Source organism: Ovis canadensis, chromosome 19 (assembly GCF_042477335.2).
Source record: "Ovis canadensis isolate MfBH-ARS-UI-01 breed Bighorn chromosome 19, ARS-UI_OviCan_v2, whole genome shotgun sequence".
Taxonomy (NCBI): domain Eukaryota; kingdom Metazoa; phylum Chordata; class Mammalia; order Artiodactyla; family Bovidae; genus Ovis; species Ovis canadensis.
Window position 1 is genome coordinate 33,185,212 of NC_091263.1, and position 1,153,433 is coordinate 34,338,644.

The 1,153,433-nt window shown below is 39.6% G+C and overlaps 1 protein-coding gene, 1 long non-coding RNA gene and 1 pseudogene across 2 annotated transcripts; all 3 read right to left on the reverse strand.

Moving 5' to 3' along the window:
• Positions 1-26,984: 26,984 nt before the first annotated feature.
• LOC138424420 (uncharacterized) lies at positions 26,985-30,304 on the reverse strand. Its single transcript, XR_011250792.1, has 4 exons — positions 30,178-30,304; positions 29,947-30,067; positions 27,890-27,949; positions 26,985-27,084 (listed from the first exon to the last, which is right to left on the reverse strand). It is a non-coding gene; the product is annotated as an uncharacterized lncRNA (long non-coding RNA).
• A 5,010-nt stretch (positions 30,305-35,314) lies between these two features.
• On the reverse strand, positions 35,315-944,887 carry GRM7 (glutamate metabotropic receptor 7). Its single transcript, XM_069562189.1, has 11 exons — positions 944,734-944,887; positions 943,746-944,533; positions 652,168-652,384; positions 467,051-467,192; positions 454,775-454,929; positions 344,062-344,202; positions 302,300-302,500; positions 289,211-289,350; positions 184,248-185,183; positions 41,041-41,287; positions 35,315-35,406 (listed from the first exon to the last, which is right to left on the reverse strand). The coding sequence occupies exons 1-11, from the start codon at positions 944,885-944,887 to the stop codon at positions 35,336-35,338; spliced, it is 3,192 nt and encodes a 1,063-aa protein (XP_069418290.1). The 3' UTR covers positions 35,315-35,335.
• Positions 500,841-558,439, reverse strand: LOC138424773 (small ribosomal subunit protein eS10-like; annotated as a pseudogene).
• Positions 944,888-1,153,433: the final 208,546 nt, after the last annotated feature.

Sequence of the window (1,153,433 nt, forward strand, 5' to 3'; positions counted from 1 at the left end):
TGATTTCTTTCCTGAAATTCCATCCCCAGTCCCCATGAGTGTTCTGCCTGTTGTAGGAGGTAGTGACTCTTGTAGGAGGTCTTGGTAATGACTGAATTGGCATTCTGGATACATAGATTTCAGGAGACTGAGAAGTATTCCTTTAAGCAGTGAGGGATTCTTGACAGCAAAGCCTGGTGGGGAGGTTGTTCAGTAGTCCCCTCCTTCTCCCCAAGGAAGCCAGTGTAGAACAGAGGTTTTGAAAAAAAGAAATGGGATGTTTGTTCCAGCTTAGAGGGAAAGTTTGAAATAGGTGTTGTGATCACAGATCACTCTTTAAGTTCAGAGAAAAGATGATGACTGAGGACAAATGCGGAAGATCATGCAGACTTTGCCTTCCTCCAAAGATGAGAAAGATCCACTTAGTGGTGTGGGAGGTGATGTGAAGTTGGGGTTAACTAGATGACTCTCATGTCCGAGTTCTGAGACTGAAATCCCAGCTGTGCTCTATAAGCCGTGATGTTGTGACAGGTCTCTAAGCCTCAGATTCCTTGCCTTTCAATTGTTTACAAAATTAAGAAGGTGATACTAACAATGTTGGGAGGATCAGATGATGAGCAGAGTGTTGGACCTTTAAGAAAACACAGTTGTCACCACCAGCACCACTACCATCCCCTCCGTTGCTCAACGATCTTAAGATCAGCACAGAAAGCTAGTCAGCTCTACACGATAATGGAATTCAGGAAAACGGTCATAGCTAAAGTCAGCTGGTGTCCTGCATTTCATAGGGTGAACTTCTTTCAGAGGATGTCATTTAAACAAGAAATGGATGTGACACCTGGAATTGCCCACTGTGCTGTTATGTGCTGGAGAGTTTTAAACTCTTAACTCAGTCTTCATTGCAAACCCTTAGACCCTTGGGGAGGCAGCTTTCTGAGTCTGTGTTACGCTGTGCAGGAGACTGTACTGTTGCAAAGAAAACACAGAAACACAGCGGGTAGATTTTCACATCATTTCAGAAAACAACAGTGCGCTCTGAGAGAGAGGGTTTGGCTAAAGAAGTATTTTAATTTCTAGGATATTCCTTTACTTTTGGTGACAGCAACACAGGAAATTCTTAAAATCTAGGCTGCTGCATTGCTAAAGAGAATAGAACTCTTTTTTTTTTTTCCCTGACAAGTATTTCCTGTTAAATGTTCTCTGAGATAGTGACTGTTTCCTGGGAGATGTCACCTCAAACTACCATGATAGTCACGCTATTCTGCCACCACGACTACCTGTCTATTTGGGATAATCCAGCAATTGGCCGATAAACATTTACCAGATTCCTAATGTGAGCCATCTTTCATTCTAGACTCTAGGACTGTGATGGTCCACAGACATAGAAGGAATCCCCATAACCTTCAAAGAATGTCTGCTCTGGTAGAAAATCTAAACTACGTAGGCACATGCCAAGGCTGCCAACTTTAGCAAAATGGTCGCCAAAGACTCCACTGCTCTGAAGGCTGTCACTTGCTGTTAATCTGTCCTCCGTGACTTTCTACTCATGGTGTTGTTTCCTGGAGCAGATGGAAGCACCAGCCTGTCAACCAGGAGGTCCAGACCACTGACGTGGTCAATAGGCCTTGCTCAGATTTCCACCCCAGGTCTTTTATGTGGGTGACTCCTGGCTTTTCTTGTCCACCTCCTGTCTTGGTATGCTGGTGGTTTACTGTCTTAGTTTTAAAATCCCCAGTGTCTACATGAATCATTTCTTTCTTTTTTGGCTACCTTCCATGAATGCCATGTTCTTGTGTCTGAGGTCTCCTGGAAGCTTAGATAACTGTTTTCTACTCTTTTTTAGTGTTGTCTTATTCTAAGGCCTTCTCTTGTTACCTGCCACTCCCTTACAATGATCAGTCAGTTACCTATTAGGATTAAGGTTCTTTTATCAGTTGTGAGAAAAGTGGACAGGGAGGGAAAGTATGGGATGAAGTTGAACAAGAGTCATCAGCTGTTAGACACTGGAGTGAAGGGATAATTTGAAATGGTTAATTAAAGATAATTTGTTTAACCAGTGGTAATGGTTAATATTTGTAGAGTGCTTGCTGTGCCCAGCTCAACACATAAGTGGTCTGAGAAGGTGCTTTCTTTCTTCCCATTTTGCAGATGGGAGAAGAGAGGTAAAGTAGGACTCCACAACCATAGAGCTAGCTAATCCAGGCCATCTGACTCCAGAGTCCCTGTCTGAACCACTGTGAACATCCTCTTGTGATGGGCTTTGTTCTTGGTCATCTACTTCTAGAAATTTCTAAGAAATGGATATATTATAAAGCTGGAGAGTGGAGAAAATGAATGATCAGGGTTCAGTGACAGGTCAGGCCCCTCCAGCTGGCTTTCTCTAGCATCTCTATAGTTCCCCCATAAAAGAGAACGGAGAAAATGTAGCAGGTTTTGAAAAGTGGAGAGCTGGATTCTGTTCCTAGTGGGCAGAATTTGCCATTCTAAATACCCTTATCCTTTCTCCCTGCTTCTGAAAAAGCTCATGCCTGGAAATGGAATCTCATTTCTGTCCAGCACGGAGGCTTCTCCCTTGCTGGTGGTAATGAGCCGTTGTATCTGGTGAGCTACAGGTTGCCAGCAAATGTCCAGAAGCAAGGACATACGAGTTTTCAATAGGACAAGTGTTTGATTTGTCTCAGGCCCTTGTATTTGAATCCAAGTTTCTAGCTTGTTATAATTTCTGCATTTGGATAATCTATCTGTTGCCTCTCTGGAGACCAGTTCAGAAAGGTCATGGATTTAAACATCTATGATAGGAAAAACCTTTGGCTGAATGGCTGACTCTTTTTGGTCTCTCCTGGGGCGGGGTGGGGGGCAATAAATATACCAGCAGTTGCTATACATTCTATTATCACTGGCTGTAAAGTTTCCAGTCAACCTGATCTTTCCAAATCTGCAGTCAGCAAGAAGCCTGTGCTTTGCATTTATCTACTAGGAAAGACATTAGTCTTACTTCAATTATATTTTTAAGATCAAAGTTTTGGAAGTATTTTCTATACATTTTTATGATGATTTCAAAATAAAAACTCAAATTGGCCTGCTTCTAGTTCATCCATTTTTAGATAGGGAAGAAGAAAACAGTCTTCAATCAGCATGTTGAGAAGAGTGATGGAAAAGAACAATCCATTTTCAAGAAATTAAGAGAATTCCAGGAAGATAACCAATGTTCTGAATTTCTACACTTTCAGTCTTTCTACAGTTAGCACCAGCAGTCTGAAAAAATGAACCCAAAGCCCTTTCAGAACTCCCATCTGAGCAAAAAAAGATTAAATCATGCTCAACACGCTTCACCAAATAAACAGAGTGAAGTGATATGTTTTTGAAAATAAGAATTTCAACGGTAAGGGATGAAACAAAGAGAGGTTACCAGGTAACCCGTCAAACCAGAAAATTCAATAAGCCTTGCGCACCCCTTCCCTTGCCCACTACTTAATCAGAGTGTTACTGGAATCAGTTTGAATGAATCCACTTACTTTTCAACCGGCTGTTTTGATGTCCTGTAAATACAGCCCAAATATCCATTTCTGCAACAGAACTGACAATAAAAAATGAAATCATTCAACCCATGGGATTAGGGTATCCAAATTAACTATGTTGTGTCTTCAGCTTGGACGGGGGCTGTTTATTTCCTTGCATCTCAGTGTTCTCGGCGGCACTGCATGAGCAAACTCGGCTCTGTCCATGCCCGCTCTATTCCCTTTTCCATAAAAGCTTACAGATGCTCTCCTCTTCTTAATGTACGCCCTGGGCCTTGAGAAGTTGACATATGAAGTCCTAAACATTAGTATCACTTTTGTGGGAAATGGTAGTGGATAATGGTCAATTTCCAGGCCCCCGTTCATATTCTGAAAAGCATTATTTTCTCTGTAGGCAGAAGAAATGGAAATGAGGGCAATCAGTGCATCCTAGCCCTTGGGTGGTTATGGAATGAGTGTGGGGAATTGCTGGCCAGAGGAGCAGGCATTTTAGAATGGACCACGAAGAGGAAACAGCTTGTGCGCCGTCAGTGGGATGTGAATGGGCGGGGTGGGGGTGGGGAGGTGTGTGTCTCCATTCCTCACATCTCTGAATTAGGAAGACGTCCCCCACAGCATGTTGGAAAGCTCTCTACTGGTCAAAGCTCCGGACTTTTGAACTAAACCTTGAGGTTTTGCTTATACTCTAGGACACAGGGTAGGTTGAGTGGAAGGGAAGGGTTAAGGGGAGATACTGGTGAAGGATTTGGTGGGAGGAATAACACTGAGGAGGAGAGCCTGGCCCAGGGCGGTACCCTGAAGTCCTGCAGTTTGTTTGGAGGAGGAGTTAGAGATGAGCAAAATGGAAAGGGCACACAAGAGTGTGCTTGCTCAGTCAGTCGTGTCTGACTCTTTGCAACGCCATGGACTGTAGCCCACCAGGCTCCTCTGTCCATGGGATTCTCCAGGCAAGAATTCTGGAGTGGGTTGCCATTTCCTCCTCTAGGGGATCTTCCCCACCCAGGGATCAAACCTGTGTCTCTTACATCTCCTGCATTGGCAGGCAAGTTCTTTACCACTAGCACCACCTGGGAGCTCCAGGTGAGTGTGTGCATGCGCACACGCACACACACACACACACACACACACACACACATACAATATGGTGAGAGATGATGAAAAAAATAGAGAAGTATGTGAATAAAAAATTGAAAGAGAGCTGCATTTGTAATCTCTCGCGTTCTGTCTTCTCTCTCTCAGCATGTATGAGAGGGACGAGGTAATAACTGAGACTCTGGAATGGGACTGGAGTCTGAATCTTTGCTTTGCCACTTCCTGTGTGATGTTGGAGAGTTCAGTTCCCCCCTCTGTGGTTCAGTTTACTTAACCGTTCACTAGGAATACCAACAGAAACTATTCATTGAGGGGTTCTAAGGATCACATAACACCAGCACTTAGGAATCATTTAAAAAGCATTTGCTATTAGTATTTCATCAGTTCCTGATGAATAGCCAAGTAGACTTCCGTCTCCTTCATTTCAGCTGGAAACATAGTATAGAAATAAATTACTTCAAACATAAGGGACAGGCTGCTCATTTAGTAGGAATTGTGTAATGAATTCCTTTGTAAACTCATTTTGGAGCCATAAGCGATTCTGAAGTTCCGGTTTGCTTGCTAAGGGACTGTGTGTGGCTCTCGGTTCTGGACTGTTCTTTACTTGTGTCCCCAACCTTTGCATGTGTGGTGTTTCACTTGGCAAGGTACAGCACGGTGTGGTATGGGGCGTTCTGCTTGGGCAGCTGAAGTGCGTCTCTGGAGCGTCCTCCCTACAGATGCTCTGAGGGTTGTGTGTTGTTCGAGCAATGTGAATGTTTATTCAGATTTAACAGGGAACATTTGTTGAGCACCAAGCTGTTGGGTTTGACCTCTGTAAGTAGCCCTGTGTTCCTCTCTGTTGCCTCTCAATGCTACCAACCTCCCCAGGGAGATTGGCACCATTTATGGGCCTTGCACAGACCCAACACCCAGGGGGTAGAGCTTCCAGAGGCTATTTCAAGATTATTCTCTGGGAGGGTGGCAGTTTCAATTCTTCTCTTCCCACAAGCCCAGAGGCAGGAACCCAGGCTCATCTTCCCTGCTCTGCGGCTTGTTTTACTCTTCCTCCATGGGCCCAGAGAAACCAGACCAGGGACTGCTTCCCAGGGAGCGCAGCAGAGCCAGTTCTTACAAAACACGCCTCACTGATCTGTTTTCCTAACCACCATCTTTGATAAAGGAATCTCCCATGAGTCTTGACCTCAATTCAAACATACAAGTTGGTAATGAAGACCCAGCTGCGTCAGCAAGCCATTTGCCCTACTGATCTGGTGAGCTCTAAACACTTACTTCCCTTAGCGACCTCTCAGGGAGTCTAGGCAATCCTCACGTGGCCTCCTTATTTCTCACTAGCCATCACTCCTTTTTCCATTCAGAGGTAACAAATATATTTTCCTTACTCTAAGAGATTTTGTTGTCAGTCAGTAATATTTAATCATTCTTATTTACTCATGGTCAACTAAGTCATTATTCCTATAGCAAAAACAGTATTTTCTTGTCAGTCCCTTAAGTTGAATAGCACGCAGTGCCACCCCTGAGTACCAGGAACACCAGCACTGAATGTGTGGCATATCGGGCTCTTAGAACATTAAGATGCTTCCTTAGAAATGGGTATCGACTGTATTTAGTGTGCTGTAATCATTCCACGGATATAGCCACTTCACTACTTTAACAAATTACATAATGGCCCTCCTTAAGACGCTTCCACCTGAGGAAGTATTGACCGCCACACAGAGCAGTTGGGTCACAAGTAATGCTTACAGCTGAAGCAATTTATGTATCTTTAGAATTGCGTAGACACTCCCCAAAAGATTTCAAAGGAGAAGGGTATGCAATGTTTTTCTGATTCCCTGAGGTAAAGACATTGTCTAACCACCCCCCGGCCACAACTGCCCCTCCTCTAAACATACAGTTTCCTTTAGCTTACAAGGAACTTTTTTAAAAAAGAAAAAGTCTTCTTGTAAGCAAGTTTTAAATTTGAAAACTTTTTTTCTCAAAACGATTGTATAAATTAGGGAGAAGAATATAGAATGGAAAGGGCAGGGCTGACTACAAAAGAAATGGATAAAAAGCACAAGAAGCACTGAAAGCCACTATAACTGATGGATGCTGTGCGTTCTAGTCAGCCTGCTGGCTGTTGGGGTGTAAAATTTGAAAGTCCATGTTCTACCACTCCAGTCCTTAGGAAACTCAGAATACTGCTGTGGGGGAGGCGTGATATGTGATATCTATTTATTTTCCCATAAACCAGTTTGGGTTGAAACAAGTTCCTTCCCCACTGAAGTGGAGCAAGGAATCAGCACATTGGGAATCAGATTGTCTTTAATTTTTAGGTGCTCTGTGTTTGTTAGGGCTGTTTACATCAACTTCTGCAAGTGAGAGTATCAGCTTAATCCATGGAAAAGTGTCCAGTCTCTACAGATTAGATGTGAAACATTTTGACCCTTGAATGTCGGGATCAAACTCGGCTTGAAATATTGTTAGTGAGGGTGAAAAAATTCCTGGTTGGGACGTTCAGTCTCTTCACACCCCACAGCAGCAGCAGGTGAGAGGAATGGATCATTTCTCTCTGAAATGGAGAGGCATGTTTGTGGTCCTGTGAGAGCCTGGAATGCACATGTTTTTGGCAAGGAGAAGCTTGGGTTCAGCCGGTGCTTGGGCCAGAAACAGAAGCCACCAGCTGGGTAGCTGTTCATCTGCTCTTGGCTTGGAACCAAGGTTGATGTAGTATTTTTCCACCTGCACGTCTCATAGGTGGGAGCTAAGCCATGCAGCACTGTCGCCTCCACTGGACAGTGTTGGCTGTGACTGGTGATGGTGTCTCTTTGGACTTGGGAATGAATAGACTCAGTTATAGCCTTTCAGGATCCAAGCAGCTCTTCACCAGGGGAGTTTCTGCACAGAGGGAAGGATGTGTTGGCGGCCATCGGTTGATGCGGCCAGGCTGCAGGGTAGATAAATAAACACAGACGTACACGAGCGTGAGGCGGACTGGGCAAGCAGACTGGTGTCAGAGAGCACTTTTCATACTGTAATGTGCCTGTGAACCACGTGGAGATCTTGTTAGACTGCAGATGCCAACCTAGTTAACGTGGGATGCAGCCTCAGTGTATGCGTTTCTAGCAAGCCCGAGGTGATGCTGCTGTTGTTGGCCCGCCGACCAGACATTTCTGGAAATGTACACCCCTATCGAGTTCTGTTTATCAGGCTTGACCTAGATGGCACATGTAATTAAAAGGAGAACTTACATTTCACACCAGACTGTGCAATTCATAATAGTTGGTAGATCAGACATGGACCCAGGTCGGATTTCAGTCTTTAGTCTGAGGTAGCGAAATGGCTGCCACATTCTCTATTCTTTGCTTCATATGTTTAAAGTGAAGCTGTGCCATCATCCCGTCCCCAAGTCTCCTTGGTTTAGTACCGCATTCAGGATGAGTGCAAGCTTTCTGCAGGGCTCAGGTTCTAAGACGCTTTGTGCTGCCTTCCGACTTCATTCACGTGGGGAGTTGGGAGAGATGAGACCAGGCTGATATCTTACAAGGATATTGCCATCCCAAGCTGATGAGGCTGGACAAACATTTCCTACTCAGTGGAACAGAAGCCTGAGTCAGGGGAAAGAAAGAGCCCAGCACCTTCTACTAAGCGTTGCTTGTCTTGTAGAATCAACACCCAAGATTCCTTATTCCACCCTGTCATTTAGGGAGATATTGCCTACTCTGGAATATCCAGGTTTATCCTTCAGGTCTGGGGCTCTGGCTGGCATCCTGAATTATTCCTTGTGGTGCCATCCGGCAAGGACCCAGGAACAACATGAGCGGCAAGGTGAAATACAGCACCCTGAAATTACCTTTAATGAAAATGACTAGTAATCTCCAGCGATTGCTGTGTTTGTGAGTGACAGGGTTCTACTGGGTACAAAACCTTTTGCTGCAGCAAAATGGGTCCTGGGAAGTTCTCAAGTCTGAGAGTCTTTTTTTTTTTTTTATGAAAATAGCTTCAGATCTGTGCCATTAGGCATTGTTTTGCCCAGATAATGAGGCTAATTATGGTTATTTAAATGTACTTCATAAGGAGATACACTGAACCTCTTTGAAAAATGTATGCCTAAGTTAGAAATGAATGAAATAATATGAGTCTTATACTTCAGTGCAGCTGGTCAGCATTTAGAATCCAGAGGTCCCATCCCAGGGTCTGTCGGATTCTTAGAACAACCACAGGTGACAGAGAAAAAAGGAGCTTGGGACAGGCAGAAGGGAGTAGCTAATGTGCATCCCAAGGCTGAAATATGGAGAGTGAGAGTAGAACCCAGAATAGGCCAGTGGTCCATCTGCACTGACCTATTTACTGTCCTCTGTAGATACCAGCTCCCTCTTATGGAGAAAAAGGGGTTCAGAAATTATAGGGTGAGTGCCTGCTCAGTCACTTCAGTCATGTCCGACTCTTTGTGACCCCATGGACCGTAGCCCACCAAGCTCCTCTGTGCATGGAATTCTCCAGGCAAGAATACTGGAGAAGTTCCCATGCCCTTCTCTAGGGGATCTTCCTCACCCAGGGATCGAACCCGCATCTCTAGGTCTCCTACACTGACAGGCAAGTTCCACTAGCGCCACCTGGGAATCCCAGAACCCCTCAAATAAGTGTCTCTAAACCAAAGCAGGGAGTTTGAGAAATACTGAGCTGCTTATTGAAATCAGAAGCTTTCAAACTTGTTTAGAATCCGAACTCAAATGAATCCTAACAAACAATGACAACAGATATGTGTGTGTGTATATATATATATATACACATATTTGTATTCATACATATGTGTATGCTGCTGCTGCTGCTAAGTCGCTTCAGTCGTGTCTGACTCTGTGCGACCCCATAGATGGCAGCCCATAAGGCTCCCCTGTCCCTGGGATTCTCCAGGCGAGAACACTGGAGTGGGTTGCCATTTCCTTCTCCAATGTATGAAAATGAAAAGTGAAAGTGAAGTCGCTCAGTCGCTGTCTGACTCTTAGCGACCCCCTGGACTGCGGTCCACCAGGCTCCTCCATCCATGGGATTTTCCAGGCAAGAGTGCTGGAGTGGGGTGCCATTGCCTTCTCTGACATATATATATATATACACACACATATTCACACACACACTCACATACACACACATATATGTATATCAGAAGATGGAGAAGTTGCTCTGGTTGATACAGAGGAGAGGGGCCCATGCAGCAACCTCAACACCCCCTTACTCTCTGGGCTACTTCCTGATGACCCAATGCCATGTTTAAAACATGATTTGCAATGTTAAAATTAGATGTTATATATATATATATATATATATATATATATATCAAAAAATGCATAAATAATAGACAGTATTATAATATTGATATTGCTATATAAATTATATGTAATGTTTTCCTTGAGAAAGAAAGCTCAACCCAATGTACCCTGCTAGGCACACCTGGTCCCAGGTGCCTTCTTAGGTCCACTGGAGGTTGCTGAATAAGCTGGGAGATATTTCCAACCCTAGGACATCAGATGTCACACAGATGAATGTTTTCTGACCATCACTACTACCTCAAAGTCTTCATTCTAGTTAACCCTCTCCAGGTGGATTCTTTTCCTTCAAGGAGCAGGTGTCTTTTAATCTTGTGGCAGCAGTCACCATCTGCAGTGATTTTGGAGCCCAAGAAAATACAGTCTGTCACTGTTTCCACTTTTTCCCCATCTATTTGCCATGAATTGATGGGACAGATGCCATAATCTTAGTTTTTTGAATGTTGAGTTTTAAGCCCAGCCTTTTCATTCTCCTCTTTCACCATAATCATGAGGCTCTTTAGTTTATATTCACTTTCTGCTATTAGAGTGGTATCATCTCCATATCTGAGGTTGTTGATATTTCTTTTGTCAGTCTTGATTCCAGCTTGTGATTCCTCCAGCCTGGCATTTCACATGATGTATTCTTCACAGAAGTTCAATAAGCAGGGTGACAATATACGTCCTTGACATACTGCTTTTCCAATTTGGAACCTGTCCATTGTTTCATGTCCGGTTCTAACTGTTGTTTCATGACCTGCATATATAGGTTTCTCAGGAGACAGGTAAGGTGGTCTGGCATTACCAGCTGTTTAATAATTTTCCAGAGTTTGTTGTGATCAACACTGTCAAAGGCTTTAGCATAGTCAACAAAGCAGAAGTAGATGTTTTTCCTGGAATTCCCTTGTTTTCTCTATGACCCAACAAATGTTGGTAGTTTTATCTCTGGTTCCTTTGCCTTTTCTCAATCCAGCTTGTGCATCTGGAAGTTCTCTGTTCCCATATTGCTGAAGCCCAGATTGAAGAATTGTGAGCATTACCGTGTTAGCATGTGAAATGAGTTCAATTGCACAGCAGTCTGAACATTCTTTGGCACTGCCCTTTGGGATTGGAGTGAACACTGACCTTTTCCAGTCCTGTGGCCACTGCTGAGTTTCCAAATTTGCTGACATATGGAGCCTAACACTTTCACAGCATCATCTTTTAGAATTTGAAACAGCTCACCCTGATATTCCATCACCTCCACTAGCTTTGTTCATAGTAATGCTCCCTAAGGCTCACGTGACTTCACACTCCAGGGTGTCTGGCTCTAGGTGTATGACCACACCATCGTGGCTCTCCGGGTCATTAAGATCTTTTTTGTATAGTTCCTCTGTGTATTCTTGCCACCTCTTTTTAATCTCTTCTGCCTCTTAGTTAGGTCTTTACTGTTTCTGTCCTTATTGTACCCATCCTTACATGCAATGTTCCCTTGATCTCTCCAATTTTCTTGGAGTTCTCTAGTCCTTCCCATTCTATTGTTTCCTCTGCTTCTCTGCATTCTTCACTTAAGAAGGCCTTCTTATCCCTCCTTGTTATTCTCCAGAACTCTGCGTTTAGCTGTATGTATTGTTCCCTTTCTCCCTTGCTTTTACCTTCTCTTCTTTCCTCAGCTATTTATGAGCTTCCTCAGACAACCATTTTGCGTTCTTGCATTTCTTTTTCTTAGGGATGGTTTAGGTCACCGCCTCCTGTACAGTGTTATGAACCTCCATCCATAGTTCTTCAGGCACTCTGTCTACTAGATCTAATCCCTTGAATCCTTCTGTCACATCCACTGTATAATTGTAAGATCATACCTACCTGAATGGCCTAGTGGTTTTCCCTACTTACTTCAATTTAAGCCTGAGTTTTTCAAAAAGCAGCTCATGATCTGAGCCGAAGTCAACTCTAGGTCTTATTTTTGCCAACTGTATAGAGCTTCTCCATCTTCCCCTGCAAAGAATATAACCGATCTGATTTTGGTATTGACCATCTAGGGATGTTCAGTCCTCTCTTGTGTAGTTGGACAAGGGTCTTTGCTATGACCAGTTTGCTTGCTGTGACGAGTTTGCTATGACCAGTTCTTCATAGAACAGTTCAACTTTAGCTTCTTTGGCATTATTGGCTGGGGCACAGACTTGGATAACGGTGATGTTGAATGGGTGCCTTGGAAATGAACCAAGGTCATTCTGTCATTTTTGAGACTGCACCCAAATACTGCATTTCAAACTCTCTTGTTAACTATGGAGGGCTACTCCATTTCTTCTAAGGGATTTTTTGCCCACAGTAGTAGATATAATGGTCATTTGAGTTAAATTTGCCCATTTCTCTCCATTTTAGTTCACTGATTGCTAAGATGTTGATGTTTACTCTTGCCACCTCCTGTTTGACCACTTCCAATTTACCTTGATTTGTGGACTTCACATTCCATGTTCAGAGACAGCAAGTGTCAGAGTAGTTCCAAGGCATGCTCTGGAGGCATCTGGCCCAAATGGTTCTGGAAACTTCTGGGGACCATAATGGTTCCACCATCTGCTGGTATCTTGTAAATAATATTTTCATCTTTCTTTAAAATTGATGATGTCAGTTAAAAAAATAGCTTGAGTATCAGTGACTGTGCCAACTTACTCTGGAAACTGTTGGATGTTACTAAGTGGCAAGGTGTCTGCAGTAGTCATGCTAAACAGGAAACCATCCTGTCTCTCTGTTTCCCTGTGGTTTTTCCTCAGCCAAATGAAGGAAAGACCTTAGAATCTGGCCCATTAACCGGTACAATAAGCAAGAAATGACTAAATCAAGAAACTCAGAATTTAGAGAAATAAGATAAAAATGCTAAAATAAACTTCCCTTTTCAGCGATTTAAAAAACTGCGCTTTCCCTAGTTGGCCACAGGAAGTAGGATTTTGAGGTCAGTAAAGAAAAACAGAGAAATTCTTATGGGAAGCTTTCTAACAGATAACAAAACTAATTCTGGGTAATGTGGGATCTAACCTTGGTTTGTGTAGTCTACTTTTTATAAGAAAAAGAGCATATTTCTACAAATTTGTCCTCTCATTTCAATGCAATATTAACTTGAATTACTTTTCTACTGCTAGTGGCATAAATCGTTAGCTTTTGATGTTATTTGCATATTATAAATAATTAAACCTTGCCAAAAAAAGAGGTCTGACTTTTTGTTAGTGGATCCTGGGATGAAACATGTGTTTGCCTGGATGCCTTAGGCTATCCAGATAGCAACAATGTGATTTAGGGAACTTTGGGTCATATCAGTTGACCTGGAGACTGAGTTCAACCCTACAGTCAGTCAGTCAGTCATGCAGATAGAAGGGAGCCCTAACTGAGACTCTGAACAGCGAGGTTGGAGTGAACATCCTTTGTTGTGATTGTGGTGCATTCATGCATCTTGACGCCATCAGGAAGAGGACAGTGAAAGCTCCCTGTGTGGCTTGTCTCCTGGACTCTGTGCTATGCACTTCTTCTATTGCCTGATTTTAATCTGGGTCCTTTTCACATAATAAACCATAGCTGTGAGTTTAACAGCTTTCAGCAAGGCTTTCTAGCAAATTAAGCAGTCTCAGGGTGGTTTGGGGATACTCCAGGATTACATTTTGTATAAGAGCAGGGGCAGTTTTGAGGACTGTTCCCCCTAAACATTGTAACTGACCTTAACTCTTCACAAATATAAAGTAATGCATAGGGTCATGCATATAATATAGAGATGCAAACATAGAGGTATCTTCATAAAGCTCATGAAACAATTGGCCTTATGAATTGGGGAGATTACCCTCCACTTCAAAGCACAGTTAAGTGATAACAGATCCAACCAACTGATTCCAGGCACTGCATTCTCTAAATATGGCACCAACCTACTTTGTTGATGCATGTCCGGGGCCACAGCAGTCAGTGTGCAGGTTAGCACTGGAGTGCAAGTCAGTGGAATTTCTTACAGGTGAAGAAGTGGAATTGAAAGCCAACTAATCTTCAGATCTTGTTGCTTTCACCTCTGAAGCATTATCTCCTAGTATTTTAATCTCCATCACCACCTCTATAGTCAAAGCTAACATCATCACCTCAACCAACGAAATAACTCCAAACCAAATTCTAGATGTCTACATGTACCTGTTACTTCACACACTTGCTGAAGTGATTTATATTAAAAATATCAACTGCATTATCTGTTCTTTGTATTCTCACTTCCTTTGCTTAAAACTTTTCAAGGATTCTGCAGCAACTTTAGACCGAAGACTGATGTTTCTAATTTGTTCTATACATTTCTGTGTGACTTGACAATTATTCAGGGATCTTTATCAAGAACTACATTTGCCCTTGATCTTTTCCTTCTCGTCACACCGACCTTGGTTCAGTCTCTTGTATTTGCCATGCTCCTACCACAGGGCCTTTGCACATGTTCTTCTCTTTGCCTGGAGGCCTTTCCCATCACTCTGTGTTGCCGATGCCTACACATCCTTCACATGTGCATGTGTGCACAGCAGGCTGACTCTTCTGCGACCCCATGGACTGTAGCCCACCAGGCTCCTTTCTCCATAGGATTTCCCAGGCAAGGATACTGGAGTGGATTGCCACTTCCTCCTCCAGGGGATCTTCCTGACCCACATCTCCTGCATCTCTTGCATTGCCAGGTGGATACTTTACCACTGAGCCACTGGGGAAGCCCACACATCCCTTGACCAAGCCTTAAAAAAGCTACTGTAAGAAAGTTGTGGTGCATATACATAATGCAATATTAGTCAGCTATTTAAAAGAATACATTTGAATCAGTTCTAATGAGGTGGATGAAACTGGAGCCTATTATACAGAGTGAAGTAAGTCAGAAAGAAAAATACCAGTATAGTATATTAATGCATATATATGGAATTTAGAAAGATGGTAATGATGACCCTAAATGTGAGACAGAAAAGGAGATACAGAGATAAAGAACAGACTTTTGGACTCTGTGGGAGAAGGCGAGGGTGGGATGATTTGTGAGAATCGCATTGAAACATGTATATTACCATCTGTGAAATAGATCAGCAGTTGAAGTTCAATGCATGAAACAAGGTGCTCAAAGCTGTTGCACTGGGACAACCCAGAAGCATGGGATGGGGAGGGAGGTAGGAGGGGGTTCGGGAGCAGGGGACACATGTACACCCGTAGCTGATTCATGTCAATGTCTGGCAAAGCCCACAGACTTCCCTGTAGCTCAAACGGTGAAGAATCTGCCTGTGACACAGGAGACCAGGGTTCGATCCCTGGATTGTGAAGTTCCTCTGGAGAAGGGAATGGCAATCCACTCCACTATTCTTGCCTGGAGAATTCCATGATAAGTCTGGTGGGCTACAGTCCATGGGGTCGCAAAGAGTTGGACATGACTGAGCGACTAACACACATAATAGACATATGCAAAAACCACCACAATATTATAAAGTAATTAGCCTCCAATTAAATAATTTAAATGAGAAGAAAAAAGCTACCGTTGATCTGTGTAGCCAGTATTCCTTGGTCTTCCTAGTTCCCTGTATTTCTTGTTTGCAAAGTATTCTCATAGTTGTAGTCTCATATCTATTAGCCATAAGCTGACCATCTGCATCCCCAACTAGACTGGGTAATTTGGATTCGGGTGTATCAATGGGTCTGAACTTTTAGGAAGAGCTTCAGGTCACTTTGAGGCAGGTGGGCTTCAGACCGAGCTTTATTCAGATAGTGATGTCGGCAGGATGCTTGCAGCAGTCCTTTGGGGACTGAATATTAGTCGGAAAGAGTGATGATATAAAAACGTAGCCATCCAAGGTCATGGTTTGCACCTAGGAGGTGATTTCAGGTGTTTTCGTCTTAGTGGACATTTCCTGAGTCACTCCTTTCAGAAAAATGCACTTGATGTCCGAGGATGACATGGGTAGGACAGCTGACCAGGGTGTTGCCATCTTGGGCTCCAGCAATGCAGTGTCCTGATGCAATAACCCCTTTTGCAGCAGCTAGTTGAGGCCTGAGATAACCGGTAAAGTGTATCACGCCAAGGACAAGAAACCAGCCTGGGAGTTAGGGGCGTCCTTTAAGGCTCTCTGAACAGAGAAGGAAATGTGACTTGTCTCAGGTTCCCAAAGGTGAAGCGTGAAGTGAATGAGTGACAGTTCTCCCCGTTCTCTCAGGAGGCTAGGCCAGGGTGCTCCCCGACCTGGATATAAGGTTCATTGTATCACATGCCACTTCCTGGGGAGGGCAGGAGCCCATGGAGCTCCAAGAGGGGGTCACTGTTGACGTGCCCAGGGAACCATGTGTTGGGATCGACCAAGCACCGTGGCCGGTGGGCCTCCTTGCCGGTCCACACCCGTATACTCTACCCCTGTATTTGCATTCACGCATGCGTCGAGACTTCTGTCCACTTGTGACTGATGCACACGTCTGGAGGCATGCTAACGTGGTAGCCGCTCTAACAGTACAAGTGCACCGAAGAATTAAAACAGCATGATTATTTAAAACGCTTGAGAGGAAAAACGCGTGAATTCAAAATGTGTTCACATTATTGTTCACAAATAATGTGTTCACAAAATGTGAACAAGACATTTTAGTATTACTTTTTTTAAATTAAGAAGTGATTGTATTCTTTAAATACAGATTTGGCTATTACACAATTCTGAATTATTGTAAAAAAAAAATGCTTTCAAACTTTTGAACATCTCCTCATACAAAGTTTTTCATTTATATTCTCTATTAAGAATTTGAAGAGATCATCATCAAAGTCTTAACAGGGAATTGTTCATAGCCATTTTGTGTATTTAAGTTGCTAGGAACTATCTCTTCATGAAAGGAAGCCCAAATTTTCATTTAAAAAATGGAAAATGTTAGGTTTTCAAATTTGATACAAATTCAGTATTTAACCTCTTCTTTGAAGCTTTTGATTATTGAGTAATATACTTATAAATAATATGGATTTTTAAATACGTTTTATATAGATTCCCCCAAATCTTCTTCAGTTTACCAAATATGCCTTATGAATATTATCTTTTTTTACATGTGCCAACAAGACATGGAAAAGTATCGTTCTAATGTGTACATGGAATGTGTGAATGGTCTACTAGCAGGCTTGCTGTTTTGTGTGCTGATCGATTGAACCCAGCAGGGGTGAGAGTCCTAGATACTGGGCATGAGGAGCAAAGGACCTGCCTGAGATGCAGGAGACCTGGGTTCGATTCCTGGGTCGGGAAGATCCTCTGGAGAAGGAAATGGCAGTCCACTCCAATTTTCTCACCTAGAGAATCTCATGGACAGACGAGCCTGGCAGGCTACGTATAGTCCACGGGGTCACAAGAGTCAGACGTGACTTAGCGACTAAACCACCACCAGCAAAGGATATTTATTTTGGAGGCAAGAGAATGTAAACCATCGGTTTGGCTTTCTAACAACAGCTTTTAAGTTATTGGGGCTGAAAAAATGAACTTTCTATGTGTTCTCAGGGCAAAGAATTTGGTGTACATTTTGTAAGAAACCACATGACTGTCACATATCTCAAAACCTCCCTGACATGCATTTTGGGCAGGGGTCAAATTCAGATTACAGCATTCATCATGGGAGACCATGGCCAAGCCTAAACGAGTCATCTTTGTAAATACTTTGAGTAGAGAGTCTGTACCTAGTGAGCATCTGAAGATGAATAGGAGTAGACCAGATACTGGCAAGTTTCTTATCATAAAAATATTCAAGCCTGTTATACAAGATCATATTTGGGGGGTAACATAGTAGCCTTTAAATCTTTAATTAAGTGACCTTAGGTTTCCTTCCTTTACTGAGACTCCCAGACTGGAGGTGGTGGTATCGTCTCTGGAATTAACACCAGAGCCCAGGCTGTAAGCTATCCAGCAGGGAGGTCTCTATGTGAGATACTTCAGCAGCCCCACATAAGAATATCTGGGTGCGAAGCACAGGGCCCTCAGAATTCTCAGGGAAAAACTTCCAGGAGCACACACCAGGCTCACCCTGAGAACGGGTTGAAATACCGGTGAATGGGCCCCAAGCCTAGGACCTCTGCTTTAGCAGGTCCAGGGAGAGGCCAAGAATGTGCGCTTGGCCTGCGTCCCCAGGTGATGCAGATCTTGCTGGTTGGGGACCACGATGGAGATATTCTACATGAGAGCAAAGGTCTCTGTCCCGGCTGCCAGTAGACTCACTGGGGGAGATGTTTACCTCTAGCTGCCCACACCCCATCCTAATGCAACAACCTAGAACTCGGGGTGGTGGCGTCCAGGCATGGGTGTAGGTTAAAAGGTCTCCAGGTGCTTCCAGGGGACAGCCAGTGCTGAGAACCAAAGCGTCAGAACATCTGTATTTCAGCCAGGGATCATCTGAGCCCCCTTTCCTAGACTTCGATCTTGGACTAATATTTGCATTCACTTTGTTATTACTGTCTTTCTCTTCTGAATTTCTTTTAATGTCATAGTGACATTTGAAAAAAACAAAAGGGTTTGCATACTCTGTTCCAACGATGATAAGTCTTCCTCCTCCTAATTATTCCAGAGCTGACTTACTATTAGCAATTAGATGAAAATGTACAGTCTGTAATTAAGATCGGTATATAAGACAGTGCAGATGGGTCTTGAATATGTTATTATTTATCCTTTTATTACTTTAGGTGCAAGTGCCATTATCCTTGCGAGAATAACCTCAAACATCTTGTAAGTGAAATTACAACTTGCCATATTTTTACGTTTTTTGCTGAGACAGAAACACTTTGACATAACAATAGCCAGTTGAATGACACCAAGTTTTCACATTCACTATTTAATTATAAGGTGACTCCATGAGGCTAGATTAAATGCTGGTGTCTAGTGGACTCACATCTTTCATAAGAGTTAGGCTTTAAAGTCAGCATGTTTGGGGGAATTTGGGCATAATCGGCATTTTCCTTCAGCATCCCTTCAGCCCATGCAATCCCAAATGCAATCCAAAGACCTTCACTGAGGGCATCGCCCAGGAACTTGTTAGACACATGCTGAACTGATGCATCTCTGTAGCTGCAACTTAACAGTATCCTTGAGTGATCACATGGACATTAGAGTTTGAGAAGCTCTTCAATTATTCCTTAACTGCTAGGACCTGGGACTGCACAAGCAGAAGTGTCCAGAATGAATTACTTGGATTCTCTTTGCATTTTTGCTGAGGCTTCACTTTCCCCTCAGAGCAGAATCTTGGCTCTCAGTTAAATAGGAAAAGCAAGAAGAAAAACTTTTCTTTCTCTTCCTCCTCTGCTCTTACCCTCTGCTTCTACAGAATCCACAGGGTCGTGTTAATGTTAGTTGAAAGTACTAGCTTCACCACTCCTGGTGTATTTTATGTATTAGTTCTAAAGGTGGACTGTCCAGCTACCACCTGCCAGAGACAGTGCTCAGCGGTGAACATGCAGCAACAAGAAGGAAGAGAACAGCTCCTATCACCATAAAGCTAAGCATCTGGAACTCTCTAACCAGAGATGGTAATTAGCAGACTGGGTTTTCATGAACTGTTCTGTGCTCTCTTCAACCTAGAGTTTGATATCTGATGGACAGGGAGGCCTGGCGTGCTGTGGTTCATGGGGTCACAAAGAGTTGGACATGGCTGAGCGACTGAACTGAACTGAACTGTGCTCTGTTCAACCTAGGGTTTGATTTCTGAACAATTCTGGTGAAAAGCATCTTCCTTTAGGGATCCCTGTTCACTGACCATTCGCTCTTTAGGCTAAGCAGGAGTTTGATGAATGAAGCTCATACTATTGGTTGGATTACCCTCCTCCTCCAACTGTTATTGAGGCCGGAAGGGATGATGTGAAATAGAGACAACCACACATCATTGTATCTTCTGTGTGAGCTCCTAGGCCCAGGCCTCCGATGGCCAAGGAGGAGCCTTGGTGTTGAGAAGGAAAAGCATCTTCGGGGCAAGGCTGGGCAGCATGCCAACAAATGTCCCAACTGTTGTTCTGTCTAAGCCCCTCACTACTGCACAGCCCTAAGCACACAAGCCCCACCCCACACCCAGCGACCGAGTCCCCAGATGGTCTGAACAATTTCACGCTCCTGTTTCTCTGGAGGAGACGAGGTGGGGGAGCCTCATTTTCACTGCCCTCTCGGGAGTTTATGCATTCCTCTTTCTGGCTGCTTGCCTTCTGTTCTGTTAACATCTGTCTTAGAGAAGAAGAAAGTGTTTTCACTTTTGAAGCAAAGGAAGAAGTCACCTATGAAATGAGGGCTGATCCCCTATCCTGTGATCTGAATTTCTTCCTGACATCTTAAAACTGCTTACACTCACACCAGCTGTCTGCTGCCCTTAAAATGTCACAAGGCATCATGCAGTGTCGCCTTTTCCCAACAGTGCCTTGCAGATGTTTGAGTTTTGATGTCTTTACATGCCTTTCATCAGTACAGAAACTAAACTCCTTGGTAGCTGTTTTTCTGTTACAATGGCTGCTGTGTATAATTTATCTTGTTTAATTGGAAATTTCAATTTGACTCCAAATAAAAGGAACAAAGCACATATTGCAGGGTATTTATGATTAAACCTATTTAATACTTATGAAGAATCTAAAAGCTTAGCATTTTCTTCAAAGACAAACTGTAAAGCTTGAAATTTAAAATTTCAAAGTATTAGTCTAATGCCTGAACTTGACTTCACCATTCTACTTGAGAATCTTTTTTTTTTTTAAACAAAGCTGTTGAAGAGACAGCTTTTCCACTACTACGTCTTTTTCCAGTATAGTGCAAGCCAGGAGTCTGAGATTATTCCTGGGAGCACTGCTATTGAGACAGAGGCTTGGATCTCACAATTCCAGCATCTCATTGGGACCAAAGTGAGATGGGTTGTGGGGGCAGTTTTATCCTTAACTTGTGAGAGGTTCACAAAGAAACTGGGATGTGCTGTTATAGAAGGTAGGTTGTTTCCTTATCTCCAAGAAACACAAGAAACATCTCCAAGAGATTGCAAGGTTGGTGTGATCTCCCAAAGTCCTGAATGATTCTCTTATCTTATAAGTTCTGGATCAGAAGGGATACCTAGGACTGAATGTGAGCTGTACTCCTGATCATATAGTTCAGACCAGCCACCTCATGCAGCCTTGAAAGAACCTGATTAATGAAGTTATTCACATCCCCACATTGCCAGATAAGACAGCTGAGATGGGAAGATGTTGGCCTCAAAGTTATGCCATGTCTGATTCCAAAGCCCTGGGCCCTGACCCTTGGATGGCTTTCTGTCAGAGATGTGTTGTTGGCTTTCTCAGAGATTGGGTTACTTTTCTTTAGGCAATCAAGTTATTTTTTCCCCAAGAGAATTCCATCTTAAAAACTATGAAGTAAGCCAGAAGCTTGCAACTGCACCAGGTTCAAAATGGTCATGGCAGCTTTGTAAAGAGGGCGAAGAAAATACTTGTCTAATCCTTCCCAGTGACATGAAAAAGAACTCACTAGAAATCAAGACAGGTAATAGCAAAGAAGGATGCTTGAGGAATGGATGTAATTGTTTAATTAGGTGGGTGTTTATCATGAGGTACAATTCTGAGTTAGATCATTTTAAAACCATCTTTGGCTTTACAAAAGTAGTATGTTTATTGTAGAATATTTAGAAGGTTCATACACCTTTTATTCCTGTTTATAAAATTGCTGTTCTGATCATAAACCTCCTTGGCTTGCAATTGTGTGGCGCTAGTGATAAAGAAACCTGCCTATCAGTGCAGGAGACATAAGAGACATGTGTTCAATCCCTAGGTCTGGAAGAGCCCCTGGAAAAGGAAATGGTAACTCACTCCAGTATTCTTGCCTGGAGAATCCCATGGACAGAGGAGCCTGGTGGGCTACAGTCCATGGGGTCACAAAGAGTCAGACATGACTGAAGCGGCTTAGCACACACAGAAACTTGGGGAGAAAATGTTTCCATTGTTTTTTCTTTCCATGGTGGCCAAGTGTCCAGTATATTTATGCAGAAGTGTACTCTCTGAATCTGACAGAACCACAACTGTGTTCACACTTATACAGTGCCATGCGATCTGACATTGCAGCCTCTTAGGAAAACGGAATGGTTAGTTTTTCTTTTCCCCCCAGATCCAGGAGCTTTCTTACCTAAAATGAAACTTGGAGTTCTGAGGTTTTGGGTCAGAGATTGGCTGCATTCCAAGGACCAGTGGGTGAAATGACTGCCTGGACTTGTTCTCTGTTCTTGTATGTTATCCTTTGCTATCCTTAGCTTTAGGATTTTTGAACATATAATTTATAAAGCCTGAGAACACATCCTGCTCCTAACCTGAGGACTCAGAAGTCTGTGTTGACTCCCACAGGACCTCCTGCCCTGATGCTTTTGCAAGCTATATCTTTTCTGTAGCTCCTCACTTACTAAACCCCAGGTGGCACCTTTCCTTCTGTAGTCTGCTTTCTCACAGCCTTCAGCATAGACCTGGAGGATATTCACAGTGGGGCTCTGGTAACGTTTTCCTGCCTCTCTCGGATCTCACACATCAGACGTTTGTCCAGTGATTCTTAACTGGGGCAGTTGTGCCCCTGAGAACACTGGGCAGTGTCTGGAGGTATCGCTGATGTGCACAACTGCAGGATGGAGATGCCACAGGCATCTTTTTCTAGTGGACAAAGGCCAGGGATGCTGCTAAACCTTCTACGAACATCGCCCCTGACAGACAGCCCCCCGCCGCAAAGAGCTGTCCAGTTCCAAATGTCACTGGTGCCGGGGTTGAGAAGCTCTAAAGTCTAGCTCAACTGGAAAATGGATCTTCCTCAAACCCACCACATACCTATCCCTGGAAGGCACTGCATTGGTCAGAATCCTTGGGGCCCAGACGGCTGAACTTGTAACTGAATTCTCTACTTCCTGGTGGCTTTGGGGAAGTTACTTAACATCTCTGTGCCTAACTTCCCTGATCTGTAAAATGGGCCTAATGATGCCTATCTGAGGAGGTTCTTATGATTAAATGAGCTAATAGATGTTAAGTATTTGAACACTGGTGTGTCCATGGAAAACACTCAAGGCCTGTTAACACAGCACTGCTGATGATACTGCTACCATTCCATCACTTGTGTGTCATTTTCACTTCCCCTCCCTCTGTCTGGGACACCCTCTCCCATACTGCCCCATTCTTTAAGCCACAGTGAAAATGTCCCCCTGTCCCCCTCATGAGAGCCAAGGACCACTTTGAGCCCTCTGTTAATGTTTATTTATTTGGCTGCACCAGGTCTTGGTTGCAGCACACAGGATCTTGACTTGGGGCATGTGGGATCTAGTTCACAGCCTTCAGTTCACTGACCAGGGACTGAACCCAGGTCCTGCCTTGGGAACCTGAACTCTTAGCCCCTGGACCACTGGAGAAGTCCCCAGCCCTTTTCACACACTTCTATCATGCATCCGTGTATCATGTCTAATAAGGTTAGCTGTTCTCCCTTCTCCTGTGGATGATATAAATTACTGGAGGAGTGGCAGCTTGCTGCGTCTCCACTCTACGCACTCAGACCCTGACAGCAGTAAGCATTCCATAAATCATGTGGGGTGGATGCAGTCAGGCTCCATTAGAAACAAGACTAGTCGATGAGAAAATGTGGAAATGTCTCCCTTTCTTTTCAGACTTAATTTAATCTCTTTAATCAGCCTCACAAAGCTATGTGATTAAATATAAGACACTTGGATTTAAATTGGACTTCCGTGGTGTCTTTATCACCCGTGTGGTAACCGCATCGAAAGGTACCAGCTAAACTAGTGCCAGCAGAGCCCTGTTTCCTCCCATCACACACAGCACACACATCTCCAGCCGCACCACCCTCCTGGCCTTGGAGAGATAAACGGCCTGCATTTTTATCTGGTGTTAATAATTCTCCCCTCCTCCTATAGCCATCCATCTTTATTCTCCATCCTGGCTGAGCTGTATACCTTTTCGTAGATAAGGTGACCCAATGGCTACTCAGAGCTGGTGATTATCTACAGGAAAAACAATTTTTTTTCCAGATTGCGCTATAATCTGAATCTTCTATAATGAGGGATTTTTTTTTTCCTCTCTCTGTCTCCGTTGCTTAAAGATGAACTTGTCAGTCCTAAGATATTGCACTTCTTTAATGAAAGGATGCAAAGGTATAATGGGGTCAGAATGGCTTCTAACGCCTCTTCCATCACTAACACCTTGCCCAATGTTTGCAACCCCCGGAGCTGTTGTTTATGCACCTGTATGTGAGGGTGAGGCCACCTGCCGCATTGTGACGCCCTGATAATGAAATAAGATGCTGTCTGTGTAACTGCATGTTAAAACCCAACCTTGAAATGCTGAAATGTCATATAAAGGTGAGCAGACTGTAAGCATTAGTTGTTGATGTGATTTCAATTGTGTGGATTTTAAAAAATCTTTTTCTGAAACATAGACTCATTGATACTTTTCTGTTGAGAGTATTTAGTTACCCATAGTATCAATTTTATTTTGTTTTGTTTTATTGGATTGGCTAAAAAGCTCATTTCAGTTTTTGTATGATGTTACAGGAAATCTGAATGAACTTTATGGCCAACCCAATTTAGAAAATTCAGAAATAGGAAGGGAAAGATTTTGCTCTCCCTCTTCCTATGCTGCCCTTTTATATCTTAAGGTCTGGAAGAGCACTGGAAATACTGGGAGAGGTTTCTCTGCAGCAGAGCTGTAGTGCATTCAACCAGTTTGATAGAACTGGCCTGAGATTAAGGACATTTCACAGGCTATTGTTCCCAACTTCCCAAGCTAGTTTTATAGTAGAAGTTCTCCCAAAATATAAATCGGCAGCAAAGACTCCTCTGGGTCATGCAGAACATCACTAACTGTCCATGATGCACATAAAACTTTTACTTGTTAGAAATGTTAGACATCTTTTGCTTTGCCTTTGTTTTTCTCTCACTCTCAAACATTCACAAAGCACCTGCCAGGCAATGATATCAGGAACTAACCAGACATAGGACAAACAAGACATGGCAATTTGATTCTAAGGAAAAGGACCAAGCATTTTCCAGCCAACATTAGAATTCACAATTGACCATTCACCAATGAAACTTGCTTCCTGAGATGGAGCGAAGGCCTGTGTCTCTATCTCTAAATATGTAACTTCACTTCTCTTTCCAAGCAGCACTGACCTGACAGGGAAACATTCCCATCAGTCCCCTCTAAGTGGCGGTTAAGAAAATCATCCTCTCCAGTAGCCACGGGGTTCTACTGCAAGACATGTGATGGGTGTGAAGCTGCCACCTGGCCTGCTTTTCGAGGAGTATGTGCAACGGTAGAATGAACAGATTCAGCAATTAAACGAGTGTATGAAAGGAATGGGGAACTGTGCCAGCTGAGAGAGAGCCGTTTTCAGAAAACTTTTGTTTTTTTAACTGGCAATGATGATTGCATATTTCACACTGGAAACCACTCTTGACACGATGCTGCAAAAGAAATCGGCCCCACTGCTCCCAGAGAAAGTCCAAAGACTGTTTTCACAGTCAACAGAGACTGCTGAGAACAACATGTCTCTCTCCTGTAAAGGAAGTGCTTATCCTCTCTTTTTCCTAAGCTATGGCTCAGCTGTCCAGTAGACTTCTGTGATGATTTCCCTGTACCGCATCTTTGCTCTCCAGTAGAGTAGACACTAGGTCACAGGCACTCACTGACCACTTAGAATGTGCCATTGCAACTAAAGAACACGTTGTTCAACTTATTTACTTCAAGTTAATTCATTAGCCACAGGGAGCTAATGGCTACTGTATGAACTGAGCCGTTATTGTTTCAGTGGTGATGCTCATAATATCAACTAATTAGTTGGCCATTATATACCAAACGTTGTGTTAAACATAGGAACTAATTTAATCCTAATAACAACCCTACATGTATGAGGTAGTTAGTAATATTATACCCATTTTGAAGATGAGAAAACCGACGCACAGAGAGTAAGCAATCTGGAACAGGGCAAAGTAGGGTTTAGCATCTAGGCTGCCACTTCATAAAATCACAGTGCATTTTTAACAGCAATGGCCATTGTAACGGTGGTTATTCTGACAGATTTCACTTCCTGATCGGGTAAGAAGGCATGAAAAACATCAAGAAAAGTTTGAAACTAGTTTATCTCTTTGAGGACCTCCCAGCTAAACAAAATCAGAGTTGTCCTGCTTAGCAGTTTGAAATGATTGCATAAGGATGTATCAATTCCTTTCGCCCAGGAAGGACATAACCTGTGGCTCAGTAAGTGCAGGAAAGATGACTATTCACCCAGCTTCTTATCTGGTGTTGTCATGGAGACTCAGCCTTAAACAAAGATGGTGCTATGTTTTCTGCTCCAATAATAGAGCTCAGCAGTTAGCTTCATCTTTATTTAGTCTATGGTACCAGTCTGGAAGAGTCTCTTGAGAGAAGACCTTGAAATAGCTTCTCACTGTGCTAGCAGACAGCTAGAGATGACTCCTGGGAACAGGCGTGGTGGATGCTGCTGGTGTGATTAACCTGAATGTGTGTGTGTATGTGTGTGTATGTGTGTGTGTGTATGTTTTTAATTAGTCTTTTTAATATTCTGGAAAACACTCTGCTCTGTTAAGTATCACCATCGCACCAATGCCACATTGCACATGTTGATTATAAGAAGGGATTAAAACAGAGTTCCCAAACCTGAATGTGTATCAGAGTCCCCGGGGAGGACTTTTAAATACAGGTGACATTTGATGAGCACCAGGTTAGGGAAGAAAAGATTTAAATTAGAAGCATAAACTAAAATGCATTTCAGATCTCTTAATGGCAGATTTTCTATTATACATTGGATATTTAAATTGGTCCCTGGTATTTCCTTAAATATCTGAGTATTAACAGGTGGTAATATCAATGTAAACATTGCCACAGTGGTGACCGTGTTGAATGCATTGATGCCAAAAGTTGGGCCAGAAGTTTCTCTGTTATGAAATGAAATGAAACTAAGTGTGTTTGAATGTCCATTCCCAGGTAGCTCCTCTGGTCTCTGATAGTGCAGTGAAATTTTGGCTTTAAGGCACAGTTGCTCCTTAAACAATCAATACTAAATATGACAAGAGAAGATGTGGATTGATATCGCAGTCAAAAAATCTGGCAGGTTTTTCCAAATAAACATCAGACACACGTGGATCATTTGACAGCCTTGAATTTTATTGTGTTGGTGTACAGAGGAGAAGGGGTACAAGAGATCACAGGGGAGAGGATCAGATTGAAATCTCCAAGTTCTTTCCTAGAGGGAAGACAAAGAGAAAAGTTCAGTTAATTTTAGGTAATGTGATAATGCTGATGGCTAACGCAGAGCTTTACTGTCATCTGAGGGCTTCCCTGCTGGTTCAGTGGTAAAGAATGCCTCTGCCAGTGCTGGAGATGGCGGGTTTGATCCCCGGGTTGAGAAGAGCCCCTGGAGAAGGAGATGGCAACCCACTCCAGTATTCTTGCCCGGTTAATCCCATGGATACAGGAGTCTGGTGGGCTACAGGCCATGGGGCCGAAAAGAGTTGGACATGACTGAGCGACTAAATAAGAATGGCTGTCGTATGAAGGTGTATGTTACCAGTGACAAAATGGAGGCAGAGATCATCTTTTCTGAAGGTCATCTTTGCCTGCTTGGCATAAATGCCTCCCTTTTGTCATTTATCTTGCCTCCTCCGGGAGTCGGGATGATGCCCCACTGATACTACCATCCCTGCTTCTAGAACACAGAAGGCAGAGCATCCAGCCCCCAGGAGGAGACTGGCTTTCTCAGTAACTGATAACAGTGACTCAGGTAGGGATCTCTCACGCTTGATGGCACAATGTCTCCCCTAAGTAAAGCCCCATGATGTGATCCTAGTAGGCCAAGATCCCAGCTCCCGTTTACAATAATTTCCCCTTGTTTGGGAATATCGAGAGGACTGGTTACTATGTAGTGAGGACCACCCAGGACCAAGATGGTTCTGAAAACTGGACAGAGTCTCCTTCACTCATTAAATGCATTGGCGGGCTGGGTGGCGAAGCTCCCTGGGGACCCTCAGAAGTAGGCAGCAAATACTTGCCTCGGCCAGTTGCCTGACTCAATGCCACTGCAGATGCTCCACTGTGGTCGGACTTTTCACCTGAACAGAAACAACAGCTCAAGTCTCAGTCTGCACTTTGGCAAACCACAGGAAATTAAAATGCAAATGAAGTTTGCAAACATGACGGAATCAAGGGAAAGAAGAATTAAGCTCCAAGCATGAAAATCTAACATTTCTCATGCTAACCCTAGGAAGCCAGCTTAATCAGATTTTCAGCTAACACAGACGGTAATGACCTTGGTGGCCCACTTCTTTGTAGAGCTTTGCGGTGGCAGAAGCAGAAGAGAGAAGGAGCAGGTGATGAAGCTGGGGAAGGAATTAGCTCTACACCTTTGTGAGCCAAGAAAGTGCCATTTTTTAATGCTAGCAAATCCTTTTTCGAGTTTAATTTCCTTCACTTAGGTTCCCATGCCAAACTCGATCACCTGATACAGAGGTATAGTCTGCTTATAGTCATCAAAATACAATGACCTGTGATTTTTACTCTGAACAGGCTGCACCCTGCCCAAGTCTGTTATTCTGTGGAGTTTGATGCATTCTTAAGAGTTAAACATTTCTGACTCCAGAAGGCCATGTTCTTTGAGGCAGAAACAATAGTCTTTAACTTTTTTCAGACCACCAGAAGAATTCAGTGATAGGAGACATGACATCAAGAAGCCTTATCATTCAAAATACCATTAACAAAAAAAAAAAAAAAAACAAACAAACCAAAACACATCTTATTCTAAAATGGCCCTGGAAACAGGTTATGGTTTCTGCCCTGAAGGACCTCTCTCATCTTCAGGACGTTGAAGACTTCTAGAATCAACTAATGAGAACAATAAATGCTCATTTGATAGATTATGGAAGAGTGAAACATTCTGTCCTACTCCACTCAATTTTAGAAAACTTTATGAGAAAGAATTCTGGCCAGGAAAGCCAAGTTCAGGCACATAATCGTGGTGTGTGAGTCACTTGAAATTGCTTTATGGTTCTGAGCCTCAGTTTCCTCATTTGAGGCTCCCCATGTTAAGCGGGGATAGTAAGACCTGTCTCACTGGATGGCCGAGCACTTTGTAAGTCTATAGGCATAATATGGTGCAGTTATAACAACCATCAGAATGGATATTATTGTTATTGCTTTGAAGCACATTCTAGGCCCCTTGATAATGAGATGAATGAGCCTGGCCCTTTGGGTCAGTTTTGTATTTGATGTAAGCTTGATAAATACCAAAGTATCAATGGAGATCCTAGAGATCTTATTAATTGATGTTGTTGTAATATCTTGGCCTAGAAAGGAAACCAGATGTGTTTCACAAGTGAAGACTGACTGATTTGGTTCCACTCAGCCATTATTCTATCACTCAAGGCATACCCAGAAGTATTATTTGTACTTAAGATGCACTTCAGCTTGCCAGTCAGCCTGCAGTGACCTGTCAGAGTTAATCACATGGAGTGGTTCTTGTATCAGGTGGCATGAGACTAGCTGTCCCACAGCAGTCTTGCTGAGTGACTGATTGCCTTCTCTGTCAATTTCTCCTAGCCCAAAGACTATTAATAACCCATCAGAGACCACCGTGACCCATCTCAAAAACAGAGCTTATGGTCCTTAGAGAAAAGGTTCCTGACTTCATAGCAATCTAGATGTCATCCCTTCAAACTCCAATGGCTCACAGTAGACCAAAAAAAAAAAAAAGTAACCATGAAAGAAGAGGGGAAAGAAAAGCCAATTACGGTGACACAGAGAGATGATCACAGACCAACAGTGCCGCCTTATACATGCACAGCCCTTCCTAAAGGAAGGTTTCATGTATATGGTTCCATGCCATCTCCATAGTGTCTCAGCAAGGAAAGCTTCCTCCTGTTTCACAGAAGAGGAGATGGAAGGTGATACAGGACATGATATTCAAGGTCACAGAGGTCCATGAGGTGATGAAGCTTATGCCACTCAGAGTATCAGGGCCATGGTTAGGACCCTGGTGCAGTTTTCCTTATTATGGCCAGAGAAAAGAAACAGCACGCACAAGGTCATAAGTGATATTAGGACCACAACTTACAGAGAATGGGATGGCCGACTTCTGTTATGTCCTCTAAATGCTTGGATCAGCTCAACAAGAAGAGGCTTTGGAGCGATCTTCTCAATACTCTTTGAGCAAGCTGGGGTCTCCAGAGGTTACTCTGAAAGAGGACAGAGATATAAAAGGAATTGAAAAATAATCTTATATTTGAAAAGAAAAAAAAAGACAATGATAATATTCATGCGGATCATAAAGAGAAATAATGATTACCTTTGATTCCTAGAGAAAGTTAATTTAAAATGCATCCGAATTCCATTGTACAGCCAAAAAAAAAAAAAATCTGCAGAGCTGAGACATGTCTTTAGTAGCAGAAACCAGAGTCATCATCGCTTGTGTCCTGAGAAGATGCTCATTCACAGTAATTGGAAGGAAGAAAGATTGCAGAGATTAACTGACCTTGGTTTAGGACATGCTGTTTTCTTTTCAAATGCAAATTAAACTGGGGGTCTAAAACACAAACTCTGTCCTGAATGCCAGTCTCTGAGAAAATGCACTGAATATTTAGAAAAAAAAATTACATTGATCATGTTTCTGTTTTTTACCAAATTAGAAGCTATAACCATTTAACTCAAGCACTTAGGATTCATTTCCAAAGATAACTTTGTTTTCTGTTTTTTTTTTTAAGTTTTATTTTTATTATTATTTTTTAAAATATAGATTTATTTATTTTGAACTTGATGTTCCCTTCAAATGAAAACTGGTCTCCACAGTCCATACAAGGAAACAAATGGGCATAAAACTTGGCTGGTTTCATCCACAGGGTAGCTCATCAGTAGGAACGGTATTTAGGCAAGTGCGGCTATAGCGCTGACCATCAGTTTTAAGCGCTGTCAATAAAAACTGTTTTGAGACCTGTGACAACAGGGTCAAATACTGCCTTTTGTGACTTTAGAAATTTTATCTGGAAGACTACACCTCTGCTTGCTGAAGCTGTAGACTTGGTGCTTTCTTATTGTTAATAACTCCTCTATGCTGTTCTCAGTCGAGTCTGACTCTTTGAGACTCTATGGACTGTAGCCTCCCAGGCTCCTCTGTTCATGGGGATTCTCTAGGCAAGAATAAGGGTTGCCATGCCCTCCTCCAGGGGATCTTCCCAGCCCAGAGATTGAACCCAGGTCTCCCACATGCAGGCATCTGAGCCACAAGGGAAGTCCAAGAATACTGGAGTGGGTAGCCTACCCCTTCTCCAGGGGATCTTCCTGACCCAGGAATTGAACTGGGGTCTCCTGCTTTGCAGGTAGATTCTTTATCAGCTGAGCTACAAGGGAAGCCCCACTTGGTAGGTATTTACTGTTGCCTATACCATCCTGGGTGAGGCTGGGAGCCTTGGGTATGTGATATATTACACTCCATTCATGCCACAGACATGTTCTGAGGCCTCCGTGTTTGCAGGCACTGTATTCACAGCACAGAGATAAACAAGTTTCAGTCCCTCTCTACACAGCTTCTGTCATCCTCAAAACCCTCTGCCTCAGTACACAGTAATAGTGCAGTCTCACTGAACCGTGATCCCATCCCATGACCCAGCACGTTCTTTGTATCTCAGCTTGTTTGTGCTTCTTTGTTTCCTGCCTCCAGCCTTTTCTTTATGGCTGCCTAGAGGCCTTCATCTTTTAAGAGCAGCTCAAACAAACCCCCCTGGGTGATGCTCTCCACACTCCCTCCTGCTACTTCTCCTAAGAGCCCCCGTCACCATGAATTGAAATTGCTTACCTGCAAGTCCTCTGTTAGATCTGAGGTCCCTGAGGGTACTGCCTGCTTCTCTCCCCCATTCCTAGTCAGTTTAGGGCAGACTCAGGGGAGCAGTGCTCGACAAACACTTTTCTGATTGACCCGACTTAGAAACACTCTTCTGTTGCACAGACCTGGCCAGACGGTGTGGTGCCAGATTTCATTGTAAAAGTTGACATAGTTTTCAGGACTCGGGGGAATGAAGTATATGTTCCTTTGATGCCATGAACTAGTAGACATCCTAGCCATGTGGATTTTCATTCCACTCTTTAAGTCCAACCAAAGTTACAGAATGGGAAGGGCAGATATTAGTTGGTTTTTGAGGATGCAGAGATCAAACCCTGATGAGAGAAATGGGGGTTCTTCACAGAGCACTTAGGCAGAAAGAAATATGCTGGCAAGATTTATAGCTGCATTTATTTCTAAGGTGGTTCTATGTCAAAGGCCAGGGAACATATATTCCTTGCTAAGCTGTACTTATAGAGTGTTCTTAAATGGAATTTCAGTTGAAGGAGTCTTCAGTTAACTCAGGGTTACTGCCTTGAATGTCAAAGAGGAAGGGGGAGTCTGAACACATTACAAAAACTGAGATTGCACACCTCTGAAAAGCTAAAAAATGTGAAACAACCCCATTGCAGAAATGATAAACAAGAAATTATAAAAACATAAATAATGTACCACACCATATAATGCATTAGTGAACTGTCCATAATATTATAACCAATGTACTTGCTCAGAACAATATACCTGGACAAAACAGGATTCAGTACTGTTAAGCAGACTGTAAAATCAGACTTGGGACTGTCCATATTTGCAAGGCTGAATTCAACTCAAAGTTTTCCAATCAGAAAAACCATCCTGTGGTGTGAAAATATACCTCCTAACACAGCAACGTGTTTCTTGATCTGGTGATGATGCCAGATTAATGGGGGATTTTTATTTATATGTGATCAGTTTTTGTTTGTTTTTTGCTTCATTGAAATTTAAAATAAATATCACTGGATTGATAACACTGCAGAATTTCACATTTAACCCCATTCAGACAAGAGATGCAGGCAGTGCTGAGTCAGGTGACAGCTGATCTACTATATCTGTCAAAGGAGAGTGGGTTACAGGGAAAGTGTTTTCAAATCAGGTTATTCTATTCTGTCTGAACTTGAACCTGCTTCCTCTGAATCCCCCCAAAGCAGATGTTTGATTTGCTCAATATCATCTGCTTTTGCTGGGACATGGCGGCCTAAATTGAAGTTTTATAGAATTTCACTCTAGAATTGATCGGTTCTTCTTTACTGTCTTGGGGCCCTGAAAATAGGCACACAGAGATGGATGAAGGACAACACGACAGGCCTTCTTTCACTGTTTGCTCAAGCTGTCCAGTCTCACTGGGACTTGAACGTGGTCATATACTCCCCTCTTTGAATACCTGCAAGTTAGACAAACTTCCGTTCTCAATTATTTTTAGGTAACTGCGTAAGATGTTTATCATTAATTTATGAAGCCACTTCTATAATCTTTGAATATTCTTTCTTTTTTATTTTTTAAATTATGAAACTATGATAACACATTTACAGAAGATTTGGAAAATGCAGAACAAAGTTACATAGAGTTCTATGTATTACAGTTATTTTTAAGTACATGAATATTTTAGTTGGAGTTTTAGTATCAAGCTCTCAAAAATTAATAGAATGCATAGATAGAAAAGCAGAAGGGTATAGTAGACCTGAAAAGCACTGTTAACCAATTCAACCTAATTAAGGTTTATACATTTTTAAATTGGCAGAAAAGGTGAGCACCTAATCAAACTCTTTGAAACAAGAAAATCCTAGAAAAAAGTTTATTTCTAAGCAGCAGATCCTAAAAGTACTTTTTAACCGAAAGGTTGACTTAAAACATTTTCATCTTGCACCCTTTAAACCAAAAGGCATCAACTGAGAATGGAGCTAGGGAGAATTTTTAATGGATTTGGATTAGATCTATCATTTTTACCCAGGGAAACTTCCTTCTCATTTATGCTCAGGCAGTTTCATGTAAAAGCACTATTAAAGTGATGAGCTGCAGTGTTTTGACAAGCACTTGTACTGCAAAACTTGAAATCTCACTGGAATAGTTATAAATTCACTGGGACAAAAGAATGCCCTATTTAAAAACTAGGACAGACCATGTTGATATGGAAAAAGGGAATAGCTATGTGAACAATACATCTGAAATTAAAGACTGAGTTACTGGCATCCATCTAAATCAACAGCAAATGTAATTACACTTTGAAAGTACTCTTGTCCTTCCTTACAGTTCTAAATGGATTAAAAGGAAAAAACATTATTTGTACTCAGAATACCATTATAAAAACAAAGATGGAAAGAAGCATAGCAATGATCTGACAAAATGGTCCTTGTTAGGAAAGAGCAAGACTAGCCCACATTATGACTCAATATTTCCCCCTCCTGTGTCTGCTCTCTTACTTGAAATCTCTAGAGAGAAGTGCTTCTGTTGATTTTATAAGTATAGTAGGAGGTTTAGAGGAAAACAAAAGGGGCCTTTTATTCAAAGCCACCCCATGAATTTAATGACACTATTCCATCTTTTCTATTGTTTGTTTTCCTTCAGTATGAATTGCCCTGACCAGTTGGACAAGGATGCTTGCCAAAGCAAGTGTTACTTTTCACTATTCTATCATATTGCTTAGGCTGAAACAGGGAGGTACTACTATTTCATAGCATATATCCTTTAGTAAGGGCTCAAAGTGATATACTGGTTTGGGCAAAAAGTTTGTTCAAGTTTTTTCCATAAGATGTTACAGAAAAGCCAGAATGAACTTTTTGGCCAACCCAACATAATCATCAATGGTGAGTCAGTAACAATCCTCAGAGCAGACCATTCCCATGCCTGTTCACACATCACACAATTGACCATTTGTCCTAAGGTATAAGTTTGAACACCCGAGGTATTTATTGGTATTTCTTCGGTTTGACTATTGTTGAAATTTATCTTTAGACTCTTAGGTCTTTACTGAACCTCTCCGTGCCTTCTCAGATAAGTGAAGGTGGCTCCTTGTTTTAGGCAGAATTATGAGTCCCATATCCTCTTTAATACATCATCAAGCCCAGCCAGCAAATCTTTTCTATTTCTTTGCTGCAAAAAAGGAACCATGACCATTTTGGGTTTCAGATGGTAGAGTCATTCACTGATATTTCTCGCTATATATTTAATAAAAAAGTAAACCAGGACAAATATTTTTACTAAGCTTGTAAAAACACCCTCCTTCTCATCCAAGTTTTCCATATTGCCTTCTCAAACCAGAGTATGAACAAATACACATAAACATAAGCTCTCACCACTGAGACATGTAAAGTAGAGTGACCAGCACCAATTCTGCCATTACTGAATCTGGTCCAGGAAAGACACATATGCACACACCCAATCACCTGTTCGCCAGAAAATAAACCAGGCACATGACCCACAGCAGCCATCTACACTGAACTTAGCAAACATCGTCTTTGAAAATGTATTTCTTCTTATACATAGATTTTGATGTAATCATGCAGTTTTCTTGGAAACATTTCTAATTCTCAGTGGAGACAAGAACACACAGATAAACAAAAAGTAGATTGTTTCTTACCTTTTGGAAGGCAGGCAAAAGCTATACTGTTGGTGGTATAGTGTACCAAGTAACAGACTTTTGTACACTCTTTCTTACTGGTGGTATACAGTCTACAGGAAAAGTAAATATATAGGTATGTATAAAATAAATGTGCACAGAATATTCATTTTTATTCTTTTTTTCTTTCCTTTTGGAGAAGAGGCTGCGATAGAGACCACAGACATTATGCCCATTCTCTCAGTGGGTTCAGTAGCTTTTGGTAGACCAGTTGACCGCAATTCAGGTACCTCTGAACATGGGAGCATGGGTGCCTCATGGTTTAAAGCATTCGGGCATTACTTGAACTGAAGCAGGTAAGGGAACCAGCTCCAAAATAATGTGTCTACCTGCTCAGAATGTTTTTTTTCTTCCTGTTGATATCCTATTTTTAACTCAGCCTAGACCTTTCATGCTGGCCTGCATGATTAGTCCAGAAGAATGAGACAAGTAACATAATGTAGAGAATGTCAGGGATCCAAACAAATGAACAAGCAAAACAAAACAAAAGCCATCACTAATTGACACAGCGCAGGAGCATGTTCCAGAATTTTCTTGGCATTGTTACTTGGGAAGATTGTGGTGCCCTCATCCATTTTCTAGCAGTTGAGGGATTTATTGAGCAGCACAAGTTTTTATTTACATATTTCCCTTAGGTATATGCAAAATGGTAATTTTCAACAAAGGACCAGAATACAAACATATTTAAAATCTTATTATTGATTTTCTGTTTTGGTGGTAAATGGCCATTCTTCTAAATTGTGCTTCATCACAATATGCTCATTGTCTTAAACTAGTCTTTTGCACAGTGTGTGTCCAGCTTCTCTCACCAAGTCAGTTTATCAGTCATATTGCCCCATATCCAAAAAGGCGGTGTGCCCCAGCTGTCCACATTCCAGCCATCTCTAATCGCTAGGAAGTTACAAAGTAAACTATTTGTAACCAGTCTGGGTACTTGAGCAGCTAGTTTCTCTGCACTGGCTGGGGCACTGGCTTAGAAAATGGATGGTTGTTTAGAACCAGATAGCTTAGGGCTTCTCATTCTGTGCACTGCAATCCTTTACAAGGAAAGCATCTGATCAGAGGTTAATTCACAGAGCATCTTTTGGTTCTGACCACTCCAGGAGAAGAAGGTAGCAGTTCCTACCCACCATCTCAATAAAGCCATGCTGCCTCAGTTAATATTCATCCAACTGGAAAAAGGTCTTGGTGGCCATAGATAAGCCAAGAACCAAGTCTTCCAGTTGATCTGGCATCTTCAAGTTTGCCATGAACATACATCTATCTGCCAAGTGAACAAGAGAAAGTTGGGAGAAATGGGCCTAATTCAGGATGCAGGTGTGAGAACCAGAGAGGTTGAGGTACCCTTCTTTTCAGAGAAGGAGTGTGGAGAAGTCTTCAAGGTGGCCAGATCTAAAGCTCTCCACATTAGGTCAGGCACTTGTGGCCCTCTGGCAGCAGAAATATGGCTTGTATAAATAAAAATACAGTAAGTGGAGGAGCTACACCCTTAGACCCCCTGCTGTTTTTCATCTGAGCTCAGAAACCAACCAGCATCAACCCAATTCTGGATATTCAATATGCAGCAGTACAGAGATGCATGACAGTTTTTGAGAAGATTTACTTTTTGTTGACTCCATGCAGAAATAACTTTTTCTTTCAAGCAATGAAATTTGAACTGAAGAGGCAACCTAAGAGGAAAACCAAACTTCTTCGGGAAAAAAATCAAGCAGTGCAGGGGCAGCTTTAATTTCTGCCCGTATTACGCCAACAAATCCATTTTTATGTGGATGTATACTTGCTGTATGGAGTTGGATGAATAGAAGTGAGCATGCGCCAGATGACACACTTAAATGATTAAAAATGAAAACACTGAAGACTGGAATACACTGAGACTAAGTGTTTAGGGAAACAAGAAGGTAGCTCATCCTATAAATTCAACATCCTCCCAGACACACTCCCTCTGAGAACAGGAGGCAGATCTCTCCCTTGGGAGAGACAGTCCTTCTTCAGGCCCATGGTCTGTGCTTTTACTTGCTTCTTTTTAACCAGAAAGTTTCCTTTCAGCGAATAATTTATTTGTCTCTGTTACCAAAGTTCAGAAGTTTGACATGACTTGGAGCTCATTTTGTATTAAGTAGAATACAATAATAATATTCTCTCTCATCAAAACAGCTTGTCTATTTTCATTGATTGAATTTTCACTGCTGTTCTTTCTCTATATATATTCATTTTTCTATTACTAGGGACTGGTTTTCCAGATATAATGGCTATCTATGATGTCACCATTTCCATCTTAGTGGCTTCTTAGGGGTCATTTAAAATAACTATAGTTTTGCATGTTTGTCTTACCTTATATATTTCAGTCATTCTGTTAAGTTGACTTTGTCCCAGTTCAGCATCATTGCTAAAACCTTGGGAGGTGTTTCCAGAATGGGCTCAAACTGAATGTCCCAGAGTGAAATCCTTGATTTTATGATCTCTGGCTCTGCTCTCCAATGGAGTCCTTGGAGTCATGGATAGCTATTTAAATTTATTTAAAGTGAAGTAAAAATTTCAAGTGTATTTCATCAGTTAAGTAGCCATATTTCAAGTTTGAATCACCACATGTGACCAGTGGTTTCTACAGTGGACAGCACAGACAGAGAATATTTCCGTCATTGCAAAAAACTCTACTGGACAGATTTTGTGCAGAAAACGCCTTCTGACTTTTCTTAGGGACCTTTGAGAGCTAGGTCATCAGAAACCCCAATGTTTGGAGGTACATGAATCTCCTCCTATAAATCAGCAAATATCTGGGCACATTATTGATGGTTACTTTCAGGGAGTGTCTACACAAAACCAAAATAATTAAAATAATTTTAAGAACATCTTTTGGATTTATTGTGAGACAAAGGCTCTTTTGGATTTCATCTCTTTTTTTTCCCCCATCCTTGAACTATTTATCTTTGTTCTGTGTAGACACCAAAATATCAACAATGACAAAACCCAACAAAACTTTTTCAAGGGAAAGGCATCAGATGAACCCCAAATAGAATGATTGTCATGATTGACACAGGTAATTAAGATACTTGGATTTTTGAGTTGTCAGATGAGGCCTCTACCCAGGCAGCCTTCTTTGAGCTCCTGTCTTTGCAGCCAACACAGCAAACAGCGACGCGTTCCACAGCACATTTCACCAAAGAGTCGGCCACCAGACATCCTTATATTCTGTATGTGCAAGCTGGATTACCAAACAGAGAAGCCCGACGAGTAATTTCTGCATTAGGATTATGGCATATCACTCATGTTGTGGGAAACAGAGCGGCAGAGAGCAGCAAGCATGGGTTTGGGGATCAGACCTGGGTTTCAGACCAAGCTGCCCTGTGGTGTAGTGGAGGACCTTGGTGATAGTCCCTGATCTTCCTGAGCCTAGGATTCTTCAGTAAAAGGTCACTGGCCTACAGAGCTATCAGGAAGAGTAAGAGAGATCTCCCACCCAGAGCATTCTATTTAATGCCTATCTCAAAAGACAGCAGATGTGTTTTCGTTATTATCAGGGTCATGTCAATATGAACATTTAAACAGCCAGTATCATACTCCACACAGCCTCAACAAGGGTAGGCCCTCATCATTAAAGGTTAGAAACAGTAGGAATATTGTTTGAAAGCTAGTTATTTTTAAATAGTGCAGTATTAGATTAATTATCCCAATTCAAAATTTCTAATTTGATCATTAATTTTCAATATATATAGACTTTTGATCATGTTTTCTTTTTATCAGTATTGGGCATATGTTGTTAAATGTGTATGTCTGCACAAATACAAATGTAAAACTGCTATTAGAACATATTCAAGGTAAGGATTTTGTACCATGTAAATCCCGCAACGGGTCTTAGAATCAAATGCTATAGAAGTATAACCATGTAGTATATTTAACAATACAGCATACATATAAATAGATGCATAAATATGTTCACAGAAGTATTTTTATTCACCAGTTGCATCTACTTTATGGTGGTGTGTATGCCTTTAACCTTTGTACCTGTTCAGAAGTGGAAGAAAATTAACATGTAATTGACATACGTATCTCTAGATGCCTGAGACATGATGATGTACTTATGACATAGATATTATTGTCTCCATTTAATACAGGAGAATGCTGAGCTTGAGAAAACTCAGTGATTGTCAAAGCCACACAGCTGGTGAGTGGAGTGGCTTGGCTTTGAACTGAGGTCTGTCTCACCCTGAAGTCTTTGCCTACACCACAGTGATTGTCACAGTGATTCCGTCTCTATTCCCTTCCTGGAACTGCCCATTTGTTCTGCACACATAAGAGCAGAGCCTGTACCTCTGTGGCTTCTCTCTCCTCTCACCTGTCCCCAAATCTCTTCTACTGAAACATCTAACTGAAGCTCATGATGTTGGTAATGGGCCTTTGCTTCCCTGTCTACAGACTCTCAAGCATTCACTGTATTTATTCAGCTAACTATTGAGAAATGGATTGGGCTGAGATCATGGATCTTTGTACAACTATTGTCAAAAGCTATTAGGGCCAAACTCAGTTGTTTGCTGGTTTTTAAAGATCTCAGTTGTAGAGCATCAAGGAGTTCCTCAGAGTATCCAGAATAGGAATTGCTTTCTGCTTGGCAGTAAATCTTTGGGTACAACAAAGTCAGGTCATAACTGGACAGTGAGTCTTGAATGGCTTAATGGCTAGCCTGAATCCTCCTCTAGTTAAAATAGGAAACATCGTGAACATACCAATCTGCTTCATTCTATACACACTAAGTTGGTTCAGCTGTGTCCGACTCTTTGCAGCCCTATGAAGTGTTGTCTTGGAAAACAAATCCTGGAAGTGGTATGTTTAATCTGCAATTCACTCTTACTACCATAGTACTAGTAAAGTTAGAAACTGAGAATTCTAAGCATTTAAATCTGGCTAAAATTGTCCTTCTTTTTCTTTTCTTTTTTTAAACAAACTAGTGTCTTTATGTCCATCTTTCTTTGCAGTCATTTGCAGGGATGGCTAAAGGCCATGCAGGATTTGCAGACAGGCCACAAAAATCTCAAATCTGGCATTTCATCCTTAATCTCACCTCTAATACTTTATTTTTCATGGGCTAAAACTCCTTTGCAGTGATCTAGTATATGCTTTCCCACATGGGGAGGCCATTAGCATGGTGGTGTCTGGGCCTGTGTACCTGGATGGAAGTTTGCCTGTTCTATTAAATATCTGATGTGCTTTTTGTTTCTAGAAGGCTTCCTTAGTAAAGAATTGTAAGTTTTTCCACATTCATGCTCCAGTGGAAAGAAGTTATGCTTCCTAAGTTCTTAAATATTTCAACTTCATCTCTATTGCTATAGTTCCATGGGGTGTCCAGGGTTCCCTAGCAGGAAGCTGATCCCCTAAGAGGAAGGGAACAAGGAAGGTAGCTCAACAGCTGTGTTGATGTCAGTTGGAGGGCTTGGGACCAAAGGATAAGAAGCCAGGGATGGGGGAGATTTCACACATCTGAAGCAGAGCCTCTGAAAGCTGCTTCCCGACAGGGAGCAAAAAGGAAGTGGTGAGCACACTCTTAGGAGCAAACGGCAGCATTCACCAAGGCAACCCAGCCCAGAAGACAAGAGCACGCATGGCCTTTCTCCAAAGAAAGGCAAGCATACACCACACCTGCTAGAGCTTCCTGATGCAGGATGAGGAGATGGAAGGAAAGGAGAGGTACTTACTGTTTGGGTCTACGTTTTCACAAAGCTCTGTCTTGGCCTCACCGTTGGGTCTGTCACTGGGCTTGTGCGACAGCCGTGATGACATGGTGGCTGCCGTGACCACTGCCTTGAAACTTCGCTTCCGTTTCTGGACATTGAGTTCAGGGTGGAAAATGATGATGTACACTTTCGGCATGTATAGCATCCCCAGCGCCACTGATGCACTTAGGTTCATGGAGATTGTAAGCGTGGTGGTTTGTATGTAGAGCTAGGAGACATAACACACAAGACACTATTACAAATAAAATGACTGCAGAGGGAGGCCGAACACCTAACGTGATGCCAAGCACGACAATGGCAGGGAGAGGAAGCATAAACCCTGGGGAGACAGAATGGCTCTGCACATGTCTTGGAGAGTTTATACATAAATATCATTGATTTTAAAGTCATAGGGTAGCTCTGAATGCAGGTCTATCCTGGAAAAGTCTGCTTTGTAGAGGTTCAGCGTCAACCTTGCATCAGATCTGAGGTACCTTTATTCGGAATGGCAACTGGATATGAAACCATGAAGGTCATATTTGCAATCTCGAGTAAGGGGTAGTTTTTCCTACTCCCCATACATTCAAAAAACAGTTAACATTACATGATCTCTTACTGCACAGATACCCTGGGACCTTATTTGAAAAAGTCATTATGTCAACATGTGTATCTTTCTGTATTTTTTTTTTTTGAAAGGGTTCACTTTCATCATGCCTATAGAGTAGTGAGCTGCATTTCCTTGGAAAGTAAGCCCTTCTTGCTTCATTCTGGTTTACAAAGCATCAATGGGCAAGGGACCAAGACCTAGAGATGTTGGCTTATAAAGTTGCTAAGGGGCTACAAGACCTTGCCCTGATGTGTTATGTGTGGTTCAGATGGTACTCGTCGCTGTCCTTGTATCCTTTTGCTTCGTGAGAAATCGGTAGAGCCACCGATTCACTCATTCTTCACTGTGTTAAGTCATTGTCTTGCCTAAAGTTGAGGGTTGAAGCGGGTGAGGAGCAGTAAGATCAGTAAGGGGAAAGCTACAGACAGCTTGACTTGGTCCGTTTGCATTTATGAAGTGCCTTCATGATTCATAGCCCACCATTCACTTAGATATGTCTGTGGTTTTCATGACTTCTAAAGCCTAGACTCACTGTGAGGTGATGGGTCTGTTCCTTAACTTGATTGTGGAAATCATGTCACAATATCTACATATGTATATTACATCATCACACTGTACCTCTTAAAAAATGTTATATAACCTAAATATATGCAATTTGTATTAACCAGTGATAACCTCAATAAAGCTGAAAATAAATGAATAAATAAAAACAGGTAAAAAATAGGTAGGTAAATAAATAAGTACAGTTCAAGTACATTTTAAAAAGAAAAGTTCAAGTGACCAGTTCCTATAGCCTGTTACATCAGTGGAAAACCTAGCCTCTTGACAATGCATTTGATCATGGTTTTCCACAACGGTGTCTTCCTATGTGTCTGAGGACAAAATCCCCATCTTTAATGGGTTTTACAAGGGCCCACATGGTCTTTCCCCTTGTCTGGCTTCTCAGACTAATCGTCCACCAGTCTCCCCACCTCTCCCCCTCCTCTCTCCCTAGGATTTCATCCAGGTGGCCCTCCTTCAGTTCTTGAAGATGCTATACCTATTCAACCTTTCAAGACTTTTCTACATGCATGTGTGTGACTTTTATTATTATTGTTTCCTTCTGTGTGGAATGTTCCTCTACATTTTAGAACATCCATTCCAGCCTGCCTCCCCCACGACCTTAACTCTCAGCCAGCTTCTTTAACAACATTCATTGTTCGGTCACTAAGTCATCTCCAGCTCTTTTGGACCCCAATGGACTGCAGCATGCCAGGCTTCCCTGTCCTTCACTATCTCTTGGGGTTTACGCAAGTTCATGTCCATTGAGTCGGCAATGCTATCTAACCATCTCGTCCTCTGCTGCCCTCTTCTACATACAGGCCCTCAAAACACTGTTGTTTTTAGGTCATGGCTGCCTGTTTGTAATCTTCTCCCCACTAACCTGATGGTCTGAACACCCGTCTCCTGGACTGAGCCTCAAGCTCAGTGAAGGCAGTGATGTTGCGTAGTGGTGTCACTGTGTCTGCGGTGCTGACGAACAGTAGGCACTTAAGAAACACACAGCGGATGAGCTCATGTGTTTGGATAAGAGGCACCTTTTTCCTCCTGATGACTCAGTGGTCAGACAGCCTTTCTCTAAACACATAGGGATTGCCATCAGATCTATTAGCTGCCTGGCCATTTCTGACCTTAGTTCTTCAATCTGGGTCTCTGGAGAAGAAATTGAAAGAGACTTTGCTTTTCATCTGGAAGGAATACTGTTTTCCAGCAAACATTAATTTGAATGTGCATGTTTCTGAATGCTTTACAGGAGCTGGCAGCTGCTAACTGTATAATGCATAATAAATGTAAAATATAAAGACAAAACAATATTGAATTAATGATCCTTTTGGTTGTGAACTAGACCATATGTTTAAAGTGCATCTTTTCCTATTAGAATACCTTTAGGCTTTCATCTCCACTCTACCCTGCTGCCCACCCTGTCCAGGAAAGTCTTCCCCTGAAACAGAGGTTTATGAACTTCGGCACTGTCACTTTGTCCCCCACGGTCACTGCCGTCATCCTGCTAATGAGGGCTTTGCAAACCATGGATTAGCCAGTCCAAGAAAGAAAGGGGTCTAAACTGACCCATGGGATCTTAAGCTTTCCTTCTATTTCTCCACTCAAAAGCAAATTTTGCAGTTGAAGAAACCATCTGTAGTTTATTGAGTATATGACCCATATGCATCACTTGTGTGCTTTATACATATGTAAATATTTGTGCTGGTATGTGTATACGCACGTGCTTCTTCTCAAGAAAGACTACGTAGTCATTTAGGACTATAGTAGCAATGTTGCTTATTTTATGGAGTCTGTAATTGTGTTCTTTTCAAGCTAGAATCTATCAAGACTTTGATATTTGTTTTGACATTTTTGTAATTTCAGGGGACATTTCAGGAATCTGTGAAAATCAACAGGAACATCATTGACCAAATTTCTATGTCCCTAAATCCTTTATGTTGCAGAGTGGTTAGGAATGAAGACTGCAGAGCTAATCTGAGTTCAATTTCTGTTTACTCACTTTGTGACCTGGGACAGATTACTCTGCCTCTGTCTGCCTTAGCTTCCACATCTGTAAATGGGGATGATAACATGAGCCCCCCTACCTCATGATGTTGTGGTGGTGATTAAATGAGTATTTGTAAAGTAGGATAAGACCTAGCATGTAGTAAGTATTATGAAAGGATTTTTAAATAAGTTACATAGGTAGAAAGACAGGAAGACCTCAGTCTGCAGAGAACCCAGAGGTAACTTGTTCATGGGGATACTACACTGCTCAGCTCCAGGAAGGGAACTCAGTTGCTCTCTTCTTGGCCTTTGGTGGGATGCTTGCTTATTGACTGAGTTTTCACCCTAGCAGCCCTTTTAGTACAATATTTTTTTTTAGCAAATTACAACATTTAAGTTTAATTTATTTTTAATTAGAGGATAATTGCTTTATAATATGTTGTGTTGGCTTCTGCCATACAGCTATGTGAATCAGTCATAAGTACATTTATGTCCCCTTTCTGTTGAACCTCCCCCCACCCCTCACTCCCCACTTGAGTGAGGGTGGATGAATCTAGAGTCTCTTATAATGAGCGAAGTTAGTCAGAAAAAGAAAATCAAGTTTCATATATTAATACATATTTATGGAATCTAGAAAGATGGTACTGGTGAGCCTATTTGCAGGGCAGGAACAGAGATGCAACCTGGAAAACAGAATTGGGAAGGAGAGGGTGGGATGAACTGAAAGATCAGCAGTGAAACATAAACATTACCATATGTAAAACAGGTAGCTGGTGGGAAGTTGCTGTATGACGCAGGGAGCTCAGCGTGGTAATCTGGCAGATTACAACATACTTATTTTTTAGTCTCAAGGCTATTCCTGTTGTATCCAATGCTTATTGTCAAATGAGCAATGCAGACTGTAGAATTACCCCATTTGATTCTGGATATTTTATGCCATTTTGCTTTATCTACCTTATAATTTCTTGAGAGATGTAAAGGTGTTAGTGGTTGATTTTGGGCTCTCTTACCAGCACGTAGAGGTCTGGCACACACACCTTTACTGGGGCAGCTCCTCCCCCTGCCCCCTATCCCAGACTGCCCTTGTCCCATCTGGCTGTCTGAGGCTCGTTGCCTCACCATGGTCCATCCTTGATGGCCTGAGCTCGTGGGAAGGATGCTCCCTGCCTTGCAGTGTTCGGATACTTAAGCCTGAATTTTATTATCAACTTCAATACATTTCCAGAATCCAGTTTCTTTTCCTTGGTTGAATGTGGCTTTCCTCCCAAGCACCATGTGTAACCCAGCTTGTACAACTAAGGAAAATGTGGGCAAAGAGTTCCAAGTCAGGTGGTGTTTTGCGCATTACTCTACCAAGCAGTTTTCTTCAAGTCTGATAAACAGAACCTCTGGCTCTCAGTTTCCTAATTTGCAAACTGAAGATAACAATAGTTTAGGGTTCAAATGTTGACTCTGATGACCTAATTCATTTAATATATGGAAAGTGCTTAGTACAATGCCTGGGAAACATGTATACGTGAAATGTGAACTGCTAATATTTATATTCTGCCGAATATTTATATCAGGATATTGGTGTGTAGACCTTAAGATAAATCTTCCTTAGTATTCGCTGTCATATATTTTAAACTTTTAATGTACATCTTAGTAATTAACTAGAATGTAGGGTTTAAAAAGCCAGGCCTATTCATGTCCTGTCTGATTGACATGTGCCAGCAAGTATACCATTAGCAACACAGCTTTGTGCTGAATTCAGGGCCAGGCAAAGCCCAGCTAAATCTGCCCTGTGCATTTTCTCATCTTGGTCTAAAAGTTCATTGTCAAATAAATGTGACTGCAAAGCACCATGAGATGTCATTGTTGCTTTATAAATAGATGTAGCACTGAGGGTTATTGGAGTTCTCCTTCTGTAAGTATTGACTGCTAAAATACTAAGAAATTCAAAAAGTCTAGATTGCTCCTGAACAAACTTTGAAAGTTGCCAACTCTTCCGCCAAAGTTTCAGAATCAGTTTAATTTAAGACGGTTTCGAGAGATTCCAGGACAAGTCCTTAACAACCACATGCTATAAATTCGCTGGTAGCTATATTTTCCAGATAGGCTATGTGACAGAGACTTTTCTTTTCCAGTGTGGTGCATCATCCACTTACCACTGGCATTTTCAGTGAGATTAGTCACCCTCGGCATCCATGAGGGATTGATTCCAAGACCCCCTGAGGACACGAACATCTGAGGATGCCCAAGTCCCTTATATAAAATGATGCAGTATTTACATATATGTACCCTCATATACCTTAAATCATCTCTAGATTAATTATAATGCCTGATGCAGTATAAATGCCATGTGCCATGCCATACCTGCTGCTCAGTCATGTCTGACTGTTTATAACCCCGTAGGTTGTAGCCCACCAGGCTCCTCTGCCCATGGGGTTTTCCAGGCAAGAACACTGGAGTGGGTTGCCATTTTCTTCTCCAGGGGATCTTCCTGACCCAGAGAAAGAACCTGTGTCTCTTGCATCTCCCGCATTGACAGGTGGATTCTTTACCACTGTGCCACCTGGGAAGCCCAAATGCTATGCAAATCATCATAAATGCCATGTAAATGCTATGTAAATAGTTGCCAACATGCTGAAAATTCAGTTTGCTTTTTGGAACTTTCTGGAAAAATTTTTTTTCCCAAATGTTTCTCACCTGCAGTTTGCTGAATCCAGGGATGTGAAACCCATAGATACAGAGGTATCCACAGTGGTGGACAGTGGTAGGCCACTACCAAGTAGCCACACAGACCGCCGTGACAGTGGCAGAGCATTCTTTCTGCAGTCAGGGAACCACATTCTAGTGGCAGAAGGAACACGGCCTAGAATCAAACATGCAAGGTGTCGACACTGCTCATCAGTCCTTTTCTCACAGTGTATACTTGGCCCTGCCTGCTTGTCCCCTGGCCATGTCCTTTGCTCACCTATTTCACCTCTGATACCCTATTTTGCATTTGATGTTCAGTCCAAAGGCTCCTTGTACTTAAAGCGTCCCTATAACCCAATTTCCCCCATAAATCTAGTACTTTCATTGTGCAATTTTGCATAGCATGGTGACCTCTAAGAATGCATACATCGCATTAGAGCAGAGCTGATTGGATAATAAACTCACTGCCTGCACTTAACTAAATTCTGGTTGCACAATAAGTTCTACACTTGAAGCAAGTATTGGATATTAGAAATAGCCTTGGCATTCATGGAGGATTGTCCTAAGGAAAGCGATTGTCTGTAGTCTGTTAATTATCATCATCGTCGTTGTTCTGCTATTATGTGTGGGTCTTTAGCTCTTTATTTCTAGAGTTGAGGCCGTAATGCTAGTTATCTTGTAAGGTTGTTGGGACCGAATTGGAGGGTGCCTAGCATGGAGGAACCACTCAGCCACGGCTGTCAGTATCGGAGATTGATTTATTAGCTGTAACATAAAATGACTTGTTTTTTATGTTGCTCTCTTTCATATCATTTTAGTATTACTACACTTTGAAATGATCATCTTTCTTACGGAATCCACTGAATGACAACCTATTTTAGGGAAAAACATCTCATTAAGTTTGCTCCTATTTTGTATGAAAGTCTGTTTAAACCCCTATCCTGTCATTGACTATTATGAGAAATAACCAATTAACTGCATTCCCAGGTGACCACTGAAATTTGGGACAAGGAGGCTTTCATAGAGTCTTTTCATGACATCCCAAAGTCTGTACAACAAAAATGAAAACTGTCAGATGTAGGCAGAGTAGAGATAAAGCATACGTTATTACCTGACAAATGTCTGGAACACCCATGTGTCTAAATTGAAATGCAAGTTCTTAGCAGTTAAGACCAGTGTTTTTGATCCTTGCCACGTGGACCCCTTGGTTCCTAATCAGAGTCACCATATTTGTGAGAAATAATACTGACACATGGCTGGAAATGAGACAGGGTGTTTTCAGTAAGACTTCCTCAGTTGTCCAGAGGGTCAACATGCTGAAGGCTTTTACACAGTAATGAAATAATGCATGATGATAAAAGGATTCAGTATAATGATGAGGAAAGATACTTGCATCTTCTGGAGGGATGGTATAATGGGAAAACAAGATCTTTCTTGTTAGAAGTGATTTCAAACTCGGCCTTGGATTATTGGTTGGTGACTGTGGGCAAACTACTTCACCTCTGACAAGTCAGTCAAAATTCAAACCCAAGAAATTTGTTACCGGAGTGTCTGATATAAAAACTCTCATTCTACCACTACCATAGAGACCTTCTGACCATCTGAAATATTAAAAGACAGTATACTGCCTGGTGGCATGCACAAAAAATGAAAGAGTCTGTATTAGAGTACACGGCCCCATCTTTGGCAGATAATTTTCATGCTGTTCCATTCAAACCTGTTATCTTTGAATAGGCAATTTGTAAAGAGTTGACAGACAATATTTATAAAAGAATACAGACACACATTCCAAATATTTTGGGACACACTCTGTGGACAGGTGTATGGCGTGACATTATAAGTAATGGAAGTGACTGGATGATTACTAGACAAGACCTCGTTTGACTGTCTTGTTTTTCTCATTTAGTATCTCCAGGCAGACATGATGTAAAGTCGACACACAATCACGTTATTTCTTTGGAGGGACATAAGGACACACACTCCAGGTGAATGCAAATCAGTTTCTGGAGCATGAAATAAGTGATTATGTCATGCTTCAAATCACCTACATCTCAGTTCTTTGCTCTCCTGATCTAAAGCCTGATGCTTTGTCTATTACTGTGTCACGTCATCAGAGAGATGCTGTTATTCCAGTTGACCACATCCTTGGGAAGTTCGGGGTTTCACTCCCCATGCCATCCTAAGGAGCTGTAGGCCATCCTCATAGCTAATTCTTCCAGGCAGTCGCTTCTGATTTTGCTGGGCACCTATGAGCACAGCCTACACACTGATACACAGGATTTCCCCCCGCCTCCACCAGCCCTGCAATCCCTCAATTTTGATTTCAAGCTTTTTCCCTCCTCTATCTACAAGGCAGGAGTTTCACTCTTTTATATAGCCAACACTGGAACTGTCTGTTCTGTTGTATTATCTAGGTTATTTACCATTCCTGCTGGTTCAAGAGCCCCACAAATGTTAGGTCCCCTCCTTGTTGTGATTTAACATACAAAGGTGAACCCCTTCACCCTCCCCCACCCCGCTGTCAGCCTGCAGACATATTTCTGCCAGATTTCCTGGCTCTTCAGGAATCCTTGGCCGTATTCTTCAAGACTGAACCTAGCAGCATTTTGTAGGAGGCAGTGTCAGGTCCTGTCTTATAATATGAAAATACTGACATGTAACTCACTGGGGAACACATTAGGTAACATACGATGATGTTCTGTATCACTCTGCAAGTAAACCAGAGCATTAAAAAGAAACATCTGAACTTAATATATTCCACTTCTAAAGCTGTCATTTGAAATATTCCACTTATAGAAGTGCAAAGCTGTCTCATCTTGCCAACTTTTAAAGTCATCTTTTGGGTTCTTGTGAACATAAAAAAGACAGGAATCCAGTGAAAATACTGATGCTGAATTAATGGCTGAAAGGGAGAGTTTTAGCATCTCTTGGGAATAGTTCACATGTTTTAAATTGGGCTTGTAAAGTGTTCATTGAGACTGGACTGGAGTGTCACTGACAAGAAGACAGTGTCAGCTCCTTATAAAAAGGGGAGTCTTCTCTGTTTTCAGAGACCTTGGCAATGACTTTCTGGTGAACTTTGGCAGGTTTTGACCATCAGGCAGCAGCTGTCTTTCCTCCTCTTAGTTCTGGCTGTTAGTTCTGTCTGTCTTCCTCTGTCCGCTCTGGACTGTGCCTTCCCCATCTTACTGCTGACCTGTGGCAGCTCCCTTCCTTCCCTTCGGATTCGCCCTTCCCCTTGCATTAGCTCATAGTTTTTTATTTTCATTTTTGCTTCCCTGCTTTTCCACTGTCCCTGGTGCAGCACTGTGGGTGTGGACAGGCACAGGCTCCTCAACTTCTCTCCTGACTCAGTGGACCCACTGTGTGCTGTGGGACCCACTCAGCCAACGGTGGCCATGGCTGATGGGCAGAGTGGCTAACAGCTAGACCTCAGGGCCAGAACTGCTCACCCAGGGGTAACTTGTGCTCCGAACTCCTCAGCGAGGACCTCAGCCGAGGTTTAGTTTAAATCCAACTGGAGAAAATAACTACAATCCAGCTGCTCAGAAAATTGTAGATAAAGAGTTGCCCAGCCTGTGCCCTTTACTGGAATGGTGAGGGCTCTGAGATGGGGGCAGAGAAGCAACACTCATCCTTCAGGAAGAAACAGAACAAAGGGAGTGAGGAGGGCTGAAGAGGAGAGGCCGACTGGCTCATGCTTTGATCTTACGGTCACCAGATCCGTGTTCCTTTCCTGTTGTTTCTGAGGTCCTGGATCATGGATCTCAAAAGTACAGTTTCTTACCCACTCACTCCCGAGGGCTTAGAGTCTTGCCTCCGTCTCTACCTCCTGAATCTGCCCTCTGAACCTGCCCACACTTCTTAGCAGACCTATAGTGTTGGGGGCTCCAGCTGTCTTACTGCATTAACTCAACCTCCCATGGCACTTTGGATGAAGAGACAGTCCTTCACATGGCCCCAGGAACTCTGCAGGGTCCTCCTTGTACCTTCTCTCATCTTATCTAAGTGCTCACTTTCCAGAGCTGTGGCAGAGGAGATGACTTATAAGAGGTCCTACCTCTTAAACCCTGACCCCATGGTCTAAGTGCCTCCCTGGTACAGTTTATGTGCGCTGGATGGTGTAACCACATCCAGAGGCTGTTTGCTTCCAAACAGCTGCATTTCTTCCCGTCTTTCCAGATAATTTTTCCTCTAGCAGTTGCACTGGCTTCCTGTCTTCCCCAGTCCTGTAACTAGAGGCACTCCTCTGATCCAGTCAAAGCATTCAAAGCTAACAAGCAGAAGATATAAAGCACAGAGATAAACTGTCCCCTACAGTAGGAACAGAACCAGAAAGCTTTGTGCATGTCAGGGAGGGAGAGAGCATTCAGAAGTGAGCAATTCAAGGCAGGGGCCATGTTTTAATTTATGTTGGCATCCTCATGTCTGGTACCGGGAACAAGTTGCATATATGGTTGATGGATGAGATGGTCTTCACTCATTTGACAAACCCAAGCCTCAATCAAAGCCACTCACTCATCTCCATGTCACAGTTCATTGTATGCCCCCAGCCACACTGGCCTCTTTCACTTCCCTGAATCTGCCCTGCTCTCCCCTGCCAGAGTGTGTGAGCGTCTGTGGCTTAGTCATGTCTGACTCTGCCACCCCATGGACTGGAGCCCACCAGGCTCATCTGTCCATGGGATTTCCCAGGCAAAGATACTAGAGTGGGTTGCCATTTCCTTCTCTAGAGCATGGTCCTGACCCAGGAATTGAACCCAGGTCTCCTCCCCTGAAGGAAGATTCTTCACCACTGAGTCAACAGGGAGGCCCTCTCCTGCCACAGGGCCTCTGCTTGTATGGATCGCTTTCCCGGCAGTGTTTCCCACACCACCTCCCTCATCTGTTCATTCTTCAGCCCGCCACTCCAGCATCGCCTCCTCATCCAAGACTCTTCTAGCCAAGACTAGGTCTTTCCATCCTGTTACAGGCTCCCAAAGCCATCTCAGTAATTCACATCTAAACACGTGTGTGTGTGTGTGTGTGTGTGTGTGTGTGTGAGTAGCATCTATTTCTGCCGTGTGTGTGTGTGTGTGTGTGAGTAGCATCTATTTCTGCCACCAGGAAGCATCTGCTTGGCTCACTGTAGTATCCCCAGTACCTAGCACTATGGGTGGCAAATTCAAGGGGCATCATTGATACTGGCAAGGAAGGAAATATGGGGGACACAAAGATTAGAGGTTATATTTGTGGTCTTTGGCATTGTCCCTGGGATATCCCAGAGAACAGACTCAGAAGGGTACCTGAAAGAAAGAAGTAAAGGTGCAGTGTTCCTGTGGATTCTCTGTAAAAGGGGTTCTTCTCGTTTGGCCAAGGGGAAGGATGGACTGTGTTGTCCTGGAGTGCTGGTACTTAACCTCTTTACCCCCCATCATGTGTTCACTAGACAAGACAGTGTAACTATCAAGTGACCCTTTTAGAGCCTGAAGCAACACTAAAAATCAACAACCCTGCCCTTCTGGAAGGATAGGAGCTTTTCTTTCAAAAAGCATATGCTAACACTTAGGTCAGCACCCAATTGTCTCCTCACAATAGGAAAAAAAAAAAAGCAATGGTTGCCATGACAACCCAATGAAGTGTTCAGGCATTGAGTTTTGCCTTTTTTTTTTTTTTTGACCAAAAAATGCTGACTTTGACTTAACTACTAATGTATATGCATTTTGTTTGTTCAATTCAGATCTCTCCTGGAGCTTTTCTGAATCATCAGTAAGTATCACTTTAAAAATTCACCTTTAGAAAGTGGAATGGCTCAGATTAAGATAATAGTGATATCACTTTAAAAATTCACCTTTAGAAAGCAGAATGGCTCAGATTAGGATAATAGTGATCAGGGGGGCTAAAGGGGACAAATGAGAGCTACATTGAGAGGAAAAAAATAAAAGAACACGTGGATGGACTGGGCTGGGAAGAAAGAAAAGGGAAAAATCAAAGACTCATTTTCAAATCACACCAACACTATACAAACCCAGAGCAGGTTTGAGCTCTCAAAAAAATAAATGTGTTCTCCTTTTTCCAAGCAAGGGTGACCTGACTAAAAATATTTGCAAAGGCTTTCAATTGATATCAGCACAGTTCAATCCTGCCGCTCTTCAGGAGTGCAAGGCCCCAGAAATGTATGCCAGCTTCATCTCCTCCAACCTTCATGAGCTCATATCCTAATCTAATCCCAATCACCCAAAGCTAATCCTTTACCATCATTTACAACTATGGTTAAGAGTTTCTTTCCAAGCTTCTACCCTGCATTTATTCCTACTTGGAATTCTCAACCTTCCCTTCTTAAGAAAATAAGCCTACTTTCTCTAGAAAGTGCTAAAGAGATCCACAAAATGGTTAAATGACAAGCATGCAAGTAGATTCTCTCAACAGAAAATGCCCAGGCTCATGTATAGAGCCATTACAACTTATGAAAAAAAGAAGTCTGTTGTTTCATCTGACTCTTGAAACCATGTCAAACTTTGACATAAACTAAGAAAAATGCATGAATGAGTCTTAAAAATAATTTTAACGGCAAATTTTCTATTCCATCTTGACTTATGAAATCACCATACATTATTTATGGGAGAAAGATAAAGCATGAAAGGTCTTCATGGCGTGGGAGTATTATCTACATAGAGTCCAGGTCCACAGAGCAGCCTGCCCTGAAGTTTCTGTAAAGGTTATTCTCAGTTATGTGCAAGGCTTATCACCTTCATCAACTTCATAGGGCTGCTGCCACAATCAGATCATCATCTCAAACCATGTTGGAAATGGAGATTTTCTTGCAAAACCTGGCTTTGTACTTATACTCTTTTTAAAATTTACTGAAGTGTCATTGATTTACAGTGTTATACAAATTTCTGCTATACAACAAAGGGATTCTTTATGTTCTTTTCCATTATGGTTCAGTGCAGGATACTGCATGTAGTTCCCCGTGCTCAGCAGCAGAACCTTGCTGTTTATCCATGCTATATGGAGTAGTTTACATCTGCTAATCCCAAACTCCCAGTCCCTCCCTTCCCCGTTCTTCCTCTCCCTTGGTGACCACAAGTCTGCTCTCTCTGTCTGTGAGCCTCTTTCTGTTTTGCATAAGCTCATTCGTGTTGTCTTTTAGATGCCACATGTAAGTGATACCATCTGCTATTTGTCTTTTTCTGCCTTACTTTGCTTAGTCTGATAATCTCTAGGTACATCCATGTTGCTGTAAGTGACATTATTTCACTCTTTTATAGCTGAGTAGTATTCCCTTGTTGTGGATATATGTATATAGGTAGGTAGAGAGAGATACATAAATATGTACATAGATAGTACTAATATTCTTGATCTCAGGATTGTGACTTCCATCTACTTGGTTGCACAAATTGGAACTTTTAAGGGTCATTCTTAAAAACCTGCTGTTGCTTCACGGTTTCCCTTTATATGTAGTCTATTACTCTTTAGCTAGTATTATCTGTAAAATACTTATGGAATCTATTCTCTTCCCACTGCCCCAACCCTTGTCTTAAGTATGATTAACCAGTTAACACACTTAAGCACAGAGAACAGAGGGTTCTATTTGTAAGTTTTCAGGTGGTAGCTGTTCATGGTTGATGGAGATGATGGCGACGGTGAAGACAGTGATGCATTGGACGCTGTTCCTAGGGTGCTATCGTAGCATCCCAACTGGTTTCATTTCTTCCATTTCTTGCCTCCCTCTAAGCAGTACTCTTCAGAGTAACCAAGATGATCTCTATAAAAACTGAAAATCAGACAACCTGGTCCCCTCTAAACTGTCTTTCAAAGATTTTCCATTGCCCTATAGTCTCTGGACCAGCTGCAATTCTAGCCTCTCGGTTAGTCTCTTGACTAAGATTTATCTGTGCTGGCTTCTTGGGTGCTTCAAGCTTATTTCCAACAAAGGGACTTAGCACACACCATACATACCAGTCTGTCTGCCCACAATGGTATTTTGCCTGAGTTCTTCATCCAAATGACTCCTGTCCCATCTTTGAGGTTAACTTCATGTATTTTCTTGAACAGACTTTCTATAGCTACACCACTGCTCCACCAACTTGAATTTTCTCCTTCCATGATTCTCCCACATAGCAGCCTGTTTTTTTATTATTATTATTCATAGTGCATGTTACAATCAGTGATCATCAACATAATCATGGATTCATTTATCTCAACAGTTTCTCTCCTCCAGGAATTTAAGGTTATGATGGCAGGGACAGACCTGTAACAAATGACCTCAAAAATATTATTTTAACTAATAAGGGTAACAGTCCAGAAAGTAATTTTAAAGTGAGGTACAAATAGAAGCATCCCAATGAGTAAAACTCTTGTTCTGAGCCATAAACGCATTTTGAGTAGAAGTTGGTTCTTAGAGTGAGTGCATTCAGAGAATGTTAAGTTGAAATCCTGAGCGCTCACATGACTTGTGCAGGGTCACAGTAATCACGAACAAAGCTAAGATGTAAGTTGAATCCTTTTGATTCTACAGCTTATTTTACTACACTGATTTTCACATTCAACTAAAAGCCTAGCTCATAAAAGAGTAAATCACAGAACTGTTTAATTTTTCATTCTCCGAGGCTTTAATTGCCAATGCTTAGAAAAACAAACAGCTCTAAGTATTTCTAAAGGGAACTGACAGAAAATTCCCTTTCTTGACCACAGATTGCATATTTGTATAAGTATGTTTTCTATTTAAGTCTATATTCCCTACTAAGAATAATGAGCAAACACCCTCTGCACACAATTGAAACTGTGTCCAATTTCCTTGCCAAATCCAGCTGCTTGACAAGAGGATTCAGTGTTGCTATCTTTTCCCCAAAGGTACACAGACTTACACCAAGGCAGATGCCCCAATAATAAAAGTGTGCTTGAGCAGGCAGAAAAAAAGGACAAAAATAAGTAATACATAAATGGAATGTAGATATTGTCTGAAGCATGAACAGGTTGCAGTGTCTGATGGTTCTATCAAAGTGTTTATGAAAAGATGACTGACTGGAGAAAGTCAAGGGTAGACCAAAGACACTAGGTGTAGGGGAGGAGAGGGGGATTAAGCCTCATTGGGAAGGTACATGAAATTCTGTGATTTGCCAGTAAACATTGACTACCCCGGTGTCCTTTCCTTTGTGTGGGGAGACAGTACTCTGTCTCCCTCCATCCACCTTCTAGCTGTTCAGCTTATACAGAACATGGGATAAAGGACACTTGGTGATTCCTCTCCAGGAAGAGACTCTTTGTGCATAATACCCATAAAGAGACAGGCTGAAAGGAGAGCGATCCTTGCAGTGGGAAAGGTCTAATCCTTTTATGGATGTTTAGAACAGATGTAAAACGCGGACTACACAGACTAGAGGATGAGGCCCAGAACTAGCACCCTGTGGAAGGTGATCCAAGTCAAGGAAGAGGACCAAAGGGGGTTCATTCTCCAGTGACCATGAGAGAGAAACAGCCTTGGGGTGGCTTCATATGCAAACCCCTCTGCCCGTCAAGGAGCTGGGGGGGGGGGCTGTGTGTAGCTGGCCAGGGGAGAGGAGACTCTGCTCAGACTTGGAAAATAGCGGTAACCATAAGGAACTGAGCAGTTCTACATCCTCCTGGACTCTGGGAGGCTTGGCTTACAGGGTGTTGCAGGGCAGGCTATTCTACTTGTCCCACCAGAAAGCTTCAGTGTGGAGCTAATACCCAGCAGTGATGTTTCAGGAAAGCTTCCCTTGTGGTCAGAAATGTGATGCTCTCTGTGTCACTACTAGGACTAAGAAAGACATTAAGGGTGTAGAGATGAGGTCACTGGACTAGGTATCCAGAAACCCGAATCTCATTTTTGCTCTTCCACTTCATAGCTGTGGAATTTGGGCAAGGCCATTTGTAAAGACATTTGTGACAATGTATTGCAGTCTTTACCCTTGAACCTCAGAAAGTGCCTACTTTCTCCAGCTAACAACAGGTAAGGAAAATAAAACCTGTATTCCCAATTTTATGACATGAATTGAGGAAAGTTAAGACTTAAATAAAATTTAAATTTTGAAATTGGTATACCACAATGCATAGAAGTGACTGCATAGTTATTCACCAGTCATTTGACAAGCACTGTGAACAGCGAGTCCTGCGCAACTTGTACAAATGAAGAACAGATACAAGAGCCGGAGGTGGGGGCAGGGTGTTAGGGATGTCACGCTGTCCTGTAGCGGGATCCCCTTTCAGGATCAGCGGGAATCTGCAATTATTCCTCCAGATGCTGGGGATTCCGCTCTCAGCTGGTGGCCCTCTGTGGGAAATGCCTTGTCTGAGGAGACCCCTGCTGCCTAAGGCTCCCCCCTTCTCCTTCAGCTGCGACCCTGTTGAGTCTGCATCACAGCACCACGTCTCCCTTGACCCGCTCCTCCTTCCTTCTGCTGGTTGGTGTTGATACTCCCGAATAAGCGTGCACCCGTGCTCCTAGGAGGCCAAGCTGAGACTCGGTGTATCACGTAGAACTGTAACATGCATCTCAGTTCTGATGCGATCAAGAACATCTGTGATGCAACTGATTCTGGAATTCCTGTTGCAGCATACACCCTCCAAGACCCACCGAGAACCCTGCAACATCCATAGTACATGCTGTCTCACACAAGACCCAGCTCTTCCCAGAGCAGTTTCTTTTCTTTCCTTTTTTTTTTTTTTTAAAGTATAACTGCTTTACAATGCTGTGTTAGTTTCTGGCGTACAACCAAGTGAATCACGGATATGTGTACATGTATCTTCTCCCTCTTTAACCTCCCCACTGTCCAACCTCTCTTGTCATGACCTGCAAACAGGTTCATCTGTACCATTTTCCTAGGCTTCACATATATGCATTAATACATGATTATTGCTTTTCTGACTTACTTCACTCTGTATGATAGATTCTAGGTCCATCCACAGCTCTACCGATGACCCAATTTCATTCTTTTTTATGGCTGAGTAATATTTTTTGGACTATCTATTGACTGAAACTTTTCCCTCTTTCTCATCCAGATACAATGTAAGTACATACACTACATATAGTTTCCCCCAATTTTAAAAACTTACAAATGTTCAGAAACTCAGACACAGGATGAAGAACATGTGTACAGTCCCCACTAAGATCCCACCACAATGTTTTTTACTTTCTCTCTCTCTCTGCTAAACAATTTCAAAGCCATATACATTGTATTTTTTCTTATTTATTTCTTTTCAGTTCAGTTCAGTCGCTCAGTCATGTCTGACTCTTTGCAAATCACCAAAAAATTGGGTGTTTACTGTTAGTATACTTAAGAAATCTGACAGTAATTCCATAGTGTCATCAAATACACAAAGTCAAGTTCCCCAACTAAAAAAAAAATGTTTCATATGATTTTTCTCCAGTTCAAAATTCAACCTAGGTTCATGCAGTACAGTTGGTTATATTGCTTTAGATTCTTCCAGAGTGGTCCTCATTCTTTTGGTCTTTAAATAGCTTTATTGATGTAAATAATAAACTTCACATATTTAAAGAGCAAAATTTGATGTTCAGATACATACAGCCCCATGAAATCATTGCTATGATCAAGATAATGAACACACACATGATCTCTGAAAGCTTCCTTGTTACCCATGTTTAATCTGTCCTCTTAACCACTCCATACCCAACCCCAACTTCAAACTACCACTGATCTGTTGTTTAGCCATTGTGAATTAATTATATTTTCTAGAACTTCATATAAAGAGTATCATAATATGTACTCTGGTATGTTGAGCTTCTTTAATTCAGCATCATTGAGATTCAACCATATTGTTGGAAGTTCAACAGTCTAGTGCGTTTTAGTCCTGAGTCGTATCCATTGTATGGAAGTACTGCATTTATTTAACAATTCATTTGTCCATGGAAACTTGTGTTGTTTTCACTGTGGGGCTACTATAAATAAGGCCCTTATGGACATCATACATAAGAATTCATAATGGCATATGTTCATTTGATTTTGCATGAACACCTAGGAGAGGGGCTTCTCAGGTGGCACCAGTGGTAAAGAATCTGTTTATCAGTGCAGGAGACGTGAGGGACTCGGGTTCAATCCCTAGGTCAGGACGATCCCCTGGAGAAGGATACAGCAAGCCACTCCAGTATTCTTGCCTGGAAAATCCCATGGACAGAGGAGGCTGGTGGGCTATAGTCCATGGGGTTGCAAAGTCAGACGTGACTGCATGCACGCACACGTGCACACACACACACACACACACACACACACACACACCCAGGAGAGAAGTGGCTGGACCATACAGTAGGTATAAAATTAACTCTTTAAGAAACTTCCAAGGTATATTCTCAAGTGGCAGTATCGTTTTAGATTCTTATCAGCAGACTATGAGACTTTCAGTCCCTCTAGACCTTCTCTGACACTTGGTATGGTCAGTCTTCTTAAATTTTAGCCTTTCTAATAGGTGTGTAGTAAAGTCTCATTGTTCTTTTCATTTGTAATTTGCTAATAACTAGTGACACTGAGCAGATTCTTCGGTTATTTGTCATTTGTTTATCTTCCTTGGTGACATCTGTTCATATCTTTTACCCATTTTATTATTGGCTTGTTTTCCTGTTGCTAATACTTGAAAGTTTTGAATTCTAGATCTAAGACCTTTACCACGCACATGATTTGCAAAGAGTTTTCTCCTGCTCTATGTATGGCTTTTCATTCTCTTGATGCTGCCTTTTGAAGAGAAGTTTTTAATGTTGGTAAAGTCCAAATTGTTATTTGGTTCTTTTATAGATTTTGCTTTTATGTGGTATTTAAGCAATATGTGCCTAGGCTAAGGCCACAGATATTTTCTCCTCTGTATTTTAGAAGTTTTATAGTTTTCAATTTTATGTTTATGCCTATAATTTAGTTTGCATTATTTTTTCTTTTTGGATATGACTGTCATGCTAGCATAGTTTGTCCAAATGGCTCTCATTTCTCTGCTGCCTTACCTTCATACTTGTGTAAAAATCACTTGTCCATACATGTGTGGATTTACTCATGGATCTCTATTTGGTTCTGTTGATCTGTCTTTACACCAATATCACCCGTTAGTTTTGCAACAATTTTAGAAATCAGACGGAGCTACCTCTCCGACTTTGTTCTCTGTCAGAGTTTTAGATGTTCTGGATTCTTTGCACTTCCATATGAAGTTTAGAATCAACCTGCCAGTTTCCATAAGAAGTCTCTTGAAAGTCTTGAGTTGAGTTGGATTGAATTTATAGCATAATTCATGGAGAACTGACATCTTGACAATATTGAATCTTCTGTCCCATCAACAATGTATATTTCCCAATTATTTCGATCTCTAATTTCTCTCATGAATATTTTGTAGTTTCCAATATACAGGCCGGTCATACTCTGTTGTTTTTCCAGATAATGGCTTTCGGGAAAGCCCACTCCAGCATTTTATAAAACACCCCATGGTTTGGTTTATTTTTCTTTAATCAAGTTCAGGTCAGATGCAGCCGCGAGGAATACTTTGAGCTGGTGCCGTAGGCAAGGGAGAGCGCCTGGTCAGGGGGCCCCTGTTGTCAGGCTGTCCTGCCACTGGTGATGCTGTCTGATCCCACGGTTCAGACACTTGATATCACCATCATACAAGTGCAGTTGACCTCTGTAACTGGAAAACCATCTAGGAGTGTACACTGGGACAGATGTTTAGTTTTTTAAAAAAGCTCAACCATAAAGTTTTATACTCATCCCTCGGTATCTGCAGGAATTTGTTTTTAGGACTCCCACAGATACCAAAACCTATGGATGATCAAATTTCTTAGGTAAAATGGCATCGTGCAGTCAACCCTCTGCGTCTCATGGCAGCACCACAAAGGACAGATTGTATTTAATACTTTGGCTCTGATGTGATGTTTTATCTGTATTGTTTCTTGGTAAACCAGAATTCCAATATTCTCTTTAGATTAGAAAGAAGATGCCAATAGTTCCCTTACCTTTATTCCCTAAGATAATACACCGCTAGGATAACTACACCTCTAGGGAATGTTACCCTCACTCTAGTAGCAAATACCATGTGATTGATTAGGGGTGTGGCTTAGTCTGGAGGAAACCTGGGGTGAGCCCTCAGGACATCAGGAAACAGGAAATGAAAACTTGCACTCTTTTTGAAACCCCCCTCAAAATGTTCACAGTATATGTTCAGGAAGTTGGCCCCGTTATGGAGTTGGCTGTTGATCAGTTTTATAGGTTTGTGAGCTGTGACCCAATCTGTTTTGTTGGCCCCCAGTCCTCATTAAACACAAACAAGTGCATTGTGTACCTAATGCTGGGGACTGTCTGTGAATAGACAGGGTTTCCAATAGGTGATCCCTTTCTCTCCAGACAGGATGAAATTTACACTCTCTGAGGTCTGAGGAGAACTCATGTCTGGTAATCTTCACCAGGTCTGGTGCTGTGGGACATTACATATGTGATTGTGTTTAAAAATTTAAAAAAAAACAACAGTCACCAGCTGGCTGTTATTGAAGTCACAGAGAATTCTTCGACTGGACACTGGACCCATCTTCCTTGCTCCTCGGACATCATGTCCCGTGGCTAAAAAGTCTATTTCTGCTGCTAGTCTGTCCTCCAAACTGCATGCTACATAGTGTTTCCCAGTCCACAGTTTTTCTTCCTTCCTTTGCATCCGTGAAGACCTGAGTCAACAGCTATACTGAACGTTGTGGGGAAGCTGTAATATTTATTTTTTGCTCATGGGGAAAATTGCCAAGATCCAGCAAATGACAGCTATCGTTCACCTCATTTGACTTGAATCAGAGCAGGTCTTGAAGGGAGACAGCTAGACAGAATTATGGACAATTCAGACAAGAGAGAGGTATTCATTTACTGGATTGATGAACAGGAATTCCTTTGACTATTTAAAATTTTCAGTTTGCAGAAATTTAAAAATCTTTGCTATCAAGTATACACCAATGTTATATTTATAGACAATGTGAGTGTGAATGTTTGTAAAAACTTTTTAAAAACTTGCATGCCTTATTATCTTTTCATTAATTAAAAACAGCACTAGGAAAAAGTGTACTACTAAAATGAATGTAAATAGAAAATAGATGGTAGTGCTGGAAGAACTGATAGACTCAAATAGATCTAGGTTACATATTTTATAGTAACTATTTGATGATTTCACTTTATTCTTTGATGTTTGCCATTCTGTGGGCTATATGATAAACAATGATATGGATTTTCCTAAGATATGTTAAAACTGTTTACAGACTCCTTTTGCACCCCAAAATACTCTTAAATTGTTTAGACAGCATGTACCACGGAAGATATCATTAACTTTCTTTTTTTTTTTTCTTTTGTTTTTTTTTTTTGTTTTGTTTTGTTTTTTTGTTTTTTTAGTTTTTTATTTTTTACATTTTAAAATCTTTAATTCTTACATGCATTCCCAAACATGAACCCCCCTCCCACCTCCCTCCCCAAAACATCTTTATGGGTCAACCCCATGCACCAGCCCCAAGCATGCTGCATCCTGCGTCAGACATAGACTGGCGATTCAATTCACATGATAGTATACATGTTAGAATGGCATTCTCCCAAATCATCCCAACTTTCTTTATATTAGCTCTCTCTCCAAAAATTGACTGAGTCAAGTTCGCTGGATTTTATACATTCCTACTGCTGGGAACTCTCACTGTGGCTAGGTTTTTTATTGAATGTCACATATTGAATAAGTTGACAGGATAAGATGAAGTAAACCAAAATTACTGCCAACTTCTATCCGGGCAAAAGGGTACCACATGATGGCATGGAGGCAATCTTTCATTTCCTAAAAGTGAAGAGTCCTGGTGTCTCACAATCAAGAGTTTTCCTCTCCTACTCTTTAGAATATTGTCTATTTAAAAGATTATATGTGTGCATGCGTGCTCAGTCATGTCTGACTCTGTGACTCTCTGGACTGTAGCCGGCCAGGCTCCTCTGTGGGATCCTCAGGCAAGAACACTGGAGTGGGGTGCCATTTCCTACTCTAAGGGACCTTCCCGACCTAGGGATCAACCTGGTCTCCTGCATTGGTGGGTGGATTCTCTACCACTGAGCTACCTGGGAAGCCCATAAAAGATATATAGTGAACTTTTATTGGGGGGTGGGGTTCTTAATACCATGCTGTCTAAATTCATTAGGAATTGACTGAACTCGTTTCATACAGTTCACTCTGAGACCAAGCAAGATGTAACAGTCCAGAGATTCACTTAAAGGTTCAGTTCAGTTCAGTCACTCAGTCGTGTCCGACTCTTTGCGACCCCATGGACTGCAGCACGCCAGGCCTCCCTGTCCATCACCAACTCCAGGAGTTTACCCAAACTCATGTCCATTGAGTCGGTGATGCCATCCAACCATCTCATCCTCGGTCGTCCCCTTCTCCTCCTGCCCCCAATCCTTCCCAGCATCAGGGTCTTTTCCAACGAGTCAGCTCTTATGTGGATGGTGCACTCACGCCCATTCTTACTTCATGCAGTGACGAGGAATGCCTTTGATGCACATGGACTTGAGAATGACGGAGAAACATCAGGAGTATTATTCACCCTGAATATCTCTGGCTCAGTCATCATTCTGTGGTTAAAGTCCTCAGAAGTCTCGCAGGTGGATGAGGAGCAGAATGCTTTCCCCAAGTCTCCCCTAGCTGTTGAGCTGGAGAGATGCTGGAGAAAGAGTCTGCTGTGACTGCCAACCTGGCCTGTATATTGAGGCCAGGCTCTTGGTGGTCAGGGTGTCCTCAGGGACCAGATAATGTCAAGATTTTCCAACTGTCCCACAGAGTAAGGTGTAACCTCTCCTGTAGTTACTGGATGGAGCAGTTGATGTCTTGGTCTTGCATCCCCTCCACCACCACCCTGGACTTCAAGGCTTTCTGAAGCATTTAATCTTCATTCTGAAATTCTATCCCTTTACATTAGTGACTAGCAAAGTAGCGGATACTATGTATTTATTTGGAAAAAAAAATGGAGGAAATTCTTATCTTTTTCTTTGCCTTGATTTTTCATAACTCCACCCTTTCTCAATGGAAATTAAATTGAGTAAAACCCCTTTTCCTCTCCCAAAAGCATGTTCCAGCTACTTGAAAAATTTCTTTTGCTGTCAACTGAGTACAGAACAACATATGGCATCACTAGTGAGCCCTGCCCATGTGTTATACCTAAGTTTATATATGATGAGAGATTTGTCATTCCTGCTGGTTTGTACTCAAGGTATTCTGATATCACAGAGGCATGAACCAAATAGTCACTTTTTTTGGAACACCATATTTTCCCCAGTTCTTTCTATTTTCCTTTCTACTTTCAGAACATGTATTTCTCATTTGTGGAAGTCTAGTGGTAGTAGAAAGGGGCAATTCCAGAATAACACTGCCCTTGCAAGGGGATTTTGGTTTGTAGATAACACATTCTGTTGACACAGCAGGAAGCACGGAAAATGGGTTTACTTCCCTAAACACAGACATATCTCTTGCTGGGCAGCCATTACCTGGTTAAGTACATTCGTTGCCATAAAAACACCGTAGATCTTCCTCTGTCAATTTCAACATATCCTTGTACTTCACCCAAAGTAAATGCCTACTGTGTTTTCACTACCACAGGTGTTCAGATGGCCTTAGCCAATGCACATTCACTTGTCAGTGCAATCACTAGAGAATTATGTGCATTTTAGATCATCTGTTACTTCAGTTGCTCTTCTGATATTTTAGGGTAGAGTCTGAAGGCCCCCAATTATTTTGTGTTTCTAGAACCTCTTCTAGACCATTATTTTTTATGCTTCACTTTTTCAAGAAAAAAGTTTACTTTGCCTTCAAACATGGTATTATTCTCATACTATGGATTATAAATTGAGGTTCTTGATGTAACACAGGTATGGTCAGATATATGTATATATAACCCAGATCTGTGTTACCCATCATTGTTTTATAAGGAAACCACGCAAATGGATGCATTTAGTTTTGGACTTCTGCACATGTCCAGACATTCTGGAAAGGGCAAAGGTGAGTGTACTTCTGTTCAGGGTGAAAAGTTGTCCCTCTGGTTAGAATTCATATGGTGCTTTGGAAAAGCAGAAGTTCATTCCTAGACTCTTTCCTGTTGCAAAATCCTTACTATCTGATAATCAGGGCAACTGGCAAACCTAAACTGAGGTGGTAACAAGGGGGAAGTCTTACCACTAAATCCTACCCAGTCAGTACTGCCCTCTCTTAGTGAGGCTGAAGGCAGAAATGTGCACTCTGTAACCAACCAAAAAGTCAGTGGGAAGTGGCCAGTGCAGTGGACTGAATTGTGTCCTGCTTTCAAATAAGTATGTACTTGAAACTTTAATGTTAACCTGATTTGGAAATGATCATTAATGATCATTTAATGAATGTTAACCTGATTTGGAAAAAAGGTCTTTGCCCATGTTAACGTCAAGGATCTCAAGATGTGGGCCCTAAATCCAATGGTGAGTGTTCTTAGAAGAGAATACACAGGGATTCTGTTAATATGAAAGCAGAGATTGGGGTGATATGTCTACAAGTCATGAAGTCAAAGAGGGTTGGTCAGAAACAGACCTTTCCTTGAGCTTCTAAAAGGAACCAGCCCTGCCAGCACCTTGATTTAGAACTTCTGGCCTCTCAACTGTGGGAGAGTACATTGCTGTTTCTATTAAGCCACCAAGTTCCTGATAATTTGGTGGCAGCTCCTTCATTTCAGACTTCCCTGGTGGCTCAGACAGTCAAGAATCTGCCTGCAATGTGGGAGACCTGGGTTCAATCCCTGAGTTGGGAAGATCCCCTGGAGGAGAACATGGCAACCCACTCCAGTATTTTTGCCTGGAGAATCCCTTGGACAGAGGAGCCTGGCGGGTAACAAAGAATTGGACACAACTGAGTGTACATACAAGCATGCTAGGAAACTAACACAGCTGACCTGGGGACTCATGGAAACCACAAGGGTCTCCATGGACACCATGTCCCTGGGACAGATTTCTTTTCCTCCTCTTCTTCTTGATGCCTTTCTCTTTCCTTTATTTTTTCTTCCTTCTCCTTCTTTTTTTTTTTCTTTGCCATAACAGAATACCACCAGTTGGGTGGCTTAAACAAAAGAAATGTATTTATCAGAGTTTGGAGGCTGAAAAGGTGCTGGCACCTAAACCAAGGTGCTGGCATATAGGTTTCATTCTTAGACCTTTTGTCTTGGCTCACGTGGAGTTCAGGTCCCCTGTTCTCTGTGCTGGCAGGGAGCGAGAGTAAGCCGTCTTCTGTAATCCCATCGTGATGGCCCCACTCTTGAGAAGTCACCTACCCTAAAGGCCCTCATTTCTAAATACCATCACACTGGGGGTCAGGGCTTCAACATGTAAATTTTGGGAGAAAGCACAGATAGTCCAAACTCATTTTCCTTCCTACTTCCTTCCTTTTTCATCTTTGGGTCAACTCCATTGAGATATAATTATATACAGTAAAAATCACCAATTTCAACTTTATAATTGGATGGGTTTTCACGTGGGCATGCAGCCATGTACTCCCACTACAACCGATATTTTCATCATCCCAGAAAGTTCCTCTGTGCCTGACTGAGGTCAGTTCTCTCTCTCTCGCTACACCCTGGGAACTGCCAATTTGCTTCTTTATCTCTGCAGTTCTGTCTATGCTATGATTTCATATAAACAGGATCACATAGCCTGCTGGTTTTGGTGTCTGGCTCCTTTTGTTCAGCATAATGCCTTTGAGAGTCATCCATTTGCTTGTATGGGTCAATAGTTACTTTTATGGCAGATTAGTATTCCATTGTAGGGGTAAACCACCATTTGTCTGTTCATTCACCAGTTGGTGAACATTTGGGATGTTTAGATTTTGGTGATTATACATAAATCTGCTATGACCATCTACGTGTAATTTTGTGTGGACATATGTTTTCATTTGTCCCTTTGGTTTGGCGGGTCTGGAATTTTAACAGTTCCTGCAATATCTAGGCTGGTGGCCCTCTGGCTGTATTTTGAAAGAAGCTTGCCTGAATGCTCTCAAGTTTATTCTAACTTTGATATTCTGTGAAGAACATTAAATAATCTTGATCTGGTATGCAGACTTTCCTCAGTTTGCCAATAATAGGTGTCTACTAAATATAGGCTGACAGATATCATTGATGAGAAATCAGTGTGAGGAAATCATTCCTTCTCTTGGATCGGGGCAGCCGTCCCCAGGAAACCAGCCCCAAAGTATGCATAAAGTGCGAGGCTGCTGTGTCTTTGGAGTCCAGCTCTCCGATTTCCATTAAGCATGACCACATGCCTTTCACTGAGCTCCACCACTCTGCTGCTGTCGGGCCTTGACCATATGACTTACTTCCTCTGAGCCTCATTTTCATAAAATGGGGGTGAATATAACTCTGCTAGGATTGTTGTGTGTGACATAAGAGATAATTGAAGTGATACATATGATAGGAGGGTGATTACATCAGTTGGCATTTAGAAAATGGTTCACATACAGGAGATCTTGTTGTCATTATTATTTGAGGGAAGGGCGATCTCTCTCTTCCCTTAGCTGTTCCAGCTTCCTTCCTCTCTTTTCCTCCTGCCCCCACTGCATGGATTATACACAGACAAAAGAGAAGACCCAGTGGAGTCTGCAGAATACCATGGCTTCGGGAGTTCAGAGGGGAGGAAACCAAGCTTCCTGCTAATGCTGCAGGCCCGGGCCTGTGAAATTTACTCTTTGGTAGTTCAACTGTCAGCCAACAGGGTGGTGGTTCATTAGAGAAGCTCAAGAAACAGGCATGGTCTTTCCAGTTTGGAAGATGTTGATGAAAATTTCCTGCTCTTCTGCACCAAAGTTAACTATATATCTCATTCAGGTTTTTGACAACAATGAACCCCTATATATATATATACACACACACACACGCATATATGTATATTTATTTTTGTGTATGTGTGAAATTTTAGCATCCATCTACTGGTTTTTCTACATTACTTTGAAAGAATCTACCCTGTATGTTCTTGGGATGGAAAGGGTCCAAACTGGGCTTAAGCTGGGTCTTTAGCCATTTCATTTTACTTAAATAGGTCCATTCACAGAAACAGAAGTAAAGAACAATTGAAGCAGTGGATAAGAGGGTCCCTATTTAAGCCCACTGACTTCCTTCTATGCTGGAAGAGGAAAAGAGAGAGACAAAAGTGGGGAAAGGAAGTACATTTTTGGTCTTCACAGTAGAGATGACCACAAACATAAATGAAGGCAGTCCAGTGGGATTATTTTCTACTACTGAGTCAGGAGTAAAGTAATAGACAATATTTCATAGGAACAACAAATAGTTTGTGGCTACAATATTTGAGCACTTATAGGGCTGTGCTCTGTGTAGTGTATAACAATGTATACATTAGTTCATTTTAGTACCAGCAAATCAGCCTCAGATGATTGATCCCCATTCCTATGTTGAGACTATAAACTCAGAAGGGGGACCAAGCCAAGCTCTCCATTTTCAAAGCCCAGGTTTCAGCCTCTTTACTTGGAGCCAAATCAAAATGATAAAAAAACAGTGTCATACCTGTAACTCATCCGGGGGGGTGGGGAACAACTTCTGGTTCCCTCCATTAGATACCTTATTAATTTAAGAAAAAAAAAAGTTTCTGGGGCCATTCATTCATAAGGTAAAGACAGAGAAGAGAGAAATAATGATTGGCATTGGTATTGCTATAATTACAGAGATTGCGCAAGGACTCAGTATAACCGTGCCAGCCGTGGGAGTGATGAGTGGAGCTGGTCCCACCTTTCTTTGTCATTCTTGTGTCGAGGAGGCAAGTTTGTTGAAAGGACAAACCCAAGTCTGTGTCCTGTGGCAGTCTTGTAGCATTAATTATCTTGCACCTTATTTATGCATTCCCTCTATTTCCACAAAGGTCTTTTTCAAAGGTATTTTTCAGGGGCTGAGCATAAAACTATGTAAGCTCAGAGGAAAAAGCTCAGAACACATCAAAATAGAGAATGGGAGGAGATGGTGAGAAGGAACCAAAGTCAAAAGGAGATAAAGTTGTGAATTGTTGGAGAAATAATGGCAACACCACCTATCCAAAGGGCCATGGGAAGTAGTGGCTCAAAATGTAACTATTATCTGGCTCCATTTTTGCTATATTATTTGTAACCTTTTGCTACTATTTACGTTATTTTTAAAACATGTAGATCTCAGAAGCTACTTCAGCCCCCGGGGCCTTGGGCTGAGCCCGGGGAGGGTGTGTGCTGTACCAGCACTAAGGCCATAAGGTGGGCGAGATGATGCATGTGATCCCCAAGAATGCCAAGTAGAGAAGACACCATTTTGAAAAAGAATTCATCACAATGTCTCTCTTTCACTGTTTGGGGAATATAAACTGTGATAAAAGTGCGGCAGCCATGATTTTGCAGAAGTAACTTTATTTGTGTGCACATCAACCACACACAGGGCTACATGCGCATATTCCCAAGGCTGGTGTGGACTCACCACTGGACCTTTGGGTACCATCACTGGACACACCTAGAGTCATCTCACCATCATCTCTCCCCTTGTTTTTCTCTATTGTTTCTTTATCTTCTTTCCTTTTGCCTTTGTTTGTATCTCATCCTTGAACACCTCACACACTCCCGTTCTTCATAGAAACAAAAAAAGAAAAGGAGCCTAAGGAAGGATAGGTACAAGCGATGAGCATTAGAGCACAATTCTGAGTTTCTGGGCACAGAAGAGAATGAGGGAAGCCAGGAGTGATGGCATGTCAGGACGATTTAAGGCTTATTATTCCCACCCCCCCCCCCAATGTTGATCAAAGTGTGCTATTAAGATCTTGTCCAATTCCAAAGGGATGTGAGGCAGGCAGCGGCAGACAGGGTATGCCAAATATTTACCAGCGCAGGCCAGGGCTCACCAGTTGAGGAATATGCTGGGTTAAGTGTGCTGCTCAGAGGAAAGAATCCTCTCTCAACCCCAAGTCCCACTCGTGTGGGCTGGAGATGAACTTGCCACGAGATCATCCCCTCCCTCTGAGTTGCTGTTTCTTTTTTGAAGGGAAGGGTTAAGCTCTGTTATCTCAGCCTCCCACACGTTCACAATGGAAGCTCATGGAATGGGCACCTCTTTGGACCAAATGTGCTTGGTTGAAATTCCCTCTGTGGAAGGAAGTAAGCATTCTTCACACAGAGCCAGAGCCAGGACTGGATATTCTTTCCTGAGGAGGTCTAATGAAATGTATGTAAATAATTCTCCCCTACCCCCCCGCCTCTGGCACTGGCCTTCTCAATTATGCAACGGGAGCCTTGCCAGTTCTCCCAATTTCTAGAAATTCACCTCTCCGGTCCAGTAAGACAGATAGTAAGAAGCCTATAAATAATCATCTTATTCCCATGTGTCCATAATAGCAGAGAAGCTGTTGTTACAAACAAATAAATTGGCAGTTCATAGACAATGCAAATTAATACCGAAGGGTGTAGCTTGCATGATGCCTTGGGAAGCAAAGGAAGTGTTTCATTTTTTTTTTTTTTTCTTTTTGGAGGACTCAAAGGACTCCCTCCTCACTCCCCACCTTCCTTCTTGCTGTGGCTGTAATTCCTTTCCCGGCACAAGATTCGTGGCTAGATTTCCCTTTTTCATGTACTTGAAGGTAAACTCCATTAGAGAGGAAGAAACCCTTTGGGTCTCTCCGCTATGGGATCCTGTCATTTATCCAGAGTAGACCTGAGCTGTAGGAACACCCTGTGCTATTTGAACTTCGTGTGTTGAATGAAAAAGAAGCTACTTTTTTTCCTTCGCAGTTTTCTTTCAAAAAATAGGAACTCCAGCGGGAGTTGCGGTGAGATCAGAAGACCCTGGCCTTCAATTCTTTTGGCATCCCTGCTACAATATTTTAAGGACCCCCACCTTTGTTTTTATGATGAATATTAATATGGACTTTGCATTTTCTCAATCTGTTCTTAGAAACTGGCTTCTGCTCAGTTTCTGTAAAATGGAAATGAATGCCACACATCACCAGCAGTGCTATAGTCATTAATATTGTTACATGTTTGAAGCCAAATTAAGGCCAGAGCCTCATCAGGTGACCAGGTGAACACCTTCTGCAGGGTCAAAGAGGTATTTTCTTTGCTGGCACAAATAATTATGGTGATGTCGCCTATGGCCTGATGTGAAGAATTGTCACCTTTCTTGTGTAATAACCAACAGGCTCAGCGTGGTGTCCACCGTGTCACACTTAAACTCTGCACAGCTTGGGAGATAGGCAGATGGGGCCTGTTAGTACCACCAGAGGTCAGAGGAGAGAGGGAGGCTCAGAGAAGTTAGATCCTGATGGAAGGGCCTGTAGCCAAGAGTGGCAGACCCAGAGCCCACACCTGGGAGTCTTCACTCCACAGCCTGCGTGCTTAGTGCAAGGGAGGTCCTGAGAAACACTGATAGTTGCTTAGGGTCACTGGCTTCAAAATGTGAAAACATTTTTCAAACTGCCATATTTTCCTTATGCTGGGTAAAAGGTTTCCTCTCCTTATCAAATAAGCAGGATATGCAGATGTAAGCATTCAAATCAAAATAATGCAGGAGCAAACATAACAACAAATAATTCTCCTCACATTTTCCAGCTGAAGCCTGGATAATGATGTGCTGTAATTATTATAAAAATAACAATCTATTAGCACCACTATGAAATCAATGGCGATTATAGAATTCATCTTGGCTTGAAACATCTCTCCTTGTTAAGGTAGCACTCCCCCATCCCCAGCCCCCCTTTATTTTTTTTAACCAGTAGAGGAAATAAAGTTGTGCAGAAAATTACATAGGCCATATTATATGATTGGCGATAGTTTGGGGCAGGAAGAATGTCTGTAGTCTTTTTTGTTTAACTGAAGTAGAATTGATTTACAAAGTTGTGATAGTTTTGTATATACAGAAAAGGGATATTATATGTATATACATACCATGTGTATGTATGACATACATATATAGATAGATATATCAATAGTCATTTTTTACCTAAATATCAATGCTGCTTATTTCCCCATAGTAGGGCAAACTGACTCTATGAACAATGTGATGGTGTAAAATAGTCATTTCATGCAGCTAAGCAAGGGGCCGGTGTGTGGGGTTAAAATGCAATATGCATTGGTATTTCACTGCTACTCTGAACCACTTAACAACAAGCATCCTCCACAAGAAGGCAGACATTTTGTGTCGACTGGAAACTTTACAAGAAAGGTTTCTTTTCCCACAATAGTCTAATGAAAGGCAGGGTAAGCTGAAGAGCGTCTTGATTTCTTCAGGGAGGTTACTTTCGCTGTAGAGGGAGCCTGGCGCTGTCAGACAGACACATGATCCCGAGTGGCTGGGGTGAAAGGAAATTAACCAGAGACCCAGGCCCCTCTGACTTCAGTTCTCAGAACCCTGGTACGAGAATGAGCAAAACCCACTGCAATCCACTTGTCTGCGGACACCACACTCTGGCATTTGCATGTCCCAGGAGACCTAGTTTTTGTGGTGTCTCTAAGCCTGTCACCTTGGAAGAAAGCATGCTTTGTGCACAGCTTAGCTGAGCTGAATCTGAAAACCTTTTTGATATCTTCACAGGAGGAAACTTCTGTGCCCCAGCTGCGAAGGGAAACAGCCTCTTCTTGATCCTTATTGTGTCCTAGATCTCTCAGCCTTTCTTTTCTCTATTTCTCTTTCCTATCCCTCCCCACCAAAACAACTCTCTTTTCTGGTACAGGTACCAGAAGTAAAGCTACACATAGTTAATAATTTACAGTTATAGTCTCACTAAAAATAAGTTAAAGGGTTTTCTCTTTCTTTTCTTTGTCAGAACCTCCTTTGGGAGCTCTAAAAACACTTAGACTCAAAGGATAGAGAAAGATTACACATGGCTTTGGATTTCCTGCCATATAAATAAGTCGTGTCCTATTTTATTTCTCGGCTGGCTAGTGAGCCAACCTCGTAAACTTATAAAATGGAGGTTAAGGCCTAGTGAGCCTCAAAAGCCAGGGAACTCCCCTCTTGCTGAAATCCTCTATTTGCAGGACTACATAGGTAATAGCAATACACATAATATGAATAACAGAAATGATTAAAATCCCAGATAGATTTGGAGACTTCCGATCTGTCCCCCTCCCAAACCCATTTCTTCCTTAGTCTGCCACTTCTTCGACAGCGAGACCATCTGTGAAAGCCAGTCATGGTCCGTCCATCTTCCCTTCTCTTTCCTCACCCGCTCCACCATCCACCAGCTTGTTCTGTCTGTGATTCCAGATCCATATCTCTGTCCACTTAATTCTGTCTCCACTGCCACCATCATTTCTATCCTGGAAGACTCCTGAGTGGTTTCCATCTTCATTCTTGCTTCCTCTATGATGCAGGGGGAGGTTGTTTGCTATTATTATTAAATTATGTAACCCCTACACTTAAAATCCTTCACCTTTCCATTGTGATTGCGTAAAATTCCGGAGACCTCAGTAGGGTCTCCATCCTGCAGCCTGGCCCCTTTCTTCTCTTTGCCTGCATGTCTCAACACACGATCCCCCATGTTTGTGTCTCCAAAGAGTCCTTCTCTTCTCTGGTTGAGTTAGTTGGACAAGGAGGCTCAGGTGGATGTGCTGTGTCAGTGGGCAAGGTTAGCAGCAGTCGAAAACCGCTTTCTGAATAATGGGAGGGAAGCAAAGGGAGGGGTATGCACCCACTCTCCCTAAGGTCAAGGATGGGGCTCTTCCAAAACTGACCGAGTAGGAGGCCAAGGTCAGGCAGGGACTCTATGATCTAGGAGCAGAAGGAAAAAGAAGAGGTTTGCCCGGCTGTTCTGAGGGGACCCATGTCCACATCCACCTCATCACACAGATTTAGGTTCGTTCTTTCCGTCTATGTAGGCATCTGTCCATGTATGTGGCCAACTCGTAAGGCAGTGGCTACGGGTAGATCTGAAGTAGCAAGGAAAGACTGAGACAAATGAAGAGGCAGAGGAAGAGGACTTGGGCTGGAAACCCAGCTCACCTCTAAAAGCATCAGCTAGGAATGCAGGGCTGGACACGGGCGCTTTTCCTGCCTCACCCCTTAAAATGAACTCCAGAATATAGACTTCCCAAGGCTCCCCCCAAGGAAACCCCACTCTGATTAATGAAACAGTTATCTGTGCAGTTATATGACTGTAGCCTAAGAAAGTGTCCTTTTGACCAGAAACGGGGTTTCAATCCACAGCTATTTACTATCATTGGAGATTCTGAGGCCCCACTTCTTCTGATGGATACACATACACACAGACTCATCTCCCCCACCAAAAAAAGAAAATCATTCTGAAGCAGAGAGAACTCTGCATGCGGCTTTGTTGGGCTTGGGAAATAAGGCAAAAGAGGTTGACGGAAAATTACTACCATGTGTTTGGCCCCAAGTGTCCTGCATGGCACTAACAGGGCCTGTCAAGAAACTGGATATTGGATCTGACAGGACTAACTGCCCGGTGATGCTTTGAAAATGGACTGTGGCCCACCCAAGCAAACACATGTGGAGACAGGAAAAGTGATCAGTGTGACAGCTGGGGCTCAGGGACCCTGCATTGCTACAAAGACTTTTCTCATTACATTGGAACCCGCTCATTAGATTTCAGTCCAAAAGCAAGAAAGAAAAATGAAGATATAATATTCTGATAGCTTTTTAACAGGGTTTATAAGGACTTTAGCAAAAAGATCCTAGGATTTAGAACAACCAACTAGATACTCCCCAGACATTGGCAAAAAAAAAAAAGAAAAGCTTCCTTGGGCAGGAACTGAGGTTGTTAAAATCTGCCTCAATGTCCTCCTAAATAGCAGGAGGCTTTGGACACTGAAAGGAAAATTGAGGTCAAAATTGAGGATGACCACCCATGGGGCTACTGAGCTCATCAAGGAGGCCAGGAGGGTTCAAGTTCAGTGCTGTCTCCCAGCAGCGCATGCCACCACAGGTGCTGCTTCCAACACGGCACTCTGAGAGCCAGGCTGAGACCGCGTGCCTTACAACTCTGTGCCTTGTAGAGCTCATCTTGTCCACTGGGATTCCAGGGTCTAGAAGACAGAGAATGTAGACTGGTCAATTTTATTTCGTTTTTCTGGAGGCTGACAGCAGGGGATCCAATTTCTTTGGAATTAGCTTTGATTCCTCTTCCTCAGGTCAGGAAGGTGTGGGGCACAGGGAAGTGGTCAGTGGTTCCCGAGGCCATGCCTCAGTTATTCCTCCTGCCTAACAGGATGCAAGGGTCATTTAGGGAAGAGAGAGCTGGACTTAGTGGGAGGAGCTCAGCCTTGGGGGGATGGAATCTCCCTCCCTTTCGTACCCCAGTTCCAGGCTGAAGCCACATGCAGAATGAGGCTTCTGCAGAAAGGCATGCCTGATGAGAATGATGCTGAGGGGACGCAGACTGGAGTCTGGCTAGAAATCCAGGCAAGAGGTTGACATGTATGGAACTCAGCCAAGACCAAGCAGAGGTTTCTTCCCTCTGGACCTGACCCAGATGGAGCAGTTCAGTCACTTGTTTGTGTCTGACTCTTTGCAACCCCATGGACTGCAGCACACCAGGCTTCTCCGTCCTTCACTGTCTCCTGGAGTTTGCTGAAACTCATGTCCAGTGAGTTGGTGATGCCATCCAACCATCTCATCCTCTCTTGTCCCCTTCTCCTCCTGCCTTCTATCTTTCTCAGCATCAGGGTCTTTTCCAATGAGTCAGCTTTTCACATCAGGTGACTAGAGTATTGGAGCTTCAGTATCAGTTCTTCAAATGAATATTCAAGGTTGATTTCCTGTAAGATTGATTGGTTTGATCTCCTTGATGTCCAAGGGACTCTCAAGAGTCTTCTCCAGTACGACAATTAAAAAACATTAATTATTCGATGCTTAGCCTTCTATAGGGTCCAGCTCTAACATCTGTGCATGACTACTAGAAAAACCATAGCTTTGACTAGATGGACCTTTGTCAGCAAAGTGATGTCTCTGCTTTTTAATACACTATCTAGGTTTGTTACGGCTTTCCTTCCAAGCAGCAAGCATCTTTTAATTTCGTGGCTGCAGGAGAGTGGAAGCCAAGCCATTTCCCCTGGGGGAAAAAAGAAACCACTTTCTTGTAAACCAACAAAATTGCATAGACCACTTGGGGACTGGCAAAGTATTAGGGGCAATTTTCCGGATAACATGGGACTAAAGAATTACCTGGAGAAATCCAGATCATTGCGACCAAGGAACTTTCTATGGTAAACGATGATGATGTGGTTCACACTGTCACCATCTCCTGCTGGTGTTCTAGTGACTGTCCTTTCAGAGAGTGTGTGGTGAAGTGTCATTTTAGATTGTTCAGCATCGGGAGGGATAAAGACTTAGGAGTAAACAATGTTCCTCAGTTTCCATGTCTGTTAATATTCTGGGAACAAGTCTGGAAGGCAATTGAATTATTTAGCAAGCTTGACAAAAAGAATAAAGAAAAATCATGTTACTCTTTGATATAATATATATCAAATGGTGACCGGGAGATAAGGGAGGGGTGGAGTCTGTGCTATTAAGACCATTTCGGCAGATTGTAGTATCAGTGGATCTGTAGTCATGGAAACATGTTCACGCATGTCTATAGCTGTATCTTCATTCTTTCCTGTCTTCTATTGCTATCTCAGTCATGACATACTTAACTGTACTTACAGCCATGCTGCTGCTGCTGCTAAGTCACTTCAGTCGTGTCCAACTCTGTGCGACCCCAGAGATGGCAGCCCATCTGGCTCTTCTGTCCCTGGGATTCTCCAGGCAAGAACACTGAGGGTCATGTATATATGTATTTATACATTATGTGTGTGTGTGTGTATGAAAAATTTCTCTCCAAGGCCAGATTCTGAATCACCAAGACCAAGGAGTGGCACTGCCCATTAGAGGACTATCCAGTCACTCCTTACACAGGAAGAAGCTGATAAGGGAAGGGATAAACAGCACCTGTTCTCAGTGGGTAGATGGTCTTGAAAAAGAAATCACACTCTTTCCTCCTCAATGTGTAGAAGACTTAGACATGGGGGTGCAATGATGATCATGATGATACTGATATTAATAGCTTCTTACTTTTATGCTTTATGCTCTATAAAGTGCTTCCCACTCCCATTATCTGACCCCTGCCACACAAGCCTTCATGGTGTTATTATCCTCGTTTGACAGTAAAAACGATAGACAAAGGAGCAAAGCTTTAAGAGAAAGTCCATAACTTGGTAGCCAGTGGACAGATCCTGACTCAGAGAGCTGCATGCTGCGTGTTGAAGAGCTGTGAATGAATTACAAACATTTAAAAGTCTCATTTGCATGTAAAGCTCTGGATTTCCAATCTCTCCTTAAAAAACTCAAGGCCAGGCCACCACTTCTCTGGAGCGAGGTGAGGGTGACCTCTTCTAAGCAGGGCACGTGTGCTAGCTTACCACGGCCCCACTGCACCCCGCTGCCCACCACCGCCCGACTTTCTTAAGCTCTGTGCCCAGTTCCTGTGACCACTAGAGTTTGTCACCAGTTCTCCAGAAGGATAACCCATCTATTTAAGATCAAATGGCCAATTAATGGTAGAAGTGAAAATTGAAATCAGAACTCTGGTACCAAGTCCGTCTCTACTTCTGTCTCTATGGAGTAGGTCTCAGAATGACCTGGAATCTTCGAATTCTACGTATGAGGTCTGAAAATCTGCCTTTTGAACAATGACCCAGGTTGCAATGTGACTCAAACACTAGACTGTTTGAAAATACCCAGGGCCCTGTCATAGGAGTCTGGAGACCTAGGGTCCCCTTGGTCCTTTGATTAAACTAGTCTGCCTCTCTGTCACTGAACCCTGAAGTCTCAGTCACACAGAAAGCACTATGCTTTCTGACTCTGGCTGGGGTAACATTTTGGGGACCCTAGCAATTCACTATCTGTGAAATGGTTGATGATCATTATATTTTCTATGCCACTTGGGTGTGAAAACTACCCTGTTTATTTATTCATCAAACATCTATTCTTTTTTAAACTTTTTATTTTGTATTGGAGTATAGCCAATTGGGCTTCCCTGATAGCTCAGTTGGTAAAGAATCTGCCTGCAATGCAGGAGACTCCGGTTCAATTCCTGGGTCAGGAAGATCCTCTGGAGAAGGGATAGGCTACCCACTCCAGTATTCCTGGGCTTCCCTTGTGGCTCGGCTGGTAAAGAATCTGCCTGCAATGCAGGAGACCTGGGTTCTTTCCCTTGGTTGGGAAGATCCCCTGGAGAAGGGAAAGGCTACCCACTCCAGTATTCTGGCCTAGATAATTCCATGGACTATATAATCCGTGGGGTTGCAACGAGTCAGACACAACTGAATGACTTTCACTTCACTTCACCTAGCCGATTAACAATGTTGTGATAGTTTCAGGTGAACAGCAAAGGGACCCAGCCATACATAAACATGTTTCCATTCTCCCCCAAACTCCCCTCCCATCCAGGCTGGCACATAACATTGAGCAGAGTTCCCTGTGCTGTACAGTAGGACCTTGTTGGTTATCCATTTTTAATATGGCAGTGTGTACACGTCAATCCCAGAGTCCCTAAATATCCCTTCCCCATCCTTCTCCCTTGGCAACTGTTAAGTTCATTCGCTGTGAGTCTGTTTCTGCTTTGTAAATAAGTTCATTTGTGTAATTTCTTTTTAGATTCTGCATATTAGGGACATCACACAATATTTCTCCTCCTTTGACTGACTTCACTCAGTATGACAATGTCTAGATCCATCCATGATGCTGAAAATGGCTAAGTAATATTCTATTATATATATATTCTTCTTCTAATGGCTGAGTAATATTCCATTATATATTTGTATCACATCTTCTTTATCCACTCATCTGTCAGTGGACATTTAGGTTGCCTCCATGACTTAGTTGTAACAGTGCTGCTATGAACACTGAGGGGGTGTGTGTTCTTTTGAACTGTGTTTTCCTCTGGATATAAGCACAGGAGTGGGATTGAAGGGTCATACGGTAGCTCTATTTGTAGTTTTTTAAAGAACCTCCAAACTCTTCTTCATAATGGCTGCATCTATTTAGATTCCCTCCAACAGAGGAAGAGGGTTCCATTCTTTCATCACCCTCTCCAGCATTTATTATTCGTATATTTTTAGATGATGGCCATTCTGATTGGTGTGAGGTGATACCACATTGTAGTTTTGATTTGCATTGCCTAATAATTAGTGATGTTGAACATCTTTTCATGTGCCTCTTGGCCGGCTGTATATCCTCTTTGGATAAATGTATATTTAGGTCTTCTGCCCAGTTTTTGATTGGATTGTTTGTTTTGATGATGTTAAACCACAAGAACTTTTTTTGTGACATCTTTGTCAGGTTTTGGTATTAGGGTGATGGTGGCCTCATAGAATGAGTTTGGAAGTTTACCTTCCTCTGCAATTTTCTGGAAGAGTTTGAGTAGGATAGGTGTTAGCTCTTCTCGAAATTTTTGGTAGAATTCAGCTGTGAAGCCATCTGGACCTGGGCTTTTGTTTGCTGGAAGATTTCTGATTACAGTATCAATTTCCGTGCTTGTGATGGGTCTGTTAAGATTTTCTATTTCTTCCTGGTTCAGTTTTGGAAAATTGTACTTTTCTAAGAATTTGTCCATTTCTTCCACGTTGTCCATTTTATTGGCATACAACTGCTGATAGTAGTCTCTTAAGATCCTTTGTATTTCTGTGTTGTCTGTTGTGATCTCTCCATTTTCATTTCTAATTTTATTGATTTGATTTTTCTCTCTTTGCTTCTTGATGAGTCTGGCTAATGGTTTGTCAATTTTATTTATCCTTTCAAAGAACCAGCTTTTGGCTTTGTTGATTTTTGCTATGGTCTCTTTTGTTTCTTTTGCATTTATTTCTGCCCTAATTTTTAAGATTTCTTTCCTTCTACTAACTCTGGGGTTCTCCAACTCTTCCTTTTCTAGTTGCTTTAGTTGTAGAGTTAGGTTATTTATTTGACTTTTTTCTTGTTTCTTGAGGTATGCCTGTATTGCTATGAACTTTCCTCTTAGCACTGCTTTTATAGTGTCCCACAGGTTTTGGGTTGTTGTGTTTTCATTTTCATTAGTTTCTATGCATATTTTGATTTCTTTTTTGATTTCTTCTGTGATTTGTTGGTTATTCAGAAGTGTGTTGTTCAACCTCCATATGTTAGAATTTTTAATAGTCTTTCTCCTGTAATTGAGATCTAATCTTAATGCATTATGGTCAGAAAAGATGCTTGGAATGATTTCGATTTTTTTGAATTTATCAAGTTTAGATTTATGGCCCAGGATGTGATCTATCCTGGAGAAGGTTCCATCACCCTAATACCAAAACCTGACAAAGATGTCACAAAAAAAGAAAACTACAGGCCAATATCTCTGATGAACATAGATGCAAAAATCCTCAACAAAATTCTAGCAATCAGAATCCAACAACACATTAAAAAGATCATACATCATGACCAAGTGGGCTTTATCCCAGGGATGCAAGGATTCTTCAATATCCGCAAATCAATCAATGTAATTCACCACATTAACAAATTGAAAAATAAAAACCATATGATTATCTCAATAGATGCAGAGAAGGTCTTTGACAAAATTCAACATCCATTTATGATAAAAACTCTCCAGAAAGCAGGAATAGAAGGAACATATCTCAACATAATAAAAGCTATCTATGACAAACCCACAGCAAACATTATCCTCAATGGTGAAAAATTGAAAGCATTTCCCCTAAAGTCAGGAACAAGACAAGGGTGTCCACTTTCACCGCTACTATTCAACATAGTTCTGGAAGTTCTGGCCACAGCAATCAGAGCAGAAAAAGAAATAAAAGGAATCCAAATTGGAAAAGAAGAAGTAAAACTCTCACTGTTTGCAGATGACATGATCCTCTACATGGAAAACCCTAAAGACTCCACCAGAAAATTACTAGAGCTCATCAATGAATATAGTAAAGTTGCAGGTTATAAAATCAACACACAGAAATCCCTTGCATTCCTATACACGAATAATGAGAAAGTAGAAAAAGAAATTAAGGAAACAATTCCATTCACCATTGCAACGAAAAGAATAAAATACTTAGGAATATATCTACCTAAAGAAACTAAAGACCTATATATAGAAAACTATAAAACACTGATGAAAGAAATCAAAGAGGACACTAATAGATGGAGAAATATACCATGTTCATGGATTGGAAGAATCAATATAGTGAAAATGAGTATACTACCCAAAGCAATTTACAAATTCAATGCAATCCCTATCAAGCTACCAGCCACATTTTTCACAGAACTAGAACAAATAATTTCAAGCTTTGTATGGAAATACAAAAAACCTCGAATAGCCAAAGCAATCTTGAGAAAGAAGAATGGAGCTGGAGGAATCAACTTGCCTGACTTCAGGCTCTACTACAAAGCCACAGTCATCAAGACAGTATGGTACTGGCACAAAGACAGACATATAGATCAATGGAACAAAATAGAAAGCCCAGAGATAAATCCACACACATATGGACACCTTATCTTTGACAAAGGAGGCAAGAATATACAATGGAGTAAAGACAATCTCTTTAACAAGTGGTGCTGGGAAAACTGGTCAACCACTTGTAAAAGAATGAAACTAGATCACTTTCTAACACCGCACACAAAAATAAACTCAAAATGGATTAAAGATCTAAATGTAAGATCAGAAACTATAAAACTCCTAGAGGAGAACATAGGCAAAACACTCTCAGACATAAATCACAGCAGGATCCTCTATGATCCACCTCCCAGAATTCTGGAAATAAAAGCAAAAATAAACAAATGGGATCTAATTAAAATTAAAAGCTTCTGCACAACAAAGGAAAATATAAGCAAGGTGAAAAGACAGCCATCTGAATGGGAGAAAATAATAGCAAATGAAGCAACTGTCAAACAACTAATCTCAAAAATATACAAGCAACTCCTGCAGCTCAACTCCAGAAAAATAAACGACCCAATCAAAAAATGGGCCAAAGAACTAAATAGACATTTCTCCAAAGAAGACATACGGATGGCTAACAAACACATGAAAAGATGCTCAACATCACTCATTATTAGAGAAATGCAAATCAAAACCACAATGAGGTACCACTTCACACCAGTCAGAATGGCTGCGATCCAAAAATCTGCAAGCAATAAATGCTGGAGAGGGTGTGGAGAAAAGGGAACCCTCCTACACTGTTGGTGGGAATGCAAACTAGTACAGCCACTATGGAGAACAGTGTGGAGATTCCTTAAAAAATTGCAAATAGAACTACCTTATGACCCAGCAATCCCACTTCTGGGCATACACACCGAGGAAACCAGAATTGAAAGAGACACATGTACCCCAATGTTCATCGCAGCACTGTTTATAATAGCCAGGACATGGAAACAACCTAGATGTCCATCAGCAGATGAATGGATAAGAAAGCTGTGGTACATATACACAATGGAGTATTACTCAGCCGTTAAAAAGAATTCATTTGAATCAGTTCTGATGAGATGGATGAAACTGGAGCCGATTATACAGAGTGAAGTAAGCCAGAAAGAAAAACACCAATACAGTATAATAACACATATATATGGAATTTAGGAAGATGGCAATGATGACCCTGTATGCAAGACAGGGAAAGAGACACAGATGTGTATAATGGACTTTTGGACTCAGAGGGAGAGGGAGAGGGTGGGATGATTTGGGAGAATGACATTCTAACATGTATACTATCATGTGAATTGAATTGCCAGTCTATGTCTGACGCAGGATGCAGCATGCTTGGGGCTGGTGCATGGGGATGACCCAGAAAGATGTTCTGGGGAGGGAGGTGGGAGGGGGGTTCATGTTTGGGAATGCATGTAAGAATTAAAGATTTTAAAATTTAAAAAATAAAAAACTAAAAATAATAAAAAAAAAAAAAACCACAAGAACTGTAATGCTTGCCTTAGTCTCTGAGAGTATAAAGATGCGTGTAACTAAGTTAGGTTATATGTGTATGCTCAGTTGCTCAGTCAAGTCTCTTTGCAGCCCCATGGACTGTAGCCCGCCAGGCTCTTCTGTCCATGGGATTTCCCAGGCAAAAATACTGGTTGCCATGCCCTCCTCCAGGGAATCTTCCCGATGCAGGGATCGAACCCACATCTCTTAATTATGTCTCCTGCATTGGCAGGCGAGTTCTTTACCAGTGAGCCACCTAGGAAGCCCAGCTTAGTTTGTATGTACCCTGCCCCTATTTATTTGAAATCCTTAGGGAAACAAAAGGTATACATAAACTCTAGCACTCTGTAAAATTTTCAAAGATAACTAAGTACTAGATACTCAGAATGTGGTCCCAGGACCAAGTGTATCAGTCAGTACTTTCAAGGTGTTTGCTCATAATATAGTTTCTCAGGCTCAAAGCTACGCTCAACAAGATCTCCAGGTTACTTCCACGCACATGGATGTCTGAAAAGCCCTGAGTAAGATTTCGTGTTAACAGTCCCAATGAACCTTCTTGTGGTTGTCATTTCCATATATGTACTTAAATCAAGTTGTCACATTGTACAACTTCAGCTTACAAACTGTATGTCTGCTACATCTCAAAACGGGGTTGGTGGTGGAGGGTATGTCCCAAGATGTGTCTGTTTTGGTTTATGGGTTTATATCATAAGGATCTTCAGATGCAAACGAGCTAGAAAGTAGGGAATATAAAGTATTTGGGATATCTACACGATGGCCTGCTTGGAAAATGTTGGTGTTTTTAATGACATTTCCCCCCATCTTGATTTAAAATAAACACAGTGGGGAAGTGGTAGAGTGTGGGAACATATAAAATTTTTTAAAAATGCAAAAAATGTCCTCTGCCGATTCTTCATGCAGAAAGGACATTAACACTTTGTCTTTCATATGTGTTGTCAGTATTTCCCTGGTTTTTATACTGTTTATAAAAATCTTCTTGTTTTTACGTAGTCAAGTTGTTAGTTATTATTTTCTTTATGTTCTGATTATGCTGAAAACAGTGATCCTCAACTTTGATTACACTTGGGAATCACCTGGAAAGCTTTGAAAACTACTGATGCTTGAGTTTCCCTCTTTTCTCTACCCACAGTACCCTGATTTGATTAGTCTGGTGTCCTACAAAGGCATCAAGGTTTTCAAAAGCTCCCTGGGTGATTCTACTGGGACATCAGAGTTGAGTACTACTGCTTCAGAAAGGCCTTCACAATAGCAACATCAGATGACATTCACCCATATGAGCTTCTAACTGTTTCACGGTTTTATTCTTTATCTGTTTCTTTAGTTTATGATACAATCTTGGGCTCAAACCAGGATATATTTGAACTCTACTTGAATAATACTCTCAGCTCACTTTTCTTTTCTATGTTTTTTTCCTTTTAATTCCAATAGATAATTTGGCCTCACAGGCAAACTCGAGATGACTTTTCATTGTAGTCATTAAGGATCAGAAAGTAACACCAGAGAAGTAATAAATTCTGGCCTCAGAGTTTGAGGAGGAAGCAGGAAGAATTAGATTTAGAAAAACTGCATTTACTGCTTCATTTGCAAACAGGCACTGCTGGAAACTTAGCTTTTCACTGACTAAACTGGTGAATAATTAACTGAGTAAATTACTCAGTTTAGAGAGACTCAACCACAGTCTTGCTAATAATCACCCAAATGGCCCAGAGGTAATGTCCTTCTCTCCAGAGCCTCTAAGAATCTATTCTTGAACATTTGCTCTATAATTGATTCCCCTCCTAAGTCTAGGGTGGTTTATGAATGGACAGAGGGGCTACCGCCAGCTGAGGCATCTCGTGGTGGCCATTGTCATGCTCTACTTGAGAGTCAGAGGTCTTAACAGTGCATTATGGAGTCCTGACTTCAGCTTGGAGACAAAGGAATATGCCCTTTGTCCATAAAAGCAGATGGCATCACTGCAGAAAGCTTTTAAGCCTTTGCAAAAGTTCTCTTGTTTTCTTTGTCCCATTACATTGCCACACCCTCCTAAGACTTGAGTAGCTTGAAGTTCCAGGCTCTAGCTATTGCTATAAATAATACCTCTGCCTCCCTTTAGATTCACAGTCTACACAGAATAAAAGGGCAAACAATATATTTCCCTTCTAAATATTTGGTTGAGTGGCACTCAGACTTTAAATTCTTGAACTTCATCATATTGTACTAATTGAGAATAAGGAGAATTTTGGACATTTTAGTTTCAAATTTGTGATTGTAACATAGAACTTCCCTGGTGGCTCAGACAGTAAAGAATCTGCCTACAATGTGGGAGTCCTGGGTTTGATCCCTGGGTTGGGAAGATCCCCTGGAAAAGGAAATGGCAACCCACTCCAGGATTCTTGCCTGGAAAATTCCATGGACAGTGGAGCCTGCTGGGCTATATAGTCCATAGCGTCACTATGAGTCAGACACACTGAAGCAACTTAGCATGCAATATCCACAGAATCCAGGGCATGGTAACTTATCTCAGGCATATGGTCATGTCACAAAACAATTTCATTGCACGAGGTGTTGAGGCTTTGCTCTCAGTTCTCACCAAATGTGATAAAGTGCTTCAGATATTGCTTCACGTCCCTCTTCACATCATGCCTAGTAAAAACCATCATCTCTATAAAATAGCTCTCCAGTGACTTATCGTTTCACAGTAGGACATGCTATCCTGCTTAGATGTGATCCTTACTGCTGAAGTGATCCAGCAACCCAGGAAAGGAATTGATCATTTACTCCGTTTCATTCAAGAAATATGTATTGGGCATCCAATATACGTCAGAACCCAGTGTGGGGTATCGTGGGAGATAAAAGATAAACTGTTTGAAAGCACTGCCTGTAAGGGGTAATTTGTTAGCAATGAGACAAAAAAGATGAAGGAAGGTAAGGGTTTCTTAGAAGATATGGCAGCTAGGTGCCCTAGGAGTTCAGACCCAGATAAGTGAACAATGACAAGATGAAATCTCAAAAATTCTAGGGGGTTAAAAGAGACTAGACATCAGAGAGTACATATGGTATAATTGCATTTGGATGTTCAAAAATATGCAGAATGAATATGTAAGTCAGAATACTAGTTATTTCGATAGGGTGCTAACTAGAAAGAGGGCTTCCCTGGTGGCTCAGATGGTAAAGAATCTGCCTGCAATGCGGGAGACATGGATTTAGTCTTTGCTTTGGCGAACTCCTCCTGGAGAAGGGAATGGCTACCCACTCCAGTATTTTTAACAGAAGAATTCCATGGACAGAGGAGTCTGGTGGCTTATGGCCTACAGTCCATGGGGTCACAAAGCATTGGACACAACTGAGTGACTAACACAGTGAAACTGCAAAATAACTGCAAAGAGACAGGGAATTTTCTTGGTTCTAAAAATCTCTATCTTGATGTAAATGAGTGTGCACGTATGTGAAGTTCAGTTCAGTTCAGTCACTCAGTCATGTCCGACTCTGCGACCCCATGGACTGAAGCATGCCAGGCTTCCCTGTCCATCACCAACTCCTCGAGTTTACTCAAGCTCATGTCCTTTGAGTCAGTGATGCCATCCAACCATCTCATCCCCTTCTCCTCTCGCCCTCAGTCTTTCCCAGTATCAGGGTCTTTTCAAATGAGTCAGCTCTTCGCATGAGGTAGCCAAAGTATTGGGGTCCTAGCTTCAGCATCAGTCCTTCCAATGAACACCCAGGACTGGTCTCCTTTAGGATGGACTGGTTGGATCTCCTTGCAGGCCAAGGGACTCGCAAGAGTCTTCAACACCAGAGTTCAAAAGCATCAATTCTTCGGTGGTCAGCTTTCTTCACAGTCCAACTCTCACATTCATACATGACCACTGGAAAAACCATAGCGTTGACTAGACAGACCTTTGTTGGCAAAGTAGTGTCTCTGCTTTTTAATATGCTTTCTAGGTTGGTCATAACTTTTCTTCCAAGGAGCAAGTGTCTTTTAATTTCATGGCTGCAGTCACCATCTGCAGTGATTTTGGAGCCCCCCAAAATAAAGCCTGACACTGTTTCCACTGTTGCCCCATCTATTTCCCATGATGTGATGGGACCAGATGCCATGATCTTCGTTTTCTGAATGTTGAGCTTTCAGCCAACTTTTTCACTTTCCTCTTTCACTTTCATCAAGAGGCTTTTTAGTTCCTCTTCACTTTCTGCCATAAGGGTGGTGTCATCTGCATATCTGAGGTTACTGATAATTCTCCCAGCAATCTTGATTCCAGCTTGTGCTTCATCCAGCCTAGTGATTCTCATGATGTACTCTGCATAAAACTTAAATAAGCAGGGTGACAATATACAGCCTTGACATACTCCTTTCCCTATTTGGAGCCAGTTTGTTCTTCCATGTCCAGTTCTAACTGTTGCTTCCTGACCTCCATACAGATTTCTCAAGAGGCAGGTCAGGTGGTCTGGTATTCCTATCTCTTTAAGAATTTTCCCCCGTTTGTTGTGATCTACACCGTCAAGGGCTTTGGCATATGTGAAAATTCATCCCCAATACACTTAAAACTTAGTGTATTTCACTTTGGTGTGTGTGTTTATGTGTGTATAATCATTCATTTAAAAACAGTGCTATAGCAGTTCAAAGGCAGGAGAAGTGGTAAACTTGCAAAGACTTAGGAGGCAGTGACACTGAGATGGGCCAGAAAAGGAATAGCATTTAATAAGATCACTTCCAGGGGATGACGCAGAGAACCAGTGCAGGGAGTGTCCATGGAAGGCTCACAGTTCAGTGAGTCTTGTGAGCACAGGGCGGTTGTTAAAGTAATATTTGCAATAGATTTGTAGGAGTTGTCTGTCAGGTCAACAGAGTGCCATTACCTCTTTGTGGGCAGCGGAGAGATGTGACTCTATCCATGCTTGGGCATGATGAGTCAGGCCCCAGTGTGTCCCACGGCTGGGAGGAGGGTGAGGAGGTTGATAAAAATGACTGAAGAGGCTGCTAGAGTTTCTGAATAAGCAAAGGTTGGTGCTGCACCTGTTGAATGAAAGCTAACCGCACGGAGAGAAGGAACAAGTATAATATGCTGGCATAGGGGCTGTCTCTGAATTGTCTGGTTGTGGGAGGTCAGGGAGACAGGTCAAAGGTTTTACAAGTCGCTGGAAGGAGGCATCAGCAAATGAGTAACACAGGAAGAAAAAGAGGTCAGAGAGGAACTGTTGGGCATCTTACGTAAGAGAAAAGCCAGGGCTGGTGAATAATTACATAAAAAAAAAAGATGGATAATTCTCATTGAATATTGTTAGTTTCAGGCATTCAATAGTGACTGGATAGCTGTGTGCCCTGTGAAAGGCTCACCACAGTAAGTCTAACTGACATCAGTCACTACAGGTTGTTGTGTTTTTTCCCCTTATGAATAGAACTTCTAGAATGGACTCTCTCAGCAACTTTCCGCTATGTACTTCAGTATTAGTATGTTTTGAATACACGGTCAGTAGTCAGCAAAGTCGAGCAGCTCAGACAAGAGGCTCCTAGGAGTTTCTGCCACATATTTTGCTCTCTTGTTCCTTGGAATTCTTTGGGCTTAAATTCCTTGACTGAGCCCTTGGATACAACTGATCTAAGAAGCAAATATAGCTGCATCTGTTGTTTCAACATTGTCTTTCTGTGCTGCGTTCCTTCTGATATCCTGAGGACTCAGCCTTAAAACTCTTCTGAGTGATACGAATGTTCCACCAAAGATCACCCCCTGAAACGGGCCTCCACCTTGATGATGAGACCAGTCCCAACTCAGTGATAATGGTATGACGATCTCAAAAACTTGAGACACCCAAACACCAGATTCATCCTTCACCAGAAAAAAAAAAGGGCCTCACTGCCTGGGAGGCCTCACTGTTTTGAGGGTGCGGGGTGGTTGTGTGGGAGGAACCTCAAGAATCAAGGCCACTGATCTTTATCATCGTCAAGTTGTGATCTAGGAGAATCTTTCCATCTGGGCTTTAGCTTCCTCTTCTGACGGGCTTCCCTGGTGGCTCAGAGGTTAAAGCATCTGCCAGGAATGCAGGAGACCTGGGTTCGATTCCTGAGTTGGGAAGATCCCCTGGAGGAAGAAATGGCAACCCACTCCAGTACTCTTGCCTGGAGAATCCCATGGCGGGAGGAGCCTGGTAGGCTACAGTCCATGGGATTGCAGAGTCAGACATGACTGAGCGACTTCACTTTCACTTTCCCTTTCTGACAGAGATAACAATGTCCACTTTAAGGAGTTATTTTGAGTATCATCTAATTAGTGTCAAAATGCATTATAAACCCCAAATCATGGGAGAAGACTGAACACTTGCTATCCTGTTTCATCATGACCAAGCCCTTGTATTTTGTGTTGCTGCTACTTCCTCTATCACTGAGCGGGTTCCCAGGAGGCAGGTTAGTCTTTTGCCAAGATGAAATTTGTGAATCTGGAGCTTGACCTCACCTTCCACTGAAAGGGCCTTAGTAGAGTGAAGAAGTGTGGAGATGAGTGGGAGAGAAGTGGATAACTGTTGAACTCATAATCAGATACGCTTTTGGGGTGGGGGTTTCTTTCTCTTGGCTGCTTATACTGTGGCTGAGTTCTTAGAGATTTGCCCGGGAGGAGTCATCGGGCTTTGCTCAGGGGGACATTGCTGTGAGGGGCAAACACAGCTCTTCAAGTCTGATAGAGTTGATGTCAGAGTTGTCAGATCAGGTTCTGTGAATAGAGACTCCCCTGAAAGCAGCTCCCAGGGGAGAAGCTGCTCAGAAACCCAGCCTGTCGGCCTGTGCCTTTGAGTGTCACTGCTGGCTTTGTAGGAGCTGTTTGCTGTCACCAGGACATCAGGTTCCATGCTGCAGTGACAGGGCAACACTGCTGTTTAGGCTGGCCACCCCTGTCCCCTCAGCAAGTGGGCCCCTGAGGGCGTCCCCCACCCCCTTAGGTGGATTTGTGTCAATGGACTTCCAGTCATGCTTGAAAAGCCAAGACAAAACCATGCCAGAGACAATTTCCGGGAACTGAGTTCTGTCTTTGTTGGTTTTCTTTGGAATTTGAGAGAGGCATCATGTCTAACTAATTTGCTTTTTTATTAAAGTATACGGATCTATGGGGCTTCCCTGGTAGCTAAGCTAGTAAAGAATCCACCTGCAGGGCAGGAGACTCGGTTCCATTCCTGGGTCGCGAAGATACACTGGAGAAGGGATAGGCCACACAGTCCAGTATTCTTGGGCTTCCCTGGGGGCTCAGCTGGTAAAGAATCTGCCTGCAATGCGGGAGATCTGGGTTTGATCCCTGCGTTGGAAAGATCCCCTGGAAAAGGGAAAGGGTAGCCACTCCAGTACTCTGGCCTAGAGAATTCCACAGACTGTATAGTCCATGGGGTCGCAAAGAATCAGACACGACTGAGTTACTTTCACTTTCACTGGAATATGGCTGACTTAAAATGTTGCGGTAGCTTCAGGTGTACAGCTCAGAGAATCAGTTATACATATATCCATTCTTTTGCAGATTGTCTTCCTATATAGGTTATTACAGAATATTGAGTAGAGTTCCCTATGCTATCCAGTAGGTGCTTAATAGTTATCTATTTTATCTGGAGTGGTGTGTATATGTTAATCCCAATCTCCTAATTTAGCCTTCCCACAAGTTTTCCCCTTTGGTGACCATAAGTTTGATTTTGAGATCTGTGAGTCTGTTTGGTAAATAAATTCATTTGTATCATTTTTATTAGATTCCAATTCAGTTCAGTTCAGTTCAGTAGCTCAGTCGTGTGCGACTCTTTGTGACCCCATGAATCATAGCACACCAGGCCTCCCTGTCTATCACCAGTTCCCGGAGTTCACCCAAATTCATGTCCATCAAGTCGGTGATGCTATCCAGCCATCTCATCCTCTGTTGTCCCTTTTTCCTCCTGCCCCCAATCCCTCCCAGCATCAGGGTCTTTTTTTCAATGAGTCAACTCTTCTCATGAGGTAACCAAAGTATTGGAGTTTTAGCCTCAGCATCAGTCCTACCAATGAACACCCAGGACTGATATCCTTTAGGATGAACTGGTTGGATCTCCTTGCAGTCCCAGGGACTCTCAAGAGTCTTCTCCAACACCACAGTTCAAAAGCATCAATTCTTCGGTGCTCAGCTTTCTTCACTGTCCAACTCTCACATCCATACATGACCACTGGAAAAACCATAGCCTTGACTAGATAGAACTTTGTTGGCAAAGTAATGTCTCTGCTCTTTTCTTAAAAAATTAAATATATTTATTTAATTGGAGGCTAATTACTTCACAATATTAATATGCTATCTAGGTTGGTCATAACTTTCCTTCCAAGGAGTAAGCGTCTTTTAATTTCATGGCTGCAATCACCATCTGCAATGATTTTGGAGCCTCAATAAATAAAGTCTGACACTGTTTCCACTGTTGCCCCATCTATTTCCCATGAAATGATGGGACCAGATGCCATGATCTTCATTTTCTGAATGTTGAGCTTTCAGCCAACTTTTTCACTCTCCTCTTTCACTTTCATCAAGAGGCTTTTTAGTTCCTCTTCACTTTCTGCCATAAGGGTGGTGTCATCTGCATATCTGAGGTTATTGATATTTCTCCTGGCAATCTTGATTTCAGCTTTTGTTTCTTCCAGTCCAGCGTTTCTCATGATGTACTCTGCATATAAGTTAAATAAGCAGGGTAACAATGTACAGTCTTGACGTACTCCTTTTCCTATTTGGAACCAGTCTGTTGTTCCATGTCCAGTTCTAACTGTTGCCTCCTGACCTGCATATAGGCAGGTCAGGTGGTCTGGTATTCCCTTCTCTTTCAGAATTTTCCATAGTTTCTTGTGATCCACACAGTCAAAGGCTTTGGCATGGGTGGTATCATATCTCAGTTCCCTTAGTATGACCATTTTTCAGTCCATCCATGTTGCTGTAAATAGGATTATTTCATTCTTCTTTATGACAGAGTGATAATTTCATGGTATACATGCACCACATCTTCTTCATCCTTCTAATGGACACTTGAGCTATTTCCATGTGCTGGATATTGCGAATAGTGCTGCAGGGAACAGTGGGGTGCCTGCGTCATTTTGAATTATGCTTTTCTCTGGACGTATGCCCAGGAGTGGGACTGCCGCATCATAGAGTAGTTCTAATTTTAGTTTTTTAAGTAATCTCCATAATGTTCTCCATAGTGACTATACTAATTTACATTTCCACCAACGGTGTAGAAGGGTTCCCCTTTTCCCACACCCTCTCCAGCATTTATTATTTATAGACTTTTTTATGCTTCATATTTCATTTAATGCTCTTCTTCTGACATTTTCTTTATACCATATAAATTTTAATCTCAAATCTACTTTTTAAGATGATTTTCAAAAAAATTAATTGGATTATAATTGCTTTACAATATTGTGATGGTTTCTGTCATACATCAGCATGAATCAGCTATAGGTATACTTATGTCCCCTCCCTCGTGAACCTCCCACCTCCGACCCCATCCTACCACTCTTGGTTGTCACAGAGCACAAGGTCACACACTCTGCATCATACAAAAAATTCCCACTGGAATTTTCCACTGTGTCCACAAGTCTGTTCTCTCTGTTTACATCTCTACTGCTGCCCCGCAAAAAGGTTCCTCAGAACCATTTTCCTAAATTCCATATACCTGCATTAATATGGATATAATATGGATAGCTTATAGCTATCCTTATAGCCCAGTTGGTAAAGAATCCACCTGCAATGCAGGAGACCACAGTTCAACCCCTGGGTTGGGAAGATCCCCTGCAGAAGGGATAGGCTACCCACTCCAGTACTCTGGCCTGGAAAATTCCATGGACTATACAGTTGCAAAGAGCCAGACACAACTGAGTGACTTTTACTTCACTCCATGCATTAATATACAATACTTGCTTTTTTTATTTACTTCACTATGTCTAACAGGCTGTAGCTTCATCCACCCCACTAGAGCCAATTCACATTCGTTTCTTTTTATGGCTGAATGGTAATGCCATTGTATATATGCACCACAGCCTCTTCAGTCATCTGCCAGTGCATGTCTAGGTTCCATCCTAGCTTTACTGTAATAGCGCTGCAGTGAACACTGGGTCTTGTTGAATTACGGTTTTCTCAGGGTATACACACAGAACTGGGATTGCTGGGTCATATGGTAGTTTTATTTCTAGTTTCTCAAGGACCCTCCATTCTGCTCTCCATAGCAGCCGTGTCAGTTTACATTCTTACCAACAGTGCCAGAGGGTTCCCTTTTCTCCACATCCTCTCTAGCATTCATTGTTTGTAGACTTTTTTTTTTTTACAAATTATTTTAATTGGAGGATAATTACTGTACAATATCATGATGGTTTTTGCCATACAAAAATGAATCAGCCACAGGTATACATGTGTCCCGCCCCCACTCTGAAACCCCCTCCCACCTCCTTCCCCACCCTATCCCTCTGGGTTGTCTTTTTGATGATGGCCGTTCTGACCAGTGTGAAATGATACCTCATTGTAGTTTCTATTTGCATTTCTCAAGTAATTAGTGAGGTTGAACATCTTTTCGTGTGCTTCTTGGCCATCTGTTTGTCTTCTCTGGAGAAATGTCTGTTTAGATCTTCTGCCCAGTTTCTGACTGGGTTGTTTGTTTTTGATATTGAGCTGCATGCGCTGTTTGCATATTCTAGAGATTAATCCCTTGTCAATTGCATCATTTAAAAAGATTTTGTCTCATTCTGTGGGTTGTCTTTTCATATTGTTTATGGTTTTCTTTGCTATGCAAAAGCTTTTAAGTTTAATTAGATTTCGTTTATTTTTGCTTTCAATTACTGGAGGAGGTGGATCCAAAAATATATTATTGCAATTTATATCAGAGAATGTTCAGCCTGTGTTTTCCTCTAAGCATTACATCCTTACATTTAAGTCTTAATGCATTGTAAGTCTTAATGCATTTAAGTCTTAATGCATTGTAAGTTCATTTTTGTGTATGTATACCACATCTTCTTTATCCATTCATCTGCTTCTGGACATCTGGGCTGAGTCCATGTATTGACTATCATATATAATGCTGCTATAAACATCTCCTGGTGTTGTTCAGTCACTAAGTCATGTCCGATTCTCTGTGACCCCAAGGACTACAGCACGCCAGGTTTCCCTGCCCTTCACTATTGCCTGGAGTTTGATCAAACTCACTTCCATTGAGTTGGTGATGCCATCCAACCATCTCATCCTCTGTTGTCCCCTTCTCCCCCTGCGTCCCCTTCTCCCCCTGCCCTCAATCTTTCCTAGCATCAGAGTCTTTTCCAGTGAGTCAGCTCTTTGCACCAGGTAGCCATGACTATTGGAGCTTCAGCTTTAGCATTAGTCCTTCCAATGAATATTCAGGGTTGATTTCCTTTAGGATTGACTGGTTTGCACTCCTTGCTTCCCAAGGGACTCTCAAGAGTCTTCTCCAACACTACAGTTTGAAAGCGTCAATTCTTTGATGCTCAGCCTTCTTTAGGGTCCAACTTTCATATCCATACATGACTACTGGACAATCCATAGCTTTGACTACACAGACTGTTGCTATCAAAGCAATGTCTCTGCTTTTTAATATGCTATTTGTGTTTGTCATAACTTTTCTTCCAAGGAGCAAGTGTCTTTTAATTTCAGGGCTGCAGCCACCATCTGAAGTGATTTTAGAGCCCAAGAAAAGAAACTCTGTCACTACTTCCACTTTTCCATTTCTGTTTGCCATGAAGGCAGGGACTGGATGCCATGATCTTAGTTTTTAGAATGTTGAGTTCCAAGCCAGCTTTTTCACTCTCATGTTTTACCTTCAGAGAGGGCAATGGCAACCCACTCCAGTACTCTTGCCTGGAAAATCCCATGGACAGAGGAGCCTGGTGGGCTGCAGTCCATGGCGTCGCGACTTCACTTTCACTTTTCACTTTCATGCATTGGAGAAGGAAATGGCAACCCACTCCAGTGTTCTTGCCTAGAGATTCCGAGGGACAGGGGAGCCTGGTGGGCTGCTGTCTATGGGGTCACACAGAGTCGGACACAACTGAGGAGACTTAGCAGCAGCAGCAGCTTTTACCTTCATCAAGACGCTATGAACTTTGGGGTACATGAATCTTCTTGAATTAGTGTTTTATTTCCAGATATATACCCAGGAGTGGAGTTGCTGGATGTTTAGTTTTTGAGGAACTCCATACTGTCTTCTATAGCGGCTGCACCAATTTACATTCCCACTAACTTTGTACAGAGGTTCCCTTTTCCCAACCCACATTTTGCCCACATTTGTTAAAGTTTTTGATGATGGCCATTCTGACAGATGTGAGGTGATATCTCATGGCTCCTTGTTTTGCTCTGTTTGCATTTCTCTAGCAATTAGTGATGCTGAGCATCTTTTCATGTGCCTGCTATTCATCTGTGTGTCTACTTTTGAAAAATGTCTTTCCACATCTTCTGCCCATTTTAAACAACAACAAAACTTTTTAAATGATTATTTTTGAGTTTTTTTAATATTAACAAAGTTATATGAGCTGTTTATATATATTTGTTTATATATTTTAGATATTAATCGCTTGTTGGACATGCCATTTTCAAATATTTTCTCCCATTCTGTAGGCTATCTTTTCATGTTTTGAATGGTTTCCTTTGCTGTGCAAAACTTTTATTTTTTTTAATATAAATTTATTTATTTTAATTGGAAGCTAATTACTTTACAATATTGTATTGGTTTTGCCATGCATCAACATGAATTTGCCATGAGTGTACATGTGTTCCCCATCCTGAATCCCCCTCCCACCTCCTTCCCCATACCATCCCTCTGGGTCATCCCAGTGTACCAGCCCCGAGCATCCTATATCATGCATCAAACCTGGACTGGCCATTCATTTCACATATGATATTATACATGTTTCAATGCCATTCTCCCAAATCATCCTACCCTCGCCCTCTCCCACAGAGTCCAAAAGACTGTTCTATACATCTGCATCTCTTTTGCTGTCTCACATACAGGGTTATCATTACCATCTTTCTAAATTCCATATTATATGCGTTAGTATACTGTATTGGTGTTTTTCTTTCTGGCTTACTTCACTCTGTATAATAGGCTCCAGTTTCATCCATCTCATTAGAACTGATTCAAATGTATTCTTTTTAATGGCTGAGTAATACTCCATTGTGTATATGTACCGCAGCTTTCTTATCCATTCATCTGCTGATGGACATCTAGGTTGCTTCCATGTCCTGGCTATTATAAACACTGCTATGATGAACATTAGGGTACATGTGTCTCTTTCAATTCTGGTTTCCTCAGTGTGTATGCCCAGAAGTGGGATTGCTGGGTCATATGGCAGTTTTCTTTCCAGCTTTTTAAGGAATCTCCACACTGTTCTCCATAGTGGCTGTACTAGTTTGCATTCCCACCAACAGTGTAAGAGGGTTCCCTTTTCTCCACACCCTATCCAGCATTTACTGCTTGTAGACTTTTGGATAACAGCCATTCTGACTGGCGTGAAATGGTACCTCATTGTGGTTTTGATTTGCAATTCTCTGATAATGAGTGATGTTGAACATCTTTTCATGTGTTTGTTAGCCATCTGTATGTCTTCTTTGGAGAAATGTCTGTTCAGTTCTTTGGCCCATTTTTTTAATTGGGTCATTTATTTTTCTGGAATTGAGCTGTAGGAGTTGCTTGTATATTTTTGAGATTAATTCTTTGTCAGTTGCTTCATTTGCTATTATTTTCTCCCATTCTGAAGGCAGTCTTTTCACCTTGCTTATAGTTTCCTTTGTTGTGCAGAAACTTTTAATTTTAATTAGGTCCCATCTGTTTATTTTTGCTTTCTTTTATTTCCAATATTCTGGGAGGTGGGTCATAGAGGATCCTGATGTGATTTATGTCGGAGAGTGTTTTGCCTATGTTCTCCTCTAGGAGTTTTATAGTTTCTGGTCTTACATTTAGATCTTTAATCCATTTTGAGTTTATTTTTGTGTATGGTGTTAGAAAGTGTTCTAGTTTCATTCTTTTACAAGTGGTTGACCAGTTTTCCCAGCACCGCTTGTTAAAGAGATTGTCTTCTCTCCATTGTATATTCTTGCCTCCTTTGTCAAAGGTAAGGTGTCCATAACTGCGTGGGTTTATCTCTGGGCTTTCTATTTTGTTCCATTGATCTACATTTCTGTCTTTTTGCCAGTACCATACTGTCTTGATGACTGTGGCTTTGTAGTAGAGCCTGAAGTCAGACAGGTTGATTCCTCCAGTTCCATTCTTCTTTCTCAAGATTGCTTTTGGCTATTTGAGGTTTTTTGTATTTCCATACAAATTGTGAAATTATTTGTTCTAGCTCTGTGAAAAATACCATTGGTAGCTTGATAGGGATTGCATTGAATCTATAGATTGCTTTCAGTAGTATGCTCATTTTCACTATATTGATTCTTCCAATCCATGAACATGGTATATTTCTCCATCTATTAGTGTCCTCTTTGATTTCTTTCACCAGTGTTTTATAGTTTTCTATATTTAGGTCTTTAGTTTCTTTAGGTAGATATATTCCTAAGCATTTTACTCTTTTCATTGCAAAGGTGAATAGAATTGTTTCCTTAATTTCTCTTTCTATTTTCTCATTATTAATGTATAGGAATGCAAGGGATTTCTGTGTGTTGATTTTATATCCTGAAACTTTACTATATTCATTGATTAGTAATTTTCTGATGGAGTCTTTAGGGTTTTCTATGTAGAGGATCTTGTCATCTGCAAACAGTGAGAGTTTTACTTCTTCTTTTCCAATTTGGATTCTTTTTATTTCTTTTTCTGCTCTGATTGCTATGGCAAAAACTTCCAAAACTACGTTCAATAGTAGTGGTGAAAGGGGGCACCCTTGTCTTGTTCCTGACTTGAGGGGAAATGCTTTCAATTTTCACCGTTGAGGATAATGTTTGCTGTGGGTTTGTCATATATAGCTTTTATTATGTTGAGGCATGTTCCTTCTATTCCTGCTTCCTGGAGAGTTTTTATCATAAATGGATGTTGAATTTCGTCAAAGGCTTTTTCTGTATCTATTGAGATAATAATATGGCTTTTATTTTTCAATTTGTTAATGTGGTGTATTACATTGACTGGGTCCCATTTCTTTATTTTTGCTTTTATTTCTTTAGCTTTAGGAGACATCCAAAACGTATTGGTACAGTTTGTCAAAAGAGTGGTCTGCCTATGTTCTGTTCCATGAATTTCATGGTTTTAGTTCTTTCATTTAGGTTTTTGATAAATTTTGAAGTAATTTTTGTAGATGGTGTGAGAAAATGCTCGCCTGGTTGTTCTGTATAGAACTGTCCAGCTTTGTAACCACCACTTAATTACTGGAGAGACTGTTTTTTCTCCCATGTATAGTCTTGCCTCCTTTGTTGTAGATTAATTGACCATAAGTGTGTGGGCTTATTTCTAGACTATGACTTTTGTGTGTGTCAGTATGGTTGTTTTGGTTACTATAGTAATGTTGCATAATTTGAAATCTGGGAGGGTCATGCCTCCAGCTTTGTTCTTTTTTCTCAATAGTTTTTTTTTTTTTGGTATTTTGTGGGTATTTCGAGTTCTATATGATTTTAGGATTATTTGTTCTTGATCTGTGGGAAATGTCTTGGGTATTTTGATAGGGATCATATTAAATATCTAGATAACTTTGCATAGTGTATCCATTGTTAACATAATTCTTCTAATCCAAGAGCATGATTTAACTTTCCATTTCTTTCTATCATTTTCAATTTCCTTTCTCAATGTTAACATACTTTTCAAAGTATAGGTCTTTCCCCCTCCTTGGTTAAGTTTATTCCTGGTATTTTATTATAATGTGATTTTAACTTGAATTTTATTTTTACTTTCTTGTTCTGACAGTTTGTTATTAATGTATAGAAAAGCAACAAAGTTCTGTATAGTAATCATTTATCTTGCCCCTTTGCTAAATTCATTTATTATTTCTGATAGTTTGCTATGGGAAACTTTAGGAGTTTCTGTGTATAATAACATGTCACCTTCTTTTCTTGTCTGATTGCTGGGGCTAAGACTCTCAATATGATGTTAAATAGAAGTAGCAAAAGTGTACATCCTTGTCTTAATTCTGAGTTTAAAGGAACAGCATTCAGCTTTTTCACTGTTGAATATGATGTTAGCTGTGGGTCTGCCATAAATGGCTTTTACATAGGCATGTACCCTCTATGTCAATTTTAATAAGGTTTTATCATGAATGGATGTTGAATTTTGTCAAATGCTTTCACTGAGTCTATTGAGATGATAATGTGGTGCATTGCATTCATTGATTTGAACCACTTGATTTTGAAACGCCCTACACCCCTGGAATACATCCCAGTTGATTCAGGTATTTGACTCTTTTATGTATTATTGAATTTAGTTTGCTAATATTTAGGACTTTTGCATATGTATTCATCAGAGATTTGGCCTGTAATTTTTTTGGTAGGATCTTTGTGTGGTTTTGATGTCAGTGTAATGGTGGCCTCATAGAATGAATTTGGAAGTATTCTAGCCTATTTAAATTTCTGGATTTGTTTGAGAAGGATAGGTGTTAATTCCTTTTTCATATGTTTAGTAGAATTACCCTGTGAAGCTATCAACTCCTATACTTTTATTTTCTGGGAAGTGTGTATGTGTGTGTCTACACCAAATTCAAGTTTGTTACTTGTGATCGGTATGTTCCAATTGTCCAGTGCTACTTCAGTCTCAGCAGGTGGTATATTTCTAGAAATCTGTCCATTTCTTCTAGGTTGTCCAATTTGTTGGCTGTCTTCTAGGCTGTTTGGCATATAACTATAGTATTCTTTTAAAATTTTTTGTAACTCTGTAGTATCAGTTACTTCTCTCCTTTTATTTCTTAATTTGTATTTTGGAGCCTCTCTCTTTTCTTCTTGGTGAGCCTGGCTACAGTTTGATCACCTTTAGTTATCTTTTTACTATACCGGCTCTTGGTTTCTTTGCTCTGTACTATTATTTCCTTCTGATGACTTTAGGATTTTTATGCTCTTCTTTTTCAGATTCCTCTAGGTGGTAGGTTAAATTGTTTGAGATTCTTCTTGTTTCTTGAAGAAGGGCTCTACTGCTATAAACTTTCCTCTTAGAATTGCTTTGCTGCATCCCACAGATTTCAGACTGTTGTATTTCCATTTTTCTTGAGGTATTTTCTCACTTCCTTATTGATTTCTTCATTGACCCATTGGGTTTTTAGTAGCACATTGTTTAGTCTTTTCTTATTTGTTCTCTTTCCATTTTTTCTTTATGTAATTGAATTTTACTTTCATATTACTGTGGTTAGAAAAACTGCTTACTATAATTTCTGTCATCTTAAGTTGTTAAGGCTTATTTTGGCCTAGCATGTGATATATCTTAGAGAATGTTCCCTGTGCACTTGAAACCAATGTGTATTGTGCTTTTTTGGATCGATTTTTTTTTTAATAGCTTGTGGTGCCTGGCACTTTAAAGTTGCTATTCTCAGAGAAAGCTACTCAACAAAGGAAACCAGACATTCCTTGACCAAATGGCTGGTGGTGTTTGATAATTTTTTTAAAATCAAGACATTTTCTAATATATCCCTTTTAGGAGATTAGGTCTTCTTGGTTTTTTTTTTTTTGGGGGGGGGGTGCAGATACTTTATTCATAATCTGGGTAGCCCCTTTACACATGGATTTCTGCTAACCATTCTTTTGTAGTAGCTATTTGAAAAACAAGGGATCAAAAATTTGGTGTGCCTCAATTCATCTGGAATATTGTGCTGTGACCATCAACTTAAAGACTGTTTCCATATCAAGGCAAAGGAGCATTTCAGAGTAAGTTCTTTGAGGAAATTATTTTATCTTCTAGAAAACATTGGTTTTAGGAAAAAACCACTACAATATTGTAAAGTAATTAGCCTCCAATTAAAATAATTTTAAAAAGGCACCCAGAATCTATCTTGAATGCCGAGGGTCTACTGCATACTTTTTAAAGGCAAAGCTCCTTAAGACCATTTATAAAAACCTTCATGGTCTATCTTTCCAGTTGATTACTTTGATATATAGACAAGCAGATGTCTACTTATCATTTTGACTGAGACCTGACCCTTGAAATTGTTCTATCATTTCTCATGGCATTTTTCTCAAGCAATTGTTTATGTAACTTTTAGAGTAAATGTGTGTTAATTTGCTATACATTTAGAGTGTGTTTATTGCGCCCAAGCACCATTGGGCTATAAGGAAAACAAAGATAAATATGACAGAGACCTTGGCTTCATGTAGTTGAAGTACAGTGACAAAAAATGTAACCCCTGCATCACTGCCATCTCATCATGATTGAGAAAAAGTCTAGGAACTGGGGAGTGGGGCAAGAAAAGATGATACTAAATAAGTGAGGCTCAAGTTAAATACTGAAGGATGGATAGGAATTAGCCAAGTGGACGCGATAAGGAAGGGCATTTCATGCATCAAGATGAAAAACATATAGTTAAAATTTTCTGGTTGTGATAGTATAGTATATATTCCAGAGAATGCGATGGCACCCCACTCCAGTACTCTTGTCTGGAAAATCCCATGGATGGAGGAGCCTGGTAGGCTGCAGCCCACAGGGTCACTAAGAGTCAGACACGAGTGAGTGACTTCACTTTCCCTTTTCACTTTAATGCATTGGAGAAGGAAATGGCAACCTACTCCAGTGTTCTTGCCTGGAGAATCCCAGGGACAGCGAAGCCTGGTGGGCTGCCGTCTATGGGGTTGCACAGAGTCAGACATGACTGAAGTGATTTAGCAGTATATATTCAGAATGATAAAGTTGTCAGATGTACTTGTGTGGCAGAGTGAGTTAGTTCATACATATCTGTAGCATCACTGGCCTTGGATCAGGACACTGTTAGAGGATTCTTCTGGGCCTTAGATCAGCATGAACAACTCCCAACAAGGATCTGAGTAATTATCTTCTAAAGATGCTCCATTGAAAGGCAGCAAGGAAATCTATAGGTTTCAGCTGAGAAATAAGGAATCTCATCTTAATCACTAATGACAGTATCATCTAGAAGAGTTAACTGAAGATGCCATTTCATTAAAGTGTGAGAGCCCCGTGTCTCAAAGTTCTTGATGAAACAGACACAGTGCCTAACATCTATCAAGTAAGTTCTGCTTGACTCCAGCCAGTTTTCTTTAGTAATTTCAGAGGCTGAATCTATGTATATCTGCTGAAGTCATTTCTCAGGATTTCCAAGTCCCATTCCTCGTTGCAAGTTATTTTAGGATTTACAAATTCCTGGCTTCTTCCTTTCACTTATATTCCAAGAAACTATCTATAGCTGGGCTGTCCTATACAGTAGCCACTACACAGATGTGCTGTTTAAGCTTTAAAATTCAGTATTTGATTCCATCAGTCACATTCTAAGTGCTCAACAGGCATCTGAATCTATGGCTACCATACTGGACAATTCTTTTGTAGAAAATTTCCATCTTCATGCTTGCATGCTCAGTTGCTCAGCTGTGTCCAGCCCTTTGCAACCCCATGGACTGTAGCTTACCAGGCTCCTCCAGGCAAGAATACTGAAGTAGGTTGCAATTTCCTTCTTCAGGGAATCTTCCACACAGGCATCAAACCCATGTCTCCTGCATTGGCAGGCAGATTCTTTACCACTGAGCCACCTGGGAATCCCACGTACCCATATCATAAGTGAAGTATGATCTCTTTAAGAGATCATCTATACTGATTTTTATGGCTAGTATATTCAAAGCCTGGACAATTCACCAATTATCTTGCCAGATGGCAGCTGGGGAGTACAACATTGGATCCCAACAATTCTCACCCTTCATGAAAATGTGACAGTATGGTTTAATAGCATATTCTTTCACTCTGCAATGGAAAGAAAGACTGGACTGTCAATATTTTCTTTGCTGTTGTTGAGGACATAGGTTCCCAACTGATCTAGGGATGAATATGTTGATATGTGACAATTTAGTAGATTATAAGCAGTTGTTGGTGAAAGAAAAGTTTTGATCAACCACCTGGTGTAGAATAAGATTAAACAGTTCTGAGCTGAAACCTAATGTTTTCTTAAGATTACTATTACATTATTGACCAAGTCACCCAAATGTCGCTTTACATTCAAAGGGAAACAGACCTCTGAGTATGATACCATATATGCTAAACACAATGTTGGAGTTTCCAATATATGATTTTATTCCAGCTGAAATGAAGTTTACAAGGCTTTTTGAACACTAAATTAACAGCAGCATCTTTGTGAATGAAAAGGAAGCATAAGATGAACTGGGATATTTTTTCTTAGGCTGCTGGCAATATCTATTGTTAGACATATACCCCAAGGTCAAGGAGGAGGACATAACTAATTAAGAAAGAGCCCTATTTATTGAGGTGTAATTGAGTTGGTGAGAATGAGCTGTAATGAAAGAAGAAAAAAAAAATGAAGAAGAAAAGGTCAGCCCGAAAGGGTCTTGTTGGTAAACCATGGGGATCCATAGAAAGAAAGAAATAATGATGCCTTGCAGGGAAAAGCATATCAAGCATCATTTTGGAAATTTTTGTTAGCATTTTCTTCTTTTTTTTAACTTTATTTTACTTTACAGTACTGTATTGGTTTTGCCATATATCAACACGAATTCACCACGGGTGTACACGTGTTCCCAATCCTGAATCCCCCTCCCACCTCCCTCCTCATACCATCCCTCTGGGTCATCCCAGGGCAGCAGCCCCAAGCAGCCTGTATCCTGAAAAGAACCTAGACTGGCGATTCATTTCTTATATGATATTATACATGTTTCAATGCCATTCTCCCAAATCATCCCACCCTGTCCCTCTCCCACAGAGTCCAAAAGACTGTTCTATACATCTGTGTCTCTTTTGCTGTCTCGCATACAGGGTTATCGTTACCATCTTTCTAAATTCCATTTTCTAATAGGCTACTGTGCTTAGACAGAATGGAACTAGTTCTGTCTTGCTTTCAGAAACTCAGTAGTGGAGAATCAGAAGGGGCTTCAGTATCTAGGGCACCAGCAATTCTGGTTTTATCCTTCCCTCCCCCTAAGCACTAACTTGACAGGTCTTCAGGCCCAGTTTATGTTTCTCTCTCACCCGTTTTCCTAATTTGCAGATATACATATATGTCTAATTAATTTTTATTTGAGTATAGTTGATTTACAATGTTGTGTTAGTTTCAGGTCTTATGCAAAGTGAATGAGATACACATACCTCTATTTATATACTCAATCTCTTTCAGAGTCCCTTCTCATATAGGTTACTTAGTAGAGTCCCCTGTGCTATACAGTAGGTCCTTGTTAGTTGTCTAATTTTAAACTGATTTTCTTGGAGTATAGTTGCTTTGCAATGTTGTGTTAGCTTCTGCTGTACAGCAAAGTGAATCAGCTTGTGTGTATACATATATCCCCGTGGGATTTCCTTCCCATTTACGTCACCATGGAGCACAGAACAGATGTCCCGGCGGTATACAATCGACTCTATTTTGTGCATAGTCAGTGGTGTACATATGTCAATCAGCCCCCCAGCCCATCCCACTCCCACTCGTTCCCCCCCCTTGGTATCCATACATTTGTTCTCTCTGTCTCTATCTCTATCTCTTTTTGCAAATAAGATCATCTGTACCACTTTCCTAGGTTCTACATATATGCATTAACATATGATAGTTGTTTTTCTCTTTCTTTTTCACTCCGTACAACAGACTCTAGGTCCATCCACATCTCTACAAATGACCCAATTCCGTCTCTTTTTATGGCTGAGTATTATTCCACTGTATCTTATACCATATCTTCTGTATTTATGCATCTGTAGATGGGCATTTAGGTTATTTCCATGTCCTGGCTGTTGTATTTAAGTAGTTCTGTGATAGGCATTGGGGCATATGTGTCTTTTTGAATTATGGTTTTCTAAGAGTTGGTAACTAGTAGTGGGATTTCTGGGCATATGGCAGTTCTGTTTTTAGTTTTTTAAAGGAAACTCCATACTGCACTCCATAGTGGCTGTATCAATTTACATTCCCACCCACAGGGGAAATGCAAATTTCTCCACACACCGTCTCAACTATTTATCGTCTGTAGATTTTTTAAATGATGGTCATTCTGACTGGAGTGAGGTGATGTCTCATTGTAGTTTTGATTTGCATTTCTCTAGTATTTAGTGATGTTCAGCATCTTTTTATAGAGAAGGAAATGGCAACCCACTCCAGTGTTCTTGCCTGGAGAATCCCAGGGACACGGGAGCCTGGTGGGCTGCCGTCTATGGGGCTGCACAGAGTAGGACACGACTGAAGTGATTTAGCAGCAGCAGCATCTTTTCATGTGTTAGTTGACCATCTGCATGTCTTCTTTGGAGAAATGTCTATTTATGTCTTCCACCCATTTTTTGATTGGGTTCTTTGTTTTTTGGATATTGAGGTACATGAGCTATTTGTCTATTTTGGAGATTAATCCTGAGGGTTGTCTTTCCATCGTGTTTATGGTTTTCTTGGCTGTGCAGAAACTTTTAAGTTTAATTAGGTCTCTTTTGTTTAGTTTTGTTTTGATTTTCATTAGGTAGGTCAAGAAATATCCTGCTGCCCCTTATGTAAAAGTGTTCTGCCTATATTTTCCTCTAAGAGTTTTATAGTGCCTGCCCTTACATTTAGGTCTCTTCTCCATTTTGAGTTTGTTTTCGTGTATGGCCTTAGGGACTGTTCTACATTCATTCTCTTATAAGTAGCTGTTCAGTTTCCCCAGCACCACATAGTGAAGAGACTGTCTTTTATCCATTGTATGTTCTTGCCTCCTTTGTCATAGATTAGGTGACCAAAGGTATGTGGGTTCATCTCTGCAGCAGTGTATTATAATGGTTATTATATTAAGATACTGACTCTGAAAGAAACTTCTTAATTTTCAGTCCTGGTTCACTATGTAGCTTTGGACACATGACTAAATCTTTTGAAGTCATCAGTTTCCTCTTCTATAAAATGATATCTACTCCATCAGGTTCTTAGGAGTATTCAATGAATAAGAGCATAATTATGAATATTCTTAGGCACACAGTAAGTGCAGTATTTGTATATGTCAACAGTAGTACAGTGTCCTCATCAGGAAAGCCTGGCAGTACTTTTACACTCAAATTCACATTGAATCCTGGTGATCATTATGTATACGTGTGTGCCTCCTGCACTTTTGCACTGATCTGGACCATTCTAGACATCGATGCCCATCTTACCCCAGGATCTGGCAAGTAGCCCCTTCAGAGTAGCCATCAGTCCAGATTTGTGGATGAATGACTGCTTGGTTCTACCTTCCCCGGATGATCCGTCAGGACACTGTTCAGTTTTGATTCTGTTTCTGTCAAAGTATAATCCCCTTTTCTACGTGTGGGCGTAATTAGGTTTATTCTGTAAAACTCAAGACTGGGCATCAATGCTATAAATGATATTAAGAAGCCAGACTGTTCCACTGCAGGGTTTTCTTGCGCGCGCGCGTGTATATCTTACTTAAAAAAAGTTTAAAATGTGTTACATGCAAACTTCCATGATTAAGTCCAGGTTGAGGAAGGGAAAGATGGTGGTCAATAGAGCAGATGAATTTGAGAAATATGTAGGAAATGCAATATTCACATGTAAGAAATTGTTTAAAAACAAAACAAAACAAAACCAGTCCCATTAAGCTCCACACTTAACTGTGTTAGTTTTAGCCCTCCCAGAAACAGAATTTTGTACCAGAGAATAGGGCATCTCTGGACCAGCACTAGTTAGGTCAGCTGCCAGATAGACCCCTGCCATCCCCTAAAGGAGAGCAACCTCGCAATAGCTGGCCTACTTTTCTGCCTAGTATAACATCTTTGTTCTTGCTCCTTTCTGCCTTCAGAAGTCTTTCATTTTCTACAGCTCCTACAGCTCCTTGGAGATCCTTTTATCTTCCAGACTAGATACTTACTGCCTGATTCATGAATTATTGACTAAAGCCAATAAGATCTGTAAAGTTTAGATAGTTGAATTTTGTTTACAGTTTGATGGCGGTGGTTGAATCTGAAGACGACTACCAACGGCTCTGCAGACAATGGGAGACACAGACGTCTGTCCCCATGAACCCTTCAACTTTGCTGGCTTCTCATCATTCCCAAGTGCACTGTGTGAGTTCCCCTCAGGTCTGAGCTCCTTATGTAACTGGCCTTCCAGTCCTGGGTCAGTCTGGACAGGCTGTAGCAGAGAGCTAGTCCTCAGCCCTTGTCAGTCCACAGTCACTTCAGTTCCCAGTTATACTTGGGAGCCGCTGTTGGTGCACACCTCAGGCCTTCTCTTGGCCAGTCCCCAGGACCACCTCACTGGTGACTGCTGGTATCCACACTTGCATTTCCTCAGCTACTACTGGATTTTGTTAATGTGTACCTCCAGGAAGGGAATAATAGTCCTACTGCTAATGGGAAACTTAGAAGGCAAAGCTGCAAAACCAGCGGGCATGGATTGAGCACTAAAAAGCCATCAGAGTGCTTGCCACCCAACTCGGACTCCCATCCTAGGGTCAGGTGTTCACAGGATGACTTAGAGTGACGACACGCCACCCTAACTTCAAAAAGACTTCCGTGTGACCAGGTACACTTTATTTATCCCCGCTGCCTTCCCCTCTTTGTGGCCACACATTCATTCTCTATGTCTGTCTCTCATTTCTCTTTTTCAAGTTTCAGATGGTAAAGAATCCACCTGCAATGCAGGAATGTGTGTGTGTGTCTCTCTCAGGTGTGGGCGTCTCCATGGACTAACCCACCGGGCTCCTCTGCCCATGGGATTCTGCAGGCAACAATACTGGGGTAAGTTGCCATTCCCTTCTCCAGGAAGCCTTCCTGACCCAGGGATCGGACCTGTCTCCCACATTGCAGGCAGATTCTTTACCATCTGAGTCACTAGGGAAGCCCCCACACACATCGTTTTCTACATTCCACACATATGTGTTAATATACAATATTTGTTTCAATATTTGACTTACTTCACTCTGTGACAGAATCTAGGTCCATCCATCTCTCTATAGGTGATCTAATTTGTTCTTTTTATGACTAATACTCCATTGTATATATGAACCACATCTTCTTTATCCTTTCTTCTGTTGATGAACATTTAAAACATCACACCCTTTACAATCCCAAACACAGGAGCATTAATTGGGTATTAATTTGGCTCTAGAAGAACCCAGGCTTAGGCAAAGAAGTGAGATCCACCCATTTCAAATAATTGAGTGCACCCGCTTTGGGCACAAAGGCTTATTATTTTATGTCTGAGAACTGAGGTCCTAGAAGTTGTGAGTATCTACAGAGATGGTAAAATCTCCCTGACACAACCTAGAATTACAGTGGCCATGTTGATGAATGTTCTGGGTCAACACCACCATTCATTTAAGTGCTCTTGAAAGCAAAGACTCCCAAATCAGGCAGGATGGGATTGCAGAGGTCTCCAGAAGACTAGTGAGAAATTAAAGACACAAGGGGTACCTAGAACAAAGGGCGGTAAGACTAACGTGACTCCTGCTCTCCTCTCTAGGCTCCTTACCTGAGCATTCGCAATCTGCTCATCTTCCACCTGAACTGACTTTCCACTCTGAAGAGGCTACAAGACTGAAACCAAAGTCCTCCAAGTAAGTGGCCACAGAGACATCCTCACATCAACCCTGGAAGGAGGGTCCCTTCAAGGGGTGGATGGGACTCTGAGGGATTCTCAAGTAAACTGCTACCAATTGCACCTTTAAAAAGCTAATGCAAAACTAACATTAGTGGACAATCTTGTAAAATTCTGGTAGATATTGGGGCTACACTCTCTGCTTTAAACCTCAGGCATCTGGAGCTACAGATAGGAACCTAGAGAGACTGACAGGAGCTGAGCATCCTTACCAGGGTCCTCTCTCCTGAATGTGTGCAGTGGCCAGGTGAGGGAGCAAGGAGAAATTTCACCTGTCCCTTTCTCTCTAAGTCTTGGTTATCACATCTCTCTACACAAACATACAGATGCAAACCAAGATCTTAGTAGATTTCGTTGTACAATTTTAGCCACGAGGTAGGTGTGATACTGTAAAATGCATTAGTTTAGAAAAGAACAGTTGGATACAAATCTTCCATCTTGTTTGTCCAATTTCCTGTCCTGAGAACTTGACAACTGTCAGGTTGGAGGCCTGGAAGTAAGATCAGACAAATATGGGTTGTGCTCCATTTTTGGTCAGGGCCTACTCATCATTGCCAGCCCTCAGGGGAACTCAGCCTTGCTTTCCTTTGGTTATCTATGGGAGTGGCTCTGAAACCAAAGTTCTGGACCCTGGTGGGCTTCCCAGGTGGCGCTAGAGGTAAAGAACCCGCCTGGCAATGCAGGAGACATAACAGACATGGGTTCGATCCCTGGGTCAAGAAGATCCCCTGGAGAAGCCCATGGACAGAGGAACTTGGCAGGCTACAGTCTATGGGGTTACAAAGAGTCAGACATGACTGAAGTGACTTAGCACACAGCGCTAGATCTTGGGAGGGTGGTGTCTTCTGAACCCTTCTGGGAGACACCTCTCGTGTCCTGGGGGTTGGTTCAGTACTGCCAGGGATGCCTACTATTTGTCCCAGCTGAAACCTGACAAACGTATTTGAAAGGTTTCTTCTTTTAAGCAGCTTCTTTGCCAGAAGTTGCCCAAATTGGAAGCTGGTATCAGAGTTAGTATTCTTGCCTGGAGAATCCCCATGGACAGAGAAGCCTGGCGGGCTGCAGTCCATGCGGGTCACAGAGAGTCGGACACGACTGAGTGACTAAACGTATACACACACACACACACACACACACACACACACCAGAGTCAGAGGAAAATGCTTTTAAGGCTGTCTCCCCTGAGCCAAAATGAACCTAAGTACCCAGAGGGAAAGAAATCATTCCCAAAACAATCAGCTCTAAGTCTAGAATACAAGTGTTTTTTTGCTTTGTTTTTCCATCTTAGTTGAAGGTCTTCTCCAGGATACCAAAAGGTGATTTGGAGATAACATAGTTGGGTGGGTGGGTCAGCCTAGGATGTCATTCAGGCTGCAACCCCCAGTCTATGAGGAATTAAAAATGACTGTTCTTAAGTCTTTACAACAACAGAAATGCAGTTCTAAAAGCAATTCAAGGGCCACCCATCCTTCTTACCAATCTCCAAACCTCCCCTAGCCATGGGGTCGCCCAGAGCCAGAAGGCCTGCGCAGATTGTAAAAGATCTGGGCTTAGGAGACAGGCCTTCTCAGGGGGACTTACATCCTTTCCCTGTGCCTTCTAAGATGCAGGTACGTTACCTGGTCTTCTCTAGGAAGGAAGATGATTCTCAACAGAAAGGAAAAATGACAACAACAACAACAAAACTCAAAGAAGAAATAATGGTAAAAGAATAGCTATTTGAAACCTAGGCCTGTTAGAAAATCTTTGATTAGTGAAAAGGCTTTCCCATCTGAGTACATAACCTTACTTTATTCCATCTGCCAAATCCAGAATTTGTATCTAATTGTTCTTTTATAAACTAGTGACTTTTGAATGATCATACCTGCCTCATGGCTAAAATTGTAAAACAAAATCTATTAAGATTTCTGTCTGCAGCCATCTGTGTGTGTATGCTATGTGCTCAATCTTGTCTGACTCTGTGCGACCCCATGGACTATAGTCTGCCAGGCTCCTCTGTCCATGGGTTTCTCCAGGCAAGAATTCCAGAGTGGCTTGCCATCTTCCCAACCCAGGGACTGAAGCCAGGTCTCCCGCATTGCAGGTGGATTCTTTATTCTCTGAGCCACCAGGGAAGCCCGTGTATGTTATAGATGTGAGATATTTTCCTACATACAGATGGTCGTATCAATGTTAATATGTAAAGAGCTCTGCTGAATCGGCCTAAAGACAAACATACATTCTATTAATCAAATATACTTTCAGAAATATAAAAACTCACACAAATACTTTCCAAGATCATGTGATCTAGGATAATCTTCAATAAACAAGCTATTTTTAAGCTTGTTGATTTAGTTTAAACAAGCATGCTTTCGAGTTGCCAATATTAAATATAATACTTTTATTCTACCTAGGTTTACTAAAAGTAAGCTAATGTAATGTATTATGGAATTTTTTTGCAAGAAAGGTAACTTAAGGTGATGGTTAGCTGTTTAATGTCTCATGAACTTTTCATCAGTATCTAAATGCAATTAAACAAATTTATAAATATACTTCTCAACAGTAACTATGCTTTATGGTCTTTTCTGATAACTTGGAACCCTAAAGTTGTATTGAAATAAATCAAATGGTGGATATTTACTGAATATCTAGATTATTTTAAAGTACCATAAAATACTGAAACTATTACTGAACGTAAGTTTATCAAACTTATTTGCGGCTTCCTTTTACTGAGGAACTAAAGATATTCGGATCTAGTAGTAAACACCACGTTGAAAAATGTATTATGATAAATGTACTTTGGGAAATTATGAAATGTTATACCAATCCCCAGAATGCTTGTGTCTACAATTGCTCACTTCTTAGTTTATACCAGGAAGGAACGAGTCTGAAGGATAAGACTTCTAATCACTGTATGGAATTATAATGACTTAGAAATAACAAGTATGAAAGGAAAAAAACTGGTCGTTCCCAACTGAAAATAAAATAGGACACAGTCTGAATGAACACAAAAAAAGTTGAAGAAGGTTTGAAGAAAAGAACTCTTGGGAAGGAATTTTATGTATGGTCAAGCTAGTTTGGAATGGATTAAGTTCACTGTGGAAAAATCAGAATTTGGTTTCCTCTCCACTAAAATAGCAAAGTGTTGTACTCTTGGTCTTCTTTTCATAAAGACTATGAAAATTTACTTTTTAAAAGTAATCTGCCTGGACTGCAAAGGTTTATATTTGACCAAATTAACCGAGTGTGCTTCATGTTATCTCTATTAGGTCTTAAATTTCTTAAGACAACTCAACCTTCTTAATAATGAAAGAGGTAAGTTTTGCTTATAACTGCATAATTGTTTTTACCTTTACCATCTTTTATTGTCACTGTAGCTAAGTAGATAATGACTGAAGTATTATCTCATAATGATCTGTGATCCTATTTAATCAAATGTTCAAATTTTTTGATATTTTCCTCAAATCAAATTTTAAGTAGGGTCTTTTTGACCTCAAACTAACTTTGATATTTCCCAGAGGATCCCTGGGAAATGTCAAGGGATTTCTTTCTCCTGTGGTAAGATGTTAAACTAAATTAGGTTTATTTGATATGTTAAATTATGCAGGAAGCATTATCAAATAAGAAGTGATGCTAAACCTTCTTAGGTTATATTTATATGGATGCATGCTGTTAATATTAATGTTCTGAAACTGTGTAACATCCTAGAAATTTGATATGTTCTTGTATAATAATGTTATCATAGTTTCCAAGCTATTATCTTAATTAACCATGGACATTATTAGGTGGTCTAGTGGTTAGGATTTGGCAGTTTCACCACCACAGCCCATGTTCATTTCCCGGTAAGGGCTTCCTTGCTAGCTCAGTTGTAAGAGACATAAGAGATGTAGGTTCGATCCCTGGGTTGGGAACATCCCCTGGAGGAGGGCACAGCAACCCAGCACAGTGTTCTTGCCTGGAAAATCCCAGGGACAGAGGAGCCTGGGCAGGCTACAGACCATGGGGTCACAAAGAGTCGGACATGACGGAAGTGACTTAGGTTGCACGCAATGCAACCATGGACATTTTTAAGTCTATTTTCATTTTACTCTGTGTTTGCAAAAGTCAAATTCATGAAAAGGATCCTACCATGTACTCTTGATCACTGACACCACTGCCAAATTACTAGCTATTGAAACTTGGGTGCATTTTCACAGGTGAAGTAGGCTCTACCTGACATCTGGTCCTGTGCCAACATGGAGACCTCAAAAATCACACTCAGTAGAAAGAGAATTAGCTGACATAGAGGTAAGAAGTCAGATCAAGAATGTTTAATTTCTCCTTCCTCCTCTGATCATCCTTTTCCTACATCTTACATTATGAAGGTCTTTACGATTCTTTTGTCTACTTTTATTGCCTTGCTCTGGCCTGGAAAGATAATGCCATTGGTCCCATATCTGAGCCCATGACAAAGGTGGAGAGAATACTAATCCAGCCTTCAAACAACTGCTGGATTTGCCAGGATTCTGGTACTTCTGCAATTCTGTCAAAGCCTCAGGTTTCTCAAAGAAACACACTCACCCTCTTTACCTTTCATGTTAGACTCCCAAGCCTGGGCAACTTTGCATCTAGGCTCTGTACGAAGAAAGGGACATGAGGCAAGCAGAAGCACCATAAATCCACCTGCCGTTTCTCAGACCCTTATGCTTCACTGGCCTCCGTGGCTGCAGTCCAGAGCCACAGACTCAAAGGGGAACGACCAGGATGCCGTCATGAATCCTGGAGAAAGCAATGGCAACCCACTCCAGCACTTTTGCCTGGGCATAGGGGCCTAGTGGGCTGCAGTCCACGGGGTCGCTACAAGCCGGACATGACTGAGCGACTTCACTTTCGCTTTCACGCATTGGAGAAGGAAATGGCAACCCACTCCAGTGTTCTTGCCTGAAGAATCCCAGGGATGGCGGAGCCTGGTGGGCTGCCATGTCTGGGGTCGCACAGAGTCAGACACGACTGAATTGACTTAGCAGCAGCAGCAGCAGCAGCTTCATGAAGCCAACTTTACTTCCTTCAGCAGATTCCTACTAAATTGACTAGTATACTTATCTTTACGGCAAATGAGGCTATGATCAGAAACAGTTCCTTGCTCTTGGAGAGATTACAGAATCTGCTGCTAAAGCAAGAGATGCCTGACAGAAATTCCCAGATTCTCTGCTCAAAGTTGTTCTTGATAATGAGACAGCCTTTCATTATTTCTTAACTAACCAAGGTGTCCATGCCATGGGAAAAGAACACGGCTTGCTATTGGTGAATTGACACTTTGAGGAATTTGCGACTCAGCTCCATACTATCACTGGGGTCTGTCTTTGGCTTACTCTGACAGGTTTGGGACTTGGGGAGCATGTCTCTGCAGTGCAGACATTGGGTATTCTGCTGATACTCATAGTGGTCTCCCTCGTGAGATGTCCCCTCAAAAGCTTTTAAATGCACATTCCCAGCTGATAACCATCACACAGATGATCACCCTGAGACTGGAGCATGAAAAAAGGATCAAAGAGCCTGAGCAACATAAAGAATGTGGATCCAACCTTGTGACCTCCGAATGCCATGGGGATTCAGCAAAGCACTGTAAGAGCCATCACTGGTTGGGGGTGCTGATACTTTAAATTTTTATCACCTCTCTCAGACTGTGAGTCTGATTTCAAAGGGGGAAGTAGTTAAACACAAGGAAACAGCCACACAGTGGAGTTTCTTATGCCAAGTTCCACTTCAGCAAACCAAGACCCAACCTAAGGACGGTTTTGACTCTCCTGGAAATGAGTCTTCAACCAGTCCATCCAGAATTGCTGGACCCACTAGTTAGGTCATCTGCCTGACTGACCCCTGCCATCCTCTAGAGGAGAGGAACCCCGCAATAACTAACCCGCTTTTTTGCCTAGTGTAAACTGCCTCTTCCCACTCCCTTCCACCTGTAACATCTTTCATTCTGTTCTTGCTCTTCTGAGGAACCCTCCATGCCGTTTTCCACAGGGGCTCCACATCCCAGCCACAGTGTAGGAGGGGTCCCTTTTCCCACATCTTCTCTAGCATCTGCTACAGACCTTTTAATAATGGCCAGTCGGACCAATGCGAGATGGTGCCCACTTATCGTTTCGATCTGCAGTAACTCTAATTCAAAGAGATACACGTACCCCTGTGTTCACAGCAGCACTATTCACAACAGCCAAGACATAGAAACAACCCAAATGTCCATCAACGGATGGATGGATGAAGACGACGAGATGTGTACCTACAGATACACATAAAACTACAATGAAGTATCACCTCACCCCAGGCAGAATGGCCATCATCAAAAAGTCTACAAATAAGAACTGCTGCAGAGAGTGTGGAGAGGTGGGGGATGTAAGTTGTTGCAGCCACTATGGAGGAGAACAGCATAAAAGTTCTTTAAAAAAAACTAAACATAGAATCACCGACTGATCCTGCAGTCCCCACTCCTGGGCATATATCCAAAGAAAACCATAATTCAAAAAAGATACATGCACCCATGCATTCCTAGTAGCACTATTTACAACAGCCTAGCTTTGTAAGTGACCCAAATGTACACTGACGGATAAATAAAGAAGAGCGGTACATATATACAATGGAATTATTACTCAGCCATAAAAAAGAAGGAAGGCCATTTGTAGCCACATGGCTGGACCTAGAGATGATCATACTGAGTGAAGTAAGTTGAAAGAGAAAGGCAAATGCCACAGGATATCACTTATATGTGGAATCTAAAATATGGCTCAAGTGAACCCATCTCTGAAACAGACATGGAATCACACAGAATAGACTCGTGGTTACTAGAGGGAGGGAATGGGGCAAGGATGGGCTGGGAGTTTGGGGTTAGCAGATACAAACTGTTACATACAGGATGGATAAGCAACCAGGTCCTACTGTACATAGCACAGGGAGCTATATTAAATATCCTGTCATGTGAATTGAATCGCCAGTCTATGTCTGACGCAGGATGCAGCATGCTTGGGGCTGGTGCATGGGGATGACCCAGAAAGATGTTATGGGGAGGGAGGTGGGAGGGGGGGGTTCATGTTTGGGAATGCATGTAAGAATTAAAGATTTTAAAATTTAAAAAATAAAAAAATAAAAAAAAATAAAAAAATTTTAAAAAAAAGAAAAAAAATAAATTGCATGCAAAAAAAAAATATCCTGTAATAAACCATAATGGAAAAGAATATAAAAAATAATGTATATATGTGAATAACTGAGTCAATTCGTTGTAGCCCTGAAACTAACCACCCCAACATTGTACACTGACTCTATGTCACTGAAAAAGTCACCTTGTACAGCTCCTCACAGTTCCTTCCCATCTGTTAGACTGGATGCTGCCCGATTCAGAATCACTGAATAAAACCAGTAAGATCTTAAAATTCGCTGGGATAAATTTTAAACAGGATTAATGTTAAATTATTCTCATGGGCATAATTATTTCAATTACTGTTATTAACTGCCCTTTGAGGGATTCGTTTCCGACACTGGAATAAAGCTTGACGACCTCAGTCTTCACTTGTACATATGTAATCTTCATCCCTTATTGATGAGGTTCTTCCATATTGTTCCTGGTCCTATTCCCCTTTACACTCTCCACCCACAAGCACCAAACTTAAGAGAAACTTCACACAAGAGAATGAGAATAATGATGGTGATTTACCTTCTATTCCACTTTATCCCTGCCAGATTTATGTGACATCACAGAAGAAAACCATTGCTTGTAAGTTCAGTCATATCTCTTCCTTGCTCAAAATTCTCCAAGCCTTCTCCAAAGCCTTCCCACTACACTTACAATAAAATACAAGCTCCCGCCATGGTCCCCACGGCCCCTGTGACATGACCTGTGGCTCCCTCGACCATCTCCATGTGCGCCGCCCTGCTCTAATTCCATGAACAGGTCAAGCTCTGTCCTCTGCAGGGTTCCCCACTGTTCCTTCTCTGGAACACACCGATATTATTCACTGTTACCCTCCTGAAGGTCTTCCCTTAAGTGTTACTTCCTTAAAGAGATGGCCCCTAACCAGCTAAACAGCATTAAACCCCATTCTTTGCATTTCTCTCTCAACTAGCGCCACTTTGTTTCCTTTGTGGTACTAATTATCACTTAAAATATGCATATAAAAACATGTGTATGTACTTATTTATTTTTTATATTTTAGCCTCGTTATACCTACCCACAACTGGATGCAGGGGATGCGGCATGGTATTTGGCCGTGTCCAGAGACATTTTTGGTTGTTACGACCAGGTAAAGGGGGATGCTAATGGCAAATACTGGGTAGAAGCCAGGGATGTTTCTACATATCCTATAATGCACAGGACACCTGCCCCCCTCACAAACCTATAGAAGTATTATCCAACATGAAATGTCAATATTGCAAAAGCTGAAAACCTTGGTCTAGTTCTACCACGGTGTTGAAATGCTTCATGAAGGCAGTGCCTTCCCCAGCCTATTTATCTGTGGTCCCAGAACCTAGAAAATACCCTCTTGGATGCATGAGTGGATAAGATCGAGGAGAAAAAGGTAGATGAAGTCCCTCAGAGCAGAAACTATCCAAACGCAGAGACCTCACATTTTACCTGGAATCCCTTTCTGTTGGGATGGGCTCCGTCAAAATAAGCGTCCTTGCCCGAGATTCTCCAGTTCTCCCCTTTGAAGTCTACTTATACCTAAAGCACTAAGTATTCCTCTGGTGGAATCCTTGTCATGTACAAAACTAGCGATCTATAGCAAAAACAGACTTACCCAATGGTGAAGACTGTCGGGAACAGACAAAACACAATGGGTACCAGCCTGGCTGCCCCCTAGTGGTCTGATGCAGCAGTGCAGCACTGTGTCATTGCAGGGGCCAATTGTATTCATACTGTCAGGCCCCCACAGCTGAAAACACGAAACATCCCTGACTTAGCGGCCCGCGTTTGGCTATGAAACAGACTATGGATCCAGAGGGGACCCAAATGAGAGCTTCACAGTCATTTCCCCTTCTGTAATATCTCAGGATTTCAGTGACGATTATATGTGGCATTTCTGTAGAAATCACCTCATGATTAAAAAACAAAATTCCTCTAGAACAAAAGTTTAAAAATTTTTTATGAAAACACAAATGACCCTGGATAGCCAATGCAATCCCGAGAAAGAACAATGGATCTGGAGGGACCAGGCTCCGTGATTTCAGTCTATACTACAAAGCTGTAGTACTGGCACAACAAGAACAGAAATATAGATCAGTGGACAGGATAGGAAACCCAGAGAAAAGTCCATGCACCTATGGGTCAGTTAATCTACCAAAAGCGGCAAGACGTCTGTTCAAAAATGATGCCGGGAAAACTGGCGAGCTACGTGTTAAAGAATGAAATTAGAACACTCCCTAACACAGTACACAAAAATAAACTCAAATGGATTAAAGACCTGAAGGCCAGAGCTATACAGTCCTTAGAGGAAAACACAGGCAGAAAACTCTTTGACAAAAATGGCAGCAAGAATTTTTTTTTGATCCAATGCCAGAATAATACAAATAAAAGCAAAAATAAACAGAACCTAAGTAAACTTAAATACTTTTGCACAGCAAAAAAAAAAAAAAAAACAAAAACAAAAAAACCCCATAAACAACATGAACAACCTACAGAATGGAAGAACATATTTGCAAATGAAGCTATGAACAAGAGATTAATCTCCAAAACATACAAACAACTTATGCAGCTTAATATCAAAGATAAACAACCAAACACAAACTGGGCAGAAGATCTAGATAGACATTTCTCCAAAGAAGACATACAGATGGCCAAAACACACACAAAAAGATGCTCAACATCACTAATTACTAGAGAAATAAAAAATACAGTGCGGTATCACCTCACACAGGTCAGAATGGCCAATATCAAACAGTCTAACAAACAATACATGCTGGAGAAGGTGGAGAAGGAGGAATGCCTCTACCCTGTTGGTGGGAATGTAAATTTGTGCAAGACACTAAGGAGAATAGTATGGAGGTTCCTTAAAATAAAAATAGAACTACCATACGATGCCATATGAAGCAAATCAGATAGATATCATATAACACTTACATGTGTAATCTAAAAAAAAAAGTATATACAGATGAACTTATCTACAAAACAGAAACAGAATCACACACCTAGAAAACTTATATTAACAGTTATCAAAAGGGAAATGTGGGAGGAAGGGATAAATTAGGAGTTTGGGAGTACTATATACAGTCTAATACATATAAAATAGATAATCACTAAGGATCTGCTACAGAGCACAGGGAACACTGCAGAACACTGTCATAACCTATATGGGAAAAGAATATGAGATGGAATAGATATATGTATATGAGTAACGGATTCACTTTGCTGTACACTTGAAACTAATATTGTAAGTCAACTATCCTCCAATGATGTACACTTGAAACTAATATTGTAAGTCAACTATCCTCCAATGATGTACACTTGAAACTAATACAATACTGTAAGTCAACTATCCTCCAGTGAAAATTAAACTAAAAAAATAAAATCAATCAGAAGCAAACACTCCTCCTTTACCTGCTGGACTGTGCATTTGGTGGTGACATAAATGACAGGACAGAGATTAAAAATGAAATGACATACATCACATGCCCCCGGCTGCCAAGTAACAATGAATGTGAAGTGCTCCCTCAGGGTCAACAAGATTCACCCGTACGTGCAAGTCTATGAAATTCAGAAATGGAGCATGTGCTTAACTCTTCTTAGAAAGTGTCCTGCTCTCCTTTCTGTAAGGAGATCACTTGGCTTTCAGTTAATGTCAACAATTCTCAAAGGAAACAGAGGTCAGCTTCCCAAACTGCAGAGTTAGGATGGGCCGATCTTCTAATATATTCTAAGGGACAAGGCGCATTTGTCTTCCCAGTTCCAAGTGATTTGTAAACATCGTCAGCAAAAGAGAGAGAACATTTTTGTCAAAGGAGCAGCCCCTGTCCCCCCAGGGCCTGTCCTCTGGTCAGGAGGATGTGTAGCTAGTCCTGGCAGTGTTGGGGGAGGTTCACCCGAGATGCAGGTCGTCACGGAAAGGTGAGTGGACAGTCAGTGGTCTTTGTAAACTGGTGTGGATTTGGTCAGATGCTGAAAATACTGCGGCAGACCAGCCCATTCTATCGTCACACTCCCTTGTGGCTGATCAAACATCCTGGGGAAAAAACCTCAGCTTGACAGAAGAGGTGAAAACCCTCCACCCTGTCATCTGTGTTCCTGAGGGGGGCTGTTCATGCATCTCCCCTCACCCTCAAATTATTTAACCTTGAGCTTGGAAATCATCCTTGTCATCTAAAGTTTGGGGGACAAAAACTAGGCAGACTATCAGGCTTATGTATGACTGTGCACCTCAGGCTACACGTTCCGTGTCAGATTATACTAACAATATAACTTACTTTAAATACCACTTCATTTCTAACTCTGAAGAGAGTCTAATGATTAATTCAAATTAAACTACTCCAAAGCCAAAGTGGTATGTGTTATAAAACACGAAAGTGAGCTGGCTGAAAATTTTAATTTCCCCTACTTATTAGCTTTCTGCTCTGGGAATAAATTGAAGGTGTTAATTTCCTGGGTTTCAGATCTATTTTAAAATGCACCAGGCTGAGAGAGAGGCAGGGGGTGGGGGTGGGGTGGATGGAATGTAGAATAATTTTCTCATCTTTGAGAGAGAATTAAGAAACTTGGTTATCTTTTCAAAATTGGCTTCTGAGAGACTATTTTAGACTTTAGATGATGCTCTCTGGTTACCTGGTTCATATGGTACTTAGCACAAGACAGATGCTTACAGCTCTATCAGTTTTCTTTGGACTGAAGTGGACACATACTCCCAAAATTCATAGGCTGATGATCTAACTGCCGCCCCCCATCCCCGCCCCCACACTGTGACTGTGTTTGGCGATAGAGCCTTTAAGGGGTAAAGATAAATGAAGTCATAAAGGTGGGTCCTAATCAGATAGGGATGGTGCCCTTATAGAGAAAGGAGGAGAGGGCACACAACTCTCTCTTGATGAGCAGGCAGAGGAAAGACCACATGAAAACACAGCAAGAAAAGAGAACCCATTGGAAGTTATCCCTGCTGGAATCCTGAGTGCAGAGTCCTAGCTCCCAGAACTGTGAGAAAATACACGTCTGTTGTTTAAGCCAGTCTTCTGGTATTTTGTCCTGACAGCTTGAGCATATTATACACAACTCTACCAATTTCTCTTGTATTAAAAAACAGAGACATTACTGTGCCAACAAAGGTCTCTCTAGTCAAAGCCATGGTTTTTCCAGTAGTCATGTATGAATGTGAGAGTTGGACCATACAGAAGGTAGAGTGCCAAAGAAGTGATGCTTTTGAACTGTGTGTGGTATTGGAGAAGACTTGAGGAGACTCCTTTGGACTGCAAGGAGATCAATCCAGTCAATCCTACAGGAAATCAGTCCTGAATATTCATTGGAAGGACTGATCTGAAGCCGAAGCTGCAATAGTCTGGCCACCTGATGTGAACAGCCGACTCATTAGAAACGTGCTGGGAAAGACTGAGGGCAGGAGGAGAAGAGGACGACAGAGGACGAGATGGTTGGATGGCATCACCGACTCGATGGACATGAGTTTGAGCAAACTCCAGGAGATGGTGAAGGACAGGGAAGCCTGGTGTGCTGGAGCCCGTGGGGTCGCAAAGAGTCCAACGTGACTGAGCGGCTGAACAACAACCTACTCCTCTGATTTGATCATGTAAGTACTGTACCATATAGGGCAGTACAATCTCACTTACAAGAGTAAATAATGAAAACAGCTATCCCAAAATCCACATATTTTAAGCTGTTAGAGTCAAGTCTCTTTCCTCCATAAGAGTCTTCATAAATAACATTATCTATTAGCCTACTAGAATCACGCTGTCTTTTCTAGATTGTTGCTATTTCTAGGTATAGGGTTGCTGGAGATGCAGACTATAAATCCTCATGTCTACTTGAAACAAGATAGCAGTTGAGGGTAAACACACACACACGGAACAAACACTACGTAAAGGCCGGCAATCAAATGAATCAGGGGAGATGCACAAGCAAGGAGTTGGTGTGTAGCTGGAATGGCGCCTCTGCCTCTTTCTAGAGGTGAGCATTGTTCTTTAGTGGCTCAGTTGGGTCTTACTGTTAAGGACCCCCTGGACTGTAGCCCACCAGGCTCCTCTGTCCATGGGATTTCTCAGGCAAAAGTACTGAAGTGGGTTGTCATTTCCTTCTTCAGGGGATCTTCCCGACCCAGGGATCAAACCCACATCTCTTGCACTGGCAGGTGGCTTCTTTACTGCTGAGCGACCAGGGAAGCCCCGTGTCGTACCCTTCCCTCCTCATGAATTCTCATTTCACTGCAGTCAGTGTGGGACGTTTGGCAGCATCCCCGGCTTCTGCTCTCTAGATGGGCAACCCTGCCCCGTGTGTGACAGCTAACAGTATCTCCTGTGCTCGTGTGCTCCGCTGTGTCCAACTCTGTGCGACCCCGTGGACTGTAGCCCGCCAGGCTCCTCCGTCCATGGGATTCCCCAGGAAAGAGTACTGGAGTGGCTTGCCATTTCCTCCTCTGGGGAATCTTCCTGCTGCTGCTGCTGCTGCTGCTGCTAAGTCACTTCAGTCGTGTCCAACTCTGTGTGACCCCACAGACGGAAGCCCTCCAGGCTCCCCCGTCCCTGGGATTCCCCAGGCAAGAACACTGGGTTGGGTTGCCATGTCCTCCTCTGGGGGCTCTTCCTGACTTGGGCTCAAATACCAGCAAGGTGGGGTGGTGGGTCAAGTTCTAGGCGCTCACTGGGACTACTGTCACTCCTGATCCTGCTACTGCACAAAGTGCCCTGCAACCAACTCGCGCTAGCATGTGGGGGTGGATCACAAGCGCCTCCTCCTCCGAGACTCAATTCCACACACTTGAGATAAACATAGGATTATGGAGTTGCAAGTGCGCTTAGAGAGTTCTGATCCAAATTACATTATTGCAGAGTTGAAAAATGTAAGGTGAATGAGCTCACAGGACCAGGACTCCCAGTCTACACTTCTCCTCTGCACATTAAAATATTTACACCCAGAATAATTTTAATATGTACCTGAAAGGAGAAGAGCCAGTTGGTAATAAGTACTGAGTGCCAAGCACTGAGGATAGAGAGAGGGAGAAGAAATAGGTCCAGTTCTTTGTAAAATCATGGCCTCAGCAAGTTGTGAAATACACTGGAGCCTATTGGAGTAAGAACTAGATCTGAAGTTGCTGGTACACAGTAGGCCTTCAGGAAAAGTGTGTTGGATATATCAGCTCATACCTATACTATAATGGAGGTATGTGCTAAGTCGCTTCAGTCTGTCTGACTCTTTGTGACCCCATGGACTGTAGCCCACCAGGCTCCTCTGTCTATAGGATTCTCCAGGCAAAAATACTGGAGTGGGTTGCCATCTCCTTCTCCAATAATGGATGTATACCCCACCTATTTTTAAGAGGAAGGAACAATGACCCTTGATGTTTCGAGGAGGAAAAGTTGCCTCTATTCATAAAAAAAAAAAAAAAAAAAAAGAAAGAAAAAATCTTGGGAGCTGTGCTCTGGGGTTCTAAAGTAAAATGGCAGATATATTCTGCCTGTGAGGAGGACATGAATTTGGAGGGGTCAGAGGGCTGAGTGTTACTGCCTGAATTGTACTCCCCCAAATTTATATGCTGAAATCCCAACCCACAATAGATCCAAAAAGTGACTGTATTTGGAGAAAAGGTTATTAGATAACTAATTAAGTTACGATGAGGTCAGTAGAGTGGCCCTCATCCAATATGATGGGTCTCCTTAAGAGGAGGAAATCCGGGGACAGACATACACATGAGGAGAGAGAAGGCCGTATGGGTAAAGGGGGGAGACGGCCTTCTGCAAGCCAAGGAGGGAGGCCTCAGGAGGAACCAGCCCCACACCTCCCTTTCTGACCTGCAGCATCCAGGTCTGTGAGACGATGCATTTCTGATGATGAAGCCCCACCCCACCCATAACTTGAGACACAAGTGTTTCCAACAAGTTGCAAATTACCGCAACCAGCTTCTGCCTCTGACTAGTTGACGTCTTGTGGGTTTAACAGTGTGTAGATCTGTCGTGCTGACCTTTCTCACCTTTCTCATTGTCTTGATGACTATGAGATGCTACTCTTCCAATAGAGAACAATTATCTCCTAAGGTATCTAACTTTAAGGAGCTAATGCCATTTGAAACAGAGGACATGATCCCTGATCCACATCCTCTAAAAAGCCAGAGCATCCATTTGTATTCCAGGTAATGTTTTTGAGATGAACTTGCCACCTTAGGTGTATGCTTGACTTCCAACATCCTTTGATCAACGTGAGAAAAAGTAAAAAAAGACCAGATTTCATCTTGGTTTTGTATGCATTAACTGTAAGTGCCAAAAATAACATGGAGTATGCTTTATCGCTTTTCCAATCTGTGCACTTGATTTGATCTGAACCACAACACTCAGACGTGGAAGGATGAATTTCCAATTTATAGACAAAAAAGCTGAGGCTCAAAAGGTTACTCAAAACTGAAGAGCCTGGTAACAGCTGAGATAGAAGATTGGTCCAGTGATGCTTCTCTCCCACTCAACCACTGACCCTTTTAAACCAGCCAGGGGCAGGCAACAGAGTTATTACTTCAGAGTGTCTAGAAAAGGCAAACTAAAAGGAACTTCTCGCTTAGCCTCTGTAAGACAATAGTAAGGTTAGAGCCTGATATGCCCAACTATTTGATTCTTCTTATGGGCTGAACTGCACTCCAATTCACACACTGAAGTCTGAACTCTCTGATGCCTCAGAATGTGATCTTATTTAGAAAGAGGACCACTGTGGATGTAATTAGCTATGATGAAGTCATCCTGGAGTGGGTGGGCCTGTAATTCAGTAGGATTAGTGCAATGACACCCTACTCCAGTGTTCTTGCCTGGAAAATCCCATGGATGGAGGAGCCTGGTAGGCTGCAGTCCATGGGGTTGCTGAGAGTTGGGCACGACTGAGCGACTTCACTTTCACGCATTGGAGAAGGAAATGGCAACCCACTCCAGTGTTCTTGCCTGGAGAATCCCAGGGATGGGGGAGCCTGGTGGGATACAGTCCATGGGTCTCAAAGAATCAGACAAGACTTACCCATGCACACAAGTTCCCTCATGCCAAGGGGGCATCTGGACACAGTCACGCATACAGACAGGATGCCAGGTGAAGAGGAGGCACAGGGTGGAGTGTTGGTTCTACAAAGAACACCAAAGACTGTCAGCAAAATCCCAGAAGCTGGGGGAGCAGCAGTGAGCATTGCCTGCCTCGGCCCTCAGAGGACCCAGCTCTGCCCACACTGTGGACCCCCGCCTCTAGGCTGTGATGCAGCACATTTCCGTGGTTTAAGCCGCCTAGTCTGTGCTCCTTTGATTCAGTGTCCTTGCAAATGATATAGTCCTCATAACCAAGGATCCTCAGATAATGGTGTTAGAACTGATAGGGGAGTCTGCCTTCTGGACATTTCATCCTGGAGGATCCAGTCTGTCCACTTACCTCTACCTTACCTTAGAACTACTCTTTGCTACCAAACAGAATGGCTTGCTTCCACCCATTACAATTAGGGAGCCACATGATCAGGTAAGGCCTGGAAGGGGGGTGCCCAGGTGACACTGGAGGAGTCCCAGAAGAGAGAGCTGCCAGAGAAACTGGCCTCTGAAATGGGCCTCCTTCCCCTCCTGTGATAAGATCTCTGGATCTCCTGCTATCCTAAAATAGCTCTCCTTCTCCCCAGAGAACAGCTCTACGATGACCAACAACATGCCCCCCTTGAAATGACCCTTCTTTGGGCTCTAACGACAATATATAACCTGCACACCCTCTGCCTTCTTGTTCTCTTTTAACTCTGTCTTTGCTCGCCTTTTCTCTCCTCTCCCCTTTGCTAATATCGTTAGTGAAGTGCCTTGATGCCGACAGATATAAGATATCTATATCTATCTAATCGCTGTACTTGTTGCCCTGTTTTATGCTAGAATTTCATCATTTCCTCTGGCCCTCCAGATGTGGAATTTGGGAGTCTTCTCATTCCTATTTGCTCCAACAGATCTTGTTCTGTCTTTGAAAGGTCCCTTGCACGGACGTGGCTCAGCATTCCCAAGGTGCTACCTCAGAGCCCGCCCTGAACACAATGGGTGGCTACTAGAGGATCTGAAAGAGTCCTCCTGTCCTGGAAGTGTTCCCACTGCCCACTGTCAGCACTGATGTGTCTAAACAGGCCTTCCTAAAGCCTGACTTTCCCTTCCTTCTCCAATCTTCCCAGGGTTGTTAGCCAGGGCAAATACAGACTTTGAAAAGGCAAAGAAGAACAGTCAGAAGGTTATAACTCAACCTATCTGCAGTAAGAAAAAAAAAAAGCCTTTAAGATACACTCATGTTCACTGAGGCCCCCAAACTTTTCAGACCCTGAGTTAGGTACTCTCCATACATGATTTCATTAAAACTTCATGACAGTTTGAAAATAGTAGGTTACATCACTGTTGAAGAAAAGTGAAGTAAAAGTCGCTCAGCTGTGTTCAACTCTTTGTGACCCCATGGGCTAAATAGTTCACGGAATTCTCCAGGCCAGAATACTGGAGTGGGTAGCCTTTCCCTTCTCCAGGGGATCTTGTCAACTCAGGGGTTGAACCCAGGTCTCTACAGATAATTTGCTAATAGCTTAATTGGAAAACCTGCAAGCTACTATATAGCACTTTCTAGAAATTAAATTTTTTAAATAATTTATTTTTAATTGAAGGATAATTGCTCTACAATATTGTGCTGCTTTCTGCCAAACATCAACATGAGTCAGCCATAGTTGTCCATTAAAATTTTATAACGTGTGAAAAAGCATTCTGTAAACTGAACTCCATGTGTAGGTTTTCCGGCGTTCCTAGCAGTTCTTACAGGATACTAGGGTTATCACAACCAAGTGTGACAGCATTGTTATTCCAAAGCCAGACGTGAGTGATCTGTAGTTTTGCAGTTGCTAAGTGTGTAGGCACGACTACGATTTTCTGTGCAGGTCCTCCTTCACATCCCGAGTCGCCGACGCTCACACAGCATGACTCAGAGAGGCCATCCTCAGCCCGCATGTGAAACAGCAGCCCTCCGCTCCGATCTCTCATCTGCTTTACTGCTCTTCACAGCAATCGCCGTCAGCTCACTTTTGGCATTTCTGTCGAAAGTGAACTCTGAGGCTGTTGAGTTTGGTGTGTTGCTATATCTAATTCTCAAAGGTCCTGTTTATTGGACTTGATTACCTCTCCTTATAAAGGGCTGCAACTCAGAGGGGTTTGTGCCTGTCCTGGGGGCTTCGGGTTTTCAGCATCAAGTTCATGTCTTACTGACATGGCTTTGCCAGCTCCCACAGCCCCCTCGTGGTTCTGCCCCTCTTACTGAGCCTGTACTAGTTTGCTTTCAGATTTCACCTCCATCCTTACTCAAATTGGGTCAGTTCCACCCTGCTTTGTGCCCCAGAACATCACATCTGTCGCCATAGCATTTACCATCACTGTAATTTTCCACTTATTTGTGGGATGACACAAGAACCACCGCGTCCCCTACCTGCCCAGTTCCTGACAACAAAGGCCATGTCCATTTTGCTCACAGCTGGACCCTTCCTCAGGGTGTGCATTCAATGGATATTTGTGGAAAGTACGAGTGAGAGAGCACGTGTTCAAAGCCAAGGTGCCCTCCTGCACTTTAAAAGAAAGGGCGGCATGGCAGGATGATGTGGGTGGGGACGTTTCATGCCTAGATTTTGCTCAGCTTTCTACCCCGTGTGCCTACCACAGAGCAGGTGCTTAATGAATGTGATCGCTGAATGACTGAACAAGCTGACGTCCTAAAATCCATCCCTGAGCTACTTATGATTCTCTGCTTTGCAGTTTTTGGGACAGGAATGACTCTGGTGTCTGATATGGGGTTACTCCTTTCCAGGCTTCAGTTCTTTTGTCTGAAAAATGGAGATTATCTGAATGGATAAAGGAGATGTGGTACTTTTTTACAATGGAATGCTACTCAGCAATAAAAAGGAGCAAAACGGGGCTATTTGTAGTGATGTGGATGGACCTAGATTCTGTCATACAGAGAGAAGTCAGAAAAACAAATGTTGTATACTATCACATATACACAGAATATAGAAAAATGGTACAGATGAACCTATTTGCAGGGTAGGAATAGAAAGACACGTAGAGAACCGATGTGAGCACAGGGAGGAGAGGAGGGTGGGACAAATCGGGAGATTAGGACTGACGTATGTACACTACCGTGTGTGAAACGGATAGCTAGTGGGAACCTCCTATATAGCACAGGCTGCTCAGCTCGGGGCTCTGGGATGACCTAGAGGGGTGGAATAGTGGGGTGAAGGGAGGCTCCAGAGGGAGGGGATATATGTACATATAGCTGATTCATCCGCGGTAGAGCAGAAACTGTACACACCATTGTAAAGCAATTATACGCCAATGAAACAAATAGTGGAGGTTATCACAGCTTTTTACTAGAACTGCACATATTAAGTGACATAATGGATCCAGACATAAACTTACAAAGTCTGATGAGGAGAGAGGGCTGCCATTCTAGGCTCTCCCCCAGATTCATTAGCAGAATTTAACCCCCCCCCCCACCCCTTTATCTTGAACTCGACTATCATGTCCCGGCTTCTCTTGGTAAAAAGTCCACCGGGCTTCCCATGACGTCAGCACATAGCCAGGCTGCCACCGTTACGCCTCAGTCGGCTTTTTCCATTATAAACTCCTATTTTCAGGAGCTCAGTGTGCTAGTGGAGACTCTCTGGTTTCATCATTTTCTGTAATTGCTGTGAGCTGTCACCTTCCAACACGTGAATGAAATCTCACATATTTCCTTGGTCTGAGCAGCCACAACAAAGAAACCGCGTCTCATTGATGGGAGCTGTTGTCTTTCATTTGAGAAGGCATTATAAAACTAACTGATGAAGAGAGTCCTGTGACGGCATATGGGTAAGAGAGACATGTTTTGAATATCCAAGCACTTCCCCTCCCTCTCACCCTCAGCTGCCAGGACTAATGTGATACACATTTTACAGGTACATGCCGGTGGATGTTAATTTCATCCATAATTCTGGCAGAGTCCATGTCCTGTGTTTAATTAATGAAATGAGTTGAGCCATCCAATCCTTGTTTCTACTCATGTATCACAATTAGAGCAAACGGTAGCCATGGAAACCACTGGTTCCATCATAATTCTTAAAATGAGGATGGCTTTATTTTGGAGCCCATCAAGCACACAACTCTGCACAGTATGTGTTTGTGGTTATTGCTAAATGGGGATTTGGCCATTTTCGAATGAAACGGGAAGCTCATTTCTGACACATGTCATTACAAGGAGTCTTTCATTTCACTCAGGTTTGCCAAGTCCTGATCATTTCCAGGCCCTTCCTATTTATGTTCAATTAGAGAGATATTGAAGTTCATAAAAATAGATCTGAATTCACCATGGGGGTGGGGAAACGAATCCCTATTCTATGGTCTAACAAGGAGAAGATAAAAACGTGTTAGGCTAGTGCTGTGACAACCAGGGAATTAGTTATTCACCTGCCTCTTTGAGATGGGTTTTTCTCCTTATTCCCGTCAGGCAAGAATGTTCATTTTGGTCATTTTACCACCAGAGTCTGCTCCACTGCTGGCAAGGAGACACAGGCACACTATTGGAATCCTGGACAAGGCTGCTGTAATGTAACTGGCAAGAAGATGGAATCTGTTGCTCCCGAACAGGAATTGCTAAATGGGAGTTTTTACCTTTTGGATCATTTTAAAGCAATTTCTGTACTCAATAACTGGATATCAGAATGAAGAGAAAAGTAACAGGCCACATGCCTCCACCAGCATATAAAAGTCATTTCAGGAACAAAGTCACATACATACAGGGATGGGGATCATTTATAATACTGGTGCTGGGCCCACGTGACAGTATGCTGCCTGCTCTGATACAAACATCAATCGTGAGGAAGCCCTCCACACACTCAATGCTGCCTACGTAGGCACATCATCTATAGCTAGAACGGCGTCTTAATCATCAGTCCCTGGATAACACCCATGTTCAGTGTTTTGGCTCAGAAGACATGACCAGCACAGCAGCTGACAATGAGCCGTTGCTGGATGGGTCCCCCTGGAGTGGCTTCTGGAGTCACACCTCACACTCTCGCTTTGTTCTAAAACCAAGCTCCTTTACTCCACTAAGTCACACTGGGTAGCACGTAGACCCTTGATATCTTGCTTTTTGTCTTCATCCGACCTCCTGAAACCAGGTGGCTCTCTCCATGCAAAGGCCAATGTTTTCTGAAATCCACCCCTTCCTCCCTTCCGTGTAAGTGCCCACAGGCAGACTCTGCCGTTGTGCTGCACAGTCTAATGCAGACATTTACTGACACTTGACATTTGGCGACTGAGAGTGCCAGGCTGCGACGGTGCAGGTGCGGCAGAGGGGAGTTATCCCACGTCCGACGTCAGGGGTGTTGGCCGAGACAAGCTACCGCACGCCCAAGGTCAGAGGTGGCAGCTGAGAGGAGCTACCCCACATATCCAAGGAGCGGCGGCCGTGCTGGCAAAGGAGGGACGAGAGGAGCTACTCCATGTTCAAGGTCGGGGGGGGGGCGCGGCTGTGAGGAGATACCCCTCATCCAAAGTAAGGAGCAGCGGCTGCACTTTGCTGGAGCAGCTGTGAAGAGATACCCCATGTCCACGGTAAGAGAAACCCAAGTAAGACGGTAGGTCTTGTGAGAGGGCATCAGAGGGCAGACACACTGAAACCATAACCACAGGAAACTAGTCAGTCTAATCACATGGACCACAGCCTTGTCTAACTCAATGAAACTAAGCCATGCCGTATGGGGCCACCCAGGACAGGCAGGTCATGGTGGAGAGGTCTGACAGAGCATGGTCCACTGGAGACGGGAATGGCAAGCCACTTCAGTATTCTTGCCTTGAGAACCCCATGAACAGTATGAAAAGGCGAAATGATACAATACTGAAAGAGGAACTCCCTGGGTCGGTAGGTGCTCAATATGCTACTGGGGATAGTGGAGAAATAACTGCAGAAAGAATGAAGGCATGGAGCCAAAGCAAAAACAATACCCAGCTGTGGATGTGACTGGTGATAGAAGCAAGGTCTGATGCTATAAAGAGCAATATTGCACAGGAACCTGGAATGTCAGGTCCATGAATCAAGGCAAATTGGTAGTGGTCACACAGGAGATGGCAAGAGTGAATGTCGACATTCTAGGAATCAGTGAACTAAGATGGACTGGAATGGGTGAATTTAACTCAGATAACCGTTATATCTACTACTGTGGGCAGGAATCCCTTAGAAGAAATGGAGTAGCCATTATAGCAAACAAAAGAGTCTGAAATGCAGTACTTGGATGCAATCACAAAGACGACAGAATGATCTCTATTCATTTCCAAGGCAAACATTCATTATCACGGTAATCCAAGCCTATGTCCCAACCAGTAACGTTGAAGAAGCTGAAGTTGAACAGTTCTATGAAAACCTACGAGACCTTTTAGAACTATACCCAAAAAGGTATAGTTTTTTTCTTTATAGGGGACTGGAATGCAAAAGTAGGAAGTCAAGAGCTACCTGGAGTAACAGGCAAATTTGGCCTTGGAGTACAGAATGAAGCAGGGCAAAGGCTAATAGAGTTTTGCCAAGAGAACGCACTGGTCATAGCAAACACCCTCTTCCAAGAACACAAGAGAAGACTCTACACATGGACATCACCAGATGCTCAACAATGAAATCAGATTGATTATATTCTTTGCAGCCAAAGATGAAGAAGCTCTATACAGTCAGCAAAAACAAGACTGGGCGCTGACTATAGCTCAGATCATGAACTCCTTATTGCCAAATTCAGACTTAAATTGAAGAAAGTGGGGAAAACCCCTAGACCATTCAGGTATGACTTAAATCAAATCCCTTATGATTATACAGTGGAAGTGAGAAATAGATTTAAGTGACTAATCTGATAGAGTGCCTGATGAACTATGGACGGAGGTTTGTGACATTATACAGGAGACAGGGATCAAGGATATCCCCATGGAAAAGAAATGCAAAAAAGCAAAATAGCTGTCTGAGAAGGCCTTACAAATAGCTGTGAAAAGAAGAGAAGTGAAAAACAAAGGAGAAAAAAAAAGATGTAAGCATCTGAATGCAGAGTTCCAGAGAATAGCAAGGAGAGATAAGAAAGCCTTCCTCAATGATCAGTGCAAAGAAATAGACCAAAAGAACAGAATGGGAAAGACTAGAGATGTCTTCAAGAAAATTAGAGATACCAAGGGAATATTTCATGCAAAGATGGGCTTGATAAAGGACAGAAATGGTATGGACCTAACAGAAGCAGAAGATATTAAGAAGAGGTGGCAAAAATACACAGAAGAACTGTACAAAAAAGATCTTCATGACCAAAATAATCACGATAGTGTGATCACTCACCTAGAACCAGACATCCTGGAATGTGAAGTCAAGTGGGCCTTAGAAAGCATCACTACAAACAAAGCTAGTGGAGGTAACGGAATTCCAGTTAGCTATTTCAGATTCTGAAAGATGATGCTATGAAAGTGCTGCACTCAATATGCCAGCAAATTTGGAAAACTCAGCAGGAGCCACAGGATTAGAAAAGGTCAGTTTTCATTCCAATCCCAAAGAAAGGCAACACCAAGAAATGCTCAAACTACCGCACAATTGTACTCATCTCACACACTAGTAAAGTAATGCTTAAAATTCTGCAAGCCAGGCTTTAGCAGTACATGAACTGTGAACTTCCAGATGCTCAAGCTGGTTTTAGAAAAGGCAGAGGAACCAGAGATCAAATTGCCAACATCTGCTGGATCTGCAAGAGAGTTCCAGAAAAACATCTTTTTCTGCTTTATTGACCATGCCAAAGCCTTTGACTGTGTGGATCACAATAAACTGTGGAAAATTCTGAAAGAGATGGGAATACCAGACCACCTGACCTGCCTCTTGAGAAACCTATATGCAGGTCAGGAAGCAACAGTTAGAACTGAACATGGAACAACAGACTGGTTCCAAATAGGAAAAGGAGTACATCAAGGCTGTATATTGTCACCCTGCTTATTTAACGTATATGCAGAGTATATCATGAGAACACTGGACTGGAAGAAACACAAGCTGGAATCAAGATTGCTGGGAGAAATATCAATAACCTCAGATATGCAGATGACACCACCCTTATGGCAGAAGGTGAAGAGGAATTAAAAAGCCTCTTGATGAAAGTGAAAGAGGAGAGTGAAAAAGGTGGCTTAAAGCTCAACATTCAGAAAAGTAAGATCACGGCATCTGGTCCCATCACTTCATGGCAATAGATGGGGAAACAGTGAAAACAGTGTCAGACTTTATTTTTTTGAACTCCAAAATAACTGCAGATGGTGATTGCAGCCATGAAATTAAAAGACGCTTACTCCTTGGAAGGAAGTTATGACCAACCTAGATAGCATATGCAAAAGCAGAGACATTACTTTGCCAACGAAGGTCCATCTAGTTAAGGCTATGGTTTTTCCAGTGGTCATGTATGGATGTGACAATTGGACTGTGAAGAAAGCTGAGTGCCGAAGAACTGATGCTTTTGAACAGTGGTGTTGGAGAAGACTCTTGAGAGTCCCTTGGACTGCCAGGAGATCAAACCAGTCCAGTCTAAACCAGACTGCAAGGAGATAAGTCCTGGGTATTCACTGGAAGGACTAATGCTAAAGCTGAAACTCCAGTACTTTGGCCACCTCATGCGAAGAGTTGGGCCTGGCGTGCTATGATTCATGGGGTTACAAAGAGTCAGACAGGAGTGAGTGACTGAACTGAACTGAACTGACATTTGAGTGACATTCTGACTCCTCAATTTTATCCGTTAGGGCCAATTTAGCCTTCACTTAGGTAAAAAACCTAAAGTGTTAGCAGGAGCTGCATCACACCACTCAAGAGGAAAAATATGTGCCTTCAAATTATGTTTAATTACCTTCATTAAGGGTAACAGCATTGCATGGCACGTATTCCCAAAGTAGGCAGACTAAGCCTAGTGCATCTTATTTCCTGAACATCCTGGGCTTTCTTGTGCCTCTGCCCTGTCACCTTGTCCTCACTAGCATTAGGGTCCGAGGAAGAATCACCCACATACTCTCCAGTCTGATACATGACCAATTTCTGAAAATACGGTCTCTGGACTGCCAGAGATGAACATTTTACCAAGCAACATTCACTATAGGTTTGCATTCTCCAGCTGAACACGGGCAATTTTTTTTTGTAGATTGGTACCCATGGTCAAGAGGACTGAACCTTCCAAAGGCTTTTCTATGTTAATATCATGAAGGAGCTGTGGACATGCCTGTCCCACTGTAACTGACACCTGTCAAAGTCTGTTGGTCTACAAAAGTGAGTGGATGGAGCAGTCGCTGACAGCTCCCTTGAAAGGTGAGAGGATCTGTCTTGGTGAGTTATGCAAGGGATTCTAGGTTACAGTCAAAATAGACTCTGGAAAATAATGTTCTTCCTGATTCAATTCAACAGTCTACTCTTACTCTATATGCAATATTTAACTGGGTTCATGACAGTCACTTTGGAAACAGAAGAGCTTAGAGATTATCATACTCAGTGAGCTTGTCAGAAAAAGACAAATATCATATGATATTACATGTGGAATATAAAAAATGATACAATTGAGCTTGTTTATAAAGCAGAAATAGATGTAGAAAACAAACTTATGGTTACTAAAGGGGAAAACAGGGGAGGGATAAATTAGGAGTTTGGTGTTAATATATATACTCTACTATATACAAAATAGATCATCAAGAAGGACCTACTGTATAGCATAGGGAATTCTACTCAACATTCTGTAATAAGCTATATGGGAAAATAATCTGAAAAAGAATGGATATTATGACATATAGCTGAATCACTTTGTTGTACACCTGAAGCTAATATAATATTTTATTTTTTCCCCAACTTTAAACTTTTTATTTTGTATTGGGGGTATAACTGATTAACAATGTTGTGATAGTTTGGGGTGAACAGTGAAGGGACTCGGCCATATATATATATGCATGTATTCATTCTCCCCCCAAACTGCTTCCCATCCAGGCTGCCACATAACATTGAAGAGTTCCATGTGCTATTCAGTAGGTCCTTGTTGGTTATCCATTTTAAATATAGCATTGTGTACATGACTATCCCAAAGTCTCTATCACCTCCCCTTCAACAGCCATAAGTTTGTTTTCTAAGCCTGCTGACACAACATTTCAAATCAACTATATTCTGATATAAAAATTAAAAAGAAAAGAACCTACTTGGACCTAAGAACAATAAAATCAAACAACAAAAGCCTTGCTCCCCTGTCCCTGCTACTTTGAAAATGGTAAAGTGAAGTCGCTCAGTCATGTCCGACTCTTTGCGACCCCATGGACGGTAGCCTACCAGGCTCCTCTGTCCATTGGATTTTCCAGGCAATAGTACTGGAGTGGATTGCCATTTCCTTCTCCAGGGGATCTTCCCAACCCAGGGATTGAATCCCAGTCTCCTGCATTGTAGACAGACACTTTACCGTCTGGGCCACCAGGGAAGTGAAAATGGTAACTAACTGTTAAATTTCCTAACTGTTCCCTTTGACATTTAAGCACACAGCCTTTGCTACAGTTAGTTTTGGCTAGCTAGACCCAGCATTTTTCTTTGAGCAAAATGCAGATACACAAAACAGATACATGGGCACAGAGTGGAAAGGGAAGGGTAGGATGAACTGGGAGAATAGCACTCACATATGTACATGACCGTGCGTAAAGCAGCTAGTGGGAAGCTGCTGTATAACATGGGGAGCTCAGCTCAGTGCTCCGTGATGTCCTACAGGCATGAGGTGGGTGGAAGGGAGGTCAAAGAGGGAGGGGCTATATGTATACTTACAGATGATTCACTTCCTTGTACAACAGAAACTAATGCAACATTGTAAAGCAATTATAATCTAATAAGGCAAATAAACAACAACAAAAAACTTAAATAGGATCTAATGAATGCTACGGCAGTTCCAAAACAAAAGTGCTTTCTCAGTTCAGTTCAGTTGCTCAGTCATGTCTGACTCTTTGAGACCCCATGAATCGCAGCATGCCAGGCCTCCCTGTCCATCACGAAGTTGTGGAGTTCACTCAAACGCACGTCCATCGAGTCAGTGATGCCATCCAGCCATCTCATCCTCTGTCATCCCCTTCTCCTCCTGCCTCCAATCCCTCCCAGCATCAGGGTCTTTTCCAATCAGTCATCTCTTCCATGAGGTGGCCAAAGTACTGGACTTTCAGCTTTAGCATTAGTCCTTCCAATGAACACCCAGGATTCTAAGTATTATTTAATGAGCATGCAACCCTACTGGAGAAGGCAATGGCACCCCACTCGAGTACTCTTGCCTGGAAAATCCCAAGGACAGAGGAGCCTGGTAGGCTGCAGTCCATGGGGTTTGGAAGTGTCGGACACCACTGAGCAACTTCACTTTCACTTTCATGCATTGGAGAAGGAAATGGAAACCTACTCCAGTGTTTTTGCCTGGAGAATCCCAGGGATGGCAGAGCCTGGTAGGCTGCCATCTATGGGGTCGCACAGAGTCGGACATGACTGAAGCAACTTTACAGATGAAGGACTGAGGACAGAAAGGTAAGCAATTCACTCTAAATTATTTCTACTTCTTTCAGGCAGAGATGGGGCTTGATTTTTGGCTGTATATAAAATTTAAAAAAAGGAAAAGTAATAACCATATCAGCCAACAATTACAATGCACGCACTGTGTGTCTGTCATGGAGATAAACATCCAGTGCTCCCAGTGTTCCCCCCGCCCCCTCCACTGAGCATCCACTGGGGCCCAGTGGGGGTTCAGGGATTGCCCAGGGTCTAATTCTGCATCCAGCACAGCAGGGTAGGACCAGCACTCTTAACACCAACACTGGGACCCCCTCCCCTGTCCTGCCACCACTGTGCCCTAGTGTACTGGGGTTTAGTTACTGAATTGAAATGGTTTTGATTTACTTTTAAAAATCCATATCCTTTAATAAAGGGTGAATATCTGAAATTGTTTGTCCAGAAGATTTCACCTCAAATCCTCCAAGATCTCAATTTCCAGTAAGTTAGTATCTTAGGAATCTTCCTGCTTTCACTCCGTCATTTTGTTCTTCTGACTTTACTGAGCCTGTCTGCTCTGTCTCAGAGTTGTTTTATGTTTCATTTTTTTCCCCCTCTCCTTGATTTAATTTTTTCCTTACTTCCAAGAAAATGCACTGGTCATAGCAAATACCCTCTTCCAACAACACAAGAGAAGACTCTACACATGGACATCACCAGATGGTCAACACTGAAATCAGATTGATTATATTCTTTGCAGCCAAAGATGGAGGAGCTCTATACAGTCAAGAAAAACAAGACCAGGAGCTGACTGTGGCTCAGATCATGAACTCCTTCTTACCAAATTCGGACTCAAATTGAAGAAAGTAGGGAAAACCGCTAGACCATTCAGGTATGACCTAAATCAAATCCCTTATGATTATAGTGTGGAAGTGAGAAATAGATTTAAGGGCCTAGATCTGATAGATAGAGTGCCTGATGAACTATGGAATGAAGTTTGTGACATTGTACAGGAGACAGGGATCAAGACCATCCCCATGGAAAAGAAATGCAAAAAAGGCAAAATGGCTGTCTGGGGAGGCCTTACAAATAGCTGTGAAAAGAAGAGAGGTGAAAAGCCAAGGGGAAAAGGAAAGATATAAGCATCTGAATGCAGAGTTCCAAAGAATAGCAAGAAGAGATAAGAAAGCCTTCTTCAGCAATCAATGCAAAATAGAGGAAAACAACAGAATGGGAAAGACTAGAGATCTCTTCAAGAAAATTAGAGATACCAAGGGAACATTTCATGCAAAGATGGGCTCGATAAAGGACAGAAATGGTATGGACCTAACAGAAGCAGAAGATATTAAGAAGAGGTGGCAAGAATATATGGAAGAACTGTACAAAAAAGATCTTCACGACCCAGATAATCATGATGATGTGATCACGAATCTAGAGCCAGACATCTTGGAATGTGAAGTCAAGTGGGCCTTAGAAAGCACCACTACGAACAGAGCTAGTAGAGGTGATGGAATTCCAGTTGAGCGTTTGAAATCCTGAAGGATGATACTGTGAAGTGCTGCACTCAATATGCCAGCAAATTTGGAAAACCCAGCAGTGGCCACAGGACTGGAAAAGGTCAGTTTTCATTCCAATCCCAAAGAAAGGCAATGCCAAAGAATGCTCAAACTACCGCACAATTGTACTCATCTCACATGCTAGTAAAGTAATGCTCCAAATTCTCCAAGCCAGGCTTCAGCAATATGTGAACTGTGAACTCCCTGATGTTCAAGCTGGTTTTAGAAAAGGCAGAGGAACCAGAGATTAAACTGCCAACATCTGCTGGATCATGGAAAAAGCAAGAGAGTTCCAGAAAAACATCTATTTCTGCTTTATTGACTATGTCAAAGCCTTTGACTGTGTGGATCACAATAAACTGTGGAAAATTCTGAAAGAGATGGGAATACCAGACCACCTAACCTGCCTCTTGAGAAATCTGTATGCAGGTCAGGAAGCAACAGTTAGAACTGGACATGGAACAACAGACTGGTTCCAAATAGGAAAAGGAGTACGTCAAGGCTGTATATTGTCACCCTGCTTATTTAACTTCTATGCAGAGTACGTCATGAGAAACCCTGGACTGGAAGAAACACAAGCTGGAATCAAGATTGCCGGGAGAAATATCAATAACCTCAGATATGCAGATGACACCACCCTTATGGCAGCAAGTGAAGAGGAGCTAAAAAGCCTCTTGATGAAAGTGAAAGAGGAGAGTGAAAAAGTTGACTTAAAATTCAACATTCAGAAAACGAAGATCATGGCATCTGGTCCCATCACTTCATGGGAAATAGATGGGGAAACAGTAGAAACAGTGTCAGACTTTACTTTTTGGGCTCCAAAATCACTGCAGATGGTGATTATAGCCATGAAATTAAAAGACACTTACTCCTTGGAAGAAAAGTTATGACCAACCTAGATAGTATATTTAAAAGCAGAGACATTACTTTGCCGACTAAGGTCCGTCTAGTCAGGGCTATGGTTTTTCCTGTGGTCATGTATGGATGTGAGAGTTGGACTGTGAAGAAGGCTGAGCACTGAAGAATTGATGCTTTTGAACTGTGGTGTTGGAGAAGACTCTTGAGAGTCCCTTGGACTGCTAGGAGATCCAACCAGTCCATTCTGAAGGAGATCAGCCCTGGGATTTCTTTGGAAGGAATGATGCTAAAGCTGAAACTCCAGTACTTTGGCCACCTCATGGGAAGAGTTGACTCATTGGAAAAGACTCTGATGCTGGGAGGGATTGGGGGCAGGAGGAGAAGGGGACGACCAAGGATGAGATGGCTGGATGGCATCACGGAGTCGATGGACGTGAGTCTGAGTGAACTCTGGCAGTTGGTGATGGACAGGGAGGCCTGGCGTGCTGCAATTCATGGGGTCACAAAGAGTCGGACATGACTGAGCAACTGAACTGAACTGAACTGCAAGAATTACATATATATGGTTTATGTAGATGTATGTATGTGTGTGTATATCTATATATAGTTTCTTGATTATTGCTTTTCTGATAAAGTTACTGCCTTCAAATATTTCTCAAATTTATTATATTTATAGATTTTTCTTTTTAATTTTAGCTGCTTTATTTATCTAGAGTTTCTATTTTGTATAAGACATGAAATATGGGTTGAAATATATTTCCTTCCATAATGGATTCCCAGCTCACTTCACAGTTTGTACTGAGCAGAATATCTTAACTTCATGATATGCCATGACACTTTTATCATAAAACAAATTTTCCCATAAACATGAGTCTCTTTCTGGGCTCTCTGTTATGTTCACATGAACTATTTATCACTCTTAAACAATAATACCACAACAGTTTAATTACATCTGCTTGGATGCATATCCTGACATGTGATATGTAAGTCACTAACACTCCTTTTTTCCAAAATTGTCTGTCTTATTTTTTTCCAGATTGCCTTTAAATCAGTTTACCTAATTCCATTACAATTATCATTAGAATTACATTGAATCCATAGGTGAATTTGGAACTGAATAATCAGTTCTGCTTTCCCTCCAAAATCTTCTCTCTCAGTTCATAAGGCATCTTTTTAAGTTTCCGCTCCTGAAGTCATTCATTATAGCAATAAAACCGAACATAAATATTGTCTAAGGCATGGTTTCTGAGCCAATCAGTGCCTTTATTAGTAATTTTAAGCTTCCCATTGTGATGGTCAAGACATTTTTGAGGTTCTCTTGTGTGTCCTATCTACTCCTTAAGAATTTTATTACACATACGTAGGAGAAACCAAATGTATATATTTTCTAAGAAAATAAAACCATACAGAAAGAAGCTGCAGGATGCACGAGTTTGTGAGTGCTGGCCTGTTGTGTGAGGAGAGGTCAGTGTGGCTGCAGTCCTGATGGGACTCGGCAGAGGTGGGGAAAGGAGCTCTGTCCTTACAGACCTATTGCAAATCTGCAGCAGCCTGTGCCATCAACAAGGCATTAGCTCCCACATGCACAGGGAATTCTGGGTTAGCAGCCCAGGCTTTAAGGTTTCGGGAAGGATGGTCTATGTCATGTGTAACAAGCCTACAATACACAGATTTCTATACTTGAAAATACTCTAAGTCATGAAGAAAACTTTTTTTTTGGTGGGGGTGGTCTTTAGAGTTCAAAGAGCTCTGTGCTTTTCACTCTAGAAACTTAAAAAAAATCTGTGCAAATTGTTGCCAGTGGTAAAGTCTGTTAGTGCAAGATATTACATTTTCTACATAGAAAGTAAACTTCTAAAATTTTATCATAAATTAAAATAATATCTAAATAGAATACCATTAAAAATTTCATTTTGGGACATTTCTGCTAATGGCTTACAACTTACTTCAGAGCAACCCTTCCACTGAAGACAACAGAAAAAACAACAAAATTAAATATATTTTCATCTGTCTATCTCTCTAATATATATCGAAATATATTATCTAGTCAGTTTTAAGCACTGAAGAGCTAACAAGGCAGATAAGAATCCCAGGTGGATTATTTGAAGCCAGAAAAAAAAAATCAGAGTGAAGCAATTGTGATATGGGGGCAGCCTTTCTCCCCTTTCTATTTTGCTTTTCCTCAACAACGATATGCTTATATTGGAAAATCCTCCAGTACATCCAGGCTTTAGTTTGAGACCTCTTTTTGTCATAAGGACGCCTCGGGAATCAGCTTAGCAGTGCTTAAAAGCAAGAGTCAGTGTTCTCTAGATAAAGTATTAGTATCTACTATGTCAACCTATCTGTACAATTTCTTCCATACAGTGTCAGCAGGCAGGCATTGATTATTAGGTATCCAAGGTCAAGGTAACAGGATTGGAAAGGGATAACAATTTTAGTGCTTTTTCAGAATTTAGTGCATTAGGACACAGCTCAAGAGAAAACAGATTTAGAAGATTTGTCAGAAGAAAATAACCAAAAGCAGAAAATTATGAAAAAGAATGGTTGCATTAAATCATTCTAAGTTACTTAGAATTTCAGTATTAATTAAAACAGCATGGGGAAAACATAATATGTAATTAGATAATGGGTCAGAACGTACAAAACTAGTAACATATGATGGAGACAGTGATACACAGATTTAAAAAGTGCTGCAGAACTCTATGGCAGGATCGTAACACGTACCCACACACACGCTCCACACACACACACACACACAATCGATGAAAGCCAAAGAGGACATCATAAAAACAGGTAGAAAAAAGTTAATGCACTTTACTTTCAAAAAGGAGAAACTATGGCTGACTTTTCAACAAAAACAATATAATTCTATATCATAAAACACTATCTTTAAAGTGGAACTAATAAATATCATAGATGTCATTTACATGTGGAACCTAAAAAAAAAAAATGGTACAAATGAACTTATTTACAAAATGGAAACAAACTCACAGACAGAAAACAGTCTTATGGTTACCAAAGGGGGAAGGGTGGGGGCGTAAATTAAAGGTTTGGGATTAACACATACACACTATTCTACAGGGACCTTGAGACCCATAACACAGGGAATGCTACACAGTACTCTGTAATGACCTATATGGGAAAAGAATCTGAAAAAGGATAGAGGTATAATGTATAACATAGCAAGTCATGTGTACTTCTGTAAAAATAAAAAAGAAATTAAATGGAATTAAATTTCTCAACAAAAACTGAACTGTCCAATAGTACGACACGGGCAAAAGGAAGAATGAGTTCAAATCATCGTTCAGATTTAAGAAGAAAAGAAATGTCAGAAAGAATACACAAATTGGAAGGTATAAATGAATCTTAAATCTAGTATACAACAATCTTGACTTTTGTGGTATAAAATGCATGACAGCAGTGACCTATAAATAAGGAAGGGAGTTCATGTAATTAGTTCATGTAACTAGTCCAAGACACAAGCACTATGAGAAAAAAATGGTAAAGGTAATTATTTCTATTAGACCTTGATTCAAGATTGCCTGTTGTACTTTTAGCGGTCACGAGAAACCTGTGTAACAGATTAATGCAGGAGAGGGTGATGAAAAAAGTAGACATCTGTCTTATGTTCCTTGCTTGCTTTCCTCTGGATTAATCAAGCGTGACAGAGTAAAAGATCAAGCCTGCTAGATTAAGTTTTAAAGTAAAATCCAGCTATACACTGATACTTTAAATGCAAGAGGACAGAAGGTTGGGAGTAAAGGGGGAGGAGAGATCTTCCTCTTGAACTTGGCCATTTACTCTCAACCTCCCGAGAAGGAGCTAAGACTGGGGACTCGGGGTTTTCACCTTCCACCTGCTTCTTCAGTTTCTGCCGTCCCCATGTCTACTAAGGAAGGAGTGACAGAAAGCGGGGGACAAAAGAGATTTCTAAATGCTGATAATTAATCTGATCACCGATTTGGGCCCGGGTTATCTGTAGGTACTCATTTCACGAACATTCTTTGAGATGTCCCTGTATGGTTCAGGCACTTTCTTCAATCAACTTGTTGATTTTCTTTTTTTAAATTAGGGCTTTCCACAAGTTAAATGATCTTATCAGTACTTCTAATACTTACAAAATAAGTTTTCTCAGACTTTTCCTATACTAGGACCTAGGTAGGGTGTGTAGATTAATCAAAATTCCAACACAGGATATTCACGTCACAAGTTAAGACTGAATATCACCGTCTTCTGCTGTTCATGCTGTTTAGAAGAGGCCATAGAGAAGAAACCCAGGCTGGTTACTTCCCTAGTCACAAACCACATATACTGGGGAAAAAATTTAAGAATGTCCTCCCTTGTTAAAGTTTCTATTAAAAAAGCTGAGTGCCAAAGAATTGATGTTTTTGAACTGTGGTGTTGGAAAAGACTCTTGAGAGTCCCTTGGACTGCAAGGAGATCAAACCAATCAATCCTAAAGGAAATCAGTCCTGAATATTCACTGGAAGGACTGATACTAAAGCTGAAACACCAATACTTTGGCCACTTGATGTGAAGAACTGACCGATTGGAAGCGATCCTGATGCCAGGCAAGATTGAAGGCAGGAGGAGAGGGGGATGACAGAGGTTGAGAGGGTTGGATGGTATCACTGACTCAATGGACATGAGTTTGAGCAAGCTCCGGGAGTTGGTGATGGACAGGGAAGCCTGGCATGCTGTAGTCCACGGGGTCGCAAAGAGTCAGACACTACTGAGCGACTGAATTGAACTAGACTGTTAAATTAAAAAGCCAAAAACATTCTGCAACTCCTAGGGAAAAACAGCAACTCTGTACATTTGGAAGAGGAGGACCTTTTTCTTCTTTGCTTCCCTGCCCTGGGAAAAATGTTGGCCTTATGTTTATTTTCTGAGTGTCAGGGATGAATAATGCCACATATTGGGAGTGTTCATCAAATGCCCAGTCACCATCTGGGCTGAATTCTAGCTGCCTTTACAAATGTTTTGTCAGCTATAATTGAATCCTATTGAAATATGCCTGACATACGGATGCTCTCTGCTCAGGACAATGACTGTGCAGGCTGAATGCTCTCCAGAAGGTAAAGGACAAGAGTGAGGGCAGGCCTTCATGGTCAAGTTAACCAAATGCCTTCACTGTCTAAGCAAACTCTCTCACATCCTATAGCCCTCGATTTCAAACTCACATTCATTCTGACGAAGCAGAACCGGCAGAATTCAACACGGCTGATAAAAAGTATTTCCCAGGCAAACTGAGAGGGTAAATACATTGGGAGATTGTTTATAAGGTCTTTACATCACATAAATATGTGAGAAAAGACTTTGAAACAGTAATTATATATTCATATTGCTGATAATTATATGTTCATATTATCTGTTCATTAAAGCAGCTCATTAATTTGCTCTGAAAGAGTAATTGGTTCAAGTTACTGTGCATATTTGAAAAGAAATGAAATTCTTCTTCCTTGAAGATAAGCAATGGATCTTTTACTGAATCTCATTGGTCCTCTCCATGAACTCATTCAAATTCATGCAGTGTTACTGAAGTTGTCTTTAAGATTCTTCCTTGGTGCCCAAATAAATAGCATTCTCTCCTCTAAATCTAAGCCTTCCCAGATATTACCAAATCTGAACAACTATTTCCCAGATCTTTCCAGGTCACCCGTCTGCAACTGCTTCCACCTTTTATCTTCATTCTGCCCTTTGATGCCACAGGGACAAATCTGAGCCTCTGCTCCCTGACAACCCGCTGTCTATTTTAAGAAAGCTATTATGTCTCTTTGGCTGAGTTAAATATATCCTATTTCCTCCCTGAGTTGGAGCTTAGTTTTTCAGTGATCCTCTTAAACTCGGTCATTCCCTTTAATCCAGCCCTAACCTGAGTCCAGCCTACCCAAGGAGTTTCAGCTTGGAGTTTCCTGCTCAAAAGCAGGACCTTTCTTCACTTCTGATCACCTTAACTTAGCTCAGGACCTTGCATGTGGAACACATGTTTTTCAATGGTTTTAAATGCTTAGTAAACACTAATTTAATTCTGAAAACAGATTCTAGGAAGTAGCTTCTATTTACAGACAAAAATACTGAGACACAGAGTGGATAAAGAAACCTGAGTCAGGGCATATAACCCAGCAGTTGTATGAGTCTCACGGTGAGACACATATACGAGCGAGTCTCACAGTGTTTGAGGTCTGACTCTGGAGTCCAGGCTTTTTGCTGCGAAGCTACTCTCTAATCATCTTATTATCCTATACTGTTAGTACCACGAATATGGAATTATAATCCAAGTCTTTCAGAAGGATGTTAGAAAGCATCAAGCAAAGCCACGTGGATAAAGGAGTGATTCTAAGAGAGGTCAAGGGACTTTAAGGTAAAAAAAAAAAGTTAGGATCAAAATTCCAGGCTTTTAGGCTGAAGCTCTTCCTATGAAAGTCTTCATGAGAATTGTGAATATCTAAGAAAAATATTGTCCATTGCTTTAAAAAATTATTATGTATGATTGAGTATTCTCCAAGCCTAAAGTGCAGATGGTATAGAATCTGCTGGCAATGTGGGAGACCTGGGTTTGATCCCTGGGTTGGGACAACCCCCTGGAGAAGGGAATGGCAACCCACTCCAGTATTCTTGCCTGGAGAATCCCATGGACAGAGGAGCCTGGTGAGCTATACAGTCCAGGGGTTCGCCAAGAGTCAGGCTTGACTGAGTGACACTTTCAAGCCTAAATTATCAATAGTTCCTTTAAAATCAGTGAGAGAAAATAAAAATGTTACCTAGAGAGGGACTAGCATGATAGCAGATTTCTTGTTGGAAATGATGCAAGTGAGAAGATAGTGGAAAAACCAGAATGCTATATGCAGAAACTAAGGCAAAAATATTTTCAAGTAAACATACACAGAAAAAAATTCAATCACCAGAATGTCCATACTATAGAAAAAGTATTTTTTGAGAAAGTTCTCTGAGCCATATGCTAATGATTTGTGTCCTTCCATGGTCCACATGGAAGTGTGAAGGACAGGGAGGCCTGGCATGCTGCAGTCCATGGGTTCGCAGAGTCGGACATGACTGAGCAGCTCAGCAACAGCGGTCCACATGTCTAGACCTCTCAGGGCCTGGACCACAGAACTGCGCTTTGGCACCTTTCAGGGGCATATGCAGATTCTGGTGCAGCAGGTCTGGGGCCAGGCCTGAGAGGTCTAGACATTTCTCCCAGGTTCTCAGAGGATGCCAAGGCTTTGGGTCCATGGGTCTACTTTAATAAGCAAGGACACAGCTATCTAGTCCTCTGGGCTCTGTTTCCATTTCCAGCTGTTGGGAGGCTGGGCCTCAGGAATCATGAAGATCCTGTCCAGCCTTCCTAAGTCTATGACATCTTTCTCTTTGGCCTTTTTTTTTTCTCTTTTAGTTGACTCTTTGGTATGTTAGGTGTGATTCCAATAGGTGTGTTAGGCATGAGAAAGGCCTTACAAATGGGGATATCCCCAACCCTGCTTTGCAACTCGAAGGCACAGATGCCTTCTCTATAAAACACAAGTAATCCCTAATCTACACTGGGTGGCTGAAAGGATTCTACGGGTGGTGTTTACACTTTGACCCCTTGTAGAAATTCAGCAGATGCTAGTTTCTGTCCCCTCCTCACCGACACCACTCTCAAGTAAACTACAGGTTCAAGCACATAACCTGCCTTCTCAAAAGTTATTTAGAGCTTACCAGCATAATTTTTAAATCCCACTGCAACCATTATTATTATTATATGGGAGTATATAGAGTCTTCTCTCACTACTGTCCCCCAAATAAGATTCTTCTCTCCAATCTTTAAGCCCACCATAAGTGATCAGTATATGCAAAGCCACCTTAGACAGAGAAGGCCAAGCCTAGACGTCTAAAGCCAAAGACGACATGAGACCAAAAGACCCTCAGGGAATAAGAGAGGGGGTTGGTCTGCCAGGTCAGCTTAGAGACGGTACCATCTAAGAGCTAAGTACTGACAGGCGTGTCCAGTTCTCTCGGCAAGAGTATAGACTGAGGAGAGAGTTACTAGGTTAACTCAGCTGAAGCCCTTAACCATTCAGCCATCTGCTCTCACATCATTTGTCTATAAGAAAAAGGACTCTTCATATTGAACTGGACGTGCTGGTTTCCGTGACAATTCTGTTTGACATTGCAAACTAACAGTCCGCTAGTTCAGTTTTTATACATCACGCTCCTGAGTTAGGATAATTAGAGTGGACTTATTATAGAGGTGGGAATTGAATCAGATGGTCCCACAACTGACAGGAGTGAACCTAATTACACAGATGAGTCCTGTGGAGATGACTAAACACAACCACGTGACCTACAGGACCCCGGGAGGCCCTGAGCATGGGAGGAGAGCCACCCTCCACAGCGCAGCCATGGAGGGCTTCTCTGAGGAGGGGGCCTTCGTGTTTAGCATGGAGGTATGAGAGCAGCTGAAGAAAGCAGGCTCTGTACTTATCAGGAGGTGGCACAGAAGCAGTCGAAGTGTAATAAGGAATGAGCATCATGTGCCCCAAGAAATGGAAAGAGAAAGCTTGGGGATGAAGAAAGTGAAGGCTTTGACAACACAGTGGGTGAGCTTGGTTAGAATGGAGGCAGGAATGATACCATGTGTCCTTTAGGTCTTTGAAATTCTAGACTTTCTACAAAGAATAGTGGATGCAGTGAGAAGCCATTAGAAAATTGCACCTGGGTAAAAATGGAGCTCCCAGTCCAGAGGGTGTCATCAGCCGTGGGGAAATGGCAGCGCATATTCAGGTGGTTGCCGTGGACATAGGAAGAACAGTGGGATTACAGACACAGATTTCAGAAAGGACTTTATCAGAGGCTATTTCACTGTCCTCGAAGGACTTTCTGTATCCCTATGGTTCCTTCCCAACTTCCTTGTTTCCTCCTCATCACACAGAGGTCTTTCATCTACATATCCCAGCACAATGATCTCACACCCACCCTTCTCTACAAAGTAAGAGACTCCTTGATACAGTAAGGGAACAGTTTCCTGTAATTACTATTGGCACTCACTATTGGCCAGGCACTGTTTCAAGGAATTTGGGTGGACTGATTCATTGAATCCTGGCAACAGTCCAAGAAGATAAATACCATTAGCATCTCTACTTGGTAGATGAGGAATACAAGGTTCAGCAAGCTTAAGTAACATGAACGTTGTAGAATTAAACTGGGTGTGGCCTATGAGGAAATGTACAAGTCCTTTCTACTTGGTATCTAGGATGCTTTGCTTTCAAAAGCTATCTAAATATGTGAGAGTTGACAGTACTCCTTTGGCTCAGCTATGTCTAGGGAACAGAACATTCTCACTGTATATTAAAAGTCTTTTTACTGATATTTGGTTTTTGTTTTGTGTTCAGAGCAGTATGGTCCCAGAACTGTTTCCGCTAATGATATCCTATTGGTTATAATCTTTCACTACACCAGACAATGGGATGCCTATAGGAGAAACCAAAAAACAAAACCAAAAATCCTTCACATCTAAGAACACTCAGCTTGGGGGAGGATCTGGAGGTTGCGGGAGACTAAAGTTTAAAGTTTTACAAGGACGACAGGATAGACCAGACCTGAATCATGAAAGTAAGAAACAAAATTTAAAGATGCTTCTTCTGGACTCACACCTAATCCACTTTGTCTCCTTTGCAATAGCTGCTTGGCATTTTTTTCTGGTGTACTTCTTTTTGGTTAGGTCAACCACCCACTGAAAACTGAGAAAATCCCCCCAAATACAGAACAGATCATTTAATTCTAAGGACTAGTTTCATGGCCATTGCTGTGTATTTTAATAGAAATTAGAACATAAAAGAAAATGCCTTATGACATTGGAGAGATTAAAAACATACTATCTGGTTGTTTCATCTGCAAGGTAATTGCTTCATTTGACTAGATTAAACCGGTATCAGCACGGCTGTTGGAAATTCCTGGTAATGAACTGACATGTTAACTGGCGTTGGGGGGATGGGGTGCAAATTACTTGGAAAAGCGTCTCTATTATGGTTAATTCTTCATTCAGTACACAATTCATGAGTGACTTTGCACATTTTTAAAGAATTATTCCTAGAGCTAACTACCACTTTGAGGCATTAAAATCCTATGCTATTGTAGACTTAAAATTCAAGCTCAAGGCAGTTAGCCAAGAACTTGTCAAAGTGCCTTTCATTCAGTAAGAGAAATGCCCAATCACACTTGCTGGATGATCACCTCTCTTCTCATAAAGGTAAAATATATGCGTCAGGCATAGGACAGCAGTACCGAGTCTATCTTGTATAATAAATAAAACCAAAGTCAACTGAGAACCAGTGTTAACGGACTAGGAATCTTGTGGCGTGAACATGTAGGTATAAATGGGCCACTTACATTCTGAACGTGATTCCTTCTGGCATCGGTTATTTAGTATTCCTGGTTTAAGGGAGGTGTTCAAGTGGATTCCCCAAGTTGGCTGTTTTTACTTGAAATTCAACACTAACAACTCTAGTGTGTTCTGGACATGACCCAACCATCAGATTGTATTGCTGGCACTATGCGTTCCAACTCCCTTGACCATTTCATATACTGTCCCCTCTCCTTAAGACCTCAACACTTCCACCCCTAGCCTTCATCCTCATCTGATGACTTTTCGTACTAGTTCACAGGATGTGGAGTTGCTCAGTTGTGTCCAGCTCTTTGTGACCCCATGGACTGTAGCCCACCAAGCTCCTCCATCCATGGGATTCTCCAGGCAAGAATACTGGAGTGGGTTGCCATGATAGATGCCACCAAAAAGAAACTTCCACCATCTTCCAAATCCACATTTACTCAGTGATATGCATCTGTGCCCACGGACTCTGCCTCCCTCCCGGTGACAGGATGGCCCATCTACCCTCAGTTCAGTTAATTGTTCCACTGGTGCTCTGGGGCTCATCTACTCTCCCCTACTCAAGGAAATGTTTCTGGCAATTTCCACCCCCCCCTCCCCCAGCCTGCCTTAACATCACTTTTCCTCTGTCCACTAAATCTCCCCATCCACATATATGCCAATTCCCTCACTGCCTAAAATACCATTTCCCAGCCTCTCTGGAGTTTGGATATCTAGATCATTTCTAATAGAGAACACTGTACTGCTAACTTAATTATGTTTGCTTCCTACTCAGAGACTGTATTTTCAAGGGAAGTGGAAAATCACTTTTTTGTTGTTGGTTTTGTCTCCTTTAGACTCTAAACTTTACACTCTGTACACACCATCTACTCTTACATTCTTAAAACTTACTGAAGACTCAAAGGAGGTTTTATTTGTAGATTGAAAATATCAATATTTGCCATGTTGGAAATGTAAAGGAAACCATTTTTTACAAGGCTTATATAATGATTCAAGTGATGATACCACAGATGACAACACTGTGTATTAAAAACATCTTAGTGATGATATACAATCAGTTCCGACCTCATGGACCTCTTGAGATCTGTCCTAAAATGAAGTGTCGGTTTGTCCAGAATTACAAAGAGCATGATTGACACTACTTGGAGGATGAAATGTATTTGCCCTTGTTTATGAGACCTGAATCTAAAAAGCTATAAATGTATTCAAATATTAATAAGTTTCTTCTACTGAATCTCATGGTGCACTTCTTATTTTCATGTACCGATTAACTCAATAAGCATCAATATGAAGACTTACATTTTTCCTGTTTAGCCTACCTAGGTAACAAATAATTCATTTTGCAAGACTTTCTATGCTTTCTGATGACCTTTTTATGCCTTTGAAAGAAAGTGAAAGTGTTAGTTGCTCAGTCATGTCTGACTCTTTGTGACCCCATGGATTGTAGCCCCCACCAGGCTCCTCTGTCCGTGGGATTTTCCGAAATAATACTGGGGTGGGTTGCCATTCCCTTCTCCAGGGGATCTTCCTGACTCAGGGATCAAACCCAAGTCTCCTGCATTGCAGCCACATTTGTTAATGTCTGAGCCACCAGGGAAACTCTCTTATGCCTTGACTATTAAGAAAACAAAGCTTTCTCACTTTTATAAAGAAGCTCTATTTCTTAAAAACGGTTCAGTGTGTATGCTTACCTTGTGTTTTACTGCCACATCATCAAGAGCACAAATCATCTCTAACAACAACAAAAGTTTCCACAAATGAGATTCTTAATGTAGGAAAAAGAGTAAAGCTCTCAGGCTATCTTTTATGCCTAAAACTATCTCTGAGGTTTCATCGAGAGCACCTAGAATCACAAATATTTGCTCCCTCACCTTATAAAAAGAGAGAGACTAGAAATAGATTCATTTGCTGTGTTACTGTTTGTGAGTTGCATGGGGGAAAGTTAACTTAGAAAAGCTGATGAGCCTTCCCCAGATTAAATTTGTATAAGGTCAATGTTACAAACATTAATAACCAGAAATTACATGGTTTGTGGGCAGTTCCTAGAGAGTCACCAGTGTCTTCACTCTGCATGTTTCTTTTCTTTAGACTTTTGCTTATGCTTTCTCTGATGATAGCAGGCAAAAACAGCACAGGACAGACACTGGTCAACAATAGCCCACTGCCTGTGTTTATAAATAAAGTCTTACTGGAACATAGACAAGCTCATTTGTTGACATACTGTCTATGGCTGCTTCTGCACTGTTATAGCAAAGTTGAGGAGTCAGCAGTCACAGAGAACTTATACCCCACCTGCCAAAAGATGTACCAATTGACCTTCTACCAAAAACGTGTGCAATTTTCTCGTATAGTGTTACCTTCCATAATTTCATTTATTAATCAAAAGGCTTACTTGGCCACAGCATTGCTTCTTTCATTTAAATCTAGCATTTTCTAGAACAATGGATTTTAATTAGGGATAAACAGCAGCCTTACCTAAGGAGTTTTATTAAAGTGTAGACATCTACCACCTACTTCAGAACTACTGAATCTCATTAGTTGACATCCCTGCCATATTCTTGGTACATCACTGGTATCTTACGTAAATGAGGTCTCAAAATTATTATGTTACATATTCACACTGTTTCCTCTGTATAAACTATTTTCATTTATTGTATATGAAAGATAGGCAGCAGTCATTCTCTTCTTTGAGAGTAGCCTTAACCATGATTTGTAGAGATATCCTGTCTAAAACTTTTCCAGGATTAGCTTTTTCATCTGGCTTTCCATGATACAGGAACAACCAGATTTCCTTGCGCGTTGCATTATTTTTGATTTGAACTTTCAGTGGGCCTTCAGGTTAAACCACAGCCACTACAAGTCTCTTCATTTCCCTCTGCCTTTTCCCTGAAGGCTTTGTAATCAGCTACAGACCTTCTCAGAACCCCGAGGGAAAGGGCTCTATCTGACCTGGACAGTATCATCAGCACAACTTTCAGACCTTATCAAGATTTCCAGAACTCATCAATTACAAAAAAAAAAAAAAAAAGAGGCAGTTTCATAAAGGTCTTACCCAATAGTCCAAATGGAATAAAAATTAATTACCTAGGACTGAATGGGCTAATGAGATAAACTTGTTACTTGCTTGATGTGGCCTAAAGTCCTACTTTTTGAATAGATAAGGTGATTTTTCCTCCTTAAGCTATCTGTAACTCAGAACAGATTCAGTAGGTATCTGCTTTTGTAAATGGAAATAAACATTTGAACTGCTCTCTGATTTGTGCTTCTTTACTGACTCTCCCATTCCCAATTAAGAAACGTACTGAATTTACGTACTTTACATAACTGTATCACTCTTTGCATAGATTAAAGAAGAGTCTGTCCCCCTTTTTTCCCCAATATATATAGGAAATCCTGGTTTTGCAACCAACGGCTTGCCTAGTATATTATACTTGAGGATGATACTTGTTTAATCCAGTAGGGTAAGCCACATTTAAGGAAATAACACTGACTTTTCTGGAGTCCTGGGTCTTCCCTGGTAGCTCAGACAGTAAAGAGTCTCCCTGCAATGCAGGAGACCCGGGTTCGAACCGTGCGGAGGGAAGATCCCCTGGAGAAGGAATTGGCAACTCATGCCAGTATTCTTGCCTGGAGAATCCCATGGACAGAGGAGCCTGGTGGGGGATGCTCCATGGGGTCACAAAGAGTCAGACATGACTGAGCAACTATCACTTTGATTTTTCTGGAGCCCTCACAAGAAAAAGAGTTTGGCATCTGGCTTTAGGGGTCTCACCACTGCAAGTGATAAGAATCTCACTTTCTGGCAGGCCAAGAGTCCTGGAATAATTCAGGAAACTCAAGAAGAGATAAGCTTACCCAAATTTATAAATACTAAAGGGGAAATCTGGCAGGCTTCTCCTGCAGTATTGGAGCTGGCCTTCTGGCCTCAGAATGGTGAATGGTAGAGCTTTTCAAGGTCCAATCTGGGATTCCTTACAAAGACTTCCAACAGAGCAAACTTAAGCTATTGCAGACAGTAAATTAACACTAGCTACACTGATGTCAAAGACCAGGCCAAGTCTCATGAGCCCAGGCTTATTTGCAGTCAAGAAAAACAGGATAAACAGCAAGGTCCTCCTGTGTAGCGCAGGGAACTATAGTCAATATCTTATGATAAACCATAATGGATAAGAATATTTAAAAATAACATATGTACATAGGTATATCTGAATCACTTTCTTATACAGCAGAAATTAACACAACATTGTAATCCAACTATACTAATTTTTTTTTATGAACAAACTGTTTTTGAGATTTCTGTGATCCAAAGGGGAGAAGACTAAGAAAAATGAAATTATGCAAAATGATGACAAACTATGGAAATGTGTAGTGGAAAACTATGCGTTTTTAGAGCAAGCCTTTCTGGTTACCTGATGCGGCCTTTCGTTGCCGTTCAGGTATCTTACACTCCATAACTTACAGTTAACTCACTAATGTAAAATAGTTCTTGTTTACAGACAAGGAGATAAGTCTGTAAGCAGTATTTCCAGGAGTGAAATTGACTTTTCCCAACCACCCCTACCTCGACCCTAAAGCAAAAGCCAATTTTGGATCTATTTATACGTTCATATCAAGTTGTCTTTATTCCATACAGATTTGTGCTTCTTTGGCTTTCTCTTTTCAGTTGCTTGTACTGTCTGGGTGGAGCAGCTATACAATAAAATAAGCAGCATACACAGGAATGTTTCTTGGAAATTGCTGGCAAAGTTGGGCTTTTTTTCAAAAGTATCAAATTAACTTCCATTCTACCTTCGTGCTTGATTAAAACTTATGACAAATGTGATAATCAGGGGTAAAATAGACAAAATCCTTTCACTACAACTTACACTCTAAATGAGGGACAGGAACAATGAATAAACTAAGCATGTAAGTCCGATAGTGCATTTAAATGTGACAGTACCATAAGGAAAAGGTACTGTCATGAACTGCTATTCTGGAAACAACTCAATGGCAGAGTTTTATTCTCTGGGAGGCAGCAAAACTCAGAAGGATGACTCTTTTATTCTAGTGCTATTTCTGCCCTATTAGGGGTCCTGGTCTCTGTAACATGTATTATGTTTCTTTTGTTGATAGTCGCTCATTCATGTCCGACTCTTTGTGACCCCATGGACTGTAGCCTGCCTGGCTCCTCTGTCCATGGGATCTCCCAGGCAAGAATACTGGAGTGGGTTGCCTTTCCCTCCTCCAGGGGACCTTTCCTACCCAGGGATCAAACCTGAGTCTTGTGCCTTGGCTGGTGGGTTCTTCACCCATCACCTGGGAGGTCGACATGTATCATAAAATAATATAAATTTGGCAGCAGAGGGCAGCTAAAAAAACAAATAGGCAACAACAACAACTTCCATTAAGTGGCACACCACAGTAACCAGCAGTGACCTGCCTTTTCCCAGGTTACAAAAGGCAGCCTCAGGCTTGCGGACTCAAGATCTGACTGGACAGATATTTTTTTTTTCTCCCCCATTAAATAAGTAAAGGTTTGCACATGAGCAAGGTGTATGTCTGGGTCTTTAGCAAAGAGATCTAAACTCTTTTGTATTAACTGAAAATAGGCAAGTTTGATTAAAAGGTACATATCTCAGCATTGGGATTCCCAGGTGGCTCAGAATCGACCTGCCAATGCAGCAGCCACAGGAGATGCAGGTTTGGTCCCTGGGTTGGGAAGATCCCCTGGAGAAGGAAATGGCAACCCACTCCAGGATTCTTGCCTGGAGAAGCCCAAGGACAGAGGAGCCTGGCGGGCTGCAGTCCACGGGGTGGCAAAGAGCTGAACACAACTTAGTGACTCAACAACAATGTGAGCATTACTGCCATATTCAACAGTAGTTGTACCAGACAGTTTCTTTCTGAGGTACGCATCTTTTTTAAAAGGAAACTGGGTGTCTGTGATTTTATGTCTCATTTCCTACTATAAAAATTTCACAAGATAACCCCTCTTTTGACAGTTGATGCTTTGCTTGTCAGAGAACCTAAAACTTACAAGCTTAACTTACTCATGCATACCCTGCTGCCAGCAAGCCTCTGGAAATAGTATATAGGTGGCTGGAATAATTACTCATAGTTGGCAATGATGGCAGAATACCAATTTTCTACCAAAAAAACATCAAAGCACAAAACTTGCAAGCTTCAAAGAATTTCCCACTGACTACCAGCCTACCTTAGAGAATTCTGGCTTATAAAAGCATAATGTCTCCTGAAGTAACTCTCTTTATTATGAAACAGTAGCAGGCAAATTAACTACAACGGCATCTTCATAAAGATTTCTACTCCAAGAGCGGAAATTTCAGGAAATCAATGGAAGGCTAATTATGCATGAGTCATTCCCTGATGCTGAATGCCAGGGCGCAGGGGACAAGACTGGAGACGTGAATGGTCACTTCTGTGAGATAGCATCTCCCCTTCAGGGGGCAGGCCTGCAAACCTGTACATCATTATGGGGAGGAGAATGCTGCCTTTCAGACTGGCTCTCCCCTTATTGTCCTTGACCAAGATGAGAGTGGAACATACACAGAATGGCAGTTTTTTGTTTTTTTGTTTTTGGTCTGCTAGTATGTGTTCTCTGATGAGCCCTCCTGAAGAGTTAAGAGTCTCTGACTCTGTCTGTTGCCCACCCAACCTGTCTCCTTTCCTCCTTCCTGCACGGCCTTTGTTTCTTTCCTTAATCTGCCCACCTTGGCTGCCATGCTGGGTTCTGTGTGGTCTTACCCTACTGACATGTGACATTCCCCTGGCAGCTGTTGGTCCAGGGAATGGCATGAATTCTCCATTAGTGTCACAAGACTGACGGGGAGAATGTATTTCCTGTGAATGGGATGAGGGTCTCTTTTTGCTACTGGACACAAACAAAGAAGCTGCCACCCTCAGCATCTTGTGATCTCGAAGGCAGAGAGCAGCACACAAACATGGGCGGAAGCTGCACTCCCGACGGCCTGTGGGGACACTGACCGCATTCTACCCAAAGCCTGGCTGCCTCTGGACTCATGAGGCATCTCTGGTTTTCTAGGCAGCTTGAGTCAGGTTTCTGTTCTTTGTGGCCTAACCATTTTAAATATACAAAAGGCTTAATATACCTTTTCTCCAAGAATTAAACTTCAGCAAGTTATATCAGGGCTTCCCTGATAGCTCAGCTAATAAAGAATCCACCTACAATGCAGGAGATCCCAGTTTGATTCCTGGGTTGGGAAGATCCTCTGGAGAAGGGATAGGTTACCCACCCCAGTATTCTTGGGCTTCCCTTGTGGCTCAGCTGGTAAAGAATCCGCCTGCAATGAGGGAGACATGTGTTCGATCCCTGGGTTGGGAAGATCTGCTGGAGAAGGGAAAGGCAACACACTCCAGTATTCTGGCCTGGAGAATTCTATGGACTCTATAGTCCATGGGATTGCAAAGAGTCCGACTTGACCGAGCAACTTTTACAGGTTATATCAAATAACTAAATCTCTGAATACTTTTCTTCTCCAACCTTCTATCTCTGCTTTTTTTTTTTTTAACTCAGTATGCAATTATTTAGCACCAGTAGTCTGCCAAAAACTTTGATGCATGGAGCCAGACACAACTCCTGCTCTCCCTAACTTATGGACTCACAGATTTTCTTCAGCTTTGAGGTACCCAAAGGCCTCTTTGGCAACCTGGGGAAACCTGTGGACCTTTTCTCCTAATACTGCCTTTAAATGCATAGGATAAGATACAGGCCACTACAAAGGAAGAAGATATGTTAAAGTTAGGAAAGTGCTTCTAAAACTGTGATATTATCATATACATGCTTCCCTATCAATGGCTTAAATAATAAGATCACGGTGGAGGGTTTAATAGCCAGTAGAATTACAAAGTAGTGCTGAACATCAATGATACACTTAGGTAGCTGTAATGAGTATAACGTGATCTGAATATGTCTGTGAGTTTCTAACATGTGCGAAGGCCCTGTGGCAGGGCAAAACATGGCGAGTACTGGGGATTAAAGACAGAGTGACTGGATAACAGAAAAACAGCAAAAGGCTATGAATGAAGTTGCATCAGTGAAGACGGGTTGCTCCTCTCTGTCCCTCTCATTCACACACACACACACTGATGTGCGCATGTGCACACACACACACACACACACACACAGTCATGTACACACGCACACTTAAATAACTATAATAAGGAAATAGCATAAGAATTGGCTGAAATAGGACAGGAAATGACAACGAAATAATTACAGAAAGGAAACTGCAGATGCAGCTTTAGAAATGAATGGGTCTATTCATCAATTCACTTAAACACCAATTTTCCCAGAGTCACTATAATCCATAGTCAATTATAGTCAAAAAACCTTGATTGAGATGATATGGGCAAATTAGAAGACATTTTCTCAGTTAACTTAAGAGTCTGAGACTTAAGATGATGGTAAAGTCAGTTTAATGAATGGGGAAACTGATGCCCCGAGAAGAGAGATCAGTTGCTGGAGGCGACACAGGTAGACCAATGCAGAGCCGGCTCTAAGCCCTGGGCCTTTAATTCATTGTATTCTGCAGCTTCTGAACATCCAATTCAACAGGGAAGAAATAACTAGGTCATTTGTGTTGCTAACCAAGAGTTTTTATTGACAACTAAGAGCTCTAAGGAGAAATTCAAACAGAATTATCAAAATTTCAACTTGTCCTCCTGTCAGACCCATCTCCCCACCTCATCCCCTGGGATGGAGAATGAGAGTTTTATTGGGTGTGTCTCTCATCTAGTCTACGCTTTTCTCTGTGATAAAGAAAATCCATTTCCCACTAAATTAAAATTGCTTTTTTATCCTAGCCAACACTATACCCCTGGTACACACCAGAATAAAAATAAATTGATTTTTAAGTATCCACTGGAAGAAAAAAACAATAAGAAGCATAAAAATCATCGTGCCGCTGTGTGCCTTTTGAACAATTTAACTATGAGAACGAATTCCTTTCCTGGAGACAGCCATTGTATCTCCACGGTGGCAACATTTCTGGCCAGTTCATCAGCTTCAGTAAAAACTTGAGTTGTCCAGACATGTATTTTGTATGACCAATGCTAAATGACCTGTTTGCTTGAACTGTTCCTAAGGTGACAAAACAGCTGATGAAATATACCATTCTATCATTCAAAACCAAACAAGCAAACAAGAACAGGAGGAACTTTCAAAGGGTCTGAACAATGTTTAACTCCTCACTAGAAACACATATCCCCAGTCACATATGTCAGGGTCTAAAAACTCAGCATCCAACTGTGTGCCCCTGAAATAATAGCAGGTAGGCAAGAACCTTTGGAGAAGGCAATGGCATCCCACTCCAGTACTCTTGCCTGGAAAATCCCATGGATGGAGGAAGCTGGTGGGCTGCAGTCCATGGGGTCGCTAAGAGTCGGACACGACTGAGCGGCTTCACTTTCACTTTCCACTTCCATGCATTGGAGAAGGAAATGGCAACCCACTCCAGTGTTCTTGCCTGGAGAATCCTAGGGACGGGGGAGCCTGGTGGGCTGCGGTCTATGGGGTCGCACAGAGTCAGACACGACTGAAGTGGCTTAGCAGCAGCAGCAGCAAGAACCGTACCTAGGGCTGCACAGGTTCAAGTTGCCAGTAATCTACCGGAACTTTGAGACACCAAGATCCTTTGTCAGTTGCTCTCATGTGTCCTTCAGACAATCCCTCCCCAGCTTTCACAGTCATGTAAAGACTGCTTCTCCACGTGGTGCTCTGCTAGTCACTGAGCCTGCATTTTCTTCTGATACTGAAGCAAGCAGAGATGCCCCTGTGCCAGCCACTGTGTAGAGGAAAAGAGCAGGCTCCCAACTATGAGAACTCACACACCAGGGGTTACTGCAAAAACTGAATGACAGTCTTTCGAGGACCAGATTTTTCATCACTCATTCAGGATACAGGGACTAAAGTGTAAACATATGCCCATAATACATCCTCAAGTGATGCTCTGAACCACGCTGGGCAGGTACAATAGCTAGTAGGAAGTAAATGTGTTAAAATACATGTATTTGTATTAATAAATATATTATTATTAAAATACATGTATATTGTATTCATTCATTTGAATTAATGTATTACATTACATAATGTATTAATGAATACATTATATTAATATAAATGTATTAAAGTACCAAAGTTTCACAGTAAAAAGAAAAAGAACAAGACTATAAAATTTCCAGTGTTTAATTTTTATGACAAACATTCAGTTCAGTTCAGTCACTTAGTCGTGTCCGACTCTGCGACCCCATGAATTGCAGCACGCCAGGCCTCCCTGTGCATCACCAACTCCCAGAGTTCACTCAGACTCACGTCCATCGAGTCCGTGATGCCATCCAGCCATCTCATCCTCTGTCGTCCCCTTCTCCTCCTGCCCCCAATCCCTCCCAGCATCAGAGTCTTTTCCAATGAGTCAACTCTTCACAGGAGGTGGCCAAAGTACGGAGTTTCAGCTTTAGCATCATTCCTTCCAAAGAAATCCCAGGGCTGATCTCCAGAATGGACTGGTTGGATCTCCTTGCAGTCCAAGGGACTCTCAAGAGTCTTCTCCAAAACCACAGTTCAAAAGCATCAATTCTTCAGCGTTCAGCTTTCTTCACACATTACTTTTATAACAAAATCAAGAACAATTTCAAAAAATGATTAAAAGGCCATTAATAATGATATTGAGGTGCTCTCAGTGCATTATGGGAAACAATTTACGTTAGCCCCAGTTAGATGAAATCAAGGCTGCCAATGTTGATGGGACACTTGGGCAGGTCATTTCCAATCTGAATCTATGTCCTCAGGTCTGTAGAGAATAAAATAACTGGACCAGATTACATCTATAGTTCCTTCCAGTTCAAATATCCTGTGAGTGAGAATTCTCTTCCAAGCAGCAAATATGAAGATTTAAGAAAAGAAGTAAAAAAAGCCCCTGCATTCTTGTCCTTTGTTTCATTAACTCTAGATATCTTCATTATGTTCACACTGGTAGTTCTTCTGGAAAGTCAAATGCACATTTAAAGTCATCGCTGCTCCATTTTTAATACACAAAAGTCAATTACTGATTATTTCACTATTGATGCAAATACGTATTTTTTTTCAGCACGGACCAACTCTTCTGCTCCATCAGGAAATACGTGTTTCTGGACCACTTTGAAGTGTGCCTGATTAACTACAGAACTGCCAATAGCATTTTCAGAAACTTGAGCAAAGGTCACAACTTTTAAAATGAATTTTACAGTTGTTCCAAGGATTAAAAAGTGCTAGTTGGTATAGTGTTTTCTGAAGGACAACTTCTTGCTCAACTTTCTGAAAATCCTATTAGTGGGATGGGGGGTGAGTGCGAGGGAGGTCTGAGAGGGAGGGGATATATGTTTAGATATAGCTGACTCACGTCACTGTACAATAAACACTAACACAACATTGTTAAGCAATTATACTCCTATTTAGAAAGACCCTGTAATCAAAGTTCACATGCAAGAGACTCCTTTGATGGTATTATTAAAATGTTTTAAAGAAAGTATCTTTCTTCTGTTGGAAGGGTTGGGGGCACTGTGTCTTCACTGAGGATACTGGATAAGTGGGTAGGGAATATGACTGAGTTGTACCCGTGTTACCAAAGGACAGGTGGGTGGTGACAGCATATCCTGGGGCAGAGCTGCAGCTTGCCAAGTTCCCAGGTCCTCCCTTGCATCTCCCAGACTCTCCGTGACCCTCCCCTTCTACTGCAACCTCTGAAGTCACGTGTTTTAGAACGCATCCCTAGAGGACAGAGTCTCTGCCCAGCCTTCATCAAACCTGACCTTGGCACCAGCCACTGGGATGTGTGGATTGGTCTTCGTTCCCTAGGCTGGATTGACTAGGTCTTTACATCTTTACATTAGATACTGATGACTGTAGAAGAGACTCTTGAGATCTAGAGAAGGTCCTGAAAATTTGCAGGCAAATTTTACCGTTCACAGGGCTAAAACACCTGGCATCAGTGGTCAAGGGGACTCTATCCTCTGAGCTTCCTGACAATGAAGCTCTCTCTCACTCTCCAGCTGTTGGGAGAGCAGGAGGTAGAAAGAGAAGGGAGATCCCTACTGTCTCGGATACAATTAGGGCTCTGTCGTCCATCCCAGAACTTGCCCTTTTCCTTATCTGTGACATGTCCTGGTCAACCAGAGCGTATGCTGCTTCCAACCTCGTGCTCCTCTTTCCCTGGCATCAGCCAGTGCTATGGGATTGACTTGTTGACAGCTGCAATTTTAACTTCTAGTGACGGACATCGTTCCAGCACATAACACGCTTGAAAAATCTCATCCTCATGGAAACAAACACACAAAAAGAGCCACACCAAGAAACAAAGCGATCTGAAGCCTTACTATGGGAGGTCCCCAACCTTTTTGGCACCAGGGACTGGTTTTGGGGAAGACAAGTTTTCCATGGACAAGGGCAAGGGGGTGAAGGTAACAGTTTCAGGATGATTCCAGCACACTACATTTACTGTGCACTAATTTCGTTGTTTAGTTGCTAAGTCCGGTTCAACTTTTTTGTGACCCCAGGGGCTGCAGCCCACCATACTCCTCTGTCCATGCAATTTTCCAGACAAGAATACCGGAGTGGGTTGCCATTTCCTTCTCCAGGGATTGTTTACTAGATTTCTAATCTAATGCCGCTGCTGATCTGACAGGAGGTACTCGGCAGTGGACTGGAGTTTGAAGACCCCTCCACACATAGAAGTAATGTGCTAAAACCAGGGTATCCAATTCCAGTCAAGGAAGATAACTCACTAGTCCACTGGATAGCAGGGGTCAGCAAACTATGGCTCATGGGCCAAATGTGACCTGTACACCTAGCCTGTTTTTGTATGAGCTGAAAGCTGTAAAAAAAACATTTTTTAACATGTTTAAAAGATTGTAAATAACAAATAAGCAAATAACAACAATCATGTCAGTCTTATAATGGTCCCCTCACTCTTCTGTTCTCAGTTTTCTCTCTCTGCAAGATCATTGTCTTTACCACACAAACATTCAAAGACACCCTCCCCTTCGCACTTACCCCATTCTCCACCTACCATTTGGGTCTTTACAGCTACCCTTGGGTATTCTATGGAATCATTACAGTAAAGCCCTTTCATAGCATTTACTATGCTCACTGATGTAACTTTCTGTCTCCCCATTCTCCCTTGCATCTACTCTAATTAGCTTTTCACTTCTGCTACTCCATCAGACCACGCTCTGAGGTCTCCGCTGATGACCCCACGGCCCAAGCCAATCGTGGATCTTGGTTTCTATTTTACTCCACTTCTCCGCAGTACCCGACCTTTGACTCCGCTTCCTGATCATTCCCTGCCCCTTGGCCTCTGGCAGATGGTTCTCACCCAGTTCTCTTCGCCTCTACCTGGATGTTCTTGTTCTGCTACCTCCACCTCCTCCTACTCCTCCTCCTCCTCCTCCTCCTCCTCTTCCTTAGTTGCAAATATCAGTACATCCTCAGGATCATTCCTCTGACCTTTCTGCCTGGAGTCACACCTAAATGATCTCATGGAGGTCTCAAGGTTTAATGCATCATTGGTAATTCAATAACCCCCAGCATCTCTCCTGGATTTCAGAATCGTATATCCAGCCCTTCCTGACACTGTCACCATTTTTCATAGTCATCTCACACGTCCAAGGGCACCCCACCTTCACCAAGTCCACCCCTCCCCGAGTCGCTTCCATTTTAGAAAGTGGCACTGCCATTTACCCAGCTCTTCACACTGACAGCCACACAGCCATCTGGGTTTCTCCCTTTTGCTCATTCCCCATACAAAACCAGGGGCTTCCCTGGTGGCTCAGATGGTAAAGCCTCTGTCTCCCTGCAATGTGGGAGACCCAGGTTCAATCCCTGGGTCGGGAAGATCCCCTGGAGAAGGGAATGGCTACCCACTCCAGTATTCTTGCCTGGAGAATTCCATGGACAGAGGAGCCTGGCAGGTTATAGTCCATGGGGTCGCAAAAGTCAGGCAGGATGAGTGACTAACACATAAAACCAATCACCAAATTCTGTCTAGCTCATCTTTACATCTCCCTATCAGAGGACATTTTGTCAGCTCTTCCAGTTTTCCTCCAAAACCAGGTTCCTGTCACCTCTCGCCTGAATTATAGCAATTGCTTCATCATCTCCCTACCTCATCTCCCTGCTTCTACTTTAACCTCTAGAGTCTATTCTCTTTACAACACTCAGATGGTCTGCGTAAAATGTAAGTCAGGTCACATCATGTCCTTGCTCAATATTTTCCAGTGACTTCCATACAATGTAGAATAAAATCAGACTTTCTTACCATGGCCCAAACAGTTAAACGATCTGGTTCCTGCCCCCCTTGGGCACTTCCTGCCCGCTCTGCCTCTTTGCTCCTCCTCTAGGAAGTGATGCCCCTGTCTCAGCTCTTGGGCTTGCATTTGCTTATCCGTCTCCCCCATCTCCATCCTCTGCCCCCCACATCCAGGAGTATTCATAGCTCCTTCCCCTGCCTTGTTCTCTGCTCAAATGTAACCCCTTCCCCCACCAAGGCCTCTCCTCTCTCAATCCCATCATATCACAGCATTTAAGCAACTGGCATTGTATTACACGTTCATTTGCTAAATTGAATATGTTCTCCTGCTCTAGAACTGAAATACCATGAGAACAGGTAATATGATTCTTTAACTCTTTTATGCCATAAAGTAGATGCCCAATGCATATTTGGTGAACAAAGGAAACAAGGGTATTGGGGAGGGAAAGGATAAAGGGAACTATTTGGTTCCTTAATGTGAGTGAGCTGAATAGAACATGTTTACCCTCTGGATCCTTCTCATCACTGATTCACCTTAAATAACAGGGCTTCTCCATGAAGCCTTCCATGGCCATCAAATCTGAAGTTGCACTGCTCTCTCTAGCTACCCTCTATTCCCCCTTTACCTGTTTTACATCTTCAGAATACCCAAGACTCTCTGAAATGGTATGTTAAGCTTTCTCGCTCACTAGAATGTACGTTTTGTGAAAACATGAGCCTTGTCAATTTTGATCACTGTTCCCACAGCCTAGACAGTGCCAGGCACAAAAGTGACGTTCCTAAATACATAGTGAGAGAAGGGATGGATAAATGAACAAGTGAACCAACTGACTGAACAGATCATTTCTTTGTAATAAAAGGCATCAGAACATGTAAGATGAGAAAATGTGGACTATATCAGAAACACACATGTACACACACACACACAAACACACACACACAGAAAGGTCCACAAATAGATGGTGGCTTTAACCCCTCCTCCCACAATGATGCTGAGTTGATGCTTTTAACCCCTGAGAGAGATGAGCCAACTCGCCATCTGCTGGTTTCTCCTAGAACGTATATCTCATCTTGCTCGTGGTGGGAGGGCCCTGAGCATTGAGGAAGGATTGCAGATGCTCCAGCAGAGGCCCAGATGGTGCTCAGGGGTGTGTATGGAATCTCCAATCAGCCAGGCTGAAGCTCACCTCTGCTACCTGCTTTGATATAACACGCTTATGATGGGTTTCCAGGCCTGTCTAGGAGACAGGTTGGGGAGTTCATTTTTTTGGAAATGCACCCTACTGTTAGTCCAGCCACTCCTATATTTACATAAAAGATGTTTATAGGGACTTCCCTGGTGGTCCAGTGGGTAAGAATCCACCTGCTAATGCAAGGGACACGGGTTCGATCCCTGGTCCGGGAAGATAAGATATGCCGCAGAGCCACTAAGCCCATGCGCCTCCACTCCTGAAGTCTGTGTGCCCTAGAGCCTGTGCTCTCAACAGAAGCCACTGCAATGAGAAGCTTGCGCAACGCAGCTGGAGAAAGCCCACATGCCACGACAAAGAGCCGGCACAGCGAAAAATAAATAAATAAAAAGATTCTAAATGTTGATAAGTGAACTCATTAGAAAGCCAATACAGTGTAACCCCTAGGAAGAGAAAAGACGAGGTCTTGGTAAGCTCTGTTCTCTCTGCCTAGCACAGAGGCAGGACGCGGAGGACCGCTGGGCAGGCTGCTCACTGTGCAAGTCCACAGAATTCTCCTCACAGGCCACACAACTGGTTCTGCCTTGAACTAACCAATGTGTTTTTCTTGTGAAAATGTTTTTCTTAAGCTATGTTAATTAACCTACATATTTGCTTTGGAATCTGCCTTTCTTTAAAATGGCTCCTCCTAAGACTAACTTGTTTTCTTTTCTCAAACCTTGGGCTGATAATGGCGCAACAAACCAGTATTCATGTCAATTGTTTTAAGGCTGGGGGTGACACACCTCCTGCCATTTTATCACAAAAATGCATATTGTGGAAGAGGGGCCTGGTGAAACTCCCTCAGCCTTGAGGTGTCTCTCTTATCTGATTAATAGCTTGCTAACAGACATAAAACACCTTGCTAAAAACTAGCAAGGGGGTATTCTTTCTGCCCCCTTCTGATGTCTGTATCAGAAGCTTTCTCTCTCCTATACTTTAATAAAATTCTGTTAACGAAAAGCTCCAGTGGTCAAGCCTGGTTTCTGACCCTAGATCAAAATCCTCTCCTCTGGAGGTAATGAATCCCAGTGTAGCACAGGACTCGCATTGGCAACCTTTCAGATTACTACTACTACTAAGTCACTTCAGTCGTGTCCAACTTTGTGCGACCCCATAGATGGCAGCCCACCAGGCTCCGCCATCCCTGGGATTCTCCAGGCAAGAACACTGGAGTGGGTTGCCATTTCCTTCTCCAACGCATGAAAGTGAAAAGCAAAAGTGAAGTCACTCAGTTGAGTCCGACTCTTCGTGACCCCAGGGACTGCAGCCTACCAGGCTCCCCCATCCATGGGATTTTCCAGGCAAGAGTACTGGAGTGGGTTGCCATAACCTTTGAGAAGGGAGGACCTATTAGGGTCAGGAACCCTGGGTCACTGCCCACGGGATTTACGACTTGAGGGAAGCTGTAGAATCTTGCCTGCCTAATTGTACTGATAAAAATGGGATCCCCAAAGGTAGGAATGTGTGATGCTTATGTTGTAGGTAGATCACTGTTTTTATTCATTCCATGGATTGTGTTAAGGGTATGATTGCAAAAGTTCTATCAAACGTGCAGTGATTATGAAACCTCTGTCTGGCCCCTCTGATCCTCTCCTTTCCCCTCTACAGGCAGTAAAAGTGGTCTTTCTACAACATACATCAGACAACATACTCCGAGGCCTCCTGTTGTCAGCTGTCCTGCTCTGAATGGATTCTGAAGTCCCAGCGCTCTCCCTGACTCTGCCTCCTACTTTCATCCTCTAAACCCCTCATTCTATTTTTCAAGCCAAGTCCCTCTCCTCTGAGGGACCCTGTCCAAGCTGTTCCCTCTATTATTTCATTTCATGCAGGTTGGAGAGTACCTCCTCCAAGCAGCCCTCCCTGATCAGTCCTACCTAAAACAGAGTTCCTGAAAAGTCTATTCCAACCTCTCCTGTGTTTCTCCAATTTTCTTCTCATCATCATCCATTTGTTTGTCTGTGGACTCTCTTACTATTCCACTAGAATGTACTTTCCATGAGGCCAGATAATTGTCTTATTTTCTGTTTTATTCCCCCAACACCTGGAAAAGTTACCTGCCACATAGTAGGCATTCAAAAAATATGTGTGGGATGAATGAATGAGTAATGTTGGAAACTGGAAACTGTCCAAAGCAGCAGAGTGAATAAACAGAAAATCACAGGAAAACACGGCTGTGGATTTGGAAACATCCTGTCACTTATAGCTACCTGATGAAGCTACACTTAACAAAAGGCCAAAGGAGAAATACAGTGGGGCAGTTGCCAGAAGCAATGACTGCATCAAAACAGTATTTGAAATGCCAAATTCTTATTGTCAGATCAATGCTGTAGAGATGAATGTGTTGTAAAAAGACTCTCCAAGCTGTTATACTGTATTCAAATTACCGCATGATTATATGTAGCCCTAGTGCCTGGTCCTAGGAATGAAGTCACCAGTCTGCCCAGCTCCACTTGGGTTCAACTGCTTCTAGGCTGAGTTCCTGGGCAGGGCTGGTGCAAGAATTCAGCTTCTTGTGTTTCCCACCCACATTTGCTTTTCACCCACCATGGTGGGACCATGGTGTGAGTATAGGTGTGTAAGGGAATGAGGGAAGATGAAGGTTTTCATATGAAAAAATAAAAATGTATATGTTTATGTATATATATATATGTGTGTGTGTGTGTGTGTATGGCTCTTGGTAAATTTTAGAAAATGGATTCAAGCTAGATGCTGCTACTGCTGCTGCTGCTGATTCTAATTCTTCAAATGAAAGTATTTAAATTGTATGGGGCATATAAGAAGAGGTGGCAAGAATACACAGAAGAACTGTACAAAAAAGATCTTCATGACCAAGATAATCACGATGGTGTGATCATTCACCTAGAGCCAGACATCCTGGAATGTGAAGTCAAGTGGGCCTTAGAAAGCATCACTACGAATAAAGCTAGTGGAGGTGATGGAATTCCAGCTGAGCTATTTCAAATCCTTAAAGATGATGCTGTGAAAGTGCTGCACTCAATATGCCAGCAAATTTGGAAAACTCAGCAGTGGCCACAGGACTGCAAAAGGTCAGTTTTCATTCCAATCCCAAAGAAAGGCAATGCCAAAGAATGCTCAAACTACCGCACAATTGCACTCATCTCACACGCTAGTAAAGTAATGCTCAAAATTCTCCAAGCCAAGCTTCAACAGTATGTGATCTTAGAACTTCCAGATGTTCAAGAGGGATTTAGAAAAGACAGATGAATAAGATATCAAATTGCCAACATCGGCTGGATCATCGAAAAAGCAAGAAAGTTCCAGAAAAACATCTATTACTGCTTTATGAACTATGCCAAAGCCTTTGACCATGTGGATCACAACAAACTATGGAAAATTCTTAAAAAGATGGAATACCAGACCACCTTACCTGCCTCCTGAGAAATCTGTATGAAGGTCAAGAAACAACATGGATCTGGATATGGAACAACAACCTGGTTCCAAATTGGGAAAGGAGTATGTCAAAGTTGTATATTTAACTTATATGCAGAGTACATCATGAGAAATGCTGGGCTGGATGAAGCACAAGCTGGAATCAAGATTGCAGAGAGAAATATCAATAACCTCAGATATGCAGATGACACTACGCTTATGGAAGAAAGTGAATAAGAATTAAAGAGCCTGTTGATGAAAGTGAAAGAGGAGAGTGAAAAAGCTGGCTTAAAACTCAACATTCAGAAAACTAAGATCATGGCATCCAGTCCCATCACTTCATGGCAAATAGATGGGAAAACGGTGGAAATAGTGAGAGACTTCATTCTTTTGGGCTCCAAAATCACTGCAGATGGTGACTGCAGCCATGAAATTGAAAGACGCTCGCTCCTTGGAATAAAAGTTATGGCCAACCTAGACAGCATATTAAAAACCAGAGACATTACTTTGTCAACAAAGGTCCATCTAGTCAAAGCTATGGTTTTTCCAGTAGTCATGTATGGATGTGAGAGTTGGACTTTAAAGAAAGCTGAGCACTGAAGAACTGATGCTTTTGAACTGTGGTGTTGAAGACTCTTGAGAGTCTCTTGGACTGTAAGGAGATCCATCCAGTCCATCCTTTAGAAAATCTGTTTGAATATTCATTGGAAGGATTGATGCTGAAGCTGAAACTCCAACACTTTGGCCACCTGATGCAAAGAACTGACTCATTGGAAAAGACTCTGATGCTGGGAAAGATGAAGGCAGAAGGAGGAGGGGATGACAGAGGATGAATGGTTGGATGGCATCACCGACTTGACAGATATGAGTTTGTGCAAGCTCCGGCAGTTGGTAAAGACAGGGAAGCATGGAGTCCACGGGGTCACAAAGAGTTGGACACGACTGGGTGACTGAAATGAACTGATGGAGCATTTCATCTACTTAATATGTACCAGGCCATGACTGTATTGACTATTTCACGGAAAATAAAATGGATGCCAGACTGATCCTTTAAAAATCAAAGTGAAATGAATTTGCTCTCACACAAGATCCTCTAAGATTTTCCCACTGTTATCCACCCCGATTCCCACGTGAGTCGGTGCCGTGTTCCCAGTCCTTCTGTGCACATCTCATACTATTCACCTCCTTACAGGCACTGTCCTCCCTGTTCTCTCAAACATTCCTGACTTCCTTCTGCCTCAGGTCTGTGCAATGTTCTTCCCTCAACCTGGAATGTTCTTCTCCCAGATCTCATAGTTTGCTTCCTGCCCCCAGTTCATCTTCCTGGTGAGGCCTTCTTTGAGTTGTTGTTGTCCAGTCACCCAGTTCTGTCCGACTCTTTATGACTCCATGGACTGCAGTACACCAGGCCTCCCTGTCCCTCACCATCTCCCAGAGTTTGCCCAAGTGCATGTCCATTATATCGGTGATGCCATCCAACCATCTCATCCCATGATGCCCTCTTCTCCTTCTACCCTCAATCTTTCCTAGCATCAGGAACTTTTCCAATGAATTGGCTGTTTCCATCAGGTGACCAAAATACTGGAGCTTCAGCTTCAGTATCAGTCTTTCCAAAGAGTATTTGGGATTGATTTTGAGTACCTATGTATAATCTCAAATACTGCCCCTCCTGTGATTCTGGCACTTACTTTCCCCTTTGCTGCTGCTGCTGCTAAGTCACTTCAGTTGTGTCCGACTCTGTGTGACCCCATAGATGGCAGCCCACCAGGCTCCGCCGTCCCTGGGATTCTCTAGGCATGAACACTGGAGTGGGCTGCCATTGACTTTCCCCTTTACTTTGTTCCATATTGCCTGCCAAAGTCTGACAGTCTCTACATGTTTCATATATTTATTCAAAGTCTTTCTTCCATGCATTGGAACATAGACTGATAAATTAATCTCTTTTGCTTCTTGCTATTTCCTCACCATATACAACCATATCTGGTGTGTGTACGTGTGTGTATTGTATACATATACATAAATATATTCTCTAATATTTTGGCCACCTGATGTGAAGATCTGACTCATTGGAAAAGACCTTGATGCTGGGAAAGATTGAGGGCAGGAAGAGAAGGGGGCAATAGAAGATGAGATGGTTGGATGGCATCATCGACATGATAGACATGAGTTTGAGCAAACCCCAGAAGATAGAGAAGAACAGCGAAACCTGGTGTGCTGCAGTCCATGGGGTTGCAAAGAGTCAAAGATGACTTAGAGACTGAACAACAACATACACATATGAAATGAGTTAACCAATTCAACTCTCCTGTTAATCTTTAAATATAAATATTATTGACATTCTCATTTTATAAATAAAGGCGTTGATACACAAAACGGTTAAGTAATTAAACCAGGGTAAGGATCATAAGAGACTACTATGAACAAGTACATACCAATAAATTAGACAGCCTGGAAGAAATGGAAAATTCCTACAAACATACAACCTACCAACAATAAATTATGAAGAAATATAAAACCTTAAAGGATAGATTACTAGTAAGGATATGACATCAATAATCAGAAACCTCACAACAAAGAAAATTTCAGGTCCATATGACTTCATTGGTGAATTCTACCTAACATTTAAAGAAGAAGTAATACAAATCCTTTTCAAAATCCTCAAAAAACTTCCAAGCTCATTTTACAAGGCCAGCATTATTCTGATGCAAAAGCCAGACAAGGACACAACAAGTAAAGAAATTATAGGCCAATATCCCTGATGAACGTAAGTGCAAACATTTTCAACAAAATCTTAGCAACCCATATTCAATAGTATGTGAAAAGGATCACATACCATGATTAACTGGGATGCAGAAATCAATCAATGTGATATATACCACAGTGAGAAAATGAAAAATAAATATTGTATTATTATCTCAGTAGGTGTTAGAAAAAGTATGTGACAAAATTCGACATCCATTTATGATAAAAACTCTCACCAAACTAGGTGAGAGAAAACATCTCTCAACATAGCAAAGGCCACAGTGACAAGTCCACAACTAATACAGAGAAAAAGCTAAAAGTTTTTCCTCTAAGATCAGAAACAAGACAAGGTTGTCCACTCACCACACTGTTATCCAACACAGTATGGTAAGACTTGCCAAGCACTTAGGCAAATGAATAAAAGGCATTCAATTTGGAAACAAAGAAGTAACTGTGTCTATATGCAGATGACATTATATTATAGAAAATTCTAAAGACTTCAACATAAAAGCTATTAGAGTAAACTACTTTAGTAAAGTTACAAGATACAAAATCAATACAGAAACAATTAGTTGTGTTTCTATATACCACTATCAAACTGTCAGAAATAGACATTAAAAAAACAATCCATTTATAATTTCTTGGGGAAAAAAATAAAGAAATACCTTGGGATGAATGTTACCAAGCACATGGAAAATTTCTTCAGCGTAGAAAGCCTTTCTCTGTCCAACAATGCCTGGTCATCTTTGAAGATTTGCTTTGTCATCATACATATATTCCTCCAGTGAGGCTGATTTCTCTCATTTCTATCTATAAACCAACTTCCCCATGGCCTCATATTTTAGCACTTCTCACAGACATTAGTTTACATGACTCTCCCTACTGCTAAACAGTTTATTGAGGGCAGGGACTATATCTTACTTCAAAAGAGATTCATTCCTTCAGTTATTCATTCATTGAATCCACAGAGATTCACTGATTGCTTACTAGGGCTAGTCACTGCCTGGGGTCCCAGGGATTCAGAGAAAAACTGGACAAACCAAGCATTTGGGTGAAAAACACATAAAGAAAACAATAACCGACAGCAGGTATTGATGAGTGCTAGGAAGAAACAGAATATATCTGGGAGAGAGAGGACTTTAACTTGGATAGAGGAGAGTTGAAAGACCCCTCTGATATGTCTATAAACTGAGAGCCGAGTGATGAAAAAGGCAGCATGAGAAGGTCCAGGTGACATCATCTGAGACAGAGGGAACACCTGAGCAAAGGTCCTGGGAAGGAAATGGTCTCAGTATGTTGAGGAGAAGAAACAATAACAGCAAGACCAAAGGGATTGGAGACCAGTATGGATATTCCTTAAAAAAAAAAACCAAAAAACTAGGAGTAAAACTACCATATGACCCAGGAATCCCACTGCTGGGCATGTAACCTGAGGAAACCATGATTCTAAAAGACACGTGTACCCCAGTGGTGGCTGCAGCACTGTTTACAACAGCCAAGACACGGAAGCAGCCGAGACGTCCATCGACAGCTGAATGGATAAGGAAGATGTGGAACGCATACACAATAGGGCATTACTGAGTTGTAAAAAGGAACAGATTTGAGTCAGCTGTAGTGAGGTGGATGAACCTAGAGCCAGTTACAGAGTGAAGTCAGTCAGAAAGAGAAGAACAAGTGTTGTATATTAACACGCATATATATGGAATCTAGAAAAATGACGCTGATGAACCTATTTACAGGGAAGGAGTGGAGATGCAGACACAGAGAACAGACATGTGGACGCAGGGGGGAAGGAGGGGGCAGAATGAATCAAGAGAGTAGCACAGGCATAGACTCACTGTCGAGAGTCAATAACTAGCTCGTGGAAAGCAGCTGTAGAGCACAGGGAGCCCAGCCTGGGGCTCTGTGATGACCCGAGGGGGAGGGTTGGAGGGCGGAGGGAGGCTTATGAGGGAGGCGAGACATATATATCATTATGGCTGATTCACATTGCTGTACAGCAGAAAGCAACACAACATTGTAAAGCAATTACCCTCCAATCAAACAAACAAACAAGAAAAAGACCCAAAGGGAAGTCAATGAGCATGAAATGCCTAGGACACAAGGATCAGAGAAATATGAAGGCACAAGATTATCTAAGTCAGAGACACAAAACTGTTTTGATTAATAAATCAGATTACAAAGATTTTTAGCTTTGCAGGCCATACTAATTCTGCCACATCTTTTCAAGTCTGCCCTTGTAGCATGAAAGCAGTCATAGGGAATATGCAAATTAATGAACATGGTTGTGTTCCAATAAAACTTTATTTATAAAAACAAGCAGCTGGTTGGATTTGGCTCGTGGGCCATAGTTTATGGCCCTTGATTTAAAAGTCTCATAGGCTCTAAGGAAGTGCTTAAATACTATTCTAATTCTGATGGTGGTAGGGAGGCAGTAATAATAATTATTGTAATTATTATTATTATCAACGAGAAACCACTGAATATATATATATATATATATATTTTTTTTTTTTAAAGGAGGTATATGATCCTCAGTTGTTGAGGTCTCTGGGCCTTTCATGTTACAAGCACTTAAATCAATTGTTAAATAACAAGGGACACTGTAAAAGAAAAGGAAACCATTTTAAAATTCTCTCTCCTACAATATCTAGTTCAGAGGTAGTAGGCATGGAGGGGGATAAAAATGGTGCCACTGTTGGCACCATTGGGGAAAAAAACAAACAAACAACAACTTTCATATTTGCTGGTTTCAGTACATCTACTAAACTGTTTTTTCAGACCTGTGCAGTGGGAGGCATTGGATCCAAAAACTGACTGTTGGTTATAAGCCAAGCATTCAACTGGAACATACAGCTGAGTGGAACGCACAGACACATTAGAGACACAATTTTCAATTTTAGGTACCTGAGGACCTGTTACAGATACCGACGCTTCTGTATCAGGCAGACCGATTGCCAGCATCACCATTAAAAAATCATTTTATTACATTTTCTTTTTGTAACAGCTGTAGTGGGAAACTAGATTTCTATGATGAAATTGTAGTCCCTTCCAATCCCCAATGCTTTTTATTAGGATCGAAAATTTAACGAGCTTTCTTAGAAATCTTCTGCATAGCTGTTAATCCTGAAATTAGATGGTGACGTCTCCTCCTCTTACATGGGTATTCCTAGAGTGTCCAGTTCAATTCCTGTGTCAGCAATTTGCCCTTCTTCCTCATAAGCTCTTGTGCCCTATTTTCACTAGTGGAAAATCTGAAGATTTTGAGCCCACGTCCCACTACGATATAACTGAGTAATGTCTCAATTTCAAAACATACAAAAACGCCAAAGTCCTATACACTAATCTCTACTCCTAAATTAAATTTTTAATTTTTTTCTATTCAAAACATGTGGGTGGTTCCTTGCCTCTAGTTGAATTTCTTAAAATAGCAAAAAATTGCACAACATACTTCTAGGTCTCAAGATCTAGAATGTTACACAAGGAGATAATTATGTGATTACTGGGTTAAAACTAAGCAACTCATTCATCTGGCATGAGGGCCAGCACCGGCAGCAGCCCTCACCACATCTACAGAGCAGTCTGGCCATGGTACTCCAATCTAGTCACCTTGACGTGGCACTGGGAAGTTACTGGAGAAACCCAACAGAAGTGAGAGAACTGGAAGGTAGATTTAGCCAGCCTACATATCCGATCTTGGAGGCGAAAACCCAATCACCACAAACTGATTTGGGGCTTTGAGTCTGTTAGCCAGAATCTCCCAGATGTGAAAAACTGACTCCTTATATATAAATCAAGCCTCTTTGGAAACAGTTTTTAGCTTCTTGCAAGAGAAAAATCAGAAAAGTTAGATGACTGTGTCTACATTCACAGTGAAGAATGAATACAGAAAAGAAAATAGGACTTTATGTTTCATTATTCAACTGTCCACCAAACGATTTTTACTGATGATCCATTGTGTCTGAGGTTCTTCCTTCATATATAGAAAGGTTTTTTTTTTTTTTTTTTTTTCCCCTATTGGAGTACAATTGCTTTACAATGGGTAAAGTTTAAGTTTTGGTTAAGTTGCTGCTATACAATGAAATGAATCAGCTATACGTATATCCCCTCCCTCATGGGCCTCCCTCCCACCTCCTCCTCCCACCCTCGAGGTCATCACAGAGAACTGAGCTCCTTGTGCTTTACAGCAGTTTCCCACTAGCTATCTGTTTCACACATGGTAGTGTATATATGCCAATTCTTATCTCCCAAGTCATCCCCGACTCCCCTTCCCCCACAATGACCACAGATCTGTTCTCTATGCCTGTGTATCTAGACTTCTGAAAACCTCACGGGATTGCTAATTGAGTGGCACGGACTTGTCCTTTAAATTCCTTCCCACAGAGTACTCTCAGCCTTGCCCCCCAAATTTCTCTTTGACTATTTGTGGCCTGCCTCCCTTCTCTAATACCCGTATCTGCCTGAGACTCAAATGGGGAAATGTGACTTTTGTTCAATCAGAGGTGAGAAATCCCACGTGAGCCTCTTCAAAGTCTGTAAGTGGCATGTCATTTGAGACTATTTGCTTCTTGATGCACTGACTTCCCAATGGTTTTATGTCCAAACTCAGTCAGACCTAGAGAGTCAAGTGCAGTGCTGAGCTGGGGGAGGGGGGCAACCAAAGGCATAGAATAATAAGCTGCACAGAGGGTGTGTAACTCCACAGCAGATGATGTGCCCCCTGATTCTCAAGACACAGGGCCAATCAGCTGAGGCCAGCTTTATTCATTAGGAACCACTGCTTACAGTTCAAAACCCACAGAACCATTATCTTCAGAAGAAAATAGAGTAGTGGCAACATGCAGACAGTATTTCTAGGATGTAGATACTCTTCAAAAAAAACTCTTACTAATGCCCGAAATATGTATCAGCTACCACTGGGCTTCCCTGGTGGCTCAGTTGGTAAAGAATATGTCTGCAATGGAGGAAGCCTGGGTTTGATCCCTACATCAGGAAGATCCCCTGGAGAAGGGAACTGCAACCCAGTTCAGTATTTTTGCCTGGAAAATTTCATGGACAGGGGAGCGTGGCAGGCTACAGTCCATAGGGCTGCAAAGAGTCAGACATGACTAAAGTGACTGAGCGTGGCACAAGGCACATGCTATAAATGGGATGAAGATCAAATATGTATTTCATTTCATAAATCACCATATTACAACTATCATGCAAACTACTACTCACAAGCCACGAGTAATCGCTCTAAAATATCAATCCAACAAGGTCACATCTCTGCCCTAAAAATCACTGAAGCACACCTCCCTCTTCCCTAGAAAACAAGGTCAAGCATATAGGATCCTTTAAGACCTCAGCTCTACCCACCTCTCCCGAGTTAACTCTTGATTTCCCTCTAATCCACACAACAGCCTCTACTTACAGTTTCCCCAAATACATGACTATCTTACCTAGGTTCAACCTCCTGCCTTGACTTAAACAGAAACTTTTGCTAAGGGGAGCCTAGCATGGGAGGACACAGTTGTCCTTTATTGAGTACTTATCAGAGAGTGTTGAAGTGCTCTCTATACTCTTATTTATATAATTCTAATTTTATTTCCAATGCAATTTCTAGTGTCAGCACTGGGCAAACAGGCAAATAGGTATAAAAACAACTATTAAGTCTGGAGAAAAAGAAGGAAAAGGAGAGGCAGGAAAGGGTTTCTGTGCAAAGCAATTTTTAAAGGCTTTATTGACATATAATGACAGCAAGGAGATAAAACCAGTCATTCCTAAAGGAAATCAGTCCTGAATATCCACTGGAAGGACTGATGCTGAAACTGAAGCTCCGATACTTGGGCCACCTGATGCAAAGAACTGACTCATTGGAAAAGACCCTGATGCTGGGAAAGATTGAAGGCAGGAGGAGAAGGGGACAACAGAGAATGAGATGGTTGGAAGGTATCACTGACTAAATGGACATGAGTCTGAGCAAGCTCCAGGAGTTGGTGAAGAACAGGGAAGCCTGGAGTGCTGCAGTCCACAGGGTTGCAAAGAGTCAGACATGACTGAGCCAGTTAACAATGAACTGTTGCATAATAATCTGCACACATTTGAAGTATGCAATTTTATGAACTTTCACACACACACAGACACACGAAACATCACCATAATCAAGAGATGAATACATACATCACCCTCCAAATTTCCTTGTGCTTCTTCTAATTCTTCAGTACCATCATCACCCTCAGCCCACAACTGATCTGTTATTACTATAGATTAGTTTGTATATTAAAAGGAAGTTGATATAAATGGAATCATGAATATCCATTCTTTCTTTAGTCTGCCTTCTTTTGCTTGGCATAATTATTTCAGATTTGTTCATGGTGCTGGATGTATCAACTGCCCATTGGTTTCTATTGAAGAGCAGTACTCTATCTTTATGGATAGACTGTAATTTGCTTATCAATTCACCTCCTGATGTTTACTTGGATTGTCTTCAATTTTGAACAATAAAAAATAAATCTACAAAAACATTCACTTGCACATCTTTGTATAGACTTATTCATTCATGTCTCATGGGTGAAGACAGAGGAGAAATGGCTAGGAGTATGGCTGGTGCATGCTTTCCATTTTAAGAACCTGCCAAACTGTTTTCCAAAGTGATTATCATATTGTTGACACTCCCACCAGCAGAGTATGAGAGTTCCTGCCCCACAGCCTCACTAGTATCTGGTCTCTTCAGTATTTTGAATGTTTTGTTCATTTGCTCGGAGCAGAAATAATTATTGTGCACAATAAATCATTGTGCAGATGATAAACCCTAGTACCAGAAAGGCTAAATGACACATCTCCAGATGTGTGATGATTAGATTCAGAGACCCACAGGAGGATTGAGTAGGGAGGAATGGTCTTTCAGGACCAGAGGGCAACTGGGACCTGAAAGAAACGCTAGCGGGACCAGTATTATGATCTACGGTACGGGGACCTCAGGCCCCCAAGGCTGGATTTGGCAATCCTCTAACTGCTCATGAGTAGACCATGCTTTGTTGGGATTTCCAATGAAAAAGAGTTGGAAGAGTTGCTTTGAGAAGAGTTGTTTGTGAAAATGATGAGTGGTCTGTGACACTTTTAGACTTGCCTAAGAGCAGAGATTTGTCTGATTCTCCTGATCCTAGTTATAATGGTGAGGCCTTGGTCTCTGTTACCAAGTATTTCAGTGGCTGAGGTCTCAAAATGAAAGACTTCTAATGGGGAAACTGGGCTCCAGGGAGCGTACTGTGGGGAGGAGCAGACTCAAGACTCTTGCTGAGTCATCTTTTTAGCAGAAATGTTTTTCTTGAGTAAAACAAGGTTTGGACACTGTGTTCAAACCTTCAACGATCGGGGCCTTTGTTTTAATGTACTAAGTTATTTCCTTATTAGTTCCAGCTCAGTTCAGTTTTACACAGGCTCTTGGGTTTTCCCTGTCAAATGACCTTTTCTGGATAAAGGAAAGGACGAAGATGGTGAAGGCACCAACTGTCCTAAGTTTCTGCTCTTGAAATTAGCTGACGCATCATGAAGGGAGACAAGAGGACTGTCCTATCCCATGCTGTTGGTACTACCAGATGTGCAAACAGCCGGCTTCAGAGGACTGTTAGGAGAGATCAGCTACCACCAAAGTCGCAGTAGGAAACAGAGAAGAGATGGTTTCACAAGGTTGTGATAAAGATTTGAATGGACAAGACTAAAGGGCTGAAGTAACACCTCAACCATGAGTATCCATGGCCATCACAGTGTGGGTGGACGAAGGGAGGGCCTCAGCATTGTCTGTTCCCTGGGATAGTTCCCTCCACTGTGTTTGGATGTGAGGTGAAGGTCTTAGTAAGCATTTCAGAAGGGAAACTAATAACTTTTATTTTAAAATGTGTGTGTCGGGGGGGAGTATACTCATACATCTAGGCTGTTGACAATGATTGTCTCTAGAGGGTTGGATGATAAGAGCCCTTTATTTCCTCACTTAGTTGCTATTTGAAAAGATTAAAAGTGGGCACTGTTACTTGCAAAAACCTACATACACAAAAAAATCCATATCTCTTATTTCAGCAATAAAGCAGAATAACACAAAAAGAAAGATAAAGTAAAACTTATTTACATATTCTTTTAGTGTTCAAACCATTCAAAACAGCTTTTAGACCTGCTCTATCTTTTCTAGTCCCTCAGGCTTCCTTCAAGCCAATGCCTTTTTATCCACGTATGACAATAGCTACTCAACTAGTCACCTAGTCGCCTCACCTTGGTTCATCCTCCAGTACTGTTGCTGGGATTCACTTTCCAAGATATCCTATGCTCACATTCCTCCCACACTTGGAAACTTTTCATGGATCTCCATAGCTTAAAGGACAAGCTCCAAACACAGCCCTTCACAGTTTGGATTTGTTAATCTTCCACTTCCTCATTATCTCTGTTTCAGAGTTTAGGCCCCCAAAACCGGAGAAGAAGGTGGGGGTTGCATCACAGGGAACAAGTGTCAGTCACTCAGTCATTCATGTCTGACTCTTTGCAACCCAATGGACTGTAGCCCACCACGCTCCTCTGTCCATGGAATTCTCCAGGCAAGAATACTGGAGGGGGTTGCTATTCCCTTCTTCAGGGGATTTTCCAGAGTCAGGGATCGAACGCAGGTCTCTTGTATTGCAGGCAGATTCTTCACCACCTGAGCCACCGGGGAAACCCCACATCCCAGGGAAGACCACGCCTAACTCAGCATATGCATAAGGCAGTATTTCATACTAAGAAAGAACACTGGGGCTTTCAGTTCACACGCTACAGTATTTAAAATCACTTGGCCCACCCAAAAGATGTGATTCATGCCAAAAGCTTGATATGAGAAGGAAACATGGGGTTCACATTGTGTCAAACATTGCCCATATGATGAGGTTCTAATTAAATTTTATTATTACACCCTCTCAGGTTTGCAAAGTCAAAATATCCTAAGTGCAGTCTTAATTCCTCACTCCACAGACCATATGTTGAAAGCAGCTTCCTTTTATTTATTCACATTGGATATAATTTCTTACTGGATTGTCTTAGCACTTCCTCTGCTTGTTAACTTCTGGTTCTTTATCCCATTTTTCCTGACACTTAACTGGAGGTCCCTTTCTCTGTGTGTCCATCTTGTACTTTGTGTGTGACAACTATAGTTTATCCTACACTAGGTAATATTTTTAAAAGGCCTGTGTGGACCACTAGCTTCCCGTTCCCATCCTACAAGGATGGTGTCGTCTTTACATCTGCATCAGAGACCTTCACAGAGCACTAGGAACATACTAGGTATTTTACAATAGTTCTTTCAATTGCTGGAAAACCAAGAGAAATTTTTAATCAGTTCAAATAGCACTGAAGCATAAAGTGATCTATTACTTTCCAAGAGAACTAGGTCTTTTCCTTCCTGCACGGCACTGGGCAATTTTTAAAAAAGAGATGTATGATCAGAGACAAAAGGAAGACTAATTAAAGCACATCCCATTTCCCTGACTATTCTTTGCCTTTAATCAGATTAATCTTAATGAAAACTGTTCAATGTCTTTAGCATAGTGACAACAAACAGCTCAATGGGAAGAGGTATCAGCAGTCATTCGTTGGAACCCAACACTAAGTCAGAAATAGCACATGTCAAGTTCCTTCCAGTTCAGATGCATTGGTAGAGGTTGCCTAAACAATGTAACGATATGGATTTTAAGACCACTCCAGGATTTCAGGGGAAGCGTGCCATGACTGATTAGTGATGTCTGCCTTGGGCATGGATTAGGGAAAGATTATCTCCCTGCCTAGTATTTCTGCTACTGGGCTGGGTCTTGCTTTGTGTTCAGATTCTGGGGTGTAATCTGCTACCAATGAAAGATCAGAAGGTCTGGTGTGTAGTTCCAGTCCTTCAGGAAATACTCCTGGGGAACACATCTCCCTGCCTGCTCTCTTGTTATATCTGGTTCAGAGCCAGTGCCTTGGGCCTAGCTTTTAAGGGCTCCAGTCCAAACTACGACGTTGATGCTTTACTCAGACCTTCTGACTCTATACTTTGTCTCTGACCATGGAGAGTATCTTTCTGACCTTTTGGTTCTTTGATGGATCCCCAATTTGTTTGGCATGAGAATTAATTTGTTCCCAAAGGTGCTTAAATTAGAAATCACAAGATATTTAGAGAGTGTCTTTTGTTCAGTTCAGTCGCTCAGTCGTGTCCAACTCTTTGTGACGCCATGAACCACAGCATGCCAGGCCTCCCTGTCCATCACCAACTCCAGGAGTCTACCCAAACCCATGTCCATCGAGCCGGTGATGCCATCCAATCATCTCATCCTCTGGCATCCCCTTCTCCTCCTGCCCTCAATCTTTCCCAGCATCAGGGTCTTTTCAAATGAGTCAGCTCTTCACATCAGGTGGCCAAAGTATTGGAGTCCCAGCTTCAGCATCAGTCCTTCCAATGAACACCCAGGACTGATTTCCTTTAGGATGGACTGGCTGGATCTCCTTGCAGTCCAAGGGACTCTCAAGAACCTTCTCCAACACGACAGTTCAAAAGCATCAATCCTTCGGTGCTCAGCTTTCTTTATACTCCAACTCTCACATCCATACATGACTACTGAAAAAACCATAGCCTTTTGTGGATTAGAAGAAAAATACTTAGGCAGGACCTCTGATCCCTTTCCTTTTATCCCAAGGAAAAGGTACTTATTGCTTTTGTAGAGCCAATGGGTATAAAAGTTGTCTTCTTGACCATGTGTAAGAAATGAAATATTGGCTTACCTAGAAAGTTCTCCAGACAACTGGATAAAAACCCCAGATAAACATAGCATCTATAGGGTTTCCCAGATTTGGGCAGGGTAACCTGCATCCTCCATCCCTGGGTGCACACACAAGTCTTCGTAAAGATATACCCACAAGCCAAGCCTGTTTTCCATGAAGACAACCCCGTCTCTCACAGATTGTGCCAGTGTGCAACAGCAGGATATCAGAGCACTTCTCTAGACCAGCTAGCTCTTGCTGCGCTAGTGTTCTACCATTTACAGTGTTTCCTTGCATCATTTCAGTCACATAAGTTTAATCCTTAGTTAAGGAAACATTATTTTATGGCTAGAGTTTCCCTCTTCCATCCCTGGCCACGTCACAAGATCCTCATTCTAGAAGTCACAAGGTTAGCAAGGATAAGAGAAGACAATGGTCATATTCTGTGCCCTTATCAAAAGCAAAAATCAAATTCATGAGGGTTGAAGTTTTGCAAGACAATACTTTTCGTACTGTGCTAATGTACGTACTCGTATTTTATGCTGTGCTAATGAACTCAACTGATGAGAAGTTTCACAAAGATATCGTTATATAATCAAAACAAATTCAATTTCCTGAAAGGGTAAACAGTTATTACTGAGCTCATTGCTTAGTCTTTCTTTTTCTGTGTGTCTTATAACAACGGAATTCTTCCATTTGAAATACTTCAGCTCTTAAATCTAAACAAAAATGGAAGGACTGTGATTTTGTATGTTTTAGGTTGGCAATAACGCCTTCAGTGTGATGTCTTTTTGCATTTTGCAATTTGCTGCCTTCCACAATTCAAATTTCATGGTTTTGTTTACAGAATAAAAATATTTTTAATTGATCACTCATGCTTCTCTAGCCATATGCCTACCACAAAGGCACGCACATTTTCATACAAAATTCAGTTTCCATTTGGCACTTGAGTACCTTTAACTGTGAATCGACAATGTAAAACATCATAATCCATTGAGAATACACTAATAGAAATATATGCCTTCTAAACCCTGGTATACAAAGCACATTGCTTAAAGACAGCTTAATTATTCCTGTAATCCTGTTCTCCCAATGCAATGTCCTCTAGAACACTTAGAATCAGTGCATTCAAATCCTGAAAACTTCTATACTTCTCAAGTGTTTAAATGGGTAAATTATACCACTGATCTTAACTGACAAGATTCAGAGTCATGACCAGAAATAAAATGGTAGAGACCTATATTGCCAAATATTCATTAAAACAAGGCTCATCTATAGAACAACTGCAGTGATGCCTGTCTTTCATATTTCTCAAGCATAAATTTCCAAGAAAAAGATTTCCTGTTTTTAACCTGTCGCACGGGTAATAATTATCACGTCCATAGACTTTGATGCTGCACATCATTCCCCGTGAACATGTCCATGGTCATCAACTAACTGGCATATACTGCATTTCACTACCCCAACTGGCATGTCACTATTCCTCTGGCCCATGGATAGATAAAGTAATGAAATGATACTCAGGTTGGTTTCACAGTACACATGCATTATGAATTTGAAACACATTTCTGACACATACTCTGCTCCTTAAGCATATATTTTAGAAGAACTTACTCTAAGAACTTCCTTTTATGACTCAAACCATAATCTGGAACCATTCACAGTCCTTGGTTTTAGAATACTATGTGGTTTCATTTTCATTTTAAAGACAGCCCAAACTTCTAGCTGCTGAATCAAACCATTTAGGGGAAAGACATATCTTCAGTTGGAAAACTAGCCAAAGTCCACTAATCCCTTCTATGATTATTCAGAGAACAGAAGTAACAATGTAAACAGTCAGATTCAACTAATTTGAGAAGCAAGGATATGTAAATGTGTAGACATTTTGACTTCAATCCTTGTTTTCCCCATTTAAGGCACTAAGTCCTTGAATGTTTAACAGACTTCTCCAAAGCAGCATGGAATCAGGCTCCACATCTGATGTGCTGACATCTCATCAAGCTACACTTGTACTCTCTCTCTAGAGCATGCCGGTGAGGGCTTAGTCCCAGTTCTCGTTTCAGCTCTACCAACAAATCAGAGCCAACTTCAGTGAGTAAAGGACAAGACAGCTCATTAAGATCAACCTGTTAGGGCTGCCCAATTTTCATATACCCACAACCATACATGGGTAAGCACAGAACTCAGATATATATAAATCACGTTTAGAATCAACACTGTAGCACTGCACAATTTGCCCACATTCAAATCTCCAGACAGACACACACTGATTGCATTAAGATTCAACATATTACAACTGCTAAACTCACCGACTCATATAAAACATGTAACTATATGATGGGAGCATGGATACTGAACATACCTTGGACCAACATAGTAAAGCCCCGTCATTTTGAAAACTTTTTTATGGCTGAATATAGCTGATCCAGCTACATTAATTCCATCATTTGAGACAATTAATGTACATCCATCTGTTAGGAGCCTAGAGTAGAATCATAATCAAAGTTCTATATCCACCAATTTAGAGATCCATGTAGAAATAGATGTTGTATAGCTCAAATACATGACCCAACCCACAAGGAGTTGCCTACACAGCTGCTGGGAAGAAAGAGAGCTGGCAACGATCACCCTCATCCTTGGGAATAATGGACTATGTCCCTCCTCTCTCATCCTGAGGAAATAATTATGAAAGAAGAGGGAGTGGGTAATGAATGAATACGAAGGTGTAGTTGAGACAGATTATTTTATGCTGGATAATCTCTTGCTACACTGAATCACTCTAATAAGTTAACTTGAAAAGGCTTACCTTTGGTTGGTTTCCAGTGGAATGAACGTAGCTCAGCTCAATGCAGGTTTTAGACTTTTGCAGCATCCATCTGTACTAATTCAGGATTTGTCTAGTCTTGGGAATATCATTCTACATTCTAAAACCTCTCGCTCTATACATTCAATCTGGTTTCAATATTTACAAAAAGAAACACGTTTTTGAAACGTGTGGTGGGGTGTGCGTTTTCACTTACCTTTTCCGCTGATTGAGCGGTGCCAAAAAAAATGGGAATGAAGGCAAGCCAAACTATACAGGTCGTGTACATGGTGAATCCGATGGGCTTGGCTTCATTAAAGTTCTCTGGGACACCCCGAGTCTTGATGGCATACACAGTGCACGTGACCATGAGAAGGATGCTATATCCCAGGGAGCAGATGATCTGTAGGTCCGTAATGTCACACTTGAGAACCCCCCGGGCCTGCTCGGGGTTCATCGTCTTGTGTTCATCATAGTCTATGATGATGTTAGGTGGGTCAACACCGAACCATATGAAAACGCCGAGAAGCTGAACTGATATTAAACTGGAAGTGATCGCCAGCTGCGATGTTGGGCTTATGAGTCTGGGGGCTGTCACTGATTTCTTGCCCTGTTCAAATATGCGGTAAATCCGATTGGTTTTGGTCAAGAGGGCTGCGTAGCTGATGCACATACCCAAGCCCAAGAAAACTCTCCGGAAAGAACACACCGCCACATCGGGTTTGGCTATCATCAGGAAGGTGATGATGTAGCAGAGAAAGATGCCCGTCAACAGAACGTAGCTCAGTTCCCGCCCAGACGCCCGAACGATGGGAGTGTCGTTGTAGCGGATGAATGTGGCCATGACAAATATGGTGGCGATGATCCCCAGCATGGCAAGAAAGACGGGGATGACAGCCCAAGGCGAGTGCCACTCCAGTTTGATGATGGGGATATCCTGGCAGCCAGTTCGGTTTTCATTGGGCCGCTGGTCGTAGGGGCAATGCTGGCATGTCATCTCATCGAACTGGTACTGGTAGCCATCGCAGGGCTCACAGGTCCAGCAGCAAGGAGTTCCCTTCTGCGTCTTCTTTCTTTGCCCAGGCTTGCAGGGCATCGTGCACACAGAGGCGGGGATCTCCCGGACTCCCTTACCCCATTGCATGTCCTCTATCTGTAGCAAGAAACAAGGAGGTGAAACAGGCAGGTTAGTTAAGAGGAAAAATCAACCAGTAATTACAGCAACATGTGAGAACTGACCAGGTAAACTAACTAACCCCAGCTGGTAGAAGCTACAACCAAGATTCGACCCACACCATTTATTGTAGCATCCTCATTCTTCCCGACCCAGGGATCCAACCCAGGTCTCCCGCATTGCCCGCAGAGGCTTCACCATCTGAGCCACCAGGGAAGCGCTCCAAACTACTACAGAGTGTGCCAAGCATGTCTGACTATAAGAATCCCTGCAGTAGCTTTCAGAAGCACCAATTTCCTGTTCCCACCTAGAACCCCAAAATAAGAATATCCTGAAAAGGAGCCTTTGGAGCTTTATTTTCAACAAGTACTCAGAAGATTCTTAAAATTAGTCAGTGATTACTGACACACTCTCTACTGCCGTCTCCTGGATAATAAGTGCAAATGTCCCAAGTTAAGTTAAAAATCTTTAATATGAAATGCTACATTCATTTCCCTTATTAGATGCTTTAAAAAAACAAAAGTGTTTTTCAGTTATTTGGGAAGATATGTCAGAGCTAGCCACTTTTTCTAAAATTCTGTAAGCATCACTGCCATTTCATTGAGAAGTTTTGAACTGAATGAACCTATTCTATTTCTCACAGAGGAGTGATAAGGTTCATTATCAAAAGTTTTAATTGTAGCTCTGGAGGCATTTGATAAGAAAATAATACAGTCTGGAAACCTCTAAAGATTAGCCATGTACCTATTTGAAGATGAAATTTAAACTGAAATACTATATCCTAGAGGAAGATGAAAGTATGCTTACTTAATTAGAATACTGGCTTTCTGGAGGGGAATTCATAATTAACAGTTTTCTGAGAAGTAACGGCATTAGATACAAATAAGAGTTTTAACGCTGGGATGAAATCTCATCTTTTCCAGCACAGCATCTATTTTTATTTTCCTGATATCAGTCCTCTGAATTTCACCCCCGCCATGTGCTTCCTGTGAGATATTGGGAGGTTCTTTGACAATTACCTGGAGGGGTTTTTACAACCCAGTATGCTGAGCCTGCTTTATTGACTATGCCAAAGTCTTTGACTGTGTGGATCACAATAAACTGTAGAAATATCTGAAAGAGATGGGAATACCAGACCACTTGACCTGCCTCTTGAGAAACCTATATCCAGGTCAGGAAGCAACAGTTAGAACTGGACATGGAAAAACAGACTGGTTCCAAATCAGAAAAGGAGTACGTCAAGGCTGTATATTGTCACCCTGCTTATTTAACTTAAGTGGAGAGTACATCATGAGAAACGCTGGGCTGGAAGAAGCACAAGCTGGAATCAAGATTGCTGGGAGAAATATCAATAACCTCAGATATGCAGATGACACCACCCTTATGGCAGAAAGTGAAGAGGAACTAAAAAGCCTCTTGATGAAAGTGAAAGTGGAGAGTGACAAAGTTGGCTTAAAGCTCAACATGCAGAAAATGAAGATCATGGCATCTGGTCCCATCACTTCATGGGAAATAGATGGGGAACAGTGGAAACAGTGTCAGACATTTTTTGAGCTCCAAAATCACTGCAGATGGTGATTGTAGCCATGAAATTAAAAGATGCTTATTCCTTTGAAGGAAGGTTATGACCAACCTAGATAGCATATTGAAAAGCAGAGACATTACTTTGCCAACAAAGGTCCATCTAGTCAGGGCTATGATTTTTCCAGTGGTCATGTATGGATGTGAGAGTTGGACTGTGAAGAAAGCTGAGCACTGAAGAATTGATGCTTTTGAACTGTGGTGTTGGAGAAGGTTCTTGAGAGTCCCTTGGACTGCAAGGAGATCCAACCAGTTCATCCTAAAGGAGATCAGTCCTGAGTGCTCATTGGAAGGACTGATGCTAAAGCTGAAACTCCAAAACTCTGGCCACCTCATGAGAAGAGTTGACTCATTGGAAAAGACTCTGATGCTGGGAGGGATTGGGGGCAGGAGGAGAAGGGGGCGACAGAGGATGAGATGGCTGGCTGGCATTACCGAGAGTTTGGGTGAATTCCAGGAGTTGGTAATGGACAGGGAGGCCTGGCGTGCTGCAATTCATGGGGTCACAAAGAGTTGGAGATGACTGAGTGACTAAACTTAACTGATGCTGAGCCCCACTCTCGGATTTTCTGATTCACTGGGACTAGGAGGGGACTTGAGAGTATGTATTTCTAACAAAATCTCAGATGGTGTCGCTATAGATTCTCTGTCCATCACACCTTGTAAACACTGACACATTCCAACCTCCCAGTCACAGAGACTGCATCAGGAATGGGGTCATTATGGCATGAGACAGAATTTAACTTTGTGACTTTTATAGAGATTACATAGGACAAAAATCTTTGTTTTTGCTGGACTTGCAGTTTCCAGGATATATGGATGTGGTGTGCATGGCTATAAGAAGAAAGGCATTTGCCAGAGAAGGAAGCCAATATAAAGGAAAGCAGAGCAGAGAGTTGAAAAGAACTCTCTATCAATGAGCCTGCTTAGGCTTCTGGATATAGCTATGCCTGAAGCAGGTTTTCCATACATTGTGTCATTATGTGAGCCAGGAAATTCTGCGATGCTGAAATACTTTGAACTGCTTTTATATTACTTATATAATGTCCTGGAGTCAGGACATTTGGTGACGGACAGGGAAGCCTGGTGTGCTGCAGTCCATGGCGTCGCAAAGAGTTGGATGTGACTGAACTGAACTGAAGGGTCCTGAAGAATATACCAGCTAAATAAATAACTTCAGTATCTGTAATCTGCAAAAAGATTCACTTAAAAGAGAAAAATACAGAATAAATTCCAATGAAAAATTTGGCTGATAATCCCCATATCTAGTTAATTAAATTTTTATGATATTTGAACTAAAATATAGATTAGAAAGATACTGGAAAGTCTGAGACTTTTAAAAAATGCCTACTTTTAAGAGATAAGGGGGGGTTACTAATTTATTGCACAGTGAAACTCCATTGCTGTGTTAAAACAGGATGCAGTGTATAGTAGGGTGTGATATTTCCATCAAAACTTGAATGAGAACTACATTTAACATCCAAATCAAATGTAGTTAACTCTGGAAAAAAAGAATGGTTCAAAGATTAAACTTTATAAAATATAACCTTCTAGTGGTTGAATTTAAACTTTAATCAGAGACCCAAGAATCTTCGGATGACTTCTATGAACTCATTTGCATGAGGACAAAGCCCAAGTCAGCACTAATAAATCTAACGAAATTTAAAACATAATCATTTCTTTCTCAACATCATCATTTTTGAGCCAGTAAGTCACTGGCAGCTGTCCCAAAATCATAAAATTAAGGAAATAATTTGTAATAAGAGGGAAAGAGACATGCATTAACTTTACAAATGTCCAATTTCAAGAAGTGGGAGCCTAAAAAAATTGTTATTATTAATACAAATGTTTCCAAATGTCAAAGTAAAAGGCCCTACTCATGATCAGTAAGGAAGATTTACAACAACAAAAAAAACCTTACAAATAAATTTCATTAGCTAAGCTTGAGATTGCCTGATTCCAACATGAGTGGAAACTAAAATGTCATATGATTAAACTTGATCTATGGAACAGCTGTAGGGCTCAAATATAAAAACAAATTATCATTATATGTAATATTTTAAAGCCAATTTCAAATGTTGCCATCTTGCAACACCCTCTTCCTTTTAAACAAAATGGTCAGCAAAGTTGAACAGATTTTCTTCCCTCAGACTTAACCAAATATATACAAAAGCTATAACCACAAACATTACATTGACTGATTACTTAATTTGTTTTCAATTTTCATTTAAAGTAGATCTCCACTCAATTTAATTGTATATATTTAAGCAGCAAAGTTGCCTCTTGCTCCAAATGAACAAAAGCCATTTACTTGCTTTGACAACAAGAATCATTATTGAAAATATAATCTATGTTCCATAAATGGACTGACTAACCTTTAAGAACTCCAGTTAGTGAGAATTTTGTTAAAGCGATAGACATGATTTGTCTATATCTCTACCTATCCACACAAATTCAGAGTCTGTTTAATAAGAATAAACAGCTGCAAATGCCATGGGCACCTATTTAAAAGAGAATAATAATTCAGGGCTATGGATTTGTTGTTGTTCAATCACTCAGTCATGTCCAACTCTTTGCAACCCAATGGACTGTAGCACACCAGGCTTCCCTGTCCTTCACTATCTCCTGGAGTTTGTTCAAACTCATCTCCATTGAGCTGGTGATGCCATCCAACCATCTCATCCTTTGTCAAATACGCAACTATAGTGTCAATTGGCTTGTCAAAAGGCTAGAAAGAATGCAAATTTGAAGTTTGCTCTGAACTCTGCAACAAAACTGTGTTTCAGTTAGCCAGAAAGCAAAATAAAATTGCAGAAAGATGTGGAAAAAAAGAAAAGAAATCTCAAAGAGTGTCAGGTAACCAAAAAGGGGGGATTCCAAGCCCTGTGCCCACAGATGAACTCAACAGGAGGAAGACTTCTCTTCCCTGGCAAGGAGTCAGCCAATGAAAAGCCACGGACCCTTTGGCCTCCCTCCAATTTCTTTTTCCCGCTATAAGCATTCTCCTTCCCTTGCTGTGAGGAGTCTTGCATGTGGCTTGCCATAGTTTCAGATTCCAAATTATAATTCCCTTGTTCAAATAAACCCATCTTTGCTGGAATAATGTATGTCAGTCTATTTATTTCAGGTTGACAAAGACTAGAAAAAAGGTTAGGATGGTCACCATCATCTTATGTAGAAGACATAGTTCTAAATTCCCTGATAAGGATGCACCTTCCTCCTGGGCACCCAAAGTTTATGGTTAAAGGAGATTGGATCAGCTCAGTAGCTGGCTCACGGAGAAGGCCTGTTGAGATCTCAGCTCTTGGCAAGAGAACAGATCTGTAGAGCTAGTACCATTTAATTAATACCATGTATGGCACATAGATTTTTATAAGTAAGTGAATCAAAAGTTTAATAAAGAGAAAATTAGGCAATTCTGGCTAATGAAAACAAAAGTAAGTCTTTTGTGGTGTCCAAGCAAAGTGTTCTTCACCCTTTGAAGAAAAGACACAAAGAATTGACATGGTGTCATCAGTCTTTGATGTGTGCTGATGTGATATGTGGAGCTGAAGCAGCCATTTTGCCACCACGAAGAAACAACTGGAAAGAACAAACCCAACATGCTGAGCCTAGTAAAAGAAAACCAAAATGGAATTTGTATCTTTGATGGAGTTGAAATAACTTTCTAGGGTCCACATGGAGCCACTCCTCTATGGGATGTGATGTTAGTAAGCCAACACTTATACAACTTTCACGTTCCTATAGACAAGCTTCATTCAGCCAGAAATGCAGTATGTCCACTTAGCCATCAGCCAATCTTCAAAGGCTAAGTGAATTCAGGAGCTTCTCACCCCAAAAAGACTACGTGGGCTGATCAGATAATTTTTATATGTCTTTTCCTTGTTCTTCATTTTTTATCCTATAGGAGCTTTCTGCTTTCCACCCCATTTGGCAGTTCTCTGAAAGGAGACTGTCCACAAAGCGTAAAGTAAAGTGCGCTGGTACCACCGAAATTGTCTTTAACCATTTTTTAACAGTGGCATCATGATGTCAACCAAATGGACCAATACTGGTACCACCCAACCCTGAATTGTGAACATGAAATGATAAACTTCCATTGGTTAACCAGTACCTCATGGGTACCCTACTCCTTACAGTCAAACATTCTAACTAATACGCTTTCTTATTTCTGCATCTGGTGTGTGAAGGCCTGAAACTAGTGGACAGTTAGCCAATAATTCAGGCTCTTGAACGAGGAGTAGAGAGTTCCAGAAGAAAAGCAAATTTGTGAATTACATGTAATCAGAAGCACTTGGTTTTGTCTCCTGAAAACACTCAGAAAAGAGGGTGGGGAAGACCTGGACTCAGAAAATCAGCTGTGACCCCACTGCTTCTGGCTCATACAAAGACAATGAAAAAGCACCTGTCAGCTGAAGTTTCTTAGCACGTGTGCTGGCAAAGAAAGAAAGGGTCTGGCTCTATACTCCACAGGGGGCGCAGAAACATTATAATCACTGGAATTTAAAATAAAACCCAATGAGTTTCTGTCTTACTGCCAAACGCAGGAATCAAACTGAGAGGATTTTTATAAACACTGTTCAGTGCATCCATTTTTATCTAGAAGAGATCTGTTCCCTTCCCCATACAGACGTTTTCTCTTTGAAAGAAAATTGTGTCACTCCAGAGATATTTTCTTCACTGAAATTCCATTTGCACCCTTCCAGCACATACTCTGTAGAGCAGGCTGGCTGGTGCTTTTATTGCCCAAATCCCTGCAATATTATTTTTGCTTATTAAAACCACAACAGAATGAGCTAATTTAAAAAAGAGCTTTCTATTAAAACACCATTTGTTCATTAAAATATATTTGTCCTGTCTAATTTATGGAAACATCTTTCTAGGAAAAACGCACAGGAAGGTAGAATACCTAGAACTAGAAAAGAACCAGCTTTAGGTTCCAGTGTGGAGTAGGCAGGGGGAAACGGCTTCACAAGGAGTTCTGTAGCACGTCTATGTCTTTTTCTTTTTTTTATTTGAGACTCAGTCCTGATTATTAAACCTTAGGCTGCATCACTGGACTATAAACCAGAATTTCAGGACTGCTATAAACACACTTAATTCAGATACTACATATTCAAAATGTGTAATTACTTGTACAATTCATCATTTTTAATGGACTCAAGGAAGAAAGTACCACGCACTTGCTTCATAAAACTGTACATAAAAGATTAATACATAAAAGAGTATGTAAAAGATTGGCTTTTAACTACAGTAGTCACTGGGCATCCACAGAGGGACTCAGAGCTTCATCTCACTATCAAGTCCCTTGAGCTCCAAGATGAAGATAGTTCTGTATTGTTACTGAGACTTTTTTTTCTGATAAACAGCTGTTCCCAAGCTTGCCTGTACATCTGAATCACTTGGGGATCTTCTTGGGGCAGCATTGTGTTTAAAAGCTCCTCTGATAATATGTAGACAAGTTTGGGAACTGATGAACTATACTCTCTGAAGGGATGGGATTTGGAAGAAAATATTTGTATTGTTTAGAGAACCTAGTGACTGCAGGTTTCTATTCTTGACCTTACGATGCTCTAGCTCTTTTAATGTGCTTTTAATGAAAGTCTGAGAAGGTTGCCTAAAATGTAGTTATGCTCTTTTTATGATTTAATGGGAAAGTATGGAGCTGTAGTGGAATTACAAATTTCCACAGTTCAGAAAGGTCTCCAGACTTATGTTTCATAATGTTACTGGCCAAATAACAGAAAATGCCTACAGAGGCCCAGCACATAAACAAACGATGTGGGTGGGAGTAAGAAATAATTCTTGCTCCAAAAAACAAAGTCTACAGGAACACAAATCAAATTATATGTCCATATAAATATATATTAAATTACACATCAAGAACAGATTTCACAACAATTCTGCCTAAATGATCTGCATTTACTGTTTCAATGCTTGCATTTTCCTTAAACACAGTAGAAAATGGGGTAGTTCTTGTTACATTTGCATAATTAAAAGCTCCCAGACTGACTGAACAGTTTACCCCTACAGTAACTGTAGATTTCTCTTTCTTTATCAAACCTTTCTATCCGTCTAATTACAGAGGGTTGACTTTACTTGGCTTCAGAACTTCCTTTTATTCATCTTTTCCCCAGAAGAATCAGCTTTCTGTGGAACCTTCAATTTTTCACAGTGTTGACACTCTTCAAAAATACCATACACTCAGATGGCCACACTGAGCTGACACTGGTCAGCTATCTCTTTTGGAAACAATACTGCCAGGAGAGGAGCCATTTCCTTATAATTTACCTGCTAACCACAAATCACTTCTTATTTAGTCCCTCTCCAGGGACACAGTCCCCTAAACGATGCTTACCAATAAACATTAGGTATTTAATCGTGCTTTATTTATCAAAGACAACTGAAAGTAGTTTTTTTTTTTTTTAAAGCACAGACTTAAGGATAATGTATAACATAAACATATTCACATATATACCTCAAAAATACCTCAAACAAGCTTGGTCAAAATTGAACTCATGATCTGCACCAGGGACTGGCCAGCTATGGCCCCAGTGAGCCAAATCCTGCCCACCATCTGGTTTCATGAGGAGTTTTATCAGACTCCCGTCACTACAATGTTCATTTACATATTATCTATGGCTGACTGTAGGCTACAATGACAGAATGGAGGAGCTGTGAACGCAGGGCCTGTAAAACCCAACTTATTTACTATCTGGTCTTTTGCAGAAAACTCTGGCTGACTCAGAGGAAATGAAAAGAGAAGAACAAAGCCCTAGCACGTGGCAGCTTTATCAATCCATAAACCAGGAGTGGTGTCATCCTAGACCTCTTCCCTTCCTTTACTCCCCCTCCCATATCCAAGTGATCAGCAACCTGTGCTGGATTTATCTCTTGTCTTCATGTACGTTAACTAGTTTATCCAACAAACTGTATCGTAAGTAAGCTTCCTGGGTTAGGACCAGAGGAGACAAGAACGAACACTTTCGAGAAATGAATTCTCTTTTCTCACCTTTGTTATCACACCTCCTCTGCAAAAGCATTCTGTGGGGTTTCTTGGCCTCCCTTTCCTGCTGGCATTTTCTATTCCCATCCTCCGACTACAGCTAGACAGATTTACGTGGAGATCTGACCACATCATCTTTTTGTTTATTCCTCAGTGACTTCTTCTTGCTCTTAGACCTGCTAGCAAGTGTTGTCTGTCAGGGACACACAGTAGGTGGCTTCTCCCCGCTGGCTACATGAGTCCCATGAAGCATCGTGTCCCACAGAGCCCCTTCTGCTGTCACAGGATGTTCAGCAGCTCCTCGACCCACTCAACTCTTGCTCAGGACACCCACCTCCACTGGGTTGATTCCTCCTTTTATAACCCCTCATGGATCCCTCTTCAAAGATTCTAGCAGCATTTGTAATTATGCCAATATGCAACTCATTAAAGTCTGTCCCCCAACTCCTCTGTAAACTCCGTGAGGTCAGAGCTTCTGTCCATTTATTCAGTGACGGATGCTCAGTATCTGAGAGTGGACTCCAGAGCCCTGGCAGGTGAAAGAGGTGAGAGAAAAGATTGACCCCTCCTCTAGAAGGGATTTTTCCCCAGCCAAAACTGCAGTTTCATACACTTTTACTATAATTAGACTTGATGAAAGGATTCTTAAGGACTTATGTGAGTCTCATCTATTTTTTGTTCATTTAATACACACACATCTATAGAGTGGATGTTTACACTTGAAATGTCCTTGGCATTTTGAGGGAAGGAAGGGAATTAAATCTGGAGAACTGAGTTGCTAGGTAGTGGGAAATAATTAATACACCATGGAGAGTGGGAAAAAAAAAAAACAAAAAACAAAAAAAACAGTCTGCAGACAAGGCCACAACTGGACTTCAATAGGTTGCTGACTGTTCTCTGTACATTCTCCCCTGGTAAACTTAGCTACAGCTCAAAATAGAAAGAACAGTAGCTAGGAAGGCAGCCTTTCCTGGGTTCAAAGGAGGGTTTCGTCTCTCCAGACACTGCGACCAAAGGCGAGTCAACAATTTGGAGCATCCGTTGCCCAACCTTATTTGTTATGACTGAGACATTTGTTATAAAAGAAATAACATGTGTAAGGCAAGTGCCTGAATAGCTTTATAAATAATTATTATTTTTACTGGAATGTTATGACTATGATATTTTGGTTTCAATGATCAACTTAATCCAGGCAAAAACTTCAAGATGGCCATTGTCAGGCCTCGCCTCTCTCTTGAGCTCTTATTCTTACAGTCACATAGTATCAGCAATTAATGCAATAATGGCATTTCAGACCCTGTAAGTATTGCCTTCCTTCTCATTTTCTAAATCTTACCACACATGCCTTGGACTACAACAGACATGGGTTCAAATCCTAGCAGAGTGACACTGGTCAAGTCATTTGAACTTTCTGAACCTTATTTTTTTCATCTATGAAGCACAGTTATGATTTGTTCTTGTTTTTCAGTCAAGGCTGTATATTGTTACCCTGCTTATTTAACTTCTATGCAGAGTACATCATGAGAAACGCTGGACTGGAGGAAGCACAAGCTGGAATCAAGATTGCCGGGAGAAATATCAATAACCTCAGATATGCAGATAATACCACCCATATGGCAGAAAGTGAAGAGGAACTAAAGAGCCTCTTGATGAAAGTGAAAGAGGAGAGTGAAAAAGCTGGCTTAAAGCTCAACATGCAGAAAACAAAGATGATGGCATCCGGTCCCATCACTTCATGGGAAATAGATGGGGAAACAATGGAAACAGTGTCAGACTTTATTTTTGGAGGCTCCAAAATCACTGCAGATGGTGATTACAGCCATGAAATTAGAAGACACTTGCTCCCTGGAAGAAGTTATGACCAACCTAGATAGCATATTAAAAAGCAGAGACATTACTTTGCCAACAAAAGTCCATCTAGTCAAGGCTATGGTTTTTCCAGTAGTCATGTTTGGATGTGAGTGTTGGACTGTGAAGAAAGCTGAGTGCTGAAGAACTGATGCTTTTGAACTGTGGTGTTGGAGAAGGTTCTTGAGAGTCCCTTGGACTGCAAGGAGATCCAACCAGTCCATCCAAAAGGAAATCAGCCCTGAATATTCATTGGAAAGACTGATGCTGAAGCTGAAGCTCCAATACTTTGGCCACCTGATGTGAAGAACTGACTCACTGGAAAAGACTCTAATGCTAGGAAAGATTGAAGGCAGGAGAAGGGGATGATAGAGGATGAGATGGTTGGATGTCATCACCGACTCGATGGATATGAGTTTGAGTAAGTTCTGGGAGATGGTGATGGACAGGGAGGCCTGACATGCTGCAGTCCATGGGGTCACAAAGAGTCAGACACCACTCAGCAACTGAACTGAACTATTCTTCAGTCATACGGTCCTGTCTGACTCTTTGCAACTCCATGGATTACCTCGTAGAGTTGAAACTGAGGATGATTCTATGGGGCTCCTGGAAAGAAAAGATTTTCTGTGTCCCCTTCCCTGAATTCCAAAGAGCAGATTCAAACAGATACTAAATAGGGAAGGGACAGGTTGCAGTGATATGGGAGCAAAGAATAGCATAGCCTCAGGACAGCATCCTGGTTTCTCCTCCAGGGATATACCTAACAGTCTCTTGAGCTCTTCTGCAGAACTAAAACCCCCACCAAATGGAAAGTCTTGACTACCTGATGAAACTCCATTCATTCCAGAGAAAGTTCCAGTTCACGCATCATCTGCTGAAGCCAGAAGATTTCCTGATTGAATGTACTCAGGTCCTTCAGGCACCTTAATTTTTATCAACAACCCTTCCCTTTGACTTCAAAACTCCTCATGCCATTCCTCACCCCCATTCAGTTCGGTTCAGTTCAGTCGCTCAGTCGTGTCCGACTATTTGCGACCCCATGAACTGCACCACGCCAGGCCTCCCTGTCTATCACCAGCTCCCAGAGTTTACTCAAACTCATGTCCATCGAGTCGGTGATGCCATTCAACCATCTCATCCTCTGTCGTCCCCTTCTCCTCCTGCCCCCAATCCCTCCCAGCATCAGAGTCTTTTCCAATGAGTCAACTCTTCTCATGAGGTGGCCAAAGTATTGGAGTTTCAGCTTTAGCATCGGTCCTTCCAATGAACACCCAGGACTGGTCTTCTTTAGGATGGACTGGTTGGATCTCCTTGCAGTCCAAGGGACTCTCAAGAACCTTCTCCAACACTATAGTTCAAAAGCATCAATTCTTTGGCGCTCAGCTTTCTTCACAGTTCAACTCTCACATCCAGACATGACTACTAGAAAAACCATAGCCTTGACTAGATGGACATTTGTTGGCAAAGTAATGTCTCTGCTTTCAAATATGCTATCTAGGTTGGTCATAACTTTCCTTCCAAGGAGTAAGCGTCTTTTAATTTCATGGCTGCAATCACCATCTGCAATGATTTTGGAGGGTACTAGGTCACTGTGCACCTTTTTATCTGGCAAATCAATCAATTTATTCTTTTATACTTCATCCAAAACTGTCTCTTAGAATTAATTTGGTACTGGATTTGGTTTCAGAATTAATGAGAAAAGTAATATATGTGAAGCAGACAGTATTGGCCATGGTAAAAAACCAAATGAGTTATGTCCACCGCAATTATTATTATTAGTGACTATACTGTCATCTTTGACACCCTTTCCACCTTGCTCCCCTGAAAAAATGGCATAAGTTGTTCCAATTTATTTCCATAAACCCCTTTCCTCTTTGTCCCTAAATGCTGCTCTATTAAAGTTGCATTATCGTGTTCTCTTAATTACTCTCTTTGATGTCAACCGTCCCTGTCATTTTCTTATTCCTTTACTTTGCTTTATTTCTCTTCACTGTAAGTCACTACCTGAAATTAACCACCTGGGTGTTTACTTCTGGGTTCATTTCCCTCCACCCAGAGAGACACCACATTTATGTTGTTTCTAGGCCACCCTGTGCCTGGACTATCAGCTCACTCACTGGGGCTATTTGTCAAGCTTTCTAATTCACTGGAGTCCTGAACAAATAGTTCTTTCCCTTCCAGTAACATTTATTATGTCTCCTTTCTTTTCCCTCCTTTCTACTGAGACAGGAAGGGGGCAGGGTGCAACCTTTAAAAGAATGACATAGCCTGAGGACATGACAAAAACTGATTAGAAGCAAGCAGGTCCAAGATGGCAGAGGAACGGATGTCTACTAGACCTTGAGCTGTGGTATACGCTCAAATCATTAGTAACACACCAGCAAGCTAAGTGACACACCCACAGGCGCCATGACCATAAAGGTCAAAAAGTGGGTGATGGCTCAATTCCTGGAAATCCCCAAAATAGCAGGAATATACCTTCTACTTATCGCCTATGAAATCACCCACCCCTATAAAAATGGACAGCCCCATGCCCTGGGTCCTCTCTTGCTTCCTGAGATGGCTCACATTCTGTCTACGGAGCGCATTTCCTCCCTGAACAAACCTTCTCTCGCTTCATTATGCCTTGTTCTTGAATTCTTGCTTGTGTGAATCCAAGAACCTATGCCTGGTGGCTGTCCTCGGGGTTTGGACATGATCTGGGATGCGACCATCCTCTAGCGCCTCACTCTTTATCCTGCGGCACCGCTGCGCCCTGGATCCAAGTCACTGTCCATCTGAGATAGTGCAGATGCCGCATTTCAGCCTTCAAGTCACTGCAGAGCAAACCCCTAAACCTTTCCTCCAGCCTCATCAGTCTCCAGCCCTCAACATCCATTTTTCTTCTAGTAAACGGTTGTGCTTCTCTTCAAGACCCCATGGCTCCTCATTGGCATTATTTAGTTTATATACATCATTTTATCTGTCATGTTTTTCCCCTAATTCTGCAACCATTCAAATAACCCAAATCTTCTCTGATGCCTCCAAGCTGATGTCCTCTCTGATGTCCTTCTCTGATGTCCTTACTTTCTTTTGAAATCTCTTGGCATTTTATCTATATTATTCTACCTCCTCCACTTCCACTGGGATAATAGGGCTACTATGCATTTAAAAAAATCTCCTATAGAGCCTGAAAGGTGGAATGGAACTTGGACAAATTCTATTCCGAGAAAGACATAAAGGTATAAATCCGTAGGAGAAGATGCTTCCTTTTATTGCCATTGAATGCTCCTTATTCTTCCTTTTTGTTTGAGCCTCCCAACTCTGACTTGCTTAAATATACATGCAAGAACAAAAGAAGTCCTCCTATCCCTGCTACTAAATCTTCTTTTCTATCCAGCTCAGCCATTCAGCTTAGGTTTTCACACTCCAGACAACTTGCAAATTGCTTTTCACCCACTCACCTGGGCTGAGTCATGCTCTCTGCCAGGTAAGTGGGGAAGCATGCTGATCAGTTAAGTTTACCCATGGAGACAGGAAGAGCATTTAATTTCCTGTTTTCTTTTTCTGCTTTTCTTTTCCCTCCTTTCTAGTTTCTTTCTTTTTTTTTTTTTTTACCCCTAAGCCTCTGAATCTCTTGGTTCCATTTTCTGAACTAGAGGATAGAAACTGTTTTTATACAGATTATTTAGCACCATTATCCTGTATTTCATTCTGATGAATATGAGCACTGCAACATTATCTTTTGAACATAGAAAACCACACGGTTCAATATCACAGTGTCAGGGGAGCCACAATGCACATTAGTTTATTAAAGACCCTGAGAAGTAATGCTATTAAGGAGAGAACATGCTTTGATTTAAGACAGTGCTTTCTAATTCATTGGAGTCCAGACCAAATAATTTTGTCTCCTCTTATAACATTTATCATCTCCACACACTGCAGAATCTGCACCCCTCCAGTAACACTGTAGGAAACAGTGACACTGGTTAAGTAATATTTTGCTTGGGATTCTAGCATTGCCTTTCAGATCTTCATTATAAGACAAAGAAGATCTTATTTCACGTGGCTTTCAGATTTCTCTTGCATAACGTCTCCATGCCCAGGTTCATGAAACCCTTACTCACTGGCATGTCCTCTCCCGTACTTATTTTATCAAGACCAAGCCAAATATGTCTCCAGGTGAACACCAAGTGAAGTCAGACTAAAAAGCCAACCTCTGTACTACAGAGACCTGGGTTACCACTCCCTAAAGACTGAGTATAAGCTCACAAGTTTTGTTTCCAGGCACATACTGTCCAATAAAGAGCTGAACACTCATCTCTTTGACACCTCCATGTTAATCTAAGGAAACAACACAAATAGTTGGACTCTTATGCTCAGTTGCCAGCTCAGAAGATGTGGTGGACGTGACATATTTGGGCGGGTGATTCTTTGCTAGCCTTCATACTACATCTAAGTAAGCAGTCACATACTGTTCCTGAATTTGTTTCATGCCCTAAGGAGTTCTGCAGAAAGCTCTTGAGATGTATGTGTGCTGATGTCTATATCCGCAGGTATACCAACAACATTAGGCTATTTCAGAAATTGAGTCTACTGTCTCATACACTTAGTAGTCCACAAGCTGAGAGACAAGTGGCTTCTACCAAACAGCACATCCTATGGACTGAATGTCTGTGTTGGTGGGGGAGGGGGGCTGTTAGGAGGTGATGAGGTTGTAAGAGTAGAGCCCTCATGAACAGGATTCATACCCTTAGAAAGGGACCCCAGAGAGTTCCTGTACCAGTTAGGAAAGAGGGAGAATACAGACATCTGTGAAGCAAGTAGCAGGTTTCACCAGACACCAAATCTGCTGGGGTCATGATTTTGGACATTTGAGCCTCCAGAACTGTGTGAAATCCATTTATTTTATAGTAAGTCACAGAGCCTACGGCATTGGGTTCTAATAGCTTGAATGGTCTAAGACAGCCTATTGGCTTATTTTTACATTGAGAAGTTAAGTTTTCTTTGGAAAGTGAGACAAATGAAGTGTTTATTTGATTCAGCTTCTATATCCAGGACTGCTGGAAGACAAAGGAGATGAAAAGCACTTTTTCATCAAGAAAAGTACACATGAGACTACAGGGACTATTTTCTTCCTTTTATGCCAGGATTTTGAAGTTGACACAGGTGGGCTTTCTTTATACCATCCTTCTCACATCCTCTTATATTTCTCCTGGCTCATGATTCAAAGGCCATTTACCGAGCCATTTCTGCGTCTCATGCACTACATTAAGCAATGACAATACAGATATGACAGACAATGATTCCATTTCCCCCTAGAGGATCTTGGTGTCATAGTGGAATATGCATGCAAACTCACTAAACTTCAGTATAATTCAAAATACAATTGTGGCCCAAATGATCCTTAAGCTGTCTTTTCTAGAATATTGGAGCAGAGTCTCTGAGGATGATTAAGAGTCCTTTAGTGGGAGTAGATGGGGAAAATCATTCAGGAAGAGTGAGCAGCTTAAGGAAATCCAAGAAGGCATTTGATTCAGTGATGGGGGTTAGGATGAAGGGCTATAGGTAGTCTAAGTCGAGAGCAAGGAAAGAATAAAGAAGATAATGTTAGAGATACAGGTGGGTACCAAATCATGGACTATCAGTTTACTCATTTTGAGTCAACAACTATTCACTGGCCACCCAATACACCAAGTGATATTCATTAGGAGACAGCTTATAAACAGGTTGGTTAAGACTTCTGACCTCAAGGAACTGAATTAGAACTGGTAGGACAACTGAAGCAACAATACAACAAATTAATAAACTGTATATTGTAACAAGTGTTCAGCTTCAGCATCAGCCCTTGCAATGAGTATTCAGGGCTGATTTTCCTTAGGATCGATTGGTTTGGGCAATGATGCTGAAGCTCCAACAGTTTGGCCACCAGTGTGGCCACCTGATGTGAACAGCCAACTCACTGGAAAGACCCTGATGCTGGGAAAGACAAAAGGCAAAAGAAGAAGAGGGTGGCAGAGGATGAGATGATTGGAAGGAAACACCGATTCAGTGGAAAATGAACTTGGGCAAACTCCAAGAGATGGTGAGGGATAGGGAAGCCTGGTGAGCTGCAGACCATGGGGTTGCAAAGAGCTGGACATGACTTAGCAACTGAACAACAAGTTTTCAGCAGGAATGCAAGTGCTAGAATAACACTGGTGCATTTACTTTAAAGAGAAGACAAGAGAGGCAAAAAAGGTGATTTTTAAGTTGTGACCTGAAAGGTGAGGACACAGGGCAGGTGTAAAGGTCCTGAGACAGGGAAGACCTGGTGTGTTAGAACTGTGGTTCTCAAACTTGAATGTGCCAGCAAATCTCTCGAAAACCTGGCTAAAATGCAATTTCTGATTTACTCAGCCTGGGGTGGGCTTGAGAGTCTGAATTTTAAACAAGCTCCCAGGTGATGGTCCAGGTCTGGGAATCACACTTTAGGGCCAAAGTGTTAGAGGAAACAAGTCACAGGGTTTGTCTGGAGCTTCGTGGTAAGGGTAACAACACCCTCCAGCAGAGTGTCAGGATGCATAAGGTCAGCTCAAGACTGTCAAATGCCCCCATTTGAAAGGATATGTTTAGAAGAAGGCTTATATTTTGTCCTCCTCCTTTCTTGGGGCAGGAGTGCAGTGAATGTGGGAGGATCTTCCAGAAACAAAAGAAAGGTCGCTTGATCAAATTTCCTTTGCTAACAATAGATCTCATGGAGAACAAACAATTGGTGTATTCTAACTTGAGATTTTTGTATCTATGGAATGCTTTTAGCAGGGTGTACTTAGTCTGTCTGGGATGGATTTTGATAAATAAATCTGGAGTCAGTCAATTTATAGCGTATGAGTCCCTGGAAAACATCATGAAGCTGTGTACCTAAGTTTAAAATAATAATGTTTCACAACTAAAACAGTTCTCACTTTTGTATACAGACCCATACATTACTTAAAGATTTAATTCATTATCCTGGGCCAAAGTATGAACTTAGGCAAGAAAGGACCTGGGGAGTGATACTGATACTTCTGGACCTCTCCCAAATTTGCCTGTATCTATAATTACTGTTAATTCTGAAATTAGGAGTAACATTGATTACTGTGAAGGACTGAAAAGTGCCCTCCTCAAATTTCTACATTGCAGCTCTAACCCTGCAAAACAACTGGAGACAGAGGCTTTAAGGTGATGCCTCCAGAACTATGAGAAAACAAATGTTTGTTGTTGAAGCCACCCTGTTACACAGTCCCAGCTGACTGGTACACTGGGTAAGATCACCAATGCAAATCACATTTGACAGTCTAATCCTTTGTGCTCATTCACCTATGCAGACGAGCTGAGAAATGATCCCAGAAATGATGGATGGCTCAAAGCAATGGTCCTCTGCCCAGGACTTGCTGAGAGCTTTAGAAACATATCCATGCCCAGCCTCCACCCAGAGGGATTCTGATTTAATTGCTTAGGGATGGGTCCCAGCCATTAGGCATATTCACAGATTAATGGTGATATCAATTTATGACCTTCCTGGCATAATAAGAATGAACCCCAGATTGCAATCTTTGAAGTCTCGTCCATGGAGCAGACACGCTGCCTGGGACCCTTTCCCAGCTGGGACTCTAGCTGTGCTATGACATGGGACTTCCCAGTGCCATTTAAATCTGGATGTTGGTCAAAACCCAATTTGGTGATGTATTCTATGCTCTCTCTCTTGTCTTTTAACATCAGTATATTGAAAGTAAGGTAGATAATTCTCTATTACATATTTGTATCATTTATTTGTATATAACGAGCGGCTTATTGTGCTAACAAATGCTTTGAACCTGAGACAAAAGTGAAAACTTTCCTCAAAACACACACACATCCACACACATGATTCTTAAGTGCATTAAGAAGTCTGAAACAGTGGGTTAAATTATGTTCTTAAAGATGCTTCTGGAGAACCCAGAGGGACAGTAAGTACGATGTCTATAAATAAAAGTGGGACACGAACCTTGGATTTGTCCTTCTTCAGACTTGATAGGTGATAAACAAGAAGTAAAGCTTCCCTTTCCTTCAAACTTCCCAGTGTCCACTGTCAAAGCATCTGACTTTGCCTTGGATGAGGAGCCAAGCACTCTGTAAGGGCCACAGGATCCTATTAAGGCTCTGAGCACCAGGCCCCTTGGTAATTGCCCATTTGAATGAAAAAAGTAACTGTTAATAAACGGGAGTTACTGAAAGGCACTCTCCAAGCTTTTTTGCCAACCTACACATTTCTATGATAAGCCATTTGTTCACAGCTCAATTATTTTGTGATGTTTGATTAAACAAAATCAGCCCCCAAATAACTCTATTAGGGTTAATTGACATCTTCTCACAGGAAAATTACACTTTTCTGGTCATGCTTTTAATAACAGGCCTCCCAGATTGCAGCGGCCATATCTGAACACAATGCTTGAGGACTGCTTCGAAGACTGAAGGCAACCTTTCAGATTGCTTTTGCAAAAGAGTTACCGAGTCAGCAGATCAAACAATTATTCAGCCTTATAGACAGTGCTGCAATATTCATAAGACTTGGCAGCTAGGATTTAACTATTGAAGCATCATAATTAGTTTCTTAATCCGGGGCTTGAAAATGATAATAGTTTAATGCTCAGAATATGTCAATAACATTGAGGCAACACAATTCACTGAAATATATGAACCCCTTATTCTCTTACTAAATACATGAGATGGAGATGAAATTAGCTTGGGCCTGTGTCAGATAAATAAGTCTTCTGGGCATAATAATGGACCATTAATAACAATAAAAGTAATGACTATTGTTATTATTTTGTTGTCTTCCCTCCCAGCAGGTTAATTGCACTGAAATTGTGGAATTCTCCCATCACTCAGAAGCACTACATCAAAGCCAGGTGCCCTTTTCTTTTCCTTTCTGAATACCAGATCAGTATTGTGATGTGCAAAACCTCTTGAGACCTAAAACTTAGCCAGAGAATGGTTTATTTAGCTACAAACTATCAAAAAGACTTGCATTTGTCAATAGTACAATTTGTATAATTGAACATTCACTCTGCACCAATTGAACATTCAGTCTGCGCCGGGTATTAAATACACTCTCTCCCTAAACCCCATTAAAAACCACGCAAGGGGGGCTTCCCTGGTGGCTCAGTGGTAAAGAATCCACCTGCCAATGCAGGAGACATGGGTTTGTTCCCTGATCAGGGAAGATCCCACATGTCATGGAGCAACTAAGCCTGCACACCACAACTGCCTAGCCTGTGTGCTCTAGAGCCTGGCAACCGCAGCTACCAAGCTCTGTGCTACAACTACTGAATGAAGCCCATGTGCTCTGGAGCCCTTGTTCCACAAAAACACAAGCCACCACAATGAGAAGTGCGTGCGCTGTGCCCAGAGAGTACCCCTGCTTGCCACAGTGAGAGAAAAGCCCGCACAGCTACGAAGACAGTACAGCTGAAAATGAATGAACAATAAAATTCACACACACACACACACACACACACACACAAAACGACATGCAAGGCAAGAATTATTTCCTGTACTCGGTGACTAAGGAAACTCGGGCTCAGGTAGTATGAATCTGAGTCCATAACTTTTTTATTTACCTCTTGGTGCCTTTCAAGCCACAAAAATAATGGACTTTTAAAAGTACTTTGTTACTCGTCTTCTGAAAACTTAAGAGGTGCATAATCACAGACAATGAAAAGCTGGTCCCCTTTCCATTCTTACAACCAACTTTGTGGAGGCAAATGCTCTTAGCAGTCTCCTATATGTGTTTCAGTGGGTTTGTGAAAATATCTGCATTAATTGCATTGCTTATGTTAATGTCTGTGTGTGTGTGTGTGTTTTCCAGGAGAAACAAGAAAAAAAAAAAAGAGCTCTGAGGGGTTCAAAATGGCAATCATTAAACATCGATCCTGCTCCTTTTAAGAACTGTTTTCTTCTTCACCCAGCTCTGTGGCCCTCTGAGGTTATGTACAAATAGGAAGAGAGTGGCTGGGTTTGGAAATTGCTGGCTTAAGGGAACACAAAGGAGTTTTGCATATTCATGACCCTGTTCAGAATTCTTAATATTACTAATTATAAATTATTTGAAGACTGTTAAGGAGTTCAAGTCTCTTACTGTTACCAAGTCTGTTTAATTTTGACTTTTGGATACTGTGTCCACGGGCAAAATTAAGTTTCTCAAGAAAGCAAACAGTTGTCACTACTCAGATATGTGTTTATACACTCTCTCCTCTCCCTGTTGCCCTTCTCTTCATCTCCCCTTCATCAATCTCTCCAGCCTGTACAGGCCAGAGCACATCTGCAGCTCTCTATGTCCTTGCCCCTGGTCAGGGTAAATATCTTGTTCAGACACAGCTCAGATCCCGTCACCTGCACACTGCAGTCCCAAATCTCTTCCTCCAGAAACCCAGGACATCTTGTTTCATCCACCTCTGTGGGATTATAACCAACAGCTTTCTTGGAGATCACTGTAAATTTCTTGAGAGCCAGAATTCCATGCTGTTTCGCAGAAAAGCAACATCAAGTAGATACAGGTGAAATATTTTGTGCTGGAAAAGCCTGTAGAAGATTGTGGTTTCACAAAAACCTGTGATCGAAACCATATTCCTCTTGTCATTAATTGTATGTTCTCAGGGCTTCCCCGGTAGCTCAGCTGGCAAATAATCCGATGGCAAGGTAGGAGACCCTAGTTCGATTCCTGGGCCTGAAAAAGGGATAGGCTCTCCACTCCAGAATCCTTGGGCTTCCCTGGTGGCTTAGCCAGTAAAGAATCTGCCTGCAATATGGGAGACCTGAGTCAGATCCCTGGGTTGGGTTCTTCTTGCTTGGAGACTCCCATAGACAGAGGAGCCCGGCACGCTAACTCCATGGAGTCACAAAGAGTCGGTAATGACTGAGCAACTCAGTATAGCACAACACAGGCCTGTCAGCAGATTTTTCAGGACCTTTTTCTGAGCTGATAGATGAGGGTGGTGTCTGCCTTACAAGGTTACTAGAAAGATAAACCAAGATACATTAAAAGCACTCCAAATGCAGGAGATGGTGAAGACATAGTAATTTATTTCCTTTTCTTTCTTTCCACAATATATTTTTTTGTGAATCGACAAATGATGGCATATGTTCTAAACTTCAAAACTATTCCGTGCTCTCCCTCACCAGATTTGGCACCATGCCTGTGGATGGCAAGGCTTTCTATGCAAATCAGGAAGTCAGAATCCTTGGAGAGTCTCATTGGACACTCCATCCTTCTCGTCTTCCACATGTGATCTGTTGTCAAGTCCTGTAGATTTCACCATCCAAGTGCCTGCCAGAGCTGCTTACATTTCTCATTGTCTACCTCCATCCCCCAGACACAGAGCTCTCTTCATTTCTCACAAAGTCCTGACAATAGAAGAACCTCTCCTCTGGTCCATACACATCCACTCCACCCTCAAGACCCAGCAGTCTTCTCTAGAGGCGAATCTGACCTAGTCACAGCAGCCCTGCACTTCTCTGCTCAAAGTCCTTACGTGGGTTTTCATTGCTCTGTAGTGCAAGTCTATAATTCACATGGCGGCCTCCAGCAGCACCTGCCCTTTTGGCCTCACCCATAGATCACAGTCCCCTGAGCTTTCTTCAAAGGCTGACCCACATTTGAGTCCTTTAAGCACATTCTGCTCCCTCTGATGGGCAGTCTTCCTTCCCCTTGTGCCTGGATAACTCCTGCTCCATCACTTGGCCCTCAGCTCTGGGACCACCTCTTCAAGGAAGGTATTCCTCATCACCCATGTCAGTGAAATCACCTTGCAATGGACACTTACAGCCTCATTCATTGTTATGATGCCGTTAGATACTGTATATGAGTGAGCATTTGACTGTTATCTGTTCTTCCGGCCAAGTGGTAGGTTCATTGAGGGCAGGGACAGTGTTTGTTTCATCATATGTCCTCATCAGCCAGCACAGTGCTGGGCATGGAACACACAGCGAATAAAGACGAGAGTCAAACACTATGCCTTTTGAACCCTACTTCATAGAGGTGAAGATAATTCCTACAGCCTAGTCTATGATGTCTCAAATGCCAATGGTGCTTTAAGCAGTTAATCTAGAGATTAATTTCATAAAGTTTAACAATATCCCTGGCCCTTGCAGAGCGTGCCTTTCATGCGGGTAGGAGGGGCAGTCTTCTGACTACATGGAGGCCCAGCTACACAAGCAACAGGAGTCTGAGCTGGTTCTACTGAGCACAAAAGGGAAATGTTTAGCGGGCTGATGACTTGAGGGGCAGCTAGTCATTCCACTGTGATAAGTCATGATTCTATTCACCTCTTGGTGTTTGCCTCCCGTCTAAGTGCCAGTCCAGGAAACTATTTGCCAATTTAAGATTCCTACTGCCAAACACAAGACCTGGAATCCAGGCAGTCATCATAATGTTTTAATTTCCCATGACAAGTTACACAGATTGTTAGGACAAAATGTGGAGAAAAGTGAGTTGGAAACACTTTAAGAGGGTAAAGAAACAATGAAATTGGCAACATTTGAGTTAAAATTAAAACCACACATCTACCTGGATCCAGAGTGCTAGTTCGGAGCCAGGCATGGGGAACCTGATATAACCAGGGAAATTACCAGAAGGGAGGAGACTAGGCTATTCCAGTACTAGTTAGCAAAGCGCCAGGTGAGGAGGGAATGGAGGGTATGGCACCTAAGAGTTAGACACAGTATTTTCCACCCCACGGGCTTAACATTCTAATGCCTTCAGGTTTTGCCTTACCGTTACTAATGATGACCACAATAATAATTTGACTGTACCAGTGTACTTAGAACAAACCAGTGAGCTAACCCTGTGCTAAATGTTCTTGAAGTGCACCGGTTATTTCATTTGCTTTCTCAGAACTCTCTATATTTTTACCCACATTTCACAGCTGAGAATAGTGAAGCCTAGTTTACTGCAAAACTAAACAGAAGGTCCCCAGCTGGCAAGTGGAAGGGCCAGGAGGGGACTCAGGCAGTATGCCTCCAGAGTCTGGGGTCTTAACAAAGACTCTTTGTGGGCAATGCCATCCCTGACCACCTGGTTCTCTCCTGCCATCTCCTCTGTGTCAGAAAACAACTAGAGTTTCTTCTAGGCACCTGGGTGGACCATGTTTCTGAGCCTCTCTTGAATTCACAATATAAATTGTAGCAGAGTGAGCCACCTGCAAGCTTGTCTGCTAGCTGGACACAGAGAAGGGCAGGGCTTAGAGCAAGAGTCTGGATCCTGAAAAGATTGAAGAAGGACAAGAGGCCCTTCCATACCCACCTCAACCCAATTCCCCACTGTCAAACCACACTGGATTGGGCATAAGCAAGAGACACACTTTCATGATGCTAAGCTGCTGAGATTCGCAAGTGGGTTCTTTAACTCAGGCCTCGCTGCAGCTTCCAAGGACCATGCCCTCCATTCAAAGTCATTGTGAATCAACAGTGCTGGTCTCCTCCACAACACTTATCACTGTTACAATCTTATTTCATTAGTATGTTACTTACTTAGTGGTGCTTTCTTTGCTTGATTTTAAGCTCCCTGAGGGCAGGGGCCAAGTCTCTTTCCTCCACCACTGTAGCTAGAGTATAGGAAAAGCCCAACCTCTGGCAAACATGTGATCAGATTTTTCAGATCAAGGTTGGGAGGCTGAGGAGTGACTACAAGTTATCAGGGACACTGGGTCACAAAGCGCTTCCTCCCGGATGACATGTGACTGCATGGAACAGAACGTAGTTCAAGAACCAAGAGTGCTAGTGTCTGCAAACATTTACTTAAATGGAAACCTTAGGTTCAAAGAGAGAATATTCTTCTTGCAGAGGGGAATTTGTATGGAATTAGAACACAGCACCAAGAGATGTCCCTAGATCTGGCAAAACTCTGTCTGGTGTGATTCATGATGGTTTTAAATGGAGGGCACAGTCCTAGGAAGCTGCAAGGAGGCCTGAGGTCCCTGTCCCCGCCCTGTGGGGCCATCTTCCTTCAGCTGAATTTTGGAAAAGAGATTAAGAATTAAATCCACCTTTAAGGTGGGTCTGAAGGCGATGGCACCCCACTCCAGTACTCTTGCCTGGAAAATCCCATGGACGGAGGAACCTGGTGGGCTGCAGTCCATGAGGTCGTGAAAAGCTGGACACAACTGAGCGATTTCACTTTCACATTTCACTTTTCATGCGTTGGAGAAGGAAATGGCAACCCACTCCAGTGTTCTTGCCTGGAGAATTCCAGGGACGGGGGAGCCTGGTGGGCTGGGGTCTATGGGGTCGCACAGAGTCGGACATGACTGAAGCAACTTAGCAGGAGCAGCCATCCCTTCCTGCTATTATAGCCTCCCTGATATGATATAATATATGAATGAAAAGAAAAATCTTGTGCCTGAAAGCCTACTGTGGCCGAGACATTATGCTAACATTATTTACCTTAGTCCCCAATCAATCCTCCGAGGTGATCTTAACAGTAATAACAGGGATAATACTAAGGCAAGCCCACATTTATTGTATAACTATTATGAATGAGGCATAGGCATCGTCCTATGTGCTTTATACATTTTTACATTTAATTATTACAACAGATCTATGAAGTAAATATCAAGAAGTATAAAGCTTCTGGGATTTGACCCTACTTGCTATCAAGTTAGCCTGCCACAGTCTTGTAGACACTGGAAGAAGATATGTGACCTCTGGGTTATGTCCTTACAAAGGCTGTTTACTATTCACAGTCACAGCAAGAGCTAGAGTCATATCATGGGTGCTGGTTTCCCAAGCCCCATTCCCACAGGGCAAAGTGTAGACAGCCAGATGGATGCTGCACATGCTCTGGGTTGCATTCCAAGCACAGAACCCGAATTTCGGGAAACTCCAGTATCTTACACACAAACCTGTTTAAGCTCTGCCATGGACAGAGATGTTATTTTCATTATCTGGGGCAGAAAACAAATCCATCCCATGTTCCATATAAGGAGACTCTTATCATTACCTTCTAGAGTGTTCTCTATATAAATATCCTTGAAAAAAAAAGTCTGAAACAAAAGCTGAATTTATCTGTTCACAAAATGTGCCGAAATGTGACAAATCCATGGAGATCTGTTTCAACCATTTCACAAATGTGTTAACAGGACCAGTGTCATTAACTAATTCACCCAGCCAACTAACTCATAACTAGGAGGACGATAAGGGATGTCAACCATGGTCAGACTAGCTCTACATGTCACACTCCGAGCCACTAAGCAACACTGCTTCCAGGTTTTTTTTGAGCAGGAGACTAAGAATTAGAGGAATTGAGGATTAAGTAGATGAAGGTTGTAAGTGTACGAGTGAACTGAGATTTGATCCACAGCATCCAACTCGAGACCAGGTCATCTCACCCTCACACCACAGCTACTGACCAAACACCAGACCCCCCATGAGTTTGTTGGGAGACCCAGGACATTCCAAGAGAAGCAAAGAAAGTGAAGAAAGGTATGGAGAGAACAGGAAGAACCATTTGCTAAGGTGAGGGGAGGAGGTTCCACGGTGGGGGGAGTAGAGGAACACCAGAGAGCAATGGGTGGGTGGATGGATGGACGGAGGGAGGGAGGCAGGGAAGGAGTAGCCAGAGCTGACTTTGGAGGCTGATTTTAACTTGATTGTCTTCAGGCCCTGAGCAGTCATCCGATTCAAAATGGAGGTATCCAAATGGACAGACATTTTGGGGAGGGACTTGCCTCCTCTTCTCAGATTAGCAAACCTGCCTGCACCACACCACACTGTGACTGCCTTCACTCCATCCATTTGAGAGCTGAGCATGATGGAAGAACAAAAAAGATTAGATGGCTCCAGCCATCACATACATGCTCTGTCCTAGTAGACTTGTGAGGTGATGTCTACAGGCTTTCTAATGAATCAAACAACTCCCACAATGGAGTTAAAACTCAACATTCAAGAGATCATGACATCTGGTCCCATCACTTCACAGTAAGTAGAAGGGGAAAAAGTGGAAACGGTGATAGATTTCTTTCTTCTTGGGCTCCAAAATCCTTGTGGATGGTGACTGCAGTTGTGAAATTAAAAGACACTTGCTCCTTGGAAGAAAAGCTATGCCAAACCTAGACAGTGTATTAGAAAGCAAAGATATCACTTTTCCAACAAAGGTCCATCTAGTTAACGAAATGGATTTCCATTAGTCATGTATGGATGTGAGAGTTGGACCATAAAGAAGGCTGAGCCCTGAAGAATTGATTCTTTCAAATTGTGGTGTTGGAGAAGACTCTTGAGAGTCCCTTGGACTGCAGGAGATCAAATCAGTCAATCCTAAAGGAAATCAACCTGAATATTCATTGGAAGGACTGGTGCTGAAGGACTGATGTCCAATACTTTGGCCACCTGATGAGAAGAACTGACTCATTCAAAAACACCCTGATGCTGGGAAAGATTGAAGCCAAAAGGAGAAGGACATAGAAGAGGATGAGAGAGTTAGATAGCATTACTGACTCAATGGATATGAATTTGAGCAAATTGTGGGCGTAGTGAAGGACAGGGGCATCTGGGGTGCTGCAGTGCATGGGATCAGAAAGAGTTGGGCATGACTTAGAGAGTAAACAATAGCAACAACACAAAGGAAAATGAGCAAAGGATAGGAACAGATAGCACATTAAGAACACATATATAAAGCAAGCCAGATAAAAAGAGATGAGAATGGCTACTGAACATATGAAAAGAGCTCCTTGTCACTCAGAATGAAGTGAACTAGGAATTAAATCCCCTGGATGCACCATTGTGCAGCTCTCAGACTGGCAAAACCCCAAACTCTGACCAATCATTCACTATGCTAGACTGTGAGGAAACAGGCACCCCTTAGGCTGCTAACATTATAAAAAGCTAGCTATCGTTGTACTATGCAATAGCAAAAGACTGGATATAATCCAGGACCAACAACTAAGCAACTGGTTAAATACATTAGAGCTCATATGGTTAATGGGACACTATCCAGCTATTATTTTAAAAAATGGAGGAGCTCTGTATGCACTCATATGAGAAGGTAACCAAAACTATTACTAATGGAAACATAGAAAGGTACAGAAGAGTCAGTATATTATTTGACAATTTGTGTAATAAGGGAAAGGATGACAGTCATCCAAATACATGTTTATATTACCTATATGTGCAAAAAAAGAACCTGAAAGTATGTATAAAAAGAACAGGAATGACACTACTGCTGGGGATGTTAGAAAGATGGCAGACACATTCACAGTTTTCTATATGTTCTGATTGTTTGGGCCATCTTAATACATTTCTTCTAAAGGTTACATGTAAAAACGCAAACACTAAAAATTTATGATCAAGGATTATCTGTTCTGTAAGATCAAGTCTCAGCATTTGAGAAAGCTGGTCTTCACTAGGCAATTGCAAAATCCTCTGGCATCATCACTCATGGAAACAGATTGATTTTGCCATTTGAAAGTAGAGTGTGGATTCTGCAGCTAGTCGTTGGATTTCTTTTCTCGTCTGGCCTTTTTTAAGTAAGGGGCTAAGATTTTTTTTTTTTTCCCCTCTCTGTCTCTACTGGGTTTTCTAGACAACTTTTGGGAAAATCTTCCTCGACGTTCTAACTTATGACTGTGCTTCCTAAAAATAGCAAAATGCTTCATCTGTACCTAAGCCTTCCTTTTCTCACACACTTGCCTTTCCCTGGAGGCGTGCCTGCATGTTTCTGATAAGCTTTTGGAGGGAAACACCTCAGTTGGTAGTATTTGATGATTTCCATGCTATAAATAAAGACAGTCTTACTTTGCTAATACGATGCCATGAGGTGGCATAGCATACCCTTAGATAGTATTTCCACTATTCAAATGATATAAACAGTCCCAAGCACAGAGATAATGGTAAATATAGTGAAATAATTAGAAATTATAATTTTGAGTATTTATTATTTTTATTATAATTAATTGCAGAAGAAAATGGCAACCCACTCCAGTATTCTTGCCTAGAGAATCCCATGGACTGTAGCCAGGGCTTGCAAGAGTCAAACACGAATTATTGACTAAACCACCACCACCATCACCACCAATTGTAAGTCTATGTTTAAGTTTAACAATGGTTCTTTAAAAACTAACCCACTAATTAGTAGAGAAATACAATTCAAAAGTAGAATGAGGTATCACCTCACACAAGTCAGAATGGCCATCACTAAAAGGTCGATAAATAATATGTCCCTGAGAGGGTGTGGAGAAAAAGGAACCCTCACACACTGTTGGTGGGAATGTAAATTGATATAGCCACTGTGGAGAACAGTGTGAAGATTCCTGAAAACCAAAACAAACTAGGAATAAAACCACCATATGACCCAGCAATCCTATTACTGGGTTATACCCCGAGGAAACCATAATTGAAAAAGACACGTGTGCCCCAATGTTCACTGCAGCACTATTTACAACAGCTAAGATTTGGAGGAGACCTAAGTGTCCATGGAAACAAATGGATAAAGAAGTGGTAACATACAGACAATGGAATACTACTCAGCCATAAAAAGCATAAAATAATACCATTTGTAGCATATAAACCTAGAGGTTGTCATACTAAGTGAAGTCAGACAGAGAAGAACAAATATGATATTACTTATGCATGTAATTTAAACTTGATCTAAATTAACTTCTTTACAAAAGAGAAATAAACTTACAAGAATAGGAAACAAACTTATGGTTACGAAAGGGAAAAGGGAGAAGTGGGATAAATTAGGAGTTAGAGATTAAAATATACATACTACTATATATAAAACAAGTAACCAAGAAGGACCCATTGTATAGCACAGGGAACTAAACGCGATATCTTGCAATAACCTATAATAGAAAAGAATATGAAAAAGAATATATAAAAACGAACTCACTAACATCCTAGACATTTAGCAGGCAGCGCTCATGAGCTGGTACAAGATGGTAAGAATAAGGTCTCCCATGCAACTGACCAGAGACCTCAAGGACATGCTCTTTCTACACTCGGCTCACACGGCAAACTTTGGAAATACTCACTAAGACACCCACAACAAGCTGACTGGAGGATAACCATCATCCTAATGTACGGAGTCCCACAAAGTTCTAGACACTGTGAGAAGTGCTTTTGGTCACGATTTCATTGTACCTTCACATTAACTGTACAAACTTTCATCTCTGTGTTTCCCACACAAAAATGGGGGGTGGGGGTGGCATGGTTCTTTGGGAGGTGAACACCCAGCACTGCAGCCCAAGTCAGATGCATGCCTGCTCTTAACTCTCCTGTTCTGCTTCTCTAGGAGGTCTTCAAGTTAGATTTTAGTTTTATAAAACTTTCAAGTCTTTCACGGGACCTATATTTTCTTGAATTAAATTTTGTAGTTCTAGAACAAATAGGTGATCTAAAAAGGTGTTTATCCGTGTTCCTTAAAAACAGAGGCTTCCTTTTATTTTCACCTACTGAACCAGTAGGAGAGGCTCCTCTCCTCACATGTCACACTGTCCCCGCATGTCCCACCGCCCACTTCTGAGTGCTTCCTGCCTACAGGCACCAAAGTCGAGAATGGCTCAACTTCTTGCCAAAGGAAACCACCACGCGGAAGCAAAGCCCTGGAAGAGGCTCTACCTTGGACTCGCCCTCCTTCAGGAGCCAAAGCGCAGCCTCTTGGCACATGTTACTGGAACTCAAGCCATTAACTTCAGTGTGTAGGACCAAGGGGCTGCAGCAGAACTGAAACTAACTGGACATTGGGTAGGGACTGATAACCGTGTCGGTCCTCAGAAGCTGCAAACTGGTGGTCAGCAAAATAAAATGTGTTGGAAACCTCTGAGTGAGATGAAAAAAAAAAAAAAAAAAAAAAAAAATTGAGCTGGACAAATGAGAGGTAATTCCAGGTGGTCAAGGTAGAGAGAAGAATAAAAAAAAAAAATCTCAGACTGAGCAACAGCTAGCCTTCCTTCCCACACTCCCCAGAAAACACATTAAAAAAATTATGTAAAATATTTTTGCCTCAGTTTCCCATTTAGATAAAACCTAGATTTATTTTGGAATATTTCTCTGTAACTCTCTAGGGTGCTGGTTGTGCTGGTTGGAATCACTTAGGATTCCAACTCGACACACCTTTACTGGTGCTGTTCCCCTCCTCCTTGCCACTTCCACCCATCTCCAGCACTGTCCTTTCCTGGGGTTTCTTTTTGGGATCTACAGTCTGGCCTTTTTTCCCCTTCCAAACTAGCTCTTGAAGAAAAGATCTCCAGCTATCCAAAGGACCAGCCTGACTGCAAGTCGCCTGCACTTTCAAAAGCCAAAGGAAGGGTGCTTCTTACAATATGTATGTGCCTAGGGGGGCATTTATGCCTGTATTTGTTTGTTTTCCTTACTGTATTTTTCCTTTGGGTACATGGGGGCACAGATGAAGGTGGAGGATCAGCTCCCAGGCCAGCATTTGACAAACTCTGCTATACTTGGGAACCATCTGGGGGTCTCTAACAAACAGTGATGCCTGCCAACAGGGAAGGATCTTAGGGGCATCACGCTAAGTAAAACAGGTCAGAAAGAAAAAGATAAAATGCTTATGATCTCACTGACATGCAGAACTGAAAAACAAATAAAAATGAACTTGCAGAGAACAGATTGGCAGTTGTCTAAGGTGAGGGGTGAGCAAAATGGGTGAACAGAGTCCAAAGGAACAAACTTGAGTTATAAAGTAGACAAGTCCCAGGCATGCAGTACAGACCATGGTGACTGTTGTAATAATACTGTATGGCATATTTGAACGTTGCTAAGACAATAAAGCTGAAGAGATCTCCTCAAAAGAAAACAGTTTGTAACTCTGTGTGAAGAAAGATGTTAGCAAGGCTTATGTGGCGATCCTTCTGCAATACAGACAAATATCAAGGCATGCTGGACACTTGAAACTAATACAATGTCACATGTCCATTATATCGTAAATAAAATAATATTAATACTGGGGTTCCCACCCTTGAATTTCAGATTTAATTGGTAGGAGGTGGGGCCTGGGCATTGGGATGTTCTGAAATTCTCTTGGTGATTCTTCTGTGCAGCAAAGTTTGGCAAACACTGTTCTAGTTATTGAAACTTCAGCCTGTGGATGTCTGCGTTGGAAAGGGCCCTCTCCCAGGGGCTTTCTCATCAACTTCAGAAGGATAGACTCATTAGTTAACCCTTCAATTAATCAGACTTTCACGGAGCCCCCCACCCCTTACTACCTGAGCTTTCATGGATTCACGAGGATTCAGATGCGTGAGATTCAGTCTGATTAAGTTTCCCAATGGCTCCCTGTTTTTAAACAAATAAAACAACCTTCCCCCCAAAGAGAGTTGCTTTCTAAATAGCATATAACTCAGTTAGCAAAGCAGGATGTTTTTCAGTGGTATATTAAGTTACTCTAACAGAGGCATTTACATGCAAATAATTAATGGACCAATTACAAATTATTTGTTTTTGTTCATTAAGGCAGAACCACAATTTATTAAAGCAGAAACCCAAACAAATGCTCTTATTGTACAAATGATCCATAGTCATTATAGAAAAATTAGAATAGAGAAACTCAGCATGTCTGTGGTGAGAAAAATAATGCTAGGTTTTTCAGTATTCATTCAGTGGAAAATATGCCTCATTCAAGGTCAGTGTTAATTCATGAATTCAGAAGTTCCTGGGGAGAATTTACTTCTTGGACCGCTTAGCCAAGCCAAGGTCAGCCAAAGGCTTTCTGCGGAGGACACAGTAGCCTTGAAGCCGTGTTACCTCCATTTCCCAAAGCAAGCTCTTTTGCTTATGTACTGCTGAGAGTTTTGGGTGGGAAGACCTGAATTATTCAACTCCACGGAGCAGGTAAGTTTATCCAGGACATATCCTGAACCTAGTGTATTGTATTTAGTATTGTATTTAGTATTCCATACTAAATCTCCCTGGTCATCTCCGCCCCAGGGCCCTGGTCAGGTCTCTGCAACAAGAAGCCCAATTATGGCCCGAGGGAAGGGCAGATAGATGGCTACATAAAAGAGCAAATCCAGTAAAATGTTGAGTGTGAAAAGTCTATGCAAGTGCACTGTACTGTTCTTTCAATTTTTCTTTGTGTTTGAAAATTTTTGTGATGGACTGCTGAAGAGAAAGAAAAACCTCATCTTACCCTGTTTCTGTATTTAGACCCTTGCCGCACATGGATTAACAGTGATTGACACTTGTGATGTGGTCTCAATAAATTTGTGCTAAATGAATAATGATAATGGATAAGAATTAATTAATAGTAACAAATAAACAAGGAACCAGACACCAGACACTCTGCTGACTGATTTGTATTCTGTTTCATTCAATCTTCACATCAAACCTGTGAGGGAGGTGCTGGCATATTGTGTTATAAAGAAGGAAACTGAAGCTAGGGGAAGAAAGTTCAGTTCAGTGCAGTCATTCAGTCATTTCTGACTCCCTGTGAGCCCATGGACTGCAGCACACCAAGCCTCCCTGTCCATCACCAACTCCCAGAGTTTACCCAAACTCATGTCCATTGAGTCGGTAATGCCATATAACCATCTTATCCTCTGCTGTCCCCTTCTCCTCCTGTTCTCAATCTTTCCCAGCATCAGGGTCTTTTTAAATGAATCAGTTCTTTGCATCAGGTGGCCAAAGTGTTGGAGTTTCAGCTTCAGCATCAGTCCTTCCAAAGAATACTCAGGACTCATCTCCTTTAGGATGGACTGGTTGGATCTCCTTGCAGTCCAAGGGATTCTCAAGTGTCTTCTCCAACACCACGGTTCAAAAGCATCAATTCTTCAGCACTCAGCTTTCTTTATAGTCCAACTCTCACATTCATACATGACCATTGGAAAAACCATAGCCTTGATTAGACAGACCTTTGTCGGCAAAGTAATGTCTCTGCTTTTTAATACGCTGTCTAGGTTGGTCATAACTTTCCTTCCAAGAAGTAAGCATCTTTTAATTTCTTGGCTGCAGTCACCATCTGCAGTGATTTTGGAGCCCGCAAAAATAAAGTCTCTCACTGTTTCCACTGTTTCCCCATCTATTTCCCATGAAGTGATGGGACCAGATGCCATGATCTTTGTTTTCTGAATGTTGAGCTTTAAGCCAACTTTTTCACTTTCCTCTTTCACTTTAATCAAGAGGCTCTTTAGTTCTTCTTCACTTTCTGACATAGGGGTGGTGTCGTCTGCATATCTAAGGTTCCACTCCTTGGCCAGTGCAGAGGTCACTAGAATCAGAACTGGTCCAACCAAGGATGAGATGAGCGCTACTTTTCCATTCTTTCTTGCATGTATTCAGTTATTAAACAGTGAACAGACGAGGCAGGTGATACAGAGCAATAGGCAATTAATAGAGGCCCTCAACGTTATCAGTAGAAGGGTTAGGCATTAACTCAAATAAGATCGGATGTGATTTTGATCAGTGTTATTAGAAGGTTCAGACTGGATTTTAGCAGAAGGAGCAAACATATGCATTTGTTACTTACTATGTAGCTGATATAAGACTAAGCATTTTCTTTATATTCTTCTCAATCAATCTTTTTGTCCATTTATTGACTCACACCTCCTCCCCATCCAGTAAATCTCACTGTGCATTTCTCATGTGTCATGTGCTGAGGAAACTTGTAAATAAGACACATGTTTCTTGCTGATTTCTAGCTTACAATCTGAGGCACACGTTCTCCACAGGGGGCAACATTGCCCTTAAGGGGACAAGAATAGACTTAAAGGGGTTGGACTGATAAATCTTAGAAAGTTTCATGGCCTTTCAAAGGACCACAGTGTACAAACTGAAATACAGAATATTGATGGTATTAAAACATGATGGGGAAGAGAGAGCACGATTGGGGGGGTGGGGGAGTCAAAAATACTCCATAATGGGTGATTGTGAAAAACCAAGAGAGACACACAGGCCTAGGGGAGAACACAGCAATAAAACTAAACCATGCAGATTAGAACAGAAGCCATCCAGGGGTCCCAAGAAGAACAAACTCTTAAGTCCTCATAAGTGGGGATGTGAAAGGGATTCTTGGAGCAATTATCATCTTTTGATTTACAAATGAGATATTGTGCTCACTTAGGTTTCTAATCCTCTAAGATCACTTACCCACGGGGTAAGCAAGCAGATCTGATTTCACGCCAGTTTCTCTAACTGATTTAAGCCCAAGTGAGCATTTGTCCTCTGGTCTTACAAGGGACAGATCTGGAATTCTATCTCGAGTCTGTCTTCTCTGGACACCAAACAGTGACTTTACTCCACGCTGCCTGTAATCAACTAAGAACTTCATATCTAGGTCCCTTTTAGATGTAATCATAGAATTTATATGACTGATCTTTTTAATAGTGAAAAGCTCTGATTTAAGGAATAGCTAAGATTCTTGCCAAAGAGTGCACAGAGACTCAGCTCTTACTGGGTCACTGGGAAGGAATCTGTGCCTTTCATTTAAAGGGATCTCTAGTGCAGAGCCATCCCCAGACTCGCATTTTATCTCCTGTGCCCCTGGGGCAAGTGCTCTCCCTTGGTTGCAGACTTTGGTGTTGTTTTATTGCCTCTTCAAGGTGTATCCAGGGCTTCCCTGGTGGCTCAGTGGTAAAGAATCTGCCTGCAATGTAGGAGCCCCAGAAGATGTGAGTTCAATCCCCAGGCCCAGAAGATCACCTGGAGGAAATGGCAACCTGCTCCAGTATTCTTGCCAGGAAAACCCTGTGGATAGAGAGGCGGGATACAGTTTATGGGGTCTCAAAGAGCAGGACACAACTGAAGGGACTGAGCACACGGCCACAAACGTGTACCCACAGAATCCCTTTCCTGTATTAAATCCTGGCTACTGTTCCCTTCATAGCCCCTTATTATTTTTTTTTCCCTCATACTATCAGAAGTCTATGCAACTTTTCCAGCTCCTGGACTCCCATCTTCCTGCTTCAAGGATGTGAACTATCATCTGTGATGGATGGACGGCCAGACCTGCCAGCCTGATGGCAAAATTGTTGAAAAACCAAAGAGCCGAAATGTGCCAGCAAAAGTGAAATGCACACACAAAGTAGCCTCAAGATAATTCTCTCCTCCAGATTTCTGGAGCAGGTGCATGACCTGAGGGAGACAGGGCTGCTCCTTTGGGAGCTTCTGGGCTGGCTATGACTTACATCTCTGCTTTCTGATAAATTCCCCAATTGTCCTTCCACCATTACCTCCTGCATCACCTATGTCCCCGCTCCTCCTCCTGCTCCTTATTTATTGAGCTGAGTAGGTACTATGATCAGCCTTGCTCTCTGGACAATGTAACAGAGACTTACAGAAAAGTCAGGGTCGTATAGTAAGTAAGTGGTAGAAATGAAAAGTCTGTCTCATTTTAACCTCTCTGCTCTGAACCTTTTATATAAAACTGACTTCCCAATAGAGCTGTGTGTTTCAGAGAAGACCAATTATACTTGCTTGGTATAGTATGCAAATATATACTTGCATGCTATATACAAACTACTTGGTATTTATTATACATACATACATACTATACTATACTATACTATACATACTATACTTGCTTAGTACAGTATGCAAGTACCATATACAAACTAAATACAAACTTATTCATTTACTTATTTGTTCACTCACTGATTCACTCAAATAGACAAACAATAACAACAGAAACTGATTTCTCACTGTGTGCCAGGCAGAGAGCTACAATCAAGAACCAAAGACTCAAGATTTCTGCCCTTGATAGCATTTATATTTGGGAGGAGAGAGGCAAGGAGCAGAAATAAGCAGTAAATCATTAAATATTTATAAACTGTTTTTAGGTGTAACTGAAGTAAAGCAGAAAACACATCTTAGAGGATCTGTTATTTAAAACTAAGACCTAACCATGGAGAACAAGCAAGTCATAGAAAAGCTGAGGGAGTATATTCCAGGCTGAGAGTAGCAAATGCAAAGATCCTGGGGTAGAAACTAGTTTGGATGGTCTAGGAACTGAAAGATCAGTGCAGTAGCATACTGGGGAGATGGGCACTGGGTCTTAGAAGGCCACTGATATAGGTTGAATTGTGTCCTCCATAACTGTATATGGAACCTCAGAACGTGGCCTTATTTGGAAATAAGGTCTTAATAAGATCAAATTAGGATGAGGTCACACTTGATTAGCGTGCATGCGTGATGAGTCACTTGAGTTATGTCTGACTCTTTGCGACCCTGCGGACTGTAGCCTGCCCGACTCCTCTGTTAATGGGCATTCTCCAGGCAAGATTACTGGAGTGGGTTGCTGTGCCCTCCTCCAGGGGATCTTCTTGACTCAGGGATCGAACCTGTGTCTCGTCTGTCTCCTGCATTGGCGAGTGAGTTCTTTACTGTGGTAGCAGCCCAAGGACAAAAGAACAGGGGAAAACAAACAAACAAACAAACAAGGAGGGGCTTGGAAGGCAGGAATGGAAAAAACCAGCCCCTTATTGTCCTTCCCCCTCACCCTCGCACCCATGTTGTAACTATTAATGAATTTCAGATCCTCCGGAGCAACATGCCCTGTCTCCCCCTCCTCCCCCATAGAGAGAAGGTATTTGCCCTACTCTTCCCCCACCCAGTATACGTGCCTCATCCAATCAGCAAATGACCTGCAAGATCCCTAACCTGCACCGTGTACGCTGGGTATAAAGATGGACTAAAGACCCCTGTTCAATGTCGGCTCTCCCTTGAGCCAGCCTGCATTTCTAACAATGTCTCCCACTCTAATAAACTTTGTTCTCTTCTCATCCTGCCTCATGTCTGGAAATTCTTTTCTAATCCGTGCACAGGCCACAACATTAACCACTAGCGCCACATGGGAAGCCCCCAAATTGTTTATTTAGCTGTGCTGGGTCTTAGTTATGGCAAATGGGATCTAGTTCCTTGACCAGGGACTGAACCCTGGCCCCTGGCATTGAGAGCTTAGAATCTTAACCACTGCACCACCAGGGAAGCCCAGTATTTGGGCCTTCAGTAGGAAAGATAGTAGTAAAGACCCTGCCTGCCAATGCAGGAAGCACAGATTTGATCCCTGGGTTGGGAAGATCCCCTGGAGAATGAAGTGGTAACCCACTCCAGTATTCTTGCCTGGGAAATCCCATGGACAGAGGAACCTGATTATAGTCCATGGGGTTGCAAAAGAGTCCGACATAACTTAGTGACTGAACAATGACAACTAATCAAATATGATCCATGTCCTGTGAAATGAAAATATCTCCTGCCATATCTATAAGCAAGAAATGTCACAGCTATCAGGAATTTCTGGCCTCTAAATGTGAATGAGGCCTCCCAAAACTGTGATCCAACAGATGCTGCCCCCGCCCTCACAAATGAATTCAGTGAGCCCAGAGGCTTGCATCTTCCCATACACAGAATGCTAAATTCCTTAATTTGATACCTGATCCTCCTTGTTCAGAAGGTCTGCTCCTTTTGTTACAAACTTGTATATAGTTGGACTTCCCCTCCTGCCTCCCTGGAGCAGTGAGTGTCTCAGAACTAACTGAGGTGCTGCCTCCCAGGCTGCAGCCCTCATTTTGCCTGAATATAAAACAACTCACAACTCTCAAGTTGTGCATATATTTTAGTTGACATATTTTTTTTTTAAAGATATAGGACAGACATACAACAAGAATGCCATGAAAGAGGCAGAGATTGGAAGGATGTAGCCACAAGCCAAGGGATGCTGGGAATTTCCAGCTGCTACCAGAAGCTATAAAGCACCAAAGAAGATTCCACCCAGAGAGATAGAGAATGGCCCTGCTGACACCTTGATTTAGAACTTCTAGGTCCTGGAACAGTAAGAGATTACATTTCTGTTGTTATATTAAGCCCTCCAGCGGCACTTTGTTATGGAAGCCCTAGGAAACAAACACAAACTCAGAGATACCATAAAGGAATTCAGATTTTATTCTGTGTGACTGAGGACAGGACAAAAAGGCAGTGGGGAATACTGGAGACTTGCAGAAGCTGAGAAAAAAAACGATGGTGCCTTGTTTGTTACATTAAAAATGGAAAGGGCTAGCTCATTCGTTTGTTTTAATTGGAGCCTATAGTTCTATGTTGGACTGCAGTAAAAACATAGGATAATTCAAGAGGACACAAGCACCCTGATGTTCATTGCAGCCCTACTTACAACAGCCAGGACATGGAAACAACCTACACATTCATCAGCAGAGGAATGGATAAAGAAGAGGTATTATATATATAATCCGTTACTACTTGGACACAAAAAGGAAAGAAATTTGGTCCTTTGCAGAGATGTGGATGGATCTAGAGACTGTCATAAGGAGTGAAGCAAGTAAGAAAGAGAAAACCAAGTATCCCATATTAACGTGTATATGAGGAACCTGAAAAAGCTGGTACAGATGATCTTATTGACAAAGCAGAGATAGAGACACATAGAGAGGGAACAAATATATAGCCACCGAGGGGGAAAGGCAGGGTGGGATGAGTTGGGAGACTGGGAATGACATACACATACTATTGATACTACATATAAAATAAACTAATGAGAACCCACTGTATAGCACAAGGAACTCTACTCAATGCTCTGTGGTGACCTAAATGGGAAGGAAATCCATAAAAGAGGGGATTTATGTATACGTATACCTGAGTCACTTCACCATATAGTAGAAACAAACACAACACTGTAAAGCGACTATACTTCAAAACAAACAAACAGAAACAGACATAGGAACTAGCACTCCAAATCACTTTGGATAAGTTCTTAAAACTGATCCACAATTTTACCTGTAAAGTATGAATCACAGACTTTCTATGAAGGTTTACTCAGAGCCTGGCACATAATAAGTGCCTAATAAAAAGTTGACTCTTCTTGCTAATGTTAACATTATTTCATCAGAACCTAACAAAGTCTGGTACAAAACTTAGCCCCCCAAAGTGTTCAGTTCAGTTCAGTTGCTCAGTTGTGTCCGACTCTTTGAAACCCCATGAACCGCAGCACACCAGGCCTCCCTGTCCATCACCAACTCCCGGAGTCTACCCAAACTCATGTGCATCGAGTCGGTGATGCCATCCAGCCACCTCATCCTCTGGTGTCCCCTTCTCCTCCTGCCCCCAGTCCTTCCCAGTATTAGTGTCTTTTCCAGTGAGTCAACTCTTCACATGAGGTGGCCAAAGTATTGGAGTTTCAGCTTCAACATCAGTCCTTCCAATGAACACCTAGGACTGATCTCCTTTAGGATGGACTGGTTGGATCTTCTTGCAGTCCAAGGGACTCTCAAGAGTCTTCTCCAACACCACAGTTCAAAAGCATCAATTCTTCGGCACTCAGCTTTCTTCACCATCCAACTCTTACATCTATACATCACTACTGGAAAAACCATAGCCTTGACTAGAAGGACCTTTGTTGGCAAAGTACTGTCTCTGCTTTTAAATATGCTATCTAGGTTGGTCATAACTTTCCTTCCAAGGAGTAAGTGTCTTTTAATTACATGGCTGTAATCACCATCTGCAGTGTATACCAAGTTAAATTTAGGATCAGAGTGTTTGAGCCCAAATTGCTATTCTCTTTACATTTATTGTAAAAAAAACCCTGTATTTTATGAAATTGCTGATATTTGATCATTTCTGGATCAGCATCATTTCTTTTTAATGTCAAACAATATTCTATTGAATGGAAAGACCACATTTATCCCTCATCAGTTGATGACAATTGCACTGTTTCCATTTTTCGGGTGTTATGAACAGCAGTACTCTGAATATTCATGTACAAGTTTATCTGTGGACATATGTTGTTAATTGTCTTGAATATGTACCTAGGAGTGAGGATGCTGGGCCATCTGGTAAACCCATTGCTAACCTTTGCAGAAAATGCCAAACTATTTTCCAAAGCAGTTGCTTCAGTTTACATTCCCACCAGCAATGTATGTGGTTTGTAATTTTTCCACATCCTTGCCAACACCTGTTACCATCCTGTCTTTTGATTACATAGAGTTTTGTGTTTTTTAAATAGGGGTATAATAAGAAAATCCACTTTGCAAAGTTATTAGGAAGAGTAATAGATATGAAAATGCTTTCTAAATTGATAGTTATCCTTATTACACCAATGGAAGCAAGGAAAGGAACAGAAAATATAGGGAGTATTTCTTGCCTGTGCTACAGAGACACACACGATATTTTAATAGCTAAATAAGATAAGTGATCTTTGAAATTCAATTCAGTGCCAATGTTATTTACAATTCTAATGAACTCTTAAGGCTGAAAGAACCCTAGCAATTTAAGCTTTTAACCTCTCCTTCTGCATTTCTGTGGTCTGCCTTTCCGAGGCTATCACTGACTGATGAGGGACTGGGTTTAAAAAAAAATTAAAAAATGTTCAGCAAGATGTTTAGAAGAACTTCCTGTAAGTTGTAAGACGAAAGGTGCATTTTCTTTTTCATGAAATTATGCACATTATCCATATAGGATCTTTTTTTTTTTTTCTTTCCCCTAGAAACTTGCATCAGACTCTGCCAGAGGCCAGGGAATAAATGTCAAGATTTGGGTTGGGTGGAGAGTGGGGTGGTCTGCCCTTTTATCACGTCGCTCATTTCTCTGCTGACCTGGACACAATGAATGACCTCAACAGACACATTTGACAACCTCTGTGTATTTAGAATCCCAGACCTCATCTATAAGAATCAACCACCTGAAAGTTAATTTTAGAGGTCCATGAAGAGGAACCAAATTCTGCATCATTTGATGAAGGGATGCTTAAATTGAGGGTGGAGGCTGCTATGCATTTCTCTCCAAAAAGCAAAGGCACGGCACAGTGAAAATTCAGTTTTTCCTTCTACTAGCTGCAGCCATCTTTCAGTGTCATATCTTTTTGCCTTTTCATACTGTTTATGGGGTTCTCAAGGCAAGAATACTGAAGTGGTTTGTTATTCCCTTCTCCAGTGGACCACATTTTGTCAGAACTCTCCACAATGACCCATCCATCTTGAGTGGACCTACATGGCTTGGCTCATAGTTCTACTGAGATAGACAAGGCTGTGGTCCATGTGATCAGTTTGATTAGTTTTCTGTAACTGTGCTTTTCATTCTGCCTGCACTCTGATGGATAAGGATAAGAGGTTTCTGGAAGCTTCATGATGGGAAAGACTGGCTGTGGGGGAAACTGGATCCTGTTCTGATGGGCAGGGCCATGCTCAGTAAATCTTTAATTTTTTGCTGATGGGCGGGGCTGTGTTCCCTCCCTGTTGTTTGACCTGAAACTAAGTTTTGGTGGAGGTAATGAAGATAATGGTGAAATCCTTCAAAAGGTCTTGTGCACCCACTGCCACACTCAGTACCCCAGACCCTGCAGCAGCCCACCACCGACCCATGCCTCTGCTGGAGACTCCTTTCTCCTGGGTCCTGGTGCACACAAGGTTTTGTTTGTGACCTCCAAGAGTCTGTTTCTGCAGTCCTGTGTAAGTTCTGGTGGCTCTATGGTGGGGTTAATGGTGACCTCCTCCAAGAGGGATTATGCCACACCCAGGTCCGCCGCACCCAGCTCCTCTGCCCCTGCAGTAGGCAACTGCTGACCTGTGCCTCCACAGGAGACACTCAGGCACTCAAAGGCAGGTCTTGCTCAGTATGAAAATGCAAAAAGATATGACAATGAAAGATGAACTCCCCAGGTCAGTAGGTGCCCAATATGCTACTGGAGAAGAGTGGAGAAATAACTCCAAAAAGAATGAAGAAATGGAGCCAAAACAAAAACAATGCCCAGTTCTGGATGTGACTGGTGATAGAAGTAAAGTTTGATGCTCTAAAGAACAATATTGCTTAGGAACCTGGAATGTTAGGTCCCTGAATCGAGGCAAATTAGAAGTGGTCAAACAGGAGATGCCAAGAGTGAACACTGACATTTTAGGAATCAGTGAACTAAAATGGACTGGAATGGGCAAATTTAACTCAGATGACCATTGTATCTACTACTGTGGGCAATAATCCATTAGAAAAAATGGAGTAGCCCTCATAATCAACAAAAGAGTCCAAAATTCACTTTTTGGATGCAGTCTCAAAAATGACAGAATGCTCTCTGTTCATTTCCAAGGCAAATCATTCAATATCACAGTAATCCAAGTCTATGCCCCCACGAGTAATGCTGAAGAAGCTGAAGTTGAATGATTCTATGAAGATGTACAAGCCCTTCTAGGACTAACACACAAAAAAGATGTCCTTTTCATCATAGGGGACTGGAATGCAAAAGTAGGAAGTCAAGAGATACCTGGAGTAACAGGCAAATTTGGCCTTAGAGTACAAAATAAAGCAGGGCAAAGGCAAACAGAGTTTTGCCAAGAGAATGCACTGGTAATAGAAAACACCCTCTTCCAATAGCACAAGAGAAGACTCTACGCATGGACATCACCAGATGGTCAATACTGAAATCAGATTGATTATATTCTTTGCAGCCAAAGATGGAGAAATTCTATACAGTCAGCAAAAACAAGACTGGGAGCTGACTGTGGCTCAGATCATGAACTCTTTATTGCCAAATTCAGACTTACATTGAAGAAAGTGGGGAAAACCCCTAGACAATTCAGGTATGACTTAAATCAAATCCTTTATGATTATACAGTGGAAGTGAGAAATAGATTTAAGTGACTAATCTGATAGAGTGCCTGATGAACTATGGATGGAGGTTCGTGACATTGTACAGGAGACAGGGATCAAGGCCATCCCCATGGAAAAGAAATGTAAAAGACAAAATGGTTGTCTGAGAAGGCCTTAAATAGCTGTGAAAAGAAGAGAAGTGAAAGGCAAAAGAGAAACGGAAAGATATACCCATTTGAATGCAGAATTCCAAAAAACAGCAAGGAGAGATAAACAAGCCTTCCTCAGTGGAAAGCAAAGAAATAGAGGAAAATAATAGAAAGGGAAAGACCAAGGATCTCTTCAAGAAAATTAGAGATACCAAAGGAACATTTCATGCAATGATGGGCACAATAAAGGACAGAAATGTTATGGACCTAACAGAAGCAGAAGATATTAAGAAAAGGTGACAAGAACACAGAGGAAGTATACAAAAAAGATCTTCATGACCCAGATAACCACAATGGTGTGAACAGCCACCTACAGCCAGACATCCTTTAATGTGAAGTCAAGTGGGATTTAGGAAGCATAACTGTGAACAAAGTTAGTGGAGGTGATGGAATTCCAGTTGAGCTATTTCAAATCCTAAAAGATGATGCTGTGAAAGTGCTGCACTCAATATGCCAGCAAATTTGGAAAACTCATCAGTGGCCACAGGACTGGAAAAGATCAGTTTTCATTCTAATCTTAAAGAAAGGCAATGCCACAGAATGTTCAAACTACTGTACAATTGTACTCATCTCACAGAGTAGTAATGTAATGCTCAAAGTTCTCCAAGTCAGGCTTCAACAGTACGTGATCTGAGAACTTCCAAATGTTCAAGCTGGATTTAGAAAAGGCAGAGGAACCAGAGATCGAATTGCCAACATCTGCTGGAACACTGAAAAAGCAAGAGAGTTCCAGAAAAACATCTACTTCTGCTTTACTGGCTATGCTGAAGCCTTTGACTGTGTGGATCACAAGAAACTGTGGAAAACTCTTCAAGAGATGGAATACCAGACCACCTGACCTGCCGACTGAGAAATCTGTATGCAGGTCAAGAAGCAACAGGTAGAACTGGACATGGAACAACAGACTGGTTCCAAATTGGGAAAGGAGTATGCCATGGCTGATATTGTCACCCTGCTTATTTAACTTCTATGCAGAGTACATCATATGAAATGCTGGGCTGGGAGAAGCACAAGCTTTAGTCAAGATTGCTGGGGGAAATATCAGTAACCTAAGATAAACAGATGACACTACCCTTAAGGCATAAAGTGAAGAAAAACTAAAGCCTGTTGAAGTGAAAGAGGAGAGTGAAAAAGCTGGCTTAAAACATTCAAAACACTAAGATTATGGCATCTGGTCCCATCATTTCATGGCAAATAGATGGAGAAACAATGGAAACAGTGACAGACTTTATTTTGGGGGGCTCCAAAATCACTGCAGATGGTGACTGTAGCCATGAAGATAAAAGACGCTTACTCCTTGGAAGAAAAGCTATGATAAACCTGGACAGTATATTAAAAAGCAGAGACATTACTTTGCCAACAAAGGCCCATCTAGTCAAAGCTATGGTTTTCCCAGTGGTCATGTATGGATGTGAAAGTTGGACTCTAAAGAAAGCTGAGTGCTGAAGAATTGATGCTTTTGAACTGTGGTGTTGGAGAAGACTCTTGAGAGTCCCTTGAACTGCAAGGAGATCAAACCAGTCAATCTGAAATAAAATAAGTCCTGAATATTCATTGGAAGGACTGATGCTGCTGAAGCTGAAACTCCAATACTTTGGCCGCCTGATGTGAAGAACTGACTCACTGGAAAAGATGCTGATGCTGGGAAAGATTGAAGGCAGGAGGAAAAGGGCATGGCAGAGGATGAGATGGTTGGATGCCATCACTGACGCTATGGACATGAGTTTGAGTAAGCTCCTGGAGTTGGTGAGGACAGGTGAGCCTGGCGTGCTACAGTCCATGGGGTCACAAAGAGTCGGATGTGACTGAGCAACTGAACTGAACTGAACTGAAGTCAAGCATAAAATCATATCTGATCTGCCAAGTCCCTGTTCTGATAACCTGCTTAATAACATAGGTTTATCCTGCACTTATCCAGTTGATTTTGTTAGGAAAAGAGGAAAAACAAAATCTGTATGTAATGCTCCTCAAACAATCAACAGTCCTTTTGAATTCTTCAAAAACTATTGTGCTGTGTTTAATTATATGCTCTTTTTGTCACATTTCTTTTTTTTTCCTTTCTCTAGTTGCTACAAAGCCCTAAATCTGACATCTAGCTGCCACTATATAACAGTTCCTGATTTGAATATAATTTTACCAATACTTCAAAAACTGCCAACACACTAATACGCTTTTACCAATCAACAAAGCTGACTCAAGTCAACCTGGATACTCTTCAGACTTGTGGAAAGACAGGGCATTTACTGACACAGTTCCTCAGGTCTGGCCTATGTGCTCCTAGCCCAGAGGCAATAGTAGCCAAACTAGGCCAGAGAAAATGCTCCTAAATCAAAATGCATCACCAGCTTAGGCACAAACCCCTGTTTGAGTCATGCAAACAGCAGAAACAAGGAAATGATAAGCTTAAACACAGCTCAACTTTGGATGCTGCCACTGCGCTCATTCTTGTGAAATACTCTTTTCATCTTGCCATGACTCTTCAAAAAAAATTAAAATAAAGCTCTGCGGTAGCTTTATTTTCTGTCATGTTGATCCAAATTGTAGACAGTACTGCCCTAGATCAGTAGTTCTTACACTTTGATGGGGGTCCTTAACATAATCTGTCAAAAGCAATAGACTTTCTCTCTTAAATATGGACGTCTACATCCTCAGGTGAAGCATTTATATGAAATTGACCACCCCTGGGCCCCCTTCCCCACCAGCCTGCATTTCAGAGAGGAGGAAGCTTCTGCAATCCGTCTCTGGGGAGTAATCCTGCTCATGCATTGTCTCCATCTATCAGGCCTCCAGCACATTCTATGGGGCTGACCTAGGTCTGAGCCATGAGATGACAACTGTTTCCTAGTGGCTCAGACAGTAAAGCACCTGTCTACAATGTGGGAGACCTGGGTTTGATCCCTGGCTTGGGAAGATGCCCTGAAGAAGGAAATGGCAACCCGCTCCAGTAATCTTGCTTGGAAAATCCCACGGATGGAGAAGCCTAGTAGGCTACAGTGCACAAGATCGCAGAGTCAGACATGACTGAGTGACTTCACCTCATGACACAAGAAAAGCAAGGGCCTGCTTGCATTGAGATCAAATGCAAGCAATCCACCTGCCTTTCTCATCTAGTGTTTAATTTGTTGGAGAGTTACTCCCTTTGTCCTCCCAGTTCTCCAGCATCTGCCCTGGTGTACCCGGTTGCTTGCCTCAAGCCACAGAATCACACACTTAGTTCACAAAACAGCTTTTCCCTAGAGCTGACATCCACCTTCAATCTGCATAGGTAGCTCTTCAGGGCTGGACTCAGCTGAGAGTCAAGAACCCTAGCTTTTGTCAAGAAAGTGGATGCTATCAGAAATCAATCTGTCAAGGATTAAATAGTCAGAGGAAAGAAAAGGAGAGGGAGGGGAAAGGGACATGCCAAAGAGTAGCTGGCAGAAATTGGAGCGAAAACTAAAGCTCAGAGGTGTGAAGGTCACACTCCAGTTTGCACAGCTGACCTGCCTGCATGCTGCCCTTACAAGTCCCCCCAAAAGCAGAGTTGCTTGTTGTCCCTATGGCCCCGAGCTTCCCTCTGACCTCTTAGGACATTCCCACAGCCGATAACAGTCATCCTGCAATGTCCTACAACTACCATATGCCCATCCCAGGTTTATTAATAAAAGCTATACTGTTTCCTTCCGGTGCTCTGAAACTTTCCCCTACTTTGTTTCAAACAGAATTCTCATTTTTCTTTCCAATACCCATCCTCCTCCAGTTATCTCAGTACTGGTCCATAAGTCCTCTAAGTCAGTTACAGTTGTCCCATTTCTTGAGACACTAATAGTTGGGAGGATACATAGTAAGTACTTCTGGCCGAAGAGGCCCTGGGGTCTCAGGGAGACACCCAGGAAAGGTTTTGTCACTCTTGAAAAAGAGACAATGGGAAGAGATGGCATGTGGTCCATTTGTGGTCATTTCTGAAGGGAATGCCTAATACTCACACAATGACCCTGAAACAATGGAGGAGATCAGTTGGAAGACAAATGACAAAACAAAGGTGGAAATGCAGAAAGGGGGAAAGAGCCTGTATCTGCATCCTAACAATCCTGAGATGCAGAATGAATTACCCCAGCCCACTTGCCTATGGTCTTTACATCACATCAATGCATCTCCTATGCATTGAGTCAGGCTGAGTCATGGATTTCTATTTCTTGCAGCCAGAGGCAGCTGATGAATTCACCACCTGAGCCACATCTGGGTTCCCACATTCTGCGTATTTTTCCCACTTCTCATATGGATGTCAAGTAGACCATACATTTTGTAAGGACAAGGACCATGTCTTCAACTTTATGGTCCCCACAGGACTGAGTGTAGAGCCATTTCACCGTAGCTCCTTAGTAAACAGGACAAATGGCACACTTGATATTTAACTTGTACTTCAAAGGAGTACAAGTACACTTTCGAAAGTGAAAGACCAATTACCTAGCTCCATGTGGCCTACAAAGTCATCTCTAAGACTCAGTTTCCTCGTCTGTAAAATGGGTGATAGCAAAGAATGGTGTTAAACACCCATGATGAGCGATTAGCCAGACATAGGCTCAAATATGGGCTCTGTGATATTCAGGGCAACTTTCTCTACCTCTCTGTGCCTCGGTTTCCTCCTCTGTAGACTCAGACAATAACATTCACCTCAGAGTGCGGCAGTGAGACTTAACTGAGATGGTGCATTTAAGGTATTTAGTACTCTCTGTGCTACTACTTAATGCTCAGTCAACAAATCCCTTGTGGGAGCTATTGTGTGGATGCGGTAAAATTGTATTCATAATGCCTGACACATAACAGGAAAGTAATAAGTCACTAAGGAAGAAAGCACAGGGATGAGTCTCGGGTGGGAGGTGGAGATGGACCATCTCCTATTATCCTTTGGAGCTGGGGGAAGTTGGCCGCTGAATGTAGACCATGGAAGTCTCTCTTACCTGTGGGAATTAACTATTGATTTCATCTTCACTTCGTTAAGTCTCCTATTGATTTCAACCAGCACAGGGGGAAGATGGCCGTCAACCACTAAACAGACACTCAATGCATATCAGGAAAGTTTCCTCTTCCTTCAGGACTGGGGTCCTCTCCAGATTGCCAGGAAGGGCTTCCCAGTAGTAAAGAATCTGCCTGCAATGCAGGAGATGGGGTTCAATCCCTGGGTTGAGGAGATCCCCTGGAGAAGGAAATGGCAACCCACTCCCCTATTCTTGCCTAGATAATTCCATGGACAGAGGAGCCTGGTGGGCTGCAGTCCATGAGGTCACAAGGAGCTGGACACAACTGAGTCACTTAGCATGCATGCACACACAAGGTTGTGAGAGCCCTTTGGTGAAGCTATCTAGATTGCTTGACAGCCTGGCTTACTCCCTGTGTTAGGGTCAGTTTCAGCTGACTGTGGGCTTTAGATACATTTTATCTTAATGGACAGATAATGGTCACTTGAATTTGGGACATTAATAGGATGGGATTTAATATCATATTAATAGGATGTGATATACAAGGAAGATCAGAAGTCAGGAGGATTAATAAATATAAGACCAGACATATACCTAGTGAACCACAAAAGTGGTTCTTAAACCTGTTAATTCAGCCAGAACATGTCTGCCTCTTTGTTGTGGTCTTGCCTTTCCTGCAGGGTTCTAACACCATGGAGAACTGATGACCTAGCTGTTATGGAAAGGTGATGTGTCCCAAGCTCTTCTTACTATATGACTGACATCTTCTCCCTCAAGTAATGAGATCTTTGTCCCCTCTTCTTGGATACTGGTCAGGGAATGGGATTGCCCAAGATGACAGTTCAGTGCAGTTGCTCAGCTCTGCCTGACTCTTTGCAACCCCACGGACTGCAGAACACCAGGCTTTCCTATCCATCACCAACTCCCAGAGCTTGCTCAAACTCAGGTCCATCAAGTTGGTGATGCCATCCAACCACCTCATCCTCTGTCATCCCTTTTTTCCCCTGCCTTCAATCTTTCCCAGCATCAGCATCTTTTCCAATGAGTCAGTTCTTCACATCAGGTGGCCAAAGTATTGGAGCTTCACCTTCAGCATCAGTCCTTCCAAAGAACACCCAGGACTGATCTCCTTTTGGATGGACTAGTTGGATCTCCTTGCCATCCAAGGGACTCTCAAGAGTCTTCCCCATCACCACAGTTCAAAAGCATAAGTTCTTCAGTGCTCATCTTTCTTCCAGATGACAGAGTATAGTGGAAATGATGCTATACTTTTTTTTCTCAAGGCTGGGTCCTTGGACTATAGCTTCCACCTGTCTCTCTCAATATCACTCTTAGGATGTTTTTCCTCAGTAACAAGGAACCATACTGTAAGGAAGCAAAACCTAGCCACAGATAGATGCCATGGACAAGCCCATGTGGAGCAGAACTGAGGCCCCCAACCAACAGCCAGCATCAAACAACACCCCAGCGAGTGAATGAGGCTTCAGAAGAGTCCAATGCTCAGGCTCTGAGCTGCCCTGGCTGATGCATAGTAGAGCAGAGATGAGCTACCCCTGCAAACTCTGCCCAAACTACAGATTCATGAGCAAATTCAATGTATTTTGCTTTGAACCATGACATTTCAGAGTAATTTTTTATATTGTTTAGAGGTAACTTATTGCTGAATAAGTCTCTTCCAAAATGGGGAGAAATATATCTCTGTTGTTTGAGCCATCCATTCTACAAATTCTATTATAGAAATCCAAGCCAACAAATGCAGGTGCCTAATGTTACTCAGGCATAAGAAGGTACTAATAAATTGATCCCTGGCTCATCTAGAAATGATCCTATTTTTGCTTCATTGGTAACTTGGAATTATCTAAGACCTTTGACCTCTGACCCTTCTGCCCCAATTAACCATATACTGTTAATTGAATACTGTTATCTGAATTGGATATTAAAGTTAACATCAAGTCCCACCCAACAACAAAGGCTCTAGACCCAGACTACATGATAGATGAACATATTGATTTTCATAAAGGATATAATGGCAAAATTAGAGTAAACCAGGTTTACTAATGCAAGGAAATCCTATTAAGCTCTACTGAGAAGCCACTTGATCTCATGAAGAGTAGTACATCTACAGGGAGAAAAAGATGGGTTGAAATGTTTACAGTGTCATTTTCTAGCTGAGCAAGTCCCTTAATGTATCCAGACCTCAGTTTCCTGAAATTCAAATTGGGTTGAGAATTATGTCTCATAGCAAAGTTCCTGTGAAAATTTAATTAAGTGGGTTAATAGAGAGAAAAGTGCTCAAAATTATTACATGAATGAGAATTATGAGAGTTATTTCAAGAGATTTTTTTTTTTTAGAAAAGGATTAATGTTAAAAATAGCCAGCTAAATCTTAACATAGTCAGAGGTCTCGTTTTCACTGAGGGAAATTAAGGACTTACTTAATTAACCTATGTTCAGAGGTATTACATGACACTTATTTTCCATTTACTGATAACCGTCTTATTCATTTCTATTTAGGCGGCTATTATTCTAAATTCCCCTGGCTTCTCAGAGTTTGATGGGCTGATGTTAGGCTTTTAGTCAAAACATAAGCTACTGGAAACCAGGGCTGGTGGCTGCAGTATTGTAATTTCTACATTTGACGAGTCCAATTGTTTCAGAGGTATTTTACTTAGCGTTTTAATGTCAGTGAGTTAAAGGCTTAGTGAAAGGAGCCAGGTAAAATTAGGAAGGGCAGTCTTAGATATGGAATCTTTTCCTAGGAAGAGGGGAAAGATCAGTGTGGCTAGCATCTTTCTGTACTCTTGTTTGAAGCTGATCACGCCTGACTTACACTATCTGACGGGAGCCATCTGGCTATGACAGGCAGACTATCTCCTGGGGTCATCAGCCACCTGAAATCTGCCCTTTGGGCAGCAGTCACATCCCACCTCTGTCACATATCCTCTGGGTACTTCACTTAAAACTTGGGGATAAAAGAAGTTCTGGGGACTTCTATTCAGTCTAGAATCTGACTAGAAGTCAGTCAACTTCTATGGGGACTTCTATGAAGTCTAGAAGTCAGCATTCCAGTGCAGGGGGCTTGGGTTTGATCACTGGTTAGGGAACTAAGATCCCACATGCTGAGTGCTCCCCACCCACCCCCCTCCACCCCCCAAAAACACAAGAAGTTCTGATTCACTGGACTATTACATACATAAATTAGGATAGTCTGTGCAAAATGTGATTCTCTGGGCCACACAAGCCCTAAAAAGAACCAGCACCTAATATCAATAAGTAACAACCAATGTTATAACAATCCTACCAAACATTTGTAAATCGAGGCAAATAGCATTTATTCCTCATTCCATCAATATGTATTAATGTTTCATAACTACATGTGAAGTGAGAATGAAACAACTTCTGTGCAGTTAAAACAAAACAAAAAACAAGAATAACAAACACTTCCAGGCTCCCACCTCAAAATTTTACCATCAGGGAAGGCGAGGGCACAGTTGGGGTCTCAGTGTGTTTACACAGCCCTGGCTAGTCCGCGGTTTCCCTTCTCAACATGTCCTGGGACTGTGATGCAAGGAGAGTCACAGAGTGAGAAAGCTATCATGGCCCCACTTGCAACAGCAATTTTGGATGGGACTGGCCTACTCTGGGGAGGTTGTGACTTTCCAGGTGGTAGGTGGAGGAGGGGATCTGCAAAGAGGTGCCTCCTAGAAACTTGGAATTAAGTTTCTTCAATAAAAGCACGTTAGAGTGTTATAGAGATTCACAAAACTGTCTCAATGCAAATAAGAAGGCACTAAGTCTAATTGGATTGGATTAAACCTTAGTGAAAAAACGATGTGGAAGGACCATGGAAGCAAAGGAAGAGTCAGATGGCTGAGGCGGTGTCGGCCACGCCCACCAAAGCACTTACAAGTGCCTCATGGGTAAACAGCCCCTCTGAGGGACAGATCCATCAGGTTCCCACGCCCGGGTGCCACCCAACAGCCAGGGCTGCTTACGGCAGCTTTGGCTTTCCCTGCGATTATTTTAGGCATCAGCTGCACTGTGCACCCTAACTTGAATGAAGCTATTCCTGACAGTTGCAATTCTCTGTCCAGAGCAATGAAATAACCATCTTATTGCTATATCAGCCTCATGCCAGGGTCATTGCTCCCTAGTTTTTGCAATGAGAGACACCCAGCCCTAGTTCCCTAAGATCCAGGACATGAGAAAGTCTGAGGGCATGGCCTTTCAAGGCTGAGAATCTAGTCCTTTGCTGTGGCTAAATCACTGATTGCTTGTGAGTCCTCTGGGGGATGAACCTGCACTCCTTTACTACATCCTAATAGCCCTACGAGTGTTCCACGGACATTCTGTGAGGAGAGACCAGGAACGCTACTAAAGCTCATACAATGCAAAGGACAGCTTCCGTCATCCCCGCCCCCTGCCCCTCTCCACCCCACAACAAACACATAAACAATTATCTTGCTCACAATGTCATGGTCCTGAAGCTGGGAAACCATTAGCTAAGAGAGAACGATTTTCTTTTTTTTTCTTGTCTTCTAACACTGCTCCTGTGTTTCAGAACAACAAAACTACCCCCTCTGGGACTCTGCAGGGGGAGCAAGTACTTTTACATGTATTCTTAAGTCTCACAAGGTGCTTTGAGGTGTCCATCAGCATTCTCATTTTATACATGGGGTGACTGAGGGTCAGAAAGGTTGAAGAATGTGCCTGAAGTCAAAGAAGAACAAAATTCAAACCCAGATTTGTTTGATACACTAGATATCCTCTTTGAATTCAGATTCCTAATTTAAAATCAGGAAAAAAAAATACCCAGCTAATTCTCAAATGCCAATTAAGTTTTAGAGGTATTAGAATCTGAGCAAAGTTTCAATGAGAAGGACTCTGGAGGATGAACTCAAGTGCTAGTGTCTTATGAAAAGTACTCTGTTGGGATGCAGTGGGAGAAGGGCCACGATGTCTCCTTCAATTTCAGTTCATACTCAGAGCAAAGCTGGGCTCACCCTGGACTTAGATCATATCATGCCATGATGTATGTCCATTATTACACCCTATAAATGACATGGTCTGATAGTTGTGAGAGGGAAGTCCTAGGAGCAGTGCCCAAAAGCTTCAGGAGACTACCTGAGAAATATATTATCCTCAGGGGAGTGGGTAGAAACCAATTAGGATGCTGACTGGCTATAGCCATCTCAACTGAGGGCCCTTTGATGAGAAAACAAATTGGTCCCTATCATAGCCAGCACTCGGGTTTCACCTCTTAGTAAATTCATGGCTCGTCATTTTTCATTGACAAAAATCTCCAAATTTAGCTTTCATCAGAATGACCTGGGTAGCTTATGAAAAATGCAAGTATTTTGGGGTCCCGTCTCAGGGATTCCTATTCAATAGGAATCCACAACGTTAACAAGTACTTCAGGTAGTTCTGTTGCAAGAAGCCCTTATAATTATTGCTTTCAACCCATACTGAGCATCTCTTACAGTGAGCCTCTGTCTCCAACCTCTTATTTCTGTCCTTTCCTGGGATTTTTCAATAGGAAAATTATACATTTTTGTATGTAGTAGAATCCAAGTATTTCTTCAAAGAAAAGGGACAAGAAGATAACTGAGCTGGTCTCTACATGCTCAGTCATGGAAGGGATGGTTTTACCCCCCACGTGAAGTGGTAAACATTTTGTGAATCTGGGTGCGGGGTATGTGGTCATCCATTTCACCATTCTTAAGGCAGACACAGCACAGAAAGTAGAAGGTGGTGGATGAGAGGAAAGATAAACCTTGAGCACGCACAACAATTTTAACCTAGTGACCGCGGCGGGAGGCCGTGGTGGTTGCTTCTGTGGTTTTTAATCCACGTGGAGACATGACTATTTCTGGGTGCTCTGTCCTTCTATAGAAACACCAGGCTGCAGGTGAGAACGTGCACATCCATGATACCACGGACTGCATGGTCTTAGGGTAAACACCATTTTTCAGACTTTATAGGTAATCTGTTTTCTGGGCAATAACCGTCTTAGGCAGAATTCTCAAACGGCTTCTCTGCAATACTCCCAAGAACTGAAAGCAATTCCCTACTCCCCAGACTCATTTATCTTCTCCAGGTACTGCCTGGCAGCCATCTGTAACTGTAAACAATAGTTCCATTTGGGACAATTAAAATTGATTTTCTATTATGCTCAAAACACTTAATTAGTATTCCTGCCTCTGTCACATTGATGAATTTTTTAAACATGGTGACCGCAGCTACTGTCTAGGTGGGGAAGGACAGCCCGAGTCCAGACTGACCAGTCCCATGCTCCCCATCCTGTCTCATCTCCATCCTCCCCAAGATTGTCTATCTTAGCTTCTCCCTCTCAGAGCAACAGTAGCTGCGGTTGCTCCCAAGTGGGCTCCTGGTTGGGTTAAAATGTTGTCCACAGCATCAATGGAAGGCATTTTAATAGAAACTGACGTCATTTCGTATCTTTGACTTGAAGGAAGAATACCCACCAACACTTTGAAATTCTCTCCAACCCCTCAAATTCCCAAAAGACTCCTCAGTTCCAAAAACAATAAATGAAGAAAAAAGAAAATGATAAACACTGCCTCCCCTCCTGCATATCCACTTCCTCCCAAAAAAGACTCCTCAAAACAGGTCTCTTCCTCTGGATCCCAGGAAGAAGGAAAATAAAGATTGAGTCACAACACAAGGCCATGTCAAGGCCACGGGAAAATGTCAACTATTTCACATCATTATATACAACACATACACATTCAGGCTCATTTTCTCTAACAGCTTCACATGGGCTCTACAGAAGTTGAATTTCTTTCAGAGAAACTTTGATTCTTATGGTGCTGACTCTGTGCGACCCCATAGACAGCAGCCCACCAGGCTCCTCTGTCCCTGGGATTCTTCAGGCAAGAATACTGGAGTGGGTTGCCATTTCCTTCTCCAATGCATGCATGCATGCTAAGTTGCTTCAGTCATGTTCGATACTGTTGACTCTTATTCTGGAAGGCAATTATCAAACTCTCATCTTTCTATCACATTTAATATTTTTAATAAAACTTAACTTTTACATTCAAATTCAAGCCTGCATTTTTCAGGCTTGGAAGTGACCTACACCTCCTATCCTGTTTAACATGAGTCTCTGAGAAAGAACAAAGGTAAAATGTTTTTTGCACTGAGACCTGTTGCTTATTACAAGCCTTTCCATGGTCACTGATTGGATGCTTTCAAACTTCATGTTACTAACTCCTGAGTGGGCAGGCTGGACACACACCAAAGACAGGATGCTGAGTAGGCCTATGCTTCCCAGTCTGCCCTCCTTTCACCTCTTGGGACAAGCACTGATGCCTCTGTGATCTCACTTAGACATCGCCAGTTTAGCTCCATTCGAAACTGAACGCAGTTTTGAAACTTGGTTAAAAATCAAAAGAAATCTTTAAAAATGAAGTCCAGTGCCTGCCATGGTGCTGGGCTACGTTGGCGTGAGATGCTGTATCTCTGGGTAAGATCAGCTTGAACAGCGTACAGCTGAAGAGATGGAAATTGACAGTGTGATGAATGGGAACACACTCCATAATGAGGAGTCCACTCAATCTTAATGACAAGAGGTCACGGTGTCAGGCATGTACCCCCACCGCTCAGCAGCCTCTGAATGTGGCCAGGCAGCAAATAGCTACTGTTCATCTTTGGAAGCAGAAGGCAACAGGTTAGCTATGATTTTATCTTGCTGTCACTGTTTAAGTAGTGAACATCTGCTCTTTTTTGCCAAGTCTCTTGATGATGGGGATAGTAACCAAGATTCCTCCATCTTCGTCCCTATAGTCAAGGAGTAGGCATGGACCCTAAGCCACACAAACCAGGCTCCCTCTTACTTGAATGAGATCTGAATGGAATAAAGATGGGGGTGAACAGACTTCCTCTGATGGTGGCAATGCAACCGACACCATCTGTTCCTTTCTGCCACCTGAATTCCTAACAGTATTCTGGTTTCTGAATTCCCTGAGCTCTGATTGCCTGGCTTGAATTCCATAGGCTAACTTTGCAATCAGCAGACTTCTTTTGAAAATGACCAAGAAGAGGCTATTTTGAGCTTTGCTGTCCATAAGTCTCACTCACCACTACTCTGCTCTGCCATCACAATGCAGATAGAGTCCCAGAAACCCATCAACAAAAGGCATGGCTGTGTCACAACAAAACTTTAGTTAGGGGCACTTGAATTTGACTTGTGTGTACCTGTCACGCTGTCAGAAAATTGTGTTTTTATTTTGATTTGCTTCAACTATTTGCAAATGTAAAAACTATCCTTAGCCTGTGCGCTATAAAAACAGGTAGAGGAATTGGCTTGACCTGACGCCTAACTCCCTCTGGGCCAAGGCACTTCCCTCTACTAACTCCCTTCATTTTACCTAATCCAACTGCAGTCAGTTTCTCTTGCCTTCAAGGGAAGAAGTGTGACTATACTGTGCACTGAGGTTCCCCAGTGAATACTATTCAGTCCCTTCTGTGTTCATTCATGCATTCAATTTGTGTTGAGAACCTTTTATGCTCCAGGGACTGTATGTAGCAGGCACTGAAAATACAGCCACAATTTAGGGCAACACCATCCTGTCTTCCTCAGGGAGCTTTCTATACCACAGGCATGGACCGTCCTGACGGGAAACAAAGGTAGGGGTTTAAATTATCACCTGTGGCTGCACACGGCATTCCCTAGGGAGCTTGGATGTTCTAAAGGCATGTTCAGAGGGGGACAAAATTACAAAGTTTTAAATGGCAAGAGAAAGTCCAGATAATTGAGCTTCTAGAAATAGAAACAAGGTAAAGTGTACCAAAGGGGGACTTTGAAACACTAGTGAGAAGGTAGAGGAATAAACAATCAAAATCCCAAAAATCAATGTAAACAAATGCATTCAATTTAAGACATTTTTAATAGTTAACCAAAGAAATAATATTAACAACTATAATAAAAATAACTATAATAATCATTAACTAAATAAATATTAGTGATCACACTGGTTTACTTTCATGGTTTGCCAGATGTGGACAGAATCACATATAATAAAGGGATCTTATCTAACTCTCTTCCAAGATGATATACAATTAAACAAGCAGAACCAAGGTTTTGGTTTTTCAAGTCCTTACTGATGGCTCCATATCTTTCATTTTTTTAAAAAATTTTATCCCTTGATATTTAGCTTGGGGAACATCTTCTTAATATTAAAGATAATCTCACCAGCTGAAAATATAAGCCTAGGCCCACTTGTCATGTACTTGGAGAAAATGAATTGCAGCTGCCTTTTCTATCAAGCTGTTCTGAAGTACAACTAAAGACTGCTGCTGGGTTGACCTTAAGACTGTCATTCTCTGGGCTTAATTAACTTGGGTGAATATACTTGTTCCCAGATGGATTGTAGCTAAAGTTGATTAGGAAGTGTCCTATGAGAGGACAGGTTGGATCTCCTTAATGTGAAGCTGAGTGGTCCAGAGTGCTTTTCTTTCATCCTGGCATGCCAGTATGGACATACCGTCCAGTGGAGATGGTGCTCGGCACTTGGCAAGAGTTCAGTAAATGCCTAGCAAGCAAGTGGGAATATTCTGAACTGACTCTGACATGACATTATTTCTACCTCCCCGAGGATTTTGTAAATTCTCAACCTCCGATTTCATTTTCCTCTGTAATCTTTTCAGAGGAAATGCCCTATTAGCCACTTTTTCCTAAACTACTACTAATGTTGTTTCTTAGTTCTGCTAAGTAGTAGTGACTTGTTACTACTTTCAATCTACTAAAATGAAAACTGACCAAAAACAGAGGGCTAAGACATCCTTAGAAATACATTCTCACCTCACCACAGTCCTGCTCATTAACAAAGGTAAACAATTAAGAAAGTCATTTCTGAGAATTTAGTGTACTAGAAACAAACTGACTTTCTTTTATACTTATATATATGTACATATATACACATGAGTATATGCATGCATTAGAGAAGGAGATGGCAACCCACTTCAGTACTCTTGCCTAGAAAATACCATGGATGGGGGAGCCTGGTGGGCTGCAGTCCATGGGGTCACAAAGAGTCGGACACAGCTTCACTTTACTTTCATAAGTATGTATACACATATACATGCATATAAATTACACACTATTATTAGCAGACAATATAGATAATATAGCAGACAAATATTTGCTAAACATATTTTTTGCATTCACATTTTTAAAATTTATTTTTAATTGAAGAATAATTGCTTTACAATATTGCATTGGTTTACACCAAACATCAACGGGAATCAGCTATCTGCTGCTGCTGCTAAGTCGCTTCAGTCATGGCCGACTCTGTGCAATCCCATAGATGGCAGCCTACCAGAACATCTAGATTGCTTCCAGGTCCCACCTATTGTAAATAGAGCTGCAATCAGCTTTGGGTTACACGTGTCTTTTTCAATTTTGATTTTCTTAGGGTACATGCCCAGTAATGGGATTGCTGGGTCATATGGTGGTTTTATTCCTAGTTTTTTAAGGAATCTCCATACTGTCTTCCATAGTGGCTGTATCAATTTACATTTCCCACCAACAATGCAAGAGGGTCCCTTTTCTCCACACCTTCTCCAGCATTTATTGTTTATAGATTTTTTGATGATGGCCATTCTGACCAGTGTGAAGTGATATTTCATTGTAGTTTTGATCTGCATTTCTCTAATAATGAGCAATGTTAAGCATCTTTTCATGTGTTTATTAGCCATTGGTATGTCTTCTTAGAGAAATATCTGCTTAGTTTTTTTGCTCATTTTTTGACTGGGTTGTTTGTTTTTCTGGTATTTCTTTTCTGGTCATACACGGTATTGACTTGGATGAGCTGCTTGTATATCACATTTAAATAAAAGAAAAAAACACACCATTTGAAGTAACATTAAAGTTTTCAACTTTGTGGAACAGATCTGTGTTTTCTCCCCAATATCTCAACCATTATTTACCACTCCCTAGTTTCACTTTTCACTTTCATGCATTGGAGGAGGAAATGGCAACCCACTCCAGTGTTCCTGCTTGGAGAATCCCAGGGACAGGGGAGCCTGCTGGGCTGCCGTCTATGGGGTCACACAGAGTCGGACACGACTGAAGTGACTTAGCAGCAATGGCAGTTGAATCTTCACTTTCTTTCTGTATTTCCAACAGGGCTTATTAAAAATGTGATTTCTGCTTCTAGTGCTATTTTATCACTCACAGACTAACATACATATTCTGATTTTGACAGTCTCACTACAGCTATATCCCTTACCACCTCCGTTCACAAGGATCAATCATTTGCCTTTTTACTTAAGTATAAGAAATTAGTAATGCATTAATTAAATATCTGAAGAGGAAAACATGCAGCCCAGTGTTTTTAGTGCATGGACATTCATAGTATCACTTTGGTCTTTAATATACTTGATAAGCATGTAATACATAAGACATTTTTCTGCTTTCAGATACTACAAATCTACTCTTGGAAAGAGGATATGGGAAGAGGAGTGACTGCTCAAATTAAAAATCAACATACTATTACCAGAAGAATGCAAATAGGCATTGAATAAGCAAGTGGTAACCAGAAATTATCTCTTTTCCAACCAAATTGAGACATAAAAATATTACAAATTATACCTTTTTTGAAATAAAACCAAATGCTACATTATCTACTATGAAATCATTAAAAGAGAAATAAAGTACACAGAAGTCTGAAGATAAGCAGTGTTTCCAAGAATCAGAACACATTAGTGACTGAACAACAACAAGCCTTGTCTCTATTGTAATTAGTAATATTAGTTGCTCAGTTGTGTCCGACTCTTTGCAACCCCATGGTATGTAGCCCACCAGGCTCCTTCATCCATGGATTTCTCCAGACAAGAATGCTGGAGTGGGTTGTCATTTCCCTCTCCAGGGGATCTTCCCAGCCCAGGGATCAAATCCAGGTCCGCTGCATTGCAGGCAGACTCTTTACTGTCTGAGCCACTAGGGAGATCAAATAATAGTCAGTTCAAGCTTTACTCCATCTATCCTACGTAAAGTTAGTGGAATCAGTTTTCCAATCGGACTGTACATTAAGAGAGGATGTGGCCTCAGCTTTCATCTGCTGCCAGGTTAACTGGCTTTCATTAGCGTGTGCACCTTATTAGAACCACGGTAGTCTCTTTAGCCTGACAAATCTTTAGAATAGCCAGTGTCTTCCCAGAAGCAGCTTTCCCTAACGTACAGACACACAGGGTTGGAGCTGCTCTCTCTCAGGGCTTTGTTTGATTCCTATCTCCTCATACTTCTCAGTGTAGAAACACAAATCTGCGCATGTTCAAAGTTAACAGATGTGGTTGGTGTTTACAGACTCCAACAGCTGTGCCCTGAGCAGATGCTCCCTGCTGAGCCCTCGACATAGTTCCTGCCTCCTAGTCCTTAAGACGGGGCTGTTTACTGCCTGTTTCCAAGCCTGGTTCTCCAACCTTACAAGAGAAAATGCCATTTAATTCTCTTTTGCTTCAACTAACCAGAGTCTGTGTCTACTGCTTAAAATTAAATGTTCCTAGCTGACAAACCATTTCTTCAACTAATGTTTTTTTAAATGCCCACATCTGTCTGGTGCTTTTGATTCAGTGATGGGCAAACATTAGGTCTCTGCTCACAGGAGTGCACAGCCTAGAAGAGGTGATTGTGCAAACGGTGGTGAGGGCTGACTGGTAAAAAAAACAAGGGGTAGAAGACAAGGAAGAACAGTGTGTCCCTTTGGATGTGGTGATGGAGAGACAAACCTGTGGGGGTAATGACAGAGTTCAGACCCAACCACAGAAAGGGAGGCAGCCATGTGAACAGCTGGGACAAGAATCCATCCATATGAAGGGTAGAATAACTTAAATACAAAGGCAGGAGGAAAGAAGTTGGCAATTTCCAGGCTAAAGGATGAGTGGTTTGATCCAGTCGATGGGCCCTGATCTCTCCTATCTGCCCCTGTAATCACCCAAGGCAATAAAGTCCCTGGGAGCAAACCTCTCTCCAAAGAAACATCTCCTTTTCTCTAAAATTATTTTAACACAACATTTTTATTTACTCTAAACTTGTTAGATACACTTGAGGCTTGTTTCTTAGTAAAAATTATAAGCCTTTTTGGAGCCTGGGAGATGTCAGATTCTTTGTTTATATGCCACACATTATTGTCATGGTAGGTGTCCCATAAAATGGGAGCAACTGAGATGCCAAGCACCCCTCCAGACCATATTATTGCTAGTCTGTCACCACGTGTGGCAATGAAGCTGTAAAGACACTGCAGTGTTTCTCTCGATGGGTGGCCTTATCTCAGCATTCATTAATTAAAGCAATTAGGATGGAGATTCTTTATATATCCAATCTAGCCTAGAAAGGCTGACAGTTCAATCGGATTCATCAGCTAAATCCCTAAAGTTACAATCTCTTATAATTAGCCATTGACCTCACAGTATTTAGCTAACAATGACAAACACACAGACCCTTCCAAACTCGGCTAACACCCAGAAATAACCACATTTAATATACCACATTAGCACCAGACACAGAGGGTGTGACATACTACCAAGTGGAAGGTCCCCCATAGGAGATGATTAAAAGATAATGTTTCCAGCACAACAGATTTTATATATATATACATATTTTTTTTTCAAAGAATAATCACTAGAGGTATACCAAAGGGTGTGTAAGTGATTTGTCTGGTATGCCTCTAGAAAGTGATGGAACTCAAACAGATTGCATATGATGTAATACACAAGGATGTCTCAGGCAAATCCTGGAAAATGTCTCTCTTTTTTCTCCTGGTGGAGAGGCCACAGTAGAGTAAAATGAGGGAGATGAACATTATCTTTCTCCCCCCTCTGCCCCAACCTCCGGTAATTCTTCATTTGTTAATGAATTTTAAGAATTCTTTAGGCTGTTTGACCTTGTTTGATATATTGATATGGGGGAACGTCTTTACCCTAGGAAAGCAGTCGTGCCACCCAGGATGATTCTCATCCTCCCTGCTTTTTATGACAGGAACAGTAATATCCTACAGAACCAAATGGTCTCCCTTGGTGGTTGAGCGGTAAAGAACTTGCCTGCCAATGCAGGAGACATAAGAATCACGGGTTCAATCCCTGGGTCGGGAAGACCCCGGGAGAAGGAAATGACAATCCATTCCTGTATTCTTGCCTACGAAATCCCATGGACAGAAGAGCGTGTCGGTCTATAGTCTACAGGGATGCAAAGAGTTGGATATGACTTAGTAACTGAGCATGCACATACAGGGAGAAGGCAACGGCACCCCACTCCAGTACTCTTGCCTGGAAAATCCCATGGATGGAGGAGCCTGGTAGGCTTCAGTCCATGGGGTCGCTAAGAGTTGGACACGACCGAGCAACTTCACTTTCGCTTTTCACTTTCATGCATTGGAGAAGGAAATGGCAACCCACTCCAGTATTCTTGCCTGGGAATCCCAGGAATGGGGGAGCCTGGTAGGCTGCTGTCTATGGGGTCGCACATAGTCGGACACGACTGAAGTGACTTAGCAGCAGCAACATGCACATACAGAATGAATTACATACATCAGTTATTACTAAGTCTACATATGGACAAAGAAGCAGCAGGAATTTAAGGATCACAAGTCATAATTTACTGTAACATTGAATGGAAACCACCTAGTTACGTGTTTTCTCTGAGTTTCATCATCTGTGAAACAGGATTTATCACACTTCAAGAGCTGCCTCAGAATTCAAATGGATGTTGATGAATATTCAAACCACCACCACTTCAGCAAACAAAAAAATCTTGTATTTTGCTTTTGATTTATTGCAACCAAGATTCTCACCCACTTGGGTAGCAGCAGCTATTTAGTGAGCAGGAGAGAAGCATTTTTCTGGAGAAATACCAACATATCATACATTTCTTCTGAGCCTCTTGGGGCACAAAACATTTCACAAAACAGAGATAACAGTGAACCTATTTAAAAAGACCAATTAGAAGCATTCAACCAGCCTACCAGGCTCCTCCATCCATGGGATTTTCCAGGCAAAAGTACCGGAGTGAGGTGCCATTGCCTTCTCCTCAGCCATGCATACATATACACAAAACATGAGAAATAATATTCACCCAGATTTCCTCTTTGAATCATACATTTTGGTTTATTACTTGGTTTGGTTTGGTTTTGTTCTACAGACAGAAGGAACCCAAAGTTGACCTAATCCAAATGTTTTAATATCAAAGAACTGAGGTCCCATGAGAGGAACAGACTTGATAACTGCTTGGTGTCCACACACCCACTGCTGAAAATCAACTAGAAAAAGGTGTTCACTTCTGTAATGTTTTTAGGAGTAATGCCTTCAAATGAGGATATATTCCAATGAGAATGATCCAGACGGTGAGTGGCCTGGGCAAAATTCCTTCAGAGACAATAGAGATTAGTAGTATATAATTTCTTGATTGTTTACTGGGGGCAGTCTTTGACCTAGGAGTTTTAGCACATCTCAACACTTCACTCTACAGCAATATGAGATATGCTCTACATTTAAAGTTGAAAAGATAAAAGATGGTGAGTCTTAGCAAGGCGAGGTAATTGCCCAAGTTCTTAGGTAGAAGCAGAACCAGTGTGAGCTTTCTCGATGGCTCGGTAGATAAAGAATCCACTTGCAATGCAGGAAACACGGGTTTGATCCCTGAGTTGGGGAGATCCTCTGGAGGAGGAAATGGCAACCCACTCTAGAAATCCTATGGATAGAGGAGCCTGGTGGTCTATGGTTCATGGGATCGCAAAGAGTAGGACACAACTGAGCAACTGAACACACACACAGAGCCAGTGTAAGCAGCTTTTGGCAGGAAAAAGCTATTTGCATGAAAGGGGTCACTGCAAGAGGCACCCCTTTGTCATGTCAATAACCTTCAACCAGGTACCTCCACGCTCTACTTATCTATGGCCCTAGCACACTTTTCAAATCATTTGATCATATAATACTCTGCCTAACTTCTTGGTTCTTTCCACAGATCAAAGAAGTAGAAATGAAAAAGAAGTAAATAAGGCAGATCTCTTCCTTAGCTTCCCCTTCAGTAATCTAGCAAACAAACCTTGTGAGCAAGATAGCATCTAAACAAAGATCACGAGGCATCAACAAGCCTGCACACAGGGGTTGATGGCAAAGACTCCAAGCCCTTATCTCAGTGATGAAGTGAGTTGACTTCCCTGCTTCCTTTAAAAAACTTTCATGGCTGAACAGAATCTTCAGAGGTGGCTTTTGGGGAAACACTGAGTCCCCCACCTCCCTAGATCATTAGCATTCTGTTTATTGGTACTTTTCCATTCTACCAACATCTGTGGGTAGTGATTTTGTAAACTGGTGAGCAGTGGGACCAACTTGATAACACTAGAATTTATGTCCAATTTTCTTTGACTCCAAAAACAAGTGCTTTCTACCACGATGCCATACAGCATCGTTCACCACATGAGGCAACACATTTCACTGGACAGAAAGCCCTGTGGCATATGAAGCCTACTCGACTCTTTCTCTTCTATGATCATGCAGTCGGTATGCTTTCCAACATCCAGACCCAAGCACTTTCCTAGTTGTTCACTTGCGCTACATTGCATAGTTCCTGGCACAAAATATATTCTCAATAATTATCTATGTAAGGAAAAATTGCAAAATAAGTTAAAATCATTTAAATAAAACTGTAACATTTATACAGAGAAATCATTGTGAGCAAGGTGGTAAATCGTGCAGCAAAGAAATAGCTACTATAATAGGTTTTCTTGTTCAGTCACTAATTTGTGTCCAACTATTTGCAACACCATGGACTGCAGCACACCAGGCTCCCCTGTCCTTCACTCTCTCCCAGCTTCACTATCTCCCAGAGTTTGGTCAAACTCATGTCCATTGAGTCAGTGATGCTATTAAACCATCTCATCCTCTGTTGCCCCTTCTCCTTTTGTCTTTAATTGTTCCCAGAATCAGAGTCTTTTCCAATGAGCTGACTCTTCATATCAAGTAGCCAAAGTATTATTGGAGCTTCAGCATCAGTTCTTCCAATGAATATTCAGGGTTGATTTTCTTTAGGATTGACTGGCTTGATCTCCTTCCTGTCCAGTGGATTCTCAAAAGTCTTCTCCAGCACCACAATTCGAAAGCACCAATTCTTTGGCACTCAGCTTTCTTTATGATACAACTCTCACATCTGTACATGGCTCCTGGAAAACCATAGTTGTGACTATATGAACCTTTGTCAGCAAAGTGATGTCTCTGTTTTTTAATATACTGTCTAGGTTTGTTGGAGCTTTTCTTCCAAGGAGCAAACATCTTTTAATTTCATGGCTACAATCACTGTTTAAGTGACTTTTGGAGCCTGAGATAATAAAATCCACTATGCTTCTACTTTTCCCCCTTCTATTTTCCATGAAGTGATGGGACTGGTTGCCAAGATCTTGTATTTTTTAATGTTGAGTTTTAAGCCAGCTGTTTCACTCTCCTCTTTCACCTTCATCAAGAGGCTCCTTAGTTCTTCTTCACTTTCTGCCATTAGAGTGGCATCATCTGCATATCTGAGACTATTGATATGTCTCCTGGCAACCTTCATTCCAGCTTGTGATTCATGCAGCCTGGCATTCTGCATGAATTCTGCATATAAATTAAATAAGCAGGGTGACCATATACAGCCTTGACATACTCCTTTCCCAATTTTGAACCAGTCTGTTGTTCCATGTCCAGTTCTAACTGTTGCTTCTTGACCCACATACAGGGTTCAGTTTCTCAGGAGACAGGTATGATGGTCTGGGATTCCAATCTCTTTAAGACTTTTCCACAGTTTGTTGTGATTCACACAGTCAAAGGCTTTAGTATAGTCAATGAAGCAGAAGTAGATGTTTTTCTGAAATTTCCTTGCTTTCTCTATGATCCAATGACTGTTGGCTACTAACAGGTAGCTAGTCTATTAGATAAGAATTTGGGCCTGTATTTGAGTTCCAGCTTAGTTACCTATGGGCTTCCCTGAAAGCTCAGTTGGTAAAGAATCTGCCTGCAATGCAGGAGACTCCAGTTCAGTTTCCAGGTCTGGAAGATCCCCTGGAGAAGGGAACAGCTACCCACTCCAGTATTCTGGCCTGGAGAATTCCATGCACTGTATACTCCATGGGGTGGAAAAGAGTCGGATACAACTGAGCGAATTTCACTTTTGCTTTTCACTTCAGTTATCTACAAGTTGTGAGACTAAGTACATTACATAACCTCTCTGAACTTCAATTGTCCAGCTATAATACAGAAGGATAAAGGTCAGCAACCCCAGATGGCTATTGTGGGTTCATGAATATGATCAAAGCATCCACTCTGACACAAGCAATCAATAAACAGCAGTCTTGATCACTATTCTTTTACCAGCTATGCCTATGACAGTGGTTTGCAACATGACTACCAGGATCTTCTCTTACAAGGCATATGCTGTCAGTGTTCCCTAGGAATTTCAGAAGCATTTGCTTTTCTGATCCTTAAGAAGGATTCTCCAAACCACTTTGTTTCCTTGTTCAAAAGTGAAAGTTCTGATGAACTATTTTTATCATTTTTATCAAAGAAAAAGTCTTCACTAAGACTAAAACAGAGATAATGATATTATCTGCTTTATAGACTTGTTTGAGAATTAGTGAATGACATGCTTGGGTGGTACCTGACACCACATCTTACATACTTACTAAGACCAATTTTAAAATAGCAAACACCTTATATTAAGACCCTGATGTACCACGTCCAGTGAGTGTGGGGTTTCCTCTACACTCCCAAGCAATGTTTGGACACCAGCTGGGAGTCCTACAACTCAATTCTGACACTTCCTACTTGGAGAAGTCATCGGATCCCACAGGTTAAGGACTCAGTCCTGCAAAACTATCCCCATCTCAGCTTCAAATGCCAATTATAACGTCAGGTTATTCCCTGAATTTCTGATCACAGAGCTATAGATCTGGGGCTCCCATGACTGTTGACTCTGCTTGAGTTCAGTTAATTTGCTAGAGTGGCTAACAGAACTTAGAGAAACATTTTACTCACTCATGTTATTTGTCTATTATAAAAGGATGTAACTCAAGAACAGTCATGTGGAAGAGATGCACAGAGCAAGGTACAGGGAAAGGGGGTGGGGCTTCCATGCTCTCCAGCATCTCCAGGTGTTTCCTAACCCAGAAACTCTCTGAACTCTTTTTGGGTCTTTAAGGAGACTTAATTATATAGGCCTGACTGATTAAATCATCAACCACTGGTGACTGAACTCAATCTCCAGCTTCTCCTTGGAGACTGGGTTTGGGAGGTTGGGTGGGGTAGGACTGACAATTCAAACCCTCTAATCACATGCTTGACTGCTAGCAACCAGCCCCCAACCTTTGGTGCTTTCCAAAAGTCACCTTCTTAACATAACCAAAGACACTTTTATTGATCTCCTCACTTGGGATTCCCTAATACCTCAGTTGGTAAAGAATCTGCCTGCAATGCAGGAGATCCCTGTTCGATTTCTGGCTTAGGAAGATCTGCTGGATAAGGGACAGGCTACCCACTCTGGTATTTTGGGCTTCCCTTGTGGCTCAGCTGGTAAAGAATACACCTGCAATGAGGGAGACACGGTTTTGGTCCCTGGATTGGGACAATCCCCTGGAGAAGGGAAAGGCTACCCACTCCAATATTCTGGCATGGAGAATTCAATGGACTATAGTCCATGGGGTCGCAAAGAGTTGGACACAGCTAGCGACCTTCACTTTCACTTTCTTCACTTCACTTAGGAAATTCCCAGGGCTTTAGATTCTCTGTGCTAGAAAGGAAGGGAAACCAAATATAAATATATACTTCTTATTTTAAATCACATCACAACTATTTAGTTCCTAAAATGTTAATTGGTACATCAGTTATCTTCTGCTTCGTTAATTCTATGAAAAAGAAGCTAAAAGAGAAATTCCTCAGTGGTTTACAATGACCAATATTTTCTCACTCTTATGGATCTGCAGGTTGACCGATTTGGCTGCGGTTGGCTGGCCTCAGCTGGGCAGCTCCATTTCATGACATGGGAAGGCTGGACTTGGATGTAGGCTGCAGGCTGACTCTGAAATTGATCTGTGTTTTTCTCATCCTCCTTTAACAGTGGATCCGCAATACATGTTTATCTTATTGTGAATTTTAGGAGTGCAGCCATCAGCCAAATCATGCCTCAGTCTAGTGACCAAAGCAAGTCATGTGGCCCAAAGCAAGAAGGTGGATAAGAAAGGTATATCTGCCTGAAGGGGTGAGGGATGGGAACGAAGATCTGATAACTACTCATCAAATTCATGATGGTTGGATTCCAAGCATTCACAAGTTGGATAGACCAATGTAATCACTATCATCCAGTATCAAGTGAACTTCCCTCCAGGCCTCCAGACAGCTAAACCCTCAGGATTTGGAGGACTGGATAAGGGCAGGTTCAGTTCCTCTCTAAAGCTTTTCCTGCAGACTAAGTTGAAGAAAACTGACCTTCTGGCAGCCAGGATGCATTTGAAACTCCAATTAAGAAAAGTCAGAGCTTAGGGCACTGCACAGTGACGCAAATGCCAATTCCCAACTCTGATTACCATCGAAGGGATGACACTTTCAATCTACCTCAAAACAAAACCCATTTCTTTCCAGATCAGATGACAGGTGATATAGGAATACCGTGCAATTGATTCAATAGACTGTTTAATATACAATGGACCAAAAGGAGGCCAAAACCCATAAAAGACAAGAACTCACATGAGTTTCAGAGTGAATTTAAGGGGGCACCTTACCCTAGTTTGTCAAAATAGATTTGCAAAAATAGCTCATACAGAATAATGTGACAGTGGAAGGGTGTGAGGTATAGGGAAGTGAGAAAGCACAATGTCTAGCACCTACTCTGTAATTAAAGTGTCTCATTTTGACTGGTGGCTGATTTCTCAGGCTCAGCAGTTTTACCTTTGCAGTGATCAAGACTTGAGCTTTAATTCCTAACTGTGATCGTGATGTATGATCCTTTTAAAGTAATGTTGAATTTGGTTTGCTAACATTTTGTTGCGGATTTTTGCATCTCTGCTCATCAGAGATACTGACCTGTAATTTGTTCTTTTGTGGTCTTCTTTTCTGGCTTTGGTATGAGGGTGATGCTGACCTCAGAGAATGAATTTAGAAGCAATTCTTCGTATTCAGTGTTTTGGAAAAGTTTGAAAAGGCTCGGTGTTAACTCTTCTTTAAATATTTGGTAGAATCCACCTATGAATTCTGGTCCTGGACTGCTATATGGTGGGAGGTTTTTGAAAATGACTGATTCATTGGTCTGTTCATATTTTCCATTTCTTCTTGATTTGGTCATAGGGGAGTGCATGTTTCTAGGAATATATCCACATTTTTCTAGGTTGCCCACTTGATTGGCATAGAATTGTTCATAATATCTTATGATCCTCTGTATGTCTGTGTGTTTAAAGTAGTACTTGCTAGAGAGTAATCTCTCATTTCATATTAGACTTTATGGATGTCAGCAGCATGACCATCACTGCATCTATAATGAGAGTGTAAAGGAATTTACTCTATCAGGGATCTTCAAAACAGAATCTCTAGACTGCAAGGGGTGGTGTTTGATAAGGATCTTCAAATCATAGAACAATAAGAGTCAGTATTTGTGCCATCTCCCTTTGAATCTGGTGGGTCTGTGGCTTAGAGGAACAGAACATTTTGGAAGCTCCAGATAACTCTTGAGGCAAGACAAGATACAGCCTGCAGCTTCTGCTGGGTTCTGGTTGGGGTGCCCTCTCTGGGAGGTGCCAGGTGCTGTGTAAAAAGCCCAGAGATCTTAAGGCAGCCACGCACAAAGGCCACATCCCAAGACCTTACAGAGAGTAAGAGATGCTCTAACTGACCAGCTTTTTCATCCATACCCAGAACAAGACTGGGAGCAAAGAAGACTTCAATGTTTGCCAGGCCCAGGCACCACCTGACTGCAACTATATGGCAGAATCTGGAGACCTGTCCTACCAGATCTAGTCAACTTTAGATTCAGGGGCAAAGTCAATGGTTTTTGTTTTAAGTCACCGCTTTCCCATGACGCGTCATGGACCAATAGACCCAGATGAGATGGCAGTGATCCTATAGCCTCTACAGCGGAAGAAAAGGGCCAGAGTGGCCACAGTGGGTGGGCTTCTGATTGACTCTATGTCAGTTAGAATAGTTGGCTTTCCTGCACTAGAATTCTGTGTTGTTGTTGTTCAGTTGCTAAGTCGTGTCTGACTCTGCCCCTCTATGGACAGGCTTCCCTGTCTCTCATCATCTCCCAGAGTTTGGAATTATTTATATATTTTTTTTTTTCATTTTAAGGAAACAAGACTTCTACTGATCAAAGAAAATCTGTGAAAACTATTGAAGCAGGTAATACTTCCAATATTTTCTAGATTCACAGTTTCAAAATTGAAATTCACATTGAGTAATAGCAATGCCCAAAATCTGAAGCTACACACAGAGTGCAAAGTGTTTTATGTACAATGAATCATTACGTGTTCACCATCCCCCCCCAGCCCTCGTTAAATCCACTGCAGAAGAACAGAGGCAGGATCTGAACCCAGATATCCTGATCTCAGGGCCCACACTTCCAGTTAAATAACACAACAATGCTCCTAAAGTGAACTATACTGCCTACCAAGCAATAGTGCTCATGCTGCTTAAGGACAGCTGCTTGTGAATGAAGGCCACATTCACTTGTAAGTTGAGAGGCTACTACATGACCCATCTGGCTTCTAAAATACTTCCCAACCCATAGAAAAGGGAACCCTCATACATCATTGATGGGAATGTAAACTGGTGCAGCCACCATGGAAAATAGTGAGCGCTTCCTCAAAAAACTAAAAATAAATTTGCCATATGATCCAGCAATCCCACTCCTGGGATGATGTCTGGACAAAACTGTAATTCAAAAAGATGCATGCACCCCTATGCTCATTGTGACACTATTTACAATAGCCAAGACAAGGAAACAACTTAAATGTCTATCAACAGATGAATGGATAAAGATGTGGTACACATATGCAATGGAATACTACTCAACCATAAAAAAGAATAAAATAATGCCATTTGCAACAACATGGATGGATCTAGAGACTATTATACTAGGTGAAGTCTGTCAGAAGAGATAGATTTAACGGTATCACTTATATGTGGAATCTAAAATACAACACAAAAAACTTAACTTTGAAACAGAAATAGACTCACAGAAAACAGATTTGTGGTTGCCAAAGGGGAAGAAGGATAAGGGAGGGATGGATTGGGAGTTTGGGATTAGCAGATGCAAACTATTATATATAGAGTTGATAAACAACAAGATCCTACTGTATAGCACAGAGAACTATACATATATACATCTACGTATAGACGTGTATGTGCGTATGTATGTATATACATACATACACAATGACACACATATATACATGTTCTGTATCAATATCTTGTAATAAACCATAATGGAAAATAGTATATATATATATTATATATAATGCATATAAAGAATGAAAAAGAATATATATACTATGATTATACATAAGAATTATATATAAGTATATATATTAATATATATAAAACACTTTAGTCTTCCATTCAAATTTTTTTAGATGCAAGAGAAAATCATTTAACAAGGAGTATGTAGATATGCCCTGTATACTGAGTGCTACATGTAACCTGTAAGAAAACATGATCCTGAGACCAAAAGATAAATCTAGATAAGCACTAAAATCGACAGACAATTGCTACATGGAGAGAAATCTAAGAATCGAAAGCAGCTGGGAGGAAGGAAAGATTCATGAGGCCTAACAGATCTTGACAGGTGGCTTCAGGCTCCACGAGAGACCTGTATGTGGTTCCTGATACACCGTGAGAAACCCCTGTCACGTTTCTTACTTGTGGACCCATGTCATGGCTTGGCTGTGATTTGCTGAGTCTGGACAGCTTTGAAGCACCTCAGGGTTTATCTACTGAGGCGACATAAATTTCACACACCACTAAAAACAGTTCACACCACACTATTAAACTTACATAAAAGTTGCAAAAAACAATGCAGAAAAACTTCAGATACTTTTTCACCAACTTTTAATATTTTGGCAAATTCTCCATCATCTACTTTCTGTGTGTGTGTGTGTCCCTTTATACTTCCATGTTTATTTTCTAAACATCAAGCATGGGGACATTCTCTTACAAAACCACAGTATAGTTATCAATTCAGGAAATTCAACCAAAGTCTGGCTATTTAGGAAGTATATAAGCCATTTTCTTTTCTTTCATTTTTATGTTTAATAGATGTCCCTCACTTTGTTTCTAATGTTCCCTCATGAGAAGATTCCTGGCTGGAATACTATAAGGATGATGATGTGTCCTTCTCACTGTACTACCATATTCAGAGGCCCATGGTATTCACCTGCACTTGCTGATGATCACTCAGTCAAGATGTTACCGGGCTTCTCTACTGACTAGATGCTCCAGAAACTGGTAAGTAATCTGTGGGGAGACACTGTGGCGGTACTAATGTTTGAGTCCACGATTAAGGGTCAGACCCTCATCCATCTGGGCTTCCTTGGTGGGTCAGTCGGTAAAGAATCTGCCTGCAGTGCAGGAGACCTGGGTTCGATCCCTAGGTTGGGAAGATCCCCTGGATAAGGGAATAGCAACCCACTCCAGTATTCTTGCCTAGAGAATTCCATGGACAGAGGAGCCTGGTGGGCTACAGTCCATGGGGTTGAAAGAGCTGGACACAACTTAGTGACTACACCACCACCTCATCTGCCTATGGGTCTCTGCTATATAAGTTTTGACATTCCCCTACTGACAAGAAGGATGAAAGCTGAGTCTCGTAATAAACATTTGGGGAATACCTGTTATAAGAAAAGGTGGCGATAAAATAAGCATTTTTACTTCCTCTTCAGATAAGTTAAGATAGATTCATATTTCCTTGTTCTTTTCCCACTAAGCAAATCTATGAACTCTAGAACTAGTGCAAGAGACAATCAAAGGTGAAAAGAAAAAAGATAATCTGGTTTGAGAACCCAGGAATGGCAGAAAGGCATAGTGGCAGAGCATCTTCCACCCCTCTGTTCAATAGAAGGTGACCCAGGCCCAATGTTACCCTATTCATGACCTTTTAATACTAATAGAAGACAGTCCAAACAAGCTTATTTTTCTGCCAGAGAAAACAGGAGTGCTTCTTACAACATCAGGGGAGTCTGATCCTACTGGCAAGGGAAGTCAGTTGGGAGTCTCACCGTATATAAGCAGCCAGGGGTAAACACTCTGCTTCCTTGCTGGATTAAGATTCCCCTTTCTCTGAAGAGGTTCTGAGGTGGGTAGGCATGCCAAACCAGCAAATGGAACCAGCTGTTACAAGGGTTTGGTTCAGGAAGGATTTTTGTCCCTATAGGCCGTGAGACTACTTTCCCCCATCCAGCTGTGATGGGTGGGTGAGGGAGGGATATATCTGCAGCAAGCAGCCTAGTCCAAGAATCTTTGTGTTCCTGCAGACCAAGACTCTTCTCTTTCCTCCCCTACCCAGAGAGACCTGGAGAGTGGGTGAGCAGTAGGAGGATCTTGCCACAGTTCTCCTCCAACAAGACATCTGAGGCCAGGCCTGGCCTGAGGAAACTTCTTCCTTATGCAACACCATTAGGGACCAATGGAAGCACAAGTAACACTTGATAAAACAAACAGATGAAAATAGCTGGTGCATGGGGATGACCCACAGAGATGTTATGGGGAGGGAGAGGGGAGGGGGGTTCATGTTTGGGAACACATGTAAGAATTAAAGATTTGAAAATTAAAAAAATAAATAAATAAAAATTTTAAAAAAAAGAAAATAACACTGCAAAAAGCAGCAAAAATGTAAACTGTCGTTGGAACCACAGTTCATAGAAATAGGCCAAGAACCACCTGTTAAACTTAATGCAGTAACTGCCAGAATAAAAAAATTCAAGCAAGACCCAGAGTCTCCTAAAACAATAAACAAAGCATGCAGGATACAAGTGAAAATAACCTACCATGCCAAGAATGAAGAAAACAGCAGCTCAAATGGGAAAAGATAACCAAATGAGGCCAACACTGAGTCAATCCGATTTTGAAATTATCTGACAAAGATTCTAGAGCCACCATCATAAAAATGATTCCATAATCCATGTCAGAAGGTCTTTAAACAAATGATAGAGCCTGAGATTACAACAATAAAAAAATATTAACAGAATAAGCTCAGGGGAAGAATGGAGAAGACAAAGATAAAATCAGTAAGCTTGAGAGCTTATCAATACAACTTGCCTAGTTTTAACAACAGATAGACTGAAAAAAAACAATAAAAAGAGCCTCAGTCATCCATAGAATAATAACAAAATAAGCAGTATTCGCATTTCTAGAGTCTAAGAGGGAAGGGAGAAAGGAAGTAAGGCGAAAGAGCATGAGGATAAATAATTGCTGAAAACTTTACAGTTTTGGTGGAAGATACAAATTTACATATTCTCAGAGCTGAACTGACCCCATAAACCATAAACCCAAAGAAGTGCATGCCAAGACACATCATAATTAAACTTTTGAAAAATAAAGATGAAGAAAAAAATTCTGAAAGGAGCATTTCTACAGGAGAATATCAATGTGAATGACAGTAAATTTCTCATAGATACAATGAAGGGCAGAAGACATACTGCGCAAGTGCTAAAAGAGGAGAACCGCCCACTGTGAATTCTATCCCCAAGGAAACTATGCTTATGAATGAAGGCAAAATGGAAACTTTCTCAGATGAAGAAAAATAACAGTAATTTGTTGCTAACAGAAATACTCTGAAATGAAGTTCTTCAGACAAAAGTGAAATGACTAAAGAATGAATCTCAGAATGTCAGAAATTAACAACAGAGTAGAAATATGGGTACACTTATTTATAAATATATTTATATATTAGTCTATAATTTTCCTCATAGATTCATAAGTCAGACTTGATAACTGAAACAAAAATTATAACACTGCCTGATATACAAGTCAATGATGTTTAAAAGTGAGGAAGATAAAGAGACCTAAACAGAAGTGAGACCTCCAAAATTCACTCAGAGGGGTAAATTGTTGATTCTAGTAAACTATAATGTCATGTATGTAAAATGGCAGAATGAAGCACTAACATATCAATAATTATCCTTAATGTAAATGGCTTAAATATGCCAATCTAAAGATAGAGATTGACAGAACGCATAAAAATATGACCAAAACATATGCTGCTTAAAAGAAACTCACTTCAAATTCTATTACATACGCAGACTGAAATTAAAAGCGGGAATAATATAACAAGCAATGATTATTAAATAATGGCTGTATTAATATCTGATAAAGCAGACTTCAGAACAAAAGTAGTTACTACAAAGGCGAATGTCATAACAATACTGAAAGGATCAGTCCACAAGGAAGACACAATGATCTGAAATGTACTATCATCAAAAAAGTAGGGCATCAAAATACATGAAAAAAAATTGATATGGCAGAAAAGTATTGCAGATAAATCCACAATTATAGCTGGGGGTTTCAACACTTCCTTCTCAGCAACTGGTTAAATAAGTAGACAAAAACGCAGCAAGGATATTGAACATAACAAATATAAAGTCAATGAGAAGGACCCAGTTGACATGAATAGAATATTCAACAAGAGAAAAGTAGATTTTTAACAGTGTCACCAGAATATTCACCAAGGTAGACCATATCCTGTGTCATTAAACAAGTGTCCATAAATTGAGAAGAATTAAAATCAGAAAGAGAGTTCTAGAACAACAATGGAATCAGAGAAGAAAGCAGTAAGAAAAAGACAAGAGAAAAATCTCTAAACATGTAAAAAACTAAACAACCCACCTCTAAATAATTCATGGGTTGAAGGGCAAATCTGAAAGAAAATTTTAAAATATCTAAGAAATGAATGGACATAAGCCTGACATATCAAAATATTTAGGACATAGCTAAAACATTGCCAAGAGAGAAATCTGTAACACTGAATGCTTACTTTAGAAATGAGAAAAGTTCCAACTGCAAGGAACTATTAAAAAAAAAAAAAAGAGCAAAATCAATACAAACGAAGCAGAAAGATATGAGTAGAAATGATTGGAATATAGGCAATCTATAGAAACAAATCCATGAAACAGAAATCTGACTCTTCAAAAAAATCAATAAGGCTGATCAACTTTTAGCAAGAGTGATGAAAATGAAGGGAAAATGCAAGTTAACAACATCAGAAATTAAATAAGATATATAACAACAGATCTTGCAGTCATTAAAACAATAAGTGAAGACAACCAACAACTTTACATTCCTAAATTCAGCTACTTAAAAGAAATAGACCAATTCTTTGAAAACTATAAACTACCTAAATTCAATTAAGATGAAATAGACAATCTGAATAGTGCTATAACCATCAAATAAATTGAATCTGTAATTTTAAATCTCCTGAACAAAGCAATCTTCAGGCCTGGATGGCTTCACTGAACAATTCTACCAAACATATAAATAAGAATTAACACCAATTTTATCTAATCTCTTTTAGAAAAAAAGAAGGAAATGCTGCTTCTCAGCTCATCTTATAAAGTCAATATTGCTCTGATAACAAAATCCTGCAAAGCTGATATAAGAACTACAGACCACTATCTCTCATTAATTATGAGACCATGAATTGTTGTCAATATCTTTGTATATATCTTCAGTGGTCCCCAACTCTTTTGGCACCAGGGACTGGGTTTTATGGAAGATAATTTTTCCTTGGACCAGAGAGATAGGAGGATGGTTTTGGAATGATTCAAGAATGTTACCTTTGGTGTGCACTTTATTTCTATTATTATTACATCAGCTTCACCCCAGATCATCCAGGATTAGATCCCGGAGGCTGGGGTCCCCTATACTTAAATACCAGCCAAGTTCATGCTTCAACTGGTCTATGTCATTTTTTCCCCACCTCTGGACAAGTGGAACAGTTTCTCTATTAGGCATCTGTTTTGTGATTGCTTCCTTCCAACTCTTTCTTTTCTATTTCTAAGGTCCTTGTTTGTGTGCTTTGAGGCAGGCCTCATGTAAAATGATAATCTCTAGGTCCATCCATGTTGCTGCCAATGGCATTACTCCATTCTTTTTATGACTTCACAGTATTCCTTTGCATATGTGCACCACATCTTCTCTAGCCATTCACGTGTTGATGGACATTTAGGCTGCTTCCATGTCTTGCCTATTGTAAATGGTGCTGCTATGAACACTGGGAGGCATGTATATTTTGAATTAGAAAATATTTTTCTGTGGGTGTGTTTCTGTGGTAGTAAGAATATGTATGTATTTAAGTTGTGATGTAAGATGTTTCTTGCTGTGTATCAAAGTGAAAAAATTAGCCTCCAAAAATATACCTGTGGAGACACTTTGATACTGTGAGGATGGTATCAGTACCTACTTCATATGGTTGTTTGTAAATGTTAAACAGCTAAAGTACTTGAACCAACACCTGCACAAGGTGAGCAACTGTTGCAGGTTAACAATTACTAGTTATTAGTTATTGTTGGTATTAGTGTTAACTATCCTTCTGTCTCCAATTATGAGAAAGAAAGATGATGCTGTGAAAGTGCTGCACTCAATATGCCACCAAAATTGGAAAACTCAGCAGTGGCCACAGGACTGGAAAAGATCAGTTTTCATTCCAATTCCAAAGAAAGGCAATGCAAAAGAATGCTCAAACTACCGCACAATTGCACTCATCTCACATGCTAGTAAAGTAATGCTCAAAATTCTCCAAGCCAGCCTTCAGCAATATGTGAACCATGAACTCTCCGATGTTCAAGCTGGCTTTAGAAAAGGCAGAGGAACCAGAGATCAAATTGCCAACATCTGCTGGATCATGGAAAAAGCAAGAGAGTTCCAGAAAAACATCTATTTCTGCTTTATTGACTATGCCAAAGCCTTTGACTGTGTGGATCACAATCAACTGTGGAAAATTCTGAGAGAGATAGGAATACCAGACCACCTGACCTGCCTCTTGAGAAATCTGTATGCAGGCCAGGAAGCAACAGTTAGAACTGGACATGGAATAATAGACTGGTTCCAAATAGGAAAAGGAGTACGTCAAGGCTATATATTGTCACCCTGCTTATTTAACTTCTATGCAGAGTACATCATGAGAAACGCTGGGCTGGAAGAAACACAAGCTGGAATCAAGATTGCCGGGAGAAATATCAATAACCTCAGATACACAGATGACACCACCCTTATGGCAGAAAGTGAAGAGGATATAAAAAGCCTCTTGATGAAAGTGAAAGAGGAGAGTGGAAAAGGTTGGCTTAAAGCTCAACGTTCAGAAAACTTAGATCATGGCATCTGGTCCCCTCACTTCATGGGAAATAGATGGGGAAACAGTGTCAGACTTTAATTTTTTGAGCTCCAAAATCACTGCAGATGGTGACTGCAGCCATGAAAGTAAAAGACACTTACTCCTTGGAAGAAAAGTTATGACCAACCTAGATAGTATATTGAAAAGCAGAGACATTACTTTGCCGATTAAGGTCCGTCTAGTCAAAGCTTGGTTTTTCCAGTAGTCATGTATGGATGTGAGAGTTGGACTGTGAAGGAGGCTGAGCACCGAAGAATTGATGCTTTTGAACTGTGGTGTTGGAGAAGACTCTTGAGAGTCCCTTGGACTGCAAGGAGATCCAACCAGTCCATTCTGAAGGAGATCAGCCCTGGGGTTTCTTTGGAAGGAATGATGCTAAAGCTGAAACTCCAGTACTTTGGCCACCTCATGTGAAGAGTTGACTCACTGGAAAAGACTCTGATGCTGGGAGGGATTGGGGGCAGGAGGAGAAGGGGACGACAGAGGATGAGATGGCTGGATGACATCACGGACTCGATGGACATGAGTCTGAGTGAACTCCGGGAGTTGGTGATGGACAGGGAGGCCTGGCATGCTGCGATTCATGGGGTTGCAAAGAGTCGGACACGACTGAGTGACTGAACTGAACTGAACTGAAAGTTGCTCAGTCATGTCTGACTCTTTAAGACCCCATGGACTATATAGTTCATGGAATTCTCCAAGCCAGAATACTGGAATGGTTAACCAATCCCTTCTCCCGATGATCTTCCCAACCCAGGGATCAAACCCAGGTCTCCAGCATTGTGGGTGGATTCCTTACCAGCTGAGCCACCAGGGAAGCCCAAGAATACTAGAGTGGGTAGCCCATCCCTTCTCCCGGGATCTTTCTGACCCAGGAATTGAACCAGGGTCTCCTGCATTGCAGGCAGATTCTTTACTAGCTGAGTTACCAGGGAAGACTCCCATCTATGTGAGGAGTATTATCTGATGTGACTCTAAGTCCATTTGTCTACCACCAGTACCTTGTTTTAGAATAAAAAACAAAGATCTTTCTAGATCAGTGGTTTCCAGAATGTAGAACAACAAATAGTAGGGAGAAGAGTCTGAAAAAAGACAACTAACTTTCTATTTCTCCAAGGACATAAAAACAAATAAGACAGCCTATCATCACCATCATTACCATCATCATTTCTTAAGGAACAAGAAAATGTCACAATAAAACAGGGGAAAAAAAACTAATAAAGTTAACCAGATACGCTGAAATTGATGAAGATCTTATGTATTACTTGTATTTCATTAGAGCAGAGTGAAACATATTCTTAGATCAGGGTCAGATCAAGAAGCAACATTTAAAATCCACATTTTCAACTTGTTCTTGAACTCTCTCAAAAAGCTTAAAGCATTTGCTTAAACTCTATGAAACTCTGCCTCTAGAAACTTTCTGGAGGATTTGATTGCAGGTACCATACATTTGCTTATACACATATGCACTTACTTATACATCTAGTTATGTCAACATGTTAAAGGTGCCTCAAGTTATAGCTTCTATTAGCAGTTATTTGTAAATTGCTGGAGAAAAAAACAAATATTTAACTATTTCCAGTTCTCAACTTCATCCTTACACATAGACCGTCTATGAACATGGGTTAATAATCTATGTCATTAACTTCTTACACAGAGGCACCAGAAATTCTCTTGGTGTTGTACCAAGACAAGTGATATGAAATGACAAATACAATCTGAACAAATCTATCTCCCAGAAACTTAAGGACTGGCGATCTTAGAAATAAGCTCCTTCATCCTGCTGTATGGCATACTTCCCCAGTGAGATGGATCTAATTGATGTGTCCTGGGCACTAGGTGAGCTGAGAAGCTCATTAAGGAATATTTTGTGGGTAAGTTCTAATCCTCCTGAGAGTGTATGCATTAAAAAATGAACCTAAGGTAAAGGAGGCTTATTAGTTATACCTACTGCTATACCAAAGCACCTCAACATTTCCTGACCTAACACAACAAATATCTGTTTTGCCACATATTCTATGGGTTAGAAATTTGGACACAGCTTAATTGGGTCCTCTGGCTCAGAGTCTGTTACACTGACTGCTACACTTGACAACTAGGACCGTCTCTTCTGGAATCTCAGGGGGTGGTCTTCCAAGCTCATTATGTGGCTGCTGACAGCACACGGCTGTTGAACTGAGGGCCTCAGTCCTTTCCTGATTGTCAGCGGGAAGGCTCAGCTCCTTGTTATGTGTGTCCCTTCATAGCGCAACTCACAACCTAGCAGCTAACTTCTCTCGGAGTAAGCGAGGGAGAGCGTGAGACAGAAGAACCAAGGCAGACGCCAGAGTCATTATGTAACCATATCTCAGAAATGAGCATCCACACCTTTGTCTATTTTATCTGTTAGAAGTGAGTAGTTTTGGCTGATGCACACAGGGAAGGGAGTGCTCAAGAGCGTGAATCCAGGAGGTGAGGACCACTCAGCGTCACTGTAGCAGCCCTGCCTCAAGAGACTGGAAGGTGCTATCTAATCCTAAATTCGTCATCATTAGAGATCAGAGAAGTTGAGTTACAAGGAAACTGTATAAGCATATTACACATGGGGCTATTTCTCTTCTGTTTTGATCCTACTGAATCCCAGTTCTAAGCACAGTGCCTGACACATAATCGAAGAAGCAATGTGTGGAGGATGTTCCAAGCCATGCCTCCTATCTGGGCCTCCCTTTGATCATCTTCACATCTAGGGGTTTGGAGTATGTAATCCCTATTCTATGTTTTTTCCGGATCTGGGCACTGGAGGAGACATATTTTCACACATTATGAGAACTGCCACGTACTCTACTTAGTATACTGACATTATTCAGTGTAAAGTAAGCCTCACAATATGGACAAATGGATTCAAATGGGACCTTGGACTGAATAAAAATATTAATACTAGACAACTGAACATTAAGATAATAGCACAACTGTCACTGTTAAAAAATTCCTTTTCCAATGTCATTTATGCCTGCAATGCAGGAGACCTGGGTCGATCTCTAGGTTGGGAAGATCCCCTGGAGAAGGGAAAGGCTACCCACTCCAGTATCTGGCCTGGAGAATTCCATGGATGAGTCCATGGGGTCGCAAAGAGTCAGACATGACCAAGTGGCTTTCACTTTCACTTTTCAGTGCCATTTAAAGGTAGAAAATATTCTGATCCAATTAGATCTGACAAAGTTCACACATAAAAATCAAACATATCAGGAAGACAATCAAAGACTGCTCCATTGCTCTGCTGTTAGTAACACACTGAAGCCTATGTATGTCACATCTACATACTATTTCTTTATGAAGTGCTTTCTCACAAAGAAACTATTCACTATTCAAAAACAAGTTTGGAAATAAACTGATTTTAGAGCCAGGTCTCTCAGTCTCTTGATCAGAAGGTATTAAACCAAAACCTGACTTTCTCAAAGGATGGAGCACAGTCCATTATATTGAAAGCTGGTCAATTGTGCCCAACTCTTTGTGACCCCATGGACTGTAGCTCACCAGGCTCCTCTGTCCATGGAATTCTCCAGGCCAGAATAAAGGAGTGGGTAGCCGTTCCCTTCTCCAAGGGATCTTTCCAACACAGGGATCAAACCCAGGTCTTCCACATTTCAAGTGGATTCTTTACCATCTGAGCCACCAGTGCTTTTAATAATAAGATTTTAGCAAGAGTGATTTTTTACTTTTAAAACAATAAGTTATTTAAAATGTTTCTTTCCTCTTTAGCAGTTTCCTAACATTTATATTGTGTGTTTTATAATTTCTAAATAACATTATAGTACTTAATATATAATTCATTTTATACATACATGTTATATACACCTATATGCATAATATATATATTATATATACACATACTGATATATTAATGTGTGTAGACATAAGCATATACTGATATATCTTTGTCTACCTACCTACCTATATAGAGAAAAAGATAGGAGAAACTGAGAATGCTAAAAGATATTTCTACTCTTTGGGATTTCCAGTTTAAAGTCATTATAAATCATTGTCTCACCTGGAATAATAAAAACCAAGTGGCCTAACTGCCTTTCCTACTTCTGTTCTCTACCTAGCCTCAGTCCCCAAACCAGTGATAGAATTATAATTAAAACCCTGATGACTTCCCACTGTACTTTGATGGAAGTATAGACACTTCCTCCCAGGACCCAGGACACACTGGTCCTTGACAACCACTGACCCTGTCACCTGTCCCTGTCCCTCCTGCTCACCTTCCCCCAGCCCAGTGGCTACTTCAGCTCCCAGGACCCACCAGGGTCTGGCCTCCTTGAGACTTCTGGTGCTTTCTCTTTCTTCCACCAAGTCTGCTCTGTACCCACATCAGTGTCTTCGCTTCTTTTCACTCCCATGCCAACTCACCTGTCATCTCCTCGAAGACACCTGCCTTCCACTCTGAAGTGTTCCTCTGTGTTGGATCACCCCATTTTATTGCCTTACAGCGTCTACGGTGAACTTTTAATGTATTTACTGCTTTACTGCCATATCCTGCACATCGGACTTCCCAGGCGGCTTTAGTGGTAAAGAATACACCTGCCAATGCAGAAGACGTAAGAGATGCGAGTTCAATCCCTGGGTTGGGAATATTCTCCGGAACAGGAAGTGGAAACCCATTCCAGTACTCTTGCCTGGGAAATTCCATGGGCAGAGGAGCCTGGTGGGCTCCAGTCCATGGGGTTTGTGCAACTAATTTCTCTGACACACACACCTGCACACCAATGCTGTGTTGTTCATGACCAGAAACCTACTCCCTCCTGTTTAAGGAAGAACCCTCAGTATTTAGAATCTTGCTTAACAAGTATTCAATGGATATCTAGCGAGTGAATGGATGAATCAATGAATATGCTGGGAAGGGATTCACATCATTCATTTTCTTATTGCTCATTTCCGTATTTAAGAACTGGGAAGTCAAGAAACGCATACTTCTTAACTTTGTTGGGAACACTGAGGGAGATGATTTAAGTAAATTTTCAGTGGGAAGCCTGACACAGTATGCATACAATAAGTGTTAGCTCTTCCTTTTCTCTTCCTAAAGAATGCATCATTTGCTTCCTGTCAGTTATTTCAGAAAACATCCTCTGATAAGAGGGAACACAGGGATCCTCAGAAACAGGGGAACCACATCCTTAATGTGTTCCCAGAGTGCTTCTGAGAGCTTGCTGGCTAACTTCTCACTAGCAAAGGCTGCTCATTCTGTCTGCCATTTTTCTCACTTGAATGTCCTCTATTTCTAGGTCAACTTTCTACCCGAGAAGAATCCCGTCACCCTAATTGCTATAAATGGTCTTCACAGTTGGACTTTATTATTGGCCTATACAGCGCACAGTGTCCTTGGCATCCTCAGCCTGTCTGATCACTGCCTCTCCCCCAAATCATGACCGCCTAAGGACATGCCAGTCCCTTCTGGCACTGTATTTCTTTAGGCCCTAACTCACATCTGCTCCGTTCAGTCGCTCAGTCATGTCTGACTCTAGGAGCCCATGGACTGCAGCACGCCAGGCCACTAACTCTCAGTGACCTTTCCCAGTTTCCCCAGGCAGAGTCAAATTGCTGGTACCAGCTCTCATGGGAGTGGGTCACCTACGTATCAATTTCCTCTCCTGCTCGCAGTTCAACAAGGTGGCATGCGAGGATACTTGGAAGCAGTCAAGTGGCAGATATTTTGTTTAGAGCAGTGTCTATGAGATTGAGACACATTTAATCAAACTCACTGGGTTCACAGGACCCAACTCGCCTGCCATGGTGTGAAATATTAATTTCTAATTAGCAAAATGCTTTGACCTCTGAAGTGCATTCACAGCTCCAGTGCTTTCTGCAGCTCACAGCAGAGCAGTCTGCACGGCGGCAGCCTCTGCTAAGCCCAGCAACACTGAAAATCTTTCCTCCGGATTCTCTGAGAGCCTTGAGCAGGTAATATGCATGGTCAATATCCACTGTAATAGACATGAGTCCTTTTCTCTCTCTGACAAAGCTTTCTGCTGCCAAATAATACAGAGAGCTTAGTCACAGTGATAACAACGATCATTAATCCTTTAAACAACCCTATTAGCTGGATATTATTCCTTTTCTCAACCTAGGAAACTAAGGCCCAGAGAGGCCATAAAAGTTGCTTAAGGCTTTCTAGTCATTATTTGACAAATCTAGGATTCCCAGTCCATCTCACTAGCTGCCTATCATATGCACTGAATTAAGGATGACTTTGAACTTGATTTGAGAAAGAAAAAGACCGATGCAACCTGTGGCCTTTTCTCAAGCCTACCCACCCACTCACACCCTTTGCACACTCTAATCTAGGTAACCATTCTGGACTCTAATAGACATAGTCCCATTTTAAAATGTGTCTCCTTTTCTAAATCCATTTTTAAATTTACATAAGTAAGTAGTTATTTGACCATTATATTAATTATGTGGGCCAGTGTTTCTCAAAGTGTGGGCCACAGCTCATCTACCTCAGAATTATCTCCATCACTAAATGATGTTGCTTTTAGTGAGTTGGAATTTTGAAGGTGGCTGTGGCCTCTGGTAAACTAGATTTCAACATCCATCCCGCTTGTTCACCCCCAGCAGCACTTATGGCAATCTATCCGAATGTATGGCAAAAATGGAAACTCTAGGACGCCCCTGGTGGTCCAGTAGAAAAGAATCCACCTGCCATTGCAGGAGACGTGGGTTCAGTCCTTCGTTGAGGAAGAGCCCACAGGCCGTGCAGCAACTAATGCTGTGAGCAAAAACTCCTGAGCCTGTGCTTTAGAGACTGTGCTCTGGAGCAAGAGAAACCACACCTATCAGAAGCCCCCAGTCATCACAACCACAGAAAGCCTGTGCCCAGCAACAAAGATCCAGCACAACCAAAATAATAGTAATAACTGAAACTCTAAACTCTACATTTAACATCTCCTATACCCAACCAGCAATCAGTCTTCAACACTCACAGTGAATCACTACCTCCAGAGTGCAGGCAAGGGAAGAAAAGTAACACTGATGGACCATCATTTTGAGGGGTAGTTCTTTAGTTAGCAATGCAACACATTGGTGAGTGGAATATTACTGGGCCAATTTAATACTTTGAAGCTCAATCTTAGAGTGGTTAAATTGCTGTTAACACAGCTCTCAACCTAAAGCCCAGCTTAATGCCATTCACTGGGAGGCCTGTTTATGTGTAACTGCTTTCTCTACTGGATATGAAGAGGCAGGCCCTTCCATTTTCCATACCCCACTCTCTGATTTCTTTTTCTATTATGTGGTTTGAAATCTGTATTTTCACCAGCTGGAACTTTGGGGAGACATTGCAGGGACAAAAGAAGGACCCAATTCTGCTACCTTGAGAGGCCAGGCTGAGCTGCATGTTTCGTTTTCAATTCTGCCACCTAGGGAGGGATCTGGGCATGTTTGCCAGCCTGTTAGCCTCTGTGATGGATGATCCTATCTCCCCCACCTCTTCCGTGACCCCACAGTCCTGGCAACCACACTCTGCACATGGGAGACCTGAAGTAAATGCTCTTGATTAATGATGGCCTCTGTGTAGTACCACATGCCCAGTAGCTACGTGTCATGTGAATGAAAGGGCCTGGTCCAAGTTCAGAAAAGTGCCAAGACCTTTCTCCTAGAGGTCTGCTCCTGGGGTCATACACATTTCCTGAGCAGCAAAATAAGGGTAAGGTAAGAGTAAGTTCACATTTGTATGAATCTAAAGCTCTTTTTCAACCAATTTTTGTTTTCCTCTTACTCACAGACAGACCATGTGCAACAGTGGTTATAAGTGCAGACTATGAAACCAGAAGGCCTGGTGTATGTATCACCTTCATTAATCACCTAGGCAACCTTGACTGACAATGTAGTTGAAGATCTGGGGTTCCTCATCTGTAAAATGGGGATAAAAATTGTATCTACCTAATAAATTATTCCTGAGAGTTAAACGAGCTAGCACACAGCACAGCAGTTAGGATACAATGGGTAATCACAATGTTCCCTGTATGACTAATTATTAATCTAAGATCTCGGGGCCCTATGTGGTAGATGTGGAGCTAGCTCCTTTGCACAGATTATCACAGAAACTCTACGAAGGAGGTAATTATAGAGGAGTTGTTTGTTATCCACTCATACTTCCTTGGCCCATGTCATCAGTCCCTGGTGGACAGTCCTGGTACACGCCAACTGCTCTGCCAACGAGCTGACCCTGGCATTGCTTGTTGCCCGGCTTGATGGTGGTTTCTGGTCATGAGTAGCTGGAAATGCTGGGCAGACAGTGTCCATGGAGCATCCCTCAGCCTGCAAGGCATGGGAGTTTGCAGAGGAAGTCCCCCAGCTTCCTTGCCATGATTCTAAGAATGTTCTAGACACTCTCAGAGTCTCCAGTGAGCTTTGGCTCCAGGCACTCACAATGGTAGCCTGTCTGTAAACACACTCTGTCCACCCCACTTCCTCACCTATCCTCTTGCAAGTTTACTGCCATCATCTTCTCAAGGCTTCACCCCAACCCTTGTCTCATAATCTGCCTCTGGGGGTAGTAGCTCAGGACAGTATTGTTGTCCCCACTTTCCAGGAGTATCCACTGAGGCCCAGAGAGGTTAACTGCCTTTCAGGGGGCATACTCTTTTCTCCTCCATGATGGAACTGTTCTCTGGTCCTGGGCATATGCCTTCAGTCATGGTTACAGTGCTTTGGGGCTGCTGAGTAGAATAAGCTGGGAATTAGGGAAGGTTCTGCAGAGTGAGTGACATTGGATCCACACCTGCAAGGACATATAGGCAATGACATGCCTGGGGGAGGCAGGTTGAGATAGGACTCACATGCAATCATGTACACAGGAATGATCTTGTGAGTTGTTAAAATACAAAAATATCCTCCCCCAAGTTGGTGAACAGCACTGCCCTCCTCCCTCCAGGGTCCCCCTTCTGCCAGGGCTTTGCTAGGTCTGCCCATGATCCGGCGGCTTAAGGGTTAACAGCAGTAAGCAGCTCCCAGGACTCCTGTCCAGCAAGGACTGGTGACTACTGATCTACTTCACTCATTACTCAATATTTGCAGTTGATGTTCCTGGAAGAAGGAGGAGCACGGGCAAATATATTTACTGGTTAAACCCCATGTTTCTTCCCCTCCTTTTCCTTTTCAAGGCCCCATTCATCTCACAGCTGAAAAATAAATGTCTGTGTGATACGTTGGCCAACATAAATTTTTAATGCCATGAGCAATTACCCAGTCAGAGCCTTTCCCGTAGCATGAGAGCGATGAAACACAAGCCAGCGCTTAGCTGTGAAGACTTCCACCTAAGATGGCAGAAACATATGGTATTTCAACAGGTCAGTAACTCCCCAGATTTCCCTCCAGTTGGCCTGCGAAAGATTAAGCCTGCAAATTCACGGTTACTGAAAGGCGCTATCAGTGTGAGGTTCGGTGATCTGAGCAAAGGAAAATGACTGCAAGAGAAGTACCAGCAGAACAGATAAACAACGGTGGCCAAGTTCACGTTGAAACTTGGACACCGGTATTTTTCACGTTAATGAAGTCACCTTTCCTGACACTTTGAGCTTGCTATTCTGGGGGAAGGAACGAGGGCTTGTGATTAAAGACCAACACTTCCTCTGGATGCAACAACTGGACATCACAGCCCCTTCCATATCATGCTGTAGCTTAGAAACTGATATGTACTGAAGTCTCTTGAATATATTCATATATGATTTCACTTTTTAATTGGAAGATACAGACTTTGCAGGGAGAAAGGGAAATTAGCAATCCCATGAGAAATGGCTGCAAAATAGGAGTCAAAGACATTTAAAGTAAATTTCAAAAGGCACTTTTTAGAAAGAAACCCAGGATGACTCTTCTTTGTGTTAATCACAGTGAAGAGGAGGAGAACAGAAATAATGAAGATACACATCTCAGAGGAAACAATCAACACACGCGGCAGGCTGACAGGAACCCCAAAGCTATGGCCTCTGTGGAGGGTTTTTCATTCCTAAAGAAGTTATCGAACACAGCTCAGTCTATTATCTCTGGCCACATATAGACGGGTGTCTTTTGAAAATAGCCACTTTGGATAGTAACTGGTCTCCACTGATTCATTCTGAAAGCCAGGTGGAGTCAGGGAATTAAAGAGGTAAGATCTCTAAAGTATACACCAGGGTTGGGAAGGATGGGGGAAGGGTAATTAACACTACCTGAGTCTCTGTCTATGGAAAAATTTCCTGTCCCCACTCAGCTGTCTCTTAGGGCGACATTGTGCTCTGAGGCTCTGGGAGCTGCATTTTTCAGGGCAGCTGGGCACCTTACTCTGTTGGGTGCATTTTATGAATAAACTTAGGCTCAAGGCACTTCAGCCTGCTCCAATATCCTTTCTCCCTACCCTGCAACTGCAAAGTTCTCTGAAATGAAGCAAGTTGCTTCCAGAGAAGAGATCTAAGGTTGGACTATTTGACCACTGTGCAACTTAATTTGTAAGCATCAGTTCAGTGTCTAACATGTGCTGGGCGCTGGGAGGGCCAGGACCTTTGAGAACTTCATGGAGGAGGTAAAAGAAAGGAAGCTGCCATAGGGAGAGGGGAAGCCCCTCTTGGGAGGAAAAGGTAGAGAAAATGTCTGATGCAGGTCTTTCCAAGGAAGCCGGAATGTCCTCCGGGGCCAGTGTTCAGTTCAGCAGTGGATTATGGCATTTTGACGGATGTGACAGGATATAGAAAGGTCAGAGAGCACGTGACAGATTTGAGACACTTTAGGGAGGGCTGTGTGATGGGAGCACGGGGTCTGGGGGAGACAAAGGCCACAGGGGGAGAAGGCAGGAGGTGAGAGGAAGACCCTCCCTGATCTGGGAGGAAAGGGAGACAGGCGGGGGATGTTATCACCAAGGAGAAACAAGGTCAATTCAGGTTTTAAGAAAAGCAGTAACAAATACAATAGCAGTCTGCACAAACATCAAGCTGGCAAAAAGCTTGGGTTATGTTATTATATCAGTCATCATCCTAACCACTTTCCATGTACTTGATTCTCACAGCAGTCCTATGGGAGAGGTCCCTATGAGTCCCGTTTTACAGGCAGGGCAAGTGAGGCAAATCACGTGAAGTGAAGCCAGTTGAATGGTAGCACTGGGGAGTGGTGAAGCTTGGGACTGAAAAGGAGGCCGCCTGCTTCCCCAGCCCTTGTGTTTTAACACTGTGTCATACCACCTCTTCAGAGATGACCTATGTCAGCAGATATCCGTTAACATTAACCTACTAAACTCTCCATTTTTTAGAAAGGAAAACTAAGGCAGAGAAAGCAGGTATGACTCTAGAAAGGTCACACAGAGAAGCCCTAGTATTTTCTGCTTACAAATAACCCTCTCAGCCACTTTAGCTCTACTTATCTCCAGTGACAAATTTAAAGTCAAAGGAAAGAAGAGAAAGTGAAGTCGCTTAGTTTTGTCCGACTCTTTGCGATCCCATGGACTGTAGCCTACCAGGTTCCTCTATCCATGGAATTTTCTAGGCAAGAGTACTAGAGTGGGCTGCCATTTCCTTCTCCAGGGGATCTTCCCAACCTAAGAATAGAACCCCGGGCTCCCACACTGCAGGCAGACGCTTTACTGCCTGAACCACCAGGGAATCCCCTGGTGGAATTTAAAGTCGGGACCAATTGGAAAAAACAACAGACAATCCCTAAATCCTGAATAGTCCATTATCAAAATGCTCATAATATTGGTTATTCCTAGTAAGATGCTTGATGGTGAAAATTTGCGAGGCTTTCAGGGAATCTTCAGTAGTTTCACTATAAGATGCAAGCTAATGGCTACAAAGCAGATCAGTTAGTCTTCTGCAGACAGTCCCATCAAGTGGGATGACACTCATTTGTGTAACAATAACAGTGATGAGAGAGAAGAGCTACTGGTTCCACCCCTTCTTGCCAGACTCCTGTTATTATAATCTGGCACTCTTGATTGAATCCTGTAAACTGGCATTTATAGTCGAGGTGATCTATACTTTTAATAGAAAAAAAATTAACTATCAGGAAATATATACACAAATCATGCAACTGACTATTTACCAACTTCGGTGCCAGCTTGCTTCTTGTTGGAGCATAAATGATTTCAGGGCAATTTCAAAGAACCACTTACCTTTCCCATGCATATCCATCACGTGTTAAAGCTCGCTTCCACGGTGTGATTTCAAATGGAAGACATCATGTTCCCTGCTAAGATAAAGACCTTCGTGTCCCATTCAGTTACTGTGAAGGCTCTGTTATACTACTGCCACATGATAAATCAAGAATGCCTTTGTTATTTATGAGAAGTTTTGCCTTCTTGGTATTTTCCCACTGCATCTTTTCTGTCTTTCTTGCTCTCTGCTTGTTATTTCTTCCTCACTGTCATAGCTAAAAGGACTGTTAAGTAGGGAAATGAAAACACCCCCTACATCAATGAGTGGATGACTGTTTATTCAGGAGGTTGTAAGGAATGAGCACTTATTGACCAGAGAGCTTGTCTGAATAGCGGATAAGATGATTCTGAGACATGAGACAAAGGGTGTAGTGAGACAACTACTTCTTCCTAGGCTCCCCTCACCCCATTTTCCAAGGACAGAGATTTCTCTTTGGGCTCCATAATCAATCAAACGAGAGAGGGTAAATTTTGGGGTCAGAAGTTCACTGAAGCCACTTTTATTCTGAACAATGGGAAACTGGCTGTGCAGCTGTGTAAAGACCAGCCAGATCCTGTTTCCAGGCATGGGAAATACATTTATGAATTTGTCCAACTGAAGGCTGGGCAGGGGGTGGGGGTGAGGGGTGGTTGGGCGGGGGACGCTGCTCATTTAGATTTTAGGGGATTGTTTACTACTGTCAACTGAAGAATCTTCTGGAGAAGTTGTCTGCAGACAGGATCCTATCAAATTCAGGACATTTAAAGATGGCATGAGCAAAACATCCCTAGGAATGGCAGGGCTCACCTGGGAACACTGGGGGTGGGGGCCTTCCAGGTGCAGTAACCAGAAAAGTGAATTCTCTTAGACGAAGGCCCCTACTTACGACAGACAATGTAATGTAAACAGGAAGGCTGTAACAGCATCGATTATGGGGTTGGCTTGCTTAAGTAACTGGAGTACTTTAGGATGACATGTGCTCAGTGGTTGTGCTATTTTGGTTCTGCAGGGTGGGGGACAGTAGAAAAGGGAGAGAAGTTTCACTTTTCATTATGGCTCAAGACTTTGCAACAAGAATGAACCTTGATGGTGGGGGAAAATGATGCCACCAAGTAGCCCACCGCAATGCGTCCCAGACCTCCATCTAGGATGGCTCTGAACGCAGATGGTTTATCAGAGACTAAAGGATTCTAACTCTGTCTGCCTCCTCAGAGCAGATTGTCTGTAACTACCGAGCTTAAAAGAATCAAGGAAAGTAAAACTGTCTATGCTAATGTGATTTTACAAACTAAGAATTTCTTATTCAGGAAGATAAAAGTTACAAATATGTATTTTTTAAGGTTTGTTTTAGGAATTTCCTGAAAATCCATCCATGTGCACAATATATCACTCCAAAAAAAAAATTTCCATCAGGGTAAATAGCTCATTTTCAGGACCAATTATCACTCAATTGGGATATATTCTCTCATCAAACAAGAGTTTACACTAAAAGGCTTGCTTTAAAACCCTCCTCGCTGGATCTAATACAAAACTAAAATATCTTGGACTTTGCCCAGTTCTGATCAAACTTCCCCCACTGAAAGAAGTGCCTTATTCCAGACCCCAAATTTCAAAAGTATCTGCCCTTGATCTCCCTCTCCTGAGACTCTACCAAGACTTTGAAGATGGTGGCCCCTTTACTGAATAAACTACAAACTCAACTTTGCATTATCAATAGACAACTTTGGTAGCCATGTCAGGGAGTCAGCAGTCAACAGCTTCCAAATTCCAGGCTATTTACTATGATGTTCTACTGTTCCCTGACCTTTAATACAGACCAGTGAAGGTCAGAACAAGGTATACATCCAAGAGCGGAATTTCTAGTTCATACAGCAATTTTATGTTTAACTGTTTCAGTTTTATAGAACTGCCAATCTATTCTCTTTCTCTGCATTTCTGCTTTGTCATCTAGAGAAATAATGCAATGGAAGCAAAATGCTCAGGATTGTGGAGGCTAAACTAGGACAAGGCTGGAGGTTTAGCTGAGCCTCCTACGGTGTTATTTACTCTTTTGTCCCTCTTCAATCCTGACTCCTCACTTGAGACGGATTATATCTGCTTATCATTAACTTAGGGTTCTTAATTCAGGGTTCTTCTCTAGGCTTTTCTAGGTATATGATTAGAACTTTTATCAAACAGATTAGCTCAATTAGATACTAAGTGTTAGTAGCTCAGTCGTGTCCTACTCTTTGCGACCCCATGGACTGTAGCATGCCGGACTCCTCTGACCATGGAATTTTCCAGGCAAGAATACTGGGGAGGGTTGCCATTCCCTTCTCCAGGGGATCTTCCCAACCCAGGTATAGAATATGGGTCTCCTGCACTGCAGACAGATTTTTTTACTATCTGAGCCACCAAGGAAATCAAGATAGATACTAAATGTGCTTAAGAAAATCTCATACAAATCTTATCTGTTTACACAACTACATTATCTATTTTAGATAGGCTTAACAATACATTTAGAACATGGGGAATACAGGCAACATTTTTAATGACTGTAATTATAAAGCAACATTTCACTGCACAAAAATATTTAATTTAAATATGACAATGATAGAGGTATATTGAAATTAAAGAAAATTAAAATAAAAAATTAAAAGAATAATGAAAATGTGTTGCAAAGAGCTGATTCACTGGAAAAGACTCCAATGCTGCAAAAGATTAAAGGCAAAAGGAGAAGGGGCAGCAGTGATGGCTGGATGGCATTACCGACTCAATGAACATGAATATGAGCAAATTTTGGGAGACAGTGAGGGGCAGGGAAGCCTGGTATGCTGCACTCCATGGGGGTCACAAAGAGTTGCACATGACTAAGTGGCTGAATGACAATACGGATTTTACAGATTTCATAGAAAAACAAAGTTAGGTAGTAAAGAACAGTACTTAGGCAAAATAATCTGCCCCCTTTACCTCTCTCCCCAACAAAGATTTCCGTATCTTAATTTCTTCATTTATCAATATGTTACAGCAAAAGAGACTTTGCATATGGGACAGACTACAGACTAAAAATAAGAAGATTATTCTGGATTATCTGAATGAGCCAAGGATAATCACATTGGCCCTTGAAGTAGAGGAGGAAGGCAGAAGAGTCAGTGGGAGATACAACTATGGAGAGGAGGCAGGAAGCAGTGGAAGCATGAGAGGGACTCAACCCACCACTGCCAGAGCTTAGAAGACGGAGAAACGGACACCAGCCAATGTATCAAGGTGGCCTCAAGAAGCTAGGGCCAACCCATGGTTGACATCAAAGAAACAGAGATCTCGGTCCCACAACCAAAAGGAACTAAATACCGTCAAGGACCAGAACGAGCAGGACGCGTATTCTCTCCTAGAGTATCCAGAAACAACTCTGTTGACACCTGGATATTAGCCCAGTGGGATCCCTATGGGACCTGTGACCTTCAGAACTATAAGAAAAGAAAGGTGTGGTGTTTTACGCAACCAAGTTTCTGGTAATTATTTGCGGCAGCAAGAAATATGACAAGAAGTATGACCATGAATCCCATATGCTTACTTATATCAGGAAGATTACAGCAATTCATTTTCAAAGTGTCCTTGTGAAGTAGCTGTTTTGCTTGGCTTGATTAGATTTTAAATATACAAGCGGCTGGAGTTCAAGGATAGTGTATGATTTGCTTTAGCCACAAGTGGCTGAGAATGTAGGACTCAAACTTGGGCTTTCTGATGCTATCCCCCTTTATAAGACTATCTCACAGCATGTTGAAAACATTTCTAACCTAATCCCTACATTTCCATTTTAACATCATCACGTCACCCTTTGATTTTTGACTTCCCAGAGCAAATGGTTAGAGGGTACACAAGCTCATCTTTTCCCTTTTCTAATTTTGGATTGGCGCTAGCAAGTGAGAATCCCTGTTATAATATCTGAGCTCTCCAAACTCAGCCTTATTACTTCTTCTTTCAAATGTATTTTGCCTGAGCTCAAAACACAGTAAGTAATGAAATTCAACAATTTCCCCACAGAACATAGTTGTACATTAATAAACAAAAGTGATGTGCTGAAATGCCTACAATGCAAACAAGAAATAATGGGGGTTCAAGCTTCTGTAATGCACATGCTTATGAAAATATATTGATAATTATAAATACTATGCATCTTCTAGACATTCATAGACAGAACACAATTATACACCATTGGTTACAAGAAGAAATGCTCATGACAAAGGGTGATCTCGGTTTCTTTCATTTTCGGTATTTCAGAATTTGCACAAATACATGTCTCCAAACAAAGGCACTGTCTTCATTAAAGCAGTTCTCTTTAGAAGGCTGTATTTACTGACTATTTTTTCAAAAAAGCTGTTACATCATTATGGCTGTTTTGAGTCACTGACGCTATTAGTATATTATCGTTGACTTTTGAAAAACAATTCCTAGAGATCATTTATAAAAAGTCAAGTATATGTGGAAACCAAGTTGAAATCTACTCGACATCTAGATTTAGTGAATGAAATGAGATGCCTATGGGCATAAGGAAATAGGTGAGGGAGCAGAGATCAGAGGAGGGGGGTCAGGCAATGGGGGAGAGTGGGGTCTGTGGAGACACAGAGAAGTGGGAAGCCTTTACTGAAATCCAATTAGCTATTATAGCATGGAATAAAGGCATATTACTGCCTGATCTGATTTTGAAAAGAAAAGCTGAAAATAAATTTATCCTTGCAAAATTTCTTGATTCGTAAAATATTAGCAAGGAATTAAGTTTTTAAACACTCCTGCTCTTTGTATTCAGTTTGGGATCTCTAGTCTCAGGTTGCATCTCAACTGGAAAGCAGTACTGCTGTACTGGGTTTGCACATGTCCTGTGTAAAATACCACAGATTCAGAGATATTGACACATGGAAATAACCCTTGGCCCTCCAGGGTCAGGGTAAATGCCATTTTGTCAGAGGCCATTCTTGTCCTGCTTCACAGACCAAGGATCTGGGCCCAGCCATTAGAGCCACGATCCTAAATCCTTTGCTATTTGACTCTTCCTCCAACGAGACATTAAAAGCTAGATAGGTAGGTAGTGGGTGGAACCAGTTTCAGTGGTGTGATCGTCAGTTCACTTTCACTAACACAAATGTAGCCATTCACACCCTGACGCAATCTCTCAAGAACAGTTATCCCACCCTGTGTTCTCAAATAGCCACAGGTAGGTTTCTGAAATGAAAACTCAGTTGTATAGAACGGACTTGATGATTTGGGAGAATGGCACTGAAACATGTATACTATCATGTAAGAAACGAATCACCAGTCTATGTTCGATACAGGATACAGGATGCTTGGGGCTGGTGCACGGGGATGATCCAGAGAGATGATATGGGGTGGGAGGTGGGAGGGGGGTTCAGGATTGGGAACTCATGTACACCCGTGGCGGATTCATGTCAATGTATGGCAAAACCAATACAGTATCATAAAGTAAAATAAAGTAAAAATAAAAATTAAAAAAAAATCCATTGGAAAAAATTAAAACCAATTCTTTCATTTCTTTTCATCCTCCCCCCCACCACCACCCCTTATCATTCAGAGACTGAAAGAATCCATCTGTGCAATGTCAACTGGCTTACAGACCACATATACAATTCTTAAGAAACCTGTCTGGTGAACCAAGGTCCTAAGTGGATCCCTGAATCGTACAGAATTGCTGACTGCAGTAGATTTCTGGGTACATCTTCTCATCCATTCATTTAATAGGCACTGGGGATTTTAAATAAAAAAATGACACCCTTATTCCTATGTAATTTATAATGTAACCCAACTGCTTGTCCGCTTATCCACTCATCTATTTCATACCGAACAATCACTTTATAAGCATCACACTAGGTGCAGGGGGATAAAGAAAACAAAATACAGTGGAGCACTGGAAACTGACATTTTCAACAGGTCAGGTATGTGATAAACTAAAGATATTAAATTATTATTACTTTTGCTATTACAGCTAACATTTGTTGAATATTTACTGTGTGCCAGGCACTGTTTTAAGTTTGTTACATAGATTACTACATTTAATTCTAGCAATAACCTTATGAAATTGGTATTACTGTAATCCTCTACAGATCATAACTGGTGGAGCAAAGACTCAGTTCCCATTTAATCAGATCAGCTACAAAGCCTGTAGCCCTGGTTACTGATAACAAAACTATACATTATATGATATGAGTCATTCATTATGATGATCAGTGGGGTAATTTCATAAAAACAGCCTTTAAACTGAAGTTAAAGAAGTACTAGATTTTGACAACTTACATATTTTTCTCTTTGGCAACATTACTTTGATTATGGCTATCCATTACCCCATATCTCATGTAATACTTTGTAAATTATAAGCATGATTAGACTTCTAAAACATTTTTACTGCTGCAATTATGAAACAATAGAGTGATTAGGAGTTTTATAGGCAGTATAAGTAAGTATTGATTTGGGAAGAGATAATTTGATTAAACAGTGATTGCCGCAATCAACCATACTTTTTGTCTTTAAATGCCAGTGAAAGACAAAATTCTAACTGGGGTGAAAGATTCAAATATTTAACAAAATTACAACTTTTAAAATTAATTTTTAATTACCTCAGTTTAATGAAATTTTTAAAAGTCTGCTTAATAAGTATAGACTGACATTTTATTTACCCCAGTTTGGGTGGATTCAAACAAAAACTTTTTTTTTTTTTGGATTGCTGTTGTAAAATAGTTGTAAGTAGAAAAGTAAGACACTTAAGTTTCCTTCAGTTACTGATAAGGGAACAATTCAGAGAGCACTATAAATGGCTTCCAGGGCTTCCCGAGTGGCAGTAAAGAACCTGCCTCCCAATACAGGCGACCTAAGAGACATAACAGATGCAGGTTTGATCACTGGGTTGGAAAGATCCCCTGGAGGAGGGCATGACAACCCACTCCAGTACTCTTGCCTGGAGAATCCCATGGACAGAGGAGCCTGGCAGGATACATTCCATTGGGTCACAAAGAGTTGGCATGACTGAAGGGACTTAGCATGCATGCAAAGGTTTCCTAGGGCTCAAACGGTGTTGCCTCCAGCCTAGGTGCTCTAAGCTCTGCCTCCTTTTCCCTGGAGCTCCTGCTCTGTGGCCTCCAAATGTCTGCCTGTGGCTCCTGAGAGGCACATCTGCTTCCTCTAAGAGGTGGTAGAGTCTCAGATTGGCTGATAGGCATCCAGTGGTTCATCCTAACTGGACAGTTTACTGCCCATCATCACTATGAACATGGGTGATGGGTTTAGGCTAAATCCAGTCTTGCCTCTGGATTTAGGAACTGTGCAAGGCAGACCACATGACTGAAGAGGAGGCTTGGGTGCTCTTCCCAGAGGGAAGAAGTGTGGCTGCTTCTTGCAGAAAATTTCTACCATTAAAGAGATCATATTAATCTTACTACGGTTTTATATATTAACAACAGTAACAAACACAAATGCTTGGTGAGTGTCAAGTAGTATGCTAGTAATTGTACAAAAAAATAATTAAAACATGGATTCTATCTTTTAGGAGATTTCAGTCTCTAGTTAGAAAGTAAATTTAATAGGGAACAAATTTCTTAAAAAGCCCCCACACAGCTCATAAGATTATAAAGGTGGACTGCCCTGTAGAATGACTGATGACTAAGGAGCCAGTAAAGGTTAAGTGATATTTACTCAATCTTCCATTTAAGAGTGTGTGCAGTTCACTGTAGGAAGTTGCCTATTAAGGGTAGTTCCTAAAAAAAAAAAAAACTAAACTAACATTTTTGGATTTTAAAGAATTTCAGTTAATAGGAAAAATTTACATTGCAGGCATATCTAAATGTCCTACTAACTGTAAATAACCAAAAGATGACAGAAATTTTGTTTCTAAAATGCAAAATATATGTGGAGCTTATTCACATCATAAATGTATAGCTTTTATAACTCTCTACCTTTCATATTATGCCCTTCTCCTCAACATATTTCCAACCTAGTTTCTACATAGTATTGCATTATTCATTCTAAAACACTTTTTTCATCTCCATCTTGGGAACTATGACTTATCCTTCAAATTCCAGTTCAAATATGTCAGTGTCTTAAATCAGCGCCTACCTAAACCCTGGAAATGTTGCAGTACAACACAGGGAGCGCAAGCCTAGTGCTCTGTGACTCCCTAAAGGTGTGGGATGGAGTGGGAGATGCAACGGAGGTTTAGCATGGAGGGGACATACGTATACCTATGGCTGATTCATGGTGATGTATGACAGAAGTCAACACAAAGTTGGAAAGCAATTATCCTCCAATTAAAATAAATATATATTTTATTTAATATAAAATAAATTTATATAAATATATTTAATTTATATTAATATATAAATATATATATGTGTGTATATATATTTAAAGTGGAAATAAATAAAATGAACCCTGAGATGGAGTATATTACAGAGCCCTGATCCTACCCTGGGAACTCCAAGCACAGGGACATGTCCCCTTGTTTCTCCCAACATCTCCAGTAGTTCCATCTTTCCTGACACCCTGCAGGTAAGCAATGGATATTTACTGCATTATTCCCTTGCCTGTTTCTCTGCCAGGAATAACATTTTCCAGAACCTCTGCATGGTACTACACAAACCTGAGGCAAAAAGCAGAGTTCTTTCTGTAGGGGTGGCAAGTGGGAGAATGAATGGCTTTCTTCCTAATGACTTCCTTCTGACGAACTCTTGTTGGAGAAAGTGAAAGTGAAGTCGCTCAGTCATGTCTGACTCTTTGCGACCCCATGGACTGTAGCCTACCGGGCATCTCAGTCCATGGAATTTTCCAGGCAAGAGTACTGGAGTGGGATGCCAGTTGGAGAAGAAACATTCAAATAGCAAATCCTGTGGTCATCTGTTGGCCCCAAAAGAAGCAGGGCCTAGAGCTATTACTCCAGCAGTGAGGGCTCAGGGTCACATTCTGTAACAGACTGGGTGCTCTCAGACACCTAAATTCCAGAGGATCGGATACAGAATTCCAAGCAGTCTGGTCTATAACTCTGAGATCATGAGACCTTAAAACGTTCACCTTCTAGCTAAGAAATGTATTTGCAATTACTGACACAGAGAAAGCTCTCCTGAAAACTCCATTTCCTTGAGATGATCTCACTGGGGGCTGAAACAGTACTCCATAGTCTTTCTAAATGATAAGCATACATGTTACTTAAAATACTTGTTTTATCTCATTGACTAGGAGCAAGAAAACCTACCAAACTAAGTTTGCGGAAAGTCCACTCTCACAAAACTTGGAGGTGAATCAGAATAATTAGAGCAGAAGTAACATTGTGGGCAGGATGACCCTGGATGGACAGGGCATGCACCACTGGACAGACTAGCAGCTGCGGCCTGGGTCTCCAGGTGAGATGGGTGGAGTACCCTCTGGGGACTGCATGTAAGTATTTTCTTCGTGATTCCAATTAGATTTTACAGTATCTTAAGCAGTCTATAAAAGGCATCAACAGGTTAACCTCTTTGCAAGGCCAGTTATCTCAGTGGTCACCCTCTGAATTAACTCAGCCTTTCAGGGGGTCTAAAAACAGTCCTGCCCCTGGCTCAGCCATTCATAATTTTAAGGTGCATGCTATAGCAAGCATCACTCACTGGGTTCAGCTGAGGAATCATGGTCCTGTCTGCTCTTCCTACCATAACCTCTCAGCATGACAAGGAAGAATCAAAGCTGTTCCTATTTAGTGCTAAATCAAGCATATATGCCTGTCTAGCATCCATAAACAAAAATAAAAATTCAAAGAATACAGCTTGGCCCAACTTTCCAGGCAAATGAGACAGACTCTTTTAATTTGGGTGTTATTTGGAGTAGTTGGGTTGGAATTGTGACACTTCCTATGAGGTTTTCAAGGCCTTGGGTTCTCTGCTATTACATTTTCTCTTTTTCTCTAATGCATTTCAAGGCCATTTATAGGTTAACAACTTGCTTTTTTTTTTTTTTTTTAATAACTATAGCCCAAAACTCTTTTCAGACTTACAGTCATTTCATTTTGGCCCTCATGGAATTGGAAAGACTCAGTCAGGGTTCTCAATTTTCCCCTTCTGTTCCAAGCGGTCTCCCTACTCTCTTGTTAGAGCACCCACAGGGTTCTTCAAGCTATAAACCTGGGATTCACTCTCAATTATTTTTCTCCAATCCCAGTATTACTCTTCCTTTACCCCCAGTACTAAATCCCAATTGTTATTCTTCCTGTAAGATATATATATATATATATATATATATATATATATATATGCAATTATAGCTGTATACGCATATATATATATATATATATATATCGTACACATATAAATGTTTCCACTCATTTCATGTATCTCTGCTAGTACCACATTCTGTAAGCCAGTGGTTCTCCAAGTACTATCAGCATAGCACAGGTACTCCTTCCAAAGACAAATATTTGGGCCTCCTTGCACTCCCAGATGTCCTGAATCAGAATCCCTGGGAGTGGGCCCAGCAGATGTGTTTCTACAAGCCCTCCAAATGGGTTCCGTTGCACACTGAAGTAGAGAACCCCTTCACTAAGCCACCCTACTTTAGCTCGACAACTGCAGTGTAGTGTTCATTAGTCTTTCTACTCCCATGCTGGCCCTTCACTATTCATCACCTTCTCAGTAGACAAAGCAATATTTTATTCCTAATTCTGAGCCAGCCACTCCTTTTTTTAATATTTTGTCATGGTTTTTAAATGCACTCAGAGTAGAATCTTTAAAATATTTATCACGGTCTACAAGGGACGGCTCTGGCTCTTACCTACTGCCCTAACTTCTCTCATCCCTCCTCCCCATCCTCTCCCTTAGCTACACCGTTGCTGTGTCTACTTCTGACCTGTTTCGTGGATCACTCATTCTCTCTCCGTCATCTGCTCCTCATCTGCAAGGCCTCTCTTCACCTCTCATTCTTTTTCCTGCCATGCCTCTTACCACACTTTGGAATTTTCACACTCATATCTCTTGTTTACCATGTAATGCTATTCAAGATCTTCAATTATGTACAAACAAGAACTATGTTTGTCTTGATTTCCATTATGCACCCGCTGCCTTGTACAATGCTGATTGCATGACAGGTACTTAAAAATACAACAAAACAAAACAAAACACAAAGGCTTCTTGAATGGCTGATAAACACAATTTGTATTAAAATACAAACCAAAGAACACCCTTGAACAGATATAAGCAGAACCAGGTGGGACAATGTGCAAAGGAGGTAAATGGCCTATTATGGCTTGACCAACGCATCTCATGCACAATCCTCTCTTTTAAAAACCATAACCCAAGGGGTACTGGCCCCAAGACGTCTATTCTGTGTTTTATGCTCAAAAACCCATACTCAATCATTTCCAAAGTGCCTCCTAAGATCTACACCAGTAAAGGCTAATGGCATAATTTCCAGGTTTGGAAGAGACATTAGAAGGACTTCCCTGGGACAGAGCCTGTAATGGTTCATTTTACGTGTCAGTCTGAATGGCTATGGGTGCCCTGGTATGTGGTTACACACAGCGAGAGTGCTCCTGGCTGAGATGCACATTTGAATTGTTAATTGATTCAAGCAGATTGTCCTCCCCAATGTGTGTGTGCCTTAAACAACCTGTTGAAGAGCTGAACAGAACTGAAAGCCTGAGCCTGAGAGAACCCTCTTTCTCTCTGTCTATCTTTGATCTGGGACATCCGTCTTCTGCTGCCTTTGGACTCAGACTGGATCTTAAGCCATTGAGTCTTCTGGATCTCTGGCTTGGCAATTGCACATCTTTGGACCTCTCAGCATTTGTGATAAATGTGAGCCAATTTCTACAACATATCTATTTATAACTGACCTATCCTGCGGCACTATCCTATTGGTTGCTTCTCTGGGGAACTCATAGTAATACAGGGCTCCTAAGACAATCATGCATCATATATACTACTATTTCAAAGTATATCTCTGGAACTAAGGAGCCCTACCTGATTCATAATCCCAATCCAATGTGCTTGTCCACAGCATCCCAGGTGAACATTATATGTGAGCTCAAGGCCACATCAAGGGATCTGCTGTAGAGCTTCTTGAAGTACAACCCCCCAGTCGACACATCTCAGAAAAAGAGGCCCTACAGCATCCCTGCCACAGCCCTCCGGCTCCAGGACCCCAGCCACCAGGCTTGGGCCTGAACAGTTCACATCCTATCCCAGCAGGGGAGAAAGAGTAGCTGTACTGGGCCCAGCTAGGGTGGAAGGATCCTGGCCCAAGTGTTCATTACTCCTCAGGAAGACAAGCATATTCACTTAGACTAAACATTAATTTCAAATAGGGCATTGTAAGTATTACTAGAAGCACATTATTGAGTGTTGAACCCAAAATAGTAAGAAATTAAAACACAAATAAATAAAAAAGGGGCTGAAGAGTTGTCAGTTAATACCTAGGCAGGCATATTTCAAACTTCAGAAGAATAAAAATGCTAACCGGACAAGGCCACCCCATGACTATAGGAAAACAAGACAAAGCAAGGCCACTCAGCCATCATGTGTGAAACTAGATACACGGGACACTCTGCAACTACAAAAATATCTAGACATCTCCCTTTTCCAGTTCACATGAGGTCTGACTGTTTCTTTGTTAGTGACCACTCTTGCCCAGCTCTTATCCTCCCATCTCCTAGTTCAAAATCACCACAACACCCAATCATTATATTGGTCTGTACTTCCTAAGAATGGCCCAACCCAAAACTGGTCCTTGCTTCCCAGAACCTCCTTAGAATTCCCAGCTCAACGAATCTCACCTGAATTCCTCCACCCTGAAGGAGAGAAGTGCTGGCAGGGGTCTGTTTTTCATGTAGTGAGGTAAATAAACCTTACTGTGTTTGACTACAAGTGAGTTCTTGATGGGCTGTGCCTGGTGGACTCTGACATAACCTTGCACCAAGAACTGGTTACTCACTCAAGGTCATGCTTTACAGAATGAAAGAGAGGTTATGGAAATTAACCAACACTGATATTACCCAGAGAACCTCAGTGTAAGTCAAAGTGACTCAGTAAAATGAATTAAAAGAAAAAAAAAATCTACGAGCAAATAAAGGAAGGGAGGAAGGAAGGAAGGAAAAACAATTTGAGCATGAGAAAGATCTCATGAAAGTATTGAAGTATTAGCTGGTACCTTGTTGGTTAAGCAACTCGAGCCTCAGTTTAAATGAGATGATTCACAGATTTGCCCAGTTCACAGTCAGGCACGAACTCCACACACATGCCCATCACCGCCATCATCATCAATGCTCTCACTGTTGTATTACTATGGTTATCAGTCCCTACTGATGCTCTTAACAAGCAGCAAGTGCACTTGCGGATACTCATAAACATATCTGCCTCATGGAGCATATTAAAAACCTGCTCACTCATTTCACAAGCAAAGGAAGAGGGATCAGCAAAACTCACGTTGAGCTGCAGTTCATCTGTCCACTGTCCGATCAGTCGGTAGCCGGGGTTGGAGGTGTTTGTGGTCTGATACTGGAAGATGTCGTAACGCCCAGGGGCATCCCCATTCTTGTTAAACATGACTGGGGTGCCCGCGCTACCTGGGGAAGACAAGACAATGACAGATTTTATAGTTAAACAAGATTCCGATGATCTCTTGTGCCCTGGAGAATGGTCTGAAGACCTGGTGATGAGCAAGGTAGCCTAGAGGTAGCCCTGTTGTTTAATAGGTTCTCCCAACATGCTCCCTGAAACTCCTGGACAAGTCATCACTATGCTCTGTGAATGCTCAGTAGAGAAGGTGGGAAGAGAATTTGTTTCCCCCTTTGAACAGCTCAATTCTTTAATATCTTAAAGTATTTTATTCTACTTTGTCTTCTCTTGTAAGGAATAAAAATTAAATGTATTATTTTTCAGAGAAAATCTTAAGCTTTATTGTTGTTACTATTATTATTTTAGTTTTTTACCAAACACTAAATTGTGCTCAATAAAGAATCAAGACACAATAAATATATTTTTAAAATGAAATACAAGAGAAGTGAAAAACAAGCTCAAAAATTCACTTAAATACACAGTTGAATACTGATTGCATTTAAAAGTATTTTTGGCTGATTATTTCTAATTGGCTTTAAACGATAAGCAGGCTGAAATGCTTAGCAGTTTGCCTGGTGAATGCTTAACAAACAATGGATTCCTTCTCAATTTTCTATTTGGGTCTTATTTAAAATGTCTATCTTGAGACTGAAAACAATTTTTGGAACAATTAGATAGTGAAGCCAATTTCAAGACTAATGTATTGTTTTGAAAAAATATATAACTTGAAAGTTGGATATGAGTGAAAAGTTCCTTAATATTAACCATATGGAACAAAAGGCAAACCATATACAGGTATAAAAGACGTGAATTTTAGTTACTAGCAACAGTTACAGAAGAATCACCAGAAGTTTATAACTGAGCACTATTTCTCTCATGATCTCTGAGAAATAGGAGAAATATCACTGGCTTCAGGGTATGTGACTACTGTCTGCTCTGCCTGTAAGTTAATACATGGTCCATATTTCTAACAGAAAACAGTGCTCTATTTCCTGCTGTTTACAAGGAAGTTCATAGATCAATTACAGGCTGAAACAGAGTCACTGAGAACATTTTGCTATTTTTAGGGGGAGAGGCAAAGTAAATCTTAGGTAAAGAGATGAAGCACTTTCGATAATTCTCATTAAAAAATTTAAGATGTTGATGGTGGCAGAGCTTTCCATCTGGCTAGTAGACATTAGCTTCTACAGAACTTGGGCCAACATGGTATTTGAATTAATGACATGGATGAAAGAACTAAGGCATGCTAACTGAAAAGGAGAGAGAATGCTTGATACTGTAAGAAAGGATGCCTTCTTCAGGAAGGGCTTCCCAGGTGGTGCAATGGTAAAGAATCCACCTGCCAATGAAGGAGATGTAAGAGACTTGGGTGCAATCTCTGAGTCAGGAAGATCCCCTGGCTTAGGAAATGGCAACCCACTGCAGTATTCTTGCCTGGAGAATCCCATGGACAGAGGAGCCTAGAAGACTATGGGACTGCAAAGAGTCGGACACGAATGAGCACACGCATGCGCACACACACACTTCAGGAAGCAAGCATGATGCTGAGAGTGATCCCACACAAACGATCAATCAACGCAACAATGAAGTTTAAAAAGGGGTCCAGAAAATAGGACAATATACTCGGTGACAAGAGGTATACATAACTGCAATATGGGACTGACGATTACTCCTACTAGAGGAGATGCTCCAGCTTGTAGACAGGGTACAGAGGCAACTAGAAGGAACTCTACACTATCTGACAAGTGTCAGGCACAGACTTTTATGACACTTCTGCCTATTAAAAAAAAAAAAAACACAGAGCTTGTGACAGGACATATAATGGTCCCCTAGGCAGGTCCAAGTTCTAACCCCTAGAACCTGTGAATGTCACCATACCTGGCAATGAGATCTTGCAGGTGTGATTACATGAAGGATCAGGAGATGGGAGGGATTAACCTAGATAATCTGGGTGGGCCCAGTCTAATCACAGTGGCCCTTATAAGTAAAGCAGCAGGAGTCAAAAGAGAAAGGAGGTGTGAGGATGAGACAAGAGGTTGGGAGGATGCAAGGAAGGACTCCTGAGTCCAGGAGAGCAGGTGGACTTTAGAAGCTAGAAAAACCAAAGGAGCAGATACTCAGAGCCTCTAAAAGGAACCAGCCCTGTCTTCACCATAAGTGAAGTTCAGTGGGACCTGTATCAGACTTCCAAACTACAGAACTGTAAGGCAATAAACATGTGCCATTTAAGCTGTTAATACCAAATATATGTCTTGAGTTTGAGCACACTCTGGGAGATGGTGAAGGACAGGGAAGCATGGCGTGCTGCGGAACATGGGGTCACAAAGAGCTGAACACGACTTAGAGACTGACTGGACAACTACAATCAAATATATGGTAGGTTTTTACTGGTAGCAATAGGAAACCAATATAGACCTGGAGGACACAGAACAATAAACTTCCTAACTTTACAGGTGAGGAAGGCTATTTTAGGTTCAGAGAGGGCAAGTCACTTACCCCAGGTCCACTCAGCTCATTAAACTAGAAGAGTATACAACAACTGGCCTTGGACTCCACGAGACAGGCTGTAAATCCCAGGTCTAACACCTCCTATAAGTGTGACTTGAATCAAGTTATTCAGACTCCCTCTACTTCTTATTGTAAGTAATAACACTTTTGCCTACCAGGCTCCTGAGTCCATGGGATTCTCCAGGCAAGAATACTGGAGTGGGTTGCCATTTCCTTCTCCAGGGGATCTTCCCAACCCAGGGATTGAGCCTGGGTCTCCCACATTGGAGGCAGACGCTTTAACCTCTGAACCACCAGGGAAGCCCTCAAGAGGTGAGAGAGAATTAAATGTAATAATGTACAGAAGGTGCTTAATCTTATGCCCTAAATGCTCAATAGATGGTCATTTTTTAAAAATAGCTTTCACTTTTATTATCATTTACTTTGCTGAAATGCATACAAACGTGACTAATAATCTTTCATGTGTGTATATGTGTGTGTGTGTGTGTGTGTGTGTGTGTGTGTGTGTATTTGGCTGCTCTGGGTCTTAGCTGTGGCACGGGAGATCTTCAATCTTTGCTGTGGTATGTGGAATCTTTTAGTTGCAGCCTGTGGGATCTAGTTCCCTGACCAGGGATTGAACCTGGGCCCCCTGTATTGGGAGCATGCAGTCTTAGCCACTGGACCACCAGGGAAGTCCTCCCAGACTAATCACTTTTCCCAATGCATCAAAGTTGTCTCTTCTAACTGGTATTTAGTGTAAATTTCTCCATTGGTGTAAACATTAAAAAAAAATCTTCCAAACAGAAGGCTAGAATCCATTATGGGAATGGGCATTCCTCTATGAGTAACACTGATTTGGTCCCAATAACTTGAATCCGTGGCTGAATCTGTGTGTGGCCAAGGGCTCCATTTCAACGTGTTTCTTCTCTGCTTCACCTAGACACTATCCCCACAGTCCACAGAGATACCCCCAATCTCTCTCTGTGTAGGAATCAATAGAAGTCTTTCTTATTATTTTTCAGAAAGACATTACCATTCAGATACAGCTCTTTTCTTTCACATTGGATACTAGGATTCATGTTGTGCTTTGCTATAATTCTGCAGCTTCTACTCATTAAATAATAGGATGGGAGCTTTTCAGAGTCTGTGAGAGGACAGCGGAAGAATATCAGAGGCCTGGGGGTCCGAAGGATCTCAGCCTACCCAGTAAATATTCATGAGAAAGGTACAGACTGCCTCATCTCTCTCCCTCCTTACAATCCTTTTGAGGAGAAATGATTCTTGTAGTGCCCTTTCCATGCTCATTAAAGATCATTCTTAAAAAATATATAAGGCAGAAGAGCTGAATATGTTGCCTAAGTGATGTGTAATGTATGGTGTAGCTCTGACCTTTTTGATGGATTCTACAACGCAACTGGCTTTTTTTTTTTTTTTTGCAGTCCCCCCTCACCCTGCCCTCTCACACACAAAACTCTTTTTTAACATCACCCCTGACTTCTTGAAAGAGAAAAAAGGGGATTTGTGTTCAATGAAATCTGTATCAAAAAAAAAAGGATCAAATAATTTCAGAGGAAATTTATTTGATTAATAAATTATCAAAGGACACGGGAAACCCTGCAGGAATGTCTACCAGGTCTCAAGGCCAGAAAAGAAGTGTCCTAAGTAAAGGCAGCAGGGCCGCTTGATCAGATGCGATGCTGAAAGGAGAGAAGGGGTGACAGAACACACGCAAGGAGGAAATCTTCCCAGAGGAGAGTGTCCGAGTGAAACTTTTTTTTTTTTCCTGGATGGAGAATGATTTGGGATGTAGGCTGCTCCAATGACAAAACAGCCTTTTGGCATCAAAGCACTGACCTGGTAGGCTCTCTTCTCTTTTTGCCAACCCACACACAGGTTACAAGCATCACTACAAACAAAGCTAGTGGAGGTGATGGAATTCCAGTTGATCTTTTTCAAATCCTGAAAGATGATGCTGTGAAAGTGCTGCACTCAATATGTCAGCAAATTTGGGAAACTCAGCAGTGGCCACAGGAATGGAAAAGGTCAGTTTTCATTCCAATCCCAAAGAAAGGCAATGCCAAAGGATGCTCAAACTACCGCACAATTGCACTCATCTCACACGCTAGTAAAGTAATGCTCAAAAGTCTCCAAGCCAGGCTTCAGCAGTACATGAGCCATGAACTTCCAGATGTTCTAGCTGGTTTTAGAAAAGGCAGAGGAACTAGAGATCAAATTGCCAACATCCGCTGGATCATTGAAAAAGCAAGAGAGTTCCAGAAAAACAACGACTTCTGGTTTATGAACTATGCCAAAGCCTTTGACTGTGTGGATCACAATAAACTGTGGAAAATTTTGAAAGAGATGGGAATACCAGACCACCTGACTGCCTCTTGAGAAATCTGTATGCAGGTCAGGAAGCAACAGTTAGAACTGGACATGGAACAACAGACTGGTTCCAGATAGGAAAAGGAGTATGTCAAGGCTGCATATTGTCACCCTGCTTATTTAACTTCTATGCAGAGTACATCATGAGAAACACTGGACTGGAAGAAGCACAAGCTGGAATCAAGATTGCTGGGAGAAATATCAATAACCTCAGATATGCAGATGACACCACCCTTATGGCAGAAAGCGAAGAGGAACTAAAAAGCCTCTTGATGAAAGTGAAAGAGGAGAGTGAAAAAGTTGGCTTAAAGCTCAACATCCAGAAAACTAAGATCATGGCATCTGGTCCCATCACTTCATGGGAAATAGATGGGGAAACAGTGGAAACAGTGTCAGACTTTATTTTTTGGGCTACAGAATCACTGCTGATGGTGACTACAGCCATGAAAGTAAAAGAAGCTTACTCCTTGGAAGGAAAGTGATGACCAACCTAGATAGTATATTCAAAAGCAGAGACATTACTTTGCCAACAAAGGTCCGTCTAGTCAAGGCTATGGTTTTTCCAGTGGTCATATATGGATGTGAGAGTTGGACTGTGAAGAAAGCTGAGTGCTGAAGAATTGATGCTTTTGAACTGTGGTGTTGGAGAAGACTCTTGAGAGTCCCTTGGACTGCAAGGAGATCCAACCAGTCCATTCTAAAGGAGATCAACCCTGGGGGTTTTTTGGAAGGAATGATGCTAAAGCTGAAACTCCAGTACTTTGGCCACCTCATGTGAAGAATTGACTCATTGGAAAAGACTCTGATGCTGGGAGAGATTGAGGGCAGGAGGAGAAGAGAACGGCAGAGGATGAGATGGCTGGATGGCATCACGGACTCCATGGACATGAATCTGAGTGAACTCCAGGGGTTGGTGATGGACAGGGAGGCCTGGCATGCTGCAATTCATGGGGTCTAGAAGAGTCGGACACGACTGAGCGACTGAACTGAACACAGGTTTCAGAACATAGCACTGATTTCTGTTTGTTACCCTTTACTGCTCAAAAAACCATCCTAACAGGGAGTGCTGAGAAAAGGACAACCTGTATTTTGCAATTTGGGCATGGCTAGGCACAAAAAGGGCATCTCTGGGGGCTTCCCCTGTGGCTCAGTGGTAAAGAGATCATCTGCCAGCACAGGTGAGACAGTTTCGACCCCTGATCCCAGAGGATCACACTTGCTCTGGAGCAACTAAGCCTGTGCACCACAACTACTGAGCCTGTGCTCTAGAGCCCAGGAGCTGCAACCAAAGGTGCCACAGAGAGAAGCCCGTGCGCCACAGTGGAGAGCAGTCCCCACTCACTGCAACTAGAGCATGGCCTGCCCGGCAGCAAAGATCCAGCACAGCCAAAAACAAAGAAATAAAATTATTTTATAAAAGAAAGAAGAGAAAAAAGGGTCTCTCTGTTTCACTCACATCAGCTGGAGAACCTTGAAAGTCACATGGTTAAGGGCTGATGCTGAGTGTCAGATGTAACCTCAGCCGGAGCCATGAAAGGAACACTCACATGCAGCCTGTTTCTTAGCTTCTTGGCTTCCTCCTAACTTGCTAGCTGTGTTTGTAACACAGAAGTCACAAAAGAACCATGCAACGGCCCTATGACATTTTATGGCTTAAAATTCACAGACTGCAACTTCTGCATTAGACACAAGCTCACTCAGATTCAAGGAGAGGGGACACAGATTTCACCCTTGATGAAGGAAAGGTAATTACATATTCAAGAAGACAAGAGATGCATCATCATTACAAAATTTACCACAACCCAGTTTGTTTTCTGGAAAGTAATAACTCTAGGTACAGACATGCTTTAGATTAAATACTTTGCAATAGAGCAATTATCTACGATCGTGTACCCATGAGAATAAATTTGGTAAATTTACAAATACTGACATCTGGTTGGATGAGCAAATGTTGCGATAACTAAAATTTAGGCTCAGGTCATTGCATTCATGAGAGATGCAAGAAAGACGGCTAGAAGTCATAAAGACAAAATTAGCCATCTTTTCTGTTGGTACACAAGAGGAGGTTAAGTGCTTGGTGAAGATGTAGCAATACTTTAGAGCATTTTATTATCACTTCCTAAATTGATGTTCCTGTAAATGTAAAGGTTGAGGTTGTTAAACTGTACTGCAACAAAACTCTCAGGGGTATGAAAAATTCTGTACTGAAGTAACAGAAGAGCACAATTAAGCTTACTATGATCAAGAAACATCAATATTTTTCTAAAATATGCAAAAGAGAGGTGACATTTTTCACACACACAAAAATCTTAACTTATAGGTCTGTCTCTGTCATTTGCTAGCTGTGAAGTGTTGGACAAATATTTTCTCCTCCCTAGAATCTGATTTTTTTGTCTGAAAGTCAGGACACTGAATGAGTGAAAAAGTCAAATTTCTTTTCACCCTAATTGCTCACTTAAAGTGATATGAAAGCCACTTAACTAAATCTAACAGTTTTTTTTTTTTTTCTGCTTTATACAACAGTTGCGCCCTGCCATTAACAAATGTCACATGGCTCTGGAAGTCTCCTGCCGGTTCATGTGGCAGAAAGAATTTCCTCAGAGAAAGGAGATTACGTTGACATCAGTATGATTACAATGACAACAGAGAAAGGGAACACATTGGCCCTGCCTGTGGTCTCCCACAGTCTGTGTTCCAAGCTGGAATCTCAGGAACAAGCCCTTTTTCTCAAACGCTTAATAAAAGTCAAGAAAGCAGGCCATGGAGTTGGGAACCCGAGGTAACAATAACAGCATCATCACTACAAAACCACGTGGCTTTAAACACCAAGATTCTTAGTTTCTCTATGAATTAGTTTATCTGTTGAAAAAAAAAAAGAAGGAAAATAACCATACCTAAACCATCTGGGGTTATTAATATTAAAGAATCCAGTATACAAAAAAGTACTTAGAACAGTTTCTAGCACATAGTATTTATTTGGGACACAGACCCTGAGTTCCAGTCAGTAACGCAGCAATTCTGGCTCATCAGTGAATAAGACCATCTTAACTAAATGAGTCTACAAGCCCTCTATGGAAGAAGAATCAGACGAGAATCACCAAAAATATTCTCAAAATGACCTATTTTTTTGTTACTGGCCTCTGAATGGTGATGTTTATCTATGGACCAGAACGCAAAGCCCAGCAAATGACCCCAGGATATATGATGAAATTTATATGTACCTGGTTCTGGGAAAATTATATATTTTAGGAGATTCTGTATGATAAGCAAGAAAACTACAAAAAGAAGGTGATTTGTAGTTGAACTATTTTTCTGGTTGTATTCAGTCAATTTTGTCTCCATCTCAGCTTGGAAACTGTTGGTTCCCAAACTGGATATGATTTTTCTTCACCCTGATGCTAAGTAACTTCTGAATGATTAATCCAATATTGTGGGTTTAAATGGGTTATTATTTAAAAGAAGCAAGAAGATTTTTTAAGCCATAATTATCTAAACCAGGAAATTAACATTGCTATCATGCTATTTAAAACTAATCCACAGATGTTCTTAAAATAACTGTTCCATTCATATCTCTTTTTTTTTGGTTTAAGATCAGTGTTTCCACATAGCATTTAATAGTAATTTATCCTAAATTCCTTTCAGTCTGGAACAGTTCATCCATTTGTCTTTCTCTTGACCTGGACACTTTTGAAGAGTATGAGCCAGTTATGTTGTAAAATACCCTTCAATTTGGATGTCTGATATTCCTTCACGATTAAATGGAGGTTATATATTTTTGGCAACAAGACCTCAGAATTGATGCTGTAACCTTCTCAGGGTATCTTTTACAATTAATTTATTTTTGTTAAAGTATAGTTGATTTACAATGTTGTGTTAGTTTCAGGTATACAACAAAGAGACTCAGATTTATATACATAGCTTTTTCCCCATATAGATAATTACAAAATACTTAGCTTCCTGTGCTATAGTAAGTTATTGTTCATTATCTATTTTATATATAGTAATATGTGTATATTATTCCCAAATTCCTAATTTATCCCCTCCATCACCTTTCCGCTTTGGAAACTGTAAGTCTGTTTTCAAAGTCTGTCTCTGTTTTATAAATAAGTTCGTTTGTATCATTTTTTTTCAAATTCCACATACAAGTGATATCATATGATATTTGTCTTTCTCTGTCTAATCTGCTTCTCTTTATATAATAATCCCTAGGTCTATCCATGATGCTGCACATGGAATGGTTGCATTTTTACAGCTGAGTAATATTCCATTGTACATATCAATATATCTACCATGTCTTCTTTATCCATTCACCTGCTGATGGGCATTTACATTGCTTCCCTGTCTTAGCTACTCTAAACAGTGCTGCAGTAAACGTTTGTGTGCATGTATCTTTTCAAATTATGGTTTATTCTGGATACATGCCCAGGGGTGGGATTGATGGATCATATATTATAATAGCACAATTTTTAGTTTTTTAAGGAACTTTCATACTGTTCTCCATACTAACTGCACCAATTTACATTCCCACCAACAGTGTAGGAGGATTCTGTTTTCCCAAAAACTCTCTAGCATTTATTACTTGTAGACTTTTTGATAATGATCATTCTGACTAGTGTGAAGTGGTACTCATTGAAGGTTTTTTTTTTTAAGAGCTGTGCTCTGAAAAAATGCATAATTATTATTATTATTTTACATCATGTGCATTGGATTTATTTATTTATTTGTTTTGTTTTTTTATTTTTTAATTTTAAAATCTTTAATTCTTACAGGCGTTCCCAAACATGAACCCCCCCCCCCCCACCTCCCTCCCCATAACATCTCTCTGGGTCATCCCCATGCACAGCCGCAAGCATGCTGTATCCTGCGTCAGACATAGATTGGCGATTCAATTCTTACATGATAGTATCCATGTTAGAATGCCATTCTCCCAAATCATCCCACCCTCTCCCTCTGAGTCCAAAAGTCCGTTATACACATCTGTGTCTTTTTTCCTGTCTTGCATACAGGGTTGTCATTGCCATCTTTCTAAATTCCATATATATGTGTTAGTATACTGGATTGGTGTTTTTCTTTCTGGCTTACTTCACTCTGTATAATCGGCTCCAGTTTCATCCATCTCATCAGAACTGATTCAAATGAATTCTTTTTAACGGCTGAGTAATACTCCATGATTTACATATCTCTAACGATTAGAAGTATGTGACACTGTTAAGTCTCATTATTGGTGACATTAACCTAGATGACTTGGTTAAGTACTGTGTTCCAGGTTTTTCTACTTCAAAGTTGCTCTTTTCCCCTTTGTAATTAACATGTTCCATGATGAATGATACTTTGAAGCTAGGTAAATATCTTATTTCTCATCTAACTGTAGCCCCAGAATTTTAGCATCCATTGGTGATTCTTACCTGAAGCAATTATGACTGAGGTCTTTGGCGAATTTCGTATCTATCTTCCCATCATGTTGTCCCTTCTCCCACATTATGTGTTCAATTATCTATTTCTGTGAGCGTGAACTCATTGATATTTATTATATTATATCAGTTAAATCCATTATTGGTTTAGAATTAGCTGGTGGGATCTTCTTCAAGCTGGTTCCTTTGCCCCTTGGACATGGTCCCATCAATTTTTTGAGCACTTTCTTACTTTGTGGCACAACACAGTTTCAAGCTCATCTTCTACTTGCCCTGCTCTGGCCCCTGAATTAAGAGTTCCCCTAGAGATCCCTAGCTCTATTTCATTGGAGAATGGTATTTATAAATAAGATGTGAATGAAGGTAAAGTTATTTCTATCAGGATGTCATCACTCCTAGGCACTCTCAGTGCACAGAACTAGACAGTAGAGGTTTGTACGCATACAGACGTAACCTTACCCAGTTCTGTATCTCTCCAGCTGTGTGCATATACTGCATGTTGGTATAGTCAACACAGTGTTACTTTAATTTTCTCCCATCCTTACTAGTCATTTCTCTCCCTGACAATGAGAGACCTGATGCTCTTTATCTGCAGTATCTTTTATTAAATCTCTCACTTCTCCTATGGACATAAATAAGCCTCAGAATTGTGGGAAAAAACATACCAACTTCTAACTACTGTGCACCGTCTGTGTACTACTCTTCATATCTTCAGACTGACAGTGTACAGTGAAATACTGTCTTCAGAAATTACTTGCATTCTTTTTTTTCCCTCACTCCCTGCAGTATGGTTACATTATTCATATGCAATATATTAGGTTTATTACTGTATAAAATTTTGCATTATCCCATGTAGAGATTACTTTTTTAATCAAGATATAATTGACATTCAAGATGGTTAATTTTATGTGTCAGCTTGACTGCAGAAGCCCTGACACTGGCAAAACTTGATTTCTGTGTCTATATGAGGCTGTTCCAGGAAGAATGGTTAAAGTGAATAAAGAACTGGTGAATTGCTGAACAGAATGAAGCAGGTGACCCTCCCCGGTGTGGGCTGGCACCACCCAATCCCTAGAAAGTATGAAAAGAACCAAAGGCAGAAGAAGGGCAAATTCACTCTCTCTGCTTGAGCAGACACCCATCCTCTCCTGCCTTCAGACACTGGTCTCCAAGTTCTCTGGCTTTCAGAAGCAGATCAGAACTTACACCACTGACCCTCTGACCCCAAGGCCTGTGCACTTGGACTAAAGCATTCCGCTGGTGCTCTGGTTCTTCAGCTTATAGGTGGCAGGTCGTGGGGGCATGTCAGTCTCCAAAACTGTGTCAGCCAATGCTCATAATAAATCTCCTATTATATTCCCCACTCATCTCTACTCATTTATTTTAGGTAACCTATTAATTTCTGGGCTTCCCTGGTGGCTCAGAGGGTAAAGCGTCTGCCTGCAATGCAGGAGACCTGGGTTTGATCCCTGGGTCAGAAGATCCCCTGGAGAAGGAAATGGCAACCCATTCCAGTATGCTTGCCTGGAAAATCCCATGGATAGAAAAGCCTGGTAGACTACAGTCCATGGGATCACAAAGAGTCGGACACGATGGAGCGACTTCACTTTCTTTCTTTATTAATTTCTACCGAAGTATTATCCTTGAGAAATAAGTTTCTAATATGAGATTTTGGTGTTACAGAAAATCATAATCATTATTTCAATTAACTTGAGTACCTAGAGCAACTGGCCCTTCCTTTTCCTCTTATTCACTCCCATTCCTACTGATGTTCACCAAGGAAAAAGTTGGCAAAAAAACAAAAACAAAAACTTCTGTTTTAAGAAAAAGAGGGTAAACCATGAAAGTGAGTCACATAGTCATGTCTGACTCTTATCAACCCCATGGACTGTAGCCTTACAGGCTCCTCTGTCCATGGGGATTCTCCAGGCAAGAATACTGGAGTGCGTTACCATTCCTTTCTCCAGGGGATCTTCCTGATTCAGGGATCGAACCTGGGTCTCCCACATTGCAGTCTGACTCTCTACCCTCTGAGCCACCAGGACAGCCCCAGGTAAACTATAACCCTCCCAAATTTATTTATTCATTTGCTCACTCACTGCTAAATAATACATTTAGCATTTATACAATCATTTGAAATGATATAATTCATATACTCAAGAGTAAACTGTAATCTGACTACTTAACCGATGAAAGCAAAATATCAGCACTTAGGATTCCAAGACACTGGAATAGAGATGTTTAAATATGTTTAATGAGTGCAAGCAAAATATATCACATGATCAAGATATTAGAATTTTGAAATATTTGTTTAAAAATATACTGGATGATTATGACAAATTTCTGTCTTGCCAAAAGACTTAGATGCCATCAAGTTATGTATCACCCAGAGTTATATTATTGGATGTTCTGGTTATCTGGTTTACCACATGTCAGCATATTAGAATACTGGTAAATATATAAGAGCATTAAAATCATACTTGCCATAATGTGACTTCTTAGATTCATAAGGTACTTTGGTATCAATGCTTCACTGTCATTAGGAGCAATTGTCAGTTTAACATATAATACTTTAGACACTAGAGTTTCATGGCATTCTCTAGATGTTGTTTTTGTAAAACATAAACTCCCCATGTCGGTCTGAGGGGGATAAAAAAACACGGAGACTCACCATTGAAATTCACATTGCGGATATACTTCAACAACTTCTTGCCCCCAGCCTGCTCCATCTCTGGACAGACACCCCGGTAGTCAGCACAGAGATCCTTGTTCATGTGGTGAAGGGCGTGAGCCATCGCATACACTGCGTCAATCACAAACTGAACTTTACCCTCCTGCTCATAGTTGGAGTCTTTCCCAATTCTCTCCTGTCCTGCACATGGAAACAAGAAACACACACAAACATTGGTGTGGAGGAGAATGTTTCAGTTTGCATTTACTTTCAACTCTGCTTAAAGAAAGCAATGCTTTGAGGAATGCAGTCCTGCAGGCCACATATCTACATTTGGCTACCGTGTTTGGTTGCTTTGATGGTTTTGGGTATTTGACTTTGGAGTTCATTACTGGATATTTGTTCATTACTGGAGTTCATTACTGGAGTTCATTTCTGATATATTTGATAGATCTCAGAAGCAGCACTTCTAATGATCAAAATCACAACCTTTGTAATAAGCCAACATTCTTTCCAAAACGCAGTGGTCCCAGAGAGTCAAGGGATTAATGGGATTAGAAGCTGGGCCACCACATTCAAATCTTCAAAGCTCACTTATTCTAGAAGGGGAGGGACCAAAAAAAAGTAAGAGAAAACTAACTAAATACCACCCCTGAAATCACTACCTTCTTCTATATACCTGCCCTTCCTCCTATGTTGTCTGTCTCAGGTTTTGGTGTTAGTGGCAACTCAGATGCTCAGGCTGGAAACCCTGATGTCTTTTTTTTTTAATTCTCTCTTGTCTCTCAGTCCACCCTCCTACATACATATATCTAACGAATAGCCAAAATCTCTTACAAAGTGAACAGTTTCGGCCACACTACAAATGTTCCATTTATGCTTCCTCATCTCCAATCAGGACACAATGCCAGGTATTCCTCTTCATTCCCTCACTCTTCCATGTTCATATTTCCAAACCACAGAGCTAACCACTTCACCCTCATGCTCAGAATTCTCAATGGTTCTTCACTGCCTACAAAATGAAATCCAAATACTCTCCCTTGACAATGGAGGATATTCATCACTTTGTTCCTCTCTGCTTAGTAACAATAAGAACCAGCAGTGATTAAGTGCCCTCCACTGTGCTGAAAGCTTTATATACATGATTTTTTTTAAAATTTTATCCTCACTTTGTGACTTAAATATCATTAGTCCTCATTATACAGATGGGAAAGCTGAGCCTCACAGAAATGAAACCACCTTCCCAAGGTCATGTATGGGGCTTACCAGAACCCAGAAGCAACATTTCTCAGACTTCATTGGCCTCATCCTTACTTCACCCTCTTCCTATAATTCACTCTCTCTCTCTCTCTCTGGGAAGATTCCCTGAAGGAGGGTGCGGCAACCTACCCCAGTATTCTTGCCTGGAGAATCCCATGGACAGAGGAGCCTGGTGGGCCAGTCCATAGGGTTGCAGAGGTGGACACAACTGAAGCAACTTAGCATGCAGGCAGGCACACATATATATTTTGCTCCAGACAAGTATGGCTATTTTTCCTGTAAACATCAACTCTAATGTTATCTTTGCTCAAGCTCTTTGCTTTGCCAGAAATGTCCCTCCTTGCTTTTGCTCATCATAACTTAATTCTCACTCCATGGCATAGTACAATTGTTGCTTATACTTAGCTTCTTGATCACAAATATCTTCATAAAATGTTTCAAATCTTTATAATCAAATTAATAGTATCACTGCATTTTAATGCTCTACCAGACTTTCCTTTCCTTTTCACACCCATCACATTCCTAACACTGAACACAGAATTTATATCTGATAGATTCTAAACAACACTTGTATTCAATTAGTCATTAGTTGCTGCTGCTGCTGCTGCCAAGTCGCTTCAGTCGTGTCCGACTCTGTGCGACCCCAGAGATGGCAGCCCATCAGGCTCCCCATCCCTGGGATTCTCCAGGTAAGTCATTTGTTAAGGACATGATAATACCAGGAACTCTCTTTAGACCTCCCGAACCTCTACCATAAATAGTTAACCACAGACTGAGTTTCACTTTCACAGCAGCACTGCCCAGACTATTTCCAATGCCACATTTGTATAGGAATGAAACAACAGGGATTCTATAATTGCAGTCCATTCCCCTACAAAACAGAGTGCTCCCCACAGCCACTGTGTTCAACATTACTTGATTTCTTTACTGAGAGATTGTTTCAGAGTATTTAACATAAAGTGTAATTTCCAAGGAGAAAGTTCAGAATTTCCCCAAATTATGTGAATTCGTGTTTTTCCTTTACAGAGCACACATTAGTATCTCAAATGGCAGACACTTCTGTGTTTCATATGTATACCATTCAAGTACCAATCAACCTTGTGCTCACTGCTCTTCACCGGGTCTAGACCTTTGCAGTGTGTTTAGAGCAGGAATCTGTTTTGGAGAAGATAAAATCTGTCATGAATCCACACTGCTACCTTCAATTCAAATTCTGGACCACAGGCTTTTTACTTATCTTCACACTCTTACACCTCTGCCTTTTTTTTTTTTTTAATGAGGAAAATCCTGGTTCTTAATAACACCATTACAGCTATTTATTTCCTCAATTCTGTAATAAACAGGTAACATTCTTAGAATAATAATCATGCTAACCAACAGTCTAAAAATGTAGTGCAATGAACAGCCTTGGGAAAATGTGTTTCTCAGTTCTTATCTGAATATTTTGTTCATTTAGTCTGAGAAAGGCAATTGCTGTGCTCAAGTTTTTTGCTAAATATTGGCAAATTCCCCTCTAATGGGGTTGCACTAATTTGCTCTCCCACTAGCAAAGAGTGAGAGTTCATTTCCGAATAACTTGATAACTGAGCATATCCTCAGACTTGGATTTCCATCATATAGGTGAGAAATGCTGTAACAGTATATTTTTATTTGCATTTTTCTTCCTACAGGGGAGGTTGAATATATTTGCATATAGTTCAAAGCTATTGTATTTATTTTATGCTATATGTTTTAATTAAAAGTTAGTCATTTTCTTCTGTTTTAAAAAATAAATTAATAATTAATAAAGTATATTCTTTCTTTCAGATTAAGTTGCAAATATTTTTCCTAGTTTGTCATTTTTCTTTTACTCACTTTAGGTATTTTCTGCATAAAATTATATTAGATAAAAACACTTTTTCTTAAAAAAATCAATTTATTTTTTTATTACTGCCACTGGATTTTCAATCATAGCTAGAAAAAATGCCCCACTCCCAGAGTATAGGGTGCTTTTTATCCATGCTTTCTTCTAGCACTTATATAATTTTATTCTTTAAACTTAGATGTTTCATCCACCTGGAATATATTCTGGTGTGCAATGTGAAGAATTAAAAATTTATCTTTTTTCATATAACTAGTTATTGTAACATACATCAGTTCAACTTTTCTCACTGATATGAATTACATCCTTTATTATATACTGTTTCCATGTGTAATTAGATATATTTCTGGATTTTTAACATTTATTTCACTGTTTGACTTGTTTATTCATGAGCCAGCACTACAGTTTCAGCTATAAAGTCTTTATAATGTATTTTAATAACTGGTAGATTTAACCTCTCTCTTACTAAAATTATTATTCCTTCCCCTCCCCAAATGTTCTGGTAGTTTTTGTTTATGTACTCAAATGAGTTTGACTAACTACTTATCTATCTTGAGAAGAGAAAAAAAAAATGGTATTACATTTACTGGGTTTACATTGTATTTATATATGCTCTAGCACTTAGCTAGAACAAAAGTCTCCGCAAACGTGAGAATGCCCATTTGTGACTTTCCATTTGCTCATCTATTTTTGTTTCCTTTAATGGTGTTTCAAAATTTTTCTCACATGAGTTTTGAGTGTTTTGTGGAAAGTTAGCATTTGGTATTTTACTTAGTTTTGCAATTATAAATATGGCTTTCTTTCCTAAGTACTTCCACTGGTTTATGGTTGCATTCAAAAAATTTATTCTTTGTTTTGTTGTGGTTGTTTATTATTTTCCAACTTTCTGTCATGAAAAAATTTAAATGTAGAGCAAGGATGAAAGAAGTTTACAGTGAACTCACTAGGTTCTCACATTAACATTTTACTATACTTACGGTTATAAGGCAATTCATTTTCTAATATTACTTTTATAACCTGCTACTTTACAAATTTCTCTTATTTTTTATAGCACTTAAAAAGGCAATCTTGAAGGTGTTATGACCATTATAAAATATACATCATGAAACGGGTTCAGACTAGTAATTCAAGACAGCAGTTTTTCAACTACTTTTATAAAGACATTCATATCAGATGGAATGCCTTGAAAAATAATTGCAATATTTTAAATGATGAAATACTTTATTATGTGTGAAACATTATAGGCTTTATCCCTCTTTTGAACAGTCACCAGAGAGATATATTAGCTTATTAAAGGCTGTGAGAAAAAAGTGTACATTTGTCTTTGGGGCCACTAGGACTTGAAAAATGTAGCCTCATAATGAAACTGTGTACAGCCCCTGTGTCCTTATCTTAAGTAAAATGCTAACTGAAGAGTTAATGTTTGGGAAATGTGAAGATGTAGAAACAAAGAATTGCTGTTGGCTGGAGAACTGGTAAGAACCTAGACTATAAATTTGCCACATAACAGAATCACGGAACTCCCAGTTACCCAAAAGATATTGACAAAGGCCTGACACATAGTCCTAAGCTGTTTTTACGGGAAGCAGAGCCCCTCCAGGTGAAAACTGCTGACTGCAAGTACATAGACCCTAGACAGTCGAAACCAGAAGAATGAGGATGCTTGAAACTCCACCTTGATGCCAACCAGTCGCAGGATGGTCCTCCAGCTGACCACGCCCTGTTTCTTGAACACTATGAAACTCCTCACGATCCCCTCACATGGTCTTGAGGGCATTGGCCCGCTGTGGCCCCCTCTGCCTGGCAAAGCAATAAAAGCTACTCTTTTCTGCTTCGTCTAAAACTCTGTCTCTGCATTTCTGTTCAGTACCAGTGATCAGGGGCTGAGTTTCGGCAACAACATCAAGTTCATTAACAACAACAAAAGGCTAACTTTATTTCCCCTACTGTGGTAAATGCAACCGCGCACCAAGTTCAGAGTCTCTGGTTATTCATCCACCACCCTACCCCTCCTTCCCTAACTGAGATCTGGTCTCTTCTGGTGCCGGTGGCCACTGCAGGAGGACGGGCTTCTGGACCTTTCCTGAGCCTCACTGACTCAATCCTCATTTATCTAAGACCACTCAATTTCCTCCTCCGCAAGCACTAATTTAGGAACAGGCAAGGGTTACAATTCTACATGATGAGATGTAAGAAAAGAGTTTATTGGTTCCACATATAAAATAACAAAAATGAACTTATTTGCAAAACAAAAATCAACCCATAGACACAGATAACAAATTTATGGTTACCAAAGGGGAAAGTCAGGTGGGGGTAAATGAGGAGCTTGGGATTAAGTGACACACATTACTGTATATAAAATAGGTAAACAACAGGGACCTACTGTAGAGCACAATTATGTGTATATAACTGAATTGCCTGCTGTATACCTGAAAATAACACAAAACTGTAAATCAACTATATGTCAATAAAAATGTTAAGTATATAGGGGAATTCCTGAGAAAGTTCACTTGCTCTCAAAGAGAGATGGAACTCAACTGTATCAAATGTTTCACACACCCCCAACACATACACACATACAGGCATGCACATACATGCAGACAGACATTCTGCAATTACTCTAGTCATTTTGTGGTCCTGAGCCAATTACCCAGCATACAAATAACAGTAGAATAAAAATGGGGTAATGATGTGAAAATACTACTGAGCTGTGAGTTAGCCAAGCCAAGAAATACCGTACAGTTTTTTTCTAAGTGACACATTCAATAGCTTATCTATTTAACCAAAAAGCTTGATACTCAGTGTTTCCCAGGCTTTTCTGAACACTGCGCTTCTTAGTCATATACCATTTTACGACATCTCAAGGGACAAGCATACGTATGCTTTCCCCCCAACAAAAGTGCAAAGAAGGGTAGCTTCAAGAAATATTTTTAACAATGTAGATTAAAATAGAAAAAAAAAGAACGCATTTTCAATCAGTTCACAGTTAACACCTCATTCTTTCAGGCTTTCTGATGAACTGAAATGTTGTTATATTCTTTTCTTGAATGAAGTTCATCCTTTCATCACATTTCCCAAGAAAGGGTTTGAGGTTTAGATAAAATGAGGAGAACTCTAAAGCATTATTATTTTTTTTTATTTCCCCAGCATGCAAAGAAGATTTCCTTTTAAAGTCTCCTGATTTTCTGACGTATTTTTATTTTTACCCAAACAGTCCAGTATTTATCTTTAAATGCACACTCCTGTAAGCTTTTGTTGAATAAACTGTCAGCTGCTCTACACAAACTCTTTTACAACCAGAATTTCTAGAGTTTGTTTTGCTAGCAAGATCTTCTCTCTTTGAAAGACCTGTTTATCTTGCCAATTTTAATATACTGTTTTCTCAGAATATATATATGCCTTAGGTAATCTGTAAGAGCAAACTATTAGGGAGAAAAAAAGAATAGAAAAGGTAAGAAGTTATGGATCTGAAATTATTAATAGAAACAATCCCATTGCAAAATTAAACTAAAAGAAAGAGGGGTTTGGGCTTAAGCAGGAAACAAACCAAAGATACTTACTTGCCAGTGTGAACTGAGAACCCTACCAAAAGGCAGATATGAACAACTGGCCGAGTGTTTATCCTATGTTTCTAGGGGATTCATAAATTATAATTTTTATTTTGATTTCACATATTAATGGCAGTTATTTGCATCAGGAAGATCTCTTGGAAGTAGACATGTTCCTGCAGACTGTACTTCTAAACCCTGCACTGTGTTTTATTTCATTTTATTTTATTGACCGTAAAGCCACAAACTTAAACATTTCTTGAGGCTAAAGTCCTGAGTGATACTGTATATAATTAACTAAAATACTAATGCTTGGGTAGTTTGCAAATGACAAGTGCTTTAACAAAAACAGGAAAAGGATATGTCACAGAGAGAGTCGGGGCATATTCAAGTGGTGACAGGACTGCCAGATGCCGGGTACAGAGGATGTAGGAAAAGCAGGGTGGATATCCTGGAGCACTAGAAAATGTTGCAGGTTCTCAAAATACTACAGGCAAGCCTTATGAAAATGCTACTGTCCTCCCTCCCATAATTTAAAAATATGTAAATAACTGCCTCAGAGAGATTGTTTTTTTGTCTCATGGGTACAGAGTTCTCTTTATAAGATGAATGTCAATGGTAAAATAAAACTCTATTTTATGCAAATTTCTTTTGTGGCTTTTTTGTTTTAACAGTGACTGCCTCCCGCCCCCATTTGTAGAATCTGGTAACAAATCATGCCAAGAAACACCAGTAGAAGAAAAGTCAGAAGTTCTGGACTGAGACCAAAGGCCTTCACTGCCACTGTGCCTCTGTTTGAAGCTGAGGCTAAGACCTGAATGAGTCAAGCAACTTGTGCAAAGAACAATGGTGGTTTTTGTCATAGTGCAAGAGGCAGCCTGCACTTACTGTGCTCTTCCTGGTCAACAGCTCTGTGCTAAGCACTTGTCGCAGTTTCATGCTAAAACTTCCCAGTGCTTTCATGGGTACCATTTCCTGTCCCTCTGTTACTTCATTTAGAGACCGTTCACTAAATGGTTCTGTCCATAGCTGCACGTGGAAAAGCAATGAGGCTGGAGCTTTCCCTTTGTTTATTTCTATTTCCAACTTGAGTTTAGAGCCACAGATAATCTCAAAGTTCATGCTAGCCCTGAGTTGTACATCCTCATACTCCAATGAATGTTTCATGTGAGTTTCCTGAAAGGAGAAAATGGACAGTTTGTCAACCACCATCATAGTTTCTCCTGACCTTTTCTTGAGTGGAAAAGTTAATGCCCAGAGAAATTGCCAAAAAGCTGGCAGAGGAACAGCAACAAAAGAACACAATAAAATAACTGATCCTCTACCTTGGAGGACTAAATTGTGACTCAAACCACTAACATTATCATGTTCTGCAGGGAGCTCAGTGAGTACCCTGCTATAGATGCAAAAACAACTCTAGCAAAAGAATAATGTCTGACCGCAAACCTTCATTTCTTACCATTTTCCATGGAGGATGCTTCCCATAAGACCACTTAATTGGTATAGCTGGGTTTTTCTCTACACTTCCATTTTTTATTTCAAGATGGGTGCAGGCAATGATATATGCAGTGAGTCAACATGTTTTAGCAGGGGTAGGTTTTATCCAAGGCATACAAGGCACCAAATTGGAAGGAACTATAGTTCAGACCCAAGTTTCACACACCCCAATGTGTAGAAGGTATTCTGAGAGGCTCAACCAAGGACTTGACTTTCAAGAAAAGTCTGTTGTAGGTTCTGCCAGCCAATTGAGCACAGGGAAGAACAGTGCTCCTGAAACTCACACAAGAAACCTTGATATACCAGACTAGAAGATGGGGCTTCCTAAAGTGCACAGATTCAGTTTCCGCTTCTCACCTAGATTTCCTCTCTCACCTAGATTTCTGATTTCTTAGGCTAAATTTCTCTCTATACAGGGTAGGCTGCTTCTTCTACACAAACAGTATGTTTATTGGTAAAGCAATCTTCTTGCAATGACTACAATAGTAAGAAAAAGACACCCATATAGATGCCTTGTCTCCTAACTGACCCCTCAGCAGGAACCCCTCCATTAATGACATTCTACTTCTCTGAAATTTTGTTTGTGCCATTCCAAGGATTATATTTAGGTTGCAATTTTAGAATAGTCAATTTATTAGAAATTTGTTTAAAAAGGTAAAATACTGAGTCTCTACTATCATCACCAATAGCTACTAAAACCCTGAGGTGGCAGGCTGATGAGAACTTTAGAGACAACAGGTCAGGGGGATGATACTGGAACTATTGCTAATCTTTCCCTTTCTTCTTGTCCTCTTCCTTCTCTTCCACCATCCTCTTTCTTTGTTTGTTTTAGAAATTATAAGTTATTTGCCTTAATTTAGACAATGACATTGTATATGTGAGTCTGCATGAGAGTATACAAAAAAAACAAATTTTCAGAGTAAAAATTAAACATCAATTTAGCTTCTTTGCCCCCAGTATTTGTTCCTCCCTAAACAGAAATATTTTCATTTCTGATCTTAATATCTCACAAAATTAAAGGCAGATATCTGTCTTTGGATATGAGGCAATAGTGAATGTACAGTACCAACTGGAAAATGTTCTGTCAAATCAGTACACAGATTCCCACACAAAGAAAGGGGAAAAAGGGAGGGGGAAGTAGGGAGGAAAGAGAGAAAGGAGGGAGGGAGAAAAAGTATGAAAGAAAGAAAGAGGAAATAAAAAGAAAAGGAGAGGAGAGGAAAATAAAGAGAAAGAAAGAATAGCATGAACCCTGACCAAGCTTTTGGATGTATTAACTAATTTACAGGAAGTACAGAAAATCAACCTGCAAGTCAACATTGCAGAAATGAAAGCAAAATCCAAATGTAAGAAATTCTACAAAAATAGTAAATAATCTATTTTCTTCAACAGTAAATTGAAAAAGTTAAAAAGAGAGTGGAAAAAAAAAACATTTTAAAATTTTGAAAAAGACTTCAAGAGAAAAAGGAGAGCCAATGGGATGATTGTGGGGAACTACTGTGTATTTTGTGTGTTATATTAAGAGTATCTCTTAGAAAACATACTGAAGTGTCAAAAAAAACCAAAAATCTCTGGATTTACCTTGAAATGGCCAGAGGTAAGAGAAAAACATGTGGGGTACATGTGAATATAAACTGGCTGTATATTGACTATTGTTGAGCTTCTGTAATGAATACATGGGGGTTTACTGTAGTATCCCCTCTGTTTTTTGTCTTTATTTGAAAGAGCACATGATATTTACAAAAAATAAGAGGAGGAGAGAAAAACAGAGAGAGTAGGAAGAAGAGAAACAGAAGAGGAGGAGGAGGGAAGGAGGAGATGGGGTGAGAAAGAGGGAGACAAGGAGGAAAAAGAGGATGGATAAGGAGAAGGGAAGAAGAGGAGGAGGAGGGAAAAGAAGACCACTGGGTTGAAGAAAAGGGGAAACAGGGAGCAAACAGAGGCGGTGAAGTCAGCTGCCTGGAATTACATGCCAAACACCCACGAGAGCCAAGGGAAACAGACATGAACAAAACCCTCTCATGCACTCCCTGTTCACAGCTCCAGTCTAATGTTTCTGCTGGAATGCAGAGCTTCCAGCTCTCACCTCAGGGCTGAGAGTATGACTCTGCTCCCCAGGTTTATAGGGAGGAGCACACAGAACCTGCCTGCCAGCGCAGGTGAATGTAAGAGACGCAGGTGCAACCCCTGAGTCGGGAAGATCCCCTGGAAAAGGGTATGGCAACCCATTCCAGTATTCTTGCCTGGAGAATCCCATGGACAGAGGAGCTGGGCAGGCTACAGTCTATGGAGTCACAAGGAGTTAGACACGACTGAAGCAACTTAGCACACACACATGTATACACAGTACAGATACAAGCAGAGTCATCTGACTCCTAGGGTCCAAAGTTATTTCCTGAAACAAGGTAAGCATGCTGTGGGGATGGAATGATTTCAAGTCGCTGGCATAATGCCTCTTTGCCTTGAGAGATGCAAAGAACGGGCATAAGGGAATTGATTCCACTAGGGTGTTTGAAAGGACTTGCAGGATCATCAGTCCAATGAAAGTATAAATAAAAAGAAAGAGCCATGGCTTAGCTCCTTTTGAGTTCCGTATCCAGTGCTGGTGACTATAAATAAAAAGGAAATATGAATATATGCATGTGGAACTCCCCAGAAGCAAGTCTGGTTTCTCATCATTGTAATATACCCAGAACTCCAAAAAAGGGCCTGGGGTATAGTGGGCATCCAGAAACGAGGAAAGGATGAGTGAATATAGTGGAAAGGAAAGTGAAATAATAAGAAAGTAACTTTTGTAAAAAGGTAGAAAACAAAGATTATAATCATTTACCATGGATAGCCAATGACTGAGAAGGAATACCTAATTTAGGTGAGCAGATGACTGCAGACAAAGATGGTGAGAAAACAGTAGGTCACTGAACCCTGATATTTGGGATCTTTCTCTTAAATAGGGTTCTTAGTGCCTAAAGACTCTACTTATCACTGTTCTCACTGGTTTCAATTAAGTTATTCAAGTGACCATGATAAAAAAAAATATTGAGTTAGCTCTTTTTTCAAGGCAAGATTGATTTTACGCTAAAGTTTTATACATATGTACACATACCTTATAATATATTCTATTGACCATTTAATCGTTATCATTCAGCAATGAAATAGATAGGTTTCTTCCTACCGAACCCTAACAACATTCATAATAGAAATAAAGTCGATACAGTTCTCAGCTTGGCAGTTCTCAGTTTCTCAGACAAAGGCTCTGAGTTTCTAGGAATATCACATGTCATCTGTAATAAAAACAAATATAGAACAGCTGAACTGGCAAGGGAAAAAAATCTTAACCAAGCAATAACCAGAAAGCTGAAACTGAAAGTTCAACAGCCAGAACACAGAGGGTGATCTGGCTGAGAAGCAACTAGCTACACATCCATGCTACGGCGGAAGGAACATAAGTGGTGTTGGACGACACCCCTCTGTAGGCCAGGGAAGAGGAGGTTCTTGATGTAAAATCTAGAAATCCAGGCTTAGTTTAAAATGCATGTAGCCAGTATGATTTAATGAGGAAAAAAATCCTTCAAAATCTCAATATTTTGAAACCAATGTGATGGTACTTCCATCTCTCCTATCTTCAGACCAACCATGCCGAGAATTAGGAACATCGAGGCTGATATCATACATATCTGGGTTGCGATTCTGCCTCTGCAGGCGTTGTATCTGTGACTAAAGCATAGTTATATAACTCTTTATCAGACTACTTTACAAAGTTCAAGTTGTCTGGTATTCATAGAGAGTACTGCAATGAAAAATAATAGCTAAAATTCATTATTTTCTCCAAAAACTATGCTAGGCACTCTACATGCATTATCTCACTTAATTCTCATAATCAAACAATGATGAAGATGCTGTTGTTATATTGCCATTTACAGGTAAGGAAGCTGAAGCTTTACTTAAATAACGTATCCCCAGAATTACACAGATAAGTGTCTAGCGAAGAGCTGAGTGCAGTTGTCTGACTCTCAGCTCAAACTGTGATATTCCTAATGGTGATACATTCTGAATATAATGAAACACTGGGTCATAAATGAACTGTTTAATCAATTTGGACAAATGTGAAGCCCTACACAGGATGTTTTCATCACTCAAGAAAGTTACCCTGTGTCCCTTCACAATTAACCCTGCTCCCTCCACTATAAAGCAACCACTCACCCGTTAACCTAAGTTAATTTTGCCTATACTAGAATTTCATATAAAGACTCTACAATATGCATTTTTCTCTCTGCTTACTCTCACTCAGAATAATAGTTTTGATACTTATTCAGTTTGTGGCATGTATCAAAAACTCATTCTTTTTATTGCTAAGTACCATGACCCTGAATGGATATGTTAGAGTTTAATTATCCATTTTCCTCTGGATGGACATCTGGGCTATCTCTAGCTTGGGGCTTGTCAAGCCCAGTGGAGGCTCTGAGAGTTTATCCTATGTGTAAGAGTTTAGCCTGCCACAGTTGTGTTGATACTGGCTGAAGACGTGAGGCCCCTGGTTCAGAGCTAGGTACAGTAAGAACATACTGTGTTCTCGAGTCCCCTCCTTACCACCTGAAGTCCAAGGTGGTGACAAAGCACAGTCCAGGTAGATGCTGCACGTACGATGAGCTTATAGTAACACTTTCAGTCTCTGAGCTTAGGGAGGCTGAATCTTTTCTAAAGGACTTCAAGCAAAGCTACCTGGCCTTTCTTCCAGAGGGAGATATTATCTTCATATACTGACTAGTAAACAAACCATCCCTATGCTTCTTGATGATATGCAATCTGTATCTTCCAAGGCCATTTGCTATATAAAAATATCTTGGGAAGGTAATCAGTTCCTCTGCCCTCAGTATAGCAAAGGACACCAATAGAGGATTTCCCCCTGCCCAGAGGTCAATTAAGAATAAAGCTTCTATGAATATTTCAGCACAAGAGTTTTGTGGTTGTATGTTGTGACTGTTCTTGAGTAAATATTTAGAGATATTTAGGAATAAGTGTTGCTATATTAGAAGCTCATGAATGTTTAACATTTAAAGGTATCACCATGTTCTAAAGAACTTATACCACTGTATTTTAATAGCAATGCAGGCTTCTCCATATCTTCTCTGATATTTGATGCTATCAGTCTTTTCCATGTTATCTGTATAAATTAGAACCTCATTGTGGTTTAAAGCATTTCTAATGAGTAACGATGAACTTCGATTTCTTTATATGCCACTGACCATTTGTATTAGACATAAGAGTTTCATGTTTTAAGTGTCTTAGAAGTTCAGCATCGCAGGCTATGCAGATTCTCTACCAGAGTAGTACAACAGTCCAAGAGAGCACAGGGTTAATGCCTGAATGTTGATTAAATGGTATTATTTAAGAAGGAGGTGTAGCCAAAATGCTTAAGTAAGAAGACCCTGAACTCCTTCCCATAAGCACACTAAAATGATTAGCTGTTTACAGAACAATTATCAGTAAGAACAATCTGAAGATTATCAGAAAATATTTTCTATAACTAAACATATAAAGAAGGAATCACAATGAGACAGGTAGTAGGGGTGGAGACAATAAGTGGGGTCAAGACGTACATCCATCGGGAGGCAGCCTATAATTGGGAGGATAATCACAGTTGCGTGGCATGCTACAGTCCATCGGGTTGCAATAAGTTGGACACGACTGAGCAGCTGAACAACAACAAATCATAACTGCAGGAAATTTTCACAAGGAGTAATAGGTCTGAGCCCCACATTGAGCCTCCCAGCCCAGGGGTCCTACTCCAGGAGGAAAAGCAAAAGTCCCTAGGGCATATGGCTCTGAAGTTCAATGGAACTGGTATATGGGAAAGCCAGAGGGCTATAGGAAACAAAGACTCTGCTCTCAAAGGCTGTGCACAAAACTCACACACTCCATGACCCTGTACAGACACAGTAACTTGAAAGGAGCTTTGATCAGAACCACTTACTGATCTTGGAAAGCCTCCTGGAGAGACTGGAGGTAAATGCAACTCTCCCAGGGATACGCATGTTAGCAGGAGCCATTTTGGGCAGATCATTTTACCATGAGGCTGTTTGGAATTCTGTTCTCTAACCTACCAGTGCTGGGGGATTACTTATCTAGCAGCTAATAGATACCAGTCCTGGAATTCCTCAGACCAAGCAACCAGTGGTGTGGGGATCTGGCCCCACTAACTAGTGACCCAACACCAGCCCCAGAACCCCAGATCTCACAGGTAGCCACCCTAGGACCCAGGCCAAAAATGGCCTGCACCCAGCCTGGGATCCCCAGACACACAATCCATTGCACTGGGGCCCAGTCTCATCCACCAGCAGGGCAGTAATCTCCACATGAAGCAGTTCCTGACAGCTAACCAGGTCAGGCCAGCCTTGCCCACCAGCATACTAATGGTAGCCAACTCTCCCACAACAGAGGGGCCACCCAGTTTATACACTGGGCACCCTGAGAGCTCTGGTGACTAGAGGGGAGAGTGTAGCTCGATCCTAAAGAACATCTCCTACATGAGGCAACCTGGCCTTACATCAAAAGGATCTAGAAAAACAAGCACAAACAAAACTCAGTCAGTAAGAGGGAAAAAAATAATTAAGATCAGGGCATAAATAAGTGAAATATACATTTAAAAAGTCAATGAGACTGAGAGCTAGATTTTTAAAAAGATCAGATTGATAAACCTTTGGCCATACTCATTAGGATAAAAAGAGAGCCCAAATAAATAAAATCAGAAGTTAAAGCTGACACCACAGAAATATAAAGATCATTACAGATTGCTATGAACAACTATTTACCAATAAAAGGGACAACCTAGAAGAAATGGATAAATTGCTAGAAATATACAATTATACATGGCTGAATCAAGAAGAAACAGAAAATATGAACAGACTAATCTCCAGCAATGAAAATGCATCAATAATTTTTAAAAATTCTCCCCACAACAAAAGTATCAGGCCTGGACTACAAAGGTGAGTTCTACCAAACATTTAAAGGAAATGTAACACCTAATCTTTTCAAACTTTTCCAAAATACTGAAGAGGAAGAAATGCTTCTGAATTCATTCTATGATTTATGCATCACCTGGATACCAAAATCAGACAAAAGACACCACAAAAAAAAAAAAAAAAGAAGAAGAACTTTATAGGCCAATATCACTGATGGACACAGAGGCAAAAATCCTTAACAAAATGTTAGCAAATGGAATTCAGCAGTGCATTCTAAGGATCATATACCATCCTCAAGTGGGAATTATTCCACTGATGCAAGGATGGCTCAATATCCACAAGTTGATCAATGTTATATCCCACATTAACTAAGTGAAGAATAAAAATCATCTGATCATCTTAATAGGTGATGAAAAAGCTTTTGATGAAATTCACCATTTATGATAAAAATTTTTCGATAAAGTGGGTGCAGAGGGAACACATATCTCAATGCAATAAAGGCCATTTATGATAAACCCACAGCTAACATAACATTCAATGGTGAAAAGTTGAAAGGATTTCCTGTAAGATCAGGAACAAAACAAGGACGATGCCCACTATCACCTCTTTTATTAACACAGGAATTAGAAATTCTAATCACAACGATCAGATAAAAATAGTAATAATAATAAAAGGAAATAAAAGGAATTCAAGTAGGAAGGGAATAAGTAAAACTGTCACTGTTTGCAGGAGACACAATACTATAAATAGACAATTCTAAAGATGTCATCAAGAACTACTGTAACTAAAAGAATGAATTCAGTAAAATTTCAGGAGACTAAATTACTATAAAGAAATTTGTTTTGTTTCTTACACTAACAACGAGCCATGAGAAAGAAAAATTAAGAAACAATTCCATTTATAATTGCATCAGAAAGAATAAAATACCTAGAAATAAATCTAATGAAAGAGGCAATGACTTGTACTAGGAAATCTATGATATTGATGAAAGAAACTGAAGATGACACAAACAAATGGTAAGATACACCATGTTAATGGAATGAAAAAAATAACATTGTGAAAGCCATCATACTACCCAAGGCTATCTACATCATCTGTGCAATCCCTATCAAAATAGCAATGGACTTTTTCACAAAACTCGATGAAGTAATTCTAAAATTTGTATCAAAATACAAAAGACCCCAAATAGCCAAAGCTATCTTGAAAAACCAAAACATAGCTGGAGATATAACACTCTGATTTCAAGGTATAAAGTTACTATACTTTAAAACTATCAATTAAAACAGCATGGTACTAACACAATAACATACAAATAAATCAATGGAACAAAACAGACAGCCCAGACCTAAACCTATGCCTACATAGGCAATTAATTTACAACAAAGAAAGCACGAACATACAATGTGGAAAAAATAAACTTTTCTATAAATGACGTTAAGAAAACTGCATAGCTGCATATAAAAGAATTAAACTGCACTACTCTTTACACATATATAAAACTAAACTCAAAATATATTAAACTCTTGAAAGTAAGACCTGAAATTAGAAAAGTCCTAGAATAAAATGTTGGCAATATGCTAACTCTTTGACATTGTTTAGGAGCAATTTTTGGGTATACCACTTCAGGAAAATGAAACAAACCCCAAACTAAACAAAAGAGGCTGCATCAAACTATAAAATTGTTTTGCACAGTGAAGGAAACTATAAAAAAAAAAAGGCCACCTACTGAATGGAGGAAAGATATATTTGCAAATAATATGTCTGATAAGGGGTTAATATTGAAAAAAAAAACACAAAAAACCTCATACAGTTCATCAAAAACAAACAACCGGATTAAAAAATGGGCAGAAAATCTGAATAGATATTATTCCATAAAGACATATAGATGGTCAATAGAATCATGAAAAGATGCTCAACCTGGCTAATGACAAGCATAATGAGGGATCACCTCATATCTTTCAGAATGTTTATTATCAAAAGACTACAAATGATAAGTGTTGACAAGAATGTATGGAAAAGGGAACCCTAGTGTAAGGCTGGAAGGAAAGTAAATTGGCACAGCTACTACTATGGATAACAATATGGAGGTTCCTCAAAAATTATTCACGTTGTAATGCGGGGACCACTGGTTCGATCCCTGGTCTGAGAGGACCCCACATGCCACGGGGCAATGAAGCCTGTGAGAGGCAGCTGCTGAGTTCACATTCCAGAGCCCATGTGCCATAACTACTGAAGCCCGCATACCCTATAGCCCATGCTCAGCAGCAAGAGAAGCTATCACAATGCAATCAGAGAAAGCCCATGTGCAGAAATGAAGACCTAGCCAAAAAAAAAGTACACCTTTGTTTAAACATATATAAATATACACACACACAGACACACACACACACACACACAGAGGACTATTACATGATCTAGCATTTCCACTTTTGGATACTTTTCTGAAAAAACAAAAACACTAATTTGAAAACAGATATGTACCCCTCCATGTTCATTGCAGTCTTTTTTTTTTTTTAATAGCAAAGATATGAAAGCAACGTAAGTGTCCATTGATATAGACAGATGAATGAAGAAGATGTGATATATATACATACAAACAGGCACAGCCACACACAATGGAATACTGTTTATCCATTAACAAGAATGAAATCTTGCCATTTGCAACATGGATAAACCTACTAGATAGTATATTAGTCAGACAGAGAAAGAAGATTATTATATGATATCCTTTATATGTGGAATCTAAAAAACAATGAAACAAACATTACTAGACAGAAACACTCATAGATACATATCACAAACATGTGGCTGTGAGAGGGGCGGGGGTACAGGGTAAATAGATGAGAGAGATTAAGAGGTATGAACTTCCAATTACAAAATAAATGTTGGTTGGGGGTGAAATCTCTAACATGAGGAATAGAGTCAATAACACTGTAATAACTTCGTATGGTGACAGATGGTAACTAGACTTATGAAGATCATTTTGTAGAGTATACAGATATCAAAGCATTATACACTTGGAACTAACACAGTGCTGTAGGTTAATTATAATAATTCAATTTAGGTATATGTATATAATTTGTTTTAAAATTATAATAAACTGCAGCCATTAAATTATACTTTGCAAGACCACAATAACCTTCAAGTTCTCAATGTGATCCTTTGCCACTTCATACATCTTTCAAGGAGTCAGTTAGAATGTAAGGTCTCTATAGTGGTTTCCAAATGAACTAAACGAAGCAGCTTATAGGTTGTTTAAATCATATTCTCCTAAGGTCATAAACTTTTTACAGGAAAAAGTTATGCATAGTTTATGTTTTGTTTTGTTTTGTTTTTTTACCCCATTTTTCAATGAAATGTTAATCCTTTCATGCCAGGAGGTACCACTTCTTGAGTTATTGTTTTCAAGAGTACAGCAAAATGCTTTGGTTCAAATCCCAGTACTTCTAGACACTAGCCAAGTGACTTGGAGGAAACCACTCATCAGACCTTTACGAACTTTGCTTTTATCTTTCCTTTCACTTGACTATAAATATTACCAGCTCTGCCAACTCTGCTGAGTTGTAGGGATGATCAAATGACACAGGAGATACTAAAACAATTCAAAGACTCCAAAGTGCATCTCATAACAAAGATAAACCAGTACCCAAAGAGATGGAAAAAAAATATGTCACCTTGCAAGGTTTCCAAGGAAGGCAAACCAAAACAGAGGCAATATTTTAGTAGTTTTGCCGGTGGCTAAATAAATTAGTACAGTGCTTTCAAAAAAATATTTTTTTTAACTACACTTCAATTGTTCAAAAAATTTTTCTATTCTCAATCTGCAATGATAAAAATAGTATTTTCATCATTTACTATAGATATTATTAAACACACATTTACTATTGCTTGTCTAATGCTTCCTATATGTCAGGCGTTGTACTAAACACTCTACTTGGACAGGTGACCCTTGAACCATGCAGGGACTAGAGGTTCCAACCCTTCATGCAGTTGAAAATCTGCATGGAGCTTATAGACAACTCTCTGCATCCATGGTTCCTGTTATCCTCTCATTCAATCAACCTTGCATCGTGTAGCACCATGGTATCTACTCCTGAAAAAAAAATCTCCATATAAGTGGTCCTGTGTAGTTCAAACATGTCTTGAGCAAGGGTTAAGCATACAAGCTCATTTAGAACTTCTCCTCAAAACACAAAACAAAACTCTATTAAGTTCTTATTATCTTTTACATGTTACAAATTAGGAAACAGGGCACAGAGATGCAAGCTCATGAGTGCTAGGCTTCATAACTACTGAGCTGGCCAAAAAGTTTGTGTTTTTCTGTGACATATTACAGAAAAACCCAAATGAACTTTTTGGCCAATCCAACAGAATGGGGGCAAGAAACAACTGATTCAAGGTGATTTAGTTTCAAAGTCCTCATTCTTTACTACTCCATTTAATGATTTTTTATAAATTCATCCTCAGAAAGTAATCCAAAAGAAGAAAAGAACAAGATGCAGAGAGTTGACTATAAGCTACGGGCAGATTTTCAACTGCATGAAGGGTTGGCACCCCTAGTCCCTAAATGGATCAAGGGTCACCTGTCTTAGAGACATTTCTGAATGTGTTTTGTATATACTTGCCAATTTTGGAGAGCTTCCCAGGTGACTCTACTGGTAAAGAATCCACTGTCAATGCAGGAGATGTGAGAGATGTGGGTTCGATCCCTTGGTCGGGAAGATCCCCTGGAGGAGGGCTTGGCAACCCACTCCAGTATTCTTGCCTGAAGAATCCCATGGACAGAGGAGCCTGGCGGGCTACAGTCCATGGAGTCGCAAACAGTCAGACACGACTGAAGCACATACACACACCAATTTTGGAAGTGAAGTGAATAAAGATTCAGCAAATTACGGCAAATCAAATCACTTGTACTATTACATGATACTTAAAATAATCAAGAAAACTAGCAATACGTACAGTATTTATGGTCCATATTTTTTTTTTAATTCAAAGTTCCCTCAATTTCTTATCATCACCATGTTAGGATTACAAGACTGCCAGAATTTCTAGTCCTGCCCATGCTAGCATTCCAAGTGTTGTCAAGGACTATAAAAGTCTTTTTCCTACAAATGACAAATCCAGGTCAGGAAGCCCAGCAACATCATCCCAAAGTCTGTCTTTCTATGAGAGCTAATGAATAAGACAGAGCCAATGAGACAGGATTCATCATTTTAATAAAAGCTTACACATTCTGGTGTTAACGTCAGAAGAAAGTCAGATATAAGTGAACAGTTAGATATGCTGTCCCCAGAAAAAGGAAGAAAGTTCTTATCGGCACGCAAGCCTGGAGTTTATTTCACTGCAAACTTTCTCCATCAGAGGCGTGAACCACTCTTTCAAGGACAATGGCTTTTCCTTTGGTCGTGTCCCTTCCCTACTTATGTGCAGAAAAGTGGCTCAGTGATCTAAAGGTAGGCAGACAGACCTCTCTCATTTGGCTAAATTGACAAAAGACAGACCTGGGGACCAGAGCTCCTTTCAGACACCCAAGTTTAGAACAGACACTCAAGAAGCACACAAACAGAAACCCAGAAGCCTGGAGTCATACGGGTCACCCTTCTTAGGTGCCAGAGTGGTAGCTACCCCTGGACTCTGAATGTTGTGGCATTACAGCATATTTACTATGAAGTGTCTCTACCCTGGAGGGCGGCACAGAATGGAAGAAACAAATACTGACAGAAGCCCTTTCAGGTGGCCAGACCTGGGACTGGATTCTTTCTGACTGAATGACCCGGAGCTGAAGGCTCAATGGAGTTCCCTAAGCCTGGGCTGCCGCTTCCTGCCATGTGAGCTTGGGCAAAGAGCTGCACCTCCGCCTGCCTCCATTTTCTCTTTTATAAAACAGTGAAAAATAAAAACCCTAGCTATGCTAGAGAGTTGTTGTGAGGGTTAAAAGAGTTAATATGTGTTTCATTAAAAGTTGAGGATAGGGAAAAGACAGTCTCTTCAGCAAGCGGTTTTGGAAAAGCTGGACAGCCTCATGCAAATCAATGAAACCAGAAGATATCCTCAACACGCACAGAAATAAGCTCAAAATGGCTTGAAGACTTAAATATAAGACAAGACACCACAAAACTCCTAGAAGAGAACAGAAGCAAAACATTCTCTGAAATAAGCAGTACCAATGTTTTCTTAGGTCAGTCTCCCAAAGCAATAGAAATAAAATCAAAACAAACAAATGGAAGCTACTCAAACTTAAAAGTTTCTGTACAGAAAACCATCAACAAAATGAAAAAAGCTATAGATTGAAAGAATATATTTGCAAACGATGCAACCAACAAGGGCTTAATCTACAAAATATACAAACAGCTCATACAACTCAATACCACCACCACCACAAACAAAACAAGCCAGCAGGAAAAAGGGAAGAAGACCTAAACAGATATTTCTCCAAAGACAACATATAGATGGTCCACAGTCACATGAAAAAATACTCAACACTGCTCATTATTATAAAAATGCAAACCAAAACTACAATGAGGTACCATCTCATACCAGTCAGAACGGTCACTAATAAAAAGTCTACACAAATACTCTCCGACATAAATTACAGCAGGATCCTCTATGACCCACCTCCCAGAATACTGGAAATAAAAGCAAAAATAAACAAATGGGACCTAATTAAAATTAAAAGCTTCTGCACAACAAAGGAAACTATAAGCAAGGTGAAAAGACAGCCTTCAGAATGGGAGAAAGTAATAGCAAATGATGCAACTGACAAAGAAATAACCTTAAAAATATACAAGCAACTCCTGCAGCTCAATTCCTGAAAAATAAACGACCCAATCAAAAAATGGGCCAAAGAACTAAACAGACATTTCTCCAAAGATGACATACAGATGGCTAACAAACACATGAAAAGATGCTCAACATCACTTATTATCAGAGAAATGCAAATCAAAACCACAATGAGGTACCATTTCACACCAGTCAGAATGGCTGCTACCCAGAAGTCTACAAGCAATAAATGCTGGAGAGGGTGTGGAGAAAAGGGAAACCTCTTACACTGTTGGTGGGAATGCAAACTAGTACAGCTACTATGGAGAACAGTGTGCAGATTCCTTAAAAAACTGGAAATAGAACTGCCTTATGACCCAGCAATCCCACTTGCTGGGCATACACACTGAGGAAACCAGAATTGAGAGAGACACCTGTACCCCAAAGTTCGTCGCAGCACTGTTTATAATAGCCAGGACATGGAAGCAACCTAGATGTCCATCAGCAGATGAATGGATAAGAAAGCTTTGGTACATATACACAATGGAGTATTACTCAGCCATTAAAAAGAACACATTTGAATCAGTTCTAATGAGGTGGATGAAATTGGAGCTGATTATACAGCGTGAAATAAGCCAGAAAGAAAAACATCAATACAGTATACTAACACATATATATGGAATTTAGAAAGATGGTAATGATAACCCTGTATGTGAGACAGCAAAAGAGACACAGATGTATAGAACAGTCTTTTGGACTCTGTGGGAGAGGGAGAGGGTGAGATGATTTGGGAGAATGGTATTGAAACATGTATAATATCATATAAGAAACGAATCGCCAGTCCAGGTTCAATGCATGATACAAGATGCTTGGGGCTGGTGCACTGGGATGACCCAGAGGGATGGTATGGGGAGGGAGGTGGGAGGGGGGTTCAGGATGGGTAACATGTGTACACCTGTGGCTGATTCATGTTGATGTATGGCAAAACCAATACAATATCGTAAAGTAAAATAATAGTAATAATAAAAATACTTCTGTTAAAAGAAATAAAAAGTCTACAAACAATAAATGTTGTAGAGGGTGTGGGGAAAAAGGAATCTTTTTACACTGTTGGAAGGAATAGAAATTTGCACAGCTACCATGGAAATTAGTATGGAGGTTTTTCAAAAAAATAAAAATAGAGTTACTATATGAACCTACAATCTTATTCCTGGGCATATATCCAAGGAAAACCATAATTTGAAAAGATATATGCATCCCAACACACACTTCAGCACTATTTACAATAGTCAAGACACAGAAGCAACCAGAATGCCCACTGACGGGTGAACGAATAATGTGGCCCGCGTGCACCATGGAATTAATTACTCAGCCATAAAATGTAACAGAATAATGCCATTTTCAGCCACATGGATGGGCCCAGAGACGAGCATACTACAGGGACCAAGACAGGGACAGACATGTATGATATGATGTTACTTGTAAGTAGAATCCAAAATATGACACAAATGAACATATCTAACAGATATGAACATATCTAACAGGGTGCCAAGGGTGAGGGATAGGGGAAAGATGGATCGTCAGTTTGGGATTCGCAGATGCAAATTTAGGATGGACATAGAGAGCAAATTCATGAACTGTTCCATATTTTGTGGCTTCCCTCATAGCTCAGTTGGTAAAGAATCCTCGTGCAATGCAAGAGACCCTGGTTTAATTCCTGGGTTGGGAAGATCTGCTGGAGAAGGGATAGGCTACCCACTCCAGTATTCTTGGACTTCCCTTGTGGCTCAGCTGGTAAAGATTTCGTCTGCAGTGCGGGAGACCTGGCCATCCCTGGGTCAGGAAGATCCCCTGGAGAAGGGAAAGGCTACCCACTCCAGTACTCTGACCTGGAGAATTCCAGGGACTATATAGTCCATGGGGTTGCAAAGAGTCAGATACGACTGAGCAACTTTCACTTTCATAAACAACAAAGTCCTCTTGTACAGCAGAGGGAACTATGTTCAATACCCTGTGATAAACCACAATGGAAAATAATATGAGAAAAGAATAAATGTGTGTGTATATATATATACACACACACACACACACACACTGAATCACTTCACTGTACATTTGAAACTAACACAATATTGTAAATCAATTCGACTTCAATAAAATTTTTAATTAAAAAAGTGAGGCTAAAAATAGAATTTCCATTTTGAGGATCATTATTATCTATGTCAAGTGCTTGGTCTGGTAGCTGGCATTTGGCAAGTATTCAACAAATACTAGTTACTATATTACTTTTAAAAAGACTCAAAATGAAAATTTTAAGTATAACACTTGCAAAAAGCTGAAGGTTTTTGTTCATTTAGATTTGTATTCATCTACTTTTTTTTTTTTTGCAGGATGAGAGACTGTCATTTAAGTAAGTACCTAATAAGTATTGCTTATTTTATAATTTTTTATTATTAAAGTTTTAGCCCTGGATATAATTTATTCCTCATAGGATGTAAAATGTAACAATTCTACATTTATGAGAATAACAATAATTAATAGAGGGAAGAATACGGTCAAAGCTGGGAGGCTGATGCATTCCTTAGTCTTCTATTCCTATGATTCTTTTTTCTTTTAAGGCTTATATATCATAATCTATTGAATTTGGGGAATTTCTCATATTTTTTTTTTACTTAAAATGGAGCACACATCAACTCAAATAAACACAGATCTTGCAGTTTTTTTTCAGTGTCGTGTAAAAACCAACATAATGGAGTTATGAAACATTTAACATGTGCAGCACAATAAATCCTACAGAGCCCCTGATTCAATACATTTGCCCAGGATGATTCTCCAATGAGAGATTCTGTTTCAGTACTTGAAAGGGACAGCGAGCTGAGCACCTTCAGGAAAACACAGGCACATACCACCAGTCCCTCCTCTCCCAACCTAATCAACTGAATTCATAGGTTTTGTGCAGATTTTTAAGCATGGCAAGTAAAACTGATTCCTCAACACTGACTTATTTAACTTCTACTGTATGCCTGACCTGAGCCTGGTATTAAAAACAAACAAACAAACAAACAAACAAAAAAGTGAGTGGTTCAGTCTGGTGTTACTGAACTTGCAGCAGAGTACAGGAGAGAGGTGTTCACCACAAACTCACACTAAGGAAGGTAACATCACAAACTGAGCCCAGTGACCTTCAGAAGGAGTGAAAGTGGGGAGAATAGACAGCAGAGAGACTGACTTGACCATGGAAGGGAGCATCAGTGGAGTCTTTCTGAAGGGGGTGACACTCTGAGATGTGAAGTGTGAGCAGCTATTAAATAATCAAGCCTTGTATTGAGGAAAACCAGCTCTGGGCAGATGGAACAGCATGTGCAAAGGCCCTGTGGTAGAAAGAATTCAGGAGCATTTATAGAAATAAAGGAAGGTCAGAGCTGCAGCAAGAGGAGATGGGGCCCTAGAGACCCTGCTCAGAGCTTGTCTTCTTCCTGTGAACAATGTATGGACACTGACACGTCTTAAATATTGGCAGAAGCAGGATTAGTTCCGCATGCTAAATATAGCACTGATTTAGGTTCTGAGCCCTTCTTGAAATTCAGTAACACTTCTGCAATCTCAAAACTTGTCCAAGGAAAGAGAGAATCTGTTGAAATATAGTCCATGCCTCAGGCATGATTTATGTAGTCAAGTTAACAACCAGGCTGTCAGACATTTGAAGTCCAATAACTGTTTGTCCTAATGATTTTTGTACACTTGTATCCGCAGAAGGAGAACCGCTTCCGCTTCGCTCTTGGCACAGTTGTCCTTTGATTCTTTGGTGGTTTAAAATTTAATTCTAAAATGTAGCCATTTGTTACAAACTTGCCTGAAACTTGCTTGTGACAGTTGCATTTTTCTCAAACGAGAAAAAGCAACAGCATCTCATAATTCCGACATTTTCCTACCATAGGAAATTGCCCATTCCTGCCAAAGCATCAGACCACTTTGGTAGCTCAATTTATAACTGTTACTCTGATATTGGTATGCTTTTCCTTAAAGGTATTATTTTGTACTTTATATGGTTTCTCATGATTTCTGTCTCTACCATCTGTTTTCATAAGGTGGCAGGACTGTTCGCCCCATCCTAAAAGGACAGAGAGTCCCACCAGGATGAGACACATTCAGAGAGAACTTTATAGTTCAGGCTGCAATTCCCTGTTGTGTGATCAAGCTGCCTATGAGACAGGGCATGTGTATTTGTGTCTTTTTTCTTGGTATAGCTACTAGCTTTTCATCAACATAACAAAGTTTGAGCACAAACCGGAAAGTATTGCCCTGCTTTGAGCTCAGGAGAGGAGAGAAGAAACCAGGTCAACTCACTTCTTCATCACAGCCATTTCTAAGTGAGGACCAGAGGGATCCATCCAGGATCATGATCAGAGGCATTCTACTGAAGGTCCTTTACAGGCTCTGTGTCAGCAAGTGAGGAACCAGAAACTGATTCCCAAAGGAGAATGTGCCTATTTACATCCTAAGGGTCTAGGAAGGCAATTAGGCATCAGAGGAAAAAGAGCACAGGGAGATATCAGCTGCATTTATTATGTGGTTGATCCCTTTGACCCATGCCTTCCTCGTCTGTATAATGGGAATAGTAACCTCTTACAGACACTTAGGGCTGTAGCAATGGTTTCTGCCAACTATTTAAGTTGGCAGAACTTAAACACCCTTAAACACCAGAGGTGTTTATGGTTTCTTGGAACAATTCTTAACTGTTGTCTTCTACTTTAACCTCTTATTTATTTCTTTCACTGCACTAATCATAACTTGCAATGGTTTTATTCATCTGCTTTTGGTTTTCCACCTGCCTTCTGGACTGGGATAGAAGCTCCCTGAGGGCAGAGCCTGTATCTTGCTTCCAGCTCAGCTGCTCACCCTATGTAGGTACCTGGCACATATTTGCCAAATGAATGAATGAGGGATAGAACGTGAGAGAAAATGAGTGTGTGTCTCCAGTTACTGGGATTACTTTTCTCATTAGCAAATAGGTTCTCAGATAGCTCACAGAATTGCTCCAAGGTTCAGTTCTGTTTTAATCTGTAAAAGGAGGGTGATTTACATCTTGTTTATGCCCCCAGGCTGATGGGGCACCACTCGGGAGGATATAAACACATAAAGGTATACTGACCTGGGCATAGTACTTTACAAGACCAAGGGTGTTTAATGTCAAGAGAGAAATAACACTGAGTATGAACATTAAAAAGGACAGGGGTTTTCAGTCATGGGGGGATGCTTTTTATAAAAAGAAAGCCAAAGGTAACTTTAGTCACCACCACCCACCACAATAATGGTGTATAAACTCACTGAATATAAACTATTTCCACCGGGCATCATTCTACTGAATCCCGGAAAGTGAGACCGTCTGTCAGGGACTACTGTTGTCCCTATTTTACAGCTGAGGAAACATGGGGCTGAGACGCGCAGTGACGTGTCCATGGTGACACAGTATGGGAGAGAGCTGGGGCTCACACCTGGCACTTGGACTCTTCAGGTCTCAACCGTTTTTCATGCGTCACTTAGTGTAACTCTATCAGGCAGCTTGAACACTGTGTTTTTACACGATAGAGCTAAGTGCAGGGGCGGTGCACCAAGCGCGGCCCAGAGCTACCTCACGTCCGAAGTCAGGGACAGTGGCCCAGAGGGCCAGGCTGTGACGGCGCGGGAACGGCCGGGAGGAGCCACCCCACGTCTGAGGTCAGGGGCAGCGGCCGAGAGGAGACACCCCGCGTCCGAAGCCAGTGGTGGCTGGGAGAAGCCACCTCACGCCCGAGGCCAGGGGCGGTGACCCTGAGGAGCCACCCTGAGCCGGAGGCCAGGGGCAGCAGCTGGGAGGAGTCACCCACGCCTGAGGCTAGGGCCATTGGCCCGGAGGAGCAACCCGAGGAGGCTGCGCAGGCACAAGAGGGCCTAGAGGAGCTATCCCACAGTGAAGGTCAGCAATGGCGGTGGTAAGGAGATACACCTCTTCCAAGGTAAGGAGCAGCCGTGAAGACATACTCCATGCCCAAGGTAAGAGAAACCCAAGTAAGATGGTAGGTGCTGCAAGAGGGCATCAGAGGGCAGACACACTGAAACCATACTCATAGAAAACTAGTCAATCTAATCACACTAGGACCACTACCTTGTCTAACTCAATGAAACCAAGCCATGCCAGTGGGGCAACCCAAGACGGGTGGGTCATGGTGGAGAGGGCTGACAGAGTGTGGTCCACTGGAGAAGGGAATGGCAAGCCACTTCAGTATTCTTGCCTTGAGAACCCCATGAACAGCATGAAAAGGCAAAATGATAGGATACTGAAAGAGGAACTCCCCAGGTCAGTAGGTGCCCAATATGCTACTGGAGATCAGTGGAGAAATAACTCCAGAAAGAATGAAGGGATGGAGCCAAAGCAAAAACAATACCCAGTTGTGGATGTGACTGGTGATAGAAGCAAGATCCGATGCTGTAAAGAGCAATATTGCATAGAAACCTGGAATGTCAGGTCCATGAATCAAGGCAAATAGGAAGTGGTCAAACAAGAGATGGCAAGGGTGAACATTGACATTCTAGGAATCAGCGAAGTAAAATGGACTGGAATGGGTGAATTTAACTCAGAGGGCCATTATATCTACTACTGCAGGCAGGAATCCCTCAGAAGAAATGGAGTAGCCATCATGGTCAACAAAAGAGTCCGAAATGCAGTACTTGGATGCAATCTCAAAAATGACAGAATGATCTCTGTTCATCTCCAAGGCAAACCATTCAATATCACAGTTATCCAAGTCTATGTCCCAACCAGTAATGCTGAAGAAACTGAAGTTGAACGGTTTTATGAAGACCTACAAGACCGTTTAGAACTGACACCCAAAAAAGATGTCCTTATCATTATAGGGGAATGGAATGCAAAAGTAGGAAGTCAAGAAACACCTGGAGTAACAGGCAAATTTGGCCTTGGAATGAGGAATGAAGCAGGGCAAAGACTAATAGAGTTTTGCCAAGAAAATGCACTGGTCACAGCAAACACCCTCTTCCAAGAACACAAGAGAAGACTCTACACATGGACATCACCAGATGGTCAACACCCAAATCAGACTGATTATATTCTATGCAGCCAAAGATGGAGAACGCTATACAGTCATAAAAAACGAGACCAAGAGCTGACTGTGGCTCAGATCATGAACTCCTTATTACCAAATTCAGACTCAAATTGAAGAAAATAGGGAAAATCGCTAGACCATTCAGGTATTACCTCAATCAAATCCCTTATGACTATACAGTGGAAGTGAGAAATAGAGTTAAGGGCCTAGATCTGATAGATAGAGTGCCTGATGAACTATGGAATGAAGTTCGTGACATTGTACAGGAGACAGGGATCAAGACCATCCCCATGGAAAAGAAATGCAAAAAAGCAAAATGTCTGTCTGGGGAGGCCTTACAAATAGCTGTGAAAAGAAGAGATGTGAAAAGCAAAGGAGAAAAGGAAAGATATAAGCATCTGAATGCAGAGTTCCAAAGAACAGCAAGAAGAGATAAGAAAGCCTTCTTCTGCGATCAATGCAAAGAAATAGAGGAAAACAACAGAATGGGAAAGACTAGAGATCTCTTTAAGAAAATTAGAGATACCAAGGGAACATTTCATGCAAAGATGGGCTCGATAAAGGACAGAAATGGTATGGACCTAACAGAAGCAGAAGATATTAAGAGGTGGCAAGACTACACGGAAGACTGTACAAAAAAGATCTTCATGACCCAGATAATCATGATGATGTGATCACTAATCTAGAGCTAGACATCTTGGAATGTGAAGTCAAGTGGGCCTTAGAAAGCACCACTATGAACAAAGCTAGTGGAGGTGATGAAATTCCAGTTGAGCTGTTTCAAATCCTGAAAGATGATGCTGTGAAACTTCTGCATTCAATATGCCAGCAAATTTGGAAAACTCAGCAGTGGCCACAGGACTGGAAAAGGGCAGTTTTCATTCCAATCCCAAAGAAAGGCAATGCCAAAGAATGCTCAAACTACCGCACAATTGCACTCATCTCACATGCTAGTAAAGTAATGCTCAAAATTCTCCAAGCCAGGCTTCAGCAATACGTGAACCGTGAACTCCCTGATGTTCAAGCTGGTTTTAGAAAAGGCAGAGGAACCAGAGATCAAATTGCCAACATCTGCTGGATCATGGAAAAAGCAAGAGAATTCCATAAAAACATCTATTTCTGCTTTATTGACTACGCCAAAGCCTTTGACTGTGTGGATCACAATAAACTGTGGAAAATTCTGAAAGAGATGGGAATACCAGACCACCTAACTTGCCTCTTGAGAAATCTGTATGCACGTCAGGAAGCAACAGTTAGAACTGGACATGGAACAACAGACTGGTTCCAAATAGGAAAAGGAGTATGTCAAGGCTGTATATTGTCACCCTGCTTATTTAACTTCTATGCAGAGTATATCATGAGAAATGCTGGACTGGAAGAAACACAAGCTGGAATCAAGATTACCAGGAGAAATATCAATAACCTCAGATATGCAGATGACACCATCCTTATGGCAGAAAGTGAAGAGGAACTAAAAAGCCTCCTGATGAAAGTGAAAGAGGAGAGTGAAAAAGTTGGCTTAAAGCTCAACATTCAGGAAACGAAGATCATGGCATCTGGTCCCATCACTTCATGGAAATAGATGGGGAAACAGTGTCAGACGTTTTTGGGGCTCCAAAATCACTGCAGATGGTGACTGCAGCCATGAAATTAAAAGACGCTTACTCCTTGGAAGAAAAGTGATAACCAACCTAGATAGCATATTCAAAAGCAGAGACATTACTTTGCCAACTAAGGTCTGTCTAGTCAAGGCTATTGTTTTTCCTGTGGTCATGTATGGATGTGAGAATTGGTCTGTGAAGAAGGCTGAGTGCCGAAGAATTGATGCTTTTGTACTGTGGTATTGGAGAAGACTCTTGAGAGTCCCTTGGACTGCAAGGAGATCCAACGAGTCCATTCTGAAGGAGATCAACCCTGGGATTTCTTTGGAAGGAATGATGCTAAAGCTGAAGCTCCGTACTTTGGCTACCTCATGTGAAGAGTTGACTCATTGGAAAAGACTCTGATGCTGGGAGGGATTGGGGGCAGGAGGAGAAGGGGACGACCGAGGATGAGATGGCTGGATGGCATCACGGACTCAATGGATGTGAGTCTGTGTGAACTCCGGGAGATGGTGATGGACAGGGAGGCCTGACGTGCTCAGATTCATGGGGTCGAAAGAGTTGGACACATCTGAGCGACTGAACTGTATTGAACTGAACATAATAGAGCTCTGTGCATCAGGAGGGCAAACACACACAATTTGAGGATGAGGAAATGGGAAGCCTCCCCGTGTGTTCACCAGATACCTGACCAGGTGTGACTGGAAACACTAAACCAAAGTTAGAAGTACCCCTGGACAGTTCTATCTGGGTTAATATAAATGGTAGATGTTTGTTTTGTGAGCACATTTTTTATTCTCTAGAAAAAATGAGTATGATGCTGCATACATTGTAAAGGCCTAAAATGCTTTTAGAACAAATATTTCTCTTGGGAAGGAGTAAAAGGGTTGGGGGTGGGGAGGGAAACTTGTATTATTAGAAATGCTTCCAAAGGAAAACTATATTCCAGTCTAACTTTCTTGATGATACTTGATAAGTCATGCAACAGCCCTTTCTTATACCTACTAGAATGTGTCTAAGCAGCCAATTTATAATACTTCAATTGCTTAGAAGAGGCACTTTGTTTACAAGGACCGTTGCTGAGATGACACCGATGCATTAATTCCCCTCATTCGGGAATTCCTTCTCATTAACTGCGTAGCATGACAGAGTTTACAAAATGTGGCAAGGCCGCAACTCCAGTTTTTAAAGCCATCACCTATTGAGGCTAATGAGAAAGAAATGACACACATTTAACTTTCAGTAATTACCCCTTCTACCATTTATGAAAATGGTTTTTGCCTGGATCCCCCTGGGCTTTCAATATGGTGTTCACAATCCGCCTGATTCTGCACGGAATTCAATCTGGCTCCGTCCATCCCCTGGTGAGTTGTATGGCCTAAAGTACAATGGTGTGTGCTGAAGAACCCTTCGCATGCTTTGGAGGATCAGCAGCAGAAAGAAGAATCCATTTTTCTGCAGAGTCCATCTTTACACGTCTATTTGAGAAGGTTGAAGGCAGCTAGCCTCTACCTGACACATCTGATCAACACTTGGGGAAATGAGCTTTATGAATTTAGTGCTACACCCCACTGTTGAGTAAACACAAGGGCTTGGCTTGCCATCCATGACTCTTCTCACTTTGCTTGTATGGATATAGTGCTCTCCGGCAATATTCTTGCTAACGGAGGGGCTCAGCAGTAAAGAATCTGCCTATAATGCAGGACATGCAGTTTCGATCCCTGCATCAGGAAGATGCCCTGGAGGAGGGCGTGGTAACCCACTTCAGTATTCTTGCCTGGAGTGAGGAGCCTGGCAGTAATATCCTTATGTATTTATATGTTGTTGTAAGCTCCAAAGCTCTTATCCATTGCTTTTAAGAAGTTTATAACAGAATACAGGAAAAAAAAAAAAAAGATTGATTTGAGTTTGCATCATGTGGTCAATAGAAAGCTGTGAGCTTCAGAGGTTGGAGTCCTGGAGGGTTCAAGACATACAGGGTTGCCACATGCTAAAGAATTACGAGGCCATGGCTGGACCCAAGTTAAAATTCTCCCTCAGCCTCTACTAAAGACAGTCAGGAATAGAAGATGAAAAGGAAGAGCCTGAGTGGAAGCCTCTAAGTTTAGACGGGTTGTGCACCCCTGGAAAGAGTCCTCGGTGCCATGCCCTCCCACCTCGCAGCCTCAGGAGGGCTGGACAAGCCATCATGATCAGAGCTGAGTCCCGAGAAGCCCTGAGGCGGGGCCAAGAGACCATGCTGTGCTCACCTCCACATCTCCACTCCTAAGAGACAGTACCCCGTTCCTGGGGATGGATTCCTGGGCAAGCAGGAGTCACAGGGAAATGTCAAAGGCCCAGAGCAAAGGGACCTCACAAACAACTCCAGTGCCCCCACCTTCACAGAGCCCTCTGGAACTAAGTCTCAGCCACACTGATGTGTAGGAAGGAGGGACTCTAAAAAGACTGGTTAAACTTCTACACATAACTGGAATGCAGGTGAAAAAACAAAATGACTGAAAACAATCAAAAGTGGTATTTCTTGCACTACTGGTTTTGTGGCCCTGAGCTCTGTTTTCTGTAACTTAGCTGTAGGAGAGGGTGCAGTGATCACCGCTCTCAGAAGCAGCCTCACCATGTGTCCCTTATCTTCTTTCAAATTTATCCAGTGTTGTAACTGGCATATTTGATGAAAGATGTCCACTGAAATCAGGCTACCCTTTCGTTCTAAAATTCCTTTAGAAAGATAAACTTTCTAAATATAATTGAATTAATAGTGAAGCCACAGAATCAGGATGGCCTTTCATATGATTTAGCGCTCCGCTGAAGTCTTTTTGTCACCTAGTACATACAGGGACCCAAAGTCATACCTATAATCATCTTTTATGAATGTGGGATTTTTATTCAACACTTCTATTCCCAAAAGTATTTAAAATATGTTTTCCAGGAACAATGATGACTTCAGATGCGACATTCAGGTAATTCTAATTTGGGTAATACTATAGTGATTACCATTTCATCTAGCTAAATTTTATTAGTAAATTCACCCAAACAGTTGCCATAAAATGCTGTCCTTTATCCACAAAGCCATTCTGAGATAATTCTGAGACATTTAATACATATTTAATACTCATTTTAAAATGAATGACAACATGTGAAAATTCTAATAATCTGGTTCATACTTCCAGTTTCCACACAGATAGAAACCAATCACTGAGGAGGGAGGGAGGGATGATGGTAGCAAGACTTAGGGGTGATGGTGGTAAGAGAGACATCAAACAAGATGTTGATGTTCAGAGAAGAGGAAGAGAATCAAAAATTTAACAAAGAACAATATTAACACACAATCCAATCCATAATGGATGCGCTATGCAGATTAAATCACAATTAATCTGCATCGAACCTTAGTTTAACAAAACAAAAGGGAATAAAAATACATTTTACTTCTCATCAAAATGGCTTCAAAAAGTCTTAGAGCAACAAAGAGTAAGACTATTTGTCTATAGCATTTTGATGTGGATTCCTTAATCATGCTGAATAAATGAAGAATCACAATATAACATCTATATAACTATTAAAGGTCAATTCAGAATAGAATAATAAAATAACAGGGAAAACTAATTAATAGAGTGAAATTCTTCCTCTCCCCATGCCCATATGCCGCTGCTGCTAAGTCGCTTCAGTTGTGTCTGACTCTGTGCAACCCCATAGATGGCAGCCCACCAGGCTCCCCTGTCCCTGGGATTCTCCAGGAAAGAACACTGGAGTGGGTTGCCATTTTCTTCTCCAATGCATGAAAGTGAAAAGTGAAAGTGAAGTCGTTCAGCCGAGTCCGACTCTTTGTGACCCCATGGACTGCAGCCCACCAGGCTCCTCCATCCATGGGATTTTCCAGGCAAGAGTACTGGAGTGGGGCGCCATCACCTTCTCTGCCATGCCCATATAGTCTCAGAGAATTTAACTTACTTTAGCATAACTCCTTTGTTCTGATAGTTAACAAATTATATAGGCTTTCCTGGGCCTGGGTCCCAGGTAAAAACAAAAGACTTGAGAAATGCTTGCTTTGCTCTCACTAATAGCATTTTTTTTAACACATGGGAAGAAAATTTAACTTTTTATTTTATATTGGAATAGGCTTTCCTGGTGGCTCAGACAGCAAAGAATCTGTCAACAATGTGGGAGGCCTGGGTTTGATTCCTGTGCTGGGAAGATCCCCTGGAGAAGGGAATGGTTACCCACTCCAGTATTCTTTTTTTTTTTTTTTAATTGGAGGCTAATTTCTTTACAACATTGTAGTGGTTTTGGCCATGCATTGACATGAATCAGCCACAGGTGTACATGTGTCCCTCGTCCTGAACCCCCCTCCCACGTCCCTTCCCATCCCTCAGGGTTGTCCCAGTGCACCAGCTTTGAGTGCCCTGTTTCATGCATCATACTTGGACTGGCCATCTATTTCACATATGGCAATATGCATGGTTCAGTGCTGTTCTCTCAAATCATCCCACCCTTGCCTTCTCCCCCAGAGTCCAAAAGACTGTTCTTTACATCTGTGATTCTTTTGCTGTCTTGCATACAGGGTCATCATTACCATCTTTCTAAATTCCACATATATGCATTAGTATACTGTATTGGTGTTTTTCTTTCTGGCTTACTTCACTCTGTATAATAGGCCCCAGTTTCATCCACCTCATTAGAACTGATTCAAATACATTCTTTTTAATAGCTGAGTAATATTCCATTATGTATATATACCACAATTTCCTTATCCATTCATCTGCCGATGGACATCTAGGTTGCTTCCATGTCCTGGCTATTATAAACAGTGCTGTGATGAACATTGGGGTACAAGCGTCTCTTTCAATTCTGGTTTCCTCAGTGTGTATGCCCAATAGGAGGATTGCTGGGTTGTATGGCAGTTCTATTTCCATTTTTTAAGGAATTGCCACACTGTTCTCCATAGTAGCTGTACTAGTTTGCGTTCCCACCAATGGTGTAAGAAGGTTCCCTTTTCTCTACACCCTCTCCAGCATTTATTGTTTGTAGACTTTTGGATAGCAGCCATCCTGACTGGCATGAGATGGTACCTCATTGTGGTTTTGATTTGCATTTCTCTGATAATGAGTGATGTTGAGCATCTTTTCATGTGTTTGTTAGCCATCTGTGTGTCTTCTTTGGAGAAATGTCTGTTTGGTTCTTTGACCCATTTTGTGATTGGGTCGTTTATTTTTCTGATATTGAGCTGCATGAGTTGCTTGTATATTTTGAGATTAATTCTTTGTCAGTTGCTTCATTTGCTATTATTTTCTCCCATTCTGAAGGCTGTCTTTTCACCTTGCTTATAGTTTCCTTCGTTGTGCAAAAGCTTTTAATTTTAATTAGGCCCCATTTGTTTATTTTTGCTTGTATTTCCATTACTCTGGGAGGTGGGTCATAAAGGATCCTGTGGTGATTTATGTCAGCGAGTGTTTTGGCTATGTTTTCCTCTAGGAGTTTTGATCTTACATTTAGATCTTTAATCCATTTTTACTAACAGCACTTCTTAATAGGGTTTTGCCACCTCCCACTCCCAATAGAGTGGCCTTTACTTAAACTATTAATTTTGACAAGTAAAGTGTAAACACAGCTTAAGGATACTGGCCTCCCAAAATGTGGACATTTTCCAAAGTATTATCTTTGGCCCCTGATATACATCCACAGTAAATATTGGTTGATTAGTGACTCAGATCAAAACTGAATTTACCTATTGTGTGACTTGAAAATGTGTGTGTGGGCTAAGTTGCTGCAGTCATGTCCGACTGAATTCCAGACATGGAACTGGAATACATTTCAATTGTATTTCAATTGAAATTGGAATACATTCGATTTTTGCCACAAAACAAAACAAAAAATATGTCACCAATTTATTCTTCCTCTGTCGTCTCAAAAGAAGAACAAATCTCTGAAAGTCAAATTATCCCTTCACGGGATGATGGATTTCTAAATGCTGAGTTTCTTCTTTTCAACAAAGAGAGAATTCTGATGAATCAGTATTTACAAAGTGACATTTGGCAGGACGATAATGTTAGTTAGACAAATGTCTGTGTGAGCCTTAAAACACGACACAATGATAATTTTTATGGACTGCCACAGGCAAGCACATTCAGATTTTCAGGACCTTCTGACTTTAAATAATGGGTGTAGAAGCAAAGACTCTGGGGATGCTACTAACCACATAAGGATGTGGTGCATCAGGGATAAATGGTACAAAAGTTGAGGCAGGAGGTATTCAGCAAGTCCAAAGTACAAAAATGCTTGGGGTCACTCCACAGTGAGTGTGTGAGTCAGTCACTCAGTCATGTCTGACTCTTTGTGACCCAATGGACTGTAACCCTCCAGGCTCCTTTGTCCATGGAATTCTCCAGGCAAGAATATTGGAGTGAGTTGCCATTCCCATCTCCAGGGGATCTTCCCGACCTAGGGATTGAACCTGAGTCTCCTTCATTGAAGGTAGATTCTTTACCATCCGAGTCACCAGGGAAGTCCTTCTGGCACTGAAATTCCATAATCTTTGAGTCTCATTCCATCATTCAATTTACCACAAAGTTTAATGTTGCCTGCCTACAAACTTTTCAATGCCTCTGTATAGTGCTGGGTAATGTGCACTGCAGTGAGAATTTCCTGTGCATACATGCTTATTCAAATCCTTGACTTTATTTTCCTATTAGAATTTGATACACACGCTGATTTTCCATAGGACTGACCTAAGGCAATAGGCTTTCATGACCTGCCACCCCTACATCCCAGGTAACTGCTTTCAGCCCAGAGCAGCAGACACTTGCCATTACTGAGCTATTACTATGTAATGATATCATTTTAGATACCCTGTTTGAGTGATCTACTTTAATCCCCACAAGAACTTTGGAAGTAAACTTTTCTTATTCCCATTTCAAAGATGAGGAAAGGCTTTGAGGGGTTAAGCAATATTTTCCAATCTCCCACAGGGATATGAAGATACAGCCCTAGCCTCTTTTGTGACAGACAGTTTCACAACCATTTTGGTAGAGTGACTTTTCCGATGTCAAGATGGCCTCAATCTGTTCTGCAGACACATCACTTTATGTTGTTTCCTACTTCCTTTGACCTTGGTATCTCCACAAAAACAAACTATTCCCAAAGACATCATATGCTGGGTTGGTCTCTGTGTCAGCAACATACTGGCGAGCATTAAGGGTGAACACTTAACCAGTGGGGCAGGGGTGGCAGAGTATACATTTAACCTAAAAAAAATCACATCTGATCTTTCTTTTCATATGTGGCACATAATCTATAATGAACAACCTAAAATGTCTTACTCTATTATGTGTATAGCTGCCACTACATGCATAAGGGATTAGAACTCTTCCACAAAGTAGCGTGAATGTCATTAGTACCTGTCAGGTAGAGTTTGTGTTTTGTGTGACAGCTTAAAACACCAACAAATCTCCTCAAGGACATGACCCCTTGGGGAAGGGCAGCCAAGGCAACCAACAAGCAGGATCAGTCCCTGGCGAGTCTTAATTTATATCAGTGACAATTAGGCAACCTCCAGGGAAGGTGGCATGAAGAATGTCCAGTTCTCAAGGTTGAGAGATCTTGGAACTGGGTATCAGGGAAAGTTGGGATTTGTTAAAATACTGAGGAATGTGGTAGCTTTCCTTGTTTGAAGGTGACTTTAAGTGCATACGTAAAATTTACAGGAATAGGAATTACATGGTTGTTCATGTAAGTTCCTATAAGAATCTATGCACAAGTAATGCCACATTAAATTATAAAGCATACACAGTTATTTTAATGATAATTTTTTGTTTAACAATTATTCTCCTTTTTGTGACTTTGTACTATCTTGGGTTTTTTAGGGCTCACTGTATTCCCCTGATCTCAGGGACTTGCTCTCTCCAAATAGTTATGTATCCCACACCTCATCTTTAAGACTCATCTGACCAGATAACTTATGCAATGATCTTGAATGATCCAAGACTACTTGGAACTAATAGTTAATAAGTAGCTCATGATGGCTAAAGGAGATCAGTCCTGGGTGTTCTTTGGAAGAACTGATGCTAAAGCTGAAACTCCAATACTTTGGCCACCTCATGCGAAGAGTTGACTCATTGGAAAAGATTCTGATGCTGGGAGGGATTGGGGGCAGGAGGAGAAGGGGATGACAGAGGATGAGATGGCTGGATGGCATCACCGACTTGATGGACATGAGTTTGAGTAAACTCCGGGAGTTGGTGATGGACAGGGAGGCCTGGCATGCTGCAATTCATGGGGTCACAAAGAGTCAGACATGACTGAGTGACTGAACTGAACTGATGGCTCAAGAGGATATATATTCCAGAAAAAAAATAAAAAGACGTGCATGCTAGTTTGTGTCCGAATACTAGGAATGAATATTTCAAGACTTTCTTCTTCTTCAGCAGAGACCAGTCACAGAGAGATATGTGAAGGGGGCTGTTTTCTGCAGTCCTCAGATCTAACTACATCTACTAACTACACTCTCTGCAGATTCAGCCTGCCTCCACCTCTGGTTGCCTCTTCCCCATGTGCCCCTTCTCTTGATGCTTCAAAATCTGATACCAACACAAGTTTTCCATCACATCACCCCATATCCTTAAGTGCACCAATGGCTTTCTTCTCATCCACTCTTTTCTTTAATTAAAACAATTTCTCAATGCAAGAATTCTCATTAATACAATTTATTATATCATTTCTCTCCATGTTTTCTTTCCCTGTGATCTAGCAAATCTCAGTCTGTCCTTTCTCCCATTTTTCCACTTCCAAAGTGTCAGGATTTTTGAAATAGTATTTCGGGGATACTTTCAAAGAAAATACAAGTTTAGTTGAATTTGGACAAAGAAAGTACAAGAAATAATAACAAACACAGACCACCCATGTTCTTATAGCCAATAATGGGAAGAATGAAAGACACCCTGATAGTGGTTACATCTACCTTCACGCAGGATGGCACCTGCTACTGCAAGGGAAGTGGTAAGTAAGAAAAGAGAAGATATTTACATAATTTGGGGTCACAGGTAATTTAGCAGATGTGATCATAGATTCTTCATATGGAGGAAGCATGATATGAAAACACAAACACTGCTGTTTCTATTTCTGAAGGTAGTGGTTTGGATAATGAGCTTGCATGTTTTTATAAACTTAAATTCTCAATAATCAGCACTGAAATATGACTGCAGACAAAACAGTCTGGTTATAGTATCTACACAGGCTGGAGATGGGCCTGAGAATGATCCTAATGGCCATTAGAGCGTTCAGGCCTCCTTTCAGACTCGACAAAACATCAAATGTCAGAAAGAGCCAGAAAACTGTCATCAATCATTTAGATACTTCCAGCACATTTGGATGTCCCCTGTCATAGAGACAAATTATCCACACGTCAAACTAATTTTTCGGTTTCCACTTGAAAGCTTTGTGTCACCTAGGTCTAGTCAACATTGAATTAATTTTTTTTTTCTCCCCAAACCCCTGCAATGTTATAAGGATCCTATTACTGACAACACTGTTGTTATACACTATGGTCTAGAGAATGTGATTAATCTGATATTCTAGGTAAATGAGTCACACATCCAGTTGTGTATTATACAGATTTTTCGAATCATTATTGCAACTCATGTCTCAGTTTATATCTTATCTCCCCTTCTTCACATGCATACACACACACACACACACAAACACTCCTTGAAGTAAAGGTCTAAATTTCAGCATCCTCACACCATTCATGGTATTTTAGTACTGTGCTCAATATACATTACTCTTCATTACTAGATGTTTGCGGAATGGGCAAATCTATAATATCTGGATGGCCAATATTCAAAGACCTACATTGCAGAGAAAAACTACGCATGAGTGTATACAATATGAATGTCTCTTTCTCGATCATACTGAAGACATTTGTGTCTGTGCTATCTCAAGGTCATCACTGCAAATGCTGAAGCCCACTTAAGCCTAAAATTGGTGAATGTTATTTAATAGAGGGATAGGTGGTGAGATGGCAGGACACGCCACACACTTGTGCAAGATCTCCCACAGTTTCCAGTATCCGAAGGATAAAGATCCAAATCCACACATGTCCCATCACAGCTTATTCCTTTGTCCGTATCTTTATATATCCAGCCGTGACTCTCACATTCATCCTGTTCTCTTGAGAGCGTGTTTTTCCGCTTCTCAAGTCCTCTGAGGCCCCGTCATTTTTCCTGCTCTGAGCCCTGTGCCATGCTCTTCCCCTCTCAGAAACCCTCCAGTCTGTTCTCCATTCCTAACCAGCCAGTGTCTCCTCATCTTTTGAGAGAGCTTCTACCTTTAAGATGAGTAAAATTCTTTGATTATATGCCCATGTACCCTCAGAATATTTATTACAGCCTATAATTATGTATTATAGAAAGGTCACTGGAATAATGTAGATTTTTTCCCCTACTTTCTCTAACAACATGAAAGCATGGTTTAGTTACTTGGTTTACTCCCCATCGAATCAGGAGTTCCTGGCATAGTGATGAGTAGAAAGGAGTCACTCAATACATATTTGTGAATGAATCCATAAGTAAATATGTGATTCTGCTTTCTGATTATGGATTACACATAAATAAATTGTAAACACTTGTGTTTCTTATTTAGAATACTTATATAAGGTTACATATGAGGCTTAGTATCTTAAAGCATATTTTAAATAGCAGGTAACTCAATTTGGACATTATGAAAATCCACTGATATCCTCATTACTCTGACCCCAACATACACTTTGTTTCCTTCATCAAATATGTTGTTTTAGCATTTTTAGTCATCTCTGCTGACCGTTCATTCTAATGCTGATGTGGAATTGGTAAGAGATTTAAGCCTCTGTGAAAATGACTTTATTATACTCCTGGCTACAACATGAACCAATATTTATCAGCGAGACTAATCAAGGCAACATGACCCCTTTTGAAGTCAAGGAATCAATGAAAATGTCAATTATCACTAGATGGACAGGCAGAAGAGAACACATTCTTGTCTGTAGTGTTTTTGTCCTGCAAGACACATGCTCCTGTTCCATTTTCTGAACAATGTAGTAAAATTCAATTTACTTTTTCAATTTGTCTCCAGCCAAGCTTCCTTCTGTCAGCTCTACAGAAATTTCAATGCTGGCCACGTAGAGTAACAGGAGAAGGACACGAGAATGAGATTACCTGTGCACTTGCGGTCTGTGTCTTCCTTCTTTGACCCACTAATCGTCAGCTTGCAGTTGAAGTTTTCCTCCCAGTATTCGGCAAACCATACGTTTCTTCGGTTGTTTTCAAGTGTGCGGGATGTAAAATAGGCATCAAACCCTAAACAGAGTTAAATGAAAAGGTCATTGCTTGTGGGGCACTGCTGGGACATTTGGAAATAAAAATACCCGTAACAGTTTTTATTTCAGTGGACTGGATGCTTGCTCTTTTGTGTCAATCAGAAAAAAAAAAAAAAAAAAGGAATAAGAAAAAGGTAAAAAAATTCTAATGCCAACACATGGCTAAATCTTTACTTCATCCTGTCAGGCAGATGCATGGTGGACAAATGACATTTCATAGTGAATTCTGAGTTACAGATCCTAGTGATAATATGATTACCACAGCATCCCTTGTGCCTCTTGGGAACTAGACCAGGGACAAAGCATCTTTATTATCACCAAGATAATAAGTGATCATTTCCGTACTTACTATGGACCAGACTCTGCTTGACATAGGTTCTTTCTTTCATTCACTGAGGAATGAAAGGTAGTTCTTTCTTAACAACTTGCGTGACAGCTGCTACCACTTCCATTATGCCAGTGAAAAAAACAGAGCCTTAGAAGAAATGAGGTTTCCCTGGCGGCTCAGATGGTAAAGAATCTACCTATAATACTGAAGACTAGGGATTCAATCCCTGGGTTGGTAAGATCTCCTGGAGGAGGGAATGGGAACCCACGCCAGTATTCTTGCCTGGAGAATCCCAAGGACAGAAGAGCCTGGCAGGCTATAGTGCATGGAACAAAGAGTCAAATGTGACTTAGCAACTTAATATATTCATATGAGAAGAAATAGCACCATGCCTAAGGTCAATCATGATGCCATATTCTGCATCCGTAATCATGTGAGTTATGACCTGTGATTATCATTCTAAGAACCTTCCTGCATTTAGTAAGGATCCATTATGGAACTGACTTTCCACTCAAAAAGCAAGTTTATGTAGAGATCATAGGTAAACTGGCCGCAGCATAAGTGTAAAGCTGTTTATGAAGAGCATCCGATGAACAGACTTGAGAGTGTAAGTCCCTAGGAAATCTTTAGCTACCTCTTTAGTACGGTTCCGCCTTAAATGGTCCAATGGTCCTTTAAGAATCAGACTGGACTCAGGATCAGATGAGCAGCCATTGAACCCCAACTACAAATCTCATTGAGTCATGGAAACATGAACAAGTACAGGCCGGAGTGGTCTTATTTCCCTTTCATTCACTTGTAAGATAAAACTGCACTACCTGGTTTCCTCACAGCATCTTGTTTCTAGCCCTGGTAAGACTTTGGAAACTCACTGGTTTTACCATCAAGAACCACAGAAGGTGGATTTATTTTCACATGAATTAAATCATTCAAAGTTAAACTTACTTAAAGCCCTAAATTGGTGTGTGTGTGTGTGGGGGCGGGGGGGGGGGGGGGGCTCCCAACTAAATCTCACAAGAGGAGCACATTGATTTAATTTTATCTACTACTATCTTCCTGAATCAATAACAGTAGCCCTACTATAAATTGAAAACTTGAAATAAGTAAATGAGACAAAGAAACAGCAAAGAAAAAAGGAGATTGCATAATATTTTAGGGAAAATAAAAAGAATAGTCTACATCTCTTGCTGATTTTCTAGGGTGTTGTCAGAACATGATTTTTGACCCAATATCCAATTTTTCTATGCTCCTGACTTCACTGATTTGAGGTAATTAAGCTATAGGATCTGATCTCACCCTGATCTTGGTACTGACAGACTCATGAGTCTGCTGGAAGTCCCCTCCTGCCTCACTGTTCTCCCATAACCCTGAGACCAAATGACTGTTCAGTAAAATGACAATTCCTACATAAAAGGAATCTTTGTGGAAAAGACAGGTGAGTCCCCCAAAGTTTCCAGGAATACTACACACACCCTTGGTCACGTAAATACGCACATCCACTCCCACAGGTGACTAAACTTTCGTTTCTCTTTCCATCTTTGCCCCTCCACCTGAGACGGGGGAGCAGCAGTGGCGCCGGGGGCCCCGCAGACCACACTTCCTAAGCTCCATGCCCTGTGACATCCCCTCTTATGGAGGTGGCTTCTTTGTTCACGTGCCATTGGCATCTGTGATGCAAACAGTCTGGAAAACCCTTTCCTCACTGCGCCCCTTCCTTCTGAGAGTCTCCTGCTTGGAATCCAGCTACCAGGCTCTAACAGGAATGCCTGGGGGACATTAAACCATGTGCAAAGAGAGGAGCCCAGCCAGACCCCAACCCTCTCAGCCAAGCCACTGTGGACTTTGCGCCCCTGCTGCTGATGGCAGCAGAACCACTCGGCTGAGACCAGCCCCGGCTACAGAACTGAGGTGACTCGCCTTCTCAATCACTGATAGTTGAGGTGGTTTATTTCTGCAGCCACAGACAAAGTGAAATGCTCCTGCCTTGGCACAGTACCCTGAGCCCTGAACAACACACCCTTAAGAAAGACACAGCCTCAAAAGAACACAAATAGAAATAAACTCTCTGGCCACCTGCCACAGATCTGAGCCTCAAACCAGACTCAGAAGAGCAGCTTCCAAAATGGCTCAAATCATTGCATCCATACCTACAATCCCCAGCTCAGAAGAAAACATCTTCAGAGGAATCCTCATCACTGAAAAAGTCCATCACTTCAAAACACCTCTCTCTTCAGCCTGTTATCTGCTGGAAATGCAAAGACATGCTGGGTCAGGAAGGACCAGGAGGCAGCTAGCGAACACGCTGGCGAGCATGAGAAAGCAGCAGGTCCCTCCCTTGAGAACCGATTCCCAGAAACCCTGCACTTTGACAGAAAGAGGACAGGTAGCAGGCTTCCCTCATCGCAACCGCCATCCTTTCCTCACACAGCAAGTTCGCTCTCAGCTTCTTTCTCACAGCAGGGACTCACCTGTAGGCTGAATTTGGCTTTCATGCCCTGCCCCCCAGGAATGAGCGACCAGTTTTGCTGGGCATTCATAAGATGTGGAGGTTCTGGGTGAAACCAAAGAGGCTGTGATTTTAACAAGCCCCAGGTGCTGTTCATGAAGCCCGGGTTTTGAGAAGCAGGGCTTCTCCAATCCTGGGTTTTTAAACAAGCTCCAGGTGTTGCTCTTGTTGTCCAGATTGTGAGAAGCAGGGCTTGAGAGCAACTCTGGAGTCTCCACAGCTGGGATTCAAGTGGGTTCAGCCCAATTTGTTAACTCTCAGCGTTGTCACCTTCTCAACCTTGAATGTTTGCCGTGGTTCAGATGCCAGAGTCTTCATTTTGCAGTTGAGACTTCTGCTTCGCACCATACCTTGCTTAGCATCGTGGGAGCCCTGCTTTGCCTCCCGTGGGCTGCAGATGGCTGGGGGGGGGGGAGGTGGAGGGTGCCGGGTGACCTATGAGTGAATTTTCCTACTGTCTTTGCTCCATTGCTGCCTGGAGCTCCTTTGCAGCCTCAAAGACTGTGTTCCTCACCCATGTCTCCAGTTAATGCCCTGGACTCCCCACCTCAGGAATTTTCACCCTGGTGCAATGTTTTAGTGATTCTAAGAAGCTAACCTGAAATAGCCTTGTGCCTTTGAAATGGAGCGGGACCCTACGGTTCTTCTCACCTCATGTCCTCTGTCTGCTTTTGTCTGTAGAAGAACTTTACCCAAAGAGCAAGTTTAATCCGAGAAGTGAGAAAATGCAGAAGGAAAGGAAAACAGTCCAGCAGGACAAAACCGTCTGAGCCACCAGGGAAGTCTAAATAATAATAGGTGAGGCATTAAACAAAGTCAGGAGCCTTTAGTTCCTCCTTAAGGGTTTCAGATAATATTCTGAGCCATGTCCTGTGAGCTGTCTCGTAGGTACTGAAACCCCCACCATGTGGAAGAAGTTAATTACATGATGAGCAGAGTGTAGCCCTGACATGCGCTGCCACAACTCTGAGAACTGGCCTCAAAAAAATGGGATCAAATTGACCCTGGAACTAAAGATTAACTGTACTCAAAACAGCTGAGATGACACTATCAGACCATGGCATGATCAACTTGAAGACGACTATCAGAGCTGACTGTGTTATTTTTACATGTAGCCCCTTCTCTGCCTGTGCACCCCTGAAACTCCCCTTTAAAAGCTCTTGCCCACTGATTGTCAGTGGAAGAGGTAACCTTTGGACTCAAGTCTACGATTGGCCCTGGTTACTGGCCTCTGAAATAAAACAAACTTTTCTTTTCACCAGTTGTGCCTCTTTATTAGCTTTTGAGTGGCAAGCAGCCAGACCCCAATTTTGGTCACATGTTAATTACCTCTTCTGAAGGCCCATCACCTTCAAGGAAAACTCAGAGCCCTTAGCCAGGTACCAACATAGCATAAACTGGCTTTTGGATGGTTTTCTAGAGACTGGAACTGCTAACCCGTAGGAAGCCTGCTACGGATCTGTGGGTCTTTACAACCCACTATGTGTAAAGCACTCAGCACTGTGCCTGCTCCAGTAAAATACGAACTGTTGGTTCTTCAGTAAACACACTCATCCATTAAACATTTATGGAGCACCGACCCTATGACAGGTGCTCTTTTATGTACTCACAGACCTTGGGATTAAAACATACATGGCCCTTCATGAGATTAGGAGCCAGTCTGATGGAGAAGATAGGCTTAACAAGCACCGTTTAAATAAATATAAAATCACAACTATGATGGCTTCTATGAAAGAAGGGTACATGATGTTTTGGGAGCACAGAGACAGAACTGTGTTAGAGAGTCAGAGATGGCTTCCTGGAGAGAGTAGATACATAGGTGGAAAAAAAATGGAAAACCGGGGAGCAGATAAGAGCAGAGATAGGACATTCATTCACATGGATTAGTTATGCCTTAGGAATATCCCCTTCATGGATCACTGCCTTGTCGTGGTGAAGGGCTTGTGTAACTCAAAGAAGTTATGAGTCATGCTGTGTAGGGCCATCCAAGACAGATGGGTCATAGTGGAGAGTTCTGACAAAACATGATTCAGTGGAGGAGGGAATGGCAAACCACTCCAGTATACTAAACATGAGAACTCAATGAACTGTATAAAAAGGTAAAAGATCTAACACCGAAAGATGAGCCCCCTAGATTGGAAGGTGTCCAATAAGCTACTGAAAAGAGTGGAGGAGAGTTATCAATAGCCCCAAAATGAAGTGGCTGGAAATGAAAGCGGAAACAATGTTCAATTGTGGACGTGTCTGGTGATGAAAGTAAAATCCGATGCTGTAAAGAACAATATTGCATAGGAACCTGGAATGCTAGGTCCATGAATCAAGGTAAATTGGGTGTGGTCAAGCAGGAGATGGCAGAAGTAAATAATTGACATCTTAGGAATCAGTGAATTAAAATGAATGGAAATGAGTGAATTGAATTCATTATGTCTACTACTGTGGGCAAGAATCCCATAGAAGAAATGGAGTAGCCCTCATAACAATAATAATAAAAAGTGTCTGAAATGCAGTACTTGGGTGCAACCTTAAAAAGGACAGAATGATCTCAGTTCATTTCCAAGGCAAACCATTCAATATTACAGTAATCCAAGTCTATGGCCCAACAACCAATGCCAAAGAAGCTGAAGGTGATAAGTTCTATGAAGACCTAGAAGACTTCCTAGAACTAGCATCAAAAAACTATGTTCTATTCATCATAGGAGATTGGAATGTAGAGGTAGGAAGTCAAGATACCTGGGGTAACAGGCAAGTTTGGTCCTGGAGAACAAAATGAAGCAGGGTAAAGGCTAACAGATTTCTGCCAAGAGAATGCCCTGGTCATAGCAAACACTCTCTCCCAACAACACAAGAGACAACTTTACACATGGATATCACAAAATGGTCAATACCGAAATCTGATTGATTACAGTCTTTGTTGCTGATGATGTAGCAATACAGTTAGTAAAAACAAGACCTGGGGGTGACTGTAGCTCAGATCATCAGCCTCATTGCAAGATTCAGGCTTAAACTAAAGAAACTGGGGAAGACCACTAAACCAGTCAAATACCACTTAAATCAAATTCCCTATGAATATACAGTGGAGGCGACAGATAGATTCAAGGGGTCAGATCTAATAAACAGAGTGCCTGAAGACATACAGACAGAGGTCCATAATACTGTATGGGAGCAGCACCCAAAAGCATCCCAAAGAGAAAGAAAAGGAAGGAGACAAAGTGGTTGTCTGGGGAGGGTTTACAAATAAGCTGAGGAAAGAAGAGAAGCAAAATGCAAAGAGGAAAGGGGAAGGTAAGTGAAAGTGAAAGTGAAGTCGCTCAGTCCTGTCTGACTCTTTGCGACCCCATGGACTGTAGCCTACCAGGCTTCTCTGCCCATGGGATTCTCTAGGCAAGAATGCTGGAGTGGGTTACCATTTCCGTCTCCAGGGGATCTACCCAACCCAAGGATCGAACCCGGGTCTCCAGCATCGGAGGCAGACACTTTAACCTCTGAGCCACCAGGGAAGCCCAAAGGGGAAGGTACACCAAACTAAATGCAGAGTTCCAGAGAATAGCAAGGAAAGAAAAGAAGGCCTTCTTCAATGAACAATGCAAAGAAATAGAGGAAAACAACAGAAAGAGGAAGACTAGAGATCGCTTCATGAAGACTGGAAATATCAAATGAACATTTTATCCAAAAATGGGCACAATAAAGGACAGAAATAGTAAAGACCTAAATGAAGCAGGAGAGATCAAGAAGAGATGAAAAGAATACACAGAAGAACTATATAAAAAAAGATCTTAATGATCTGGATAACCACGATGATGCAGTCTTTCACTTAGAGCCAGACATTCTGGAATGTGAAGTCAAGTGGGCCTTAGAAAGCACTGCTGCCAATAAAGCTAGTGGAGGTGATGGGATCCTAAGACATGATACTATTAAAGTGCTTCACTGACTATGTCAGCATATTTGGAAAACCCAGAAGTGACCACAGGACTGAAAAAGGTCAATCCCCATCCCAATTTCCAAGAAGGGCAATACTAAAGAATGTTCAAACCACCAGACAATTTCACTCATCTCCCATGCTAGTAAGGTTATGCTCAAAATTCAGCAAGCTAGGCTTCAGCATTACATGAACTGAGAATTTCCAGATGTTCAGCTGGGTTTAGAAAAGGCAGAGGAACCTGAGATCAAATTGCCAACGTTTTCTGGATCACAGAGAAAGCAAGGGAATTACAAAAAAATATCTACCTCTGTTTCACTGACTACACTAAACCCTTTGACTCTGTGGATCATAATAAATTCGGGAAAATTCTTAGAGAGATGTGAACACCAGATCATATTACCCATCTATTGAGAAACCTGTATGTGGGTCCAGAAGCAACAATTAGAATCTTGTATGGAAAAACTGACTTGTTCAGGACTGAGAAAGGAGCACAACAAGGTTGTTTATTGTTACCTTGTTTATTTAATTTATACATAGAGCACATTCTGCCAAATGCTGGACTGGATGAATTACAAGCTGGAATTAAGATCACCAGGAGAAATATCAACAACCTCAGACATGTGTATGATACCACTCTAATGGCAGAAAATGAAGAGGAACTAATGAGTCTCTTGATGAGGGTGAAGGAGGAGAGTAAAAAGCCAGGTTAAAATGCAATATTAAAAAATACACACACAAACAAAAACTAAAATCATGGCATTTCGTACCATCACTTCAAGGCAAGTAGTAGGGGAAAAGATGGAAGCAGGGACATATTTCCTCTTCTTGGGCTCTAAAATCACTGCAGATGGTGACTGTAGCCATGAAATTAAAAGATCATTGATTCTTGGGAGGAAGAAGTGTGTTAAAAAGCAAAGACATCACTTTGCTGACAAAAGGTCCATATAGTCAAGGCTCTGGTCTCTCCAGTAGTCATGTACAGATGTGAGAGCTGGATCATAAAGAAGGCAGAGAATTGAAGAATTCATGTTTTTGAGCTGTGGTGCTGGAGAAGACTCTTGAGAGTCCCCTGGACAGCTGCTGCTGCTACTGCTAAGTCACTTCAGTCATGTCCGACTCTGTGCAGCCCCATAGACGGCAGCCCACCAGGCTCCCCCGTCCCTGGGATTCTCCAGGCAAGAACACTGGAGTGGGTTGCCATTTCCTTCTCCAATGCATGAAAGTGAAAAGTGAAAGTGAATTTGCTCAGTCATATCCGACTCTTAGCGACACCATGGACTGCAGCCTACCAGGCTCCGCCATCCATGGGATTTTCCAGGCAAGAGTACTGGAGTGGGGTGCCATTGCCTTCTCCAAGGAGATCCAACCAATCCATATAAAAGAAATCAACCACGAATACTCTTTGGGAGGACTGATGCTGAAGCTCCAATACTTTGGCCTCCTGATGAGAAGAAAACTTGACTCATTGAACAAGACCCTGATGCTGGGAAAGACTGAAGACAGAAGAAGAAGAGGGTGACAGAGGATGAGATGGTTGGATGGCATCACAGATTCAATGGATATGAACTTGGGAAAACTCCAGGAGATGGTGAGGGACACGAAAGCCTGGCGTGTTGCAGTCCATGGGGTTGCGAAGAGTCGGATAAAATTTGGTGGCTGAACAACAGGAATATCAAAGTCACTCTCACATTACACAGTACCCCAGGACAGCTGGCCTCAAAATCAACACATATAAATGGACCATCTTCTATGTATATGCTATCTGGTATTGCTACTAAATTCTAATAACCAAGGCATAATGTTTATCTAATGAATAAATATATAAGTCCCCCAAGTAGTTGTTAAAAATCCTAATGTCACACAGATTTATATTTGGTTATATACAAAGTTGTACCAATAGTTATAATTAGAAAAATAATAAGTATTATATATATATATATTTTTTCATTAAGTGTCATATAAATCCTAGAAACTAGGTACTAAATTTAGGTTATTTACACTTTAGAGATAGAAACTAAGGCTCAGAGAAGCATTTGGGGTCCAAGTCTGGCTAATTCCAGACCCTGGTGTTTCTTCTCATGTAGAGCAGTGAATCACTATTCATTATATGAATGAATTATATGAATCATGAATTATATGAATCACTATTCATATAATTGGGTGGGTCTCACAATCACCCTGATGCTGGGAAAGATTGAAGACAAAGAAAGAGGCAGCCATGGTTGAGATGGTTAGATAGCATCACCAATTCAACGGGCAAGAATATGAGCAAACTGTGGGAGATAGTTGGGCTTCCCAGGTGGCACAGTGGGAAAGCACTGGCCTGACAAAATAGGAGATGCAAGTTTGATCCCTGGGGCAGGAAGATCCTCTGGAGGAGGAAATGGCAACCCACTCCAATACTCTTGACTGGAGAAGCCCATGGACAGAAGAGCCTGGGAGGCTACAGTCCCTGGGGTAGCAAGAGTCTAACTGACTTAGCAACTATACAATAACAACAACTGGAGAGCTGATAACAGAGAGGTGAGGCTCAATGAAGTTCAGATTTGGTCTTTATTTTATTTTCCCCCCTCAAGTTCATCACAGTTCACTAAGTTCACTGCAGAATTCCATGGACAGAGGAGCCTGGCGGGCTACAGTCCATGGGGTCGCAAAGAGTCAGACATGACTGAGCGACTAACCACTTTCACACTTTCATTACAATTACTACAGTCCTGCAATTTTACTTGTATTTTTGTTTATTTTTATCCTTTTTGCCATTGTAGAAGTATAATTGATTTACGATGCTGTGCTGATTTCTGCTGTAGTGCAAAATGACTCAGTTCAGTCACTCAGTCATGTCTATTTGCAATGCCATGGACTGTAGCACCCCAAGCTTCGCTGTCCATCAACAACTCCTGGAGCCTACTCAAACTCATGTCCATCGAGTCAGTGATGCCATTCAACCATCTCATCCTCTGTTGTCCCCTTCTCCTCCTGCCTTCAATCTTTCCCAGCGCCAGTGTCTTTTCCAGTGAGTTGGTTCTTCATATCAGGTGGCCAAAGTATTGGAGTTTTAGCTACAGCATCAGTCCTTCCAATGAACACCCAGGACTGATCTCCTTTAGGATGGACTGGTTGGATCTCCTTGCAGTCCAAGGGACTCTCAAAAGTTTTCTCCAACACCACAGTTCAAATGCATCAATTCTTCTGCACTCAGCTTTCTTTATAGTCCAACCCTCCCATCCATACATGACTACTGGAAAAACCGTAGCTTTGACTAGGTGGATCTTTGTTGGTAAAGTAATGTCGCTGCTTTTTAATGAGCTGTCTAGGTTGGTCATAGCTTTTCTTCCAAGGAGGAAGCATCTTTTAATTGCATGGCCGCAGTCACCATCCGCAGTGATTTTGGAGCCCAAGAAAATAAAGTCCGACACTGTTTCCATTGTTCCCCCATCTATTTGCCGTTAAGTGATGGGACTGGATGCCACGATATTAGTTTTCTGAGTGATGAGTTTTAAGCCAGCTTTTTCACTCTACTCTTTTACTTTCATTAAGAGGCTCTTTGGCTCTTCTTTGCTTTCTGCCATAAGGGAGGTGTCATCTGCATATGTGAAGTTATTGATGTTTCTCCTGGAAATTTTGATTCCAGCTTGTGCTTCATCCAGCCTGGCATTCCACATGATGTACTCTGCATATAAGTTAAATAAGCAGGGTGACAAGCCTTGGCATACTCCTTTCCCATTTTTGAAAATGATTCTGTGGAACTTATATACACTTTTTATATTATTTTCCTATTTTTTAAAGAACAGACTACTTAAGCGTAGTCACCATAGTCACCAAGGTGCAACAGAGAGTCAGGAATTGAAGCAGAAATTAGAATAATTGTAATCTAATAATATATGCATATCAATGTGTATCTGTGTGAATAACAGTCAATTGATAGTTTCTTCTCATTTTCTGAAGGCTCAGAAGAAAAGTGATCTGGACAGATATCCCTTTATTATTAGTTAAATTACCTGAGTTTTAAAAGACTATGATTTCAGTTCATAGAAAACACAGCAAAAATTATATTCAGGAAGAAAGGTCATCTTTTATATGGAGTTGATGAAATGTTTTATATTAAATTCTTCCTTTGTTAGACAGACAATTTTAATTTCAGAAATTAAATCTGCAGGTGATGCCAAAGCAAATATCCCATTGGGTACATGGTAAACAATATTCCTATAATTCTGGAAGTAAACTAAAATCAGCATAGACATAATGAGCAAGGTTTTAGCTAGTATTACAAAACTACCTTTATCTGATTCTTTGTTCTTTTAACAGGGGTGCTGCCCTTAAACTCCTGAAATTTGCAGTCGAGACAAGAGTGTGCAAATCAATAGACACATAATTCATCCCAGGCAGTATGTTTGGGAGGTGACCTTTCCAGCTGAGAAGGAAGAAAGCTCTCACAAATGTGTAGATGAAAGGAAAACTATCAGAGTGTCAAGAGGGGGTCAGAGGACACAGCTGCCAGCTCAGCCAGGGTGAAGCTGAGCTTGTCAGGTACTAATCGAGCGTCACAAGGCATCAGAAAGTGACCAGTAGCCTTGATTGCTGCCTTATCCACACAGCTCATGAACTGCAGGCTAGAATATCCCTGTTAGTCTACTTGGCAGGGAGGACCCAAAGCTTCCTATGCAGGAACATGTAAACAAGAGGTGCTTAGCTCTTCCTGGCCTGCCTCTGACTCAGGAAGGATATCGTCATGATTCAGAAACACCTATCCTAACACATCATAAGGACACAGCACTAAGAGAAGAATGCATCAGCAAATAAAAAGAAGAGGAGAAAAGAGAGATGGAGACAGAGAGAGAGAGGAGAGGGAGGAGAGAAAGAAAGAAAAGTGAGCAAGTAGAAGCAAGGGCAGGAAGTAGAGGTTGGAGGGTGGGAAGGGGTGATGGAGACACTGACAAGGAAAAACAGCAGCAAACTCACATTCTCTCCTTCTGAGAGGGGCAATCAGAATGATATATTCTGGAAACAAGTATTTGTTTTATACCTTCTGTTTCTATAACCCATTGTGCATTGCGCATGGGTATGCTATATCTCAGCACTGTCCTACTCTTTGCAACCCTGTGGATTGTAGCCCGCCAGGCTCCTCTGTCCATGGGATTCTCCACACAAGAACACTGGAGTGGGTAGCCATTCCCTTCTCCAGGGGATCTTCCCAGCCCAGGGATCAAACCTGTGTCTCCTTTTTCTCTTGCACTGGCATGTGGATTCTTTGCCTCTGAGTCACCAGGGGTTATATAATTCACTGTAGTATGTTAAACTGTAGACCCCCCAAAATATGTCCACTTCTTAACCTCCTGAACTTGTGAGTATGGCCTTATAGGGAAAGCATTTGGATGGTGTCTACCTAACAAGAAGTTATACTACAAATGGAGTTAAGACTCTCGAGATGAGGTCATCCTGGATTATCTGTGTTGGCCCTGAAACCCATGACAAGTATCCTTAACAGAGACACACAGAGCAGACACCCACAGAGAGAAGGGCCATGGAGAAGACCGTGTGGAGATGGATACAGAGGCTGAAGTGATGCAGGGACTGAAGTGATGTGGCCACAAGTTAAGTGATGCTTGGAGCCACCAGAAGCTGGAAAGGCAAGAAAGGATCATCTTCCAGAGCCTTCAGAGGAGGATTTGACCCTGCCAACATCTTAACTTTGGACATCTAGCTTCCAGAACTGTAATAGAATGAATTTCTCTTATTTTAACCAATAAGTTTGTGGTCACTTGTTTTCGCAACCCCAGGAAATGAATGCAACCATTTGTTGCTTTTCAGTTACCCAGTCATGTCTGACTCCTCGCGAACCGTGGACTGCAGCATGGAAGGCCTCCCTGCCCCTCACCATCTCCCAGAGTTTGGCCAAGTTCATGTCTTTTGCATCAGTGATGCCATCCAGCCATCTCATCCACTGACTCCCTCTTCTCCTTCTTTCCAGCCATCAGGGACTTTTCCAATGAGTCAGCTGTTTGCATCAGATGACCAAAATACTGAAGCTTCAACTTCAGTATCAGTCTTTCCAGCGAGTATTCACGGTTGATTTCCCTTAGGATTGACTGGTTTGATCTTGCTGTCCAAAGGACTCTCAGGAGTCTTCACCACCACAGTTTGAAGGCATCGATTCTTTGGTGTTCTGCCTTCTTTATGGTCCAGCTCTCATATGGTCACATATGGTCATATGTGACCACTAGAAAGATCACAGCCTTGACTATATGGACTTTTGTCATCAGAATACAACCATAACAAGTCAAAAATCCCATCTATCATTCCTTCCAACTTCTCTCTCATCTGAATGACATCATTTGTTTCCCAAATATGATACACTGAAGGCTTGTGGAATATATTTAACTTGTAGACATGTCCTTTCTATTTTGCCTCAGAGTATTTTAAAAGCCAACTAGAGAATCAGGAGAGTTATTTTTAAGTCCAGATTTCTAGCTTTCCTTGTAAAGACAGACAGTCTGGGAACATAGATCCCATTCCTACAGTGGCAGCTGTCAGCAAGTGGTGACGAACATCTATACCTTCAGGTGGCCTGAGCGCTTCAGCTCACAGTATCTGTTCCCCCACCACTACCACCTCTGGTGGTATCTACCTGAGTCTCTTTTATCATCAGTAGGATGGGTGTGGTTTGGTAGACACTGAGCTTTCTACCATCAAGAAAAGCATCTCTCTCTAACACACATTGGCTGAAACTTCAGCAATATACAAACTCCACTGAAATTAGAAATGTTATCTCAAGAATACATCCTTGAAAAAGCTACTATAAAGCAAGGAAAGCTGGAAAAGCATCAGGATATAAAACTGAGAGATTATTTATTTTCATATACACAAAGAAAATCACTAACAAGATGTGTCAGAGACAACCGCCACTAAAATAGCTACAAAAAATCACCTATCCAAGAACAAGTGTATCTTTTCATTTAATTAGGTTGACTTTTGTCTTTCATTAGAATTTTAAAATTCCCCTTATGTCTACTCCCTTGAAGCTACTTAGTAAGTTTTCTGTGATCTTAATAGAAAAGATTAACATTTACTTTTTCTAGAGCTAGATAAGCTGCTTTTAGCATTCATACGGAGAAAATATAAAAACCAGGAGTACTCTGAAAAAGAAGAGCAAGTGTGCACGAGTGTTTGGGGAAGCTGATGAATGCAGGTGAAGTAGACGAAGACAGAGCCTACCAGCTATGATATTGTGACAGCAGAGTATAAATGTCCAGGAAGAAAAGTAATAAATTTGATACAAGATCAAGGAGATCAGTGGACTGTTGGAATAAAACAAAGTTCAGAAATAGACTCAGTTGCATATTAAAATTTCCTATAATAAAAAATAAAGGTAGTAATTCAAATCACCACAGACAGAGTAACCTTTTAATAATCTAACAAACATCAACCTGTAGGATATCTGTTGGTTTACAAACTTGGGAGTTCCCTGGGTGAAATTGGAAACTGGCCTCTGTATACAGAGGACAAGGAAAGACCAAAGAAAGAGACAGAGCTCTTCTGATGGGTAGGTGGCAGCTTTAATAAGCCAAGGAACTTACAGACGAGGCTAGGCTTGGGTGTCCACTTGCCAGAATCTTAGAAGTTGAGATACAGGCCTTTATACCATTCAGATGGTCTCAATTAGGCCTTTCCTTCTCAAGTCTGCTTCCTGGAAAATGGCTCCCACTGTGGGAATGGTAGGTCCAGCCTGAAGGTCAATCAAAGGTCAAATCCTCCAAGTAACCTCCTCCAACATAAATGTATAAGGATTACATTGGTCCCCAGTCAGACATTTAACACTGCATTAATCCATAAGAAATATGGGAAGCAGTGCATGGATGTAACCATGGTCAGTGAATGTGGAGTTTCCAGTCTTCCAAAGAGGGGGACTTTTGCACAGTTGTATAAACTGGGGATCCCTCACCCTTGGTTTGAAGTCACCTGCTGCGCAATGTCTGCAGTGGGTTTCCAAACATGTGGTGTGTTCTCGGATACTCTCTGCACTGGCCTTGCTGGTATTGGGGCAGTGCTGTGGGCAGACAGCTCTTTGTCCTCTTCTCCCAGAAGCTCGAAGTTCCTGGCAGACAAAAGACTGTGCCCTGCTTATCTCTGCCTCCCTGATTCAAGTTTTTGAAAACATTTACTGAAGTAAATTGAAGTTGGAGACATGTAAATCAGTTTGGCAAGAAAATCATTACTGATCTATTGGGACAAATTTAGACTCTCAGCAGTGCCCACAAATTTGCCGGCTGTATCTACTGATGAGAGTGGTAGAAACCAGCTATTATTTTTGAGAAAACAAATAAGAATTATTGCAATGGAAATTATTCCACAAAGAACACAAATCCCATGGGGAGCATTTATGGATGAGGTGGAGGGAATAATGTTTGCAATATTATCTCACAAAATGCCTCCAAAGGGCTGTTGCATACTATTTAACGAGAGAATGCCTGCCATCTTTCATTCCCTTAAACTGCCTGGCAAACAGAAGGGCAATTTATATAATCTCAGTATACTTACATGAGAAAAAATATGGGTATAAACAGCACATGGTAAATTGACATTTTAATAGTTAAAATGATTAAAAGCAGATTCTGGAACTAGAATTTTAGGGTTCAGTTCCTGACTTTGTTACTTGCTAGCTAGATGACCTTGAGCAAGTAACTTAATCAGTCTAAGTTTCTCCATCTATAAAATGGATGATGATGGCACCTACACCACATGATTGATGGCAGGCTTCATGTGGGGATGTATACAGTGTTTACAACAAATTCACAGTCATGGTGCAGAGTAAGAGTATAAATGTTAACTAAGTTAATAGAAAATTAACACACATATGCACACAGAAAAGGTGGTAATGAACAAGAAGAGGAAAATTAGAATTAAAGTCTATGGACTATGCAGGATATACTCAATTATCATGCATAGACCTGGCTTTAAAGTCACATAGACCTGAGTTTGAATCCTTGCTCTGCCAAATAAGTTATTTCCTTTAACTTATCCTATACTAATTTAATCCCTCAGGTTTCTATTACTTGTTCTTTGTTGCTGAATTCTATATTTGTTCACTTATTTTTTCTTTCACTCATTTATTCTAGAAAAGACTTCAATAGACACTTCCATTTTCTCATGTATAAAATGAAGATGGTAGTACTTTCCTTACAGATAGATGTAAAGATTAAGAGTATTAAGGCAAAAGCCACTATAATCTTAAAGTTTCAGAGTAAATGATGGTTCACTTTCTCTTGTTAATGTGTACAGTTTTTTTAATTGAAGTATAGTTGGTTATATTGTGTTAATTTCAGGTGTACAGCACAATGAATCAATTATGTAATTTTTTTAGATTCCTTTACATTGTAGGTTACAAATTATTGAATACAGTCCCCTATGCTACCTGGTAGGTCATTGTTGCTTATCTATTTTATGTATAGTAGTGTTTATCTGTTATTCCCAAACTCCTAGTTTGCCCTCCTTTCCCTTTTCTTTCCCCTTTGGCAACTATACATTTGTTCTTTCTAAGTCTGCAGTTTTAGTATCAGTTATAGACACTAGAAAGTGAAGTCCCTCATTGTTCTCCTATGACATGTACAGTCATGTCAGCTTCAAACCAGGAGCATCTGTTGCTTTAGGGGAAGCGCAGGATGCACAGGTCAGCAGAGATGAAAGGTACAAGGCCATCCCTTTAGCAGAGCCTTTAGGAAGTAAGAGTTGAAGAGGCCAGCTCCAGGAGGCCACAGGCTGCGGTGTCTGAACTGGGTGGTAAGTCAGGGCATGTTAGAAGATCCCTGATCTTTCTGTTACCCAACTCATACTATGAAGCTCAACTTGAAACCCTAACTTCATTGTTTTGATATTCTGTATAGAACCCTGGTGAAGAACCTGACTCAGAAGCACCGGTCACTAAGATAACAGCATTACTGTTTGGTTTGGGTATTTATTATCATTGCTATAATTTCTTGCCTTCCTCCCATTCTATCTTCCTCATCTTCCCCTTCCTACATCCATACTATTTTATTTTCAAGATGTCTCAAATTTCCATATCTTTCTTTACTCCCCAGTAACAAGGAATATCAGAGCTGTGACACTATATTTGAGCAATCTTGACTGCATCAATCTTTACCATGATAGATACTGATACTACTTATCGAAAGTCATAAAAAAAGGTGCCAACTCTTTGCTCTATCAATTTTACTTCAAGATATGTATGCTCATAGAAGTAGAACATGCATTCACTTTTTCAGAAAAAAATGTGTCAATTGCTAGGTGATATTAAGGGACTTTTAATTTTTTCAGATGTGATAGTATGGTGATTATAGTGTTCTTATCAATTAGAAATGCATTCTGAAATATTTTAGGTAAGAAGATATAATGTCTGAAATTCAATTGTCCCTTCACAGGAAAAGTTCAGAGAGGACAGTTATACCTGATTTACAGGATACTGATGGCATTTAAAACTTGGTTATCAGTTCATGGGGCATTATTTACACAATTTTCTATACTTTCATGTATGTTTGATAAATTCTGTAATAGAATATTTTAAAATTGCTATGAAAATGAAGATTTGAGCCCTGTTAATAACAATGAAAACATAGAATCATCACAAATACTCTGAAGACATGACTAAACAGTATTTATATGATGCAAGTATATGCAGTCATTAGAATTTAATGGCAGGGAAGTATCAGGTTAGTGCAAAAGTAAGTGCGGTTTTGTATTGTTGACCTTTGCCATTTTATATGGGAATACATTCTTAAATAAATGTGGTTATGTTATACATCATTTCAATGCCTATTTCTCACTTTGTATGTATTTTGCTAATGACTTATTACTTGCTATCTGTTAGTCAGTCATATCCGACTCTCTGTGACCCCATTGGCTACTGTGGTCCACCACAGTGGTCCTCTGTCCATGGATTTCTCCAGGCAGAAATACTGGAGTGGGTTGCCATTCCCTTCTCCAGGGAATCTTCCCACCCCAGGAATCAAACCTGGGTTCCCTGCATTGCAGGTGGTTTCTTTACCAACTGAGCCACCAGGGAAGCCCATTTGCTGTTTATTTTATATTTATTTTGGACTAGGGAAATGATGTTAGATGAAAAGCAAATTTCAGTGATTTTCACATTTGAGTTCTAAATGGGTCATAAAGCAGTGGAGACAACTCACAACATTAACAACACATTTGGATGAGGAACTGCTAACGAACATAGAGTGTAGGGCTGGTTCAAGAAGATTTGCAAGGCAGACGAGAGCCTTGAAGATGAGCAGTGCAGTAGCCATCAGAAGTTGACAGTGACCAACTGAGAGCCATCACTGAAGCTGATCCTCTTACAAGTACATAAGAAGTTGTCAAAGAACTCAATGTAAAGCATTCTATGGTCATCATTTGAAGATAATTTGAAACATGAAAAAAAGCCCAATAAGTATGAGTTGACTGCAAATTTTTTTTAAGTCATTTTTGATCGGATTGTGACATGTGACAAAAAGTGGATTTTATGTAACAACTAGTGATGACCAGTTCAGTGCCTGGACCAAAAAGAAGCTCCGAAGCACTTCTGAAAGCCAAACATGCACCAAAAAAAGGTCATAGTCACTGTTTGGTGGTCTGCTGCCTGGCTGATCCAATACAGCTTTCTGAATCCCAGTGAGGCCATTATATCTAAGAAGTATGCTCAGCAAATCAGTGAGAAAACGGCCAAGTGTGCAGCTGGCATTGGCCAACAGAAAGGGCCTGATTCTTCTCCATGACAATGTCCGACTGCACTTCACACAACCAATGCTACAAAAGTTGAACAAACTGGGCTACAGAGTTTTGCCTCATCTACCATATTCACCTGGCCTCTTGCCAACCAGCTAGCACTTCTTCAAGCATCTTAACATTTTTTTTGTAGAGAAAAAACTTCCATAACCAGCAGAAGGCAAAAAATGCTTTCCAAAAGTTCACTGAATCCTGAAGCATGGATTTTTAATCTACAGGAATAAACAAACATTTCTTGCTAGCAAAAATGCATTGAGGGTAATGGTTCCTATCTTGATTAATAAAGATGTGTTTGAGCCTAGTTATAACGATTTAACATTCACAGCCTAAAACCACAATTACTTTTTCATCAACCCAATATAATTTTAAGAATACACCTAGGAACCAAAAATTCAATTTAGTGTACTATATTAAAATTTTAAAAATAATTTGATAGTATGGCTATTTTTATAAGTAATACTCATCAAATATCAATAGTTGGTTATTACTAGAGAGTAGATGATATTTATTTTACTTTAGCTCAACCATGTTTTCCATTTCTTTATATATTATGATACAGTATATATATATATATATATATAAATAAAAACACATACACATATAAAAACATGTATATGTGTATTTATACATATGCTTTATAAATATATATTACCAAAATATTAATATACACCCATTTCCCATACTATTCAGTTTCCTGCAAGAAATAATACTTTGTAGAAGAACAGCTTTCCTCCAAGGTAAGTTAATTTCTGCTTCCATATATATCAGATTTTCACAAGTACAATTTATGAATCTGTTATTTATGACTTTATGCAAAGTATGCATAGTGAATATACTCATGTCATCATTTCTTGCATCTATAACCATAGCAGACATCACCAATCAATCATGATAGTCATAAGGAGCCTGGTCTCTAACTCCTACAGTCGGCGCTTCAGAAAGCTAATGTTTATCAGGCTTTTTATAAGATTAATTTATGTGCCATCCTTGATGAAGTGAAGGGAAATGAAGTGAAAGGCGCTCAGTCATGTCCAACTGTGACCGTCATGTGACCCCATGGACTATTCAGTCCATGGAATTCTCCAGGCCAGAATACTGGAGTGGGTAGCCTTTCCCTCCTTTAGGGGATCTTCCTGACCCAGGGATCGAAGCCAGGTCTCCCACACTGCAAGCAGATTCTTTACCAGCTGAGCCACAAGGGAAGCCCAAGAATACTGGAATGGGTAGCCTATCTCTTCTCCAATATATCTTCCCAACCCAGGAAATGAACCAGGGTCCCCTGCATTGCACATGGATTCTTTACCAACTGAACTCTCAGGGAAGCCTGCCATCCTTTATATGATTGTATATTTTCAAGCAATTGTTCCTAGAAATTTACTGTACATCAGTCTAAATATTTTTCTTATATATGGATATTTAAATAAATTAATGATAATACAATCTAATACTTAATAGTTGACTACAGTTCTTAAAGTTTTGGCCTGAATACCTTGCATGGATTTCACATAATGGACATCACATAAAAAACATCATTCTCTGCTCTCAAAGAACTCTCAGTCCAATAATACATCTTGGAAAATACTAAGGAAAACCATATGGTGTTTTTGCCAAATATAATCTGCTAAGTACGTTCACGAAATTGATGTGGCAGATTGTAGAGATTATCTTTATGGAAAAACAAGAATGGTAGGGTGTGTTGCAAACATTGTTTATTGATTAGTCAGTGTCTTTGACTTGATTTTATTGTTTGCATTATAAAGGTGTTGTGTTTTTTTTTTTTTTTTTTTTCCTTATAGCTCTTCAAAGAGTTTAGATTTCCTATGAGTTTCTAGTAGGTCCCAAGAGGCTTTCTGGTAGGAGAGAAGAATTAGGTTGAATGTTTCTAAATTTCAAAGAACGCACAATTAGATATTCTATCTCTGTCGCCATCAATATTGACCTGCCTTATGATGATTAGATCTCAGGGCAGTTCCTTCTTTATCTTTTTTTCAAAAAGTAAATCTTCAAGAATCTACCAGAGTTCCTTTTCTGTCTCCTAAACTCTAAGACCCTGTCTTAATTTCTATACTTTCTCAATATCCAGGAAGAGACTAGAAAGTAAGTTCTCACAGAGGTGGTTGGCCCTATTACCTAGCTAGAGAGGATCATATGAAATCAAAGACCATCACCAAAGATCTGATAGGAAAGTTCCTGAATTAGGTCCATCTTTCATAGAGGACAGCCTTTAAACTGGAAGAGCAGTGTTCGCCAGGACCTGAGGCTACAGATGCATCCACCTTGGACTGACAACAATGCACAGATCCTCATGCGTGCAGAGCTCCTCTTTCCAGGAACTGACCTCTGTTCTAAATGAGTGCTTGCAGGGTGTTTTATGTCTAGAACAGAATTCATAGACCTGGCTATACCGTGGAACTCTACTTGGACTCCAAGTCAGACCAACTAAATCTCAGAGTATCTGCTAGTGGGCTTAGGCACTGACTTTCTAACTCCCCAGGTAACTGTTATGTGCAGTCTGGGTTGACAAAACCTGCTCTAGAATATTATCTGATTTGATCTCTCAAATGTCCATCTTTACACACAGCCTCAGAAGAGTGGTCCAAGGGATACCAGAAACAGAAGACAAGGTACTTTGAGTGTATCCATTTCTGCTATATGTATCAAGATTACATACTCAAATGTCTTCAGAAATATCAAATAAGTATTGAAGCATGTTGCCATAATTGACTGCATCTCAGTGCCAGTCTTTGGAAAGTATCCATAATATGAAAGGTTTCCAAGATTTTAATCAATAATACCTTGATATATAAGGAATATACATATGTTTAATCAAGCTTCAAAGCATTCTAATGAATGCAAGATCATGTGTGTTTCCATAGTAAATTTTGTGAACATTTGTCTAGCATATATGTATACATAACTATACATGAAATTTAAATTATTAAACATTTTTGCACTACATATATAGCACATAAATGTTTAAGAATTTTCTGAGTCATACTAAATTACCATGTTTAGATTCATGTACATATATATGATTTTCCAACAATCATGACCTTAAATAATGAGTTTAACCCAGAAAAAGCAATGCAGAGTTCAACAAATGGAATTTCTACCTATTTTTGCAGCCAATGACAAAGCAAAAACCAGGCAAAGTTGTCAGAAAATTATTCTGCATCGTGGAAGCTTCACATTTTATTTTTAATAACTGTACAAGAACCACGTTGCCTGGTTACCATCTTCATTTTGTACTATGATCTAAAAATGTCTCAGCAGCCAGAAGTTTTTGGTGAGCTCCACACCTAAACTTATATAATCAAACATCTATAACAATCCAGAAGGAAGTTTATTCAAAATGATATCCCATTTTCTTCCTCGTCATAGATTTAGCCACTAACTAAAGACTAAGTGAAAGAAAAAGAAAAAAAAAGTTTTTTGAAGGAAGGACTTTAGTTATGCTGATTGGAGAGACAGGAAAAAAAAAAAGACAAGATAAAAATAAGGAAGAGAAAACTTGGTAGAATAGTCATTCTAGTGTCCCAAATATGTGACTGTTACTAGTTGAGTTACTTGTATAAATCAAAAGGAGAAGAAAACATGTAGACCAAGAAAAGCTTACTACTTAAAATATTACCTAATAATTCATGACATAGGTGACTTTTATTTGGGGGTACTTCTCAGGTTTTAGTAAAACTTTTCAATATCTTCATTTTTTGATTTCTACGTTAGCAGCTCTTAATGCCTGCTATTTTGATATATATTTTCTGTGTGTTATTTACCATAATAATAAAGACATCATACTTTCAGAAATGTAAAAACAACCTGAGAACAGCTGTCTCATGTGAATAAATGTCTTCATGCAGAGATCGAGTTCAGGAAGCAGATTCAGGTCATTTTGTCCTTTCACCACCCATTACCAACGTATTTCTGAGATGGAGCCACTGCATGAGAATAGTTATTTGTTAAGAATTTGTTAAGAATAGTTATTTGTTCTGAACTCGGCTCTCCTCTGCTTTTGGGTTATATCCTATTTCTAGGAATCTACTTACACATTCATATGGTTATACTACATGTCCACTAACTGAGTTATGGTTGAGTGTCTAACTCAATCAGGGTCAGTCAACTTCCCTTTCTTAGGAACTCAAAATTGGAAAAGATAAAATTTCAGTTTCAACCCAGACTCCTTTAATAGTAGGAGGTAAACTCAGATACATTCCTGATAGCAACCGAATAGACTGGATGGTTGAAACAGTTGGTTTGCTTTGCGAGAGCAAAATGAGTCCATCAGAGGCCAAGAGAGAAGAGACATGGAGATTAAAAAAAAAAGAAGAATGTCAGGACTTTCTTGGTGGTCCAGTGGATAAGACTCCATACTTCGAACAGAGGATGTCAGGGTTTGAAACCTGGTTGGGGAACTAGATCCCACATGCTGCAACTAAGAGTTCATATGCCACAACTAAAGAACTGCATACCACAGGAAGATGGAAGATCCCATGTGCCACAACCAAGACCAGCACTGCCAAGTAAAATATTTTTTAAAAGAGGAGTGTCTTGCGTTTTCTATAGGGCTCAAATATGTGGGTCTAATCTGTTTCTAATACCTGGATATATTCTTTTCCCTGGAGTTCTATAAGACATCTCTTTACGATAAATCATCCCACTTCCTTTGTGCTTGGACAAATCCCAGTGGGTATCTTCCATCGACTGCCAATTACCAGGATTGTAACTAATACTGATGTAGGGATAAGTCAGATATGGATCTTGTTCTCAAGAGATTGCCAAGCAGGAGGATACACACAGATAATTTTAACCAAAGGGAGAAAGTTTCAGAAGTTATAGAGATGAGATGATAGATAATTTCACAAGAACAAGCAAACATTCTGGCTCTGGTAAAGATAGATCAGGAAAGTTTCTTAGCACAGTGATATCTAATCAATGTCTAGAACATGTCTAGAATGATAACCAAAACTTTTTTCTTTCAGTTTTTTTTCCTAGGTTATTGGTATTACAGGAGTACAAGTTCAGTTTTCTGCCTTTTGGTTCAGGCACAGAAATCCTTGCTTTTCCTCCCACTGTGGAACACTGCTGGAGGGAGGGCTTCATGCTCTGTAGTTTATTTATTGATTTTTTTTATTTAAACAATTTTCATGTTTATTTATTTTTTTACATCTTTTTTTTTTTTTTACTTTATTTTACTTTACAATACTGTATTGGTTTTGCCATACATCAACATGAATCCACCACGGGGGTACACGTGTTCCCAATCCTGAACCCCCCTCCCACCTCCCTCCCCATACCATCTCTCTGTGGTTTAGCATAGCAATGGGATGGACTTGGTATTAAAACCATATGGCAATATAATAAACATGGTGTCACCTTGAACATGATGCTTCCCACAACTAAATATGGTCAGCACTGTTTGTACCAAAGCCCTACTGATGGCTTCCCCTCCTCTAAAGTGCAGGCAGCACCCTGAGTGCTATGGGAGCGTTCTGTGACCATTACAGGCAAAGCCTGTGCTTGCTAACCCAGGTCTGTGGCATTATTCAAAGGAATACCTCCCCATTTTAGTCACCAGGGATTGCTCTTTTGTTATCTGAACTTCAAATGTGTCTTGGATGAAATCCAAAAATAGCATAATAGAGCAATTAATCACAGCAGACATTAATTAAAGCAAAAGGCCCAACAGCAGAGAAATTATGAAAACATACAATACACAATCTTCACCCCTAAGTCACTTTCAGTCTTTGAAAGTAGATAAGGAAATAAAAACAACAATACCAGTACTACTGAGTAATGTTTACTGAAAAAATATAAACCATTATCCTGGGCTTAGTGTTAAATGTGTTACTTCAGTCTTCACAAACACTGTATGAGTTCAGTTCAGTTCAGTCGCTCAGTTGTGTCCAACTCTTTGCGACTCCATGAATCGCAGCATGCCAGGCCTCCCTGTCTATCACCAACTCCCCGAATTCACTCAAACTCATGTCCATCGAGTCAGTGATGCCATCCAGCCATCTCATCCTCTGTTGTCCCCCCTTCTCCTCCTTCCCTCAATCTCTCCCAGCATCAGAGTCTTTTCCAATGAGTCAACTCTTCGCATGGGTGGCCAAAGTACTGGAGTTTCAGCTTTAGCATCCTTCTCTCCAAAGAACACCCAGGACTGATCTCCTTTAGAATGGACTGGTTGGATCTCCTTGCAGCCCAAGGGACTCTCAAGAGTCTTCTCCAACACCACAGTTCAAAAGCATCGATTCTTCGGCACTCAGCTTTCTTCACAGTCCAACTCTCACATCCATATATAACTACTGGAAAAACCATAGCCTCGACTAGACGGACCTTAGTTGGCAAAGTAATGTCTCTGCTTTTCAATATGTTATCTAGGTTGGTCATAACTTTCCTTCCAAGGAGTCTTTTAATTTCATGGCTGCAATCACCATCTGCAGTGATTTTGGAGCCCCCCAAAATAAAGTCTGACACTGTTTCCACTGTTTCCCCATCTATTTCCCATGAAGTGATTGGACCAGATGCCATGATCTTCATTTTCTGAATGTTGAGCTTTAAGCCAACTTTTCCACTCACGTCTGTATGAGTTAGCCACCATTATTATACCCATTTTGTGAATGAATACACTGAAACTTACATAGTGTAAATAAGTTGCCCAAAGGCTCATACCTAATGAGCAGAACCTGAACACAATCTGCCTCATTCCAAAGGGTAAACTCCCAGCCATGATGCAAGAAGAAATGAGAAAAGAAATCCATATAAAATTTTGAAAAGTGCTCTATTAATGTTACAGGAATTCAGGGACAGAAGGGGAATGCCAGACTAGAGTTATTTGTATTTGTACCATGGAGGAACTGTGATCTAAGTCCCACCTTGAAGATGCAGACTCATATACTTGGGAAGGACTACAGATGGCAGAGGATAAAAACAGTAATAAAGGGGTGAGATGGTTGTATCGTACGTGTTTCTGGGTGAGGAATAGACCAATTTGACCACAATGAAGGCTTTATGCAAAGAATCTTACATAAAGATGTTATGGAATGAGATGCTGGAAGGTCATAAAGCCAAGGAGCTTAGATATTATCTCACAAGCATTGTGAAGCCATTGAGGGTTGGTTCTTAAAGAGTGGATATCATGACAACAGAAGGACTTGAGGAGGACTGCACTAGCAAGAGCAGGAGAAGGCTTTTCATTTGTTGAGTGACAGTGTGACTGAAGCATTCATATGAGAGGTCTACTATAACTCTTGTCATACCCTGGAATATAGACACTATCATGTCCGTACTTGGATGTCAGGGAAGATGCCTCTTTTGAGGTCATCAAATGGCAAAGGTAGACACAATATTTTAGTTCTAACCTGTTTACTTGAAAACCTAGACTCTTAATTAGCTATTCAACGTGAAAATACTAAGCAAAGAGACATTGGAAATCTATAATAAAAATTAACACTGATGAGCATTTAGTATTTCTAGGTTCTATGTGACATACATGAAATGACGTATTTAAATCTTCACAAAGACCTGACATATGAGCTGAGTTAACCACATTTTTAAGATGAGAAAAGTGAAGCAGAGATAGCTTGGGTCATTTGCCCATGGAGAGGGGCAAAACATTCTATCATTTCTGGAGGAAATGGGGTTTCATCTAGATTCTCTGGTTCTAGAGTTTGTGCTAATTGTTCTCCTATGAGCCTTTCAATTACAGAGGCAACTGACCAACTAATGAGCATGTCAACTAGAGTAGAAAATCTGATGGGTATAGATGGAAAACAAGGACCTGCAGGGAAGAAAAAACAGACACTTGGTAATTCAATATAGAGTTTGGGAAAAAAAAATGGTTGAAGTTGAGCATAAGTTCAAGAATGACTTGAGATAATAATTGGTTGGTTGATTGAGGATTTTTTTTTTAGAAAGATGGTGTGATTTCCAAATCACTGTGCTTTAGGTGATGGTTGAACCATGAAGGGAAATGCACTGAAGCTTAAAGCTATAGATTCAGAAGTCAAACAAATGCACATGATGCTTGGAACTGAGAGAAAGAATATGTTTAAGAATTTAAAAAAAGAAAAAAAATGTATAAAGGAGAATGACACATGAAGAAAAGGAGCCATGAGAAAGGCCTGCGCTTAAGAACATCAAAGAGAAACACAGGAACCATCACTGGAGATCAGAGGAAATTGTCAGAAACAAGCTGAGGCCCTGCAATGCTTGCAGAATCTCACAGCTGAGTAAGATCTGGGGTCATCGTCATGAGCGTGTGATCTACCACTCACATAGGACTTCACGTTTAGAAAGTCTCAGTGCTTCAGCTTAATGCATCTGTCAGTTCAGTCAGTTCAGTCGTGTCTGACTCTTTGCAACCCCACGGACTGCAGCACGCCAGGCTTCCCTGTCCATCACCAACTCCCGGAGCCTACTCAAAGTCATGTCCATCACGTTGGTGATGCCATCTAACCATCTCAACTTCTGTCATCCCCTTCTACTTCTGCCTTCAATCTTTTCCAGCATCAGGGTCTTTTCCAATGAGTTGGTTCTTTGCATTAGCTGGCCAAAATATTGGAGTTTCAGCTTCAGCATCAGTTCTTCCAATGAATATTCAGGACTGATCTCTCTTTGGATGGACTGGTTGGATCTCTTTGCAGTCCAAGGGACTCTCAAGAGTCTTCTACAACACCACAGTTCAAAAGCATCAATTCTTCGGCTCTCAGCTTTCTTTCTCACATGTCACCATCTTGAAATTCTTAATAATTTTGGAACAAGGGTCCTGTTCTACTTTATACTGGAGCCCACAGAAATATGTAGCCAATCCTAGGAAGATCTCAGGTCTGATCTTTTCCAATTCTCAGTCAATAAATTTTTCTTTAAAATGTTCCCATCTATGGGCTATCAAATTTCTCTATTAATATATCCATTCACAAGGAACTTGCTATATCTTGGGTTATCTCCTTGCTGAGTGGACTCTTGGGCTTAAAGGAACCTTTTTCTGTATTCCTGTATGCTTATTTTGGTAATCTAAAATTTGTTTCTATATAATGTGTCTACAGTTGTCTTGGTCCTACATTGGAAGAAACAAAGTATAAGTTTTAATTGTGTTGCTGTGTCATTTATTTCATGATTTACCTGATTTCAAACATTTTGCACCATAAACAGTCTATAATCTTTCCTGCCAACTGCCAAGAATGTGGTTAGCACATAGTAGGCACTCTATCAGAGAAGGCGATGGCATCCCACTCCAGTACTCATGACTGGAAAATCCCATGGATGGAGGAGCCTGGCTGGCTACCGTCCATAGGGTCCCGAAGAGTCGGACATGACTGAGTGACTTCACTTTCACTTTTCACTTTCAAGCATTGGAGAAGGAAATGGCAACCCACTCCAGTGTTCTTGCCTGGAGAATGCCAGGGACGGGGGAGCCTGGTGGGCTGCCATCTATGTGGTCACACAGAGTCAGATACGACTGAAGCGACTTAGCAGCAGCAGCAGCAGCAGCAGGCACTCTGTAAATACTAATGAATGGAGGTGGTTCTGAACCACTTACCCTAGATGGTTTCTGAATGTATTCATATTTATGGGTCACGCCATCCAACTTAACGTTTCTGAATATGCATCATTTTAAATTGAAATTAATCTCCACATGGCAACCCCAAATGTTATTAGAAGGGCAATGGTCATTTTTACACAGAATCTTCTCATTTTCTTCAACTTTCTCTAAAATGATAAGGCAGGGAGTTTTTCCATCACTCAGATCACTTGTAACTTGGGTATGTGCCACATTTTTGAGGCCCCATCTAACTAGGGGGGGCTGTCCTGTGCATCACCGGATGGTGAGCACCATCCCAGGTTTTTTATCCATTAAATGCCAGCAGCATCTTCTCCACCACAAAGTGACAAACAAATGTCTCCAGACATCATCAGATGTTTCCTAGGAGCAGAATCACTGTTGGATGCGAACCATTGATTAAAACAAAACAACTCTACACAATGTCTTTAATAGATGTATAGTGTTTGCATCATTGAATTACAGGTTTCTTTAAATCATCCTGAAAATGAATGTAAAAAAAATGTGTCTAGTGTATGACATCATGTTTCTCAAGTTACATATGAATTTTATAATGCATGGAAGGATGGTAATTAAAATTTCAATACGGTAATCCTGAAAAATGATGCTGTGAAAGTGCTGCACTCAATATGCCAGCAAATTTGGAAAACTCAGCAGTGGCCACAGGACTGGAAAAGGGCAGTTTTCATTCCAATCCCGAAGAAAGGCAATGCCAAAGAATGCTCAAACTACCACATAACTGCACTCATCTCACATGCTAGTAAAGTAATGCTCAAAAGTCTCCAAGCCAGGCTTCAGCAATACGTGAACCATGAACTTCCTGATGTTCAAGCTGGTTTTAGAAAAGGCAGAGGAACCAGAGATCAAATTGCCAACATCTGCTGGATCATGGGAAAAGCAAGAGAGTTCCAGAAAAACATCTATTTCTGCTTTATTGACTATGCCAAAACCTTGACTGTGTGGATCACAATAAACTGTGGAAAATTCTGAAAGAGATGGGAATACCAGACCACCTGACCTGCCTCTTGAGAACCCTATATGCAGGTCAGGAAGCAACAGTTAGAATTGGACATGGAACAACAGACTGGTTCCAAATAGGAAAAGGAGTACATCAAGGCTGTATATTGTCACCCTGCTTATTTAACTTCTAGGCAGAGTATATCATGAGAAACGCTGGGCTGGAAGAAACACAAGCTGGAATCAAGATTGCCAGGAGAAATATCAATAACCTCAGATATGCAGATGACACCACCCTTATGGCAGAAAGTGAAGAGGAACTAAAAAGAATCTTGATGAAAGTGAAAGAGGAGAGTGAAAAAGTTGGCTTAAAGCTCAACATTCAGAAAACGAAGATCATGGCATCTGGTCCCATCACTTCATGGGAAATAGATGGAGAAACAGTGGAAACAGTGTCACACTTTATTTTTTGGGGGCTCCAAAATCACTGCAGATGGTGACTGTAGCCATGAAGATAAAAGACGCTTACTCCTTGGAAGAAAAGTTATGACCAACCTAGATAGCATATTCAAAAGCAGAGACATTACTTTGCTGACTAAGGTCTGTCTAGTCAAGGCTATGGTTTTTCCTGTGGTCATGTATGGATGTGAGAGTTGGACTGTGAAGAAGGCTGAGCGCCAAGGAATTGATGCTTTTGAACTGTGGTGGTGGAGAAGACTCTTGAGAGTCCCTTGGACTGCAAGGAGATCCAACCAGTCCATTCTGAAGGAGATCAGCCCTGGGATTTCTTTGGAAGGAATGATGCTAAAGCTGAAACTCCAGTACTTTGGCCACCTCATGTGAAGAGTTGACTCACTGGAAAAGACCCTGATGCTGGGAGGGATTGGAGGCAGGAGGAAAAGGCAACGACCGAGGATGAGATGGCTGGATGGCATCACTGACTCACTGGACACGAGTCTGAGTGAACTCCGGGAGTTGGTGATGGACAGGGAGGCCTAGCATGCTGTGATTCATGGGGTCGCAAAGAGTCAGACACGACTGAGTGACTGAACTGAAGTGAACTGAACTGAAACTTCCCTGAATAGGGTGAGCTTCAGTTTCCTCTTTATACTTTTTTTTAGGGGTGGAGGGAGAGTTATTTCTTATACACATTTTCCATGCTCTTTAAGTTGTTAATAAGAAAAAATTTTATAATCAGAGAAAAAAGTGTTTAAATTTTGAAATAAAAAAATGAACATGTGGATGGGAAGGGGGTAAAGCTTGACACATTCAAGGAAGATTAACAAGACAGATTCCTGTGTGACTCTGTGTTTCCCCTTTGTTTACAAAGAACTCATATCCTATAGTTTATAGGAGAGGGTCTATGAAGACCATAGATAAAGAGGAAACATGATGTTTTGGGTTTAATCTTTTTTTTTTTAACCAGGTGAAAAAATAAGGAAGAGATGTTGAATTAAACTCTGTACTTGGAAGAGAAAAAAAAAAAAAAAAACAAGCAAGAAAAGTTATTTAAAATATATTTTAAGAACAAACGTGGACCCTATTTAGTGAATATGATGTGATTCAAATGAATAACAGAAAAGTAAATGAGGCTGTTCAAAGTCTATTTTGACGTTGTTTTTTTCATTCAAAGAAAATTATACTTAGAGTAGGAAAAAAATTATATATATATATATATATATATATATATATATATATATATATATATATATATAATGGGAACTAAATCTCCAACCAGCTGAGGACAGACTAAGAGGATGTCCTGTCCCTTTTAATGAGTTCAAATTTAGGTCTAGACCAATTATACCATGAATATGCTGGTAGGATTGAAGGAAGACTTCCAGAAATTGATGACAACTCTAAGAATTTGAGAATTGCCATCTCAGACAGAAAAAAGAAAATATTTCCCCTGTCTTGAAAAGGATAGGATAAAGAAAAATGAATTGTAGAAAAAAATGATGCCATACTTTGGAAAGTTTCTACACTTAAATAACAAGTGATAGGTAAACATAATAAAATAATTTAATGGGTCTTGACAAAAACAAGGTGCACGGAGCTACTCTTTCAGTGACCAGGCAAGATATGCAGAAAAACATGTAGAACATTTTACGTGTCCTCATGTTCATTTCATTACCATCTTTTACAGATGCAAACTATTACATAAGACGGATAAACGACAACATTCTACTATATAGTTCAGGGAACTCTATTCAATACTCTGTGTTAAACCAGAAGGGAGAAGAATATGAAAAAACAATGTGTGTGCATACGTGTGTGTGTAACTGATTCACTTTGCTAACACAACACTGTAATTGAACTATACTGAAATTTTTTTTAAAAAGGTAAAAAAGTGCTGTATAAATCTACCATGTGGTGAGATGTGAGTAGGCTGATTTACAGATGACTGAACTAAATACTATTGTTGAATAATGGTTCAAAACAGAGCACTAAGGCAAAGCGGTAGAAAGGACACAGCTTTTGGAATCAGGCAAATCTGGGTTCACATTCAGGCTCTATTCCCTCAGAGCCCTGTGACCTTGGGAATGTTGTTTAAATTGTTCTAAGCCTGGGTTTAGCTCTAACGTAAGGATAGCAATAATGACTTGGGATTTAAAACAACACCACCTTCCAACATTATATAAAATGGTACTGTAAAATATGCAGCGTTGAGGCTGAGGAAGATTTACCGTTTGATTATTGCTATAATTATCATTACTGATACTGAGTATTACCACTACCACTACATCTGAGGAGAGGTAACTAAATGGTATGTTACTGCGACCTCTCCCTGGTCTCGATCTTTTCATGGTTCTCATCAACAGCTGACTGAATTAAGACTTAGTTCATACCCTGAATGTATTCTTCTGCAGTTGGAAATGTAGAAGAAAGTTAAGTGTGTGCTAGGAGACACACAGAGTCAGAAATGAATGAGATGAAATTCAGTGGAACAAATATGCCTACTCAAAAAGCCATTTTAATTGTATAATGCACATGAAGAAAACTGAGTAAAACTTAATTGCATGGTAGAATGAATACTCATAAACCAAGCATCTGTGCAACCAACAAGCAGGTCAAGGAGGATAACGCTGCTTGCCCCCAGGAGCTATCCCTTTACCATTGCATTCCATGTTTTTCTATCATTTTAGCCTACAGTACACACCAGGTACAATGTAGAAATGCAGTATAATATTTTGAACTTGATATAAATGAAGTATACTGCAGGCACTTAGTATTTTGCATCTTTTGATCAATGTTTTGTTACAATATGAACAGTCATTCATATAGATGCATTCCATTATGGCTCATTTATTTTTATTATGTAGTTTCCAGGATAAGCATGTACCACAGTGTTTTTATCCTTTCTGTCACTGATAGATGATTTAAGTTGCTTCCAATCTTTGTCTTTTGGTGACAAGAATGCTATTGATATTTTTGTTCAGGTCTTACACTCCATTTGTGTGCACATGGAAGAATAATCACAAAAATATATTAGAGTTATTATTTAAATTATTTTCTGTTTTCCATTGCCAAGACATATAGCCTAAATCATGCAAGTTAAACCTATTCTTTTGACACCTCTATATATAGATACGTAGAAAAATGATTCAAAAACTTTAATGATAACAGCTGAACATATTTTATATGAACTCAGGTTTACCAATGTATCTTGACCACAAATAAGTTCTTTTATTTTAAAATAAATATATCTAATACATTCCTTTCAAAAAAATGTTATATTAAAGTCACATTCTATATGATCAAATGGAACTCAGTTTAATTTCCCAGAAATATATTTTTCCTTATTTTGATAAAGGATTTTTAGGGTATTGCTTGCATTTTTAAAAGGTGTCTTTAATTTTCTTCTTTACTCCTGAGGGGAAATGTGAACATTGAATATTAGTTTGAGGTTTTACAGATGAAACAGTTTCTATTTAAAGGAAGTTTACAAAGGAAGGTTAAACATTGTCTTTTAAAGTAATTATTAGTTGAATGCATTATTAAAATATATTTGTAAGTTATTTGATTTCTGTAGTAAATTCCTTTCTGATGCTTACTGGAAAAAAAGAGAAGGGAAGGGCAATCAAAAGCTTTGATCTGGCAAAGGTGCTGCTAAGTTGCTTCAGTTGTGTCCGACTCTGTGTGACCCCATAGACGGCAGCCCACCAGGCTCCGCCATCCCTGGGATTCTCCAGGCACGAACACTGGAGTGGGTTGCCATTTCCTTTTCCAATGTATGAAAGTGAAAAGGAAAAGTGAAGTCACTCAATCGTGTCTGACTCTTCATAACCCCATGGACTACAGCCTACTAGGCTGCTCTGCCCTTGGAATTTTCCAGGCAAGAGTACTGGAGTGCGTTGCCATTGCCTTCTCTGGGCAAAGGTGATACCCTCCTAAATGATCCCTTATATTCCAAAACGCAGTGAGAGTTTAGCTGTTTGATGGCTGTGCAAATACCTGCACCATCCATCTAGGTAGCCACCCAACAACTGTGGCTATTGGTGGTTGAGCAATAATAATATGGCTAGAGAAGCTTAGGTGTGCTGTAAATAGAAAATACATTCAAGATTCTGAAGACTTAGTTTGATTATATGTTAAGCTGATCCTATTTTGATATATATATGGGTTAAATAAAATGAATTATTAGAGATAATTTAATTTTTACTTTTCTGAATGCTATAAAATTACATATATACTTGTATTATATTTTTACTGGATAGCACTGGTAGAGAGAAAATAAAATAGTCTAAAACTTCATAGTCTCTTCCCATTCATATATTTATTTCATTATATTCCTCAAATGAATATAAATGTATTATTATTTTTTGGTCTGTAATGTGATAGAAGTTCATTTTTATACTTACAGTAAGGTCTAGGTAGTTAACTTATTCCTAGTAAAAATCCTTTATATGTCTAGGTATAATAAAGAAACTCCACAAAGCAAAAGAGAGGCTAGGGAAATTATAGTTCCACTTAAAAAGGTAAACATTAAGGTTAATTAAAATAAATCTTGAGGTAGACTTCTCTATTCCCACTGTGGTATGGGTCTGCTTATGTCTATTTCATTGGGCTAATTTTCGATGACTTAAATGCAGATCTGTTTCTGTTTGAATATCTTTGCCTTCCCAATGTAGTGAAGAAAGCCAAAAGATTCATTAAATAGTCTCTGGGGAAATCTATGACATTTCACATTGAACTGCTTCTTGATGGTTTATCTCAAATCTGTGTACTAAAGAGCAAACTTTGTTGGATTTCAAAACATTTTATTTCACAGGTAAATACTACTCTACAATAATTCAGCAGGAAAGAAAGTGTATAAGCAGTGAGTGACTTTGTATCATTTTTTGTATGGTTATGTATACAAGGTATTATTTTTTAATAACATGGAAGTGGCTTAAAAGCTCATTTTTCACTTTTCCCTATTTGGATCATAAAGTTTATAGTTTCGACTCTTCCCCACACCATCATCCTGTCCATTCCTTTTTTTCCTATGTCCTCTTCACTACCACAGTTCTGCAAACCAACCAAAGAAGCAGATGGAAAAAGAAACACAGCCATCTATTCATCAGTCTGAGCATCTCTTAGGTATCCAGAACTGTGCCACAAGTTGCAGGCATGTAGCTTTTTGTATATATCTAAATGAATCACCTTAAATTATTTTTCATGGAAAATCACAAAGAAAAAGGGGACATGATATCTGTTTTAGGATTGATGCCTTGATAACCAATAGCTTCATGCTGAAATTTGGGGCACGATAGTCCTTGACATTGTATTTGGGTTGTTCTGATATTCAAGACCAGAACAAAACAGAGAAGAGCAGAACAGAAATCAGTGCAAAGATATCACTGACTCAGCAGGGATAAAAACCCCAGTTAAGCTCCTTTCCTTGAGACATGGTCTGTGTGTCGTAAGGGCAGGGCTTCAGTGTGTGAAATGAACAGTAAGTGAGCTCTCCCAAGTTTTAGAGTATGTCTTATAGTTTGGTTACTTAGACTTAAAGAATCCTGAAAGTGAAAAAGTGACAATGTTAGTTGCTCAGTTGTATCTGACTCTTTGTGACCCCATGTTCTGTAGCCTGCCTTGTTCTTCTGTCCATGGAATTCTCTAGGCAAGAATACTGGAGTAGGTAGCTATTACCTTCTCCAGGGGATCTTCCCAACTCAGGGATCGAACTCGTGTCTCCTGCATTGCAGGTGGATTCTTTACCGTCTTCAAAGTCTGATTCCTTCACATAACTGAGAGGGAAGTCTCCCCAGCCTTCATCTAATGTTATTTTAAGCTGCCCACTTCTAAACTAAAGAAGCCATGGTGGCTCAGATGGTGAAGAATCTGCCTGCAGGAGACCCAAGTTCCAATCCCTGGATTGGGAAGATCCCCTGGAAAAGCGAATGGCACCCCACTCCAGTATTCTTGCCTGGATAATCCCATGGACAGAGGAGCCTGGTGGGCTACAGTTCATGGGGTTGCAGAGTCGGACACGACTGAGCGACTAACACAACAACAAAACTAAATAACTAAAGAAATACGGACAAATATCCATTCTTAGACCAACTTATTCTTTGCTATTCTGCTCTTGCTTTTGGTTCCCCGTTTTTATTCAAGAAACTTTTGAGTGTCTTCTATGTGACAGTCATTATTCACAGTGAACTCAAACATTAGGGAACAAGACAGATGAAAATTTTTGCCTCATAGAGTTTACATTCTTCTTAAGGATCCCCAAACAGGTTTTGTTGCTTGTAATAAATTCTGAAGGTTGGATGAGGGATAAGAAAAGTTCAAGAGTAAGGCAAACAGACACACCACCACTGCCCTCCTCTGCACCACAACAGTAGCTTCTCTACCAGAAGGAAAGAAGAAAAGGAAACAAAAGACAGAAAGATTAGAAAGAAAGATACAAACTTATCATACTTTGCATCCAAAATACCTTCACACATTGAAATCCACAGCAATCTAGAGGTGATAAGAGTTCACAAGAGTGTTTGGTAAATATGAACAAGTTGAAATTAACAACTTTTATTCATATCAGTAAGAGCAAGGTAGAAATCTCAATAAAGATCCTATTTTAAACAACAAAAGAAACTGTGAGTAACCCGGTTGTGGGGGTAGGGGGGGGAGTACTTTAAAAAAAGAGAGAGATGAAGGATAATTACGGAAAATTTCACAAAACACTACTGAAAAATGTGTCTTGGTTTTCTTATCTAAGGACTTGATGGTCAATGATTCTTATTTTGAATTGTAGATTTAAAAAATTGATATAACCTATGGATCGTCATCCTAGAAATAAATGGACATACACAAAGCTCTATGGTATCTGATCACTGTGGTCTCTTCTGAGGTCCACTTATTCTCAAGCGTATTATGTCAAATGCTCCTCTAACTCTGAAATTATTCTATTATTTTAATATGACTAGAATACAATAAAAATCACAATAGTACTGAATATTTATGTTAATAAGATCCTACTCTTCCAGGCATTATGCTAAACATTTTCTCCGCAGTATCACATTAATCCTCACGACAAACACGCACTCTAGTCACTCTTACTGGTTCCACCTTATGGATGAGAACACTGAGGCCTAATGAGATCAGGTGATTCAAGTAATACGGTCAAGCTCTTTGGAAATACTGTTTCACAGAACCAACTGATTTGTCATTTGTTTTTCTTCTATCGAGAGATTTTGTCTTGGTTTATACTTATGCCCCTTTGTATGATTAATTTATGTTTGCCTCCCCAATGGACTATAATCTCCAAGAACAGAGACCTTAGCTAATTTTGTTCACCACTGAAACCCCACTGTTTATACACTATGTAGGACTTAGCTATCACTCAATAAATACTTGCAAAATAAATTAACAAAAAGGTAAAAGAAGGGATGAATTAGGAGTGAGTCTGTCCAAATTTGCAAAGCTTTTGAGTAGGAAAGCCTGGATCCCTACCCAGGTCTACTTGATCCCAGGGCCACAGATACTGCAGGTGAAACGACAGAACACATATATAAATTTAAAAATATTTAATATTTTAAGAGTAATGAGCTTGAGCATTAAACAGAAATACACTAAATCATAGAATGAAACCAGGGAAGGAGACAGATGGAATACAGAAACGTATGAGAGGCAAGTGAAATTGGCTCTGCATTTCCACTGGCCAGAGCTGAGACAGGAAAATGAATCCCGCTTCCAAATCTGAGTTTTTCTGTCACCTTATCCCTCTTCAATTATAACCTGCCATTTTTGAACACCTTATCTTATGACCCCAAAACACACAGCCTTCCTTTCATATTCTTCGCCTTAACACATCTCTTTTCACAGAAATTTTCAATGTTACAATGGAAAAATACCAGTTTCCCAAAGGTTATACACCGCGGAGAGGAACAAATCAGAAGGAGCAGAAACCTACCTGGCTGAGCAGTTCCGATGGGATGTAGGGAAATTCTGACCCCTGGGACTGAACCTTCATGGGCTAAAACAGTGTGGGGGGCACACTTATTTCGTTGCATTCCCCTCCACTATCTTCAAGTTAAATTAGCATGGTCAAAACTGAGCAGAACTTGAAAGAGTGAATGTTACCACGTGAACAGGCTAGAAGGGGCCACGGGTCCTTTGTACTTATCTTGGTACAACATCTCAGACCCAGACAGTTAATAATTCACTGACTTACCGAGTAGATGTTTATACTATCAGTGTGGGATGGATTTTAAGACAGAGAAAAAGGAATAGAGACATCAAGAGAGAATAAATGTACAGGGCATCAACCTGAGGGTGTACTAATTCATTCTCCATCAGGGTATTCATCCATCAATATTTCAACTCTAGTCAATGCCCTATGTGATACAGAATATCTTCTGAACAGAATATAACATGTTCTGAACAGAATATAATATGCATGATACAAATTCTCTCTTTTCCTCTTGTTACTGACCTCCTAGCCTCAAGAGCACAGATCTTCCACAGCAGGATGTTAAGACTGTGTCCAAAGTAGATCATTCAAAGCACTGCCTGCATTCACGTGGGACACATCTAACACACCTCCGAACAATACCATATTTCTCTCAAAGGGCAACCCACATTCACCTTTTTACCTATGAACATGAACTGTCACATTGCAAGCCATGCCAGCCTTCCCTGCTTGTTGCTCAAGTTTCTTTCACTAGTTTTGAAACCTCATTTAGAGCTGGTGTGGAACCAAATTTAGCTGCAAGCTAACTTTGCACTGCTTTCTCTCACTGTGCAAAAAATGAGGGGAGAAGAAGACTTAGGGAGCTGGAGACCCAGGGAGATGACAGAAGGGGAGGCATCAGTGTGTGAGGCTACATTGAGGAAACAGATGAGGAAGACTCTGTATCAGCCTCTATGGAAACACTGAATCCTATACAGCTAAGGATGCAGAGAGCCAGAAAGGGTCAACCGGGAGATGCCAAACTAAAGATCATAGATTTTTCTGCAAATAAAAAACTGTATCATTTAGATAACTAAGTGGAAACTTCTGATGTCTTTGAGACTCGAAATGCAAGATTTCTATATTTCATGAACACAACTAGTGTTCAGTATTTTTAACTCTCCTTATATAAGTTCTTGTTATGTAAGTATTTCTGTTTGGTCTTTTAGAGTAGCTGCTAGAATAATTGGACCATGTCTTGCATCAAAAGACCTAGTTCACAACTTGCAAGGGATAGAAACACACAAGCGTGGCAGGGATTCCAACATCTGAAGTTCCTTTAATGTTTTTCAATCCTAACACATTACAGTTTTAATGTTTATTTCTGTGGCTCCAGGTGGTACATGCAAGGACTAGTTTCTTCTGGCTCCCCTTCCCCCCTTCTTCTCCCTGCCTGCTCCTTCTTCCCCACACCACTCCCACCCTTCTTATCACTGCTACCCCTTGAGTGCCAGGCATTGTCTTAATGAGACAGGAGGTAGATGGACCTCCTCAGGTAAAGTGATTGGAGATCCATTCCGTTTGGACTGAAACTCCAGGAATAGCAGGATGGTTAAGGGAAGAGGCTAGGCCTTGCCCAGACCACATATTTCTCATTCTCAAAGTCATAAGACCTACCAACCATACATGCACAGAAAAGCTCCTTGGAGGTCAAAGGTGTAGCAATGTAAAGGGATGCTTTACCCATATGCCTTTGCATTAGAATCCATCTTGGCTAAGAGCTGTGGGCACACACACGGGAGGATCCTGAGGAATACCAAATATGGACTGTGAACCAGGCAAATCAAAATAATTGGCCAAAGGATACACAGAAGAAATGCCCCATAAAAGTAAGTCAAACTGCTGTGAGGGAGTGACTCAGCGACTCTGAGTCTGCCCATGTGTGTCTATCCATACATAGCATACTCTTTCTCTTCTTAAACATACTTTATTTGTTTCACCATGTTCCATCTTTGTGGAAATTCTTTTCTGCAAAGGCAAAGCACCAGGGCCCTTGTCACTGAGCAATAGTCTAGTGGCTGGAATCCGGCGCTTTCACCACCACGACCGGACCTCAATCCCTGGCTGGAAAATCAAGCCCCATTTTAAGCTGTTGCAGTCCAAGGCCACCCCGGATCACAAAGTGCTTTATAAAAACTTGATCTCATGCAATTCTAATAACATTTTACAAATGAGGAAATTCAGGTTCAGAGAAACAAAGTCAACTGCCCCGATTTAGACAGTCGGTGTGTTGAAAAGCCTCAGGCTCAAACTCAGTTTTTGTAGGTGTCACAGGCTGTGCTCCACACCCTGTGGCCAGGCTTCCAGTGCACACAGACTACTTACCTTGAACTTTTGCTTGAAGGACAGTAATAGGGACCAGATTAGAAAAATCTCAGAGTTTTTCCTCTCCCGACCAGGCAAGTTGGAAGATACTGCCCTCGGTCAGCAGGATCTGCATTAACGAATTTGCCAAAGGAAAGAAAGAATGTAGTATACCTGACTTCTTTACATTTTTAAATGGATGATTTGTCCTTTCTGCTAAAATAGATTTAGGTTAACTTATTCTAGAGCAGTGTTTTTCAACTGGGAGGCATTTGTCCTACCAGGAGGAATTTGGCAAAAACTAGAGAAGGAAATCGGAGAAGGGAATGGAAACCCATTCCAGTAATTTTGCCTGGAGTATCCCATGGGCAGAGGAGCCTGGCAGGCTACAGTCCATGGGGTCACAGGAGTTGGACAAGACTTAGCGACTAAACAAACCAATCAGAGAAGGAAATGGCAACCCACTTCAGTACTGCCATTCCCACTCAGTATTCTTGCCTGAAAAAGCCCATGGACAGAGGAACCTGGTGAGCTACAGTCCATGGGGTCCCAAAGGTTCTGACACGACTGAGCACACAGGCAAAGGAGATACTTTTAGCTGTCACACATGGGGTGGGGTTGCCCATCCAGTGGATTAGAAGCCAGCGATGCTACCAAACATTCATCCCACACTGCACAAGACCACCTCCACATCAAAAAATCATCTTGCCCCAAATGGCAATATTTCTGAGGTTAAGAACTACTGCTTCAGTGTCTATACATTAACCATGAATTATCTGAAAAGGAAATAAAGAAAATGATTCCATTTGCAGTGGCATCAAAAACAATAAAATACTCAGGAATAAATGTAACCACAGAAGTAAAAGACCTCTACAGATAGTTCCTGGTTACAGCTGAGACGGTAAAAAAGCCTGCCTGTGATGTGGAAGACTCTAGTTCAATCCCTCATTCAGGAAGATCCCCTGGAGAAGGCAAAGCAACCCACTCCAGTATTCTTCCCTGGAGAATTCCATGGACAGAAAGGCCTGGTGGGCTACAGTCCAAAGGTTGGAAAGAGTCAGATGTGACTTAAGTGACTGAGTGCAAACACATAATCAAAACAGTAATAAGGCACCAGCATAAAAACAAACTCATAGAGGTCAATGAGACATTATCGAGATGCTTGAAATAAATCCATGCAATATTAATATATGACAAGGGGAGTCAAGAAGATATAATGGAGAAGAGATAGCATCTTTAACAAATGATACCAGGAAAAATGGATTCTCACAAGTAAAAGAATGAAACTAAACCCCATTTCACATCACTTGTAAAAATTAACTTGAGATAGATTAAAGACTTAAATGTGAGACCAGAAACCATAACATTACTAGAAAGACAATATAGAAAAAACATCTCCTTGACATGCATCTTTGGTAATTATTTTCTGGATATGACAACTGAAGCACAAGCAAACAAATAGAAAATAATTAAGACAGACTACATCAAACTAAAAAGCTTCTGCATGGAAAATAAATGATAAATAAAATGACAAAAAGACAACCTATGACATGGGAAGCTATAACTGCAAATCACATATTCAATAAGAGGTCAATATCTAAAATATATGAAGAACTCATGACTGAATAGTAAGAAACAAACCAATTAAAAATGAGCAAGGAAACAAAATAGATGTGTATCCAAGGAACAGGATGCTTAACGTCACTAATCATAAGGTAAATGCAAAGCAAAACCACAATGAGATAAGATATCACTTCATTTCTGTTAATAGAGAATACCAAGACGCTTACTCCTTGGAAGAAAAGTTATGACCAACCTAGATGGCATATTGAAAAGCAGAGACATTACTTTGCCAACAAAGGTCCATCTAGTCAAGGCTATGGTTTTTCCAGTGGTCATGTAGGGATGTGAGAGTTGGGCTGTGAAGAAAGCTGACCACCAAAGAATCTATACTTTTAAACTGTGGTGTTGGAGAAGACTCTTGAGAATCCCGTGGACTGCAAGGAGATCCAACCGGTCCATTCTGAAGGAGATCAGCCCTGGGATTTCTTTGGAAGGAATGATGCTGAAGCTGAAACTCCAGTACTTTGGCCACCTCATGGGAAGAGTTGACTTATTGGAAAAGATTCTGATGCTGGGAGGGATTGGGGGCAGGAGGAGAAGGGGACGACAGAGGATGAGATGGCTGGATGGCATCACGGACTCGATGGACGTGAGTCTGAGTGAACTCCGGGAGTTTGTGATGGACAGGGAGGCCTAGCGTGCTGCGATTTATGGGGTCGCAAAGAGTCGGACATGACTGAGCGACTGAACTGAACTGATCATCAGAAAGACAAGAGATAAGAAATGTTGGAAAAGATGTAGAGTTACAGGAACTCTTATGCAGTGCTGGTGGTCCTTTGAGGTGATACAACCACCAGAGAGAACAGTATGGAGATTCCTCAAAACATTAAAAATATACCACCATGTTTGGTTCAGTTCAATCTCTCACTCATGTCCCACTCTTTGGGACCCCATGGACTGCAGCACGGCAGGCTTCCCTGTCCATCACTAATTCCTGGAGCTTGCTCAAACTCATGTCCGTTGAGTCCGTGATGTCATCTAACCATCTCATCTTCTGTTGTCCCCTTCTCCTCCCACCTTCAATCTTTCCCAGCAGCAGGGTCTTTTCCAATGAGTCAGTTCTTCACATCAGGTGGCCAAAGTATTGGAGCTTCAGCTTCAGCATCAGTCCTTCCAAAGTATATTCAGGACTGATTTCCTTTTGGGTGGACTGGTTAGATCTCCTTGCTGTTCAAGGGACTCTCAAGTCTTCTCCAACACCACAGTTCAAGATCTTCAATTTTTCAGTGCTCAGCCTTCTTTATGGTCCAGCTCTCACATCCATACATGACTACTGGCAAAACCATAGCTTTGACTAGACAGACCTTTGTTGGCAAAGTAATGTTTCTGCTTTTTAATATGCTGTCTAGGTTGGTCATAGTTTTTCTTTGAAGGAGCAAGCATCTTTTAATTCCATGGCTGCAGTCACCATCTGCAGTGATTTTGGAGCCCAAGAAAATAAAGTCTATGATACAGCAGTTCCCTCCTAAGAATATATCCAAAGGAAGCAAACACACTACTATGAAGAAATCTGCAACCCCATATTCACAGCAGCATTATTAACAATAACCAAGACATGGAAACACTTAAGATAAATGGATGACAATTGTGATATGTGTATGTATCAGTTCAGTTCAGCTCAGTTGCTCAGTCGTGTCCGACTCTTTGAGACCCCATGAATCGCAGCATGCTAGGCCTCCCTGTCCATCACCGACTCCCGGGGTTCATTCAGATTCACATCCATAGAGTCAGCGATGCCATCCAGCCATCTCATCCTTGGTCGTCCCCTTCTCCTCCAGGCCCCAATCCCTCCCAGCATCAGAGTCTTTTCCAATGAGTCAATTCTTCGCATGAGGTGGCCAAAGTACTGGAGTTTCAGCTTTAGCATCATTCCTTCCAAAGAAATCCCAGGGCTGATCTCCTTCAGAAAGGACCGGTTGGATCTCCTTGCAGCCCAAGGGACTCTCAAGAGTCTTCTCCAGCACCACAGTTCAAAAGCATCAATTCTTTGGTGCTCAGCCTTCTTCACAGTCCAACTCTCACATCCATACATGACCACAGGAAAAACCATAGCCTTGACTAGACGGACCTTAGTCAGCAAAGTAATGTCTCTGCTTTTGAATATTCTATCTAGATTGGTCATAACTTTACTATTATTCAGTCATTTAAAAAAAAAGAAGGAATTCCTCATATCTGTGACAATGTAAATGCCCTTGCGGGCATTATGTTAAGCAACATAAGTAAGACAGAGAACTACAAATACCATATGATCTCATTTACCTGTGGAATCTAAAAACAGAGGAACTCAAAGAGATCGGATTTGTGGTTAGGGATTTGATGGGGGTGGGGATGGGAGTTTAGGGAGCAATAATTGGATTAAGGTGGTCAAAATTTACAAACCTCCAGTTATACAATGAATAAGTATTACAGATGTACATGATCACTATAGTTAACACTGTTGTATGGTATATATGAAGTTATGATAGTAAATCCTAAAAGTTTTCATTACAGGGAAATCTTTTTTTTTCCTTTCTCTTTTTTTCTTTTTTTGTTTCTGTATGAGATGAAGTGTGCTAACTAATCTTATCATGGTGATCAACTCACAATATACACAAGTCAAATCATTATGTTGCATACCTTATACATACTTATGTGAATGTCATTCAATAAAACTGAAAAAAACAAGCTTAAAAAAATTACCTGCTTTAGAACAGAAGTCAGGCCTTTTTTTTTTTTTTTTTTAATGTGAAGAGCTACACAGTAAACATTTCAGGCCTTGCAGGTCATACAGTTTGTTAAGCTCAACTAGTTGTTAGCTCAACTAGTTACGTCAACCACTGCGGTGTGAAAGCAACCGGAGACAATCCATGAACAAATGGACACGGCTATGTTCCAATAAAGCTTCACCATGCATACAGGCGTACAAAGAAATGGGTGAGGCTTGTCCTGAGAGTCATACATTACCAAGCTCTAGTCAAGAGGGGTTCTGAAGCTGCCTAACCTGGACCCAAAAGTGGTTGAAGGTCTATCTATTACACATATTCTCAGGAAGACTATTTTCCAGGAAGCAATCATTCCAACTCACAGTATCAGGGACTCCTAGCTTTTTGGAACCACTTTATTATGTCCTCCTTAGGAAACTCAAGGCTGTTTTGTACAGGGGGAGGAAATATATACCTGGCATGTATTAGGGACACAGCCTGGTTTGAGGATTCTAGCATTTATGAGTGGACAGTAAACAAGAGTACTTGCAGCAGTGGGCCATGAGCTAGACAGTGAGAAGCAGAGGGCACAGGAAACATTCTGTCTGAAATGCAGTCGTCTGGCCCACCTGGTGAGAAACATTCAGACAGCTGGAACCATGAGGGGTGAGCTCTTGACTTGTGATAAAGCTGGTCAGCAGGAGACAGACACCAAGTCAGTGGGACCGTTTAAATAAAACCATCCCACATTTTATCTTTGGCATGCTTTGCCATTTTGAAAATGCCTCCACCTGCATTATTCCCCAGCATCCCTGGGACAATCTCATCTTCTCAATAAACCTTTCTGAGCTAGCACTAACACATATTTAGGTTACAAAGGCCAGTGAGCATTGAGATTTTCTTTCAGGAAGATTTTGGTCTCACAGGGAAGAAAGAGAGAGAACAACGGTGTATGTTCAAAGAGTCCTTCGCCCAGAAGAAAATGAGGATGCTGCCTGGTTTGGGGGTGAGGGTTAGGGAAGATGGGGTCACAGGGTTTTGGGCAGGTTGTCTTGCTTGAGTTGAGTGCTAAATTAGTGCATGAGAAGTCAATCAAAAGTGAGGGGTGCTGATGGCGGTGGAGGGAAGGACTTTGCAGACACAGGGACAGCAAAACCATGGGGGTGAGAAACAGCAGGACATGTGGTGTGTGATGGGAGCATGAAAGGAGGTCAGGAAGCCCAAGATTCCCTTTGGGGAAGGAAATAAAATAAATAATGGATGTTTATGTGAGAGCCAGTTCCTGGCTTGTCTTCTGTTGCCATTTGGAAGGGTACACACTTGAATCTTTAGATGAGGGACAGCACAGAGGTCAGATCTCAAAGCTCACGTCACAGTACAAAATTGGAATCTGAGGAGAGTGGAGGCAAGGAGGCCTGGGAGGAGGCTGCTGTGTCCTCCACACAAGAGAGGAGACAGGGGTAGATGAAAGGAGGGGCGGGAACAGACTCAGTGAAGACAGCAGGCAACGATTTCAGGACCTAGAGATCCTCTCAAATAGGCAGGCTGGGAATCATCAACTCACTGAATTAAATAAGAGACGACAAACTCCGAAAATGTTAGTTATTAATTCACTATCTCAAATATAGACGCAGAGGTTGAATTCAAGTCCTCTGTCTCATGGCCTCCTTTTCTATTTTTACGTGACTATTTCCGGAGTGTCTTTACGTGCTGGGTCTTCATGTGTTGCACCCATGTTGTGAGTGACTTATTTATACCTCATGCAGGGAAGTGTTTTTACGTGGACTCTTTCCAGCAAGGAATTTGAGGTTCAGAGACACATGTAACATGCCTAAAACCCCGGAGATGATAATAAGAAAAGGCTGGATTCCAATCTACCACGCTGCTTCTCCTGAAGAGCATGCCACGAGATGACTACACTTCGAAGTGCACTTCCCTAGCATGACAGCCACTGGGCACATGTGGCTATTTCAATTTAAATGGCCTAAAATGAACAAAATTGAAAAATGCACCCCCTCACTCTTATAAGCAGCATTTCAGGTGCTCTGTAGCCACACGTGACAAGTGGCGACCAAATGGCACAGCAGAGAGAGAAGCCAGTTCATCCTGGTAGAAAGTTCTATTATTAATAAATAGTGGGGCTTCTCTGGAGTATGACATGCCAAAGATGCATGCCTCATTTAAGACTGTTAAAGGAGAAGATTCAAAGCAGACTTCTGACGTCAAAAACCAGATCCAAGGGCCATCAGCTGCCATTTTATTTTCTGTCTCCGTCAGCAGCAGAGACTCATCTGTGGATATGAGCTCCACAGTAAAACAAGGGAAAGCAGAGTGTGAATGAGAGAGAGGAGTTTAGGCAAAGATGTTCTGGGATTTTCTTATAAAGGTCCCACTTCTTGGTACTATGTTTATTAATGCTTTTTAAGGGAAACTGGAGATTAACTAAAGAAGATGGATAAAGAAGGTCTACTTAACGGATACTATATGGGGGATTAAAGCTTAGTCTGAGTATTCACCTAATCTGATTTCTTTATATTAGTAAACCCATGTGTATAGAATAAAATAAAACTGGCCAAATGAACATCATTTGAGATAATATCACAAACTCAAGCTAATCAAATCAGGCAGTCTTGGAAAGAAAATTAATGACCCATTTTCTGGGTACCAAGAATAAAAGCTACTTGTGATATTGAAAGAAAAACTTGGTAAACAGGATTTAGAAAGCAAGGTATCAGTGGTAACCAAGATAAGGTATCACAAATAATTAAGGTATTAAGCAGATAGTGGAGCTTTCTTTTGAACTATGAGACTTTATTCAAAGTGTCCTTGAGAGGAAATGAAACAGTTTGAGTGCCTTCAGATTTCTTATATGGCTGGATCATAACTCCAAATTCCAGAAAGATTTCAAATATGCTGATCTAATTATGCTTTCCAAATGGCAATTTGAATTATGTTGGCTTAGTGGTACATTATATAAGGCTTTTCTTTTTTCAAGGAAAATACATTAAATAAAAGGAGAAAGTATCTTGCAACTGTCCTCCACTGCCAAGGACATGTTTCCTTGAAAATTAAAAAAAAACAAAAACAAAAACAAAAAAAAAACACGGGGCTGGAGGGGCTTTCTGCTGTCTTCTTTTCTCTCTTATCCCCCACTCTTAACACAGTCCTCTCACATGCATCGTAGGTATAATTTGATGTAGATCAAAACTGCTGTGGGAAGACAGGGCATGCTGATGATTCCAAGTATCAATAGTTATCTGTTTTGTATCAAAGTGCTGAATTCAGAAAGACCTGCTCCTCCTGGGGAGCTCTCATCCTGAGTCGTTCTGATACAGGGTACAGGAAGATTAATTGTGAAATATTACAGCCTCTAAACTGGGAGCAGAGTGAATGGCCTACAATGAAGGGCATGAAGGTGTCCAGTACAGTTACAGCCTCAAAGATAGGCTGGGGTCTGATGCACGCAGACTGCTTCCTGCAATTCTGGTTCTAAGACCATGAACCTTAAAGATAAGACTTCACTCCTGACTCCATACCTGGATTTCTCAACATATGTTCAATGTCAACAGCGTGTGAACAACCTAAGGATACCAGGTGATATTTCCAGCACCAGGAATGTCTGAAATTCTTTAGGGGCTTGAGAAAATCCACATATGCATACATCTTTACATTACTGCCTTGCTAATATTTGAAACCCAACAAATTCTAATGTGAATCCTATCTTCTGCCCCTCCCAATATTCTTTTTCCTTAGTTATACCTCACTCTCCTCAGCAGCAGCACCTCACTCTTATGCCTGTGCTTCTGCCCATCAGACCTGCCGATGGCTAAAGCTTCTACAGCATTAGATGAGACCCCCACCTACAGCGACAGAGTCTCTGACTGGGTATCTCCTCCTTCAGACTCAGACATGGCCCCACACCTCCCCACCTCTGGCAGGTCCAATGACTTCTCTCTTCTTTCTGAGCATCTCTTACTTTTTTAGGATCATCTCCAACTGAATCTTCAGGGCCTTCCATTCTAGAACATTGGTTGACATACATCAAGCCTACTAACTCACTGATTTATACCTTGGTTGATTCTCTTTGCTAAGTCTCAGTAACATCTTCCCTTTTCAAAACTCAATTCTTTCTACAAAGCATTATAGCAAAAAGGTTAAGTCCGTGGGCAGCTGTTTGAGTAAGACTGACCTGAGTGTACATCCAAGATCTGCTGTGCATGTGTGTTGTGTGTGTATGTACACACTGAACGTGGGATGAGGCAGAGAGAGAGAAATAGAGATGGAAACAGAGAGGGGCAATTAGTGACAGAGGCAGAGAAATGTCTATTTCTCTAACACAACACTGGGCTACCAGTAGCTGCCACCTCCTTGTGCATTGCTGAGAATTAAATGACCCAATACATGTAAAAAGAGCATAATCTAGTCCCTAGCATACCATAAGCAATTAAGAATTATTAGCTACTACCATTAATCACATCTAGCTTAACAAGCCTCTATCTTGAAACACTCTTTCATGCTCAGGTCAAGGGTTATAAGCCACTTACTGAAATTATTATCTCTCTTAGTTATGAATTAATTATGGCTGTCTCTCACCAAGTTGTCAGCAACTGGAGAGGAGAAATACAACTTCTCTGTTTCCAAGATCAGTGCTTTCAAAGTGTAGTCTGTCTGTGAACTGCTTGCTACTGAGGTCCACAGTGAGAGGGCTTCAAAATTCAAGAGAGCTTTGAGAAGCTACTTCAGTTCAGTTCAATCACTCAGTCGTGTCTGACTCTTTGTGACCCATGGACTGCAGCATGCCAGGCTTTCCTATCTATAACCAACTCCTGGAGCCTGCTCAAACTCACATCCATCAAGTTGGTGATGTCATCCAACCATCTCATCCTCTGTCATCCCCTTCTCCTCCTGCCTTCAATCTTTCCCAGCATCAGGGTCTTTTCCAGTGAGTCAGTTCTTTGCATCAGGTGGCCAAACTATTGGGAGTTTCAGCTTCAGCATCAGTCCTTCCAATGAACACCCAAGACTAATCCTCTTTAGGATTGACTGTTTGGATCTCCTTGCAGTCCAAGGACTCTCAAGAGTCTTCTCCACCACCACAGTTCTTTGGAACTCAGTTTTCTTTATGGTACAACTTTCACATCCATACAAGACTACTGGAAAAACCATAGCTTTGACTAGACAGACCTTTGTTGGCAAAGTAATGTCTCTGTTTTTAATATGCTATCTTGGTTGGTCATAGCTTTTCTCTGTCATATCCCAATGGAACAAGACTCAGTTTCCCCCACAGTCAGTCTTCCATCAGGACGCTTCCATAAGACTCCTATCCTTATTAATCAGAGGGTGGACAGAAGCTATCTATAGTACTTTACTTCTATTTCACAGGAAACAGAATGGACTAAATCACTAAAAAACAAAAATAGAGCTTTGCTGAAGGTTTGAGTTGCACTGTCCTAGACTATGTAAATCCCACAGACGGATCTACAGTAGATGCTCACTGAATACTCACTAGGTTCTGAGTGAAGGAAAATTATTTAAAATAGTGCTTTGCTTAGAATCTCTGTTGTTGCTCAAGTTAGCAGCATACACAGATAAACAATGAGTCAGACTTCTGAAATCAAATTCAAGACTTGAGATTTAAACTTAGATTAATTTATTGGGTCCTGAATTTCAGAACCTTTTAAAAATTAATTTTAAAACATTTTCGACACACTGTGTAAGACACACTACCACACCACTACCTGAAGAATGAAAGAGGAATTACGAACTCTGATTTTAATGCTTGTAATATCAAACACATTCCCTGAAGTACCAATCCTAATATTAACAGGCACCACTCCTTCCATGAGGGAAAGTGAGTTAAGCAGGCAAAAAGGGATAAGACAGATTATTTCTGGTCTTATTTGTAGCCATTTAACTATTTGCCCCTCAGTCGCTGTTTTTTTCTGGAGACATCTTTAACCCTTTCCCTTCCTCCAACTTGGATTCAAATCACCCAAGCTTGAGATATATGTGGATCTAAGGAATGAGTTGCTGCTGCTGCCGCTGCTGCTAAGTCACTTCAGTCGTGTCTGACTCTGTGCGACCCCATAGATGGCAGTCCAACAGGCTCCTCTGTCCCTGGGATTTTCCAGGCAAGAACACTGGAGTGGGTTGCCATTTCCTTCTCCAATGCATGAAAGTGAAAAGTGAAAGTGAAGTCGCTCAGTCATGTCGGACTCTTTGAGACCCCATGGACCGCAGCCTACCAAGCTGCATGGGATTTTCCAGGCAAGAGTACTGGAGTGGGGTGCCATTGCCTTCTCCAGGAATGAGTTGAAGGAGATGCTATACTTACATATGACACTAATGGACATTGGGCAATTTATTATAGAACTTTCCATTGACTAATTTAGAGGGAAAAAAAAAAATCCCTCATTATCAGCTCTTTAAGTCTTGGCTTCAGATACCAAAATATCTTTCAGTTCTCTGAAAGAGCTAAAAAAATTTTTTTTTAAACTCAGGAAAGTAGACCTTTTCAACAGAATTCATTTAACACATTATGTAGTCACCCCATAGACTACGCTAGGCAGAGTGTCTATAATCAAATTTTGCCTTGTTGCTATTTCTCCCAGAGAAATTTCCTATGAGGGACTTTCAGCTTTTTCCTTTATCTATAGGATCCTGATTAGTTCAGAATACAGACAAGAAAAATGTGAGAAAAGAAATGGCAAAGCAGAGAACAGTTGTGCTATTCCATATGTATACTCTTTACCACGTATTTCTGTAAGACGTACCTTGATCCTGGGATTGAGCACCTATTGTAGAGTGGAAACTATAATTAGTATTAGTGATAAAATGATAGAGGAAGGAAGCATATTTCCTTTCTTCAAAAACTCCAAACTGTAGCAGGATACAATAGAACAAGATGAATTGAGAACTTTTTAGGAAAAAATGTGATGTAAGGGGGTAATTATAAAATTTCCTCTGGGAATGCCTGAAAACTTTACCCTGACGTCCATCCCCTACCCTTTATTAACAGATTTCCCATGTTGTGACTGGATTTGTCTACCCAGCTACATACTCTACTTCCTGGCTTCCCCTGTAATTGACTGTGGCCATATAAAGAAGTTTCATCCAAGGGGATGTAAAAAGAAGTAAAGGTTGCCACTCTGGAAAGGAATGCACATATGCCCTTATTGTCTGGACCTCTTTCCTCCTTCCTCCTCACTAAACACAAGAATGGCCCATACGCGAAAACACATGTTGACTATACCTGAGTCATTCACCAGACCTGAATCACTCACTTCTATACAGCTATATAAAGGACAGAGAGCTTATCTTGTTTATCTCTTTACGGGGTCTCTTTATTACAGCAGCTTAAAATATACCTTAACTAATATAAAGCCTGGGTCAACTTTCTGGGTCTATTTAGTGTAAAGGATAACAGAGCACGCAGAAGCTTGTGGTGAAAGAGGAGATGGAAGTATGAGATAGGAACTGGGCCATATTGGATCCTAAAGCTATGTAAGATGTTAGGACTTCATCTTAAGATCAGTGTGCAACATTATTACTCGTGTCCCTTAGAAAGAACTCTCCAGTTGAATTGTGGAATATGGGGGGAACTCAAGGACAGATAAGTAAAAATAAGTGAGCACTAAAGATGCTTGGTACTTAGCAGAATTTTTGAAAAAGGAAAAATAAGTTGGTGGGTCAAGAGAGAACATGGAAAACATTGATTACTAACATTTTTTTTTTTTATTCAACAACTTTTTACCAGACTAAGCTATGCTAAACTCTGTGTTTGATGTTAGAAGTATAACTGGAATCAAGACTAGACACAGTCCCTGAGAGCAAAAGCTACACTTTTGCTACCAGAATAGTTCTCTTCCATGCACAGCCCATCTGATCCTTGAAAACACCAGACTGCACGGCTTATAACCATCACACATTTACAGATTAGAAGGACAAATCTCAGAGGATTTTTAAGTACCCTGAACCAAATTTGGCTTGCTTGTTGCTAAAGCCCATACTTTCATAAACTACAGTCATGTAACTCCCCATGGAATAACATGAGGCAAAGTAGGAACTAGGTAATTCCTATTTTCCAACAGTATATGATGAAGCAACCCAAAGGCATGTGCCTTATGAATGGAAAAGAATTAAAGTAGATGACCCATTACTACCAATAAAAAAACACTATTACAGATTTCCATTTTATCTGTTTCCAACAAACAAACTCTATGAACTTAACTAACAAAATTTAAAAAAAAATACAAAAATAAACCCTATATAAAGAAAAATAATTTGCTTTGTGAAGTGTTGAGGAATATAATCATGTGTCACTCCAGCTTTGCAAATCACATCCATTTTTTAATTAGTGGCATAATTACAAGTTGTAGCTTAACAAGCTCACTATTATATTCCAGGGAGCAGAACTACCATGAACATCTTCTTACTTTTCTTAAGCACATCTCCAAGAAGGTGAGAAACCCACTCAAGTAAAACATTTCCTTAAAGAGTGATGGTCTTCCATCTGATGTGAATCTCTTACACTTGTTCTTTTCTACAAGTAGACATTATTTCCAAGTAGACATGAATCAAGGTAAACTGGAAGTGGTCAAACAGGAGATGGCAAGAGTGAACATCTACATTTTAGGAATCAGCAAACTAAGTTGGACTGGATGGGCAAATTTAAATCAGATGACCATTATATCTACTACTGCAAGCAAGAATCCCTTAGAAGTAATGCAGTAGCCTTTGTAGTCAACAAAAGAGTCCAAAATGCAGTACTTGGGTGGAATCTCAAAAATGACAATATCTGTTCATTTCTAAGGCTAACCATTCTCTATGACAGTAATCCAAGTCTATGCCCCAACCACTAATGCTGAAGAATTGAAGTTAAACAGTTCTGTGAAGATCTATATGACCTTCTAGAACTAACACCAAAACAATATATCCTTTTAATCATAGGGGACTGGAATGTCAAAGAGGGAAGTCAAGAGATACCTGGAGTAACAGGCAAGTTTGGCCTTGGAGTGCAAAATGAAGCAGGGCAAAGGCTAATAGAGTTTTTCCAAGAGAACACCCTGGTCATAGCAAACACCCTCTTCCAACAATAAAGGAGACAACTCTACACATGGACATCACCAAATGGTCAATAATGATATCAGATAGATTAATATTCTTTGCAGCCGAAGATGGAGAAGCTCTAAACAGTTAGCAAAAATAAGACCAGGAGCTGACTGTGGCTCAGTTTATGAACTCCTTATTGACAAATTCAGACTTAAATTGAAGAAAATAGGGAAAACCACTAGGCCACTCAGGCATGACATAAAGCAAATCTCTTATGATTATACAGTGGAAGTGACAAATAGATTCAAGGGATTAGATCTGATAGACAGAGTGCCTGAAGAACTATGGACAGACGTTTGTAACATTGTACAGGAGGCAGTGATCAAAACCCTCCCCAGGAAAAAGAAATACAAAAAGGCAAAATGGTTGTCTGAGGAGGACTTACAAATGACTGAAAAAGAAGAGACGTGAGGAGAGATTAGAAAGCCTTCCAAAGTGATCAATGCAAAGAAATAGAGGAAAACAATAGAATGGGAAAGACTAGAGATATCTTCAATAAAATCAGAGATACAAACGGAACATTTCATGCAAAGATTGGCACAATAAAGGACAGAAAGAGTATGGACCTAACAGAAGCACAAGGTATTAGAAGAGGTGGCAAGAATACACAGAAGAACTATATAAAAAAAGATCTTAATAACCCAGATAACCATGATGGTGTGATCACTCACCTAGAGCCAGACATTCTGGAATGCAAAGTCAAGTGGGCCTTAGGAAGCATCACTATGAACAAAGCTAGTGGAGGTGATGGAATTCCAGCTGAGTTATTTCAAATCCTAAAAGATAATGCTGTTGAAGTGCTGCACTCAGTATGCCAGGACATATGGAAAACTCAGCAGTGGCCACAGGACTGGAAAAGGTCAGCTTTCATTCCAATCCCAAAGAAAAGCAATGCCAACGAATGTTTGGACTACTGCACAATTGCACTCATTTAACATGCTAGCAAAGTGACGTTCAAAATTCTCCAAGCTAGGCTTCAACAATACATGAACCAAGAACTTTCACATGCTCAAGCTGGATTTAGAAAACACAGAGGAACCAGAAATCAAATTGCCAATATCCACTGGATCCTCGAAAAAGCAAGATAATTCCGTAAAAAAAATTTACTTCTGCTTCATTGACTATGCCAAAGCCTCTGACTGTGTGGATCACGACAAATATAAACTGTGGAAAATTCTTCCAGAGATGGGAATACCAGACCACCTTACCTGCCTCCTGGGAAACCTGTATGCAAGTCGAGAAGCAACAGAACCAGACATGGAACAAAAGACTGGTTCCATATTGGGAAAAAGGAATATGTCAAGGCTGTATAAGGAGAAGGCAATGGCACCCCACTCCAGTACTCTTGCCTAGAAAATCCCATGGATGGAGGAGCCTGGTAGGCTGCAGTCCATGGGGTCGCTGAGAGTTGGACATGACTCAGTGACTTCACTTTCACTTTTCACTTTCATGCTTTGGAGAAGGAAATGGCAACCCACTCCAGTGTTCTTGCCTGGAGAATCCTGGGGACGGAGGAGCCTGGTGGGTTGCCATCTATGGGGTTGCACAGAGCCGGACATGACTGAAGCGACTTAGCAGCAGCAGCAGCAGCAAGGCTGTGTATTGTTACCCTGCTTATTTAACTTATATGCAAAGTACATCATGTGAAATGCCAGGCTGGATAAAGCACAAACAGGAATCATAATTGCCGGGAGGAATACCAATAACCTCAGATATGCAGATGACACCACCCTTATGGCAGAAAGCAAAGAAGAACTAAAGAATCTCTTGATGAAAGTGAAAGAGGAGAGTAAATAAGCTGGCTTAAAACTCAACATTCAAAAAACTAAGATCATGACATCAAGTCCCATCACTTCATGGCAAATAGATGGGGAAACAATGAAAACAGTGACAGACTTTATTTTCTTGGGCTCCAAAATCACTTCAGATGGTGACTGCAGCCATGAAATTAAAAGATGCTTACTCCTTGGAAGAAAAGCTGTGACAAACCTAGACAGTGTATTAAAAAGCAGAGATGTTACTTTGCTAACAAAGATCCATATAGTCAAAGCTATGGTTTTTCCAGTAGTCATGTATGGATGTGAGAGTTGGACCATAAGGAGGTAAGAGTTGGATCATAAAGAAGGCTGAGCACTGAAGAATCAGTATTTTTGAACTGTGGTATTGGAGAAGACTCTGGAGAGTCCCTTGGACAGCAAGGAGTCCAACCAGTCCATCCTAAAGGAAATATATTCTGAATATTCTTTGGGAGAACTGATGCTGAAGCTGAAGCTCCAATACTTTGGCCACCTCATGCAAAGAGCTGACTCATTAGAAAAGACCCTGATACTGGGAAAGATAGAAGGCAGGAGGAGAAGGGGACGACAGAGGATGAGATGGTTGGATGGCATCACCAACTCAATGTACATGAGTTTGAGCAAGCTCTGGAAGATAGTAATGGACAGGGAAGCCTGGTGTGTTGCAGTTCATGTGTTCGCATAGAGTTGGACATGGCTGAGTGACTGAAGAATAACAAAGACATTATTTCCTTGATTCTCTTAAGCCTTTTCATAGTTCTTAATCTACTTATTGTTTATTTCTCTCTGTGTTTTCAGAATTGATGCTCTTTTATCATTAAGGGGCAGGTTTAAGGAATAATTACAACAAATAATGTAGAATGTGAATTTTTTAGGAAAGGTTTGGATCAGCTACCAATAGGAACAATTCTACATGCCTGGTTATCCAGACTCTCTTTAGAACTTTTTCAACTGTGTGTCTACTTTTTTGGTTTGCTTTTCCTCTCTTTTATTTTTATTTTTTAATTTTTTTTTAGTTTTTTATTTTTTAAATTTTAAAATCTCTAATTCTTACATGCGTTCCCAAACATGAACCCCCCTCCCACCTCCCTCCCCACAACATCTCTCTGGGTCATCCCCATGCACCAGCCCCAAGCATGCTGCACCCTGCGCCAGACATAGACTGGCGATTCAATTCTTACATGATAGTATACATGTTAGAATTCCCATTCTCCCAAATCATCCCACCCTCTCCCTCTCCCTCTGAGTCCAAAAGTCCGTTATACACATCTGTGTCTTTTTTTCCTGTCTTGCATACAGGGTCGTCATTGCCATCTTCCTAAATTCCATATATATGTGTTAGTATACTGTATTGGTGTTTTTCTTTCTGGCTTACTTCACTCTGTATAATTGGCTCCAGTTTCATCTATCTCATGAGAACTGATTCAAATGAATTCTTTTTAATGGCTGAGTAATACTCCATTGTGTATATGTACCACTGCTTTCTTATCCATTCATCTGCTGATGGACATCTAGGTTGTTTCCATGTCCTGGCTATTTTAAACAGTGCTGCGATGAACATTGGGGTACATGTGTCTCTTTCAATTCTGGTTTCCTCGGTGTGTATGCCCAGGAGTGGGATTGCTGGGTCATAAGGTAGTTCTATTTGCAATTTTTAAAGGAATCTCCACACCGTTCTCCATAGTGGCTGTACTAGTTTGCATTCCCACCAACAGTGTAGGAGGGTTCCCTTTTCTCCACACCCTCTCCAGCATTTATTGCTTGCAGATTTTTGGATCGCAGCCATTCTGACTGGTGTGAAGTGGTACCTCATTGTGGTTTTGATTTGCATTTCTCTAATAATGAGTGATGTTGAGCATCTTTTCATGTGTTTGTTAGCCATCCATATGTCTTCTTTGGAGAAATGTCTATTTAGTCCTTTGGCCCATTTTTTGATTGGGTCGTTTATTTTTCTGGAATTGAGCTGCATAAGTTGGGTGTATATTTTTGAGATTAGTTGTTTGTCAGTTGCTTCATTTGCTATTATTTTCTCCCATTCAGAAGGCTGTCTTTTCACCTTGCTTATATTTTCCTTTGTTGTGCAGAAGCTTTTAATTTTAATTAGATCCCATTTGTTTATTTTTGCTTTTATTTCCAGAATTCTGGGAGGTGGATCATAGAGGATCCTGCTGTGATTTATGTCTGAGAGTGTTTTGCCTATGTTCTCCTCTAGGAGTTTTATAGTTTCTGGTCTTACATTTAGATTTTTAATCCATTTTGAGTTTATTTTTGTGTGCGGTGTTAGAAAGTGATCTAGTTTCATTCTTTTACAAGTGGTTGACCAGTTTTCCCAGCACCACTTGTTAAAGAGATTGTCTTTACTCCATTGTATATTCTTGCCTCCTTTGTCAAAGATAAGGTGTCCATATGTGTGTGGATTTATCTCTGGGCTTTCAATTTTGTTCCATTGATCTATATGTCTGTCTTTGTGCCTGTACCATACTGTCTTGATGACTGTGGCTTTGTAGTAGAGCCTGAAGTCAGGCAAGTTGATTCCTCCAGTTCCATTCTTCTTTCTCAAGATTGCTTTGGCTATTCGAGGTTTTTTGTATTTCCATACAAATCTTGAAATTATTTGTTCTAGTTCTGTGAAAAATGTGGCTGGTAGCTTGATAGGGATTGCATTGAATTTGTAAATTGCTTTGGGTAGTATACTCATTTTCACTATATTGATTCTTCCGATCCATAAACATGGTATATTTCTCCATCTATTAGTGTCCTCTTTGATTTCTTTCATCAGTGTTTTATAGTTTTCTATATATAGGTCTTTAGTTTCTTTAGGTAGATATATTCCTAAGTATTTTATTCTTTTCGTTGCAATGGTGAATGGAATTGTTTCCTTAATTTCTTTTTCTACTTTCTCATTATTCGTGTATAGGAATGCAAGGGATTTCTGTGTGTTGATTTTATATCCTGCAACTTTACTATATTCATTGATTAGCTCTAGTAATTTTCTGGTGGAGTCTTTAGGGTTTTCTATGTAGAGGATCATGTCATCTGCAAACAGTGAGAGTTTTACTTCTTCTTTTCCAATTTGGATTTCTTTTATTTCTTTTTCTGCTCTGATTGCTGTGGCCAAAACTTCCAGAACTATGTTGAATAGTAGTGGTGAAAGTGGACACCCTTGTCTTGTTCCTGACTTTAGGGGAAATGCTTTCAATTTTTCACCATTGAGGATAATGTTTGCTGTGGGTTTGTCATATATAGCTTTTATTATGTTGAGGTATGTTCCTTCTATTCCTGCTTTCTGGAGAGTTTTTATCCTAAATGGATGTTGAATTTTGTCAAAGGCCTTCTCTGCATCTATTGAGATAATCATATGGCTTTTATTTTTCAATTTGTTAATGTGGTGAATTACATTGATTTGCGGATATTGAAGAATCCTTGCATCCCTGGGATAAAGCCCACTTGGTCATGGTGTATGATCTTTTTAATGTGTTGTTGGATTCTGATTGCTAGAGTTTTGTTGAGGATTTTTGCATCTATGTTCATCAGTGATATTGGCCTGTAGTTTTCTTTTTTTGTGACATCTTTGTCAGGTTTTGGTATTAGGGTGATGGTGGCCTCATAGAATGAGTTTGGAAGTTTACCTTCCTCTGCAATTTTCTGGAAGAGTTTGAGTAGGTTAGGTGTTAGCTCTTCTCCAAATTTTTGGTAGAATTCAGCTGTGAAGCCATCTGGACCTGGGCTTTTGTTTCCTGGAAGATTTCTGATTACAGTTTCAATTTCTGTGCTTGTGATGGATCTGTTAAGATTTTCTATTTCTTCCTGGTTCAGTTTTGGAAAATTGTACTTTTCTAAGAATTTGTCCATTTCTTCCACGTTGTCCATTTTATTGGCATACAACTGCTGATAGTAGTCTCTTATGATCCTTTGTATTTCTGTGTTGTCTGTTGTGATCTCTCCATTTTCATTTCTAATTTTATTGATTTGATTTTTCTCTCTTTGCTTCTTGATGAGTCTGGCTAATGGTTTGTCAATTTTATTTATCCTTTCAAAGAACCAGCTTTTGGCTTTGTTGACTTTTGCTATGGTCTCTTTTGTTTCTTTTGCATTTATTTGTGCCCTAATTTTTAAGATTTCTTTCCTTCTACTAACTCTGGGGTTCTCCAGTTCTTCCTTTTCTAGTTGCTTTAGGTGTAGAGTTCGGTTATTTATTTGACTTTTTTCTTGTTTCTTGAGGTATGCCTGTATTGCTATGAACTTTCCTCTTAGCACTGCTTTTATAGTGTCCCACAGGTTTTGGGTTGTTGTGTTTTCATTTTCATTAGTTTCTATGCATATTTTGATTTCTTTTTTGATTTCTTCTGTGATTTGTTGGTTATTCAGAAATGTGTTGTTCAACCTCCATATGTTGGAATTTTTAATAGTTTTTTCTCCTGTAATTGAGATCTAATCTTAATGCATTATGGTCAGAAAAGATGCTTGGAATGATTTCGATTTTTTTGAATTTATCAAGTTTAGATTTATGGCCCAGGATGTGATCTATCCTGGAGAAGGTTCCATGAGCACTTGAAAAAAAGGTGAAATTCATTGTTTTGGGGTGAAATGTTCTATAGATATCAATTAGGTCTAACTGATCTAATGTATCATTTAAAGTTTGCATTTCTTTGTTAATTTTCTGTTTAGTTGATCTGTCCATAGGTGTGAGTGGGGTATTAAAGTCTCCCACTATTATTGTGTTATTGTTGATTTCCCCTTTCATACTTGTTAGCATTTGTCTTACATATTGCGGTGCTCCTATGTTGGGTGCATATATATTTATAATTGTTATATCTTCTTCTTGGATTGTTCCTTTGATCATTATGTAGTGGCCTTCTTTGTCTCTTTTCACAGCCTTTGTTTTAAAGTCTATTTTATCGGATATGAGTATTGCCACTCCTGCTTTCTTTTGGTCTCTATTTGCATGGTATATCTTTCTCCAGCCCTTCACTTTCAGTCTGTATGTGTCCCTTGTTTTGAGGTGGGTCTCTTGTAAGCAGCATATAGAGGGGTCTTGTTTTTGTATCCATTTGGCCAGTCTTTGTCTTTTGGTTGGGGCGTTCAACCCATTTACGTTTAAGGTAATTATTGATAAGTACAATCCCGTTACCATTTACTTTATTGTTTTGGGTTCGGGTTTATACACCCTTTTTGTGTTTCCTGTCTAGAGAATATCCTTTAGAATTTGTTGGAGAGCTGGTTTGGTGGTGCTAAATTCTCTCAGCTTTTGCTTGTCTGTAAAGCTTTTGATTTCTCCTTCGTATTTGAATGAGATCCTTGCTGGGTACAGTAATCTGGGCTGTAGGTTATTGTCTTTCATCACTTTAAGTATGTCTTGCCATTCCCTCCTGGCCTGAAGAGTTTCTAGTGAAAGATCAGCTGTTATCCTCATGGGAATCCCCTTGTGTGTTATTTGTTGTTTTTCCCTTGCTGCTTTTAATATTTGTTGTTTGTGTTTGATCTTTGTTAATTTGATTAATATGTGTCTTGGGGTGTTTCGCCTTGGGTTTATCCTATTTGGAACTCTCTGGGTTTCTTGGACTTGGGTGATTATTTCCTTCCCCATTTTAGGGAAGTTTTCAACTATTATCTCCTCAAAGATTTTCTCATGATCTTTCTTTCTGTCTTTTTCTTCTGGGACTCCTATAATTCGAATGTTGGAGCGTTTCATATTGTCCTGGAGGTCTCTGAGATTGTCCTCATTTCTTTTAATTCGTTTTTCTTGTTTCCTCTCTGATTCATTTATTTCTACCATTCTATCTTCTATTTCACTAATCCTATCTTCTGCCTCCGTTATTCTACTATTTGTTGCCTCCAGAGTGTTTCTGATCTCATTTATTGTGTTATTCATTATATTTTGACTCTTTTTTATTTCTTCTAGGTCCTTGTAAAACCTTTCTTGCATCTTCTCAATCCTTGTCTCTAGGCTATTTATCTGTGATTCCATTTTGATTTCAAGATTTTGGATCATTTTCACTATCAATATTCGGAATTCCTTCTCTGGTAGATTCCCTACTTCTTCCTCTTTTGTTTGGTTTGGTGGGCAACTCTCCTGTTCCTTTACCTGCTGAGTATTCCTCTGTGTCTTTATCTTGGTTATATTGCTGCGTTTGGGGTGGCCTTTTTATATTCTGGTAATTTGTGGAGTTCTCTTTATTATGGAGCTTCCTCATTTTGGGTGGGGTTCTATCAGTGGCTTGTCAAGGTTTCCTGGTTAGGGAGGCTTGTGTTGGAGTTTTGGTGGGTGGAGCTGGGTTTCTTCTCTCTGGAGTGCAGTGGAGTGACCCGTAATGGGGTATGAGACATCAAAGGTTTGGGGATAATTTTGAGCTGCCTGTATATTGAAGCTCAGGGGAGTGTTCCTGTGTTGCTGGAGAATTCGCGTGGTATGTCTTGTTTGGAACTTGTTGGCCCTTGGGTGGAGCTTGGTTTCGGTGTAGGTATGAAGGCATTTGATGGGCTCCTATTGCTTAATGTTCCCTGAATTCAAGAGTTCTCTAATGTTTTCAGGCTTTGGATTTAAGCCTCCTGCTTCTGGTTTTCAGTTTTATTTTTACAGTAGCCTCTAGACTTCTCCATCTATACCGCACCGATGATAAAACATCTAGGTTAAAGATGAAAAGTTTCTCCACATTGAGGGACACTCAGAGAGGTTCACTGAGTTACAAGGAGAAGAGAAGATGGAGGGGGTAGTTAGAGGTAACTGGAATGAGATGCGGTGAGATCAAAAGAGGAGAGAGCAAGCTAGCCAGTAGTCACTTCCTTATGTGTGCTCTATAGTCTGGACTGCTCAGAGGTATTTACAGAGTTATACAGGGAAGAGGAGAGGGAGGAAGTAGACAGAGGTGACCAGGAGGATCAGAGAGAGGAATGAGTAGGAGAGAGACAAATCCTGCCAGTAACCAGTTCCTTAGGTGTTCTCCACCGTCTGGAACACACAGAGATTCACAGAGTTGGATAGAGAAGAGATGGGGGAGAAAAGAGACAGAGGCCACCTGGTGGAGAAAAAGGAGAGTCCAGAGGAGGAGAGAGTGGTCAAGCCAGTAATCTCGCTCTCAGGTAAACTTGGGTAGTGAAGTTTGGGTTTTTAAATGTACAAAATTGACAACAAAAACCTAAGAGCAAAGATTAAAAATCTAGAGTAGAGGTTGGATTTTCAAAGATACAATATTAAAGAAAAGCAGAAGGAAAAAGGAAGGAAGAAAAAAAAAGAATTATTAAAAAACAAACAAACAAACAAAAACCACCAACAACCATCCAAAGACTATATATGGTGTTTGCCTTAAAAAAAAAAAAAAGTCTTTTTTTAAAAAATAGTAATAATAGGTTATAGAAATAAAAATTAGAGGAGAAATAGAAGACTTAACAATTAAAAAAAGTTAGAAAAAAAAGAAAAAAGAAAAAAAAACAAAAAAAAAGCAAAAAAAAAAAAAAAAGGAGTGATTTTAAAAATAGTAAAAATATTTCTGGGCCCTTCTCTGGTGTTATGGGCTGTGTGGGATCACTTCCAAGGTGGTTCCCTCTGATTAACTTCTTCTGTTTGCTGGTTTTTTAGGCTCACTAGTTCAGTTGCGCTGTGGGGAGGGGGGATGCTGCAAACAAATAGCACTGTCGTGTGCACACAGTATCTCTGCCCCGCTTGACCTGTCCTTTCTCGCGGTGCACAAACTGCTCTGGCTCTAGGATGCTCAGCGGGAACCGTCTGGGGCCGGCCCTAGGCTGTGTGCACTTCCCTGGTCCAAGCTGCTCAGGTTTGGTGCTCAGGCAGCCCTCAGAGGCACAGATTCGGCTGGGACTGCGCTTTGTGCCCTTCCCAGGTCCGAGTAGCTCAGGAGTTTGGCGAGCGCGATCGCCGCGGCTTGTCACCTTTTCTGCCACTGCTGCTCAGCTTTCTGGGTGGACCGCTGGCGTACCCCGTGAGGCAGATTGTGACTGTCCAGCACCCCCAGAAGTCTTAGCAAAGGAGCCTGCTTGCAGTTAGGTAAGTAAAGTCTCTCCAGGTCTGCAATTGCCCCTTTCCAGTCCTTACGGCTCTGGCTGCCTGTCCCCGGCGGGGGATGGTCTGCAGCTGGCTTTTTCCATTCCGTCCTTTGTTCTGTGCTCTGTCCTCGCGGTGTCTTATGTTCGAGCTTTTCGTGTGGTAGCTATCCCACAGTCTGGGTTGCTAGCCCAAGTTAGATCGTTCTGGTTGCGCGTGGGGCGTTCCTGCCTGATTCTTACAAAGCACTGCAGCCCGCGCCTCCCGCACATCCCTGCCCTGCCCCCACTTCCTAGTGGCGGATGCAGGCGTCTGTGCTGCTTTTCCGCTGGGGGAGTTACTGTTGGGCTTGTAATCTGTTGGTTTTAATTATTTTCTATTTTTCCTTCCTGTTATGTTGCCCTCTGTGTTTCCAAGGCTCACCACAGACTCGGCAGGGAGAGTGTTTCCTGGTGTTTGGAAACCTCTCTTCTTAAAATGCCCTTCCCGGTACGGGCTTCCCTTCCCAGGACGGAGCTCCCTCCCCACCTCCTTTGTCTCCTTTTTCGTCTTTTATATTTTTTCCTACCTGTTTTTGAAGACAATGGTCTGCTTTTCTGGTTGCCTGATGTCCTCTGCCAGCCTATAGAAGTTGTTTTGTGGAGTTTGCTCGGCGTTGAAATGTTCTTTTGAGGAATTTGTGAGGGAGAAAGTGGTCTTCCCGTCCTATTCCTCCGCCATCTTTTTGTATTCCCCCCTTTCCTCTCTTTTAGAACAATCATTCCATGCTGCATTGTTAAAATACACTTGCTTTTTTTTTTTTCTTTTATTTTGCCTTTTTTTGGGGGGGGTTATTTACTTATTTATTTATATTTTATTTATTTATTTTTATTGTAGTCTAATTACTTTACAATATTGCATTGGTTTTGCCCTACAACAACATGAATCTGCCACGGGTGTACATGTGTTCCCAATCCTGAACCCCCCTCTCACCTCCGTGCCCATACCATCCCTCTGGGTCATCTCAATGCACCAGCCCCAAGCTGTACACTTGCATTTTGAGAAGCTAATGGAAATTTTTTGTTGGTTTTTTTTTTTTAACTCAGGTATAATATTTATTCAGGACCATCCCCCATTCCCACGCTTATTCTCCTATAGGGTTTCAACTTCTTCTAAAGAAAACACAGAATGGAAATTTAGAGTGACGATTAAGAGCAGTCATACTGTAGTAAATGCATTAGAACACTGTTCTAGTATTTTGTCAGGAATTCTCAATATATTCAGTAATATGAAATGTAATGGAGTTGGCATATAAAATAAATTGATTCTTGTTGCATTCAGGTTTTAGATCAATACTATTCTTACAAATAAAAATATCCTACAAGAATCCTTAGGGAGATTCATAGTGAAAATAGGAAAAGATACTTCCAAGATACTTCCAAAACAGGTCCAAGATAATTTTGAAGTTAATAAAAATAACTCATTAAAAGTATAACATAACCAAGCACTATAATTTATCTGACCAGTTCCTATTACTATTTACTTTGATTAAATAGAAATCTTAATTTCCCATGGCTTTTGCTAATGTTACTTTTAGAGGAAAGACTGAAATGATAAGATAGTCTTATGATATACAGAAATTTTAGTCAATGTCATTCAGAATCCATGCAGCCATCTTCTCTTGTAGCTTTCTCAATCTTTTCTACCATTTTATACAGTAAGATTATGTCACAAATGATATATCTTAGATTGTGCAAGGTCCTTCAACACCAGAGAAAGACTTAAGTATTATTAAATGGTATACAGTTATAGAAAAATAGGAGAACGATTTTTGATAATTTCTAATCAGGCTAACTTAGAACATGATTGAGAAAATTCAATTTCCCCAATTCATTATTTGAATCTAACCTAATTAAGAGTGCTCTTTACTCAAAAAGTCTTTATGACAATGCGTTTGTGACATTGAAAAGAACTCCTATTTCTAGAAACATGGTGAGCTTGTAAAACATCCACTGAAAAGTATTTAGAGGTTGTTTTTTTTTTTTACAACCATTACATACTTTTCAGTGGTTGTAAAAACAAACAAACAAAACAAAAAACAAAAAAACCAGTGTGGATGATATAAAACTTTACATTTTTCAGTTACATTGATTATTTTGATAAAGTCAAAGTGACCATATGTCAAAAATATTTGGAAAATTGAAGACAGACTTATAAAGCCACAGAGGCCAGAGTAGAGAGGCAGAGAAGGTAATAGCAGCCAGTTATAGGCCATGCTACTAAAGTCCTCTTGGGAATGAAGCTATGACTTTAGTCAACAGGAGGCAACAGTCTTCTGCATAGAGAGAACTTGGAAAAGGTAGCTCCATATACTCAAGTAAAAGGAAACATAATTGGCCTCTCCAGTCCAGAGAAGTAACAAAAGAAAAATTTATCAAGCTTGTATCATATACTATTTTGTAGCTTACATTCACTCTACTGATGGGTGTGAGATTCTCACACTGAGTATTTAACATTAAAACTGGTCCTAGACTGCTGATATTCCCAGACCCCTGGCAAATTACATACTAATCTGTTCTGTAGCCACTCTTTCATTGAGCAAGTTATCCAGAATCTCTGCACTTTGTGAATAGGTTACCTAGCAAAAATGATAAACCATGTAAGAGAATGAGAGTTGACGGAGAAAGCAAACAGTTAAACTAGTCCTTCATGAATCACATAATACAGTCATGTGAAACAGACTATAACATACTGAGCCTAAACTATTAATGAGATAAAATACTCAGTCGTGTCCAACTCTTTGCGACCCCATGGACTGTAGACCACCAGGCTCCTCTGTCCATGGGATTCTCCAGGCAAGAATACTGGAGTGGGTTGTCATTTCCTTCTCCAGAGGATCTTCCCGACTCAGGGATCGAACCCAGGTCTCCCACATTGCAGGCAGATGCTTTAACCTCTGAGCCACCAGGGAAGTCCAAAATACAGATATACAATTAAAAACAAACACAAAACAGAACGCTGTGGTGAAAAAGAGAATAGAGAGTGACAAGCAGATTATCTGAGATGACAATGAACAATACAGAAAATAACATTAATTTGAATAAAGCAACACATAATGAAGGGTTAAACATCAGACTGATGCAGAAAAAGAGGTAGTACATTAACTAGAAAACAGTTTGAGAAAACTTCATGGAATTTAGCACAATAAAGTGAACAGAAGAAAAAAATGAAAGTAATATTACCAGGCATGGGGATGGAGACACTATGAAGGACTTCCAGAAGAAACTAGGATGAGTACAGAGCCAGCAGTCAAGGGGAAATGACTAAGAGTTTCCTTAACTTTATGAAATGTGCCAACTTCAGTTTCAAAGAGCACACTCATTTATACATGTAAACTACTTATGCAGTTATCCAAGAGACATAATTCTAGGAAAACAAAGGGATAGGGTGTGCCTTAAAAAATCAAAAAGAAAAGCAGATTACTTCAAATTGAAAAAGAATTTGACAAGCAGCAAACAAATCACCATGTATAGAACCAAAGAACTATAGAATTTTATCTCCAACGATGTGACGAGGCAAACATTACCAATTGTTAATTTCTTTCTATATCTAACTAAATTATCCATCAAGGCATAGGAAAACTATGGGGGAATTTAGACAAAAATTACCATTCAGTTACCTTTATTGAAATAAATAAAAACTATACTTACAGAAGAAAAAAAAAATGAGTGAAGTAGGTGAGCAAGGAGGATGCAAAAGAAAAGATGAGAAAGGAATTTTCTCAGTTCAGTTCAGTCACTCAGTCATGTCCAACTCTTTGTGACCCCACGGACTACAGCATGCCAGGCTTCCTGTCCATCACCAACTCCCAGAGCTCATGTCCATCATGTCGGTGATACTATCCAACCATCTTATCCTCTGTCGCCCCCTTTCCCTCCCAGCATCAGCGTCTTTTCAAATGAGTCAGCTCTTCACATCAGGTGCCCAAGTATTGAAGTTTCAGCCTCAGTATCAGTCCTTCCAATGAATATTCAGGACTGATCTCCTTTAGAATGGACCGGTTGGATCTCCTTGCAATCCAAGGGACTCACAAGAGTCTTCTCCAACACCACAGTTCAAAAGTATCAATTCTTCAATGGTCAGCTTTCTTTATAGCCCAACTCTCACATCCATACATGACTACTGGAAAAATCATAGCTTTGACTAGATGGACCTTTGTAGGCAAAGTAATGTCTCTGCTTTTTAATATGCTGTCTAGGTTGATCATAGCTTTTCTTCCAAGAAGTAAGCGTCTTTTAATTTCATAGCTGCAGTCACCATCTGCAGTGATTTTGGAGGCCCCCCAAATGTTTCCATTGTTTCCTCATTTATTTGCCATGAAGTGATGGGACTGGATGCCATGATTATATAAAAGGAATTTTCTATCATATGTTAATCAAAAGTTTGGTTATAAATAATACTAGTCACAATAAGGACATGCATTAAGAGATTTATAAGCACTGGAATGTAACAAAAGTGGACATCGAGCATGGAATATGGAACTAGGTGGGCAGGTTACAGTCTTCAAGATATCTAGTATTATTTGATAGGAGAAAAGACACACCAGATGGTTTAAAATTTTAAGTCAAACATGTAGTTTCAGAGTAATCAGCAAAGAAAAAGAAATATAATGTATAACTTTCTAAAAGAAGAAAGGAAAAGGAATTGAAAAAAATGTTAATTCCAGTAGGAGTAGAAAAAGATAAAAAGACATATAAACTGTTGACTATAGAGAACACAAATAAAATAGTAGAAATTAAATCCAATAATCACAATAAAGTGAGCCCAGTTAAATTTTCTACTAAAAGAACAGAGATGCCCAAGCTAACTTTTAGAAATCTAGATAGCTGTGGCTTACAGGAGACCTACAGTAAACATAATATTGAACACAAAACTGAGAGAGCCTATATAAGGGACAAAACAAAATTTAAGGCAAAAATAGTTACCAAAACTAAAGTTATTAAAGTGATATAAAAGGAAAGTTTACCAGGAAGAACAAATGTCCTATGTCTCTTAGGTAATACTGATATGATTACATAGAGAAATTTGAAAAAAAAAATTTAAAAGACACACACAATCACAATGGATCATTTAACCACATCTTTCTCAGAAACACAGAGATTACAAAAATGTACCTATTAGGGGGAAAGAAAGTTTGAGTGGCATAATTAACAAGCTCTATCCAGAGTATATGTAGAACCCAGCTTTGAACAATGTTTGGATAATACCTTTCTTTTCAGTCATGAATGGGAAAAATGGTTTAGCAGATCTCATTTGTTTGCCTAGGAGATTGTTGCTCTCAATAGACTGGAATTCCTGAAGCTGAGGTAAACAACGGAACTGAATAGTAAAGATACCGATGAGCAGCAATATTAAGAAAATATTTAAATATCACTGACTCCCCAAACCACTCTCTGTAGCACTTTGGAAACAATTTGCATAATTTTTATGAAAATCCCAAATATTTTTACCTGATACATTGAAGTGTATTTTAAAAGATTCATTCTTTGTCATGTTTTATTTCTCTTAAGAGTGTATTTGTATATTTTATGACTGTTTACTAATTTTAATTGCCTTTTTTTCAGATAGTATAAATGTATGAAGATTTTTTTAAGTGTAAATTCCAGGGTTTATTATCTGAGTATTTGCTAATATCACTCTCTTCCGTGGTACAAATGACTTGTGAATAAACACGAGCAGGTTGATCCAAAGATGTATATCAAGTCATAGATCTACACTCTCTCTCTGTACATTCCGTCTCCCACTCCCCCATACCACACACACACACACAGATACTACAAAGGCATTCTCATCCTTGCCAATATTACACAATTGAAAGTTAAAGATAAAACTGAGTTTTTCCCCATGCCAGAGTGGAACACTGATCACTGTAAAACGGATCTCTAGTAACAGCCAGATTTCTTCTGGCAATGGATGTCTGCTGAAGACCTCAGTGACTGAAAAAGACCTTATTTGCCTTGCCTACGAACTCACTTTTCATTGATCAGAAGAAACTCAGCAGGAGAATCCTGTTTGAGACCGAATTCTGAAAAAGACGGAAATGGTAACTAATAGGCAAATGACAAGAATCATGGGAATAAAAGCCTTACTTATCATAAGATTTATAATCTACTCTGTGTAGTTTCACAAACATTTTCTTCATTTCAATCATGGATCATGAGCTTAACTCATTTATGAGATGAGGATGCAAAGTCAACTTTAAAAATTTGGGTTACAAAAAAAAAAAAAATTAACCAGAAGAGGAGAGATGAGTATATTCCCTGGATAGAGACATTTAGTAAGAATGTTAGTAAATATTGAGTTCAGTTATTTTTTAGGAAGTATCTAATAAAAAGGAAAACTTGAGTAATAAACTACAACACACACACATACACACACACATACACACAAGCATGCAGAAACACGTGCACACACACACAGGCAAAATGGTAAAAGCAAAGTCCCTAGAGGTAAGGAACTGCTCTAAGTTAAAATTTATAAAACACTTGTACACTATAGTAAAAGACAAGGTCATAAATAAAAAGAAGTGACAAAAGGGATGGTCACCCATAAATAAAATCTGTATTCAATAGAAATACATCACAAGAGGCATTATGTGGAACTTAAATTCCATAGGAAGTTAAAAAAATATTTGCATAGAAGAGTTCTATGCCAAAACAAGGTTTGAAAATAGGTTAATTTTTTTTTTAATTACAGGACCTTTCAGAGTCTTTGCAGTTTTAAAATCTATTATGAATCTTCCAGAAAAAAATAAAAAGTAAATATCAATTTTCTAAATTATTTTGATCAGGGAATTTCTAGAGCAGAGTTTTGAAAACTAGAGCTTTATGAAAGACATTTAGCAAACTCTGGTCCACAGGATCCCTGAATCCCTTCAACTTTTAAGAATAGTTGTTATTAATCATATGATGAAGTCCTGAGACTCCATTCTTGCATTCTTGGGTATAGTCCTAACTAACTAGATTTCTGCTAATAATTTCAAGTCTGTCCTTCCTTACTTTAACATCATAGGGACTCTAGAATCATAATCTTCCACATATGAAAGGTCCTTCCTTTTACTCCTGGAGGTCTTTATAGATTTGTCCCTTTCCCCAAATTCTCCAAAGGGAATCCCTAAAGTGTTAATTTGGTGTTGAACTTCCAGCCCTCTGAAGAGTCTGTAATGTGTCATCTTGGAATGGGTTGAAGGAAGACTGGATCCGTGGAGGATGGGGAGGAAGAAAGAGGGGAGGGATGGAGCAAAACATTATATATATCTATATTTGAGGTCCTATTTTCACGTCTACAGGGCCCATGAAGGAAACCAACATGAGGTAAGCAGTCTGAACATTGACTTCTTGGATTGAAAGCACTTTTTTTTTTCCCTAGCCACAACAGCTAATTTGCTTATTACCTGTAATCCTCCAAACTTCAAACCTCCAAAGTCACAGATGGTGACAGCCATGAAATTAAAAGACGGTTGCTCTTCGGAAGAAAAGCTATGACCAACCTAGATAGCTTATTAAAAAGCAGAAACATTACTGTGCTTACAAAGGTCCATCTAGTCAAGGCTATGGTTTTTCTAGTAGTCATGTATGGATGTGAGAATTGGACTATAAAGAATGCTGAGCACTGAAGAATTGATGCTTTTGAACTGTGGTGTTAGAGAAGACTCTTGCAAGTCCCTTGGACTGCAAGGAGATCCAACCAGTCAATCCTAAAAGAAATCCGTCCTGACTATTCATTGGAAGGACTGATACTGAAGCTGAAGCTCCAATACTTTGGCCACCTGATGCGAAGAACTGACTCATTGGAAAAGACCCTGATGCTGGGAAAGATTGAAGGTGGGAGGAGAAGGGGACAACAAAGGATGAGATGGTTGGATGGCATCATAGACATAATGGACATGAGTTTGAGTAGGCTCCAGTAGCTGGTGATGTACAGGGAAGCCTGTTGAGCTGCAGTCCATGGGCTCACAAAGTGGGACACAACTGAGTGACTGAACTGAACTGAAGAGCAATCTTCTTGGTCAGAGTTACAATTTCCCGTTTTTGATAAAGACATGAATACAGAAAAAATTTTCCTTATGGTAGGGGAACGTGAGAGTGCAAAATCTGGGACACCCAGTGACCAGTCAGCTTGAGCATGAGAAGGACTAAAAGTGACTGGGTTTCTGATGCTCTGGTGGCACAGGCCTTGACCAAAGATGCTATTCTTTGCGGCAGGAAGCTATTCGGCTCTGTCACAAGCCAGGAAAACAGGCAGTGCAGCAAGCCATTCTTATTTGATTCTCAGAGGTACCAGGCTTTCAGATGCTATGAGAAATTCCTGGCTTTTAAATATTGCCTCAATATTTTTGTAGCACCCTAAGAAAGAAAACATATCTTCTCTAAGATTGAGATTTCAGGGTAAGGGAAAGGTGAGAGGAGAAATATAAGTTTTAAGAGATGGGGAGGAATGGCAATTTTGTAAAAGTCTTTGTAATTAAGAAGTTCTGAAGTGTTTCGGGGTGACAGAAAACTGCAAGAATGGAAGCCAAGTGGTGTCACTGAGCTTCGTGAACAGCCTCCCCTTTTGTATTCTTCAAGGACTCCGTAAAAATCATAAAATTCCTTGTTGCTTATGTTTGCCTTTTGGACTGTGTGAGTCACAGCTTCAGTGGGGGTTCCAAAAATGCATACATATTATTTTTATGATGATGGAGAGGACCTAGTTCAGTTTATAAAGGAGCTGAGGGAAAGTTGGGGAAAGGATCCTGAACATGTCACGAAAACTGCTTGTAGTCCATGGGATGGTTTGAGCTTCCTGTGACAGAAGATCAATGTCTTCTATAAGCTCTGATATCCAAAGACAACCACAGGGAACGTCACTATCCTGTAATGGAAGCAAGGAGCCTGTTCCCATTAAAATCTCCTTTCTCTGAGAAGAAGAGATAAATCTCATGCTCTTTGGAGTGAGACCAACCAGAGTTTGAGTTCTGGCTTCATTATTTACTGACTGGGAACTGTGAAAATCACTTAAGTTTCAGCATCCTCCTAACAGACAGGAAGATAAATGTAAATCTCATACAGCCAATAAGAATAAATGGGGAGAGGTGTCTTCAATGATGAGGATTTAGTGCAATATCCTAAAGATCTCTGGAGAAGGCAATGGCGACCCACTCCAGTACTCTTGCCTGGAAAATCCCATGGACGGCGGAGCCTGGTGGGCTGCAGTCCATGGGGTTGCAAAGAGTCGGACACAACTGAACGCCTTCACTTTCACTTTTCACTTTCATAAATTGGAGAAGGAAATGACAACCCACTCCAGTGTTCTTGCCTGGAGAATCCCAGGGATGGGGGAGCCTGGTGGGCTGCCGTCTATGGGGTCGCACAGGGTCGGACACAACTAAAGTGACTTAGCAGCAGCAACAACCTACAGATCTGAGAGATTATTCCTTAATCATTTGATCATAAACATATATATATTATATATATGTTTACTTTTATGCTTTAAACTAGATGGAAATTGCTTATAATTACATCCATATAAATCATTCATATAATTGTGCATTCTCTGGTTTATTTTGGAATAGCAAAACACCATCAGGGAAAAGTCTAACATGCAATAATATTAATGACAATTTAGTGTATTATGAAGCTGCATGTAAAACAAAGAAGAAGGTTTCCCTGGTGGCTCCGTGGTAAAGAATCCACCTGCCAATGCAGGACACACGGGTTCGACCCCTGGTCCAGGAAGATCCTACCTGCTGCAGAGCAACTAAGCCCATGTCCCAGAGCTACTGATCCTGGGCTCGAGAGCCCGGAAGCCTCAACTTCTGAGCCCATGTGCCACAACGACTGGGGCGCTCACAACCAAGACCCTGTGCTCCACAACAAGGGAAGCCACTGCAATGAGAAGCCCATGCACCTCAGTAGAGACTAGTCTCCTCTCTCTGCAACTACAGCAAAGCCCGCGCAGCAACAAAGACCCAGGACAGTCAACAGTTAAAAAATAAATAAATAATTTCTTTTTATTAAGAGAAGAGCCAAAGAAATGTAGTAGATAATTCTGGATTACTCTTGGTGGGATGAACTATAAAGTGATACATATTAGCAACCTTAAAAAGAACCTTTTCAAAGTCACTATAGAACACAATAGCACATGGTTATATTGCCAAGGAACATCAGAAACACTTGGGGTAAACTCTGAACAGCACAAAACCACAGAGTCCTTATGTTTTATGACTGACTACTTGTACCATGATCAATGGCCCAGCAACAGATTCATATGCTGATTGATTTATGGTTGGTATTTTTGACAACACAGGTGGAAGTAAAGATAGCATGCTCTGGAAAACTATAAGATGTTTAAAAAAGCCTCTCTAGAGAGGACAAGGAAATTGAACAAAAGATGTTCAGGAAACATTTGAACATAATTATGAAAACAAGAAGAGTATGTCTGAACTAATATATCATATGTAGATTAAATACACAGAGAACAAAGTCAGTAGATTAAAGTGTATAAATAGATATTTGATTAATTCCATCTACATTCCTGACATTTACATATAAAATTAGCAAAAAAAATTTTTTTCTTGAATTGTGTTCTAGGGAACACAGAAGGTTATATCTTATTAGGGGATTAATTATATATCTGATTTTGTGATTGGGTCATCCCCTAAACCATTAAATGCTTCCTGTAGGCCATAGCTAGTCACAGTAATGAACTAGACTTATTGCACAGAGCCAGAATGCACAAAAATATCATGCTTCCTCTACTTTGATACTGTGAGTTAAAAAATGCCCCCTCTTGTCAATCAATACCTTCAGGACCGGAAAGGCAGTGAGTCTCCATGTAGAATATGTGTGGAAAAAACAAATTCAAAATGAGAACCACTGGCCCTGTGCTTGAGGAACAGCTTATCACCTCGTCTGTGAGTTCTGCAAGACAAGCTCACCAGCTGGACCACTTTACGCTGACAGAAAATAAGCTGACGTGTTCCCACAACCTGCAATGGGAAAGTTTGCAGTGGCTGGCCCGTTGATGAACAGAGAAAGAAATTTATGTCAAGCTTTCACCAAGGATATGATTAAGCAAATCAAGCTACAGCAAAAAGAAATAAAAATGTTCATTGTGAGGAACTAAGCTGAAAAAAACCCTGAAACAGACTTTAGGAGCCTGTCAGAAGGCATTCTGAGGGGGTGCTTTATGAAAATCAAGGGATAGAAGAGAGTTTTCTTTTTAAAGGACCACACTCACATTTGTCCACCTGTATATGACTAAGATGAGGACTACAGGGATTGGATTTCCCATCTCACTTGCATTATGAAGGGCCATTTAATTAGCACTCACCAGTAAGACATGAATGGAAGTGATGTGTATTGCTCCTGGGACAACACTTACAAGAAGCATGTATATCTTGTCCCCATTTTCTGAATTTCCACAGGCTGGATACAGATGACTATGAGGCTGGACAGTAACGATTCTCAGACTTGACTGTGCATTAGAATCACCTGGAGAGTTGTGCAAACACAAACTTCTGGGCCTGTTCTCCATAGCTTCCGATGCAGTAGATCTAAGATGCAGCGTTATAATGTGCATCTCTATAAGTTTCCAGGTGACATGGAGTTGCTGGCATGAGGACCACTCTCTGAGAGCTGGAGGAGCCATGTGACAGTAAGGAGTCTGGGTCCTTGAGTAACTGCATCAACAAAACAGCCTGCTGATCATGGACATGTGTTTCTATTATACTTGCAACTTTATACACTGATAAAGCAGCCATTGCCATTTTAAATAATATAGCAAGTGAATAAGGAATGTTCAGGCATGGTGTTCATATTTAAGGGAAACAGCGTGAGGAATCCCACCCATGACAAGGTCATGCGGCAGAGGCCTGATGGGCAAGGTGAATCAGGCCTCAGGGTTTCCCCCTGGTATTTCCTGAGCATGTACCCAAAATAAGAATCTGCCTGCCCTATTGTATTGTACTTTTCCACTCTTCTGACACACTCTGGAAAAAGTTGACTCTGGGCTTTAGTCTTCTGCATTTGAAAGGGATGTTTCAGTTCACACCCCCTCTGATAACTCTCTAGCTTGCCTAACAAGTTCCCCCGGACTTTTTACAGCTTGTGAATTGTTTAGTCTCCCAACTTCGAGAGGCACAGGAAGCTTAAAACATCCTAGGAATGCAGGGGCTTCCAAGGTGTCAAGATCATTAGAACAAAACTGATTAAGCATTTCATTGTTGAGCCAATACTTGCTGCCAAATTTTCATATCTTTTATTTGTTGATATAGTTGGTATATAGAAAAAACAAGTAGCAACATTAGATCTTTGAGTTAAGTACCTTCTTTGTTATAACCCACTGCGCCTTTGTTCTATAGAGATGTAACTTTAGTGCTTTAAGGAGATGCAGATTAAAGAAAACACTTCAGGGGAAATGAGATTAACATTCATTAAGGAAGAGAGCCAAAAAGTGTTAACAAGCCTCTTGGCCAGAAGATAATGTAAATCACCTGAGACCTTTTGTATACAAAAAGATATACAGAAAGGGTCAGGACTGCTGCCCCTGCATAACTCTGTATCTTCCATTATGTAAAATTTAGGGTATATAAACACCTTTTGAATAATAAAGTTGGAGGGGTTTTTGCACAAGCCTGGCCTCCCCCATGTCAATTCTTTCTCTTGCTCCCTCTCCCTCCCTCTACTTTTCAGGCTGATCCCTTGGAACGCAGAGGCTCACCAAGTCTACTTAACTTGCCGGGGCTTCTGAGACCCATGTGAGAGGGAGCCCAAGGCGGGGCACCCTCTGCTATTCAAGTGGGCGCCTGTGGCCCAACGTAGACGGTGCAAGTTCCTTGTCTGGAACTTTATTGGTTTTCCACATAAATCAGGTTAATCAGCCTCTTTCTTCTACTCATTTTCCTACTACACTATTTCTTCCTAATCTAATCTTATATTAATAAATAATTTTTTTCCTCGCCTATGCCGTCCCCACTTCGAATTACCTGGATCCACTGGGGCTGGACCCCGGCAAACTGGGACTTGAGTTAAATAAGCAAGAGAAGATATTTCTAGGAAGAACAAATATAAGCAAAAAAAGGAAAAAAAAACAATGATAGGGGTGGTAAAAAAGGAGTGACTGACAGGTGACAAGGGCTTCCCTGGTGACTCAGCTGGTAAAGAAAACATCTGGGATGCAGGAGATCTGGGTTTGATCCGTGGGTTGGGAAGAGCCTCTGGGGAAGGGAAAGGCTACCCTCTCCAGTGGAATTCTCCAGGCCAGAGGGGTTGCAAAGAGTTGGACATGACTGAGTGATCTTCACTTCAACAGGAGACAATGGAAATGAAGGTCCTGGAATGGCTAGGACATGTCAACAGAGTGACTCTGCTGGAGAAAACAATTTGCATTAACAAGTGATGAGTATCTAAGTCCCCAGACATAAACTAGAGTCCTTGGTAATATAGCCTAGAAAGTCATAGATAGGAAATTTAACTCAAAAGAAGGAATGAAAACAAATTTATAAGGAAATAGTTCAACCAGGCTGTTAAAAGTTACTGCTTAGAAGAATGATATCCTGAAGTTTAGATTAAAGGGCTGAGAATAGACAGCTCAGTGGGCCCTGTAGAAGCCCGTTACCATGACTCAGAGCCATTCAGATTTACCAGCAGGGTGACTTTGTGACAAGATTACTTGATCAATTAGAGCCTCAGTTTCCTCTTCTATAAAATAAGAAAATGGCCTTTCAGGGTTGTTACAAGGATTAAATGCAAATATGTATGAAAAACATCTGGCACAAATGTTTGCTATGAACCTACAGTAACTATGAGCTATAAGGCCAGAATTCAGATGAAAGAAATGGAAAGAATAAATTCAATATCAAAGGAGCATTATGTAACCAACTGCATATTGGAGAAAGGATGACTGGGACAGAGATTAAAATTTTTAACCTAGGATGCTTACCAAGAATATGACAAATGACAGAAAAGCTGAAGATGGAAAGATAGGAGGATGCAAAACAATGACCTACTGTATTTTTGTTTCTTTGTTTCTGTTTTTTTATTCCTTTATCTATTGTTTACACTTGGTCAAAAGTAGATTGGTAGACACCCCTGAACAAAATGGGCTGTTGGGATGTTTGTATTAAATATATTACACACCTCCAAACATCCATGGCCAAAATAGGCCACAGTTGGCATACTTACTTGAAAGAACTCACTGCATGGTAATCGGATAAACAGATAATCATAGGTCTACCTGTGCTTCCCTTGTAGTTCAGTCAGTAAAGAATTTGCCTGTAGTGCAAGACACCCAGGTTCAATCCCTGGGTTGTCAAGATCCCCTGGAGAAGGAAATGGCAACCCACTCCAGTATCCTTGCCTGGAGAATCTCATGGACAGAGGAGCCTGGTGGGCTGCAGTCCATGGGGTTGCAAAGAGTCGAGCATGACTGAGTGACTAACACTTACTTACTTACCTATGATAAAAGATTTACTCCAAATTTCACTCATGGCACTGGAGAGAATATTTTCCACATTAAGATGACTCATTCCCAAGCATATTTTGTTGGCACATCAGCAGATTCTCAAGTAATCCAAGAAGAGTTCAGAAAGTGGGCATATCTACTGTGAGGTTACTGTGTGGCATACAGTAAAATCCAAATATCCATTTACACAGGAAAACTGGCAGGTGGGACAGAAGTCCAGGCACATTGTTGTAAACTCAAAACTACTCTAAGGAGCAGCCGTGGAATATTTCTAAATGTGGGGTGATCACACTATGGCAACAACACTCCATTTAAATTTCAGAGTCATTCTTCTCTCTAAACATACTTGAAGGCTTCTTTGGAACTGTGATGACATCTTATCGATTTCACTAAGTGACCTAGATTGATTGAAAACTTGGAGAAGCTTTAAACACTAAAAGTTCCTCAAGGGCGTCTTTCCCTGGTGGATGTCCTATTTGTTTTCAGTGCAGTGTTTTTCTTCCATAACCCATCTGCCTGATCATTTTATCTATCTGGTTTCTTTCTGAAAGAGTATAGGCATTGCAAAGGATCTCACTAAATCTGAAGTCAAAAGTCCCAAGGTAGGAGTTAGGAGCTGTCATACAGGTTTAAGATTTCATGTTTTAAGACGGACAGTCTTTCTTGGTGCCAGAGCACAACCAGAATCCCTCATCTTAAAAGAAAGTATCATATTACATACAATGGATGCAGCTTAAATGATAAAAATTACAAAAACTGGGAAAGATATTTTTAAAAAGGAAATATATCCTGGGTCCTTTGCTCACTGGCAATACATTTACCAGTGGGTGCCTTTATGGCTCACTGAATAACAAAACAAGAATAGGGACATGAAGAAAAATATCAATCTTATAATTACCTATTTCCAGAGGAGTAATAAATGAAAAAATGAAAACACAGTACTTTTTGTTTTTCCTCTCTCCCACACCACAGCACCTGTATCTAGACATCCCAGGGGGTCATTGTTCTTTTCGCATCACCACAGAATATGATTTTTCTCACGAGAAAATTATTCACTGGAGAAATCAAACTAGCCATCCTAGTGCAGTTCTTGGGACTTCTGTTGGCATTTCAACTCTTGGCTTAGTTTGAAAAATGAGAGTCACGTCATCTACTTTCTACACAAATTGAAACCCGAAGATCCGATCACTCTTGAAATTCATGAAATCCCGAATTGAGAAAACTGAGGCGGATTCTCAGAGCTGCTACAGCGGAACGTGACAGTGGATATGGTAAAGGCTAACTGCAGACAAATAAACTGTCACCATCTGAAATCAGCGCTTCCGCGGTACTGAAAGTATCTAGGCGCAGAGACGGTCAGTGACAGAAAATGCATTATGAGAATGTTCCTCCCTCAACTACGGTCACTGTCATTTAATTCAAATAGAACATAATGAAGGTCTTTGCTGCATATTGCCATGTGTATAAATGGCTAGATTAGTCGCTAACCGTTAATTAGTAGCTTTTGCAAAATGTGGTCAATCTACTTGTGGGAGAGGAATATGGCTTGATTTATAGTTTATAATTACTTCTCTATATTGATATTGCTAATTATAATGTGTTTATATTCTGCTTAAAAGCTGCAACTGTGCCTTGCAATAATACATCAATATTTTTAGGGTTTAAAACATCTTGCAACACTCTTTGACATAAATTGCAGCAATAGTTTCTTGGCTTCATCTTGTAAAGTAAAGGAAATAAAACCAAAAATAAACAAATGGGACCTAGTTAAACTCAAAAGCTTTTCCACAGCAAAAGAAACCATGAACAAAATGAAAAGACAACCTACTGAATGGGGAGAAAATATTTACAAATGATATAACTGATATGGGATTAATGCTTAACATATAAGAACAGCTGATACAACTTAACACCAAAAAAAAAAAAAAGACAATTAAAAAATGGGCAGAAGAACTGAATAGACATTTTTCCAAAGAGAAAATGCTGATGCTCAACATGTACAGTAAAAGATGCTCAACACTGCTTTTCCTCATGGAAATACAAATCAAAACCACAATGAGATACCGCCTCATATCTATCAGAATTTGTTGCTATTTAGTCGCCAAGTTGTGTGTGACTCTTTTGTGACTCCACCAGGCTCCTGTCTCCTTGGCATTTCCCAGGCAAGAATACTGGGGTGGGTTGCCACTTCCTGCTTCAAGGGATCTTCCTGATCTGCTTCTTATATACCAGATCAGTTTCTCTCTACAACAATCGTACATTCTAGATTCTTCATCACTTTCCACTTTATGCATTTTTCTTTTCTTTTTTTTTTTTAGTAAACATAATTTGGTAAACATACAACTAAAAGTTATGTGTACATATAAAACCTCATAAGTCAGAGAAAAGAAGCTTTTGCTTATTTGCGTGTTCTGATTTTAGGTTCAGACAGTCACTCTTTCAGCTGCAGCCTCTGCATCAGGGCAAAAATCCCCAAGTCTCTCATTCTCCGCCTGCTGTTTGCCATTTGTAGCTGAGCAGCTTAAAAGGAATATCATGGCCACTGCATCACTGTGGACACATAAGGAATGATGAAAAGAATAAAGGATTTCAGATGACAGATTTCAATCAACATCATGAGAAATATCAGTCATAAAACAATGGTTTGTTTTTGTGTGTGTGTGTGACAACACAATTATTTTCAAGCTCTCCCACCATTTCTGAAAAGAAATATTCTGCTCTGCTTTTAACAAGAGGGGAGCACGGAAGAAGTTTCAGCTGTTTACTTTTTCTTCTTTACATCAAGTGTTTGCCTTTTTTTTTTTCTGAGCATCAATAACTTCCTCTATTTATCAATCAACTTCATAATCAAAAAACTCAAACAATGGGTAATGTAGTCTGTGAATTAACATTTCAAGTAAAAATAATCTCCTAAAATAGCTGTAAACTATGGTAACCTCTTAAATCTTAGTGTCCCCTATGGCTGAAAGAAGCCAGACATCAAATGCATTTTCCTTGGAAGGAATGTTAATTCCCATAAACTGAGCATCTGAGTAAATGCCAGGTGCATTAACCACCATGAATAAATAATACTAGCTGACATATTTTAATGAGCCTGTTAAGTCCCAGTCTCTTTAAAGCACTTAACATATTTGAACTCACTTAATTCCTACAACAACCCCATGGGGGGAGTTATTATTACCACATTTTACCTCTGAGGGATTTCAGGCACCCTGAAGCCTGATAGCTTGACCAAAGCCTCAGACCTCGTAAGTGGTGGGGCTGGCAATGAAGCAAGCAATCTGGCTCTGGAGCCCATGACCTCAACCCTGATAATCCTAATTAAATAGCAATGGTCCTCACAGTGTGATATCTGGCCAAGAAACATCAGCAAAACCTGGCAACCTGTTGAAATCAGGAATTCTTTGGCCCCAGCCCAGACATCCAGTCAGGCAGAGTCCAAGCAGGTAATCTTGAGACAGGGTAACCAGTTGAGAAAAGACCTTGATGCAGGGAAAGACGTGATGCTGGGAAGACGAAAGGAGAAGAGGGTAGCGGAGGATGAGATAATTATAAGATAGCATGATCAATGCAATGGACATGAGTTTGAGCAAACTGGGAGATAGTGAGGGACAGGGAAGCTGGGTGTGCTGCAGTCCATGGGGTCAGGGTGTTGGCTGTTGGTGAATGAACACACCATCGTAGTTATCTGGGTCATTAAGACCTTTTTTTGTATAGTTCTTCTGTGTATTCTTGCCACCTCTTCTCACTCTCTTCTGTTATGTTCTTACTTAACAGGTCAGAGACTGGCAGTTACTAAATCTACTGTTCATCATGGATGTTTACATTTCCCCTCTCCAGGATAAAACAATGTAAATGATTGACCTTAAACTGACATAATATCATGATTGAAGACAAGGACTTTCACTTGTGAGGATGTCCTCCTTCTAACCAGGAGGAAATATGCATTCACAGTAACAGATGTTTATGGAAAATGTAGAATATTCAAGTAGATTGAACTGACTTGGCATGCTGTTAAGACGTCCAAAAAAGATGAGTGTAATGCCATTCTTTCTCAGAAGTAAGAGCTTATTATTTTACAGAAGGAAGATCAAAAGTTATCCCAGTGCCTGTAATGTTAGACCGCTTATTCATCATATAAGGAATGTGTCTTGAATGTTTGAATATCAGAAGAAATATAATCATATTACTTTTGTCCTGCATATTTAAAATTATATTTAAGAAAGTTATATCTCAGCTTTACAAAGATCCAGACTTTTGGGTAACAATCTTTAAGCCAAAAATATACTGTTTTTTGGCTTACGTCTTTCTTCCTTTGCTGTCCAAATGGATGTAAGCCATTAGCTGTCACTGGAGGTGTCGTATACTTGATAGAACAGGTTCTTCGAGGTAGTTGAACAAACTTGACTCCCTAGTTACTTAGGGAAAACAGTCCCATAGCTCATTTTTCCAAACACCTTGGAAGTTCTCAGCAAAGCTCATCAATTCATCTTTCCCATCCTTACTGAGATATGACTGACCTTGTTCCTTTCCATGAGGTAGCTCATTTTTCCTTTAAGTCAATTCCTCTGAAATGTGGAACATGTAAACCAGGTAAGCTAATCTTCTTGATGCCATTAACTATTATTCCAGTTGATTCTAAAAGCCTAAGATGATAGAACTCAGAGAGCCCATCTTAAAATTCTGACAGAGCCCTCCAGAAATTAATATTACCCTAACTCCACAGCAGACGTTATAGATTCTATCAGAGACCGGTAAGCTTAAGACACCATATTTATGTGAAATGCCTATTTCACTGAAAGATTATACCCTGTGGACAATTACTATAATTACTTAAGAGATATATTCCCCGTATGTCTCAAGCTTGCTTGGTAAAGGGAAAGGGTGGCAAGTCAGAAATGGAGTATAAGTTGGCACCTACTAACTGTCTTGATCTTTGTCCTTTTTATTGGTTTCTAATCTGCTATAAATCTGTTTCAAATCCTGAAAGATGATGCTGTGAAAGTGCTGCACTCAATATGCCAGCAAATTTGGAAAACTCAGCAGTGGCCACAGGACTAGAAAAGGTCAGTTTTCATTCCAATCCCAAAGAAAGGCAATGCCAAAGAATGCTCAACTACCACACAATTGGACTCATCTCACATGCTAATAAAGTAATGCTCAAATTCTCCAAGCCAGGCTTCAGCAATACGTGAACTGCAAACTTCCAGATGTTCAAGTTGGTTTTAGAAAAGGCAGAGGAACTTGAGATCAAATTGCCAACATCTGCTGGGTCATCGAAAAAGCAAGAGAGTTCCAGAAAAACATCTATTTCTGCTTTATTGACTATGCCAAAGCCTTTGACTGTGTGGATCACAATAAACTGTGGAAAATTCTGAGAGAGACGGGAATACCAGAGCACCTGACCTGCCTCTTGAGAAACCTATATGCAAGTCAGGAAGCAACAGTTAGAACTGGACATGGAACAACAGATTGGTTCCAAATAGGAAAAGGAGTACGTCAAGGCTGTATATTGTCACCCTGCTTATTTAACTTATATGCAGAGTACATCATGAGAAATGCTAGACTGGAAGAAAACACAAGCTGGAATCAAGATGGCCGGGAGAAATATCAATAACCTCAGATATGCAGATAACACCACCCTTATGGCAGAAAGTGAAGAGGAACTAAAAAGCCTCTTGATGAAAGTGAAAGAGGAGAGTGAAAAAGTTGGCCTAAAGCTCAACATTCAGAAGATCATGGCATCTGGTCCCATCACTTCATGGGAAAGAGATGGGGAAACAGTGGAAACAGTGTCAGACTTTATTTTTGGGGGCTCCAAAATCACTGCAGATGGTGACTGCAGCCATGAAATTAAAAGACGCTTACTCCTTGGAAGGAAAGTGATGACCAACCTAGATAGCATATTCGAAAGCAGAGACATTACTTTGCCAACAAAGGTCTGTCTAGTCAAGGCTATGGTTTTTCCTGTGGTCATGTATGGATGTGAGAGTTGGACTGTGAAGAAGGCTGAGCGCTGAAGAACTGATGCTTTTGAACTGTGGTGTTGGAGAAGACTCTTGAGAGTCCCTTGGACTGCAGGAGATCCAACCAGTCCATTGTAAAGGAGATCAGCCCTGGGTGTTCTTTGGAAGGAATAATGCTAATGTTGAAGCTCCAGTACTTTGGCCACCTCATGCGAAGAGCTGACTCATTGGAAAAGACTCTGATGTTGGGAGGGATTGGGGGCAGGAGGAGAAGGGGATGACAGTGGATGAAATGGCTGGATGGCATCACTGACTTGATGGACATGAGTTTGAGTGAACTCCAGGAGATGGCGATGGACAAGGGAGGTCTGGTGTGCTGCGATTCATGGGGTCGCAAAGAGTCAGACACGACTGAGCGACTGAAATGAACTGAACTGAACTGAATCTGTTATAAGTCTAGAGGCTACTCAATGACTTCTGAACAGTCACTATTACTCTAAAACTTCATAATAGTTGAAATGGATTTTTCCAGTGCTTTGTCTCAGAGATTCCAAGTATTTAACTCTATCTCTGCCTGGTGCATGTTAGAGATACAACTCTAATGATCCACTGTGGGTTATCAAACTATGATTTAAACACAATTTTCTGTGCCTTGAGGATTTTTTTTATTTTTAAAATGTTATTTTGTAAATTCTGATGTTTTTCCTGACTTACAGAGATGTGGTATATGGATGTGAGAGTTGGATCATTAAGAAAGCTGAGCACTGAAAAATTGATGCTTTTGAACTTTGGTTTGGAGAAGACTCTTGAGAGTCCCTCGGACTGCTAGGAGATCAAACCAGTCAGTCCTAAAGGAAATGAGTCCTGAATATTCATTGGGAAGACTGATGCTGCTTCAATAATTTGGTAACCTGATGCAAAGAACTAACTCTGTGGAAAAGACCCTGAAGCTGGGAAAGATTGAAGGCAGGAGGAGAAGGATATGACAGAGGATGAGAGGGTTGGATGGCATCACTGACTCGATGGGCATGAGTTTGCGTAGACTCTGGGAGTTGGTGATGGACAGGGAAGCCTGGTGTGCTGCAGTCCATGGGGTCGCAAAAAGTGGGACATGACTGAGTGACTGAACCAAACCGATAGAGATTTGAAAAGATATTAGTATGGGGTGTTGATTATGGGGAGCTTTTCTGGCCTGAAGAAGAGTCTATGAAATGATGGAAAGATTGGTGTTCAGCTAGTGGAAGGTCAAGCTTCTAGGCCAAATTTTATTTCTACACTGATGAAAACAGAGACAATTTGCTGGTTTTGATACTCAATTTTACAGTTGTATTCAAGGGATGATGAACACTCATTATTCCCATGGTTATGTTCTCAAATGGAGAGTTTATTAATTTTAACACCCATGGAACAGTGACTCCAAGCAATACTCATGCTTTTATAAAGCATTCATGATAATGAAATTCAAAAGGTCATTGTTCTCCGGGTAGTCATAAGATGCTGCTCAGACTTCCGAAGTACCAACTATTGCTGCTTATCACATGTGAAGATTCATGTGGAAGAAATGTATCCTTACTTGAAGGAAAGGATCTTTCAAAACTTTGTTTTTATTGATTCAGTTACAGATTCACAGATGACCCCGAGGGGAAATAGACAAAGACATAAATCCACAATTTTAAAGTGTATGTATGTTACTTAGAAAAGCTATTTGATATAGTGAAGACAGACTATTGCTTGTCTCAAGATGGATTATCTTTGACTACAACATATCTCCTTCTGCCCTAAGTCAATATGACTGATATAAAGGGACAGATTGCGGAAGGCTAGAAGATGAGAATGGAGGTCAGCTTACAATCCTCACAAAGCAACACAGAAACTTGGGTTTTCTTTTGAGTAAAACAGAGGTCACTGGAGGGTTTCATGCAAGCTCTCCACTGTATTCTTACAGAATCATTGGAGACATCAAGTGCATCTTGGACATTTGTTGTGCCTCTGACAGGACTAAGACAAGGCTTAAAAACAGTACAAATTCAATACATATTTGACAAAATGTAACATGAGATTTCCTGGAGTAGGAAATGGCAACCCATTCCAGTATTCTTGCCTGGGAAATCCCATGGACAGAGGAGCCTGGTGGGCTACAGTCCATGGGGTTGCAAAGAGTTGGATGTGACTGAGTGACGGAATATAACATGACATTTATGAGACATTCTGTGGTTCATTTAAGAAGGACTGCATCTATCTAAAGTGGATATTTCACGTCTCAATTTATGTGATTGGGTAATGTTAAAATTATTTTCTGTGCTGCATAACTACATTTCTTTTTCCCCAGTGGTATTCCTAGGGTTAATATTTATTCTATCTTGTGTTTCCCAAACAGTATCATTCATGGACCTAAATTCATGTTTCATATGTACGATTGATTAATATATTTTTCTAAAACAAACCACCTCTTATTCAAATAAGCCTATTTTAGAGGAAATACATATATACATGTACATGTGTATATGTATATTCACATATACTCACACACATATCAACATGTGTTAAAGGGAAACAAACCATGCATAGATGCAAATACACTACTGAATATCTATGAAATCAGGAATGTGATATGCTCAGTTCAGTTCAGTCACTCAGTTGTGTCCAACTCTGAGACACCATGGACTGCAGCATGCCAGGCTTCCCTGTCCATCACCAATTCCCAGAGTTTCCTCAAACTCATGTTATTGAGTTGGTGATGCCATCCAACCATCTCATCCTCTGTCGTCCCCTTCTCCTCTGGCCTTCAATCATTCCCAGCATCAGGGTCATTTCAAATGAGTCAGTTCTTTGCATCAGGTGGCCAAAGTATTGGAGTTTCAGCTACAGCATCAGTCCTTCCAAAGAAATCCCAGGACTGATCTCCTTTAGGATGGACTGGTTGGATCTCCTTGCAGTCCAAGGGACTCTCAAGAGTCTTCTCCAGCACCACAGTTCAAAAGTATCAATTCTTCAGCGCTCAGCTTTCTTTATAGTCCAACTCTCACATCCATACAAGACTACTGGAAAAACCATAGCTTTGACTAGATTGACCTTTGTTGGCAAAGTAATGTCTCTGCTTTTTAATATGCTGTCTAGGTGATATGCTAGATATATCTTAAACCACATAAAATGTATGTGTTTAAAACTTTTTAAACCTCCATTTATGTACACCTAAAATCATTTTATTGAGGATATACACATTGTCCTTTCCGAAGCTATGGTCTGAATCGATTCACCTGGCTTTATTCTGAAAACCTGTCTCAATTCCTCAAAGCAGGACAAAGAAAAGAGTAGCTGACCTGTAGGGGGCTGTACATACTCAGAATAAATCAGACTGCAACTCCTCCATTACTGGCGGTACAGTCCCATGCATCCTGGGTCAAGTAGCCTCTGCAAGGTCCAATGATAGAGGGTGGCAGGTTAAAGCACCTTATGGGGAAGCATGGCTGAAGGAACCCATGTGTTGAATGATGGATGGAGCAGCCGTCTGTCTTGCAGGCCTACTTGCAATGAGCATCTGGGGAATCTGCTCCTCTCCTTGCAGAAGCAGCAGCAAAGTAACCAAGTCCAAGGGAGAATTTGTCATCAGAATGTTCCTCTAGTGACTCGTGGCTTTGGTTCGGATATTTTGAGGATGTCTTTGGTGGCAGAAGGCAGGATATGATTAATAGTAATGTCATGCAGCTAGCATCCTTAACACAGGCCAGGTTATAAATATAAGGGGGCCTGGGATCTGGTTTTATTTTAAGTTCTTTATCAATGCTAACTCCCAGTAAACTTTAATTTATGTTCAGAAGGAAGAGACTCTACAGAGAGACTAGCAGGCCCAGTGCAATACGAGGCAGACACACTGAAACAGCAAACAGACACGACACATACCATCCCCACAAAAACAGTTCGCAGTGTTCCTACCATGTGGAAACTGCAATCTGAGACACTGTAGAAACAAACCAGAAGCCTGACCTATGAGGGATTTACCATGTGGCTTTCTATAGCTAATAAAATTCACATTAGAGAGAAATGCATTTAGCTAAAAGGCACAGAATAAATGGCTAAGAGGGCCATAAAAAGACAGCGGACTTTTTTTTTTTTCCTAACAAATATTCTGAAAACTTAAGTCTTAGGCCTGTGTTAAGGATCAATGATGTCATCAGAGATCAAGGTTTATTTAAATTTTTACTCTGTTGTCCTTACCACATGGGCTTACGGACTCACAGGAGAAAGATGGCAGGACTAGGCATCATGTCCCTGTGTAAGGCATGGAGGCAGCTCAAGGTACAAAGGGGTGTGCTGCTCACATCTCCTGGAAAAACCCAGTTACCTGGTACCTCTATGCAGCATGGAAGCTAAAATATTTACAGGTGGCCTAACTGGGAGAGACTGGCAGTGATTTGGGGCACACAAGTCAATAGTTTCTGTAAAATTAAGTCCTTCTTCAGGGATTTCTCAACTAGGCCAAATGATCAGGGTATGCACAGTGTCAACAGTATTTTTCTTATTTTTGAACTTGATGTGTTTTTTAAAAAAATTAAAAATTTTTTTTTGTTGTTGAGGGATAATTGCTTTATAGAATTTTGTTGTTTTCTGTCATATCTCAACATGAATCAGCCATAGGTATACATATATCCCCTCCCTTTTGAAACTCCCTCCCATCTCCTGCCCCATCCCACCCCTTTAGATTGATACAGAGCCCCTGTTTAAAAACCACAGGACACAAAATCATGAAAGGGAGCTAGCAAATTTTTCCTAATCTGTTATCTTTGGTAAGTCGACCAGGTACAATACAAGTCATTCCACAGGGAAATTTCTGTTAACCCTAGAGTTTAATCCCATGATTGTGGTTTAGACTGGATTTTAGGAGGCAATGCTGGGGTGTGATAGAAAAGTGGGGGTTTCAGCATTTCAGAGCCCTGGGTTCAAACCCTGTCATTGGCAGCTAACAGCCCTGACCAAAAATCACAGCCTTCCAAAGTCCTGTTTTGTGCATCTATAAGATACCACCTTTCTTTCATAGCTTTCTCTTCTACATTATTTAGAACACTGTCCAGCTCAAAACAGATGTTCATTAAACAACTGCTTCTGGAAATAGATGTGAGTTTATTTTTTAATTTTTTTCTTTTTTTATCTTTTATTTTATTATTTATTTATTTATTTTACTTTACAATATTGTATTGGTTTTGTCTACAGGATGCTTGGGGCTGGTGCACTGGGATGACCCAGAGGGATGGTATGGGGAGGGAGATGTGAGTTTAAAATCAGTTTGAATACACATGAGGATCACCTGGTAGATTTGTTTCAATGCAAATATTTATCACATTTTATATATATATATATATATATATATATATATATATATATATATATGATAATTTAAAAGAATGAAATAATGCCATTAGCAGCAACATGGATGGACCTAGACACGATCATACCAAGTGAAGGAAGTCAGACAGAGAAAGACAAGTATCATAAGGCATCACTTAAATGTGGAATCTAATTTTTAAAATGATACAAATGACCTTATTTACAAAACAGAAACAGACTCACAGAAACAGAAAACAAACATGATTACCAAAGGGGAAGGGGAAGGGAGGGATAGATTAGGAGTTTGCTATTAGCAGACACAAACTACTAAATATAAAATAGGTCAATAACAAGATCCTACTGTATAGCACAGGGAACTATATTCAACATTTTGTAATAACCTATGGTGGAAAATAATCTGAAAAAGATTATTTTATATATATATATATGTATGTATAATATACTTTGAATTACTTTGCTATACACCAGAAACCAATATAATACTGTAAATCAACTATGTTTAAATAAAAAAGAAATAATCAATTATTATGAGACCTCTTTATCTAGTCAATCAGATAGGGATCAGGCATCTTTATTTTATAATAAGCTAAAATGGAGATTAGAGCACAAGGCTTGATGTGAAAAATCAAAGAGGTCCAACTGTCTTTTCATTGTAAGAGTATTTTTAATGAGGGAATAGCAAGATGAGCTTTGGGGTTAAATGTAGAAAGAGAATTCCACACTTAGATGACATTAAGGTCAAAGTTTCAATAAATAAAGAAATAAAAATATGAATGTTATCCTGAAGTTATAATATTTATCATGTAGACCCCAAGTGAATTTTGCATCATTGAATTATATTCAATCTGAGGGAAAAGGTCCATAATAATGTTCCCTTTCTTCCTTCTTTTCATCCTTCTTTCTTTTTCCCTTTCTCTCTCCCTCTATCCCTCCTTTCCCTTCTTCTTTACTCTTTTTTTTCTTTCTTCCCTTCTCTCTTACTTCTTTCTCTCTGTATCTTTTTCTGGAGGCAGAGGGGAGTTACCAGTATCTTTGACTGGTAAAACAGTAAGGGGGAAATGCACACCCAGGGGCTTCCCAAGTGGTGCAATCGGGAAGAATCTGCCTGCCAGTGTAGGAGACATACAGACGTGGGTTTGATCCCTGAGTTAGGAAGATCCCCTGGAGGAGGGCATGGCAAACCACTCCAGTATTTTTGCCTGGAGAATCCCATGGGCAGAGGAGCCTACTGGACTACAGTTGATGAGGTTGCAAAGAGTTGGACACCACTGAAGAGACTTAGCAGGCAGGTATGGACACTCAATGTCTGGTCCCTCAAGGATTCTTTTTTTTTTTCTCTTTTTGAGGATACTTGGGGCTGGTGCATTGGGATGAACCAGAGAGATGGTATGGGAAGGGAGGTGGGAGGGGGGTTCAGGATTGGGAACTCATGTACACCCGTGGCAGATTCATGTTGATGTATGGCAAAACCAATACAGTATTGTAAAGTAAAATAAAATAAAATAAAATATAAAGGCAAATACGGAAAAAAATGCAATTTAAGCAATTAACAATGAACTCACAAGCATGTTCAGGATTATTATGTTTTGGCCAAGAGGTAACAGAAAAGCACTTTAATTAATTAACAGTTTCTTAAGCACTTATTACGTACCAGGCACCATGTTGGTAGTGAACAAGAAAGACCAATATGTACTCTCCTGAAGCTTCAACTCTAGTACAAAGCACAGAGAGACAGTCAGCAAATGTTTACACAGACAGGTCCTTAAACATAATGGAAACCACACTTGCGATGGAGCAAAGCACAGGTTCCTTAGAGACACATCAAAGAGGGGTGGGAAAATTAGCTGTTAGAAACACCGGAGGCACAGGGAACACATGGACCAATGCTAAACACACTGACCAAGGCTAAATTGTAAATGTGTAAATATTAAAGATGAGCTGTCCTGGAACTTGGAAACACTTGCAATCTCTAAGGAAGGTCAGCACACCTGGAGCTCTGTAATCCCAAGGGATGAGGCCAGATATGGCCCAGGAGGAGGCAGGTCAAGTCATCCAGGGCCCTTTTGGCCTCAGGTGAGAAGGAGCCTCATGCGAAGAGTTGACTCATTGGAAAAGACTCTGATACTGGGAGGGATTGGGGGCAGGAGGAAAAGGGGATGACAGAGGATGAGATGGCTGGATGGCATCACTGACTTGATGGATGTGAGTTTGAGTGAACTCCAGGAGATGGTGATGGACAGGGAGGCCTGGTGTGCTGCAATTTATGGGGTTGCAAAGAGTTGGACATGACTGAATAACTGAACTAAACTGAACTGAGAAGGAGCCAAAGTCTGACACCTCTCTTCTCAGTGACTTTCATGTCCCAATCAAATGTCATACAAATTATGGAAATGAGTAAAAAATTTTTGCTTCTGCAGAAGGCAAAAAAATGGCAAAGACTTCACATCATTGAAAGTGCAAAGTGCATTTTAAATACTATTTATTATGTGTGCATATATGGATACATGCTAGAAGTCTACTAGAAGGCCAGCTAGAAAGACAGAGAAGAGACAAATGAAGGCTCTTCAATCAGATATGAAGACATGCAGAGAGATGAAGGCTGAGCAACGATGGGTGTAGGCTTGGTGTGCAGATAAGTGGCTGTAGAGATAAAATGGTGTAGTAACAACTTAAATAGTCCTGGTAACTGCAACAGTAAAAAATTACATTTGAATATTTAACATGTGCTAGGCACTATGACAAACTTAGTGTATTAAAAAGCAGAGACGTCACTTTGCTGACAAAGGTCCGTATAGTCAAAGCTATGGTTTATCCAGTTGTCATCTATGGATGTGAGAGTTTGGCCATAAAAAAAAGCTGAGCACCAAAGAATTGATGCTTTTGAACTGTGGTGCTGGAGGACTCCCGAAAGTCCCTTGGACAGCAAGGAGATCAAAACAGTCAATCCTAAAGGAAATCAACCCTGAATATTCATTGGAAGGACTGATGCTGAAGCTCCAAAATTTTGGCCACCTAATGTGAAGAGCTGACTCGTTGGAAAAGACTCTGATTGATGCTGGAAAAGACTGAATGCAAAAGGAGAAGAGGGTGACAGAGGATGAGATGGGTGGTTGGGTGGCATCACTGACTCAGTAGACATGAGTTTGAACAAACTCTGGGAGATAATGAAGTACAGGGAAGCCTGGAGTGCTGCAGTCCATGGGTTTGCGAACAGTCAGACATGACTGAGCAACTGAACAACAACAAGCACTTTCTCAGGCAATTTACCTGTATGAACTATAAGCATTTTAAATTAAAAAGCTACAGTAAACAGGCTGTCACTGTAGGCAGGTAAGAGAAACTACTAATATTTCCAAAGTCCCCTCCGTCCCCCAAGTAGACAGTGTAGGCAGGTAAGAGAAACTACTAATATTTCCAAAGTCCCCTCCATCCCCCAAGTAGTAGGTCACAGTATTGTTTCTGCATAGCTGCCTGGAGGAGCCCCTCTCTCTGCATAATTAGGGACTAAGCCCCTTCTCAGTTGGTGCACCATAGTACTGCTCTCACTGAAGACCATCACAAAGTGCAGGACCCAGTTAAATGAGGGTCCCTTAAGATAAGGCAAGGACCTGAGAAGGAGAGTCACCTGATCTCAGCCTCCCCAGGTAAGTTTCACAGTAACCAGCAAGGACTGGATTCGGCATGAAAAGATAAAAATGAACATTCTCTTGCCACTCCAGTGGTTTGCCTTTGTTGAAAATGTTGCTCTGTGACTGGCTGTATAATGTATATTCACCTGGAAAGTTCCTCCTTCTTTTAAAGCAGACTTACACACACAACTCTCTTCCCTCCATCCGTAATCCCCACCCCATGTAATCTTGACCACAAGGTCTGAATTTGGAGCTTGTCTTAACTTTTTCTTTTTTTCTTTTCCATAGGTCTGTCTGCCTGTTTCTTTCTCCACATGTGACTCTCCATTTCCTCTCTCTATCTCTGTCTCCATCTCCTCTCTCTGTATCTGTCTCCATCTCCTCTCTCTGTATCAGTCTCCATCTCCTCTCTCTACCTCTGTCTCCATCTCCTCTCTCTATATGGCTCCATCTCCCCTTTGATCACCATTCAACCTCTTGTTTTCTCAACCCCTCTCAGTTACCCTGTTCCCCAGACCTCAGTTGCAACTCCTCTTTCTAACCCTCCTTTACTTCTCTCCAATGTCTCTCCTTTTCTCTCTTGATACACAGACCACTTAATTAAACCTCATTAACAATACAGCCAATAATTAACAAAAACATCCTCTGGAAACACCTTTACTGTTGAGCCCTTCAAAGAAAAAAGGCTAGAGTTGCTGTGACATCACCATTCCCAGGTAAAAGGACTATAATAGCAATTCACCTGCAGTTACACTGAATAAGTATTCATGACAAAACTAGCCCAACATTGAAAGAAAGAGACTCTTATCCAATAACTATCATTTTAAATTTTAAGTAGGCCTTCTTGTATAAAACTGCATGATTAAGCTCTTATTTTCCTTTCGAAAACTGAAAAAAAGACTGGAGGGTCTTATTCAACAGCCTTCCCTGTGGCTCAGTGGTAAAGAACCCCTCTGCCAATGCAGGAAACTCAGATAATGCAGACTCAATCTGCAGACTGGGAAGAGCCCCTGGAGGAGGGCATGGCAACCCACTCCAGTATTCTTGCCTGGGAAATCCCATGGACAGAGGAGCCTGGTGGGCTACAGCCCATGGGATGGCAAAGAGTCGGACACGACTGAAGTGACTCAGCATGCACACACTGTTGTTCAACAGACGTTGGAACCCTTGATGACTGTGGTTGTCACTGAAATCTAATTTCAAAACTCTTTTCATTTGTCTGGGGAGAATATAAGGGGTAGCTTGTTTTCCTTAGACAATATAGATTTCATTTTACAAAAGATACAGTAAGCTGTCTGTACCCATGAGTTCTGCATCTGCAGATTCAACATGGTGTTGGATGTGAAGGGTTAACTGTATTCCCCTAAGCAATGATGCATTAGGGTGTAACACATGCTCCAGTCTGGTTTCTGGGTGGTTTCTCACCATGAACTGGTTGAGGGAAATATTTCTTCATCGCCGAGAGAGAGAGAGAGAGAGAGAGAGAGAGAGAGAGAGAGAGAGAGAGAGAAACATACATATATATATATATATATATATATATATATATATATATATATATATAAATATATAAACTAATGAAGTGAAAGGAAAGCCCACAAATGCCAAAGCTTTCATTGCTACATCATTTGGAAGGATAAGAGTATCCACATTAATTTTTTATGCTACAAATATTTAAATGACTCAATATGCAGTGATTCTTACAGAAACGCAGACACTGTCTTGTTTAGTTTTGAGCAAGCTATGTAACCCACACATCTATTGTCTTGACCTATAAGAGGCAGGTAAGAGCAGTTCATACTTTCAAGACTGTAATTCATAGCACATGGCATATTACAAGGGTTTAACAGGTATACTGCTAATGCCATTCCTGTTATCATCATCATCACTATCACTGTTCCATCATCTCAGTCGCTGTCACTGTCCGACTCTTTGCGACCCCATGGACTACAGCCTACCAGGCTCCTCTGTCATGGGATTTTCCAGGCAAGAGTACTGGAGTGGGGGTGCCATTGCCTTCTCCAGGGGAGTGTTAAACTATGTACTAAAATAGGAAAAGAAAAAAAATTCTTCTACTGTGATTTGTTGTATAAAGACAGAAGATAATACATAACAGAGAGATCACAAGTAGAACACAAAATCTTTTTTTTTCTAAGAAGGAAATTAATCCACCTTAAGTACTTATCAGAGGTCAGTTTCTATAGTCATCAAATACTTGAACTCTCTACTTAATGTACATTTGCTATGTATATACCCAAGTCATGAGGCAAGTGAGTTTATATATGTATAACTACAAACAGAAACTCATCTAAACTTAAAACCTGTTAATCTTATCATTAATATTAGAAAATTATGAATTCCATAATACTTGTGAGACAACTCAGGCTTAGATCATAAATAATCTTTTCCTAATACAGCCGGCATTATATAGCTACCTCTCTCTGCATTCTCTAACTTCCCCATGATTTCCCATCCATCTGAATTGCTTTTCTTCGTAGCTTTTTTTATGACTGCATCAAAAGCTCATCAAGGGGGCTCAATGACAGTGAGACATAAGATGATGGAAAAAAGCAGTAGGATACTTTGTTAAAATGGTATCTAAGCTGAAAAATGTGCAAGAATATGGATTTACCCAGTAAGACATGTTCTTTGAAATTAATAAAACGGGGATATTTGTTTCTTAATGCAGTCTTTCAGCTTGAAATAGGAAATATCAGGAATGACACTGGCAGAGCACCATCAAACACATGTTTAAAATGTATCAAGCCATAAACATTTTGTGGTGTATTCATATACTGGAATATTTGTCAGCAATAAAAAGAAGCAGCTACTATTATATGCAATAGTAAAGATGCATTATACTGAGTGAAGGGACTCACGTACACACGCACATGTACACAAAACACACATTCAAAGTCTGATTCCATTTGAATATATGTGATTCAGTGAAGTTCAAAATTGATCTTCTGTGCAATAAATAGGGCTTCCCTGGGGACTCAGCTGCTAAAGAATCCACCTGCAATGTGGGAGACCTGCGTTCGATCCCTGGATTGGGAAGATTCCCTGGAGAAGGGAATGGCTATCCACTCCAGTACTGCGGCCTGGGGAATTTCATGGACTGTCTAGTCCATGGGGTCACAAAGAGTCAGATATAACTGAGCAGCTTTCACTTTCACTTTTCAAGATAAATAATTCTGTTTACATTAAGTGAAAGAGAAGGCAAAGTTAATCTATTAGTCATAGGAAATGGAACCAAGAGGATTTATCTTGTGTGACAAATATTTTTCTTCGACTTATGTGGTGGTTACCTTCACATGTGTACGTGCATATATATATATATATGTATATATACACACACATATATTCACACACATGTAGCTGTGTGTGTAAAATCATTGAGTGGTACATTTAAGATCTACATATTTTCATCTATGCAAATTATACTTAAATAAAAAAGTTAAAAAAATAAGCCAACAGGATAGAAAGATATATTAGTTTTTATAGGAAGTGCACCTAGAGAACAGTGAGAACACAAGAATGTTTATTATAGGTTAACTTGGTCACTTTAACTTATCTTTAGCTTATTGACTTTTGTGTAGAATTTACTAGTAGTTTTGGAAAGGCTAGACCTAGATACTTCCAAGTAGCAAGTCACTCTTGGAGCCTTTTGCTCCACCATAGGCGTCCTGGTTATCTTAGGATACATTCTGGTATCCATTAGAAATCAAAGGAAAGACTAGTCTCAGCTCTACCTTGATATCAATTCCAAGAATCAGAATTCCAAAGGCTCAGGTCAGTCCCCGTGCTACCAGGAGAGCATGTTCAGACCTGTTTATGATTCAGTTCCTGCCAGTCTCTCCACCACTCACCCAAACTCCTTCACAACCTCCAGCTCTTTTTAATATGTCGTCAAGCCATTTGCTGCTTTGAGACCTTTGTAAATTGTAAATTCTGCTCTTGCTAAATGCAACACCTCAACTGCTTCTTTACTAGGTCAACTACTATTAGTCTTTTAAGGATTAATTCATGTGTCACCTATTTTTGTCAGATAATGCCCTCTAACTGTTAGTGTTCATGGAAACCCCTATTATCACAATTCATCCTCTGACATTATTGAGGTAGGAGATGGATGGGCCCCTGGGCTGGACAGCTGGTGTTTGTCAAGTGTAGTAAAACTGAAGCTTTGTTTTCCCAAGACACTCCAAGGACAAAGCTAGTGGCAAGAGCTGAGCTCTGCTAAAGTAAAGAGATAAGATGACCACTTGAAAGGTCAAGGAAAACTTTCCTGATTACACATGTGCAGGAAGGCTCCCTGGGAGTCAAAAAGGGGGCAGCAACCCGGGAGTTGGTGATGGACAGGGAGGCCTGGCGTGCTGCAATTCATGGGGTTGCAAAGAGTTGGACACAACTGAGCAACTGAACTGAACTGAACTGAAAGCTCCATAATAGGTGATGTCAAGCCCCCCACTGGTCTTTGCACTGGAATCCATCTTGGTGAAAAGATACACTTGAAAATGAAGAAGGATCCTAGTACAGGTTGGATGTGGGAAAAGAAACAAGATAATCAGCTAGAGGTAAACAAAGACCTGGAAGAACTGCCCTGTGTAAGTGATTTATCTGCCTCTTTACTGTGCTCCTTCTCATTAGAGGACGTCCACACACTTCCTCTCTGGGCCTCTATTTCTACCTTGTTTCAATCTTAAAACTGTTTCTCTGTGTGCTCCCTGACTTGTGTCTCTAATAATAAACTGTGTATCTGTTTTTGTTTGTTTGTTTGCTTGGATTTTTTTTTCTCTCTTGAAACATTCTTGCTTTCAAATGGAAGCAAGAGCCAGGGCCACTCTGCTTCTAGCCTCTAGCCCCTAGATTAGTGGTTAGAATTTCTGGTTTCCACTCAGACTAGCCAGGTTCAATTCCTGGGCAGGGAACTAAGCTCACTTACTTCAGGATTGCTCAATCTCTCTGCAAGATTATTCTGATAATCTGATTTTTCAAAAAAAAATTCTGATTTCCCAAATATACCAGGGGTACTTTTACTATGGGGGTGGCGTCTTATCTCTTATCACTAGCACTTATTAGGATTTTTTGGCTATAGTCAGCTGAAGTGTGTTGAATTTATGTTAAGTAATAACATGTAGTCTTGTGCCAAAAGCTCCTCGAATCCAAAAGACAAACTGGTATTTCTGTCTAAAATGTGAATTTTAAGGGAAAAAAAGAGATAATTTTAGCAATTTTAAAAGGCACAGGGTGTTAAGAGGTTAGGGAAGCAATTTTCTAAGTCAAGTGACAAGCATGAAAAATCCTCTTTTACAATTGATTAAGAGAAGAAAAAAGTCTCTATTTAAATTTGGAAGGAGGTAATTTTAACTTTAAAATCTTATTTAACATAATAGCACATACCTAACATCATGAACATGCTGAACTGGAGAAAAAATAAAGGCTCTTTGCCCCTCCTCTTATCCAAGAAAGAAGAGATTATCAAACATCTAGTTTTTGTTAAAGAACATGAAAGAAGCCCCATCAATCTTCTAATTTCTTTAAATGATTTTTCTTCCAGCCATCCTTATGTCTAAGTTAATGGCCCTTTGAATTCTCACTACAGATTTGCTTTCATAGTTCCGCCTTTAATAGTTTCAAGAGCTTCTGTCTTATTATTAACACTTAACTCAAACTAATGACATTTTAACTATTGTAGGTGCAGTTCTTCACAGACCATAGGTGAGTTTGTGGGCTCCTGGGATAACCCCTCCTCCTACCCCCTCTCCCCACACGCAAAGAAGGGAAATCTTACTCTCAGTCCATGGTGATGGAAGGAGGTAATGGATCAAGTCAAGGTTCTCACAAATGGTGATGTATGCCTTTGGCTAATTCATGTTCATGTATGACAGAAAGCAAACCAATACTGCAATGCAATCATCAATCAATTAAAAATAAATATAATAAAAAATAAAGTGTAAAAGATCATATATACATATAAGGATAATTTGAAAAAAATTAAAATTGTTTCCTTTTCCTTGTGATAAGGGGGAAAAAAGCAGTTAAAATAGCTCTGAAAGGAGAAGAAAATTATGTATTAGCTTCATCAATTTCAAAGATAGGCTTTTCAAACTGTTAAGATATTTGTGATTTTCTTCCCCGCCACTCAATTTATATATATCTGGACTTCTCTGATGGCTCAGATGGTAGAGAATCTCTCTGCAAAGTAGGAGACCTGGGTTTAATCCCTGGGTTGGGAAGATCCCTTGGAGAAGGAAATGGCAACCCACTCCAATATTCTTGCCTGGAGAATTCCATGGACAGGGGAACTCGGTGGACTACAGTCCATGGTTGTAAAGAGCTGGACGTGACTGAGCAACTTAATACTCTCACTTTTCCTTTCTCTCAACTTCTGATTTTACAGTTCACCTCTCCCTGATGACTTTTCTGTTTTACTTCTTCTTCAACTTTTCCTCTATTCATTTCATTGTTTTCTAACTGTCTTGTACTTGAATAAAATTCAGATGATGTTAGTTGCTTAGTTGTGTCCAAGTCTTGCAATCCCATGGACTGGAGCTGACCTGGCTCCTGTGTTCTTGGCAAGGAAAGAGTGCTAGAGTGGGCTTCCTTTTCCTTCTCTAGGGGAACATTCCGACCCAGGGCTCAAACCTGGGTCTCCTGCATTACAGGCAGATTCTTTACCATCTGAGTCACCAGGAGAGCCTAGATGGGTACTTTCACTTTGTTTCCATCTATTTTACTTCTGTCCCCAGTGCTTTTCTTTACTTGTGATTTCCTCTCTTTCTTCTTTACCTGTTCCTCTCAGCAACACTCTTGCCTTCATTATCTTTAACTACATTACACACACACGTACTTTTTTTCAATAGCTTATAAGAGAAAACTAGAGCTGTAACATTTTTCACCAATCATTTTAATACTATCCACTCATTTTCAATGTGAGAAAACTGGACTGGCAGAAAAAAAATTTCCCAGGCTATGTAGCGTCCTACCTTGATGGTGGTGCAATATAAGAATTGATATTTGTTAGATTCTTATGTAAATTCACTATCTCTGTATCTAGCGATACAGTTGGCGATGATTAAACCACATACACACCACATTTTCTATAAGCCAAAATATAATCAAGTTCTACAGTATGAAACAAATGCCTAGAAGGACACTGCATCATATTGCTAGAATAGAAAAAATGCATGCCTTATGAAGTTTCCCTAAGGCTTCCACTCTATATGGCATGTCATAACCTCATGTCCAAAACCAGCTCAATATTCTGGAGGACAGGATTATTACTTGTCCTATACAGTTATGCTTTTTTGTCATTTACCATGAAATATCCTTTGAAGATACTCAAAAGATCTGGGTGACCATGTCTTCCTTCCTTGAGGTCTATGGTATGCAAACTGGGAGATGTTAGTAGGAGTTTAAGGGGATGATATTTAACTATGAATACACTCCTCCAATTCTCTCTTAAACCAGGTTTTTGTTAACACCACTCAGATGAAACAGTTTGCAAAAGAAAATCACAATGAGCTCCACACTGCCAGGTTAAATGATCAATTCTCCATAGTTCTACCTGACTAAGCAGTAGTATTTTGGTGATGCTGATGAAAATCCCTATATTCTGAAATATTTTCTTAGCCTGGTTCCAAGGAAACAGACTCATGTTTTTTTCATTTGATCTCATTGGTCAATCTACTTTCTCCTCTTTCCAACCTCTTAATGCTGAAATGTCAGAGCAACCGCTCTTCGGTTCCCTATTATTCTGTATATTACTTCTTTTGGTGCCATCTCTATGTCAATGACTCCATGAAAATAATTCTATTTCTAAAACCCTCTTATAAATTTGAGACTCACATTCTCAACAGTCTACTTCATTTCTCCACTTGGTTATCTAGTAAACATTTTCAGTTCAACACATCCAAATTTTGTTGACCTAAAAATGGCTCTGCTGTCAGTTTTTCTATCACCTAATGACAATTCCATATTTCTAGTTGCTCATGTAAAGAACATGCAATCATTCTTGACTCATATATTTTTTATGTCCAAAATTCTGTGGACTTTATTTTCATATTTTATTTTAAGCCTATCCACTTCTCATTATCTTCACTGCTACCTCCCTGTTTCACTCTACTATCATCTCTCACTTAGTTTATTTTAATAGCATCAGAACCATTCTCCTAGACTTCATCCTCATTCTCCTATATTTTAAAGTCAACCTAAGAGACAGTATTGATAATCATGATGGTGTGATCACTCATCTAGAGCCAGACATCCTGGAATGTGAAGTCAAGTGGGCCTTAGAAAGCATCACTATGAACAAATCTAGTGGAGGTGATGAAATTCCAGTTGAGCTATTTCAAATCCTGAAAGATGATGCTGTGAAAGTGCTGCACTCAATATGCCAGCAAATTTGGAAAACTCAGTAGGGGCCACAGGAATGGAAAAGGTCAGTTTTCATTTCAATACCAAAGAAAGGCAATGCCAAAGAATGCTCAAACTACCACACAATTGCACTCATCTCACATGCTAGTAAAGTAATGCTCAAAATTCTCCAAGCCAGACTTCATCAATACGTGAACCATGAATTTCCAGATGTTCATGCTGGTTTTAGAAAAGGCAGAGGAACCAGAGATCAAACTGCCAACATCCGCTGGATCATCGAAAAAGCAAGAGAGTTCCAGAAAAACATCTATTTCTGTTCTATTGACTATGACAAAGCCTTTGACTGTGTGGATCACAATAAACTGTGGAAAATTCTGAAAGAGATGGGAATACCAGACCACCTGACCTGCCTCTTGAGAACCCTATATGCAGGTCAGGAAGCAACAGTTAGAATTGGACATGGAACAACAGACTGGTTCCAAATAGGAAAAGGAGTACTTCAAGGCTGTATATTGTCACCCTGCTTATTTAACTTCTATGCAGAGTACATCATGAGAAACACTGGGCTGGAAGAAGCACAAGCTGGAATCAAGATTGCTGGGAGAAATATCAATAACCTCAGATATGCAGATGACACCACCCTTATGGTAGAAAGTGAAGAGGAACTAAAAAGTCTCTTGATGAAAGTGAAAGAGGAGAGCGAAAAAGTTGGCTTAAAGCTCAACATTCACAAAACAAAGATCATGGCATCTGGTCCCATCACTTCATGGGAAATAGATGGGGAAACAGTGGAAACAGTGTCAGACTTTATATTTTGGGGCTCCAAAATCACTGCAGATGGTGATTGCAGCCATGAAATTAAAAGATGCTTACTCCTTGGAAGGAAAGTTGTGACCAACCTAGATGGCATATTCAAAAGCAGAGACATTACTTTGCCAACAAAGGTCTGTCTAGTCAAGGCTATGGTTTTTCCTGTGGTCATGTATGGATGTGAGAGTTGGACTGTGAAGAAAGCTGCGCACCGAAGAACTGATGCTTTTGAACTGTGGCGTTGGAGAAGACTCTTGAGAGTCCCTTGGACTGCAAGGAGATCCAACCAGTACATTCTAAAGGAGATCAGCCCTGGGTGTTCTTTGAAAGGAATGATGCTAAAGCTGAAACTCCAGTAATTTGGCCACCTCATGCAAAGAGCTGACTCATTGGAAAAGACTCTGATGCTGGGAGGGATTGGGGGCAGGAGGAGAAGGGGACGACAGAGGATGAGATGGCTGGATGGCATCACTGACTCGATGGACATGAGTTTGAGTGAACTCCGGGAGTTGGTGATGGACAGGAAGGCCTGGCGTGCTGCAGTTCATGGGGTCGCAAAGAGTCAGACACAACTGAGTGACTGAACTGAACTGAAGAGTCAGTAATATCCTTTTTAACGTATTGGACAATACAAGCTATTTCTGTGCTTTAGTGCTGAAAAGGTCTTCTACTTTAATCCTATAAAGTGATTACATTTTTAAATGGCCTTCAAGGACCTATGTGACCCAACTCTCCCATTATCTCTTGTTGTAATTTAGCTTTTGTTTGATATTGGAGTATAGGTTATTTAGAACACTGCATTCATTTCAGGTGTACAACAAAGTGATTCAGTTATATATACATATATATCCATTCTTTTTCAGATTCTTTTCCCATATACATTATTACAGAATATGGATAATATAATAGGTCCTTGCTGATAATCAGTTTTATATATAGTAATGAGTAAACATCAGTCCCACACTTCAAGTTCATTTCTCGTTCCAGCCTCATAAGCTTCTTTGTTCCTTACCCATACCAGAGATTCTCCAGTCCAAGCACCCTTGCACTGCTCTCTATACTCTCTATAATCTTCACCCAGGTATTAACTTGGATGGTCCCTTCACTTCCCTAAGTCATTTACCAAATGTCATCTTGTTAATAAGGCTTATCCTGACCAGTCTATTTAACACTGCAGTGCTCCCACCACCGCTGATGAGCCCCTTAGCCTTCTCTATTTTTTCTTTCTTCATAGCACTTGCCAGGTGTGATGTGAGCAAAGGGGCAGAGTGCGCAGCTCCACACTCCTGTCCCTCAATTCAAAAACTGAAAACAACAGAAACTGTCAAAAGCAACTTTGCCATAACTCTGGAAGATGATCCAAGTTTTACAGCAAACAATGCTGAATGCTAAATTAAGAAAAAGACCCGCTTGAACATGGTAGAAAAGCTTTGTGGCAGTCCTGAAGACCTGAAGACCACAGCCCACCTTCTTGGGGGGCACCCTAGTACATGCCAGAGAGTGCAGCGCAGACTTTATTAGCAAAGTATTGTTTTTCTCTGCTGTAATCTTACTGGAGACTACCTGAAGGGTGGGTACAACATACTTCTCTCTGTTTTACCTAAACTGGGACTCATTCAGAGAGAGAAAGAGGCAGACATTGTTTATACACATTATAAAGTGATTGGACAACCTACAGTCACCTGGAGCAAACGATTATTATGGAAACATACAAGTGATACCTGAAACCCTGGGATGAAAATCTGAAAGAGTATTTCCTTGGGAAATTAGGGCATTAGCAAATGCCTGTGTACACTAGAGGGGAGCAGGTTTTAGAAAGCCACATACATACCCAGGGCAGCCATCCTGCCCTGACGCTGAGAAAACTCATGAGAAGAATTTTATCTTTGATAATCCTAAGGATCAGCACAAGCAAGTAGTGAAGGTTAAGGCAAAATTGCAAATAACCTAGCTAAGTGTTAAAGGGATGTTTCAGAACAGAGCCAAACCACAAAGACTGAGTGTTACGTATTAAATTAAGCCTATCTCAAAATTTGTATGTTGAAGTCCAAAACCCCAGCACCTCAAATGTGACCTTGTTCAGAAGTGGGGCCATGATGAATGTAACTAGTAAAGTCAAGACGAAGTCTTCAGAGTGGATCTAATCCAATATGAACAGCATCCTTATAATAAGGAAGAATCAGAACACAGAGAAAGAACATCATGTGATGATGAAGGCAACCCTAGGGATGCCAAGCTTGCCAGCAAATTGTCAGAGATAGGCAGGAGGCAAAGAACAGATATACTTTCATACCCTGAGAAGGAATAACCCTGTTAACACTTTCATCTTGGACTTCTAGCCTTTCAAACTGTGGAAAAAAAGCACACTTCTGTTGTCTAAGTCCCCCAGTCTGTGCTTTGTTACGGAAGCCCTAGCTAACTAATCAGGGCTATGAAAGGCATTTGTTGTTGCTGTTGTTTTTGTTTGTTTTGTTTTAGCTCCTGGCATTTAAGGAAATTTTTGTCAAAATGCTAACTGAATGCAAGCTAACAGAGCAGGCACTTCAGTGACTACACAAATGATAAGGAATAGTGTCTTTTTAAGTTTGGAGAAATCTCTGAACAAACCAACAACTTCAGCCTTCCACAAACAGGCACATCAAACCCTGGGAAATGGGGAATCTTAGTTCCAGAGTTACCACAGTACAATATTCAAATGCCCAGTTATCAGTAAAAAAAAAAAAATCAAAAAGTATACAACACAATAGGTAAGTCCATTCCACTTCAAGGGAAAAAAATGAAAGAAACTATCCATTAGTATGCCCTAATGTATGCCCTAATTAGTAAGATACTGGACTTACCAGATAAAGACCTTAAATTAACATCTTAAATATACTCAAATATTTAAAGAAAATAATGAGCAAGGAACAAAACACTAGGAAAATGATGAATATATGGAATGAGAATATTCATAAAGAGAGAGAATTTATACTGTTTACCAACAGTTAACACTACTATTTACTTATTTCTTATGTCTATTTATAATAATAAATTATTACTCCCCTTTTGCTGTGCTTTCATCTCCAGGAGGAAAGGAATTTTTGTTTTCTGGTCACCGGTACCTAATCATTGCTTGACAGATAGCAGGCAGTCAGCATTTGTTAACTGACTGACAATAGATGGTCTCTTCCACATTAAGCAGCCCGTTACCTATAGTTCTCTGATATAAAGAAACATTAACTTTGATGTGATGACAGCGGATACAACTCTGGAGTAGGCAGGTAAAATAAAGAGGGGAGGATATTTATAAAGTGAAAGTTTCTGAATGTGATGAGGTACAGCGCGAGGCTGAGGCGGTGAGGGAAGGAACACATCAAAGGGCAGGGGAAAGGGAGATGAGACTGATGGGGAGACTCGAAGAATGCATGGTTTTTCTTAGAAGAGGGATACATAAGACAGGCAAAGGAAGAGAGGGGCATCTCTGTGAAGTAAATGACACCTGAAGAATGTAACTCAGACAAGATAAAGGGTGAAACAAGACGGCTACAAGAAAGTGAAAGTGTTAGTCACACAGTCGTGTTTGTGACCTCATGGACTGTAGCCCGTCAGGCTCCTTTGTCTGTGGGATTCTCCAAGAAAGGATGCTGGTGTGGATTGCCATTCCCTTCTCCAGGGGGTCTTCCTGACCCAGAGATCAAACCTGTGTCTCCTGCACTGTCTGAGCTACCAGGGGTTTTAAGAAGGACATCCTAATATTCAACCATATCCATCAAGTCATATATATGCTAGGTCTATTAGTAAATGCCAAAGTTTCAGGAAAAAAAAAAGGGATGGAAAATCCCATGGAACCCATGGGTCTCAGACACTGCCCTGAAGGATGATTCCAGTTGGGTGTGCTGCCCGTGAGTGTAATCTGTGTTGTCATAAAGCAGGTATGTGCTACCTTTCGAACTGCAGGAGTATTGCTTGGTTTTGCAGGGTAGGCTAATTCTGAAAAAAGCAGAAATTCTTTAGAAGAAAAAAAAAGATTAATGATTTGATCTCTCACACAGAAACACACACACACATACACACACACACAATACCTCTATTTTCCAGATCAACAAGAAATGGTGAAATGGGAAGCCCTGGCATATTGTAGGCCGTGAAAGGATCTGATATGAATATGGGCCAGGAATCTAGACCAGGTTAGAGAGGCTTGGGCTGCTGACCTCCCTACACATCCTCCAAATTTATATCTTTTCAGCCTGCATGGTATACTGGTGCTTTGTCTCTCTTCTTTCTTTGCCATTTGTATCTCTCTGATTTACAAGTTGGTTCTTAAGGAAATGCACTTGGTAGTAATTATTCTAGTATGATATTTTCTTATTTACATCTTTATTTATCACCTGTCACCTCCACATTAAGAGGGCAATTCCAGGAGAGCAGGGGTGTGATTTGATTGTCATCGCTATACATCTCAGTTTTTAGATCAAGGGCTGATACCTTGCTAGAGCTTATAAACATTTATGACAGATTCAATGAAAAACATTGTCATAACACTGAACATGCAATATTCTCACTTCTCTTTCATCAGACAAGGTTATAGGTCTATTATTAATTATAGCATTACTTAGAAATACTATTGTGGTTTAAGGTGATATTTTATTTCTTGGCATTTTCTGTCATTCCCCTAATAAAACTCTGTGATGTGTGTGGAACATTTCAGGTAATCAGAAAGACTAAAGCAGGGCATATATAAATTGGAGCCAGAAATATTTTCATTCAGCTCTACACAGCTTTGATCTCTGGTTTTAAGAAAAGTAGAGAATGTCTTTCTATCTTGAGTAAACAACAACAACAACAAATGCATGAAATAACCAACTTTTTCATGCCAGATCTACAGCACCTTTTGTCTTTTCTTACACACACCACTGATTTAATTCAAGAACCGAGCTGTGCTATAGACCCATTGGAAAACCATCACCAATAGTCAGAGCTGTCAGAGTTGTCTTTGAACATTCATCCTTTATTATGTTCACTCCCTGATGCTAATGATTATGTCAGAGACGAAAAGAGCCTGGCCAATGATCCTTGCTGGCTATAATTAGAGGATGTTGAGGACAGCCTACTCTTGAAGAAGCTGAGCACCGTACAGGGCAGAGTCCATGGCAATTTGACCATTTTGCTTTGAGGACTTGTTGAGGGCTGGAGAGGATGACTGGGGGTCCCTGCTAATGGGGCAACAGAAAATAGCAAAATGCTAGGGATTCCTTGGCTCATCAGACAATACAGAAAGACTAAAAATCATGGAGCTGTTTTGGCTCAGGAGCTGGAGAGGTGCTGCCAAATCTAGAGACATTCTTTTATATCCCATGTAGAGAGCAGCCAAAGGGGCCAGAGCTGACCTTTTCTGGGCACAGTTGTTATCATTGTCTCATTCAAAATAGGGGAAATGACCCCCTGGGCTGGCAAGCACTGAGGCCCTGTTTTCTATAAATGGAGAATAAATACAAATAGAAGACAAAAGTTGATGAACATGATTTTCACAGGACCCATGCCTTTGCTAGCCCTTTGGCCTAAGGCAATTTATTGTCAATTGTTCATGCAAATATAGAGATGATGAGCCAAAAGTTTAGATATTTGCTGAATGTGTTCCAAATATGGATCTAAAGGAAAAAAACCATGTTGATTACTGATAAGCTTTTTCTTATTTCTATTTGAAGGTACAACATTATACAACATAGTCAAAGATTAAAAGGAATGTAATAGTGTTCTGCAGAGAAGGCAATGGCACCCCACTCCAGTACTCTTGCCTGGAAACTCCCATGGACGGAGGAGCCTGGTAGGCTGCAGTCCATGGGGTCGCTAAGAGTCAGACATGACTGAGCAACTTCACTTTCACTTTTCACTTTCATGCATTGGAGAAGGAAATGGCAACCCACTCCAGTGTTCTTGTCTGGAGAATCCCAGGGATGCTGGAGCCCACTGGGCTGCCATCTGTGGGGTCGCACAGAGTCGGACACGACTGAAGCGACTTAGCAGCAGCAGCAGCATCAATAGTGTTCTGAGTATTTGGATAATGCTCCATCCCAGTAGAGTCCACTATGGAACATCCCCAAAATGAAAAAAGATTAAAAAATAGGAGAGGAAGACATACTTGCCCATATGGAATATGCTCTAAAGTTTCATTTCATATATTTCACAGCTGTGTTTAGAAACTGTAATGCAACTGAAGGCATTTCTTTTTTCATTTCCTTAGGAGTGTGACACCAAATGCACAGCCACAATCCTGTGATCCCATCCTCTATATTAGTGAACAAATCTCCACTCTGTATCAATGCAAAGACAACATGGGTAGACAGAAGCCACACAAGTCTTAAAGAACAATATGAAAAGCCTTGTGTTCTTTCTCGGTAGCATTGCAGAGTTTTGCATGAAGACGTGCTGTTTTGCCACATTTCAAAAGTACTTTCATTGATAATAGCATTTCCTCACCATCTTGCTCTTGAGGCTACATTTCTTTCTTAGCAGATTCAGGACGTTATCTTGTGTCTACTTTAACAATTTTGAGTATCCCTAGAAACCTATGAAAATATATTTTGTTTCAATAATTTGTATTAAGCTACTTAGTCATTTCCTAAGACATGCTGAACCTGGGTCTTGCAACCATGGAGTTACTAATACGCTTATGACGTGTCTACAGCTTGGGAAGAGAGCACCTCAGCACAGACCCTGTAATGGCTTTGCTTTGGTCCTCACCCAAATCTGACACTTCATCCCTCTATAGAGTCATCTGAGTGAGCTTCCTCACTCCCTTTTATCACATCCCATTTTCATCCTCAGATGCTGCCTAGACTTCAGAGTAAGATACAAACTCCTCAGTATAGTTTACAAGACCTTTCATGATCCAACCCTGGCCCACTTCTCAGCCATTTGTGCCAGGTTCTTATGTGGTATGTATTTCCTCCATCCAGCCAGGCATCCAACCACTTAAAAACCAGTTTGATCACCTGCCAGGCCAGGCCAAGATCAAGGCATTTGTATCAATGATGGCATGTAAAGGATGTCTCCAGATAGAGACAAGTAAAGAGATGTTACAGTGGTAGGAGCTATGGGAAGGTGCCATGGAGCCCTGAACCAGACCTGGCTGGAGTGCAGTGGCTGCAGATGGCTTCCAAGGAAAACTAGTATCTAATCAGAGACACGCATGTTAGAAAGGAGTTAATCAGGCAAACAGTGCGGTGACCACAACTGTAGGAGAGGGAAGTGCTTCCCAATGAACATAAATGAGATCATTTTTGAAGAGCTGGAAGAAGTTTAGGATGGCTGCAAAGAAGGTGTGGGTTGCCGAATGAATGACTCAATGTTACCCTGGTATGCCCTGCTCCATCACTCCTCTGTTCCCATCACCTGGGTGGAGAGTAGAGAAGCTTCTCATGGTCCGATGAGCATTAGCGCACCTGTTTGTTTCATCTCTCAGGCATCTTCCACAACTGCAGCATCACCACCCGAGACAAGCTGGCACATTACCTCACCCTAAACCATCCATTCTAAACTGTGTTTACAGTATTCCTATTATATGGTCAACAACTACATTCTGATACACTTCCTCAGCTGTGTATGCTTTGAGCATGGGATTTTTGTCCTTATTTTTCCAACTCAGCACAAAGCAAAGCACACAGTAAATACTTAAATTTTTGAGTGAAAAGGAATGGAAGAAGTTAAACTGTCTTTTGTTTTTGCAGGTCATCTGCAGATGTATGGGTCTGGTTTGGAAGATGGGCAATCTTCTTCGGACTTGTACTGCAATTAATTCAAAGCCTCTCCATGACCACATGGGTGACTTACAGGATTCTTATCTCCCCGAGATAACACAGAAAGGGAACAGTGACAAAACCATAACCTGGCTTGTTTAAAAAGCCCACATAGACCATGCAGCCTTCTAGGGAGAATAACTAATTAGACTGGAGTAGAGACAGAATAGAAAGAAAGACAAATATTTGATCTTTTTTGAGTGAGTGGATAGAGTTCTTTTAACATGCAAAGCATGCTGTATGAAATCTTTGGAGACCTGGCCCTTCAGAAAAGGAAGACAAAGCCCAAAAGCAGCAGAGGAGTTCCTTTTCTTTACAGAGTCTTTTTTCAGAAGTAACTTATCTTTTCAAATTAAAGGAGAACTTAAGTTGTAATCAGCAACTTTTGTTACATCAGAAAGATGCCAATAAATGCCCTCTCCTCCTCCTACCTCTCAAAGAATCTTTGTAGCTACAAGGAAAGCAAAGGGAAAGAATAGGGGCAGGAAGCTTAAGAGAAAAAGAATGCAAGGACAAAAGAGACCCAGGAAGGAAAAATGATGGTGATGCCTGGGATGAGTGGTATGCTATATGATCCTGGGGACTGGAGGAGACCCTGAGAGGTAATGGGGGAAAGAATCCAGAGCCTAAGGCTCCAGGCAGCCTTTGCAGGGGTCCCAGGCTTGATCCCCAGTCAGGGAACTAGATCCCACATGCCACAGCTGGGAGTTCACATGCCACAACTTAAGATCCTATGTGCTGCATGCGGCAGCTAAGATCTGGCACAATCAAATAAGTAAATACATAAATAAAAAAAAAAAAAAGGTGTCCTGCTATGGAAGCAACAACAAATTACAAAGGGAAAATGTTCTCTCAGAAAATGCAGCTCACTTACGCAAACTTGGGCTGTGTTATTATTTCACCTCTTATTAAAGATAATGATCTCACAGAAAGCTCTTGCAGCATAATAAAACAAAGATATATGCTAATGGCGATATTATTATGAGAATAACATGATCTTTTCAAGAGAAGACTATCAACTAAAATAACAGACCAGATATAGGGCTTCATTTGTATTTCACGGCTGGAAGTTCGAACAGATCCTGCATACATCATGTAAACCTTAAGAGACTCATGGCCCAGCCACTCCACACAGCACCAGCCACTCTCTCAGCAAATCACCTACTGACAAAACCCATACCTTCCACAGTTGCTCGCTTGGGCTGAATGGTGATGGCTCCTTCTGCGATGTCTTCATGCTGGTGCAGTGGGTTGATTTTGGATCCCCAGCTGTCTGATCCCACCCAGAGGAAGTGGCCTACTTGGTCAGCTCTTTTTGCTGCTGCAAGGATCTGCCTGTGGAGAGGAACATTAAAAAGATACGTTAATGATAAAGAGCAGCTATTGTACGTATGCATATCTGGAATCAAGCAGAAGGAAAACAAGCCACTGCTTCTCAAAAAGCAAATAGCTGGTAGTAAGCCAAAGGATTTTTATTCTTAATATATAAAGAGATATTGTTAGCCAATACAAAAATTCAAGGCAGCTTGAGGAAAATAGGCAGAGTATTCAAAGTCAAAAGATAAAAGGGGAAATATAAGTAATTAGTTAGCTGCTTATTCACATACATTAAAAATGAGGAAAATGTGAATGAGAACACTATATTAAATTCACTCCTTATTTTGGCAAAAATGTTTGGTTTTATTTTGTGTTGTGAGTTTTTTTTTTTAATATCAATTTATTTTAATTGGAGGCTAATTACTTTACAATATTGTCTTGTGTCATGAGCTTTGACATGAGGCTGGAGACGTGAGTACTGCCTTTCACTGCTGGTGGTACATATCATTTCTGGGAAGCAATGAATCAGTCTATATGAAGCATCTTAAATTACTTATTAAAATAAGCAGAGCTTCACATTAAGCTTGAAAAATGTACAATCCATATTTATAAATTAAAAAGTATATAAATAGCAAGGGCAAGAAAAAAAAGGAGGAAATTAAAAAAAAAAAGGAAATTGGTTACTCATGAAGGAAAATTTTACTTCTGCTTACAGAATTCTAGGAATCAGGAGTGTGTCACCCCAGGCAGAAAATGGCTTTTCTGGAAAAATCTGAACTACCCTAGGAAAAAGATTCTAGATATTGACATAGAGACATTTTCTAAGAGAATGGACACCTAGATGCCTGACCAGTCCACTGAGAGGCCTATCAGCTGACAAGTTTTCCCCATGTATGTAGAATTTTCTTGTGTCTTAGTCAAATGGGAACTGCCAGAAATGACCCATCATTGTGGAAAATCCACAATATAAAACAGAAACCAAATAAATAAGAAAAAGGAAACTGGTGTGAGGTATGGAGAAGAAATTATACAAAAAAAAGCCAGTAGCTAAATAAGAATCAGGATCTCTATTATTAAGAACAAGAAAATTATCAAGAATAAGAAAGAAACAACAATAAAAAAAGAGATATTAGTTATCAAAAGTATGAAATTACAATTATGTTAGAAGAGATAAAGGTCAAAGAACTAAATAGACATTTCTCCAAAGAAGACATACAGATGGCTAACAAACACATGAAAAGATGCTCAACATCACTCATTATCAGACAAATACAAATCAAAACCACAATGAGGTAACATTTCACACTAGTCAGAATGGCTGCGATCCAAAAGTCTACAAGCAATAAATACTGGAGTGGGTGTGGAGAAAAGGGAACCCTCTTACACTGTTGGTGGGAATGCAAACTAGTACAGCCACTATGGAGAACAGTGCGGAGATTCCTTAAAAAACTGGAAATAGAACTGCCATACAACCCAGCAATACCACTTCTGGGCATACACACTAAGGAAACCAGAATTGAAAGAGACATGCGTACCCCAATGTTCATCAGAGCACTGTTTGTAATAGCCAGGACATGGAAGCAACCTAGATGTCCATCAGCAGATGAATGGATAAGAAAGCTGTGGTACATATACACAATGGAGTATTCAGTTCAGTTCAGTTCAGTCGCTCAGTCGTGTCCGACTCTTTGCGACCCCATGAATCACAGCACGCCAGGCCTCCCTGTTCATCACTATCTCCCGGAGTTCACTCAGACTCACGTCCATCCAGTCCGTGATGCCATCCAGCCATCTCATCCTCGGTCGTCCCCTTCTCCTCCTGCCCCCAATCCCTCCCAGCATCAGAGTCTTTTCCAATGAGTCAACTCTTCGCATGAGGTGGCCAAAGTACTGGAGTTTCAGCTCTAGCATCATTCCTTCCAAAGAAATCCCAGGGTTGATCTCCTTCAGAATGGACCGGTTGGATCTCCTTGCAGTCCAAGGGACCCTCAAGAGTCTTCTCCAACACCACAGTTCAAAACCATCAATTCTTCGGCGCTCAGCTTTCTTCACAGTCCAACTCTCACATCCATACATGACCACAGGAAAAACCATAGCCTTGACTAGATGGACCTTAGTCAGCAAAGTAATGTCTCTGCTTTTGAATATGCTATCTAGGTTGGTCATAACTTTTCTTCCAAGGAGTAAGCGTCTTTTAATTTCATGGCTGCAGTCACCATCTGCAGTGATTTTGTAGCCGCAAAAATAAAGTCTGACACTGTTTCCACTGTTTCCCCATCTATTTCCCATGAAGTGATGGGACCAGATGCCATGATCTTCGTTTTCTAAATGTTGAGCTTTAAGCCAACTTTTTCACTCTCCTCTTTCACTTTCATCAAGAGGCTTTTTAGCTCCTCTTCACTTTCTGCCATAAGGGTGGTGTCATCTGCATATCTGAGGTTATTGATATTTCTCCCGGCAACCTTGATTCCAGCTTGTGTTTCTTCCAGTCCAAAGTTTCTCATGATATACTCTGCATAGAAGTTAAATAAGCAGGGTGACAATATACAGCCTTGACGTACTCCTTTTCCTATTTGGAACCAGTCTGTTGTTCCATGTCCAGTTCTAACTGTTGCTTCCTGACCTGCATACAGATTTCTCAAGAGGCAGGTTAGGTGGTCTTGTATTCCCATCTCTTTCAGAATTTTCCACAGTTTATCGTGATCCACACAGTCAAAGGCTTTGGCATAGTCAATAAAGCAGAAATAGATATTTTTCTGGAACTCTCTTGCTTTTTCGATGATCCAGCGGATGTTGGCAATTTGGTCTCTGGTTCCTCTGCCTTTTCTAAAACCAGCTTGAATATCAGGGAGTTCACGGTTCACGTATTGCTGAAGCCTGGCTTGGAGAATTTTGTGCATTACTTTACTAGCATGTGAGATGAGTGCAATTATGTGGTAGTTTGAGCATTCTTTGGCACTGCCTTTCTTTGGGATTGGAATGAAAACTGACCTTTTCCAGTCCTGTAGCCACTGCTGAATTTTCCAAATTTGCTGGCATATTGAGTGTAGCACTTTAACAGCATCATCTTTCAGGATTTGAAATAGCTCAACTGGAATTTCATCACCTCCACTAGCTTTGTTCGTAGGGATGCTTTCTAAGGACCACTTGACTTCACATTCCAAGATGTCTGGCTCTAGATTTGTGATCACATCATCATGATTATCTGGGTCGTGAAGATCTTTTTTTGTACAGTTATTTCATGTATTCTTGCCACCTCTTCTTAATATCTTCTGCTTCTGTTAGGTCCAGACAATTTCTGTCCTTTATCGAGCCCATCTTTGCATGAAATGTTCCCTTGGTATCTCTAATTTTCTTAAAGAGATCTCTAGTCTTCCCATTCTGTTCCTTTCCTCTATTTCTTTGCATTGATCGCTGAAGAAGGCCTTCTTATCTCTTCTTGCTATTCTCTGGAACTCTGCATTCAGATGCTTATAGCTTTCCTTTTCTCCTTTGCTTTTTGCCTCTTTTCTTTTCACAGCTATTTGTAAGGCCTCCCCAGACAGACATTTTGCTTTTTGCCTTTATTTCCCATGGGGATGGTCTTGATCCCTGTCTCCTGTACAATGTCACGAACCTCATTCCATAGTTCATCAGGCACTCTATCTATCAGATCTAGGCCCTTAAATCTAATTCTCACTTCCACTGTATAATCGTAAGGGATTTGATTGAGGTCATACCTGAATGGTTTAGCGATTTTCCCTACTTTCTTCAATTTAAGTCTGAATTTGGTAATAAGGAGTTTATGATCTGAGCCACAGTCAGCTCCTGGTCTTGTTTTTGTTGACTGTATAGAGCTTCTCCACCTTTGGCTGCAAAGAATATAATCAGTCTGATTTCGGTGTTGACCATCTAGTGATGTCCATGTGTAGAGTCTTCTCTTGTGTTGTTGGAAGAGGGTGTTTGCTATGACCAGTGCATTTTCTTGGCAAAACTCTATTAGTCTTTGCCCTGCTTCATTCCGCATTCCAAGGCCAAATTTGCCTGTTACTCCAGGTGTTTCTTGACTTCCTACTTTTGCATTCCAGTCCCCTCTAATGAAAAGGACATCTTTTTTGGGTGTTAGTTCTAAAAGGTCTTGTAGGTCTTCATAAAACTGTTCAACTTCAGTTTCTTTAGCATTACTGATTGGGGCATAGACTTGGATAACTGTGATATTGAATGGTTTGCCTTGGAGATGAACAGAGATCATTCTGTCGTTTTTGAGATTGCATCCAATGACTGCATTTTGGACTCTTTTGGAGTATTAGACAGCCATTAAAAAGAATTCATTTAAATCAGTTCTAATGAGGTGGATGAAACTGGAGCCTATTATACAGAGTGAAGTAAGTCAGAAAGAAAAACACCAATACAGTATACTAATGCATATATATGGAATTTAGAAAGATGGTAACGATAAACCTGTAGGCGAGACAGCAAAAGAGACACAGATGTATAGAACAGTCTTTTGGACTCTGTGGGACAGGGAGAGGGTGGGATGGTTTGGGAGAATGGCATTGAAACATGTATAATATCATATAAGAAATGAATCGCCAGTCCAGGTTTGAGGCATGATACTGGATGCTTGGGGCTAGTGCACTGGGATGACCCAGAGGGATGGTACAGGGAGGGAGGAGGGAGGGGGGTTTAGGATGGGGAACATGTGTACACCTGTGGTGGATTCATGTTGATGTATGGCAAAACCAATACAATATTGTAAAGTAATTAAGCTCCAATTAAAATAAATAAATTTATATTTAAAAAATTTTAAAAAGAGATAATGTATAAAGTGAAGAAATATTTTCAGAAAGCAAAACAATATCAAAAAGGTATAGCATATACAAGAAAAGATGAGTATCTTAAAGAAAGAAACACAGAAAGACTTACATCCAACTAACAGTATTTCAAGCACAAATGTAAAAAGAAATTAATTTTAAAAATAATTTGTAATGAAAAAAAATCCAAGGAATTGAAAGTATGACTTTTCAAATTCAAGGGACTCACTCCAGTATTCTTGCCTGGAGGATCCCACGGATGGAGGAGCCTGGTGGGCTTCAGTCCATGGGGATGCAAAGAGTCGGACACGACTGAGACTAAAACACACGCACACATCCAGCAAATTAACAGGGGAAAACCAAACATGTCAGAGAACTACAATTTCTGAATAAAGTGAGAATAAAGCTTCCAAGGGAAAATTGGGACCATTGGAAAGTAATAAGAAGCAGAATACTGCCAACCTCTCCAGAGAGAGAGAGGAAAAAAAAAAAATGGATGATGGAGTAATGCCTTCCAAATTTTGAGGGAAAAAAATTTGTAATCTAGAATTCTAATATTTAACACATATAGAATCTCTATACAAATAGAGAATCTCTATACAAATAGAACTGGCATATAGATAGATGGGTATGGATGGAGAGAGGGAGGGACAGGTGGATGGATGGATAGATAGATATTCAGGGGATATTAAAGATTTTTTGATCCAAACTCAGACTCTCAAATTCCTTGCAAATTATGAGTTCTATAACTTATCAGTCACCATAGATAGTTGCTATAAATCATTTATTTGCCTGGGATGATGTATTTAAAAATAACTATGTGACCACACCTTACATTTCCAACTAGTAATTAAGTGCGGAGGCAGGTGAAGAATATTTTTAGTCATAAACACAAAAAATGCCTTCTTTAATACATCCTTTACTAGAAAATTACTGGAGGGTACATTATAGCCCCCATAAAGAAACTAAATGATGAATAAAAATAAAAGAAAAGGAGAGAGAAAGAAAACAAAAAAGTTAAAATAATAAAGACCAGCCTAGCTTAAAACAGAAAGATGGAGTGGGAGGGAAATGTACAGAAAAGCAATGGAACTCAGAGATTATTTTTTAAATATATATGTATGTATATGTATATATATATGTATATGTATATATATATACACACACACACACACATATAAACATAAGAGAAAAGTGATAACCTAGGACATTAACAATTGCAAGTTAAAAATCTGTCATATTAATTTGATGAATGAAAAAGCTACCCCTAAAATCACATCATGGAAAAAATACTGCTGTAGTACATAATATTTACATGCTCATAATGTCAACTCTGAGTTTTACTAAATGGAAATCTGATAGTACAATGCTAGGAAGATAAAGCAGGTATGAGACAAGTTCTATATAACATAAGAGGAATTAATAGACAATATTTTAAATTAATGATTCCAAAATAGCAATACAGGCACCTTTGAAGAAGACCTAAAGAATTAGTTTCAAGATTCAAAATAATTGCTCAAGAAGAACAGAACCAGAGAGTGCAATGGGATGGAAAAGGAGGCTAGGGCTTTGCAGAAAAAGTATTTTAATTATATTTTTGTTCCTCTTCAATTATGTGCATTTATTATTTTCACACAATCAATCATTTATACTCTTGAGTTAGAGATACCGTCTCTATTAATCTAACCAAAGGGTATGATCGCTGATGCTGTCAAAATCATACGTTCATTACTGGAGACAACCTAAACGCAGAGCAGCAGGGAAGTGGCTAAAGAAATGACGGTGCGTCTGAAGGATGCGTTAGAGACCAGTGAGAAACACACGGAGCTCAATTTCTGCAAGCTACTGTCAACAAAAAACGTCACATTAAAAAAAACTGCAAATGATTAGTCATTTCTTACAATAATGAAAACTGGCCTGCATAAATGATTAGATGCATAGTTAAAAGTATAGTGTTATATGAGAGCACAGAAAAATGTGGATAATATGTAATTCATTGTTAAAGACAATTCATTGAGAACCTGCTGATGAAGTATGAAAAGGATGCAAGAATCCAACTGAAACAACGTAAGAAAGACTAATTGATGTAAAAACAACAAAAATAAATATTTACCTTAATATGCTTACATGAAAGTGTGGATTAATTTATTAAGAGAAATAAGATTAAACTGTTTAAACATATTATAGTATTGAAAGTGAGATGTGAACCGTAAAAATTAGAATATCAAATAAAAATATCAGATGTGAATCTGAATCTACAGGGGAAAATTTTTAGAATAAAATAACCACAAATGTTAAACAAGAATTTTATTAGTGGTTATCTCTGAGTGTTAAGATATTAAGTTTTATAGGGGATTACTTACCATCATGGTTTGTGATTATTCTAAACTTTCATTTTTTTAGATAATCAGGGAGCAGAGTAAAGCTAGGAATTCCTTTTATTAAAATGCAACAACAAAAATATTTCCATTATTTTCCAATGGTTTAAAATAGCCACATAGTGTTACTTTTATGATCAGAAAAACAGTGTCTCAGGAACAGAATACACTCTTGTCTAACATTCAAATGATCAATACCCATGCCTGATTGAGCACTTATCTTAGCTTCAAAATCTAGATATTAATGTCTTCTCACTGGTATTCTCCAGCAAAGTATTTGAAGTTAATGTTCTAAGAAATCTCAAAATTTCCCATCTACAGTGTAAATCTTCTGAGAAAAGAAATAACATAACATTGTGGGTTATCAGACATCAGTGGGCTTAAGCTCATGTTTTGGAAGATATGCACTTGATTTTTATTACTGTAGCCAAGAACTATTACTGCTATCACTTCTTTGAGTCATAGTACACAATGGTTCCAACACACAAATCACCATGCAAAAAATGATGAGCATAGCTATTGAGCTGATTATATACCTTTTAACACTGCCAATTAAAACCGCACACTATCTGCAAATGAAGGATATTACGACCAATTAGGCATCATAGCTATTAGCAACAAATCTTTTAAGTGCCATGTACATGAACATATGCCATATTTTAAAATGTCCAAAATATGTATGAAAATCATATATGAGATGATTAAGAGAAGTATGAGTTGACAAATCTGGAGCAAAAAAAAAAAGAAAAGAAAAAGTCATATCATAAAAACAAAGTGCCTTGAATAACTAAATCACAAAGTGTGGAAGAAAATGCCCTAAGAGCAACAGAATCAGTTCCTTGTAAGGAGACAAATACACATTTAAGGGGTGACAGAAATAGTTTCACAGAAAAGGGCATGTCTGAAAAACAGACAGAATTTCAACAGGTAGAAAAGGAAAGAAGAAACATCATGAGCCAAGACCGTGGTGGAGGAGCTGTTAGGGTACACTGACGAGTCAGTCATGTGTCTTAGGTGGAGAACTGGGTGCATGAAGGTGGGGTCTACATGAAAAAACAGGACCATATTTTAATGCATCATGAAGTTCAGAGAGAGAGGCTTGTACTTAAAATTATTTTTTTCTGAAATCTTTAGTTTATTTTTAAAAGATAAGGCAAACAGAATTTTAAAGTAATTTTTCTTTTTCCTATTTATTACCCAGGTTTCAGATGGCATATCAAACACATACAGCTTTTCTTCTCAAAGCCCAATAGCTTTGAGTCTCAGAATTTTTCTGCTATAAGTATTTTTAGAAAGTTTATTAATACCCAGGTATCTTACCCACCCTATACCTAGGCTGCCTGTGGATCTTTAGGCTGTATTAGGATGCAGAGAGAACCAGATATTTTAAGAAAAGCAGAAGTAAATTGTATTTCAATGCAGACGGAAGGAAGGGCACATAACCAAGAACAAATGCAATTTTGGCATCAACCTGAAGAATAATGTCACGCGAGCTAAACTAACTCTAGCCCTCAAAGGATACTGACAATAACACAAAGTTTTTGTTTTTGAGCCTTGTCAAAGCTAGAAGAGAAAGGAAATAGATCTATCCCCTTGGGGGAGGTGGTGAGGAATGTTGGTGCAAGTGTTTGTTTATTTATTTATTTTTAATATATATTTTATTATTAAAAATAATAAATAAAAATATATATTAAAATTATTAAATAGTGGACACTGCACTGGGCATTTCATACATTCATTCAGTGATGTGTACTGAGCGTCCACCACTAACTGAGCAATGTGCTAGGGGCTAAGGATATGAAAGGAAGTCAAAAGGGGCATCACCTCCATTTTAATGATGCCTTCAGACTAGTGGAGAATATAGACTCCAATTACATGATCAAAGAGTACAAAATGCCCTCAGTGACATTAACTATGCAACCAAGCTGTTACGACAAATTTTCCAAAGCTACACTGTTTGGAGGCATCTTTCAGAAGCGACGCTACTGACAGCGCTGGAATGATGAAGTGGGGAAGGGAAGCTTTCCAGCAAGCGGGAAGAGAATGAGCAATGGCCTGGAAAGGAAGAAACACAAAGGCCCCCTCACCTACAGCACACAAGCCATGAGCAAGCATGGAATGAAATAAGGTTAGAAAAGTACAAGTCCACATTATCATAGAAAGAGTGCAAATGGATTTGCTGATGGGAAAACTGAGACCTCAAAGAGCTGGGGTAGAAGGGTGTGGGATGGGACTTGCCCAAGGGGAGACAGTGGTCATAGCAAAAAAAAAAAAAAAAACAAAACCTCAGGTATCTTGACTTGAGGTTTAATGCTCTTCTCATTTAATAGTCCTGCCACCCACGGTCACAGCTCAGGGCTGGGAAGATGGGTGGACTCAGGCGAAGCGTGGGGAACACACAAGGAAGGGAAACACAGGACTGGCCGACTGGTGCGGGGGTGGGTAATGGCCTGGACCCTTCAACTTTGTCCTTGATATAAGATGCTCACTTTCAAATTAAATGAGTTATTATTTGAACTATAATACAAACAGTTAAAAAATCCAAACAGAGCTTTTCCATCTGCAGAGGTGTAAAGTGACACCACCTCTTTGGAAGACAATATTCACATTTAAGAAAGCACACATCTTTGTCCCGGAAACTCTTTCTCCACGAATTTATGTTTTAAATAGTTATTAATATAAAAAGTAATATATTTATGCATTATTATTTGCATTATGTTAATGCATCTATACATTGTAAAGGATGTATACATTAATGTCATATTCTGGCACACACAGATTTGTAGAAAACAAAGGTTCAGTTCAGTTCAGTTCAGTTCAGTCGCTCAGTCATGTCCGACTCTTTGCGACTCCATGAATCGCAGCACGCCAGGCCTCCCTGTCCATCACCAGCTCGCGGAGTTCACTCAGACTCACGTCCATCGAGTCGGTGATGCCATCCAGCCATCTCATCCTCTGTTGTCCCCTTCTCCTCCTGCCCCCAGTCCCTCCCAGCATCAGAGTCTTTTCCAATGAGTCAACTCTTTGCATGCGGTGGCCAAAGTACTGGAGTTTCAGCTTTAGTATCATTCCTTCCAAAGAAATCACCTTCAGAATGGACTGGTTGGATCTCCTTGCAGTCTAAGGGACTCTCAAGAGTCTTCTCCAACACCACAGTTCAAAAGCATTGGTTCTTTGGCGCTCAGCCTTCTTCACAGTCCAACTCTCACATCCATACATGACCACAGGAAAAACCATAGCCTTGACTAGACGGACCTTAGTCAGCAAAGTAATGTCTCTGCTTTTGAATATGCTATCTAGGTTGATCATAACTTTTCTTCCAAGGAGTAAGCGTCTTTTAAGTTCACGGTTGCAGTCACCATCTGCAGTGATTTTGGAACCCAAAATAAAGTCTGACACTGTTTCCAGTGTTTCCCCATCTATTTCCCATGAAGTAATGGGACCAGATGCCATGATCTTGGTTTTCTGAATGTTGAGCTTTAAGCCAACTTTTTCACTCTCCACTTTCACTTTCATCAAGAGGAAGGTAATTTATAATCACACAAGAAGAAGTAGAAGTGAAGTCATTCAGTCGTGTCTGACTCATTTTGACCCCGTGGACTGTGTAGCCTAGCAGGCTTCTCTGCCCATGGAATTTTCCAGGCAAGAGTACTGGAGTGGGTTGCCATTTCCTTCTCCAGGGGATCGTCCCAACCCAGGGATCGAACCCAGGTCTCCTGCACTGCAGGCAGATGCTTTACCATCTGAGCCAACAGGGAAGCCCCTAATAATTGCACAAGTCTGTAACCAAATGTCAATCAGTTCTAGAGAAGTTAGATAAATTACAGCAAATACATAAAATGAAATTCTGTGTGGCTGTTGAAAAGGACTGACATTCTGAGACCTCCATGATGGAAGAATAAGCCAAGGTGAGAGCAGGGGTAGAACAAGATAATATACAGTGTTCTACCATTTGCGTAAAAATGTACACACTGCCTCTAGAAAAATACACAAATATTACAAAATATACAGCTGCATTACAAAATACAAAAATTACAAAATACAGAGTTATTATTAGCATCTGGAAAGGAGAACCTGTTAGCTAGAGGACAAAATGAATTCAACTTCTTTTTCATTTCTAGATTTTTCAACACTTTTTGATTTTTTAAATCAGTGGTAATTACTGTTTGCTAAAAAAAAAAAAATGGTAAGGATTCGGGACTGAGGCGGCAGTGGTCAGGAAACAACACAGGGCAAATCTGTATTCTATAAGCAATTTCAAAGGTTAGCACCCCATGGCTTGGCCAAGAATGCAAGTAATGAGCTAAAAGGGAAAGTCAAAGTTGTATTTAGATTTTTGACATCAAAGAGCATCAAGGTAAAGAGACAGAAGAAAAAGTGGACTGGAAAATGCAGACACATGACCAGCTTGGTTTTGAACATCCAAAGTCCAAAGCAGAAGCAATACTTCTAGAAATAGAAGGCATTTTTCTTTTACATTAGAAGAACTATTAGAAGAACTACTCTTTAGATAAAAGTTTGTTGGTGCACTGGGATGACCCAGATGGATGGTATGGGGTGGGAGATGGGAGTGGGTTTCAGGATTGGGAACACGTGTACACCTGTGGCGGATTCATGTTGATGTATGACAAAACCAATACAATATTGTAAAGTAAAAAAAATAATAATAATACTAAATAAATAAATAAAAATAAAAGAACCTTTAAAAGGTCCAGTGGTTTTCTCCTTTTACAAGTCATTGAAAGCAGTTCTTTAGCAAATATGGGGGGAACTACGTGGCAGGAACAGGCTGCTGCTTCCATGGTTCGCTCTAACTTCTGTAGGGGTAGAAAGCACGAACGGACCTTGCCACCGTGTAATTGTCAATTTGATTCTATGCTATCTTTTCCCTTTCTGTGCCAGCACTTTGATCTTTCTGTCCCCTAAACTACAACATGCATGTTAATGAATTTCACCAGGCAGCCTTACTTGATATCCTCATCGTTGGCAAAAAGGACGACGGCCCTGGAGTTGGGGGTGTCCAGGAGCTGCTTGATAATTTTGTCAAAGTCAATGGTCCTGTCTTTGCGTTCCTGGGGGATTCTCACGGACTGGGCAATGCAGAGCCCACCTGTTTAAGAAAAGAAAGCAGAATATCAATTAAGTTCCTGAAGAGATACCAAAGGAACCAGGGAAAGTAGACAGGGAGGAGGGAATTATGAATTCTGAGTACACAGCTCTTCCTTGGTGATCTTGCTGAATGAGCAAGGCTTAGGCTAGTAAGCTGAGTCCTAAGCTGCCATTCATACTTGGCATGCCTTCCAGGGTATGGCATAGCCTCAGTGCACTTGGAAACAGCCAGGTATGCCCAGGAATACCAATGATAGTGATTCTGGGGAGGTAGGTTGTAAAAATGTGTAGATGTCAGTTAGGTCAAGTTGGCTGACAGTGCTGCTGTACTTTATAGGACCACTGGTGACTTCAAGCACACTGAAGGTTGAGAGCCACTTAGACAGTGAAACTGGATGGGAGGCCTTTAAAATGAATGTTATATGCTACAAGAAAACCACAGTCAGCTGCTGTGAAGTGAAGTTGCTGTGAAGCTGCTCAGTCGTGTCCGACTCTTCACGACCCCATGGACTGCAGCCTACCAGGCTCCTCTGTTCATGGGATTTTCCAATCAGCTACAATATATATATTAAAGAAAAGTACTCAAAGAGATAAAACTCAGGTCAATTTCTATTACTTTTCTGGTGATTGCAGTCTCATAATTTTCCTCTTTCATATCCATCTCAGCTTTTCAAGCTCACAGACAATGGAATTAAAAAAAAAAAGAACAATGATAAGAATGAGATCAACTATTATAAATCACAGTAATAAATGTTTTTTGACTACATGCTATACACTCAGCCTACAAATAATGTGCTTTATGTATGTTAGCTGATCTTAAAAACCTTAAAGGCAGTTAGCATTGCCCATTTCATGTTGGAAGAGAAGGGGATTAAATAAATAAATAGATCTATTTACTGCAGACTTCTCAAGGCTGTCATGCTATTAATTGGCTTACAATATGCAGCCATTTATGAAACAACTGATATCCTCCTCACTACCCCAACTCTTGCTTAGTAGTTACTCCCCGATGTAGTGTTTTATAAAATACACCATAAGAAAGGCTGGTATAGGCAAAAGGGGTAGAGAGGATATCTGGAGGTCAAGCCTCAAAGGTCATCCAATGGGCAGAAGACCTAGGGGTAGAGACAAGAGGAAAGCTTTGTTCTCTTTGTAACCTGGAGATGCCCATAACCAACGAGCTTATATCCAAAGCACGGACAACTGTGTGGATGCTACCAGGTTTCCATAAATATAAAAAATATAAACTCTATTCTAGAAGTGAGCCTCCATTACATTTTAATCCATTAGAGTTAATCAGTGTCAGCTCTCTGTAAGTGGCTCTCAACCTTCATTGTGCTTGAAGTCACCAATGGTTCTATAAAGTACAGCAACACTGTTAGCCAACTTGACCTAACTGACATTTACAGAATAATCCCCAGGACAACAGAAGAATACACATTATTTTCCAGTGAAAATGGAACATTCATTAAGCTGGACCATCTTCTGGATCATAAAAGAGAAAAATACCCTCAAATTAAAAAAAAAAACCTTATGACCTCAGACCATAAGAGAATCAAACTAGAAATGAATAACAGAGAGATAACAGGAAAATCTCCATACACTTGGAAATTAAACAGCATACATTTAAATAACCCATGGGTCAAAAACGAAGTACCAAGAAATTTTAAAATATCTCTAAATGAAAACTAAACTGTAACATCTCAGAATGTATAGATTATAGCTAGACTGATGTTTACAGGAAAATAGTAATAATTAAACACTTAAGTTAGGAAAGAAGAAACACACAGAATCAGTAACCTAAGTTTCCACTTTAATAAATAAGACAAAGGAGAGCTAAATAACTCACCTTCCAAAAGGCAGAAAAGACCACAATGGTATATTACTACATAGCTACCAAAATATCTTTTAAAAATAATGAAAATTTCAAATTCTGGAGAAGGTGCAGAGCAACAAAAATGCTCATTCATCACTGGTAGTAACACACAATGGTACAAACAGTCTGAAAAATAGGTTGGCATTAAATGTTAAATATAGAGTTAACATATAAAGCAGTGGTTCCAATGCTAGGTGTTTTCCAAGTGAACTGAAAAGTTATGTTCACACAAATGTGCTCAAAATGTTTGTAGAAACTTCATTCCTAATCGCTAAAACTGAAAACAAGTAAGACATCTGTTAACAGGTGAATGGATAAATGAACCATAGTCCATGCAGGTGATAGGATATTTTTGAGCAACTAAAGGGAACCACTGAGTCTCAGAAGAACATGAATGATTCAAAAATGCATTTTGCTAAGTGAAAAGGTCAAACCAAAAAGAGTACATATTATATAATTCTACTCATATGACATTCCGGGGGGAAAAAAGCAAAACCATAGGGTTGGGAAACAGATTAGTGGATGTCAAGATTTAGGAGAGAGAGGAGGGGTTGGCCACAAAGGGACTGCACAGGGTCAGCTGGGCAGTGCATGAGGTCTGTATGGTATGTGATGTAGAAACGTGGCTCTCTCTACTTGTTAGAACTCAAAGAACAACGTGTCACAATAACTGGACTTTATGCAAAATCAACCAAGATATTAGGAGATGCAGACTGTGACAACTGAGGTGACTGGCATTAAGAACGTACCAGAGCATTTCACTGAAGCGGATGAGTGGAAGAGGAGTTGGCCTAAGCAGCTTCTTAAAATAGTGTACAACCGGCAACTAAGCATAAAGACAAGAAGAACTGCACAGAAAATGGCACTTGGATTTGTAAAATTTTCACAGGAGTTAGCAATACTGGCACAGCTTTCCATACTCAAGGTGAACAAAACAGGAAATGAACTGTAGATAAGGGGAGACAGGTTTCTCAGAGAGAGATAAAGAATTTATATATAAACGAGAGTGTGGCAAGAATGGACCATGTGGTGTGAGGGAGAGTCAGAGATAGTGTAAACTCATGGTTTATAGCGAGATCCTTCCACGGGTGGGTCATTTTATGCATAAATACATGTACACATGGGTTAGTATACAGATATACATATGTGCCTTACCGCTATCCACTGAGAGAGTCTAGAAATGATACTCCATAGCAACAAACACACCTAGTGATACTGGTTTTGAAATACCATCTTTCTCCATCTTTTGGAGAAATGGGTGATTCTCAAGTTGGGGAAAAGCATATAAAAGACAATGTCAGGCAATAAGAAGTTCACAAAAGAGAAAAAAAAAAACAATAAAGGGAGAGAGGTCAAAAGGACATAGGAGCCAACTTAAAAGAGATCCCAGTGAACAAAGCTAGAATAATATTAGCAACAAAGTAAATAATGATGGTAATGAATGACTATCCACAAACTACAATACATGCTCAGGAATCCATACTATTAAAAATGACCAAATCAATCAATAGACCGGAAAGATGGGATGAATCTTCTTCACAGAAAAATCCAAATGAACAAATGTTGATGGATAAGGAGGATAGAGTAAGGAGGACAGAATATCACTCTTGGAGCATTAAAGGAAAAACTGTTGCATGCAAGGTCTGCTGATGAATGCTAAAATAAGTATGGGAAACTATAAGAAGACAGTGAACATTTATACAGCTTAAAAGAATCTTGCTCCAAATCTTTACCAGTCATTCAGGTGGTTTAAACATATGCCTACAACTTCTTTGATACTCTTCCTTTGAAAAGGTGGAGATTAATGCTTTTGCCCTTAAATGTAGTCTCAACTTAGTGCCTCACTTCTTAAGAATATGGCAGAGGAAAAAGAACAACTGAATAGTGGAGAGACCCACTGTAACTGGACCACTAAGTTAACATCACTAGTGCTAAGTCACGTTGTTAATGTACCCCCTGAGAGGATGTGATAAGGGTGCCCCCATTTGAATTTCATTCTTCCCCCAAATCCATAACTTTCATCTACCCATGAGAAAATGTCAGGAAAATCCAAATTGAGGGACATTCTACATTTCAAATTTCCTGACTTGCACTTTTCAAAATTGTCTAGGTCATAAAACACAAGACTTAGACATTGAAAACTGGATTAGACCCTTGGACAGAAAAAAGACATTCATGCAAAAACTGGTAAAATTTAAATAATGTCTATAGTTAAGAGTATTTTTGCCTTGTTGATTTCTCAATTGTGATAAACTAGTTATCTAAAAGTATTAACATTTGTGAGATGAGTCTGTGGGCATTTTCTTATGTTTGGGAATGCATGTAAGAATTAAAGATTTTAAAATTTAAAAAATAAAAAACTAAAAAAAAATAAAAAAAATAAAAACCTTTCCTTGAAAAAAAATAAATAAAAATAAACTAAAATTATTTCAAAATAAAACTTAAATTTACACACATATATATATGTGTGTGTGTATATGTGTGTGTATTTATATATGTGTGTGTGCATATTTATCTCTGTGTGTGTGTGTGTGTGTGCACGCGCACGTGCACATGTCCCCTTCATGGATCACTGCCTTGTCGTGGCAAAGGGGCTTATATAATTCAATGAGTCATGCCATGCAGAGTCATCCAAGATGGACAGGTCATAGCAGAGAGTTCTGACAAAACGTGATCCACTGGAGGAGGGAAGGGCAAACCACCCTAGTATACTTGCCGTGAGAACCTCATGGACTGTATAAAAAGCCAAAAAGATATGACACCAAATGATGAGTCCCCCAGGTCTGAAGGTGTTCACTGTGCTACTGGGAAAGAATAGAGGAGAATTACCAACAGCCCCAGAACGAATGAAGCAGCTGGGCCAAAGTGGATACAACCCTCAGTCGTGGATGTGTCTGGTGATGAAAGAAAAGTCTGATGTTGCAAAGAACAGTAGTGTATAGAACTGGAATGTTATGTCCATGAATCAAGGAAAATTGGACATGGTCAAACAGGAGATGGTAAGAATAAACATCAATGTCCTAGGAATCAGCAAACTAAAATGGATGGGAATGGTCAAATTTAGTTCAGATGAAGATTATATCTACCACTGTGGGCAAGAATACCATAGGAGAAACAAAGTAGCCCTCGTAATCAACAAAAGAGTCCAAAATACAGTACTGGAGTGCAACCTCAAAAATGACAGAATGATCTTGGTTTATTTCCAGTACAAGCCATTCAAAATCACAGTAATCCAAGTCTACGCCCCTACCACTGATGCCGAAGTAGCTGAAGGTGATCAGACCTATCAAGACCTAGAAGACCTCCTAGAAGTAACACCTAAAAGAGATGTTCTCTTCATCATCAGAGATTGGAATGCAAAAGTAGGAAGTCAAGATATACCTGGAGTAATGGGCAAGTCTGGCCTTTGAGAACAAAATGAAGTAGGCCAAAGGTTAACTGAATTCTGCCAAAAGAATGCACTGGTCGTAGCAAACACTGTTTGTCAACAATACAAGAGACGACTTTATACATGGACATTACCAAATGGTCAATATCAAAATCAAATTGATTATATTCTTGGCAGCCAAAGATGCAGAAGCTGTTTATAGTCAGCAAAAACAAGACCTGAAGGTGACTGTGGCTCAGATCATCAGCTTCTCCTAGCAAAATTCAGGCTTAAACCAAAGAAAACAAGGGAAAACAATAGGCCAGCCAGGTATAACTTAAATAAAATCCTGTATGAATTTGCAGCAGAGGTAATGAATAGGTTCAAGGGACTAGATCTAGTTAACAGTTTGCCTGATGAACTATGGACAGAGGTCCATAATATTCTTCAGGAGGAGGTGAATAAAGCCATCCCAAAGAAAAAGCAAAGCAAGAAAGCAGAGTGGTTATCTGAGGAGGCTTTATAAATAGTGGAAGAACAAAGAGAAGTGAAAATCAAGGGGGAGAGGGAAAAGTACCTCTAATTAAATGCAGAGTCCCAAAACTTAGCTATAAGAGACACAAAAACCTTCTTCAATGAACAATGCTTAAAATAGAAGGAAACAGCAAAGGGCAAAGACTAGAGATCTCTTCTGGAAAATTGGAAACATCAAGAAAGCATTCCACATAAAGATGGGCACAATAGAAGATAAAAATTGTAGAGACCTAGTAGACGCTGAACAGATCAAGAAGAGATGGAAAGAATATCCAGAGGAACTGTATAAAAAAGATCTTAATGAACTGGATTACTATGATGGTGTGGTCAGTCACACAGAGCCAGACATTCTGGAGTGCAAAGTCAAGTGGGCCTTAAGAAGCACTGCTGTTAATATAGCTAGTGGTTGCAATGAAATTCCAGCAGAACTACTCAGATCCCTAAAGAAGGATGCCATCAAGGTTTTGTATTCATTATGTCAGCAAATCTGGAAGACCCAGCAGTGGCCACAGGATTGGCAAAGGTCAATCCTCATTCCAATTCCCAAGAAGGGTAGTACCAAAGAATGTGCTAACCATCAGACAATTGCACTCATCTCCCAAGCTAGTTAAGTCATACTTAAAATCTTGCATATTAGGCTTCAGCATTATGTGAGCCAAGAACTTCCAGATGTTCAAGCTAGGTTTAGAAAAGGAAGAGGAACCAGAGATCAAATTGCCAATGTTCACTGGATTATAGAGAAAGCAAGACAATTTCAGAAAAATGTCTATCTCTGTTTCATCAACTATGCTAAAGACTTTGACTGTGTGGACCATGACAAATTGTGGAAAACTCTTAGAGAGATGGGAATACCAGACCGTCTTACTTGTCTCCTGAGAAACTTGTATGTGGGTCAAGGAGCAAAAGTTAGAACCCTGTATGGAACAACTGATTGGTTCAAGATTGAGAAAGGAGTACAAGAGGGCTGTCTGCTGTTACTCTATTTATTTAACCTATACACTGAGCACATCATGAGAAATGCCGGGCTGGATGACTTACAAGCTGGAATCAAGACAGGCAGGAGAAACATCAACAACCTCAGATATGCAGATGATACCACTCTAATGGCAGAAAATGAAAAGGAAGAGCCTCTTGATGAGGGTGAAGGAGGACAGTGAAAAAGCTGGCTTAAGACTAAATATTAAACACACACACACACACAAAACAAACACTAAGATCATGGCATCCAGCCTCATTACCTCATGGCAAATGAAGAGGACAAGGCGGAAGTAATGACAGATATCCTCTTCTTGGGCTCCAAACTCACTGCAGATGGTGACTGCAGCCATGAAATCAGAAGAGGATTGCATCTCGGTGGGAAAGCAATGGCAAATCTAGACACTATGTTGAAAAGCAGAGACATTACTCTGCCAACAAAGGTCCATATTGTCAAGTGGACAATATGGTCATCCCAGTGGTCATGTATAGTTTTGAGAGCTGGATCATAAAGAAGGCAGACCACCAAAGAATCGATGCCTTTGAACTGTGGTGCTGGAGAAAATGCCCCAAATTCCCTTGGACAGCAAGGAGATCAAACTGGTCAATTTTAAGGGAGGTCAAACTTGAATATTCACTGGAAGTACTGATGCTTAAGCGCCAATATTTTTGGTCATCTGATGCAAACAGATGACTCACTAGAAAAGTCCCTGATGTTGGGAAAGATTGAGGGCAGAAGGAGAAGAAGGTGTAAGAGGATGAGATGGTTGGACCGCATCACCAATGCAAAGAACATGAACTTGGGCAAACTCCAGGAGAAGGTGAGGGACAGGGAGGCCTTGCATGCTACAGTCCATGGGGTCACAGACAGTTGGAAATGAGTGGCTGACTAAACAACAAAAAATGTGTGTCTGTGTGTGTGTGTATATCATCTGTTTATCTAATCCATCTATACCTACCTGACTGTCTATTCTTCTCTATAATGAACACTTATTTAGTAAGTAGTGAATCAGATGCAGGAATCTGAAATTTTAAACTAGAGCTTTATCATGCTGGCTCAGATAGTAAAGAAACTGCCTGTAATGTAGGAGACGTGGGTTCAATCCCTGATTCGGGAAGATCCCCTAGAGAAGGAAATGGCAACTCACTTCAGCATACTTGCCTGGAGAATCCCACGGACAGAGGAAGCTTGCAGGTTACAGTCCATGTGGTCACAAAGAATCAGACACGACTGAGCAACTAACACACTTAGCTCAAGGATTCTCATGCATGATTCACCTCCAGAGGTTCTCATCAGCACGTTTGGGTGAGGCCTGTGAATGTGCATTTCTAGTCCCCAGGTGATACTGATACTGCAGGTCAGGGACCATATTTTGAGATCATTGGTCTAGGTGACATTGCTGCAGGTAGCCAGGGGATCAGATTTTGAGAAATATTCTCTTACGTATCTCCAAATTGGTTGTAGCCAGTTTAGATAGAAGAAGAATTTATGCGTGGGTATCCTCACCAAAAAGTTTTAGGGAACTCTGAGGGCTTCCCTGGTGGCTCACATGGTAAAGAAATTTGCCTGCAATGCAGGAGACCCAGGATGATCCCCGAGTTGGAAAGATCCCCGGGAGAAGGGAATGCCAATCCACCCCACTGTTCTGGCCCGGGGAAATCCCATGGCCCTAGAAGCCTGGCAAGCTACAGTCCCTGGGGTCTCAGAGAGCAGGACATGACTGAATGACTAACACTTACTTACTTAGGATAGTGAGACAGAAAGAAGGGAGGGATGGATTGTTGTGCTTTATCATAATGTTTCCACTGATACAGAGAGAGAACTAGACAAGTGTCCCTGGGTAATGGCGAATACAGTCTCAAGGCTGTAATAGCTCCAAATCTGGAAAATATCAGGCAGTAGAGATGGATGAAAGCATCAGCAAACTGTTCTGGGGCTGCTGTGGAGAAGAAATGGCCATTTTACCACCCTTTCGGCAGGAGAAGGGGAATAATTCTGGGTGGAAACTCAGCTTCTCATCAGGATACATTTACAGCTGAGTGATTAAGCAAATCAGAGCAAACTCCATTTGGTACCATGATTAGTGGAGGGGGCAGTCTGCACTTGTGGGTTTTGGGCTCAGCCAATTCACACAAGGGGAAACCATGCATGGAGTTTTGTGACTGCAGAATTGAGATGCTCACCCTATCTTACAGAGAACTGCCCACAGTGAGTAAAATCAAACAACTCAACAGAGGAGAGACACTGGCTATTAACATGGTAATGAGAATGGATGTGTTCATAAAGCTAAAATGTAAAATGCAAGGAAAATGGAAAAACAGAGGATGAGAGAGAAACATGCTGTTTTGATCATCTTCTCTTGGAAGACTTGAATGGTACCTGCTGGAAAAACAGTCATTTCATTTGCCTCAGACCCACAAGAGAATGTGGCAGGATGAAAAATGTATGTATATCACACATAGATGACTTAAACCAAGCATTCAATTCAGACCAACCATGCCCTGCCAGAAATGGGCCACTTAGAGAAAACAATTCAGGTCTTGTGTGTCTGCCAGCAAGAAAGGAAGTAGTCTAACCCACAGGCACACAGACACACACACATGCACTTCTGGTGTTTGAATATCAGTTACTTTATTTCTCATTCATGGTGATAAGCCAGCACCCTACACTCTCCTGAGACACGGAGCCAATTTTTTCATCTTAAGCTACCGCCTTATTGGATGCAAACTTTCTATGGTTTGTGTTCTAGCTTAGTTGCTCACAGTGGATTCAGATTTCTCTCTCTTACATACCTGATGTTATTTAGTCACCACAGTACATCAGCCATCTATAACTGAGAAAATATTGGTTCAGCACTTTGAGTTTAAGAATCTAGCATTTGAGGGATATTTCATTTGTGTGTAAAGACCACTTGGAGTTTGGCAGCGCTGGGTGGCATTGCAACTGCCGATTCACATTTGTGGAGGGGCACAAATGTGTAGGAAAAATTGGACAGTATCATCATACATGTTGCAAACAGAGAGACATGTCACAGCCACGACAACCCCTTCTCGACACGTCAGCTCGGACTGAATAAGCCCACGGTCAGTAGCTTGAAGACTCCAAGCCACTGAGGTCATGGAAATAATTCCAGCATCCCAGGAATCAATCTGCTTCTCAATTTGTAGCTGCAAACCTGGTCAGTTTTCTGTCTGCCTGTGGTAGCAAGCAATCTATAACTGTAAGAGAAACTTCAGGAGTCAGGCCAAAGAGTGCTTCCATTAAAAACAGTTTTTTCTCCCAAATGATCATAGATTCTCTCCCATCTAATAAGCAGAAGCAATAGGAAAGCATTTAAAGTTTGCAATTCAATCCTGTCAGAACTTCCACATCATACAATCCCACTGAGGATTTGGCCTGCTATTTAGATATGCCAATCCAACTTAGCGAATATTTATTGAGACTCTACTCTGTGAAGGGTTCTCTAGGAATTATTTTTCCGAAGGAATATATAAAAGCAGTACAAACAGAAATGACCTTGTCCCATTCTCTATTACAAACAGGGAAGCTGAGGTCCATAGAGTTTGATAGCAATGGTATTGATCACAAAAGGGGGACTGTCACGCACTGAGTCCTGTGTACGTGTCAGATGCCATCCTAAGTGCTTTCTCTCATACCGGCTGGTCATATAACCCTACGAGGCAGGTGGGCTAACATTCCCATTTGGACAGGTGGAAACAGGCATTCTGAAGTAACTCATCCCAAGTTACGAATTCAACAACAGAGGAGTGCTAGGATGTTTGTCTTTCAAAATAAACCCCACAAATTATGGAGAGAGGATGATAGATATCATACAAGCAGAAAAAGACATACCTGACACACCGAATTAGAGGAATCACCAGAGGTGTAATGGAAGAAATCTAGTCTCAGATGGGAGGTTTCCCATCTGTGCAGGGGGTCAGTGGAAGGACGCTTAATGGAGGGAAGACAGAAGTCAAATTGGAAAAGTCATTATGGATAAGATCACCCAGCCTTCCCTTGCTTCTTGGCTCACAGATTTCTGGTTTTGCTCAGGGTGGAGAGATGTCTGGTCCCAAGTAATAGTTCATTACAGATTATACATAAATGGGCAGTTCTGCATCCAAATTTGCCAGCCTCTTCTCAAGGTAGAAATGCCCATGAAATGCAGGTAGGGGTTGCTGAGGACAGCTCTGGAAAAAACTTGCTCATTTTGAAAAGGAGAGAGAAAAAAAGAGAGGCTGACATTCCTCCTCCTCTAGCCTTTAGGTGTTAGGTCTAGAGCTCTTACTGCCTTCTTGACACCATCCAGCCACAAGGAGAATAATGAACAACGATGCACTAAAAACAGTAAACCAGAAAGACAGAAAGAACTAGAGCCCCTGATCTTAGGCATGGTTGCACAGAAGCCACACTGCCAGCAGTCACTGACCTCTGATATGTGAGAAAACAAAGCACATTCTCATTTAGTTACCAGCATTAAGTTTTCTGTTACTTGCAGTTGAACCCAGTCCTAACTCATCCTTGCCTTTAAAGAACTTCCAGCCCATTAAAAAGGACAGAAAATTACTGACGGTGCAAAAGAGTCAAATAAAGGTAAGAGGCAGAATAAAGGCCAGGAATCACAGTGTGGTGGTGGGGGGATGCTGTGGCAAAGGGCTGACTGGCGCCTGCATGGATCTGTGGGCAAGATAGCTGGGGGCAAGAGAAAGACAAAGTGGAAGAGAGTAAGAGGCCACGTGGAAAAACGAAATGGTACCCAGGGTCAGAGGAAGAGAGGGAAAGAGTTTGATGATGGGGACACATTTATTGAAAGCCTGAGAATACCAAGTTCAGGGTTCTTGATTTCTCATAGTCACTACCTGTCTGCATAATCTTCCACATACGCATATTCCTTTCTAGATTGAAAGGAGAGAGGATGGAGAGCACGAAGCAAGGACACTCAAATAAAATACTCAGCAGCCAGAAGGTAAGGAATATTGGGGGAGCTTAGATAGATGAGCTTGCCTGTAGCAAAGTGGAGTGAAAATCAGTGGTTAGACTAATGGGGTTGGGGTGGGACTGCACAAGACTTCATGAGACAAACCAGAAGAAAGTATATGCTTGGGTGAAAAATCTCTGTCGTTGTCAGGGAGCACTGCGTGTCTTGCTGAGAGCAGAACTCACGTGGTGTCTGCACAAGGTAATGACAGGTTAATTCATCATATCTTTCAGACAAGAAATGTCAGACCTCAAGTCTCACTTAAACATGTTCAGCAATTTCAGGAGCATCGTTGTACCTGAGAAGAATTTGCATCTTACTTAGGGAGACACTGGGATTTAAAGCAAACTTGAACGCAGCTATACATACTCTAGTTGGCTTGGTCTGAGAACCTAGGAGATTTAATGACACTTAGTACAACCCTCTCATTTTAAAGATGGTGACAATGGTCTGGAAAGGGCAGGTGACTGGGCAACTTGGCAACAGAGCTGATGCTCTGAGAGTAATGTGCTTTTCTTCTTAAATTTCAGATTTGACTCTCTCTCAGCTGGTGATGTTACCCTCTTTGCCATTTTATAGCCACACATTCACTCTTTAACAGGAAATTCACCAAGCACCTGCCTTGTATGTACATATTACTTTAAGTTGCTAGGGATAAAGAAATCAACATAAAAGACAAACATCCTATTCATTCTCATGGGGATCCATACAAATAAGACCACTTTTCTTCTTAATTCTCTTTCAAAACTGATGGCCTCTGAGAATGCTCTGAGTTTCATTAATAGCCAGGATGAAACATCAAGTTATTCTCCTCAACAGCTGGTACCTTGGCAGGTTGTGAACAGGTTAATCAAGAATGTGCTCTGATTCAGGAAGCCTTTGGAAAGCAAGCTGTTCCTTTCCCCAAACAAGAACTAAGAAATTGGCTGATTTTTCGCAGTCACTGGTTTTCCCTATGGCTTGAAGAGCCTGGGCCGTCTGAAGCAATTGTCACTTGTCTCCAAGCAGCGACTCTGTGAGGCTGGCCCAGTACACATCCCTGGACAATAAAAAGGAGGTCAGCCATGGATTTCAAACAGGACTGGTATTTCCAAACCACCGTTAGCATTTATTCAAGTTCTCACTTGGCTGTGTATAGGGTAAATGGAACAGACCCATTTTGTGATTCATTTTAAATCTTGAATATTAGGGGATAATCGGATATTATATCTCTGTGGAAATCCATCCAGATAATTCAAATCCAGTGGGAATTTAGGGCAGACATATATATACATATGTGTGTAAATACATATATATGTATACATATAAAAATATGTATACATATATATGTATATAAACTATTTTACTATTTCCTTATATAACTAGGGCAGTGGTTCTAAAGATATGCCCTTACTTTTGTGAATTCTTCAGTAATCTGTGTGTGCATTTCTTGCAGTACTCTATTAGAGTGATTTTTAAAATAATCTCCACACTACTAGTTTTCAGAATAAACTAATAATTGATTTCTATCTTCAGAGTCTTCATTGGTTCTTTCACTAAAGTAGTATATGTCCCCATAACGACTCCCTTTATTGGTTCCAAAGCCTTTTTAACTTTTCCATTCTTTTTATTAAGATATGGTTCATTTACAATATAGAGTTAGTTTCAGGTTTACAGAAAAGTGATTTACTTTACATACATACATATATATGTCTAAAGACATCTATTCTTTTTCAGATTATTTTTCCTATAGGTTATTACAGAGTGTTGAGCAGGGTTCCCTGTGCTATACAATAGGTTCTTATTGACTTCCTATTATAGGTATATTCCTGCGTATATATTAACCCCAAACTCTTAACTTATCCCTACCCCTTTTCCCCTTTGGAAATCTCATTTGAACACTTTTGTTGTCGTCCAGTCGCTAAGTCCTGTCTGACTCTTGACCACCCCATGGACTGTAGCACACTAGGCTCCTCTGTCCTCAACTATCTCCCAGAGTTTGCTCAAATTCATGTCTGTTGATTCAGTGATGCCATCAACCATCTCATCCTCTGCCACCTCCTTCTTTTGCCTTCAAGCTTTCCCATCATCAAGGCCTTTTCCAGTGAGTCCACTTTTTGTATCAGGTGGCCAAAGTTTTAGAGCTTCAGCATCAGTCCTTCCAATGAATACTCAGAGTTGATTTCCTTTAGTATTGACCGGTATGATCTCCTTGCTGTCCAAGGGATTCCCAAGAGTCTTCTCCAGCACCACAGTTTGAAAGCATCAATTCTTCAGCACTCAGCCTTCTTTATGGTCCAACTCTCACATCAGTGCATGACTACTGGAAAAACTATAGCTTTGACTATATGGATATTTGGCAGCAAAGTGATGTCTCTGCTTTTTTAATATGATGTCTAGGTTTGTCATGGCTTACTTTCCAAGGAGAAGGTATCCTGCATTGCAGGCAGATTCTTTGCCATCTGAGCCACCAGGGAAGTCCTTGCAAGGACCAAGTGTCTTTTAATTTCATTGCTGCACTTACAGTGAACAGTGATTTTGGAGCCCAAGAAAATAAGATCTGTTACTGCTTCCATTTTTTCCCATCTATTTGCCAAGAAGTGATGGAATTGGATGCCATGATCTTAGTTTTTTGAATGCTGTGTTTTAAGCCAGCTCTTCACTCTCCTCTTTAACCCTCATCAAGAAGCTCTTTACTTCCTCTTCATTTTCTGTCATCAGAGTGGTATCATCTGTGTATCTGAGGTTGCTGGCATTTCTCCCAGCTGTTTGATTCCAGCTTGTGATTCATTCAGCTCAGCATTCCGCATTGGTGTGTTCTGCATAATAGTTAAATAAGCAGGGTGACAATATATAGCCTTGTGGTGTGCCTTCTGCAAGTTGGAACCAGCTCATTGTTCCATGTCTGGTTCTAACTATTGCTTCTTAACCTGCATAAAGGTTTCTCAGGAAACAGACAAGGTGGTCTGGTATTCTCATCTCTCTTTAAGAATTTTCCAGTTTTTGTGATCCACAAGTCAAAGGCGTTAGCATAGCCAGTGAAACAGAAGTAGGTTTTTTTTTTTTCTTTTTCTGGAATTCCCTTGCTTTCTCCATGATCCAATGAATGTTGGCAATTTGATTCCCGGTTCCTCTGCCTCTTCAAAACCAGCTTGTATATCTTGATGTTCTGGGTCCACGTACTGCTGAAGCATAGCTTGAAGGATTTTGAGCATAACCTTGCTAGCATGTGAAATGAGAGCAACTGTAGTTTTCTTCTAAAGCATTCTTGCCCACATCTGTAGATATAATGGTCATCTGATAAATTCACCCATTCCCATCCATTTTAGTTCACTGATTCCTAAGATGTCCATGTTCAATCTTGCTATCTCCTGCTTGACCACATCTGATTTAACTTGAGTCATGGACCTAACATTCTAGGTTCTTATGCAATAGTTTTTGTTTATAGCAACAGACTTTACTTTTACCACTAGACATCTACAACTGAGCTCCATTTCCGCTTTGGCCCAGCTACTTCATTCTTTCTGGAGCTACAAGTAATTGCCCTCTGCTCTTCCCCAGGAGTATACTGGACACCTTCTGACCTGGAGTGCTCATCTTCTGATGTCCTACCTTTTGCCTCTTCATACTCTTCATGGCGTTCTCCAGGCAAGAATGCTGGAGTGGGTTGCCATTTCCCCCTCCAGTGGACCATGTTTTGTCAGAATTCTTCACTCTGAACCATCTATCTTGGGTGGGTCTGCACAGCATGGCTCACAGCTTCATTGAGTTACACAAGCTCCTTCGCCACATCAAGGCTGTGATCCATGAAGGAGATTTGAACACTACCAAGTACTAAAGTGAAAGTGAAAGAAAGTGAAGTTGCTCAGTCGTGTCCGACTCTTTGTGACCCCATGGACTGTAGCCTACCAGGCTCCTATGTCCATGGGGTTTTCCAGGCAATAGTACTGGAGTGGATTGCCATTTCCTTCTCCAGGGGATCTTCCCAACCCAGGGATTGAACCCAGGTCTCCTGCATTGTAGACAGACTCTTTACCATCTGAGCAACCAGGGAAGTACTCAAAGAGGTGGGTAAATGGGGGGTACTCATACATTTTATAGATGAGAGGACAGAAGCTTGGAAATTGATTTGTCCAACCCTGCATAGTGCCGGGACAAAAACCGAGGTCAGCTGATCCTCAGTTCTGCTGTGTCCCCGCCAGCTCTCAGGATTCTGATGAGATGAGGGTCTCCCCACTGCTCTGACCCTTACTCTTTCCTCCATACTTCTCTAAATGAATCAATAAACCAGCACAGATAGAACACTTGTAACCCCCATGATCTAGGCCATCAAACTTCTCTATACAGCAAACATTTCTGTTAACTCTTTTATAAGAGTGTCTCTTCATTTAATGAATCAGTGCTTGAGATTTTAACTCAGTCCCTACCCACTGCCCCTGAAAAAAATCACATGTATCTTTGTATATCCTTAGACGATAAAATTGATTGAGTCTTCATCCTGTCAATAGGAAAGGGATAATTGTACTCAGATCTCAAGGCTCATTCAGCATTGCTGATGGAATATTTAAATACATGGAGTTTATCTTTATAAAACATAAATCATCAATTTCATATGATTAACTATCAATTTGGATAACAGTTTGCCATGGTGAATATCAAAATTACATTTCTCTCATATGACCAGCTGTCATTGAAACTGTGACTTCTGCATACTAAAAAAGAAATTAAACTGAACTTTTAGTATTCTGCTATTTCTCAGCATCTTTTTCTGTAGTTCTCTTCCCCATCCCCCTTTGGTGTTTCTGCTAAGATAGATCAGATTTGCAGCAAAATATTATTCTCTTGAGACTTGAAAGAGTACACATATCAATAAAAGACATTTTTGAAGAATTCGAGCATTTATCATTGTTAAAGGAACCTTGCTATTTATCAGTGTGTATGTCTGAAGTCAAAGAAGTGGAAACAAATGAATCCTGCATTTAATGGCTTTAGAAATATGTCACTCCCTCCATTTTTCACATACTCAGAAGAAAGTCTTCCCCTCCCTCACTGAAGAGTGTATATTTAAGGCTTTATGCCAGATAATGCTTCTTTAAAAAAAAGAAACAAAGAAAAATTGAAGTATAGTTGATTTACAACATTGTGTTATTTTCAGATATATAGCAAAGCAATTCAGTTATTTGTATATGTCTTCTCTTTCAAATTCTTTTCCCCTGTAGGTTGTTACAAAATATTGAGTATATTTCCCTGCGCTCTACAGTAGGTCTCTGTTGGTTATCTATCCTATCAGGATTAATGTACACACAGATAATGTTTCTTTAAGTGCAAGACATAAGCAGGATGCTGGGTCACATTAGGGTTTTCATCTATGTGACTAAAGCAGGTGGCTTTGTGTAAATGCTTCTCATGTCCCAACAGATGACTGAATTATTAACAGTAAAGTAGTAAAGTGTTCATTGAGTTTTCCAAGGGTCTTGGATAGAACAAGACATGTGAAGTGAATTCCTCCATCTTCCAATTTACTAGTCTGCCCTTGGAGAAATCCTGTTTGCACTCAATTTTCTTTAGAGCATTCCCACAAGAAGTCAAGTCACAAACCAGGCCATCAAGTTTGGGAAATCAGGACTTCCTGAGTTCTCAGGTCACTTAAGACTGTGAAGAATTTACTGCAATAAATCTCTCCTGATAGGTCAGTCTACCGTTTGCAAATGAAATATGGGTTTATTGACAAGATTTTTTTGACATATCTAATTCACCATCTTCCACATTATCAACCACTCTAGCTTTGATGGGGTGCAAGGCTTCCTTCAGGAGTCAAGAAACAGATCCTTCTACATCCATTTCATAAGTTTTAGTCAAAGTTGTACCAGATAAAGCCTAGGTCCTGTTCTAAGATGGGGCTGTTAGTAATAAACTAGGATGACATTTTTTTTCCTTCAATGTTTTTGCAAACATACTTGTTTTTAGTGACATATTCATTTTTTACTGTGATTTGATAATAGAACAATTTTTCATTCTTAAAGCCAGAGTATATTCAAAAGATGAGTAAGTAAAAATCACACTGTAATGACCCCAATCTAAGAAAGAAGAAAGGAAGAGACATGCATGCAGATATTTTCATATTTTAGAAAGAGATATGCTGCTGCTGCTAAGTCGCTTCAGTCGTGTCTGACTCTGTGCGACCCCACAGACAGCAGCCCACCAGGCTCCTCCATCCCTGGGATTCTCCAGGCAAGAACACTGGAGTGGGTTGCCATTTCTTTTTCCAATGCCTGAAAGTGAAAAGTGAAAGTGAAGTCGCTCAGTCGTGTCCGACTCTTAGCAACCCCATGGACTGCAGCCCACCAGGCTCCTCCGTCCATGGGATTTCCAGGCAAGAGTACTGGAGTGGGGTGCCATTGCCTTTTCCAGAAAGAGATATGAGTGACTAAATAAAACATGACCAGTTTTTAACATGACCAGATTTATGTTTTGGGTCACAAAGTGGAGAAAAAATGAGCAAGAGAGGATGAGGCATCACAGCCATCTATTATTGCATATGCCAAGGGCTACTGAAATTAAACAAATGAAATAAAAATTAATGAGAAGTCTATGTTTTGTGCATAAAAATAAAACTGAGGTTTTGGAAGCAGCTGGGCCTGCAATGTGATTGTTTTTGGTATGCAGAGCTACAGGTGAGTGTCAGAGCAACACCTACAAGGAAAGAATGTAAGGGAACAAATGTTTCCACCCAGAGCATAGTAAGTCAGCAATTACACAAACCTCAAGTTTATCAATTATCCCAACAGTGCCAAATTACATCTTGAAATGTGATTATACAAAATACAGTGCAATCAACCAGTGTTTAAATGTTTAATACAAAATATTAAGAAAATGCATGTAATCTTGTAACAATGAATATGGGTTTTAATTTAGGCTGAACCAAGCAGTCACCTTTGTGATGATGTGAACTCCAAGCTTTGAGCTAGCTCTGTTAAATTTCCTTCCTTAAAGGGGAAGGTACATGTTGTATGTCACTCATATACCTTAATTAGAGACTAGGGTCAGATCTAGATTGCTGCTTGTTTGACAGTGTTGTGAATTGGAATCGAATGAATACACAGATCGTTTGTATCTAAAGAGATGTTCTATTTTCACACATAATGTGAATTCAATTCATGTTACTTGTGAACGACACATAGAGACTTCAGTTTTGAACCCTGTATCCACACTGAAATCAACTGCAAGCTTCAGGAATTACTCAAAGAGATAAATGTGAAGAAGAAAATTCCATGAAAACCAGATGATAAATAGAAGAGTGGCAAGACATTAAAAAAAAAATCAAGAATCTTCTTTCCTTTCAAACCAAAGTTTGAGTTGTCTTATCAAAAAGGGGTTCGGATTGACATATATACACTGATATATTTAAAATAGATAGCCAATAAGCACCTACTGTATAGCACAGGGACCTCTTCAGTATCCTGTAATAACCTAAATGGGAAAATAATTGGAAAAATAATAGATATATGTATATGAATAACTGAATCACTTTACTGTATACCTGAAACTAACACGATACTATAAATCAACTATAGTTCAATATGAGGTAAGGTGAAGTCGCTCAGTCGTGTCCGACTCTTTGTGACCCCATGGACTGTAGCCTACCAGGCTCCTCTGTCCATGGGATTCTCCAGGCAAGAATACTGGAGTGGGTTGCCATTTCCTTCTCCAGGGGATCTTCCCGACCCAGGGATCAAACCCAGGTCTCCCGCATTGGAGGCAGATGCTTTAACCTCTGAGCCACCAGGGAAGCCCAGTTTAATATGAAATACAGATTAAAAAACAAAAGACGTTTGACATCACATTTTAATTGGATGCTTGGGGCTGGTGCAACGACCCAGAGGGATGGTATGGGGAGGGAGGAGGGAGGGGGATTCAGGATGGGGAACACGTGTATACCTATGGTGGGTTCATGTTGATGTATGACAAAACCAATACAATATTGTAAAGTAATTAGCCTCCAATTAAAATACATAAATTTAAATTAAAAAAATAAAAAGCAGTGGACTATGTGGAAGCTGTGTGTATGCTCAGTTGCTCAGTACTGTCTGACTCTTTGCGACCCACTGGGCTGAGTAGCCCGCCAGGTTCCTCAGATCATGGGATTTTTCAGGCAAAAATACTGGAGTGGGTTGCCATTTTCTCCTCCAGGGAATCTCATCCCTGGGTCTCCTGTGTCTCCTGTAATGGCAGGCAAATTCTTTACCACCGAGCCACCCGGGAAGCCCCAAGTGGAAGTGAGGGTCATCTAAAATTTCAGCAGCTATCCAACATACACTGGGTCCTGCCTGGCCCTCAGGGATATAGGATTTATCCGGATGTTGTAAGCATATGTGCACTGCGCCTTACAACATTTTACCCCAAATTATGCTACTATCTGTACATGTTTAGGCCCTCTCTCCTTATAATTTATGGTCATGTGCTTTTGCAAGGGAAAGCACACTAATAATCCTGGGAGGTTTGCTATGCATTAGACCCTACTTGGTGTTTAGGTATGACCTTCATTCAATAAAATAACCCAAGAATACTACAGGATGAATCAAAGGAATACTGAAATGGGGTGGTACAAATGGTCAGGCAATAAGAGATTCACTATGTGTAGGGAATCTCAAGAAATAACTGCAAGTTATCTGTTTGCTTTTTTTTTTTTTTTTTCCCCACAAACTTGGGCTAGCAATTCTAAAGAATGGCAGGAAAAATATGCTCCCCTCCAAAAACTTTGGTCAATGTAAACCAGGATCTGTCAAACTTTTTTGTAAGAGGTCAGATAGTAAATATTTCAGCATGTAGGTCACATGATCTCTGTTGTGGTTACTTAATTTTACTCAACTTAGCATAAAAGTAGCCATTTTCCCTAGACAATATGTTTTTTAAAAAATGGTAATTTAAAAAATAATTATAAAAATAGACAGCTGAAAAACTTTAACCCAAAGGTCAAATTTTACTGACCACTCTCGGTCTGAGTTCTCCACACTGCAGTAACTGTTGAGTTTGGGTAATATATACATAAGCTTCAAATGAGTACAGCTTTTATCATTTACTCTTTTTAACAAACATCGCCTACATAGAACTGAACTCAGAGAATCCCAAATTATGCATCTGCTCCTGACATATGCAGATTCAGTCACACAAACACATACACATTTCAGGAGTAAGTTCATTACAGCTAGGAATCAACCAAGTCACATTAGGCATAGTTCATGCCTCCAATTCCTCTGAAATGAAGTGAAAGTCACTCAGTCGTGTCCAACTCTTTGCAACCCCATGGACTATACAGTCCATGGAATTCTCCAGGCCAGAATACTGGGATGGGCAGCCTTTCCCTTCTTCAGGGGATCTTCCCGACCCAGGGATTGAACCCAGGTCTCCTGCACTGCAGGTGGATTCTTTACCAGCTGAGCCACAAGTGAAGCCCAAGAATACTGGAGTGGGTAGTCTATCCCTTCTCCAGAGGATCTTCCCAACCCAGGAATCAAACTGGGGTCTCCTGCATTGCAGGCAGATTCTTTACCAACTGAGTTATCAGGGAACCCCTCCAATTCCTCTAGCATTGCATATTCTCAGATTTAAAAAGTATATTTGTAATAATAACAGCACAATGATTGCAGACAGGAAGAACCATTACACTTAATACTACAAATTGTTGTAAAGCAATGGATTAATGTCAATAACTTATCTGTCACCATTTTATCTAATTTTATAGAAACAAAATTTCAGAAAGTGTTACAAAATATGAGACACATTAATGATTTGTTTTTGCAAACATATTTCAGGGGAAAATCTTCAAATGTGGAAACATTTGAAAAATTCATATCAGAGAAGTACAGATACTGATGTCCTGACAACTTATAGAATTTCATGAAGTTTGCATTTTATGGTTATCTATAAGAGTTTTACTAGTTGTATATTTATTGCTTCTTATGGGGGGAAAATTCTTTTTGAAATAAAATTAGTAAAAAGGGCTCTCTGATTAACTGTGAACAAATTCAGATTAACAAATCTGGTTAAGCTGTATAATGAACATGAATATGCAAAGAAGGTTAATTTTTACAAAGTAGTTAAATTTACTAAAGTTAAAGCCTGCAAACAGAAACTGGGATGCTATTTGCTACTGCAATAGGCCAACAGATATGGACATTTAGGATTTTTCCTTTTAGTAAAAAAGATGATACATTTAAATTTTATCTTATTTCACTGTTTTTCTATTCTATACTGTAATTTTACTTGTATATTTATTACAAGCCTGTGTAGACATATGAACTGCAATAAATTAAGATTTTTACTGCTAAATTTTTTTCATTATTACTATTCATTTCATTTCATGATTATTATTGAAAATAATTTTGTCATGTAGAGGAAAAAGTCATTAGAAATTTCGTGACAGTGTCAAATAGGCTAAGAACACCAAAGGTAAACAGCATGTTTCTTTCAAAAATGCAGGACAAGATGAGAAAGTGATTTTTCCAAGAGTAGCTGTGAGGTAAATTTAGTCTGATTTCAAAAGTAAGTTTATAGGTACTTGAAAGATAATCAACATCGCTAATTATTAGAGTAATACGAATCAAAATGCAACAAGGTGCAGCCTCACACTGGTCAGAATGGCCATCATTAAAAAGTCCACAGACGGCAAATGCTGGAGAGAATGTGGAGAAAAGGGAACCACTCTTTACTGTTGGTGGGAATTTAAGTTGTTACAGTTACTTTGTAGAACAGTATGGAGGTTCCTTTGGAAACTAAAAATAGAATTACAACATGATCCAGTGATACCACTCCTGGGCATAAATCTGGATAAAACTATACTTTGAAAATACACATACATCAACACACAGAAATAATTGAAATGTCCATCGACAGATGAATGGGGGAAGAAGACGTGGCATAGAATACACAACGGAATATTACTCAGCCATAAAAGAGAGTGAAAATATGCCATGTGCAGCTACATGGCTGGACCTAGAGATGGCCATACTGAGTGAATTATGTCAGAAAGAGAAAGACAATATCAGGCGATAGCACTTACATGTGGAATCTGAACTATGACACAAATGAATTTATCTGTGAAATAGAAACAGACTTACAGACATAGAGAACAGACTTGTAGTTTCCAAGGTCAGGGATGTGGGGGGAAGGTTGGATTGGGAGTTTGGGACTAGCAGATGTCAACTATTATTTATGGAACAGATAAACAATGAGCTCCTATTGTAAAGCAGAGATAACTATATTCAATATTTTATAATGAACCACAATGGAAAAAAAGTAGGTCCAATTATATAACATAAATAGCCCACTACATCATAAACAGACTATAAATAGAATATAACAATGGCTATGACTTGGAGCAAACCTGAGTTATAACATGGGAAGTCAGCCCTAGGTTTCCTAGCCAGCGCTCTACTGAGACTTGATTAAACATGAATTGCAATAAAGAGACAGAAGGAGGTCACAACTTACTTATAAATTCACCTGATCCAACCTTTCCCAAACTACATGCCCTATTCAAAACAGATGACACAGCACTTCCTATTAATTACATAATACAGTACTGATTTTCAAAAATCTGTCCATTTTGACATTAGCATCAGTTCTATGCACTAGGGTGCTGATCTGAGCACACACACACACACATGACATACTCACATACACATATCACATACATGTACCACATCACATCACACATATACACACGCAGACATCACAAGCGTACACCTATATATCTCTCTCACACACACACCACACATACTACACAAATAAACATCACACACCATCACCACACACACACCACACACTCTCACTCCTGAAGCCAAATATTCTGGTATTTTGGTAATCAGTATTTCACAACTATGTGTATCTGTGATTATGAGTTTTGTGATTTCTACTTAGCTAATTAAAACTAGGGAAATTAGTGTGTTTCTCTCAATTTCCTTCAAAGTTCATTTTTCTATCACAACTTAATTGAGTTATTAGGCTGCAATAGAGATGAATTAAGATTTCCGATTATGTTCTCCTTCTTCAGAAAGATACTGACACCGTAGTTCCAGTTATATCTGAACTGTCACTTTACAAAGGTATATACAGCACTTTTAATTATAAGACCTAACCTTCTGAATTGGTTTGATTTGTATGTTGCTGGAATCAGCTTTCATGTAAAATTGGTTTTATTAGAATTTAAAATAAAATATCATGTCAGGAACCCTATTTATTTCTCTTAGAAAAACTGCTGAAGTAGTTTATGTATGTCAATAATTCTCTTTCTGAAATTTGTAACTTCCAGGAAAAATCCATGTGTACAATTTTGAAGAATCTTTCAGTGATTTTGGCTCCAATAAGTTATCTTTGTGTAGATACTGCTCTGAAATGATACTCTTGATAAAAGTATTTCTGCCAACTAATGCCCCAAAGCCTTTAAACTCAATTCTTCTTTATACAATGAAATGCCTTTCCAAACTCTTCTCCCTGGTTTGTTTGCATTTAACAGTAAAGCTTAACTTCAAATTCTTTCTTTTTTTTAAAAGAGTCAAAAGTGCTCTTTCATATCCATTAAATCAAGATCCCCATGAAACATGGGGCTTGTCCTTCTTATACTATATGTTTGCATACAACTTTGGTGTTTGTATTTATTTCCTATTAATATTAATAACTGAAAAATAAGATCCTCATCTAAATTTGAACTGAGAACTTAGTGTGTACTAAGCTTTGCATCTAGCATTTCATGTGCACTATTTATTTTAAATTCACATTTTTATGAGGCTGACACCACTCTTGCCTTCATTTAACAAATGTGAAAACTGAAGCACAAAGAAGTGAAAGAAAAAGACCCTTTCTCTGTGTTGTAGTTTAGAGTATTAACATCTAACCCCATCTGTCTGACCCTAGGACCCAGGCTCTTGACATTTCCCACAACTCAGAACTTGGAATTAGAATAAAATCAAGGCCGCAAAAAGTAAATGGTAGGTTGAAGATGTGAATACAAGTTTTCCAATACACCAATCAAAACTGAAACAGAAGAGTAAGCTAACTTGCTTACAATGAAAGTAATTTGAGATCAGGTCCAGTGATGAAAACAGTCTAAAACTCCAAGCCCTCTGTCTGCTGGTTAATCCTTGGACAGGATAGAAAGGAAGAAGGGAAATTCCTCTGGTCCAGATTTCCCAAGTGAAGCTCCCTCTTCTGGGAGATGTGAACAGAAGAGTAATTTGGCAAACACATTTGGGGAGTATTGCACAACATTTCTCACTCTCAATGTTTCATAATGTGACTTGACTATTACAAAGATTGTGACAAGTCCTGCATAAAAGACACCTTCTTAATTATGTTTAATCAATGTTGCTCAGATTTACTAGTTCACAGATCCCATTTGCGAAGGTAGCACGATGATGCCCCAAAGATGTTCAATGCTTATATCTCAGAAATGTTGATTAGGTTATATCTTACGGAAAGGAAAGTATAAGATTGTTGGAATTGCGATTGTTAGTTAACTGACTTTGAGATGAGATTATCTAGTGGGCTCACTCTGGGTCACTGTATGAGAGAAAGAAGAAGAGTCAGAGAGAGTTTCAAACACGCTACACTATTGGCTTTGAAGATGGACCATGAACCAAGGAACGGAGTCAACCTCTAGAGTCCAGAAAATAGAAGGAATCAAGTTCTTCTTCAAATTTCAGAAGGAAGACAGACTTGCAGACACCTTGGTTTTAAACACCTGAGACACCTTTTGGACCTTGGACCTTCAGGACTATAAGATAATCCATCTTGTCTTATATTGTTTTAAGGCACTGCTGTTAAGGTAATTTGCTACAGTGGTACACAGGAAACTAATACACCATTCTCCTTGCAACACCTAATGTCAAACTTAATTTTGGAAATACAGATCTAGTCCATTATCCTGGCTTGATGAGACATCTTAAAAGCTTGTGGAAAATGGAATTCTGACGTTTCAATGTAGTTTCTCTAAAATGTTAATGTGAACATGAATTGTGTGGGTGTGGTTTTAAAAATACAGATTCTGATTCTATAGGTCTAGGGTGGGACCTAAAATTTTGCATTTCTGAAAACCTCCCAGGTGATACTGGTGCTGATGCTGCTGGTTGATATTCACATTTAGAGCAGCAAAGTTAAAAGTGTACACAAGCCCCCTCTCCCCTGCAAAAAAAAAAAAAAAGAAAGAAAGAAAGAAAAATGAAACAAACAAACCCAAAACAACTCTAGCCTTCTGAGGAAAACTTTCGCAAAAGGAATCCCATGAAGTTTCAAACAGAAAATGCCTACCTGGAGATAAACAATCAAGGAAATAGATTTGTAAGAATGGCTTCATCCATCAATGTTTATGACATAGAAAAATTTCTGCACAAAGTGGGCAGAAGAGAAATGTCATAATTCATTGATGTCTCCTATTTCTAACAATTTAGGAACAATCTGCATCCCTAATAAGACAGAAGCAGCATGAAGCACAAGAGGTCTTATGAAATATTCTCAATTTGACCACAAAGCCACCTAAAATAATTGTTTAGCACTGTAAAAAGTATTAGAGTCACACAGAATAAAATAAAATATAAAATAAGACTCTGGAAGTTTCTGCCTTATTCTCTTTTAAAAACTGTACTTTACAACAAATTTTATTCCCACTGTTTCATCCTTGCTTTAGAAACACCCAAGAGGATGGAACCAGAAAGCCTCATCAATTATCTCACCTCTTACCTGCCTGGGGGAGGAAAAAGGGCTTAAATAATATAGAGGGTGCCAAAGAGAACCATTCTCTGCTACCTTGCCAGTACAAAAAGAACAGATGCTTTTTTCCTTTTTTTTCTTTTCAGAGTAAATTTAGTGTCCATGAAAGGTGCCAAGTTAAAATCCCTAGAAACGAATGCATTCTCCTTACCTGCAAGTCTGGCAATGGTGATAAAAGCTTTTTCATAAAACTGCTCAGTCCCACAGGAGAGCTCATTTCTGGACCATTTCTACTTAACTGGTCTTTATATAAGGAGATAGAAATTACAAGCTCAACCATTAGCAAGCTGTCGATTGTAGGTAGTTTAAAGATTAACTCAAAATACATTGTTCCGTGACTTGAGACACCTTTGTTTCAACATTACCACATGCGTACAGTGCTGTAGGCTTTACAAAACACTCTATAATAGTCAACACTTACTGGAAACAATTTTCTGAGCTCTTGCTACGTGGCAGGCATGCCGAGGCTTTGTATCAGGGCTTTACATGTTTTATTATATTTACATTTCATGACAGTCTATAAACAGGTATCACCACAATTTTAATTTTGTAGATGCACAAGCCAAAAACACATATGTTGCCTATGGGCACACAGCTAACCAGCAGAGGAGCCAGGACTTTAATCCAGGGGATGGTTCCAGAGAGTACTCATTTCATAAGATAACTGCTGTCACAATTAAAAGACACAAAATTGTCTAAATGATGAAACTGATACATAGGGAGCATGGCATGCCAAATGTCATACACAGGAAGTCATATTTAAAGGCAGCATTCTGCCTTTCAGAGACTAAGGCCTTTCCAACTGTTCCAGATACAGTGAGGTGGCATGCTACCTTTCACTGAGTTTTGCTGGTGTTGATAGGTTCAACTTTTGCCCATAAGAATAAGAAAAGCTATGACAAACCTATACAGTGTATTAAAAAGCAGAGACATTCCTTTGCTGACAAAGGTCCATATAGTCAAAGCTACAATTTTTCCGGTAGTCAGGCATGGATGTTAAGAGTTGGACCATAAAGAAGGCTGAGCGCCAAAGAATCAATGCTTTTGAACTGTGGTGCTGTGCTTTAGAAGACTCTTGAGAGTCCCCTGGACAGCCAGGAGATCAAACCAGTCAATTCTAAAGGAAATCAACTCTGAAGATTCATTGGAAGGACTGATGATGAAGCTGAAGCTCCAGTACTTTGGCCACCTGATGCGAAAAACTGACTCACTGGAAAAAATCCTGATGCTGGCAAGGATTGAAGGCAGGAGGAGAAGGGGATGACAGAGGATGAGATGGTTGGATGGCATCACCGGCTCAATGGATATGAGTCTGAGCAAGCTCCAGGAGACTGTGAAGGACAGGGAAGCCTGGCATGCTGCTGTCCATGGGGTCACAAAGAGCTGGACACAACTGAGCACCTGAACAACAATATCAACAAACCTTTTTAGAACTAATGAGTATACAAAGTGTTAAATGTTTCTGACTTTCCAATGAGACAATAAATTAAGTTTTATTTTAACAGAGCAAACACACCTATTTCTGATGGGACCATCCATGGCTTGGAAGAAACTCAGGCTGGTGAAGTTCCCTTGTGGTCAGGAGGTCCCCTTCCTGGCACTGAATCAAGAGAGGTTTATAGGGAAGAACATGGGCCATGGTTTTTCAGGACCAAGATAAACAGTCCAGATGTGACAATTTATTTGATAAAACTGATTCCCAGCAGGAAAAACCATAACCACAATTCAACAGGCATTTCATAGAAGCCGTTCTTCGGGTTCAATGAATATAAACCAACTAAAGCTTGCTTTCTCACTTACACACACTGGCATAGACACACACATCAGAAAGTATGAAGTCCTGGAGAAGCATTCACACCGTGGAAATGGTGTTTAGCTGTTTTACAGGAGTGGAGCTAAAAAGGCATGAAGTCAAGCGTGGCTACTCCCCATTTTCTCCTTGGGGCACACCTTACGGCTGTTTGCTGCCTTACCTTTCTACCTTCTTTCAACTTTATACTATCTCTACAAAGAACTTTCTCTGCTTCCTCGTGGTTTCTGGTCCCTCATAATATGAGCTTTCACTCATCTACAGAAAGTACTCAAGCTTCTTTATGGTCCTACTCTCTCTATATAGTCATATAGCTTTGACTACACCTTAGCCTTCCCAAAAAACTAAATGACAACTGTGTTTGATATGTCTTCAGTTCAGTTCAGTTCAGTCACTCAGTTGTGTCCGACTCTTTGGGACCCTATGAATCGCAGCACGCCAGGCCTCCCTGTCCATCACCAATTCCTGGAGTTTACCCAAACCCATGTCCATAGAGTCAGTGATGCCATCCAGTCATCTCATCCTCTGTTGTCCCCTCCTCCTCCTGCCTCCAATCCCTCTCAGCATCAGGGTCTTTCCAATGAGTCAGCTCTTTGCATGAGGTGGCCAAAGTACTGGAGTTTCAGCCCCACCATCAGTCCTTCCAATGAACACTCAGGATTGATCTCCTTTAGGAGGGATTGATTGGATCTCCTTGCAGTCCAAGGAACTCTCAAGAGTCTTCTTCAACACCACAGTTCAAAAGCATCAATTCTTCAGTGCTCAGCTTTCTTCACAGTCCAACTCTCACATTCATACATGACCACAGGAAAAACCATAGCCTTGACTAGACGGACCTTAGTTGGCAAAGTAATGTCTCTGCTTTCGAATATGCTATCTAGGTTGGTCATAATTTTTCTTCCAAGGAGTAAGCATCTTTTAATTTCGTGGCTGCAATCACTATCTGTAGTGATTTTGGAGCCCCCCAAAAATAAAGTGTGACACTGTTTCCCCATCTATTTCTCATGAAGTGATGGGACCAGATGCCTTGATCTTAGTTTTCTGAATGTTGAGTTTTAAGCCAACTTTTTCACTCTCCTCTTTCACTTTCTTCAAGAGGCTTTTTAGTTCCTCTTCACTTTCTGCCATATGGGTGGTGTCATCTGCATGTCTGAGGTTACCAATATTTCTCCCAGCAATCTTGATTCTAGTTTGTGCTTCTTCCAGCCCAGCATTTCTCATGATGTACTCTGCACATAAGTTAAATAAGCAGGGTGACAATATACAGCCTTGATGTACTCCTTTTCCTATTTGGAACCAGTCTATGGTTCCATGTCCAGTTCTAACTGTTCCTTCCTGACCTGCATGTAGGTTTCTCAAGAGGCAGGTCAGGTGGTCTAGTATTCCCGTCTCTTTCAGAATTTTCCACAGTTTATTGTGATCCACACAGTCAAAGGCTTTGGCATATTCAATAAAGCAGAAATAGATGTTTTTCTGGAACTCTCTTGCTTTTTCAATGATCCAGCGGATGTTGGCAATTTGATCTCTGGTTCCTCTGCCTTTTCTAGAACCAGCATGAACATCTGGAAGTTCATGGCTCATGTACTGCTGAAGCCTGGCTTGGAGAATTTTGAGCATTACTTTACTAGCATGTGAGATGAGTGCAATTGTGCGGTAGTTTGAGCATTCTTTGGCATTGTCTTTCTTTGGAATTGGAATGAAAACTGACCTTTTCTAGTCCTGTGGCCACTGCTGAGTTTTCCAAATTTGCTGGCTTATTGAGTGCAGCACTTTCATAGCATCACTGAAAGAGGAACTCCCCAGGTTGGTAAGTGCCCAATATGGTACTGGAGATCAGTGGAGAAATAACTCCAGAAAGAATAAAGGGATAGAGCCAAAGAAAAACAATACTCAGTTGCGGATGTGACTGGTGATAGAAGCAAGGTCCGATGCTGTAAGGAGTAATACTGCACAGGAACCTGGCATATTAGGTCCATGAATCAAGGCAAATTGGAAGTGGTCAGACAGTAGATGGCAAGAGTGAACATTGACATTCTAGGAAATCAGCTAACTAAAATGGACTGGAATCATGAATTTAACTCAGATGACCATTATATCTACTACTGTGGGCAGGAATCCCTTAGAAGAAATGGAGTAGCCATCATGGTCAACAAAAGAGTCTAAAATGCAGTACTTGATATGTCTTATTTACTTTGAAATGACTCAGTTTATATTCAACTCATTCAGCAAAGACCTGAGAATTCCCTGTTTTCTAAATATATCTTTTCTCCCAATATTCTTGCCAATTCACCCTTACACTTCATCATGGCACATGCCATACACGCTCTGAGCTTACTCTTATACTTGTCTTACCAACTGGATAGTGGCAATACTACAGCAGCAGTCACAGCTTACTCATCATATGTCCTTAACATAAGTAAATGCCTATGTAAATTGGTGTTCAATGGATGCTTTTCAGATCCATAGTAAATGAATCCAAAAGTCTATATATTAAATAATCAGTAAGTAAGTTAGAATGAAGAACAGAAAAAAGGAAATGAGATGGTCCTTTAAGAAGCTTAACATGCTGAATTAAAGCAATGATGTCACTCTCTTTTTAAACATAAAATACTATTCAGTTAATAATCATATATATACATATTTTTTTCATTTATCTGAACACTGGTTTGCTCAAGTAAGACAAATTGTAGTTTGGGGTTTATCAAATTTTCATTTTTATTTTATATTTAGTTTAACCATGATAAAATTAAAGATAAAAACAAAATCAAACCAAGAGCCTAATACTGCTTAATTAACATTTTTTATTTGGAAATTGCTTTAGGGCATGTTCTATTAAACATGACCTTATCACTTTGAGTATATCTTAAATATAGCATTTATGCATCTTTTCACTGCTAACAATAATTTTGCTAAGTAAATCAAATTCCCCATAATATATAAATGCTATTATAAACTTAGTTTAGAAATCAAAATGCTATTTAATAACAACTGAAAGGCAAATATTAAAAAGACAAGATATCAAAGAAAAAAGTATTTGTCCTCACAGTAATATATTACTTAGAATTCTTAATATCTTGAAAAATCATCAATTATTACTTTGTCTTATAATAGCCTGTGGAAAAAAGGAGACTCAAATATAATATATATGTATCACAATCATCTTTCTTAGCTAGTAACTATAAAATATGCAAAACATGCCAATATCTTCCTGTCCATTTTCTTTCCTCTTCATCTTATTCTCTCTCAACTTATTCCTTTTTAAAGTCTTATTAAAAGAAAACCATAATAACATAGACAATGCAATTAAAATATTTAAAATGTATAGGAGCAACTATTTCTTCTTAGTGAATAGATATAGACCCAGACAGCTAGATTCATACCATCTGAATATTTACCCCAGGCCACTACTGACTGTTTCAGAATATCCATGCTGATCAAATGTGGCCAGTATGCGACACTCATCTTTTACAAAATAATATGTATAGTAAATAGAAATAGATTCTGTTTTAAATAGCCATGGCATAATAAAGCACTGGAAATCTCCTTCTAGCTCACACTTTTGTTCTGTTAGGAAACTGTCTGGTTCGTGAAACCTAACATTCCAGCAGTCACTTATCCAGATTAGGGTGGCAAGCCAAAGACTTAACGTGGGAGAAAACCTGAGGATAAAATTGCACTCTAGGCTTGTAATGGTTCCTTTTATGTGTCAAATTGACCGGGCCCTGGGGTGTGTAGATTAAATATTATAACACACACACACACACACACACACACGTGTACATGTACACTGCTTGTGTTTGTATATTCATTGAAGCCCAAGCAATGAGAGTTCGATCATGTGGTAGATTAACTATGAATTGTAATTTTGACTTTCATTGGTTCAAGTTCAAGCCAAACAACCCTCATAACAAAACCTAACTGTAAGCTAAGCTGGCAAGGTGCTGTACTTTTGTAAGGGAGCAGGAACCTATGGTCCTTGCCCCCCATCATGTCCTCTGCCTGCCTTTTGTCTGTGGAAAACTTTTTAGTTGAAGAATAAGTTTAATCAGAGAGAGAGAAATGCAGGAAAAAAGGAAAACAGTGACAGGAGACTCAATGTAGTCATTAAGCATGGCCAAGGCCCTTTAGTTCTTCCTCAAGGTTACAGATAATATTCTGAGCCACATCGTTTGAGCTGTCTTGTAGATACTAAAACACCAGGGGAGAAGTTAACTGCGTGGTGACCACAGTGCACCCAGGACATGAGCTGGCACACTTGTGAGATTTGGCCTCAGACAAATGCTGACTGCGCTGCCTCTGCAGGTAACACGTCCCCTACTTCCCACCCTCCCTCGCTCTATAAAAGCTCTTGCCCCACTGGTTGCCAGTGCAGGGGCTTGAGTGTTGGCCTTTGGACAAATGTCTGCCCCTCCCCGCCAAGTTGCCTGCATCTGAAATAAAGCAAACTTCCCTTTCCATCAACCTAGCCTGTTTATTGGCTTTTGAGCAGTGAGCAGCCAAACCCTGCACTCCTTTTGGCAACACTTTCACAATAAACCAGTGATGCTTGAGCATAACAACAATAATAATAACTAATATGCCACATTACTGTACCAACAAAGTATTTTTCTATACTTCATACTGTGTATGAGGATCTCACGGTACAATAAAAAAAAGTCAAAAATTCTTAGGCATTTATAAATCAAAAGGGCTAGGGCTATATTTCAGTGGGTCAAAAAGATGAGTAACTGATCATGTGGCCTCACTTTTGGTTTGAGCTAGTCTGAAATATAATCCATAAAGAACCTGACAATTAGAACTCTAAGGGTATCTTCTAGCCCTGTATCTTAGGATTTGATCCTGCAGCAATTTTCATCTCAGATAGTTATGAAGCATGCACTAAGTCCTTCATCAGACCAGGAGTCAGAGTACATTAAAGATTAAGTCTAGTATACAAAGAGGCTCCCGCCTAGGGGAGCCTGACACAGGATACTCTTTCAGAAGTGCATCTTGTCAGGGAATCAAGGGAAAAATCAAGCAAATCAGCCTTTTGTGATTAACTGTGTTGGGATGGAAGTCACACTTTTGTAAGGGAGATGCTAAAATTTAGAGGTTGTTCATTTTCTCTTATATCAAGGCAATGTGTTTAAAATAAAGGGAAAAGCACTTTTATACACGTATTTCATTAAAGAGGTAGTGGTTAAAATGAGAAATTTAATAGTGTGGTAGTGTGTCATCTTCTGCAATCACCTAAAACATGCCCTCCAATACAGTCCTACAATATAAGGTTATATTCTCAGTGGCAACTCATGGGAAGTTTAGATCAAACTCTTTTTTTGTTTTTCCTGGCGACAGGTTTATTCAACACAAAACAATCCCTTTCAACTTTACTGAGGTGGCTGACCATGTCCTCAACCAAATCCACCCCTAAACTGGAATTCAGTTGCTGACCCAGCCCCAGCCTTGGGTTTCTTGTCAGCGTCAGGGGGCATGGCGCTTTGTAGGCGTCTCTGTCGACTTCCCCTTGTGTGAGTCTTGCAGGATGCTCTCCCTCCAGACCTTTGGGCCATGGCCAGCCAGTCTCAGGATGGCTGTGGCGCAGGGTGGCAGGCACAATCTCAGGGGGCAGCTGGAGGTAATTGCGGAGATACTGGATGCCCTCGTTGGTGAGGTACCAGTAGAAGTGTCTCCAGGCAAACTGTTCCTTCACATGGCCTCATGATTTAAAAGACTGCGTGAAACTGGAGCCTTATACAGAGTGAAGTAAGTCAGAAAGAAAAACACCAATACAGTATACTAATGCATATATATGGAATTTAGAAAGATGGTAACGATAACCCTGTATGCAAGACAGCAAAAGAGACACAGATGTATAGAACAGTCTTTTGGACTCTGTGGGAGAGGGAGAGGGTGGGATGATTTGGGAGAATAGCATTGAAACATGTATAATATCATATATGAAACGAATCGCCAGTCCAGGTTCAATGCATGATACAGAATGCTCGGGGCTGATGCACTGGGATGACCCAGAGGGATGGTACGGGGAGGGAGGAAGAAGGGGGGTTCAGGATGGGGAACACGTGTATACCTGTGGCGGATTCATGTCGATGTGTGGCAGAACCAATACAGTATTGTGAAGTAATTAACCTCCAATTAAAATAAATAAATTTATATTTTAAAAAAAAGACTGCATGGCTTTCATGACATGAAGGTTGGGTGTGTTCTTGTCTGCCAGTTCGGGGTGCTTAGGCATGTGGATATCCATCTTGGTCACCATCACTCCCTCCTTAAAAAGAAGTTCATAAATGGCAATCTGGTTCTTCTTGGGCACCAACACTGTGATGACTGCTGTGTCCGGGGCCAGAGCCTAAAAGGACTAGGTCAAACTCATGATCTCCAGATAGTGCACCAGAAGGTTGCATCGTTCTAGCCTTAGTTACTCTACTGGAAATCGATTTTGTGTATTCTCTGGCCTATGTCATTTGGAAGTTGAGACTCCAAATGAGTTGCTTTACATTATAAAATAATGTAAAAATGTCTGAGAATATGAGAGGAAGAAGAGAAAAGGTCATGGAGGGGAGAGAGGAAAGAGGTGGGGGAGAAAGACCAAAAAGATGACAGTGGGGAAATAAGATGAAGCTGGGGTATAAGAATAATGATTGTATCCTAACCAGTCAGAGATGGCTTTCTTCCATAAAATGTGTATATGAGTTAAAGCTCTCTCTGTCTGTCTTCTCCATGAATCTGTCACAATATTTAAGAGTTCTGCTTCCTTAATTCTTTTAGATGGGGCTGAGAAAGACCCTGTTAAAACAGGAACACAGATCTCTCAGGAAGGATACATGAAGCAGTTATCAGCTGCCAAGAGTGCAGCACAAATGTGGTAAGATTCGAAAGGCACTCAGCCAAGACGGCCCTGAAAACAAAGGAAGCAACTAGCTCAAGTGGCTTTCTTTTGTTTTGTTTTAATACTAATACAAGGTAGACTGAGGATGCGTTTAGGCTGATAAGAGTGTTTCTTGAACTTGGAAGTGTGGTCCTCTGTACTGCTCAGCTGGAGACTGTAACATAGTGTGATTTTAATTCGGGAAGCCCAGGGTAAGGCCTGAGATTCTGAATTTCTAACAAATACCAGGTGATGAGGAAGCTGTGAAGCTCTGAGGATAAAGAACATGCAACTTGGAGAGGGAACCATTTTTAAACCAAGCTGAGGTGTCACAGAGATCTGTGAATAGATAAGAAGCCATGTAATAAACTGAGAATTGGGAAAAAGTAACTCAAAGAAAATGAGGAAGTGCTGAGAAAAACTGATGTCTTAAGATGATAGCTTCTTAAGCATTCATGTTTATCCACCAACGTCTTTTTTGTCCATGCTTCAGTATACACACTAAAGATACTATGGTCCCCAAAAGACCATCTTTGGTCACAAGAGGCACAGTCTAGCTAAATGCCAGTGGAGAGCTAATTCAATTTTCAAACCTTCAAAGAAGAAATCACGAGTTAAGATTTAATGCAGCAGTTCTCAGCTTATGGTCCCATATAAGCAACATCACCATCACACGGGAACTTGTCAATGATGTAACTTTTTCTGGCTTTATCCCACATCTACTGGATCTGAAAATCTTGGAGTGGGACCCCGGGGTAGGTACATTAAAAGCCTTTCAGGTGATTCCAAGGCATCCTAAAGTTTGTGAAATATTATTCTAAAGGAAGGGTAGGAGTTAGTCTTCAAAAGACCAAGTGGAGGGGAGGGAAGGTTAGAAAGAAAGAGGGAAGAAGATGTTTCACAGAAAGAGGACTTGGATCAGGAAAGAGCAGCCCAAGGCTGATTTTGCTCTTATCCCTTTAAGTAGCAGAAAAGTCAACTTTATTTTGAGAAGGAGAAGCAGGTCTTCTTCATGCATTTTCATCATCAGCCTGGTCCCTAAATGCCTTTGGTTTTGCAAATTTGGCTAAATCATCACAGGAGAAAACAGCTGAGAAATGGTACTCAACTCTTTAGGGAAATAGTTCTCAGCCTGGTCATGTATTACAAGTACCCTAGGAGCTCTAAACAGATGCAGGGGGTGACAAAGAACAATTAAACTGAATATTTGGGTCTGGGTCCAGGCGTCAGGTTTTTCTAAAGCTCCTCAGATGGTTCTAATGAGCAGCAAGAGTTGACTGATGCACCGTTTAGTTTGAAAGAATAAGAGTCAGCAAAGTTATGCTTCTGGTAGAATATCTTTGCAGTTGCTTAAGGCAAGAAACAAAAGAGGGTGGCTGACAATGAGATAGCTAGATAGCTTCACTGACTCAATGGACATGAATTTGACCAAACTCTAGGAGATAGTGAAGGACAGAGGATCCTGGAAGTCCATGAGGTCGCAAAGAGTAGGACACAACTGAGCAACTGAATAACAACAAAAAGGCAAAAAAGAATACAGGAGTGTTCATTTTGGCTTTCTTGTTCAGGTCCCTTCTTTTCATACTTGGTAAAGTTTTCTGTTAAACTGTAGGTGTATCTTCAGGAGCAGAATGAATCATGGATCCCACCATACGACTGTAGTAGAAACCATATGCTTCCATGGAAGACAGCCTAGTTTAGAGAACATCCTTCCTTCTAGGTCATCTGCTTCTGATTATACAGGGGTTCTGTGCTTTCATTTCTTTTGAGATAGGTCACAATTCCAAATCGTAGATAACTGATAGCAATAGGAAATAATAATCTAGTCCAAAGACATGTGAACATATGGAAGTTTTACCTGCTGGAAGTTTTATTGACTACCCCTCCCCCTAGTCAATTTTGCATCCATGTGCAAATGTCTTTCAGTATTCCTGATCTATAAATTTGTCTGTTCTTTGGTTCTTCTCTGAACTAGTTGTAACATCACCCAGGGTCCTCTGTTAATACTTAAATAAAAATTTCAATGGGCTCATTTCAAATCTGTATGAGACTCATGATTTCACCATTATTGCAGGATTATATTTAAATACGACTGACTCTAAATTAGGGGGAAAACATTTGAGAGACATGGGTTCATGAGGAGTCTCTACGGGGTCCAGTGGAAAGCCTTAAGAGGTATTTATAACCAATGGGCCAATGTCTATTCCTTTCTTTCCCATACTCTGCAAAACTAACCTCTCATAACAATACAATTCTAACCCCCTCTGGATTTCTCATTAGAATATCAACTGATACACTTTTCTCACTAACCCATTCTACACTTTAACATTTCAAGGCCGTGTGGTAACAGCATGGTTTCATTATGAGAGACAGAATATTCTTCCCGAATTTTTTTGCTAATAGAGAAAGAAAAACAACAAGGAAAACTTCAGCTTTCTTGTCTCCTCGCTAACCAAAGGTAGTGAGATGGGCCTAATCAATAGTTGCCAAAATCAACGTGGGCCTTTTAAGTTCCTATAACCAGTGTCAATCAATGCATTTCAGTTTTCCACAAAGAAGCAATTTCCAACCTTATTCTCATTTTTTTTTTACCTCAAAAAAAGGAAAAAATACAATTAACAAATTCCAAAGCACAATAAGTGTTATGAGTTTCCCTGAAACAACAGACAAAAGCACCAGAGAACAATACCCAATTTCAGCAAATATCCCCCCTCTGTTTGGAAAACTACCAACTGCTATTACAAAACCAATTAAATAGCCAGTTAAGACACTAAACGGGTCTCCTACAATTCCAAAGTCAAAGGATCAGTTCAGGGGATGTAAAATAAGTTCAAGTTACATTTGGATATTGAATAAAACATTTTCAGAAGAGATAGTTACCTCTGTTGAAAAAAAAAATGAATTATTCAAGTTTAAAAAGCGAATGTGGTTTTATGTTTGGTGATTCAAGTACATTCAGCAACTTGAAAGTGATACAATGCACAGTTTCTGTTTAGACTGATAAAACAGATATATTTTTTGGGTTTCACAGAGTTCATGCCAAAAATCCTGAGCTGAATATTTTCTGCTGGATTGAAAAAAGAGAATAAAATAGAAATCATTTTGTTTGGTAAAAAAAAAAAATAAGTAAGTAGGCACATTGTTTTCCTTACATAAGGTTTTCAAGGGTGAGTAATAACAATGTTCAAGCATTTCTAATTCACAGAGATTTGTTTGTTGCATGTAATTTCTGGGTACAACTCTGGTCACACACAAACAATCCTTTCTGATGTCACTTGGGCTTCCTTGCAAAAAGCAATTTCCAGCAGCCTCTGTCCCCACTGAGAAACTCCATGTTCCATGACATGGTTTTATTGTTCAAGACCAGTTCTTGTAATTTCATGCAGTAATTTAGGTGATTGTCAAGCATGGTGTATTCAAACTAAATGCTTTCTTTTGAAAAGTAACACTTTGCTGTACTGAATTTTTAAATTTTTAGCCAGAAAAAAGTGAGTTTTAATAGCACAGCCTTGAACTTGTATTTTAGATTCTGTTTTTCCTCTTGAACAACAGACTAGTATTTTTCGTTCTTCTAGTGCATTATTAGGAGAAGGCAATGGCAACCCACTCCAGTACTCTTGCCTGGAAAATTGCATGGATGGAGGAGCCTGGTGGGCTGCAGTCCATGGGTTCACAGCTGAGCGACTTCACTTTCACTTTTCACTTTCATGCATTGGAGAAGGAAATGGCAACCCACTCCAGTGTTCTTGCCTGCAGAATCCCAGGGGTGGGAGATCCTAATGGGCTTCCATCTACGAGGTCACACAGAGTCAGACACAACTGAAGCGATTTAGCAGCAGTGTATTATTATACCTATCACACCTTCCTTTGGTCTTTTCATCATGGTGAGATATATCAGAGCTTCCTTCTCTCCCCATCCCCATCTCTTTTTCTTTTCTATTTTTTTTAAACCATTTCTAACTTTTCACTTCATTGTTGTGGAGACAAAGGGCTCAGAGGGTTACCCAGCGACCCTGGATTCAGGATGGAAACAATGACCCATACGTGGCACTGACCACTGTCTAGCTCAGGGGTCCTAAATCAACATCAGATGGCCAAATGCCCTTCCCTGTTCATGCACTGGAGAAGGAAATGGCAACCCACTCCAGTGTTCTTGCCTGGAGAATCCCAGGGACGGGGGAGCCTGGTGGGCTGCCGTCTACGGGGTCGCACAGAGTCGGACACGACTGAAGCTACTTAGCAGCAGCAGTAACCTCACCTGGCCTGCAAGAGCATTTCTTAGGCTCCAAAATCACTGTGGACAGTGACTGTAGCCATGAAATTAAAAGATGGATAAAATGTGAATGATAATAATAATATCCATTTAACAGGATTATCATCTAACAGGAGTATGTCAAGGCTGTATATTGTCACCCTGCTTATTTAACTTATATGCAGAGTACATCATGAGAAACACTGGGCTAGATGAAGCACAAGCTGGCATCAAGATTGCTGGGAGAAATATCAATAACCTCAGATATGCAGATGACACCACCCTTATGGCAGAAAGCGAAGAGCTAAAAAGACTCTTAATGAAAGTGAAAGAGGAGAGTGAAAAACCTGGCTTAAACCTAAACATTCAAAACACTAAGATCATGGCATCTGGTCCCATCATTTCATGGCAAATAGACAGGGGAAACAGTGGAAACCGACAGACTTTATTTTGGGCTCCAAAATCACTTCAGATGGTGACTGCAGCCGTGAAATTAAATGACATTTACCCTTGGAAGAAAAGTTATGACCAACCTAGACGGCATATTAAAAATCAGAGACAAGGACCATCTAGACAAAGGTCCATCTAGTCAAAGCTGTGGTTTTTCCAGTTGTCATGTATGGATGTGAGAGTTGGACTATAAAGAAAGCTGAGCGCCGAAGAATTGATACTACTGAACTGTGGTGTTGGAGAAGACTCTTGAGAGTCCCTTGGACAGCAAGGAGATCAAACCAGTCCATCCTAAAGGAAATCAGTCCTGAATATTCAATGGAAGAACTGATGTTGAAGCTGAAACTCCAATACTTTGGCCACCTGATGTCAAGAACTGACTCCTTGGAAAAGACCCTGATGCTGGGAAAGATAAGGCAGAAGGAGAAAGGGACAACAGAGGATGAGATGGTTAGATAGTTCCATCAACTCGATGGACATGAGTTTGAGCAAGTTCCAGGAGTTGGTGATGGACAGGGAGGCCTGGCGTGCTACAGTCCATGGGGTCGCAAAGAGTTGGACACGACTGAGTGACTGAACTGAACTGAACAGGATTATTATGAGTTATGATTGTTGAAGAAGAGTCTGGCAAATTATAAACATTGTTTCTATTTTTTAATAAGTAAATCACAAATAGACTGTTGTTGTTTAGTCACTAAATTATGTCTGACTCTTTATGACCCCATTTGGAATGTAGCCCGCCAGGCTCCTCTGTCCATGGGTTTTCCCAGGCAAGTATACTGGAGTGGGTTACCGTTTCCTTCTCCAGAACCATATAGGCACTTCCTGTAAAGGTCTGCCCTTAATTTAATCTGAAGTCAGTTGAAAAATCCAGACTAAAATGTTTTCCAGTCCAACTATGCTCATAAATAGCTAGTGTTATATCCTAGTACAGAGGCAGCTGGGCTGTATCATTTCTGATCCCCTATCTAGCATAGGATTTATGTGAATGTGGCCTGAGTTCTTGGGAAAGAATTCACAAATACCCAACTGCCCATTCACCTAGAAAAGGAAAAGGTGCCTGCTGAAAAGCATACCAGTAATTTGAAAATTAAATTTGAACAACTGTCTTTTCACCAGTCACTACATGAATATTCTCAATACATACTGGGAAAAATACATACAGATCCAACAGAAAGCAAAAAAAAATATTATTAACTGTTCACTAATAATCAAGTAAACATTCACTGACTCTCCATTTGCTGGCAGGTTTAATGCAAGCTGCCTTAAACACATTCACCACTTTGGGCTACCTTTACTTGGCAGTAAGGGAACTGAGCTCCAAAGAGTGACTCTAATATATTTTGACACATCTAGTGCCAAGAGCTTTTCATTTATTCACACACTCAGTCATCACAGTAATCCTCAGTTTATAGAGCTGTGCACTCAACTCCAAGAAGTCACTGAGCTAGAAGCTGGCAGAGTCTGGATTTTAGCCTCAGAGACTCCACTGCTTATGGTACCCATAATCAGAGCAGATCCTTAGCCCCAGCCTTTGGGATGCAGAGAACAAGATGGAGCCTCTGTTCATGGAGACACAGTTCATCTCCAAGTCTCACCTCTCCATCAGCAAAACAAGAGGAGCATAGTGGCACATCTCAAGGGGCTTTTGTGTGGTTAACGTTCTGCGACTGCTGGAAATCAGAACCGCTGACCAGAGCCCTCTCCACGAAAAACAGTGAAGGATCAGTGCTGTTGACTACCTCCAATGACCACTTCCCTGTAGATTTCCAGCCACACCTTTTCTCCTGGATTCCCCCTTCATTCTAACATCCTATGAGGCACAGAGCTCCTCCATGTGGCTTGGGTGTTTCCAAGACCTCTGTTTCACAAATAAAATTACATTCTTTAAAAAGTGCAAAATGTATCAAGCAACCAAGTTGGGCTTTCCTTCAGTTCAGTTCAGTTCAGTTCAGTCGCTCAGCGTCTGACTCTTTGTGACCCCGTGAATCGCAGCACACCAGGCCTCCCTGTCCATCACCAACTCCTGGAGTTCACTCAAACTCATGCTCATCGAGTCGGTGATACCATGAATTCCAATTAAGCAGTGCCTGCTGCTATCCAAATGCTCTAGCAGAAAAGAGGTATAAAAGAGATTCCAAGTGAGTAGATGAAGAGCTGTGACCACAAATGGGTCATTTACACTGTCAGCTTTGTCTGCTCTGTCTGGCTCCAGCCTAGCAAAGACCAGTGCCAATACTATTCATCTGGAACCTGCTACAGGCACACTCATTCATTTCCACATATACCTGAAGTGAGTCTGGTAAAGTACCTTTACAAAACACATGGGGATTTCAGTCTTCACCTTGGATTACCATACTTCCATATCCTTTATTTTCTGCTCTCTCAGCACCTGTGTCAAAGATCCAGACTCTCCTTACCCCTCAATGATCCTTTTGTCATAGTCCTTTCCTTCTGAGTATTTCTAAGCTCTTAGAGTAGCAACAAAACACTCAATGTACAACACAGATTTCCTTGAAATAAAATGGGAGGATACAAGGAATGATGGCAAACATCCCTAGTCTTAGAGTATATCAAGGGGTAAACTAGGAGTTCACAGCCTAAACTTAGGCTGCAAGAATTTTTTGTTTATACTTTGTCTTCACAGATTCAAATTAGTGGTCACAACTTCAAATATTGGAATGTTCTTGGAAAAAACTGGATGTATGGTTCTTCCTGGAGAATGAGAAGACTATGCCAATGGGCCCCCTTTGTCTAAGGGTGAATAGGAGGTTCATTTCTACCAAGGATGTGGACCCTCCAGTTGCCCTGGTTCATACTATTTCCCATTGCTTTCATTCTCTGTCTGCTTTTCTTGGCAGTATTATCTATTCAGATTCTAGACCTTTAGGTTTTCGAATTTTTGCATAAAGCCTACTTTCTCAACCTGATCACCTGTTCCTTGGTCCTCTATACTCTAGGTTTAAGCATGCGTCTCTCCAACCTCCACTGACTCTAGAAGACACAATACAAATGGATTGAGTAGAGAGGGCTAGCTAAGAAACAGGGAAGTGCAAAGACAGAGAAAGAGAATAAGCTGGCAAGGAAATACTGTGTTAAATAATGGTCTAACAAAATTAAGTAAATAAAAGTGGTTAAATAATGGGCTTTGAATCAGGCCACCACGTCACTCACTGCACGTGCCTAAATACTGTATTTTCTGGGCCTGAGTAGCCTCAACTGGAAAAATATATGATGCAAATGTGCACTACCTCACTTTTAGGGATAGACTGTAAGAGTTAAATAAAAGGTTTTGCACAACACTCAGTACATGGATGACTCAATCACCAGAAACTAAAAAATGCAGAAGAGCAAGAAGGTAGCTGGATCATAGTCCCTGTGATTTCCTATGAGGAGTCACTCAGTTACAAAAAAGAAGAGGGGAAGGAATGAAACTTTGTACAGCTATAAACTTTTCAATATGGAAATCCCTTGTAGGAGTCAATGAATGACACTTAAAAGTCCACAGAACTGTGATGGGCTCTATGGAAGAGGCCACAGGTGGACATGTGAAATCCCATTAATACTAACACGAATGGTTTTGCAAAAGCATTGATTACCTTAGTTAATTATTAGTGATGACTGGAGCAGGCAATGGCACCCCACTCCAGTACTCTTGCCTGGAAAATCCCATGGACGGAGGAGCCTGGTGGGCTGCAGTCCATGGGGTGGCTAAGTCGGACACGACTGAGCGACTTCACCTTCACTTTTCACTTTCATGCATTGGAGAAGGAAATGGCAACCCACTCCAGTGTTCTTGCCTGGAGAATCCCAGGAATGTGGGAGTCTGGTGGGCTGTCGTCTATGGGGTCGCACAGAGTCGGACACGACTGAAGTGACTTAGTAGCAGTGATGACATCGGTTTTCTAGTGCTAGGTTTTCATCTAGGCTTATTTGGATTTGAGTAAATAAGCTCATGGAATAGATGTGAGAAAACTATATTCATGACTCAATTCTTTATATATTTTTAAGTGAAGCATAGTAGATTTATAATCCTTGTGTTAAGTTTCAGGTGTATCACAAAGTGATTCAGTTATATATATGTGTGTGTGTGTGTATGTGTGTGTGTGTGTATATATATATATATATATTCTTTTTCACATTCCTCTTACAGGTTATTACAAAATACTGAATATCATTTCTTGTGCTATACAATAGGTCCTTGCTGTTTATCTATTTTATATATAGTAGTGTGTATATGCTACTAACTCTTAATTTATCCCTCCCCTCCTTTCCACTTTGGTAACCAAAAGTTCATTTCCTACATTTGTGCTCATTGCTCAATTCTTATTCTTGTGGGGAAAGGAGAAAGGAGTGGAAGCTAAATTAGAGCAAACACAGATTTACTCTCCAGATACTAGCATCCATCTGAGGTATTGAGCTTCCTAAATTTTTTCACAAGCAGTAAGCAAATTGTAATGGCCATTCATAGGGATTTGCTCTGGTAGTTAAAATACTAGGTTACTCTTGACAAGAAAGATTCTTAATCTCATGTGGTCAAGATATCCTCAGAAAATGCCTTTATGGATAAGACTGAAGAGAAAATAAACACCATGCAGATGATATATTAATAATGAAATGGACATGGTCTCTTAAGAACACACTCTTGATAGCAGAGAGGTCCTCCATAAAAAAAAACCATATAGGCCCCTCACCCAACCTGCCCCTGTCTCAAGGGCCTCCCTCATTTAGGACTTCCAAGAAAGAATCTGATAACTAATGAAACAGTGACTTGCACTACTCAGTAGCCAGAACCTTAATGTAAGACATGGGAAATGGGGGAAATAATATCATGTACAATCCACTTCCACGCCTTTGCTTATGCAGACACTCTGAAATCATACCCTCATCTTTTCTGGCAAAATCTACTGTTGAGATCTAGTTATCTAGTTAAGGCTTCTCAAATTCCCTGAGAAATGTAATCACTCTATCTTAGATTCTCTCAGCAACTTTTAGCAGTCTTCATCAGAAATTTATCAAAGTACTACTTATTTATTGAATTGTCTCTAAACTAGACGATAAATTCGTCAAGGGTAAGTATCATGCTTATTCAGCTTTGCATTTCCAGAGCCTAGAATATTCCTTAGGACACAGTAGGTGCTCAGCAAATGGTTCCTGGGCACCTTTCTTTAGGAACTTGATGTCTCTTATTGAGTGTGTGTATGCGTGTGTGTGTGTGTGTGTATAGAAAGTCTACAGTCTCATAGACAAAACAACCATCATATTACATCAAGTGGGTCACCTCACTATAAAAAACTCCCCCAACTTCTAACTAGAGAAAACCACAGAGGCACTCCAGTTATCATCAAACATTTTTCTCTGATACTAAAGTGTTAAAATGGTGAGCAGGTAAGCTTTTCCACTTGTTTAAAAGTGTTCCTTTAAACAAACTCCAGATAGAAATAATTCTTATTCTTTCATTTATCCACTCAAAAAATATGTATTCACTGTACACCCACCATGTATCAGGAAGTGATCTAGGGACTAAATAGGACAGTCCTTTTTTCATGGTGATTTCCCTCTAACAGACGAAATTATAAATTAATGAATGAAACAGAGAATTTCCTAAAGTAGTAAGTGTGATCTGATGTTTGAGCTTATCCCTGGACAGTAACAAGGAGGCAAGCATGCAAGGATCTGGGAAAATATTGTTCTAGACAGAGGAACCAGCCAGGCAGGGGCTGCGGAAGCAGATAAACATGGCACGCTGGGGGAACAGAGAAGGGGTCAGTACACAGAGTGAGGGGCAGAAAGGATGCGGCAGGAACACCCGTACTAGGCCTGTGACCCGGTGAGGGATGCACATTTTTCGTGTTAATGGAGCAATTTATTCAGGGGAGCGGTATGGTTTGGTCTGCAGTTTTATAAGATGACTTGTACAGCTCTGTAGAGAAGCAGACTGTAGGGAAACAAGACTGTAAACTCAGAAACCTCACAGGGGAAATCTGTGGTAACTCATTTGGGAATAACATTTTATAGCTGGTTGGTGTGCTTTGTGGAATCCAGATAGAAGCTGAGTTAGTTCTTAAAAAAAAAAAAAAAATTAAGCTCTCATCAACATTGTCTTTAAGGGAAAAAATCAAGCCACTACTGCTAGAAATTTCACCCAAGCAACTTCTCTCCATCATCTTTTATATGTGAAAATTTATGGTTTAAGCATGTTGAATGAGTATATAACTTGGTTTTTAGACCATTTGTGGTTCTGTTCTTCGAAAATATTGAAACAAATATACAGTGTTGCCAAAGCATGTAGTTTAAATGGAGACATTTCTGAGCACCCTCTTATAAAATATCAGCCTTAATTTAAAGTCATACTTGAATAGTCAAGGTAATGTGTTGATTTCTTACTTTCTACATGAAGAATCTGACAAATGAGAAGGAAGTGGGTAGACTATTTACTTCCAGAGCTGAAAAGGCTGTGGCCCCTCTTAGAGTTAAATGAATATCACAGAATAGAGACTAGTGGAGACAGAATTTAAAACCAAATGTAGTTCCTGAGTCTAAGTGCTTAATGTCTACATTATGGTACCTCTTCCATTTCAAAAATGGCCTTGGACATTTTTCTAGTGTGGCCCCTTCTTTAACTGGTGAGAAATTGAGATTCAAAGACAGTAGGCCTCCTGCAGAGGAAAAAGGAGGTCTTTTGCTCCTCACTGACTAGTTCCAGTAAGCATGGATGCCTTATGAAGACCAAACTTATTACTTCCTCACCATGAAACATTTTGCCGAGGAAGGTAGAGATAGGCTACTTCCTTGGAATAACTAACAGAATATTTGTTCTTCCCTCAAAATTGATCCAGGAAAGGATCAGATGAAATTGAGTAGTATCTGTTTATCATCTGTAGAATGCTTAGAGTTTTGAAGGTAAACCCGTTAATAGCAATGATTAGAGAAGTAACAACTACATTATTTCCATGTGCTGAGCTAGGCTTGGTGCCTTTTATACATGACTTCAATTTAATCCTCACAACCATCTCATGAGGAAAGTACTCTTATTATCCCAATTTTACAAAAAAACTAGAGCTCAGAGAGGTTACACAACTACCGCAGAGTCACAGAGTACATGGCATCATTAGAGTTAGAATCTGAGCAGTCTGACTCTAGAGCAGAGCTCAGCTAACTAAGCCTATTGACCACATCCAGCCTACTACTGCTGCTGCTGCTGCTGCTGCTGCGTCGCTTCAGTCGTGTCCGACTCTGTGCAGCCCCATAGACGGCAGCCCATCAGGCTCCCCCATCCCTGGGATTCTCCAGGCAAGAACACTGGAGTGGGTTGCCATTTCCTTCTCCAATGCATGAAAGTGAAAAGTGAAAGTGAAGTTACCGACTCGTGTCCAACTCTCAGCGACCCCATGGACTGCAGCCTAACAGGCTCCTCCATCCATGGGAGTTTCCATCTAGTAATCAATAGATACAGTTTGGGACACAGTGGAGCTCACCTCTTTGGTCTCATGGTTGCTTTTTGAACTATAGTGGCTTGGTTGTGGAATTGCAACAGAGATCATATTGCCGCTGAGGCCAAGGTATTTACTATCTTGCCTTTCACAGAAAACATTTGCTGAACTGGCGTGTGTACTCTGAATATTCTTTAAGAAACATTCATTGGCTGCTTATAGTGTAGGGCCCAATTCTGGGTACTTTGAAAGTTCAGGAAACAGATGGATAAAGTTCCCTGCCTTTGGGAAGTGATACCCTAAGACCTGCTGCCTCTTGATCACATCTGCCTACAGAATTTATGGAGCACAGTACAAAATGAAAATCGAGACCTTAAAGAAAAAAAAAAAAAAAAAAAACAAAGCACATATTTATAGGTTCCAAATGGCAACAGCAGAGCCTTAAAGCAACCATGGGGCCCAGTGGGATGAAGATGGCCCTGCTCCTTATATAGCCTTGATAATATCATCTGTGAAACTACTGGGCCCAAGAGAGCCTGGCGCAGTGATCTCTATGATTAAGGTAGGGACATGATTTTTTCCCACACCTTCAGTCCTGGGTGAGCTACTGGGATGGGGGAGAAGGCCATCCATAAGGGGTCACAATAACAAAGCCATGTCCCTTACACTTGGCAGTGCTAACTCATGGATCATCTTCCTTTTTAAAGCAATACTTATGTAGCCATCATTTGTCAGATTACATAAATGATGAACAATTTTGGTTTCACGTTCTGATCTAATCAATTATCTTATAATAGGGTAATGAAACAACTCCATTTTCAGTTTCCATAATTGTCTATTTCATGATTAACCTGAAGTGAACACTTCTAAAGCATTTTCTGAGAGGCCTTTAACCCACTGCCCAAGAAATCCTTGTGGGGTTCCCTCAAAAGGCTGGGGGCACTTTAGTCTAGTCTGAATGGTCAGAAAAATTATTAGAACAGTTTTAAAGCCCTACCTCTTGAGTCTAACGCCTGCACCTGAATCCTTACTCTGCCACATCACAGCACTGCGACCTTGGGCAAGGTCCTTAACTTCTCTGTGTCTCAGTTTCCTCAGCTATAAAGTGGGATTCAAAAGACAACTGATGTATAGGGATGCCTTAAAGGATTGAATAAACTTAAATGTATAAAATTCTTATAATAACATCTGGCAAATGTTGAATACTACCTAAGTGTTCATCACCACCACCATCCTTACCCTCCTCCTCCTCATCATTTCCTGCAGCTGGAACTAAAAGCAAGAGATTATAAACTAAAATATCTACCTTAAATCAATGAGGTATGAGTGGCAGGCAATGCTTGTAATAAAGAAAGCATATCTTCTTCTGAAGGATCATCAACCACTCAGCTTTATAGCCAGTGAGACCAACTCTCTTTTTTCTTAGAAAGCCAGACATCAAGATATTTGCAAGGAATCTCCCAAGTTTTCAATGTGGACAATGAATTCAATTTCACTTAAATACCCTAGGCAGGTCAAACAACATCTAACCTCATCCTCTAGTCAAACATTTTTCAAGCTTTGCTGTGTAACATTCATCAGATTCTCAAACGGGTGTGAGCTCCAGAAAAGAGTGAGAACTCCAACTTTAGAGCATCAGTAGACCATCAGCATTTCTCAGCCCAGGGAAAACTGTTCTAATTTAGAAGACCTTCTGAGATGGTGTGGAGCTCTGCATCCAGAAGGACACAAGGGCAATGGGGGAAACAGGTGAGAAGGAAAATTCAACTTGTTCTCTTTAATACAGTCATTTCTACTATAAACATCAGAATCCTCTCAAACTAGCTTTTAGCATCAGGGAGCTTCCTTTCTACTACACATTCTGTTTTCTCTGCCTGATTTCATACACATAATCTTTTCTTCTCTCTTTCAGTATCAAAAGTCAGCTGAGGAAAGAGCTATAATTTAATCTGAATATAAGTCAGATATCTTGCATTGATTTTTACTTTGGAGGATGGAGACAGAGAGAGGATTCCCTGTGCTTCCACACTCAGTTTAAATATTTACTTCTGATAACTGGGAAAAGAAAAAGCCCTCTGTCCTGTGGCTAAGGGAAATTATTCATCTATTTTGGGCCTCTCACTTCTAGCAACAGAAATGGAATAGTAATAAATCTCTTTGATAATTCATTCTTGAAGACAGGTTATCCATATGACTTTTGATACATAACAAGGGGGTTCAGTTCAGTTCATTTCAGTTGCTCAGTCGCGTCTGACTCTTTGCACCCCCATGAATCTCAGCACGCCAGGCCTCCCTGTCCATCACCATCTCCCAGAGTTCACCCAGATTCACGTTCATCGAGTCCGTGATGCCATCCAGCCATCTCATCCTCAGTCGTCCCCTTCTACTCCTGCCCCCAAGCCCTCCCAGCATCAGAGTCTTTTCCAATGAGTCAACTCTTCACATGAGGTGGCCAAAGTACTGGAGCTTCAGCCCCAGCATCATTCCTTCCAAAGAAATCCCAGGGCTGATCTCCTTCAGAATGCACTGGTTGGATCTCCTTGCAGTCCAAGGGACTCTCAAGAGTCTTCTTCAACACGACAGTTCAAAAGCATCAATTCTTCAGCACTCAGCCTTCTTCACAATCCAACTCTCACATCCATACATGACCACAGGAAAAACCATAGCCTTGGCCAGACGGACCTTAGTCGGCAAAGTAATGTCTCTGCTTTTGAATATGCTATCTAGGTTGGTCATCACTTTTCTTCCAAGGAGTAAGCGTCTTTTAATTTCATGGCTGCAGTCACCATCTGCAGTGATTTTGGAGCCCCCCAAAATAAAGTCTGACACTATTTCCACTGTTTCCCCATCTATTTCCCATGAAGTGATGGGACAAGATGCCATGATCTTCGTTTTATGAATGTTGAGCTTTAAGCCAACTTTTTCACTCTCCTCTTTCACTTTCATCAAGAGGCTTTTTAGTTCCTCTTCACTTTCTGCCATAAGGGTGATGTCATCTGCATATCTGAGGTTATTGATATTGCTCCCGGCAATCTTGCCAGCGTTTCTCATGATGTACTCTGCATATAAGTCAAATTAAAGGTCTTAAATCTTAGTCCAGGGATATTGTAAGGGAGTCACTCTACTTGTAGGATCTATTAGAGGGTCAGGCACACAAATTGAGTTCATGGAATAAAAAAAGTGAATGTCTTGGGAGTGAATCCAACTAGTAGTCAATTTTCTCTGAATATTATTGCACTGCTACCATCTAAACCAAATAGTGGCCTACAATGGTTCTCTATTTCATAACAAGTTATCACAATTAAAATACAAGGACCATAATAGCCTAACACTACATTAATCTAAACATCTATTTGCTCTGTTATGATTATATTTAAATGATCGAAGCATATAAGATTTGAATCCCATTTAGTATTTTTTCACATACTTTTATGCATATTGTCATTCTATCGCCACGCTGTCTTCATGAAAAGTATAACAATACCCTCACATTGACACTGAAACCCTAAAAAAAAAAAAAAAAAGTAGATGATTTAAGGTCAGGTGTTGAGAGAACAATTATTCCTTGACTCCTAGCTAAGTACACTTTTCTCAGTAAATGAACCACATTCCTTTTACCCTTTCTTTGGAAGCATTAAAATTCTCCTGGCTTCTTACAATTTTAATAGCCCCTTGTTGAACTCCATCAGCTCTGCCTAACTCCCTCTCAGTATATCATTTGTGAAGACCTAATAACATAACATTTACCTTATGTCTCCCAATTGCCTACAGAATAATATTCAAATTTCCTACTAAGCTTTGGAAGGTACTTCACAATCCAACCTGAGTCAACCTCTTTACCATAATCATCTCCAACATTTTGCTTTCAAGTTCCCTCCAATAGTGCCATATTGATTTTCTCTCCATCTTTCTCTTTCTTAAGCTTCCCTAATTGGACTCTCTCACTTCTAATCAAGTGCATCATCGAATACATTCATAAGTACTAGACTTACTCCAATTTCCAAAGTGCATACCATGAAGGGTTTCCATTTCTTTTTCCAGTCTTCCAAATTGTTGTTTTTTTAATTTTTTCTGAATATCAGCAAATGTTTAGTGTTTACATAAATGCTTATTTCTACAGTTCGTTTTAGAATATAAGTTCATTCTTTTAACTACTTTTAAGTGCTTCTTGCCAAAATACAAAAGTAAAAGTATATCCTCTGGTTTCAATCACAGTCGTTACCAATTATAAGGAATGATATAATCCTTTGAAATAATCAGCATAAAGGAAAAAAGAGTATTTTGATTTTTTCTTTGTAGCTGTAATTCTTTAGGGATATCTAGTTTCAATGTATTGTCATCAATATCCACTCTCTTTTTCTCTGTAGAATATCTATCTGAGCCCTTGACAAAAAAAAAGAACAATGTGACTAACTTTTGGCCAAGATATATGAGCATGAGGATGCCCACAATCTCTGCCCATGTCATTAAAGGGAAAGAGTATAATTTTTCCTTCTCATTTTCTCCTTCCTGGTTGGAATGCAGACGTGTGGTGTGCCATCTTGATTCTTGCTAGTTTAGGGTAAACAAGGAAGAATTAGAATGAGTCCCTAATGACTTGTACACGGAGCCACTCAGACAGCAGTGAGACAGAAATATACCTCTCCCTTGTGTGTTTATTATGTTATTTTTGAACTCTCTCAAATACAGTTGTATTTATAACAAATACAGAAATATCAATCCTTGAGTATTTCCACAGATTTTTCACATGGAAAATTCAGGAGAAAGCAACCACATTCTAATGTGCTAACTTGTCTATAACAATACTTCTAATTTTGGTGATTAAAAAGTGATGTGTTCAGTCAAGCCCTTTTCTGCCTTTAAATCTATTTATATTTCCCTTATCAGAATTGGTTTCTACTTTATTAAATCATATTTAAGCTTTACTATCATAAAACACTATGGTTTTGAAGATAAGCATTCAAAAATGTCCCCTACCCACACTTTCTAATTGTCTATATGTATGTGGCTGATAACACATAGGATTATACTGTCCAGAATAATATTGAGATACCTTTCTCTCTCCCTGCTCATTTACTTTCATTTCAAGAAATGATGGGTAACTGTAAAAGCTAAATGGAGCCCAAGAAACATATGTGAGGAGGTCTGCAGATGACAAACTAACTGTTATTCTCCTGAGTCTTTCTGCCTTTATTTTCAAGAAGGCTTGGGGAAAGGGACATTATGGAGTTTGACATCAACATGTACACACTGCTGTATTTAAAATGGATCATCAACAAGGACCTACTGTATAGCACAGGGAACTCTGCTCAGTGTTATGTGGCAGCCTGGATGGAAGGGGAGTTCGGGGGAGAATGGATGCATGTATATGTATGGCTGAGTGGCTCTGCTGTGCAACTGAAACTCTTACAGCACTGTGAATCGGTTATATACCGAAATAAAATTATTATTTTTTTAAGCTGGATACTGCTTGGAATAAAATAACCTAATGACAGGTAATTCCATGAATACATATAATTTATCTTTTAGTAGAGGTCACAAATCCTCTTTGAAAATTTCAAGAAAGCTATGGAAGTTCTACCTCTGCAAAAGTACATATCAATACACACATGCACTTAACATTTAATTTCCTAAAGTCACTTCACAGACTTGTAGAAGACCAGATGTGAATTCTAGAGTAAACACCTAGACTGACATTTATTTAATATCTGTATCTCCGTCTATTTTTATCACTAATTATACATTTGTCTCCTAGATTTTTAATAACTTAGTGCTTAATAGACTACTGTGTTCTCCTTCTGATCTTCACTTATATATGATGATAAAGGTGATAAAAGCAATAAGAGGAGCAAAGCTATCTGTACTGATGACTTCTTACGCCCTAGGTACTAAATACACCTTATCTTATTTGACCTTCAAAATAAATATCTTATGTAGTTAATTTACACACAGCATATGTGAAGCATAGATCATTTTTATCACTGGTCAAAGCCTTCACCCTATAAAAAGTGACATATTTGAAACTAAAATCATTTAATATGGAGCCAGAACTCAAAATCCCCTTATTATGTTGGATAAAATTAACCTTACTGGTTAATTGTATATTCAAAAAAATTGTTTTAATTGAATGATTTCCATGTTATGTAATGTACAGAATTTTAAGTTTCAACAGGTTTTGACAAACATAATCAAGACCAGGAGCATTTCTATCAATCTCCCAAATCATCTTTAAACCCACTTCCGCCTTGTAAGTCAGGTATTAACCTGAGTTTAATACCACATTCTGGGTTTCACTGTTCAGGAATGTCATAGAAATGAAATTATTCAGTATGCCTTTTTTACGTCTGACTTCTTTTATCCCACAGGTTTTTAAGATCCATCCATCTGGATGTATATATTGGGAGTCTGTTCCTTTCTACTGCTAAATATTATTTCCATGTACGAGTATAGCACAATCCTTACTGTTCTTTTTTTCTTAATGAACATTTGAGTAACATCTAATTTTGATGATTATGAGTAAACCAGCTAGCAGCATCTATGTTCAAGTCTTTAAGTGAACACAGGCTTTCGTGTTTTTTTTTTTTTTAAAACATAAATCAGCAGTGACATAGCTGGGGTATAGACCAGGTATTTAACTTTGAAAGAAAGTACCAAACATATTTCTAACACAGCTGTACCATTTTATATCCCCACCAGTTATACATGAATGTTCCAGTATGATATTTTCAGAACTGTTTTGTTTTTAGTATTAGTTTTACTATTAGCCATCCTCGTGGTAGCAAGGTGGCATCTCACACAGTTTTATTGGCCTTCCCCTGATGATAATGACATTGCGGGTACTTTTCACATGTTTATTTCCCTTTTGTGAATTTTCTTTTTGAAGTTTTCATTAAGTCTTCAAACTTTTCTCTGGATTATGTCTTTTATTATTATTGATTTGCCTCCATTCTTTTTTCCTAAGACACAATATATACAAGATATTTATATACAAGGCTTCCTCCTAATTTGTGATTTGCCTTTCTGTTGATCAGAACTTTCAGCTTTGACAAAGTCAAATTTATCTATTCTTTCTTTTATTTTTTAATTAGTGTTTTTTATATCCTAAGAAATATTTGCTTAACCTAAGGTCATACATGTATACTATTACATGTTTGTTTGTTTGTTTTTTCTTGTTTCAAAGAGCTTGTTTTAATGTTTTTGCTTCTGTTTAATTTTTATGTATGTTGAAAAGTTAAGAGTTGAAGATCATTACAAAAATATATAGAGATATATAGTTTTTCAAGCAATATAGGTTGAAAAGACTTTCCTAACCCTACTGAACTATCTTGGGGCTTTTGTAGAAAATCTATTGACATATATGAGTAATGGCAATTTCTGGACTCTGTTTCATTGATCTCTTTTTCTATCTGTATGTCAATGTGATAGTTTGTCAATTACTGTGGCTTTATAACAGGTCTTGATATCTGGGATTGTAAACCCTCCAAGAATATTTTCCCTTGTTAAGAATGTTTTGGCCACTGGCTGTTGTAGTCCACTTGCATTTTTATATAAACTGTAGAGTCAGTTTTACAATCTCTACACAAGAAAGTCCTTCTGGGAATTCAACTGGGATTGCACTGAATCTATAGATGACTAGAAAATTGACAGTGATATCTATCAGGAAGCGATTTAATGTCTCATTCGTGTCTCATTCAGACTCACATGGTCCAAACTGGCCACACCTGTTACCACTCTGAGAAAGGATTTAGATCAGGTAAGAACTTGTCAGTAGGGTATAGTTCTGTTCAAAGTAGAACTTAATGTCTGTTTAAATAGCCATCCAGGAATGACTGTCTTTGATCTACAAAGTGATGACAGCTGGGGTGAAAGGAGCACAGTCCCCACTGTGGACGTGAGGTTCACTTTCCTTACAACCTCTGAGCACACAGGAGCCAATGTCTCTTGTAAGAACTTCATAGACACAGTATCCAGGGCTCCTTCCAGAGATATTCCACCTCACTAAAGGAAGTCCAAAGTTAAGGCTTTCTTCCAGCAATTTATAATACTTCTGGGATAGAGGCAAGAAGCTAATTGCTTGGGGTTACAATTATCAAAAACAGTCCCTGGTGGCTCAGATGATAAGGAATCTGTCTGCAATGCAGGAGACCTCCCCAGGAGGTGGAAATGGCAACCCACTCCAGTATTCCTGCCTGGAGAATTCCATGGACAGAGGAACCTGATAGGCTACAGATCATGGGGTCACAAAGGGTCAGACACAACTGAGCAACCAACACGTTCACTTTCACAATTATCATATCACCGGTGCTTCAACTCTTTCACATTTCCAAGGGAGACGAGCTAGAAAACTGCAGAAATCTCATAACTTTTTGTATTTCTAATAAAGTTTCATTGTAGTTAGATACACGCTCTGTTTTAAGAACAAATGTAGGTTCTAACACAGGAGGAGAAAGGATTTTACTTAAAATGCATTCAAAGGCACATGAATAATATTAAGTCTTTCTAACAACGAACGACTTCAATTTCTCCAGGCATTTATAGTTTCTTCCATTTCTTTCAGCAATGTTTGAAATCTTCAGGGTAAAAGTCACACACATAATGTGTTCAATTTATTACTAAGTAGCTTATTATTTTGATGTTATTTCAGAGGACACTAACAATTTAAGAAACTCACAAGTCAACAATTTGTATTTGCCCGTATATCAGAAGCCCCTAAACAATTGCTATCATTTTTGCTTACAATAATTAATTGTAAAGAATTTAAGAATAGAAGAAAATCATCATGTTTATCACTGTTTACATTTCTAGTGTTCTTCACTCCTTTCCAAAAATCAAAATTTCTATTAGGCACTATTCTCCTAATGCTTATAGAATTTTCTGTGTCATTTCCTCTGGCGCAAGTTTGTTGAGATTAATTCTCCAAGTTCCATGATCATTTTTGAAGTACACTGTATTAGCCAGGGTCCTCCAGAGAAAGAGATCAACAGGATATGTGTACATATATGAGATACTACGATGGACTGTCTCATGCAGTTACAGAAGCTAAGAAATTCCATCATCTGACATCTGTGAACTGGAGGCCCAGAAAAAGCTGGTGTTGGAATTCTAATCCCAGCATGTAGTCCTGAGAACCAGGGAAGCCCAGCTCAAGTCCAAAGGCTTGAGACCCTAGTGAGGCCAATAGTTTAATCCCAGTTCAAGGGCAAAGGCCTCAGAAGCATGAGCACCAATTTTTGAGGAAAGAAGATGGATACTTCAGATCCCGAAGGGAGCACAGTGCCCTCTCCCCACTTTTCTGTTCTTTCTGGGTGCTCATGGAATCGTGTGATGCCTACCTGCAGTGCCCAGGGTCGTCTCCATTACTCACTCTACTGATCCAAGTGCTAGCATCTTCCAGAAAACCCTCAGGGTCACACCCAGAAATCGCATTTTATCAGTTGTCTAAGCATCCCTTAGCCCAGTTAAGCTGACACATAAAATTAACCATCACTGATATTTCTTCTGGATCTAGGAATCAAGGTTTATGGGTTCTCTAACATTTTTAAATTTTATTTCCAATTCAACATTTTAAGGATGTTTTCTATTTCCTCACAAGAAGTCAGGCATTGCTGATCATGTCTTCTTTTTTTCCTCACGTCTCTCTTCTCTCTGCCTACTTTCAATATCCTTTTATTTGGTTTTCAGCAAGTGACCATGATATGCTTAGATATGATTTTCTTCTTCTTATCCTGCTTGAGGGTCAGTAAGAGTCTTTGATGTGGAAAGTATTGTTTTCTTCTTTTTAAGACATCTTTGGCATTATTTATTTTGATATATCTTCAACCTCTTTTTCTCTCTCCCATTTTGGAAATCTAAACAGGTATATGTTATGCAGCTGGATATTATCTCATAGTTTTTTAAGGTTTTGCTCAGCTGTTTGTTTTTTTCCCAATCATTTGGGCTTCCATTAGTTAATTCCTGTTTGCCTTTCTTAAAGCTCATTGAACAAAAGATCTATTATGTCCAACATTCTGCTAATCTCATCTAATAAATTTATGACTTTAAATATTGAATTTTCCAGTTCTAGGTTTCCATTTAGTTATTTTAATTGTTTTGTATTTCTCCTGATTATAATACAAAGTTTAACTGATAAAGAAATCTGAAAATCTAGGTTTCAGGCTACAGAGAATATCTGTTATTTTTAGCAACCATCCACTTCTCCTTTGGGGCACTGTAGTTTTGCTTTGCAAAATTACCTTTTTCCTATTTGAGTCAGGCTCACACTGTCTCAAAAGGCAGTCAGTCACTCTCTGAGATCACTGATTGATTTAGGCCTGGGCTTATGTTCCATTCAGAACCAATGAGATATGAGATTATCTCTAGGAATCCTGAGAAGGAGCTTCTCATTCTTGTGGAAGTTAACCTAAGAGTCTGAAAAGTCTGGAACTGCTGATGCCACTGTGATGCCATCAGCACACTGTCAAACTCCTGAGAATGTAGCCAACAGACGGCTGGCACATTAGACAGGAACTAGTGCAACTAAGGACTAAAGATGTTCCAAGAGAAGCTGGATACACAGCACAAGTCTCAACTTGATCTATGTCACATGAGGCAATGCTGCTGTTGCTGCTAAGCCATTGAGTCGTGTCCGACTCTGTGCGATTCCATAGACGGCAGCCCACCAGGCTCCCGCATCCCTGGGATTCTCCAGGCAAGAACACTGGAGTGGGTTGCCATTGCCTTCTCCAATGCATGAAAGTGAAAAGTGAAAGTGAAGTCGCTCAGTCATGTCGGACTCTTCGCGACCCCATGGACTGCAGCCTACCAGGCTCCTCCATCCATGGGATTTTCCAGGCAAGAGTACTGGAGTGGGGTGCCATTGCCTTCTCCGGCATGAGGCAATAAATGCCATTTTAACCTAAGCCAATAGAGACTAGCCTACCAGTAGCTCTGTTACCAGGTGAATTTAGGTCAGAGCTTTGTGAATTGTACGTTATGAAGTGTTAGTTGCTCAGTCATGTCCAACTCTTTGAGACTCCATTGACTGCAGCCCACCAGGCTCCTCTGTCCATGGAATTCTCCAGGCAATAAAACTGGGTGGGTTGTCATTCCCTTCTCCAGGGGATCTTCCTGACCAAAGGATCAAACCCAGGTCTCCTGCATTGTAAGCAGATTCTTTACCATCTGAGCCACCAGGGAAGCCCAATGTATTATGTGTCATCAATGAGTGAAAACTATGCTTAATATTAATCTTTCCACCTTTAGGAAGGCCATAAAAGACTTTCAGTCCCTGGAGGCCCTGGCCTGGTCAGTTTTAGCCACTAATAGTCTTAGAAGGTTATTTAGTTTTGTCATATGCATATCATTATCTTCTATCTGGGCACTGCTATGAAAATGTTTGTAAAGCACTGCCTTAAGCAAACCATTTAGTATATCTAACTTCACTTTTATAATATGAAAAATGAGAAAGAGCTCTTTAATGGATTTTTAATCTATACTATTTTATGACTCCACATTGTCAGCTCTGTCTGTAAAATTCCAAGGGCAAAGTCTGAAGACATATCGTGCAAGCGTGAAGGGAAAGGGGTTATGTCAACACTGAAAGAAACAAAGGAAAAGGCATAATTAACAAATGGAAAGACATTTAACCCACAACCCTGGAACACTTAGGAGGACTAGAGATGAGTTTGCAGAAAAATAATTCTAAAATGTATCAGTGTCCTTCAGCTGAAACCTAGATAATCTGTGGCAGAGCCCAGGTTTGAGAAAATCCTACACCCCAAAGTCTTAAACTTGCCAAAAGTAGATACTCAGTCTAAAGCCCAATGAACACTAAGGTTTCCATCATTTGAATAATATTCACCCTTTTTTAAATAATTGCATTACCATGTGTAAAACAATTGCAAAAATAAAGGCAACAGCATTCAAACAGTCTACTGCATAGGGCAAGGCATAGTTTGAAGGTGGTCATATCAAATTTCATGGAGAAAGACCCACTGTATGATGTGGGAAGAGATTTTAACCTATACGGTAACTCAACTCTGTCATTTTAAAGATGAGAAGGGTCATTCTCAACCTGATAATTTTCTGATAAACCATATAGGTTCTCTGGCCACGTTATCCTCCACCACGGTTGTCATACACACCCTGTAAGAGATGCCATATTGTGAGCAGAGGGGTTCCTTGGGAAGTAAACAGCATGCCCTATTTCTCTGGTCCGTTTAGCTCTAGCCAGTTAGAGAATCATTATTTAAGTTGACATCTTTGTTTAATCTTCTTCTGATGCTAAGATATATCCAGCAGGGAATCAGATAAAAAGATCAAGCACAAAAAGGGGTTATAACAGCTCAGCTGGTGGTACCAGTGTCTGTTCACTTTTCTCAGAAATAAGGATGTTGTTTCCATCCCATTACACTCAAGCTATAAAAAAGTTCCATAAGTAAAAACTAGGGATTTCAGCAGGGGATTTAGGGAGAAAAATAGGCATAGTGATTGCCGCCGTAAGCCAGCACTGCTGAGAAACTTGCTCCCAAAGGCATGATGACAGAGCTGGGACCCTTAAAAGCTGACAGATCTCAGAAATGTTCTAACATGTAGCACACGCCTCTGTGCCTACACAGAAATCAGGAGCGGTGCCCTGGAAAGCTGGTCAGAAAAACCATGTGACTTACTCAGCTGGCAAATCTGAAGTACCACCAGCTTCCTGCTGCTGCTGCTGCTAAGTCGCTTCAGTCGTGTCCAACTCTGTGCGACCCCATAGATGGCAGTCCATTAGGCTCCTCCATCTGTGGGATTCTCCAGGCAAGAATACTGGAGTGGGTAGCCATTTCCTTCTCCAATGCATGAAAGTGAAAAGTGAAAGTGAAGTCGCTCAGTCATGTCGGACTCTTCGCGACCCCATGGACTGCAGCCCACCAGGCTCCTCCATCCATGGGATTGTCCAGGCAAGAGTACTGGAGTGGGCTGACATACATCTCCCATTCTTCATACTGACAGATGATTGGAATAACTTTAAAAATTCAAGATCTGCTTACACTTTCAATAACCAGCTCACCAAACTGCGTAGTCTGGTATTTATCCCAGCATCCAGCTTACAGTAGGTAAATAATCTATCTTGATTCAGTATATTTAACACAAAAGTAAATAGTCTTGCCTTTAAGTTTTCCTTTTCCTTGCTTTACCTCAGGCTTATGGGATGGTCTTATTCAATAATTTCACATTTTTTAAAAATTCCTAAATTAAACTTAAAAAAGGTAGTTATTGTATAGGTAACCATATTGTATAGGTTACCAATAATGCCAATTATGAGTATTACATTAATTGATATGCATAAATCATTCAAATAGTTCATGACACAAATATAAGCATAATTATTGTAATCAAAATTATTATTGACAGTACTATTATTATTATTTATATTTGTAACTCATATAGATACTTTCATTCATAACCCACCCAGAAATCAAAGCAAACCTTTCTGATCAAATGAAGTCATGTGCTATGTCATTCATTGATTAAGGTCCTCTCAAATTTGAAATCAAATAAGGAAAGTCAACATTAAGCAAACCTTGGCTGAATTACATTTTAATGAATTCAATAAGCATATACTGATTACTTATGTGCCAGACACTGTGCTAAGAACCATTTGAGAAAGAATGAGTGAAGGAATAAGCAGTATGATAGTGAAATTTTCTAGAAAAGTACTGGGAAAAGGTAAAACATTTTTTTATTTTTTTAACATCCTGTATCAATACCAGAAGTGGGAGACTTAGGTATTTCAGGTTTGAGAGCTGAGTGAGATATATTGCCCTTCTTACAAGCTAGACCTTCAGTATATGCCAACATTTAACCATATATTAAAGTTACATATGATTCATTATTATATATAATTCCACCATCCATATTTCAAACTACTGCAATGTCTTCTTGCAAATAAAAAATATTTTTGAGGTTGGAGACTATAAATCAGTAGCTTAAATTTACTTCCATCAGATATGTTTATTTGGTGCATCTTAAAATTGGGAGCTTTAAGATTTAAAAATAATAACCTAAATGTCCATCAACAGAGGAACTGATAAAGAAAATATGGAACATGTAGACAATGGAATATTTCTCATCCACACAAAGCAACAAATCTGTGTCACTTGCAGAGATGTGGATGAACCTAGAGACTATCACACAGAGTGAAATAAGTCAGAAAGAGAAAAACAGATATTGTATAATACTGGTTATGTATGGAATTTATAGAAATGTTCCAGATGAACTTATCTGCAAAGCAGAAAGAGAGACACAGAAGTAGAGAAAAAATTTAATGGATATGAAGGGAGAAGAAGGGGTGGGATGAACTGGGAGATTGCGACTGACGTATATACACTACTGATACTATGTATAGAATATGTAACTAATGAGAACCTGCTGTATAGCGCAGGGAACTCTACTCAGTGCACTGTAGTGACCTAAATGGAAAGGAAATCTAAAAATGAGTGGATGTATGTATATGTATAGCTGATTCTGCCTTTAGTCATTCTTCAGGCTTCAAGACTGAAGGCAGGAGGAGAAGGGGACAACAGAGGATGAGATGGTTGGATGGCATCGCTGACTCGATGGACATGAGTTTGAGCAAATTCTGAGAGTTGGTGATGGACAGGGAAGCCTGGCGTGCTGCAGTCCATGGGGTCTCAAAGATTCGGACATGACTGAGCGACTGAACTGAACTGATAGCTGATTCACTTTGCTGTATAGCAGAAACTAGCACCATCATAAAGCAACTGTACTTCAATTAAAAAAAAGTAATTAAAAAAAATACGTCTAGATGCTTTAAAAAAATTCCAGGATGTGGCAGTAGAGGGCTTGCTTGGCCACAGTCAGCTGAAGGGGAATTTTCGTCATTGTTTCGTTGCTAAGTTGTGTCCAAATCTTTTGCAATCCCACAGACTGACTGTAGCCCGCAGGCTCCTTTGTCCATGAGATTTCCCAGGCAAGAATACTGGAGTGGGTTGGCATTTCCTTCTCCAAAGGAATCCTCCCAACCCAGGGATTGAACTTGCATCCCCTGTGTCTCCTGCATTGGCAAGTATATCCTTACCACTGAGCCACTAGGGAAGCCCTGAAGAGGAATAGCAGCTCCCTTATTTAGAAAAAGGTTTGTCCTCTACAGGGTGTCAAAGCCCTACTGCTTCCCCCATGAATGTGCATACACTGAGCTCACTTCTCTGTCTTATATTACTTGTTCAGTCCATCCAAACATCAGAGACTGTGACCTCTGCCCTATATCCATAGATTTCTAATACTTCCCTCCATGACCCTGATGCAATGCAAAGTTAATGAACCTTCAGTGCCAGGGCTTCTCACTAACACAGCTCCTTGCAAGGCCCTACACCTCATTTTATATCTGTGTCTAAATCACTATCAGTATTTATTTTATGAAGCCTCCCACCACCAGAACTAAGTTTCAGTTCCATACCACCAAGATCTGCCTCCACTGTCTCTAAGAGATTGTCAAACTAGAATGAAAAACTCACCACCACCACCAACAAAAAAAACCCATGCTAAAAGATTGCTGCCCCTCCTAACTCACAGATGTTTGATGGAAATCCACTGGGAATAGTGGATATCTGCTCTTATTAGGTACTATCTCTAGTAGGGTATGGAGAATTAATTGATAAAATGATAGAGTGTCTTTACTCAGGATGCTTGTTAAAATCTGGGTGATTGCTTGCAGCAAAAAGTAATTGAAAATGTAATCAAAAGTTACAGTCAGGCTACTTGGTACAGTGTGTGATGCTCTGATTTCAGAAGAAGGGCAGAACTAACTTGTGAATTGAAGCCTTGAGAGAAACCCTTATGTTGAAAGAAGTAGCACAAAGCCTTAACCCCTATGTTTCTTGCTCTCAGATGCTGGCTTTTGAAAACCAGTTAAATGAACAGTATCTCTTAAGATTCCTCAGGAAAATTCTCTAGATTAAAAAAAAAAAAATGTCCTCCTCTACCCATAGTGCTCAGGGTCAGAAATTATGTTCTTAAGAGATGGTGGTGTGAGTTATGGATATTTAGGAGGATGTTCATAGAAAATTCAAGGGCTAGGAAGGGAGACTCCTAGAGTAGAAATTAATCTAGAGGGTTAAGTCTCAGGAATGTTCTGCCTCTGTTGAACTCCACAAAACCTAGAATCAAGCCAAAGCAGAAAAAGCCAAAATAAAGACAGAACTGATACAAAACAGTAACACAGACTTCAGATCAGGGGTTCAGCAAACTATGGCCCATAGAGTATTGTCTGGATTCTTTATATAATGTTCTCTTGGCACGGCAACATCCATTAATTTAGATATTGACCATGGCTATGTTTGCACTGCAACAGCACACTCCAGTAGCTGTTACAGAATTTTTGTGATCCTTTGAGATAAAGTCTTCCCACACAAACTCCTATTCAGATCATTGCTTCACTTAAATTTGGACAGGTATGAGAAGAATAGCAAGGAGAGATAAGAAAGCCTTCCTAAGTGACCAATGCAAAGAAATAGAGGAAAACAACAGATTGGGTAAGACTAGAGATCTCTTCAAGAAAATTAGAGATACCAAGGGAATATTTCATGCAAAGATGGGCACAATAAAGAACAGAAATGGTATGGACCTAAAAGAAGCAGGAGATATTAAGAAGAGGTGGCAAGAATACACAGAAGAACTATATAAAAAAAAGATCTTAATGACCCAGATAACTACAATGGTGTGATCACTCATCAGACATCCTGGAGTGTGAAGTCAAGTGGGCCTTAGGAAGCATCACCACGAACAAAGCTAGCAGAGGTGATGGAATTCCAACTGAGCTATTTCAAATCCTAAAAGATGATGTTGTGAAAGTGCTGCACTCAATATGCTAGCAAATTTGGAGAACTCAGCAGTGGCCAAAGGATTGCAAAAGGTCAGTTTTCATTCAAATCCCAAAGAAAGGCAATGCTAAAGAATGCTCAAACTACTGCACAATTGCACTCAACTCACATGCTAGCAAATTAATGCTCAAATTTCTCCAAGCTAGGCTTCAACAGTACATGATCTGAGAACTTCCAGATGTTCAAGCTGGATTTAGAAAAGGCAGAGAAATCAGAGATCAAATTGAAAACATCCACTGGATCATAGAAAAAGCAAGAGAGTTCCAGAAAGACATCTACCTCTGCTTTATTGACTCTGCCAAAGCCTTTGACTGTGGATCACAACAAACTGTGGAAAATTCTTAAAGAGATGGGAATACCAGACACCTTACCTACCTCCTGAGAAATCTATATGCAGGTCAAGAAGCAACAGTCAGAATGGGACAAGGAACAACAGACTGGTTCCAAACTGGGAAAAGAGTAGGTCAAAGTTGTATATTGTCACCCTGCTTATTTAACTTATATGCAGAGTACATCATGAGAAATGCCAGGCTGGTAGAAGCACAAGCTGGAATCAAGATTGCCAGGAGAGATATCAATAACCTCAGATATGCAGATGATACCACCCTTAGGGCAGAAAGCAAAGAACTAAAGAGCCTCTTGATGAAAGTAAAAGAGGAGAGTGAAAAAGTTGGCTTAAAAAATCTACATTCAAAAAACTAAGATCATGGTATCTGGTCCCATCACTTACTGGCAAATAGAGAAACAATGGAAACAGTGAGAGACTTTATTTTCTGGGGCTCCAAAATCACTGCAATGGTGACTGCAGCCATGAAATTAAAAGACACTTGTTCCTTGGAAGAAAAGCTATGATCAACCTAGACAGAATATTAAAAAGCAGAGACATTATTTTGCCAACAATGATCCATCCAGTCAAAGCTATTGTTTTTCCAGTAGCCATGTATGGATATGAGAGTTGGACCATCAAGAAAGCTGAGCATCAAAGAACTGATGCTTTGGAAGTTTGGTGTTGGATTAGATTCTTGCAAGGCCCTTGGATTGCAAGGAGATCAAACCAGTCAATCCTAAAGGAAATTAGTCCTGAATATTCATTGGAAGGAATGATGCTAAAGCTGAAGCTCCAATACTTTGGCTACCTGATGAGATGAACTGACTCACTGGAAAACACTCTGATGTTGGGAAAGATTGAAGGCAGCAAGAAAAAGGGACAACAGAGGAAGAGATGGTTGGATGGCATCACCGACTCAATGGACATGAGTTTGAGCAAGCTCCAGGAGTTGGTGATGGATAGGGAGGTCTGGCTTGTTACAGTCCACAGGGTTGCAACGAGTTGGACATGACTAAGTGACTGAACTAATCTGAGAAGGAACAGTGATAGGAGAAATTTCCCTTATTTAGAGCCTATCATATTTTGTGTACTGGGCTACATGCCAGATGGAAGTCATTCATTTCATACTTATAATCAGTCTATAAGGTAGGATTAGTCATATTGATATTTTACATAGGAGCAAACTTCCACACCCAGAAAAAGGAACTTTCCACACAATTTGAACAATGCTGTGTTGGACATTCTTTTGATCCACTTCTGCAGAGTGAGCAATATACCCTTTAATACTGTAGGGTTGGATTGTGAAGAGAAGAAATGGGGTTTTATGTTTTGTTTTGTTTCTCCGTACCACCTGGGGTGGCCCCAAATTGCAAAGGACAGAAAAAAGAGTAATTATCTACCAGACATTCTGCAGGATCCCCAGCAAAGACTACTTAAAGTTGAAGATTTCTTAAGACAACTGCTAAACATCAACATCAGAAAGGGACTGGGGACAAGAGAAGCGTCAAAAGGGAAAGGATAGGGCCCTCAGGATTATGCTTAAATTCAAGCGCTGCCCCTAATGACCCAGTGACTGGGGCAACAGGCCTCCTCTGAGCATGACTGGAGATAAAATACTATTCTCTGAAATTCACTGAGGACCAAATGAGTGAACTTTGGTCCTCATAGGCTTGTACGTGAATAAGCCCTTAATTATTCCTTTTTAAAAATTAACAGCATTGGTGCCATGTGTGGCTGAGAAGGAAGAATAAAAGGAAGAGAGCTCCCTGTATCAGAGAGTTGTTGCTGTGTAACGAGCCACCCCAAAGCTAAGTGGTTTGAAACGACAGGCATTTATTGTTGCTCAGGAATCTGTGACTGGTTTTGCCAATCTGGGCCAGGCATGGCTGCCCTTTTAGGGCTGGCACATGGGTCTATAGTCAGCTGAGTTACAGGCTGGGACTGGATGTTCTAGGAAAGGTATGGCTCATCTGCCTGGTGGGTGGGTGGCTCTTGTCCTAACAAGTGTAGTAAGTGAGCACTGGATCTCATATCATCCAAAAGGCCCATCTAAGCTTGCTGCTAAGGCATCTGGGCAGAGTTCAAAGACAGAAAGTAAAAGAAGGCAATGCCTCTTGCTAGCACCGGAAACTAGCATATTGTCTGTATTTCCAACACACTCTAGTGGTCAAAGCAGGTCACCAGGGCAGCCCATATTCAAGCAGTGGGAAAAATTCTCTCTTGATAAGAGTTGCTATCAAGTCACATTGCCTAAGGCATGGCCAGGGGAAGGCACAAAATATTATAACTACCATCGATCCTTCACATCTCCTCCTTTTCCTTCTGAGAAAGGAAAATGCTAATATCCATCCGCATGTGTAGTAACGATAAAATGAGACAGATATTTAAAAGATCTAAGTACGGTGTGGCACATTCTAGGCACCCAGGAAGGAAATCTTGCTGCCTTTGCTGTATCGATCTAATTTATGCACTATGATTGGTTCAAACATTTTCTAAGTAGGTTGTATTTTTCCTTTCAAAGAAATTCTGAGCTCCAGATATAGTTAATTCTGGGTGAGGAACAAATTATATGTATATTCTTCTCACCTAGTTGAGAAATGATGACTATTATCTGTGTAGGCAGCTCAAAAATAGGCTATGTTTCCATTGAGAGTTGAATGCATTTGCATCTTCCCTTGACAGTGGTACACAGAGAAGCAAGATGGAAATGCAAGATAAGGGATGCACTGTGCCTTGCTGGGAAGGGTCTGCTTGGTGGCTGAGGTCGAATGTCTGGAGGTGCGGGTGTAACTCTGTGTCACAATCCTTGAGGACTAGAGACGAAGCCCGGCCAATACTTGAACAGCACGAACAGCCTGGGAGAGCTGACCAGCACTGCCATCTATGTAGGTGGTGACCAAGTTACTAGCGTAAACATTTCTTCAGAGAAGCTTAAGAAGCAAAAGAGTCTGTACCCACCCGTGTACAGAGAATGCTGTCTCAAAAATACTGAGTGACTTGGCTTACATGTTAGGAGCTGAAAAACACTATTTATAGCAGCAGAAAATTACAGAAGCACAACGCATGAAGGACTATTACAAATACCCAGGACATCCACACCTAAACAGAAGGGAAGAAGAGCACTGGCTGTTCCTGCTGTTTACTGCCTAGTGATTAGTAGCAACAAGCAAGGTAACATCAGTTTAAAGTGAAAGGCTTTAAAACCTGGTTATCTCACTTAAAGACTGAAAATTGTATTCTAATAAGGGAGGTGCTTAGATACTAATTAGGTATCAACATGGATTTAGAGTAGGGTCACATAAATGAATATTATGAAGAGTTCAGTCTCATTATAGGAAGTACAAAGAAAACTGAATGTCATATTGCAGGGGCCAGGCCTAAGACGGGTTAAAAAAAATTTAAAAAAACTTCTATGAGTTTAATGAAGGAATTTTTGATCTGACTCCTTTCAAGAATATTAAAGGGGAAAGCAAAACATCATTTCTAATGGAGAGTATATGAGTATATACTGGAAAAAGGTCACAAACCTTTATCTGTTAGGTTAACAAATATCCCTCAATAATTATTTTAGGATTTTCTGAAAATCCCAATGGTTGCACCATTTTGCAACCAAAGAGTGTCTGTAACCTAATGTTTCATTTCCTCAAAACATAAAGAAAATATCATCTTTTAGTGTTTCCAGGAAAAAAAAAATGTGGAAAAAAGTATTTTCCCCCTGAGAAAAGTTATCACACTGTGTCATATAAATAATCAATCTTAGATGCTTGATACACGTCATTAATGGACATTTGTTAAAGGATGATTTTATAGAGTGTGTTCTTATGGACTAGGCCCAATGCTAAGTACTTTATGAGCATTATCTTATCACAATCATGTAAGGATTCTATGCTATGGATACTGTTGTAACTGGTTAAGAACCTGAGGCCCAGAGACATAAGTAACTCATCAGAAGAGGTGCTGATGGTAAATGGTAAGGAGGGGAACCCAAATCAGGCAGTCAGAATCCACTTTAACCAGTAAAAGCTTTTTTTCTTTTTTTTTACATTTTAATTTTATACTGGAATATAGTTGATTAAGGCCTTCCCAGGTGGCACAGTGGTAAAGAATCTCCTTGTCAATGCAGGAGATGCAAGAGACCTGTGTAGGTGAGATTCCTGGGTCAGGAAGATCCCCTGGAGTATGAAATGTCAACCCACTCCAGGATTCTGGCCTGGGAAATCCCATGGACAAAGGAGCTGGTGGGCTACGGTCGATGAGGTCGCAAGAGCTGGACATGACTGAGTATGCACGTACACACACACAGTTGATTGTAGGAAACTGTAAATACTAACACTGCTGCTGCTGCTAAGTTGCTTCCGTCCAACTCTGTGCGACCCCATAGACGGCAGCCCACCAAGCTCCCCCGACTCTGGGATTCTCCAGGCAAGAACACTGGAGTGGGTTGCCATTCCCTTCTCCAATGCATGAAAGTGAAAAGTGAAAGTGAAGGCGCTTAGTCGTGTCCGACTCTCAGTGACCCCATGGACTGTAGCCTACTAGGCTCCTCCATCCACGGGATTTTCCAGGCGAGAGTACTCTGGGTTGCCATTGCCTTCTCCGACTAATGAGGCAGGTATATATTTTCTGATGAATCACAGAATGCATGCTAAAAGGTCAAATTTGGTTTCCATTTTTTAAATTTACCTTATTTTTCAAAACTTTATTAAACCATTCAGTTCAGTTACTCAGTCATGTCTGACTCTTTGTGACCCCATGAATTGCAGCATGCCAGGGGTCCCTGTCCATCACTAACTCCCAGAGACTCACGTCCATCGAGTCAGTGATGCCATCCAGCCATCTCATCCTCTGTTGTCCCCTTCTGCTCCTGTCCCCAATCCCTCCCAGCATCAGAGTCTTTTCCAATGAGTCAACTCTTCGCATGAGGTGGCCAAAGTACTGGAGTTTCAGCTTCAGCATCATTCCTTCCAAAGAAATCCCAGGGTTGATCTCCTTCAGAATGGACTGGTTGGATCTCCTTGCAGTTCAAGGGATTCTCAAGAGTCTTCTCCAACAGCACAGATCAAAAGCATCAATTCTTCAGTGCTCAGCTTTCTTCACAGTCCAACTCTCACATCCATACATGACCACTGGAAAAGCTATAGCCTTGACTAGATGGACCTCAGTTGGCAAAGTAATGTCTCTGCTTTTGAATATGTTATCTAGGTTAGTCATAAGTTTCCTTCCAACGAGTAAGCATCTTTTAATTTCATGGCTGCAGTCACCATCTGCAGTGACTTTGGAGCCCCAAAAGCATTACTTCTGCTTAAATATGACATAATTTCATTTTCCTAAATTCCATTGCAATTTGCATCAGGATTCCTTTTCTTTGGCTATTATAAAGGTTTCTACTTTAGACATTTAAAACTGTTATAGTATGCTTGGGTTTCCCTGATGGCTCAGATGGTAAAGAATAGACCTGCAATGTGGGAGACTGGGTTCAAAACCTGGGTTGGGAAGACCCCCTGGAGAAGGGAATTGCAACCCACTCCCATATTCTTGCCTGGAGAGTTCCATGGACAGAGGAGCCTGGTGGGTTACATACAATCTATGGGGCCACAAAGAATCAGACATTACTGAGTGACTAATACACACACACACACACACACAGTACATTTATAGGATAAACTTCAGGAAGTGGAATTAGTGGGTCATCATGTGTGGGCAGTTGTAATTTTGATAGATATTGCTGAACTGCCTTGCAAAGAGCTTGTGTGATTTACTCTCCCCATCCACAGTGTTTGATAATGCCTGTTCTTCTAAATCTTGCCAACACTGTGAAATTAACCTTTTTGATCTTTGCTAATCACAGTAAATACCAAATGGTAACATAATATGCATTTTCGAATTATGGCTCACATAAGCCTCTAATTCACATGCCTGTGTGCTCAGCTGTGTTTGACCCTTTGGGACCCCATGGACTGTAGCCCACCAGGCTCCTCTGTCCATGGGACTTCCCAGCAAGAATACTGGAGTGGGTTACCATTTCCTACTCCAAGGGATCTTCCTGATCCAGGGATCAAACTCATGTCTCCTGCATCTCCTGCACTGGTAGGCAGATTCTTTAACCCTTGAGCCACCTGGGAAGCCCGTGAACATCTAAACCAATAATTGAAAGCCACTTGAAAACAAACGTGTAACAAATATTAAACGATGGTGATACTAAAATTAGGACCCGCAGGGAGAAATTGCAGGAAGAAAACTTAACGTGTTCCAAAATCCTTAAAAGTATCATGAACCACTTTAGGATATGATAAATTGCTCATGGTGTAAAGTGTTCAAGAAAAGATGAGGTAGTCGCTCAAAATGAATGTTGAAGCTAAGAAGATATTAAATAATAGTGGGAAGGGGGTGGATTTAATGGCCTCCCTTCAGCCAAGATATTCCATGGAAATCCCATCATTGGGTTTACTCACTGCAGTCTGGAGTCATTTTGTAAAAGGAAGGTTCTGACTTGATCAAAAGTCATGATACTTGTGAAAACTTAATAGAGCAGTTCTAGCCATTCCACACTTTTCTTTCCTCCAGGACAATCTCTCCCACATAATGGATATTCATTAAGTACCCATTGCTCTATTGCTTATAGTTTGTTCAATTACAAAAAGATCATAGAGTCTTTCAAAACTCCTATTACAAATTTTTATTCTCCTTGCACAGATTAAATAAGGTGGAAGGCTTTAAGAAACTTTAATTACAATGCTGGTACAATCTGACATCATAATCATAACTATATTTTTCTCCAAATTCTATCCACACATTTTCCAGCAATTATAGCAGTGCTTCCTTCCCCCTGTATTAGAGAATTAGTCATTGATGTTTAATCAGGGGAAGGATCATAATTAATCGAAGTGCCCATTTAGAAGAACTTGCCAGTGGTCAGGAAGACTTTTTAGCCTTCCGACAAATCTTATCTTGGAAAGCTGAAATAAGCAGATTAAATAAATTGTGCTTTCTCAATTCAAAATGTAATTCTCTAACTTCAATTACAAAGTTTTCCAGAATTCTAAACTAGGACATATATATCCTAGTCTCTATTTCAAGACACATAATCAGATTCCAAAGCAAAAAAAAAAAAAAGTCAGAACCAAAACTCGGTAACAGCTTTAAATTTGTTCAACACAGAATTATTTTAACATTACTCTCCCTATAGTTGTGAAAACAAGAATCTGTATTCAGACAAGCTCTTAATTTACTGAGAAATCCCATTAGGGTACTCAAATGCCTCCATATATATCCAGATTTCACTATCATCTGAAGATTCACAGAAAGGAGTCACCTAGAAAGGACTGTGATAATGCTAAGTCAGGAGGGCTGAAAGTCCATCCTTAGCAACCAAAATTGAGTCCATCAGGCCTCGAGTTAGAACCTTAACTTGGCTTCTTAGTGGTTATAGAGTCGTCTTCTGCAAACTGTCACTAATAAAAGTAGCTACTGCAGTCAGGTAGGTGAGCAGGTAGATTGAATGTTAATAATTATAACTGACAAACCACTCAACATAGTGTTTGGCACATGGCAAATGCCTCCACATATTAGTTTTTCATCATATCGCTGTGAGAGAGTCCCACATACATCTCTCAGGAATTACAAGAACTTCAAAATGGCACTGACTGATTCATATCCCTTCCAAACAAACAGACTCTGAGAAATCCTTCCCTTTTTACTTCCCCTCCTGCCCTCTGATACTTCAGTCCACTTTCTTCCACTTCCATCTAGATTACTGTCATCTGGTCTGGTCTAGAAAAAGGGAAGGTAAACACTCAGGCTTTATCTGTGTACTTTTTATCATATCTCTGCTCCAACTTCTATGATGAAAAGCTTACTCTGTTATGATGAATATACATCAGTATGCATTTGTTCAAACTCATAGAATGTACAGTATTAGAATGAATGAATCGCCATGTAAACTATGGACTTGGGTGATTATAATGTGTCATTTGTATGTTCATCAATTGTCAAAAACATACCACTCTGGTTAGGGATGTTGATTATTGAAGAGGCTACTCATGTCTGAGAGCAGGGGAAATTACATCTTCTCAGTTTTGCTGTGAACCTAAAACTTGTCTTTATAAAGTCTAAAATAATTTAAAGCATTAATCAAATAAGAAAAGAAGCTCAGTCTGACTTGGAAAAGTTGCCCTATGTTTTGTGAAAAACTGATGTATACTTTGGTTCAATCCAGAGCCAACATTGTGAATTTGGCTTTTTTTTTTTTTTTTAAACAAGATCTAAGTGAGAAAAGATGTTGGAAGAGTGAGAAAAGATGTTGGAAGAGACTCTCCCCGTATTCAGGAGAGAGCTTTCTCATGTCTCTGCACTGGGCACGTATGCTTATATCTCCCTTCTGTATCATCACGTCTTCAACCTCTCACTCGTGCATCAAAAGCATCTCAAATGCAACCACATCCATAAAGTCTTCCCTCTCCTGCTTCCTTAGAGTCAATCACTTACTCCTCTGTCTGACTTGATTATCTACGATACACTTCTGTTCAGTGTGGTACTGTAGTTATTTGCTCACATCTGTCTCACCCAGCAGCTCACAGGGGCTTGGGGTTCCTCTCTATCATGGGCACCTGGTGCAGCATGACTGGTATAGACTGGGTCCTGATAAATGGTGAAGTGAGGCACTGCCCCACTAGAGGGCAGTATTAAGGGGGCAGATTTAGAACCTGATTGTTGTTTACATCCAAATCTGCCTCTTCCTAATTGTGGAATCTTGGGTAGTTACTCAAACACCAAACGCCTTAGTTTTCCCATCTGTAAACAGATGATCGTATCTGTCTCACAGACAGGCTGTAGAATTCAATCAACGAGTGCATGGAGAGTCCTTAGTTCAGTGCCTCCCACGTAGTAAGTGTTCAGTAAACGCCACCTGCTACAGTGATTGCGGTCGCTGCAGGCGTTACGGTGATTCGCCTCTACAGATCCCTCACGTCACTGCCCAGGAAGATCCCAGCAAAGATGCTTTCATTGCTTAGCCTTGGAACTTGGCCAATACACAAGGTGTTCCAGAAGGGAAAAAATACACTCCCAATGAAAAAATGACTTCAGATAAAAATATTTTAGAATGCCATCTGTTCATATGCTCATATGGCCAATTTGATGAAATTCTAAGGAAATATTTAAGTGCTGATACTGTATTATGAAACACCTTTCAATTGGTTGCTGAGCTTATCTGAACAGTTTTTGTAGGGCACATGTTCTTTGGATGGGTTTATGTATGGAACAAGAAAACTGAAAGCCAAGAATCACGAACCTACTTGCCAAATGCTTAATTCAGACCTCGCTCTTAGAACCTTCCAAAAGGAGGGGTGACATCCAGACATTCTTTTTTCTTTGCAGTGCTACCCACCAGAGTCCTCCTCTTTTCCTCCGTTTTCCCACTCCCCTCCCCATAATACATACACAATTTGTGATAGCTCCATGTTCAAGCCTATTGCTGGGAAGGTTTTCAGTGCTGATGCTCATAAGGAATGAATGGGAGGGTAGAAGTACTATTTTGTGGTAATGGCCCATATCACCATCTCCCCACTAAGAGATTCATAAATGGACCACAAGGGTCTTGAGCAATAGCCACTTCCCAGAATTACTCCTACATTCACAACCTGGTTCACTCCATTACTTTTTTCCCCTGAGGCATGCTTAATGCTGTCTGTAAAATTTTTTAACATGTATTTTAAGTTCTTTCAGACTACTGTCTATTCACAAAATCTGTTCAGGAAAAATATATATATATATATATATATGTTCTTACACAAACAAAATCTCTTTGAAAGTTCCTTCAAGCACTGGCCCATATCCAACTTCTGTTGAATGACTGAGTTTCTCCTTACCATCCACTGCTCTCATTAACTTCAGAGGAATCTTGAACATTTACAAGAGAAGCACCAAAATTATACCAAATGCCTCCTACTGAAAAATGAACCTTAACTCAGAGCTGAAAACTAAAGAGCAGTTCTGGCACATACTTAATCAGATGACAATGATTCATGTAACTTCTACAGAAGAGCAGCCTGCTGACCTCTGAAAGAGGATGCAAAAAAAAAAAAAAAAAGAAAACTTGCACTAACCTGCATTATATGATCTTGGCTGCTCTTAAGATATGTGTTACTTTAAAATGATAAGCATCTTCATGGTGCCTTTTCTATATTAATTTTTAATTCAAGTGCTGGGTATAACATTGTGCTTGTTTTTGTTCTTAAATCTGTGAACCTGTATTTATATCACTATTATTTTAATCAGTTTGGGTAGGTAATTTCTTTGCTACATAAGGGTTCTAGTAGAAGGTGGGAAACTGCTGATACACGGAGTCTAGGAACATAAAGAAGCATTAAACATCTGTCAACCAGAGAAAAAGTGTGTCTAGGAGAAGCTGAGTGGGGAATGGGAAGAAGCTCGTTTGTTTTCTCTCTTTCTCCCACTGCTATTGGTTTTCTCCAGAGAGAATTTCCCACTAAAATCCATCCATTCTTCATTTTTTCTGCACTATACTCAAGCCACCTCAACATCTTACAAAAATCCTATTGAGTCTACTAGTCAGTATAGTGGATAAATGATCAGTATTTTCACATGTAGATGTATGACAGTTTACAGAATACTCATTGAGTGTTTGGGTTTGAACCCTACTCTGCCACTTTTACATGGATGAAGCTGGACAATTTTATTAACACTCTGTGTCTCAGTTTCCTTATTTCTAACAAGGAAATGATGAGTCTACCTCATAGGGTCATTATAAAGACTGAATGAATTAATGCATGTACATGTTTAAATGAATATCTCTTAGTCAATGCTCAAAAGGCTATCTATGGTAAAAATATTGATAGTTCTATACAGTAACCTGTCTGTCATTTGTCTGTTTCACTGTCATAAATTTTAAGGCTAGAAGGTAAATACAAGACTATGCATTCTCCCACACCACCCCTCAGATTAATAATTGAGCCCAGGGATATTATGAGACCTCTTCTAAGGGGTCATATGAAGTGAAGGGCTAGTTGCTCAGTCGTGTCCGACTCTTTGTGACCCCACGGATTGTAGCCCTCGAGGCTCCTCTCTCCATGGAGTTCTCCAGGCAAGGACACTGGAGTAGGTTGCCATTCCTTTCTCCAGGGAATCCTTCCAGCACAAGGATGGAACCTGGGTCTCCTGCATTGCAGGCAGATTCTTTACCATCTGAGCCACCAGGGGGTCATATAGCTGATCACAATCTACGTCAGGGAAATCATTCAATCTACTTATTCTCATGCCATGAATCCTTCTAGTGAACGATGCTATGAAGCTAAAAGAAGATTCTGATTTCTATTCCTTTGGGGTAAAAATACACATTCACTACTATGTTAACATTTGTCAAATTTTTAGATAAAAGTATTAATCTGTGTGCTTTGTGCTTCATCACTCTGTTGTGTCCAAGTCTTTGCAACCCCAAGGACTGTAGCCTGCCAGGCACCTCTGTCCATGGGGATTCTCCAGGCAGAAATACTGGAGTGGGCTGCCATGCCCTCCTCAAAAGTATTAATATATCACCCTAGTCAACAGAGGGTTGACCAGGTCTTCATCATTATCAAAGCTACTATCATTTCCTGTTCTAGATATTCAAATCATAGATATCAATACCATCCACACTGAGAAAGCCAAAATATGGAGATATTAAGTAATACAATATACTTTGTAGCAGAGCCATGGTTAAAAGCCAGAATATATGATTCTAAATTCATTGAGCCTCTTGAGGAAATGACTCCATCATGAGAGTGGAGAACATGGCTATGGAGTCCTCTGCTATTCTTGCCTGTCAAGTGTCCATTTCCACTTTTTTGGGGAAAAGCCCATTCTATTATGATTTAGGAAACTCCCCCTCTCCTTGTGGAAACATTCTCAGTGCAGTCAGCGCTGGGCATGGTGGCCTCACAAAGGCCTCCAGTGCTGTGCAAAGGATGGGAACATGATCCAAGCTAGGTGAATCATTCACCCTTGCCCAAGAATTTATTTTTTTTATTTCAACAATGCAAGATTATGAGCACATTCTCCTTAAACAAGGGCTCAAGACTGGATTCCTGAAAATGCTGTATGCTGAAATTCCTGAATCCTGTTTTCCCACTAATAAATTAAGTTTTTGCTAGTGTTAATCAGAATCAATTTCTATTTCTTACTGCCAAAACCCCTGTAACTTATATATACCTGGGCATTTATTTTAAACATAGCTATAATGAGTGTCTGCAGTATTATTTATTGTTATAACACCTAGCATTAACCCTTTTGCCTCAGGTTATCAGCACTTCTCCTCACCTATTCTTGGTCCATGTGCTTTAGCTATAAGATCAGTTATGGAAATATGACATAAATTTGTAACATTAGAGCTAAAGACAGGTATTTTTTAAGATACGCATTAGGAAGGAATACCTTTCTGGTTATGTGGTAAAGGGAGTGACTGTGACTAAGTGAAGACTATTCATTGTAAAGTATATGCAAGGCAATGGAAGAGACCTACATCTGACCAAGTATTTGAGCCCAGGGGTCCAACAATCCCTAAAACAAGGAACCACCTTGGATTTTTGTATTTTCTGAGAAATTATATTTCCTGCCTTTTTTTGTGAGTTGTATTTATGTCACTTACAACCAAAAGAGTCTTATCTGATATGATAGCCAGTGAAAATTTCTTTCACGATTTGGTTCTGATGCTAACACGTGGCAGTGATGCTGCCCTTTTATGCCTTTTAGGAATAACTGTAACTTAAAAACAACAGCTCCCATTTGTTGAGTTCTTTGTAATTTTTCAGTGATAGGCACTTTATTTTGACATTTCATTTTAAGAGCAGTCACATCTGCAGGAAGAAGGTAGTATTACTATTCCCATGATGTATGTATTACTATTCCCATGAGAATTTCAAAGGAGAGAATAGTATTTTATTTAAAGTTGTACTGAAAGAGGTGGGCACAATCTCTGTGATCTCAATGACTGTACTTTCTGAGGGACAACATGGCGAATTAAATGAGAAAATGAAAAAAGATGTCAGACACACTAGGGGAGGCACTCCAGAGGCAACAGCTATACCACTGTCTGCTAGAACTCCAACAACTATGCTGTACAGAGTTGCCCAATTATTCTAGAATGAATGATTGTCCTTTGCTTCAAATGCCTAAATGGTAAACATTCACTCACATGCATTGCATTTTTATGATTTCCCATGGATTAGTATAAGTGCTAAAATCACAAATGGCAAAATGTAACTCAAAAAAAAATCATTAGATCTAATACAGAAAATGACTAATCATGACTAAATAAGACTTCTATAGTTAAATAGGCAATATTGCAGGAGACACCTTAATAAATATTAACATGATTTAAATAAAAATTACAACCAAATACTACAGTTAGAATCTATTTTCTTCTAATAATGGATAGGTAATTCGTTAACTTCCAGCAAGTCTTAGTTAAATCAAAATGACCTTCAGAGTGCCCTTTGAATATGCTTAATGAAAAGTGAAATTTATTTATGGAAACAAATTAGAGCAATGCCACTCTTAGGCTTTGTATGGTTTGATCCTGAAACAAATGTTTGTGATGAAGTAATAAAATCCCTTCAAATAGAGTTTTATTATCATGCAAATTCCCCAAGTACAGACTCAAGAGTGTAACACAGCAGGAGGACTTTCACATGAACAAAGTAGATAAATGAGAGAATCAATTGAACACAAAGAAGAACAGGGCGGGAGGCTCTTGTTTTATATAATTTCAAAGAGAAAAATTCAAACTCTTTTGATTACCTCTGTTTGGGATACACACTAAGGTGACCTGATGATATGAAACCTTGTATAATCACTTCCCCTTGAGTGCAGAGAGATAATTTTAATCGCTAGGCTGGGGCACAGTTACTGGGCATATCACGCCTAGGTGAATAAGGTGAAGTCACTCAGTCCTGTCCGACTCTTTGCGACCCCGTGGACTGTAATAACCTACTAGGCTTCTCCGTCCATGGGATTCTCCAGGCAAGAATACTGGAGTGGGTTGCCATTTCCTTCTCCAGGGGATCTTCCCGACCCAGGGATCGAACCCGGGTCTCCCGCATTGGAGGCAGACGCTTTAACCTCTGAGCCACCAGGGAAGTCTTATATCACACCTATGTTTACATATCATGGGACTCCTTCTTAGCACACTGGAGTGAGAGAGTCTCTTCAGCTGGCCTTGAAGAAGTAATATCCATGGAGAGGTCAACATGGGAGGGAACTGTCATGAGTTTAGACTATGGTGGCCTCTATCTGACAGCCAGTAAAAGGCTGGGGCACTTGGTCACAAAGCAACAAGGAAATGAATTCTGTCATCAACTTCAGTGAGCCTGGAATTGCATTCTTCCGCAGTCAAGTCTCAGATGACACTCCAGCCTAGGCTAACACCTTGAATGCAGACATGTAACTTTGCCCTGACTTGTAACTTATAGTATCTGTGAGGTAATGAACGTGTATTGCTAAATTTATGGTAATTTGTGACACAGTGACAGAAAACTGACCTACATTCTGTTCTGAAATTTGTGTTGTTTTATATGTTGGATGAGTCTTATATGTTGGAAGACCTGATATATAATAGGTACACAGCAAATGTTTAACAAGTGAATGTCACTTTTTTTGAAGCCATAATTGAGAATACAACCTTACCAAGAGAAGGCACTGGTACTCTTCATTTCAAAAAAGACTGTGAAGATCTTAGGGCATGATATAAACTTTCTAAACTGCTTACCAGTGATTTTGCTATTCTCATAGACAGCCATATAAATAGTTATTACAAGTGGATTATCAGATGAAGCTTATGTTCTAGGTACCATTTGTAAACTATTGTTTGAGCTCCAGAAATTCAGAATCTCCCTTCAAATAGTTAATGGGACATCAATATCACATAAATGAGATAATTAAATATATGTATTAATTTTTAAAAATTGTTCTATATGTATTTACTCTACCAGCAAACTTATAATAAGCTAAGAAAATAATCACCTTGCCAATTTGGACACATCCATTTCTTGCTAATTGATTCAGTTAACATACAGAAGACATTACACCAGATGCTGCTAAGTTTGAGTAGAAAGCATAGTTCAGTTCAGTTCAATTGTTCAGTTGTGTCTGACTCTTTGCAACCCCATGAATTGCAGCACTCCAGGCCTCCCTGTCCATCACCAACTCCTGGAGTTCACTCAGACTCACGTCCATCCAGTCAGTGATGCCATCCAGCCATCTCATCCTCTGTCGTCCCCTTCTCCTCCTACCCCCAAGCCCTCCCAGCATCAGAGTCTTTTCCAATGAGTCAACTCTTCGCATGAGGTGGCCAAAGTACTGCAGTTTCAGCTTTAGCATCATTCCTTCAAAAGAAATCCCAGGGCTGATCTCCTTCAGAATGGACTGGTTGCATCTCTTTGCAGTCCAAGGGACTCTCAAGAGTCTTCTCCAACACCACAGTTGAAAAGCATCAATTCTTCAGTGCTCAGCTTTCTTCACAGTCCAACTCTCACATCCATACATGACCACAGGAAAAACCATAGCCTTGACTAGACAGACCTTTGTTGGCAAAGTAATGTCTCTGCTTTTCAATACGCAATCTAGGTTGGTCATAACTTTTCTTCCAAGGAGTAAGCGTCTTTTAATTTCATATTGCTAAAGATGTTGCATAAATAAACTGGTATAAATATCTTGAAAAGCAATTTGAAAAGTATGAGCGAAGAATCTGATGGTAAAATTACACTATAATACATTAACCCTACTCTTTCTTAAAATATACGTGAATAAAAAAGCCAAAAGTAACATTAAAATGAAAATATTAATTTCAGTATTTCCTATTAATGCAAAGAATAAACTATAATGAGTCATCAAGGAAGCAATTTATAGATTACGGTGCACAAACTACTGGAATATTACATTAAATAGCTATAGAATTATAATTATAAAAACTAAAGAAAAACATTAATATTTTAGTACACAATTTGTCATATACAAAGCATAACAGAAAGACACATAAGGCTGAGCAAAACTGCTGAGTATGGGACATATGAAATGTTTGATATTTGAGAATAAATGGTGACTTAGGTGTATGTGCCCGCCCCTCTGTATGACTTTTCCCCTACCTCCCCCACTGTACACACTGCCTCAAATACACACCTACCACACTGTCAAAACTCTACAAACATGCTTCCCAGGTGGCAACAGAGGTAAATAATCTGACTGCCAATGCAGGAGACGTAAGAGATGCGGGTCCGATCCTGGCTTGGGAAGATCCCCTGGAGGATGAAATGGCAACCCACTTTAGTATTCTTCCCTGGGGAATCTCATGGACAGAGGAGCCTAGCAAGTCACAAAGAGTCGGACACAACTGAAGTGACTCAGCACACATACATGCACAGAGAAAAAAGTTCCTCCATAATTGCTGGCACTGAAAACATATCCACAGATTTTGAGGTACTTTGCTAGGATCAGTGGTTTACAGAACTAAAGAAATATAATTTCCTTAATAAACACACTCAGTAGTCTCTCTTCTTTTCTTCCATTTCTTAAATAGGAAACAAACAAATACTGGTCAATAGGATTAGCTGTGGAATCCACAAGGACCACTACCCTGCAATTATCTCCTATTCTCAAACAGCAACTTTTGAGTGTAGTTGCTCTAGGATGATCCAAGCCAAGAAAGACATCAAAGAGAAAGCCAAGAAATAGTCTCTGAGACAAAAATAAAAGCAACAGGAAAGAGATAATGACTAGCCATACTCTATAAAATAATGAAGAGCCAGTTAAAAATAAAGGTATAAAAACATAGATAAAAGAGTAACTTTACCAACTTGAAGAAGAAACCATGAAGAGATCCAATTCCTTTGCACAGTAACCTGCAGCTGCCTCCTCAGTCTCCCAGCTAGAAGCTCCTACAATGGCCGTATGTGTTTCTATTATTGGGCTCTCCATATTAAGTTGCAACAATAACAACAAAAATTCAAAAGAGTGTCCTTGTGGGCAATAATATGGAAAAAGGGAGTTTTCTTGCCATGTTTGTAGAGAAGATCGGACCAGAATAGACTTCTCCATGTACAGAAAAATAAACCAAAAATATCCAAACCACGAAAAGCTTCTGTAAAAAGGGATGACTATATATAACTCAAGAAGGAGAAATTTATTTTTGAAAAAATAATTCCTGATGGGGAAAAAGAACACTGCAGAGACTATACCCTGTGATTACAATAAAATTAGAAGATAGCACATGAAATGAGAGGTGAACCATGGGACAAAATCTGCTGATACTTTGCAGAACTAAAAATAGTAGCCCTGGAAGCAGTGAAGAAAATAAGCAATGTGGTAGTGGAGATGGAAGCTTAAGCATTCATCCAGTTCCATCCAGAAGGAAAAAAGGCAAGGACCCGTACAATAAGAGTCATGAAACTGAAGTATGAATATCAGAAGAAAACAAAAAGTGAGACGTTGGCAGTCCTCAAAGACTAAATAATAGGAAGTCAGATACTGATTAATGAATATCACACAAACATTTTCTGAGTATAGATGCAAACTGGAAATATTAATAGCAAAAAATCATGTATACAATTATATCAGCATTTATTTTGAAGAACGAGGATCTAAATAGACAAATACCATAGATGATGGGAAAAATCAGTTGCTTCCCCTCCAACATTAGTTTAATAATATGAACAAAATTATGAGAAAGAAACTGACTCCAAAACCCACTGTCCAGATATGCTGTCATTCATGTTGATGGCAAGAAATAAATATTCGTACATGCACATATCCAAGTGCTAAGAAAACAAACTGGATAAAATTACTGAAAGACTGGCAATGAACCCAGAAATAATTTTAAAATAAAATGAATTCTAATTAACACTTGTGAAATGTAATGCAAACTGCAAGATCACACCAACAAATCTAGGCTGGAGTAGTGTGTAAAAGGAAACTGAGATCAAGCTAGTTTCACTGCCTGCTGTATTAATTTCCTACTGCTGCCATAATAAACAATCACAAATTTAGCATTTTAAAACAATATCCCTTTATTATCTCCTCGTTTTGTAGGTCAGGAGGCAAGTTGCCTTTACTAGTTTGTGTGTTTTGAGTCACACAGGCTGAAATCCAAGTGTCAGCAAGGCTGGCATTCCTTTATGGAGAGTCTGGGGATGACTCTGCTTCAAGGCTGTTGGCAGAATTCAGTTCTTGGTGGTTGTAAGACTGTGGTCCTGCTTTCATGTTGGTGTCAACGGGGGGGTCAGTCTTAGCTTCTGGAACTGCCATATTTCTCAGGTTATGGACCCTCTCTCCATCTTCAAACCCTTGAGTTGAATTGAGTCCTTCTCATTTTTCCCTCATAGCTCAGATGGTAAAGAATCTGCCTGCAGTGTAGGAGACCCAGGTTCAATCCCTGGGTCGGGAAGATACCCTGGAGAAGGAAATGGCAATCCACTCCAGTATTCTTGCCTGGAAAATCCCATGGACAGAGGAAACTTGTGGGCTGCCGTCCATGGGGTCGCAAAGAGTTGGGCACAACTGAGCGACTAACACACACACGTCCTTCAGATACTCTCTGATCTATTTTAAAGATTGCCCTTCTGCCTCATCTCTTTTCCTCTTCTTCCAGTCATGTCTCCCTGACTAGCTCTTCTGCCTTCCTCTTCCGTATGTAAGGGCTCACATAGTTACATGGGACCTCTTCAGATAATCTTTGACCATCTACCTAGTTTAATATCAACTCATGTCATTTGCAAAATCTCTTTACAGCACCGCTCAGTGTTTGAATAATCAGAGGACAAGAATCTTGATGGGGGAGGTGGGGGCAGCTTGAAATCCTGCTGATCACATCTAGTAAAGGAAGTATTCAGATGTATTATCATAGTGTTGGTGATAATTCATAAATACAACTTCAAGATTTTTTTTAACTTAAAGGTAATTATTATGAAATTTAAAAATAGGATGTGTCTCCTTCAAATCATTCAAGAGAAATGAGAAAGCAAACTAGATAGCAACATAGATAGAGGAGAACAGAAGGGAGTAAATATCTAACAAAAACATTAGAAAGAAATAAAATTTATTATTAGAGGCAATGTGTGGAAACAAGTGCAGAATATAAATATAAAAATACTAGATGAAAATGTGGAAGGCTATTTAAATAACCACAGAGTGAGAAGCGCTTATGATATAAAATACAGAATCCATGTAAAAGGAGATTGGCTATGCCAAGTAAATAAAGAGAAAACATCTGCATATCAAGAAACAAAAATAAAAGACACAGTGGAAAACTATCTGTTCATGGTTCCTACAAATCCAAAGGAGGGCGGGGGCGGGGGGGGGGGCGGAACTCAGTGGAAAAATAAGCAAAGGAAATGGATGGAGCGTTGACAGAAAAACATACAAAAATTTTTTTTAAACATTTAAACAGCTGTTCAGCTTTACTCATTAGAAGAAAAATAAAGTTTGAAACAGAGTTTCTATCTTTAGCCTGTCGGAGTAGTGAAATGAAAAATGCCTGATGTGTATTTTGTAAAGGAAACATCTCTTTCATTGCGGCTGAGAGTTAAGATGCATAAAACCTCAGAGCAGGCTGACTGAGCAATCTCTCTCTCTCTTTTTTCTCTTTTTAAAAGAAACTATTTTAGAGCAGTTCTGAACTTATGGAAAAGTTGTGAAAACGTCTGCAGACACCTCACACCTGATTTCCCCTGTTATTAGTATCTTCTATAAGTATGGCACATGTATCACAACTAATGAACCAGTATTGATGCACTGACCGCATCACACATTATTAAGATTTCCTTATTTTCTCAAACATCCTTTTTTCTGTTTTAGATGTATCAGCTAACAATTTTAGTTAGTCAGCATGCCTCCTTAGGCTTCTCTTGGCTATGGTGTTTTCTTAAAACTTCCCTGGTTTTTGATGACTTTGGCAATGTTGAAGAGTACTGAACAGGTATTTTGCATAAAGCCCCTTAGTTGGGATTTGCATTTTTTTTAGATTATTAGTCTGGGTATGTATTTTTGGAAAGATGATTGCAAAGACAAGAAGTGTCATTCTCATGATCTCATATTAGGCAATGTACTATCAACACAACTCACTACTGCTTCCCATCTCAGTCCCCTGACTCAAATGGTTGGTCAGGTTTCTCCACTATGACTCCTGACCCCTCCTGGTCATACTGTGTTTTTTAAAAGAGAGTCACTTTATGCTGCCCATATTAAGGAATGGAGACTGATGCTCTCCACTCCTTAAAGATGGAGTAGTTATAGAAATTACTGCATTTGGAATTCTTTAGTGCGGGAGGTTTTTCTATTCTTTTCCATTTTCTTATTTAGTATGCCATTTATTTACATCAGTACAGGCTGATGGATACTTATTGTACACTTCAGGTTATAATTTGATACTACTTTATTCATTGTGTTGCTAAGATGTTTACAAATTTGGCCATTGAGAACTCTCTTCATTGGTTCCTGTGTCCCATTTATATATTCCTATCATTGAGGCTTTTTAAAATTTTGAGCACTTTTTAAGAAAATTTTTACTCTAAAACTATAAAATGATTCAGACTCATTTCATATACTTTCTGCCCAATCATAAAATCAGCCATTTTCCCAAGGATGCTTGGCTCTATTTATTGGAGAATGGTATGGAAACCAAGACTCGGGTGCCAGGTACATTGATGCTACTGTTATGCGAAGCACACTGATTGAAACGACCCACCCTGGCCAGGCACCACAGTAACCATTTGCTTGAGCTGTTTTATGACAGGAGGTCCTGCTAAGGAATAGGGAACTAATTAGCCTCCACCAACCAGAAGAGTTCAGGAAAGGTCAAAAGGAGACACCACCTGTCCGACCACCTCCCAGAATCCTTCTCTCTGGCATCCATCTTGGCTGAACAAGGTGTGCACCACCAGGAAGGACTCTGAGTCAGAATGACTGACTAAGGACAACCTGGAAACTAATCCCATCACCATAAAACCCAAGACTGCAAGCCACATGGCAGAGCAGTTCTCCTGGGTTCCCTCACCCTCCTGCTTTCCTAATAAAATTTCTTGCTTTGTCAGCACATGTGTCTCCTCGGAAACTCATTTCCGAGTGTTAGACAAGAGCCCAGTTTTGGGCCCTGGAAGGGGTCCCCCTTCCTGCAACACTGCTGAGGTGTAGTTCTTTCCAGGTCCTCTCAGTTGACATGAACAGAGCAAGAAAATGTGTGTGTACACTAATTCACATGTATAAACATAGCTGTAAATATTTCTACGTGTAATCATCTGTGACTACAATCAACTAAACATGAATTTATACTGATGTCTCCAACTGTACTCAATTACCATGCTATTTACCGCAGCATCCTATTTTATCAGTGACAACAATGCCATTTAAAAATAAATACATATCCAACAATTTCAATCATACAGACCAATTCATACACGTACAAAATGACATGCAAAAACATATTGACTGTAGCACTGTGATAACAGTCAAGATGTGAAAATAAGAAATATTTTTAATTTCAGTAGAAATCAAAATAATGCTAATTGAGGCAGTATCTTGTGTTACATAAGAGATTTTCAAGGCTGAAAAACACTGATAATACTCAGTAAACTGATGTCACCTGTGCTGTTCAGACTATAAGTCCATAAGAGACTTCTGTCGGAATGTGAAAATGTACATCGAATATTTAAACATACATATGCTTTTCAATCAACAAATGAATTTCTAGGAATTTATGTCAAGGAATAATCTGGGATTTTTGAAGGCTTACCTATAAAACTAACTGCTACAAAGTCAGTCACATCTCAGTCACACATGGTCACGATAAGATACAACCTTGAGTTCAACAATAGGATTTGGCTAAATATATCCTGGTAAAGCCATATAATAGGTATAATACTATAGTACTTAAATTACAATTTTTAAAGAAATACAAACCTTGGATAAGAAGAATATCAGAGGATGACTGCATTATTGTAAGTCCTAAGAGAAACATCACAAAAATTACATAATGTAGGGTTTATTTTCAGAGAAGGCGATGGCACCCCACTCCAGTACTCTTCCCTGGAAAATCCCACGGACAGAGGAGCCTGGTAAGCTGCGGTCCATGGGGTCACAAAGAGTCAGACACGACTGAGCGACTTCCCTTTCACTTTTCACTTTCATGCATTGGAGAAGGGAATGGCAACCCACTCCAGTGTTCTTGCCTGGAGAATCCCAGGGACGGGGGAGCCTGGTGGGCTGCCGTCTATGGGGTCGCACAGAGTCAGACACGACTGAAGTGACTTAGCAGCAGCAGGGTTTATTTTATTTGTAAAAAAAAGTGTATGTTTTATATGTACGCATACATACATACACACACACTTACATATATATCCCTATGTACGTGTGAACAACCATTACCTTTGAGTTTAGGAGTTATAAGTCATTTTAAATATGAAATATAACTTTCTGTTATAAAGAGATTTTTCATTTTATAGATACTTGCTTATAAAAATTTTAAAGATTTCATCATGTGCACATATTACTTTTGCAATTAGCATATACATATGTGCAAAGAAGAAAATCTTCAATAAAACATAAATAAAGGACTATGAGTGATTATAGTTTTCACAATTCTATTTTTATTTCAATATCTTTTAAAGGAAATAAAAAAGTGTAACAGCCTCAGTGATTTATAATTTTTTCCTCAAATTTTAGGTTTGGGTAATCATTTCCATTTTTAAAAGTCTGTAGTAAGAACCTGAACCTGAATGGAAAAATCAGTTGCAGGTAATAAGGCTGGAGAGGACAGCCAGGAAGCCACAGGGAAACAATCATAACTCCATACTCTGCCAGCTGAGTGGGAATTAGGTCAGTCAGCACACCCACAAGTCAATACTCCATTGGAGCAAAAATCTAACTTGTCAGAATCCCATCAGCAGGCTCACTCGTGGCCCCTTTGTAATGCTGTAGGGCCTCTTTGCTTCCTATCTCAGTCTGGCATCTTAGTCCCTCATTTCTCTTTCAAATGAGCTCTCTTCTATTAAGAAAGGCATTTTGACTTTTTATTTTTCCTTTTTTTTTTTTTTCAATTTCAGCAACAGTAAAGCAGACAAATGACCTTAGGTATACCAGCTTGCCTAAAGAGAGGGAACCATTCCCTCAGGATGAAAAAGTAAATGATATGATTATATAAATTACTAAAAAACATTCCATCTAATAGGTTACAAGGATGCCTGAATCATGTATCAAAGATTGATGTCTGCAATGTCATGAATATCCTAACTTGTGGTGATGGAGCAGAATTTAGTACTGGCATATCTGATACCATCTCTAAAGTTGTCAGTTGGGCCTCACACACACACACACAAACACCCTTAAACACACCCTTAAAGTTGAAAGATGCAGACTTTCAACTTTAGCAGAAACATTTGTTATCAAATTTCTGCAAGAATAGAGAGCATTTTGTTTTGGGCATTATTGGTATTAGTACTGCATATAAAAGAATGTGGCCACAAAAAGATATGTTATTTTTAAATCCTCAATGGGACTTTAAAGCAATCTCAAATTATACGTATCATTCAGAACTGAGGCCATCTCATCTCTTCACAGTGTTGGCAAGGACAGCATTAAAATACTCTGTCTTCAGTTGTGGTGTGTACTTATTGTAGATAAATAATATTTTTAAAATTCTACACTCAAAAGTCTATCAGACACACATGCACACGTGCACGCACGCATACACACACACACATTGGCTTCCTATTAACTAACAGTACCCTCATTATTGCAAGGAGAAGTAGCAATAACCTTAGATATGCAGACAACTACAACCTAATGGCAGAAAGTGAAGAGGAACTAAAAAGCCTCTTGATGAAGGTGAAAGAGGAGAGTGAAAAATCTGGCTTAAAATTCAGTGTTAAAAATCTAAGATCATGACCTCTGGTCCCATCACTTCATTACAGACTTTATTTTCTTGGGCTCCAAAATCACTGCAGATGGTGATTGCAGCCATGAAATTAAAAGATGCTTGCTTCTTGGAAGAAAAACTATGACAAACCTAGACAGCATATTAAAAAGCAGAGACATCACTTTTGTAACACAGGTCTGTATAGTCAAAGCTACAGCTTTTCCAGTGGTCATGTATGGATGTGAGAGTTAGAACATCAAGAAGGCTGAGCACCAAAAAATTGATGTTTTCATACTGTGGTGTTGGAGAAGACTCTTGAGAGTCCTTTGGACAGCATGGAGATCAAACAGGTCAACCCTAATGGAAATCAACCCTGAATAATAGTTGGAAGGACTGATGATGAAGTTAAAGTTCCAATACTTTGGCCACCTGATGTGAAGAGTCAACTCATTGGAAAAGACTCTGATGCAGGGAAAGACTGAGGGTACGAGGAGAAGGGGACAACAGAGGATGAGACAATTGGATGGCACCATTGACTCAGTGGACATGAGTTTGAACAAGCTCCAGGATATAGTGAAGCACAGGGAGGCCTGGAGTGCTGCAGTCCATGGGGTCATAAAGAGTCGGACAGGACTGAGTGACTGAACTGAACTGATGCTAACATATGATAATAGTGCCAAAACAGAAAATTCACACCTGGTGCTTTCCCCAGCTTCTAAATGACAAACATTGGCACTCAAACACCAGTTCAATAAGTTGTGTTTCTACAAAGTGAATAGATTAGCAAAAAGAGATAAGTTTCCAAGGCCTTCCTAAAACCTTTTGGAAATAAAAACAGAATCAGAGCAGATCAGGGAAAATACTTTGTTATTTTAAAGAGATCAGAAAAAAATTTAAATCTTTACACAGACATAGGGCTAAACTTTTTTTTTTTTTTAATGGTGACTATTTGACAATTCTTATTCTTGTCCTGTGATATGGGATATCTTTGCAAGGTTTTCCAAAAAAAGACAACTGAATGGGAATCTCCCAGTTGATATCAGACATTCACTTGGTGGGAAAGTTGAGCTTCGGCTAGTTTTGCAACGGCTGTGTTGAGGGTAGCGAGTTAGAAGCATGACGTCTAGCTCTTTAGCATTTCATTCACAAGGCCATATGCATAGTTTTTAAGGTTTATAAAACACTTATATGCATACTCACATCTTAAATATATCCTAACAAACTTCTGAGAGTAGAAAAGACATTTAACATTAATATCACTTCAGATACATTGAGGAAATGGGAGGCACACGTAAGCTCCTGGATGGGGCTTGCCTGGAGCCAGGAAGTAATAAGCATCAGAGTCAGGACACAGGCTTCATTTTTTGATATTAAAGTCTCTGTTCTTTCCAACGTATTAAACAATTCTGAATGCTCAGCAATGCGTGCTTACAAGGTTTTGCCCAACTTTTAAAATCAGAGCTCTAGGGTACAAATCTTAGGGAAATATGTATTTAATCAATTTTACAAGGGGGCTTGTGTAAGACTAAGCATGTTACCATGTGATAAAATCATTTGTCTTTTTTTTTCCAGAGGTCATTTTTAAAACACATAAAACATGATTTTATGAAACAGCAAGTATGTTTTCTCACTTTGAAAGAAGTTTCAATGGGGGCATATGATCATTGACAAATGAGGCGTCTAGGTCTTTCTGAACACTGACAAATCCTGGGATGTATAAGAAATTTAATGTTACAAACTCTGAAACCTTCTCGGGTAAAGTCTGTAGATGTTTGAATAACTATGTCAAGAAAATGAGAACAAACAACAAGAAAAAAAATCAAAGCCAAGATTTCTTTTTTTCAATGACTAGCAAATCATACTCTTTTCTTCTGCATGGATTTTTCAAACCTGGCAGCATTTCCTTTCTTTCTAGTCTACCTCAGGATGATTTATGAGATCTCTGAAGTCTGGCTCAAGATGAAATACTTGTTGGGCAATTAAATATTTAGAGGTGTGAAGTTTGAAGCTCAGGTACTTGTCTACATGTGTAGAAGAGCTTGTGACTTGTCTCATTTAATTGGTTTCATTCAACAAACATTTACATGCCAGGCACAAACTCATGCACTTGAGATATAAAGAAAAATGGAACACAGCTCCATCCTTCAGAAATTCACAACACAGGGGTAGACACGTAAAGACACATAGAAGGACCTATGCGAGTGGAGGATCTGAGGGCAGGGACTTCGACTTTGTTGGCTGCTGAATCCTGGAACCTAGAGGAGCACCAGGAACAGAGAGAGGCTCAACAAAGATTTGTGGAGTTAAGACTTTGAGAAACAGTAATTTCTTGTCCAATTATCAGACTGTTACTAGACATGATAAGCTTTTCTCACTTTCCTGTGTGGTGTATACTTTTGGCCTCTATATGCATTGCAGAGCCTTGTAGGTGACTTTCCAAAATGCAGTTCAAATAGCATTTGACTCTTTTGACTGCGGGCTCCTATCCCCAATAACCATCACTAAGTGTTTTTTCCTCCTCTTTCATATGATCTTCATGAACATCACAAACTATCACTGAATGAGGTTTTCAGGCAAATGGATCTTCTTCGAACAGTACTCTTTATTTAAAACACAAGAATGGAGATATTGCCCAGTAATGAGACACTTACTAAGGAATCAATTATAGGCTTTTTGCTTCTCTTTACTGGAAGATAAAGTGATGAAATTATGCTTACCCTGTATGATGGATGCTGTAGTGAGGCTCCTAGATTCCTTTCAGGACCAAGACTCATTCCTCCAGTGGCCAGAATCGTTGGCAACTGATGGCACTCGTAGAATTGTCCTTGTTCAAGGTTATGCCCGCTCCCCAGAGACAGCCCACACTCTGTTGCTTGTACATGCATTAAGTTGGTGCAAAAGTAATTTCAGTTTTGCATTGCTGAACTTTTCCATTTGATATTTGAATACATTCTTAAATAAATGTGGTTATGTTATATATAATTTTAATGCATATTTCTTGCTTTATGTTTTTTTGCTAATAAGTTATTACTTGCTGTCTATTTTATATGTATTTTAGACTATGGAAATGATATTAGACAAAAGGCAAGTTTTGATATTAGATGATATGAAAACCAATTTTCTTTTTCAAGTTAAAAATGGGTCCTAAAGTAACAGAGACAACTTGCCACATTAACAGTGCATTTGGCCCAGGAATTGCTAATGAACTTACAGTGCAGTAGTGGTTCAAGCAATTTTGCAAAGGAGATATGAGCCTTGAAAATGAGGAGCACAGTGGCTGGCCATTGGAAGCTGACAACAATCAACTGAGAGCAATCACTGAAGCGGATCCTCTTACAACTACATGAGAAATTGTCCAAGAATTCAGTGTCGACCACATTATGGTCATTAGCATTTGAAGCAAACTGGAAAGGTGAGCACTTTCCACACATGGTTGCCTCATGAGTTGACTGCAAAATAACAAACCTTGTCATTTTAAAGTCTCATCTTCTCTTATTCTGCGTAACAGCAACAAACTATTTCTCGATCAGATAATGATATGAAACAAAAAAAGTGGATTTTATAAGACAGCCAGATTTTATAAGACAGTTCTTGCACTTCCTAAAGTCAAACTTGCACCAAAAGGTCACAGTCACTCTTTGGTGGTTTGCTGCTGCTCTGATCCACCACAGCTTTCTGAATCCTCGCAAAACCATTTCATCTGAGAAGTATGCTCAGCAAATTAATGAGACACTGGAAACTCCAATGCCTGCAGCTAGCATTGGTCAACAGACAGGGCCTGATTCTTTCCCAAGGCAATGCCCGGCCACATGTCGCACATCCAGTTCTTCAAAAGCTGAATGAGTTGGTCTATAGAGTTTTGCCTCCTCTTCCACGTTCACCTGTCCTCTCACCATCACTTCTTCAAACATACTGACAACTTTTTGCAGGGAAAATGCTTCCACAACCAGCAGGATGCAGAAAATGCTTCCAAGAGTCTGTCAAATCGTGAAGCATGGATTTTTATGCTACTGGAATAAACAAACTTATTTATCATTGCCAAAAATGCTTTATTGTATTGGTCCCTATTTTTATTAATAAAGACGTGCCTGAGTCGCTAGAATAATTTAAAATCTAGGATCTGAAACTGTAATTATTTTTGCACCAATCTAAGACCTCAAGGCAGGATGTCTTTGAAGGGCCATCCTCACCCAGAGCCCACTGTGGGACCATATGAGGCTTTCACTGGGACTGCATGGATGCTCAACCTCTTCCTCTACCCTCCTGTTCCCTTCACTTCCTCACAAGTGTTCCAAAGAGTTCTCCCCAATAAACCTCTTGCACACACATCTGTAGTTATCCCATACCTATATCCCAGACAATCCAACCTTGTATTAAGTTTGTATATGGTTTTTGCATAACTATAATGAAGTCACTTCATACCCCAGGACTTGGATTTTATTCTAAGCATAACAAGAAAAGATTGAAGTGGGTGAACTACAAGGACTCCCTACCCATTCAGTTTTATGAGTCTACCATTCAAAAATATTATTATGAGACACATGAGTGGTAAAGTCCATAGACTTCTTGGAAGAAAGAAATCATGATTATTATCAATCTTGTTGGGGAGAATTTGGCCAATACTGTTCAAATCCAATTTTCATATCAAGATGACACAAAAAATACCTCCAAAAGACAGTCCTCTAACAATTTCATTTCTGATTTGTTGAGCTGATATATAAAGGAGATTTCCTTGACTCGAGCAAGAAATGACAGAACTGGCTAGTAAGTATCTCACGTGGAGCTTAGCGAAAGCATGGGGAAACAAACGTAAAAATGGAACAGAATCAAGATGGCGAGAATCCAAAAAGTCCTCTCAACAGTTACATACTTTGGACCATATTGCGCAATGCAACTGCAATCATCGCTATTATAAAGCTACCAAGAGTCTCCTCGCCCCCAACTATCTTTCACTGGACAAGCACTATGTGCTAGGCATTACTGAGTCCTACTTAATCATGAAAAATAACTTGGCAAGCTTGTTTTCTTCTCCATTTTTGAAGATGGTAAAAATGGAGTCGGAGAGGTTCAGTCACTGGCCCAAAGGTCCATGACCAGTGACTGCTTGAGCTAGGATTTAAGCTGAATCTGTCTCCATGACTTATTCTCCTTCTTCTTAGCTGTACCACTTCCTGGAGGTCAGCATCCAAGCCAAGAAAATATACTGAGAGACAAGAAAGTACCAAAATAAAAATACCATGTCACAGAGGATCCTAAAGTGATTCATTTAACCAAAAACACTGGAATCTCAGTAGTCAAATACTATAGTCTGATTGGGATAAGCTATGACAGCCCTTTTAGACAGTTTAGTTTGGATACACTACAGACTTCATAAGATCTTCATCAGAGAAAAGGTGGTGTGTCCTTGCAGGGATACACATGTGTGCATGAGGAACGGAAACTCAACCTGCAGTATCTTCTCAGTGTCTGGCACAGAATAGATATATGATAAATAGTGATTGAATCGTTGAAGATATGGCTTACCACTGGGTCTCTGGGTATTAGCACCATAAAGATACTCACTCAAATAATGGTTACAACTTGACTGATGAAGGAATGGAAAGACAAAAACACAAAACTGTAGAATGTTCTTTAATTGTTCATACTCAACTTTAGCCAGGTAAGTTCTCCTTGTATTTTGGTCAGAAAGTATCTTTCTCAGAAATATCCTCCTTCATCCCTTCCTGAACTCTCAGGAGATCAGGTTGTTCACTCATGGATTCCATTGCATTCTGGACATTTGTCAGTGCTCAAAGTTTGTAATTATATATTTGAGTCAATATTTCACTAAACTGTTAATCTTTAAAGTTCCTTTAAAGGCTGCACACACCATTTTCTTTTACCTATTATATCTCTGGAAATGAGCACAATTTCTATCACATAGATTGCACTTAAATATTTATTGAATAGTGTATGGATGGGTGTATAAGTACTGAGTGAACAAATGGAGAAAGACAAAAAGAGACAGAAAGGAGGAGGAAATGAAAAAAGAGGGAAAAAAAGAAGAAGAAGAGAGAAGAATCAGGGAAACCAAGTAGGCCTATTGCTTTTCTTACCACTTGGTAAAAATGAAAAAGTTGCAAAGGATCTAAATCTCAGTGTAAAAAATAAATAAAACAAAACACAGAAAGAAGATGCAAGACAATGATAGAGGACAAAGAGGAGTTTGGAAAATGATGCTTCTTTGAGAAAGGGGGGATTAATTTCATTGTTTGATATACAAGAATGCTTCTTCAATTGGGAACATACATTTGGGAAGTCAAGATTATGGGCTTTCCAGGTGGCGCAGTGATAAAGAATCCACCTGCCAATCCAGGAGATGCAAGAGACATAGGTTCAATCCCTGGATCTGGAAGGTCCCGTGGAGAAGAAAATAGCAACCCATTCCAGTACTCTTGCCTGGGAATTCCCATGGACAGAGGACCCTGGTGGGCTACAGTCTGTAGGGTCACAAAAAAGTCAGACATGACTGAGCAGCTGAGCATGCATGCACAAAGTCAAGTCTGGGGAGGTAGTTTAGAAAGGGGGGTGCCTGCCTGTAATACTTGATCCTGTTCACAAACAAATACTGATGTGGAGGGACTGACATTTGTTAATTTGGAAAGAACAGTTGCTAGCCCCCCAAAAGAAGTTAGTCAAAAAATGGTCAGAGATCCAGGGAGGCTAAAGAACAGTCAGGGAAGCCAAGAGTGGGAGAGTTTTAATGAAAGCAGCCATCCTTAGTGATGTCAAAGGCAAGAGCAGGGTCAGGGAGAAGAGCTGGCTCCCTCACCTTCCTCATTAATCATGTCTGCTATTAAATTCAACAGGAAGCCTAAAATGTAAAATGAGTTTTTGTCCATATTTATTTTGTATAGCTATTCCCAGCTGATATGCAAAATCATATCATATTTTCTCCTGAGTGCCTTTTTTTTTTTTTTCAGAAATTCAGAAGGCTAATTTGGAACACTGGGAATGTATTGGCCCTCTTTAAAGGTTTACATAAAATTCAGTCTTCAAAATAGATCCTACCTCTGACACTCACAGGTGATGGATTTACCTTACCCTGCCTGGTAAGAACTACAGCCAGGCTTCACCAGTGATGGGTTCAAGGCTCTAGAAGCTCCACTCAGAAACGCACAATGATCGGCGCCAAACGCAGTTTCTCTCACTGTCTGTCTCTTCCCACCTGCATCAGAGCTCCAGAGGGACTGGGCCTTCCTGGTAAAGAGTCTGAATGTGAAGTCCAAAGGAGCTTCTGCAAACACAACAAGCACCCCAGGAGCTCTGCACGTGCACTGCAGTTTGCACCACAACTGGATTTGCGCAGAACTCACATTTGTGCACTTGCCTTTTAGAAAGCTTCATCAAATCATACACGTATTTTAGCAAAGGGGAGGTGCTTTCATCAAATGTCTAGGAATAAGGAAAAGCCTACTTTTTTCCTTATTCATGCTAAATATCATACCGTGTGAAAGCCTGAACACCTCAATAATGAGCACAAATAAGCATCTAGTGGATTATGTATTTATTTGTGGAGCTGCCTTTTCGCTTGGGAGTAACTGGTGAATAATATTTCTCTCCTGATTCAGCACCACCAGGGGTAAGAAACCTTTCCATTTAATACTGGAATGGTTTCCATTTTTAATATTGTAGAGCCTCAATTTTATTTACTCTTTATTCAATCATTCATCACACCAGCCTTCCACCAAAGTAACAATGGTTTAAACTTTATAAGGTACGAAACAGAACTGAACACTGTAATTCCTTAAAAACGATACGCAACATGTGCATAGCTGTCCATCCTGCTGTATCACTGTGTCTTGTCACATCACACTCCTGCAATGTGTGAGCTGAAAGCAGAGTGGTCCTGGAAGGCTTTTGTGGTGAGTATGGTCCTCAAGTTTCACTTTGATGCTGAGATATTCAGATGCTTCATTTTATACTACATTTCTTGAATACTCCTTTTATTTTTGGAGAGTAGGATTTTAAATTAGAAGGAAAGTTCCATTAAAATCCCATCTAGGGTGCTTTCAGCACTTTTGTTCTTGCTTCTTAAAAATATATTCCTTCCATAACACCTGGCCTATGCTTCCACATCCCTACATTTCCTAAAGCTTATCAGTTAAAGAACATGCATATAAATATGTGTGTGTGTATAAGGGCTCTACATTCTCGATAACAAATCCTCTGAAGATAACCCAAGCCTCACTTGTATGCTGAATGGCACATTAAGGTTTATAAGACAGTGGTGGGAGTACTTCTTTGGGTACATTTCTAATGACTGTGATGCTACCACAGCTAAGAGAGGAGAACAGAGCAAATCCTCTGTTTGTTTAAGCTGATAATACTTGTGCTGGCTCAGTGCAGCCAAAGCTCATTGAGAAGTTTCTTGGCTAGGATTCCTTGACTCAGCACCCAAGCCACTTCCAATTATCTCCAAAATGTGGCAATAGTTGAACGCAGAGAGGTGTTGGATGTGATCGGACAGTGAATGGCCTGATGAAGAACAGACTCCTGAGTGGCCTGAAAGGAAACACTTCATTAGCATGCCTAAAGGATCCTCTCCACAAAGATAGGAGTGAGTTAGTACATGTGAGGCTGTCTTGCTGAGAGGTTTTACTCTCCGGGTCTTATCGCTTCACTCCTCTCGTCCTTGTTCTGTAAAGTGAGATGACACGTCTCTCCTGCCAAGTTTAAACTACTGTTTCTCTGCCCTCCTGCAAAGCACTAAAATGAGCATTATCCTTTCAGTCTCATCCCAACCAATTATGCCTTCCTCTGTTTCCCCACCTCATCTCCTGCCCCGTATTATGGTTCTTGGCTAGCCTCCTTCCCAGTTCCATGTTCCCCGAACACGTTACATCTGGTTCATACTCTGCCTCTTCAATCCTGAACACTCACTCCCAGATGACTTCTGTCTGCCTTTAAACTACCCGGTCAAGAGGCAGCTCCTTAGTACCACACTTTTTTTTCCCTTGTACATAAAAACATTGGCTATACATGCTACAGTGCAGTCACTAGTTGGCTTTTGATATTTTTGCAGCTTCAAATAAAACACCTAGACCTCTGACAACCAGCTTCATGTTCTCCAGCTTTCGAACTCCCTCACTTACAGCACACTGACTCTGGAGGTTGAGCCCCTTCCCTCATGTCCTACTCCTTTATCTGCCCAACTTAGGTCCTTTATTTGATTCCCTTACTCTTTCAACCAATTCTTTCCATCCTAGTGTTTGCCAGACATCACTCACCCCTGGGAACCCAGTAGTAAGTAGTATAGACAGGATACCTCAACTTGCAGAAGGTACATTCCACCACGATAACGTAGAATCCTGGAATCACTTGATTTCTCTCTATCACATCCTTCTGGAAAAAAGAAATTTATCCAAGACTATGCTGAACATTTGTTCTTTGTTTCCAACCCTGATGCCTGAGTGCTATTAGAGAAGACACACTTCAGAGCAGTATGGAGTGAGGTCACCATTTGGTTAAACAAAATCAAATCAAATAATTTGTCTAGTAGGACTGTCATAGGATATAACAGTAATCACTCTTGATGTCCTGAATCCCACACAGAGCCCAAAAGAGTCCTGAGATGATAAAATAATGGTGGCTACTATTCATTACAGTGAGAATTGTGTAACAGATGCCCTGTGGGAAAGGCTCCCTGTTGCCTATGCCCTTCTGTGCCTCCCTCACCTAGCACCATGCCCGGCACACAGAAGGTGCTAATGGAAACTTGATAAATATATCTGTACCTCATAGATGAGAAAACTGAACCAGAGAGAAGCTCAGTAACTCTCCCAAGACCACACACTAGAAAGGACAAGCCAGCAACCTGAGGACTGGAGTTCTAGACCACCTCGGTCTTCAGGCCACTGTTCTGAATTCACGTTTCTTCAGCACCTCATCAGAGTCACTACCAAGAAGGATGGGAAGCCCAGGGAAGGTCAGGGCTGTGTGCATTTTGCTGTTTTATAGTATCACTGCCATTTGAAAGGAAAGAAAAAAAGAGTAAAGGAGTGAACCAATAAATAACATGGACAACTGAATCTCTGGAGAGAGATAAAATGGAGAAGGGGTATTAATTCTCTCCAATTCTGAGGAGTAATCGTGGCTAAATAATCTGCCCTCCAAGACCGATGCCCTGTCCTAAGTGTTTTCTCTGTCTTGCCACATTTTAAGGCAGTTATACTAAGCACAGGACTTCCCTGGTGGCTCAGACAGTAAAGCGTCTGCCTTCAATGTGGGAGGCCCAGGTTCAATCCCTGGGTTGGGAAGATCTCCTAGAGAAGGAAATGACAACCCACTCCAGTATTCTTGCCTGGAAAATCCCATGGACAGAGGATCCTGGTAGGCTACAGTCCATGGGGTCGCAAAGAGTCAGACACGACTGGGTGACTTCACTTTCACTTTCTTTTACTAAGCATAGAAGGTCCAATATATCTAAATAACCCACTTAAGAACACTTAGCCTTTGTGTTTCAGATATTTCAAGAAAGAAACAGGTTTTGAGTAAATAAATCCCATTTTCATGGTTAAAATTGCAGAGACTTCTGAAGGATAAAATGTGCCATTTTCATCATGTTTTTGAAGAGACACAGCAAAGCTGGTGTGATCTGGAAAGAGAGCAACATAATCTGAAATGTATGCTATGAATGTCTTAAAAATGTGAAATATCCACTATAATTCTGCTGCTTCCTATTACAGAGTTTAACATCCTACACAGTTAGTGTTGAAAGCTGAAGCCAAAGAGACAGAAGTCTCAACCTGAGGTAGAAGCCTCGATTTATGGAGATGCTGTTATAAAGAATTTGTTTCTTGAGTTTGGGTGTTAGAATATTTTATCAGTTTATGTGGGTCTGTGATGTGGCTGAGGTGATGTGCACAAAGGGGATAATGGACAAGATATAAAAAGGGAGCCTGTGGATGGAAAGGAACGTGCGGTCAGAGAAGACGGCGTGAAATGAAATCTTCATTTCCCAGAGCAAGAGTTGGCCAGCTCAGCTATATATTAAATCCACCTGGGCCACTGCAAAAACTCCAGATAAACAAGCCCTGCCCTAGACTGCTGAACAGAGACTCTCTAGGAGTGGGGCCCAGTCATCAGTATATTATCAAATTCCCCAGGAAATGTCAGAGTTAAGCCAAGGTTGAGACCCACTGTTCCCACACCTCTAATGGAGACAGCTATTAGAGAGTGGGGGTTACAGGAGCTCATTTATGCAGTGATGAATGTATTCTTTCATCTTCTGCATGCTCCCTAGATAACCTTTTGTTCTCCCTTACTTTCTTCTATTTCTCTTTCACGTTACATTTAATTTGTTCATGCTCACTTTCTTCATCGGTTTTACTCTCTCTCCATGCAAACAGTCCATATGGAAATGATTTCTAAGCTGAAATTACTACTTCACTTTACATAGGTATCTCGTCCAGATTTTCAACCAAAAAAATCTTCTCTGGCACTTCCTCTACTGAAGCCTTTCCTGGCACCTGGGGGTTCTGATTCTATTACAAAGCCAGCTGTTTGGAAGCAAGCATCCATTAGAGCACATCAAATGATAAAAGAAGGCTGAAATAGCTTCAAATTTCCTTTACATCACCTTGTTCTTGAAACCAATTACAGTCACACTATCACAAGCTGGGCCCTGAAATCTACCAATAGTTATGAATTTTCTCTGATGCTATCTCTCCCTTTTCTTTTCTTGAAAAGGTTTAGCAGATAAATAGACTCTCCTGTCTTGCACCTCAGAATCTACAGGGTGATTTTTCTTTTTCTGATCCAAGATGATTCAGCGTCACCATTATTAGCACTTGTTTTACATGCCAGGGAATAAAAGAGGTTGGCTTTGCCAGGTCATGAACCTTGTTTTATGAAATCTATGGCTTATTAACTATATAAAACTTGATTTCTTTTCCAGGAAAAAAATTTAACCATGGGCAGAGAGAAAGTACACATGATGTAATTTAGCTGTGCAATAAATTAAGTTGGCTTAATTTAATGATCAATTATTAATGAATTAGTAACAGACAAATACATTCCATAGATTATCCCTAAACTTCCTTGTAGCTAATAATGATAGCGTCTTTCCCACTGAACATTTTATATGAGCTGCTAACAAGTTGCCAAATTAGCGAATTTAAGTTTCATTACCTTTTGATTTCCCTATCTGCCTTGCAATGAGAGATCTAATGAGCAAAGAAGTGGCCAGGAGTAGGCAGTGAGAAAGAGAAGAAAAATAGAAGCAAAAAAGACTACGGAACATAGAAGCAAGCACATTCCAAGCCCCACAAGCCAAGTTACACCAGTGAGGACTATGTCACGGCCTTCTCTCTCTATCAAAAGACTTCAATGTATATTCGCCTCATGAACCAAGACAATGATGTCTGATACACTAAGGTCCCTGGGGGAAATTTAAGAAGGATTTAAAGACACATACCACAACTCTAGCCATTCTCACTTTCACCAGAATGTTTAAATAAACAAAACAAACAAAAAATGTGGGTCCTTCAAATGAGTCTTCAATGCGGTGAAAATGAGCAGATTATCATTTTACTTCCCTTTGCAGAAATCATCCTTATGGTCAATTTATTAGCCCTACATGAAAATCACAATCATTACTCTGTGCTCAGACCTTGGTTTGACATTCTCTGCTTTCCCACAATGGGTCACCATACTCATGTAATGAACCACATACCATCCTGATCGGCTTTGTTGTATTTTCAAATACTGAAGTCATCCTCAAAGATTTACCATTTTGGAGAACATTAAAGTCAATGAGTCTTGTTATTGGGAAGCAATTTAAGACAAAAAAAAAAAAAAAAAGAAAGAAACATGATGTAAAAGTATTGCATAAAAATAGCACAGCTTACCAGTCCCACTTAGTGTCTGGCACCTGATGAATTATGTGTCCCTGAACTAGGAAGCATCCCTCAGGGCTGACTCTCCATTCCCTAATACCACTAGGAGGGTATGTTAACTGGTTAACCTAGCTATGAAGTTGAAGTGAACAATTTTATGGCCCTATTTAAAGGTCATTCCCAAATTATTAATTCAAAATTATAAACTGCACTGGAAAATGCTGACAATAAACTGAATGTACCATTTGCAACCTAAGAGTCCCAGATCAGTCCCTTTGAAATGATTACACTATTATTTTTAATATGTTTCTGAAGACCACAACCAATTCACCCACTTTGTATGAGCATTGATGTTAACTCGGAAAGATAGAACATGGTGTTTGAGAACAGCTATTTTACACAGTTGGGCTTCCCAGGTGGCACCGTGGTAAAAAAAAAAAAAAAAAACAATGCAGGAGATGCAAGAGACGGGGGTTCAATCCTTGGGTTGAAAAGATCCCATGGACTAGAAAATGGAAACCGACTCACAGTACTCTTGCCAGGAAAATTCCATGGACAGAGCAGTCTGGTGGGCTACAGTCCATGGGGCTGCAAAGAGCTGGACATAAGTGAGCACGTGCACACACACACACACACACCCATCTTACAGAGGCAATGCAATAACAACAAAAAAGGGAAATTAATGCTGTTGGGAGTCTAAAACCCTAGTTTCACATTCTCATGATTTCATCTGAATATACAGAACATACATCAACATCCTTCCACACTGCTTTCTCCTTCCTATACTTAATTTTAAAGATAATATTTAAATACATCACCCAGAAAGCAAGCTGATTATTAATTATTTACTTAGCAAGAGCCAAACCTTTTTGATTTTCACTGAATTAGTTATTCACAGATGAAAAATGCCTCAGAAATCCCCAACATATTGACCCAGAACATACATTTCATATATTTTCCCTCTTATGAACTTATTTTTAATATGAGTAATTATTAATGAATTCATTTATAAATGGCATAAGAAACACTGCTCTACAATTAATGCAGCACCAGATCTAGGATTTTTCCATTTCTATTAAAAAGCAAGGGAGCTTCCAGTGATGGGGAAGTCAGTTTATGATGTATGACACAACCAAGAAGCCTTCTGACTTGGCCAAGTCCTCGATACTGGTTATGTCTTCCCAGAGCCCATTTCTCCATGTTTTCATGTATGTGTCCATCCTTCCTTGTGAGGTAGTCTGTACACTTTAGGGAGACCTGCTCTGATCTTCAGACCTAATAAGGCTAAGGGCATCCTTTTCCCTTTGCCAGCTATGGGCCCAGGAACGTAGGGCTAAGCCAATGGATTTCATGAAATTTTCCTGGCTAAGGGGACTGGTTAAATAATTGGCAGACAACCCAATATTGGCCAATATAACTTACTGAACTATTGCTCCAGGCACTGAAGAACACATCTCCTTGTTCCTAAGAGAGAACTGTTGGGAGCGACCATCTCCTCTCAACTTTGTCTCCTGGCATGAGGCCCAGATACTTGAACTTCTTCCTTTAACTGAAACAATATATTCCCTATATTGGGTGAGTCTGAACTTTCTTCTTTCCCACCATTCATAATCCAAACACTTATACCCTGCCTTCCTCTAAAATTAAAAAGCCTGAACCTTAACAACTGCATATTTCTTTCAGCCCAGTTCAATTTCATCCATCCAAGCAAGTCCCCCTGCTTGTCCTGGAATCAATATAACATCCAGTATAAAAATTCACAGTGGTAAGAATAAGAGCACACAGGGGCATCCATTTCCTATGTGTGAGTACACAATATTATATGATGCCTAATATATTAGAAGGTATCACTGTATTAATTTTTTTAAAGTCTGGACTCAAAAAGGAATGCATTTTGAAAAAAAAAAAAAAAGATTAGTAAGAATCACTTTTAAAATGCCACTAGCCTTCTAAACAATTGCAGCTCAAATCCAGAGTGTGGAAACAGAGATTAATGTACAAGCTCAAAGTTCCATAAATCTTCAAAACAATTTTCTAAGTCAATTTTATGAAGATTTTTGATTCAAAAGGTCTCAGATATGTTCAAGATGGTGATTGTATCTTTGATATCACTGAGAATCAGAAGTTATATTTTTTATAAAAGCAGCAAAATAAACTTTACATGTGTGTTTTTGTCTTAAAATATGTTGCATTTGGACTTGGGGATATGGAACTGATAAATGACAACAGCAAAAGTCTGTCTGAAACTTCACCTGTGTGCAGGTATTAAGTAGAAGAAGATAGCATATGGCCAGGAAAACATATACCTCCTACATAATCAGAGAGTGGAGAGCAAGATAACCCTGAAAACTATATCTGACTTGACACAAAATGACTATGAACTTTCTTAACTAACTGTGCCAACAAGTTAAAAAGCACTGCTGAAAAACGCACATCCTCAAAAGTCTCGCTCCTAATATCAGGGTAGGAAGAATATATGAACATTTTAGGAAAGGTGAGGACAAGAACAAAAACAGATGCTTGTATCTTATTTCTTATCCACCTATCAGTTAGCCTATTAGTTATGCATTAGACCAGGTGAAAAACTTTGATATTATTAGATTAATATCATTACTGATATTGATATTATTAATAATTAGCTATAGATTCCTAGGCAAGTATCTTAAACTTGGTATGCCTTCATTTCCCCATCTATTCAATGGGGATAATAAGTGCATATAAGGGATTATCTAGTGTATCATCTTAGACAGCACTGGCTAGAGATTGACATAATGTCTTCACAGCAAAAACGCAAGAAAGTTGAATTGCAGTCATTATTCTTAACGCCTTGTCTCTAAACTGGCAGCAGCATCCCACTTGTAGCTGCTACAGAGAATCTAGGTACAAAGAACTGAGTGACTGCCCCAGAGAGAAAACATCCTTCCTAAGACAGTACTTCTGGTTCTAGTATATAAGCCATGGACACCTTTGATAAGCATAAAAATGTCCTCTACTGTTTTAATAGATTCTGATATTTCAAAATAAGTTCAGAATGGGAACTAGATGCAAAATAAACCAATTATAAAATTATATGCATTTACCCAAAATACCCATGCTCCTCCTTCAAACTCTAGATATTCTAACATCCCTCTAAAGTGTGGTCCTCTATTACAAATACTAGAATCACTCCAGGTGAGGCACCTTATTAAAATGTGAATTACTTCATTTCTTCTGAAGGAAGATATATAGTATGACATGGGGAGAGTTCTGAGAAACTTCACTGTCTGTAGCCACTTAGGTAAAACTATACACACTTAGATGTGCTAAATAATAATGTGCATTGGTTCTCAAAGTTTCATTCCTGGACCAGTGGTATTAGCATCACGTAGCAACTTATGAAATTACAAATTCTTGGGCCCCATCTCAAACCTGCACAATCAAATTCTAGGGGCAAATCCGGCAGTCCCTGCTTTCCAGGTGATCCTAAAGTTTGAGGAAAGCTAAAATTTTGAGAACTACTGCTCCAGGATCTTGTTATGCAAAGTGTGGTCCAAAAATAATGCTTGGGCATCACTTGGGAGCTTTTTAGATATCAGAAATTTGGGCTTCATCTCAGTCCAAGGAAATCAGACTCTACAATTTAACAAGATGCCCAGATTTTTTCTACACACATTGAAATCTGAGAAATCAGGGACTAAGGCATTTTTTTTTAAACTTCCATTAAAGTAAATATATATATAACTTCCCAAGTCCCTTCCCTAGAGATTCTGGTTCTGAAATTCTGGGATGATTTTAAATTATATACAACATTAATACCAGATAATTATATAAGAAATGTTTAAAAAATATAGCTTTAGAGAAAAATTCCTGGGTACTACCTAAGTGATGAATCATTGCTCTGTATCAAGACTTCTTAAGCTTCACACTGTAATGACTTTGAGCTAGGAAGTTCTTTGTTGTGGGGATATTCTGAGCTGTGTAGGAAGTTTACAAAATCCCCTCATCCTCCATTGAGAGCCGCCGTTCTAGAAGAAAATGGTTGCATTTATCTATTACTGTGTGATACTCTACTCCAAGGCTTAGGAACTTAAAGGAACAACCATGCAATTGTTCCTGTGGGTCAGGAATTCAGTAAAGGGATGGCTGAGTGGCTCCTCTATTCCATGTGGCATCAGCCCCCAACACTCCCTCAGCTGCTTCCTGATAACGGCTGAAGTGGAAGATGCATGAACACCTCATTCACACATTGGGTCTCTCAGAGCTCTCTCTGTCCACGTGATGCCTCAGCATTTGTCAGTGTAAACTGGATTGCTTTCTAGCACCACGGACAGATCTCCCAAGAGAGTAGAAGGTTCCAGCTCTCTTAATGGTTACGCATGGAATTCTCACAGTGTCACTTTCTCTATGCTGCAAGGATCAAAGCAAGTAACAAGGGCAGCCCAGATTCACAGAGAGGCTCACAGACCTTATCTAGTCACAGTTTTGGAGGAAATGATAGCAATAATCTTTGGAGACTACTTGCCTCAGTGAAACTCACAGAGACAATCTACTTTAACAACAGGAATGGCCATACCCTGTTTATACATCTTATTATCACTTTTTATAGATGATGCATTAGGAAAGAGTTTTTTCTGTCTTTTCCATTTCACTGCCTCCATTCTAACCCCATTCCTCTTTTGAGAAGTAAACTTTTACGGTTATAATACACATACTATAAAAAAGACACAACTAAATTGTAGAACTATGTGAGTTTTGGATCACGATCTAGAAGGTTTTCAGTACCCCCAGAGGCCTTCCAGCCATTTCTTCTTTCCAAAAGTAACCAATGAATTACATCAACATAAGTTAGTTTTCTTTTTTTTTTCCATTTTATTTATTTATTTTTTAATTTTTAAAAATATTTTTACTTTATTTTACTTTACAATACTGTATTGGTTTCGACATACATTGACCTGAATCTACCACGGGTGTACATGCTATCCCAACATGAACCCCCCTCCCACCTCCCTCCCCACAACATCCCTCTAGGTCATCCCCGTGCACCAGCCCCAAGCATGCTGTATCCTGCATCAGACATAGACTGGTGATTCGATTCTTACATGATAGTATACATGTTTCAATGCCATTCTCCCAAATCATCCCACCCTCTCCCTCTCCCTCTGAGTCCAAAAGTCCGCTATACACATCTGTGTCTTTTTTGCTGTCTTGCATATACGGTCATCATTGCCATCTTTCTAAATTCCATATATATGTGTTAGTATACTGTATTGATGTTTTTCTTTCTGGCTTACTTCACTCTGTATAATCGGCTCCAGTTTCATCCATCTCAACAGAACTGATTCAAATGTATTCTTTTTAACCGCTGAGTAATACTCCATTGTGTATATGTACCACAGCTTTCTTATCCATTCATCTGCTGATGGATATCTAGGTTGTTTCCATGTCCTGGCTATTATAAACAGTGCTGCGATGAACATTGGGGTACATGTGTCTCTTTCAATTCTGGTTTCCTCAGTGTGTATGCCCAGCAGCGGGATTGCTGGGTCATATGGCAGTTCTATTTGCAATTTTTTAAGGAATCTCCACACTGTTCTCCATAGTGGTTGCACTAGTTTGCATTCCCACCAACAGTGTAGGAGGGTTCCTTTTTCTCCTTCTCTACCTTTTCAATTTCGTGTAAATGGAATCATAGACCATTACCCCTTTATGTGTGATTTCTTTTGCTCAGCATCTTATCTAGAAGATTCATTTGTGCTGTGTGTGGTATACTTGTCCTTCATCTCTTTTCTTCAAGTATCTTTTTTCTCAGCTACATTAACAGTCTTTAAAAGCTGATCCTACAACACCTTAGAAGAAAACTCATCATCAGCTTTACTGGTTCTCTACTACTTTCAAAATAAATCCATGGCTAGCCTCCACAATCTCATACCAATCTATTTTTAAAATCTTACATTTTAACAACAAACAGAATACTCAACTGGTTCTCCCATAATCTTCAGCTTCCACCAAATTTTCATTTTCATTTAGCCTCCTTGGATCTTAGAATGGAGAAACCGATTTCCATGGTCCTGAGGTGGTTGGGCTTTCGATTCTGAGTTTTTAAACACTGCAGTGACTATATATTCTGTAGGCGGATTAGTAAAGAAATCTTAACACAAGAAAAGTTCATGTTGTTTCTTGCTAACCTGGAAGAAAGACTGAGGTATAAAGTATTTTCTCTTGAGGTAGAGGTATTACCTCAATTACAAGTAGGGATTTTGAAAATATAAAACTTGACTGAGATTTCAAAAATATAAACTGATTAGGAACAAATCAAAGAGCAGAAGTCAAGGGAAAAAAATACTAAACAGAGGTCACTATGAATGGGACCACATTATCTTGAAGAAACTCTCATTCTTCCATATTAGGAATACGTCAAGAAAAAGAGTACTGCTTAAGTCTTGTAATTACAGCTTTGGAGGAAGATGAAAGTGAAAGTGAAGTCGCTCAGTCATGTCTGACACTTTGCGACCCCATGGACTGTAGCCCACCAGGCTCCTCCGTCCATGGGATTCTCCAGGCAAGAATACTGGAGTGGGGTGCCATTTCCTTCTCCAGGGGATCTTCCCGACCCAGGGATTGAACCCAGGTCTCCCACATTAGAGGCAGATGCTTTACCTCTTAGCCACCAAGAGAGGGTTAAGGGTCCAGAAAGGAGCAATCATCACTGAGGTAAGTGTAAATTTTTATTTTGAGCATGAAGAAATAGTGGCGATGAGAGATGTTTTTAATTATTTGAAAGTATGCTTTCCATGTGCTACCATCTCCAATGGTGGTAAGTGACCTGATTTAAAGTTTGCTCTAATAACACATCTTCTCAGATAGGTGGCACTAGTGGTAAAGAACCTGCCTGCCAATGCAGGAGACGTGAGACCTGAGTTCGATCTCTGGGTCAGGAAGATCCTCTGGAAAAGTGTATGGCAATCCACTCCAGTATGGGAGACTATTTAGAGGACCCAGAAAAATATATTAGAGCTTTTAAAGGTGTTATTCTGTTTTATTACCTTACTTGGAAGGATGTGATGTATATCTTGGGACAAATACTGACTCACTACTCAAAAACTTGAGTTTTGGGAAAAGCAGTTGCCTATGGAGATGAATCGGAGAAGGCAATGGTACCCCACTCCAGTACTCTTGCCTGGAAAATCCCACGGACAGAGGAGCCTAGAAGGCTACAGTCCATGGGGTCGCTGAGGGTCAGACACAACTGAGCAACTTCACTTTCACTTTTCACTTTCATGTATTGGAGAAGGAAATGGCAACCCACTCCAGTGTTCTTGCCTGGAGAATCCCAGGGACGGGGCAGCCTGGTGGGCTGCCATATATGGGGTCGCACAGAGTCAGACATGGCTGAAGCGACTTAGCAGCAGCAGCATTCTTGCTTGGGGAATCCCATGGACAAAGGAAACTTGTGGGGTTGCACACAGTCAGACACGACTGAAGTGACTTAGCATGCATGGACACTAACAACATAGTTCCCAGATACTGGTCACCATTACCCCTACCATTGTTTGGCCTCAGGCTAAACTACAGGGAGGGAACACAGCCCCACCAATCAGCAGAAAATTAGATTAGAGACTTACTAAGCATGGCCCTGCCCACCAGAGCAAGACCTAGTTTTATCCACAGTCAATCACTTCTGCCAGGAAGCTTCCACAAGCCTCTTATCCTTCAAAGAGCATACACAATGAAAACCACAATCAGAGAAAACTAACCACACTGATCACATGGATTACAATCTTGTCTAACTCAAGGAAACTAAAAGCCATGCCATGTAGGGCCACCCAAGACGGATGGGTCATAGTGGAAAGTTCTGACAAACCATGGTCCACTAGAGAATGGAATGGCAAACCACTTCAATATTCTTGTCTTGAAAACCCCATGAACAGTATGAAAGGGAAAAAAGATAGGACACTGAGAGATGAACTCCCCAGGTTGGGAGGTGTCCAACATACTACTGAGGAAGAGCAGAGAAATAGCTCCAGAAGGAATGAAATGGCTAAGCCAAAGTGGAAACAATGCCCAGTTGTCAATGTGTCTGTTGGTGAAAGTTAAGTCCGATGCAGTAAAGAATAACACTGCACAGGAACCTGAAATGTTCAGTCCATGAATCAATGAAAATTGGAAGTGGTCAACAGGAGATGGCAGGAGTCAACACTGACATATTAGGTATCAGTGAATTAAATGGACAGGAATGGGTGAATTTAACTCAGATGACCATTATATTTACTACTGTGGGCAAGAATCCCTTAGAAGAAATGGAGTAGCCCTCACAGTCAACAAGAGTCCCTAAAGTGGTACCTGGGCGCGTTCTCAAAAATGACAGAATGAGGGAAAAAAAAAAAAAAAGACAGAATGATTGATCTCTGTTTGTTTCCAAAGCAAACCATTCAATATCACAGTAATCCAAGTCTATGCCCCAAACAGTAATGCCAGAGAAGCTAAAGTTGAACAGTTCTATGAAGACCTACAAGACCTTCTAGAACTAACAGGAAAAAAATATATCCTTTTCATCATAGGAGACTGGAATGCAAAAGTAGGAAGTCAAGAGATACCTGGAGTAACACACAAATTTGGCCTTAGAGTACAAACTGAAGCAGGGCAAAGGCCAACAGAGTTTCGCCAACAGAACACACTGGTCATAGCAAACACCCTCTTCCAACAACACAAGAGATGATTCTACACATGGACATCACCAGATGGTCAATACTGAAATCAGATTGATTATATTCTTTGTGGTCAAGAATGAAGAAGCTCTATACAGTCAGCAAAAACAAGACTGGGAGCTGACTGTGCCTCAGATCATGAACACCTTATTGCAAAATTCACATTTAAATTGAAGAAAGTAGGGAAAATCACTAGGCCATTCAGGTATGACCTAAATCAAATCTCTTATAATTATACAATGGAAGTGACAAATAGATTAAAGGGATTAGATATAATAGACAGAGGGCCTGAAGAACTGGATAGAGATTCATAATACTGTACAGAAGGCAGTGATAAAAAACATCCCTAAGGGGAAAAAATACAAAAAGGGGAAAATGGCTGTCTGAGGAGGCCTTGCAAATAGCTGAGAAAAGAAGAGAAGTGAAAGGCAAAAGAAAAAAGGAAAAGTATACCAATCTAAGAAGAAGGCAATGGCAACCCACTCCAGTACTCTTGCCTGGAAAATCCCATGGATGGAGGAGCCTGGGTGACTGCAGTCCATGGGGTCACTAAGAGTCAGACACGACTGAGCAACTTCACTTTCACTTTCCACTTTCATGCATTGGAGAAGGAAATGGCAACCCACTCCAGTGTTCTTGCCCGGAGAATCTCAGGGACGAGGGAGCCTGGTGGGCTGCTGTCTATGGGGTTGCACAGAGTTGGACATGACTGAAGTGACTTAGCAACAGCAGCATATCCATCTAAAAGCAGAGTTCTAAAGAATAGCAAGGAGTGATAAGAAAGCCTTACTCAGTGATCAATGCAAAGAAATAGAGGAAAACAACAGAATGGGAAAGACTAATCTCTTCCAAAAAATTTAGAGATATCAAGGGAACATTTCATTCAAAGATTAGCACAATAAAAGACAGAAATGATATGGACTAAACAGAAGCAGAGGATATTAAGAAGAGGTGGCAAGAATACAAAGAAGAACTATACAAAAAAGGTCTTCATGACCCAGATAATCATGATGGTGTAATCACTCAGTTAGAGCTAGACATCTTGGAGTGTGGAGTCAAGTGGGCCTTAGCAAGCATCACTACAAACAAAGCTAGTGGAGGTGATCAAATTCCAGTTGATCTATTTCAAATCCTAAAAGATGATGCTGTTGAAGTACTGTACTCAACACACCAGCAAATATGGAAAACACAGCAATGGCCACAGGACTGGAAAAGGTCAGTTTACATTGCAATTCTAAAGAAGGGCAATGCCAAAGAATGTTCAAACTACTGCACAACTGCAATTATTCCATGTGCTAGCAAAGTAATACACAAAATTTTCCAAGCCAGGCTTCAGCAGTATGTGAACCGAGAACTTCCAGATGTTCAAGCTGGATTTAGAATAGGCAGAGGAACAAGAGATCAAATTTCCAATATCCACTGGATCATAGAAAAGGCCAGAGAATTCCATAAAAAATTGACTATGCCCAAACCTTTGACTGTGTGGATCACACAAACTGGAAAATTCTTCAAGAGATGGGAATACCAGACCACCTTACCTGTCTCCTGAGAAATCTGTATGTAGGCCAAGAAGCAACAGTTAGGACCAAACATGGAACAACGGACTGGTTCAAAATTGAGAAAGGAGTATGTCAAGGCTGTATATTGTCACCCAGCTTATTTAACTTACATGCAGAGTACAACATGCAAAATGCTGGGCTGGATGAAGCACAAGCTGGAATCAAGATTGCCAAGAGAAATACCAAATAACCTCACATATGCAGATGACACCATCCTTATACCAGAAAGTGAAGAGAAACTAAAGAGCTTCTGGATGATAGTGAAAGAGAATAGTGAAAAGGTGGCTTAAAACTCAACATTCAAAAAACTAAGATCATGGCACCCAGTCCCATCCCTTCATGGCAAACAGATGGAGTAACAATAGAAAGAGTGTCAGACTTTATTTTCTTGGGCCCCAAAAACACTGCAGATGGTGACTGCAGCCATGAAGTTAAAAGATGCTTGCTCCAGGAAGAAAAGCTATGACAAACAAGGATAGCATATTAAAAAGCAGAGACATTACTTTGCCAACAAAAAGGTCTGTCTAGTCAAAGCATTTGACTATGTGAACCACAATAAACTGTGGAAAATTCTTAAGGAGATGGGAATATCAGACTACCTGACCTGCTTCTTGAGAAACATGCATGCAGGTCAGGAAGCAACATTTAGAACTGGACATGCAAAAACAGACTGCTTCCAAATAGGAAAAGGAGTATGCTAAGGCTGCATATTGTCACCCTGCTTATTTAACTTATATGCGGAGTACACCATGAGAAACGCTGGGCTGGAGGAAGCACAAGATAGAATCAAGATTGCCGGGAGAAATATCAATAACCTCAGATATGCAGATGACACCACCCTTATGGCAGAAAGTGAAGAGGAGCTAAAAAGCCTCTTGATAAAAGTGAAAGAGGAGAGTAAATAATTTGGCTTAAAGCTCAACATTCAGAAAACTAAGATCATGGCATCCAGTCCCATCACTTCATGGCAAATAGATGGGGAAACAGTGGAAACAGTGGCTGACTTTATTTTGGGGGGCTTCAAAATCATTGCAGATGGCGATTGAAGTCATGAATTAAAAGATGTTTACTCCTTGGAAGGAAAGTTATCACCAACCTAGACAGCATATTAAAAAGCAGACACATTATTTTGCCAACAAAGATCCGTCTAGCCAAGGCTATGGTCTTTCCAGTAGTCATGTATGGATGTGAGACTTGGACTATAAAGAAAGCTGAGTGCTGAAGAATTGATGCTTTTGAACTGTGGTGTTGGAGAAGACTCTTGAGAGTCCCTTGGACTGCAAGGAGATCCAACCAGTCCATTCTAAAGGAGACCAGTCCTGGGTGTTCATTGGAAGGAAGGACTGATGTTGAAGCTGAAATGCCAATACTTTGGCCACCTCATGCAAAGTGCTGACTCATTTGAAAAGACCCTGATGCTGGAAAGATTGAGGGAAGGAGGAGAAGGGGATGACAGAAGAAGAGATGGTTGGATGGCATCACTGACTCAGTGGACATTGGTTTGGGTAGACTCCAGGAGTTGGTGATAGACAGGAAGGCATGCCGTGCTGCGGTTCATGGGGTCGCAAAGAGTTGGACTCAACTAACCAGCTGAACTGTACTGAGTCAAAGCTATGTTTTTTTCAGTAGTCATATGTTGATGTGAGAGTTGGACCATCAAGAAGGCTGAACACCTAAGACTGATGCTTTTGAACTATGATGTCTGAGAATACTCCTGAGAGTCCCTTGGACTGCAAGGAGATCCAACCAGCCAATCCTAAAGGAAATCAGTCCTGAATGTTCGTCAGAAGGACTGATGGTGAAGCTGAAGCTCCAATACTTTGGCCACCTGATGCAAAGAGTCGACTCGTTAGAAAGGACCCTGATGCTGGGAGAGATTGAAGGTGGGAGGGGAGTGGGGATGAGAGAGGACAAGGTGACAGGAGGGCGTCACTGACTCCATGGACATCAGTCTGAGTAGGCTCCAGGAGATCGTGATGGACAGGGAAGCCTGGCTGCTGCAGTCCACGGGGTTACAAAGAGTCGGACAGGACTGAGAGAATGAACAAAAGGTGTTGGTATATTAAGTAGAAACATCAGTGACTTGGGCCCCTTTTACAAAGCAAGATTCTCTAGTTCTACCTCGTAACCTACCGACACACCTGGGGCATGGTTCTAAAGAATATGCTTTTTTTTTTTTTTTGCAAGGGCCTGCTGCTGCTGCTGCTGCTAAGTCACTACAGTCACGTCTGACTCTGTGTGACCTGACAGACAGCAACCCACCCGGCTCCCCCGTCCCTGGGATTCTCCAGGCAAGAACACTGGAGTGGGTTGCCATTTCCTTCTCCAAGGCATGAAAGTGAAAAGTGAAAGTGAAGTCGCTCAGCAACCCCATGGACTGCAGCTTACCAGGCTCCTCTGTCTAAGACCTCTTTTATTTCAAGAAATACCTACATCTTATAGTGAAAACCTACATGAAAATGCTTGTAATTATGACTATGATAAGTGTAATGAGAAAAGAATGAGGCTTAAAGTGAAGATCTTAATAAGACCAAGAACATCTCCACTAAAGAAATGCCATTTATGCTAAGACTGAAGGATAGGGAGGGGCTTTCCAGGCCACAAATAGGATGAAGAGCATTTTCAACAAAAGGAAGAGCATGTAAGGAGGCCCCAGAGTGGGGAGAAGAAATGTGTTTGTGAGGAACTGGAAGCAGGCCCTTGTGTCTGAAGCAGATGACTGATCCAAGGTGAGAGTCAGGGAGGAGTCACCCCGTGCTCTGCTGCTGCTGCTAAGTCACTTCAGTCGTGTCCAACTCTTCGCGACCCATGGACTACAGCCTACCAGGCTCCTCCATCCATGGGATTTTCCAGGCAAGAGTACTGGAGTGGGGTGCCATCACCTTGTCCGACCATGCTCTGGGTGATGGTTAATTTCATGTATCAACTTGTCTGAGCCAGAGTTCCCATGTGGTTAAACATTATTCTGGTGTTTCTGCGAGAATATTCTGGTTGAGATTAACATTTAAATAAGTGGACTTGAAGCAAAAGAGACTGTTCTCCACAATGTGGGTCAGCCTTGTTCAATAGGTTGAAGACCTAAATAGAGCAAAAGCCTGACTCCATTTAGCAAGAGAGAGCTCGGTCAGAAGGCCTCTGGCTTGAAGTGCAGTGCTGGCCCTTCCCTGGATTTCCACTCCACTGACTTACCCTTTAGATATCAGACCTTCCAGACTTTTCTATTGTATATACACATATCCTATCAGTCCTGTTTCTCTAGAGAACTCTAATACAGTAAGAGTTAAGATTGGAATTGGGAGCCATTGCAGGCGAATGCTGTTAGCAAATACTGACCATCACATATTTAGTCTGCACGTGTTTTTTATCCTAGTAGATCAGAACAGGCTTCTAGAAAGGACTACCAGATTCACAGCCTTCCCAAAGTCCCTTTATCCCTTTAATATTCTCTGCTCTGCCCTTTACAGCTTTGCACCCTCTTATTATTTAATAAAGTCCAATCTCAAAGTTTCTGTAGCTGCCTGCTTTAAAGCTTTTACTGGACAAATCACAAAACTGCAGCTGCTTTGAAGCCAATTTAACTCCATGGCCCCCAGCATACCAACTACACAGTTTCCAAATTCCAAATTTCTTTTTCTCCAGAGTTTGTAAGTGGAATATCGTGGAATGGCAACAAAAATTCAGTCTAGGTCCTTGAGTTAAGACACACATCAATTTATATTCCTACTAGAAATAAATCTGTAAAGAACTTTCTTTGAATTAGGGTACACGGTGGGGGGTTTTCTTGTAATTTCTTTTCCTGGCTCCCATCCAAGGAAAGCCACCAAACTAAATCAAGTGTGATAAAGGTAGCCCCTCTGGCTCACTGGAGCATGGAGGGAGGTCAGGATTCTTCTCAAAGAATCCAGACAATTCAAATAGTAATAATGGCACTCAACTTTCTTACTACACAATGCCTGTATGACTTCCACTAAAGAAAAAAAAAAAAAAGACATTTAAATGTTATCACCATCCAGTGTATTTTGATAACCTACTCTTCACAATGTGCCAGGCCAGATATTAGGAATTGAGTGACTGATTAGGTATACCACTGCTTCATTCATTTCACAAAGACATGATGGATGGGAAGTCCCATGCAAGCCTCTGGGGACAGAGCAATGAAGGAGGAGAGATGAAGCATGGATCTTTCCCTCTTTCACTGGCTCCTCTTCTTTTTCTTTTCTTTTTCTGGAGGGGTGTGTAGGAGACTATAATATAATAGGAGAATATAATATGATAACTGAGCAAAGTAATTTCAGAAAGCAATGAGTGCTGTGATTGTGATGATAAAGAGAACAAACACTTAACATACAATTTGTGCCAGAAACTGTACTAAGCAATTTGCTCATATGAACTCATTTTACTCTCATCACACTCCATGAGACAGGTACTATTAATACCTTTGTTCAACAGATTAGGGCAGTAAGTCAATAGGAGGTAAGTAAATTTGGCTGAAACTAGGTAGAGCCAGGATCTGCTTTCTGACCCCACAGTGTGTGATCCTCACTTTCACGCTCCACTGGACACTGTTGAGAGGAGGATACTGGGGTACCACATCAGATAGGATAACCAGAAAAGTCCCCCTAAGGACTGATGTTCCCTCTGAGACATGACTAGTATGGAGGATCCAAGGACTGAAAATGCCCAAGATGTTAAACAGACATCTGCCATGAATAACATCAGCTATCATCTTTGTAATGCTCCTTATAAGCCAAACTCTGTGGTAAGCTCACCAGTAGGCTCCAGCCTATCCAGTTCTCACACCATTCCTACCAGGCAGTTCCACCTCTCCTCTCCCCATTCTCATGAGGCAAAAAGAGACTCACAGAAACACGGAGAGCCTGTTGTGTATCAGCAGAAGACAAGGATTGATTTTACTTACAGACTCTGGAAAAGTCTGAAGACTATATAAGGAAGTCAACTGAAGACTACAGATTGGAAAAGGCAAAGTCACTTAAATGAACAGAAAACATATGTAATACACAATTAATTTCTCCATTTAAACAGAGATGAAATGGTTGGCCTACATGAGGATGTTTAAAGCAGAGAGAACTTCTCTTTTTGAAAAGCAATAAAAGAGAACAGAACCAAACATTCTACACTAGGTACTGTGTTCCATGCTTTCTGGAGTCAGTGGATTGTAATTTTGAAACTTCAAATAGTCAAGATACCACTAGCAGACTGGGGTCCTGTGGTTGAATTCACGCTTATGGTTGTCCTCTCACCAATCCCTGGTTCTATGAAGTTTCTTCTAATTGCCACAGACCAGTCTCTGGTTTCACATGCATTTGCGTGTCAAAATTCCTATCCTTTTGTCATAGCTTATATTTTAAGTCCTGAAAATATTGCTCCTTAGTTTAATTAATTACCCCCAACATATCCCTGTAAATGTATGTGCATGAATGAGAGACAGAGAACAAGAAATCGAGTATAAGAGCAAGAGAGAGGGAATAGGAGACAGAAGAGAGGGGATCTCATACACACACACACACAGACACACACACACACACACACACACACACAGAGGATGGATATGAATGGGTATGTCACAAAGTCTCTTAGCCATCAGGGATGTTTCAAAGATGCAGTACCCATATATCACCATTTGCTTGCCCCATTAATTCAGAGCTTTATGAATTAGTCATTGTTAATTTGTAACGACAATCAGGTCTTTGGAAAAAAACGGAAGGAATGAGAGGTTCACTGAATTCTCGACCTTCCCGAAGTGTCCAGTGGTCAACAAGCTTTTCGGTTCCATCACGGAACTTCTGAAATAAACATAATGTAATGTCTTAATTATCCCTAAGTGCTGATAAAATGATTAATTAAAGCAAATAAGCAACTTAAAGTTTGTCTCTGCCTATAAATAAACTCACACAATCAGATAACAGTAACTTATTTCATTGGAAAAGACCCTGATTCTGAGAAAGATTGAAGGCAGAAGGAGAAGGGGATGACAGAGGATGAGATGGTTGGAGGCTTCACTGACTCAATGACATGAATCTGAGCAGACTCTGGGAGACAGTGAAGGACAGGGAAGCCTGGCGTGCTGCAGTTCATGGGGTCCCAAAGAGTCAAACATGATTAAGCAACTGAACAACAAATTTCCTTTTTCTGAGATGTTTCTTTAGTTCACTATATTCATTCCATTATCAACCCACCCAGGAAATTATCCATTTATTCTCTAGACCAACACTCGCTAAGCACCTATTCATTCCAGGCCTATAATCTTAACCAGAAGTACAGCTATAGGAATTATGAGCTTGTAGGTGGTGGCTGAGGTCATGGGCCTGGAAGCAATTTCCCAAAGAAAAATAATCCAGTTCAACATGTATACTATCATATAAGAAATGAAGCGCCAGTCTATGTTCGATACAAGATACAGGATGCTTGGGGCTGGTGCACGGGGATGATCCAGAGAGGTGATATGGAGTGGGAGGTGGGAGGGGGATTCAGGATTGGGAGCTCGTGTACACCTGTGGCGGATTCATGTCAATGTATGGCAAAACCAATACAGTATTGTAAAGTAAAATAAAGTAAAAATAAAATGAAAAAAAAAGATGAAGGTCTAAGACAGAGCCTTGAATAATGCAGACACTGAAGCATAAAGAATTGTGAGATAGGGAAGAAAAATCAGAATAAACGGACAGAAAATGAGAAGAACAGAAAAGGCATATTTTTTAATTTAAATTTATTTATCTTAATTAGAGGCTAATTATTTTGCAATATTGTATTGGTTTTGCCATACATCAGCATGAGTCCGCCACAGCTGTACACGTATTCCCAATCCTGAACCCCCCTCCTGCTTCCCTCCGCATAAGGAAGGAGGGCTAGGCAAGATGCAGTCAGATGAAAACTGGATTGGTCCAAAGGATTAGGTACCCAGGAGGTTATTGGAAGGTTTTACCTGGGACATCTCAGTGCAAGGCTGGAGATAAAAGCTTGATGACGATGGATTGAAAAGTGAAGGGCAAACACTCAATAGAAACTGTAATCAGAGATTATCTACTTGAAGAGTCTGGCTGTGAAGAAAAACAGAAAGTGCAAGCATTAAAGGATATTTCAAGTCAAAGGAGAGTGGGTAGTGTAAGACAGAAGTGACCTGAACACAGGCACAGACGGTGAAGGGGGAGAGATGGGAGGTGCAGGAGAGAGAGCAGGGGGTCAAGAGGCACTCAGATCAAGAGTGCAGAGGCAGAGATATGCATGCTTGAAGGTGAGACCCACTCTTCCTTGGGTACTGGAGACAGGATGGAATTGCATGTAATCTCCTACATTGTTTTTTTAAGCATAAGAACAGGAAGGTGAAGAAGAGCTCATCTCAAAAGGCTGTTTTTCCAGGTGGCAAAGGCAAGGTTTAAGCAATTACTCAGGAGAGTGAGGTACAGGCTTCCCTGGTGGCTCAGATGGTAAAGAATCTGCCCACAATACAGAAGTTCTGGTTTTGGTCCCTGGGTCGGGAAGATCCCCTGGAGAAGGGAACGGCAACCCTCTCCAGTATTCTTGCCTGGGATATCCCATGGACAGAGGATCCTCTAAGGCTACAGTCCACGGGGTCGCCAAGAGTCAGACACAGCTGAGCAGCTAGCACACAGGAGAGCGGGGTAGAGAATGTGGAGAGGCTGGGGCGCGTATGACATAGCTACGCTGGAAAATGGGAGAGAGGGCTAAACAAGGACACTGAGAACTACTGAGAAGACACAACAGAACCTGCTGAGCTGGACATTTATTTGATCGCACTGAGCTAGACTAGCAGTTCTCAAGGTGTGTTCACACACCTCCTGAACTGGATTCTCCTTGAGTCCTTGCTCATCATGCTGACTTACAGATGCCATTCCGGACCATACTAGGTTTTCTCCCTGAAGTTTGAAACACTGACCCAGAGCAATTTTCAAACTTTCTCACTCCCCAGAATTACCCAGGCGCTGGTTACAGTATAGATTCTTGACCTTCAGCCAGATCAACAAGTCAACATCCTCAGCAGAGTTCTGGGGTCTGTACTGTTAACAAGAGGTCCAGATATTTCTGATGATCAGTCAAGTTTGAGAACACTGAGCTAAAGTTTAGATGTGACAGAGCTGTTTACGAGTATTAACTGTGCCATATGAGTTCACAAAAGGTATTTTCATTGTATTGTTTTAATTGATATGTAGAAAAATTGGCACGTATTAATTTTAGCTCATTCATAAATTTTTATAGTCACAACTACAACAGTTCTATCAGCCTCCATCCCCGTAAAAAGCTAAATTTCGCTTTGTAGTCAAATTCTCCCCTAATCACCAACTTCTGATAATAGATCTGTTTTCCATTTCTATACTCTTGCCCTTTTAAAAATGTCATATAAATGAATCCTAAAGTGTAAGCTTTTGAGACTGACTTGTTTCACTCAGTATAATGCCTCTGAGATTCAGATAAGTTTTTGCTTCTGTCAATAGATTTCCTTTGTGTGGCTGTGTGTGTTAGCCCCTCAGTCACGACTGACTGACTGACCCTATGGACTATACGCTGCCCGGCTCCTCTGCCCATGGGATGCTCCAGGTAAGAATACTGGGATGGGTAGCCATTCCTTTCTCCAGAGTATCTTTCCAACCCAGGGATCAAACCAGAGTCTCCTGCATTGCAGGGAGATTATTTACCCTCTGAGCCACCATGTTTGATCTGACTAGTATACTAGTCAGACAAATACTTGTCAGATGACTGACTAGTATTCACATATATATAGGTACATCACAGTTTGTTTATTCATTTACCAGTTGATGGACATTTCAATTGTTATCAGCTTTTATGATTACGAAAAATGCTGCAATGAACACCTGTGAAGATCTTTGTATAAACATGAGCTTTTATTCCTTTAGCATAAATATCCAGGAGTGAGGTTTCTGCAAAGATGATGTCTGTTTTCATCAGCAAATGATTACTGAATTGCTATTGTATATAAAATGAAGTTTTAACTGTCTAGATATAGAGGACTTATCACAAAGTTGAAAAAGATGCAGAATGTCCTTCAAAACAAAGTGGGAGATATAGACAAACACACAGTTATTACAAAATATTGGAAGGAGGGTTGAGAGGCAGTGGCTCAAGATGGAAGTTATGCCTATGGGTTGAATATCAAGATATTCAACTTCAAGGCTGGTGTGATCATATGGAAGAACCATCTTCTATTCTCAAGGTCATAGTTGACACTATAGGACCATGTAGGCTCTAAAGCAATAACCAATTTGAGTCAAGTAAAAATAATAATTAAAAAAAAACTTCAAGCTACCAGCCACATTTTTCACAGAACTAGAACAAATAATTTCAAGATTTGTATGGAAATACAAAAAACCTCGAATAGCCAAAGCAATCTTGAGAAAGAAGAATGGAACTGGAGGAATCAACTTGCCTGACTTCAGGCTCTACTACAAAGCCACAGTCATCAAGACAGTATGGTACTGGCACAAAGACAGACATATAGATCAATGGAACAAAATAGAAAGCCCAGAGATAAATCCACACACATATGGACACCTTATCTTTGACAAAGGAGGCAAGAATATACAATGGAGTAAAGACAATCTGTTTAACAAGTGGTGCTGGGAAAACTGGTCAACCACTTGTAAAAGAATGAAACTAGATCACTTTCTAACACCGCACACAAAAATAAACTCAAAATGGATTAAAGATCTAAATGTAAGATCAGAAACTATAAAACTCCTAGAGGAGAACATAGGCAGAACACTCTCAGACATAAATCACAGCAGGATCCTCTATGATCCACCTCCCAGAATTCTGGAAATAAAAGCAAAAATAAACAAATGGGATCTAATTAAAATTAAAAGCTTCTGCACAACAAAGGAAACTATAAGCAAGGTGAAAAGACAGCCTTCTGAATGGGAGAAAATAATAGCAAATGAAGCAACTGACAAACAACTAATCTCAAAAATATACAAGCAACTTATGCAGCTCAATTCCAGAAAAATAAACGACCCAATCAAAAAATGGGCCAAAGAACTAAATAGACATTTCTCCAAAGAAGACATACGGATGGCTAACAAACATATGAAAAGATGCTCAACATCACTCATTATTAGAGAAATGCAAATCAAAACCACAATGAGGTACCACTTCACACCAGTCAGAATGGCTGCGATCCAAAAATCTGCAAGCAATAAATGCTGGAGAGGGTGTGGAGAAAAGGGAACCCTCCTACACTGTTGGTGGGAATGCAAACTAGTACAGCCACTATGGAGAACGGTGTGGAGATTCCTTAAAAAATTGCAAATAGAACTACCTTATGACCCAGCAATCCCACTGCTGGGCATACACACCGAGGAAACCAGAATTGAAAGAGACACATGTACCCCAATGTTCATCGCAGCACTGTTTATAATAGCCAGGACATGGAAACAACCTAGATGTCCATCAGCAGATGAATGGATAAGAAAGCTGTGGTACATATACACAATGGAGTATTACTCAGCCGTTAAAAAGAATTCATTTGAATCAGTTCTGATGAGATGGATGAAACTGGAGCCGATTATACAGAGTGAAGTAAGCCAGAAAGAAAAACACCAATACAGTATACTAACACATATATATGGAATTTAGGAAGATGGCAATGACGACCCTGTATGCAAGACAGGGAAAGAGACACAGATGTGTATAACGGACTTTTGGACTCAGAGGGAGAGGGAGAGGGTGGGATGATTTGGGAGAATGACATTCTAACATGTATACTATCATGTGAATTGAATCGCCAGTCTATGTCTGACGCAGGATGCAGCATGCTTGGGGCTGGTGCATGGGGATGACCCAGAAAGTTGTTATGGGGAGGGAGGTGGGAGGGGGGTTCATGTTTGGGAATGCATGTAAGAATTAAAGATTTTAAAATTTAAAAAATAAAAAACTAAAATTAAAAAAAATTAAAAAAAATCAAAAAATAAAAAAAAATAAAAAAAAATAAAAAAAACTTCATAGAGATATTTTTGTTCACAACTGTATCAAAAGGTTATCATATAATATGCAGTCAGTGAAGCCTTGGTAAAGAATAAAGAAGATTATATATAAAATAAATACATATCTCAGGCATCAGAGGGCAAGACTATTTCAAGAGAGGTGGGAAGGTAACAGTGAAAGCTGTTTGTCATTAGTGCTGTAGGAAATGAGATCAGGTGCACTGATTATAATTGTATGTGAAATCATAAAAATGGGGATGATGGTGTATACTATCACGTAAGAAACGAATTGCCAGTCTAGGTTTGAAACAGGATACAGGATGCTTGGGGCTGGTACACTGGGATGACCCAGAGAGATGATATGGGGAGGGAGGTGGGAGGCGGGTTCAGGATTGGGAACTCATGCACACCCGTGGCAGATTCATGTCAATGTATGGGAAAACCAATACAGTATTGTAAAGTAAAATAAAAAAATAAAACAAACAAACAAACAAAAAATAAACATCACACATTATTGAGAGATATACAAAAAAAAAAAAAAAAAGAGGATGATGGGAAATAGATTCCCACACACGGGCCCAGCTTTTGCCAGATGTCTGTGGCGAGGGTGAGCCAGGAGCTGCACCTGTCCTTCCCCAAGTCTAACGGAATGCTTCACTCAACAGCATGTGTTACTTGCGGGCCCCATCCTGTCTTTGTGTGTGGCATGGGGATTCCCATGGGGAAAAAGAACCATAAGCAATCTTCTTGCAGGAGAGGCAGCCACCAATCAGTAACAAGTTTGCAAAACGGTGATTCCTAGAGCCTTGCCTCACACCAGAAATCAGCAAAGCATTGTGTTAGTGTGAGGGGCGCTCTCCATGAACAACTCAACAAAATGAAGCAAATGCTTTTAGGAAGTATTAGGGAAGGAACCACGGTCTGTCAGATCTTGTTCCCATACTGGAGAAAACAAGAGAGTTCAGAATTTCCCTTGGCTTTATTTTATTTTATTTTTATTTTTTTTTAATTTTAGTTTTTTATTTTTTAAATTTTAAAATCTTTAATTCTTACATGCATTCCCAAACATGAACCCCCCTCCCACCTCCCTCCCCATAACAACTTTCTGGGTCATCCCCATGCACCAGCCCCAAGCATGCTGCATCCTGCGTCAGACATAGACTGGCGATTCAATTCACATGATAGTATACATGTTAGAATGCCATTCTCCCAAATCATCCCACCCTCTCCCTCTCCCTCTGAGTCCAAAAGTCCGTTATACACATCTGTGTCTCTTTCCCTGTCTTGCATACAGGGTCGTCATTGCCATCTTCCTAAATTCCATATATATGTGTTAGTATACTGTATTGGTGTTTTTCTTTCTGGCTTACTTCACTCTGTATAATCGGCTCCAGTTTCATCCATCTCATCAGAACTGATTCAAATGAATTCTTTTTAACGGCTGAGTAATACTCCATTGTGTATATGTACCACAGCTTTCTTATCCATTCATCTGCTGATGGACATCTAGGTTGTTTCCATGTCCTGGCTATTATAAACAGTGCTGCGATGAACATTGGGGTACATGTGTCTCTTTCAATTCTGGTTTCCTCGGTGTGTATGCCCAGCAGTGGGATTGCTGGGTCATAAGGTAGTTCTATTTGCAGTTTTTTAAGGAATCTCCACACCGTTCTCCATAGTGGCTGTACTAGTTTGCATTCCCACCAACAGTGTAGGAGGGTTCCCTTTTCTCCACACCCTCTCCAGCATTTATTGCTTGCAGATTTTTGGATCGCAGCCATTCTGACTGGTGTGAAGTGGTACCTCATTGTGGTTTTGATTTGCATTTCTCTAATAATGAGTGATGTTGAGCATCTTTTCATGTGTTTGTTAGCCATCCGTTTGTCTTCTTTGGAGAAATGTCTATTTAGTTCTTTGGCCCATTTTTTGATTGGGTCGTTTATTTTTCTGGAATTGAGCTGCATAAGTTGCTTGTATATTTTTGAGATTAGTTGTTTGTCAGTTGCTTCATTTGCTATTATTTTCTCCCATTCAGAAGGCTGTCTTTTCACCTTGCTTATAGTTTCCTTTGTTGTGCAGAAGCTTTTAATTTTAATTAGATCCCAAAAATAGGCCCAGGAACCCATGTGTCTAAAAACAGCAGGTGTCTGTTTTGAAATCTGCTTCTGAGTCTTTATTTTTATTAAGAAAACATTGGTTTGGGATTGTTACCAGAAGATACATTGTATGTGGAGAATAACTATTGGAACAACTTAAGTTGGTCAAGGAATAAACTGGCTTACATGAAATGAGGCTGAAGACCTGCTTTCCCCTGATCAATGAGCTTCTAAAATATTGTACACCCTGGAGAGGACCACAAAGGATGCACAAAGGATATTTGCAAAAATCACTCATGGACTTGTTACTTGACTAGAGCATAATCACAATCATGACCACGGCTTCTGATTTAGGACAGAAGACAAGACCAATATAGACAGGAGGACTCTATCAACATTCAACAACCTCTCAGAAAAGAAAAATAAAAATAAAAAACAAGTTGTTTACCATGAAAACTGTGAAACATATGTGTGCGTGTAGAAAATATTCAGTGGGATAGCCTCAGCAAAAGAGGCACTATTTAGTCATTCCAATATGGTGTTAGAGCAATCACTACTTCCTCCTTATTCTTCAATGTGACATTTCTGTGATGCTTTATGTTTGATTCATGACCATTAAATTCCAGAGTCCCTGAGAAGCACATAGGTGCACAAATTATTTTCATTACCCTTTCTGCCTGATAGACACATATTTCAGATTCACCCAGAATACCAGCTCTTCTCATCTTCCCTGCTATTTATCCCATCATATAAGAGAAAAGATTGAGGCTATTGTGCTTCTTGTCTCTCTTCCATCCATCCATAGCCAGCTGTTGATAAGCCCTATAAATGTTCCTTAGGATATTTTAAGGCAATCATAACATAAATAGTGATAACTATAGCAGTAGCAGACAGCTTTTACTGAGCATTTACTATTTGGCCGGGCAATGATCTTAAAGCTTCATAGCAGTAACCTTCACTACAAGCCAAGAGCTACATAATCCTCATTCGGGGAAAAGTACATGAGACAGGATTACACACTGCTCAGTATCGTAACTGGAATTTAGGAAAGTTAGAAGTTCCAAGAGAAATGAGAGAAATACAGAAAATGGACAGCAGAAAGTAGGACAGATCCAGGCTTTTAGTTTCCAAGCCACCCTCATTCATCACCTCCCCATTTATACATGTGTATGAGTGTGTACCTAAGGCATACATGAGTATAATTACATATATAAATGTGCATTTACACACACAGAGATACATGATCTATGTGCCACTATGTGGCTCTGGTTTTACTCTTATGGGAAACAATTACCTCCCAGCTGAGTTAACTGACACAACCACCTCCCACCCTGAGAGAAAGGGCGAGCACAGAGCAAGAGATTAGACCAAACACAGATCAATGGCTGACCCCCCATCTTACTCAGTCAAGAAGTAAAAGTTCTGAGGCTTTTATTTCTAGGTGAGGCTACCCAACCAGTTATTGTTCATGAAAAGTAAATAAAAGGGATATGGGGCAGCTTACAACAAGGTTTTTAATAAGCAGGTATGTCTGTTACTCTATTTTTCTTTTCACTATTTGGATACAATAATGATGAGATCCTACAGAACCTAAGAGCCACAGGACGAAAGGAGCCTGGGTATCGAAATCACAACATGGGAGGAAACCACCCACCAAAAAACATGCGTGAGAGAGAAACTACTGTGTTTAGCTGCTGAAACAGATTGCTCCATTTGTTACTGCTGCTATCTTTCCTGCCCTAACACTTTCAAGTAAACCCTTTACTCCAGTATCTTTACTCATCACTCCCTACCTCTTTGACCTTTAGAGACCAGGAAACACTTTTCTGGTCAGATAATATTTTAGGCCTTTCATATTCTATTTTTAATCACACTTTAACAATGTGAAAGAAAAAAAAATCTTCCCTCAAGGCCCCACAAAAATACACTGTGTGTTGGATTTGGCCTGCAGGCCATAGCTTGCCAACCCCTGACTTAGAATATTCTGTCACACTAAAAGTTCAATTACAGATTATACTACAAATTATATTGCATATCCACTTGCAAAGTTCTCTGGACATATGCTCCCTGTTTCTCAGCTGTAGTTTTCTCCCAGATTTTTGGCTCTTGCTCAGGCTGGTAATGAAGACTTCCCCATTTTACTTCCAGTTACCCAAGACAAGTCATCTCTTCATTCCCCGCTACAAACAAATCTCTTTTCCATTACAAACAAATCTCTTGTTCTTAGGTTAGACCTCCCCTGGACAGCACATATCTAAGCTTCTGCCCATGTTCAATGCCAAATATAAGAGCCGTTCAGCCAATGTCCAGGCCATATCTTTCTGCCACTATAAACCTTCACCAGGAAACTTTGATGTGTATGTTTTTGTTTTTCTTCTAAGTTAATGAGAGAGAAGCCCTGTGTCACACTATTTGGCACCTAATTTTATTCTTGGGAATCTACTCTGTACATCATTGATTGAGACTACAGCAACGCGTGTGTCACGGCCCTTGCCTTTGAGAAATGAATGAAGAACTAGAAAAACCAAACAAGTTGTTTCTGTTGTTTAGTTGCCAAGTCGTGTCTGACTCTTTCACGACCCCCTGGACTGTAGCCAGCAGGGCTCCTCTGTCCACGGAATTTTCCAGGAAAGAATACTAGAGTGGGTTGCCACTTCTTTCTCTAGGGGATCTTCCTGACCTAGGGACTGAACCAATGTCTCCTGCACTGGCAGGCGGATTTTTACCACTGAGCCCCAGGGAAGCCCATAGGAAGAGCAGAAGGCAATGATCATACAAGATTGTAAGTGATGATGATGGGAATCAGGGAGTAGCCTGGGAAGCATACAGGTACTAGTTTTCTCTCCTGCCATGTCTGTCTGATTTCAAAGACACATCTTGGTCCTGGCTAGAGAAAAGGTGGTTTGTGCATGCGTGTATGCGTGCATGTGTGAGTGTGTGTTCTCCTCTCTTGCTGAGGGAATGAGAAGCATTCAGCTGATGGAGATACAAGAATTCAGACCAAATCAATGGTTAATTGTGGCTTACTTATTTGAAGGCTGTCTTACACACATTGGTATCCTGGAATAAAATAAAGCATTATTTATAATTATACTAGTTCCAGGAAAAGTTTGAGATTACTAACAACAGAAGACTAATTAACATCAGGATCATTAAAATAAAAATGGAAACGTAATATAGTCCAAGGGAAACTGTGATTATGTCAGACAGATGATCTAAAGAAGGTTATTACAATGGTGTATTAAATATTTTCCTAAGCTAGACAGTAACTAACACACAATACATGAAAATACACAATAGAGAACAAGAGATAGATAACATTGATAAAAGAAAGAGAGTCAGTTAACTAGAATGGCTGAAATACTTGGTGAGATTGTTTTTTTTTAATAACTATGCCATGGACTTACAGATTTTAGTAAATCTCACTAAAATTTATTTAATGAACAATTAGGATTGACACCAAGGTATTCAGTTCACACTTCTCCTGGCAGTAAACTTTCAACAGAACTTATTACCTGGATTTGATTCTCATACAAAGACAAATAAAATTTTTATATATAGTATTTAAAAGGACAACTCTAGAATAAAGCATATTTTAAAGTACCTATCTGTACTTGAATTCCCTAAGGAAAAAAGAAAGAAACAAACAAACAAAAAAGCACATGTCTCAAGCACTTGAGTTTCTGTTGACTTTAAATGACAGAGTGTTAGAGCAAAAAGACAAACACACAATCTGAACTGTGGATGATTACTGAACCCATTACTCTGCTTCGGCATCACTCTGAATGCCGACAGATCTAGGGAGGCTTCTGGCAGAAGTTTACACGTGGTTGTAAAGAGTCCATTCTTCACAGAATGACTGGAAAACAGGCTTTGTCTCCTCGTGTACAGAAGACATATCCTGCTTCAGCAGAAACTAGCAAAATTTTATTAGGAAAATTACAGATCTTGACTTGTAGTTTTAGTTACACCGTATAACTTCCACTGGAAAAAGTGAGAAAGGACAGGCCAAAATATCCTCAGAGATGGAATTTGCTCAATTTCCTGGAAAGGTATTTATCTCTGGCCCCAGAGATATGAGTGTTGGCACGATTTGGGACTTTGAAGAGCAGGTACCCCCCAGTTAGTGACATCGGGCATAAAGCATGGGATCTCATGTGTCGGCAGTATCAGAATTTCCTAGGGAGTTTAGTAAAGCAGATCACTGAGCCCCGTTCCCAGAGTTCCTACGCTAGTGGGTGAGATGTGAACCCCAAGAATGTTGCATGTCTCACAGGACATCAGTGAGGTAGATGCTCAGGAACCATACCCAAGAGCTATCTCAATAGTGCAATCCTAGGATGTCTGAACAGCATCTCGTGTGCAACAACACTGCTTTTTAATGAGCTCACTCTTAGTGGGTAGCAGCAAAACAGCTACAGAAGTCTAACTAAAATGCTCAAATAGCACCACATAGGAGGGTCTACTGAACACTGAGGAAACCTAGCCAAGATGACTATTTTCTATGGGGCATAAAGCGTCTTCAGTTCTTCTCTGAGGTTTTTAATTAGCTAGCAGGCTCAGACAAACTTCTGGACATAATAACCACCGTGGCCAAAAAATTCATGTATCTACTCCCTGTGGGCACTGTGACATATAACCAGCCCTTCCAAACTCCCTGAGAAAGTGCTGAGGTCTATTTTGGGAGAGGTGAATGTCAAAGGATAAAAGTGGAAGCTATTTTCCGCACCCTCATTATAATACGGTCTAATAATTGAGGCCACTGTACCTGCATTCAAAGAGACTAGAGTTCAAATATTTGCTTCAGCATTTACTGAATACGTCAACTTGGTCAAGCCTTTTTAAATTCCCTAAGCCTCTGTTTCCTTATGTGTAAGATATCGGTAATAACCACTTAACTCATAAAAAAAATACAAAATTGCATGTCTTTTAAAGAAAACTATAAGGAAGCCACAGATGGGGAGAAAATATTGGTAAAAGACACATCTCAGGAAGGACTGGTATCCAAATATCAAAAGAACTCTTAAAACTGAAAATAAGACAATAAGCCAGCTGATTTACAAATGGGCCAGAGACCTTAACAAACATCTCACCAATGATAATAAACAGATGGCAAATAAACACAGGAAAAGATGCTCCACAACATACGCCAAATGCAAACTGAAACAATGATGAGACATGGTAGCGCTTGTACCCCTATCAGAAGGGTCAAAATCCAAAACACCAACAATACCAAGTGTTGTTAAGGATGCCGAGTAACAGGAACTCCCATTTATTGCTGGTGGGAATGCAGTTTGATGATTTCTAATAACACTTAAAAAATCTTTACAGTGATTCAGCAATTGCATTCCTTGGTATTTACCTGAACGAATTGAAAGCTTAAGTCCCCACAAAATCCTGCACAGTAATGTTCATAGCTGCTGCTGCTGCTAAGTCACTTCAGTCGTGTCTGACTCTGTGCGACCCCATAGATGGCAGCCCATCAGGCTCCCCCATCCCTGGGATTCTCCAGGCAAGAACACTGGAGTGGGTTGCCATTTCCTTCTCCAATGTGTGAAAGTGAAAAGTTAAAGGGAAGTCGCTCAGTCGTGTCCAACTCTTCGCAACCCCATGGACTGCAGCCCACCAGGCTCCTCCGTCCATGGGATTTTCCAGGCAAGAGTTCTGGAGTGGGGTGCCATAGCAGCTTCATTCATAATTGGCCCAAACTTGGAAGCAAGATGCCGCTCAGCAGGTGAATGAGTAAACTGCAGCACATCCAGACAATGAGTTATCAAGCCACAAAAACATGGAGGAGGCACACATGTGTATTACAAGAGAGAGAAGCCAAAGTAAAACGTTATGTACAGTATCTTCCCAACTATATGACATACTGGAAATAATAAAACTATGGAGACAGCAAAAAAGATCAGTGGTTTTTAAGAGCTGAGGTTGGAGGAGAGATGAATTTGCAGAATACAGGATTTTTAGGGTACTGACCATACTCTGTATGATACCATAATGATAGATATGTATCTATCATTCCAAACCCATAGAATATACAAAACACCAAGAGTAAACTTTGGATGATTATGATGTATCAATGTAAGCACAGCAATTATAACAAAGGTACAGCTCTGTTGGGGAATGCTAATAAGAGGGGAGGCTGTGTATGTGGGGGTAAGGGATACTTCCCTCCAGTTTTGCTGTGAAACTCAAACTACTCTAACAACATCTTACTTAAAAACATAGATAATGTGTTAAAACACTCAGCATAGTGACTAAGACCCTAAATACTCAACATTTTTCTGTTTATTACTACTATTATCAGGTGAGCACAGAACGTCAGTTAAGTAGAAACACAAAGTGAAATAAAAATGGACCAACAATAAAAGCTAAGAAGGCAGAATAGGACTGGAAATGAATAATGTAATGGGTGTATATCACAACATGGTTTGTAAAAACAAATATATTTGAATATATAAATATTCATCATGAGCAGACTGTTTAAATACGGCAGCATTCATGAGGTGAAATAGCATATGGTCATTAAAAATGATAATGTAGTTTTAATTTATTTATATGTAAAAATACTATGATGCATTGAGTGGGAAAAAAAAGAGTGTACAAAATAGAGGAAGAGATGCACACAGGAAGTCAGACAGAGAAGAATTATATTAGAATGTAGTTATATTCCACAATGGTAATAGCATTTATCACTGAACAACAGGATAATTAACGTATTTTACATTATTATATGAATATTTTCATTTACAATATAAAAGTATATAGAGTACATTCTGTTATATACATACATATGTGCATATATTTTATGACTGTAATTCACTGTTTTTATTAGACTAAAACAATAAAACTACTTCTATTTTGGAACTTGATACACAAAACCAATTAATTCAGCTAATACAAGGAGCTCTATAAAAAGACAAGAGGTCACAGTAGGGGAATAGTTCTTTAGAACAGGATATATGTAGACAGCCACAAATTTTTTCTTTTCTTTTTACTTTTTCAAAAAGGGGACAAGATTATTTTCCATATAAAGCTGCATCTTCTACTATAAGACTGTGCTACTGAGTATATTGTACCCCTAATGCAATGGCTCTGCCTCTAGTCTCTCTCATTCTACTTTATATTCCATCTTCTCATCTTCTCTCCCTTATTCTCCCTCCCCACTGTCATAAGATTAATCACCTAAAAACACAAATCTGATGTCACATTTTTTGCTGTATACATTTATTAGTTTTATTTCTTTTGCATGTGTGTAAAGTTAATTTGTATTGATATGTATTTAATATATAACACTGTAAATTTAAGGTAAAGATCATGTTGATGATTTTCTACATTTATAAACTGTAAATGATCGCTACTGTAGAGATGGTTGGCACCTCTCTCATGTCATGTTATTCTCATTTCTTGTCTGTAGTATGGTAATTAAGATCTAGTCTCCTAGAAAGTGTGATGATTATAATATTGTCTCTATTCACTGCGCTGTGCATTAGATCTCTAGGACTTCTTTACTACTAGTTGAAAGTTTATACCCTTAAGAAACATTCTCTTCCCCGTCTCCCAGCCCTTGATAACCACCATTCAACTCTGTTTTTTATAAGTTTGGCTTTTTTATATTCCAGATGAAAGTCATGCTATACAGTTTTTCTCTTTGTCTTACCTGTCTTCCTAAGCATAATATCCTCAAGGTCCATCCACGTTGTCAAAAATGGCAAGGTTTCCTTCTTTCTCGTTGCTAAATGATATCCCATTGGGAAACACACACACACACACACACACACACACACACACATCTTCTTTATCTATTCATCTGTTGACAGATGTTAATTGTTCTAAGTAGTATCTTCCGGCAGGGCCATGTTTCTAAACATGACATTCAGGACAACCCATTCTCTGTCTTCAGAGTATTATTTCAACTCAACGCATTATCTGAAATTCCATATTAAATCTCTCTTCCTCCTTAAAGACTATCTCAATTTCTCCACCCTGAATTGTTTTGTTTCTTTGAATTTTTATCACACCGCACGTGTGTGTACTCACATCGTCTTTGTTAATGGCAGCCGCAATAACCACATTAAAAACAATGGTACAAATAAAAATTAACATTAAGTGAACACTTACTTATTTCCAGGGCTTCCTTTATAGCTCAGTTGGTAAAGAATTCACTTGGAAAGCAGGAGACCCCAGTTTGATACCTGGGTCAGGAAGATCCCCTGGAAAAGGGAACAGCTACCCATTCCAGTATTCTGGCCTGGAGAATTCCATGGACTGTATAGTCCATGGGGTCGCAAAGAGTTGGACATGACTGAGTGGTTTTCACTTTCACTTTACGTAGCTCCAGCCCCAAAACGAGACCTTTCTATGCATCACTACTTCTCCAATTTCCATTAAAATATAAAACTTCAGGTATTAAAGGCATGAAGTATTTTTCTCCCTGGTACACAATTAGGAAGTACAATACATAAGACTTAGCTATGGATATTTTCCTCGACCAATGTCTTGGTCTTTGATATCAAGACACTTGATTTGACATCACTGACACTTATCCTTGAATGCTCATTGGATTTACATGTGGAACTTTAAAAACTATGGATTCTCAGGTACAACTTAGAAGTAGAGAACCAGAATCTCTTGGAATAAGGCAAATACATAGATAGATAGATAGATAGATAGATAGATAGATAGATAGGTAGATAGGTAGGCAGGTAGATTGATCGGTCTACCTATCTACAGAGAGAGTTAATGAAACCCCTTAATAGCTTTGATTGATGAGAATTTTTAATCAGATGATTCATATCATACAGACTTCCCATTCTGAGCTAACTCTATCATTTTATTCATCTATTTTTTTTTACTATTATTAAGACTTAATTTTTTAGAGTGGTTTTATATTCACCGCAAAGTTAATAGTAAGACACAGAGATTTACCGTATATACCTGGAGATTACACATGCACAACCTCCTTCCTAATCAGCATTCCCCTCTAGAGGGGTACATGTGTTACAACTGATGAATTTACATGGACACATCATAATTATCCAAAGCCTATAGTTACATTAGAGTTCACTGTTGGTATCATATAGTCCATGGGTTTGGAAAAATGATGATATATACCATTACAACATATGAAAAATGTCCACTGTCCAATGTCCTAAAAATGCTCTGTTTCACCTATCCATCCCTTTCTTACCCCATGAATATATATCTTAAAGGTTTATAATTCACTTTGACCCAGCTTGTTTGAGAATCACCGTCACCATGCTATTCTGCTATACTTACCAAGATGTGATGTGATCCGTTGAATTATACACTCCTTAAAAACAACTTAGAGTTCAAAACCACCATTTTCTTATCTTTTTAACATATTTCCCACCCCTGTACCTAATACCTAGCACAAAGTAGGGTCACAAAAAAACCTACTACATAAAATCATACATGATTTCATAAAACAGTCTATTTCCCATCAGCAATGGAAGACATTATCAATGAAAGAATTCCATCGACTTTAGAGAGAATTCTTTTACCTTGAACATGACTTCTTACTATTGGTGAGATTACAGAATATTGTTTCTTCAGGAAAAAAAAAAATTAAAAAACACAATTAAGTGAACCTTTCCTACTTGAGGAATTGGAAACACAAAGCGACTTTGAAGAAGTTGGTGCCATTTCTGAACTTGTTGTTTAACAAGAGCTACAAGCAGAACACAACTGCTAGATTTATTGGGTTGCAACTTCATCCATTTTTTTTCCCCTGAGATCTTTCTTCCTTTATTATTGGGAAACTAAAGGTAAAAATAAATAAATAAAACACACTAAAACAAAAGCAATCTTGTCCAAAAGATTTTTATTGAAGCAATAATGTTTAAAAGGTATCCAAAAAGACACCAAAGGGAGGAAAATCTGCAAGCTACAACAAAATAGCTAATTGCGGGGTAGCTAGTTTTACAATGCTTGGATAATGGCACATTAAGGGGTGAAAAGCTTTAGGCTACCTAAAGGGTAAAATATATTAAAATGTTCTTTTTTTTAAATAGGGTGATTTTTGCATTATCGGTACATTCTGAGAAGTTTTTTTATTACCTACATAATTCTCTAACTTGAAAACTGAAGGTATGTAAAAATAAGGACAATGAAGTAAGTGGGCAAAAGATGTAAACATTGAGAACAGTCATAAGCAGAATAAAACCACACCACTTTGGGCCTGTGCCATTCTCTAGCTGTGAACTCAGATAAGAAAATAATAGATTGATATTATATCACATTAGTCCATTAGACTACATGCTTATGGTTTTTCTTAAGTTTTGTGTAATTTAACATTGCTTTAAAACCTGGGGCCAAAGACATTTTCCCTATAAGGAATGTCAAATACAGTTTATAAAAGAAAGGTTTCTTTCTTTTTGCTGTTGTTGCTACTTTCAACACTTTTTAAGAAACACAAGAAAAGAGGAAATTAACAACTGTCCAGGAAGTTAGGGCCAAAGACCTGGAATCTGGATTTTGAAATCTTGGCTAAGGCTCCAAAACGATGGGCATTCAGGGAAAGAAAACATTTAAGGCCTGGGAAAAATGGATCTATGCTAACTAGAGACAGATCTAACTGAGGGGGTCTCTCAACTAAAAGGAAAAGTGTAGGGGAAATACAGCTTGACAAATGTAAGAATGCAGTGCGTCCAATCATTATGGAGGCCACCAGGTATGGGAAGAAGGGAAAGGAGCACTAGCTTAAGATGTCCACGGTAATTTATAATGGAGGACTGGAAAGAAATTTGAAACCATATTTAATATCTTCTATGATTGAATATTCCTGCTCAAAACATAGATAATAAGTAAGGACTAAGACAGGAGCAGGGGGGAAATAATTCAGCAACTATTGAGGCTTTGCTTAATCGGATTCATTTATTAAAAAATGGTCATGGGGGACTTCCCTGGTGGTTCAGCGGCTATGATTCCGTGCTTTCAATGCAAACAGCCCAGGTTCCATCCCTGGTTGGGGAACTAGGTCTCACATGCTCTAGGACTCAGCAAAGTCAAATAATACATAAATTTTAAAAAATGATCATGGGATGTTTTCCTCAGTTAAAAACAAAATGACTTGTTAGACACAGAACTTAAGTAGCAGATGCATTAAGGATAAAATAGATTGGCTTAAAATTAAAAATTCAAAGGTAACAAATAGGAAAGAAAAGTTCAATTAACTAGAAGCAAAAAGGTAATAGATGCAGACTCCTGACTTCCCTGGTGGCTCAGACGGTAAAGTGTCTGCCGGCAATGCAGAAGACCTGGCTTCGATCCCTGGGCTGGGAAGATCCTCTGGAAAAGGAAACGGCAACCCACTCCAGTACTCTTGCCTGGAGAATCCCATGGATGGAGGAGTATGGTAGGCTATAGTCCATGGGGTCACAAAGAATCAGACATGACTGAGCGACTTCACTCACCTAGTCAGATGGGATATGTCTTAACTCGATGACAGGCACAGAAAACATTTTCAAGAGTAATGGGAGACATAAGTTTGACAGCCATCTGCTAGAGGGTTTCCTTGTTAAAAAGAAGCATCTGTAAATCCTTGGCTTGACTCGTGGTCTATTGGAAAAAAGAATCTGAAATTTGTGGTCAGAATTTGGGGTTCTAGATTTGAACTCTAGCTCTTCAAACTAGAAGCTGTGATGGGAATAAATTACATCTACGAGAGGTAACTGTGTCATGGGTCTGATCTGGGTGCATGCTCAGTCTTGTCGGACTCTTTGTGATCCCACGGACTATAGCCCACCAGGCTCCTCTGTCCATGGGATTTCCCAGGCAAGAACACTGGAGTGGGTTGCCATTTCCTTCTGCAGGGGATCTACCTGACCCAGGGATCGAACCCACATCTCCTGCACAATCAGGTGATTCTTTACCACTGAGCCGTCAGCGAAGACCCTAATCATTAGGGAAATGTAACTCAAAACCAAAGTAAGATATCAATGTAAAAGTTATCTACTCAAGGCTTCTTAAAGCCACTAACAAAGAAATGTACAGTGAATCCCTGAGTTGTGAATAAGGTATTGAAGACTCCACAAGGTTTTGTTTCTCAGGTAAATCAAGAAAAAAAAAATACAGAAATAAAACTGTTTCTTTCCTCTATGACTTGGTTGTGTCTGCATGAACTGAACTAAATCCCTAGCTAGATCTGCTCGCCCTTTACTGTGACAGAGCTTGTGCTACGTATAAAGTTTAAGATGAGCCTTACACATCTTACTCCGCACTAGCTATATTACAACTCCCAAGGCACCAAGAGGAGACAAGGAGAAGGCAAGTTACATGGTGTCTACAGGGAAGAAGAGTTCAACCAACTCCTGTTAAATTCAAGCAAGTCACTTCAGTTTAACAAGTTAGTAGATAAAATCGATCATCTTTCTTGAGGCACATGAGGTTTCTTCAACTCCAGTGACTGTTTTGAATTTGCAATACAGAGTAGAAAAGAGAACCAGTGGTAAATCTCTATAATCTACAAGAGGCTGTTGTGAAGGAAACTAATACATAGGCAAGCTGGGATTGCCCACATAGAAAACCCAGATTTAGTCTTCTACTATAGTTCAGATATAGTAGAGTCACTTCCATGAATTAACTTTGTTGAAACAAAGATAATTAGGAGGAGGGGAATTAAATATGGCAGATGCTTCCACTTGCTTATGCCCTGTGGTGAATGTTTCCTGTGAGTATCCACCGGGCTAGGGGTGAGGAAGCCATGACTCTGATACTGAGTTTCTCTGACCATAGTGAGCTGTCTTAAGTTAGATTCTAGTGTATCAAGGTATTTTTAAGCTATCATCCCTGAAACAAACCAAACACAGTTAACTGGTATTCCACTGGATAATAGGTATCTGTTTTAATGTTAAGGGAAAACAAAACAAAACAATTGTGTTAGACCAACTGAAAGATGGGTCCATCTGAAACTTCTGTCCTTCTGTACAGGATTCTCAAGGATAATTTTGGCAGTATACAACTCCTGCCTCACGGGCTGACTCCTGACCTAACCATTTTACTTGGCTTATCTGCCTGTACAAACCCAAAGGTTTAGAGGAGAAGAATCAGAGCTAGGGCTGTGATGTGCTCATGGGTTAAGCACTGAGATATTCTTATTACACAGCTAATGTGTAGCTAGTGATCTACATGGATGGGATGTATTTAAGGCAGAGCAGGACCGCTTGGCCATTTAAATGCAAAGTGCAGAAAAGAAGGAAAAGTTTCGTAATACAATGTAAAATAAATGATGTATAATAAGTCAGGAAGACAATGGCAGGAATGAGGTCCTGATGAAGACTAAAAAGGTTTCTAAATCAATTTTTATCTTGGTCTTCGCCCAATACATCAGGGGTGTTGCCTTGGGTGATTTCAATTAACTAGTAAATGTTCTTAGATGTTCCGTCTAGACTTTCTGATGCCACAGTATGACTTTGGTTTCAATAAAATGCAGACAAATTATGCTCTAAGAAATCCTGCTTTCACATTAGCTGAAAGATACACTTACACAAAATGTTAAATTTATTAAAGAGACATCTGCTAATAAGGAAGGCAATTAATCAACAACCCTGAGCAAAAGCAAGAAAGAAATTAAGCTAAAAAGCAAACTAACATTTAACATAAGACTATATATTTTGAACAAGATGTAAAAGGAATTATTTCTGAGAGGAAAGGACATAACTATTAGAATGAAAAATTTTAAAGCTATTTTAAAAGTTTCTTCATTTGTGACAGAATTTAATCAAACTTGGGAACTTAACTAATAAATAATTATAGGTAATGATAAGAAAGTATCACTTTTGAGTCCTAAGAACATACACAAACACAAGTGGTTTAATAAGCAGTAGGATTAAAAACACATTATATGACCATATTCTCAAAATGTAAAAACAAAAATGTTATTTCTCTTTTTTTCTTTCCTTCTTTCTCTCCTTTCCTCCTTTTCTCTTTTCTTTCCCCTCCCTTCAACTAATCATCACACACTATTAATGGGATACCCAGAGAACTCAGACATTGGTCTTTGTCATTATAAATGTAGGGGCTAAATAAATACCAAGATGACAAACATAATTACTATATTTTCAAACAGCTCATATTCAGGTTGTAGAATAAAACCAGTATCTAAGATAAACAGAAAAGGTACCCATCATTTTAGAACAACAGAAAATATGCCGTGGTTGTACTGAAAGAATAGATGTTATTTCCACCTTGATATTTCAACTTCCAAGAGCCCTGATGCTATGCAGCTGGGGGGCCTATGTAAACAATGAGAAAGCTGAAGCTGCAGAAGTTAAACAGCCCGCTCGATGGTCTTAAAACAAACAAAAAGCAGCACTGAGATCAGAATTAGGGAATTCTAGCTTAAGAATTCCTACTCTTTCCAACATTGACTCCTCAGGACTTGAAGAGTTGGTTGAATCCTCACTTGTAGAGATTAGAAGAAGGAAGAGAACCAGATAAGCACAGAGAAGGCTTCGGAAAATGCTGGGGTCTGTATGGAGAAGAATGACAAGTTCAAGCTCACTTTAATTTCATTGAATAACGCTAGGCAAGAAGTTAGGGACAAGAATGAACAAAGCTTGATCACAAAATTAGCTTCTATGTTTCTTTAGGCAATATTGAGTCACAGAACTTTAAGTGACTTAAAGATGATTCACGAAGTCACGAATGGAAAATGGAAAACTGGTTGAGCTAACTGGCTATTAGTTGAGGTAAGGACACGAGTAAACACAGACAGTGTGAAGACAGAAGGATGCGGTGTGACCAAGATATAATTAACTCAAAGCTTTGGCCAGTGAAACAGCTCAGAGAAACAAGGAACTGACACAGGTGGAAAAATAATTGCAAGGTTTTCAGTTTCAGTACTTGGGAAGGTTATTTTTAACTATCTTATTTTTCTAGGAGTCATTAAAATCACTTAATATTTAATAACTCTTTAAAAGAAGAGTTTGGTTTTGCAGATAAATTTAGCTTGGTTTTACAGACAAATTTAGCAGGTCAATTCCATTTGTTTTCTTCTTTGAAAGATAAAGATGAAGGGATGAGCTTGTAAAATTGCAACATGAAGTATCACATTTTGTAGCTTTATTTGATTTTTTAAATCTAGTCTACAAATGCAAATCCATTTTTCTAAGCTTTCCATGTCACAGGATATCATCTTAGTCAAGCCAATGTCAAAATCTGAAAACACATAGAAAAGATTATAACTAGTAATGCAAGTATAACATTTCAACTGCATTAGTATATGAATGATTAAATGATACAGTAGGTAGATTAGATAGATGGTTGGATAGACAGATAGATGAAAAGAGACATCAACAAAGACTGGCCAACAATGAAGATACTACTTCTACTTTTAATGATTTTGTATTGACTTCTCAGGTGGGAATTTGCTGTATGGCTCAGGAAACTCAAACAGGGGCTATGTAACAACCTAGAGGAATTTTGTTTTACTTATGATGATATTTACTGATAAAATTTCAAGTTGATTTACAGAGTTATCCATTATTAAATTGTTTTCATATTTTTTCACATGATGCGGTCTTCCCTAGTGGCTCAGTGGTAAAGAATCTGCCTGCCAACACAGGAGATGTGGATTTGGTCCCCGGGTCAGGAAGATTCCCCTGGAATAGGAAATGGCAACCCACTCTAGCATTCTTGCCTGGGAAATCCATAGACAGAGGAGCCTGGTAGGCCACAGTCCATGGGGTCTCAGAAGAGTCAGATACAACTTAGCCACTAAACAACAATAGCAAGAAATGATATAATCATCTCTTCCATGTTACAAGCAAAGTCCAATAATGTTTGTTTCACTGAGACACTAAACAGTATCAGTGAATCTTAAAAAATAAATTAAAATTGCTAACGATTATAGAATCCAGGCAACCTTTGAACACTGGGCTAAGGATAGATGTAGGACTATGATATTTGCATAGAATAGGATGGCTGGGAGCAGCTGCTGGCTGCATTGCAGAGCTGTCTCTAGCTGAATACAGGAAAGTTATCATTTTCATTCAAGTTCTCAAGAGTTTAAATATATGTTCCAAAAGCAAAACTGAAAACATCAATTAAGAACCAAGTTTAACACACACTTTTCCTGGTTTCTTCCCAGGCCTTTCCTTTTCCAGTCTCTTCAGTCGAATTTAGTCCCTGATCTTTCCCCTTAATCAAAGGAGTGGATCATTTATATGCTGGGACATTTCATATATAATATACCACTGTTCTTCTTTATGAATCTATATATTAGATATTATTCACATCCTCATTTTACTGAAAAATAAGTTGTGGCTTAGAGTACACAGCAAAACTGGCTGACTGCCTGTCAAAATTTCAAATTCCTCTTTACATAGGCTAGAGTTGTCCAGATGGCATCTAGTCAGTCAACAATTATATCTGCATCCAGGTATGACTATGTGACAAGTTTTCACCCACTGAAGGTAAAGATAAAACTTTTAAGAAGCAAGCATATCTCCTCCTCTACGCCACTGTGCGAGCTGAACACAGCAATCTCTCAGAAGACTGCACAACAACCGATAAAGGGAATGAAGACTAAGGAATAATTACCAAGGACTTCCATATTGGACAACAGCTAGAAATTAACTTACACTGTACTTTTATTATATACAGAGACTTCAGGATTTGTTTGACAGAAAAGCCAGTGCCCTAACTAATACAGGTCTTCAGTATAATTTCCAAGGTCAAAGAGCAAGTAAAGCTGAGAGCTGGGATTGAAACATAATCTATCTGATTATATTCTTTAAATTTTAAGCACATTCCTGGCAAATAGTTCTCCCTAAATCACTGTGTTATCAGTCCCATCCTTAATGTTTGTAGTGGTTTCTCATTATTTATAGAATAAATGTATGACTCGACTCTCTGATTTGACCTGAGCCAACTTTTCAAAATCATTGGCTACCTGCCATTTCTCACCCTGCATTCAAATAAATCTACACTATTCAACATCTTTAAACACTGTGTTTTTTTTATCACTAACATTTTCAAGTGATTTCTGTTTCCTGGAAAGACTTCTTCCCAACTCCTAACCTTAGCCTTATTTAGATCCTAGTCACCCTTCAAAATGGAGATTAAAGGTGACTTTCTCAATGCTGCTTTCTACCTGCCTCAATAGAAATAGTTTTCTTATCTGGTCATTCAATAGAAATTCAACAGTTCAACCATGAAAGACTGTATATTATTTACAATGGTTGCAGTATGAAACAAAAGGGAAGACCGTTCTTATTTATGAGTTTACCTTTTGCAGCGGAGCGACATCAAAGACAAAATAAACCGTGACTTGACATCAATTGGCATAAAGGGGAGTGTAGATTTCTAACTCAACTGATTAAAAGGAGGCCTGTCTCAGTCTGGAGTAAGAAATCAGACTTCCATGGGGTCATGAAATTTGAGCCAAGCTGTAAAGCATGGGTAGAACTTACTTGGCTAATGCATAATCAATGATGCTGGGGGAACTGAAGGAAAAATCTAGGCAGAGAGAATAAGATATATATTTTATCCTAAAGTCTAAAACAGCGTGGCACATCTGAGGAATGAAAAAGGCCAGTGTGATGAGGATACAAATAAGCAACACAGGAACACCTGACTCTGTGCTAAGTCAGGTGATGGTCAGATCACTAAAGGGCCTTACACACATGAAGATTTTGATCTTCATCCAGTGAGGACTGGTAAATCACCGGACAAGTTTAGGAAAGAATGATGTATGCAACTTGTTGTATAAGGCTGTTTATGGGTGCCATATGGATCAGTGAGACTAAGTAAGAAGGTGGAGAAAGTAGCTGGTAAGCTTTTGCTGTGGTCCCCTGTAAGGATCTCAGACATTACTTTGATCTGGACCAGGGAAGTGGCAGCAGAAATGAAAAGAAGTGGCTGAATCTAAGAAGACTGTAAGTAGTAAAGGCAAGACAGATAACTCGGTGATTAATTTAAATGTAGTTAGTTAGATTCACCGTGACTTGGTAACACTTCTGGGCGAAACAGCAATTTAAGGCCGGAGCTCAGAAGCCAAACTAACAGCCATTGTTCAAATATTGGCTCTGTCACTTGCTAGCTCTGTGATCTTGGATAAGTGATGTTACCTGAGTAGCTTCACCTGGAAGACAGGGAAAATAGAACCCACGTTAAAGACTGTTTAGGATACATATCTTCTATATGAATTCAGTTCAGTTCAGTTGCTCAGTCATGTCCTACTCTTTGCGACCCCATGAACCGCAGCACGCCAGGCCTCCCTGTCCATAACCAACTCCTGGAGTTTACCCAAACCCACGTCCATTGAGTCGGTGATGCCATCCAACCATCTCATCGTCTGTCATCCCCTTCTCCTCCTGCCCTCAATCTTTCCCAGCATCAGGGTCTTTTCAAATGAGTCAGCTCTTCACATCAGGTGGCCTAAGTATTGGAGTTTCAGCTTCAACATCAGTCCTTCCAATGAACATCCAGGACTGATCTCCTTTAGAATGGACTGGCTGGATCTCCTTGCAGTCCAAGGGACTCTCAAGAGTCTTCTCCAACACCACAGTTCAAAAGCATCAATTCTTTGGCACTCAGCTTTTTTTATAGTCCAATTCTCACATCCATACATGACCAATGGAGAAACCATAGCCTTGACTAGATGGACCTTTGTCAGCAAAATAATGTCTCTGCTTTTTAATATGCTGTCTAATACATATGTATATTTATATGTGTGTATTTGTTATTATTTTTACTATGATACTGTAGGTATGTATATATTTATCCTCCCTTGGTAAAATGCTTATTTTCTTAAGGATGGGACTACCATAAAAACATTTTCTGAATCTAACAGAGAATCGATAGAGATACATTAAAAACCTACAGTTTATTATACACGTCATTTTTCTAAAATTTAGTCTAATGATGCCACTGGGTTTACTCCTTCAAAGGAAGTTTCTATTTTCCCAGAGAACTCAAAATTCTTACTATCATACCACCACATACCCAGAATGTGTTCTTTCCAAAACTATAACACTAGAAATTAAGTTTATTGCCATGGATACAATGCCCAGTGATGTCATGTTGTGATAAATATGTAACACTGTACTATATGATGGGGGGGTAGAAGACTACATTGTGATTATCATGGTGGTCTGGGGACTGTGAGCTGCAGATGTGAGCATTGTTTTGAAAGCTTCTAACAAGAAGAAATCGATTGGTTCAGTTCTGCAAAAAATAAACAAAGATTATTGAAATTACTGTTCTATGAATTAAAGTCACAGTGTCACAGAAATAAAACTGGAAAATCACCAAGTTCATTTCCTTATCTCTAGAGGAACTACAGTTATTGTATAAATGACAGAGGACTGTGAATCCAGTGATTTCATTTAAGAATTTTAAGTGTCCACCTCATCACTTTGCTAATCCTACTCCCTCCCAGATTTAGCTCTCAATTTTGTTACTTAAAAAAGAAAGTGGAGTTTTACCATTCCAATCCCCAGAGGACATCCTATCTCTCTCTATATATATACATAGAGCCTTAACCTTCTCTACTAAGCCAGGTCTTATATATATATATAGAGAGAGAGACAGACAATTTCAAGTACCAGCATGGAAGTCCTTTTCCCACATAAGTACTGAAAGATACATGTTTCTAGCAAGAATATACTCTAGACCTGCTGCTGCAGCGGGAGTGAGAGCACAGGGGACACTGAATACTTCTTCCACTTCATTGTTGAGGGACCTTTTCTGAGAGGAAGCTGCACAGAGCAGCTTTAAACTGTGAAGCTGTCCTGACTGCACACGACCCTCACTTGGCAACATACGATGCACTTGGCACTGACTTGATGCTGGTTTCCATGGAGGAGGTGCTGTTTCCACCTCCCAACTCAGAGTTCTCAGCAAGTCAGGCTGCTGTAGCTCACGGACCACATGACCAGGACCAAACAGCTGAGCCTGGCATGCAGGTCTCTGCCCTTCCGTCTATTTACCACATACCCTTTAGCACCTCTGAGGTGCAGACCTTGCGTTCTTAGGGAGGATGATCCAGTGGGGGAGAGACAAACACATCACTGCATAAGTAACAGCATTATAAGTGTAACGTGTTCTAGAATTAGAACTCCGTGGTGTATGGCACCTATTTGTAAGGGTTGAATAGTGCTCTGCAGATAAGGATCTGTTGGAGTTCTAACCCACAGTCCCCCAAAATGTGACCTTATTTAAAGTCAAGCTCTTTACAGAAGTGTTGTTACTGTTGTTCTTCAGAAACTAAGTCATGTCTGACTCTTTGTGACTGCCGTGTACTGCAGCACACCAGGCTTCCCTGTCCTTCACTATCTCCCAGAGTTTGCTCAGATTCATGTCCACTGAGTTGGTGATGCCATCCAACCATCTCATCCTCTGCTGCCCCCTTTTTCTTTTGCCTTCAATCTTTCCAAACACCAGGGTATTTTCCAATGAGTTGGCTCTTATAGAGGTAATCGAGTTAAAATGAGGTCATAAAGGTGGGCCCTAGTCCAGTAAGACCAGTGTCCTTATGAAATAGAGAAACTGGGCCACACACACATGTACAGACACTACCGGGGAGACAATGTGAAGAGATGCAGGATGAAGACAAGTACCTCTGAGTCAAAGAGAGGGGCCTGAGCCACTCTCCCCTCACAGCCCTCAGAAGGAATCAGTCCTGCCAACACCTTGATCTTGGACTTCCAGTCTTCAGAACACTGAGACAAAACACATCTGCCTCCCAGTCTGTGGTACTGCGTTACGGCATAACACAGGTCCGGCCCCCAAGGATAGGAAACAGACAGAAAGCAATTACTCCAGGGGCAGGGAACAGAATTAAACTAAATTGGCTGAGATCTGGAAAAATAAGCAAAGATTACTGAAATTACTGTTCTATGAATTAAAGTCACAGTGTCACAGAAATATGACTGGAAAATCACCAAGTTCATTTTCATATCTCTAGAAGAACTACAGGTCATGTATAGATGACAGAGGACTGTAAGTCCAGTGATTTCATTTAAGAATTTCAAGTGCCTACCTCATCACTTTGCCAATCCTACCCCCTCCCAGAAGGAGAGGAATGGGAGTATTTCAGCACATATAAGACTCTGAAGGACAGTCAGCCCTTCTGGAATTTAAGGACCAGGAGAAAATGAAAGGAAAGAAGATGTAGGAAATGGGTGCTGAAGTCAGATAATGAAGGGCTATGTAGGCCTCATTAAGGATTATCTTTGGAGCTCTATCTTTTTTTTGCATTTTCTCTCAGTCTATAAAGCAGACCATCCTTAACCTTCTCTACTAAGCAGAAGCAGTCAAATTTCCATAACACTTCCCTGAAGTGGACATGTTTTCTGCACACTGCTAACTTGCTTCAGTTGTGTATGACTCTTTGTGACCCCCATGGACTGTAGGCTGCCAGGCTGCTCCTGGAGTCCATGGGGTTCTCCAGGCAAGAATACTAGAGTGGGCTGCCATTTCCTCCTCCTGGGGGTCTTCCTGACCTAGGGATCGAACCTGAGTCTCCTGCAGCTCCTGCACTGCAGGTGGACTCCTTGCCGTTTTCCATATGCTCAGTCCCATTTGTATAATCCTGCTATGTGTGAAGATGGGTCTAGGCTGGTTACAGTGGCACTTCCCCAGCTTCCTTCACATCTGCTATTCACGTATATGACAAGGATCCATCCACTAGGTTCCACTCTGTGACAATTTGTCCCAGATAAAGCAAGGTCAGGGGAAGAAACCTCCACCCAGAATCCAAGAGTGAGGAAAACGATCTGGCATCTGGCACTCAGGGATGCTAGCAGTTTTAAGAAGCGATCTCCACATTGGCAAAACCACAAGTGTCAGGAAGCGATGCCTCTGGCAGTTCTGAAGCTGCAGCTGTAACCTTTGCTTAGGTCTCGTTGGCCAGTTAGTCATCAGACCGCTTGCCTGGTGTGGTTTGGTGCACTGTTCCTAGAAAGCTGGCCTCCAGGGTGATTCCTCATGAACCCCCTGGTATCTATTTATTCTTCTTTCTACCAAAAACAGCTACAATCTGCTTTATGTAGCCAAGAACTTTAGTAACTGACTTGTTCTCCTAGTTGCCCCATGGTGGGGAGGACAGACCTCCATCATGCCTACATAGGTTCTCACGCCACTGGTTCTCAGAGCTTGGTCCTCAGACCAGAAACATCCAGGAGGGACTTAGACACAGAATTCTCAGGCACTGCCCTGAACCAGCTGAATCAGAAACTCTAGGGATGGGGCCCTGAAACATTTGCTTAAATAAGTTGTTTAGGTGATTCTGATACAAACTAAAAGCCACAAACCATTGTTCTTTATATCCCCCCCCCCATCTTAAATACTTTTTTTTAGGTATCAAAAATGTCTTCCTTCCTATCAGACTCCAAGCTTCCTGGGGGAAGCCCTGTCTTTTATTTATATCCTCAGTGTTTAGATTCAACTGGCACAATTGTTTAATGATTGGCAAAGAAATATTGCTCTTATTCGTTGTGTCAAAATGAGCAGATCACTGCCTCAGGAATCCTGTCTACCATGTTTGTGTCATAAGTGGACGCATGACAATAGACCCTTTTCCTAAGAACAATGTACAAAACATTGGATCAAATACATTATGCAAAGAAAAACTAACGTATAGTTTACCTGAGATTCTACTTATGTCCATTGCTATCTACTGCCTTATTTACCTTTCAAAGCTCAGATAACATAACTCTTTACGTCTCACTCAAGGATATAATTTGAGAGTTCTTCACACTACCTCACACGCAATTTTCTTTTTCTTTTTTTTTGAATTTAGTTGGTCTGGAAGATTAAGGACTCAATATAAGTAAATACTGTTTCCACCAAGCAACCCCAAGATGGAACCACATAGTTGAAGCTGGGAGCTCCTCATAACACAAAGGTATTAGGTGGGCAAAGAGTTGGAGTCACAGTGTTGACTGGAATGAGGAACCTTTATTAACAAAGAGACAAAAGGATACTTCTGCAAAATGGATGCCCTCTGGTATTGGACAGAATCCCAGGGAAAACCTACCGTGGCTGTGGAACTTCCACTTCCAGAGAGAAAGGCTTCCAACAAATAATCCCACCCCTATACAGACAAGACTCTCTACAAAAGGGAAGCTCTGATGGGGGTAAACTCTAGGCAAAGAAAGAGAAAGAAATCAGTTTAAAGGGAAAGCAGGAGAGGTCCTGGCAGGGATGTCACAGGGAGCTGAAGTCCTGAATACAAGACGTGGCTTTACAAGTGGTTTATCAAGCCTCTGAATATATACAGACATCTAGACAAAAATGAAGGTATGTGAGAATATTCATGCACATAAAGAATGAAAATACTGTTTCTCTTCTGTCCTCATTCTTTCTCTCTAGGTAACACAAAGGTGATTATATTAGACCTCAGTCCACTATATGCTAAATATCAAAACAAGATGAAATCCTACCATGAAGCAGTTGCTTATTAACCTGAGGAAGTTTTTCCATAACATCACTTCTGACTGTAGTCATTCAGTACCACTGTGCATTTTCTCCCATTGGAAAAAGGCAAATAAATGTTTAATGTTGTATGCATATTGAAATTATGTTAACAGGAATGCATTTAAATGGGGTCAGTAAGCCACAAAAACAAACATCATATAACAATCACCAAAATAACAATGGAAACCTAACTGCACATTTATAAAGTACTAGGTGCTATAATAAATGTTTTATATAAAAACGAGGTGCTTATATATTCTCAGAATTTACTAGGGTAGATCACACTAACCTCCTTTTCTCTCAGAACTACCACCATGATCCTGATCTGAAAAGGAGTATCAGATTTTAATTGGTCCAGTCTCTTAGGGATTTGGATTTTTTTTCCCCTTGAGAATGACAGACTTAGTCATTGTTTCTGATATGATAAGATTCTAAAAAGATAACCTCAAATTAAAATAAATAAATTTATATTTTAAAAGAAGAAAAAATAATAATAGGAAGAATGATTAAAAAAAAAAGAAGAAGAAGACGACGACGACTCCTGAGCACCTACTACTAGAGGTCCTGATGTGTTTTGATCCTATTCTTCCAGGAGCTACTTATTCTAATCTGCCTTGATTACAATGACATAGGCAAGTGTTCTCTCAATAAATTCAACATTTTCTTTAAGTTGGTAAAAATCATTCTCTGTTATTTGGAGCCAAAGAACTCTCTCTCTCTTTTTTTTTTTTTTGGTTGCACCGCATGTGACATGTGGGATCTCACTTCCCAGACCTGGGATCAAACCGGCACCTCATGCATTAGAAGTTCAGAATCTTAACCACTGGACCTCCAGGGAAGTCCCAAAGTACTCTTAACTAAGCACAAAATGGCACTCTGCAAAGACATAGTAGGGATATTTGAAAAACTGCAGACTTTAATGTCAGTAGGGCTTAGAAAAAGTACAGCTATTATCAACTGTATACTGATTAGAGATGGTATGTCAGCAGCAGCGTAAGAAACTAACAAGTTTCAAAACTGAATGCCTACCGTGTGGCTAACGCAAATTACACTTATTAGGGATGGCGTTTCTTACTTGGATGATATTTTTTACAGAAGAGAGACTACTATAGTATTTTTGCTTAGAGTGGTGACTGGAAATATCTGACTGAAAACAAAATCATGTTCTTAAGATTCCATTAACAACAGAATAGTGAATACTACAATACAAAGAGTCATGTTGTCTGTGTTATTAAAAACCGGTTCTTTTATCAGTTTGTTTGAGGTATAATGAGCTTCCATCCCATCCAGCTGGCCAGAGCTTACTTTATTCTGTAGTAAATGAAATAGAGTAAAATGCAGAAGTTGCCATGATTTACAAGACATTTCATTTAAACACAAAGAGTCAAATTTTATTCACTTCCTCAAGTCAGATAAACGCCAAGGCAACATGGGCATTCATTATTAATAAAGCAAAATGCAGGAATCCTGGGACGACGCTCACAATGGTGACTTCTGCACTGCCCGGGGACTGATTCAAGCAGAATCATTTTCTCTGATGGATGTCAATGCCAATGAATGACATCTGTTTGTTAATAAGCAGCTGCCCTGGAATTGGCTTAGAAAATGCATGGATTTGATGTCCATGCTCCAGTGGTTAGAACAGCAGGCTGAGTCCACATTTCTGGGCTAGAGTCCCAGGTCTGTTACTGTCACTTCAGTCTGCCTTGGAATGAGTCTTTATGACAATAAAACTGTGTCCTAATTTGCGCAGAGGCAGTGACTGGAGAAGGGCAAGGGAAGGGGTCACACCCCTTTGTCAGCCCAGAGAAAATGTCTCCTGTTAACTATTGTATTACTCATTCATTAGCTAATGCAGGGGGTGGGCAACAAAAATACATCAATGGCTCTTATTCAAAATGCTTGTTAAGGCTACTGGCTCAACTGGGAACACAATTCCTTGGTCCTCAAAAATATTACAATGATAAAGGCATAACATATGGACAAGGAAAAAGAACTCACTAATGCCACTATTAGACATGAAAGAAAAATGTTTACCTATTAGACATGAATAGGTATCCTATTTATACACAAGGATAACTCATTTTATTAGAGGAAAAATGTTGTAATATTCTACCAATTCAAATACCAGGTCTAGTACCTTGTCCCTCAGTGTGGAAAGACTGCTATGTATAAAATTATACACAATTTCTCTGCCTCAGTTTTTCTCACTCTTAAAATGGGTGATAACTTTTAGCCAAATCAATGAGCTTTCCAAATAACATATCAAGAATAACAGCAAGATAAAGGAAAGTTAACTTTTATACAGACAAAAACCAAGTTTTCCTCCTTTCTTGACATCTTTAAATACTTTAAAATTTAAAACTACTTTAAAAGCAAAATTGAATTTGCAATTACTGTGAAAATTCATGAAAATGAAAAATTAATTGGCAAAGCCAAATAAATAATATAAATGTTGGCATTAGAATATAATTTGGAAAGCTAGATGGCTCAAATGAAATTTTAAACATTTCATTTAGAACTTTAAAGGAGTTTATCATTAATATATGTTTTTAAGTAACAATTCCCAAAGAGACTGTCATAACCAATACTTTCCCCCTAATGTTATGATCACAAGTACGTAAGTTCTTGTATTGTGTTAAGTATAGATACTGAGTTTAATAAGTGTCAGATCAGTTCAGTCGCTCAGTCATGTCTGACTCTTTGCGACCCCATGAACTGCAGCACGGCAGGCCTCCCTGTCTATTACCAACTCCAGGAGTCTACCCAAACCAATGTCCATTGAGTCAGTGATACCATCCAACCATCTCATCCTCTGTCATCCCCTTCTCCTCCTGCCCTCAATCTTTCCCAGCATCAGGGTCTTTTCAAATGAGTTAGTTCTTTGCATCAGGTGGCCAAAATACTGGAGTTTCAGCTTCAATATCAGTCCTTCCAATGAATACCCAGGACTGATCTCCTTTAGGATGGACTGGTTGGATCTCCTTGCAGTCCAAGGGACTCTCAAGAGTCTTCTTCAACACCACAGTTCAAAAGCATCAATTCTTGGGCACTCAGCTTTCCTTATAGTCCAACTCTCACATCCATAAATGACTACTGGAAAAACCATAGCCTTGACTAGATGGACCTTTGTTGGCAAAGTAATGTCTCTGCTTTTGCATATGCTATCTAGGTTGGTCATAACTTTCCTTCCAAAGAGTAAGCATCTTTTAATTTCATGGTTGCAGTCACCATCTGCAGTGATTTTGGAGCCCCCAAAAATAAAGTCAGCCACTCTTTCCACTGTTTTCCCATTTATTTGCCATGAAGTGATGGGACTGGATGCCATGATCTTAGTTTTCTGAATGTTGAGCTTTAAGCCAAGTATTTCACTCTTCTCTTTCACTTTCATCAAGAGGCTCTTTAGTTGTTCTTCATTTTCTGCCATAAGGGTGGTGTCATCTGCATATATACTGAAATTATCCAGTACATACTGCAATTCTACTATTAGTTTATTTATTTATTTTTTTTGGAGTTTCTAAGGTAATTTAATTCCTCCTATAAAGTTAATATTCTGGATTTGTTTCCTTTTTTAAAAATTTTTTTATTTTTTTTTAAATTTTACAATCTTTAATTCTTTTTTTTTTTTTTTAGTTTTTTATTTTTTAAATTTTAAAATCTTTAATTCTTACATTCATTACCAAACATTAACCCCCCTCCCACCTCCCTCCCCATAACATCTTTCTGGGTCATCCCCATGCACCAGCCCCAAGCATGCTGCATCCTGCGTCAGACATAGACTGGCGATTCAATTCACATGATAGTATACATGTTAGAATGTCATTCTCCCAAATCATCCCACCCTCTCCCTCTCCCTCTGAGTCCAAAAGTCCATTATACACATCTGTGTCTCTTTCCCTGTCTTGCATACAGGGTGTGTTCCCAAACATGAACCCCCCTCCCACCTCCCTCCCCGTAACATCTCTCTGGGTCATCCCCATGCACCAGCCCCAAGCATGCTGTATCCTGCGTCAGACATAGACTGGCGATTCAATTCTTACATGATAGTATACATGTTAGAATGCCATTCTCCCACATCATCCCACCCTCTCCCTCTCCCTCTGAGTCCAAAAGTCCGTTATACACATCTGTGTCTTTTTTCCTGTCTTGCATACAGGGTCGTCATTGCCATCTTCCTAAATTCCATATATATGTGTTAGTATACTGTATTGGTGTTTTTCTTTCTGGCTTACTTCACTCTGCATAATCGGCTCCAGTTTCATCCATCTCATCAGAACTGATTCAAATGAATTCTTTTTAATGGCTGAGTATTAGTTTATATTAATGAAAGATTTTCTTCTTCTCGGGTGTATCTTGAGTCCATTATTGTTCAAAACTTCATGAAAGTTGAGCTGAAAGTATAAACCAAGCACAGACTAACATGTTAAAATATATTTATATATTCAAATGGTATAGTGAATTGAACATAGAAAATGCAGCATTTGATTCAAATTACTCTGATAGTTTACACTTTTTTATATATATATACTATACATGATTCTACCAGAAAGCCAGAAACTTATCTTCCATGAGCAAATCTGGCTTATGATTGCTCTATACAGAATACTTAATCTTGAAATCACTAAAGGTGTCTAAATAAGAAATGTGCTTGTTGGGAGTGTGCCTTGGGATAGTCCACTGGACAGCCGAGTCAGGGCTGGTGAGCAAGGTGGGAAGAATAAAAGCATTCTAGGAAATGCTCCCTCAGTGTCTCAAGTGAGGGCTAATAAAAATCTAAAATGGAAACCAGGTATATTTTCTTTCTGGATTCATTCCCATCTCTAGTGGCATCCTCATACATCTATGGGAAAATACACAGTGTTAGCAAATCAACAAATACAGATGTCTATCTTAAGCCAACTTTTTCACTCTCCTCTTTCACTTTCATCAAGAGGCTCTTTAGTTGTTCTTCACTTTCTGCCATAAGGGTGGTGTCATCTGCATATATACTGAAATTTTCCAGTACATACTGCAATTCTACTATTAGTTTATATTAATGAAAGATTTTCCCTACGGGAACAACATGGCTCCTAGAGACTTATTTTTCTGTCTTTGCTTTTCTTTGTTTTTCAACTTGCTCTCATTACACTCCTATCACCCGATCATGGGCAAGGGGCCCAGTGGACCCAACTGAAGCCTTCTTTCCTAGAATTGCCTTGGAATCGCTAAGTGTTAGAAGGACTGAAGAAGTGGAAATTTATTCATTCCAATAGCAAAACCAGTAGGAAGCAGGTGACTCTTACTAACACTTTCAGGTTCTCATCAGGTACTTCACTCTTGCTAATTTCAATACAATTTTTTAATAGTTAAATCAGTGACAGTTTGGTTCTATTGTTTGCAACCAAAGAATTCTGATTCCTATGGCAACATCAATGGAAAAGAATAAGATCGAGCAATTAATGGGAGTGCAAAGGAAGAGGTGAAAACATGACTGTTGCTGGAGACGCCGGATGCAGGTTTAGGGACATGTGTTAGACAGATGGCCTGGGGCATGGGTGATAACTGACTGCAGAAATGCAGTTTTGAGGAAAGTCTCACCATTCTCAGTTGCTTCGCTCTCATAAGTGCCCAGAGGTATAAGGAGACTACATCTGAGTCTATACTGAGATTTTATTTTCTGATAAGCAATGAAAGGGGATGATCTCAGAGGCGGCCAGTGAAGTTTAACCACAGAGGCTGTAAGGAAGTGTATCCGACAGGGAAGTTGTTAAGAGGACTTGTGAACTGGAAAGGAGGTTATACTAGTACCTCAGGAGTTAGCCTTCTGTTTCAAAGATTCTATAAACATTTTAGGAAAGGATCAAATGAACATTTGAAAGAATGGCAGATGCATGATCTCAACTAAATCATACTACACAATGAGATCCTTTATTTGGAGGTGTAAGACCTGGATGGATACGAGAGTTGGACTATAAAAGAAAGCTGAGCGCCAAAGAATTGATGCTTTTGAACTGTGGTGTTGGAGAAGACTCTTGAGAGTCCTTTGGACTGCAAGGAGGTTCAACCAGTCCATCCTAAAGGAGATCAGGCCTGAGTGTTCACTGGAGGACTGATGTTGAAGCTGAAACTCCAATACTTTGGCTACCTGATGTCAAGAGCTGAAGAACCCCTGATGCTGGGAAATATTGAAGGTGGGAGGAGAAGGGGATGAGAGAGGATGAGATGGTTGGATGACAACACTGATTAAATGGACCTGAGTTTGAATAAACTCCGGGAGTTGGTGACAGACAGGGAGGTCTGGCATGCTGCAGTCCACGGGGTCACAAAGAATTGGACACAATCGAGTGACTGAACTGAACTGAAGATATTCCTACCTCAAGCTCTTTAAACGCTGTTGTTTCTTCTACCTGGAATAATCTTTCCCTAATTTTAAAATGGCTCAGTTCTTTACTTTCTTCATCTATTGTTCAAACATCTCTTTAGAGAGGATTTTCCAACCATTCTATATAAAATAACATCTTATACAAACTCCCTTTCCTCTCTCCCTTGAATCTCTTTTATCTGCTTATTGTTATCTTCACCTAGTAAAATAAAGTCCATGAGGATAAGGACTATTTAACACTGATAACTCAAGAACTCTAACAATGATGAGCACAGAGCAGACATTCGATAATCATTTGATGAATAAATATAATGGAAAGTTATACTTTCAGTTCTATACTTGTTCAAGAGAAAGGAGGGGCTGCTGGTTACACCTTCTGAACAAGACTCTTATGTTTCCATTTAACTATGATCAGGAAGAAAACATTCCTTAATATGAGACAAATACCCAGGCTGCAATTTTATTAAGCTTATCTAGTCATCCCTGAAAGCCTGCCTTGAGCAGTAGACCTTGTGATACCATTCACATGGATTGGACCTGGGCAATGAGTAATTGAGAGACAGGCTAGGTCATTTCATATGCGTATCCTTAGTCCACCATAATTCAGAGCAGCAGAATTTTGGAAGAGGGAGAAGATAAGGAAAAAAGGAAGGATGAAAGGAGTGTTTTTGTGTGTGTTGGGGGGAGATTAGAAGAATGGGAAGAATAAACATGGGATTAATAGAACAGAAAGTAAATGTAAAAAACAAACAAACACTCCAAAAATGTCTTCTTAGACCCCTCACAACTCAGACAGCTTTCTCTCTCATTTCTATCATGATACTCCTCTGTTAAACTCTCTTCACTTTGTCCAATGTAATCTCCTCTCATTCTTTTCTTTTTTCTCCTCTCATTCTTTACTGAACTTATGCTACTGAGGTTTGTCTTCACCTTCTATCCAGTACCTCTCTTTCAAAGCCGATGATGACCTCCGTGTTCATAAATCCAATCATCATTTCTCAGGTCTGGTCTTGTCTGATTTTCAGTTTCTCGATCTCTGCTTCTTGGAAACACTTTAAATTTGGTATCTGGGGCACCAAACTTCCTGGGGTTCTTTCTGCCTCTTCAGGCACTTCTGAGTCCATTGTGCTGGATCCATACCAATTCTAGACTTGTAACTATTATCCTGGCTCAGTCCTTCAGTGTCTTCTATGCTAAAGTGATTAGATCCCATCTTGTAGCATTAAATACCATTTATACCCTCATGAATCCTCAAAATGAGATCTCTATCGTGAACCTCTCCTCTTAGTTCCAGATTTGTACGATCAAATTCTCACTCAGCTTCCCCACATGGATATATAGAAGGCATTTGAAATTTTACAAGAACAAAATAGGGCTCTAATTTTCACTCTTCTCCCCAAACCTGCTTCTGGCACCTCAGTAAAAAGGCACCAATTAGTGTCAACATCCAATTAGCTGCGTACAACAAACACCTCTGATTCATACTGAATGTCATTCAAACACCACATCCCAGTGATTAATGAGTACTATTAGCTCTACCTTGAACCAAGTGTTTGTCACCATCTCAAACCGTTTACCCTCTCTAAAGCCATCTGGGTCCCCCATTATAATGTAAGCATCAAAAGTGAAAAGACATTACCAAATTCATTGTTGTCGCAAATAACTTTCATAACTTGCAAGGAGTGATCCTATTTGAATATTCTGCAGTATTTGCAACAACTGCACTGTTATGAATGGATCTCTGACTATTAACAGTTGCAAAGTCACAAGAACTTCTCCCCTGGCGGATTCATGTTGATGTATGGCAAAACCAATACAATATTGTAAAGTAAAAAAAAATAAATAAATAAAAACAGAAAAAAAAGAACTTCTACTTTAATAGTCAGTTGTCCACATTTATAATCAAATGAAAGCCCAAATTTCAGTTAGGGGCTCACTGAAATAAAGAGGCATGAAAAAAAATGAATGAATTCTGTCTTTGTTTCTCACTGATCTATCCCCAACAAATAATTACATGTTTACTTTTTTCTCATCTCTCTAGAAAGTACAGGAAAGGTCTAGTTCTTTCTCACCTCTGACATCCAGAACCATGCTTGACAATCAATAGACACCCAAAAAATATATGAAATATGTGAAAAATAGAAGTAAAAGACAAGGATTATCATTATTTTTCTCTTTATGATTCAGTTCAGTTCAGTCGCTCAGTTGTGTCTGATTCTTTGACACCCCATGGACTGCAGCATGACAGGCCTCCCTGTCCATCACTAACTCCTGAAGTTTACCCAAACCCATGTGCATTGAGTTGGTGATGCCATCCAGCCATCTCATCCTCTGTTGTCCCCTTCTCCTCCTGCCCTCAATCTTTCCTAGCATCAGGGTCTTTTCAAATGAGTCAGTTCTTCTCATCAGGTGGCCAAAGTACTGGAGTTTCAGCTTCAGCATCAGTCCTTCCAATGAATATCCAGGGCTAATCTCCTTTAGGATTGACAGGTTGGATCAATTCTTTGGCACTCAGCTTTCTTTATAGTCCAACTTTATGATTATAATTATATAATTATAAGCATAATCTTTATGATTAGGATTATCATTATAGCAGCTAATGTTTATAGGACATCTACTGTATGACAGATACTACGGCAAGCAATTTTATGCATTGGATTAGCTCACTTATTCTGCATAAAAGGCTTTGAAGGAATGAACTATATTACTTCTGTTTTAGAAACAAGGAAATGGATCCTTTATGAGGATAAGTGACTCGCACATTTCACTAACGGGCAAAGTTAGATTTTCAACGTAGGTACATTTGACTTTTAACCACGCTCTTAACCATTATGAAACAAGAATATGTGAGTGTTGTATTGATGTTTGGGGACATGATGGAAAATGCGGGAAAAAAAGGGAGAGGAGGATGTAAGAACAGGTGCCAAGTATTGAGTATCTCCCCATCTCTTTGTAGCAGTCTCTTTATTCCTCCAAAGAACTAGAGTAAAATTTGATTTTTCTCCCTGACTAAGCCCCATCCGTGAGTATAGTTTCAGTGTGTTTGCCCTCTGATGTCCTCTTGCAACACTTACCATCTTACTTGGGTTTCTCTTACCTTGGTGTGGGGTATCTCTTCACGGCTGCTCCAGCAATGCACAGCCGCTGCTCCTTACCTTGGACGAGGGGTATCTCCTTACCGCCAACATTCCTGATCTTCAATGTGGAATAGCTCCTCTAGGTGGAAAGGCCTGACAGAATGTGGTCCATTGGAGAAGGGAATGGCAAGCCACTAAAGTATTCTTGCCTTGAGAACCACATGAACAGTATGAAAAGGCAAAATGATAGGATACCAAAAGAGGAACTCCCCAGGTCATTAGGTGCCCAATATGCCACTAGAGATCAGTGGAGAAATAACTCCAGAAAGAATCAAGGAATGGAGCCAAAGCAAAAACAATATCCAGTTGTAGATGTGACTGGTGATAGAAGCAAGATCTGATGCTGTAAAGAACATTGCATACGAACCTGGAACGTCAGGTCCATGAATCAAGGCAAATTGGAAGTGGTCAAACAAGAGATGGCAAGGGTGAACATCGACATTCTAGGAATCAGTGAACTAAAATGGACTGGAATGGGTGAATTTAACTCAGATGACCATTATATCTACTACTGCGGGCAGGAATCCCTCAGAAGAAATGGAGTAGCCATCATGGTCAACAAAAGAGTCCGAAATGCAGTACTTGGATGCAATCTCAAAAATGACAGAATGATCTCTGTTCATCTCCAAGGCAAACCATTCAATATCACAGTTATCCAAGTCAGTGACCCAACCAGTAATGCTGAAGAAACTGAAGTTGAACGGTTTTATGAAGACCTACAAGACCTCTTATAACTAACACCCCAAAAAGATGTCCTTTTCATTATAGGGGACTGGAATACAAATGTAGGAAGTCAAGAAACACCCGGAGTAACAGGCAAATTTGGCCTTGGAATGCAGAATGAAGCAGGGCAAAGACTAATAGAGTTTTGCCAAGAAAATACACTGGTCATAGCAAACACCCTCTTCCAACAACACAAGAGAAGACTCTACACATGGACATCACCAGATGGTCAACACTGAAATCAGATTGATTATATTCTTTGCAGCCAAAGATGGAGAAGCTCTATACAGTCAACAAAAACCAGACTGGGTGCTGACTGTGGCTCAGATCATGAACTCCTTATTGCCAAATTCAGACTTAAATTGAAGAAAGTATGGAAAACCGCTAGACCATTCAGGTATGACCTAAATCAAATCCCTTATGATTATACAGTGGAAGTGAGAAATAGATTTAAGGGCCTAGATCTGATAGATAGAGTGCCTGATGAACTATGGAATGAGGTTCGTGACATTGTACAGGAGACAGGGATCAAGATCATCCCCATGGAAAAGAAATGCAAAAAAGCAAAATGGCTGTCTGGGGAGGCCTTACAAATAGCTGTGAAAAGAAGAGAGCGGAAAAGCAAAGGAGAAAGGCAAAGCTATAAGCATCTGAATGCAGAGTTTCAAAGAATAGCAAGAAGAGATAAGAAAGCCTTCTTCAGCGATCATTGCAAAGAAATAGAGGAAAACAACAGAATGGGAAAGACTAGAGATCTCTTTAAGAAAATTAGAGATACCAAGGGAACATTTCATGTAAAGATGGGCTCGATAAAGGACAGAAATTGTATGGACCTAATAGAAGCAGAAGATATTAAGAAGAGGTGGCAAGAATACACAGAAGAACTGTACAAAAAAGATCTTCACAACCCACATAATCATGATGATGTGATCACTCATCTAGAGCCAGACATCCTGGAATGTGAAGTCAAATGGGCCTTAGAAAGTATCACTACGAACAAAGCTAGTGTAGGTGATGGAATTTCAGTTGAGCTGTTTCAAATCCTGAAAGATGATGCTGTGAAAGTGCTGCACTCAATATGCCAGCAAATTTGGAAAACTTAGCAGTGGCCACAGGACTGGAAAAGGTCAGTTTTCATTCCAATTCCAAAGAAAGGCAATGGCAAAGAATGCTCAAACTACCGCACAATTGCACTCATCTCACACGCTAGTAAAGTAATGATCAAAATTCTCCAAGCCAGACTTCAGCAATATGTGAACCCTGAACTACCTGATGTTCAAGCTGATTTTAGAAAAGGCAGAGGAACCAGAGATCAAATTGCCAACATCCGCTGGATCATGGAAAAAGCAAGAGAGTTCCAGAAAAACATCTATTTCTGCTTTGTTGACTATGCCAAAGCCTTTGACTGTGTGGATCACAATAAACTGTGGAAAATTCTGAAAGAGATGGGAATACCAGACCACCTAACCTGCCTCTTGAGAAATCTGTATGCAGGCCAGGAAGCAACAGTTAGAACTGGACATGGAACAACAGACTGGTTCCAAATGGGAAAAGGAGTGCGTCAAGGCTGTATATTGTCACCCTGCTTATTTAACTTATATGCAGAGTACATCATGAGAAACGCTGGGCTGGAAGAAACACAAGCTGGACTCAAGATTGCCGGGAGAAATATCAATAACCTCAGATATACAGATGACACCACCCTTATGGTAGAAAGTGAAGAGGAACTCAAAAGCCTCTTGAAGAAAGTGAAAGAGGAGAGTGAAAAAAATTGGCTTAAAGCTCAACATTCAGAAAACGAAGATCATGGCATCTGGTCCCATCACTTCATGGGAAATAGATGGGGAAAAAGTAGAAACAGTGTCAGACTTTATTTTTGGGGGCTTCAAAATCACTGCAGATGGTGACTGCAGGCATGAAATTAAAAGACACTCCTTGGAAGAAAAGTTATGACCCACCTAGGTAGTATATTCAAAAGCAGAGGCATTACTTTGCCGACTAAGGTCCGTCTAGTCAAGGCTATGGTTTTTCCTGTGGTCATGTATGGATGTGAGAGTTGGACTATGAAGAAGGCTGAGCGCCGAAGAATTCATGCTTTTGAACTGTGGTGTTGGAGAAGACTCTTGAGAGTCCCTTGGTCTGTAGAGATCCAACCAGTCTATTCGGAAGGAGATCAGCCCTGGGATTTCTTTGGAAGGAATGATGCTAAAGCTGAAGCTCCAGTACTTCGGACACCTCATGCGAAGAGTTGACTCATTGGAGAAGACTCTGATGCTAGGAGGGATTTGGGGCAGGAGGAGAAGGGGACGACCCAGGATGAGATGGTTGGATGGCATCACAGACTCAATGGATGTGAGTCTGAGTGAACTCCGGGAGATGGTGATGGACAGGGAGGCCTGGCGTGCTGCGATTCATGGGGTTGCAAAGACTCGGACACGACTGAGTGACTGAACTGAACTGAAGCCCCCTCCTCTTTGGAAGAAAATAAATATAAGAGAAATTAGTATCACCCCCTTCCCTTTTCTGATGAGTCTACTTAGAATCTGAATCCTGCAAAAGCTAAAGCAAATTGATCTTGAATCAGGCACTAGTTCTGCCCTATGAGATATAGATATCACCTGAAGTTTACTGATTTTTGTTTCTCATGGTATATTTAGAGATTTAAATCTTCTCAATTTAGAGAAAAAATATTTACATTTTGATCTCCCAAATTAATAGAATCAACATGCTGTTAACTGTCTTGGTTCCAGACATGTATAATTTGTGTCTCTATTTTATTCTTAATCTTTCTGTGACACACACACTTACAAATCTACAAAGGTCTACTTCTTGTACTGAATGTATTTTAAAAAAGACTCTTTAGTCTACGGGCAAAATTAGTTTAAATTTCAATTTAAAATATCACTAAGCTAGGTCTTGCTTTAAAAAAAAACAACTCAACAACACTGATAAAAAGAAAATTCACTAATTTTACAATCTTTAAATTATAGTAAAATGCTGGCATCTAAAATCCATAAATATCTTTGCCCTTTTCATTCAAATCTTCTGTAAATCTCACCTCTCCAGAGAGCCTTTCATCCCACCTGGTGTAATACTAGGGACAAGCTGCCATGGCAATCTGGTAGAGAAACATGTATTCCCTCATTTCTTAAGGCTGGTTTAGGTGAGAGTTTATGATGAATTAGAAAACGTATACAATGTTAACACTAGGTTTAAACAAGTGTTTATTTAGTATTTAACACTTTTCATGGCATGGTGTTAGAAGCTCTGGTCAGCATATGGATTGAGGGAAACACCCAGGAATTTTCATTTCTTCTTTATCATTTTTAGTATCTGTAGCTTCCCTTGAGGAGTTCATAATCTTTTGGATCCTAATAGTGACAACATGAAATAAGTATTGCTACGGGTATGTGTCTAAGCACCAGGAACAAAACACAGGAGTGGAGATGAGCAGAAAAGAACATACTGAAGAAACTTCACTGAGGGATTTTGCCAGTCACCTAAGCTTGGTGGGGGTGGGTATTCCAGGCAGAAGAAACTAGCTGAGTCAAAGCCTAGAGGGATGCAATATTTGGTGTTTGGGGACAGGACTGTCCAGGGAAAATGAAGGACAAAGGAAAAACTAAGCCAGTGGCCAAAAGAAGCTGAGAGAAGGGGAAATAAATTTAAACCAGAAGAAAAGGGTGTCAGTCGTCTTTCTCTGCATCATCCTATGCAGTGAACTTTGTTTTGTAACAGAATAACTCACACCTAAGTGTTTGCACTTCACTTCTATACATGCTTACTCAGATCTTGGAAAAGTGGTTATGTGTTTTAAAAACTCCTCTTTCCCACAGCATTTTCTCAACTGAGCAATTAAAGGTAGGTTCTATTAAAGCTAGTTTTACTATAAACTTTTTTGTCTGTAATTGTCTTTCACAGTTTTTGAAAAGTGATTTATTAGGTTTCATACCAAACACAACCAGAAGTCTCTCATCCCTATACCAGCATGCCGTGGGTCCTGTCATTTCCTTCTCAACAAGTCTCATTTCTCCTGGGCTTCAACGTTCAGAATGTTCAGCCACCTTATTAAATTCATATCCCTACAGGGAAGAACTTAGGAATGAGCCCTGTTTATTGGTACTTCTACATTTCAAAGAAAGTTTATTTTTTCCCATTATCAAAAAACCTTCAGCCAAAAAGATTGGCTTGGAGGAAATCTGCTATTGTAAAAAAAATGACATAGCATTTCTTTTTCCAAGCTGCTCAGCATAAATGAGAGAAAAACATTCTTATCATGTAAAAATGTTCTTCTTGACCTTTACCATTAGAATGAGTGCTCAGATACTGTGGGATTTTCCAGCAGTGGTGATAAGTTGCCCCCTACTCCTATTTCTTATACCTCAAGTCATGGGGTAAGTACAGCTACTTGGATCACCAGATGATTGGAATCTGACTCTTAGTGAATGCTGTCGCAGATGTAAAGCTTGGAAAATTACACTCTCTATGTCTTTAGAAAGCCAGTAGTTTGGGGAATTCTCTAGACATATTTAAATAGTTAATGATTCCTCTTGATGATCTGTTTAAAGGAAAAGGAAAACACTTTTACTTCAGCAATTTAGCAGAATTGCTTCAACTAGAAGATCTTACAATATGCATCGTAAGACATCACCGTATCATACACGGCACTGCGCCTTTGTCACAAACCCCCGACTAGTTCCTGTTTGGATATTAAGATCTGATGTTTACCTTAGATGTCTATAATAACTCCAAAACACTGTCTGGCAGAACTGTCAATCAACTGCAATGGAATGGGCACATGATCAACGGCAGAGCACTGGTTTCTCGTCTTCTTGGAATATGAGTTTGGAGAATAGGACTGATGGGTTAGATGGAGCTGGAGCTGATTCACCCCGTTGGTGGTGCCCCAAAGAGATCAGCATTCCCTTTTTTTTGAGTTATTAGAGTCGCCTTTTACTTGTCTGTTTTAAGCTTAATTCCTTGTTCTTTCCTCTAATTCCCTGGGTTGCTGCAAAACCTTCCAGGTAGATCCATCTTTTTCTTTTGCATTTATCATTAGTTTATGTTGCTTATACTTAGCTTTTTTTTTAATAATTCTCAAAAAATTTTGACCAAATTATTTAAATAATAGTAAACAAAAATAGTAACAATGAAACCACAATGATTAAAAACAACTTTCAAAATAACTAGAAATCCTACTGTTATGACTCATGGCACCAGCTCTGTCTCTGTAAAGCTTAATACAAGGTCATGATATAAAAATGAAAACACTCAGTATTTCACTGTGAAGTAATGCAGGCATTTTACACTCAGGAGGATGACTTCAAGGCTAAAGTCGTTTTTTGTACACACTCAGATGTAAATAAGCTTTTATGTTTTCACATAACAGATGTGAATAGAGGATGAGTTCCACTTTTAAAGGAGTAGATACAAGCCAGGTAGCAAATAATAATTATCAGTCTAAAGCCAATCAAACTGGAAATCAGATGGCTCAGCAGAAATGTCTTATGTTATTCATACAGGTTGCCACCCAAAGCCATTACTCTAATATGAAGGCAGTATTCTAAGGCTGAGAGAATTTGTTTAGAGAAAGCAAGCTACTGTTAAACCTTAGTTTACAATGTGGGGAAAACTGAAACTTTGCTTTGTTCAATAATATTAAGGGAGCACCTAGGAAACCACTGTACTCCAAGGAGAACATTAGAAGAGAAGGGGTTTATTACCAGGGCCCTTTATCTCCTGATTATTCTATACTCCATACCCTTCCTCCTCATTTTCAGTATCTTTACTCTAGTAATTTCCACCACTAATGCTTAACCTCCAACCAGCATTTTCTGTCTGTCTAATTAATAAGACATTCTATTTAGAAATTTTAAGATGTTTGGGATAGAGTACTACAACTTGTTTGAGTGATCTATGCTGATTTAGCAAATAATACAGAATAATACAGAATAATGGTGAAACATGTGAAAGTTGATCCAGGGAAAATTCTTAAAAAAAAAAAAAGTCACTTGCACTGACATACATATTTTTATTATAAAATATGCCTGTTCTAGTTTTTCCTTTCAATTTAGACTTAGGATACCCAAGTAAAACTCATATTCAATTCTTTAAAAATATAGGAGGAGTGATGTTAGCAACATGGCTAAGTAAGACATCCCACATCATATCCCTCTCTCAGTAAAAACAGTTTGTCATCTATCCACAGACAAAAGTGTCTTTGTCAGTGGGACCTAGCACAATACATCAAGGGACTCAGGGGCCACTCATGCAATGAGTAATAAGGGTACAGACCTTGGACATGAACCCTACAGTGGCCCATTAACTGAAGACAGCTCCCCTTGGCCCTGGCCCATGAGCCCCTGGAGAACACTGTCTTAGACAAGCTGCCACAGACAACTGAGCCCTTGCTGGAAGTTCAGATTTTCAGTGGAGAAGTTCCCACATAGTGGTGGAGTGACAAAGTATGTTTAGATGCACTGGAGAAGGCAAGAGAAACAGTTCTACTTTACTCACATCAACTGTCCTTCATGGAGGTACAACTCAGAGCCAGAGGAAAGCTTCTTGGCCCATGGTTTCCCCCAGAGGGGAAGGGAGAGGAGTGAGTACCCAGCTCACTACATGGGACATTTCTAAAGAGGGCCACTGCTATCTCACTCTATCCCAAGTACTGAGTTTCAAGACTGGGAGGATAAAAATACATTGGGAAAGAAGCATATGGGACTCTTAAAAGGCATTAAAGGGATACGGGTCCTGCTAAGTGCATCACAGACACCATCAAGAAGTCTAGCCATGAATCGCTGGGGACAACTTGCCTACAAATCTCCTTTATTGGCTCATGGGCACTCCCCAGTGCTTCTTGTACCTCATCCCACAAACCCCCAAACCGAATGGCTCTCTATCTGTGCTCCTGATGATAGCAAGTGTGATCTTTGGCAGATTATCCAGTGAACTTGCGTACGAAACTCATAAAAATCTGTGACCATGGAGAGACCACAAACTTGAGCTTATGCTCCACCCTTAGGAAAGCAAAAGGGAGGTTGCCAGCACCCAGCAACCTGTGTTGAAGGAGGGAAAAAGACATATAAGCTTAAGAATTCTGCCACAAGAGGGAGCAAGAAGCATGGAGCAGGCATATCCACAGAGGGACTGAAAAGGTTCAGACTTCCTATAAGACTGATGGAAGGTATTTCTTCCCTGAAGTCAGTCAGCAATGACTAGAGGAGTTACTGCTACAACAAATGCAAATACAGCATTGTAAGACTTCAAGAAATGTATAAAATAAAAGAAAGATGACACTATTAAAGGATCACACTAATCTTCCAACAACCAAGCCCAAAGACATGGAGATCTCCAACTCATCCATTAAAGAATCCACAGTAGCTGTTTTGATGAAGATCAGTGAGCTACAGGAAAACACAGTTTGATGAAACAAAATAAACAAAAAAAAACACAGAAACAAAATGAGAAGCCTTATAAAGAGAAATCATTAGAAAGAACCAAATAAAATCTAAAGCTAAATAATACAATGGGAACGCATGAACACCTGTGGTGGATTCATGTTAATATATGGCAAAACCAATACAGAATTGTAAAGTAAAATAAAGTAAAAATAAAAATAATAAAAAAATCAGTCCATCACAAAAAAAGGAAAAATAATAATACAATAAATGAAATTAAAAAATGCAAATGAAAACATCAATAGCAGAATAAATCAACCAGAAATTAGAATCTATAGACTTAGAAGACAGAGACTTTGAAATTATTCAGTTTATAATTAAATAAAGAATAAAGAGTGGGAATAAACAGAATAAAGAATGAGGAAAGCCTATGTGATTGATCTATCAGATACCATCAAAAGAAGCAATATATGAATCACTGGAGTGTCAGAGGATAAAAAATGGAGAAGAGGGTAAAAAGCTTACTTTAAAAATAATGACTCAGAACCTCCCAAATCTGGAAAGAGATTTGGATATCCATGTTTGTGAAGTTCATAGGTTGCCAAACAATTCAACTTGAAGGATCTTCTCCAAGACACATTATAATAAAACTGTCAAAATCAAAGAATTTTGACATGGAAAGAATCTTAGAATAAAGTTTGTAACTTACAAGGGAACCCTCAGAAGATTATTGTTATATTTTTCAGCAGAAGAGATTAAGAGGACAGGTTGAAAGAGATGAGAGGGGGAAAAAAAAGCAAACCAAGAATGTTCTATCCAGCAAAACAATCCTTCAGAAATGAAGAAGCAACAAAACCTTTCCTATGTAACCAAAATCTGAGGGACTACATAACCACCAGACCTGACTTACAAGAAATGCTGAAAGGAGTTCTCAAACCTAAAATTAGAGGAAGCTAATGCTAAATGTATAAAAATATACAACACACTAGTAAAGGTAAGTAGTTAAATTCAAGTAGTCAAATTTAGAATACTTAATACTGTAATGTGGTGGTGGTTAAATGTCTAACTCTAGTATAAAGGTCAAAATTTAAAAAAATTAAAACTATTGTTGTAATAACACATTAATAAATATATGATATAAAATAGGTAAATTATGTCATCAAAATATGAAAGAGTGAGGAAGTAAAAGGTAGAGTTTTATATGCAATTAAAGCTGTGTTACTATCAGCCTAAAAAGACTGCTATATTTATAAGATGCTTTATATAAACCTCATGGTAGCTACAAAACAAAAACCTACTGTAGACAGATAAAAGATAAACTAAAAAATCAAAGCTACTATAGAAAACCAGCAAATCAGGAAGGTAGCGAGGGAAAAAGGAAAGAGGGAACTATAAAACATCCAGAAAACACTCAATAAAATGAAATTCATAGTCTTTACCTATCAATAATTACTATTAATGTAAATATGTTAAATTATCTATTCAAAAGGCAAAATCAACAAAATGAAATGGCAAAAGTTGAAGTCATTATCAGGGTTAAAATCCAAAATATATACATATGAAAGTCATGTGACTCAATAACAAACATACAAACCAAGAAAAAAGAAAAACAGTCTGATTAAAATATGGATCAGTTCAGTTCAGTTCAGTTGCTCAGTCGTGTCCGACTCTTTGCGGCCCCACGAATTGCAGCAGACCAGGCCTCCCTGTCCATCACCAACTTCCGGAGTTCACTCAGACTCACGTCCATTGAGTCAGTGATGCCATCCAGCCATCTCATCCTTGGTCGTCCCCTTCTCCTCCTGCCCCCAATCCCTCCCAGCATCAGAGTCTTTTCCAATGAGTCAACTCTTTCCATGAGGTGGCCAAAGTACTAGAGTTTCAGCTTTAGCATCATTCTTTCCAAATAAATCCCAGGGTTGATCTCCTTCAGAATGGACTGGTTGGAGCTGCTTGCAGTCCAAGGGACTCTCAAGAGTCTTCTCCAACACCACAGTTCAAAAGCATCAATTCTTTGGTGCTCAGCCTTCTTTACAGTCCAACTCTCACATCCATACATGACCACAGGAAAAACCAGTGGTCTAGCCTTGACTAGATGGACCTTAGTCGGCAAAGTAATATCTCTGCTTTGAATATGCTATCTAGGTTCGTCATAACTTTTCTTCCAAGGAGTAAGCTTCTTTTAATTTCATGGCTGCAGTGATTTTGGACCCCTCAAAAATAAAGTCTGACACTGTTTCCACTGTTTCCCCATCTATTTCCCATGAAGTGATGGGACCGGATGCCATGATCTTCGTTTTCTGAATGTTGAGCTTTAAGCCAACTTTTCCACTCTCCTCTTTCACTTTCATCAAGAGGCTCTTTAGTTCCTCTTCACTTTCTGCCATAAGGGTGGTGTCATCTGCATATCTGAGGGTATTGATATTTCTCCTGGCAATCTTGATTCCAGCTTGTGTTTCTTCCAGTCCAGCGTTTCTCATGATGTACTCTGCATATAAGTTAAATAAGCAGGGTGACAATATACAGCCTTGACGTACTCCTTTTCCTATTTGGAACCAGTCTGTTGTTCCATGTTCAGTTCTAACTGTTGCTTCCTGACGTGCATACAGGTTTCTCAAGAGGCAGGTCAGGTGGTCTGGTATTCCCATCTCTTTCAGAGTTTTCCACAGTTTATTGTGATCCACATAGTCACAGGCTTTGGCATAGTCAATAAAGCAGAAATAGATGTTTTTCTGGAACTCTTGCTTTGTCCATGATCCAGCAGATGTTGGCAATCTGATCTCTGGTTCCTCTGCCTTTTCTAAAACCAGCTTGAACATCAGGAAGTTCACGGTTCACGTATTGCTGAAGTCTGGCTTGGAGAATTTTGAGCATTATTTTACTAGCGTGTGAGATGAGTGCAATAGTGCGGTAGTTTGAGCATTCTTTAGCATTGCCTTTCTTTGGGATTGGAATGAAAACTGACCTTTTCCAGTCCTGTGGCCACTGCTGAGTTTTCCAAATTTGCTGGCATATTGAGTGCAACACTTTCACAGCATCATCTTTCAGGATTTGAAATAGCTCAACTGGAATTCCATCACCTCTACTAGCTTTGTTCATAGTGATGCTTTCTAAGGCCCACTTGACTTCACATTTCAGGATGTCTTGCTCTAGATGAGTGATCACATCATCATGATTATGTGGGTTGTGAAGATCTTTTTTGTACAGTTCCGTGTATTCTTGCCACCTATTCTTAATCACTTCTGCTTCTGTTAGGTCCTTACCGTTTCTGTCCTTTATTGCGCCTGTCTTTGCATGAAATGTTCCCTTGGTATCTCTGATTTTCTTGAAGAGATCTCTAGTCTTTCCCATTCTGTTGTTTCCCTCTATTTCTTTGCATTGATCGCTGTAGAAGGCTTTCTTATCTCTTCTTGCTGTTCTTTGGAACTCTGCATACAGATGCTTATATCTTTTCAGGATAGAAGACCTGAATTTGCATTTTTCCAAAAAAGATAAACGAACGGCTACCAGGTACATGAAATGATGTTCAACATCACTAATCATCAGGGAAATGAAAATTAAAACCACAATGAGATAGTATCTCACATCTGTTAGAATAGCTATTATCGAAAAGAGTAAGCAATAACCAGTGTTGACAGGAATGTGGTGAAAAAAGGAAGTCCTGTGCGCTGCTTTTGGGAATATAATCGGTACAACCACTGTGGGAAATAGTATGAATGCTCCCCAAGAAATTAAAAATAGAACTACTACATGATCTAGCAATTAAATATCTGGGAATATGTTCAAAGCAAATAAAATCAGGATCTCAAAGAGATATCTGCACTCTCATGTTTACTAAGCATTACTCACAAGAGCTAAGATAAAGAAGCAACCTAAATGTCCATATAGGGATGAATGAATAAAGAAAATGTGGTATAATCAAATACATACAAACAATGGACTATTGCTCCATCATGAGAAAGAAGGAAATCCTGACATTTGCAACAACTGTTGATAGAATTTGGAAGCATTATGATAAATGAAATAAGAGAAATACGATTACTATATGATATCACTTGTATGTGGAAGCTTAAAAGGCTGAACCCAAAGAAATAGAAAGTAGAATGGTAGTTTCCAAGGGACAGGGAAGAGGTAATCAGGAGATGTCTGTCAAATGGTACAAATTTTTGGTTATTATATAAACAAATTTTAGGAATCTAAAGTACAGCAAGATGATTATAGTCAATAATACTTTATTACACCCTTGAAAGCTGCTGAGAGAGTAAGATTTGATGTTTTCACCACAAAAAGAAATGGCCGTTGTGTGAGGTCACAGATGTTGACTAGCCCTGCTGTGGCAATCATTTTGAAATATTAAGTGTCGAATCATCAGGTTGTCCACCTTAAACTTGAACAGCATTAAATGTCAATTATATTTCAAGAAAGCCTGGGGAAAATAGAGTGGGATCCCAAGAGATAAATGATGTAACCCCTAAAGCAGGATGCCATCTGTGACTCTACTGTAAGCCATTCTAATTTCCACTTCTGTTTTAATTACCAGTAACTGTTGAACAAAGCACCCATAAGAACAGACTGACAATGCAATTTACATCAGTTAATCAAAAGTGTGCAGTAGAATTTGTACTAAGTGCAACACCATATATCAGGTTTTTAGAAAAAAGCACGTGTGATCCTTTTATAGAGCTAGGTATTAAGTACTTTCTGCCAAAAAAAAAAAAAAATTAGCCCAGAGGAATCTATGATTTCTGTAGCCTCTAGGATTAAGACATTAGTAATAACATATTTCTATATAATTAGAAATACACCAAAAGTTCTATAGTTCTAATTCTGACAACTTCAACAGAAGTAAGACCAAGGGAATTTATCTTCATTAAAAAATATACCAGTATGTCGCTGTGATGTTGATTTTTTAAACTTTCATATTTAAATCCAAAAGATCACCAACACTCTAGGAAAATTAAATATTTTTTTTTTACATGTTGACATGTTTAGTAGATACCATTTATTTTTAAGTCCTTTTAATAAATACCTTGAATTTTTCTTGAGACTTTTGTCATTATTATGATGACTTCACTTTTAATATTCACCCCTTTATGGACATTCTATGTTTTAATCTGTGTGCTAGTCTTTCAAAGGATCAGCCTAGTACTATGGCTTGTACACTGTGATGACATCCCAGTAATACCAACCTAGAAAGAGCCTGCTTGATAATTCATGCTGACTCTAACCTTTTAATATATTCAATGGAATAATATCATCTAATGACTGTTGGCAATATGTTTTAAGTGCTTGCTATTTATGGGTAACAAGAAATGTGAAGAATCGGGAATAGGCAAATTTGGAGCTATATGTGGTCCAGGACCTCAGTCAGTCAGTGTAGTGCCTCTTTAGAATGGCTACTATTACTGCTGAGATATTGATCATCTAGCTGTCTTCAGTTTGCCTGGGGAGCAGTAATGCAACTGATATGGGGCTTTGTAAAATTTCCTATAATCTCCTGAAAGATTTAACAGCAGGGGTCTATTTGCCAAATAAAAAGGTAAACAGATCCCTCTGTGCAGGTCCCAAAGAAGCTATATTTACAGGCATCAAGTTGTTCAAACCACAAAATAATTTAGGAAAGACTGAACTCCAGTAAATAGGTATTTTTCAAGGAACCATTCATCAATTTAATATTTCTTGGGCTGGAGTATTCATCTATTATTCAGAATTATCCATTTGATCTGCTGAATCATTGAAAAAGCAAGAGAGTTCCAGAAAAACATCTATTTCTGTTTTATTGACTATGCCAAAGCCTTTGACTGGGTGGATCACAATAAACTGTGGAAAATTCTGAAATAGATGGCAATACCAGACCACCTGACCTGCCTCTTGAGAAACCTATATGAGATCAGGAAGCAACAGTTAGAACTGGACATGGGACAACAGACTGGTTCCAAATGGAAAAGGAGTATGTCAAGGCTGTATATTGTCACCCTACTTATTTAACTTATATGTAGGGTACATCATGAGAAATGCTGGGCTGGAGGAAGCACAAGCTGGAATCAGGATTGCTGGGAGAAATATCAATAACCTCAGATATGCAGATGATACCACCCTTATGGCAGAAAGTGAAGAACTAAAGAGCCTCTTGATGAAAGTGAAAGAGGAGAGTGACAAAGTTGACTTAAAGTTCAACATTCAGAAAACTAAAATCATGGCATCTGGTCCCATCAGTTCAAGGCAAATAGATGGGGATACAGTGGAAACAGTAGCTGACTTTATTTTTCTGGGCTGCAAAATCACTGCAGATGATGATTGCAGCCATGAAATTAAAAGATGCTTACTCCTTGGAAGAAAATTTATGACCAACCTAGATAGCATATTCAAAAGCAGAGACATTACTTTGCCAACAAAGGTCTGTCTAGTGAAGGCTATGGTTTTTCCAGTAGTCATGTATGGATGTGAGAGTTGGACTACACAGAAAGCTGAGTGATGAAGAATTGATGCTTTTGAACTGTGGTGTTGGAGAAGACTCTTGAGAGACCCTTGGACTGCAAGGAAATCCAACCTGTCCATCCTAAAGGAGATCAGCCCTGGCTGTTCATTGGAAGGACTGATGTTGAAGCTGAAACTCCAATAATTTGGCCATCTGATGCAAAGAGCTGACTCATTTGAAAAGACCCTGATGCTGGGAGGGATTGAGGGCGGGAGGCGAATGGGACGACAGATGAGGTGGTTGGATGGCATCACCAACTCAATGGACATGGGTTTGGGTAGACTCCAAGAGTTGGTGATGAACAGGGAGGCCTGGCGTGCTGCGGTTCATGAGGTCGCAAAGAGTTGGACACGACTGAGCGAATGAACTGACATTTATCCATTTGACTAATTCCAGAATCCCCCTCCTTGCCTCTGTTTTGATAAGCATTGTTATTTTTCTACATGGGTGTGTGTACTTGCCTATTCCAAAGTAGAGGAACACTCTGGGAAAGGCAACCAAAAAGACAGCATTGTTTACACTCCAACCACCCCAAGTTTCAGTTAGAGCACTGAAATGACAATGGAAATAACTTTTCCTTGCTGTGTATAGTACTGTATGTTTGTTAGTTGCTCAGCTGTGTCTGACTCTCTGTGACCCCATGGACTCTAGCTTGCCCGGCTCCTCTGTCCATGGAATTATCTGGAGTGGGTTGCCATATAGTCTTAGTGGGACTCAAAATCAAAATGTCCTACTTTCCCACAAGCAAAACACAGGTATGCCCCATAAGCACTTGGGCTTTATATAGTTTCCTCCAATTCTATAAGCTAACTAATATTCTTCCAATATTTTCTCTCTCTTGCTGACATTTATCAAAACCTATGGGATTCAAAACTGGGAGTCTCGTGCAATGAGCATTTTTGTAAAGACTTGGAAAAGAAAAGTTCACTTGAATGCTAAATGCAGTGTCACTGAACAGGGACAATAAGTCAGATGTTCTGCCTCTGAAGTTCAGTGGTATGATGATAACTATTACAGAAGCACGATTCTCTTTCCCTCTACTCAAATGACCAAAAAATCCTATTATTCAAAAGATTGTCTATATTTGAGTCTCCATTCCTATATTAAATGATGACCTATGTGCCTCTTCACTACATCTTTAACTTTGATACCAGAAGCCTATGTCCCTTTTCTCCTCAGCACATGAAACATGATAACCATACTTATGTCAATGAATAAAGGAGGGGTTCATTCTGTATTGATATCTTTTCATTTTCCTCCACGTTGCTCAGCTGCAATGAAGGTAGGTGGAAGAGATGAAGAGGACTTGCTGAGATACCCTTTTTCACTGTATTTCTACATGCAGTGAAAATATTGTTATCGTCCACATTACTCCCACATCAGCAATGATGGTCTATTGCCCAGAGGAAACCTTTCTTTTTCAATCAAGGTGGATTAGAATTCTCTGAACCAAGCGAGGCTACTTTTCACAATAAATAGGTGATGACTTTGCAAACCAAAGCAGCAAGATGCTGGCTCTCAGTTACCAAAACCGTTAGGGCTGAAAGCACAAGGTCGTAACCCCAGAGCCCAAGCATTTTCTGCAGTACTTTCTATGTTGAGTGAAAGAGCACTCTCCATTTAGAAATCTTAGTCAAAATTCTTTCAAAGTGATTCTGTTTCATTTGAAACATCTAAAATGTTAAATGCTATTAAACAATTTTCTCTTGGGGTTTTTTTACATGACAACCTCTTCCTAAAATGTCACTCACTACCCCATTTAGAGCAGCCTTAGGGCAGTATTAGCTGCTAATTCCTATTGACTCATAGCGTACATTACCCAAAGAAAGTATTCAGGCATTCACTGTATAAGACATACCACCAGATGCTTTACCCCATTTTTCTCTTCTCATAGGTTTATTATAGCATATTAATGATAACTTTGAAAGCTAAAATTGGAAGACATTTCCAACTACAACCTTGGAGTTATACTATTATATACTATTATACTATTTTACTATACTCTTACACTCCTACAATAGTATACTCTTATACTGTCATAGAGTGTTTTTAAATTTAGTGTACATATACTGAGCCTAATCTCTGTTGGACATTATCCTAGATACAGAGTACCAAAAGTCAAACACAACATAATTCCTACCTTCAGTAAACTTACGTTCTAAAATAAACGAGTCACAGATATGCAATGTACAGGGTGGGGAAGACAGTCAATAATCTGTAATATCTTTGTATGGTGACATGCTGTATGTAGCTAGGCTTGTCATGATGATCATTTTGAAATGTACAGAAATACTGAATCATGACATCATATGATAGGATCTAACAAGTGTTGTAGGTCAACTACACTTCACAAACAAACTCATAGAAAAACAGGCCAAACTTCCAGTTACCAGAGATAAGGGACAAAAGGAGGGGGAACTGGATGAAGGTAGTCAAACAATACAAACTTCCAGTTATAAGATAAATAAGTATCAGAGCTGTAATATACAACCTGAGAAACACAATTAACACTGGTATATATTATATATGAGACTTGAGAAGAGATTAAATTCTAAGAGTTCTCATCACAATTAACGTTTTTCTATATCTTCAATTTTGAATCTATATGAGATGATGGATGCTCACTAAACTTATCGTGATAATCATTTTGTGATGTATAAAAGTCAAATCTTCATGCTAAGAAAAAATAAAAATAAACTCACATTCAAATGGGAGAGGATTAGATAGATTATAATGATTAAATGACATGCAACAAATATCATGATAGTTACGCACAAAGTGTTACAGAACTCTTAGAAGCAACACTCATTTATGAAGATGGAAGCCAAATAACATAAGTAGAGCCTTTCTAGATTAAGCAGTAAAATATTGAAATTATTCTAGATAATCTCCAGAATCACTGGGGAGACCAAGGAACCAAAGTCAAAAGATGAAACAAAGGATGACTAGGCTGTTAGAATCAAAGGTAAAAATAATAATAATAATAATAATAATAACAATAATAATAATAATGTACCACAGGGCCAAGTTCGCTTGGGCCCTGGGCTGCTACTCTTGGAAATGGGAAGTAGGAGACTGAGACATGCTACCACTGCCATTTCATGCTAGATACCACATCTGCCCCTGGATCCTGGATACTACTGCTGCTGCTGTCAATAAAGTGGAATTCCACTGTCCCTCCTTTGTGTCTCTAGCTCTTGATCTACCTATGGGGAGTGTGCCTGAGGATGTCTGATTCGCCAAACTGGGTGACATGGCTGTGACCTAACTTCAAGGGAGGCTGGAACATGAATTGCTGGCCTTTTGGCTCTACCATGATATGCATCCTCATTGTCTCACCATGACTTGGCAATCGGTCGATTCCGTGACTTTATTCATGCAGAGAGACTTTACAGTGCTGTGCTATTACAAAAAGACACATGTACACATTGTGATCCAAAACAGGACCATGAAGGGAGGCTAAGTCAGGGGCAACTTTTTTCAAGGTGTTATGTTTTGGGAAAAGAGTTAGCTCATAGTTGGGCAGAAAGCAAAGGATTAGCAAAGGCACAGAATAATACCCACAGAAGGCTAACTGAGGTAGGACAAGAAATGTATATATGGGGGCTTGAAGTAGGAATCAAAGATGACAGGCATAGTACGGAGTAAGACTAGTGACTACATCAGGTACCAGGTCAGAAATAACCCATACTCCAGGCTAGCCATCTTTTGCTTAATCCTGTGGAGTAAAGGTCTGAATTTGGCAATAAGGAGTTCATGATCAGAGCCACAGTCAGCACCCAGTCCGGTTTTTGTTGACTGTATAGAGCTTCTCCATCTTTGGCTGCAAAGAATATAATTAATCTGATTTCGGTGTTGACCATCTGGTGATGTCCATGTGTAGAGTCTTCTCTTGTGTTGTTGGAAGAGGGTGTTTGCTATCACCAGTGCGTTCTCTTGGCAAAACTCTATTAGCCTTGCCCAGCTTCATTCCATACTCCAAGGCCAAATTTGCTTGTTACTCCAGGTGTTTCTTGACTTCCTACTTTTGCATTCCAGTCCCCTATAATGAAAAGGACATCTTTTTGGGGTGTTAGTTATAAGAGGTCTTGTAGGTCTTCATAAAACCATTCAACTTCAGCTTCTTCAGCATTACTGTTTGGGGCACAGGCTTGGATTACTGTAATATTGAATGGTTTGCCTTGGAAACGAACAGAGATCATTCTGTCGTTTTTGAGATTACATCCAAGTACTGCATTTTGGACTCTTTTGTTGACCGTGATGGCTACTCCATTTCTTCTAAGGGATTCCTGCCTGCAGTAGTAGATATAATGGTCATCTAACTTAAATTCACCCATTCCAGTCCATTTTAGTTCGCTGACTCCTAGAATATTGACGTTCACTCTTGCCATCTCTTGTTTGACCACTTCCAATTCGCCTTGATTCATGCCTATATTCCAGGTTCCTATGCAATATTGCTCTTTACAGCACTGGACCTTGCTTCTATTACCAGTCACATCCACAACTGATTGTTTTTGCTTTGGCTCCATCTCTTGATTCTTTCTGAATTCTTTAGGGAAAACCACTAGACTATTCAGGTATGACCTAAATCAAAGCCCTTACAATTATACATTGGAAGTGAGAAATAGATTTAAGGGACTAGATCTGATAGACATAGTGCCTGATGAACTATGGACTGAGGTTCATGGCACTGTATAGGAAACAGGAATCAAGACCATCCCCATGGAAAAGAAATGCAAAAAATCAAAATGGCTGTCCAAGGAGGGCTTACAAATTGCTGTGAAAAGAAGAGAAGCAAAAAGCAAAAGAGCAAAGGAAAGATGTAAGTATCTGAATGCAGAGATCCAAAGAATAGCAAGGAGAGATAAGAAAGCCTTCTTCAGCGATCAATGCAAAGAAATGGAGGAAAACAACAGAATGGGAAAGACTAGAGATCTCTTCAAGAAAATTAGAGATACCAAGGGAACATTTCATGCCAAGATGGGCTCGATAAAGGACAGAAATGGGATGGACCTAACAGAAGCAGAAGATATTAAGAGGTGGCAAGAATATACAGAAGAACTGTACAAAAAAGATCTTCATGACCCAGATAATCATGATGGTGTGACCACTCATCTAGAGCCAGACATCCTGGAATGTGAAGTCAAGTGGGCCTTAGAAAGCATCACTACGAGCAAAGCTAGTGGAGGTGATGGAATTCCAGTTGAGCTATTTCAAATCCTGAAAGATGATGCTGTGAAAGTGTTGCACTCAATATGCCAGCAAATTTGGAAAACTCAGCAGTGGCCACAGGACTGGAAAAGGTCAGTCTTCATTCCAATCCCAAAGAAAGGCAACGTCAAAAAATGCTCAAACTACCAAACAATTGCACTCATCTCACATGCTAGTAAAGTAATGCTCAAAATTCTCCAAACCAGCCTTTAGCAATACCGTGAACTGTGAACTTCCTGATGTTCAAGCTGGTTTTAGAAAAGGCAGAGGAACCAGAGATCAAATTGCCAACTTCTGCTGGATCATTGAAAAAGCAAGAGAGTTCCAGGAAAACATCTACTTCTGCTTTATTGACTATGCCAAAGCCTTTGACTGTGTGGATCACAATAAACTGTGGAAAATTCTGAAAGAGATGGGAATACCAGACCACCTGACCTGCCTCTTGAGAAACCTGTATGCAGGTCAGGAAGCAACAGTTAGAACTGGACATGGAACAACAGACTGGTTCCAAATAGGAAAAGGAGTGTGTCAAGGCTGTATATTGTCACCATACTTATTTAACTTATATGCAAGGTACATCATGAGAAACACTGGGCTGTGAGAAGCACAAGCTGGAATCAAGACTGCCGGGAGAAATATCAATAACCTCACTGGAGAAGGAAATGGCAACCCACTCCAGTGTTCTTGCCTGGAGAATCTCAGGGACGGGGGGCCTGGTGGGCTGCCATTTATGGGGTCGCACAGAGTCGGACACAACTGAAGTGACTTAGCAGCAGATATGCAGATGACACCACCCTTATGGCAAAAAGTGAAGAGGAGCTAAAAAGCCTCTAGATGAAAGTGAAAGAAAAGAGTGAAAAGGTTGGCTTAAAGCTCAACATTCAGAAAACTAAGATCATGGCATCTTGTTCCATCACTTCATGGGAAGTCAATGGGGAATCAATGGAAGCAGTATCAGACTTTATTCTTTTGGGCTCCAAAATCACTGCAGATAGTGACTGCAGCCATGAAATTAAAAGATGCTTATTCCTTGGAAGGAAAGTTATGATCAACCTAGATAGCATATTGAAAAGCAGAGACATTACTTTGCCAACAAAGGTCTGTCTAGTCAAGGCTATGGTTTTTCCAGTGGTCATGTATGGATGTGAGAGTTGGACTATGAAGAAAGCTGAGCACCGAATAATTGATGCTTTTAAACTGTGGTGTTGGAAAAGACTCTTGAGAGTCCCTTGGACCCAAGGAGATCCAACCAGTCCATCCTAAAGCAGATCAGTCCTGGGTGTTCACTGAAAGGACTGATGCTAAAGCTGAAACTCCAATACTTTGGCTATCTCATGCGAACAGTCGACTCATTGGAAAAGACTCTGATGCTGGCAGGGATTGGGGGCAGGAGAAAAAGGGGACGACAGAGGATGAGATGGCTGGATGGCATCACTGACTCGATGGACATGTTTCAGTGAACTCCGGGAGTTGGTGATGGACAGGGAGGCCTGGCGTGCTGCAATTCATGCGGTCACAAAGAGTCGGACATGACTGAGAAACCAAACTGAACTGACGGAGTAAGGGAAGCCCGGGACAGATAACATAATTTTTGTTTTTGTTTTTTGAAAAGATGATCATCTTAGTTAAACAGATGCTATATTGGAAGAGCTGACCTGGAGGCATGGATAACTGAAGCTATGAACCATTAAGAATAAAGTGGGGCTCAGAACTAAAGTAACTGTAATGATACTTAGGGATAAGATGTGCTAACAGATTGGGTGTGGGTTAAAATCTGAAGTACTGCGTTAACCACTGAAGGTCCAGAAATTAAAATAATAAAGATTCTTCTTGAGGAACTTAGTTTAATTTTAATCACAACTGAAAATGCATGATATCATGAGAGTGCTTATGATTTTGTGTTTTGAAATTAAGTCCTATTCAACACCTATAATTTAAAATGGGATCACTGCACAGTTCATTAAGGAAACACTCCAAGCAGATATAAAAATGTCTCAGAGTTTTCTATATTCACCATGATATAGACAGAGGCAAAACAAAATTGGAAAATCCTGAAAGTTAGCATAGAAATATAGATGGGAATATTGTGAATTATAGCCCTGTTGCATCGTACTGCTGTAACTTTTGTGTGGGGATGGTAACAGGGAAGAATGGAAGAGATTCAGGGTGGGGGTAACTGTGACAAATCTAAGTAAACAGATCTAAGATATAATTTATGTGACTCACAAATCAAATGTTTATATATTCTCAAAATTATATATCATAAGGTTTCCCTCTACATGCCATTTTACCCTCAATAAAGGCAAATGGAAATAACTGTTCGTCCTTTCCTCTTTCCTTAGCAAATACTTACTGAATGATTTCTATATGCCAAAAATTAGGCTAGATGATGGAGAACGCAGTGGCACCCCACCCCAGTACTCTTGCCTGAAAAATCCATAGACGGAGGAGCCTGGTGGGCTGCAGTCCATGGGGTCGCTAAGAGTCCGACACGACTGAGCGACTTCACTTTCACTTTTCACTTTCATAAATTGGAGAAGGAAATGGCAACCCACTCCAGTGTTCTTGCCTGGAGAATCCCAGGGACGGGGGAACCTGGTAGGCTGCCGTCTATGGGGTTGCAGAGAGTTGGACACGACTGAAACGACTTAGCAGCAGCAGCAGCAGCAGCAGCAGGCTAGATGATAGGGATCCGAGGCAAAGCCCTTGACCTCATAGAGGTTATAGTCAGGTGGGGAGGATCAACAACACAGCCAATGAAAGAAAGCATTGCATCTGTGAGGGAGGGAAGAGCAAAGGATCCTCTAATGAGAATGAAACCATACAATGAACAAACCCAACTTGTTCCTGAAGTAAAAAAAAAAAAAGAAAAAAAAAAAACAAAACTGAAGGCTGAATAATAGTTACTAATAGGCAGCTAAATCTTCATCTAGCTATTCTAGGTAAAACTATTCTAGGTCAAGAGAAAGTACTAAATTAAAAAGTCTAGAGTTTACCTAATAATTATAAGACCAGCTGAAATAAGTAATTAAGTGATTAGCATGAAATACCAAAGGATAGTTCAAATATTCTTTCTGGTTTTGAGAAGTTGATATGTCTCATGACACCATGGCAGTAATGAAGTATGACTATTTGTGTCATGCTATGAAGCAGTGGTCATGAGATTCCCCTGAAAATTGTGACGAACTAGAGTAATTATACGTGATGTCCTTACTCTCATAATCCTTGACCCAAATTTGGTTCAAAAGCTCTGGACTATATTAGTGCCTTACACGATCATAAGCACTGCTTTGACCCTCACTTAGAAAAGAAGTCTTTACGTCTAATTTATATTACTTATTTTATTATGCTGACCTGAATTTCAAAAGCACACTGGGAGTGAATAGGCTCTCATTCTGTGTGATATTAAGCAATAAATTGCTTTTGTTGATATTGCATGTGCAGCCATTCAAATAAACAGGGCAATTTATGCAAATATAACTGTTTTACAAAAATCTCATCATCTGAGAAAATCATGTTACAGTCCTCTCTGAAAGTTCAACAAGGAGCAGCATTCATGCATATTTAAATATCCCATGACTATACATGAGAGGACAATTATTAAGGTCTTCCCTGGCAGCTTCAGTCATGTCCGACTCTTTGCGACCCCATGAATTGCAGCATGCCAGGCCTCCCTGTCCATCACCAACTCCCAGAGTTCACTGAAACTCATGTCCATCGAGTCCGTGATGCCATCCAGCCATCTCATCCTCTGTCATCCCCTTTTCCTCCTTCCCCCAATCCCTCCCAGCATCAGAGTCTTTTCCAATGAGTCAATTCTTCACATGAGGTGGCCAAAGTACTGGAGTTTCAGCTTTAGCATCATTCCTTCCAAAGAACACCCAGGGTTGATCTCCTTTAGAATGGACTGGTTGGATCTCCTTGCAGTGCAAGGGACTCTCAAGAGTCTTCTCTGGCAGCTTAGAGAAGCTGTATATAAACTTCATGTCCCAGACAAATTAGATGGCCCCTTATTGAAGGACAGCTTTCTTTTCTGACATCATTGTCTTGAATTGTTCCATCAGCCTAACAAAGGAGCACACACCCGATGTTCTACGCCTACATGCATGGTGAAGATCCTTTAGGATCCAGTTTCATAAGTAGCCTTTGCTTAAAGACTTAAGCCTAAAGTTTGGAACTGAAACACTTTAAAAGCGTGCAACTTTTACAGACTTTTGTAAAAGTTGCAACTTTTACAACTTCTTTTATAAAGAAGAACCACAATATTCAAACTGTTTTAAAGAATGGAAGTAACTCCTGGGAACCTTTCAGCAGATCACATAAACATTATCCTTGAGCTTATGCTTGCTCTCTTCACTTACCCTCACATACACATAAATACACATACCTACCACATGAATAGGTCAACCCGAATAGCTCACTTCCTTTTCTTGGCATGCTTCTTATACAATGAAAGCATGTTAGTAAGAATAGCAACTCAGCTGTATTTTATACACACACATACATACATAACCTTTGAGTTATGACTAAAGGCAAGTATTATCACCCCAGTTATTTTCTTTCCAAACTCAAGCAATAACTTCAATAACTTCACTGATTTATAAGAAACTAGTGCAGAACACTAATAATTAAGAATCATTGGGTGTTGTATCTCCCAAACAGGATTTAATTTATCTTATTCTTATTAATCTCATTCTCTACAAAAGGAATCTGAGATTTGGAAAGTTCAATTACGTGTCAAACATTACACAGAATACAAGTGATGGAAACCAGTATCCAAACCCATGTCTTTGCATCAGATACCTTTGCATCAGTTTATCATTAGAGGTAGCATGCCACACTACCTCTCCTTACATGCACCTTGACTTGTGTCTCTCTAGAGGATCAAGTTCTAGAACTAGCACAGAAAGAAAGTAAACACTGAAAATTACCCTTGAAAGTTACCTAAAATTCCCTAAGAATGTACACTTTCCTGAAATTTCAATAGGGCAAATTTTTATAATCCTTTTTCTTTTACTCTGAATTAGAATATATTGTTGTTCCTCTGAATGTCAGAGAAGGTAGCTGGAGTCTTCTTATAAGTCGCGGAAAATGAGTATTTACCTCTATACACTGGAATCACCACTGCTCACAAATATGAGCAGCCCGAAGTGACATCCACCTAAGAAATGATGGAATCATGCTTCCCATCTCAAGTTTTTTCCTAAGAAACACACGTACTGAATGAGCAGACTTATCACACACCACTTCAATTATAAGTTTCCCTCCTCTTATTTCCTCCTTTCTTGGGGAGAGAGGAGGGAGTTGAATGCTGGGGGTCTGTTAAGCACACAAATGAATTTACTTAAATTCATTGTACATATGGTATGGTTCAAATGAAATTTAATATAAATGCATGTCAACTATCATAATGAAGAAGAACTTCTTGCAAGACATTGCCTGCACTCACAGTGTTTTCTGGCATTTCTGCAGCTGGCTTTTTAGTTACCCTCATAACCAAATTCAAAGGCTTTCAGATTGAAGGGTTTTATCCCAAATGGCTGCCAATAATTTTATTTTGAGCTGGGTCATTTCAATGTATGATTAGCTAAAATTATAAGCTGGGGAGTTCAGGTCATATTACAAGGTCATTTCCTTTTTGAAGAGTCATATACAGCAGACTTTGTATATGTGAAGTTTTCACCAAGTGAGAGCAGGTATAAACAACCATTGGAAACTCAGCACTGACCTGTCTATATATAGTCTATATAAAAGTCTAATATAGACTTTTATAAAGGCCAACATTTTTCTTGATCCTGTCCTTTACTAAACAATCAACATGATTTTGGCCTTTTGAACACTGCACATTTTGTAACAAAGTAGGTAGTACCCTTTGCTTTGTCCAGTACAAAGTTCAGTATTAAATTTGAGATTCACCTGTGGAAATTCTGTAGAACAAGATGGTATCTGAACTTTATTTCTGAGCTTTATCTTAGTATTTTACCCATATTTTCTCTTCATTTTATTCTACCTATTGGTTATTACGCCCATATTTTAGACATGTCTTTAAGTCAGCCTCTAACATTATTTTCGTTTAAGCAGAAGTCAAAGAAACAAAGAAAGAAGTAAATGCATAGTTATCAAAAGTGATTAGGCTGTTCTCTAAAGATTCATGAATTCAGCTGTTAATGGGTCTTATAAATCACAGCATGGAAGACACAAGTCCAGAGTTAAGACTTATCTCTTAATCAGAAAGTTTCTCACTGAATCACTCCACAAATGTTTCCCTTAGAAACAGCGTAGCTGGACGTACAGCAGTGACTCAGAAAGACACATTCTCGTTTAGAGTCTATGGGGCAGGATAGAAAATGACAGCAACAACAAATTATGCTACCCAGCGATAACTAGCGTGGGAGAGGTCACTAGAAACACAAGACCAAGCTGACAGAATCCAGAAGGTTCTGTATGCATGTGTGTATGAACCTAGAAATGGCATTAGGGATGAATCCTGTAAATCATTAGGAGCTATGCAGTCAAAGTTGCTAAGAGTGACAGGATTTCAGCCAGAAGGAAGAGCGTAAGAATAACCCAGCCCTCCAGTGACATTTTCAAACGAGACATAATGATAGGGCTCTGAGTAAGAAGCACAAGATTCATGAAGCAGTCACGGCTCCCTTCTTTCAGCAGCCATGTACAGACACACCACCCGTATGCTGGAGTATCATGTGTCTGAGGACATCTATAGACTGAAAGTCAAATGCTCCAAGCCATGTCTTCAGGATTTATGGCATCCAGCCTCATGAGAAGAACCTCTGTTTCTATTGCTCTGTTTGTTTGTTGGTCTAACAGTTAGTTAACTATTCTGATCAATGACACTTTGGATAATATCCTTACCACCAAAACCAAGGACCAGACTTTAGCCTAAAAACTTTTTAGGAATATCGAAGCATGAAATTTTTCCAAAAAAATCTATATTTACTAGATTCAACGTTTCCATACGGGGAACCCAGCATATGCATTGTCACAATTCTTAAGTTTGAAGATTACGCCTCATTTTTACAAAATCTGTCAAACATTTGAACTCATTACCTTCCATTTTGAGTTTAATAGGCAAACATAAAAGAACCTTCTCCAAATGCTTTCTAATAGAACTGTCTCAAAAGAATCTACAGTTTCAAAGGATATGTAAGTACACTCTATTGCCTGGATAATTCACTTAATTTGTTTTGGCCAAGTCATTCAGAGCCCTCACCATCACTCACCTTCAAAACACAGTGTGGCTGTAGTTGGGTTTTCATAATTTAAGCAATTCTCTTCATTTTGGAGAGGGGCAAAGAGGAAGGACACATGAAGAGGCATATTCAGCCACATTTGCTTATTTTCCTTAGAGATAATATAATCCACACTACCAGCTATTGCACAGAAGTCAGACAGCAATTTTAGTACCTATTATTTTCTCTCTACTTCTTCCACTTTTAAGGGATTTTAGTTTCACAGCTTTGAAAATATTATCTTCCAAATCACAAAGTGCTATAAATGAGGACTCTGTAGATTCCCTTCACAGGCAGTGGGGAATGCAAAGGTAGGAACAGGGTTATGGTCAATCATGTTCACTAATGATTGAAAGAAGCCTAAAGCCACAGACATTTAAACAGGGTCATCTTGATCACTGTGATCTCATCCTACCTGCCTCTTTGGATATCTGGGTGAAGGATTCCACACCTTTCTCTCCGTAACTTCCTTCCGATGCGAGAGTAGACACGTAATTCCAACCCAGGGCTTTTACGATGTCTACCATGGCCTGGGCTTGAAAGGAATCGGGAGGGACCACACGGGAGAAGAAGTCATAGCGCCGGTCATCACTTAACTCGGGTGCTGTTGATGCATAACTAATCTGGGGGATCTGAAAAGACAAGAAAGCACTACGTGAGGGCACCATCAAGATGGGAGAGATTCATTTGTACTTATGACAATTTACTTAAAATACAGGTCTTGAGCTCCAAAGCGGATGTGTGTTTGCCAAACACTGCATGAAAGTGTAAACCACCTAAATGCAACCAAATGCATCTATTTTTGTGTTGTGACCTTTTTTTTTCTCCTCTTGGAGAAAAGAATGGGAATGGAGTGGGAACTACTTACATCATGGTGGTTAGGAGAAAAAATATATATAACCATTCTAACATTGTGAATAATGCTTTAGTTACTATACACTAATACAAACAAAAGACAAGACAGCCTATGTGGTATATAAAGGTTGAATTATTTGACACATCTTGAGAATGTTTGTGGATGTAATTAGCTAACTAACATTGACTGAGTGCTGATCACCTGTGAGGAAATAGCTAAGCAAGCTGCATGCATTGTTTATTTTCCATAAGAACATTATGAAGTAGATCACTAACACCTGAAGACCAAGGCAAGAGGGCTCCCTGCCCCACCATCACTTCAGTGGCTTATGCACTTTGGAAGGCCTTTCTCAAAATTTTCTTAGCTTCCATTTGGACACTGAGAGAGGCTGACTGTCTTGATTGAATGACAGTGACCTCTGATTCCTACTTTTTTCCCTTTGCAGAATTATCTGACCCTCAGCTTCACATGTGATTAACCAAATGCCTCAAGAATTCTAGAACTTGTGTCTATATGGGTCATCCTATACCAAGACCCTGGTTCCAAGAGTGCAGTCTAATGAAAAGAATACTCCTCTCGGCTGGCAAAGTATTTATGTCCCAGGATCATGTGAGATTGCAATACCTGAGTAGTCCTGATGTAGTGATCTTAGTTAAAGCCAATTATGCATATAGAAAGAAGCCTAGGAAAAAAATAAACGTTTACCTGGGATCACAAGTATACTAGGGAAAGACCCGAAGCAGCCATAGATGAGGAACATAGCTTAGGGTCTAACTCCAGGATCTCTAGGCTAGTTGTTTTTACAATGCAATACACTGCAGTTCTTTCTGTTAACAGTAGCATGCAGTAGACCATGATAGGTACAATTACCTACCTGTAAGAATGACCAACCTCTACAAAACTCTAGTTGTAACTCTCCTAGGATTTATCCCCAGAGAAGGCAATGGCACCCCAATGGATGGAGGAGCCTGGAGGGCTGCAGTCCGTGGGGTCGCTAAGAGTCCCACACGACTGAGCGACTTCACTTTCACTTTTCACTTTCATGCATTGGAGAAGGAAATGGCAACCCACTCCAGTGTTCTTGCCTGGACAGTCCCAGGGGCGGGGGAGCCTGGTGGGTTGCCATCTATGGGGTCCAACGAGTCAGACACGACTGAAGCGACTTAGCAGGTCTCCTGGTTCTAACAGTATTGCATGCCTGCTCAGTCACCAAGTCATGTCTGACTCTTTGAGACCCTATGGACTGTAGCCCTTCAGGCTCCTCTGTCCATGGGATTTTCCAGGCAAGAATACTGGAGTGGGGTGCCATTTCCTACTCCAGGGGATCTTCACTATTCAGGGATTAAACCTGTGTCTCCTGCATCGGCAGGTGGAGTTTTTACCACTGAGCCACCTGGGATGGTGACTGCAGCCATGAAATTAGAAGACACTTACTCCTTGGAAGGAAAGTTATGACCAACCTCAACAGCATATTAAAAAGCAGAGACTTTACTTTGCCAACAAAGGTCCATCTAGTCAAAGCTATGGTTTTTCCAGTAGTCACATATGGATATTAGAGCTGGACCATAAAGAAAGCTGACTGCCAAAGATTTGCTGCTTTTGAACTGTGGTGTTGGAGAAGACTCTTGAGAGTCCCTTGGACTGCAAGGAGGTCAAACCAACCCATCATACAGGAGATCAGTCCTGAGTGTTCATTGGAAGGACTGATATTGAAGCTGAAACTCCAATACTTTGGTCACATGATGCGAAGAACTGTCTCACTGGAAAAGAGCCTAATGCTGGGAAACATTGAAGGTGTGAGGAGAAGGGGATGACAGAGGATGAGATGACTGGATGGCATCACCGACTCAATGGACATGAGTCTGGGTAAACTTCAGGAGTTGGTGATGGACAGGGAGACCTGGCATGCTGCAGTCCATGGGGCCGCAAAAAGTCGGACACGACTGAGTGACTGAACTGAACTGAACTGAACCACCTGGGAACAGATGACCCACCATTTCCCATGCAGCCCGTCCCTGATGCAGTTCTGACTTATGACCACTAGGGGCAGGCTCTCAATTTCTGACTCAAAATCCAAAGACAGTTTTCAGAAAGTCAGGCTTCCCTGGTGGCTCAGATGGTAAAGCGTCTGCCTGCAAGGTGGGAGACCCGGGTTCAATTCCTGGGTCGGGAAGATCCCCTGGAGAAGGAAATGGCAATCCACTCCAGCAGTCTTGCCTGGAAAATCCCATGGATGGAGGAGCCTGACAGGCTATAATCTATGGGGTCACAAAGAGTCGGACACGACTGAGCGACTTCACTTCACTCCAAGTCTCCTGATGGTCTTTATCTGAGTAATTTCTCAATTACAGGGGGAATGAAGGGCAAGGGAAAGAAAATGGGATTTTGTATTTAGAATACATGGAATAGAAGCCTGATGTTTCTGTTCACTTGTGTTTACTGGGTGAGTATTTCACTTCATTGAGTTGGTTACATTATTAATTAGAATAAGATTGCATTGGAATAACAAATGGGCATTGCTTAGTGTGATTCCTGGAACAGTGTGGGCACTTAATACATGGGGTATCAACCATCAAAATAGAGAAAATCATGTGTTTTCTTAATATATTTACCCATTCTCTACATTTGACTTCCCATTTTCTCTGTGACACACTAGCAAAAGCATTAATGTTTACATATTCCTAGTATTATTGCTTTAGAAATAATATTTACTATTTAAATCTTCATCATGTAGTAAGAGTATTCTAAAAGTTTAGAGAGGGATTTTGTTTTATTCATTTATTTTTGTTGAAATATATCTTATTTACAATATCATGTTAGTTTCATATGTGTGAAGTGAAAGTCACTCAGTTGTGTCTGACTCTTTGCAATCCCATGGACTATACAATCCATGGAATTCTCTGGGCCAGAATACTGGAGTGGGTAGCCTTTCCCTTCTCCAGGGAATCTTCCCAACCCAGGGATCAAATCCAGGTCTCCCGCATTGCAGGCGGATTCTTTACAACACAGTGGTTCAGATATGCACACATATACACACACACCTATGTGTGCATAAATAGGGTTTCCCTGTTGGCTCAGACAGTAAGGAATCTGCCTGCAATGCAGGAGACCATGGTTCAATTCCTGGGTCAGGAAGATGCCCTGAAGAAGGTAATGGCAACCCATTCCATTATTCTTTCCTGGAGAAATCTATGAACAGATCTTGGCAGGCTACAGTCCATGGGATATACACACATAAATATATTCCTTTTCAGATTCTTTTCCCTTATAAATTAACACAAAATATTGAGTATAGCTCCCTGTGCTATACAATAGGTCTCTGTTGGTTATCACTGAAAGTTCTATACACATCCCCTTATCTAACCATCAGTAAACATTCTTCATTATACTTTTTACACTGTACTAGGGCTTTCCTGGTGGCTCAGATGGTAAAGAATCTGCCTGCAATGCAGGAGATCTGGGTTTGATCCCTGGGTTAGGTTAGGAAGATCCCTTGCAGAAGGAAATGGCTACCCCCTCTAGTATTCTTGCCTGGAGAATCCTTTAGGACAGAGGAGACAGTCTATGGTGTTGCAAAGAGTCCAATACGACTGAGTGACTAACACTCACTTCACGTCATACAATTATTAAGTCATTTTATGAAAGAGGAAATTGGGCCCTAAAAATAGAATATAAGCTTGCTTCAGGTCACAAAGTTGTAAGATAGAGCCATATTCAAACTTAACACAATCCAATGCAAACTTCTGAACTCTTAACTATGATACTTTGTTAAATTACTGCTAAAACTTTTTAATAATAAGCATAAAAGAAGAAAGAGTAGTATATTAGTGGAGTGTAAGTCAAGTTTCATGCAAAGCACTTACTCTAGAGCCACTGAAAATAATCTTACAGGTCACTCTTAGGCTGTTGTTCAAACATTTCATGTAGGTGTCTTATTAAAGTGTATACAGATATGCGAATAGATTGAGTATCCTATGTTTCATTCAGGGATTATAAATTTTAAGTGAAAAAAAATATCAGCCGAATAAAGGTTTGGGGCAAAATTAAAGGGAAGAAGGGAAGGAGCAAGAAAAATACCTTTCTTACAAGAAATAAAAAGAGAAGAAGCCAAGCATGGCAGTACAATTCCATCAATTTCAACTTGGGGAAATGCAAAATTTTTGTGTGGTTGCACAGATGACTTCCTTGCCAAAATCCCTTTCTACCTTTGAAGGAGGGCTAATAAAGATACATCCACCCTCTACTTAAATTTGCATTTATGTAGCTGTTGTAAAACATTGCAGCTGTGAAATGCCTCCAAAGCAAATGCATTTTCTAAACTGCACCCCAAATTTTAGTGATGAAAATCCTAGTGTAGCAGATTTATTTCCTCACTACCCTTTGAAAATGGTTGCTGTCTGTGGTTTATCCCTTCCATTACAAATAAGAAACACCTACTGGCTTAAGACTCACAGGGTTCCTTTATGATCACACACACACATCCTATATTCAGTTATACTTATTTGTATATTATACATATAAGATGCTAGAATAAGGAATGAATGAATAAACATATTTCATTTCTGAGATAAACATATGGCCATATAAAGAAATTCCTGGCAGCAGTAAGAGATGAACAGTAAGAATGTATGTAACCTATGAAATATGCTATTACTCATCAACTGTTACCCTGTATATGTAATTACCAGTTTTCAGACAAATGTTCAAGCCTATAGAATGTTTGAAGTGCTTATAACTGGTAGCTGAAACTGACCAAATTCTTACTAGTCATCTTTAGTGATTAACTGACACGCTCCACTTGGTAAGATATACTTTCTTTTTCTGCTATAGAAACTCTACCCAGTTGCCAGTCTCCTTCAGAAATGCAGAACTAATCTTTTGATGAAGACAATTTAGTATAATCACACTTCTGCTATGTAAAAATAATCCCATCTCCCTTTGAGCTTTCCTTTCTCTAATTTAAAAACCAAAAACACTTTTCATCTTTATCATAGGACTACATTTTCATCTCATTGTTATCCTTTACTTTTAATAAAAATTTGTCCATCAAAAAATGGTTTTATTAATGATGAGTGTCAAATCAGGTTAAAAACATCTCACGCCTCAAAGTTAGCATTCAAAAATCTATGTAGAAATCAACTTTCCTGACCCTTTTTAAACAGTGAAAACCAAACAGTAAAAGAAAGAAAACCCATAATCCCTCAAGTAAAATTTCTCCAGTTTGTATATTATTCTTAAAGGAGGAGAAGAAAGGCCCAATTCACTCTATTTAACTTTTGAAATATTTATGCACATTTAAGGATTTCTATGATGGCTTCCCTCATGGTTCACACAGTAGAGAATCCGTCTGCAATGCAGGAGACTGGGGTTTGTTCCTTGGGTTGGGAAAATCCCATGGAGAAGGGACTGGCAACCCACTCAATATTCTTCCCTGAAGAATCCCCATGGACAGAGGAGCCTGGCAGGGTACAGTCCATGCAGTTGCAAAAAGTTGGACACGACTGAGTGACTAACACACACCAAGAATTTCTGTAAATCTCAGAGAAATAGGTTAAGGGAAAAACACTTTCAAGATAGTTAAAATGGATATGTAGATAACTTACATCTCCACACTGTAAAAAACTTTCAATTCATCAATATTTATATCTCACCAACACAAGTGATTGGACTGCAAGGAGATCCAACCAGTCTATCCTAAAGGAAATCAGTCCTGAATATTCATTGGAAGGACTGATGCTGAAACTGCAGCTCCAATACTTTGGCCACCTGATTCAAAGAACTGACTCATTGGAAAAGACCCTGATTCTGGGAAAGACTGAAGGAAGGAGGAGAAGTGAACGACAGAGGATGAGATGGTTGGATGGCATCGCTGCCTCGATGGACATCAGTATGAGCAAGCTCCAGGAGGAGTTGGTGAAGGACAGGGAGGCCTGGCATGCTGCAGTCCCTGTGGTCACAAAGAGTTGGACACAACTGAGCAACTGAACTGAACTGAGCTGAAGGAATCTTCCAAAGTTAAATTCTAACCAATCCGTGGCACACACCAGTCACTAAGAGGTGCTAAAGGCCCCCTCCTAATCTCTCTCTTATTTGCCTAGAAAGCAGGAGTCAACTGATGGGTTATTTTAGAGCACTAGTTTTCTTTGGTAACAAGTGTCACAACTTATTAAAATTATCTGTTGTTTGCATCTTTCCTGGAGTGCACTGGCCCCCCGGAGGGTAAAGACCTTGTTCATCATTTTATCACTACTAGATACAGTGCACGGGGTATAGAACATGAACTTTATCATTATTTACTGAATGAAAGAGAAAGCCAGTAATGAATGGAATAATCCAGAGGGAACAGAGTCCTTCATGCATAGGGTTGGTACGGCCATAGGGACCCACAGAACTTGTGAGTGGCCCTTGCCTGCAAGCAGTGGCTTTCAGGGGCAACGACAGTCACAGCAGCAAGCGCTCTTCTTACTCTTTCTTTTTCCTGGCACATTTTCCCCTTGGATTTCCTTCTTCATCACTGGAAGGTAGGATATGCTAACACAGACATGGTTCAAAGATAAAGAGACCTAGGGAGTCACTTAGGGACTGTTCATTCTGGGTTTTTGTTTTTTTTTTTTCCCTCCCTTATGGCTAAGACTGGACAACTCCAAGCAACATACACCACAGTACCCAGAGTCCAAGCTAACTCTGCAAGACAACCTTGCTATGAAGCACTTTCACTTTCCAAGTGTTGGCAAGATAGATTCCTTCTAAATTTAGTTTTATTTCATAATTACGCTAAAGGCAAAGGGATCTCATGGGCTTGGAAATACAATCCTGCATCTGTCATCTTAGTCTCAACATCTTAGTCTTATCATCTTAGTCTCAACATCTGTCAAAAACCCAAATCCAGATGTGGACCAGATTACAATAATATAAATACTTTAAAAATCCAAATTTTTCCTGCCACCATTCTGACACAGACTTGACTGTCATCAAAAAAGTAACTGCCTAAGTATTTATAAAAATGAAAGAACCATTTCATTTACATAGAAATAAATCAAAGATCTAAAATTGCTTCACACATTTTGAGCTTCTTCTTGTTTATGCTATAAGGGCAGTGCTTATAACAAAGTCAGTCACCTGGGAACTTCTTTTGGAAAGGTAAATGAGGTTTATGGTTCCATGTTCCTGGGGAATTTGCATAGTAAAGAAAGGCAATCCAAAATGTACTAACACTTGTTCCAGAGGGCAGTTTCCACAAAAATTGTAAAAGGCAATTTTTGGAAGTATCATGAACAATTAAGATAACGCTTCAGTGTACCTACTGAGATATTAATGAACTCCCAGTGGGGCACTATTAAATTCACAGTTGGCAGTAATTCTTGCCTAAGTTCTTATTAAGCTTTATTGATATGGATCCCCCCAAAAAGGGAAAAATGGTCAAATAATCCTTTCAGGTTCCTTCTTTGAAGCATCACTCTCCACGATTTATATGTACATCTTCCCTAGATAACACCTCTGCTCACATTAGGATGGGTGGGTTTCAATTCTGATTTTTGATAGTGTTTCTTTATTTCAAAGTACTGAGGAATGACTAATACTTTTGAATGCATTTAAAGTCTGGAATCTCACTCAACTTTAAATTACTCATGACAGAGATTATCATCAAATATCACAGCTCATTTTCCTTTGCCTTTTATTTCTTTAATTGCATGACACCAAATACCTTCAATATTCGGTAAGTGGTAGTAACCATCTTCTTGGAACCAAGTAATTTTATGCATATATTGCAAGGCAAATATGTCTATGCATAATTCAAAGAATGTTATTTTTATTATAGATTGATTACATATCTCTGTTTACCAGGCTTTTGGATGTGCAATACTTTACATATAGAATTCCATGGAATTCTGCAACACCTTACAATAGACATGTGCTTCCTAGGTGGCACAGTGGTAAAGAATCCACTGGCCAAGCAGGAGATGGGAGTTTGATCCCTGTGTCGGGAAGATCTCCTGGAGAAGAAAGTGGCAACCCACTCCAGTATTCTTGCCTAGAGAATCCCATGAACAGAGGAGCCTGGCAGGCTACCGTCCAGGTCATCCAGTTCTGGTCTACCAGTTAGGGTCATAAGAGTCAGACATGACTTAGTGACTAAACAATATAACAGATACACATATTACCACAAATAGTGACTATTTTGCTTTCCACATCACTGAGTTCCTGTCGCTTACATAGAGACGATGGTACAGGAGGGTCCAAATGCTTTGTGTGACAAGAGCTGATCAACAAAAACATAGGATTCCTTTAGCTACATGGCTGACAGAGGGAATCACAGGACATGATCAAGACCAAGGTGAATGGACAAGAGACATGCAGTATGGAGGCAAGGTCAGAATTAACAGACAAAAGAAACATTCTTACTAAAATGTCTGAGAGAAAATAATATAAGCTTGTGCTTAGTGATGACAATGAAGATGATTTTGCTGGGGGAAAGGAGGAAAGCCTTCACATTTCACAGGTGGCAAATGTTAGAAACAAGACTGGAGATAAAACTTGTCTCTCCCCACTTCTTTTACAACACAGAAGATCAAGAGAAAACTAACTCCTGGGTGGTTTACAGCAGCCAAAACAGAAACACCTGGACCTGCCATCAGGTCAGACAAACTCTTCAGGATTATTTCTCTGTCCATAAAATGAAGTTAATCATATAGACCCAAGATGTACCGCAGGGAAAACATGAATTATTCCCAAATGAAAACAGTACATATCACAGTCACATATAGGGCTGTCTTGTCCAGTGCTATCTACTTAGACAGACGCTCTCTGTGTGTGAGGGGTTGCACGTGTGTCTCATGTGTGTGTGTATGTAGCATGTAAACAGGCTTTCTGAGGCCTTCGGTAGATTAAAGAAACACTTCCACCCATATTTCCATAACATAAAATGACAATGGACAAAGCAAAATTTCCCTCCCAACCTGGCACCACAGAAATCACTAGCATATATTTGAAGCAAAAAGAGAGAAGAAAAGGGCAGAAATAATTGTTACGACCTTTCAGGGTTCATACTAATCTTACATGTCTATGAAATATTTCTCTCTGTCCAGTATTCCTATACACAATCATATATTAAGAAACAAAAAGCAATGAATGTAAACACTTCTTTTAGCATTTCTTAATACATTAGAAATGATCGTCGGTCTTTATCAGGCTCCGAGGTTCAGATTCTCACAACTAGAGGTTTGGTTTCAAACCCAAAAGGCTGACTTTTTTTTTTAAATTAATTATTTTAACTGGAGGGTAATTACTTTACATATTGTGATGGCTTTTGCCATACGTCAACATGAATCAGCCAAGGGTGCGCATGTGTTCCCCCATCCTGAACCCCCCTCCCACATCCCTCCCTAGCTTATCCCTCTAGGTTGTCCCAGAGCATTGACTTTGGGTGCCCTGCTTCATGCATCACACTTTCACTGGCCATCTATCTTATACATGGTAATGTACCTGTTTCAATGCTAAGCTCTCAAATCATCCCACCCTCGCCTTCTCCCACAGAGTCCAAAAGTCTGTTCTTTATATCTGTGTCTCTTTTGCTGCCTTGCATATAGGATCATGGTTACTGTCTTTCTAACTGTTCTATATATGTGTTAATATATCGTATTGGTGTTTCTCTTCTGACTTACTTCACTCGGTATAATAGGCTGCACCTTCATCCACCTCATTAGAATTGACTCACATGCATTCCTTTTTATAGCTGAGTAATATTCTATTGTATATATGTACCATAGTTTCCTTATCCATTCGTCTGCCGATGGACATCTGGGTTGCTTCCATGTCCTAGCTATTTTAAGGTGTTTCTCCAGCAAATAAGTGTCAAATCTCTACAGAGTGACATCTCTTGACCTTGGTACTGCTGATGATGGGGTCAGATAATTCATTGTGTGCTAGGAAGAAGGGCCATCATGTGCAGTGTAGGCTATTTAGAAGTATCCCTAAAAAAAATAAAAATAAAATAAAAAATAAAAAAAAGAAGTATCCCTGACCTCTGTCCCCAGATAATAGTAGTGTATCTAGCAGTTTTCATAATCAGAAATGACTGCAGACAACAGGGTTCATACTATGTTATGTTCATACTAAGTTATGACCAACCTAGATAGTATATTCAAAAGCAGAGGCATTACTTTGCCCACTAAGGTCTGTCTAGTCAAGGCTATGGTTTTTCCTGTGGTCATGTATGGATGTGAGAGTTGGACTGTAAAGAAGGCTGAGCACCAAAGAATTGATGCTTTTGAACTGCAGTGTTGGAGAAGACTCATGAGAGTCCCTTGGACTGCAAGGAGATCCAACCAGTCCATTCTGAAGGAGATCAGCCCTGGGATTTCTTTGGAAGGAATGATGCTAGAGCTGAAACTCCAGTACTTTGGCCATCTCATGCGGAGAGTTGACTCACTGGAAAAGACTCTGATGCTGGGAGGGATTGGGGGCAGGAGGAGAAGGGGACGACAGAGGATGAGATGGCTGGATGGCATCACGGACTGGATGGACGTGAGTCTGAGTGAACTCCGGGAGATGGTGATGAACAGGGAGGCCTGGTGTGCTGCAATTCATGGGGTCACAAAGAGTCGGACATGACTGAGCGCCTGAACTGAATTGAACTGCAGACAACACAAAGTGTGTGTGTGTGTGTGCAGACAACACAAAGTGTGTGTGTGTGTGTGTGTGTGTGTGTGTGTGTGGCATTAGGGAGCAGGGAGGCAGTTCAAAATTGATGTGGTTGAGAACCACTGGGCATGAGGTTTGTCAGGGCAAAGGGACCACCAAAGTCACAGCAACGTGGTCAAAAAGTGAAAATAAAAGATCTTTTTTTTTGTCTTGTGGCCTCTCTATCCCATCTGTTTTTCTTTTCTACCTGCCAATTTTCCCACTTATCAAAGCTCAGTGTGTTCCCAGCCACCTCAGTCATCTGGTTTCTCAGAAGAGAGCACAATGACAATGCTACCAAAAGGCTCAGTCCTTTACAGGGATGCAGCCAGGAAACTCTTAAAAGTGAAAAAAGTGCTTTTCAGGAGAGAATGAAATTAAATCTAAACTTATTTTCTGTTTGAGAACCATTGCCACTTTCCTGAGCACATTATAGTAAAAAAAAAAAAAAAAAAAAAGAGGACTTAATTATTATGGATGGTTGAAAATGAAGCATTATAGTTAACTGAATATTTTAGCAAACTATGATCTAGCCTTTGTGTGAATTCCAGTTGTGAAAAAGCAAGAGCGTAATAAAGTGCACTGAGAAATGCTACTGAACATGATGCAATCTTCTCTCAACGATTCTGAAACCACTTTTCAGGGTCAGAGTCTGGCAGGGCTGCAGGCACACTGACTCTCATTGTATAAGACTCCAGATGCAGACATTCCAGAAGGTGAAGTCAGATCTGTGCTGATCCTTTGATTCCCTGAAAGAGGCTTACTTGACAAACATGTATTTACTTTTTCCCCTCACAAAAATGAGGAAAACTATGCTGCCTGTTTTAGCTTTCATATGGCTCAAATTCCAAGTAAACAAGAATTTGATGACTACGTGTTAATGCAAAAAAGATAATTCACAAGAGTTTTGCACAGTAAATAATTCCTATTATTTAATTCAGATAATGCAAAACTACAGAAGCAGCATATGACCATTTTTTAGCTGTAAAGTTTAGAAGCTATAGACATAATAATTAAGGAGATAAACCAATTTTAGATGTCTGACAACCTAATACATAAACATATAAGTACCTCACATACATACATATATATATATATACACACGTGTGTGTGTTTACATACAAGTATATATGTAACCATAAAAGTACCCACACATACGCACACTTATATTACACACACACACACACACACAGACATACACAAGCATAATATACACAGACACACATACACACAGATACAGACTATGAAGAAAACAAATGGTTAAATAAGAGAATAACTTGGAGTGGTACCACAGAAAGGGAGAAGGTAAAATTTGAGTAAAGTAGCATTTTAAAGCCTCCAAAGTGTCCTAAAGCATAGACAGACAGAGACACACTCACAGAAAACAGCCAAGTTATTCCAAAATATATATATAATTAAGTTTATCAGACCAGATACATTTTCCAGGCCACTTTGCAGACCATTTACAGTAAATACATTTATTTACCACTTTACAGACTAATGCATTTTCTTCACTGTGGCCTTCTCTTATTTATATATAAGCTTATGTACAGGTCTGAAATAACTGCCTCCTATCCTTGCTTACTTAAATCCTAATACTGCTTCAAGATACAGGTTTATTTTATGCAAACCACTTTGTGGAACTTCCCCTGATCCTCTCCAGCGAAGCAGAGAGTTCTCTCTTGGGTCTTCCATCACTCTCTGCTGTTACTCAACTTTCATCCCATTTTTATTATTAACATTGTTGCATGCCACCAGATTCCATGAGGAAATAAACTGTTTTCTTTTATGTATCTTATCAGACCACATCATGTACAATATAGATGTGCAGAAATATTGAGGTGTCATTGGTATCTGAAAGTCACTAGTGAGGATACTTTGGGCTACAAGTAACATTATAGTGACCTACATAACTTAGTTATTAGTGAGTTAATTACCTATAAGGAGAAAGAATCTGAAAAGAAAAAAATAGATACATATATATGTGTAACTGAATCACTTTTTGCATACCTAAAACTAAAACAATACTGTAAGCCAACTATACTTCAATAAATAAATAAACAGTGACTTAGAAAATAAAATCACAAAATAAATCTGGATGTACCTGGTTTTCGGATTGGTTTAGGGACTCAACCATGCCAGGGAATTAGATTTTTTCACTGAAGTTCTCTTAACCTTTGTGTCAGATTCCTAAGGTGATTCCTGGTGCTTTAGGCATCACACTTCACATGACATTAAGATAAGGAAAGGAGGTAGGACTTATCTGGTGGCCCAGTGGTTGGAAGTCCGGCTAACAGTGCACAGGACGTGGGTTCGATCCCTGGTCTGGGAAGATTTCACATGCCAAGGAGCACCGGAGCCTGTGCACTGCAACTACTGAGCCCCATGCTGCAACTACTGAAGCCCACACGTTCTAGAGCCTGCGCTCTGCAGTAAGAGAAGCTGCCACAATGAGAAGCCTGTGCACCACAGTGAAGAGTAGCCCTGCTCACCACAACTAGAGAAAGCCCAAAGGCAGCATCAAAGACCCAGTGCAGCACCCACCCCCAAATTAATAATAACAACAAGAGAGAAGGAAGGGAGAGCACTCGTAGACAAAGCCTTTCTCTTATCTACTTGATTTCTTTTTTTTTTTAATTTTTTTTTAATTTTTTATTTTTTTAAAAAAAATCTTTAATTCTTACATGCGTTCCCAAACATGACCCCCCCTCCCACCTCCCTCCCCACAACATCTCTCTGGGTCATCCCCATGCACCAGCCCCAAGCATGCTGCGCCCTACGTCAGACATGGACTGGCGATTCAATTCTTACATGATAGTATACATGTTAGAATTCCCATTCTCCCAAATCTTCCCACCCTCTCCCTCTCCCTCTGAGTCCAAAAGTCCGTTATACACATCTGTGTCTTTTTTCCTGACTTGCATACAGGGTCGTCATTGCCATCTTCCTAAATTCCATATATATGTGTTAGTATACTGTATTGGTGTTTTTCTTTCTGGCTTACTTCACTCTGTATAATTGGCTCCAGTTTCATCCATCTCATCAGAACTGATTCAAATGAATTCTTTTTAACGGCTGAGTAATACTCCATTGTGTATATGTACCACAGCTTTCTTATCAAATATACAAGCAACTTATGCAGCTCAACTCCAGAAAAATAAACGACCCAATCAAAAAATGGGCCAAAGAACTAAATAGACATTTCTCCAAAGAAGACATACGGATGGCTAACAAACACATGAAAAGATGCTCAACATCACTCATTATTAGAGAAATGCAAATCAAAACCACAATGAGGTACCACTTCACACCAGTCAGAATGGCTGCGATCCAAAAATCTGCAAGCAATAAATGCTGGAGAGGGTGTGGAGAAAAGGGAACCCTCCTACACTGTTGGTGGGAATGCAAACTAGTACAGCCACTATGGAGAACAGTGTGGAGATTCCTTTAAAAATTGCAAATAGAACTGCCTTATGACCCAGCAATCCCACTTCTGGGCATACACACCGAGGAAACCAGAATTGAAAGAGACACATGTACCCCAATGTTCATCGCAGCACTGTTTATAATAGCCAGGACATGGAAACAATCTACTTGATTTCTGACCAAGAGATTTTATTTTGGGATGTTCCTGTCCTCATGATCTTTCCTCATATCTCATTGGCTGAAACTTCATCATATTTTCATCCCTACTTTAAGCGATGATAGCCATGATTGACTTATGATTCTTCCCCTGAGGATGGGTTTCCTCTTTCCATGGGGAAAGTCTGGATTCTCTTCACAGGAAAGAAGATAGATAAGTGAATATTTAGCAAATGAATAATTGTGTCTCATGGTGAGAAACACAAAAATTAACTTGAATTTGACATACTTGCAGCATGTAAGAATTTTTTTTAAAGAATGCATTAAGAATTCCCTGAATGCATTCACATATTGTTACTCACACATGACAGAATATAATGTGTGACTTTTACATATGGTCTAACATCCTTTTGTTCCACAGAATCATTAGATTAGTCTTGTTCCCAAGAAACCATTTTGGTGGGGGAAACTGGTCTAAATTAAATACTGAAGGGTCACTAATGTGAGGACAACCCTGAGAAAGTGGAATTTTGGAGAAGACACAACCAAGAGATGTTTAAACTAACTGGAGGACAGAAGGCAGCTCTCCCCAACAAAGAAGCCAAGAAAAGCCTAGTCTGGAGAAGAGAAGGATAAAGACAAATGTAGAGAGTGATGAAGAAGCAGGCTTCTTCTTAAGAAAATAGAGAAACTTGTATGGCTTGATGGTAGAATCCATAATTCCACTTAATTTATAGAAAAGGATAAGATAAGATGATGAAGTAAACTTAATGTCTACTTAAATTTATTTTGTATCTTCTCTTATTACAGTAATTATTCTTATAGGCTAATAAAACATGAAGCATCTTTGTAACATCAGTGATGGCACTCTCAGAAGAATGGTTAGGTGACACATAAACAGAAATTCCAAGAGTTATTCCTAAGTCCCAAATACCTCCAGGGTAATAATTAAGAGGTGCCTTCACTCAAATACTTGCATCTCTTAACATGGATGCAGTCAGAGAAAATGTCACTGATTCTTCAACGAGGCTTCTGGGATGAAAGGTTCACATGGTTCATTTGGTATCGGAAGCAGGCTATTTCCTGCTTTAGGGACAATAAGGAATCTGCTGATTTTGTTCATAAGGAACTCCAGTGCCTGCAGATCACAGGGAATGGCGAAAGAAGCAAAGCTGAACATTTGTCTTATTTTCTCTCAGCCCATCTTCCTAGTCCCTGGATGGACACAAAAGAAGATACAAAGGAAAACAAACAGTAAAGGTTTGGAATGGTTATGCTTTAACCAGACATCCAAAATACTGGTGACGTTCATCCAGGATTAATAGAACTTGATATAACTGCTGTTAAATATTTGAATTTATATTAAATAGAATGCAAACAGCAAGCCAGTGGGCTTGTAATGGTTTCTGTTCTCATGTCTTTCATTGGCCCAAACACCTCCCTCGAGAAATAAAATTATTACACCCATCCCTATTTTAGCTGCAGCTTTTACATTTTTATTTTTACTTTATTTTACAATACTGTATTGGTTTTGCCATGCATTGACATGAATCCACCAAGGGTGTACATGAGTTCCCAATCCTGAACCTCCCTCCCACCTCCCATCCCATATCATCCCTCTGGATCACCCCTGTGCACCAGCCCCAAGCATCCTGTATCCTGTATTGAACAGACTGGCGATTCAATTCTTACATGATAGTATACATGTTAGAATTCCCATTCTCCCAAATCTTCCCACCCTCTCCCTCTCCCTCTGAGTCCAAAAGTCCGTTATACACATCTGTGTCTTTTTTCCTGACTTGCATACAGGGTCGTCATTGCCATCTTCCTAAATTCCATATATATGTGTTAGTATACTGTATTGGTGTTTTTCTTTCTGGCTTACTTCACTCTGTATAATTGGCTCCAGTTTCATCCACCTCATTAGAACTGATTCAAATGTATTCTTTTTAATGGCTGAGTAATACTCCATTGTGTATATGTACCACAGCTTTCTTATCCATTCATCTGCTGATGGACATCTAGGTTGTTTCCATGTCCTGGCTATTATAAACAGTGCTGTGATGAACATTGGGGTACATGTGTCTCTTTCAATTCTGGTTTCCTTGGTGTGTATGCCCAGCAGTGGGATTGCTGGGTCATAAGGCAGTTCTATTTGCAATTTTTAAAGGAATCTCCACACTGTTCTCCATAGTAGCTGTACTAGTTTGCATTCCCACCAACAGTTTAAGAGGGTTCCCTTTTCTCCACACCCTCTCCAGCATTTATTGCTTGCAGACTTTTGGATCACAGTCATTCTGACTGGTGTGAAATGGTACCTCATTGTGATCTTGATTTGCATTTCTCTGATAATGAGTGATGTTGAGCATCTTTTCATGTGTTTGTTAGCCATCTGTATGTCTTCTTTGGAGAAATGTCTATTTAGTTCTTTGGCCCATTTTTTGATTGGGTTATTTTTCTGGAATTGAGCTGCATAAGTTGCTTGTATATTTTTGAGATTAGTTGTTTGTCATTTGCTTCATTTGCTTTTATTTTCTCCCACTCAGAAGGCTGTCTTTTCACCTTGCTTATAGTTTCCTTTGTTGTACAGCTTTTAATTTTAATTAGATCCCATTTGTTTATTTTTGCTTTTATTTCCAGTATTCTGGGAGGTGGATCATAGAGGATCCTGCTGTGATTTATGTCAGAGAGTGTTTTGCCTATGTTCTCCTCTAGGAGTTTCATAGTTTCTGGTCTTACGTTTAGATCTTTAACCCATTTTCAGTTTATTTTTGTGTGTGGTGTTAGAAAGCGATCTAGTTTCATTCTTTTACAAGTGGTTGACCAGTTTTCCCAGCACCACTTTTTTTTTTTTTTCCAGCACCACTTGTTAAAGAGACTGTCTTTACTCCATTGTATATTCTTGCCTCCTTTGTCAAAGATAAGGTGTCCATATGTGTGTGGATTTATCTCTGGGCTTTCTATTTTGTTCCATTGATCTATATGTCTGTCTTTGTGCCAGTACCATACTGTCTTGATGACTGTGGCTTTGTAGTAGAGCCTGAAGTCAGGCAAGTTGATTCCTCCAGTTCCATTCTTCTTTCTCAAGATTGCTTTGGCTATTCGAGGTTTTTTGTATTTCCATACAAATCTTGAAATTATTTGTTCTAGTTTTGTGAAAAATACCACTTGTAGCTTGATAGGGATTGCTTTGGGTAGTATACTCATTTTCACTATATTGATTCTTCCAATCCATGAACATGGTATATTTCTCCATCTATTAGTGTCCTCTTTGATTTCTTTCATCAGTGTTTTATAGTTTTCTATATATAGGTCTTTAGTTTCTTTAAGTAGATATATTCCTAAGTATTTTATTCTTTTCGTTGCAATGGTGAATGGAATTGTTTCCTTAATTTCTTTTTCTACTTTCTCATTATTAGTGTATAGGAATTCAAGGGATTTCTGTATGTTGATTTTATATCCTGCAACATTACTATATTCATTTATTAGCTCTAGTAATTTTCTGGTGGAGTTTAGGGTTTTCTGTGTAGAGGATCATGTCATCTGCAAACAGTGAGAGTTTTACTTCTTTTTTCCGATTTGGATTTCTTTTAATTCTTTTTCTGCTCTGAATGCTGTGGCCAAAACTTCCAGAACTATGTTGAATAGTAGTGGTGAAAGTGGGCACCCTTGTCTTGTTCCTGACTTTAGGGGAAATGCGTTCAATTTTTCACCACTGAGGATAATGTTTGCTGTGGGTTTGTCATATATAGCTTTTATTATGTTGAAGTATGTTCCTTCTATTGCTGCTTTCTGGAGAGTTTTTATCATAAATGGATGTTGAATTTTGTCAAAGGCCTTCTCTGCATCTATTGAGATAATCATATGGCTTTTATTTTTCAATTTGTTAATGTGTAGCTGCAGCTTTTAGAACCAAGAATTAGGAGACTTTCTCAGTTAAGTATGTTTGTGACAAAGTACTAACTGTAAATTTCTCAAGATATTGTTCAGGGTGTAGTAGCCTGGTAGGTTCTCTTCACAGCACATTGTCAGAAATATGTATTTGTTCCAGAATTTACCATTTTTAAGAATCCTTCCCTATATCCTGCAGCTTCTGCTATCACATTACCTGCTACCATATCATCTTCTAATTACCATGATTGCATATTTTTACATGTAATTACATTTGAGGTTGACTGCTGCCTGTGGAGACTGAGGATGAAAAAGAGAATGTCATCAATGGAGCACTACTAGGTCGATGTTAATGCAGCTGCTTCTGGAAAGTGAGATGGAACTGTTAATCCCCTTCACACTGCATGGATTCCCAGTAGAGGCAAGCTTTGGCTAGTCTTCTGCATTTTGTCCTCTTCCTGATCTTTTATTTAGAAGTCAGGTTGCAAGGACAATGTTTCTCAAATGGTCAAGGATACAATGTTAGTGCTAATGGATTCAGATCTCTACTTTTACAGAACGAAATGATACTCAGAGAGGGACAGTAATTTATCAAAACACACACTATCATACAGTGACTGGGAAAGGACTAAAATCTTTGTTTGACTGGGTCCTATAGAGATGCTTCTAAAATTTTCTACTGTCTCAAGTGTTCAGTCCCTCTCTGTATTATACTTCAGAGTTAGTGTGACATTTTGATTTTTAAGCAGTAAGAATTACAAACTAATTTGAGTGCAAAAATAGAAAATCCAAAATAACAGTTGTTCACCATTTATTTCTCTCACATGAAGTTGATAGGTAAAGGTCCAGAGCTGGCCTGACAGTCCCATGGATTCCAGGGACTCAAGCTCTTTATACTTCTCTGTTCCAGCATCTTATCAAGTTATTTCCATACTCAAGGCCACTTAGGGTCCTGAACACTGTCAAAGCTCCAACAGCCATAGACTCATTCCTGACAGCAAGATGGGATATATGAAAAAAGACAAAAGGGCACATTTTGCAATTGGGCAAAGTCCTTCTATGGCACCTTCCAAGCTTTGCACACAACACTTCCATCTATATATCAGTGTCCAAAATAGTTTCATGGTAAACCTAATTGCTGGAAAATATTTTTGAAAAAAAAAAGTAGTAATTTATTTGTGTATGTTGTCTTCCCAAATAAAACTGAAGCTTATCCCTAAGAAAGTAGAATTAATAGGGAGAGAGTGACTATCACCTGCCACAATCTTGAAGGATGGATGAGTTGGCCATGTGTGGCTCTAGGGCAGGCACAATTAAGTAGATACAGCTGACAATTTAGGTATGATTAAATCAATCTTTAAACAATTATTTACAAGGCAAAGAAAATAATCAACAGTCAATAATTCCCTAATACGGTACTCACCATATATTGACCACAGGTGATAAATAATGATGGCAGCCCTTCCATTAGGATTAACTTACAAATAACCCCCACACAGTACTCCTATTTACATGAAAACTTTCCAAGCACTAAATTTGTGTGCTTCTAATGGCATGACTGACTCGATGGACAGGAGTCTGAGCAGGCTCTGGGAGTTGGTGATGGACAAGGAATCCCAGTGTGCTACAGTCCATGGGGTCACAAAGAGTCAGACACAACTGAGTGACTGAACTGAACTGAATGGCATGACCTTTATTTATAAGTCCCCAATTCTTCTGTTATGAACACCCATGATGTTAATAAAAGTGTTCAAGCTTCTACCACCTGAGACTGTTTTAAAAAATGTTATGATACGGGAAGTTTAATTTTATATATATTTGTTTTTTCAAACTTCAACTTAAAGACAACTTGGTGATAATTCAGTCAAGTTTCCGGTTCTTTCCAGCAATGATGTCCCTCTATGGATTGGAAAGATAGCTCCCTTAACCTTTACCACTTTGAGCAATTAGACTGCAACTCTTGATTTCTTCACTACCAGTGGCAGGAAAACACTTAAAGCTATAAAACATAATCCCAAATGAAAGATCCATGATATCTCGTTATCATTATGATCAGGCCATGCATCCTATACCAATGAGCTATGTGTGTTAGGTATCTGGTTTCCAGCAGACAGACTCATGTTTACATTAATGCACAGAAAATAAAATAGAAATAAAATATAATTTTCCTGCTAAAATATCAAAGCTAGAAAGGCATATTTCATTTCTTACAGGGAATGGATGTACTTTTTTTTAAGTCACAAATCTTAAGTGGTCTCAAGATCAATAACTGTTAAGTAACTTTTTCAAAGTTAAAGAACTATGATGGCAGGTAGAGAATTTTTTTTTAATTTCTAGTCAATACTTGTCATCTTGTTTTATATCTGCCAGATTTTTTAAGCAAAGGATCACATACATTTATTTAATTTTGAAGTTTTCTAGTGTTCCCTTAACCATCTTTTAACTTTATCTGTCTAATATTGCATTGTATGTGCTTCCTACTTAAAAGAATCCTATTTACCCAGGCTGGCTCTATTATACCTCAGAGAAAAGGGTTCACTTTTCATTCTGACCTTAATCTACTGCCACAGTAAAATCAATAAGCATATTAAGGAATGCTGACTTCTCTGCTTCTGACAGATAATTCGCCTAAAACTTTCCAAATCTGAAAACTGACCACTGGAGTCTGGCAAATAATACTGTAAATAAGACAAACGTGAGAAAATTCCACACTAGTCACTCTTAGGTTTTGAAATATTTGTACATATCCCATTTGTATGTGTGTGTGTGCTTGTGTCTGTAATGTAGTATTTACTACTTACTATTTACTATTACATAATTCAGAGTTTATGTCTTCCTAGTTAGTATAAGAAAATAAACCTAAAAACCCACTTACACTCTAAGGAATATTTTAACTAAAAGCTTTTCTAAAGAACATTAACAGTGGAAGGAAGCCATGAACAAAATGAAAAGACAACCCACAGAATGGGAGAAAATATTTAAAAACAATGTGACTGACAAGGGATTAATCTCCAAAATATACAAATAGCTCATGTAGCTCAGTATCAAAAAAAGAAACAAGCCAATCAAAAATGGGCAGAAGATCTAATTAGACATTTCTCCAAAGAAGACATACAGATGGCCAAAAATCATATGCAAAGAAGCTCAACATCACCAAGTATTAGAGAAATGAAAGTCAAGCTACAATAAGGTATCATCTCACACCGGTCAGAATGATCATCATTAAAAAGGCTACAAACAATGAATGCTGAAGAGGATGTGGAGAGAAGGGAACACTCCTACACTGTCAGTGGGAATGTAAATTGTTACAGTTACTATGGAGAACAGTATGGAGTTGGTTAAAAAACTAAAAACAGAGCTATCACATGATTCAATAATCCCGCTCCAGGGGGTATAATATCCAGAAGAAACCATATTTTGAAACATGTACCCCAATGTTCACTGCAGCACTATTAACAATAGCCAAGATATGGAGGTAACCTAAATATCCATCAACAGATGAATGGGTAAAGAATATATGGTGTATGTATACACACACGCAGAAATAAATACCTAAAATGGAATATTAGTCAGCCATAGAAAAGAATGAAATAATAATGCCTTTTCCAGCAACATGGTTGGACAGATTATCATACTGAGTGGTCAGACAGAAAGACAAATATTATATGATATCCCTTATATCAATATGTGAAATCTAAAAGAGTAAGATAAAAATGAACTTATATACAAAACAGAGGCAGACACCCAGATATAGAAAACAAGCTTATGGTTACCATCAGGGGAAGGCAAGGTGGTAAATTAGGAGTTTGAAATTAACATATAAACGTTACTCCATATAAAACAGATAAAGGAACCGAACATGGACCGAACAACATGGACCAATTGTAAAGCACAGGGAACTCTACTCAATATTGTCTAATAAAGCACATGGGGAAAGAATCTGATAATGAATGAATATATGTATATGAACAGAGTTTGCTATATACCTGAAACTAACCCAACACTGTAAATCTACATATTCCAGTATAAAATAAAGATTTTTAAAAGTGAAATAGGAAGCAACCATCTTGAATTTAGCAGTTGGCAGTATAAAAATTGTGGAAACATTAGCTCTAATCTGTGTGAGATGATACAGCATTGTTGTTTGACCTGAAAGCTCTAATCCCTTTTCTGTATAGTGAGGGTGAACCCAGCCACAGTGACTGGTTTGATCCTTTCTCTGATCAGCTCTCGTCACTGAACACTTCACTGGAGCCACTGTGTAGACAACATTAGGGACGCCAAGAGCTGCGATCTCTCTTTAGGGGAGAGAGAGCTATGACGATGCAAAAATATACGAAAGATGTCTCTAAATACAGAAAGGAGAGTCCCTCTCCAAATATCTTCTTCGACCTTCCCAGTAGAACACCAGAATTCCAGATAATTCCACAAGCGGCAGCATTTTTCAGGGAAGCGATGAACTTTGTGAAGACAAGCACCATGTCAGTCTGGAGCAGTGTGCAGTTTCTGCCCACTGCCTACCTTTGCATGCCTCTTCTGAAGCAGAAGGTTAAGATAACAGAGACTTACTCAACCTGTTAGAAGAGGCCTATGTGTATCTTGCTTCCAATATCTCAGAGACAAGGTGTTCAAACGCATTAAAAAAAAAAAAACAAACTACAAATTCTATGACCATGAGAAAAATAGGGGAAAGTCATAGAGGGAAGAGAGAGAGAGTAGAAAATGGAGAGCTTAATAACGGATAAAGAAACAGAAAGACTGAGAAAAAGAGAAATAGAAGAGGGAGAGAAAGAGAGAGGAGGAGGAGAGTAACTCACACAGTTTCTTAAAAAGACAATAACTTTTATATTGGGAGGTTTAATATTTTGTAAATTAAGGATCCTTTCAAGTTCCCCATGCTGTAAACAGAAATTAACTCACTTACCCTCCAAACCTCACATGGTCCTGGAAACACTGAAAAGTTATAAATGAAACAAGAACTGGAAAACAAGCTACTCAGGCATTTATAAGCCTGATCATTCTTTCAACCACCAAATCATGACTCCATGAAAGCTGACAAACTGTCACGCTTCCTATGTGACTGGTGGGTTCTTACAGCCATTTAAAAAACAACCTATGCTGTCTAGAGCCTGGCAGTGGACACATCCAGGGTTATTCTGAATTCACTGCTCTCTGAGTGTTGCACATTCGACCTCTACTGACTATTTAAAAGTGGGAGCTTAAGTGCAAAGTTATAGTAATAGATGGCACTTTCAAAAAGGCAATCTCAAATCTTGACAAACTACCAGAGCACCAGCCTATTTTGAGACGCAAATCACTGAGCCCATCATTAGTAAGTTCAGGTAAGGGTAGAGGCAATCTGAGCCACCTGAGCAACCTTCCCAAATAGCACATCTTCACAACCAGCCAGCATCTTGGAGCTATTTCCAGTCTCACTTTCCTTGGCTCCCAGGCTGTCCTGATCTTGTTCACTTTGCAACAAAGAGATTCTGTTTTTCTATTCTTCCGTTCCCTGACACTGCGCAGAACAAATTATAATTAGGAAACCACAAGGGAAGGTGACAATTCAGTTGTCAGTTGTCATGGATAAACCCCACTTCTATCCATACAAGCAAGGCAAGCCTCTCACCTTCAAAACAGATACAGTGCGGATGCTGTCATTAGCTGGTCCACTGCCCTGAGAAGGAAGCAGTCACAAGGATGACAGCAAGTACAACAACGGAAAACGTGAACAAAGAGAGGACTCCCTCACCATGTTTTTGCTGCCAGTCTGACTCTAACATGGTATGGAGTGATGTGAAAACCACTGCACCAAGCGTCCCTTATAAGGCAAACTCAGAGCTGTCATGTCAGTGTGCTGGACACAGAAATAAATGAGAGCTACTATTCAAAGGAACAAAACAAACAGGTAGCTTGTGGTGGGAACACTTTACAGCTCAGCTGCAGTACAAGATTTTAGCTCACAATGGATTAAGGAGATGTTATAGCTTTCTTATCTTTAGTAATTTGGATATGAGCTTTAAAAATCTGTTAACCTAAGAGATTTTTTTAAATCTCAGATTATTTTTGCCCACAATGGGCAATCTTTGTTCTATGCATGCTCTATGAAAAGCCCAGAGAGTAAAGTACATATGTGAGGATTGGGATGAGACAAAAATAAAGGAAATACTGTAAGTAAAACAAATAATATTCATTTTAGGCCAGCATAGTATGTCTCATATACAAAAGGCAGCACTAGGTTAGCCTGTGCGAGTGTATCATGGGTGTATTTAATTATTATATTAAATAGTCTCTTTCTTGGATCTGTTTTCTTTCCAAAAGTTATTCCTTTTGAGGAGAAACAGCCCTGGATTGAAGTCATTCTATGAACAAATGTCTGAACCACCTCTCTGTTATTAAACAAAAGCATGGTTGGTATAATCCAAGAAACTGAAAACAAGCTAAATTTTGCTCCTAGCAATACTTATCCTGAAAAATAAATGAGCTTTTTAATTATTAGATAATTTAATCAAAATTATTCTGGGCTAGCCAGGTTCCAGATCTTATCTCTAATATACCTCCCCTCCCAAGTCTTAATTTTTCCTCATTTCTGGATTCTCTAGAACTCTCCTTTAAAAATATTAATAAAAGGGCCTGGATTACCATATTTCTTCATATCTAAGGATTCTATACTTCACTTGTAACTTTCCTGAAGTCAGGGTGCTTCTTCAATCACAATGTTGTCAAAATCAAGGTGTACACTTACAGGTCAGAGGTATAACTTCTGATTTAATAATACCTTTTATTTCAACTATACTGATAAATGCCATAAAAAACAACCATATTTTTGGCAGCTCCATCACAGATAATTATATCTTATACTACAGGGTAGGCAGTAGCAGATTAGGGGTGAGGAGAATGGGGAGAAATACACTCAAAGTGCTAAGATCAGAACAGACAATAGGTCAGGACAGGGTGGGTCATGAAGGCATAGGAATGGGTCCAGGCAGGAATATACTAAAACAGAAGTATAGTGAAATGGAGGCACCCGAACTCACAGACAGTAGGGCAGGACAGGGAACTGATCCACAGGAACTGATGGCTGGATCACAGTCCCATCAGACAAGACCTAAACGGCCAAGATTTTTTTTCCCCCCACGAGGCAGAGGCATTGACATTGTTCTTTTAAAGACAAAGGCCCAGAAAATACTGAGATCCAAGGGTGATGACTGGATTATTAAGGAGCCTCCACTAGAGTGGCCAGTGAGGGAGTCACAAGGATAATCCCCGAGGTAGTGTATTTCAGAACAACGAGGCATCCCGCTTGCTTAACAAGGGTACACAATGGACAATCAGGTATGGTGCCTGATTGTCACTGTTTAAACACACCAATTCCCCCAAGTCCATTCTTCCCCAAGTCATTGGTCATCCTCATCTAAGCAGGCAAAAGAATAGAAGAATGCATTCACAAATTTTTGGCAAACCTTCCTTTGCTGATAAAGAGAAGTGAATCTGAATAGAGGAGGAGAAAGAAAGAGGGTAAAAGAATACACGATGGGCAAATTATGTGTGTGAATCGTGTATTCACCACTGACACATTCAAAGATGAGCTGTTTATTACCGTGATTCCAATTTACCAATTTCACTTTGAGCAAGGGTGCATAATTTCCATATGTTTCTCAACAGGGAAAATGGAACCCTTTCAAAAATTCCCAGGGCTGCTTTTTTATAGCTACTGGGTTGTTCCTACTGCTGACATTCAAGGTTAAACAGATGCCCATCCTCACAATAACATCCTTACTAAGAGCTTATTAGTTGCTTTCACTCTCTGATTTACCTGAGACTTAAAAGCTAACTATTATTTTTGAAAAGTAATTTGTATGTAATGGCAGGAATCTATCCTGACAGATGTTTGCTAAATAACATGTGCTAGATGCAGAAAACATTCTCTTACTATAAGCTTCAATAATTTAAAATGTTAGCACTAAAATATCTTTTGCTCATAAGTATTTTCAAAGTAGAATAAAAGTTAGATAATTACTGTATAGGCAAGTCAGCCACAGTTTTCAAAGCATTTTTACCACCATTTCCTGCAAAAGTCATCTTGGTGAAATATGTAGTTTTACCAAATTATTTTGCACAGTTTAAAGAGCTAATCATATGAATCACATATAACAATATTTTGATTAATTCTTAATATGTATCTTAGTCATTTTGTCCTTTGGAGAAAGGGTTTCTAATCTGTTTTGACAGCTTACCAGTTTATTATACACAGTATTCAGTGAATTTTAAATACTTTGTACAATGCACACATTCTGTTCTTTATGGTTTATTACTTCTTTAGACAGGTTTCCCTTGTGTGAGACAGTAAAGAATCTGCCTGCAATGCAGACAAAGCAGTCTTTAGGATAAAGAACTTTATATTTTGGGAAAATGTAGTAAATATAAGATTGTACTGCCTACTAACTAACATGTCTGGAGATGGACTGCTGAACCTCACCTTCCCAAGCAGGGACAACCACAGCTATCCGTGCTACATTTCTGCCCAAGCTTGGGTTTGGCCGCCACGTGTTGCTATCATTTTCAGCATTATCCATAAATTCCATCTCTGCTCCCCCATTGGTGTTTACATTCTAGTAGTTTCATGTGCCCTTATATCTACAGATGTTCAGTGTGTGTTCAGTTGCTCTATGAGGATCCTTTCACTGGGACTGAGTGGGAGATTGAAAAGAATCAGAAGTAGGAGGAAGTGGGGGCTCAAATCAGAGCCTGGTTGTAAGGGTATCTGGGAAAGAGAATCCACACCTGAATATTTTCAACAGACTGAATTTTTTTTATTCCCCTCTCCCCATATGTTAAAATCCTAACCATCAGAGTTCGAGGAGTTTGGGCCTTTGAGAGTAACTAGGTCACGAGAGAAGAGCCCTCATGAGTGGGATTAGTAATTTAAGAGAGAGACCCAGGAAGACCCCTTGTCCCCTCAGCCATGTGGTGACACACTGAAAAGATGGTCATCTTGTGAACCAGGAAGCGAGCCTTTCCCACACACCAAACCTGTCAGCACCTCCATCTTGAACTTAGCCTCCAAAACCATGAGAAATAAATTTGTTTTTTGTAGGTTACCTAGTCGATGGTCTGGAGAAGGAAATGGCAACCCGCTCCAGTGTTCTTGCCTGGAAAACCCCATGGACAGAGGGGACTGGCTGTCTACGGTCCATGGGGTCACAAATAGTCAGACACAACAGAGCAACAGATACACACCTAGTCTATGGTTTTCTGTTACAGCAGCCCGAACTAAGATGATACTTAGTACACCAGAATGGGGCACAGATTTAAGAAAGAATCTTGCCCGGAAAATCCCATGGACGGAGGAGCCTGGTAGGCTGCAGTCTGTGGGGTTGCTAAGAGCTGGGCATGACTGAGCAACTTCACTTTCACTTTTCACTTTCAGGCATTGGAGAAGTACTCCAGTACTTCTTATACTCTTGTACTTTTGCAACGTACTCCAGTACTCTTGCCTGGAGAATCCCAGGCACGGCAGGGCCTGGTGGGCTACCGTCTATGGGGTCGCACGGAATTGGGCACAACTGAAGCGACTTAGCAGCAGCAGCAGCAGCAGCATCAGAAAAACTTCAAGAATGCATTTACACATTCATCGACAAATCTACACTGTAACAGGCAAAGAAACATAAACATCATTCTTTAAAATGGATGAATGGGTAGATGGGAAATGACAAAAACTACACAAGCTAACTAAAACTAGAGAAAAATTCAAATGGTCTGGCTTTCTGTACGTGGAAGCTGGGGCTAATGGCCATTTAGTCACTCCCTTTTAAAGTAATCTGTCATAAGATACCTTGAGTTTGGGGGCCAAGTCCAAAAGAACATCACTGGTAGTAGTGGAAGGACCTTATGATGCTATTTTCACCTAGGGTTCACTCAGTAAATACTGATTGAGTATGAGTCAGGAACCCTGCTAGGACTGGGAGCATCTAACAGCTAAGGAGATTAATATATGGCTTGGAGAGAGAAGGGGAAGAAAAAGTCACAAGAATGGAACATGATTAGTGCTGAGATCTAGTAAAGTAAAGGATGTTAATGAGGCCAAGATGGAGGGAAATAAGCTTTGATGGGGCTCAGTGACAATTTAAGATTCTCTGCTGCTTGAGTTTTATCATCCCAACTGTCCTAAGTTATTTTTCTAGGAAGTTATAAAGGTAATCTTATTGAGGGCTAAGTATAAAATTGGCTCCAGGCATGTAGAATATTATATGGGTTTTAAGGTTATTGGTCAAATGAATACTTTCGATCCAAGAAGCTTATGGATTTGTGGTTTTGGTTGATATTAGAAATGTCAAAAAGTCTTTGATCCACACATGTAGTTGAAAATTTTGGCATATTTAATGTGGAATACATATATATATATATATATATATATATATATATATATATATATACATTTGTTGATATAGATATATGGGACAACATATATATATGTATAGTACTATAAATATACATATATATGCATATTACAGTACATGCAATACATCTAAATACATGCAGTAGAATCAAGGCATAATCTTATAAAATTATGTACTAGTCAACTGCGACACAATCTTATGTTCCCACAAAACTATACTATCTGATAGAAAATGTTCAGTTAGGGTATTAGGCACTTCTATAGCAGGAGCAGTATGCTGTGTAATCCTTGGAGAAACATTAAATTAATATTGATGATAATGATGATAGAGCATAAGCATTAAAAATCTCCCCAGCTTTTCACTACTTAAACATGTTAGCTACCCTAAGGTAAACTTTGACAACTACCTACCGTTCAAGTGTGAATTTGGGAGGCTGAGATCTTAGACATGCAGAACTCTAGTCTCCCATACAAAAATTTCAATTTTTCCACACTTGACCCAGAGTTTTTTGTTTGTTTTTTGTTTTTTCCTTGTGATAGGCTTTCTGATATATGAATATCATGATATCATGTGTATATCAGGATTTTCCAGCCTTTTATGTTTGGTTACCCCTTTCTTCTTAGCTCTGTCCACCAGAGACAAAAATCTCAAAGGTCTTCAGTATGTTAAATATTACTGGAGACTTTTTGTGCTTGCTTATGTTATTTCTCAGTCTCTTGGGATTTATTTGCAAGAAAGACTGGAGGAAAAAAAGTCATCATTTGCTACCTTAATGAGAGATTGTCCTCTCTAGAACTCTTACAAGGAAAAACCACATTAAATCAAAACAAAACAAATGTCATGTAAACACATTTTACAATGGGAGGAAATGAGCTATGTAAATCAGAACTCCCATCATAGTGAAAGGGGAGCTGAAGTCATCTTCTAATATAGGAACCCAATTTTGCTCTACTTGGAATAAATCTAATCTGAACTCATCTACAAAATAATGAAACTTTTTCCTGATTCAAAGTAGAACAGTGGAAAAGCTGACAGGAACAATTAGACTAATCATTTGATACCCAGGATTTGGTGTAATGCTAGTGACCACATGGAAATATCCATTCCCAGATTATAGATGTTAAAGCGTGTTTCAAATGACCCACCTAGAGTATTCACTGTGTATCCCAAATATCTAATAATGATTAAAACAGCAAAGTAAATTTGAGAGTCAACTGTTTTTCCACTGTCCAGGCACCTTCCCAGATTTCTAAGGCGCATGCATTGCAAGCCTAATGGTCTGTGACATCTCAGGAAGGCACAAAGGACTTCTTACCTAGCAGGTATACGAGTTTATAGAAGAGGTTCAGTAAAATCATCATACAATGTTTTACAAGGGTCCAGTTTTGAAAAGTTCTAGGGAGGCAAAAACAAATGATGGACCAAATCCATCCCTAAAAATGTGAATGTATTGTATGGGAAAATGATAATAGAGAATTTTAAAGAAAATGGGGGAGCATGTTATGCAGAGGTCTATATGGCAATGGGACACTAGAATGATATACCTGGTCATAAACATGCAACAGCACACATATACATACAATTTCTAATAAGGGAATAAACAACAGAGGATGGCTGGGAAATTCAACTCTTTTTTTTTTTTTTTTAATTTAACAAAACTCTGTAGGAAAGATGTTGCTAGATCTTAAAGTCAAGAAACCGGAAAACTCCCAACGATTTAAAAGAGGAGAAAGAGAGATTAATTATTGCTTTAAGGCAGGCCAAGATATGATTATAAATGTTACACTTCTAAGATGTAAGTGTAACCTCCCATGTAGTATCCAACACAGATGTACAAAGATTTGGGTAGGTGAGCATGTTGATGTACTTATGATTAAAAAAAACAAAGGAAAAAAAGCTTTCTGGTTCTTAGTGTTTTAGGATCTAAAAAGCCAAAGAGTATCTTTAGCAAGTTCCCAAAGGTGCTAGCTTATCATCTGCAGGTACAGTGTCACAAAAACCACACAGAAAGATGGCATTTTTATCTCATCATTAGAAAGGAGGAATCCGTTCTTTTTTCTACTTCATCCTATTGTTATTTTTTTCTTTTTTATAGGATTTGGAAGGAATGAGCTGGTCCAACACCCAAATCAACCACATATAATGCCATTTGATAATAAATCAAAAGAAAACAAGTGTTTCCTACAATTTTTTTATGTGCCGCAGCAAAAGGAAAGACTAGATTAAATCATATTCCTTATCTCAAAAAGGTTTACTATATTGATAAAAGTTCTTAGCTTTTACAGAAAATTCTATATTTGGAAAGTATTTTTCCTTTGATGGAAATTTCTATTTTTTTGTAATGTGCGATTATTAACTTTCTTTCCTATACATACAAAGCCCTGGGCCTTCTGCAATCTAACAGATGATAAATCAAAATGGTTCTACAGGTATGTCGATGGCAAGAAACAGAGTTTTAGCTTTAGTAAGTAAAAGAAGGAGGAAGAAAGAACTTAATCCTGGGTGATTTCTATGAGCCGTTTGGAGAAACCTCATTCACTCTTGAGTGCAAACATGTGAGTGGTCATTGATGTTCGAGTTTATAGTGACATCACTGAGGTCTATAGTGACCAAGGATTTGTTCAACTTCACACAGTGGTGAGGGTGGAATTGGCGATTTTAAACTCGATTTTCATAAAGGAGCGATCACATTCTTTCTTCCTTCCACTATGGAGTGACTGAGGAACTGAGTGGGGAAGATAAGGGCAGTGGAGGGGCAATGCACTCAACTTCAAGTCTTCTGACACCGGGGAGGATACAGCTTCAGGATGTGACTTCAGGCACCCTGATGAAGGAATCAGATGCCACCCTCTACTGAGAGCAAGTTCTACAAAGGAAAGGTCCACACAGCATCGTAGATACAAGTGGTCCCTGTGTGCTTCCAAAGAAAAGAACAGAAGATGAAATGCTAGGTTCAGAATTTTACTGAAACCAAAGGCCTTTTGGAGCAAGAACTGCATTGTCATTTCCTCTTTTCAGACACTGTTAGAAAAGGAGGAGAAGATAAAAAGATCAGGCATTTTGATCTGAACTTGTGTTTTCCACCCTGAATCCCACGATGATGGAGATCCCAGGGGAAACAACACCGCACCAAGTTGAACACTGTGACCCTTTTCCCTGCAATGCTCTCCTGGTGGTGCTCCTCTGCCTCCTCAAGTGGACTGGAAGCTTCACGACAGGGACTGACTTCTCTCTGTATCCCCAAAGGTGATCAGGTTGCCTGTGCTGAGAGGTGTTGTCATCTCCTACTGATTCCTTTTTCTAGTTTCACCTTAACATGCAAAATCACATTGTCAAAGCCAAAGCTTTACTATCCAACTTGGGTTCGAGCCCTAAACTTAATATATTAACTGATAAAATATTGAGGACTTCCTTGGTGGCTCAGTGGTAAATTATCCACCTGCGAATGCAGGAGATGTGGGTTCAATTCCTGGGTAGGGAAGATCCCCTAGAGAAGGAAATAGCAACTCACTCTAGTATTCTTGCCTGGGAAATCCCTATGGACAGAGAATTCTGGTGGGCTACAGTTCATGGGGTCGCAAACACTCAGACATGACTCAGCGACTAAACAACAACAATTGCTGGGTACAGCAAATAATCCATTTCCACAATCACAAGTCATTGAAATACTGAATAGTTAGGAAGGGCCCATTTACTTTCCAATTGCTTTTTCAAAAGGCATCCAAATTATGAGTACTGTGTTGTGTTGATGAAATTGTTTCACAGCAAAATGAAAAGCAGCTCAGTCGTGTGTGACTCTTTGAGACTCCATGGACTACAGACTACGCAGACCATGGGATTCTCCAGGCCAGAATACTGCAGTGGGTAGCTGTTCCCTTCTCCAGCGGATCTTCCCAACCCAAAGACAGAACCCAGGTCTCCCGTACTGGCACCAGCAATTCTTTACCAACACCGGCATTATATAAAAAGAAGCAGCAAACTAGAGGATCATCTGAAGAAAGGAGGTTTAGATTTTCCTCCCTAAGACCAACATCTGTACAGTAACTGTGGTGTAGAATTATTTTTTCTTGGTATGACTTCAAGTTATTGCTTTTCTATTTCATCAAGAAGCTACTGCATTCTTGTAAGGGCAAAGTAATCATATGAGTTCAGTTTAGTCTCATCCTCTGTTGTCTGCTTCTCCCACTTCCTTCTATCTTTCCCAGCATCAGGGTCTTTTCCAGTGAGTCAGCTCTTCACATCAGGTGGCCAAAGTACCAGAGTTTCAGCTTCAGCATCAGTCCTTCCAATGACTATTCAGGATTGATTTCCTTTAGGATTGACTGACTGGATCTCCTTGCAGTCCAAGGGACTCTCAAGACACTTCTCCAACACCACAGTTCAAAAGCATCAATCCTTTGGTGCTCAGCTTTCTTTATAGTCCAACTCTCATGTCCATACATGACTACTGGAAAAATCATGGCTTTAATTATACAGTCACTTGTCAGCAAAGTAATGTGTCTGCTTTTTAATAGGCTGTATAGGTTGGTCATAGCTTTTCTTCCAAGGAGCAAGCGTCTTCTAATTTCATGGCTGCAGTCACCATCTGCAGTGATTTTAGAGCCAAAGAAAATAAAGTCTCTCACTGTTTCCACTGTATTCCCATCTATTTGCCATGATGTAATGGGACCCGATGCCATGATCTTAGTTTTCTGAATGTTGAGTTTTAAGCCAACTTTTTCACTCTCTTCTTTCATGTTCATCTTTAGCTCTTCTTCACTTTCAGCCACCATGATGGTGTCATCTGTGCAGGTGAGGTGTTGATATTTTTCCCAGCAGTCTTGATTCAAGCTTGTGCTTCATCCAGCCAGCATTTCACATGATGTACTCTGCATATAAGTTAAATAAGCAGCATGAGAACATACAGCCTTTATGTACTCCTTTCCCAATTTTGAGCCAGTCTGTTGTTCCATGTCTAGTTCAAACTATCGCTTCTTGACCTGCATACAGATTTCTCAGAAGGCAGGTAAGGTGGTCTGCTATTCCTATCTCTTGAAGAATTTTCCACAGTTTGTTGTGATCCACACAATCAGAGGCTTTGGCGTAGTCAATAAAGCAGAAGTAGATGTCTTTCTGGATCTTGCTTGTTTTGATGAGTCAACAGATGTTGGCAATTTGATCTCTGGTTCTTCTGCCTTTTATAAATCCAGCTTGAACACGTGGAAGTTCACGGTTCACACACTGTTGAAGTCTGGCTTGGAGAATTTTGAGCATTACTTTGCTAGTGTGTGAGAGGAGTGCAACGGTGTGGTAGTTTGAGCATTCTTTGGCATTGCTCTTCTTTGGGACTGGAATGAAAACTGACCTTTTCCAGTCCTGTGGCCACTGCTGAGTTTTCCAAATTTGTTGGCATATTGAGTGCAGCACTTTCACAGCATCCTCTTTTAGGATTTGAAATGTCACTTATTTACAAATACAAGGCAGTTCACTCTTAAAGGTATGAATAGAGATAGCAGTGAGAGATGGTGAGGGGCAGGGCTAAGTTTCAGAGTCAGATCACTCTAGGCAAAGTTGTGGTTTTCTACTTATTAACTGTATTTTCTGCAACCCAGTTTCCTCATCTGCATAAGGGCCATGGTGACAGGCTGTATACATTCAAGGAAGTAAATATATGTCGAGTATCTAACGGTGCCTAACAAATAATAAAGCCTTGGATCAATGCTAGTTGCACCTCAGTTATCCCTAGAATTTGGGATTTTAAGCTGAAGGTAAAACTGACTGCCCCTCAAGTAAACTATCCATTCTAAATGGGAAGAATTCCTTTTGCCACCACTCTGTTCAGACTGTCCAAGTATCTGCATCAAAAACAAGAAGCATGCACCTGTGGAATATACTGATAAGAAGTCTAGGAAAGAATCCGCACAACTCTGAAGACCTTAAAATCCTTACTTCCACAGTTGCGGTTGTATTGCCAGGAGCCCTGCATAATAGCCCTCTGGAGCGGCCATGATCAGACACTTAAAAGACAATGTATAAACAACATAATTTCTTAGTCCTTTTTGTGCTTGAAGGAAGTCGTGCCAGATTAATTTACCAGGGTTAGATGTTTCTAGGAGGTTGAAAGACTCATTTCAATCCTGGCAATATACATTACTGATTCAAGTTTTCTCTTACCAACCTTTCCATTTGTTTAGAATTATCAGGAATGTTTCTAGAATAGGGTAGATGCATTGCATTCCATTCTGGGCACTCTCTTGAGTAGTCAGAGCCCAGACATCATTTCACTAGGTGATCTAAATGACACTGTTAGAGTGACCTGTCCTGAGCAACTTCCCATAACAGTCTCCAAGAAAGACTAACATTTGTAATAGATTAGCCCTTCTGAGGAATTGATACTTTTGAACTGTAGTGCTGGAAAAGACTCAAGTTCCCTGGATAGCAAGGAGATCAAACCAGTCAATCCTAAAGGAAATCAACTCTGAATATTCACTGGAAGGACTGATACTGAAGCTCCAATACTTTGGCCACCTGATGCAAAGAGCCGAGTCATTAGAAAAGACTCTGATGCTGGCAAATACAAAAATCAGGAGGAGAAGGCAACTACAGAGGATGAAATGGTTGGATGGCATCACTGATTGTTAGGGAAATTAAATAAATATTCTTGTTTAGGCTTCAGAGACAAAGTAAAGCAGGCCTCTGAGCTTGCTTCTAACCTGCCTGGACACTGCCCTGACAGGGAGTGATTGTGAGTGACTGTCTGCTCTGAGTGCAAGACTTGCAGCACCATAGATATAATGGGGGAGGAATCTAGCGATTGATTGGCCCCTGGAGGGGGCCTGGGCAGCCCAGCCCCAGGCTTAGCAACATTCCAAGTTTTACAACCCTTATGGCAGAAAGCTAAGAACTAAAGAGCCTCATGATGAAAGTGAAAGAGGAGAGTGAAAAAGCTGGCTTAAAACTCAACATTCAGAAAGTTAAGATCGTGACATTCTGTCCCATCACTTCATGGCAAACAGATGGGGAAACAATGAAAACAGTGAGAGGCTTTATTTTCTTGGGCTCTAAAATCAGTGCAGATGGTGACTGCAGCCACGAAATTAGAAGACACTTGCTCCTTGGAAGAATAGCTATGACTAACCTAGATAGCATATTAAAAAACAGATACATTACTTTGCCGACAAAGGTCCCTACAGTCAAAAGTATCGTTTCTTCAGTAGTCATGTATGGATGTGAGAGTTGGACTACAAAGAAAGCTGAATGCTGAAAAATTGATGCTGTTAAACTGTGGTGTTGGAGAAGACTCTTGAGAGTCCCTTGGAGTGCAAGGAGATCAAACCAGTGAATTCTAGAGGAAATCAATCCTGAATATTCACTGGAAGGACTGACGCTAAAGCTGAAGCTCCAGTACTTTGTCACCTGATGCAAAGAACGGAATCATTGGAAAACACCCTGATGCTGGGAAAGATTGAAGGCAGGAGAAGGGGACGACAGAGAATGAGATGGTTAGATGGCATCACAGACGTGATGGACATGAGTTTGAACAAACTCCAGGAGTTGGTGGTGGACAGGGAAGCCTGATGTGCTGCAGTCCATGGAGTCGCATAGAGTCAGACACAACTGAATGACTGAACTGAAGTTTTACAAGACAAAACAAACAGCATTAACAGGAAACCAGGCTTGCAATTTGGTCACAGACTGATGATTTTATTAGTTTGTGTCTGTCCTGGGATTATAGGTGGGAACCCTGGACTGCAATCCTTGAAGTCTTACCCATGGAACAGATGTACTGACTGGGACCCTTTCCCAACTGGGACTCTAGATGTGCTGTGGCACAGGACTTCCCAGCACTGATTAAGTCTGGATGTTGGTCAAAACCCAATTTGGTTGCATTTTCTGTTCTATTTCTCTTTTCTTTAGTTATCTGATAAATATTTGTATTATTTCTTTGTATATAATGAGTGGCTTATTTTGTTAACAAATCCTTTGAGCCTGAGACAAAAGTGAAAACTTTCAGCAAAACATTGATTCAATGGACATGAGTCTGAGTAAATCTTGGAAGACTGTGAAGGACAGGGAAGCCTGGCATGCTACAATCCATGGGGTTGCAAAGAGTTGGATACAACTAAGCAAATGAACATAAACAGGCTGGAAAAGAGATATAAGCTTATCATTCACGGGCCTTTTATAGATCCTAACCTGAGAAAAGGGCTCTAGGAAATATTCCTTAGCATCCATCTTTCAGCTCACAGTTGGCACAAGGCACAAAAATGCCTAAAATTTAAAGATGGTAAGTTTCTGCTCAGAACTACAGAGTAAAGGGACTTGAGAGAGATGCTGACATGTACTGAGCAACTAGAATATTTCAGGCACTGACTCAGTTATTTGGCTCACGCTGTCATAAACATTCTTTACAAAACTTCAGCAAGTCTGTCAATGTGAGTTTCATGGATATGGAAGTCACAGAGTAGAAAGAGTAAGCAATTTGCACAGGGATGTGGAGCAAGGAGCTGAAGTAGACTATGAACCAAGACTGTCCAATCCTCAAGTCCATGAACCCAAAAATCTAACACATGCCTTGTCGTCTCAAAGAAGTTCAAGAGGCTCTGGGCCACATTCTAGCGATGTGACTTTGGATCAACAACACAGACCCTCTGCGACTTGGGATCACATTTGTGGGAGGTAAGATAACAAAAAAGATTCATGCTACGTGCTGTCTCTCAGCACTTGGCACACAGCCTGTGCTCATCAAGTGGTGGCTTTCACCACCTCATCCATCCTCCTTCTCATGAACAGCCAATTACAGGGAGACCTGGGGAGATGGGCATGCCATTACCAGAAGAGGGTGAAACATGAGCTGGGGGCAATGATGCTCGCCAGCTGGGCCTGAGACCAGAAATGGTCAGATCACCCTGAGACAGGCACTGAAAACTGATGAAACTTGGTTCAGGCCTGATTCTGGCTTTTTCCCCAGACTCTCAGCCTTCTATTCACAACTGATTAATTAGTGATATACTCACAGCTTCCCCAAAGTGCAGAGTTTTTAGGCATGCCAAGGACACAAGCTCTGGGGTGATTCCAGCAGAACCAGGTAAATTTGGGGGGTATGATTATCAATTAGCCCTTTTTGTTTACACCAAGACAGATTAATTAGCTTGGTTGATACTATTTCTGGCTTTATTAGGAAAGGAATCCTTTTCTCTTGCAGAGGAGACTGCATTTTCTAGATGTACACCTTTATTTTATTCATATGAATTAATTTATACAAAATAAATCTATCAGTTTTATTTATACACAATTATATAAACTTCACTTTATATATATATATATATATATATATATATATATATATATATATATATAAACTTTATTCATCTGGGTTTTAGAACAAAGTTCCTGAGTTTATCAGGGAGCCATCAAATGTGAACATATAAACTAAGGGCTTAAGAATTCTGGCCACATGTTGGAGAACAGGTTTTAATAGATTACAGACTTTCTGTCATCGTTGTTGTTATTATTATTGGCAAAAAGTCTCTGAAGTGAGGTATGTGAATGAACTGGAAATCTTCAAATCTAGCTGCATTCATGTGATGACCTTGCTGCTAACTGAACTCATAAAGTTTAACAGTGAGACAAAGATTTCCACTTCTAGTAGTTATGTGCTACTGTTCACATCTGAACTTCAGTAACCAAACACTACAAAATTAAAAAAAAAAAAATCCTTGAACTCCTAAATGTTTTTCTCAAATTTGAAGTTTTATTTCCAGTAAGTTGGATTCTTACAATATTTTCTATGACATAGCTGGTTAGAAACGATTCTGGTCTCTACTTGTCTAAGAGATAATATGCATAGTTACTAAATTCAAGGCTTTTGAAATAAGACAGATATGGGTTGAAAATCCAAATTTGAAGATCTAGTATACTTTGAGAAGATACTTAATCTATAAAAGGAGGATAATAAGATATCTTATAGTGATGCTATCATTAAAATTAATACATACAAACCACTTATCAGAATATCTAATGAATACTAAGTACTCAAATGCCAACTGCTATCTTCCCTTTGGGCTTCCCAGGTGGCAAAGTGGTAAAGAACCCACCTGAGAACGCAAGAGACTCAAGAGACATGGGTTTGATCCCTGAGCTGGGAAGATGCCCTGGAGAAGGACATGGCAAACCACTCCAATATTATTGTCTGGAGAATTCCGCAGACAGAGGAACCTAGCGGGCTACAGTCCATGGAGTTACACAGAGTCGGACATGGCTAAGTACACACACATCTTCCCTTTAGCCATCATCATGGGATGACCAACTGTTAATAGCTTGCACAGGATCCTGGTGACGGCTTATGAGCTGGACGGGTGGGAGATTTACTGTAACTCCTCACAGGTAATTCCATCCATTGTAAGATGCACCATTGTCCTTTAATACACCACTAAGAACAGAATCCCCCTCAACGCTGGAGACCTGGGTTCGATCCCTTGGTTGGGAAGATCCCCTGGAGAAGGGAAAGGCTACCCACTCCAGTATTCTGGCCTGGAGAATTCCATGGACAGCCCATGGGGTCACAAAGAGTCGGACATGACTGAGAGACTTTCACATGAACAACAATAATATAAAATGCTACAAATAGGCTACGGCACATGTTCTTATCACTTAGAAATGTTTCACATTTATATGCAGTCTTATTTCACACGTACTGAAACATATTTTAATCACATACTTTTTTTAGTGTATGCTTTAAAGTGTAAAAAATGAAGTGCTTAAGGTATTTCTAAATGGATAAAAAGATTTACATATGTAAAATGGAATATTAATCAGTCATAAAAAGAAATAATGCCATTTTCAGTGACATAGATGACTGTAGAGATCGTGATATGAAGTGAAATCAGAGAAAGACAAATATTATTTAATATTGCTTACATGTGGAATCTAAAAAAAAAAAAGAGTACAAATGAACTTACTGATAAAAAAAAATAGGGTCACAGATATAAACACTTGCAGTTACCAAGGGGTAAAGGGGGGAGAGGGATAAGTTGGGAGATTGGAATTGACATATACATTATTATTTATAAAATAGGTGACTAGTAAGAACCTGCTGTGTAGCACAAGGAACTCAACTCAGTACTCTATAATGACGTGTATGGGAAAAGAATCTAAAGCGGAGTGGATATATGTGTATGTATAGCTGATCCAGTTTGCTGTACAACAGAAACCAACACAACATTGTCAATCAACTATACTTCAATAAAAATTAATTTAAAACATTCCATCACATGCAAGATCCAACTCTTCTCTATCACTTTTCCCCTGGGAACCATCAACGTCTGTGCTCTACTATATTCTACAGAATTTTCATCTAAGCCCATTTTAAGTGTTGGGGCTAGCATTCTCCAACCTGACCAAACAGTTTTGTCTTTCTCTAGTGAATCAGGGCAGGGTGTTCCCAGTGTTTCATCAGTGAAAGAATCCATCTGCCCACACAGGAGATGCAGGTTTGATCTCTGGGCCAGGAAGATCCCCTAGAGAAGGGAATGGCTACCCACTCCAGTCTTGCCTGGAAAATCCCATGAACAGAGGAGCCTGATGGGCACGATACACAGGGGCACAAAGACCTGGATAAAAAGTGCCTGAGCACAAGCACACACACAGCCTAATGGGTCAGAGGCCACTGCAAGCGAGGGAGCCTCTGCTCAAAACGGCACTACTGTTCCATGTGTTCCCAGCAGTCCTGCTGAAATGGTCACACCAGTCAATGGTGACTGTGACATTCCTTTCCCCTAGGTGAGAAGTGGAACCGTTTCTCCTGCTTTTAGGGGCACTGCTCAGCACGTGGCACCAACATATGCGGCACCAGCCATGCACATAACTCAGCTGAGCTGGTGACAGTGAGAGATCGGCCTGACTGCAAGCACAGGAAGCAGGCAACTGAGTGACCGTTGCTACCTGCCAGGTCAATGGCTAGAACTTAGTAGGCAGCTGTAGGACACATTTCATTGTCAGAGATTTTAAAAAATCAAAAATGTACTTTTAAAAATGATAAAATATGAAATCTTAATTGGCAAACTGTTAACAGGGAGCATATTCCCCTCCATAAAAATGACCTCCTGTTATTAATTCATGCACAAACTGCAGAACCCTCTCTTCCTCTGAGATCTGCCCTTTGCCCCACATAGTATTAACAGCTTCCATTTATCCCCTGCCTTTTGCTCTCCTGCCAACTTAAATTTCAACCTCATCAGTGTTCAGTTCAGTTCAGTCGCTCAGTCGTGTCCGACTCTTTGAGACCCCATGAATCGCAGCATGCCAGGCCTCCCTGTCCATCACCAACTCCTGGAGTTCACTCAGACTCATGTCCATCGAGTCCGTGATGCCATCCAGCCATCTCATCCTCTGTTGTCCCCTTCTCCTCCTGCCCCCAATCCCTCCCAGCATCAGAGTCTTTTCCAATGAATCAACTCTTCGCATGAGGTGGTTAGCCCCTTGCCAAAAATACTGAGCAAATTGAGCAATATGCTTTTTACAGAAAGTCAGTCTCAGGCTGAACTTTAAAAGGCCCTGAAATGGGGCTTTCCGGAGGACAGATAATCTTTTCTGCTCCTTAATCAAAGGTGCTATTTACATACCTGTGCTCACTTTGAAAAAAAAAAAATGGAACTGTGTACCAATCTTAATTTTTCAGCTCAATGAGTTTTTCACATAGTGAAAACCACTATGTAGTTATGATGCATGTACTTTTCTGAATACATATTAGAATTTAATTAAAATCTAAAAATACAAAGGTCTTGGAATATTCTGAAGAGAAATACAGGGAAAATATAGCAATAATCAAATATATATTTAGTTTTCCTATTTAATAACAACAGATCTAGTTACAACTATAGTAATTCTTTAAACAGAACCTCTTGCTCATTCAAATTTAAAGTGAGGGGTAAGATCACCTCTCAGCCACTCCTGTTAGAAATGGGTTATTGACACTTTCTTCCATTCTCTCTCTTCTCCCAGTCTTGAATCAATTACCAAGTCTCACTGATTTGATTTCATAAACGCATCTTGACTTGGTCCTTTGACTTTTATCCCTAGTATCAGGACCTCATAGTTTCCTCCCTGGACCTCTGTAACAAAATAACTTTAAAGCATTCTGGCCTCTAGTCTTGTCTACTTTCAAGCCATTGAGTCGCCATGTACCCTGAAGGAATCAATTCAATTGCATGCAAGGCCCTGCTTAACAAGCTACTTTGGGGACCCATCCAGAGGGCAGGATCAGCACTGAGCTTGAGAGACAAGAACATTTATCAGGGCATGGCCAGCCTCTGCAACCTCTCAACATCTCCCCTTGCCTTGCAGTTTAGCCTCAAATAGATGAAGCTCCCCTTATACCAGGCCATTTTGCCATCCTGTGGCTCCACTGTAGCTGCTGCACTGACTCAAAACAGGATTCTTTTCCTCACCCCAACTCCTCTCCCCACTCCCTACTTCTCAAGCTCACTGCTTGTCCTTCAGCTAGTATCTCAGACATCATCTTCTGGAAGAATCTTTCAAGGACTTTCACCACCCACACTGTGCTGAATGTGCCTCGTCCATGTTCACTTTCAGAGTGTGTACACTTCTGTGGATCTTGTCATCACTTGTTGTTTATTTACACTTCCTTCCCTGCTCCACGCCCAGAATAGTCAACAAATATTTCTATACATCTTGTTCACTGCCACTCTCAGTCTCGCATCTGGCACTTAGTAGGTGATCTACTAGTGCTTTATGAACTGAAATGAACACCAGAAGATTCACTGAAATGGGAGGCTGCCTCTAGCAAGAATTAAATTGCAATAATTAACCTAAGGCTAAGCAAATTAATTTAATTAGCTCATTCTGTGTATTTGTGAGATTTTTTGGCATGTTTCTTATTCATTTCTACAAACTGGTGCTATATTTTACATCAGAGTTTCCTATAAGGAATACCATATAATCAATATGTCTATAGTATGAATTGGTTGAACATCATGCACTGAAGTCTTTAAAAAGTATTTTGCCATAAGCAAAACCTGTTGGAAATTTAGGTACAGTATTAAATTACTTGGTCACTAAATGATTTTTTACAATCAATGGATTGAAGTTTTACAGCTTCAATGTTTCAAAATAAATAATGAGATTTAGTCTCTAGGGTGAAAAACCCTCATGTCCCATAGAATTTTTTTTTTAATACTGCTATTTACAGTCAGAGGAGCAATGAAATGCATTTGTAGATAGAACAGTTTGGCTTTGATTTTTGTTCATCTAATTTAAGGGAAGCTAAACTGATTTAATTTAAAAGCGGGAGATAAAAACATGAGAAAAGAAAAATCCATTCTAGATGAGAAGATTGCATTTATAATGGGATCATGGACATGCTCTTCATGATGGTGGGTAGAACGTGGAAACTGTCATAATTGCATGCAATGGTGTTGTCTTTCTCTAAATTAGTATTACCTGCATCCATTTCCAAAAAGATTAAATAAATACACAGATGGAAGTTTCCTTTTACTGGCAAGTGAATTGATTCATTTGTATAGCAAGCCTTTATTTTTAGCATGTAAAACTGAATATAGCAGACGAGATGAAAAAGAGTCCAACCTCCTCCGTGCTGAATTGAAACGGCAGAGGAGAATGGTAGAGAATGTCCTGAGGAGCATCATGCGTGGGCCATTGTTTGTGTATTCCTGAACACTAGGCTTATGGCAGTGATTTTTTTTCCTATAGATAGTCACCTGTCTCAGCAAAATACAACCAACAAGACAGCTAGGCTTAAAAACTTAGGAGGCTGACTTTAAATTTATATTGTGGACAGTAGTTTGGCAGAGTGGAGGGAGGCGGCAAAACATTCAGAGATGGCACAGAATTTGGTTAAATTATTAGCCTTATATCAATAATATAACAACATAAAGTGCACAAATTTAACACAGAGAATAGCTTCCTTGGTGTCTCAGTGGTAAAGAGTCCACCTAAAAATGCAGGAGGCGTGGGTTTGATCCCTGAGTCAGAAGATTCCCTGGAGAAGGAAATGGCAACCCTCTTCAGGATTCTTGCCTGGGAAATCCCATGAATACAGGAGCATGGGGGACTACACTCCACTTGGTGGAAAGACAGACATGACTTAGCAACTAAACAACAACAACAAAACAGAGAATAATCTGGCTTCTGATTTTTGTAAGGATGGCTCTCTCCTCATAGCTTTTCTTGATGATCAAACTTCAAAGTCACCACTTTCTTGAACTCATTCGGGAAAACCAATTTAAGAATGTAGGTTCCTCCCCATTCTAGATCAGCCCGTCTTGTCCTCAGGGTATGGTCACAGACGTTTACTTGGGAGTCTGTCTACTCAGACCTTCATCACTTATCAGTCCCTGAGATACTTTTCTAAATTAAAAAAATAAGACTTAACATTACTCTTGGGGAAAGATACTGCATGAACTCTCCAATGGTGTGCTACCTTTGAGAAAAATGTACTCATGAATTCTGCTACTATGTACATTGAGTCAAATCACGGTATAGAAATTTGGGGAGATTTATCTACATTGAATCCAAGTAGCTGACGTGACTGGCAAGTTCCTTCCGAGAGTAACCCACTGGGACATGCGTTCCACTGAAGAGGTCTGCTTTACGTAGTGTGCGCTTCATAATGAACTGGACCAGGAAACTACCCGCTGGCCCGAGGCAGATGTCAGAGCCCAGAATCCTCTGTCTAGTGGGCATTAGAAATCCAAGGGGGAGAGTCTGTAACGGACAGCACCCATCTTTCCTCTGCTGTCACCATGAACACAAGATGCAGAGAAAAGACAGCACAGTAATAGAGATGAAGAGATCTTTAGAGGACAAGAAAGAAAGAAAAATCAGAAAATACAAACAGTTGAGTCTAAGGTGCAGAAAAGTCACAGCAAACACTTTCTAATGGAAGACAAGATCAGTTTTTCCTCAGAATCAGAGGAGCAGGTCTATAGTCCATGACAAATCAGCAACATTCCAGGTTTCCACAGAACCTAGCTGTACTTGCTCTAAGACTCCTTCATAACCCCCATCACTTAAGGCCACCAGGCCATATCACTCCATTTTTGCAGTCAGACAGCCTAACACAGTCCCCTTATATGCTTGCTAACAATAAATTTTTACTCTGAAATATAGATTGTAGAAGATTCAATGGTTTGCTGAACACTAAACCAGCACCTACTTATAAAGTTAAAGCAGCTCCAATCATTGTACAAAACCATTTCCACTAAAAATGGTACTGCCCAAGCAAACAAGCATATTGCATGGAACAGTGAACAACAAGAGGAAAATAACTCTCCCCCAAAGGCTCACATGTACCTCTTCTCAACCTCCGCACAAATTGTTGTTCTCTCTGCCTACCTCACTTTCACTGTCAAGCATCCTATAATATTCAAAAACATGTCCTGTTTTTGTTTTATTTCAGTTCTTTGAAATTGAGTCTTTGGCAATATCCTGCCACTTAAACCAGCATAGTAACAGGCCAAGTAACTCCTAGCTTGCTAAGTCTAGTGTTTTGTTTTGTTTTGTTTTAAATAATTTTTTATTGAAATAGAGTTGATTTTAAAAGTTGTGTTAGTTTCAAGTATACAGCAAAGTAATTCAGTGACACACATATAAATGTAAAGATCATTTTTTATATTATCTTTCAATATAGGTTATTGGATACTAGAGTTATTGATAGGTTATTGAATAGCCTGTTCCTTCTCTAACAGATTTTTCTGAACCAGGAATTGAACCAGGGTCTTCTGCATTGCAGGTGGATTCTTTACCAACTGAGACATGAGGGAAGCCCATATAGGTTATTAGAAGCTATTAAGTATATTTCCCTGTGCTATACAGCAGGTCCTTGTTGGTTATCTCTTATATATAGCAGTATGTAAATTTTAATCCCAAACCTAGTTTTTACCTTTTAGATACTATCTTGCCTGTCCTCTGGTAGTATGGTAAAAATGACCACCTTTTCCTTTCTGAATTCTTCAAAAACTGTTAACTTCTTGTAAACACGTCTTGCCAACCTATCTGTAATTAACTGCATGATGAACAACACTTTACTGACAACTATTTTATCAGTATACCTTCTGAAAACATAAAATGTCAAAGCTTATTGGCTGTATTAGAACTCTGGGCCCAGCATCTGTCCCATAATATTCATGGGTGATTAGTGCTATTTCACAGGATACTTTTCCACGGTTGAACTCTACTGTGGCAAATGTCTACTATGTATCTTTGGTATCTCACTTAGCACAAAGTACATTGATACGTACGTTGATATGATAATTGACATCTTTGTTGTCCTCAGAATCTCCTCCTTAAAAATACATCCATTCAAGTAATAGATTTGTGGGACAGGACCAGTTGGGAAAACCGGTGTAGACTTTACTACAAAGTCTATTACAGTTAGAATATTGTAATATTTGCTGAATATTCACTCAACAAACATTTACTAAGCTCCTACTAGGCAGCAGACACCTATCAAACTGCTGAACAAAACAGACTGTATCATCCAAGAGTGAACAGGAGCAAGGAATGTCTGTTTATCTCTATACCATTTGCTCAGTGGCTAAGAGAGGACCTCCATTCCAAAGGGCACTCAGTAACACTTAGTTAAATGAAAGAAAATAAACACAACATGATCTAAGTCTGTCTTGTCTCGTCAACACTGTCAGGCTATCATGCCCCTCACTCGGTATGCCATGGTCCCCTGCGCCCAACATCAGTTTAAAAAGGTAACTCCTTCCTAGCTTAGTGCCTTAACAACAGTTGGTTTAGGTCACCATTACCTCCCTAGCAAACTACCAGACTTTGCACTAAACATTGAATCATTTGTTCAGTGAACAGAGTGATTTTCTCTAGACATTTGCTGAGTGATACTGCTAGAGACTTGCTTATTACCTGTGAGTTACACACAATCAGTCTCCTCATAGCCATTCAGTAAATGGCTGAATAGAAAACACAATATGTGTTCGCCTTAGTCCAGATTACCATTCCAGTTTCATTCCACAAATAGTTTGTCAACTGTCTAAAAGTAGCAATGACAAATGCAGGTGGAACTAGGTCACTAGCAGAAATCAAATGTGGTCCAAATAACAGAACTGAAATGGACCTAGTGCCAAATTAATCCAATTGTAGCCTTTGCTTCAGCTGGATCATCCTGTGTGTGCTCCAACTCAGCTGTTGCCATTATTCATTTGTTGATTACTGGCCCATTCTTAGAAATGCATAGGCATCCCATTCATTTGGAGCTTTGTTTTCCTGAAAATTATCATCTGCATTTGGATTTTTTTTTTTTTTTGATAGTTGCCTAACATAGAAATGTCCAGGCAGTTTGAAAACTCAGGCATTTGATGAAAAAACACATGGACCAAAAGTGTGGCTAGTAAGGAAACTAAATGGCTTCAAAAAAGAACAAAAATAAGAAAAACGTCTTAATTACTTTATTAAAAAAAAGAAATTTATACTGACCTCCAATTTCTTTTAATTTCTCAAAGATTTCAATTTTGCACAAAATACCTGATATTTCTATTTTAGATTTAAGTCACTAGTTTTAGTTTAAAAGCATGTCATTTGGTGAATATTAACTAAGTGAATGAATGAAGTTGACTGGGAACATAAAACCTATGTATATTTTCCAAATAAGGTTTTTGAGAAATTAATGACTTTCCAAGCAGAATTGTACTATGTAATTTGAGTTAAGGAGAAAATGTCAATAAAGACCACTATTAATCCCAAACAAGGGACATCTGATATCAAATTCAAGCTATTCTATTATTATTGCTAAGTAGAAGAAAGTTGTAATATTGATTTTTAACATATTATGATGAACATTGAATAGTAATCAAAATTCTCTATTTAAAAAATCTCAAATATTATATCTAAAAAATCATTTAAGTTATTCCCCCTACTCCATTCTAAAAGTTTGGCCTAACTTTATTATTTCACTGTCTCACCAAATACTTGAAATAATTTAAAGCAAACAAAGGAAATGAAGGTATAGTAGATGTGACAGCTGACAAAATCAAAGAATGAGATTTTATCAACATTTCCAAGATTTCAAAAAAATTTTGTTTTGTTTTTTTAGTAAGTGAAGAAAGAATAGCTTCCACAACATAAATCTCTGAAAGATTTAAGAGAGAGCTTGTTGGTCCCTAACACTGCAGATGTCTAGCCAATTCAGCCAATTGAATGAGGCTGGAAAAACCAACAAAAAAACATGGAGAATGGTCCAACAGTTCTAAAAGTAACTCCTACAGGAGGGACCTGGAAAACCTGCTGTAATATGACTTGGGTCATGGCGCCACAGCTTGTGCTCTGAAATGAGAGAGAGAGTTCAGAGCTGGGAGGATGATCTCAAAGGAGGCAAAACCGAAACCAGGTCAACTTCGCAGCTGGATCCCTGGGTAGATAGGTGGTTACAGATGCAGGACACCAGTGATTTCCATTCACTCTAGCTAACCAAATTTGCCAATGAGTCCTAGGCCAACAACCCATACCTGGCCATCCTAAACTATGGAAAATCTTCAGTTTCTATACATGCTAAGATTCTTATTTTTCTTACAACATCACTGTGAAGAATATTAAACAATATGTCAGGATTTAAAGTCTGAATATCTGAGAAATATGGAAAATGAAACCTATAAGAACCTATTGATAATCCCTTATATCTACTTGGCAAGAGTAAGATAATAACTTCATGCATATGGAACAAACTATGAAATCACAAACTATTAAATGACAATATGTTAGGTACTTGCAGTAGTATCCAGAACATAATATCATAGAAATATATGTTTTTAAAACAATTTTTATTTGTGCTAAAACATTCCTAACAAAATTTATCATCCTAACAAATTTTTAAGTGTTACTTTAATGGTGTTAAGTTGCACACTGCTGTGCAACCAACCTCGAGAACTCTTTTGATCTTGAAACAAACATTCAATACTTTTTAAATAATAACAACTTCTTCCTTGTTCCCTCTAACCCCTGGTAACCACCATTCTACTCCCTATCTTCATGAAATTGACTATTCTAGGAGCTTAATTTAACTGGAACCATTGATGATTGTTTTTCTTTTTATGTCTAGATTACTTTGCTTAGCATAATGTTCTCAAATTCAAGCCCCAGTGTAGCATGTGTCAGAATCTCCTCTCTTTTAAGGTGGCAATGTAGGCATAAACAATCATCAGGAAAACCAGCAATTCCTGGTAACTGGCGACTGGCAACTAACCTTTTTAAAATTCAAAGGATGGTGAAATAGGGCTTCCCTGGTGGCTCAGAGGTTAAAGTGTCTGCCTGAAATGCAGGAGAGCTGGATTCGTTCCCTGGGTTGGGAAGATCCCCTGGAGAAGGAAATGGCAACCCACTCCAGTATTCTTGCCTGGAGAATCCCATGGACGGAGGAGCTTGGTGGGCTACAGTCCATGGGGTCGCAGAGTCTGACATAACTGAGTGACTTCACTTTCACTCTACTCTTCCCTTCTAGTAGCCTTTCAATCCAACTTATACTCATTGGCTGCACAAGAAATAAATTGTATAGCTTTGAGATTTGAAGTCACCAAGATTTGAGAATTATTTTTGCAGTGGTAGTCAATGGAACATGATTCATACAGTAACTTTTATAAACAGGAAAAATATAAAGGCAAACAGATTATGAAAGTATAGTGTATTACCCAGTGCCAACTGCCAGAACAAAATACCTCACTCTGGGTGGCTAAAACAACAGAAATTTATTTCCTCACAGTTCTAGAGGCTTAAAGTCTGGGATCAGAGTGCCAGTGTGTTCAAGTTCTGATGAGAGCTCTCTTACTACCTTGCAGACAGACACAATCTCACTGTATCCTCACACAGCAGAGAGAAACAGCAGGCTCTCTGGTGTCTCTTCTTACGAGGGCACTTATCTCACCATAAAGCCTCTTGACCTTATCTCAACCTGACTACCTTACAAAGCCTCCATCTCCAAATATTAATGAAACAGGTATTAGGATCTCAACATATGAATTCTAGAGACACAACTCAACCCATAGGAGACCACAGGAGAATTTGTGAACCTACTGAAAGGTAAGAAACCAATGTTGAAATTTTAAACATCTGTACCAAAAAACCATAATGGTCATTGACTGGGTAAATTGAAAACACTGGTACAAACAATTTTAATTTGGTGGGCTCTAGATTTCCGGAAGTATTCATGAGATTTACATCACAGAAATGAAGAAGAGAAAAAAGAATTCAAAGGCTAAGGAGCAGCACATAGGCATGGTGTGTAACAGATATGCAATGAAACAAAAACGTGTTTGATTGAGGAGGCATGGCATAGAAGGCTGAATACAGAGAGAAAGCCTGGCTTGTTTTATCCCTGTTTCCTAAAGGAATGCATTGTTTTAGGCCTGCTCATCATGGACTTGAGGCATAGGCTCCAGGCCACTGAATGCTTACTTCCGCTGCAAGCTCAATCATGAGCTTGCCTCCATTGAAACCTCTGCCTCTCTAATCGTTTTTTTTGTTTTTTTATGTCCTTCATTTTTTCATGATCCCACTTTGATTTACTATCAATAGGATTTTTTTCCCCCAAAACCAAAGGTCTTTTCATTCTCAAAGCATAGTTTGATTTGCTTTAAAAAAAAAAAATTAAGGGATTATGGAATTATTTTACTTGTTAACATTCAATGCTGAATGAAGATTGAGCTGGCAGGCAGCAACTACAGGATATCACTCTTTGTTTACCCATTGTCTCCACAAGAAGATAAGGAATGTTAAGAAGATAAAGAAATGAGCTCACAGACTAACTGAATGGAACATATCAGCAATCAATTTCTAGAAGGACTAAGGTATAAGGACCCTCATAAGGCTAGTTCAATTGTAACTGTATGTCTACAAATCCATTCCTTGAAAGAGATATGCATACAATGTCTGAAGCATCCACAATAATAGCAAAGACTTGAAAAGAGAAATCCCAAGGAGATCTCAAAAAACTGAAATTAGAGTGAGGTTCATGAGGCAGACACTGCACACTGAGATGTTCAATCTCTAGGTTATGGCTTCAGAGAAACAACTGCACAATAACATTAATTGCAACTAATTTGCATTTGTATAATTCAATCTTAAAGAGTTGTTAAGGACTTGTCAGATGACAAAGCTGAGGCTTAAAAAATTTTCATTTTCAAAAATATTATTTCAGTAGCGGAAGACTTCTCACATGTACTGGACTAAAACAGGTAACAGTTATCACATGTGGACAAAACATTAAGAACAAAATGCTCAACTATACTGGAAATTTAAACAGTACGTGGATTTCCAGATGTTCAAGCTGGATTTAGAAAAGGCAGAAGAAGCAAAGATTAAATTGTCAACATCCATTTGGATCATCAAAAAAGCAAGAGAGTTCCAGCAAAAACATCTACTTCTGCCTTATTGACTATGCCAAAGCCTTTGACTGTGTGGATCACAATAAACTGTGGAAAACTCTGAAAGAGATGGGAATACCAGACCACCTGACCTGCCTCTTGAGAAACCTGTATGCAGGTCAGGAAGCAACAGTTAGAACTGGACATGGAACAACAGACTGGTTCCAAGTAGGGAAAAGAGTATGTCAAGGCAGTATATTGTCACCATGCTTATTTAACTTATATGTAGAGTACACCATGAGAAATGCTGGGCTGGATGAAGCACAAGCTGGAATCAAGATTGCTGGGAGAAATATCAATAACCTCAGATATGCAGATGACACCACCCTTATGGCAGAAAGCAAAGAACTAAAGAGCCTCTTGATAAAAGTGAAAGGGGAGAGTGAAAGAGCTGGCTTAAAATTCAACATTCAGAAAACTAAGATCATGGCATGTGGTACCATCACTTCATGGCAAATAGATGCAGAAACAATGGAAACAGTGAGACTTTATTTTTTGGAGGCTCCAAAATCACTGAGAATAGTGACTACAGCCATGAAATTAGAAGATGCTTGCTGCTTGGAAGAAAACTTATGACCAACCTAGACAGCATATTAAAAAGTAGAGGTCTTACTTTGCCAAAAAAGGTCTGCAATGTAAAAGCTATGGTTTTTCCAGTAGTCATGTATGGATGTGAGAGTTGGACTATAAAGAAAGCTGAGCACCGAATAATTGATGCTTTCAAACTGTGGTGTTGGAAAAGACTCTTGAGAGTCCCTTGGATGGACTGCAAGGAGATCCAACCAGTCTATCCTAAAGAAAATCAGTCCTGAATATTTACTAGGACTGACGCTGAAGCTGAAACTCCAATACTTTGGCCACCTGATGCAAAGAACTGACTCATTGGAAAGGACCCTTATGCTGGGAAAGATTGAAGACAAGAGAAGGGGACAAAAGAGGATGAGATGGTTGGATGGCATCACTGACTCGATGGACATGAGTTTTAGTAAACTCGAGGAGTTGGTGACAGACAGAGAGGCCTGGCAGGCCGCAGTCCATGGGGTCGCAAAGAATCAGACATGACTGAGTGACTGGACTGAACTGAACTGATACTGGAAAGTGACTAACACCAGGTAGGAACTGGAGTTTATGGACGAAAAGAACTACTCTGGTTGAGGTCAACTGTCCATATGGTTTATCACATGGGTACACTGCCCAGTTTATAGGGAGGAATATCTACAGGTGTCAGAATGCCTGGAAAATGAGGAGAAAGGAAGTTTCCTGAGAAGGGTCCCCACTTGCCATCTATGCGTTACAGCTAAAAGAGCCTCCCATTCTATATAGTTCTATAACAAAAGGAAAGAAGAATGAAATCAGATTATGGATGTGAATTTAAGAAAAGATAAGAAGTCAGACAAATAGAACTCAGTGTTGGAATCCAAATATCTGCAGTGTCCAGGCCAGAAAGGTGCAATGTCCAAGCACACTGAAAACACGGGCCACAAAAACTTTACTTTGGGAAACTCAAATCCCTGCTGACCCTTAAACTCAACTTAGTGACTTACAGGACAAACTAAAATCATCAGATAATCAGACATATGCGAAATTGGAGTCTCAAAAAGAAAGGAGTGAGAAAAACACATAGAAAATATATTTAAGGAAACACTAGCCATGTATTTCCCAAATAGTTAAGAAAAACACCTTAACCATAGATTCAGGAAGTTCGATAAATTCCAAGCATGATAAAAAAAAAAGAAAAGAAAAGAAAATCACACTTAGGTACATCATAGTCAAAGTGCTGCAAACCAAAAATGAAAAAGAAAATATCAAAAGCAGTCAGAGAAAAGTAACACATTATATAGGAATGAATCCTGAGCTTTGAAGAAACATTGCCTTCTCTTCAGACAATTGCAGCCAGAGTATACTGAATAGACTTGTTACAGTCTTAAAAAAAAAGAACATTTAACTAAAATCCCATATTCAGAAATTTTAAAAAAATCATCTATATGAAGGCAAAACAAACACAAACAACAGCAACAACCACCAAAATAAAACATTATCAGACAAACAAAAGCTAAGACATTTGGTTGGCAGCAGAACTGTATAAAAGGAATTCAAGGTTTTTTTTGTTTTGTTTTGTTTTTAAGGCTGAATGCAACAAGGAAAGAACAGAAACAGAAATTGTAAATATGTGAGAAAAGAAAGACTATTTTTATTTAGTTGCTGCAAAATATAACTGTTTAATGCAAAAATTTTAACATTGTATTATGGGATATATAATATATGTGGATGTGAAATAGCTTGCAGAAATTTCACAAAGGACAGGGGCAAGTTAAGTGAATATATAATTTTGTAAGTCTTTTTTATTTTATATGAAGTCATACAATACCATCTCTAAATGGACTGATAAATTAAGGATGTAGATAGCCAGTTCAGTTGCTCAGTCATGTCCGAATCTTTGGACCCCATGGACTGCAGCATGCCAGGCTTCCCTGTCCATCACCATCTCCTGGAGTTTGCTCAAACTCATGTCCAACAGATTGGTGATGCCATCCATGTCATCCTCTGTTGGCCTCTCCTTCTCCTACCTTCAATCTTTCCCTGCATCAGGGTCTTTTCATTATAGGGGACTGGAATGCAAAAGTAGGAAGTCAAGAAACACCTGGAGTAACAGGCAAATTTGGCCTTGGAGTACAGAATGAAGCAAGGCAAAGGCTCATAGAGTTTTGCCAAGAGAACGCACTGGTCAAAGCAAACACCCTCTTCCAACCACACAAGAAAAGACTCTACACATGGACATCATGAGATGGTCAACACCAAAGTCAGATTGATTATATTCTTTGCAGCCAAAGATGAAGAGACCCTATACAGTCAGCAAAAACAAGACCAGGAGCTGACTGTGGCTCAGATCAAGAAATCCTTATTGCCAAATTCAGACTTAAATTGAAGAAAGTAGGGAAAACCACTAGACCATCTAAGTATCACCTAAATCAACTCATTAATGATTATACACTGGAACTGAGAAACAGATTTAAGGGTCTGCATCTGATAGACAGAGTGCCTGATGAACTGTGAACAGAAGTTCGTGACATTGTACAAGAGATAGGAGGTAAGACCATCCCCAAGAAAAAGTAATGCAAAAAAGCAAAACTGCTGTCTGAGGAGGCCTTACAAATATCTCTGAAAAGAAGAGAAGCCAAAAATAAAGGATAAAGGAAAGATATACGCATTTGAATGCAGAGTTCCAAAGAATAGCAAGGAGAGAATAAAGAGTAGCAAGCCTTTCTCAGTGATCAGTGCAAAGAAATCGAGGAAAACAAAAGGATAAGAAAGACTAGAGATCTCTTCAAGAAAATTAAAGATAGCAAGGGAACTTTTCATGCAAAGATGGGCTCAATAAAGGACAGAAATGGTATGGACCTAACAGAAGCAGAAGATATTAAGAAGAGGTGGCAAGAATACACAGAAGAACTGTACAAAAAAGATCTTTATGTCCCAGATGATCACAGTGGTGTGATCACTCACCTGGAGCCAGACGTCCTGGAATGTGAAGTCAAGTGGGCCTTAGGAAGCATCACTACAAACAAAGCTAGTGGAGGTCATGGAATTCCAGTTGAGCTATTTCAAATCCTGAAAGATGATGCTGTGAAAGTGTTGCACTCAATATGCCAGCAAATTTGGAAAACTCAGCAGTGGCCACAGGACTGGAAAAGGTGTTTTCATTCCAATCCCAAAGAAAGGCAATGCCAAAGAATGTTCGAACTCCCACACAATTGCACTCATCTCACACGCCAGCAAAGTAATGTTCAGAATTCTCCAAGCCAGGCTTGAATAATATGTGAACCGTGAACTTCCAGATGTTCAATCTGGTTTTAGAAAAGGCAGAGGAACCAGAGATCAAATTGCCAACATCCACTGGATCATCAAAAAAACAAGGGAGTTCCAGAAAAACATCCATTTCTGCTTTATTGACTATGCCAAGGCCTTTGAATGTGTGGACCACAACAAACTCTGGAAAATTCTTGGAGATTGGAATGCCAGACCACCTGACCTGCCTCTTGAGAAATCTGTATGTGGGTCATGAAGCAACAGTTAGAACTGGACATGGAACAACAGACTGGTTCCAAATAGGAAAAGGAGTATGTCAAGGCTGTATATTGTCACCCTGCTTATTTAACTTATATGCAGAGTACATCATGAGAAACGCTGGGCTGGAAGAAGCACAAGCTGGAATCAAGATTGCTGGGAGAAATATCAATAACCTCACATACACAGATGACACCACCCTTATGGAATAAAGTGAAGAAGAACTAAAGAGCTTGTTGATGAAAGTGAAAGAGAAGAGTGAAAAAGTTGGCTTAAAGCTCAACATTCAGAAAACTAAGATCATGGCATCTGGTCCCATCACTTCATGGCAAATAGACGGAAAAGCAGTGGAAATAGTCACAGACTTTATTTTCTTGGGCTCCAAAATCACTGCAGATGGTGACTGTAGCCATGAAATTAGAAGACACTTACTCCTGGAAGGAAAGTTATGACCAACCTAGACAGTATATTAAAAAGCAGAGACTTGACTTTGCCAACAAATGTCCATCTAGTCAAAGCTATGGTTTTTCCAGTAGTCATGTACAGATGTTCAAGAGTTGGACCATAAAGAAAGCTGAGCACTGAAGAATTGATGTTTTTGAACTGTGGCGTTGGAGAAGACTCTTGAGAGTCCCTTGGACTACAAGGAGATCCAACCAGTCCATCCTAAAGGAAATCAGTCCTGAACATTCATTGGAAGGACTGATGCTGAAGCTGAAACTCCAATACTTTGGCCATCTGATGCAAAGAACTGACACATAGGAAAAGACCCTGATAGCGGGAAAGATTGAAGGCAGACTGAAAAGGGGATGGCAGAGGATGAGATGGTTGGATGGCATCACCAGCTCAATGGACATGAGTTTGAGTAAACTCTGGGTGTTGGTGATATACAGGGAGACCTGGCATGCTGCAGTTCATGGAGTCGCAGAGTTGGACACAACTGAGTGACTGAGCTGAGCTAATTGACTTATCAGAAGAAGTTCTAAGTAGTGTCAACAGTATGGTGACCAAACTAGCAAGCATGACAACAAAAGGGAAGTAGTGGAGAGTATTTTATTTATTCACAGTATTTCATAAAGTGAACAGGAGATTCTTTATTCCAGTTATCCTAATTCTTTCATATTCCATACCATTCTACTGACACTTTGTTAGTGGATGAGTTCAATGCTGTCTTCAAGGTTTCACGGAGTGAAGGACACTGAGACACCACTCCCGAGGCAAAAGAAATATTTCAGGGACTGTTTACAGTTTTCCATAGAACACTCCTTTCAGGCCAATGTTGTGGGAAACGTTAATCTGATTGGAAAAAGGGACTAGTATCCGAAGGTTCATATTTTTCACCAGGGTAGATTGTTACCTCACTGGAAAACACAGCCGTAGCCACTTTTGCTTCACTAGTTGTTTCACATCCTCTTAGACCTGACAGCGTGTAGGCACACTTTCCACTTTGATTATCAGTCTCTCTAAAAGGTGAGGGGATCGGGTTCTCAACATCTGGGTGGGATCTCTCTGCCATTCTTCTTTCTGCATAAGTGGGTAAAAGAAAAGGCTTCCTTTTTACTGCAAGCATGATGGCTTCAATGTAAAAGTGAAGTTGTGAGAACATTCCATTAGGTCCTAGATTCAGACTATATTGTCATTTGCTCCACATTCAAGTCTTTTGTATTTGTTATTGATTAATTATATAATTCAGATGGAAGGAAAGGTCATAGAAGGATGCTCCACAATACTGTTAATACTCACTTGTTTTTGCCTTCATTTCCCAATTACTGGAAATTTTTATTATAAATATCTTTAGTATAATAAATAATGTACCTGGTCTTTGTCCACAGTTTCTAGCAAAAGCATTAAAAACCACTGGCACTTCTTGAATGATGGAAGCATGTCTGTTGTGCAAAGGAATGCCCTGCAATAGACCCCTAGCCAGTTTCAGGATGGAGGTTCATCAGCCAAAAGATAGGAGTCAAGCTCTAGAAGTTTGGACCATCTCAACCTCTTGAAAAAGAGATGGAGTTTGGAGATTTAGCTTAATCCTGTGGCCAACAATTTATTCAGTTATTCTTATGCAACAAAACTTCAATAAAATCTGAACATCAGGACTCAGTGGAGGTTCTTAGTTGGTGAACACACTGTTATTCCTGGAGGGTGAAGTACATTGGCCCCCAGGGCAGAGAGCATGGAAACCCTGTGCTCCCTTCCAGCCCTCACCCTGCATGAAATCCTTTAAAATAACTCTGATCACTGAGTATAACTCTGTCTTGAGTTCTGTGAGTCACCCTAGAAATCTGAACCTGATGGGAGTATGGGATTTCCTTATTTACTGGGGTATCTCAGAATTGTGGAAGACTTGGAGGCCCCCCACATGCTGCAGGCATCTGAAGGAAGAGCAGCCTTGTGGAAGACTGCACCCTTAACTGAAGAGGTCTGTGCTTACTTCTGGTGTTAGCATCAGAATCATATTGCTGTACACCTAGCTGATGTTAGCCAACAGGGCTAGGACAGAATAGAACCTAAAGAACCCAGCTGGCTTAGATATCTTTAGGCTAGAGGAGATCAGACTATTTTTGAAGGCATGATAAAAGAAGTTTATACAGAAGATATTTGAAATATATCCATAAAATAACTGATTCACATAACTACAAATACAGTATTTTCAAGAGCCTTGGTTTCAAGTAATGGAAAGCATACGTGTGTTATGTGTGCATGCTGCTGCTGCTGCTGCTGCTGCTCAGTCACTTCAGTCGTGTCCGACTCTGTGCCACCCCATAGACGGCAGCCCACCAGGCTCCCCCGTCCCTGGGATTTTCCAGGCAAGAACACTGGAGTGGGTTGCCATTTCCTTCTCCAATGCATGAAAGTGAAAAGTGAAAGTGAAGTCGCTCAGTCGTGTCGGACTCTTCGCGACCCCATGGACTGCAGCCCACCAGGCTCCTCCGTCCATGGGATTTTCCAGGCAAGAATACTGGAGTGGGGTGCCATTGCCTTCTCTGTATATGTGCATATAAACACACAAATACTTTGTATATAGTGTAGGTATATTTTACTATGTATATTATGTGTAAATATATATACGTGTGTGTAAACTATATGTGTATGTACTTATATATGCATTTACATGTTTTTGCATACTTATATGCACGTGCATGCATGCTAAGTCACTGCAGCCATCTCTGACTCTCTGCAACCCCATGGACTATAGCCTGCCAGGCTCCTCTGTCCATGGGATTCTCCAGGCAAGAATACTAGAGTGGGTTTCCATGCCCTTCTCAGGGGATCTTCCCAACCCAGGGAATGAAGCTACGTCCTTTTTCATCTCCTGCATTGGCAGGAGGGTTCTTTACCACTAGCACTGCCTGGGAAGCCACATATACACACACAAGAGTTCAATCCCCTATGTGCATATATATATTTATCTTTTTCTATAAATATATATCTATGTATATGTGTATGTATGTATATAAATATATATGTATATGCAACTACATGTAAGGACACACATACTTACACCCATACATATACATACATAAAATAGGCATACGTACACACATATTCTCAAAGGGTAGAAGATATTAAGTAGTTTTTTCCAGAAATGACAGGAAAGCCAGAAAGCAGGTGTAAAAATTGCCCTGAACCTTGTCAAAATAGGGATAAATTAATGTCATAAGGAAACAACGTCTGTTGCTAGAATCACCACCAGCATAGGATATGGATGCTTGTTACTATAACCACAACACTGCTTGGAAATTGGCTGTTGCAGCTAAAAATGAGTTCAACACTGTGGTTTTGATTCATGAACTTCCAATTCAAAGCTTGAGATTAAATGAGCCTCATGGACTGAGCTTTGAACTCATGTTCATAAATTGCAAAGGTCTTTAAACAAACTACAAGCAAAGCAATTTTGGCTTCTTTGGTGGAAGTCAGAATTTGCCTTTCAGCAATACTCATGTGGTTTAGAATTTCCTAAACATAGCTGAGTGTTTATCTGCCAAACATCCAAATATCACAAATCTTCATTTTCTTTAGAGTTCAATGCATTCTGTGTACTAAGTTGCTTCAGTTGTGTCCGACCCTGTGTGACACTATGGGCTGTAGCCTGCCAGGCTCCTCTGTCCATGGGATTCTCCAGGCAAGAATACTGGAGTGGGTTACCATGCCCTCCTCCAGGGATCTTCCCTACCCAGAGATTGAACCTGCATCTCTTATGCCTCGTGCATGGACAGGTGTGTTCTTTACCACTATCACCACCTGAGATTTGGAATAGATAGCTTCTGAATCCAAAGTTCACTTGAAACGCAACCCTTTGAAAGTCCTCAGCTCTTCAGCTTTGTTCCAAGTATTTTAAGTATTTTTATAGACATTTTCAAACAGGTATCAAAGTTTAAAAATATTTACTGAGAATACCCATGTTATTTATTATCTGTTTCTACCATTGGCATTTTATCATATTCCCTATCACAAACTTGTTCCTTTATCCATCCATCAATCTAAGTTACTTATCATGTTTTCAGAGTAACCTATAAATGTCAGAATACTTTCCTCTAAATACTTCAAAATGCACATAATTATCTAGTTTCAATATTTTTAAAAATTTACGTAACATTCACATATACTGTAAAGCACAAATTCTGAGTGATATTTGTCAAGTTCTGACAAATTCATACACCTAATATGATTCAAGAGATATATAACACTATAATCAACTAACATTACAATCCTCTTCCCAAAGCTCCAGAAACAATTATTATTCAATTTCCCACTATAGTTTAATTTTGACTATTTTATAATTTGATGCAAAAAGTAGTTATGCACCATTTTATTATTTTAAGGTAAGACCTTTTTTTTCACTAGTATTTTTGGTTTTTAATAAGTCTGCTACTTTCCTTGAGAAAATGAGCATCTTAGAGGATTCAAAGAGAAGTTGCTAAAGAAATTAAACCAGCAGCCAGAAATAAATATGGATAAGTAGACACAAAAGAGAACATTTCCTCTGAAACCAAAATGTTAAACCAAAACCCCATTCAATAGGACATTTTGTACTTTTATTTCATCTCTATTCCATGAAGATAATATAGAATATATTCTATATGAAATAAAAAGTTGTTTATTGCCAATAAAACAGAAAACATTGACTTATGTTCCAAGCAATCAGTAGAAAAGGATGCTGTTTTGCCTCTCCCAAAATCTGAGGCTCCCCAAAATGGGTACAAGCACTGTGAATAAATTCTTATTTTACAAACAAAAGCAAGCAAATATTCAAATATTCAAAGCAAGCAAAATGACAGACATTAAACGTGGTCATTTCTTTAAAAAGGACATCAATTTTGTGATCAATTCCTCACTGAGGACTGCTATGAAAAAGAAAGTGCCAATTATCAAGTTAATGAGTTTATAGATGAAGTAAAGCCACTTAGTAATCTAAGCAAAAGAGCGGGATCTAGGGACTCATTGCTTCTATTTCTCCATCTGTCACACAATTAAAGTTATTTACCTTTTTTGAGAGATTGAGAGGTGATTAATTAACTTCTTGAAATATGCTGAAGGTGAATCCTTTTCCTTTCAGCAATTCTCTCCCTTCTGCTTATGAGATAGGGCATTTCCATGAATTAGCACTAGAGACGGGAGAGATTCCACTAAGGCAAGCCTAGAGCGTATCGCAGGGGACAAGTAACTAAAACAAAAGGGATGGAAAAGACTCTCCAGATTAAAAAGAAGTGTTCAGCCTCAACTGAAGTAGCACTTTTCTATCTTGTTCATCAAACATTAATAAATGTTCCTCCTCACTAAACACTGCAATGCATTAATTAATTAGGAGACTTGTGATTAAGTAAAATTCTAATATTTTTTAACATTTATTTTATTCTAGACTATGGACAAAGTGACTTACATGTATGAACTCATTTAATTTCCACAATTTATAGCGCTTCTAATACATTTTATTATTCTCATTGTGCAAATTATAAAATGGAGCTGCAACAGGTTTAATTATTTTGCCCCAATTTATATAGCTAAGTAGCAGAGCCAAAATATAAACTCCATAGCCTAAAATTTTAATTATACTTCCTACAAAAGCTATTTAAAGTTTTTCCATGTGATAATTAAGTTTAGGCAAAAGTGTAGCCCAGATGGGAGTCCATCTGGTACAAGGAGAAGAGTATTATATCTGGGAGAAAGGCGACGTATTTTAAGCCCAGTTCTGCCATTACCTACCTCTTCGGTTTTGGTCAAGTTAATTCTTAGTTATCTGTGAACTAAGAAAATGGCCTAGGAGATTTCCTAAGTCTTTACTTGCTCTGAGTCATCCTTGAGATAAAAGCCATTTCCTGTATAAAATGGTTTTGCGTCATAATTTGGCCTGAACCTGGTGTGCATAACGTAGTTTGTATGGTCAGTTATGTAGACGGGATGCAGGCAACTGAAAAGATAATGTGTGCCACACTTGCTCTTTAAGGAATCGTGCATTTCTTAGCCTGTTTCACTTGTCTACAGAGCCATCTCTACTACCTGACATTAAATTAGTCATCTATTTATTTACCGGCTACCTCTTTCTCTAACATGAAAGCTCTTTGAGGGCACTGGGCTTATTTATATTAGTTCCTGCTGTATCTCTAGCATCTAGAACAGTGTTGGTTGACATTTACTAAGCAGTTGCTGAACGAATAAGTCAACGAGAGAGAATGACTAAAGAATTCAATATCAAGATAAACTAGTAGTATATAGCAAGAAAAAAAAAATATATATATATATATATTTTAAACTCCTACACTTGGGCTAGTTTGTTCTCTGATTGTTAGTCTCTAACCACATTATATTAAGTGGGATGGCACAGAAGCCAGTAACTGTAATAGTTCATGGTACACAGTAGGTACTCAATAGAGGTTCCCCGCAGCTTAGCATAAAACTCTACCTGGTTCCAATATCTCAAATTTTAAAAAGCAAAACAGCTACTTAAGCTAAGAGTATAAGAATCCCTTCTTTTCTCCCAATACACACACACTTTCTCTCTCTCTCTCTCTCTCTCTCTCTCTCTCTCTCTCTCTCTCTCACTCCTAGGCCATAGACCTAGTATTATTTAACTTCTCTATCTCTGTTTGACTATATGACTTTAGAAAGTCAGTCAACCAAACTGGGCCTTAGTTGCCTCACTGAAAGACTAAAATTATTTTAATCACCTCAAGTTTCTTTTTTTTTTTTTTTAATTTTTAGTTTTTTATTTTTTAAATTTTAAAATCTTTAATTATTACATGCATTCCCAAACATGAACCCCCCTCCCACCTCCCTCCCCAGAACATCTTTCTGGGTCATCCCCATGCACCAGCCCCAAGCATGCTGCATCCTGCGTCAGACATAGACTGGCGATTCAATTCACATGATAGTATACATGTTAGAATGTCATTCTCCCAAATCATCCCACCCTCTCCCTCTCCCTCTGAGTCCAAAAGTCCGTTATACACATCTGTGTCTCTTTCCCTGTCTTGCATACAGGGTCGTCATTGCCATCTTCCTAAATTCCATATATATGTGTTAGTATACTGTATTGGTGTTTTTCTTTCTGGCTTACTTCACTCTGTATAATCGGCTCCAGTTTCATCCATCTCATCAGAACTGATTCAAATGAATTCTTTTTAACGGCTGAGTAATACTCCATTGTGTATATGTACCACAGCTTTCTTATCCATTCATCTGCTGATGGACATCTAGGTTGTTTCCATGTCCTGGCTATTATAAACAGTGCTGCAATGAACATTGGGGTACATGTGTCTCTTTCAATTCTGGTTTCCTCGGTGTGTATGCCCAGAAGTGGGATTGCTGGGTCATAAGGTAGTTCTATTTGCAATTTTTTAAGGAATCTCCACACTGTTCTCCATAGTGGCTGTACTAGTTTGCATTCCCACCAACAGTGTAGGAGGGTTCCCTTTTCTCCACACCCTCTCCAGCATTTATTGCTTGCAGATTTTTGGATCGCAGCCATTCTGACTGGTGTGAAGTGGTACCTCATTGTGGTTTTGATTTGCATTTCTCTAATAATGAGTGATGTTGAGCATCTTTTCATGTGTTTGTTAGCCATCCGTATGTCTTCTTTGGAGAAATGTCTATTTAGTTCTTTGGCCCATTTTTAATCACCTCAAGTTTCTAAGTGAAAGAGAGTAAACAGCAATGTTCTATGCAGCCCTCCTAAATCAGAGCTTAAAGATTCAGTAATTTCTTTAAATTTAATATTGGGAGAAAGTATAGAGGGCTCACCTTTCTGCTTAGCCCCAAATACTCCAGTGGCACTTTTATAAACTTGACTGCCATCTTTCTTACAAACTCCCCTAATCTTCAGTCTTGGCCACAGTAATTATCAGAGCCCTGGGATTCCTTCAGAATCTCAAGCGATTTATGAAGGTACTGAATGCCCACATGCAAAAAAGAGTATAACAGCTGAAACCATCCACACAGATAATAAGGAAAAGGAACTTATTTGAGTTTGCATGCTCACTAAGTGTCCGTCAACATTCAGCCATTAATACAGATGAATGGAAACTTCCAATAAACTATTTTATAGAAAAATAAACAGAATACAAAATGGTAATCAATTGTCAAAAAACACAGAACTAGGAAGTAGTGAATTCCAGAATGAATCATGAAGTTGCAGCTAAAACTTCTGCTCTTAGGACTTCTGCTCTTAGGACTATGAGCAAAACAACAAATATGTCTAATTTGAGATCAATTAAAACTATATTAAGCATTCTGTCCTGAAGGTGACTAATTTAGGCTCAGAAGAAGTTGATTTGGGCACTTGTAACTAGATACTGAACTGTTCCATCATTGTCTCATTGATTCCTTTACTCTATGGTTTCAACAAATTTTTTTTTTATTTTTATTTTTACTTTACTTTGCTTTACAATACTGTATTGGTTTTGCCATACACTGACATGAATCAGCCACAGGTATACATGAGTTTCCAATCCTGAACCCCCCTCCCACCTCCCACCCCATATCATCTCTCTGGATCACCCCCATGCACCAGCCCCAAGCATCCTGTATCCTGTATCGAAAACAGACTGGCATTCATTTCTTACCTGATAGTATACATGTTTCAATGCCATTCTCCCAAATCATCCCACCCTCTCCCTCTCTCACAGAGTCCAAAAGACTGTTCTATACATCTGTGTCTCTTTTGCTGTCTCGCATAGAGGGTTATCATGTGTTAGTATACTGTATTGGTGTTTTTCTTTCTGGCTTACTTCACTCTGTATAATAGGTTCCAGTTTCATCCACCTCATTAGAACTGATTCAAATGTATTCTTTTTAATGGCTGAGTAATACTCCATTGTGTATATGTACCACAGCTTTCTTATCCATTCGTCTGCTGATGGACATCTAGGTTGTTTCCATGTCCTGGCTATTATAAACAGTGCTGCGATGAACATTGGGGTACATGTGTCTCTTTCAATTCTGGTTTCCTCAGTGTGGATGCCCAGCAGTGGGACTGCTGCGTCATAAGGCAGTGCTATTTCCAGTTTTGTAAGGAATCTCCATACTATTCTCCATAGTTGCTGTACTAGTTTGCATTCCCACCAACAGTGTAAGAGGCTTCCGTTTTCTCCACACCCTCTCCAGCATTTATTGCTTGTAGACTTTTGGATAGCAGCCATTCTGACTGGTGTGAAACGGTACCTCATTGTGGTTTTGGTTTGCATTTCTCTGATAATGAGTGATGTTGAGCATCTTTTCAATGTATTCTTCCATTTTGCCAACAAGAAATCTAAGTCCCAAGTAGCAAAGTGACACCTGTGACTGGTCTGCTGCTGCTGCTGCTGCTGCTGAGTTGCTTCAGTCATGTCTGACTCTGTGCGACCCCACAGACGTCAGCCCACTAGGCTCCTCTGTCCCTGGGATTCTCCAGGCAAGAATACTGGAGTGGGGTGCCATGACTGGTCAGGGGCTGATAATTGCAAAATTTATCAGGAAAGAGCTTGCCTACATTGTGCTAAGGCAAAACAAACAAACAAACAATCTTACCTAAAGTATAAAGTAGCATAAGTAGCTACTGGATCATTCAGAGCTTCTAAAATTATTCTGAGTTGTTAAACTCAGCCTGTACCACACTGTCAAAAACACTCACTCTTGACATTAAAGGCCTGACTTTAATCAAGTTATTTATATAGGTTTTATTCCAAATGTGTTTGTCGAAAAGGCAGAACATATCAAAAACAAATTGTGAGATTTCGCTATTCACTACTGCATCTCTCCTCCTGCACATAAATGATTTAATGAGATAATGGGACTCTAGATGAGAGTACAAATCCAAAAGGGAGCAGATGCTGCCAAAAAGGTCATTTCTTGATGCCTGTAGCAAAGGGAAATGTTCAAAATGGACTAGCATCAACTCACCAGGAGGTACTTCATAATGTGCTGTGCAGCCATTTATAAGGTGTTTTATGTGTTGTGTTTGACGAAGATAATAAACATCTTCTATCAAATGGCAGAAATAATGTCTTGCTCTTCTGCTACCTGCTGTGGTATCCTTTTATGTTGCTACAGGACCTTGAGGATGTTTAAGTCCCAAGAGTTACCTTTAGTTATTAGTACTGAACAAATTCATCGGCTACTCCATCACAGGTACCTTCTGGCAGGTCACCACTGGACCCATAGATGGATCCAATGATAATTATGAAACTGCACACATCCTCTATCTTTCTGAACAGCTGAATAAATTACTTTCACATAATATAAATTTCACAGGATGTTCCAAAATAGGAAACATACAATGTTAGTATCTTGGGATAAATAATTACAGGTATATTTAGTATTTTAATCATTTATAAGAGTCAAATTTTCATGTTCATCTCAACATGTCCATATTATTCTAATATATTTCTTAACCTCCATGCTATTTTCTTAAGTTATTGCTTGAAAAAGCTCTGTACTACCCCATAATAGTTTGTTTCTTTTTTTTTCAAGAAGCTAAATTCATTTTCCTTAGAACTTTAAAGGATTATTGCTGACCTTGAGTTAGAAGCTACCATATGCTAAAGAATCACTTTCTCAATCTAAGAATTTATTGTCTTTTCTTACTTTATTACCTATCACTAGTTACTAGACTGAGTTCCTTAAAGACAACAGATGGCAGAAATAAGGGTTCTCTGTCTATAGAATAATGAAATCCTTTTTTTTTAGTCTTTGATTTGGAATACTATCAATTCCCTAATGCCATATTGGGATGAAAGAGAATGCAAAAAAAAAAAAAGAGAGAGAGAGAGAGAAAGAAATATATATGGGCTTCCCACATGGCACAGTGGTAAAAAATTCAACTGCCAATGCAGGAGATGGAATAGATGTGTGTATACACACACACACACACACACACACACACCTACACAGAAAACTGAACCACTTTGGTCTGGTGTACATCTGAAATTACCACATTTTAAATCAACTGTATTTCAAGAAAAAATTTAAGAAATTAAAAAATAAATCAATATTAAGAAAATATCTTCAAACAGTAAATGCTGGAGAGGATGTGGAGAAGGGAACCCTCTTTCACTGTTGGTAGGAATGCAAACTAATACATCCACTATGGAGAACAGTATGGAGATTCCTTTTAAAACTAGGAATAAAACTACCATGTAACCCAGCAATCCCCCCAGCGGGCATATGCCCTAAGGAAACAAAACTGAAAAAGAAACATGCACGCCAATGTTCGTCGCTGCACTATTTACAATAGTCAGGACATGGAAGCAAGCTAGGTGTCCGATGACAGAAGAATGGATAAAGATGTTGTGGGGCATATATACAATGAAATATTACTCAACTATAAAAAAGAACACATTTGAGTCAGTTCTAATGAGGTAGATGAACCTAGAGCCAATTATACAAAATGAAGTAAGTCAGAAAGAGAAAGACAAACATCATATATTAACACATAATATATGGAATCTAGAAAGATGGTACCAATGATCCTGCATGCAGGGTACCAAAGAAAACACAGACATAAAGAATAAACTTTTGGACACAGTGAGGGAAGGAGGTGGGATGATTTGAGAAAATAGCATTGAAACATATACATTATCATATATAAAATAGATAGGCAGTGGGAGTGTGATATATGATGCAAGGAACCCAAAGCCAATGCTCTGTCACAACCTACAGGGATGGGTGGGTGGGGAGAGAGGTAAGAAAGGGGTTCAAGAGGGAAAGGGGACACACATACACCTGTGGCAGATTCATGTTGATGTATGGCAAAAAAAAAAAAAAACCCACAATATTGTAAAGTAATTATCCTCCAATTAAAAAATAAATAAAAAGGGAAATATATATACATATATATTTAATAAAAGTATATACCAATTCATAAAAAAGTATACCTGCCTATAGACATGATAATAATAATCATACAGTATCAATGAATTAATCAGTTATCAGAGCTGAGTGGCTGCAGGTCAAAGTCTTCAGCTTAGAAAGAGGTGGGTGGAGTCTCCTAGCAGCATCACAGTTGAGAACAGTCTTGCATTCTGAATGAACACCAAGTTCTGGAAACTTTCTTGTTTCCTATATCCATCTCCTGTTCCATTTCCAATACCACTTCACTAAAGCCATGATTACACCCATACAGCCTCCTAACAATGCTCTGTGTCCAGTAAGCTGTCCACGGTTTACCAGTAAATCTTTCAGACCATCCTCCTCACTGGCTGCCCATTGTTCACACACAAAAACAACCCAAGTCCTCATGGCATCATTGCCATACACCAATTCCACTCATCATGTGCCTATCCCCAAACAAACAAACAAACAAACAAAAAACCCTATACTCCTTATAATTCATGTAATTTCAATATTAATAGAAACATTTGGATTTGTCTTCCATAACTGCTCTAGTCAGGCCTAACCCAGCACTCCTTGAAATACAGTTATTGTCCAACTTTTTGATGCTGTATCTTCCTCTTTCTCTGACAATTCCAGCACAAGGTCTTTGAAGATGTAGTATAGGTTCCAAGTTTTCAAACAAAACTTAGAAGTCAATTCATAGTGCCACCCTCATTCCTGACTATGTCATTAAATTTTGAGATCATTTATATTGCTGCTCATTTAATGCCTTCAATTTTAATTTTCCAGATTATAAATCGCCCCCCTGCCAAACTCTGCTTCAAGAACTGAAACAATATATACAATCCTTTTGGTTTTTTCACAGCTCACAGTCAGCATTAGCTGAACCAATACTAGTCAGTAAGAATGAATGTGTTTGGAGAACTGTGAAAACAACACAAACACTTCAAAAGAAGTGGATACAGAAAGCAGCTTATTATGCAGAACTCAACAGCTGATTCAAGAAAGTTATATAATATCATCAGTTCCGTTCAGTTCAGTTGCTCAGTCATGTCCGACTCTCTGTGACCCCATGAATTGCTGCATGCCAGGCCTCCCTGTCCATCACCAACTCCCAGAGTTCGCTCAAACTCACGTCCATTGAGTCAGTGATGCCATCCAGCCGTCTCATCCTCTGTCGTCCCCTTCTCCTCCTGCCCCCAATCCCTCCCAGCATCAGAGTCTTTTCCAATGAGTCAACTCTTCGCATGAGGTGGCCAAAGTACTGGAGTTTCAGCTTCAGCATCATTCCTTCCAAGAACACCCAGGACTTTAGAATGGACTGGTTAGATATCCTTGCAGTCCAAGGGACTCTCAAGAGTCTTCTCCAACAACACAGTTCAAAAGCATCAATTCTTCGGCACTCAGCTTTCTTCACAGTCCAACTCTCGCATCCATACATGACCACTGGAAAAACCAGAGCTTTGACTAGATGGACCTTTGTTGGCAAAGTAATGTCTCTGCTTTTGAATATGCTATCTAGGTTGGTCGTAACTTTTCTTCCAAGGAGTAAGCGTCTTTTAATTTAATTGCTGCAATCATCATCTGCAGTGATTCTGGAGCCCCAAAAAATAAAGTCTGACACTGTTTCCACTGTTTCCCCATCTATTTCCCATGAAGTGATGGGACCAGATGCTATGATCTTCATTTTCTGAATGTTGAGCTTTAAGCCAACTTTTAAGTCTATACTTTTACCTTTCTCATTGATTTTATGACTTGATGTTTTCTTTATAATATTTCTTTATCTTATTTTCTCTTCTACAGATTTTATGCTATGTCTAGTACTACTGAATTCTGTGAGTGTATTAGGTGAATAATCTGAAATAACTCTAGCAAATGAAATTAGAATTTCCCAAAAGATATACATTTTATCAAAATCACTAGGAAACTGAGAGTTTATACCAAAAGTAATGAAAAGTTCACACAATTTCTGTAATTGACATTCCTTTTGGTTGTGGAAAGCTGACCTTTTATTTCTGAGCAAGAGAAGTAACAAGTAGGCAAATGTGTAAGTTCTTACTTTTACCAGTGGTATGTGCACACAAATACATCATCTCAAGATGTTATCTTCACCAAATAATAAGATTAGAGTGTTCAGAAAAGTCTTAACTAAGTTCTTAAAAAAAAATTGTTTAAAACAGAAAAACCTTTTTCCCTGCTGTACATGTAGCTCTAAGAAGTAGCTTCCCATTCTCCAATCTTTCCATCGGAAGGATGCCAGGATGGAGGGGATCATCATAGGAAACACCTAAGGGTATTTCTACTGCCACCGCTGGGGCTCCTATGGGATGAGAAGTCAGTAAAACTGTGGGATCCACCATGGCTTTGGGGTGACTTTTAGAGGTGGAGAAAAGGAATAAAGGGGTTCTCCCCACTCCAGTACTCTTGCCTGGAGAATCCCATGGACAGAAGAGCCTGGTAGGCTGCAGTCCATGGGGTTACAAAGAGTGGACACGACTGAGCGACTTCACTTTCACTTTTCACTTTCACCCATTGGAGAAGGAAATGGCAACCCACTCCAGTGTCCTTGCCTGGAGAATCCCAGGGACAGGGGAGCCTGGTGGGCTGCCGTCTATGGGGTCACACAGAGTCGGACATGACATGACTGAAGCGACTTAGTAGCAGCAGCAACAGCAGCAGCTCAATAGCTCACACTCAGAGTTTAAGTGTAGAAACTGTAACCATGAGTTTTCCAAGCCACATACTTAGATAACTGTGACTCATATTATCGCTGGCACAATGGTTGCTGTTAAACAAAACCCCCAAACTCATCCATTCTAGGTAAACATCATTTATGATGTACCCACTTCTGCCACTTTCAATTCCATGTAAATCTCAAGTTCTCGACTTAATAATCCATTTTAAATCCCTACTGAAAGATGTTTTGAAGATTCTCTTAGCTTCTCCTTCAAGATATATTTTAGCAGTGTCTTCCCTGAAATCAGATTTTGGCAAGAAGAAAGGATGGACATCCGTAAAGAAAGGATGGACTGACTTTTTCTTCCATCCTGAGGCCCCTCTGTAGGGAAGCTCAGGTCTATGTGCCAGGAGTGGAATAATGGTGCAGAACCCTTATCAAATGGACTGAGTAATGGAAATTAATGGTTAACTTCTGTGGATCACTTACAGGTTTACTACTAGTTACTATATGTTAGTCTTCTCAGTATGACCATTACCTAGGGTTTGTCATTATTATTTTAACAGATCGTGAAAGAAAAGTGAGGTTCAAAGATGTCAAATACTTTGCCCAAGGACACATAGTTATGAAACAGTAAAGAAATCAGGCCTCTCTGACTACAAAACTAATGACTTATTCAGCTGTTGTGTCCAGGAAACCATGCTGTATCTCTGATAAGTCTTAGCTGATGTGGCCAAATAGCAGAGTCTTTAACCAGGTCATGTACAACCTTTTTCATAGGGAGGCAAGATAGCATTCCTTTGCTACAGATATATTAATGTGAGAAACCCCAGTGCTCCAGAGTCCTTGTACTGCCTCTGTAATACATCTTCCCTAGGCATTTCTTAGCTCTGAGATCATTCATTCCTCATTCAACCTCTTTAATCAAAACAGTATTGACTTAAAATGATATTTAAAATTTTAGTGATTTGGGTCAAATTACCAGAGAATAAAAAATATTGAAAAAATTCCTATCTTTCTTTACCCTCAGTTGCTTCTCTCAGGTCCCTACATAATGAAAGTTTTCTTCTCTCAGCTGTAAACTAGCTTGTCTTTGTACTATCAATTGGGAAAAGGTCATGCTGGCTATAAATAATCTTTTATTTAGGTTGGAAAAAACTGAGTCTTTTCCAACATAGAAGATATACAATCACTTAGCAGAGAGCTTGGCCCTCATCAGATAGAACCATCAGTCACATCCAAAAATTAATGAAATTAAGAGAACTGTTTACTCAGAAGACAGAAGGGATACATTCCACAAAATTTAACCTCTCAGGAAGGTTATTTTATCTAGAAAACTTGGGGAAACTCTCTTGGTTAACACAATTTCTTAATCATTAAAAAGATCTCTTAGGTTTAAAAAGAAAAGGAATGCCTATCAATCAGATATTTGGGAGTGATTTTTTTATAACCCCTACATTTACAAATCAGGGTTTTCCACTTCTATTTACTTTCATTCTGGCCTTCTGTAATGTCTTCCTTTATTTAGCATCCATTGCCTCATCCAGGAAATGTGCCTGTTTCATGTCCTTTTTTATTTTCAGAAAGAAGACCCAGGATAGCAGCTACACCAACTGGAATCGTGATTAGCTGCAATTTTGAAACAGGAGCCCAGGCTCCCCAATTTGACCACAGCCAGAGGGGGTTTCCCCAGGAAGCAAAGTTTCCTGTCCTGAGTTCTTGAGCCTGGATTTCCTCTTTATATTATTTTGTATTTTAATTACACAAGCCTAATGATAAAGGACAAATATGAGGCTAACCCCTTATTCCCTTCAGTTCTCTTTCACATGCTAGGCCCTTTGCAGCTTTCTGTGGTAAGCAGTGCCTAGATCTCCCGGAAGTGTCTCATTTTGAAAAATGAACAAAGTGCTGAGTAGATGAGTTAATATCCAGTTGTGAGCAAGGTAATACTTAAAATCGTTCAAGTCAGGGTTCAACAGTACATGAATCAAGAACTTCCAGGAATACAAGCTGGATTTAGAAAAGGGAGAGGAACCAGGGATCAAGCTGCCAACATCCTTAGGACAATAGAAAAAGCAAGGGAATTTCAGAAAAAAAAACCTCCTTCTGCTTTAAAGTCTTTGTGTGAATCAGAACAAACTGTGGAAAGTTCTTAAAGAGATGGGAATAACACAACACATTACCTGCTCTTGAGAAATCTGTATGCAGGCCAAGAAGCAACAGGTAGAACTGGATATTAACAACAGACTGGTTCAAAATTGGGAAAAGAGTACATCAACGCTGTATACTGTCACCCTGTTTATTTAACTTATATGCAGAGTACATCATGTGAAATGCTGGACTGGATGAAGCACAAGCTGGAATCAAGATTGCCGGGAGAAATATCAACAACCTCAGATATGCAGATGACACCACTCTATTGGCAGTAAGCAAAGAGGAACTAAAGAGCCTCTTGATGAAAGTGAAAGAGGAGAGTGAAAAAGCTGGCTTGAAACTCAACATTCGAAAAACTAAGATCATGACATCTGGTCCCATCACTTCATGGCAAATAGGTGGGAAAAAAAGTGGAAACAATGACATTTATTTTCTTGGGTTCCAAAATCACTGGGCAGTGACTGCAGCCATGAAATTAGAAGATGCTTGGTCCTTGGAAGAAAAGCTATAACAAACATAGACAGCAGCACATTTAAAGCAGAGCCATCACTTTGCCAACAAAGGTCCATATAATCTAAGATTTAATGTTTCCAGTAGTCAAGTACGGAAGTGAGAGTTGGACCATGAAGAAGGGTGAGCACTGAAGAACTGATGCTTTCAAACTGTGGTGTTGGAGAAGATTCTTGAGAGTCCCTTGGACAGCAAGGAGATCAGACCAGTCAATCATAAAGGAAATCAGTCCTGAATATTCATTGGAAGGACTGGTGCTAAAGTTGAAGCTTCACTACTTTGGCCACCTGATGCGAAGAGCTGACTCACTGGAAAAGAGAGAGACTGAGGGCAGGAGGAGAAGAGGGTGACAGAGGATGAGATGATTAGATGACATCACCAACTTGATGGACATGAGTTTGAGCAAGCTCTCGGAGATAGTGAAGGACAGAGAAGCCTGGTGTGCTGTAGTTCAAGGGCTACAGTCGGACATGACTTAGCAACTGAACAACAATCCAATTGTGACCAAGTCCTTCCAATCAAGAGTTATCTGCACCAGAGTCACCAGGGTACCAAGCGACTATCACAAAGGATAAGAAACATTTCTTTGGAAATACTTCCTTTCCTTTATTTATCCCTCACTTTTACCTTCTAGAAATCCAATGTTCTCATGTAGTTCTTCACTTTAACAAAAGTTCCGAATGCTGACATTCAATCTAGCAGGACTGATTCATGTTTAAGAAGAACATGAACTTGTGCTCCTAAAAGGCTTTGTAAATCTTAACATGTATAAGCACATATAGATTTACACACATACACCCTCACGTGCATATTTATTGATCCTTATAAAGCACCTCTTTGGAAGGCCATCCTAAATAAGTTCAAAACCCAGCCAGTCACAGAAGGCAAGATATCTATAGACACAGTATGGTTCCAAGGAGCAGAACTGGGAGTGAAGTTAACAAGGCTGCATTGGTTCAATATAATAGTCTGGAAGGTTGTCTTAGCTTTCTAAGATTCTATAATCTTTTTGGATTTTCCTAATAACTAACATAATTAGAGCAGAGATTTTTCAGTACATTGGAACAAAGAGTTTAACAACAATAGAAATAGACCCAAATTTTACAATGGTGAAATTAAAACTCAGTTCCAATTCCTCACGCTTCTCCAAAAATATCACACAGCCCTTTACTGCTTTGCCCAGTAAAAACTAACATATTCATGGTTCAACTGAATGTTAAAACCACAATGCTTGTAAAGATAACTGATACTATGTTTGTCCTCCCAGGAGACATTTGTATTTTTAAAAAGGATTATAACAATGTAAACTACACATACTGAGAGATAAAATGTGAAGAGCAATAAGGAAACACCATCTGCACCAGAAATGATTCAAATTTTAAACAGATTCTCTCTTTTCATTATGATCTGAAATTTAATAAAATAAAATGTTTTTAGCCAACTTAACTATATACAGTCAGCACACATGCACATATACATTATATATATGTGATAGAATATATATATGATTAATTTCTATCTATAATATTTGTTTAGCTAAGGTTCTGCTTTAAAGGATATACAAATATATGGTAGCTTAGAGGGTAAAGAATCTGTCTACAATGCAGGAGACTCAGGTTCAATCCCTGGGTAGGGCAGATCCCCTGGAGAAGGGAATGGCAGTCCACTCTAGTATTTTGCCTGGAGCATTCCATAGATAGAGGAGCCTGGCTGGCTACAATCCATGAGGTCACAAAGAGTCAGACACAACTGAGTAACTAATATACATATGTGTGCATATATACATATAATTTTATTACATGCATATAAATAGATTCATACATTTATTCCTTCCACTAAAGATTCATGAAACAGTTTTATTTTAAACTTCTACGTGTGCCTTCAACATTGCCTCCTTTGCTTTCACTAGAGCATGTGTTGTAATATATTTTCTTAAAGTAAATTATCTTTTTTGTTGATGATTTTTATTCCATTTGAGTATAATACTATTCCTAAAAATGTTATCCTGAGATAAAACATGGAGCTCCATAATATTAGAATGCACAATTTTTTTCCAACCGACCCATAAGTATATAATCATTATTGCTACAAGGTCCCATGGATGGAGGAGCCTGATAGGCTGCAGTCCATGGGGTCGCTAAGTCGGACATGGCTGAGCGACTTCACTTGCACCTTTCACTTCCATGCATTGGAGAAGGAAATGGCAACCCACTCCAGTGTTCTTGCCTGGAGAATCCCAGGGACGGCAGAGCCTGGTGGGCTGCCGTCTGTGGGGTCGCACAGAGTCGGACACGACTGAAGTGACTTAGCAACTTAGCAACTACTTACTACTTTGTAAAGTGAATTTTAAGACATATTTGTAATGACACCAAATACCTATAGCTGTGAGGTAATATTTTCACAAGTATATATCAAATCTATCTAAATTTTCTTTTTAATTCTTCTCTGTGGTTGTTATATAACCTGTGTAAGTACCCAAAACGAGCACTGATTCGGGTTATTTTGGGCTCCCTTGTGTTCTGTAAGCAGTGCAACATTCCTCTAAATAAATAAATCAAGAGGGAGCCTTACATTGTGGGAGAGTCTGTAAGGAATTCAATATGAGCTATCCCCTTTATTTCAGGGTTTATTATTAGAAGTATTATTATTTTGAAACCTCATCAGACAAATTGGTATTGTAATAGCTGTAAAACACCAGAAAATGACCACAGTCTCTTATCTGGGCTAGACATTTTCCAGACAAAACTGCAGAGGGCAATATCCTGTCATCTCACTTTGAAAACAAAACACCCCTGCCACAGCCCCTGTCCATATTTCCAACTAAACTTGAAAGAGAACCTTTGCATGTCCAGAGAGGAGACCATGGAAGAGGTGTGCAAAACATACCCATTAGGGAAAGCATGTTCACAAACATCATTTCTGAGTCTCTCCACACACTGAACAACAGAACAGAGTCAGCTCACAAAGCCAGAGCAGCAGCAAGGAAGTGCAAGTCAGTGTACTGCATGAATGCCCGCTGCATGTACAAGCAGCTGTGTCAAGGTGAAGCAGCTAAGAGCTAAGCCAGCCGTGAATGGGAAAGTTACAGGGCACAGAGAAATGCGGCTGCAGAATGCATGAGGATAAACAGGAATATCCATGAGCACATAGGTACATTAGCAGTTATTGTATTGTATTGTATCTAATAGCAGTTATTAGATACAGAAGGATTAATGGGTTTTTCATCAAAGAATCAATTTCAGCCAACTTTTCACCCAGGAAGGAACTTTATCCTTACCAACTTAAAGCCAAGTCATTACAGCTCAAAGTTTGCCGTAACAATTTTTATCACGTACTTTATCTTCTTAATTATGCGCACCACATACTGTTTTATATCTGACTCATAAATTTGCATCTTTAAAGTACGCTGACATTTCTATTGGGTCTGAATAGCCTTTAATGACTTTTAAAAACTGAACAAGATCCATGTTTCCAGACTGGGTCATTTCCACTTCTAGATGAGAAGGTAGATATTTTGGCCGTTGACATGGTTCCTCAGTAAGAGACTGAAAGGACCACTGAAGGACCTTCTGCCCCAGAGATTTTTAATTTCATAGTTACCACCTAATATGACAACCACTTAGCTCATATTTAGGGACTTAGCGAAAAAGCTAGTTGAGAAACAAGGACCTACTATATAGCACAAAGAACTATACTCAATATCTTATAATAATCTATAATGGAAAAACAATCTGAAATGGAATATGTGTGTGAATGTGTGTGTATGTATGTAACTGAACCACTTCACAGTACACTTGAAACTAACACATCATTGCAAATTAACTACACTTCAGTTAAAAATATAAAAAAAATTTTAAAAGCTAGCTGCACTGAATAAATCTTTGTTCAATTTCCAAGACACCAAAAATTTTCACTTTGAGAGTTTACTCTATTTTCCAACACTTCCTTCTAAATTTGCCACTTTTGAAACACTGGAGCATCAAAATTTGTCAGAACCATAATTCAGGACAGAACTATGCAAGTACTCTTGCTTACACTTAGGTAGATAATAATGTCATGAGTTTAGATTCTTAACGCTGCAACAAGTTTTAATGCAATCATTCTATTATAAATTTAGGCATATGGTGAGTTAAAAAATAAAAACATTCAATTTTTTCAAGATAAAGAAAATCTACTGTATTTTAAACAAAGAAGAAATTGGATAGCACGATACATAATTTGGGTATGTGAATTTTGTAAAAGAAGAAATTATGCATTACTATCCAATATAATTTTGAACCTGGGCTGTTCAAAATTAAATTGATTGGTGCAAATTAGGCCTAGAAGATTTTGAAAAGGTCTAATGTGAAACAGACTTCACAGACAATTAAGATCCTTGGTATCTGCATAAAAATGCCACACTATGGACTTCTAAAGCAACCCAGCCCCTCAGCAAGCTATTAAATCAGATACATAGTGCTACACAAGGATCTGAAATGTTCATGACACCTTTGTCTTTCAAAGTAATCATGGAATGATTTTCATTTCTGGGCTCATTAAAAGACACTTACACATTTAAGGGATTCTATTAGGTGATCCACAGCATATGACAAGTTGAAGGAATTCGTCTCAGGAGAAATTTCAGAATTCACTTTTCCTTTTGAGCTAATTTTAAAAATGCTGCCCTAGATAGTTCTTTAATCGCTTTAGGTCCTCTTCTAGTTTCACGTCTTGAATTAAAAAATTCCAGAATAGCAATGTATCGGTCTCCACATAACAACTTACAGAGATTTATTAAGAGAAACAGAACTCCAGACTTCAATATCCATCTGCCTACTCAAAAACCACACTCGAATGTCTAACGGATACACTGAAATGAATACAGCCATAACGAAAGTCATCCCATTCCAAATGTTCCTCGAGGGTCTCCTTTCATCATGTGGTGACTCAATTCTACCAGTTACTTCATTCAAAAGCCACACGATCACCCATTTCTCACACATACTTTACAGAAAATCAGTCAATTCAATCAGCTCTATATCCAACATATCAGGAATCTGACCACTTTTTAATTGCTTTTAAAGACACTAATGTCCAGGAGCAGGGGTTCCCCGCTGTTGCTGAGCACCAGTATCTCCTGGAAGGGTTGTTACAACACAGATTCCTGGGCCTCACCAACCTTTAGCGTCTCTGAAGTTCAGAAAGTTGGGCCCAGGTGACGTTGATGCTGCTCTGGGATACACCCTTGAGAAAGACCATCATAGACTAAATCACCATTATCTTTTACCTAGACTGAGAGACGCCTCTCTGCTTTCCCTTTTCAGCCCCGTTCTGCCAGCTTTTCCCTCCAGAAAGTCGTCCAGATGATCTGCTTTAAATCCAAGTCAAATTACGTGACTTCTCTTCTTAAAAACCCACCCATGACTCTTATCTCAGAGAGGAATCTGGAGTTTCTAGAATGACCTAGACTATAGATTATGATACAGCACCGAGGCCCCCTCCCACCTCTCACCACTGACTCCTCTCCAGCTGTACTGGAAGATGCTCCAGGAATATCCAAACGCCTTCCCATCTCAGCGCTACTCAGTTTGCCAGTGGTTCTGCCTGCAATACTCACCCTCTGCATTTGGGCAGGCTGCTTTCCCTGAGAGTACGCAAATGGCACCCTACCACAATGGTTTTCCTATTTCCTCTTAGCATTCCCAGAGAAAGTATTTAAAACTTAGTAAATGTATTTAATTATTTCCTGTCTCCCCACATGAAAATATAATACTCTTGTGTTTAACAAGAGTAGAGACATAGCCCATTTTGTTTATTGCTGGATCCTCAGCATCTGGAACAGTATCTTCTTACACACAGTGGCCGCTCATATGTTATGGGAACAAGAAGTGAAAAAATAAATAGATATAGCCCTAGAAAAGGAGGGATGGATTAATGTAAGATTCTTTACTGTGCATGTATCAGGCACCATGATGGATACTTCCCTTATGGCATCATTTATAGCCTTACAAGAACCATGGACCGTAGGTGTTTTTATGGATAGTATTAAGAGTATAAGAGGAGAAGAGGTTTTTCCAGTAGTCATGTATGGACGTGAGAGTTGTACCGTAAAGTTGAGCACCAAAAAATTAACTTTTGAACTATGGTGTTGGAGAAGACTCTTGAGAGTTCCTTGGACGGCAAGGAGATCAAACCAGTCTATCCTAAAGGAAATCAGTCCTGAATATTCATTGGAAGGACTGGTGCTAAAGCTCCAATCCTTTGGCCACCTGATGCAAAGAACTGACTCTTTAGAAAAGACCATGATTATGGGAAAGATTGAAGGCAGGAGCAAGAGGGGATGACAGAGGATGAGATGGTTGGAGGGCATCACCGACTTGATGGAGATGAGTTTGAGGAAGCTCCAGGAGTTGGTGATGAACAGGGAAGCCTGGCGTGCTGCGGTCCATGGTGTTCCATGGGGTTGCCAAGAGTCAGACACAAGTGAGTGACTGAAATGAACTGAACTGAAGAGGATAAGAGGAGGACTCAGGAAAGACACATAATTACTTTGAAAAAAACAAAGGCATGAGGCAGGGCCTAGGATCCTGAGTCAAGTCTGTGTGCTTCTGTAGCTTACACTATGCTTTTTTCATTGAAACAGATTAATTCATTCGGCGAATATTTTGAGTGTCAAATGTGAATACTTATCTAGGTATAGGGCATGTAAGGATAATAGAAAAGGAGGAGGAGAAGGAAGAGTAGGAAAGGAAGGGCAGGAGGAGAGGGAGGAAGAGAAGGAGGAGGGAAGGCTGTTTCCATTTTCAGTCTGGTAGAGGGGAAAGACCACATAGTCACCGTATATTTTGAGGTCTAATCACAGGATGAGATGAAGCTAATGGAATACTATAGTCTAGGAGAGTACATTATCTAACAAAGATGACTATGCCATATTCAGGAATGTAGATTGGACTTGTTACAGTCCAGTTGCCTAGGAAACGGCTAACAAGAGATGCCAAATAAGTAGGATTATCTATTAGTGTGAAGTCAGAGTGAAAACCCAACTGACAACCTCCCTGTTGAACTTATCATAGGTTAGTTAATAACTTCTTGGTTACAAATGACATTTCCAAAGCAAAGTGTACAGTGAGCAGAGGACCAAGAGTGACTAAGGGCAAGTCGAGGATTACAAAGCCCGCAGGAAAAGCGCTTCATGAACAGAAAAATACTTGAGTGTTGAAAATACTGAGTGACTTAATATGATCAATCTTTGACCTTAAAAACACCAAAGTGGTTGGTGACCACTTTTTCTGGTGGAGTTTTGTGAAGAAAAGAGCAGTTTAGAGAAGTCTGTGGAGTGAATGGGAGGGGAAGAAATGGAGACCAGTTTGTGGAGTGAATGGGAGGGGAAGAAATGGAGACCAGTTTGTGGAGTGAATGGGAGGGAAAGAAATGGAGACGCTATAAATTCTAGAGGACAGGTGACAAGGAGTCTGCATAGGGATGTCGTTGAGCCGTTGTTTTCAGAAGCTTGCCTGTAAGAGGCAGAAAGAGTAAAGGTGGCTACATTAAGGAAATCCACAACTCCTTCTTTCACAAAAATACCATTTGTCAAATAAACTGGCATCAAGCTTTCTATGTATAATAACAAGTTTTTTTTTTTTTTTGAGTTCTTGCTCTGTATTAACTCAAGTTATCACAAGCACACAATGAAAAAAAAATCTAAAAAAAAAAAAAAAAAGAAAACCCTCAGGATTCCAAGAGGGTTTTTAAAAAATGCCAACAGGGGGTAGGCCTAGATTTTCCCATTCATAGAACCATTGACTAACTCACTGTTGAAAGTGCAGCTATGTTTGTTTAAACCTGCGCATATGTATGGTGACCCTGCTAAGTTGTAGCCCTTGTCACTGCAGGACTAACTACTACTCATCACGTGTATGTGTGGTCAGTTGCTGCAGTCGTGTCTGACTCTGCGACCCTGCTGACAATAGCCCAGCAGGCTCCTGCGTCTTTGTGGTTTTCCAGGCAAGGATACTGGAGAGGGTTGCCATGACCTCCTCCACGGGATCTTTCCAACCCAGGGACTGAACCTGTGTCTCCTGCACTGCAGGTGGATTCTTTACCCCTGCACCACTGGGGAAACCCAAATCCTACTCATCATTCAAGGGCAGTTTGATAAAACACCTTTCTCTATTCCACTAGACTCTAAGTTCTCTGAGAAGTCCTAACATAGTCACCATGAGCAACCATCGCAGGAGAGATTACTTCAGCCCTAGCCTTGCTGGAAGTCCTTTAAGAGTATCATCTCAACGAACCACAGCTAAGCAGTCCTAGTCAGCAGGTATTCTCACCATCACCATTACTGACTCCACGGTTTTTCTGACTAGAAAGTGCAAACGAATACCCTGAGGAGCTCGTCCAAACGCAGATTCTGAATCTATAGACCTTGGGCAAGGCCTGAGATTCTGCACTTCTAACTATTTCCTAGGTGACACTCAGGGGGTTCTCACTGAGGCATTAAACCAAGGCTCAGGCTGTTTACATAACTGGCACATATCCACACACCTGCACTGATTCCAGAGTTCATCGCCCAGTATGATTCCAAAGCCTGCACTCTTCAGCAGGATTCAGCACACTGGAGTCCACAGACAGGACTGGAACACAGCCAGGCCCTGCTACTGGAGCGTTACCTGTGGCTGTGTTCACTGATGCTGCAGATGGCAGAGTAGAGTTGGCTGAGACCAAGACAACACAGCCTGCAAAACCTAAAATACTTACTAGCAGGTCCTTTTTCTGAAAGAGTTTTCTAACTTCTGCTCTTAAGCATCGCCCTCTGTCACGTTAATTTTGTTTTATAAATTCTCAGAACCAGATGTATAGAGAGTGTTTTAAAATGAATGGTTACGATCCATTCAGTTTAACCTAATAGCTCCCAATCGATTACTTCATATCATCTTATTGGCAACTCTTACGATACATAGTTTTCTACTTTGTGATAAATTTATCTAGCATCTGTATGATCATCTCTGACTCGTGGTCTTTACAGTGGGGTAGACTTGCCTAAGCAGTGGTCTAGATGGTTCACTGGGGTACAAGAAGAAAACAAGGGACTTTCTTTATTTTGTCTTATTCTATTTAAATTGGTGTATTCATATACACTTTAGGATTATCCCTACTGTGTATTACAGTGGCCTCCTCAATAAGTGCTGAATGAGTAACTGATGTATATTTGCATTCTCCTCCTGCCCAGCAGAGGGCCTTGTGCAGAGAAGAAACAGTGAATTTTCACAAAGTACTCATTCATTTAGCAAAGGTTTTTCTTTCTTTTTTACTTTAAAATCCAAGATGTAATTACTTTCATTAAGGTTTCAGAATCTGGGATGGAAGGAGACAGCCAGAATATAAAGTCATTTTGAAGCACAGGAGGGAAAATTCTCTCTTCCAGGCATGTGGCACAGAGAACTGCTAAAACAGGTTTGCAGTGGGACCAGAATGTTCAGTGAAAGACTCTAGAATATTCTGTGAAAAGTTATGTAGCAATTCAGGCCTTTGAAGCGGGATGATTGGTAGTGAGAAGGGAAATCAAGGGAAAACCATCCATGTGGAGTGAAGGAGGGTAGAGAAAGGGTCTCAGAGGCACAGAAGTCAACGGGAAGATGATACCAGCAAAATGGCACCTGAGGAGGACGTCCCTGAAGGCAACAGCTGAGGCTGCCTCCTTACTTTACTGTCAAAATCTTCCCCTCACTGCCTTAGTGGGGGTGGCGGGGGGCTACATTCTGGGCATACACTGAGCATGAGGGCAATCCCTCAGACAGCTGTCCCTCTGAGTGCTCCAGTCCTCACCGTAAAGCATCAGTTTTCACTGCAAACTACTGCAGAAGATGTATCTGGGTCCTTCTCGACTCCAGATTCTTTGCAAATTCCTTTTGCATAAATCTCTGACTGGTGCCTTTTTCATCTCATTTGCCTCTTTCCCCTGGGATCAAATTACAGAAACAGCCTGGCTGAAGGAGGACCTGCCAGAGAGGAGTTTCTGCTTCAGTTCCCCTCCTCCAGCCACGGTGTTCTCTCCAGTGAGCCACAATGAAAATGCTGATGAGCAACTCTTGGTTTTCATTCTTATGGTGACATGTTTAGTAAGCACTGATTGAAATAACCTACCTTCTGCAAAACAGGGTGTTAAAAGCTGCTAATTTGCTCATGCTCTTAAAATCTGTAACAATATTGCTAGGTAGACATTATATCCACTGAAAGAATAATATAGATTAATTGAAACCAGGATGGTCTTTATTATACATTGATGGTATTCAGATGATATACCATAAAACACCAGTTTTTAACAAGAATTTTTCCTAAATGTTATTGATCATTACTTGTATAACACATTAAAAAATAAAGCCCTAGAAATATGAAATTTAAAAAAATATATAAAATAAATTTTAGATTTTAATTATTAGTAGATTCAACAGACATAAAATTGCTGTCAAATTGTCATTACAATTGAAATATTGATTCCTTCTTCTTTAATTGCAATAAAGTGGATTTACAATATTGTGTTAGTTTCAGGTGTATAGTAAAGTGATTTGGATATACACAGTGGAAACAGTGTCAGACTTTATTTTTGGGGCTCCAAAATCACTGCAGATGGTGATTGCAGCGATGAAATTAAAAGATGCTTACTCCTTGGAAGGAAAGTATGACCAACCTAGATAGCATATTCAAAAGCAGAGACATTACTTTGCCAACAAAGGCCTGTCTAGTCAAGGCTATGGTTTTTCCAGTGGTCATGTATGGATGTGAGAGTTGGACTGTGAAGAAAGCTGAGTGCCAAAGAATTGATGCTTTTGACCTGTGGTGTTGGAGAAGACTCTTGAGAGTCCCTTGGACTGCAAGGAGATCCAACCAGTCCATTCTGAAGGAGATCAGCCCTGGGATTTCTTTGGAAGGAATGATGCTAAAGCTGAACCAGTGCTTTGGCCACCTCATGTGAAGAGTCGACTCATTGGAAAAGACTCTGATGTTGGGAGGGATTGGGGGCAGGAGGAGAAGGGGACGACAGAGGATGAGATGGCTGGATGGCATCACAGACTCGATGGACGTGAGTCTGGGTGAACTCCAGGAGATGGTGATGGACAGGGAGGCCTGGCGTGCTGCGATTCATGGGGTCACAAAGAGTAGGACACAACTGAGTGACTGAACTGAACCGAATCATATTATGTATCTATATTCTTTTTTTATTTCTATTCCATTATATGTTAATATATTGAATATATTTCCCTGCACTATACAGTAGGTCACTGTTTATCTATTTTATATCATAGTGTGTATCTATTCATCTAGTACTGCTAATTTATCCCATCTCTTCTTTCTCCTTTGGTAACCATAGTTTGTTTTCTGTGTCTGTGAGTCCATTTATGTTTTGTAAATAAATTCATTTGTACTATGTTTTAGATTCTACATATAAATTATATATATATATATATATATATATGTACGTGTGTCATAATACTTTCCCCTCATCTACTTCACTTAGTATGATGACCTCTAGGTCCAACAGTGCAATAACGTAGCAGTAACAAACACAACTAGCACAAGTCCATGGAGCACACTCTAAGCAGTGCTCCCTACATCACACAGATCTGGAAGCAATGTTTCACAAACTTCATCTGACAAAGGACAAAGAATGCTTCCCCTCTTAGCTCCTATGGGTCACCTCTCTGTGCCTTGTGATTCAAACAGAATTACTTAACCTCATGTTGACGGTATAAGACCAATTGGATCTGAATGTGGGCTCTAATGCTCACCACTAGTGCAACTTTAGGCAAGTGCATCAAATTCTAAGCCCCATTTCCTTCTGGCTACAAAACTGGGATAATGACAGAACAAACTCCAGAGTATTATTTCAAAGACTAAATGATCCAATGAAGGTAAAATGCTTAGAATACAGTTTCGTACACTGGACACACTCAGAATGTGTTTTTGCTACAATGTTAACTGTAACAACAGAAACCTCTTTTTCCTCATCCCTCTCCTCTTGCCGCATGTATGGCCCTCTCAGGGTGGCTTTACATGTCGACACTATCCAGTGATCTTTCTCTTTAAATTGCCACAATGTGTATTTTTATTTTATCTTTATGATTTAGAAAAAATCCAACAGTAAGGGAACATTTATGAAACGCTTCATCTCAATAACATTTCCCTTGTACCTCCTGCAGGGCACTGAGACAGCTCTTGTCTAAGGCAGGACACAGTCTCTATTTAGCCAGTCTATTTCTTACAAATGAGAGGAAGAAACCATGACGGCATCTTCCTCATCTTCAGCAGGAGTGCCTCGTCTATCCTAAACCTAGGCAAAGCTCAGTAAATACTTACTCAGGGAAAGTCGCAATAACCTGTCAGACTTGGAAATTATAGCATAAACTATCTACAAGGGACTAACATGTAAGCTTGACAGAACTCAATGTCTTTTGCATTAAATGCACATGGGGACTTTGTTTCTTTTTCTATAGTGAAACTTTCAAGTATCCCACGGTCACCTGGGTATCAAAGATTTCTTGAAACCGTGCCAGCAATCATGAAGGGAGGATTATAATTGTTTTGTTGCTCAAATAAACAAGATGGTCTACTTGTTTGTAGAACTAAGGTCTAGAGCTGCCTTGGAACAAGGGGCTTAACCACTCACTCATCATGAACACTTTCCAGCTATGGGGATTTAATGGGATATGAACCATTATTTTCAAACTGTATTGCCATTAGCTAATCAGCACCCATTTTGACAAGATAACAGGTGTAGCACAGAGATGCATCACTTTGAGATATAAGAGGCAAAGTGTTCAAAGAGCTTTCTTCATATCACAGATCCACTTAATTATTTTATCATTTTATCAGTCTGAAAGGATCCTTACCACATGGCTTATGCATGTTGTGTATTTGTTATTAAAATAGCGGTTCTTGACTATTTGTTACATGGAATAAAAAGAAGTATAAAAGATTCAAAAAAATTTTTGTAGTCCTTGCTACCATATAGAAATATATCTCATTAGCTATCTTAAGGTTTACCTACTAGAGGAACCATCAATCTCCCGGTTTGACCTCTTATATCATTCTTAAAGGCCCCCACAAAAATCAGAGGAAAGCACTCATATTGAGGGGTGTTCAGTACCATGATCTAAACTTAGTCAGACTTCAGCCAGGGTGATATGATTCAAAAACCCAGCAGGCCCTCACACAAAGATACACATTTTGACATCCTAAGAGTAGCAGTATCTTTCACGGTTTTTTGGTGCACAGTATTAAAGGAAATTTTCAACTTTAGTAACTTGAGGTGAGACCTTTAGGTACAACATAATCCACCAGATACATGGACTCACAGACAATAACTTACCAAAAATACTAAAAGGGTTGATGGACTTAGAGAATCGCCCCAATGACAGATGCTTAAGTTTAGGATCATGAACAAAGCAGGCGGGGGAAGGGATTATACCAACAACAGACTCACATACAAGAGATGCTACAGGTTATTTCCAAACAGAAATCTCACCTCATAGGAACTGAGCATCTTACTGTCACCTAGAGTGATCCGAGACTATTAGCAGGAGGAAATCTTAAGATATAATGGGAATTTATCTGTGAAAGGGGAAGACAGATTTCTTCTTTTTCTCACAGTTGTCATGGTAACAGTGGGGCTGAAATTAACATTTCACTCAATTAGTTTTTTCTTAGTTCTCTGGATTAAGCAACATTGAGTAAATATTAAGCATTATTATAAATCAGTAGTGATGCTTCTGTAGGTTTAACATGACCAACTGGAATTCATTCCCATAGGAATTTGATAATAACTTCATGCATCAGCTTACTGCAGAGGCAGTTTCTTTAGTCACTGATTGATACCGAAAATAATCCAATTGTTGTCAAGACAGTAAATCTTGACTGGTATGATTCCAAATCGATAAAAATTGTACATACTTAAAGCAAAGGACCTGGTCTTTGTTTTATGGTTCCCTTTGTGACAGATCTTTCTATCCACAGGGGGAGGAACAAGAGATTTTCATCTGTTTCTTAGACATAGCTCATTCTAACGCAAAGGCAGTAAGTCATGAAACCATCCCAACGCTTGAGGAGAAAACACTGAGAAACCTAACAATGTTTAGAAAGTAGAGGAAAATGTTCCCTCGCCTCTTGAAGGGTTAGAATACCTTTCCTCCCCAGTAAGGGGGGCAGAAGTAGGAAGTTTTATCCAGATGAAACTTGTTGGATCTCTCAAGTCCTAGATGTTCCTTTTGAGACGTGTGAAAATGTTACTTTAACAGTGACCAAAAAAGGCCACCTATTTGATTCTCATCAACTTTTTCTGACTCTTTTCCCCTAAGACAGAAATACTCTACATCTTTAAAAAATACTCAGAAAGATAAATGGGTCTAGGTAAGAATCTAACAGGAAAAAAAAAAAAAATCCACCATCACTTGCTAACCTTAACTCAAGTAGGACCCACTTACTGTTTAGCTCACTGCAGAAAGTGAAGCTGAGTTTTTTTTTAATGAACACACTATTTTTGTGTAGAATGAACATTTTGTCTCACCAGAGGATCTAAAATGGAAAACTCTCAGCACTCTTGAAATGGTAAGTCACGGACAATAATTTCAAAGGCAAACTAAAGAAAACAAACAGTCATTTGAGTGATGGTAACCCAGTTGACCATTTTATATATATATTTATATATATATATATATATATATATACACACACATATATATATACACACACATATATATACACATATATACATATATATATTTAAATCAATAGTCTTCTATATGATGTGCAAAATTTTCATTATGTGGTCTGTATCTCTCAGTTCCTCTACCCCTCAATCATTTAAACTTGCATCCTCACAGTATTAAAAAGGAATTATGAGTAACTGTCTGTACTAAGTCATTCAGAAGCTCTCTCAAGGTACAAATTACTGTGGGAAAAGGGAGAAAAATCAGCTTGATGTCAATTATATTCCCAAAGTTTTTTTTAATTAATTTTTGTTATGTGTCTATTTCCGTCAAACTAAAGAACAGATTTTACTTGAAAAACAATTTATGTACTTCCATTGGGATAGTATTTACATACTATTGTATTTTTCTGTAGCATTGACTATTAAAATATATTAACAGCAAATCAATTTAACTTCTAGCATTCATTTGGAATTTAAACAAATGTTTATTCCATAAGGACAAAGTGCTAAGCACTTGGAGTATGGATTTAGACACTACCTAGCCTAAAACACTGAGAAGGCAATGGCACCCCACTCCTGTACTCTTGCCTGGAAAATCTCATGGACAGAGCAGCCTGGTAGGCTGCAGTCCATGGGGTCACTAAGGGTCGGATACAACTGAGCAACTTCACTTTCACTTTTCCTTTCATGCATTGGAGAAGGAAATGGCAACCCACTCCAGTGTTCTTGCTGGAGAATCCCAGGGACGGGGGAGCCTGGTGGGCTGCCATCGCACAGAGTCAGACACGACTGAAGTGACTTAGCAGTAGCAGCAGTAGTCTAAAACAGGCGAGTTTCCCTTTTCCTCAGCTATCTAGGGAATTTTAAACAGTATAGTTTGGAAATGATTACTCTTATATATAGTTTACCATTTTCTAAAACATTTATTAACGAGATATTATCTTCCAATGTTGTGTTAGACTTTGAGGATATAAATATTTATTGAGTTATAAGAAAGTCTGCTCTTCCTCCATCTCCATACATTTTCCCAAAGGAGACTTAACTCGTCTTCCCAAAGGAAATACTGTGATTAATCTACACCCCTCACCCTCAGTATCCACTCCTCTTCCTTCTCTGCGGAAAAGTGAATCACCAGACTGTCATGAATGCAAAGTACTTGAACTCTGCTGGGATAAGTCACCTGTGGCAGAAAACTGGTGTCTCAAGACCTAACACAGGGTCTACCATGTCGCTCTCCTGCGTTATCAGCTTCTTGAATCCACAGAGGTGTTTCATTTGAAAGTTCCTCGACCATCTACGAGCTTTCGGCCAGTTTGTTAATCGCTCTACCCAGGCACCCACACTGACAGAGGCATGGGACCAGAGCACCAGATCTCCGCTGCCACATGTGTGGATGTGCGGTCCACACAGAGCCAATGAGAAGTATTCCTAAAAATCACACAGACCCGCGGAAGAAAAACTACCTTTTTACTCCAGTGTCCAACCTGGCGTGTTAGACAGTCTCTTTTTCCCCTTCAATACTTCATCCTCACCCTGCTCTATACCCTTGGAAGCTGACCTCTACAGCCTGCACCAACTGGATTCTCTTACATTCAGGTGGGTTTGGTACATAGGAGGTACTAGAAGATTAGAGGGAATGAAGAAAAAGGCTGGACTCTCCACTCAGTTCTCTCTCCCTGAACCGCACGTTGGTGGTGGCTGTGTTTTTCTGCTGAAGTCTGCAGCTGCAGTTTGGGGGCCTTCTCTTGTAACTGCAGCACTGGATGGTTCTGGTAACCCATTCTACCATTTACTCCTTCAGTCTGTGACTGCAAACATTGTCACCCACACCACCCCACACTGCCCTACCACCCCCAGTAGCCATCTCTGAACCTGCCTGAAACTTGCAAACCAGCTTCCTCATTTAAGTCTTAACTATCACTTTGACCATGCCATTTCTTTCCTGTAGCTTTCCTGTATTCTAGACTGATATGTATGTATGTACGTGTGTGTGTGTATACATACACATATATGCATGCATGTATGACAGACATGATGAAAGAAAGGTCATAGTCTGAAAATGCAGACTTTATCCACCTTACATAAAAAGCTTGCATTCAAGCTAAAATCCAGCTGAGAGAAGCCCAGCTAAGGGATGGAAAAAAAGTGATAAATACCTAAAAACAGTTTTTAAAGCATGGCTACAGGTATGTCTGAAGGCAGGTAAACCCCTGAGCATTCCAGTCATGTGATTTTGTACATTTCCACTTGCTCTGAGGTCAGTTTTTGACTGGGTTTGTGGCACTGGCAACTGAAAAGAACATAATGGAATGCATGCAGTGCTGAGGACTTCATACTCTGCAACTTCAGTAGAAAGTACCCAGTTTATGAGAAAAAGGAGGTCTGAGGGCAAAGCATTCAAAATCTACACAATTATAACTCTGTGTCTCACTCACAAGCGAAAATAATCCTAATAAAACACCACCTCATTTTTTAAAAACACCCTGGACTTTCAATATAAATAAACCGAGGTAAGCGATGTTGCACAAAATATTATCAAGATAGAGTATATGGGTGCATGCTTCCCTGGTGGTTCCGTGACTAAGACTATGCTCCTAATTCAAAGGGCTCTAGGTTTGATCCCTGGTCAGGGAACTAGATCCTGCATGCCAGAACAAGACCTGGTGCAGCCAAATAAATAAATAAACATTGCTTTAAAAACAGAGTATATCATCAAAACTGGTCCTGGGAGAAGTCTATAATATGCGTTGGGTATACAGGACAGTACAGTGCCCTGCTGTTTACTGTAACCAGCTCTGCTGGGATACTTTCTGTTTAGCTACTGCTACTAGATGGAAAAAATCTTTAACAAGCTAGGGGGAAAAGTGTGTAAATCAAGGTGACTTCCATAGTGTGCTGTCATCTTTATCCTGTTTACAAATAACTTATGGGTTAATGCACATCTCAGGAGCACGTGTTGTACCAGAACAGACTGTAACTCTACAGAGCTATCATTTTTTCTCTTTGCTCAGTTGTTCTGCTGGTGATTTAGCACATACATTATATTTATTTTATCAGTAATTACATTTAAGTATTTTAAAAGCACATCTGAATTTGTTTTTCATTTCCATGCAGTTTTTGATGATTTGTCATAAAGACTTCTTTCAGCATCATAAATGCAATATCTTGATGCATCATGAATGAAAGTGAAAAGTGAAAGTGAAGTCACTAAGTCGTGTCCGACTCTTTGCGACCCCATGGACTGTAGCCTATCACGCTCCTCTGTCAGTGGGATTTTCCAGGCAAGAGTACTGGAGTGGGTTGCCATTTCCTTCTCCAGATGATCTTCTTGACCCAGGGATCAAGCCTGGGTCTACCACATTGTAGACGGACGCTCTACCATCTGAGCCACCAGGGAAGTCCTCGTGAATGATATCTAAAATGTTCTATTCCCCATAACAACCACATCACCAGGTAGTAGTTGCTATAAATAGGCTGAGGTGTGGGTCAAACTGCTCCTTTGCTTTAAATGAAAGATGATATATTTATATCATAATTATATTTCATTATAACCAAGATGGATAATAGAAGTTGAGATTTCATGGCACAAACCCATTTTTTTTTTCCTTTCTTTCTAGGCACAGAACTAGACTATGGTCCCCAGGCTTACATGCAATAAGGTATGACCCTATGATTAAATTCTGGCCCATGGAATTTGGACACAACAGTGTGTCATCCTTTCAGACTTGAACCACAGATGCCTCTTTCTGGCCCCATGCTCTTTTCCCCTTCTCTCTTTGCTTTCTGCTGATAATCAGAGTATTCTAGGGAGTCGTACATTAAATACAGCAAACCCTCTGTCAGCTTAGTCTCCTGAACGACTGGTGGGTAAGAGGCTCTGAACCTATGGACCCACCATTTTTTTTATTCTACATGACTTAAAAACCAGTTCTCATTGCTTTAAATCATAGAGACTTCTAGATTCATCTGTTACACCACCTTTTGGTGCCTTAACTAATATGCACAGCTTCTGTTGAACTTCATTAGGTTTGTATTCAAAACCTGAAAACTCAAATGGGGGCCCAAAAGGTAACTTTAAAATTTTGTGTTAATTTGCATGTAATCCAGCACTTAAGTGCACGAGGAGCAATCTGGGGGCTGATCCAGCAGGGAGTTTCAGCTACTTGCCAACAGGTTTCTTTCTTCAGTTGATGTGTTTTAACCAAGACACTTTTGCTTATAAGGATCAGAAAGCTTTACAAATTATTTCACAAAAAAAGGAATCATTTTAAGGTATATAGAGTCTTACTAGATTTATGGATAATGAACTTTGTGCAAAGAAATCAGGATATATCAGGAACTGAAAAATCTATTGCATATTAGGTACAACTATTTTTTTTTAACTGCTTTTTCCACATGTCCACCCCGTCATTTCTCCAACCACTACCTTCCCCTGCTTATTTACCAGGCTTATGGTCCAATATGGCATAGGGGAACAACATTTACCGCCCTAAAATGTATTTCTTTGGCATGATTATTTTAGGCTGATTACTTTTAAGAAACAGAAGATCATGAAGTTTATTTTTACCTTCCCCTTAACTGCCTAAAGCAATTTAGAAAAAGGGCCTTTTCCAGGAAGCAAACTATAGACAGAGGTAACTATGGGCATGTATCTAGAGAAAACTAATTTCAAAATATGCATGCACCCCAATGTTTATGGCAGCACTATTTATAACACCCAAGACATGGAAGCAATCTAAGTGTCCACTGACAGATGAATGAATAAATATATGGTACATATATATAATGGAGTATAACTCAGCCATCAAAAATAATGAAAAATGTCATTTTCAGCAACATAGATGAACCTAGAGATTATCATTACTAAGTGGACTGTCATACATAGAAAGACCAATATGCCATCACTTACATGTGGAATCTAAAAGTAAATGATACAAATAGACTTATATACAAAACAGAAATAGCCCCACAGACTGAGAAAACAAACTCACAGTTACCCAAGTGGAAATGGTGGGGGTAGGGGCCAATTAAGAGCTTGGGATTAAAATGCACACACAACTACATATAAAATAGATAAACAACAAGGACCTTCTGTATAGCACAAGGAACTACACTCAGTATCTTATAATAACCTATAATGGAAAAGACACTAAAATAGAACATATATCTAATACATGAAGATTATCTCTGATTCAGTGAGGCCTGTATACCAAGCCTTGTTCAGGTCTTAATTGCCCTACTGATGTGTTACTTTATAGACCAACTGGTCTTGGCAGGAGAGGGCTAGGCCACAAGATAGCTACACATCGGGGAGTGTGTGCAGGATAAGAAACAGTAGAAGAGCCGAGGACAAAATGGCAGCCTCCCGAATTAAATTTTGTTTGGCTACTTTGCAAAGGGGAGACAGGAAACAAATGCTCCACAGAGCTCTTTTCTTGGTATGGCCCTGGTGTCCATGGCTCCCCAGAATACCGACAGAAATCAGACGACCCCTCAGACAATCACTACTTATCTCAATTACAGTGTTTTAGTACAGTTTTTCAAGGGACATTGCTAACCATAAGTTATCCCTCTTACAGAACTATTCCTCTATGAAGAGGCACATAAAAAATAAGTATTTTTCAAATCCCTCTTATGTACTATGTTTGGCACATTACCTAAATTTAAGTTTGTTCATGATAACTAATACTGATAGAGATTCTGTTTTTGAACAGATTGACAATTTCATAGACTCGAGATGTGAGAATACAGCTTTAGACACATATGCTAAAAGTATACTTTGTACTTGAAATTTTCTGTTGTTTATTACCATTATCAAATTATGCCTTGCTGTCCCATTATCTGGGTCACCCTCTTCAAAATGGAAAACACTCTGGATTGATTGGCACAGTTAAAGGTGATGAATTACAGAAACCTCATTTTATATTTCTACTTTTTCTAAAACTTAGTATAATATTATACATATAGTAGATACTGTAATGAAACTGTGTTCCTACTCTGACTAAAATGGTACACTATTTTCTTCATAATCATTTAATATATATATATACACATATATATATATACATATACATATATACATATATAGTATGTGTTCAGTGATGTACACGTGTTCATATATATTCAATACAAAGCTTTCTCCTGTCCATTAAGTACCCATCTCCTGATTCCCATGCTTTTTCTCCCTCATTGTCTAAAATCCTTCTAAGCTGCTTGATTCTTACCATGTTAGTTTCTGTAAGTGTTTCCATACCATTCTCCTTCCTGGAAGACCCGTTTAACACACTATATAGATAACAATGTGGGAAATTTGCTATTACCATTTTAAAAGGCTAAGTTCAAAGGCTAAGTTACTCTTAGATTGATAAGAAATTTACTTAACTTCCTTGAGCTTCAGGTACCTTGCTTCAAAACTCAATCGCAGAAACAATGCTGGTTGTGTTTTTATTTTTTACTTTTTTGGTGGGGGGTGGCGTGGGATAGTAAATGAGATTTGGACATGTAAAGAATCCCATATAATAGTTCCTGTTCCTCTCTTTTTTTTTGTCAAATAGTGTTTATACCAGCCAGCATTAGGATCAAATGCACAGCTCATTAAATCGATGCTTTATCATTTTCTTTGCTGAGGAATCTAATTCATGTGCAGTCCCGGCTGTTCCCATAAAGGAAGAGCGAGATATAAACTTGTATTCTTTCCTATCACAATGTCCAGGTCTTCACTGGGAGGTAGTGTCATGTGATGAGTAACAATGACCAATCTCAAGTTTGAACATCAGCTTACTATCTGCAGAGACTTACCCAAGTTACTTCAAGTCTCGATCCCTACTTTATTCATCCGTAAATGTGCAAAATGTGACATTTTCTATGAAAAATTAAATGTTAATTGTATGTTATAAACTTTGAACAGTATCTGACACATAGGTAAAGCTCTAAGAAGGCTAGCTCTTAGTACTGTAACTATTAGTAAAATTATTATTGTGATGTTTTATAGCCAACAGCAGTCACTCTATAAGTACTAAAGAACAATTCAACCTACATAAAAAGGATGTATCCATATCATGTTGATTTTTCATGTAAAGCCTTATGAGATTTATCTTACATACCCCAAATGCTCATATGAGGAATGTGATTTTTCAGGGATCTGTCCTGCATATAAATCTTAGCATTTTTATGAAAGCACATCACAAAATGCCTGTAGTAACACGACAGTGAATTCCAAATAAAGCTAAAAGGGCATTATATTACATTCACAGAAATAGCTTTGGAGAAGGCTTATGGATTCCATGGCAATGTGTTGTATAAATTAGTCACCCAGTATGACAGCACGCACTGTGAAAGGGGATGATGCATCTCATGTGATATGGGAAAATTGCTTGAGAGATAAACAATGATACACCTTATAAATATAAACATATGCTTCAAAGACATAGCCTTTATGATTCCCTGTAAGATTTTTTTTTCTTCCCTACATTTCACAATGAAAATAAGGCTATTCTTTCATTTATAGACACAGGGAAATATATCTAGGCAGTAAAGAAATAAGCATATTATTTTTCTTTGACATGATTAATCCAAAAAGGCACATTTGAGTCACTGTAATGTCAGCGGCTGTATCAAACAAACTCCTAAACTGGAGCAGCTTAACAAAACCAGGGTTTGTTTGTCATTCTTGTAACAGTTCATTAAGGACGTTCCTGATTCATAGGCAGCTCTTTTCCCCAAAGGGACTGCTTCTCCTGTTCGACTGGTGACTCCCACAACCACTGCCTCGCCTGGGCTCAGTCAACAAAGGAAGGGAAGAGAGAAACACACATTGTTTCTCACATCTTGTCCCTACAATGCTGCATCCTTCCACCCTTACTCGGGAAGCAGAAATTAGTTATACAGTCTCCCTGAAAAGCAAGGATGCTGTGATGTGACCGCGGTGGCAGCTGTACAGTCAGTCCCTCTGGACAGCCATTCTCAATGGTTTTATATCAACCCACAGCGTAGGAACCACAATCTTGGGGCCTTAGTATCTTGGTCTCCTTCTGCCGCCCATAGATCAACTAAATGCTCTAAAGGAGACACTTGCAGTTTTGAGCCCAAGGATTTTGCCAATAGTTTAAAGGCAATAAAAGGAAAGACATCAAGTCCAAGTGGAAGAGACCTCCTAAGAAACTTAGTTCCATCTTCTTAGATGCTATCCTTCTTTCCCTCAAATAACTGTAGGATACAGGGAAAGAACTGAGGCTGGATTTTTCCAACATATGAAAACTGTTCACTTTTAAGAAAAGAAACTATTTTAGCAAGATTTAGGTTACATTTTGAGAACTCTAGCAATCTTCAGGGGGATATTCAACACTAGTCATGATCAATGACGAGTGATCAGAACTAATATAGACAAACCTCTTAATCTCTGGAGATGTCCTTTTTCTTATATCACAGTGAAAAAAATTGAATAAGAAGGTTTCTAAAGACCTTTCCCAATTATAATCATCTATAAGTTGAACAGTAGTAGGATATGGAGGAGGAGAGTGTATAAAAAGAGGCAGCCTATATTCACTCTCTAGGCTCAGCTCAGAGATATGAAACATTTTGCTGTGGAACATTCAAAAATTAAACTCAGTCTCAATCTTGTTTGGATTCACTCTGTCCTTCTTAAATTATGTAATACTAAAATACTAGTAAACCCACTCCAATACTCTTGCCTGGAAAATCCCATGGATGGAGGAGCCTGGTAGGCTGCAGTCCATGGGGTCGCTGAGGGTCAGACACGACTAAGTGACTTCACTTTCACTTTTCACTCTCATGCATTGGAGAAGGAAATGACAACCCACTCCAGTGTTCTTGCCTGGAGAATCCCAGGGATGGGGGAGCCTGGTGGGCTGCCCTCTATGGGGTCGCACAGAGTCGGACACGACTGAAGCAACTTAGCAACAGCAGCAGCAAAATACTAGTAAATGTAAAACCAAATAAATGACAACATTGGCAACAATCAAAACTGCAGATTCATAAGCACCTAAAGGCATTAAGGCATGATGAAAAACAAAAAATCTCAGTGGAACCAAACAGAGCCAAGCCTTTCCAAACCTAACATTCAGTATTGATCAATGCAAGATCCTAAATTACGCAATTCACATGGAACCAAAAGCTTTAATATCTCTATTGACCTCTTCCAAATATAAAACGCACAGAATATAAATCTATAAATAAAAAAAAAATTTTAGTTGACATTTTCTATAGTTAGTTTGTAGCCATTTTTATAGATGGTTACCTAGAAGTACAGGTAGCTCAAAGAACAATTGATATAATCAATCATCTCACAAAGGCCAAGCTTCTGGATTTCAATAAAAGGGGATCTGGATTTACAAAATACAAAATGTTCAGTGTGGTTATACTCATAAAAGTTAAGATCCGAATGATTCACTCTACTTCAAAGGAGGCTATCACAATATGCCGGAACATCTTGTTGAGACGCAATTTCTCCAACTGGAAAATTCAAATTGGAAAAAAAGATTATCTATCAGTTCATCTAATTGAATCATCCCAGTCTTCTAAAGCATACATGCTGTAGATCATATATTCTCTAGAAATATCACAGTATATTTTTCTTTGTGAAAAGCAATGACTTGCCGAAATTCAATTATTAAAAGGAAAATGATTTGTTAGAGACAAAGTTTTTGGGCATTTTCATCTAAAATGTGGATGAGAATTAATTATTTAGGGAAAGGATATAAAAAAACAGTCAAATAACAGCTAAAAGAGAAAGTTAATCATCCATATTTACACAATTAGAGATAACCACTGTATTACATTTATACTATACTAACTTCAAATGAAAAGTGAAAGTGAAAGCCGCTCAGTTGTATCTGACTCTTTGAAACCCCATGGACTATACACAGTTCACGGAATTCTCCAGGCCAGAATACTGGAGTGGGTAGCCTTTCCCTTCTCTAGGGGATCTTCACAACCTGTGGGTCAAACCCCTGGTCTCCCAGATTCAAGGTGGATTCTTTACCAGCTGAGCCACAAGGGAAACCCAAGAATACTGGAGTGGGTAGCCCCTATCACTTCTCCAGTGAATCTTCCCAGCCCAGGAATCAAACTGGGGTCTCCTGCATTGCAGGCAGATTCTTTACCAACTGAGCTATCAGGGAATCCCAGCTTCAATTAGGTTATTTGAAATGAAGGATCATCCATAAAACAAAAGATATGTATAAATACAGGGGTAAACAGATTTCAGAGGTAATACTCAGAACTATTATAATTAAATGAACTTCTCAAACATTCCCTTAAGCACTTGAGAAACCTTTATTTGCATAGAAACAACCCATATGTTAATTGAAAATCATTCCAACTTACTAATTTAAACACGTTTCCTAGGGAATCTATCAAGACAACGTTACTTCATCAGTATAACTTTTCATACCAAATGGTCTTGAAATGAACTGAACTGAATTTCTTTAATATTGTCATTAATTCACATAATTATACAGACTTCTGAAAGTCAAATTAGTATATTTAATTTAGTGTAGAAAATTAAATCAGATTAAAAAAAGAAAATGACATTTTCAAAACCTTATAACAAATAAGGACATCTACAAGGGCTACAGTAAAATCAAGCACTAAAATATATTAATATAACAACTCAAATTCAAGCTGATGATGTAACAAAATATTCTATTAATTTTAGAGAAAAATAATTGTGTCTCGTTACCTCACTATTTAAAAAGTGATACAAAATTTTTAAAAAATATCTTGATGTCATATCTAATACAAACAGATAACATGGCACAGAGAAAGTTTTCTTTAGCGATCCCATAGTGATTGAGTTGGGGTAGAAAACAGACCACAAAGAAAAAAACAGTCATTTTCCAGAGTTGCTTCAAAGTCGATCTACTCGTGAGCTGCTTCTCTCTTGAACAATTGGGCATAGTTATTCCAAGGTGAGTAGCAGTGGGGACCTTATTTTTTTTTCCAAACTTTAAACATTTTATTTTGTATTGGGCATAACCAGTTAACAATGTTGTGGTAGTTTCAGGTGAACTGTGAAGGGCCCTTATTTAACTTGGAAGGAATGATGCTAAAGCTGAAACTCCAGTACTTTGGCCACCTCATGAGAAGAGTTGACTCATTGGAAAAGACTCTGATGCTGGGAGGGACTGGGGGCAGGAGGAGAAGGGGACGGCAGAGGATGAGATGGCTGGATGGCATCACTGACTCAATGGATGTGAGTCTGAGTGAACTCCGGGAGTTGGTGATGGACAGGGAGGCCTGGCGTGCTGCAATTCATGGGGTTGGAAAGAGTCGGACACGACTGTGTGACTGAACTGAACTGAATGACTCGTGGTCAACGATAAGAGGACCTGAGTGTGTGTAAATGCAGAATACATATACTTAACTTCCTGATTTTAATGTGTAAAGATGATAGTCATTAAGCATGAATTCAAGATAATGGTACCACCTATAAAATACATGATTTAAATAAGGATGCAACCAGCTTGTTTGGCAATATAAGAGTAATTATTGGCATTAAAAAGGGTTATGGGAAATAGGTAACGAAAACAAACAACCCTGCCCTGATGAAAGGAAGGAAGGAAGGAAGGGAAAGAGGGAAAAAGAAAATTCCATCATATTATTAGATATCTTAAATATAATACTAGAGAATGAATTGAAATATCATTTAGAAACTATACAAGATTTGTATTTGGTCCAAGCAAGAAACAGACAGACAAAAATGGGAAAGGCCAAAAAATAAAAGATTGATAGAAAACCAATAACTGAACTTTTCCTTTGGGGTCATTATCGGCTAACAGAGATCAGATTTACACACTGTATACTCACATGAGGCGACAGGAAAATGGGATTATGTTATTTATAATTCATATGACTAGATGCGAAAATAAATATTTTATGAATATATACACATATATGTATAATACATATGTGTATATGTATACCTAGACACCTATATTATATATACATACACATAAGAAGTAAACTTCAATAACATAAAAGTTCTTTCAAGTAATTTAACTGCAACAGAACAAAATCTTAAATAATGAAAAGAATGACATTTTTTCCAGGAATAGAATAAACTATCCTAAAATTTGTATTAAACACAAAAGACTCCAGATAACCAAGGAAATATTAAGAAAGAAGAACAAAGCTGGAGGCATCAACTCTCCTGATTTCAAACTACATTTCAAGGCTAGAGTAACCAAAATAGTATAATATTGGCATAAAAACAAGGACACTAACCAACTAAGCAGAATACAGAGACCAGAAATAATCCTATACAATAATGCTGCGAGGAAGGTACATTCTCTTCAAAAAAGTATCGGAAAATTGAATAGCCACATGCAAAAAGAAAACAAAAAACTAGATTAACATGTTACACCACACTACAATCAACTGAAAATGGTTTTAAAATGTGTATGTTAAGACCTGACCATGTGGATCAAAACAAACTGTGGAAAATTCTTCAAGAAATGGGAATACCAGACCACCTGACCTGCCTCTTGAGAAATCTGTATGCAGGTCAAAAAGCAACAGTTAGAACTGGACAAGGAACGACAGACCAGTTCCAAATAGGGAGAGCAGTACGTCAAGGCTGTATATTGTTGCTCTGCTTATTTAATTTATATGCAGAGTACATCATGTGAAATGCTGGGCTGGATGAAGCACAATCTGGAATCAAGACTGTTGGGAGAAACATCAATAACCTCAGATATGCAGATGATACCATCTTTATGGCAGAACGCAAAGAAGAAGTAAAGAGCCTTTTGATGAAAATGAAAGAGGAGAGTGAAAAAGTTGCCTTAAAACTCAACATTCAGAAAACTAAGATCATGACATACGGTCCTTTCACTTTATAGCAAATAGATGGTGACTGCTATATTATATATATATAGACTGCTATAATATATATATATAGGCTGCTTTATAGCAGACGGTGACTGCTGCTGCTGTGGCTGCTAAGTCACTTCAGTCGTGTCCGACTCTGTGCGACCCCACAGATGGCAGCCCATCAGGCTCCGCCGTCCCTGGGATTCTCCAGGCAAGAACACTGGAGTGGGTTGCCATTTCCTTCTGCAGATGGTGACTGCAGCCATGAAATTATAATATGCTTGCTCCTTGGAAGAAAAGCTAGGACCAAACTAGAGAGCATATTAAAAAGCAGAGCCATTGCTTTGAAAACAAAGGTCCATCTACTCAAACCTATGGTTTTTCCAGTAGTCATGTACGGATGTGAGAGTTAAGACTATAAAGAAAGTTGAACGCCAAAGTATTGATGCTCTCCAACTGCGGTGTTAGAGAAGACTCTTGAGAGTCTCTTGGACTGCAAGGAGATCCAACCAGTCCATCCTAAAGGAAATCAGTCCTGAATATTCATTGGAAGGACTGATGCTGAAGCTGAAATTCCAATACTTTGGCCACCTGATGTGAATAACTGACTCATTAGAAAAGACCCTGATGCTGGAAAAGAGTGAAGGCTAGAGAAAGGGATGACAGAGGATGAGGTGGTTGGGAGGCATCACTGACTTGATGGACCTGAGTTTGAGTAAGCTCCAGGAGTTGGTGATGAAGAGGGAAGCCTGGCACGCAGCAGTCCATGGGGATGCAAAAAGTCGGATACGACTGAGTGACTGAAGATCTATAACCACAAAACTCCTGGGGGGGGGGAAATAGGTGATAAGTTGACTTAGGTCTTGGCATTGAAATTTTAGAGCTGACTCCAAAAGAAAGACAACAAAAGAATCAATAATTGGGACTACATCAAATTGAAAAGCTTCTGCACAGCAAAGTAATGAAAGTGAAAAGTGAAGTCACTCAGTCGTGTCTGATACCTCACGACCCTATTGACTGTAGCCTACTAGGCTCCTCCGTCCATGGGATTTTCCAGGCAAGAGTACTGGTTGGGTTGCCATTTCCTTCTCCAGGGGATCTTCCCAATCCAGGAATTGAACCAGGGCCTCCTGCATTGCAGGCAGATTCTTTATGAACTGAGCTATGAGGGATCAAAAAATGAAATGGCAACACATGCAATGGGAGAAAATCTCAAAAATCATATACATATTTCCCTTGTTTTACAATGGGGGTACATCCCAATAAACCCATAATAAATTGAAAATAACCTACATCAAACATGCATTTGATACACCTCATCTATCAAACATTTTAGCTTAGCCTCAGCTACCTTAAACATTCTCAGAACAGAGTGTCATACTGCATATCAGTGGCCAGGAAAATATAAAAATTCAGAGTATGGTTTTTACTCAATGTGCATTGCCTTCTCACCATCACTAAGTCAAAACGTCATAAGCTGAACCACTGACTGTAAGTAGGAAACCATCTATATCTGATAAGCAGTTAATATACAAAATATAAAGAACTCATACAGCTCAAATTAAAAAAAAAAATCCAAATTAAAAAATGGGCAGAATAGACATTTTCCCAAAGATGACACCTCAATGGCCAACAGGTATATGAAAAGGTGCACAGTATTATTATTAATGAGATAAATACAAATCAAAATCACAATCAGACATCATTTCATAACTGTTAAATTGTTATCATCAAAAGACAAGTATTTTTGAAAAGGGAACCCTTGTCAACTTTTTGGTGGGCATCTAAATTGGCGTGGCCATCACATAAAATAGTATGGAAGTTCCTGAAAAAAATTAAAAATAAAACTACCGTATGATACAGCAATCCCACTTCTGAGTAGGATATCCGATGAAAATGACAACAGGACATTAAAAGAGACTGACACTTCTATGTTCATTACAGCATTATTCACAGTAGTGAAGATACGGAAAGCATTTAAGTGTCCATTAATAAACAGATGGATAAAGAACATGCAAGACTTATTCTACAGCCATAAGAAAGAAGAAAATCTTGCCATTTGCAACAACACAGATTGATTTTTAGGTTATCAGGTTAAGTGAAATAAGCTACACAGAGAAAGGTAAATATTGAGTGGTATCATCCATAGTATTCCTTATATGCAGAATCTATAAACAAAAGAAAAAGGCAAACTCATCAAAATGGAAAGTAGAGAAGTGGTTATCAGCAGTTTTGAGGTAGGGGAAAATAGGTAAAAGTTGGTAACAGAATATAAACCCACATCTATAAGATGAAAAAGCTCTTAGGATCTTATGTAAACATGGTGCCAATAGTTAATAACACTGTTTTGTAACTGAAATTTGCTAAAAGAGTACACTAAAATGTTCTCAGCAAAACCAAACAAATAAAACATATATATGAGATAATAAATGTGCTAATTAACTTCATGGGGAATTCTTTCATTATATATATTATATATATATATATATATATATATAATAACAATGTACACTTTAAATATCTTACACTTTTATTCACCAGTTATACCTCTATAAAGTTGAAATTTTGAAAACTGTCACTGTTGGCAGATGACATGATATTACACACAGAAAATCCTAAAGATGCTACCAGAAAACTACTAGAGTTCATCAATAGATTAGGTAAAGCTGCATGATACAAAATCTCTTGCACTCCAATATACTTAAAATGAAAGATCAGAGAGAAAAATTTAAAAACAATCCCATTTACCACTGCATCAAAAATAATAAAATATCTAGGAACAAACCTACCTAAAGAGGCAGAAGACCTATACTCTGAAAACCATATGACGCTGATGAAAGAAGAAACGGATGGAAAGACATACCATGTTCTTAGATTGGAAGAATCAATACTATCAAAATGACTATACTACCCAAGGCAATCTAAAGACTGAAGGCAATCTATAGATTAAAGGCAATCCCTATCAAATAACCAATGGCATTTTTCACAGAACTCCAACAAAAATATTTTAAATTTGTATGGAGACACAAAGGACCCTGAATAGTGAAAGAAATTTTGAGAAAGAAATACAGAGCTGGAGGAACCAGGCTTCCCAACTCCAGACTATACTACAAAGCTACTGTTATTCAAACAATATGGTACTGACACCAAAATAGTATTATAGATAAATCAAATAGGATAGAAAGCCCAGAAACAAACCCACACACCTATAGTCAATTAGTTTATGGCAAAGGGGGCAAGACTACACAATGTTGGAAAGACAGTCTCTTCAACAAATGGTGCTGGGAAAGCTGGAAAGCTATATGTAAAAAAAAAAAAATGAAATTAGATCATTCTTTAACACAATACATAAACATGAGCTCAAAATGGATGAAAGAACTAAGTGTGAGACTGGACACTATAAAACTCCTAGAGGAAAATATAGGTAGAACACTCTCTGACATAAACTGCAGCAATATCTTTTTTGATCTGTCTTCCAGAATAATGGAAATAAAAACAAAAATAAACAAGTGGGACTGACTTAAACTCAAAAACTTTTGCACAGCAAAGGAAAATAAACAAAACAGATAACCCACCGATGGGAAAAATAGCCGCAAACGATGTGACCGACAAGGGATTAGTCTCCAAAATCTAAAAATAGCTCATGAAACTCAACATCATCAAAACAAACAATACAACTGAAAAATGGACAGAAGCTCTGGATAAAATTTCTCCAAAGAAGACATACAGATGGCCAAGAGGCACATGAAAATATGTGCAACATTGCTAATTATTAGAGAAATGCAGATCAAACTACAATGAGATATCTCACACCAGTCAAAATAGTTATCATTTAAAAAAACCCACAAACAACAAATGCTGGAGAGGGTGGGGAGAAAAGGGAACCCTCCTACACTGTTGGTGGGAGTGTAAATCGGTACAGCCACTATGGAGTGCTGTATGAAGGTTCCTTAAAACACTAAAGATAGAACTACCATATGACTCTGCAAGCCCACACTTGGGCATATATTCAGAGAAAACATGGTTCAAAAGAATGCATGCAGTCCAATGTTCACTGCAGCCCTGTTTGCAATAGCCAAGACATGGAAGCAACCTAAATGTCCATCAACAGATGAATGGATGAAGATTACGTGGTACATATATGCAATGGATATCACCCAGAGCCACCAAAAAGAATGAAATAATGTCATTTGCAGCAACATGGATGGACCTAGAGATAGTCATACAGAGTGAAGTCAGACAGAGAAGCAGAAACATCACATGACATCTCTCACATGTGGAATCTAAAAGGACATGATAGAAATGATCTTATTTACAAAACAGAAACACTCACAGATTTAGAGATCCAAATTATGGTCACTGGGGGAAGGGTAGGGGAAGGGACAATTAGGGAGTTTGGAATGGACAGGTACACACTGCTATATTTAAAATGGGTAACCAACAAGGGCCTACTATACAGCACGGGGAATCTGCCTAACATTATGTGACAGAAATGCTAGAAGACATATGCCTAAGTGATAGAAGCCAATCTGAGAGGCAGCCTGGATGGAAGGGGAGTTTGGGAGAGAATGGATTCATGTATGTATGGCTGAGTCCCTTTGCTGTCCACCAGAATCTATTACAACACTGATAATTGGCCACATTCCAATATAAAATAAAAAGTTTAATAAAAAAAAAAGAAAAGAAAAAAATGTGATTTAAATATTGGCCAAAGACCTTAATAGATACCCAAGCAAAGAAAATGGCAAATAAGCATATGAATAGATGGTCCATGAGGGAAATGTAAATTAAAACCACCATGAGATATTTATTACTATACCCCTATTAGTGTGAGGCCAAAATCTGAAACACTGACAGCACCAAATGCTGGTGAGGATCTGGAACAGCTGCAGGGTCTCTCATTCATTTTCAATGGGAATGCAAAATGGTAGGCACACTTTGGAAGGTAGCTGGGCAGTTTCTTAGAAAACTAAACATACTCTTATTATATGATCCAGGAATTCCATTCCTTGGTGTTCACCCAATGAAGGTACATGAGTATGTTCACACAAAAACCTGTACAAGGACATTTATAGGAGGATTACTCGTAATTGCCCAAATTAGAAGCAACCAAGATATCTTTTAGTAGGTAAACAGATAAATAAACTGTGGTGCATCTAGACAATAGAATATTTGACACTATAAGGAAATGAGCTATAAAGGCCATGATAAATACGGAAGAACCTTAAATGCATATACTTAAGTGATAGAGGCCAATCTGAAAGGCATGCCATTCTGAAAAAGGTAAAACTGGGAAGACAGTAGAAAGATTTATGAATGACAAATAAGAACATGAAAAGATTCTTAACATAATTAAGCCTTATGAAAATGCATATGAAAACTTCAGTGAAATACCACAACACACCAACTAGAATGACTAAAATTAAAAAAAGAAAATTTAAGTGTCATTGAGGATACAGAAAAATGGTTACTCATAAGATACTGGTTGGAATGCAGAATGGCATAGCCAATTTGGAAACCAGTTTAGTTTAACACTCTTGTAAAAGTACACGCACACTTAACAGAAAACCTAGCAATATGCAGCTAGGTGTTTAGTCAAGAGAAAGTATGTCCACTCAAAGACTTGTTCAAAAGCATTTACAATAGCTTTATTCTTAATAGTCAACTGGAAAGAATCCAAATATCCATCACGTAGTGAACACGAGTACCCACAACCCATGATGTCTCTAAACAATGCAATACCATTCAGAAAAAGAGAAAGCTTCATGGTTACCTAATTCCTTTGGACAGTTCAAGGCTGCAAAGCCATGGGGAGGTCTGTGCTGACTGACCTGTGCAATAGGATATCTCTTCACACTCCACTCTTTTTAACTATGAAATTTTCCATGAACCCACTTTCTCAAAATACAGTTTTATTTCATTTATGGAGAAGAATCAACTATAGGAATAGAAAGCAGACCAGTGTTTGCTAAGGTCTGGGGGTGGGAGAAGGGAATTGAATTTAGAGAGATGTCAACACAAAGAAATTTCGAGGATGATGGAAAAGTTCTATAGTTTGATTGGGGTGGGGATTTAGATTTTCAAAACTTACAGAATTATACACTAAACCTGATGATTTTATATGTAAATTATACTATGATTAAACTAATGAAAATATGAAAATAGAAGAAAAAAGTCAATGAGAGTTAAATTTTGAATACTTAGATTAGGACAATTCTCAAAGAGCCCAACAGGTAAATTATAATATGGAACTTTTTTTGGTACTCTTCTTAAGCAGAGGACTAAGCAAGATGGATAAATAGTTTTGACCAGCATGGTATCTCAGGTAATGAAGATGTCAGATTAAAAATCCAGGCAATCAAACTCCAAGGTAAACAATCATTTGCAACAATCATTAATTAAAAAAAATACCTTTTTCGTCAAAATATTCTGTAACTTCTTCATAACTGGGAAGCTCCAAAATTAGCCCCATGGAGCAAAGTATAAGAAGAAAGAGAATTTCTAAAGCAGTGAGATCACTCTTCCCTAACATGATTAACTAATTTATTAGGTTAAGACTCTGCTTCTGTGAAGGGGGTGGGGAGCATCATCGTGCCTTCTGGCACAGAGAATTAAAAATTAATTCACATAAATATCTTTTACAGCTGAGCAAGTTAATTAGATTTATTTAGTTCCTAAACTATTAAATAAAGTTGCACGTTGATGTTGAGATTATAGGTTGATCTAGCAGGTCAGCATCTCTTCCTGTTTTCATTACCTACTCTGAATCCTTCTAGAAATATTGTTCTGTCTGAAATCAATAGGACCACTGCAGAACACAAGACATGCTCTTGCATTAAAAAGGTATTTTAAGTCGCTGACTTCATCTGAATCTCTAAAAAACATGGGCACAAGGAGGTGGGAGAAAAAGAGAAAGCATCATGGTTACCTAATTCCTTTGGACACTTCAAGGCTGCAAGGCCACGGGGAGGTCTGTGCTGACCGACCTGTGCAATGGGAGTCTCTTCACACTCCACACATTTCTAACTATGGAATTTTCCATGAACCAACTTTCTCAAAGAATTTTCTTCAGCACTAGCTTCAGCTAAAAGGAAAAAGTCATTTAAGACTCAAATGCTTATGTGTTCAACAGCTAAACTCTTCAAAACGTCCAGACTTTCACATCTGGAGATGTGTGGTCTGAGGGCCTGGAGGATAGAAGGGAAGGTACTCATAGATCGCCATCTTGGCCCCAGCTTCACTTTATCTTCCCTTACAATTCGTTGGAAACTTTACACTCGCACTGAGCTTGAGCAGGAATTTATGCACTTCTGCTCACTAGACATGAACCACCCTGAAATTCAGGCCAACCATTATTTTCAATGAACAAATCAATCTCACAGGGCTGGAGTAAATATCAAATGAGAAAAGTGTCTGAGCATTTCTGGGAAGTTTAAAGGGTTTTTGATAAGGAATTTTCCTCTCCAAATGATGCTTTTGATTCTGCATACTTTGTAAACTCCATGTTTCCTCAAAGGCAAACACCATCAGATTTTTACCATAAATTAAATTAGCCATCTTCAAACTCTAAGAAAACGTGTGTATGTACATGCATACGTGTGTAAAGGTATGTAGTTTCTGCATTTATAGGCCATTTTATACATGGGGAAAATTAAGTTCTAATACTTTATTACCCACACTTTCCTGAGGACCTTTCACATGTAGACACATTTAACCCAATGTAAAACAGAGAGTCCTGACTTCAAAACAACTGAAAGTTTCTTCCACTTGGCATCTAATTGATGAAGAATTAAACACTGTGGAGAAAGGAGAAACATCATTTAATTCTACTGTAACAACACGACATTCTGGGTGCTTTTCTATTCTAAATTCTGGCAGAAGAACACATTACATAAGCAATATTCAGTATAAAAACACTTCTGTACAAATTACTGGAGAGTATACTGAAATGAAGTTCTATGGATTTCCTCCCTGCATTTTTTAGGTTATGATTTAATTTGCCCCTGAAGTTCTTTGCTGTACCTCTGAAAAAAAAAAAAAAGTGGATTAACTTTCCAGAACTTCATTAGATTGTACTAAAGAATCTACTTGATCAATGATCCCTATTCAAGTATTTACATTAAGGGAGGAATTTGAGGTGACTATATTGGAAAAAAACTGGGTTTAGAGATAAAACTATCATGGATTTAAATTTCAATCCCAAGCTAAAGCAGCTATGTGACTTTGAGAGTCCCTGAAGATTTCTAAAGCTTGATTTCTTCTTAAGAAGAATGGGATTCCCTTAGGAAATGTGAAGCTGGCATGGAGGCTTTCGGTTCAGAGCCGACCTTCACAGCGGTTTTCTTCTTTCTTCATTGGCAGAAGTCTTCTGTTTCACAAAAAAAAAAAAAAAAAAAAAAAAAAAAAACCAGGACCACCTGCATGAGGTCCACAGAAAATCCTAACAGTCTTGAAGGAGACCTCCCCACGACCTTCCACCCTCACCCCTGTTCTAATTCAGTACCACCCTAGCAGGAGAGGCATTTACACTCTAAAACATCACCATGGGGCTTCTCTGATCAAACCCGCCAACGGTTGTGAGCCTTAAGACACAAAACTCTGTAGCAGGATGGTATCTCTACTTTCTGTGTCCACAGCTTCTCACACTGAACTAGGCTGGTGTTCATTTTCTGGAAAAATCAGGGATCTGCCTCCTCTGTAAGGGAATCTCTACACAAGCAGCTTACTCTGCATTGGGCACTAGTTGACCCCGAACCATCCTCCCCTTAATTAACACCTTACTTATCAGTTAGCTTTCAGCTCAGTAAAATCTGAAAACAGGAAGGGGCCCTGAATACCTGGTCTGCCAAGTTTTCTTTGCATGCTCTTTCCTCTGCATGTTTCTCAGGCTATAATCCTACGGTTATTTCTGTGGGATGACTTTAGTAATAGCTGCCTCCCTCACTGTGTATGTTACATGCTGTGTGAGAACAGCGGCGTCTGGCTGGGTCACCATTCATGTCAGGTGCCCACCAGAGGCTGGGAATAGAGTGAACTCTAAATCAACAGTGGCTTAACAAGCGAGTGTGAAAAGAATACATGGATGTGGATGAGGGAGATGCTTCATTTTGAGATTTTAGTAGGTATATAATCCCTGATTTATCAAACTATGATAATTCACTTATACAACTTCCAGAAACACACTTTGCTTTATCTGAGGAACAGAATTCTTAAGAGAAATAAATTGTATAGGAGAATTAAAGCTTGTCTTTTTAAACCTACAAATCTTATTTAATTCTAATTAAGTTAATACACCCCAAAGCTGCTGCTGCCGCCTTTTTTTCCCCCCTTTGAACTGATAACCTGAATCTATTTTGGTCAGCAAAACAAAAATACAAGCATCAATTCAGCATAAATTTCAATGAACTCTCATTTAATGAGAACACATCAGACACTGATTTTAATGACAAGGTATTGAATTTTCTGTACATCTCGTATAGACAATATCACAACAAACAAGGAAGAAAAAACTATGCCATTCTCCCCTGGCAGATGCTAACCTACCTCTGAGTTATAGGCTTTGATATATAAAAAGACAATGACTCAGTTATGCTTGGATCAGGAGTGAGAAAATTTGGTATGTAATCTGTTACTTTGCTTATCTCTTCTGCTTGACAATGTAAGTCAGAGATAATTAAAAATATAGGAAATCAAACTTTTGTGGAGGACTTTAATATTCCAAGAACTTGATGCACACATTCAGCTGTGTTCCATTTCACTGAATGTTGAACTCAAAATAAAGATCATTAATTATGTTCGTGTCAGAGGAAGTTATTTAGCATCCAAATCTGCACACTGCCAATACTTAGCATCAAGAAAGTGCAACTGAAAAGAAATATAATTAAGCAGCAAGGGTCTGAATTACATTGGTAGAATTGAGAATTTGAAGTCTCATAGAAATTTTCAAAATAAAGATAGAGATTTTTAAGAGCAAAATCATCTTTGGAAGCAATACAGATATTCTGTGAAAGATCACTCAAGGTTTATGATAATGGTGACCCAAAAGTTCTTTCCAGAATCTTTGCTAAATAATAACTCTACATTACAGTGAGGTCTTTTTATTATTTCTAAAGATTAAATCATCTTTAGGTAGAATCCAGAATATAGCATTCCACTAAGCATCAGCTCCCTAATCGGTGAAATTTTTACTAAATAAGAGACACCATTTACTCATTTATAATGTGACTGCAGCCATGAAATTAAAAGACACTTGCTCCTTGGATGAAAAGCTACGATCACCCTAGACAGCTTATTAAAAAGTAGAGACATTATTACTTTGCTGACAAAGCCATGTCTAGTCAAAGGTATGGTTTTTCCAGTAGTCATGTATTGACGTGATAGTTGGGCTATATAGAAAGCTAAGTGCAGAAGAATTGATGCTTTTGAATTACAATATTGGTGATGACTCTTGAGAGTCTCTTAGAATTCGATGAGATCAAACAGGCCAATCCTAAAGGAAATCAGTCCTCAATATTCATTTGGAAGGACTGGCTGAAGCTGAAACTCCAATACTTTGCCCACCTGATATGAAGAATTGACTCATTTGCAAAGATCCTGATGCAGGAAAAGACTGAAGGCAGGAGTAGAAGGGGATGACAGAATGAAATTGTTGGATGGCATCACCGACTCAATGGACATGAGTTTGAGCAAATTCTAGGAATTGGTGATGGACAAGGGAAGCCTGGAGTGCTGCAGTCCATGGGGTTTCAAAGAGTCAAACATGACTGAGCAACTGAACTGACCGTACACCTTCTTTATCAACATCTGAAAAAAGTTTTGGCTGAGAATGTAGAGGCCTGGAAGTTTATTGTGACTTTGTCACTTACTAACTGTGACCTTGGGCAAGTCAATTCATCTTTCTTGCTCTTGGTTTTATACTGGCAGGAGAGATGGAGGTTGGATTGAACACTCCAACAAACCACCAAGCTCTTTTTAAAGTCAGACACCTATTTCCCAGTCACATGGAAGCTCTGACCATTCACACTGGATCTGAGTAACAACAATTCTCTAGTACTTATATGTTTATTGTGTATTATAGTGTTGACAAACTTTTCCCATAAAATGCCAGATAGTAAATACTTTCAGCTTTTTAGGCTATAGAGTCTCTGTATACTAATTACTCAATTCTACCACTGTAGAGTAAAAGCAGCAATTAAAATACATTAGTGAGTTGTTTTCCAATAAAACTTTATTTACAAAAATAGATGGTGGAACAGATATAACCCATATACTAGATTTTTCCAGTCTCTGATATATACCATAGCAACTACAATGATGGATTTGCAGATAAGAAACCTCAGTTCCATCTTTGGACCTGCCCAAATGGTTCAGACATATGTAATCAATATTTCTATATCTCTTTTCAGAGTTCATTCCCTTATCCCTCACTCTTTCTTTGTTTATATACTATTCTGTCTTTCTCTTTCCTTATAAAAACCACTTCATTGCCCCTACAGATTTACTTCCCAGAATTTATTAGAACACAGTTTGTAACAAAAATGCAATACTTTCTGGCAATGATGGATCCAAAGGCTCCATATGTCAGATTATTCTTTCCAGGATCTAAATTTCATCAATCAGATAGGTTTTGCCTCTGAACTCTTGCAAAAGAATCCATTCCTTCTCTCTTCAATCATCTGCATCTAGATTTGCTCACTTACCTGACTTTATCTCTCAGAATAAATCTTTAGGACAGGACAGCTAGTTACCCACATAAACTCCACCTCTTCCAGAAGAGCGCAAGGTGCAAAATATCCTGGAAATGACAAAACTGCAAACCAGAATGTGCAACAAACCTGGCTGTTGCTAAGTCTGAAAATGACAGCAAGCAAAGGCAAAATCTGAAAAAAAAAAAACCAATCTTCCCATCATATCAACCTCCAACTGCAAGCAAAATGCTAATAACTTTATGGAGTTTCTCATGTTGAAGAAACACTGATATTTGACAGAAGTGATAAATACTGTGACATGCAAATTATTTGGAATGAGTCTAGCTGCAGCTCTCCATACTCTAACTCTGCTAGCTACTCACACTGACAACCTCAAACTCACCTTAGGGCCCTGTTTAAGAAAGTCTACAAACAGTGCAAATAGCAGTTTCAAATCTTAATGGGATGCTCAAAAGCAACGTCTCCTGTAACACTCTTGGTGAGGGGCAGCAGAAAGGAAAAGGAAAAAGAGGGAATCTACCCAGTTTTTTCAGAGCAGTGTGTGTGTGTGTGTGTGTGTGTGTGTCTGTGTGTGTGTCTGTGTGTGTGTGTGTCTCTGTGTCTGTGTCTGTGTGTGTCTGTGTCTGTGTGTATGCATGCACACACTCAGCCACTCAGTTGTATCTGACTCTTTGCAACGCTATGGGCTGTAGCTCGCCAGGTTCCTCTGCTCATGGAATTTCTCAGACCATAACATGGAAGCAGATTGCCACTTCCTCCTTCAGGGGATCTTCCCTGACCCAGGGATTGAAGCTGCATTTCCTGCACTGGCAGGCAGACTCTTCACCACTGCTCTGGAGAGGATTACTCATCAAACACTTGAGTGAGTTTCTTTGAGTTGTTAAGGCCTGCTCTATCCTAAGATAAATACCACAGGCTCAGGAGTCAGACAAATGTGATAGAGAGAATAACACAATGCTTTGTCCAGTCACCAAACTGAGAAAGGACATTAATAGACAACTGAGGGAAAACCCCATGAGATCAGTGCCCACCCACATCAGAGTAATGTGACTTTTACTATGCAGTGCAGGAATGGAGTAGCAAGTATAACCAAAAAAAAAAAAAAAAAGAAAGAAAAAAAGAACATGTTAGAAACTCTTAGCAGTGTGGTGAATAGTGAGAGCAGTCTGAAACGCCTCCTCTTCTGTGATTGCATCTGGCTAGCTCACTGATTCCTCTTTCCTCCTCATGGTCTTAAAGAAAAGAGCCTCAAGTTCTCCTCCATGTAAGGTAAAGCCTTGAAATGTGAGGTTTCTTGCATTCTTTCTTTGCTGCCCATGCAGATGCAGAAGATTCAGGAGGAGGTCCTGTCAGACGTCAATATCACAAGATGGAACGCACCTTCCATTGCAGGTTGTCTATCAGTACATCTGATTAGAATGTATATGCTTTGATGTTACATCACAGAGGTTTTGTGTAATGTGTTACAGCTGAGGTTAGCAGTTATAACATAAAACTTAGGAAATTCAACCTTGTAACACTTCTCAGTAACAAACAAGGGCAGATCACACATCAAAAGCACACCACCTTTTCCCATATTAACACGTGGCATTAGTGGTCACAAGCGCACTTGAGAATAGTTTTTATAAAACTTCATTTATTTGTATGTTTGATAGTTGAACTTCCATACTAAAACCTAAAACTAGAAAGAAAAATCGGCTACTGATGCAATGATAAGTATCAATGGAATGGAAATTAAATGCTTCAACTCATTTCATGGCAAAACTTTGTCAAGACATAAAAATAATAAATGACCTGCAAATTGGGCTACATAAAATAAATATCAATGCAAGTTCACTAAAGAGATGGGAAAAAAATCTTTATAGCATGAGTGATCTTTATCAGATAAAGTTCATTCTGGAACTTTTTGAGAACTTAAGAGTTGAAATTGCTCGTTCTCATTCAGTGTAACTTAAGGAATTTAGTTCTCTGCTAGCCAAAATGAAAAACCTCACAACTCACGATCACTGGATAGAATACTCAGAAGAATGTTTTTTTCTCATCAGTGAAGGAGCAAGTATCTCTTTACTTAACATTGATCTAGTTTCCACCTGTCAAAGCTTAATAGAAAGATGAAAAAAGAATCAAACTGGCTCCAGGCAACTTAAGTACCTCCTAGAACAGCGCTCAATAATATTTTTAAAAACATAAAAAGATCCAGAACTCAGTAAGATAAATCCACAAGTTTGGATAACCAACCAAAAATTACCAGATAAAGGACATATATACTAAGCCTCAAACTAGCATCATACCCTACGTTGAAAAAATGAAAACTTTCCTCCAAGATAAGGAACAAGACAAGGATATCCACTCTTCCATTTTACTCAATATAGTACTAGAGTCCACATCAGAGCAGTTAGAAAAGAAAAATAAATAAAAGATATCCAAATAAACTATCTCTAATGGCAGATGACATGATCATATATATATATATACATATATATATATATATATATGAGACTGTCAAAAAACTGATAGAGCTAAACAAATTCAATAAAGTTGCAAAGTACAAAATTAATACAAAAATCGGTAGCATTTCTATACACTAATAATGAACTATCAGAAAGAGAAATTAAGGAAACAGTCTTGTTAAAATTGCATCAAGAAGAATAAATCACTTAGGAATAAATTTAACTAAGAAGGTGAAAGACCTGTGTACTGAAAACTAAAAGACATCAATGAAAGAGATTGAAGACACAAATAAACGCAAAGCTGTTTTGTACCCATAGATTAGAAGAATTAATATTGTTAAAATGTCCATATTACTAAAAGCAATTCATAGATTCAAGGCAATCCTTGTAAATAATTTGAATGCCATTTTTTTTTTTTTTTGCAGAAAAAGACCAAAAAAAAAAAAAAAAAAAAGCCCTGACATCTGTGTGGGTCCACAAAAATCTCAACTAGCCAAAGCAATCTTGAGGAAGAAGAACAAAGCAGGAGTCTTCACACTCCCTGATTTCAAACTATGTTACAAAGCTATAATACTCAAAACAGCAAAATAACTGTCATAAACAGGGACACAGTGATCAATGAAACAGAACAGAAAGCCTGAAATAAACCCACACATAGATGGTTAAATACCTTACAAGCAAGGAGCCAAGAATATACAATGGGAAAAGTATAGTCTCTTCAATAAATGGTGCTGGGAAAAATGGACAGTTTCATGCAAAAAAAAAACAAAAAACAAAAAACAAAAACAAAAACAAAAAAAATGAAGATAGTCCACTATCTTGCACCAAACCCCAAAATCAACTCAAAATGAATTGAAGACTTGAACAGAAGACCTAAAGACATAAAACTCTCAGAAGAAAGTATAGGAGGGTAAGTTCTTTGACACAGACTTGATAAAGATTCCAAAAGCAAAGTAAACAAAATCAAAAATTAACAAGTGAGTCAAAAATGATCATTTATACCTAAAGAAAATTATATATATATACACACACAAAATTTTGATCTATAAAGAGGAGGAAAACCAATCAACTGGAATCAACCCAGGGATGATACAAATGATAGAATTAGCAGACAAGGTCATTAAAACAATTACTATAACTATATTCCATATGTTCAAAAAGCTAGAAGAAAGACCATTCATTTTAAGTAGAAACTTGGGAGACTGGAGAAAAAGATGCACACAATACTTCTAAAAATGAAAACTACAGTGTCCAACATGAAAAAAATGCACTGGATAAAAATTCAAGTAGGCTAGAGACCTCTGAAGAGAATGTTTGAAGATTTCTTAAAATGACAATTCTGAGCCAGGGGTTTGGATTGTGCCTGAGACTCCTATGCATCTCTTAACATGTGCCTGATACAGACCATGCTGCTGGTCTCAGGACAATCCCTGAAGCAGCAAGGGACCAGAGTCATATTCAGTACCCTAGACAACAGAACTAGGCAACAAGGTTAGGATTATAGGGTGGCAGAAAGAAGGTAGTATCATGAAACACACTCCTCAGTGGAGCAGTGAGGTTTTTGTTAGAGGTGTTGAAAAAGTCATCAGTATTCAGTCATGTGGCAGAGATGATGGAATGACAATATTTCTGAGCTTCCTTGCAATGCTAAAATTAAATGATTCACTAAACTGAAACATCAAAAAATATGTTTTATAAACTCTCAGTATTGGAAGGTGGCCATAGAAAGACTATATTGGCCTAGCGAAAACAACACAAGGGCCGGCCACAGGCTAGGGAATAACTTTACAGACCAAGACAGCAGCATCCATCTACCCAACAGATATTTATTAAACCATCGCTGTGTGCCTGGTACTGAAGCTAAAGTAACAAATATGACTGGCATTCCAGAACTTGGCAAATCCATCATTTTTTAAATGCCATGGATAGGACCAGGAAAACTGGATATGCTTTCCTACCCATAAACACTGCAAAACATTAAATATCAAAGGAAATATCAGTCTTCATATTCACAGGAGCCACTCAGCTACAAAAGACAGATGAGTAACAACAGATCAAATCCACAGTTGGGGGAACAGATTGTAGTTTCTCTAGGAATTCTCAAAGAGGTTTTTGTTTTTTTTTTTGTTCCCCTAGTTACTCTGTCAGAATAACAGAAGAATGGCATTTCTCCTGAACTAAATGTCAACTTTGTATTGATTGACACTTCCTAGGTGTAGATTATCTTTTTTGCTTTCTCCTATCACAGCACATCCAATGTTATACATGTAACATGCATTTGCTATATTGTCAACTTCGCAAGTAAAACGATGCCACTATAGATTTATTAGCATATGTATTGCTCTAATTCCCTGAAAGGAAATAAGCTGTCACAAATGCTCAGGATAAGGAAGGCTACTTTTTTACTTCAGTGCACTTCATTAGAGAAATAAAGACATAAGTGGAATTTCTTGATCCATATAATACCTGTCACAAAACATAAAAAAAACCTTTCTCATTTGAGATTAAGTCAATTTTCCCCATGTCATCTGCCTTCCTTTATGGTTAGGATCATAAATTGCATGCTACTACATGACAGGAATTTGGGAAATGTGGAAGTCTTGAGTTTACCCCAAGTCTTTCTTAACAACTTGTTCCTTCTTCAAAGGAACCGTTTGAATTCCTTAATTACAAGCTTATAAGAAACCCAACAAGCTCAGCTGTCATTTTCTGATACCTGAACCAAGAGATTTCTTTTTTTTTTAACAGTGAGGCAGTGGAGCATAAAGCAGTAGTCTGTATTCTTCGTATGCACCATAACCACCTGGAAAACATGTTGAGTCACAGATGGCTGGGCTTTCACACCCAGAGATTCTAATTCAGAAGGTCCGGGATGGAGCCTAGGAGTCTGCATTTCTAATTCCCTGGTCATGCTGCTGATGCCTTCTGGAGATCCTACTTTGAGAAGAACTGGCATAAAACTTAAGAACATGGGTGCTGCACTAAAATAAAACAGTTTGGATATTTATTAACCACATTATGATCTGCTTCCAACCCCCCATGCAAGTACTGGCTAAGCCTCAGCTTTCTCGTCAATAAAATAAACATAATAATTGTATTAATGCCTTTTTTAACTGATGAGAGAATTCTAAAGAAAAATGCTTGTAACAAATTTATCATTGCATGGCAGGATGGAGGCATGAATAAATGTTAGCCAACCCATCATCATTCACAGCTGTTAATCACATAGATACTAGCTGCGCAGCCTCTGGGGAAGGAGAGCCTCAGTCTCTGAGCCAGGTGAGTCATTTCCCAGCTCCCTACAGTATGAAGCTCTTCCCTTCCCACCCGTGAGCTCTGACTCTCAAAGGTAAGCATTTTCTTGGGTGGCAGCCAGTCAATGAGCTTTGCTTTTCTTTTATCTGTTGATAAAAATCTTTTTCAGTTTATGGACATAAGAAAGGGAAAGGAGAATTGGGCAAATCTGTCCATAGTTGGCAGGATAGTAAGGTTGAGGGCAGAGGGAGAATCCATATTCTTAAGACGACTGACCTCTTAGGCTGCATGCTGACGAATGCCTTGGAGCCTCCTTTCCAGGCTGGCTATAGAGTGGAAGTTGGTTGGGATAGTTTTTCCAAATATTACTCGAGAGTTGAAGTTTATATAGGAGCACTAGGAATTGGATAGGGCTTCCCATGCGGCTCTGTGCTAAGGAATCTGTCTGCAATGCAGGAAATGCAGTTTCTTTTACTGGGTAAGGAAGATTTCCTGGAGGTGGAAATGGCAACCAACTCCATATTCTGGCCTGGAGAATTCCATGGACAGAGGCACCTGGCAGGCTACAGTGCATGGGGTAGCAAAGAGTGGGACACGACTGAGCTTGCACATACTTGGGCGCTGGACAGCCTGTTCCCTGAGGACAGAGCTATCAAAAGCTGCAGTGGATCAACCCATCTTCAGTCAACATATGGGTTTCGAAATGTGAGGAGAACACTTTTATTAGTTTGAAAGAATTTTCTTATTGACTGAAATAATATTTCTTGTATTTCATCAGCATAAGAGTAGCAGGCTAAAAAAAAAGGCTATCTCTTTAATGTGGAAAACAATTAAGAGTTTAGTTAGTGTAAGAAAGCTTGAGTACTTTAAATTTAGAATACATTTCCATGTTTATGAGGTCTGAGTTTATTACTTAATAACTAGAGACTTGAAACTCTGCTTAGAATATAATTTCCCCTCTGTGGTTTCTATGACTACCCTCTTTTATCTTATGAACTCATTGTAGTCAGATGTGTGACTGTTGCTGCAGTAACAGCATCTATTTCTTGAGGAAATTAGAATATTTGCATCAAGTAGAACTTTCCTGTTCCTACAGGCATTTAGCACAGTATCAAATACACTGCATGCTTTTTGGCTCCTTTTTTTCAATCAGATATGGTGTGTTTCAAGTTCTTTTCAGTTCTTCAAGAGGTGTGGTAAAGATTGTATGTGTCTGTAGAAGGGCACCCTGATTCCAATTGAGGTGAGAAAAGTAAACAGCTTATGCTGATCCAGCACTTCCTGTGTGCCAGGCACTATTCGGAACACTTCACATACATGAATCTCTTAAAACAAGACCAGGATATAGTTTCATTATTCTTGTTTTCAAGATGAGGCAACTGAGACAGGAGCAGGTGAAATAATTTACCCAAAGATTTACTGGTAATAAGTGACAAAGCTACTAAAACCCAAGGAGTCTGATATCCTGATTCCTCACAACTTAGTAATGTATATAGCATATGTCTTCTAATCTGATAAGCACAACTTTGTTCTTAATGTAGGTAACATAACATAACATAGCCACCAGAGGCTCATCAGTTGAGTCAGCCAGTAAACTCTAAGTAAAATATTGATGTCTTTTCATCTGGTTGGGGAAAAAAACTCATATGGCTATTTAAATATTTCTAGGTATTTATCCAAGGCTAAAGGTATCCCTAATACTTGATGAAGCATCATTGTAACTATTAATAAACACTGCAACCCCCTAAGCCATCCATCTACTGATTACTCACAGTGCCAGGCCATCTTTATTTCAGGTAATTCAGGGGGCTTACTGGTTAGACCGTTTCACATTTGGAGAAAATTGACACTCAAGATAGACCCACTCATGCATGGCTCCCTCATTCTCTCACCCTCCCTCATTTCATAAATTTCCAGATACTTTTTGGCCAGAGCATGGTAGATGGAGGGATTTGAAACATGGGACAGTTCAGGATTTATCTGAATCTTATTCAAAATTGGTAACAGTTTGTTAACTGCTATTCACTCTGCTAAGAAAAAGCAATAAAGATGTTTCTATGTCTTAGAAAAACAGTGGTTTAAACTGCAAAATTATGACACTAATAAAGAAAATATAGTTTGATGTCATTACTGTATTAAGTGGAAATTCTTTCTAGTCATTTAGTAAAGTGAAAGTATAGAAGATTTTAACAAAAAAGCTATCCAAATAAAATGTCTGTTTTATAGTTCAATTAACTATTCGTTAAACTCTAATTGTATTTTGCTTTACCTCTCCCCCTTTCCCAGAGGAAATTCTTAACGAATCAGATAGATAAGGCAGAGATTCCATGATCATCTCCTAGAATGGTTATCTGGATGCTGTCCTGAAGATTATGACCTCCGGAGCTCTTCTCATATTCGAAATTATCATTCAGACAGTGTTCAAGCAATATGAGGCGTGTTCTAACCCCAAAAGACAAGCAAATTCACTTTCATAAATAAAATTAGCCATGGAAATTACATGTAAATGTCCTTATGCTTTAACATTCTTACTTTCTGCTTTTCTTTTCAATTCTACTCTAAACCAATGGCCACAACTCCATTATCGGCCTCTTCTTTATCACCCCTTTTCAGAGATATTTATTGTACAAACTACAAATCATAATCCAATAGCTTCTACAATGTGGGCTGCACAACAATTGACTGGTCAACCAGTCAGTTGACTGAGTTTGGTCAACCTAGATTTATGTCTTTCTTTGGCTTTCTGACCTCAGACAAGTTAATTCAGCTCTCTCACTCTTCGTCTCATCTTTAAAATGGCAGTAATAAAAACACTATCATTTGTGGTTAAGAATAAACAAAATGATGCAAGTTAAAGGGAGCAAAACATGCCACCCCAACATGGGACTGTAGTCATAACTTTAGCAACATAGTATGTAGCACACAGTCAATGAAATGTTAACACAGAAAAGATCAATGCAAGCTTAAGTCACATATGTCTTCTTCCTGGAATTAAAGAAACCATGAAAATTCCAAGACAAGGAAGCTGAAAAGGTGGCTCTGGGAGTAGTCTCTGAAAGTCTCTCATACCTTTGACACTTCCTCACTTTCACATGTCTACAGGCTCATGAGAAGGCAGATCATAGTCATGATAACTCCTCTTAAATTAGGTCTAAAAGAAAACATGATATTCGGGTTGTTCCTTGCAGACAGTACTTTTCTTATGCAGCTCTTTGTATAGACCATGAAACAACATTTTCCATCCTTGTCCTCTTCTGAAGGTGATTGTATTTTATTCCAATGGGACTCTAAGTAACTGGATAAAGATGCTGCAATGTCATCTTCCCTAACTGAGCAGCCAGAAACTCTAACTAGACTCTTCTGATTTCATTTTTTTCTCCATCTATTTCAGTGGTCCAGAGTTCTGGTGTTTCAGGCACTGTGCATCCACAATGTCAGAGGAATTTTCTATCGACAAGTAATGCTATCCTTCTTGCTGTATGGTAAGCCCACCGTCCCTCAGAGGGTGCCATAGCTCAGTCCCAAAAAGGTGGCCAGTGCTAGGACTCATACGTCCACATGCTCTTCCAACTGCATCCCCGGGGTCCTCCCCATGAACCAAGCAAAGATCACCATCCATGAAGCTGTGTTCCCTGTACAAGCCTGATTCAGGCCTGTATCCTCCAGCTCCTTCCTTTCTCTGGATGCCTTATACTTCCTGAACATTGGAGAGGCCTCCCTCCATACTGCCACGCTGTCTCTCAGCCACGTCACAATACTATCTCCTACCTTAGGAGAGGGCAGGCGATCAACGCAGACATCAACTGTCCACCTGAAATGGACTTGGCCAGTCATGCTATAGCTCCATTGGATACTGCTTACTGTACACAGATGATTGGACTTTTCATTGTCCTTCATTGCAGACATATGTTCCTGGGCTCTGAAATTACAGTTTTTAAAACTGAGAAGAGAGTACCACTTTGATAAACCTAGGGTTCTCAAATTACATGGCTACTAAACTCTAGAAGAAGCCATAATACTCAAGTTTTATTTTTATTTTTATGCTTTATTCTAAAATAGCTGTTAATCAAGTAGAAATACTTCTATTTGTAAGAGCTATCTGTTCAGTCAATGCTTTGGGGTTCTTTTTTGATAATTCAAATGTAAGTCAAATATTTCAGTGATTTAATTGTTCTTCTCAAATTTCTTTGATTATCAGAAGTACCTGTGGCAGCTTCTGATACAAAGATTTCTAATCCCTACCAGAGACTTATTAAACTTCTGGAGATGGGATCAGAAAAAAAAAAATTTCACCCCAAAGATGTTCCCCTGAGTGACATGGGTAATGAGTCCAATTTAGGAACAAATGAGCAATGATGAATGAGATAATTCAAGGCAATTGGCAAAATCTTACCCAGAGGAAAATCACCCCCTTGGCCTACCCTTGGCAGTGGGAGATGCCTTTCAGAAGCATTTATAAATGGCTGAGCTGTGAACAAAGTACCTTTCAAGGATAAACCTGAGAATATGTATGTTAAGCATGAGAGGAACTTTAGATTTGCAGTTATATGTTGAAAGTGTTTACACAAATAGTATTGCTTTTGATATTTATGACTAACAGCACAAAACAGTGAAAACGTGAATTTAAACTTTCTTTCCTTTAACAGGTCACGATAACTTTCTGTATTTTGTGAGTTGAATAGCATATCCCCAGATTCACACCCATTCTGAAACCTCAGAAAGTGACCTTATTCGGAGTTAGGGTCTTTCCAGATACAATTAGTTAAGATGAAGTGCTACTAGATTAAAGTGGGCCCTAAGCTCAGCGACTGGTGACCCTGTAAGAGGAGAGGCAGAGACGTGGACGCACAGACAGAATTCCATGTAGAGAGAGAGGCAGAGACTGGAGGGATGTGCTTGCAAGCCAGGGAATGTGCAGGATTGTTAGCAGCTGCCCGAAGCAGGCAGAGAGGAGTGCAATGGACCCTCCTCGGTAGCCTCCAGAAGGAACCAGCCCTGCTAACACCTTCATTTCAGGCTTCCAGCCTCTGAAACCACGAGAGAATAAATCTCCACCCATTCAGGCTTCCAGCCTCTGAAACCACGAGAGAATAAATCTCCACCCAGTTGTGATAATTCCTTATGTCAGCCCTTGCGAAATAGCTGGCTGTAGAAGTGGATACGTTGAAGGGCACTGGAGAGACCACTGCAGTGAGGAAGTGGAGTCTAAATTCTAACCCCAGTATCATCCAGTATTGTCTTTGGCTCACTTTTTTTTTTTTTTTTAATACTTTGAACACGTTACTTGCTGGGTTCTAATTGCCTCACTTGCAAAATGAGAAAATGGAGTAGAACGAGATGATTTTCAAAGAATTTCCTCCAACCCCTCGTAATTCACGATCTGAGAGAATCTTTTCATTATTTTTGTATTACCATTCTGTCACTAGGTTTACCAGTCACTTTCTACTCACAACACAAACAACAGTTTCTCAGAACAAATAACTTGAAACTCAAGATGTCTATCTGCTCCTGCTTTAAAACACACTGAAGGAAATCTGACTGAAAACACACTTGGGAAGAAGATTTTCACTTGCTGGGAAGGAGACAGGGTCTGTCTCCAAGTGTATTTCTGGTCAACTTTCTCCTAAGCAAGGGAGTAATAATAATAATGAACATCTATTGAGTACTTCCTAGGTTTTCATCTCTTAAGTGCTTTGTTCATATTATCCTCTTTAATTGTCCACAGTCATATGGAATTGAAATGAAATATTATAGAGGTGGGGCTTCCCTGGTAACTCAGCGGTTAAAAAAAAAAAATCCGCCTGCAATGCAGGAACTGGAGGAGATATGGGTTCTATCCCAGGGGGTCAGGACGATCCCCTAGAGGAGGGCATGGCAACGCACTCCAGTATTACTGCCTGAAGAATCCCACGGACAGAGGTGTCTGGCGGGCTACAGTCCATGCTGCTGCTGCTGCTGCTGCTAAGTCACTTCAGTCGTGTCCGACTCTGTGCAACCCCACAGACGGCAGCCCACCAGGCTCCCCGTCCCTGGGATTCTCCAGGCAAGAATACTGGAGTGGGTTGCCATTTCCTTCTCTAGTCCTTGAAAGTGAAAAGTGAAAGTGAAGTCGCTCAGTCATGTCCGACTCTTAGCGACCTCATGGACTGCAGCCCACCAGGCTCCTCTATCCATGGGATTTTCCAGGCAAGAGTACTGGAGTGGGGTGCCATTGCCTTCTCCGGCTACAGTCCATACCGCTGCAAAGAATCGGACATGACTCAAGTGACTAAGCATGCACAAATTATGGCCTACTCATATGTAACCAATTAACTCACAGGATAAATTCCAGGGCATATAAGCATAATTCAGGCTTAAAGTCACATGTGTCCACAGCTATTTAATCAGTCATGTTTGGGGATGAAGTATAGATTCTACATTCCTCTCCAGCAGAAGGCCTACATACATTTTAGACAGCAAAACTATAATTTAAACCATAAGAACATATCGTTGCACAAGCTGATTTCCCCAGTTGACTCCCAGCTGACATCTATGTGAGATGTCTTTTACATATTTTAGGGGATCAGATACTTCCAAAGCAACATTCATCTGCAAACCTTTCCCTTAGAAAGAGAAGCACTGTTACCATTTCCCTGAATTCATGTTAAGAGTCCAGGGGGATTGACAGAGAAGGCATAAGTCAGAAGGGCCTTGGCCAAGTCACTAAATTTCTCCATGCCTCTGTTTGGCTGATTGACTTCCATCCTATATTTACCAGATGCTTATTTGTGCTAGGCCTGGTGCTACATACTAGGGATAAATTAGTGAGCAAAAGGGAAACAGAGCATCTGGTATACTGGGGAAACAAAAATTAAATAAAGTTATCTACTAATATATTAACACATCAACACACAAATAGCACATGATATTAACAATATCAAGGGCTATAAAGAAAAAGTGTACGGGGTAACATTCTAAAAGAGTCCAGATTTCAATGGAATCCAAGGAAGGTCACTCTGAGGACATGAAAGTACCATGCAAGTTAAGTGAAAGGGAGAAAAGGTTTGCAGGAGTCTTCTGTGGGAAGGGACTTGGTGTTTTGAAGGATGCTAAAGCAAGCAAGCACAGCAAAGTTAAAAGCAATGAAGAGGGAGACATGGGATGAAGTGACTGCATTTGTATCCTGAGTTTAATTTACAGATATTGAAATTTTTACAACTACAAAATGAGCAGAGTGGCATTTGTTTTATTGTTTATTTCCTACATAAGGAATAATGCAATAGTGTTTATGAATATGCATTACCTATATGTCATACAAAATAAGGTATTTCTTGCTATAAGTGTATTTTTCTGGTAAGTACAACATAGAGTCTCCTCTTTCTTCTGTATCATGAACTTCCAAAGAGAGCCAAGAGAGAAAGATGCTTTAACACTACACTTCAAGAGAGCTAGAATACTTGGTAAACCTGATTCTGAATCATTTGCTTCTAAATAATAGATACTAGACAATTTTATGACAGTCATATTAATTATTCATTTGGATAATTTAAATTGATTTCAAATTATACTATATCATTTTCTATTAAACTTCAATAAGTCTGCAAGAGATCCATTAAATTCTAAATCATTATCATTAATTTTCATTAAGATGCATGGACACCAAATGTATTCCATCTCTTAAAGTCAATGATTTCCAGTATTAGTTTGATCAAATTACTGTGACTATGAGCCAGGTCTTGGCTCTGCCCTTCACAAATAACAATGATTTTTGGATCAGAAGGCAAGCCTTCTGAAACATCTAACACATGTATCCAACAGGATGGCTATTATGTTAGACTCACTATTTTAACACTCTTTATTAGGTACAACAGAAAAATAACACATATTTAAAGTATTCAGTTTGGTGTTTTATGACATAGTATATAACTATTAGAAAACTACCACAATGAGCACTATTCATAATGGCCAAAAGTGGCAACACCCCAAATATCCTATGACATGAAGAGAAAAGCATAATGTGGAGTCTGAAATTCACACACCTGCTACAATGGGGATAAACTTTGAAGCATGATGTTATATAAAATAAGCCAGATACAGAAGGAGAATATCCATCACTTCTCCTAATTTCCTAGTTGCTCTTTGGGAACTCATTTTGCCTTGCTACCCCTCCCGCTCGGTCCTCCCTATCACTCACAAACCCATAGGCCATAGCTGATCTGCTTTCTGTCGCTAGAGACTCAACTACATTTTCTAAAGTTTTATACAAATAACATCATAGATTGTATGCCGACTTCTTTCACTCAACAATTATTTTATTATTCATTATCAGCGTATGCGTGTGAGTCATTCATTTTTAACAGCCTAGCATTATTTTATTGTGCATATAACACAATTTTTAAATCCATTTACCTGTGGATGTATACTTCGATTGTCCCCAGCATTGTGGCTAGAGGTAAAACACTAAGAACATCTATGCACAAGTCTTCGTAGAGATGTATGCTTTCTTTTCTCTTGGGTGAACACTCAGGAGTGGAATGGCTGGGTCATATTGTAAGTCAAGGCCTAACTTTATTATTGCAGTAAAGCATACAAAACAAAAAAATTATCATTTTCAGGACTTTAGGTGTGAAATTCCATGGCATCAAGTACATTCACATTGTTTGTAACCATCACCACCATTTATCCTCAGAACTTTATCTTCTCGAACTGAAATTCTGTACCCATTAAAAATATCTCCGTGTTCTCCCACCCCCTAGAAATCACCATCATACTCACCCTGTAAATGTCACTATTCTAGGTACCTTATATAACTGGAATCAGGCACTATCTGTCCTTGTGTGAATGGCTTATTTCACTTAACCTAATGCTTCAAGGTTCATTAACAGTGGCAGGTGTCAGGATTTCATACACATTTTATTCATACTTCAAAAGACATTTGGGCTGTTTCCACTTCTGGCTATTGCGAATAGTGCTGCAATCAATGTTGGTGTTAAATATCTGCTTGAGTTTTAGCCTTCAATTCCAGAAGTGGAATTTATGGACCATAGGGCAATTCTATGTTCAGTTTTTTGAGGAACTGCCATCCTGTTTTCCACGGAGGCTGTACCACTTTACATTCCTGCCAGCAATGTGAAAGAGATCCCACTTCTTTCTGAATGTCTAACTTTTTAAGAAACCACCAAGCTGTTTTCTAAAGTGGTTACATTATTACACATCCCATCTAGCACTTCCTACTTCTCTGTGTCACTGCAAACACTTCATATGATCAGTCTTCATTTTAAAGATTCTCATGGGTGTGTAGTGCTATCTCATGGTGTTTTTATCTTAATTTGCATTTCCTCAATGGCTCACTGTGTTGAGCGTCATTTTCTGCATTTCCTTGTGCAGTTAGCTGACGTGGCCACAGGGATCACACCTTGTTTCCCATCCCTCAGGAAGACCTGTTCTTACCTGCCTGATTTGCAGTGTCTTAAAAAGCATTATTTTATTATATATACTTTCTTTTTCTTAACCATTGTTTCAGACAAGGGCATAAATCTGGTAGCTGGTACTCCATCTTGGCCAGAAGTGGAAGTCTGGATTGACTATTTTTGAGCCAAGGCTGTTACCATATGAACATTTTTAAGCTAACATAACAAGTACATTTCCTCATCCTGGCCTTTTAAATTAACTGTTGAATCAACCTATAAACATATTGTCAAATGTATCATAAGTACTGTAAAGAGCTAATTCCTTTTTTAGTGCTTTCAAAATTATCAGCAAAGACAGGTGTCCATTTATAAGAGGCTTAGAAACTCACTGGGCAGAAAAATGAGAAACAGTTTTTAAATTGTAAGTTAGAAGTCAGATAGTTAAGAAATATTCAGTAAGATGACTTTTTAACTTACCGTCCAGCTAGGTTTGCTTTGCTTTGTGCTAAGCAGAGGGACAACCAAAATGAAAAAAGACAAGCTCTCCGCATGTTCTTGCCTGGAGAATCCCAGGGACGGGGGAGCCTGGTAGGCTGCCATCTATGGGGTCACACAGAGTTGGACACGACTGAAGTGACTTAGCAGCAGCAGCAGGAGCTTACATTTCAGTGGAAGGAATCAGGAAATACTTATACATGATCGTGTTAGATAAGCAATAGAAGAAAATAAGGTAGGATAATGGGGGAAATAAGATTTGGGAGGAATAAGAGTGACTCTTTAGTCAAATAATTCCTAAGACCTAAATGGTGAGAAGGAACCAGGAAGTCAAGATCTGGAAGTGAAAGTGTTAGTTGCCCTGGTCGCCTGACTCTTTGAGACCCCATGCACTGTAGCCTCCCAGGCTCCTCTCTCCATGGAATTCTCCAGGCAAGAATATTGGACTAGGTAGTCATTCTCTTCTCCTGGGGATCTTCTTGACCAGAGGCTCAAACCCAGGTCTTCTGCATTGTAGGCAGATTCTTTACCCTCTGAGTGACCAGGGAAGTCCATGAGCCACCAGGAAAGAAAAGCCTCAAATCACTAATCATTAGGGAAATGAAATAAAAAAAAAAAGAAAACCACAATGAAATATTACCTCAATATCTGTTAGAATGGCTATCACCAAGAAGAAAGGAAATGACAAGTGTTTGTGAGATTACGAAGGGAAGGAAATCCCTGTGCACTGGGGCACTGCTGGGAATGTAAATTGGTGCAGCCACTATGAAAAGCTACCCTAATATGGTGGCTCTTAAAAAGTTAAAAACAGAACCAGCTTATGATCCAGCAATCCTACTTCTGGATATTTACCCAACAAAAATGAAAGCACTAACTGGAAAAGATGTATACACTCCCGTGTTCACAGAAGCATTGTTTCACAATAGCCAAGACATGGACAGAACCTATCAACAGATGACCACACACATGCACACCCAATGGAGTATGATTCAGTCCCATTTTTGACAACATAGATGTCCCTTGAGGGCATTATGCTAAGTGAAATAAGTCAGAGGAAGACAAACACTGTATAATCTCACTTATATGTGGAATCTGAAAATAAACTGAAAACAGATCAGATCTGTGGTTACTGGAGCAGAGAGCAAAGGGGAGGTGTAAGGGGAGGGGTGGAAGAATTAGATGAAGGTGGTCAAAACACACAAGATAAATAAGTACTGGGAGCATGCTGTCTAATATGATGACTATTGTTAACACTTCTGGATGGTATATATAAAAGTTGCTAAAGAGTAAACCCTAAAGGTTCTCACAAGGAAAAAAAAAAATTGAGTGTATCTATATGAGATGATAAATGTTAATTTATCTTTTTGTGTTGATATGTGTTGATTCTTTCACAATATCTGTAAGTCAAGTTATTATTCTCCTGTATACCTTAAACTCACACAGTGCCGCATGTCAATTATAACTCAGTAAAACTGAAAAAAGATTTGGAGAAAAAGCAAACATGTTAGGAGGAACAATTTGATATATTCAAGAAAGAGGAAGAAAGACAATATTGTTGAAGTGTCTGAGAGAGGCGTCTCCAGTGAGAACCTCATATTCTTCTCCAAGGCTGTCATAGGAATATGAAAATTTCTCTAAGCCAACAGAAAACCACTGGGGTTTTGGAGAGGCTAACCAATAAAGTGATGACAACCTTTTAGGTACTTTTCGTCTCCTTGCCCTTTTAAAAAGATGATCCCACCTTCTTCATGAATGACCAACAGTAGGGAGGAAGAGTAATAAATAAAAGAAAGGAAAAAAAAAAAAAAACAGAAACAAGGGTAAAAGCCAGTTTGTGTGTTAATGCAGAGTGCTAGGAGGGATAATGAAAGAACATAAATGAGTGAAGATGGTCAGATAAAACTAAAAGGCAATGGTGTGATCTTTAGCAAACTGAAGAATATACTTCTAGCCATAGAGAATGGGTGCCACTCCATTCTGGTTAATTACGGACACTTTATATAGTCCCAATATTGCCAACTACTCGAACGCTTCAAGGGTCCAGACACCCAGATTTTTAAGACATTCTAATTCTGGAATACCTTATGGAATGCCTCAAAATGTCTGTATGAGAGGATAGTATTATGGGCCAACAGTTTGCGGTCCCTGGTATCAACTGATAATACAAAAGAATTTAAAGGATGGATATAGATATCTGGGAAAAGAAAGACTGAAATCTCTGCTGTGAATTTTGCAGATTAAAAGGTGACCATGAGATAGATGATGGGGCTAAGGAATGACTCTATGGAAGAGGTAGAATTTGCAGTGACCCTTGAAGGCTATGTGTTCTGAAGTGGCAGAATGTCATGGGGAGGGCATTTTAGACAGAAGCCACAGTTAGTACCAAATCAATGAGTTTCAAAAAACCCCAAGAGCTGTTGGGATTAAGATGAGTCAACCGGTCAGAATGAGGAGTTTGATAATAGAGTACAAGTAAATCAAACTGGAAAGGTAGGTCAAATACATGAATTCGGGTAGCTATGGAACTCAATGCAGACATGCTATAAACTGATCCTATATTTTCCGATGAGATATAGTCAGTGAATAGTGACTCAACAATTATGCTCTCTTAGCAACTGTTGCATTAGATGTTTAAATCAACTGAATGAACAGCAAGAGAGAACTTGCTGGAGAAAAACTGGGTTGATATGATCAATGATTATTTTCGCACAGGCATAAGTTCTGAGCATGCATTTTCATAAATGAGAGATTTCTCTCCCCTCTTCTAAGTGCCAGGAGGAAGTTTCTCTTTTAGATAGGCGTCATGGTGATAAATACTCCAAACTGTGATTAAAGGCACACTTAATCTCTTTTTCAAAAACAGCAAACTCCCAGGGCTAGAAAAGCCCTTGAACCTTCAATGCCATGAATCCTCTGGCCCTACAGTATTTGTAAGCAGGAGAGACTGCGGGGACCTCAAAGAGGCCTTTGATTTAGGATTCAGCCATCCTCCTTTGAAAGAGAAGCCTAATGCTATCCATGGTGTGGTTATTTCTTCCAAAAGGGGTGGATCTACCAAGGGCTGAGCCATCACTCCTGATCCTACCACACAAGGTGCCTGGCCCTGAGAGGTAACGATCTCAGCTGTTGCCTAGAGTGCACACCAGCTTGCCTCAGACAGCGAGGCTGCAAGAGTCTGCTCCCCAAATCACCAGGCTGCGTGAGGTCTCGTCATGCTCTCCAATAGGACGGCTGTGACGCTGCCATAATCCAGTCCTGCCTCCACCTGCTTTTGGCTTGGAGTATGAAGTAGGTAATCACCCCTGAGAAAATGCAGGTTAGTCACTGTCAGGGAGTAGGGGGATGATAAAGAATCACAAGGATCACCTAGCTGTATCTTCTTAGTCATACCAGGCTTTGCAAGTTAGGTACTGTGAGCTATATAAGGGGTTTAAATACGTGAGTGCATTAATCCTGGCGCTAGAGACTCCTGCTGCTTGTAACTAAACGGTAGATCCCCATGCAGAGTAGGATTTGCCAAATGAAGACGCTACAAATGCCATTCTCCCAGTCATGGTCACTTGCTAATTCCCTCTAACTAGATCTCTGGGCACTGAGGCTTCTGGAAGAGCACAGGAGGCTGCTGTTAGAATAAGATGTAAGCAGAGCAAGCACACCTGTAGGAAGGCCAGAAAGAGAAACACTAGGGAAGATACAAAAGAGAGAAAGAGGGCAGAGGGGTGCACCTATAATCCTGTTCTGCAAACATACTCACAGGAACAAAGGCGTGACTCAGGGAGATGATGGCCCAGCCTTCAAAGAGATGACTGGGAGAAGTTCAGGGGATGCTGTGATGTCATTTAACGATTTGTACCAGCTCTGTGTACACGGGGAACTTTATGGTGAAAAGAATATACTCCTCTTCCAGAGGCGACCATGCCCTAATCCCTGGAGCCCAAGGACACATCTGTCAATAGCAAAGGGAATTAAGATTGTAGATGAAATTGAGGATGTTACTCGGCTGACCTTAAAAGGGGGAGATATTCTGGATGATCCTGGTGGGTTTACCATACTCACAAGGGCCGCCTAAGTGGAACAGCAAGGCAGAAGAGAGCAACCTAGTGATACAATGCGAGGCAGACTGGGGCAGCCATTGGTGGCTTTGAAGACAAAACACAGGCCATGAATAAAGTAGTCTTCAGAAGCTGGAAAGAAAGGTAAGAAAACAGATTCCTCTCTAGAGCCTCTTGAAAGAAGCACAGCCCTGCCAATACCTTAACCCGATGCAATTCACTTCAATTTGTGGTGTTCAGATGATAAAATAATTTACGTGGTTCTAAGTCTGTAAGTTCATGGTTATTACTTACAGCAGCCATGGAAATGCCCCATGAGCAACTGCAATATCACTTTTATGTAGTGAGACTCCTGGAACAGAGATAGTTCTACAGAGAAATGTTCAATAGCTCCCCAAATAGAGTAATGGTAAAATGATGCCTAATGGACAGTGCTTTCTGGCCTCAGCTCTTGCTCTATGCCCCCACACTCTAGTCCTGTGGCCACAACAGATTGTCGTTTCGTGAATCTGTCATCTGTTGTCACCCTGGGGTCTCTGTTCATGCTGTGGGCTCTGCCTGGGATCCTCTCCCCACTGGCCTGTCCCTGAAGTTCTCTCTTTGTGCCCAGCAGTTCTTAATTTCTCAGCATCTCCTCTACAAGGCCTTTATGCCCCCTGTTTTTCTGCTCAGAAGAAAGGAACTCTCTCTCCTCTGTGGCATGATGGTGATATCAGGGTATAACTGATTAGTTTGTTTTACTTGGGAACCAAAATGACTCCTTTTGGTTTGGTGGGTTTGGGTTGGTTGCTGTTTCTTTGCCAACTATCAAGAAGGTTCCTATTATACCCCCCCTGGAGAAGGTTTAAACATTAAGACTTCTCTGACCTACGTAAGAGGAAACTAGCTTTTCCATGACTAAACTTTCAGTTATATAGGTCTCCTGTTAATAAGATAGGAGGAAGATGTGAGGAAAGATCACCTCTGAATTAAATAGGAAGAGATGGTAAGATATTCTGAGAACTAAAAAGAGCCTGGAGGAGAGACATTATCTGAGCTATCTGAACAGATTGTCCAGTAAGGAAGTGGGCCTGCTGCTCTGGGATAAAGGCCTGTGTGGTCTTGTTACTAGAGGATCACAGAGCTGATGGGAGACTAGAGGCTGGGCTTCTGTCCCCAACACGTCCCATGATGACTTTTACCCCTCAGGAGAGTACCACCCATTCTGTTTGGTGCCCTTCCAATTACCCCATAGAAACAATTTTAGGGCCAGCCCTAATCCAATATGACCAGCCCTTATAAGGAGAGGAAAATGGATAAAACCATATAGGGGGAATATCATGTAATGACAAGCAAATACTGAGATGCTGCAGCTGTAAACCAAGGAAATCAAGTACTACCAGTTGTCACCAGAAGCTAGAAGACAGACATGAAACGGACTGACACTCAGAAGGTTATCAACACCTGGATTTGGATTTCTAGGCTCCAGAACTGTGAAACAACAACTTTCTGTTGTTTGGAGCCACCCAGTTTGTGGTACTTTTTATAGTAGATCCAGGAAACTAAGAGTCTTCAGAAGGAAGCCTGTAAGTCAAAAAAAGAAGAGATCCCCAGACACCGAGGCCCTGTTTTGCTGCTATGGCTGCACAATGTCCTCCATAGGGTCAAGTTACTTTTGCTTGCCTGGGTCTCTTCCTTTACCAAAAAAAAAAAAAACAAACCAACAACTTGTATTTTACAACTGCATTGGTATGACGATTAATGTATCAAGATCATATATTCAACCATTTTCTTTAACCTAGAAGTTCCATCTCTTCCTGTGGATTTTAGAAGAAATTATTTTACAGGGCTCCTAGATGTATGCAGCCTCTGCCCCAGCACTGATTGAAGTGAAATGTTAGTTACTCAGTCGACTCGAGTCTTTGCGACCCCATGGACTGTAGTCCAACAGTCTCCTCTGTCCGTGGAATTCTAGCAGGTTACCATACCTTTCCCCAGGGGTTCTTCCCAACCCAGGGATTGAACCCAGATCGCCTGCATTGCAGGCAGACTCTTTACTGCTGAGCAACCAGAGAAGCGTGCTGAATAATTCAGTACTGACTGCTGCGCAACCCGGCAAAACTGGAACGCTTTGAGCTGGGACAGTGGTTCATGACATCACCAGACAGTCCACAGTGTTCATATGTCTCTTTTAGAGTTTTCTTTCAGATAGGACTACATTTGGTTAACTACATAGCTGGCAGCGTGTGAAACGAATTTCTATATGAAAGACTCTTAGTGCTATAATGCAGTGGGCAATGCTGAGGTCACACCAAGTTTCCAGCAATGTGATGTACTACAGAAACAACATACAGCAAATGGCAAGCATTCCACAAATTATCTTTAATAAGCAGAAAGATAAGAACGCTTAAACAAAACTTGTCTTAAGACCTTTTAAACCAAGGTTCCCTCTAAGAGTTCCTAGAAAAAGTTCACCTCTGGTTCATTCATCAGAGCTCTTTTTCCTCCTCAGAGACCTGCGTAGAACTGAGACAGTTTCTGGAGGTTCAGCCTGCAATCCACTGACAATTTCCACACAAGTGACTATTTCAAGGTAAGAGGACACTGCTGTAGCTCAAAGACTAGTAAGTTTAAGTTCATTTGCTTAAGGTTCCTTTTGATATACTAAATGGATAATTGTGAGCAGGCTATACCTATCCCCACCCTGAGAAAGAAAAAAGGCATCAGTTAAAATAGTGGCTTTTTCTCCATTAGACAAAATTGCTTCTCAATGTATTATAAGAAGATATTTTTTAATTAGTTGGACAATCTGTGCATTTATATACTTTGCCTAAATGCTACTGGGAACATACAAGGGAAATAAAGAATTCATCACCTTAAGGACTATATAGTTGTTTGAGAAGAGAGAGAAAATGCAAATATTATTAGCTTGAAAATAATGACTTGGTCATTATTATCACATTTATATTCATATGATCAATGAATCAATAAAAATTTGTATCTGGAAATCACATAATTTGGCAGAGTTTATTATGGTGATCTGACCTAACCATTTTGCATGTATCGTTTTAAAAAGAAATCTGGTCCACTTTCCCACTAAACAACTTTATCCAGAGTTATAGCTGGGGGTGTTCTCTCCCTGACTCTCAGAACTTTCCATTATATAACTTGGCCATCAGCAAGCTAATGAAAATCTATGCTCTGTCAACCAGACTGAGCATTTTTAGACAAGAGATAATATTTTATCATGAGTTTCCCAGCATCTAAGCAGAGTTTTGCACGTAGTAAACACTCAGAAAAGAATACATCAAAAAGCATCAACACACTAAAATTCCATATTTACATACAGGGTAATCAGGGTATTTATGATATTGTATTTAGCTTAAAAGGGGGGCTTTAGGCAATAGATTTCATAATTGCATTCCTTTGGATTGTAGTTCTCAAACTTTAATGGATGCATTATTTGTATAGGTAGCTGGTTTTAAATGCAGGCTTCATGAGAAATTATTTCATAGCTATAAGGTATGAGGCAGGGATCTTTGAACACAGAAGTCCACTCTCTGATTAACAATTTGAGAAACATTATTGTAAACAGCGAGGTCTTCTTTGGTGCATCTGATTGTACATCCAGGTTATGATTTACTTTTTAGAAACATACCTACTTTCTACACTGAAAGAATGATTACAGAGCATCATAAAAGTTAATTCAGCAAATCATGCAGGAGTACAGTGCTTCTGAAGCTTTACTGTGCACATAATTACCAGGTATCTTGTTAAAATGCAGATTCTCAAGGAGTCTGAGATGAGCTTGGAATCCCACGTCTGAAAAGCTCCCAGTTATGTCCCTTAAGGTGATGAATTCTCTATTTCCCTTGGATGTTCCCAGTAGCATTTAGGCAATGTACATAAACACACGCAGAGGATGCTGGTTCCGTGGAACGCACACCTTGAGTAGCAAAGATGTATAGGATCTCTCTAAAATGTGATACATGATATGCTAGTCTTACAAGACACATCTCACCAAACGTATTCCTTGGAGGAATGAACACTTTCAGGACTGTATGCTATAACTCATTTTTGGAGATACGGTAATATCTACTGTAATATTATACATTAAAAGTGGTAAAGTTATACAATGCATTGCCACAATTTTAACTTCACAAAATGTATTTTAACCATTAACTTCCCAGAAATTGGCATTGTCTAGTACATGGGACATCTCTTGTGCCACTCAGAGCTGCTCAGTCCCAGCCCTACTCCAACCATAGCTGCAACAACTATTTCCTCTCGGCTCCCCATCTGTCACAAGCTCACGGATAGCACATAGCGTCATTCCTATGCCACCTTTCTGCTTACTTCCTGCCCAGGGTGTGTGCTGCCCAAATACTCCACCAAAGCATCCCAGTGGAACCAGCTTGTCCCATAGGCCTAGGCAACCCATACATGCAGGCCATCCTTGCCCAAGGGAAGATGGATAAAACTTTTATCTGTTCATCCCAAGGTAAATAATTTTCAGGCATACTTAGCAAGATTCCTCAGAAGGTTCCATGAGGTAAACACCATGGAGCCTGTAAGTGCTGCCAATTTGGTAATGCATTTTTCCCCCTTCTCTTTAATTCTACCCTTTCCTCACTCCAACTCTATGCAATCATTTCCCAAATAAACTGGCATGAAATACATCTAGTCCAAATTCAGTTGAGCTCTAAATATAAAATACACACCTGATTTCAAACATTTTGGTATAAAAAAGGATAGAAATGCCTTCTTAATAACATTATATTGATTACATGTTGAAATGCTATTTGGAATATATTCAATTGTGATATTGTGATTTATAGTAAGAAATATATATTTGGTCTTCATCCTCATTCTTGTCACAGAGCTCTTAAAACCCTCGGAATTTCCTAAGTGCTAAGGGTGATAAAGGTAAAAAATGTGACTTTTGTTACTGAAGCCCCCCTTCAATCCCATCTGGAGTTTATGTTAATGAGGTGATCCAGAACAGTCTCCTAAGGGGGCTGGTTATCAGAGGAACCAACCAGGTAACTAGAGGCTTTGAAATTTCAACTTCCCTGGCGTCCACAACATCCCCTCAAAGGGGAGGGTTTTAGACACTGAGTTCCCTTACCAATGTCAAAAGATTTAACCAATCATGCCTATGCAATGAAGGCTCCATGAAAATCCCTGAAGTACAGGGTTAGGGAGCCTCTGGGTTGCTGAACACGTCGGGGTATGGGAGGGTGGCACACCAGAAGGACAGATGGAAAGCCATACCGCTCCCCCAATACCCTGTCCTATGTTCTTCTTCCATCTGGCTATTCCTGGGTTCTATCACTTCATAATAAACTGATAATCTAGTAGGTAAACTCTTTTTGTGAGTTCTGTAAGCCATTCTAGCAAATTATTAAACCTGAGCAGAGAGTTTGGGAATCTCCCACCTGCAGCCTGTCATCAGAAGCACAGATGACAACCTGGACTTTTGAGGCAGTTCAGTGAATAGGGAGAGACCAGTCTTCTGGACTGAAACCCTAACCTGTGGAGTCCGTGCTAAGTCCACGTAGTGAACAGGTTGGAGAACTGCTTGATGCTGGAAAAGCTCACACACATCTGATATCAGAAGTCCTGAGAGTAGACTATAAAATGGAAATAGAGGGCTTTTAAAATGATAATTTCATCAGCTAAATAAAATACATGGTTAGAGTCTTACCTGGTTTTTACTCTTTTTTTTTTTTCTTAAAGAGCATGGCTCCTAGAAACTTAATATTAGATATGTAGTTCTCATTTACATTGGCTAGCACTACTATCAGCTTTGTGGACCATCCAACACCCTTCCAGAAAACTGCCTCTTTATTAACTCACAGGTAGTTATTAGGGTGCTTGGAACCAAAGGACTCAGCCAATAAATCTACCAGGATAAGAGACAAGAGATGATTATGTAACTTTTCATTTTATCTCCATTTCTGCCCATTCAACCAGCATTAACCCAGCCATCACGACGAACAAAGACAAATCATCCTTCTCAGTCATTCTCTAGGTCAAAAATTCTGGTTGCAAATTAGACTATGTGAGCAGCTTTTGGAAATATTCTGATAAGGGGAACTCACTGAAGAGCAAGTAAGTCAGGATCTCTGGGGAATGAGCCCAGGCATCAGTATTTTTAGGAACTTCCCAAGCGGTTATAATGTGTAGCGGATGAAGAATCAGTGGCAAAGCCTGTCTAGACAGCTTATCTTACTCACATTGGATGTGGGGAAATACGATTATGAACGACAGACTCTAGGAACACCATTACCTTTCCCACAGTTACTTATGAACGTCAAATGCTCTGAAACTTTTCTTAATTCCTGCAAGATTCTGTTCAATATTAATTAGCAAAATTGACTTGCATGAACATTGTTTAAACCATTACTGTGAAATACTAAGCACTGTAAAGGGGCTTCAGATCCTCCTCATTAGAATACCTTTGTCTAAGGGACGTCTAAATGCTTTCTGGCATCAATCAACCCAGCTCGAGCTAGCAGACTAGACAACTAACAGTTTCTAGTAGTCTGTAGGTGTTTGTACTTAGGCAACTTAAACATAAGTTTTCATTCTCTTCTAGGTGTGAAGACAGAATTTTCCCAAACCCTTGTCTTATGTATCGTATAATTATTAAAGTACAATATCAAATCATTATCTCTTTATAAAGGCTAAATGTTGCTCCTTAACTTTGTTGTCTGGAAAGATGTGAAAGCATCGATAATCTTACTATAGTTACATATCTAAAGTTTCATTTTTTAAATGTATTTATCTTTCACAATGTACAGAATCTAGAATTATATTTATGACTGGAAGTGTCCATACCCTGGACCAGTCACTCAATCTCTATGGGTCTCATCTCCTCCCCTCAAAAACAAAACAGAAGTAATACCAAGAAGATAGAAAGATACTTCCCTTAGAGTGCTATGCTACTATTGATATGTAACCAGTAATATTATTATTACTTTTATGTACCCGTGCTCAGTCATTTAGTCATGTTCAACTCTTTGTGACACCTCTGGGCTAGCCTCCCAGGCTCCTCTATCCATGGGATTTCCCAGGCAAGAATACTGGAGAGAGTTGCCACTGCCTTCTCCATATTACTATTACAGTCAAGTTCAATTCTGTACTTTCTCAGTGGTCAGAATTATGACCAAAAGAAGGGAAATAATTTGCCTAAGGTCACACATGTAGCTTCTAATGAGGTAGTCTGTATTTCCACCCAGATTTCAAACCTGAAATTCCCTTCTGTCTCCTCTTCAGTGATATCTCTTTCACTTGCATGGAAACTATGAGATAATAATCTTTATGGTTTTAAGTTGCTAAGTATTTCTGCTAATCTGTTGAGCAGCAAGAGATAACTGATATATTATGATTCATCTGTGTTCTCTAATAGACAAAGCACAGGATCTAAAAGAGGATGTATTAATATATTCATTCAATGACTTGGTCATTCTCACATCCATCCATTTCTCAAACATTTATTGAGAACTTACATTTCAGGTGGTTTCCAGATATTGGGGATATGATAGTGGAAATACAGACCTTCTCCTTATGGAGCTGACAGTCAAGGTAAGTAAAGTAGTAACTACACAAGAAATATCTGATAAATGACTTGAGGGAGAACATGGTAAAGTAAATTTTAGCTGATATTAAGTTTTTTACAGATATGCTAATGTCATGGATTTAATCACACTGGTAGAAACTGAACTGATTTTCTGCCCACGTTCAAAAGAATCAAGAAAACCTAGAGCAGAGTCAGAAGCTGGTGATGACAGTACCCAGGGCTTTGGTCTGTTTGTTTTAATACCCTTGCATACTAATACTTAGGCAATGGTGATCAAGAGATGTAACATCACTAAAACACAGGCATTCAGACCCCACATGTATGCAAATGGAAGTATATAAAAGACCACTATGGCTGTACACATATTCTTTAAAAAAAACAGAATGTGATAAAAAATTTTATATATAATTATCAATATTCTAAACTACAAGGAGGATCATACATGTAAACCTCACAAGGAGAAAAATCCAAACTGTGGAAAAATAATGCAGTTTCTTCCACTAATTAATATCAAGAAAAATAAAATAAGAAAAATAAGAAAACCTATGATAGGTTAAAAATTTTTAACTTATAATACTTACCAACTAATTACAATGCATTGTTTTTATTTAGCTCTAAATACAAAGGAAGAAAGAAAGAAAAAGAGAAGGGAAAAAAAGATACATATTTAAAACTTTAAGGAAAATTATGAAACCATCATGAAAATTTGAACACTGAGTATATATTTGGTGATGTTTAGGGATCATAATGTTTTGACTAAGTTTTTAAAAAGTCCCTGACATTTAGAGACATCTACTGAAATGATTACAGATGGAATAATATGATAGCTGAACTTTGCCTCAAAACAATCAGGTAGAATGAAGAAGAGGGACAAGAAAGACCAGGGACTGATAAATTTGGAAGCTCAGTGATGAGTAAACGGAGTTTCATTAAATATTGTCTCCTGTTTTTTTTTTTTTTTAGTTCATGAGGCTTAATATCAAAACAATCCAATAAAAAAAAAATGGGCAGAATACCTAAGCCAAGTGAAAAGATGTTCAACATCCCTAATGATTAAAGAAACGCAAATCAAAACTACAACGACGTATTAGTAAGATCACCTCACATTGGTCAAAAGGGTTATCATCAAAGTCTACAAACAGTAAATGCTGAAAGAGGGTGTGGAGAAAAGGGAACCTGCCAACAGTGATGGTGGAAATATAAATTGATATAGCCACTGTGGAGAAGAGAATGGAGGCTCCTTATAAAACTAACCTCCAATTAAAACAAATAAATTAAATAAAAAACTAAAAGCACAAAGTGGTCATGCCAAGTGAAGTAAATCAGAGAAATATCATATGTTATCCCTTATATGGAATATCGAAAAAGAAATGATATAAGTGAACTTATTTATAAAACAGAAATAGACTCACAGACTTACAGAAGGAACTTATGCTTGGTGGGGTGAGGAAGAAGAAGGGAAAGGGATGGTTAAGGATTAACATGTACATGCTGCTATATTTAAAATGGAAAACCGACAAGGACCTACTGTTTAGCACAGGGAACTCTGCTCAGTATTATGTGGCAGCCAGGATGGGAGGGGAATCCAGGGGAGAAGGGATACACATATATGTATGGCTGAGTCCTTTTGTTACGGGAAGCACACTGACTCAAACCACCCATCCTGGCCAGACACCGTAGTCCGTTTGCATGAGTTGTTTTCGACAGGAGGTCCCAGTAAGAAACATGAAACCAATAAGCCACCACCAACTGGAAGAGTTTGGGAAAGGTCAAAAGGAGCCACCACATGTCCGACCACCTCCTAGAATCCTTCTTGCTGGCATCTATCTTGGCTGAACAAGGTGTGCACCACCAGGAAGGACTCTGCATCAGAATGATTGGCTAAAGACAACCTGGAAACTAATCCCTTCACCATAAAACCCGAGATTGTCGGCCATATGGAGAGCAGTTCTCCTGGGTTCCCTTACCCTACTGCTCACCTCCCAGGCGCCCTTTCCCCAAAAAATCTCTTGCTTTGTCAGCACATGTGTCTCCTTGGACAATTCATTTCTGAGTGTTAGACAAGAGCCTAGTTTCGGGCCCTGGAAAGGGTCCTCCTTCCTGCAACACCTCTGCACTTCACCTGACTATCACAGCATTGTTAACCGGCTACAATGCAATACAAAATAAAAAAAAATTAAGACTACTGTTTTCTGTTTTTATATGTGTTTGGAATAATAACGAATCTTTTTTTTTTAATGGGATATTTCCATTAAAACTCTGGTTTTCAAATTCTCTTAAAAGATATCTAAGAATCAGACAATGAGGAATTGGACCTGAGAGCTGAGAGATCTCTTCCTCACATAGAACTGTCTCAAGTTGACCATGACCTCGTTGCTTCCTGTGCCTTTCCTGCACCGGCTTCACTCCTGTTTGTTATATTTCTGGGCACTAAGTGTACTTGATTTCTAGGGAAACCAGACATTCCTGCAGCACCACCTTGGAAACGAAAGCTGTAATCTGGTGCTCTAGTGGCCAGGAAGGAGAATGCAGCCCAAGACACCGCTCACAGGCAGGGTTAATCTGATTTCAACATTTTAACCTCTTCTTAAGGTTAATTCAAAAGCTTTATTTTAGAGGAAAGCTCTCTTCCAGTAACCTTCATTTGCAAGACAAAGGACAGAATAAAAATGAACCACCAGACACTCAAATGGCTGATTTTCTATTTCCTAAGGCTTTTGTAGGAGCTAAAATATAAAATGATACCTTTCCTACTGTTTCTATTACAGATTCACTTAACATTTTAAAATCTCTTTTTAAACCTTCAGGACTGAAGAAAAGAGACTCCAATTATAATACCAGGGCTCTTAGTACAGGAAACTCTGCCTTTTTCTGTTTCTAGGTTTGCTTTCAATTGTTAGTCAATTATAGGAATAAGTTTTTGATGTTTTTAAATGGATGTCATTTTAGATAAAACACATTTTTCTCTGTAAAAATCACTGGCATTGAGTAAGTGAAAAATAGGATAATTACCCTGTCTGTTCTCTTCATTAAACTGGGGGAAAATGGATGCAAAGATTAAAACTGGTCCCAAAAAGCATCTCATGGTGGTCATATTCAGTTCAATTCAGTCGCTCAGTCATGTCTATTTGTGACCCCATGAATTGCAGCACGCCAGGCCTCCCTGTCCATCACCAAGTCCCGGAGTTTACCCAAACTCATATCCATTGAGTCAATGATGCCATCCAGCCATCTCATCCTCTGTCGTCCCCTTCTCCTCCTGCCCCCAATCCCTCCCAGCATCAGAGTCTTTTCCAATGAGTCAACTCTTCGTATGAGGTGGTCAAAGTACTGGAGTTTCAGCTTTAGCATCAGTCCTTCCAAAGAACACCCAGGACTGATCTCCTTCAGAATGGACTGGTTGGATCTCCTTGCAGTCCAAGTGATTCTCAAGAGTCTTCTCCAACACCTCAGTTCAAACGCATCGCTTCTTCAGCGCTCAGCTTTCTTCACAGTCCAACTCTCGCATCCATACATGACCACTTGAAAAACCATAGCCTGGACTAGACAGACCTTTGTTGGCAAAGTAATGTCTCTGCTTTTGAATATGCTATCTAGGTTGGTCATAACTTTTCTTTCAAGAAGTGTCTTTTAATTTCATGGCTGCAGTCACCATCTGCAGTGATTTTGAAGCCCCAAAAAATGAAGTCTGACACCGCTTCCACTGTTTCCCCATCTATTTCCCATGAAGTGATGGGACCAGATGCCATGATCTTCGTTTTCTGAATGTTGAGCTTTAAGCCAACTTTTTCACTCTCCTCTTTCACTTTCATCAAGAGGCTTTTTAGTTCCTCTTCACTTTCTGCCATAAGGGTGGTGTCATCTGCATCTCTGAGGTGTTTGATATTTCTCCTAGCAATCTTGATTCCAGCTTCCGCTTCTTCCAGCCCAGCGTTTCTCATGATGTACTCTGCATATAAGTTAAATAAGTAGGGTGACAATATACAGCCTTGACGTACTCCTTTTCCTATTTGGAACCAGTCTGTTGTTCCATGTCCAGTTCTAACTGTTGCTTCCTGATCTGCATACAGGTTTCTCAAGAGGCAGGTCAGGTGGTCTGGTATTTCCATCCTTTCCAGAATTTTCCACAGTTTATTGTGATCCACACAGTCAAAGGCTTTGGCATAGTCAATAATACCACTGTATAAAAAGCTCATATAAGTAAAAAAAAAAAATAAATAAATGATAAACGGTAACAAAATAAATATTAAGATATTTAGTGGAACAGCATATAAATGCTTTTAAAGAGAAACCTCGACACTAAGAACATCAGAGACCAATTAGCTAAAGATCACAGAGTTTTTATTTTTTTGTACTTGCAGAAGTTCTTTTATATGTTGCTCTCCAGGGGATCATCTCAACTCAGGGATAGAACTTGTGTCTCCTGCTTGGCAGGCTGATTCTTTACCACTGAGCCACCAGGGAAGCCTCCTCTTACATAAAAGAGGAATGGGTATAGGGGTTTCAATTGTGTCCATGCTAATACTATTATTTATAATTTTAATAATAGTAATAACATTAATACATATACTAGGTACCATTCTAGCTGCATGTATGAATCATTTATTTCACATAACAATTTTACAGATTAATTATGGTTATTAACCTCTCTACCTGACATTTATGTCAGATAAGAGAACCAAGGTTTTGGGTATAAAATCTTTATAAACTGTAGAGTTAATCAGGAAGAAAAACAGGATATGACCTAAGAATCTGACTTGACATTCTAACCATTCTGACAGTCTTGGCCTATGTGCACTGCTCTATTTTTCTTAAACTAAGTTATAAACCATGTGATTCAAAGGATGTGGAAAACCCTTCGCCCCTGACTCTTTTTCCGCAGTTCTTCTCCTGATGGGGCAGTGTTGCAGGAAAATTTTGTGTTCGTATTTCCTGATCATTCTATGGTCTCAAATATCCATAATTTTGCCCAGTAAATTCTCTGCAAAGAGACTGAACCTTGAAAGAGTTTCGCTGCCGCTCCCCACTGACTCCCCATCTCCTGCTGCAGGTGCAGCTGGAAAGCCCATTGCTTTTCCACACTGAATTTAGAGAAAGGGTATCCTTTGATAAAGATCCAAGCAGTTAGATGTAATTTAGAATATCGCTCTGGGTCCTAGTCTTTTGGAGTTGAGTCTAAGAATCCATAAGTTGTTCAACTACCAAAAAATTGCATCAATTCCATAGATTTATCAGACTCTCAAAGCCCATCTGAGGGCTCTCCTAGACTCTTGGGTAAGAACTCTCGCTCTTGTGACTACCCTGCATGCAGTGTCAAAAACACATCAATCATTTCTAACAGCTGAAAGCAGGCAGTACACACAGGATCAGGCACACAGAACGGGTATGCACCTGGCTCTGCCACCTACCAGCTCTATGACCTTGATAAGCTCTCCAGAAACTCCAATCCCCTCATCTCTAAAGTTGTCTTAATTCTAGTTACCATATCACAGTTGTTGGAGGTTTAATTATATAATGTGGTTTAATGCTTAATACAGTAAATATTCATGGAATACTTATGAAAATGGTAAAGACAGGATGATACAGATGTACAGATGTTTTTATCACTGTGACATGATGAACCTTAATAAAGGAAAGGAAAGGCTAAGGAGGCACCAGTTGTTTCATTTCTGGGGACAGAAAAGTAGAAACTGGCTTAAATGAATAAGCAGCAACTATTTGATTTGGAATAAACAAAGGCCTTCATGACGGTGATGATGAATTAATACTGATGTTATTCCTTTAAAGAAATCACTAGATCCTAATAATAAAGAATCACAGTTTTGGAGATGATCCTTTCATATTCTTTATTTAATCCAATTCTCACATTAATTTTCTGATAGTTATTATCATCACTGGCATTTTACAGATAAGAAAACCTGAGTCTGAAAGAAGTCAGGTGTTTTATTGACATTCATACTACTGATACGCAGCACAGACAGAATTGGGATCTTATCCATTAGTTCTGAGCTCATTCTGAGAGAGGAATAGAGAACAGGACCACAGAAGAGATCAGAGGGTAAGGTGACCTGAGCTCCCTAAAATGGGATAAAAACTCAACACTTCATTTTAAATTGGAAGTGCAATCTAGTATTTGAGGGGAACAACATCATCATCCAGTAGGGTTTTTTTGTTCTCTCTGCAAATCATTTTTCTTTAACAAGATGGTATTTTAATTTTGTTTCATTTGTCTGTTGGAGGGGATGCAAATTTCCAAACAATTGAGCTTCTCATTCATCAGCTTTCTCCTGGTTGAGAAGAGTTATCCTAATTAGATGTAAACACATTTGGCAAATCTGTGTAGTGGTGTCCAAAAGTCTCCCATGATGATGTGAGCTGTCATCAGAGTCCCCCAAGTGTTTGCTTTGAATACCAAGTGAGTTACATTAAGCCCAGACCCTACACAAGGATGAGCTTGAATATAATCAACTAACTAGTCCCTTCTTGACAAAGACAATAGACAATTGCAAATTTTTGCTTCCGCTGAGGTGTCAGGATATTGTGTAGATGTTTCAAAGCCAATTAGTCCTACAATGACTTCTGGATTAGAGATACCTTGTCAAAAGGAGAGAAACCATCTACTGTAAAGAGGATAAAGAGGCCAAAGGACACCTGTATTTATTTTTTCCCTTTTAATTGAAGTATAATTATTATTTAATTTCTTTCTGTACAGCAAAGTGACACAGTTATATACATATACACATTGTTTTTAATATTATCTTCCATTATGGTTTACCCCGGGAGACTGAATGTAGTTCCCTGTGCTATACAGTAGGATTTTACTCTATCCATTGTATCGCATTTATCAACTTCAAACTCCCAATCATTCCTTCTCTATCCCCACTTGCCCTTGGCAACCTCAAGTCTGATCTCTACGTCTGTGAGTCTATTTTCTAGGTAAGTTCATTGGTGCCATATTGTGGAGTCCATATATAAGTACAGTACTTGTCTTTCTCTTTTGACTACTTCACTTAGTATGAGGATCTCCAGTTGTATCCATGCTGCTGCAAATGACATTATTTCATTCTTTCTGCGGCTGAGTAGTATTCCATTGTGGGACTTATTCAACAGAAGCTTTTGCATAGCAAAAGACACCACAAAAAAATGAAAAGACAACCTATGGAATGGGAGAGAGTATTTGCAAATGATACAGTCAACAAGGACTTAATCTCCACAATATATAAACAACTCATACAACTCAACAAAAATAACAAAACCAACCCAATCGAAAATGGACAGAAGACCTTAATAGGCATTTCTCCAGAGAAGACATACAGATAGTCAGCAGGCACATGAAAAGATGCTCAACATCACTAATTATTAGAGAAATGCAAATTAAAACTATAATGAGTGCTTCCTCACACTGGTTAAAATAGCCATCTTTTAAAAAAAATCTATGAATAACAAATTCTGGGGAGGGTGTGGAGAACCCTCCTACACTGTTGGTGGGACTGCAAGTTGGTGCAGCCACTCTGGAAAACAGTATGAAGGTTTCTCAGAAAACTAAACATAGAGTTGCCATATTATCCAGCAATCCCACTCCTCGGCATCAGTTCAGGTGAGTCGCTCAGTCGTGTCCAACTCTTTGCGACCCCAAGAACTGCAGCACGCCAGGCCTCTCTGTCCATCGCCAACTCCCAGAGTTCACCCAAACTCACATCCATCAAGTCAGTGATGCCATCCAGCCATCTCATCCTCTGTCGTCCCCTTCTCCTCCTGCCCCAAATCCTCCCAGCATCAGGGTCTTTTCCAATGAGTCAACCCTTTGCATGAGGTGGCCAAAGTATTGGAGTTTCAGCTTCAGCATCAGTCCTTCCAATGAACACCCAGACTGATCTCCTTTAGGATGGACTGGTTGGATCTCCTTGCAGTCCAAGGGACTCTCAAGAGTCTTCTCCAACACCACAGTTCAAAAGCATTAATTCTTTGCCACTCAGCTTTCTTCACAGTCCATACATGACCACTGGAAAAACCACAGCCTTGACTAGATGGATCTTTGTTGGCACAGTAGTACTCCTAGGCATATACCCGGATAAAACTGTAACTCAAAAAGATGCATGCACTCCTATGTCCACAGCAGCACTATTCACAACAGCCAAGACACAGAAACAACCTAAATGTGAACATTTAGGTTAAATGTCAGATGGATAAAGAAGAGTTTACTTATTTTTTCAGTTGCATTCTTTAAAAAAAACAAAAACTAATTAATTTATTTTAATTGGAGGATAATTACTTTACAATATTATAGTGGTTTTTGCCATACATTGACATGCATCAGCCATGGGGTACATGTGTCCCCCATCCTGAACTGACCTCCCACCTCCCTCCCCATTCCATCCCTCAGCATTGTCCTAGTTCACTGAACCTGAGCCCCCTGTCTCATGCATTGAACCTGGACTGGTGATCTATTTCACATATAGTAATACATATGTTTCAATGCTAAGCTCTCAAATTATCCCACCCTTGCCTTCTCCCACAGAGTCCAAAATCTGTTCTTTATCTCTGTGTCTCCTTTGCTGTCTTGCATAAATGGTCATTGTTACCATCTTTCTGAATTCCATATATATGTGTTAATAAACTCTATTGGCGTTTTTCTTTCTGACTTATTTAACTCTGTATAATAGGCTCCAGTTTCATCCACCTCATTAGAACTGATTCAAATGCATTCTTTTTAATAGCTGAATAATATTCCATTGTGTACAGGTACCACAACTTTCTTATCCATCTGTCTGCTGATGGACAACTACGTTGCTTCCATATCCTAGCTATTGTAAACAGTGCTGTGATGAACATTGGGGTACATGCATCTCTTTCAATTCTGTTTTCCTCAGTGTGTATGCCCAGCAGTGGGATTGCTGGGTCATATGAAAGTTCTATTTCCAGTTTTTGTTAAAGAAAATCTCCACACTGTACTCCATACTAGTGCTGTACTAGTTTGCATTCCCACCAACAGTGTAAGAGGTTTCCCTTTTCTTTGCACCCTCTCCAGCATTTATTATTTGAAGACATTTTGATAGCAGCCATTCTGACCAAGGTGAGATAGTACCCTGTGGTTTTGATTTTCATTTCTCTGATAATGAGTGATGTTGAGCATCTTTTCAAGTGTTTGTTAGCCATCTGTATGTCTTCTTTGGAGAAATGTCTGTTTAGTTCTTTAGCCCATTTTTTGATTGTGTCATTTATTTTTCTGGTATTGAGCTGCATGAGCTGTGGTATATTTTTGAGATTCTTTGCCAGTTGCTTAATTTGCTATTATTTTCTCCCATTCTGTTATTTTCACCTTGCTTATAGGTTCCTTTGTTGTGCAGAAGCTTTTAAGTTTAATTAGGTTCCATTTGTTTATTTTTGCTTTTCTTTCCATTTCTCTGGGAGGTGGGTCATAGAGGATCCTACTGTGATTTATGTCAGAGAGTGTTTTGCCTATGTTTCCCTTTAGGAGTTTTATGGTTTCTGATCTTACATTTAGATCTTTAATACATTTTGAGTTTATTTTTGTGTATAGTGTTAGAAAGTGTTCTAGTTTCATTCTTTTACAAGTGGTTGACCAGTTTTCCCAACATCACTTGTTAAAGAGATTTGTCTTTTACCCATTGTATGTTCCTGCCTCCTTTGTTGAAGATAAGGTGTCCACAGGTGCATGGATATTTCTCTGGACTTTCTATTCTGCTCCATTGATCTATATTTCTGTCTTTGTGCCAGCACCATACTATCTTGATGACTGTAGCTTTGTAGTATAGTCTGAAGTCAGGCAGGTTGATTCCTCCAGTTCCATTCTTCTTTCTCAAGATTGCTTTGGCTTATTCAAAGTTTTTTATTTCCATATAAATTGTGAAATTATTTGTTCTAGTTCTGTGAAAAATACCATTGGTAGCTTGATAGGGATTGCACTGAATCTATAGAGTGCTTTGGGTTGTATACTCATTTTCCCTATATGGATTCTTCCAATGCATGAACATGGTATATTTCTCCATCAATTTGTGTCATCTTTGATTTCTTTCAGTTACACTGTTATTGTAATTTGCAGGCATCATTCAAGCAAACATTGTTCCATTTAGCTATGACACATGGTAAGGCTGTAACATCTCTCATTTTCTTGTTACATCATGAACGTTTGGCCTCAAAAAAAAAAATGATAATTTACCTTAATTTGAATGCAGGACAGGAAGAGAAGGAGTGTTTTGAACATTTCTTGTATTCCTAGTTCTGAAGGGACAATTGGGTCAAGGACGAAATGTCCTCAGTGTGAACTATCAGTTAATGAGTAAATGGATTCCTCCCCAGTACTGAAACTTGTTAAACCTGCAGTTTCAGTTTGGATTTAATTTGAAGCCAGTGTCAACTACCGTATGTAACTCAGTGTTTTCTGTCTCAAGAAAGGAACAATCAATACATGAACTCGAACTTTTGTGGGTCATCAGAAAATTTAAAACTTTTTCCCATGCTGGGAAAAACTGAAGGTAGGAGGAGAAGGGGATGACAGAGATGAGATGGCTGGATGGCATCACTAGCTCAATAAGTTTGAGTAAACTCCAGGAGTTGGTGATGGCCAGGGAGGCCTGGCTTGCTGCAGTCCATGGGGTTGCAAAGAGTCAGACACAGCTGAGAGACTGAACTGAAAAAGTAATAACAAATTTTCTAGTAAGAGGAAAATGCACACCAAATTTTTCAGAGCAAACTCAGACAGGAGTTGGTAATTGCAGACTTTTTAAGCCATGAGGCTACCTTAAGCCATGAGGTGCAGTGGCAAGAACTGGGAAAGTAAAGACAATGTGAGTCAACTAGTGCTTAGGGACTTTGAATTATTTCAAATATATTGAGGGAGATTTGCTATTAGACGGGTCTCTGAGTAAGTTAACAGATATTATTTCTATTTGGGGTGTATAATATCAGCTATAGAAGAGTTAAAATTATAGGGTATATCTCAAAGACCAATAATATCAATAAGCAATATTTCTATTAATGCTTATGCTGTTTTATATAAACTATGCCATTAAATCTTTGCAGTCACCCTACAGAGTAGGTGCAGATATAGTTTGATTTATGGGAAACAGAAGCTTAAAGAGCCAAAGAAACTTGATGAGAGGCACATGGCAGCTTTAAATGGCAGAGCCAAGAGTCAAGGGAAGGTCACCTGCCCCAGATATGAGCCTTCTCATCACTGGCCACACTGTCACTAAATCATTTAAGAAATCTCATTTAAGCTGCAGACCCAAGCTGAAATACCTCAGTGCAGTATATTCAATCTATCCAGAAATAATTGTCACGTTAGCTCTATCAAGTTGTCTGTGAAGATTTATTGCTATTTTTAATAAATGGACCCTCATTTACACCTTGAGATAGTCTGCATGGTTTGCAGTTATTTACACAGGTCTTTAGTGGTCAGTATTATTTGTCAACTCTTTTGAACAAGTTACCTCTTTTTTATCCTTATATTTTTTCTAAGATCCTAACACATAGTAGGTGCTAAGCAAGAGCTTGTTTAACTAAATTCACTAGAAATACTTGTAGTTAATGAAGTAAAATCAACGTCCCTTTTGCCTTTTTGTTATAAATATATATATATTCACATATATATTCATGTGTATAGGCATTTTTTATAAATTATTTTTCTAGTTATGAAACTTAATGAGTATTTTCAAATTTCTCCTCTGAATATGATTTACTGTGTCTTCTATTATTAGACACTGAATAACAAAGTTATGATGAAAGGCAGAGAAGATATAACAGCCACAGAGACTATAGCTACTAGTGTGGCAAGATAATAACTTTCCCTTTGACCTTCCTTGTATCTAGAGTAAAAAGGCTAAGACAATTAGATAAGCAATCTCTTTGATTTGAAGGAAAGATGCACATCAAGTCACCAAGAAATGATATTAACAGGAATTTATCCAGTAGACATTCACGCTGAGTGACACAGTTTCTGAGGTGATGGTTCACAGCAGATAGAGTCGTGCTCTTCACACACTTTTTGCTGATCTAATTGGTGTGACTTTGAAGCTCAGGGTATCGATTCAGCTTCAGTAAAAATTAATGATCCACTTAGTTTTCTGTTATCCTATCTATCTAGAAATTATAAAGGCTACAATATACAGTAGACCAGTGGTTTCTAAATTCCTGGGGAACTCTTTCAAAATGAAGATCCAAATCCTACTCCTCTGAAATTCAGATAAGCTGATATAATGGATTTGGAGGGCAGGATGGGGGGAGAGTGGGAGGTCGCCAAGTATCTATTTTTTCTGATTATAGCATTTCATGTTTCCTTTGAGGAATCCTGCCTCTCCTGTGGGGCTTCCTGCATGGTTCAGCGGGTAAAGAATCCACCCGCAATGCAGGAGACATGAGTTTGACCCCTGGGTCAGGAAGACCCCCTAGAGGAGGAAATGGTCACCCACTCCAGTATTCTTGCCTGGAAAATCCCAAGGACAGAGGAGCCTGGCAGGCTATATTCCATGGAGTCACAGTCAGATATAACTTAGCAACTAAGCACTCCATCTCCTTGCATCTCAGTGATGTAGTTTGGATAGAACTGACTCTCTACTTTTCATTACAAGAGTGGGCACATGGCGCAGCTCTGGCCAGCTCAAGCACTGCTGTGTAATGACCACACTGCACGCTCAGCTAAGCAAATGAGACTCAGTAGTGAGCTCCTTGTGGGAGCTGTTAGGAAACAGACACCCTCTTTAGTCTAAGCACAGTGTGAACATAGGAAATAAGCCTGCTGCTGCCTATAAGATGAGCCAGCAGAGTTCCAGCAAATACTCTGGTTTCATTTTTGATCCTTCTGGATTGTCCTACATCTGAAGTAATCCTGGATTTTTACATTTAAATTCAATTTGGAGTACTTACTAGTGCAACAGTCATAAGTAACAATGCCTAAAATTATCAGTTTTAAAAAGCCATACAAACCTTTCCAGTTGAGTTTCATGATCAGACAAGTTTGAAAACCACTGTATGAAATATTTTAAAGAAGCATATCTTAATGTATCTTCAAACATTCAAATTAGCATATTAAGAATGAATATGTTTATTCATAAAACGCAGTATTACTGAAAGGTTTGAGACACTTCCAGAACTTTAAAGATGTCAGAATTGGGTTACAGAAAAAAATTAATTTATCAGACTCTTAACATGACGACAGAGGATGACATGGTTGGATGGCATCACCAACTTGATGGACATGAGTTTGAGTAAGCTCTCGGGAGTTGGTGATGGACAGGGAAGCCTGGCGTGCTGCAGTCCATGGGTTTGCAAAGAGTTGGACACGACGAGTGACTGAACTGACATGCTGCATGAGCGTCACAAATGACTGTCAAAGCATGTGGATTCCCTTCTCTTGGGTGGAAGTGAAACCAACCAATGTCTAGTTGGCTAGATCCCCCAGGATGGCCTCCTCTACCTATGAGGAGAGTCTTTAGGTTTACACAGAAGGAAATACTGAGTAAGACTGTAAAACCCCCGGTCCTTACTGGCAGTGGGAATGATGAACCACATCTAGTCTTCGCTGCTTCACTATGATGTGGAAATTTGGCAAACATCATGAACTACCACCTGGACATCAATCTCAACAGCCAACTGACTGTAAAATGTGGGCCTCCCCATGCGTATAAGGTGTACAATCACACTTGTAGTGTCAAGCATGCAGTCTTGTGTAAGTCATAGAGGGGACTATACCTGGGTATGGCAAACAAGGGCCTCTGCTATTCACAACTCCAGTCAGCTGCCTGAAATTGAAATATAGTGATTTGTATATATTTGTATATTGTTTAACTGTACATTGATTTGTCCATCCACTTTCTGATGTATTTTTAGAGGCATTTTTCTGATTAAAAAAAAAATAGGCATCTAAACCTGTTGTTACATCCCTAATTCAACAACACAATGCATTTTATAAATTAGAGCTTCATCATTATTTTGAAACACTAGACTTGGAAAAAATGTGATTGGATTGTAAATCCATCCACATTATCAAAACAAATTGAAAAGAAAGAGCTGTTATAATCTTTAAACCTAATTTGATATAATTCTTAAATGGGTATAAGATGAATTTGATTCTCTTATTACCTTCTCCTGTGAATGAAGTTTCTTGTTAAAGATGCTTATCAAGAATTTTGAGAGATCATCATAAAAAATGTCTTGATCAGAAATTTCATGTAACCATTTCAAGCATTAATCTAGTTCTTAAAAATAGTTTCATCCTCAAAGGACAGTTCAAGTTTTTCATTACTAATAAGTTAAACAGATCTTATTTACAAAACTTACCTTTTCAGTATTATATATCTGTCCTATTACTTTTTTTATTCTAAAAGCTATACTTAAAAAAGGATATTTTCACCAACCTCACTTGTACTTTCAGACCTTCCAGTTAACTCCAGTACCCTGGAAATACACACTTTGGGTTTTCACTTTTTACTGTTATAGTCAGTCTCTTATGTGTCCCAGTTATCCTCAGGTCTGATTGTTCATTTACTCATTCTTTCATTATGTCACCTCCTTTATCACCTATGGCTGCATATATCACTATGGGATACTGCATAAATGATGAAGTGGACTTCTAAGGCTGGATCCTAAAGCTATGTAGCTTCTGCCATGAGCCCTTTGGAATCACTTATTCTGGGGGAATCCAGCTGCAATGGTGTTAAGATGTTCAAAAATTCCCTTTGGTGCAGTCTAGGTAGCAAGGAATTGAAGCCTCTCTCCTACAACCAGCACTAACCTGCCAGGCATGTGAACATAGCATCTAGTAAGCAGCCCTTCCAATTCCAACCAGATCTTCAGCCTCAGTTGACAACTTGACTAAAGCCTCTTAAGAGACCCTGAATTAGTTAAGCAACTTTAACAACTCCTAACTCACAGAAAGTAGATGAAATAATAATATGTATTTACTGGTGCTTTAAGCTCCTACTTTTAAGGGAGATTGTTATGCAGGAACGGATACATACACCAGTGCCTTGGATCATTATTATAGTACTACACTACATTAATTGCTGCTATAATAGCAATCAGTCTGCACTTATTTAAAATTGCAAAAGAAAACAAAATTGAAGCATCTGCTTGACAGAGACCTAGAGTCAATCACTAGCTCAGTCATTCATTTCTACATATTGGTCTTACAATGAGAAAACTCATAGTGGTTCCCCAGCAACATCTCAGACTTTTGTATATTACAATTCTCTGAGGCCTATCCAAAAATGTTAGATCATTGTATAGAGTTTTATGCAAAGAAATGTCTATCTACTGTATATGTTTAATGCAGAGCACTGTAACTTTAATGCCCCTTCCGTTAGGCTAGGGGTCACTGGTGATTCTTCACATCTCTGTTATCTTTAAGCAGCTAATAGAGTGCTCTTGATAAAGTCAGTGTTTAATAATGCCCTTTCATTTACATACTCAAAATATATTTAAGCATTTTACATGTGTATATTAGTGATTCTTTGTTAGTAATCTGTATGTCCAAACATCATGTATTATGTTAAATGGTGGGTAGTATAAAGGTTATGATTTAATGACTGACACTGCCTGCTAGGCAGTGCTGTTGAAGGACAGGGAAGCGTGGCGTGCTGCAGTCCATGGGGTCGCAAAGAGTCAGAAACGCAGTGACTGAACAGTGACAACCTGCCAGGCACAGGAGTTCTAATTTAATTATCAGAGCAAACCTAGCGTTATACTGTTTTTCACATGAGGAAACTGAGTTTAATAAAGACTATGCAAACTTTCCCAAACACAAATCTGGAGAGTAGTAGGGTGAGATCAGAAATGAGGCAGGTCTGTCTGATTACAGGTCCATGCTTCTAACCACTAAACTGCCAAGGTATGAGTCTCTGTTTCTTTTTTTTTAATATAAATGTATTTATTTTAATTGGAGGCTAATTACCTTACAATATTGTATAGAATGCTTTTCACACATGTAATTTTTAAAACTAAAACAAAAGATATGTAAGCAAGGCTCTCAAACTGTCCAAAATGTTTCCAATTAAAATGGGATATTGAGGATGTAATTTAAGAATATTCCTATCATTAATCAAAAATGCGTAAGATTAAAATCAATTATCTCAAATAAGTTATTGGTTCAGAGGACTCAATGCATACTGCGGTAACTGTCTGTGCAATGTGAGTCCACATGCCAATGGAGCTTTTACCTGCCAGGAGACTACAATTCATGTTTATTACAGAGAAAAATTTGAGGCAGGGCTATAAATGTGAAAACTTAAGTTTTAAAATAATTGTTTTTTATTCAAAACAGTTGGTCAAAAGACAAGTTAATAATGAAACTTTCACTGACCATAATTTGTTACAAAATGAATTAATTTCAAAGCCCTTAATTCAGTTTTTAAAAGTGAAACCATTCTCGTAACTCAATTTATCTGTAACTTATACTTTTTTCAACTCAATTCAAAAGTTAATCTTATTATATTTTAAACTCTGAAACAAGCAATTCTTTATACATGGGAAAAGCTGGTTTGCTGATTTATATATGTATATTAATTTGGTCTTAAAAGATCCACAGATAAATTCATAATTAACTAGCTCATGTATAAGTTGTATATAGATAAAAGTAACATATATGCCCCCCTTCAAACTATATCATATTTATAGGCACACAAATATAGCTTTTATAAACCTTTATATAACTATAAATTCTCCCATAGTTTCTTTTTTGTTATTTATTTTTTCATTTTGAGTTATATTGGCTAGGGTATCAGTTACCATCACCTTTTGATTAGAACTTTATGAAAAAGGCCATTACTGCATTGAGTATTGCCTAATTATAATACCATGGGGAATATTATATTATTTCCCATTATTGATTCACTTTTTCCTCTTCATTAACATATCCTCTTCATTAACCTGGAATGGCCAATGGAATGTGAGCAGAGGTGTCATAGGTCATGTTCAACAAAAGTTTGGCTGTCCCTTGCTTTCCCTACTCCATGGAAAAATGCCACCCCAAACACTACATGAGCCTAAGTTCCAAGAAAAAGATCTGGAAATGTGTTAAGTCAGTACAAAGCTGCTGGCCTATTCTGGGTATAAGGCCAGAAGGCCTCTGGGTGTAAGCCACCAGCATTTCAGGACTGTTATTCAAAGTAGTTGATTAAAACAATCATTTTCCAATAGGGCTATTGTGCAACTTAAAGGAGATACAATCTTTGAAAGACAAGAGACAGGACCATGTATTGAATGCACACTATCCCATTTGTTTTGGACAATACTACATGAGGTAGGAATCTGTATTTGTTACATACATAACGGAACTGAGGTTCAGAGAAAACGAAGTTGTTCCAAACCACAGAGTAAACAAGCAGTACAGATGTAAATTAAACATAGTTCTAGTTATTTCTACTTTTAGTTCATGCTTTTCCTGTTACAGTCAGGAACTTCAAAATGTGCTTTGTAAAATGTCAAACTCTGCATCGTTATTTTTGAAAATATTCATATTGATGAAAAATTATTATAAAAACTTCACCATGAGAAAATAGATCTTGAAAAATACTATGTAAGCCACTCTGCTATGTTCATACAGTGCATAATGAATTCAATGTAGTTTATTACTGAAAATGTATGCTATGTTCCAAAGTTTAATTTAAAAACAAAATTAATACATCTTTTATTTCAAATAATATAATCATATTAACTTATGCTATCAAGATATTAAGCCAAAGTTTCTATTAAAAGGAGATAAAATAAATTGTCCCTGTAGAAAAGCAACCTCATTCATGGCACAGGACTAAGAAAACATTAATTGTCTAATATGGCTAATAAAACCAGGTTTAAAACAAAAAAAAAAAAGACAGAATATGACATCTATGGAATAATGAATTAACTGTGAACATATTAAAATTTTTACTGTTACATATAGTGAGTAAAACATAATTAGAAACAGGATTCTAAACTTACTGGCATATGTTTTTGTTTTTAATCAGAATTTCCTAGTTACGATGTTTCTATCTGGATGTACGTATGATACATATATACATATATATACATATTTTATTGTGAAGCCATTTTATCTGGATTCAGACTGTTTGTAGGCCAGACAATTAAGTGCATAATTTTCCTTCCTCATTGCCTCTGTGCTTGCCTCTTTCCCTGGATCTATTTGCCATGGATTTTGATTCTGTTGAATAAGACCCTTCTAGCTCCCATCAGGAATCCTTGGCTCAGACTTCTGTTTGCAAGAAGCAGGAAATCAGCCACATAAATGACAGGAGATAAGACATAATGGCTGAAGGGAAGAAGATACCCTTGGCCTTTATATCAGAAAATGTGAGGAATGGAACAAATCTGGCTGACATGACTCTCAGTATTAATGTAAGGAGAAAATCCAATGCATTTTTCTCACCAAAAAGATATCCAATAGTTGAAAGGTTGACTAAGGGAAGCATTTTTTTTTTTTAATAAGGCAGTTTGGAAGCCAGTTCACAAATGCAGCATCACCCAGAGGACCACTGATTTGTTCACAGAAAGCTGAAGTTTACTGACATGACAATCACACTACATGAATCACTCAAAACCAGACTGTGCATTTATTATGTAATCCTTCAGAAATAATTTCTCTTACTTCATTTCATTAAATAATTCATTATAAATTTTATTGAAGTATACTAAGTGCAGAAAAGGACATATGTTGCAAATATGCAGCTATATGCATTTTTACAGAGAGAGCACAACTATACAGTTGGCAATGAACTCAACAAACGGAAAGTTACTAGTGTCCCTGAAGCCCACTGGGGGCTCTTTGTGGACCTCAAAAATTATCATGTGAACTCAAATTTCATTTTTAATAGGGTTTAAGTGAAATGGAAGAAGTGAGAAAACCTCCTTCTGACTCCTGGTTGGACATAATTTTTTTCCCTAGGTGCTATTCTAATCACTGCAGATGGTCATTGCAGCCATGAAATTAAAAGACGCTTACTCCTTGCAAGGAAAGTTATGACCAACCTAGATAGCATATTCAAAAGCAGAGACATTACTTTGCCAACAAAGGCCTGTCTAGTCAAGGCTATGGTTTTTCTAGTGGTTATTTATGGATGTGAGAGTTGGACTGTAAAGAAGGCTGAGCACCGAAGAATTGATGCTTTTGAACTGTGGTGTTGGAGAAGACTCTTGAGAGTCCCTTGGACTGCAAGGAGATCCAACCAGTCCATTCTAAAGGAGATCAGTCCTGGGTGTTCATTGGAAGGACTGATGCTGAAGCTGAAACTCCAATACTTTGGCCACCTCATGTAAAGAGCTGACTCATTGGAAAAGACTCTGATGCTGGGAGGGATTGGGGGCAGGAGAAGAAGGGGATGACAGAGGATGAGATGGCTGGATGGCATCACTGACTCGATGGACATGGGTTTGGGTGAACTCTGGTAGTTGGTGATGGACAGGGAGGCCTGGCATGCTGCAATTCACGGGGTTGCAAACAGTTGGACAAGACTGAGCGACTAAATTGAACTGAACTGAACTGACCCTCTCACCTTCACCATATCTTCTCAGAGAGGCTTTCTTCTGGTGTGTCTTTGTCTTCTGTGTGTTTTATTTTGATGAAAATTTCTAAATGTTTGTACCACTTAAAAATTAGCTCTTCCATGCAATTTTTATGTCACTACTTCTTTGATTCCAGATATGACTCAGTCAGATTAAGCAAAGATCTAAAGCCAGATCAATTTTGCATGGTGCCTTTAAAAAAAAAAAGTCTCATAGAGAAACACAAATTACCACTGTATGTCTTCAGATCTCAAAAAGAATTCCTTTGATATAGCAGTATCATATCAGACAGTATAGCCTAGGTTATATGCTGCTATAACAGACTCCAGAACTCAGTGGCTTATAGCAGATGTTATTAAAATATGGTCTACAGGATGGATTTGGCTGCTGCCCACTTTTACAAATAAAGTTATATTGAAACAGAACCATGCTCTCTTTTTTTGGCTTATTGCTCCTGACTACTTTTTTTGCTACAATGGCAGAGTTGCATAGTTGTGGCAGAGACTGTATGACCTAAAAAGAGTCAGAAACATTTTCTTTCCTGTCTTCTTCAGAAAACATTTGGTAACCAATGCTTATAGTAACAAAGTTTATCCCTTAGGTTTCATGAAGAACTCAGGCTGAAGGTCATTCAGGGTGCTAGGATGAGTGACTCTCCATCCTTCTGATGCCAACATGGATTAGCCAAAGGAGAACAGAGCATGGGGAGGTGTGCCAACTCTTAAATGCATCTCTTTTACTTACTTGTCATTAGCCAAAGCAAGTTGTGTGACCCTGACTGACTTCAAGACAGTAGGGAGTGTAACCTGAGTGCTCTGGGTAAAGACAACCAAAAGAATAACTGCACATCCTTAAAAATCTACTTCTAAACATACAAATAAAAAACTCAGCAATCCAGAAACAATTTCACTTTGAAAGAGCTCAGAAAAATACTCAAAGGTACTTTTTAAGCATCTACCATATGGTCATTAAAAGGGTGGCAGAAAATACTTTATGTCACTATCACTGGTCAAAAGCCACAAAAATAAAAATCATACTCTGCAAGAAGTTGACTTTTCCAAAAAACTGTGATGTTTCAGATTAAAGAAAAAGACTGTATGTCCAGGATAAACATGCTACTGGTGTTCTTTAAATAATTTCTTTTAAAATTTTCAACAACAACAAAAAAAAGAACTTTAGCTTACCACTTTAAAAATTGGGATATTATGGCAATTTAATTACTCATTGAAAGTCGCTCAGTCGTGTCCAACTCTTTGTACCCCCATGGACTGCAGCATGCCAGGCTCCTTTGTCCATGGAATTCTCTAGGCAAGTATACTGGAGTGGGTTCCCTTCTCCAGAGGATCTTCCCCACTCAGGAATCGAACCAGGGTCTCCTGCATTGCAGGCGGTTTCTTTACCAGTAGAGCTACTAGGGAAGCCCCAATTACTTATTGGGTCATTTTAAAAAACTAGTGTCTCCATCTTATGGACTCTTAGCATATTGTTAATATTAAAGAAAACAAACACTGTTTCATTTACACAAAAGCAGGCAGAAAACATGAGAACAGCAGAATCGCTTCCCCTCTCCCTGTAAACAGGCTCACACGTCCTTTACCAGAAAAACAAAACCACATTTGTCCTGTCACCTCCCCATATTAGGTCTCCACTATTGCTACTTGACCATCAAAGTCCCTGGAAGAGTAATTTACAGAACAACCCAACCCAACAGTCTCTTGCCTGTCAGAGAAAATAACACTCAGAAATATTTTACCTTGAAAAATACCTCTTTCATGTACTCCAAAGGCCCAATATGTATCCCCCATTCTTTTACCTCAAAATAATTCTGTCTACATCCTGTATTAAACTTTTTTTAAATAATTACATTTACTAAGATGTCACTCAGTAAATTTCCTCTAATAAACCTAATGTTATTGTCTATTCTTGACAGCCCTTTTCATTTTAGGCAGTTACCATCTCTAAGCAACTGACCCCCAAATCTGCAACTTCATGCTGCAACCCATTTCCAAATTATCATCCCCCAGCAAGTAACAGAAAATGAGTTCATTGCTGCCTTCCTCAGTCCAACTTCTTGTGACTTCCTTCCTTGCGTTAGGGTATTACACAGATCACCCAGGTTCAAAGCCTTTATTCCTACATCTCCTTCCAGGTCTAATCCACTGCTAAGCCCTGTCAGTTCCAGAGCCATAATTTCCTGTTTTATTCCCCTTGCCAATACCTTTTTAGGACCAACATAACTGCAAATTTTGAACACTGCAATATACTCCTGCCTGGTTTTTCTGTGTAGAGTCTCTGTAGCACCAACCTATCCTTTGTGACACTAGATTACTTCTTCCAACCTGCTATTATTTTTAGGTCAAAACTATTTGACTACTAACCACAATACAAATCATCGGGCTAGACATCCAAGGCTTCCTCCCTCCATCTCTTCTCCAGACTACTTAGCCAACACATGCCATATATTTTATATTGCATATATTAGCATACATTAGCCAGTTTGAATTATTGTCTCTTGATTTTCCATGCCCTTGCCACTCCTCAATCTGTTCACGGCCCTGGGAAGGCCCTTCCCTGATACCAACCATGTCATTAAGTGCCAAGGCTTGTATCATTATGAGGCCTGCTCCTTTTCGGCGCCTCTATCTCCTTCCTCATCTTTAGTTTGCTCTTCTGTCTTTCCCTGCTCTCCTCTGGGTCCCAGAAAGCTGACCTCATTCAGTAGCCGAGTGTGAGCTGGCCTTGGCCAGTGGGATGTGGCAGCAAGAAATGAGAGGGCAAGAAGAGAGACAGTTGGAGATACTTCTCCCTCTCTCCTAGTTTGAGGCCATGTTTGCAGGCAGTGCCTGCTTTTCCTGATGACGCCAGCTCCAGTGGGGCAGGTCTCCATGCCTCTCTCCTCACCTGGCTTCAGGAAACCATTTCCTCTCCTGGCCACTGCAGGGCTAATAGCTTCCCATGATTGCTACTTCTGCAACCTCAACATCCCTTTTTAGCTCCCTTGAACCCATCCAGACCTCTAAAAATAGTTTCTTCATTAAAGTTTTTTGAATCATCTGAGTTGGACTCTGTTCCCTGTTGGCAGCCTTATTGATATGAAGCGGTGACATAACCCACTTATGAGCCACCAAAGGCAATTTCTTCCCGTTTTGGTGACCTACGGCCAGTTCTGCATTGCATTTCTGTCATATGTATGTGCAAAGCATCTCTTCCATTTGACTGTAAGTGGTTTCTAGTTAAATATTTATCTTTGCAACTCCAAATAATCAAGACTATCTGTCACGTACAGAGACTCATACTTGTTAAACTGAGTTTACTGAACAGTAGTTTTCATTTGGACTGTGAGTTCAGTAGTTTACTGAATAGTAGCAAATTATGTTACAGAACACGCAGCACAATAGACAAGGCCTGGAAAGATTATTAAGAGCAATTTTTTGACAAATGCCCACTTTCAAAACTAACATACATCTATTTGTGGCCACACTGGCAATCTCCTAGGATCCTGTCTTTCCACTTCTGCCTTTGTTTTGGTGACAATACCTCCTTCTCCGTCTTCCTGTTTCCATCTCTCTGAATCCTCTTTCAGTTTCTCCTTAAATGCCAAAATTAAGGAAACAAAATGTTTATTAACATGTCTATATTCCCCACTAGTAACCTTGAAAACTGGGATAAGAGTAGTAACTTTTACATGTCTTGGATGTCTGGCATTTGGAAGAAAAAAGAACAAATATGTATGTATTTTTTCTACGTAATTCTTAATTACAGTCTCGTAATCCAGAATTAATGGACCTTAACAAGTAAAATTTACTCCTTTTTGGATTACCGCTCCCCACTCCCCAAAAGAGTATGTGAAATTGTACCATTAGATTTGTTTGCTTCCTTTGAAATGTATTTTCTCCTCATGAAACTTTTAAATATCAAGGAAGCAAAGGAGTAAAGTATATGGCTACATGATCTCCATCATTCACAGATTTTGGCAAAATAAAGATCAAATCCTGAATCTCGCCACTTGCCTTCAGTTTCCAAGGAATTCAAGATAAAAGGGGAAGCTGGGAAGGGCTTGCCTGTATCTAGCTCTCAAGAAATCCAAGAGATGCCCCCTAATGGCATAAACAATTAACTGCTCTGTTAAGACACAGCCTGTTAGGAATGAAGGAATATAGGTAATCAAAGAGGAAGTGGGACAGTCAGCTGGCATCTTGTGCTCCAGGAAGTCACAGAAAAAGAGCAACCTAGGGATGAGAATCTCTTAAGATAATGGAAGCAACTGCTATTCACACTTCTGAATGTTTAGCCAGTGTTCCAGGAGAAGACACATTAGCACATCTGAGTCTTCCTCTTTTATCCTGGAAGTTGTATTTCTGGTCATGCATCCCAAGAGAATATTAGCTTTTCTCACAGCTCTGTTACACTGATGACTCACATTGGGTGAGTGATCAATAAGACCCCAGCGTTTCCCTAACCAATAACACTCCTGAAGTCATGAGTTATTCACTTTTTGAACTTAAATTTTGGAACTTCTACCTATCCACATTCACTCCTGGCTTCTTTGGTTTGGACAATTCCCTTTACAGTACTTTGTGGTTTTAGATATCTTATGTATTTGTCATCATAACTGTTAACAGGTGTATGATACAGAGTAATGATTTGGAAAGAGGAAGAGAGGTCCTAACAGGAAGAAGGAAGTCTGAGATAAGCTTAAATCTTTCTCTCATTTATGGTGGACAGAAACATAGCAGAATAAGGAATAAAATTCTGGGTCCTTCCCCTAACCAGCTGTCACCACAGGCAATTCATCTCATCTAATGACTCTGAGTTTTCTCATTTATAAACATAATAAAGTAGCCTTTAAAATTTTTCATGTTGTGGAGTTACTATATGTTGATCTGAGTAGTATTAATAGAGTGAATAAATCCAGTCAAGTATATGAAGTGTATTAAACGTTGAAACAATACTTCTGGTCTAAACTGCTTTTGGAACATATAAACACTTTCAAATGATGTTTCTTATGTGTATTCCACAGACCACTACCTCTAGAAGCTTTGTGTAGACGCGTTATTTTGTTGATTTACTTTGAGAAATATGGTACATTCTCCCCACCTCATGCCCACTTTGAAAGTGTCATAGCATATCTCATTTAAGAAATCCCTTCCTGAAGAAGTGGATTTCAGTTAAAATATCATTTTAAAAAATGACAGGAAATCAGGAGCTTTATTTGGCAATAATACCTATTAATATCTCAAGAATCAACTTGAGTCTTTGAGAAATGCTGCCTTAGGAACATTTATTTACATGGCCTAACAACAATCCGATCTTTCATGTACACGGAGTGAAAACATTGCCAACTTTCTTGATAATTTGCAATTCAAAACACAGAAAATATAAATGATTTGGAACTCACAGTCCAAATGAAAAAGTTGGCACAATATGAGAATTTCCTGTTTGGAAGATCTGCAAATAAAAATTATAATACCTCAATCTCTAACACTGTTGTATAAAATAGAAAAAAAATTATCTAAAACACTATAAAGTTCTGTATGGAAAAGACACAGTAAGTATATGTTATTCTGTATACTGAGCTAGAGTTGAGAAGTGCTGATTCTTTAACTTTAAGCTTTTACAGTTAATAATTATAAGAATAACATTTAGACCTGTCATTAGGAGACTCAGTCAGTAGGAAAATAAACATAGTGCTTTAAGAAAGTTAATACCTTCAGTGACTGGACAGAATTCTCAGAGAACACTGGGTTCATCTGCTGCTTGCTGGAACTTCTGATGATCACTCAAAAAGGTCCAACTGCTAATTCCTAAAAGAGCGGTCCAAAATGACCACGACGACTGATGAAAGCTTGAATTCCTGTAGCTCCCCTAAGTGCCAGACTGATTCTCAGGGCCAATTCACGAAGGAAAACAGTCTAACTCTATGGGCCTTGAAGGTTACATTGTTTTTCTGAAAAGAAGCAAAGGTACCAAAAAGATGATCTCTGTTTCCACAGTTACCAACCTGGTCCAGACCACTGTCAGGGCTTCCCTGGACCATGTCCAAGTCTTCTCCCCATCTCTCTTCTTCCAGAAATCTTCCCACATTGGGCCCTAATACTCTGCTCTTCATATAGCACTCACTGCTACATTCTGAACATGGTAATCTGATCATGCCACTTCCTGTGAACATCTCTCTACCAGCCTCCCACTGCACTTGGGAACCAGTGGTACAAGGCACAAGGCATTGGCCTGGAGCAGCTCACAAACGTTCCCTCGGTGTCCTTCCACTCCTCTCCTGCTTCTCAAACACCTCCAGCTCACTCAAGTTTCAACTCAGCTGGCTCCATCTTAGAGAAGTCTTCCCTGCCCACCTGTTGCAGGGAGGAAGCCAATTCTGATTTTGTGTTGGAACTGCTTTTTGACTTGCTTTTCGTTGATTTTGTTATTATAATCATACAGAATGGCTTACCTCAGAGAATTCTGCCCCTATGCCTGTTAAACTAGAGTGCCTTTGTTAACAATCCTGTTCACCTGTGGATGGCAGGAAGGAAGAAATTAATACATCCCCTGCCTGAGGCTTGTCATTCCAGGATATGTTTGAAGATTAATGGCCTTTCTACTTTGCTTCCTAACCTCCCCTGATTTCTGATCTATAACAGAACCTGGCATCCAGACCCCATATGATGGTTATTTTGAGGTGCTAGCTTGCCATCTTCTTGGTCTTCTGACTCCCCAATTCAAGTCTCTTCCTTGCCTCAAACCTTGTCTCTAGGAATACTGGCCTATTGTGCAATGAGCAGAGTGAGGTTGGACTCTGTAACACACCTTGTTTAAGGTAATGTCAGCTATTTTCAATAAATTTATCAAATTTGAGTTTCTCTGCAGCAGTGACAAATTTTAAAACTGTTTTCTTCTTACTATTTGCCTGTTGTCTGTCTCCCCCATCACTAGAATGTTAGTGCCCTAAATGTAGGGAAATTGTCTGCATTTTTCACCATTTTGCTTTGGGAACTCTTGCGTGTCCTTACCACAGAGCAAGTACCCAGAAGCAATTGTCCATAAGCTAGAAAGGAAGGTTAGAAGGAAGGAGGGGAAAAGGCAAATAGGGAGGGAGGTGAAAGGAAAGGATGGGAAGGGAAGCGAGAGAGGCAAAAAGTAAACTGGAAAAAAAAAAAGGTTTAAGAGGGATGGGGAGGAGACAAAACTATCTGAATGGGTGAAGAACTAAGTAACAGATTTCAGGATTAAGTTTGGAAAAACACATCATATGTTAATTAATTTAGCATTTATTAAGTGCTTGCAAAGTAACAGGACTTATGCTAAGAATTGTAAGTATGGAGATGAAAGGCCTGATACTCCTGGTCTCAGAGCTCACTCGCTCACTAGAGAGGGAAAAAAGAGGTGAATGACAGAGGGGTGAAGAGTGCTAAGATGGGAACACGGAAAGAACGGCTGTGACACTCAGAAGAGGATCTCAGACCCTCACACAGAGTTCACGAAGCCAGTGCAGGCTTCCTGACAAATGGCCTTCTAATGAGCACACAGACGTCAGTCATGTGAAAAATGGCAAGGGTCTATTCCAGACAGGGGTTCAGAAGAGCAGAAGCAAAGAGTGCTTAGAAAATCATCATGGTTAATTCCATGATCATGAAATACCTAGTCAGGTGGGAGGTAGAAGCCAGGTATGAACCTCAACAAGGTGACCCCATAGCAAGTGAAGAAAACAAGTAATGAGTTTTGGGAATTAAATAAATGCTTATGGTGGAATTACTGGGAGTTTTGAAAGTCCCTAACTAGGTGAAGAAAGCTGAGCACCAAAGAATTGATGCTTTTGGACTGTGGTGTTGGAGAAGACTCCTGAGAGTCCCTTGGACTGCAAGGAAATCCAACCAGTCCATTCTAAAGGAGATCAGTCCTGGGTGTTCATTGGAAGGACTGATGCTGAGGCTGAAACTCATATACTTTGGCCACCTCATGCAAAAAGTTGACTCATTGGAAAAGACCCTGATGCTGGGAGGGATTTGGGGCAAGAGGAGAAGGGGATGACAGAGGATGAGACGGCTGGATGGCATCACTGACTCGATGCACATGAGTGAACTCCGGGAGCTGGTGATGGACAGGGAGGCCTGGCGTGCTGCAATTAATAGGGTCGCAGAGTCGGACACGACTGAGTGACTGAACTGAACTAGGTTAACGTGAGTCTTGATGACATCTCTGGAGAGGCTCTTCTCACACATTGTTTCAGAAAAATATTGAGGTACCACATGTATCTTTATAAATTTACCCCTCTGGTGTCAAGCTCCTTCCCAGAGTTGACACTTGTCCTTGGTACATAGAGACCAAAGGGCTTGTGCCAGGACCTGCGTCCCTTTCCTTCCACTTCGTCCTGTGGAAGAGTGGAAAGGGACATGGAGCTCAGTGGGCAAACAGGGATCCATGGTCCACCTTTTATGAGCCCTGTGACACTGGGCAAGCCACGCAACCCTTCAGTTTCTTCGTCAATACCACAGAACCCATAAGGTACACCTACAAGCATGTGGTAGGGATTAAACAACATGATTCTTGTGGAAATGGTTTGGAAATGTACCCTGACAATGTGATGAATGACAGAAAAACAAAGCGAGGTGTGAACCTTGCCTCCAGCAGTGGCCCCAGCCTCTGTGGTCTGTCTGAAGCTGAAGAAAAAGATGAACTGAAAAGGGCTGCTTTTCTTCCATAAACATATACACAAACTGTTTGCCACATGCAGACCCATCATCATGAAATGCATTAAGTCATCAGCCTACTTTCTAGGTCTCAATGGGGAAAGGCTTAATTCTAGTCCAGAAACAGCTTCTCAACAGTCTATGGCCTCACTTTTCTTGCACTTTATTTTCCAGCAAACTCTGACCTCAGAACCATCATCAGAATGTGCAGTGTACCAGAAGGGCAGTCTGACAATTTCCCTCTATAAAGGTTAAAGAAAACATTCAGGGTGACTGCAATATGCAGAAGAATGTCTGTTCTACCACAAAATAGATGAAGATGTGTTATCAGTGGGTATGGGATGTGTGTGTGGGGGGGAATGAAAGGAGCTTTGGGAAGAAAAAAAATTAATTTCTGTATCACAGATATAGTACTTTTTACTATGAGTAGTATGAAATGCCTGGCAATCAATCATTAATGAAAATAGATTATGGATGAGTTCAATAAACGTTGATGGAATGAAATCTATCTATTCCTTAATAAGGACTGTCATTTTAACACATCGACTTTTAAAAGAATTAGGGAATACATATGAGACAGCAAGATTATCAATGGAAGAGATTTTAATTGCACTGATGAAATAGTATTCCTTTTCCCCACTCTGCTTTTTGTCATAAAAGAGATCCTTGGACAGCAAGGAGACCAAACCAGTCAATTCTAAAGGAAGAGCTGGTGCTGAAGCTGAAGCTCCAATACTCTGGCCACCTGATGTGAAGAGCTGACTCACTGGAAAAGACCCTGATGCTGGGAAAGATTGAAGGCAGGAGAAGGGGGTGACAGAGGATGAGATGGGTGGGTGATATCACCAATTCAATAGGCATGAGTTTGAGCAAACTTCGGGAGCTGGTGATGGACAGGGAAGCCTGGTGTGCTGCAGTCCATGGAGTTTCAGAGTCGGACACAACTGAGGGACTGAACTGAAACTGGTGAAATAGTAATAATAATATAGGTACATTCACTGAGTGACTGGATTTATAAATCACTTTCTTAACCATAAAGGTATACTATCCCCAAGACAAGGTACCAGTTTTAGCCAGGTTCACTGGAGATAATTGTTTAAAGAATATATAAAGGTCCTTAAATACCAAATGTGGCAGAGAAGCAAGAGAAATATTTTTGAGCAGGTGAGCTTTGATTTGTCCTTGAAGTTATGCCATGAAAGTGTCCACCTGTCATTGTCCTATGCTGGTAGAAGGTCTTTGTTCTATAAGAAAACGAACCATGTAAGGATGATTTTGGTAGTTTTATGGATTAAATGAGGCAGTCTTTTTCATAAAATCAATTTTTGGCACTGAGAAAACAAAACAAAAAAAGTCATTTGAGAGTAGAACTGTAGATAGAGTTTAATGTATTTAAATCTTCAAACAGGAATTTTATGAAAGTGGGGTTCTTCCACAATGTTTAACTTGTAGATGGAATGCACTGCTCACAATGTCAAGCCAGAAAACAGAAATACTCTATAGTGATTTACAGGTTTGTAACGCTCCACTGAAACATGAAACTTTGTTTGTTTTAATAAACCTTGAGCTCATTTCACATATGACAATTATGCTAAACAATGAGACCCTCGGTAAACACCTAATTCACAAAGTGTCATTGATGTGTCCCTTTAGTACTCTTGACAAATCAACTTTCTGAATCTATTAAGCAGGGTAAACCCTTCTGCCAACCCACAAAGATTCCTAACCACAGAAACCCTGAAAGTTTTCCTTGGTGGGTTTATGTCAGTTCCTGTTCTACTCCAGTATGGTAATACCAGATTTAATTTGTCTTGAAAATGAAACTATTATCCTGAAAATGAACTATTCATAACTTATCATTTCCCCTTTTTATTAATTAACTTGGCAACTTTTCTTCCCAAATGGTCTTGAATAGTCAGAGACATGTATCGCTTTTTAGTGGTTTGTGCTTGGACCTAAATTTTCTAGCCTATTACTTCTGCAATCCTTCATTTTTGCATATTCAGGGAAAGGATAAAAAATCAATAAAATAGAATTTCTAAAAGAAGATTAGAGATGACTTGATAATCAAAAATAATTAAAGAATAACTTTTGCCACCAATTTGTTTTCAAAAGCCAATATGAACAATTCCATTTTTCAGTATTTACTCTAGGAAAATGAAGTATATGCATACAAAATCCTGTATATAAATAGCCCTAATAGCTTTATTTATAACATCCTGAAATTGGAAACAACCCAAATGTTCTTTATGGATGAATGAATAAACAAACTGTAGTATATCCTTAAATGGAATACTACTCAGCAATAATAAATAAGCTAGAAATGCACAAACTTGGATGAATCTCAAAGGCATTGTGCTGAATGAAAAATGCCCATTTCATACTGTAAGCTTCCATAGATATGAAATTTTTTATAGTGATAAATAACAGATGGGTAGTTTGCTCAAGGTCAGCAGTTGGAGGAGACTCGGACCATGCAGGGCTGGCTCAAGGGAGGATTTTTCTGGAGGGTAACGGAATTGTTTTGTTTCCTGACTGATGTTTCCACTGATCTATACATGTATCAAGTTCAAAGAACTATATACATCAAAATCAGTTTCACTGTGCCATAATTTAAAAAGGAAAGTTAGAGGGAAAAAAATGTCTTATAGTTTGTTTTAACATGCTATGTTCTATTTCCTCCCCACTGACTTCCTTGTACCATGTATCCTGACAGATCAAAATAAAATTTCAGTAAAAAATACACAGTCCTGTCCTGTAGTCTAGCAAACCTGAGGCTATCAATCTGAGGGAGATCAAGCGACCAGAGAATCACATGAGAGGGAGACTATTTCCCTCCACAAAGGAGAACAACGATGCTCCAAGTAATTACCCTGCAATGCAATCTTCACAACCAAGGCAGACCAACACCAGCCTGTGGAAATAGACAATCATTTATAAAAGGAATGAAGGACACTTCTGGAGCCTCATTTAAATAATTTTGGGCAGGGATGGGAAGATGCCATTGTCTTCTTCCAAGGCCCTTATTCACCTTCAACAAAGAAAGTGCTGGAGGAAAACACCCACAGTGGGGAAAAAAAGCCCAGAAATTGTGGTGAATTACATAATATGCTTAAATTTAGCCTGTGCATGTAACTATATTAGATTTTTAAAGCCAAGATATTTTCCCCTAAAAGAACACATCTGAATTATAAATGAATCACACATTTATTATTTAAATATCAAAAATATGTAATCCAGAAGTCAGCTGGGTCCTAACCTCCTTCAGAGTTTTGGTGAAACTTTAACTGAGCTCCATTCCATGACTTTCCCAAATTCCTGCTAAGACTCCCTGTGTGTCTTCACCTCTGTATCCATTGCATCTAACTTAGTTTTGTTGTAAGGCAGGTTAAAGTTTAGCTCAAGCAAGGCTTTGCATCAGGGAAAAATCCCTTCCTAAGATAGCATTTTTTTACTTCAGTAATTTCACCAGCTTACACGGCACATGTCATGAAGAGCGGCCATCTCCCCAAGTCTATAGCCTTTTTTCAACTCTCCAGCTTCAAGTTTTCTCTCTATGTTCTCTTACTTCTTTTCCAGGGTAACAACCAACTCCTATTTTCTGTTTCCAGTAGGGAAACTCACTCAGAACCCATATTCTTGGAGGGAATTACATGGGCACAGCCACCATGGAGAAAAGTATGGAGATTCCTCAAAAACCAGAAACAGAACTATCATATGATCCTGCAATTCCATTCTTGGGCATATATCTGGAGAAAACGATTAATTTGAAAAGATATTTGCACCCCAATGTTCATTTTAGCACTCTTTATAACAGTCCAGACATTCAGTTCAGTTGCTCAGTCGTGTCCGACTCTTTGCGACCCTATGAATTGCAGCATGCCAGGCCTCCCTGTCCATCACCATCTCCCAGAGTTCACTCACGTCCATCGAGTTGGTGATGCCATCCAGCCATCTCATCCTCTGTCGTCCCCTTCTCCTCCTGCCCCCAGCCCCTCCCAGCATCAGAGTCTTTTCCAATGAGTCAACTCTTCACATGAAGTGGCCAAAGTACTGGAGTTTCAGCTTTAACATCATTCCTTCCAAAGAAATCCCAGGGCTGATCTCCTTCAGAATGGACCAGTTGGATCTCCTTGCAGTCCAAGGGACTCTAAAGAGCCTTCTCCAACACCACAGTTCAAAAGCATAAATTCTTTGGTGCTCAGCCTTCTTCACAGTCCGACTCTCACATCCATATATGACTACCGGAAAAACCATAGCCTTGACTAGATGGACCTCAGTCGCAAAGTAATGTCTCTGCTTTTGAATATGCTATCTAGGTTGGTCATAACTTTTCTTCCAAGGAGTAAGCGTCTTTTAATTTCATGGCTGCACTCACCATCTGCAGTGATTTTGGAGCCCAGAAAAATAAAGTCTGACACTGCTTCCACTGTTTCCCCATCTATTTCCCATGAAGTGATGGGACAAGATGCCATGATCTTCATTTTCTGAATGTTGAGCTTTAAGCCAACTTTTTCACTCTCCTCTTTCACTTTCATCAAGAGGCTTTTTAGCTCCTCTTCACTTTCTGCCACAAGGGTGGTGTCATCTGCATATCTGAGGTTACTGATATTTCTCCCGGCAATCTTGATTCCAGCTTGTGTTTCTTCCAGTCCAGCGTTTCTCATGATGTACTCTGCATAGAAATTAAATAAGCAGGGTGACAATATACAGCCTTGACGTACTCCTTTTCCTATTTGGAACCAGTCTGTTGTTCCATGTCCAGTTCTAACTGTTGCTTCCTGACCTGCATACAGATTTCTCAAGAGGCAGGTCATTAAAGCAACCTAAATGTCCTTCAAAAGAAGAATGGATAAAGATGATGTGATACATATACACAGTGGAATTAGTAGCCAGCCATAAAAAAGAATAAAATAATGCTATTTGCAGTGACATGGATAGACCTAGAGACTGTCATACTAAGTATGTCAGACAGAGAAAGACAAGTATGATATCACTTATATGTGAAATCTAAAAAATAGTAAAATGAACCTGTTTACAAAATAGGAATTGAGTCACAGATGTAGAAAACAAACTAACAGTTATGGGGGAGTGATAAATTGGGGGACTGGGATTGACATATACACACTACTATATATAAAATAGATAACTAATAAGAACCTACTGCATAGCACAGGGAACTATACTGAATACTCTAGTGACCTATGTGGGAAAAGAATCCCAAAGAGAGGTATGTATGTATGTATGCATGTGTGTGTGTATACATACATATATATGCATGTCTATATGTGTGTGTGTATATATGTCTATATATATATGATTCACTTTGTTATTCACTAGAAACTAACACAACATTTTAAATCAACTACACTCCAATAAAAAATAACTTTAAAGAAGGTGAAGTGGATACATAAATTGGGGTATATTCATAAGTTATTCACTATATGAATGAATGCTATTCAAGAATAACAATAATAATACACCCACCACAATAAAACGCAAAGCATTTTTAGGTACCACAATAGCATCTGCAAAGCCTCATTTCTGCGTTTCCACCACTCTCAATGGTTGATGTACGTTATGCTCCATTTTACAAAGGAGGAAAGTAAGGCTCCAGATGCCAGGACCAGGACATAGAGAAACCAAAACTGGAAAAGCCATCCTCTGGCTCTGCGTCCAGTCTCAGCTCCCCCCGAAATGTCTCACTGGTACACCGCCCTGTGGCAGATGCAGACTTGCCATTGAGTTGCCCCTTCAAGAAGTAATTTGCTGTCCAAGTGCAAGGGCTGTGATTTGCCAACAGCCTCTTTGCTGGCTTCATCAGGATCCCCCTCAGCTTTTGAGCTGAGCTCAAGCTACTCTAGATGCAAACGACTGTACAAGGGGGTGGCACAAGGACATCCCCATTTCTACTGGGCTTCAGATGCTTCCAGACACCTGCCTTTGCTCCAGGGCTGCCCACTGGCCTGGCACAGACGCGTCTGATCCAAGACCCGGCCTGATGGCTCCCCCTGCCACTCTTGACTCCTTTCTTTTAGTCCCACAGGTTCCTCTATGATAGACCTTTGGCACTACTATCTTCATCTCACCACCCACCTTTCAGAAAATCCAAACCAGCACATGCCAACAGAGGATACCCAACGGACCCGAGGGGCCACACTGTGTGGAAAGTAAGTGAAAGCAAGGGACCTCACCAGATATGCTGTATCATATATTTCTGAACAACTCTGCAAAAATGACAGGTTTTTTTTTTTTTTCCTTCTTCACCTCATCTTCTGCCTTCTTTCAGAAGACTTAGGGACAAAGAAAATCAGAACTCTCTCACTGTGGAAAAAAGAGTTTTCCACAGGGCTGAAAAAGTTTGAGGAAGAGGCTACACAATCAAAATCTAATTCAGAGAAAAGTCACAGGAGTATTTTAATAATTGAGTGCCTTTCTGCCTTGGGATTCTAAAAACACTTCAAAGGGAATGGTACTGCATGTTCTGACATCAGTGAGGTAAGAAAAACATCATTTAATGCAACCCACATAACTGTTGGAAGTTTGTGCTGATAGTAAAAATCTCCTTTACAAATTTAGCTGGAAAAGATGACAAACATATTCAGATACTTCAAATATAAAACAGAGACAATAACAATAATACCTGCTTAGTTATGTGAGGATTAAATGCGAAAATAAATTGTAAAAAGTTTGGTACAATGTTTGATAAGCATTAGTTGCTATTATCATTTTTATAATAAAGAAGTGTAATAAAAACTGTCCTTTAAAAATCTGATTTCTATGTTTTACTTTTAGTTTGAGTAAAACGTCTGTGATGACATCTTTAGAAGTTGATAATTTAGTTTTATTCAATAGGACTTTTCCCTTCATTTCTTAAAGGGGTTTCTTAATGCACATCCTGTCTCCATTAAGTGAGTGAATGAATGAATAAATTAAAATACATAGTTAAAAAAACAGAATATGGAGCTAAATATACATAAATGCAAACATATATGGAAGCTAGTATTCATACGTCTAAAATGTATTGAAGTTAAACATTTTGCAATGCATAATCTTGAACAGTTTTTCCCCCCTGTAAGAGACACCATTGGAATAATGAGTTGGGCCTGAGGATTAAACACCAGTAATGTAGCAAATGCCAATATCTTTATTTTGATGGTGATACTGAGCTTTTGTAAGAGAAATGTTCTTGTGTGTGAGATCTAAAAATATTCATGGCTCAGCTAGACAATAAAAAAGGCTGAGCACCAAAGAATCGATGCCTTTAAACTGTGATGCTGGAATAGACTCTTTAGAGTCCCTTGGACAGAAAGGAGATCAAACCAGTCAATCCTAAAGGAAATCAATCCTGAATATTCATTGGAAGGACTGATGCTGAAGCTGAAGCTCTAATACTTTGGCCACCTGACACAAAGAGGCAACTCACTGGAAAAGACCCTTATGCTGGGAAAGGCTGAAAGCAGAAGGAGACGACAGAGGATGAGATGATTAGATGGCATCACCGACTCAATGAACACGAATTTGAATGAAATCCAGAACTGGTGATGGACAGGGAAGTCTGGCATGCTGCAGTCCATGGGTTCATAAACAATCAGGCATGACTGAGCGACTGAACAACAACAATATGGGCATTAGGAGGCAAACTGATATTCAAATGTTCTCAATAAAAATTATTTCTTTAAACCTTTTAAGTTTGCAATTGTTTCAAAATAATAAAAGGCTAAAATAGCTACTACATTTTTACTTCTTTTTTGTTGATGCAGATGGCTTGAAGCCAATGTTTTTAAAATATTCATACTGATTAGGATCTATTACAAAAGAGTATTATTGTTTTCAATGCTTATTTGTTTTAAACTCAAGAAATTACCTTTGAAGACAAAATAAGAAGTTTTAACCCAGTGATTTACCTGGGAGGCCTGGCTAACTCTGGTTTGACAGATAAACAGCCCCTAATTATACTGCAGTGATTCTGACATTTTACCCAGTCTGTAGATCAGAAAGCAAAGTCTTGGAGCTGGTTTCAGGGGGCGAGGCTGTCTTTCTGAGGCTGAAAGATGCCTTGATTCCTTGCTTCCTAGGGACCAGGGAGAATACAGGAAATATCTCGTTTGGATGATGTAGCTAGAATTGCAACCCACTCCAGTACTCTTGCCTGGAAAATCCCATGGACGGAGGAGCCTGGTAGGCTGCAGTCCATGGGGTCGCTAAGAGTCGGACACGACTGAATGACTTCACTTTCACTTTTCACTTTCATGCACTGGAGAAGGAAATGGCAACCCACTCCAGTGTTCTTGCCTGGAGAATCCCAGGGATGGGGGAGCCTGGTGGGCTGCCATCAGTGGGGTTGCACAGAGTCAGACACTACTGAAGAGACTTAGCAGCAGCAGCAGCAGCTAGAATTGTCATTTTACAAAAAGAGGTAACTTTTAGCCTAGTTCTCATCTCAGTGTGGAGTGAGTTGGGGGGTTGGCCACCGTGCTTTTTACTTTCCTCAAGAGGAAATTTCTCCCACTTCTTAGGAAAGTATACTTGTGTTTTGCTTTACACCATCTGAAAGTGGCTTGGAGAAAGTGAAAGCTGACATTCCAGTCATAGCCAGTATTTGCTCTTGCTGGTAACTCCCTGGTGCTCTAGGAAATGCCATGTGCAAAATCTGTTTGAGGATGGGGACCTACTATGCCCTCAACTAATTATCACTATCTTGCTCTGAAGTCTCAGTATGGGTTGGAATTGCCAACTTCCCAAGAAAAGGAATGCTCAAGGTAAAATCATGGTGGTGTTTCATAGATTCCCCAGGAACTCTCAAGAACTGATGAATTTCCTTTTATCCAATTCATTCATTAATTCACACATGACTTACTTTGCTCGGTCAGAAAAACAGGTCCTACACAATCTACGATACCCCCATTACTCTTTATAATGTCCTAAATGAGACATGAGCCACAGAGGGTAGGTTTAGAAGTCTTGAGTTTGAGTCTATGTTCATGAATTCGCTAACTTTTCACTAACTGTGTGACCTGAAGTGATGTGAAGTGAAGTCGCTCAGTCGTGTCTGACTCTTCGCGACCCCATGGACTGTAGCCTACCAGGCTTCTCAGTCCATGGGATTTTCCAGGCAAGAGTACTGGAGTGGGTTGCCATTTCCTTCTCCAGGGGATCTTCCCAACCCAGGGATCGAACTGGGTCTCCCACATTGGAGACAGATGCTTTACCCACTGAGCCACCAAATTTAATAAACCTCCTTGAGCAGTTAGTATCTTCATCTATATAATGGAGTTAATAGTGATCATCTCCCATGGCTATTTTGAAGATGAAAAGACATTATGTGTACAAATATTTCTCCAAACTGCCAAGGGCCATACTTATTTATAACATGACCTACTTTATTTAGGCAGGTAAGTATAATTTTTATGACATTATTATGACATACTACCTTACCCTGCTCTGACAGGGCCAACTTTTAAAACTACAAATTTTAAAAATTGAAAAAAAAAACAGCCACCACAACAAAAGGGCTGTTCTTTAAACGTTTAATTATCAGGTCACCTAGAAACCACACCCCTCTGCTCTGTAGTGTTTACTGATTTCAGTCGTTTAAGTACACCTATCACAATCAATTTCAAGCTACCAACATGACATCATTGACACTGGAGTTTAGAAGAGATGGAAGTGATTGCTAACACTTGATCTTTGGTAGCTTTCATATACAAATTAGATTTTTTGGTGTACTCAAGAAAATTGACAGCATGGGCCCATATCTCACCTAACAGTAATCACTTCCTGGTGTGGCATGTGTAGCAGGATTCAGCTTTCTGCTCTGGGACACTTTTCATGATGGCTCAAAAGACAGAAGAACATTTCAGTCAGCTGGCACCTCTTAACTACAATAAAAACCTCCCCTGAGCCAAAGCAACTCAAAAGTCTTGGCTATTTCTTTAAAAAGAGAAGAGGACTGAGTAAATAATGGGAACAAAATATCACAATAAATGATCCTGACAACGTAGCTAACATTAGAATTGCTTATTTTTAGCTAGATGCTATGGCCAGCATACTAATGTTCCAATTTCATTCTATTAACAAGACAATGAAAGAGGTATGGTTATTATCTCCATGTTCCAGATGCATAACCTGTGTTATGGGTTGAACACCAAACCCATAACATTAAGTCCTCACCAAACAGTAAGTCCTAACCCCAATACCAGAGAATGTGAATGTGCTTAGCAATATGGTCTTTAAAAAGGAAATAAGATGGGGAAAAAAAAGGTCATTAGGGTTGGTCCTGATTCACTATGACTGGTAACCCTATACAATGAGGAAATTTGGACACAGAGACAGACAGGTACATATGGAAGATGACTGAGGAGAAACAAGGAGGAGGTGATGGCCAAGGAATACCTAAGGCTACCAGAAGACAGGAAAAAAGCATGAAACAGATACATTTTTCTAGGACCTTCAGAGGCAGCCCTTTGCCTGCCTGCCAGTACTTTGATTTTATTTAGATTTCTGGGTTCCAAACATGAGGCAATATATTTCTGGTATTCTAATCCCCACAGTTTGCAGTGCTTTGTTAGGGCAGCCCCAGGAAACCAATACATTAAGTTTCACAGAGGATACACAGATGGCCGTAATGCATATAGCTATCAAATTCTTAACCTGACATGAATTTGTTTGTTTTTTTAACAAGTGTCAATGCTCAGATCTTACCATCCCCCTTTCTCACCCAGACATTGATTTAATCACCTGGGGTGGCACACTAACAGGGGGTTCTGAGGTACAGCCAGGATTGAGAACCACGGTATGAAGTGATAGAACGGGGATCCCAACCCAGGTCTGTCTGGCCTCCACACCTGCCGTCAAAATAATGCACTGCCATCACACATTTTATATAGGAAGCACAAGTTTTTTCTTTTAAATTGGTTCTACATCAGTATCAAACACTGCCCATTCTAACTGATTATATAGCTAAAATACCCACCCTCAAAACAGTATCCCTCTCCACAGACACCCCAAATACAACAATTTCTATGGTATAGTTATGTAAACTCATTTCAACTTCTGTAGGAAAGTGAGAAGACATGTATCTGACAATAGAATCATCCAACTACAGGAAGTCAAAGGGAGCCGACTATGGTTTAGCACATAAACAATCCCTATGGTGATTACTAGTATTGGTTGAAAGCAAGTAAAAGGCTTTGGTCACTATGCTACAACACACTCTCGTACCTGATAGTATTTAATCAACTTTAATTTTCATCATAATTTTGCAAGCTATTATCGTTCCTCCTTAGGGGTGAGACTCCTGAAGTTGAAAATGGTTATGCCTCATCGCCAAGGGTCACATAAGTTATAAATCACAAAGCCAACTCTGATGCCCCAATGAAACTTTTGCTCTGGCTACAACGTCTGGACTCTGTATTTTTCTTATTAACAATTACAGAAACTTCTGCCTTACTGATCAGTTACTGCCACCATTTCAATATCTGACTTTAAAAATTTCAACTTCCTCTCTGACAAAGTTTGGAACTTTCTAATAGACACATCGATTTATCACATATGTTGACATTAAAAAAGGGTTTCAATCTTAAAAAGTGTCTTTGCAGAGTGAGGGTAAGAAGATAGGGAAATGGTTGTACAAACCCATTTTTAAAAATTCAAGTGTAGCCAAATTACAACACCTAGTACTTTCAGGTATACAAACTGTTGCCTGAACCCAATCTAATGAGCAATCTCTGGAAAGTTCAATAGTCAGTAGAATCTGGCTCTGCCCTCCTTGGACAAAAAATGCAAACTCCAAAAATATAGGATTGTCCATGCATAGCTGGGGCTCCCAGAAAACACCCTAGCTTAGAAACTCTCTATGTTGCTAGTCCGACCTTACATCCTTACATTTTTCTCCCACCATTTAAGGTTATTCTATTTTGACCTACAAAACAGTATAGCCAGTTAAGAAGGAAGATTATATTGTCACAACTCTTTCACCTTCTAACTACTCTTAATTATGTGGCCTGATCATTTCAGTTTAGTTGCTCAGTCATGTCCAACTCCTTGTGACCTCATGCTGCAGCATGCTGGGTCTCCCTGCCCATCACCAACTCTCGGAGTTCACTCAAACTCATGTCCATTGAGTCGGTGATGCCATCCAACCATCTCATCCTCTGTTGTCCCCTTCTCCTTCTGCTTTCAATCTTTCCCAGCAACAGGGTCTTTTCAAATGAGTCAGTTCTTTGCATGAGGTGGCCAAAGTGTTGGAGTTTCAGCTTCAGCATCAGTCCTTCCAATGAATATTCAGGACTGATCTTTAGGATGGACTGGTTGGAACTCCTTGCTGTCCAACAGACACTCAAGAGTCTTCTCCAACACCACAGTTCAAAAGCATCAATTCTTCAACACTCAGCTCTCTTTATAGTCCAACTCTCACATTCATACATGACTATTGGAAAAACCATAGCCTTGACTAGCCAGACCTTTGTTGGCAAAGTAACGTCTCTGCTTTTTAATATGCTGTCTAGGTTGGTCATAACTTTCTTCCAAAGAGTGTCTCTTGATTTCATGGCTGCAGTCACCATCTGCATTGATTTTAGAGCCCAAACAATAAAGTCTGACACTGTTTCCACTGTTTCCCCATCTATTTGCCATGAATTGATGGGACCAGATGCCATGATCTTTATTTTCTGAATGTTGAGCTTTAAGCCAACTTTTTTATTCTACTCTTTCATCTTCACCAAGAGGCTCTTTAGTTCTTCTTCACTTTCTGCCATAAGGGAGGTGTCATCTGCATATCTGAGGTTATTGATATTTCCCCCGGCAATCTTGATTCCAGCTTGTGCTTCTTCCAGCCCAGCATTTCTCATGATGTACTCTGCATGTAAGTTAAAAAAGCAGGGTGACAATACACAGCCTTGATGAAACCCTTTCCCTAGTTGAGACCAGACTGTTGTTCCATGTGCAGTACTAACTGTTGCTTCCTGACCCACATAGAGGTTTCTCAAGAGGCAGGTCAGGTGGTCTGGTATTCCCATCTCTTTCAGAATTTTCCACAGTTTATTGTGATCCACACAGTCAAAGGCTTTGGCATACTCAATAAAGCAGAAATAGATGTTTTTCTGGAACTCTCTTGCTTTTACAATAATCCAGTGGATGTTGGCAATTTGATCTCTGGTTCTTCTGCCTTTTCTAAAACCAGCTTAAACGTCTCGAAGTTCATGGTTCACATATTGTTGAAGCCTGTCTTGGAGAATTTTCAGCATTACTATACTAGCATGTGAGATGAGTGCAATCGTGTGGTAGTTTGAGCATCCTTTGGCATTGCCTTTTTTGGGGATTGGAATGAAAACTGACCTTTTCCAGTCTTGTGGCCACTGCTGAGTTTTCTAAATTTGTTGCCATATTGAGTGCAAAACTTTCACAGCATCATCTTTTATGATTTGAAATAGCTTAACTGGAATTCCATCACCTCCACTAGCTTTGTTCGTAGTGATGCTTCTTAAGACCCACTTGACTTTGCATTTCAGGGTGTCTGGCTCTAGATGAGTGATCATACCACCGTGGTTAAACTCTGGGTCATGAAGATATTTTTTGTATCATTCTGTGTATTCTTGCCACCGCTGCTTAATATCTTCTGCTTCTGTTAGGACCATACCATTTCCATCCTTTATTGAGCCCATCTCTGCATGAAATGTTCCCTTGGTATCTCTGAGTTTCTTGAAGAGATCTCTAGACTTTTCCATTCTTTTGTTTTCCTCTATTTCTTTGCATTGATCACTGAGGAAGGCCTTCTTATCTCTCCTTGCTATTCTTTGGATCTCTGCATTCAAATGGGTGTATCTTTCCTTTCCTCCTTTGCTTTTGGCTTCTCTTTTTCTCACAGCTATTTGTAAGACCTCCTCAGATAGCCATTTTGCTTTTTTGCATTTCTCTTTTGTGGCCTGATGGTGGAGATTAAAATGATGCCATTGAAATACACAAATTCTAGGAGCACAATTCCTTGAAGCTGGCTAGTACTGGTAGAATCACAGTAAATTTGTATTACCATCACAAGCACCTGGGCTGGGAAAAGCCTAATGGGCACTTAATACAACCACCAAATGTCGCAGTATTCCCTCTAGGGAGTTCCTGAAAAATAATTCTTCTCCCAAGTCTGAAAATCTTTCAGATCACCTTGGCACAAATGATAGGGTTTGGTGACACAGATGATCAAAGCACTTTCTGCACAGTGTGGACAGAGTTTACTGTCTCTAGTGTGACCTGTTAGTGGAAATGTTGAAAGGTGCTTAGCTTCCTTCCTTCCCCTGTCTGTTACCAGCACACCCTTCCACTGATGTAAGCAGAATAGTACTCACTTATTCTTTCCAGAAAGTTATGAAAAGTGGTTGTTCAAGCAGACAGAAATTGGGTTGGGAAGGATGAGCGGCAGACCAAGATTTTAAGTTTAAAAGGGGTCTCCTTAAGGCACCTATCTGAGCTGTCAGGTGCAGATCAGAGGTGGAAGTGAAAGGTGCTGTCTGCAAGACAAAGTTGTCGAGTCCAAGAGAACCAGAATCATGCTCAAGCCACCTCCTGCTGTCGCCTCCGTGCTTCACTATCACTGGCTTTCAATCAGCTCCTCTAAATGGCAGGTGGCAGGCTCCCTCCCACCCCAGGTCTTGGACACGGAGTTCCAACTGTGGGGACCTTTCTTCAGCTATCTTGCCACCAAACACCACCTACTTGTATCCCTCTGATCTGAGCCAACACCCCACTTTGTCAATAAAGCCTTTTAAAAAAATACGCATCACACCCGCAAGTTTCAGAAACTCACTTAACATTTCCCGTATAGCTCTTATCTTTTATGCTTATACATATGTGTGATAATTTTATTTATACTGGTTTCCTTCATTAAATGATGGGGTACACACAAGTACAGTCTGTTAATTTATCATTCACCTCCCAAGTTTCTGTCATATAGCAGATGCTCAGTAAGTATCATCTAAATGAATAAACCACTGGGACCTGTTAAAATAGTTAACATCAATTCAGTTCAGTCGCTCAGTTGTATCTGACTCTTTGCGACCCCATGGACTGCAGCACGCCAGGCCTCCCTGTCCATCACCAACTCCCAGAGTTTACTCAAACTCATGTCCATTGAGTCGGTGATGCCATCCAACCATCTCATCCTCGGTCATCCCCTTCTCCTCCTGCCTTCAATCTTTCCCAGATTTGGGGTCTTTTCAAATGCATTTAACTTAATTTTAATATGACTTAAATAGACTATTACATGAAATATCTGAAAAAACAGAGAAGAAAAATATTAAAAATAATTTGATCACTTTGACTATTATATATATAACCCACGTATTTTTAGACAAACACAAGTACAAATGCATATACAATAGAAATATCATATTATAGATAATTTAATACTATTTTTATGAAATTAATAACATTCATAAAATATTCCCAAATCAATATAGATGTTCATCATGATTTCTAATGACTCAGTGGTATTTCATTATAGGAATTAAGCTAACAACCTCCCTTTTCAGACTCTTGGGCTTTATAAAATGGAATAGAATACTATGCAACAATTAGAAATGTTCCCTTTTTTGGACTAGGTTTCAGAAAATAAAATTAATTCGATATAATGGAACATTAAACAATTAGAAACACAACTGACATTCTGATTGCATATAATTTATCATAGCATTTAATATATTGCCTTTAAACAAAAAGGAATGTTTTAAGGGTATATAGCTCTTGAAGGATTATTATGGTAGTCATCCAAAAAGCCACATTTAATGTGAATTAATTTATCAGTCACTTCACTCAGTGCCACTCAGATAAGAATTAGTTCATCATCGAATTAAGAGTATACATGAGGCCAAAGGTGAAGGGAGATTTAGAGCAACTCTGAAGCAGAGAGGAGGGATGAAGTCTACATTCACTGATGGTGCAGCTGATGAAAAAACATGTCAACAAAGAGTCTTTCATAGGGGTCTTGAACAGGTAAAAAATGAATAATAAAGTTTCTCTGTTTCACAATTCTCAAAGGAAAAGGTTCTAAATTACAAACAGTAAAATTAGAAGTCAGATTAATGCCTTTTACATATATTAACTGAGAAGATCTTTACAGCACCTTTACAAAGTAGGTATGGCAGGCTTTATCATCTCCATTTTTAAGATAAATGAGACTTAAAAACTGTGATGTATATACATATATACATACACACACAGAGAGAATATATACTGGAATATTATTCAGCCTTTAACAAAAAGGAAACCTTGCCATTTGCAACAACAGGAATGAACCTGGATGACATTATGCTAAATGACAGACAAAGCATACAAAGGCCAATATTGGATGATCTCATTTATTTTTGGACCTTAAAACAATCAAACTAATAAAAACAGGACAGAACAGTGGTTACCAAGGGCTGTGGTAAATGGAGGAATTGGGGAGATGCTGATCAAAGGCTAAAAAATTTTAGTTACAAGATGAGTAAGTTCTGGAGACATAAAATATAGAGCATGGTAACTACAGCTAATAATAATGCATTGTATACCTTAAATCTGAGAGTAGATCTTAAGTATTCTCATCATGAAAATAGAAAGGTAACCATATGAAGTGATGGATTAATTGTATTAATATTGTATTTTTTTTAAGTTGCAATCAACAATTTATTTCTACAACTTAAAATTATGCCATAAGTTAATTTTGATGAACATTATTTAAGTTCATAAAGCATAAATAATCAGCCACTAATACAGTAAACTGTACTTCAAGAGATTTTACAAGGAATTGAGCACCTGTAAATTTCTGATCATTAAAAAGAAAATATACCCCAAATTTTCTGCAAAATATTCATAAGATGGGTTTATCCTGTAAGAACACTGAAATTACATTATGGCAACACCACATTAAATATGTTTGTTACAGAATTTTTGAAGAAAACCTATACTGTGAAAACTTACTAGTTTTTCTTTTTTTTAATTTACTGCATTTTAGGGAGTACAGGTTACTGGAAATTATTCAGAACACAGAAAATATTTAAAACACAAACCTTGCTTAACCGAAGTTTCAGTCTATTTTGGTATGATCATTTATTCACTATAGACTGAAAACACTTTTTCTCTTTTGAAGCTTATGGTTGTAAATCTATACTCCTGGTTCAATTTACCACTATCTAATAAGGTGGAGAAGCTGTTCAAACTGACCCACAGAATGCAGTATGCCTAGAAGAGGCAAGAACAAATATTTTCAAGACATAACCAGCCATTGTATCTTAGTATGCTGGTTCCAAATTAAAATATTTTGTAGACAATAACAAATACAGATGAAAATATTTTGTGTAAAGCTCAAACCTTTAGCATCTAACAAGTGCACTCTAGTTCCAGCATCTATGAAAAGAATACATCCTCCATTAAAAACAGAGTAAGTGCTTCTCCCCTTCTTCCATAAAGCTCAAGCAGTTTCCTTCATCTCATCAGTCCAACCAGCTCCAGCTTGCCTTTGCTGGAAACTGTCATGATGCACACTACCAACACAGTGTTTAGGAAAAATGAGTAAACATCTTTTATTCACACTTTACAAAAACCAAAAACCCAAAAAGAAACCCTAAAGAAAGCTATGCATTGGTTCTATATCAATAATACCAGCTTTCCAATGTACTGATTATAAACCAGATGTGTTTGGTGTCAGCACAACGTAAAACAAAAGGCAAAAAATAAAAAACTATCACAACAAAATCTTTAAAAAAAAAGAAAGAAAGAAAAAGCAAACCTCAAAGGAAAAACCAGGTCCCAGACAAAGATTCAAGATCAAAACCTTTTGTAGAATTTTTTTTTAAAGGAAAAAAAAAAGAATCTTTTACTTAAACAGTGTGTAATTTTATTTTCTCTTAGAATAAGCACATTTAAGTGCTGAACATTTTTCATAAAATTTTAAGTCATTATCCAAAATGACTCATTCTCTGTATAAAAACTGTTATTAACAATCAACAATTTCTCTTCTTAATGCTCACTGGATACATGGTGTCCTTTTGCTTCCCTGACTGCAGCTGAAACAAAAGCAGTTAGACCAAGTTCCCTCTGAATTCATTTGTTTTTTGAGAGAATGAATGAATGAGAACAGAACATATAGGAGTTCACTTTGCAAAGTTAAAGCTGGCTTTAATCTCTATCCTACTAATGGCACTACAGGCAAAATACAAGGTATAATATCTTTTATCTTGGTTGACATATTAAAATGACTTGGTCACTTTAAAAATGATCTGAAGTATTGTCTTAGGGACCTGTTTTGAAAATACATCTCATTCATTTTATACTGCTTCATAAACGGAAAATCACTTTTTTTCTTTTTTTAAAAAAAGGGAATGATTTTTTAAAAACATGGAAACTAAGGAATACATGGAAAACAAAAAGAATTCACATGATAGTAGTACTCTGGGTGATGAACAGCACTGTGCAATGACGCCAAAAAGCAGTGCTTGGGTCTGGCAAACAAAGACCCAGGGATCCCCACCCTATGAACACGTTCCAAAATGTGATATTCAATGCTTCACAATGGAAAAAACCCACAGCTCATACAAAAGGATTTTCATAAAACTCTCACAAACGCTAAACAGTATTTAAAAAATACAAAAGAGGATGCACAGATTTTCTCTGCATGCACAGGCAGTGCTTGGTGGGAACAAATTCAGGCAGGCACAGTGGAGATAGGACAAGAAGTGTCTCGAAAAGGAGTTAAGAAGCTGTACCTAAGCAGCCATAATTTTTTAACTTAAAAAAGTTAAGGATTTAAAAATATCAGAATGTACATACATCAACCATTACACATTCAGTCCATAAATGCCTTCAGATCATTCACTACTCAGATTATCTGTCCTGGTAAATAGTTTTTTGCAAAAATCCAGGAATTCATAGGTAAGTTGTCTCTAGTCCAAGCAAATGTCCTAAACTTTAAACAGAGTTAAATTTAATGTTTTTTTTTACCTGTTTCATGTGTTATAAAGCTTGTAAAAGAAGTTGCAACAGACTTTCTCTGCTGATGATTTGCACTGTTAGGGTTTTGTTAGCCCTTTTGTACTACTTTGTTTTTAATATTGTATTAATTAAGTTGATTTTAGTCATTATTTCTCAATGTATGTCAAAATACCATGCTGTACAGACACCTTAAATGTATCAATTCTAACTTGTCAATTATATCTCAATAAAGCTGGATAAAAATTAAGTGAGGTGCAGCTGAAATACTATTAGAATTCTAGTTTGCATCTGACATTGAACCTCATGTCTATAACTACAGAGTTCTTTTCACAAATTTGTCTCAAAACTTTTTAAAAGTTGTCTGAAATCCTGAAAGGGCTTGAAACAGAAAAGACACTGAGATTTTAAACATTCATGTTGGCATCTAGGAAATTAAAAAAGAAGTGGTTTTAGCAGGATTGAGAAAGCAAGAGAAATGGTTAAATCCTCACAGTGTTTACAGTTCAGTACTCCTCTGACTCAGGACTGAAGTCTGATAACCATTTGCACATGTATTTTTCTGCTTTCATTTGTATCTGGAATGAAACTCATCATGGTTCTTTCTCATCAGCTCATCCTCCAGACTTCTTGGTATATGAAAACAATTTTATAATCTCTCTCCCTGTCTCCCAGGTATCCTTACTCTTTGTGGGTTATCATGGAACAATTCAATCCAAGTCAATTTGACAAATGGTGTTGAGTGACTCCTGTATGCCAAACATGGAGCTTGGCTCTGACCTCTACAGGTACCCAGTCTAGCTAGTGAAGTTAAGGTAGAAAGTGCCACGGTACTTCTCTGGTACTCAGATTTCCCTCAATGATTAGAAGCATGAATTTTGGGTCAGAGTGGTGGCAACTAAAGTAGACGAAGGCCAGATGAAACAGATATTTGGAAGAAAGCATCTGTGGCACCCAGTGAATAATCCAACATAAGACCAAAGAAAAGGAAAAAGTGGCAATCAAAATTGACAATGAGGTAGGGAGAATGATGCTGCTGCTGTCAGGTCCCAAGAGGTCTGGATGGGAAGCCTATGTAAAAGAACCATAATGAGTTCAATTTTCAGCTGATGCAAAAGCATAAAAAAAGCTGAAAATGGTCATCAGACAGACACCATGACTCAAGAGAGGGAATGACAAAAACAAATCTTTTAGGATTATTAGCACAGAGAATACAGATGAAGGTGGAAAATTTGTTGATTTTGGAAGGACGAGCAGAGAGTTGAAGACTGAATCTTTTATATATATATATACACACACATGTAAAATGTATATAATGTAAATTATATACAAATATACATATAATCTACACAATATATAAAGATTATATATAATATACATTATATATGAAATGTATACACATACTATACACTATATATAAAGATTATACATATACTATGTATTGTATAAATTATACATAAAATATGCATCATATATAAAGATACACAAAGATTATATATAATCTGCATTATACATAAAGATATATGAAAATTATTAGCTATATAGTTTTAAGAGAAGCTTTTGTTGACTAAAAGAGGAGTACTGATTTGGATTAAGCACTGAACTTTAGGACACATCTTTGTTATGTGTTAGAAGTAGTCAGCAAAGAACGGACCTGACATGTTGGAGAAGTAGGGCAAGTAACCATGGGAGGCAAGAGGAAGTTTGAAGAGAAGGGGATGCTTAGCAGTGTCAAAAGCTATCAAGAGACTTTTAAATTTGGTGTTTCAGAGGCTATTGCTGGCCTTGAAGAGAGCAGTTTCATTTGAGCCTTGAGTAAGGAAGTGGGCATAGGTCTGGTAAGTCAGTGAAGACCACTGGGAAGCAACAATTGTTGCAGGTCTTCATAGAAATCAAATGATGAAATGAAGGCAGTTGCTTGAAGGAACGAAGTGTCACGAATAAATGAGTATAAAGTAGAAAAAATGCCAACAGAAATACAGCTTGGCAAAATCTGATGTACACACTGTAAATTTTAAAAAAGGAAGCTAATTCATCTGAGTGTATTCTTGATATTAGCGTTTATTTCATCGAAATTAGGACGCTACCCATGTATATCATATCATTCTCTTACAAAAGAAACAAACAAAATTTCTACCAATTAAATTACAGTCCTTATGAATTGTAAGCTATGCCCTGACTTCAGAAATGCCCTTGTGTGTGAATTTTATGGCTATCACCTTTATTTTCCAGTTTATGACTTATTAGCAGGGACATGTCTTTTTGGGCAATAGTTCTACCTGTATATTCTTGTACTTCTAGCCATCCAGAAACATCTGGATTCTGACAACACTATTATGCAGATGTTATTAATTATAAAGTAGCTACTTGGGGTTGCTGAGCTCAAAAACGCTGAATATCTCTCAGTATAAGTTCATAAGAACCTTCAACTTTTGAGTTTTCCACATGGCCCTCTTTTGGAAAATCATTTACTTCTCTCCTGGCAAAACTGCAATGCTGAGACAGCAGTTATACCCACTTTGCAGAACACTGGCCATCTGAAAAACATCCCCAAAGAAACTAAGGACTCCCAAAGTCTGAATAGCCTCTTTTTAACCTTATTTATAAGAGCTTCAATTATACACTGCAGAAGAAGGAACTGAACATGGGTCCTTTGGCAGTTTTCCAGAGATGAAGGCAGTTTTCCCCTGCATTTAACCTTGAAGTACACTTCCTCACAATCCCTTCAGGATTGATGATAGTGGGAGACAAGTAAGCAGCTTATATTTTACAATGTAAAATGATTACCATATTCTTTTCTTTTTAATGAACAAATTCTCTCTGCTTTATCCAGTTGTTAGTCTTCTTAATGAAACCTCCTTCACTACTTCAGGGATGTAACTCACTATGCATTATGACACAACCATTAAGAGCAAGAACTCCAGTCAGTTCTGGGTTTGAATCCCAGTCTTGGCACCACTGGTCTTGTGAATCTAGTCAAATTACTTGTGCTTAATTAAACCTTTTCAGAGACATTACTTTGTCAACAAAGATCCGTCTAGTCAAGGCTATGGTTTTTCCAGCATTCATGTATGGATGTGAGACTTGGACTGTGAGGAAAGTTGAGCACAGAAGAATTGATGCTTTTCAACTGTGGTGTTGGAGAAGATTCTTGAGAGTCCCTTGGGCTGCAAGGGGATCCAACCAATCCATTCTAAAGGAGATCAGTCCTGGGTGTTCATTGGAAGGACTGATGCTAAAGCTGAAACTCCAATACTTTGGCTACCTCATGCAAAGAGTTGACTCATTGGAAAAGACCCTGATGCTAGGAGGGATTGGGGGCAGGAGGAGAAGGGGATGACAGAGGATGAGATGGCTGGATGGCATCACTGACTCGATGGACATGAGTTTGAGTTAACTCCAGGAGTTGGTGACGGACAGGGAGGCCTGGCATGCTGCGATTCATGTGGTTGCAAAGAGTCAGACATGACTGAGCAACTGAACTGAACTGAACTGAGTCTTCTTAATGAAACCTCCTTCACTACCTTGGGAATGTATCTCACTCTGTATTATGACAACAATTAAGAGCAAGAACCCAAGTCAGTTCTGGGTTTGAACCCCAGTCTTGGCACCACTGGTCTTGTGAATCTAGTCAAATTACTTGTGCTTAATTAAACCTTTTCAGAGACATTACTTTGTCAACAAAGATCCGTCTAGTCAAGGCTATGGTTTTTCCAGCATTCATGTATGGATGTGAGACTTGGACTGTGAGGAAAGTTGAGCACAGAAGAATTGATGCTTTTCAACTGTGGTGTTGGAGAAGATTCTTGAGAGTCCCTTGGGCTGCAAGGGGATCCAACCAATCCATTCTAAAGGAGATCAGTCCTGGGTGTTCATTGGAAGGACTGATGCTAAAGCTGAAACTCCAATACTTTGGCTACCTCATGCAAAGAGTTGACTCATTGGAAAAGACCCTGATGCTAGGAGGGATTGGGGGCAGGAGGAGAAGGGGATGACAGAGGATGAGATGGCTGGATGGCATCACTGACTCGATGGACATGAGTTTGAGTTAACTCCAGGAGTTGGTGACGGACAGGGAGGCCTGGCATGCTGCGATTCATGTGGTTGCAAAGAGTCAGACATGACTGAGCAACTGAACTGAACTGAACTGAGTCTTCTTAATGAAACCTCCTTCACTACCTTGGGAATGTATCTCACTCTGTATTATGACAACAATTAAGAGCAAGAACCCAAGTCAGTTCTGGGTTTGAATCCCAGTCTTGGCACCACTGGTCTTGTGAATCTAGTCAAATTACTTGTGCTTAATTAAACCTTTTCAGAGACATTACTTTGTCAACAAAGATCCGTCTAGTCAAGGCTATGGTTTTTCCAGCATTCATGTATGGATGTGAGACTTGGACTGTGAGGAAAGTTGAGCACAGAAGAATTGATGCTTTTCAACTGTGGTGTTGGAGAAGATTCTTGAGAGTCCCTTGGGCTGCAAGGGGATCCAACCAATCCATTCTAAAGGAGATCAGTCCTGGGTGTTCATTGGAAGGACTGATGCTAAAGCTGAAACTCCAATACTTTGGCTACCTCATGCAAAGAGTTGACTCATTGGAAAAGACCCTGATGCTAGGAGGGATTGGGGGCAGGAGGAGAAGGGGATGACAGAGGATGAGATGGCTGGATGGCATCACTGACTCGATGGACATGAGTTTGAGTTAACTCCAGGAGTTGGTGACGGACAGGGAGGCCTGGCATGCTGCGATTCATGTGGTTGCAAAGAGTCAGACATGACTGAGCAACTGAACTGAACTGAACTGAGTCTTCTTAATGAAACCTCCTTCACTACCTTGGGAATGTATCTCACTCTGTATTATGACAACAATTAAGAGCAAGAACCCAAGTCAGTTCTGGGTTTGAACCCCAGTCTTGGCACCACTGGTCTTGTGAATCTAGTCAAATTACTTGTGCTTAATTAAACCTTTTCAGAGACATTACTTTGTCAACAAAGATCCGTCTAGTCAAGGCTATGGTTTTTCCAGCATTCATGTATGGATGTGAGACTTGGACTGTGAGGAAAGTTGAGCACAGAAGAATTGATGCTTTTCAACTGTGGTGTTGGAGAAGATTCTTGAGAGTCCCTTGGGCTGCAAGGGGATCCAACCAATCCATTCTAAAGGAGATCAGTCCTGGGTGTTCATTGGAAGGACTGATGCTAAAGCTGAAACTCCAATACTTTGGCTACCTCATGCAAAGAGTTGACTCATTGGAAAAGACCCTGATGCTAGGAGGGATTGGGGGCAGGAGGAGAAGGGGATGACAGAGGATGAGATGGCTGGATGGCATCACTGACTCGATGGACATGAGTTTGAGTTAACTCCAGGAGTTGGTGACGGACAGGGAGGCCTGGCATGCTGCGATTCATGTGGTTGCAAAGAGTCAGACATGACTGAGCAACTGAACTGAACTGAACTGAGTCTTCTTAATGAAACCTCCTTCACTACCTTGGGAATGTATCTCACTCTGTATTATGACAACAATTAAGAACAAGAACCCAAGTCAGTTCTGGGTTTGAATCCCAGTCTTGGCACCACTGGTCTTGTGAATCTAATCAAATTACTTGTGCTTAGTTAAACCTTTCCAAGTTAAACTTATTTTCACTTATATATTAAATGGGTCAATTACATGAGAATGAATATATGTCACCATTACTAATCATTATGAGTTCTGTCTTCACAGACTGTTGGAAGGTATTTTAATATAATCATGGGTCTCAGGTTTGAGACGAGGGAGAAAGGAAGAGGGAAGAAAAAGTGGAGAGGGGAGAGAGGAGGAAGAGGAGGAAGAAGGATGGATGCTATAGATGGGATGGGCATACAGGCAGAGAGGAGAAGGCGTGAGTGACAGAGGATAAGAGGCAGGAATTCCAGGCAGTGGGGAGGCCCAGAGAGACACCAGTGTGAGACCAGTCTGAACTCTTGTGCATTTTTCTCAAACCAGATTCTGCTATTTAGGTTCAGGTGTCTAACAGAGGAAGAGTTAGAACAGAGTTGCCAGGAAAGTGGAATGGATGAAAAAGAAGTGAAGGGATGAAAGGTATGATTAAGACAGTGATTATGAGGGGGGTTGTAGCTACTGAACTGGGGAAGGAAGAACTGATGTGAATGGGTTATTAGGGATCTGAAGCAAATTGGAAGAGTGAGCTTATTTGTGTGATATTGAAAGAGAGGGAGCTGTGAGAAATGCTAGCCACAGGAGATTTGAGAAATGCACTCCTACCCATGACAACAGGTACATCTCCCCTCCACAAAAAAAAAAAAAAAAAAAGTCTCAAGGCTGATGGAAGAGAGGATCATCAAATATGCAGCGGCCAAAGACCTGAGAGGATAGGGTTTGGAGCAGATGAGCTGGGCACATTGTGAAATCTCCAAAAACAATGACAAGAATAGTGACAGAAAGCTAGGAGACTGCAGGCAAAAACATTCAGGAACTGAGGAGAAAAGAATGAGATTTAATAGATGGTTATGACAGCCAGCATGCTACAGTTTGTCGGCACATAGTTCACATAAGCTCAGTTTTTCTTTTTTATAATTAGAGAAATGTCTTAGAAGATTACTGGAGGAGAAAGAGAAGGACAGTCCAGTCTCTAAGCTCTGCAACCGAGTTATCCTCCTCTTAGGAGACGGTAAGGAAAGCTGTGTCATCTGAGGAAGTCGGTTTTTTACTCAAAGCCAGAAGAAGAAGAAAATACTGAAGATTAGGAATTTTGGTAATGACAAACTATATATTCCAGAGGATACATAAGAAACTATTTGGAGAGTGAGGAATTGGAAAGAGATGGGAAATTAGATCAGATCAAAATGTTTAAGGGGCTATGGAGATAAAATTTAGTATGTAAATATCTTGAATGCTTGGACTCTTGGTGGTTACAAAGTAAAATGGAAATAAAAGAACGGTGAGAGTAATTCTGTTGGTCTTCTGGGGGAAGATGTATGAGTGGTGAAAATAGAGATAGAGAGAGAAGCTGATGTGTACTGGTGGGAAGTGTTGTTTATACACCATACTGGTTGGCTTTAGAAATGCTTAAGAAAGCTGAGGTCGTGGCCGGGGAAGAAAAAGTTTATATCTACTTGGACCACAGAATTGAGGTGGGGGGGGGGGCACTTTATTAAATCCAAGAGTGTAAATGTATCAAAAACTTTGGAGGACAGAAATTAGACAGTGTGAAGAGGCTGGGGAGAGAAGAGGAATGGATTGGGTGTGGGCTGTCCTTGAGTCATTGCCTGGAGGTGAACATACCTTATAAGACAGAGCAGGGAAAAAAAAAGACAGAGCTGGGAAGTATAGATTTACCTAATGCAAGGCTGGAATTAATTACTTCAGGTAAGATCTCTTTAGGAGGATAGAAGTCTATCACGCAGGAGTGTGAAAAAAATTAATTTCCCAGTAGAGACACTGCATTTTAAACTTGCCATAAGGGAGATGAGTGTTGATGGGGTCTGTATAATCGTGGGCTGATGATCCATAACGTATATAGTCATAAAGATAAATGGGTTCTAAACGGATCTGGTGATAGATTCTATTTACATTTCTGGTGCTTCTGATCAAAATGGCTACAAACGCATTTGAGCGATATATGTTCTTTGCAATTAAAGATGAAAACCAGGCCCTTTAATGAGCCCTTATGGAGTAACCCATTATCTTGTAGTAGCATCATGCTATTGCCACTTTTCAGGAAGCACTGTCTGCTAGAATCTTTGTGTAATTTTACAGATAGTTGTAAGTGTCAGGTAATCATGAGAAAGCATTTAGAGAAAAACTTCATTTATTTGACATGATTGGGAAGTAAATGTTCCTACCTTATTAAGTCAAACATCCCCCTGGAGAATGCAAATTTTAAAAGAAAATAATCTGTTTTCAATAGACTTCTTTTATACTTTGTTATTTCTTTAAATAAGGCAAAAGAACATAATTTAATCCTTTCTTGATTACTTAGACTAAGCAGGCTAGAATCATGTCTGAAAGCTAGGAAATGAAGGTCAAGATATTTAACTTCCCTAGACTTTTTCTATAAAATCAATTCCACTTTGATAGGGTCCTTATGAGAATATGATGAGATAATGTAAAGAAAGCTTAACTCCAATTCTGTCACACAGAACACAATCAAAGGTACCTATGATTATCAGTAGCTTATCAGATCAGTATTTTAATTAGTAACATCAAAATTTGCCTCCACTTTATAATCACATGACAGCATCACATCATATGAACCTGGACAAAATGACCCTAGACTGGAGTTTTAAGCTGCAGCTTCATGTTTTTTAGGATCTTCACTCTCTGCTGCAGCATCTGTGCCTATACACATCTGCATTAATTTTTTTCTCTTCAACCACTGGATTTTCTGCTTCTAATACAGTCAAACATAAGAAACTTCATACCTGAATTTACAAGGACAGTGTGAACTAAGGAGAAAATAAATTTTGAATGAGAGCCCCAGGGACTCTCTCATAAACAAAGTCATGGATGCTAGTATATGAAACTGGTGACATTCATGGTGGTTATTTTGAAACATTTCTTGAACTTCATTCATCTCAACTTTTCAAATGGTTGTCAGGTTATGTGTTATATGAAGCCTAGATCACTGTCATAACCACTCATTTAATGATCAAATGTGTTAGAGCACTTAATTTGTTCAAGACATGCTGCTGTACTAAGTTTTAGGAATGCAGTATTAATGAGTTAGGTCCTATTTTTAATTAGGGAGGCTGACCAGAATCTCCACCATTGTAATAGCTTAAGATTGGCACAGAGAATCAAGCTTATTTTACTTAGATGTGAGCTTTCCAGGGGAAATGATATTCTAAGTTGCTTAAGTAAGAGTTAGACAAGTAAGTGAAGAGAAAGAAAGGGGACATTGAGAGAGCCAAGGTCCAGAGGTAATAAAGAACTTTGGAAAAGTTGATGACTGTAGGTGAAACAGAAAATGGAACAGGAGGAAAATAGTGAGTCATAACACTCAGTGTACATTAAGTAGGGACATGGGTATGCAGGTTGTGTAAATCATAGTGAAGATTCTGGGTTTTTTCCTAAGGATTATAGAGGGCTATTTAAAAATTTAATCAGTGAAGTGATACACCCATGTTTATACTAAGTATATCATGTTTGGAAGGTCATTTTTATCCTAGCCACAGGAAATGGATGGAGAGTATAAGTCAAGGGAAGCGGGGCGGGGGGTGGGTGGCAGTGAGCCCACTGCACACTGGCCCAGGGACCAGATCACAGTGACCCATACTTGGCATGGGCAGCACCAATGGTAGGGATTTTCAGGAGGCAAAAATGGTTAAGACTTGACCAACAGAATAAGAGAAGTGAAAGAGAGGCAGGTGCCAAGGCTGACTTTGTGTTGCCCAGCTTCCCAGATAAGGGACCACATTAGAAAGAGAAAGTTGAGAACTGAGACTCAAAACTTGCCAGATTTGAAGTCCATTAGAACTATATAGTTATCCATGAAGGGACCTAAAGGTGAGTCAACTCTCCTTCTCTGAACACCCAATATTGTATGTGCCCCAACCTCTTAATGCTGATGCATCAGTCCAAAGTCCTGAAAGTATGCCCCAACAATCCCAATCCTAAATTCTTCACCAAGGGGAAATGAAAGTATACCATCCAAAGACTTGTAGACAAATATTTATATGAAAGTAAAAGTGAAGTCGCTCAGTCATGTCTGACTCTGCAACTCCATGGACTGTAGCCCACCAGGCTCCTCAGTCCATGGAATTCTCCAGGCAAGAGGACTGGAGTGGGTTGCCATTTCCATCTCCAGGGGATCTTCCTGACCCAGGGATCGAACCTGGGTCTCCCGCATTGGAGGCAGATGCTTTACCATCTGAGCCACAGGGAAGCCCAATATTTATACAGATTTATAAATAAATAGAATCAACTACCAGTATGTACAATATGGGTAAACCTCACAATCATGCTGAGTAAAATAACCCAGAATAGAAAAAAAGAGCATGATGTCATTTTTATAAAATTCCAGATGTGACCTAACAGAGTGAGCAAAGCAGAGAGAGAAGAACTGCAAAGCTGCACAAGAAAGCATCTGGAATGCTGGAAGTTGTATTTTGATTGCAATGATGAGTTTGTGGGTCTACACAATTATTAAACCTCACACTGTTTAGTATGAAATGAATGATGTATATAAATTAAACCTCAATAAAAGTATTAAAAAGTCAAACTGTTTGACTGTTAATCAGTCAAACTGATCACCTACTTACAACCAGGTTGGCTCTCAGTTCCTATTCTATGTTCATCATGAACTTGTTTAATCATTAGCAGCATATCTGCTTGCTTAATGTCCTTCTATCCATATGGATTACCAGCTACATGCCAAAAGAGATTAGGCCCCTTTTGCTCCCCGTGTTTTGTACCAACCCAACTCATTGAATGAAAAGATGAAGCATGATGGTCTCAGTGAAGTATCTGGGAGAGTCCCCTCCTGTCAAATCAGGTTCTCTAAGGATAGGGCAACAGAAGGTAGATGTGGGGAAAGATGTCTGCTACTGTGCTCCAGTGTGCAAGGGAGGGATGGGAGCAAACAGGAGAGGGCGTGAGATAGGTAGGAACTAATGCTTTAACTTGAGACCCTTGCAGAAACCAGTTTAAAAAAAAAAAAAAAAGAATCTACATGGTGCTGATATACAATCTAAAAAACAAATGTGCAAGTTGTGCTACCTATGGGACAGCAAAGAACAAAGTTCACATTTTAGGAATGGTATTGAAGTGCAAGTTCAGAGGGAGGTTCTGTGCATGTGTTACATACGGTCCTCAGGAACACCCATTCTGGAATGAAGCGACATCACGTCGCTTTGGGATTTCACGGTCATCCAGTTATGCTCTGAGCTCACTGCTCTCAGGAAGCTAGCAGGTTAGACACTTTAATCAAGAAGGGAGAGCTCTGAGTCCTGGGAGATATTCTTGTAGCTCAGAGATTAATTTTAACTAAATGGAAATGCCTCATGAAATAAAAGCAAGATTGAGCCTTTATGGAAAATTTTAGAACTGTACATGGCAGCAATCCCAAGATGAAACACCAGGGTCCAAAGGTAATCTTAAAGAGATGCTTGCAGGGCCACTCAAGGCAGCTGCAACGACCTACCATGAAAAATAAAGTCCTAATGTGCAAATCTTTATGCTATATCTATTTATACAAACGGAGGGTTAAATACTTACCTAGCTATTTTTAGATGTTCAATTTGACAAAAATGATGTTATTCTTAACATTTTTGTAAAGCCATCAAAATTTTGTAAATGCATAGCATTTTAATTGAATCAATGTTTATTTAGCCATTGTGTTCCATACCATGGAGTTGCAGATTGTAATTTAAGACATAATCAATTCCTGCCTTCAGGGATTGGCCTCTCCCTTCAAAGAAAGTAGCCCCTGTGTTATCTGAATAAAACATAGTAACACACTTAAATGACTGGAATTCTGTGATTTAACACTCAACTAAAAGATATGAATAGTGCTTCAAGGGGATAAGAAGAATACAGACCTACATAAACAGTGCAAAACAAATGACTCTGCATAGAAGCAATGGGCTTTGAGGTTATTCTTGAAGGGTTCTTAAACTGGGAAAGGGATGTAAGACAGAGAAGGGCGTCCAGGCAGGAGAACAGGAGAAGGAGCACGAGACAGACACCAAAGAAAGCTCTCAGGTTTCGCCACTTGTTAAAAAAAAAAAAAAAAGCTTACAGTACCTGACTTTGTCCTAAGTCTGAGAAAAATACCTGGGCATAGCACAGCTTCTCTCTAATGGTGCAATGATCTAGCCTGGATTAGAAACCACCCGAGGACAGAGGGAGGGGAAAAGGGCACCAACTCGCTGCAGACATTGTTCGTGGATTAAAATCCCTTTTGACTGCAGACCTCACACTTGGGCTCCCCAGGAACACGGTGTTCCATAACACAGGCTAGTGCTATTCTGGATTTTTATGCTAATTTTAAACTTCAGTAGCAAGAGATTCTCTAGCAGGGTACTAAACATTAAAATGGAATGAGTCTTTACTAATGACTTTAAAATTAACTTGGGTTAAGGATTATAAAATTACAGATATAAGTATTTCCCTGTTGTGTGATGAAAGCAATCCATAACACACCATGTGTTAACAAAATTTCACCACACAAATTCCAAGATGGTTTTCCTCCATAGTTCCAATGCCATCCTCTTCTTAAGTAATAATGTTCTATATAGTACTATTCTTCACATTTGCTTAAGGATTTATTTCCTTGTTTCATCTTTTAAGGTTAAATGTAACAGACCAAGTAGGAGGCATAATCAATATGAGAGGAAGACCAACTTGCCTAGGATCACAGATACTACAAACAAAAAGAATTTTAACAGATATTTACTATTTTACAGGTTGTAGGCAGGACTCCATGTACTTTCACATACCTTACAATCACTATATCAACTGTGTGAAGGGATTATAAGCCCCATTTTATGGATGAGGAGACTGAGGTTCAGTAAGATGAAACACAGAACATGGATGTAAACTCAACTTATCTGACCCTAATCTCAATATTCTGTTTCTTCTTTATAATCATGGTGACTAAAGTAATCTTTATTAGGTACATGCTGTATGTCATCTTCTCTGCAAAGTGTTTTATATACATGTCATTTCATTCCCACCATAATGCCCCTTCAAAGGAAAATCACTGTCTAACATCCACAAATTCAGAAACAAGTTTATCCAGGTCACACAGCTGGTAAGTAATGCAGAAAGAACTTAAATTTCAAGTTTAGAACCAATACTCTATTAATATACTTTGGTGCCTCTTAAAGGCAGCATCTTTCATCACTTACATCCAATAGTGAAATCCTAAAAGGGAATTCAGTTACAAGTATTCAGACCTTAATCTATGTGATAAGGGAGAAAATCCATTTTCTTGGGGTATCAGACAGCTGCTGCTGCTGCTGCTAAGTCGCTTCAGTCGTGTCTGACTCTGTGCGACCCCATAGATGGCAGCCCACCAGGCTCCCCTGTCCCTGGGATTCTCCAGGCAAGAACACTGGAGTGGGTTGCCATTTCCTTCTCCAATGCATGAAGGTGAAAAGAGAAAGTGAAGTCATTCAGTCATGTCTGACTCTTAGCGACCCCATGGACTGTAGCCTACCAGGCTCCTCCGTCCATGGGATTTTCCAGGCAAGAGTACTGGAGTGGGGTGCCATTGCCCTCTCCATCAGACAGCAAGCACACATTTAAATCTTATTACAAATTAGTTACAAAAAATAATACAGGTTTAAATTTTTCAATTTATCACTCCCCTCCACAAGCAGGACACTTCCATTTCAGCGTAATATCCTAACCTTAATTAGCAATGACAAGAGCCTCAGTTATGGATTGCTTTCTATATATGCCTGAGGTCATGCTTAGCACTTGATATAAAATATCATATTTAACCCTCACAACCAGACACCATGAAGCCTATGATGTCTTTCTGCAAATCAACCCCAACAGGTGCTAACCAATCTATTAAGGGGAGCAGAGAAAATTCTGGCCCACAAACATGTTGGAAGCAAACCATCTCTTCCTTTCATATAGAAGCCACATTTCTGAGATTATTCTGCAGTCACCTGGAGAGATGTAATGTGTGGCTTTGATATGAAAGTGGGAAATAGGCTATAAAAATAAACCCAATGTGCCTTGCTTGCTGTGCCAAAGAGACCTCCCTTGACAGCACAGTGGATAAAATATTGAAGACACAGTTAGACTGTTGCCCATGATTAGAGTTGGAGGGATGGAAAAAAATAATTTTATGAATCATGTATGTCAGAAGGGGGTAAAAGGCCAGAGAGCCTTACTTTTTTCAAGAGATGGTGAGCAATTCAGCACAGAGCTCGCTTGCCTTCCTTTGTTTAAAACTGTCTGCAGACATCAGTTTGTTAGAGCTGCATGTCCCAGCACTTCCTACGCCTAGCCCTTGTGAACAGCATGTGAGCGAAGGTCATGAATGCCACTTCTGGATTGAGGTGATGAAGAGCAGAGCCTCGAGAGCCTTTTCTCCTCTGTCTTCTAACGAACTATATTCCAAAGGCTAGAGGCCCTAGGAAATAGCAGAATCAAGACAGAGAAAAAGACTGGATTCTTGCTTCACTTCATAGAGAAAAGTTCTCAGCAAATCTAAAACACCATGTTGGATTGTTATGTGAACAAGAAATAAGCCTTTTTAATGTTAGGTTACTAACAGATAGAGATTTGTTATTAAGCAGCTCATATAACCCTCACTAATTTAATACAGAAATGTTAAAAGTCTTTATTTCATTAAGAACAGATGTTGTATTGTGCAGTCAATTATGCATTGTCATCAGAATTTTGCATCATGACTACACTGGGAAAAGGGAACTGTGAAACTTCATTTTAGCCATGAATATGCTGGTAATAGAGTAATATAGGACAGACAGGCATATGTTACTGTTAACTCAATTCTGTATGCTCTCATATGCCTGATCCTAGCTAAGATGGAATATGGGAACTGCATTTGCACTTCCTATCTGAAACAAAGAAAAGAAAGCCAAAACATATAAAGCAAATTTTTCAGGAAACTGGATATCTATCAGGCTGTAGGTTCATGATCCCTAAGAAGAAGGACACAAATGTGGCGAGTCCAGGGACTGCACCAGCTTGCTGCACCGATAGAGGACCTCAGAGCAGGGAAAGGAAGACAAGGAGAGCCTGGCAGGCTTTTCGAGTTGAGAAGATAAAGCTGAGAGCCTGGAGAGATCAAAGGCATTACAGCTGATAGAATAGAAAATCAGAAAGGGGAAAACTCCAGAGATAGGCCAACATTTCTCCCCAAATATTTAGAAGAATACTGATTAGAACATGCCTGTGAAGAAGACATCAGAAAGCACAGAGAGAACAGTGCAAAAGAATTAGTGGCAACAGAGCCAGATGCACACAGCGCCTGAAATAGGGCCAGTTCTTACTATCCAGATAAAGATTCAGAAGGCCTGGCCTCATTTGTCTGTGAAAATTAGCCCTGAATCAAATTTAGGGCTAGATCTTTCCCAGAACTTTTAAAAGCAACACCAGAAAGAATGGAAGTATTCTGTGTAACATAAATTCATTCTAGAAAAAGGCTCAGGAATATTCAAAACCAAAGAAAGAACAGACGGGAGCAATAGAACACACATCAGAGGCTTAAGTTTAATCATTAATAACAGACTTAAACCTATATTCAAAATAATTCATAAAGGAAGCAGGGGGGCTACAGTGAGATCAGTCCAAGTAGATTTCAGAGCTCAAAATATTACCAGGAATAATAAAAGTCATTTCATAATAAAGAAATCAATTTATCAACAGGACATAATAGTCCTAAATGTCAACAGCACACACAAAGAAAAACCCACAGAGCTACAAAATGCATGAAGCAAAATAATCAAAAGAAGAAGATAGAAAAATCAATAAGGATATATTAGACTTTTACAACACTTTCAAATAGTTAACCTAATTGACATTTATAGAAATATTTACCCAACAGTAGTACAACACACATATATAAACTTGAAACATTTATCAATATAGACAATATTCTTGGCCACAAAACAAGCCTCAGGAAGTTTAAAAAGGATTAAAGTTCTACAAAATTGAAATCAGTAACAGAATGGCCTCTGAAATAAATCTCTAAATATTTGTAAATTTTAGCACACTTCTAAATGAACCATTGATGAAAGAAGAAATCAAAACAGAAATTAAAAACTATTTTGAGCTAAATATCAATAAAGACACAATCCACCCACGTCTGTGGAATGCCACTAGAGCAGTACTTAAGAGGAAACGCACAGCAGTGAATGCCCTTATTGGAAAAAGAAAAATCTCAAATCAAAGACCTCACCTTCACATGAAGGGACCAGAAAAAGAAGGGAAAATTACACTCAAAGTCAGCTTAAGGAGGAGGCTGATACAGATCAGAGTGAAATCAAGAATACAGAAAACAAAACAAACAAAAACAATGTTAATATCCATGTGACCACAAATCGAATTTGGTTGGGGTGGGGGGATCAATAAAATTGGTAAGCTTCTAGTCAGACTGAGTGTAGAAAAAAAGAGGGGAGATGTAAATAACCAATATCAGAAATGAGAGGTAATGTAGATTCTACAGATTTTAAAAGGGTAACAGGATAATAATGGCATATTATGAATGTATTTTGCCAATAAATTGATACCTCAGATAACAGTTATATGTTACCAAAGCTCCCTCAAGAAATAGAAAGTCTGAACAGGTATGTACCTGCTACATTTATCAAAACTGTGGAGGAAAAAAATCTCACAATAAAAACTCCAGGTCAGATAAATTGATAAATTCTTCATTGATTTAGCTCATTCAGCTAAAGTGATAATTCATTCAGCTTCATTGATAAATTATACCAAGTAAATATTTAAAACAGAGTCAGTACCAATTATACACAAAGTCCAGAAAATTGAAGAGGAGGAATGTTTTTCAACTCATTCTGTGAAACCAGTGTTACCCTACCCTGATATCAAAATCAGGAGGGAAAGAAAGTACAACTACACTTTCATTACAAGAACCTAAAACTACACACCAACCTCTCTCATACATACAGTAAAATTCTATACCAAATTTTAGAAAATAAAATCTAACAGTATTTTTAAAAATACCAGTAATCATGAAAAAAAAATCATGCATTTTTATTCTGAAAACATACAGTTTGTTTAGTATTCAAAAGAAAAAAAAACTGTACTTAATATATCAACAAACAGAAAGAAGAGCCATAAAATTATCTCAATAGATGTAAAAATCAATGAACAATACTAACATATGCTCCTAATAAAAGTTTTTAGAAAATTAAGAGTAGGTAGGCCCTATGGAAAACTTACAGCAAACATCATACTTAATGATTTAAGGCTGAATGTTTGTTTTGCCTCCTAAGTTCAGAGAAAAGACAATGATATGATTATTTCATACTTGTTTTCAACACTGTTCTAGAGATTCTAGTCACTAATAAGGCTAAGAGAATAAATAAGAGATATCCACGGTAAAAATAAAACTAACATAAATTAAAAAGTCTAAAAGTTACTTTCATAAGATGCAAAAGTTACTTCCATACAATGTTTCTTCCATAGGATGTAAAAAGTTATTCCCATAGTATGTAGCAGTTAAAAGGAATAAACTATTGATACCTGCTATAGCCTGTATGAGTCTCAATTATTCTGAGTAAAAGAAGCCAGACAAATAACTGTGTCAGTCCTTTCTTTTAACATTTTAGAAAATCTACAGTAATAAAAAATGTTTAAGCAAGCGTTTGTGGATGCCTGGAGGATTACAAGATGAATCTACAGTAACACACAAAAATAAGGAAACTTTGTGGGTGTTGGATATTGCCGTGACAGGTTTCACAGATTTAGTCACAAGTCCAAACTTACCATAGTGTTTATTTAAATTAAATGTGCAATTTATTCTATGCTACTTATACTTCAAAAAGCTGTTAAAAACCAGGCGTCATTTTTTTAAAACCTCATAACCTTACTGTTAGTAACTGTGGTAGTTTTGCCTCTTTACAAAAAGAAAACCCACACTTCTGGGGAAGGGGAAAGTAGGGAGGAATCCTAAGAGCGAGCTAAGCATAGAATAGAATTAATAGCATGAGCAGTACCTGATGCCACACAGGTAAATGAAGTGATAAAAACATGGATTGTATCCTTAAAAGCACAACCTCTGTTATGCAAATATCCATGCTGGGCAGGTAAACACTCAAATATATAATAAAAAAGGATAAAACATTTTTCTCCTGATTATTCCACTCACAAAACTACAATGATACTTGCTCAACTGTATAATAATGATGTGTTAACCTCTATGACTCCCCTCAAGACTGGGAGAGCCTCTAGCATAGTAACAATGACTTTACCTTTTCAGCTCAGCACCCAGATTGATACCAAGAATCCACAGCAATAAACATTTTGTGACTATATGAAACAGGATGTAAATAGATGAATACATGAACACAGGTATGAATAAATGAGTGGAGAGACTAGAGTATACAGAGAATAAAATGACTATTTTCATATCAAGACCACACAGATTACTCTCCATTTGACTTGAGAATACATTTTTGAACTTATATATTAATGTAGGCATGCCTAAACCAATTTAAAATCATTCAAATAAGAGAATTAAGTCAAACCATTAAGGTTACAGAAAAAAGCTTCTCTATTTCGTTCTTCATCCTCCCATTCTCTCCATAAACCTTTCTTGCTTAGACAAAGCACCAACCTGATTTGAATTGTCCTTTTCCACTCAAAATTGTGTTCCCTTTCTGTCGTCTCAAGCAAAAGATAAGGAATACATACTTTTTCCACTCCTGAGAAGCTGCAGATTTAATCTCAATGAAGAAAGGGTAAAATAGAGAAGTTTGCCATATTGGGTACTACTTTCAAAGTTCTTCAAGGCTGTTTTAAACCACATAACTAAACCAGAAGGTCCCAAGCAGTCTGATTAGGTATATAGTTTTGAGTCTAATATCTGTAACTGGGACATGAAATGATGACTCACTCACCCTTGGGGCTCCCCAGTGTAGCCTGAGCTACCTGGAACCCTTGAACTATTCACATCAGCCACAAGCAAGCCTCTCCTGGGTTTCCCAGGGAGGTTACGCAATAGAGACAAAGCCAGAAGGTCAAAAGTGGTCTCCAATGAAAGACACAGTGAGAAACTCCACACCCATGGGTCCAAATCCAATCAGTGGGCATCAATTTCCACAACAATAGCAGTGAGGATGCCAGTCTCACGGTGAACACAAAATTTCTACAACTGCTAATGTTCCACAGCAGATACTGTAGCTCAGAGGTGGGAGTTCAGGGAGACTTGACTAGAATGGGTTTAGGTAGTCACCCTCTGTCCCTGCCTTCAGGTAAAGATATGACTTCCTAGTGGATGTGGAATCTCTACCATAGCTTGTGCCTTCTACCATCCTTATTGGGAAATACTCATGAGAGCAACCACAAACTTGGATAGAATTCAATCTCATACACATTATCTGATGATTCTGCAATGAGTCTTTGTGTGGCAAGGAAATAAGAGAGAAACTAGATTCTTTTAAAAACATGATGTTTGAATGATTGTAAAATTAAAATTTGTTTGATGTGACCATCAAAAATTGAAAGATAATGTTACTAAAACATTTTGATTAGAACTGTAGTCACCACTTGAAGAGTAAGAGCTGGTAGAAAAACTTATGTTTGTGGAAGCAAGCACAAGGTTCTCACTAAAAATCCTGACATTACAGTATTTGAAAATTTTATGCAAATTATTTTATATCTTCCCCAACAGCTTATACTTTATTATAGCTGATTATTTTATATTTTCATTTATATAAGACTTCTTTTATCATTGTTTTAATATAAAGGATATACAATTTTTACAAACCTCCATTAGATCCCCTCCAGTTTATCCTACCACAGTATACAAGTATCATTTTATAGGAGTTCCATGAAGTGAAAATAGTAAGTAGTAGTACCTACCATATAAGCAACATGTTAATATTCACAATTAGATAATGTGTTCTAGATTTGAAGGGGCCAGAACTCAGAAGATACCCCTAACCTACTGATTAGGTAAATATTCAATTTAAGATTATATAGTCCCTAGACCACACAAATAAAAAATAAATACCAGTTTAATGATAAGATTTGAAATCTATAATTTCATCGGGCAATGTAGTCTTTAAGGCAGCAGTAACTGGTGTTTCATGCATTAATTACCTACCACAGAGCTTTTCAACAGAGAACAGAAATTAATCTCATACAGCTCACTATTGTAAAACATATTTTTCACGACACATGCAGAATCTGAAGATTTATAAATATGGAATAGATATGCTTTCCATTTAAATGTGGCATCAATCTATTGCTCTGAGTCAAAAATAACAATGCAAACAACTCTGGTTAAAAAAGAAAAATCTCATATATACTTAAATTTGCTGCTTGTTCCCTTTGTCTAAGTTTTTTTTTTTTTTAAATCTTGCTATATAAAGCCAAGTCAAAGTGTTCCTTATTCAAAGAATTAAATTTTTAGATTGATGGTGAGGTAGAGGGATAAGAGTATAGGAAACTGGACAACTGGGTATTTCTGATCACAACTCTTTTGTTTTGATTGAGCATGGAACAAGTCACTTCTTATTTGAGCTAGAGTTTCCTTATCACTAGAATGAAGGTTTGCAGTATTTCTTAAGTGTTCCTTAAAGCATCATGTGACTCTGTGATTCTCACTTGTACAAAAACAGATATTTAAATGTAAGAGTATAAGATTTAAGTATTCATGTAAATATAAATCCTGTAAGTATTTATACTAGTCATAAATTCAAACACAAGGAAGGGATTTTATACACTGAATTATCCTGATTTTATGCCATGCTACCACTAATAAATAGCAAGTTTCCTGATAGGGATTCTATATTACTGGGTAGCAATGCAGTAATTTTGGGATTGGAAGGCAGGTTTGTCCTGCCCCTGTCTAAGGTCCCAACTTTCTGATGAGGCACCTACTCTGTCTCCTGTTCATCTTTCCATCAGGCTTTTTAAATATTAAGCAAAAACCTCATGGTACACAGCTTCCCAGAAGTGGCCCACATTTGAATGGTAGAATTCCAACCAAGAAAGTTGAAAATGGACCATACACAGCATACCCTGGGTTCCTCTCTCCACGTCCCTCCTTTTCTCAGCGCCTGGTGATTGATGTGATTTTTATCAGTGGTGTCCAAGCCTGAGTCCCAGGCTGTCTTATTATTTTTAATCCCTGATAAGCCCACCATGGTTATCCAACTCTTGTCTGATTTGCAGGTCCTTAACTGCAGACCCCAGGCTGAGTGGGAGACACAGCAGCTAGCCTGGAAGAAACTGTACAGAAACCACAGACTTATTTATGCAGCTCTGTGCATCAGTTCCGGACAAGCACACAGCAGCGTGTCATACACGTGCATTTCATTCGTCAGGCGATGGTCGGGGAGGGGCTGGTAATAGTTATGCTAGGCCACAGTGCATTATAAAAAGCAGGTTAGTCAACCCAGTTCAGTTCAAATTGGTCAATAAGGGGGGAAAATGCAGTCACTCAACTTGATAACTCTACGTGAAACAGTAAGTCAGACACTTCCCTGAAATGAGAGCAAAAGGAGTTGAAGGATGCAGAAGAAGTTTTCTTTAAGGCCCGTCATGTGCTTTCCTTTAGCTCCTAAATGTGGGAAGCAGTAAAGCATGTGGCTTAGCCCACTGCACTCACCTGATCTTGGAGTCAGGCGGCTAATTTGCACACTGGCTGAACAGATGGATAACTTATCATGGACAAACTCTTTCCTTTTCCTCAGTGTCTTCATCTGTAAAATGGGGATATTTTTGGTACTTACTTCTTGAGGGCTTTGTGAGGATTAACCACACTAATCCGTGAACAAGAGACATATTGTCTGCACAGTGGGCACCCAATAAGTGACAGGGACTCTGTTTTTTATGATGAACATGACAAATGATGCCATGTGTCTATTCTTTATCATTATATTGTGATTACACATCACATATAATCAGTCTCCTTGTTCTGAAATCAACATAGCCTCTTTTGGAAACTGCCAATTGGCTTTACAAGTATTGGTGAGAAACATCTGTGAGGAACTCAGAAACAAACGCAGAATTAAGAAAACCGCTTCTGGGAGCAGTCTCTGAAGCGTGTCTGACTCACTAGTAGAAGGGATGCCCCCATGCACTTCCCACTGGGAGAGAACTTTCCAAGGTTGCCAATCGGGATCATTGTCTATTGGTTCAAGTTAACTTGAAAGATCCTCAGCAGTTTAGATCTTAGCTCAACATTTCAGATTGTTTATACCTGTGATATCGTTATGTCAGAAAAAAAAAAAAAAAGCCAGGAACCAGGGACTTTGGGTTTCTGGTTGAAGCTACAGGAAATCAGTCAAGCTCAATGTGCTTAAGACATGTAGGTTAAGAATCTGCTCTATAAGAGCATTCTCTCCCAAGAATAACCTAGATATTCCAAAGCATTTACTTTCCCATTTATCATTCTTTTCAAGAGGTGGATTCCCCAATTGTAAACACAAGGAAAGCATTTGATCAGAGGCAGCTAGAAGTGATTGGTGATAATTGGCATTTAATGGCTCAATCTCAAATTTAGTTTCAGTTGTGTTACTAAAGAGATTTTTTTCAGATTCCTGCTTTTAGAGTTTGGCAGAAGACAATAAAAATCATGACTTTCTCACTTTTTTTCCTGATGTTTTATTATGACATTAAGTAATATTTTCACTATTTTCCTAGAAATATATAAGGCACTTTAAGTGGTATATTTGTCATTTTTCTCTGACTAAAATGACCAAGTGACTGATAGTTAATAGTAAGAAATCCACTGTTGATAGGAGCAAAGGATGTACACTGAGATGTTCACTAAAGCATTGTCTACAATTGTGAAAATGAAAATGCATCCATTATAAACTGTATAACAATATGCATGAAGTATTTACTACTACATGGACTACTATTAAACCATTAAAGTAATGATGTAGAAACAAAAAATGTGGAACAGGGGGTTTATGATACTTTTAAAGCAGTACATGCACTATTATTAGATTAGGGGATTTAGTTGTTATTCTGGGTCCAACCAGAAGTTGGGGGGGGACACACACACACACACACAGTACTTTGAGCATGGAAAGTGGGCAAGTGTAATGATAAAACAATTAATTATTAAAGAGGCTTAGATAAGAAGGAAATGATTAGGAACAAGAGCATTCCAAAACACACAGACTTTGAAGTAATAAGGACAGGGCTTCCCTGATGGTCCAAAGAATCTGCCTGTCAATGCAGGAATGATGGTTCTATTCCTGGTCTGGGAAGTGCATTCCGCGGAGCAACTAACTCCTTGCACCACAACAGTACCGAGCCTGCACACGAGGGTCTCTGCTCTGCAACAAGAGAGTAGCCCCTGCTCGCTACAACTAGAGAAATCCTATGTCCAGCAAGGAAGCCCAGCGCAGCCGAAAGTAAATAACTAAAAATTGCAAATAAGTAATTTTTAAAAAGAAAGAAAACAGAAGAGCCACTAACCCCTGAGCTGAGAAAGAAGATCTCCTCCCCACCCGGAATGAGGTTCAGACATGGTTGAAGAGAGCAGGACTATTGCTCACAGGAAGGTAAAGAAGTTGCCGTGGTGGAACTTTCTGGAAATATGCCCTCTGTAACTTGCTGGAAATCCAGCATCTAGGGTTCCAAAATAAGCTATTCATGAAGAGATTTCTCACCTGAGCTGCTGCTGCTAAGTCGCTTCAGTCGTGTTCGACTCTGTTCGACCCCATAGACGGCAGCTGAGGCACTACTCCAAAACCGCTTGATAGGAGAGGTGGAGGGAAGCTGTTCTCCAGGGCTGGCCGCTGAAGCCGCCTACTGGAGAAGTCCTGAGCCCGGGGGGCAGAAGAGACCCCTGAGTCTGCACGAGTGGACGCTGGAGACGCCACCAGGGGCTTTCCCAGCAAGCACCGGGGCGGCACGCAGGGGCACTTTTCTCTGCAAAGCTCCTCAGGTGCAGACTATTAGTAAAGGCCAACATCACACCAGCTGGGGAAGGAAAAGCTTTATAAAGGGCCCTATCAATTTTCACATAGCAAGTAAAAAAAAGGAAAGAAAAACCTGAATTTCAAACTGAGGCTGAATAAATAAAAAGAGTTGAAACAATATTGTACACATGAAACTTATATACTCTTTATACCAAGACTACCTCAATAAAATTAAATTGTAACAGTTTTTATCCTGTGCTTAACTAGTGAAACGCAAATCCAAGCAATAAAATGCCATTTTGACAAATAAAAAATAAAAAGACACAAAGTGTACATAGTATTAAAATGTTGACAATGGCTCTCTTTGGGTGGGATATTACCAGTTCATTTCTCATTTTTCTTGGAGCATTGCCATAAAAAGCAATGTAAATGTAAACAGATTTCCTATGCACAAAAATAAAATACAATAATCAACTGAACTCCCCGATAAACTTAATATTCACTCAATAACTTTTACTCTACATTTACTTACAATGCAAAGTTTAAGTACAAATGCAGTGTGGATGTTGCCTATTAAAGGGATTAGATCAGGCTTTCTCATTTTGTGGAATCAAGAAAAAGGATGATTCAAGCATCTCAATCAATTTCTCTTTCATTTTACCTAAAGCTCTCTCTCACTGGAGGAATAACGTTGATCCCACTATAGTCATGCAACTCAACACATTCAATATATCTTATAGGGGTATTAATTAGTGCATTGTTATGTGTGGAGGGGTGGCAGATACAGGTGAAATAAGTTTAGTAAATGATCAATGAACCAAAGCAGAACAGGGTTACATATTACTGATTCTGCCTGTACGTATCACACACGTTTGTACAGAATTGCAATCATGTTTGGATCCAGCTAGAGCCTGGGTATCGGAGAAGGCAATGGCACCCCACTCCAGCACTCTTGCCTGAAAAATCCCATGGACAGAGGAACCTGGTAGGTTGCGGTCCATGGGGTCGCGAAGAGTCGGACACGACTGAGCGACTTCACTTTCACTTTTCACTTTCACGCATTGGAGAAGGAAATGGCAACCCACTCCAGTGTTCTTGCCTGGAGAATCCCAAGGACGGTGGAGCCTGGTGGGCTGCCATCTATGGGGTCACACAGAGTCGGACACGACTGAAATGACTTACCAGCAGCAGCAGCAGAGCCTGGGTATAGTTCTGCTTTATCAACCCAACAAGGAAATTGTTCTGTATACATGATTGAATCAAGGCGAATGAACATATCTGGGGGAAATGTTAAAGTACTACACAAAGCACTACAGCTCTCTCAAGTACTATAATATAATTACAAAAGCTTTTTTTTTTTAAATTTTACTATTGCCTTTCAGTCTACCTTCTTGTATTTTATTACACTCTACCTTATTTTACATGTGATTTAAGGAAGTGTTTTGCTCCGTATTCCTTGATCTATCCCTCCCATTCTTCCCCCTTACCTTATAAAAGAATAAACAAATATTTCTGCCAAAAATTTCTCCAGCTTATTTGTAAATAGCTTTGATCTTAAAGGGACCTGTTACCTCCTACTACCATCAATAAAATACCTAACAATATCACTGATGCTGTAAGAAAGTTAGTGTTTTACCTAAAACCATCTTTTATTTTAAAAATCCCTTGTCGTACTATAATAATTTTTATTTTATTATCCCCAAGTCCTATCTTTAAACCCTAAAAAAGACAAACCCAATTTTACTTCTCTGAATTAGTCTACTGTAACCACATGTACTCTAACTGCAGGAGATGCTTGAGCAATTTTCTATTTAAAATTCTGAAAGACTCTCGTTCATAATCCCCAATGGCCCTTTTGCAAATGACAAGAACTTCAAGGCCACTAAATCAGAACAATTAGTGGACATGTCAAGTAAAAAGCAATACAAAGGGTTAACACTAAGACCCTCCTTGAGAGAAAAGCTCAATTGAGTGCCTCTATAGGTAAGAAATCCAGTAAATTTCCTTTAAAACGTTTTTAGGGCTATACTACAAATACATATTAATATACCTTGCTTGATTAAAAAACAAAAATTTAATGGTGCTAGTGCTAAGTCTCTTCAGTCGTGTCTGACTCTTTGTGACCCCATGGACTGTAGGGGTCAGTCCCATGGGATTCTCCAGGCAAGACTACTGGAGTGGGTTGCCGTGCCCTTCTCCAAAACTTTAATGATGGAAAATATCAGATTCAAATAGCACAAGTTGCAGTGTTTGATTCTCCTTAAAAGTCTGTGTTTACTTCTTCTGACTTTTCAATCTTGACATCTTTTCTGGAATGCTTCCCCAACAGCTGTCTCCTGATCCAGGCAGTAAAATTTCCTTATATCTGTATTTCCTTTTTTTTCACATTGCATCATAATCATTTATTTAAATAACTTTCCCCTTCACTAGGATATGAGTTCTGTGAAGCCAGGATACATGTTTCATTAAGTTTGAATATCCAAAGTTCAGTAGATTTCCTGTTTCAACAAAGTGAAAGTCAACGTTGTTCAGTCATTTCCGACTCTTTGCGACCCCATGCACTATATGGTTCATGGAATTCTCCAGGCCAGAAGACTGGAGTGGGTAGCCTTTCCCTTCTCTAGGAGATCTTCCCAACCCAGGGATCGAACCCAGGTCTCCCACATTATGGGCAGATTCTTTACCAGCTGAGCCACAAGGGAAGCCCAAGAATGGTGTAGATAGCCTATCCCTCCTCCTGTGGATATTCCTGACCTAGGAATCGAACCGTGGTCTCCTGCATTGCAGGCAGATTCTTTACTAACTGCGCTATCAGGGAAGCCCTGTTTGAACAAATATATATTAAATGTCTACTCTCTCCTAGATGTGTGTGCTGGGTATAAGATGGCTTGTCAGAAAGAGAGATATGGAAACAGTAAACTCACAAGTAAACATTCTAACAAATAATTACAAATTCATACAAGTTCTATAGCATAAAGGAGAATGATGCTGCAACATATACTAATCTAGGGCAATTTCAAAGGATAAATAGGACAAGGCCTCCCTGCAGAAGCTTTTTGGAGTATATGAGGTTCAGCATAGGGAACAGGTTCAGCATCAGGGAACAGAAGTTTCTGAGTCAAGGAGGACTCAGCAGGAATAAGTGGATGAGTGAAGAGATAAAGAAATGATTTGGAAATGAACACTGCTGCAACACAATGGAAAGTTGAAACATTATTCATGTCTCTAAGTAGCTTATAAAAAAACAAGGAAACTGAGCCTAAGGATGACCATCCCTTAAGTCCTGCATGTAACTCATTCTATTTCTATTCTGTCTTCAAGGCAGACACTGTGAATCAGTTGCGGCATTTTTTTCCTACAAAGCCTGGACAGAGTGGACAGAGCCTTAAAATGTTTTCTTAATTCAGTGCTCTGGCAGCCGCTACCAATCATTCAAAACGGACACTCAGTATGATACTCTTTTGCCCTTCCTCATTTAAATGGTTAATACCATTTTCACCTAATGAATAAGCAGTCTGATATCAGCTTGAGGGGAACAAGAGTCAGCAAACTGAGCCAATATATGTAAGTGTGTAGATAAAAGCGGTGACAATTGTAAATGGATAAGAAGACTGGCTCATTCTAGGCACTGAATTGATAGGGGTGACTATAATGAATGTGATGACGTGATGATAAATGTAATGATGGCGGGAAAACATAGGGCATCCTAGTACTGGTGGGAGCAAGCATTTGAGGCTACTCCTGAGGGTGAGAGAAATGACTGAGCATAAAGATACTGCTTTCCCTTTGTTTCTGAGAACATGTTAGCTGTGATGTCCCAAGCAAAAACTGGAATGAGTGAAAGTGACTTCTTATACGTGAAAGTGATTTATTTCATGACGCCATAGTTTTTACTTGGGATGACACAACTAACGTTCTCAAAAACAAAGAGAAAGCAGTATCTTTATGCTACAACAATAAAAGATCATCAGAAAAAGTCTGTGTGATTGGAAACTAGTATTTTGACCTAATTCCAGTTCTTTTAGAAATGAACACTCATTAGCTTTACTGACTTCACCACTGAGTCCATGTATCAGAACTCCAGCAAGTCAGTCAGTCAGTCAAAAACACGTTGCTTTCTTTCCCCCTACCTGCACTGAGAGAACCAGGCATCTCGGGTATAAAGTGAAAGCGTTTATAATTTAGCAAGAGCTTTTTAGGGCTCCAAAATCACTACAGATGGTGACTGCAGCCATGAAATTAAAAGACGCTTACTCCTTGGAAGAAAAGTTATGACCAACCTAGACAGCATATTCAAAAGCAGAGACATTACTTTGCCAACTAAGGTCTGTCTAGTCAAGGCTATGGTTTTTCCTGTGGTCATGTATGGATGTGAGAGTTGGACTGTGAAGAAGGCTGAGCACTGAAGAATTGATGCTTTTCAACTATGGTGTTGGAGAAGACTCTTGAGAGTCCCTTGGACTGCAAGGAGATCCAACCAGTCCATTCTGAAGGAGATCAGCCCTGGGATTCTTTGGAAGGAATGATGCTAAAGCTGAAACTCCAGTACTTTGGCCACCTCATGCGAACAGTTGACTCATTGGAAAAGACTCTGATGCTGGGAGGGATTGGGGCCAGGAGGAGAAGGGGACAACAGAGGATGAGATGGCTGGATGGTATCACTGACTTGATGGACGTGAGTCTGAGTGAACTCCGGAGTTGGTGATGGACAGGGAGGCCTGGCATGCTGCGATTCATGGGGTTGCAAAGAGTCGGACACGACTGAGTGACTGAACTGAACTGAACTGCAACTAAGAAATACTCTAATGCCTTCAGTTCAGTTCAGTTCAGTTGAGAAACGCTGGGTTGGAAGAAACACAAGCTGGAATCAAGATACAAATGTTTAGTTCTTACGATGACATTAAGTGGAAATGCATTGCTTCCACTACATGTTGAAAATCTTCGTGGATATGAATTGATACACTGAGACCTAGCCACAGGATATAGCCACCAATTCACTGAACCGTTGCCCACTTACAGCTTCTTCTGAATAAGATTTTATTATATATTGTTTCAGTTTAGGACTGTCTACATTGGGCAGAGTAGTATTCCTGAGTTATAGTAATAATCACCACTTTGTCTGTTTTATGTCAGTTCTGTGCTAGGCCTTTTACATATGTTATTCACGATACATACAACAACCCAGTAAGGACTGACCTGATTTCCACCTCACAGATGAGGCAACTGCAGTTCAGAGACTTTAAGGAACTTGTTCAGTTTACATAACTCAAAGAATGATAGGGTTGGGATTTAAATGCAGTTCTGTCTTCCTCCAGAGAGAGCATTCCAGAGCTCATGTCATTTTCACTACTCTTTGTTTGCCTGCACATTAGTTTTATTTCATTCCATAGCCCCACGCGGATTAGAGAAAACTGGAGGATCACCCCAGACACAACATTTGTAGGGGCCTGCCTTTCAGAAGGGGGAGAGTGGGTTGTCTGTAGGGGACAGACTTGCTTCCATTGGATGCTACGAAGACCTAGGGCTTGTTGAGCCTCCACCAGCACCGATCAACACTTCCCATCCTCCCTGTGGCTACATATGCTGATTAATTTTTCTTCGTATATAGATGCATATTTTAACAAGCCACTTGTTGTAAACAGGACCAGATGTAGGGTCCATTTCCTGCCCCAGCCAATGTATTGAAGCCAAATACCCCCATCTATATCCTCACCAAGATTTATCTAACAATTATAGACAATATGCACTGTGAGTCTCAAGCATAAATAGATTGACATAAATGCATTATCTCTTCTCTGGGAGGGAAAAAAAAAACTTACTGGGTGATAGATAATATGGCAGGAAGTAGGCTGTATCATCTTTAGAAACAAGGTACCAAGGTATAATTATTCAATTTTAGCTATATCCCCTGCCACTGGTTTCCTGATTCTCAATTTGTTCTGTGCTATTCATGAAAGACGGATTCATTTTTACAGAGATCAGGCCCTGCATCTCAGTGCCGTCTCTGGTAGTCACTCCAAAGTAACTACAGAGATGAGCAGCTGCGAAGTTGGGGGAGGCAGTCAGGGAAGCAGGGAGACTGAAACAGATGAATAATGGGGACAAGGAAGGAGGACAGAAAGTCAGTGCCTGATTAAAGATAAAATGGGCCCTTGTGCCAACCAGATGCACTGTCTTTATGTAACTGGAATGACCCCTTTTCCCACACCTCCCTCTACTACACAGAATGCTCTAACTCTCTTATTGACAGCTCAGCGTGTGCTGTAGCAGCAATATCACACTGAACAGAACAGACTGAGTGCGGCAGATAGTGCCATCCCTCTTCAGCGTTTCTTGGCTTTCCAAGCCGGCCGGGGGTGTCCTACATGCACCCTCGTTTTCTAGCAGAGCCTAAGTGTGGCAGACATGCGCTACACACCTAAACGAGGCTCCTAATGAAACAGGGCAGGACCCCTATAGTCCTTCCCACCTCCCAAGTCCTCCGCTTGCCTTCTGTCTGGAAAAACACTAGCCAAAGAATAATCAGAGAAGTGAGAAAATGAGAAAAATGCAGAAGCAAGAAAAAAAAGAAACTGGACAAAACAGTACTAGTTTAGGCAGTAAGCAAAATCAAGGGCCTTTAGTCCCTCCTCAGTGGCTGTAGGTAATATTCTGAGCCATATTCTGTGAGCTGCTGGAAACGCCCACCAGGTTGAGAAGTTAACTGCATGTTAACATGCCTGTAGCCATGAGGTAAGCTGCCACAGTTCCAAGAACTGGCCTCAAAGAAACGGGAACAAACCGACCCTGGGACTGAAGCCTAACTGTACAAGGATCAAGATGCCACTGCTCAGACCACTGATGACCAGTTTCAAGATGGCTGTCAGAACTGACTGTGCTGTTTCTGAGGTAGCCCCTCCCTCAACCTACAGCAGCTCTTGCCCTCGACTGTTGTGGGTGGGAGTTGACCATTGTACAGGCGGATACCTTCCCACAGGTTGCAAATAAAGCAAACTTTCCGTTCCACAAAACTTGTCTTTTCATTGGTTTTTGAGTGAGGAGCAGCTGGACCTCACTTTCAGTTACACTAACGGGAAAAACAGATAGGAAAAAAAATGATTTAAAAATACAATAACTAGCATTTTATATACCAGTTCAAATAAGGGAAACCTAATCACTGTGAATGATAAACAAGTTTGTGGCAAACCCGCCACTTATTAGCACAGCCTGCTCGATTTAAAAGGGAATTTTCTAATGGTAGATATAGTGGAAGGCTACAATTACAAACGTTCAATGACTGCAATCTATGGAAAAGCCAGTTAATGATAAATTGGAGGGTAAGAAAAGATTATCACCTGTTTAACTAAGCTTCCATTGATTCTATCAAGTTGTTTGCCTGGCAGTATCTGGGTTATGATGCAAACATTGAGAAAAATTCATTTTTCCCCTATCTAAATACTTTTAATTGCAAGCATTCATTTTGAAAGGTATGTGGCACTTTGACTGGCAGAAAAGGATCTGCTTGACAACTACTAATTATATTTAATAATAAATACTATTTATCATTAACATAATCATTTTCATATTTAAATCATTTCACAGATTTTGTTTACTCATATGCTGTGATGCATATATGGAATATCAATGCAACTTGACTGCCAATAATGTTATAATATTTCTGTGAAACAAGCCCCAAATAGTAAGTTTTCATTAGAAAACTGTGGGCCTTAATCTTATTTATATTGACAAATGTGAACAAATCATTAGAATTTCATTTTTCAGTACCTGAAGAGGGGGGCAGTATTGAGCAACTGTCAGAGGAGAGCTGAACTGACATTTTGGCAAAACACCCAGTTAACATCAAAACTGCAAAAATATTTAGAAGAGACAGAGGTGTGAGGCAACGATATTAATGAAAGATGTATTAAAATAAACATCTAAAAATAAAATAAAATAAAATAAACATCTATCTCTCTGTCTACCTATCAACAAGGTGAAAACAAGAGAGCAAAACAAATGAAATAGAAACAATCGAAATAGATGTGAATGTAAAGGTCTGAGTGTAGATTTTTTTTAATGTATTTTTGGAGAAGGAAATGGCAACACACTCCAGTACTCTTGCCTGGAGAATCCCATGGACAGAGGAGCTTGGTGGGCTACAGTCCACGGGGTCGCAAGAGTCGGACACGACTGAGCGACTTCACTTCACTTTTTTATTGAAGGATAATTGCTTCACAGAATTTTGTTGTTTTCTGTCAAACCTCAACATGAATCAGCCATAGGTATACATATATCCCCTCCTTTTGAACTTGCCTCTGATCTCCCTCCCCGTCCCACTCCTCTAGGTTGATACTGAGCCCCTGTTTGAGTTTCTTAGCCACACAGCAAATTCCCGTTGGCTATCTATTTTACATATGGTACTGTAAGTTTCCTGGTTACTCTTTCCATACACTTGACACTGTTTACACTCTCCTCCCCTCTCCCCATGTCCTCAAGTCTATTCTCTATGTCTGTTTCTCCACTGCTGCCCTGTAAGTAAATTCTTCAGTACCATTTTTCTAGATCATATATATGTGTTGCTGCTGCTGCTGCTAAGTCACTTCAGTCGTGTCCGACTCTGTGCGACCCCATAGATGACGGCCCACCAGGCTCCGCTGTCCCTGGGTTTCTCCACGCAAGAACACTGGAGTGGGTTGCCATTTCCTTCTCCAGTGCATGAAAATGAAGAGTGAAAGTGAGGTCGCTCAGTCGTGTCCAACTCTTCCCAACCCCATGGACTGTAGCCTACCAGGCTTTTCCATCCATGGGATTTTCCAGGCAAGAGTACTGGCGTGGGATGCCATCGCCTTCTCTGATATTTATCTTTCTCTTTCTGACTTCACTCTTATAATAGGTTCTAGGTTCATCCATCTCATTAGAACTGATCCAAAGGTATTCCTGTTTATGGCTGAGTAATATTCCATTGTGTATAGGTACCAGAACTTCTGTATCCATTCATCTATATTTGTATTTCTGCATTGTCTGATGTAACCTCTCATTTTTTTAATGTGATTTTTCTCTCTTTTTTTCTCATGAGTCTGGCTAAAGTCTTGTCAATTTTGTTTATCTTCTCAAAGAACCAGCTTTTAGTTTTATTAATCTTTAATATTGTCTCTTTCATTTCTTTTTATTTCTTCTCAGATTTTTATGGTTTCTCTCCTTCTACTAATTTTGGTTTTGTTATTGTTGTTGTTCTTCTTTCCCAGGTGTTTTAGGTGTAAAGTTAGGTTGTCTCTTAGATGTTTTTCTTGTTTCTTGAGCTAGGATTGTATTGCTATAAACTTCCCTCTGAGGACTGCTTTTGCCGCATCACATAGGTTTTGAGTTGTTGTGTTTTCATTGTCATTTGTTTCTAGAAATTTTTTGATTTCCTTTTTGATTTCTTCAGTAACCTGTTGGTTATTTAGAAACATATTCTTTAATCTCCATGTGTTTGTGTTTCTTACAGTATTTTTCTTGTAACTGATATCTGGTCTCATAGCACTGTGGTTGGAAAAGATGCTTGATATAATTTGAATTTTCTTAAATTTACTGAGGTTTGATTTGTGACCCAAGATGTGGTCTATCCTGGAGAATGTTCCATGTGCACTTCAGAAGACAGTGTATTCTTCTGCATTTGGATGGAATGACCTGAAGATATCAATGAGATACATCTCATCTAATATATCATTTAAGACTTGTGTTTCCCTACTAATTTTCTGTTTTGAAGACCTGTCCATTGGTGTGAGTGGGGTGTTAAAGTCTCCTACTATAATTGTGTTACTGTCAATTTCTCCTTTTATGTATATTAGAGTTTGTCTTATGTATTGAGGTGCTCCTATGTTGGGTGCGTAGATCTTTACAATTGTTATGTCTTCCTCTTGGATTGAGCCCTTGATCATTATGCAGTGTCCTTCCTTATCACTTGTAATCTTTATTTTAAGGTCTATTTTGTCTGATATGAGGATTGCTACTCCAGCTTTCTTTTGCTTCCCATTTTCATGGGATATATTTTTCCATCCTCTCAGTTTCAGTCTTTATGTGCCTTTAGGTCTGAAGTAGGTTTCTTGTAGACAGCTTATATATGGGTCTTGTTTTTGTTTCTATTCAGCCAGTCTGTTTCTTTTGATTGGAGCATTTGATCCATTTACATTTAAAGTAATTACTGATATATATGTTCCTATGGTAAAGCATCTGTCTACAATGCGGGAGACCCAGGTTCCATCCCTGGGTTGGGAAGATCCCCTGGAGAAGGAAATGGCAATCCACTCCAGTACTATTGCCTGGAAAATCCCATGGACAAAGGATCCTGGTAGGCTACAGTCCATGGGGTCACAAAGAGTCAGACATGACTGGGCAACAGGGCTATATGTTCCTATAGACATTTTCTTAATTGTTTGGAGTTGATTTTGTAAATCTTTTTCCTTCTCTTGTATTTCTTGACTATATAAGCCTGTTTAACATTTGTTGTAAAGCTGGTTTGGTGGTACTGAATTCTCCTAACTTTTGCTTGTCAGAAAAGCTTTTTATTTCACCATCAATTTTGAATGAAGTCCTTGCCAGGTACAGTAATCTTGGTTGTAGATTTTTCCGTTTTGGTACTTTAAATATATCCTACCATTCCCTTCTGGCCTGCAGAGTTTCTGCTGAAAGATCACCTGTTAAAGGTATGGGGTTTCCCTTGTATGTTACTTGTTGCTTCTCCCTTGCTGGTTTTAATATTCTTTCTATGTGTTTAATCTTTGTTAGATGAATATGTGTCTTGGCGTGTTTCTCCTTGGGTTTATCCTGTATGGGACTCTTTGTGCCTCTTGGGCTTGATTGATTATTTCCTTTTCCATGTTGGGGAAATTTTCAACTATAATCTCTTCAAAAATTGTCTCATATCCTTTCTTCTCTTCTTTTTCTGACCCCTATAATTCGAATGTTGGTGTGTTTGATATTGTCCCAGAGGTCTCTGAGACTATCAGCTTTTTTTCATTCTTTTTACTTTATTCTGCTCCTCAGAAGTTATTTCCACCATTTTATCTTCCAGCTCTCTGATTCGTTCTTCTGCTTCAGATATTCTGCTGTTGATTACTTCCAGAGTATTTTTAACTTCAGTCATTGTATTGTTGTCTCTGTTTGTTTATTCTTTAATTCCTCTTGATCTCTGTTAATTGATTCCTGCATTTTGCTTTTGAGGTTTTTGATCATCTTGACTATACTTTTTCAGGTAGTTTCCCTATTTCCTCTTCATTTATTTGGACTTCGGTGTTTCTAATTTGTCCCTTCATTTGTGTAGTATTTCTCTGCCTTATCATGATTTTTTTTAACTTATTGTGTTTGAGGTCTCCTTTTCCCAGGCTTCAAGGTTTAATTCTTCCTTTTGGTTTCTGCCCTCCAAAGGTTGGTTCATATGGGATGAGATTTGTGCTGGGCTTTTTGTTTGTTTGTTCGTTTGTTTTTCCTCTGATGGGCAAGCCTGAGTGAGGCGGTAATCCTGTCTGTTGATGATTTGTTTTTTGTTATTTGTTTTTTTTGTCTGTTGTTTAGATGAGGCAACTTTCCTGGTGGCTCAGATGGTAAAGCATCTGCCTACAATTCGGGAGACCTGGGTTTGATCCCTCAGTTGGGAAGATCCTCTGTGGAAGGAAATGGCAACACACTCAAGTACTCTTGCCTGGAAAATCCCATGGATGGAGGAGTGTGGCAGCTTACAGTCCATGGGGTCGAAAGAGTGACATGACTGAGCAACTTCACTTCCTTTCTTTGCTGTACAGGGTGCTACTTGTGGTTGGGTAATGCCAGGTCTTGTATTCAAGTGGTTTCTTTAGTGTGAATTCTCACTAGTTTATACTCCCAAAGGTTAGTTCTCTGGAAGTCCAGGGTCTTGGAGTCTGTGCTCCAACTCTAAAGGCTCAGAGCTTGATCTCTGAGAATGAATCAGAAGGTCTCAGCTCCAAGTCACTGCTGCTTCTTACTTGCTTTGGGATTTGGATAAATTAAGGTCTTAGTTTCTTTCTCTGTGAAATGGATTATTCATGTCTTTCAGGGCCTCCGACCTCACTGCTCCCTCAGGGGATGGGGGGGAAATGAAAGTTGTCACAGCATCTCCCGGCAGGGGCCCTCTCACCTCCCAGACCGAGGCACCACGGTGGAGATGGGAGGGCTGCTGTAGCCCAGCCCACAGCCATCCTGTCATGCTCTCCTCCACCTCTTCTTTTCACTATATTATCTTCTGCTCAGAGGGGTGGGTGGGGGTGGGAGGCTTAGGAAGCGAGGAGATGTTTGCAACTTTTCTTCACTCTCTCTCTGCCCTCTCAACCCCCATCAGCCTTGTAAAAACACTGTTGAAGGGGGCAAGGGGGTGAGGTGGGGATGTGTGGGGAGGGGAACACAGAGGGAATCTGGAGAGCTGATGATAGTTCATTGGAAAAATGATCAGAGAACACACACACCCCTCTGCCCCAAACAAAGATATCCAGAAAGAGGCGGAAAGGTGTGGGGTGGGGTTGGGGGTTGGGGGGAAAGAGAAGAAAGAGTCATTGGTCAGGAAACTTCAAGCACAGATCTGAATGTAGATTTTTTAAAACATATTCCGTATGAGTACAAGTTGGATATTTGACCTAGTGAGTACATATGTAGCAATGTATTCTAAGTATTTCACAGAAATCTAGGTACCATGACTTTTACTGGAACGCTATTTATTAAAAAAGGAAAAACTTGGAAATAATTTGTTTCCAACAATAGCACATTATTTAAACTGATATCATACATTGAAATATTAAATAACTTTTAAATTATCTAGATGAGGAATGTTAGATCATGTGGGAAACTGTTATGATAACATTAAGAGAAAATGTAATAGAAGTAAAAATTGTGTAAATGGTGCATCTTAGTATTATTAATAAATGGGCATAAAATATAAGTATATATAAATACATATATTTATATAAATATATATGCTTATATAAGTGGGCAAATGCAATCATGGAAAAGATAATAATTATCTCAGTGATGACCTAAGTGGTAGGATGTGGGTTGGGAGGGGAGGATCAAGGAAGATGGGATATATATATATATATATATATATATACACATATATATGCTTATGGCTTATTCAATTTGTAAAGCAGTTATCCTCCAATTGAAAATAAATTTTAAAATAGTTATGTCATGTTCTGCAGGTACAAACATTTTTACACTGGGTGAAGTGTTAGAAGAGTTGACATCAACTTCTAAAATTGAGATCATATTTCCCTTTTAGACCTAACTCAAGTGACCCTTAGGAAGCCTCACTACGAACAAAGCTAGTGGAGGTGATGGAATTCCAGTGGAGTTATTTCAAATCATAAAAGATGATGCTGGGAAAGTGTTGCACTCAATATGCCAGCAAATTTGGAAACTCAGCAATGGCCACAGGACTGGAAAAGGTCAGTTTGCATTCCAATCCCAAAGAAAGGCAATGCCAAAGAATGCTCAAACTACCGCACAATCGCACTTATCTCACACGCTAGTAAAGTAACGCTCAAAATTCTCCAAGCCAGGCTTCAGCAATATGTGAACTGTGAACTTCCAGACATTCAAGCTGGATTTAGAAAAGGCAGAGGAACCAGAGATTAAATTGCCAACATCTGCTGGATCATGGAAAAAGCAAGACAGTTCCAGAAAAACATCTATTTCTGCTTTATTGACTATGCCAAAGCCTTTGAACATGTGGATCACAATAAACTGTGGAAAATTCTGAAAGAGATGGGAATACCAGACCACCTGACCTACCTCTTGAGAAACCTATATGCAGGTCAGGAAGCAACAGTTAGAACTGGACATGGAACAACAGACTGGTTCCAAATAGGAAAAGGAGTATGTCAAGGCTGTATATTGTCACCCTGTTTATTTAACTCATACGCAGAGTACATCATGAGAAATGCTGGGCTGGAAGAAGCACAAGCTGGAATCAAGATTGCTGGGAGAAATATCAATAACCTCAGATATGCAGATGACACCACTCTTATGGCAGAAAGTGAAGAGGAACTAAAAAGCCTCTTGATGAAAGTGAAAGAGGAAAGTGAAAAAGTTGGCTTAAAGCTCAACATTCAGAAAACGAAGATCATGGCATCTGGTCCCATCACTTCATGGGAAATAGATGTGGAAACAGTAGAAACAGTAGCTGACTTTATTTTTTTGGGTTCAAAAATCACTGCAGATGATGATCACAGCCATGAACTTAAAAGACACTTACTCCTTGGAAGGAAAGTTATGACCAACGTAGACAGCATATTAAAAAGCAGAGACATTACTTTGTCAACAAAGGTCTGTCTAGTCAAGGCTATGGTTTTTCCAGTGGTCATGTATGGATGTGAGAGTTGGACTGTGAAGAAAGCTGAGTGCCGAAGAATTGATGCTTTTGAACTGTGGTGTTGGAGAATACTCTTGAGAGTCCCTTGGACTGCAAGGAGATCTAACCAGTCTATCCTAAAGGAAATCAGTCCTGGGTGTTCATTGGAAGGACTGATGTTGAAGCTGAAACTCCAATACTTTGGCCACCTCATGCGAAGAGCTGACTCATCTGAAAAGACCCTGATGCTGGGAAAGATTGAGGGTGGGAGGAGAAGGGGACGAAAGAGGATGAGATGGCTGGATGGCATCACTGACTCAATGGACATGAGTTTGGGTAAACTCCGGGAGTTGATGATGGACAGGGAGGCCTGAGGTGCTGCAGTTCATGGGGTCGCAAAGAGTTGGACATGATTGAGCTACTGAACTGATCTGATATGTATATATATGTAATTGCTTTAACATATGTAATTGATATTAAACATATGCTAAGCATTAAATATACTTGTATATTAAAAATATGCTGGAGAATTAGGAAAGCCAGTGGTACAGTTTTGAGAACTAGACAGCCAATGTGTGAGTCACAGTCAAATGGCAGGAGATATGAACAAGCACTCAGGTGGGGAGAGCCAGTTCTCCTTTCTCCTGACATTTTATTTTTTTCAGCCTCCCAATAGATTAGATGAGGCTCACCTACACTGTGGAGGGAAATCTGCTTTACTCCAGCTACCATTTGCAATGCTAATCTCATCTGGGAACACCCTCAGGGACCCACCCAGAAATAATGTTTACCAAAATATCTGTGTATCCCATGATCCAGTCAAGCTGACACATGAATTAGCCATCACATTCTCCAAACCTTAAAATTTACCAGTATCTCAGTCCAACTCCAAGAAATTCATATTTAATTGGTGCAACTTATAGACTGGGCTTTAAGATGATCAATAGCTCCCCAGGATATTTTAATGAATCACCAAAAGGTAAGAACCATTCACATCACAACATGTCTCTCCTAAGGAGAAATGAAAATGCTTCTCACTTTATTTTAGTTGTTGATGTTCTAGGAGGTATTGGTGTACCTCTTTAAAGTGACTTCAGAGTGTCCCGCTGTACCCCATGCAGTCAGTATTTTCAAACAAGTCATTGCAAACATGTGCCTCCAAATTTGATGAAACTCCATCCAATTATTTTTGTCCAAAATGGTAGCAGATGGGTAGAATTTATTTTATATTCATCATGTTGAATGGCATAATAATTCCCATGTAGGAGGTGAATTGAGATTCAGAGGAAAATAGGTGTGCACACTGCAAATCTAAAAAGTAGGGAAAGGTCAAGTTTTCTGATTTAGTTTAAATAAGTGGTATTTATTGTTATTTTATTTACTCCACAGTGATACTCTTGGGGATGAGCAGGGAAAAAGTAAATGACTCAAAATGTAGTAGGCCTATGAACAGGAAGGTTAGCTAGCATCCTTCACACAAAAGACCTGATATATATTCAGCCATTGGAGAGGTTTAGTCAGCTGTGTTTACAGTCCCAGAAATGGAAAGAAACATCATGACAAAAGGAAATTCTGTGAATCCAGGGAAAAACACATCAAATTAAATAAATAATTCATAGGAAGAGCAAAGATCACAGAGTTGGCTCTGATAACAAAATCTCTAAAATAACTGTTGATGTGTTTCTCCAACCACTCAGGCTGCCAGTCCAGGTGCAAAGGAAAATAAATACAACTATCACAGATCTAGTAAAAGTTAAACAGACAATAAAAACCAACAGTGGCGTTGAATTTTAAGTTGGTGATTCTTTGAACAATCCTCAAATGATTTCATTTGCTCTGTTAATGCAATATCAAAGCCATTTTAGAAATAAAAGAACATTTTTCTACTTGCTACAGTTTAGAGATAAATCCTCACACTATATTAAACCTATGCTTCTAGAATTATACAACTATAATCAAAGAAATAATTATAATCATTTCTTCATTTTACAGGTGAGAAAACCAAGGTGGTAAATGATTGTGTGATGGGTTTAAAGTCCACATGTCATTGGCCAAGACAAGATTAGAATACAAATCTCCTTTCTCATCTTTACTTTATTATTCGACAGTCTACCCATTTGAGCACAACTAATGAACTACTGTTTGAAACCTGACCATTCCAATGGCAATCAAAATGCCATATTTCAATAGCACGTCCATTTTTTTGAGACCAGAATATTAAATATTAAAGTCATGCTCTGAGCTTCTTTCCAGATGAATTGTATGTTAAGTTATATTTCAATATTGATTTATAATATGCTTTCAAGCATGTTAATCTTCCTGTGGTTGCATTTTAAAGTTCTTAGCTACACGCATGCTATGTGCTGTGTGCATGTGTGTGCAGAGTTGTATCTGAGTTTTTGCGACCCCATGGACTGTAGCCTACCTACTGTAGCTCCTCTGTCCATGGGATTTCCCAGACAAGAATACTGGAGTGGGGTGCCATCTCCTTCTCCAGGGTATCTTCCCAACCCAGGGATTGAATGAGTATCTCTTGTGCCTCCTGCATTGGCAGGCGGATTCTTTACCACTGAGCCAGCTGGGAAGCCCCATGATTCCTAAAATATGTGATTTTCTGAAGGATATGGCTATCTCTACCATATCCACCGACTCAACTACCACCTCTGTTTGTTGCTAGAAAGAGAAAAAATAGTTGATAAACTTACAAGTGAAATCCTGTGTTCATTTTTTACTGAAAAACAGAAACCTATTTGATTTAGAATCTAAACTCTAGAAACATACAGAGGGCCTAAATATATGATTCCTCTTTGGAATATTATGGCTGGAGAAATCTTGTCTAACCAATGGAAACACAACCTTAGTTACTCAGTACCCTAAAAAGGTGGAGGACCTCACTTAAAAGAAGCAAGTGACTATCCTAGCTAATGGAAACAGAAATGGATTTCCAGCTTATTTGCTGTTGTTAATTTCTATCCTGTACACTGATCCATTTGTCAGGATATTGGCGTAAAAGGCAAATGGTTAGGTGAGAAGGATAAGTGGTATGATAAAGAGGTTAAAAGTATGAGTTACATGACATGGACAAGTGACTCAGCCTTTCAAATCTACCATGGGCACCTCTGAGAAATGGAAAATAAAACATACTATAAACAGATTTGCTTCTCCTTCCATCATGCTTTGGTTTTCACATGTTTGGGAGGGAAGAGGAGATCCAGTGACTTCCCCCTCCATCCTATTCTTAGAAGAGGAATTGCTAACATTATTGATCAATAACCAGAACATCTGTGCAGCAATGAGAATTGTCACATTTGAAAGTGACAAACCTGTCACACGGTTCTGTCCCAGAAGCTCAGCCTATGATTCAAACGATAAGGCATATTAGCGTAGGCTTGTCCCAAGACCTACTCATCCATGACTTGGGGGTAAGAAAAAGAGAAGGAAACCCTCATTTAGAATTCCAAAATGAGTTTCAGAGGTTAGCTCATTAATAATAAATAATACTTCAGTCTTTTCTGACTGTTTTCTTCTTGTGCATGGAGCTCTTGGCAGGAACCTTAAACATCCACTTCAGAGGTCTGTTATGAAATAAGATCTGGCATATAAAGTGCACAGTGTAGTGCCTCATGTGCAATAAGTCATCAAAGGATATTATCTAGATAACCTTGGCTTTGCATTTAAACATTTATTATTAAATCAGTTTGTGTGGGACTAGCATCCTGAGCCTCAGGATAAAGTAGATCCATGTGGCTTAATAAAGGAAAGCTCTTTGAATTTCTAGATGGCAAGTCATGCTAACTCGGATAAGTAGAAGCTGGTGGCTGGGCATTCCCTCAGGACACAAGCATTGATAGAAGGAGGACTCGGGGTGTAGAAACCAGTGTGGCAGTGGATAGCAAACCATCACCCAGCACATGCTTCCTCTTGTTAAGCAGAAAGCTCTCATGCAAATTGTTTTCTGAATCATTAGCTGTCATCTACCCACATCTCTCCTCCTGCAGCTGTTCTTTCTGATTTTGCCTGCAAACTTTTCACATCGGGCAGGCTCCCAAGCCTAACGAGTTGCCTCTCGGCAGCCTTTGTTCCTAGGGGCTAGAACTGAACCACACAGATAAGTCAAAGTAAGGATGCAGCATGGACTAATACATGCTGAAGGGATAGAATCCTTCCAGCTAAGGTGATGAATGCTTTTGAAAGTAATTTTCATGGTGGTTCCTATGAGAATGTCAGCCAGTATCCAGAAGTTATATGCTGCAATTTTAAAATTATCTGCCTCCATAGACTTTTCTAAAGCTTCTATCAGGTAAGAAGTATCTTTTTTAAAAAATAAGAAAATCTTTTTATGCAATTTTTAAAGGCTACTTTCCCTTTACAGTTATTACAGAATTTTGGTTCTGTTCCCTGTGTCACAGAATACCACCCTGAGCCTCTCTTACGCCCGTAGTGTGTACCGCCCACTCCTCCACTCTGACGCCTGTCTTGCCCGTCTCCCCCAACCCCACTGGAAATCACTAGCTCCTTCTCTATATCTGTGAGTCTGCTTCTTCTTTTATTTTTTTAATTTTTATTTTTACTTTATTTTGCTTTACAATACTGTATTGGTTTTGCCATACATTGACGTGAATCCACCACAGGTGTACATGCGTTCCCAAACATGAACCCCCCTCCCACCTCCCACCCTGTATCATCTCTCTGGATCATCCCCGTGCACCAGCCCCAAGCATCCTGTATCCTGCATCGAACATAGACTGGCGATTCGTTTCTTACATGATAGTATACATGTTTCAATGCCATTCTCCCAAATCATCCCACCCTCTCCCTCAGAGTCCAAAAGTCTGCTCTACACATCTGTGTCTCTTTTGCTGTCTCACATACAGGGTCATCATTACCATCTTTCTAAATTCCATATATATGTGTTAGTATACTGTATTGGTGTTTTTCTTTCTGGCTTACTTCACTCTGTATAATCGGCTCCAGTTTCATCTATCTCATTAGAACTGATTCAAATGTATTCTTTTTAATGGCTGAGTAATACTGCTTCTTTTATGTTGTGTTCACTAGTTTTATTTTTTACATTCCACATATAAGTGGTATTACACAGTATTATCTTTCTCTGTCTGACCTCACTTAGCAAAATGCCCTCCAGGTCCATCTATGTTCTTACAAATGATAAAATTAATTTCATTCATTTTCGTGACTAACATTCCATTATATATGTGGGTGTGTATTCATATATGTTATATATATTATATATGTTAAACATATGTTACATATATTATGTACTTGATATACACATATTATATACATATAATATATGGCTTCCCTGCTGGCTCAGATGGTAAAGAATCTGCCTGCAATGCAGAAGCCCTGGGTTCGATCCCTGGGTTGGGAAGATCCCCTGGAGGAAGATGGCAACCCACTCCAGTATTCCTGCCTGGTGAATCCCTATGGACAGAGGAGCCTGTTGGGCTACAGTCCATGGAGTCACAAAGAGTTGGACATGACTGAGTGACTAAGCACACAGCAAACACACACACATACACACACACGTATCTGTTGATGGGCATTCAGGTCATTTCCATGTCTTGGCGATTGTAGATATTATTGCTATTAACATTGGAATGCACATATCCTTTCAAATTAGTGTTCTTTTTTTTTTTTTGGATATATAACCAGGAGTGAAATTGCTGTGCCATGTGGTAGTTCTATTTTTGGTTTATCGAGAAACTTCCAAAGTGTTTTCTACAGTGACTGCATCAGTTTGCATTCCCACCAGAGGAGTGTGTGGGTAATCTCTGTACCTTCTGCCCAATTTTATTGTGGAACTAAAACCTAATTAATTATTTCCCAGTAACATCAGCAAGTAAGACCATGTATTTGAAAAATATTTTTAAGGCACAGTAAATATTTGCTAGAAAAAAAATTCAGAAATTCTCACAATCTCATTTGGGTAGATTAAATCAGCAGAAACTAAGCTTCACTTTAGGGAGATTAGATTTTAGCAACTTAACTGGCTGAGAAATTAAAGGCAGAATAGTCAAAAGTCCTCTCTGAACAAGATAAGGTACAAGGAAAGGAAAAGATGGATATTTTAGGCAAATCCCAATTCTCTATCCTAGCTGGATATAGTTCAGGAATTAAATAACTTGAAGTTGTATAAAAAGTGCCTCAATTCATTGTGCCCCTCTAAAGCTGAAGGTGAGCTGAATCTAAATCAAGCAGGCAGAGGCTCTCACTCTCTTATATCTGAAATCAAAATGTTAATGTGTTTTCTTCAGAATCCCTCTTGCCTGGGTACAGAAGAAGTTGCTGATCAGTGCACCTAAAGATAAAACAAAAAATATGGAAAGAATGTTTTCCTATAATTTTGAATTTAAAATCTGAATTGTATTTCTTTAAAATTCTCCTTATTTTAACTCACATGCCTTCAAAACAAAATTAAAATGAAACTATATTAGAGCAGAGAGGCCAAAATTTCTAACCAATCAAAAGGTGAAGGAGTGCCTCATATGGTGGTTGAATAAAGTTACAAATCCATATCCAGACTCAGCCAGAAGATTAAAGAGTGCTGTGATCACCTGGTATAGAGAAGGGTCATGGCGGTTGATTTTATTTATACACACTTTCATATATAATGATTTACCAAATTTGCCCTGTGCCACTTTCCATGCTTATTTAATCTCTATGGAATGAATACTGTGAGACATGTTTAATCATCCTTCCCAATTCTAAGATGTGGAAACTGAGGAAGGAATTGGGGTACATCCCAAGTCACAAATTTTGTCACCCCAAATGTCTCCAGGTCTATCTCTCTAAGCTTCATGAAAGTATTTTTTTTTTCCAATTTTCCTTGCCATGTGAGCCTTTCATCTTCAACCTCTGTTGACCTCTGTTATGCCCTGAACAATGACTTTTGACATTCTAGAGAAGCTTCACCATTCTTAGCAGACTACTTGGCATCTAACAGGCACTTTGTTAAGTGAATAAGTTAATAAATATATAAGAGAGCATTAAAATTGCCATGTAATAGATGGAGAAACAGGCTCTGAAAGGTTAAGAAAGGTCCTTCATGTAAGAGACGAAGCTGGAATTCAATTCTAATAGTGCATGAGACCAGCCTCAGGAAGAGCTAAGTTATCTCCATCAGGATACAATATGCTAAGACTGAATCTCTCACTAGACTCTAAGAAACATGAACGAGGTACTAGGTACATAATGCACTTCATTTTGGGTAAATTTTTCATTTATGCAAAAATGCTGGTGTAAAGATGGACTAAAGGCTTAAGCTTTCTCTGCTGGATTCCCTGCTGAACTGCCAGTATTCCTGTGATGAAAACTTGCCTAACTCACTGAATGACCTTGAGCAAGCAGCTTTGCTTCATGGCCTCCATTTTCTCTTCCGCAAAGTACCACTGACAGGAGGTATTCCACGTGCTTCACAGAAATGCATTTATAAAGCCCTTTGGAAAGTATGACTCTTTCTTCAAAAGCAAGCAAATGTTATTACTACTGAACTCCTTAAAAGAAGCCTCTCTGTGGTGAAGAGAAACCTTAGCTTATCAACTGTGCAACTCAATCATAGAAAATTTAAGGCAGAATATATATGATACAATAATTCCAAGTAAATCCTTCTAATAATTAAGTAAAGTAGCCAAAATTATTTTCTGGACTATTTTGATTTTGTGTGAAAGGAATTCCTTTAGAAGGTGTCGAAGTTCAGATACAGAGGCTCAAACTCTAGATTGTGACGTGACATTTTTTTCTTGAATTTCTGCTGCCGGTCTTGCTATCAGTTCAGTGGCAATGTAATATATTATTGCATTTCATTTCTAGGCAAGAACATTATTTACTCACAGGAGAAATACTTTCCTGAGGAAAGATTGTCTTTGGGAACTTTCAAGGACATTTGAGAAATGCTTCAGCCCAAGCCACAAAATTATGAGCATTTGTTTGTGCCTCTCTGTTTCCAGGGAACCATTTTTAAAAATCTTTCATTTAAGTTTATTGCAACCATCCATCTTCCCTTTCCAAAAAAAAAAAAAAAGCAATTAACACAACTTCATTGACTTTCAGTTTCCCTAGGTGTCATTTTATAATGCATATATTTTAAACAGTTCATATCATCATATCCCCCCTCTTTCAACATTTTCTTTGTTGTCTCTCTACCTGAAATTTGACCTTGTATGGAAAGTTTTATTTGCCACTTGCATCTTCCTTTGAATAAATCTGGCATCAATATTCAATATTATTGAATTATTTCTATTTTTGTCAGTCTGTTTCTAATGTAGCAAACTATGGGTAAAAATGCCATCTAATTATATACAATATCTGATGTTTATATAGAGACCATGTAGTGAACATAAAAGTCTTACCAAATCCTTACCAGACCCTAGAAAGTAGGTACAATCAACCTTATCTTTTGATAGCTGAGAAAACTGAGACATTAAACAGGTAAGTAACCTGCCTAAGGTAATACAGATAGGGATTAGCATAGATGGGATCCTTCTGGATAGAGTCACTAGGAATACATAAAACTCCTCAGTCAAAAGGAGTCAACCAGGTCTAAACTGGGGCAAACTCTGTTTCTCACATGGTTACTTATAATCAGCCCTATCTTGCAACATTCCCTTTCTCCACCCAGCTACCACTTTCTTTTTTAATCATTCCTTTTTTTTTTTTCCCTTACATTTCAAGGCTGAAAATAGTATAGACACTTCAGTTCAGTTCAGTTCAGTTCAGTCACTCAGCCATGTCCGACTCTTTGCAAATGAATCGCAGCATATCAGGTCCAGCACCAACTCCTGGAGTTCACCAAAACTCTTATGCATCGAGTTGATGATGCCATCCAGCCATCTCATCCTCTGTCGTCCCTTTCTCCTCCTGTCCCCAGTCCTCCTCCCAGCGTCAGGGTCTTTTCTAATGAGACAACTTTTCGCATCAGGTGGCCAAAGTATTGGAGTTTCAGCTTTAGCATCAGTCCTTCCAATGAACACCCTGGACTTATCTCCTTTAGAATGGACTGGTTGGATCTCCTTGCAGTCCAAGGGACTCTCAAGAGTCTTCTCCAACACCACAGTTCAAAAGCATCAATTCTTCTGTGCTCAGCTTTCTTCACAGTCCAGCTCTCACATCCATACATGACCACTGGAAAAAACATAGCCTTGACTAGACGGACCTTTGTTGGCAAAGTAATGTCTCTGCTTTTTAATATGCTATCTAGGTTGGTCATAACTCTCCTTCCAAGGAGTAAGTGTCTTTTAATTTCATGATCACCATCTGCTGTGATTTTGGAGCCCAAAAAAGTCTGACACTGTTTCCACTGTTTCCCCATCTATTTCCCATGAAGTGATGGGACCAGATGTCATGATCATTTCTGAATGTTGAGCTTTAAGCCAACTTTTTCACTCTCCTCTTTCACTTTCATCAAGAGGCTTTTTAGTTCCTCCTCACTTTCTGCCATAAGGGTGGTGTCATCTGTATATCTGAGGGTATTGATATTTCTCCTGGCAATTTTGAGTCCAGCTTGTGCTTCTTCCAGTCCAGCGTTTCTCATGATGTAGTCTGCATAGATGTTAAATAAGCAGGGTGACAATATTCAGCCTTGACATAGTCCTTTTCCTATTTGGAACCAATCTATTGTTCCATGTCTTGTTCTAACTGTTGCTTCCTGACCTGCATACAGATTTCTCAAGAGGTAGGTCAGGTGGTCTGGTATTCCCATCTCTTTCAGAATTTTCCACAGTTTATTGTGATCCACACAGTCAAAGGCTTTGGCATAGTCAATAAAGCAGAAATAGATGTCTTTCTGGAACTCTCTTGTTTTTTCCATGATCCAGCAGATGTTGGCAATTTGATCTCTGGTTCCTCTGCCTTTTCTAAAACCAGCTTGAACAGCAGGAAGTTTACAGTTCACGTATTGCTGAAGCCTGGCTTTGAGAATTTTTAGCATTACTTTACTAGCGTGTATGATGAGTGCAATTGTGTGGTAGTTTGAGCATTCTTTTGCATTGCCTTTCTTTGGGATTAAAACGAAAACTGACCTTTTCCAGTCCTATGGCCATTGCTGAGTTTTCCAAATTTGCTGACATGTTGAGTGCAGCACTTTCCCAGCATCATCTTTCAGGATTTGAAGTAGCTCCACCGGAATTTCATCACCTCCACTAGCTTTGTTCGTAGTGATGCTTTCTAAGGCCCACTTGACTTCACATTCCATTATGTCTGGCTCTAGGTGAGTGATCACACCATTGTCATTATCTGGGTTGTGAAGATCTTTTTTGTAAAGTTCTTCTATGTATAACCATAGTAGGTTATAAATGAGTGAACATGTGAATTAATAAAGTTTCATCTTCCTGTACTTTCCCCATCACCACCATCATTTAGTAATGCAACCCTTCTATCTCAGTTTGAATTGTATGGACTCAGAAGTCTCTTTTTGAGCTCCCGAAAATACTAGGTTTCCTTTGCTTTTATAGCATCATATGTTTATTATTCATTTCACACATATGTGTGATTATCTAACTATATATTTAAACCTATTCCCTCTAAAGGTAACTCTAGTTCTAGTTGTGCTTTCTAAATGATAAATCCATGACTACATGGCCTATGTCTGTTTTGCTCATCACTATAGTTTCAGTATATGGTGCATGATAAGCATGCAGGAAGTGAACTGAATGAATGAATATAGGACTTTGTAAGAATAAATAAATGACTGGCTCAATGAATTTGGTTCATCATAACATAAACAACAGTGCCATGTTAACTTTTTTTCTGTGTGTATAACAGAAAGTCTTCTCACACAAGGTTCCTGTTTCCTGACTACACCCTAGCTGGAAGAGAGAAAAACCAATCAAGGTCTGACTTTGTCATTATGTACAGGCAGGCTGAAGCTGATGGGTTCGGTTGAAAAACAGGATTAGTTAGGAATAATTTTGCTTCTGGATGAACTACATATAGAACCAAGTCTTAGGCAAAAACAGTCTACTTTTAATACATTTGGGTGAAGAAAATGAGATGATCAAGCCCATTCATTATGATATTTAACTCTATTGTCCCATTTCTACATTCATTTCCATAAATTTAGATGCCTGTATGCCAAGTTCACTCAAACATTTACACCACCATGAAGAATAGTGAAATATCAATGGATATTTGAAATTTCCCAAATTTAGCAAAGAACACATTAGCATGAACTTGTAAATTTAACATTCAAGTTCATTGGCATGCACGGAACCCAGTGACTTTCGTTAAGGTTGAAAATTTTATGACTGTATGAGGAGATGAACACTGGGAAAGTGCTTCCTATTTTAAAATCAGGACATTAGAAATATTTTAATGAATCACATATTTTGCATATCTGCCATCTAGGTGATAGTAAAATTTAATATTTACACATGAGATTTTAAAAACATTGTGCATGTATACTGTATAGTACTATAGAATATGTTGCCCCAATATCTCCAAGATACAATATGGGATTAAACAAATAAATTGAACAACAAGAAAAAATCAACTGTGATATTTTGACTCCTCTTAACTGTAAAGTAATTGTTCAGAAAAATTTAAAAAATTGGATTCTTAAAGGTATTTAAAATATTAATGGCTCTTTTACATACAATTCATCACAAATTCAGAAAAGTGCAAATCCATTGTATATGTTTAAGGAACTATTCATGATGCTGACTATGGACCTCATATGACTGTGCTTACTGGCTTCCATCTTGAAACATACAGAATTTTTTTTTTCTTGAATTTCTATCAAACACAACTACACAGCTGCCATAAACAAGTAATGTAAAAAGAAAGAGAGGCCAACACTCATAGGATTAGGTAGGACTAGGAAAAATTTTATTCATTCTGTACAACATTAAAGTCATATTTATTGAACATTCACTAAGTGTAAAACACTAAGAGATTGAAAAAAAATGTATAACATATACTGTAAGGCTTCAAAGAGATTTTACCGTCACAGGGACATTAAAACATGAAAGTAACTAGCCCAATGAAGAACACTATATTATCATTTTAGATAACAGTATGTCAAATCTGTGAATTAAAATATACTTCTTTGGAATCAACATAAATTGCTATTATCAAAGATTGACAACTATTTTGTATTGAGAATTTTGTTGAAGCAACCTATGGACTTATTAATGGTTATTGATTGATTGACTTATCTTGGAAAGCAAACATTTTCTTAAAGCCCAGTAGCAAAGGTAGAAAAGTGAAGACCACCTAGAATTTAGGTGAAGAATTTGAAGAATGTGAAGAATTTGAAAGGACTTCCTAGGCAGAGAAAACCAGGATACATCAGAATATAAGAGAAGGAAAAGAACTTTTACTCCAGATAACTGACTGCAGTTGGGTAAGTGGATATTTGCTGTATGAAAGAAAGAAGTCGGGGAGAACTACCAGAAGTAGATTTGGAGGGATTAGTATATAAGTATCTTCCATGCCAAGCGAGGGGATTGAGATTTTATTTGGCAGGATGATTTGGAAGGATGGCATGCCTGGGGAAGCCAGGGTTGAGAAGTTAATTGGTAGTTACACTCAGTGACTCAATCATTCAGTCTGGATGTGTAATGTTTCTATTGCAGGAAACTGATCAGAAGAAAGGCTGGATGGAAGACTGTGACTGGCCAAAGACAACTTGCCCTTGCCACCAAAATTCAGTTCAGTTCAGTTCAGTCGCTCAGTCGTGTCTGACTCTTTGTGACCCCATGAATCATAGCACGCCAGGCCTCCCTGTCCATCACCAACTCCCGGAGTTCACTCAGACTCACGTCCATCGAGTCAGTGATGCCATCCAGCCATCTCATCCTCTGTCGTCCCCTTCTCCTCCTGTCCCCAATCCCTCCCAGCCACCAAAATTACAACCCTAAACCATTAGTGGCACGATCTTCTGGCTTGTCTAGAACACCACTTAACAAAATAAAGGATGAAACCAAAAGGTTCATCAAACCCAAACCTAGAAGTGGGTAGAAGGGTGGGAAGGCTGCAAATAGTCAACAATTTAATATTGAAAGGAGAACTGAGGACTCCAGAACTAATATTTGGAGAAAAGATAAGAATAGAAAGGGTAAGACTGAAAACAATTAGTGTACCTATGTTTTCATATAACAGGACTTTTTGTCATCTAACTATTCATTATCTACATCCTAATTTCAAGACATCCATAAATTCCAGCCCTTCTAAGTTAGCAACCTGTTCATATTGCTTCAGCAAATTAGCCACCGAAGGATTCACAACATAAACATTAACATGAACTCCAGGAGATGGTGATGGACAGGGAGGCCTGGCATGCTGTGATTCATGGGGTTGCAAAGGGTCAGACACGACTGAGCGACTAAACTGAACTGAACTGAATGAAAATAAAATTCAAATCAACTGTAAAGTGAAATTCTAAATTTCAAAGACGTAATATTACAAAGCCATTGTAAATAATACCAGAGCTCTGCTGGAATAAATGGACAAACCCATTGATAAGTGAGGATGTATAGTTAACAATTTAAAAAAGAAAGAGATACAGTAAAAGTAAAATATATATATATATATATATATATATATATATATATATATGAGTATTAAGCACTTACCTTGGAAAAATTGATGAATTTTACCGAAATTAGCCTGTCTGACTGTGCTGCTAACATTAAGCATGCAGTGAAGGGCAAGGTGGTGTTCCACAACTCAATTTTGTTGAAATAATCACTCAAAATAAAAAAATATTTTTAAAAATTCTATCAATTACAACAACTTAAATTTTATTGGCTATAAAGAGAAAATGTACTGGATTTATTTATATAATAACATATTGACATAAGTTTCAAATTAAAATTATTTTAAAATGTATTTTCAATAATTCTGCGGTCACAATTTATAGATGATTTCAATTATCTGGCTTTTTTTTTAAAATGCACCAATCATCCTTGAAAAATAAGGATTCTTTTACTTATGTAGGATTTATTCTTAATCCAAGTATTAGATCTAGGTCCAGTAGACAAAATTTTAAAATATTTTCTAATGGTTAGAGGCACTTAAAAAGTTAAAAATTCCTAACAGACTAGCCGTCCGACTATAAAGTCAGCTAATTTGTGGGTAGTGAGCATTTTCTTATCAAAATACTCACGTACAGCAGAGTGAGCCTATGGCATGGATACAGTGTAGATTTCCATATGGGAAATTGGATGAGCGTGCTTGTGGGCCTGTTTCCAAGTGCTGAGATTTCAACGGCTTAACTGAGACTAGGAGAGTATTTTCCAAAGTTGCTAGAAACAAGAGTATTTAAAATGTTCCAGTGACAAAGGGCTGCAGAGCCAAATAAAGTTAAAAAACACTTCACTTAACAAGGAAATGTACAGTGCATATTATGGCTCATTCCACATCTCAAAAGTCCTCCAATCATGAAACATGCTTAAGTTTACAGAACCCAGCATTTCTCAAATTTGTTCTACTCCAAAATTCTTTTCTTTTCTTTCCCTCCTCCCTTTTTTCCTTTTTTGTTCACATTCACTAATGTCCCACAGAAGCCTTGGTGATATTCAAGATATTTTAAAACCTTTAAATGAAGGCACTAAACAATCAGAAGGCTATGGACTTCCCTAGTGGCTCAGATGGTAAAGCCTCTGCCTACAATGTGGGAGACCCGAGTTCAATCCCTAGGTCGGGAAGATATCCTGGAGAAGGAAATGGCAACTCACTCCAGTATTCTTGCCTGTAAAATCCCATGGATGGAGGAGCCTGGTAGGCTACAGTCCATGGTGTCACAAAGAGTCGGACAGGACTGGGCAACTTCACTCACTCATAAAACTAGAGTTATTTGGATTGCTATTGAGAGAAAAAATCTGGTTTATAACTGAGATCTTAATAATCTAATGTCATCAATTTAAAAAATTGCCTTAATTATCAGTTTTTTTTTCTTTATTGATTACCATTGCAGTATAGCTGATACTATGCAAATCAATTCAAAAAGGTCTTATGCATGATGTCACAGGTTCTCTTTCACCATATCCATTTCACTAAGTCTAAAAGAATCTTTTAAGAAAGGCAATACTTTTTAACCTTGGAAGGTTCAGTTCTAACCTCAAAAAAACTTAAAAAGAATTTTCAAAACTAAACAGAAAAAATAAATAAGAAGTAGAAATAGGTCAAGAGCTAGAGTAGGAAACAGGCTTTCCTAGTGGCTCAGTGGTAAAGAATTCACTTGTAAATGCAGGAGATGAGGGTTTGATCCCTGGGTGGGAAAGATCCCCTGGAGAAGGAAATGACAATGCACTCAAATATTCTTGCCTGGGAAATCCCATGGACAGAGAAGCTTGGCGGGCTACAGTCCATGGAATTGTGAGAGTCAGACACAACATAGCAACTAAACAACAACAAAAGTAGGAGACATTTTCATTGGCCATTAAAAATCTCTTCTTAAATCTGATTCTAAAGAATTAATAGAAAAGACACAATTAACTTATTTTCCTTAGTGACTACTGCCTATTTGGGGTGTACAAACATTTACCTAGATAACTGTGATTTATGATTTATAATAAGAAGTATTCTTGATCCCTGTCCCTGTTTCTGCCATACAGCTCCTAAAATCATTGGGATTTCCTATGAGATCATAACAGAGGCTTTTGTTATGTTCATCTGGTGACATCTGGAAAGTACCTCTGGATGAGAGCTGGTAGCCAATAGAGCCAACCTTATATTTAGAGAGTCCCACTCCCCTGACTTCAAGATAGGGAAGAGCAGCAGAAGATAGATTTCAATTACCAGTGGCCAGGGATTTATTCAATCTTGTTTGTGTACCAATCAAATCGGTAATTCACCAACTCAATGGACATGGGTTTCAGCAAGCTCTGGGAGTTGGTGATGGACAGGGAAGCATGGTGTGCTGAAGTCCATGGGGTCACAAAGAGTAGGACACAACTGAGCAACTGAACTGTACCAAAGCCTCCATAAATCCCTGTAAGACAGGGTTCAGGGAGCCTCCCAGTTGGAGATTCAGGGAGAATTGGCTCCATACTTTCTCCCCATACTGTATCCTATACATGTCTTCTACCTGGCTGTTGCTGAGTTTTATCATTTTATAATAAACCAGTTAATCTAGTTATTAGTAGCAAAATGTTTCTGTGAGCTCTCTGAGGCACTTGAGCAAATTAATTAAAGCTAAGAAGCGGGTTTGGGGAACTTCTGATCTACAGTGCATGGGTCAGAAGCACAATACACTACTTGTACTTGGTGACTGGCATCTGAAGTGTGTGTGTGCGTGTGTGTGCATTTCTGTGGGTGCATGTGTGTTAAGCCACTTCAGTCATGTCTGACTCTTTGCTACCCAGTGAACTGTAGCCATGGGATTCTCCAGGCAAGAATACTGGAGTGGGTCACCATCCCCTCCTCCAGCATGTCTGTGGACTGAACCCTTAACCTGTGAGATCCAATGCTATCTGCATGGAGATGGTGCCAGAATTGAATTGAATTATAGGACACCCAGCTGTCTGAGCATTGCTTGGTGGTGTGAGGAAATCTCCACACTCTCTCATTGGAAATGGAGTGCTCAGGACCACTTAATAACTTTTTCCAATTGCTGGATTCTTTAAATTCATGATACAATAATCTTTGAAGCATACATATGTACCTTTCCCTGTGTGCATAGAAAACTTCTATATTCACATGAGAAATTAATAAAAGTTGCTAATAAAGGGGGTAAGAGATCTAAAATTGGCTGGATAAGGGGACAAAAAAAAAAAGTCCCAGAAGGAATTATTACTATTTATCTTTGTGTAGTATGTGATTTTTTAATGTCATCCCATTAGATTTTCCAAATACAAATAAACCATATAACTGTCTTTTTTCAAAAACAGGGTGAAGAGAATGTAGTTGTATATACATCAGGGAAAAAAAAAAAAAACACCTGAGGGAGAATTTGATTATAATGTTCAGTAGGCCAAGAAATTTGAAGAAGCATAGAATTATTATAAAGTGGCCAGGAAAATTATTTAGGAGACATTTGCTGATTAGCAGAACAGGAATTCTTGCCCATTTCCTTTCCTTTCAGTTGAGAATGGTTAGCAGTTCCCACAAGAGGGCTAAAAGGGGTCTAGTGTCCACATCAAGTGGAGAGCTCAGATCCTGATACCAACTACTAGAACTGACCCCAGGAAAGCAGGACTGGTAGGTTGCAGTTGCTGGCACCATGCTTAGAAGATGTAAATATTTGTTGGTCTACTAAATAACTGGCAAGACTATAATTCTTATTATCTTGCACACAAACAGGATGGATAAGTTCTCAGTGAATGATTTAATTTATTACCATTCAGAACTTAGATAAGACAGTTCTCCTTAATGATTAAAGAATCAATCTTCCTCAGTCTTCACGCATCACCATCTGTATACACTGCTCTCTGTCACAGATTACCTGCCTTCAACTATAGATGAGACAATGAGATGCATTTCATTCCCCTCTTCCTGGACACATAGAACAATTACCTCCTAACCTCCCTTAGAGCTAGGTAGATGTCATATTTTCACATTCTTGTTGAAAGGTTTGCTGTAATTTAGGTAGTCATGTACTCAAGACAACACCTCAAGATGGAGGGGGCATTGGTTCCTGATTCACTACTTGAAAGAAATCTGCTAAGAAAGAACTACCTAATTCACATTGGTCTCTGACATGAGAAATAAACATTTATTGAGTTAAGTTTGAATTTAAGGAGCGTTTGTTACAGTATCTAGCATCGTTTACCTTGATTAATTCATCGCTAAATTAGTACACTGGTAATAGCTATGGACTTGGCTTCCCTGGTGACTCAGATGGCAAACAATGCAGGAGACCCAGGTTCAATCCCTGGGTTGGAAGATCCTATGGAGAAGGGAATGGCAAACCACTCCATTATTACTACCTGGAGAATTCCATGGACAGAGAAGTCCATGGGATCACAAAGAGTTAGACACAACTGAGCAACTAACACACACAATAACCACAGCCTAGTGATAAGTCTACTTAATTCCAATCCTCTCTATTTCTCATTGTTGATTTATTCTACTTATCAGAAGTCATTACTCATAAGAATTCTTGGTGACCATGAGAACCTAGAATTATACCTGTTTTACCTCTGTCTCTATCTCTTCCTCCAATCCACCTTCCCAGTAAGGAAGCTGCCATTATCCCTCTCTATAGATATGATCATGGTGGATCAGGTCCCAAAGAGATCATATCTAGAAAGGCTCTATTCTTCAAGGTGTATGGTTTGTTTTGCTATATCTTGGATCCATAAGTTGGTTTAAAATAAAAACTGACATGCCTTTTCAAGAATGAAGCTGAGTGGTTGAACCAAATTTCTATAATTAAGTTGACAAATATTTCCCTCTGAGTCTTTACTAGGTCATTTCTTAAAAATTATTTTTTTATATCCTGTAAATCCATATGTTTATATAAACAGTAGCTAGTATTCCCGATATCTATGTTACGATGGAAAATAGGATTCTTCCTGTGTCCCAACTCAAATCAAACAGCAATGCAGCATTTGTGTTGTACAAGGTTTATATTGCACAGTCCTATTTATATTCTACAAGGATCCTGAGGTCATGTCTAGATCCAATGGGAAAAAATGTCATAATAAATTAGTAAGGACTGAAATTAAGATGGAAGGGAAAAGTGGTGGCATATGTGCTAGGCATTTATTTTCCTGCCTGAAGTCATTTCCTTGTATGTACAGTAAAAAAATCACAATGTTAGGTAGTTGCTTATGTGCTCCAAACCACTGACCATCCACCCACTCATCTAACATTTTTGAGGCCTTAATCTGTGCCAAGGATTCTGCTATTTTCCTGTTAAGCAAGTGAAAAATACAATCCCAGGTCTTTTCTGAAGGAGCACGAAAAATATCCTTGGATAGTAAATGACACAAGATAATGGCCAAATAGGCGGTTTCCTTTATTGGGCATATGAGGGATGGAAAGCAAAGAGAAAAATAGACTTGGATAGTAATATTATCATTGATTTTTGATTTGAAAGTGAAAAGTGAAAGTTGCTCAGTCGTGTCTCATTCTTTGTGAGCCATGGACATTATAGTCCGTGGGATTCTCCAGACCAGGATTCTGGAGTGGGTAGCCTTTCCCTTCTACAGGGGCTCTTCCCAACCCAGGGATCGAACCCAGGTCTCCTGCATTGTAGGCAGATTCTTTACCAGCTGAGCCACAAATTAAAGGACAGGCTTGGCAGCTTGAAATAAGGATCTCATTAGATAACTACAAAAGCCAGACACTTTCAAAACTTTCCCCTAAACTCTCAGTTCCACTGAGAGTTTCATGGAGAGACAGCTTGGTAAGTCAGAGGTCATGCTCTTGTATGTCCACAACAGGGATGATTTAAGGTACTGGGAAGCTCCCTCTGGGCTACCACCTAATGTCACAAGATTATGAATCATGGGAGGATATAATGACTGGGGCAACTTTCTTTCTTGCAAATATGTACAAGATGGATGATGAATAGTATTGAAGTATAATATATGGTGCTGATCATGAATTTAAATTCTCTCAGAAATGGAGGAGAAACAATTAGCAAAGGGCATTCTTGACTTAGTTGAGCAGCAATGCATCTCTGACTCCCGAGACACTCATTTTTAGCAGTCAGGCCACAAGATGTATCTTTAATTTCTGCAAAATCGAGTTCTAGCTAGAACTAATGGGAACATGATCTTAATGGATGTCTCGCGTTTCTCATGAAGTGTGGCTGCGGAATTTTATGGGACAGCGTCAACAGAAAAGATGGGTCCTCTTTTACAGCATTTTTGTGTCTGGTCAGTCTTCTCATTATCATAGTGCCCTAGTAAAAGGACACTTCAGGGACTGTGTGAGGCCTGGTACAGTACATTTTTACAGTCCGAGTGGATCAGCAAATAGAGAATCACATGAGAGAAAATAAGAGGCTAGGGGTACTGTTTCTGGCTCTAGCATCACCTCAGAGAATGACCTTGGCAGAATCACTTTAACCTCTTTGAACCTCAGTTTTCTCATCTGTGAAATGAGGGAAGAATATCTGCCCCTTTGCTTCCTCTCAGAATTGTTGGAAATTAAACAGATCAGGGCTGTAAAGTACATTGAGCTCATGAGGAAAAAAAAGAAGACATCACTTAAGTATATCATATTCTTTTTAATCCTTACTAATTTCCAAATGTGAAGATAACCTTGTTACAAAAAAAAAAAAGTATGCAAGCTGATTGTTTTTTTGTAAACAAAAGCACAACTAGCAACCCTGCATTAAAAAAGAGAACTTAAAATTCACATTCCAAACTCCTTCCCGACAGAAAGACTCCCAAATTCTTTACAGTTTCCTAAGATTTTTCACTGGAATATTTTCTAGTTATCATTATAGTTATATTCTTTATAAAATATTACATTTGAGACTTTCTATTGCATAATTTAGCAAATACAAGGAAACCTTCTTTCCAATTCACTAACAGAAAGACAGTAAGGAAGAGAAGGAGAAAGAGAAGCAAAGAGGGAGGAGTAAATAGAGAATAAACTCACAAGACTAAAAGAAACTGATCTGAGAAGACAAAACAATTTCATAAAAAAAATACTATATAATATAAATGAAGTTAAAGATGTTTTTGCCCTGGATACTGATGTGATTTCCTGGATGCTGTCCTATATTTCCATATTTAAATGAGACAACCTGTCATAGAAGGGCTCTATCTACCAGCAAACTATGAAGTAAATAATCTTCATTTCTCCATTAGTTTTTTAAAACTAAATTGGCCTTATCTCTTCTTATTTCTCTCAAACTCCATTCTTTAAAATAGAAAATAGCATCTGGAATGACAGAATTAGAGATCATTCACTAATTCATGATTTTCAGGTTCTTCATATGAAAGATATGAATTTGGATCCAATAACCTTAAATTTTTCTATAGTTCTATTAGGCCATGGTATTTGAGCACTGTTTATACTTCTTGCCAACAATTTTTAAATTAGAGATCAAACTGAAGAAAAATGTCATACCAAATAGAGATAATAGAAAAAAGATTATGATCAAAATTCCCTTGTTAAAAATAAAAGTAAAAAAAAACCAAACACAATATTATTCAACAGAGTTTTAAGGTATATTAAAATATTATGATAGGATGTTTCAAAAATGATAGTATAATCCCCTTTCAAAACCCTCACCCCTAGGTCATCACTTCAAAATGACTGGGGTTTTGGTATACTTGCCCCAGGTGATGAAATAATGGCAAATGAGCATGACTGCTTAGTTGCCATGGACTAGCCTACTTGGTTCTGAAGACAAGCAGACCAGGTGCTCCCCTTGCTCAAGCCAAGCACCAAACACATATGAGTGAGGCTTTCTATGACCAGCACTCACTCAGCTGATTTATCAGCTGGCTAAAGCTGTATGGATGTGAGAATTGAACTGTGAAGAAGGCTGAGCACCAAAGAACTGATGCTTTTGGATTGGTGTTGGAGAAGACTCTTGAGAGTGCCTTGGACTGCAAGGAGATCCAACCAGTCCATTCTGAAGGAGATCAATCCTGGAATTTCTTTGGAAGGAATGATGCTAAAGCTGAAACTGCAGTACTTTGGCCACCTCATGTGAAGAGTTGACTCATTGGAAAAGACTCTGATGCTGGGAGGGATTGGGGGCAGGAGGAGAAGGGGACGACCAAGGATGAGATGACTGGATGGCGTCATGGACTCGATGGACGTGAGTCTGGGTGAACTCCGGGAGATGGTGATGGACAGAGAGGCCTGGTGTGCTGCAATTCATGGGGTCGCCAAGAGTCGGACAGGACTGAGCGACTGAACTGAACTGAACTGAACTGAAAGCTGTATGAATGAGGTAGGAGTGCAAACTAGTACAGCAACTATGGAGAAAAGTATGGAGATTCCTTTAAAAACTGGAAATAGCACTGCCTTATGATCCAGCAATCCCACTGCTGGGCATACACACTGAGGAAATCAGAATTGAAAGAGACACATGCACCCCCAATGTTCATTGCAGCACTGTTTATAATAGCCAGGACATGGAAGCAACCTAGATGTCCATCAGCAGATGAATGGATAAGAAAGCTGTGGTACATATACACAATGGAGTATTACTCAGCCATTAAAAAGAATACATTTGAATCAGTTCTAATGAGGTGAATGAAGCTGTAGCCAATTATACAGAGTGAACTAAGCCAGAAAGAAAAACACCAATACAGTATACTAACATATATATGGAATTTAGAAAGATGGTAACGATAACCCTGTATGAGAGACAGCAAAAGAGACACAGATGTATAGAACAGTCTTTTGGACTCTGTGGGAGAAGGAGAGGGTGGGATGATTTGGGAGAATGGCATTGAAACATGTATAATATCACATATGAAATGAATCACCAGTCTAGGTTTGATGCAGGATACAAAATGCTTGGGGCTGGTGCGCTGGGATGACCCAGAGGGATGGTATGGGGAGGGAGGTGGGAGGGGGTTCAGGATGGGGAATATGTGAACACCCATGGTGGATTCATGTTGATGTATGGCAAAACCAATACAATATTGTAAAGTAAAAATAATAATAATAATAGAATTAAATTAAATTAGAAAAAAAAGTAAACACTAACTATTTGGGACAAGATGAATACAGTCCCAAATTCCCAAGTAATTGTGATTTTAAGCTACTAAGTTTTGAGGTAGTTTGTAATACAGCAAAAGTTAACCTATACGGTAATATGATATAGTCAAGTGGGTTTATCCTTGAGAATACAAGGTTAGTTCAGTATCAGTAAATCAGTTAAAGTGATTCATGTATTAGTTAAATAAAGGGAAAAATCATATGAAATTTTTTTTTAGATACAGGGGATAAAAAGCATCCCATGAAGTTCAAAGTCTATTGGATAAGGTAAATTTTATAAAACTAGATCCAGATAATAACTATCTTTCCTTGCTAAAGGTTATATACTATAAGTACCTGGCACATGTACACATAAACAAAAATTATTATACTCACAGTTTTTTTTTAATATTAGAAGTCTTTCAATGAGACAATTGAGATAAATGTTTCTAATGTTACTGATCTATTGGAACTGACCATTTGGAACTCTGCAAAATAATCACATATATATTGAGAAAAAAAACAGAAAGATGGAGAGAAAGTCTAGGTGAGTATAAATTAGAATGCCGTTATTTGTAGATTGTTTTGATCATGTATTTAATTGGGAACACAGGAAAATCACTAAGCTATTAACGCTACAAAAAGAGCTTAACATAGGGACTGCAAAAAATTAATACACCAAAGTCAATTGTGTTCCTCATTAACATCAATCAGTTCAGTTCAGTTCAGTCGCTCAGTCGTGCCCGACTCTTTGCCACCCCATGAATCGCAGCACACCAGGCCTCCCTGTCCATCACCAACTCACAGAGTTCACTCAGACTCACGTCCATCGAGTCAGTGATACCATCCAGCCATCTCATCCTCGGTCGTCCCCTTCTCCTCCTGCCCTCAAACCCTCCCAGCATCAGAGTTTTTCCAATGAGTCAACTCTTCACATGAAGTGGCCAAAGTACTGCAGTTTCAGCTTTAGCATCATTCCTTCCAAAGAAATCCCAGGGCTGATCTCCTTCAGAATGGACTGGTTGGATCTCCTTGTAGTCCTAGGGATTCTCAAGAGTCTTCTCCAACACAACAGTTCAAAAGCATCAATTCTTCGGCACTCAGCCTTCTTCACAGTCCAATTCTCACATCCATACATGACCACTGGAAAAACCATAGCTTTGACTAGATGGACATTTGTTGGCAAGGTAATGTCTCTGCTTTTCAATATGCTATCTAGGTTCATCATAACTTTCCTTTCAAGGAGTAAGTGTCTTTTAATTTCATGGCTGCAGTCACCATCTGCAGTGATTTTGGAGCCCAAAACAATAAAGTCTGACACTGTTTCCACTGTTTCCCCATCTATTTCCCATGAAGTGATGGGACCAGATGCCATGATCTTTGTTTTCTGAATGTTGAGCTTTAACTTTTAACGTTTTCACTCTCTTCTTTCACTTTCATCAAGAGGCTTTTTGAGTTCCTCTTCACTTTCTGCCATAAGGCTGGTGTCATCTGCACATCTGAGGGTATTGATATTTCTCCTGGCAATCTTGATTCCAGCTTGTGCTTCTTCCAGCCCAGCGTTTCTCATGATGTACTCTGAATATAAGTTAAATAAGCAGGGTGACAATATACAGCCTTGACGTACTTTTCCTATTTGGAACCAGTCTGTTGTTCCATGTCCAGTTCTAAATGTTGCCTCCTGACCTGCATATAGGTTTCTCAAAAGGCAGGTGAGGTGGTCTGGTATTCCCATCTCTTTAAGAATTTTCCACAGTTTATTGTGGAAAGACTTTGGCATAGTCAATAAAGCAGAAATATATATTTTTCTGGAACTCTCTTGCTTTTTCGATGATCCAGCGGATATTGGCAATTTGATCTCTGGTTCCTCTGCCTTTTCTAAAACCAGCTTGAACATCTGGATTTGCAGTTCACGTATTGCTGAAGCCTGGCTTGGAGAATTTTGAGCATTACTTTACTAGCGTGTGAGATGAGTTCAATTGTGTGGTAGTTTGAGCATTCTTTGGCATTGCCTTTCTTTGGGATTGGAATGAAAACTGACCTCTTCCATCAATAACTAGATATAATACAAGGTGCATTTACCATAGAGTATGGGGCTTCACCTAAAATATTATGCAGAAAATCTTTAACTATTTTAGTATTTAAGTTAAATCTTTTTTTATTAATCTAAAATAAATATTTAACATAGTGAAAACTTTAACTCATGAGTAAAAGAAATATATACCATAGGTGTGAAAGAGATGATTTACTATAATAATATAAATTTTCTTATATTAATCTATAAATATAACTGTAATAAACAACTAACTTCTTCTTTTTCTTGATGGACAGCATAAAAAAAGTGATTCTAAAATGTTTCTGAAATAATTAAGTTATCCATAGACTAAGGTAGTTTTGGAAAGTAAGCTCAGCATGGAGAACATACCCTACACATTAAGATATATTGGGAAGTCATGATGGATAAAAACAGTGTGATAACCCTTGTAAGGAATGGCAAACAAGAAAACACAACCAAACAGGTAGCCTAGAAATAGAGCTGCACCCAGATGAGAGATTGGCCCTTGAAAGAAATGGCAACGTAGTCCTGTGGAGAAAGTTGAATTATAGCTTTTGGAGAAATAATGTCATTATATAAAGATATAAGATTGGATCCTAACCTAATGATATCATTTTCATTGTACCCAGTCCTACAGAGCTCACTTGATTTTCATTTAAAAAAATCTTTAAGGTATAAACTATTATTCTCACTTTAAAGGTGAGAAACCTGCCTAAGAAGTTCATGATGAAGCTGAAACTTAAACCCCCTGAGTGTGTCCTTAGAAATCATCCTTTAACCATTATGTTATACAATTCTGGAGAAGGAAAATGGCAACCCACTCCTGTATTCTTCCCTGGAGACTACCATGGAGGGAGGAGCCTGGTAGGCTACAGTCCATGGGGTGCAGAGAGTTGGACATGACTGAGCAACTTCACTCACTCATTCACTCACTCTATACAATTCTACACTATATACAAAACTAAAATACGTGTTTTAATATCTAAATGTGAAAGATTAAATCTAGAGAGAATAAAACAAATTGCAATGTAACATATATGTGATTTCAGGATAAGAAGTGAGATATATCTTTGAACAAACAGAAACACATACAGTATAAAGCAAAAGTAATGAACTTACCCAAATTAAAATTAGATATTTATAAATATAAAAAATCAGATTAAAAATGGGCAGACGACCTGAACAGACTTTTCCAAAGAAAACATACTGATGGCCAATAATAGAGCTCAGTATCACCAATTATCAGAGAAATGCAAATAAAAACAATGAGATATCACCTGTCAGAATAGCTATCATAAAAAAAGAACACAAATAATAAATCCTGGTGAAGATGTGGAGAAAAGGGAACCCGGGAGCACTGTTGTGGGAATGTAAACTGATGCACCCACTTTGGGAAACAGATAGTGGCTCCTCAAAAATTAAAAATAAAACAAGCAATTCTACTCCTGGGTATATATTTGAAGAAAACAAAAACACTAATTCAAAAAGATGTAAGCACCCACCCAGTGTTCACAGCAGTAGTGTTTACAGTAGTCAAGATATGGAAGCAACCTCGGTGTCCATCAAAAGTGGAGTGAATAAAGAATATGTGGTATATATACAGGGCTTCCCACGTGGCGCTAGTGGTAAAGAACCTGCATGCCAATACAGGAACCTTAAGAGATGAGGGTTCGATCCCTGGGTCAGGAAGATCCCCTGGAAGAGGGCATAGCAACTCACTCCAGTATTCATGCCTGAAGAATCCCATGGACAGAGGAGCCTGTGGGCTCTGGTTCATAGGGTGGCAAAGAGTCAGACATGACTGAAGTCACTTAGCACATGCACACAATATAGATACACAATGGAGTACTCCTCACCCATAGAAAATGATTAAATGTTGAAATTTGCAACAACATAAATGGCCCCAGAGGGTACTATGCTTAGTGAAATAAGTCAGACAGAGAAAGATACTGAATGATATCACTTACAGGTAGACTCTAAAAAAATAAAACAAATGAATGAAAACAACAAAACACAAACACATTCACAGATACAGAAAACAAACTAGTGGTTACTAGTGAAGAGAGGGAAGAGGGAGGGGCAAGATATGGACTGGGGATAGGAAGTACACACTAATAGCATTAAATGAATGAGATATACAGGTATATATTGTAGAGTATGAGGAATATAGTGAATATTTGTAATAACTTTAAATGGAATATAATCTATAAAAATATTAAATCACTACATATACACCTGAAATTAACACAATAGTGTGTATAAATTATACTTTAATAAAGAACTAGAAATTTATGTACAGTAAAGGATGCCAAGCAGATTTAAAAACAACTGCTGCATAGAAGACATATACATTATAATAAAAACAAATAACTGAATATCTGACTACAAAAACTTCTACATCTTTAAATAAAGACACAGGACATTCAACAGAAAAATGAACAAAAGTCTTGAATAAGCAATTCATAGAAGTCAGAGGCAATTCATAGGAAAATATGAATAGCAAGATAGTATATGAAGATAACTTTTCTAGAATCAGAGAAATGCAGAATTAAAACACCTTATTTCATATAAATCCACACATGCCAAATTTCAAAAGTTAAAATGCAAATTAACATCATGTGGTAACGAAGGATATGGAAAGAGAAACTGCAGGTATTGCTGGTGAGACAAAAATGGCACAGCCATTCTGGGGAGGAATCTGTGAAATAAGGCATATATATTACACTCATGTCTAAGTGTAATCCCTAGAGAAACACTGCCTGGTTGCTCAGGGTGACATGTGGAAAGACTGTGTTAATACTTTATGGTTGACATAAAGTGTTGAAAACAATCTAAGTATGTATCACCAGGGAAGGATAACCAAAACTTGGTATTGACATATGATGAAGCATTAGACAGTGGCCAAAGCAATAACTTCTATGGAGTGACACAGATAAATTTTAAAATGATAATTTTGTATAGAAAGAAATGAACAATAGGATGTGATTTGTAGTCAATACTACTTTTGAAAAAATTAGAAAATACAAAACAATTAAGTTTTTCAAATATATACATATGTTTAAGAAAGATGAATTGGGAAACTCTATATTAAATGGCCCAAATGGTATTATAAAGGGAGGGAGGAAAGAAATAAATCTGGCAGAAGAAGGTGAGGACCAAAACAAATGTTAAAATACTGGAAAATAGAGCGATTATACACATTGATGATAAAGTAATATGTACTGAAGTAATGGTATATTTTGTACAAATGCCTTAAAAACAACTAAAAATAATATTATAAGATTTATAAGTATTGCACAAATACTTAGCATTATTGCAGTAGGTAGTAGAAATATAACCTTTCAACCTAAATATAAGACTGATAAAATATCATCATTGTTCCCATGTCAACCAAGCTAAGGAAGCAGTGAGAAATCAACTTTTAAGATAGATTTTTTTACAATGAAATATAAACAAAGAAACAAACCAAAAAAACCCCAACTGCTTATACCACGAAAGGAGAAAAATCAGTTGGAAAAGTCACAGGAGAACTCTCTGGGGGCAATACTTAACATCAATTTCTTCAAAAACAGAAATTTAAGAAGTCACTTTTGATTTGTTCCATTTCTAATTAGCATGTGGAGGAAATACTGGGTCCATCTTAATCCAGAAGCAAATAAAAAATTCTGACTCTTAAAATTCTAAGCTCTAGAATTTAAGTGTGTGCTGGTGTGCTGGTGTATATGTGTGTGTACATGCCTGTTTGCATGTGTTTTCAATAAACTCAAGAGTACATACGATGCATGTTACCATATCATAACAATTCTTGAGCAATCTAACTGAAGGTTAGGAGCAATAGATGCTACTTGGGTGGGCCTCCAAACTCTCAAGTAATGTGCAGATCTGGCTTGGCAATCATGTTCTGCTTTTAGACATAATACATTTTTATATTCTTGTTAGTAGCACTGAAATACTAACAGATATTTTGCAGCTGCTAAAATGGACAATAGAGCAGTAACCTATGATTTGAAAAAGACTGCCCAAGTATTCAGGGGAATAAAATTTTAGTTCTGGGTTTAACCTGGATTTTAGTTCTAATTGAACTTGGGTTTTTAGCAACTTGATTTTTTTCCCCCTGTAAACTGCAGGTATATACCACTATAATCCTAAAAACTTGTGACTGTGGGCTTCAGGGGTCTAACCTTTCTCTCTACATGACTGAAAGTTACAACTAGATTCTGCTGCTGCTGCTAAGTCGCTTCAGTCGTGTCCGACTCTGCTACCCCATAGACGGCAGCCCACCATGCTCCCCTGTCCCTGGGATTCTCCAGGCAAGAACACTGGAATGGGTTGCCATTTCCTTCTCCAATGCATGAAAGTGAAAAGTGAAAGTGAAGTCACTCAGTCGTGTCCGACTCTTCGTGATCCCATGGACTGCAGCCTACCAGGCTCCTCCATCCATGGGATTTTCCAGGCAAGAGTACTGGAGTGGGGTGCCATCGCCTTCTCCGTCAACTAGATTCTAGACCTACCTAAAATCTGTCCTTTTCTGTCTTCAGATAGAAGACATCAGCTTGCTTTTTGGATGGTTGCAATTAAAAAAAAAAAAAGTTGTTCAAAAAGCTAATGCCTTTTGCTAGAAGATAAAACAATTTCCCCTGGACATGCAATAAAAGGAGGCAATACCGTGTATTTGAAGTATGTTATGATAGATATCTGGAGGTTAACAGCTAGGTGCTCTGGTTGAAGCATATAGGTTATTTCATACATACATATATAATGTAACTCACTTTGTAACAAAGCCTTAAACATGTCACATGCAAATTCATTTTTCTGTCTAGTTTAAGCCTGAGGAAAGTGCCATAAATCTTGTCTCCAAAGAGAAGATATAAAAAATTCATAAGATGAAGAAGTTCTTATCAAGCATGTAAAAACTAGAAATGTACTAACTAGACAAAAAAGTAGATGTCTAAGAGAATGTCCAACAAGTAGAAAATTAAAGAGGACTACAGTGAGATTTCAAGGCTGAGAAAAATTAACTATTTCTAAATGAAAAGATAAATGGAGATAGTATAGATTAAAGCCAGAGGGAAAAAAAATTAAGATGTACAAAAATACGAGTCAATACAAAGTTAAAAATCCATTAATTCTACATTATTACCAAAGGCTTCACAAAAGATCTCATAAATATCACAAGTTAAAATAAAACAAACAAAAGCCTGAATCATCGTTTTCCCCAAATTGTACTACTAACTGCTTACTACTTCAGTGGTAAGAAGAAAAATTATCTTCAAATAGTTAAACTGTATGCCTATCTACAATTTAACTCTTTGGTGGATCTAGTTATATAATATATATGACTTTTTCAAAAAGAAAACGTGTTTGTTGAGTGTTTATTTTGGCATCTGTCAGGCAATTTTTATTCAATCAAATAAACTACCTTAGATAATTTCCAAATAAAAATAGATGCAAATACACTATATTTCAAGTCATTCATTTTAGACTTCTAAGAGTTAGAAAACCTCAACCTGGAGAATAAACTTTACTTTTATTGAGTGAATAAAACTACTTTCCAATTTAGGAGAGGAGGAATTACCCCATTTTAGTAGCGGAAACAATCAGGAAGACACAAACAGAATTATCTTTGCCTAATGTTAAGGCCAGAACTACTGTGAACGTTCCACCAGATCATGTAAAAACTGTCACCATGCTGGCATTCACAAGCCTGGGCCATGGTGTGTTAAATAATAACGTATACCTTGCCCTGACAGAATGCCTTTGGGTCAAAAAGCTTTCATTTGCATTATTCCATTAACCTCACTGCATTGTTATGGGAAATGTGTTTATTTTTCAAAATGACATTGACATATATCCTTAAAAGAACACTTTAGGTCCCAACAAGATTATCTTCTTTTTCAGCCAACACATTACCTTTTAGAAATCAATAGTCTACTTTTCATCATCACGTTATGAAACTGTACCAGCTAATAAATGTCGATGTAATTTTTCCAAAACTGCTGTCTCCCTAAATTTCTATGCTGTCTTCTTCATCCTGTCTTCTCAAGGTAAAGATTATCTTTCCAGTCTTTTTAGGAGTGTCAGGATTATGGATTTTGTTCATTGTTAAAGTGGTATTTATGATCATAAACTAATGTACATGCAAAAATATCTCATATTATTCACCAGCTGGTTGAATTAAATCACTTGCTTTTAAAACACCTTTAGTGTCTCCAATCAGTTCAAATACACAGGAATATAAATTTAGGATGATATGGCTTTTCTGCAATGCTTTCTTTTCAGGCTGCAGCCTACATGAAACCTTATATTCAATCCTTGCTGCTGTTGTTGTTCAATCTATAAAATCTCCTTTGAAGGCCCCCCGAACTACTTGTAATTTAAACTTTTACTTTTCGTGACTCGCTGTTTTTAAATTGCTATCTTTGACCATATCTCCCTTCCAGGGGAATTTATGCAGACTCTTAACCAATAATTGCTTTACTCTTTACCTCTGTTTATGGAGTCTTATATGAACTGTTACCTTTAGGAACTTTTCCTGAAAGTAAGTCTATGGCTATTTTTGACAGGCAAACATTTGACTTCCGAAAGAATACTTATGAAAGTTGGTTTATAAACCAAATGCAGCACTGAAAATCTTTGTGACCTTGCATAAAAGACCCTTACCATTACAGGTGATCTCTTTCCTTAACTCCAAAGTGAACTGATTAAAACTATGAGCATCTAGGGGTTACTTTTGTACCAGTTTGGTTAATGAAACTCTCAAAAATCCATCAGATTTTCATTATTTTTATCATTAGCTTGTTTGTATATAATAAATTATCATTTATAAAGGCAGCATGCTAAGTCTAAAGTGCGAGTGTTTCTAAATAGCTCAGTCGTGTCCAGCTCTTTGCGAGCCCATGGACTATAGTCCACCTTGCTCCTCTGTCCATGGGATTCTCCAGACAAGAATACTGGAGCAGACTGCCGTGCCCTCCTCCAGATCTTCCCAACTGAGGGACTGAAACTGGGTCTTCTGCATTGCAGGCAGATTCTTTACCACTGAGCCACCAGGGAAGTACTATGAAGCCAGAGTTCTCCTTTATTCCAGCATCTAATCCTTGTAAATATTACTCACGGACTCATTCTTTGAAGGCCTATGAGTGGCCTGGCCTCTTACTGATTCTCCACTTTGGAATCTTCCTAGCTAGGCTTCCCCTATAGCTTTCAGAGAGAGTGTTGCCCCTTTCCTGGTCTTCTTTTTGACTTCTAGAGACCATAGAACTTTCAAAAGATATCATACCAATACTAATGGTACCACATACCCTCCAAAGAGCTCCAAGTTCTCTGCGGCTGTTCATTAATACTTTATCAAAATGTGTTGAGTGGGATACTTTCAGACTTTTTACATATTTTAATAGAGACATGCCTTGTTTAAAACTGGCAGATTCATTAAGGATTAAGTTCCTGGCACATTTTCCCTCTGACATTTCCCTCACAACTGAGCCATCAGCTATCTCTTCCCTATAGAAAGGTAGATAAGAGAAAAGAAAGGTAAGTGAGAAGAGGTAGAAAATGGACCAGCGCAGTACTGGACTCATAATAAGTATTCAATAAATGGTAGCAAGTATTTGTCTCCTTATCATCATCACATTAGTTTATATATATTACAAACTGATTATTGGACTCAACTCTTATTTGCATTTTTCATTAGATCCTCAGAGCCACCTCAGGGGAAACCACACTTTACCTGCAATTGGGAGATTGCAGCATACAAAGTTTAAGTATTTTATTTTATTTTAAGTATTTTAAATTGAAATCATGTAGTCAAGAAATGGGGAGAAGGAAATGGCAACCCACTCCAGTATTCTTGCCTAGAGAATCCTGTACACAAGAGCCTTGGTGGGCTGCTGTGCATAGGGTTGCAGAGTCAGACACAGCTGAAGTGACTTAGCATGCATGCATGCCCTGGAGAAGGAAGTGGCAAACCACTCCAGTGTTCTTGCCTGGAGAACCCCAGGGACAGAGGAGCCTGGTGGGCTGCTGTCTATGGGGTCACACAGAGTCGGACACGACTGAAGCAACTTAGCAGCAGCAGCAGCAGTCAAGAAATGAGCCTGTATTTGTCACAGTCGCTTGCCCATGCTTTGATGTGATAACACAACCCATTGTTTACCCAGCTTCACCAAAATATTACAATTTTTTAACCCTTATTCTTCTCTCTCTTTTTTATACTGCCAGTGTTACCAATCCAGTCAAATTTACTTTTAATTTTTCAGTCTTAACAAAGGGAGTAGAAGGTGGGAATTGAGGTTAAAGGAGGAAGGTTTAATGCTATTCAAGGACTAACCTCATCTGAACTTCCAACTGTCGTCTACCCATTATCTACAGTATCTGATACTTCTTCCATTTACTGGACTTTTTGTGTCTTTTTGCCATTTGCAATGAATTTCTCCATTTTCTTTGGCTCTTCATCAGTGCTTACTGCATATTCTCCATGAAAATTCAAATCTACCTTTGAAGCCCAACTCAGATACCAGTTTTGCCCTCAAGTTTCCTGGATCTGCCAAGTCAGAACTAACCACTTGTTCCTCCATGCTCCTACAATGGCAATGAGGTTAGGATGGCCAGTGATTTTACAGTTCACTAACCACATCTATTTCTGCTTTATTGACTATGTCAAAGCCTTTGACTGTGTGGATCACAATAAACGGTGGAAAATTCCGAAAGAGATGGGAATACCAGACCACATGACCTGCCTCTTGAGAAATCTATATGCAGGTCAGGAAGCAACAGTTAGAACTGGACACGGAACAACACACTGTTTCCAAACAGGAAAAGGAGTACATCAACGCTGTATATTGTCACCCTGCTTATTTAACTTATATGCAGAGTACATCATGAGAAATGCTGGGCTGGAAGAAGCACAAGCTGGACTCAAGATTGCCAGGAGAAATATCAATAACCTCAGATATGCAGATGACACCACCCTTATGGCAGAAAGTGAAGAGGAACTAAAAAGCCTCTTGATGAAAGTGAAAGAGGAGAGTGAAAAAGTTGGCTTAAAGCTCAACATTCAGAAAATGAAGATCATGGCATCTGGTCCCATCACTTCATGGGAAATAGATGGGGAAACAGCGGAAGCAGTGTCAGACTTTATCTTTTTGGGCTTCAAAATCACTGTAGATGGTGATTGCAGCCATGAAATTAAAAGACGCTTACTCCTTGGAAGGAAAGTTATGACCAACCTAGACAGTATGTTCAAAAGCAGAGACGTTACTTTGCCGACTAAGGTCCATCTAATCAAGGCTATGGTTTTTCCTGTGGTCATGTATGGATGTGAGAGTTGGACTGTGAAGAAAGCTGAGCACTGAAGAATTGATGCTTTTGAACTGTGGTGTTGGAGAAGACTCTAGAGAGTCCCTTGGACTGCAAGGAGATCCAACCAGTCCATTCTGAAGGAGATCAGCCCTGGGATTCCTTTGGAGGGAATGATCCTGAAGCTGAAACTCCAGTACTTTGGCCACCTCATGCGAAGAGTTGACTCATTGGAAAAGACTCTGATGCTGGGAGGGATTGGGGGCAGGAGGAGAAGGGGATGACAGAGGATGAGATGGCTGGATGGCATCACCCACTCGATGGATGTGAGTTTGGGTGAACTCCGGGAGATGGTGATGGACAGGAAGGCTTGGCGTGCTGCGGTTCATGGGGTCGCAAAGAGTCGGACACGACTGAGTGACTGAACTGAACTGAACCACATGTGGGGAATATAGCCCATCTGCCCTTCCAGATCCTTTCTCCATCCAGCTCCATGCTCTGGATGGCATGCATGACTTGTCTTTTTACGTGTCCTTCTTCTGGCTTCTGTTGGGGCTCACCAATGAACAGTTCCAATAAGAGACTGTAGGGAATGAAGGAGGGGAGTGAAGTCAGGGTATGAATTCTTGCCAAATTGCTGGGAGTTGGCTGCACCCCATCAACTAACATACAGAGCTCCTCTGTGAGGCATCACGGCACCTTTGGGGAGGCAAGACTTCCTTTCTCTTTCCCCTCCTTTAAAATAGCCACAGTTTTACTAAATCCAGGGCACTACATTATCTCTTGATTTTTTACATTCAGCTCAATTTCTTCTTACTGATGTACCTCTTATTTCCCGCTGAGAGCCTGTCTGATGAACTTCATAATATGCACTTCTAAATTGTTAATTTTGCAAACCATGTTATTACACTTATTAGAAAAATGTCTTCAAGGTTGTGTCAGTAAGCTCTCATTGATGCTAATGGTAACAGCTAGAATTTATGGAACATGTGGTATGTTTGGGTCACTCCTTTGAGTGTACTGTGTGCATTATTCTACTTAATTAAATTGCTATTAGCTAAACAAGCAGCACAGATGATATAAAGTTACCAGAAGTAACTTGCTCATGGTCACTCCAGTGTCTTAGTGGAGTTTAGGACTCAGAGGTGTCCAAAATCTACACCTTAAGTTCTAGGTCTGAGCAGTGGTTCTCAAACATGCATCAGCACCACTGGGAGAACTGGCTGAAACAGCTACTGGATCGCACTCTGGAAGCTCCAACTCTGCAGGTTTGGAGCAGGGCATAAGACTTTCCATTCCAAACAAAGCCTTAGATGCTGCTGATATGCTGGACACACATCTTTCTCTTTGTAGGGAGGTAATAAATTCAGTCTTACAGAGTCAATCATGGGACTAAGTATTTAAGAAAGAAGAGTTGTTCTCCAGGAAGATAGGAGGAAATGGACAGTCTAAGTACAGGAAATGCCCTTTCTTGAACCTTGCAAAGGGAACTGAAAAATAACCGTAAGATTCAGTTATCCAATGCATACAGAACATATATGGGATAGCGTGCGTGCTCAGTGGGGTCTGAATCATTGAGATCCCATGGACGGTAGACTGCCAGGCTCCTCTGTTCATGGGGTTTCTCAAGGAAGAATATTGGAGTGGTTTCCTGTTTCCTTCTCCAGGGTATCTTCCCAATCCAGGGACTGAAACCGTGTCTCCTGCATCTCCTGCATTGGCAGGCGGATTCTTTGCCATTGAGCCACCTGGGGTGAACTCTAAAATGGGAAGCCAACATTTGCTCACCACAGACACACCTTATTCAGTACACATGCTTATTGGGCATCTCCTAAAAGGTAGACACTAAGCATCAGAGCTACACTGATACAGGTGTCAATAAAGAGCCTGGTCTCAAGCTTCAGATAGTGTACATCAGCTAGACAGACTGAATTATGGATAATATATTGGTTTTACACTGTCTCAAGAAAAAAATATGTTCACAAAAGTGAACCAGAGGTCAAATGGCAAAAGACCTAACCTCAAACTCAGTGTTAATTTCATTAAATGTTAGGTAAAAAATATTTTACACGCCAAGATAGCCTCTGCTTAAAGGATATAATATTCCTCACATGTATTATATGAGCCAGCTTATAAACCTGTGACTTTTTCTAGAAGAAATGTTGCTGTCTTTCCCAAGAAGGTAGAAGTAGGGGTCAGGGGTGGAAATCATTTCATCATCAAAGGCAAAATCTCGTTCCTACTGCTCAGCTCCAATTCACAACCTTCTGAATGCTTTCCAAACTAAGTAATTTAGCGAAGTGATGATGAAAAAATGGCCCATTAATCTTATGCTGAGTGTTATAATTTAACTCTAGGTTTAGCATAAGAAAAAATATTATTTGCATTGATTAGAAATATGCTTTATGGCTGCATACCTTACTCAGAACATAAAAGTATTGGCTGGGCTGACATGATGAACTGCACAGGAGTACTTCTAGATGGCATCTCAATGTCATCTGTTACTCACATCATATAGGTCTAGGGATAAATATGCATTTTACTCAGTGTGAGATCTTATTCCAAACACCAAAATATTTTTGTTTTTATTCAGTGTTTATAACCACAAAACTATCAGCTAAGCATCATTTAGAAAGTTCAGTGAAAGTAAATTAATGCATTAACTATCCAAATATTATTCCATTCCTTCACTTAACTGAACCTATTATAATGATCAGGCTACCCTATGAGAATTTATTCATTAATTCACTCAAATGTTCTGAGTTTATTTTGAAGGACTTAAATGATGGCCTGGTTTGTAGGATCCAACACAAAGGGTGCAAATTTATCTCTATAAGCTGTGTGACCTTGCCTGAGTGATTTAGTATCTCTGAGCCTCACTATACTGATCTGTAACATGGAAATAATAATAGACTCCATGTTGTAGAGCTGAAGGAGAAACAAAAGTAATATGGTAATGTAGTTTGGCACAAGAGAACAGTTAAACTGATGATCATTACTTAAGATTATGATGGCTAAGATGACTGAAAACCTGTTGTGTGTAAGGTACTGTTCTAGGACTAGAATTTTAAGACTGTTCTCCACCTTTATCCCAGTTTTACCTCTGTCCTGCCATGTACTGGAAAAACATACTGTAATTTCTAGGAAAAGGGACCACTCTAGTGACATTTTTGTTGTGCCAAGTGTATAAAGCATACAAAAGTTACAGGGTATCTTTTGGACCTCTAGTTACCTTTCACTAGAATGACTCTAGTAGATATTAATATTTGATAGATATCTGAAACAAGGTCAGGTCAGTGATGTTGGTACCCTCTCTGGCTCACGAGCCTAGGGTGGAAACACAAGAAGAGAGGTCTTCCTTTTCCACTCCTGTTAATAAGAACCCTCTAGAATAATGACAGTCTTAAACAGATTACTATGTTGCTGTATGTTACAGAATCAAAGCAGTGTACAAAGCAAAGAACACTGGCCTCTGTTATACTTGTGAGAATATACTCACAATTGGTAAGCACAGATATGAAAAGACACATTATACAAATCATTTAATATATATATATGATAAGATTTTATTTCACATAAATGTACACAACTGCATATTTAGTAGTGAGAGTAAGTGAACTACGTTTGTTTCTGAAAACTTGCTAAGAAGGATGCCTATAAAAAACTACTGTTTGAACCTAAAACAATGTATTTCATTCATTGGTCCCCCCTCCTCAGCAGTTTTAAGACAGAAAAAAAAATAGATGTATATATTTCTTCTCTGCCATAATATGACATCACTTAAGAAATGTTATTTTATTAGCTAGGAATGAAATTTGCTTTCTAGACTTTTTCCCTCCTGTGACTTTGATAGCATCCTCATCTTTGGAGGTTCAGATCAAATGTCATATTAATGTCCTAGGCTGCTTACTATGTGATTTTACTGTACATTGTAATGTCAATAGCAAAAGGAAAGGCAAAAAAGCAGAGGGAAATGAAACAGGTGTTCTCAATACCTCTCTTTATAATGACATTTCTCAGAATTCGGTGGGGAGTTATAAGTGGAAAGATTTTCATGGTGAAATTTTCATAAAGAATTTTTTTTTCATTATTGAGGAAAAAAAATATGTTTGATCTTACCATAACTGAAAAGAAGTTCTGGTAGAAGTTTCTGCTTCTTAGATTTGCCCTAAGACTACTATTTACCTAATGGAAGTCGCATGGAGGGGAAAAAAATGCACTATTTAAAGGAAAAGCTAAAAGAGTAATACTAAGATAGCTCCTCATTCCGCCAATGAAGAGATACACACAGATTTTCCAATTTACACCTTACCTTCTGCCTTATTTTCTTGATTCTGAAAGGAATAGGTAGGGTCTGATGAGTTTGTCAATCGTCTATAATTACTAGTGTTCTTAAAACAGTATAAATAATAGGTCATATGCAAAAATTCTGTGTGAATATACGGCTATACCACAGAAATCACAAACAAGTGAATGGTAGGAAATACTAAGAGGGATTAACAACACAAAGGATATATAAAAATGATGACAAGCATTTCATATTTGTGTGTCTTTTTTCTCCCTCATTCTTACTGAGTTCCTAAATAACTAAGGGAATATACTCACAAATGGTAAGCATGTTTGGATGTTTAACTTGTATTTGTGGGAAACATCAAAGAAAACTGAGTCCATTAGGTCAAATATTATACATGAGATGAATGAGATTAGAAAAGAGATTGGAATTTGTGTTACTCAATAGCTTACCTATCACAGGTAGGACAGCATAGTGCAGTGTGAAAATATACTTTTAAACAACTTCTCTTAAGTTACAGTACTATCTATAAGGACAATCACACTCAACTACTCTGCACTTAACTCCAGAGCTTCTGAATTAGAAATGGTTGGAAGTAGACACATGTTTCATTGCTTTGGCAACATTTACATGGCCCTGCAGCTTCCCAGGTGATCCAGAGGTAAAGAATATGCCTGTCAAGCAGGACACGTGGGTTCTATCCCTGGGTCAGGAAGATTCCCTGGAGAAAGAAATGGCAACTCACTCCAGTATTCTTGCCTGGGAAATCCCAAGGACAGAGGAGCCTGGCGGGCTACAGGCCATGGGGTCACAAGAGTCGGACGTGCCTTAGTGTCTGAGCACACACGTAAATGGCTCTGCATCAGGCAGTACAGCTCCTAAGGTCACAGTCTGGGGATTTCCGGGAGAGCTGAGCTGTCCAGGTCTGTTTGTTCTACCGCCCACCTGTGGGCAAATTCCTTTAAAAAAAAAAAAAAAAAACCTGAAGATACTGGAATAGTATTCCCTACTTCATGAAGTTATCATGGGAATAAAACGTCATTAGGATAATGGGCCTTTTGCCCAGAAGACACTACTGACATTGCCATCATCACCATCATCATCATGACTGATCAGGAACATACGGCCACATGGAAGTCCAACATGCCCTGGGCCATACACAACTTTCCTAAGGGCTCATATTCTATGTCGGGTCTTAACACCATCAAATAACAGGAAATATATGTCCTTATGCCTTTCATTCTGTAGCTAATTTTGGCATCTTTCACCTCTATCCACTTAAATCCTTGTTTAGCACATTCTTGTCACCCAAAAGAAAAGTTGCTTTCCAAAGAGAGGAACAATGTGTCAAGTATCAAAGACAACGAGTAAAGTCTTTCACATCCTGGACTGTCCACTGTACAGCTCTGCAGGCCTCTGGGCTCGAAGGCCCTGGTCTACTTTACTTATCTACAATAGGTGAAGGGATGTGGTCCTTAGCATGTGGTCTGTGAAACAGAGGCAGCTGCAGGTAAAATTATAACAGAAGCAGAACTGGCTTCAGTTCTTCCTTCTTAGGTCTTCTGCTTCTTGTTCAGATGTACAAAGAACTTTCCTGCCCTCTGTCCCTGCCAAGGCGATGTTATATATCTGCCCTGATAAGTAGGTCACCACTGTATACCAGGAAGGGTCTTATTAGTAAGCATCAGAAATCAGATATGACTAAGTAGATCAGAAAAGGAAACTTTTGGAAGTTCACTGGTTAAGTCTTCGTAACTAGAAGCAGACTAAATAACAGGAAGCCAAGGCTAGGCTACTGCACTTATAGGATCAGGTCAGAGTGATGTCATAACTCCCAACTGGTTTTGCTTACCCCAGAGGAACATGATACAAAAGGCTGACCCAGCACTGCCGCCCTTGATTCTTCACACCGTGTATTTCTAATTCAAAAGCCAGGACAGGGATACAACTGATCAACCTGAGGTCACCTGACTATTTTCCATCTCTAAGTGAGTCTGAGCTTGAGAATAAACAGTGCATCTGACATTTTCGGCTTGTATAACAGGAAGAAAGCTCTGTTTCTCACCAAGAGTCACAAAGTGGAAAAATTCCCCAAATAGAGAAAGGAATTTTAGATCAGATGCTTGGAGAGTTAAAAACAACAACCACAAACAAATGCAGATGTGGCATTAAAGACATGGAATTGTTAAGACCCTATATTTAGAGTAACTCGGACCTGAGTTCATGTCTTAAGAAAACTACTGAATCTTGCTGAGCTTCAATTTTCTCTAAAGGAAAAAATGTGGAAGATGAAATCCACATGTAACTTGTGGCATGAAGGAAGGAGTACAGTCCATGAAAAATACCTGGCACATCCTAAGCATTTTCTAAAGCTATTAATAGTATTGTTATTACTGTTACTTATTACATAATTTATTATAAAATTAACAATAAGAGTATTATTGAATGTTAATGTCATGCTAAGTATAACACTTATGATCTCAACCAATTATTTGCTGATTCAACACACATTCCATGTGTCAGAAAATAACCTGCCAGTACATTTTTTTTTTAACGGGAAAAAATGTCTGAGACTTAAAAAGTATAAACAATGTGCTTAAAGTCACTCAGTTAAGAGGTAATGGAATATTACTAAGCCTTAAAAAATGAAGGAGTTCCTGTCATTTGTGACAATATAGATGAAACTGGAGTGCTTTTGGCTCCAAAATCACTGCAGATGGTGATCACAGCCATGAAATTAAAAGACGCTTACTCCTTGGAAGGAAAGTTATGACCAACCTAGACAGCTTATTAAAAAGCAGAGACATTACTTTGCCAACAAAAGGTCTGTCTAGTCAAGGCTATGGTTTTTCCAGCAGTCATGTATGAATGTGAGAGTTGGACTGTAAAGAAATCTGAGCACCAAAGAATTGATGCTTTTGAACTGTGGTGTTGGAGAAGACTCTTGAGAGTCCCTTGGACTGCAAGGAGATCCAAAGTCCATCCTAAAGGAAATCAGTCCTGAATATTCATTGGAAGGACTGATGCTGAAGCTGAAACTCCAAAACTTTGGCCACCTGATGCGAAGAACTGACTCATTTGAAAAGTCCCTTATGCTGGGAAAGATTGAGGGCAGGAGGAGAAGGGGACGACAGAGGATGAGATGGCTGGATGGCATCACCGACTCGATGGACATGGGTTTCGGTAAGCTCTGGGAGTTGGTGATGGACAAGGAGGCCTGGTGTGCTGCAGTCCATGAGTTGGACACGACTGATTGCCTGAACTGAGATGAAACTGGAGGCCATTATGCTAATGAAATAAGCCAGGCAAAGATAAATCCTGAATGATGATTATATGTGGAATCTAAAAGGAAAAGAGTACAACTCATGGAAACAGAGTGTTGAAAAGTGGTTGCCAGGGCCTGAGAGGTGGGGCAAATAGGGAGAGATTGGTGGAAGGATAGCAACTTTCAGCTGTAGGATGGATACAGTCGGAGGATCTACTGTATAGTAGTGGCTGCAGTCAGTACTACCGCATTGTATAAGTGAAATTCGCCTAGAAAGTGGACACTGAATTCTCATAAAAACAAAAAAAAGAAGAGGTACAAAATGTATTAGCTAACATGATGGGAAGGATCCTTTTGTACTGCATGTATCAAATCATCATGATAAATACTTTGAATCTCTTACAATTTTGTCAATTATACCACAATAAAACAGGAAAAAAAGAGGTAATAAAGGTGAAACACCAACCCAGAATTATCTAGCTCAAAACACTATACTCTTAATCACTACCATATTGTATCCCTCAATATGCTGTAACTAGAAGATGCTTAACCCAAACAAAACAAATAAATGGTATTTATTCTAACTCCAGCCCTTACTAGATACTAATTATGTGGTATACTTTACTTTGAACTACAGTGGTATAAGGTGTAAATTCTTGCTAAAGAACATAAAAGTCCCTGTGGGCATCTGTAGGATAAACACAGCAGGAAATGAAATCTCTTGCCTCCCAGCCCAGAGTTGGATTCCCTTTACTTTCGAGTTGGTTGTCCTTTATTTCCTCAATAATGCAGGAATAACACCTTTTCCACACTTGCACTGGGCATGGAAATCTATATTTCCCTGTGTCTACTGAACCCCCACCTAGCATCTCATCACCCTGGAATCACAATGCCAAAGATAATTTATTCCATTAATGTAAATGATATAGGGATAGAAGTAAGGGATATATGGAGAATATTGGAGGAGTCCAGACAACTTTCTGAGTTGCCTAAGGCCTCCACTCAGAATAAATTTTAGAATTCCAAAAATAAAGAGCAATGTTTGGAAATAAAATTAAAAATGAAGCTAACAACATCTTCAATTAGCCAAGTAGTTATTATGGGCCATGCCATCTACTAGGCACATGATGAACATTGGTGATCAACTTTCTGCAGTCCTTCAAAGCATGTAATATTATTTCTATTTCATATAAAGGTTACTGACTTGCCCAAGATCACATAGCTAGTCTACAAGAAAATGAAGCCAAGTTTCAAGGGTCAAAATGGTAAGGGATATTATAATTAGAAGATTATGGCTAATCAAATAAAAACATTCAAAACTGTCCTAATATAATATTAGGATTTCTTTATAATAACTTGGATGCCCTATGAAGATAATAATTGTAGACCTTATAATCTCTTTAACTGTTAATAATACAAATCTACTGTACTATTCTTAGCGACAGGGAGTTAACCACTGATGACGCAGCTTTTTCCGTTTTTTTAACAGCTCCAGGGGTGATATGCAGCAACACCTTACAGTCTGCGATGTCAGGGGGTATAAAGCAGTGCAACTAGCCACTGTTCTTGACAAATGGATACAATTTCAGTTTTTCAAAATATGAGTGTCAGATTCATTCATTATACCAGATAGATCTGTCAAGTGGCTTTGCCCATTTACTAATGGACGGCACAGTGCAGACACATGCTGGGTCAGTTAAAGGACTCATTGTCATCTCATTGATACTGTCATTAGGATCATTGGTATTAGCATTTTGTCTCACCATGACTTTGAGGACAATGTGGGGATACCCAAGTCTCCAGAGCACAGATTGATCCTCTGTTCATTCTCAGAGGGGATCAAGGATGAATTCCTAGACTTCTGAGTCTACTCATCCTCCCTGGAAACACATACTAGACAGGCTGACTGGGTCAAGTAGGAGCCCCAGAGTTTACATTTCTAGTTGTTTTTTGAGGAAACAGAGGCTGTGCCTCACTCCCATAAACCCTCACTTCTTGCTGTCAGCCTATCCTGGCCTTTTCTTGCTGATATTAGTATTTTATGCTAAAAATTAATTTTGTTTATCTGATGGTGGTCACACAGCCTCAAATGCCATTTTTTATAAATAAGGCCACCACCAGAGGAGTGTAATTTAGGGCCTTTTCTTCTGCAGACCCCATCCACCCTATAAAATCTTCCATATTGCATCATGGAGAGTATCGTCCCTTTCAAAGGGGATAGATTCTTTCCAACCATAAGGTGAAATAAGGACTGACATACTGCCCAGAAGGAAATAAATTGATCATGAAATGCAAGAGAACGACTGATTTTACATGTTTGTTGTTTTCATTAAAGGGATTTTGAACAGACTTGAAAATGTTAAAGTTCAACACACACAAAATAAAAGTTAGTAAATTAAAGGAAAAAAAAACTGCATTTATAACAAACAAAATAAACACACTGATATGTGAAAGATTGTTATAAATCAATGATGAAAAATGGATAAAAGTCTTAACAGCCAATAAAGATTTAAAAATATGTTCAATCTTGCTATTATCAGTCAAAGAAATAAAATAATTCAGGTGTCATATTTTACTCATTAGAAAGACAATTTTTTTTAATTGCTAATAATATTGATATTGGTATCAGTATTGATACTGCTGGTACTGATGAGTGTAAGAAATCTTCCCAGATGTTAAATTGCTAGTGGAAACAAAAGGCAAGGTAACCATTCTGAAAGACAATACTTTGGTAGGCACCAGAACTGACAAGCAGCGATTCTAGTTCTAGAAGTCCATTCTAAGGGAATAAATAAACAAATGCTCAAAGACAAATGAACAAAGATGCTTCTCTCATTATTTAGCAAAGCAAAACATGAATAATCTAAATTTTCAGAAGTCAGGACTGGTAGAATAAATAATAGAATGCTGCTCAACCATTAAAAATATGACGCAGATTTCTATTAGGTGATATGGAGTCATGAGGATAATATATTACTAAATAAAAATATGTTATTTAGAGCCAATTTGTAGTTTGACATAATAATTAAAGATAGTTTATGCTTGAATTGTATTTATATGCACACTTGTTACAAGAAATCTGAAAAGATAACCTCAAAAATGTTACAGAGATGATTTATCAGAAATGAGATTGAGTTTACATTTCTTTTCTTTAAATTTTTCAATTCGGGGGTTTATGCAATGAATTTATATTATTTTTACGATTATACTGAATGCTGGGGGCTGGTGCACTGGGACGACCCAGAGGGATGGTATGGGGAGGGAGGAGGGAGAGGGGTTCACGATGAGGAACACGCATATACCTGTGGCGGATTCATGTTGATGTATGGAAAAACCAATACGATATTAAAGTAATTAACCTCCAATTAAAATTAATAAATTTATATTAAAAAATGAAAATAAATAATTTTTTAAAATATTTAAATTTACACAAAGAGGATTTAAATTCCTCCAATATTCAATTTATTTTGCACCTTGGCTCTGGGTATTTATGTAAAATATACATATATTAGCTCATTTTTTCTTTGTATCAATCTAAATTACTTTTCATAAATTAACCATTTTAGGTTGGCAAAAGTTTCACATAGTAAAATTGTCAGGGTTTGAGTATTCTATTATTAAAAGCATTGGAAACTTTGAAATAATTTCTTTCACAATTTTCATGTGATACTGAAAGGTGAGGATGAACTAGCAGGATGAAAGGAAATAGTAGTAGTCATCGTGAACTAGGAAAGAGAGGCAGTTTGTATTCCTTTTACAAGGCAGAAGCCTCAAGTGTCAGCTCATACTAACGCAGCTGCATACATATATGCTTGCATGTATTATATGTATATATACCACACACATACTTAATCCAGTCTTAGACCAATCACTCATTGTAGTAGAAACAAGCAGCTGTTGACTGCATTTTAGTTAGCTCCTCTAGATTGGCGAGGCATCACTAGGACCAAGCCAGGCACGGTATTCTCCATGTTCACTTGCATCTGGGTATGGTTTTGTTCTAAAGAATGTGACCAGAGGTGACATGCAGAGTTTATGTCTGAAGGGTAACGAGTTGGTAAGTGTAGCTTGCAACTTCCTGTCTCCTTTCCCTTTTAGGACAAATGTAGAGCTACACGATGAAGGTGAAAACACTGAGCAGAAAACTGACCCTCAGACTGCTGAAGTCCATATTGAACTTCTGAATGAATAAGAAATGAACTTTTGATGTGTTGCTTCACTGAGGTTTCAGGTTTATTATTTAGTTTAACTAATGCATTTTTTTTCCTTTAAACCTCATTTGCCTGTAAAATATCTGTAAAATAAAATAAGTTTCTTCCAGTGCTTATATGTTTCTTTTAGTTGTTTAATTCTCAGAAAGATTGCATGTATTTTACCTTTTTGGTTAGTAAAATTTTTTATTTTCCCCACAAAGACTGGTTCTTCAAGATATGGAGAAGTCATAGCAGGACAGTTGCTTTAGTTTCAGATGGCTGAGTCCAAATATGAGATGAGAAGAAGGGTGAGGACCCAGAAAACACTTCTGACAAAAGAGAGTGTGAGAGACAACGTGCTGAAGAATGTTTAGTAGTAACAAATTCAGATGGGAGAAATGGATGGCACTGGAAAAGAAATTTTGTGAAAGCATATAGCAAAGACATGAAATGCCTTTTTGCCCCTAAATGGATTTTATTTCAAAGAGATGCGTATCGCTTGTATGTGTACCATAAAACTTCTCTGTCCACTTCTAGAATTTTCTAAATCCTGACAGGACATCTGCAGAAAGAGGCTGTTAATCCAAGATAATCAACTCCGAGTTACTAAATTAAGATAGAAACGTCCTTTACCTTGAACAGTTTTCAAAGAGATTTTAGAAGAAAGGAGCTCTCCAGGGGGTTGTGTAATTATATAACTGTACCCTTTCTAAGAGGCTATTTACAGATAAGTAATGTTTCCTCTCCATTCTTTAAAGTAAAATATATGAAAAAATAGTTTGGGGATAATATTTGTTTGAGGGAGGAAATCTGTGCAGACACTCCTAATTAATGCCACTCTTCTCTTATTCCTCAGTATCACAGTCCTGGTTTAGAAGACCCCATTACCCTTAAGGCTATGCTGGCCAGTTAAAGCCCTAGCTGAGATATCTCTAAGAGGAAGTCTGCTGATCATTTGCGGCAAGTAATTTGCTCCCTGATTTAGACACTGCCTTTTTTTTTTTTTAATATTACTTAATTTCTTTTTCACTTTTCTTTCTTCCTGCTCGAATGGCTGGAACAGTCTTAGAGATTCCGGAGTCCCTTTGAAACTATGTGGACCACAAGGACATGCTACAGATATGGGAGCTGGAATATCTAAGCAACTCAGTCCCCTGGTGACATTCCTCAGCAGCTGGACAAACACTATAGGGACTGTATCCAAGCTTCCAGCTACATGTAGAAAGTAAGACAAGTCATTCATCCACTTTCTGTTAGTTACGAACTGATAGGGAATTCTAACCTTGGGTTTCTAGAACCCTTCTCAGTACCCCACAGTCATACTCCTGTTCCAGACTCCTGATAAGTAGACTTGCTTAGGGTAGATGTGTGGGGAGGGCTCTTTTCTGGAAGTCCTGATAACTTCATCCCGCGACTGCTGCCCCCCATACACGCACACACACAAACAGTAATATTTATGTCCATTCATCCTTCTATCTATACTCAGAGACCAGTGTCCCAGGAAGCCCCCAGTGACAACTTTTTACCCCTCTCTACATGCAGAACAGTTAAGGGTGTGGGCTCTGGAATCAGACTTCCTAGACTTGAATTCTTAACCTGTTACTTATCAGTTTAGGACTCAGGCAAAGTAATTGCCTCCTCTGGATTCTCTTATAAACAGGAAAACTAAGTAGTACCTGTGTGCCTTAGTGAAAGGATTAAATGAGCAAATGCAGGTAAAATTCTGATAACTTTTCTTGGGTCTACCAATTCTAGCTACTGATTTTACCTTTGGCTAATTTGGAGCAAAGCCCCTCTGCTCTCCTATGGTTCTCTGCCTGTCTCATTCACAACACAAACCATCCCATACTGCGGAGTTTTGAAAGGTGGTTCTCAATATGTGCCCCTGGGCCAATAATATCAGCCCCATCTGGAAACTGGTTAGAACTCTGGCACTGGATCTCAGCAACCTGTGTTGTGATAACACTCTCAGGTGAATTTGATACACACTGAAGGCTGATGACAACTGAGAACACTGTCTGAGACTCTCCCAAATGCATTCACCAAAAGGAGAGTTATGGGACTTTACACCTGATCAGTTGGAGAAGGGGTCTTGTAATTTCCCCGGTTAACATGCCTGTTAGGATTCTTCAGCACATTAATGTTTGAGAATTGCTGCCATTTTGAATGTGTGATTCACTTGTTTTCCCCCCTGTCCCTGGTGACTTTACTTCCTTGCAAGAAAGGTTTGTGAATGCTTTTTACTGTTATCTGCATTATTGTTTTTATTATGCTAATTCTAGAATTTCTAGTGTAAAGAGCGTTTTCAGGCACAGAGTAGTGGCTCATTAAACAGATATCCCAAAACTCTTAGTAGAACTTAAAGATGAATTCCTTCAGGAAGAGGAAAAAATGTCATTATATGCAGATGATATGGTACAATATACAGAAAACCCTAAAGACACCACACAACATATAGAAAACCCACAACATATAGAGCACCCTAAAGACACCACACAAAAGTACTAGAATTGATGACTAACTTCAGGAAGGTAAATGGATACAAGATTAACATACAGAAATAGGTTGCATTTCTTTGCACCAACAAGGAAATATCAGAAAAGGGATGTAAATGTAGAGAAATGATAGCTTTTAAAATCACAACCCCAGATATAAAATACCAAGGAGGTGAAAGATTTATATGCTGAAAACTATAACACATTAATAAAGGAAATTGAAAATGATTTAAAGAAATGGAAAGATATCCCATGCTCTTGGATTGGAAGAATTAATATTGTTAAAATGGCCATACTACCCAAAGTAATCTACAGATTTAATGTAATCCCTATCAGATCACCCATGAAATTTTCACAGAACTAGAATAAATAATCCTAAGAGTAATATGGAATCATAAAAGGCATATAATTGCCAAAGTAATCCTGAAGAAAAAGAACAAGGCAGAAGGCATCACCATCCCAGACTTCAGACAGTACTACAAAGCTACACTAATCAAAACAGTGTAGCATTAGCACAAAAATAGACATAAATAAACCAGAAATGAACACACACCCACAGCCAATTAATCTTCAACAAAGGAGATAAGAATATAAAATGGGAAAACGATGGTCTCTTCAGCAAGTGGTGTTGAAAAAGTTGTAAATCAATTAAGTTAGAATACACACTTTCACCACGAATGGAAATAAACTCCAAATGGCTTAAAGACTTAAACATAAGACATGAAGTCATAAACTCATTGAAGAGAACATAGGCAAAACCTTCTCTGACATAAATTGTACCAATGTTTTCTTGGGTCAGTCTCCCAGGGCAATAGAAATAAAAACAAAAATAAGCAAATGAAAAAAAATGACATAATCAAGTTTACAAGTTTTTGCACAGCAAAGAAAACTGCAAATAAAACTAAAAGACAGCCTACACAATGGGAGAAAATATTTGCAAACAATGCAACTGACAAGGCTTAATTTTCAAAATACACAAAGAGCTCATACGTTTTGACAAAATAAAAACAAAACCCAATCAAAAAATGGGCAGAAGACCTAAATAGACATTTCTTCTCTATAAGAGGAATACAGATGAAAACATGCTCAGCATCACTAATTATCAGAGAAATGCAAATTAAAACTACAATGAGGTACCACCCTACAGCAGTCAGAATGGCCATCATTAAAAAGTCTACAAATAACAAATGCTGGAGAGGGTGTGGAGAAATGGAAACCCTCCTACACTGTTGGTAGAATAGTAAGTTAGTGCAACCATTGTGGAAAAAAGTATGGAGATTCCTCATAAATCTAAAAATAGAGTTGCCATATGAATCAACAAGCTCACCCCTGGGCATGTACCCAGAAAAAAAAGTCTATCTGAAAAGATAACCTGCACCTATGCTCACAGCAGCACTATTCACAATAGCCAAGATGTGGAAGCAATCTAAATGTCTACTGACAGATGAATGGAGGAAGAACATGGGGTACATATATGCAACAGAGTACTACTCAGCCATAAAAAAGAGTGAAATAATCCCACTTATAGGAACAAAGATGCAATACTAAGTGAAGTAAATCAGAAAGAGAAAGACAAATACCATATGATATTACTTATATGTAGAATCTAAAATATAACACAAATTAATCTCCGGAGAAGGCAATGGCAACCCACTCCAGTACTCTTGCGTGGAATATCCCATGGACGGAGGAGCCTGGTAGGCTGCAGTCCATGAGGTTGCTACGAGTCGGACACAACTGAGCAACTTCACTTTCACTTTTCACTTTCATGCATTGGAGAAGGAAATGGCAACCCACTCCAGTGTTCTTGCCTGGAGAATCCCAGGGACGGGGGAGCCTGGTGGGCTGCTGTCTGCGGGGTCGCACAGAGTTGGACATGACTGAAGCAACTTAGCAGTAGCAGCAGCAACCTCTCTATGAAACAGAATCAGGGATATAGAGAGTAGACTGTTGGTTGCCTAGGGAGAGGGTCATGGGGGAAGGATGAATTGGGAGTTTGGGATTATCTTATGCAAACTATTATATATACGAAGGATAAACAACAAGGTCCTACTGTATAGCACAGGGAACTAACTCTATTTAATATCCTATGATAAAACATAATAGAGAATAATATGAAAAAGAATGTATACATATATATATATGTATGTATAGCTGAGTCATTTTATATCAGTAATTAACACATTATACATCAATAAAAATAAATTTTAAAAAGATTAATTCCTTCAGAAGAAGTACTGCTAAGCTAAGTCACTTCAGCCATGTCCGACTGTGTGTGACCCCATAGACGGCAGCCCACCAGGCTCCCCTGTCCCTGGGATTCTCCAAGCCAGAACACTGGAGTGGGCTGCCATTTCCTTCAATGTATGAAAGTGAAAAGTGAAAGTGAAGTCGCTCAGTAACGTCCGACTCTTGGCGACCCCATGGACCGCAGCCTACCAGGCTCCTCCGTCCATGGGATTTTCCAGGCAAGAGTACTGGAGTGGGGTGCCATTGCCTTCTCCGAAGAAGTACTACAGATTCATAAAAAAGCACCATTGTACAGTTTAAGATTTTGAATTTCTTCACCACTTCCTTAGTTTTGATCATCTGGAATAACATATTTTAATATTGACTTTTAGAAGAAAATTTGTTTTCCTAGTTGCTATCCTTAGATAGATAATAAAATAAATATTTATTTTTCAGAACTCTCAAAAATATAAGGGAAATGAAGGCAATTATTCCTTTACATGGTTTTGGGGGCATGTTTCTAATTCTATTACTTCTGATGATATTAAAGATCAAAACTTTACAAAGACACTTGAGACACACTGTATCCATATTAAATGATTTTAATTTTGTGTGAAAGCAGTAGAAATATTTTCTTCAGCAAATGTATTATATATATAATAACTACAACCACAAATTTAAAAAAAAGCAAGCTATTAAATTAAATTTGATTGGTTATTTCCCTGCTGTATGAATCTACTAATAATTTCATTTACTGCTTGCTAACAGAAGCACATATAAATATATCCTCAAAATTTAAATTTAAATATGTCTTCAATGTTAAATCATTCATATATATGAACAAGTATATACACATATATAACAATTGCTCATATATATATATATATATATATGGACAATCATAAATTTAAAAATTTATACCTGGTGGCATTTTCCCCCATGATTTCTAAAGAATGCCACTGTCTACTATAGGCATTGGTATGTCAGTCTACTTTAAAGGTGGTTTCATTAGCATATTTGAGAAACCATTGGTTAGCCAATGACGTATTTATTGGGGGAGGCTCTAGTAACTATATATATATATATATACACACACACACACACACACACACACTGTTAAATATATTGTCAAGAGCTTATCCATAGAAGAGATAAGAATGTATTTGTTTGGTCTGTGAAAAGTAGTGGTGGCTGGTGGATAGCTGCAGGCTGATAACACATGATACCCATATACATGTATAACCAACAAGCACACGATTGCATCCATTTTCTATGTCCAAATCCAAAGCCTTCATATCATTAATTGCAGGCAAAATGGTAAGGTTCATTTGTACTGTTACACCATGGGATCAAGAGGCCTGTGAACTAACATGAGTATGTCTTGGTTTTATCAGTGGGGGAGAAACCAGGCTTCCAACCCCAAGCCCCCTTCTGTACATGGCAAAACAGTCCAAGGCTTCTCTGAAGTTGTGGGAGAGTCTATAGAAGGGGCGCACACTTCACTGTGATGCCTAAAATGGCTTTGCACAGAAAGAATATCCAATATACACTGAGGGAATGAATGAGTGAATTGATGTCATAAAACAGGCTTATTTAAGGAAAATTCCATTCAACAGGCTGGCATTTCTCCTACCCGTCTTAACTGTTAAGACTGTAAATCATATGAAAATTTAATTCTAAAAACTTAGAGGTGAGCAAATTTTAGAAGCTATCTACTCTCATAGAGTTTTACAACTTTAATTTAGTGGTGAAAATCACTAGAAGTGCTTTAGAAGTCAGAGACCCAAGTCCAAATTCCATATTTTAATGAGTAAATAACTGTTGCTGAGTCTAGGCTCCATGCATGTGCTCCGTAAGATACCATAATAATACATACTTTCAGTGAATGACTACCAGAGGATTAAATGACACAACCCATTAGCAGTGGTCAACTAGGTAATTTTCACCTAGTAACCAGTCAAGACCTTAGACCACACGCATAGGGGAGAGATGCAAATACTACTCAGGCACTGACTCGTTTCCTTGTGGCCTGAGTGGTCATAATGACTTCCCTCCATTCAGTTTACTCTCTTCTCACTAAGACTAAGAAGGAGGAGGTGAACAAATTAGGATAAACATTTTGAAATTGGTTTTATACTCCTTGAAAGAAGGGAATTATAGAATTTTTTAAAAAATTCATGAGTTCTGCAGAATATGATAAAACATTAGTTTTTTATGTTAGTTCTCTACAAAACCAATTCATGTCCTTAAGATGTGCTTTCCCACTCAACCCCAGCCATACCAGGCTCAAATATCATTGTAAGTGGAAAAGCCAACAAGATGTAACCAAAAAGTTAAGTCATAAGCCAGTGAAGCCACATAGGTTTGACAGAGAAAATTCAGATGTATCATTCTATGTAAAAATAAGGTGATATGAAGATCTTAATCTAAAAGATATTACCTGAAGATCCATAACCTCTATAATCATCCTATAAAAAGGAAGCATCTAGAAATTTATTTAGATGGCTTTCCTGACAGGAAAGTACTTTCTATATAACTTTTAACGCAGTATTGATGAGAACAATTCAACAAAATTCAAACAAATATCTGCAGATGTCCTATAAGAAGAAAAGCACAGAGTGAGACGTTGCTGCTGCTGCTGCTAAGTCACTTCAGTCGTGTCCGACTCTGTGCAACCCCATAGACGGCAGCCCACCAGGCTCCCCCGTCCCTGGGATTCTCCAGGCAAGAACACTGGAGTGGGGCGCCATTATGTTACAGGGGTGTAATTGGACTTCAGGATGAGTAAGACCCTATACTTGACCTTGATAAACTAGCATTAGGTAGAGTGGATGAGTCATGTACAGAATGTCAGAATTCAAAAAGGCCAAGGTAAATACCAAAAGGAACACGTGGAGATTCTTAAGAAGGAAAAAAAAAACAAAAACAAAACCTTGGTTAGTTCATTCTGGAAAGGCAGAAAGAGACTAGGTTGCCTTTGTCTTTGAAGAGGTCGCTCCTCCCTACTAGGCCTGAGGTCACAGTGGCATGGGCAATAGAGGAATACGGGGACTGAGCATCGTTTCTGCACTAACTAGAGTGGAGGGAAGCAGATTTTCTTCACAAGATGTAGTATTGATAGCATACTAATATTTAAGGGTTCTTGAAGTCAGAGAGAAGGGGATTTGAATTCCCTGCCTCCATCTCTTGCTGTGGGTCAAGTTTCTTACATTTCCAACACCTCAGTGTCTTTATCGGAAAATTGGGGATGCTGATGATGTTTCCTGAGGTGAGAGCAACACGATATAGTGTATACGGAGGGCTAAACGTGGTGCCCAGCACACAGAAAGCGCTCGGTAAGGGAGTACAGCGACGGTAACGGCAGTGATAATGGAGGCAGTGCTGTGCTGATCCCATCTCCAAAACACGCTCTGACTGGGAGAGTGTTAAAAGCACCTTTGGAGTCAGGAGGGTTTCTATAAAAGCAACATGTGATAAATGTTAGCTGGTTGTCTAAATGTTTATGTGCAATTTAAGAAAAGAATGGGCCTCGGATTTGGTCAGCTACTTAAACAATATTAGGGGTGGTAGTAGTCAATGAAGTTACAACTTACTATGTTTTTACTAGATGCCAAACAGTGTGCTGAACACTTTAAAAAGGATTTTTCACTTACTACAACAAGGCTATATGATAGGTCCTGATAATGTCACTGCTCTCTTTAGGATTTCTGCTCAGGCTTATAGGACTTACAAAAGCACCTAAGGTCCCATTGCCAGCCTAATGGAAGTGAGTTTAAACCCAGACTGTCTGACTTGTTCTTAATCACTACAGTAGGAAATTAAGCATGCTGCCCTCTGCCTGATTCTCCATCTGAGTCCTGAATATTTCCCTTAGCCCCTGAGTGAAGATGTCCTGAATATTTCTCTCTCTTTGACCTCAGTTGGTTTCAACATCCAAATTCTCAAAACAGGGATTGTTTCAATGAACAGCAATGAATGCAGGGTTGAGGTTCAGTCACCTTGATGACTAGGGGTCAGAATCAGTGAAAGAAAATGCTCTGTGACAAGCCTACCTTCATACAGAAACAAGAAAGGAATGAAGGGGGACAGACGATAATAGAATAAGGGTATAGGAAAAATAGTACCTGGCATTGTGATAATAATAATAATATTGATAATAACAATAATAACAACTTTAGTGTGCTCCAGGCATTGTATTAAGTGCTTGGCATAGGTAACTTCATTCTAAACTTGAAAAGCATCTTACAATGATGGAATGTTATTACCATCATTTTATAAATGGGGATACCGAGGTTCAGATAATCAGGTAAATTTCCCAAGCTCATACGGTTAGTAAGTGGAAAGTCAGAATCTGAACTAACATCTTCATTCCTAACCATCATGCTAGAACCATTATGCAAAACCAAAAATTCCAATAAAACTCCCCCATAACCTACTTCTACACTCCAGACTTAAACAGTCCAAGATCAAGAAATAGGAAAGTTGGAGTTACTGCTCTTAAGTACATTTCAGTCTTTTCAAAACATTGTAGTTACTCACAAGATGCAGTCTCTGTGATAATCTTCTCAACCAATCATCAAGAAACAGGAAGCAAAGATTCGAATAACAGTATGTTCCTACTTATGAGGACAATGGGACAGTATGGTTGACGCTGGGCTTAAGCGTTCCAGAAAATGTGATCAAAGTAGGCACAAATGCTGATACATCTCCCCTACTCACCAAAGTCAACAGTGAAATTTCATTTCCATATTGCTCTTCATAGTTCTACCCTACTTGTGCCTATCATTCATCCTCTGGCCTCTTCCCGTCTCCACTTCTGTACAAAAAGCTGCTACATTGCTGCTCTCTGATATGAAAAGGGTGTGTTAGGAGAGGGAGCCATGGTACCTCAATGTCTATTTTTTTTTTCATCTTAATTCTATTATGCCAACTCCACTGAACTTAATTATAGTGAATACAGAATTAGACAATTACCCTCTGTTCTATTCTTCAGATGGTATATTTTGATAAAATTTACTACATTCTGCTCTCTCCTTGAACACTAGATGAACACTAGAAATGGATGTGTTGATGTAAAATTTGTTATAATTACAATTAAAATATAGCTTACATAATGATAGTGTTAACATAAAATTATAGATGTGTAGAGACAACGTGGTCATGCATTTTTTAGTATAAGTACATGCCTAGACCAATAACTGCTAGTGGAATGAATATGGAAGAGAATTTTGGCTAAGCCACAAAGTCGGTTTAAGGATTTTCAGATAGCTAAGGGGAACTCAGAGAGGCCTGGCGTGCTGCAGTCCATGAGGTAGCAAAGAGTCAGACATGACTGGGCGACTGAACATCAACAATAAGGGGAACTCAAAACCAGTAAGATAATATTTCCCCTGTCATGTTTCAATTGCACAGTGAAGGGAAAATGTGAAATGTCTCCAAAATTGTTCAAAGTTGGTACCCAAATGGAAATGACAAGTACGATTTTCCCTTGAATATATGAGCAAATGCTTAAATTCTCATTTATCAGTGATACAAATATTCAAGTGGGTTTGATGAATCATAAAATAATAATTATATATAAAAAGGTATATAAGACTGCATTGATCTAAATAGTTCAGAATTACTTCTATTTAGAGGTACTCTATCACAACTAAATTAAATGTTACAAGACATAGTTTCAAGTACGCTAGCAGTGAAAATTTGGTGGAGAAGGCAGTGGCACCCCATTCCAGTACTCTTGCCTGGAAAATCCCATGGATGGAGGAGCCTGGTAGGCTACAGTCCATGCTAAGGGTTGGACACGACTGAGTGACTTCCCTTGCACTTTTCACTTTCATGCATTGGAGAAGGAAATGGCAACCCACTCCAGTGTTCTTGCCTGGAGAATCCCAAGGACAGGGGAGCCTGGTGGGCTGCCGTCTATGGGGTCGCACAGAGTCAGACACAACTGAAGTGACTTAGCAGCAGTGAAAATTTGGAGACTGAAAGGTTTATTCTAAACGTTTGTAGTCATGGTGTCTTAACTAAAACAACTATGTCACAAATATTATTACTAATAAAATAACTGTGACAACATTTTATTCAGTTTTACTGCAAAAACAAACAAACAAAACATATAGGTATTTCATTTCAGACTGCTATTTTAGCTAAGAGTTGTTAAAAGTGTTAAGAAGACATAACTACATTACTTCATTTTATCTTTAAAATAGTTCTTCCATGTAATTGTCCTTAATATCTCCATTTTAGTAAAATGTATTTCTAGCTTAGACCTTTCATCAGAATTGTAGACTTGTGTATCTGACTCTGTATTCAGCACCTCTACTTGGATGTCAAGAAAAATATTATCTTATACCTCCAAAACCTTTAATCCCCTAACGTATGCTCTACCCTAAACTTTTTCTATTTTATGTGATAGTAACCACACCTTTCTAGTTGTGCAGGCACTAAATCTTGATTTCACCCTTGACCCCTTTTTCTCCGTTCTCACATTTAATCTACCAGGAAATGCTGTCACAGTCTTCCCGATGCACCACTTCTGAGAACACTGGCCATCAACATCCTGGCACATGGACCTCATGGAGGCTATAATTGCCTCCTGAGAGGCTCCCTGATTCTGCTCTCTCCCTCTTCCTCAAGACCACAGATAGAGTTATGCTTGTCAAACAAGAGACAGATCATGTCACACCTTTGCTAAAATCTTGCCTCTGGCTGCCTACGTTTAGAGTAAAAGACAAAATGCATGTAGTGGTCTCCCAGGACTCACCCTGTTCGGTGATCTGACCTCAAGTCCTCCTGCTGCCCCTTCCTCCCCACTGACTAAGTCAGCTGGGCGGCCTCCTTGATATTCCCCCAGCCTGCCAGGCATATTTATGCCTCAGAGTTTGGGCACCAAATGTTCCCGCTTCCAGGGAGTGGCCCCCCCTAATGCATTATGACAACTCCCTCATTTCAAGTCTTGGCTCAAATGTCAACTTATGAAATCCAGCCTGACTACCCTATTTAAAAATAGAACCCACCTGTACACCCCTCTAGCATTCCCAACCAAGGCTCTTCAGTGGCTTCAAATTCTTTTCTTCATCCCATAGAACCCATCAACTTGTGACAAAGTATAGAATTTATTTATAACATCCATCTGTTATCAACAAGAGCACAAGAAAAGAAAGGTGGGGGAGGGCAGAGAGAGAGAGAGAGAAATGCATAAAGGCTCTTGTCTAATTTACTCATTGATATGTCCAAGCATGTGGAACAGTGCACAAGGAAGAAGCTTAGTAAGTATTTTTGGAAAATATACAGATGAAACTAGTAAGCAGTAAAGCTCAAAAAGTTTAATTGATTTACTCAAGGTTCTACAGCTAGAAAAGGGTCACCATGGAATTCACACTTGGGGATGGCTGACTTCAAATCTGTTAGTCTCTCTGCTAAGTACACCAAGTCCATGCAATGAATGATATGTTTTAACCAGCACCATGGAAATTCACAGTCCACTGAGTAGTACTGATAAAATGTTCTCTCTCTCTCTCTCTCTCTCTCTCTATATATATATATATATATATATATATATATATATATATATGCTGCTGAGTCGCTTCAGTCGTGTCCGACTCTGTGCGACCCCGTGGACGGCAGCCCACCAGGCTCCCCCATCCCTGGGATTCTCCAGGCAAGAACACTGGAGTGGGTTGCCATTTCCTTCTCCAATGCGTGAAAGTGAAAAGTGAAAGGGAAGTTGCTCAGTCGTGTCTGACTCTTAGCGACCCCATGGACTGCAGCCTACCAGGCTCCTCCGTCCATGGGATTTTCCAGGCAAGAGTACTGGAGTAGGGTGCCATTGCCTTCTCCAATGTGTGTATATTTATATATACATACACACAGATAGATAGATAGATATCGATTTAAACAAAGGAAACAGAAGAGTAGAATTCATCATGAATTATTATTGCAATTTTACAGTAGACAATAATGACATTTAAGTAACAGTGATATTTAATGGCAGCATAATAATGATAATAAAACAATAGCACTTAAATGCAGTAAACACTAATCTCATGCTCAGCTCGATGCGAAACTATTTCCATGTGTATCTGGTGCAATCTGTATGATCATTCTCTCAGACATGCTTTATGTGTAACTCCATCAGTCACACTTCTCTCGTTCCCAATTCAAAGATAAGGAAATTAAAGAGAGATGCGGTATCTGTTTGGTCAAGATGAGGCTGGTAGTAAATCATGAGTATGGATTTAAATTCAGGTCTGTCTAACGCTAGAATCTGATTCTTAATCTCTACATGAAAATTCTGATAATTCCTTTGATAAAAGCATGTTTTCTCCTGGTAAACATCCCCCATTATGTCTGCCTGTGCTAATACCTTCAGAACACAGTCAAGTTTAAAACATAATAAAAATGTTTAAACAGTGCTTTAACAAATAGAAATATTTTCAACTGAACAATAACACAAAAAGGCAGGCTGAGCCCTTTGAAGCGGCTTCATTGCTATCTTCCATCCAGAATGAGAAAAGGAATCAACAGCCTCAGAGCAAAGAAAGCACAAAATGCAGAGATGGAAGACTCTGTAAATGACCAATTATAAGACTATTAATGTGCAGCACTTTCATAGACAAAATAATCCATTAGACTGAAAATTCTCCTACCCTTCATTTCACGGCCCACACAAACATTAATGTTGCATTTATTAGGATATACTTCCCGTGCTTTATCAACCTGACTTCCAGAAATTATATTAATACAGTCCCCTCACATTACACATATATCTGAATGATGGATTCCCTCACTTGAGGTTTATAGAAAGAGTGGAGTGAATGAAATAAAGTTTAGGAAGAACTATCATAATCCATAATGAATGGGCACTGAATCAGGAAAACAAGAAACATATTTTCTCATTTATTTGTATGAAAAGTCTACTATATATTTATTGCCTCTGCACAGGGCTACCTGTTGAATAATGGAAAACAAGCATGTTTTCTTTGGAGATAAGGATTTGTGTTCTCAAGTTTCTATGAGTGCACAGAATTTATCTTGCTAAAGAAATGAAATAAAATGTTGTTTCTTTCTGGAAGTAGATTTGGTTAAGCGATTAGCAACTCTGATATCTTTAAACCACTACAGTTCCAGGGTAGGCAAATCTATGATTATTTTAAGCACTTCTTTATTGGTGCAACAGTTGAGCAGTGCTTATAGTCACTAACAACCAATGCACTGTCAGACAAATCTAAGATGAATCTAGACTTTGCCGCTTACTAGCTCTGTGACTCTGGACTATGAGAATCACTTTCTTCAGACTTACAGTGTAATTATATGTCGTTTGCAGAACTACTGTCAGAAGTAAATGTACATGACACAGTGGCTCACAGTAAGAACTCCAATGAGCACTGTGGTCACTGCTAGTAATATTGAAAAGAAATTAGAACTTCTCATAAAGTGAGATATGTTTCCTTTATCATTGTAATTTCATATCATTTTACTTTTGACTTTATAACTTAATAACTTGATCCAAGAAACATTTGGCAGTATATATAACTGAAAGAAAATTACTTGTCAAGTATGAAATACTATAATATTAAGTGTACAGGCACAATACTCTTCTCAGGTAATTATTTAACCTGCAAAAATAGGTTATTGTCTTCTTTTTAATTAAGTACATTGAACATCTATATTTGTTGTGCCAATTGGCCAAAGGTTCATTAATTTATTTTTTTTTTAATTTTAGTTTTTTATTTTTTAAATTTTAAAATCTTTAATTCTTACATGCATTCCCAAACATGAACCCCCCTCCCACCTCCCTCCCCATAACAACTTTCTGGGTCATCCCCATGCACCAGCCCCAAGCATGCTGCATCCTGCGTCAGACATAGACTGGCGATTCAATTCACATGATAGTATACATGTTAGAATGTCATTCTCCCAAATCATCCCACCCTCTCCCTCTCCCTCTGAGTCCAAAAGTCCGTTATACACATCTGTGTCTCTTTCCCTGTCTTGCATACAGGGTCGTCATTGCCATCTTCCTAAATTCCATATATATGTGTTAGTATACTGTATTGGTGTTTTTCTTTCTGGCTTACTTCACTCTGTATAATCGGCTCCAGTTTCATCCATCTCATCAGAACTGATTCAAATGAATTCTTTTTAACGGCTGAGTAATACTCCATTGTGTATATGTACCACAGCTTTCTTATCCATTCATCTGCTGATGGACATCTAGGTTGTTTCCATGTCCTGGCTATTATAAACAGTGCTGCGATGAACATTGGGGTACATGTGTCTCTTTCAATTCTGGTTTCCTCGGTGTGTATGCCCAGCAGTGGGATTGCTGGGTCATAAGGTAGTTCTATTTGCAATTTTTTAAGGAATCTCCACACTGTTCTCCATAGTGGCTGTACTAGTTTGCATTCCCACCAACAGTGTAGGAGGGTTCCCTTTTCTCCACACCCTCTCCAGCATTTATTGCTTGCAGATTTTTGGATCGCAGCCATTCTGACTGGTGTGAAGTGGTACCTCATTGTGGTTTTGATTTGCATTTCTCTAATAATGAGTGATGTTGAGCATCTTTTCATGTGTTTGTTAGCCATCCGTATGTCTTCTTTGGAGAAAGTCTAACTACATGTTGCATAAATGTCTTCTAAACATAATCACATGTGTATTTTAGTTGTTGGGAAAATGTATTTCAGACTGTTCTTTTTTGGACTATTTAAGTTAAAACAGGGTGAGAAGTAGAGCAGGCTTAATGTACTTTGTACTGTATCATGCCATGAAAATGCTTCTGTGCTCTGAAGACATCAACAAAAGATCTGCTTAAACGGTAAGAATTCAACTATTGTTCTAAAGCTTCCAAATAGGAGGGCTGTAGGCTGCAGTTTATATCAGAAGTATTTACTCTCTTTCTCAACTGCATCAAGATGGGAAATACATGATCATAAATGCTTAAAAGTGAAGTTGCTCAGTCGTGTCTGACTCTTTGCAACACCATGGATTGTAGCCTACCAGGCTCCTCCGTCCATGGGATTTTCCAGGCAAGGGTACTGTAGTGGGTTGCCATTTCCTTCTCCATAAATGCTTAATGGTAAAACAATAAATGTTGGATAGAGTGGGGGAGGATGCAAAGTTTTATGTTTCTCAAACCTGGGCTATAAGGATTTTCCTGAAACAAAATATCAGTTATTATTTTTTGCCTAAGGAATGTCAATAAGCAAACTCGACATTAATGAAGGAGAGTAGCTCTTTTAGCTATGATGCTTTCAGTTGAACACGGCTGAAAACAAACTCAAAATCATCAAAGGCAATTTGAAAACAGAAGCAAACAAGAACAACCTCAAGGGACAAGTACTGGAAATTCAGAGGGGCTGCCAAATATTCAGACAAAGTTGGATTTGGGAGTTCCAGAGTGTCAACAGAATTCCAGCTTTCTCTCCATCACTCAGCTCTGCTTACCTCTGCAAGACTTTATGTTACAAAAAGTCTCTTCTTGTGCTGGATGATCACTGGGAGTCCCAGGGACATGTCTCCTTAGCTTAGAAATTCCACAGAGAAAAGACTTTTTTTTTCCCATCCTTCTTTGAAAGAAGTCTCAAGGAAGAGTCCCAGAGACTTAGATGCCCACACATGAACCAATCACCTGCTGTGACTCATCCCTGGGGCCAGAGAGGAGGCAGGATGTCATTATCTGGCAGTTCTCCAAGAAAAGCCTGCTGGTTTTGCAAGATGAAAGGGGAGAGGACGTGGATAATGAAAACTGTATCTGCTTCTGTAAAATCCACAGTCCCCACTCCCTGCCCTGTGTCATATGACCACGTAGGAAGCTGACCCAGCAGGCAATTTTTCCTGCAATAGCCTTGATACGTATGACTAAGGCACACACTGGTAGAAGAACACAAAAAAAAGTTTGAGTGGTGAAATCAGCTAGACCAATAGTAACTAAAATAGCTGCGTGAAAAGATCATTAAAAAGTTGCCCCAAACTCACTCAAAGTTCAAAGTTGGAGCTAGATATACAACATCATGGAGCTTGGACAAGAACAGATTTTCTCCAAACCAAACTGTGACATAGAGATTCGAAACTTCAGTGGATTTTTAAAAAATAAGAAATATCTGATGAGAAAAATGAGGCCTGGAAAAACTGAATGACTTAAGGTAACACAGCTAATTAATGGCAGGACTGAGACTAGAGTACACTTTGTCTAATTGACTGTGGTCTTTTAAATCCATGATACAACTTCTATATGTAACAAAGAGAGCATTTATAATCTGCTAAATCCTAAATGTTTGTGAAATTGAAGTAATCCATTATCTCAGTAATTCTTGAAGAAAAAACAATATCCAAAGACTTTTTAATTGTATAAGTATATATATACATGTGTATGTTTTGGTGTGGTTATATATATGTGTGTATATATATATATATATATATATATATATATATACACATATACATAAAATACTTGTGGAGGTATCTTTAGATACAGTATGTGCCTATCTCTATTCCTTCCCTTTCTGCTCTTTTAAAAAATGCCCCTTTAAAAATTGCCCACTCACCATCTGTTAGGTAAATTTGCCGAAACACAGTAAATGTGGAGACAGAAATTGTTATAGAGACTCTTCCAAATGGCACTGACACCTATATCTGTGAATTTTTTTAAAGAGTAAGAGGTTTTTTTTTTAATTCCCACTATAGTAACACCACATTATCCTAGGTGCCCAGTTCTATCAATTACATAAGCTGCAGAAAGAGAGAAAGAAAGAAGCAAGAAAACCTTGTACTTATGTATAAAATGCTGCCCCCAAAGTTTGAGATTATACTCAAGCATCAATGAGCAGAAGGAAAACACAAATTTACAAATACATTTCATTTATGGTACCAGGGCCACAGGTTTAGATTTGCAATATGCTTCCACAAGGGTCAAGTTGACCACTTTGTTCTATCTAGTTGCTCCTGAGAGAACAAAACAACTGGAACAGATGCCATTCAATTCCAAGTCTATAGCTTAGACCATGTCACTGAACATGAAATATTGTTCATTCAGAGTCAGGACGTAGCAAGAGTAATTTATACTCTCAGAGTGTTTGCTCTCAAGTCAATAGCAGAGAAGCCTTGAATAAAAACGTTCCCATTACTTTCCACTATAATATATCTTACTTATAGCCCATGAAACAGTGGTCAGGGGAGATTTATTCTTTGGACATTACATTATGTAAGCTCTTCACTTTTAAGCCATCCCCCACTCTGTGATCATTTTTTAAAAATATGTTACTCATAGTCAATATTAATTTACATTTAATCTTTCTTAGCATTAGGAGAGTATTATTTTGTACAAGCTCAGAAACAAATCTCTAGAAATGCCTCCCTGATGCTTCTTTCAGGCTGAAAATGCATTGCAGGGCTGTTGCAGTGACTTAATTCTAGTTGGCAGAGCCCTGGCCACACACTAATTTCATTAGCCTCAAATTCCTGGATTTGAAAGATCCACTGGGTATGATTCCTGTGTTCTGACATGTCACTGACTAACCAACACAGTGCGCATACAGAAAAGAGAGAGTACTCACTCAGCTCTGGCCCACAAGCAGATAAGGATTCCAAGTCAGAGACACTATTTACATCTGAGTACTCAGTCTTGCCCTGGTCCTCACTTTCATGAAAGAACTTCATTCCAGGCTTTGCTGGCAGCTGCAGCATTTGCTTCACCTATTACTATCTTCTTACTCCTTCCCCCAACCCTCAGTGCTTAGCATCCCCCATTTAAGTCACCACGTATTCCTTCCCCCAACCTAGAAGTTTATCTCACCATAAATTTTTATCTCAAGTGATCAGTTTGGCATATTCCCCACAGCAACCCACAGTGACCAGGCAAAAGAAAACTTGAATCTCTGGAGAACTAAGAATTCAGTCATTTAGAGGAGTTTCTTTTATACAGGACAATCTTAATTGAGCTGAACTCTGCAATCCCAGAGAAGACTGCACCCACCATTCTTGTCTTCTCTCCCCAAAGTGACTGTGCCTTTGAACAATGGGTCTGTGTTCCACTATTTTCTCTATTCATTTTGCAGTTTTAAAGAGGCTAGGAAACTGGTGATTGGACTTGCACGCCAGGAGTTTCTAAGATCACATGCAAGAAAAAAAAAAAAAAAAAGGCTACTGGAAGAGACTGTCGGAATCTATCTCTATATATTTAAACATGGGCAATGGCTAACTGGGATGGCCACACTAACGCTTATACCCAGCTCACAGCACTAGCTACAAGTTGCCGCATCCCTCCTGTTATCAGCCTCTTCTCAATAAATACAGGTGAAAACTGGGGGTTCTTTCCCCTCAGCTCTTTAGTCCAACATGAATAGCTGCAATTTGCAAATTAGAGAAAAATTACAGCGTTTTCTCTGAATGGTTTTGGCCCCAACCCACACTGCTAACGCTGGCATTCAGTTCCTTTCCTCCCCAGCCCAGGGAATGCGGGAGGGAACTAAGCACAAGGCAAGCGTTTTCTTTTCTTGCAACTCCCTCAGGTCCACACACCAGAGAAGGGAATCAGCTCCCCCTGGAATCTTTTTCAGCAAACACAATCCAATCTGTGAGCCTGGTCTGCAAGCTCTCTCCTGACTTTCAGATTTCACTCTGTTTTAGACAGGCAGGCCCATCTGCAGTACTACCCAAGCTCTGAGGAAAGAGAGAAACAGGCGGTAAAATAATTAATAAAAGAAAAAAAAATGTCAAAGAGCAAATGGGCCTTCAACTCCCAGAGCTCCAGTTAAAATTCTGTGAGTCACCTCTGTGGTTTTCAGGCAACCTCTGGCCTCATCCTCCTTACAGGACTGCCTCCTCAGATTCTCTGGCTTAACCTCAGAGGTAAAGGAATTGCTTCTGGGTTTTGCTTACAACAATCCAGGCTCTTCTGGAACACATCAACTCAAAGTGAAGGCTTCCTCTCCAGGCACTTTAGGGTTTGCAAACATCTAGAGATCTTTGTGACAGCATCCCGGGGAGGCACTAAGGATGCTCACGGGATCAGAGGGCCCATACCAGACTGCAGCCTTGGACAGGCACCCTTCTTACTGGCACAAACACAAACTTTATACTCCTGGGAGCAGATGGAGGTGATGGCTGGACTCTCATCTGGAGTCCCCTCCAGAAACCCAACACCCTTAGGGAAAGGCAATTGAGAGGGAGCCAACTCTCTGGACAGAGTGAGCATAAGGGTCAAACAGAAGATTTTGAGAAGGGAGTGAGGGAGTTTGGACACTACCAGGCAGGGAGAGAGCTGTGCATTTAAAAAAAAAAAAAAAAATCACTTCCAGATAGAGAGGAACAACGACAACAACAAACCTTGGAGATAAAGGTAGAGAAAGAGAAGAGAGGCAGAAATTGAAAGGGGGTATTAAAAATAGAGGAGGGCGTGGGGGAAAAAAAGCACGGAGAAAGAGACACGAGGCGAGAAAGAGAGACAGTAAGAAAGACTGCGAAACAGGAAGAGGGAACCCATAGTCACGCGGACCCTGAAATTCAGTTTTTTAATTCACAGCCATCATTTATACCCAGTGTAGCGCACGAGCCCTGGGGCTGAGGCTCGGCGAGCAGGCTGCGAGAGAGAGCACTGCAGAAGACTAACCACCCATCGCTCAGCTGCCCCATCCGCCTTCTCCCATTTTCGCCGTCGCCCTCTCGCACCCCAGCAGGAGGAACGCCCAGCCTTGCTCATCGCACCCTGCTGACTCCTTCCAGGTGCCTTCTCGCCTGACTCTAAGAATCGTCCTCGAAGCCCAGGATTGGGTTGGGGGTTGCGTTAGGGAGGTCGTGGGAAAGGATGGGCGGAGGGAGGAGGCAGAGAAAGCTATTTTGTTTCGCAGTTAGCATGAGCTCATCTCTGGGCTCCGAAATGGAAGAGTAGAAAGCTGATCGCCCAGCTCCTGCCAGTGGCTGGATTGCAAATGCAATTTAGACGGTGCAAACAACTGCCCAGAGCAAATCACTTGGGGGTCACGTCTGTGGGTGGCCTCTCCCCACTTGGGGGCCGTCCCCCTCGTCTTCTGCCCCATGCCTTCTCAAAGACAGGCTACAGGTCGGGAAATCCGACCTGGGAGAACTGGGCAATTAACATTCGGATGTAGGTGAAGACCTAGCCCTCCGGTCTAAGAAGTGCCTCCCTAATCTTTTCTCGACATTTTCCTGGGGAGCTGCGTCTTGCCGGGTGGCGTGGGGCCGAGAAGCTGGGAGTTGAGAAATGCCCAGTTTCGAGGCGTCTTCTCATCTTTCAAATTCCTTGCGCTTAACCGGCTCTCACAGGAACCTGGCACTTTTACGAGCCAGTTTTTGGACCATATTTCACTCTAATGCAAACCCATTTAAATCATCGCCTTGTTTTTCGCAGATTGCTTCTTGTAAATGGGGCCATAAATCCAGGATGTCAAGCTGGATGGAGTGGAGCGCGGACAGGGGAGAGATGGAAGGGAAATGAACCCAACGGGGAAAGTACCTCCTCGCGTGGGGCGGGAGGGATTCGGTAGTATCTCCAGGGCGGCAATGAGAGAAGGCTGACCTGACCCCGCGCCCCTCCAGTCCAAGCCAGTGTTTTTTTAGGATTAAGAGCGCGGGGAGCTACGGCACGCTCTGCCCCAGTGGGAGCGCCCCCCTACCTGGAAAAGCCTCAGGATGTTGGCTACCATGATGGAGACCGAACTCCCCGAAGCCCCAATCACTCCAACTACTTTCTCCGGCTTGACGAAAACTGGAGGCTCGCCGTTGGTGCAGCGCACGTCGGAGGTGTCCTTCTGGATGAGCGCCTGGACGAAAGTGAGCGACTGTTCGAGCGCGTAAGTGTCCCTGGAACAAGTGTCCAGGATCCGCGCGCCCAGCGTCACGTTGGGCAGCAGGTTGGGATCGCTGTTGATCTGGTCCAGGGCGTAGAGCATCGCTTCCAGCCTGTGGATCCCGTTCTCCCTCTTGATGTCGCCGCAGGGCACTCCGCTGGGACCCTTCGCGTGCACCGGGAACAGCCCCCCAAGGGTGACGTCCCCCTCGATCCGGATGGAGTGCGGGGCGTACATCTCCTGGCCGCGCGCCGCCGCCGCCAGCGCGCACAGGAGCACCTCCAGCACGCAGCAGGGGAACTTCATCAAAGTCAGGAAGCGGAGCAGCTTCCCCAGCTGGACCATGCTGCTCCAGCGGCTGCGGCGGCGCTGGAGGGGACGGTGGCGGGCTCGCCGGGGTTCGGGCTCCTTGGGGTGAGCTTCTCGTGGGAAGCCCAGGAGCTCCCGCTGGCGAGGACGGTGGGGGCGCCCGGGGAGGGGCAGCCGGCGAGGGTAGGAGGCCCCGCGGAGCCTGCCAGCTTGGGGTGCCGTGCGCTCTGGGGTTCCCCGGCCGGCGCGCCGCGCTCGCGCTCGAGCTCCGCGGCTTGCAGCTCGAGCTCTCCAACAGCCCAGCACTAGGGAGAGGGCACGGATTGCTATCGCTTTAAATGGTCGTTCGGCTCCCTCTCCTCCTCCTCCCACTCCCTCCCACCCTCGCTCGCTCTCCGGCTCTCCCCACCCTTCTCAGAGCCCGCCCTCCCCACTGGTTTGCATCATCACGCAGGGAGGGGCTGCGTGAGGAGGTAAAGGGGGGAATGGGTGGGCGGCTTGGAGCGGGGGGGCTGCCTCCGATTGGGAGTTTCGCGGTCCCCAGGGAATCTGGGGATTGCAGGTCGCAGGCGAAAGCTGAATTCCTGCTCCTGTCTCAGTGTAGAAGCCTCTGGCTCGCCCGCCTGCACTGACACACACATTCGAGGCACTGGTGGCATCGGCCCCGGGACAGGGCGGTGCTGTCTGGGGCTGACTGCTCCCAACCCTGAGGTCGGAGCCGGAGCTGCGAGCTCCGGGAGAATGCAAGGTAGTTGCAAGATGCTGTGGTCGAAGAGAGCAGTAGGGAGACCCTAGTCTCTACTGCTAATCCGTCTGTATCAGTTTTGCGTAAGAAACACACACACAGGAACCTGATTTATGACGTAAAGAACCTTTAACCAGAGACTTCTCTGGAGCCAGGCACTGGGCTAGCCTGTAAGGAAAGACGACAATGAGAAACGTTGGGAATGGAAGTGCAGCCTTGGTTTACAGGGGTTACGGTGACCGGAGCTGGACGAACTAACTAACCCTAATCTCCAGCAAATCTGTGGCGGATTCACTCCTTTTCTTCCTCTCAAAGCAAGAGATGAAACAACTGAGAACTCCGCAGAGTGCACCTTCTTCTCTAGCGCTGACAGGTGGAAGGCTCCCTCCTACCCACTTCCAGAGATGCTTTTGGGCTGGAGTCAGGTTTTCGCGGACAGAAAATAGCAAGCAAGAGGTGACAGTTTGGAGGAAGAAAGAGGGTTAGGCAGAAATCTTCCCATCAATCCAGTATGCTATTCTTTTTTTTTTTTTTCTGACTGAAGATGTGGGGAGAGGGGAACGAAACAGGATGCCAAAGCAGTTTTTAGTGCAGCAAGGAAGCTGCGTTTCAAAGGTGTTCCCTCCTTCAGTTCCAACCCAAACTTGGCCCGTTAAAGCAATAAGTGGCCCTAGACATTGCCTTTCCTGCTTAAGGAAAGGCAATGTCTCTGTCCATGGTACCAAAGTGTACTCCATATGGTGAACTCAACTCTTGCTGTGGCTTACTGTTGGAGTGCAGCAAAATCATCTTACATTGAATCGAGGGTGGAGAGAAAACCAAAAACAAGACTATCTTTTTATTTTAATGTTCATGTTCTAAAGAAAAATGTCCTTGTACAACACACACACACACACACACACACACACAACACATAAACCTAAAAAGTCAGAAGATAAGCAGCTGTATCTTCCATCAGCCACCTGTGTTACCTTGGCATGTCTGTTCCTGTGTCTGGGTTTTAGTTTCTCCACCAGTAAAACAAGGAATCTGAATTGAATGCTCTACAAGTTATCTTTTAACTCTCAAATCCTCTGTTAAAAATAGGCCACGCCTCTTTGGCCATGGTAGTGTTTTTAGACCAATATCCTCTGTTCCTTTATGGGTCGCAACACCTGTTTTCTGATGGCCAAACAACATTTCAAACATTTCCTGATACAGAGGACTTATTTTTTTTTCCTTCTAATCACCTATTTATCTTCCATCTAGGGACAGTCCAGTCCAGTAATTTCTTTTCAGATATTGCCCTTCTGCAGGTTTCAGTATTTAAAGTTTGAGGAGGAAAAACAAAAAATCTTCTGGTTACAGTGATGAGATCAAGGATGTGAATAGAGGCCAACCATAGTTATGCATAACTAATCCTTGGACTCCTGGCAGAACAACTAGGATAGCCACACGGAACTACCATGGTCCAATAGACACTGTGCGAGAGTTAGAAGAAAAAGGGGCCCCTTTCCTGAAATTGCTTTATGTATATCTTTTGGACAATGTTATACTATTTGATTTTGTACACTTTACTGCCATTTTCAAGGAAACAGTACTATAATAAATAATAAATATAAGAATCTACCCCTGTACACAGTGTGATTGTCTATTACTCACAGATGTGATGCTCTGCTACATAAAGTGTACATCAGTTCAATTCAGTCACTCAGTCGTGCCTAACTCTTTGAGGCCCCATAAATCGCAGCACGCCAGGCCTCCCTGTCCATCACCAACTCGCGGAGTTCACTCAAACTCACATCCATCGAGTCAGTGATGCCATCCAGCCATTTCATCCTCTGTCATCCCCTTCTCCTCCTGCCCCCAATCCCTCCCAGCATCAGAGTCTTTTCCAATGAGTCAACTCTTCACATGAGGTGGCCAAAGTACTGGAGTTTCAGCTTTAGCATCATTCCTTCCAAAGAAATCCCAGGGTTGATCTCCTTCAGAATGCACTGGTTGGATCTCCTTGCAGTCCAAGGGACTCTCAAGAGTCTTCTCCAACACCACAGTTCAAAAGCATCAATTCTTCAGTGCTCAGCCTTCTTCACAGTCCAACTCTCACATCCATACATGACTACTGGAAAAACCATAGCCTTGACTAGACGGACCTTAGTCGATAAAGTAATGTCTCTGCTTTTGAATATGCTATCTAGGTTGGCCATAACTTTTCTTCCAAGGAGTAAGTGTACATAAGTGCCACCTTATGCTACCTGAGATAGCCCCGCCTCCTTCCAGCCTCCTGGAGCTGTGAGGGTATAAGCCTGTAGCTGTGCTAGAAGCTGCTTCATGGACAGGGAGATATTTGAATCCTCTAATGAGAGATACCAGAGAGGTGAAAAGGAAGAGAGAAGAAGGGCTGGGGAAGAGAGAGATAGGGGCCTGATTAAAACACGTGAACTCTTGGATCCACATATGCCTTTTTTTCCCAGTTATGTAATATTTTCTTTCAGTTGTTTGAAGTTAAAAATCCTCTTATAATTCACCTATTCTACTATATAGGAACAGGAAGGGTGGAACAGGTAGACTAGGTATCCTATTAAGGTAGAATTAGCTAATTTGAAAAGGGGGAAGAAGCAAAGCAATAGAAAGGCATGCTTGGGAACAGAAAAATGGTGATCCTAGTATTTAGGCATCAGTACCTCAGGCTATACTTGACAGAGGCTATATCCTTATTGACTTTTTAATTTGAGGCTATATATTGGGAACTTGGTGCCAAAAATATATTTGGAGAGCTGTGTTACAAGTAATATCACTTGATTTTTTCAGTTGCCCATGTGAATATCTATGTTCTCTTCCATTTCCAGCTCACATCTTGCAACTGTTCAACAAATAGTTCTTGGCTGACTACTGAATGTTGCCTTATTCTGCATTCTCCCTTTGCTCTGCTCAGTCTCCCCAAACATCTGGCAGTAATCATTACCCTCTTTTTATTGCAGTCATCTATGTGCATGCTTTATTTCCCTTGCCAAATTGTAAGATCCTTGAGGGTAAGAGCTGGGTATTATTTATCTTTTCATCCAGGACAATGTTCAAAATGGTGTTTTGTACCTAAGAAGCACTCGTGTGTTGAATGAATCATAACTGGTTTTTGCCATTTCCCACTGCTTTTCTATCACAGTGACAGAAACATAAAGTGGGCAGAGCAGAAATGATGGCAGATAAATCGTTGTCCTCTTAGTCACAGAATGTACTTTCTAGAACTTAAAGGATAATTAGTAGATTCTGAAATAATTTTGTTTTACAAAAATTGCATAAGATTGCAATACTATAACTTCATGGCTCTTGATCAACTCTCAGGGCAGGCTTTAATTGGTTCTTCCTGAACCAAGTGTTTATAGCTGGCCCAATAATGGAGGCCACTGCCATTGTCATAAGCTGGTTGAGGATGGTCAGGATCTGAACAAAAGAGTAAGGGTGACTGCTCCAAGCAGGAAAGTGATGCTGAACTAGCAAAATCTTTCTATCTTCAGCCACAGTGAGTGCATAGGGTCTGGAACTTAACAGGTGATACAGAATTTGTTTAGTTTTGTTTGAGATTATATAAATGGAAAATCTTTGTGTAAGAGTGATTAAAACTTGGCCATTCATTGTTTTAGTGTAATATTCAATTAAAGAAGAATCTGGTTTTAAGCACAATGATCATAATTATAAAGTGTGTCCACAGGCTTGGATTTCTGTAGTCACTTATCTATCTTCACCAAGAGATTAATAAAAATGACAGTTAAGTACTCAGTCCTAACTTACATTCTTACCATTGTATTTTGTTAATCATCTCTTTTATTTATTTTGTTGTTGTTGTTCTCCATGCCCACCATCTTCTGTAGAAAATAATGCCTTCATTTTCAATTCCTTCTCTATTTAAATCTAATTTGTAGTTTACAAAGTCTTCCTTCTTAAGTGCTGCTACTCTTGCTACTGCTGCTAAAGTACTCTGGCTCTTCTTCTATTCTTCCATCCTTCACATATGTCTCCATTCATAGCTTTTTATAAAAATACAATCTTACATTTTTATTGCATTACTAGGTCAAGGTCACCTTTTCTTTCTTGGAGAGAGGGAAAGGGAGAGAAATAGAAAAAATTATATTTTAACTGTTTTACTTTCCTATCATATTTACTTGTAGTAGACATCTGTATCACTGACTCCATCTATTTCCCGATTCCATCTTGTTAAGGAGCTTTAAGTTTTGTACATTTCCCTAAGTTGATAGGAGCTGGAATATTCCTTATGTTCCTTTAGTAACCTCATGAGCTATTTCTCTGGTAAAGAACTCCTCCAGGTCTCTATGAGCTGAGGTGGAGCTGTCCATCTTAATACTTCCCATATCCAAACTCAGGTGTGGGCACACATCTAGTATTGGCAAAACTGAGTCTTCTCTCCCCTTGCTGACGAGTTTGAGGATAGGTAAAGGACCTGAGATTTGCCAGTACTTAGATAAGGCATATCTATTCCTTTTGACTTCTTACTTATGAAGATAGAAATCGGAGCTTCCAGTAGCTGTCTTTTCCATCACACGGACAAAGCTCATCTAAGAATAAAATCCACCCATAGAAAGAACATCAAAGATACAGAGAGAAAAGGGGAGTCTTGATGAGTCATCTGAGACTCTGGATCCAGCAACGCCTGAAGCTGTATTTGTCTTTGAACAGTCCATTTGTTCACCAGTATATTCCATCCCTCACTTAAGCTAGTGATTCACTCCAGTTGAGTCTCTCAAAATTGAGAACACTAATTTAGGTAGCCATTGATTAAAAATAGCAGATAATTAATAAATTGCTACTGATTCTTAGAATCCTGTGAGAATGAACTGTAGAAAGTTTAAATCTCTACGATATGGAGTGTGTAGTGGTCTTAGAACCACCTCTTAACATGAATCCAGGCCTTAAGCATATGATATAAAAGTCGATATGGCAGTGACTTCAAATGACCAGTTGAGTGGGAAGTAAGATTAAAAGTTAAGAAGGCTTCAGTATAATGGGTGAGTTTTTAAATTATCTTAAAATCACAATTTATGTTCATCTTATAATCAAATGAAAACAGAAAAACAATGATGCAAAGTCTATGGGATTCAACAAAAGCAGTAATAAAAGAGAAGTTTATAGCAATACAATCTATTGTAGATACATGAAAAATCTTAAATGAACACCTTAACCTTACAATTAAAGGAACAAGGAAAAGAAGAATAAAACCCATAGTTAGTATAAGGAAAGAAATACTAAAAAACAGGGCAGAAATAAAATAAATGAAATAAAGACTAAAAATAGAAAGATCAATAGAACTAAGACCTGATTCTCTGAAAATATAAAATCATTAAGAAAATGATTTAGCCAAAATTGTTAAGAAAAAAAGAAGACGAAAGAAGACCAAAATAAATAACAAATGAAAGAGAAGTTACAACTAACACTACAGAATACAAAGAATCATGAGATTACTACAAACAATTATATCCCAATACACTGGACACTCTAGAAGAAGTGGACAAATTTCAAGAAATGTTATAATCTCTTAAGAATGAACTAGGAATAGAAAAAATGTACAGGCCAATCACCAGTAATGACGCAAAATAAGCAATAAAACAGTCCCAGCTAACACAAGTCCAGGACCAGAGAGCTTTCCAAGGTGAACTATTTTAAATGTTTAGAGAAGAGTTAATGCCTACCCTTCTCAAGCTATTCCAAAAAACTGCAGAAGAAGAACACTCTGAAATAATTCTCTAAGGCTAGTTTCACAGTGCTACCAGACAAGGCAAAGAAACCACAAAGAAAGAAAATTACAAGCCAATAACACCAATGAACATAGATGCAAATTTCCTCAACAAAATATTAGCAAATCAAATTCAAAAATACATTAAAGGCATCAGAAACATTAATCAACCAAGATTTATCCTGAGGATACAAGGATGGTTCAATATCAATAAATCAATCAATGAGACATACCACATAAACAAAGCAAAGAATAAAAATCATATTACCATCTCTACTGTAAGATACTGAGATTCCTTGGTAGCTCAGCTGGTAAAGAATCTGCCTGCAATGCAGGAGACCTGGGTTCAATTCCTGGGTTGGGAAGGTCTCCTGGAGGAGGGCATGGTGGGCTACAGTCCATGGGGTTGCAAAGAGTCAGATATGACTGAGAGACTAAGCATAGCACAGCACAGCACTGTGAGATAAATAAGTATTGTTTCTAAGCCACTAAATGTGTGGTAGTTTGTGACACAGCAACAGGTAGTGTAAAGATCTTCAAACATTTGAGGGAAACATGAATGCAATGAGGAGAGAAGTGAAAAATATAAAGATAAGTGGAAGTCTAGAGCTGAAAAATACATTATTTATAACTTACTACATGTGTGTAACAGCAGTTATGCACTGCAAAAGATAAGAAAGATGAACTTGAACACTGAACACTGTTCAAGATAGATCATATATTGTTCTATAAACAAGTCTCAATACACTTAAAATGATTGAACTCATTCTCATAACAATGGCATTAACTAGAAAATCAGTAACAAAATGATATTTAGAAAATCCTTTAATATTTGATATTTAAACAACACATATTTAAAATGAAATTTAACTTGCATTTAAAAAAATCCAGATAAATTAGAATATATTTTTAAATGATTGATAACAAAAAAGCCTGTCAAAATCTGTTTACCATAGCTAAGGCAGGGCTTAGGAAGAGATTTATAGCTTAAAGCCTGATAGTAGAAAAGAAAACATACATTTAATTCAATCTCCTAAACTGCATTAGATAATAGAAAACTAAAATAAATTAGATATAATTAAAAAGAAAGAATAAAGAGTATAAATCAGTGAAACAGAAAAGAGCAAAAAGAGAGAAACCAGTAATACCAAAAGTCACTCTTTGTAAAGACCAGTAAACTGAATATTTCTAAGCTGGATAGATTAAGAAAAAAGAAAGAAGAGAGAATCAACCAGTGTAAATAGAAAAGGCATCACTCTAGATCCTAGACTCATGAAAAAACTGTAAGGAAATTTCATGAAAATTTTTATATCAAAAAAAATGATGCAAAATGGGGAATTGAAAGATGTAACTCACCAAGACTGACTCAAAAAGTAAGAAAAAATCTAAAAGCTTTATGTTTGTTAAATTTCCTTTACAGTGGAAAACCTTCCCATGTCTGGGACTGGTGGTCTAAATGGGGATTAACTGGAAATGGGCATGATAGACATTATTAGGGAAATACAAATATTCTAAAACTGATATAGTAATATGTTAATGTTTGTATAATTCAGTAGTTACTAGAAATGACTAAATTTTACCCTTGAAATCAGTAGATTTTATAAATAAAATGTATCTCAACAAAGCTGTTTGAATAAGATAAACACAAAAAAGTAACATATTAAAAAACACTTCTCACAAAAATTCTAGGTTCAGATGACTTCCCTTGATGAATCTGATCAACAATTTAAGGAAAAATGTCAATCTTACATAGACTTTTAAAAAGTAGAGCAGGAATCAGAAATGAAGAAAATTGCACAAAACATTTATTTCATAAGAAACTTGTACACAAGAAGATTATATAATACATACACATACAGATAAAGAATATAGAAATTCACTAAAGAAAATACACAGAAGGCAGTAGGCACATAAAAGATGTTCCACTCCATTAGTTTTTAGGGATATGCAAATTAAAACCATAATGAGATCCCACTATCTATTAGAAAGGTTAAAATTAAGAAGACTGATCATTTTGAGTATTGGAAAGGAGAGAGCAGAACTAGCACTTTCATATACTGCCAGAATGCAAAATGGCACAGCAGCTTCAGATAAGCTGTTCTCAGTCTCTTATAAAGGCAAGCATACACTCATCATTCAGCTCCAGTTCCACTTCTACCCAAGGAAATGATAATGTATGTCCACACTATTTCTATATAAATGTTTATAGTCATGCTATTCAAAATAACTCTAAAATGGAAAAAAAAAACAAACAAATTTCCATCAAAACATTAACTACAAACGGTATGCCCATACAATGGAATGCTACTCAGCTATAAAAAGGAACAAACTAATATTTATAATAGACATCTCAAAAGTGTTAAAGCCAAGTAAAAGAAGAAAGACAAAAGGGAGTGTCTGCAATATGAAACATTTTACATGAAATTCTAGAAAAGTCAAAATTAATATGTAGTGATAGCAGATCAGCCTGGGTCTGAGAAAAGGGGGTGGAATGAGTCACTAGGAGTATAAAATACCTTTGCAGGATGATGGAAGTGTTCTACATCTTTATTTGTGGTGGTTTTTCTCATATAAAGTTTTATGCTTAGTTTATATATTTATAAACTCACCAATCCATATATTTATAAGTATATGCTTTTGTTTATCTAAATTATACCTCAATAAAGTTTATATAAAAGGTTAAAATCCCATTATCTAGGCAAAACTTTCAACTCATCCATTTTTGTCATCTATAAACTGAAGAACTGTGTTTTGGTCTTTTTTTGCTCTCTGACTTTTAACATTTCTCTTAGTATGAACTATGTGCCATGATTTTTATAATTATCGATAAAATAAAAACTTGTATAATGTTTCCTCATGAACTTTTATACTTATATTTACATTGCTTCCTGCAAAACATTTCCCTACAAATCTAACAGTGATTAATATTATAACTGTGAAGAAGGCTGAGCACTGAAGAATTGATGCTTTTGAACTGTGGTGGTGGAGAAGACTCTTGAGAGTCCCTTGGACTGCAAGGAGATCCAACTAGTCCATTCTGAAGGAGATCAGCCCTGGGATTTCTTTGGAAGTAATGATGCTAAAGCTGAAACTCCAGTACTTTGGCCACCTCATGCGAACAGTTGATTCATTGGAAAAGACTCTGATGCTGGGAGGGATTGAGGGCAGGAGGAGAAGGGGACGACTGAGGATGAGATGGCTGGATGGCATCACTGACTCGATGGATGTGAGTTTGAGTGAACTCCGGGAGTTGGTGATGGACAGGGAGGCCTGGCGTGCTGCGATTCATGGGGTCACAAAGAGTCGGACACGACTGAGCGACTGAACTGAACTGAACTGAATATTATAACTAATGCTTTAAGAAAGGAATTCATAACACTTCATTATAAATATCTTTCAAATATTATAACATCTTACTTAGGATGTTAAGACCACACCTGTCTCATTCCTACTTCAGGTCTGCTCCTAGAAATCTTTGAATATAAAATGCCATTTGAGTCTCTTGCTTTGCCTTCTTACTCTTTAGAAGGTGGTATCCCGTGGTTTCATCCACGATAGTATTCTCTAAGTCATCCTTGTCACATCATGTCAGCCTTTTCCACGTCTTGCCACACTCAGCTGTCATAAAGGCAGCTGTTGGTTCCTTGTGAGTTTTTGGAAAATCTTCCTTTCTTAGATTTGTTCAACCTTGTGTTCTTACTTATGGGTCAAAGTTTCAAGTCTGTGGGATGGTAAAGTCTGCATTTCCTAGTTAATCCAGTCAGGAAAGATATATGGAGAGATAGTCAATCAATAAAAAGTAACCTGGTAGAGTCAAACATAGTTAACAATATGGTTATTTACTTCCAGAGCAGCTCAAAATTGTATATGACTGCTAGAGTTGGGGCACTTTTGACTCAGCTGTAACTGAAAAGATTCTTTAGGAACTCTATGAAATCAAAAGATTAAATTAAGACAAAACAACTTTAGAGGGCTGATGGAAATGTTCTACATCTTGATAGGGATAGTGGTTACATGGTTAAATATATCTGTCAAGAGTCATGAATTCACACACAAAATGTGTACATATTCTCCATGAAAAGGTTAGTAACTACTTCACAAGAGTAACTTTACAATGGAGAAACAGGTCAAACACTACCTCAGCCAGGTGATCAAGGGTAATATCAACACTGATAGGCCACATTAATAGTATATACCTTTGCTGTTATATGATAAATTTGGGACTTGACTTCTGTGATCTCTTCCCCCAAACCCATCAGTTCAGTTCAGTCACTCAGTCGTGTCCGACTCTTTGTGACCCCACGAATCGCAGCACGCCAGGCCTCCCATTCTAATTGTGAGGAAAATATCAGAGAAATCCCAATTGAGAGACATTCTACAAAACACCTGGCCAGTACTTCTCAAAGGAGTCCAGGTCGTTACAAACAAGGAAAGCCTGAGAAACTGTCGCCGTTACGAGTAACCTAAGGAGACATGATAAGTAAATACAACGTGATACCCAACTTTATACTCTGGGCGGGATCATGCAACAGAAAAAAGTACACTAAATCAAAACTAAAGAAACAAGAATAAAGCATGGAATGCAGTTAACAATAATATATTAATGTCATTTACTGTGACAAATTAATATGAAATGCTGATAATAAAGGAAAATGAGTGTGAGGATTTCATAACTCTCTTTACTATCTTTGCAACTTCTCTGGAAACCTGAAGCTCTTCTCTTAAAAATTATTAAAATCGTTTTGAATGAGAGACAAGTATATAAAAATACATAGAGATTAAAGCATATCTGTGAAGGAGGCAGTGTTATTGTGATCGTGTAATTTATTGTCAAAATCTGAACATGTTTTGAAGTAGGAGAGGATGCTATTAATAATTGTATCAGTACAAGAGGCATAAACTGAGATGTATGGTCCCCCTAAGTATACAAAGTTGTATTAAACATCCAAGTTCTTGTTTCACACTTCCTGCATTTCAATCCAATCTGCCACTTGCTAGTTGAGTAAATTATTTCACCTCACTGAGCATTATTTGCAATTTGAGAAAGAGAGTAATATTTACCTTATAAAATTTGGGAGAATTAAAAGAGATGATCAAATTAAAGAGCTTACTTAGCAAATGCCTGCCACATAATCAGTACTCAATAAATGGCAGATGACATTTGAGTATATTTGGACATCAGTAAATTTTGCTAAGGCATGCCTGCATAATTACGCCAAATCCTTTCTACTAATGTATCCTCTTTTTTTTTTTTTCATCATAACTGAATAGTGAGCACACAAATATTTACTCTGTAATAGTTAGATCAGATGTGCTTCGACAACTTCAGGGTCTCACCCAGGATGTGTTAGGAGACTGAATGACATTTACAGTCATAAGGATGAAGATTACCATCATCACTATCATCATTATCTTTTCCTTTAAGAAACTCGCCCTTCTCCTTATCTTGGTGGGTCTGTCAGTATCACGGCTCCAGCACCCAGCTGCTCAAGTAGTACATGGACAAAGCTGAGGCGCATCCTCTAAGATACAGAGATTGCTCCAGAAATGGGTCTAAGACCAAAGCAGAGTCAATCAATGTCACGTGGGGGAAAGAGGTAAATTTACCTTTGGAATCATGACTTCTGATGACGTTAATGTAGGTCTGCTAATGGTCTTCTTTGCAACAACGTGAAAAGACATTCCCTGAAGATAAAGCCAACTCAGAAGCAAACACAAGAGGCAGACAGAGTTCAGGGGCTCTTTGGACTCTTGAGTCCAGCTGTGCCTGAATGCCTCCCTCAGGCAAGTTTTTTCCTACTTAAGCTAGTTTGATGGAGAAGGCAATGGCACCCCACTCCAGTACTCTTGCCTGGAAAATCCCATGGATGGAGGAACCTGGAAGGCTACAGTCCATGGGGTCGCTAAGAGTCGGACACGACTGAAGCGACTTAGCAGCAGCAGCAAGCTAGTTTGAATTGTCTGTTCTGGTACTTAGAGTGAAGAAGCTATAAGTAATAGAGTGAATTTTTGGTTACATTCTACACTTGCCTACAATATAATAGCTTTCATACGCTTCACAGTTTCTGGAATTGTTTATCATTTTCCCCAGTAGAATGACATCTTAAATAAAGACTGAGGTTCAGAGACATGGTGTTTAGCAGGTTAGAATCCTCCCTTCTTGGTTGATAATTTGCCAATGTTGGCTGAATAAATAAATTATATAGTTTTTACACAATTGAGATGAATTATTGGCCCTTCATCATTGGAATCTGCAAGCAGTAGGTGAAGAGAAGGACACAGCCTCTAGCTTGATTCTGGACATTTTCTTCCTCCATTATCATCTCTGTTTCAATCTGCTATGAGGTCATTTTTCTCTGATGCCTTACTTGTCCTTGAGGAACAGGTCTTGCAAGATAGCACATACCTAATCTTTATTTGTTTATTATTCTTGCATTAAAGTTCAGGGGGCTTTCCTTGTTGTTCTGTATTAGTCTTTCATCTGTATAGCTGTCACTTTATTTCCCTGCATTTATGATTCCTTGCCCAAATTTCCCCAGTGGGAATATTCTCCATACTTAGTAGATCTCTTTCAGTTGTAAGTGATGGAAACCTAACACAAACTAGATGAAGCAAAAACAAACAAACAAAAAAGGTGACTTTGTTGACTTATGTTGCTGGATGTTAACAGGAAACCTGAGGTTTAGATATGGCTGGATCCAGGTGTTTAAAGAAGTCTTGAGGCTCTTTATCTTTCAGGGTCTGTTTGCCTTTGTATCTTTTCTCTTGGTGACTTAATTCTCTCCTGTTGTAGCCAGGCTCTTTGCATTGGAAGGCAAGAAAATCGGTGTCCCAGCTACTTTACAACATCATTACAGGTCAGACCCCTAAGGAAACAGATATCTCTATGCCAATGACCAAAGAACAAATATAAAAACTAAAAGAGTAATCTTGTTGGGCAAAACTTAGTCATGCTTTATACCAGGAAGTAATCAGTCACTATGGTTGAGAGACTTAACAGAACTATGTGGGTCATAAAGGAACAATTTCACACTGGGATTAATAGTTGTTCACTACATACAAAGTAAAAGAAAACAATCGAGAAATAATTTGCTTTTATTGTAACTAAGGGAAGCTGATTTACAGCTGTCCTTGGTTTTTGGTGGCCTTCCCTGGTGACTCAGATGGTGAAGAATCTGCCTGAAATGTTGAAGATCCATTTCAATCCCTGGATCAGAAAGATCCCCAGGAGAAGGAAGTGGCAACACATTCTAGTATCCTTGCTTGGAGAATTCCATGGAAAGAGGGTTCTGGTGGTCTAGAGTCCATAGAGTTGCAAAAAGTTGGATACAACTGAATGACTAACACTTTGACACTTGGTTTTTGGTAGTAAAGGAGTAGGTTTAGAACAGAAGCTATATAGAATGTTATAGATCACTTCTCAAGATAGCCCTTTCTTCATGAGTTTTTCCATCTTCCATTCCAAGACACATCCGGGCATCAAAATGGCAAGCTTAAAAACACCATTCCCGATGGTCCGGTGGTTAAGACTTCAAGCTCCCCATGAAGGAGGCCTGGGTTTAATCCCTGGTCAGGGAACTAGATCTCATATGCCACAACTAAGAGTTTGCATGCCTCAACTAAAAGATCCTACATGCTGCAACCAACACCCTGCACAGCCACATAAAATAAATAAATGTTGAAAAAACTCACCATCACCATGCTTTCCTTTAGAGTTTGACTACCTTGTCCAGACATCAAAGAAAAATATGTAACTCTTCTGCCTATTACTTATAGGGTCACATAAAATTAAAAAAAAAGTTAGCAAGAACTGTGTTCTATTAATTAGAATATTAAATATTTTTTGACTCATCATACTCACCAAGCATACAGTCAACTCTCATGTAGCCCAATTCATCTCCTTGCATTAAGGTTTGATTCCCACACCTGGCTCCCTTCTTAACAGCCATGATTGTTTTACTTAGAATTTCTAAAATATCTCAATGTACTGCTTAAAATCTTGGAACAAATGTCTACACACAATAACTAACATACGGTAAGATTATCTTCAGCTTGGTGTCTCAGCTCTGATCTGGACTGTACGCTATCTAGAGCAATGGTTCTCAACTAGGGGTAATATTGCTCCCGGTGGAGATTTGGCATTGTCTGAGACATTTCTGATTATCATGACACAGTGAAGGACTCTCATGTCTTCTTGAATCTGGAGGATTGAGGCCAAAGATGTTGCTAAACATTCTATAGTAGATAGAACAGCAAACAACAAAAAAATTTGTGTCAGTCCAAAATTTTAGTGCTGAGGTTGAAAAACCCTGATCTAGCTGAACAGATTTTGGAGAAAATGTTATTTCCTTACTTAAATTTTTTATCATGTCCAACATGCAGAATATAAACAGGTAAAGAAATACTTACTTGAGGGAAAAATACAGTAGCAAGAGTAATTATTGATGATTATAATTTTCTTTATAGCTCTTTTCTTTCATCCTTTTTTTTTTCAAGCCATCACATCCTATTAAGGAATCTCATTTGGGTTCTTAGATCTGTAATAGAACAGAAAAGTGAAATAAAAATCATTAAAATACAAGAAACCATAATCCTAGTTCTTACTATATCTTACAGTAGAGTCATGACTTGGGAGAATCATTAGATTCCTTAGAAACAATTTTTCTGACTTTTCAATATGAAATATTTATATGAAATTATTATTTTAAAATTAAAATGTTCATCTACTAAAGAAGAACACAATGTAAAAAGAAACCGAAAGAAACGCTTTGAGAAACCAGAAGCTCTACTATTTTAGCTTACCTTCTTGCTCCACAATGATTCTGAAACTGGGGTTCTTCTAGATTTATTTTACTAATCACAGAAATCAATGAATTATATTTTCCTTTCCAGATCTAATGTTTAATTACTCAATACATCAAGCTTCATCTGTCCTATAATATTTTATAATATTTTGTTCTCTATCAAGAATTAAAGTTTCACCTAATAAAATAACCAAATATATCTTCTTAGAAACCATCAGGTAGTAACATTTCTGAGATAAACAGAAAGGAATCTTGGCTGCTGCTGCTGCTGCTAAGTCTCTCCAGTCATGTCTGACTCCGTGCGACCCCATAGACAGCAGCCCACCAGGCTCCCCTGTCCCTGGGATTCTCCAGGCAAGAACTCTGGAGTGGGTTGCCATTTCCTTCTCCAATGCATGCATGCATGCCAAGTTGCTTCAGTCCTGGCTGACTCTGTGCAATCCTATGGGCAGCAGCCCACCAGGCTCCTCTGACCACGGGATTCTCTAGGCAAGAATACTGGAGTAGATTGCCATTTCCTTCTCCAAGGAATCTTGGAGCGTTATTCTAATACTTAAAATCTCAATAAAAATGCCCATCTGGTGCAGGTGACATTTTACATGAGGGTGCCATTTTGTTTCTGCCAAATTATGGGAAAAGATGGCTTATTCAAGACTTGCTTAAAAGGGACAGTTACAAAATGCCAAGCCACAGAGCAAACCATATTCCAGAAACAGGGACAAGTGATGGAAGATCACTCCCTATAGCATTCGTTTGATGTAAGAAAAAAAGGTCTCACAGAAAAATACTTCTGAATTGAAAAGAAATTTTAAATTATGAAACAAAATTTTCTTTGTTAACCAGTGGATTCCCCTAAGTATGTTTATGCCAAAAATTTCAAATAAGATTTTAGAGTACCAGAAAATGAGCAGGAATATAGGACCAGTAGAAGTACCTACTGTGAATTTGTTCATCTCTTCTAGTTTGTTGGATATAATTGTTCATAGTTATTTCTTATATTCCTTTCCATTTGTGTGGCATCAGTTGTAATGTGCCCTTTTTCTTTTATAATTTTATTTATTTGAATCCTCTTTCTTTTTTCTTGATCAGTCTAGCTAAAGATCTGTGTACTTTATCTTTTCAAAAAATGCAGCTTTCAGAGATCTTGTGTATTTTCCTGTTAGCCTCTCATTAATTCATTTTTGCTCTGATCTTTATTTCTTTTCTCCCATTAACTCTGGTTATAGTTTGTTCTTCTTTTTCTAGTTCCTTTAGGTATAAAATCAGTTGTTTATTTCAGATCTTTCTTTTTTCTTCATGTAGATATTTATTACTAAAAACTTTCCTCTTAGAACTGCTTTAGATGTATTCCATAAATTTTAGTATATTGTATTTTCATTACTGTCTCAAGAAATGTTTTCGATTTCTTTTTGACCCACTGGTTGTTCATTAGCATGCTGTTTAATCTCCACATATTTGTTAACTTTTTTTCAGTTTTCTTCTTGGTAAACTAAGAAAAGCTAGGAAACTGGGAAAATGTCTATTTTTATGCAATTGTGGGTCCAAAAAGGCATTTGAAATTATTTCAATCTTTTTTTTTTTTTTTATCAAAGAAGACAGTCAAACAGGTACATGAAAAGGTCCTCAACATCTCTAATCACTGGAAAAAATGCAAAACCACAATGAGACACCATCTCCTACCTGTCAGAATGGCTACTATCAAAAAGGAAACAAGTGTTGGCAAGCATGTAGACAAAAGGAACTCTCCTGCACCATTGGTGGGAATGTAAATTGGTGCAGACGCTATTGAAAATTAAGTGGGTTCCTCAAAACCTTAAAAACAGAACTACTATGTGATCCAGCACTATCGTTTCTGGGTATACATACAGAAGGAGGGAAAACAGGATCTTGGAGAGGTGTCTGCAGTTTCACGTTCACTGAAGCATTATGCACAACAGTCAAGATATGGAAACAACTTAAGTATCCCTCAACAGATGAATGGATACTGATGATGTGAGGTATGTGTATATATGTGTACGTTACGGTGATTTTAGTTAATGACACTGGTTAATATACATGAAATTTCTTAGATCTTAAATGTTCTCACCACAAAAACTAAAGGTAGTATGTGACATGATGGAGGTGTCAGCTAGTACTATGGTAGTAAACATTTTGCAATATATAAATCTATCAAATCAACACACTTAAACTTTATGTCAATTATACCTTAATAAAGCTGGGGAACTGTTTTAATTTCTGCTCTTTCCTCCCCTTCTTTATTTTTTTATTAGTGTTAAATAGAACACTATTGGTTATTTCTTTTTATTCCAAAATAAAACCTCCAAAGTGATTAATATAAAATATTAATACCAAAACTGTTTTTTTTTCTTTTTTTAAAGAAAATAGATGACCAAGTATACCCTCTTGTGAATATTCTCCATTCACATTTACCAAATAAATTTTCTGAAATCCTGCAGCAAAATTAACTTTTTAAATGTTCTCATGATATCTCACAACTGAGCTCTCCCACAAACTTCTCCTTTATATTTTTCAAGTAACAGCAATTAAAACCTGTGAAGCTAGCAAAAGCATTCTGGAATATTGTGGACTTCTATTTATTTATTTATCTCCTTTCCTCCTTTTCCCTTCTTTTCAAAATTCTTTGCAGTCTTCAGTGTGGCTCATAATATGTTACTCCCTTTGTGGCAAAGCACTTTTGTAAGAATCCCCAGTGATTCTGAATGTCTGATTTTACTGGCATCTTTCAAGTCATATTTTAAGTTTTCTGCAGTGTACATGAAACTTTCCATCACTTACTACCTGGTTCTCTGTGTCCCTCAATTTTTAAGGACCCATTTATCATCGGATTCTCATTTCATTTTTGTGTCTTTTTCCCCTTAATACTGTTTCATCTTGTAAATACGTCTTCATCAGGACTCCATCGTTAGTTCTATTATTCATTTTGTTTTATCTCCTTTTCTTGTGTGATCTCAATTCACTGCATGCCTTCAGTTATAGCTACTGTATACTCCTGCTGCTGCTGCTAAGTCGCTTCAGTCGTGTTCGACTCTGTGTGACCCCATAGACGGCAGCCCACCAGGCTCCCCCGTCCGACTAAGAGTCAGGCACGACTGAGCGACTTTACTTTCACTTTTCACTTTCCTGCATTGGAGAAGGAAATGGCAACCCACTCCAGTGTTCTTGCCTGGAGAATCCCAGGGACAGGGGAGCCTGGTGGGCTGCCGTCTATGGGGTCGCACAGAGTCGGACATGACTGAAGCGACTTAGCAGCAGCAGTAGCAGCAGGCATGAAACTGAAAAGTGAAAGTGAAGTCGTTCAGTCATGTCCAACTCTTAGCAACCCCCGTGGACTGCAGCCCACCAGGCCCCTCTGTCCATGGGATTTTCCAGGCAAGAGTACTGGAGTGGGGTGCCATTGCCTTCTCTGACTGTATACTGCTGCTGCTGCTAAGTCGCTTCAGTCGTGTCCGACTCTGTGTGACCCCATAGACGGCAGCCCACCAGGCTCCGCCGTCCCAGGGATTCTACAGGCAAGAACACTGGAGTGGGTTGCCATTTCCTTCTCCAATGCATGAAAGTGAAAAGTGAAAGTGAAGTCACTCAGTCGCGACCCCATGGACTGCAGCCCACCAGGCTCCTCCGTCCCTGGGATCTTTCAGGCAAGTGTACTGGAATGGGGTGCCATTGCCTTTTCCGCGACTTTATACTAACGCCTCTCAAATCAGTATTTCCAGCCCAGACTCCAGTCCTGAGCCTAAGAATCAAATTTCAGTGGTTCCCAAGTACTAGTATGGCTCTTACAGACTTTGGGGAGGAATTCTGTATTTCATTTTCTCAAGCTCAGCACTCATTACTGTGCCTTTATCACTACATACACTTAATATGTGTTAGTTAAATAAAAACTTTCAGCCAAATTAGCTACATGGCTTAATAATATATCTGAAAGCTTAAAGGTGATTTAGCTTGCTGCTGCTACTGCTGCTAAGTCACTTCAGTCGTGTCCGACTCTGTGCGACCCCATAGACGGCAGCCCACCAGGCTCCCCCGTCCCTGGGATTCTCCAGGCAGGAACACTGGAGTGGGTTGCCATTGCCTTCTCCAGTACATGAAAGTGAAAAGTGAACGTGAAGTCACTCAGTCGTGTCTGACTCTTCGTGATCCCATGGACTGCAGCCCACCAGGCTCCTCCATCCCTGGGATTCTCCAGGCAAGAGTACTGGAGTGGGGTGCCATTGCCTTCTCCAGTACATGAAAGTGAAAAGTGAAAGTGAAGTCACTCAGTCGTGTCTGACTCTTCGTGATCCCATGGACTGCAGCCCACCAGGCTCCCCCATCCCTGGGATTCTCCAGGCAAGAGTACTGGAGTGGGGTGCCATTGTTTGCCATTGGTTAAATAACTTAATTTCTTTGGCTGTCAGCTTCATCTGAAAATTGTAGAAGATAGATGAGATAATTGCTATGATGCCTATTAGCATTACCTTTCTGTTTCTGTCTCTATTATCTCTTTTAAAATGGAAAAAAAAATCGTATAAAAAACACCAAGAGAAGCCTTAACTAAGCAGTTATGTTATTTCAGATTGAATGCTTTCATTTAATAACTTTTCTGAGTGCAAAATATTAATACGTGTCAAGTACCTGGCTTGCAATTTTATTAAGATGAATAAGGAATACTAGGTATAAGCAGAAAGATAATTCTAAAGAATGTGAGCTACATTTCCATTTTCAGCCTTATATTTTCTTGCAAATGAGTTTCAAAAGTATTCCCCAAAACTTAATTGCAACACAAAGTAGTTTGGAAAGTGAACTAAAAAACTCATAAGTTCATTGTTAATGATACCACTAAAGAAATATTTATACTAAAATATGTTCACAATTTTGAAATGTAATAAAATTGACCCTAGTTACAAAGTCTTAAAACACATTCTTTTAAAAATCTTGTACTATGTTAAACATTAAATATTTCATTTTGTGTTTGCTATAAATTTCAAAAAGATAGAGGGAAATCACAAAAATATTGGCCTAATATTGATCAGAAGTGCCAGAAGGCAAAATAATGACATCTATTCATTATCAGCGTTAAGAGATGTTATGAATGGGCCATTTGGCACACAACAGTTCATAAGCGGGGAAAAAAAAAGAATCCATAAAAGCATTGGATGCCATCCTGCTCATAGTATTTCAGAGCTACATATATGAATCAGAACTCTCAGAAGACTGAGAAATATTTAAATTTAACCCTCCAAACACTGCAGTGAAGGACATTAAAAAAAAATAGCAGCTGATGTAGACTGACAATTAGTGACAAGGACACATACTTTTATCCAGATATTTTTACATTTTTAAACATGCTTTAAACTATGCAGTAAAATTTTACATAAAATACTGAAGAAAAACTGGCATAAAAATAAATGACATACGGGAGGAAGTTTAGGGGAGAATGGATACATGTATATGTTATATATATATGTATGGCTGAGTCCTTTGCTATCCACCTGAAACGATCATAACACTGTTAACTGGCTATACTCCAATACAAAATACAAAGTTTAATTAAAAAATAAATAAATTAAGAAAATTATTAAGTAGGGAATTCCTTAGAAAAGCAAGATAAGTGACATGGGGGCCTATTTTTAACAGGTGAAACCCAGTGCTTTTTTCACTGACTCAGTGATCTGGGCCTGGAAAATCCCATGGATGGAGGAGCCTGGTAGGCTGCAGTCCATGGGGTCGCCAAGAATTGGACACGACTGAGTGACTTCACTTTCACTTTTCACTTTCATGCATTGGAGAAGGAAATGGCAACCCACTCCAGTGTTCTTGCCTGGAGAATCCCAGGGATGGGGGAGCCTGGTTGGCTGCTGTCTATGGGGTCGCACAGAGTTGGACACGACTGAAGTGATTTAGCAGCAGTAGCAGCAGTGATCTGGGGGGCCAGTCCCAGAGGACTCTTGCTTGGGCTACCGTAGTGGCTCAGACAGAAAAGAATCTGCCTGCAGTGCTAGAGACCTGGGGACGATCCCTGGATTGGGAAGACCCCCTGGAGAAGGAAATGGCAACCCACTCCAGCAGTCTTGCCTGAGAAATCCCATGGACAGAGGAGCCTGGAGGGCTACAGTCCATGGGTCGCAAGAGTCTAAACCACCACCAGGCACTTTTAGTCATTGTGCTTGGTGGGATTTACCACATGAAATATGGATGCTTGTTTGCCATCCCTCTTCTAGACCCTGTTGCATTCAGTTTCCAGTCATTATTCACCTTGGTCTTCCCAACACATAGCTGAGTAAGCGTCCTGGAAGAAGAGGCTTCAGAAAGCTACTGGACTCAGTCAAGCTAAAAGAAAACAGAAAAGACATATAAATACATGCATGATTGATATTATAATGCAAAAATGTGTGTAAATATAGGAGAAGCCCTCTTAACTGGCCTCAATTTAACTAAACACTTGGATTAACTAAGAATCCTAGTTTTCTTCACAAAATTTATAATTTACGTTCATAAACCAAGGACTGCCCTAGGATACTAAATGATGCTCTAATACTCTCCCATTCCTGTTACCACCAGATAAGCTGCATGCTTACCAAAAATAATTTGTGTTTCTTCTTAAATGTTCCCCAGGTATGTTTTTTTTTTTAATTATTGCTTCTCTTATTTATATAATATCATGGCAAATGACCATAGAAAGAGCAGTTCTTTTGAAATCTATGCTTAAAGGTTTCAGAATTCTTAAGCAAGTTATAAACAAAGTCTTGAACTATGTATAGAAAAACATAAATTTAAAAAATCAGGCAGTGGAATATAAAATCTATGAGGATTAGTGTTTTGGGTCATTTCACAAATATGTTTGCATTCTCATTTCACTGAAAAAAGACAAACAACCTGGAAATTAAAGATAATGTATTATAAATACAGCTTATACAAGATAAGTAAATTCATGTTTAAAAAAACAAAATCGGACAACAGTAAAAAAACAAACAACCAACAGTAAATCCAGCCCCAATTCAAATGATTGTAAAATGAACAATAGTTAACTTTATACATCTATACTGAACATTTTTAAATGACTCCATCTTTAAATTATTTCTATCATTAATTGACCAATGAGGCCAATCAGAGTAAACAGACTTCTGTTCAGACTAAGCATAATATGATACGATGTATCTATTTTTAAAACACCTTTCTAGTACTTCTTACTGGTAAGCTGATTTGTTTCTTTGTATCCATTCTGCCATGAAGGTTTGGCCATGAAGTGTATTACCTGAGGTAAAAATAGAGCAAGTTCAGCCCAGAATATCACAGTCACTGTTCAGCTTCAAGTATCAATGTTGACTTTTTTTTTCCTATTGGAAAAAATATTCATACCCTAATTATGTTAACAATAATTTCAGAATCTCAAAATTCCAGGGGATCTTGTATCTAGCAAGGTAGAAGCTAGTATTGGATTAAAAAAATATTAATTAGGTATGTATTTTAGTTAGTGGTCTCACAGTCATTTATATACAACCTTTTAAAAAAACCTCTTCTTGCAAATTATTTTGAAACCTCTTTTAGAAAATTATTTTGCTTTGGAGATGTACATTTTAAATTGTATGGTGATGCCTCTTCACTTGCCAACTACCGTGAAAGTTCTTCCCTCTGAAAAGGATTTGCTGCCTGTCATTTTGACCTAAGGAGAGAGTGGCTCGATAAGGGATTAGAGATGAGAAGCTCTCAGGTCTGCACAGAATGGGAGAGAGATCTAGAAGGCCTGGTACAACCCAGTGGAACTGCTGAGGACTGAGAGACAAGATTGCCAGGAGGTTAGGACCAGCATGCTGAGGGAACAGTTAGATTTAGGATGAATGCTTGACATGAACAGTCTATGCCAGGATCTGGAAGGCAAGCATTTCTGAAACTCAGAAGATCTGAAGCAAAGGAAAATCAAGATGGAGCCAGTTTACTGGGGAAAGGGGAACACTGTGTTATGAACAGACTATGAGTTATACCAGCCTTAAGATTATTCTGCAGCAGGTAGAGAAAGATGTGAAACCATGGCTTAGAGTCTAGTTAAGATCACTTATGGGTCACCTAGAATATATTTTGTCAGGAAAGGAAGAACATGTAGACACTAGGTGCTTTCACCAAATCTATGGGCACAAATAGGTAGGTCTGCTCACCTAGAGTGGGTCTACATGGGAAAGGGAATGATGGGACACCTATGAGATGAGATCAACAACCTTGATAGTAAGTGTGAACTATGACTCACTGAGTATTCACCTCATAATGAGTTACATTCGCTTAGAAAGTTTAAGGTTTCCTGAAGTACACTTATGGAAAATTAGTAGTGTTATATTTTGTTCTTTCCACATTAGAGTGGAAGCAAAATACACATATACACACACACTTAAAGATACATACATACACACTCAAACATATAAACATACAAATCTAAGAACAGAACATAAAAGTATCTGGGAGGAAAACCATTCTGACTTCTTTGCAGAGAAAAAAAATATTTACTGCATTGATTCTATGGAACTGTGCATGAATGAAAATGTGGAGTTCTTGTTTTTGTTTTACTTATTAAAATGATTCATGAGCCAGTTTTGAAAACTAGAAACTCTTTAGTATATACCTTCAAAATGTTTTTAAACAGTAATAAGAATTTACACCTCAGAATTAATTATTCTGATATATATATAAATATCAATAGCCTAAAAACATATGGCAGTACTAGAGTTGTGGAGAATTATTTTATGTTTGAGGTTAATTCTGGTCTCATTTTTCTCATTTTTCAAAGCTCATGGCTTATGAATCAGGCCAATGAATTCAATAAGAATTACACCATGTTATAGCAAGGCATATTATTGAAAAATTCTATTTTTGATAAAATAGGTAGCATGCTCCAAATAAACTGGACTATCTTCATGAGAGCATAAAAGACTATTTTAAAGAATCAAATGTTTAGCAAATCAATATATTCATCATTACCAAAAAAATTGATTGATTTTTTCCCCACAAAAATGTTTACCTGAAAGAAAAAGTTAAAAAAAAAAATTCTGAGTGGAATAGAATCATATATGTGCAAGTTCCCAACTTTGCTATCTTTTTTCTTAAGTTACCCATTGTTTTAAAAAAAATTTCATTTGATGCTGTCAGAGGAATGTAGCAGTGAACTTGAAACAAATTTAAAAACTGTAAATATGCTCTTCTTTAAGAAGAATATTTTGGCTCTGATCACTTTCTCCTCATAGTCTTCAATTTAATGGTGCTTGTCTATTTTTTTTTTTTTTAGAATATATGTAATGCTAAATCTGTTATATCCTATTAGGCTAAAGTAAGAATTCCAGGGGCTTCCCAGGTGGCCCATATGTTAAAAATTCTGCCTGCAATGGGGGAGATGCAGGTCTGATCCCTGGGCTGGGAAGATCCTCTGGAGAAAGGCATGGCAACCTATTCCAGTATTCTTGCCTGGAGAATCACATGGACAGAGGAGCCTGGCAGACTAGTCCATAGGGTCACAAAGAATAAGACATGACTGAAGTGCCCAAGCATGCATGCATGCAAGAATTCCAGGCTAATTCCAAAACAATCAAAAAGGAATACAGTAATTTCAAGAAAGTTAATTTTGCTAGAATGATTTTTTTAACTTTTTTACATTCTCATCAATCTTTCTAAACAGCAGATACAACATTCTCTAGTTGAAATTTTACTTTCTTCCGAAATACATTTTATTCCCCAAGTTAATGTGGAAATAAAGGCTTATTTTTTCACTAATACTACATGGGGATTTCCCTTATACCTCAGTTGGGAAAGAATCTGCCTGCAATGCAGGAGACCTGGGTTCGATTCCTGAGTCAGAAGATCTCCTGGAGAAGGAAATGGCAACCCACTCCAGTATTCTTGCCTGGAGACTCTCATGGACAGAGGAGCCTGGTGGGCTACAGTCCATGGGGTTGCAAGAGTTGGACATGACTTAGCGACTAAACCACCACATTTTCCAAGTAGTCATGGCCTCCTATGAGGTCAGTAGAATAGTTCAGAAGTATAGCATGTTGTACTGACTTGGTTCTCATTATAGCTATTAAATTCAATCATCCTCCACCCCCACCTCAGAAGTTATATATTCAAATTTTACTAGGTATTAGCAATTAGACCTTGAATAAAATGGAAACCATTCCAGTTCCCATGGAGCAGAGCGACAAAAGGAAAAGCACAATTTAAACAACAACAACAACAGCAAAATCTTATTTTAATAGTTCTTAGATGAAAACAGGATATATTTCCGATGAGGTGCACAGGGAAGCATCTCCAAGTAAGAGACACGTCAAGTAGGACACAAACATGAAAAGGGACTGATTACAAAAGAGGCTGTGGAGGTAGAGCAAAGAAAAAGAAAAGAGAAAGGAAGACAAAGAAAGGCTGATAGGAGGGCATGCAGGTAAAGAAGGGAAAAAAACAGAAGGAAGGGAGGGAAGAAAGAAAGAGAAAGAAAATGATGTTCCATCTGAGGGAAAGTGTGATGCTAGGTGTTAGAAAAGAGATCAGAGCACAGAACTAAAATAAAAAGAGAGTCTGCAGTGACGAGCAAGGGGGAAGTGATACCAGATGACTCTGGAAGACCAGTCAGCAGCAAGGACATGGTAGTCATGAGAAGGCCTAGCTGCAAAAATGTAAGAGCTGCCGATTTTTGAAATATCAAATGTCTGAGAGGGCGAAAAGAAATGAGTTATTTGTCATTATTTAAGACTTCTGTGGTCAAAGCTTTCTGATGTATTAGAATCCTTTCTAGCACAAACACTTCTCTGCTCTGTCTAGCTTTGATCCTCTCCCTATTATGAATTCCTAATAACAAAGGCCACTGTATAAGCACAGTAGAGTGTGTATGTGTGTGGCAGTGGGGGGGGGGGGCGGGGCGCAGTTCAGAAAATAACTGTGTCTTTGTTTGCTCATTTGTTTTCCCAATAGGAACAAGAATGTTCAAGGGTCCAGGCACATACAGTTCAACAGATTTTCTTTGGATCACAGGGCAGGCCTACCACCAACATCTACTTCATGGTTCTCCTCATTGTGGTCCAGAATAGCCACAGGCCATGAATTTTAACAGCTGTGTTTTCCTCCTATAGTTACATAATGACTGCTTCCACGATTCTTCCTCTTCTCTGAAAAACTCTGAATCCACAGTCTAATCTCCCACCCTCCTTGGGGGTCAACTAACAAACATAGTTTATACTCTATTAATAATTTTTACTTCCCCCCCCCCCCATTTTTCCAAATATCACTTTTCTAAAGAAGAGAAGCTAGAGGCAAAGGAGAAAGGAAAGATATACCCATTTGAATGCAGAGTTCCAAAGAATAGCAAGGAGAGATAAGAAAGCCTTCCTCAGTGATTAATGCAAAGTAATAGAGGAAAACAATAGAATGGGAAAGACTAGAGATCTCTTCAAGAAAATTAGAGATACCAAGGGAAAATTTCATGCAAAGATGGGCACAATAAAGGACAGAAACAGTATGGACCTAACAGAAGCAGAAGATATTAAGAAGAGGTGGCAAGAATACACAGGAGAACTATACAAAAAAAGATCTTCATAACCCCGATAATCAAGATGATGTGACCACTCACCTAGAGCCAGACATCCTGGAGTCTGAAGTCAAGTGGACTTTAGGAAGCATCACTACAAAAAAAGCTAGTGGAGGTGGAGGAATTCCAGTTGAGCTCTTTCAAATCCTAAAAGATGATACTGTTAAAGTGTTTCACTCAATGTGTCAGCAAATTTGGAAAACTCAGCAGTGGCCATAGGACTGGAAATGGTCAGTTTTCATTCCAATCCCAAAGAAAGGCAGAGTCAAAGACTGTTCAAAATACCACACAATTGCACTCATCTCACACACTAGCAAAGTAAGCTCAAAATTCTCCAAGCCAGGCTTCAAAAGTATGTGAATCAAGAACTTCCAGATGTTCAAGCTGGATGTAGAAAAGGCAGAGGAACCTGAGATCAAATTGCCAACATCTGTTGGATTATTGGAAAAGCAAGAGAGTTCCAGGAAAAACATCTACTTCTGCTTTATTGATTATGCCAATGTCTTTGACTGTGTAGATCACAAAAAAATGTCTGAAATTCTTAAAGAGAGGAATACCAGACCACCTTACCTGCCTCCTGAGAAATCTGTATGCAGGTCAAGAACCAACAGTTAAAACCAGACATGGAACAGACTGCCTCCAAATTGGTAAAGGAGTATGTCAAGGTTGTATATTGTCACCCTGTTTATTTATTTAACTTATATGCAGACTACAACATGCAAAATGCCGGGCTGGCTGAAGCACCAGCTGGAATCAAGATTTCCGGGAGAAATATCAATAACCTCAAATAAGCAGATAACCCACTCTTATGGCAGAAAGCGAAGACAAACTAAAGAGCCTCTTGTTGAAAGTGAAAGAGGGGAGTGAAAAAGCTGGCTTAAAACTCAACATTCAGCTAAGATCATGTCATCTGGTCCCATCACTCCATGGCAAATAGATGGAGAAACAGTGGAAACAGTGACAAACTTTATCTTCCTGGGCTCCAAAATCACTGCAGATGATGACTTCAGCCATGAAATTAAAAGACACTTGCTCCTTGGAAGAAAAGCTATGACCAACCTAGACAGCATTAAAAAGCAGAAACATTGCTTTCCTGACAAAGGTCTGTCTAGTCAAAACTATGGTTTTTCCAGTAGTCATGTATGGATGTGAGAGTTGGACTGTAAAGAAAGCCAGATGCTGAAGAATTGCTGTGGAGTTGGAGAAGCCTCTTGGGAATCCCTTGGGCTGCAAGGAGATCCAAACAGTCCATCCTAAAGGAAATTAGTCCTGAATGTTCTTTGGAAGGACTGATTCTGAAGCTGAAACTCCAATACTTTGGCCACCTGACTTGAAGAACTGACTCACTGGAAAAGACCCTGATGCTGGGAAAGACTGAAGGCAGGAGGAAAAGAGGATGACAGAGGATGAGATGGTTGGATGGCACCACTGACTTGATGGTCTTGGGTTTTAGCCAGCTCCGGGAGTTGGTAATAGACAGGGAGGCCTAGTGTGCTACAGTCCATGGGGTTGCAAAGAGTTGGACACGACTGAGCGACTGAACTGAACTGAACTGAAAGCAGAGATTATTAAATAAATTATTTCCAAGAACACTCAGAAATTATTGTATTATCAGAAAGTTTTAAGGGAATTCATTTTTGAGAAATATATGAATTCTGGAAGGGGTCAAATCATGATGAGTTCCTAATTATGGCGTTTGAAAAATTTGGCATTTAATAAAATTAATTAGAAGTTCAACCTGTTTTTGGAGAAAAAGAAAACAAAACAAAACACAGTTACTGCAAGCACTATGCTGCTGCTAAGTCGCTTCAGTCGTGTCCGACTCTGTGCTACCCCAGAGACATCAGCCCACTAGGCTCCCCTGTCCCTGGGATTCTTCAGGCAAGAACACTGGAGTGGGTCATCATTTCCTTCTCCAATGCATGAAAGTGAAAGTGAAGTCACTCAGTCGTGTCCGACCCTCAGCAACCCCATGGACTGCAGCCTTCCAGGCTCCTCTGTCCATGGGATTTCCCAGGCAAGAGTACTGGAGTGGGGTGCCATTGCCTTCTCCTATTTAAAGGCAAGCACTATAAACTGGTACAATTAATAAAAGTTCAATCATTCCATTTTTTAATCTCTATTTTATTACTATTATAAATAATTATAAAATATAATGTGCTATGAAGTTTCTTTGTATTCATTAATTGTATTTACACTTAATAGCCACTGGAGTTCAGCAATATTTCATTAGATTATTTTTCATTTTATTAGGTCAGATTTCAGTATCTAAAAGATGAGTGCTGTAATTTCTACTAATGAAGACATTTAATTTTTGGAGACATGTTGTCTCCCCCATTTTCCTTCCAGTGCTTTGCTTAAGCTATTTCCCACATAAGATAATTTTTTTCAAAGCCTGAATTAGGGTAAGTTTTAGACAAACAAAAATTTCATTTCAGATACACAATGAAGACTATGTTCTTAAAATTGTCAGCAGCAATAAATGAAATGCAATCAGAGCAAACAGCAGGCTGTGTTTGCCTGTCCTTTGTGTGCCGTGTTTTCATCTTTCCCACAGTCTATAGGTGTCTCTGCAGAGGCTCCAAATAAATCGTTACGTAGTCTTAGTATTCCAAAAATTACAAGGAGTGAGAAATTATCAATGTCAAGATTTTTTTTTAACTACATAAGAACCCAAGGCTGATACAGTCTCTCTCTTCCGAATGTGGTTCCCAACAGGAAGTCAATGTGTGCTTCATGCCTAGGCTTGATCTAAGCAATTGCCTCTTGGCTGGAGTCGGGATGAGCAGATATTCAGGTGTCATGGCTACATGACACTGAGAATAGAGTGGCATTCGGTGATCGAATCAAACAAAACACTTATCTTCGATTCGTGGTTCTGTCCTGTATCCTGGGATGAGTTAAGAAATTAGTGTGTTCCCTTTCATTTGTTGAAAGGGTTGGTGAAATCTCCCTGGGTGATTGTTTCTCTAGGAACAGGAAAATTCACTACACCAGAAATGTGGCAGCCATCCTAAATTGTTTATAAGATAAATTAACTTGGAAAATATCATTGAAACTTCTGCTTCAGGTGATCCAAAAGTAATGACAATTTGGATCAAAAAGTATAAATCCAAATGTATTTGAGTTAAGAGGCCTCATAATCACTAATAAAAACTTCAAAAATATTTTATTCATGCAAGAAAGGTGTCTACAAGATTTTGTGTTTCTTTCTAATCAGGTTGTAATGCCCCTTCTCCTGTTAAATACTCTGAAAATGATATGCTAGCAGTCATTTATACCTTATAATGAATTAGAGTCATCATGTCTTTCCAGCCAAGAGAATACAGGATTCTATTGAGAATGCATTAAGAATTTGTCTCCTAGTGAGAAGATCATAGAAAATGGAAAACAAAAAGTAGAATGGAAAAAAGAAATGAAAAAAAAAAAAAAAGGAACATGGAGGTGGGAGGGTAAAAGTACTTCAAGGTAATAAAAACAGTTTTTTTTTTTTTTTTTTTGAGCATGTAATCAGTGGCAAGAGTGGTGCTATTAACTTGCACGTCCTAACGCCCTTTCATTCCTGAGTCTTAGTCAGGGTCGCAGATCAATTCTAAGATGTGTCTTGAAACTTCCACTCTGAATTTTCTTGTTACCTTGGGATCCTTCATCATTTGCATCAGCAAAGATACAGAATTAGAGGTTCAACTGATAATATCAAGGTAGCTAGAACAACAACACATATTTTTGAGCTTCCCAGTACTTTTGTGATTCCACTGCACAAACAGTAACTTTCAAAGAAAAGACTTTGTGAATCAAGTATTTAATTCCTGTTATAAACAGGAGGCTTAGAATGTTAACCTAATTTGCTTTAAAGACCAGAACAATAGAACAAGAAGTCCTTTTGAGTTCTAACTATCATTAAAATTAGTTCCTGGGTTGGATTTTATGCTGATAAATGAACTGTCCTCAGGCCTGTGCCCAACCTCAGGCAGGAAGGGGGTGGAATAATGTGAAAATAAGATTTATCATTTAATCAGCACAAGCTATTATTAATTATAATAACATTTTAGGCTGTCCTTGATTTCAGTCTGCATAAAAACTGCATTTCCGTTAACAAGCAATTATACCAAAAAATGTCATTTATTTGTACTATGATGCATTTAGAAATTATGGATATAATTATAAGGGAAACATAAGGATATTTATAATATTTTTTCATTTGAGAATTCTGAACTACATTATAAATTATTGCTATTGTCCAATGTAAAATAATACAAACTAAAAGGGTTATAACTAATTCATCTAAGTCGTATTCTCAAGTTGGAAATTAAAATCTTCTCAAGTTAGAAACACCTAACTTGAAAAAATTCAGAACATTTTCTAAATAATCTTATTTGCCTTCATATCACACTTGTGAAATTTTCATTCTATTTTACAAGAAAAAAATGCTCTCATTTCTATAGTGAATTTTACTCACTTCTATTATCTAATTTTATCTTCATAACATCCACATGCTAGACTGAACAGGCATTAATATTTCCATGATATATGGATAAAAAAAAGGCTAACTGTGTGCTCTTCTCAAAGGCACGTGAGAAACTGGAAGATTCACATTTAGATTGTGAATCTCCATCTCTAAGGCCAAAGTTTTGTTTTTTTGTTTTTTTTTAATTAAATCATAAAACACAGAAGGCTATATGACTTGCTCAAGACATTGTCAGAGCAATAACAAGGAAACCACTTTTCAGGATTCCAACTTAAGTATGTATAACAATCACAGAGTCCTGATTAAAAATGAAACTTGCCAAGCTTTATTCCCAGGGATTCCAATTGGACAGTTTTGCTTCAGGCCTGGTAGGCTGCAGTCCATGGGGTGGCGAAGAGTCGGACATTACTGAGCTACTTCACCTTCACTTTTCACTTTCATGCATTGGAGAAGGAAATGGCAACCCACTCCAGTGTTCTTGCCTGGAGAATCCCAGGGATGGGGGAGCCTGGTGGGCTGCCGTCTATGGGGTCGCAGAGTTGGACAAGACTGAAGCGACGCAGCAGCAGCAGCAGCAGCAGCAGCAGCAACACCTTCTGATAGTGACGGACTGTAGACCGCAAGCTGAGAGACAAATGGCCCTGCCACCAAAGCCACAGCTTACAGTTTATGAATCAGAGAAGCAAATTTGTTGTGAACGCTAGCAAGTTCCTATGGTTGCCCTACAGAATTTACTCCACAGAGGATTTTCTTCCTGTAAGATATCTACATTCGTATCATTTCTGTATATCAATGACAATCTATCTTACTGCTAAATAAATTTTACCTATTATAACATATATATGCAATAAATATATCAAACATGCATTATAAATTATATTTTAGACATAAATGTGTTAACATTTATTTATAAATACATTTCATTCATAAATGTATATTTCTATTTCTATTTATTTTATTACTTTTACTTTTAATACATTTATCTCCTGGAGAAGCAAATGCCAACCCACTCCAGTATTCTTGCCTGGGAAATCCCCAGATAGGCTATAGTGCATGGGGTCACAAAGAGTTGGACATGACCGAGCCACTAAACAATAGTATATTTATAATATTTTCATATTACATGTTTGTTGAAAGCAGATAATGCTTTCTTTTGAGAGATACAAGTTAATATGGTCTGAACAGTCTGTGCTTTATAAACATTTTGCACTATATACAAATGTTTGCAGTATTTAATTCTTACAACAGCCCTCTAAGGTCTGTGCTGACACTATCCTCATTTTTCAGATGAGGACACCAATGCACACAAAGTTTGAATGACTTTCCCAGGCTTCCACAGCTTGATACTGGGGGGGTTGAGATTTAAGCCAAACAGCTTAGTTGTTAGGAGTAAAATGGTGTTTATACAGACCTAATAAAGTGTCAATAAAATGCAAGAAGTTATAGTAAAAGAGGAAAACTCCATGTATCAGAAATATTTCTACCTAAGATTCACTTCATATTGAAATGCATAGGGACTATTCTTTGCCATTTGGCTTATATTGAGTTTACTACTCTACTGCTGCTGCTGCTAAGACGCTTCAGTCGTGTCCGACTCTGTGTGACCCCACAGACGGCAGCCCACCAGGCTCCCCCATCCCTGGGATTCTCCAGGCAAGAACACTGGAGTGGGTTGCTATTTCCTTCTCCAATGCATGAAAGTGAAAAGTGAAAGTGAAGTCACTCCGTCGTGTCTGATTCCCAGCGACACCATGGACCGCAGCCCACCAGGCTCCTCAGTCCATGGGACCCTCCAGGCAGGAGTACTGGAGTGGGGTGCCATTGCCCTCTACGAATTACTGCACTGCTGCGGCTGCTGCTCCTAAGTTGCTTCAGTCATGTCCGACTCTGTGCGATCCCATAGATGGAAGCCAACCAGGCTCCCCCATCCCTGGGATTCTCCAGGCAAGGGTACTGGAGTGGGTTGCCATTTCCTCTCCAACTGCACTGCTACATAGGAGCAAATGCAAAAAAAGAAAAGAAAAGAAAAGAAACAACAAACCTGATACATGTACACTGCATTTCAAAGAGTTAAATAATGCCAATTTTTTAAAAAAATCTAAAAATTCTACAAGGCTGAAATTTTCACCTCTTACACAGGGGAAAGAGGTGAGAGTGAAATACCTATTTCATTATCAAAAAGAGGTAGAAAGTGCTCTGGACTTGAAGTCAAAGCTATGGTCCCCCATACCCTTGTTTGCCAGATTTATGCACTACAGTAAGACATATTTATTTCTTTGTGTCTCATAAATGTGAGTTTTAAGCACATTTATACTAGATTTGGGTACTGGTTGAAATAACACCTATAAAATTTCTGGACAGAGCTCATGTTCCACAAGTGCTTCATAATGCTAGTTTCTTCCCTAGGATTCCATTGACTAAGAGGTTAGCTTTCAGGAGTATAGAAAATTTCTTTGGAGGTAGAAGATAATGTTCCAAGGTAGACCTTTGCCCCAGAGCAGATTTTGTCTGAAATAAAAATTTGTAATCCATTGCTTACAAAACAAAGTTGGTGTTTACTTTTCATTTTCTCTTAAATTTGTAAGACTCTTGATTTCTTTCAAGAATTCCTTTGCTTTGTAGGGACTGTTGCAGCTCTACTTCTGCTACCAGATATAGCACTTTCAACATGACAATCATCAGATCACCTCACTTTCACTATAACCTTGTGAGATAATTACTACTATTCCAATTTTCATAGTTTAAAAAACTGAGATTCAGGAAAGAAAAGTGACATTCTGCTATCAAATTCTGTTCTTCCCACTATCCCATAACCCAGGATTCCGAAGTCCATGCAGCAGAAATATTTTCTGGTTAAATAAGTGAAACATGATTTCTTAAGAGGCCCTTGGGTATCTTCCAGGACTTCTAAGATGTTGGTAATTCAGGCTAGTGACCATCATACCAGGAGAGATACCTAAAGTCAGTCAGCCCTTCCTGTAGCTAACAAAAAAGCTGGAAAAGCTAGAGTCTGAGTGTTTTAGCTATAGTAGTGAAGAGCAGGCTTCCCTGGTGGCTAAGTGTGAAGAAGTCACCTGCAATGCAGGAGACCCAGATTTCATCCCTGGGTCAGGAAGATCTCCTGGAGGAGGGCATGGCAACTCACTCTAGTATTCTTGCCTGGAGAATCCCATGGACAGAGGAGCCTGGCGGGCTATAGTCCATAGGGTTGCACAGAATCAGACATGACTGAAGTGACTTAGCACGCATGTATGCATGCAGGGCAGGCTCTGCCTAATAAGGTAGGTGATATACCTGATTCAAGAAAGGAGGTTTAGATGCTGAATATCCAAAAACTGATAAGATGCACTATATACTATATTTGACACTGAACTTATGTGCGAAGATGAAAGAAATTAATGCAAGATGTTTACATTAATGATTTTTCCTTCTACATTTAAATATTGTTGTTGTTCAGTGGCTCGGTAGCGTCCAACTCTTTGCGACCCCGTAAACTGTAGCATGCCAGGCTTCCCTGTCCTTCACTATCTCCCAGAGTTTGCTCAAACTCATGTCCATTGAATCGATAAGGCCATCCGACCATCTCATCCTCTGTTGCCCTCTTTTCCTCTTGCCTTCAATCTTTCCCAGCTTCAGGGTACTTTCCAGTGAGTCAGCTCTTTGCATCAGGTGGCCAAAGTACAGGAGCTTCAACTTCAGCACCAGTCTTTCCAATGAATATTCCAGGTGGATTTCCTTTAGGATTGATTGGTTTATCTCCTTGCTGTCCAAGGGACTCTTGAGAGTCTTCTCCAACACCACAGTTCAAACGCATCAATTCTTCAGTGCTCAGTCTTCTTTATAGTCCGACTCTCACATCTATACATGACTACTGGAAAAACCATAGCTTTGACTGTACAGATCTTCGCTGGCAATGTGATGTCTCAGCTTTTTAATACACTGTCTAGGTTTGTCATAGCTATTCTTCCAAGTAGCAAGTATCTTCTAATTTTGTGGCTGCAGTCACCATCTGCAGTGATTTTGGAGCCCAAGTAAATGAAATCTGACACTGTTTCCACATTTTCCCCATCTATTTGCCATGAACTGATAGGACCAGATGCCTATAAATATTAAAGTCATTTATATACAATGACTAAATGTATTTGTGTGCTTACTCCAGTGTACATATGTATATGTGTATATATGTATAAAATATCAGTGTCTAGCCATTTCCCAGTTATTGGTTAAATACATAAAGATTATGACAAAGCAAACATAGTTCAGCATTTAAAGAACTGAGGTTTAAGTACTGACACTTCCGCTTGCTCTGTGATCTTGTTCAGGTTACCAGATCTCTCTAAGATTCAGTTTCCATGTATAAAATGGAGATGTAAATGCATTAATCAAAGAGAGTTACTGTACATAAGGTGTTCAATATTTGGAAGCTTAAAAGAATAAAGCAAACAGGACAATGCATTATTTTCAGCAGACAAATGTATATAAATATAATAATTGGAGCACTATCACATTCAAAAGTGCTTTGTGAGAAGAGGAAATGTAGGGAAAACTCTACTGAAAAGGAAAATTGATATTTGGGCTCAATCTGGAAAGACAATTGATAAAATTGTTAATAGATTTTGAAACATGTGCCAGGTGTGGAAAAACTTAAGACTTGGAATACTGCCCCCTTTCTGTGTGCTTTTTAGCTCTCAAACAGGAAATAAAACTTGAGACATTATAACTTTTAGGTCCATTCCAACTCTGACCTCCTGTTATTACTATTTAGTTTTAGGCTTTTGATCATCTACCTTTCACACCTTAAATCTGTAGAGTTTTACTTTCAGGCCAGAAATAAGTATCCAATGGCTAATGTGGCCATTTGGGTCTTATTTTTATAATGTAGAAGTTCCTTCTATCACCTGTACAGCACCAAGAGAGATGGCTGCCTTTTCTTAGCATCATAAACATCTTTTCTTCTCCCAGTATGACCTCTGGTAATGCTGCGTGGCCACCATGCAGTAAATGTTTACTGAGAATGGCATGAATGCCTTTTTTTTTTTTTTCAAACAAATCATGAGTTTGAGAGACATTATTAAATATGTAGTTCATCCTGTGGAAAATGCATGGCACTCATAGTCAGTCAACAAGTGATAGCTGATTAAATGAATTAATATGTTAATTTAAGTGTGGGACAAAGTTGGACACAGGTCAGTGTACCAATTCCTGGATGAGTGACAGGGAAACAATCATTCTTTGCTATAACAGTCTCTCATGCTTCCTAAAAGGACATATATTTTAAATCTCTGAATGGAGTGAGGATGAGAATCCCGACTGAAGAAGCCAAGTGAGATGATTTGTTTAAGGATAGGCTGTGTGTGTGTGTGTGTGTGTGTGTGACTGTGTGTGTGTGAGACTGTGTGTGTGTGTGCTTCGGGGGAGGAGAGAGGTGGGAGGGTAAAGAAAGCTGCAACCAGCTACACTGACTGCAAAGGCTGCAGAGAAAAGGAAATAGAAAAAAACCTGTTTGTGTAAAGGTGAGGTAAATAGAGGAGACTTGAAGAAAATTAGGATAATTTCATAAAGTCTGGCCATATGGTGTCTGATATAGATTGCTTTTCATGGGTCTTCATGGAATAGTCAGTAAAAATATCAATCCTATTTAATACAATGTAGCATTGGCTATTCCTAGGATATGTCAAAAAGCTTAGGTTTGCTTCTCAGAAGGCAGTGAGAGCAGAGGTTGACACATTCAGGATATGGATGCTAACAGTGTTATTTGCTCCAGGCAATCCCACAGACACCAAGCTCATGTGCCTTTTATATCAGCTTTTTTGATTTTTAATGTTATTCAACTGCAAAATAAAAGTTACTACACTACCCTGGCCCTCACACCTGCCTCTCTCCTTCTGCACAGACACACAAGTCTCACCACACCATAATACTTAACCAGTGCATCCCTAGAGGGGCCGTGCTGGTCGGAGACCACAGAGAGCTTTAACCTCAAATCTCTTGAATGTCAAAGAAGCTTTAAATAAAATGAGATGGAAGTGGGAGAGAATCATCTGAAGGGAGTGTTTACTTTGGGATTTGCACTCATATTTTAAGCTTTTTACATGTGTCAACAAATATTACAGCTATCTGACTTGGAATCGGAATGTTTTACTGAAGAAAGGATGAGTAGTTTACACATTTTTTAAACAGAATGTGTACTGGAAAGAGAGTTGCAATAATTATTTAAAAATACTAGATTTAAGCATGTGTGAATCAGCAGCTTAAAGACAGAATGTTAATATAGCTACAATAAATTCAAATTAAATCCACCTGTATATTTGCTAACTGATGGTCAAAGTGGTTAAACATTCCAAATTGTTTTAAAAAAATTTAAAATGGAATGGATGACAGTTATTTAAGATTCAAGATAAGAATGAAAGATTTTTTAAAAGCACATTTATTGGATAATCTATGAGAATCTCACTCCATTGAACAAATGTACAAGCACATTTCTGCATGTAAGCTATACATTTTGAGAAAGAAAATCTTTTGGGTGATAGTGTTAGCTTTGCTGCATCTATACAAACTTAAATAAAATGATGTATTTGAAAAATATATTTTAGTTCAACCTTTCCAGTTATTCAGATTCACCCTGTCTTCTTCCTGCTGCTGCTGCTACTGCTAAGTTGCTTCAGTCGTGTCCGACTCTGTGCGACCCCATAGACAGCAGCCCACCAGGCTCCCCCCGTCCCTGGGATTCTCTAGGCAAGAATACTGGGGTGGGTTGCCATTTCCTTCTCCAATGCATGAAAGTGAAAAGTGAAAGTGAAGTCGCTCAGTCGTGTCCGACTCTTAGCGACCCCGTGGACTGCAGCCCACCAGGCTCCTCCATCCATGGGATTTTCCAGGCAAGAGTACTGGAGTGGGGTGCCATTGCCTTCTCCATGACTTCTTCCTAAATAACTCAAATTAGTGATATCCTACTATTCCTTTCATTTATTTGTCCATCAGATATTTATCTATGTGGTACTGCTGACGCATTTTGCGTAGCACCAATACAACACAAACAAATAGATCAAAACCCTCTCTCCTCTTAAACTCATTAGATAACAGGACAGAGGGAAGTTAAAATAAAACACACGCAAATGAATATTTATCTAATACCTTCTACGTGCCTGATACTATTATATATACTAAAGGTAATGAAACACAAATGCCCCATTCTTCATGACCTTTTATTAAACAGGGTTTGTTAAGTCCTATAATGTAAACTCATGGAACGCATTATGAAAAACAAAAATAAAAAATGCTTTACTTTCTATGTAAAATATTATTGAATCCCAACTGAAATTCTTCAACAACTTAAGTTATTGCTATAATATCCCAAAGGATATTGTATAGTGCACCAGAAAAGATGCCAATCAAGAGGCAGAGGTCACCTGTGACATGAGGTTAGGCTGTGCCATTGAGGTGAAAGTGTGAGTTACTAAGTGTCCAACTCTTTGTGACACCATGAGTAGCCTGCCAAGCTACTCTGTTAATGGAATTCTCTGGGCAAAAATGCTGGAGCAGGTTGTTATTTCCTATTCTAGGGGATCTCTCTGACCCAGGGATCCAACCCCAGTCTCTCACTTTGTGAGCAGATTCTTTACCATCTGAGCCACCAGGGAAGTCTTTGTGCAATTAGGTCAGTGATTTAACATACTAGGTCCCACTTTATTCATCAGTCTTATCTGTAATGTGAGAAGATGGGTCAAATATTATCTAAGATCTCTCTAATACCAAAGCCAGTGTTTCTGAAATGATAGCCTTCATCCAATTCAAACTTGTCAGTTGGGATAACTTCAAACACTAAGGGAGCCACTAAGGTCTGAGGAATTTTGTTAACACAACATAACTGAACCATCCTAAATGGCATGGGGACTATATCGGCAAAATAACTGTCTTGCCAATAGGTCTGTTCTCGTCTTCATTCTTTCCAAGTAAAGCTCAAAAGATTTACTCTAATTTATGGCTATTACCAAAAAAAGAGAGATTTGATCTTTTTCTGTAAATAATTTGCTTGCGCTTATTAAGATTTTCAAACTGAAAATTGACTGTGCTTTTCCCTTTCACTCTTCTACTAAATTTGATTGATTTGGGTAAATTATTTGAACAGTATCATTTAAACATATTTACTCAAAGGGTGGGCTTATCTGGTGTCTTAGTGGCAAGAATCCATCAGTCAAGTAGGAGACATGGGTTCGATCCCTGGGTCAGGAAGATAACCTAGAGTAGGAAAATGCAAGCAGTTCCAGTATTCTTGTCTGGGAAATCCCATGACAGAGGATCCTGGTGGGCCACAGACATTGGGATTGCAGAGTTGGACACAACTTAGCAAATAAACAACAACAATAGCAACTCAAAGGTTGTAGTAGCAAGGGGCTGTAAAAACTCAGCAGAGATTAACTATAGACGCTGGACCTAGCATTCCTGTTTTGATTTCCCTTTCTTGCCATGAAGACTATGTCACCTCTTTGTAACACTTTTCAGACCAATTATACATCCTTCTAGACGTAATAATTCTAAAGTCCTTGAGTGTTAGAGTTGTCAAGTCACTATTATTTTCCAGAAGTATCCTCCACCACGTGAAAATGCCAAGCCTGGATCAGGCTGACTCATTCAGAACCTGTCTGTTCATAAACCACCTACCCCTAACATGTGGAACTCCAACACCAAGCTGGAGGCTCCCACACAGCAGACTCTGGTTAACAAAATCCAACCCACAATGTAACACTTGCCAGTGACAATATTATGACTGTAACTCAGGCTCCTTAAGTGCTGACCACAGCACAGTGAGATTTTACTTTGTGATATTTTTATGACTTATTCTGATGCCAAGGTGAGGGAAGCAACAGAGAACCAGGGATGGTCACGAATTGCTGGTAACTGGTCTTTTCTGATCTGCTTCCAGTGTTCAGACCTGAGACATAATTCCCTAACCTGTATGGAAAGAAATAATGATCCCATTCATCAGTTCTAAGTAATAATTCACGAAGTCTGAACTATGTTACTGATCATGTGTATTTTTATGCCAGCTTTCTTTTTGCTGGTAAATAACAATCCGTTTAATTATAGAAATAAATTTGCTATGCCAACACCATGAACTTGAAAGTGATAAAGAAAGTTTAATAAAATAAAATAAACCCCAGAAATAGACACTCAATTAGATGCCATTCTTTGGCTTCACCACTGCTTTATTTTAGTTCTTAAAAGACCTTCTGACCCCCTGAACATGGCTCCCTAGAAGAGATAATTGCTAGTCCTTCATATTAGCAGTTACCTTTCTGAGATGTCTTTGTTATAACTAATTTCTTATTAGTTCCAGGCTCTTTGTCAGGTAGCCTGAACTCTTGTCTGTATTGTATATTCTTTTCTCTTTCTCCTGCCATTCCCCTCCCCCTCTCTTTTCTGCTATGATCTTCCTGTCCTAGAAAAGGTAATTTCACACATACTGAATTACTGCAATTTAGGTCAGAGAGACCAGGCACCATGAAAATAAGATCTTTATTTAGAAAAAAATGTTTCTGATCTATTTCTCCTGTTAAGCTTGTGAGAGTCTCACCTTCTCTTGTGTTACATTGTGAAAAAGACACTTTTAAAAACTCCTGAGAGGCACAAATATGCTAGCGTCTTTCCAGAATCTGTTTAGGGTAAGAACATATCTTAGGAAACAAAAGTTTCTGATTTGGAGCCTTCTTTTCATGTCATTAGGGCTTCCCAGTGGCCCAGGGGTAAAGAATCTGCCTGTCAATACAGGAGATGCAGGAGACATGCATTTGATCCCTGGGTCAGGATGACTCTCCGGAGGAGGAAATGGCAACCCACTCCAGCATTCTTTCCTGGAAAATGCCATGGACAGAGGAGCCTGGTGGGCTACAGTCCATGGGGTCACAAAAAGTTGGACTTAGTAACTGAGCTATGACTTGGTTCAAACCAGATCTGATCTTTTACCTTTATATGCTAAAGTCAATGGGAGTGGGGCAGTTCAGTTCAGTTCAGTCGTTCAGTCGTGCCCGACTCTTTGCGACCCCATGAATCGCAGCATGCCAGGCCTCCCTGTCCACCACCATCTCCCAGAGTTCACTCAGACTCACGTCCATCGAGTCAGTGATGCCATCCTGCCATCTCATCCTCAGTCGTCCCCTTCTCCTCTTGCCCCCAATCTCTCCCAGCATCAGAGTCTTTTCCAGTGAGTCAACTCTTCGCATGAGGTGGCCAAAGTACTGGAGTTTCAGCTTTAGCATCATTCCTTTCAAAGAAATCCCAGGGCTGATCTCCTTCAGAATGGACTGGTTGGATCTCCTTGCAGTCCAAGGGACTCTCAAGAGTCTTCTCCAACACCACAGTTCAAAAGCATCAATTCTTCGGCGCTCATCTTTCTTCACAGTCCAACTCTCACATCCATACATGACCACAGGAAAAATCATAGCCTTGACTAGACGGACCTTAGTTGGCAAAGTAATGTCTCTGCTTTTGAATATACTATCTAGGTTGGTCATAACTTTTCTTCCAAGGAGTAAGCGTCTTTTAATTTCATGGATGCAGTCACCATCTGCAGTGATTTTGGAGCCCCCCAAAATAAAGTCTGACACTGTTTCTACTGTTTCCCCATCTATTTCCCATGAAGTGATAGGACCAGATGCCATGATCTTTGTTTTCTGAATGTTGAGCTTTAAGCCAACTTTTTCACTCTCCTCTTTCACTTTCATCAAGAGACATTTTAGCTCCTCTTCACTTTCTGCTATAAGGGTGATATCATCTGCATATCTGAGGGTATTGATATTTCTCCTGGCAATCTTGATTCCAGCTTGTGTTTCTTCCAGTCCAGCGTTTCTCATGATGTACTCTGCATAGAAGTTAAATAAGCAGGGTGACAATATACAGCCTTGACGTACTCCTTTTCCTATTTGGAACCAGTCTGTTGTTCCATGTCCAGTTCTAACTGTTGCTTCCTGACCTGCATACAGATTTCTCAAGAGGCAGGTTAGGTGGTCTGGTATTCCCATCTCTTTCAGAATTTTCCACAGTTTATTGTGATCCACACAGTCAAAGGCTTTGGCATAGTCAATAAAGCAGAAATAGATGTTTTTCTGGAACTCTCTTGCTTTTTCCATGATCCAGCGGATGTTGGCAATTTGATCTCTGGTTCCTCTGCCTTTTCTAAAACCAGCTTGAACATCAGGGAGTTCACGGTTCATGTATTGCTGAAGCCTGGCTTGGAGAATTTTGAGCATTACTTTACTAGCGTGTGAGATGAGTGCAATTGTGCGGTAGTTTGAGCATTCTTTTGCATTGCTTTTCTTTGGAATTGCAATGAAAACTGACCTTTTCCGTTCCTGTGGCCACTGCTGAGTTAGTGTGCTATAATTATTTTGGTTTTCCAAGTTTGTCAAGGGAATTATTTTCAATGGTTAAGCTTTATTTTGCTTTTGTTCATGAATATACATGTATTATCTGTGGGAGGGTATGTATATATACTCATTCACTGTGCTGACATTCTTCTAAGAGCTTTGCAAAGATTATATCATTTTGTCAAACACAACAATCTTATTTTATACATGAATAAACTGAGATTTTGAAAGTTCAAGCATCTTGCCGAATATTACGCAGCTCAAAAGTGCTACCGTCAGCACTAAATCCTCAGGGTGGACAGTAGAAGGTTCTCACTCCATCACTGCTAGTTTTGTCCACCACTACCACTAACCGCCACCGAAAGACTAAGCAGTTTGACTGAGTCCACGTCCACAAACACTGCTGAAGGCCCTTAGTGAACAGACTGCAAGAACAGAAGCTGTAGGGCGTGCAGAGGGGGATGAAAAGAAACTCACCGGAGGCAAAATTCTCTAAAGAGAGAAAAAAGAAGTGAACAGAGAAGGCCATTTCCTGCTTTCTGACTGACAACCTGCTCCAGGCAGTGTTTACTCTTTACCCTGGAGGGACATGCCGCTAACTGACAGATGAGGTGGTTTGTTCCATTTTATTTTTTGCAAGACTTTAGTCACATCTTTCCAGCAGATGCCTCAAGACTCCATCAAGGACTTTACAGCATGCAGGTCACCTTAAGATATTAAGGTTAAGATAGCTAGATGAACAATATCTCTACAGGACATGTGAAAATAAGATGTAAAGAAGGAAACAGATCTTGAATTAAATGCATATGACTGCGTTGCCTGAGAGGAGGCAGTGCTGATGATATCATATATATCTGAATATAAACTGGGACTCTAAAACTTATGCCTGTTGGTGATCCGGATGCTGCTCTGATTAAAGTTAAATGAGAAACCTCTTTCCTAAAATGGCATATTTTACCCTTTAATACAAATTAACTGAAGTGCCTAGTCAATGTGATGTCCTATCCTAGTACCAGAGGTTCAGAGGGAAACACAAATTATCCATAGTCTTTCCATCAAGGGGCTTTCATGCATGGGGGAGATAGATAATAGTATATTAATGCAGAAATGCAAATTTGACTATAGGTGATGCTTAGGACTATACTGAAAGGTGTTAGTGGGAAGTGAGGAGATGGTGAGAATAAAGAAGTGAAACTACTTGAGGCTGGTGAGTCAGTGTCTCTTTTGCAGTCACAGCCTGAATTTTCTGTCCCTTTTATATGACCATCTTAACATACACTATGCAGTGCTGTTTGCTGTGTTTTGAAGGCATACCTGGTGTATTTGTTTGTGACCTTTTTGATCTGCTATAAGTGTTTGCCCTATCCGGAAACTCTGTTACTAGGTCAAAAGTTCAGGAACCAGCCTGCTTCAGATACCTTAATCTGAGTGACTAAGGAGCCAATGAAGCTATTTACTTTTTAATTCTGATATATCTATCTACCGCAAAACCAAATTAATGTTCAGTTTAGCCAGAAACATCAACTCAAGCATACTTTAAAGTTTATGAGAACTTTTAAATAATGTCTTTGACTATTCAGCCTTTGAATTTAGCACAGATTATATTTTAAAATTGTCATAGCAAATCTGAACTTGTATCAAGAATATTCTAAGTATTTTTTAAAGTCAATGATAACATTATGATGTCCAAATCCTATATCATTCATATGTAAATCAATATAAATGTAATTACATGAAGTACATTTTCTGGCAAACCCACTCAGTTACAACACATTTATTGTAATACAGTGAAATAAGAAAACAATAAAAGGAATTATTGATCATTGCCACTCTGAGAGTGGGCAGGTGGGAAGTTCAGTCAGAAGATACGGGATACTGCTTTCCAGTTAATTAATGACACTCAGAAGCCTGATAGCTAAATCCCTGTGTGTGTGTGACTCTTTTCCTATAATACAATTTTCAAAAAGGTTGATAAAAAGAGAATAAATAAATATTTTTAAAATATTAATGTTGGGTAAATGTCAACATTTTAGAAGAATCCAAAAAACATTTGACAATGATAAAATAATCTAGTGACATATTCAACACCTTTTTTTTGTTCTTAAGTTTGAGGGGTTTCACTTATTAATCAAATTACACAGAATCTTTTCTATCTTTTCATTAAAAATAAAAATAACCATGGATGATACAGAGGAGAAATTAACAGTCTGTAACATCCTAAGTTACACAGTTCAAGTTGCAATTGTCAGCTCTGAATATATTTTATAATAAAGGCACGGAGTTAAAATCTTAATAGATGATAATATATCAGGTTGTTATGGACCAAGAATAAGACATTTCTACTATGACTTCCAGAAATAGTCATTATATTGGTGGTCTTCTCCATATCCCACTATTAATCAGAAATTACTGCTTGATGTTTGCTACAGCTTTAGATAGGGAGACAGAATCTTTTAAATTCATGATTCAATGTTCAACATTCTCGTTGATTATTTTAATCACATCACACATACAAGCACTTCAGTCATCCAATATTTCCCAGGAGAGACAGCCTCAATTGCTATCTCTAATCTTTTTAGAGCACCCTCTTTGCTACTGTTCATTAATTAAACATAGTTTTGCTGATGCTTCTTTTGGCTGCTCTTTCTCCAGAAATGCCCGATCTCTTGTCATCCCATCGTTTCCTTCATTGCAACCATACTGGTTCATCGTCAATTATTTTTCTCTTTCAGAACTATTTTCTTCTCTTGTAATATTCTTTGATGACTTAATAAATCTTTACAATCAAATTCCACCTCATTTATTCAAATTACCATCCTTCAAAGGCACTACTGATATTTCTTTGTAGTCATTTCCTTATTCCCCAAAGGAGTTTAAGGCTCCAATACCAACTGTAGACATATAAAAGTAAGTGCCCAGATTCAAGAGCAAAATTTCAAGCCAAGAGACATGTTCAATATCAATATCAGTGTCATCCAGAAAGTGTCAGGAGCTACAGTAATAATACTAACTTATTCATTTATTTTCATTCACTGAATGTATTCAGTCAATGAGCAAATATTTATTAAGTACCAGTGTTATGTCAGCATGACTCTGGACACTCTGGTGGGCTAAACAGGAATGGCAGTTTTAGCAGACTGTGTTTTTCAACAGTGTCACACCTGCACGTACTTCTCATCATGTAACTTTGACATTTCCACTACAGAGAGATGAGGGTGTATGTTCTTTCCCCCTGAATCTTTATTCGCTGGCAACTGTGGCATAAGTAACATTATTTGACTCTTGAAGCTAGATTTACAAAGCCACGCCCAGTCTCTGCCTGGTACTTCTGTGACACTCACCAGTGAAACTAACCTACTATGTAAGTGGTCTGAATGCTCTGAGGTGGTGTCCACGCAGCCCAAATGAGCACCCAGCAAGAAATGAGCACACCAGTTTTGGTTGAGTTCACTACCAGCCATTTGAGCAGGCCATCTTGAAAGTGGATCCCCAGTCTCAGCTGGAGATGACCTGGCTATGCTGTAGGGAGCAGAACCAATCATCCCAAATGAGCCCTGCCCAACATGCAGACTCAATAACTATTGCTGTTTTAGTCACTAAATCTTGGAGTAGCTTGTTACTCAGCAGTAGATAACTGATATATCCTAGACTTCAGATACTTGCAGCTTATACTGGAAGACAGAAAATGCTACCAACTTACAACATCTGTAAGACATATTTTGATATACACAATGTTTTCATATAGTTCATTGTGTTTGGGTCAGTGGGATAAGAACAAACACCCTGAGAAATCATGTTTCCAACCGAAACTCCCTCTGTGTGTGAAACAGAAAGAGCTGTTTGTTCCTCACAAACTTCACTATCATTTACTGGAACACATGACATATAAACCTAGGATCACCATGAGCATGAGAGTTATATTTGTAATTCAGTTATGGCTCTGACAAAACTTTGACATTCAGAAAGCTCCACAAAGTCAGAGAAACCAGCAAATAATTTAACCCTTTTGTCAAAACACTCTTCCTAAGCCTAAACATAGTCATAGTCTATCAGTCCTACTGCTGGGAAGCTTTCTTTTTAACTTCCACACCTGAACTCTAATAATAATGATGATTATATTACTATTGTACTGCAACTACTACTAACAATGATACATTTATTGATCAGTTGTCGTTCAGTCACCCAGTTGTGTCCGACTGTTTGTGACCCCGTGAACTGCAGCACCCCAGGTCTCCCTGTACCTCACCATTTCCCAACGTTTGCCCAACTTCATGTCCTTTGCATCAGCGATGCCATCCAGCCATCTCATCCCCTGATGCTCTCTTCTCCTGCTCTACATCTTTTGCAGCATCAGGGACTTTTCCAACGAGTTGACTGCTCCCATTGGTGACCAAAATACTGGAGCTTCAGCTTCAGCATCAGTCCTTCCAACGAGTATTCAGGGTTGATTTCCCTTAAGATTGACCAGTTTGATCTTCTTGCTTTCCAAGGGACTTTCAGAATTCTTCTCCAGCACCACAGTTTGAAGGCATCAGTTCTTCAGTGCTCTGCCTTCTTTATGGCCCAGCTCTCATAATTGTACGTGAGCACTGGGAAGACTATAGATTTGGTTACATTGATCAGTTACTAACTACTAAATATTTTACTAAGCATTGTTTATATATTTTCTCACTTCATCATCAAGAAAGCCTATATAAGATAAATGCTAGTGTTATCAACATTTCATGCAAAAGGAAATTGAAACATAGTGAAGTGAACTCAGTTGCCCAAGGCCATCCAACCTGTGAGCAGTGGCACATACTAAAACTCAGATCGCTTCAACCTGCAACCTATACTCTGAACCACTGTGTGCCTTCTCCTCTTTTGTACTAAGGAAATGCCATTCTAAGTTTACTCATCTTAACTGCCCAATTGATGGCTAGTTCCTGAGGGCAAGAATCAAGACTTGGTCACTATTTTATCTGTATAACCAACAGTGAAGTGCATGGCACAAGAACGGTTGGTGTTGTGTAAAAAGACATTACATAAATGCACGATAGGATGAATTATATATGTTTTTTCTCCTGCCTAGACTTAATATCCTCATCAGGAAGATGAGGATGTTACATTAGGTGGTCAGAAATATCCCTTTCAGCCCTGATATTTGATTATTCTTTGACTTGTACTACCTTTATGTGAAACAGGAACTATTTTCTTTTTTTAAAAAAATATGAATTTATTTATTTTAATTGGAGGCTAATTACTTTACAATATTGTATTGGTTTTGCCATACATCAACATGAATCCGCCATGGGTGTACATGTGTTCCCCATCCTGAACCCCTCTTCCACCTCCCTCCCCATACCATCCCTCTGGGTCATCCCAGTGCACCAGCCCTGAGCATCCTGTATCATGCATTGAACCTGGACTGGTGATTTGTTTCACATATGATATTATACATGTTTCAATGCCATTCTCCCAAATCATCCCACCATTTCCCTCTCCCACAGAGTCCAAAAGACTGTTCTATACATCTGTGTCTCTTTTGCTATCTCACATACAAGGTTATCATTATCATCTCTCCAAATTCCATATATATGTGTTAGTATACTGTATTGGTGTTTTTCTTTCTGGCTTACTTCACTCTATAATCGGCTCCAGTTTCATCCACCTCATTAGAACTGATTCAAATTCATTCATTTTAATGGCTGAGTAATACTCCATTGTGTATATGTACCACAGCCTTCTGACCCATTCGTCTGCTGATGGACATCTAGGTTGCTTCCGTGTCCTGGCTATTATAAACAGTGCTGTGATGAACACTGGGGTACACGTGTCTCTTTCAATTCTGGTTTCCTCGGTGTGTATGCCCAGCAGTGGGATTGCTGGGTCATATGGCAGTTCTATTTGAAGTTTTTTAAGGAATCTCCACACTGTTCTCCATAGTGGCTGTACTAGTTTGCATTCCCACTAACAGTGTAAGAGGGTTTCCTTTTCTCCACACCCTCTTCAGCATTTATTGCTTGTAGACTTTTGGATAGCAGCCATTCTGACTGGTGTGAAATGGTACCACATTGTGGTTTTGATTTGCGTTTCTCTGATAATGAGTGACGTTGAGCATCTTTTCATGTGTTTGTTAGCCATCTGTATGTCTTCTTTGGGAAAATGTCTGTTTAGTTCTTTGGCCCATTTTTTGATTGGGTTGTTTATTTTTCTGGAATTGAGCTGCAGGAGTTGCTTGTATATTTTTGAGATTAGTTGTTTGTCAGTTGCTCCATTTGCTATTATTTTCTCCCATTCTGAAGGTTATCTTTTAACCTTGCTTATAGTTTCCTTTGTTGTGCAGAAGCTTTTAATTTCAATTAGGTCCCTTTGTTTATTTTTGCTTTTATTTCCAGTATTCTGGGAGGTGGGTCATAGAGGATCCTGCTGTGATTTATGTTGGAGAGTGTTTTGCCTATGTTCTCCTCTAAGAGTTTTATAGTTTCTGGTCTTACATTTAGATCTTTAATCCATTTTGAGTTTATTTTTGTGTATGGTGTTAGAAAGTGTTCTAGTTTCATTCTTTTACAAATGGTTGACCAGTTTATCTCAATATATGCAGAGAAAGCCTTTGACAAAATTCAACATCCATTTATGACAAAAACTACCCAGAAAGCAGGAACAGAAGGAACATATTTCAACATAATAAAAGCTATATATGACAAACCCACAGCAAACATCATACTCAATGGTGAAAAATTGAGAGCATTTCCCCTAAAGCCAGGAACAAGACAAGGGTGCCCACTTTCACCACTACTATTCCACATAGTTTTGGAAGTTTTGGCCACAGCAATCAGAGCAGAAAAAGAAATAAAATGAATCCAAATTGGAAAAGAAGATGTAAAACTCTCACTGTTTGCAGATGACATGATCCTCTACATAGAAAACCCTAAAGACTCCACCAGAAGATTACTAGAGCTAAGCAATGAATATAGTAAAGTTGCAGGATATGAAATAAACACACAGAAATCCCTTGCATTCCTATACACTAATAATGAGAAAGTAGAAAGAGAAATTAAGGGACAATTCCATTCACCATTGCAATGAAAAGAATAAAATACTTAGGAATATATCTACCTAAAGAAACTAAAGACCTATATATAGAAAACTATAAAACACTGATGAAAGAAATCAAAGAGGACACTAATGGAGAAATATACCATGTTCATGGATTGGAAGAATCAATATAGTGAAAATGAGTATACTGCCCAAAGCAATCTATAGATTCAATGCAATCCCTATCAAGCTACCAACGGTATTTTTCACAGAGCTAGAACAAATAATTTCATAATTTGTATGAAAATACAAAAAACCTGGAATAGCCAAAGCAATCATGAGAAAGAAGAATGGAACTGGAGGAATCAACGTGCCTGACTTCAGGCTCTACTACAAAGCCACAATCATCAAGACAGTATGGTACTGGCATAAAGACAGAAATATAGATCAATGGAACAAAATAGAAAGCCCAGAGTTAAATCCATGCACCTATGGACACCTGATCTTTGACAAAGGAGGCAAGAATATACAATGGAGAAAGGAACTGAGTATTTCATTGCCTTATCCCTAGAGTAGAAAATAATATGTTTCATAGGATTGTACTGGCCTCTCCTCTTAGCACTGGGATTTCCTGTGCTACTTTAATGAAAGGAATCATTCCTTGAAGATTCTTGAGATATAGCCCGTTGAAAGAGATACCTTTGTTCCTGGAGACTGGGGAGAAATAGAAAAATCCTCAAGGCCCATAGGGCTCAGCAGTTCCCAGGGCAGACAGAGGTCAAGGTTGGGATATTATAATTATTGTCACTTTGGGTCTCTGTGGTCCTCAGGAACAACACATCCAGGGCTCCTCATCATAAGGTAAGAGAAATGAGAAGCTGCAGCTCCTTTTGCAAGGTGGCAAAATGAAGTACACATTTTATAGCCTAGCTCTTGGAATTTGATATATAAAGGCTATGGAATGCTGAGTTGGCTTTAGGAGCGAGACGATCTAGTTCTGTTACCTAGTCTAATTTTGCTTTTTTTTTTTTTTTTTTTTTTAACTGGGGGAAGAGGAGGTAGGTATTAAGTTCATTGCCAAGCAAAATTGCTCAGCACAACCTTCCCTGTTCGAGCTCTCACAAATGAGAGGCGTGGATCTCTGCCCCAGATTCTCTGCTCCATTTAGGTGTCGTAGTCATCACATCAAAGTCTTTATTTTTTCCTCTCAGAAATGCTCATGTTTTTCCCTTTGGCCATCAGTGGCCATATAATTTACCTGGGACTTCCTGGGTTGTTATGCTTTACTACTTCCCTAGCAATGACTTCAGAAAATGATTTTGCATCTACAAGATACAGTTCATGCCCTCCTTTTCTTATTTTATATTCATGCCAAGTTGTCTGTAAAATGAGTCATTTCTCTTACTCACTAACATGGTAAAATGAAAATTTTCATCTTTGAGGGAAAGGAAAATAGCCTAAATGAGGAGAAACTGTGTATGACTAAAGGGTTAATATCGATATATGACAGTTTGACACTATAGATATTTAAGCATTTTCCCCGTGTATAACCACAACTATTATATAGTATTACACTCTTATTGGATCTGCCTACTGTACTATTTGACTCTCTTATTTTGATGTGTCAAATATACATTCATTTTATTGCTAACAGTTTGGTCACCTCCTGGAATGAGTACCTGTACTATGAGCCTCACTGCTCAGTGATTTCCTGGGGACCTCTCCTAGACTTATCTTACTACACATCCTAGTGGGCCCTTGTAAATACTGACCCTTGGTATCTGTCATGAGAGTGATGACAAACAGAAGGGCTTTTGCAGAGCCTGCCAAGACAACTCATTCTCCCAGGGCTACCCAACTTCCTGGCTCACGTTAAACTTTGGATGTTGGCCACTTTCCTCCAAACGAATGTGAGAGAGTATCAGACTTCTTTTTTTGTCCCCACTTTGTTCTTTGACAAAATCATCTAATGATCACATTGTCCCTCCTCTGTTTCCATGCCTAGTAACCCTGAGGTCACTTTGACTCAGATTCTTTCTTTGAGATGAACATTAGTCAGACTGTTAGGAATTCATGTATGTATAACTTGGCACAGAGATTTATAGAAAATCGGAATGACAGTCACACACTGTCCTGAGACTTCAGTTTCCCTCACTGCTTTACCGCTTTCAGTCTGTCTCACTGTGTGGAAACATTGAGCTTCCTGCTTCTTTGTAACCTTCAATGGTTAGGTATCTTCGATTGCTTAGTCTCATTATAAGATCTGAAGCCACAAATCTCATTTACACCTGTCATGCAGAATTACAGAATTTTTGAAACATGTGAACAGTCTCTTTACTGCTTGGCCTCATTCCAAACTCCTATCTTCCTTTCTTCCATTTATTCATTAGACATTTATTGAACACTTATTATGAACTGGTATTGTTACAGATACTATGGCTACTTTGTTCAACAAAAGAAATGAGATTCCTGGTATTTGTATTTCTGGAAGGCAGGGAGAGGAGGAGACAGAAAGAAAAGAATAAACAAGATAACCATTGAAGAAATGAATTATCTAACAGCAATTGTAAAGGATAAATGTAACAGAGAGTGATTGGGGGCAGTAGAAGGATCGGAAAAGTCTTCAGAGTTGAGTTGAAATGAGTGTGAGAAAGAAGGGAGTTCCATATTTTAAAGGTGCTAAGACAATAAATCTTAAAAGTTTTCGTCACAAGGAAAAACACATTTGTAACTTTGCATGGTGATAGATAATAACTAGACTTACTGTAGTAATCATGTAGCAGTGTATACAAATACTGAATTATTATGTTACATACTTGAAGCTAACATTATATGTCAGCTTTATCTCAATAAAAAAATGAGTTAGTCATGCAACAAATACTTTATAATAAGAACATATTCCAGGCAAAGGGAGTAGCATCTGCTGTGATGGGAAGAACTTGGCTAGAGAAAAAAAAGAAAATAATACAATGAAAATGAGAAAACCAAACTTAAGAGCAGAAAGGCACTGCATCTCTTCCATGTTACCAAAGGTTAAATAAAGATTAGTAATCATACACTAAAGAGGACACTACTGATGTATTTTTCCTATTCATTTGTTTCATCATGATTCAGGATGGAACTCAACTTAACCCATTAAATACTGAACCAAAAATCTGTGAGATTGCAGTCAGGTAACAAGTTTCATATATATAGTTATATTATGTTTCCTCAGCATTTCCTTCCTTTTGAACTTTCTTTCTTAAGAACATATCTTTGATTTCTGCAGAAGCATGAGCATGTGATACAGCATAACTAACGCCAGATTTTGAGAATTAGGAGATAGATCAGTCAAATGACCAAATGCCATTTATTCGAAAATGGAGTTATGCAGTAGAAAACGTTGTGATATATTTATACAATGGAATGAAAATGGCCAAGGTAATGCTATAAAAAAGAATATGAATGACTATCACAAGTGGTGAATTGTTAAAAGAAGACAGATATAAAACCATACACACTATTACCATTCAGTTTATTTGAAGTTAAAAGTAGACTTAGCACATAATTTTCAAACACGTATGAATGTGGTAAAACTATATTCTTGTGCTCAGTTGCTAAATCACATCCAGCTCTTTGCAACCCCATGGACTGTAGCCCTCCAGGCTCTGTCCACGGGATTCTCCAGGCAAGAATAATGGAGTAGGTTGCCATTCCCTTCTCCAGGGGATCTTCCCAACCCAGGGACTGAACCCAGATCTCCTGCACCTCCTGCACGTGCAGGTGGATTCTTTACCGCCTGGGAAGCCCTGGTAAAACTATCAAGAAAAGCAAAGAAATAATCAAGAAGCTTAGAGGAAGCATAGTAGGGAGGGGAAAAGGAATGGAGTCAGAAGTGGGCTGGGTTAGTCAGCGTTTCTGGGAAGCAGGCAATTACCCATCTGTTGCGCTGAGTGGCAGGTTCATGGCTGTTCTTTCCTTTTTTATAAATCACTGACCTGCATATCTTTTGTGGCAGATTCATCTTTAATAATTTCAATTTTCACAATAAAAATTGGTTAAAACAGAGAATACAACACTTCCTGGCACACAATAAATATTTCATTTATTAAAACAGATGGTATTACTAGTTTGGAAATACATTTCTCCTCGTTGTGAAGGGAAGGATTAAGTGAAATGTTTAACCTACTGAGTCTACACATCTACTCTGGACACAGTTTTCTGAGTATAACATGAAATCCATGCTTATTTTTATCCAAATTAACATTTGGAAATAATTGTACATTTAAAAAAATGGTCAATGCTAGAGTAGTTTAGATCTAAGTGTTTGTTCCATAGCTACCAAATTGAATTTATACTTTGCATTTCTTTACATGTGCATAACTAACAGACTCACCAAAATAGTTGAACTGTGTCTGTTTTCTCTGCTTCTCTAACACCGGAATGGAAGCAGGGCCCTTTTTGTCCTGAAGACTGTGGAATCCTTGGAATCTGCAGAACTACATGGCATACAGCAGGCAGTCAAGAATGTTTGTGGTTTTACTGACTGAAGTCATCCTATTATGGGGCTCTTGGTACTTTTATATTAATAAGTTAAAAGCAAGAACAACTGTTGGAATCAGTCAGTTCAGTTCAGTTGCTCAGTCGTGTCCTACTCTTTGCAACCCCATGAATCACAGCACACCAGGCCTCCCTGTCCATCACCAACTCCTGGAGTTCACTCAGACTCACGTCCATTGAGTCAGTGATGCCATCCAGCCATCTCATCCTCTGTCATCCCCTTTTCCTCCTGCCCCCAATCCCTCCCAGCATCAGAGTCTTTTCCAATGAGTCAACTCTTCGCATGAGGTGGCCAAAGTACTGGAGTTTCAGCTTTAGCATTGTTCCTTCCAAAGAACACCCAGGGCTGATCTCCTTTAAAATGGACTGGTTGGATCTCCTTGTAGTCCAAGGGACTCTCAGGAGTCTTCTCCAGCACCACAGTTCAAAAGCATCAATTCTACAGCACTCAGCTTTCTTCACAATAGACACATTCAAATCCTCAGTGATGACTAATAGTTTTACTGGCAGGGACTGGAACAGTGGTGCACCTATGAGGTCAATAAAGATGGGGGCACAATTAGATGTCACAACAGAGCCTCCCTCATCTGTAACCATGTGGAGCACCACTGTTCCAGATCCTACCAACAAAATCATTTTTAATAGCTTGGCTGAACCTGAAAAGACTTATTCACTTTATTTCATCCAGCCTATACACCCTTCCCCACTAGAAAGTAGGTGAAGGAAAGAGACTGAACTGGCATTTGAAAGAGTTTTACTTTTCTCCTTTCTAAGTCATTCTTTAGTGTGACCATTATCAGTGAATACTTTGTGTTATGAAACCAGAGAGTTTTTTATCAGAGTAAACAAACATGTAATTTATGAGGGCCTAGATGCATGCGCACACACACCACACACACACACACACACACACACACACAGAATGAGAGAGAGAGAAGACTTGTTAGAGTTTTTAGAGAATTTCTTTAAAGAGTCAACATTTCAAACCGATAGTAATTTTGCTGGAAGACTAATATTGATTGTCCCATAGTGCTGGGTAAATTTGAAATTACAACCTCAACTCCTTGATTTGCATCAATAAAGAGATACTTCCAAGAACCTTTCTTTCATATCAAAACCTTGACTTGTCAAAGCAAACAATACCATCTTTTTGCAAATGCTTATTACGTTTTGGATTATTCCTAAACCGTATGTTCTGTCTTACTAAAAGCCAGATATAGACATGTTGGCCATTCAAGACAGGAGATTTTTAAAATGTTAGTATTGTCAGAAGAGTGTGTAATTTCCTCGGTTCTGTCTCACTACAGCAAAGATTTGAAACAGCAGACCAGTGTTACAGCTCAGTCACAGCCCAGAGTTTTATTTGGCAAAGGATAGTACACCCTCGAGGCATGGAGGTGGGCAGATCCTAAAGGAGAGGCCTCAATCCACCTTGGCCTCCTCTTTTTAAGGGTTCTGTCTCCTCCCCCCTGAACATGCCCTATACACATGGGGCTATCCAGGAAGGGGGCTTGTTTGTTTCACCTGAGGTTCTCATTCTTGTCCATGGATTCTCTTTTGTTCATTGTGTGTGTGTGTGTGTGTGTGCGTGGGCTTTTCCCTTTCTTTGTCTTTTAGCCACCACCATTTGGACTCTTTTTTCCTATTCTAACTACCTAGCAGTAACCTATAAGGTTACCTCAACGTGCTTAATGGTCACCAAGAACTGGAAGTGGTGGATATTCTGCCTCTGTGATTCAAACTAGAGATCAGGTAATCTTTGGCATAATCAATAGATAAAATGACACTGGGATGGTTTAAACATGGAAAAACTGGTATAGGTAATGTGGTTTAGTGGAGAAGGCAATGGCAACCCACTCCAGTACTCTTGCCTGGGAAATCCCATGGACAGAGGAGCCTGGTAGGCTGCAGTCCATGGGGTCACACAAAGTAGGACATGACTGAAGTGACTAAGCAGCAACAGCAATGTGGTTTAGAATCAAATCACTGAAGTACTGAAGACTCAACAGAGTTAATGAATACCATGCTGCAGTCTCCATAAAGGAGCCAACAAATATGCAGCAAAATCCTGAACTGCAGCTTTGAAATAAAGAGCTTAATGTAATTCAATGCTTATTGGTTGCCTAGAAACTAACTTGGAAGCAGGTTGGGAAGGCAGGACGACAAAACGTGAAGGGTTCATAGGTTTAATAAGGAAATTGGCGATGTGAGATATATGTTTTCCAGTGTTCTCTCCCTTAGTATACTAAAGGGCAAGGTCAAAGGGTGTGCAGAAGAGGCTGCTACAGAGTGACAGGGCAGTGGTTAGGGCTCCAGGCAGTCTTTGATAGCAAATATCATCACATTCAAACCTGCCATCACTGCAATCAGAGATTATCTCCCCTTCTTTTGACAAACTGCATCTGGGGGTAAAGCTTGCTTATTTAATTTTCTTAAAATATCTTTCTAGAACTATATCACTTAGGACTTGGTTATTACATGAAAAATGTCACCATTTAACTAGATTACTAAGGATGTTAAGCATTTAGAAGAGGACAGGAAGGGGTGAGAGGAGTGAGTCAGAAGACAGTTGAATAGCTTTTGCATTAAGAAAATTGAACAGGCTGTGAAATGGGGCTAGTTTTTAATTGAAAACTACAACATGTTAAGGAGTCATTGATATTACTCATGTTGTTCACTCATGTTGTTAGTTCAGCTTCCTGTTTTTATTTACATAGAGAAACTGAGGAGCTGATGCCCAGGTGGCAATTGAAGAGGTATAATTTTAGCATTTCCTCTAAAATCATTAATAAATAGCCCTCTCACTTTAGCATAGTGCATACACAGGAGATATCACGCTTCAGGATCTTGGCTTGAAAGAGTTGCTCAGGGAGTACATATTTTACCCTAATTATTTTTGACAGGAATTAGGTCAGATTAATTAGTTTAAAATTTAGCTGAACAACAGTGTCTTTGCTAACTACTTTAGGGTGTATACATAATTCACTTACAACAGGGTAAAAAGGAAAATGCTAGGGGGGAATGTAAACCCTGACCCCTTTGGTGGACAACTCATTAAAAAAGGTCTCTTTATGATCTAAAAGGTCATAAAGGGAGCAGAGAGTATCTAGAGCATTTAATTCAGTATGAGGACAAAAGTTTCTTTATAGAAATAACCATATTTATATATTTTAAAGATCAAACCAGTCAATCCTAAAGGAAATCAACCCTGAATATTTACTGGAAGGACTGATGCTAAAGCTCTAATACTTTGGCCACCTGATGTGAAGAGCAGACTCATTGGAAAAAACCCTGATGCTGGGAAAGACTGAAGGTAAAAGGAGAAGGGGCCGTGGCAGAGGATGATATGGTTTTGTAGAATCACTGACTCAATAGACATGAATTTGAGAAAACTCCAGGAGATAATGGAGAAGGAAATGGCAACCCACTCCAGTATTCTTGCCTGGAGAATCCCGTGGACAGAGGAGCCTAGTGGGCTGCTGTCCATGGGGTTGCACAGAGGCGGGCATGACTGAAGCGACTTAGCAGCAGCAGCAGCAGCTCAGAGAAAATGGAGGACAGGGAAGCCAGGTGTGCTGCAGTCCATGGGGTTGCAAAGTTTCAGATACAACTTAGCGACTGAACAGCAACATGTTTTAAAGAAGCAATATTTTATATATTTTAAAATATGCGCTTAAAACAGTTTAAAATATATGTGCCAGAGTAAGAGAGTGAGTGGTTAAGAACATGAATTTTAAAGAAAAGATTTTCCAAGCTCAGCCCCTTGCAAGCTCAGACTCTGGGCAATGTACATACCTCTTGAAGGTTCACATTGTCCTTGTTAAACTAATAATAGCATTTAGCACCTACTTTATGGCTTGTTGTCAGACTTAAAATATGAGCTATGTAAACCACAGCAACTGACAAAGAGTAAGTAATATTTATTAGGTATTATAATTTCTATAGTAACATGGGAAATTAAATAAATGTTTTCCTACACACTTTGAATCTAGTCCTAAAAATACCTTTAAAATGAATTATGTCATTTGGCTTGGACTTCACTAGAAAAACCCCTTTAAATTTAGGTTCAAATTTCTACAGGAAAGATATAGATTAAATATACATTGATTTTAAGCAAAAGTCAAAATTTTCCAGGAGCACTCAAGCTGATAGGAGAATAGTGTGTATTACTTGTCCAGAGTCCTATTCAGGTCACAGGAAGCATTTCTAAACCTTTGATTTATCCATTCATCTGCTGATGGACATCTAGGTTTTTTCCATGTCCTGGCTATTATAAACAGTGCTGCGATGAACATTGGGGTACATGTGTCTCTTTCAATTCTGGGTACATATACACAATGGAGTATTACTCAGCCGTTAAAAAGAATTCATTTGAATCAGTTCTGATGAGATGGATGAAACTGGAGCCGATTATACAGAGTGAAGTAAGCCAGAAAGAAAAACACCAATACAGTATACTAACACACATATATGGAATTTAGAAAGATGGCAATGACAACCCTGTATGCAGGACAGGAAAAAAGACACAGCTGTGTATAACAGACTTTTGGACTCAGAGGGAGAGGGAGAGGGTGGGATGATTTGGGAGAATGGCATTCTAACATGTATACTATCATGTAAGAATTGAATCGCCAGTCTATGTCTGATGCAGGATACAGCATGCTTGGGGCTGGTGCATGGGGATGACCCACAGAGATGTTATGGGGAGGGAGGTGGGAGGGGGGGTGCATGTTTGGGAACACATGTAAGAATTAAAGATTTTAAAATTAAAAAAATAAATAAATAAATAAATAAACCTTTGATTTGTGAGAGAAACCCCAATGAAGATTTTTTAAATTAAATCTCCTGAAATTTAAACACTTTCTCACAGACATTTTTTTTTAAATAATCATATGAGACAAACTTGTTCTCACATCAGTTTTTATTAACTGAAGTATTCTAGAATAAATTGGGGATTTGGGGACTCATAATCCAGCACTTAGAAACATGTAAACTGAAGACTAATTTTGTTGACAAAACAAACTAGTTTCAGCCTCTGTTACAGAGGATCACTTTGACTTTCTTTTTAAGAGCTTAAAAATTAGATGGAGTAGAAGCCATTAAGATTGATGACATTGAAGGAAATAGTAGAAATATTTTCAAAATGTTGATCCAACCTGAAAAAAATACAACTTGTAACACCATCTGCATCAGTACCATCTATTTTGTTGCCTAACATATATGTTAACATGATGGTCACTAATCTAATTTACACGTCTTTCTTGAAAAACAACTGAATACTGAAGAGAATCCCTGCCTTGCCAGACATGTGAGGCATAAGTCTGGATGACACTGATCATATTTGGCCAAGAAGATGCTTTCTTATTTTCCATGAAGGAAGTGTGTGTCTGAATTCTATCATTCATCTACATGGGCAAAAGGTCAATAGAATCCTTTGATTATTGTAGGATTAAACTCTGCTATTAAAGTGAAAAAAGGAAATAAGTGTGGTTAGCATGGAGCAGTAAAAAGAATGCAACTATCTTAAATTACCAAGTGGCTGATTGTAATAATCATTAGATACTGGCCATTCTCAGTCTCATCTCTTCTCTTTACCAGAGTAACAAAAGCTTATGAGGTACTGAGTCTGAGAAAATCATAGATTCTCATTGATCTTTGTAGATTCTCATAAATGCTCTCATTTCTCCTTATTGAAGAGCTACCTAAGTTGGTTGGATGTGAATGAAATACACAGAAACATAATAATTAAAATAACAACAAGAGCACTATTATCTTTGGGGAAATAAAGGAGGCAAATAGATGTTTGCTCATTTTGCTTTTGTTTCTCAGAGGGTAAATAAGTGGAAGCTTGCTTTTGGAAAGAGCTAGCTTTCTCAAGCAAACAGGCTCACCCATGAGAAGGCTAACCTTTTCAGTAAAAGAAGATGTAAACTTCTATTCCTTCATAATCTAATGCTTTTGTTAAACTATGTTACAGTACGTAGGCCCCCAAATAATTATGGGTTGAGCCATAGGAGCAGAAGGGATAAGAGTTCAAGGTTATCAGACTGTTTTCTCATGTTAATGATGGATTAATACCATTGTTATAACATGTATATTTATCTTGTGTTATGATTAATACAGAGTGCAATGTGACCCTATATGACAATAATGGTGATACTGACCAGGAGAAAGATGATATTACTACAAATAGTTCTCTGATTAAGCAGATTGTTGGGGGCAGGGATAGGTTTGTAAAATTTACTTGTAGTCATCATGCCACCATTAGTGGAAGAAGTATTTGTAGGCCATGGACTAAAATTACATTTTGGCTATGAATGTCGGTACTTTGAATCAACCAGGCAAAATGATATATTAATAGATTATATGACACTGTGGGCAATTATTAGGACAGTAGTTCCCATGTAACTTCAAGGTGTTTGGGTAAAGATAGCTACTATGACAGATGCCATCTGGTTAACGGAGGAGCATGTGATAAATGATTTTAAGTTGGTTTGGTGCAAAGAGATTGAGCTCGCAATAATTATTCCTCATAAAGACAATGTAAGGAATGGTTACTTTGTTATGGGGCTCACAACATATTGTGACTCATCGCAGTTTACCACAGCCACCAGATTCAAGCAGCAGGGCAGCAAGAATCATGGATCAGGTAATAAGGGCTTCTACTTGCAATTTTGGCATCATAGGTGCAACACACAAAGGGATATTTTACCTATAGTTGCTTTAATATTTTACACGCCAATCTTGTGAAAATATTAGATCAAGAGTTAGGCACTTTTTGGGCTCAGTACTGTATTGTGAAGTCTTTAGTGAGCCTAGAGTGTTTTGGATGACACTAGTGCAACTAGAAGTGCCAGGGATGCTACTAGTGTGTAAAACAAAATAGAAGAGTCTTGTAGTAAGCCATTCTGTCTGGCATCCCCAGGAAGTAATAATAACTAATGTTGGAACTAGTGTTACTCCAAAAAAAGATGCAGAATAGAATCAGCTTCATGGCCTTGATTGTTAAGATTAGAAATATATGCAGTTCAATTAGCACAGTGGGGCTTCCCAGGTGGCTCAGATAGTAAAGAATCCACCCACAACGCAGAGGACCTGGGTTCGATCTCTGGGTTGGGAAGATCCCCTGGAAAGGGGAATGGCTACCCACTTCAGTATTCTGGTCTCGGAATTCCATGGACAGAGGAGCCTGGCAGTCTACAGTCTGTGGGGTCACAAAAAGTAGGACATGACTGAGCAACTTTCACTTCACTTTATACAGCTGTTTTGTTTTGTTTTTTCTCTGAGCCAGTGATTCTTTACGCAGATGTAATTGGCTAGCTCTGAGTGTAAGTGGTAAGTTGTTACAGTTGTAAAGTTGATGACAGAGAGTCAGAGATGATTCAAGAAAAGTTAAGGCTGTTGTCATTAAATTGGTTAGGAAGGTGAAAGTGAAAGTGTTAGTTGCTCAGTCATGTCCAACTTTTTGTGACCCCATAGACCATAGCCTGCCAGCAGCCTCTGTCCATGGAATTCTTCAGGCAAGAATACTGGAGTGGGGTGCCATTCCCTTTTCCAGCATATCTTCTTGACCCAGGGATCAAACCTGGGTCTCCTGCATTGTAGGCAGAATATTTTACCATCTGAGCCACCAGGGAAGGTTAAAAGGGAAAGACTAACAAAATTAATTAGTAAGCTGTAGGTTGTGATGTTAATTCAAATTATACTGTTTTTTTGACAAACATGTTAGTGGCATCAATATAATAGTTGGGATAATAATTTTTAACATAGGAGAAGGTTGAGATTTTATAATCAATACTGCAGGTGTTTGATAATATTTCTAGCAGGGAAAGGTCAGTTTTCATTCCAGTGCCAAAGAATGGTCAAGCTACTGTACAATTGTGCTCATTTCACGCATTAGCAAAGTAATGCTCAAAATCCTTCAAGCTAGGCTTCAGCAGTATGTGAACTGAGAACTTCCAGATGTACCAGCTGAATTTAGAAAAGGCAGAGAAAACAAAAATGAAATTACCAACATTCGTAGGATCATAGAAAAAGAAAGGGAATTCCAGGAAAACATCCACGTCTGCTATACTGACTACACTAAAGCCTCTGACTGTGTGGATCACAACTAACTGTGGAAAACTTAAAGAGACAGGAACACCAGACTACCTTGCCTGTCTCCTGAGAAACCTGTATGCAGTCAAGAAATATCAGTTAGAAGCAGACATGGAACAACAGACTGGTTTGAAATTGGGAAAGGATTAAGACAAAACTGTACACTGTCACCCTGCTTACTTAACTTCTATGCAGAGTGTATCAGATGAAATAATAAGCCAAATGAAGCACAGGCCAGAAGCAAGAATGCTGGGAGAAATATCAATAACCTCAGCTATGCAGATGATATCACTCTAATGGCAGAAAGTGAAAAAGAACTACAGAGCCTCTTGATGAGGGTGAAAGAGAAGAGTGAAAAACTTGGGTTAAAACTCAACATTCAAAAAACCAACACAATATTGTAAAGTAATTAACCTCCAATTAAAATAAATAAATTTATATTTAAAAAAAAGATCATGGCATCTGGTCCCATCACTTCATGGCAAGTAGATGGGGAATGGAATCTGTGAGAGAATGGAATGGAAACAATGAGAGACTTCATTTTCTTGGGCCCCAAAGTTACTGCGGATGATGACAGCAGCCATGAATTTAAAAGACACTTGCTCCTTGGAAGAAAAGCTATGACAAACCTAGGCAGCATATTAAAAAGGCAGAGACATCATTTTGCTGACAAAGGTTTGTATAGTCAAATCTATGGTTTTTCCAGTAGTCATGTACAGATGTGAGAGTTGGACCACAAAGAAAGCTGAGAGCTGAAGAATTGCTGCTTTCGAATTGCAGTGTTGGAGAAGACTCTTGAGAGTCCCTTGGACAGCAAGGAAATCAAACCAGTCAACCCTAAAGGAAATCAACCCTGAATAAGCATTGGAAGGACTGATGCTGATACTTTGGTCACCTGATGTGAAGAACCAAAAAGACCTGGAAAAGACCTGGATTCTGGGAAAGATTTAGGGCAGAAGGAAAAGGAGGTGACAGAGGATGAGACGGTTGGATGGCATCACTGATTCAATGGACATGTGTCTGGGCACACTCTGGGAGATAGTGAAGGATAGGGAAGCCTGGCATGCTTCAGTCCATGGGGTTGCAAACAGTTGGACATGACTTAGTGACTGAACAACAGCAACCGGTCTTTCCTGGTGCCTCAGTGGTAAAGAGTCCACCTGCAGTGCAGGAGATGCATGTTCCATCCCTGGGTCAGGAAGATCCCCTGAAGGAGGGTATGCCCACCCATTCTGGTATACTTTACTGGAGAATCCAATGGACAGAAGACCCTGGCACTCTGCAGTCCATAGGGTTGTGAAGAGTTGGACATGATTGAAGCGACTGAGCATGCACGCTAGCGTGCAGACATATAGAAGTGAAGTGAAGTCGCTCAGTTGTGTCTGACTCTTTGTGACCCCATGGACTGTAGCCTATCATGCTTTGCGATCCATGGGATTTTCCAGGCAAGACATAGTAGAGAAGATATTAAGTGGGACTGATATATTTATAGCCCTATAAGGAAAACTGTGAATGCTGGAATAGCATTTATGCAGACAACAGATATTCAGTAATTATGAATTTAATCATAATGAGTCAAAATCGTTTGTTTTAATTTAAAGTAACTATCCTATTTGGTTCATTCTGATCCCTTTTGAGTTCATTCATGAGCTATACTTACTGCTAGTAGTGAGATTAGGCTTAGTGGTATGATGAGTATTGTTTTTAGGTAGATAGTTTGGGCTGCTCAGGGCAGGGGCAGAAGGGGGACAATTTCTCAATCAAGGAGAGAAATGTAATGGCTACCAGGACAATCTTTATGGAAAATCCTTTTGGGGTCAAATCCACATTTGTAAGGACTTGATTTTTTTGTATGTCTTTAGTTGGGGAAGTCAGAATTTGCTAAGTATTAAAGCTAGTTAATACTTTAATACATTAAAGCATGTTTCTGGTTAATCCTAATATAAGGCTTGTTATTCTTTTCAGATTATACCAAAACTGATTGGAAGTCAACTGTACTAATTGATACTAAAAGAAGAGGACCCTCATCAATAAATGGAGATGTATAGAAATAGCCATACTATGTCTACAAAGTATCAGTATCAGGCAGAGGCTTCCCATCTGAAATAATTAGAAATTTCAGTTGTCACAGGCAGTAGACAGTTAGGGAAAGTAGAGTCAATGATGACTTGTAGGCCTTGGAGGACTTTGGTCATGAAAACAGTTGACCCATATATTCCGTCTGAGATTTTACAGTTGTTTGATGATACTCTAGGGCTTGCAGTAGCTAGAGAAACATGCATAATTTCCTTCTATCCAGCTGTCCTGAGATCAAGTAATAGATGCTCCAGAGGCAGTAAGACAGGTGTTCAGAAGTAGTATATCTAGCGGGTTTAGGGAGTGAATGCCTGTTCAGGGGTCAGCAACTTCCTAGTTCAAGTTTAGGGGCAAGACTTGAGCAATGAAAACCTCAGAAGAAGCCAGTAAAAAAAGAGAAACTCTGAAATAATAGAATTATGCCATGTCGACATCCTTTTTTGAATGAAAGTTGTGACAGCCTTGAAAAGTGCATTCCCTGGTGACGTCTCATCATCACTGATATACTGTTTAAAGTGAAATGAAGTCGCTCAGTCATGTCTGACTTTTTGTGACCCCATGGACTGTAGCCTGCAAAGCTCCTCTGTCCGTGGAATTTTCTAGGCAAGAGTACTGGAGTGGGTTGCCATTTCCTTCTCCAGATATACTGTTTAGATACTAGTTAATCAGCCCAAAGATAATTAAAAATTTGAGTTAAAATGGACTCATATGATTAGATTGGATGTTAGGAGAAGGGCTGAGAGCACTCCTGTAAGAGATCTGGGACAAGGATTTACTATTAATCCATGATACTCATGGATTTTGTGAGTCATTATGTGTTTTTTGTGTAGGTAGAGGCTTACTGTTGAGGTGAGCATGTAAGCTAGAATAAGGACTACTGCATGTCCAAGAACAGTGAGAAGAACAAGGCTAACAAACGAAACGAGGGTTGCGGGAGGGTTAACGCTTACTAGAGCCCAGTATGCTCCTCTAATTACGTGAATTGACAGGTGACTGGCTGTGATACTATCCAATTAGTTGTAGGGTTAAGACTGTTGATTGGATAAATAAGCTACTAGTTTCAATAATTACTAGCATAGGGATAAGAGGGATTGGTGTCCCATGTGCTATAAATGGGGATAGAGATGCTCTTGATTTACGGCAGGAGCTAGTGATTACAGTGCCTGCTCAAAAGGAACCACTGGGCCTAAGGTAATTGAAAACTGCATAGCAGATATAGATGAGTTCGGTAAGAGACCGAGTAAGTTTGTTGAGCTAATTAATAAGTGATATAAGTACTAATATTCTAGTTTGTTCTTTATAGCTCTGGATCATCATTATTTGTTCTGATATAAGCTGAACTAGTCATTGCTGAAGAGAAATTATGTTGGTTGTTAGTCAGTCGGTTGAGTGTGGGGAAAACTGTCTGGAAACATAATTCAAATAAAAACAGTCAGAGCTAGTATTGTTGGGGTAATGAAAGAAGCTAATAGATTTTTGTTCATTTTGTTCTTGTTTCTCAAGGGGTAAATACAAGGTATTTTTTTCCTCCAGTGAGCTCTCTGGAGAGGAAAAGCTGAAAGAGGAGAAAGCTAGTTTTATCTCTATCACTATCAGTATCAGTATCAATACTTCCTACTCAGTCTTTGTACTTCTCAGTATCAACTAATTGTAACTGATATTATAGTTGCCACTGGCAGGGCCAGCACAGGCCAGAGTCCAAGATGTGGACTTTCAGTGAGAAAGATACAGATGAAAATCTCTTGTTCAACACAGACCATTTGAGACCTTTGCCTACCTCATAAAACTGTTTCAGTATTAAATTTTACATAAGAAGTATTTCAGCAAATGTCTTGATACAATGTTACTCTAAAATAATGGAGGATGTTATTGTTGATATGAGTGTGGCTTTTATCTGTATCAAATAAAACGATCTAATTCTAAATTTGAAGAGCTTCCAATTGAAGTAGAAAATATTAACATAGAATATGAGCAAGTGAATACCAGAAAAAACAAATATTGTTAATAAACTTTGCATTGTAATATCTGACTACATTCCTGATTGCTTTTATAGTTAAGAAATACAAACACCCGCTGTTTCTTGAATGTGAAATCTGAGTTGAACTATGTTAGGTGCTTTATATACACAATCTCATTTAATCATCATAACATCCCCCTAAGGCAGGTATTACTAAAATCTTCATGGTAAATATGAGGAAATTGAGCTTAAAGGAGTTCAGTATTATTCTCAAAGTCCCCCGGATGGTGATGCTTAAGCAGTGATAGTAGATACTGATCTCAAGCAGATACCAGGATGTAGTGACTTATATCCTTCTGCCCCACTGGAACCCACAGTACACCATCTACATTTGTTTGGGCATGTTTAAACCAGCTGTCTACTGTTATGCACTGGCAAGAAAGGACAGAGGCGGAGTGGCAGTTCATGTGATGGAAAGGGTAGGAAAAACTCATTTGTAAGTGTGGCCCCATGGATCTGGGCCACCACTAGAGGGCAGGCTAACATTCAGGCATATTTCAGTATTTTTAGCATAACCATAATGCACAGAACATAAAGCAGTACCTTAATTTGCCCCCGCCCTCATATCCAAATGTAAAACAGAATAGCTCTTTGGAAAAGTATTTGGTAGTTTCTTAGAAATTTCTTAATAAACATAAACTTAAAACACAGTCCACTCTTTTTATTGCTGAATTGTACTGTATCTTCATTCAAAAGTTGATAGATGAAACACTTCAAAAATCTTCAAAAAATTAGAGATCGGGGCGTGTCAAGGGTGATAAGACATTTACTCAAGCTGCTTCCTTCCTAAAACATTCACCCCTACCCACATTCTGCTGTAGCCACCTCCACCCCTTGCAACTTCTTTTAAAAGATTTGTCTCTGCTTCATGTCTCTTCATCCTCATCTCATATTCAACTCTCAACCCACTGCAATCTGGCTTCAGCCCACATTATTCTGCTGAAACTATTCCTGCCGATTTGTTATGACCTCCTTTTTTGTTACATGTACTAGGTGTATTGCAGCCTTCATCTTTATTTTCTTTCTCAACGCTTTTGACCCTGTTGACAATTCCTTCTCTTATGTCCATTCTCTTTACATATAATTTGTGATATTTTATGCTTTAATTTTCCTTCCACACATGTGGTTACTTTTTCATAGTCTTCTTTCTGGGTTCCTTCTCCTCTGTCCATCTTTTATGCGCTGATACCTAAAAGGCTTCTTAGGCTTCTATGTAAGATTCTCTTTTCCTTTTACTTGAAAGTGGGGCTGGCCAGAGAACTATCTACATAAAAATCATCGGATGGGATTCTACTTGTCAAATATGCAGATTTGTGAGCTACATCCTATACCCACTCAATAAGACTCTGAAATTGGTACCCAGGACTCTGAATTTATCATGTCTCCTGGGTCATCTGACCCTAAAGGTTGAGAATTTTTTCAGAATCTTCCTTGGGTAATATCACCTATTTCCATATGTTCAATTACCATCTACCTGATGAAAATTATAAAATTTTTATCTCTAGGTCATTCCTGAGCCTCAAAACCCATAGATCCAAACTTCTGATAGTCATTTCAGTGGGAAGGATAGAACCTTTTAAGCCCCCAGATGATTTTCTTACCTTCACTTGCCAACTTTTCCTCTGGTTTCTATCTTTGGAAGTGGAACCAGCCACTACGGCTAAAGATTCTCGAAATCTAATTAGCTTTCCTGACCTCATACTCTCACTCTTCTCTATTTATAAATAATTATGAAGCCCTCTCAATTTAACCTTCTGAAAAACTGATGATTCCATCTCCCCTGAGTGGTATCCAAGTTGAGGCTGAGAGTCTCTCACCTGGAACCACAACAGCAGATTCCAAAGAAGTCCCTCAGCCTCTAGACTTGGGCTCACCTGTCTGTGAGTTTTTCTTCACATTGAAATGACTTTTCTAGAATGTGAACCTGGCCAGGCAACTTCCTTATTTAAAACCTTATTACAGAATCCCAAAGCTCTTAGAAGGATGGTCATGGTTCCATGATACAACCTCAGCTTACTGCCTCAGTCTTCTTTACTATCTCAAGTTTCTGCTTTATCGTTTTAAAAACTGTGACTTTTAAGTCAAATTGAACTTCTCTTACTTCGTCAAACACCAAATCCTCTTTTTGCCTCCATACTTTCACATGTTATGCTCACGGTGACCATCTTTCTGCCTTGGCTGACTTCTACTAAGACTTCAGGTATCACCTTCCATGTCACTTTCCCACGGAACTCTTCTGACCGCACTTTCCTTAATTCAGATAAGAGGATGCTGAAATGGGTGAATTTAATATGCTGTACTGACCCCATTACAGGACTTAAAATGCTGCATTTAAGTTTCAGTTTACTTAACCTCTCCTCCTCTGGACTATAAGTCTACTGGAGGCTGGAATCACAGACCACAACTTAGACCATGCCACTGTGTCTCGACTGACTAATTCAACAGGTGAATTGCTTTTTAAAAAGTAACCACAATCTAAAAAAAGTGTTATAATCTTATATTTTTAGCTTTGATATAATTAGAAGTAAAAATCAAGGCTGGGAAATTATATTCTAGATTTTCAAATGATAGTGTGGACATTATTTTAATATAATATTAAAATTTTTAAGACTGAATAAATATAACTTTATTAATATTTTAGGAAAAAGTATTAGGCAGTATTCACAATTTCAGAGTCACCTCAGTATGAGCCATAATAAATTATATAAAATTCTTTTCACACATTTGGATGTAAGAAATAGCACTATAAATTTTAAGCTATTTAATATTGTATTCCTATTTAATAGTATAACAAATTGAAAAAAGTTTTTTAAATAGACATGAAAAAGAGTCTTGTTCAAGGTTTTTTGTCCCTGTTGATTCACCTTCTCTAAATGAATGGCATTTTAAAAGCTATGATATCCATTCCCTTATTTGAAAACACATTTTCCTCCTCTAAAGCCAATGTTTTCTTTGTGTTTTGTTTTGTGTGTGTGTGTGTTTAACCTCTGTAGATTTCACGATGACCTCTTCACTGGCAATTTCAAGGTACTTCACTTATTTTTTCATGTGGGCTTTTCAAATATAACTAGACTTCTTTGAACTTTTGTATTTGAAATCCAGAAAGCAAATTCTCCTAGGGTTGCACATTAGGATTCTTCGATTAGAAGCTTAGACTGGATATGCATAAAATCAAATATTCAAACCCTAAAAGTCTGTTTTCATGCTTCCTCCCTCAGTGGCCCCTCCGTGGCAAGCTTAGTTCTGGACAGCTCCTTCAGAAAACGGCCAAGGTGGGGGATTCGTCATAAATCCAATACAAGGTGTTGTTACATTGCCACATCTTGACAAGTCAGAGCTACACAACTTCAGAGGACATTGGTATATCCACTGGGATATAGAAATTGACGGTATAACTGCAAAGTTAATTTCTGCCTTTGCATAAGTGCTGAACAATTGAAAATGCAAATAATGGAGTTTAGAAGACTAGTCCCTTCACTTACTAGCTGTGTGACACTAAATCAAGGAAGATAATGTATATTTTTAATGAGCATACATCAAACTAAATATTAAGTGTGACTTAAATATAGTACAAATGACATCATCGAGGTCTGAAATTGAGTTCTTTTGAAGAGCTGGTTTGTGAATTATGTAAGAACGTGAGATACAGTGTAATATATTAGCATTCTCCCCAGTATTGTACACTGTTCTGGTTAGCACCAAAGGCTCCCAATGACAGGACACTGCACTGCCTAGAAGAAAGTGTCATAATATCAAACAATAGGGCAGAATTCCACCAAGTAATACTGAATGTTTTTATTGAGGAAACAGAAAAAGAAAATATGAAATAGTAGCAGTTTCTTTGCACAAAAGCTGAGTAAAAATTGTTACCCTCAAGGTAAAAAAGTTTGCTGAATTGGGAAATCATACCCCGAGCTGAGAGTTTGGGACATTTGTTCACAAACCTATTAACTTTTCTATAGCTTTACATTAAACATCACAAGTAGTTTATTCCCTACTGTCTGGGCCGGTAGGCCAAATTCTGCCCTGAATTTTTCATTCCTATATCCCCTTTGGCTGTTTTCACTGATCTGTATGCCCTTTCTCAACAAAGAGTGGCTTTATTCCCCCCCCCCCACCCCTTTCTAATTTTCAGAAACATCTCTGTGATCCTTGCGACCTTTCAGTTAGGGATGTTCAGCCCAAAGGGGGAGAAATAACTATGTAAAAGGACCTTTGTGATGGTTGGCAGAGGATATAAGAGCCCATGGGTGCCCTTGGGTGATTATGTACCCACTGGGGCACCAGCTTTGTATCTGCTCATCTGTGAAATCAGGATGGTGATAATAAGGAAGTAACCCTCATTTATAATATCTCATTTAATCCATTTAACATCCTTATATCCCTATGAGGAAGATAACACACCCTGCAACATTTCATAATGTTATTATAGAAATCTGTGGAGGTGAATATGAATTATTAAACCAATCCAAAACTCACTTAAGACTGGAGGGAAAAAATTGTTAACATGCAACAAATATTTCCTGGGCAATAACCATATGTTTACCACTGTATCTACACAATAAGGATCCAGTAATGAACAAGCTATCACAGAACACACTCCTGTTCTTAGCAAGTGGACATATGAATGAGGCTGGAGAAAGACATACAAAGTAGGAAACCAAATAATAAACTAGATGATTTAGAGAAGGACATGGCACCATGAAGATGATAAAACAGAGCAGTGGGATGCAAATGCATGGGGTGTCTTAGATACACCAGAATGATTAGGGAAAGCCTTTCTTAGGTAACATTTGTTCTCTATATTGAATGGTTAGAGGTTGGAGGTAGGTGGAATTCTAAGATAGGTGACTTGTATCTATACAAGTATAGTTGTATATATGTATAGTTTCTATAGAACTTTAGAAACATATAGACACATCTGATCTTTCTGACGGAGAGAATGGAGAGAATGCCATTTGAAGGAGTTAGACAGGAGCCAGTTCATATAGGATCTTGTGAACCAAGTTAAATTCAGATTTTTATTCAAACTGCTTGTAATCAATAATTGGAAAGTCACATAGGAGTAACAGGATCTAAGCTGTTTTCTAAAACATGTCACTATAATTTTTCAGATTTTTTCCATTATAGGTTATTACAAGACACTGTATTGTTCCTTGTCCTACAGAGTACATTCTTGTTGTTTGTCAGTTTTATATGTAATGGTGTGTATGTGTTAATCTCATACTCGAAATTTATCCTCACTTTTCTCCCTTTGATAACCATGTTTGTTTTCTATGTTGTAAATAAGTCAATTTGCAATAATTTTTAGGTTCGACATATAAGCAATATTATATATTTGTCTATATCTGACTTCACTTAGTATAATAATCTCTAGGGCCATTTATGTTGTTGCAAATGGTAATATTTCATTCTTTGTACAGTTGAATAATATTCTACTATATATACATACCACATCTTCTTTATCCATTCAACTATTGATGGACACTCAGGCTGTTTCCATGGCTTAGTTATTGTAAATAATGTTGCTATGAATGCTGGGATGCATGTGTCCTTCTGAATTAGAGTTTTCATTTTTTCTGAATTTATGCCGAGGAGTGGGATTGTTTTATCATATGGTAACTCTATTTTTAGTTTTTAAGGGAACCTCCATACTCTTCTCCATAGTAGCTGCACTAATTCATATTCCCACAGCAGTGTAGGAAGATTACTTTTTCTCCACACACTCTCCAGCATTTATTATTTGTAGACTTTTTGATGATGACCATACTGACTGGTGTGAGGTGATAACTCATTGTAGCTTTGACTTGAATCTCTCTAATAATTAGCAATGTTGAGCATCTTTTCATGTGCCTGTTTGTCAACTGTATGTCCGCCTATCCATCACTCATTTTTTAAAATCACATTTAATTTAAAAGCCTTAATTGTAACATACACAAAAGGCAGGTTTTAACTTTGTAGTATGTATTTATATGTAAGTATACAAACATTTACACATATATTCCTTTACTCAGATATAAGTAAACATTGCTTGAAAGTATTAAAATAATCTTAGTCATTCACGTGGGTCCAAAACTCAGTCTCACTATTTAACATGTGGTTTTTAGAGTACGATATAGACCAAGTTTGTACTGCGTGCTGTGCTTAGTTGCTTAGTCATGTTCAACTCCTTGCAACCCCGTGGACTATAGCCCACCAGGCTCTGCTGTCCATGGGGATTCTCCAGGCAAGAACAGTGGACTGGGTTGCCATGCCCTCCAGGAGACTGTCTATTCTCCCACAAATATAGAATATATAACAATAATTTTCTATTATTATATAATAATTTTCATTATTATTATAAATATCAAATGACTATCTTTTACTCTTGTACATATTTCACTGGATTATTTTAAACATTCTTCATCATTTGTAAAAGTTCTGTATATGTTAAACTCACTACCCTTTTTCACACACACTGCCCTACATATTACAACCAAGGTAATTTTTAACAAAATCTCAAAACAAAGTTTAATTGTGTGCTATCTTCTAATATCCATCAAATTTATCCCAGATATTCTATACGATTTAAACTTCTTGGATTTTTATCAGTCTGGATCAAATATTTAAATTTGGTAGAACAACACTGAGGCCAAAGTAGTGAGTACTAGACATGGCTTTCAAAATCTTCAGAAGAAACTCCTAATCTTAGGCAAATACTACACCAGGGTTCACCTTGCTTTCCTGAAAATGGTGATTATGGGCTCAGACAGTTAAATCCACTGGTAGAAAGATACTCATTGCATAAGTCTTCTCCTTCCAATTAGGCCTACGTCATCTTTGCAAACAGAAGATGACATATTATTAATGAAAACTAGTGAGGAAAACATTCTTAAGACTAAGGTTACTAACTTCTGAGCCTACACTAAAATTCATGAGAGGTTGTCAAAGGCATGTTATTTACATGGTTATATAACTCTTTGTGAACAGCAAAGATAATTGTGTTGAATAATTATCAGACCAAAATATAAAGTTTCCAACTTAATAAGACTCTGGACTTAAAATGAAGAAGCCTTCCTTCAGAAGAAATCTGCATGTTGAATTGTTATTCTCTATATTTAAGAAGTATTAAAGTGTGTATATACATACATATTTTAAGAAACTCTGATAATGAGGAATGGTTCTGTCATTTCCTAACAGTTTTTGTATAAATTTCATATACTAGCAAATCTCAATACATCTGCTATTAAAAGCACAAGTGTGCCCCCTTCTGAATAAATGAAATACTGTGTCCTATATTTGCTCTTAAAATAACAACCACCCTCCTTTCTGGACCAAACTGAGTAAACGAACTTGGGCAAATACCAGCAGCAAGTTTTAAGACTATGTTTTTCTAGAAATATTTATTGGAGGCATTCTAAAAAAATATTTCCATGATGTCTGCTTTGTCTGTTTATATTTTTTTGTCCTTTTCCATAGCTGAAATCTAAAATAAAACACCCTGCTAAAATTAAACACATTTTAATCTTGCTCTGGACAGAGAATGAAAGGCTAGATTGTTATAACTCAGAATGGAGTTGAAAGAGTTGGGTAGAGTTGGCATCTCTTTTAGAAACTGAAATACTGATAAAGATGTCAGTAGAAGTGCATTCTACTGTAACAATTCCATTTTGGTTTGAAAGAGAGAAGCTACATAAGCTAAGTATTCATGTTGACTTTAGGTTCTACTCTGTTCTCTCAGTATGCAACTGGGAAAATAAAGACTCAGAATGACTACGTGGTTTTTGGAAAATCATTTAATGAACAAGTCATTCTTTCCTATTCTCAATCTAACGTTCTACCTACGGTAAAACAGTGACCCAAATTAACTATTCTCTTAGTTAAACATATGTGATGGATTTCATCTTTAAATTCCTTCATCTCAATTTAGATTCTCCTTTTTATCTCTCTTCCAATAGATTCAGAGCCAAAAACAATTTCTGATAAAAATATGGCAACATGTTTGATTATTGATATGTGTAGTGTGCTACTTGACTATTATAAAATGCTATGGAAATAAAATGATGATGACAATGACAACAGCAATAGTTATAATAAAATGATAATAAAATGAAATGTTATGATCAAGTCCTAACATTATTAGAAGATGACAGTTAAATGATACCTTAAATTATATTTTTCGGTTCAGTTCAGTCGCTCAGTCGTGTCCAACTCTTTGCGACCCCATGAAATTCAGCATGCCAGGCCTCCCTGTCCATCACCAACTTCTGGAGTTCACTCAGACTCATGTCCATTGAGAAGGAGATGCCATCCAGCTATCTCACCCTCTGTCATCCCCTTCTCCTCCTGCCCCCATCTTAAATCACTTAAATGAGTGCATAAACTTCAAACTAAGTTCTTCAATTCTTAGTCAGGAAATATGATCCTCTGTCTTATTTCTCCCATTATAGCAGCAAAAATAGTTTGCCTCCTTTTAAATACAGAGGTGGGCTGATTAAGCCTATAGCTACTGTGAACAGATTTCAGTGGAATGGGTAGGTAAATCAATTACCTTCCTTTCAATATCCTATCATCTCAACACATTATAAAACAGACATATATTGATGAAATTTATACAAATATATAAGATTTTCTCTTTTCAGCAAACTTCTAATTTCTTGGCTATTTGACATAGGTTGAATATAGTTTTTCACATAGCATGTGAAAATCTATATCCTCTATGTCAATATTTCTTATTTTTTCCAATGTATTTCAGAAATAAGCAACTGCAGATGGTATCAGAATTTTGGATGAAATAAACATAGATCCTTGAATGGAATAAATGCGATCTATCAACTCAAATTCTTTTCTAACACTATTCTTCCATGATACTACAAAGATCCTACATGGTAGAATCTTTTCACCAATATATTTGTTACTAAGTGAAGTCTTTGGAACATTGTGTTATAAACATTTATAGAATACTGAATCTTTAAATTGTTGTCCTCAGTGAATAAAATTGACTGATAAAAACATATTTGTAGATGTCTTATGCCATATGGCTTACATTTTTGTTAATGATCAATCCCAAGATTAAATCAATTGTGGGACAACTATCATTATAAAACCATGAAATGTTTACAAAGACTCCCTTATTTTCTCCCAAACTCACATCACTAACTTGTGCCAATATTTATGCACATTTAACCCATGCTCACTCCTTTTTACTGCAAGATTCAAACTCATCAATTTAGATTCAGAGTGACAACCTACTACTTGGTCAATCAATTAATTTTCAAATAACACATCAAATCAACATATATAAAAAGCTTTTTGATGGAATTAATAGGCATTGTACATTCATTTCTAAAATTATGTTCTCAACTAAAACATACACTATGATGATCATCAACTCATAGTCATTACTGATTATTCATAATTGTGCAATGAACCATCTTGTAAACAGCAAACATAGTTCTTATTTAGAGAAACTTTAAAACATTCAGACTAGTAATTACATTGAATAATAGCTTAATTTAAATCATAAAAGACCTCTAGTGGATTATTTCTTCTCCTCTATGTGATGTTTCACACAGAAAGGAGCTATACATTCTCATGAATAAATATGCACATCAAATAATTAATACTGAAAATAAATGTACTGAAGATAACAGTGAAAATAAGCTGAATATATCTTGCAGAAATTGAGTCTGATATCCCCGTTGCCACCTATCCCCACTCCCACCCCATACAGACACCACTTATTTCCTCGACCTTTGAAATACACCATGTGTTTTTCATCTGAGAATTGTTGAAATATGAATACTTGGAATACTTCTTCTAATACCATTATATTTTTGTCAGGATGTTTCATTGATTGTTTGACTGAGGGTATATGCTGTATTGATCAGTGTGGCACCTTTTCTCTTTATAGGTAACTGCAAATCATTTTTCTTTTTTGAATTTGGTAACTACAAATCATTACATATCCTTGTGGTCTCTGCTTGAGTAATCAGGTCTGATACAAAGACCTGAATGATCAACTTATTCCATTCCTTTGACTATAGAGATTGGTTCAAGCATGCAGACCAATTAAACTGGTCAAATCTTATTAGGGCATTCCAAATTAAAACAGCAGGAGGTCTCTACATATTTTTTTAAATAGCTAAAATCTCAAACAATGAAACAACAGCTAGTGGCCAGGATGCAGAAAACAGGGACTCTCATTCATTGGTAGCAGCAATACAAAATTATATAACCACTCAGAAAACAGTCTAGCAGCTCTTTCAAAGTTAACCATGGTCTTACCATACCATGGAAACTACATGCCCCTTAGTGTTTATCCATATGATTTGAAGTTTACATCCATGCAGAGTCTCACACAAATGTTTATAGCAATCTTATTCAAAACTGCCAAAACTTGTTGTTCAGTCGCTAAATAACATCAGACTCTTTTGCAATCCCCTTGACTGTAGCCCCCCGGGCTCCTCTGTCAAGGTGATTCTCCAAGTAAGATGACTGGAGTGGGTTGTCATTTCCTTCTCCAGGGGATCTTCCCAACCCAGGTATACAGCCTGTGTCATCTGCATTGGCAGGCAGATTCTTTACCACTGAACCACCAAAGGAGCCACAGCTTGGAAGCATTCAAAGTGTTCTTCCAAAGGTGAATGGATAAATTTTGGTATTTCCATACAACAGAATATTATTCAGCAATAAAAATAAATGGACAAAAAGACATGGAACAAACTTAAAAATATATGGCTAAATGAAATAAATCAGCCTGAAAAAATTACAATTACACAATATTCTGTAAAAAGCAAAGCTATCACTGGTTGCCACAGGTTCAGTAGGAGGGAGGGAAGGACAGTGAAGAGGTAGGGCTTTTAGGGCAGTGAAACTATTCCTCTGACACTGTAATGGTGAATATACGACATGCTACATTTGTCAAAATCCATACAACTGTAAAACATAGAGTGGACATCAACTACAATAAATGTACCAAATTAACACAAAATGTTAATAGGAGAAACTCTGTAGGGACAATATATGAGAACTCTGAATTCTCTACTCACTTTATCTGTAAATCTAACAACGGTTTGAAGAGAAAGCTTGTTAATTAAAAATAGCAAATGGTCCAATGAGTCACCATTTCAAAAACGGAGTTATTATTGGAAAAAGCCCATTAAGGACTATGTAGGTGGATTTCCCTGGTGGTCCAGTGGTAAAGAGTCTGCCTGCCAATGAAGGGGATACAGGTTCAATCCCTTATCTGGGAAGGTTTCACATGCCTCAAGGCAATGAAGCCCATGTGCCACAACTACTGAGTGCTCTACAAGAGAGGTCACTGCAATGAGAAGCCTGTACACCACAACTAGAGAAAAACTGTGCAGAGCAACATAGACCCAGTGCAGTTCAGTTCAGTTAAATCGCTCAGTCATGTCCGGCTCTTTGTGAGCCCATGGACTGCAGCACACCAGGCTTCCCTGTCCATCACCAACACCTGAAGTTTACTTGAACTCATGTCCATTGAGTCAATGATGCCATCCAACCATCTCATCCTCTGTTGTCCTCTTCTCCTCCAACCTTCAATCTTTCCCAGCATCAAGGTCTTTTCAAACGAGTCAGTTCTTCTCATCAAGTGGCCAAAGTATTGGAGTTTCAGCTTCAACATCAGTCCTTTCAGTGAATATTCAAGATTGATTTCCTTTAGGATGGACTGGTTGGATCTCCTTGCAGTCCAAGGGACTCTCAAGAGTCTTCTCCAACACCACAGTTCAAAAGCATCAAATCTTCTGCACTCAGCTTTCTTTATAGTCCAACTCTCACATCCATACATGACCACTGGAAAAACCATAGCCTTGACTAGACAGAACTTTGTTGGCAAAACAATGTCTCTGTTTTTTAATATGCTGTCTAGGTTGGCCATAACTTTTCTTTCAAGGAGCAAGTGTCTTTCAATTTCATGGCTGCAGTCACCATCTAAAGTGATTTTGGAGCCCCCAAAATATAAAGTCTGTAACGGTTTCTCCATCTGTTTCCCATGAAGTGATGGGACCAGATGCCATGATCTTAGTTTTCTGAATGTTGAGCTTTAAGTCAACTTTTTCACTCTCCTCTTTCACTTTCATCAAGAGGCCCGTTAGTTCTCCTTCACTTTCTGCCATAAAGGTGGTTTCATTTGTGTATCTGAGGTTATTGATATTTCTCCTTGCAATCTTGATTCCAGCTTGTGTTTCATCCAGTCCAGAATTTCTCATGATGTACTCTGCATATTAGTTAAAAAAGCAGGAGCTATTTCAAATCCTAAAAGATGATGCTTTGAACATGCTGCACTCAACATTCCAGCAAATTTGGAAAACTCAGCAGTGGCCACAGGACTGGAAAATGTCATTTTTCATTCCAATCCCTAAGAAAGGCAGTGCCAAAGAATGCTCAAACTACCGCACAATTGCACTCATCTCACATGCTACTACAGTAATGCTCAAAATTCTCCAAGCCAGACTTCAACAGTACATGAACTGTGAACTTCCAAAAGGTCAAGCTGGATTTAGAAAAGGCAAAGGAATCAGAGATCAAATTGCCAACATTCACTGGATTATCGAAAAAGCAAGAAAGTTCCAGAAAAAAAATCTACTTCTGCTTTATTGACTATGCCAAAGCCTTTGACTGTGAGGATCACAACAAACTGATGAAAATTCTTAAAGAGATGGGAATACCAGACAACCTGACCTGCTTCTTGAGAAATCTGTATGCAGATCAGGAAACAACAGTTAGAACTGGACATAGAACAACAGACTGGTTCCAATTCAGGAATGTACTAGGTCAAGGCAACCCTGTTTATTTAACTTATTTGCAGAGACCCAGTACAACCATTGATAAATGAATAAATACATAAAAAGACCACCTGAGAGCTATCACATGAAGTAGGGCCTGCTCATAAATAAAGCCAATATGGGCAAAGTAATATGAATGGTAGGAAAAGAGAAGAAGAGGAGAGAGAGAAAAAGCCTTCTGGAGGCCACCTGTGCTTGAATCCAGTGCTACCCCTAAAGTTAAAGTGTTAGTTGCTCAGTTGTGTCTGACTCTTTGTAACCCCATGGACTGTAGCTGCAAGGCTACTTTGTTCATAGAGTTCTCCAGGCAAAAATACTGGAATGGATAGCCATTCCCTTCTCCAGGGGATCTTCCCAACCCAGGGATAGAACCCACGTCTCCCACAATGCAGGCAGATTTTTTTTTTTTTTTTACCATCTGAGCCACCAGGGAAGTCTGTGCTACCCCTCAGCTCTTCAATTATGTCAGCCAATAATCCCCTTTATGTCAGATTGAGTTGGATTTCCTGGCACTTGTAGCCAAAGGATTCCTGAATAATACAAATTCTATGGGCACTGATCAATGTCATAGTGCTAGCTTTAGATTATGAGTTAGAATCCAGAGATTATTTTTAGAGTGCGAAAAAGAACAATTTCAAATATCATGATGAGAGACCTGCAGAAACTGAGTTAAAGACAATGAAACAGATTTTTGTCTAAGCAGTGTTTCTAACACTGGACACGGCAGAGCCCGAGATGGTCGATGGATCTGCCTCAGTGACTGCTGTGGACAAGAGAAGGCAACAGGTGGATGGAGATAAGGATTAGACAAAGCTCCAAACTCAGCAACAAGACTACTTATTTATTTACTGGGCTCTTTGCAAGTACCTCTTTGAACAAAGGTTGAAAACCATTATTTTTGGAACATGAATAGCTCCCAAATTCAGGCCATACTCAGTTCTAGGAAAGGCCTCAAGGGAACCAGCAGTCAGTGCTGAAACACCTGAATAAGAACCAGAAAATTGATTTACTGATAATTTATTATTTACTGATAATTTATTGTCACTGGGTGCATCAGAAAACTTGACAACTTTCTTGGAAGAGATAATCAGTCTCTATAGGGAGAGGGGAACATAGCACCATGGAAGATCCATTCTGATGTCACCAAACAGCAGAAAAAGAGAGAAAAAGAGATATCTCCGCAGAAATGTTATGTGAGCAAGGACCAAACAACACTGATCTCAGTGTACACCTTGTAGACCAGGACTCTGTTTTATCAAGGATCACTTCAGGTAGACTATCCAAACTGTTTCTTTCTAGTGTATTTTATTCCATGGTACTTCACAGAGTAGCTGAATGTATGCGTGGAGCCCTGGAGTTGTTCAAACCAGTGACCTTGCTGCTGTCACACTGACATCATACTTCAGTCTACACATCATCAGTCCACACAATACCATCGCAGGTGGGTACTGCAGTCTCAATGCTGTGCAGGTAAAATGACCTCCTAGCAAAATAACACTCACAGTCATCTTAGCCATCCTCAGAATCGCAAGACATCATTTTCCAGTCTCCCTTCAAGTCATCATTTCCTGCACTCCAAATCTCTGAAAACCTTCTGAAATGTTTATTTTTTTTTAATTTGGAGGTTCATTACTGTTTAACAAAATTCTTGTTTTCTGAAAAACTATGTTTGTGTTTGCTGAAAGACTTGCACATGGCTATAAGAATATAACAATAATAATCTTCATCATCACCATAACTCACTGTTGTGCTCCAGTGTACTTCCTAAATATGTAATCCTGTTTCATAGGAGTTTCTAATTTCTGAATAAAATATTGATTGATTTCTCTAAGGTATTCTGAGGATCTGTCCTCCAAATAGCTGTCTACATATCAGGTAAAACTGGCAATTGTGCCAATTGGGATTCCTGCTGCTAAGTGGTTTCCCATATTGTTGTGTAGGATGCAATCGTGATACCAACTTCTGAGCTAACCATGGAAATAGCAGCTCTCACACACACCTACTCTCCACAAATCATCACGGACAGTTTCCCTCTTTCATTTTTATATATATTAAAAAAAAAGAGAACAGATGATTCGCGTTACTTGAGGAGGTGGAGATAAAAATTCTCCAGTTATTTCTCGTACATCACAGCCACGCAAAAGGTTTCAAGAAAGACTGGAAGCAGAAATGAATAATTCTGGACTTAGATCTTGCCTCTACTGCTTTCTCAAGAAGTGCACATAATAAGAATGTTTTTCCTTTCATCTCAGAGTTCTGGCAAATGCTTCAGAAACTGAGGATTAATCCAATTGCTAAGAAACAATTTTTAGTCATAAGAAACACAGAAAGCAAATTTTATGAGCATTCTGAATGATTTTTTTGATGTTGATAATATTGAAGATGGAAAAAATGGCAAGCTAAATCTCTACTTTCTTGGTAATTAGCTGCATTTAAAGGCCAATGTACTTTATATAGAAGGATGCATACTTTGATAACTGCACATCCTTCAAAGAATAGTTTCTGGTAGATTGAACTGTATGATAATTCTGCCACAGAAGTCCTTTCTCACTAAACATATTTATGAACATGTTATTCATCATTATACCTAAATCAAACACACGCTGTAGCTCAGTTTTCATGCATAAGATTTCCGCTTTTAAGATAATCATTTGCAAGTTTAAATAAGGTCTTGTACAAACCTTAAAAGAAAATGCAAGTAGTCAGTTTGGGCTGTGCCACATGTTGGATTTAAATTCTATGTGCTTATAATCTTCATGCTCACACACATGATTCAAATGCACTCCTTTATAGATGGACACTGGTAGTTCAACTGTTAGATGGGAACATTAACATATTATAAGAGGTGCCTAGACATGAAGTCAGGGGCTTGCGTTGTGACTGAATGAAATACAAGACTCTAACCTTAAAGAGAGGGGTATCGTGGTCCAGATGATGTCAAATAAACCAAGGCTAATTGTGAAGCAGAAATGGGTGTTTCTTTTTACTAACTAAACTAGCTCTAGCGTTTGGCGGGTACAGCCAGTTCCCAGTGGAGTTCAGTCACCAGATTTGACTGAAAAGATTCTTTGGGGGAATTTTCCTTGTTCAAATGTTATACAAAAGTAAGATTATGTCAACATCCATAAGTAGCTCACTGTTTTAAATTTGCTTGGCTAAATTTATAAAAGTAAGGATGTACCATTAGACAGATCGAGGTGTCCAGCACATGGAAGATTCTCTCATACAGTAAATGACCTTTCTGTAGCGAACCCCCTCCATGTTCTGGGACACTGATTCCCCTGTACTCATCATTATGGAGAAGCAGAAACAGTTTGTACTACAAAATATTATATTTTTTGCCCTTTACCCTACCAACTCATATTTAATTTATCCTTTTGGTATAAGGTTAACTAAGTGAGATCCCTGTGGAAATTTCTGAAAGAGATGGGAATACCAGACCACCTGACCTGCCTCTTCAGTAACCTATATGCAGGTCAGGAAGCAACAATTAGAACTGAACATGGAACAACAGACTGGTTCCAAATAGGAAAAGGAGTATGTCAAGGCTGTATATTGTCACCCTGCTTATTTAACTTCTGTGCAGAGTATATCATGAGAAACGCTGGACTGGAAGAAACACAAGCTGGAATCAAGATTGCCAGGAGAAATATCAATACCCTCAGATATGCAGATGACACCATCCTTATGGCAGAAAGTGAAGAGGAACTAAAAAGCCTCCTGATGAAAGTGAAAGAGGAGAGTGAAAAAGTTGGCTTAAAGCTCAACATTCAGAAAACTAAGATCATAGCATCCGATCCCATCACTTCATGGCAAATCGATTGGGAATCACTGGAAACAGTGGCTGACTTTATTTTCCTGGGCTCCAGAATCATTGCAGATGGTGATTGCAGCCATGAAATTAAAAGACGCTTACTCCTTGGAAGGAAAGTTATGACCAACCTAGATAGCATATTCAAAAGCAGAGACATTACTTTGTCAACAAAGGTCCATCTAGTCAAGGCTATGGTTTTTCCAGTGGTCAGGTATGGATGTGAGAGTCGGACTATGAAGAAAGCTGAGTGCAGAAGATTTGATGTTTTTGAGCTGTGGTGTTGGAGAAGACTCTTGAGAGTCCCTTGGACTGCAAGGAGATCCAACCAGTTCATCCTAAAGAAGATCAGTTCTGGGTGTTAATTGGAGGGACTGATGTTGAAGCTGAAACTCCAATACTTTGGCCACCTCATGAGAAGAGCTGACTCATCTGAAAAGACCCTGATGCTGGGAAAGATTGAAGGCAGGAGGAGAAGGGGATGACAGAGGACGAGATGGCTGGTTGGCATCACAAACTCGATGGACATGGGTTTGGGTAGACTCTGGGAGTTGGTGATGGATAGGGAGGCCTGGCGTGCTGCAGTTCATGGGGTCAAAAAGAGTCAGACACAACTAAGCGACTGAACTGACCTGAACTGAAGTGAGATCCACACAGAGCAGATATCTAATATGATCCCTGTGCTTCTAAATGGACAGAATGGAAGGGCCTCCATTTATGAGAGAAGCTCTTCAGATTCCATATTTCACACTTTAGTTTTAAAGAATGTCTCTAGTTTTACACATTCAGAATTTGCCTAAAAGAAGCATGAAGAATGACCCAACCCTACGATATTTCCTTTGGAGTATTGTTGGGCTGAGTGGAAAGATATCAGAGATTACATCATGTAGTCCATTCAGTATTACAACTGAAGTTTCTTTGGCCCAAAGAGGTGGACTTAATCATCCTCCAGAGTTTCTAATCCTGTAGGCTAGAGCCCAGTATAATGAATCCTTAATGAATCCTTAACTCTAAATAGTGAATGATAGTTTGTACCATTCTGCACAGTTATTTATTAACTGGAGGTTACTCTATGAGGCTCAAAACAAGATGTAGTAGACAAAGAGCAAATTCGTTTATAGTTCTTTTGGTTAAAATATTCCCATTTGTAGTCAGAACACCCCAGTTTATAACCTAGCTCTGCCACTTACTCGCTGAACAAGTTTACTTAACCGAATTGTGCATCTATTTCCTCATCTATAAAATGGAGAATTTAGAACCAACTTCCTAGAGTGTGTGCTGTGAGGGATCAGTAAGGGTAAACATAAAAGACTTAGCACAGAAAAGAAATAATGTTTACCCATTGTGACCAGTATTATAATTATTAGTTCAGTCCATTAATAAATACATATACTAAAGCAGAACTTTCTTGAAAACCTTTGTGCCCTTTATGTAACTTCCTATCTTCATTCCATTCCCTTTCTACTCCATAATAAAAAATGTAATCTGAAAATATATTATCTGTCTAAATTGCATGGGCCTAAACAGTGTAAAAATTTCTAAGAAATGTGCATAAGGATTTAATTGTACAACATCTTATAAAACCCACAAAAGAGAATAAAGCAGCAATGTAATGGGGGGAAGTGTACTCAAAAAGAGATGACCAAAATATTTCCTTCAAGCTTGATACTGATTTTTTTTTAAATCAAATGGCTCCTGAGTCTAGAAAAGTCACAGCAAATGCCTCTATTGATGACTATTTAAATTCCCTCTACAATAAAAATACTAAATGGTAAACCTATTGAGACCCTCTAGGGAAACTATTTCCTGCAGAAAACGATGGCTTCATGAAAATCTTAAGCATGAATTCAATCAACAAAATGCATACCTCTACAAAGTAATAATTACGAAGCTGCTAATGAACTTATGTTTGCAAATAAAACTAGAATAGCTGTCAATCTGGGGGACTTCCCTAGTGGTCCAGTGGTTAAGAATCTACCTTCCAATGCAAGAGACATGGGTTTGACCCCTAGTCGAGGAACTAAGATCTCACGTACCATGGGGCAACAAAGCCTGCATGCTCCAACTGGAGAAAAATGCATGTGCCACAACAAAGACCCAGAACAGCCCCAAAATAAAATAAAATAATGCCAGTCTGCATAACATGTGGTACAAAATCTTTTCAGGTCACAAAAATTAAATGTAACCAATATAATGTGCTTTATACCACATTTTAGTAGCATACCTCAGCCCCTGCTGTCTGTTCCAGGCGGCACAGTGGTAAAAAATCCACCTGCCAATGCAGAAGACACAGGAGACCTGGGTTCGATCCCTGAGTTAGAAAGATCCCCTGGAGAAGGGAAATGGCAACCCACTCCAGTATTCTGGCCTGGGATTCCCTTTCCCTTCTCCAGGGGATCTTCCCGACCCAGGGATCGAACCCAGGTCTCCCACATTGCAGGCAGATTCTTTAATAGCTGAGCCACAAGGGAAGCCCACAACACATATTTGCATGCCAAAATAAAACTGCTAGCGTTGTCTCTTGATGCCCGTTTCCATTTTTGTTTTTAAATAAAAACCCTGTGTTCAAGCAGAAGAGCTATTGAGGGTTGCACATGATACAGGTGAAGAAAATAGTGGCATAAAGAGAAATCAAAGCAATGGATAGTTATAAACATTTAAACATTCTTTGTATGCAAATTACCAACATCCATTGTCTTAAAATTTGAAAAATGTTCTTACTGAATCACTTATTTCCACCTCTCACAGCCATTCTAGAATAAAGTTTTAGAGCATAAGACTCCAGGTTCAGACTTTAGGTTCTGCTCCAGTTCAACTATTTTTGAGATCAAAATCCCAGTTTTCTCATGTTTAAAGTGAGGTCAATATTAGTATATATCTTGTAAAATGATGAGTGTAATGCCTGCATGTAACTGAGCATGCTAATACACATATAAACTGATTGTTTTCCAGGTAATGTTCAAATGGTATTTGCTCTGCAAAAGTCAACTGGCTTTATAATTAACTCAAACCAATTAGTTTTTCTGGCTCCCATTCTCCCCGACTATTCAGACCTTGAGATTTCCCACATAGTAGATGTTTAAGATTTAATTCACTACAATTATTTTCTCTACTTCTTCCTGTTTAGACAGAGTGAAATTTATTTATATACATGTATGTGTATATTTACTTATTTGTACTGTTTCACACGTTGTCTTGCCCCTTCTATTACTCACATAAATCTTGGGGATCTGCCTCCTTTGCTATCTCTATAAAATTCTGTTGGTGTCATGCAGGACTTCTCAACCTTGATATTATTGCTACTTGATGCTGGTTAATTCTTTGTTGATGAGGCTATCTTGTGCATTGTAGCATGGCTAGCAATATCCGTGGCCTCTAACCCAAAATATCTCCACCCCCTTGTGACAATCAGCAGTGTCTCCAGATGGTGTTAAATTATCCCATGGGAAGAACACCCTTAACTGAGAACCACTATTGTAATATACTGGTTAATCCTATGTTTTAGAATTAGAAAATCAGTTCTACCCAGTTTTTGACCATGGCAGACATTCAACAATAAGTTGTGAAAGTTATGTTTGAAATATATAAAAACCATTTCACCTCTTCAGTCCTTATTTTCCTGGTCTCTAGTGTGAGAAAAATGAAGTACTTGTTTTTGAGTTGTTTGTATGGTCTTTAATGGAATTTAAACAGATAATAATGTTAGCTACTGGATTTAGTTTGGGTATCTGAAGTAGAAATTAGATGGGATTGAACTTCCAAGAATTTATTTGGGTGAAAAGCCTTGTGAGAGATAAAAGGTCAGGACCTGGGAAACTGAAGCCATTGTCCCCAGTGCAAGTCTGACTCTGGAAGGATGGCTGGCTAAAAGTGCCCTTAGTTGCCATACAGTCTAGAAGGTCTAGCAAGACTGAGGGCATGTCCAGAAGCCACAGTCAGCCCTTATAGGAGTCCAGCCTGCCTTTGAATCCCTCCTGCACTTAGTCTTCACTTGGTGGTGCAACCACCATAATGGATATAAAAGCTCGGAAGCTGGCGTCCTTGATAAGTTATGCTCCTTGTAACTGGAGGTCTGGCAGGTGCATGCTCATGGATGTCATGTACTTTGCGCAATTCTTCAAGTAGAGTTAAGACCTTATTATTACTATTCTCAATTACTATTTTCATTACTATCAGTAGTCGCACTCATTTGCCAGTGACACTGTGCGGCAACCCCACTGTCCCCAGCAATCTTCTGAAATTCTGTAGCACATATTGTTCCAATCACTTTCCTGGCCTTCATTAGATATCTCTGTAAGGATGTCCAGCTTTAACATATCCAAGATTAATTAATTAATTAACCCTGAATTAACATTCCCCGAACAGCACACTCTTAATCCCCCCTATCCTGGCCCAGCTGCTTCTTTCCCAGTCATCACCAGTACATAAATGGGCCCCATCACACATCCAGTTGTTCAAACCAAAACTTAAAGATTCATCTTTGGCTCCTCTCACAGGACATACCCATAAATCTAGTCACTCAGCCTTTAAAATAGAGCCTAAATCCAACTGCTTCTATATTCCCCATGCTCAGTCTTTCATTCCTCCTGCCAATGATCATTTCTCTCCCTCTCCTTTCCAAAGTAAAAACTTGCATGGAGAAATAAATGATTAAACTGCTTGGGTGGAAGGCCTAACATTGTTACCTAAGCCAGAAGCTGGCAAACTTTTTCTTAAAGGGCTACGTAGTAAGTATGTTCTTCTCACAATGGGCAAAATCAAAGAAACTATGTAGGTACTTCTATAAACATTTAAAATGTAACCATTTAAAAATGCAAAAATAAGATTTGGTTGTGGGCTACCATTCACCAACCACTGGCCTAACCCATCATCTCTCAACAAATAGGTCATCTCACTTCCTCCTTGAGCTTCAGCAGTATAATCCAGTGAAGAGCCAGATGATTCTTTTGTAATGTAAAGAAAATAATGTCACCACATTTAAACTTCCACAGCTTCCTGTGACAGCTGTTATAAAATCTGAGACCCTTACCTTGGCCTTTGGGCTCTGAAGGTTTGTCTCCACTTCACTGCCTCTGTCTGCTTTCATTTCCCGCTGCACTGCCTCCTGATTGTCATCCTGCAGGCATGCTGGGTCTGGGGGTTCTCAATGCTGCGTACGTGTGCTGTCTCAGGGCTTTTGGTCTGGTGCTCTCCTCTGCTCTTTTCTGATAGAGCCACCTCACCATGTCTCTGCGAAAAGGGAAGCTTCTCCTTAATGCTCTATCCAAAATGTCCCTCCTCTTTCACCTTCTCTCCACTTACTCTGCAATGCATTTCTTCATAACACTTATTATTGCCAGGTAATATGTTCCTTTATTAGCAGTCTGCCTCTTCCACTAGATTTTAGCTGCAAAATAGGAGAATTTGATAGTTCAGAGGACATATCCATGTCGACAACAACTAGAGAGTGCTCCAATATTTTTTTGAATAACCTAATAATGAGGGTTTTATGACTTTTTAATAATTCGCTGCATTGTATAGGATAATTTCAAGTACCTTAGGGGTTTGAGTCCCATCTTTCATTTCTCTCTGTTACTACATGTTCATCACCATTGATCCCATAGCATATACCTCACAGTTCTTTTCTTTCTTTCAGTAAAATAGATATATTTCTCTCTTTTCTTGTCAATAGAAAATAAGCCTTTACTATTTCCTTCTGATAACAAAACTAGTGATTACTGAGGAGAAAATGTATAAAAATAAAACATAGAATAATTTAAAATTCCCTAAAATCCCATTCAAAGATACAATCAGTGAATTGGTTGATCTAGTCCTATAGTGTTTTTCTATGCATGCTGCTGCTGCTGCTAAGTTGCTTCAGTCGTGTCTGACTCTGTGCGACCCCATAGACGGCAGCCCACCAGGCTCCCCCATCCCTGAGATTCTCCAGGCAAGAACACTGGAGTGGGTTGCCATTTCCTTCTCCAATGCATAAAAGTGAAAAGTGAAAGTGAAATTGCTCAGTCATGTCCGACTCTTCGCCACCCCATGGACTGCAGCCCACCGTGCTCTTCCATCCGTGGGATTTTCCAGGCAAGAGTACTGGAGTGGGGTGCTATCGCCTTCTCCGTTTCTATGCATAAATTATATTATTTTATTTGAATAAGAATGAGATCATCCTCTCCATAATTCCTTAATACATTCTGGACTTTCTTTTTAGTTAATACCAGGTCTTCCATATTTTTCCTTGCTAAGAGCTTAGAATTTGAGATTTTGCCTTGAAAAATAAGCAAGGAAATATAGAAGAGTCATTAATTAGGATACCTTTAGATTAAGATAGTGCAGAGGTGACAAGCATGGCATTTTTAGTGAGCAAGAGCAGATGACATTTGGGAGCATGCATGGGTAGATAGTGAAGTCTAGATGAAGTTGAGAGAAAAATGTCATCTGTAGGTTAATAGACCACCTAAAAGATGCAGATTAACAGTCTGAATTTCACATGAGAAGTAATGAGATCAAGCAGTATAATAAAAAGAAGCAGCAAAATTACAACAGAACAGTCAAATTGATATGCTTTTTGGCAATAATTGTGAAAGGTCTGGAAATGAGAAAATGGGAACAGCTAGTGGCTGCTACATAAAGAGAAAATAAACAAGATAAAACAGCTCAAGTTAGAGCATGATGACTTCTTTAACAATCTGGAAAGGGTTTTGAGGAACATTTAACCAAAGACAGATACTTTATGTGCAAAATTAAGGTTAGAAAACTTATTCTCTGGTTAATGTGAAGATACACATTTTAAATGCAATGTTATTACACTGTACAACCTAAATTATTATTGCTATTATCATCTTTTCTAGGATCCTTAATTTTTAGTTAGAGATGTCAAACATTTTCACAGCACAGAAGTGATGCACTAACAAAATTAAATAATAGAAAAAGATTTTCCTATTTTTCTTTAAACGGGGTTGTTCAGTTGGAATCATTTCTTGCTTGTATCGGGTTATGAGGGTTCATACTGACCAATTTTCTTGCTTTGCATTTTCTTTAAAATTTCATTTGCTTTCTTCTAAGATGTTTAGTCTTTAACTAGATTTCATCTCTTCAGCTGTGATTCTGAGTGACTCTAGTGTAATCCTTTGAGCCAAAAGCTACTGCTGCTAAGGCAGTACTTATGATATGCTCATAATCCCCATTTCAGATGTGGCTTCTTTTTATTTATTCCCTCCTTATCTGGTGGAGCTGTGCTGAAACATTCTGAGTCTCTTTAAGAGAAGGTATACTCATCATGTGTGGAACCACACATCAGTCTCTTCAGCATAGACGCATCCAGAAGAGGCTTTAGGGTTTATGACACAACATCTTGTGTGTGTGTGTGTGTGTGTGTGTGTGCTCAGTCACTCGATTATGTCCGACTCTTTGTGACCCCATGGGTTACAGCCCACCAGGTTCCTCTATCCACGGGATTCTCCAGGGAAGAATTCTGGAGTGGTTGCCATCTCCTACTCCAGGGCATCTTCCCAATCCAGGGAATCAAACCCAAGCCTCCTGCAACTTGTGCATTGGCAAGCAGATTCTTTACTACGGGGCCACGCCACCTGGGAAGCACTATGATGTCTTACAAAGCTATTGATTTCCCTAAATTCATTCTGGTTACTTTGAAATTCAAATATGTTCTCAGTGTATAATCAAAATGAGTTTGAGGGTAAAGTAAAGTCAAAATATACTAACTAGCTTAGCATTTATATGTGTAAGACATCCTCACCCTGCATCCCTTATATTCCTCAATGGCAGTGACTTCTTTTTTGGGGGGATCATCCCCTGAATTCAGTAACCTGAGTTACATGGAATTTGATTTTGTGGGGAATTTTCACCTTTGGCTATATATGGTAACTATAACTGATACTTACACTGCACCAAGCGCAGATGAGACACTCTTTAAGCACTTTACAATTATTAACTCCTTAGAACAGAAATAGATACTATGAGGAAGCTGAGACTCAAAGAAGTTAAGTAACAGGCTCAAAGCCATATAGGCAGCAAATGGCAGAACCCACAAATGAATAAAAGACAGTCTGGCTCTACTGTCCATTCTCTTAGTCATTATGCGCTATTGTTTCTTATTACATTATAATAATTGATCTTACTGATCATTGGCACCTCAGCTGCTTCAAGATTAAAGGTGTAGCAAGGGGAAATAGAAATTGACCCCACTTAGAAATTTTCTCAAGGCATCAAAGTTAGTTTCCTTGAGGTAACAACTGTTGAATATTATTGGTGCCTGGCCCATGGCAGGAACTAATTTAAAGGAGAATGAATGAATGAATCCATTCAGTTTACAAATATGCAGTAACTGCCTGGTATGATTAAGCATAGTGTTAAGATGTTGTCAAATTAAGCCAAAGGATGTTCTATCCTTGAGGAGTTTATACCCCAGCAAGAGACCAACAATAAATACAGAAAAAAAAGTTCACAAGCCAATATTGGATCGTTATTATCTCTATGAATAAAATAAATAAGAGGGATTATCTGAGAGGGTTGGATCTGATTTAAAAGAGAATACTCAGAAATGGCTTTTTGGAAGAGAAGCTTTTGAGAAGTCTTGCTCAGATCTTGAGCAAAGATCTGAATAGTAAAGAAGCAGTCTTACTGAAGGAAGGCAAGAGGATCTCAGGCTTTAAAGAGGGGATCCTTTTCCTTTCCCAAAAAGGAAAGAAGGAACAAATGAAAGAAGCAAGATTTCACTGAAAAAAAAAAGATGCGATCAGTGTTCACAGTATGGTTTTTATGAATCATAATTATTTTCTCATTTTCTATTTCTAAATAGCTGTGCTTCATTTAAAAGTTTACTGTTACTCTTAAAGACTCTGTGTCTCAGTTTCTCTTTTTCACCTAAAACATGGGAAAACAACATAGGTTTTCTGTGTTATATGGGTTGTATGGGGATTGCAGAAATTATTAGAAAACATAAATGTGGCTATAGAAAGCAAAGCAGCAAAATTGATCATGAATAAGGACTACTCCTACATTTTACAGTCCTAAAATGGTGTCTTACCACTTTTCATTCTGATATCTGGGAAGATATGGTCCAGAAGAACAAGGTCTTTTTGAGTTAATGTATCTCCTACAAAGGTTAGTGATCCTGATAACTGACAATGATGAGAATAGATGCTTTCCCAACGTCATTCAAAAGAAGTCTCTTAGAGACCGCTGATTTCATTTCATATTGTCACTTAGAGTCTCATTAGTATGTCCCTTTATCCATCAACTTCCTTGATATGCCATGACAACAGAATAATTCACAGCAACCCTTTGTCTGACTCACAATGAATTCAAATTCACTGGATGCATTCAATCTGTGCTCTTGTCAAAATACTTCTGGAAACAGAACCGTCTCCACCCGACCCCCAAATCTTTCATGTGCCATTACCTTACGAATGACACTTTAATTCTCTTACTGTTGCAAAGCATTTTCAGATTCTTCGACTTATTTGTTCAACTCAAGATAGGCTTACAATGTGCAAAGCACAGAGCTGAGGGTGGGGCAAACAAGGAAGAAGGTATGGTCCTGCTTAACAGGCATCTAACCAGAAAAGGCTGAGGCAGAAGTGCTTAGCAGTGGTATTGACAATAATTCTTAAAGTGCAATCCTCACATTTGGTGGATCATAGGCAACTTAAAATTATATCATTTAATTAAAGAATGGATGCTGGGAAATCAAGCTAGAGTGAACATCATTCTCTCTAAGGCAATGACAAAAAGATAGCAGGGAAAAGCTGCTTACGCAAAGCAGATATGCTGGGGAAAGCTGTTTACACAACGTCCTTTTACCAATACTACCAGAACCTCACCTTGTGTCAGGAGATGTAGTGGATACTGGGGGTACTGACAGTCTAATTCAATGCAATTCATCAGATTTAGACACAGAATACTATGGGAATGATCTAAGCTGCCTGAAAATGTTGGCCTGGTCAGAAAAAGTGCCCAAGGGAGTGAAAATTGAAGGAGTGGTATGTGCTGGGTAAAGATTGTGTTTAGCACAGTCTCATATTCAGTACTTTTCTGTCCACTTCTCAAAGATGTATAGGAGAGTATGGTTACTAATTCTCACTTTGGAAATGTCCCTTCAAATTCATGCTTGTTAAAATCTTCTTAATTAAAGAGCAGACAAGCAACTCTAGCGTATGGATTGTTTTAAACACCTAATATGTGTCAAAGTCAGTGTAAGCAGCTTTAATATATTTTCTGATTTGGCATCCATTGATACAAAGGTTTATAAAATGGAAGTTGAATACATTTCTGCCTTAGTAAATAAATATTCACAGTGAATATGTTTTGTTGATGAGTAACCAACATACACAGCCTGATGTTTGTTACGGCCACATTTAATTTTTGTTTTACATATAGAAGTAGCAAAATGCCCACAAGAAAAGGAAATGGGGAAACTAGATTCTAGTCTAAGACCTATGCAGAACTGTGCGACCTTGTGCAAGTACTTCCTGCTCTGGCTTCCAGAGTTCTCTTTTGTAAAAGGAGGAACCTATGATTTCAGAGTATTCTTTCAGCAGTATGTCATTGTACATGACAAGACATGAAATAGATGTAACATTTAATGATTTATAAACAGAGAGTTAATGTTTATTCTTTCCTTCCCTCTTAGCCTTGATTCTTCCTTCCCTCAAAAAAAAAACAACAAAAAAAACCACAAAAATTATCATCTAAACTTACAGATTTTGGATAGTGCTTTAGAAAAAACTACCAAATAGTTGAAAGTTATGACCACTTAGGATTTTTCCACATTCATTTTTAAAAAAAAATATTGATCATAAAATATTTATTTCAGAAGTTTTTCTCTTCAAACACAGAAGATTGTAAGAGTTGGTATAACAGAAAAGCAAGTGGATTTTGTAGTAACATAACAAACACACACACACATAAGTTGCATGAACACAACAAACACACACACACATAAGTTGCATGAACACACACATTCTAGGCACAAATGCAACAGTTGTCAGTTAAACAGGGACAAAAAACAGGGGCATTTTCCACACAAGCGTAATTGTCATGTAATAATGGTCACACTACTACAAAGACAATGCACAATGCCTTGTGCCTGGGTGGTGACTCAGCTCCTACCTACATAATTTTATCTTCATATAAACAGCAACAACACAAAAAAGCAAATTTAAATCGAGGCAATGTTTCAGCAAAACATATTGCTTTCTAAAATCCTTCAAACAATAATTTAATCTTATTGTCTGTTTCAACTCTTCCAAAATCATTTAGTCTTCCTTCTGGGCTTGTCTACGAGACTGCACAATGAAGGAAAGAAGTCTTTGGAAGGGAGAGATAACTAATTTCTGACTTCTAAATATTGAACACTGACTATTTCCCATATCTTCTTACATTTTCACCTTTATATCTTCTCCAAAATACTGTCTTTGAAGAGAATGGCAGTCAGTAAAGGGATTAAATAGCACATTTCTTTCAGACTACTGATGCCCATGTCAGTAAGAGACTACAGAGGACAATATAAATCAGCTGATGCCATGAGTTACGGGAAAGAACTGGTCTAGTTTATGTATCTGAGATATCAATAAAATGATCAAAAGGAGGCAAACAAAGTAAATATCACAGTGATAATATATTTGCCAAAGTCTAGTCTCCAATCTCCATGCTATCTTCTTGCCTTTTTACGCTAACAAATTGGTAAACAAAACACAAATAAAACCTCTGAAGCTACAAAGTTTCTTACATGTCTCCCCTCCCCAGCCATCAATCCTATTCTAGCTCTCACAACATGAGCCCTGGGAAGACATCCAGGACCTAACAAAGAGAACCAAGAGAAAAGGAGATTTATGTTTAAGATAGACAACCACAAAATAACTGCAGATACTGAAACAGAACTATTCAAAAGACACAACAAATGAGAAATCCGCCGCTTCAGGTTTCACAGAAACTTACACTGGGTGAAAGGACAGATAAAGAAGAGGGGAAAGTGAGCATATTTCTTTGATGAGCTAGCCTAATTCCTTCAGGCTAGTTTAACAGGGTAGAAATTACCACTGGGAACTAAGGCCCCTCATTGACTATATAGCGATAAATACTGGAAAACTGTCGCAAATTGTGACTGACCAGTTTACACATCATCTTTATTTTTACCAAGTCTTTTTTAAACCACGCTCATTCCTTATGGAATTGACTTAAATAAAATTAAAGACACTTTTTTTTTGTACACTTGATTAGTATAAAGCAAAACCAAGTGAAAGACAATTATAAAATTAAAGGCAATGAAAGGAAAATGGTGTTCAGGCCCTGGTCATTGAAGAGAGGTTGGCCCTCCTTCCCATTTCACCAGAGACCTACTGGGTGAAGCTTAGCAACTGCCTGACTCCTATCATAGCCAAGCTGGAGCTCCCAAGGTGGTGTTACTGAACATAAATGAGAGGCAATGCAAGCAGTCGGCTCTTGTGATATCTAGAAGGCAGCTTCAATACACGGCTGCCTTGAAGTAATCAAAAGTGTATAAAGATAAGTGAACCAGGAACATTTCCCTTATTATCTGTTTCTATGTGATTTAATCCCATTTATGATACTACTGGGGGCACTGGATCATGCCCCCAGTTCTATTACTCTATCACCAGTGGTCTGAATGCACTTTGGGAAAAAATAAGTCTTAGGTCACCTCTTATTTCAAGGCCTGATTTCTCAAGTACAGTTGCATATGACGCTTGGTCTGCTTCCTTTGTTATACCAAATTGGATCTGTCTGCAGAGAGTATACAACAAACAAAGACACAAATGTGGCAGGAATAAACATCCATCTTAACTTGGTGAATACAGCACAAACTGAAAGAAAATAAAAAGCTACACTAATATCTTCAATCTGAACTCTTCCTCTACCGAAAGGAAATGGGACTTTGTTTTCTGAATTGATCAGAAATTGTAAAAAATGTTGGCATGAGACAAAGTTTGCAGATTAAAAAAATGTACATATTTTATCCTTGTTTGGTTCCCCCACTTATATTGTGCATCTTCTTTAGACTTCTTTGTACCCTGCCAGCTACTTTTCCTATTGTTTTTAGACAGAAAGTAAATTTTAAGACAGTGTTGTTTATTTTGATGAATCCTGATGGCATTTTCAGGCAGCAGAGATACAGGCCCCAAACGACACAACTGAGAATAATGAAGCTTTTACATTAAATCAAAAGGCTCATGATTTCATCTCAACAATGCAGATTCAGCAACTAAGACCTTGAAAGAGTCTCTACAGAATTCAAATGAGCAAAAGCAGAGATGGAAAACGTCCTGAATTTCTTCAGAATGCCACATCAAATCAAATAAGATGAAAATTACCAAAATTTTAAGATCCTGATGTTCTTTTAAAGGATAAAGATTCAACAGCATCCAAAAATGAGATGTGAACATTCAGAATACAGCAGGGTAAAACTTTGTCCTGTCACTTCCATTTCATGAATTTATGTAGAGATTAAATTATTATAGCCTGCTTCAGCTCCCAACCAGCTCCTCAGGAATAGGGGAGAACTGTAAGGGTGATTTAAGGAAGCATTTACTTCGACAGAGAGAAGGCATAATTCGTCAGGGGAGACTCTTAGACTTTCTTATTCTACCTAACGCTCAACTGAGCTGACATTTTAGCAAGTTGAAAAGCTTAGCTGTTTAAAGAAAGGCTCTGCATTTCAAAAACTGGGGAAAGGGATGGTGAATAATGCCTTTTAGCTCTTCTCCCTCATCCTCATCTTCCCTGACCACAGATGTCATCTGCTGCTGATAACCATAAAAGCCTGCCCTCAGGCTGAGGTCCAGCGGGCTCCTGCTTCTTCCTCTCTGCCCACGATAGAAAACAGGTCATCCACTCCCACTTGGTAACATTAGCCGTTAAATATTTCTTCTATTTCTTGTGTCCTGTCTATTTTCTAGTATCATACCTTTAGTCAGACCTTTATCATTTCTTGCCTAAGCTAGTTAGTTCACTGCCGTTGCAATGACCACAGACTCCCGCAGTGATACCTCTGAACGCCGAGCTGAGTGTGACTGCAGCGTTCTCCTGCAGAGAGGACCTCCACAACAGCTCGATTTTCAAGCGCCTAAAGATGACGCACAAGACCAAGGTGAACCGGCCCCTGCCTACCTCTCCAGAGTCATGTCTTACCATCCCTCCCTTGAACTCCATCCTACAAGAGGGCTGGTTTTCCGGGCTCTGTGCCTTTGTTCCCATACTCTCTTTTCTGTGAGCCTTTCCCCTCCCCCTCTACCCTAATTAGTAATAAAAATAAGAAAATAGTTTATATCAATACTGTTCTTCCTATGCTCCACGTACTGTTCTAAACATTTAATATTCAACCAACACTGACATGCGTGAACTATTTTAAACACATCATTAAAACTGCACATTTAAAAATGACCATTTTAAACAAAGAGGTATAGTAACTTGTGCGTGGCCCTGTGTCTAGTAAGCTTTAGAGTCTGAGCTTCAGTACAAGGGCTCCAGCACCCTGCAACAGTGTGTCTTCACCCTAGATTAGTTTGGTCCAGCTCTTCTGACTCAGAGTTACCATCTCCACCCAGCAAGGTTCCCGCTTTTTGCACTCTCCACAGGGAGGTATATGTTCTTCCTCTTTGTTCATGTAAGTCTTTCTATAAATTCATTTGCCACATTGTGTTATCTTTAATCATTCACGGATCTCTCTACCCTTCAAGATCATCAGTGACCATGACTCATTTATTTTTTATTTTCCGATGTCTGTCATTCAATAAATGAGTTGAATGTAAATGTAAATAAATATTTTACATTAAATAAAAATATCTGAGGATTACAAGGTTCTTCAGAACATGACATTTACATGTAATTTTCTCTTCCACTATTTTCTATACAAATACTCCCTCTATTGGCATAGATCCAAATCTTAAGCCAATATCTGCTGAGTGAATAAAAAGGTCCATGGTGGGGTTTTAATGAAAACTACAGTCTTTGCAGTAAATATGTAGACCATTCTAAAATAAATAAAATATCAAATTAAATCTGGATAGACCAGAGCCTCTAGGTTAGATATATCTTGTGTACAAATTAAATATTTGGAGGATTTATTAGCTGACCTATGTAAATGGGCAAATTCAAAAGTCCTGCTTCAAATATAGACAGGTAAGCCTTCAGGAAATCATGATTTAATAACTGCAGTTTAGAAAAAAAAGATTCTATTATAAATGAAATATTCTCTACCACTTTAAAATATAGTTGTATGAATAAGCTATGCTGCTGCTGCTGCTGCTAAGTCGCTACAGTTGTGTCTGACTCTGTGTGACCCCATAGATGGCAGCCCACCAGGCTCCCCCGTCCCAGGGATTCTCCAGGCAAGAACACTGGAGTGGGTTGCCATTTCCTTCTTCAGTGCATGAAAGCGAAAAGTGAAAGTTAAGTCGGTCAGTCGTGTCCGACTCTTAGCGACCTCATGGACTGCAGCCTACCATGCTCCTCTATCCATGGGATTTTCCAGGCAAGAGTACTGGAGTGGGGTGCCATTGCCTTCTCCACAAATAAACTGTAGATTTTTGTATATTAATTTTGCCCCCAGTCATCATTCTGAGTCCTTTTTTGGTGTAATAAGTTCCAAACTGAATTTCTCTCATCTTTCTACTATGCTAGATCTTTTGCAAATAGCGATAACATTATCTGGCTCTTTACCATGTTTAATGCCACATTTATATTTTTGACAATGGACACTTTCGTGTGTCCATGCTCTAGCATCAATGGAAAGTTATAATATCTTCCCACTAAGTCAAATATAGGCATTGAAGAAATATATAATACATATGCATATATTAATTTTCTATCTTTTGTGTCCAAAGTAGTGACTTTCATTTCATCTGTTTATAATACAGTCATTCATGGTTACATTTTCTCTGGTTACTCTTTTAATTGTATCTCATAAGTTCCCTTATATAATTTTTTTATATATCCTGACTTATTTTTTTATTTCTTTGCTGATCTAAATTAAGAAAACACACTCTCCTGATCTCTCTCCATCCATCAATACCTATCTACCTATGCTATTTTCTCTCTCTCTTTCTTGTTCTCTCTCATTTATTTTACCAGGTGGTCATCCATTATTTCTAATTTTGATCTTCATTGTACTGGGGTCAGATACAGTTGCCTATAATAAGTCTAGTCTTAGAATTTCTTCTTTTGGGATGAATATTTAATTGGCACAGGCAAATGAGGTACACTTTCCTTCAGAGTCTAGTTACTGCTGTATTTAAATTATATCAACTTTACCCATTTGTCATTTAGTCTTCTGTGTACTTAACTTTTGCACACTTGATCTTTCATGGCCAGAGCATTATATGATTGCCTCTTATAAGCAAATGTGTTTAATTTTCATTCCTGTACTATACATTTTTGTTCATGAACTACACTGATTGGAGTTTTGCTTCCTTTGTGTATTATCACCCTTCTTAGGGCTGTCCTAACAAAAGTAGCACAAACTCGTTTATTTAGAACAACATTAACTTATTGTCTTTCAGTTTGGAAGGCTAGAAGTCCACAATCAAGGTGTCCACAAAGCTACGTTCTCTCTGAAGACTCTAGGGGAGAGCCATCACTGCTTCGTCCTGATTTCTGGCAGGTGCTAGCAGACTCTAGTGCTCCTTGGCTTCTGATGGTCTAACAATCTCTTCCTCCATCTTTATGCATCCATCTCCTTCCATCTGTGTCTTTGTCCAAGTGTCTCCCTTATAAGAACACCGGTCCCTGGTCCATGTAGTCAAAAGCCACGGTTTTTCCAGGAGTCCTGTATGGATGTGACACTTGGATTACCTAGAAGGCTGAGTGTTTAAGAATTGATTATTTCAAACTGTAGTGTTGGAGAAGACTCTTGAGAATCCCCTGGACAACGAGGAAATCAAACCAGTCAATCCGAAGGGAAATCAATCCTGAATATTCCTTGGAAGGACTGATGCTGAAGCTGAAGCTCCAGTACTTTGCCACCTAATGTGAAGAGCTGACTCACTGGAAAAGACCCTGATGCTGGGAAAGATTGAGGGCAAGGGGAGAAGGAGGCGACAGAGGATGAGATGGTTGGATGGCATCACTGATTCAATGCACATGAGTTTGAGCAAACTTCAGGAGATATTGAACGACAGGGAAGCCTGGTATGCTACAGTTCATGGGGTTGCAGAGTCAGATACGACTTAGCAATTGAACAACACTGGATCAGAGCCCACGTTAAACCAGTATGACCTTATCTTGACATGATTACATCTGCTAGACCCTATTCCCAAATAAAATCACATCCACAGGAAGAGGATTAGGGCTTGAATATATCTTCTCTGTGGGGACAATAAATTTACAAGGCCTTCTCTGTTACAATCAATGCTTTCTGCTCTGAGTTATCTTTGTCAATATTAAACGTTGCTTTTCATATGTGTAAGCTTTGTATGGTGTTACAATCCTTTTAATCTTTCTGATTTAGATTTATCACACATATACAACATTACTTGACTTTTGCTTTGTAGTAGACTGAGGTTCATTCCTTTTAATAAGTATAAGCCATTTAGATTAAAATATATGATTTATATTCATTCCAGCACCACATGTTATGTTTCCTCCTTTATTGCTTTTTTTTTCCTATGTTCTGTACAGTTCCTTGCCTTGTTATGTGTTGGGTGGCTTTGCTGCTGCTGCTCCTAAGTCGCTTCAGTCGTGTCCAACTCTGTGCGACCCCACAGATGGCAGCCCATGGGCTCCCCCATCCCTGGGATTCTCCAGGCAAGAACACTGGAGTGGGTTGCCATTTCCTTCTCCAGTGCATGAAAGTGAAAAGTGAAAGTGAAGTCGGTCAGTCATGTCTGATTCTTAGCGACCTCATGGACTGCAGCCTCATGGACTGCAGCCTACCAGGCTCCTCCGTCCATGGGATTTTCCAGGCAAGAGTACTGGAGTGGGGTGCCATTGCCTTCTCTGGATGGGTAGCTCACTATGCTTCAAAAAGTTTCTATCTTGTTTGGGGATATATTAGTGTTTTATTTTACAACTATAACATTATTTTTTATGTGTAAACCTTCTATTTTGTAGACATTAGGGGCAATGATGGTCTAATAAATCTCCAGTTCTCCACCATCAGCTTAGTGGTACTACTGTAAGTCTTATTTCTTCTAATTCTTATTACACCTTAAAAGATGCTGTTACTACTATGCTGCTAAGTCACTTCAGTCATGTCTGACTCTATGCGACCCCACAGACGGCAGCCCACCAGGCTCCCCCGTCCCTGGGATTCCCCAGGCAAGAACACTGGAGTGGGTTGCCATTTCCTTGTCCGACCTTAAAAGATAACTCAATTCCAGTTGTTTGAATTATCAGATATAAATGAGACTTTAAGACTTCTGATTATAACAGACGAAATAACCAATATTCTTTCACCACCATCTAATTCCCCTCCTGACTTTCATTAGTTATAGTGTTTATTTATTGCCATTTATTCACATTATAGACCAGAAATATAATTCCAGGAGTTGTTTCTTCTTTAGTTTTCAAGTTACACAAATTTTAGGTTCACTTCTCTCCTTCCATTATGGTGTCTCTATTCAACTTATGTTCAATGGAGGTTTATCTTTTCACTGTTTCTTTAAGGTGTGTATATAGGAAATCCATTCTCATAATGCTGGCATGATCAAAAATATGTGATGTTGCCTTTCTAGCTCAGCTGTCTGTCTAGATATTGCTCACTCTTTGTTTCCTGCAGAGTTGTAAGTTTATCTCTCCACTGCTTTCTAATGATATATATTGTTGTGAGCACTAAGGCCAGCATGATATTTCTCCCTTATAAGTTATTTGGCCTTTTTGCTGGAATGCCCAACAAGTTATACCCTTATCTTTAAAACTGATAACTTTACTAGGTTGTATTTCAGTTTTAACCATACTTTATTGGTTTTTGTTACAGCATGATATGGTTTCAAACCTTTTGTTTATAAAATGTATTCTTGAATGATATTCTAGAAGATGATTTCAGTTCCAGTCTTGGTGGGAGGGTATTTTTTATTCAAGGATACAAAATGTACATTGGCACTGCTTTGTTTTCAGTGTCTATCCTTTTTTCCCTAAAACCCTGTTCAATATATTATCAGTTTCCAGTCTGCACATTCACTGTCTTGGCTTCCATTATTTTCACTGTCCTTTTAACTGTGCCCACTGTACCTGAAACTTTTTTGTTTGCTTGATTTTGTTTTGCTTTTTCAAATAGGTCTCCATTGATGTGATGGTTTTCTTTTTCTCTTCCCATTCCTTCCCAAACTCTACCAATTCAGTTTTCATCTGTTTTTACTGGAACATGATAATAATTTCTTACCTGAAATCAAATCCGTGTATCAGAATTTTTTAACAGCTTTTCAGACATTGGAGATATCACAGGTTTGGTTCGAGAACAAAGTAATAAAGTGAATATCTCAATAAAGCCAGCCACACAAATATTTTTGGTTCCCCAATGCATACAAAGGTTATGCTGCTTATACTATACTGTAGTCTATTAAGTAAGCAATAGCATTATGTTTCAGAGAAGGCAATGGCAACCGACTCCAGAAATCTTGCCTGGAAAATCCCATGGATGGAGGAGCCTGGTGGGCTTCAGTCCATGGGGTCACGAAGAGTCGGACACGACTGAGTGACTTCACTTTCACTTTTCACTTTCATGCATTGGAGAAGGAAATGGCAACCCACTCCAGTGTTCTTCCCTGGAGAATCCCAGGGACAGCAGAGCCTGGTGGGCTGCCATCTATGGGGTCACAGAGTCAGACAGGACTGAAGTGACTTAGCAGCAGCAGCAGCATTATGTTTTAAAAATAATGTGTGTACCTTAATTAAAAAACACTTTATGGTAACCATCCTCAGAGTTTTCAGCAAGTTGTCATCTTTTTGCTGGTGAAAGGTCTTGCCTTGATGTTGATAGTTGCTGACTGATCAGGGTACTGGTTGCTGAAGGATGGGGTAGCTGTGGCAATTTCTTAAAGTAACAGTGAAGTATGCCATATCAATTACTCTTTGTTTCATAAGTGATTTCTTTGTAGCTTGCAATGCTATTTGATAGCATGTTCCCCATATAGAGCTTCTTACAAAACTGGAGTCAATCATATTAAACCCTGTCATTTCTTTTTTACTAAGTTGATATAATATTCTAAACCTTTTATTGTCATTTCAACAATCTCATGGTCTCTATACCAGGAGTATATCCATTTCAAAAACACAATTTTCTTTGCTCATTCATAAGAAACAACTTTTTATCCATTAAAGTTTTATCATGGAATGGTAGCAATTCAGTCACACCTGCAGGCTCCACCTCTAATTTTCATTTCCCTGTTATTTCCATCACATCTGTAATGTCTTCCTCCATAAAGTACTGAACCCCTCAAAGTCATCCATAAGTTCAAATCACCTTGATGATTTTGACCTCTTCCCATAAATCACAAATATTCTTAACAGGATCTAAGGAAGGTGAATAATTTCCGGAAATTTTTCAACTGAATTTTTTTAATTCATCAGATGAATCCACTATCCACAGCAGTTATAGCCTTACGACAGTATTTCTTGAATAATAAGACTTGAAAGATGCAAAAATCCTCAACAAAATTCTAGCAATCAGAATCCAACAACACATTAAAAAGATCATACATCATGACCAAGTGGGCTTTATCCCAGGGATGCAAGGATTCTTCAATATCCGCAAATCAATCAATGTAATTCACCACATTAACAAATTGAAAAATAAAAACCATATGATTATCTCAATAGATGCAGAGAAGGCCTTTGACAAAATTCAACATCCATTTATGATAAAAACTCTCCAGAAAGCAGGAATAGAAGGAACATATCTCAACATAATAAAAGCTATCTATGACAAACCCACAGCAAACATTATCCTCAATGGTGAAAAATTGAAAGCATTTCCCCTAAAGTCAGGAACAAGACAAGGGTGTCCACTTTCACCGCTACTATTCAACATAGTTCTGGAAGTTTTGGCCACAGCAATCAGAGCAGAAAAAGAAATAAAAGGAATCCAAATTGGAAAAGAAGAAGTAAAACTCTCACTGTTTGCAGATGACATGATCCTCTACATGGAAAACCCTAAAGACTCCACCAGAAAATTACTAGAGCTCATCAATGAATATAGTAAAGTTGCAGGATATAAAATCAACACACAGAAATCCCTTGCATTCCTATACACGAATAATGAGAAAGTAGAAAAAGAAATTAAGGAAACAATTCCATTCACCATTGCAACGAAAAGAATAAAATACTTAGGAATATATCTACCTAAAGAAACTAAAGACCTATATATAGAAAACTATAAAACACTGATGAAAGAAATCAAAGAGGACACTAATAGATGGAGAAATATACCATGTTCATGGATTGGAAGAATCAATATAGTGAAAATGAGTATACTACGCAAAGCAATTTACAAATTCAATGCAATCCCTATCAAGCTACCAGCCACATTTTTCACAGAACTAGAACAAATCATTTCAAGATTTGTATGGAAATACAAAAAACCTCGAATAGCCAAAGCAATCTTGAGAAAGAAGAATGGAACTGGAGGAATCAACTTGCCTGACTTCAGGCTCTACTACAAAGCCACAGTCATCAAGACAGTATGGTACTGGCACAAAGACAGACATATAGATCAATGGAACAAAATAGAAAGCCCAGAGATAAATCCACACACATATGGACACCTTATCTTTGACAAAGGAGGCAAGAATATACAATGGAGTAAAGACAATCTCTTTAACAAGTGGTGCTGGGAAAACTGGTCAACCACTTGTAAAAGAATGAAACTAGATCACTTTCTAACACCGCACACAAAAATAAACTCAAAATGGATTAAAGATCTAAATGTAAGATCAGAAACTATAAAACTCCTAGAGGAGAACATAGGCAAAACACTCTCAGACATAAATCACAGCAGGATCCTCTATGATCCACCTCCCAGAATGCTGGAAATAAAAGCAAAAATAAACAAATGGGATCTAATTAAAATTAAAAGCTTCTGCACAACAAAGGAAAATATAAGCAAGGTGAAAAGACAGCCATCTGAATGGGAGAAAATAATAGCAAATGAAGCAACTGACAAACAACTAATCTCAAAAATATACAAGCAACTTATGCAGCTCAACTCCAGAAAAATAAACGACCCAATCAAAAAATGGGCCAAAGAACTAAATAGACATTTCTCCAAAGAAGACATACGGATGGCTAACAAACACATGAAAAGATGCTCAACATCACTCATTATTAGAGAAATGCAAATCAAAACCACAATGAGGTACCACTTCACACCAGTCAGAATGGCTGCGATCCAAAAATCTGCAAGCAATAAATGCTGGAGAGGGTGTGGAGAAAAGGGAACCCTCCTACACTGTTGGTGGGAATGCAAACTAGTACAGCCACTATGGAGAACAGTGTGGAGATTCCTTAAAAAATTGCAAATAGAACTACCTTATGACCCAGCAATCCCACTTCTGGGCATACACACCGAGGAAACCAGAATTGAAAGAGACACATGTACCCCAATGTTCATCGCAGCACTGTTTATAATAGCCAGGACATGGAAACAACCTAGATGTCCATCAGCAGATGAATGGATAAGAAAGCAGTGGTACATATACACAATGGAGTATTACTCAGCCGTTAAAAAGAATTCATTTGAATCAGTTCTGATGAGATGGATGAAACTGGAGCCGATTATACAGAGTGAAGTAAGCCAGAAAGAAAAACACCAATACAGTATACTAACACATATATATGGAATTTAGGAAGATGGCAATGACGACCCTGTATGCAAGACAGGGAAAGAGACACAGATGTGTATAACGGACTTTTGGACTCAGAGGGAGAGGGAGAGGGTGGGACGATTTGGGAGAATGACATTCTAACATGTATACTATATTGTGAATTGAATCGCCAGTCTATGTCTGATGCAGGATGCAGCATGCTTGGGGCTGGTGCATGGGGATGACCCAGAAAGATGTTCTGGGGAGGGAGGTGGGAGGGGGGTTCATGTTTGGGAATGCATGTAAGAATTAAAGATTTTAAAATTTAAAAAATAAAAAACTAAAAATTAAAAAAAAAATAAAAAATAAAAAGCAGCTATCTATACAAAAAAAAAAAAAAAAGACTTGAAAGTCAAAATTACTCCTTGACATGGGCTACAGAATAGATGTCATGTTAGCAGAATGAAAACAGCGTGGATCTTGTACATCCATCTCCTTCAGAGCTCTCCGGTGATCGGGTGTACTCTTAATGAGCAGCAATATTTTGAAATTTTCAGTAAACCATGTTGTTGACAGATGCCCAGTCATCTACACTTTGTTGTTTCATTTACAGAGCAAAGGCCGAATTTACTTAGCATAATTCTTAACAGTCCTAGGATTTTCAAAGTGGCAAATGAGAACTGACTTCAGTTTAAAGTCAGCAGCTGCATTAGCCCCTATCAAGAGAGTCAGGCAGTCCTTTGAAGCTTTGAAGAGAAGCACTGACTTCTCTTCTCTAACTGTGAAAGCTCTCAATAGCATCTTCCTCCAATATAAGGCTGTTTTGTCTTCACTGAAAATTTGCTGTTTAGTGAAGACATCTTAATTAACTACCTTAGCCAGATCTTTTGGATAACTTGCTACAGTTTCTATATCATCACTTGCTGTTTCACTTTGAACTTCTACATTATGGAGATGGTTTCATTTCCTTTATTCTCATGAGACACCATCAGATAGCTTCAAACCCTTCTGTGGCTTCCTCACCTTTTTCATCTTTCATGGAATTAAAGAGAGTTAGGGTCTTTGGTGGCTCAGATGGTAAAGAATCTTCCTTCAATGCAGGAGACCCAGGTTTGATCCCAAGGTCAGGAAGATCCCCTGGAGAAGGGGATGGCTACTCACTCCAGTATTCTTACATGGAGAATCCCATGGACAGAGCATGGCAGGCTACAGTCCAGGGAATCTCAGAGAGTCAGACACGACTGAGTGCACGCGCGTGCATACACACACACACACACACACACACACACACACACACACACACACACACAGGTCTTTTTCTGGATTAGGCTTTAGTTTAAGGGAATGTTGTGGCTGGTTTGATCTTCTATTCAGACCACTAAAACTTTCTACAATCAGCAATAAGGCTGTTTCACTTTCTCATCTTTTATGTCACTAGAGTAAGCACTTTGAATATCCTTCAGGAACTTTTATCTTCTATTTAAACTTGACTGTTTGAAGAAACCTAGCTTCTAACCTGTCTCAACTTTTGGCATTCTTTCCTCACTAAGGTTAATCATTTCTTGCTTTTGACTTAAAGGCACCGACATGTCAATCTTCTTTTCACTTCAACACTTACTGGTCATTGTAGGGTTATTAAGTGGCCTAATTTCTATACAGTGTCTCAGGGACTGGAAAAGCCTGAGGAGAAGGAGAAGATGGGTAACGGCTGGTCAGTGGAACAGTCAGAACACACACATTTATCAATTAAGTTTTCCTTCTTATCCAGATATGGTTAGTGATGCCTCAAAATAATACTAACATCAAAGTTCACTGATCACAGATCACCATAACAAATACAATAATAGGGAAAAAAAGTTTGAAATACTGTAAGAATTACTAAAACGCTCAGAGAAACACAAAGTAAGCAAATACTATCGGAAAAAAAAAATGACAACAATAAACTTGCTCAATGCAGGGTTGCCAGAAAATTTCAATTTGTAAAAAACACAGTACCTGCAAAGTGCAATAAAGTGACGTGAAATCAAACTGCTATGCCTGTATTCGAGTTCCATAGCCATATATTTGGTCACAGGACTCATCGCGCCCATTACAATACTTTTCTGATGTGTGTTCTCCGTTTGCCTTTTTTTTCTGCCCTCTTCAACCAAGATATCTTTACATAGATATGCTGGTTCTTTTGAAATATTGTTTACTCTGAATTAGGTCAGTCCTTCCTAGATCAGCTATTTTCTGGATTTTGTATTACATTGAGGCCAGGGCTGCAGTGTCTCTGCTTCAGAGTGGAGTTTATTATGGCAAGAGAAAGAGAGTGAGTGCCAGAGTGAGAGCAAGACAGAGAGAAAGAGGTAGTTTAGCCTTTACTTCCCCACCTTTCTTCTACAACTTAGCCCACATACAGACTACTCCCAGGAAAAATGACATAGGCTACCTGATTCAACAACCCCTACTCTCCAGTCCCTGACAGTCTGTGGTATCAAGTTTATAAACCAGGAAGTTTGGCAGCAAATTGTACATCCAGATTTTTTGTTACAAAATATTACTCTTTTGGCTCCTTGGTATCCACTGGATTTGGGAACTGCTGCTGAAAAACTTTAGTGCCTTCCTGCCCCTATCAGAACCTTTCTTCCCATTGCTGCTAAGTTGCTTCAGTCATGTCCAACTCTGTGCGACCCCAGAGATGGCAGCCCACCAGGCTCCCCCGTCCCTGGGATTCTCCAGGCAAGAACACTGGAGTGGGTTGCCATTTCCTTCTCCAATGCATGAAAGTGAAAAGTGAAAGTGAAGTCGCTCAGTTGGGTCCGACTCCTAGTGACCGCACGGACTGCAGCCCACCAGGCTCCTCCACCCATGGGATTTTCCAGGCAAGAGAACTGGAGTGGGGTGCCACTGCCTTCTTCCCATTGCACTTCTTAATAATCATTATGGGATTTTTGTGATATGAGGTGTTCAGGTACTTGCTACTTTGTGGCTTTGTCTCTTTCATTTTCCGAGTTTGTTTGTTTTTCTGCATTAAAAGGATGGAGGTATCTTCATTTTGCTATTGTCTGCATTACCTTATTGATATGTTCTGTGTCCAATTTTCAACACATTTACTTAGAGTCTACTCGAAGCCAGGCACTGCTTTAACTGCTGGTAGCAGAGTAGTAGGGAAAAATAAACCAAAAAACAAATATGCCTCACTCATTTCCCTGACCCCATGAACTAAGAGTGACTAACACAAATAACAATTTAAATACATGACACTCTCTGTCCTTCATGTATTTGACTTGATCTAAATAAAATATAACTTCAGTAGAGAAAAACTCACAAGCACACCCATACCAAGACTAGGGTACCCAAATACCCTAACAGCCTCCAAATGAATATCCCTAACACCTTGGTCAACAACAATTCATCCTTGAAACAGGCAGAGATATTATCAGATAACTCATTTCTCTGTTTAGAAATAAACTTCAAATAATTTTGAAAACTGTTATTTCTTCCTGAGGGGAAAGTTATGAAATAGAAGGTAAGTAAAAAATAAATAATGCTTTTAGAAAAAGAAGTATTCAGTCATCTTGTTTCTAAATAGTTACAACATGTACCTGCTAGCTTGTTCATAGCAGGTAATATGCACTTTATTGATTTGTCATCTATACAAGCCCCAGGATACAAAGGCTCAGTGTAGATTCCCCTATGATAATTTCACAAGGGTTTGGCTCTTATCGTTTTGTTTTGTTTTGTTTTTCCCCTGCCACTTAAAAAATGCTGGCTGGAACTCAGATTGTTGAGCCTTCTGGCATCTCTAGAAATTTTCTTGTAGTTCCCTGTACCCCTGGATCCTTACTGAGGGTCAAGCCAGACCCAGGCACCTCAGAAAGGATAAACATAATCAGATGCTTTTGTTTCTGAGAGCAGTGTAGCAGCAGTGAATCTTGAAATGCAATCCATTTTTAATTGAAATTAAACAAAAAGGTTTGGTGGCGGGGGAGTGATTTCTGACAGGAAATGATGTCATTTGAAAGTTTGCCCTGGACAGTAGATGATGATGGAGGATTTTTCTCCCATCAATGATGTGCCCTTAAAACCGTACTATATAAATTGACAGGGCACTTCAATTTTTTTTTCTCTTTATTTTCATTATCATCATACAAGGCTAATAGTAATGGGGGTAATATTTATTATTTTTTATATTAGCTTTTATTATTTGTCTGTATTTATTTTAATCTTTAAATAATCTATTATTATGTGAAAGGCAGTCAGTTGTGTCCAACTCTTTACGACCCCATGGACTATATAGTCCATGGAATTCTTCAGGACAGAATACTGGAATGGGTAACCATTCTGTTCTCCAGGAGATCTTCCCAACCCAGGGATCAAACCCAGGTCTCCTGCTTTGCAGGCGGATTCTTGACCAGCTGAGCCACCGTTATTATACTTGAGCGCTTACACTGTGCCTACGTGTGGTGCTGCATGCTACACAAACATCGTTTCATCCACCCTCACAACTGGAATAATTAGCCTCATTTTAGAGATAACAAGTCAAAGCTGAGAGGGAACACATGAATTCTTCAAAGTGGAACCATTACAGTTTCTCATGGCAAAAGTGTGTTCACATCCATGGCTGTGAAATCTCAGCCAGACTCTCTCAGCTGTTACCTTGTGCCACCTCTGTTTTAGTTCCAGAGGTTCCCATTCTGGACACTTGGAATACTTGGGCCCATTTTCAGGATTTCTACACAGTAGGCTGGGATAAAGCCGGGAATCTGTATTCCCCAGACTCTGTTCTGACAGTTTCATAATCACTGTTTAAGAAATCTCTTCAGTAAAAATAAAAATATCATTTAAGTTTTGTATCGTCTCTACTAAACTTATTTTTAAGGCAAAACATTTTCTTTAAAATATAAAACAAGGCAGAAAAATTTCAGAAAATGAACTATTTCTCATCTCACCAATCAATGCCAGCTATTTTTTTTTCATACGTAGATGTTTGCTTCTGTTTTACATACAAGTATATACTTTTCAGGTTGCTGTCCCTCTTTGGCCATCTGTAACAATGCTCCATATAAGATGTTATAGAATAATTTTAACATTTACTGTTCTATGATAAGTAGTTTTAATTTTATCATATAGGTCCTTATAAAGCTTGCATCAGTCAGAATACTCCAGTTGCAAGAAAACAAAAACTCAAACTGGCTCTCACGAAAATGAGGATCTATTGGTTAATATATTAACCAATAAATATTTAATAGTCAATAAATTAAATGAGGATTTATTGGTTAATAACTGAGAATAGAGAAAAACTGGATTCAAGACAGAACCCCATCAGGCCTTTCTCTCTCTGTCTCTTCTCTCTGCCGCTCCATCCCCCTGCTTCTGGCTAGCCTCCTTTACTACCTACTTCTTGCACTCTTTTGGATTTTCTCAGGCTCTCAGGCTGCCTGTTCTCATGATTTCCATGTAGCAAGAACCATAGGCTCCTACCTTAAGAATGCAAGGCATGGAGCAGAAACAGATATCTTGTGCTTATTCCATTATGAAAAACCTTTTGGACTTTGTCTTTGGTGGTGTGCCCATACCCTGGACCAACCCTGGTGCCATAGCCACCAAAGGTAAAGTTTTGTAATTTACACAACATGGACTCACACTTACTCTTGAGGCCAGGAAATAACATGCTATCGTTGTGATCCTCCAAAACCAGGAAACTTGAGGACAATTCACAGCTTAACCTTTCCACACGTAAATAAAATGAAAATATATGTATGTTGACATAAGTAAAACAGTAAACCAAAGAGTTAAGAAATTTTAAGGATTTCATATATCTCTTAATTGTTTATGAAAAATAGTCTACCAATATATACTGTTACAAACACAGAAGGTACTGTTTTTACCACCCCCCCCTGCATTTTTCACTATTTTCTTTTAATACCTTAAAGCAAATCATCTGGTTATATATAAACTGTAAAAAGAGTGCCCAGTCATTATAGCAGTCAAAATGTTTAAAAGACCATGTAGTTTAGTTATTAGATAATTCCTATGTATATTCTACTTGTGATTTTTATATTCATATTTCTTTTCTTCTGACTCTAAAATGCTATATTTATTTATATTCATTAGTGACATTATATCTGGCATAACTAAAATTCAATTGTGTAAATAACTGTTTCTAAAATTATAGGTAACACTGTATTTATTTCATAGGATGTATTATTTAACAGTATGACTTCCTGTGACATAATATATATGATTATATATAATGTATGCAAGTAGATTATACATAACAGAAGAGAAACCTGACCAGAAAAAGAGAGAAAAAGGATTAAAGAACCTGGTAAGGTTTAAATAGGGCTTCCCTGGTGGTTCAGATGGTAAAGAATCTCCCTAGAATGTAGGAGACCAGTGTTTGATTCCTGGGTTGGGAAGATCTCCTGGAAGCTATGGCAATCCACTCCAGTATTCTGGCCTGGAGAACCCCATGGACAGAGGAGTCTGGCGGGCTATAGTCCATGGGGTCACAGAGTTGGAAACGCCCGAGTGAATATGCACAGTTCAGTTCAGTAGCTCAGTCATGTCCGACTCTTTGCAACCCCATGAACTGCATCACGCCAGGCCTCCTTGTCCATCACCAACTCCTGGAGTTCACTCAGACTCGTCCATCGAGTCAGTGATGCCTTCCAGCCATCAATTGTCCACTTGTCCCCTTCTCCTCCTGCCCCCAATCCCTCCCAGCATCAGAGTCTTTTTCAATGAGTCAACTCTTCGGATGAGATGGCCAAAGTATTGGAGTTTCAGCTTTAGCATCATTCCTTCCAAAAAACACCCAGGACTGATCTCCTTTAGAATGGACTGGTTGGATCTCCTTGTAGTCCAAGGGACTCTCAAGAGTCTTCTCCAACACCACAGTTCAAAAGCATCAATTCTTCAGCGCTTAGCTTTCTTCACAGTCCAACTCTCACATCTATACTTGACCACTGGAAAAACCACAGCCTTGACTAGATTGACCTTTGTTGGAAAAGTAATGTCTCTGCTTTTGAATATGCTATCGGTTTGGATAAATTAACAATATCAATATGTACTCAGGCTGTGAGATATAAACAACAAAAATGTAATTTTCCTTTTGTCATAAATTCATCAGAAGTCTCTATGCTATCTTCCTCAATGCCCAGTGGAAATTATATAATGCACATATGCAAGCAGAGATCAAAATCTGTACACTAATAACCAGCTAAAAAAGTGAAGACTCTGAGAAAACTGAAGGATTTAGGAAAATTCCAGGACTCAGTATAAGTTATGAGCATTAAACAAAAGTGACTTAAAAACATATATAGAAATAATTATTTTTTTAAAAAAAGGAAGGAATCAACTTCAAAAAAGGCTTTCATTCTCCAAATATTGGCAATACAAAAATAAATGATAATAATTATAATCAACTGACATGAGTTAGATTTGTAAAAACCTTTCTGTGATAATATACAAAAGGAGAACATGGGATTAAATGTAACTCATGCACAAGTTACCAATAATACTCACACGCACCGAAACTGCAAAAATTAAATAAGTTCTATTCCAGGTTTTCGTCAAACCTTAAACTGGCAGTTACAGGTGGTTTATATTAAAAAGTAAATAATTTTCAAAAATAAAGAGATACTATGATAATATAAAGGTGCTATTGAAATATAGTCTTTGGTATTTTAATACTTTTATTAAATTTTACTTTACTTCAATCATCTTATTTATGTCTATTATACATTTACAAATGCAGTCATCTTAAAACTAGGATTAAAAATTGCTGGACAATCATCAGTACAAAAGATAAAGAACAAAACATCACAATCAGTAGGGAAATAAGTTACTGATATGAACACACAGAACTGCAGACATGGACACACACAGAGACATACACACAGTCATTGCTTCAGGATATCGCTTTATAACTGCGAATTCCTAAAACCTTTTTAAGTAGAGAGGTCAAGCTTGGACAATGACCATACTGGACCACATCACCCAGTTGGAACAGTCAAGCTGTCTAAATCTAGTTGGTTCTCTGATTCTGGCTATTCCCCCCTCCAAAAATGCCTGAGTAAAAACCACTTAAGTAGCAAATTATATACCAATACTCATTAAAATTATATTCAGAGTATACAGAAAAAAATTAAAAACTAAAAAAAGAGTAAATCAAAAGACTGCATATGGCAGTCATTTCCTGATCAATTGCATAATTAATTAATCAGAATAAAGTTAAAATATTTTATTTGGCAATACATAACCTGTACAAAATAGAATATCACTAAAATTAAAATTAGAGCAATTCAAACAATAAGGAAATGCGTTGCATAAATTACTAATAAAACTGAAACGGAAGTTCCTGCCTACAAGCTGTCAATGTGATAGAAAACTTTAAATTCTAGTCATTTTTATATTGCATACCACGGTCCACTCTGGACTGCTATCACCAAATTTGAAGTGTGAAGTGAATGACCAAACACCAACCACCCACATTTTTGCCTTTAAAAATGAAGTAAAATATTAATATTATAATTGTTTGATTCTATCTTCCTAATGATGGAAAAAAGGAAACAATTGTTCCTAAGAGAATTTTTTTAAAAGTTCTTTTAAAAAGACTTCCTTTTTAAAAATGTTAGTTTCCATGTTGGATTTTTTTCTAGTCTCTTAAAAAAAACACACACACACACACACACACACACCTAATTTGTTAACCTTGCTTTAATTGGTCCTAGTGGATTGGAGAAGGCCAAAATTGTATGCGGTGTACTGAGAAACAAAGAAGCGGTGAGTTATGTAGAAACAGTAGGTACAGACATTTTCAAGGATTTTTATCATAAAGCAAAATAGAGAAATTGGAGAGGAGTCAGAAAAGATTGTGGGGCCTAGAATGGAATTTAATTTTAAATAGGTGAGCTTGTTTATGTTTTTATTGTTAGGAGTAGAGAAAGGAGTCAAGAATGAGAGCCCACAGCATTCCTTGAATAAGCACAATGAAACAGAGACAACACTGGCTTTACTTAACAGAAAATGCAAGAAGTGCACTATATGCAGAGTATATCATGAGAAACGCTGGGCTGGAGGAAGCACAGGCTGAAATCAAGATTGCGGGGGGAAACATCAATACCCTCAGATATGCAGATGACACCACCCTTATGGCAGAAAGTGAAGAGGAACTAAAAAGCCTCTTGATGAAAGTGAAAGAGGAGAGTGAAAAAGTTGGCTTAAAGCTCAACATTCAGAAAACGAAGATCATGGCATCTTGTCCCATCACTTCATGGGAAATAGATGGGGAAACAGTGAAAACAGTGTCAGACTTTATTTTGGGGGGCTCCAAAATCACTGCAGATGGTGACTGCAGCCATGAAATTAAAAGACGCTTACTCATTGGAAGGAAAGTCATGACCAACCTAGATAGCATATTCAAAAGCAGAGACATTACTTTGCCAACAGGGGTCCATCTAGTCAAGGCTATGGTTTTTCTAGTGGTCATGTATGGATGTGAGAGTTGGACTGTGAAGAAAGCTGAGTGCCAAAGAATTGATGCTTTTGAACTGTGGTGTTAGAGAAGATTCCTGAGAGTCTCTTGGACTGCAAGGAGATCCAACCAGTCCATTCTAAAGGATATCAGCCTTGGGTGTTCTTTGGAGGGAATGATGCTGAAGCTGAAACTCCAGTACTTTGGCCACCTCATGTGAAGAGTTGACTCACTGGAAAAGACTCTGATGCTGGGAGGGATTGGGGGCAGGAGGAGAAGGGGACGACAGAGGATGAGATGGCTGGATGGCATCACTAACTTGATGGACATGAGTTTGGGTGAACTCTAGGTGTTGGTGATGGACAGGGTGGCCTGGCATGCTGCAATTCATGGGGTCGCAAACAGTCGGACACGACTGAGCAACTGAACTGAACTGAACTGAAGTTAGGTAAAGGGATGAGGAATACATGGAGGAAGTGACACAGAAGATGGGTCCTCTCATAAAGCCGGTAATTATCAGGAAGATGTGATAAGGACCAAGTTAAGATCCATTGGTAGAAATTTAAATGCCCTCAATCAGTCAAGCTGTTCAGCCATGTTCACTGATCAGATGTAGACATGAAATGAGTAGAAATTTAGATGTAAGGAGAGTTGGGATGTTGCTAGGAGAGCATACTAGAGAATAAGGTATAAGGGAACAGTGGGTATATGCCAAACTAATGCTGTGATGGGCCATAAATCTACACCAGAAAAGGAGAGAATAAAAACAAGAGCAAGTGCTAAAACCTTCACTGAAATGCTGAGGAGATGGAGCAGATGCTATTAACAGATGCAATTCAGTTCAGTCGCTCAGTCATGTCCAGCTCTTTGCAACCCCATGGACAGCAGCATGTCAGGCTTCCCGGTCCATCACCAACTCCTAGAGCTTACTCAAATTCATGTCCATTGAGTTGGTGATGCCATCCAACCATCTCATCCTCTGTTGTTTCCTTCTCTTACCCTCAATCTTTCCCAGCATCAGGGTCTTTTCAAATGAGTCAGTTTTTTTGCATCAGGTGGCCAAAGTATTGGAGTTTCAGCTTCAGCATCAGTCCTTCCAGTGAATATTCAGGACAGATTTCCTTTAGGATGGATTGATTGGATCTCCTTGCTGTCCAAGAGACTCTCAAGAGTCTTCTCCAACACCACAGTTCAAAAGCATCGATTCTTCTGTGCTAAGCTTTCTTTATAGTCCAACTCTCACATCCATACATGACTACTGGAAAAAGTATACCTTTGACTACACGGACCTTTGTTGGCAAAGTAATGTCTCTGCTTTTTAATATACTGTGTAGATTGGTTATAGCTTTTCTTTCAAGGAGCAAGTGTCTTTTAATTTCATGGCTGCTGTCACCATCTACAGTGATTTTGGAACCCCCCAAAATAAAGTCTGTCACTATGCTACTAACAGATTTAGTTCAGTTCAGCTGCTCAGTCATGTCTGACCCTTTGTGATGGTTATATTCCCTTAATTAAAAAAAAAAAAGAGAGAGAGAGAAGCTGGAATTCTCAGAAGAAAACATGGTCCAGCTGCAATGAGAAACAAGGAGGATATCTATCCATCTCACTTCTGATTCTGTGCAGTGAAAGATAAGAGAAGAAAATCATTACCTGGAAGGACTGATGAAACTGATGAAACTCCAATACTTTAGCCACCTGATGCGAAAAACTGACTCATTTCGGAACACTCTAATGCTGGGAAAGATTGAAGGCAGGAGGAGAAGGGGACAACAGAGGATGAGATGGTTGACGGCACCACCAACTCAAAAAGGAAAATAAATAGCCACCACTGCATAGGTCTACAGAGGAAGCAGAGAGACCTAGGAGAAATCCGTTTTCAGGTCGAGTAGGTATGGCTGACAAAAAAGGCAAGTTAGCTAATGATGAACATTGGGTCCCAGGGTGCAGAGTGGGAGAGACTAGGGGTTTCCAGATTGGATCTGAAAAATGATATTAACAGTTTAAAACATTTTTCAGGGAAGTTTCAAAAAGAATTGTGCACACATCCTTAAATTACATTTTAAGCAACAGATGCAATTAGGAATAATTCTTTCAAGGTTTCTATGAGAACTCTGGGTTCATAACAATGCCATTTTACTGCTGAATGCTTCTAAGGGTCAGAGAAGGACCTGTCTATTGGTGCTGCCTTAAGTGAACTAATGAATGAACGTTTGTTCAACAGTCCCAAATTCCTCCCCTTTTGTACACAAATAACCACTGAGCACAACACGATTCTTAGTGAAAAAGAGATTTAGATCTGATAGAATGTGTCTGGTGGGAATTTCACAGAAGTATATAAAAGAAGTATTATTTTTAAAGAACAAAGGCATAATATATTGACCACCAGTTGGTGTTTTCTTAGCCTTTTGTTTTCTGATTTTTGTTTTTTTAAACAAAGCATTAAACCTTAAGAAGAAGTTTCTTATGATTTTTGGAAAGTGCCTGCGTGCTAAGTCACTTCAGTTGTGTCTGACTATTTGGGACCCTATGCACTGTATCCCTCCAGGCTCCTTTGTCTATGGGATTCTCTAGGCAAGAATATTGGAGTGGGTTGTCATGCCCTTCTCCAGGGGATCTTCTCAATCCAGGGATTGAACCCACATCTCTTATGTTTCCTGCATTGGCAGGTGGGTTCCTTACTACTAGTGCCACCTTGTAAAGTGCCTAGTATAAGTCTCATTGTTTAAAAATATTAGAAATTTTTCTTCCAAATTTTATAAACAGTAAGTAAAATTCACCCTTAAACCTACCAGCCTTTCATCATTTTGGAATGAATTTTTATCATTTTTTTCCTCTGCATAAAGATAATGTTTTTCAAATTGGCATTATAACTGTAGACAGTTTTATTTTTCATATTTTAGTTTGTTGTTTTAGGTTATATTTTATAACTTGACTTTATACACCTTTCCCCATGTCATTTCTTTACATCAAACTCATCATTATTTTATAAGGACTGTGGAGCTTATTATGGGAAATCATTTTCTGTTATTTGATAGTTTGACTGTTTCCCATGTTTTTGCTATTATAAAAAAGGCCACAAGGAACTTCTTAATACTCTGTTAAGTGTCTCTGATTATTCTTTTAGATTTTAAATTCCTAGAATTGGAATTCTGAGGTCATAGGAGGAAAGCTTTGTTGTAAATATGACTATTTCCCCCTCCAGGCTTTATCTATTTTTAAAGTCAGCCATTGTTTTAAAGCAGGTCACTGTTATTTATGGCTCTTTATTCTAGCTAAAAAGCAGTGCCTTAACTGGAAATTATTTCCATAAGGGCCTTACAAATATATCTTATTAAATTTATAAATAGTCTCATTTCAGCAGCTTCTAAACATCAGAAGAATCATGCTCTGTCTCCAAAGAGTTCAGAGGCCAATGAAAAATTGTCCTACCAAAAAAAAAAAATAAAAATAAAAAAAACAACTAGGAACTAATTCAAATAAAAATGGAAGCTTTATTGCATTTATGCAACCTGACAGCTAACCTCAAAATACTATTTCCTTTGGTGTCTGCAATTTTATTTTTTACAACAAAGCTTTTGGTTTTAGGACACAAATAAGACATTGCAATTTATTGCAGAAGTAACCATTTACCTGGTGTCAGTAGGCTGGGCCCATTTTCAAAAGGAAATTAATGATAAACTTCAATTTGAGGCAAGTCAAAGCTACATATATATTATGGAGCTCATTTCAAAAAATGACACAAAATTAAAATGAAATAGCCTCTAAAATTTGAGAACCCTTGGGCACAGTAAATCTTAGTTATAGGAGAAAATGAAACATCCTATGATAAGATCAGGTCTGATAAGATGCAATAAAAACATGAGGCATGATACATAAGGTCAGAAAGATCAATATAAAATGTGAAATGAATGCACAAATTGCCTAGTCCTAGACACCCAAAGTGTTTGGAAGTGACAGGGGAATTAAATCGTAAGTAAAGCTGAATATTAAATGAGATTGAACGTGCACTACATCATTCTTAAATCTACCTAGGTATTCCTAAAATGTGTGTCACTTTTTTCCCCTGGAAATAACTAAGATCTAAGCCAAGGTTAAATAAAAAATAAAGTGCGAACATGGTCATCATGAAATTTAAACAGTGATACTGTGTATATGTGAGGGGAAGGAGATGAAAAAATATGGTGTCTCATAGCCATAAAATACAGTTAAGAGAACCACAGATATTTATTCTTGTAAAACACAGTCTAACTTACTGACTTACTCTTAATACCTAACCTTGAAAGTGTTATGGAAAAATCTGCAGGAACTGGAACTGCCAAACACCTCCTGAAATAAAACCATAGAGCAGCTTGACATTTATCCCACACAGACCTCTGACTTACATGACTCTTTAATGAGCAAGAAGGTACATTTAAAAATTTTCAAAACACATTCTCTTTGTAGTACAAAGTGCCATGGAAAGAGAAATAGCCTCAAAGCTTGTCCTGGGTGGCATTCAACTCGGCCTTTGCTGCTTGATAGCGTATAAGCTGAAATCATTTCCAGATTCCTTTGAGCTTCGGTTTCCTCATTTGTGAAATGGAGATGAGTCTCATAAATGCTGACCAAGTGAAAACATGAAATGTTATTACTGGATAGCTTTCAAAACCCATTCATTTCTTTCCCTCCCTGCTACTCCCTAATCTCTAGTGACTACAGAAATATGAACTGATCTTAATTGAGCTGTTCCTACCTCTAATTTGTGGTTAAAATCAGTCTTTGAGATGAAATACAAAAGGGAAATGGAGGTGACTAAAGATATGATTAATGGCACAGATTTTTAAATGCTGCTTTTCAGGTTCTCTGAAGAGATAGAAGGGTGTTATTATACGCTTTTCTTTATATAAAACCTGAGGCTCTGGGTGACAATGACTTTGAGATCCATGTTCTTCTCATGTTAATACTGCATCTTATATGGTCTATATGAATAAGGAGGTGATGTTTAAAAGTTCTTTAATATTTATTTCACTTTTTATAGCACCTGGCTTTCACCTTCTTTCCAGTCTTTTCTAGCTATTTGTCTGGTTAATAGAATTTACTATAGAAGAAATGTCAAAAGGAAAATACTTCTGCTGACATTCACAATTCAGTAGGGCAATAGCCTTGAAAACCAAGCTATTGTCCCCATAAAAGATTTGCTAAACTACTTTCTCTCTTCTTTCCACTTCCTGTGACTGACCTAGGCGCATTGCAAGAATCCCTCATTGTGTAGATAAAGAGGCCTCCAAGTTGCACAACTCCAGGAGGGATCATCCTCATGATATTCACTGGTTTTCTTCAGAGGATGCCATCACATGAAATAAAATCTGAGTAATGTGCAAGGACACACTTCTGTACCCCATTAGGGTTAGCTGGAGTCAAGAAGATGAGAAGGAAATAAAAGGAAAACGATATTCGCTGCTCACTTAGGTGGGGTAATGGGGAGTCGAGGGGAGAGGAAGACATGAATGAACCAGATGTGGGTGTCCCAGCAGGGAAAGTGCTCTCCATAGTTTAGGAAACCGTGGAGGCCAGGGACTCTTGTCTTCACCTACTTTTTAATCTGGGAGGATTAATAGGCTGCTCTCATATCTATGTGGAAAGCAGAAACATGAAAGCTGAGGGCTGCAGTTGGTTAGTTTCCTAGATTCTCTGCTCTTGGGTCCGTTGTGGAGAAGGCATAGCCAAAGCAGCTGAACATGAAGTGGGGACACTGGGCAGAGGAGGCCACCTCGGTTCTTGCTCCTAGAGCTACAGGCTACGTGGGATTCACAGTCAGACAATCAGATGGTGGGCAGCACCAGTAAGAGCTCGAGTGACACTGAGGTAGCCAGAAAGCATCGCATGGCCCTGTCTACATCCAGAGAAAAGGTGCTGACTGCAGCCCCGAATGCCAACAGGGCTGACAGCCCCAAGAGGACAAGGGGCATCGCTCTGGAGGCAGAGAAAGGGAAGAATGGCAAGAGGAAGCAGAAGCACATCCTCCCCTCATACCTAGACAACATCTTTAGGAAAGAGATAGGGATGTTTAGGGTAGAACAGTCTTTGAGAGAGAGTAGGGAATAAAATCTAAATACTCTAGCAACTTGACAATATCTTAGATTACATATTGCATACGTTTTGTATTAATAACCAGAAGATCAAGTTGTAGGAGACAAATACAAATAGTTGCGATATAGGAACACTGCATTTTTCCTTCCTATACCTGAGCTGAGTAAGAACTGTATGAGAAATGCTACTCCCTATAAGGTGTTCACAGTTTACATTTACACAACTCCTAGAGTTTATAAAACATCTGCAAGTAAGTTTTGATCAGATTATCAAGCTAAAAAATAGGTGGATTTCGCCAAGTGATCTGAGATTTCATAAGGCAAGAAAAGCGGGAAGGAAAGATACAATTTTGAGGTTAGTTAAAACAGTCTTGACATGGCAGCATAATGGCAGAGATCTTGCCTTACTACATATGGAAGCACGGCATGAAGCTGCTGCAGCTGTATCTGTACAGCACTGAGGTGGAAATGTGACATCAGGGAACCAGGGTCAGATTCTGGAATGAATATACTCATATATACATAGACATATATATGTGTATATGTAGGTGTATGTATACACACACACGTACACATATATAAATATATATGTGTATATATACATATATATATTACTATGATTATATATACATTTTTTCACATACATAAACATTCTTGAGTAAAAAATATATAATTCAAAATCAGAAGGCAGAGGATAGACCTATTCAATAGGATGAATATTGCCAAGACGCTTACCATTTTGTGAGGGAAAAGACATTAGATGCCTAACATATCCCTCTTTCCCGCATGCACACAGTCCAAATGAATTGAAGATAAGAAAATGAAATGTAAAATACATATATGATTAGAAGAAAGTGTTCCTCTTTAAGAATGAAACAAAAACGAGAAGTGATGAGCAAATCAAATAAAATTAAATGTATTAAATTTTGACGTAATTAAAAACCAGAATTTTTAAGTAAAAAAAAAAACTCTTATATGGCAAATAAACACCATAAACGATTTACAATATGGATTGACAAATGCTTTATAAATACAAAAGCTAGGATTTGTTGGAATATATATTAGTGCAACCTGTTGCAAGGCAATTTTCTTATAACAATCAACATTTTGATTGAGGATATATAAGTTGCCTCCATGCACTTACACCAAGACAATATTTTGAGAAAGAAACAGGGATTTTAGTGAGGGAGGTATGAATCTAGGGATCTGCATTCAAGAGAGGCCAATTTTTCCTAAATCCACTAGTTTATTGATTTAAATATTTCTTACTAATAAGCAAGTTCATTATTAGCTTATCACCTGGATGAAATATCCCTACAGATGCATAAGGAGACGCACAGTGACAAGGAGTGAAGTACTGTCTAATAGGAAAAATAGCTTTCACCTGTTAGTTACAAAAACTGAGGCAGATCTCCAACCTCGAATGCTGACAGAGTTCAGTAACATGTTCCTATATCAAAGGAAGCAAGTTGTAGAACTGTATATGTGGTATAAACAAGTTTCATTAAAAAGGAGAATACAAAAGCCATTATATACACATACCCTGGTGGCTCAGATGGTAAAAAAATCTGCCTACAATGCAGCAGACCCAGGTTCAATCTCTGGGTTGGGAAGAGCCCCTGGAGAAGGGAATGGCAACCAAATCTAGTATTCTTGCCTGGAGAATTCAATGGACAGAGGAACCTGATGTGCTACAGTCCATGGGGTCGCCAGAGTTAGACACAAATGAGCAAGCATCTAACACTTCACTTTCATATACACACACATACGTATGTGTGTTGCATATGCATATAAAATTTAGAATAATCTTCACCAAGCTTTTAATAGTGGTTACGTGTGGGAAGTTAAAAATGGAAAGGAGAAATTTCTATTTTAATCCTGACTTCTTTCCTTTCATTGTTCTCTTTACACTCTATTTTTTTCTTCCTTCCTTTCTTCATTTTTTTGTTTGTAATTTAAAATATTAAAGGGGTTACTATTTATTTTAAAATATAGTAAACAATCAAACATATTTGTACAATAAATCATGGTATGTTCTGTATGTTGATTAGAATCACAATTTAATTTCAGAAAAAAATTAGTAAACACACTCAAAGATTTAGTCTCAGTTGAAGGTAGAAGTGGGGGAAGTTTGGGGAGAAAGTTGTCAAAATATGAAGAGCAGCTAAAACGAAGCATTTAATTTACTTAATTTGATTTGTAACTCAATAACTAATGTGACTTCTTTTATTATCCAAAATAAATTTATTAAAATGAAAAAAATATAACTCATCTACCTGTTTTTAAATATCTCTCTTTGTACCTATTACCTTGGCAATTCTGAATTGAAAACCAAGATTATGTTTCAGCAAGCTGAAAAGAAGTTGTCTGTCTTACGTTGGGTTCCCTAGAAGCAGACTCTGAGACTAGGATGTGATTCTGGTGAATGTGATTTACTTACTGAAGAAGTGCTCCCAAGAGAGATTAGTAACGGACTGTGCAAGGCCAGCAGAACAGCAAAGAGAGGGAAGCCCAACAAAGATGGAACTGTAGGCAGAGTCTCTCAGAGTTTGCATGTCCACTCCCGCAGGGGCTGCAGGGCATTAAATTAAACTCAGTTATCCAACTCCAGGCAAAAGCGCCTGGGCTTTTGGTTATTCACTGACTAAGGGCGCCTGCTTGAGGAAGGGTTTGGAAAGGAGGGGACTTAGTTCCCAGTAACTCTGTAGCATGTGGGTAAAGGAATTTCAGGAACCTGAGGGAAACAGTCCTAACAGACGTGCAGGTACAAGCAAAGCAAAGTCAAGACAGGAGAAGGACACATCCAAAAAGAAACAAGTATCCAAGGAGATCTGGACAGAACACCCATAGCACTCACTGCAGAAGGGATTTTTATTTTACTCACAAATACATATCCATTTGTCCAAAATATTGAGTTGAACAAAAGCCATCTCCTGTGCTCACACTATAGGGCAAAAAAATTTAAAAATTCAACTGAAGAAAGCTGCAGAGGCGGGGATTCTAGTTCAGAGAGGTTTCTAAGGATTCCCAGGAAGGCACAATAATTTAACAGCTCCAATTTAGTCTGACCAAAGTTTAAAGTTCTTAATATTTATGGATTTAGACTTTTCCATTTTAAGAGAAAAAGAGCAATTCAGCTTCCTGTTATTACTTTCCTTCAAGATATTTTATTTTTCAAATTCTAGCATTCTTTTCAAAACTCTGGGAAACTTAGTACAGAAAGAATACACTTTAAAAAAAAGGAAACTAAATAATTCGCAGAGGTAATTCCAGTTATTTACTCTTTAATTATTCTAATGCGTCTCTGGACACTAGGGGAAATGAATCCTTTCACATTGATCTTACACAAAATACAAGTTATAAGGCTAAGGAAACAACTCAAAATAAGCTACACCCAAAGATGGAGATTAAGTACTCAGAGCCTCCATGAACTAGCTGTGGTATCATTTAAACTTGGCCTCGTTTTCTCCATAGAATCCTGATATTCTTATGCATTTCTCCTTTGTAGCCTTTGGCAAGTTTCCTAAGCTCTCTTAGCCTCAGTTTCCCTATTGGTTTTCTGGTAGGGCTCCAGCACACAGTAGGCATTCAGGAAATACATGCTGAATGACTAGATGGAGAATATATCAACCTTATTTTAATCTCTGTACCTTAGTGTCTATGGCTCTACATATCTAAAATATATTCATAATTTTTTCCTATCCACCTGTCGCTAGTTTTCTATTGCAAACGTGGTGGCTTAAAGCAACACATATCTATTACCTCACAGTTTCCATGGGTCAGCGGTCTACACAAGGTTTAGCTGAATCTTCTATCAGGATTTCACAAGGCTACAATCAAAGGCCCAGCTGGGCTGCACCCCTTTCTGGTGCTCAGGCTCCTTTTCCAAGTTCACGTGGTTCTTGGCAGAATTCAGTTCCAGGCAACAGTGGCACTTAGGTCTCTGTTTTCTTGTTGTTTATTGGCTGGACACTGCTCTCAGCTCCTAGAGACCACTCACAGTTCCCTACCATGTGGTTGCTTTAACAGGCCCTCCCTCAACATGGCAGCTCGCTTCTTCAAAGCCAGCAAGACAGAGACTCATCCCACAATCTCACTCCAAGCTACTCTGCTCAAAACTGCACACACATACACACACACACACACACACGTCTATATGGTACGAATGACATCCTATTGCTTTTCCTATATTCAATGGGTTAGAAGTAAGAAGGCCACAGGTTCTGCCTACACTCAAGGGAAAGGATCACACAAGAAGGGTTCACCTTCATTTACTGGGGGTCATCTTGTGGAGCATTTGCCAAACTATGCACATTGCATTGACTTCAATGTCAAATTCAAGTCACAACATTCTTCTCTGATCACCAAGCACTGGAGTCTAAATAAGACAGAACTAAGCATTTATGTTGGAGAAGGCAATGGCAACCCACTCCAGTACTCTTGCCTGGAAGATCCCATGGACGGAGAAGCCTGGTGGGCTGCAGTCCACGGGGGTTGCTAAGAGTTGGACATTACTGAGCGACTTCACTTTCACTTTTCAGTTTCATGCCTGCTGCTGCTGCTGCTGCTGCTAAGTCGCTTCAGTCGTGTCCGACTCTGTACGATCCCATTGATGGCAGCCCACCAGGCTCCCCTGTCCCTGGGATTCTCCAGGCAAGAACACTGGAGTGGGTTGCCATTTCCTTCTCCAATGCATGAAAGTGAAAAGTGAAAGTAAAGTCGCTCAGTCGTGCCTGACTCTTAGCGACCCCACAGACTGCAGCCTACCTTGGAGAAGGAAATGGCAACCCACTCCAGTGTTCTTGCCTGGAGAATCCCAGGGATGGGGGAGCCTGGTGGGCTGCCGTCTATGGGGTCACACAGAGTCGGACACGACTGATGCGACTTAGCAGCAGCAGCAAGCATTTCTGTATGGTGATATTTTTCACCATTTGTCGTGTTCTCTCTCTCTTTTACACACACATCACTTCATATGTGTGCATGCATGATAAGTCACCTCAGTCGTGTCCAACCCTTTGTGACCCAATTGGCTATAACCTGACAGGCTCCTCTGTCCATGGGATTTTCCAGGCAAGAATACTAGAGTGGCTTGTCATTCCCTTCTCCAGGGGACCTTCCCAACTTAGGGACCGAGGAATAGAACCCCAAGTCTCATGTCTCCTGCATTGCCAGGTGGGTTCTTCACCACTAGTGCCACCAGGGAAGCCTATCACATCATATATTTAGAACTAAATGCTTAATGGGAATTACTTGAGATTCCTTTAACCTGGAATATTGGAGATATTTGTAATCTTTATACACCCTTTGGTCATACTATCCAAACATCAGCAAATGATGCTAAATTTTCTGAACACATAGAATCCTTACTTTTTCCCCATTCGTAGTCTTCACTCTATTTCAAACCTCAAACATGTCTGAGAAACACTTCAAGGTTTTGCTTCATGCTTTTAGTCTCTGCCAAGTAGAGGAAAGCCAACCCACACTGTGTGTTAGTTGCTCAGCCATGTCCAGTTCTTTGAGATCCTGTGGACTGTAGTCTACCAGGCCTCTCTGTCCATGGAATTCTCTGGGCTAGAATATTGGAGTGGGTTGCCATTTCCTTCTTCAGGGGATCTTCCTGACCCAGGAATCAATCCCTGGTTTCCTGCATTGCAGGCAGATTCTTTACCATCTGAGCCATGAGGTGGAGCCCTCCCTGGCATTATTACCATACAGTGATCTCAAGTGACTACACATGGCAAAGGACAGATGATTTCTTCACAGAAAACATTTTAAAGCACTTAAACATCTCATATTTTGACCAGCAGATGTATAAAGACTAAAAATAATTTATATAATATGTTTTGTTTAGGTAACAGATAAAATAAAATAACATTTATAAAAAGTCAAACAAAAAACAAAGTGCCAAGTACACATTAGAAAAGGCAAATTTTATGATGAACTAAGAGAAGTACATAAAACTTGTTTTTTAAGACATAAATACATGATTAATTTGAAGTTGCTTTGTTTTTTTTAAATTTTATTAAAATTAATATGTGTAAAAAAACCATATTTTTATAGATGAGTGTGTAGAACATGAAAATTGCTAAACAACTGTGTGTTATCTATAATCCACTGTGGTCTAAATGGATAAATGATTCTACTTGGTGTGCTGGTTTCTAAGGCTGTCTGTTGAGCCTGACACAACTCAAGTCAGTCCTTCACATTAAAGAAGCTCAACCTAGATACTGCTGTTACAACGTACTGTAGCTAGAATGTTAAAATTAAATTCAAAAAGGGGAAAAAATTACCACAGCACCTATACAACACCTATGGCTAAGACCTATACAGCTGGACACAGTGAACAGAGCCTGTTGTTTTCTTTCATCTGTGTCACAAGCATTAGGCTTAAACTGAGGTTTTTAAACATGCAAGAAATCTACATGTTGCCAACTTCACAGATTTGAAACCTATGGAGCTATTTATTCTCCTCTTTACTTAACAATATTGGGCTATCCTGGTGCCTTGCTGAATTTTGGAAAGTCAAGCAGGGAAGTTTAATATTCTGATGACTCCCAAATATCCACTTGGTGACTAAATTTTATTTAAAGCTAAAATGATAAAGAGGTAAATTTGTTAACAAAGTAGGATACCTTGCACAAGGAACAATACAGAAATAGAATAATTGATTCTCACTCTTCCATAGTTTAAACATCTACTTTATAAATATTCATTATTAAGTACTTCAAATTACTGATGATTGAATGGTGTTTTAACATACCATAGCAGCATTTCTTTCCTATGATTAAAGAAAAATCATCTTCCAGACATGCTATAAAACTGCAGCTTAATCATTCTGGATAGTTGAAAGTGTTATATAATAATCAGGAAATACCTATGTGTAGGTCAAAACTGAGGCGTCTGATGACATATCCTTATAACTCTTCATGTGTTCATTCTTTTTGTTTTGTTTACTATATCATGAGTGATGCTGACTATAATTAGTATATCAAAAGCAATACTTCTGTGACTTAAAAGGCCCATTTTTAGACAAAAGTTTGCTTTAGTTAAAGATAACAATGTTTTAAAGGAAGTTCCCCAAATTCTCTTTAGATGTTTCCTCTGACTGCATTATTAACTCAGTGCCTGATTCAATCTACTTTCTAGGTTCTAATATCCAAGCCTCAACAAGAATCAGCAATTATTCTCTTCAGTAGAACTGCTACCATAAATAAAATACTAAAATGCCAGACAAACAGAAGTCATGGCATCCACAAGTACTATCACTGACCTTCAGATGTCAGCATGCTTGCTCTAGCCACACAGATTTTCTGGAAACTGCTCTGCCCATCCGCCTCACACTTTACAGCCACATTGTATACTTTGTGATTCAGCCTGCTTCTTGGCCTGGGCCACACAGCTGAGGTGAGCAGTCAACAAAAGATGAGCTCTCTGTAGAGTGGCTGGCATCTAAAAGACATGAGGTAGGCTGATCCGATCACCTCCTCAGGAATTTGAAATAAGAAACACAAAGAAATGGGAACAAGAGGCCAGGGCATAAAGGAAGTGGACAAAACAGAAAAATTGCTGCAAAAGAAAAAAAAAAATTCCAAGGAAGCCATGTTATGTAGGTAGTATGTAAGAAAATAGAGAAACAACACTGAAAGACTCCATGTGTGTTCCAGGAAAAAAAAGGAAGAGAAGAGCCAGTTCATGGATTTGTCAGTTCCTGAAGCTTCTCACCTATGGGTAATTTCATAATTATTTCTCGTCCTTTGAAATTTTTTGAATGTCTCTGTTTTACATAACAAAAACAATAACAAGAATTTATTTTAATATGAAAGTGTTGGTGCTATATATAATCAGTACAACAGGGGTAGTAACCAACCTGAATGACTGCTGAAAGTAAAATCCACTGCTGGCACATCCTGGCTTAGTCACTCTGATAATACCACATAATATGTGCAATTTTCACTTTCATGCATTGGAGAAGGAAATGGCAACCCACTCCAGTATTCTTGCCTGGAGAATCCCAGGGACGGGGGAGCCTGGTGGGCTGCCGTCTATGGAGTCGCACAGAGTTGGACACGACTGAAGCGACTTAGCAGCAGCAGCAAGTCAGAGTAGGAGAAAGTGAAAGTCACTCAGTTGTGACCCCACGGACTGTATATAATCCATGGAATGATCTAGCAAGAATACTGGAATGGGTAGACTTTCCCTTCTCCTGGAGATCTTCCCAACCCAGAGACTGAACCCAGGTCTCCCACATTGCAGGTGGATTCTTTACCAGCTGAGCCACCAGGGAAGCCCATGAATACTGGAGTGGGTAGCCTATCCCTTCTCCAGGAGATCTTCCTAACCCAGGAAGCAAACTGGGGTCTCCTGCATTGCAGGTGGATTATCTACCAACAGAGCTATCAGAGAAGCCCAATAGATAACATTATACAATGTAGGTAACATTACACAAACCAACCCGTGTTCAACTTTGCCTTTGCAATCAATGCAAAAATGATCATAAGTTCAAAAGTACCAGCCGGATTCCAACCTAGAGCACTTTGATTTTAATGTGATATTAACTCTAATTGGAGATTAGATTATAAAACAACTAGCTGACATTTATGGAGTGCTTAACAAATGCCAAATACTTCATTTAGTCTTTACAGCAATTCTATTAAAAAAAATCTATTATGAGTTCCCTGTAGAGATGAAGAAACTGACGGTTTGAACAACTGGTTCACAGTCATTCTGTGACTGATATATTTTGAAGTCAAGTTTTAGTGACAGTCTAACTCTTCAGTTACCATTTTCAACTATGACACTACATGGCCCACCACTATGAGATAACACTGACAATATCACCTCCAAAAAGTCTGACACAATGCAGGCCATTGGACAATTACATGTCATCACAGTGGCCACACAGAATTCTCAGGGAAGTGAGGCCCTGTTCACATCAGTTGACTGCTCGTCTGAGATCAAGAATAAATAGTAAGTGCCAAGTTCATTGTGAACCTAACCTGAAGTTGCTACTTGTAGGCTGATGCCTGTGGTTTGTGGGACATAATGTTAAGACATAATGTGACAAGAGGGCTCAGTTGCCCCTGCAGTCTCAGAAACTGAGAGTTATTAGCAACCATAAATCACCTGGAATATCTGAATCACGAGTCTAGGGAGGGCAGTGAGTACAGATCAGTTCAGTTCACTTCAGTTTTGTCGCTCAGTCATGTCTGACTCTTTGCAACCTGTTGGACTGCAGCAACCAGGCCTCCCTGTCCATCACCAAATCCCGGAGTTACTCAAACTCATATCCATTGAGCCAGTGATGCCATCCAACCATCTCATCCTCTGTCATCCCCTTCTCCTCCTGCCTTCAATCTTTCCCAGCATCAGGGTCTTTTGATATGAGTCAGTTCTTCACATCAGGTGGCCAAAGAATTGGAGTTTCAGCTTCAGCATCAGTACTTTCAGTGATTTGCTTTAGATTGGACTCATTGGATCCCTTTACACTCCAAGGGACTCTCAAGAGTCTTCTCCATCACCAAAGTTTGAAAGCATCAGTTCTTTGGTGCTCAACTTTCTTTATAGTTTAACTCTCACATCCACACATGACTGCTGGAAAAACCATAGCTTTGACTAGATGGGCCTTTGTTGGCAAAGTAATACCTCTGTTTTAAAATATGCCATCTAGGTTGGTCATAACTTTCCTTCCTAGGAGCCAGCATCTTTTAATTTCATGGCTGCTGTCACCATCTGCAGTGATTTTGGAGCCCCCCAAAATAAAGTCTCTCACTGTTTCTACTGTTTGCACATCTGTTTGCCATGAGCTGATGAGACCAGATGACATGATCTTAGTTTTCTGAATGTTGAGTTTTAAGCCAACTTTTTAACTGTCCTCTTTCACTTTCATCAAGAGGCTCTTTAATTCTTCTTCACTTTCTGACATAAGGGTGGTGTCATCTGCATATCTGAGGTTATTGATACTTCTCTTGGCAATCTTGATTCCAATCTTGTGCTTCATCCAGCCCAGCACTTCTCATGATGTACTCTGCAGTTAAGTTAAATAAGCAGGGTGACAATATATAGCCTTGACGTACTCCTTTTCCTATTTGGAACCAGTCTGTTGTTCTAGTCCAGTTCTAACTGTTGCTTCTTGACCTGCATACAGATTTCTCAAGAGGTAAGTCAGGTGGTCTTGTATTCCTATCTCTTTAAGAATTTTCCACAGTATATTGTGATCTACACAGTAAAAGGCTTTGGCATATTCAATAAAGCAGAAATAGATATTTTCCTGGAACTCTCTTGCTTATTCAATGGTCCAATGGATGTTGGCAATTTGATCACTGGTTCCTCTAAATCCAGCTTGAACTTCTGGAAGTTCATGGTTCACATATTGTTGAAGCCTGGCTTGGAGAAATTGAGCATTACTTTTCTAGACTTTGAGATGAGTGCAATTGTGCGGTAGTTTGTGCATTCTTTGGCATTGCCTTTCTTTGCTATTGGAATGAAAACTGACCTTTTCCAGTCCTGTGGCCATTGCAGAGCTTTCCAAATTTGCTGGCATATTGAGTGCAGCACTTTCACAGCATCATCTTTTAGGATTTGAAGTAACTCAACTGGAATTCCATAAACACTAGCTTTGTTTGTAGTGATGCTTCCTAAGGCCCACTTGAGCTCACATTCCAGGATATGTGGCTCTAGATGAGTGATCACATTGCCGTGATTATCTGGGTCGAAAGATCTTTTTTATAGTTCTTTTGTTTATTCTTGCCACCTCTTCTTAATATTTTCTGCTTCTGTTAGGTTCATAATGTTTCTGTACTTTATTATGCCTATCTTTGCATGAAAATCCCCTTGGTATCTCTAATTTTCTTGAAGAGATCTCTAGTCTTTCCCATTGTATTATTTTCCTATATTTCTTTGCACTGATCACCAAGGAAGGCTTTCTTATTTCTCCTTGCTATTCTTTGGAACTCTGCATTCAAATGAGTATATCTCTCCTTTTCTCCTTTGCCTTTCACTCCTCTTCTATTCATAGCAATTTTAAGGCCTACTCTGACAACCATTTTTCCTTTTTGCATTTCTTTTCCTTGGGGATAGTCTTGATCACTGCCTTCTGTACAATGTTATGAACCTCCATTCATACTTCTTCAAGCACTCTATCAGAACCAATCCCTTGAATCTATTTGTCACTTCCACTGTATTATTGTAAGGGATTTTATTTAGGTCATACCTGAATGATCTAGTGGTTTTCCCTACTTTCCTCAATTCGGGACTGAATTTGGCAATAAGGTGTTCGTGAGCTAAGTCACAGTCAGCTCCCAGTCTTGTTTCTGCTGACTGTATGGAACTTCTCAATTTTGGCTGCAAAGGAGACAATAAATCTGATTTTAGTATTGACCACCTGGTGATGTCCATGTGTAGAGTCTTCTCTTGTGTTGTTGGAAGAAGGTGTTTGCTATAACCAGTGCATTCTCTTGGGAAAACTTTATTAGCCTTTGCTCTGCTTCATTTTGTACTCCAAGGCCAAATATGCCTGTTACTCCAGGTATTTCTTGATTTCCTACTTTTGCATTCCAGTCCTCTATAAAGAAAAGGATATTTTTTCGGGTGTTAGTTCTATAAGGTCTTGTAGGTCTCATAGAACCATTCAACTTCAGCTTCTTCAGCATTACTGGTCGGGACATAGACTTGGATTACTGTGATATTGAATGGTTTGCCTTGTAAATGAATGGAAGTCATTATGTCATTTTTGAGATTGCATCCAAGTACTGCATTTTGGACTCTTTTGTTGACTGTGATGGCTACTCCATTTCTTCTAATGGATTCCTGCCCACAGTAGTAGATAAAATGGTCATCTTTGTTAAATTCACCTATTCCAGTCCATTTTAGTTCGCTGATTCCTAACATGTCAATGTTTACTCTTGCCATTTCTTGTTTGACCAATTCCAATTTGCCTTGATTCATGGACCTAACATTACAGCCTCCTATGCAATATTCTTCTTTACAGCATTGAACTTTACTTACATCACCAGTCATATCCACAACTGTGTGGTGTTTTTGTTTTGGCTCAGTCTCTTCATTCTTTTTGTAGTTAGTTCTCCACTGATCTCCAGTAGCATATTAGGCACCTACTGACCTGGGAGTTCATGTTTCAGTGTCCTATCTTTTTGCCTTTTCATACTGTTCATGGGGTTCCCAAGGCAAGAATCCTGAAGTGGTTTGCCATTCCCTTCTCCAGTGGACCTTTATTCAGACCTCTTCACCATGACCCATCCGTTCTGGGTGGCCCTACACGGCATGGCTCATAGTTTCATTGAGTTAGACAAGGCTGTGGTCCATGTGATCAGATTGGTTAGTTTTCTGTGATTGTGGTTTTCAGTCTGTCTGCCCTCTGATGGAGAAGGATAAGAGGCTTATGGAAGCTTCCTGATGGGAGAGACTGACTGAGGGGGAAATTGGGTCTTGTTCTGATGGGCGGGGCCATGCTCAGTAAATCTTTTTTCCAGTTTCCTGTTGAAGTGCAGGACTGTGTTCCCCGCCTCTTATATGACCTGAGGCCACATTATGGTGGAGGCACTGAAGGTAATGGCACCTCCTTCAAAAAGTCCCTGCAGGCACTGTTGCATTCAGTGCCCCCAACCCTGAAGCGGGCCATCACCAACCCATGCCTCTGCCAGAGACTCCTGGACACTCCTGAGCAAGTCTGGGTCAGTCTCTTGTGGTATTGCTGCTACTTTCTTCTGGGTCCTGGTGCACACAAGGTTCTGTTTGTGCCCTCCAGGAGTCTGTTTCTCCAGTCCTGTGTAATTTCTGGGTTAATGGTGACCTCCTCCAAGAGGGCTTATGCCATACCCAGGTCTACTGCACCCAGAGCCCCTGCCCCCACAGCGGTCCACTGCTGACCGTTCCTCCTCAGCAGACAGCTAAACACAGTTATGTCTCGGTCTCTGTTGGTTCTCTGTGTCCTGGTGCCCACAAGGTATGTTTGAGCCCTCTGAGCATCTCTGGAGGGTATGGGGTTTGATTCTAAATGAGATTTTGCCCCTCCTACCTTCTTGATCTCCTGAAAGTTGCTCCAGTGCCTCACAGCCACCACTCCAGTGCCAGTGAGTGCAGAGCACAGACTAAAGAAGCTTTACAAAAATTGCATTTTTTTTTCAGTAAGTTGTTTCCGCAGTTTTATGAGTAAATACACTGACCTTCACAGAGTTGAAACAAAGATGGTCAGGAGATAAAATATCCATGATATACTGGATACATTCTACAGTGCTTAACTAATAATAGGAATTTGCTCAGATAACTTAAATATATAATGACACTCTTGTATCTAATACTATTCTTAAAACTCATTAAGGAAAAAGAATGCTATTTTCCTTCCAATTTAACATCCTATGGTCCCTAAACCTATTATGTTGGAAAAGAATCAGATAAGCTCCTACTCTCTATGCAGCAATATGCTAAGTGCCCAGGAAAATGCAGAAATAGTAACAGGTAGCATGCTTGCCTTGTGAAGCTTATATTGACCCATTGTTAGTGATAGCTTACTAACACGGTGAACTGTGTCAGATTCTTGATCGCCAAAGAAGATTTAGCTTTGGGACCAGGGCCTAGGCTTGATCATGCAAGAGATTTTGTGTAACACAGCTTTATTAAAGTATAAAAAGGGACAGAGAAAGCTTTTGACATAGACATCAGAAGGGGACAGAGAGTGCCCCACTCACTAGTCTTATCAAGGGAACTATATACTTTTCAAAATTAGTTATTACAATAAATCAAAAGAATGTCTCAATGTAAAGACTACCAGACCCACTCCCACAATTTACATTTTAAGATAACAGGATTAGAACTTAACAATAGAAACATTTTACCAGACCCACTACAAACCGTCACTATGAACTAACATCACTATGACCAAAGCTAGAGTAGGTGATGGGATTTCAGTTCAGCTATCTCAAATCCTAAAAGATGATGCTGTGAAAGTGCTGCACTCAATATGCCAACAAATTTGGAAAACTCAGCAATGGCCACAGAACTGGAAAAGGTCAGTTTTCATTCAAATCCCAAAGAAAGGCAATGCAAAAGAATGCTCAAACTACCACACAATTGCATTCATCTCACATGCTAGAAAAGTAATGCTCAAAATTCTCCCAGCCAGGCTTCAACAGTATGTGAACTGTGAACTTTCATGTGTTCAAGGTGGTTTTATAAAAGGCAGAGGACAGAAATCAAATTGCCAACATCTATTGGATCATCAAAAAAGCAAGAGAGTTCCAGAAAAAAAAAAAAAACAAACATCTACTTCTGCTTTATTGACTATGCCAAAGCCTTTTACTGTGTGGATCACAACAAACTGTGGAAAATTCTTAACAAGATGGGACTATCAGACCACCTGACTTGCCTCCTGAGAAATCTGTATGCAGGTCAAGAAGCAACAGTTAGAACTGGACATGGAACAACAGACTGGTTCCAAACTGGGAAAGGAGTACATCAAGGCTGTATATTGTCACCCTGCTTATTTAACTTATACATAGAGTATATCATGGGAAATGCTGGGCTGGATGAGGCACAAGCTGGAATCAAGATTGCCAGGAGAAATATCAATAAGCTCAGTATGCATATGGCACCACCCTTATGTCAGAAAGTGAAGAACTAAAAAGCCTCTTGATGAAAGTGAAAGAGGACAGTGAAAAAGTTGGCTTAAAACTCAACATTCAGAAAACAAAGATCATGGCAATTGGTCCCATCACTTCATGGTAAATGGATGGGGAAACGATGGAAACAGTGGCAAACTTTATTTTAGGGGGCTCCAAAATCACTGAAGATGATGACAGCAGCCATGAAATTAAAAGATGCTTCCTCCTTGGAAGAAAAGCTCTCACCAACATAGACAGCATATTAAAAAGCAAAGACATTACTTTGCCAACAAAGGTCCATCAAAAGGTCCATCAAAGTTTCATCAAAAACCAAATTCAAAACTATGTTTTTTCTAGTAGTCATGTATGGATGTGAGAGTTGGAATATAAAGAAAGCTGAATGCTGACAAATTGATGCTTTTGAACTATAGTGTTAGAGAAGACTCTTGAGAGTCCCTTGGACTCCAAGGAGATCCAACCAGCCCATCCTAAAGGAAATCAGTCCTGAGTGTACATTTGAAGGACTAATGTTGAAGCTGAAATTCCAATACTTTGGACAGCTGATGCAAAGAACTGACTCATTTGAAAAGACCCTGATGCTGGGGAAGATTAAAGGCAGGAGGAGAAGGGGATGACAGAGGATAAGGTGGTTGGATGTTGTCAGCAACTCAATGGACATGAGTTAGAGTAAACTCAGGGAGTTGGTGATGGATAGGGAAGCTTGGCATGGTGCAGTCTGTGGGGTCACAAAGAGTCAGACAGGACTGAGGGTTGAACTGAACTGAACCAGATCCACTCCCATAATATACATTTCAAGATGACATGACTAATCAGATTTTCAAGGAGAAACTGCCCTCAAGCAGGATACATTGTTGTTATATAAAATTTTTAGTATGGAGTTTAAACTGAATTGTTTTGTTGTGTAATCATCAGCTCTGGGCTTAAAAGAAAAAAAAATGTTTTATGTGACTAAGACTAAGAAATGTAGGGGAAAAAAAGTTTGTCCTTTCCTCCTCCTTGAGAATTCCAGACCTTTATCTCCTCCTCGACAGCCCCAGACCCCTTTGTCCTCTTCAGGGGCCCCAGACTTCTTATCAACTTGTCTAGGAATAGACTCTCTCATACTACTCACAGCTGCTCTTAGGAACATATTGCCAACAGAGTTCACTCATGTATTCACTCTTTCAACAGTTTGTGAGTGTCTTCTTTGTACTACAAGCAATGCTGGAATTTAAAGCAAAACTCAAAAAAAAATTGACAAGTCAGTGAAACATATAGAAGTGTCAATGAAATATCTAGAAAGTCTAAAATGAGATCTCTGCTTTCCTAGGCTGACAAAAATGAGAGCTTATCCAAATTAAAGGAATTCCATCAAGGAGCCTTTATAATAGGGAGATTCTCTCTTTCATATGAGTATCTGGTCTACTGTGGGAGACTATGAGGTTATTCTATATGCTTTGACCTCCTATTGGAATAGTAAATTTAGACTGGTTAGGTTCGATGGGGACACTAAAAACAACTGCTACCATCTTCCACAATTAATGACAGAAATATCATTGAAACTTGGGGTATGTTAATAGTGGTGAGAAACTACGAGTCTGCGAATGATTGCATTAGTTGTTTTACAGTCAGATTATTTGGTCATATTATCTTTACTTATAAAATAATATTCTAGTTCTTCACAGAAGACATAGACATAGCCCCATTAATTTTTTTCAGTCTGGTTAATTTGACTTTGTCTCTCCTTCTCCTGTTCTAGTCAAGTAGATCTCACTATTGTCCCTATTTTCCAAGGAACTGTCAGCAATGAGAGACTAGTTCAGTTCAGTTCAGTCGCTCAGTCATGTCCAACTCTTTGCGACCCCATGAATCACAGCACGCCAGGCCTCCATGTCCATCACCACCTCTCGGAGTTCACTCAGACTCACGTCCATCGAGTCCGTGATGCCATCCAGCCATCTCATCCTCTGCCGTCCCCTTCTCCTCCTGCCCCCAATCTCTCCCAGCATCAGAATCTTTTCCAATTAATCAACTCTTCGCATGAGGTGGCTAAAGTACTGGAGCTTCAGCTTTAGCATCATTCCTTCCAAAGAAATCCCAGGGCTGATCTCCTTCAGAATGGACTGGCTGGATCTCCTTGCAGTCCAAGGGACTCTCAAGAGTCTTCTCCAACATCACAGTTCAAACGCATCAATTCTTGGGTGCTCAGCCTTCTTCACAGTCCAACTCTCACATCCATACATGACCACAGGAAAAACCATAGCCTTGACTAGATGGACCTTAGTCAGCAAAGTAATGTCTCTGCTTTTGAATATACTTTCTAGGTGGGTCATCACTTTTCTTCCAAGGAGTAAGCGTCTTTTAATTTCATGGCTGCAGTCACGATCTGCAGTGATTTTGGAGCCCAAAAAATAAAGTCTGACACCGTTTCTACTGTTTCCCCATCTATTTCCCATGAAGTGATGGGACCGGATGCCACGATCTTCATTTTCTTAATGTTGAGCTTTAAGCCAATATTTTCACTCTCCTCTTTCACTTTCATCAACAGGCTTTTTATCTCCTCTTCACTTTCTGCCATAAGGGTGGTGTCATCTGCATATCTGAGGTGTTTGATATTTCCCCCTGCAATCTTGATTCCAGCTTGTGTTTCTCCCAGTCCAGCGTTTCTCATGATGTACTCTGCATAGAAGTTAAATAAGCAGGGTGACAATATACAGCCTTGATGGACTCCTTTTCCTATTTGGAACCAGTCTGTTGTTCCATGTCCAGTTCTAACTGTTGCTTCCTGACCTGCATACAGATTTCTCAAGAGGCAGGTCAGGTGGTCTGGTATTCCCATCTGTTTCTGAATTTTCCACAGTTTATTGTGATCCACACAATCAAAGGTTTTGGCATAGTCAATAAAGCAGAACAGTATGAAAAGGCAAAAGGATAGGATAACAAAAGAGGAACTCCCCAGGTCAGTAGGTGCCCAATATGCTACTGGAGATCAGTGGAAAATAACTCCAGAAAGAATGAAGGGATGGAGCCAAAGCAAAAACAATACCCAGTTGTGGATGTGCATGGTGATAGAAGCAAGATCCGATGCTGTAAAGAGCAATATTGCATAGGAACCTGGAATGTCAGGTCCATGAATCAAGGCAAATTGGAAGTGGTCAAACAAGAGATGGCAAGGGTGAACATCGACATTCTAGGAATCAGCAAACTAAAATGGACTGGAATGGATGAATTTAACTCAGATGACCATTATATCTACTACTGCGGGCAGGAATCCCTCAGAAGAAATGGAGTAGCCATCATGGTCAACAAAAGAGTCCGAAATGCAGTACTTGGATGCAATCTCAAAAACAACAGAATGATCTCTGTTCATCTCCAAGGCAAACTATTCAATATCACAGTTATCTAAGTCTATGCCCCAACCAGTAATGCTGAAGAAACTGAAGTTGAACGGTTTTATGTAGACCTACAAGACCTTTTAGAACTAACACCCAAAAAAGATGTCTTTTTCATCATAGGGGACTGGATTGCAAAAGTAGGGAGTCAAGAAACACCTGGAGTAACAGGCAGATTTGGCCTTGGAATGCAGAATGAAGCAGGGCAAAGACAAATAGAGTTTTGTCAAGAAAATGCACTGGTCATAGCAAACACCCTCTTCCAACAACACAAGAAAAGACTCTACACATGGACATCACCAGATGGTCAACACTGAAATCAGATTGATTATATTCTTTGCAGCCAAAGATGGAGAAGCTCTATAGAGTCAACAAAAACAAGACCAGGAGCTGACTGTGGCTCAGATCATAAACTCCTTATTACCAAATTCAGACTCAAATTGAAGAAAGTAGGGAAAACCGCTAGACCATTCAGGTATGACCTAAATCAAATCCCTTATGATTATACAGTGGAAGTGAGAAATAGATTTAAGGGCCTAGATCTGATCGATAGAGTGCCTGATGAACTATGCAATGAGATTTGTGACATTGTACAGGAGACAGGGATCAAGACCATCCCCATGGAAAAGAAATGCAAAAAAGCAAAATGGCTGTCTGGAGAGGCCTTACAAATAGCTGTGAAAAGAAGAGAGGCAAAAAGCAAAGGAGAAAAGGAAAGATAAAAGCATCTGAATGCTGGGTTCCAAAGAATAGTAAGAAGAGATAAGAAAGCCTTCTTCAGTGATCAATGAGAGACTAAACTTTTCCTTTTTCCTGGAACTGAATGCTCATTCCTGTTCCTTAATTACAGCTCCTCTCCATCTTTCTTTCAAGTTCAAATCCTACTTTTTAAAAAAAGGATTCCCCAAGTCACTCTAGGTTATATCAATCTCATGGTGTCTTACTGGGTTGATTGTCGGTATAAAACATTTTTAGATTGGCCATATAAAGATAAACATATAGCTGTTTTAAACTGAATGCTTGCATTTCCTTCAAAATTCATATGTGGAAATCCTAATCCAAATTTGCCCTCATGATTAGGAGGTAGAGTTTTGGAGGGTTAATTAGGTTTTGAGAGTGTAGCCCCCATATATGGGATCAGCATCCTTAAAACAAAAGATATGACTGCTTGCTTTCTCTCTCTACTCTACTTCATATGGGGATACAAGAAGAAGACAGCCATCTGCCAACCCATAAACAGGCCTTCACCAGACACCGGATCTGCTGGTACTTTGATCTTGGACATCCAAACTTACAGAACAGTGAGAAGCAATTTTATTTTTTTGTATGTTTAAGCCACTGTATCTATGGTATTTTTGTTTCAGGATCCTGGACTAATTAAGACAGTAGCATACTTTTTTTAAATGTGTTTATATCTCTGTGCCACAACTAACTGACTTAAAAGTTACCAGAAAGCATTAAGGCTCATACTTATTTTCTTACACTCTTTGTGCTCACGTACACATACAGAAAGTATCACAAAATTCGGTCACCTGTGCTACTGTATAAACTCTCCATGATCTGGAGGAATGTTATTAAATTACTCAGTCGGCCTTCTCTTTAGGTTGAAAATACAAATTGTGATGACATTTCTACCTAGTTCTTTCTTTCCAAGGATGATCTAAGTTATAACTTTCTTACCAATTAGTAGGAAATAGATTCTGAGGCTCTCAAAAATAATTTAGGGGAAAAATGTCTTAGCAACAGAATATGCCATTGGAATAGTAATAACAACAGTGCCTAAGGAAGAATGGAAAGAACTTTCAAGGTAGACAATTTTTGTAAAATTAAACTCACACCTGTTTTTGCTTCGGCCTGAAGATACATATTCTCTACTAATTTAACTTTTGAAAGAACTCATTAGATTACAAAGGCAAAGCACCAGTTGAGGAGAAATGAATGTATGTTATAGCAACTTCTGCCATTTACTCATTATAGGATCTAATCAGGAACCTTTTAAATAATTACAGAATGTCAGAACTGCAGTACACAATCTCTATGATTATTTTCTCTTATGAAATTTAATGACAAAGTAGTTCCAACTGTTAGATCTTATATATCTGTAACTACATGGAAAAAAAAAACAAAAGAAAATAATATTGATCTTTCATATTGATCTTCATTCACAATTTTTTTAATGTGGTAAGAACACTTAACATACAATCTACTCTCCTGAAAATTTTTTAAGTGCACAAGCAGTGTTAACTATAGGCATAATGTGCTACAGTTGATCTCTAGAATCCATTTTGTATAACTGAAACTATATATCCACTGAACAGAACCTCACCATAACTCTCTTTCCCCAACCTCTGATAACCACCAACCCACTTCTTGTTTATTTGAATTTGCCTATTTAAGATACCTAATATAAGTGGAATTAAAAGATGCTTACTCCTTGGAAGAAAAGTTATGACCAACCTAGATAGCATTTTGAAAAGCAGAGACATTTCTTTGCCAACAAAGGTCCGTCTAGTCAAGGCTATGGTTTTTCCTGTGGTCATGTATGGATGTGAGATTTGGACTGTGAAGAAAGCTGAGCGCCGAAGAATTGATGCTTTTGGACTACGGTGTTGGAGAAGGCTCTTGAGAGTCCCTTGGACTGCAAGGAGATCCAACCAGTCCATTCTAAAGGAGATCAGCCCTGAGATTTCTTTGGAGGGAATGATGCTGAAGCCGAAACTCCAGTACTTTGGCCACCTCATGCGAAGAGTTGACTCATTGGAAAAGACTCTGATGCTGGGAGGGATTGGAGGCAGGAGGAGAAGGGGACAGCAGAGGATGAGATGGCTGGATGGCATCACTGACTCGATGGATGCGAGTCTGAGTGAACTCCGGGAGTTGGTGATGGACAGGGAGGCCTGGCGTGCTGTGATTCATGGGGTTGCAAAGAGTCAGACATGACTGAGCGACTGAACTGAAATGAACTGGATATACCACTATACGCATACATCACATTTCCTTTATATGATCATCGGTCAATGAAATTTATCTATATCCTTTGGCTATTGTGAATAAGGCCACAAGAAATATGGGAATACCAATATCACTTCAAGATCCTGATATCAGTTTTTGGATCTATAACCTGAAGTGGGATTACTGAATCATATGATTGTTCTATTTTTAACTTTTTGAGGAATCCCCATATTGCTTTCCATAGTAGTTTAGTGATTTGACATTCCTAAGAACAGCATATAGTATTCTAATTTCTCCATAATCTTGCCAATACTATTGTTTGTTTTACAGAATTTCTGATTAGCAAAATCCTTAACTAGCATTTAAAATCTTAAAGGACAGCTTTCTACCATTTAACTTCTTTTGGGCCAGCTTCCCTTTTAACACATATGTTTAATGAATGAAAGGAGTTTAGCTGACTTGTTTTTTCAAAATACTTCTTTCAATAACAATCTCTATGATTTCTCCCACATTGTAGAGTCCTGACCTGAGGCTCTTAAGCTCATTCTAAACCCAGAACAAATTCCATTCTCTGGGAAAAAATAAAAAAGACAAAACACTGAATTAATATCTTGGATATTCAATATTAAAATGGTTGAATGGATCTTGCTTTCTAACATGGAATCCAAACTCTGTACAAACTTTTTGTGTTTAAAGGAGTTGTGAGATTGACTTACGGGAAGCTGAGGCCCACCTGGTCAAGGACAGCTTCAGCAGGCAGTGTCTCTTTCTCCACGTGATCTCTTGCCCTGCAGCAAGCTATGCTGGACTTTTTCACCTGGCAGCTTGCAGGGATCCAAGACAGCAAGAGAAAGATGGCAAAGTCTTCTAATGCTGTGGCTTAGAACAGGCCCCCTGCCACTTCAGCCATATTCAGTTGGCCAAAGAAGGTCTCAAGCCACAAAAACAGCCTTATTTATGAGATGGGGAAATAGATTCCCTTGATGAAAGAAATGAAGATTTACACTGAAAATAGCATAGATAAAAGGAAACAATTGACCATTTTAATAATCAGTCTCCTACACAGCACTTTTTCTCATTCTATTTCACACTAAACTCCTATCTTGATACTATATTCTGAGAGACTAGTACTCTTGCAAAGTTGTCCTGACTCAATCTAAATATAAAACTCTAATCTCTGAACTCAATCTCCATGGTTTGCTTCCTATGACTTAAGCCAGACCTTGCTGATTATTATTTGGTTTTCACCTGACCTTTTCCCATTGCTGTGTTCTTCACTAACTGTGCTCCACATGCCCATTTGGTCTGTAAGAACTAGGTCCAGTGATATCCTCTAACACAGTAACTTCAGTTATTTTTTTGGTTTCAGTCATGTCTTATGATGAGTCTCTATTATTGTAGTAGCAAAACCATCGGCACTGTAAACAATTTTAAAATGGCACTGACACAAAAAATACAAGGCAGTGATAGGTAAAGGAGTAAATTGAAGACAAAAGCAACAAAGCATGATAACAGAGTAAATTCCAGTAGAATCTGCACTAGTAAGACCCTGAGATGGAAAGAAAGCATAAGATAGTTATGCTGATGTCCTACTGCGAACCACTATTTCTACAATAACATGTGAGGAGGGAAAGAACCTTGTGATCTGATTCCTTTAGAAACCTTCAAGTCAAGACTGAGGTAAGATAAAACAGAGGGACCTGGAAGAAACAATGAAATTAGCCTTTGTGCCAAGCCAATGATGACGCTTAGCAGAGTCTTTCTTTGGTCCTAGCCCCAAAGAATAACTGTTACTGAAAATTGGAAATTTCATTTTTAAATTGTAGAGCAGCTGTCAATTCCAATATGGAAAGGTAGATGACTGGGAGCAGCGAAAAGCAACTATTTTATATTTATGGATGGTTCAGGAGTCTGAACAATTTGGGTCTAGTTATGTTTTCATAATGGACTCACTTTATCAGAAACTTGTGACCTGAAATATGCCTGCCTAATGGTTTTATCATGGTGAAACAGAAAGTCATTTTCAGCTGGACTAGAGAATCACTGATCTGAACTTCAAGGATGCAAGTGTGTTTAATGACATGTATTATTCAAAGAAGAAAATATTTATAGACAACATATTAAAGAAGGAATTTGCTAAAGGGAGGAGCTTCAGTGTTTCTTTTGGGGCAATGATGACTGGGTGACTTGGTAACAATTCGAGGTTGAAAACAGAAAAATGAAACTGCTAAATGAAGACCCCATGAGGATCAAGATAGTCAAGATGATGTAGCCAGGCTACAGTAAGGATGATGGAGGTCAAGTGGGAAAATGGGGAAGACAGAAACCAGGAGGAGAGCCAGAGAAAATGCATACTTCACAGACCTCCAGCACAGAAACAAGCATTGACCAGTCTCAAATACTTCATGGTCACTAAGAGTCAGGGCCAACACTTTTCCTGTCCTGAACTCTTGAACACTTACAGTAGGGACATTGGCAACTTGGGAAATCTGTAAAGCCATCTAAACACTTACTATCAAAGGCACAAATATATTTAAATCAAGAACAAATGAGATTCTAAATAAAGATATGATATGTAAAAATGTTTAGAACTTATGCATTCATATTTTTTAAACACAACTGATTTAAAATGCTGCAACTTTTGGTTAACACTTTTCTAAATCATTCATAGTTTTTCACACAAATTATTTTGCTTTTCAGTTAATAACAAATTATGTAAGAAAGCCCCAAGATTTGCAGAGAAATGAGACTTCCTCTGTTGCCTATTCTTTAAAAAGTACCTCTTTACTAGTATGACAACAGTATGACCTATTCTCTTTCCATTATATAACATATGAGAATTTCTACCTCAGAATTTTTTTCTATCTACAACATCTGTTATTTCAGAAAGAACATTATAGAACAAAATTACTCAAGCCAAACCTATTCCCAACTCAGTAACAATAAATTATGACTCTTTGGGAAAAAAATGTTTTCAGCAGTCCATGGAATAATCCAATGACATTTTAAAAAGTCTTAACACAATTTAAATTTCTAACAGTCCAATCCATTTTTGTATGTGTACTAAATGACTATAATCACTTTCCAGAATCTTAATTTATTTCACTGTTTGATTAAACACTGTGTGATGCTGATAACCTTCAAAAAGTGATTTTCTGGTCTTTTATGGAATAATTGGTATCAGTGTGTGATTAAAATATGCATAAGCAGAGAGGAATATGATTGGGAAAGGTTCTGAATATGCTTTCATTTGAAATATTTCTCATCATCTGTAAATTAATATATGTCTTTCTTATTCTTGATTCTTTGTCTGAAACTGAGAAACATATCCACTACAAAGAGTACATTTTGATTTCTTTTTTAATATAAATTTATTTATTTTAATTGGAGGTTAATTCCTTTACAATATTGTATTGGTTTTGCCATACATCAACATGAATCCGCCACAGGTATACACGTGTTCCCCATCCTGAACCCCCCTTCCACCTCCCTCCCCATACCATTATTTTGATTTCTTTACTGGCTCAGTATTGGGGCTTCCCTGATGGCTCAGAGGTTAAAGCGTCTGCCTCTAATGTGGGAGACCTGGGTTCAATCCCAGGGTTCTGGAAGATCCCCTGGAAAAGGAAATGGCAACCCACTCCAGTATTCTTGCCTGGAGAATCCCATGGACGGAGGAGCCTGGTGGGCTACAGTCCATGGGGTCGCAAAGAGTCGGACATGACTGAGCGATTGAGTTCATGATTAAAAAGAATAATTTATTTTCAGATCTATAGTGTTCAGGTTAAAGCTTTTCAGACACATTAAGAAAAGCCTGATATTCCTAGTCTTTATATATTATCAAATTGACTTAAGAGTTTGTGTGTTTATGCCTAAGAACTATAAAGGAATGCATAAAACTAGAAATAATCTATGTGTCAGAACAGTGAAATTAGTGAGAGTCCTTTCCTCTTTTTCATCAAATCATTTTAAGAGTTGTTGGAATACTGATTTCATATGAAAAATAAACTTTGTTTGCAATAGGACCCCCTAATCTAAAAATGTCCATTCTGTATAAATTGTTTTAAAACTGCAAGCAACTATTACACAGTTAAAGAAAATAAGGAGCTTCATTTTATATTGCTAAAATAAAATGTGTAGGCTATGTGTAATGAAAAAGTAGGCAGAATTAAATTGTTTATATATAATTTAAGCATATTTTACAGCAAATTAAATTTCCGGAAACTTCCATACAACAAATTCCCAGACACTGAAATAAAAATTAGAAAAATGGTATAGACGATCTTACTTGCAAAGCAGAAATAGGGACACAGATGTAGGAAACTAAAGTATGGATACTAAAGAGGAAAGTGGAGGGGAGAGGGTGATGAATTGGGAGATTGGGATTGACACATATCCACTATTGATAGAGTATAAAATAGATAACTAATGAGAACCTACTGTATAATATAGGGAATTCTACTCAGTCTTCTCTGGTGACCTAAATGGGAAGGAAATCCAAAACAGAGGGGATATATGGCTGACTCACTTTGCTGTGCACCAGAAACTAATATAGCACTGTAAATAAATATAGCACTGTAAATATAGCACTCCAGTAAATAAAATGAAATAAAAATGAAAAACACCCACAAAACTCAGAGCCAAAAATCTTTCTCTGAACTCTTACGTTAAATCCACATTCTTTAAGAGTCTACTAACTTCCCAGTAGTTTATTATTCTCAGTAAAATTTCTTATTTAGTTGTCAAATTCATGGCAGATTAGAAACAGATGGAAGAATCTGGGGAAAGGACATAGGGTGGGAAGATGGTGAAAAATGCAAGGAAAGCAATAGCTGACACAGGGGTCAGGATAGAATGGGCTATATATTAAATCAGCACCATAAAAGTAGCAATTGCAATAATAACTAATTATGCTACGTGATTCTCACATTTCTTCTATTCTGTATACTTTTATACTATAAATTAGGCATAAGTGATTTGCATAGGTTTTTTATTCCATTCCTCACAATAAACCTGTGAGATATATATAATATAATTATTTCCACTTTATATATGAAGACTCAGACTCAGAGAAGGTAAGTACCATGCCAAAGGTTGCAGGATTAGCAAGTTACAGAGCTAGAATACGAATCCAGATATTCTGACCCAAGAACCTGCCCTCAACGTATTAATGGTATTAATTGTGATTAACACCTTCTGTGTAAGAAAGTATGTGAATGTCTTTACAAAATTATTTGGATTAAAAAAAGCAGTGTGAAGGGCATAAGGTTCACTTATCTAGAAAACCTACATATATAGGTGCACATATTCTAATCAGTGAAGCATTGCCGTTTCTCTTCACTAGCTCACTAATTTTTACTTCTAAGTTAAAACTGAACTCTTGTTGAATAAAATTAAATGAGATTTTCAACAAAATGTACTTACAGTACCCACTATTTTTCTTTCCAGACATTTTAAATTCTTCAAAAAATTTTCAGAAATGGGATTACAGTTCTCTCAAGAGTTTTTAATAAAGTCTGAGTAGATGTTCTGGTATTAGCTTGTAAAATGCTGAGTCAAAGACTAAGGGTAATTTAGTCTTGAGAACTTTTAAAAGAGTTATACAGTGAAGTCACCTTACGGCCATATCCTATCTGCTAGTTCTATCTTATTATAAGCTTTTAAAAGAAAATACAGTGGGGTTTTCTCTCCTCAGCCATATTCAGAAACTCGTAGTAATAAAAGTATGGTTGGCTGTGTTTGCACAGTTGAAAGTTTCTCAAATATTAAAGCTTTTGGAAGTGTACCCACCAGATAGGCCAAAGTTCTTTGCGCATTGCTCTGTTTAAATTTTAAACCCTTGAATGTAAGGAAGTGAACTCTCTCACTGGAGTGGAGTAGCTTCAAACTCCACTGTGTTGAATAGGTAATATTTTTAAGATGCCATTTGCCTAGAGTTTTCTGCAATATATTCTGAAATCTTTACAACCAATTACCTTATGTCTGGTCTGAGCATCTTTAGAAGTGTTTGTTAAAAAAAAAAGACAAACAAACAAACAAAAACAACTTTCCCTTATAGGTAAGAAAATAACCTTAGCTCATTGCTCTCTCAATTCATTGGCACTGCTCGGATGACTTCAGGGCACATTTTACTGATAGAATCACTATGTTCAGAGATACAGGAGTCACTGACACACAGGTGTGTCTTATTTCAGTTGCATCCAACATGTAATTAAAGCAGGTATCCACAGCCAAGGGAATATAGTAGAGCCTGCCCTGAAAAGGAATGTAAACATACATGACCTGATTCCTGAGAAGGAAAAGATATGGACATAAATAACAGAATTTAGTGTGAGTAACTGAACATTTTTGAGCTCAAACTGAGTTCATCTACTTCATCTGGTTATCAGAAAGACACAGAGACAAGATCTTACAAAGTCTGAATTTGCTGCCATCACCGACACGCATGTTGAGATCAAGGTTATACATCGTTACATGCATACAGTAGACAGAACTGGGCATTGGAACCATGTGTGTGTCCTTGACTCTTTTGTGCCTCAAATTACTCATTCTGCAAACTGAGGGAATTGGACTATTTTGGTGGCTGAACTTTTTTTCTTAGAATCAGAAGCTTTTGTGTGTGTATTTTATTCATTTGTTGGTTTTTAAGGAGGTTTTTATATGGAAACATCAGAAAAATATAATTGGTTACACAGAAATGACACTGACTGAATTAGAGTGGAACTGAGGGGCTCATGCCATGTAAACACCAAGGAAGCCTCTAGAGAAATATGTGGCAAAATGGAAAACCATGAGATTAAATAATCTCAAAGGCTTATGATTCTGAAATTAAAAGATATTTTCCTTGGAAGAAAAACAATGACAAACATAGAACAGTGTATTAAAAAGCAGAGACATCACTTTGCCTAAAAAGATCCATATAGTCAAAGCTATGGTTTTTCTAGTAGTCATATATGGATATAAGAGTTGGACCATAAAGAAGGTTGAGTGCTGAAGAATTGATGCCTTCAAACTGTGGTGCTGGAGAAGACTCTTGAGAGTCCCTTTGAAAGCAAGATCAAACCAGTCAATCCTAATGGAAATCAACCCTGAATATTCATTGGAAAGGCCGATGCTGAAGCTGAAGCCCCAATACTTTGGCCATCTGATGCGAAGAGGCGACTCATTGGAAAAGATCCTGATGCTGGGAAAGATTGAAAGCAAAAGGAGGAGGGGACAACAGAGGATGAGATGGTTGGATGGCATCACTGACTCAATGGACATGAGTTTGAGCAAACTCCAGGAGATGGTGAAGGATAGGGAAGCCTGGTGTGCTGCAGTCCGTGGGGTTGCAAAGAGTAGGACACAACTGAGCACCTGAAAGACAAATGAGCTTTAATTGCTGTCTGTTATATCCATCTGCTCTGATTTCAAAACCAAACCTGTACAAAGAAACAATAAAGTTTGCCACTTGCAGCCTGGATACTAAAACAGCGATCATTTCAAATGCCACTTTAGAGGTGCTGTCATTCTGGGATTGAACTATCCATCTAGGCTATAATCTCAATTAAAATATTTATATATTAAAAAATCAATTTCTTTATTATAATTGGAGGCTAATTACTTTACAATATTGTGGTGGATTTTGCCATACATTGACATGAATCAGCCCCCGGTAAACATATGTCCCCCTGTCCTGAAACCCTGCTCACTTCCTTCCCCATTCCATCCCTCTGGGTTGTCCCAGCACACCAGCTTTGAGAGCCCTGTTTCATGCATCAAACATGGACTGGTCATCTGTTTCACATATGGTAATATACATGCTTCAATGCTATTTTCTCAAATCATCCCACCCTTACCTTCTCCTACAGAGTTCAAAAGTCTGTTCTTCATATCTGTGTTTCTTTTGCTGTCTCACATATAGGGTCATTGCTACAATCTTTCTAAATTCTATATATATTCATTAATATTGATTGATTATATTCTTTGCAGCCAAAGATGGAGAAGCTCTATACAGTCAGCAAAAACAAGACTGGGAGCTGACTGTGGCTCAGATCATAAACTCCTTATTGCCAAATTCAGACTTAAATTGAAGAAAGTAGGGAAAACCACTAGACAATTCAGGTATGACCTAAATCAAATCCCTTATGATTATACAGTAGAAGTGAGAAATAAATTTAAGGGACTAGATCTGATAGACAGAGTGCCTGATGAACTATGGACGGAGGTTCATGACATTGTACAGGAAACAGGGATCAAGACTATCCCCATGGAAAAGAAATGCAAAAAAGAAAAACAGCTGTCTGGGGAGGTCTTACAAATAGCTGTGAAAAGAAAAGTGGAAAGCAAAGGAGAAAAGGAAAGATATAAGCGTCTGAATGCAGAGTTCCAAAGAATAGCAAGGAGAGATAAGAAAGCCTTCCTCAGCGATCAATGCAAAGAAATAGAGGAAAACAACAGAGAGGGAAAGACTAGAGATCTCTTCTGGAGAAGGCAATGGCACCCCACTCCAGTACTCTTGCCTGGAAAATCCCATGGATGGAAGAGCCTGGTAGGTTGCAGTCCATGGGGTCGCACAGAGTTGGACACGACTGAAGCAACCTAGCAGCAGCAGCAGCAGCAACAGAGATCTCGTCAAGAAAATTAGAGATATCAAGTGAATATTTCATGCAAAGATGGGCTTGATAAAGGACAGAAATGGATGGACCTAACAGAAGCAGAAGATATTAAGAAGAGGTGGCAGGAATACACAGAAGAACTGTACAAAAAAGATCTTCATGACCCAGATAACATGATGGTGTGATCACTCACCTAGACATCCTGGAATGTGAAGTCAAGAGGGTCTTAGAAAGCATCACTACAAACAAAGCTAGTGGAGGTGATGGAATTCCAGTTGAGCTGTTTCAAAACCTGAAAGATGATGCTGTGAAAGTGTTGCACTCAATATGCCACCAAATTTGGAAAACTCAGCAGTGGCCACAGGACTGGAAAAGATCAGTTTTTATTCCAATCCCAAATAAAGGCAATGCCAAAGAATGCTCAAACTACTGCACAATTGCACTCATCTCACATGTTAGTAAAGTAATGCTCAAAATTCTCCAAGCCAGGCTTCAGCAATACCTGAACCGTGAACTTCCAGATGTTCAAGCTGGTTTTAGAAAAGGCAGAGGAACCAGAGATCAAATTGTCAACATCCGCTGGATCATGGAAAAAGCAAGACAGTCCCAGAAAAACATCTATTTCTGCTTTATTAACTATGCCAAAGCCTTTAACTGTGTGGATCTCAACAATCTGTGGAAAATTCTGAAAGAGATGGGAATACCAGACCACATGACCTGCCTCTTGAGAAACCTATATGCAGGTCAGGAAGCAACAGTTAGGACTGGACATGGAACAACAGACTGGTTCCAAATAGGAAAAGGAGTACATCAAGGCTGTATATTGTCACCCTGCTTATTTAACTTTTATGCAGATTACATCATGAGAAACACTGGACTGGAAGAGGCACAAGCTGGAATCAAGACTGCTGAGAGAAATATCAATAACCTCAGATATGCAGATGACACCACCCTTATGGCAGAAAGTGAAGAGGAACTAAAAAGCCTCTTGTGAAAGTTAAAGTGGAGAGTGAAAAGTTGGCTTAAAGCTCAACATTCAGAAAAAGAAGATCATGGCATCTTGTCCCATCACTTCATGGGAAATAGATGGGGAAACAGTAGAAAGAGTGTCAGACTTTATTTTTGGGGCTCCAAAATCACTGCAGATGGTGACTGCCGCCATGAATTTAAAAGATGCTTACTCCTTGGAAGAAATGTTATGACCAACCTAGATAGCATATTCAAAAGCAGAGACATTACTTTGCCAACAAAGGTCTGTCTAGTCAAGGCTATGGTTTTTCCTGTGGTCATGTATGGATGTGAGAGTTGGACTGTGAAGAAAGCTGAGTGCCGAAGAATTGATGCTTTTGAACTGTGGTTTTGGAGAAGATTCTTGAGAGTCCTTTGGACTGCAAGGAGATCCAACCAGTCCATTCTAAAGGAGACCAGTCCTGGGTATTCAGTGGAAGGACTGATGCTAAAGCTTAAACTCCAATACTTTGGCCACCTCATGTGAAGAGTTGACTCATTGGAAAAGACTCTGATGCTGGGAGGGATTGGGGGCAGGAGGAGACGGGGACGACAGAGGATGAGATGGCTGGATGGCATCACCAACTCAATGGACATGAGTTTGAGGAAACTCTGGGAGTTGGTGATGGACAGGGAGGCCTGGCGTGCTGCGATTCATGGGGTCACAAAGAGTCGGACACGACTAAGCCACTGAACTGAATTGATGCTTTAATATACTGTTTTGGTGTTTTCCTTTCTGACTTATTTCTCTCTGTATAATAGGCTCTAGTTTCACCCACCTGATTAGAACTGATTCTAATGTGTTCTTTTTAATAGCTGAGTAATAATCCATCCTGTATATGTACCACAACCTTTGTTATCCATTCATCTGCAGATAGACATCTAGGTTGCTTCCATGTCCTAGCAGCCGTAAACAGTGCTGTGATGAACATTGGGTACATGTGTTTCTTTCATTTCTGGTTTCCTAGGTGTGTGTATCTAGCAGTGGGATTGATGGGTTGTATGGAAGTTCTATTTCCAATTTTTTAAGGAATCTCCACACAGTTTTCCATAGTGGCTATATTAGTTTGTGTTCCCACCAACATTGTAAGAGGGTTCTCTTTTCTCTACACCCTCTCCAGGATTTATTGTTTGTAGACTTTTTGTTAGCAGCCATTCTGAGTGGAGTGAGATGATACCTCATTGTGGTTCTGATTTGCATTTCTCTGATAATGAGTGATGTTGAACATCTTTTCATGTGTTTGCTAGCCATCTGTATGTCTTCTTTGGAGAAACGTCTGTTTAGTTCTTAGGCCCAGTTTTTGATCTGGTTTATTTTTCTGGTTTTGAGCTACATGAGCTGCTTGTATATTTTTGAGATTAATTCTTTGTCAGTTGCTTCACTTGCTATTATTTTCTCCTATTCTGAAGGTGGTCTTTTCACCTTGCTTACAGTTTCCTTCATTATGCAAAAGCTTTTAAGTTTAATTAGGTTTCATTTGTTTATTTGTATTTATATCTTTTTTAAGAGACCATTGAGTTTTGTTAATTTGATATCAGGACATACTAGTAAATTGAGAAACATTATCTGAGTTTTTTTTGGGGGGGTTATTTATTTATTTATTTATTTTTATTTTAATTTTTACTTTATTTTACTTTACAATACTGTATTGGTTTTGCCATACATTGACATGAATCCACCACAGGTGTACATGCGTTCCCAAATATGAACCCCGCCTCCCACCTCCCTCCCCATAACATCTCTCTGGGTCATCACCGTGCACCAGCCCCAAGCATGCTGTATCCTGTATTGGACATAGACTGGTGATTCGATTCTCATGTTTCAATTCCATTCTCCCCAATCATCCCACCCTCTCCCTCTCCCTCTGAGTCCAAAAGTCCGTTATACACATCTGTGTCTTTTTTGCTGTCTTGCATACAGGGTCGTCATTGCCATCTTTCTAAATTCCATATATATGTGTTAGTATACTGCATTGGTGTTTTTCTTTCTGGCTTACTATACTCTGTATAATCGGCTCCAGTTTCATCCATCTCATCAGAACTGATTCAAATGTATTCTTTTTAATGGCTGAGTAATACTCCATTGTGTATATGTACCACTGCTTTCTTACCCATTCATCTGCTGATGGACATCTAGGTTGTTTCCATGTCCTGGCTATTATAAACAGTGCTGCGATGAACATTGGGGTACATGTGTCTCTTTCAATTCTGGTTTCCTCAGTGTGTATGCCCAGCAGTGGGATTGCTGGGTCATAAGACAGTTCTATTTGCAATTTTTTAAGGAATCTCCACACTGTTCTCCATAGTGGCTGTACTAGTTTGCATTCCCACCAACAGTGTAGGAGGGTTCCCTTTCTCCACACCCTCTCCAGCATTTATTGCTTGCACATTTTTGGATCACAGCCATTCTGACTGGTGTGAAGTGGTACCTCATTGTGGTTTTGATTTGCATTTCTCTGATAATGAGTGATGTTGAGCATCTTTTCATGTGTTTGTTAGCCATCCGTATGTCTTCTTTGGAGAAATGTCTATTTAGTTCTTTGGCCCACTTTTTGATTGGGTTGTTTATTTTTCTGGAGTTGAGCTGCATAAGTTGCTTGTATATTTTTGAGATTAATTGTTTGTCAGTTGCTTCATTTGCTATTATTTTCTCCCATTCAGAAGGCTGTCTTTTCACCTTGCTTATATCTGAGTTTATAAAATAACTCAGATTTAGATTCTCAGAAAGTTGGGATTGAAAAGAAGAGATGCTTTAGTTGATGTGAGAAGAACCTCTAGGGAAGACTTCAGAACTCTAGAATGAACAGGCAAATTTAAGGACATGTTGGAAAGGAACAGTCTTGCCATGGGACTAATTCTCATCTAAAGCTCCTTAGAATCACATGAGGCTCTTTTATTATTTTTGTTGTTGTTGTTGGCGCATACTCTTTTTTTATATATAAATTTACTTATTTTAATTGGAGGTTAATTACTTTACAATATTGCATTGGTTTTGCCATACATCAACATGAATCCACCACAGATATACACATGTTCCCCATCCTGAATCCCCCACCCTCCTGCCTCCCCGTTTAAAACAGTATTGTACTCAAATTCCATCTCAGACAACTTAAATCTGAGTCTCTAGTGGTGTTCCAAGACAGATGTTTTGCTTTGTTGTCTTTCCCATAAAGTTTAATTTGAGAATAGCTGCATATTTACAAAATGTTTTAAAGTGAGAATGTTATATATATTCTATTTTGTCAGTTTTATTGACAAAAGTTTATATTCTAATGTCAATTTTCTGTGTTTATCACCTACTATTAACATGATGCATGTGTTATAATTAGTGGAGAAGAATGATACATGATTATTAACTAAAGCCCATGACTAGTTCAGATGTTCTTCGTTTTCACCTAACGCCCTGTCTCTGGTCCAGGAGCCCATCCAGGACACCACGCTACATTCAGCTGTCATGCCTCCTTAGGCTCCTCTTGGTTGTGACAGTCTCTCACACTTGCTTTTTAGAGATGACTTGGACAGTTTTGGGGGCTTCTCTGGTGGCTCAGAGGTTAAAGAGTCTGCCTCTAATGTGGGAGACCTAGGTTCAATCCGTGGGTCGGGGAGATCCCCTGGAGAAGGAAATGGGCTTCCCTTGGGCTCAGCTGGTAAAGAATCTGCCTGCAGTTCGGGAGACCTGGGTTTGAACTCTGGGTTGGGAAGATTCCCCGGAGAAGGGAAAGGCTACCCACTCTAAGTATTCTGGCCTGGAGAATTCCATGGACTGTGTAGTCCATGGGGTCGCAAAGAGTCGGACACGACTGAGCGACTTTCACTCACTCACTGGATAGTTTTGACAGTTAGCTTCTTCCCTGGTGTCTCAGACAGTAAAGCATCTGCCTACAATGTGGGAGGCCCAGGTTTGATCCCTGGGTTGGGAAGATCACCTGGAGAAGGAAATGGCACCCCACTCCAGTACTCTTGCCTGGAAAATCCCATGGACTCAGGATCCTGGTAGGCCACTGTCCATGGGGTCGCAAAGAGTCGGACATGACTGAGCGACTACTCTTTCACTTTCACTTTGGACAGTTTTGAAGACTACTGGTCAGACATTTTGGAGAATGTTCCTAAATTAAGATTTGTATGTTTTTGTTTTTCCCCACATTTGGATGGAATTTATGAGCTTTGCGAAGAAAGACCACAGAGGTTAAGTGTCATTCTCATCACATCACATCAAGAGGATATGCCATCAACATGAGTCTACAACTGATACGGCCCTTATCATTCAACAGATGTTTATCAGGTTTCTCCACATAAAGTTACAGTTTCTTTGTTCATTGATACCACCCTACCTTGAAGGAAATCGCTATGTGCAGCCCCATTTATGTGGAAGATAGTGAAGTTCCACATCTTTGAGGGGGGAATAGCTTCATAAATTATTGAGAACTCTTCTAAATAGGAGACTTGCCTGTTTCCTCCCATATATTTATTTATGTATTCAATTATTTATTTCTGTTAGTACAGACTCATGGGTATTTAATTTATACTTTGGGTTATGCTCCAGTACTATGTTTTTTATTTTGCTGCTCAAACTATTACAAGGTTGGCTCCTGAGAGCTCTTTTATTTGTCTCATGTGTCCCTTGTACATACTCTATCACTTTGTCTTTTTGAGCTCCAGACTTATCTTGCATATTCCTTGCCCTAGCCTTAGAATCTCTAAGAAGACTTGTATCCCTGCACTGGGGAATGGCATTAGAAACCATCAGTGAATTTAGTGTTCTGAGGTTTCCAAGACATTGTTGCTTCCAGGTCATCTCAGAGTACAGAGCTAGAAAATAAACACGTGTATTATTATCCTATAAAAATATATGTATCTATATTGAAATAAACATAAGTTCATACTGATGTCTCCAACTCTAATTTTATTATTCCATGACCATTCTAGCCTTCTCACCTCTTTCTTAGGTGCAAGCCTGCCACCTCTACTAGAAGTGAGAAACTTGACTGCAACCACTTACCATTTACTTACTTCATTGTTCACTTCTGGTATGCATGCATAGAGCTTGAGCAATTGTTAACCTGTGCCTCTGTAGAAAATCACCTACTAGAGTGCAGTGCTTATTATGTTCAGTTCCCATTGCCTTTAAGTCTTTGATCTCTGTTCAAATCTAAAGTTACTGTTTCCTCCACCTCCTTCTGTGTAGTTACACATTCATAATACAGTTAGATTCTCTGTTTACAGCCTGCATTCCATCTTGGGAGTCTGTGATTTAACTGATTTTTAAAGTCTGCATACATTATATTTCAGTGTTTGAGCTGTAAACTTATGTGGGTTTTGACAAATGTATAGTGTCAAGTATCCACCATGAAAACACCATACAGAATATTTTCACAAACCTAAAAAACTAACATGTGTATGTGTGTGTGTGTGTGTGTGTGTGTGTGTGTGTGTGTTTAAAAAGCCCATCAGTGTGCATACAGAATTAAGAAGCACTAGATTCTTTCTGTCAAGGTCAGGTTCTGGTATATCTAAGGTCTTAGTTTCAGTGTTTTTGCATTTAGAATCTGGAAGACTAGTATGCTTCTTTCTGAGTGACCTTGCCAAGTTAGCATATCTCTCTGTTTATGTAATGCATCCCATGTTGAACATTATAACACCTTCCTTGGAGCTGTTGAAGGATTTAATTGGATTACTGACAGTAAAGCACATTTACAAAATTGGAAAGGAGTAGATATGTAGTAAATGTTAGCCATTATTATATTGTTCTCATTATTGCTACTTTTATTCAAGATTTACTCCAATCTAGTTTGTCAAGGATGCCCCACAGATTATTAACATGCCTATCAGAGAAAGAGATAGACAGAGAGAGAGAGAGAAATGAAGAGAGACAGAGAGATAGAGAGAGTCTTCTCTCTTAACTCTTTAATTTTTAGGCATTCTAGGTCATGCATTAACTAGGTTGCTGTCCCAGAGAATCACTTGGAGTGATAGAAAACTTATGAGCTCTAGTTAGGCCCACAGTTATTAAATTAGAATCTCTGATGGTGGTAGTGGGACAGAAAAACTGGTTTCAGGGCTGTTTAATGATCTGATGACTTCAACATGTTGCCAAGTTGGAGAACTACTAGACAGAGTGGGAGGGTTCCTCTTACTCTAACTCCTTCAGATTTTTCTGACTCAAATTTGAGTGAGAAAAAACAAACAAACAAACAAACAACAACAACAACTTCAGAATATGACCAGAAAAAGCAACTTGGCTGAAAATGCACGAGTCATAAAAAAAAAGTGATATTATGGCTATGATGAGTAACTTTCCCTGATTTCCAGCTTGTTTCCAAATCCAGTTCTCAGTACTGTGTTTCATTCAATTTGCTCAACATAGTTGATGTGCTGCTGCTGCTGTTAAGTCGCTTCAGTCGTGTCTGACTCTGTGCGACCCCATAGACAGCAGCCCACCAGGCTCCCCTGTCCCTGGGATTCTCCAGGCAAGAACACTGGAGTGGGTTGCCATTTCCTTCTCCAATGCATGAAAGTGAAAAGGGAAAGTGAAGTCGCTCAGTCGTGTCCGAGTCTGTGCAACCCCATGGACTGTAGCCCACCAGGCTCCTCCATCAATGGGACTTTCCAGGCAAGAGCACTGGAGTGGGGTGTCATTGCCTTCTCCTAGCTGATGTGAGGACAGCTTGAACACCTGTCTCCATCAGGTGTTCTGGAGCATACGTCTTGTGTTCTACCGTTCCCCTGTTCCTGATTCCAGATGGTAACTATTCACCCTCTTGAGGGCTTGTATTGATGTCTCAACAGTTACTGTTAAAGCATTCCATTTGATTCTGATCATTTCACTTGCCTGGGGACAAACAAATGTATATTTTCTCTCTTTCTTCTCTCTCTTCCCCTTCCTTCCCTTCTTCCTTCCTTTCTTCATTTACTTCAGCACTTCCCAAACTGGTTTGAAATAACTCATTTTAATGTAAGACATTGAGAGATTTTGAAAATCAGCACTGCCTTGGTCAAATAGCTTTCAGAAAATATCATATCTTCTCTCTAACACTTGCAGAACATGTTAGCTTATTAAAAGCAGTGTGATGTTCTCCAATGGTATTAATCTATTTATATTAAAATTTCCACATACATTTTTAAGGAACATTTGGGGCAAGGATGAGAGAGGATGCACACTATTTATTAAAAGGCTCTGGTCCATGATACATAGTAGCAAATAACATGAAAACAACATAAATTAAATATTGTATACACTTCTCCCCCAGTGATACAACTGAGTGTCCCTTATAATTTGAAGCCCATTTTTGTACTCAAAACCCTATTCCAATCTACTTCATAGGTTTCAGAATCAATTTGCAATTAGGCAAACAAATTTAAATCTTCATATTCAAATTTTAGTTTACAACTACCATGTTTAGGCATTTGTATACATGCAATCTCATCAATTTCTTTACATTAACTCTGTAAAAATAATCCTAATATAAAATGAGGGGGGAATAGGCTCAAAAAAAAATAAAATATGAGTCTGGACCAGAGTTCTTAGCCTATAGAATTCAACAGCCAACACAGGAGACATAGAGATGTGGGTTTGCTCCTTGGGTCAGGAAGATCCCCTGGAGAAGGAAATGGCAACCCACTCCAGTATTCTTGTTTGGGAAATCCCATGGACAGAAGAGCCTGGCCAGATACAGTCCATGGAGTCACAAAGAGCTGGACACGACTCAGGGACTAAACAACAAGTCTATGCTGAGGGCTGACCTTTTTGTTGAAGTATATTCAGCAGTACCCCAGATTCTACATACTACATGCTGGTAGTAACTCCATCCCCCAAGCTGTGGAAACCAAAATGTCTCCAAATATATCCCCTGGAGGACAAAATTGCCGCAATAGTTGAGAACCAGTGGTCTAACGCCATGCAGCAAATAAAATGCCAAAGTCAGCATCTCTAGTTTTCTGTTTTGACATTTAGCTGCTTCTCAAAGATAGTACCTTTTTAGTCCAGGACCTATGGTGTGTCATTAATTGCTAAACCCTTTCTTAAAAGCCATCATCTTTATTACCTGATGCATCATCTCTTTATGGTGAAGCTCTGCACTCAAGTACAACTTGGCTTGGGCCATGGGAACACACAAGAGCCACCAGCTCTTGCCTTGCAAATGTGTGGCGCTGATACAAACTGAGATATCCAAATGAATCACTGACACCAGTGAAACAGATGGTAGGTCTGCAATTTCATTTCTGGATATACAGCCCAACATTATTATTAGAGCTCTACAGGGTAATGATCTCCCAGTGTACGCGCCATGTTCCAAATTGGCTTCAAGCTTCTTTATCATTATTGAATCCTTCAAAACATTGATGATGATTAGATTGTCTTATCTCTCTGGCACTTTGTTTTTGTCTTCTAAATGTTAGCCAGATGTCTGTTTCATAAATGCTTCTTTCTCTCAATCATGGGATTTCTCTTTGTTCTGAAATCTCACTACAAGGCAGTTTTCCCAATTTCCTCATCATCAGCCTCGTCTTCATCCTTCTTTTTAAAGTTGCCAGTTTGTCATTGTTGTTGAGAGAAAATCCCCATATTCATTTTTTCTTTTTACTCACAGGTATTTGTCCCATCAATAAATCACCCCCTCCTTGCCTCTAAGGAAGCTGAATACCCAACTCCCACCTTATCATCAAGTAATAATAAATAATAGATGATAGGTAGATAGATAATTTCTTCTTAATGTAATCATTTAAAAATCTTGGGCTAATACTTTCTATCAGGGAGTTTTCTTAGATAAAATTCTTAAACGGGTAGAAATATCCTGTTAAATCTCATTCAATCAAGAGGGGAAAAAAAAAACACCCCTCAACATTGGAAAAGGAAACTATACCAATCCCAGTTAGAAAGAAGGCTATCTTTTATGAAATAATATCCAAGGGATTTAGAAAGTGGGCTGTTCCTCTCTTCTTCCTACTCCATAACTTCTTTAAAAACCTCCCTCTGTTGCCACTACTTATCTTCTTAAAGATTGATCCTTGCTTTTAATAAGCATTGAGATCTCAGAAAGCCATGGCAAGAGTGAAAATACATCTTTTGGGGACCGCTTTTCTTTTTCTATTTTAATTTATTTTAATGAAATATAGCTGATTTACAATATTATATTAGTTTCAGGTGTTCAACATAGTGATTCAATATTTTTTGAGATCATGCTCCCTTTAAAATTATTACAAAATAATGGTTATATTCTCTGTGCTGTACAATATATGCTTTTTGCTCATCTATTTTATACACACTAGTTTGTATCTCTGAATCCCATGCCCCTGTTTTATCCTTCCTTCTTCCCTTTCCTCACTGTTATCCACTAGTTTGTTTTCAATGGGCATCCCTGATAGCTCAGCTGGTAAAGAATCCGCCTGCAATGCAGGAGAACCTGGTTCGATTCCTGGGTCAGGAAGATCTGCCAGAGAAGGGATAGATGACTCACTCCAGTATTCTTGGGCTTCCCTGGTGGCCAGATGGTAAAGAATCTGCTTGCAATATGAGAGACCTGGTTTCAACGCCTGGGGTAGAAAGATCCCCTGGAGAAGGGAATGGCTACCCAGTCCTATATTCTGGGTAATTTCTGGTAATATTCCAGAGAATTCCATGGACAGAGGGGCCTGGCCAGCTACAGTCCATGGGGTCACAAGGAGTTGGACATGACTGAGTGACTTTCACACTCATTTTCTGTATCTGTGAATCTGTTTCTGTTCTGTTACATACGTTCACGTGTTTTATGTTTTAAAATCCACATATAAGCAATAACATAGATTTTTTGTTTCTCTGACTTATTTTACTATGCTTAACACTCTCTAGGACCATCCACACTGCTGCAAATGGTAGAATCACTCTTTTTACAGCTGAGTAATAGTCCTTTGTGTGTGTAAATATACCACGTCTTCTTTATGAATTCATCTGTTGATGGACACTTGGCTATGGTACCTTGGCTACCGTGAGTAATGCTGCTATGAATATCAGGGTGCATAAATCCTTTTAAATTAGTGTTTTCATTTTCTTCATGTACATGCTGCTGCTGCTGCTAAGTCGCTTCAGTCGTGTCCAACTCTGTGTGACCCCATAGACAGCAGCCCACCAGGCTCCGCCGTTCCTGGGATTCTCCAGGCAAGAACACTGGAGTGGGTTGCCATTTCCTTCTCCAATGCATGAAAGTGAAAAGTGAAAGGGAAGTCACTCAGTCCTTTCCGACTCTTCGCGACCCCATGGACTGCAGCCTACCAGGCTCCTCCATCCATGGGGTTTTCCAGGCAAGAGTACTGGAGTGGGGTGCCATCGCCTTCTCTGCTTCATGTACATAACCAGCAGTAAAACTGCTCAATCATATGGTAGAACTATTTTTAGTGTTTTGAGAAACTTCATACTTTTATTCATAATAGTTGCATCAATTTAAATTCCCACCAAGAGTGTACAAGGTTAAACACCCATAACAAGGGAGACTATGTCCTAGAATTATAGAATCATACAATTGAGCCAAACATAAATCTGAAAACTTATCTCAATTAGTTTTAGCTTATTAACTAATTTATCTGTTTAGCTTCTAACCCAAGGCCAAAATCTATTGCATATCACCCTCCTTATCCCCCTCTTCTGCTTCATTTTTCTCAACAGCTCTCACACCATTTGTTATACCATGTATTTCACTTGGACTTCCCAGGTGGCTCTAGTGGTAAAGAATCTGCCTGTCAATGCAAGAGACACAGGAGGTTCCATCCATGGATACTGAAGATCCCTGAAGTAGGAAACGGCAACCTGCTCCAGTATTCTCGCCTAGAAAATTCCATGGACAGAAGAGTCTGGTGGGCTACAGTCCATGGGGTCACAAAGAGTTGAACGTGAATGAGCACAAACTATTCTACTTATTTGCTTACTTCCCTTCTATGCCATTATACATAGATACTATAAGGGCAAAAATTTCTGTCCAATTTGTTCGTACATATCTCTAATTACCCAGAAGATTCCTTGATCTATAATAGACTCTCAGTAAATATTACTGAGCAAATGAGTCCCATACAAAAGATCTGACAGCTTCAGATGCTAGTTGAACATCTGTGAGAGTGAGCTCACTGTCTCAGAAGCATGGCATTCAACTGATGATATGGTTTTTTTTGGTTGTTGTTTTTGTCTTAAGGCTCTTTTGTACTACCTCAAGGTGCAGATGAGAAGTAATATGTCCAAGTCAAGAGGAAACGTAACTACAGCTCTAGGTCTGCATATGATTTGTAACTAATCAGTGAATGATTTCTTTCATCATGGCATACATTTCTCACTGTCCCCATTTTACTGAGCAGAAGCCTCACTTAGTCACTCAGGAATCTAAATACCTGCAATATTAAGAGTCAAAGCATCAATTCTCTATAAGCAAGGGCCAGAAAGTATGTTCACCACAAGTATGTGGCTCAATGACTGAAACTCAAAATAAACATTGAAAATATATATAACTAGATGGGAAACTCTGCCTTTCCCCACTGTTAGAGAAAAATATTGGCATCTCACTAGCTTAGTGAAATTAACATTTATTGCTAGTCACACAAATGTAGTTGTGAAATAGATGGTCTGAAATAGATGGTCTCCTCCATCTTGTAGCTGAAAGATGTCCCTATAAAATAATGGGGCTGATATAAAAGATATCTTTTGGGTTCTTAGCCAGCATTTATATTTGCTACTTAATCTAGCACTATGAATTTCCATTTGTAGAGCAGCCATGTAGTTTGGTTGCTACTGGGTGTACTGCCAAATGAAAGAGTGGACTCTGACTAAAGTATATAAGTGCATTCCATTTTCCTGAGATAAAAACCACCAAGAAATTCAGAAGGAAGGAAATTTTGCATATAAAGAGTGAGGTAATAGAAAGTGATGCAATCCTTAAAGAGATTTTTGAACCACTAGATCAAGCCTTACCTGAAATATGACTTATATCTGAACTATTAATTCACAGAGACCATTAATTCCCTCTTTGCTTAAGTGAGTTTGAATCATGTTTCCTGTTGCTTGCAGCAGAAAGAATTCCAACACAGATGATCTAACTGATAGCACTTCCAAAGTCCCTTTCAACTCTTAAGTTCTGAGCCTCTGTTTATTTGCCTTCTGATTGAGGATTACTCAGAATTAAAAGCAAAATAAATTCAAAAGTGCTGCCAAAGACAGAGCAAGAGTACCCCAGAGAGATATGGCTGGGGTGAGGAAACCTTGGCATAAAGCCTCTCTGAAGCACATTCTTCTGAAGGGAACTGATTTATATTAGGCTGATGTCTGCAGTATTTTACAACTGCAATGGCCAATAAATAAAAATAAATTGTTTCTGTCAACTTACCACTTCTCTTATCATGAATGGAAGAAGTGGAAGTGCCTGATCAACTGAAAATTACATACAGGTCAACTGGGGCTTCCCTCCCACCTTCTCCAAGGAGGAAAGTCATTCTGTATTTAAAGTAGGATACATCATGTTAACATCACTGAGATTCAGTGATGACCATGACTTTTAATAAGCTTAAAAATGCATTTCAGTTGTACAATATGACGGTGTTTACATTTTAGGCATACAACTGGGGGACAGGAGGCACTCGTCTTTCGGTGTGCTTGAGAGCTAATGACACCATAGCACACAACTTCCTACAACACTATTACAGGCAAAACTGTATAATAACTGGATATATCTCTTTTCCTCATTTTATATGCAGATTTTTAAAGTTTTTCCTTTTTAATTGAGCCAATATGTCTTCAAACCTCATCACTAGCTCACTGCTGCATTCAATTTGTAATTTTTAAATTAAATAAAATTGGATCCTGCTTGCTAAATTATTTACTTTAGTTCCAAAAGAACAATCTGAGAACCCTAGAGGCGGAAGACATTGGGATAGTGTACTGTTAGACTACCAAATGCTGTGCTTAAAATTAACAAATTTTGGAGCTTGTTTTCAAATACTGATTCTCCTGCTTATGAGCTGTATGACCAATGACAAGTTATTTTATCTCCTCAGTGCCATATTTCCTTTACTCATAAAACAGAGATGATAACCATAATGTCTCAAAGAGGATAAAATGTGTTAACACAAATGCTTAGAGCATTGCCTCACACAGCTATTGCTCTTTTGGCTCTTGATACCACATTTCCATTTGTGGTAGATTTTTATAAATTTACTTCACTTAGATAAAATGTAATTATTGTTGGAAAAATGTAAAGTGGACAGTCATACAGTGGTAGGTAGAAATGAAAAAATGTCAAGTGTTATCTTGTTCAAAAAGAAAATAATAGAAATAATATAGGGAAAGCAGAAACGAAGAGCAAATATTAAAGAATGATATGAAAATGATGAAAAATATATCTTTCATGATTCAGGATGTAAAACATTCCAAACATGAAAAATAAGAAGTAATTCAAATCCAGGGAAATTTCAGAATATTTCATGAATCTTAAAAAAGAATCAGAAAAATTGGAGTTGAACTTTAAAGGCAAGAAAAACTAAACTCTCCTCAGACTGTATTATGCCTCTCTCCCAGGCACTGTGTAAATCCACAAAAACCACTTCATGGTACCAGCAGCAATGAAAGCAAAGACACCAATTCAGAAAACAGTTAGAGGTAAAATAATCAGGGTTTGGTGGTTCATTATCTGGGGAGAATGAAGGAAGAAGAAGGGACGAAAGATGATTGTGAAGTGTTGATCCAGCAAACTCAGGAAGCTGTTCTTCAAGACAAGAGGAGAGACAGAATGTGGTTAAAAGGATCATGAGTTCTCATACGAACTTATGAGTTTGAGGAAATCTATGAGAACCCCAAGCTAAAGTGTTTTATGAGAAGTAGAAACTGAATCTGAAGCAAAGTTGAGAAGCCAAAACTTTTTAGAAAAGTCTTAGTACTTATCAAAATAGACTTGCTAATAAAGCTGTGAGATGAAATAAAGTCACCAAGAACACTCACTGGAAATGAAGCACACCAAGAAAAAAAACAACAACAAAAAAAAAAACCTGGGAAAAGCCTATAAACAAATCGTGAAACACACAGAAAAAGCAACAACTCAAGAATTAGAAAATGAGGCAAACTCAATGTCATATAGATTTGAAGCATGAAGAGTTTAGAAAAGTGTATGGTTATATGCCAGTTAGACTACAGGAAAAGGCAAATTCAACTTTAATCATAAACTATCGAACTTGCAGATAACTCAGTTCTCCAATTGCTTATTTAAATAGCTTAGGACTTCCCTGGTGGCACAGTGGTTAAGAATCTGCCTGCCAATACAGGGCACACAGGCTTGATCCTTGGTCCAGGAAGATCACACACGCTGTGGAACAACTAAGCCTGTGCATCAGAGCTACTGAAGACCGTGCACCTAGAGCCCATGCTCTGCGACAAGGGAAGCCACCGCAGTGGAAAAGTGTGCACCACAACGAGAGAGGAGCCCCGAGAGTGGTGTGAAATGATACACAGCAGTTAGTGAGGTAGAAACAGCAAGAGGCCATTAACCTAATGCTTTTTAGACAGATGCTAATTAAATTCCTTTCTATACTCCGGGCACCTGGGAATGTATGAACTGCAAAGATGAGTATAGCACAGCCCCCACCATTCAGGTGTCTCTGATTCTGAAGACAGGTATGTAGGAAATTGATGGGATGGAAGGCCAGGTGGTAGAAATACAATCTGCTTATTTTATCAAGCGTATTGCAGCACAAATATCTATAGAACAAATATCTACAGAAATGCTTTTACTCATAAATAGTATAAAAATCTATTTGTGTATATTATATCATGCAGAAAGCCAGATTTCTACGTAACTATTTTTTCTGGGCCTAAAATATTTAGGATTTGGATTAGACACATTTGATTTGGAAGAAAGGAAAATCAGATGGAAATTTCTCCTTGATTAAATGATTTGCTTGGTATAGTACCTGCAGACAGTGGAATTAAATTTGAGAATATACACCTGCAATCTCTGCAAAGTTTATTTAAGTTAAAAAATAGCTTGTCTTAATGATAGTTAGCCTAATCTTATAGGAAATCAGGGTAAGCAAACATTTTCTGGTAGTGGGTTTATAGGAGATGAAAAGGAAAGAATGTTAACAGTCATGTGTTATACAAAGCTTCTCAAGACCTCATACATCTATGTCTGAATTGGTAAGTATAGATCAGAAATAACCTCTTGTTATTTCTGACTAACTGCTGTGTATTATTTAATACCACTTACCATTTTAGGGGACACTCTTGGTTCTTCTCTAAAATAGAAAAAAGAATCAAATTCACAACTTGCGATATTCTGTTGTTGAACCACAACTAACATATCAAAAGGGAAAGAGCTAAAAGTCAGGTGTATGCAAATGGAAAAAGTCACTTTCACCTTTGTAAGTCAGACTGATAAGTGTTAATCAAGTCCTAAGTATGGTCATGAGCTAGTTACTTTAAATGAGATACGTTGGCAGCTGTCCAGCCACTCTCCATCACCAAAATTCATGAATATACAACTGGGCTAAAATGTACTTAAAGGTGGATATTAGTCAATCTAAATTTTCAAAAAGGAATTCCCAGGCCCTGTGCTGGAAATTCATTAATTCAGAAAATAAATATTTATTATGGGCCTTGCTTATATTCATTTTGATACTGCTGAATTCTGCACAGTGATTCCCAGTAGTGAATGGAGTTTTAGGGCAACACTATGTAAACAATGGTCAATTTCCATTATCACCTTTGTAGAAAGAACTGGTCATATGAGTTTATGTGTAATGAGCAATGTGCAGAGGGAATAAATCAGTAGGCTTGTATATTCCTTTATTACTGAAAACCTTCTATGTGAAAGCATTATGAAAACAAAATATCAATGCAAAAGGCAGTAACAGAGCAGAGCAATGTAGGCATCCAAATAACCTTCATAAGGTAAACAACATTGCCTAAGAGAGGTAGGCAGTACGTTACATCATTGGCTCCAAACATTATGTATCTCTGAATTCACAGCCTTTTCATAGCTTCATCCTGGGGCCAAATGACTTTGGGCTTTTGATTTTGCACTGACCTGTGGCCAACAGGTCAAAGGTATATGAGCAGTAATGATCATATGACCATATGAGCATAGACTTCAGGAAGTCTTTAATGGTTCTGTTTGTCTTCTTGTGCCTCATTTAGAGCCACATTTAGATAGCAGCCCAGGCATTATCATGAGAAATACATGCAATAGTTAAACTGATAGTGTTGGAAGCAGAAGACCAGAGCCACATGTTGTGAGCTGTAGACTTGCAGTATGAAGGACTGCAAGACTGGCTGAAACCAGCCAACCCACAGATGTATAAGCAGTAATAAATAGTTATTCTAATTAACTGAGTGTTGGGGAAATCTACTACATAGTATTATTTTCATAAAAGCTAACCAATACAGTCCGCCAAAAACAAACAAGCAAAAAACCACACAGAAATTTAAAATCCAGTTACTTGACCTAGGGAGGGGAATGCAGGTGGTTTTGCTTTTAAGGATGAGCAAATAAGAACATAGCCTTTTGAAATAGGTGAGGATGGGTATTTCATGTTTGAAGAGAAGTGTGTGAGAAAACGCATGGGAAACAGACTAGGCCTCTGCAGACTCAGAAAGCAATCTGGGAATAACATGTCTCAGCATAGTTCTCTGTTCAAGTTCATGAAATGAAGCTGGAATAGGAGAGAACTGAGAAGGATTTGGGATATTTCCCCCCTTTCCTCCTGCCAAGTGACCTAGAACATAACTTTCTCTTTCCAGCATTTCAATGGGATCTGTCTTATATCCTGGCTGGAACAGAAGTGAGTAGTTCCAAGATTAAGCTGTAGATTCATAATACTCATAAAAAGTCTCTCAAACATTTAATGTGGAGATATGTTTCCCTGGTGGCTCAGACGGTGAAGCTTCTGTCTGCAATGCAGGAGACCTGGGTTTGATCCATGGGTTGGGAAGATCCCCTGAAGAAGGAAATGGCAGCCCACTCCAGTACTCTTGCCTGGAAAATCCCATGGATGAAGGAGCCTGGTAGGCTACAGTTCATGGGGTCGCAAAGAGTTGGATGCAACTGAGCGACTTCACTATGGTATTAATGATAATTATATCATATTAAAATGGTACTAAGATGGTGACAAAAGTCAATTTATATAATATTTTGTAAAGACTATGAAGTTAGATATGATTCACCACCCCACTGGTCAGAAAGGATGAATAATCTTTTACTGTTTCATAATACCTGCCTCTAAGTGCTCACAAGAATCTTCAAACGATTTATGTATAATTATGCCATCAAGGTGAATATGATGATAGTGGTAACACTAAATTTGGGAAAACTAACATTAACTGTTTTTTTATAAATAATCTTCAATTAACTTATATTGGATTTGTCTTCATCTTTATTAGTCTAATTTTATTGACAAAATGCCTGCAAGAAGTTACCTGGTTTTAAGTTCTATAAATGTCATAATACGATTAACACACCACTTTGTGAGTGTGTGATGTAGCACCTTTAATGAGAATGCTGTTCAAACAAGACCTCAGATACTCCTGTGCAGACACTGTGCACTGAAAGTAAATCAGGCAGTTTAGAAAGTGTTTCTACCCTTTTAGGTTGCTCTAGAATTTGGAAGTTTGAGGAAGCAGTCTTGTTTATTTGTGACAAGACATAAAAAAATTGGCAGATAATTTCAAATGTGTTTTTGGCCACTACTGTCAATTTTCTTCTTCTTTCTCTATAGCTCCCACATGTAGGCAATAAATACTTGATACAATTGTAGTATAAATATTTCAGATTCCCATCAACCCAACCATCAAATACAGTGGAAAAGTGCATTTTAGCTTTTCTTCTAACACATTCATTGTTCAGATTGCCCTCTCTGTAAACTGCTTTGGACAATATTATAGGGCAGAAAAGATAGTATGCCAGTTTCAAACCTTGGCTACAGTAAGTATTTTATAGAGGTCTTTTATTACTAAATTTACTTAGTAATTGCTTAATTTTTATTTTCATGCTATTTGTATATAACTTCTTTGGATAGTTATACATATGCTAAGGAACACCATGTCTCTCCTTAGACATACTTTTCTTTCTTCCACAAAATTTCATGATGGCATTCAGTGACATAAAGTTATACAGATGCATTACACCAAGCATGAGAGATATCAGAGGCTGGGCACTTTCCTGGATCACAGAGAAGCACTGAGAAAAGATGAAGTACAAGGATCCAACCCAATGGCTGTCTTTGACTGCTAGCGTATTTCTTGCCATTGGCACAACTATATGGCAACTCAAATTACAACGAGCATTTGAATGTTCCTTGCAATCAGGCAAGGGTGGGATGGTTTGAGAGAATAGCATTGAAACGTGTATATCACCGTCTGTGAAACCAGTCCAAGTTTGATTCATGAAACAAGGCACTCAAAGCCGGTGCACTGGGACAACCCAGAGGAGTGGGATGGGGACAGAAGTAGGAGGGGGCAGTCAGGACAGGGGACACAGGTACACGCGTGGCTGATTCATGTCAATGTCTGGCAAAAACCACCACAATATTGCAAAGCAATTAGCCTCCAAAAAAAATGAATAAATTGAAAAAAAAAAATCTCCAGCTCTGTATTTCTAGTCAGTGGCTGTGCTGCACTAGAAAAATATTATCATTTTCAAGGGAGACTCAGAGTTAAAGCAACAAAAGCAGAGAAAAAAGGTTCTTTGATGGAATAACCTTACTTTCCTCTTTGTAAAAACATTTAGGAAGGAATTAGATACCAGTATGAACTCCACTGAATGGAATGAGCCCCTGTGCAGCTCTCAGACTTGTCTTTGGCATCCCTAGGGAGGAAAGAATGGTCCATAATGTCACCTTATTTGTAACCACAGATGATAAAGGAGAACATAACTATAGCAAATGCCAGCAGGTATTTGTGGCAATCCTTGCTGTACAGCAAAGGAGGTGAAATAATGCAGTTTCATCTCACTAACATATAATTTCAGCATGCATTTTACAAACATGGCAGCTATTTTTCCTGCTTCAGGAACATCTCACACCCTACACCTGAAACAGATACCACTACCACACACAAGGAAAAAGAATTTATCCTCTTGAAAAATCTGTTGTTTCAGAAGTGAAAAAAAAATAAATAAATAAAAGAGAAAGTGTGAACAAAGCTGGCTTCACGGGGCTTGTCCTACACAGATCTGTGAATACACAGCAACCTTCCTACTTATTCCCTAAATACCTCCCAATCATCAACATTCCATAAAATAATTCATATTGTTTTGTTACTCTGAATGAAATTCCACCAAAAATAGATCATTCTGGGTTAATAAAGTGTTTCTTTAAAAAACACTTCTGAAAGTTTTGTCAAGTATTATTTACATATTCATGCCATTCACTGTAAATGCTTATTTAGAATATTGACACTTTCAGCCGCTACATAGGACAAGAGGTGACTTTTCTTCTCTCTACTGCACGAAGAAGATAAACTGTTTGGTCTTGCCATTGTTTGCTTCTTGAATGCCCATGGATAATATAAAGACAGAGATTGCATTTATTATCTAAGGCTGCATAACAAATTACCCCTACGATGTAGTAACTTAGAATGATAATATGTATTATCTTATAGTTTTGGTTGGTCAGAGGTCTTGGTGTGGGTTAGCTGAGCTGTTTTAGCTCATGATCTCTTGCAAAGGAACTCGCTGAAATCAAGGAATTGGCTATGGCTACTGTTTCATCCTAAGGCTCCTCTGGGAAAGGATCTCCTTTCAAGGTCCCTTACATGACTCTGGGCAAGATTCAGTTGCCTGTGGATTTTTGGACTGACAGTTTTGGGTGCTCACTAAGCTTCTGGCTGGAGCTGCTCTCAGTTCCAAGCCTTGTGGCTTCTTCACAGTACAGCTCATATCACACCATGGCAGGTTTATTTATCAGAGCAAGCAAGTGAGATAATTCAGAGAGAGGATACCCAAGATTTAAGCCACTGGGTTTTTGTAAGCTAATATTTGAAGGGACATCCCACTGTTTCCCCATATTTTATTTGATAAAAGCAAGTCACTAATTCTGGCATACATTCTAGGGTGGGTAGGAGGGCAGGATCACTGACAATCATTTAAAAGCCCTTCTACTACAAAGTCTACTGTGTCTGATTTCCCTCAATGATAACTGTCACAAAACTATGGTACATTATGATAACTAGGTTAGCGACATTGACAATATTCACCAATCTTATCAGAATTTCCCAATCTTACTCATACTAACATGTGTAGATAACTCTATACAATTTTATCACTTATGTAGGTCTGTGTATCCAACACCATAGTCAAGATGTAGAAGACATGGCATAGTTCCTTCTACAGGGGGATCACTAGTGCTGCTCATTTATAACCACAACTCTCTCCTTTCTAACCTGCCCCCATGTCATTTCTAACTCCTGGAAATCACTAATATATTTTACCCATTTAAAACATGCTGTCATTTTAAAAATGTTATATAATCATAGAGTATATGTTCTTGAAACCTTGCAGGACTGGCCTTTTTCTATTCATCATAATTCCCTAGAGAACCATCTAAGCTATTTGTATCAATAACTCTTTCCTTTTTATTGCTAGGTAGTTATTTATGGAATGTATGCAGCATAGATTTCTATAACCACTCACTTGTTGAAGGACAGCTGGACAGCTTTCAATTTAAGGGTTATCATAAATTAAGCTGCTATGAATATTTGTGTACAGACTTTTTGTGAACATAAATTTTTACTTTTCTGGGATAAATGCCAGGCATAACTGTCATTATAAAATCCACATAAAATGTTTAGCTTTATAAGAAACTGACAAACTATTTCTCTGAATCACTATACCATTTCTCATTTTCACCAGCAATATATGAAAGATGCAGGTTCTCTGAGTTCTTGTCTACATTTATTGTTATTTATTCTTATATCAGCCATTTTGACAGTGACATTTCACTGCAGTTTTAATTGCATTTCACTGCAGTTTTAATTTGAATTTAATTTGATGGCTACTGATGTTAAACACCTTTCCATGTTTTTACTTGCCATATCTATGCCTTCTTCAGTGAGTGGAATGTCTCTTGACGTCTTTTTTTTTTTTTTTTAATTTGAACTGTTTTGTTGTGTTTTCATGTTGAGCTTTTGAGAGTTTTTTTATATATTCCAGATATTAGACTAGTGTTAGATGTATGTTTGCAAATATTTTTTCCTGGCCTTTTCGCGTAACATGTCTTTTCATCCTCTTCATATAAACATTCATAGAGTAAATGTTTTTAATTTTAATAAAAACCAATTTGTAAAATTTTTCTTTGATGAGCTGTGATTTTGTTCTCAAGCCGATGAACTTTACGAAGTGAAGTGAAAGTTGTTCTGTCATGTTCAACTCTTTGTGACCCCATGAACTATTTAGTCCATGGAATTCTCTAGGCCAGAATACTGGACTGGGTGGCCTTTCCCTTCTCCAGGGGATCTTCCCAATCCAGGGATTGAACCTAGATCTCCTGGATTGTAGGCTGATTCTTCACCAGCTGAGCCACAAGGGAAGCCCCTAGAACTCTCTGCTTAGATCTGAATCCTAAGCACTTTCTCCAATATTTTTTTCTGAATGATTTTATCCTGTTAGTTTTACCTCTAGGTGCACACCCATTTTTTGCTAACTTTTGTTTAAGGCTTAACATTCAGGTTGAGTTTTATTATTTTGTCTATGAATGTCCGATTATGCAGATACTATTTGTTTTAAAGGCTACCCATCCTCCAATGATCTGTCAAAAGTCACTCGGGCATATTTATGTGACACTATTTTTGGATTCTCTATTCTGTTCTGTTGATCTATCCATCATTCCCTCTGCCAATACCACAGTGTTTTGAATACTGTAGTAATATAATAGCAATAAATATAGAGTGAGTCTTTGCACTCTCTTCTTCGTTAAGATTGTCTTAGCTATTCTAGGACTTGTAACTTTCCATTTACATTGCAAAACAAGCTTGTCTATTCCCATTAAAAAAAAATGTTGAAATTGCATCAAGCCTACAGATAAACTTTGGGATAATTGACATTTTTACTACATTGAATTCCGATTCTTGAACAGAGAATGTCTCTCCATTTATTTAGGTCTTCTTTGATTTCTTTTACCAATGTTTTTTAGTAATCAGCATACAGAACCTGTACATGTTTTGAGGTAAACCTAACATTTCCTTATGCTTGGGATGAACGTAGATAGTATTGCATTTTTTAATTTGGTTTCTTCATGTTTATTGATAGAAATACGGTTGACTTTTATGTGTTGATCTAGTGTCCTAAAACCTTACTGAGCTTACTTATTAATTCTGAGAATTTTTTTTTTTGGTAGGTTATATTTCTACATGGGACTTCCCAGGTGGTGTTAGTGGTAAAGAACCCGAGTGCCAGTGCAGGAGACAGAGAGACCTGGTTGGATCCCTGGGTCAGGAAGATCCCCTGGAGGAGGGCATGGCAACCCACTCCAGTATTCTTGCCTGGAGAATCCCATGGAAAGGAGCCTGGTGGGTTATGGTCCATAGGGTTTCAGAGTCTGGAAATAGATATGTTTATATTTCCTTTTTTGATCTGTATGCTTCTCTGCAGTGTCTAGAACCTCCAGCACTATATTGAATATGAGGAGTAAGAAAGGACATCATTGCCTTGTTCCCTGTCTTATGGAAAGCACAGTCTTTTACCATTAAGTAAAACATTAGTGTTTTACAGCTGCTGTTAATCAGATTGAAATAATTCCTTTCTATTCCTAACTTCCTAGGAGTCTTTAACGTGTATGGGTGTTGAATTTTGTCAAATAATTTTTCTGTGTCAACTAATAAGATTGAATGATTTTTCTTCCTCAGTGTACTGATATGATTAATTATATTGCTTGTTCCCCTTTTCCATATTTTCTTCTTCCTCTTCCTCTGTTTCTGCTTATTTATATCTATTTAATGTTATTCTTTTAAAAAATATTGAAGTATACTTGATGTATACAGGTGTATAATATAGTGATTCATAATTTTTAAAGGTTATATTCCATCTTAGCTATTATAAAATACTAGCTACATTCCCCATGTTGTACAATATATCCTTGTAGCTTATTTTATATAATAGCTTGTACTTCTTAATTCCTTACTATTATATTGCCTTGGAGAACCCAATGGCACTCCACTCCGGTACTCTTGCCTGGAAAATCTCATGGACAGAGGAGCCTGGCAGGCTGCAGTCCATGGGGTCGCAAAGAGTCAGACACGACTGAACGACTTCACTTTCACTTTTCACTTTCATGCATTGGAGAAGGGAATGGCAACCCACTCTAGTGTTCTTGCCTGGAGAATCCCAGGGACAGGGGAGCCTGGTGGTCTGCTGTCTATGGAGTCGCACAGAGTCGAACACAACTGAAGTGACTCAGCAGCAGCAGCAGCAGTCTTCCATTGCATTTATATACTGACCCTGTATATATTGTGTATATATACACATACCACATCTTTTCATCCATTCATCTGTGATGGACATTTATGATGATTCCATATCTTGGCAATTGTAAATAATGATGCTATAAACATTGGAGTGCATGTATCTTTTCAAATTACTGTTTTTTTGTATTTATCAGATATATGCCCAGTAGTAGAATTGTTGGATCATATGGCAGTTCTACTTGTAGTTTTTCTGAGAAACCTCCCTACTATTTTCCACAGTGGCTACATCAATTCACATTCCCACTAACCAGTGTTTGAGGGTACCCTTTTCTTCACATCCCTGGCAACATTTGTTATTTGTGGTCTTTTTGATGATAGCCAATTTGACATTTAGTGGGGTAATAGCTCATTGTGGTTTTAATTTGCATTTCCCTGATGACTCACCCTGCTTATTTAACTTATATGCAGAGTACATCATAAGAAACACTGGGCTGGAAGAAGCACAATCTGGAATCAAGATTGCCAGGAGAAATATCAATAACCTCAGTTATGCAGATGACACCACCCTTATGGCAGAAAGTGAAGAGGAACTAAAAAGCCTCTTGATGAAAGTGAAAGAGGAGAGTGAAAAAGTTGGCTTAAAGCTCAACATTCAGAAAATGAAGATCATGGCATCTGGTCCCATCATTTCATGGGAAATAGATGGGCAAACAGTGGAAACAGTGTCAGACTTTATTTTGGGGGGCTCTAAGATCACTGCAGATAGTGATTGCAGCCATGAAATTGAAAGACGCTTACTCCTTGGAAGAAAAGTTATGACCAACCTAGATAGCATTTTGAAAAGCAGAGACATTACTTTGCCAACAAAGGTCCACCTAGTCAAGGCTATGGTTTTTCCAGTGGTCATATATGGATGTGAGAGTTGGACTGTGAAGAAAGCTGAGAATGGAAGAATTGATGTTTTTGAACTGTGGTGTTGGAGAAGACTCTTGAGAGTCCCTTGGACTGCAAGGAGATTCGACTAGTCCATTCTAAAGGAGATCAGTCCTGGGTGTTCATTGGAAGGACTGATGCTAAAGCTGAAACTCCAGTACTTTGGCCACCTCATGCGAAGAGTTGACTCATTGCAAAAGACCCTGATGCTGGGAAGGATTAGGGGCAGGAGGAGGGAGAAGGGGATGACAGAGGATAAGATGGCTGGATAGCATCACCGACTCGATGGACAAGAGTTTGAGTAAACTCCGGGAGTTGGTGATGGACAGGGAGGCCTGGCGTGCTGCGATTCATGGGGTCGCAAAGAGTCGGACACTACTGAGTGACTGAACTGACTGACTGACTGATGACTAAAGAGATTGAACATCTTTTCCTCTCCCTGTTAGCCATTTATATTTCCTCTTTGTAAAAATGTGTATCAGTTCTGCCCATTTTAAAAATGGGTTGTTTGTTTGCTTTGTAATTGGGTGAATAATACTGATTTGTCTCCAGGTTACCTGATTCCTCTGTTTCATTCAGTCCACTACTGCATCTACTCAGTGAGCTTTTTATTTCTAATACATATTTTCCTTTCTATAATCTACTTTTGTTTCTTTTAAAATAACTTTATGTTTTGGTGAAATTCTGTGTTTTTTTTCATCACTTTCCAGAGAATTTGTAACTGATTGTTGAGTAGTTTTATGACTTCTGCTTTAAAATCTTTATCAGATAATGAACATCTTGTTTATTTCAGTTTGATGCCTTTCAGTTGACTGCCTTTTCTCATTCAAATTGTTCTTTTGGTTCCCGCTATGATGGATGATATTCAGTTGAATCCTGGCCTTGTTTCCTGTTGTGTGGCAGAGTCAGGACTCTACTTAAATCTTTCACCTGAGCAGGCAACCCCCTTGTTTAGATGCAACGTGCTGCTCCGAGTGTGTTTTGTAGGGTGCGTTCCTTATTATTCTAATTTTCAGATCCTTCATGGTATTAGTTTAGTCTTATACCCCTGGGACTTCTACTGGCTCTTGCAAGTGTTACCTAAGGAGGAAGCTAACAGATATATTCAGGTGGGGCAACTAGGTGTCCCCTGACAGAGGAAAAGTTAGCAAAGAGAAGAAATTCCCTAGCCAGATGCCCATTTGTGGTTGGATCTCTCTATAAATGCCGTGCTCTCTACAGCTGCCTCAATATCTTTGCTATGGGTGAAAGGGGAGAGTTTCAGTCCCAATGTGAAAAAAAAGACCTTGTGAGTTTGACACCCCGCACAGCTAAGTCCCTCATGTCAGTCCTGTATGTCTGCACTGGCATCACCCAGTGCATGCAGGAAGTCTTCGGCCTATAGGGGGCATTTCTGGTGAGAGTTCATATGTTAGGATCCCCATGCTACAGGGGAACTGGAAAGCACTCCCTGGATCAAGTGACGGCATGTGCCCCACACTTTCGCTGGTGTCACTAGAAGAGAGTGACAAGGAGACTTCTGCAATCAGTCTGCTATTGTAGTCTCTCTTACAGATGCTATCAACAGCTTTAGTGTCCTGTGTCTTCCTGTGGAGGACAGCACTTCAAGTCTGGTGGGAAGCGGAGTGTTTTATGAGTTGCTTGTTGTTAGTGGATATCCAAATAGATCCTTTAGCCAGTTTTACCGGTTCTTTTTTCCACAGTACTCTAGTCCAGTTTACAAGAGGAATGAGCCTACTTGTGCTGCCTTGTTAGGCTGGAGGGGGGGGTCAGAAAATGCTGAGTCCATATGTTTTTTCCTGTTGAATAGTCACAGACACTCTGTGGCTATGTTTATCCTTTCATCCTGAGATTCCTAATAAGTTTCCCCTCTTACCACCTTTCAGAAATCTCCTTTAGTTGCCTCTTATACTACTTCTAGCATTTATACTTGTATTTGTGTGTGCTCAATCACTTCAGTCATGTGCAACTCTTTGTAACCCTATGAACTACAGTCTGCCAGGTTCCTCTGTCCATGGGATTCTCCAGACAAGATTAGTGGAGTGAGTTGCCATGCTCTCCTCCAGGGGATCTTCCTGACCCAGGGAATGAACCTGGGTCTCCTGTATTGCAGGTGGATTCTTTACCACTGAGCCACTTCCTTTACCGGGGAAGCCCATAATTGTATTTAGTTGTACTTAGACTCTTGAGAGTCCCTTGGACTGCAAGGAGATCAAACCAGTCAATCATAAAGGAAATCAATCCTGAATATTCATTGCAAAGACTGACGCTGAAGCTGAAGCTCAGATATTTTGACCCCTTGATGTGAAGAGCTGACTCACTGGAAAAGACCCTGTTGCTGGGAAAGGTTGAAAGCATGAGGAGAAGGGGACGACAGGAGATGACAGAGGATGAGATGGCTGGATGGCATCATTGACTCAGTGGTCATGAGTTTGAGCAAACTCAGGGAGACGGTTGATGGGCGGGGAATCCTGGTGTGCTGCAGTCCACAGGGTCACAAAGATAGGACATGGCTGAGTGAGTAAACGACAACAAAAATGTTTAACGAAGGAGAGAAGCAGGAAGAAGCAGGTCTACTCCATCTTCCCCTGATCTTAATAAATTCATGATATGTTTTGCAAACATACTTTGCCCCTCTGAAGATTGTTCTTCTTATTATTATTTAAAATTGTGTCAGTAAACATGACATATAAGCTGGGTATGGAAAATCATGAAGAATCAGCTTTTCTCTCTCATCTCCAAATTTTAGGGTTATCAAGACAAAGAGAATTCATATAATTAAATCCACAATGAAGAATCTTAAAATCCTTGACAAAATGGAGCTAACTTTGTTACTATGTAATTAGATGGCAACCCACTCCAGTATTCTTGCCTGGAGAATCCCAGGGACAGAGGAACCGATTGGCTGCCATCTATGGGATGGCACAGAGTCGGACACGACTGAAGCGACTTAGCAGCAGCAGCAGCAGCAGCAGCATGTAATTCTGGATAAATTTTATTTCCCTATATGTGTGAGGCAAAAAAATCTGACAAAAGAATAGAGATTGAATAAAGTTAACTGTTGTCAGGTTAGTGTGTCAGAAAATGCTGAGTCCAGATTCTCTTTTTCTGTTGAATAGGGGTCATAAGACACTCTGGAGCCATGTTTATCCTTCAGTCCTGAGATTCCTAATCAGTTTCCCTGTGTAACAAGTTAATGTGTCAAATAAAATATACTACATTGTATTTGTATTATGCTGGCAATCCTAATTGACTCTAAAAGATGGCCACACGTAAGCAACTCTAGAGAAGTTCATCTGAGAGAACTACTGAAAGAGCTACATAGAAAAGATTTTCAAGAAAAATATGTAAACATTTGTGTTTCCAAATGGAGGTATGACACCTAAGGGCAAATGCAAGGGAGCTACAGGCACCTGTTGCTTTAAACTGATGGATGGTTTTGACCTTCCTGCTCAAGATGAAACAAAGATTTCCTCCCTGACTGCAAAGTTATCTGCAGCAGCGCAAGCGAAGGGTGGTTCAGAGGAAATTGTTATAGCACCCAGGGAGTCTCAGGCTTTGGAAGTGGCATCCATGATGACGCTTACATACTTTTATCATACAAACAAGCAAATAGTCAGGTCAGAAGCTGAACATTTCATAGAAAGCATCAGATTAGGTTGTTAAGTTGAATAGTGGGGCCCCCAAAATGTCTATATCCGAATCCTAAAGGCTTTGAATATATTGCTTTCCATGACACACAGGATTTTGCAGTGCTCATGTTAAAACTCTCGAGATGGAGAGATTATCCCAGACACTTGGATGGGCCCAGCATAAGCGTGAGTCTTTATGGCGGAGATAGGAGAGTCAGAGTCACAGGAGATGTGACGACAGAGGCAGCGGTCGGTGTGATAAAATGAAGGGACGACGAAGCAAGGAAAGCAGGTGCCTTCTAGAAGCCGAAAAGGCAAGGAAATAAATTCTTCATCGGAGTCTCCAGAAGGAACACAGCCTTGCCAATGCTTTGATTTTAGAACTGTAAGAGGGTAGATGTCTCTTGCTTCAAATCACTAAAATTGTGGCGATTCGTAACAGCCACAACAAAGAAAACTAACAAAGCATCCATATAAGTTTGTCTCAAACGATGTTCAGTTGGAGTTTCATCATATCTTCCTTTCCGTTCCCTTCCCCACAACCTTAATGCTCTTTTGGCTCACTGACAAATGAGAAGAAAAAAATATATAGAGAGAATTAGTTTTGGAAACTGAATTTTGGCTGCTAAGAATTTTTCAAAGCTCCACTGAAGAGAAAATGAGATTTTTAAATGAAGGAATTTGTATGTTTGTATGTATCTGTGAGTGCTAAATTTTCTCTACCGATTATATATATTATGTATGTATGTGTGGTGTGTGTGCTAAGTCATTTCAATCATGTCTGACTCTCTGCGACCCCATGGATTTTAACCCGCTAGCCTCTTCTGTCTGTGGAATTCTCCAGGCAAGAATACTGGAGTGGGTTGCCATGTTCTTCTCCAGGGGATCTTTCCAATCCAGGGACTGAACCCATGTCTCTTGCATTGGCAGCTGTGTTCTATACTACTAACACCACCCGGGATGCCCATATACACACAATACATATAATACATACATATACACTATACTTATAAGTATATAAGTACATATATAATTTTGTCATTATATGTATATGCATACATAAGTACATAAAATTATTTAAATATATAAGTTCAGTTCAGTTCAGTCACTCAGTCATGTCCGACTCTTTGCGACCCCATGAATCGCAGCACGCCAGGCCTCCCTGTCCATCACCAACTCCCGGAGTTCACTCAAACTCATGTTCATCAAGTCGGTGATATCATCCAGCCATCTCATTTTCTGTCGTCCCTTCTTCTCCTGCCCCCAATCCCTCCCAGCATCAGAGTCTTTTCCAATGAGTCAACTCTTCATATGAGGTGGCCAAAGTACTGGAGTTTCAGCTTTAGCATCATTCCTTCCAATGAACACCCAGGACTGGTCTCCTTCAGAATGGACTGGTTGGATCTCCTTGCAGTCCAAAGGACTCTCAAGAGTCTTCTCCAACACCACAGTTCAAAAGCATCAATTCTTCCGTTCTCAGCTTTCTTCACAGTCCAAATCTCACATCCATACATGACCACTGAAAAAACCATAGCCTTGACTAGGTGGACCTTTGTTGGCAAAGTAATGTCTCTGCTTTTTAACATGCTATCTAGGTTGGTCATACTTTTCTTCCAAGGAGTAAGCATCTTTTAATTTCATGGCTACAGTCACCACCTGCAGTGATTTTGGAGCCCCCAGAAAATAAAGTCTGACACTGTTTCTACTGTTTGCCCATCTATTTCCCATGAAATGATGGGACCAGATGCCATGATCTTCATCTTCTGAATGTTGAGCTTTAAGCCAACTTTTTCACTCTCCTCTTTCACTTTCATCAAGAGCCTTTTAGGCTTAAAGTATATATATATATATATTTTGTTTATATAGTATTACTATTAACATGAGATCCATGTAGGCAGGGCTTTCTTTTGTGTTCACTGCTGGGTTCTCAGCATGCAAAACAGTGAAATTTTTTGAACAGTGAAAGATAAAGTTGACCTGAAATGCAAACTCTTGCACTCTGTCCTGAGTTAGCATGCATCTTCTAAGCTCAAACTCATCAGTTAAATCTAGTGCTTCATTTTTTATTATGCATTATCCTGACTTTGTATATGACTTGTAACTCAAAATTATAATCTAATACATATAGTTTGGGGAGGTCTTTAAACATTTAGTTATATGGTAATTGTTGACAACTTTCACTTGGTTGGGGATCAAAACAGAGGTGAGATCCATACTAATGAAAACATGATGTGTACTATCCTCTATAAACATGTCAAAACAGTGGCCCAGAAGGATGCCAGAGAGGATGGGGTACATCCCAATGTTTTTAGGAGGGAGGGAGTAAAATTCAATATTGAATACATTATGAAAATTGATATAGATCAAATTCCATTACATCTAAACCTTTAGGGCAAGTGAAATGTTTGCTCTGATGAAAGTCTGTCATGAAAACACAGCTGGATATCACATTCCCAGATGGAGAGAAGCTAAGATATTATCACCCTCTTTGGTGAATTTACCAACATAAAAGATTACATTTTAGCAGTGTGAGGAAGAGAAAGGTTTTATACAAAAGTGTTCATTCTTTATCCCTTTCCCTTCTCCAAGTTTTGGATCATTTTAGCAAGCCCACTGCTCTTTGCTTTGGGTGATGGAAAACCCACTACTTCTTTCCTAGATAGGTTCTTGGAATTTCAGAGATGAGGGGAAATAGGAACAGAGTGAGAAGGTGAGAAGTAATTATAACTTAGTGAAATACAACATGCACAAATACTATATTTAGTATATTTCCCTCATCCTCTTTTACGTTGACACTAGAAGCAATTACCAAAGAGAGAGAGAGAGAGAGAGAGAGAGAGAAACAGACTGAGAGAATCAAGTAAAAATAAAAGGCTTTTATAGAAGTTACTAAGTCAAATGATAAAAGTATTTTAATGTCATATGTATAAACTACTTTTATGGTAGCTTTATTTAGTTCTCATTCTAATTACATATTTAAAAGAAGGAGTGCAACTACTGAGGATATAAATTCATTTATATACTCTAAAAAAATCAGTTAATCAAAATACCTTGATATATAACTTAATACACGCATAAAATGTTCTGAAATATCCTCCCAATTAAGATGACAAATTTTAAATAAATGTTTTATTGAATGTCATTTTGCATTAAACCTAACGTTGCAAAAGGTTGTGCCTAGAGTACTGTCAGATTAGTTTGGATTTTTCTTAGACATTATCATTATCACTTCCTCTTTCTTCCCTCCCTTTAGTGGCTTCCTGAGATGTTCAGATGAAAAAAACCAAGACAAAGTAAAAAACAAACAAACAAAATACATTTAACTTGCCCTTGATCAATTCACTGGCTGTGTTATTTCCTTCCTTGCTCTGTTCCTTCACTTTATCTTTGCTCCTCCTCTCTTTCTCTTTCTTTCTCTCTTTCCCTCTCTTTCCAAATAGATATTAAGTCCCTCCCATGTGGGAGGCACCATTCTAAGTCCTGATGCCACTACAGGGGATGGGATAGCCAGGGCCTCTGCACCCAGGGAGCAGTTGTAATGAATGTTTATTATGGCATTCATTATGCCAATGAATAAATGTTTAACAGAATGAAGAGTGCTAGGCTTAAGCCAACAGACCCCAAATGCAGAAGTTAAGAGCATGAGTTCCAGAGCTGATTTCAATCTGGGCTTCATACCAAATCAAGCACTAACTTTTGATAAGTTACTTTATCTTCCTGAGTCTATATATTTTTCAACAGTAAATAAAAATTAATAATATGATGAAGAACAACAATAGCTGATTTACAGTTTCACTGGAAAGACTAACTGACATTATAATTTTAACTATACAACTGGATGTTGTAAGAACTCAACAAATGTTAGCTACTATCACTACCCTTTGCTATTACTACTGTTGTTAAAGGTTGGCTGCGATAATATATCAATACATTGAGAACTACCAACCATCTTCCTGTGACTTGTGATAATTAACGGTTTTAATGACCAAAAATTATTCCCCTGGAATTAAACTGACTTGGAATTGGTAACCAGGATACCTGGAAATGGCCAATAGAATGATTTTTCCTCCCAGTGCTCTCCTAAATTAAGGGTACGAGAATGATTTTATTATAAGTCAGTATGTGACCTCATGTGTGTGTGTACAATCTGCTGAGAGAAGGGAGGAAGCAATGTCCAGGCTGGCAGCCCACTGCTCCTCCAGGGCCATGTGGCATTCACACAGCACATGCTTTCCAGCTCCTGGTTGGCTTCTTGTCTTGTCTGCTTCTTTTCAACCTGACAGGAGTCGATAAAGCATTGCAGGGAACAAACAGGATGTGCAGAATAAGAATGGTGATGAAGAAATTGAGAATCCTGAATCATACTTCAGTCTGGTGAGTAAAGGGCAGACCATTCATTCTAGGATATCTACTTATTTTAAGCTCTAATTAGTATTACTGAGTCTCATGCAAGAGGGAACATATGAAGCAAGGATTGTAACTTGCTTAATGTGACAGCGTCAATGACCCAGGGAGCAAGAACAGGGGAAATAAAGATGGCTAGTGAAATGAGTCACTGCTCAATCTTATGCTGATATTTCCACACAAATTCTTGTCCAGATCCTTTCATGCTCATTACTGAAATTATAATGAAAGATAAATGAAGGATGCCCACACAAAGAGTTCAGAATCACCGTGGTTATTACTTAAAGGAAAATGATTTGCATTTCATTGTAGTGGTGTAATATTCTATTAAAGCAAAAAGAAAAGGGAAAAAAATATAAGTCATAGAGGAAATGACTTAGTCTGAGGAACACACGATATAATATAAACAGTCCTCTACCAGGAATTAGGGATCTGGTGGAAGTTTCAATACATTTCTCACTGGCAATGCAACCCTCGGCCACTTACGAAAGAAAACCTCTGACCCACAGCGCCTTCATGCATCCAGTGCGGGAAGTCTTTCAAATCTACCTATTTCTCAAATGGAGTTGTGCTGATTAAAGGAGAATCATATGTGGTTCTCCTCCTAAGCAGCCATGAAGACATTCATAATTCACTTAACTAAATTCCATAGATGTTTTTATTTGGAAGTACACCTTTATCAAAACATCAGTTCAGTTCAGTTGCTCAGTCGTGTCCGACTCTTTGCGACCCCATGAATTGCAGCACGCCAGGCCTCCTTGTCCATCACCTATCTTAATGGATAGGTCCTGACTCTTAATGGACTTGTTACTGCTATGATTTTGTGTTGGTAGAGTCACCACTTCTTCTATCTCCTTCCTCATCCTGTTTTCTTCTTTGAATGAATTTCCCTGAAAATATACTGAACTGTAAACCCCATCTACTCTTAGTGTGTGAAGTATGAACTAAGAGTGAGCATCACTGTTATCAAGGGGAGTTTGTTAGCTATGCAGACTCCAAGGATTCTATCCAACTGTGTGGAATCCTACAATGAATCTTTCCTCTTGACAACATGAAGTATGAGGAGACTATTCTCATGCCTTTTGATGCTCCTTTGACGATGAGCTCATCTGCTCCAGAGCTCAGTTGCTGGTATAGTAGTAGAGATCCCAAACAAAGAACACAAGCTATTAAAGCTGAAAAGGGCTTCTCCAGTGGTCCAATCCAGACATCGCATTTTACATGGAAGGGAAAAACCTAAGGTCATAATCTTTCTGAACCAGTGCAGATCTCAGATCTGCTGGCATGAGTCATGGGTGCTTTTCAACAACATTATGTCAGTAAAAATTTACATTGCTACTGAGCTTTTTTATTTTCTTTTTCCAGCCCTAGAAAAGTTAACCAGAGGTTCCCTGGGTCACCTTTGGTCTATGGAGTCTCAGGGTTTTGTGTGCGTGTACTTATTTATAGTAGAAAGAAACCATGACCCACACATCAGAGACCAAGGCCATCTGGGTAGTTCGAGGGGTGGCTTGACTAATTCTGAACCCTTTGCCTTTCGCTCCTCAGTTATCAAGTATGAGATGATTCATCTCTACAGACCTTTGACAGTCTTAGCTGAAAATAACTTCTGAGAAGTGCAAAGCATTACTGTGCCCTGCAAGTGAAACCACACCATTCTCTCAGTTCTCTCAGTATCTGGAACTGAAGCTAAAATTAGCAGCTGCCATTGGTCTATGCCATACATTACCCCTTGGCTTATTCCCAGGGACATTCCACTCTAAGCACATGGTTCTCTGTGGAAGTAACAGTACCAAGTAGAGAAAGCAATACATTTGGGGTTAGAATTTCTAGGCTTCAGCCCGTTTCTCCACTTACTAGTTCTGTGTACTTGGGTGCTAATCCACCACTGTGGGCTTTGTTTTCCCATTTTAAATGGCCTTACTATTACTTATGTCCCTAGATTTTTTTTCCTATGTCCTTGCTATTGACATTCTGTCTTTTCCATGTGCCCTTGGCCTCAGTGCAGTGATCGCTTTCCTACTTTCCCAGTTTCCATACATTCCTCCCCTTCTCAGACCACCAATTCTCCATACTAGTGCCCACAAGGCCCCTGGAAATTGACTCTACTCTTAGCTCCTCCAGAAAAATGTGTAGCCAAGTCAAGTACAAGAGCACACACATGTTACACAGAAAATTTACCTGATCTCTAATCACTGTCTACACCTTTATCCTTGCCCTCACTTCACAGTCTGTTCTCAAAATGCTTCCCCTTTCTTACATCTCCCCATCATGCCCAAAAGTGTGAGCATATTCTTCCCTAACAGACTCTGTCTGTAACACTCTGCCCCAAACAATCACAGGGCTTGCGCCCACACTTTCTTCAAGTGTCTGCTTAGATCTCATATTTTCACTGAGGTCTCCTCTAACCATCACAGTTAATACTGCAACCTGGTCCCACCTCACTCCCTTAGTTGTGCCGCTCTGTTTTCTTTTTCTTTTCTTAGCATATATCACCTTCACACACTACAAGAAATTAATACACATGTGAATATCATGTTTATTGTACCTCTCCCCACTATACTATAAACTCTACAGAATTAAGAGAGCTTCCTCTGTTTAGTTCTCTGGCGTATCCTCATCAACCAGAAGAAAAAATGGCACATCATAGGAACTCAATAAACATTTGTTTTATATAATCAGACAAATTAATCTCTGTGAATATTTTTTTTAGATCTGGAAATTATAAAGAAAAATATATCCTCACAAAATTTTCTAGACATTAAAATGCTATTTTATTTGCCTAACAATATTTACCAAATAGTTGGTTAGTAAATGTTATTTTCCTCTCTACTCTTTATAAGCATCTTATAGGAAATTTGACAGGTTGATATTAATTATGTTTGGGAGGCTAGCTTATTCATTCTGCCATCCTTGATATTTGGGCAACCAAAATTCCACATGATCAGATGAATAGTATATGTTCAATCTTGCAGAAAATGTCAGTATATGATTATTTCAAGAAATACTCATTCTAGAATATGAACATAAATGTAGAAATAATATGGGGAGATCAACTGAAAATGAAAAAAACTACAGTGAAATGGATACAAGTGCTATTTAACCAGTGCTTAAGCTGAACCCCTAATGTATGTTACCCCATGAAGCAGGAAGATGACAGATGAGCAACCAAGATCAAGGAAGCAATTGGTAGAACCCAACATGGGAGTTACTTGGATCTAAATTTTCATGTGAGGAAATTCCATCTCATGGATTCTCAGGGCTTCCAGGAGAAGTACTAAAGGTTCATCTCCCCTTTCCTACAACTATTTTCTGTTTCTATGCAAGAATGAGTCAGAACCAGGGGAAAGACACACAATCACTGATAATTAGGAGATCTAACACAGACTGTCCAAACTTCTGGAAACTTTCTGAGTCAAGGGCAAAGGGTATATAACTTATAAAGCAACTCCCAGTTTAACTTATTCAGGGGGAAGGGGTTATCCAGGTGAGATTTATGGGTGAGAAAAGAGTAGACACAAGTTGCTTTAAGAAAAAGAAGCTTATAATGTCTAGGACTGTTTGGGGCACACAGAAGAGGGAAGAGAAAAGCCTGTGGGTGGTAGGAAGAAGCATAGGGTAAAAGGAAGTGATGCACGTGGCTAGAGGTAGTCCTTGACAACAGTCATTTTTTATAGTTTGTGTTTTGCTATTTCCTTGTTTGTTTTACCTTTATTTCTGCTAATTTTTGTCAACTAAAGGCTCTTTTTAAAAGTGTAATATAATCTTTTTTCTCATTGTTTTTAGTTTTCAGTCAAAAATAGTTTTTCCTTCTCCAAGATTAAAGTAGAATTTAATCATTTTTATTAATACTAGTATTAGTTTGCATTTTATAATTAAATCAATACTAATAAGTATTTATTTCAAAATAATAAAACTTTGTCATGTACTAAGAATGGAACATAAACAAACCCACTTAGTCCTTATTACAATACAGAGTTGCAGATTTTATCTATGGATGTATAAAAGGGGGAATTGAGAGCCAGAGAAAGCTGCAGTGTGGCCTAGCCAGGATTTCAGCCTACCTCTGATTCTGGAGTATTTAAATACCATTGATAGTTTGGTTTCCTGAAAGACACACATTTGGAAGAATAAATTTATGGGGGTGAGCTGGTGATGCATTAGAAAAGCAATAGGTAGTGCTATTTTATGTACGAGAGAGACACAATATGATAAATTAAGTTCTACAGAATGTTGTATTGCTTTGATTTGTACATTTTCTCCCACTCTTGCAATGATTTATAAATGTGATTTTATTTCAGTGAATCTAACAATTTGCCTAAGAATTAGGATTTGTCTTTTCCACTATTATCTTCCACTAACATCATTTCCATCTCTATATTCTGATAAGTTTTAGCTATGTTTACTTTCAAGAGGAAAAGGATCTTATGCATAGCAAAACCTCAAAATAGATTAAAGAGTGTCTGAAGGCATATCTCAAAATCCAGGCTTATCCACTATGCTCAGAGTTTTAGTGGGATAAATCATACATAATGCAAGAGCAAAAGAGTTAGGAGAAAGTTCAGCAAAAATTATTTGAACTTCCATTAAGAGAGTGTTTCAGCTGTCTCTCTCCTCCATCACACCATTAAGCACACCATTAACATTAGCTCTCTTTGTCAGTTTTAACAATTTTCTTTTCATCTAAACACCACTTCATACTCTGACCCAACAAATGCAATTCTGACCTCATTAACCTGGTTGGTGTTAACCTTAGAATAATAAGTTAAAACTACCCTTCATGTGCACTGTGAATTTGACTCTCATTTAAATCAGGGAGCTGAGTTTCTTTGCCATGGTCACAGGCTGTCCTTTCTAAATAGGTCAGTGAGCATGTTGGGAACCCAGAATCTCAGTGAAGGCACAGCAGGGAATAAATGGGTATGCAGTCCTACTCAATACTAGAAAAGACAAAGAAGTAAATGCTCTTTTCTGTAATGGAAAGAGCTCCTGCTTAGAAAGTAGAAGACCTACATTCTAATTACAGATATTAATTTACAATTGGATATGGACAAGTCACTACATTACTTGCTATTCTGCAAAAAAAAAAAAAAAAAAAGGTATTAACTTGAAGGGTCATAAGTCTTCTCCAGTTAAAAGACACCAGCAGACATCTGAGGCTTGTGCTGATACTGTTTTTAAGACAAGAGCACTCATCCTCCAGATGACCAACAAGTTATGGTTAAGTTTGTAACCCTCTTGGGAAAAATGTCCTTGATCAAGTAGGGGAGATGCCTTCTGGCAGGTAAAGCAAGCTTCCTGCCTCCAGGCGGTACAACACCAGTGCAAACAATGTTTCAGACTATGCTTCACTCCCAGACCAAAGCAAGCCTCCAGGTAAGACCATGTCAGTTCTCATCCATTCTTCTCTACCCTGCTTTCCTCATCCTTACGAGGTTGCAAAAAAGCACTCTCTGCATAATCACAGTACACCCAAATCCCTGAATTCAGGTGCTGCCTCTATAGGACTCAAATGACAAAGGCTCTTCTGCTCTGCTAATGATTTGCTGAAATGAATATTTCAGAGGAAGCACTTAATAAATTAGTTATCTCACATATAAGTTTAGAGGTTAACAAGGCATTTCAGACAATGTCAATTTAGACAGGAACTAATATTCATGGAAAGTCAAGGACAGATTAACTAGAGAAAATATATTTGAGCTGCTTAAAAAAGTGAATTCTAGGAAAAAGGCATGCCAAGCAGAGGAAAGAGCATTTGCAAAGGATGAGAGGCATAACAGAAGGATACTTCTCCAGGAATGAAGACATAAGAAGATGGAGAAACTTTTAAAGTACAGTCACATGGTAGGAGAGGACAAAGGGGCCAGGTCATTATGGAAATGACATTACATTACATTATTAAAATTTGAAACATATTACAGCTAATATTTCTTAAGACTTTACTCTGTGCCAAGTTCTTGCTCACTATTTTCAACCTACCAATATATCCATTCATTCACCACAACAGACAAATATGTTAGTAGTATTATGTTTCATTTTGCAGATGAGGAAACCAAGGCACAAAAAGTTGAATGCAGATGGCACAGTTATGAACACAGGCAGACCCTAGATAAAAATGCTTACACTTCAAAGACTACCTCGTAAACTTTTGAAACATGATAAGCATAACCATTTACAACATTTATGCCACAGTAATGAATTTGGAAGAAGAGGAGAAAGGATTAAAGGATATTAAGCACGTTAGTTGTATGATTTTATACAGGTTAGATAAAATTCATCCTGATAGTATTTTTATGAAAGTTCCATCAAATCAAGTGGAATCAATGAAACTAAGGAGATTAGGAAACTATTGAGCATTTTAGCCCTAGAAATAATACAATGAACCTTGGAGTTGCTGTTACAAAATACTGTAACTGGAAGGCTGAAACAACAGACATTTATTCCTCACATTAGTGAAGGCTGGACATTCAGAGGATTTGGTCCCTGGGGAGAACCATTTTCCTGTCTGGAGAGGGCTGCCTTTTCACTGTACCTTCAGATGAAGGAGAGAGAATCTCTTCATATAAGGACATTTTTAAATCTCTCATGAAGAATCCAAATCAAGACCTCAACTAAACCCATTACCTCCCACAGGCACCACCTTCAAATATTATCACACTGTATGCTATGGCTTCAACACATGACGTTGGGAGGGACATGAATTCAGTTTTCATTCATTTCACTTGGTCCACAGCATACCCTTAACCAAGTGGCTGAATAGGAGAAGAAAGATCTGAGGACAATTATGAATTTTCTCCTTCTGGTAGCAGTTTAAAATAATAGCTCTGTGAGTTTTGCTGTTACAAGATCATCTGATTTAGCAAATAAAGATAAAATTCCCAGTTAAATATGAATTTCAGATAAGTGAAGAATAATTTTTAGTGTATGCCCCAAGCAATATTTGGAAAATATTTATACTAAAAATCACTTGCTTATCTGAAATTCAAATTTACCTGAGTGTACCACTGAATTTTGTCTGGCAGTCCTAGTCCTGGGCCGTATGTGGTTTCAGGGTTTGGGCAGCCACACCTGCACAAATATCTGAGCAAGGGCGACACAAGTTCTCCCTCTACTACCACACAGGAAATGTAATGGAACTTGCTTTCTCTATGGTCTCAATACTCCAACATCTGCCAGGTTTTCAAAGGGAAAAAAAAAAAAAAAACCCTACCTATAAAATAATTATATTTTGATTTTTCCAGTTTAGTAATGTATTTAGCCCTGTTCACAAAATGGCATTAATGAGAAAACAGGTCACAGGACTGCATTCCTTGAGATCTAGTTAGCAATGAAAAGAAAACGACATTTTTGCAGCTGAAAAGGATCAAACCCTAATTCTGTGCAATGACCTTCTTTTCAGATAAAGAACTGGAGACCCCAAGAAGTTAGGAAACTTATCAAAGGTCACACAGTGAGTGGCACTGATCTGTGACACCCACTGTGCTCCATCAAATATAAGCACTTTATCACTTAATCCTCAACCCAACGCTGAGAGGTAGTGATATTAACACAACTGTGTATGTGTGAAAAGAATCAGCAAAGTTAACTCATTTTTCTTGAGGAAACAGGACTGAAAATAGCAGAGCTGAGATTTAAAATGAAAACTGAATTCTAAATCTACTCTCTCTAAGTCCTCACAAAATCAATATCTCTCCCTCTCTCTCTGGCTCCCCTCTTCCTCCTCTTCAAGCCCACCCCCACTTACACACACACACACACACCTTTCACCAGGCTACCTTGTCCACAATCATAACATATTTCTGCTGTAATGTGCACCCACAAAGAGGTCGGAACAATTATGGGTTTCTTAACACAAACTGAGTGCTGAGACAAAAATAAATGTCATGACTTGGACTAGGAGAGTATCATACTACACAGTTGTACAGACTTCAGTACCAGAGCATAATGATAAGGTTACCCTGAGACTTTTCCATTAGAACACTTGTATTCTGTAATGTTTTTTCCTCATTGATATTTCTACTTCATTAGCATAGTTTTCCATAGAGTATTTGAACTGCCCTTAAGAGTCCCTTGGAGATCAAACCAGTCCACTCTAAAGGAGATCAGTCCTGGGTGTTCTCTCGAAGACTGATGTTAAAGCTGAAATTTCAATAATTTGGCCACCTGATGTGAAGAGCTGACTCATTGGAAAAGATCCTGATGCTTGGAGAGATTGAGGGCAGGAGGAGAAGGGGATGACAGAGGATGAGATGGTTGGATGGCATCACCAACTCAATGGACATGGGTTTGGGTGGACTCCGGGAGTTGGTGATGGACAGGGAGGCCTGGCGTGCTGCAGTTCGTGGTGTCACAGAGTTGGATATGCCTGAGCGACTAAACTGAACTGAACTGACTTGAATTATAATATTGTCTGCATTTTTAACAGACTTTTGTTTTTAAAGAAGTTTTAGTTTCACAAAACCTAAAGTTAGGAAAGGCACCAAAATTTCCCATATACCGTTCGGTCACTTCCCACAATCTTGCTCACCAACCCCCACCAGAGTAATGCATTTGTTTCCACTGATGAGTCTACATTAAAACTGCATTATCACTCCAAGTCCATAGCTTGCATTAGGGTTCACTATGGGTGCATATATTCTACAGCTTTTGACAAATATACAATGACACATACCCATCATTATAGTTATTGCCTGAATTTCAATTCCATTTCTGAATTAGCAATTGCAAATCTGATTAAAATTGGTCTCAGAAAAGAGAGCATCTTTACACACTATTGGAAATCTTGGACCACAGTGGAGTTAATGAAATGTTTGAGTAGGAATTCATACAAGTGTGTAAAGCAATTGATACAAGCCAGCAGCTGTAGCTTTGACAACCTCTGCTAGATTTCCAAATATTAGTTTACAGTTTGCTTCAGGAAATGTATATGATGTTACAATATTAAGTAAAGAACTTAAACATATAAATAATGAATTTCTTGGAAGTCCAGAGTGAGTCTAAATTGTTTCTATGTTAAATATTAATTTGTCTTACTAAATAGTATCTTGTTCACTCCATCCATAGCTCTTCAGGTACTCTATCAGAGCTAATCCGTTGAATCTATTAGTCACTTTCACTGTATAGACGTAAGGGATTTGATTTAGGTCATACCTGAATGATTAGTGGTTTTACCCACTTTCTTCAATTTAAGTCTGAATTTGGCAATGAAGAGTTCATGATCTAAGCCACAGTTACCTCCTGGTCTTGTTTTTGCTGACTGTATAGAGCATCTCCATCTTTGGCTGCAAAGAATATATCAATCTGATTTTGGTATTGACTATCTGGTGATGTCTATGTGTAGTCTTCTCTTGTGTTGTTGGAAGAGGGTGTTTGCTATGATCAGTGCGTTCTCTTGGCAAAACTCTGTTGACTTTTGCCCTGCTTCATTCTGTACTCCAAGGCCAAAATTGCCTGTTACTCCAGGTATTTCTTGACTTCCTACTTTTGCATATCAGTCCCCTATAATGAACAGGACATCTTTTCTATTTGTTAGTTCTAGGAGATCTTGTAAGTCTTCATAGAACCATTCAACTTCAGCTTCTTCAGCATTATTGGTTGGTGCATAGACTTGGATTACTGTGATATTGAATGGTTTGCCTTGTAAATGAACAGAGATCATTCTGTCATTTTTGAGATTGCATCTAAGTACTGTATTTTGGACTCTTGTTGACTATGATGGCTACTCCATTTCTTCTAAGGGATTCTTTCCCACAGTAATAGATATATAATGGTCATCTGAGATAAATTCACACATTCCAGTCCATTTTAGTTAGCTGATTCCTAAAATGTTGATGTTCATTCTTGATATCTCCTGTTTGACCACTTCCAATCTGCCTTGATTCATGGACCTAACACTCCAGGTTCCTATGCAATATTGCTCCTTACAGCATCGGACTTTACTTCCATCGCCAGTCACATCCACAACTGGGTTTTTCTTTTGCTTTGGCTCCATCTCTTCATTCTTTCTGGAGTTAGTACTCCACTCATCTCCAATAGCATTTTGGGCACCTACCGACCTGGGGAGTTCATCTTTCAGTGCCCTATCTTTTTTCCTCTTCATACTGTTCATGGGGTTTTCAAGGCAAGAATACTGAAGTGGTTTGCCATTCCTCTATCCAGTGGACCACATTTTGTCAGAACTCTCCACCATGACCCATCCATCTTGGGTGGCCCTACATGGCATGGCTCATAGTTTCATTGAGTTAGACAAGGCTGTGGTCCATTTATTTTTTGGGCCTCCAAAATCACTGCAGATGGTGAGTGCAGCCATGAATTTAAAAGTTGCTCCTTGGAAGAAAAGTTATGACCAACCTCAACAGCTTATTAAAAAGCAGAGACATTACTTTGCCAAAAAAGGTCTGTCTAGTCAAAGCTATGGTTTTTCCAGTAGTCATGTATGGATGTGAGAGTTGGACTATAAAGAAAGCTGAGTGCTAAGAAATGATGCTTTTGAAATAGGTGTTGGAGAAGACTCTTGAGAATCCCTTGGACTGCAAGATCCAACCAGTGCATCCTAAGGGAAATCAGTCCTGAATATTCATTCAAAGGACTGATGCTGAAGCTGAAACTCCAATACTTTGGCCACCTGATGTGAAGAACTGACTCATTTGAAAATACCATGCTGCTGCTGCTGCTGCTAAGTCGCTTCAGTCATGTCCAACTCTGTGCGACCCCATAGACGGCAGCCCACCAGGCTCCCCCGTCCCTGGGATTCTCCAGGCAAGAACACTGGGGTGGGTTGCCATTTCCTTCTCCAATGCATGAAAGTGAAAAGTGAAAGTGAAGTCACTCAGTCATGTCCGACTCTTCACGACTCCATGGACTACAGCCCACCAGGCTCCTCCGTCCATGGGATTTTCCAGGCAAGAGTACTGGAGTTCAATACCATTGCCTTCTCCAACCCCAATGCTAGGAAAGATTGAAGGCGGTAGGAGAAGGTGACGACAGAAGATGAGATGGTTGTATGGCATCACCCACACAATGGACATGAGTTTGAGCAAGCTCCAGGGGTTGGTGATGGACAAAGAGGTCTGGCATGCTGCAATCCATGGTGTTGCAAAGAGTCAGACATGACTGAGCGACTGAACTGAACTGATCTTGTTCACTACAGACGTGTGAACAAGATAATCTATCAGGGAAAATACTGAATCTTATATTCACTACAAATGGAAGGATGGCCTTTACATTATACTTTCTTCTAAAAAACAAAATTTCAACTTAGGAGGTTAACTTGTAGCAAATATGATATTTATTCATCTAAAATTTCTTAAGGCTAGATTACTTAGGTAGAGCTTTCTAGCAAGCTCACATCAGTCAGCTCACTTTCAATATATGAATGTAGCAAAAGAACTTTCTTGATATTGGCTTTTAAGAAATTAGTTTTGAACTGCATAACTTTATCAGATGTTCATAAAGAGTTAAAGTTTCTCAATCTCCCTTTTCCTCCTAAAACATTAAAAAAAAAAAAAAACCGTATTGACTTAATGTCCCAGTGTCTGAATATTTGGAGTGCTGCTACTGCTGCTGCTAAGTCACTTCAGTCATGTCCGACTCTGTGCGACCTCATAGACGGCAGCCCACCAGGCTCCTCTGTCCATGGGATTCTCCAGGCAAGAGTACTGGAGTGGGGTGCCATTGCCTTCTCCGATTTGGAGTGCTAGTGAACTTCAAATGAACCTAGGTCATGCATTAAAGTGTGTGACTCAAGGTTCGTGAATAAACTAAAGTGATATAACTATAAAACATGAGTGCTAATAGAATTAGTGGTTATTCACCCTCAGTCCAATTACTAACAGATGGCTATACCCTAGCCACTTAAAAGCCCCACTGAGTGTATCACCAAAGAGTATCTCCAATCCTTCCATTTTTCCCCATCACCACTTTGGCTTCTCCTGTCCAAACCTATCCTTCTCTGGCTTTCAGCAGTCTACATTCCTTCTACTTTGCAGGGTCCTAGTCTGTCCCAGACTGATTTCATCTGTGTCTACTCCTAGTGGAAGCTTCATAAAATACATTTTGGATCAGTCTCTCCCTTAAATCAAAAGTCATTCAGTGCCCTACAAGCCCCAAGAGAATTAGCCCCTGCTTAGTTAACCATGGTTGTTATACCACAACCAGGTTTTCATTCACTGGACTCCAACCACCCTGGCCTTCTCTCTGATCATTTCACTTATCACAGTCTTTTCAGTCTCAAGGCATGCTGTTCTTTCTTCTATTCCTTTGCCACTTGGTTACTATCTACTCATCCTTCAAGTCTCACCCTAAATGTCTTTTTCTCAGGGTATCCTCCTGTGACTCTTTAACAAGAAATTTAGGTATTCACTCTACAAGCTCTCATCATACCCTGAACTCTTCCATTAAAGCACTTGCTGTTAATTTTATCCAAACAGTGATTATCCTGAGTATTTGTATAGTTTCTTCCACCACTAAGCTCTCTGAATCATCAATGATTCTTCTATCACATGGTATTCAAGCTTGGCTGAAAAGCAAAATAGAGATTTAAAAAACCCTGATGCCTGACCACATCACAGATCAATTAAATCAGAAACCCTGGGGGCTTGCATGGTTAGTGTTAATTTAAAAACAATATTTTATCTTTTATTTTATTTTTAAAAGACTTAGGGTGATTCAAATGGAATTTGAATTTTGTTGTTGCTCAGCCACTCACTTGTATCTGACGCTTTGTGACCCCGTAGACTGCAGCATACAGGAATTCAAGTTTAAGAACATGTGAATCCACATAATATTTGGCATAGAGTAGATGTACAAGAAACATTTGTTCTTCCAAAGGAAGGCTAGATTGGGAATATAACATTACCAGAGGATCAAAGGGAAGCAAAGCAAGTAAGCAAAAGTAAATGCAATAGAAATTGTTGAAGATTCTTCTATGAATAATGTTAAACTTTGGTCTAAAGGGTGGAGATGAAAATAAAAATTATCATCTGTCATCTAAGAAGACACATCTTAGTGTAGTTAGACTTGACAAATAACTAAAGTAAGTAAAACCAGGAGGAGAATGTAAGAAATTTGTTACAAAGGAAAGAGTAATATCCCAATAGAAAACACACACACACACACACAAATGTTTTGTTGGATTGAGGATCAGGAAAATTGGAGAGGTATAAGAATTGGGGCCACGTGCACCTACATAGTTTAACTCACACAATTGTGAACTGAGGACACCTCTGTCAACAGACTTCACCATTTGTTCAGGGCACGATACTCACAAATATAAGATTGCAAAACAACAGATATCTTCCCTGTTTGCATGAGTTAATTTCTACAGACTAACATATCTGAACAAAAGGTTTGCTCATCCTGGCAAAAACAGTCTCCTACTGGGACTTTAGAGTGCTCATCTGGGCAAAGAGTTCATTTGTCAAACTCACTTGAAGTCTTTCATCCTGCTATGACCACCAGTGGAAACTATTATGAACTTCACTGTTGCTGTTCAGTCCCTAAGCCCTGTCTGATGCTTTGCAACCCCATGAACTGCTGCATGCCAGGCTTCCCTGCCTGTCACTATCTCCTGGAGTTTGCTCAATTTCAAGAACTTTTCCCTGTCCTAATTTGTTTCCCATCTTGAAATGCCTGCCTTAAGCTAAGTAAGCCCAGATATCAAAACTCTCTAAATCCTCTGCTGAACTTCCCACTTTGAATCTACTAAGATTCTTTCAATTAATCCTAAAAATAAGAAATCCTTTAGAAAAATCCATTAACAAGGACCAGATTCAAAAATTTGTATCCTTAGTGGGAACCATCCTTAATAAGAACACTGTTTCTCTGCATGACTGCAATACAGACAAATAAGAGAATGATTATGATTGGGGTTTGTATTTTACTTCCAAGTCAGGGCTACAGTGCACGTACATAAAAATTCAACAAGATAGGTATAGTGACACATGAAAGAAGAGATCTCATCCCCAACTGCAAGAGCCCTCTGCTCTATAGAAGGCAGAGAGGTCCATTTCAGACAGGGTCTCAAAGCAAACCTATCCTTTCTGCTGGGAATGCTTAGGCCATACACAGTGCTGCTGTCTGTAGTTTTTGAAGAGCACTTTTTTGGGTAAAATTGCCAAAATAAAAAAAAATCATAACAATAAAACTACAAAAAAAGTGAAAAAAAAACAAAATTCCTCTATTAAAAAATTACTAATATTTCTACATCATTTCAGATGTTGCTTATGCAAATAAAATAGTCTGTTTACATGTTGTATGCATTTACGGATGGGGGTGAGGAATGAATAATGCTGGTGAACAGAGAGACAAAGAGATAGTCAAACTGATAAAATGGAGTTACTCCACAATGACTTGGAAAGTTTGCAAATAAATGTTGTTTTGCTTGATTTGACAAGATGAAGAGGATACTGAAGTGCGAGGATCAAGGAATTACTGAATTATAAGTATTCTTCACCATAAGAAACAAACTTTCTTGAAGTATCCCTCTAATGTGATTTAAAATAGCAAGATTTCATCTGCATATTTTGACTAATACTACATGACTTATGACAGAATATATCGGTTCAGCCAGCGATTTGGGCAAGAACAGTGAGTGCTGAAGATCAAACATGGTATCTCACCTGTGTCTCACATGCATGCTTTGTTTCCTGGCACACAGTAGGGGCTGACAAAATTCTTAGAATGGATCAGTGAGCATCTATAAAGAGAAGAGACTATCGCAAGCTGTATGTAGTTCTGTTGAATTAATTTTTACATTCAATTTAACCTTCGGGAGTGGATTATTTCAGGGGTCCAATTTCTAAGTCCTTACCAACATGACATGGTAGCAATAAAAATTTTGGAATTTAGAATTTCTATTTTCTTTCTTCTTTTTTTTACACATGTGATATTGGGTCAATCAACTTAACTCATTAAGTGATAATTCCCTCAACTTCAAAACTGAGGACTATTGGGAAGACTAAGTTATAGACCCTAGAACAAGTTTTGAAATATAAAATAATCTCAATAACTACTGTTGTAAGAGTGCTATGGATAATCTGAATAAGTATGTATCATTATACTGTAATTGATGAAATACCTTAAGATAGTACTTTCAGACAAAATGTATTCATATCTTTTTCCACATTGGGGATGAAGAAATGTGTAGTAAAACAGGCAACATTTTGGGATTCTGAAACTAGAAAGTAAGTATGTTTCAGAGTTGCTTAATACAAGAAATTCAGTATTTGAACATTGTATGGAACATTCATAGACACATTCCCTCCGGCTACACTGGTATTTTGCAAACATATCGGCAATGTCCGCAACTTGTACATCAGAAATGTCTTCGTTATTTTTTAGAATATCAAATAGTTTGTTATAAAATTATACTCCCATCATTCTGTAAAATGATGTCAAACTTGGTATATTTAGTTTAAATATGAGTTACACTTTGAAAAGTACCTTAAAGATCTAGGCAAATCTTCTATTTTCTGTTCTTAGAAGCTAAGGATGTGAAAACATTGCCAGGTATACGCTCTCTGGGTTGGTAAGATCCCCTGGAGTAGGAAATGGCAATCTACTCTAGTATTCTTGCCTGGAAAATTCCATAGACAGAGGAGCCTGGTGGGCCACAGTTTATGGGACTATAAAGAGACAGACACGAGTGAGCAATTGAGCAGACACTCACATATATGAATTTAAGGAGAGGATGTCATGAGATTTCCCTCTGGAAAAACATTTCTATTTTCTCCTCAGTGATAACTCATATAAAACAATTTGTAAGCACTGTATGTCTATGCTCTACCCCGTCTCTTAAAAAGGCCAGAGTGCAATGCTAGCTGTAGGAAGATTGGAGCTGACTAAAGTGCACACTGGGCAGGGGAAAGAAGGAAAGAGAACTGGCATTCACTGCAGAACTGGATGAACCATGGTTTGTTTCTTTACCTTTGCAGTCTCCTATAGTCTTCCCCACAGTACGGAGAATTTCTCCAAAATGCAGACCAGAAAGAGAGCTTTAGGAAAATTAATAATCTTTACAGAGGCAAAAATCAAGTTCTTTTTGTACCTGAATTAGCACTCAAATTTTATTCCTAATCCAGGTCACTTCCTACTATTCCACTCTGACTCTATACAAGGAAACAATACTCATAAAATGTCCACAACTACCTATCGTGATAATTAATAAGGAAAATAACCAGCCAAATATAGTTTACCCCAGTTAATAATTTATGTAACCAGAATTTGATTTCCAGCCTGGCTGATTATAAAGCTCATTCTATATTACTTATGTACCCTTCCTTTTAAACTGTAAATATATAAGCCCCATAAAACTAGGGAATGTATTCAAGCTCACTCTTGAAATTCTGGTACCTGGCACAATGCCTGTCATGGAATTTTATTTTCAGGTAAATGCGTATTAAATAAATATAAGGAGAAGGCAATGGCACCCCACTCCAGTACTCTTGCCTGGAAAATCCCATGGACGACGGAGCCTGGTAGGCTGCAGTCCATGGGGTCGCTAAGAGTCAGACACGACTGAGCAACTTCACTTTCACTTTTCACTTTCATGCATTGGAGAAGGAAATGGCAACCCACTCCAGTGTTCTTAACATTTGAGGACTTGGCATCATTGAGTCCCAGTTGAAAATGAGTTGATGTAGCTGATGTAATGTTCCTTGAAGTGATTTTTACCTCAACTCATTAAACTCTCTCTCTCTTTCTCTCTGTGTTTCTTTCTCTCCCATTGCTGAACTGACCACAGGCCCAAATTAGTTCATAATCCAGAGGGAAAAAGTGATACTTTGGCTCCCTTGAGATCCCAACCCAAGTCTAAAGAACAAATAACAGGAAGGGTTTTTCCATTTTCAAAATAGGATCTTCGTTACTTGTAGAGTTGGATTTAAAATGTACCTTGGATGGAGAAGGAAATGGCAATCCACTGCAGTATTCTTGCCTAGAAAAGTCTATGGACAGAGGAGCCCAGTGGGCTGCAATCTATGGAGTTACATGACTGAGCATGCGTGCAGGAGGGTGGAGGGAGATGATTTGGTAGCAATAAACTGGTAGAACTAAAAAATAAAATAAAATAAAATGTACCTTGGAGGGTGAACAAATTTGGGCTTGTTACTTTTTCTTTATGGTCAAATTCAGAATCCTGAGATTCTCTTCTGGAAGACTAGATCTGTAGGCCTGGAAAACTTTGGCCTGCCTCTGTTGGCAGGAAAAGGATATGAAGCTTAATCAAGTCTATCTTTAGGTAGTTTGGTACCATGAAGAGTGGGAGAAAGAAGAGAATCAGGGCCCAGCTTTAACTTTAGAGAGACAACTGAATGATTCTCACCAGTATTATGCATTCCTTTTCCATGTGAGTGGTGAAAGGACACACGGGGATCATAGATCTCCTCTCCAATGGGAAAGAGTAAAAATCTCATCCTTTCCATGAGCATAAACAGAGGGAGGTATGATGCTAACCACTGTCCATATGATATGTGAGGAGAAACATTGGAAATGAATAAATGGAGAAACAGAATAACAGAGAAAGCCTGCAACTTATTTTGAGTGCCTTTTAAAGCTGGGTGATCTACACATGCTTCTCAGGTTTTCAGCTATTTTTGCTTCTTTTGTCATGTGAGCTGACAGAAGACAGCAGGTCAAAGCAATCCCAGCAGTGCTTGGGAAATTTAACTAGGTGTCCTCAAACCCTGCTGTTAACTAAGATTTTTATGATGCAGTAAGCTTTAAAGTCAAATAAAGCAATCCCTTTTATTACACTAAGTAGGGTGAACAGATTTTCAAGTGTAGCAATTTGGGCTTGTGGGCAGGCAGGTACCACTAGAGAATGATAGAGATAAAACAACGACAGCTGGAGAAAGCAGCCTAGGAAGTGTCTCCCAAAATAGCTAAAACCTTGGAAATAGCAGTCTCAGGGGAGTCTAAGCTTACGACAGGATTCAAGGTGATCAGAAGTGGGTATTCAAATAGCAATCTACTTAGAAGATTAGCACAGAATTGGTAGATGAAAGAAAAAAGTTATGGCTTAAATAGGTATTATTTAGAAGGTATTCCCATAATGAGTTATCTACTTTATTGTTCAATTATATTTATGTCCTGCTACTTTAACAGGTTTATGCTATGTCTAATAAAAACTCAATACATGGTTGATGAGTAAATCTCTAATTAAAATTCATTTTTCTCTTACCTCTCTGCCTAAGGAACAGAATCTGAATCTGTTATAACAATATTACCTGGGAAAAAGTCTAGAAATAAAGTAGATACATTTTTGACAAGGACAGTGACTGAAGAAACTGATTTGAAAGATTCCAGAGGAAGAAACCAGGGCCATGATGACTTAGGGAGAAGGGAAATTTTGAAGTGTTTTGAGTGGGTGCAGTGAGGAAGGAGGAGAGCCCCAGAATGATGGCCAAGCTTGGCCTGAATAAATGGCTAAACTATCAGCTCTGTCAAGAGTGTTACCTAATTTATAATGTTTGACACATCCCTTGTCACACAAAGGTGCTCAACTGCTTGAAATGATTTGAATTTATATAATAATGCCAATAATGATGGAGAAGGAAATGGCAACCCACTCCAGCACCCTTTCCTGGATAATCCCATGGACAGAGGAGCCTGGTATGAAAACACAACTAAAAGCATGTTTGTGGTGACAGGCAATAAGTTCATTTTTGTACATGACACATTTAAAGTTCTTATGGGACCTCTAAGCAAAGAGGTCCCGTTGCCCGTTGCATATGTACGAATGGGGCAAATGAAAGAGAGAGTCTAGATTTGTAGACATGGTGCTCTGAGGTTGCTGAAAGCAACACAATAAAATGAGAATATGTAAACTGAGAGGAGAAGAAAGCAGACATTGGAATATCAACATTTAATGAAGTGAAAGCTACCTGTGATGGAGAGAAGGGTAGAATGGCCAATAGGAGAAACACCAGGGCAATCTGGTTTCACAGAAATCAACGTGGGAAAGAGTACTCAACTGTGTATTAGTTTAAAAAGCTTAGTCTCAGGCATCCTTTACTCCTTTGTTTTGGCTTAGACTGTTTGTCTTCTAAAGAGTCTCTGCCTCTGTGGGTGTGCTGAAACGCCAGCAGCCTCCAGTGGTTATGATCATGGAGAACTAACTGTAGGGTTTATGGACTAGACACTGTTCTGTTTTTCACATAGTGCATGCTCAACAAAACTGAGCTGAACTAAATTAACTGCTCTTCAGTCTCAAACAACTGCTTTTTGTAATGCTCTCTTAAGGCAAAGAACATTGGCTTAAAGTGAAGATCCTGTGATTACGCTGGTAAAATAGTCAAGATAGTTTGCTTGAAATACTGATCCATGATCCAATCTTTGTCTGCTGACTGCTATGGCATTTTGAAGCTCATAAGATCAGCATCTTTCCTTTCCCTTCCCTTCAGTGCTTGGTTGTTCTGGTAGGGATATCAGGCTAATAGTTATGCTTAGATCTGAGTTTATGATCAATTATTTCTTTCTTCATAGTATGCTTTATTTAAAAAGTCAAAACATTCATTCTTACTGTAATAAGCCTTTAAAAAGTTGCCCGTAGTGTGCCTTGACAATAACAGTTCTAGATTTCAATTTCTATTCTACCTCTTGGACTTGCATTATCTTTTGTAGATTTTCTTTTTCTCTCATGACAAGAAGCTGTTTTTTTCAGACCCCAAGAATCTTGAGAACTCCACAACATCAAGCACTGGGTCTTGCAGAGTTGCGTGTTTAATACATGATTGCTGACCCTTCCTTGCAGCTCTCTATCACTTTCTTGTTTCCGCTCACCCGACTTTGGAGCCCATCTCCCTCAAGCTACATTAAGCCCTTTCCAGTAACACCCATACTGAGGGACAAGGTGGCCTGGCATACTGCAGTTCATCCAGTCACAAAGAGTCAAACATGACTTAGCAACTGAGCAAACTTCACCCAACATTTTTCAGTGTCTCCCTGTTTCCTTAATCTCTACTGCCTGTTTATTCTCCTAGTAACATTAAGCTTCTCTAAACTCTTCACTTATGTTTTACATTGATATGCCTTATCATTTCAGCAAAAGTAAATATCCTAAAAGAGAAGGATTCACCAAGAAGAAAGAATGAGAACCATTGATGGATTATATTTTTCTGTGTCTCTGAAATTCCAAATTCATTTTCAGCACATGGTTATATCATATGAAGTTATATCATATGAATATTAATATGTTTAAATATATTATTTTGTATTATATTTGTGACTAAATCTATTGAAGCTTTATTTACACACATACACACACACATACACACATATAAACAGTTATGTTCACAGTTCCCTAAATATACCATATTTAGAAATGCAAACATTTGTATATTGGTAGTTATATTACTCCAGTGTTTCACTTATTTTACTGAAAAAAAAAAGAGAAAATATTTTCCTTCTTGTTAAAAGGAGCTAAATAAGAAACAAAAGTTATTTTTAAGCTACAAAAATTTACATCAGAAGGAAACAAATGTATGAGAGGCATCTAGGAATTCCAGATTTTTCTCATGGGCATGGTAAAGAGAACACTAGAATCTGACTGGAATTCTGCCACCTACCATTCCTATGTTTTTGGAAAATCATGGAGTCTATATTCATGACACTTAAGGGTGCTGTCAGAACCAAACAAGATACTGTACCTCAAAATGCTTTGTTTACTTTTGTGTTCATCCAGAATTGTAGTGAGTGGAAATGACTTGGATTATGTGGAAACAAGTATATGAAGAAAGCTCCAGGATAATTTTATTTGTTTTCCTGATGAGGCTCTAGACTATGATCCAATACATTATATAACCTCAAAATGCTCTTGTTCACTGTAGAATATACTAAGTACTTTTATTCAAAACCAAATCATGTTACCCATCTGACTATAATAATTCAAATATTTTTAATTTGAAAAACTTCAGATTAGAATACTTAAACACCTATAACTCTAGCCATTGGTGCCAATATGTCAAATGAAGGTAAATGCAACATCTATCTTCCTCACACTTTTCACCATTGCTCACCAAACGTCCAACACAGTAGTGTAGGAAGTATACTAAATTTGATTGTCATTGTTGCTGTTAGGTCACTAAGTCATGTCCAACTCTTTGCGCCCCATGAACTATAGCCTGCCAGGTTCCTTTGTCCATGGGATTCTCCAGGCAAGAATACTGTCCATTTCCTTCTCCAGGGGATCTTCCTGGCCCAGGGACTGAATCTGAGTTTCTTTCATTGCAGGCAGATTCTTTACCACTGAGCTTTCTGGGAAGCCCACTAAATTTGATGGCATAGTGAAAGTCGCTCACTAGTGTCTGACTCTTTGCAGCCCCATGGACTATAGAGTCCATTGAATTTTCTAGGCCCGAATACTGGAGTGGGTAGCCTTTCCCTTCTCCAGGGGATCTCCCCAACCAAGGGATCAAGCCCAGGTCTCCCACCTTGCAGGCGGATTCTTTACCAGCTGAGCCACAATGAATAAATGAACGACCGGATGGATGACATACAGAAGTTACATACACTCATATAGTTACTCATACACTGAGGCAATGAGTGCACTAAATAATTAATATGAATCACTAGGCTGTTAACTTGCTTGGAATGACCACCTTACAGTTCGCTATCTGGCACACCTCTACTCATTTTTAAAGCCCCAACAAAAAATAACTTCCCACTAGAAAGCTTCTGAACCTCAGGCAGGACCTCTTACTTGGAACCATTATACACCTCTAAGAGCACCGTCATCCTTCATGGTTAGACCACAGAACCATTGAGAAGGATCTGTGCATTCTGAACACCCAAGAGCCTGGGACCATGCCTGACGCACACAGAAGGTCTTAATTAAAACAAAAAACCAACTAACTAAATAGTTAATTGAATAAAAGTTTACTCTATATTTCACTTAACTTTTGTATTGAATAAAGACAATAATTTACTCTTCCAGTAAATAAAGAAAAAGAAAAACCCATCAATCAAGTAATAAGCTCAGTAGAAATGGCAAGGAAAAACAATAAAAGAGCCAGTCTTGGTAGAGTTGAAAAGCAGACTCAATCACTTATTTTTCTTCTGCATTTAAAACGTTTGAGAATTCCATTCTCAGAAAATTACTATGAACGTTTTCATTTATATAATATGAAAAGCCAATGTGTGTTTTCTTTTTGTAATTTTTAACATATCACAATCATCCAAGGAACTCCATTCAGTGGACACCACCACATCTCTTGTTTCTAAAACCACAAATCACAAGCTGATGAGAAAGTAAGTCCTTCCCCTTCCTCCTTAGAGCACAAATAATATGAGGGCAGGGCTTTCTCATATACTCAGTTCACTGCTCCTTCCTCAGCACTTTGAACTATATCTGGCACAAAACAGATACTCAGTAACTAACTGTTGCTAGAATGACTGCCTTCGTATTTGAAAATAAAGTCATAAGTTCTCTCATTGGAAAAAAAAAATTTATTTTCTAAGTATTTGCTCTTTTTCTTACATGACATCTAAATGTAACCAAAGACAGTTAATAAAAAAAATTAAAATAGCTATTAAATTTTATATATATCCTTCATTCTCTTTGCTCCAATTTAAATGTGAAAATACATATCAAGTATCCAGAAGTATCCTAACTAAACTCAAGAAAATAGAGGCAATGTCTTCAGATTTACTGATTTTAAAATCAATGTATGACTTGATTAAGTTTGTTTATAGTTTTGTTGTTGTTGAGCAGGAAGTTTTAAGCATATTTAATGCTTTCATTGTGTAGCCTAACTTTTTCTTCACTGTAAACATGTAAAAATGTAAATTATATGCAGTAAATCTGTAAATGATCTGAGTCCTCTCAGTTCACTTAGCCTTCCCATAGACATGTATCCCTCTAGCACTAATCTTTGAATTATATTTAGAACAATGTTGATTAATATAGAAGTCCTAAAATTAACTACTTGGCTAGTGCAGAGTTAATAGAGGTGAATTCTAGGTGAAATTTCTAAATTATACATTGTTATCATTGAAAATATTAAGTATAGGGCAATTTACCCTGTGTTGCCATACATTTGTCAGAGCTGCTAAGTTATTAACACTGCAAAAATAACTACAATGACAATTTTATTTTTAAATTTCTAAACATCTGGAATATTTCAAATACACTAACAGGTACCTAGGGAAGAATTCATATATGCACCACATAATATCTTCGCGTTGCCAAATTTGTTTCAAACCTGTTTTTAATGGATTAAATCTTCACAGATGTAGCTGAAGTTTTTTGTGACCTGCTGCTCAATGTCCCACTTCCTCCAGTACAGCACTCACTGTACTGAATGATGTGATTATCACTACAGTCTCTATTATTTGTTTACAAAAACATTGCTCCCTAATGTTTTTACAAAATGTTACAATATATTGCAACATTTTTCCCGTTACTTTAAACTTTACATAAACTACATTTATAATATGCTTGACATAGAACAAAACCAATAAATGTTGTTAGTTTTTTTTGCCCTTTTGCCATGGCACATGCTTTTGTTTTCTCTTGACACTGCATTTGAGATTTAGTAAGTTGAGACATGTAGTTAGGATTAATTTCCTTTAGCTGTGTCATCTGTTCTATGAAGAGACGACCGGACCTCTCCTATCTGAGAACATCTTTTTTCTTTCTTTCTGCCAGCAACTCCTGGGCTTTAGACACGAGTTTAAGAATGTCCCTCCCCTAAGAATACAGTCTTTTAGACAAGCTTATTGGTTTTTTAAAACACTGGGTTGGCATATAGCAATTTCTTTTCTTGTAATTTAAGTAATTTCTAGATGTAGAATTATTGGTTCCATTTAATAAACATGAGATAATTTAGGGCTTTTAAAGTGATTATTGTATATTGATGATGTAAACTAAATAATTACATGAAGGAAAAGTAATAAAAAGACCTTCTAATAAACATATGCATTGTATTTAATTTTTTAATGCAAATAATTCCATGATTACGTCTGGGGGACTTCCCTGACCTAGCACTAGTGGTCCAGTGGCTAAGAATCTTCACTTTCAATGAAGGTCATCCCTGGTCCGGAAACTAGATCCTACATGCCAAAACTAAGAGCTCAAATGTCACAACCAAAGTTTCTGCGTGATACAGCGAAGATAGGAGATCCCACATGCCACAGCTAAGACCCGGCACAGCCAAAGAAAAGAAGTAAATGTATATATATATATATTTATTTAAATCTGTATAAGTTTCCCTGCTCATATACTAGGGAGTTTTTCTTAACTCATCGCTATTAACAGAACTACTAGGGTAAAAATGGGTACAATTTTATTTATCAGATACTACACAATTGGTCTTCAAGTTGGGTTTATCAAGTTACATAAAAGACAATAGGGTCTAAAATTCCCCTTTCTAGACATACTTACCAACTCCTGGTACTGCAAACATTTAAAATATTTTACTAATTTCCTAGATGTGATACATTATCTCATTATTTCTCATATATTTCACCAATTTCTTGTGAAGCTGAAATCTTATCAATTATTTGTCAGTCTAGCATGGTCTCTTCTAGAAACTGCCACTTCAATTCATGCTTGTCCATTTTCCTGTCAATTATTGTCCTGCTAATTTATAGAATTTCTTTATAAATATGAAATATTGATCCTATATTGCTTATATGTCATAAACATCTAGTTCTAGTTTGTAACTTGGCTATATATAAGGATTTTTATTTAACAGGATATTTTTACATGGATCAATATGTCAACTCTTATATTGAAGGTTTGAATTTTACATTTTCTTAAAGAAATTCATCCCTATTTTAATCTTATAAAGATTATCTTACATTTTATTTTTTAAATTTTAACATTTTATTTACATAATTAGGTATTTGCCTGCATGCATGATAAATTGCTTCAGTCATGTCCAACTCTTTGCCACCCTATGGCCTATAACCCACCAGGCTCCTCTGTCCCTGGGATTCTCCAGGCAAGAATACTGAAGTTGATTACCATGCCCTCTTTCAGGGG

Excerpts from the sequence above, each read along its gene's own strand:
- GRM7 (XM_069562189.1), bottom strand. The coding sequence starts at position 944,887 with ATGCCACCAGTGCCTCGAATGTGTGTGTCAGTGCAGGCGGGCGAGCCA. Across the intron at positions 944,534-944,733 it reads CAATCGGAGGCAGCCCCCCC|TGCTGGGCTGTTGGAGAGCT; the intron begins GCTCCAAGCCGC and ends CCCTCTCCCTAG. Across the intron at positions 344,203-454,774 it reads CAAGCGAGCAACTGTGGAAG|GGTTTGATGCCTATTTTACA; the intron begins GTATGGGTTTTG and ends AACTCTGTTTAG.